At 39.1% G+C, this 1,122,348-nt stretch overlaps 20 protein-coding genes and 1 long non-coding RNA gene across 69 annotated transcripts; 12 read left to right on the top strand and 9 right to left on the bottom strand.

Annotated features, from left to right (window-relative positions):
- Positions 1-16,250: 16,250 nt before the first annotated feature.
- LOC130932172 (junction plakoglobin) lies at positions 16,251-124,203 on the bottom strand. The gene is made up of 18 exons (XM_057861635.1): positions 124,099-124,203; positions 119,341-119,578; positions 56,631-56,685; positions 53,553-53,774; positions 46,909-47,162; positions 42,806-43,044; positions 41,128-41,329; positions 40,899-41,043; positions 40,705-40,808; positions 38,005-38,124; positions 36,251-36,469; positions 35,193-35,345; positions 32,208-32,327; positions 29,241-29,391; positions 28,638-28,759; positions 26,790-26,829; positions 24,151-24,290; positions 16,251-17,365 (listed from the first exon to the last, which is right to left on the bottom strand). Exons 3-17 carry the CDS (start codon positions 56,644-56,646, stop codon positions 24,154-24,156), a joined length of 2,244 nt encoding a protein of 747 aa, XP_057717618.1. The 5' UTR covers positions 56,647-56,685; positions 119,341-119,578; positions 124,099-124,203; the 3' UTR covers positions 16,251-17,365; positions 24,151-24,153.
- Positions 124,204-127,142: 2,939 nt separating this feature from the next.
- On the bottom strand, positions 127,143-142,912 carry gps1 (G protein pathway suppressor 1). Its single transcript, XM_057817877.1, has 14 exons — positions 142,747-142,912; positions 140,122-140,214; positions 138,091-138,272; positions 137,117-137,281; positions 136,840-136,975; positions 136,594-136,671; positions 135,513-135,573; positions 135,327-135,412; positions 130,406-130,500; positions 130,202-130,307; positions 130,001-130,081; positions 129,610-129,747; positions 129,402-129,536; positions 127,143-127,538 (listed from the first exon to the last, which is right to left on the bottom strand). Exons 1-14 carry the CDS (start codon positions 142,777-142,779, stop codon positions 127,464-127,466), a joined length of 1,464 nt encoding a protein of 487 aa, XP_057673860.1. The 5' UTR covers positions 142,780-142,912; the 3' UTR covers positions 127,143-127,463.
- Positions 142,913-145,283: 2,371 nt separating this feature from the next.
- Positions 145,284-158,053, top strand: slc25a23b (solute carrier family 25 member 23b). Of its 3 annotated transcripts, none has more exons than XM_057817927.1 (10): positions 145,284-145,350; positions 147,771-147,894; positions 149,242-149,329; positions 150,641-150,752; positions 151,718-151,876; positions 152,471-152,623; positions 152,801-152,914; positions 153,138-153,305; positions 154,157-154,307; positions 154,407-158,052. In XM_057817927.1, the coding sequence occupies exons 2-10, from the start codon at positions 147,864-147,866 to the stop codon at positions 154,586-154,588; spliced, it is 1,158 nt and encodes a 385-aa protein (XP_057673910.1). In that variant the 5' UTR covers positions 145,284-145,350; positions 147,771-147,863; the 3' UTR covers positions 154,589-158,052. The 3 variants fall into 3 exon arrangements, with proteins under 3 accessions (XP_057673910.1, XP_057673908.1, XP_057673911.1); XM_057817925.1 differs by having other exon boundaries at positions 145,301-145,713; positions 154,407-158,049; XM_057817928.1 differs by lacking the exons at positions 145,284-145,350; positions 147,771-147,894; positions 149,242-149,329 and having other exon boundaries at positions 150,663-150,752; positions 151,752-151,876; positions 154,407-158,053.
- Positions 158,054-158,367: 314 nt separating this feature from the next.
- On the top strand, positions 158,368-175,195 carry pdxdc1 (pyridoxal-dependent decarboxylase domain containing 1). Of its 2 annotated transcripts, none has more exons than XM_057817920.1 (23): positions 158,368-158,584; positions 160,345-160,446; positions 161,026-161,094; positions 161,239-161,325; positions 161,811-161,960; positions 162,144-162,333; positions 163,244-163,312; positions 163,391-163,469; positions 163,573-163,657; positions 166,294-166,342; positions 166,466-166,567; positions 166,726-166,851; positions 167,985-168,035; positions 168,982-169,042; positions 169,531-169,601; positions 171,910-172,015; positions 172,180-172,354; positions 172,783-172,898; positions 172,990-173,111; positions 173,748-173,840; positions 173,980-174,076; positions 174,227-174,325; positions 174,509-175,195. In XM_057817920.1, exons 2-23 carry the CDS (start codon positions 160,373-160,375, stop codon positions 174,760-174,762), a joined length of 2,325 nt encoding a protein of 774 aa, XP_057673903.1. In that variant the 5' UTR covers positions 158,368-158,584; positions 160,345-160,372; the 3' UTR covers positions 174,763-175,195. The 2 variants fall into 2 exon arrangements, with proteins under 2 accessions (XP_057673903.1, XP_057673904.1); XM_057817921.1 differs by having other exon boundaries at positions 161,814-161,960.
- Positions 175,196-176,960: 1,765 nt separating this feature from the next.
- On the top strand, positions 176,961-190,685 carry gspt1l (G1 to S phase transition 1, like). Its single transcript, XM_057817947.1, has 13 exons — positions 176,961-177,416; positions 179,289-179,540; positions 180,675-180,708; positions 180,807-180,884; positions 181,026-181,206; positions 185,614-185,768; positions 186,256-186,396; positions 186,469-186,562; positions 187,352-187,432; positions 187,512-187,685; positions 187,777-187,866; positions 189,772-189,940; positions 190,051-190,685. The coding sequence occupies exons 1-13, from the start codon at positions 177,224-177,226 to the stop codon at positions 190,101-190,103; spliced, it is 1,695 nt and encodes a 564-aa protein (XP_057673930.1). The 5' UTR covers positions 176,961-177,223; the 3' UTR covers positions 190,104-190,685.
- Positions 190,686-199,947: 9,262 nt separating this feature from the next.
- On the top strand, positions 199,948-203,669 carry si:dkeyp-72e1.6 (transmembrane protein 238-like). Its single transcript, XM_057817671.1, has 2 exons — positions 199,948-200,529; positions 203,038-203,669. The coding sequence occupies exon 1, from the start codon at positions 200,011-200,013 to the stop codon at positions 200,521-200,523; it is 513 nt and encodes a 170-aa protein (XP_057673654.1). The 5' UTR covers positions 199,948-200,010; the 3' UTR covers positions 200,524-200,529; positions 203,038-203,669.
- A 1,455-nt stretch (positions 203,670-205,124) lies between these two features.
- Positions 205,125-230,533, top strand: rrn3 (RRN3 homolog, RNA polymerase I transcription factor). 3 transcript variants are annotated; one of them, XM_057817894.1, is made up of 18 exons: positions 205,125-205,220; positions 205,342-205,504; positions 205,598-205,654; positions 205,727-205,816; positions 210,424-210,553; positions 210,625-210,684; positions 210,917-210,980; positions 211,352-211,421; positions 211,859-211,957; positions 212,695-212,790; positions 215,833-215,962; positions 216,073-216,203; positions 220,159-220,289; positions 220,364-220,551; positions 222,676-222,784; positions 224,633-224,785; positions 224,885-224,969; positions 225,071-230,532. In XM_057817894.1, the coding sequence occupies exons 2-18, from the start codon at positions 205,409-205,411 to the stop codon at positions 225,206-225,208; spliced, it is 1,827 nt and encodes a 608-aa protein (XP_057673877.1). In that variant the 5' UTR covers positions 205,125-205,220; positions 205,342-205,408; the 3' UTR covers positions 225,209-230,532. The 3 variants fall into 3 exon arrangements, with proteins under 3 accessions (XP_057673877.1, XP_057673875.1, XP_057673878.1); XM_057817895.1 differs by having other exon boundaries at positions 205,164-205,258; positions 225,071-230,533; XM_057817892.1 differs by having other exon boundaries at positions 205,158-205,504.
- On the bottom strand, positions 225,811-331,592 carry si:dkeyp-72e1.9 (syntaxin-binding protein 4). Of its 5 annotated transcripts, XM_057817888.1 has the most exons (23): positions 331,481-331,592; positions 331,223-331,374; positions 310,122-310,195; positions 304,063-304,158; positions 298,913-298,982; positions 298,759-298,833; positions 285,713-285,792; positions 280,469-280,592; positions 280,239-280,380; positions 272,014-272,120; positions 271,773-271,914; positions 268,804-268,876; positions 260,047-260,135; positions 249,508-249,604; positions 246,413-246,540; positions 246,231-246,323; positions 243,930-243,995; positions 243,629-243,826; positions 234,901-235,017; positions 234,546-234,705; positions 231,058-231,107; positions 230,861-230,991; positions 225,811-228,446 (listed from the first exon to the last, which is right to left on the bottom strand). In XM_057817888.1, exons 3-22 carry the CDS (start codon positions 310,186-310,188, stop codon positions 230,869-230,871), a joined length of 2,097 nt encoding a protein of 698 aa, XP_057673871.1. In that variant the 5' UTR covers positions 310,189-310,195; positions 331,223-331,374; positions 331,481-331,592; the 3' UTR covers positions 225,811-228,446; positions 230,861-230,868. The 5 variants fall into 5 exon arrangements, with proteins under 5 accessions (XP_057673871.1, XP_057673873.1, XP_057673872.1 ...); XM_057817890.1 differs by lacking the exon at positions 331,223-331,374 and having other exon boundaries at positions 331,481-331,552; XM_057817889.1 differs by lacking the exon at positions 331,481-331,592 and having other exon boundaries at positions 331,223-331,462.
- LOC130904833 (uncharacterized) lies at positions 326,302-336,623 on the top strand. Its single transcript, XR_009060915.1, has 3 exons — positions 326,302-326,718; positions 326,993-327,089; positions 332,769-336,623. It is a non-coding gene; the product is annotated as an uncharacterized LOC130904833 (long non-coding RNA).
- Positions 333,391-350,819, bottom strand: mlx (MAX dimerization protein MLX). Of its 2 annotated transcripts, none has more exons than XM_057817896.1 (8): positions 350,367-350,819; positions 345,520-345,559; positions 345,358-345,447; positions 344,628-344,737; positions 344,443-344,542; positions 338,162-338,261; positions 337,627-337,828; positions 333,391-337,550 (listed from the first exon to the last, which is right to left on the bottom strand). In XM_057817896.1, exons 1-8 carry the CDS (start codon positions 350,460-350,462, stop codon positions 337,494-337,496), a joined length of 795 nt encoding a protein of 264 aa, XP_057673879.1. In that variant the 5' UTR covers positions 350,463-350,819; the 3' UTR covers positions 333,391-337,493. The 2 variants fall into 2 exon arrangements, with proteins under 2 accessions (XP_057673879.1, XP_057673880.1); XM_057817897.1 differs by lacking the exon at positions 350,367-350,819 and adding an exon at positions 350,295-350,319.
- fmnl1a (formin-like 1a) lies at positions 350,359-372,818 on the top strand. 5 transcript variants are annotated; one of them, XM_057817886.1, is made up of 27 exons: positions 350,360-350,518; positions 350,640-350,743; positions 350,958-351,088; positions 351,186-351,344; positions 355,879-355,962; positions 356,632-356,718; positions 358,329-358,399; positions 360,410-360,493; positions 360,578-360,736; positions 360,798-360,903; positions 361,954-362,030; positions 362,098-362,191; positions 364,140-364,214; positions 364,291-364,401; positions 364,472-364,621; positions 364,702-364,803; positions 365,044-365,719; positions 365,787-365,911; positions 365,991-366,193; positions 366,258-366,492; positions 366,556-366,624; positions 366,698-366,778; positions 366,856-367,224; positions 367,466-367,567; positions 367,631-367,723; positions 369,419-369,524; positions 370,992-372,817. In XM_057817886.1, the coding sequence occupies exons 4-27, from the start codon at positions 351,240-351,242 to the stop codon at positions 371,054-371,056; spliced, it is 3,429 nt and encodes a 1,142-aa protein (XP_057673869.1). In that variant the 5' UTR covers positions 350,360-350,518; positions 350,640-350,743; positions 350,958-351,088; positions 351,186-351,239; the 3' UTR covers positions 371,057-372,817. The 5 variants fall into 5 exon arrangements, with proteins under 5 accessions (XP_057673867.1, XP_057673869.1, XP_057673868.1 ...); XM_057817885.1 differs by having other exon boundaries at positions 350,958-351,344; positions 366,856-366,985; positions 367,061-367,224; positions 370,992-372,816; XM_057817884.1 differs by having other exon boundaries at positions 350,359-350,518; positions 350,958-351,344; positions 358,332-358,399; positions 370,992-372,818.
- Positions 372,819-384,598: 11,780 nt separating this feature from the next.
- srcin1a (SRC kinase signaling inhibitor 1a) lies at positions 384,599-640,375 on the bottom strand. Of its 10 annotated transcripts, none has more exons than XM_057817366.1 (21): positions 639,833-640,370; positions 480,454-480,486; positions 473,570-473,907; positions 460,887-460,913; positions 447,425-447,620; positions 444,060-444,071; positions 441,471-441,766; positions 435,225-436,012; positions 432,553-432,654; positions 432,146-432,273; positions 426,996-427,016; positions 426,296-426,456; positions 420,960-421,135; positions 416,325-416,455; positions 416,042-416,189; positions 410,295-410,598; positions 408,190-408,457; positions 405,011-405,150; positions 404,792-404,941; positions 393,374-393,502; positions 384,599-387,086 (listed from the first exon to the last, which is right to left on the bottom strand). In XM_057817366.1, exons 1-21 carry the CDS (start codon positions 639,852-639,854, stop codon positions 386,715-386,717), a joined length of 3,942 nt encoding a protein of 1,313 aa, XP_057673349.1. In that variant the 5' UTR covers positions 639,855-640,370; the 3' UTR covers positions 384,599-386,714. The 10 variants fall into 10 exon arrangements, with proteins under 10 accessions (XP_057673349.1, XP_057673351.1, XP_057673341.1 ...); XM_057817368.1 differs by having other exon boundaries at positions 386,936-387,176; positions 639,833-640,367; XM_057817358.1 differs by lacking the exons at positions 384,599-387,086; positions 393,374-393,502 and adding an exon at positions 398,678-400,462 and having other exon boundaries at positions 639,833-640,375.
- wnt9b (wingless-type MMTV integration site family, member 9B) lies at positions 640,225-704,362 on the top strand. 4 transcript variants are annotated; one of them, XM_057817374.1, is made up of 4 exons: positions 640,225-640,425; positions 680,141-680,394; positions 693,279-693,544; positions 698,016-704,362. In XM_057817374.1, the coding sequence occupies exons 2-4, from the start codon at positions 680,232-680,234 to the stop codon at positions 698,475-698,477; spliced, it is 891 nt and encodes a 296-aa protein (XP_057673357.1). In that variant the 5' UTR covers positions 640,225-640,425; positions 680,141-680,231; the 3' UTR covers positions 698,478-704,362. The 4 variants fall into 4 exon arrangements, with proteins under 4 accessions (XP_057673357.1, XP_057673356.1, XP_057673352.1 ...); XM_057817373.1 differs by lacking the exon at positions 640,225-640,425 and adding an exon at positions 672,055-672,103; XM_057817369.1 differs by lacking the exon at positions 640,225-640,425 and adding an exon at positions 674,440-674,570.
- Positions 704,363-749,921: 45,559 nt separating this feature from the next.
- On the top strand, positions 749,922-764,955 carry gosr2 (golgi SNAP receptor complex member 2). Its single transcript, XM_057860841.1, has 6 exons — positions 749,922-750,118; positions 750,242-750,306; positions 755,533-755,641; positions 755,715-755,847; positions 759,262-759,402; positions 764,293-764,955. The coding sequence occupies exons 1-6, from the start codon at positions 750,090-750,092 to the stop codon at positions 764,452-764,454; spliced, it is 639 nt and encodes a 212-aa protein (XP_057716824.1). The 5' UTR covers positions 749,922-750,089; the 3' UTR covers positions 764,455-764,955.
- A 2,840-nt stretch (positions 764,956-767,795) lies between these two features.
- On the bottom strand, positions 767,796-817,424 carry gpatch8 (G patch domain containing 8). Of its 13 annotated transcripts, XM_057860838.1 has the most exons (11): positions 817,186-817,257; positions 803,172-803,249; positions 801,887-801,924; positions 797,579-797,597; positions 791,729-791,801; positions 784,677-784,718; positions 779,132-779,199; positions 778,958-779,044; positions 777,648-777,791; positions 777,449-777,579; positions 767,796-772,703 (listed from the first exon to the last, which is right to left on the bottom strand). In XM_057860838.1, the coding sequence occupies exons 7-11, from the start codon at positions 779,156-779,158 to the stop codon at positions 768,950-768,952; spliced, it is 4,143 nt and encodes a 1,380-aa protein (XP_057716821.1). In that variant the 5' UTR covers positions 779,159-779,199; positions 784,677-784,718; positions 791,729-791,801; positions 797,579-797,597; positions 801,887-801,924; positions 803,172-803,249; positions 817,186-817,257; the 3' UTR covers positions 767,796-768,949. The 13 variants fall into 13 exon arrangements, with proteins under 13 accessions (XP_057716821.1, XP_057716813.1, XP_057716817.1 ...); XM_057860830.1 differs by lacking the exon at positions 784,677-784,718; XM_057860834.1 differs by having other exon boundaries at positions 779,132-787,398.
- Positions 817,425-818,125: 701 nt separating this feature from the next.
- Positions 818,126-871,226, top strand: map3k14a (mitogen-activated protein kinase kinase kinase 14a). 9 transcript variants are annotated; one of them, XM_057817606.1, is made up of 17 exons: positions 819,658-821,449; positions 821,512-821,653; positions 840,294-840,605; positions 840,674-840,755; positions 841,862-842,099; positions 843,405-843,788; positions 843,857-843,991; positions 845,480-845,609; positions 845,687-845,815; positions 848,317-848,421; positions 848,497-848,654; positions 853,669-853,819; positions 853,992-854,246; positions 854,329-854,438; positions 857,649-857,874; positions 860,620-860,720; positions 869,620-871,226. In XM_057817606.1, the coding sequence occupies exons 3-17, from the start codon at positions 840,302-840,304 to the stop codon at positions 869,779-869,781; spliced, it is 2,670 nt and encodes an 889-aa protein (XP_057673589.1). In that variant the 5' UTR covers positions 819,658-821,449; positions 821,512-821,653; positions 840,294-840,301; the 3' UTR covers positions 869,782-871,226. The 9 variants fall into 9 exon arrangements, with proteins under 9 accessions (XP_057673586.1, XP_057673591.1, XP_057673589.1 ...); XM_057817603.1 differs by lacking the exons at positions 819,658-821,449; positions 821,512-821,653 and adding an exon at positions 818,126-818,186; XM_057817608.1 differs by lacking the exons at positions 819,658-821,449; positions 821,512-821,653 and adding an exon at positions 818,126-818,186 and having other exon boundaries at positions 840,297-840,605.
- A 6,370-nt stretch (positions 871,227-877,596) lies between these two features.
- Positions 877,597-896,195, bottom strand: LOC130904678 (apoptosis regulator BAX-like). 2 transcript variants are annotated; one of them, XM_057817600.1, is made up of 7 exons: positions 896,105-896,131; positions 894,877-894,993; positions 889,873-889,921; positions 889,623-889,781; positions 889,415-889,550; positions 883,304-883,408; positions 877,597-878,968 (listed from the first exon to the last, which is right to left on the bottom strand). In XM_057817600.1, exons 2-7 carry the CDS (start codon positions 894,902-894,904, stop codon positions 878,870-878,872), a joined length of 576 nt encoding a protein of 191 aa, XP_057673583.1. In that variant the 5' UTR covers positions 894,905-894,993; positions 896,105-896,131; the 3' UTR covers positions 877,597-878,869. The 2 variants fall into 2 exon arrangements, with proteins under 2 accessions (XP_057673583.1, XP_057673582.1); XM_057817599.1 differs by lacking the exon at positions 894,877-894,993 and having other exon boundaries at positions 896,105-896,195.
- A 7,778-nt stretch (positions 896,196-903,973) lies between these two features.
- On the bottom strand, positions 903,974-912,714 carry LOC130932191 (ADP-ribosylation factor-like protein 5C). Its single transcript, XM_057861665.1, has 6 exons — positions 912,596-912,714; positions 912,135-912,195; positions 911,924-912,071; positions 911,686-911,769; positions 908,759-908,910; positions 903,974-908,686 (listed from the first exon to the last, which is right to left on the bottom strand). The coding sequence occupies exons 1-6, from the start codon at positions 912,639-912,641 to the stop codon at positions 908,638-908,640; spliced, it is 540 nt and encodes a 179-aa protein (XP_057717648.1). The 5' UTR covers positions 912,642-912,714; the 3' UTR covers positions 903,974-908,637.
- Positions 912,715-921,450: 8,736 nt separating this feature from the next.
- cacnb1 (calcium channel, voltage-dependent, beta 1 subunit) lies at positions 921,451-1,034,926 on the bottom strand. Of its 2 annotated transcripts, none has more exons than XM_057860699.1 (14): positions 1,034,659-1,034,926; positions 1,017,155-1,017,241; positions 967,188-967,307; positions 967,002-967,124; positions 966,797-966,933; positions 960,740-960,807; positions 955,902-955,930; positions 945,822-945,902; positions 945,653-945,711; positions 945,478-945,587; positions 934,518-934,669; positions 931,730-931,825; positions 928,101-928,286; positions 921,451-924,086 (listed from the first exon to the last, which is right to left on the bottom strand). In XM_057860699.1, the coding sequence occupies exons 1-14, from the start codon at positions 1,034,746-1,034,748 to the stop codon at positions 923,553-923,555; spliced, it is 1,872 nt and encodes a 623-aa protein (XP_057716682.1). In that variant the 5' UTR covers positions 1,034,749-1,034,926; the 3' UTR covers positions 921,451-923,552. The 2 variants fall into 2 exon arrangements, with proteins under 2 accessions (XP_057716682.1, XP_057716681.1); XM_057860698.1 differs by lacking the exon at positions 955,902-955,930 and adding an exon at positions 956,226-956,386.
- A 15,964-nt stretch (positions 1,034,927-1,050,890) lies between these two features.
- Positions 1,050,891-1,060,980, top strand: cnp (2',3'-cyclic nucleotide 3' phosphodiesterase). The gene is made up of 4 exons (XM_057860565.1): positions 1,050,891-1,051,027; positions 1,056,424-1,057,615; positions 1,059,647-1,059,774; positions 1,059,857-1,060,980. The coding sequence occupies exons 2-4, from the start codon at positions 1,056,463-1,056,465 to the stop codon at positions 1,060,307-1,060,309; spliced, it is 1,734 nt and encodes a 577-aa protein (XP_057716548.1). The 5' UTR covers positions 1,050,891-1,051,027; positions 1,056,424-1,056,462; the 3' UTR covers positions 1,060,310-1,060,980.
- Positions 1,060,981-1,063,960: 2,980 nt separating this feature from the next.
- aclya (ATP citrate lyase a) lies at positions 1,063,961-1,121,690 on the top strand. The gene is made up of 28 exons (XM_057817558.1): positions 1,063,961-1,064,170; positions 1,066,928-1,067,091; positions 1,077,533-1,077,655; positions 1,086,957-1,087,019; positions 1,089,548-1,089,738; positions 1,092,499-1,092,578; positions 1,092,946-1,093,076; positions 1,097,516-1,097,634; positions 1,098,076-1,098,212; positions 1,098,277-1,098,338; positions 1,098,401-1,098,518; positions 1,104,008-1,104,162; positions 1,104,775-1,104,868; positions 1,110,227-1,110,368; positions 1,110,431-1,110,599; positions 1,110,674-1,110,778; positions 1,112,774-1,112,970; positions 1,113,029-1,113,110; positions 1,113,174-1,113,284; positions 1,113,353-1,113,480; positions 1,115,566-1,115,659; positions 1,115,737-1,115,891; positions 1,115,961-1,116,111; positions 1,116,256-1,116,399; positions 1,116,785-1,116,898; positions 1,116,982-1,117,064; positions 1,120,320-1,120,396; positions 1,120,464-1,121,690. The coding sequence occupies exons 2-28, from the start codon at positions 1,066,933-1,066,935 to the stop codon at positions 1,120,556-1,120,558; spliced, it is 3,279 nt and encodes a 1,092-aa protein (XP_057673541.1). The 5' UTR covers positions 1,063,961-1,064,170; positions 1,066,928-1,066,932; the 3' UTR covers positions 1,120,559-1,121,690.
- Positions 1,121,691-1,122,348: the final 658 nt, after the last annotated feature.

Here is a 1,122,348-nt window from a genome sequence, read left to right on the forward strand (position 1 = left end):
TTCATGCCTGATATATATATATATATATATATATATATATATATATATATATATATATATATATATATATATATATATATATATGTATATATACAGTGCTGCTCGAAAGTTTGTGAACCCCCTCAACATTTTGGAATTTTCTATTATTTCAACCTGATTTCCTAATCAATCAATTCAGTAGTTTTTTTTTTTGTTTTTTTAACAGTTGTGTTGTCGAGACTAAATAAAAAAGAGTTTTCATCAACTGATGTAGGTGCAAAATTGAACTGTTTGGTCACAACCAAAACCGCCATGTCTGGCGAAAAGTCAACACTGCATACCACCAAAAGAACCTTCTCCCAACAGTGAAGCATGGAGGTGGGAATGTCAAGATCTGGGCTTGCTTTTCATCCTCAGGACCTGGACAACTCCACATAGTCCAGGGAATCATGAATTCTGAGGAATATTGTCAAATCCTAGAACATAACCTGACGCCATCTGTTTTGAAGTTAAAGCTTGGCAGAAGGTGGATCATGCAACATGATAATGATCCAAAGCATTTCAGCAATACAACCAAGGAATGGCTGAAAAAGAAGAAGATTCGTGTTCTGGACTGGCCCAGTCAAAGTCCTGACCTAAATCCCATTGAAATGCTGTGGCGGGACCTGAAGCGAGCAGTTCATGCCAGACGCCCATCAAACCTCTCTCAACTGACTGCGTTCTGCAAGGAAGAATGGGCAAAAATCCCCCAAAGTAGATGTGAGAGGCTGATTAGTCACTACAGAAACCGTTTGGTTGAGGTAATCTCTGCAAAAGGAGGCGCAATATCCTATTAACTGAAGGGGTTCACATACTTTTGCACACATGATATCTGAGTTTTTCTTAAATCAACCACTTTTGTTAAATAAAGAATGACAATATAACTATTTCTTTTGTTTCAGTCCATTATTTGGAATGTCAGTATTGTGGATTTGGGTATAACTTAACATTTAATAAGGTTATTTTAGTTTTTTTTACAAAAAATCTGACCATCGCTGTGGGGTTCACAAACTTTCGAGCAGCACTGTATATATACGTGTGTGTGTGTGTGTATAAAGTGAAAAACATAATCCGAATGTGTTCCGCCATGTATATATAGGAAAACACAGACAAGGCTGAAAACAGTTTATATATATATATTAGGGCTGTCAAAATTATCGCGTTAACGCGCGGTAATTAATTTTTTAAATTAATCACGTTAAAATATTTGACGCAATTAACGCACATGTCACGCTCAGACAGTATTCTGCCTTTTGGTAAGTTTTACAGCAAGTTTTTTTGTGCTGTCTAACAGCGAACTCTTGTGGTCGCTTTGCGACATGGTTTATTGCTTTCTTGCCAGTTCAATATGGCTGCACGACATCTCGGGCTGACGCCTACGTTGTAATCTTGTGCTTATATGATTTTTGTTTATGTTTAGTGAACCTGTATAGCGTGCTAAGCTAACGTTGTTGCTAATGCAATGCTTGTGTACTTTTTTTGGTAGTTTCACTACGGTCTAAAGAGGACAGTGGTTTGAGGCCATTTTATTAATAAATCAGATGAAAAAGGAAGAAGTCTGATTACTAAGGCGTCGTTCACTCGCTGTCTAGCTTTGGAAAAAGTAGACGCTTCGGAGTGAGGACAGCATAGACAGATTTAAATGACAGTAGAGTGAAATGCCCACTACAGTCCTTATGTACCGTATGTTGAATGTATATATCCATCTTGTGTCTTATCTTTTCATTCCAACAAATTATTTTACAAAATATATATATAATTTACAGAAAAATATGGCATATTTTAAAGATGGTTTGAATTGCGATTAATTGAGATTAATTACGATTAATTAATTTTTAAGCTGTAATTAACTCGATTAAAAATTTAATCTTTTGACAGCCCTAATATATATATATATATATATATATATATATATATATATATATATACAGTGGGGAGAACAAGTATTTGATACACTGCCAATGGGTTTTCCCATTGCGAGTGTATCAAATACTTGGTCAAATATATATATTTATATATATATATATATATATATGTGTGTGTGTGTGTTGGTGTGTTTGTATGTATGTATTTATATAAGTGTTGTTTTCATCAACGATAACAAGCTAAAAACAAGTTTTGGGAGACTAAAACATAAATAGACGAGAACAAGACGAAAATGCGCAAAGGTTTCCGTCACATGTTCACAATGTGTGACATTTTATGTGTAGTTAGCAGTGTTGATTTTGGCAGCCCTTTTAATTTTCGTTTTAGTCTTAGTCATATTTTTGTCATCTTAAAATGTGTTTGTCTTTGTCTAGTTTTTGTTGACAAAAACCCAAGACTAATTTTGTGTAGTTTTAGTTGACGTTTACTATAAATGTCTTCGTCTTTAAAATAAAAAATGAAATACTCCAAAAATAAATAAATATGGGTTTTTGTACATTGTTTTCCATTAATATACCACCTGGATGCCACGAACTGTCAGTAAAAAAATAAAGTCTGAGAGTTTAAGAGGACGCTCGTTGTATGCATTAGCCTAATGTGAATGCGAATGCTATGCTAATTCTACGAGTTACATTTAGTGTGTCATGATCACTCAACACAGACCTTGAGAGGCTAAAGCAACGTTGCATATTCTCTCTGGCCAAAAAAACAAATCTTACCATGTGTGCAAGCCTGCATGGAGCCTGGAAACAACACACTAGCAAGTGGGAAGGGACGGTGCACAGCACATCACGAGTGACACAACCAGACACTGCTACAAATGTCACACATTGTGAACAAGTAACGGAAACTATTGCGCATTTTCGTCTCGTTCTCGTCAGGCGAAAACTCGCATTCGTATTGTTATGTTTTAGTCACTCAAAACACGTTTTTAGCTCATCACAGTCATGAAAAAAGTGTTCGGTGACAAAATATTTTCGTTGTCGTCAATGTTGACGAAAACAACACAGGTAGTTAGCCTGCATCGTAGAGAGAAGCACAGTTAATAAAGAAGTTTTGTTCCACTCAAGTCTCGGCCTTATATGTACTTAGATTGAGGAAGTACATAACAATAAGTGGCGAAAAGGACGTCTGCACCTACATCAGCCCGGACGTGCTGTTTTTGGAGTTTGCTGCGGGTCGCGGTGCTCCAGAAGATAGACGGCGCCGAGCTCCGCTTCGGTGTTGTGACTTCGTAGGGAGGAGGACGAGCGAGATTTAAAAGGAGCGTGAAGGTGCTGTATAATCAGGCATTATGGCGGGAGTTATCAGCTCTGTTGGTTCTTTTAATAAGCTTGTGGAACAGTGGAGCTCGAATACGGAGCGGTTTGGCTATTTCGTGGAAGCTAACGATACAGCGGAAGAATAACAGTTTTCATCATTTGTTGCGGACCAATAAAAACTTAGCAGCGAGACGCAGTTAGCCCGCGGGCCATAGTTGGCTAAGTGGTTCTGGAAGTAGTTTCTTAACTTGAACATTCTGTAAGTAGAGACGCGTTTTCAATGTAAATGCCCTAGTCCGTTCCAAGCCCCCCAAAATTCAGACATAAATCTTTTATAATGCATAGAAATGCATAAAACCATGTAACAAATATAAATTACAATTAGACTATTACACAATAAACCTAAAATCTGAGTTGTGCATCATGTAAAAAACCAAGAATAGAGTAAAGAATAAAAGTGAATACACTCAAGTAAAGCTGTCGGAACCGAGGGGCGAATGAGGAGGACGCTGGGATACACACATACACATACAGTAGAGGTGCTTTTTAGCCAACTGGATGCCAGGAATGCCAGCCAATAGCCAATAGCAGAGCAGCTATAAGTATGTAACGTTCAGTAAACTCTGGGAGCTGCGAGTACCAGTCATACTGTATTTGCCTTTCTTATCCTGAAATTTCTATTTTAACAAGAGGCAATATTTTCCATTTGAAGCGTATCTTAACCTGAAAATTCTGTATGTAGAGACGCTCTTAAGTAGAAGTACCTCTGTATATACAATCACTGGCCACTTTGTTAGGTACACCTGTCCAACTGCTCGTTAACACTTAATTTCTAATCAGCCATGACATGGCGGCAACTCAGTGCATTTAGGTATGTAGACATGGTTTAAGACATAGACATGGTTTAAGACAATCTCCTGCAGTTCAAACCAAGCATCAGTATGGGGAAGAAAGGTGATTTGAGTGACTTTGAACGTGGCATGGTTGTTGGTGCCAGAAGGGCTGGTCTGAGTATTTCAGAAACTGCTGATCTACTGGGATTTTCACGCACAACCATCTCTAGGGTTTACAGAGAATGGTTCGAAAAAGAAAAAATATCCATTGAGCGGCAGTTCTGTGGGCGGAAATGCCTTGTTGATGCCAGAGGTCAGAGGAGAATGGCCAGACTGGTTCGAGCTGATAGAAAGGCAACAGTGACTCAAATAACCACTTGATACTACCAAGGTAGGCAGAAGAGCATCTCTGAACGCACAGTACGTCAAACTTTGAGGCAGATGGGCTACAGCAGCAGAAGACCACGCCGGGTGCCACTCCTTTCAGCTAAGAACAGGAAACTGAGGCTAAAATTTGCACAAGCTCATCGAAATTGGACAACAGAAGATTGGAAAAACATTGCCTGGTCTGATGAGTCTCGATTTCTGCTGCGACATTTGGATGGTAGGGTCAGAATTTGGCGTCAACAACATGAAAGCATGGATCCATCCTGCCTTGTATCAACGGTTCTGGCTGGTGGTGGTGGTGTAATGGTGTGGGGAATATTTTCTTGGCACTCTTTGTCCCCTTGGTACTAATTGAGCATCGTTGGAACGCCACAGCCTACTGACCATGTCCATCCCTTTATGACCACAATGTACCCAACTTTTGATGGCTACTTTCAGCAAGATAATGCGGCATGTCATAAAGCTGGAATCATCTCAGACTGGTTTCTTGAACATGACAATGAGTTCACTGTATTCAAATGGCCTCCACAGTCACCAGATCTCAATCCAATAGAGCATCTTTGGAATGTGGTGAAACGGGAGATTCGCATCATGGATGTGCAGCCGACAAATCTGCACCAACTGTGTGATGCCATCATGTCAATCTGGACCAAACTCTCTGAGGAATGCTTCCAGCACCTTGTTGAATCTATGCAATGAAGAATTGAGGCAGTTCTGAAGGCTAAAGGGGGTCCAACCCGTTACTAGCATGGTGTACCTAATAAAGTGGCCGGTGAGTGTATGTATGTGTGTGTATTTTATTTTATTTTTCAAAGGTTGAGCTCGTCAGCACAAGCCTCTTCGTTGTTAAACGGTAAGGGTCTCTGCGCCATCTTGTGGTCAAAAGAATACATCACAAAAGTATTTATGAAAAAGGGGGCATTGTATATTTTCCAGACATATAGTATCATTCTAAAGCACATTCATATTTACTTTGAGTTGATTTTTTAATACATTTTATACACGTCCCATTGAAAAAAAAATCATTAACATCATGGCCGTCTCAAACGCCTGGAAATGGGACTGTCTCTTTAAGAGCCTTGTCCCCCTTCCCTGACACGTCCCCTTAAAATTATTATATTAGCAAAGGTTTTCTATATGGCCAGCAGGTGTCAGTATTGACTAACTTTCCTTATCACCAACACATTTGAAAATTTCAGTAGTACTGTCATTAGAATGGCTCTTTAAACAGATTGTCTATCATTAGAAATGGGCAAATACAAATGTGACTATCATTACAAATGGGCAAATAAAAATGTCAACATGGACATGAACAGGCTATTTTTTTGCTCCTCAACATTACCTAATTATTTGCCAGCTAAAGCTAAATCTATGAACTTATTAGCTTATAACGATGGCAATAGACACCGGGTGCTAATTGATCAAAAGGGGCTCATGAATAAGAATTTAATAGACCTTACAACAACATAACTTCAAGTTTAACCAGCTTTAAAGCATAATTGGTTGTGACTGTGACAGACTTTAATTGGGAGGTGGGAATAGCGAATAGAAATCAACAGTCATCAACATTTTCTGGCTGGGACTAAGTCAGTCTATGCCTATTCCTTCAACCTCTGTATCAAAACTTCCTTCCTCAACTTGTTGTTCATCTGAGAACAAACCACATCTGATGTTCACTGAGCCGCCATCAGAAGTTTTTTTCCAAAACTATTATTTCATTATTATCCATATTTGACACCTCGAGCACCTGACAATTGATAAAGTAATTACATAATATGTTATAGAACAATAACATTGTAATTGTGTCTATAATTGTATGATTTTATACCTGAATATCCTTGCAAACGGTGTTATTCTTACCTGTTGTGCTCTTCACCCAGCTGATGAGGGATCCACTGCCTTTAGCAGCCCCATCCATCTTAAATTTAAAAAATCATATTCCCATTAGCTTTTATTTTTAAAGCTTTCGTAATTTCTTTATCGCTCAATAACGTTGTGAAGAGAGAGAGAGAGAGAGAAGACAGAACACTTAACAAGGGTGACTAGTGGGAACAATAGAAAAATATGAATTTTACCCAAAAATACATAGAAACGGATTTACCAAATTAAAACATTAGGATTCATACAAACATCGGAATCACAGAAAATGAAATAACGAATTGCAAATATTAAATTTAGATGAAAACGAGAACTTAAGACGTGTGCCTTTCTAGATAACGTTGTGATGAGAATAGACAAATATGGTTGCCAATAGAGAGTAGAGACACACGGATCGAAATAGCCATGGGGCGGGAGCGGGTGGGGGCAGTAATTAATTATTAAAGTAGAAAACTATAAAAGAGAAAATGACGTTTTTTTTTTTTTTTTTAATCCCCACTATAAACCTGGTGTAAGAATTTTCACTATTTGCTCAATCACGGTTTATAATGGTAACACCGTTTCTAACCACCACATGTCCTCGGACTCCTCACCACACACCCAGGTCAAAGAGGAACAACGTCCAGGGTAGGGAGGGGTGTTATGCGGCAGCTTAGCGGCACACACTTTTTTTTTTTTTTTAAAGGTGTTTTCAGTGTTCAAGTAAAGTACTGGGTGGCATGTCTGCAGAGTCAGCCAGCACACACATACACACCCAAAAAATAAACAATAACTGTCAAAAGTAGCGCTTTGGCAAAGGGGCATGTGCTCAAGTACATATTTATACAAAATTTGGTTGTTATCTTATTTTCTATTTCATTTCCATCAATCTTCCTTCAAAGTTGGAACTTTTTGTTTGTATGCTGTTTGTTTCCCCTATGTTAGTTATTAATGCGACACCTTCTCCTTTAAGTTGGGTGCACTTTATTAGTTCTCCCCCTTTCTGTATCGATGTCGATGGGCAGGTATTTGGCTGGGGAGAGTTTTGTTAGGAAAATGTACTTTCAAGGCATGCATTCATGTATAAAAATCGCATTGCATCTCTTATTTTATTAATTTTCAATAGAGGCACATAGTTAAAGCCATGTTTAACGGGAGGATTGGCTTTTCTGACTGTTATTAGATTAAAAGCAAGTCACACCGCACTCTTGATTACCGTCGTCATTTCAAGCTACACATACAACGCAGAGTCGAAACCCACCGGTCACACTGGCATCGTCATTTATTGCCAGCCTCTTCTTGTCCAAATGGATTTTGAAACCCTAATTATTAGGGGTGTAACGGTACACAAAAATCTCGGTTCGGTACGTACCTCGGTTTTGAGGTCACGGTTCGGTTCATTTTCGGTACAGTAAGATAACAAAATGCAAAATATAAATGTGCTAGTTGTTTATTACAAACCTTTGTGCTTTCAACAATCGGAACATTAGCCTATACAAAGCTAGAATTATGCTCAAAAAGTAGCGGGTATTTAAAAATAATCCAACAACAATTTGCCTTTAAGACCCCGGGTATTGGTCAGCTTTCTTTCTGAAAGAAAGAAAAAAGAAGTCCTGTGGTAAAGAGAAAAGCAATCCCAATGACAAAGATTTTAACATGTATTTTACAAATGAAATGCCTCAATGAATCTTTTTTTTTTCTTATGAACGGTTTTCAAAAGCTTTGTTGGTGGATTTTCTCAAGTTAAAGCGCCACACAGAAATTAATACATTTAATTGTGTAAGCAGGATCTGTCTATTATTATTTAATTACAGGTGTTTTAGCTCATTTCAATTTATTTTATTTAAATGTGCTATTATTTATTTTATTATGTGTTTATATTTTACAAATGTAATGTAGTATTCATTTATATTGTATATTTTATGTTGTATAACTTAAGTTCCTATGTGTTCCTACTTGTTTTGTTGTGGTAGGAGCGTTTTGTATTGAACACTGGGCCGTGTTGGTTATTATTATAGCAGAGAAGACAGCAATAGATCAACAAAGACAAGTCAACTGTGCCCCGATCTACCACTCAAGAGATCTGATGGAATCAAAAAGTAGGTTACGATTGCATATTAGTTTGCAAATCGACCGGAACCACCATATTTTTACACGAGTGACTTCCAGTCTGCCCGATCCTAGCTACCAGTAGTAGTATTGACGCAGGAGGGTTGCGTCTCGCGTCAAATAATAAACTCCACCGTTCTTTTCGCGTGCGTCGCGTTGAGCCGCTTCTGGGACACGTCTAGCACGCGTCCGCACTGCGACTGGTGTGCATTGGCTGATCGACTTTAACGCCCGCGTTTCACTGCGTTCTCGCAGCAGCCACGTTGTCGCGCCGTTGACGTTTCTGGGTTATATACTGTCCTACCGTGTTGGTCCTCATTATAGTAGAGAAGATGGAGTAAATATAATCTACACAAAGAAACTGTAACCCGATCGACTCACAGCCTCGAAAAGTAAGGGTTACATTACGTCAGAAACTCGTTCGGTACGCCTCTGTTCCGAACCGAGCTCCACGTACCAAAACGGTTCAATACAAATACATGTACCGTTACACCCTTCACGGACCAAAACGGTTCAATACAAATACATGTACCGTTACACCCTTACAAATTATAAAATTGTTTGGACTTTGGCTAAGGGATTTGTGAGCTGTCATTTTAGCTTGTGACTGTGCTAATAGTTTGTGGTGCAAGAAAGCAGAACCAGAATAAAACATATTTCAAACAATTTTACAACAATTCTCCACATGATGGATTCAAGACTCCAACAACAAGTGTACTGTATGTTGTAGACTAAACATGAATTGCATGTGGATGTTTAAAAGTGCAAGTGGAAATGTATCCTGTAAATTCAGATTGACAAAGATTGTCTTGGACTACTTTTATTTTTCAACTGTTCTAATGCTTTCAGTGGGCTATGATGTTTTTTATTTGTTTGTTTTTTTAAAGTAAATAATTCAATATTAGGAGTACCAAATGAGAGAATAATAATTCTGAAGATGCTATTTACAGTTTTTCTCAATTGCTTTTGTACGTTTCTCAGATCAAAATTGAAATTCTCAAAACGACTTGTTCAATCCTCAGAACATGTCGCACAAGAAGCAAAACAACATGGATTACCTGCAAAAGCCATTTTTTGTGCAAAATACTTAGTCTATCACTCAAAATTAAATTTCTGGATCAATGAACATGTCAGTGCTGTCAGAATGACAAGTCCTAGTTTCATTGTATACAGACAAGACGGTCAAATTGCTTAGTCAGGCTCTCAATTGAACAATTTCTCTGGTGGAAGGCTCTGATGCTCAAGATGGTGTACGTAAATTTTGATGAAAAAGTTACAAATTTGTGTGAGGGAGATTGATTGCAAGAGACTGTACAAGATTCATTTTACACTTTTACTGTTTTTACAATTTCTTGACAGACCATGTCACTGTGATACAGAAAGCAAAAGACAGCACTGGGTATCACAAAGGGAAAAAAACAAAAGCAAAATTAGAAATGTGAACATAAGACAATCGGCACAACTAAACTTTGAGTGCTACATGTCGGGATTTTTTCCCTCATTCTTTCTACACATCTTGACATTCCTCCCTCTTAGGCCACAAACTTTCATCCACATCACGATGGATGTCTTCTCTTGCTAAACAGTGTGGAAAGGAGCTTCTTGAATGCCTTATCCAGCCTGTGCAGGCATCTGCTGCGATGTCACTGCATGCTGCATTCATGGCATCCAGAAGAGTCATCTGAGTGTGAGGCTGGTGATCATACACTTGCCATCTCCATGTGGAGAAAAAATTCTTCAATGGGATTGAGGAACAGGGAGTATGGTGGGAGGAACTCCATTATCATTCTGTTGTGGGTTGCAAACCAAACCCACATTGTCCCAAACGATCACAAATTTTGGCAGGGTAAAATAAGTCAGTGTTTTTCAACCAGTGTGCCGTGTCACACTAGTGTGCCGTGGGAGATTGTCAGGTGTGCCGCGAGAATTTTGAATTTATTTATGTATATGGCGGAAAACACTCAGGTGACTTGAAGTTCCGCTCCGATACCCCCAATTTGGCCAAATTTCAAAATTGTCCTATATGCATGTTCGATACATCATTGGAAAGCTTAAAATTTTAAAAAATTAAATTAAATTTAAAAAAAAATATATATTTTTTTTAAACCGCAAACCCTAATTGGAGGGCACGCGTGAGCAGAATTAAAGACGCCACGATTTTAACGAGATATTATCGCGTACTTACCTTGTTTCGATCCAAAAACTCCATGTCGCATGTATCACTGAGTGTCAAGACACAGCTGCAAATGGCCAGAGCTAGATTTTTTTTTTTTTTTAATGGGTGAAACATGGTGATGTGACAGTAACAAAAAAACAATACAATTAAGCGATAATTATGAGGTAGATATCCGGGACTTTTTTTTACAGACGCCAAATTTTTCATTGTGACGTAATTCGTTTAAAAGTTTAAAATATGTGAGTGAATAATTTTTTTAAGTCGTTTTTTTTTTTTTTTAACTAAATATTAGACATCAATTAATGATTCTAAGCTAAAAATCACAAACATTTTGAATAATAAATATAATCATTACCTACCATCTTTTTATGGCTAGGTTGAGACAAAAGCGGTTGCGCGACGTCTGTAAACGGGGGTTTTCAGGGCAAAACGGACAAATTAAAAATAGTTCGGAGGCTTAGTGCGCCATGAATCTGCTATGGCAGCATATAGACATATTTTTCTATCAAACACAACAGTTCTTTTGGCTTAAAATACAGCAGTTTATTTTAAAGAGGGGTGCAAGAGCAGAAACTGCTTTTTCAGTCTTGTCTGTGTTTTCCGCCATTTTTTTTTTTTTTTTTTTTTACGTCGTCGGTCGGAGTTGCAGTAGGAAGGTAGGAACAGGTAGAAGTTTTCGGTCGTGTGCATATGAGCGAGGTATGCTCGTGTCACGTTCAAGAACTGCTCGGATTTCTAGCCATCAGCCACCTTGCTATCCGCGACTATGTGGACCCGAACACGTCTACTGTACATCATTTGATTAGACTCGTCAAGTGTGTCGATATGCACGAAAGTGTCATTTCCATTTTATTCATATGTGACGATCGTCAATCCCACCCTGTGTTTTATTCCAACACATTGTCGAGGACAGCAAGGTGGCTGATGGCTAGAAATCTGAGCAGTTCTTGAACGCGACATGAGCAGCTATCCAACAGCGAATTATTTTGTTTGCCTACATGAAAACACAAACAGATAACTTTTTTGCGAAAAACTACAAAGCCAGGTACCTTGTCGCAGAACTTGTTGCTAAATCCAAAAAGTCCCATACTGTGGCAGAGACATTAACCCTTTAACACCGAACGTGTCGGCAGCGACGCGTTTACGCATGTCGTCTTTGAAGCTTTGTCACGCTGTAATTACGTCACCTACGTGCCGCTGGTTGGTCTCATTTGAAAGTGCGGAAGTTGGTGTCCACACCAGTTTTTATTTGAAGTCAATCGACCAAGAAAAACGGGAGATAATGTCATTTGAGTTTTATAGGTTTATTGCACTCATAAATATGCATTAAAACGCTGCATGGACCATGTATCTATCTCCATATTTCCATCATTTCTTGTCCTTTATCAAAACCGAAAGCAGCACAAAAGACAACGTATCCCAAGAGCCGTTGTGATGTCAACAAGGACGAAGCGCATGTGGACATTTTTAATAAATTTCCGAGCGAGGCGCCAACTAAGGAAAAGGATGGATGCGAAGCAAGCAACGGCCGGTGTTGTACCGGTTGGATTGGGCGAGCGAATTTGAAACGTGCAGAATAAATCATTAACTATATTTAGCGCAAGCTAATGCATTATTTCATTAACTCAAGGAAGAAGATGAGCCGTATTTGTCGTTGTTTTCCTGGGATGAGTCGGCGTCTCGGCGAGTAGCAAACGGCGAAAGAGTAGGCTGTGTGACGTTGTGTGTGACGCAGCTCCCTGATCTGTTCATGCAGCTTTATTGAGTGCGCAAAAAAATAAAAATAAAAAATTATTGGGTCGTATGCCAGAAAATTTTGAATTGAACTGAACTACTTGTTAATATTTTTGAAAATACTTTTTTTCAATGTTATATAAATTTTTTCTTCACTATAATCTTTTCAGTTTTTATAAAGATGAGTGTTCGAGTAGCTTGATCGCATGTACGTATATACAGTGCCTTGCAAAAGTATTCGGCCCCCTTGAATCTTGCCACCTTTCGCCACATTTCAGGCTTCAAACATAAAGATATGAAATTTAATTTTTTTGTCAAGAATCAACAACAAGTGGGACACAATCGTGAAGTGGAACAACATTTATTGGATAATTTAAACTTTTTTAACAAATAAAAAACTGAAAAGTGGGGCGTGCAATATTATTCGGCCCCTTTACTTTCATTGCAGCAAACTCACTCCAGAAGTTCAGTGAGGATCTCTGAATGATCCAATGTTGTCCTAAATGACCGATGATGATAAATAGAATCCACCTGTGTGTAATCAAGTCTCCGTATAAATGCACCTGCTCTGTGATAGTCTCAGGGTTCTGTTTAAAGTGCAGAGAGCATTATGAAAACCAAGGAACGCACCAGGCAGGTCCAAGATACTGTTGAGGAGAAGTTTAAAGCCGGATTTGGATACAAAAAGATTTCCCAAGCTTTAAACATCTCAAGGAACACTGTGCAAGCCATCATATTGAAATGGAAGGAGCATCAGACCACTGCAAATCTACCAAGACCCGGCCGTCCTTCCAAACTTTCTTCTCAAACAAGGAGAAAACTGATCAGAGATGCAGCCAAGAGGCCCATGATCACTCTGGATGAACTGCAGAGATCTACAGCTGAGGTGGGAGAGTCTGTCCATAGGACAACAATCAGTCGTACACTGCACAAATCTGGCCTTTATGGAAGAGTGGCAAGAAGAAAGCCATTTCTCAAAGATATCCATAAAAAGTCTCGTTTAAAGTTTGCCACAAGCCACCTGGCAGACACACCAAACATGTGGAAGAAGGTGCTCTGGTCAGATGAAACCAAAATTGAACTTTTTGGCCACAATGCAAAACGATATGTTTGGCATAAAAGCAACACAGCTCATCACCCTGAACACACCATCCCCACTGTCAAACATGGTGGTGGCAGCATCATGGTTTGGGCCTGCTTTTCTTCAGCAGGGACAGGGAAGATGGTTAAAATTGACGGGAAGATGGATGCAGCCAAATACAGGAACATTCTGGAAGAAAACCTGTTGGTATCTGCACAAGACCTGAGACTGGGACGGAGATTTATCTTCCAACAGGACAATGATCCAAAACATAAAGCCAAATCTACAATGGAATGGTTCAAAAATAAACGTATCCAGGTGTTAGAATGGCCAAGTCAAAGTCCAGACCTGAATCCAATCGAGAATCTGTGGAAAGAGCTGAAGACTGCTGTTCACAAACACTCTCCATCCAACCTCACTGAGCCCGAGCTGTTTTGCAAGGAAGAATGGGCAAGAATGTCAGTCTCTCGATGTGCAAAACTGATAGAAACATACCCCAAGCGACTTGCAGCTGTAATTGGAGCAAAAGGTGGCGCTACAAAGTATTAACGCAAGGGGGCCGAATAATATTGCACGCCCCACTTTTCAGTTTTTTATTTGTTAAAAAAGTTTAAATTATCCAATAAATTTTGTTCCACTTCACGATTGTGTCCACATGTTTGAAGCCTGAAATGTGGCGAAAGGTTGCAAGGTTCAAGGGGGCCTAATACTTTTGCAAGGCACTGTACTTTAGATAAGGTGATGGGTATAATACCTAACTTCACAAAGAGATATCCTCCAAACCCTTTTTGTGTTAGATGATATATATATATTTTTTTCTCACTGTTTTGCACTGTATATAACCTGTTTTGACCATAGTATGTGTAAAGGCCAAAAACGCCTATGACCATACTTGCGGTTTGTGTTGAATTGTCAAACATAAAACTATTCGATCTTATTTTTTTACATTGAATGTTTATCCTAACAAGTTGAATAAATATTATCAAGCTTCAAAACGGTTGGTCGAGCATGTTTGGTTGTCAATGGGACATCAACATTAAAAATTTTGAAAAAATATTTTGGAATTTCTTTTGTCTTTTTGGATCCAAAATGTGGATTATAATTGGTCAGTGAAGAAAACAACAGTTTGGACATGAAGTTCAAGGTGTCCTTAAAAAAGGGACCCAACTTGGCCATTGTGAACATTTTTTTCTTTGAAATATAAAGGCAACGTCAAATGCTTGCAGATTCGGCCAAAATAGGCTTAGGTGTTAAAGGGTTAATACTACTTCCCTGCAAAGCCATCGTCAGCGAGATGTTCGGCCCTGATGGGGTAAAAGACATTGCTAAAATCCCCGTCTGATAATTCTGAGCTTTTCAAGCCTAACTGCTATAAAAATTATAAACAGAGAGAGACTGAGCGGTGCTCAAGAAGAGCTTTGTGTGTGTCTTTCTTCAATTCCTGACAGGATATCGGTTTTGTAGTCATCTAAACAGGCTCAGGTTTCACACTGAGTAAGTGTAACTATTGGGAAGTTATTTTATAATTAAATCTGCTGGACAGAAAGTAATTTTGGAACATTTTTGGTTTGTTGTGGTGTGCCGTGAGATTTTTTTCCAATGTGAAAATGTGCCGTGACTCAGAAAAGTTTGAAAAACACTGAAATAAGTAACGAAAATGCTTAGAAATAAGCAAACACATGTTGACATATTCTGACATGTTCATCCATTTTGCATGTAAAGACTTGCAATGAAGTAATGACTAAATGTTGTGGGGGTGAGACCATTCAGTAGAGACCCATGATCATCCATTTTGACCATCATGACAGATGCAACTGATAATGTAGGAAACAGCAGAGAATTGTACAAAATCATTTGCATGCATGCACAAAAACATCTGCAATTTTCTCAACGAAATGAGACAACGATGTTGTGAGGATTGAACAAGTAGTTTTGAGAATGTAATTTTTGATCTGAGAAACGTACCAAAGCTGGGTCAAAATGGACACGCCTTCGCATACAACTCATGTTATTACTTTTTTCTGCCGGTAATCTTTCAAAAAAGAACATGCCGAGTAAACACTGCTGCTATGGAACTTGTAGAAACGACTCTAGACATTACGACATATGAAGGATGCTTTCTTCATTCAATTCCCGAAGCCATAAAAAATGAAAAAATGTGAACAATGGATCAACTTGTGCGGATGTCAAAAGACCAGTTTAACACCAGCAAGGTGAAGCCATTCATATGCAGTAAACATTTTGTCGGGGGGGCATGGTCCTACAGAGGACGAAGAGGTAAGCCACTTTGTTATTTTTACTTATTTTTTTGCGTGGCATTTTGCCGTGTTGCTTCTGTCTGACAATGAATGACCTGAACAAATTTTAAATGTTATTTGACTGCCACTGTTGTTACCTTTTCTGTTGTGAAAAAAAAATTTACTAAGGAGGAAGTGTACATAACTTATAGAATTAAGATTTGTTATGAATGAAAAAATTAAAAGTGTTCATTGGCTGTCACAGAGTGGCATTTGCGATCGCTACACAAAAATGGCAATGTAAATTACCCCCAAGAACGGTCAGAGACGTAAGACAACCAGAGGATATAATATATAATAAAGACAGGGCATATGGTGGTAAAGGATAGATTGTTGAAACAGGAGAATGTCATTGTCAGTGGCGTAAGGCAATGCACGCAAGAAAAAGGTGTCTCTAAAAAAGCTACCTCTGGATCAGGTCGGCTCTTTTTCCCGTCTTTTTCAGCCCACGACATTCAAGCCATCTCTTTAACTGAAAATTTGTATGTTCTTCCACATCTTTACCAGCGAATTTGGCACTAGGGACATCATTTTCGGACAGAATTAGTAGCATTGAGAAAAACTATTAATGTGTTGTATAGACAAGTAGTCCAAATGTATTGTACATCAAAATCAAGACATTTAACTGTATTCAGATTTCGGTGCACAACAGATGTGAAAAGGTTTGAATAAAAATGATGTCATTTGTAGTTGTGCGTTTTTTTTTTTTTGTTTGTTTGTTTTTTTTTTTTTTAGAAATGTAACCAAATACAGCTACCTTACGACCACGTTTTACCCTGATGAAAGAAGCAGAAAAAAAAAAAGTTCTCCAATGACCAACCAATTCCAGCCTGAATCTTTAATATAGTGTGAATTCGATTTTAAATTCCTCCACCACTCTCTGCTACTACTGATGTTAGTTCTCCATGAAAATGTGAGCAAGTTGATTTCAAATAATTTGAGCCAAATACTACCTAATACATTTAACTTCCCTCATGTCTTTTTCTCAGTAAGCAAAGGTGAACATTTGGTCAATGTAGGCACATTACACTACCATGCAACAACCACTTATGGACACCCTGGGATGTGTGAACAGTTCAAATACACAGAGTAGACAACTATACGATTGCAGGGATACACGGGTAGCATTTGTTAGCATTAATATCAATTAAAAAAAAAAAAAAAAAACGTTTTTTTTGTGTTACATGATATCAGTAATCTAAAATAATGAAAAATAACCCCCCCCAAAAAGACTTATTGTTGAAACATTAATGAGCCAAAACTTAAATTGGAACGTCTCACTGAACGTAAGAGGAGTATTCTTGCATTTTGTTCTGACATTTAGCTACTTATAAACCAGTTGTATTGTACCTCTTGCTTGTCCCACACGCCCCAAACTGTCAATGAAACCTTTGCGATTGCTGTTAAAAGTTACCCGTGTAACAGTAACACTTTCACCCCACTGTAAGACGTTATAACAAAATAACAACTGTGTTATTTACACCAACAATAAACACTTTTAATAATCTCTCTTCTTTAATTCTTGATTGCCAAATAGATTATCTTCCACCTTAGAAAAGGTTAAAGAGGCTTGAGTCTCCTTGTCCTTAAGACCATCAGAAGTTTTCCTCCAGCACAAATTTCTCCAGTCCTTTCTTTCTTTGATTTGTTGACCCCCTTTAACAGTTGGACTTGGGTTAATGTTCCTGCAAGAAATAAAACTAACATTGTAACATGCATTGCCACGAATGACAGTCGATCAGTAAAACGGACACAAGATGCATCAAAAAATGGCTCCCACGTGTTGCCACATTGGGCGGGTTCAGTCAAATTCAACAAAATAATTCTAAAATTGGCAAAACATTAAAATGCGTTAGATGCACTATAAAATGTTTGTTTTGTTCCGTATTCCAATTTGTTTTGAATCAATTCCTCGTCTCAGGTGGATTTGCTTATGTTTTTGACACCATTCGCAATAGAAATATTTTACCCAGAATGTACTCCGGATCGGCTCTGAAAAATATTGTCAAAGCTGTATTTTGATAGTGATTACTATTGAACAAACATGTACTAGATGGTTAATTGTGAATAAATATATGGAAAATACAAACATTTTATATTTTTCTAAGAACTACATCTCTCATGATGCTTTTCGGCAAAACAGCAATGATTCCTCCACAATCCTCCACAATTTTATGTCACTGTTGAATGGCTGTAAAAGATGCAGACTGGCCGTAAATGGAGTTAGTGACAAAATTTGCCAGATGAGACCTAATGACATCTGTCTTAAGCATGCTTAATACAAATATTTATGAAATAAATAAGAGTCAAGGGCGTAGGTTTGCATAGGGACGGTAGGGACAAAACACTACCAACTTTACAGAATGCTCCAATTGTCCCCGCCAACTTTTAAGCAACCTTATTTGCATTATATAACGTGTTCAGTTATATAGGTCATTTAGATTGTCTTCCCATATGTTGTAACAAATTGATCCTACCATTATCAAAGGAATTATTTCCATTATGTTCAGACTTACAGTGGGGAGAACAAGTATTTGATACACTGCCAACGGGTTTTCCCATTGACGGTTTATCAAATACTTGTTCTCCCCACTGTATATTTACCTCTTTTTCACTTGCTGAATGTGCCAGTCCACCCCCCCAAACGCACGTTCGATTGGCTGATGACTTGACCCACCCCCGACACACATACGCTTACACTCACACAGCCCCGACAGAAATACATATCGACAACGTGCTGCCTGCTTCGATGAGGAGGAATATTAGTTGTTTTTTTTTTTACCAGAAGCAGCCACTGTAAGTAATTTAAAAAGATGTCAATGTTGTGTAGGTGGGAAATACACCACTAATTTTGCTACTGAAAGTCCGACCTGCTAAACTTGCTAAACTGCAAAACTTGGGTAGGAAGCCGCTATTTTTCCTCAAACGCACGTTTGATTGGCTGATGACTTGACCACCATTTTTTTTCTGATTTAGGTGAAAAGTTACCGACTTTTAGATGTATGGGCCTAATAAGAACAAATGGTAATATATACTAGAGATGTCCCGATCAATCGGGTCCGATCACGTCATTTTCAAAGTATCGCAATTAGGGCTGTCCCAAACGACTAATTTTCTCCCGATTAGTCAGCCGACTATTTTTACGATTAGTCGACTAATCTAATAATTTAATTTTTTATTTTTTTTTTTTTATTTTTTTTACCAATTTAGCAATGAAATTTTTGTTGACGCTTATCAATTCACAAAAAACATATTGGAACACTCAAATTATTTATTAAAGTACAAATAAACACGTAAATAACAATAATAAATCACAAATAAACAATGAGTTCAAATGCTGATAGAATTAACTAGTGTAGCATCCCGATTGAAAAGATGGTGATGGTTTACAACTTTTATTCCATCCTTGATGTAAACACACTGTAAGAGCTACGGTGCACACAATTAGAAATTAACAAAAACTTTTCACCTTTTTCCTTTTAAACCTTATTTATATATCAATGAACTGCCTATATGAATTGCCTTTACCTTAATTTATTACCTTATCATTGACAATCTCTCCCTTGAGTGCAATTACTGTATATACTGTATATATTTATGACCTTTTAACCTTATATAATTTTCTATACCATAAAATAAACCATAACATGAAATAAACCTTTCAATTAGCATTAAGAACAATACTAATAGCACTTATAGGCCCATTGTCAATGAAACATTATTATTTAGTAAGGCGACAGCACCCTCTGGTGTACAAAAAAATGAAAGAAAAAAAATTACAAACTGCGTGAAGGCGCTTGAGGTGTTTATTCACGGCCGACGTGCAGCCAAGCTTGGCATCGAAGAGACAGGACAGAAGAGTGTACTCTCCTTTGTTTCTTTGAAATAAGGCAATGTTTTGGACACTCTGGTGCGCTTTTTTTGGCTTTGTGCCGCTTTCCCCGCTTGCAAACAGAGCATCCGACATTCTAACTTTCCACGCATATATTTTTTTAACCCTTCATTAACCGTCGACGGGATGTTGTGCTGGTCGACGGATTTACGTCATCGATGACGTCGACTATGTCGACTAGTCGGGACAGCTCTAATCGCAATCGGCAAAATAATATCTGGCATGCCTTTAAAAAAATTTTTTTTTTTTTTTTAATGAAATCGTTTTCTAATTGTATTTAACGTTACAGACATAATATGTTACACTCATCCAGAGTCTTTAGTTTAGGCTTAAGGTAGGGTTATCAAATTTATCCCGATAACGGCGGTAATTAATTTTTTAAAAATATATCACGTTAAATATTAAACGCAATTAATGCATGCGTTGCACGACCAACTCACGCATTGTCTCGCTCAATCTGTAATGACGCCGTTTTACCCATTTAGATAGATGAAAGGCAGCGTACAATGAGTTGAGTGAATTTTGGCAGCCTTTGGAGCTTTTTTTTTTTTTAATAAGCTAAAGCCTTATAATCCCTCTCCCTACGATTAGAAATATCGTGGGAAGCAACGTGGGGAAGCAGGGTGGCAATTGATCTTTTTCTTAACACCTTATTTCCCAACGCAGAGAAGATATATCAATTGGCAGCACTACGCACAGTCATGGTTCCACTTCCCATCATGCATTTGGGTTGAATGGCTGCAGTATCATTTACTGAAAGCTCAACAAATACACTAGATGGCAATATTTAGTCACAATATACAAAGTCACAAGTCTTTCTATCCGTCGATCCCTCTCACAGAAAGATTGTTAATAATGTAAATGCCATCTTGAGGATTTATTGTCATAATAAACAAATACAGTACTTATGTACTGTATGTTGAATGTATGTATTCGTCCGAGTTTTATTCATTTTTTTTTTAATGCATTGCCAAAATGTATATGATCGGGAAAAATTATCGGGAATGATTGGAATTGAATCGGGAGCAAAAAAAAGCAATCGGATCGGGAAATATTGGGATCGGCAGATACTCAAACTAAAACGATCGGGATCGGATCGGGAGCAAAAAAAAACATTATCGGAACAACCCTAATATATACTAAAAGTAAGTGGAAGAATCTGATGCGTTTATCTGTTAACTAGCCTTTAAAACCCAAAACAAAATGGAAAAAAAATATTCGACTAGATTTACGAAAAATGATCAGATTAAGACATTATTCAGTAAAATTTGCAGTTTGAAAGTTAGTACAAGTCAATACAGATGTATTTTGCATTAATCATTTAGCCTATCAATTAATTAGGTTCTTATTGGTGAGAAATGGAGCCCTGACCGCCGTTCACCCAATCTGTTTGGTCTTATTAATGTCCTGTCCCCAGCAAAAAGTGTACATGCAGCTTATGCTGTTATATCGTCCCTACCATTATTGAGATCAAACCTAAGCCCTTGATAAGAGTAGACTATACGTAATAAAAAAGACAGTGCAGTTTAGAGTCACACTGAGCTGAATTCACCAATTTTTAATAATTTATTAATTGCATTCTAATTTGTTTTTTTTTTTCTATAGAATTATCCCAAAAGCAGTGAGTAGAAGTTATTTTTATCAGGAAAGTTAAAACTGCAGAAAATTGATCAATTTTACCCCCCGATCATAGCATGCTAGCACGCCGACACCGTGACGGGGGAGCAAACTTGTGTCTCTAAGTGTTATGATCCTGTGTCATGTTAAGCATTTTTGCCTGCCTCAGTGTTTGCAGGCTGCACGGGTGCGAGATGGACCGGTCTCCTCAGGGGTGAGGCTAACAAGCAACACCTGTGGCTCATCAGTAGAGGCTTTCTAAGCCCAGGGCAAACATTCACCAGTTGCCAGACTATTTCCAACACAAGCATCTAGAAGCCTCACTCCTTCCTTGTTAATTGTTGAAAGTGAAGTGTTAATATGTTGAATTTTCCTGCATTGTCATATGTGGCAATTATGGCCTGTTACGGTAATTGGCTTGACACATCTTACACAAATAAATGTTTATCCACTGCTGTTTTATGCATTGAAATCTGTTGATGTTTCTTGATGCCACAGTTTACTTAATTTTGGTCAGGATATTGGGTGAATTAGACCCAGAAAAATTATGGCACCAAAGTGACACTCAATATTATTGGGTAGATTAAAATCCTGTCATACAAATTAAAATTTTAAATTAAACAATTATTTTAGGTACAGAAAAATAAGAACAACAGTGTAAATGTATTGAATTACGCAACAATGTGGTAGAATATGAGTTGATATAACTTACTTTATTTACTTAATCCAAATTATTTTTATGCATATATTTAGTAAATGTAAATCGATTTCACCCATACATTTAACATAGATAATTTCACCTAGATTATCAGTAAATATGAACCAGTTTCCCCCAGATATTTAGTAAATGTAAATTATTTTTGCCCTGATTCTTAGTTAATATAAATTATCTTTCCTTATGAAATTGACTAGGATGTACTAAATATTTTGGTATTGTAACTCATCATTTGTTGTCTATTACTACATCAAACACATTTCAGCTTTTGCTTTTATTAACGTACTTATTTTTTTTTTGTTTAAAGTAGGTTAATGTATTCAATACTTTTTAATCAAAATTGTAGCGCCTAAAACAGCGGTGGGCAAACTATTCCACAAAGGGCTGCAGTGGGTGCGGGTTTTTGTTCATACCCGTCATGAGGACAGTCCATCACCAATCTGGTTTCTTACAAGTGCAATCAGTTGATTGCAGTCAGGTGCGTCTTGTTTACACTGAAACCTCATTGGTTAAACTGTCTGTGCTGAATCAGTTGGAACAAAGACCAGGACCCACTGCGGCCCTCGAGGACCGGTTTGCCCGCCCCTGACCTAAAATCTATGCAATTATATTAAGTGTCACTTTTTTGCCACAATTCTTTTAAGTAACCATGACTGCAGTCATTAATGCTCATGACAGCGTAGTGTCATTCTTAGGGTTGGGCATCGTTTGAATTTGAGTTCCGCTTCAGATTCTGAATATTTATTGTCATCATTGTTACAAAAGCACAACGAAACTTTGTTTGGAACATCCACACTGCTAAATTGATAAAGTGTAATACCCATATAGTAAATACCCTTGTACCAAGTGTAAACATTGACACAGTATTGGACATAAGTACAATCCGATTCCACATTTCGATTCCGGTTCCAAACGATTCTCAATTCCGATTATATTAATAGGCAGGGTAAAAAAAATTGCATAGTTTATATCAATTTCTTAACCTCGATTTTTTAAAATTTTATTTTATGAACTCTCAATTAACTTTGCTATGAATTTATTACAGGGCTATTTTTAACTTGTATATAAATATCAGTCTTTGAACTAGAATATGATGAAATTTCTTTCTACAGGAGTGCACTTTCAGAAAGATGTTTATTTTTCAAAAGCTCACGGAGAAAACATTTACATATATTCTTTTGCCTATGTTTTAGAGTGTCTTATGCTGCAGGCGATTATTGTATTGCATTGTTTGTTTCAGGAGGTATTTCTAACAAGTTAGTTAAGGGCTGACAGGCGGGGAGTGTTCTATCCCTTGATTTTAGCCTACTTTTTAAGTTTGATTTCTTTCTCAACCGATATACTGTTCATCCGTCCACAAGATGTCACTATTGTAACTCCAGACTCTACAGTTTTTCTCTGGTTTTGCTAATTGCGCTTGGCTTCCCCTAGTGGTAACTTACTGAAAGCACCAAGCAAAAAGAACATTCAATCATTTTCCATGCCGCTTTTCCTCACGAGGGTCGCGGAGGTGCTGGAGCCTATCCCAGCCAACTACAGGCAGTAGGCAGGGGACACCCTGAACTGGTTGCCAGCCAATCGCATTAGTTGGAAACAAAATCTTTGAGGTGTACAGACGCTCCTCACCTCCTCTGCACTACACACCTTTGGGAACCCTTGATAAAACAATATCTGTACGTTTCCACGTTTTAACAGAGGGTCTGATATCATTTCGGTGTGTTTATTCTTTTACTATGTTGTCATTTATGTGAAGTGAAGCAACACGTTTTTGTGCTAAGCTAAATTAGCCACTTCATATGATTTGCTCATAACAGAGCTAGTCTCCACGTGGCTTCTTCTTCGTGGTGTTCGACAGGTATTTTTTCCGGTCGGCGGTCAGGGCATCGAAACTTGAAATCGAAATTTAAAAAATTGAACTCCCGGATCCCATCTATGCTCGATGCTCGAAGCCCAACCTTAATCTCTATTATGATAGTTTTCATGACAGTCTTATGACGCCACCATCAGATAAAGTGTTACCTATTGAGCTGTAAAAGGGAAACACCTTTTCTTGAATGGGATTAACTAGTTATTTCTGGAAGCCATCAAATGATTTGGCTTTGACAGTCCAAAAAAACATTATTAGATGAAGTGAAAAGTTTGAATTGCATGCACATAGGTGTGACTGACTGCTACTCTTTCCATTCAACATGACAGTAAACAGAGACACGATTAAAAGAATAAAGCTGTATTATCTGTATTTTTACCTGTTAGAGAGGTTCAGGGTAGTTCTGTCTTGGGTCATAGGTCATGTCAGGTATGTAGGACTCATGGAGGTCAGGATCTAACGGCAGCGTGTCAAGAGGCAGGTCAGTATAGCCATAGGCAGGATATGGCCCATCTAACTCTAAAAGTGGAACAGAGAGGAAACCACATAACAGATGCTACATTTTTCACCACAGATGAACAAAATAACAGGAGTGCCTTTTGATGTCAAAACTTACATACTGTGACCTGATACTACTACTTGGTGCTGCAAGGTAGACGTTATTACCACAACCATAATAAACACCGCCAACACTTTATATGGGAATATAATATGATATGTGTACTTTCTTTGATAAAAACATAGTTACAGTGGGTATAAGTCTATACATTATAAAGTTGCTGTGGCAACGCTAAGCTATCACACGACTGGTTAACCTTGTATGCCAATCTTTTGATTGGCCGTTTGATTAGCCGACTTCATTGCTCCAAAATGTATGTTAAAAGTTCACCAAGGAACTTGCTTCAGAAAACGAAGGTGCGTCTATTTCAGTGTTTCTCAATTATTTTCTGTAAAACCCCCCTCCCCATGAAGACGTAAACGTTTGCCCCCCCAACTCTCTGCCGCCACTGCAAATAGTATAATTTTTCTATAAAATTATTGTTATTGTAAGTACACCTCTGCATAAAATTGTGTCCTTTTTCTATGTTTAAGAAAGTAATATTGATCAACTTACACTAAAGTATAACTACTTACATTGTTTCGTTTGTAACAGAAAAGACTTAAAGCACACGACTTTGCCTGGATTTTTTTTTTTTTTTTTTTTTTTTTTAAATCACATCCAAACTGTAAAAATACACTCAAGGTACATTTTTGACCATTTGATACTGAAAAATAAAATTTAATAAAATCAATAAAAAAATAATACATTCAAATAGATTGGCAAATTGTGTCTATTTCAGTGTTTCTCAGTTATTTTCTGTTACACCCCCTCCCCAGGAAGACGTAAACATTTCAACCCTCCCCCAATTCTCTGCCGCCACTGTAAATAGTATCATTTGTCTATAAAATTAGTAGTAGTAGTAGTACACCTCTGCATAACATTGTGTCCTTTTTTATATGTAAGAAAAAAAGTAATATTGATCAACTTACACTAAAGTATAACTTTATTTACATTCTTTTGTTTGTAACAGAAAAGACTTAAAGCACATCACTTTGCCTGGATTATTAATATTTGTTTTAAATCACATCCACACTGTAAAAATACACTCACTTTTTTGACCATTTGATACTGAAAAATACAATTTAATAAAATCATTTAAAATTAAAAATAATAAATTCAAATTGATTGGCAAATTGCGTCTATTTCAGTGTTTCTCAATTATTTTCTGTTACACCTCCCTCCCCAGGAAGACGTAAACGTTTCGCCCCCCCAACTCTGCCGCCACTGTAAATAGTATCATTTGTCTATAAAAATATTATTATTATAAGTACACCGCTTTATAACATTGTGTCATTTTATTTATATTTAAGAAAAAAAGTAATATTGATCAACTTACACTAAAGTACAACTTTATTAACATTGTTTTGTTTGTAACAGAAAAGACTTAAAGCACATCACTTTGCCTGAATTAAAAAAAAAATTTAAATCACATCCAAACTGTCAAAATACACTCAAGGTACAATTTTTGACCATTTGATACTGAAAAATAAAATTAATAAAATCAATAAAAATAATAAATTCAAATTGATTGGCAAACTAATTCATGAGGACAATATGGCAAATGATATGACTAAAAAAAACAAAATTAATGGAACAAAAATGACAGTATCATTGGACAGAGGGAAAACTTTTCATTTTTATTTTTGCTGCAGGTAGTATGAGCTCCTTTGCTGATTATTTTGCACTGAGCAACTTGGTAAGCCACCTTATATGATGCTAACAGTGGTTACTGGTTTACTGATCTAACACTGACAAAGCGGGACGATTGTTGGCAATATTCGGCATGATTTTGCTGAAAAAAATCAAGTGGCTTATCAATGTGTTAAGGACTAATGTCTAAGTGGCGTCTTAATTGATTTGGCTTCCTGCTGTCTGCTGCAAACAGTTTTAGATACAGTAAAAAGCCTGGTCTTTCCTCATCTTCCACTGTATTAAAAGTCAAAGCCAAACGCTACATACGCTTCGTCATATTTCCTCGTCTTAGCGCTTCATATCTCCAGTGCTCTTTGCTGTGTGCTTTTGTTTGGTTAAAAAATACTGGGCACACTCTGAAAATAACGGCACCATGATGTGCAATTACACTTTAATATGTACAGCAAAGAAGTATGTTCCCCAAGGTCACATGCAATGGCATTGCCCTCTACGTATATGAGAAGTACAGGTCTATGTTAACTCTTTCGTGCACAAATTATAGCAGTTTTCTTTCAACTTCTTTAAATGAACATCGAACTCATTGGCTTCGACTGACACCGCTTGACGTCTAATCCATTTCCAATGAAAATTTGTTGCACATATTGACTTAAGATGATGGAAAACCATTTTAACTTAGGTTAAAGAAAGTATGTTATGTGTTTGTGGGTTTAAAAAAGATGACCATGACAAAAGTAAATATTCAAAGTGTGAAATCTGGGACTCACCATCAGCCAAGTATGAAGACTCCAAAGGAACTGTGTGAGCCTTGAAGGAAAAACAAAATAATAAATTATCATTCCCAAAAAGATGGAAAGGTGAATACGTAAATTAGTGACTATCAATTGCTGGGTTGAGCTCCAGCCACTACTTGACTCCGTAAATCAGGGGTGACCAAGTCAGGTCTTCGAGAGGCCCCATCCAGTTTGTTAACAATGTCTCCCTCCTTCAACACACCTGAATCAAATACCATAATTTTCGGACTATAAGCCATTATTTTTTTCCCTTATTTTGAATCCTGCAGCTTATAGTCCACTGTGTCTTATTTGTTATTTATTTGGGTTAATAGGCAACACTTTATTTGACAGCGGTGTCGCAACGCTGCCAGAAGACCATCATAATTATGACATCATGGCCATCATCATCATCATCATGGGCATAAATGAATGCTTATGACAGATGTCATCAAGTGTCATCCGGCAAATATGTCACTAACTCCATTTAATGTCCAGCTCGGATCTTTTACATTCATTTAAAAGTGAGATAATTTTCCAGATGACACAAAATGATTGTCATAAGCATGAATTAATTCTCATGGCTCTGCAATGCATGCTAACAGGCATGTTGGATGACAACAGTGTTGACAGCAGGTGGCAGCAGAGGTTGACTGTCTCTATCAAGGCAGAGTGATGACCAAATGAATCTTCGTGAAGCAATGAAGCTTTGAACCAATTGGCTGCATGGTGGTTCATTTGCTCTTGTGACAGTCTTATGATGCCACTGTCAAATAAAGTGTTATCGGTTAATATCTTTTGGTGTAACTATCCCATAATAGAGTGAGGACAGCTGCGGCTTATAGTCCAGTGCATCTTATCTATGAACAAATGCCGTTTTCGTGTCAAATTTGGTGGGTAGCGTCTTATAATCAGGTGCGCCTTTTAGTCCGAAAATTACAGTAATCCAGATCGATACCAGGCTCCTGCAGAGCTTGCCGATGAGCTGATCATTTGATTCCAGTGTGTTAAAGGAGGGAGACATAGAAAACAAGCTGGATAGTGGCCCTCCGGGACCGGACTTGGGCACCACTGCTGTAAACATATTCCAAACAAGCTCAGTCTCTGGCTCAGATTATGTGATGACTAAAATATATGCCTTGGTGGTATGTGAAATTATTAAAACTGTGTTTAAACATATCATATGATGCACACAAAATAAACTACATATATATATTATTTAGTTGTTTTTGCTGTACAAAGGTGCACCAGGTTCTCACATACGTAGTAAATAGTAAAAAAGTGATGGGAAATATTTCTTCCTTAAGCTCTACCCAAACGTTTACTCTGTAAATCAGCGGTGTCTAAATTAAAGTCCACGGGCCACCTGCAGCCCTCAGCAAATTATGAAAATATTCAATATGGACCGCACAAGAAGCTTGACTTCAGCCTACATTCTGTTGAACTTCTTAGGTTTGACACTAGATGGAGCTAGTCACTTAAACATTGCCTCTCCTTTAGCTCAGGGATCTAAACCTGACACGTTGATATCACTGTTGGAAACTGTGTAGTGTCTTAGTATTTTGTTTTACATAAATAAAGCTACTATCAGTACAATGTACCAAAAAAATAATACAATGCAATAATTTGAGCTATCCTGAACGTGATTTCCATACACTTTTGCTGTCACTAGATGTATTCTCTTTGTTCTGCAAAGTTCGTTTCAGTTGCCGAGCACAGATTTTCATAAACCCCACATACAGTACCATTAATTTTTCAATCAATTATGTTTTACAAATACATACAGTATATACAAAACTACTCCAATAGTGTTATGATACCACTACACAAATATATTCTCACCATTTCCCAAGCAGCAGGGTCATGTTTGAAGAGTGAGTGTGTCAGCTCCACTGACACTCTTTTCCTGTAGTCTGAGCTTTTGTCCTCTGAAATCCGAAATAGCACTGCTGCAGCGTAGGTGGCTGTGGAGATATATCAAAGTTTAAATTAGCCCACATGGAAAGTCAAGTTAACCTCGCTCAAGAGGGCTGCTTTCAAAAATATAGGGTTGCAAGAATAAGCACCAGTTTTATGAATACATTTTGTACAACTCTAAAAACAACCAAATTAGCTGCAAACATCCAAATTTGCTGCAGACGTAAACCATAGTCTTCTGAAGAGCAGTGTTTTGGGTTTCATCAGCTAATAAATGCATGGGAGACAGAGTGAGCATCAACAGCATTTTCCCGTTAACTGAATGAAATGTCAATTTTATGACACCGTCAGCTTTGTGTCACAGATATTTTATCTTCCTATAAAAAGAAGGCCTACCGGTATATTTAAAATTGGCAGCAAAGTACCACTTCCATGCAGTTTAATATAGGTGGATCTAAAGAACTTGTTATATACAGTTATACTGTATATACAGAATACATATACTTTTTTTTTTAACAACACACATACCGATTCCTTCATTGCTGGAGTGCAGTAATTCCATGAGTGGCGCCGACGCACCCTCTGCATCGATGAGTTCCGCAGACTGTTTGTCAAGAGCTAACTCACACAAAACTCCTGCGGCTACTCGTTTCACATTCTCCACATACGAGTACAGCAGCTGGACATACAATACACAAGTTGGACTAATAAGAATGATCATTGCAAATATTGGGTGGGTACAAATCTTTTGTGTCTGTAAAGCCCCCCCCCGCCATTTCAAATTCATGAATATTGCTCACAAAGAAAAAAAAACATGTGGAATGACAAAAGTGTTTAGTCAAACAAATGGGGACGACGCCATCAATTGCACTGAAAGATGAGGATTCACAGCTAGTCGTCACAGTTTAAATGAAATGGACATCTAACGTTGTCAATGGCAGGCAATGAGTTAAAGGGAACCTCGGACTTAAAGACTTGTGGGCTCTAATACGCCACAATTGTTCTCATTTACTAAAATATGTTACTAGAAACACATAAAATATTGCCATTGATTTAAAAATCTTATAATATTTAGCACGTGTTTTGACCTACGGAGGGCGCCATGTTTTAAGCACGCAGTGGACACTCGGGATGATGACGTAGATTGTCACTGTCACCAGACGAACACTACCAGGTTACTCCAATTCCTTCGTCACAAGAGACGTGACATGCGCTTATCGGTTAAAAGCTGCGAGTACTTGCTATTCATGTTTTTATTGAGTTTTTATTACATTTTCATTGCCTCAAAATACTTTTTGCATGTGTTTCCCTCCCATACTTTTAACCATTGTTTTCTTGTGGTATGCTTTAATTTAGATTGCTGATCTGTTGACCACATCAGTCACGTAGCATATTTAAACCACCCTTATTTGACATTAGTATGTTTAAGTATTTTCTTGAGGTATCTTTAGTATGTTCTGTCTGTATGCATCTAAACAAAACAAGCTGAAAGCGCACGGTACTACTTTGGGTGTTAAATTAGCCTCTTGTAAATGTTTCGCTAGTGTAGTACATTTTGGCAGAACAATGTTTTTTTTTCCCTACTCTCGTCTCATCCCATCTATCCTGTTCATTTTACTTTTGCTGCTCGTTTTGTGAAATATCAACAACGCTGTCATGCTCAATAATGTTCCTCTCAGGTTCAAATTGAAAGGGTTGAACAGATGAAATGTTTATGACGCTAGGGTCATACTCCGGAAGCCCTGCAGCATAACCATGTGACATCACCGCCCTGCGACGTCAACAACAATGGCGACCTACTAATTAAACTAATTTTAAAAATTGTATAAAAACAAAAACATCAAGAGGTGTTCCGGTATCACATTATTTTAACTCATAATAAAGTTAGATCTTTTAACTAGGGCTGTCAAATTTATCGTGTTAACGGGAGGTAATTAATTTTTTTTATTAATCACGTTAAAATATTTGACGCAATTAATGCATGCACGGAACGACCCGTTCATGCAATGCCTCAATCAGTTTACAATGACGCCATTTTAGCACATTGAGAGCGAAAGGGAGAAATGCGAGTGAACACAGGCGCTAATTGTACGGTGCCTTTTATTGGCTTAACCTTTGGCAGCCACTACTAACAGTCATGGTTGCCCAACTTCCCATCATGCATTTGTGCTAAGCAAAAGACGATCTTTTTTCTTAACACGCTTAACTGAACACAATGCAGAACATACCGTATACCATTTGCAGCCACCACTAACAGTCATTGTTGCCCAACTTCCCATCATGCATGTGGGCGGAACAGTTAAGTCGCTACAGTATCATTTAGTGAAAGCATAACAAAAATAATATTCCTATCTCTCAAAAAAAATAATATTCACAAAAAGAAAAGCGCTCTATGCAAAGAGAACTGGCATTCCAATCAAAATAGCTATGCAAAATACACATAAAACTTACTCAGACTTTGCCTTGGCTAGATCTGTAATTAATTTAAAACTCGCCATTGACACCTTGTGGTGTATTTCAATCACTACCTTACGTGGTTAAAGACACTGTAGAACAGGGTTCACTAAATCCGGACCTCGGTGCCATTTTTCCTGTCGTGTTTTCTACGTCTCTCTCCCCTAGCACACCTGAATCAAATGATTACGTCATCAGCAACCTCTCCAGAAGCCTGATAATGATCCTGATTATTTTGATTCAGGTGTGTTGGAGGAGAGAGACATGGAAAACACGGCAGGAAAAGTGGCACCGAGGTCCGGATTTAGTGAACCCTGCTGTAGAAGAACGGCAGGGAGCCCAATGTGACGTCACAGCTCGGCGACGTCAACAATGGCGAGCCATTGTTTTTTTTTTTTTTTGATTGAAAATTTTTACAAAATTTATCAAAACGAAAAAAACTAGGAGGGGTTTTAATATGAAATTACTATAACTTCCCAAATTTATCTTTTAAGAACTACAACTCTTTCTATCCGTGGATCCCTTTAACAGAAAGAATTTTAATCATGTTAATGCCATCTTGTGGATTTATTGTTATAATAAACAAATACAATACTTATGCACAATATGTTGAATGTTTATGTCTGTCTTTTGTCTTATCTTTCCATTCCAACAATGATTTACAGAAAAATATGAAATGTTTAAAGATGGTTTGAATTGCGATTAATTACGATTAATTAATTTTTAAACTGTGATTAACGCGATTAAATATTTTAATCGTTTGACAGCCCTACTTTTAACAACTACAAGTCTTTTTATCCGTGGATCCCTTTAATATTACTTAATATTCCTTCAACTGTTATATTTCAAAACTTCAAATCCAGTGTTAGCGGACGAAACGTCATAGCTTGTACCCGTATTAAAGTTAATCCTGATGATATTCCATGAATCAAAAAGAAAGCATTATCACCCTCAGTAGCTTTAGTGGGGAAAAATAACTAGCTTCCTTTTATCTGTACCATAAGAATTTGATCGTATTTTCTGTATTGAATCAGCGTGTACCTGCACAAATAGCGGTATGGTCTGCATGCTGGCAATCTCTCCTCTGTTAATAGGATCTCTGGCTAGAATGTGAAGTGCTCCTGTACACCCCTCTACAATCTCCTCCATACGTACACCATCCTGTTAAAAAAATCAGAAAAGAAGGCTGCATCTAACACAGAAATGAATATGGTAGTACAACATGTATGCAATATACTGTATTTAATAGATCAGGGGTGTCCAAATTATGGTAACTGCATCTCGCTGCCCAGTTTTTATTGGTCTGCAACAAATGATGAAGATATCCTCTGAAGATGACGTGATCGGGCATGTTTTCCAATAGCGTGATCAAATCGATGAGATAACTAACATTCATTTCAAGTGGGCCGTTGCATCCTTCTATTTTTTTCAACCGGCCCTCGGGGAAAAAAAGGATTTGGACGCCCCTGCTATATATTTTAGTGTGTATGGACCAGTGTTGTTTTTGACTTAGTCCTTTGGACGAAAATACTTTATAGTCTTAGTCATATTTTAGTCATTTCAAAATATGTTTTCGTCTTCGTCTAGTTTTAGTCGTCAGTTACTCCGAATGTTTGTGTCTGAAAAATTCTAAGTTTTTGTCCAAAAATAAATAAAAACATTACCAACAATTTTGAATGAACATAGACGGACAAGCACATATTGAAGTGTCTACAAGGACAACGCCAACTTTGTGATGATAATACACACTCAGCAGGAAAAGCAGTACATTATTTTCAATTAAAACTACCTACAGTGGTATGAAAAATTAGCTGAACCTTTTGGAATTTCTCACATTTCTGCAGTAAATCACCATCAAATGTGATCTGATCTTTGTCAAAATCACATAGATGTAAAAACAGTGTCTGCTTTAACTAAAACCACCCAAACATTTATAGGTTTTCATATTTTAATGAGCATAGCATGCAAACAAGGACAAAAAAGGGGAAAAATAAGTAAGTGAACCCTCTGCCTGAGGAGACTTAAAGAGCAATTGAAACCAATATTTACCAAACAACTGAAGTTAGGTGTGTGCCCAATCACTGATGAGTGGTTTAAAGCTGCCCTGCCCACTATAAAACATACACCTGGTAAGAATTGTCTTGATGAGGAGCATTGTCTGATGTGCATCATGGCTCGGTCAAAAGAGCTGTCTGACGACCTGCGATTTGTGTAAAGCTGGAAAAGGATACAAAACCATTTCTAAAAGTCTGGATGTTCATCAATCAACAGTCAGAGAAGTTATGTACAAATGGTGAGAGTTTGGCACTGTTGCTTCTCTCCCAACAGTGGCCGTCCACCAAAGATGACGACAGGAGTTGAGGGTGTCTGCTAAAGACTTACAGAAATCACTGGCACAGTCCAATATCTCTGCGCACACATCAACTATATGTAAAACTATGGCCAAGAATGGTGTTCATGGGAGGACTCCAAGGAGGAAGCCACTGCTGGTTAAAAAAAAAAAAAAAAAAAACATTGTTGCTTGTTTAATGTTAGCAAAAAGGCACTTGGACACCCCACAGGTGTTTTGGCAAAATATTTTGTGGACTGATGAAACCAAAATTGGATTGTTTGGGAGTAACACAAAACACCATGTGTGGAGGAAAAATGGAACAGCTCACCACCAGCTCACGTATCATCCCCTCCGTGAAGCATGGTGGAGGGAGCATCATGATTTAGGGCTGTCTTGCTGCTTCTGGGTCTGGACAACTTGTAATTATTAATGGAAAATGAACTCAAAAGTTTATCCGGATGTTTTGCAGGAAAAACTGAGGCCGTCTGTCAGACGGTTGAAGCTAAAAAGAGGATGGCTGCTGCAACAAGACAATGATCCAAAACCCAGACGTAAATCAACCTCAGAATGGTTTCAGAAGAGAAAAATACACATTTTGGAGTGGCCAAGTCAAAGTCCAGACCTGAACCCCATTGAGATGCTGTGGCATGACCTAAAGACAGCAATTCATGCTAGACATCCCAGGAATCTGACTGAACAAAAGCAATGTCGTAGAAAGGAATGGGCCAAGATAAGTCCTGATTGATGTGCCAGACTGATCTGCTGCTACAGGAAGCGTGTTGTTGAAGTTATTGCTGCCAAAGGGCCGCCACAAAATATTAAATGTGATGGTTCACTTACTTATGTTTCCCCCTTCTGTCATTGTTTGGATACTATCCTCATTAAAATGTGAAAACATATATATGTTGGGGTGGTTTTAGTTAAAGCAGACACTGTTTTTTCATCTGTGTGATTTTGACAAAGATCAGATCACATTTGATGGTGAGTTTATGCAGAAATGTGAGAAATTCCAAACAGTTCAGATACTTTTTAATACCACTCTAGAAGCCGCAAACTGTGTGTTTAAAAAAAAAAAAGTTGTCCGGGCGTTTAACATCCTCTAGACTTACTGACCAGAAAAGCCATGTGGCTCTGCTTTAGACTGGTAAGTGTTTTAAGAGGACGTTCGCCACTCTGAAGCTAATGCTAACGCTAACTCGAACGTGAACGCTACGCCAATGCTAGGATTAGTGTCTGATGATCACTCGGCACAGACCTTTAAAGGTTAAAGCAATATTGCATTTCTTTCTTGTCAAGATAAGACAACAAATCTTTCTGTGTTTCCAAACAAGCCAGATGGACCATAGCCTAGCTTGAAACACATCCTAAACTCCATGAGGAGAGCGACAGAGAGGCGCAACACATCTCACATTAGTAACCCGACCCAGACACTGTCACGATGAAAGCTGACGTACAATATGAACATTTCACACATTGCGAACATCTTACAGAAACTATGTCGCATTTTCATCTCATTGTCGTTTCATCAGACAAAAACTGTCATTCGTCTCGTTATGTTCTAGTCTCCCAAGCCAAGTTTTTAGCTTGTCATCATCAAGTCATCTCATGGAAAAATTGTTCCTCGAGGAATTATATTCCTTATCGTCGTTGACGAAAACAACACAAGTATGAATACATGCGTGGGATTTTCATACCTGATATGTCTGCTGGGAAGAAGAGGCATGCCTCTGTGTGTCCTGGTGAGCCTTTAACAGTAGGTTTACCAATCGTGGGATAGTCCCTGCATCCCTAAGGGGCGCTTGATTGACTGGACACAGTGCAAGGTTGCGGATGAGGCCAACAGTAGCCTGGTTGAAATGGTCAAATCATCATTATCAGACACAGGTAATTGTAACACAGAATAAAAACAAAACTGATTTGTTTGAGTTTGGGTTTTTTTCAATCAAAACTAATGTCACAACGGTGTAAATCTATGTAAAAAGACGCAAGAGACTGATTAATTAGTGACTTTGTAATTATGTAATCTTGATTCATCAGTTTCATCACACATGACTATTTGTCACAAAAATAACACTTTTTAAACATTAAATTTTTGATAGCTCTTACTGAACAACTGAATTAAATATACAGTACAGAGGCGCAGAAGTTGGTAACACCTCACAATTTTTCTCATCAGAGTTACAAACGAAGCAATGAAAATTTAACAGAATATATTACTGGCCAAATTTCAAAAGACAGTTACAGAACAAAGTACCTTGGCAACACATTTTTTGTCCCACAACAGTATTGCAAAGTGGCTAAGAAAACAAAGTATAATAAATAAATTGTTTATAAAGGTAGTGACTTGATTTATTAAAGTTAAAGGGTGCACTTTGTAGTGCGGAAATTACGGTAATAAAAATCTTTACTGTAAAGCACTACCAGCAAATCTTCCCTTTTCTATGGCAAAAAAAAAAAAAGGATTTCTGATGCACTCAGAGAACACGTGTCTCTCTAGAGACACAACATGCCAGTAGATGCTGTCATAGCATAATGGAAAATGTGTGTTCTGATGTATGCCTATTTTCTTGTCTGTGACTGCATCTCAAAAAATTTTACTTCAACAAAAGATCATCGATAAGGACATGCCTCAGTGCAGATGTCACCTCACAGACTATCACTTCACTCTGATGTTCGACAGCTAAAATATACCTTATTTTTAATTTCCTTTCCAAACAACAACTGGGCAGTAGTTAAATGTTCCTTGACTTACCTTTATAACAGGCCAATAGTGTGGTTGTCCAAGTAGTTTGACCACAGCAGGCACACCGTAGTGCAGCCGCACAGCATTTTGGGCCAGCTCAGCATCGTGGTGGCGCGACGTGAGGTGACGCAAAGCGCAAACTGCTGGCTCTGCAACGTCTTCTTTCTCCCCAGCACGCAGCACAGCATGGATCAGTGCCTCAACCCCGCCAAATTGAGTGACCAGAGTCTGAGTGAAGGAAGTTTGAAAACAAAACAAAACAATATTAACAGATAAGAATCGAAAACATACAACATATATACAACCCCTAGCGAAAAGTATAGAATCACCAATCTTGGACGAGCACTATCTCAGACATTTTATCATGTAGAACAAACTCAGATTAAAAGCTTGAAAAAATAATGAATTAGTTCAAAAGTGTAACTCTTTAGCATTCAGAAACACGAAAAGAAATTAATTAAAAACATTTTGGTGGTCAGTAAATATTAATTCTATAGAGCAAGAAATATATATGGAATCACTCCATTCTGAGGAAAAAATATGGAATCATGAGAAACAAACAAAGGAATAACAATCAAAACACATCTCTAGTATTTAGTAGCACCACCTCTGGCTTTTATGACAGCTTGCAGTCTCTGAGGCATGGACTTGATGAGTATTCTTCATCAATTTGGTGCCAACTCTCCTTGATTGCAGTTGCCATATCATCCTTGCAGGTCAGAGCCTTGCTGTGGACCATTTTTTTTCAATTTCCACCACAGGTTATCAATAGGGTTCAGATCTGGGCTATTAGCAGGCCATGACAGTGACTGGATGAGTCTTTCTCCAAGGAATGATCTAAGAGTTTTAGCTCTGTGGCATAATGCATTGTCATCTTGGAAAATGACAAACATATTTTCAATTGAAGGGATAAGAAAGCTGTCTAAAATTTCAATGTTAACTTGTGCATTCATTGAAGATTTTAACACAGCCATCTCCCCGGTGCCTTTGCCTAACATGCAGCCCCATATCATCAAGGACTGAGGGAATTTTGATGTCTTCTTCAGGCAGTCATCTTTGTAAATCTCACTGGAACAGCACCAAACCAAAATTCCAGCCTTGTCAAGAGTCAAGAATCTGCATTGGACAAGGTGTCAAGAATCAAGAAACTGCATTGGACGAGCTTCTCACCCTTCCATGTCCAAAGTGTTAGCTTGTGTAGCTGTGGGTCAGACCGCCAAGGCCCCTGCCTTTGGCTGCCGCCCAACTCCCCACACACCCAACCCCTTTGGCCCCTCCCACAGGTGGTGAGCCCATGAGAAGGGGGACCCACGTTGCCTCTTTGGGCTGTGCCCGGCCAGGCCCCATGGATACAAGCCCGGCCACCAGATGCTCACCTTTGAGCCCCACCTCCAGGCCTGGCTCCAGAGAGGGGGGCCCGGTAACCCGCTTCCGGGCAAGGGAAACTTAAGTCCATTCATTTTTTTCATCATAGGTGTCTTTTGGCCCCTCACCTAGGACCTGTTTGCCATGGGTGACCCTGCCAGGGGCATAACGCCCCAGACAACATAGCTCCTAGGATCATTGGGATACGCAAACCCCTCCACCACGATAAGGTGATGACTCACAGAGGAGTATGTATTTATTACTTTATAAGGAGTATGTACTTATATATATTTTTTTAAATATTTAAAAATACAATTATGATTTAAAATAATATGTATAATTTGTTAAATTAATTAAAGTTTTCTTTAAAATGACCAAAAGTACATATAAATGGCTACCTTGTTGCGTGAGTTGTTACAGGTGAGGTTGGACAAGATGCCTGTTGCGCAGGTAAGCATATTGACATCATCTGAACCCAGCTGGGTGACTAATATCTGGAGCAGACCATCTAAACCTTCCTGAGGAGAGAAAAAAAAAGTTACGGCACAGCCTACACAATAAAAAGTCTCCACTACTACACCATGTTGCTACACATGAAGACAATCTCGTTTGTGTATTAACTAATTGGTTGCTGTTGACGGTGCTAGAATTTTTCCCAAACAAAATGTAACATTACTGTCAGGTAGGGAACTAGCATTTATAGGAAATGGAATAAGGCCTGTGGATTGGGCGCAAACCAGTCAGCGGCTTAGTTTAGCATAGTTTATTCATCATCCAGGGAGTATATTGTAATACATGGTACAAGCAACAGATATTTTTTTACAAAATCAAATTTTTGAAAAGAGTTACCAGAAGGACGCCATTTCATTAACTACATATTAAAAGTTACTAACGATAGTAACAGAAAGGGCACATCGAACGATTAATTTTTGAATAGTTGGGCGGTCGCCCGGGGCGGCAAATTGCTAGGGCGCATCACGCAAAGTGCATGCGAGTTGTTGTTTTCAATTATAACCGGTGCTGCATTGTAATGACAACCCCTGCAGACCGCAATTAATCTCTGCAAGCAACACCACAAGGAGAAGGAGGTGGGGTTAGGGATTTGATCAGAAAACCGTGTCACTCACCCCTGGTCATTCTTTGATTCTTAATGTGCAAAGAATCTTTTTTTATTACTTGACCCAGTTGCAAAATGTATATGTATTCTTTCTGTTAAGAATTCTTCAAATCGTTTCATAGTTTAGCCGATTAATTAATTTACCTTCTATTTAGAGAGGCACCTTTATTTTGAAAACTGCTCATGCTTTTATTTCCAGTTCTGCGTTTCCCGGTTCATGCGTCTACTCCTTCAATTACGGTATGATGTGAGTATGCCTTGTAAAGTGAATTAAAGGTGTGGCACATAGATAGAGAACATTACTCACAATGCTAGGTGGAGGAATAGTTGCTTTAAAGGTGTTTTTGTGTCCAGTTTTTTATATCGTTCACACTCGTAATTTCATATTTGTTAGCGTGTTTTTTATCGGCTACGACAGTTAGCATCATATCAAATAATTTTTATGTGAGCAGTGTATGTATTGGTTTGTAGGGAGATGGCGTGAACATGTTCATTAAAGTTGGTTTATAGTTAAAATAATGTGATTTAATGTTTAATAAGCTAAAGACATTAAGAGGTCCGTGAATGTTGACGATATGTCTGTATGTTATTCGCCAGGCCCCAAAAAGTGCTCTCTAACCGGAGCCCCTGTAGAGGGCAACACATCTGAGCCAACTAGTCACAAGTAAAATCTTCCACACTTTCTTTTCACTTTTTTATTTCGCGCCCTTTTTCTACAATATTTTATTAATGTTTGTGACGGCCATGGCCGTTTAACTGTTGTTTTATTTTGAGAAGCCTCCAGTCAGCTCATCGTCACCTCTGCCAGCTGGCTGCTTCCCCTCCCACTGTGACGAAAGCTGATCGACGCCAGTCGGACTGACGACGTCGCCGCCGATGATTGGCCACGACGAAAGGGCGCCAAGCTTCATAAACCTGCTGCTGTCAACACTCTGGGAGGTCGAATTTGACAACATTCGTGCCGCGGTCCTCCTCGCCAGCTGAATGCTCGCCATTCACTCGTGTGCATTTGATCGCTATTTTGTTACAGTCCCGCTTTTTTCGGTGAGGTCTTTTGTGTTTATTTGTTATTGGATCGTTTTTGTTCACCACTGTAAATAAGAGCACTGAAGCAGTAGGGGTAAGCCGCCATTTCTGTTCAACACGTTTTCTTCTGTTTTGTTTAGTGTAAGAAGCTAGGTTAGTGGCTGTGATTTCTTTGTTCTTTTTCACGATCAGGGTTTAGTTAGCGGGTGGGGTTTAAGTGTAGATTAATTTTGTTTGTTGTTTTGGCCTGGGCTTACCCTGAAGCCGCGCTTCATCCACATTTTGTATATATTGTTCATTGCGAGTTTGACTGTGTAAATAAATTTGCGCCACTTGTGAACTTGTGTGGCTTATTTTATGTTACACCCTTAGCGAGCCGTCTGTGGGACGTGACAATGTTTGAGATGTTAAATTAACATTCTCTTCCATATATATTTTTTGTTGTGCACTTTTAACTGGTTTGATAGCTTTAATAAATGTAACATTCTTAGCAAATACTGTGTTTTGGTTGTTGGGTTGTGCTAAGTATACTTCATGCGCTGTATTTTAGAGGTTAACCATTGTTGTTGTTTTTTTGCGACTGTTTTTGTTTTGTTGCTGGCAAAGCGTCTTGTCGCCCAGGGCACCATGTAGGCTAGGAACTCCACTGGTTTTACACCATAGAAAGAGAAGCCTGTCACTGGGCAGACATATTATAGTGAAGTGGATCTGTACGTACGAATTACTGCTCCATCTGGTGCCACAGTATTGCTCACCAGGGCCTAGGAGACATTGGTCCCCAGCCTGAAATACCGCAGCCTGTCGAAAGCAACCGAAAAATCATATCTAAAATTATATAGACTGATGAAGCATTTAGAAGACTGCGTCGTCACCCCCCATGTTCTCCTGGTATGAAATTTTAGTTCATCTAGTAGTGGTATTATTGTTGAAAGTTTAGAAATCGAGCCATACATACTTGCTTAGTTGCAGCATCTGACAGGTTGCGTAGCGTCCATAGACAGTTTTGAATAAGACGCTGACTTGACCCAGTGAGATGCTGACCCAAAGCTTGCATACCTCCTGCGGAGAGATGAAAATATAGATTTGCATAACACAATATCTTAATCACCTGTCATTATTCTACATTAAGTTCAAGTTGTGTAGTTGTACCAGCTTCTACAATGGCGGGCTTGTTGCTGGGACATACAGACAGTACTTTGAGTACCCGACTGGTGGTCCATAGCAGCTTCTCATAGTTGTAGTTCCTCATTATGAACACCAGACCCTCTGGGCCCCCGTTGGCGAGAATGATTAGCTATGAAAAACAGGAAGCAGAATTGCAGATTCTATAAATAAATTGGTGCCTTGGGCTCAAGAGCCACAGCTAACCACAATTCACCTTGCTTTCTTGATTGGCATAAGACAGGAGCTGTAGACAGTCCGTAGTAATAGCAAGGAACTTGGGGTTGCTCTTTTTTAGTAAGGGCACCATTCTCTGAAGGCCGTCAGCAAGACGCACGGCCATCTTGGCTCCCTCTTGGTGTAACAGAAGATTATGCAGGGTGGTTATGGCGTAAAACAAAACTGACTCCACAGGTGAACTGTAAAATAAGTGGCAGAGGACAGCAATAAAGAAGTATTACACAAGTCACAAAAATGTACCTTCAGGCAATGTGATTTCACGCAACAAGTGAATGTTTTAAACTAGGTCTGTCAAATTTATCACGTTAATGGGCTGTGATTAAATTTTTAACGCAATTAACGCATACACGGAATGACCCGCTCATGCGTTGCCTCAAACAGTTTACAATGACACCGTTTTAGCACATCGCGAGCGAAAAGGCAGAGAAATGCGAGTGGACACAGGCGTTTATTGGATCGCGCCTTTTATTGGCTTAAGCTTTGTCAGCCACTACTAACAGTCATGGTTTCCCAACTTCCCATCATGCATTTGGGCGGAGCAGGAGATAATGTTTTTCATATCACGCCTAATTGAACACCGCAGAACATACTGTATACCATTTGCAGCCACCACTGACAGTCATGGTTGCCCAAATTCCCATCATTCATCTGGGTGGAGCAAGAGACAATCTTTTTCTTAACATGCCTAATTGAACACAACCCAGAACATATTGTATACCATCTGCAGCCACCACTGACAGTCATGGTTGCCAAACCTCCCATCATGCATTTGGGCAGAGCAGGAGACAATCTTTTTCATAACACACCTAATTGAACACAACGCAGAAGATACTCTATACCATTTGCAGCCACCACTGACAGTCATAGTTGCCCAACTTCCCATCATGCATTTGGGCGGAGCAGGAGATAATGTTTTTCATATCACGCCTTATTGAACACCGCAGAACATACTGTATACCATTTGCAGCCACCACTGACAGTCATGGTTGCCCAACTTCCCATCATTCATCTGGGTGGAGCAAGAGACAATCTTTTTCTTAACATGCCTAATTGAACACAACCCAGAACATATTGTATACCATTTGCAGCCACCACTGACAGTCATGGTTGCCAAACCTCCCATCATGCATTTGGGCAGAGCAGGAGACAATCTTTTTCATAACACACCTAATTGAACACAACGCAGAAGATACTCTATACCATTTGCAGCCACCACTGACAGTCATAGTTGCCCAACTTCCCATCATGCATTTGGGAGGGAGCAGGAGACGTTCTTTTTCTGAATATAAAATTCCTATAACGTACTCAAATTTATCTTTAAGAACTAAAAGTCTTTCTATCCATGGATCCCTTTAACAGAAAGAATGTTAATAATGTTAATGCCATCTTGTGGATTTATTGTTATAACAAACAAATACAGTACTTATGCAACGTATGTTGAAGGTTTATGTCCATCTTGTGTCTCATCTTTTCATTCCAACAATAATTTACAGATAAATATGGCATATTATAGAGATGGTTTGAATTGCGATTAATTACGATTAATTAATTTTTAAACTGTGATTAACGCGATTAAAAATTGTAATCGTTTGACAGCCCTATTTTAAACATAAAAATACAAAATATATAAAGTAATCCAATCAAAAGCATTCTACCTCAGCATGCGGACAAGCGCAGGTATCCCTCCGGACTTAAATATGGCCTGCAGTCCATCACTCTGGTGTGAAAGGCTGTGGAGTATGCTTGCAGTGCAACGAGCTGTCTCCATGTCAACTGCTGCTGTCATGGCACGAACCACAGCTCCTACCATGGTTGGAGACTGCACAAGCACCCGGCGACTAGCCTCCTTCCGAGTGAGCTGGTTGACAATCATTGCTGCCTTGTTGACCACTACCTAGTAAAACGGGGAAAAATGGTTAATAAATTTAATTTTTTTTGTCAAACACTTTAGTATATTAAGTTGACAAGTAAGACTTTCCACAAGGCCTACTGAGGACACAAATACCGTTATTTTTGGACTATAAACTACTACATTTTTTTCTCCTACGATTTAGGGCGCTTTCATATTAGACCAAGAGGACCAGGGTCCGGTTGGAGAGCTACCTTACAGCACCACTTGCAAATGTCTTGTTGAAAAGGTTCAGCATTCACACTGCGCCAACCGAACTTTCCGAGTTGCATCACGTGGACACTGATTGATTGGACACATACAAAAGGAAATACCTCCCGCATCCTTCCTTTTTATTACTGTCTTTTATTTTGCAATGATAATGCATCTGTATGCTAACTGCATGTTTTTGGGTTTTTTTTGCTTTTAACCAAGAATCGAGACTGTTTTACGTCCATATCTATAAAGAATTTGAGCATTTATTCACAAGAATTTTCACCGGAAAAGCTCTGTTTACATAAGGCGGCCGCTAGCTACATTCACTAACAGACTAACATTATACTTCGACATATTTACGTAAACTAAATGCTAACTGCATGTTTGTTTGTTTTTGCTTTTAACCAAGAATCGAGACTGTTTTATGTCCATATCTATAAAGAATTTAAGCATTTACTTCAAGAATTTCACCGGAAAAGCTCTGTTTACATAAGGTGGCCGCTAGCTACATTCACTAACAGACTAGCATTGTACTTCGACATATTTACGTAAAATAAATGCTAACTGCATGTTTTGTTTTGGTTTTAACCAAGAATTGAGACTGTTTTACGTCCATATCTATAAAGAATTCAGGGATTTAAGCATTTATTCAAAGTCAGCTTTGAAGGCCTTGCCAACAATGCAGGCCCCCTATTTATCGGTCCCGGGTCCCACAAATACATTATGAAGTCTATAGCATAGCATAGCAAGTCGCCGCTCGGCCAGCGGCAGTGTCGCTCTCACCCGACTCGAGCTAACTAGATTATATAAAAATGCATCGGGGAAAATTAAAGCACAAAACCGCGTGGTACTCCAAGTCACACAGGCATGCAATCTCTCTCACTTTCGTAACTTTTTGGACTGTCAAATTGTGGCCACTTCCAGGAGAGCAAGACTAACGAAACAATCTTCCCAAGAGGCCCCTCCTGTCTTGGCTCATGTTATTCTCAAACGGTACGTTCAGCAACAGCATGCAAAACACCTCTGCCACATTAGAACCCAAGTCTGTGTATCAAATGCAACTGCTTAGCGGAGCACAACAACATTTGGCCATGGTTTGTCAATTACCTTGCCATTGTTGATTTGAATAGCGTGCGCACTGTACTTCCGCTTTCAAGGATGCCCTGAGCGTACCATCACAGCTTGGAGCATCACAGCTCCACGCTGTAATGTTGCACATAAAGTAGCAAAAGCGCACCCTGCTCCAGTTGCATTCACAAGCGAAGCAGAGTGCGTTTAAAGTGGGCGGACACCCATGATTTTTGAGTGGACCAGATTTTGTGTGGTCAAAACTAGAGTTCGGTTGCGCGTTCACTTTTACAAAACGAAGCGGACTATCTGAGAAATTGAACTCTGGTCTGTTTAAAACGGTTCCATACACGTTTTTAATATACCATAATGTAACGGGGACACCTATGGCTTATACAGTGGGGCAAATAAGTATTTAGTCAACCACTAATTGTGCAAGTTCTCCTACTTGAAAATATTATAGAGATGCCTATAATTTTCAACATGGGTAAACCTCAACCGTGAGAGACAGAATGTGGGGGGGAAAAAACAGAAAATCACATTGTTTGATTTTTAAAGAATTTATTTGCAAATCATGGTGGAAAATAATTATTTGTTCAATACTAAAACTTCACTTCAATACTTTGTTATGTACCCTTTGTTGGCAATAACGGAGGCCAAACGTTTTCTGTAACTCTTCACAAGCTTTTCACACACTGTTGCTGGTATTTTGGCCCATTCCTCCATGCAGATCTCCTCTAGAGCAGTGATGTTTTGGGGCTGTCGTTGAGCAACACAGATTTTAAACTCCCTCCACAGATTTTCTCTGTGGTTGAGATCTGGAGACATTCCAGGACCTTGAAATGCTTCTTACGAAGCCACTCCTTTGTTGCCCTGGCTGTGTGTTTGGGATCATTGTCATGCTGAAAGACCCAGCCACGTCTCATCTTCAATGCCCTTGCTGATGGAAGGAGATTTTCACTCAAAATCTCTCGATACATGGCCCCATTAATTCTTTCCTTTACACAGATCAGTCGTCCTGGTCCCTTTGCAGAAAAACAGCCCCAAAGCATGATGTTTCCACCCCCGTGCTTCACAGTAGGTATGGTGTTCTTTGGATGCAATTTAGTATTCTTTCTCCTCCAAACACGAGAACCTGTGTTTCTACCAAAAAGTTCTATTTTGCTTTCATCTGACCATAACACATTCTCCCAGTCCTCTTCTGGATCATCCAAATGCTCTCTAGTGAACCGAAGACGGGCCTGGACGTGTACTTTCTTCAGCAGGGGGACACGTCTGGCAGTGCAGGATTTGAGTCCCTGGCGGCGCATTGTGTTACTGATAGTAGCCTTTGTTACTGTGGTCCCAGCTCTCTGTAGGTCATTCAGAAGGTCCCCCCGTGTGGTTCTGGGATTCTTACTCACCGTTCTTGTTATCATTTTGACGCCACGGGGTGAGATCTTGCATGGAGCCCCAGATCGAGGGAGATTATCAGTGGTCTTGTATGTCTTCCATTTTCTAATAATTGCTCCCACAGTTGATTTCTTTACACCAAGCGTTTTACCTATTGCAGATTTGTAGAGCTGTATTGTAGAGTTGTGGATAGGTGTCTTTTATACCGATAATGAGTTAAAACAGGTGCCATTGATACAGGTAACTAGTGGAGCGTCGTTAGACCTCGTTAGATCTCGTTAGAAGAAGTTAGACCGCTTTGACAGCCAGAAATCTTGCTTGTTGGCAGGTGACCAAATACTTATTTTCCACTCCAATTTGGAAATAAATTCTTTAAAAATCAAACAATGTGATTTTCTATTGTTTTTTTTCACATTCTGAATGTCATGGTTGAGGTTGACCCATGTTGACAATTACAGGCCTCTCTAATCTTTTCAAGTAGAAGAACTTGCACAATTGGTGGTTGACTAAATACTTATTTGCCCCACTGTAGGCTAGCGCAGTGTTTTTCAACCATTGTGCCACAGCATAGTAGTAGTATCTAGTGTTCCATGAATAATCGTCCACTTTCACCTTATTGATGTGACAATATTTTCTAAAATGAGTCCGCAAATGTGCCGTTGCTGAATGTCTATGCAGTTCACTAGTTGGTTATCATGTAATACTCTTCCATATCAGCCGGTGGCAACAGGTAGCAACTACCTTTGTTTCGTGATGCATCAGATGGGAGTGACAGTGGCATTGTGACTATCCGCTATAATGGTGAAGGCGATGGAAAGGTTTTTTAAGACGAAAGATGGTAACTCTAACTCAACACAGTCAAAAGGAAGCAAAGCTAGCTTTCGTTAGGATTTATCATAGACTAAGTAGAACTAGCATGCAACTTTCACTGGATAAATGATGCCTACTCCTATACAAAAGATGCAGATAAAAATGGGGTTTCCCTTGTGCTTGTTTGATTTGAACTTTATATTGTTAATATAAACTACAGAAAATTCATTTTCACTTTTTTGTAGGTGGTGTGCCTTGAGATCCTTTTCAATAAATACATGAGCCTTGGCTAAAAAAGTTTGAAAAACACTGGTCTAGTGCAGTCTATATATGAACCCAAAAAGTTTTCTGGATCTTGAGTAAAGGGAATATAATATGCAATACCGGATCGTCATCTGCGAGGAGCTTAGTGAGCTCTGGCACTGCTCTTGTGGCCAGCTCTGCATCATCCTGATAATTTATCAGGTGAACTATGGCTGTCTTTAGTAACTGAGAGGGCTCAGCCAGTCTTTGCACGTTGCTTTGTTGTGTTGGATCTGCTTGAACAGGTATGGCTGCCTCTCCCTCCACCAGCGTCTCTGGAAACATGGCTGCCCTCACGCGCTGGGCCCGAGTTAATGAGTAGTGAGCATCTAAATCTGAAGAGGAAGTTTAGGGGAGAGAGAGAGAGATAAAGAAAGAGAGAGTGAGAGAGGATGAAGTGATACTATCCATTGAGTATGTACATGTCACAAATTTCAAAGTTTTCATTTTATACGTTTCATGAGACAATGACATAATAATCACATATCTAAACAAATGGACATTAGTCTCCCAACAGACGTTACGTAAAATACAATTCAGATGCAGTATTTTCCACCTACAGTACTTTATTGTGGCGTGCTGATTCAGTATTTACCGCTTTCTGTCAATGCAAAAGATCCAAGTGATTAACTAAACCCATCATGTGTATTTTATAGAGTCTAGGAGATCGATACTGAAATATCAATACTTGGATACCAGCCTTTCCCAATACTTGATTTGAGATACAGGAAGACTTGGTGCCGCTAGACACACACCGGTATGGAAAACTGTATGTTCCAGCTAGATAGCTAAAAGTAGGAAGCCCTATCATGCGGTCCAGGTGCCCATTTTGCAGCCCCCATTTGTTATCAAAGTGTGATTTATATCATCAGTAGTATTAGTGTTGCCTGCACATATTTTGCGATGGGCAATTAAAAAAAATATATATGGCGGAAAACACAGACAAGACTGAAAAAGCAGCTTCTGCTCTTGCACCCTTCTTTAAAATAACCTGCTGTATTTTAAGCCAAAAGAACTGTTGTGTTTGATAGAACAATATGTCTATTTGCTGCCATAGCAGATTCATGGCGCATTAAGCCCCTGAACTATTTTGAATTTTTTCCGTTTTACCCTGGAATCCCCCATTTCTGGACGTCGTGCATCCACTTTGGTTTCAACCTAGCCATAAAAAGAAGGTAAGTAATCGTATTAATTATTCGAAATGTCTGTCATTTTTTGCTTAGAATAATTAATTGATGTCTATTAGTTTAAAAAAATGACTTTAAAAAAATTATTCACTCGCAAATTTTAAACTTTTAAACAAATTACGTCACAATAAAAAAAAATAGTGTCTGTAAATAAGTCACGGATATCTACCTCATAAAAATCGCTTAACTGGTTTTTTTTCATTACTGTTGCATTTTCCCCAATATTTTAGATGATAAATAATCGATCCAAACTATGAAAAAATTGAAGAAAAAAAACGTTTAAAAGGGTAAATACATGAAAATGAAAATCTCGACCACTCCTTGATGTCAAAGATTTCTCCATCGCGACCCTTGTTATATTACCATGTTTCACCCATAAAATCCCCCCAAAATTCGGCTGTGGCCATTCACATTTGTGTCTTGACACTCGTTGAGACATGCTACGTGGCGTTTTTGGATCGAAACAAGGTAAATATGCGATAATATCTCGTTAAATCGTGGCGTCTTTAATTATGCTCTCGCATGCTCTCACCTCCGATCAGGGTTTTGCTGTTTGAACTTTTTTTTTAAATGCTCTCCTGTTCAAAATTTTTCTTCCCCCAGAAAATTGAGATTTTGAGCTTTCCAATAACACATGGACATAGGACAATTTTGAATTTGGCCAAATTGGGGGTGTCAGAGCAGAACTTCAAGTCACCTAAATGTTTTCCGCCATATACAAGATTTTAAATAAAATAAATAAATTAAAACAACACTAGGTAAGTTTTCAGTTTTAGTCGATTTTGGCAACGCCAGTATACAAGAGCAGCAGTGTTTTGCCCTAAGGAAGACTGCTTTTCCCATGAGGACCAGCGCACACTCGCACAGTGTCGTAAAATCATGATCTCCCGGTCGCCTACAGATGGATTAAACGACATTTCTGTTTCCAGCGGCTGTGTGAAGGATGAATAGTAATAAGGTAATGAATCCAGTTGTGGCTAAACAATAGCATATGACGGTTAGCAGTCATGTTGCTTAGTGTAGCTAAACCCCCCACCCCACCCGAACGCATCTTTTTACCCTGGTAGCCGCTCTTTTTTTTTTTCCTCGGACAAAACATTTTCTCTCTTTTCTTGCTTTGCCATCGACTTCTGTCTTTATAATGAATGGGGAAAGGGGGAAGTGACGTATGCCGTAATGCAGTCAGCACATTTGTATTTTTTTTTGTGTGGCAGGGTTCCTTCCACCCTCCTCAGTGTTAATTGGTGCCATTGAAACCGATACAGACCCCCAATAAGATATAAAAGTGTCATTCAACTAGTTGTCAGTTGACGTATCATCACAAATGTCATGAAAATATTTTATAAAGGCTGAAAAGTTACCAATTAAAGCAACAATTGGAGGATCCATTTTGGGAAAAAATTATCTAAAATAGTAAAGAAAAAAATTTAGAAATCACATATTTTAAAAAAACCATGAGTATTAAAAAAATATATATAAATCATTCTGAATAAATAAAAATATAATTAAAAAAAAATAAAACATCCCAAAAAATAAATTAAAACAAATTGCATTCAATTTTTAAAAAATTATAATAATCTAATAAATGTGGTCAACCTTCCCACTTTAAATGGATTCGACGTCTATTGCCGTCAATGGCAACCAATGAGTTAACGAGTATTTGATTTGCATTCATCCTTTAAAGGGCTGCAAGATGAAGCAATTGTCAGAGAATCCCAAAATTGGAAAAATAAGGTCTTAATGGAACCTAATAATACATTTTAATAATACATCTTATGAGAAGGCGCCTTTCTGGCACTCAAGGTACAAACATAATTGTACTCAAAGTACAACATAATTTAAAAAAAAATATTTAAACAAATTAAAGATTGAGAACAGTAAAAATGATAAGCATAGAATGTTTAAGGCAAATTTAAAATACTAGAGAGATGTAAAAACTAAAAAATACTAATATATAAAAAGTAGCAGAAAACTAAACACAAAGAAATTAGGGATTATTATAAAAAGGCAAGTATGAACAGGAAAGTTTTGAAGCGCTCTAATAGCCTATAACCCCTTGCTAAATCCTGATTTTTTTTTTTTTTCGTGGAACCTGCAGATGCATGTCTTGACTTACATCCATCAATTTTTTTGAGAAAAAAAAATTTGAATTAGAGTCTCAAAATCATGATACATTTAAAAGAGTTAAAATATTTCAGACGTAATTCTAAATTTGAAGATGATGGTACTGTTCTAATACAAAAAATTAAATGAAAACGTCCCTTAAAGTATGCGAGACGTAAACTATTCGCCCCCAAATAGGCAAACTATAGATAAATAAAACATTTGTGTTCTCTGTTGCAGTTCATTAAATTTTATATTTTAAAGGACTTTTGTGGCTCCCGGTATTATCTGTTTTAGTGGGAGATGGTCCAAATGGCTCCCTGGGCATCGAAGGTTACTGACGCTCTGGCCGAGAAGAACCTAATGTGTGAAGCAAATTTTTAAAAAATACCAAAAAGGAGAAAAAGACAAGCATTGCCAAGGTCTTCAACTTTTTAATTTACTCATCCCACTTCACCTGTTCTCCAACTGTGCGTGTGTGAGAACCATCTTTATATGGGACTCAAGGGAGTCACTTCAGTTTATGACGAATCGAAACTTCAGCATAAAGCAGGACTAACAGACCTGAAAATGAACATAGCAGCGAGTATAAGCTATGAGGATCAATTGCTTTCAGCGCATGCTTGTTCAGGTGTGAAGCTCCAATCATTCAAAGGTAGCGATGCAAGGGGCATTTCAGCCTACGCAATAAACAAGTGTATAACAATTGCATTTTTCTATTTGCAGTTTATCCAACTTCAGGTGTATTGTGCCATTGGATTCAATCAGTTTCACATTAATACTGTTTTGTTAGCTTTAAGTGGGTGTGACGGGGTTTTTTTAATAAAGAACAGGAAAATCCAAAAGGATCATATACCTGTAGTCACCAATATATAAATTGTGATAAACAGCTCAATGATTGTCAAATGCAATGGGCGGTTTCCTTTCACAAAATATAAAAGCCCATTGGACATACAGAAACCATTTCTGTAGGCTGCATAACATTAGTGAAGCGGAGAGAAGGGATTCAGGCCAATAACTATGGAGCCATGTCCTACTTAAATATTTCCCATGGTTTCACAACACTGGTCATTCCAGAATTGGAGGACCCATTATATTTTAATAACCCACCTACAAAATCCTAAAACCGTCTGTTTCTGTCAATTTACTAAAAGAATTAATAAATAAAATGAAAATATAATTAAAAATATTTTTATTAATATATGAAATCTGCAGTATCCTTGCCTGGCACGGCCAGACTGTTCTCCCTGTATTTTTCAAACACTGTGAGAAATAGTCTGGGACCCAGCCCATTAACGGCCTCTCGAGCAAGAACAAAATCAACCGTCCAATCAGATTAGTTTATTTGCGTGACGTATTCTTAACGAGCAACGTCACTCTTCCGCGTCGGAAGTCGTCTCCACAACAACACAGATGGCGAACAGGAGAGCCGAGAATAAATCCACGGTAAAATGAGTTTTAAATTATCAAAAACACAACAACACGAGTCATTGACAACAGTCTGTCTCGCGCTAGCCATGTTGAATAAACTCCGCTCTCCTCGTATGTTTACTTCTGCGCGCAAGTCCCTTGTCGCTTTACTAACGTCACGTCCGCCCTTCGCTCATTGGTCCACTACGTTGTCTGTTTGCTGTGGCTTGCTCCGCCCTGGAAATTTTATCCGCTGAATAGTGGCCAGACTCAATAGCTGGAACAGCGGTGAGTCTGGTGTACCAGGCTATCAGTATCCCATAAAATGCCATTTTTTGCTTGTTGCACCTCTCTCATACCCAAATTAAATCTAAATTAAAACAGCTAAAACGGTTAATTTTTTTTAATCACATGTAGTCCCCGGGTTACGAACGAGTTCCATTCCTACGCTGGCGACGTAAACCGAATTTCCGCGTAAGTCGGAACTAACCCTTTAAGTACCCCTAAATCTCAAAATAACAATTCAAAAAGTCCAAAATTATTGTACAGTGGTATAGAGCTGAAACGAATACTCGAGCAACTCAAGTAACTCGAGTTTAAAAACTGATCAGAGTAATTTTATTCACCTCGAGTAATCGTTCAATTTTTACAGCTCTAAGCATCACGTTTTGCCCGGACTACTTTTAATGCGGGACAATTCGCTGATGTCAAGAAGCAATAAAATTTTTTTTAAAAACTTACTGCAGCCGACAGCCGCTACAAACGACGCCAACGTTGCTGAAAACTAGTCCGCATGATGCTACGGTGGTAGCAGGTAGCGTCCTTTGCGTCTCATAGAGAAATGACACAGTCAGCGGCGTCAGTAAACAGCCACCATCTTAAAGCAGTAGACTTCTAAGCGCTAATAAATAAGATTAACATTACTGTCACTCACTCACATAACGTTAGCCCTGCGGAGGGCTAGGTTTCTATTAATTATGACCACTGTCGATGCGTTTGCCTGGCTCTGCCAGACTATTCTCCCTGTATTTTTCAAACACTGAGAGAAATAGTCTGGGAACCATCCCATTAACGGCCTCTCGAGCAGGTACAAAATCAATCGACAAATCAGATTCGTTTATTTGCGTGACGTGTTCTTAACGAGCAACGTCACTCTTGCGCGTCGAAAGTCGTCTCCACGACACAGATGGTCAACGGGAGAGCCGAGAATATGTTCCAATCCACGGTAAAATCAGTTTTAAATGACCAAAAACACATTGACACGAGTCATTGACAACAGTCTGTCTCGCGCTAGCCATGTTGAATAAACACCGCTCTCTTCGTGTGTTTACTTCCGCGCGCAAGTCCCTCATCCTTCCCTCGTCAGTTTACTAACGTCACGTCTGCCCGTCGCTGATTGGTCCACTCCGCTGTCTGTTTGCTGTGGCTTGCGCCGCCCTGGAAATTGTATCCGCTTGAATGGTGGCCAGACTCAATAGCTGGAACAGCGGTGAGTCTGGTGTACCAGGCAATCGATGCGTGGCTAACGTGTCTTACATACAGGCTTTATTTAATCTGTGAAAACATAGCGCTGTAGAGTGATGAGGGTGTAAAATAAAAACTTAATAATGCTAACTGTCAATTTTAGGTCAGTGGTCATTGATGGATAAACATACCCGACCACTCGAAGCAATGGTGTCCATGCATTTTTTTCTTTTGCTTCAAAAGCCGGAAAACACAAACATAAAATATATTTAAATAAAAAATATTATAAAAACAGTCAATGAAAGCAGACGTTCCACCATGTTTGCTGTTTGGAATGATTAGTAGCAGCGAATGTGCATGCCCAAAGTGGCGAGTGCTGACGTCATTAGAGCGAGAGCGTTCCATTCATATGGTTACAGAGCAATTCCCGCAATCGAATCTTTCCGCTTTGGAGGCCGGAATCAAAAGTTTGCGTCTTCGCCTTCCGTTTTCCCCGTCACCATGTAAAGGCGAGGCCAATACGCAACACAACCGTTGGGTCTTGGTGTCGCAGCCTCTCACCTGTGGCACTTTCTTGTTCACTTGCTGCTCCTGCTCCAGTTCTGGTTGTTGTAGATGCAATATTGGTACTAGTTGTACTGCTTGTGTACTCCTTACTGCCACTGCACCCAGTACTGCTGTCATCATCCCGCACGGTGGTGGCTCCTGATTGAATGCCAGAATCTGAAGCGTAGTAGGTCTTCTGCCACTCAGCCACTTTCACCACACTGTCCGCTTCGTTCACTGTAGAAAGAAACCATGTAATTTACGTGCCAGAAATTCATTTAAGCCTTTTAAGACATGTACAGTAATCTAACGTTCTTTCGCCCCTCCCAATCTAAATGGATTGGACGTCTAGAGCCATCAATGGCAGCCAATAAGTTAACTGACTGTTCTGTAAGGGTAAAACAATAAAAATTGTGCATGAACACTTCAATCTTTGATCTCAGAACTAGGAGGCATTGTGCTAACCAGTCGTCCACTTGGGGTGTGACAAAATATCAAAATGGTAGGGGTGTAACGGTACACAAAAATCTCGGTTCGGTACGTACCTCAGTTTTGAGGTCACGGTTCGGTTCATTTTCGGTACAGTAAGAAAACAAAACGCAAAATATAAATGTGTTAGTTGTTTATTACACACATTTGTGCTTTCAACAATAAGAACATTAGCCTATACAAAGCTAGAATTCTGCTCAAAAAGCAGCGGGTATTTAAAGATAATCCAACAACAATTTGTCTTTCAGACCCCGCATTTGGTCAGCTTTCTTTCTGAAAGAAAGAAGAAAAAAGAAGTCCTGTGCTAAAGAGAAAAGCAATCCCATTGACAAAGATTTTAACATATATTTTACAAATGAAATGCCTCAATGAATCTTTTTCTTATGAACGGTTTTCAAAAGCTTTATTGATGGATTTTCTTTTTTCTATTTGAAGTTAAAGCGCCACACAGAAATAAATTTAATTGTGTAAGCAGGATCTGTATTATTCTTATTATTTAATTACAGGTGTTTTAGCTCATTTCAATGTATTTTATTGAAATGGGCTATTATTTATTTTATTATGTGTTTATATTTTACAAATGTGATGTAGTATTAATTTATATTGTATATTTTATGTTGTATAACTTTAGTTCCTATGTGAATATTAGTTCCTACTTGTTTTGTTGTGGTAGGAGGGTTTTGTATTGAACATGGGGCCATGTAGGTTATTATTATAGCAGAGAAGACAGCAGTAAATCAACAAAGACAAGTCAACTGTGCCCCGATGTACCACTCAAGAGATCTGATGGACTCAAAAAGTGGGTTACGATTGCATATTAGTTTGAAAATTGACCAGAGCCACCGTATTTTTACACGAGTGACTTCCGGCCTGCCCGATCCTAGCTACCGGTAGTAGTATTGACGCAGGAGAGTCACGTCTCACGTGCGCCGTGTTGAGCCGCTTCTGGGACGCGTCTAACACGCAGCCGAACTGCGACTGGTGTGCATTGGCTGATTGACTTTAACACTGCTTTCTTGCGGCGGCCACGTTGTCGCTCCGTTGACGTTTCTGGGTTATACTGTCCTACCGTGTTGGTCCTCATTATAGTAGAGAAGACGGAGTAAATATAATGTACACAAAGAAACTGTAACCCGATCGACTCACAGCCTCGAAAAGTAAGGGTTACATTACGTCAGAAACTCGTTCGGTACGCCTCCGTTCCGAACCGAGCACCACGTACCGAAACGGTTCAATAACAATACATGTACCGTTACACCCTTACAAAATTGTGATATATCGTGACACTTTGTGTCCCTCGATATGCTCCTGCCAAGAATGGAGATATCGTTTTAAAAGTCACTCACATATTTTAAACTTTTAAACAAGTTATGTCACAAAGAAAAAAAATGGCGTCTGTAAAAAAGTCATGGATATCTACCTCATAACTATCGTTCAATTGTATTTTTTTGTTACTGTTGCGTTTTTTCCAATATGTTAGATGATAAATAATTGATCCAAACAAAAAAAAAGTTTAAAAAAAAAAGTTTAAAAGGGTAAATATATGAAAAAGAAAATCTCGACCACTCCTTGAAGTCTGCGACTTCTGCATCGCGACCCTTGTTATATTACCATGTTTCACCCATAAAATCCCCCAAAAATGAAGCTGTGACCATTCACAGCTGTGTCTTGACACGAGGGGTGTGACAAAATATCGAAATGGTGATATATCGTGATACTTTGTATCCCAAAAGGTTATCGATATGCTCCTGCCAAGAATCGAGATATCGTTTTAAAACGGTGTCAATGTAAAAAATAAATAAATAAATAAACCAACAAGTTGCTACCAAAATCTTTCACCAAAATAGTGTCTCAGTTAACTCAAAGGCTGCATTGACGGTGTTCGACGCCCAATCCATTTAGACTGGGAACGTTCATTCTTTCGAAATCAGAGCATTCACAATCATTCTGTCCGATTTTCAGGGCATTTACAGGTCACTTGTTGTTACTGTTAGGGCATTCACAGGTCATTTCCTGTTGAGTTTAAGTCACTGCCAATTCATCTGGGTGATTCCGAGGTCACTTCCTGTTCTGTAACTCAAAATAAACAGGAGGTGACCCATAAAATACCCCAAAATCAACAGGAAGTAACTGAAAATTAACGGGTAAATGACCTTAAATTGCCCAAAATTACATCATTTCCTGGCATTGGCTGCCACTACCGGCCATAGACATTCAATCCGTTTGAAGTGGGAGGGATGCCACCCTCCCAGTTCAAATGGATTGGACGTCTACTCGTGTTAAAAATCAATCCAATTCACAGCAGAAGCTTGTTTTTTCTGTTTATTAGTAATTTGTAGAATATCCTAGAATGATTTTCCGACCAATGTATCGATTATCGTTGTATCGCCATATCGTCAGATCATCGTTATCGTGAGCTTTGTATCGCAAATCGTATAGTGAGGTACCAAGAGGTTCCCACTCCTAACATCCCATTGTAACATAATAAATGTAATCGGAGTACTAGTTCATACAGGCATTAACTATTATTAAAAAGAAACTTTTCTTTTTATTTATTTATTTATTTATATTTCTGGAAAAAAACAAAAAATATAGTCCACTTACTTGGCATGGACATCATCGCCGTCCACTCACACTTCAGCGTACACTGAGCAATGACCTGTAAGGAAAAATGATAAATCCATTCAAGAAGAATTTTTGTCAGTACATTTTTTAAATGGTACGGTAGTTCGTTTCCTTGGTAACTGCTCACAGCTACTTCCTGTTTTGGTCTTGAGTCACACGGGCTAAGTGTTTTGGGCAAGGGCGTAGGTTTGCGTAGGGACGGTGTCACGGTAGGGACATAACACTACCAACTTTTTAGGGCGCTCAAATTGTCCCCGCAGCTTTTAAGCAACCTTATTTGCATTATACAATGAGTTCAGTTGTATAGGTAATTTAGATTGTCTTCCCATGTGTTCTTAGGATAGAATTGACCCTACCATTATTAAGTGAATTACTTTCATTGTGTTCAGACTTACATTTACCTCTTTTGACTTGCTATTTAGTAGTGCCGGTGTTCTGCCAAAATCTCCTACATCGGCGAAACGTGCTACATGAGTCGAATTTGACACGCAAAGTACTACCGTGCGCTCTAAACTTGTTTAGATGCATACAGGAATAACATACTAAAAACATGCCTGCAGAAAATACTTAAATGTAGTTATATCAAATAAGTTTAAATACGCTACGTGACTAATGTGGTCCACTGCTTCAAAGCTAACACAAAAAAACACAATGGTTAAAAGTAAAGCTGGGAATCTTTGGGCACCTAACGATTCAATTACGATTACGATTCAGAGGCTCCGATTCGATTATAAAATGATTATTGATGCACCGCCCTCCTTTTTTTTTTTTTTTTTTTTTTTTAATGTTTTGTACATTAGTTCCAAAATTGTTCAAAAATACTCTCAGGCTAAACCAAACTACTATTTCAGTATCAAGTTAACATATAGCAGTAAACAAATATACAAAAATGACAGTAAATAAAAAACTCCAGTCCCCATTCTGTATCAGCAGCTTTAAACTACATTCAATTAATTTAATATTGTCAATCAACCGTTAAAGTTGTTAAAATTGCTCCTGTTATTCCATAATTTCCCTTTTGTCTACTTTCGGCATGTGAAAGTTTTAAAACTATTTTAAAGATAGATTCAAGTCAATATTTTACCGATTTAGGAGTATTTTAGATAAAAAGGTAATTAGGTTTGCTTGGAAGGTTCGCTACAACAGCCTTGCAGGGAAGTGTACTGCTTTAAGATGGCGGCCGTTTACTAACGCCAGCATCTAGCTTTTTGTAGATGTGCTGCAACGCTACAGAATCTTTATTGCATCTAGTCCTATATAAATTATATCTACCATAACATTATGTGGATGGGTACTTTGTAGCAGCTTTTCGGCAGCAGTCAGGTATGTTGTTGTGTTTTTTTTTTAAATCTCGTGGCATGAGTTGCGCTAGAGCCATGAGTTGAGCATTGGCGTTACCCGAGGGGCCGGATAATGAGAAGCATGATGTTTAGCTACTCTCGCTCCGTTCTTCCTCATTGGTACCGAAGAGCGCGCGGCGCGCTGAGTGTGTTGTACTTCCTCTTTATTTGGCATATTTCAATAATCGGAATTTGGATGTTTGTGAATCGTTCTCGAATCTTCCACGGCCGGATCGCGAATAATCTAAGAATCGGAAATTTTGCACACCTCTAGTTAAAAGTATGAGAGGGTAATACAGTACATGCAAAAAGTATCTTTGAGGCAGTGAAAAGGTTTTAAATAACTAAATAAAAGCAAAAATAGTGAGTACTAGCCGCTTCTAACCCATGTGCGCATGCGTGTGGATGCATGCGCAAGCGCGCTGAGCATTGTGTAGGACGTTTCGCGGCGTAGTAAGGAATGGCCGAACACCGGTCCATTTTTTTCCCTCAAACGCAGGTTTGATTGGCTGATGACTAGAACCCCCACAATCACACAATCTCGACAGAAATGCATGTCAATATGCCACCTCCTCTGCCCCCTTTGAAGAGGAGGGATATTAAAAGTTTTTTTCCGGCCAGCAGCAGCCACTGTAAGTAATGTAAAAAGATGTCAATGTTGTGGAAGTGGGGAACACACCACTAATAATTCTGCTACTAAAAGTCCAACCAGCATCAGAGTTTGCATAACTTTAAACTGTGTCAACTTGCTAACCTGTAAAACTCCAGTAGGAAGCTGCTTAGAGAGGCGTCTTCCTGTATGATTTGCGCTGTTAATGTTAATTCAACTGAGCATTTTGTGCATTTATTCAATAATTAAAATGTATTTAATTTCTACATCATTAAAAAAAAAACGTTTTTATTTGCAGCCTATGCACATATTACCCCCCCCCCCCCCACCCCAAAAAATAAACTTCAAAACCACAACCACTCTAAATTTCCTTAATATGAAGCAAGCATTTTGAAAAATGACTTTCTCCCTCTGAAAATAATGTCAATTTTCTTTTATATAAACCAGCCATTTTTGAGAAATGTACCCAATCTGTTTGGTCTTATTAATGTCCATGTACATGCAGATTATGCTGTTATAGCATCCCTACCAATTTTGAGACCAAACCTACGCCCTTGGTTTTGGGACTGAGAAAGGCATGGGCCAGGCTGCCAGCACGGGTGCTCATTCGAGCCGAGTATTGAGAAGTGCGAGGGAATGTTGATCTGTGTACATCCAGGAATGAACATGAGTATTTTTCCGTGACTCTGGAGGGTATATGCGATAGGTTGGACCTCCTATATGCGTGGCCGTTTCATAGCTTTGTCGTTGCAACGACGGGCAGTCATCGCTCCAAGTTGGTAAGCATTGTTTACATCATTATTCGTGTTGCACATTAATGCTGTGAGGTGACGTGTTCGTTTGGCATCTTTGGAATATGTTATAAGTTCGATTGAAGTGCTTAGTTGCCGCCACGTTTGTGGCCAAATTGACCGCATGTGTGTACGGCGTACTTCCGGGTTGTGCGCACGCATCCGCACCCGCACCCAAGTTTGTGTTTATTGCACTATGCATACTTGATAATTGTGCAGTCTATTTGCATTAGAGCTGCAGCAATCGATTATTTTCGTAGTCAATTAATCGATGAAGTAGTTAGTTCGAATAATCGAGTAATTGGATAAGGAACATGAAAATTAAAATACCTGAGCTGAGCCTCAAACAGTATAAAAATAAATGAGGATCTATGTACAAAGAAAGAACAATTGGCTAACTTACATAGCAAAAGTCCACTAGCTTGAATGCTATAAAATGGTAACACTTTTTTACAATGCTCTTAACAAATGGTTCAGACTCATATTCCCACAAAAAACTGCTAAATATGCCTATAAAATAAATTACAAATGCATTAAAAAGCATTAGCCCAAACAAAAACTTATCTTACGTTGATCTTAACAGGGAGCAGTTGGAGTCAGCCATGTGAAATGAGGCAGACCAGAGGGAAGTGTATCCAACCTAATCAATAAAACTAAATGTAAACACTTTCAAAATAAACCATTACAACGCCACTTTAATTAAACGAATACTCAAAGCAACAAAAATTTAATTCTAATATTTTTTTCTAATCGAATACTCGAGTTAATCGATTACTCGTTGCAGCACTAATTTGCATTGTTTTACATTGGCACTAATATTTTGTTAACCCTAACCCGAAATTCAGAATTTTTTACATTAGGCTTAATCTTCGAGTTAGCGGGGTTTAATAAGTCGGTGGAGTTGATTTCAACAAATTCCATGCAGTTTGTCAGTTATTTGTTAGTTTCAGGGCTCCGGAGTGGCTAAGCTAGCGCGAGTCAATGGTGGTTGAAATCAACTTCATCGACTAATTAAACCTACGCCAACTCGAAGATGAAGACTTATGTGAAAACTTCTGATCTTCCCCTTCAAATTCAATTGTCGGAAAGTCAATTACATGCGATGACATTTTTATGTTGAGGCGGCAAAGGGAGAAAAATTGGTAAAAAGTAACTGATAAATTACTTTTAAAGTAACTTAGTTACTTTGATAATAAAGTAACAGGTAAAGTAACTAGATTACTTTTTTAGGCGTAATCAGTAATTAATAGGGGTGTCAAACGATTACAATTTTTAATCGAGTTAATTACAGCTTAAAAATTAATTAATCGTAATTAATCGCAATTCAAACCATCTATAAAATATGCCATATTTTTCTGTAAATTAATGTTGGAATGGAAAGATGAGACAAGATGCATATATACATTCAACATACGGTACATAAGTACTGTATTTGTTTATTTTAACAATAAATCAACAAGATGGCATTACCGTTATCAACATTCTGCTAAAACGATCCATGGATAGAAAGACTTTTAGTTCTTAAAAGATAACTGTTAGTACAAATTAAAGAAATTTTATATTAAAACCCCTCTTACTGTTTTCGTTTTAATAAAATTTGTAAAATTTTCAATCAAAAAAATAAACTAGTTGCCCGCCGTTGTTGACGCCAATAATTACTTACACAATGCTCATGGGTGCTGAAGCATATAAAATCAAGTCGCAACCAAGCGCCAGCAGGGGGCAACAAAACTCCGAAAAACACAACAAGTACACATTTCACTGTGCTGTCATTTTAATGTTTGAGCGGGGCATGTGCGTTAATTGCGTCAAATATTTTAACGTGATTAATTTAAAAAATTAATTACCGCCCGTTACCGCGATAATTTTGACAGCCCTAGTAATTAAATTACTTTTTCAAGTATCTGTGACAATACTGGTGTGGACATACAATGTTTTTCTCTCAAACGTTCATTTACCAATATGAATTTCCCTCTTGAATTAACAAATATTGTACATGACCTTCAAGTTTACGTCAAGGTAAATGGAAGAGGAACGCAATGCAGTGGTAGATTTTTGTATGGAATAAAAGCGAGGCAGAGAAGGCTTAAAGAAACCAATTTGTTTTCAGACATACCCTTCATGTCTGCATGGACAAACCACTGGAGAAACGTACCTTGTAAAGCAAATTCATAATGCACTCGAAAATGCAGCGATAAGTACTGTAGTGTAAAACACATCCTCCATCACATTCTTCTGCTAATTTCTTCTCACCTGTTGACATTTACTCTAGTATTCCATTAAAGTTGAAATAAGTAGATTAATTGACTCTGATGACAATCTTATGATTCACAACTTTTTACCTGGCAGGAGTTACCTCGTAAATGTAACTGAATGTTACATAAATGTTGAATTAGAGTCATAGCGCGAGACCCTTTTATTTCTCCCCTCTGCCTTGCTGTTCTCAGGTTTTTAACTTGGTTTGCTTTGCTGAACACAATGACATAAATCTCTTTTCTATTTTCTTCTCAGCTGTTTTCCTCCCCCTCTTTGCCTGCTTGGTTCTCTTCATCTCCGTGTTAATCCGCTGTGCTTTCCTTTCATTTATTTCCTCTTCCACTACCTTCATTCTACAGCACCTTATTCCTTCATGTTAAAAGAGACGAGTTATGACAGAAGATTATCTTTGCATTTTGACAGTATGTGCAGCTTCCGTTGCGTTGCTTCATAAAATAGTTTTTCTGCCATCCCTTTTTTTGTTTGTTTTGTTTTTATTTATTTTTTTTCTGCCGTTTCCTTAGATTAAAAAAAAAAAAAAGAAAAGAAAACAACACCATGAGAAAGATTAAGGCTATGTAACATAACTGTTGATTTTGATGAAAATTGTTTCTTTCTTAAAGTGTTTTAGTAAGCAATAGAGCATGACTCTGAAACAGAAAATATCAATAGGCTGACCAAGTTCGAAACCGATGTAGAGTGATCCCTCACTTATTGCTGTTAATGGGGACCTGAAACGACCACGTAAAGTGGGAAACGGCGAAGTAGTGTCACCCACCTCTCCCCCATTTTCAACATACATTTTTTGTGTATATATAATATCAATAAGTGTCCTGTCTATAAAACCCTATAAATGCATATGTTATCATGAGAACATTAAAGAATAGTTTGAAACACGTAAATAAAATATTAATATAAATAGCATACATAAGCTAATGTATAACTAAAAAAATAAATATTGTACATTAATTCTTTCTCTCATGTCATACGTGTGCGTATGTGTACTATAAGTGTACATACGTACGTAGATGTAAATAAAGTGTACACAAATATCATATATAAATATAACTCTTTTATAAAATCTGCGATGCACCGAGGGCATGAATGTTGAACCGCAAAGTAGTGAAGGATCACTGTATTTACTTTTGGTTTGAATAAAAGACAGCAATATATGAATTATAATTTCACCGTAAAATTCAACAGCAAAAAAAGTCAAGAAAATCGCAATGAAGATAGTTTATTTTACTATGTCAAACAAAATACTGAAATTCTAGTTACCTACATGGATTTCAACATGTCAGGTTTTGACCTATGAGCTAACAGAGAAGTACTGTTTAAGTGGCTAATGCCATATAGTGTTAAAGATGAGAAGTGCATAAGAATACAAGCTGAATTTCTATATTATCTATATATCTATTATATCAATATAATTTCTATAGTGGAAGGCATTAGAAGTGGGAATCTTTGGGCACCGATTACGATTCAGAGACTCCGATTCGATTATAAAACGATTATTGATGCCCCCCTGCCCCCATTTTTTTTTTTATGTTTTGTATATTTGTTCCAAAATTGTTCAAAAATCCTCTCAGGCTAAATAAACCAAACTACTATTTTAGTATCAAGTTACCGGTTAAAAACAGTAAATAAAATACTCAAGTCCCCATTCTGTATCAGCAGCTTTAAACTACATTCAATTAATTTAATGTTGTGAATCAACCGTCAGAGTTGTTAAAATTGCACCCGTTATTCCATAATTTCCCTCTTGTCTACTTCGACATGTTAAAGTTTCATCATTTAAAGATAGATTCAAGTCAAGATTTTGCCGATTTAGGGGTATTTTAGATAAAAAAGTAATTAGGTTCTCTACAACAGAGCCTTCTAGAGAAGTCTACTGCTTTAAGATGGCGCCTGTGTACTAGCGCGGGAAAGTGTCATTTCACATCTAGTCTAGGTATATGAGATATCTACCATAGCCGTATGTTGCCGTATGTTTGTAGCAACTAGCAACTGGACGCTGTTTGTAGCGGCTGACAGTCGCAGTCAGGTATTGTTTTTTTTTTTAACCTAGCGGCATTAGCTGCACATGATATTTACTCTCGGTCCGTTCCTCATTGCATCCCGAAGACCGCGCTGACTGCGTTTTATTTCCACTTTACCTGGTATAATTCAATAATCGGAATTTGGATGTTTGTGAATCGTTCTCGAATCTTCCACGGCCGGATCGCGAATAATCTGAGAATCGGAAATTTTGCACGCCTCTAGAAGGCATATTCAATGATATTTTCACAATTTGTGGGGGGCCAATAAAAAGATAGCAGCGGGTCGCAGTTGGCCCCCAGGCCATAGTTTGGACACAATTTGTACCTTTTTATCATAAAAAGGCTATGGTAACAGGGTTTACTGCATGTTGTATGACAAATGTTCCACAAATAATTAGTGTTTTAAGTATTACGGTATGTTTGTTAAAACAAATGTTTCCACAGTTACAATAGACAACAATGGAATAATTTATACTGAAATATGAATTTTAACTTTTATTTGAACTGTTTTCAGGGCTCCAGGCTGTGACCAAATGGTCGCATTTTGCAACTAAAATTAGAGCCAGAGTATTTTTTTCCCCTACTCGCAGATCCGCGACCAGTAACACTTTTTTTTTTTTTTTTTCAGGTATTGTAACAAGCTGATTTGCCAAGGGAAAATACAACAGAAGAAAAAGAAGGTGGAAGTTGGCTATGTGTGGAGCTGATTATAATAAGGGCAGAGGGAAAATTTGACAGCACTTGTGAACAATGGCAAAAAGAACAATGAGTGACTACTTTCTTTCCAACAAACCCACCAGCGTTGTTTCAACGGCCGACGGGAGGAATAAGTCCGACACACAAGAGGCAATGAACGATGGCAAAATGCAAAAGTCATCGCTGTTGAGATGAAAGCCAACACACGGAGCGCGATGCGACTGCAGCAGCAAGTGACGGAGACACACACCTCCCTCTACCTGTGCGTCATCACTCGTCTGATTAGCTATGAATTTGGATGGCTTTTAAAATTTCTGGCCTTTTCTGGGCGCGAACAGCTTCCCATACTTCTGCTTTTTTATTAATGTCCCGGAAATCATGCCAAGAAGTATCTTAGGCTAGGTTCATACTTTAGGTCTTAATGCATGAATCCGATTTTTTCGTGTTTTTGCGACTCGAGTGAGGCATTAACTTGACGGTCTGAATGGGAAAAGTCGTATAGAAGTGGACCATTTCATATCCGATCTGGGTCACTTTCGTATGTGGTTTAAATCCGATCTGGGCCACATTTTTCCAGAATGTGGCGGTGGTCTGAACTGTCAAGTCTACAAAATCGGAATTCATGCAGCAATTACAACCCCTAGCAAAAGGTATTGAATTACCAGTCTCGGACGACCACTCACTCAGACATTTTATCATGTAGAACAAACTCAGATAAAAAGCTTGAAAAAATAATGAATTAGATCAAAACTGCAACTCTTTAGCATTCAGAAACACTAAAAGAAACGAATAAAAAACATTGTGGTGGTCAGTAAATGTTAATTTTATAGAGCAAGTGCAGGGAAATATGTATGGAATCACTCCATTCTGAGGAGAAAAATATGGAATTATGAGAAACAAAGAAATAACAATCAAAACACATCTCTAGTATTTAGTAGCACCACCTCTGGATTTTATGCCAGCTTGCAGTCTCTGAGGCATGGACTTGATGAGTATTCTTCATCAATTTGGTGCCAACTCTCTGATTGCAGTTGCCAGATCATCCTTGCAAGTCGGAGCCTTGCTGTGGACCATTTTTTTCAATTTCCACCACAGGTTATCAATAGGGTTGAGACCTGGGCTATTTGCAGGCCATGACATTGACTGGATGAGTCTTTTTCCAAGAAAGGCTTTAACAGTTTGAGCTCTGTGGCATGATGCATTGTCATCTTGGAAAATGACAAACATATTTTCAATTGAAGGGATAAAAAAGCTGTCTAAAATTTCAATGTAAACTTGTGCATTTACTGAAGATTTAACCACAGCCATCTTCCCAGTGCCTTTGCCTGACATACAGCCCAATATCATCAAGGACTGAGGGAATTTTGATGTTTTCTTCAGGCAGTCATCTTTGTAAATCTCACTGGAACAACACCAAACAAAAGTTCCAGCATCATCACCTTGTCAAGAGTCAAGAATCTGCATTGGACAAGGTGTCAAGAGTCAAGAATCTGCATTGGACAAGCTAGAGTGGTACGCAAGATGGCAGCGATCTAGCTGTTTATTAGCATTAGCGCCTAGCTTGAACTGGGCTTTTAATACGCAGGAGGCTGGCTTGACCACAGTCATAAAAAATACAGCCTGAAAATGTTCGGTTTCTTACTGTGCGCCAAATGAGCAATATTTCAGTAATGCTTATATTGCCGAGTTGGGGAAAACTGACGCACACACATAAAGCTTAAGTGTGTGCGTCATGCACGCACAGTGTGTAGTTATTTGTTTTAATGCTTCTGCGCATGCGAGTCAGTTTGCTCAGCGCGTGTCGGACTGTGAATTAGCGCGCATGCGTAATACTTGAACGGGCTCAATGGACAAAGGCAGTCTGAACGGGCACGCCAAAAAAACAGATATGACCAAAAAATCGGAATTGTGCATAAAAACCTGCAGTATGAACCAACAATGTATCACAAAAGTGAGTACACCCCTCGCATTTCTGCAGATATTTAAGTATATCTTCAAGAAAGCCCGCAAACAGTTTGCTGAAGACATGTCAACAAGGCACATGGATTACTGGAACCATGTCCTATGGTCTGACGAGATGGGCGGGCTTTCTTGTGTACCATCTTCAGAAGAGGCTTCCTCCTGGGGTGACAGCCATGCTCACCAATTTGATGTAGAAGGCGGTATAGGGTCTGAGCACTAACAGGCTGACCCCCCACCTCTTCAATCTCTGCAGCAATGCTGACAGCACTCCTGTAACGAGTCACATGACATTTTGGACGGAAAATGACAAGCAGTACTCCAATTTGGACATTTTTAGGGATGGACGTAGTTTCTAAGGGGTGTACTCACTTTTGTTGCAAGCGGTTTAGATATTAATGGCTATATTTTGAGTTATTTTGAAGGGGAAATAAATTAACTATATTATAAAAGCTGCACACAGACTACTTTTCATTGTGTCAAAGTGTCGTTTAGTCAGTGTTGTCCCATGGCAAGGCAAATTTATTTATATAGCACAATTAAACACAAGGCAATTCAAAGTGCTTTACATCACATGAAGATCTTTTCTTCCAAGAAAAGATATACTTAAATATCTGCAAAAATGCGAGGGGTCTACTCACTTTTGTGATACACTGTAGCCATAAACTATGTGCTGATCGCACACTGCTAAAATAATACGCTCCTCCATGTTGACAAAGTATGGCGTGTGGATGTCAATTTCCGGGTTGGCCAGTGTCCTCACAGATGATTTGTCGATCAATGAAACCGTTGCTGATTGGTTGTGGTGCGACAGAAATAGAAAAAAATTCCCATTTTAACCTAATTTCTAAGCAGTATACTGGTTGATGTCAAAACTGATAGAGAATAAAATAGATTCATAAGTTCGTAGTTTTATGCATTTATTATGAAAGTATCAGTTAAACTGTGAAAATTAGAAGAAAACTGCATGTTGTTTTATGGTGTGCGCCCCTGAATCTTCTGCTTGCACCCCTAAAATTTTAAGTTAGGGGCCACTGTGCTCCTAGTAAAAAATGTTAGTCTGGCACCCTGGTTTTATTGAAAAATCAATTTGGTAATGAGGGTTAGTGGAGCAAGAGAAAAATACATGTTACGGGATACTCCAAACTTATTTAGATTTTTGTTGTTGTTTATTTTTCAGATCTGGTCTCAGGACAAAGCACATTTACTTAGAGACTGCATGTCAGTATTTCGTATGTGGGTTATTTAAGAATCAGAGGGCTGTAAGATACCCCAGATGGCCCATATACCTTTTGTTCTGAATACTGCATTAATATGGTAATATTCCACTCCTATAATTGAGAATTGGTAAAGGTGAACGAATGTTGAAGAGAGCAGACATCGTCCTTCGATGCACTCCATATAACTAAAGTTGTTCCTTCTCTTGCTGTCAGCTCCATTAGCCTTAGGGGACTCTGCTGCACTCCGTTCTGTCTGAGGTGACAATCTTCTTGTCATCAGACTTAGAAGGTTGCTGGCAAATTCTGACAGTCCTTGTACCTCTCCGAAACGTCCGCTTTTCAAAGATAGAACAACCTGTACTAAATTTTCAATTTCTCATTCTGACTTATCGCTACATTTAAATGAACCCTCACCTTCCCTACAGAAAGGATTTGGAAAGAGTAATGTATTTTTCTCTCTGTGGCTACTTTAAAGCCACTTCAGTGAACATAAATTGATAGCGGCAAGAATTGGTGGAGAAAAATAAACGTACGATTTTTAAAAAGTTGCTTTTAAGAATCAACTACGCTTATTAAACAAGCATTATACGTCCATGTAATATCTTAAAGGGAACCTCGCACCTAAAGACTTATAGTCTGTAATAAGCTACAATTGTTATATGTTATTAGAAACACATAAAATATTGCTAATGATTTAAAAATCTATAATATTCAGTACATGTTTTGACCATAGGCGTAGTTTGACTTTTGGGGCAGGGGGGGCACAACATGTTGATGACCTTGAAACGCAGTGTCAGCATTAAAATGACAAGAATATTTATAATAAGTTGACAATGAGCGTTTTTTGTTTCCCATCATTCTTGAGGGGAATTCTAAATCAGGCTGCTTAGGACAACTATACTTTTCGCCAAGATCGTCAACCATTGAATATGGTACGCCCGCCAGTGTCGTGCCAATGTAGTTGCCCCAGTCAAAAATTGTATCCCCAGGGCAGAGCCATATGGAGGTAGATTTGTGTCTTTATTATTCAATCAAAAAAAGCTGCTTCAATTAAAAAAAAAAAAAAAAAGTTGCTTCAATCAAAATATATATTTTAAATTAAAAAAAAAAAAAAAAGTCGCTTCAATCAAAAAAACTGTTTTTGAGTGCAAAAATGAATTTGAAAGTCAAAAAACTGCATGTGAAAGCTATTTTTCTTTGATTTAATTTTTGGGGGGATTGAACCAACTTTATTGATTGAAGTAATGTTGATTTGTGTTTGGGCCACATTTTGGTTAGGACGTTTTTGTCTTTATTATCCAATCAAAAAATAACTTGCTTCAAAAAATAGATATTTTCAAAAAGAAAAATCACTTCAATCAAAAAAAAAAAACGAAAAATTTCAATCATAGAAAACTTTTTTGAATGCTAAAAAATATTTGAGATTGAAAAATTTGCTTTTGAACACTTCATTTTTCATTGAAAAAGTTTTATTTGATTGAAGCAATCCTTTTTGTGTTTGGCCCATATTATGGGTAGGACATTCTGTCTAAATCATTCAATCCCAAAAAAAGTTGCTCAATCAAAAATATTTTCGATCAAAGAAAAAAATCATTTGAAAAATAAAATTACCCTCCCCTATTTTTTTTTTTTTTGAAAATTATATGCATAGTAAATGACTGTCTAAGGTGCTAGTCACATGATCTGTTCGAAAAATAATTTTGACCCATTATAATTTTTTTTTTTTTTTTGTTCATTTCATTCATTTTTGTTGCAGTTTTATTGCTTCACAACTTATATATATATATATATATATATATATATATATATATATATATATATATATATATATATATATATATATATATATATATATATATAGGAAAGTCAATTTCATGCAATGACACTTTTCGGTCACCAGGTGGGGCCTGGTCCCCCTGACCTCCCCCCCTTAAAATCCGCTTATGGTTTTGACCTATGGAGAGAGCCATGTTTCACGCGCGAAATGTAGGCTCAGGATGATGACGTAGATTGTCACTGCCACCAGACGAACACTACCAGGTTACTCCAATTCCTTCTACGGGGCGAGACGTCCAACACATGCGCACATCGGTTAAAAGTGGTGAGATCTTACTATTTGTGTTTTTATTGAGTCTTTCATTACCTTTTTATTGCCTCAAAATACTTTTTGCACGTGTTTCCCTCTCATACTCTTAAGCATAGTGTTTGCTTGTTGTAGCTTTAAAGCAGATTGTTGATCTGTTGACCACATTAGTCACGTAGCATATTTAAACCACCTTATTTGATATTACTATTTTTAAGTATTTTCTTGAGGTATCTTTAGTATGTTCTGTCTGTATGCATCTTAACAAAACAAGCTAAAAGTGCACGGTAGTACTTTGGGTGTCACATTCGCCTCTTGTAGACGTTTCGCCGGTGTAGCACATTTTGGCAGAACAATGTTTTTTTTCCGACTCTTGTCTCGTCTCATCCCGTCTTTCCTGTTCATTTTGCTTTTGCTGATTGTTTTGTGAAATATCAACAGTGCTGTCATGCTCATTAATGTTCTTCTCCGGTTCAAATTGAAAGGGCTGAACAGATGACATGTTTATGTCTAGGAGTGGGAACCTCAGGGCACCTCATGGTACGATACGATTCGCGATACAGGGCTCACGATAACGATTATCTCACGATATCACGATGCAGCGATTATCGGTATTTTGGTCAGAAATTTGATACATGATATTCTACGATACAACTGTTAAAACGGGGGGAAAAAAGATATTTCAAAATAGAAAAAATACTGTTTAAGTCATTTATTAAACAGTGACACCTTTTCTGTGCAACATTGCTGTAAAATATAAATCTACTGCAAATTGTGTACCTGCACATATGGAGAAAACAAACCACAACCACTGATATCTCTTGGAGAGATCATGATGAATGGCACCCTTCATTTCTTTAAAGTTTTAAATCTTTTAAAAAATGTTAACAGTGCTGTAGGTGTCAGTCAGCAATTGAGCTTGGAGTGGGGCAATGATAAAATTGGTGGGGCTTTTCTTCGTATATGACCTTTGTTGCCAAAAGCATTGGTTTGAGCACTTCCGTCATCTGCTTCAGCATTTGAGATGTCGGACTCAGTCAGTCACATTCTTCCTCACCTTAAAAACAACAAAATAAAACAAAAAATATTAGCTACTTAATAGCTTTTGATTTGGAATCCTGATTTTTTTGTGTGTGTGTGTGTTGGAAGTATTGAATGAATTAAAAAATATGAATTGAATGTATAGAAATTAAAAATGCAATAATTGCCTATTTTTATATGTATGCTACATTAATTATCATACACATCACCTTAATCACCTTATATATCTTGTAAGCTATTCAAGCCATTTTTATAGCTTATTGTGTCAAAATGGCAGCAATAACAGTTCGTGTAGTAAACTAGATGGAAAGTGGTTCTCAATATCAAATAAATCAGTAAATTCATGTAGCTTTGTTCGATATTCATTTTCATCCAGTTTAGGGTCCTATTTTATTTTATATCAGTCAACACCAAATGTCATCAAAATAATACATGTAAATTAAAAAATCAATTACATTCCAAAACTTTCTTACCTCAAGTGATGAAAGCGAAGCAGTGAAGAAATCCGGTGTCCACTTCATCACCAGCTGCCAGTGAATTGTTAGACAATTCTTGCATGCAGCAAAGTCCTTGTTCACCTTACTACCTTTCTTGTTGGTGTAAAATCTAAAGTGTGTCCAAATGTGTGATTTGTAGCAATATTTGTCTCACTTTTTCCTCCACCGCTCTCACGAAGCTTTTTTATTTTTTTCAACCCACTTGGAGCTTCCTGTCTTCCTCTCTAGACTACTTGCGCGCACTTTACCTTCACCGTGACTCTTCAGCGCCCCTAGTGGACCGCCAAGGAATTGCTCAACAAACATTGAGCAGTTTACAGCATCCATACTCCATTGTATGGCCAATATGTCAAATAAAAGTATCGATACTTGGCGGGAGCATATCGATAACCCATCGGGTTGCAAAATATTGCAATATATCGCTGCATCGAGATATTGTCACACTCTTATTTATGTCGCTAGAGCCATACTCTGAAACAGGGTGCCCCCAGGATTGATAAAATCTAAATTCAAGACTTTTAAGACCTTTTTTAATGCCATTTCAACTGAAAATTGATACTTTTGTCGCACCCGTTATTTAGATAATATTGAATCATACTAAAAAAATAAAGCACTGAACATCAAATGTAACCTCAATTACTAAGTGTGTTTGACAAAAGAATGCACATTTACTGAAGATACAATTAAAACACATTTAAAAATAAGGTCTTTTAGATTTTTTTTCCCAGGATAAAATGGATTTTACACTATTTTTGTAAAGCAACTTCAGAAATTACATTTGCAATACAACAGGTTTCCCTTCTAAGAGGACCTAGTCAAGGTGGTAGGTTGGTGATTGTCAAGTTGGTCACCTTAACTGGGGATTGTCAAGTTGGTCACCTAAACTGTAAAGTGCTTGGGAAAATCTTGCAATTGGCTGTGAAAGTTTAAAAAACAGCCACTAAATGGCAGTAGTTTACCATTAATTACCACAAAATAAAAAAGCTACACATGACCATTTCCCTTGGTAATTGTTTTTTTTCTAATCACATTACAAGAAGTATACAAAACAAATGTTAATCCTTTGTTAGCTATTGAAGATATTTCTTTTAATCAGATAGAGAAAATCCATACTCTTATTCAATCAAGAAAAACATTTAAATATACCAGGAGGTGTTTTACTATCACCTACATTATAATTTGCCTATCACCATGCCACGTTATTCAGATCGACGTTACCCCGCACTCGTTCCAATAATAGTGTCAACCGTGTTATGTATCTGAGGGTGATGGTGGATCTACGACTCCGGTTTACCCATGCTAAGGCTAGTGCACCTGCCAATACCCCATTGAACATGGCTAACTCTTGAGTTAAAACTACGAAATTCACATTAATTCGAAAGGCAAACCGTGCAGAAATACATTATTGCATCTAACACATTTTAATTGGATAAATTGGCAACTTACTTTGAAATGTTAAGCAGGTCCACTGCCTTCGCATGACCCATAAACTGCGACCCAAAGTATCTGGATGCGACTTGGTCGCCGATCCAATACCTCGCATGCTGGTCCAACTGTTTGGACTTGGTTGTCTTGTTGAGGCTTTCGTTGAACATAACAACTAAGGCATCCGAGCAGTTCCTTACGTTAGCACACAGTACTGTGCGATTGCCTGCTGTTGTGATGTTGATGCTAATGATGCTAACAGCGCGCACGCACAAGGTGCATTATGATTTGTAGTGCAGTGCATCGTAAAAATTCTACGCGTCATCTTCGTTATGGATTAAAAAAAAAAAAAAAAAAACTTCGTCACGGATATAATTTAGGTTGCACTGAGATGTTCTTCAAAATTAAAACCACGGTGAAAAAATTCCAGACTTACGACAGCTAATTTAATACTTTTAATACCTTTAATAATGGAAAACTAAATTCAATGCTTTTTTAATACTTTTAATAACCCGCGGGTACCCTGTGAAAGCCCGGCAGCGTAACCATGTGACGTCAACAACAATGGCGACCTACGAGTTGAACTAATTTTACAAATTGTATAAAAACGAAAACATCAAGAGGGTTTTTTAATATCAAATTATTTTAACTCGTAATAATGTTTATCTTTTAAGAACAACAAGCCTTTCTATCTGTGGATCCCTTGAAGAATTCTGATTTAATATGAACATCTCAATTAGTAGAATCTATGCATCGTTGTACATTTCACTAACATTACCCGTTTTCTAGTTATAGTGCAAGATAGTTTTAATAGTAGAAAGTAGATGTGTTTGACAGTGGTAATAATATGCAGACGGTGTGTGTCATTTCGACTGGCTCATTATATTTCTCAAGTGTTCTTGAGCTGGTAAAAATGTCCACGCCATTCACAAAGTATGTACTCTTTAACTACCGTATATACTGTAAAACACTGATAGAGGTCAAGATAAACGAAGAAAGAAAAGAAATGGGCTGGAGGAAATGGAGAAAGAGGTGAGATGTAAAAAGAAAAGAACAAGCTGAGAAGAAATGAGGCAGAAAGAGGAAGATGAAGCATGTGTGACGTTAAGAGGAGGAGACAGGCTTTTCATTCCTCCTACATACCCATCAAAGCTGCAACCCTCCTCCCCCCAAACACATACACACAAATACACAGACAGTTTTTCTGAAGCCCATTCTTTGTGATCCGCTCTCACATTATACAACATCACTGCCTCTCTGTCGCCCTCCTTTATCTATCCTCCAAACATCTAATCATGTCCCTCTCTATCAATCTCCTCATCCACACTGCCTTGTTATGCGCGCCTTCTCGAGTTTTCTTTGCTACATCATTGACGCTGTTGTACATTTTGAAAAGTGCAGCCTGAAGCCTGTTTAAACCATTTTATGGTATCTTATTCCTTCATATACGGCCGTTATCATGATAATCTGCTTGATAGTCATGCTTTTATGCTGATTTATTGTAATGCACTTTATTTTGAAGTCGGACAGTCTTCCCTTGTGCGTCTTCCTCAGGTTCAAAATGCGACTGCTCGCTTTTTAACTGGTGCACGAAAAAGGGACCACATTACCTCGATTTTAGCCCCCATTTATTTCAAGATTATTTTATTTGTTTTTGACCCTCGTATTGTCTTGGGGTCAGAATCGATCCGTTTTCAAATCCAAAATTAATGGTACTTTTGAGATATCCAAACTTGAAAACGGGTCAGTCATTACCCGAAAACCATATACTGCAAAGGTTTATTATTTTCAGGCCAAGTTAGTTTACAGATTAAATTTAATTCACGAGCAAAAATGTGGGCTGATTTTTAACACAAGACAAGACAAGGGATAAACCCAATAAATGGCCTAGTACTCACCTTAACCTATTTTTATTCCTTGGCCTTAAACACAGCATTTCCTCCTTTAGTGCTCATTTATTGGTTTTATTCCATTTAATGTTTTATGTTGTTTTTATTTCTACTTTTAATCAATTACCGTATTGACCCGAATGTAAGATGGCTCAGATTATAAGACGACCCTCTCTTTTTCAAGACTCAAGTTTGAAAAAAAGACTTTTTGAACACCAAATTAATTTTTATACAGAAAATAATTGCAGTACATCTGAAACAAATGATTATAACAATATATTTGAGAGAAAAAGCATGTTATTTTTCCTCTATCAATTCTTAATATCTGAACATTTAAATATGTAAGCTAAAGTGCAATCACATTCGTAAATGAATGGCTTCTGGTTTTTGAAATGTAAATAAACCAATCTATTGTGATAAAACAACCAAATTGCAATAACTGCATTAACCATCAAAGTGAAGCCTAACTGTAACTGTAGTCTTGAAACAAATCTGAATAAGGAAAAACACTGCAATACTAGAAACTGCAATTTCGGGAGAAATTACACCTGGGTCTTTCCTCTGTGGAGATACAGATCTTAGCCCCACTCAGGTCTATCAATAGAATGGACAATAATGCCAGTCAATGGCATTAACCCTTTAACACCGAACGTGTCGGCAGCGACGCGTTTACACATATCGTTTACATACCACGTGCCGCTGGTTGGTCTCGTTTGAAAGTGCGGAAGTTGATGTCCACACCAGTTTTTATTTGAAGTCAATCGGCCAAGAAAAACGGGAGATAATGTCATTTGAGTTTTATATTTTTATTACACTCATAAATATGCATTAAAACACTGCATGGACCATGTATCCATCTCCATATTTCCATCATTTCTTGTCCTTTTTCAAAACCGAAAGCAGCACAAAAGACTACATATCCCAAGAGCCGTTATGATGTCAAGAAGGACAAACCGAATGTGATCATTTTTAATAAATTTCCATGCGAGGCGCCAACTATCGAAAGGGAGGCATTCGAAGCAAACAACGGCTGGCTGGTTTGAGCGAGCGACTTTGAAACGTGCAGAATGAATCTAAATCTACATTTAGCGCAAGCTAATGCATTATTTCATTAACTCAAGGAAGAAGATGAGCCGTATTTGTCGTTGTTTTCTTGGGATGAGTCGGCGTCTCGGCGAGTAGAAGTGACAACAGCGCGCAAGCGGCGAAAGAGTAGACTGTGTGACGTTGTGTGTGACGCAGCCCCGTGACCTGTTCAAGAAGAAGCTTTATTGAGTGCGCAAAAAATAAAAAAAAAAATGCATGCCTGAAAAATTTGAACGGAACTACTTGTCAATATTTTTTAAAATACTTTTTTTCAATGTTATATATATTTTTTCTTCATTATAATCTTTTCAATTTTTATGTAGATGTGTGTTCGAGAAGCTTGATTGCATGTATGTATATACAGTGCCTTGCAAAAGTATTCGGCCCCCTTGAATCTTGCAACCTTTCGCCACATTTCAGGCTTCAAACATAAAGATATGAAATTTAATTTTTTTGTCAAGAATCAACAACAAGTGGGACACAATCATGAAGTGGAACAACATTTATTGGATCATTTAAACTTTTTTAACAAATAAAAAACAGAAAAGTGGGGCGTGCAACATTATTCGGCCCATTTACTTTCAGTGCAGCAAACTCACTCCAGAAGTTCAGTGAGGATCTCTGAATGATCCAATGTTGTCCTAGATGACCGTTGATGATAAATAGAATCCAAATGTGTGTAATCAAGTCTCCGTATAAATGCAGCTGCTCTGTGATAGTCTCAGGGTTCTGTTTAAAGTGCAGAGAGCATTATGAAAACCAAGGAACACACCAGGCAGGTCCGAGATACTGTTGTGGAGAAGTTTAAAGCCGGATTTGGATGCAAAAAGATTTCCCAAGCTTTAAACATCTCAAGGAGCACTGTGCAAGCCATCATATTGAGATGGAAGGAGCATCAGACCACTGCAAATCTACCAAGACCCGGCCGTCCTTCCAAACTTTCTTCTCAAACAAGGAGAAAACTGATCAGAGATGGAGCCAAGAGGCCCATGATCACTCTGGATGAACTGCAGAGATCTACAGCTGAGGTGGGAGAGTCTGTCCATAAGACAACAATCAGTCGTACACTGCACAAATCTGGCCTTTATGGAAGCGTGGCAAGAAGAAAGCCATTTCTCAAAGATATCCATAAAAAGTCTCGTTTAAAGTTTGCCACAAGCCACCTGGGAGACACACCAAACATGTGGAAGAAGGTGCTCTGGTCAGATGAAACCAAAATTGAACTTTTTGGCCACAATGCAAAACGATATGTTTGGCGTAAAAGCAACACAGCTCATCACCCTGAACACACCATCCCCACTGTCAAACATGGTGGTGGCAGCATCATGGTTTGGGCCTGCTTTTCTTCAGCAGGGGCAGGGAAGATGGTTCAAATTGACGGGAAGATGGATGCAGCCAAATACAGGAACATTCTGGAAGAAAACCTGTTGGTATCTGCACAAGACCTGAGACTGGGACGGAGATTTATCTTCCAACAGGACAATGATCCAAAACATAAAGCCAAATCTACAATGGAATGGTTAAAAAATAAACGTATTCAGGTGTTAGAATGGCCAAGTCAAAGTCCAGACCTGAATCCAATCGAGAATCTGTGGAAAGAGCTGAAGACTGCTGTTCACAAACACTCTCCATCCAACCTCACTGAGCTGGAGCTGTTTTGCAAGGAAGAATGGGCAAGAATGTCAGTCTCTTGATGTGCAAAACTGATAGAAACATACCCCAAGCGACTTGCAGCTGTAATTGGAGCAAAAGGTGGCGCTACAAAGTATTAACGCAAGGGGGCCGGATAATATTGCACGCCCCACTTTTCAGTTTTTTATTTGTTAAAAAAGTTTAAATTATCTAATAAATTTTGTTCAACTTCACGACTGTGTCCCACTTGTTGTTGATTCTTGACAAAAAATTAAAATTTTATATCTTTATGTTTGAAGCCTGAAATGTGGCGAAAGGTTGCAAGGTTCAAGGGGGCCGAATACTTTTGCAAGGCACTGTACTTCTGATAAGGTGATGGGTACAACACCTAACTTCACAAAGAGATATCCTCAAAACCCTTTTTGTGGTAGATGATATATATAATTTTTTTCTCACTATTTTGTACAGTATATAACCTGTTTTGACCATAGTATGTGTAAAGGCCAAAAATGCCTATGACCATACCTGCTGTTTGTGTTGAATTGTCAAACATAAAACTATTCAATCTTATTTTTTTCTATTGAATGTTTATCAGAACAAGTTGAATAAATATCATCAAGCTTCAAAACGGTTGGTCGAGCATGTTTGGTTGTCAATGGGACATCAACATTACAAATTTTGAAAAAAGATTTTGGGATTTTTTTGTCTTTTTGGGTCCAAAATGCGGATTATAATTGGTCAGTGAAGAAAACAACAGTTTGGACATGAAGTTCAAGGTGTCCTGAAAAAAGGGACCCAACTTGGCCATTGTAAACAATTTTTTCTTTGAAATGTAAAGGCAACATCAAATGCAAGCAAATTCGGCCAAAATGGGCTCAGGCGTTAAAGGGTAAACAAAGTAAACGGCATTAGAAATTATAGGGAGAATTGGACGTCCATGTCCGTCAATGGCAGCACCCTCCATAAGCTTCAATGGAGTCGGCGACGTTTGGGGGACACGTCCTATTGATATCTGGTCATTTTCTGTTGATTTGGTGAAATTTTGTTTTTTCCCCATTGAAAATTAATGGGAAAAAATTTGGACGTCCATGGCCGTCAATGGCATCCAAGTACATTGCCATCAATAGAATGGACTAACATGCCAGTCAGTGGCATTAAACAGAGGAAATGCCATTGGAAATGAATGGAAAATTTAGACGTCCATGGCCGTCAATGGCAGCACCTTGAACGGTGCCGATCGGTTAAGCAGTTCGGGTTGCGCAGCGCGCCAAGGATTCCCATTCAAAAAAAAAAAAAAAACAGAATAACATCTACCTGACCAGGCAATAAATAATAATAAGTAGGCTAAAGTTGAGAAACAACATTACCTTGGCTTTCCCTTTGGGAAAGACCCAGGTAAAAATAATGCAAAATGGTTAAACTTGAGAGTAGCGGAGATCTGTCATGACAGAACATCGCTTCAATGATATCTGGCGCCATCTAGCGTTGCGAATGGGTATAATGTCTAGACTGCGAATATAAGACGACCCCCTCTTTTTCAGTCTTATTTCAATGCAAAAAACACCGTCTTATATTCGGGCCAATACAGTATGTTTTTATGTTCATTGTACAGCACTTTTATTCAGCCCCATCTAATGTTAAAACTGAGAAGTGCAAAATAACTTGGGCTGAACTCAAGCTTCATGTGCGAGCCATATTCAACGATGTTTTCATTATTTGTTGCAGGCCAATAGAAACTGGGCCGCCGGACGTAGATTGGACCCCTTTACGTTAACATTATGTAACCCACTGGTGGTTAGTTAATTTGTCAGTGTTGCTAATCTGAGTAAAATTTTAATAGCATTCAGATTCACAACACTTTTGTTTCTATCATGAATGGCAGGACATTGTGCTGTCGTCAGCGTGTACCGTTCAAGATAATGAATCTGTTTACATTCTCGTGAGTCGTGTAAATTTACTGTGAGCAGCCAAGAGACATTAGGCCATAACACAAAATATGAATCAAAATGTGCACAGACTGGGAATTTTAAAATATGCTTTTTGAATAAGTCTGGGGGCATAAGCAGTTGCTGCATGCGTGAATGGTACGATCATGGTATGTAAATTACAGTGTTAACAAACAGGTTGCTTTGTGTGATTGGATTCAATTTATATCAAAATAGAGAGGACGGTGTAATTATTTACGACACTCAGATGAATGGATTCACTCATTTATGATATAAAATTGTTTTTCTTATGTATGAAAAAAGGGGTATCGTAATTTTCGGACTAAAAAAAACGCTATTTTTTCCTTCATTTTGAATCCTGCGACTTATAGTCCAGTGCAGCTTATAGTCGAGTACGGCTTATTCGTTGATTTATTTGGGTTAATAGGTAACACTTTTATTTGAAAGCGGCGTCATAATTATGACGGTCTTTTGACAGTCTTATGACACGATCATGGGCATTACTGAATGCTTATGAGAGATATTAATAGGTGTCATCCGGCAAATTATGTCACTAACTCCATTTATTTCCAGCTCAGATATTTTACATCCATTCAAAAGCAGGGGCGGACTGGTAATCTGTGGGTTCTGGAGGATCACAGAACGGCCGGTGCCCTGGACGGCCGGCGGCCGCCATTCATTATACATCGCTGTTTTTATCCCCCCTATCCCCTGATTAACTACAGTTCGCATCCAATCCGACAGGTGGCAGCAATGCGCCTGGCACTGCCAATCTGATAGAAGAACGAAGAAAGCACAGAGTAGCCTTCATTGGATCCTTGTGGAAGCAAAATAGCAACGAGCGTCAATATGGATGGTGGTGGCAAAAAAACGAAAAGAGAAGGGTGGCGCTGAGAAGGTTAGGGAGAAAAAATTAAAGAAACTGGAGAGCGAAGCATTAAAATGTCATAAGTTGACAAATATTTTCGCAAGCTGCAACGGCCACGTCGGGTAACAAGTCAACAGCCCAGCCCCCGGCGATGGTGAGTGTGGGAGCGGCAGCCGCTCTGACGTGCAACCGGTGCAGGGAGAGAGAAAAGAAGAGGGAGGGGGGTAACGATATGGAACTTCCCCAGACAAACGCAGGGAAAGTATGAAGAGGGTTACTTTCTCGGTATACTAGCAGTTGTTATCCACCAGGTAGCTACATTTTAAATTAAATAAATGACAATTAAAGGGTTAGTGCCAGCTAGCCCACGTACCCGTTTGCAATCGTGTCAAGTTACAGTATGCTAGTCCTACTATCATTCTCCTAAGAAAAATATTTTAGCTGTAAAACAACGTATGCACACGCAGCAGCAATATTAATTCAGAAGAAATATAACAAAATATTAATAAAATGAATGGTTTTACTTTAAAGTTTAGGTAGTTAAATTGATGTTATATATATTATTAATCATTTATATATAGTTTTGTTTTAAGGTTAATACTTTCCAATGAAGGTCATGTATACTGGATTTGTCTTGAAATGTTTATTGTATTTTCATTGAAATTTATTATTTGTATGGCAAGATTAATTATGGCAGGGGTCTCTAAACCGGTCCTCAAGGGACGCTGTGGGGCCTGGTTTTTGTATCAACCGATCGAGTACCGACAGTTTAACCAAAGAAGTTTCTGCTAAAACAAGCAGCACCTGACTGCAATCAAAAGATTACACTTGTAAGACACCAGATTGGTGGATAGGTGTTGTCTTGTTTTGTTGGAATGAAATCCCTCGCCCGCTGCGGCCCGATGTGTAATAGGCAAGGCAAATTTATTTATATAGCACAATTCAACACAAGGCAATTCAAAGTGCTTTACATCACATGAAGATCATAAAAAAAAAAAATAGTTTGGAGACCACTGAATTATGGCATAAACAATGAAGTCATTTTATAGACAGAGATATATAGAGATATATTATAATCAATTGGATACATAAAACTTGCTTTGAAAAATAAATTCTTTCATTTGTTTATTCAGGTTGATCATAGAGCTAGTACAGAAAATGAATCCAACTCCAGTTCAGCCTTGCAGTACTTTGAGCGCCCCAAGTCAGACAGTCACAGTCTAGACACATTTTCTTCATTTTCTCTCAAAGTGTACGAAATTGATGCATTTTACAATAAAATGTGAAAAAAAAAAAAAACCCGGGGAGGCATGCCCCCGGACCCCCCTAGGGGGTCTGTGTTTCCTTTCGTATAGCAATTCTTGTGGGCTGGGCTGAGTCAAAGTCCAGGGCTGCTTTTTAGTCCCAGTCCGCCCCTGTTCAAAAGTGATATAATTTGCCGGATAACACTAAATGACATCTGTTATAAGCATTCATTAATGCCCATGACAGTGTCATGTCATAATTATCATTGTCTAATGAAAGTCTTATGGCACCGCTGTCAAAAAAAACTGCTACTAAATATAACTAGCAATTGATGAAACAACTGGAACAGTAATTGAAGAAATAATTAGCAAAGAACATGAATTTTGATTGTTATTTACATCTGTAGCGCTGCAGTGCATGCTAGGAGGCATATTGGACAACAACAGTGTTGACAGCAGGTGGCAGCAGAGGTTGACTGTCTCCCCCAAGGGAGCAGGGATGGCCAAATTAAGCTTTTTGAAGCTTTGCAGCCAATTGGTTCTAAGCTTTATGGTGGTTGATTTGGTCTTATGACAGTTGTATGATGCCGCTGTCAAATAAAGTGTTACCGGTTAATATCTTTTGGAGTAAATATCCCATAAGTCCAGTGCAGCTTATCTATGAACAAATGTCGTTTTCGTGTCAAATTTGGTGGGTGCCGGCTTGTAGTCAGGCGCGCCTTATAGTGCGAAAACTACAGCAATCATCTCTGGGATTGCAAGTCAAGTAAAATTCCATGTCACTACAGCAATTACAATAAGTATTAACTATCAATAATTGTTATTAAAAAATGGATGCACATAGTCTTGAACCGTGTTGATTTATCAGCATATGTTTAACATAGCAAGGCAGCTAAAAAATAGTTAAATAATAAAGCTCTGTTCATGGTGGTGAACCAGGAGAGAAAGACTGACACTGCAGCTCGTATTAGCTTTAATGAGCTTTATAATGAGTTTCAGCTCATTGTTTGCTGTCCATTTGTAATGTCCCTGCTTTGATTCATCTCCATTTTTTATTCTCCCATGAGGCAGATTCCGCGAATAATCTCGCAAAACCTCATGGAGCATTACTGAGCTACTCAGCTACAAACCATCTAAGTCAGGGGTGTCCAAACTACTGCCTGCGAGCCAAGTGCGGCTCAATGCCCAGTTTTTATTGCCCCGCAGCAAATGATGAGAATATCATTGAATATGTCCCGCACAAGAATCTTATATTCAGCCACATTCTGTTACACTTCTCAGCTTTAACACTAGATGGAGCTTGTCGCCTAAACCAGTGTTTTTCAACCTTTTTTGACTCACGGCACGTTTTTACATTGGAAAAAATCTCGCGGCACACCACAAACCAAAAATGTTCCAAAATTATTTTCTGTATAGTGTATTTAATTATAAAATAATTTCTCAGTATGTATTAGGGTTGTTCCGATCATGTTTTTTTGCTCCCGATCCGATCCCGATCGTTTTAGTTTGAGTATCTGCCGATCCCGATATTTCCCGATCCGATTGCTTTTTTTTTTTTGCTCCCGATTCAATTCCAATCATTCCCGATAATTTTTCCCGATCATATACATTTTGGCAATGCATTAAGAAAAAAACGAATAAAACTTGGACGACTATATACATTCAACATACAGTACATAGGTACTGTATTTGTTGATTATGACAATAAATACTGAAGATCGCATTTACATTATTAACATTCTTTCTGTGAGAGGGATCCACGGATAGAAAGACTTGTAATTCTTAAAGGATAAATGTGACTTTGTATATTGTGACTAAATATTGCCATCTAGTGTATTTGTTGAGCTTTCAGTAAATGATACTGTAGCCATTTAACTGTTCTGCCCAAATGCATGATGGGAAGTACAACCATCACTGTGCGTAGTGGCACCAATTGATATATCTTCTCTGCGTTGGGAAATAACATAGTGTTAAGAAAAAGTTCAACTACTACCTTTCTTCCCCACATTGCTTCCCACGATGTTTCAAATTGTTGAGAGAGGGATTGTAAGGCTTTAGCCAATTAAAAAAAGGCTCCAAAGGCTGTCAAAGTTCACTCTACTCAGTTTATGCTGCCTTGTAGCTCTATATATAGGTAAAACGGCGCCATTATAGATCGAACGCAACAATGCATGAGTGGGTCATGCAGCGCATGCATTAATTGCGTAAAAAATTTTAACGTGATTAATTTTTTTAAAATTAATTACCACCGTTAACGTGATAAATTTGATAGCCCTACTTTAAGCCAAAACTAAAGACGCTGGATGAGCGTAAGACATTTTGTCTGTAACGTTAAATACAATTAGAAAACGATTTAATTAAAAAATATATATAGATTAAAAAAAGGCATGTCCGATATTTTTTTGCCAATTCTGATACTTTAAAAATGACGTGATCCCGATCGATCAGGACATCTTTAGTATGTATACTTACTCAGTGTGAAACTTGAGCCTGTTTAGATGAACACAAAGTCAATATCCTTATTCTTCAACAGCTCTCAGTCTTTCTCTGGTTTTTTTGGTGTTTTTTTTTATATATAGCAGTTAGGCTAGAAAAAGCTCAGAATTATCAGACAGGGGGACTTGCGCAATGTCTTTAACCACATCAGGGCCGAGCGTCTCGCAGACAATGGCTTTGTAGGCAGGTAGTATTAATGTCTCTGTCACGGTGTGGGACTTTTTGGATTTAGCAACAAGGTAACTGGCTTTGAGGGCTTTCTCATTTACCTTCGTAGTTTTTATCAAAAAAGTTACCTGTTTCTCTGTGTTTTCACGAAGGCGAACAAAATAGTCCATCGAGTAGTTTTGAAGTGACGGGTGTTTCGTTTGGAGATGACGTTTAGGAGAGCTGCTCGTGTCGCGTCCAAGAACTGCTCGGATTTCTAGCCGTCAGCCATTTTGCTGTCCTTGACAATGTGTTGGAATAAAACACAGGGGGAGGATTGACGGTCGTCACATAACGGATAAAATAGAAAGGACACTTTCCTGTATATCGACAAATGACGAGTCTAAAATAATGTGCATTGGACGTGCTGGGGTCCACACTGTCGCGGAAAACAAGGTCGTTGATGGCTAGAAATCCTAGCAGTTTTTGAACACGACACGAGCATTACTGCGCTCATCTGCACACGACCAAGAAGTTTCTACCTACTCCTTCCTACCTTCCTACTGCAACCCCGCCCGACGATGTAAAAAAAAATATATATTGTAATTGCCCCGAAAGGGGAAATAGAAAGGAGAGGAGTCGGTGATGACTTTCCCACTTTATTGTGGCAACAATGGAAAATAATAAACAAAATAACAGCGGCATCCGCAACATGCGACCGCTAACTACGCTCTCACGCCGTTCTCCCTCACTCCTTGCTTGCTTCCCGCTATGTCACCTCTCTGCAGTCCGATGGCCCCTTCAAGGGCCCGCATAGTTACGGACATTACAATATTTATATATATAAATGCGACATTAGATAATTTCTCGTGGCACACCTGACGATGTCTCGCGGCACACGGTTGAAAAACACTGGCCTAAACAATGTTCAGGGGTCAAAACCTGACAACATGTTGAAATCAATGTAGGAATGTAGGATGCAGAGGTGTGCGAAATTTACAATTCTTAGATTATTCGCAATTCGGCCGTGGAAGATTCGAGAACAATTCACAAACATCCAAATTCCGATTATTGAAATATGTCAAGTAAAGCAGAATTTAACACAGCGCGGTCTTCAGGACACAATGAGGAACGGACCGAGATTAAATATCATGCTTGTCATTACCGGGGTAATGACAATGCTCAACTCACGGCTCTGGCTCAACTCATGCCGCTAAATAAAAAAACAATAATACCTGACTGCTGCCGACAGCTGCTACAAAGTACGTCCACATTATGCTATGGTAGATATCACATGGATAAAGAACTAGCTGAGAAATCGACAGACTCGGCGACGTTAGCAGCACGTGTATAGAAAACTAGATGCGAAATGACAGACTTGCTGGCGTTAGTAAACAGCTGGTATTTTAAAGCAGTAGACTTCCCTGGAAAGCCCTTGTAGCGAACCTTCCATGCGAACCTAATTAACTTTTTATCTAAAATACTCCTAAATTGGCGAAATCTTGACTTGAATCAATGTTTAAACCAGTTTTAAAAGTTTCACATGTCGAAAGTAGACAGAAGGGAAATTATGGAATAACGGGAGCAATTTTAACAACTTTAACGGTTGATTCACAACATTAAATTAATTGAATGTAGTTTAAAGCTGCTGATTCAGAATGGGGACTTGAGTATTTTATTTACCGTTTTGAACTGTTAACTTGATACTGAAATAGTCGTTTATTTAAGCCCGAGAGGCTTTTTGTACAATTTTTGTAACTAATGTACGAAACATTAAAAGCGGCTAATAGCTTGGGGGGGTGGGGGGTGTCATCAATAATCGATTTATAATCAAATCGTAGCCTCTGAATCGTAATCGTAATCGAATCTTTAGCTGCTCAAAGATTCCCACCTCTAGTAGGATGTGTAGATTTTCAGTTTTTGTTTGACATATATAAGTTTAAATATATGTATATATTATGTCAATCAAACATGCAGATGTGATCGATATGGACATAGAAGACATAGGTAGTAGTTACAGTTAATGTACATTAGCAATATTTTTGAAATTTTGTTTTGGATTGGAATAACATGTTTTATATTTTGAAATCGGATTTTTTTTTTTTTTAATATTAATTAAATTTGAAGTAAAATTTTGTTCCTTCATCAGAGAAGCCACGTGTTACATGTGTTTTTGATAGAAATAAACAATTCAGTGGCTGCACTTCTACTCCCCTCCACTAGTTGGCAGCCCGCAACAGCATTGCCTTGCAATCTGCTGAAGTAACAACAACATTAGACTAATCCGAGTTGAGATTTGTGTACTTTGCCCACTAGTGATAGGTAGCCATTATTGGGGTGTTTACACACCTTATAGCAGCCCAGCGTCAGTCAATGTAAGGCAAGGCAAGGCAAATTTATGTATATAGCACAATTCAACACAAGGCAATTCAAAGTGCTTTACATCACATGAAGATCATAAAAATCACATTTAAATCAATACAACGTAAAAACCAAGACAAAAGATCGCATTTAATCACAAATAGAATAAAAATAGATAAATAAAAATAAAACAAAAATATAACAAAAGCTACTACTAATAATAATAATTGAAATCAGCAATGGAGATAAGCACAAGAGGAATAGAAAGCAGGTAGATTGAAATATATAGCCAGTTATGGATATGCAGTGCTAAACAAAAGCGTTTTTAGCCCTGATTTAAAAGAGCTAAGAGTTTGAGCATAGTTCAGACGTTCAGGTAACTTGTTCCAGAGGTGAGGAGCATAATAACTAAATGCTGCCTCACCCTGCTTGGTTCTTGTTCTTGGAATATGCAGAAGACCCGTTCCAGACTACCTTAGGGGTCTAGATTTCTCATAGGAATCTAACAAGTCAAGCATGTATTTAGGTCCAAGGCCATTAAGTGTTTTGTAGACGAGCAGTAGTATTTTATAGTCTATCCTTTGATTCACTGGAAGCCAGTGTAGCGATTTCAAAACCGGTGTAATGTGGTCCAGCTTCCTTGTATTTGTGAGGACTCTGGCTGCAGCATTCTGTACTAGCTGCAGCTTCCTGACTGATTTTTTATCAAGACCCGTAAATATACCGGTGCAATAGTCCAATCTGCTGAAAATGAATGCATGCATAAGTTTTTCCATGTCTTGTTCAGTCAGAAGCCCCTTAATTCTGGTTATATTTTTTAGGTGGTAATAAGCGGATTTAGTGACGGACTTTAGATGGCTATCAAATTTTAGGTCTGAGTCAATAATTACGCCAAGGTTTCTGACTTGATTTGTAGCTGTAAGTGACATTGTGCTAAGTTGCCTGCTTATCTTTGACCTTTCCTTTTTTGGCCCAAAAATGGTCACCTCTGTCCTCTCCACATTTAACTGGAGAAAATTCTGGCACATCCATTCATTGATTTGATGAATGCATTTAATCAGGGAGACTAAGGGTCTATAATTATGTGGGGACACAGAAATGTACAGTTGAGTGTCATCTGCATAGGCGTGATAGGAGATGTCATACTGTTCCATTATCTGAGCTAACGGAAGCTTATAGATGTTAAATAAGAGTGGTCCAAGAATTGACCCTTGAGGGACTCCACACGTGAATTTGGTTCATTCTGACTGATAGTTTCCGATTGACACAAAGAAATCCCTATCATGTAAATAGGATGTGAACCACTGAAGAATAGTGTCAGTAAGCCCTACCCACTGTCCCAATCTGCTGAGTAGTATGTTGTGATCAACCGTGTCGAATGCGGCGCTGAGATCCAATAGTAACAGAACAGATGATTTGCCTGCATCGGTATTCCGCCGAATATCATTTAGGACTTTGATAAGAACGGTCTCGGTGCTGTGTTGTGGCCGAAATCCAGACTGAAATGAGTTAAAAAGATTGTTTTGCATCATAAAAGTCTGGATCTGTTCGAACACAACCCTTTCGATAATTTTCCCCAGGAATGTCAGATTTGATATTGGCCTGTAATTGCTAATGGTTGACGCATCCAGATTAGGTTTTTTTAGGTGAGGTTTTATTACTGCAGTTTTTAAAGTCTGTGGAAACTCTCCTATTTGGAGAGAAGTATTTATAATCCGAAGTATGTCTGGGTCTATGCAATGAAAAACAGTTTTGAAAAAGTTTGAAGGCAGCATGTTGTGGGCTTTAATTTTGACACAATTTCTGTTAAAGTGGCATAGTCCAAGAGGCTAAACTGTCTAAGATTGACATGGGGGACATTTTGGGAGGCATTTAGTGTAGTAATTGTTAATCTGGAGTTGCACACAGTCTGTCTAATCTTTAGTACTTTGTGTGTAAAGAATGCTGCGAAATCATTACAGGACACCTCAGATGCCAATTCCTGTGGTATTGGTGCTTGTGGGTTTGTCAGTTTGTCAACAACAGAAAATAGTGTTCGAGTATTGTTGGTGTTTCTACTAATGATCTCTGAAAAATATAACTGTCTAGCATTTTTCAGTTCCTGGTTGTATTTGCGAAGACTCTCTTTGTAGATATCATAAAAAACTAGGAGTTTGTTTTTTCGCCATCTGCGTTCTGCTCGTCTACAATCGTGCTTTTGTTTTAAAGCGAGTATGGCTTTTCTCCAGGGTGACCTCTTCTTTCTTAAACAGTAGACAGTAATATTAGCTGCAGTTGGCTGTGCGCTGCGGGCAGCACATCTCAGTAATGGCGAATGGCTTACTTCCATTAATTTTGCTCAGATTCGGCATCTGAAATTTGGCCTCATTTTGGCTGTTACTGCAAAAACAGAGGTATGAAGTATGTAGAATCCTACATTTGAGCAGGTTTGGACTGAAGCAGGTTTGCACTAAAAAAGAGAAGATGATAAAATGAAAGCCGTATGTTGTTCAAACATAAAACAAAAACATTTTTACTTGTGTGCTGGATGAGGTTTGAGGAATATATTGATGTAATTGTTGTTTTATGTCCATTTCGATTTGTTTTTTTCTAAAGTGATATACAAATATTGCAAAACACACTCTTATTGAGTATGATCAAGTATTCAGTGAAAAAACTATTTCAGCACTGAGTAACTGTACCTTCTGAAACATTTATTGAGCCGTGCATTAATTCTAAAGAGAGAAAAATACCGTACACTGTAAATTACTGTTATTCAAATCTCAGTATTGCCCAGCTTTATAATGTTTACTAAAACCAAAAATACTTCAAATATGTACAAAATAACAAATTCTGACAAATTCCGCATCTACAAAATGATGCTAAATTGTTCGTTGTTTAAGCTTGTAAAACAACCCAGGAAAGAGTAGTTTTTATTGGCTGAAATGTGAAAATTTTAAGGCAGATAAAAATGACATTGACATTGTTTTTCATAGTCTGTAAAATAAAGCTAGATTGAATTGTTGTGACTCTAACAACTCCGAGACAAACACTGAGAAAATCCGCCGGTTTCTATCACACCTCAGGTTAACACCGTAGTATGGTCAAACTGAGTCAAGCTTTGTTAGCCGTTAGTTACATGCTGAATATATTGGCTCAGTGAAACTGAGTAATGCAGGGTTGTCCAAACTTTTTTGGGGGCCAGATTTGGTCCGGTAAAAATGTGGGGGTCCGACCTTGGAATATAGTTAGCAAATTTTAGCAACCCATTCTGTGTGTCACATTTGCTTTAGTTTTTTTTTTTTTTTTTTAATTAATAATTTCAACAATCTCGCAACTAGCCTTTGTGGCGCTCTTTCGACTCTTGAGCTCTTGCAAAATACTACTGCTGTGAAATTTAACTAGCTTCAAGTTGCTTCAATTTCTCGCTGCGTATCTCCCCTGTAATCTTGTCATACATGTCAGCGTGTCTTGTTTAGTAATATTGCCTCACATTGAACTTTTTAAAAACAGCGACTGTCTCCTTGCAAATGAGGCAGACACAGTTGTTGCGTATTTTAGTGAAGAAATAGTCCAATTTCCACTAATCCTTGAAGCGTTGGCCGTCGCAGTCAACTTTTTTTTTGTTGATTTTAGAAAATTGGAAGTAAAGGGTCACACGGGGTAATGTTGCTTATGCCCCTTTCCCACTGAAACTAGTGGGTCAACGCGCATTTTTTCCAAGCCGATGCAACCCACTAGCAATTGGCATTTGGCGCCTTTCCCATTGAAAAAAAAAAGCTTGTATCTTTTTTTTTTTCACCCGTCTAAGCCCCCACCCCTCCTCAGCCGTACGTAAGGTTACGTGACGTCACCACGCTAAGATGCACGTCGAGAAGTGCGACCGAATTCATTCAGTTCAAGGAAGTAAACAATGCAGAGCAACATGGAAGCCTCCTTTCCGTTTGTGTTCTGTTTTCATGCTTTTTACGGCCCTCAAAATGGTCGAAATGCAGCAAAGGATCAACATTCTGCTTGTGCATCGACGTGACGTAACTACGGTTGTGGGGCGTGTTAAATGGGAGGTGACTGGCACGTTGTTATAACGCATCACGTAAGAGCCTACGTCACCACGTAGATTAGGGTGTTGACTGTTGACCCGGGGTTTTGCTTTCACACTGCATGACGATCAGAGCCGAGGTGATTTTAACGCGGGTTGCTTGGCGGGTTGATTGACACGGGTCAAGGTGGGTCGCTGCACCTTTCCCACTGCCACCAAAAGCCGATTGTTAGTGGGTTGACATGGGTTTTTTGGCCTGTGGGAAAGGGGTATTAGAGTGCTGCTGCCTTTTAGTGGGTAAATGAGTAGCAGCATTTAGTGTGTAAACTACTTCATATGCTGGTAGCAGTACTGCTGACCAATTAATTAAGTGTGTGCAGGCAAGACATTATTGATTTTATGACAGAGGCTGGGGGCCGGATGAAATTTGACCACGGGCCGCATTTGGCCCCCGGGCTGGACTTTGGACATGTCTGGAGTAATGTGTCAGTCTCTAACAACCCCCCACCCCCCCCAAAAAAAACAACAAAATCAGATGTAGTATTATGGGATTTATGTACTGTTTTTGTTTTTTAAAGAAAAGAGCAGTGGGCTCTGTGTGAAAGTGCCACAATGTTTCCACAACGCTACTGAAGCTAATAGTAAAAACGGGGAGTTTGCGAACGTGGGGAAAAGGTGGTGAGACTACGAGTTACCCAATTAATTTGTGCATGTAAATGCAGCAGAAGCTCTGTGACTGATAACTGCTAGCGCACAGTCTGCAGAAAAAAAGACATTTGATAAGCAGGGACACCAGCCAGTTAATAGAATGAATATTTCATTGACTTTTATTCATGTGGCAAGTGAGTTATACTGATAATAAATGATGAACATAAACTTGGTTATTAGGAAATTATGACATATTATAACAGTGTGTCTAATTGAAACAGTAACTGACTCGTCTCTTTTAAGCTGAGCTGATCTTTTTTTCCTTTCTTTTGTTTTTTTAACTGAACCACATGCACAAAAACACATTAAACACCCCTGTTGGGAATATTAGGTAGGGGGCGTTTCGGCTTTCTTTTTTTCAATCTACTAGGGCACTGTCTGACAGAAAAATAACCTAGTTATTTAAATATGTGAGTGCATGGAGTTGTTAGCAAGCTGACGTGGAAGTGCCGCATGCTTACAGTAATTCATTGAAGCCCCTAAAAGTACATGACATCTATTAAAAAAAAAAACCACAGGCAACTCCAAATGTTTAGCATGCACGCTACATGAGCAATAACAACCACGTTGGCATGTCTTTGCTTTGTCTCCCATCTGGTTAAACCCTTAAATTGAGAAGAAAAAAAAACTGCTGGATACCCTGTCTCGCACTTGTAACACAAGCGTAAAATATCCCCATAGACCAATTGACACTGAGTACAAATGTGTATCTCATTACAACTTGTCTTTTTCAAAGTAATTTGACTGCCTTCTTCACAAAAAAGGTACGCAACTTTAGTATTTATTTTCCTGCATAGTCCTTGCTGCTTTATAATGTATGTTAAAAGTAGTCCACATTCAAAATGAAAACGATATACGACCTTAAATCTTGAAAGCCAAGAAATACAGAACACATTTGTTAACATTAGAGCTGTGAATTTGCTCATATCAGTGCTGAACAGCAACATTTCTAGGCTTTGTCACGGTCATTTTTATTCGCATGGCTTCACATTCTAACACTTTCACAGCGTCTACATAGACACACACAAATGCACGTGTGTAACACAGGCTTTGAAAACAGATTTATAGACTGCAAAGAACAGCATCACTTCTACTCTGGTGGACAGGAGAAGGAGATCCAAATGCAAATGCAGCCATACCTTTGTAAACACACTATTCCCCTTGGATACACACAAAGGCGTGTAGCAAGGGCTTGACTCCCCCTTGGCAAAATATGTCTTGCTGTTTGTATGTGGTCCTGTTCTGTTAGATTGGCAAAATGTAACATTTGCGCTATATGTATTCTCCAGTTTTATTCAATGCACTACAGTGGACAGCTATTTAAAAGTTGTGATTTAAGGGCTGAATGAAGGTTCATTTATTTGCCTCTACGAGTCAAAATGGATTGGACGTCTAGCCCCGTCAATGGCAGCCATTGAATTAAATGAGTGCCCTGTAAGGTAGGGCTGGGCCATATGACCTATAGTACATATCACAGTAAATTGAGCAAATTTACCTCGATAACGATAAATGACGATAAAATTCCCCCAAGCGGACTGTTGTATAATTTGTAGAGCTGAAACGAATACTCGAGCAACTTGAGTAACTCGAGTTTAAAAACTGATCCGAGTAATTTTATTCACCTCGAGGAATCGTTTAATTTTGCCAGCTCTAAGCATCACGTTTTGCCCGGACTACTTTTAATGCGGGACAACGCGCTGACATCACGTGCATAGAGGAAGAATCAATTTTAAAAAAAAATTAAAAAAACGCAGACGACAGCCGCTACAAACTACGCCGACGTTGCTAAAAACTACGCCCGCATGATGCTAGTTTGGTAGCAGGTAGTGTCCGATGCGTCTCATAGATATCGCATGCATTTAAGACTAGATGCGAAATGACAGACTCGGCCGCGTCTGGGCAGCGTTAGTAAACAGCCGCCATCTTTAAGTAGTAGACTTCTCATCGCTAATAAATATAACCTTACTGTCACTCGCTCACGTAACGTTAGCCCTTCGGAGGGCTAGGTTTCTATTGATTATGACCACTGTCGATGCGTGGCTAACGTGTCTTACATACAGGCTTTATTTAATCTGTAAAAACATAGCGCTGTAGAGTGATGAGGGTATTAAATTAAAACATAATAAAGCTAACTGTCAGTTTTAGCTCAGTAGTCGTTACTGAATAAATGTGCTCCAATACAGCAGGTATCATACATTTATTTTGAACACTGCAAAAACTCAAAATCCTACCAGTACTTACAGTTTAGACTAACTTAAAACTTAACTAAAACTTAAAAATAGCTTGACACAAATGGAAATTACTGTATATTGAAGCACGTGGGGAAAAACACATAGCATTCAAGTGATGTGTGTTTTCAAGCGTAATTACATTTTTAGGTAAGAAATATGTTTGTTTTTTTTAATAAGATCTAGAAGTTTTTTGAGTGAAAGCAGTGAAATTTTTTTTCTAGTCACATCTTAGATGGAATTGTTGGCTGTTTTCAACAATGTACATCGAAAATAAAGACATTGATTGACTGAAAATGGTTCAATGTTGGATTAAATGTCTTTTTTCTCATGTACAGTATATTTATAATTGCTCTTTGCCTAAAAAAAATGTTTTATCCGATTACTCGATTAATCGATAGAATTTTCAGTCGATTACTAAAATATACGATAGCTGCAGCCCTAATAATTTGAAAATCTGAATCAATGCGTGAAATACAAATTAACTGTTTCTCGTTGATTTATTTACTAGATTTCAATTTAACATATTCAAAGGGTATTATAATACTAAGGGGCTGTGAGATATCAGTAGAACCGTTATGTGGCAAGATAACAAATATTAATAAAGTTAACAAAAATATAAATCACATTCATGAGCAATTATCGAAAATAGATCGAAAATTACGAACATTTCCGAAAGTATTCCGGAAACAGCCGAATGGGGCGGAGACGTCACAACAACGAAACAAAAGGTCGAGGCAGGTGCCATCGTTGTTTATCGACGAGAGAGTTGCGTTCGTGTTTTATCAAAAAAATCGCTAAAAAGGTTCAAACCTGTCGTGCTATGTGGTGTACAAATAGCCATTTGTCGCAATGACGTACCCATGAGTTCCCGAACGCGAGAAAAAGAACTGGACTACACAGACAATGAGTAAAGTTCGTCTGTGCTAAGAGGGCTAATTTTGCAGACCCAGCCTCCGGCACGGTTTTGTGTGGTGCACATTTTACACCTGAAAGCTATTCGAGCTATGGACAAATGAAATCAGGTTTTGCTAAGAAATTGCTGCTGAAAGCAGATGTGGTTCCCACCATACACGCGCAACCACCTAAATGTCCCGAGATATCAAGAAAGAGGACAATGACTGGCTCTGATGAGACCACCCCACCACCCCAGGCAAAGCAAAGGATGGAAATGGCCAGAGTGAGTACTCTTTTATAATAAAAAACATGTCACGCATTGGATATAGGACTGGACACATGTATAAATTATCGCTCGTAAAATATAGAACAAATCCTCTAATCCCATTCATATTTGTGTCTGTTGGCAGAGCGAAAACCTATGATAGCACAATAAATGATAATTATTCTATACATTACTTTATTTTGTGGTCGCGGTGTATCAGCTTCACAAAAAGAAATGCAAAACAAACCATTCGGTGTTTCCCACACGATCTGTTGCCGGTGTTTCATCAGTCTGATTGCTCCCCTCAATGATCCTTTCATTAGGCTGCATTGGCTTTCGTTTGGGCTCAAATTGATAACCCAAAACACCAAAGAAAGGTTCAGAACTCTCCTCGTCACCATTAGAAGAACGTTCGTTACGTCGGATTCGTCGCTGCAACTAGAAACAAAATTGTCCGCCATCATCGCCGCCATTCAGTACTAAGCACTGAGCCGGTTGTTTCCTTGTTGTGACGTCACGCACACAATATGCTAGATTTCCGGGATCTCTGGCGCCGGTCGTTTTAGCTTGACAATCCATCCAAATTTCTATCATTTTCTTGGTGTTGCGATGTGTGTAATTACACGAAGTGGCATGATATGAATCCAAAAGGCATGCGTTTATGGATAAATGATGGAATATTAGCATTTCCCCAGGTGTTGTAATACCCTTTAAACAATTGTACATGCAGTCTAAACATTAAGTATATAAAAATTTCTTGTAAACCATAAGAATTCAAGTATGAACATTTATAAAAGCTTGTATGACTTGAACAATGTACAACATTATAAAAATCAATATGACGACTGTGCAAACATGTCATTGTAACACAAATGACTTACAGTTTGAACGAAACACTTCAAAGAGACAACTTATTGTTAATGGCTGCTGTGACATAATTACTCAACACAAGTGTTTAATTCAAGGTTTCAGGGTCCCCCCCCCCCATTCCATTTTTTAATACATGCACACACACATGCGCCCCCCACACAGACACACACACACACTAAAGCTATATTGCTCTTTTGCCAATGAAACATTTAATATTTTATCATGGCAGTATTGACACAGAATTAAGCACATACAGAAAAATAGCTGTGGCCATTAAATGGTCATATTATAGGCTTCACTATTGCATTATAATTTATGCTGAATGCTTTACCCTCATAAAAGATATCAAAGAAATCACACACAGGTTCAAAATAACGCGACATGCTAATTCCTAGATGCAGTCCGTGCCCAATCCATTCATTTAGTTCAGCCGTTTTGACAAGGTTAGAGCCGCTATCCTACTCCATCACGTTCATTTTATAGCATTAGCCGCTAGCGTTAGCCTGTGGCCTGGCTACCAGTAGAAAGCACCCTCTCCTGAAATCGTGAGAACCAGGGAGGAAAGCGAGTGAAAGCCCGTTTGGAGGCCGCCAAGAGTCTACTTAATGTCAGGTGAAAGTTTGTCGAAGCTCCCTTAAACCCGACTCCATCACGTTTGCTTATAGCAATAGCCACTAGCATTAGCCTACTGGGCTTCTGTTTGAGTTCCTCATAACCACGTGACTTCATACGTAAGCACACTGACTGCTTTCTTAAAGGGGAATGAACATAGCCGAACAAGAGTCAAAGCAGGATGAAAATTTTTTCTTATTTTATTAAATCACTGAATTTACCGACATGGTCAAAATTAGGTGGGTCATCGTGAAGAATTCCGGTAACGGTAAATTTTCGGTATACCGCCTGGCTTTAAGGGTAGGCGGGGGAAAAAAATCATAATTTGTGCATGAAAAGGTTTAGGGCCTATGTTCATGGCTGAGTGTGTCTGTGTATTTGTGTATAGATGTGTCTGTTTGTGAAATCAGTCATGGTGGCAGTGGCGGATACAGGTAGTCCCCGGTTACGAACGAGTTCCGTTCCTGCACTGGCAATGTAACCCATATTTCCGCGTAAATCGGAATTTCCCCTTTAAATAACTCTAAACCCCCTCTAAATTTAAAAAATAAAAATATCCAAAAACATGTATTATAACTAGGGCTGTCAAACGATTGAAATTTGTAATCGAGTTAATTAATTAATTAAGTTAAAATTAATTAATCATAATTAATCGCAATTAATCGCAATTCATCGTAATTAATCGCAATTAATCGCAATTCAAACCATCTATAAAATATGCCATATTTTTCTGTAAATTATTGTTGGAATGGAAAGATAAGACACAAGATGGATATATATATTCAACATACGGTACATAAGGACTGTATTTGTTTATTATAACAATAAATCAACAAGATGGCATTAACATTATTAACATTCTGTTAAAGCGATCCATGGATAGAAAGACTTGTAGTTCTTAAAAGATAAATGTTAGTACAAGTTATAGAAATTTTATATTAAAACCCCTCTTAATGTTTTCGTTTTAATAAAATTTGTAACATTTTCTATCAAAAAATCAACTAGTAGCCCGCCATTGTTGATGTCAATAATTACTTACACAATGCTCATGGGTGCTGAAGCCTATAAAATCAGTCGCACCCAAGCGCCAGCAGAGGGCGGCAAAACTCCATAAAACACAATTAACAAGTGGGCATTGTACTGTCATTTAAATATGTCTGGGCGGGGCATGTGCGTTAATTGCGTCAAATATTTTAAAGTAATTAATTTTTAAAAATTAATTTAAAATTTTTTTTTAATTAATTACCGCCCGTTAACGCGATAATTTTGACAGCCCTAATTATAACACGTCATTGCACTGTACTCGCCAAGACGTTGCAGCTAAGGCCTAGCTAGACAGCGAACTAGGCTCCGAAATGACGATGTCAGACATCCGTGTGGTTTGCTGACCTTATTCAGCTGCTTATGACATCAACACTTGCAGAATGAAACTAAAATGAAATGAAATTAAATCAGTCTCATCTTAACAGCAATTCAAATTTGCGTTTACAGGATACAGCAACAACAAACGATTAGCATGGATCGGTTAATGCCCGCCCATCATCAAAAACAATCACATAAATTCGCCCCAAGTATTCGACCACAATCGAAAACACACAATAAACAGTACAAAAGGGGTTACAAACAGTCGTAAAATCTGGATGCTTCACAAGCAACAAATGTGCGCGCAGGCTGTCACCTCTTCACTCGGCTTCGCTCCACCTTATGTGTGCACGTGTGGGTTGGGCGGTGTGTAAATGCTCTCGCGTGCGGAAGTACACCTACTCTACACTTCCTGCAGAAAAATAAAAGCATGCATCACAAAACAAAAGTCAACAATTCAAAAAAAAGTTTAAAAAAAAAAAAAAAAAACGACGCGAAAGGCGTCGTAAAGTCAAAATCACGTAAGTCGGGTACGCCTGTAGTTGAAATGTATTGGACATTTATTGCCATCAATAGTGTTATTAACTCATTCACTCCCAGCCATTTTCACCGGAGCAAGGCCCTTCGCCCCCGGCCGTTTTACTGGATTTTGACTGATTTTGCAAGGCCCACAGAAAATTCTGTTCTATTGCTATATAAACATGGAACCAACGAAAAGAAAGATTAGACTCTCTTCTTTCAGCAGGAAAAAAAGTAAGTTCATATATTTTTTCCGTTCTTTAGAAATCAGCATTAGAAAATAGCTTAGTTTGGGCAATTTTCCAATTTCTGAAGAAAAAACGGAGAAATTGAGCTTTTTGTGAAAGCATACATTTCAAATTTAACTTTGACTTTAACACAGCTTTTTTTTGCTTTAGTTACATTCCGAACATCTGAATAATGTTTTCCTTTTACAAAATAACAGAAACAACAAGACAAAGAGCTTTTGATAGCAAAGTAACAATTTATTTACACATAACTAAGTGAAAGATGATGCTATTGTGGCCATGACAGCTGGTTAAACTTTTCCCTCATCGCCGCCTGTTTCAAAAAGATGAATTTTTTTTAGTCACTGCGGGCTCTGCTCGCCAGCAGCACGGACTCAATGGCATGTAGTGGTCCCGGTCTTTCTGCTCGGTCGTCCAACGCCTGGAATCCCGGGCGTCCTACCGGTTGTTCTGCTCGGTCGTCTGCCGCCTGGCATCCATTCGGTCGTCTTCCGACTGCGCCCTGGCTTTGCGGCTTGGCCGTTCGTTGCCGTTGAATAGGGTTGCGGATAGAGATGTCCCAATCGATCGGCATCCCGATCGATCAGGTCCGATCACGTCATTTTCAAAGTATCGGAATCGGCAAAAAAATATCGGACATGCCTTTTTTTTGATATATATATTTTTTAAATAAATCGTTTTCTAATTGTATTTAACGTTACAGACATAATATGTTACACTCTTCCAGAGTCTTTAGTTTTAGCTTAAGGTAGGGTTATCAAATTTATCCCGATAATGGCGGTAATTAATTTTTTAAAAATTGTATCACGTTAAAATATTTAACGCAATTAATGCATGCGCTGCACGACCCACTCACGCATTGTCGCGCTCAATCTGTAATGGCGCCGTCTTACCTATATAGAGAGCTAAAAGGCAGCGTAAAATGAGTAGAGTGAATTTTGGAAGCCTTTAAAGCCTTTTTTTAATTGGCTAAAGCCTTACAATCCCTCTCCCTACAATTAGAGCTATTGTGGGAAGCAATGTGGGGAAGCAAGGTAGTAATTGAGCTTTTTCTTAACACCCTATTTTATTTCCCAACGCAGAGAAGCTATATCGATTGGTAGCACTACGCACAGTCATGGTTCCACTTCCCATCATGCATTTGGGCATGGCTACAGTATCATTTACTGAAAGCTCAACAAATACAATAGATGGCAATATTTAATCACAATATACAAAGTCACATTTGTCCTTTAGGAATTACAAGTCTTTCTATCCGTGGCTCCCTCTCACAGAAAGAATGTTACTAATGTACATGTCATCTTGAGGATTTATTCTCACAATAAACAAATACAGTACTTATGTACTGTATGTTGAATGTATATATTCGTCCGAGTTTTATTCATTTTTTTCTTAATGCATTGCCAAAATGTATATGATCGGGAAAAATTATCGGGAATGATAGGAATTGAATCTGGAGCAAAAAAAAGCAATCAGATCGGGAAATATCGGGATCGGCAGATACTCAAACTACAATGACCGGGATCGGATCGGGAGCAAAAAAACATGATCGGAACAACCCTAGTTGCGGGTCTTACCAAATGCGCTACTGCCCTCCAGTGGCCAGTTTTATTGCTTTAAAATGGATTTTCAGCTTTGTGCTTTGGAGCTAAATTCAATCAGGACCCAGAGATGTCTCTTTGGAAAATAAACGTAAAAGACGTATAAATACGTTTTTGGGACACTGAAAAAATTAAAAATAGAACGTATTTATACGTTTTTGGGAGCAAATGACTTAATCTCAATTTCCTTCTTTTACTAACTACCACAACACATACTCTATGACCTGGGCTGGTAGTAAATGAGTTAAGTTAATGATAACCTCTGATAAGAGGGTTAATATTTCCCATTTTATGCAGTTACCAATTCAAATACACAGTAGACAAAAAGTAGTTACTGAAAAAGTCACTCACAGTTTCTCAGTGTCCATGCCAAATGTAAGCGATTGCAGCTCAACAAAGCATCGGTGGTAACTTTTGTGTGTTGAGTATTAGCTCCATACTACTGTATACTGTATCTGTCCTATTGCCATTCTGGTGGCGCAAAGGCCGTTTCCAGGGCCACCAAAGTAGGTGGTCTTAAGTTGCCATTTCAAAAACAGACACTCTATTGTCTTGATAAAGTCAGTGTACCACAAATTTGAGTTTTTCTTTCTTTTTGTGGTATAGGATTACACAATACTTTTTATCCTAGAACTTTCCCCGAGCAAAGCCTCAGCATTTACAATTTCTGGACATTCTGTGTATCTAGTTTTAGAAATGGAGTACAGTATTTCAATTTAATACATTGATAATTTATTTCATACAAGTTGTTTACAAAATCATCTTAACTGTTAGCTTTGCATTGACTGACCCTAAATTGGTCTTGGAATGTTTTGGTCAAGAACCACTAGATTCTTAAGTCTGAATTTTAAAAAGGGGAAAAAGGATACGCTATTTATATAAATGCTTATGAATTTTTGTTGTGATTCGTTAGAATTTTAAACACTGTTATAAGCACGTAAAATGAAATGGATTTTCTATGGAAACTCGAGTGTTGTCAAAATGGAACACTCGCCCAAGTGGTTAGAAACTGTGAACACGCCCGAAGTGGCAACATCATCATCATGATGCCCGCTCCGCCGCGGATCGCTGGCTGGGTGGAGGAGTATCATCTGGATGTTGCCTGCTACAGTGGGGGACCCTGCCCTGCCCTGGGCTTGGTGGGCCGCTGGGGGCCCCGTGGCGTGCCATGTTGGCTGGGGCGCTGCGGCAGCGGCTTGTGGCCCGGGTGGGCGGACGGGGTTGGGGACGGGCGTGGGGTTGGTGGTGCGTCCCCTCTTGCCATTCCCGAGGGCCGGTAGATGGGCGCGCGGGTGGCCCGCGGACAAGGGCTCCTTTGTTGGGCTGCGGGAGGAGGGATGGGCTGCGCTGCCCCCCCGGGGGGGCTGGCTGGGTGGGAGCCGTGGCCCTGTGCCACGTGGCGTCTCCACTGGTCTGCGTGGCTGCTGCATGCCCGGCGGGGCTCGCATGCGGCTGGATGTTATTGGGCGCGCTCGGGCAGGGGGTCCCGTTGTCGGGATTGGCGGTGGGGCGGTGTAGGGTCGGTCGCCAACGGGCTTACACTCACAAGGGATTCACACGATTACTGAGTTCTACATCACAGAGATGATTTGTGTACACTCAACTCCTTTCTATCACTTAGCTTATAGACTCCCCCACCTTCTTCCCCCTCTTTCCCTGGTCAACAGGCCACCCACATGGTGTCAACCGGAAGTACATTTAGCTCATGATAGCACCAACATATTGGTAGTTAGTGTAGTTAGGCGTTCAATGTATTTCTTGTTGTTGTTTGTGTTTCTTCTCTTTCTTCTCTTGTGTTTCTTTTCTTTTGTTTCCCCATAACCCCTTCCTGTTCGCTGTTTTGTCATAATAAATGAGGTATGTTGAATGATCACAAAGGGAGTATGTCAGACTCTCAATGTGAAACATTAAAACTGTTCAGACTATCCGGGCACTTAGACTTCCATTCTCCGTGTCAAACAGGTGAACAGGACAGGTTAAAAAAAAAATTAAAATAAAAAATCATGATGATGCCCGGGGCCGCGAAAGAAATCAAATGAAAACGTCATTTTTTGGTCATGTTACTGACCTGGAATCCTGGCTTACCGCTGGGTTTCCAAATTAGTCTGTAATTTCTCTACTGAGAAAATTGTCCCAGAACAACAGACTGAGGTAATTCTTTTGTTGCCATGGTGAACTCAGCAGGTTTTAGGCAGCAGGTGTGTACTAGGAGTTTCTTTGCGTGCACACAGAGACATGTATATGGTGATGGTGATTTACTAAATGGGCTGCTTTCGAACCCAGCTGACAATGTCATTACAAGTACTTGCCGTATGTGCCCTTTAACTAAGAAATTCTGCACATATGCACTTAGACCATGGGTGTTAAAACGTTTTTCTCTGAGAGCTTCTTCCAGAAATATATAAATCTTTAAGTATTAGCTCATTAGCTGCCATTGACGGCCATAGATGTCCAATCCATGTTGATTGGGAAGGTTGACAGCGATCATTCTATCTATCCCTGCCAGCCAAGTCGTCTATTGCCGTCAATGGCAGTGAAACATGATCACTCAATGCCACCCCTCCTCGTCAATGTCAATGGCAGTAAATGAGTTAAGGGCTACAAGCAACAAAATAATGCAGAAGCATAAAGATATTGCAAAATATACATGGCGGAAAACACAGACAAGACTGAAAAAGCAGTTTCTGCTCTTGCACTCCTCTTTAAAAGAAACTGCTGTATTTTAAGCCAAAACAACTGTTGTGTTTGACAGAACAATATATCTATATGCTGCCATAGCAGATTCATGGCGCATTAAGCCCCCGAACTATTTTTAATTTGTCCGTTTTACCCTGGAAACCCCCGTTTACAGACATCGGGCAACCGCTTTTGTTTCAACCCAGCCATAAAACAAAGGTAATTAATAATATTTATTATTCAAAATGTCTGTCATTTTTAGCTTAGAGTCATTAATTGATGTCTAATACTTCGTTTAAAAAAAAAGAGAAAAAACAACTTTAAAAAACTATTCATTCGCATATTTTAAACCTTTAAACAAATTACGTCACAATGAAAAAAATGGTGTCTGTAAAAACAGTCACGGATATCTACCTCATAACTATCGCTTAATAGTATTTTTTTTGTTACTGTCGCATTTTCTCCGATATGTTAGATGATAAATAATCGATCCAAACAAAGAAAAATTGAAAAAAAAAATGTTTAAAAGGGTAAATATATGAAAAAGAAAATCTTGACCACTCCTTGATGTCTGTGATTTCTGCATCGCGACCCTTCTTATATTACCAAGTTTCACCCATAAAATCCCCCCAAAATCCAGCTGTGGCCATTCACAGCTATTTCTTGACATTTAGTGATACATGCTACATGTACAGCTTTTGGATCGAAACAAGCTAAGTACGCGCTAATATCTCGTTAAAGTCATGGCGTCTTTAATTCTGCTCCCGTGTGCTCTCACCTCCAAATAGGGTTTCGCTGTTTTTTGTTTTTTTTTTCTTGCCCTCCTGTTCCAAATTTTTCTCCACCCAGAAAGTTGAGTATTTTAAGCTTTCCAATGATGTATCACACGTGCATAACGGACAATTTTGAAATTTGGCCAAATTGGGGGTCTCAGAGTGGAACTTCAAGTCACCTGAGTGTTTTCCACCATATTTAAACTACAGAAACAAAATTTGCAGCAAAAGAAAATGTCCAGCGACAGCAAAAAATCAAATGTCAAGACAAACAAAACCACAATAGCTCAGTTTATCACATTGGTTTATTAAATTTATGTAAAAGAAAATACTGGAAGTCTACACAGTTTCCTGCATTGATTTTAACATGGTGTCAGGTTTTGACTTTTTGACCTCTGCATTAATGGAGAGGCACCATTTAAGTGACTAGCTCTATCGAGTGTTAAAACTGAAAACTGTAACAGAATGTAGGTTGAATTCATGCATCTTGTCTTCAATGATATTTTCATCATTTGCTGCAGGCCAATAAAAACTGGGCAGGGAGCCGTAGTTTAGACACCCTTGTACAGTATATCATCTGTTCAGCCTCTCTTCATCATTATGTAGGCTCTGCTTGTTTAAACACCGTGGGAATGTGTGTGTTGTGTCACCTTTAACAAACTGAATAAAGCAGATCAAAAGATGTACAGAATAGTACAGTACAGTACATACATGTTTATAAATTTTCTTTACCTCTTAATATAGGCTCCCTCAGAGCAAATGCAGCCAGTTGGAGCAATGCATCCAAGAATTGCTTATTTATCCCATAACAAGACTTTTGGATCCACCCAGGAGGGCTACCGGTTGGCACACGTGACAGTGTTACCAGTACAGAATGCAAATGACAGTGTCCTCAAGCATACAACATCCGCCGAAGCAGCATGTATCTCAAAGAAACCACCTCTTCTGCTTGTTTGGTTCGAGCCATCCCTTTCCTGTTGGCATTTGTATAATGCCATGTATAATGCTTGATGGTGGTTTAACAAACACTGAAGGGACATAGCATCTTTTACATATTTCTTAAATGGTGGTCTTAGAGAGGAGCTCATATCTAGTCAGTCTGCAGTAGGGATAAATGTGTAACCAAGCAGAAAATTGACTCATCAGAGAATTCATTTTAGTTGAGGTTTATGCCAATTTCCAGTTTGGCATGAAAGCAGAATTCAGCAAAGCCTGATATGAGGAAATCGGCCAATACGCCAAGGGTTTGCTCTTACTAACAAACTGCCTTGACTGAGATAGGATAGGACCAAAAATACATGCATGCGTACATGTACAGTTGTGTTAAAAATTATTCAAACCTCACAACCAAACAGTGTTATAGCAAGTTTTTACATTTAGTGTAATTTAAGGACTATAAGACTATAAGCTACACAGACCAAATTTTACAAGAAAACAGTATTTATTCACATACAAGCCACACTTGGCTATAAGGCGCATGGATATTCACACCTAAAAACTACTGTTGTCACAATACTTACATTTTATTCGATATCGATACTCCAAAAAAATACTCGATACTAGAGCTGGGATTCTTTGGGCACCTAACGATTGGATTACGATTACGATTCAGAGGCTCCGATTCGATTATAAAACGATTATTGATGCCCCCCCCTTTTTTTTTTTTTTTTTTTGTACATTAGTTCCAAAATTGTTCAAAAATCCTCTCAGGCTAAACCAAACTACTATTTCAGTATCAAGTTAACATATAACAATAAACAAATATACAAAAATAACAGTAAATAAAAAACTCTAGTCCCCATTCTGTATCAGCAGCTGTAAACTACATTCAATTAATTTAATGTTGTGAATCAACTGTTACAGTTGTTAAAATTGCTCCCGGTATTCCACAATTTCCTTTCTGTCTACTTTTGTCAAACTTTTAAAACTATTTCATCATTTAAAGATAGATTCAAGACAAGATTCTGCCGATTTAGGAGCATTTTAGATAAAAAGTTAATTAGGTTCGCTACAACAAAGCCTTCTAGAGAGGTCTACTGTTTTAAGATGGCGGCTGTTTACTTACACCGGAAAGTCTGTCATTTCGCATCTCTGTTCAATAATACATGTTTTAACACAGACGTCGTCTGCCATTTTGCCTCTAGTGCTACATATATATGATATCTACTAGAGGTGTGCATCGGTACTGCCCTCACGATTCGATTCGATTACGATTCGGAGGGCCACGATTCGATTCAATTCGATTCGATTCGATTCAGAGGGTCACGATTCGATTCGGTTCGATTCGGCAATGCATCGCGATGCCTTAAAGCCTGGGATGCATTAAAATTCTAAAGCAAAGCATATTTTTCGTGAATCTTGAGGCAACACAAGCGGTCAGACATTAAACAACTTTTTATTGGCTCCTGATTGAAGTCAAATGAAAATACTTTTAGATATATATTTAAAAAAATAAAAAATAAAAATGATCACAGCATTTAATTGGTGCTTTGAATGAGACCAGGGCTTTCTCTTTTTTTTACACACAGTAGCAGCCTTTCACACAGTGCAACATCTGAACTCCTGTGCAAAATCAGTAATAATAGTCACTGTATTTTAGTCACAACAACCCATCAATAAAAATATTCAAGTAAATATTAAAGAAAGCGACAAAGAAAATATTGTAGTGCAGCAGCATCTTTATCGCAATATCAATCCAGGGATCAGTTCAGTTGCAAACAAAACATCCAACTAAATTGCAATGTAGATCAAAAGTAAAATGTAGGCCTAGCCCACTATATATGTGCAATCAACTTAGAAATGCAATCAGTAACTACCACATAACAATAAAAAATAATGAATCAAAATGAAGTGCAGCAGCATTTTAGCATCCATAACAATGTTTCAACATGAGGAAATATCTTTTTTTTTTTTTTTTGCTATTTAGAGAGCAGAGAGATAGTATAGGTTAGATGGGGCCTAAAAAATCCAGCCCGACCCGACACGGCCCGCTAGTATTGAAGCCCGACCCGGCTTGGAGTGACGCGGAAAAAAAAAACGCAGCAGCAGCAATTTATTTTCATTTCTTCGAGATGGCAGAAAAAACGCAAGTTTCTTAATGTTTAAATAGTCTACATATTTTTGTGATCATTATAGAAGCATTTACACAACGAAATAATGCTGGGAAAGTTTAATATTTAAAAAAAACATGCGATTTTGCAGACACACAGAGTAGAAGATTCAAAAGGATCACATTTGTGTTGCCTTTGTGTGCAGAAAAAAGTGTCTTTCGTAACGAATTCTCAGTTGGCAGAAAAAAAACGCAAGTTTTCTTAATGTTTAAATAGTCTACATATTTTTGTTATATCATTATAAAATCATTCACACAACGAAATAACGCTGGGAAAGTTTAATATTAAAAAAAAACATGCGATTTTGCAGACACACAGAGAAGATTCAAAAGGATCACATTTGTGTTGCCTTTGTGTGCAGAAAAAAGTGTCTTTCGTAACGAATTCTCAGTTGGCAGAAAAAAAACGCAAGTTTTCTTAATGTTTAAATAGTCTACATATTTTTGCAATCATTATAAAATCATTTACTCAACGAAATAACGCTGGGAAAGTTCAATATATATATATATTTAAAAAAACGAGTTTGCAGACACACAGAGGAGAGGATTCAAAAGGATCACATTTGTGTTGCCTTTGTGTGCATAAATAAAAGTGTCTTTCGTAACGAATCGCAAGCGCCACAGCGGAGGAGAAGAAGAAAAAGCGGGCGGCGCCACTGCTTCATGTGAGTGCAAAAGCAAATGCACGTTACAGAGAGCCTGCTCTTGGTTTTATCCCATTTTTTTAAAAAAATAATTTATTAGTCCGGCGCGGGGCGGCCCGACCCGAGCCGACCCGACCAGAACGTGAATGCTTAACATTTTGGGCCCGACCCGTTCAGGTTCGGGCACAAGATCTAACCTCTAAGAGATAGGACATGACATAACAATGGCTGAAGCGGAGAAAGAGGGAGCAAGAAAGATTCTTGATGCACCTAAGACATTGAAAGCTGACATCTGGAGACATTTTGGCTTCTATGAGGTTGGTGGGAAACTTGACCAGAGTTATGCAGTGTGTAAAAAATGAAACATGACAATAATAATACAAATGGGGAAACCAAATCCATTGCATCACCAGAATTGCGCAGGGAAGATTATTGAATGTACTTATATATTTAAAAATCCGCTGAATCAATTCGGCTTGTTGCCCGCATCGAATCGAATCGTCCATGCCCCGCATCGGGATGCATCGCCGCATCGATTATTGTTGACACCACTAATATCTACTGTAGTCGTATGTTTGTAGCAACTAGCAACTGGGCGTTGTTTGTAGCGGCTGTCAGCCGCAGTCAGGTATGATTGTTTTTTTATCTAGCGGCATCAGTTGAACATGATATTTACTCTCGGTCCGTTCCTCATTGTGTCCCAAAGACCGCGCTGACTGTGTTTTACTTCCGCTTTACCTGGTATAATTCAATAATCGGAATTTGGATATTTGTGAATCGTTCTCAAATCTTCCACGGCCGAATCGCGAATAATCTAAGAATCGGAAATTTCGCACGCCTCTACTCGATACCATTTTCGATGCAACATAAATGAAAACACAAAATTAAATGTTCTTTTTATGAATTGACGATGATAACTGTCCAAGCATGGGACTTTCATTATTAACACAGTTCCATTGATGGTGATGTCGGTCAAATCATGTGACGTTTAAAAACTAAATGAAATTAGTTTATCAATAGTAGACGTTAGGCCTGCACAAAATATCATTTGAACATCGCCATCGCAATGTGCGCGTGCGCAATAGTTATATCGCAGGATGTGCAATTGTTATTTTTGAATATGTAAACTCTTTTACTTCATAAAAGCAGGATGTGTGCAGATCCTGGATCCCTTTTATATACAGCAAGCCTGGAACAAACTACATTATATAAATTAGGGATGACCCCGATCACGTGATCGGAACTCGGGCGGATCGCGCCATTTTTCAGAAGATCGGAATCAGGTGAAGAGGCGCAGCTTTTTATTTAAAAAATATTGTCATGCTTTTCTGCTTCATGCTCATACAGCGTCACAACTGCTCATCCTCCATCCTGCTAGGCAATATGACCAAACTGTTTTTCTTGCAGCTGGCGTTTAGTACTTAAAATTAACGATGATTGACAGGTTTGTAGTTTTGATCTAGCCAGAGAAGCCTCAGTACCTCTACGATCAAAGGCACAGCCGCATAACTGTGTTAATAATCGTTAAACTTGCAGCCCAGTCTGAAGTGTGCTGTGCCAATGAGAGGCTGTTCTCGGCAGCATGAGTGAATTTGAGTGTACTCACTCAATGAAGTCAAGCATTTTTCTACGTTTTCATTGTTTAAAAATAGTTCGTGTGATGAAGGTGGAACAGTGGTTAGCACGTCCACCTCACAGTTCTGGGATTGTGGATGCAATTCCGGCTCTGGCCTTCCTGTGTGGAGTTTGCATGTTCCATCCATGCTGTGTGGGTTTTCTCTTGGTTCCTGCCACATCCCCCCCAAAACGTGCATGGTATGCTAATTGAACACTCCAAATTGTCAGTAGGTGTGAGTGTGTGAATGAATGGTTGTGTGTTTATATGTGCCCTGCAAGTGGCTGGCAATTTGTTCAGGGTGTATCCTGCATTATGCCTGGAGTTAGCTGTGATAAGCTCCAGCACCCCCGCGAGCCTCGTGAGGGTAAGCGGTTCAGAAGATGGATGAATGAAGGAATTATATGAATGTTATTGAAAGTGATTAAAAGTATGGCGTTAAAGGTGATGCAATGAAAAATGTGGGTGTGCCTACATTTTGTGCTGGTGCACCTTGAGAAAAAAGTTGGATGCAACCAGTGCAAAAAAGAAGTGTGGAGCCTTGGTAATATATATCGCAACGTTCATTTTTTCTAATATCGTTCAGGCCTATCCCAAAGAGCTACTCAAATTATCTGGTGAAAATACTTCTCCTTTTAATATTACAATATAATATCGCACTATATCGTAAACCCACCAAAAATCGCAAAGCTACTTTTTTCCAATATCGTTCTGGCCTAGTAGACATCCAGTCCGCTTGAAGTGGAAGGGTGGCAGCGGATGAACATTGTTCAACCCCACCTCTAGCACCGTCAATGGCAACCAATGAGTTAAGAAAAAAGAAAAAAATAGCCTTCATTACTAGATGCGTGCGAAATTTCCGATTCTTAGAGTATTCGCGATTCGGCCGTGGAAGATTCGAGAAGGATTCACAAACATCCAAATTCCAATTAAAGAATTATACCAGGTAAAGCGGAACTAAAACAGTCAGCGCGGTCTTCGGGACGCAATGAGGAACGGACCGAGACTAAATATCATGGTCAACTCATGCCGCTAGATAAAAAAACAATAATACCTGACTGCGGCCGACAGCTGCTACAAACAACGCCCAGTTGCTAATTGCTACAAGCATACGGCCACACACAGCTACGGTAGATATCACATATATGTAGAACTAGGTGCAAAATGACAGACTTGCTGGCGTTATTAAACAGCCACCGTCTTAAAGCAGTTAAACTTCTCTAGAAAGCTCTGTTGTAGCGAACCTAATTAACTTTTTATCTAAAATACTCCTAAATCGGCAAAAACTTGACTTGAATTTGTCTTTAAATGATGAAACAGTTTTAAAACTTTGACATGTCGAAAGTAGACAGAAGGGAAATTATGGAATAATGGGAGCAATTTTAACAACTTTAACGGTTGATTCACAACATTATATTAATTGAATGTAATTTAAAGCTGCTGATACAGAATGAGGACTTCAGTAATTTATTTGTTTTTAACTGTTAACTTGATACTGAAATAGTAGTTTAGTTTAGCTTGAGAGGATTTTGAACAATTTTGGAACTAATGTACAAAACATTAAAAGTGGAGGTGGGGGGGTTGCATCAATAATCGATTTATAATCGAATCGGAGCCTCTGATTCATAATCGAATCGTTAGGTGCCCCAGGATTCCCATCTCTATTCATTACTATCAACAGTAGTGCAAAATCATACCCTATGACAGCAAATGTCATGTGATCTTACCTGAAATAAATAGTTGAGTATCGATAATTTTTCAATCAAATATCGTATACGGATACAACATTTAAGTATAGATACTTTGACAACCCTATTAAAGCATCGGCCTGTAAAAATCCATGTATAAGACACGTTGGACTATAAGCCGCGAGGTTCAAATGCCTAGGAAAAAAAAGTAGCGCTTTATAAAGTCTGAATATTAGAGTGTTTTTTAAAATCTCATTCATGTTCAAATCAAATAAGGACTTAGTGTAATACTGTAATTACAAATGCAACTGTGGATTTCACAAGTCTTTAATTTATTCATATTACCGTATTTGCCCGAATATAAGACGGTGTTTTTTTGCATTGAAATAAGACTGAAAAAAGGGAGGCCGTCTTATATTCGCGTTCTACACATTATACCCATTCATGACGCTAGATAGCGCCAGATATCATTGAAGCGAATGCTGAACTTGATGAGTAATGTTCTGTCATAACAGATCTCAGCTACTCTCAAGTTTAACCAGTTTGCATTATTTTATTGTAATGCTTTTCCTTATTCAGATTTATTTCAAGACGACAGTTACAGTTAGACCTCACTTTGATGGTTATTGCAGTTATTGTTATTTTGTTGTTTTATCACAATAGATTGGTTTATTTACATTTCAAAAACCAGACACCATTCATTTACAAATGTGATTGCACATTAGTTTACATATTTAAAGGTTCAGATATTAAGATTTGAATGAGGCAAAATAACATGCTTTTTCTCTCAAATATATTGTTATAATCATTTTTTTCAGATGTAGTGTAATTATTTTCTGTATAAAAATTAATTTGGTGTTCAAAAAGTCTTTTTTCAAACTTGAGTCTTGAAAAAGTGGGGGTCGTCTCATAATCAGGGCCGTCATAGATTCGGGCCAATACAGTACATTATATAAATTAGGGATGACCCCGATCATGTGATCGGAAATCGGGCGGATCACGCCATTATTCAGAGGATCAGAATCGGGTGAAGAGGATCGGCTTTTTAATTTAAAAAATATATTCATGACTTGAAAAAGAGGGGGTCGTCTTATAATCAGGGCCGCCTTATATTCGGGCCAATACGGTATGAATAAAATCCATCCATCTTCTACAGCTTTATCAAAAAATAAATTCCAAACTATAACACTATACGGCTAATAGACCATCTTCTAGACCACAACTTATGATATGAATCCTAATCATTTTTTGATAGATGCAATGACATTGATGCATCAAGTTGTCCTTTCTTCACTTGTCAAATTATTCCTTTGCATGTGTGTGAGTGTACAATATGTACACACATGCACATGCACGCATACGTAAAGGTTCCTTCAGAGATAAGAGCGTGAGAAACCCCGGTCGAAGATAAACATTTCCCTTGACAGATGATGCAGACATATAAATAAATGCTGACATTTTGTGTAAAATATGAATGATCATCATAAAAATTACAGTTTCATAGTAATATGGTGACAGCCAAGTAACCTGTGTTGCTACCAAAATATCTGCAGTATTTTGCTTGTGGCGCAATAGAAGATTAACAGTTTTGCCAAGGAACATGTGCGAGTGTATAAAAATAATACTCTGTGAAATCAAATCAGTCAGCCAGTAACACCCCCCACTACCCAATGGGCACAAAAAAAATGATTCAAGCATCGTTTTCCACTGATGTCAGAGTCGTTTTTGTGGTTGTTTTAATGTGATGCATATCAGAAATAATGAAGCCTGTAAATATAACTCAAAGTGAGTCTAAAAATATCTGTCTGATGCCTGCATCTTGAGATGTCTGAGTGAGTGTCCACATGCAGATATCTCATACCAAACTCCCTTTCCCACCCTGACTAAACCCTACTTTTCATCACTAGCTTCCTCAGTAACTGCCATCATAGTGTTAACCCAGTTCAGTCTTTTAATGCTGGCCGTCTGCTGTTTCATCAGCAGGGTGTTGGTGGTCTTAAGTAGTCTTAATTGGCATAAAGAGGGTCCAGTGATTTCTTTCCCTCTCTATGGACCTGCAATTGTTAGCTGATAAGAGAGAAAAACGACTGTAGTCTCTCAAGACAACTACGAGGCTGCCAGGATGCTAAATTTGTAATCTCGCAATCACGCAGTACATCACTGTCAGATCACACTACCCGTCATTGTTTGAGACCAGGGGTGTCGAAATGTTTTTCTCTGAGGGCAGCTTTCATAAAAATCACACGATGCAAGGGCTAAATTGAAATCCATCTACGTTCATTTGTTAAACAGAGTATTTGAATCAAGTAAAATATATATATATATATATACTTTTTTTTTCCAAATGTATTTATTTCAAAAATTTAACTCATTGGCTGCCATTGACAGCAATAGACCTCAATCCATTTTGACTAGGAGAGCCGAATGAACAAATGTCAATCGGTCGACCAATATATCGGGCAGATATATGCACCTTCGTAATGATTGGCTGATATACCATATTGGCCCGAATATAAGACGGCTGTGATTATAAGACGACCCCCTCTTTTTCAAGACTCAAGTTTGAAAAAAGATTTTTTGAACACCAAATTAATTTTTATACAGAAAATAATTTCAGTACATCCGAAACAAATGATATCAATATATTTGAGAGAAAAAGCATGTTATTTTGCCTCATTCAAATCTTAATATCTGAACATTTAAATATGTAGACTAAAGTGCAATCACATTCGTAAATGAATGGCTTCTGGTTTTTGAAACGTAAATAAACCAATCTATTGTGATAAACAACAAAATTGCAATAACTGCATTAACCATTAAAGTGAAGTCTAACTGTAACTGTAGTCTTGAAACAAATCTGAATAAGGAAAAATATTGCAATAAAATAATGCAAACTGGTTAAACTTGAGAGTAGCTGAGATCTGTCATGACAGAGCATCGTTTCAATGATATCTGGCGCCATCTAGCATCGTGAATGGGTATAATGTCTAGACCACGAATATAAGACGACCCCCTCTTTTTCATTTTTATTTCAATGCAAAAAACACCCTCTTATATTCGGGCCAATACGGTAATAGAATAATATACTGTGTACTGTTCTATACTGAATACTCTTATGTTCACTGCTTGGTTGATTATTTTTTTAATGGATCCACGTATAGAAAGACTTGTTCTTAATTAATAAATGTAATTATGAGTTAAAATAATTTGATATTGAAACCTCTCTTGATATTTTCGTTTTTATACAATTTTTAAAATTACTTTAACTAGTAGGTCGCCATTGTTGTTGACGTCGCAGGGCGGTGACATCACATGGTTACGCTGCCAGGCTTCCAGAGTATGACTCTAGCAACATTAACATTTCATCTGTCCAACCCTTTTAATATGAACCCGAGAGGAACATTAATGACCATCACAGTGACGTTGATATTTCACAAAACGAGCAGCAAAAGCAAAAGGAACAGGAAGAACGGGATGAGACAAGACCAAAGTAGGAAAAACAAACAGTGTTCTGGCAAAATGCGCAACACCAATGAAACGTCGTACAAGAGGCGAATTTGACACCCAAAGTACGACCGTGCACTTTCAGCTTGTTTTGTTTAGATGCATACAGACAGAACATACTAAAGATGCCTCAAGAAAATACTTAAACGTAGTAATATCAAATAAGGGTGGTTTAAATGTGCTGTGTGACTAATAGAGGTGTGCGAAATTTTTTATTCTAAGATTATTCGCGATTCGGCCGTGGAAGATTGGAGAAGGATTCGCAAACATCCAAATTCCGATTATTGAAATACTGTATGTCAAGTAAAGCTGAACTAAAAGACATTTAGCACGGTTTTCGGGACGCAATGAGGAACGGACCGAGAGTAAACATCATGCTTGTCATTACCCGGGTAATGTCAATTGGTAATGCTCAACTCATGCCGCTATATAAAAAAAACAATAATACCTGACTGCTGCCGACAGTCACTACAAACTATGTCCACATAATGCTACGGTAGATATCAAATTTATAAAGAACTAGATGCGAAATGACAGACTTGGCGGCGTTAGCAGCACATTCTATATATAGAAAACTAGATGCGAAAGGACAGAACTGCCTGTGTTAGTAAATAACCGCCATCTTAAAGCAGTAGACTTCCATGGAAGACTGTTGTAGCGAACCTTCCAAGCGAACCTAATTAACTTTTTATCTAAAATACTCCTAAATTGGCAAAATCTTGACTTGAATCTATATTTAAAACAGTTTTAAAACTTTAACGTCGAAAGCAAACAGAAGGGAAATTATGGAATAACGGGAGCAATTTTAACTTTAACGGTTGATTCACAACATTAAATTAATTGAATGTAGTTTACTAGAAAATCCAGCAGAAGCTGACTCGGCCTTTCCCAAGACAAACACTCCTAATATTCACTAGCAATGGCCGATTTGGCCTCTTCTCTGTGAGTCATGTGATAGTTTGTGTCAGTTCAAGTCAAGCTACATTTATTTAATTACATGTATTTATGAAGTTTGACACTTTTTACACATTTTTCAATTCACTTCTCCTATACTCCACACACAACGACAGGAAAATGGCCCAAATGTGTACATTGTTTTAAAAGAAAAAAAAGCGTTTTAGAACTGCAATTTGAGTGTAAAGCAGGAATTTTGTCTATAGTTTAGAAGGACTGAATCAGGGACAAGGATTGTGGTCATTGTGTCTAAAGTTAATGTATGTCTAGTGGTTGCATTTCCATATGAATGGCTGTTGTCTGTCCGACAATGACTTGCTAATTCAAAAGCACTTGGGTCATTTTTGCCACCTTTAGGTTTTCCGGGAGAGAGGCCAAATCGGCCATTGTTTGGGACTAGTAGGAGTACCAGAATCCTCTGGGACTTCCAATATTAAAGCTGCTGATACAGAATGGGGACTTGAGTATTTTATTTACTGTTATGAACTGTTAACTTGCTAACTTTGTACAATTTTGATATGTACGAAACATCAAAAGCAGCTAATAGCTTGGGGGGGCGGGGTTTTATCAATAATCGATTTATAATCGAATCGTAGCCTCTTAATCGTAATCGATTCCCACCTCTAGTGACTAATGTGGTCAACAGATCAACAATCTGCTTTAAAGCTACCACAAGAAAACACCATGCTTAATCGTATGAGAGGAAAATACATGCAAAAAGCATCTTGAGGCGATAAAAAAGGTAATAAAACACTCAATAAAAACACAAATAGTAATTACTCGCCGCTTTTAACCGATGAGTGCATGAGTGAGGAGTGCACTTACGTTTGATTATGGACGGACATATAGAAAAGTTCTTCTAAGACACATCCTGCCATGTTAACTGCACAACAACTGCATGCTGCTCTCTCACTGTTTACGTCTTCGCCGTGTAGTTAAGCATTAATTTACGCCATATTCGTGTTGATCATGTGGCAGGTACGCGCTCCTCCAACGTTGGCCGGCGGTCATTCTCCAGCTGCTTCCCCGGCAAACAAGCTCTCCTGCCCGCAGCAGGGGAACAGTGAGCTGTAACTTGCTCACCGCCGGGCGGATTGCCGATCAGCAAAGACAATCGACAACCCTTCCGCCGTGTGACATGATCCGGGGTAGTTTTGTGCGATTTTTCGCTTTGAAGACTTTGAAACATCACTCGGTTCGAGTTAGCATGTCAGCTAGCTGTCACGCCTCCTGGTTTGTTTACGCTCTCTGAAGCCGGGGCAGGGAAATACAAAAGCCGGACTAACTCCGGTGGCATAGAATGTGCAAGAAGTCCCCAGTTTTGACAATTATGGAGTAATTTTGCCACGTCATACTTAATAGATGCATTTTTAATATTTCATATTCCATTTAGCACAAGACTGTTATTTGTCATGACCATACCATTTATTTAGCAACTGGGGAAAAATACTTTGATAAAAAGAATATCCTGTAAAAATATTAGAGTAGTGAGATTGAAACAATGACTTTTTGCGGCTCTCTTCATTGCATTTTCCTCATTCTGAATAATTACCCCTCAATGGGCTGAATTCTAAATCAGATGAAACCATGACTCTGCCGACGTCATCCTCCTGTTGGGGACGCTAGAGTGCTATAATGACAGGCAGGGACTAAATGGCAGATTAAAAGACTTATTTCTCGTCATCTGCGCATTGCCAAATTGTTGTACATAGTCGAGTCATCTCAAAATATAATTCTAATTCACATAATAATGCTATTTAAAACTTTTTTTAAATCCTGTCATAGGCACTTTAAAGCTACCACAAAAAAACACGATGCTTAAAAGCATGACGGGGAAACACGTGCAAAAAGTGTTTTGAGGCAATGAAAAGGTAATAAAAGACTAAATAAAAACACAAATAGTAATTACTCGCCGCTTTTAACCGATGAGTGCATGTGTTGGATGTCTTGACGCGTAGAAGGAATTGCAGTCGAGTGAGTGACAATCTACGTCATCACTCCGAGCGTCCATAAAACATGGCGCCCTCCGCAGGTCAAAACATTAACTAAAAATTTTAGATTTTTAAATCAGTGGCAACATTTTATGTGTTATATTATGTGATAACATATTTTAGTAAAAGAGAACAATTGTAGCTTATTAAAGCCTACAAGTCTTTAAGTCCGAGGTTCCCTTTAACTCATTTGCTCCCAAAAATGTTTAAATACGTTCTATTTTTAATTGTTTCAGTGTCGCAGACGTATTTATGCATCTTTTACGTTTTTTTTTTTTCATAAAAGACATCTCTGGGTCATGATTCAACTGAGCTCCAAAGCACAAAGCTGAAAATACATTTTAAAGCAATAAAACTGGCCACTGGATGGCAGTAGCGCATTTGGTAAGACCCACAACCCGATTCAATAGCAACAAACGGCTGGGCCGCACGGTCGGCGCACTGGCGGAGTGATGCCAAGCGGTGGACGACCAATCAGAACAACCGAGAGGACGCCCGGGATGCCAGGCGCTGGACGACCGAGCAGAACGACCGGGACCACCAGTGCAGCAGGCTCGCCCAGCAGACCCAACAGAGACTCAAAAAAATCCATCTTTATGAGACCGACAACGAAGAGGGAAAAGTTTGCCCGGCTGACGTGGCGACAACAGCGTCATCTCGACGACAACAGTGTCATCTCTCAGTTAGTTATGTGTAAATAAGTTGTTACTTTGCTATCAAAAGCTCTATTTGTCTTGTTCTTTGTGATATTTTGTAAAAGGAAAACATTATTCAGATGTTTGGGATGTAACTAAAGCAAAAAAATAGCTGTATTAACTAGAGATGTCCCGATCGATCGGGTCCGATCACGTCATTTTCAAAGTATCGGAATCGGCAAAAAAATATCGGCCATGCCTTTTTTTAATATATATATATTTTTTTTAGTTAAATCATTTTCTAATTGTATTTAACGTTACAGACATAATATGTTACACTTATCCAGAGTCTTTAGTTTAGGCTTAAGGTAGGGTGATCAAATTTATCCCAATAACAGCGGTAATTAATTTTTTAAAAAATGTATCACGTTAAAATATTTAACGCAATTAATGCATGCGCTGCACGACCCACTCACGCATTGTTGCGCTCCATCTGTAATGGCGCCGCTTTGCCTATATAGAGAGCTAAAAGGCAGCGTAAAATGAGTAGAGTGAATTTTGGCAGCCTTTGGAGCCTTATTTTAATTGGCTAAAGCCTTACAATCCCTCTCACTATGATTAGACATATCATGGGAAGAAATGTGGGGAAGCAAGGTAGCAATTGATCTTTTTCTTTACAACTTATGTTATTTCCCAACGCAGAGAAGATATATCAATTGATAGCACTACGCACAGTCATGGTTCCACTTCCCATCATCCATTTGGGCATGACCTTCAGTAACATTAACTGAAAGCTCAACAAATACACTAGATGGCAATATTTAGTCACAATATACAAAGTCACAAGTCTTTCTATCCGTGGATCCCTCTCACAGAAAGAATGTTAATAATGTAAATGCCATCTTGAGGATTTATTGTCATAATAAACACATACAGTACTTATGTACTGTATGTTGAATGTGTATATTCGTCCGAGTTTTATTCATTTTTTTCTTAATGCATTGCCAAAATGTATATGATCGGGAAAAATTATCGGGAATGATTTGAATTGAATCGGGAGCAAAAACAAGCAATCGAATCAGGAAATATCGGGATCGGCAGATACTCAAACTAAAACGATCGGGATCGGATCGGGAGCAAAAAAACATGATCGGAACAACCCTAGTGTTAACGTCAAAGTTATGTTTGATATGTATGCTTTCACAAAAAACTCAATTTCTCAGTTTTTTCATCAGAAATTGGAAAATTGCTTAAACTAAGCTATTTTCTAATGCTGATTTCTAAAGAATGAAAAAAGATTAACTTACTTTTTTCCTGCTGAAAGAAGAGAGTCTAATCTTTCTTTTGGTGCGTTCCATGTTTATATAGCAATAGAACAGAATTTTCTGTGGGCCTTGCAAAATCAGTCAAAATCCAGTAAAACAGAGCGAAGGGCCATGCTCAGGTGAAAATGGCTGGGAGTAAATGAGTTAAAGGACGGTTGATATATTGGCCGGCCGATATATCGGGGCGATACATGGACAAGAGCTGCAGATATCAGCTGATATCATAAAATAACTGTTCATCATGTTCACTGCGTGTGTGATGACCTTTCGTTCAAAAATTAACAAAAAAAGAAAATAGGGGACAGACAGAGAGAGAGAGAGAGAGAGAGAGAGAGAGAGAGAGAGAGAGAGAGAGAGAGAGAGAGAATGGCTATCATCATGCCACCAAGCATGGCAACACAGATAAAGTCCTTACACAAAAAAAAAAAAAAAAAAAAAAAAACATTTGTGTCACCACAGATCCAGATAACTTGACTGCACACAGAACCACACAAGCGAAATCCAAATATACAGTTCATATCTTTTTCAACCAATTTCATTTTCATTTTATAGGAAAATTGTTTAGACTTGAGAACCTAACCGGAACACATGCATAGGTGGTACATCCAGTATACGTACTATGACTGCTCTTGCCAAAATAGTGGTATTTTAGGAAGTTGAAGTTTCATTAACGCAACAACATACACTAAAAAGATAGAATTCTACCTATCAAGCGACTGAGCTGACGCTGCAGGATGATCATCACAGGCTAGCGGTTAATTAACCTTCTTTCCTACATCCGCGCGTGATATTAGGAACCTCGCGTTCAAAAGCTTCCTTACCTTATGCAACTGGACGGTCAGATGCTGCAGCCGACTTAGCGCCCTTCTCCCTCAACCCTCAGTCTGCGGAGTGCAGGTGTAGGTACACTCCAGAGGTTTGCTGCGCTCACTGTGACTGTACCCACTCTGGCTCTCGTCTCGTCTCGTCTCTCCTCCCAGAATGGGTGCAGCAAGCGGCCAGCAGGGCGGCGAAAAGGAGAAGACAGCAGCCTCATAGCTACCACCGCGTCACTGGAGGCTAGAGTAGAAGTAAGAGGTCTCACTCTGAATTTTTTTACGTCTTTCGTTTACGGAATATTCTACACTAGAGGTGTCCAAACTTTGCGGCATCTTTGCAAAGCGTATTTTTTTGCCCGTGGGCACAACCAGGGGTGAAAGTGGTTAGAATTTCTAGAATTTCTAACAAAAGTTAACAAAAACAGCTATAACCCCAACCTCCATCTCCTAATTTTGGTTTTCCCTCATTTCCTCACATACTAAATGCCAAATCTCAATTTTAACTACTTAAGAACATAGAATGTAGGATATTAAAATTGAAGATAATGTAAATATTTACTTTTTGTTGTGTTTTTTAATAATAAAGATATAAATAACACACATTCAGAAAAATAAGTACAAATGACTTTTATGCAGCGTGAAATGGAATATATTATGAAGATCGCGCAAACATTGACTTTTTGAAATCATAAGGAAATGAATAAGTAGCCTAACATAAATGAATAAATATAAGCCCAAAGTGCACATTGACTTCTAAGATGTTCTGAACCTCCTCGTCAGAGCAAATAAAACTAAATATGATAAATAGGCCACCTTAACTCTTTCCTTGGTTTTAAAGATTTGATCCATTTTCTGTTGCATTGCCCCCCCGCCCCTTTTTTTTTTTTTTTTTTTTTTTTTGCTGTTTCAGAAAACATGCACATTTGAACAAATCAGAGCTAACTGTCTCTGGTAATCACATGTCAGTACTCAGATAACTGCAGCAGCTGGGGAAACCTCCATGCCGTCCGTGGAATAAAATAAATAATAAATATCGGTGGAAACGGATTATGTTAGACAAGCACTTTATTATGCTTGTTGTTAACACTTGAGTATGTAAATCTGATGGTGGTAGATTGTTTTCTTCTCTGAGATGAAATGCATGTGTGGCAGCTTTGTATTTATATGTATATATTAGGGCTGTCAAACGATTAAAATTTTTTAATCGAGTTAATTACAGCTTAAAAATTAATTAATCGTAATTAATCGCAATTAATCGCAATTCAAACCATCTATAAAATGTGCCATATTTTTCTGTAAATTATTGTTGGAATGGAAAGATAAGACAAGATGGATATATACATTCAACATATGGTACATAAGGACTGTATTTGTTTATTATAACAATAAACCAACATTATTAACATTCTGTTAAAGTGATCCATGGATAGAAAGACTTGTGGTTCTTAAAAGATGACTATTAGTACAAGTTATAGAAATGTTATAATAAAACGCCTCTTAATGTTTTCGTTTTAATAAAATTTGTAAAATTTTCAATCAAAAAATAAACTAGTAGCCCTATTCTGTCCTCAATGTGTGTGAGTACACAAATTGACAGATAGCGAACATAAGTTCCAAAAAGAAATCAGACGGTGTGGCAAAGTTGCATAGGCTTTACTGAAGTCATCTCTTTTTGACAGGAGCACATTTCTTGTATTTTTGTAAAACTGAAAATAACAAGGCAATGTGTCAATAACTTGCATAAATCACAAAATAACATAAAATGTACACACACGTGTCCATTTGAGCAGTAGCACTAGCCAATTAGCTCACAAGCATCTAACAATTTAACTGCATTTCACCATATATGTGAACAAATTCAAATACACATCATCAATAACTATCTAATGCTCATGAATATAAACAAAGGAGGAATATAACTCACAAGCGATGCATGTATTAGACACAAACAGTGTGATGGGGCTATGAGAACTGCCACTGAATACTGGATGCGGACGTTAGCTGGTCTGAATAGCACTGTCTATTAGTGTGAGTTCGCGTCGACATATAATAACGTCAGAAAAGCGCGCCGAAACCCAAATAATCAGCTGCACTGAATCGGCAGCAGAGGGCGACATTACGCCACATAACATATGCAAGTCACACCCAAGCGCCAGCAGAGGGCGGAAAAACTCCATAAAACACAATTAACAAGTTGGCCTTTCACTGTACTGACATTTAAATCTGTCTGAGCGGGCCTAGTGCGTTAATTGCGTCAAATATTTTAACGTGATTAATTTAAAAAATTAATTAACGCCCGTTAACGTGATAATTTTGACAGCCCTAGTATATATATATATATATATATATATATATATATATATATATATATATATATATATATATATATATATATATATATTTTTTTTTTTTTATTTTATTATTTTTTTTTTTTACATAGCGTTTTGACAGTTGCCGTCATATTTTCGGAATCAAAGAACCGTATACCGGAACAGCATTCCGGCCCTGAAACTTATACCAGAACTGCGTTCCAGCCCTGAATCTTATACTGGAACTGCGTTCCTGACCGTTCCCGCCCACTTTCCCCCCTGGGCACAACCCGCAAGTTTTGACCAATTGACACAGTTTCGGACTGAACCAAACGTTTCAAAATTTCATGTGACACACTCTCTTTCCAATAACTGTTTAATGATTGAATATATATACGGCGGAAAACATAGACAAGACTGAAAAATCAGTTTCTGCTGTTGCACTCCTCTTTAAAATAAACTGCTGTATTTTAAGCCAAAAGAACTGTTGTGTTCAATAGAACAATATGTCTATATGCTGCCATAGCAGATTCATCAACTATTCTAAACTGTCCATTTTACCCTGGAAACACCTGTTTACAGATGTCGTGCAACCAATTTTGTTTTAACCCAGCCATAAAAAGAAGGCAAGTAATTATATTTATTATTCAAAACGTCTGTCATTTTTAGCTGAGAATCATTAATTGATATTTCATTTATTTAAAAAAAAAAAAAAACGACTTTGAAAAAATGATTCACTTGCATATTTTAAACTTTTAAACAAATTACGTCACAATGATACCTACCTCATAACTATTGCTTAATTGTATTTCTTTGTTACTGTCGCATTTTCCCGGATATGTTAGATAAATAATCGATCCAAACAAAGAAAATATTTAAAAATTAGAAAAAGGAAAAAAAAAAACGTTTAAAAGGGTAAATATTTGAAAAAGAAAATCTTGATTAAGGCTGCAGCTATCGGTTATTTTTGTAGTCGATAAATCGATTAACTAGTTAGTTTGAATAATTGAGTAATCGGATAAGGAACATAAAAAAATAAAATACCTGAACTGAACCTCAAACGGTATAAAAACAAAACAAAAAAATGAGGATCTATGGACAACAAAAGAACATTTGGCTAACTTACATAGCAAAAGGCCGCTAGCTTAAATGCGATAAAACAATAACTTTTTTTTTTACAATCCTCTTAAATGGTTCAGACACATATTCAGGCAAAAACGGCTAAATATACCCATAAACTACTTTACGAATGCATTAAAAAAAAAAAAAAAATTGCTCAAACAAAAACTTATATTATGTTGTTCTTAACAAGGAGCAGCTTGGTTCAGTCACGTGAAATGAGGCAGACTACAGGGCACTGCATCCACCCAAATCAATAAAACTAAATGCAAACTCTTTCAAAAACAAACTATTACAACGGCACTTTAATTAAACGAATACTCGAAGCAGCAAAGTTTAATTCAAACATTTTTTTATAATCGAATACTCGAGTTAATCGATTAATCGTTGCAGCACTAATCTCGACCACTCCTTGATGTCTGTGAATTCTGCATCGCGACCCTTGTTATATTGCCGTGTTTATAAAATCCCCAAAAAGTCCAGCTGTCATTCACAGCTGTGTCTTGACACTCGGTGATAAGATGCTACACGGAGATTTTAGATCAAAACAAGGGAAGTATGTGATAATATCTCGTTAAAATCATGGTGCCTTTAGTTATGCTCTCTCATGCTCTCACACCAGTTACCAGAAAGCCACAAAAAGACATACAATGTAGTCGAACGCTAGCGCAAGAATTATGGACACAGCAGGCTAACTGACTAGCGTGCTGTCCATTATCTTTTCGACCGTTGTTGCCATTTGGATTGCTTTAATGGGGATAATATCCACGTATTAGATACACTGGATGCTTAAATCATAAAACCTAGGTCCTAGGCTTCGAGGCTAAATACAATAAATAGTTATGAACACAAATTTATATTTTCCCTTTATGCATATGGAGCCTTTAATTCTCAGTATATCACATTCACATTCTTTAATCATAATTAAAAATATGCATATATTAAAGCAAAAATTAAAATATTATGGTATTACACATTAACCCCTAAAATTCCCCGGAAGTGTTTTTTCTTTGCACAGATTAAAATGAAGACAAATCAAAAAATGTATGCAGTAAAGTTATCATTAACTATACATCTCACTCCCCGTTAATTTACGAAATAAAACACAGGGCTAAATTAAATCTACATTTACTCACACACCAATTTCCTTTATCATTGTACATTCACCCACATGTCTTAGTGCATGCATATGGATTATCAAAGACTTGAGTAGACAAAGGGGGTCGTCTTAAAGTGTTTGTTATTTATTATGTACAAGGATGGGTGTCCAAAACCTTTTTTTAGATTAAAAATTAAATGTCAAAGGTCTCAAAAATGTCTATTTTTCACTCACCTGATTTGACCTACTTCTAAGTTGTCAAAAAATGCCCTCCTGTTCAGAAATTTTCCTTCCCCAGAAAATAGAGACTTTAAACTTTCCAGTGATGTATCACACATGCATATCGGACAATTTTGAAATTTGGCCAAAATGGGTGTCTCAGAACGGAACTTCAAGTCACCTAAGTGTTTTCCACCATATATATTTGTTACTTATCTTAATGGCATGCATCATATAAGTAATCCAGTTTTGTTTGTTTCTTTGTATTTCCAAATAGTGGTAACTAATTTTATTTGATTGGAATTTATGTCGTCTTAAAAGCTGAGAGCTACATTCTTGTTTTACGGCGTGAGCCATCTTCATGAACAGACAATCTCTGCACGCCGTGTACTCCTCGTGCTCATTCGCTGGCTAAAGAAGAGAGACTCAAATACAGGAACCATTGGTTGTTAACATTGCATCGTGATGAATTTGCACGGTCTAAAAGATGTTAATTACAAGTTAAATGAAATCTGTGACCGCAAACAAGCGGTTTCTTAATATTTGTTTTTCTCAACTAGCAGGCTGTAGCTATGATATCAAATTCCAAATGTTAGGGTTAATTACGCAAACAATTAAATAATTACATATTACTCCCAGAAATAGCAATGACTTTCATTTACTTTATCACTCCCTGAAGTCCCTCCCTGACGTTCGTTCCATTTCACCTCCCAGTCAAAATGGATTGGACGTCTGGAGCAGTCAAAGCACTGAAACCTGCGCCCTTCCATCCCCCAATCATATTTAACGCATTACATTCCATTGATTGCGATAGATGTCCAATTCATTTAAACCGGGAAGACTGGATGTGAAATTGTGAATGCTCATGTTTCAGGGCCATTGACGGCGCAAGACGTCCAATCCATTTTGACTGAGAGTTGTGAATAAGTTAAATGCCTATGAGGGTTATAAAAGAAAAAAATCATAATTATTCTTACAATAAATCAGTACTTCTCAAATAGTGGGGCGGGCCCCCCAGGGGGGCGCAGAGTGATGCTGGGGGTGGCGCATTTGACCTTGGTGAACATACTTTTTTGCCGTACTAGAATAAAGTGTAATTACACATCCACTCAGTGGGTGGCAGTGCCGCTCTCATTTTAAGCATATGCGCAATATTTTTGAACCAAACATGAGCACACAGCAAAGAGCACTGGAGATATGAAAAGCTAAGACAAGGAAATATGAAGAAGCGTATGTAGTATTTGGCTTTGACTTTTAGTACAGTGGGAGAGGGGAAAGACCAGTCTGTTTACTTTGTTTAAAAATGTTTCCAGTTGAGAGCAGGAATATTTTTTTTTCCAGCGATAAGGTGCCGAATATTGCTAACAATCCTCCCGCTTTGTCAGTGTTATAGCCGTAACCCAGCGAGCACTGTCAGCCTCATTAAAGGTGGCATACCAAGTTGCTCAATGCAAAATAACCCCACACCATAAGAAAGGAGCTGATACTGCCTGCAGCAAAAACAAAAACTGTCCCTGTGTCTAATAAGATTGTCGTTTTTGTTTTCGGTTTAATTGTTTTGCATATTGTCCTCGTGAGTTAATGTTGCTAATCAATTTGAATTTATTATTGTGTATTGATTTTATTACATTTTAATTTTCAGTATCAAACGGTCAAAAAATGTATCTTGAGTGTATTTTTACAGTACGGATGTTTTTTTTTTTCTTTACACTTTATTGTAAGTTGATCTATATTACGTTTTTTTTATATTAAAAAGAAAATGTTATGCTGAGGTGTACTTATAAGATTTTTATATACAAATGATACTACAGTATATTTACAGTGGCGGCAGAGAGTTGGGGGGGGCGCAGAACGTTTACGTCTTCCTGGGGGGGGCATAACAGAAAAAATAATTGAGAAGCACTGCAATAAGTGGTTAACTAAACATCCTTCAAATTCTGATGTTTTTCACCCATTAATGTTCACGTCTTCTGTGTCTAAACTGTCAGTGCATGCACCTTTAAATGAGTTGTCAAGAAATAAGTTGACATGGTTTTGGTTCATAACCAAGTGGATTACGAGGAACAATGGATGTCTCCAGCTTCCAGTGTGCTGAAGGGAGGAAAAACACTATATCTAAAAGCCCATTTTACCATATAGCCAGATATGTGCGTGTGTGTGTGTGGTCCTGCCTGCATGGATGCGCATGCCATCATTTTGTGGATGTGAGCGGGAGCAAATCCTTCCCCGGGGGGTGTTTGTGCGCATGATAAGAGATAGATAGTGAATGACAAAAGCATAAGAGGAATCAGGGCAGAGAGAGAGAGTGCAAGAGACATGAAAGAGATGATGGTTGAGCAAAATCAAACATAATGGTCGGCATAAAAATAAGTAGGACACAATGAGGGTTATTTAAGTTGCAGATGATTATTACATAGTGGAAGTGGAATAGTTGTGTGAGAAAAAATGTTCGCAAGGTGCTTCTTCAATTGGGTGTATTTAAGGTACCAGGTGAACCAGTGGCTCATAATGCATCCAAGCAAGTAATAAAGAACTGTTTCATATTTATACAGACCAATAAATTATAACGTGGGTCGTGGGATGGAGAGATGCTACCTTTCTGCCCAGCCATTCTTGAAAAACAAAGGTATCAAATCATTATCAGTGGCTACCTGTACATGGACATTTCTTTAATCCGATCAAATTATGATCAGATGCGCCGTCTACACGGACACTAAAATATTGATCCGATTAGGACTTGCGTGTTCAGGTATCAAACCTTAGGTCGGAACTAATTATTTTGACATGTGCAGATTGACCAAATATACACAAAAATAGAAGCCGGAGCAACTTCTGTGTCAACAAAACATCGCTGCGTCCATTTCTACTTTAAACGTGATGAACGTTAATTCGCCCTTCCCAGTCAAAATGGGTTGAAGTTGGATGTCATCTAGTGCCAACAATGGCAGCTAATTATTTAAATGAGTGCCCAGTAGGGGTAAAATAAATAAATAACGCAAAGTTCAAACCTTTGGATTTGTGTGTGTGTCTTTGTGAGTTATTACACACAACCAAATGAAAACAGTATTTTCTGGAAGGCATTTTATTTTAAAACATTTTTCTGTTCACAAGTCCTCCATGTATAGTAAGCAGAGCAAAAGTGCATCTCCAACCAGTTACAACTTAAGTGCTGACTTTTCACACGCTTTCATTTCTAGATTACATTTCCACATTAGTTCAGGCTTTTCGTGAGACGTGATCAAGGAGCTCAATCCAGATCTTTAAAGTCTTTACACTGTGTGTTGCGTGTTCTGTCTTCAGCAAAGAAACTAGGAGGTGGACTGAGGTGAGTGATGTAGAAGAATGGTTGGATGATCCTTTCCTCCGGTTGATGTGCAGACTCACATGTTGGTGCTCATTCTCGTTTGACTGTTGGCTGGTGTCAGTTCACCTTGACTCCCTTCTCTGGGAGGAGACTGAGAGAGGCGAGGACACAAGTTAGATAATATAATCATAATAATCCTTATTGTGTCAAAACTGCCCCTTCATTTCTAAAATGAATTAGCTCTCAATGGGAATCCCATTTGGAAAGTTGTAAACCTAAATACCACTAGAGGGAGCCTCCATGCCACACAAATCTTGGACCCATGTTATGATGACTACTGTATTTTTCTTTCCATTTGTAACCTTTTATGACGAAGCATCTTATTTGTGGATTTTGAGGGGAAAAATGAGCCTCATATTTCATCATTAAAAATATTCATTTCATCGTGACAACGTTGCCGATAAAGGGTCTTTTCAAAGTCTCCAACCACTAGCGCGAGTGTTCCATTTTGACAAGTGTAGGGCTGTCCCAAACGACTAATTTTCTCCCGATTAGTCAGCCGACTATTTTTACGATTAGTCGACTAATCGTATAATTTTTTTTTTTTTTTAAACTAAATTAGCAATGAAATTTTTGTTGTCGCTTATGAATTCACAAAAACATTTTGGAACACTTAAATTCTTTATTGAAGTACAAATAAACAGATAAATAACAATAATAAATCACAAATAAACAATGACTTCAAATGCTGATAGAATTAACTTGTGCAAAAGAATGGAATGTAAACAGGTTCAGAACACAGACTTCTCCTTTCCAACATGATTCAAAACAATTCTTAAAAAAATACCTAGCATTAATATTATAGTATACTGTAGTACTATGTATAATAGTATTATAATTATTATTCATTGCCAATCAGACTTTTCATAAAGTGTGTCATTTTAAAGGTATTCTTAGTGTAGAATCTAAAGTATGTGAGATTAACTCCAGAAATCGTTATTTATAAGACGAACATGACATGCTTTTATTTTGAAATGCTCACCGGAAGTACGTTCGCTAAACCGCTAATTTAAGCTTTACACTCCGCAAAAAAAGCACTTTTTGTGATTGCATGTGCTGTCAGTAATAGATTTTTTTCCTTTTGCAAATGCTGTTAACCAGCGATTTTTCATTTTGAAGTGTCACCTTTTAACTGCAAGTTTTGGAGAAGGCTGCAGGTCGTCTTTTTTCCCCATTCACCTCAATGTAGCAATGCTAACGTACAGTGGGGAGAACAAATATTTGATACACTGCCAATGGGAAAACCCATTGGCAGTGTATCAAGTACTTGTTCTCCCCACTGTATATAGTGTTTAATATAGATGTGTTTTCTTATTTTGTATGTCTGAACTTTAATTCTACAGCGTGTTGATGAAAGAACTGGAGTCTCATATGCCATCAGCACGCACGCACAAATGGATGCATGCACGCGCGCGCAGTGATAAAACGGAGCTGTGAAAATGACCGCCCTCATTTTTATTTACCATGTGATAAATGGACTCCTTGCATACCGCGACAGGCTTAGCAACTTTAATAATACATGTCATTAGTTAGTTAGATGGACTTACAATCTCCTGTCGTTATCATTCACAGCCCGTTCAGCCAAGCTTGGCATTGAAGAGACAGAACACAAAAGTGTGCCCTCCTTTGTTTCTTTAAAAATAAGTCAATGTTTTGGACTCTCTGGTGCGCGTTTTTTTGGCTTTGGGCCGCTTTCCCCGCTTACATACCAAGCGTCTTCTGAACTTTCCACGCATATTTTTTTTTAACCCTTCATTAACCGTTGACGGGATGTTGTGCTCGTCGACGGATTTACGTCATCGATGACGTCGACTATGTCGACTAGTCGGGACAGCTCTAGACAAGTGCAGAAATTACACTAAATATTAGTTCAACAATTCATTTAGAATGATTGCAGTCTATCATTGCAACTCCATGCTAATTCCATGAAAAATAAATCATATCTTTCTTCTACCTTGACATGGATCTGATTGCGAAGAACAGCTGCTCTGAGGATCATGGCTTTGGCTCGTCTCTGGAACTCTTTGCCCATGTGGAGCGATTTCTCAAATGTGGTACTTCTCTGGTCCACATCCCTCGCATACAGAATCTATTATGGACATTATCAAGTTTCAAGCTTTCGTAAAAAAACGTTATCATTTCAATAGTAGCGTGTCTTCTACCTTGCTATGGGAATCAATACGTGCATTGATGAGCCCCTCCAGGATGAGCTGGGTGAGCTCATCTTCTAGGGCCGCCACTGTTGTATTGAACGCTTGAGCCATCTTAGTCATGTCTGCTGACACGTAAGGGCTGAAATACTACAAACACAAAAGCAATGCAAAGCTTTGTTCAATTTGGGGAGGAAAATAATTTCCATGGTATCCGATCAGGATTCAAATAGGCAGATCCTCAAAATCAGGTGACTCGAACTCACATGTGATATGTGATCGGGACATTCCTAGTATATTCGGGTTATGTTCGTCTGATATGTATATTTGTTTGATGCCATGCAAAAAAGAATATGACAAGTGTGCAAATCTTTTCACGACAGAAGCCATTGTAGTGTGATACCTGGATAAGGGCTCTGTTTCTGATTTGGCTGTAAAGTGTCCGGACGTGTGGGGCCAAGTACATGTCCAACAGAAGATTATCCTAAAAGCACAAAAACTAAGATCACTCAACCAGACACACTATTGCACAACATAAACTCATTCATTCAGTCATTTGTTTATTCATGCAATCTCTACAACTGTTCGTGCTCCCTGTCCTTACCTTCATTTCATCCAGGAGCTTGAGACAAGATGCGTATTTGGATTCATAGAATTTAAAGATGATATCACGAATTTGAGGTTCTAATTCTAGAAATAACTTAAAAGAGCTTGAGTAAAAAAAATAAAAATAAAAAAAAGATTTCCATTAGTGTTATTATGCTTGAAAATGTATAATCATAATAATTTTAAAAAGCTAATCTCTTACCTGCTCGAAATGACGTTGCGTTGGAGCTCCTGTCTGTCAAACGTGGCCAGAGCACATAAACCTCCATAGACTGCTACATTACTAGGTGACAAAAGCTGAATAGAAATCCATGCATTATATCAGGGCTGTCCAGACTACGGAGCGCTTCCCAGTTTTTATTAGAACGCAAAAAATGATGAAAGTATCATTAAATGTTGCCCACACAAGAAACTTAAATTCAGTCTACATTCTATTACACTTCTCAGACCTAACACTAGATGAAGCTTTTATATATATATATATATATATATATATATATATATATATATACATATATATATATATATATATAAGGGCTGTCAAAATTATCGCGTTAACAAGCGGTAATTAATTTTTTTTAATTAATCCCATTAAAATATTTGACGCAATTAACGCACAAATGCCCCGCTCAAACAGATTAAAATGAGAGAACAGTGAAAGGTGTGTTTTGCCGCCCTCTGCTGGCGCTTGGGTGCGACTGATTTTAAAGGCTTCAGCACCCATGAGCATTGTGTAAGTAATTATTGACATCAACAATGGCGGGCTACTAGTTTATTTTTTGATTGAAAATTTTACAAATTTTATTAAAACGAAAACATGAAGAGGGGTTTTGATATAAAATTTCTCTAACTTGTACTAACATTTATCTTTTAAGAACTACAAGTCTTTCTATCCATGGATCGCTTTAACAGAATGTTAATAATGGTAATGCCATCTTGTTGATTTATTGTTATAATAAAGAAATACAGTACTTATGTACCGCATATTGAATGTATATATCCATCTTGTGTCTCATCTTTCCATTCCAACTATAATTTACAGAAAAATATGGCATATTTTATAGATGGTTTGAACTGATTAATTACGATTAATTAATTTTAAAGCTGTAATTAACTCGATTAAAAATTTTAATCGTTTGACACCCCTAACATATATATAAACATTTTTTAAAATAAACTGGTGTATTTTATGCCAAAAGAACTGTTGTGTTTGATAGAACAGTATGTCTATATGCTGCCATAACAGATTCATGGCGCAGTAAGCCCCCAAACTATTTTCAATTTGTTTGTTTTACCCTGGAAACCCCCGTTTACATATTTTATAGATGGTTTGAACTGATTAATTACGATTAATTAATTTTAAAGCTGTAATTAACTCGATTAAAAATTTTAATCGTTTGACACCCCTAACATATATATAAACATTTTTTAAAATAAACTGGTGTATTTTATGCCAAAAGAACTGTTGTGTTTGATAGAACAGTATGTCTATATGCTGCCATAACAGATTCATGGCGCAGTAAGCCCCCAAACTATTTTCAATTTGTTTGTTTTACCCTGGAAACCCCCGTTTACAGATGTTGCGCAACCGCTTTTGTTTCAACCTAGTCATAAAAAGAAGGTAAGTAATTGTATTTTATTTACTCGCAAACTTTAAACAAATTACGTCACAAGGAAAAAATTTGCGTCTGTAAATAAGTCACGGATATCTACCTCATAACTATCGCTTAATTGTATTTTTTCCGTAACTGTCGCATTTTCCCCCTACTATTTTAGATAAATAATTGATCCAAACAAAGACATATTAACACACAAAAAAACATTTAAAAGGGTAAATGTAGGAAAGTCTCGACCACTCCTTGATGTCTGCAATTTCTGCAACGCGGCCCCTTGTTATATTACCATGTTTCACCAATAAAATCCCCCCAAAATCTGGCTGCGGCCATTCACAGCTGTGTCTTGACACTCGGTGATATATGCTACATGGAGTTTTTGGATTGAAAAGAGGTAAATAGCGGATAATGTCGCGTTAAAATCATGGAGTCTTTAATTACGCTCTCGCGTGCTCTCACCTCCATTTAGGGTTTTGCGGTTTAAATTTTTTATTTTTTTAAAATGCCCTCCTGTTCAAAATTTTTCTTCCCCCAGAAAATTGAGGTTTTATTTTGATGTATCACATATGCAAATAGGACAGCTTTGAAATTTGGCCAAATTGGGGGTCTCAGAGCGGAACTCCAAGTCACCTGAGTGTTTTCCGCCATACAGTGCCTTGCAAAGGTATTCGGCCCCCTTGAATCTTGCAACCTTTCGCCACATTTCAGGCTTCAAACATAAAGATATGAAATTTCATTTTTTTGTCAAGAATCAACAACAAGTGGGACACAATCGTGAAGTGGAACAACATTTATTGGATAATTTAAACTTTTTTAACAAATAAAAAACTGAAAAGTGGGGCGTGCAATATTATTCGGCCCCTTTACTTTCAGTGCAGCAAACTCACTCCAGAAGTTCAGTGAGGATCTCTGAATGATCCAATGTTGTCCTAAATGACCGATGATGATAAATAGAATCCACCTGTGTGTAATCAAGTCTCCGTATAAATGCACCTGCTCTGTGATAGTCTCAGGGTTCTGTTTAAAGTGCAGAGAGCATTATGAAAACCAAGGAACACACCAGGCAGGTCCGAGATACTGTTGTGGAGAAGTTTAAAGCCGGATTTGGATACAAAAGATTTCCCAAGCTTTAAACATCTCAAGGAGCACTGTGCAAGCCATCATATTGAAATGGAAGGAGCATCAGACCACTGCAAATCTACCAAGACCCGGCCGTCCTTCCAAACTTTCTTCTCAAACAAGGAGAAAACTGATCAGAGATGCAGCCAAGAGGCCCATGATCACTCTGGATGAACTGCAGAGATCTACAGCTGAGGTGGGAGAGTCTGTCCATAGGACAACAATCAGTCGTACACTGCACAAATCTGGCCTTTATGGAAGAGTGGCAAGAAGAAAGCCATTTCTCAAAGATATCCATAAAAAGTCTGGTTTAAAGTTTGCCACAAGCCACCTGGGAGACACACCAAACATGTGGAAGAAGGTGCTCTGGTCAGATGAAACCAAAATTGAACTTTTTGGCCACAATGCAAAACGATATGTTTGGCGTAAAAGCAACACAGCTCATCACCCTGAACACACCATCCCCACTGTCAAACATGGTGGTGGCAGCATCATGGTTTGGGCCTGCTTTTCTTCAGCAGGGACAGGGAAGATGGTTAAAATTGACGGGAAGATGGATGCAGCCAAATACAGGAACATTCTGGAAGAAAACCTGTTGGTATCTGCACAAGACCTGAGACTGGGACGGAGATTTATCTTCCAACAGGACAATGATCCAAAACATAAAGCCAAATCTACAATGGAATGGTTCAAAAATAAACGTATCAAGGTGTTAGAATGGCCAAGTCAAAGTCCAGACCTGAATCCAATCGAGAATCTGTGGAAAGAGCTGAAGACTGCTGTTCACAAACACTCTCCATCCAACCTCACTGAGCTCGAGCTGTTTTGCAAGGAAGAATGGGCAAGAATGTCAGTCTCTCGATGTGCAAAACTGATAGAAACATACCCCAAGCGACTTGCAGCTGTAATTGGAGCAAAAGGTGGCGCTACAAAGTATTAACGCAAGGGGGCCGAATAATATTGCATGCCCCACTTTTCAGTTTTTTATTTGTTAAAAAAGTTTAAATTATCCAATAAATTTTGTTCCACTTCACGATTGTGTCCCACTTGTTGTTGATTCTTGACAAAAAATTAAAATTTTATATCTTTATGTTTGAAGCCTGAAATGTGGCGAAAGGTTGCAAGGTTCAAGGGGGCCGAATACTTTTGCAAGGCACTGTATATATATATATATATATATATATATATATATATATATATATATATATATATATATATATATATATATATATATATATATATATATATATATATGTGTGTGTGTATCATACTTTGTGCATGAAAGGGTTGATTTGTTTCAATTAACACAAAACATTTTGCTACTTTAGTTTACTACATACTTAATAGAGCTGGGAATCTTTGGGCACCGAACGATTCGATTACGATTCAGAGGCTCCGATTCGATTATAAAACGATTGATGATGCACCCCCCTCCTTTTTTTTTTTTTTTTTTTTTTTTTTTAATAAAGTTTTGTACATTAGTTCCAAAATTGTTCAAAAATACTCTCAGGCTAAACCAAACTACTATTTCAGTATCAAGTTAACATATAGCAGTAAACAAATATACAAAAATAACATTAAATAAAAAAACTCCAGTCCCCATTCTGTATCAGCAGCTTTAAACTACATTCAATTAATTTAATGTTGTGAATCAACCGTTAAAGTTGTTAAAATTGCTCCCGTTATTCCATAATTTCCCTTTTGTCTACTTTTGACATGTGAAAGTTTTAAAACTATTTTAAAGATAGATTCAAGTCAATATTTTACCGATTTATGAGTATTTTAGATAAAAAGTTAATTAGGTTTGCTTGGAAGGTTCGCTACAACAGCATTGCAGGGAAGTTTACTGCTTTAAGATGGCGGCCGTTTACTAACGCCCGCATCTAGCTTTTTGCAGATGTGCTGCTACCGCTACCGAGTCTACAATCCATCTAGTCCTATATAAATGATATCTACCGTAACATTATGTAGCTTAGCTGTACTTGTAGCAGCTTTTCGGCAGCAGTCAGGTATGTTGTTGTGTTTTTTTATCTCGTGGCATGAGTTGAGCTAGAGCCGTGAGTTGAGCGTTGGCATTACCCGAGGGGCCGGTTAATGAGAAGCATAATGTTTAGCTACTCCCGCTCCGTTCCGTCCCGAAGCCCGCGCGGCGCGCTGAGTGTGTTGTACTTCCGCTTTACTTGGCATATTTCAATAATCGGAATTTGGATGTTTGTGAATCGTTCTCGAATCTTCCACGGCCGAATCGCGAATAATCTAAGAATCGGAAATTTTGCACACCTCTAATACTTAACATATAAAACTTTTGATTTTTGACCATTCATTTCATTAATTTAACATGTAACATGTAAGTCTGGGTTTGCAGAACAACCTCAGTTGGCCATGACTTACCTCTGGACAGTCACAGTGGTCAAAGGAAGCCTGCAGGAAGCACTTGGCAGCCGGTTTGTATTTTCGAGAAGCCAGTTCTGCCAGGCCTCAAATACAAATAAAGGAGTCGTATAATTTAGAACCACAAAGAATTCCTCCCATAACAATGATGCAATGTTCATAGAGACAAAATAAATGTTTTCTTACCTGCAGCACACTTTAATTTGGTAAGAACTGCCTGATTTTGGCTGTCTCGTTCTCCTCGTTGCTGCATGAAGGGAGAAGACATTTGTTGTGCCGCATCCATGTGATCTTTCAAAAACCAATTTTTAGTGTGATACAAAGACACCTCATTCAATCCAGAATTTGCTTCCATCCTTTTCCATAGAATGATTACAAAAACAATTACTGTATTTTTCGGACTCTAAGCCACTTTAGTCTTGCCATATGTATGTACTCTGATCAATCAGATATTTCTCTGCAACATCTCTCTAACACATGGACACCTGCTGTTTATAGTCAGGTGCAGCATATATTGCTACAAGGATTAAGCGATTACCTCAAGTAATTCGATTGGAAAAAAGATCCAAAACAAATTTTGCTGCTTCGAGTATTTGTTTAATTAGAGTGGCCTTTGTAAGAGTATGTTTTGAAATTGTTTGCATTTAGTGTTATTGATTTGGGTGGATATACTGCTTTCTAGTGGCAACAGTGAATATAACATAACTTATTTCACATAGTAAAACCAACATGAGGTTACGTTTTTTTTTTTATGTTTTTTTTTTTATGCATTCGTAATTTAGTTTAGGTATATTTAGCCGTTTTTTGTAGGAATAAGTGTTTGAACGATTTGTTGAGAGCATTGTTAAAAAAAAAAAAACCTTAGCATTTTATAGCATTTAATCTAGCAGACTTTACCTATGCAAGTTAGCCATTGTTCTCTTGTTGTACTTCGATCCACATTTATTTATTTTTTTATACTGTTTGAGGCTAAGCTCATTCATTCATTCATTCATTTTCCATGCCGCTTCTTAGGTACTTTTAATTTATTCTTAAATGAAAGTGAAATCCTGCATAGTTTGAAGAAACACTCGGGAAATTTATTTTGGATTCGCATTTAATGCTCTTTTGAAAGTGCAATCTTAGCAAGCTTTCGTCTTAAATTTAAAATTTATTCTGCAGCGCATTATATGTTCCCAAGCCGATTACTCGAATATTCGAACTAAATAGTTGATAGATTAATCAACTACTAAAATAATCGATAGCTGCAGCCCTGATATCAATTTACCTCTGCAATCTCTGGTGTGGATTCTGCCTTATTGACATAGCTCAGTACATGGGACCAGTTCTGGAGATAAACGCTAACCTGTGGGAGGAAAAAAAAAACAAACACCTCATTCAGAGATCTTTTCCCAGTAATCCATACATCAATTGATGAAAAGAAAAACATTCCTAAAACCTGACCACCGTTTGTAATCTGCCTCGTATAGAAAAGAAAAATAGGAGCTGAATGATGGTGTGTGATTTGCTCTACCTTGATTACATTCAGGCACATGTTAATGACATGTTTAGCACTGGTGCAGTAGTCCCTAGCTCGAGAATAGCACTTGAGTGCATTACTGAGGTCACCACAGTCCAAGTAATGATCCCCCAGGTCATCATGTCCCCTCCTAAAAACAATGGGCACAAAGCAGTAATTAGTGCTTTTTTTATCGAGCCGCATTAAGTATTTGAAATCATTAATCGGAATAGGTAACAATCATGCTCAAAACTCAAACACAGAACTAGTGCTTAAAATTCTGTCATCAAACCTAATGCTCTCTTTAATTGAATTTCCTTTGTAATTCTTCAGATCAGTGTCCAGTTTCTCCAATTTAAGCAGGGCCTTCTTCCTGGTGGACTCTGCCCATGCTGAATCTAAAGGAGGGGGGGCCACCCCGCCCTCAGGAGGTACCTCTGGTACACCTTGTACTTCCCTAAAGGCAAAAAAATATTTTTTAATTGAATACGTTGTTTTCATTTGAAAATCCCTGAGATTCAATGCGGCAAATGATTACACAGACAAGACAGTCAATGGAAGGAGGCATTAAAAATAAGACTATTTTATTTATAACTACTGCAATATTGTTTTTTTCCTAATTTGTAGGTACTCAAAGCATTTTTACAACGTGCCTCATTCTCATTATTAATTCTATATAGTAGGAGTCACCTGATTTTGAATCCCGATCCGATACCTCAGATATGTATTAACACCCAAGGCTTATACGCGAATACAAAGTTTTCTGTATTTACAGTGCTGCTTATAGTCCGAAAATTACAGTAGTCTAGAACATACTGCTCATATTTCTGTTTTTTGGTTTCTGCAATATCCTTATACCCCTGGATAATATTTGTGCTTGTAGCTCTAAACTCATTCACTGCCATTGACAGTTCCCAAAATCAAATCCATTTCAACTTGGAAGGCTGGCGTTAAGCGATAGTGTTTCACTGCCATTGACGACAATAGACATTCAATCCAATTTGGCTGTCAAAATGGACTGGACGTCTGTCGCTGTCAATGGCAGCCGATTAGTTGATATTTAAAAATAAAAATAAATACATTTTCAAAACTTCTTCTAATCTGATTCTCTGAAAATTATGTGATCAGGCCAGATTTCCAATCACGTGGTTGAATTGTGGACATGCCTAGTATGTAGGTGCGGCTATGTAAGGAGCAATGACCTCATTCACACAATGACACAGTGGCATAAACATTCATTCCAAAGCTAAATAAGCACTACAATACCGTGTGGCATCCGATAGTCTGCGATAGACCTCTTCATAAGTGTCAACGTTGAAGGTCCTTTGTACAAAGGTTAGAGCCATCTTCAGAGCTTCCACTCGGAGCTGTGGGCAATGTTCCGCAATAAACTGGAGTCTCTCGATACGCATGAGTCCACTGTAACTGGTCGCATACTGTTCAAGATCCTACAGAGAGAACAAGATCTCAAACGTGAACAACATACTAGACAGTAAGGGTGTAATGGTACATGTATTTGTATTGAACCGTTTCGGTTCGGAACGGAGGCGTACCGAACGAGTTTCGGACGTAATGTAAAGTGCTGTCAAATTTAGCGTGTTAACGAGCGGTAATTAATTTTTTGAATTAATCACGTTAAAATATTTGACTCATTTAACGCAAGCGCGGAATGCCCGCTCATGCATCCCATAAGCCCACCGTTAATTACGCCCCACGGACGGCTCGCTAAGGGCGTAACATAAAACGAGCCACACACACAAGTTGCAAGTGGACACAAATTTATTCACATAAGTCAAACTCGCAATGTACAAAATAAACAAAATGCGGGAGGAGCTGGCTTCAGCGTAAGCCCAGGCCAAAACAACAAACAAAATGAAACTACACTTAAACCCCACCTGCTAAGTAAACCCTGATCGTAAAAAGGAAATTACAAAAAGATAGCCACTACCCTGGCTTCTACACAAAACAAAACGGATTGAACGAAAACGGCAGTTTAACTCTACTGCTGCGGTGCTCTTATTTACAGTTGTGAACAAAAACGATCCAATAACAAATGAACACAAAATACCTCACTGAAAAAGCGGGAGTGTAACAAAAATAGCGATCAAATGCGCAGGTGAATGAATGGCGAGTAAACAGCTGGCGAGGAGGTACGCGGCACGTATGCTGTCAAATGCGAACTCTCAGTGTTGACTGTAAAATGACGAGCGGTCAGATGACTATTGTTAACGCTGCCTTTATTTGGTTGACAAGACTCAGGCACAATACAACACACACACGGGGATGCGAGCTCAAACAACGGCCTAATAGTACTACTGTGTATCGGCTTAGCTGCCATAAAGCAAGTGTCGTTATTGCCGCAGATGTAAACAAAGGGCTGCACAATGGATACATGACAGACAGCGGCTAGTTTCTGAAGTTGGCACCCTTCCTCGGGTGGCCCATCAGCGGCGGCGACGTCGTCTGCCCGTCCGGTGTTAATCAGAGTACGTCACGTTGGGAGGGGAGGCAGCCAACTGGCGGACGCGACGATCAGCTGACTGACAGTCTCAAAAAAGATAACAATTAAACGGCCAGGCCGTCACACCACTCAGAACTGCAGGGAGCAGCGTGGGTAACGGTTAAATGTAAGATGGAAGAAAAGAAAAGCGGTTGGCCCACTGGGTGGGGAATTCAAATTAAAGATGTGATTAACTCAATTAAAAATTTTAATCGTTTGACAGCCCTTACCTAACTCTTACTTTTTGAGGCTGTGGTCATAAAGTTAATATGAGAAATTTTAAACTGTTCAGTGTTGCAACTGTTCAATTTTGCACATCAGATATTTTTTTAAAGAAAAAGTCTTAGCCAATGTTATTTATTTTTATTTTGTTTGTCAAAATATCTACATTTCAGAATATTGTATTTTCTATTTTTGAGCAGAATTGTAGCTTTGTATAGGCTAATGTTCCTATTGTTGAAAGCACAAAAGTGTAATAAACAAGTAGCACATTTATATTTTGCATTTTGTTTTCTTACTGTACCGAAAATGTACCGAACCGCGACCTTAAAACCGAGGTACATACCGAACCGAGATTTTTGTGTACCGTTACACCCCTACTAGACAGTAGAACTACAAACTGTTTCTGCTTTTACTTTTTAGCACATGGAAAGGAAAGATGTGAGGAATTACTGTGTGACTAAATGTCTATTAAACAACTGGCCAATTGAAACAATACTTTAGTAATTATTCATGGAAAGGCAATTCACTTGTGTGCAACAATTAAATAAAAGATGTAGTGTTTTGACAGCAAGTACCAGCGTTGGGTTGTCCACTGTGTAGTTCGTGTCTGGAGCATTCTGCTGGTCCTCCTGAGGATCTGCATCAATCTGCATAGGTTCCACAGCCCCCTATGAAGAAAGTACAGGGCAGACTTGAACAATAATCTACTTTACTCTTTTTGGATGACTTGGTAATATTAGTATTGCATTTTTGTTCAACTACATCCACCAACTGCCTGGCAGTGCATTTATGTACAGTGTCTATCATAATAACATGGTCCCGTAAAAATTAAAAAAATATAAACATTAAAATGGTAAAGCAACAAGAAACATCACAAAAATGCTAAACTTCATTTGATCACTTCCTGCCCCCTCAATTTAAAATGGATTGGACGTCTATTATCATCAATGGGAGCCAAAGAGTTACGCTCTATGAGGTCACAAGAGATTTAAAAAAAAAAACAACAAATAAATAAAATTCCTGTGCAAAATACACACGGCCCATTTTTTTTAAACTTGTCTTTCATCACCTTCTTTTTTAAATTATAATTTTTGGGGGAAGGTTTTTTTTTTTCCATTTTATTTTGAACTATTTCTATTATTGTTACTTTTGTTATTATTTGTCCTTTTTTTTTAAATTACTATTTAAATAATAGTTGTTGTTTTTTTACCCCTAAATAGATCCATCAATTAATTCATTCATTTTCTTATTGCCCATCACAAAATACAGTGGTACTTGTACATACAAAGTTAATTTGTTCCAGGACCTTGTTTGTAAGTCAAAATGGTCAAATGTCGAGCAGGATTTTCCCATAAGAATACATTATAATTCCATTAATTTGTTCCACAGCTCAAAAACCTACACTAGATTCTTAATAAATACTGACGTTACTATTGCAAATATCAATTACAAAGCGCATAACAAATAAATTATGAATCAAAATCGGAACAGTATTATAATAATAGCAATAATTATAATAATACCTGTAATAATGTAACAAACCATGTTCTAATGTGGCGAATGTTTTTGGTGGTGTACCTGAACGCATCGCGTGGCTGACTTGACAGAGTGAGCGTTTTCACTTTCACTTTGTTTACTTGCTGCAGGGGACACTAGGTGCGTTGTGTTGCTCAAGTTAATGGAATAAATGATTAGAAATCTGACGAAGCTGGCGATTTCTTTGGCGATATTACCACAATAATAATTGCCACCTTAATTTATAAAGACTGGCGAACGGACGAGGACCGCCGAGATGGACCGTCTACGGCTGTATTGTTGAGCCATATCACGGATGCGCACCCTACGCTCATATTTTTCTATCTCATCCATCATATCCATCTTCACGTCAATGGTAAGCATCACTTTCTCCCTTTTTTCTCTCACAAGAAAATGTGCAGTATGTCCGTCTTGCGGGATAACAAAGAAACTGCGATGCTGTCATAGATCGTCGTATAAAGAGCATGTCGTTGGATGCAGAAAAAAATGGCAAGTCAAATTTTACGTCGGATGTCGAAAAGATTGTGTGTCAAAGCGATCGTATGTCAAGGTACCACTGTACATGCATGCAATACTCATACTACAGTTGGATGTCAAATGGGGGAGCAACATATTATGATTATCATAATGTAAAAGTTTGAGCCCCTGTTCTTTTAAGCATGTAATAAAAACATTTAAGAAAAAAAATATGATCATTTGGGCATCAAAGAATTAACATTCCAGTGCCTGTTTCACCATAAGAACAGGCCAGAATAAAATTTAAATGTGCTTCCATACAGCCAAGCTTACCGATTTTATTTACTTACTTTTATTAGAGGCAACACCAGCCAGTGAACGTTGAAATACATTGAAACACATACACAAATGTTTCATATATTTGCACAAAGCACACAATAATATATTTATTTTATTTACAAGTGGTTGGAAATTCAAATAATGATGGATTTGGAACAACGTAGGCACAATTCGAACAATGTCAATATAGTTTACCAGTTAAATGGCTCCTATATTGAAGGTATTGGTGATGAGAAACCACTTGACCAAAATCAACACTTGCCAATAGGAAGTAAACTTGTCATTGCTAGCTATCGTTAGCTGTAATGGACACATGTAAATATGCTGCTCCTCCGTCAAAGAAACATGTTTTCTGAACACCCATAAAGTTAAAATAACAGTACTTCTGTAAGTCCCTTGCACTGTTTCGTTTGTAATTAAAATAAAAAACGATGTATTGGCCGCCAGTGTTGTTTGTTAGCCATACGAGGCCTCGTTTAAACCAACTGTTTCAAAGGCAATTGAAAAGAGCTTTGCTTTAAAATTAGATGATAAACCTATTTTATTCTATTTGCAATCTGTTATCATATAACAGGGCGAATTTTCTTTGGTTAATTCAAGCACATGAGCACTTACATTTAGGTTGCTTGTTCTTAGCCCTCGCGAAAAACGACTTCAGGCACATTTGCACTAATTTGGAACCAGAAACGTAGTCTCATAATTACTCTAATCCGTTTCTATAATAATATTACTTAGTCTTTTTTATTCTTCACTAGGTTACGATCTGCAGCTTAGCCAACTAGCTAGCTAGCTAATACGTTCCTCTGAGTTTCACGGATAACATCTGATAGCTGACTGCATCTATGTACACGAAAAAGCGACGCACTTACCTGAAAGTTAAAAACCTGCACAGGCAGAGGCATATTTAACGCGTATGCCTTTTCTGACACTAATAACAGTGTGACTGTTGCGTAGAACACTCCAGTAGCAATGCTAATATGTAAGTCGTTCTTCAGATCCTGTTGGAGCCTGACTACGGAACGCCAGAAGGTTCAACATCAGTTGAATTCCAAAACACAAAAGTGACAGCTCAGTAGAATGACCTTTAAGGATCATAAATTACTAATCATAAATTACTAATCATTCTTAAAAAAATAGCATATTGTGATAAAGTTCATTATTTTCTGTAATGTACTGATAAACATTAGACTTTCATATATTTTAGATTCATTACAACTGAAGTAATTCAAGCCTTTTATTGTTTTAATATTGATGATTTTGGCAAAAAAGTCAAGAAAAAACAAAAATCCCTATCTCAAAAACTGAGCATATTTCATCCGACCAAAACAAAAATTGTTTTTAATACCTAAAAAAAGTGAACCTTCAATTAATGATATCAGCTATGCACTCAATACTTGGTCGGGAGTCGTTTTGCAGAAATGACTGCTTCAGTGCGGTGTGGCATGGAGGCAATCAGCCTGTGGCACCGCTGAGGTGTTATGGAGGCCCAAGATGCCTCGATAGCGGCCTTAAGCTCATCCACAGTGTTGGGTCTGGTGTCTCTCAACTTCCTCTTCACAATATCCCACATATTCTCTAAGGGGTTCAGGTCAGGAGAGTTGCCAGGCCAATTGAGCACAGTAATGCCATGGTCAGTAAACCATTTACCAGTGGTTTTGGCACTGTGAGCAGGTGCCAGGTCATGCTGAAAAATGAAATCTTCAAAATCTTCATCTCCATAAAGCTTTTCAGCCGATGGAAGCATGAAGTGCTCCAAAATCTCCTGATAGCTAGCTGCATTGACCGTGGCCTTGATAAAACACAGTAGACCAACACCAGCAGCTGACATGGCACCCCAGACCATCACTGACTGTGGGTACTTGACACTGGACTTCAGGCATTTTGGCATTTCCTTATCCCCAGTCTTCCTCCAAACTCTGGCACCTTGATTTCCGAATTACATGAAAAATTTCAGTGCTTCTTCTCTGTAGCCCCGGTCAGGCGCTTCTGCCGCTGTTTCAGGTCCAAAAGTGGTTTGACCTGGGGAATACGGCACCTGTAGCCGGTGGCTCTGGATGTTTCTACTCCACACTCAGTTCACTGTTTCTGCAGGTCCCCCAAGGTCTGGAATCGGCCCTTCTTCACAATCTTTCTCAGGGTGCGGTCACCTCTTCTGGTTGTGCAGCGTTTCCTGCCACACTCGTTCCTTCCCACAGACTTCCCACCGAGGTGCCTTGATACGGCACTCTGGGAACAGCCTATTTCACTCAGAAATTTCTTAGCCTCTTGCTTGAGGATGTCAATGATGGCATTCTGGACAGCAGTCAGGTCGGCAGCCTTGCCCATAATTGCGGTTTTGAGTAATGAACCAGGCTGAGAGTTTTTAAAAGCCTCAAGAAATGCAGGGGTTTTGAGTTAATTCGTTGATTCAGATGATTAGGCTAGTATCTTCTTTAGAGTACCTTTTCATATGCTAACTTTTTGAGATAGGGATTTTTGTTTTTTCTTGACTTTTTGCCAAAATCATCAATATTAAAACAATAAAAGGCTTGAACTACTTCAGTTGTGTGTAATCAATCTAAAGTATATGAAAGTCTAATGTTTATCAGTACCTTACAGAAAATAATTAACTTTATCACAATATGCTATTTTTTTTTAGAAGGACTAGTAGTCTTAACCTCTCTGGAGTCACTAAATAAATTATTAGGGGAAAACGGCACTCCAAAAAATAATTTAAAAAAAAATTAATAACAATTAAGCATTTAAATTACATGAATTTTTTTTTTTCAATATTTTTTTTTTTTTTTTTTAAGAAAGATCAGTGAAACATTTGCCCATCTGTATTATCACTTTTAGGGCATTCTATCTTTTTTCCTCAGTCAACATTTGAATTTTGATCAGCACGTAACAACCAAATTATTAAATAAGCTCAACTTGACATGCCCTTGGAATACAAACGGCAAAATCTCTCATGCAATAGCCTGTGGATGCTGACTGTGCACTTTATCCCCATGCGTCACTGTGTACAATCCTCTCTTGCTATTAATAGCAAGTAAGCTATCAACAGTTAACTTGTCTCACACAGAGAGACAACAGAAGCAAATATTAAATACAATAACAGACATTCATTAGTAGACGTACCAATCGTATGTTGTTTAGTTAGATAATACTCTATTATCTATATATAAAGTTGCATGATTGGATTGCTGTTTTTTCCTCAAGTTTTCAGTGTTGATTAGGAACTGGAGTATATTTGAAAAAGCTTTAAAAGATGTTTTTATTGGCTGTAATTAAACTATCTGATGGCATAATGCGGTGTATGTGGTGTATTATTGGCAAAGATGCTTAAGAATTTATGACTAACTGTATGGGGCAAGACAGATGATACAAAGTGTCACGTGACACAATTGATCATAGAATGAGTGACTCGGCGATTTATCGCTCCAGACTCCAGGAAAAGACGTGGTTACTCCGTGACGACCCAAGACTGCAGAGTATGAGCAACGAGCACCCACGCGCACATCTCACCTCCTCGTCCATTTGTTCCCACAGAAGGACGGCTGCGGAGTCTGTGTACGCAGCGTTGTTTAGGGCCATATATTAAATTCCAATCATTAAGGGAAACTGCCAGCGTTCTCAGCTTCATGGGCGAAGCAGACAAGAATACATTCGACCGAAATCCACGCAGTGAAAACGAAGCGAAGGTAGAAAACGACGCGTCTGTGGAGATAGAACGTCAAAGGAGATACACTGAGCTGTTCGAGCAATTGGATTTGAATAGAGATGGTAGAGTTGACATTAGTGAGCTGCGAATTGGACTGGCTGCTCGGGGTTTGCACCAGGGAGAGGCTGAAGAGGTGAGAGCGTGACAGCTGGAAAATGTTCTTATTTAGACACAGTGCTACGAGTGCTAGTGTTGGGTATTTTTTCTAGTACTGTGTTATATAATGTGATCGCCAGCTTGTTATGTTTTGTTCATATTGGCTATTCAGCGGTTAATACGCCGTTGTAAAGTAATTGTAGAACTCTTAAAGCATAAGAAAGGTGTAAGGTATTTTTTCAGTGCATTTTAATTCAATTCAGTGCAGAATCATCCCATTCATTTGGGATTGAACCCTTACTGAGACATGTCAGAACAGAGGGCACTGGAGTCATAGCAAATTTTTGCTGTATTAATGTATATGTAATAATAAAACCACAGCACAATGATTCTGTCATGATTAATTCATTTCTTGGAATAAACCAATGGGATACCCCAAGGGTGTAGGTTTGGGCTCAACACTGGTAGGGACGATATAACAGCATAACATGCATGTACACTTTTTGCTGGGGATGGGACATTAATAAAACCAAACAGATTGGGTGAATGGGGGTCAGGGCTACATTTCTCATGAATATGAACCTAATTAATTGATAGGCTAACTGATCATTGCAAAATAAATCTGTATTGAGTTACACCGGTGCTTCTCAATTATTTTCTGTTATGCCCCTCATAGGAAGACACTATGCGCTCTTGTGCTGGTCCTCATGGGAAACGCTTTTGTCCACCAGCGTCGCTAAAATCGACCAAAACTGAAAAGTTACCAAGTGTTGCTTTAAAACCACATAAACAAAATAAAAATGAAAATTGGGTAGAAGGGGGTAACCCTTGATTCACTACATTTCTCACAGTTTAATTAACGTTAACAACAGAAAACAAATACAAAAGTGCAGGACACTTCTCTCTAAGCAGCTTCCTACTCGAGTTTTGCAGGTTAGCCAATTTACACAGTTTAATGTTATGCAAACTCTGATGCAGACTGTAGCAATATTTAGTAGCAACATTAGTGGTGTGTTCCCCACCTCCATAACATTGATGTCTTCTTACATTACTTACAGTGGCTCCTGCTGTTGGCTGAAAAAAAACTTGCAATATCCCTCCTCTTTAACGGGGGCGAAGGAGGCAGCATGTTGGCGACATGTTGTATTTTCGTCGGGTCAGTGCATGTGTGTGTGGGGGGGGGGGTCAAGTCACTAGCCAATCAAACGTGAGTTTGAGGGGAGGGAAATGGACTAGCGAGTTCAGTAAGTGAAAAGGGAGTAAATATAATATATATATATATATATATATATATATATATATATATATATCTTAATATAATGAAAATAAGTCACTCAATAATGGTAGGGTCAATTGTAACCTTACAACATATGGGAAGGCAATCTAAATTACCTATATAGCTGAACTCATTATAAAAAGCAAATAAGGTTGCTTAAAAGTTGGTGGGCACAATATAAGCATCCTGAAAAGTTGGTAGTGTTATGTCCCTACCGTCCCTATGCAAACCATCCCTATGCCCTTGAGGTGCCCTCAGGGCGCTATACGCCTTCAGAGAAGGATTTAAACTTTTTTGTTGTTGTTGTTCAAGTCCATAAAGTGAATTTTGTTCCCTTCACTCAATCCATATCAACCCACCGGCCGCATTAGTGAAAACTACAATAATATTTTTTTTAAAATTTTGATTACTTAAAAAGGCTACTAATGACAATTGGTTTGGATGTTTAAATGTCTGGGAAGAATTTCAGGGAAAATGGGTTAAGTCATGTCATGAGTTCATGTCTTTCAGCATACATAATTAATAGTGATGTCAAAGTAATAGAAAGGTTTTCCATCTTCCTTCCCCGTCTGCTCCTAATTAGCAGAGACATTGAGTGTTCCACCAGGTAAGATGAACTATTATGGAAAGACAGTGTCTTTCTTTCTATCTTACCTGTTGAACTCTTCACCTTGTGTCTATTGTCACTTTTTGTGTTGTCTGTATATGCTCACCACACCCAGAGTACACAAGCTCTTTGTGTATAGGAATAAAAAAAAATATTCTCATCTTTCCAACCTTAATTTCTGATTTTGAGTGTGTGCTATCTGTACCCACAGATAGTCCTGGAGAGTGACATCAATCGTGATGGTTTGCTGGACTTCCAAGAGTTCTCCCAGTACCTGCAGGCTCATGAGAAGAGGCTATGGCTCATGTTCCACAAACTGGATCGGAATAATGATGGTATTGACCTTTGAAATGCTAAGGCACACACACAATCATGCTTTTGCTTGCTAGCTGTCTAAATAAAGCACTTACTAAAATTAACTTGCTGTTAGTAAACAGATTGCTGGATCAAGTTGACCGGGCTTAATATCTTCGTGATTGATGTATAAGTCTGTAAGATAGATGCGTTTTTTTTTTGTTTTTTTTTTCAGAAAGTATTTACATTTTAACCCTTACAGAGTCAGTTGATAGATAGATAGATAGATAGATAGATAGATAGATAGATAGATAGATAGATAGATAGATAGATAGATAGATAGATAGATAGATAGATAGATAGATAGATAGATAGATAGAGAGAGAGAGAGAGAGAGAGAGAGAGAGAGATAGATAGATAGATATAGTTAAAAAAAACGACAAAAAAATTATTCACCCCCAAATTTTAAACTTTTAAACAAATTACAAATTAATTATTAAAATAGTGTCTGTAAATAGGTCACATATATATCTACCTCATAACTATCGCTTAATTGTATTTTTTTTTGTGTGTTTTTTTTGTTACTGTAGCATTTCCCCGATATTTTAGATGATTAGTACCCGATCTAAACAAAGAAAAATTAGAAAAACAAAATGTTTAAAACGGTAAATATTTGAAAAAGAAAATTTTGACCACTCCTTGTTGTCTGTGATTTCTGAATTGCGACCCTTGTTATATTACCGTGTTTCACCCATAAAATCCCCCAAAAGTCTGGCTGTAGCCATTTATAGCTGTGTCTTGACACTCGGTGAGACATGCTAAACTGAGTTTTTGGATCGAAACAAGGTAAGTACGCGATAACATCTCGTTAAAATCATGGTGTCTTTAATTATGCTCTCTCATGCTCTCACCTCGTGGGTTTAGGGGTTTGAATCTTCTTTTTCTTTTTTTTAAAATGCCCTCCTGTTCAAAATTTTTCTTCCCCCAGAAAATTGAGATTTTAAGCTTTCCAATGATGTATCACACATGCATATAGGATACTTTTGAAATTTGGCCAAATTGGGGGTCTCGAAGCGGAACTTCAAGTCACCTGAGTGTTTTTGCCATATATACAGTATATGGTCCCATGGGCCTCAATTGGCCACTAGGCTGCAAGTCTGAGACCCCTGTCCTATATAATTGTAATAAAATCATTGAAGAAAAACAAATCATAATGCAAGATTGAAAGGGTTGAATTACAATTTGGATTTAAAAGTATTCATTAGAAAAGTCAAATGTTAATACACTACTATATAACCTTTTGAAGTCGACCTTTTTATAAAAGATGTAAATAATTTATTGCAATGACAAAACACAGTTTACAAACAGGCTGGCGTATTTTGTTTCAGGGAAAATTGATCTTGGTGAGATCCAGGACTTGCTGCACAAACTTGGAGTTGAGGTTACCAAAGAGCAGGCCTCCCGAATACTGCAAAGGTAAAATGAACATTTTTAACAAACCAATTATATGCTTCATTTTTATCCATTTCAGTGGCACACACAGTATATGCCAGATGATATACTGCATTTTCTGGACTATAAATCTGACTTTTTTTCATATTTTATAAATGTTTTTCGCCCCAATTAATTTGTTCATTCTATTTAATATTTTATATAGTCCCATGGGTCTTAATTGGCCACTATTTTCTGGACTATAAGGCTACGTTCATACTACAGGTCTTAATGCACGAATCCGATTTTTTCGTGTTTTTCCGACTCGAGTGAGGCATTAACTTGACGGTCTGAACGTGACAAGTCGCATAGAACGGGACCATTTCAAATCCGATCTGGGTCACTTTCGTATGTGGTCTAAATCCGATCTGGGCCACATTTTTCCAGACTGTCGCGGCGGTCTGTACTGTCCAGTCCCGCAAATCGGATTTAATGCAGCAATTACGTCATCAAATAGCGAGAGAGTCGTTACCATAGCGATGCACCTGTGCGTTATTAGCGCCTAGCTTGCAGTGAACACGGCTTTTGAGGAAGAGCTGAGCTTGACAACAGTCATAAAAAATAAAAATGGGTTGAGGATAAGCCTGAGAATGCGCAGTTTCCTCTCTGTTCCAAGTGAGCAATATTTCAACATTGCCTCCACGGCCGAGAGTCGGGACAAACTGCCCGTATGTGTGTGTGACGTGCACGGACAGTGCGTGCATGCTATCGATCCATATAAACTTTGAATATTTGCCTAAACGGGGATTATTTATGTCTGTTATTTGTGTCCACCTTTTGAAAAGCAAAATATGATATCCCTGGAATGACGGATGACGTCTGTCATTTGTTTTGATGCTTCTGCGCATGCGGGTCTTCTTGCTTAACGCGTGTCCGACTGCGAATTAGTGCGCATGCGTAATACTTGAACGGTCTCAATGGATAAAGGCAGTCTGAACGGGCACGCCAAAAAAACGGATATGACAAAAAATCGGATTCGTGCATTAAGACCTGTAGTATGAACGTAGCCTATGTCACGGTAACTATTTCGGTAATTGTTCTCCATTTAATTGTGATTTCTGCAATGTGTAATGGTTATTATTTATCTCTGATAAAATAACATTCCCCCAAAGGATGCAACTTATCATCCAGTGCCATTCATACATTTTTTCCTCTTTGTGGATTTTTTGGGTGGTGCGACATATACTCAACTGCAGCTTATAGTCTGATAAATGTAGCAATTAGATATAAAAGAACACAACATTATCAATCTGTATTACCATGACCAATCATCAAAGAAGTTTGTCAATTTCCCAGCATGGACAAGGATGGCACTATGACCATTAACTGGAAAGAGTGGCGGGATCACTTCTTGTTCAATCCTTTCCACAACGTGGAGGAGATTGTCCACTTCTGGAAGCACTCCCATGTGAGTAATCAAATTCCCATGATTGTGTTAAATAGTTCATGTCAATAATGCCTGCACCACTTACAAGTTTACTTTTTGGCTATGTTGAGTAGTTGTGCAACCCCCCCACCCATTCCCACATTTACAACTACTCTTACTATATACTGAATATTTGTATAACCTGTAATTTTTTCGCAACAGTAGCTTAGTAAACATTGCATTCAAATTCAGGAAACTCTTGAGATTTATTTCAATGAAGGCAGACAGATTTGTGGGTATTTCAGTTTACAGCATATACAGTACCTGTGTCAAAGACCTTGAAGAACCTCCTTGAGTAAATATGAGGTGTAGACTTTGGCCGTGAAGCCTTAATCATTTCATTTACTGAGTTGAACATTGCAGAGCCGTTAACAACCGGAGAAGGACACGTCATAAGCAGGGTTACCTACAAAGATGATGCTTATAGTCTGAACCACACATCTTGCATCACAATCTGGCCCCGCTATTTCTACTAGACTTCTAATAGGTGGAACATGTCACCCCATGAGGCACATCTAGGCTACAAAAATTGCAGTATGTGTGTTTTTTTGATCTAATACAAGTTCAAGAAAATTTTTATATTGATATCTTTAAACTACCCATTCATTTCTGCAGTTTTTGGGGATGTTACTGAGCTACAGTATATACTTCTGCGGATTTTTTTTTATTAGAATAGTGATGGCAATTGATTAGACATCTGTAGACGGAAAATATACCAAATTCCATCTTTTTTTCCAGGCAATTACCTCTGTATTTTGTACACAAATTTACACATTTTCCCCCTACAATCAGTTTGAAACATATACGGTACAGTATATGAATGAGTATCTACATACCGCACCATCTACTTTGTGTATCTACTGTACATTTACTTAAGCATTCATGCAAATTTAGCACAGTGTATTACAATTATTTATGAAATTCACTAATCTCAAAACTATTGGAAGATGTTTGACATTGGGGAACATTTGACGGTGCCAGATGAGTTCTCAGAAAAGGAAAGACGATCCGGTCTGGTATGGAGGCAGTTGGTTGCTGGAGCAATGGCAGGTGCTGTGTCCAGAACAGGAACTGCTCCTCTGGATCGCTTGAAAGTTTTCCTGCAGGTGAGACCTTTTAACTGCACTTTTAGCAACTGGAAATAAATATTTTTGGGAGGTTTAAAATGGAAAATTGTTAGTGTGAAATATTAAATGTGTAAATTAGGCACAGCTCATTCGTAACACGCGAGATTTTTATGATACTATTATAGTTTTTTTTAAACCGTAAATAATTTTAGAAATACTGAATTTGTGCTGAATCAATGAATGAATGTCACGTTTCAATAAAACATTTCTTTAGGTCATCCTTTTTCCTCATTTCCCATATATATTTCATTATCACCATTTTGCTTAGACCCATTTCAAACTGAAAAGGTAAGATACAATACCAGCTGCCTGCTTCTTCCCTATATACAGTTTTACAGGTTTTTGGGTTTGGGTTTCGGCCTATACATTGTATGTATATATTTAATAGAAACAACAGTCATGTACCTTTACTCTCTTTTAAATGAGTGCAGTTATAATGTTATCTTCATCATGTAATCAAGAGAGAGTAAAAAGAGCATTCACAAGCAAATTAGTGCCACGTTCAGGAAGGAATCTCAAATTTAGTACAGGATATAAAAAGACTGTTGGCCTGGTTTGTCTTTGTGTCTCAAGGTACATGGTTCCATGTCTCATGGAAAAAATCTGTGGTCGGGGCTAAGAGGGATGATCCAGGAGGGGGGTGTCTCCTCACTCTGGAGGGGGAATGGCATCAATGTCCTCAAGATTGCCCCAGAATCTGCGATCAAATTTATGGCCTATGAACAGGTCAGTTCAATAAACCGACAGTCAACAGGTCTTCCAGTCTGTCATTTTCTAATGACTCCGAATAATGTAGCATTTTTCAGACATCAACTCTTATTTAAAAAAAGATTTTGAAGCAAAATAACATTTTGCCTCAATTACAGCCTTGCATATGTACGCTTTGTTATTTTGTTTTTTTAGATCAAGCGGCTGATCCGTGGCAGCAGAGAAGGAGGAAGCTTAAGAGTACAAGAAAGATTCCTTGCTGGTTCTTTGGCAGGAGCTACAGCCCAGACTATCATCTACCCCATGGAGGTCAAAATATTTAAGTGTTGATGTATTTATGTGCTCAGTAATTAAAGATTCAAGTCAAAGTGATGCCTTAAAAATATTTATTAATTTGCCCATGGTATATGCCCATGAATAACTTCTTTGTAGGAAATCCAGTGACACTTTTCATCTTATGGTGCTTAGTTTACATACTATTTTCGTTTCCACTTCGCAACTGTATTCTTCAAATGTGTGCTCTTTTTGCTAGGTGCTTAAAACGCGTCTCACATTGAGGACGACGGGACAGTACTCAGGTATGGCTGACTGCGCCAGACAGATCCTGAAAAGGGAGGGAGTCCGGGCGTTCTACAGGGGCTACTTGCCGAATACAATTGGCATTATACCCTACGCTGGTATCGACTTAGCTGTTTATGAGGTTAGTACCTATGAAGCTTCAAAAGTCAACTTACAGCATGTCTTAGAGAAGCTGGAACCTCCAAAGTCATTTTTTTTCTGTTCTGTTCAGCCACTCATATCAGTGAGAAGTTAATGACCATAAGAACCAAAACCTGATACTGGATCGCTAAACTGACAATAAGTCAAAGTCATGAAAAAGTAAAGGTTAAAAAGGAAGTAAGGCAAGGCAAATGTATTTGTATAGCACAATTTAACACAAGGAACAGTAATTCAAAGTGCTTTACACCACATGAAAATCAGCAGGAGACAACTAAGAAAGAGAGAAAAAAAAACAAACAAAAAAACAATACATAAAAGCCACATAAAATCAGAAAGACGATAAAAAACCAAAACAATTAAACTGATATGTTCATTCGCCCCTCCCGGTCAAAATGGATTGGACGTCTAGCACTGACAATGGCACTGAAAAATGAGCATTTACGGCCTATCCTCCCACTTTACATGAATTGGACGTCTAGCACCATCAATGGCAAATGTTCTTTAAAGTGTTACATGGGGCCGTAACGACAATGTAGTTGTGTTTTTATCCATTTTAATTTTTAATAATTTAGTTTTTATTAACATTGTATTAGTTTATAAAGTATTTGTACTTCTAAAACAATACAATCGTTTTTATAACAAAAAAATAGTCATGTATGTATAATGACAGGTCATAAGTGTCATCATTTGAACAGCTGTCCACTGTAGTGACCACTGTCCCTGAGAGTATTAATGTTGCAATACTGGTATAAGAACAGTAGGTTTGAATGCACATTTGTCAACCTCCAATTATTTTAGTTATCTAAACCTTGCTATTTGTTATACTTTCAGACTCTTAAGAACGCCTGGCTTCAGAGGTACTGTCTAAACTCTGCAGATCCAGGTGTCTTGGTTCTCTTAGGCTGTGGCACTGTGTCTAGTACCTGTGGGCAGCTGGCGTCTTATCCACTGGCTCTCATTCGAACAAGGATGCAGGCGCAAGGTGAGATGTGCATTAAATTCTAACTAACAAAATTAGTCTACAAGTCATGTGAGACTGTGACGGCTGTCTTTGAATCTTTTTTTTTTCTTCTTTTTTTAGCTAGCACAGAGTATAACCCTAAACTAACCATGGTGGGGCAGTTTAGATACATCTTATCCAATGAAGGTGTCTCTGGTCTGTATCGTGGCATCGCACCCAACTTTCTCAAAGTCATTCCTGCTGTTAGCATTTCCTATGTGGTGTATGAGCACATGAAGAAATTCCTTGGAGTGGGATACTAGACGAAGACGAGCGAGGATGCCCAAAAAAATAGGATCAAGAAAATGTAATTAGGTTATGAGACATAGGAGGTGAGAGTCTAAGGCTGGAAATGTGGCTGGAGTATGGACTCTCATTGAAACAAAATAACTGAATATGACTATGGACTTTCTGTTTTCAACTTTATAATTAAAATTAAGTCAACCACAGGTTAAATGTTTGCCATGACTGCTTATGGCTATCTAATAACAAATAAAATCAGCATAGTGAGAAGGTCTGAAGAATGTACAAAAAATGTTGGTTTTTAGATGGTGTTCAATCTTATTTCAGTGTCATTTTTTTCTGTTTTTAGAGCTTTAATGATGAAGCGGTGCAAGTTTTATGTTTCTTCAATCATATACAGTATGTCAGTCATATGCTTTTCTCAGCTGCTCCAATGTTCTCAGCTCTTGTCATCCGATGTGACACATCTTTTGCATTACTATTATTATTTTATTATTTCATAGCAGCCTACTTGAAATGATGAATGCCTGTCTCCAATGGAGCCTTTCGTGCATGACTAGTAACGCATGAATGCATGTTGTGATGGTGGAGTCGGGGGTTACTTAGTCTATATATTTTGAACACAGAAATAGTTTGTGTGTATTTATAAAAGCTTATTTATTAAGTGAAAAATACTGTAAAGTAGGATCTCAAAATTTGACCAAAACTCAAATGTTCAAATGCTTGTAAAGTAATTTAATATCTTTAAAATAAAATTAAGCTACTTATCCATTAATGAGGCTTGACAAACATGAGGAGAAAGGACGGTGCTTGCAGAGCAATACTGTCATTCAAAGCTGGCTAGGCTGTGTTCAGACTGTAGGCAGATCTTATTCTGATCAGATTCCTCCTCAAATCTGATTTCTAGGTCTGACTGTTCAAACTATTTTTAGCAAGTGTCCAAATCAGATCTGGGCCACATTACTGACACATCTTACAAGTTGCTGTGACAACGAAGGCTTCATACAGCATAGAGTATTGTCATGGACAGTCAAAACCCATGTGAGCTGTTCAGACTGAGAAGCATCTTGTCCATATCTGATTTGATACTACCTCCTGTATGTGGTGTTAATCTGTCTAGCTAAAATCTTGATTTACGTGCTTTGTGACTGTTTAGACTACAAAAGAGCCACCCAGTTTCAATCTGCATGGGTTTAAAATTAGATTTTGGCTGCCAGTTTGAACAATGCCTTCGAGTGTCTAACTTTTGAGATTCAACTCTATAACATAGTTTTGATAACGTCAATCTGGACTGAACACGCATGTGCACTTTAAATGCTTTTTGATGGAAATTTGGTTATACCGTCTCCTATAACCGAGGTAATTTCCATCAATACAGCTACAACAACATAGAAATGTATTTTCATAAATGATTTGGAAGCGCCTAGATATGATTCTTGCATATATATTTTGAATTTGAGAGCCAATGTGTACCTCATATACATTTGGTTCACTCCAAAAACAATCTTAACGCACAAAGATAACATCCTGATTTGCACACTGTAAATGTAATAAACATTGTTCAATAACATGGACTGTATTTATTTGTTATTGATATCAATAGCTCTTATGTTGTACATCCAAAGAGTTGAGTAGGGTCTGTCTGCAGTTTGCAGGTTCAATACACAGAAATTACATACTTAGTGCATAAATACTACAAAGTATTGGCATTGTATCTTTACCTGCAAAGACAATATAATTTATCATGTCATATTTGAATTAATGAATGCCCCATATTTACTGTATGAATTAATGTGAAAATGTTTAAACAATTTTTAAATGTGTTTAGAACGAACAGATACATATAATGTAACATATAAAAGAGTATTTACATATATTATAAATAAATAAATAAATAAATAAATAAATTACAGATTAGATAGATAGATAGATAGATAGATAGATAGATAGATAGATAGATAGATAGATAGATAGATAGATAGATAGATAGATAGATAGATAGATAGATAGATAGATAGATAGATAGATAGATAGATAGATAGATAGATAGATAGATAGATAGATAGATAGATAGATAGATTGATTGATTGATTGATTGATTGATTGATTGAGCGGACGGATGGACGGACAGATGGATGGTAAAATATGCCTTTTTTTTCTCTCTCTCTCTTTAAATTTTGATATAGATTCAATATATAGTGCGAAGTTTCTTTTCCTGTCAAGGGCGTAGGTTTGGTCTTTACATTGGTAGGGACAATATGGCATAACCTGCATGCACACTTTTTGCTGGGGACTGAACAAATTAATGATCAATGCAAAATAAATGTTAATGACTTATACTTTTATGTGTATTGGTTAACCCACACTGTTTAATTCAAACCTTTGATTTAAAAAAAATATTAAAGAAACATTTTGAAAACTTCGAGAAAAAATGTCCGTATTTTATGAGCAAAATTAATTTGCATTATTGGAACATAAATTATATTATTGCTAGTTGAAAACTTTACCCAATATTACCATACACAATAAATACAAGCTTGTTTATCATCTTTTAACTACCCAGGAATGCAAAAAAATAAACATTTGTCTTAAGACCACTCAACATTGTCTAAGTAAAGAAATTAAATGTAACTGAAAAAACTTCTTTGTCAGGGAATAACAAAAAATCAAATAAAAATATAGCGTCCGTCAGTTAAAACACTACTACTTTTGTCCCCAAGCACAGCCAAACTCAACAAAAAATGAGAGCTCTTGTGGACTGCTTTAAGACCACATAAATAAAAATAAAATAAAAAGTAAAATTGGGTAGAAGTGGGTAAAACTCATTACATTTACATTTCTCACAGTTTAATTAAAGTTGACAGTAGAAAACACATAAGGAGGACACTTGTTTCTAACCAGCTACCTACTGAAGTTTTGTAGGTTAACAGGTTCACACAGTTTCATGTTATGCTAACTCTGATGCAGGTCAGACTTTCAGTAGCAAAATTAGTGGTGTGTTCCCTACTTCTACAACATTGACGTCTTTTTGCATTTCGTATAGTGGCTGCTGCTGGCTGAAAAAAAACTTCTAATATCCCTAATATCTAATGTGTGTGTGTGGGTGGTTGGGGGGCTGGGGGTGTGATCAAGTCATCAGCCAATCAAATGTGCATTTAGGAGGGGAAAAAATGGACCGGCGCATTCAGCAAGTGAAAAGAGGTACCTGTAAATCTGAACATAATGAGAATAATTCCCTTAATAATGGTGGGGTCAATTACAACATTTAAAACATATAAGACAATCTAAATGACCTACAGTATATAACTGAAGTCATTATAAAACGCAAATAAGGTTGCCGAAAAGTTGGTAATGTTTTGTCCCTACCGCCCCTAACCAAACCTACGCCTTTGGTTCCTGTGTTTTATGTCATTTTTCTGTTTGTTTGTGTGCTATGGACACCCTGTGTGACTCCTGAATAAAGATCATATATATAAAATAAGTTTTTGTTTCGGAGAATTTGCACTTATTTATTAAGTTAGCCATACATAAAATCTAAAAAATATTTTAACTATGTTCGCCTTCCGTCAATATTTGTGCGCATTGAGCTCTACCAATCAGGGGAGTTGAATTTAGAACGACTCTTTCGGTCAACCAAGTCCATTTAACTGGGATTTTCTTTTTTCTTTTTCTTTTTTTTTTTTTTTTTTGACGACTCAGTATTCACAACCTCAACAACTGCTATGTATTAATCACACAAAAAAGAAAGTTTGTTTTGATATATTTGCTCAGACGCCACCAGGCTGTTGCGAGCGTGACGTCAGCATTGCCAACGTGGAAAGCCTGTCACCAAACCAGGAAGTCAACCGTAGTGTTGATCTGTTGAGTTCAACACCAGAACTGAGAACATAAGAAAACCAACTCCTCGGCCTTTTTTCAAGGAAGCTCAATGACGGGACTGGGCAAAATTTCTTTGCCTTAGCCTTCTCCTTTCGTCTCAGATATTGGGAAGGTTTTAGTCACTGGAGTCGGTGAAGGTAAAGGCTGTCTATGATGTGGGTTTGCTAGCTAGCCGTCTGTCATTCACATGTTTGACAGCATGCTACATAACATGCTACTTCACGAAAAGGCTCGCTAAGTTTAGTTTGTATTGCAGTACAATCGCCACCTTTTATATCCGTGTTATTACTGTTAAAACAAAGGGAAGGGAGCGCTTGACTTGACTTTCTTCCGGGAAGGGACCACGCAGCAGCACTGCACCTGTCAAAGCGTGTTTCTACATTTCAGTGTTATACTCTTTTGCGCTGTTGCGAGCTTTTACTTTGTATTTGCCTTTTTTTTAAACCCTTAATTTAAAAGACTTTTAACTGTCTAAATACTTTCTAAATCTTTTCATATTGTTCTTGTTGATTTTTATGTTTTTATCTTTTTTTCTTACATTTTAATCTTTTAACTCTTACAGGGACATTGGTCACAATATGGACTTCTTTTCAAAAGTTATCATTAACTTAATTTATTCACTCCCAGTCCAGGTCACAGAGTATGTGTTGTAATTAGTAAATGAGGGAAATTGATATTAAAAACACCGATTTGGATGGGCTGGAAGCTATCGGTTGGACGTCTATTGCAGTCAATGGCAGCAAAAGGGTTAAGGTGTGAGGGATTTCTAAAACAACAACAACACAAAATGTTTTCATTTATTTTTTGAAGTTTTAAATATTTCCAAAATTAATTTTACTTAGAATTGTTTATATTATTACTCATGGCCTTTATCATTTTGGTTTTTCCTTTTTTTTTCAAATTCTTTTTTAAATAGTTGCCCCCCACCCCCAAATTGATTATTTAATTACCTGATTCATTTCATTTAAATTATTTATACCTGCAGGCAACACTAATACTACAATTTGATGTCAAATAGGGGGACGCAAATTATTGTCACACCAGCCGCAATTGGCCCCTAGGCTGCATGTTTGAGACCAATGTCCCATATGAATGTTATAGAAACGTTTTTATTTTTCAAAGAAATCATAATTTGTGCTTGAAAAGCTTAATGATTCCCTTACACAGCACCTCAGGGCACAATAACAGTTGGGCTTACATAAATTAATGTCACAATGCATACAACCTGTAGTCTGCTTTCCAAAATAAACACTGTAGTGCATTCAATAGTCACACCCTCATAATTGCTGAATTGAATGCAACCTGACATGCAATTCTTTTATTGTATTCTTGGGTTGCTTTAATGAACAGTCGTATAATACCAATTGACAGCAATTTTTTTGTTATTTTTTATTTTTTAGGAACTCACACATTCTTAACATGTAGTAAAACTATCAAAGAAAAAAATAATAGTGATAGTTTTGTTTTGCATTACTTTGATTGTAATCTTTTGATATTATTTTGCATCTAATTTGTAGCGTACCTGTTGTTGAATATATTGATTTAAAGTAGTGAAATGCTGCATGACCCTAAAGCCGTACGATTTTAACCAACTCTTAACTAAGGCTGTCCCCAGTTCAATCACATGATCGGAAATCAGGCACGTTCATGTCATTTTCAGAATAACGTTTTATGATGTATTTATTTATTTTTATTTAAGAATTCATTGGCTGTCATTCATGGCGATACTTGTCCAATCCATTTTGACTGGCAGAGCAGCGATCGTTTATATGTCATGCAAAATCGTGATTAGTTGTTTTTAAAAAGTGCTACTCACAAGTCAATTTGGTAGTACTAATGTGTGTGTCAACAGTCCTGATGCATTTACATGAGATCATGTACTTTTATGCTTTTGCAGCACATACGCGCACCTACTTCATAAAAAGATGGTGGACACCCCACTGGCTCAAGTTGGCAAGAATTTGACTGAAGCCATGAGGATCTTGGGAGATGGACAACAGTGAGTCTTTTGAAGCAATGATATGCTCAAGTCAAATCACAGTTTGCAGTGCAAAGAAGGTTTGGGAACCACTGAATTTAGAAGGTCGTGAACTTGCCACAGATTAGCTAAAACTTTGTGGCTGATGACTCTTATCAGGCCAGTTTATTTTTGCTAAATGTCCCACAACTGCGAAAGGACTATTGTTCTAGCCCCAGGGAATGTTGTAGCTCCAGTAATCCATGAAGTATTTGTAAAGATTTTGGTTGCACTACTTCCTGTAGCTCAACCATCTGCAGAGCAAGTGACAATTTTTGGCCACTTGTTTTTTTTGGGGGGGACAATAAGACCTTTAGACCTTTAAAGAACAAGTGTATATTTTTGGTCAGTAAAAAAAAAAAACTTAAATATTAGCAATTGTCATCTTTTAACAATCTTTAATCATGGTAGTACTTTTAAAAACTGTATACAATAAAATTCTAATAATTATATAAAAAAAATATTTTAGATAATAAAATTCAAAATATAATAAATGTGTAAACAACTATCAGTAACCTGATTAATGTCTGCATATAAACACCTGTGTGGTCTATCAATTAGGGTGCTGGAGGAAAGAACCGAGGGCTCGCTCTTCAGTAGGACCAGCATACCTGGCCCATTGCAGGCAGAGTAAGATTCACAAATTCCGTTTTTCTCAACCAAATGTTTAGATTTGCTAAATATATTGAAAGTAAAATTATGGTCACTTATGTGAAAACAAAATAAAGCTCAAACTTCAACTTTGAAGGCATTGCATGATTCTCTTCTGTGCAGCGGTCAGGATGTTGCCACCATACTACGCCTTGTTCACAGCCTAATTCATGAAGAAGAAGAAGAGGGAGATAAAAATCCAAAGCCACAGTAAGTGTGATACTAATGTCCCTGAACCAGTATCACAGCTGCCTTTTTTTTTTTTACCTAGGGAATGCTTTATAAACAGAAGCGCTGTAATTTCCGGAGTATAAAGCGCATTACCAATTATACGACACACCGGCCTAATTCCACAACAATTAAGAAAAAATACTTATATACTCCACACTTGACTTTAAGCTGCAGATGTCATTGTCTTAATATGGAATATTTACATAGAGATGATAAAATATCTTTATTAATCAAACAAATACACATCAACACGCCGAGTTGCGTTCAAAGAAATATCTGACTGATCAAAAAATCCATAAATAAGTCTCTTCGTTATAAAAGCCGCAGGGTACAAACAGAGAGAAAAAAGTAGCTGCTTACAATCCGAAAAATATGGTCCACACTTGCTTGTATTAGACAAATGAACAAAACAAAGAATTTCATATCTCACTTTTAAATCAATGAACTGGATTTTTTCTGTCCAGCAGGATGCAGAATGTTGGTGAACAGGGTCACATGGCACTACTGGGTCATAGTCTGGCAGCATACATCTCTGTGCTGAAAAGAGAGCGACTGCGGAAGCTAACCACTCGAATCATGTCTGATACTACATTGTGGCTTTGCAGACTGTTCAGGTATTGTCTCAAGATTCAGTTTATGATTGCGGTTACAGTAAGAGACTTGAGACATGGGCGTCTAACATGTCATTTCACCTTTAATTTAAATCAATCATTTAGTCGGCAATGACACTTGATTTTCCTTGTGTGTTGTCATTTTTATTTTCTTTATAAATCACAACTGTCAACTCCGATGTTTAGATATGAGAATGGTTCCGCATACTTCCATGAAGATGACAGAGAAGGTGTGGTCAAAGTATTTCGACTGGTCATCAATGCCAACTATGACGATTATGCTTCTGAGGGCTATGCTGTCCTCACCTCAAAGCAGCCAGTTATCTACCAGAGTGCATCAGGCAGACCTGAGCTGGGACCGCATCTGTGCAACCAGGTACCGTAAAACGATCATCGTGTTCAAAGTTCTGTTTTGTGACCATGTATATGTTCACTGCAGAGAAATGTAGGGACTAGGGATGTCCCCGATCCAAAATCGTAGAAAAAAAGAAAGAATACAATAGAATAGCCCTTTATTGTCATTGTACAGTTGTACAATGAAATTGTTGAGCATCTCCCTTTACAGTGCAGGACAAGTAAAAATCTTGAAAGTGGCTTGCAAGAATAAAAGTATAAAATCTAAATAAATATAAAAATATGTACAGCATGAGGTAATCCTATGTTCAGGCAGTTCAAATAATTGAAGTAGCAGCAGTTGACAGTGAAGGCATTGAATATTGCACATTAATATTGCACGTAAATAAGTATTGCACATAGAATACTATTTGAATAGGAGTTAAGTAGCTGAAGTTGACAGTGAGGCATTGAATATTGCACATTAATATTGCACGTAAATAAGTTGCACATAGAATATTTAAATTAATTGATTTTTAGATATTAACACATTGGCTGCCGCTGACATTGATAGACGTTAAATCCGTTTTAAATGGTAAATGGTGTTATACTTATATAACTGTGAGGGTTGGCATCAAATGTTTGATCGCTGTCAGCCACCTAGTCAAACTGGATTGGATGTCTATGGCCCCTCCCAGTCAAAACGTTTTGGACCTCTAGCGACGTCAATGGCAGCCAGTAAATTAAAAGAGGTTAATTTAAATTTAAAAAAAAAAAAAAAAAAAAAAAAAAAAAAGGAAAAATAATTCGTACATGAAAGGGTGTCCCCTGCCTACTGCCCATAGTGAGCTGGGATAGGCTCCAGCACCTCCGCGACCCTCGTGAGGAAAAGTGGCATGGAAAATGAATGAATGAATGAATGAAAGTGTTAATGCCATTCTCTTTGTCATTAGCTTGGCCTGCCTCTCTCCAGTTTGTGCACAGTCCCATGCAACACCCTCTTTGGATCACAGCATCAAATGGTAGGAGAATACACATAAATGTAGTCAAATGGAAACTTACTGCTATATATAAATACATATCGTATTCTTTATTCACAGGATATTGCGCTGTTGGAGAATCTAGTTAAAGAAGACATAGAAAGCGGAAAGCTTCCTTTATTGTTAATCGCTAATGCAGGTAAAGAAAAAACATTCACACGGTATGTTTAACTGTAGTAATTAAAGTTTTCATGTAACAGTAATGCATGTTTTCAATTTTTGGGTTAAAAATATTTTTTCAGGTACTCCTGGGGCGGGTCATACTGATAAGTTGGGGCGCCTTAGGGACTTGTGTGATCAGTACAAAATGTGGCTTCATGTGGAGGGGTGAGGCATTTAACTTGATCTGACAGTTATAATCTCATCTAAAGAAATATTAGTATTTACTTCAGTTGAATGATGGCTCATTATTTGTGCCCAATGTAATTTGCTGTTGTCTTTTATCGTATTTTCCGGACTATAAGTTATACTTTTTTTTCATACTCTGGCTGGGCCTGGGACTTATATAATGTTAAAACATTGAATTTGACATCTTCTAAGATGTTATACTGGCTGAGCATGGCGAAAACATTACCCACAACCAGCCGTGAGAGGACAGTCTTGGCTTGTAATTAAGAAGTAATACTAGTGACCGCGTTAGAGCAACATACGGTACATTTTCCTCCAAAATTACAATTTACAGGCATGAAAATCTCTCACCTTTCGGCGAAATTCGCCGTTTTGAAGTCAAAAAGGATGACCTACGTGAATCGTGTAGATCCGAGGAGAAAAATTTTTTAAGGGGGGGGGGGGGGGGCGGTCGTTTGTAGGCATGTGCCAGTTACCTTCACGGATTACCGTGCTATGAAAACGTCGCGGTTACAAAACCACTAAAATTTTCCGTCATACAGTAGTACATATTCGTTATTTTTCATGTGTCGAAAATGCAGCCAGAATTAGCTTGGCGCGGCAGCGCTTACCCCTTCCCCTGTTTGATGCTGCGTGTGTCAGTGACGCTATTCCAGCAAACCCAAAAACAAGCACTCCAATCGCAAGGCGTAAATTCTTCAATTTATTGATCTCTCAAATCGTGGTAACTGAAATATACCAAATGAATACATTTAAAACGTTGTACACTCGTATTTTTCCACATGTGAGTAGCTTCAACAGTTTAGCTTCATGAAAAAGTTCGTCAAAAACAAAACACACATTTTCCTTTCAAATTCAATACACAAAGTTACTAAAAACTTACAAAGACGGATGATAGGCAAGGCTTAGCTAGGACAGCAACTTCATTGAGGTTAATCACAGCCGCTGAGAGAGAAACAAGTTTGTATGCGGGGAGGAAAAAAAAAAAAAAAAAAGAGCGTCAAAGATCGCTAATTGCGACAGATGATCTTGTACTAAGCACAAATTCACATTCGCTGGAGGAGGTAAAGTATCACTCCCAATTGTTTTTAGATGAATGCATTTGCCAGCATATTGAATTTAGTGAGTAATGGTTTTCATTTTCATATTTTGTGGTATGACAAAGTTACTGCCGTTCGTTGCAGCTTGCGTTGAACACTGCCGGAGCGTCCGGTGAAAAAATAGCTCCCGTTAAGGTAGCGTCAAGCTTGTGTATTTAACGGTAATATAAAAGCAGTGTTGTCAATAACGCGGTATCGTAATGCGTAACTAATCTGATTACTTTCTTTCAGTAAAGAACAATCTAACGCGTTCATTTTTCTAAATCAGTAATCTGAGTAAAATTACTTTCCTTGATGCCTGTGCGTTACTATTTTGTTATTGCCCCATAATGTGTGTAGAATGAAGAATACTGTAGTCATGGGAGTGACATCACATGTCACATTTTTTAATCGGGGATGGAACAAAAAGGGTCACGTGTATTACCATGATGCGTGAGCGCTGGGAGTTTGCGGCCAAAACAACATAGCCTTGCTACCTCACCAGGATGCAATGAAATAGGCAGGAGATATACTACAAACGGCTGCATTTGCACACTGGAAACACAGCCATTACTTCACATTTTTGTCCAGTAAAGATAACAAAAATATCTCCGTGCGCTGCAAACTTTGCGCTGGCTCAAAAAGACTGTCCACCGCTATAAGCATCCAATTCATTGCACCACTTGGAATTACAGCACAACAGGTAACACGACAGCCAGGACTTTTTGATACTGCTCGTGCTCAATCCTCGGTTCAAGCTCAGTTGTTGTTGAGGGTTTTGAAAGCTTAGGTTTAAAGAAATTCTAAATATCCATCTTGCCTCCTCAGCTGTAGTTTTGGCTAAGCAATGCAAACGGCTGTCTCTAAGGTTCTATAGTCACATGATCTGTTCGAAAAATAATTTGGACCCATTATGAAATACTTTGAAGGATTCCTGTTCATTTTATTCATTTGTGTTGTTTGTTTTATTGCTCTAAAACTTTTATAGACAACATTTTAAGGGCCATATTCAATGGTCTTTATTTTAAAGGGGAAGTTCAGAATTTTTTACATTAGGCTTAATCTTTGAGTTAGCCGGGGTTTAATTAGTCGTTGGAAATGATTTGAACAAATTCTGTGCAGTTTGACAGTTATTTGTTAGTTTCAGGGCTCCGGAGTGGCTAAGCTAGCGCGAGTCAATGGTGGTTGAAATCAACTCCTTCAACTAATTAAACCCCCGTTAACTCGAATATTAAGCCTTATGTGAAAAATTAAAATGGTCAAATTCGCCACATGTAGGACGTTTTGCCGACGGCGGACATTTTGGCAGAACGCCGGAACATATTTCCTCCACACCTTTCTCACCTTTTTAACCCCTGACCCATTTTCATGCCTGAATTTATAGTCCAGTGCGACCTAATTTTTTTTTTTTCGATGCATTTTTTTTGACTAATTTGACTTATACTCCAGAGCCACATATAGTCTAGAAAATATGGTATATGTTGGTAGATTGTCTTGTCAATTTTAAAATATGTAACTAATTTCCCATGTCTTCAGAGTAAACCTGGCGACACTGGTGCTGGGTGAGGCCACATCTGCAGTTATGGTAAACATTTTTTTTTTCTAATTTTATGACTTTGTGCTCCATGTACAAAGGCAACTGGAAAAGCTCAGTCACTTCACACATCCGTATACTTATTGTTATTTTGGGCTGTCTTTTTCCCTTCAGGCAGCAACCAGAAGTGACAGTATGACGCTCACGCCAGGTTCTTGGTTGGGACTGCCTGCTGTAACTGCTGTCACTCTCTATAGACACGAAGACCCAGCACTGGTAGGCTGTTAGTACCACAATGCTCAAGCAACTTTTTCAGCATTTGAGCCATACGCAGATATCTACTGGTACTCAGAATGTTTTTGTTTTTTTTTCTATGGTAAAGTGATTGTATCTGTAAATGACTCACTTCTCTCTTTTTCTCCACTTTGTATTAGTCTCTGGCTGCTGGTCTGACGTCAAGTCAGCCTGTAGAGAAGCTGCGAGCATTACCCCTTTGGTTGTCTTTGCAGCACCTTGGCAACAGTGGCATCATCCAAAAAATAAGACATGCCACCCTGCTGGTAAATCAACAGATTGCATTACCGTATTCTAACACAGTAGTGACAAAACTATGATTTATCTGTCATTTTTTTCAAGAGCCTGAGGATATATTAATATAATGTATCCTACTTTTTACAACAGGGATGTCCAAACTTTTTTTTCCAAGGGCCACTTTTAGAAAAATCAAATAGTGCAAATCCTTCCCCTTTTTTTGTTAAACAGAGGATTGGAATCTTTAAAAAGGCAGAATTTTACGCAAAATATTTACTCATTGGCTGCCATTGGTGGCGCTCGGCGTCCAATCTATTTTTACTGGGAGGGCTAGCAGTGATTCTTCGATCACAACCAAGATTGCTCAAATTATCATGTTGGATTATTTCTTATACAATTTTATGTAAAGCAATACTAAAATTATAGTTTTCCTACTTCTATTTCAACGTGTTTTCAGGTTTTGACAACCGCTAATGCAGAGGCACTTAAGTGACTAGCTCCATCTAGTGTTAAAGCTGAGAAGGGCAAAAGGATACAGGCTGAACTCAAGCTTCTGATTCGGGCTCTTAATTTGTACATCCCTTTTTTGCTCTATTTGGTGAGGCAGAATGGAAGGACTACAAAACAAAATAACAAAATAGTAATTTATTCATTCAATGACAAATAGTCACTGTCAATGTTAGCTACACAGTAGCATGCAAATTGTAATCATCATGACTAATGACCATGCAATAATTCGTGTCAATGGTCATTATTACAGGGGTGAATCTACTTGAATGGAAAAACTTGCCTGTGACCACCTAAAAACCCCCCAAAATTACTTTTTCTCTTTAATGAACAAATTACTGGTGAAAATCTGATACTTGCATCCTTTGATTTATCTGTATTAGGCCCTTGAAAAATTAATGGTGAAAATCTGATACTTGCATCCTTTGATTTATCTGTATTAGGCCCTGGAAAAAAAAGGTTTGGACAAGCCTGAGCTAGAAAATCACTTTTAGTTGTTTGAACTTGTTTGTGCATGATTTTGCAACATTACTTCATGTCTAAATTATAACCTAGGCTTTTGATAACTTAATTATATGTTAAAGATTGTGTCTCTTTGTCATGTCAATCTTTTCTGTTCCTTTGTCAAGGTATTATATTTTTGTCTCCCCTTTAGAGTCAACAATTGCTACAGCAGCTCAAAACCATGAGCTCCATCAAAACATCGGTAGGTTTTACGTTGATATACATTTTTACATCTAAAATAATAATGCAAAGTTTTGTAGCTCTAAATTAAGACCAATAGAATTAACAGACGCAGTGAACAGTACACATCATTGTTACCTAGTTTTCATGCACAAACTTTTTTTTTTCGAAATGTTTTTATTTCATAAAGGACAGGGGTCTCAAACGTGCAGCCCACGAGATATTTTGCCGCTCACATTTGGCATCCAATTGTATAATTATTGTTGCCTGCTTATGGTTTGCAATGGCCAATAAAAAAAAAAAAAATATGTATATATATATATATATATATATATATATATATATATATATATATATATATATATATTCAAATAATGAATTAAGTGAATGATCCATTTTAAGGGGAAAAAAGTCAATTATTCAACTAGTAATATTGTATTTTCCGCCCTATAAGGCACAGCTAAAAGCCTTAAATTTTCTCGAAAGAAGACAGTGCTCTTTAGAATCTCATGCGCCTTACTGTATATAAGGATCAAAGTTAATCATGCCATGACATTCATTTAAGCACAGCTCCATCTAGTGGATTTATTACGCAACCACCACTACTATTCTACTACTACTACTACTACTACTACTACTACTACTACTACTACTACTACTACTACTACTACTACTACTACTGCGCCTTATAATGTGCCCTACATGAAAAGAGTTTTAAAATAGGCCATTCATTGAAGGTGCACCTTATGCCCAATGCGCCATATAGTGTGAAAAATGCGGTAAATAAAAAGGCAAATTTAACAAAAATTTAAAAAAAGACATGCGACCGACCAGGCTTTTAATCCGAATAAATGTGTCCATGTAAATGTAGACAATGGCAGACAATTAGTTGATACCATAGCATTTTCTGCATTGAAAATGACCATAATTGTCATCAAATCTCAGATAACTCTTTGTGTAATTGTCAGGTGGAAGATGAAATCAACTCTCCTGTGGTGCTGCTCAAATTTTCTCACAAAATGAATGAAGGTAAGGGGTATTATCGTTTAATGTGATCAATATGTTTTTAGACAATTAACAGAGAACAAAATACCACTGTATTTTCAGTTAAAATAATGGCAAAATTAATTTCGGATTTTCTGAAAAAAATGAAATAAAAAATTTTAACCAAATGTTTCAAGTATGATAGTAATCATATCACTCAAGCAAGTTATCATAATAACTATTGATATTGTCGTAACAATTTCTTTCAGTTGTGTTTAAATCAGGAATAAATGACTTAAATAACTTGAATTAGTATTTATAATACATATTTACTATAATAAATATTTACTTTTTTTTTTTTTTCAAATCACCAAATCCAGATGTAAATTGCAGTACCTAGCAAGAAAGTTATTTTCTATTATACACTATGTCAACTGCAAAAATAAAGGAAATTGGTCTAATTTCTCAAATTTTTTTCAAGGGCCTTGTATAGATTGGAAAATACATTTAATTCCCTCTGTATAATTTTTCAGTATCCAGCAGTGGATCAGTGGACGCTTACTGTGCTGGGGAGAAGGATTTACTTGATGTCTTCAATAGATGGGTATGTGATTTGTATAATTCTTTCTATTATCAAAGTAAAAGATAAATACAGTAATTTCGGTTGATTAAACAGTAGTTTAAAATACACTGAAATAAAACTTCCCCAATATTATATTTATTATATGTTAAAATGTATGTATGATTTGACAGTGGAATTTTAAAATTACCATCCCTCTCTGGGTGCTTTAAAATGGTATGTATGATCTGACAGTGGAATTTTAAAATCACCATCCCTCTCTGGGTACTTTAAGAATGTCTATTTTAAAACTGACTGGGATTTTTAATCCATAATGTCTATCTCATCGTATACTATTGATGGTGATTATTTAAACCACGAAGACTGGCTGTGAATACTCATGTCTCAGTGCCATTTACAGCACTAGAAGGGAAAAAATACTTTTTTACCGCCAAAAATAGTATTGTTAGTAACGGTACACATTTTTGCCGCACTTTTCCAAGTGCGGTGAATCTCATCTTCCAATTTTAATGAATTGTTGTTGACAAATAAAGAATATTATAGAATGCAAGCCATTTAATATTGACAGCTGTGGCCTGTACTACAAACGGAGTTCAACCTCCCCAGAAGTAACCCAGGGTACCAGTGGGAAACCGGGTTGACAAAACCTGGTTACCTAGTTTGGGGTCAATCAGTGCTACGACGCTGATTATATATTGAACCTGTGTTAACCCAATCAGAGTTTACCGTGCGTTCATGTAAAAGGGGGCAGATATCAGAGTCAAACACAACTTTTGGCGAAGGCTCTGGCACCTTATTTCACAGACGAGGAATGCGTGATAATTATGCAGAGTTATGAACAATGTAAATCCACCATCGCCACGAAATCCAACACCGCTTCAGCGAGTAGAGCGTGACTGGTCTGTTGGCAGCGAATTACCGATCGTGTGAATGCGTCGATATGCCAGTTTACTTATTTCCATGAAAAGAAATAAAGCCTGCTGTCAGGACAATAAAATAAGATTTGGTACCTTAACTGTAAGAAATAATTTATCGTATGTGCATCACCTCATGAAGCAGGGTGATTGTATGTTTAGTCCTTTTAACTGTATGAGTATGTATGTCCTTTGAACGTCTTTAGAGTAGAGGTTAGATCGGGCCTAAAAAATCCAGCCTGAGCTGTTCAACGAGCCCGAGCCCGATCAATAAACTTGATTTGCAGGCCCAGGCTCGAGCCCCCCCCCCCGAAATTTTATGTTATATTTGTGAGGAATCAGGAGAAGAAGGGAATGCGGGGATGCGATGCATAGTTGCGTTTGGTGTGATCACATTTGTGACCATGCCTGTGCATAATGATAACAAATTAAAGCCCGTCTTTTGTAACGAATTCTCACAGTTAAACAAGAATGTGAGATGCATATTCAATAAACATTTATACGTTTTAAATTTGTGTGTCTGTTCTATCAGTGGGTTTGACATTTATTTCAATCTCTTCGAGTTGGCAGAAAAAAATGCAAGTTTTCTCAATGTTTAAATAGTCTATATATTTGTATGATCATTATAAATGCATTTACACAACGAAATAACGCCGCGAAAAGATCGTTAAATATATTTCTCGTATGAAAGCATTCAGCGAAGCCGACACAGTTTCTCTATAGCATCTTCAACAATCAATTTGATGACTTTCTATACCCCACTCCTACCACTTTCCGAATTACATGTCATTCAGTGTTCTAACTCAGATATTCAGCATCACCGGTGGAATACATATATTGTCCGCTGGTGAAATAGCGCAAGGACAGGCACACATTCTGCTCAATTGTGAGGGCCTGACTTCAGCGGGTTACATTAGAGACGTCCGCTTCGATCAGCTAGCACACGTAACTAATTCCTTCAGCTGAAAATCTATATCTTTCATGGAGAACACCGTCCGTGCAAGCCAGCAGACTCTGGCGGTCACTAAATACTTGTGCCCTCCGAAGAGAGCCCCTCACAATCCGCGAGCCAATGCCGTAAGGGTCGTCCAGGTAGGTTGTCATTGTCAAGAGGACACGTCCTCGGAGGAGTGCTGTTTAAATAGAGCGTGGTTAATCAGAAACCTGGGGTTAAGCTAGATCTAACTGAGACGACTAGGTTTGACGTGTGGCGTTTGTTCCCATGGCAACATTCCCCGGTTTCAACATATCCACCTTTCGTAGTCCCGGTTAGCCAGGAAGTTAGGCTGCACGTGATGAAGTTACTCTCGAAGTTACCCTGATAAGTCAGAAAACCGGCTTCGTAGTACAGGCCACTGGTACCACTTCTGTTCGCTTGTCTCTATAAATTGTGATATGAATATTTTTCTTTATTGTAGCTTGGCGATCAGCTCGCTCAGATGGTTCCTGCCAGCGGTGTTGATGTTGTGGAGCTTGAAGACGAAGGCACCTGGGTCCGTTTCAATCCGCTCCTGACAGCTTCAGGTAACACTTTTCACTAATGCACAATGGAGACCCCCAAATCTCTTCATTAAGAATGCACAAAATACCATGTCAAAATGTGTTTTAGAATATCGACATGTTTTTTTATTTTTTTTTTACAAAAATAATTTATTGTTCACATATTTAAAATGATATCTCTTATACAGATTTGGAGACTCAATCTGAAGATGTTGACAACTTGGTTAAGAAATTGTTAGAGTTGATGCCTTTGATGACCTCCACAATGTCCTTCAGACAAGACTTTAAAGAGGAGCTTCGCAAGCACTCACCCTACCTCAGATACATAGAAGAACTCAGCTGGCCAGGCCTAGGAGCTGTCCGGTAAGGCATAATACAGGACAATGCTCTGCTGACATATATACTTTTCCCCGTGCTTCATTTATGGGGCGCTGTTTGTAAAGTGGCTCATAATGAAAACAACAATATTTTGTCGCATTAAGGTTCAAACTAGGGATGTCCCCGTTCCGATCACATGATTAGAAATTGGGCTTGATAAGGTCATTTTCAGAAGATGGGGGGGGGGGTTATAAAGTCAAATTGCTTAGTTTGAATTCAACTTCAATTACGTCTGACTGCCAGTTTACTGTTGCTAATGTCAAGTAGGTAAATGGACAGTACTTATATACTGTAGCACATTTATCTACATGGTTACCATGACCAAAGGTACAGTCTTTTGCTTTGAAGCAAATACGCATCTAGTACTTTTTTTCCCCCTGTTCACACGGGCTGTTTCATCCCCTGCCATTCAGATTCGAGCCTCAAGTGGAGGGAATTGATGATAGCAGGAGAGAAAAGGAAATTAAGAAAATAAACACTGAACTGCTGAAGAAACTACAAGAGCTAGACACTGACATTATCTTCACTGGTTTGTACCCCTTCATCGTTTTCACAAATTAAAACTGCTTTGGAGTTTTTGTTTTATCTAAAACATATTGATATGTTTTTTTTCTTTCTAGGTCTGGAGTTTGGCAGCGAGAAGGACTGCATCTTTATAAGCATGGTAGCTGATGACGTTGATGTTTCAGAGCTAGTCGAAACGATAGCAGCGCTGGGGCGCGACATTGAGGAGAATGGAAGGGTAATTTGCATTCCTTTATTTCTGCTACTCAAGATTAACTCTTAAATGGATTGGATATCTATTCCTGTCAATGGCAGCCAAAGATTTAAACTATGTAAGATCACAAGAGATTTATTATACAAAACAAAAAAATTGCCACAGTAAAATACAATTTATTACAATTTATTTTAATGTATTTTTTGAAGTTTTATTTTTTAATGTTCTTTATTTAGAATAATTTATATTTCTTATTACTTATGGCTTTTTTAATTTGCATTTCCCCCTTTTTTTTCATTAATTGTTTTTAAAATATTCCCAAAATTGATCATTCAATTCATCTATTTTATTGAACAGTGTGTAGATTCTATTTACTTTTATGGCCCATTACAAAATACAATTGGATGTCCAATTTGGGCTTCAAAATATTGTTTCATGGGCTGCAATTGGCCCCTGAGCCTCAGGTTTGAGACCACTGTCCTATATGAATGTAATAAAAAGAAAAAAAAAAGCCATCTATTTATGAAAGGGTTAATTAAGTGTAAATTCAAAAAAGAATAAAAAGTTGAATAAAAGTTTAACAATTGCACCACTTAAGTTTACTGCTTCAAGATTTATGTGGTTGTAGACATTTTTGTAAATTGATTATTTCCCATGTAGCTACTGGAGAACATGACAGAAGTGGTGAGAAAAGGCATTCGAGAGGCAGAGCTGGAACTACTTAAAGCCAATGATGAGCGACTCATGGAGGAGGTGAGTGACTTTTAACAAGAGGATCTTCTTTTACATCATGACCAGATGATATATATGTTGGTAATCATAGGCAAATTTGCCTTAAATGTGGAAATGAATTTGTTTCGTGGCGAGAAATAATTGCTTCTTGTTGTTTTAGGGCATGCTGAGACAACTACCTTTGGTTGGCTCTGTTTTAAACTGGTTTTCTCCTGTTGAAACCTCAATTAAAGGGAGGACATTCAACCTGGCAGCAGGTTTGTGTACACATGTATATTTTCTATTTTCATCAGCACAGTTTTAATGTTTTTACTAATGCTGTATGAGCGATACATCAATCTGAATATTTTTTTTATTATCATTACAATCAGTAGAGATAATGGATGGACATTGCTTATTGTTCATAGGGTCCTTGGACTCAACAGAGGTGACATACTCCACCAAAGCCCAGGCAGGCAGACCGGCCTTGAAAGACTCTCCCATCTTGTCATCCGAGAGACTGCAAGGTAAGACGAGATGTTTTTTGGTGATGTTTTTAATGATAGGTTTAAGGAAGGAGAACATCACATGCAATTCTGTGATCGGTGACCTCCGATCTTGCAGTTTTATATTCAAACTTGTTTTTGAATTGTTTTATTTTGGTGCATTGCATCACAGTTCCATCGACGCGTTTTACTTTTGCATCACAGGCCAGAAGTTGTTTCGGCGCTCGGGTGCAGCATCTGAGTCCTTCAGTGAATACAGCTCAATTGGACAGTCTGAGGAGTCAATCGGCATTCACCCATCCATCACCATAAATGTAACAGAGGAGGACTCTGTATGTCAACTCAATCCAAAAGAAAAACAGGATTCTGGTCTGGAAAATCAGTATGAGCAGGTGAAAGATGAAGCATTCTTGGAAGAGCGGAAGCTTGAAGGCCAAGAGGACCAGACAGCCCCATAATGGTACCAGCCTAACTGATTAACAAGACGTGTAATACGTAAATTATACATTTAACCGGTAAAGCGTGAAGTAGCTGGGTCTAATTCTCTTTTTTTTTTAAAGAGCTTCTGTCCTATAAGGTTAAAATGGAAATTGTATCACTGTGATGTTCTTTTCTACTCCCTCTTGCTTTACCAGTGGGTGCATTGAATTTATATTTGCAAACAATTTTGGTTTAATCTGTCAAGATGAATACAGATGTGCATCCATCTGTTTATCAAACACATTCCAAGAAAACCACAATGTCCCATAACTGGTGAGCTACTGTTTGTATATCCATCCATCCTTCCATCGAGCAATTTATCACTCCATCCATATTCTATTCTGTTTATCCACCCTAGATTGGTTGCCATTCAGTCAAAGAAAACATAAAGAACTTTTCACATTTACGTTATCACTGACTGGGAATTATTTAAATGAACCTCTAACCTCAGTGTTTAGACCAAGGGTGTCCAAACTTTTTTTTTTTCTCTCAGGGCCGATTTCAGAAAAATTGAAGGATGCAGGGGCAACTCGATCCCACCACTTTCATTTGTTGAACAGGATATGAATCTTTTTTTAAGTATTGAGTCTTTTGCTGCTATTGATGGCGATCGATGTTCCATCCATTATCACCGGGAGGGCTTGCAGGGATCGCTATCTGCCCCAGAGTCAAATTGGATTGGACGTCTATCACTGTCAATGGCAGTGAAACATGATCACTCACTTCCCAGTTGAAATGGATTTGATGTCTAGTACTGCCAATGGCAGTAATATGATAAGGGCTACAACTAACAAAAAAATCCAGAGGTATAAGGATATTGCAATATATTTACACTACTGAAACAAAATTTGCAGAACAAAGACAAAATGTCCAGTGACAGCAAAATAATTTCAGGAAAATCACAACCAATATAGCTCAATTTCATTTGTTTATTCTTCAACACCGCTTATCCCTGGCAAGCTCCAGCTTCTTAGCTGACTTCAGATGAAACGCGGACTACACCCTAAACTGATTACCAATCGGTTGCGGGGCACACGGGAGCTCAACTTTCCATATTGATTTTTTTTTATATATATAAATTTATTCATGTAGCTAATGGAGATGCACTGTTTATTGACTAGCTACATCTAGTATTAAAAATGAGAAGTGCAACAAAATGTAGGCCAAACTCAAGCTTCTTGTTAGGGCCAATTCATAATTTGCAGCGGGTCAATTAAAACTGGGCTGTGGGCAGTAGTTTGGACACCTCTGGATTTAGACAGATATGCCACATACTTTCAAACATACAAAAAAAATGCACAGAAATGGTATCGTGTTATTGTGGTCATTGGTTGAATGATCGTTTTCTTATAGATGATCAAAATGTCCCTCAATTTGCACTAGAATTGGACAAGTAATCATTTATGTCTTAGAAAACCCATTTTCCCTCATTGGCAGTGTACGATTTTTTTCCCCTTTAAAAGATAATGATTATCTGGATGCTTATTTTTGCAACTGTGGAAGATTCCAATCTCACAAAGGCTCGGTTGTGGGATAGATGCTAAAATTATGAAGAAAGATTTGTGCGGGAAAATGGCTTTGTACAGCTGAAAGCTTTACTGCATGCAGAATGATTTTAACACATTTGATTGCACAGCACTTTAACTCTAATCCACATCATGTCATCTGATGCACCCTACCTGCTCTCTATGCAAAGATTTAATAAATGACATAAATTACTGTACAAATAGTGTTACATGCAAATATATTCAAATGTAAAAAACTAAAATTGTGTGGTCATTTTACCAGAGTATGGTGGTTTGATCAGGGTAATACAGTAAAGTTTTTTTTTTTGTTTTTTTTTCAACCTTTAATTTTAACTCCCTGTTGAAATGGATTGGACTTCTGTTACTTTTACTATTATTGTGGATGTGGATTTGTGTGTGCGTGCGTATATGTAGTGTTTCAAGCACTACGTTTTACTTCGTTGACGTATGTCATTCATAGGAAATTTTAATAATTTATTGTCAAACGAAGGAAATTATATTAACAAAGAAAATTATTTAAAATACAAGCGCAATTTATTGTAAGAAGTGTGAAGGAAGTCAAAGGGAAGTGTAGTCTTCTTGGTTTCACGAGTGGTAGAAACGTAGCGATCTTGTAAAATTTCAGACTTCATATCCCAGGTGTCATTGCGGACAGCACGTCCGGTTGAAGGGACGCAAGAGCTCACGCGGACGCTCTCCGGGAGTGCTGAGTCGCATATCCTCTTTGGCATCTCCACCGACAGAAACCGGCCGCTATATTTCAACCTAGGGCGGGTTAAAAACATTCCTCTTCGAGTCGGAACGCTTTATATCATTCAAAGGTGTGGCCTGAACACCGGGATTTGGGTGGACACTTAACGGAGCCCAAGAACTGCGTAGCTCAAGCCGGACTAGTGAAAATTCAAAACCCACGATGGACCCGAGAGACACTGCCCCCGATTCCTGGGAACAAGAGGACGATGTGGAGGCCACAATCGACGGACAGCTTGAATCTGCTTTCACCAGCTTAAATGTGAACGCCAAACCCTTTGTTCCTAATGTGAACGCCGCCGAGTTTGTCCCGACATTTGCCATGAAAGCACACTCGGAAAATCTCGATTCAACGGGTAAGCCTACTGTCACGTTGGGCAGCGACGTTAGCAGCAAGCTAGTCGTTAACATTAGCACGACTGTGCAGGTGCTAGCCCTCGAGCTGCTCCTCACACGCGTGCATGTATTCCAACCACCGTGCGTTCTACTTTAAAATACAACTTGGACGTGTTGTGTATTGTATTCAATTTAGTGCCAACTCCGTAAGTTTATAATGGGGTTTGTGAAGTCCTTTTTATGGAATTTTATCACTTTTCTTAGGCGTGTTAAATGTCCAGTGGACCCCAACCGGCATTAGCTTGTTAGCTGCGAATGCTAAGGTAGCCGGTGTGGTTTGATAAGAGTTGGACCGCCCTGTTTTACTTGTAGCGTTTATACCGTTACTTCTCCTAACGGTACACGTCGTTGAAAGATGAATGTAAGACTAGAAAAGTTGGAACTCTGGTCAATGTTAATCAAATATCCCATTGAATCGCTTGGGTAAAGCTAACCTTCTTGGACCCGATTGCGTGTTGACCTTAGTGCGATGTGACGTGGATATCATGACGCATAAAGATGGATCGAGTCATTCTTTCAGGCCAGTTTACAGGCGTAAATAGTTCTTAAAACTCTAATTACGCAATGGTTGGCACAATACAATCATGTGGTGTGGTATATGATAATCAGTTCTGTTACTAATAGTCACTATACTATATTTTTTAGGATGGCACTTGTTTTTACGTTGTTTACGTATTTTCCACAGAGGGGTTGTTGGAATGTGGCTACTCTGCTGTGTATTTGTTTTGTAGGCGAGCTACACTCGTTCATTGCTATACGGTGATAGATGTCAAGTCCATCTGAACTGGAAGGATGGCAGTAATCATTCACTGGTAATCCTCCCAGTTCAAACTGATTAGACTTTCAAAATATTACAGTGCACCAGACTTTTGGGTTTTGGGGTTAGTGATTGCCAATCTGAGAGCTGGCAACCAGAATAAATGGGCAGGAGGTAGGCTCCAGGGGCGGGGCATTGTTCCTGCTCCGGGCAGGTGACTGGTATCCCCCTTAGCTTTTAAGACCCACCTTTGTTCGCCATGTCCAGTGGTTATGCACGTTCTGTCTGCAGAGAGGGTGGGCTGTCGCTTTTCCGATTTGGGGCCACTTTCGTGTAGGGCCTAAGTGGTTGTTGGGTCCCCTGAAACCACTGGGTTGCTTGGGGTTGTGCAGGTAAGCGCATGCTAGTGCTTAGTGATGGTGAGATAGTCCCCCGTCCAACTCTCAGGAACTGGTCAGGGCTTTTCTGTGTAACTGGGGGACTGCCCTAGCTCGTGGAGCGCGGGTGGTCTGACTCTTATCCCTGTGCTGAAGTCCCTTTCATTGTATGATTAACACACATGCAAGATTGGACACGCTCACGAATAGCTACCACTGGACAACTTAAGGATATAGTTGTTTTTTTCCCCCGCAAATAACAATAGCACAATGATTAATAGGAGGACAACTCAATCATTCTTAGTCTCAATATGGGTTCCCTACTGCTCATATGTACCCATTTTTCATTAACCCCAGTCACACATCCTTAAATTTTGTGTGTCCTATCAAAAAGTGTTTCTTGCTCAGAGGGTGTCCCCACCTCTTGTGTGCTGCTGATGCCTCTTCGCTTAACATGACGCCCCATTGAGCTTGATAAATATCCCAATATCAGCTTGATTGCTTATTCCACGAACATAATATTAATCAGAGCATCCTGGTTTGCCTATTTAACGCATACATAATCCACTCTTATAAAGAAAAAATGGGTCTATAATTCTTTCTTTGCATTGTTATACACCGTATAATTCCAAAGTATACAAGACACTTTAAAAATGATTATTTCAAGAAAAATATGCAAATCTGAAATGTTTTCAAAGTTCCATTGGAGAATGGTGACACAGAAATGACTCCAGAGGAACCATGGGACCAAAAAGAAGCTGAACCTAACGAGGAAGAGCCAGGAGGTGGGTGCTGTGGTGACAGAGGGCCAGCAGCGGCCGCAACAACTGAAGAGATAGGGGCAGAGATGGCAGAAGAGGAAGAGGAAACGCCTGCACCCAAAGGTCCCCCAACGCAGCCAGATGCCCCGAAGAAAGAACACATCAATGTCGTGTTTATTGGACATGTAGGTCAGTGCAAATAAATTGATGGCTCAAATTTGTGGCTAATGGATCAAATGCAGATGTTAAGAGCACTAGATTTTTGCCAGTGTTTGCTCCGTTAGGCTACAATCCATTGGCGTTAGTACTTGTGTTGGTGATATGGCCTGAAATGTATATAACACTAAAAATGAATGCCTTCACAGTAATTTTGTATTGTAAAATGAATTGAAGTGTCAAAAATGGAAGAGGTCTACCAATATGAGACATTCAAGGGTCGATGCCGATACAGTATTTCATACATAAATTGAGCCGACTACTTAATTTTAAAGCAGATTTTGTAAGCCAATATTTGAATCTGATATATATATATATATATATATATATATATATTTTTTTTTTAAAGCACGTTGATTATGAAAGGCAATTGAATGCTCATTTCTGTAAATGTTCATATTAAAAGTTAAATTTTACTTTTTCAAAGATTACCCAAACAGTGAACATAACAATAACATAATTATCCCACTATTTGAGCTTGAAATAAAGTCCATACTCCATATATAGTCCCCCTACATCAGGGGTGCTCATTGTTTTTTGCACCAAGATCTACTTTCCAAGGAGACAACCGCTTGCGATCAACCTTAACATCGGGGGTGGGGGAGCTGTTGCATAACCACATATATTGCTCATACAACATAATTAATGATGTAAATTTTTTTTTTTCAATCCCATGATCTACTCCCACTAGTGTTGCGATCGAATGGTAGATCGCAATCGACGTAATGAGCACCCCGTTCTACATTGACTGGCCAGTATATCGATCTTAAAGAAAGATCATCGTGCAAACCATGAACATAAGTTATCCTATTATATCAGCCGATACCGGCCTGTAAAAATCAATGCAAGCTGCACTGAACTTTAAGATGTGGAGTTCAAAGTGGAGGAAAAAAGTAGCGGCGTATAGTCTGAAAATTAGGGTAGTTATTTAAAATAGAAAGAAATCTGTCATTCAGAATTGATATTTGCGCTGAATATTCACATTGAAACATGGTTAGGTGATGTGCATATTGTAATGAAAATCACAACATTTAATTTGTCCCCACATTGTGATAACATGATGACCTATCTAATGAAAGCCTACAACCTTTGACTTTCCTCGTTTAGATGCTGGAAAATCCACCATTGGCGGACAAATCATGTAAGTTGCACTATTTGATTTTTGGGGTACACTTAATCTTACTTCTGGCGGAATATTAACCAATGCTCATCTTGTTTTTTCTATTTCCTTACCGTCAGGTATCTTACGGGCATGGTAGATAAGAGAACCTTGGAGAAGTATGAGAGGGAGGCAAAAGAGAAGAACCGAGAAACCTGGTGAGTGGGTGTGTTTGTTTCAAGTTAGAACACGGGGATGACCTCACTTGTGATCAAATGATAATGGTGTATCCATTAATACTATATTTTATATGAATCATCATAATAATAGGAGATTATAAGATCTTTGTTCGTCTTTAGGTATCTTTCTTGGGCTTTGGACACCAATCAAGAGGAGAGGGACAAAGGCAAGACTGTGGAAGTGGGCCGAGCATACTTTGAGACGGACAAAAAGCACTTTACCATCTTAGATGCACCAGGCCACAAGAGCTTTGTTCCGAACATGATTGGAGGTGCATCGCAAGCTGATCTGGCTGTTCTGGTGGGTAAATTAAAAACATTTCAATCTTCATATTCAAAATGGATTGGACAGCTATCACAGTCGATGGCAGCCAATGTGTTAACACTTAAAAATAAATGGTTTAAAAATTTTCTTTTTCTAACTAACTTTTTCTAACTTTTTTTAACTGTTTCCAATTTTCTGCAATTGATGTGATCAGATCGGGGTCATCCTTATGAACCTTATGAACTTATATTTATTATTTCAACTGCAGTGTAAAATAATATCTGGAACTACTTAGTAGGCATGTGCCGATTACCGGTTTCAAGGTATACCGTAGTATGAAAACATCACGGTTTCAAAACCGCAAAAATTTTCAGTCGTACAGTCCCTAAGATATTAGCCATTTTTTATGTCCCAAAAATGCTTGGAGAAATCCCTTGCTTGCAGCTGTAGGGCTCAACTCTCCCCCACCAGTTGTTGCTCAGTGTCAGTGAATGGGATTGAAGTCTGGACTTTGACTTGGCCACTCCAGAACGTGTATTTTGTTGTTCTTAAACCATTCTGAAGTTGATTTACTTCTGTGTTTTGGATCATTGTCTTGTTGCAGCATCCATCCTCTTTTTAGCTTCAACTGTCTGACAGTCGGCCTCAGGTTTTCCTGCAAAACATCCTGATAAACCTTTGAATTCATTCTTCCATTAATGATTGCAAGTTGTACAGGCCCTGAGGCAGCAAACGGCCCCAAATCGTGATGCTCCCTCCATCATGCTTCACGGTGGGGATGAGGTGTTGATGTTGGTGAGCTGTTCTGGTTTTCCTCCACACATGACGTGTGTTACTCCCAAATTATTCAACTTTGGTTTCATCAGTCCACAAAATATTTTGCCAAAACTTCTGTGGAGTGTCCAAGTGCCTTTTTGCGAACATCAAAAGAGCAACAATGTTTTTTTTTTAGACAGCAGTGGATCCTCCGTGGAGTCCTCCCATGAACACCATTCTTGGCCATAGTTTTACATATAGTTGATGTTTGCACACAGATATTGGACTGTGCCAGTGATTTGTCTTTAGCAGACACTCGCGTTCTTTTTTACCTTTCTGAGTATTCTGCACTGAACTCTTCGCGTTATCTTTGGTGGAAGGCCACTCCTTAGGAGAGAAGCAACAGTGCCAAACTCTCTCCAATTGTAGATGACTTCTCTGACTGTCGATTGATGAACATCCAGACTTTTAGAGATGGTGTCGTATCCTTTCACAGCTTTATACAAATCAACAATCCTTGATCGCAGGTCTTCAGACAGCTGTTTTTACGGAGCCATGATGCACATCAGACAATGCTTCTCATCAAGACAACTCTTATCAGGCGTGTGTTTTATAGTGGGCAGGCAGCTTTAAACCACTCATCAGTTATTGGGCACATACCTGAATTAAATTGTTTGGTAAAAATAGTTTTCAATTGCTCTTTAAGTCTCCTTAGGCAGAGGGTTCACTTATTTTTTCCCCCTTCTGCCATTGTTTGCATTAGGCCGGTCACCTGTTTCAAGGTTTACCGTGGTATGAAAAAGTCACGGTTTAAAAACCACAAAAAATTTTTGTCATACCATAGTACGGTATTTGCTATTATACATTTCCCAAAAATGCAGCCAGAGGTGTCTTGGAGCGGCAGTGCTCACCCCTCCCTCAGTTGTTGCTGTGTGTGACAGTGACGCTATTCTGCTTTACAGCCAGCGAACCAAAAAAGAAACTCTCCAAACACAAGGCGTACTTTTCTTGAATTTATGGACGTCTCAAATCATGGTAACTGAAATAAACAAAACGAATACATTTAAAGCGTTGTACAATTGTTTTTTTTGCAGAAGTGAGTAGCTTCATTAGCACAATCACAGCAGAATGTGAGAAAGTCATATCCATGAACACAATGAAAAAGGTCGCCAAAAACAAAACACATTTTCCTTTCAAATTCAAATGCAAACTAACTAAAAACTTACAAAGACTAATGTTAGCCTAGTCTTAGCCTCGAGAGCAACTACAACGAGGTTATAAATCTCACGGCCACTGAGAAACGAGCTTGAATGAAGGAAAAGGGATAACATCAAAGATTGCTAATTGTGACAGATGCGCTTTCGCTGGACAAGTAGGTCTCACTCCCAATGTTTTTTAGATTAAACCTTTACACAACCATATTTACATTTGAACTAACTTATACATTTTTAACTTAATAGCTTATGAATTCTTTCTTTTTAACAAAGGCCTGACATGTAGACTAGAGTTGACACAGTGGCTGAAGATGGCAAAACTTCACTTGAGGTTTTTGCCCTATCAAAAAAGTCGTACAGTAGATATATTTTAATTTTATTTAGACGTGTTTTTACTTTTTTATAGCAATTATTTTTGTTCTTGCTCTAATCTTGAGCAACCTGAGCTGTGGCCGTGGGTAGTCTAGAAGTTCTATTGATTTTAATTTTATTTGAAATATTTGTTATTTTTCTTGTTTATTTATTTTAACATTATATTTATGGTCCAATTTGCAAATATGTTCTGGGTAAAAAAACATCCTGGAAAGTGTTTTTTTTTTTTTTTTAACCCATACATCTCAAATAACACATTTTGGAGCTATATTTGCAATACTGTGATACCGTGAAACCGCGGTATTTTTCCCTCAAGGTTATCGTACCGTCAAAATCTCATACCGGAACATGCCTAGTTTGCATGCTATCCTTATTAAAGTATGAAAACCTATATATGTTTGGCTGGCTTGAGTTAAAGCACTGTTTTTACATCTGTGTGATTTTTACAAAGATCAGACCACATTTGATGCTGATTTTATGCAGAAATGTGAGAAATTCCAAAAGGTTCAGATACTTTTTCATACCACTGTATTTTCCCAGTCAAAGAAAACGAAATAGCTGGTATCGGAATAATTCGGCCATAGAAAAGTTACAGACTGCCATGGCTTAGAGGAGGAGAGCCAACGGACATGTAAAACATGTTTGCGTAGGGTGGCTGCCAAGGAGGCAATACCTCCAATATGATTTCACATTTACACAAAATTAAGGTTAGTAATCACTGTCATGAACGTTTCCCATCAGCTACGAGAGGTAACTCCAGCATGTTTAGTGTGTATAGTGTTGGTAAAACGCGGTTTTTATTTCTCTCGGGCAACTGTGTTGAGAAAGAGAGTGTGTGTATAATGTAAACATGATACGAGTCATACACACGTGCTTTTTATGGAAAATAATTCAATTATTTTTGTTCTGATGGTAACGATGTTGAGCTGTGGCTGTGGGTTTTGCCCACCGCGATAATCGAACTCCGCGAAGTAGAGGCGTAGGTCATTTAAGTTTTATTTTTGGTGTGTTCAATGAATTTTTTCAGATTTAGCATTGGAAAGAGATACAAATAAGACATGATTTTTACTTTTTTTCCCATAAAGTATAATTACATTTTTCATTGAGGTGAGTCCTCTCAAATCCACTCATGCTGATAAGACCAGCACACGACACAACACAATGTCATGATTGCCATAGTGACTGCAGCCAATGTTTAAAAAGCTAAACTAGGCGGTAGCCTTTGAAAGGTAGTTGTCTGGCCACTTCAAAGCAGCTCCCTTGTCACTCATCGTTTACTTTAACAAGCTGCAGCTGCCTGCTGAGAAAGAAACGTTTCAGGAGGGAGATTGAGGCCATCCAGTAGGATATTTGGCAAAAAGAAGACATTTTTCTACGTTTGGCCTATCATCCACACGAACATTTAAACCAGGGTTCTTAAGAACGACGGGGAAAGTGAAGAAGTGCGAAATCTGCATTTGTGGTGCCATCATGTGGACACTGATAACCGACGATTCACCTGTCACTGACTGCAACAGACTTTGTCCTTACGTCACACGAGACCAATGTTTACATTTGGAGTAGATTAGACAGGCGCTTTTTTGCTTCCATTATTTTTTTTTTTTTACAAACTTGCTGTGCCTCTTATTGAAGAATGGTATTATGGACAATTATTTTATTGTTACAAATGTACTTAAAAATGAAAAGCGGTTGACTGTGGATGTTTTTAATTTATTTTATTTATTTATTTATTTTTTCAAACGTGCAGGTGGATACGCAATTATTTTTTCCCAACATATTCGGGAAGGATCACTGTATACTTATGTTCCAATTTGCTCGTATTTTTTGAAAAATAAAAATCCTGTCCAATAGAAAAAAATTAAAAAATATATATTTTTTAATCCAGATATTTCAAATAAACACATTTTAGAGCTGTAATTGCAATACCTTGAAACAGTGAAACTGCAATATTTTGGCGTAAGGTTATTATACAGTCAGAATATCATACCGGCACATGCTTACTACTATGTGACTCATGTTTTGTTTAACAATGGTCTTTACATCTTTTTTATTTGCTCATATTTTGTTACATGTTGTTAAGAAACACTTTGTTGTCCTACAGGTTATCTCTGCCAGAAAAGGCGAGTTTGAAACAGGTTTTGAAAAGGGTGGACAGACACGAGAGCACGCAATGTTGGCCAAAACGGCAGGTGTCAAGCACCTAATTGTTCTGGTGAATAAAATGGATGACCCTACAGTCAACTGGAGCCTTGAAAGGTGTGTCATTTTTATATATATAAAAAAAAGTTTTCTTTTTTTTACAGATCTTTTTACAAAGAATCATATTTTTCTTTTACTAGATTTAAAGCAGAGTAAAACAAGGGAAAGTACAGGGATTGTTAGAAATTTAATGTAAATCTGATATTTACTGTAGCCATCAATTAGGAAGAAAAAAAAAGAATTGGACCCCCCCACCCCCATTTTTCTCATTTTTGATGCAGAGCCCCCTTAAGTAAAAACTGGGAAAAAAAGAGCCTACATCACCACGTAGATTAGGGTGTTGACTATTGACCCGGGGTTTTGCTTTCACACTGCATGACGATCAGAGCCCTTGGTGATTTTAACGCGGGTTGATTGACATGGGTGGAGGCGTGCCGCTGCACCTTTCCCACTGCCACCAAAAGCAGATTGTTAGTGGGTTGACACTGGTTTTTTTGGCCAGTGGGAAAGGGGTATAAGTCTCCTTTTCTGTTTCGTTGCTCAGGTATGAAGAATGTAAGGAGAAACTTGTGCCATTTTTGAAGAAGGTGGGCTTCAACCCAAAGAAAGACATTCACTTCATGCCATGTTCTGGACTAACGGGAGCAAACCTGAAGGAACCCACTGATATGTGCTCCTGGTACATGTAAGTCCGTGAGTACATCCAGATAGAGAGCCTTTCGCCGACTCTAAAATGTATCCATATTTGTCCTTTCAGAGGTTTACCATTTATTCCACACCTGGACAGTTTGCCAAATTTTAACAGATCAAGCGATGGCCCTATTAGATTGCCTATTGTAGACAAATACAAGGTAATATTTTACTTTAACCCATTCATACACGAATTATGATGTATTTATTTATTCATTTATTTATTAAACCCTTACAAAGCACATTTGCTGGCATTGACATTAGTTCATTCGCCCCCCAAGTCAAAATGGACCAATGGCAGCCATTAAGTTAAATGAGTGCCCTGTAAGGCTAAAACAAAAAAAATTGTGTGCAAACACCTCAATTTTTGATCTCATAACTGTGAGGCGTTGTGCTAACCAGTTATCCTCCATCCCGCAGTAACATGCATGTAATCTGTTTACCAATTCATACAGGCAAGAAATATTATTAAACGGATGAGTTCATTTCTGGAAAAACAAAAAATATAATCCACTTACGTGGCATGGACATAATCGCCATCCACTCACACTTCAGCTTTCTTTGACCAATGACCTGTAAGGAAAAATCATAAATAAAATTACATTCAAGAAGGTTTTTGAAACATGAGCATTCAGTTTTCCCAGTTTAATTTTGACGTCTATCACTGTCAATGGCAGCCAATGGCTTAATCCTTAGACATAAATACATCAAATTTGGCCTTTGATTTTTTATTTATTTTTTTATTTTATTTTTTTTCTGAAAGCGACCCTCAGAGAAAGAGATTGCTTAGAAAAGTTGTTTACAACCATTGGATAAGTTATTCTGCTTTGTAACGTTGAAGGATTTTAAGATTGTCTTTTATGACACCTATAATTAAACTTGCCAATGGACTTGAGAATGCATTTTTCAACTTGATAAAATGAAATTACTCAAGATGCCTTTTCTTACAGGACATGGGCACTGTGATTCTTGGCAAACTTGAGTCGGGTTCCATCAGTAAAGCACAACAACTCGTTATGATGCCGAACAGAGTAAGAAATTTGTCGCTATGACTTCAATGCCGCTTCAAGCCACTCCTGTTAATGTGAATGTTAATATAATGTCTACCAGCATGTGGTGGAGGTGTTGAGCCTCCTGTCCGATGACGTGGAGACGGACGACGCTGGACCTGGAGAAAATCTGAAGTTGAGACTAAAAGGCATTGAAGAGGAGGAGATCCTTCCTGGCTTTATCTTATGTAATGCAGAGAACCTCTGCCATTCTGGGCGGACCTTCGATGCCCAGGTCAGTTTGGAAGTGCAAAACGGATGCAATCCAGTCATACACATAAGTATCATCATTGTCAAACTTGTACCTGTGTTTGTTTTCCTTCTAGATTGTCATCATAGAACACAAATCCATCATCTGTCCTGGTTATAATGCTGTCCTTCACATTCATACGTGCATTGAAGAGGTGCAGATTACGGTAAGTTAAAATGAAAAGGTTAACCCTTTCAGGGTTACTGGTCACAAGAGTGGACGGCTTTTCAAAAATTGGCATTTAAGACCTTGAACTCTTTATTGAGCAAGTCCCTTTATGTTTTTTACACTGAAAACCATGAACCCAGCATATGGCAAGTGCCTATTTTTGGTCATTAAAAAAATTCAATTAACAATTATAATTTTTAAAAATAGATTATCAATAATTAGTGTATATTTTTTTAACATTGTTTTTATGAAATTATACATTTATGAGTGAATACAATATTAATAAAAGTTAGATCGAAATAACAAATAGTTTCAGCCCCATGTAACACTCAGATGTAGATTTATTTTAAATTTTCAAACATTGCATGCCATTGACGGCGATAGACTACAAATACATTTAACCCCTTGATGCCATCATTTAAAAGAAAAAGATTTAAGAATCTTTTACTTCTGTTTCTGCTTACAAGTAGATACTAAATCAATTATTATGGCAATTATTTAAAATACAAGGTTAAAACTAGTGAATAGATCATAATAGAATAAACAATTTTGATAATTTAACATTTTTAAATTATAATTAAATATTTACTGTATACTTTTAGGGTTAGGGTATGATTCAAATTGGCGACAACTCAACTTTTAGTGCCATGGACGGTGCTAGACATCCAATCCATTTTGACTGTTCATTCTCTCCTCCTTGTCTAAATGGATTGGATGTCTTGAGTCCTCAATGGCAGCCAATGAATGAAATGAGTGCCCGGTGAGGGTTAATTGTAGGGCTGTCAAACGATAAAATTTTTTAATCGAGTTAATTACAGCTTAAAAATTAATTAATCGTAATTAATCGCAATTCAAACCATCTCTAAAATATGCCATATTTTTCTGTAAATTATTGTTGGAATGGAAAAATAAGACACAAGACGGATATATACATACAACATACTGTACATAAGTGCTGTATTTGTTTATTATAACAATAAATCCACAAATGGCATTATTAACATTCTTTAAGTGATCCACGGATAGTAAGACTTGTAGTTCATAAAAGATAAATGTTATAGTTACAAGTTAGTCATTTTATATTAAAACCCCTCTTCATATTTTCATTTTAATAAAATTTGTACAATTTTCAATCAAAAGTAGAGTTAATATAATAAGAATAAAAATAACAATAATAAGAATTGAGTGACCAAACTCTGAGTAATGCCAGTTCACTTTGCATTGTTGTTTAGCTGTGTGAGAATAGGGCCTCATTACTACAGACTGAAGTGATTTTCTTTTTGTGAACATTTTTTTTTTTTTGGAGAGATGGCAATATTATTTTTGTTGTGCTTTCACTAAATGATACTTCTGTTTGTTGTGAAGGAGTTGCAGAAGCTTATGCCAATAAACGGCGCAGCCCAAAGAACGCCTGTGTCCACTCGCCTTTATAACAGATATATCTCTGTGCATATCTTACCCAAAATACAACAAGAGACACATAATTGCCACTAAAAGAAAGCAAACTTACCGAAATATGTGTGGAGCACAAAGCAACAGCATAAACGTCTCACAACTACTAATTCTCCCACTATTAGAAGGAATAATAGTAATAGAATATTAGTATGGAACGGCACTGCGCTGCCCCCAAGCGGCCGGTGGCATTCTCTTCACTCCTAATGTCCATAAACGGCGTCATTGAAATCTGTTTGAGGCAATGCGAGAGCGGCTCATTCAGTGCATGCGTTAATTGCGTCAAATATTTTAACGTGATTAATTGAAAAAATTAATTAACACCCGTTAACACAATAATTTTGACAGCCCTAGTTAATTTATATTTATATATGAAAAAAAAAAAAAAGTAATCATTTGTGCTTTATAAGTCCATGAATACCGATGTTCTCTGATTCTATTCCTACTCTAGGCCTTAATCTGTCTGGTAGACAAAAAGTCAGGGGAGAAGAGTAAGACACGGCCGCGATTTGTTAAACAAGATCAAGTGTGCATCGCACGTTTGCGCACAGCAGGAACCATTTGCCTCGAGACCTTTAAAGACTTTCCTCAGATGGGACGGTTTACCTTACGAGATGAAGGTAAAGCACATACACACAAATTACCTCTGTATTTAGTTTTAGTTCACTGTTCATCACTTTTCAGTTGTAGCAGTTGTACTCAATGTGTGGTTGAATTTCTGATGTCTCAGGTAAGACCATCGCCATCGGTAAGGTTCTGAAGCTGGTTGCAGAGCGGGACTGAAGATGCAGCTACTTGAAAAAGACGGGTTAAAACTAACAGGTGGAGCTTGGTCATAACCCGCCCAGTGTTGTCAGCGGCAAAGGCTTCCCCCTCTGATGCCTACCTTCCATGTGTCGAAGATCAGCTTCACAGAAAAGTGATAAAGAGTTACCGGTTTTTAAGTCAGTGAAATCCAAGAAGTCCACTCAAGTCAGCTTTCTCATATTGAGAGCTCAGCTATGCCATTTCTGGGTTAGCCTGCCCTCCACCTCTTCCCATCTCCTAAGTCTGCTCAGTTCATCACAACAGTGATTTTTTATTTTTTTTTTATACCCCATTGTTTTTTTTCTCTCCCAGAAATAACAGAAGTTATATCTGTAAGCAAATGTGGACCAAGGTTTTTGCTTGGAGTGTAAAATGAATGCAGAAATTTGCTGCAAAAAAAGAATTTCACCAATTGAAACCAAAATGTTTAACATGGGGTACGTGACTCCCTTTGCTTTTACCCAGTTTTTGGTTTCCCGTGTGGCGTTCTGGCTGTATGCTTGAGCGTGCTCAAATGTTATTAAAGCAAACAACTATGACAATAAAATGTTTGGAAAAATGCTTCTACTTTAAGAGCAGATTTCACAACTTTTTGATGAGGTTTCCTCGTGATCTGGGACTTGCGCAAGAGAAATACCAAAAAATCAATTATTTAAGTATGACAATTGTGGAAAAACAATTTTTTTTTAAATTAAACTTTCCTCCATTATCAGAGGGCTATTCACAATTTGCATAGCTCCTTAATACCACGGGCGTAGGTTTGGTTTCAACATTGGTAGGGACGATATAACAGTGTCACCTGCATGTACACTTTTTGATGGGGACGGAATAGTATTAAGTAGGGGTGTAACAAAATATCGAAATGGTGATATATCATGATACTTGGTATTCCAAAAGGTTATCGATATGCTCCTGCCAAGAATCGAGATATCGTTTTAAAAAGGTATCAGTCTCTTAAAAAAAAAAAAAAAGAACCAACAAGTTGCTACCAAAATCTTCCACCATAATAGTGTCTCAGTTAACTCTAGGGCTGCATTGACTGTGCTCGACGCCCAATCTATTTAGACTGGGAATGTTCATCCGAAATCAGAGCTTTCACAGGCATTTAAGGGTAATTTTCTGTTGAGTTTGAGTCACTGCCTATTCTTTTGGGTTATTCCCAGGTCACTTCCTGTTCTGTGACTCATACTGAACAGGAAGAGACCCATAAAATACCCCAAAATCAACAGGAAGTAACAAAATCAACAGGAAAATGACCTTAAATGGCCCAAAATTACCTCATTGCCTGGCATTGGCTGCCACTACCAGCCATAGACATTCAATCCGTTTGAAGTGGGAGGGATGGCAGCGAATGAACATGTTCGTTCGCTGCCACCCTCCCAGTTCAAACGGATTGGACGTCTACAAGTGATAAACTCATTTCAATTCACAGCAGAAGCTTGTTTTTTTTGTTTGTAGAATATCCTAGAATGATCTCCTGACCAATGTATCGATAATTGCTGTATCGCCATATCGTCAGCTCGTTATCGTGAGCTTTGTATTGCAAATTGAATCGTATCTTGAGGTTCCCACTCCTAGTATTAAGTCCAAATGCATGTGGTGAACGGGGTCAGAGCTACATTTCTCACGCATATGAACATAATTAATTGATGGGCTAAATGATCAATACAAAATCTGTATTGACTTACTTTCATGTGTATTGGTTCAGGTGATACACCGTTAGATTCAAACCTTTGTTTTCAAAAACGGCTCAAAAATTTTGAAAGCTTGCAGAATAAATTTCTGCATTTTATTAGCAAATTTGAATTTCAATATTTGAACATAAATTATATTAGCATACACAAATACAAACTTATTGATAATCTCTTAACTATTCAGGAATGCAATAACAAACATTTGTCTTAAGATCACTCAACATTGTCGAAATAAATAAACATAACTGAAAAAAACTTTGTCAGGGAATAACAAAAATGGAGCGTTCCTTAGGGTAAAACAGGTTTTGTCCACAAGCACAGCTAAACAACAAAAAATTAAAACTGTTTACCTGAAAAATGTCTGCGTAGGCTGCAAATAAAAATATTTTAAATAATGTAGAAAGTAAATACATTTTAAATAAATGCAGCCAATCAAACGTGCGTTTGAGGGGACAAAATGCACCGGCACATTCAGCAAGTAAAAAGCAGTAAATCATGTAAGTCTGAACATAATGAAAATGATTCATTTAAGAATGGAAGTGTCAATTCTATCCTTACAACATATGTGAAGACTATCTACATTACTTGTATAACAGAATTCATTATATAATGCAAATAAGGTTGCTTAAAAGTTGGTGGGGACAATTTGAGCATCCTGAAAATTTGTAGTTATGTCCCTATGCAAACCTACACCCTTAATACCTTGAGCATGCGTCTTCAAATAAAGAACATTTATTGTTTGTCCCTTAGGTATAGTCATGAACATACTACAGTATTTCTCTTCACTAGTAATGAAGAATATCTCCACGAAAGACGGTAGGCCTAAAGCAAGCAGAACAAAGCTAAAACCACTAGTATCTCCTCGGCTTGGCTAATGCACGTGGTCCCCTGCAGTGTTGTCAGATTTGGAGGGTTCCTGCCCATTTGAGCTATTTCCAAAGACGAGGCGGGTTGATATAATTTGGGCTACTTTTGGGAAATGTTTTGATTAGTTTTAACACTTGTGTGTCTAATACCTTGAAGTTCATCTTCTTTACTGAACGAGTATTTTAGCGCCTTACAATGTATGACCTGTGAACTGCATTTCATTTCTGATTTGTTGGCACGAGTCAAATTCAGTAAAAAATAAAATATTAAAATGGCATTGTAGTAGCGGTCCCCAGAGGCGTCGCGTCCCATTAGGCCAGTACTTCTCAAATAGTGGGGCGCGCCCCCCTGGGGGGGCGCAGAGCGATGCCAGGGGGGGCGCATGTGACCTCGGGGAATATGTTTTTTTTTTCTCCTTTTTTTTTTTTTTTTTTTTTTTTTTTGGCCGTACTGGAATAAAGTATACTTGCACATCCACTCAGTGGGTGGCAGTGGCGCTCTCCTTTTCAGAGTGCGCGCAGTATTTATGAACTAAGGAAGAGCACTCAGCACAGAGTAGTGACGGGATCTGTCGTTCACTTGAGTAAACGAATCCATTCCGGTTCGTTCAGTAAAACGATTCGTTCAAACGAATCGTTCAACGAATCGTTCGCCCCCCTCATCTCCCTCCCCACCCAAATGAATCGTTCGGTTAGTGAACGGGAAGTGACGTTGCCGAACGAATCACCAAAGACCGCTTCGCAGTATAACTGAACGGGAAGTGACATTGCTTGGTCCCTCCCTCTCTTGCACATTGACCACTCGTCGTAGTTTCAGAAATGAGTGACAGGCGATATCATTCTGCTCTCAGAGACAGCCTCGTCTCCCTCCCGCTGCTGCAAAAGCGAGGGAGAACTTCCGCGTCGTCTGTCCTAGTTCTATGGGCTCAAAGTCATGGCTCGTGCTTGCATTTCGAATTAGGACACGGTTAAACATTTTCCTTTTGAGGGGGAAGTCGGGGTTTGGGGTCGGGGGCGCACGGACTTTCTTTAGCATGATCTTGCTCACATATACAATGCTGCTGCTAACAGCCAACGCGGCATGCCTGCTGTCACGAAAATAAAAATAAATCGAAAGTTTAATTTCTAATTATGGAACGGCCAACACATCATATTAACCTCTCGCTCTGTTGTATTTTTGTTTTTTATTATTAAGATGATCGTTTTGAATTTTTGCACTGGTATTAATAAATAAAATAATCCGGTCAGCTCCCCTGTCGTCCCCGCATCTCAGATCGTCAAATGCTGACGAGAAATAATTGTTTGCTTTATGATTTCGCCTTTCTACTCTCATTAGTCTGTTAAGAAAAATGTAGACATATTGCGACATCTCCCGTGTCCGCGCGCTTTGTTTTTGGGGCGCTTGAGTAGCACATGATGGACGGATTGACATAATTTGTCAAACCAACCGACACCCTCTGACACGGAAAAAAAAAAAAAAAAAAAACACTCGGAAAAAATTGACATGTATATACAGTTTCATTGCAAATCAGTATTATGGTGATCATACTAAATATTATTTTTTTTCTGTGCACATATGAGGTACATATCGCTGCCATGAAGCCTCCATATAGTGACAGTTCTCTGCCCGCTTCACTGCCGTCACGCGACCGCAGCTCAGGTTTTGCTTGCCTCGTAGCTACGAGTGTTTTAAATTACTGTAAATTTGATAGTATATCGTCATAGGCACAGTCCCGAGTCTGTTGAGAAAAGTAGAACACTAAACCATGCTCGCTAGATTTGTGTGGTGTTTTTGTCTTTTTGAGCAGCATTTGATAGGCTCCACGTTAACAAATATGTGACAAAGTCGTTTCCTTTCATTTTATGACTCGTTCACCGCATAGTCATTACTGGAAAGTCAAGTTAGCAGCAAGCTAGGTCAGGAACCGGAGGACCGAATCACTGAACGGGAAGTGACAAAACTCAGTCTTTCCCCCCTGCCTGCACGCTGGCTGCTTATTGGCCACACGTGGAAATGAGTGACATACGCCATGATTCTGTTTCCGCTCCCTCCCCTGCCCGCGATGAGGCTGGCGTCTGATTGGTCGTGTGCGATGTCAGAAGACGCTGCCGCTTGCTCAACGCCCTCCCACGCAGCGAACAAGCGCCACCAACTTCATAGAACGAATCAGTGCAGATGGTGATTAGTTCGGTCTCGTTCACCCAAACAATTCGTTCAAAAAGAACGAATCGTTCGCGACCGATACAACACTAGCACAGAGCACACACAGAAAACAGATATGAAGAGCAGTGCTCCGCCGCCGTTTTCGAAAGCCGTTTTCCGACCGGACTAACTCACGTAGCGACCCACTGTCTTGTCCGGTTCTCACGTCGCCGCCCGAAAAGTGCCATTTTCGGCTTGGAATCGTCACGACGACCGCCCTCACCTACGGTTCTACCTCGGCCGCCGAGAATGCGTTTTTTTCGTGCCGTTTGCCTTTTAGTTTTGACTTTTACTACAGTGGGTAATGAGGAAAGACCACTGTTTACTGTGTCTAAAAATAATTATAGCGGACAGCCAGAAGCCAAAACAATTAAGACGCCACTTGAAGACATTAGACCCCAATCTCATTGATAAGCCGCTTGATTGTTTTTCACCGAAAACGGCCGAATATTTCCAACAATCGTTCTGTTTTGTCAGTGTAATATCAGTAAACCCATTAGCATTGTTAGCATGCTCATTTCAAGATAACTCCACACCATTGCAAAGGAGGTACAAAAATAGAAACTGTCCTTCTGTCCAAGGACGCTTTTTTTTTTTCTTTCTTTTATTCAGTTTTGTTTTTTCGGTCAAATTTTTTTGGCATATTGTCGTCATGATTGAATGTTTCTAATCAATTTTAATTTGTTATTATTTACTGATTTTATTACATTTTATTTTTCTGTATCAAATGGTAAAAAATTTTCCTTGAGTATTTTTTAATTTGGATGGGACTTTTTTTTTTTTTTTTATTCAGGCAAACTGATGCGCGTCAAGTCTTCTCTGTTACAAACAAAACAATGTTAATAAAGTTATACTTTATTATAAGTTGATCTATGTTACTTTTTTTCTTTATTAGGAAAAAAGGAAACAATGTTAGGCAGATGCGTATTTATAATGGTAATTTTATAGACAAATTATACTATTACAGTGGCGGCAGAGAGTTTGGGGGGGGCGCGAAACATTTACGTCTTCCTTGGGGGGGCGTAACAGAAAATAATTGAGAAGCACTGCATTAGGCAAACCAGGCAATTGCCTAGGGCCCCCAGCCAGCAGGGGCCCCCAGAGGGCCAACAGATTTAGCACAAGCAGCTTTACTGCACTGTCGCAGCGACAAGTGTAGAGAGTTTTGCAATACCATGGAATCATTTGGCAGATTGTCTAACGATTCTGTTATCAATCCCAATCAGCACTAACCATGTCACGTAGATTATACATGTTTAAGAACGTCCAATCAGCTATTAATACCACATGATTGCTTAAAGATTGACTCACCAAGTACTCTCTGGAAAGTCCTTGCCGAGTTATTTTACGTTGATTTTCACAGGCCACCTCATTATTCATGTGACTACTTCAAAAAATAGTGATTTTTACCAAAAAAAGTCTATTAATGGGTCTATCATATTTCTCGTCGAATACTCTGTAAGAAAAATGTAACATATATGCATCTAAAATAATCCTAAACGATTTTATTAGCAATTTTAATACTCCTTTTAGCAAGGTTTCTTGGGTATGCATACGTTCCCAAAGCAACCAGTCCTGTTATTGTCCTACGTCACAAGCGCTGCGTATTCTGGGAGCGAGAATAGGCGTACGGTGCGCATTTCGAGCAGAGGACGGCCACCTGTTAAAATGTGTGCGTCCATGAACCAATGTAAGTACATCCATATGAGTCAGTGTAAAGTGCTTAGTTTTTGCCACTTTTATGGCCAAGATGACCGCACGTGCACGCAGCGCACACTCGCACCCCCCCCACCTTTGTGTTCATTATACTGCGCGAGTATGTATGTGTGTCACGTGACTCAGAAGGGCCCCATGTTGCTTGTTGCCTGTGGCCCCCGGGGACCCTTGCTCTGGCGGTCCCCACCCTGCTGTTGACATCAATCTAAATAGAAATACTTTTTCTAGAATACACTTTGGAATCAGCACTGGAAAATATTTTCAAAGTTGCTCTTTGAAATAGATTTCTATTGACAAACATCATTTTAACGTTTAAAAATGAATAAATATACAGCTTATCTGTGGTGTTACCAGGATGCCAGGCGTGGATGGGCATTAGTCTTGCCTGGGGGTCCAAAAAAAAAGAAAAAAAGCTACAATGCTAAAGTAGGTCGAAATCCAGCATAGGGCTACTGCACCTTAAAACATGTTTTGTTTTCTGTTTTTGGGATTTGGTCTAAACTAGTGCTGTCAAACGATTAAAATTTTAATCGAGTTAATCACAGCTTAAAAATTAATCGTAATTAATCGCAATTCAAACCATCTATAAAATATGCTATATTTTTCTGTAAATTATTGTTGGAATTGAAAGACAAGACGGATATATACATTCAACATACTGTACATAAGTACTGTATTTGTTTTTTATAACGATAAATCAACAAGATGGCATTAACATTATTAACATTCTGTCAAAGCGATCCATGGATAGAAAGACTTGTATAGTTCTTAAAAGATAAATGTTAGTACAAGTTATAGAAATTTTATATTAAAACCCCTCTTCATGTTTTCGTCTTAATAAAATTTGTAAAATTTTCAAACAAAAAATAAACTAGTTGCTCGCCATTGTTGATGTCAATAATTACACAATGCTCATGGTGCTGAAACCCATAAAATCAGTTGCACGTAAGCGCCAGCAGAAGGCGACAAAACACCAAAAAACAAGTAACAAATGGACATGACACTGTGCTGTCATTTTAATCTGAGCGGGGCATGTGCGTTAAATGTGTCAAATATTTTAACGTGATTAATTTTAAAAATTCATTAACGACCCGTTAACGCGATAATTTTGACAGCCCTAGTCTAAACAAATAAGAGTTGATTTGATTTTATTTGACTTGGAACACATCCATAACTGAACAGTATGGACATGCAGGTGACAATGTCTTTTTTAGGTAACCTATTGTGATTCCTCGGTTTTATTATTATTATTATTATTATTATTATTATAGTTATTCTTTGTTCCGCAGCCCCTTTGAGCTCAATTTGTCCTCCTTAGGATGCTTCAAAATGCACAAAAATCAGCAGGCTGGTCAAGACCAGTGCAATCTTTGATACTGTGTAAAGACAAATTCCAAACACACTATGTAGCGCCCCCTAGCAGTCATTCTTTGTCCCGCCGAAGCTTTGAGCCCTACTTTGAGCCCCTCAGAATGCTTCAAAACTCACCAAACTCAACAGCCAGGTGAACACTGGTGAAAACTTTGCTAAAATGTACAACAACAACAACAAAAAATCCAAATTTGCGTAAATGTGTGTAGCGCCCCCTAGGAACAAAACCAACATCTCATTTTTTTATTTTATTTTTTTTAAGGTGAAAGAAGAGGTAACAATGCAAAGGTTACAACTTAGAACACATCATTTCTATATTAATGGGACACCATACGCGGTGCCCAGACTGCCGTTAGTACTACATCCAGTTTTCTTTGGGTGGGCAGAGCGTGTCCGTGGGTGGGCACTGACCACCTATGCCCCCCCCCCCCCCCCCCCCCCCGGTAACGCCCCTGCAGCTTATTGTGTTTTTTGAAACAAATTCAGTGGCGCCACCAGGGGGTGGCCAGGGATGGCCACGGCCACCCCTATAAATTGGTTGGCCACCCCGCTTGCCAGTATATCGTTAGATTGGTGTAGCATCAGTTATGCATTTCTTCCCAAATGAATCCATTTATTTTGTTTAGTTAAATGTAGGGCTGTCAAATTTATCACATTAACGGGCGCTAATTAATTTTTAAAAATTAATCACGTGAAAATATTTATCGCAATTAACGCATTCGCGGTACGACTCATTCACGCATTGCCGGAAACAGCCTACAATAGCGCCGTTTTACTTATATACAGAGATAAGAGGCAGAGTGGAGTAGATACAAACATTCATTGGGGCTGTGCTTTTAATTGGTAAAAGCTTTGTCATCTCTCCCACAGCAACTATAAATATTATGGGAAGTGAGGTGGGGAAGAATGACAGGAGTTGATCTTTTTCTTTACACCCTGTAGTGTACCCAACGCAGAGAAGATGTAGCATTTGCAGCCACCACACAGTCATGGTTGCACCACTTCCCATCATGCATTTGGGCAGAACAGTTAGGTCGCTAAAGTATCATTTACTAAAAGCTCAACAAATACACTAGATGGCAATATTTAGTCACAATATACAAACTCACATTTATCCTTTAAGAATTACAAGTTTTTCTATCCGTGGATCCCTTTCACAGAAAGAATGTTAATAAAGTTAATGCCATCTTGTGGATTTTATTGTTATAATAACAAATACACTACTTATGTACAGTATGTTGAATGTATATATCCGTCTTGTGTCTTATCTTTCCATTCCAACAATAATTTACAGAAAAATATGGCATATTTTGGAGATGGTTTGAATTGCGATTAATTACGATTAATTAATTTTTAAGTTGTGATTAACTCGATTACAAATTTTAATAGTTTGACGGCCCCAGTTAAATGTACACCTTATGCCTAACATATACATAACACAATAAAACAGAATTGTTGTGGAACTCAAAATGTTGACTGGACAGTTATGGACTATGCACATTCAATCATTAGTAACGTCAAATATTACACAATACACCAAAGTATATCAGTAGCCGTGTCCTTATGTCTTTCTGATAGTTTTCCCCTGACCTTTTTACTGCAATAATATAATGAAAACCTGAAATTATGGCTTTTAGTTTTGGCCACCCTAAGATTTTAAGTGGCCCCATCTGGCCACCCTTATGAAAAATTTCTGGAGGCGCTACTGAACAAATATACAGTAGTTAGCCTTTTCTAAAGAATTATAGGAGATTTAGTCCTATTGGCGAAACAGCCAATTCCACTACATTGTGTCCATCACTGTTTCTGGTTATAATACGAAAAATCTAAATGTTATTGTATAGGGGGGAACTTTTTGAAAGGGAAGATGTAATTTGGGTTGGTTTTGTTGAACTGGGAGGGTTTTACGGTGTGACTGGGCTGGATGCCGTCCTTGAATCTGGCAACCCTGAATCGCTGCTGCCTCTCACCTGGCTGGCTCACCTTACACCCACTCAAATGACACATGACACTGCAGAGTCCGGCCCGCTGCCATGGAACCAGCGTACCGGGGTCTGGGTCGCTGTATTTGTTGTTTCTGGCTCGCCGTGGCCTTCGACGTCGTCGGACTGCTCGTCCTTCTCATCGGGGTGTTCGTGAACGTCTTTTTCTACGACTTGCTCATTTACGCCGGCGCTATTGTCATCTTTCTCAGCCTCGTGTGGTGGGTGTTTTGGTACTCGGGCAACATCGAGGTGCTTGCCTCCGAACTTGAGGATGACGTAGGTCTAACAAAGAAGGACAAGAGCGGCATTGGCGGTGCGGTCCGGCGGCTCTCCAATCGCCTGGCCGGCAGCATCAGGAACTCGCTGCGCAGGAACGGAGGAGTAGCAGCCGGTAGCCTCGGCCGGCAGGGAGGAGAGCGAGGGTCGGCTGCAGATGCGGCTGTGGCCCCGCACTTGGAGCAGGTGGTCGTTGCCCTGGCAACTTTGAAGCCAATTGATCGAACTTTACAGAAGTATGATGCGGAGATGCCGACCACAGCTACAGAGACCTCACCCACGTAATGGAAGGTGATCACTCAAATTCGTGTTGTATTGAAATCCAGAAAATAATTGCATTACATTGTTGTTTTTTTTTTTTTTAAATGGAAACTAGATTTTTTTGCGAGTTATTTTTGGGGGGAATTTACGATGGAAACAAAGCAAAAATAGGACTGATAATTAAGTCATATATTACAAGATTAAAGTCAAAATATTGAGAGAAAAATAAATTGTTATAATACTATCAGAAAAAATGTCACGATATTGCGGGAAAAAAGTTTTTTTCCCCCTCATAATATTACTTAAATCTTGTAAAATTACTTCATTTTTTTCGTGATACTACGACTTTAATCCCATTATATTAAGAAGTATGACTTTATTCTTCTATTTTTATTACATTTTTCCCTTCATCATTGCTGCTTTATCTCGTTGTATATTACAATGTATGACTTTAAGTTCAAAATACAAAGATAGTCTTGTAATATTGTGACTTTATTCTTGAGGTTTTTTTTTTTTCCCTTCTGGACCTATACAACTTCGTTTTACTCACTGCCCACGCATGCTTAGAATTGTTAATTGTGACCTTGCACATGATTTTAAATGTTTTCCACTGTTTTATCCATAAGGTACTTCAAACTGATTGTGTGACATGAAGTTCTTTATCTACAGTCATGTGCAAAAAATAAGACACCCATTTAATATTCAGTTCTTTATTAAGAAATGTTAACATATCAATTTCTGATCTTGTTTTTCTTTATCCTGGAAAAGAAAATGATTTAATTGCAGGTAAACAACAAAAATTAACATTGTTTTACTTAGTAAACCAAATATATCAACAAAAATGCATATTCTAACTGAGGAAAAAGTTAGGACCCCCTATACCACCTAATAGCTAGTGTTACCCCCTTTGGCTGAAATAACTTCAGTGAGGTGCTTTTTGAAGCCATCTACCAGTCTTTGACATCAGTCTGAAGAAAGTTTGCCCCACTCCTCATCACAGAATATACTTTCAGCTGTGAGATGCTTGAGGGGTTTCTTGTATGTACAGCCTGTTTCAAGTCACCCCACAGGATCTCAGTGGGATTAAGATCTGGGCTTCGACTCGGCCATTCCAGGACTCTGCATTTCTTCCTTTTCAGTCCTTTGTGGATTTACTGGTATGTTTTTGGTCATTCTCATGTTGCAGGGTCCAGTTTCGCTTCAGCTTTAATTTTTTCACACATGATCTCACATGTTCCTCAAGCACCCTCCGATACACGATAAAATTTATGGTGGATTCTATAATGGTGTGCTGGCCAGAACCTGCTGAAGCAAAGCATCCCCAAACTATGATACTTCCACCTCCATGCTTCACAGTTGGTATGAGGTTCTTTTCCTTGAATGCTGTATTGGGTTTACAATAAACATGTCCTCTGTTGAGGTATCCAAATAATTCAATTTTAGATTAATCCGTCTAAAGAACATGATTCATTATTTGTCTTTGTCTACATTCACTCTGGCAAACTTCAGTCTGGCCTTCATGTTATTCTTGGAGAGCAAAGGCTTCCTTCTTGCTCACCTCCCATGAAGGTTAAACTTGAGAAGTCTCTTCCTGATTGTATAGGCATGCACTTCCACATCAACAGTAGCAAGAGCCTGCTGTAGGTCCAGTGATGACATTTTAAGGCTTTGGAGACTTCTTTTAGCATCTTGCGGTCTGCTCTCAGGGTGAACTTGCTTGGACAGCCAGACCTGGGCATTTTGGCAGTTGTTTAGAATGTCCTCCACTTGTAGACTATTTTCCAGACAGTGGAATGGGTGATTTTATATTCTTTTAAAATCTTTTGAAATCAATTACCAGACTCATAAGCGTCTACAATCTTCTTCCTGAAGGCCTCAGACAGCTCCTTTGATCTCACCATGGTGGTTTCTCTCACTTCAACAGTCAGTCACTGTTGAAAGTATTATGCGTTGAAGAGTGGGGCAAACTTTCTTCAGACTGATGCCAAAGGCTGGTAGATGGCTACAAAAAGCGTCTCACTGAAGATATTTCAGCCAAAGGGGGTAACACTAGCTATTAGGTGGTAGGGTGTCCTAACTATTTCCTCAGTTAGAATAGGCAACTTTGTTGATATATTTGATTTAAAGAGTAAAACAATGTTAATTTTTGTTGTTTACCTGCAATTAAATCACTTTCTTTTCCAGAGAAGAAAAACAAGATCAGACGTCGATATGTGAACATTTCTTAAAAAAGAACTGAATATTTAATGGGGTGTCCTAATTTTTTCACATGACTGTATGTGATTTGACTGCAGTCTTTTTTGGGTCGTAAACGCATTACTATACTAAAAAGTTGTGCTTTGTCAGTCACAAACCACAAGGTATCAGAGGCTAATTATTAACCTTTGTTCGTTATCCACTAAAAGACCACAGCAGTTCAAACAATAGAAACCTGATACGCACTTCCTTATAATGGTCATAAAACACTGAAGCGAAAAACTCATGAGTAAATAATTTTTTAGAGTCACTGACTCTATTTTATTTCTGATTTTCTTGCAGAGACTTTGTGAATTCAACGCTGACCTGAGGAGAGTCTCCAAATGCTTTTTTCAACGGGGGATGATTGATTCATTTTTAATTTAATTTTTCTTCTTTATTATTGTTTTTCAACATCCAACACCATGTTGAATCAAGAAGCAAGCAAGTGGACGTGGCTTATGAATATTCGTTTGTAACATATGTCTAGATGGGAATGAATGATTTGTATTTTGAATAAAAATGTTTTTTTTTGTTGTTGTTGTTTTTTTAAAATAATTAATACTTTATGCATTTAGTTGAATTTATTTTAAAATTCATTTAATTCCAGTCTAAAAACTAAGCTTTTTTCAATCTGCACACTGACTTTTTATTTTTTCTAAATGGAATCCCTAATTGTTTTTTTTTCCGAGTGTGTTTTAAAGGTGACCTTGAGTGCCATACAACTTTAAGAAAATGCTATAATTCTAAATAGCTTGGTCCATTTTACCTAAATTGCTTGTGTCACATTAATGTGACACCACTAAAAATACAACGAAAAGAATAAACAATGCTCATCATGTACTGTAGAAATATTTGTCATTTCATTGTTGAACCATTCTGTTGTTTTCCAGACTGCTGTATGTAGTTTGCTATTGTGGTTGTAGTTTACAGTGATGTAGAAGTGGCCAAACAAGTCACATGGAAGCAGCTCAATAAAGCCGACCCATTCCAAAGGTTGCTGATCATTAACGTCTGTTATCACTCTGAATGGAAACACGGAAGCGTGCTGCCAGTTTGACATTTTTACAGCAGTATTATAACCAGTGCATTTATTTTTACCACACATTTTTGTTTTAGTAAGTTTTGCTTTATATACAACCCCGAGCAAAAAGTATGGAATCACCAGTCTCGGACGAACACTCAGTCAGACATTTCATCATGTAGGACAAACTCAGATAAAAAGCTTGTAAAAATAATGAATTAGTTCAAAAGTGCAAATCTTTAGCATTCAGAAACACTAAAAGAAATGAACTGAAAACATTCTGGTGGTGGTTAAATGTTAATTTTATAGAGCAAGTGCAGGGAAATATACAGTGCCTTGCAAAAGTATTCGGCCCCCTTGAACCTTGCAACCTTTCGCCACATTTCAGGCTTCAAACATAAAGATATAAAATTTTAATTTTTTGTCACGAATCAACAACAAGTGGGACACAATCGTGAAGTGGAACAAAATTTATTGGATAATTTAAACTTTTTTAACAAATAAAAAACTGAAAAGTGGGGCGTGCAATATTATTCGGCCCCCTTGCGTTAATACTTTGTAGCGCCACCTTTTGCTCCAATTACAGCTGCAAGTCGCTTGGGGTATGTTTCTATCAGTTTTGCACATCGAGAGACTGACATTCTTGCCCATTCTTCCTTGGAAAACAGCTCGAGCTCAGTGAGGTTGGATGGAGAGTGTTTGTTAAAAAAGTTTAAATTATCCAATAAATTTTGTTCCACTTCACGATTGTGTCCCACTTGTTGTTGATTCTTGACAAAAAATTAAAATTTTATATCTTTATGTTTGAAGCCTGAAATGTGGCGAAAGGTTGCAAGGTTCAAGGGGGCCGAATACTTTTGCAAGGCACTGTATATGTGAGGTCAAAAAAATTTTAAATTTGCACATCCACCACACTTATTTGAATGTGTCTTTCTTGTCCCCCCCACCCCAAATTATGTCAATTTGTTTTATTTTGTTTTTGGAAGTATTAATTCTTAAAAATCAATGTTCAATCATTTCTATATATATATTTACTTATTGATTTTTAAAATATGCGTTTTTTTTGTTATTTTTACATTTAATTAATATTTGAATTACCCCCCCCCCCCCCAAAAAAAAAAAAAAATCATTTTATTTAAAGTTATTTATATATATTTTGTGTTGCCCATCACAATATACATGTGGGCAACACAAAGAAGACAATTGGATGTTAAATGGGGGCCACAAAATAAAAACATTTAAGAAAAAAAAAATCATATTTCGTGCCTGTAAGGGTAAATATCATATACCATTCTAAACATAAAATGTTTTTACTTAGTAGTCCTGAAGGACATTTTGTACAGACGCTATGCCTTTCAAATCCACTAGATGACCCCAACGAAGAGCATTGCATTTTTCGATACGCTAAATATATCGGAAGAAGAAAGAGCCACTCCGAGTAAAATGGAAGACTTCGCATGTGGTAGTTTATTTTTATAAATTTTCAAACTACTAACCCTCGTCAGTATTGAATATAATGACTCAAACAATTACAAAAATTTTTTATGACATGAATTATTCAACCGCGTCATTATTTTCTACAGTGTACGTGAAACTACATTTTTTGAGAAGCTAACCTAGCAAAAAGAAGAGCTCGTTTACCGTGAAAGCATGGATATAGAAAGTCGGGATTTTCTCAACACTCCTCCTTTAAAGACGGTCAGGTTTGGCGGCAGTGTGGTGGAAACATTAGCCAAGTATAAACAGGTGAGTAGTTAAATCATTCAATTCCGCTGCGTATTGAATTCAGTATTATTAGATGTAAAATTATCCGTGCATGATTAACTCTCTTTCGTGAAGGGAGACTTGAGTGATTATGAGCTGTTGAAGCATCAGCTGGCTGACCCTGAGATAAAGGTAGTGTGATCGAGAAGCACTGCGATTATTGTTGTGGTATTGGCACCAGTACTATGTTCTTTCTCATCATAGGATACACAGATTATTACATGGATCCAAGAGTTGCGGAATTGTGTCACTCAGCTCACCAAAGACCATGAACAGCTCATCTATACGATCTTGGTCAGTGCTAAACACTAATTGCATTCTCATCGGCTTCGTCTACAATACATGGACACATTTATTCGGACTAAAAGCCTGATCGGAATAAAAATACTTCATGTAATCCGATCAAAAACCAATTTGTATTCAAGAGGGGAACACGTTGCTGGAGATATTAAAGTGCCTGTGACACCATTAAAAAAATCTTGAATAGCATTATTATTGGAATGAAAATCATATTTTGAGACGATTCGACTATATACAATAATTTGGCAAAGCGCAGATGACAAGAAATTAGTACAGCCCCGCCTGTCGTTATAGCGCTCTGGCACCTCCATCTGGGTGATGACGTTGACGGAGTAGTGATTTAAGAATTCAGCCCAATGGAGGAAGAAGCGTTTTTCAGCGATTCTGGTTGAAATGATATTGTTGATCCAGAGGAAGCGTGTGGCATACAGGAGGAAGATTCAGAACGACAACAAACATGAGGCTGATGACTAGAGCATACTGTAAATGTCATCATTGTTTTTTCTCTGTACTCCAATATTTTTACAGAATGTTCTTTGTATCTAAGTATTTTTCCCCGATTACTAAATAAATTGTATGGTTATGACAAATAACATTCTTGTGCTAAATGGTATATGAAATACTAAAAATGCATTTATTCAGTACGACAGGGCTAAATTACTGCGTAATGGTTAAAAACTGCCGACTTCTTAAACCTCCTGAACGGTATTTTATACCACCGGAGTTAGTCCGGTATTTTGTCAAATTTTGCACCCCATCAGAAATTGCAACTTTGCGCGTAATGTTATAAATGGCCACAAATGCAGCGATTCCAAAGTAAACACGACAAACTTTCTTTAAAGATAGGAACATTTACTTACTTTTGATTATGGACGAATATGTAGAAAAGTTCTCCTCAGACACATCCTGCTGTGTTAGCTGCAAACAACAGCTGCACACTGCGTTCTCACTGTTAATGTCATCGCCGTGTCGTTAAGCATTAATTTACGCCATTTTCGTGTTGCACGTGTATGTTTATGATATAACTTGTTTATTAAGCACCTTTGGATAACATTGAGAGTCCATCTGAATGTAAAAGAGGGCAAATTCATCACCACAAAATGTTTGAGAGCAAAATATTATAAGTGTGAAAAATTTGACTGAAAACAGACTCATGTCATTTCCCAGTGGGGACTCGGGAGGAAAGTGTAAACAAAAGAGGATTGTGAAAGCTAGGCTACCAGCTAATATGACCTGAGCGGCTCTTCCAAGTCTCTTCCTCGCCTTTTGAACACGAAAAATCACACAATACTACCCCGACTTATGTCACAGACGGCGGCGGGGGTGATTTTCTTCACCAAATCCGCCAGCCCCTGTCGGCGAGCAAGTTTCGGGTCGTCGTTCCCCTGCTGCAGCCCCGGCAGGCAGGCGTTGCTCGTCGCCGGGGATGCAGCAGGGTAATTAACGCCGAAAGTTCATGCTATGGGCGGACACACAAAGGGGGCTGAGAGGGGTGAAAGTCTCTACAAAACCGAGAAACGCAGACGAGAGCGGGGGGCTTCCCGGGTCCAAGCCAAGGAGAGCGCTCTATCGGTGGGCACACGAGGAAAGCAGGGAAAGGTGGAAGTCTCTATACAATCGGGTCTTCTCGGTGCAGAGGGAGCATTGTCATCCACAAAATGCAAGCCACCTCCTTATTAAAATATGTGCCATATTCCCAGTATTTGACATGATTTAAAACGAGTAGCTTACTCACTTCCTCGTCCGTCCAATGGTCACTCCATTGTCATACTTGTTTTGCCCATTCTTCGCGGTGAACAGGATCTTTTTAAAACCCAGAAAGGCTTACACCACTCTCCCTGGTGCAGCAACAAAAGCCTGCAGCAAATTGGGCTGGCGTGACGCGAAAAATGAACAAATTAATCCGCAAAATCAGCTGGATCCGCAGTCCTTTTTGCATACTATAGTTAACTGTATGGTGAAGATGATGTCTACCGTTAAGGTCACATTCGCCTTCTTCCTCAATCTGAGACCGTGGCCGGAAGTTGCTCATTGTCATAACGCTGGATTAAAAAAATTGAATAAATATATCAATTGCTTCTTCACACATCCAAGTGATCCATTTCATTCAGGAGCATAAAATACCACGTGTAATATGAAATAAACGCTTTTTTTTGTGTCACAGGCACTTTAAATATCTTAGTCTTTGAACGACATGTCAGTAGAAAACCGGGAAAATACGTGAAATAATGCTAACATGTAAAGTAGAAATGGACGGAGCAATGTTTTGTTGCTCAGGTTTCTACTACTACTACTATATCCAAAATACAGTATTTCATCAATCTGCACATGTCAAAATGATTTGTTCCGACCCCAAGTGTGATGCCTGAGCGGTGAAAATAGTGCATCCGATCATAATTTTAATCCAAATGTTGATCGCATTAAAGAAATGCTGTCCATGTAAAAATGTAGCCATTCTCCAATACCTCAATTTGAAATATCTCACTAAGCTACATAAGTTCATAATAGGCCATGCTTCCTGTGTATGAGCACTAAGTGATATATCGTGATACTTTTTATAAGGGATGTCCTGATCCAGGTTTTTGCACTTCCGATCCAATACCGATATTGTTTTGCACTTCCGATCCGATACCGATACCGGCCGATACCGATACCGGCCTATCTGAGCATGTGTTAAAGTTTAAAGTTTTTTAGCCTCCTTACTTAGTTGAGAGACTTTAGTTGTCAGACTCATGTTGAAAAGAGTTTTAGTAGTCTGGATAACAACTAGCCAGCTGAATTAGGTGAGTTTGAATAACACACAATGGTTGGAAACAAGAAACTGACCTGTTTATTCAATGAAAAACACAAAACAGTATAAATAACAAACAGAAATGGCATAGTCAGTCCGTAAAACGTGCAAATAATATTGTAAACTGTCTTAAAAAAGCAAAACACACAAACAACCTCAGTGGAAAATCCCACAACCCCCCCCCCCCCCCCCCCCAAAGCTATTAGATGCTTTTAATGTTTTGTGCATTAGTTACAATAATTGTATAAAAAGCCTCTCAGGTTTAAATAAACGAGTATTTCAGTATCAAGTTAACATTTTAAAACAGTAAATAAAAGTCAAGTCCCAATTCTGTATCAGCAGCTTTTAACTACATTCAATTCATTTAATTTTGCGAATCAACTGTTGTTAAAATTGCTACCCTTATTCTATAATTTGCCTTCTGTCTACTTTCGACATGTGAAAGTTTTAAAACTGTTTTGAAGATAGATTCAAGTCAAGATTTTGCCAATTTAGGAGTATTTTAGATAAAAAGGTAATTCGGTTCGCTTGGAAGGTTCACAACAGCCTACTAGAGAAGTCTCCTGGTTTAAGATGGCGGCCGTTTAGTTTTCCATACTTCGTTGCAAACGCCGTCGAGTCTGTCATCTTGCATCTAGTTTTATATACATATGATATGTATTATCTACAGTAAAACGATGTTGACGTAGTTTGTAGCGGCTGTCAGCAACAGTCAGGTATTCTTGTGTTTTTTATCCAGTGGCATGAGTTGAGCTAAAGCTGTGAGTTGAGCATTGGCATTACCCGCATCTATGACAAGAATGATGTTTACTCTCGGGACGCAATGCGGTCCGTTTCTCATTGCGTCCTGAAGACCGCGCTTTGTATTAGTTCTGCTATACTTGACATATTTCAATAATCGGAATTTGGATGTTTGTGAACCGTTCTCGAATCTTCCACGGCCGAATCACTCAAGGATGTAATGATGGCTGGGCATGTTGTACCGTGGTTCTAAGTGTTGGATGGTGCGTCTTTACTCACGAGAGATAATGGCTCGTCATCCAGGATGAATTCTTCGGCAATGACTCTTGTTATTCCCTGGGCTTTGGGACTGTCGGGTGCCAGTTTGTCACGCATGGCAAAAGTTTTTGCCAGTGTCAGTTGTGTAGGACCTTTCTTTTTGTCTTCGGTTTTCTCAGCATACGCCTTATATTGTTTGTGGTGGTATTACGCTAAATGCTTGATTAGGTTGGTTGTATTAAAACTTCTTACAGCTTTACCACCATGCTTGACTTTATTGTGGCATATGGTGCACTCTGCCTCTTCGTCTTTGTCATCCTTTAAGGTGAAATGATCCCACACAGCTGACATTTTTACCGATAAAGTCTCTCGGTAAATTGGGAGACGGTAATGTAGTGTGTTGAAGGTGTGCCGTAAAATACAGACCGGATTTCAGGGAAACTGAAGCAAAAACTGGAATGGATTATGTAAGTCGGTGCGCTGTAAAACCCGGACCGGACTTGGAAAAAAAAAACTGGATCGGAAGTCTGGATCGGAATTTTTCCGTGTCGGCCAATCCGATACCGATGCGCATTTTTTTGCCCATATCGGCGTCCGATCCGATCCAAATATCGGATCGGGAGATCTCTACTTTTTATACCAGTTCCTTATCGATACTCCCGCCAAGAATCGATGAGTCATTTTTAAAAGGTGTCACTCTTTGCCATATTGTGAGATAATCGTTATCGTGAGCCTTGTATCGCAAAGGTATCCAGAGGGATTCACTCCTTACCATGCACTGTAACTCTTCTTTTGTATGTGGATTTTGCAGAAGCTTCCATGGTTGGGTCGGAGCCAGGCAGTGGTGGATGAGTACATGGCTTTCCTTAGCAACCTTGTGTCGGCGCAGACTGTCTTCCTCTGTGCATGTCTCAAAATGGTTGTCTCCCACTTTCTACCAAGTAGGTTTCTTGTCACAGTTCGTTCAATATTACCTGTTTGATATGGGGATAATGTGTGTGTTTGTTTCTAGCAAAAGTAACCGTCTGTGAAGAAGGAGTTGATTTGTCTGATACAGATGATGAAGACGAAAGTATGTGGTCCTTCCTTATACTTAAAATCAAATTTGTAGTTCTGTCTCTTGAGAAATGGTTAAACATGTTTTTTCTCAATTGGACCAATGTATTCGATACAGAGGGCATACAGTTATTCATGCCAGATTGCGTCAATTGCTTTGAACACAGCATTAGGGTTTATCAACCATACTTAAATAATTTTAAATCAAACCTTAATTTCAACTGTGTGTTTTACAATCACATGTTCAGATCTTCCCAGAAAATTCAACCTGTGTCATCAGGCCTTGCAGCTCATCACCAGATATGTCCCATCGTGAGTGATTTAATTTATTTTGCTGCTGTGTCCATGTTCATACAGTATCTATCCTTATTAGTCTATGTTAATTAAACTTGAAGTCATATTGAAAGCTTAACACTTGCATGCATAAATTCTGATTTTTGGGAAAAACAACAACAAATTAACCCTTAAAGGACACCCATTTAACTCATTAGCTGCTATTGATGGGATTATCTCCCTATCCATTTTGACTAGTAGGAGCGAATAATTTTTTTTTTTTTTTTTTTTTTTTGTTTTTAAAAAAGTTCTTAAGTGTCAACAAAATTGTCCACTGTTGTGACCGCTTTCCATGAAAGGGTTCAATTTGTCCGTTTAACTGCTTAATGTTTTGCTATTCCTTATTTCAGCACAAGTCATTTTCTGGTGCCCATTTTGCAAGACAGCTTTCCTTTTGTTCAACAGTCCTCCAGAATCCTGGTAAGAAATCGAAACACACACTACACAGTTACAGAACACACACTACACAGTTACAGAATCTAGTCATCTTTTGGGAATGTAAACATCATATTGTATATTGTGGTAAACTCTGTTAACTTTACAGAACAGGTTGGTGAACAAATGGGTCAACTGAACGACTATACATTTAAAAAAAAATTCTGATCATACAAAGACCACAAGGAAATATAATTTTTGCTGTGCTGTTTATTGTATTTTTGTAAAACACAATGAATGGAAGCAGCCAGACAATTGAGATGCAGGGTACGAGTGATGGTTTTGCTCCGCTGAGCTGAGTCCTGGGTGGTTACTGTCTTATTCATGGGAACTTCAACAGTTGTCAAAAGGCATGCTAGCATCCCTCAACCAACTAACCTTCCAAAGTCTACATTTTACGGAGTGTTTGCTTCTCTCTGCAGGAGTGTTACGTCCACAACCTCCTGAGAGTAACTGTATACATACCAACTATTCGAAGAGACGTGCTGGAAATCATCATCGGACAGATGCTAAAACTGGATGTAAGGCCACCCCCCACCCCACAAAACTCTACCAACCTTTGCTAAAGCTGTACTTGGCACGAGTGTTTTGAAATTATTTGAAAATTAATCTGAATCGATCGACATTTAGAACTTCTGACCCTTGAAAGTGCCGTGTCTGTTATTTCAGTATAAACCCTAAATATTAGCAATTATAATGATAGTTTTTAATTAGTAATGACTGAATGAATGTATTTTTCAATATTATTTTTATATACCTATAATTTATATAATATTGCAATGTCAGTAAAAGGTAAGTCAATTAAATTAAAATGGATAAAAACAGAAATGTACTCTGGTCACGGCCCCAAGTAACTAAACTTGATTTTACTTTTCATAGTACAGTACAGTATTTAACTAATGGCATACCATTGGCTGCGATAGACGTCAAAATCATTTAAACTGGGAAGACTGGCCGTGAATGCTCATTTTTTGGCGCAATAGTCGACCTAGGTTCGTTCATTTGCCCTTCCCTGTCAAAATGGTTTGGACGTCTAGCACCATCAATGGCGGCCCATGAGCTAACATAGCCAATATTCGATTGGAATTTTTTGGTCTAGTGGAAAACATTGCTAGCAACCTGTTGGTTCTTTTACTAATCAGTGACATCTTTTGTAAACGCTACATCGATTCTTGGCATTTCATAACCTTTTGAAATACAAAGTAGCGCGATATATTGATTGCCTATACTGTAATTTCACACCCTTACCTTGTTTTAGGTGAGTGCATCTCGCGCAGACATTGAAGAGGCCGAAGAGAATGCATTACAAAGCCAGCGGGCAGATAGCTCTACTGAAGAGGCCCTCTTTGACATGGTACGTAAACAACTTCCCCAGCCACCATCTCTCTTACCCAAAATAAGCACGATACCAGACTACACTAGATAGAATATAAAATACTATGTATGTCCCGATCATGTGATCGGAAATCGGGCTTATCACGCAATCTAGGGCTACAGCTATCCACTATTTTGGTAATCGAGTAATTGGATAAAACATGTTTTTTTGGGTAAATTTCACAAGAGCAATAAATGCATTTAAAAAATAAATTGAAATATCTGACCTTTGCCTCAAACAGTAAAAAAAAAAAAAACGAAGTCCAACAAAAGAACAGTTACCTAACTTGCATAGCAAAAGTCCACTAGTTTAAATGCTTTAAAATGCTTTTAATGTTTTTTTTTTTATTACAATGCTCTTAACAAATCGTTCAAACACATTTTCCCCACAAAAACCTGCTAAATAAACTAAATTACAAATACATAAACTTATGAGCTCAAACAAAAACTGAGAACCTTATGTTTACCTTCGGGAGCAGCTGCATTCACCCATATTTAGAAGAGTTATGTCATATTCACTGTTGTCACTAGAGGGCAGTTTATCCACATAAATCAGGGGTGCCCAAGTCAGGTCCTTGAGAGCCCCTATCCAGCTTGTTTTCCATGTCTCCCTCCTTGAACACACCTGAATCAAATGATCAGCACCCTTTTGAAAAGTTAAAGTATATAATCGGAGTTCATGTACCTGCATAAAAGCGATGGGTGTTCAATATCGATCACGTCACACGTAAGCCTGTCGCTATATGCAATAATTCCATTTATCGCGCGATATATAAAAATGAAGGCGGTAATTTTTCCGATGCGATTTATCGCCTCACGTGCACGTGTGTGCGTGCGTGCGGCAGACGTGCTGTTAAAAGTTCGTTACCAACTGCGCAAAATGCATCTTCGTTCCAGGTCCGGCAAAAACTAGCGCCAGAGCCAATCGTTCCCATTATATCCTATTGTTCAACGTATACCGGCCGCGTCAGTGCTCCGGAGTGACTGTGGACCATCTATGGCGCGCCGGTGTTGTTGACGTGTGGGCGCTCCCGTCAGGAGTGACATTTCACGTGGGGCGGCTATTTTCGGCACAACGCTGGATATTTACAACGAAGTCCGCCAAAACATTGTTACCGACTTGGCTGCTACGAATAACCTCACTTTGACAACGAACAGCTGAATGAAATTAAGAGCGCTGTGCTTCAAACTCGTCCTGTTTATGAAAGCCGTCATATGCTTGCGCGCACACACTAGATATCATGAAATGGCAAACTAGATGTGCTACGGTCCATGCCATTGGCTGCGTGAGCCCAGAGTGATTATGGGACATGTAGTCCATATACTACATCGATGAATTCTAAACTGTCATTTGTCACATGAGGTTAAGAAGGCCAAATCAATCCATACCAGTGACTATAGATAATGTTGCAAATATTGTTAATTCAGTACGTGACACAGATGGATTCGGACCATAAATAGGATGTCTTGCTCATGTAGTAAACCTAGCTGCTAAGAGAGCTGTAGCAATCAACGGTGTGCCCTGCCTCACTTTACAAACAGTAAAGATTGTTCTCAGCACATTTATACAATTTTTTTTCATATCAGTAAGAAGTAAGCACGTAAATGTTATGCACTAAAATGCATGTTTATATGATGGCAATTTAATTTTTGCTCGTTAGAAAAAAGAAAGAAAAAAAAAAAAGAAACAAAAAATACAATTAAAAAAAATTTTTTTTTACAGAGCATTAAATGTATTGAATCGGCTCAAAAATCGTGTCCCCCGTATCAAAATTCGTACCGAACCATGACTTAACTGTAGTGTTGCATTCCTATGGAACACCATAGCAGAAGCTATGCCGGGAAATGTTTTCATTTTCCTAAATGCTTAAGTTATTAAGTGCAATTTTTTAACACATTTTATTTATTCTGTGTTTCTGTGCGGTATCAATATTGTTGTTTTTTACTTAAGAGGCAGGGTCTATTGTTTTTAGTTGTGATTTCTTAAAAAGTATATTTGAATTTAAGAGTAAATATTTATCGTGTTTAAATGGGTGTACTTGATCTATTAATATATACTGTATTCGCACTGTGTTATTGTAAATTGGTAAAAAAAAAAAATTGGGGGGGGGCGCAATAATATCCGCATATCGCAATAATTTATGAGAATAATTATCGCACACTAAAATTTGTTATCGCGACAGGCCTAGTCACACGACTCATCACACATTATGCTGCGCTGAGTTAATGTCCTTGATTTTGGTTTACCCTTGAAGCAGTAGTGGAGTTTGGAGATGCAATCCACTTTTTAAATGTATTTTTGCACTCCCATAATTTCCCCAGAAGTAATGCAATCGCACTTACTGGGTACTCGGCCGCAAAAAGTAGTATGCCTTCCCTGCAAGTGTCTTTCCACATTACTGCTTTTGTGATTTGACAACTTCTCGCTACAGAGCAAACATTCAGAAAATCCTTCAGCATTGGCAATGAATGCAATTGATTCCACCCGAGAAATGTTGAATCCTTTATTCTCCAAAGTTTTTTTTGTCTTTTACTCTTTGCAATCCATGTCCCCTCATATAGCTGCTGGTTTGTTTGCCCTGTTGATAGAAACGTGCGTCGCAGGCTATGATGTAAATCTTTGTTGACAGAAATGTTGAAATCTAATATTTATTCTACACATTTTTACAGCATTGGAAAACGTTAAGATTGTTTGTGTAATGTTTGTCCTCCTACAGGAACCACGTTCAAACAAAAATATATTTCCCTTCCCCATCTTATTTCCATTTTCAAACATTTTTGAAACGCTCCAGGTCCCACTAAGGGGGCGCTAAATAGCCGCATGCGACTGTCAAAACACGAGTTGCCGACCCCCGGATTAAAAGAATCATCGAAGCAGAAAAATTTGATTCAGAGCTTTTTTTTCTGATCGAATACTCAAGTTAATCAATTAATCGTTGCAGTACTAAAACAAAGCACTTGCAAGGTCACTTTTAGGGTAACATTTATCCCCTTTTCTGGTGTGTGCATGCTTTTTTGTCAGGATGAGGACCTGATGACAAATCCAGACAGACCCTCCTGTTTGGGAGTCACAGCCCATCCCGTGGCTGAGAGGCTTGATTCACTCATGACCGTGTTGTTGGCGTACATCAAAGATGTCTGCCATGTCAACGGTAGCTCATTTTGTAACTATTGTATTGTCAATACAATCTGATCTTGGCCATTTTGCCAATTCCTTAGTTGTTTTACTTGTATATTTGCATCCTCTTGTTCTTTCTCGCAGGTACACTTCACACAGAAAGGACAAAGGAACTGTATCGGGACATGCTGAATGTGTTTGACAAGCTCATCTTGCCTACACATGCGTTGTGCCATGTCCAGTATATTGTTTTTTACCTGTGCAGCTTCAGACTGGTGAGTCTTCTCATTTTCTACTCCAAAATTTATTGCAACTAAGGTTGTCCTTTCACATATTTTTGAACATTGAGTCAGAGCCACCTGATTTTGATGATCTACCAATCCCGAGTCCTGATTAGACATGTGCCGATTACCGGTTTCAAGGTGTACCATGGTATGAAAATGTCACGGTTTCAAAACGGCAAAAATTTTCCGTCATACCGTCCTGACGGTATTAGCTATTTTTTAATGTCCCAAAAATGCAGGGAGAAATCCCTCGCAGCTGTAAGGCTTCCAGTTGTTGCTCAGTGTCAGTGAATCAGCTGTGCTATACGATGGCTGGAGGAGGAAAAACTCCTGAATTTTTCCCCCCATCGAAGACAACGTATGGGAATACTTTGACTACAGAAAAGTTAGACGGCAGCGGCTTACAGGAGGCAGGCCAGCCGACATGTAAAACATGTTTGCGGAGGGTGGCTGCCGAGGAGGCAATACCTCCAATATGATTTCGTATTCATTTATTTAACACTAGAGGTGTGCAAAATTTCCGATTCTTAGATTATTCACGATTCGGCCGTGGAAGATTCGAGAACGATTCACAAACATCCAAATTCCGATTATTGAAATATGCCAAGTAAAGCGGAAGTACAACACACTCAGTGCGCCGCGCGGTCAATGAGGAACGGAGCGAGAGTAGCTAAACATCATGCTTCTCATTACCCGGCCCCTCGGGTAATGCCAATGCTCAACTCACGGCTCTAGCTCAACTCATGCCACGAGATAAAAAAACACAACAACATACCTGACTGCTGCCGAAAAGCTGCTACAAAGTAGCATAATGTTATGGTAGATATCATTTATATAAGACTAGATGCATTATGGATTCGGTAGCGTTAGCAGCACACCTACAAAAAGCTAGATGTGGGCGTTAGTAAATGGCCACCATCTTAAAGCAGTACACGTCCCTGCAAGGCTGTTGTAGCGAACCTTCCAAGCAAACCTAATTAACTTTTTATCTAAAGTACTCCTAAATCGGTAAAATATTGACTTGAATCTATCTTTAAAATAGTTTTAAAACTTTCACATGTCGAAAGTAGACAAAAGGGAAATTATGAAAAAACGGGAGCAATTTTAACAACTTTAACCGTTGATTCACAACATTAAATTAATTGAATGTAGTTTAAAGCTGCTGATACAGAATGGTGACTGGAGTTTTTTATTTACTGTTATTTTTGTATATTTGTTTACTGCTATATGTTAACTTGATACTGAAATAGTAGTTTGGTTTAGCCTGAAAGTATTTTTGAACAATTTTGGAATTAATGTACAAAACATTTAAAAAAAAAAAAAAAAAAAGGAGGGGGGTGCATCAATAATCGTTTGATAATCGAATCGGAGCCTCTGTATCGTAATCGTAATCGAATCGTTAGGTGCCCAAAGATTCCCAGCTCTATTTAACACTGTCATGAACATTTCCCACCAGCTACGAGAGTTAACTCCAGCGTGTTTAGTGTGTCTACTACTGGTGTCAACAATAATCGATTCGGCGATGCATCCCGATGCGGGCCATGGACGATGCGATTCGATGCGGGCAACAAGCCGAATCGATTCAGCACATATTAAAATATATAAGTCCGTTCAAAAATCTTCCAGTGATGCAATGGATTTGGTTTCCCCATTTGTATTATTATTCTCATGTTTACCTGTAGAGGGAGCTATTGTACAAGAAATGCAGGGGGGACGAGCAACCCAAATTTGCTTCCTCACGGGAGTAACCTCACAGACATGCGCAATTGCGCAGTGCCAATCGAGAAAGCAGAGAGAAGCAAGAGAGAAGAGGGAGTGCGAAAGATTATTGACGCACCAAAGACATTGAAAGCAGGCATGTGGAGACATTTTGGCTTCTATGAGGTTGGTGTTGGTGTTATACTTATATAGCGCTTTTCCACCTTTCAAGGCGCTCAAAGCGCTTTACACTATCTCGCCATCCACCTACTGGTGACGCAGCTTGGTGGGAAACTTGACCAAACTTATGCGGTGTGTGTAAAAAAAAAAGAAAGCCCTGGTCTCATTCAAAGCACTAATTAAATGCTGTGATGTTTTTTTTTATTTTATTTTTTTATATATATATTACTATTTTCATTTGACTACAACCAGGAATGACACAAGAGCCTATAAAAAGTTGTTTAATGTCTGACCGCTTGTGTTGCCTCATGATTCACGAAAAATATGCTTTGGTTTAGCATTTTAATGCATCCCAGGCTTTAATGCATCGTGATGCATGGCCGAATCGAATCGTGGCCCTCTGAATCGAATCGAATCGAATCGTGGCCCTCCGAATCGTAATCGAATCGAATCGTGAGGGCAGTGCCGATGCACACCTCTAGTGTCTACCGTTGGTAAAACGTGTGTTTTTTTTCTCTGGCAACTGTCTATGTTAAGAAAGAGTGTGTGTATAATGTAAACATGATACGAGTCATTTACACATGCTTTTTATGGAAAATAATTCAATTATTTTTGTTCTGATGGTAAGGGTGTAACGGTACATGTATTTGTATCGAACCATTTCGGTACATGGTGCTCTGTTCGGAACGGACGCGTACCGAACGAGTTTCTGACGTAATGTAACCCTTACTTTTAAAGGCTGTGAGTCGATCGGGTTACATTTTCTTTGTGTAGGTTATATTTACTCCGTCTTCTCTATTATAATGAGGACCAACACAATAGGACAGTATAATCCAGAAACGTCAACGGCGCGACAACGTGGCCGCCGCGAGAACGCAGTGAAACGCGGGCGTTAAAGTCTATCAGCAATGAATGCGCAGTGCGCCCCCGTGTTTTTATTATTTTTATATATATTACTATTTTCATTTAACTACAACCAGGAATGACACAAGAGCCTATAAAAAGGTGTTTAATGTCAGACCGCTTGTGTTGCCTCATGATTCACGAAAAATATGCTTTGCTTTAGCATTTTAATGCATCCCAGGCTTTAATGCATCGTGATGCATTGCCGAATCGAACCGAATCGAATCGTGGCCCTCTTAATCGAATCGAATCGAATCGAATCGTGGCCCTCCGAATCGTAATCGAATCGAATCGTGAGGGCAGTGCCGATGCACACCTCTACTGCTTACACAATTAAATTTATTAATTTCTGTGTGGTGCTTAAACTTCAGAAAATCCACCAATTTGGATTGCTTTTCTCTTTAGCACAGGACTTCTTTTTTCTTCTTTCTTTCAGAAAGAAAGCTGACCAATAGGCGGGGACTGAAAGGCAAATTGTTGTTGGATTATCCTTAAATACCCGCTACTTTTTGAGCAGAATTCTAGCTTTGTATAGGCTAATGACCCTATTGTTGAAAGCGCAAAGGTGTGTAATAAACAACTAGCACATTTATATTTTGTTTTCTTACTGTACCGAAAAATGAACCGAACCGTGACCTAAAAACCGAGGTACGTACCAAACCGAGATTTATGTGTACCGTTACACCCCCTATCTGATGGTAATAATCTTGAGCTGTGGGTTTAGGCTCACCTAAAGGACTACATTTTTAAAATTTTATTCAGAATATTTGTTATTTATTTTTTCATTTTAACTTAACATTATACTTACGTTCCAATGTTCTAATAAGTTTTGAAAAATAAAAATCCTTTTCAATGGAATTTCTTTTAAATTAATTTATTTGTAAAAAAATTTTAAAACCCAGATATCTCAAATTAGTAACACATTTTGGAGCTGTAATGTCAATACCCTGAGACCGTGATATTTTGGCTTAAGGTTATCATCCTGTCAGAATCTCATACTGGCACATGCCTAGTCTTGATCCAATACCTTGGAAATATAATAAGGAGAGGGGCAAAAATACAGTTTCCCAAGTAATGCCATCACGTCACAACCCTTCTCAACTGTCCTACATTTTCTAAGTTTAATTTTTAATTGTGTTTTTGTTATTCCGCGCGTCTTGTTCAGGCCCTAGTTGAAGCTTTCCTGGAGCACTTGTGGAAGATTCTGCAGAGTCCGTCGCAGCCTGCTGTTCTCCGTCAAGCAGCTGCTGGGTACATGGGAAGCTTTCTCGCCAGAGCGAAGTTTATCCCTGTGCTGTAAGCTTTTTCACAATTTTGATTCCGTGCACGAACACAGTTCAAGATAGCCATTTGCACATTCTGTTCTGCAGCACAGTACGAGCGTGTCTCGACTTGCTCACCTCGTGGATCCAGCGTTATATTGACAGCCAGGACTGCAAAGACCGGCAGGCCTACTGTGATGTCAGCCTGCATGGACCATTCTACGCCGCCTGTCAGGCTGTCTTTTACGTTTTGATCTTCAGACATGGGGCCATTCTGGCTGGCAACATGAAGAAAGGTACACATGTTGGGACGGCGCAATCACATATTTCTGTACCTGATTTGGAGGATTGGCCGATACTGAGTCACGATCCGATACCTCTGATATTGAACTTAAAGAAAGCTATGCTAACAATATAGCCATTTATATAAATGGGTTATTAGTACAACAATGGTTTCAGCAAAGCATAAGAAAACAAATCACAAATCTCTTTAAACAAAAGTAATTTGTTTACAACCTTATTTTGTTTTACAAAAAATAATCAAGTTAGTCATCCAATGTGATTAATGAGGCTATCTTCTTGGTTGAGATTTTCTTGATTTATATACGCTGTAAAGCATACTGTACTATTTTTTTTTCAAGGTTTTGTTTCTTGTAATCCTAAATACATTTAGTGCCATTGACAATTTAAAGAATGTCTATGACGTTCGATGTAGAAGATGAGAAATATACACACGCTCAGTCAAAATGACAAATTGTTCAACTACTTTTAGTGGAGATTTAAGAACAAGCCCTGAAAATATCCTGTTTAGGCCACAAGAAGGCAGCAAAGCACTATTTTATCTGAATTAGGGATGCCCCGATCGTATATTTTTGCATCCGAGTCACCTGAATTTGGGAATCTGCCGATACAGTCCCGATCCGATTTCGAGAAATACATTTTTTTGTTTTGTTTTTATTTGAACAAAAGTTCCAAACATGTTACAGTACAGTACTTTAAAGTACTTCCTCTTCCACTGTTTAAAACATATATATTTTTTGTGTGTTTTGGCAATGCCATTGCATTTCTGGATTATTTACTTACATTTTAGCCCTTAAAAAGTAAAAAAAAAGTATGTATAGAAAGTATGTGTATAAAAATTAGGCCTGAATGATATTGGAAAAAATTAAAATTGCGATATATATTGCGAAGGCTCCACACCTAGGGGCTGTTTACATGGTGACTCTCCGAGAATACGAAAAATGTCAAATTTGCATTTATATGGGTCCATCTCCATTTGAACAATGTTCAATTTCACATGAAAACGATGTAGTATTCATGCCAGGCCCTAGGGGGCAGTGCAAATTTACAAGGCGACAGCGAATGATGCACTTTGACCCATCAAGCTCCTCAGCCTGGAAAACAACATGCCCGCCCACTCCAAGCAATGGCATTTTTCTTTTGTTCAAAAAGGCACAAAAATGGAAACATTCAACATATTGATTGGAAAATATTATTAAAACAGTAAATAAAAGCCAACATTCCGCCATATTTGCTGTTTTTAATGTTTGGTAGTACCGCTGCGCATGCCCAATGTGATGTGTACGAGTACTGACGTTATCGGCGCGGTCTCGCGCCGTGCGAGCTTTTGATATGCATGCGGTTCAAGCCCCCCTCATGCCCCCCAATCGAATTTTTCGACTTTGGAGGCAGGATTCCAAGGTTTGCGTCTTTGGCTTCCGTCTTCGCCGACACGATACGAACGGGAGGCCACTCCACAACACAGTTATTGCGTCTTCATGTCGCAGAGTCGCCATGTAAACTGCCCCTTACTTTTTGCATTGGTTGCACTGTTTTTCTAAAGGTGCACTAGCACAAACTGTAAACGTACCCACATTTTTTATTGCATCACCTTTAACGCAATACTTATAATCACTTTCCATAACATTCATGTAATTTATATGAGTGAGCCCAGTCAAATTCACCCACGCTTTGACACTCATGCTGCCGAGAACAGCCTCTAGACAACGAAGATTGACTAAATGATAATGAACACATTTGTGCCTTTGATAGTCGAGCTACAGAGCTTTCACTCGCCCGATCAAAGCTACAAACCTGCCAATCATCATTAACTTGAAGTAGTGAACTCCAGCCGCCTGCTGACCAAGAAAAGCAGCAGGAGGGAGAGTAAGAGGCTGTACAAACATGAAGCAGAAAAACATAGATTTTTAAAATTAAAAACCCGATCCTTTTCACCTGATTCCGATCCTCTGAAAAACTGCGTGATCGGATCAGGACATCCCAAATCTAAATGAAATGCTTCGGCTCATTTCAACAAAGTTCCTTATGGCAACAAGATGGTGGCAGAGAGTTACTGCTATCTAAATGTACCTTTTTGCATTTCACAAGTGCGTGTTTTTCTTTTTCTTTCTATGTTTAAGGCTTGGAGTACCTCCAGCGTTTAAACCTGGAGAGAGTGGTCATGTGTCAGCTGAACCCGCTAAAAGTGTGTCTCCCCGCCGTTGCAAACATGTTTGCCGCCATCACCAGGTAACCTGAATCATGCTTAACCCGTTTATGCAAAATATGTATATATTTTTTTGATAACCCTAATCGATGAGCAAATAAATCGACAACTATCTTGATAATCAATTAAACGTTTAGGACCTTCTTCACCTTATACTCATCTAAATTCTTGAAATTAAAACATATATACAACTTCTCAGTTGTAAATATCAGATTTCTTCATTATATTTTTGTTAAAGGGTATGTCAACCCCTAGGGAAATGTTAATATTCCATCATTTATCCATAAACGCATCCCTTTTGTATTCCTATCATGCCACTTCGTGTAATTACAAGAAAATGAGAGAAATTTGGATTGAAACTCAAGCTAAAACGACCGGCGCCCGAGATCTGGCAGATTGTGTGCGTGACGTCATTACAAGTGAAGAGAGTGCCACCGGCCACTAGGGGGGCAGCGGCTGTCTGCATCAATATAATTCCTTCTAGTGAGGGGAGAATTAGGGGTGTTTTGAGCTGTTTATGCTGTTGCATTGTGTTCATCCTGCTCTGCACATATTCCAGGTTCCCTCATGAAGAAACACCCCTCGTTGTCAATAAAAGAGAATTCAGAATTGACAGTGAGGGGTGCTTCTTCAACAAGAAAAAGGCTCAGTGCTTTGATACTGAATGGCGGCGATGATGGGAGACAATTTCGTTTCTAGTTCCAGCAACGAATCCGACGTAGAAGGACGTAATGAATGTTCATCTAATGGTGACGAGGAGAGTTACGAAGCTTTAATTGGTGTTTTAGGTTACCAATTTGAGCCCAAACGAATGCAAATGCAGCGTAATGAAACGGTCATTGAGGGGAGCAATGACACTGATGAAACATCGGATATGATATGTTTTTTATTATAGAAGAGTACTCACTCTGGCCATTTCCAGCTAAACAACTACCCTCCTTTGCTTTGCATGGAATGGTGAGGTGGTCACATCAGTGGTAGTCTTCGTCCTCTTTCTTCGTGTCTTGGGACATTTAGGTGGCTGTGCGTGTATGGTGGGCACCGTATCTCCTTTGAGCAGCAATCTTTTAGCAAAACCCGATTTCACTTGTCCATAGTTCGAGAAGCTTTCAGGTGGAAAATGCGCATCATGCAAAACCGTGCCGGAGGCTGAGTCTGGAAAATTAGCCCTCTTTGCACGGACGAACTTTACCCATTGTCTGCGTAGTCCAGCTCTTTTTTTCGCGTTCGGGAACTCATGGATACTACATTCCGATAAATAGCTATTTGTACACCACATAGCACAGCCGTTTTGAACCATTTTAATGATGTTTTGGTCAAACAAACCCGAACGCTACTCTCTCGTCAATAAAAAACAATGGCTCCGCCTCGACTTTCATTCACTTATAGTGACGTCGCCGCCCCATTCGGCTGTTTCCGGAACACTTTCGGAAATGTTCGTCATTTTCGATCTATTTTCAAAAATTGCTCAGTAATGTGATTGATTTTTTTGTTAACTTTATCAATATTTGTTATGTTGGCACATAACGGTTCTATTGATGTCTCACACCCCCTTTGCGTTTTCATACCCTTTAAGTCAATGTAGGACATGAACAAAAATCTTTTACTTTGGAAAACAACAATTGACATTTTTGCCGATGTTTGGGCATCGTACATGTTCAACTCAATTAACAATGAGATATATTTTGTTGTTGTTCTTCTTCTTCATGGACCTGCAACAGATAGCCAGTAAACACATCATTAGGAGCAACCTCCATTTAAAAAAAAAAAAAAAAAATCCGAAAAGACTCATGAATCATGAGATATTTCATGCACAAACATTATGCATGTATGCAACAGTACGCATTTTTACAGTGTTGCTGTTGTTTCAGGAAATATCAGATAGTGTTCTGCTACACCATCATAGAGAGGAACAACCGTCACAATCTACTTGTGGTGCGCAGCTCTGCGGGAGGCGACTGTGTCAGCACCAACACCAACCCACTGGATTGCTTCTTTCCTTATGACCCCTACATGTTGAAAAGGTAGACGGCGGCGCACCACAGCAGTGGGGATGTCACTTTGCGGATGAGCTGCTGTTGTAATCATTAAGACTGAAATTAAATAATTTGTTTCATGCACAGGTCTGGTCCGCTCATAGAGCCCCTCTATCAGGTGTGGGAGGAGCCAGCAGACTCGGAGGTGGTCTCCACTAAAACTCTCCCACAGGTATTGATGGGTTTGAGATCAAGATGCTCGTGAAGCTTGACAAAATACAAAAATGTAGCGTGTCATTACAATTAACACCATCACTACTGTTGTCTTATCAGGGCTCGAAAGAAGATGATTATGATTTCCTTTGCGGGGAGACCACCCAAGTTGACGGAATCGTCGGAATGACACCCAGCTCTTTTGACTCGAACCCCAGTGTCGGCTCACCCCCCGTCACCTTCCAGAGACATTGTTAGTGCCCCGACTGGTACTCTCGGTTGAATCGCTCAGTCGATACCAATATTATTTACGTGATACTGCAGTCAAGACACCCGGATAAACATTTTGGCACTTTTTTTAAAATGGTGTGGGAATTCACCCTTTCATGCACGTTTCCTTCAAGTTAACGCCAAAAGAGTATGCTTCCATGAAGTATTCTAGGTTTTCATGAACTCTACAGGCATTTGTACAGGTACAATATTGGTTAAGTAAGGAAAAATCTCCTGGGGAAACATTTCATATTATGTTTGACATTGTACGTGTTTGTTGATTTGATGTTTTAAAAACTGCTTTGTTATACAATGTTTGACAAATGTCTCCCCACGAATGCTCCTCAAGAACTAAAGAAATTAGGTTTAAGAAAAGATATTTCCAACACTGCCTCTTCTTGCTTGAGCCTATCCCAGCTGACTTTGGGCAAAAAGCGGATTACACCGTACACAGGACGCAACCAATCACACCGCCAATGAGTGAGAATCGATCGTATGCTGCCTGGGTCAAATTCAGGCGACCGCCAGTGTTAAAAAACTAAACAAAGATGTTACTTTGAGGAGTAGACTACATTTGAAAAATGCTACAGTTCAACGACCAGTCATTCCTTTATTATAAAACTGTAAGAGAATATGAGGCCACAACAAAGTCTGGTTAAATGATAGTGTTTTTACAATATATGCATTGTTCATAAAAATATACATAGCTAGAGGTTGACCGATATGTTTTTAAAAGCTAATACCGATTTAAAAAAAAAAAAAAAAAAAATCAGCTGACATCTGAGGCCAATATACTTTGAAAGCACGATTATGAAAGGCAATGGAAACGCATTATATAAATGTATTAGAAGTTACAGGTAGTCCCCGGGTTACATTCCTAGGCTGGCGATGTAACCTTAATTTCTGCGCAAGTCAGAATTAACCTTTTAAGTACCACAGTTAATCCCCCCCAAAATTTCAAAATAACTGTCCAAAAACATGTATTATTTGTCATACTCATTTGCTCCCAGAAACGTATAAATACGTTCTATTTTTAAATGCTTCATTGTCCCAAAAACGTATTCATACGTCTTTTGCGTTTTTTATTTTTTTTATTTTTACAAGAAGCATCTATAGCTCTCGATCTATCTTCGAAACAAAAAACAAGCCTCAAAACCTATTTTAAAGCAATAAAACTGGCCACTGGGGGGCAGTAGCGCATTTGGTAAGACCCCCCCAATCCGATTCAACCAGTACGACTTTATTGTGACCGTGCTAGTAAGTTAGCTGAGCCCCTCCGCAGGCTTGCTGCTCAGGTCCCCTGCACGCTCGAGTGTCCTGCACGAAAACGTGCACGGCCAAACCAGTCCCCCCCCCTCCCAGGAACACAAGTTCCCCAGGCGAACGAGACAGTGGTCACCACCACAAAAAAAATCCATCTTTACAAGACAATCGGCAATGAGGGAAAAGTTCAACCGCTGTTGCAGCCACCAAACGTCATCTCTCAGGTAAGTGTGAATAAATTGTTACTTTGCTATCAAAAGCTCTATTTGGCTGGTTGTTCATGTTATTTTGTAAAAGGAAAACATTCAGATGTTTGGGATGTAACTGAAGCAAAAAAAATAGCCGTGTTAAAGTCAATGTTAGAAATTTTTGCGTTTACAAAAAGCTCATTTTCTCCGTTTTTTTTCATCAGAAATTGGAAAATTGCTCAAACTAAGCTATTTTCTAATGCTGATTTCTAAAGAATAGAAAAAGATGTGAACTTTTTTTCTGCTGAAAGAAGAGTAATCTTTCTTCAGGTGGGTTCCATGTTCATATAGCAATAGAACAGAATTTTCTGTGGGCCTTGCAAACTCGGTCAAAATCCAGTAAAATGGCCGGGAGCGAATGAGTTAATAAGATACTGTGAGGTACATTGTGTTAGATGCCTTTATATTCAATGACTATTCAGGCTTTAGGAAAAAAAAAACGAGACAGAATGGCGGACGAGATTCCGGTGCCGTAAAGTGGAAATCGCGAAAGTCGGCTACGTCGTAAGACTCGTAACCTGGGGACTACCTGCAATTTTTTGTTCTGCTATGTCCTTTTGTAACACTGACCACTAGGTGGTGCAAAATGAAAATGAACAAAGATCACCCAAACTGTGACCATAACAGTTATCCTATTATATTGACCGATCTTGAAAAAATTGGCCCAACATATCGGTCAACCTTTATCCATAACCATGATGATGGCTGCTTACACTCTTGACTAGTAACAAGAATACACAACAGGAGCTACAGCGGTGATTTCTTTCCTGTACACCAACAGCCCTATCAACATCCAGAGATGGTGACTGAACAATCAACAGTCAGAGTGGTCTTTTGTCCCACAATGAAATCTTGTTCTGATTCAGCTGAAACTACCAAAAAGAAGTCCAACAATGGAGGTTAAAGGATCACTTACTACTTTCTTAGCAGTTCATAAAAATCTCGACTGAAGAAACAGATGGTGGCGAGTTAATACGGAGACTTGTGGATTTAGATTGTCCTTTACATGCAATGGGATGTGTTATTTGTTGAAAGAGTAAAAAAATAGGTCAGGAAGAATTGGGTCTGCAAAAACAGCGTGCTGGGGTCATGCGTAGATACGTCTTGAATATAAACCTGCTGACGGTTGCCCAGCTTTTATTGGTTGTCAGCAAATGATGATACAATTGAATATGGCCTGTGCAAGAAGCTTGAGTTCAGCCTCCGTTCTGGTGCTCTTCTCAGCTTTAACAATAGAATGAGTGATCATTTTGCCGTCAATGGCAGCCAGTGTGTTAATACTTCCAAAAAAAAAGTTTTTTCTTTACCCGATTCCGATGTTTAACAAATGAAAGTGGAAGGATTTCAAGTTGCATCATTTGATTTTTCTCAGATTAAAATGTTCAGAAACCTCCAATTTAAACATTGAGGAAGCTGATAGAGTCCATAAAAGGGGAGAAATATCAGGTATTGGTTTAGTCCATTTGCAGAAGCCACACTGGAAACTGAGGATGTCTTAACTGGATGCACACACGAGAGCTTTGGCATTAAAATCGTTGAGTTCAATCCGTCGCTAGGACCTGTGGAACTGAAATGACATCCAGTTCGAAAAGGTGTCAGACGGTCCTAGTTGTGTCGAGTCTGATCGGCTTCATTCTATTAAAGTTCTTCCTTGGTCGGCGTTGTGATTCACATGGCGTGAGAGCTGACATCTGGGGCCACTTCCTCTTCTGTCCCTGTTCACATGATAAAACATTCAGTTTCATGCTAGATCAAAGTACCATTAAATTGGCCATAGTTTCCTTCAAAAGTTCCCAATGTGTGACATTTTCTGATCGTATGTGTAGTTAGCACTCATCGTAGCAGTGTTTGGTCATGTCACTCATGTGCCACCCCTAGATATGTCATATTGATTTAGCCTTTAAAGGGCTGTGCTGAGTGATCGTCACACACTAAATGTAACTTGTAGCATTAGCATTGGGTGACCAAACCTCCTCTTTTGCACGGACTTGTCCACTTTTCACATCCGGTCCGGTGCGTCCGACAGGGTTTTTAAATTCATGAAAATGTCCGGTTTTCATTATTTTGCACTGGACCAATTGGCGTGTGTTGAAATTGACTGACCCTTTGCACAGAATACTACGGTACAGTGCTGCCTGTGATATTCCCAGAGAGCCTGCCCAGTTAAGACTTTTATAACGATCAATACGTATATAATCAAATGCTCATGTACCAAAAATAGTAATTAAGACAAAAACACCTTTATTCTACTTTGGATACAAATTTGCGCATGCGGGAACAGTCACAGACTGGCTTTATCATGGCGTCAACCGTCAATTCTCATTTACAAACAAACCTTCGTCACGACAGGAGCTCACATGCTATCAGTATGTACACTTGTTAAACTTACTTTTCGGCTTCTGTCTGAGCTTTGTACTGATCTGTAAAATCCCGTTTGGTGTCGCATCGTTGCGCTGCCGATGATTGTAAACTTTTATAGCAATGTTTGATCTTACCTCTGCTACCGGTGCATACTAATAGGGTAGCTGTCAGTGAGTTAAGCCACGCTAGGCATTGTGGGAAATGTAGTTTTAAACTGCTGGGTTTGGAAAAAATGCTGGTTGAATTGTTTGTCAGTTTGTTTTGGTTATTGTTTGCGTGCATTCTAGAACATCGAATGAGAGTAACAATTGGGTAGGAACAACAATTTGTCAATGACAGTTGTTGTGATTGCTATAAAATATAAATTATTTATAAAAATGTTTAGTTGGCATTGAAGTCAGTATGAATTTTGCCTAATGCAACATTCCGATATGCTTGCTAAAAGTTAACAAACATGACCATGAATGGAGTTGGTTTGCACAGAAACGGGTGATAGTTTCGCTTCAGATAATCATGAACTTTTATGACCACGGAAAATCCCAGATCCAGCCTGTCTAGTTTCTATAGGTGTCAATGTATAACTGCCCATGCAGCAAGGGTTATGACCTATTTTGCAAGAATTGCAAGAGGAGGACTAACCACCAAATTTTCCACACACCTCTAAACCTGTATATAAGGACCACTGAAAACTTTGCTGGTGTGCATTTTTGTCCATGCAGCTTGTCTGTAACTGAATGCACCCAGAAATTTCTGAAATTAAAACTGCGCAGTAATGATCTCTTGCCTCCAGTCTTTATTCTGTAATCCAGTCTAGCCGTCTCACCCGAATTGAAAACGAACACACGGAGGACCTGAAAGACTGCCTCCAACAGCACATAGCCTACTGTGTGTGTGTATTGACTGGACTACATTTAAATTATATTATTGTTGATCATAGTTAATTCCAGTATTTTGGGGCGTTTTTATGGTTCGATTATTTTTTTGGGAATAATAAAGCCTGTTGAGTAATCTCTAAGAATTTGAATTTATGTCTTTGGTTATATACTGTACGGCTAATTTTTCTATCCAGACGGAGGAGGCACACTTTAAATAAATTTAAAGTGATATAGGCATCTTTGAGTGAAATTCGAGTGAAACTGAAGTATCTGGAGGCAGGGCCGAACGTCCTCTTTTTTGCAAATCAAAATATGGTCACCCTATGTTAGCATAGCGTTCACATGAGCATTTAGCGTGGTGAGTTGTTGGAAAGATTTTTACATACAGTTCATGGCGTCTAGGTGAGTTTAATTGAAAATTATGTAGTTTTCCTGCTGAGTGTGTATTATCACGAAGATGGTGATGTCCTTGTAGACTCAACAATTATGTGCTCGTCTAACAATGTTCATTTGAAATTGTTGGAAACATTTATTTATTTATTCATAGACTAACACTTTTTAGTTGAGACTAAAAGTTTTGAGTAATTGTCAACTAAAACGAGACGAAATTTGTGTTTTCGTTGACTAAAACATTTTGAGAAGAATAAAATATTACTAAGACAAATATTTTTGTCCAAAAAACTAAGACGAAAATTAAAAGGGCTGGCAAAAACAACGCTGGGTTAAACAAATATATTTTCGAACAAGTAGCGCTCTCAACCACACACCAATGCAGCTTTACATAATTAAAATTGATCGCTTTAAAAACATCCGACTAAAGTGGAGATTTTCTAATTTGAATAAGCCTGCATGCTTACATCAATAACAGTTGTGTGGTGTACCGAAAGTCATACCTTTATCATCAGTTGGGAGGGTGAATATGCCTTGTACCAGCTCTTTGGCCTTGACCGCCAGTTGCAACGCGGGATCGGGAAGTGGCGACATGGTGTCTGGACTGTCTGCGGCCGGTGACGATCTGTTGCTCCTTAAACACGCAAAAATAGCAAATAAGCAGAGCGGGGCTGTGCACGATTGCTCTTGCGACTCTTACCCGAGTTCTCCTCCAAAAAGGCTGGGTGTTGTTAACACCTTGTGGACGTTCTGAGGACACAGCACAAGCACTTGTTAGATGGTATCAAGACTTTTCTTGTTATTTTCTCACAGTGCACCTTATAATCCGATGTGCCTCATTTGTGGATCAATATTGGTTAGTCGTGGCATGACATTCCTTTTAGCTCAGCTCAATCTTGGCCAACCACTACTACTACTACTACTACTACTACTACTGCGCCTTATAATGCAGTGTGCCCTATAATTGAAAATGGTTTTAAAATAGGCCATGTTTTGAAGCTGCGCCTTATACTCCGATGCACCTTATAGTGCGCAAAATATGGTAAATGTTTATTTTCCCTGCAGTGCATCCTGGAGAATGACGCACCACGTGATTACGCTATTGTTATGATGCTGCCTGAAGTTTAATTTCATTACAATATTAACCCTTAGATGCATGAGTGGGTCAAAAATGACTTGTTTTCTTGAAATATCTTCAGAATGAAAAATTGTTATCAATTCATATTTCAGGTTTTCCTCAAAAAACATGTTCTTGATATAATGCCATTCAAATTTTTGATGAATTTTTTATACATTTGAAGAAATTGTCATTTTTGTATTACTACCCTAAGCTTCCACAAGTGGGTCAAAAATGACCCCCATGCATTTTCTATAGAATCCAATGGGAATCTTTCATTCTTATCAACTCTGGCTGTCAGGAATAAATTTACTGTGGACCACACAGAGTAGGTATGTAAAAAGGGACATCCCTTAAGAAGATTATGTTACACAGCAAGAGCTGATACGTGTACTGTAAGTATTATGTCCATATAGTATTTTGTGTGTGTGTCTTTCATGACTATCATAATTTATCAACAAATTAACCTACTTCATAACTAGCTAGCTAACTATGGCTAGGTTCATACCGAAAGTCCTAATGCACAATTCCGAGTTTTTGTCATATCTTTTTTTGGCGTACCTGTTCAGACTGCCTTTGTCCATTGAGCCTGTTCAAGTATCACTCACCCACTCTAATTTGCAGTCTGAGATGCGCTGAGCAAACTGGCCCGCATGCGCAGGAGCATTGGAGCAGAGAGAAAACCGAGCATTGTCAGGCTTATTCTGAACCCATTTAATTTTTTTATGACTGTTGTCAAGCCCGCTCCTTCCCCAAAAGCCGCGTTCAAGCTAGACGCTAACGCTAATGCACAGCTGCACCGCTACCTTAGCACCCTGTCTCTCTCGTTCTGTGCTGATGTTAATTGCTGCATGAATTCCAATTTGGGGGACTTGACAGTTCGGACTGCAGCCACATTCTGGAAAAATGTGGCCCGGATGGGATTTTAACCACATACGAAAGTGACCTGGATCGAATTTGAAAATGGTCCACTTTTATACGACTTTTCCCGTTCAGTCGAGTCGGAAAAACACGAAAAAATCGGATTTGTGCTAGATTTACAGCTGAAATAGTCCTACAGATGTTGGATGATGGCGAGGCAGTGACAGAGTTGGACTCAAGTGTCCGAAATTTCTGATGATGAGGACCCAGATTATTGTCCAGATGGCAGTGGCAGTTGTCCACCTGGAAATCCAACTGAACAGGATCAATGTGACTCATAAGATTCCACTTATGTGTCCTCTGAAGAAGAAAGTGTCCAAATCATGGCCAACAGAATGAGTTGGTAGGGTTCTTACTAGAGAGAATTACCTCCCACCCATGGCAGAACACAGAGCCACAATATCCTCAGAAATTGGTCAGTGCCTCCACAAGGAATTAGCACCGCTCTCTTACCAAAAAGATGCATGGGAGCTCTTCATCAATGATGATAAAATACAAGGAAGGGTAAAGTCTATTTCTGTTCTGTTTGTGTCATGTTTGTCCTCCAGTAAAAACCGTATTAAAACTAAAAATATTTCTTTCTCCCCATATTTTTCCAATTTAAAACATTTTTGAAAAAGCTCCAGGGAGCCAATAGGGCAGCGCTAAAGAGCCGCTGGTTGCTGACCCCTGTTCTAAACAATTCTAATCTTGCTTGAATTCTGTACACAATCTCCTCTACAGTTTTGTTTACATTATTTTTTTAATGGCTGGTGGACGGATGCCTGTCTAAAAAAACATCCAAATTTATTTCCAATGGCCCCATTCATTTCCAAATGGGAAAAAATGATTCGATATCAGCAGGAATTTGCCTGAAAAAAACAACAACAACTCAATATACAGGAAGTGACTGTGAAATAACAAAAATATCAGGAAATAATCCGAAATGTACAGGAAGTGACCCTCGAATGACCCAAAATGTGGAGGAAGCAATCTGTACGTACTCCAATACTAACCTGGAAGTGACCCAAAATTAACTCATTGACCGCTATTCGCACATGGTAAACATCCAGTTCAATTCAACTGGGAGGACTGGCTTTGAATACCCCCCCCCCCCCTCAAAAAAGCGCTATATTTTTTTTTCATTGTTAAAAATAAATCAATAAAGAAAACTTAGCGTATTTATCTTCGGGAAATAAATATATATGTTGTTTTTTGTTGTTGTTATTAACATGGTCACCACCTGACACCTGGTTTACCACCAGGTCACGCTGAATGAGGCACTATTGGAACTGCAAAAGTTAACTTGACAGAGGAGGCACTAACATAGCGATTTCTTTGTTTACAAAAACGGCAACTAAAATTAAATTTAAGGTCGAAAATGAAGATGATTATGATAGTTTCATTCTTCCCAGCGAAGAAAAGTTGCTGCAGATTTAGACCGTGGAGAACTTCAAATAGGTAAAACATGCTTGCATTGTAACCAAATTATTGTTTGTTGTTGCTGTTGCGCTGCCTTCGTGCAGAGCGCCGTTGGATATTCGTGTGTAATTCTTTTTAATGATGTGAAAAGTGGGTGTTGAACTGACGCTTATTGGACCTTATATTTTTTAAATTGGTGTGTGTGTCATTGCGCTGTGTATCTGCGGGGACTTGCATTATAACACGTGGGTGTTTTTACTACAAATACAAAATCGCCAAAACACACCCTAGGTGAAATAGAACGCTGTCTTTGTAGTAGCCTAGTAGTAGTACGTAAACTATCCAGCGTGCATGTGTACTGCCATTGTGAATACCTTGTATGGAGAAAAAGCGCGAGCATGACAAATTTGGACTGAAATGCCTTTTTTGGATGAGAAAAACAAAATAAGATTCTCAGCACCCCCTGCTGTGAGTGACTGTGGTGTGAGGAGAACTTTCCTTCATGTGCGTCCGTGACCAAATGTAAGTACCTTTTTTTAATGAAAGTTTGTGGTGTTTACTTTGGACTTTCAGTGCTGGGGCCTTGACAGCTGAGTTAGATTTCATTTGATTTGTGTAGTGACAGGCTCGTAAACAAGTAGGCAGTCATTTAAATGTTAGCAAACTAATGTTAATGGTTGAGTATTTTTACTACGTGCTATCAAATATGTTTATTTATTTATTTTTCAACAAATCGATCATTAACTTACCTTTGAGCAAGCATAGGTGTCCTTGGGTGACTGTCTTGATTTTCAGTCGTTTATGTGGTCGATGACAGAACCTTATCCATAGCGTGCATTTGACGAGGCTTCTTTTAGGGTTTGAAAAAGGCACAAAAAACCGCCCTACCCCAATCTTTCGGGTTTTTGCCTTTTTAAAGTTAGAAAAAAGATAAAGTTTTAAGTCACGACCACACAGTATTCCTGTGCAACTTTACGGCTAGGTGACCGAATTTTGTGCTTTCGGGGCGTGGTTTTGTGATCGGTCCATTGCATTTTCTAGTTCTCATTCATCTTCTGTTCTCAATTAACATCATTGCATATTCCATCTCTATGGGTTATTTACCTGTGCAAAGCCCAGCAGTTTCTTGTTGGACATCTCAAGGTGTTTTCTGTTGACCTCAGACTTCCGAAGCTGACAGTCAATAGCAGTCAGCCTCCTGCTCAGTTCTTGCACTTCCTCCTGTAAAAATCATTTCACATAGAGACAAAGAGACAACTAAGACATTGAGCAACAACACATACTTTGTGACTTGTGCTGGCAGGGAATGAGTTAAGTAAGTCATAGACTTCATTACCTATTGACGTGACACTTTGTCATTCTTTGCGTCATGCCTTATCAGAGGGGGCCGAGCTTAATTTAGTATAGTAAATAAATGCTACATGCATGTTTTTTTTTTTATTTTAACCAAGAGTCGAGACTGTTGCACGTCCAAATCTGTAAAGAATTCAGGGATTTAAGCACTTATTCACAAGAATTTTCGCCAGAAAAGCTTTTTACATCAGGCGGCTGCTAGCCTCATTCGCTAATAGAGTAGCATTGTATTCGACATATATACGTCAAATAAACGCCAACTGCAGTTTCTTTGCTTTTAACCAAGAATCGAGACTGTTTTACATCCATATCTATGAGGAATTCTGGGATTTAAGCATTTATTCACAAGAATTTTCGCCAGAAAAGCTCTGTTCACATCAGGCGGCCTCATTCGCTAACAGTATATATTATATATATATATATATATATATATATATATATATAGTGTATAATGATAATAAAGGGCTATACTATTCTATATTCTATAATAAGTTGTGATTGTATATAGAATTAATAATCTATTCAGATATTATTTATAATTTATTCTGCATGTTTTCCTGAAGTATTAAGTTTCTGATGTTAAATTGAGTGACTGATTAGCTGTTGTAAACTTCTAGTAAATAAAAAAAAAAAAAGTTGCTATTTTGGTCAAAACTTATATATGTTAAATATGGCCATTGATCCTGAAAATATAGGTGATTATCTCCGCATTTGGTGATTTTTGTGCAGCTAGTGCAAAATGTGAGACCTTTATAGCCATTTTAAGTTGTGTTATAGTTATATAAAAAATAATTAATCGGGATTTTATAAGGGAACAACTTTTAATTTTTTGACGCGTCTGCTTATGGAGACTTATATATGGCTAAGGTAAGTGCCTGTTTTGGTTTTAGGTCGGTAGCAGCTTTGGTTTTTAAAAATATTTGAATTTGAAGTTTTTGAAAACAGGCCCCCAACGAAACTGCCCCGTTTCCCATGTCATGTCAATAGGTATAAGTTTATGTGTTAATTTTAACGTTTGAATGGATGTTCACTGTATTTATTGGAGTAACTTAATTATAAAAATTGATCGAGGAATTTTCTCCACCTCGCCAAATCATTTAATTTTGCCAGCTCTAAGCATGACGTTTTGCACGGACTACTTTTAATGCGGCAAAACACGCTGACGTCACGTGCGTACAGGAAGAAAACCGAGGCGGTGGATATATTTGATTTCAACAATGCTTGAATATAGAGGTAATGACGAAGAAGCTGACGAAAGCGAAGAGAAAGGCACCAAGAATATGCAGAACATGTCAAAAGTGTGAGAGCATTTCAAGCTGGACAACAAGGTGAACACTGTTTCATGTATTCACTGTAAGACAGCGCTTGCATAACACTACAGCACGTCTTCAATGCTGCAGCGCCACTGAAGGCACCCCGTTTACTCCGAGTGGAGGAACGATAATCGGGACAAGGTAAAATGAGTTAACGTAGTGCTAATAAATAGATTAATGTTATAGACCCCAATCAAGTAACGTCACAAATCCGCCCTCCTGACTGGTTTCGCCATATTGTCCGTCAGCTCGTCGTGTTTACCGCTACGTACATTCCTCCTATTAATGAGTGTTTTTCTGCTAGTCTAAGGAATCAAACGAACCCAAAAACCTTCCTGACAATCGTTAACATTGATTGATCTGACTGATTAATCAAAATGGTGAAGGCATGTGTGGCGGTTGGTTGCAGTAACAGAGAAGATAAACAGTCATTTTAGAAGTTGCTGTGTGCCCATTGTTAAAAGGGCAAATCTCTAAAGGAGCACAGTTTGTTTATCTCGGTCCATGATGCGTTTGTGTCGACAGCCGTCAGACAGCAGCGAAAACATCAATATGATGCCAACACGAGACATCATCAGACGGAGACTACGAAGCTCGTCGCCACGGTCGCGCAGCAAGAAGGTGAGCGCAACAACAGGTGTTGTGCCGAAAAATAGTCGCCCTGCGTGAAATGTCCCCCCTGACGGGAGCGCCCATATGGAAACGACTTTCTTGTACCGTGAATATGTATTTTTTTTACTCTGCTTAAACTAATAAATGTCATACGTGTGTGATTGTCATTGAGATATGGTCGTGAAAACCTGTAGACCAGACATGTCCAAAGTCCGGCCCGGGGGCCAAATGCGGCCCGTTGACAAATTTCATCCGGCCCCTAGCCTGTCATAAAATCAACAACGTTTGGCCCGCACAGAGACTTAATAAATTGGTCAGCAGTACTGCTACCAGCATATGAAGTAACTTACACACTAAATGCTGCTCCTCATTTACCCAGTAAAAGGCAGCAGCACTCTAACATTACCCCGTGTGACCCTTTACTCCCAATTTTCTAAAATGGCGACAATCAACAAAAAACAAAGTGGACTGCGACGGCTGACACTTCTAGGATAGGTGGAAATTGGACTATTTCTTCACTAAAATACGCAACAATTGTGTCTGCCTCATTTGCAAAGAGACAGTCACTGTTTTTAAAGAGTTCAATGTGAGGCAATATTACCAAACAAGACACGCTGACGTGTACGACGATTACAGGGAAGATACGGAGCGAGAAATTGAAGCAACTTGAAGCTAGTTTAATTTTACAGCAGCAGCATTTCGCAAGAGCCCGAGTGTCGAAAAAGAACGCCACGAAGGCTAGTTGCGAGATTGTTGAAATTATTAATAAAAATAAATAAATAAATAAAGCAAATGGCACACACAGAATGGCTTGCTAAAATTTGCTTAAATATATTGTTCTACGTAAAGGACGTCAGGCAAGGTTGGCCCCCCACATTTTTACCACACCAAATTTGGCCCCCTTTGCAAAAAGTTTGGACACCCCTGCTGTGGACTAATACATTTCTGTTCAAAGATGGTTATGTGGCCCAGTCCACGATTTGTTACTAAAATACAGTACTAATATTTTGTGTAATTTATTTATTTAAAACTGATCTTACAGTCGTAAATCCATTACTGTAATGCGTCCATGAAAACATTTGATGTTTTCACGTCAATAAAGCGTTATAAATAAGCGCTCCCGTCAGGGGTGACATTTCACGCGGGGCAGCTATTTTTCGGCACACACTGGCCATTTGTCGATCGTTTATTTTACAGTTGTGACAACGGTGACACTCAGCTGACCAAATGTCGGTTTATATTCGGGCCGGTGCCGATTTTGGGTACCCGACTCCTCATCGTGACATAAACTGGAGTATGATTGGAAACTTTTTGGTCTCAGGACGAGCTCTGACGCACGGGACGGGACCGGACGGGAGGAAACATCGGTTTGGGCATCAAATATGGATCTGGCGACTGGATCGACCGAAGCTTTCCCAAATAACGGCTTTTATGCAACTCATCCAATTAGTTTACAGCGTCTGAAAGCACCGGGGCTTCCATAATTTGCAAGTGAATCCACCTTTAGAAACTACTACCATTGACAATACGGATACACAATGACGGACAATATGGCGGCGATCAAGTGATTGTGTGACATTGGTGATTGGGGTCTATAGTACCTTGCTAACGTAATGTTAGCCCTGTGGAGGGCGAGGTTTTTAAAAATTTTATTATGACTACTGTCGATGTGTGGCTGACGTGTCTTTTATACAGGCTTTTTTAAATCTGTAAAACACAGTGCTCTAGAGTGGTGAGGGTGTAAAATAAAAAATAAAGCTAACTGTCAATTTTAGCTCAGGAGTCATTGAGGGATAAAACACCAAGTAGCACTGGTGCCTAATGTGCTCCAATACAGCAGGTATCATACATTTATTTTGACCACTGCAAAAACTCAAAATCTTATCAGGACTTACAATTTAGACTAACTTAAAACTTAACTACAACTTAAAAATAGCTTGACACAAATAGAATTAATTGAAACAGGTGGGGAAAACACCTGACTTTTAAGTGATGTGTGTTATCAAGTGTAATGACATTTTTAAGTAAAAAATTATTATTATTATTTTTTTTAAATAAGATCATAAGTTTGATGAGTGAAAGCATTGATTTTTTCTTTCGAGTCACATCTGAGATGCAATTTTAGCTGTTTTCAACAATTTACATCTAAAAAGCAGTGACTGTCTAAAAAGGTTCACGGATGCGCAGAGGCGTCGCGTCCCATTAGGCAAACCAGGCAATTGCCTAGGGCCCCCAGCTAACAGGGGCCCCTAGATGGCCAACAGATTTAGCACACGTAGCTTTACTGCACCGTCGCAGTGACAAGTGCGACAGTGCATGTCAAAGCCTTGTGTCTGAGTTCCCTGAAGGGGCCCCTTCACTCGCTTTACACCCCCCCGCCCCCTTCACGAGACTCAGATTGAGAGTGAGCAGCGAGTTGGCTTTTTTTTAATTGGCATATTTCCAAAATGAAGAGAAGTTATCCTTCTAGAAGTGACAAAAGAAAGAAAAAAAAGCAGAAGAGGAGAAAAGGAAGCCAGACAGCGGTGAGTGTACTATGTTACCGTAGTTTTATGTCCTAATGTAGTGAGAGCCGGGCACTTTGAGTGTCCTAAAAAGCGCTCTATGAGACCAGGGCGTTATTATACTTTTATTAAATATGCTATTGCTAAGTCCAACTGTCCCCCTTACTTGCACACACTCCAAGGGCCCCTTGTTGTTTGTTGCCTGGGGCCCCTGGGGACCGTTGCTACGCCTCTGCGGATGCGCACCTCCCCACGCTCTTATTTTTTTGTAATTTGCATCATCATTTCAATGGTAAGCCTCACCTTTTTACTTGTTTCACCACCCGTACCAACCTTTTTATAACCTGTGTTGATTTCTCTCACAAGAAAATCCGCCATGCGTTTGTCCGCGGTGCTGTCATTTCGTCGTATTTCGAGCATTTCGTGAAACAAATTTTACGTCGGATCTCAAAAAGATTGTGTGTTGAAGCGATCGTATGTCGAGTTACCACTCACTGTACTTGACTACTAAAATATTCGATAGCTGCAGCCCTAAAATACAAACAACTACACAGGGAAATAAAACTGTTTAGATATTAAAAGGGATTTGATCTACCCAGCTGAACAGGACAGGTTAAAAAAAAGAATGGGAGTGAGAGTGAGGTCTCTGTTCCCTGAGAAGCTGAGTGAAACCGAGGGATTTAGCACTTTGAGATGAAAGCTGAGAGTTGCTGAGGCGGGGAGCCTGAGAGCGAGAGCAAATGAGTGGAAAGCCTCTGCTTCATCAAAGCGAGGCGTTGGTGAATATCGTGGCTGTGGCTCAGTAGCTCAGTCAGAGCCTGATGTTTTTCACTGAGACTGACAATGCTGCAGGCACCCACAGGGTAAAGAAGGCGGCAGAAAATAATAGGGAATGGAAACGCTTGAGTTATTTTAGCACTACAGAACATTAGCTGTTGTGCCTTCTTATCACTTCTCAGCACTGGAAGGTGACTTCCTGATGATATCGAGTCATGTTTTTCACTCATTGGAAATAAATGGGTCCATTAATAATAAATATTTTGGTCAAATTTTGGTGAAATCGTAATGTGTAATACGTACACCGTTGCGCGCAAGGTTAGGGTTACCAAGTAGGGTTGTTCTGATCATGTTTTTTTGCTCCCGATCCGACCCCGATCGTTTTAGTTTGAGTATCTGCCGATCCCGATATTTCCCGATCCGACTGCTTTTTTTTTTTGCTCCCGATTCAATTCCAATCATTCCCGATAAATTTTCCCGATCATATACATTTTGGCAATGCATTAAGAAAAAAATGAATAAAACTCGGACATATATATACACTCAACATACAGTACATAAGTACTGTATTTGTTTATTATGACAATAAATCCTCAAGATGGCATTTACGTTATTAACATTCTTTCTGTGAGAGGGATCCACGGATAGAAAGACTTGTAATTCTTAAAGGATAAATGTGACTTTGTATATTGTGACTAAATATTGTCATCTAGTGTATTTGTTGAGCTTTCAGTAAATTATACTGCAGCCATTTAACCTCTGCCCAAATGCATGATGGGAAGTGCAACCATGACTGTGCGTAGGGGCACCAATTGATATATCTTCTCTGCGATGGGAAAGAACATAGGGTGTTGAGGAAATGATCAACTACTACCATTCTTCCCCACATTGCCTCCCACGTGATTTTTAATTGCTGAGCGAGGTATTGTAAGGCTTTAGCCACGTAAAAATACCTCCAAAGGGTGTCAAAATTCTCTGTACTCATTATACGCTGCCTTTAAGGGCTATCTATAGCTAAAACGGCATTTTTATAAATTGAACGCGACAATGCGTGAGTGGGTCGTGCAGCGCATGCGTTAATTATTTATCGTGATTAATTGAAATAAATAAATTACCGCCGTTAACGCAATAAATTTCACTGCCCTACTTTAAGCCAAAACTACTCTGGATGAGTGTAAGACATTTTGTCTGTAACGTTAAATACAATTAGAAAAGGATTTAAATAAAAAATATATACTGTATATATTAAAAAAAGGCATGTCCGATATTTTTTTTGCTGATTCCGATTCTTTGAAAATTACGTGATCGGACCCGATCGATCGGGACATCTTTATTACCAAGATATGCCTCCCCGCAAAACTTAAGAAAAACACTGCATTTTTTGGACAATAGGTCGCACCCGAGTATAAGTCACGCCAGCCAAAGAATGCACAATGAAGTAGAATAAAAAACCCACATACAGTACAGGCCAAAGGTTTGGACACACCTAATTCAATGCAACAAAAATGTCTCAGTCTCAACTAGCCTGGAACTCCAGACTCACCATTGTTCCAGTGGGACCAAGCTCCATATTGGGCTCTCGAGCCCAAACGAAATCGTCCGTTCAATCAGATTCGCTTATCAGGGTGAAAAAAAACATACAGTGGTACCTCTACATACGAATTTAATTCGTTCCAGGACCTGGGTTGAAAGTCAAAAAAGTTGTATGTCGAGCAGGATTTTCCCGTAAGAATACTTTATAATTCGTTTCACAGCCCAAAAATCTATCCTAAATCCTTCATTAATACTGCACGTACAATTACAAATACCAAGTACACATAACAAAACAAATAAATACAAATTGGAATAATAATAATAATAATAATTGAACGAATTGGGTTCTAATTTGGCGGTTGTGTTTTGCATGCTGTTCCAGAACAGACTGACGGGACAGTGAGAGAGGTATGTTACAATTTTAACTTTCACTTTTTATGTTCTATTGTCGTTGGCTTCGGCTACAATGGACAATAGCCGTGTTGTGTTGCACAAGTTCTGAAATAAATGATTTAAACCTGACGAAACTGACGATTTCCTTGCCGATGTTACAATAGAAATTGTCACCTTAACTTATAAAGACTGGCAAAGGGAGGTCGGAGGAGGACCGTCAAGAACGTAGATATATTTCATCATTTCCATTGTAATTTCAAGGGTATACGTCTGAAGGGAGAAAAACACTTGTAACCTTTTTGCGACCTTTTTGTGACCCGAACTGGATCCACATATATACAATAACTGCCTTTGAGGGTTACTAACTGTGTATTTTGCTGCTCTTATGTGTACACATTCTTTTGGACTGACTGTACAACTTCTTATCAGGTTATGCTCACCACTTTGACGCTGTTTAGCTTGTAACTATGGTAACTATGATCCCTGATACAGACCATCTGCTACTGAGAGAGTACAATGAGTAGACCAATCATTTTTGGACACGAGACTCATCTCCTTAAGAGGTTGAGCAAAAAACATGTTAAGATTACCATTTTTGGGCAGGCAGTGTGTCTCTTGAGAGCAGGGGCTGGCCATCTCTGTTCTCACGTGGCATGTGCCCATAAGAGTCGGACATTTCCGGGCCACCCCAGAGTCTGCCATAGGATTAACGTGTGATCGCTTGGCTTTGTAATTTCTAATCAATAAACATTGTCTATTTCGCAAAAGCGTGGCTGTTGCTGACTCACTGCGAACCTTAAAATTTCGTAAAACGTGATATTTTTCCCCTTTTTCACCACATGCAATAACCTTCTTGAGACCCATGTTGATTGCTCTCGCAAAAAAAATCTGCCTTGCTGCCGCCTTGCATATGTCGAGACAAATGAAAAGTCAAAATTTTACGTCGGTTGTCGAAAGGATCATATGTCAAGGTGTTCTTATGTCGAGGCACCACTGTAAGTTGCAGCCCCAGTCAAACTATGAAAAAATTGGGACTTATTAGTCCAGACAATACGATATGTGTTTTTGTCAGTAGCACAGTGGCTGGTTAGCGCGATGCCTCACAGTTCTGAGATCAAGAGTTAAATCATGGCTCCAACAGTGTGAAGTTTGTATTTTCTTCTAGTGCATACCCGATTTTCCTCTGAGTACTACTACAACTACAACTAAAAGAAACCATTCTTGCATTAAAGTGTTACTGTGTTCTGACTAGATTTTTATGTAATGTTATGTAATGTAAACTGAAGTTAACTGAATTTTTTTTTGGTAACATTTTTTGTGAGATTTTCCTCTGATTCACGGACTCGCCTTGCTGGACTCGTCTCCCCGTGATTGTCTTTTACTGGCAAGCTGGTTCTTTAGGTCTTTAATTTCAGCCTCCAGAAGCTGGATCACATCTTCGTAGTCCTGCTCGGCGCTGCTCCCGTGACGCTGCCCCACCTCAGCCTCAGCTGCTTGCAGACGGGTCTTCAGACGAACATTCTCCTCCACGGTCAAACACGCTTTCTGAAAAGACAACAAGATGTTCCACAGGCAATACATCCTTCAACTCGAAAGCATTTTGGTTTTCATGTTTACACGTTATCTGATTTGGTTTATTGTACTATACCTCAGAAGTCTTCTGCAGTTCATCTTCCAGAGTTTTCTTGCTGTGCTCCATGTCTTTTAGAACCGTCTGGCACAACAAAAATGATAACATATCATATTGGAATGCATAATATTTCTGTTCGAAGCCACTACTTTTTATTTCTCTATGTAAATATCCCATATTAAAACATGGACACCTGCGGCTTATAGTCAGGTGTGATGTATGTAGCGATTTTTTTCCCCTTAAATTTGTGAAATTCGGGTGGTATGGCTTATAGTTAGACGGCTTTATAGTTCGGAACATCGACTTTACTATCAGTTGACGGGACAACTTCCTACAGACATTGCGCCACATCTTCCCGTAGGGGTCAGGGCCAGGCAGAGCGTCGTGGAAGCTTTCACTGCGATAAACTAAAAACACACGCCGTGTTCTAACGCCGAATTTAGGTGGAAACACGACAAACGTTTTAGTGCATACAAGCAGGCAGGAGTGTCAAGAGTGATTTGGCCAAGAAGTCAAGGTAATTATTATATATAATTGCACTATGCATGAACTTTGAAACATTGTGAAAAAATGGAATGGAAAAATTAGCGTAACTTTAGCTAGAAATATTTACGTAAAATGAATGATAACTGTTGGGTCTAAAACACCTTCTTCAATTTAGCTGTTGACCCAGAGCGAGGTGACAAAGGCAGGACACAAGGAGGCAGGAGTCAGAGAGTAGACTTTACCAACTGCAGTTTGGGGAGAGGTCTGAGATCGGGCAAGGTGACTAAGAGTGTTTCATTGAAGTCTCTCTCAGAGCTCCCCGCGCTGCTGACTTTTATTGAGGGCTTGTTGCTGGGCAGAATATAGTTACACTGTTGTCCAACGTGGCAGTTTCGATCGGGCAAGTTCTTTATTATAGTCATTGATTAAATTAACAGTCACACTCTTGAGCGAGCAAGATAACTTTGTTTTGAAGACACATTTGCACTCGAAGTAGCTTAGTGGAAAAGTACTGAGACGTTGTGTGATGAATCAACATATGTGTGTGTATCTATTTATCAGCAGAATGTGAACAATTGCCGGTAATAAAAATGTAAGTACATGATTATGGGCTAAAACTGTTTTCTTCATAATAGCTTGGGAGAGCGCGTATAATAGCTGTGGGAGAGCAAACTTGTATAACCCGCAGAGTATAATGGTCATACAATCAAGCATATCTTACAATAACTGCCCGTTTTTAGCTTTTAACCAAGAATCTATGCTGTCTTACGTTCAAAGCGAAAATTCCGGGATTTACGCATTTATTTACAAGAAATTTCAAATTTAAAAGCTCTTTGTTTTCTGATGGCCGCCATGTTGGATTTGTATCCATACACAAAAGCGTAACTTCACATTCAAATAATCAGGTCATTTTTGGCAAAAAAAAAAAAAAAGTCATTTATACATTTCTGCGTCCATACAAAAAATATTCGGCTTTTTTGTGTTTTATTTCATGTAACATTTCTAAACTGAACTAAAAATGACAAAGGCAAGACGTGCTGGGGCAATAGTGACATCGGAATTCAACCTGGATAAATTATGATTGTATGTAGAAAAATTCAAAATTTGCTTTTGTTGAGTAAAATTAAGATGATTCTGCATGCTTTCCTCAAGTATTAAGTTTCTGATGTGAAAATTGAGTTATTTATTAGCCGTTGAAAACATGTCAAAATTACATGAAAAAAAAAAAAAGCCGCTTATTTCGGGCAAAAACTTTTATGCGATGTTAAATATTGCTATTGATCCTGAAAATATGGGTTATTATCTCATTTGGTGATTTCTGTGCATCTAGAGTAAAATCTGAGAATTTTATAGCCATTTTAAGTTTTGTTATACTTTTATGAAAAAATAATCTGTTTTTATTATAATGAATGACTTTGAATTTTTTGATGCTGCTGCTCATGGAGACACATACTGTACATGCCTAAGGGAGGTGCCTGTTTTGGTTTCTGGTCGCTAGCTGCTTTTGTTTTGAAAATATTTTAATTTAAAGTTTTTGAAAATAGGCCCCTACGGATCGGCCCCGCCCTCCGTTTACCGTCAACTGATAGCAAAGTCTATGTCTGGAAATTAACCATCAAAACAATTTTCAACAAGGTTAAAAATGTATCTAACCAAATCTAATGCCAAGCTATGCCAAGACAAGAGTTTGCAACAACGAAGGATTTCAGAAGCGAGACAAAAGAATTATACTGATTTTATTAGTCGAATTCTTTGAGCAGCAGCAACCAAAACCCTAGTTCAAAAGGTCAATCACTGTTTGCATGTCCCTTCAGAGTTAGTAAGTGTGCTCACCTTGAGCTGCTTCATCTGTGTTTGTAGCTCTTTCACCTCTGTCTGAAATTGTTCCATATCTTCACTGTTATAGCTGCACTCTGATTCATATGTCTGCAGTGCGGACACAAATACGTTATTCAAATGCACCTGCTGGTGACGGTGATAAAATACACGTCTGATAGGACGAGACTACTGCTTACAGGGGAATGGAAGGCCGACGTGTCCATTAGACTGGCTGCTTCATGATAGGAGAACATGAAAGGACCTGCTGCTAAACTGAGCTCCTCCAAGTTATCCTGGAAAACGGTCCGTGTGGCGTCTACAAAGTCTGACAAAATTCAGAAAGGAAATGTCATATACACTCGTGCTGGGAACTATTTAGTTGAGAGCATTCGAGCTGTAGATATGGATTATTTAAGTAATCGATTAATCGATCAATAAGTTAGTATGAACAATCGAGTAATTGGATTAGGAGCATTTAATGCGTTGCAGAATAAATTTTAGGAGATGTGAAACAAGGGCCTGCTGAGATCGCATTTTCAAAAGAGCATTAAATGCAAATAAAAAAAATGAAATTCCCGAGTGTTTTTTCAAACTATGCAGTATTGCGCTTTCATTTCACAAGAGCAATAAATGCATTTGAAAATAAATTAAAATACCTGACCTTAGCCTCAAATGGAAAAAAAATAACAATAAATGAGAATCAAAGTAGGCAAAAGAACAATTGGCTAACTTTCATAGCAAAGGTCCGCTAGCTTAAATGCTATAAAATGTTATTTTTTTTTTTCTATAAGGCTCTTAACAAATTGTTTAAACACATATTCCCACAAAAAACTGCTAGATATACCTCTAAATTAAATTATGAATGCATAGACAATCATGTTAGTTTAAACAAAAGCTTACAACCTTATGTTGGTCTTAACAGGGAGCTGCTGGATCCAGCCATTTTAGATGAGGTACAGTGGGGCAAATAAGTATTTAAACAACCACTAATTTTGCAAGTTCTCCCATTTGAAAATACTGTATTAGAGAGGCCTTTAATTGTCAACATGGGTAAACCTCAACCATGAGAGACAGAATGTGGAAAAAAACCCCAGAGAATTCCAATGTTTGATTTTTAAAGAATTTATTTGCAAATCATGGTGAAAAATAAGTGTTTGGCCAAGACCAAAAGTTCATCTCAATACTTTGTTATGTACCCTTTGTTGGCAATAACGGAGGCCATACATTTTCTGTAACTCTTCACAAGCTTTTCACACACTGTTGCTGGTATTTTGGCCCATTCCTCCATGCAGATCTCCTCTAGAGCAGTGATGTTTTGGGGCTGTCGTTGGGCAACACAGACTTTCAACTCCCTACACAGATTTTCTATGGGGTTGAGATCTGGAGACTGGCTAAGCCACTCCAGGACCTTGAAATGCTTCTTACGAAACCACTCCTTTGTTGCCCTGGCTGTGTGTTTGGGATCATTGTCATGCTGAAAGACCCAGCCACGTCTCATCTTCAATGCCCTTGCTGATAGAAGGAGATTTTCACTCAAAATCTCTCGATACATGGCCCCATTCACTCTTTCCTTCACACAGATCATTCGTCCTGGTCCCTTTGCAGAAAAACAGCCCCAAAGCAGGATGCTTCCACCCCCATGCTTCACAGCGGGTATGGTGTTCTTCGGCTGCAATTCAGTATTCTTTCTCCTCCAAACACGGGGACCTGTGTTTCAACTAAAAAGTTCTATTTTGGGTTCATCTGACCATAACACATTCTCCCAGTCCTCTTCTGGATCATCCAAATGCTCTCTAGCGAACCGCAGACGGGCCTGGACGTGTACTGGCTTCAGCAGGAGGACATGTCTGGCAGTGCAGGATTTGAGTCCCTGGCAGCGCATTGTGTTACTGTGGTCCCAGCTCTCTCTAGGTCATTCACTAGGTCCCCCCCGTATGGTTCTGGGATTTTTGCTCACCGTTCTTGTTATCATTTTGACGCCACAGAGTGAGATCTTGCATGGAGCCCCAGATCGAGGGACATTATCAGTGGTCTTGTATGTCTATCATTTTCTAATAATTGCTCCCACAGTTGATTTCTTTACACCAAGCGTTTTACCTATTGATGATTCAGTCTTTCCAGCCTGGTGCAGGTCTACAATTTTGTCTCTGGTGTCCTTCGACAGCTCTTTGGTCTTGGCCATAGTGGAGTTTGGATTGTGACTGACTGAGATTGTGGACAGGTGTCTTCTATACCGATAATGAGTTAAAACAGGTGCCATTAATACAGGTAACGAGTGGAGCCTCGTTAGACCTCGTTAGAAGACGTTAGACCTCTTTGACAGCCAGAAATCTTGCTTGTTTGTAGGAGAGCAAATACTTATTTTCCACACCAATTAGGAAATAAATTATTTAAAAATCAAATAATGTGATTTTCTGCTTTTTTCCCCCCTCCACATTCTGTCTCTCATGGTTGAGGTTTACCCATGTTGACAATTACAGGCCTCTCTAATCTTTTCAAGTAGGAGAACTTGCACAAATACTTATTTGCCCCACTGTATGTCATATTCACTGTTGCCACTAGAGGGCAGTTTATCCACCCAAATCAATTAAAAGAAATGCAAACCATTACAACGCCACTGTAATGAAAAGAATCCCCGAAGCAGCAAAATTTGATGTGAAGCTTTTTTTCTAATCGAATTAATCGATTAATCATTGCAGCACTATGTGCATGTTTTCTTTGTACTTGTTTTCTCTGAAATCCTCCTATGAAAATGTTTGTAAATTTCAATGCTCACATTTTTTGGGTAGGGATGTCCCCGAGCCGATTACGTGAGCGGCCATCAGGCCCGATCATGTCAGTCTCAGAGGCTCGGAATCAGGTAAAAAAAGATGGCGTTTATAACTCATTAGTTTTGACTGGGACGGTTGGCAGCGAATGTTCGATAGCGGCCAGCCGCCAATTCAAATTGGGTTTGCAGCAACTCTGTCTGTATATACAAAGTTAGTTTTATCTTCATCCTCACTCATTCCACAATGAATCCAGACTGACTTGTCATTCAAATTAATTTTTAAAAGGCAACTAATGCACAACCGTGACAAAATCAAGACATATTTTAGGAAAAATTGCATACGCCAAGTAGGCTCGTACACGTGACATTGCGCACAAGTGCCACAACCGCTAAGTGACACACAGCCATCATACTGGCGCTGCGATTTGACAGCTTTTCAACACAGATCTGTCACTTGCAGTTAACACAACTCGAAGCGTGTATTTGTTTGTACGTGCGCGTGTGTGTTTATGAGGGCCTTACCTCCATAGGCCACCGTGCCTTGCGGGTCTGTTGTCAAGCTCTGTCGCAACTTCTTTCTTTTCTCATCTGTGACATCCAAGCCGAGGAAGGACAGAGCCTACAAGAGATTTAAAATATATTGCAGTGCAACCATGGTGCACCTGGTCAGCTTGAGATGACAATGCATATTGATAATAACTGTGTTTATGAGCAAAAACTAGAAACGTGAAATACGGTACATTTGCGGATACAATTTCTAATAATCATCTTTTTCTTTGGTGACATCACCCATGCCATTTCATGATTATGTCTTTTAAGTAAAGGTCGACCGATATATTGGTTGGCCGATATGTGGGCTGATATATGGACTCTTTTCAAGATCAGCCAATATGTATAGCTTGTATAATACAATAATTTATGTTAACTGTTTGGGTGATGATCTTTCTTATAAAGGGGTCAGCAACCCAAAATGTTGAAAGCATATATTGGACAAAAAAACAAAGAACAAATATGTCTGGAGCTACAAAAAATTAAAAGCCTTACATAAGCCCTATAATGAAGGCAACAGATGCTGTATATACAGTGGTACCTCTACATACAAAGTTAATCCTTTCCAGGACCTTGTTTGTAAGTCGAAATGGTCGTATGTCGAGCAGGATTTTCCAATAGGAATACATTATAATTCCAATAATTCGTTCCACAGCTCAAAAACCTACATTAAATCCCTAATAAATACTGCTGGTACTATTACAAATTGCAATTACACATAGCAAAACAAATAAATTATAAATAAAAATCGGAATAATATAATAAAAATAATAAAAATAATTCCTGTATTAATGTAATGAATCGGATTATAATGTGGCGGACGTTTTATGCGCTTCCTGAACGCACCGCGGGGCTGACGTGCCAGAGACAGAGAGCGGTGAGCTTGAGAGTTTCACTTATACTTTTAATGTTTTCTTGAGAACACCATCAATTGCAGCATACAGTAGGTGTTTTGTCTTGAATAAGTTGTGAAATAAATGATAAAAACGTGGCGAATCTGGCAATTTATATGGAGATGTTACCACAATAAGAATTGTCACCGTAATTCATAAAGACTGGCGAACGATGGTCGGAGGAGGACTGTGGAGATTTATTGTTTAGCCATTTCACGGATGCACAGCCCACGCTCATATTTTTCTATAATTTGCATTTTCATTTAGAAGGCAAGCGTCAACTTTTTCCTTGTTTGACCACCTGTACCAACCTTTTTTTGAAACCTGTGTCGATTTGTCACACAAGAAAATCCGCCGTGCATTCGTCAGCGGTGCTGCCATGTCGTCGTATTTCGAGTTTTTCGTCGGATGTAGAAACAAATGGCGAGTCAAATTTTACGTCGGATGTCGAAAAGATCGTGTGTCGAAGCGATCGTATGTCGAGGTACCACTGTATTTGTATTAACTATATTAGCGTACTATCAAAATGACCAAGTTGGCTAAAAATACATAATGAGCCTTCATGATTTAACCCTAAATTGCCAAATGTATCACATTTGATAGACCTAAGATTTCATGATTTTGAGACTAATTCAGAATTTTGACATTTCTTTTTGAAAAAAAAAAAGAAGTCAACACATGCATCTGCAGGTTCCATGAGAAAAACAAACAGGATTTAGCAAGGCTTATAGAAATCTGAGCGCTTATTACACATATTCATTTTGACCTTTCTTTTTACAAATTCGAAAAAAAGGTTTCATTAGGACCTTATTTTTCAAATTTTGGGATTCTCTGATAATTGCTTCATATTGCTGGCATTAAAGGGTTAATGTTTATTTTCCCTGCAGTGCATCCAACGCACCACGTAACTACTCTGTTGTATGATGCCACTTCAAGTTAACTTCATTCCAATATTAATGAATTGTTTCATTGCTTTTATGCAATTAAAGGAATGCAATAAAGAAATCCGATTTTTTATGTCATTTTTATTGTGAGGTTTCGAAAAATAAAATTGAACATGCAAAACATGCCCCTTATCTGGGCATGTCTTTGATTTTCTGTATTATCTCGATTTTGGTTTTGAAGTCTGCAAATAGGTGTTATTATATGTTGATGAATGTCTCCTTCATGGACCTTTAATCTGTGAATGGTTTTCCACGCTTTATTATATCCCGGGCTGCAACAAAACTTGCAGCAGAAGAAGAAGTACTGGAGTTTGGCGATGCAACCCACTTCCACCCATCCATCATCTTCCTCTTGTTCCGGGGTCAGGGCGCGGGGGCAGCAGCTTTAACAGGGAAGCCCAGACTTCCCTCTCCCCAGCCACTTCAACCAGCTCCTCCGGCGGGATTCCAAGGCGTTCCCAGGCCAGCCGAGAGACAGTCTCTCCAGCATGTCCTGGGTCGTCCCCGGGGCCTCCCGCCGGTGGGACATGCCCGGAACACCTCTCCGGGGAGGTGCCCTGGAGGCATCCGAACCAGATCCTCTCAACGCGAAGGAGTAGCAGTTCGATGATGAGTCCGGATGACCGAGCTTCTCACCCTGTCTCTATGGGAGAAACTGCGGAGGAAACTCATTTCAGCCGCTTGTATCTGGGATCTTGTTTTTTCGGTCACGACCCACAGCTCGTGACTATAGGTGAGGGTAGGAACGTAGATCGACAGGTAAATCGAGAGCTTCGCCTTTTGGCTCAGCTCCTTCTTCACCACAACGGACCGGAGCAGAGTCCGCATCACTGCAGACGCTGCACCGATCCGCCTGTCGATCTCCCGCTCCCTCCTACCATCACTCGTGAACAAGACCCCAAACATACTTGAACTCCTCCACGTAGGGCAGGATCTCATCCCTGACCCGGTGAGGGCACTCCACCCTTTTCTGACTGAGGACCATGTTCTCGGATTTGGAGGTGCTGAACTTCATCCCAACCGCTTCACATTTGGCTGCGAACCGCTCCAGTGAGAGTTGGAGGTCACGGCTTGATGGAGCCAACAGCACCACATCATCTGCAAAAAGCAGAGATGCAGTGCTGAGGTCACCAAACCGGACCCCTCAACGCTTCGGCTGTGCCTAGAAATTCTGTCAATAAAAATTATGAACAGAATCGGTGACAAAGGGCAGCCTTGGAGGAGTCCAACCCTCACTGGGAACGAATTCGACTTACTGCCGACAATGCGGACCAAACTCTGACACCGGTCGTACACAGGGACCGAACAGCCCTTAACAAGGGGCTAAGTACCCCGTACCCACGGAGAACCCCCAACAGGACTCCCGAGGCATACGGTCAAACACCTTCTCCAGATCCACAAAACTCATGTAGACTGGTTGTGTGGACTCCCATGCACCCCATGCAATCTACTTCTTAAATCTATTTTTGCGCACCTCTAAGTTCTTCAGAAGTAATGCAATCACACTTTTTCTCTCACTCCCAACTTGGTACTTGGCTGCAAATGTAGCATGCCTTCCCTAAAAATGTCTTTCCACATTTCTCTTTTTGTTATTTGACAACTTCTCACCACAGAGTAAACATTCAGGCAATTCTTCCGCATTAACAATGAATGCAAATGATTCAGTCCAAGAAATCGTGGAATCGTCTGTTCTCCTCAGTTATTTTTCTCTTTTTTCCCTGTCGGATCCATGGCCCATCACACAGCGGCCGGTTTGTTTACAATAGCCACCTGCCTAGCATCACGCCCTGCTGATAGAAACGTGTGTCGCAGGCTATGCCGCAAATCTTTGTTGTCACAAATGTTGAAATTTAATATTTTTTCTACACATTTTTACAGCATCGGAAAACATTAAGAATGTTTGTGTCATTTTTGTCCTCCTACAGAAACCATATGATGGGGGAAAATATTATGTGATGCCTTAATATTAGCACATTATGCCTTTGTGATGTATGATTGCTTCTGTGACCTAGATTGTAACAACTTCTATTGTTTTTCACCTTGGGTCCCATAGTTAGGAGGGAATCTCACGAGATAACTTGTTTTGCACCATAGTACGCGCTTGAGTCCCATAGTTAGGAGGGAATCTCACGAGATAACTTAAATAAACATTCTACTTTAACTGCCTTAACGGTCTTACGAGTTCGGGTGGTGCGTTTTCGTGGGGGCAGGGAGTGGCCACCCGTGTCCCCACGTCAGACGTACCTATAAGAGTCGGGAGATTCCTCCAACGCCCCGGAAGTCTGCCAGAGGATTACGTACGGGTCGCTTGGCTTTGTTCCTTTGCCGCTTTGCCGGAGTGTTGGCTCCCCGCTCATTTGTCACGGTAAGCGATTTTCATTGTTAAGGAACAGTTTGTTGTGCTGTAACGGTAACGCGGGGATTGACAAACTAGATCTAACGTCATCGTTACCACTTGTTCTTGTTTTTGATGGGTGTTTGCTTGCTTTTGTGGGATTGCAATCAATAAATTATTATTATTATTATTTATTCTGCATTTTCCAATCAATAAACATTGTCTATTGAGCAAAAGTGTGCTGGTTGCTGACTCACCGCGAACCTGGAAATTTCGGAAAACACCATATCAAAACAAAAAATATATTTCCCTCCCCATCTTTTTACATTTTCTAAACTTTTTGAAAATGCTCGGGGAGCCACTAGGGAAGCGCTAAAAAGCCGCATGCGGCTCTTAAAACACGGGTTGCCGACACTCGTACTAGGCTGATATTTGGACTTTTTTTTTTGAAGATCGGCTGAAATTAGCCAATATAATGTGATGACTGCTATGTTCACTGTTTGGGTGATGATCTTTCTTTAAAATCGATATATCGGCCAGTTGATATATTGGGCAAATATATGGACTTTTATCAAGATGATATCGGCCGATATAAAACCATAGCCAATGTAATAGAATAACAGTTTGTTCACTGTTTGGGTGATGATATTTCTTATAAAGGTCAAAGTCAAGCGATATACTCGCCAGCCGATATATTGGGCCAATATTTGGACTTTTGTTTTTTTAAGATCGACCGATATCAGCTGAAATGATAACTGTTAATTTCACTGATGGGTGATGATTAGAGATGCGATCGATCGGGTCCGATGACGTCATTTTCAAAGTATCGGAATTGGCAAAAAAAAACATCGGACATGCCTTTTTTAATATATATATATTTTTTAATTAAATCGTTTTCTAATTGTATTTAATGTTACAGACATAATAAGTTACATTCATCCAGAGTCTTTAGTTTAGGCTTAAGGTAGGGTTATCAAATGTATCCCGATAACGGCGGTAATTAATTATTTTTAAAATGTATCACGTTAAAATATTTAACGCAATTAACGCATGCGCTGCACGATCCACTCACGCATTGTCGCGTTCAATCTGTAATAGCGCCGTATTACCTATATATAGAGAGCTAAAAGGCAGCGTAAAATGAGAAGAGTGAATTTTGGCAGCCTTTGGAGCCTTTTTTTAATTAGGTAAAGCCTTACAATCCTTCTCCCTACGATTAGAAATATCGTGGTAAGCAATGTGGGGAAGAAAGGTAGTAATTGATCTTTTTCTTAACACCCTATCTTTTTTCCCAACGCAGAGAAGATATATCAATTGGTACCACTACGCACAGTCATGGGTGCACTTCCCATCATGCATTTGGGCACAACAGTTAAATGGCTAAAGTATCATTTACTGAAAGCTCAACAAATACACTAGATGGCAATATTTAGTCACAATATACAAAGTCACATTTAAGTCTTTCTGTCCGTGGATCCCTCTCACAGAAAGAATGTTAATAATGTAAATGCCATCTTGAGGATTTATTGCCATAATAAACAAATACAGTACTTATGTACTGTATGTTGAATGTATATATTCGTCCGAGTTTTATTCATTTTTTTCTTAATGCATTGCCAAAATGTTTATGATCGGCAAAAATTATCGGGAATGATTGGGATTGAATCGGGAGCAAAAAAAAAAAAAAAGCAATCGGATCGGGAAATATCGGGATCGGCAGATACTCAAACTAAAACGATCGGGAGCAAAAAAACATGATCGGAACAACCCTAGTGATGATCTTTCTCGTAAATGTCAAGGTATATACGTACTGGCCGGTCGATATTCAGACTTTTTTTCTGTTTTTCAAGATCGACCCATTTAATATGATAACTGTTGTGTTCACGGTTTGGGTGATGACCTTTCTTTAAAGACCGATATATTGGCCGGCTGATACATTGGGTCGATATATGGACTTTTTCAAGATTGGTTATATCAGCTGATATATAGCAGATATAACAGCCGCAAAATTTTGTCCCATTGGCTCCATTTGGCCCAAGTTTGAGACTCCTGCTCTATATGAATGTAATAAAAACATTTAATAAAGATGAATCATAATTCATGCACGAAAGGTAAACATTTCTCTCTGATGTCACAAATGAGGGTTAAATTCTATCAGTGTGAGATTAAGACAAAAACCCAAACTAGTAGCAAACAGCCCACAGGACAGAGTCTAACAGTCGCACAAGTTAGAAAACAATGAGATGTGATGTTTGAAGGCAGGAATGATAATTAGGAACCACAAGATAAAGTGCTGATATAGAATGGTAAAAATGTTCAATGAAGCTTGTCAGTGTAAAAGAGGAGGCAAAGTTAGTTTGAAAGAGAGATCAATAATTAGATGGAGAAGAGAGCTTAGAGCTGACTATACAGAAGTGAAAAACAGGAAAAGGCGAGTTTATCTGAATGAGAGAATTCCCTCAAATCCCCCAGGGCCTTAATCTCAACGCATGAAATTAGATGAACTGAAACACCGAAGGCCTTTATAGTTTTACATATTTCAAGTTTGCATAGAGTAAATAAACACATGGTCTACTTTATGTGGAGGATTTAAACCTTTCAAGCACGAATTATAATTTTTTTCTAAAACCTTACAGGGCACTCATTTAAGTCAATGGCTCCCAATAACAGTGCTAGACATCCAATTGGATTGGAAGGCTATTGCCGTCAATAGCATGCAATGAGTTAAATATTATCATAGACTTCAATATCAGTTGATGAGACAACTCCTACAGACATTGCGCCACGGCCTCCCATAGGGGGCTAGCCCAGGCAGAGCGTAAAATGAATGATAACTGCCCGTTTTTTTCCCTTTTAACCAAGAATCTAGACTGTTTTACGTAGATATCTGTAGAAATTCCAGAATTTACGCATTAATGTACAAGAATTTTCAATTTAAAAAGCTCTTTGTTTTGTGATGGCCACCATGTTGGATTTTGTATCCATACACAATCGCGTGTATTCAATTAATCCGTTAATTTTCTGCCAATTGCCTGTTCTTGGCAAAAAAAAAAAAAACCCTAGTAATTTAGACATTTCTGCGTTCACACAAAAAAATTATTATTAATTCATTTTATGTAACATTTTCATCTAAAAATGACGGGGGCAAGTTAGCCGGCAAGACGTGCGGAGGCAATAGTGACTTAGGAATTCAACCTAAATAAGCTGTGATTGTATATAGAAAAATGCAAAATTTGCTTTTGTTGAGTAAAATTAAGATGATTTGGCATGCTTTCCTCAAGTGCTGTATTAAGTTTCTCATGTGAAAATTGATTTATTTATCACCTGTCAAAATTGCACTAAATAAAACATTTTTAAGTCGCCATTTAGGGCAAAAACATATGTTAAATATTGCTTTTCATTCTGAAAATATTGGTGATTATCTCTGCATTTGGTGATTTTCGTGCATCTAGCGTGAAATCTAAAAAATATATAGGCATTTTAAGTTTTGTTATAGTTATATGAAAAATGATTACCATAAATTCTGGACTATAAGGCGCACCTGACTATAAGCCGCCACCCACCAAATTTGACAGGAAAACAGCATTTGTTCAAAGATAAGCCGCACTGGACAATAAGCCGCAGCTGTCCTCACTTTATTATGTGATATTTACACCAAAATATATTAACCGGTAACACTTTATGTGACAGTGGCATGATAAGACTGTCATAGGACCAAATGAGCCACCATAAAGCTTTGAACCAATTGGCTGCAAGGCTTCATTGCTTCATTTGGCCATCACTGCTCCCTTGGGGGAGACAATCAACCTCTGCTGCCACCTGCTGTCAACACTGTTGTCGTCCAACGTGCCTCCTAGCATGCATTGTAGCGCTACAAATGTAAATGACAATCAAAATACATGTTTTGTGCTAAATATTTCTTCAGTTACTCTTCCAGTTGTTTCATAAATTGCAACCTCTGTATTTGGTAAAACTATTTGATAGTGGCACCATAAAACTGTCATAAGACCATCATAATTATGACATGACACTGCCATGAGCATTAATGACATCATGACAAATGTCATTTTGTGTCATCCGGCAAACTATCTCACTTTTGAATAGATGCAAAAGATCCAAGCTGGACATAAATGGAGGGTTGGTGACATAATTTGCCAGATGATACTTAATGACGTCCGTCTTAACCATTCATTAATGGCCATGATAGTGTCATAATCATGTCATAATTATGACAGTCTTATGGCAGTCTAATGACACCGCTGTCAAAGTGTTACCTATTAACCCAAATAAATAAACAAATAAGCCGCACTGGACTATAAGCCGCAGGATTCAAAATGAGGGGAAAAAAGTAGCAGCTTATAGTCCGAAAATTACGGTAATCGGGATTTTATTCGGAACAGACTTTCAATTTTTTGATGCTGCTGCTCATGGAGAGTCATATATGCCTAAGGGAGGTGCTAGTTTTGGTTTTAGGTCGCTAGCGGATTTGGTTTTAGAAATATTTGGAATTTTAAGATTTTGAAAATAGGCCCCCTACAGAGCGACCCTGCGCCCCGTTTCCTGTTAACTGATTCTGAAGTCTATGATAGTTTATAAAAGTGTCCAGTGAGGAAAAGTTAGCAGCATATTTAGACCGTGGAGAACTTCAAATACCTTGCATTGTAGCCATATTATTGTTTGTTTTCGCTCTTGAGCTGCCGCCGTGCCGAGCGCTGTTGGCTACCTGTGTGGAATTTATATGAGTGTTGTGAAAAGTGGGCGTTAAACTGAGGCGTATTGGACCTTTTAGTATTTAAACGTGTTTGTGTGTCATTGAGCTATCCAGCTGCGGGGATTTGCATTATAATACACGGCGCTTTTATTTCCAATACAAAAACTCCAACGCACACTGTAGGCGAAATAGAACACTGTGTTTGTAGTAGCCTAGTAGTATGTAAACTATGCAGCATGCCATTGCATGGAGAAAAAGTGCGAGCATGACAAATTTGGACCGAAACGGCTGTTTTTGGATGGGAAAAATGAAAGTAAGATCCTCGGGGCGAGTTTGTTCATTCGCCATTCCCAGTTGAAATGAATTGGACGTCTATTGCCGTCAATGTCATGCAATGAGTTAAATATTATGAAGGGGAAAAAAAAAAAATCAACTTTAGAGTGTTAATTGAGGCCGTAACCAGTGTGTATTTCTTTTTTTTTTTTTTAAACCTGTCCTGTTCAGCTGTTTGACATGGAGAATGGAAGTCTAAGTGCCCAGTTGGTCTGAACAATTTTAATGTTTCACATCGAGAGTATTGCATACTCCCGTTGTGATCATTCAACATACCTCGTTTATTATGACAAAGCAGCGAACAGGAAGGGGTTATGGGGGAACAGAAGAAAAGAAACACACGAGAAGAAAGAAAAGAAACACAAACAAACAACAAGAAATACATTGAACGTCTACACTAACTACTAATATGTTGGTGCAATCGTCAGCTAGATGTATTTCCAGTTGACACCATGTGGAGGGCCTGTTGACCAGGGAAAGAAGGGGACGGGGGTGGGGGAGTCTATAAGCTAAGTGGTTGAAAGGGGTAGACTGTACACAAATCAGCTCTGTGATCTGGAACCCAGTAATCGTGTGAATCCCTTGTGAGTGTAAGCCTGTTGGTGACCGCCCCATCGCCACTCCCGGCACCGGGACCCCCCACCCGAGTGCGTCCTATCACATTCAGCCGCATGCAAGCCCCACAAAGCGCGCGACAGCCACGCAGACGAGTGGAGACGCCACGCGGGCGCCAACCCAGGGCCACGGCCCCCACCCAGCCAGGGCGGGCAGGGTAGGTGGCTTCAGCACAGCCCATCCCTCCTCCTGCAGCCCAGCAAGGGAGCCATCATCCCCCCCAGCATCCAGGGTGGTCCCCCGGGTCACCCGCGCACCCATCAACCGGCCTTCAGTGATGGCAAGAGGGGACGCACGCCAACCCCACGCCCACCCACACCCCCGTCTGCCCACCCAGCCCACGAGCCACGGCCGCAACCCCCCCAACCGGCACGGCACGCCACGGCCCACCAAGCCCAGGGCAGTGCAGGGTCCCCTGTCGGAGCAGGCAACATCCAGCCGATACACAGAGCATATTTCAATAATTTCGTTTTTATCAACGTTGTATTCATTTATTAATGATTATAAATTATGATTATGATTACTAACCTAAAATGATTGCTAAGATTTCAGTTTTTTTTAAGGGTCAACCCTTAAAAAGCTGTACTGACCACTTTCCCTGAAACGGTTAAAATATCTAGGAGTTGCTTCAAAATTGTGAAGAAAAAAAAAATCATCAAAATTGGCAATGAGACGACTCACCAAATCCAGTTTGTCAGATTTGAGCCGGATGTAGGGGTCAAGTGTGATTTTCGGTTTAGTCCCAGTGGATGACCTCTGATTGGTTGAATCTAGAGAAGAAAAAGAAAACATGTAGTTGAATAAGTTGACTCAAGGCCTATAATAGAATGCTATGCAAAGAAACTGGGCAACATCACTAGATAATCTGGACAAACAGAATGAGTTCAGGGAGGGGTTGTGTGAAAAACACATGATTAAAAAGAGTGGAGTAGGGGAAAGATGAGTGATTATATGGCTGAGAGCAAGGTGGAAAAACAGGAGAGCAGACAGACAGTGTTTAATACTAATTTGATGAGCTTCCCTGTCCCAGATTTGTGAGTCTGCTTGTTATGGCAATGGCACCGTTACTGCCATTTACTGTGTGTCAATGTGTGTGCGTATTTACGAAAGCGCTCAGTGCTGTTGCCGGGTGTATCCTGATAACAGAGAAAACGTGCCTGCCTTTCCTCTTCCCTTCTAAAGGATTTATACAGAGCCACTTCTAACTGACAGAGCTGCTGCCGTGACGACAGTCTGTGCATTATATTCTGCTCGCACACACGTATCCATCTGATTCACATTCATTCTTGCACAATTCATTGAAATTTGCTCTATTCGCCATGTGGAATTCTACATTTTATGGGTTGTATTTGTAGTAAAACTTGATTTTGCTATTTCAATTGCTTGGATTTGAAGTCTAAAAAAATATTAATCCCAGAACTATGAAATTTGTGTTAACCCTTTCAGGGGCAGGGGTCCCTACAGTGGGCACTAAGAGTATATTGGTATGGTATGCTCAAATTGTCCCCACCAACCTTTAAGCAACCTTATACTGTATGCATTATACAGGGTGATTCAAAAGCAATGTCCCAAAATGATCACGCATGTATTCATTTTAAAATATTTGAAATAGACTGAATTATTAGTTAATTAAAATGAATTAATAATTTAATATGAATTAAAAGCCTTTTTAAAAAGTAAGTCATTTTAACAAATTAAAAGTCATATCGGATTGATGTTGTCCGTGCCGCTGGTGGTGGACATTGAGCTTTGATTTGTAAAGCATATTACAAAGCATGTTACGAAGTTACATACGATATTTGCGTCCAGCAAGTTATTAATTTTTTCAAATTAATTTTTTTTTAATATACTGCAATGGTTTCGGCACATTTTTTTTAATCACCCTGTATAATGAGTTCAGTTATACAGATAATTTAGATTGTTTTCCTATATGTTGTCAGGATAGAATTGACCCTACCATTATTTACTGAATTATTTTCATTATGTTCATACTTACATTTACCGCTTTTCACTTGCTGAATGCGCCGGTCCATTTCACCCACCTCAAAAGAACGTTTGATAATCTGATGACTTGACCAACCCCCAACACACACATGCAGGCACACCCTGACAGAAATACATGTCGACAACATGCTGCCTCGTCCATTCCAGGAGGGACATTGCATGTAAGTACTGTAAGTAATGTAAAAAGACGTCAATATATTGGAGGTGGGGAACATACTACAAATTTTGCTATTGAAAATCCGACCTGCATCAGAGTTAGCATAACATTAAACTGTGTGAATTTGCTAACCTGCAAAACTCGAGTAGGAAGCTGCTTGGAAAGAAATGTCCCTCTGTTTGTTTTCTCTACTGTTAACATTTATTAGTGTGAGATATGTAGTGAACTCTGCTGGAAACCATAGAACAAGGGCGTAGGTTTGCATATGGACGGTAGGGACATAACACGACCAAATTTTCAGGATGCTCAGATTGTCCCCACCAACTTTTTAGCAACTTTATTTGCATGATGTAATGAGTTCAGTTACAGTGCCTTGCAAAAGTATTCGCCCCCCTTGAACCTTGCAACCTTTCGCCACATTTCAGGCTTCAAACATAAAGATATAAAATTTTAATTTTTTGTCAAGAATCAACAACAAGTGGGACACAATCGTGAAGTGGAACAAAATTTATTGGATAATTTAAACTTTTTTTAACAAATAAAAAACTGAAAAGTGGGGCGTGCAATATTATTCGGCCCCCTTGCATTAATACTTTGTAGCGCCACCTTTTGCTCCAATTACAGCTGCAAGTCGCTTGGGGTATGTTTCTATCAGTTTTGCACATCGAGAGACTGACATTCTTGCCCATTCTTCCTTGCAAAACAGCTCGAGCTCAGTGAGGTTGGATGGAGAGGGTTTGTGAACAGCAGTCTTCAGCTCTTTTCACAGATTCTCGATTGGATTCAGGTCTGGACTTTGACTTGGCCATTCTAACACCTGGATACGTTTATTTTTGAACCATTCCATTGTAGATTTGGCTTTATGTTTTGGATCATTGTCCTGTTGGAAGATAAATCTCCGTCCCAGTCTCAGGTCTTGTGCAGATACCAACAGGTTTTCTTCCAGAATGTTCCTGTATTTGGCTGCATCCATCTTCCCGTCAATTTTAAGCATCTTCCCTGTCCCTGCTGAAGAAAAGCAGGCCCAAACCATGATGCTGCCACCACCATGTTTGACAGTGGGGATGGTGTGTTCAGGGTGATGAGCTGTGTTGCTTTTACGCCAAACATATCGTTTTGCATTGTGGCCAAAAAGTTCAATTTTGGTTTCATCTGACCAGAGCACCTTCTTCCACATGTTTGGTGTGTCTCCCAGGTGGCTTGTGGCAAACTTTAAACAAGACTTTTTATGGATATCTTTGAGAAATGGCTTTCTTCTTGCCACTCTTCCATAAAGGCCAGATTTGTGCAGTGTACGACTGATTGTTGTCCTATGGACAGACTCTCCCACTTCAGCTGTAGATCTCTGCAGTTCATCCAGAGTGATCATGGGCCTCTTGGCTGCATCTCTGATCAGTTTTCTCCTTGTTTGAGAAGAAAGTTTGGAAGGACGGCCGGGTCTTGGTAGATTTGCAGTGGTCTGATGCTCCTTCCATTTCAATATGATGGCTTGCACAGTGCTCCTTGAGATGTTTAAAGCTTGGGAAATCTTTTTGTATCCAAATCCGGCTTTAAACTTCTCCACAACAGTATCTCGGACCTGCCTGGTGTGTTCCTTGGTTTTCATAATGCTCTCTGCACTTTAAACAGAACCCTGAGACTATCACAGAGCAGGTGCATTTATACGGAGACTTGATTACACACAGGCGGATTCTATTTATCAGCATCGGTCATTTAGGACAACATTGGATCATTCAGAGATCCTCACTGAACTTCTGGAGTGAGTTTGCTGCACTGAAAGTAAAGGGGCCGAATAATATTGCACGCCCCACTTTTCAGTTTTTTATTTGTTAAAAAAGTTTAAATTATCCAATAAATGTTGTTCCACTTCACGATTGTGTCCCACTTGTTGTTGATTCTTGACAAAAAAATTAAATTTCATATCTTTATGTTTGAAGCCTGAAATGTGGCGAAAGGTTGCAAGATTCAAGGGTATACTTTTGCAAGGCACTGCATATAGGCAATTTAGATTGTCTTCCGATATGTTGTAAGAAAAGAATTTACCCTACCATTATTAAGTGAATTATTTTCATTATGGAAAATAAATGAATTAATGAATGAATGAATGTACAGACTTACATTTACCCTTTTTCACTTGCTGAATGTGCCGGTCCATTTTTTTCCCCCCTTAAATGCACGTTTGATTGGCTGATGACTTGACCCACACACACACGCACAGTCTCGACACAGACAACATTTCGACAACATGCCGCTGCCTCCGCCCCCTTTGAAGAGGAGGGACATTAGAAGTTTTTTTTCCGGCCAGCAGCGGCCACTGTAAGTCATGTAAAAAGATGTCAATGTTGCAGAGGTGGGGAACACACCACTAATTGTTCTACTGAAAGCCCAACCTGCAACAGACTTAGCATAACATTAAACTGTGTGAACTTACTAGCCTGCAAAACTCAGTTTTGAAGCTGCTTTGAGAGAAATTTCTTCCTGTATGTTTTCTTCTGTTAACGTCATTTAAACTGTGAGAAATTTAGTGAACAGAAGTTAACCCTCTTCGCCCCAATTTTCATTTTTATTTTATTTATGTGGTCTTAAAGCTGCCCAAAGGAGCCTTCATTTTTTTGTTGATTTTGGCTGTGATTGTAGACAAAAGCAGTGATGTTTTACCTAAAGGAAGGCTTCATTTATATTTATTTTTGTTATTCCCTGACTAAGAGGTTTTTTCAGTTAATTTCATTATTTAGACAGATAATGTTGAGTGGGCCTAAGAAAAATATTTCTCTTTCTTTTTTAATTCCTGGATAGTTTAAGAGATTATTAACAACTTTGTATTTATGTTCAACTATTGCAATTTAAATTTGCTATTAAAACCTAGACATCTATTGTGGAGGTTTATTAAAATATTTCTTTAGTAGTTTTTGAAAACAAAGAGTTTGAATTGAACGGTGCATCATTTGAAGCAATACACATAAAAGTTGTTTTCCATGTCTCTTATTCACCGCTCACAAGCTTCAGGAGCAACATCTGATAAATCTGAGAACACCGGCAGAATGATCAGCAATCTGGACAGTTATTTTTACATGACAAAAATATGTTAAGGCAGCATTCGCTCATCACTGTGACGTCTCGGTAGAGGCAAACTGCATCAACGTTTTCGTGTGCTGTGATGCACGGGCTATCTGCAAAAAATAATCAAATATGTAAAGCACACATAGCTCTGGATGCTAACTATCTCTATAATAATATTGGAATATGTTAGATCACACAATAGTTTACCGTGAAGATCTGATTTTTGGACATCAAACACTCTCCTGCTCCGTCACTAGAGCAGGCGAGTGCTGTCACTAGCGAACTTGACACATGAACGCTATTCTTGTCTCATCCAGTTTTTCCTGTTCATTTTGCTTTTGCTGCTCGTTTTGTGAAATATAGACAGTGCTATCATGCGCATTAATGTTCCTCTCGGGTTCAAATCCAAAGGGCTGAACAGACGACATGTTTATGAAGCTATAGTCATTCTCTCGAAGCCCGGCAACGTAACCATGTGATGTCACCGCCCTGCGACATGAACAAGAATGGCAAGCTACTAGTTAAACTAATTTTACAAATTGTATAAACATGAAAATATTAAGAGGGGTTTTAATATTGAATTATTATAACCCGTACTAACATTTATCCTTTATGAACTATATGTCTTTCTATTAGTGGTGACCTTTAACTCTATTTTTAAATAATCAAAAATACCGTATTGGCCCGAATATTAGACTGTGTTTTTTGCATTGAGGTAAGACAAAAAGTGGGGGTCGTCTTATATTCGTGGACTAGACGTCATACCCATTCACGACGCTAGATGGCGTCAGATATCATTGAAGCGATGTTCTGTCATGACAATTCTCAGCTACTCTCAAGTTTAACCATTTTGCATTATTTTATTGTTTTTCATTATTGTGACCACTGTTCCTGAAAGGGTTAAACCAGGAAGACTGGCTGTAAATGCTAATATTTCAGTGCTATTGACGGCGTGACATGTTCTATCCATTGTGACCAGTTAGTAGAGGGTTAAAAAAGAAAAAAAAAAAATTCGTGCATGAAAGGTTAAATGTCTTAACCTCCTCACACCACCCTCCTTTAAAGCAGCTTCGCGCATCCAGTATATAGGGCTTTACCTGTCTGTTTATCTTCCTAACAAGATTGCACATGACTATTGAGCTGTTGCCCTGCTGTGTTTCAGGATGGGTGACAGTCAAAGCGTAAACCAAGTGGGCTTTAAGAGATCAGCTCACAGAGATGACCGTGCGCGTGCCTGCGTACAGTCTTCATGCCGTATAATTCCAGTAGCCAAGTAGAGTGTATTAGTGTGTATAAGTGTAGCATAGATACAATCCAGTACTTGGACAAAAATACTGTGACATGTTTCTCACATACAGTGGGGCAAATAAGTATTTAGTCAACCACTAATTTTGAACATATAGATATAAATATAAAATATTAGAGAGGCCTGTAATTGTCAACATGGGTAAACCTCAAACATGAGAGACAGAATGTGGAAAAAAAACCCAGAAAATCACATTGTTTGATTTTTAAAGAATTTATTTGCAAATCAAGGTGGAAAATAAGTATTTGGTCAATACCAAAAGTTCATCTCAATACTTTGTTATGTACCCTTTGTTGGCAATAACGGAGGCCAAACGTTTTCTGTAACTCTTCACAAGCTTTTCACACACTGTTTCTGGTATTTTGGCCCATCCCTCCATGCAGATCTCCTCTAGAGCAGTGATGTTTTGGGGCTGTCGTTGGGCAACACGGACTTGCAACTCCTTCCACAGATTTTCTATGGGGTTGAAATCTGGAGACTGGCTAGGCCAATCCAGGACCCTTGAAATGCTTCTTACGAAGCCACTCCTTTGTTGCCCTGGCTGTGTGTTTGGGATCATTGTCATGCTAAAAGACCAAGCCACGTCTCATCTTCAATGCCGTTGTTGATGGAAGGAGATTTTCACTCAAAATCTCTCGATACGTAGCCCCATTCATTCTTTCCTTTACACGGATCAGTCGTCCTGGTCGCTTTGCAAAAAAACAGTCCCAAAGCCTGATGTTTCCACCCCCATGCTTCACAGTGGGTATGGTGTTCTTCGGATGCAATTCAGTATTCTTTCTCCTCCAAACACGAGAACCTGTGTTTCGACCAAAAAGTTCCATTTTGGTTTCATCTGACCATAACACATTCTCCCAGTCCTCGTCTGGATCATCCAAATGCTCTCTAGCGAACCGCAGACGGGCCTGGACGTGTACTGGCTTCAGCAGGGGGACACGTCTGGCAGTGCAGGATTTGAGTCCCTGGCGGCGCCTTGTGTTACTGATAGTAGCATTTGTTACTGTGGTCGCAGCTCTCTGTAGGTCATTCACCAGGCCTCCCCGTGTGGTTCTGGGATTTTTGCCATTTCATTTTGACGCCACGGGGTGAGATCTTGCATGGGGCCCCAGATCGAGGGAGATTATCAGTGGTCTTGTATATCTTCCATTTTCTAATAATTGCTCCCACAGTTGATTTCTTTACACCAAGCGTTTTACCTATTGCAGATTCAGTCTTCCCAGCCTGGTGCAGGTCTACAATTTTGTCTCTGGTGTCCTTCGACAGCTCTTTGGTCTTGGCCATAGTGGGGTTTGGAGTGTGACTGACAGAGGTTGTGGACAGGTGTCTTTTATACCGATAATGAGTTAAAACAGGTGCCATTAATACAGGTAACGAGTGGAGCCTCGTTAGACATCGCTAGAAGAAGTTAGACCTCTTTGACAGCCAGAAATCTTGCTTGTTTGTAGGTGACCAAATACTTATTTTCCACTCTAATTTGGAAATATTTTTTTCCCCCCATATTCTGTCTCTCATGGTTGAGGTTTACCTATGTTGACAATTACAGGCCTCTCTAATCTTTTCAAGTAGGAGAACTTGCACAATTGGTGGTTGACTAAATACTTATTTGCCCCACTGTACGTAAATTTTCAAAGCATACAAAGACCCCCCCCCCACCATGAAAGAGAGTTAGAGGCCAAGAAAAAGGCAACACACACACATCTGAAACATGGAGAAAAAGCTCTCCATACCTGAGGCACTTGAAACTGCCAAACAAAGACTAACACCTTTGGTCACCCTGTTGAAAAGATACACCAAAGAGGCAGATGCCATGAGAATAAACAAGATCTTCTCCACCCAACAAGCAAAGTGAACTCTAAAGCTTCTTTCAGACTTGTATAACGCTAAATTAGAGTGTATGGTGACACGGGATTTACCCGTGTCATGGCTTTCAGACATGGGGAGACGTACTGGGAATAACCCGGCTTGGACACTTTCAGAGTTGTCCTGTGTTGGCGACTTGGTGCTCTCTGTACAGGGGACAGAATTTTATAAACTGGACAATGGCCTGTATATTCCTCAACTGCAAGATCCAGTAGCGATTTAATTTCATTATATTTCCAGTTTACTTTTGCTATCTTTCCAGTTTGCTATGTTGACAATTATGATGTTTGTTTACCGCTTTTACCGAGAAGAAAGAGGAAATGACGATTGGCCCGCCAATGATATTTACGTCACAAGCCTTCGCGCTGTGATCCGGGAATTAAACGGCTGCTTTCACACATGCCGCGTCCTGGATAAGTCCCGGATAAATACTAGGACGCGACCCGGTTAATGTTCGTGTCATCTCCGTGTCAGTCGACCCGGGAGATTGCATTCACACATAAAGGCTACCCGTTTAAATCCCGGGATTTAACTGCATGTGCTTTAAGTGGCAGGGAAACACCAACGAGTACCGGAAGTGGAAAGACAGGCATCACACAACACCAATGCCCATTGGCTAGTGGACAATAACCATCTCAAAGGCAAACTTCTAAGAAAGAGTTTCAAAGAGGTAGAGCTAAATAGCACCGGAACCAGATATAATTCGCGCACAACCTCCCAGGCCTCTGGCAGAGGACCCGAGCATAAGGATAACACAGATACCACCACAAAAGGGTGAAAGGGATTTTAAAAAAAACACATATCGCTTGGAATCTCTTTGCAAACTGCTGACATCTGTGACAGCTAGCAACTGACTTTGCCAATAAGAGCTTGAAAGGGAGCTAAGGGGTCAGACCACCCGGAAAATAACCTTGACTGTGGTAATCCTGGTCAATAGGATTGTGGTGGGATGTTTGGGTGCTACGACCCACGTGTGATCCTTATCGTTTGAGGTATTTTGTCTGCTTGGCTGTTTGAATGCAAAATACAAGCAAATAAACATAATTGAGACCTGAAATGTGGATATCCGGTGGGCAGATGTCAGGGGAAGGCGAGGACACCGGGTCGGGCTCCTCTGCACAGATCTTTAAAGAAAACAAACACACACAATACAAGTGAAGAATTGTAATCAATTGCTGATTAAACAGGAACAAAAATAGACAAGTCTTACCTAAACGAAACCCTTTTTGATTTAGTTTGTTTAGAACAGATGTGTCCAAACCTTTTTTTCTGAGGGACTTAAAATCAATCCACTTTTATTTGATTAACAGAGAATTGGAATCGGGTGAAAAAGTGTAAAATGTATTTAACTTTAAATTTGTAATCGAGTTAATTACAGCTTAAAAATTAATTAATCGTAATTAATCGCAATTAATCGCAATACAAACCATCTATAAAATATGCCATATTTTTCTGTAAATTATATATATATATTCTGTAAAATAATTTGTTGGAATGGAAAGATAAGACACAAGATGGATATATACATTTAACATACGGTACATAAGGACAGTAGTGGGCATTTCACTCTACTGTCATTTAAATCTGTCTATCCTGTCCTCACTCCGAAGCTTCTACTTTTTCCAAAGCTAGACAGCTAGTGAACGACGCCTTAATAATCAGACTTCTTCCTTTTTCATCTGATTTATTAATAAAATGGCCTCAAACCATTGTCCTCTTTAGACCGTAGTGAAACTGCAAAAAAAAAGGTACACAAGCAATGCATTAGCAACAACGTTAGCTTAGCACGCTATACAGGTTCACTAAACATAAACAAAAAGCATCTCATAGAAAAAATATAACATTTCGCTTACTAACATAATATGTACATTCTTTACAACAACCATACTTACGGACAAATCTTGATCATATAAGCACAACATGACAACGTAGGCGTCAGCCCGAGACGTCGTGCAGCCATATTGAACTGGCAAGAAAGCAATAAACCATGTCGCAAAGCGACCACAAGAGTTCGCTGTTAGACAGCACAAAAAACCTTGCTGTAAAACTTACCAAAAGGCAGAATACTGTCTGAGCGGGACATGTGCGTTAATTGCGTCAAATATTTTAACGTGATTAATTAAAAAAATTAATTACCGCGCGTTAATGCGATAATTTTGACAGCCCTAATTTATCTTAAAGGAATTACCGTAATTTTGAGTATACGCCGCCACCCATCAAATTTGGCACGAAAATGGCATTTGTTCATAGATAAACCACACTGGACTGTAAGCCGCAGCTGCCCTGACTGTATCATGGGATATTTACAACAAAAGATAACCGGTAACACTTTATTTGACAGCGGCATCATAGGACTGTCATGAGACCAAATGAACCACCATGAAGCTTTGAACCAATTGGCCGTTAACTAATTTTCAGAATATAAGGTGCACCTTACTATAAGCCGCACCCACTAAATCTAACACAAAAACGGCATTTGTTCATGGATAAACCACAATGGACTAAGCTGCAGCTGGACTCGCTGTATTACTGGATATTTACACCAAAAGATATTAAACAATAACACTTTATTTGATAGCAGCATCATAAGACTGTCATAAAACCAAATTAACCACCATGAAGCTTTGAATGAATTAGCTGCAAAGCTTCATTGCTTGAAGAAGCTTCATTTGGCCATCACTGCTCCCTTGGAGGAGGCAGTCAACCTCTGCTGCCACCTGCTGTAAACACTGTTTTCATCCAACATGCCTCCTAGCATGCATTGCAGTGATACATATGTAAATAATAATTAAAATTCATGTTCTGTGCTAATTATTTCTTCTGTTACTGTTCCAGTTGTTTCACTAATTGCTAGTTATGGTATTTGGTAAAACTTTATTTGACAGCGGCGCCATAATACTCTCATAAGACCATTCATTATTACGACATGACACCTCCATGAGCATAATTGAATGCATTTGACACATGTCATTTTGTGTCATCTGGCAAATTATCTCACTATTGAATGGATGTTAAAGATCCAAGCTGGACATAAATGGAGTTAGTGACATAATTTGCCGGATGGCACTTAATGACATCGGTCATAAGCATTCATTAATGCCCATGATAGTGTTATGTCATAATTATAGCGGTCTTATGGCAGTCTTATGACGCTGCTGTCAAATAAAGTGTTATCTATTAACCCAATAATTCAACAAATAAGCCGCACTGGACTATAAGTCGTAGGATTCAAAATGAGGGAAAAATGCAGCGGCTCATCCGTCCGAAAATTACGGTTATTCATTAACTGATATTGACGCCGATAGATGTCCAATCCATTTTGAGTTGGAGGGCTCTAGTGATTGGTGAATCGCTGCCCACCCCTCGGTCACGTCAAATTGGACGTCTATATACGTTATTGGCAGTAAAACATAATCAGTCAATGACAGCCTTCCAAGTTGAAATGGATTTGTTGTAGATCCCTATCAATGGCAGTGAATGAGTTAAGGGCTAAAATTAACAAAATATTCCTGAAGAATAAAGATACATAAAATATGTATATTTATTTTTAAACTTTGTAGGACAAAGAAAAAAATTCCAGCGACACCAAAAAAGTCCAGTAAATGGCGATAGCTCAATTTATCGCATTGGATTTCTTTTTCAATATATTTATTTAAAACAAACTACGGAAATTCTACAGTTTCCTATATGTTGCCAGGTTTTGCCCCTGAGCTAATAGAGAGGCACTGTTTAAGTGACTAGGTCTAACTAGTGTTGATGCTGAGAAGTGCAACAGAATGTAGGCTGAATTCAAGCTTCTTCTGAGTCAATGATACTTTCATTTTTTTGCTGCAGGTCAATACACAATGGGCAGCGGGCCGAAGTTGGCCCACAGGCTGTAGTTTGGACACCCATGGTTTGGCATATCACCATTTAAATGTTCTCTGTTAGCAAGACTTCAGTGATGGTTTGCTCCATAACATTACATTAAAGACCTCAGTAGGTTTGTAAGCTTTCAATGAATAAGAATTGTGAGCTGACCTCTGGTGATCGTATGTGGACTTTTAAGCGTCCAGAATTGTGACAGTTGGCTGCTGCTCGATGGACGCCATTGTGGAGAGATGTACTGCTTTGGAAAAGCCCTTTACCTGGGATGAAAGCAATCTCCACTGCACTTTCCTGACTAGGAAATAAAAAGATTTATACATTACTGTTTATACATTAACGTGTGCAATGAGTTAAGGAGAGATACGTGAAAATGTAGTCTCTAAGCTCTACCCACCTAATTTTGGCTTTGTTCATCATACTTTTAGCCTCTTCGTGGGTAACACCTATTAAAGACTCCTTGTTAATGGCAATAAGCTGATCTCCTGGCCTTAGACGTCCATCCTGCAAAACCAAAAAAACATAGATCTTTAGCCAGAAAAACGAAAAGATCATATAAAAACCTCAATTTCTTCCCAAAATATGGAATGTTACTTGATTCAAAAATTCAAATAGCTTCAAGCATACGTCCTGTATCCAACATTATAGGATGATATCAAATGTTTTCAAACCCTAAAAACACACTGGCAATTGTGCACTGGAGTTGCTTATTAAAGTTAACGATGATTGACAGACGTTTAATGTTTGATCTTGCCACAGATGACTGAAAGCCGAAACTTCAAAATGCCGCATGCGTCAATCATCGTTTAACTTGTTAAACAGTTGCGGTGGCAACTCACTGTGTGTAAGTGAGCAGCTCTTTGAGTGGACTCACCCAATGAAGCGTTTAATAAAGACAAATATTTTTCCAATTTATTCTTGTTTAAAAATAAACTTGTTTAAAACCTATCAAAATTATTATATTTGAAGTGCTTAAAGATCATTTATTAAAAAATATATATACCGTATTGGCTCGAATATAAGACGGCCCTGATTATAAGACGACCCCCTCTTTTTCAAGACTCAAGTTTGAAAAAAAGACTTTTTGAATACCAAATTCATTTTTATGCAGAAAATAATTACACTACATCCGAAACAAATGATTTTAACAATATATTTGAGAGAATAAGCATATTATTTTGCCTCATTCAAATCCTAATAGCTGAACATTTAAATATGTAAACTAAAGAGCACTCTCATTCGTAAATGAATGGCTTCTGTTTTTTGAAATGTAAATAAACCAATGTATTGTGATAAAACAACAAATATGCAATAACTGCATTAACCATCAAAGTGAAGTCTAACTATAACTGTAGTCTTGAAACAAATCTGAATAAGGAAAAACATTGCAATAATGCAAACTGGTTAAACTTGAGAGTAGCTGAGATCTGTCATGACAGAACATCGCTTCAATGATATCTGGCGCCATCTAGCGTCGTAAATGGCTATGATGTCTAGACCGTGAATATAAGACGACCCCCTTTTTCAGTCTTATTTCAATGCAAAAAACACCGTCTTATATACTGTATATATATTCATAAAAGTTGTTTTATTAAGTGAGTTAAAAAAATTTTTTTTTAATTGTACTTAGTGGGAAAAAAAGTGGAAAACATGTATTTTATGTATCGCTTTCCAATGCTAAATCTGAATACATTGAACACAAAAAAAGAAAAATAATTGGGGGGGGCTACTTTGCGGTTTTTCACTCATCGCAGCAGGTTCTGGTCCCTATTCACTGCGAAAAATGAGGTATCACTGTACTTATGCTAGCCGGAAACACGAGAATATTCCAGTCTTCTGTCAACATTAAAAATTTTATTTATTTGTTTGTCACATTGCCCACAGTGGTAAGTTGAGTGGGCGACAGAGAGGCGAGGAGGATGGGATTTAAAAATTGGAAGGAGATGTTGCGAAAAGCTGCCGTGTGTCAAATGGTGCAGGAGCGAGAGTGCGCCGTACTGAAATGATTGCCTTTCCCCCAAATATCTTCATTTGAAGCAGATTGTAAAAATGAACCTCAAGACCGATAGCTCAGAGTAAGCCATTCCACCAGTAATTATCTGATTGGACGATACGTTGGAATATCTATAATACAGTATGACACTATCACTAAATTAAAAAACTCGACCCTCAACGCTCAATTGTCGTCTTCACTTTGAAATTGTCATTGCTTTACTACACTTGTCACAAGCCACGTTTACATGCTGACTTTTATTCATATCGATTCAAATCATTCCGAATGGAAATTTCAGATCAGCTGTTTACATGTCACTTCATCTATTCCGATCCAGCGTTTACATGTGACTGCCTTTATTCCGAAAGGACGTTTGACAACTGCCGTCTGACATGCGCAGATTAATCAAAACAAAGCGTCACGTTGCAAAACATGGAGATCGATCGTCGGAGTGCTGCTGTTTTAACTTTAACCCACTTGTTGTGTTTGTGGGGTCGTATCCGCTTCTGCTGTTTTGCTCTTTTGCCTTGTAGTAGCCGGTTTTCCACCGGTTTCTAATCTGGTCAACGCTCCGGTCTATTCCGGCTTCGTGTAACCTCTCGTGAACTTTTTTAAATAGTTCACTGTTCCTCGTTTTACGCCCGTCCAAGCGAGCAATTATATTCAATTCTTTTAAAGTTTGAATTAAATACAATCTTTCCGCCGGACTCCAATTAGGTGCGCTGTGCTTGGAAGCCATGTTGCAAGTGACGTTACTTACGTCACAAAGTGACGTCACCACGTCAGTACGGAGCATGTGCAGAAAGAACGCAACCAGGCACCATTCCGCTTCCCTGTTTACATGATATAATTTTACTTCTAATCGGTTTGGGAAAAGGAATATTCCACCCCTGTGAATCGGAATGAAATTCCATTCGGTTTGGGCCTGTTCATTCCGAATGAGGTGTTTATATGGAACACATTTATTCGGTTTGAACAAATATTCCGATTGTAATTGGAATATTTGGCTCCATGTAAACGTGGCAAATGTCAGTTTTACTTTATTCATTCATTCATTCATTCATTTTCCATGCGGCTTTTCCTCATGAGGGTCGCGGAGGTGCTGGAGCCCGTAGAGTGTAATATTTATTGGCTTAAGTGAGAGTCCACCACTCAAATAGGATCAGAAAGAGTTATCATTAACCACTTTCACCACTCCGTGGAAATGAATCCAACTTACCGTACTACTTGTATAGCACATTTATTTACAGTTAAAATAGCTGTACTGTAATGTGAATAAATATTGTATTACACTGCTAGCCAAAAGCATTTGTCAGATAATGGCTCAATTTCTCCCAGAAAATGATTGCAATTACAAATGCTTTGGTAGTAATATCTTCATTTTTTTTGTTTGCAATGAAAAAACACGAAAGGGAATGAAAGAAAAAATTAAATCATTACCATTTTACACAAAACTCCAAAAATGGGCCGGACAAAAATATTGGCACCCTCAGCCTAATACTTGGTAGCACATCCTTTAGACAAAATAAGTGTGAACAACTGCTTTCAGTATCCATCAAAGAGTTTCTTACAATGCTCTGCTGGAATTTTAGACTATTCTTCTTTGGCCAACTGCTCCAGGTCTCTGAGATTTGAAGGGTGCCTTCTCCAAAGTGCCATTTGCAGATCTTTCCACAGGTGTTCTATGGGACTAATTGCCGACCCTTTTAGAAGTCTCCAGTGCTTTCTCTCAAACCATTTTCTAGTGTTTTTTGAAGTATGAGGGAGAGCCAGCTTTCTCACACTGGGCCCTACGTTATGCTGCAAAATTTGTTGGTAGTCTTCAGACTTCATAATGCCATGCACACGGTCAAGCTGTCCAGTGCCAGAGGTAGCAAAGCAACCCCAAAACATCAGGGAACCGCCGCCATGTTTGACTTTGCGGACCGTGTTCTTTTCTTTGAAGGCCTTGTTTTTTCCCCCCATATAAACTCTATGTTGATGCCTTTTCCCCAAAAGCTCTACTATTGTCTCATCTGACCAGAGAACATTCTTCCAAAACATTTTTGGCTTTCTCAGGTAAGTTTTGGCGAACTCCAGCCTAGCTTCTTCAAGTCTCTGGGTTAGAAGTGGGGTCTTCCTGGGTAGAGTCCCTGGTACGACTTACACTGCTGGCCAAAAGTAATGGCACCCCGGCGATTCAGATAACACTCAATTTCTCCCAGAAAATTATTGCAATTACTGTAGTGGCCCGAATGTAAGACGGCCCTGATTATAAGACGACCCCCTCTTTTTCAAGACTCAAGTTTGAAAAAAAGACTTTTTGAACACCAAATTAATTTTTATACAGAAAATAATTACAGTACATCCGAAACAAATGATTATAACAATATATTTGAGAGAAAAAGCATGTTATTTTGCCTCATTCAAATCTTAATATCTGAACATTTAAATATGTAAACTAAAGTGCAATCACATTCGTAAATGAATGGTTCCTGGTTTTTGAAATGTAAATAAGCAAAAGCTGTCAAAATTATCACGTTAACGGGCGGTAATTAATTTTTTAAATTAATCACGTTAAAATATTTGACGCATTTAACGCACATGTCCCGCTCAAACAGATTAAAATGACAGCACAGTGTAATGTCCAATTGTTACTTGTTTTTTTGGTGTTTTGTCGCTCTCTGCTGGCGCTTGGGTGCGACTGATTTTTATGGATTTCAGCGCCAAGAACATTGTGTAATTATTGACATCAACAATGGCGAGCTACTAGTTTGTTTTTTGATTAAAAAAAAAATTACAAATTTTATTAAAAAGAAAACATTAAGAGGGGTTTTAATATAAAATTTGTATAACTTGTACTAACATTTATCTTTTAAGAACTACAAGTCTTTCTATTCATGGATCGCTTTAACAGAATGTTAATGCAATCTTGTTAATTTATTGTTATAATAAACAAATACAGTACTCATGTACCGTATGTTGAATGTATATATCCGTCTTGTGTCTTATCTTTCCATTCCAACAATAACTTACAGAAAAATATGGCATATTTTATAGATGGTTTGAATTGCGATTAATTACGATTAATTCATTTTTAAGCTGTAATTAACTCAATTAAAATTTTTAATTGTTTGACAGCCCTAAAACAAACCAATCTATTGTGATAAAACAACAAAACTCCAATAACTGCATTAACCATCAAAGTGAAGTCTAACTGTAACTGTAATCTTGAAACAAATCTGAATAAGGAAAAACATTGCAATAAAATAATGCAAACTGGTTAAACTTGAGAGTGGCTGAGATCTGTAATGACAGAACATCGCTTCAATGATATCTGGCGCCATCTAGCGTCGTGAATGGGGAGAGTAGCTGAGATCTGTCATGACAGAACATTGCTTCAATGATATCTGGCGCCATCTAGCGTCGTGAATGGGTATAATGTCTAGACTGCGAATATAAGACGACCGCCCTCTTTTTCAGTCTTATTTCAATGCAAAAACCACCGTCTTATATTCGGGCCAATACGGTACTAATGATTTGGTAGTAATATCTTCATTTGTTTTGCTTGCAATGAAAAAAAAAAATCATCATCATTTTACAAAAAACTCGAAAAATGGGCCAGACAACAGTATTGGCACCCTCAGCCTAATACTTGGTAGCACAATCTTTAGACAAAATAACTGCGAATAACCGCTTCCAGTATCCATCAATGAGTTTCTTACAATGCTCTGCTAGAATTTTAGGCCATTCTTCTTTGGCCAACTGCCCCAGGTCTCTGAGATTTGAAGGGTGCATTCTCCAAAGTGCCATTTTCAGATCTCTCCACAGGTGTTCTATGGGATCTCCAGTGCTTTCTCTCAAACCATTTTCTAGTGCTTTTTGAAGTGTGAGGGAGACCCTGCTTTCTCACACTGGGCCCTACATTATGCTGCAAAATTTGTTGGTAGTCTTCAGACTTCATAATGCTATGCACACGGTCAAGCAGTCCAGTGCCAGAGGTAGCAAAGCAAGCCCAAAACATCAGGGAACCTCCACCATGTTTGACTGTGGGGACCGTGTTCTTTTCTTTGAAGGCCTCATTTTTCCCCCCTGGAAACTATGTTGATGCATTTTCCCAAAAAAAGCTCTACTGTTGTCTCATCTGACAAGAGAACATTCTTCCAAAACATTTTTGGCTTTCTCGGGTAAGTTTGGGCAAACTCCAGCTGGTATTTTTTTATGTCTCTAGGTCAAAAGTGGGGTCTTCCTGGGAATCCTACAATAGAGTCCCTTTTCATTCAGATGCCGACGGATAGTAAGGGTTGACACTATTGCACCCTCGGACTGCAGGACAGCTTGAACTTGTTTGGATGTTAGTTGAGGTTCTATAACCACCATCGGCACAATTTTCGTCGAAATCTCTGGTCAATTTTTCTTTTCCGTCCACATCTAGAGAGGTTAGGCACCGTGTCATGGGCTTTACACTTATTGATGACACTGCGCACGATAGACACAGGCACATTCAAGTCTTTGGAGATGGACTTGTAGCCTTGAGATTGCCCATGCCTCCTCACAATTTTGCTTCTCAAGTCCTCAGACAGTTCTTTGGTCTTCTTTCCTTTCTCCATGCTCAATGTGACACACAAGGACACAGGACAGAGGTTGAGTAAACTTTAATCCATTTTAACTGGCTGCAAGTGTGATTTAGTTATTGCCATCACCGGTTATGTGCCACAGGTAAGTAACAGGTGATGTTAATTAAACAAATTAAAGAAGCATCACATCATTTTTCAAAGGGTGCCAATACTTTTGCCCAGCCCATTTTTGGAGTTTTGTGTAAAATGATAATTTCATTTTTTCCCCTCATTCTCTTTTGTTTTGTTTATTTCCATTGCAAGCAACATAAATGATACAAGGTATTACTAACAAAGCATTTGTAATTGCAATCATTTTCTGGGAGAAAATGAGCATTATCTGACAGAAGTGAAGGGGTGCCAATACTTTTGGCCAGCAGTGTACAGTATATGTATGCCACTAGAGATCCTACATACAGTAATAAAATACAGTTTAACCAATGCTGAATTCTTTTTCTCAATTTTAGAAATGTCATAGCAAAATATTTGCAAATGATTCACTGAAAGCTCATGTAGAGCCATTGTTAAGTCTGCTTGAAATATTACCAACAGCAATGTACAAAATGTGCTCTCATGCCACTAATCTGCAGTTGTTGTTTTTTTAAAATACCCATTATTTTACATTTGGCGTGGCACCTTCATTTCATGTAGGACATTAGCATATGACAACTATAATGCTGTCAGCTCCTTATGAGCTTATGAATATTTAGTTTGATTCCAGGCAGGATTTTAGAATGTTTAAGTAAATGCTGCTACGATGTCCTTTGGCATGCATCTGGTTTTGGTGTCAGGTTCCGTATATAAGCCCAGAGACAGCATTTCAAGTGTGAAGGTCAGCAGGAAAGCCATGACTCCACTTAAAGAATCGCTCTGCTGCTATTCCCTCATTTTGCACCCACCTTCATTCATTTTGTTTGGAATTATTGATAAATATATTTTATTCCCCATCGCAAAATACATGCAAGCAACTTAATGACAGGAACACTAACGCTACCCAAATACTATAACGTAAGCTTGTTAACGAAGTTATTAACGGGATTTATTAGCATGCCAAGATGGCTAACTTGTACTTTTGTAAAGTCTTAAGTCTTGTAAACATCTGTTCAAAATAACATTTTCAGAATACAACCTGTGATAGACTTCATAATTATATTATATTATGAAGTCTATGGCTCGTGGTATTTCTCTGGTGACTTTCTGTGTTGAGAGAAAGTGTGTGTGTGGGGGGGCGGGGGTGGATAATGTGTAAATAATGATACGAGTCATACACATGCATTCCGTCTCCGTTAATATTCAATTAATTAATATTAATAGTAGTAGTGGTATATTAACCCAGAAAAGGTGAACATACATTCCTGCAACGTAACTTGGACTGAGAGAGAAATACGTACGTAGAAAATGAGCAAGTCTCGAAAAATGTTAAGATTGACCTTTAAATCAGTGAAGTGCCGGCAATATATATAGATATACTGTATATTTTAATTTTATTTAGAAGTGTTTTTACTTTTTTATGGAAACTGGTTATTTTTGTTCTAATGTTTAGCAACTTCAGCTGTGGCTTTAGTTTAGTTTGTGGGTTTAGTTTATAAGTTCTATTTATTTCAATTTTATTTAAAATATTTCAGTTATTTATTTATTTGTTTTAATATTATATTCATATAGATGTTCCAATTTGCAAATTTGTTGTGGAAAAAAAAATCCTGTTAAATGGATTTATTTAAACCCATACATCTCAAAGTAACATATTTTGGACCTATAATTGCAATACTGTGAAACCGTGGTATTTTTGCTTGAGGTCAAAATCTCAGACCGGCACATGCCTAGTTAAAAGTATGACGTAAGCACAAAAAAAACCCCTGAAAGGTAGGGGGAAAGATGAAAATCCTGATATTAAATTGTTAATACCGTGGTAACCATTCAATAATCGAATCGTAGCACCCTGAATCGTAATCGAATCGAGCCGTTGGATGCCTTTAATATCACACCCCTGCTATTGATGGATAATTACAGATGGCCGCAGGCTCTCCCACTTACTCGGTGACAGTCTCCACCTGACAGCACCTCCTGAATGAAGACTGCTGGGCCATCAGGGCGATTGGAGCCACCTCCCAGTGTGATGCCCATACTGCTAGATCGAGTCACAGAAATGAGTTGAATCACTCCTTCACCCGGGTGACTGAGAACATGAAGGTACAGTACATATTCATGTTAAAAAGGAGGAATCTTTTTCTAAAGAGGGAGGAGAATGTTAGATTCGTCAGTACCTGAGGGAGCGCAGCATAGGTCCACTGTTGTTGTACATGTTCTGAGAGCCAGCTGGGCTTAACAACAAGGGACTCTGAGAGCGAGATGAAGAACCTGAAGATGTACTTTCCAGGTAGCGACCGCCTTAGGATTCAGGGAAAAAGGACAATGGTTAATAAATAAAAAACTTCACTAGTAGCTGCATTAAAATGCACAGATAAGATCAAGTTTTCATTTGTGTTAACGACACAACATTCCCCCTTAAATGTTATTACAATGGGATGCAAAAGTATCTGAACCTTTTGGAATTTCTCACATTTCTGCATATAATCACCATCAAATGTGATTTGATTTTTGTCAAAATCACACAGATGAAAATACAGTCTGGTTTAACTAAAACCACCCAAATATTTATTGGTTTTCATATTTTAAGGAGGATAGTATGCAAACAATGACGGAAGGGGGAAAGATAAGTAAGTGAACCATCATATTTATATTTGTGTCCCCTCCTTTGGCAGCAATAACTTCAACCGGATGCTTCTTGTAGGTGCAGATCAGTATGGCACATCGATCAGGACTAATCTTGGCCCATTCTTCTCTAAAAAAAAAACTGCTGTAGTTCAGTCCGATTCCTGGGATGTCTGGCATGAATCGCTGTCTTCAGGTCATGTCACAACATCTAATGGGGTTCAATTCTGGACTTAGACTTGGCCACTCCAGATTTTGTATTTTGTTCTTATGAAACCATTTTTAGCTTTACCTGTCTGACAGACGGCCTCAGGTTATCCTGCAAAACATCCTGATAAACCTTTGAATTAATTCTTCCATTAATGATTGCAAGTTGTCCAGGCCCTGAGGCAGCAAAACAGCCACAAATCGTGATGCTCCCTCCACCATGCTTCATGGTAGGAATAAGGTGTTGATGTTGGTGAGCTGTACCATTTTTCCTCCACACATGATGTTGTGTGTTACTCGCGAACAATTTAACTTTGATTTCATCAGTCCACAAAATATTTGACCAAAAAATCTGTGGAGCGTACAAGTGCCTTTTTTGCAAACATTAAACGAGCAACAATATTTTTTTAGACAGTCGTGGCTTCCTCCGTGGAGTCCTCCCATGAACACCATTCTTGGCCATAGTTTTACACATAGTTGATGTGTGCACAGAAATATTGGACTGTGCCAGTGATTTCTGTAAGTCTTTAGCAGACACTTAAGGGTTCTTTTTTACCTCTCTGAGTATTCTGCGCTGAACTCTTGCTGTCACCTTTGGTGAACGGCCACTCCTTGGGAGAGAAGCAACGGTGCCAAACTCTCTCTATTTGTAGAAAACTTCTCTGACTGTTGATTAATGAACATCTAGACTTTTAGAGATGGTTTTGTATCCTTTCCCAGCTTTGTACAAATCAACAATCCTTAATCGCAGGTCTTCAGACAGCTCTTTTGACCAAACCATGATGCACATCAGATAATGCTTCTCATCAAGACAATTCTTACTTGGTGTGTGTTTTATAGTGAGCAGGGCAGCTTTAAACCATTCATCAGTGATTGGGTGCACACCTGACTTGAAATGTTTGGTGAAAATTGGTTTCAATTAGAGATGTCCCGATTAGTGTTGTATCGGTCGTGAACGACTCGTTCTTTTTGAACGAATTGTTTGGGTGAACTAGACCGAACTAATCACCTTCTGCACTGATTCGTTCTATGAAGTTGGGGCTTGCCTTGTTATCTGCGTGGGAGGGCGTTGAGCAAGCGGCAGCGTCTACTGACATAGCACACGACCAATCAGACCTCATCTACCTCATCACCCTCATCGCGGGCAGGGGAGGGAGCGGAAACAGAATCAGGGCGTCTGTCACTCACTTCCACGTGTGGCCAATAAGCAGCCAGCGTGCAGGCAGGGGGCAAGACTGAGTTATGTCACTTCCTGTTCACTGACTCTCCGTCCTACCGAGAATGCTTAGATGATTCGTTCTGCTAGACTGCTACGCTAATTTATAGTGCGCCTACACCGGCAGTCACGCAGCAGCGCTGCGGCAGTGAACGAGCTAAGGACTGAAAGGAAAGGGCTTTATCACATATTCTTTCATGTTGAGCCTATCATATGCTACTCAAATGCACAAAAATCACCACATAAACACAGTGAGCAAAGTTGACTGTGCTTTTCTCAACAGACTCGAGACTACATATGACGACATTGTATCCACTTTACAGTACGTTAAAACTTTCGCCAGTAGCTACAAGGCGATAAGGCTGAGCTATGGAGACGTCGCAGGGGCGGGCGAGAAAGCTGTCAAGAGACTAGCTGGACTTCATGGCAGCGAAATTTATCTAATCTGTGCCCATGGAAAATAACTATTTAGTATGATCACCATAATACTGATTTGCTATGAAACGGTAGTTTCATGACATATTTCTCCGAGTTTTTTTTTTTTTTTCCCCGTGTCACAGCTTGTCGGGTTGGGGCGCAAATTAATTAACGTTGAGTCCATCAGTCCATCCTGTGCGACTAAAGCATCCAAAAATTAAACGTGGGGACGTAGCATGTGTATATATACATGTATATCTCCATTTTCTTAACATACCAATGAGAGTGGAATGGTTACATTGTAAAGAGCAAACAATTCTTTTTTTCGTCAGTATTTGGCGATATGAGATCGGGAGGGGATGACTGCGTGGAGTTGATGGGATTATTTATGTATTAATACCAGTGCAAAAATGACATTTCAACACAATTTTTAGGTAATATTTTTTCGAGTGTTGTTTTATTTATTTATTTTCGTGTCAGAGAAGCCAAATAATAATAATAATAATAATAATAAATTTTATTTATAACGCTGATTTAATATATTATTAATATACATTATAAATTGATTATTTATTAATATTTTTTATATTTTCTTATTTGTGTGCAATAAATCTCACTCAACCGAAAAAAATAGCCGAAGACAGTTTATTTAAATTCCACATTTATTTGTTCTTCAGCCAAAATGATTTGGTGGTATATCAAGTGGCTTTCACGAGCAGCCAGCTCACATAAACACGCGTTTAAGCTACGAATACGGAAGGGAGCGTACACGCAATTTAGCGTGATTGAAAAAGTTTGTGCTTAAAAAAAAGGGGAAATGTTTAACCGTTTCCTATATCAAAGTGAAGCAAGCACAAGCCATGGCTTTGATCCCATAGAAATATGATAGACGCGGAAATTCTCATTGCTGCAGCGGCTGGGGAGACCCGGGCGCCGGCAAAGACGAGGCAGTGAAAAAAAAAAACAGAAAAACACAGTCTGTCACTCACTTCTGAATCTACGAAGAGAGCGGCCAATGAAAAGCCTGTGTACTGTGCAAGAGGGGGAGGGACCAAGCCTTCCTGTTCAGTTATATATGCTAAGCAGTCTTTTGGTGATTCGTTTGGCAATGTCACTTCCCGTTCACTGACCGAACGATTCATTTGGGCGGTTGTGGGTGGTGGGGATGAGGAGGGCGAACGATTCGTTGAACGATTTGTTTGAACGAATCTTTTTACTGAACGAACCGGAATTGATCCGTTTCCTCAGGTGAACGACTTTTCCCGTCACTAGTCCCGATCGATCGGGATGCCGATTGATGGGGTCCGATCACGTCATTTTCAAAGTATCGGAATCGGCAAAAAAATATCGGCCATGCCTTTTTTAAATATATATATTTTTTTATTAAATCGTTTTCTTATTGTATTTAATTTTACAGCATAATATTTTACATTCATCCAGTGTCATTAGTTTAGGCTTAACGTAGGGTTGTCAAAAACTATCCCATTAACGGCGGCAATTAATTTATTAAAAAATGTGTCACGTTAAAATATTTAACGCTATTAATATATACGCTGCCCGATCCTCTCACTCATTGTCGCGCTTAAAATGTAATGACGCCGTTTTACCTTTATAGAGAGATAAAAGGCATCGCAAAATGAGTAGAGTGAACTTTGGCAGCCTTTGAAGCCTCTCTTCAATTGGCTAATACCTTGCAATCCCTCTCCCTATGATTAGAATTATCATGGGAAGCAATGTGGGGAAGCAAGGTGGCAATAGACTTTGTCTTAATACTTTAAGTTATTTCCCATAGCAGAGAAGATATATCCATTGGTAGCACGACGCACAGTCATGGTTTTACTTCCCATAATGGTTTCACTTCCCATCATGCATTGGGGCATGCCTGCAGCATCATTTACTGAAAGCTCAACAAATACACTAGATGGCAATATTTAGTTACAATACACAAAGCCACAAGTCTTTCTATCCGTGGATCCCTCTCACAGAAAGAATGTTAATAATGTAAATGCCATCTTGAGGATTTATTGTCATAATAAACAAATACAGTACTTATGTACTGTATGTTGAATGTATATATTCGTCTGAGTTTTATTCATTTTTTTTCTTAATGCATTGCCAAAATGTATATGATCGGGAAAAATGATCGGGTATGATTGGATTTGAATCGGGAGCAAAAAAAAGCAATCGGGAAATATCGGGATCGGCAGATACTCAAACTAAAATGATCGGGATCGGATCGGGAGCAAAAAAACATGATCGGAACAACCCTAGTTTCAATTCCTTCTTAAGCCTCCTTAGGCAGAGGGTTCCTTTATTTTTTCCCCATTCTGTCATAGTTTGTATGCTATCCTCATTAAAATATGAAAACCTATAAATGTTTGGGTGGTTTAGTTAAAGCAGACACTGTATTTCCATCTGTGTGATTTTGACAAAGATCAGACAACATTTGATGGTGATTCTATGCAAAAATGGCAGGGATTCCAAAAGGTTCAGATACTTTTTTATTCCACTGTATATAGAAATTTGAGGAAAAAAAACCCAAACATAATTCATACATGAAAGCATCAATGTGACAAACGATAAAACGCTGGTGTTGGACCTAAGGTCAGGTTGGCCTTATGCTGTAAAGTGCAAACCCCAGCTCTCCACCTGCTGCACTTCAAACAAAGAATAATTTTAGTCTGTTTTATCAAATCTGAACCAGCTGGATGCCTCTTTCACCAAGGAAACAGATGTTGGCAATTGTGTAACGGACAACTGCACTTGTCCTAAACAATTTTTAGAGCTTGGCTGAGTCCATTTACCCTTTGGCTCAGAAACCTTTGGCAAAAAAACATTTTTTTTTCTGCACTGTGCCTCTGCCCACTGCAATTTTTGCTAACATGCAATCATTTTATGAACACAAAATAATATAAAAGTTGAAAATGAGCTAAATTGTAGAAACTAAACTTCCTACCTTGCTGTACTGGAGAGTTGCGTGTTGATCCTGTGCTACCGTTGGAGCCATATTTCTCCAATAAATCGGCAAATTCTTTCCTTAATAGCGGAACAAAGAAGGGAATTCAATTTAATCAGTCATGCATGGGCAAGAAAATATAGTACATTTGAAAGTTATTAATGAAGAATTTTACACACTGCAAATGTCATTATTAAAGGCGAGATAAAATTGTGATTCAGATTTAAAGCTTTATTGCGATAGATATCCGCCCACCATTTTGCCAGTGGATCAAAATTCATTTTAGATTTAACTCAGCCTTAAAATAATTGAACTTTGCAATACAGTATCTTGTTTTCAGGTCGCGATTGACCAATTTTTGCACACCTAAACTTGAAAATGGCATCTTGATAGGGCTGTCAATAGCATGCAATGAGTTCAACACTTAAAAAAAAAAATCTATTTTAGAGTAGGCATGTGCCGGTGACCGGTTTCAAGGTTTACCATGGTATGAAAACATCATGGTTTCAAAACTACAAAAATTTTCTGTCATACCATAGTAAGGTATTAGCATTGAGAAATAGAGCGGCAGTGCACACCCCTCTACCCTCAGTTGTTGCTGTGTCTGTCATCGACGCTATTCTTTCTGTGCTGTAGACTAGAGTTGACACAAAGGTTGAAGGTGGTGAAACTTCACTCGAGCTTTTTCCCCCCTCAAAAACAAACAAACAAACCCAAAACACTGAAAAGAAACAGACGGCTGCAGCTTAGAGGAGGAAGGACAGTCGACGTCAGGGGCGGACTGCTAATCTGTAGCATCTGCAGGATCACAGAACGGCCGGTGCTCTGGATGGCCGGCGGCCGCCATACATCACAGTTTTTATCCCCCTATCCTCTATGATTATCTACAGTTCGCATCCAATCCGACAGGTGGCAGGAATGCGCCTGGCTGTTAACCGCCAATCTGATAGGAGAAGAACGAAGAAAGCACAGAGTAGCCTACTTTGGTAAAGCCTTACTCCTTGTGGAAGCAAAATAGCGACGGGCGTGGATAAACAATTTGGCTGGTGGTGGCAGAAAAAGAAAAGAGCAGGGTGGCTCTGAGAAGGTTAGAGAGAAAAAAAACTGAAGAAAATCGAGAGCGAAGCATCGAAATGTCACAAGTTGACACACATGTTCGCAAGCAGCAGTCTGGCTGCAACGGCCAAGCCGGCTAGCCCAGCCTCCTGCGATGGTGAGAGTGGGAGCGGCAGCCGATCTCACGTGCAGCCGGCGCAGGGAGAGACAACAGACGAGGGAGAGGGTAATGATGAGCTGGTGGAAGTTCCCCAGACAAGCGCAGGGCAAGTAAGTAGGGATGAAGAGGGCTACTTGCTAGGTATATCGGCAATTGTTATCCACCAGGTAGCTACATTTTAAATGAAATAAATGGCAATTAAAGGGTTAGTGCCAGCTAGTCCATGTCCCCATTTGCAATTGTGTCAAGTTACAATATGCTAGTCCTAAGAAAAAAATTTTTAGCTGTAAAACAGCGTATGCCACACGCAGCAGCAATATTAATTCATAAGAAATCTAGTCTCCTGCCTTTTTCTGGTTCTACATAGAGATTCTGAGAGTGTTCTGTTCATTTCTCAGTGAGTATTCAAGTAAAATGTATAATAATGCAATGTGTAGTTCTTCATAGTCGCTTTATTTTTCTGTTAAAGTGCACGAAATTGATGCATTTTACAATAAAATGTAAAAAAAAAAATTCTCCCCCGGCCCCCCTAGAGGGTGTGTGTTTCCCTTCATACAGCAATTCTTGTGGGCTGGGCTGAGTCAAAGTCCAGGGCTGCTTTTTAGTCCCAGTCCGCCCCTGCCCCCAGTAGACTACTGTAGAATTGACGCAATGGCTGAAGGTGGCGAAACTTCACTTGGGCTTTTTCCCCCACTCAAAAAAAAACCCAACAAAAAAACCCCAAAAGACCGAAAAGAAACAGACGGCTGCGGCTTAGGGGAGGAAGGACAGACGACGTGCAAGACATGCTTGCGGAGGGTGGTTGGGGGGGGGGACTCAAACATGATTTCACATTTACATGACCATCATCCGTCACTTTACACAAAATTTAAGGTAAGTAAACACTGTCATGAATGTTTTCCACCAGCTACGAGAGTTCAGCATGTTAAGTGTGTCTATATATACAATATTTATATATAAAATATATGCAATATACAGTATAGATTAAAAAAAAAAATTTTTTTAGTTAAAGGTTTTAAAAAAATTTTTTTTTTTTATGGCAAATAATTATTTTTGTTCTTGCTCTAATCTTGAGCAACTCTAGCTGTTGCTGTGGGTATAGTCTATAAGTTCTATTTAAAAAAAAAAAAAAAAAAAAAGTTATTTATATTTTGTTATTTTATTTATTTATTTTTTCAACAGTACGTTTATGTTGATGTTCCAATTTGCAAATGTGAAAAATAGGAAAAAATCCTGTTCAATGCAATTTTTTTTTTTCCAAACCAATACATTTCAAAATAACACATTTTAGAGCTATAATTGCAAGACGGTGAAACCGTGGTACTTTTGCTTAAAATTATCATAACGTCAAAATCTCATATCGGCACATGCCTACTTTAGAGTGTTACTTGGGGCTGTAACCAGAGTGTATTTCTTGTATTTATTCTGTTTAATTTCATTGCTTTAGCTTTTATAAACAATGTATTAATTGATACATTTATTCATAATTATCCAAAATATAAAATAACTAATATTGATTAATAATTAAAAAAATAAATAGTACCTTAATAATAATTACGAATATTTAAGTTTTTTTTTTTTTTTTTTAATAATCACTTAAAAAGGTTAAAAGTCTTAAGTGTCAACCAGTGTTGTTTTTGTCAGCCCTTTTTATTTTCGTCTTCGTCCGAGTCTTTTGTACGATGATACTTGTTAGTCTTAGTCATAGTCAAGTCATCTCAAAATGTGTTTGTCTTCGTCAAGTTTTTGTTGACGATAACTCAAAACTAATTTCGTATAGTTATAGTCGACGTTTACAAAAATGTTTTCGTCTGTAAGATTAAAAAAAAAAATACTCAAAAAATGAGTAAATAGATAAAGGTTTCCAACTATTTCGAATGAACATTGACAGAAGAGCACATATTGTAGCGTCTACAAGGACAACGCCAAGTTAGTGACAATACACACTGAAGGGAAAAGGTACCGTCATTGCACACACCATATAATTGTTTGCATTAGTCTAACACATTCATCTAACTATTGTTTAAGCAGAGTCCACTACATGCCCTTTGACACGGTAAAGTGAATCGCCTTATCCGGGCGAATGAGGGGGAGATGAGAAAAATGGTACAGTTTCTCATAGGCACCGTCTAACTGCATTACTCTAACACACGTAATATAATTAATCAGGAAATAGTATCATTTTCATATTTACGGTAGGACTGCACTACTAATATAAAATAAATAGCACACCATAGTTTAATGAGAAGAAATAGGAGAGATACACAATGCCGTCTTATCACAGAAGCCCAACGCGTGCGTCAGGAACAAGATTGACGCACCAACTCTTGCAATCAGCTCTCCCAGCAAACTCCAAGGACAAAACGTTTTGTTCTAAAACAATTAGAGACAGCCCGGACAACAAAGTTGATAGCGGGCGTCCCATCCGCGCACGAACCTAAGCCGCCCAAAACCGGCCACAGAGGGGAAGACCCAAAAGCAACGCCCAGACACACCTTCGGACACACCTTCGACACGGCCCGCTTCACCAAGGACTTCAAAAAGACTGGACACTGAGATAACACAGATTTTGCTGCTCGGAAACATGTAGCCTTGTTTTGGATCCAGAATTGTCCCTCCGTCGTCTGTTTTTTTGCCTTGTTTTTGACCATTGTCGACGAATAAATTGTCAACCTGCTTTCGGCGAGTCTTTTTCAAACTTTTGGAACATGGAGTCAGTACAAAGGGTTAATGTCAGAGAGAACGCGAGAAGTTCAGCGTTCCCGGTCGGCGCGCGCGGAGGCAGCATCGGCAGAGCGGCACTTTGTTCAGTTGTCGCTGTTTTCCGTGCGCCTTGGCCGGGGGGGGGCGAATTTCAACAACACTCAGCAGGAAAACAGTACATTATTTTCAATTAATTATACCCACCTGGACACCACGAACTGTATGCAAAAAAATAAAAAAATAAAAAATAGTTGTCCGAGAATTTAAGAGGACGTTTGCCATTAGCATTAGACTAATGCGAATGCCATGCTAACGCTACGGGTTAAATTTAGTGTGTGATGATCCCTCAGCACAGACCTTTAACGGCTTATGCGACATTGCATATTCTCTCTGACCAAGATAAGAAAACAAATCTTAGCGTGTGTGCGAGCCTGGAGAACAGCAGCACTCACATGAGTGACACAACCAGACACTGCTACGATGCAGACTAACTACAGGTAAATGTCACACATTGTGGGCATGTGACGGAAGCTATAGCGCATTTTCGTCTCGTTCTTATCTCATCAGACGAAAACTGGCATTAGTCTCGTTATGTTTTAGTCACTCAAAACCATACGCCGAAAATGTTATTGCATGTAATTTGCTTTCCAATACAGTACTGCAGGGGTTTTCAACCCAGTCCTCAAGGCACACTGTGGGTCCTGGTTTTTGTTCCAGCCGATCCAGCAGAGACAGTTGAACCAATGAGGCTTCTGCTAAAACAAGCCACACCTGACTGCAATCAACTGATTGCACTTGTAAAACACCAGATTGGGGAAAAAGTGTTGTCATCTTGTTTGGTAAGAATGAAATCCTGCACCCACAGTGTGCCTTAGTGGAATAGGTTGGGAACCCCTGCAGTACTGTATATGAATTTAAAATTAAGAAAATTTCCAGTAAAATGTATTCTATAAAAGTTATAAAGCAATAAAATGACAAAAATGAATGAAATGAACATTTAAAAAAAAAAAAAAATTAATAATGGGTCAAAATTAATTTTTGAATAGATCATGTACGTAACCAGCACCTTAGAGACGGTCATTTGCTTGGCTTAGCCAAAACTACCTGAGGACAAGAGTAACAAGAGGTGTATACACATTTTTTTTCAAACCTAAGCTTTCAAAATCTTCAAAATTTCAAAAACTACTGAGCGAGAACCAAGTATTGAAGATGTGGACCATGAAACGCCAGAGAGCACCGCCAAAATGGTGAGCGGAGTTTCAATTTGTCCCACTAAAGACTAATTGTACAACAGAGCCACAACCGGGCATACCATATTCAATAGATGATGTCCCTGGCCAAAAGCATAGCTGTCCTAAGCAGCCTGATTTAGAATTTCCTTAAAAAATGATAGGAAACAGAAAAGACAAATATTCCTGGCTGGAATATTCAGTCAAAAAGGATACCGTCTCCCGTTTTGTCTATGGTGACCAAAAGTCCTCTTTTGCCCGGACAAGTCCTCTTATTATGTGCCCTCCGGAGCGTCCGGCCGGGTTTCATAAATTCATGAAAATGTCTGGTTTTTATGATTTTCATGGGACAATTTGAAGAGAATCCCTCCGGCCGCTAGGGGGCAGCGCCTGGCTGCAGTGACGTGGCTCCAACTAGTAGGGGCGGGAGAAGGAGTAGATCTTTTTTGTTGCCAGTTTACCCTTTGTTTCATAGGGAATTACCACCATCTACTGACAGTTTGGCGAGAGATCAGACTACAGTAAGGAGTTCAATAAGGAGTTCTAAAAGACGTGGCTCCATACACCTTTTTGTAAGTTTATCTCCTGTTAATGTCGATCACATGTTTTCTGTTGTATATACGGTTATATTTTTACACAGAGATGCAGTATATTGTATGAGTCTTGTAATTGTTCTACGTTAGTTTATTTGGTTGAATGCTAGTATTCTAAATAGGTGTGTTTCTTTTGAGTTTTTTTTTACGATAAATACGTATGTAATGGCAACTGTTGACTTCTGTTGGAGATTTGTACTGGTGTAATCTGTAAAATCCCGTTTGGTGTCGCATCTTTGCGCTGCTGAGGATTGTAAACTACTATAGCAAAGTCTGATTTTGCCTCGGCTCCCGTACTCGCTAATAGGGTAGCAATCAGTGAGCTCAGCCGCGCTAGGCATTAAAGGCAATGTAGTTTTGAACACTGCATTTGGAAACATGCTGCTTGAATAGCTTGTCAGTTTATTTCGGTTATTGTTTGCGTACAATCTAGAACATTGAATGAGACTAAAAATTGAGTGAGAATAACAATTTGTCAACGACAATCGTCGTGATAGTAATTTAAAAAAATGTCGAGTTGGCACATAGCCTACTGTGTGTGTGTGTGTGTGTATTGACTGGACTACATTTCCATGGGTCTGCATTATATATATTTTTTTAATCACTATTCGTTTTTTGTTTTTTTTCCAATTGTTTCATTATTTTTTTTTTAGGAAGAATAAAGCCTGTTGAGTAACCAGTTGAGTGAAAAAAAAAAAGTGGGCGATCTAGGCATCTTTGAGTGATCCTTGAGTAAAATTCAAGTATCCCGAGGCCGGGCCGAGTGTCCTCTTTTTTGGAAATCAAAATATGGTCACCCTAGATTTGTCTGCCGTCATTTTCAAACTCACCATGGTGAGGAGTCGTTTTGCAATGTTGTGAGTGACTAGAAAAACTCAGGATTAAATTGGATATCTCCGCGGATCGCCAAAATCAGCGTCTACTTCTATACAGAGAAATGCGCGCGCTCACACACGCACGCACATGCACATAGCTGGGATGCCTGTATTTAGGAGCATGGGCTAAGCTACTAACCGAGCATATATCTTGTCAGTTAATTTTATTGCTAACACCGCATCATCAACATTTTTTGCCCCCACTGCCACAAAAGTCAAACTCCACCTATGCTCAAAACATGGTTTTAACTTGTTATCGTCTCGTCGTCGTCATTGTTCGTTGACGAAATATTTTCGTTATAGTCATCGTTGGCGAAAACAACACCGGTGTCAACATTTGAAGAGCTGTCCACTGTAGTGACCACTGACCCTGAAAGGGTTCAGGAAATTTAAGACATTCCGTTTCCCTCCAAATCCATACTTTTGCTGTAGGGTGGTTAAATCAGAGATTAACACGTAAGGCTCATCTTCTCAGAGAGAAGCCTGAAGCTAAGCTCTTTCCCCTACTTTGCTCAGCAATGACAGCTGACCAGTTACTGCTGACGCCCCTTTTTTATGCAAGTGTACATCGTCAGGCAGCAATAAATAATGATGTCTGTGTCCCGAGGTGTCCTTCTAATTTTTTTTTTTTCCAAATAATACTTTTAATATGACTCTCTTCTCCTCCATTTTATATTCTCACATAAACACGATTAACTTATTTATCCACTTCTGACGCATTCACCGAAAAAGATCAAGTGTAAATCCTGCGCTCTGTCAGAAACTCTTTTCTGAGGATTACATGCACTGGCAAGACAATGCAACTATTTAGGAAATTTCTGGGCAAACACACCGAAGTGCTCTAAGCTTCTCAGATTTGAATACGCAAATCCGTACGTTTTGAAGTTCACAATGGTGGTTATCATGTGGAGGTTTTGAGGAAGGACTTCTGGCAGTTGTCCTATATTATCACCTGAACTTGTACTCAAATTGCTATGCTAAATCATTGAAAGGGTTATTCTTGAGCAAAGTCATGCTTTTATGATGCAAAACAATCTTTTTGACACATCTCAGTCGGGATTTAGGTGTCACCACAGCACTGAGACTGTTAATTAAAGACGTTTACACGACAACCAACTTACGCAATAAGTTTTTTTGCCGTTAATTTAATTCCGCGTTTACATGACTATTATGTGTGATGTAAAACTGCGTGCAGAAGAAGCGCAAAAGTGCATGAAACCTCCAATTTGACGATGTAGTATGCATTCCAAATGTGTAGGTGGCAACACCACCAAAACTTGATTCCTGCGTGTAAGCCTTCTCTTCTGCCATTTCCTCTTTCGTCCTGGTCGAATAACAACATGGCGAAGTGCATTTATGTGCTGAAATGTTCTTCTCTGCTCTAAATGAGTTTCTGTGATTAGAGTAGTGAATAGTTGACCAGATTCTTGAATAATATTGAACGCAGTTAGGCCGTGTACAAGATTGCTACTTGAAGACATGTTTTCATACACTGTCAGACTGTCCCAGTGCACTTGACGTCAATGTTGTTTTCGTCAACGATGACGACAACGAAATATTTCGTCAACGAACAATTTTTTCATGACAATGACGTCAGGCTGATGCGCTGAAAACGTGTCTTGGTAGACTAAAACATAACGAGATGGATGCCAGTTGTCGTCTGACAACACGAGAACGAGATGCAAAATCGCCAGTTTCCGTCAAAAATTCACATTGTGTGATATTTTCTTATTGTAATTATAGTTAGCACGTATTTAGCAGCGTTTGGTCATGTCACTCATGTGACGTACTGCGCCTCCCCCCGAAACACACACACGCTTACGGGTGAGTAAGCCTGTGCCCTTTCCAGGCTCCTTTTGTGAAACACTGTATGTGTAAGGTGCTGCTTGGTAATTTTTGCTTTCTTATCTTGGCTAGATATGGTATGTTGCTTCAGTCTTTAAAGGTTTTTGCTGAGTGATCATCACATCACAAACTAAACTAACTTGTAGCGTAGTGTTCGCATTAGCATTAAGCGCGGTGACTAGCCGTCTTCTTAAAATCTTGGAAAACATTTTACATACAGTTCGTGACGTTCAGGTGAGATTAATTAATTGCGAATAATGTGGTGTTTTCCTGCTGAGTGTGTATTACCATCATGAAAAGGGTGATATCCTTGTAGACTCTAGAACAACGGTCGGGAACCTTTTTGGCTGAGAGAGCTATGAACATCATTTTTAAATGTAATTCCGTGAGAGCCATACAATATGTTTCCTACTAAAAATACAAGTAATGTGTGCATTTTATATAATTTCAACACTTTTAAAGTACAGCAAGTCTCTGAATTCCTTTTAATAACATTGTTATGCTGTTGCTAATCCATGATGAGTATTTTTTACCATTAATGCGACTTTTGGTGCTGCATTGTTTTGCTGATTGCTTTGTAGTCTGGTTGATACTTGGTGGGGTTAAGCCTCATACAGGTGTTGAGAAACTTATGCATGGAGCACCATCAGTGCACACCGAAACTAATTTATCCATCGGTAGATTTTTTTCATTAGCGAACTCAGTGAAGGACTTAAATAAATCCTCCCCTCTTGTTGTCCCTTTCATAGTCAAAACCTTGCAATCACCCTGAACTAGGATAAATAGCTTATGTCTGTTGACTTATCCAAAGCGAGAGAAGAAAAACGATGCCACATTTATGTCCTGCTGAAAAGTACGATACCCCTAGTCTTTTTTTCTTTTTGCCATCTTCTCAAAAGGGTTTCTAAAAAGGCAGAAAACGGAACTGAAAGCGAGGGAAGTTTACGTTCTGATCTCACAAACATGCGCGAATTGGCCGCTATTTTTGACAGCAAAATACGGCAACCCCCCTTGAACAGTGTCCCTGCCTCATCTGCGTTGCCTATGCGATTGATGGATAAATAAATAGATAGATAGACACAACGACATGTATGTTTGCCACTTTCACACGAAAGCTACGTCTACACTAGGACAAATAATTTTCTTCAGGGTATTTTGCCGACTATTTTTATACCTGTCCACACTTCGTTTAAGGTGTGTTTAAGGTCCGTCCTGCTTCTGCAAGGTACACGTGCATTTGTGCAAACTACGCATGCATAAAAAGGAGAAGCCTCATGTGTTATGTCATCGCCCGCACGGTTTACCTCTGAACCAGAAACTCATTCCTCGCCCGCGGCAAATTTCAAAATTACTGCACCTTCTAGACTGTCATTATTTTGTGATCACTGTTTTTTTCATGATCGCAATTGAACGCATCACGCAGGAGGAGAGTGGAAGGAAGAGCACGCTCACCTTTTACGAGCATGCGCAATGTTGTGATTGAAATAAATCTTTATAAAACAACGAAAGCCTGACATTACTTGGGATGTTACAATCGATGCTCAGTTACGCTATCACCACTTGGAAAATAACAAATAGAAGCATATGGTGTGGCACTGCGTATATTTCCTGGAAGACGCAACCAGGACTGCTTGTGCATAAAAGTTGCGATTCTGGAAGTGGCAACAGTTTTGACAGGCAGAAATGTCTTGGGGGAAAAAAACTGATGACGCGCCTCTTTGACTGGGGGTACCACGCAGGTAACTTTTTGGGTTTTAATTTTCCTCTATGCATTTTTATATACAGTACTCATGTTCGGTCGGCATTGAGTTGGGAGGGGCCACCCCACAGCTGGCTGATCGGAGACAACTCGGGAGACGAGCTCTGTAAAAAAACGCTCATCGCCACCTTATCCGCGATGGGAGGACCCCAAATTAGAGCATATTATTGAGACCGTAGTTTGGAGGTCCAAGAAAAATGTGTGGAAAAGAAAAGAGGAGCAGGAATGCCACGTCATGATCGTCCGCCTCCATTGTTTACGATGCTGTCATGCCGCACTAAAAATCCTTCCTGAATATCCGAGTGTTGTACGGAGACAGCAGTCCATATTAGGCGGCGGGTTACATTACCCGCCTACATTGTTCGTCTAACAACTAATCCGAATAATAGGGATACTAGTGTAGCCGACATGCCGTATAGTCCAACTAATTACACGTTTAAGGCCATTATCCGTCCTAGTGTAGACGTAGCCTAAAACTACTGCGAACTGGCTTTCTAGTCGCCGGTGACCGTCGCCGTTTCGCGCAATGCGCAAAGGAGTATAATGAAACTTTTTTTTTTTTTTTCCCAATAAATAAAGGATTTGTCTGTGAGTCAACTGCAGCCGTCAAAAGAGCCACATCTGGCTTGTGAGCCATAAGTTCCCGACCCCTGCTCTCGAGTTATGTGCCCGTCTTTCATGTTCATTCGAAATTGTTGGAAACCTTTTATTTATTCATGGACTAAAATCATTGAAGTTTATCGACGAAAACATTTTGAGAATTGTCGTCTAAAACTTGACAAAGTTTTCATTGACTAAAACTAGACGAAGACTAACACAATTTTGAAATTACTAAAATATGACTAAGACTAATAGGTATTTTTGTCCAAAAAAGACTAAGACAAAAATTAAAATGGCTGCCAAAAACAACACTGACTGATGTTATCAGGAAATTCACCTCCTTCACTGGCAAATATATTGGAGCATTATCGCCATCTACTGTTCAGGAGTACAGAAATTAGTTGTCACCCAAAACTCACTTTTGCGTTGTCAACTGTTTAGACGGCGATGTCAAGGGGTGACCATTTTCAAGATTTCCACTCTGAATGGTGTTTTCAGATTTTGTCATTTTTAGTCCCCCCAAAACATTGTCGCCGTGTAAAGGATAGGGCTCTCTGGAAAACTTTTTGCATTGTCGCCCCCGTTGCCGTTAACGTGTAAACAGCCCCTTTAATGATATTCGTCCGACCAATGACGCAGGCAAATCATCTGCTCCGGTATTACTACTCAGCAGACTAGAATGGCAGGTAGGGTCCACTAAAACTGCTTTAGCGGGATTCCTCAAGGGTTCATTCTCTGACCACTGTTATTCAAAATCTATATGCTTTAGCTTAGATTATGGAACATCACAATATCTCCTATCATACCTATGGAGATAACACAACTCTACATTTCAGTGTCCCCTCAATCCCACATGACTATAGTCCATACTGTCAATGAGTAAATACAGTGCCCTCCATAAATATTGGAACCCCAGGTTAAGATTAGTTGTTTAGCTTCTAATATTTTTTTAAATTCAAATAATATGGGACCTTAATGGATAAAAAGAGAAAAATCCAACCTTCAATACAAGTGCATTTATTCAGTGGGGAAAAAATCCCACATAAAGAAATAATTATTTGACATCAAATAATGTGTGTCACAATTATTAGCACCCCTGGTATTAATACTTTGTACAACCCCCTTTTGCCAACAAAAGAGCACCTAATCTTGTCCTATAATGTTTCACAAGCTTGATTTTGTGTCTGGTAAACCATTTCTGTGTCCCAGGCTTCAAATGTCCAAGGCTTCAACTGGGACCGTGTGCTTTGGTCAGATGAGACCAAGATTGAGCTTTTTGGCAACAAACACTAAGTGGGTCTGGCATGCCACGAAAGATGCGCATGCTGAAAAGCACCTCATACCCAATGTGAAGTATGGGGGTGGGTCAGTGATGCTGTGGGGCTGGTTCGCTTCCAAAGGCCCTGGGAACCTTGTTAGGGTGCATGGCATCATGAATGCTTTGAAATACCAGGACATTTTAAATCAAAATCTGTTGCCATCTGCCCGAAAGCTGAAGATGGGTAGTCACTGGGTCTTTCAGCAAGACAATGACCCTAAACATATGGCCAAATCTACACAGAAATGGTTCACCAGACACAAAAGCAAGCTTGTGAAACATTATAGGAGAAGATTAGGTGCTGTTTTGTTGGCAAAAGGGGGTTGTACAAAGTATTAATACCAGGGGTGCTAATAATTGTGACAAACATTATTTGATGTCAAATAATTATTTCTTTATGTGGGATGTTTTCCCCACTGAATAAATGCACTTGTATTGAAGGTTGGATTTTTCTCTTTTTTCCCCCATTAAGGTCCCATATTATTTGAATTGAAAAAAAATATTAGAAGCTAAAAAACACATCTTAACCAAGTGTGTCAATAATTATGGAGGGCACTGCATATTCATCTAAACTGAGTTTTTGCAAATTGAAACGCTAACACAAAGCTAAGGATACATTTTCATTGGAGTACCTGAGAACTCAATGGTGTTGGCATAAATTATACAACACCGGTTGTAGTTGTTAGAGCCCGTGTAGTGGGAACGTCATCATGACGCGTCAGGTTGCGGAGCGAAATTACATGAAAATAAAAAGTCTTTTTTTATTTTTGACAAGAAAATGATGTTCGTTTGTCCCCAAATAATCCATAAATAAACCGCGTCATTATAAAGTCTGCAGGGTTCATAATGAGAGAGAAAAAAGGAGCGGCTTCCAGTCCCGTGATATTGATAAATGAAACTTTACTTACTTTGCCTCCTCGTCCCTGGCGATAAGAAGTCGCATGTGATTGGTTGCTGAAGCTGCTCTCAAGACATCCACAGCTCTGATTAAGAAAAGACAATTTACAAAGCATAAATAAGAATGCTGTTTGATAGAAAGTAGCCAGATTTTTACTACATTACCTTTCACTTGTGACACCCAATAAACTTTCACCATTAACCTCCAAGATTTGGTCCCCTGGTAAAAGGTTTCCTGTCAGTTGTAAAATACATTTTTTTAAATTAGTGCCCAACTGTGGGAGCATCAGCAACAGGATTTGCATTATTACATATTGTAGCAGATTTAAATAGGAGTTTGATGAAAAGTGATAGTGGGATTTTTGTCAAATGTGGCTGAGTGAGTAAAACACAGGCTGTCTTTGTGGTCAAGGGTTCAATTCATCAATCGACAGAAAAATGTAGGAAAAAGACAGCACATCCTCAGTTATTCGTGACTTTGTTGCGGCCTGTTTGTTTATGTTTTCCTTCTCTCACGAGAAGAAATCCAAAAATACTTGATCTGCCATTTCAGATCGAGTCACACAGACCAACAGTTCAGTTTTACCACTTAACAATTCACGCAGTTAACTTTGACTTCAGCTGGTAGCCACACTCCAGGGCACATGTTCTAACATATTAGCGAAGTCTTGCTTTTCTCCTCATGCATAAACATGCGGGGGGTGTAAACCGGGAGTTGAATGCAAGACGTGTAGAACAGATTTGCATGTGTTTAAAGCCTTTTTTTGTTGTTGTTAGGAGTGAAGTAGTCCGCATTACACCAATACAGAGTACAAAATGCTATCCACCCATCCATTATCTGCCGCTTAATCCGGGGTTGGGTCGCAGGGGCAGCAGCTTTAGCAGGGAAGCCCAGACTTCCCTCTCACCAGCCACTACAACCAGCTCCACCGGCGGGATCCCAAGGCATTCCTAGGCCAGCTGAGAGACACATTCTCTCCAGCGTGTCCTGTCCTTGGGGCCTCCCACCGGTGAGACATGCCCGTAACATCTCTCCAGGGAGGTGTCCTCCGAACCTGCGGTTCGACCCAGAGTCCCTCCCGGATGACCGAGCTTCTCATCCTATCTCTAAAAGAGAGTCCTGACACCCTGTGGAGGAAACTCATTTCAGCTGCTTGAATCCTGTCAGGGAAATTCAACTTTGAACTCCAAGACAAGTGTCAACGCGATAGCTTGATGAGAAATGAATCACATTCAATCAAGGATTGTCTTGGAAGTCTTTATGGACAAGAGCTCTTGGGTACAAACCGATGTGACCCATGCCAGGAGCTGTGATCACCCAGAAAGTACAAAGAAGTACAATAGAGGCTGGACATTTATACTGTTGAAAGGGCGGTGCCGAAGCCCACCGTGAAACGGAAGTTTCTAAGAAACGAAACTCATCATCTCACAAAGCTGGGTATTTTTCCATACAAAAACATCTTTGAGCTGAGACCTTGAACACCGGTCCCGGCACGAACGAAGATAAGCTTAGTCTGATAAACCACAGATGCTCATTGTATTTATTCAGGGCATCTTGGAAAATAGGAACATAACAGTCCATATTTGGGCATATTGTGATACAGTCTATGGGAAGGCACACTCAAACAGGTTGATATAACAATGATGCTTTATGCTACAATGTTCTCATGCAAGCATAACAAAAGCATACAAAATATAATGTATAATGGTTGTGTTTTAAGCATGAATAAAATTCTCTCACATATCTGGGATCTTGTTCTTTCGGTCACGACCCACAGCTCGTGACCATAGGTGAGGGTAGGAATGTAGATTGAATGAGAGTTGGAAATCATGGCTTGATAAAGCCAATAGCACAACATCATCCGAACCCCTCAACGCTTCGGCTGCGTCAAGAAATTGGCCAGCCCTCACTGAGAAGGACCTCGACTTACTGCCGGCAATGCGGTCCAAACTCTGACACCGGTGTTCTGCCAAAATCTCTTATATCGGCAATACGTCCTACATTAGTCGAATTTGACACATAAAGTAGTACCGTGCGCTCTAAACTTGTTTTGCTTAGATGCATACAGGTAGAACATATAAAAATGTCTTAAGAAAATATTTAAATGTAGTTACCGTAATTTTCGCACTATAAGGTGCACCCGACTATAAGCCGCCACCCACCAAATTTGGCATGAAAACGGCATTTGTTCATAGATAAGCCGCATTGGACTATAAGCCGCAGCTGTCCTCACTGTATTATGGGGTATTTACGCCTAAAGGTATTAACCGGTAACACCTTGTTTGACAGCAGCATCATACGACTGTCATAAGACCAAATGAACCACCACGAAGCTTTGAATCAATTGGCTACAAAGCTTCAAGAAGCTTCATTTGGCCATCACTGCTCCCTTGGAGGAGACAGTCAACCTCTGCTGCCACCTGCTGTCAACACTGTTGTTGCCAAACATGCCTCCTAGCATGCATTGCAGCGCTACAGATGTAAATAATCAAAATTCATGTTCTGTGCTAATTATTTCTTCAGTTACTGTGCCAATTGTTGCATTAATTGCTAGTTATGGTATTTGGTAACACTTTATATGACAGTGGCGACATAAGGCTGTCATAATTATAACATGATACTGTCATGATAATCAATGAATGAATGAATAATCTCACTTTTGAATGGAAGTAAAAGATCCAAGTTGGACATAAATGGAGTTAGTGACATAATTTGCCGAATGACACTTAATGACATCAGTCATAAGCGTTTAGTAATGCCCATGATAGTGTCATGTAATAATTATGACAATCTTATAACAGTTTTATGACTCTCGTCAAATAATGTGTTACCTTTTAACCCAAATAAATCAACAAATAAGCCGCACTGGACTATAAGCCGCAGGATTCAAACTGATAGAAAAACGTAGCGGCTTATCGTCCGAAAATTTCGGTATATCAAATAAGGACGGTTTAAATACGCTATGTGACTAATGTGGTCAACTGCTTCAAAACTAACACAAAAAAACAATGGTTGAAAGTTTGAGAGGGTAATACTGTGCAAAAAGTGTTTTTGAGGCAATGAAAAGGTTCTAAAAAACTAAATGAAAACAAAAATAGTGAGTACTCGCCGCTTCTAACCGGTGTGCACATGCGTGCGGATGCTTGCGCAAGTGCACTGATCATTGTGTGGCACGTTTCGCTGCGTAGTAAGGAATGGCCGAACACCGGTTGTACTGAGACCAAACAGCCCTTACCAAGGGGCTCGGTACCCCGTACTCGCGAAGCACCCCCCACAGGACTACCCGCGAGACATGGTCAAACTTTTTTTTTAACTTTTAATAATTTTTTTTAGACATTTATACACTGTATATATATTTAAATATAGCCTATTTACAGTAGCGGCAGAGAGTTGGGGGGGCGCTAAACGTTTGCGTCTTCCTGAGGGGGGCATAACAGAAAATAATTGAGAAGCACTGCAATACACCAATCAGACGCAAGCTTTCCGTTCTATGATCACGCAAGCCTGTTGAATCACGTGACGTCTTTAAAGCACCGTAAAAAATGAAGTATTCGACATAGAGCGCTGCCCTCAACATGACTCGAAAGCGTGGATTTAACCCTCTCTACCGGTTTTTATTTGGTACCGATTGACCACGGAAAACTGGAGCTATGATCCTCTTAATTTGACAATAGTAACTATGAAGGAACTATTCACTAATCAAACTAGAAACTATTTTCTCCCCTAGAGGGCAGGGCACTCATGCTCTTTGGACGAATAATGCTTTATTTCTCTCGTTGTTTTCTTTCTTGCCGGAATTTTTTTGGTGTATTTCTTTGGCTTAATTTGGTTATATAATGGGTTATTGTACAGTGCCATTCTAACAACAGTGCATTTAGATAAGTTTGTGCTGAGAGAAAAACAATACCACTGTTTGAAAAATAAATAAGCAGGTACTCATAATATTACTCATTATTTGAGTATTCTTTTCACTGGATACTTTTTTACTCTTACTTGAATAATATTATTTTGAAGTAACGCTACTCTTACTAGAGTAAGATTTTTGGCTACTCTACCCAACTCTGATAATATGCTGTAATATTTTTTAAAAATCCGGGATGCACTGGGGGTGCGAAAGTCTAGCCGCGAAGTAGTGAGGGATCACTGTACATATATTTTGCAATATTGTTATACCTGTGGATTATTTGTTGCTTGTAGCTGTTAACTCGCTCAGTGCCATTGACTGTTATAAACATTAAATTTCCAGTCAAAATGAATTGGAGTTCATACTTAAAACTAAATACAGTTTCAAAAAAGCGATCTTTTTGTAAACCCGATTCCTATCTTCTATTCAACAAATGAAACTGTAAAGTTGGTTCTTGCATTCTTTGATTTTTCTGAAATATTTTGACATGATGGGAGCACGGATCCCGGGGGGGTGACGATGGCGCCTTTGCTGGGCTGCGGGAGGAGGGATGGGCTGCTCTGCTCCAAATGCCTGCCTGCCCGCCCGTCCGCCCGCCATCCCTCCCTCCCCGGGCTGGCTGGCCGTGGTCCTGGGTATGGCGCCCGCGCGGCGTTTTCGCTCATCTGCTTGGCTGTCGTTTTTTCGTTTGGGCTCACGTGCAGCTGGTTGTGATTGGGTGCGCTCGTGTTGGGGGTCCCGGTGCCGGGATTGGCGGTGGGGCAGCATATGGTCGGTTGCCAACGGGCTTACACTCAAAAGGGATTCACACGATTACTGGGTTCTAGATCACAGTGCCGATTTGTGTACACTCTACTAATCACTCAGTTTATAGTCTGCCCCACCCCCCCTTCCCTTCTTTCTCTGGTCAACAGGCCCCCCCACATGGTGTCAACCGGAAATACATCTAGCTGACGATAGCACCAACATATTAATAGTTAGTGTAGGCGTTCTATGTATTTCCTGTTGTTGCTTTTCCTTTTTTTTTCTTTATTGTGTTTCTTTTTTTCTCTTCCCCCATAACCCCTTCCTTTTCAATGCTTTGTCATAATAAATTAGGTATGTTGAATGATCACAGTGGGAGTATGTCACACTCTCAATGTGAAACATTGAAACTGTTCAGACCAACCGAACACCTAGAATTCTATTCTCCGTGTCAATTAAAAAAAAAACAACAACAAAAATTATAATATTTTGACATCCCTGCACTAGATCACTAAATATTAGAAAGGTGTAAGCTTTATTTGTACATTATACTGCATGCTTCATGCAAACTTCATTTCTATTGATAGGAGCATTAGCCTTGGTATAAGTACAAAATAAAAATAACCACATGCATGAAATTACAATATACTGTAAATTTATGCTTACCATCACTTGAAGCAAGGCCACCAGGTAAAATCCTTTTAACATAAACTCCAAACTCTTCTCCGGTTAGCTCCTTTACTCCTCCAATCACTTTAATACCTAATGAGAAAAGTACAGATGAGTTAAAGTTTCCTCATTCATTGTAAGCCTTTATAGAGAAATAATCAGACAAATGTTTTTAATAAATACAGCAAAACTATATTATTGTGACATTCTTGACTAAGAATGATTGTCTTTCTTTGCCTGCAAATGACAACGAGAGATGTCCAATTCATTTAAACTTAAGGGTAAAAGTGGCTTGAATTTCTTGTCATAACTACTTGACAAAAAGGTTGCCATGGAGCCAGATTTGCCGTGAGTCAAAGCACTGTTCCGCCACTGAATCTCTTACCGGAGCACTGTTCCGGCCCACTTTCACCCCTGTTTAAACTGGGAGGAGTGGCTTTGAATGCTCTTCTTTGAGTGGCAGTGATAGTGCTCGATGCCCAATCCATTTTGAATGGGATGGTAAGCAGACATTTTATTATAATATCGTGGGTGGGGCGAATGAACAGTCGTCTACAAACGTATTGAAAATTTGCTAATATTTTAGTTGCTTTGAAAAAAAGTTTCAACAGAATATGGACAGCATCAGAACTACCATAGAATACTCAAATGTGGGTGGGACGGAGCAGTACGCGTAAAGTGTTATGGAAGTGACGTTTAAATCAAAACAACAGCACTCAGCTTTCTGCATTCTTAACCCTGCTAAGTTAAGTGGGTTAGGGCTTTACCACATGACCTACTTTGGCTCACAGGCAAACACACTGTACTGAGCAGGGATACCTACTACACAAAGAAAATCACGTTAAAAAGTAGTTTATTATTGCACGTGATGGTTTGCATCTATATAATTCAATCTAATTTTGAAATTGTAAAATGGAATTGATGTTTTCATGACTTCATCTACAAAAGGTATTACTTTGAAATTGTAGTTTCTAGTGTTCAAAACTGTATGTTGCCTTACAATAGTCCTAATTAGAATCTGTTGTGTCCATTTCAACCTTAACATTACCATATTCTACTATATGACATGATGCTGGTTCTTCAATAAACAAATATTTTTTGGAGGTGGTACTTGGTGTAAAAACTGGACTTGTCCAAATCACAATCGAAACTTTGTCATGGAATAGTAAAGTCAACAAATTGTCTAGTCCAGTGGTCCCCAACCATGGGGCTGGGGATCGGTACTGGTTCGTGTCGCATATGCTACCAGGCAGCACAGAAATAATAAATAATTAAAGGACTGCTTTCTGGCCTGTGCCTCCTGACACACCAGTTTGCCTGGCTATTCCATTGACTTGTCCGAGTAGAGATATGTAGACATCGCCCTTTAGTGGTGGCCACCATTACTGGGGTGTTTATGTGACGGGTACACGCAGGTCCGCGTGTGTGAGGCGGGGCTTGGAAAAAGTAGGGATGCTGGCGGCTGTGCCTTTGGCTCGACGTTTATGGCGCAGTGGTTAGCGTCCCTACGCTGTTGCTATTGAGCGCGTCCTTGGTTCGTGTCCCAGCCTAGTTGGAGAGGTGGGAGCGGATTGCGTCGGGGCGTGGCGCGTTTCAAGCCAGTTACATAGGTGCCGTGACCTGGATCGGCAGCGAAGGTTTTCGGGGGGGTAAGTGTGACGGGTACATGCAGGTCTATACCTGAGGGCAGGTCCGATGCCTTCAAGTAGGGACGCTGGTGGCTGTGCCGTTGGCTCGAGCCTTATGGCGCAGTGGTTAGCGTCCCTACACTGTTGATATAATGCGCGTCGTGCAGCGCCGCGTGGATTTGCGTCCCAGCCTAGTCAGAGAGGTGGGAGCTGATCATGTCGGGGCGTGGCGCGCTTTTAGCCGGTTACATTTACACACCTCAGTAGCAGCCCAGCGTCAGTCAATATAAATAGTAACATTAGCTGTCTGCTGCTGGCGGCACACCTCAGCAATGGCAGACGAGGTATTTCCAGTCATTTTTCTGGGACACTCACCCAAAAAGGAAAGAAAAAAACAATATAGAGATAATAATAAAACTGGATAGGATGTTGTCATAGAAATTAATCGGAGCTATAATTTATTATTATTATTATTATTATTTTTTTTTTTTAATACCGTATTGGCCCGAATGTAAGACGGCCCTGATTATAAGACAACCAATAAACCAATCTATTGTGATAAAAAAACAAAATTGCAATAACTACATTAACCATCAAAGTGAGGTCTAACTGTAACTGAAGTCTTGAAACATTTAAGGAAAAACCACAATAAGGAAAAGCATTGCAAAAAAATAATGCAAACTGGTTAAACTTGAGAGTAGCTGAGATCTGTCATGACAGAACATTACTCCTCAAGTTCAGCATTCCTTTCAATGATATCTGGCGCCAGCTAGCGTCGTGAATTGGTATAATGTCTAGACCCCGAATATAAGACGATTCCCACTTTTTCAGTCTTATTCAATCAATGCAAAAAACACCATCTTGTATTTGGGCGAATATGGTATATCTACTGTATATGCGCTTGTTCTCGACAATGACGTAAGAGATAGGTGCATCAGATTTGTTCCTGGAAATATTAAGCCCACAGGCTAGCGAAAATGACTCAAAAAACCAACTGTCTTTGGACAGCTTTTTATGGGGAAAAGGCCACCTGACGAGCCAGAAGAGAAGCCTACGCCAAGTCCACTCTGTATAATACATGGCCAAAAGTTAGCAAACGAGGCAATGAAGCCTTCAAAGCTGCTTCGGAACAATGAGACTAAGCACCCTGGAATAATGGATTAGCCTTTGGAATTTGTGAAACAAAAACGCGCGACCACGAAGGAAACATTTAGTGGGGGCCACCAATCAACAAAAACTAATGCACTGAGAGCGTCATATGTCGTGGCGAACCGTAATGCTAAAGCCTAGAAACCTTTCACGATTGGAGAAGAATTGATTTTGCCTGTAACCAAGGATATTTGCTGTCAAGCTTTAGGAGTGGCTGCTGGTAAATAAGGTTGATTCAGCGTCTGGTGAGTTACATTTTTCCCTGTACTCAACACGACAGGGCTAAAAACGAATGTTATTTACTATTTATGTTTTGTAAATGATTTTTTTTTTTAATTATTGGGTGAAAGTTTTTTTTTTTTTTACTGGAAGAAATCTTTTATACAAGTAATCCGCAGGATACGAACAAGTTCCGTTCCTACGCAAGCGACGCAACCCGAATTTCAATGTAAATCAGAATAAACACTTTAACGACCCTTAAATACATCCTAAATTTCAAAACAACTATCCAAAAACATGTATTATACGTCATTGCAATGTCCTCGCCAAGACGTTAGAGCTAAATCCTAGCTAGACACTGAGCAAAGCAGTAATCTTTCCCCGCTCTCTCACTCGGCTGCGCAACTTCTTCATGGGAACAAATTCGCTCTTCCTAGTGTGTGCACGTGCGCTCTCTGTACATGCGTTCTTACTCATGTGCTTAAGTACTACGTTCTCTACCCTTCCTGTGCATATCTGTCAAGTTGTACGGTCTTGGCGTCATTTGTACAAGTGAGCACTGATTTTTAAATGTGTATGCTGTACGTTCAAAATATGTACGTTTTTCGTGCATTACGTTTTTTTCTCCGTTCGGATTTTGTCACAGTTTCGGCAACGAGACAATGTGCGTTACTATGCGTTACTACGTTGGTTGAATGACGCGAGAAAAGTCAGAGACACGGAGAGGGAAGAGTGTTTGTTGTGATGCTTTAGCAAACGCGATGCTAGGCGGCGCCAATATTTCCTGACTGTAGCCGACAGCCTACAATCTACGCCTAGGTATCACATGCATATAGAACTACATGCAAAATGACAGACTTGGCGGCGTTAGTAAACAGCCGCCATTTTAAAGCAGTAGACTTCTTAGAAAGGCTCTGTTGTAGTGAACCTTCCTAGCGAACCTAAGTATTTAAAAAAATTTTTTTTTATCTAAAATACTCCTAAATCTGCAAAATCTTGACTTGAATCTATCTTTAAATGATGAAACAGTTTTATACTTTCACATGTTGAAAGTAGACAGAAGGGAACTAATGCAAAAAACGGGAGCAATTTTAACAACTTTAACAGTTGATTCACAACATTAAATGACTTCCAAATATAGCAAATGTTACTATGTTTTTTGTTGTTGTTGTTGTTGTTTTTTTTTTTAAATGAAAAAAAGAAACCATGAAAGGTAACACCAGTTACTTTCCCAAATAACTAATTACCCTTACATTCAGGTAACTGAGTAACTAACTCAATTACTTTTTGGGAGAAGTAATTTGTAACTAATTAATTACTTTTTAAAAGTAAGATTAACAACACTGGTCATAAAGATGAAGTCTGCAGAATGAAAAGTGACAAAAGCAGAAATTTTATTCAGCCAATTTGTTGCCGAACACAATTTGCCTGCAACTATTGCTGATCACTTCTCAGAATTAGCAAAAGAAATGTTCCCTGACTCAAAGATTGCATCGGTAAGTTAATTTTATCAACTGACTTTTTTAATTTATAATTGGACACACAACGAACTACCTTCAAGTCAAACTGAATTGCGAGCTGAAGTGCCATGAAGTGCAGCCATCAAAAGACATGATAGAAATTGCCAAAAATGCTACATACAATTATAACAAAAGTCACTGTTAAATTTTAGTAATCATGATGTAGCTGAAGATATAAATTGTTCTTTGCACCAGGTTATAAGTTACAATATTACCAATAAATTCATATTTTAAAAATTGAGTTTTATTTTTGTTTCATATTGCACACTATATACAACGTTGTAAGATTAGTCACCAATTTGTAAGGGCATACGTCACTATTGTGAGATTGCAAATGGCCTCGGGTTGACAGGTATGCCAAAATAAAAACACGCATCACAAAACAAAAGTCAACATTATAATCAGGGGTGCACATAATTTTTTTGCCCAGGTTCTCAGAGGAGGACTTGGAGATGTGACTTGGTCCTCATTGAGCTTGAGAGCCGACCCGCCTGATGCAATAAATTTATGACAAGCTTTACTTAGAGCCAATTAACTTTAATTAATTGTATTAACAATTAATGCTTGATTAACATCAACTGGCACAAACAAATTGCCATTACTTTGAAGTGAAATGTAAAGAAATAAAAAGCACCAATTCAAAATTAAGGGCATTATGCTGCTCCCACATTAACTCCAAGCCTTTTTAAAAGTGGGCTGTCCTCCTAATAAGACCTCATTGAAGGTGCATGTTTAGCTTTGTAAAATGCGAGCTAAAACACGCTTGTCAGTGCATGTCGCTGTTCATTACCTTTATTCCGCCCTATTCCGCTGCCACTTGTCCATAGGGCGAGTGGGGTCCTGTTTGACATCGATAGTTTGCTTAATTGCCACATGCTCTCTGTTTTTTTCGTGCTTTTCAAAGTTTGGATGGCTGAAATTCTTTGACCCTATATAAAATGCGCTGCTCTTATCGGCGACATTGGGATTCTCACGGCACATTTTGTACCGTATTTCCGTGCGAGCATCATTTGCTTCTAGCCATGGTACCTCTTGTAGCCACTTTTCAGCAAAAGTCCTTTTTTTCCGGTAGTTCCGGTGACGTCTCTGTCGTCTGTCTGTCTTTTGACGGGGGTGGGGGAACACGGAAGTAATTACTCAGTGTGGCCTGCCTCTTCGACATTTTGAGAAGTTATTTTCTCGTGTCCGCCGCAAATACAGTGGTCAGCCATCGGTACGCAAAAGCGTATGGAAGCCGTTGAGGGCCAGCGCGTTTGTCAATGTCCAGTCCGCATGCGGACCACTTATGTGCACCCCTGATTATAATCAAATACACATTTCATCAAAGGGCAAAACAGTCATATTAATAAAATAAAGTAAAAAAAATAAGATACTGTGAGGTACTATAAGGTACTGTTTAAGCGAAAAAACAAAAACAAACAAGCAAAAAAACGACTGGAGACAAAATGGGGGACGAGATTTCAGGGTCGTAAAGTCGAAATCACATAAGTCGAGTACATTGTAACCCGGGAACTAACTGTATACTGACGTTATTACTTACCTAAACCATTCTCACAATCTGTAAAGTCCAAGGAATGAACTGTTCTGTCGACACCGTATGGACCCATGAGTGTCCTGTTTCACGAAGAAGAAAGATAGGACAAATAAGTATTATTTAGGGATGTCGCCAAGCTGATCACATCATTTTCACAGGATCGTAATCGGGTAAAACAGATTGTTTTTTTTTTAAAGTCTTAAATCATTGGCTGCCGTTGATGCCAATACGCGTAGATACGCGAGAGGTGTAGAATTTAAGTCTTTTTGTTTTGCTGGAATGTTTATGGACATCTATCGCTGTCAATGGCAGGCAATAAGTTAACACTTAAAAATAAATAAAATACATTTTAAAGCAGCACTTGGTAGCTTTTTTGGTAGCAGTTTTGGTCGATTTTAGCGACGCCGGTGGACAAACGCGGCAGTGTTTTGACTTAAGGAAGACTGCTTTTCCCACGGGGACCAGCGCTGCGTTTCCCATGAGTTCCAGCGCACACCCGCGGAGTGTCGTAAAATCATCAAATCAATCAAAAATCAATCTCCCGGTTGCCTGCAGATGGATTAAACTAAATTTCTGTTTACAGCGGCTGTGTGAAAGATGAATAGTAATAAGGTAGTGAATCCAGTTGTGTCTAAATAATAGCATATGATGGTTAGCAGCCATGTGGCTTAGTGTGGCTAAACCCCCAACCCCACCCGAACAGAGTTCGGTTGGGGGGGGGCCTTACGCCAGCAAGTGAAAGCCGGGCCAATGTTTATTCTGTATATGCTGGTAGCCTCTTTTTTTCCTCCTCAGACAAAACTTTTTGTCTCTTTTGCTGCGCTGCCATCTTTGCAGATTTCACGCGAAAGCAATCGTATCGACTTCATTCTTTATAATGAATGGGGAAAGGGGGAAGTGATGTATGCCGTAAAGCAGTCAGCACATTTATAGTTTTTTTTTTTTTTTTTGCGAGGCAGGGTTCCTGCCGGTGAACGCAATACAGACCCTCTCAAGATATAAAAGAGATGTCAATCAACTAGTTGTCAGTCGACATATTATAACAAATGTTCTGAAAATATTTTATAAAGGTCGAAAAGTTACCTAGTGTTGCTTTAAAAACCCGATTCCGGTTTCAAGTTGGTCCTTGCATCCAAAGTTTGGACACCACTGACATAATTAATGGTTTGGTTTATTTTGCCTTCTGATGGTTATCCATTGGTATCTTCCTAACTTGCAAATGTTTTTCTGTGTGACTGCCAAAAACATTACAAGGAGAATTATCAATATTTCAGCTGCAGAGGGTTTATCACTAGCAGCGAGATACTCCCACAGCTGGCTGTGAAAGAATGAGGCTAATTTAGGACACAATGAAATGGCAACTAAAACAGTTTTTGTCATGAAGCATCACTTTCCTTATCATCTACAAGTCGGAAGAGACGAATAACTCCAAAATAAAATAAGTTAAAAAAAACCCTGAGGTTAGGAAGCAGCCTCACTGTCCACAAAGTAATAGAAAATAATGGAGCTTGATCTGTCATGATGGCATGTGCTGGAAAAGAAGTTCAGAAAATATAAAAGGAGAAAAATCTCAGATGATTATGCTTTTTCTTTGGCTTATTGGTGATTTCATGCAATTGGTATTACAAAGAGGACCATTGTTAAATGAGTGTTAAGAGAAAAATCTGGCAATAAGACTTTATATTTTATTGAATCAAATGTGTAGTCCCTGTCCACCTCATAACTTCATAATAAAATTAAGGCTGATTGTTTGACTCATTAAATAGCTTTGTGTTGACATATTTTGACACTTGGACTAGGTATTTTGTTTCACGAATGAAGGGAACAGTATCCTTTACCATATTTTGTATTACTTCAACACACCCAATATTAAATAAATAACATATAAATTCTTGTTTAAGAAAATAATTAGATTATAGCTGAAGTATGAGTGGAGTTGGAGTGACTGGAATTTGCAGCGCTGAGACAACGGGCAGATAAGGGCAATAACAACTACAGGATGCCTGCTGACTAACGAAGCCGAACGCAGTTGATCGAGCGAGATTGCCGCTGACGTAACAAGACAAGCAGGGGATGGCCAAGACATCTAAAAGCCCACGTCTGGACCACCAAATCCCACCATCCGCTCTTCTGGTAACCAGCAATGGACTGTCCAGAACAATGGAAGGACAACCTCTTCCCCCACAAGGAACTTCTGATAATGGAAGAACCCGCGACTGAGAAGTTGACACTCAGCACTCATGTGGCCCTGAGGCAGGTAAAATCCATAAACTCTCATTGCCCTCACAACAGTAACGCCCAAACTCCCCTGTTCAATCTACAACAGACAATAACCCCAAACAACACCCAAATACACACTTCTTCCGGACCACAGCCCGCCTCACCAGAGCCTTTAAAAGACAATGTTTAATCGTTGTCTTTTTGCTCAGGAATTTTTCGTTGACCCTGCATCGAGCCTTCCTCTTTGTCTGGGTCTGTTTGCTGTTTTTGCCTTGCAGTTTGATTGTTGTCGACTTGGAATAAATTGTCAACTTGTGTTTCGAAGCCTTCTTCCAGCTTTTAAAACAGAGTCATAACAAAGGGTTAAAACTAAGTTGAATGCACAGCAGGGGCGTTACCAGGGGGAGCAGGGGTAGGCAGTGCCCACCCACAGACACGCTCTGCCCACCCAAAGAAAACTGGATGTAGTACTAACGGCAGTCTGGGCACCGCGTATGGTATCGCATTCATATAGTACCGATGTGTTCTAAGTTTTAACCTTTGCAATGTTACCTCCTCTTTCACCTTAAAAAAAAAATGAAATGAAATTTTGGTTTTGTTCCTAGGGGGCGCTACACACATTTATGCATATTTCTATTTTTTTTTTTTTTTTTTTTTTACATTTTATCAAAGTTTTCACCAATGTTTACCTGGCTGTTGAGTTTGGTGAGTTTTGAAACATTCTGAGGGGGTCAAAGTAGGGCTCAAAGCGTCAGCGGGACAAAGAATGACTGCTGGGCGGCACACATAGTGTATTTGGAATTTGTCTAAACACGGTATCAAAGATTGCACCTGTCTTGACCTGCCTGCCAATTTTGGTGCATTTTGAAGCATTCTAAGGGGGTCAAATTGAGCTCAAAAGGGCTGCGGAACAAAGAACAACTATATTAATGATAATAATAAAACCGTGGGACCACAATAGGTTCCACCTAAAAAAAATTGTCACCTGCATGTCCATACTGTTCAGTTATGGATGTGTTTTAAGTCAAATAAACTCAAATCAACTTTTATTTGTTTAGACCAAATCACAACAACAGTTATCTCAAGGAGAAAACAAAACATGTTTTAAGGTGCAGTAGCCCTACGCTGGATTTCGACCTAGTTGAGCATTGTAGCTTTTTTTTTGGTTTTTTTTTTGTGTAGGCCATACGTTCAAAATCTATACGTTTTTCGTGCCTTATGTTTTTTTTTTCTCCGTTCGGATTTTGTCACTGTTTCGGCGACGAGACAATGTGCATTACTACGTTGATTGAATGACGCGAAAAAAATCAGAGACACCGAGAGAGAAGAGTGTTTGTTGTGACGCTGTAGCAAACACGATGCTAGTCTAGATGGCTCCAATATTTCCTGACTGTAGCCGACAGCCTACAATCTACGCCTAGATATCACACTTATACACAGTATAAGTACATGCGAAATGACAGACTCGGCGGCTTTAGTAAACAGCCGCCATCTTAAAGCAGTAGACTTCTCAGAAAGGCTCTGTTGTAGTGAACCTAAGTCACTTTTTATCGAAAATACTCCTAAATGGGCAAAATCTTTACTTGAATCTATCTTTAAGTGATGAAACAGTTTTAAAACTTTCACATGTCGAAAGTAGACGGAAGGGAACTAATGCAAAAACTAGAGCCATTTTAACAACTTTAACAGTTGATTCACAACATTAAATGACTTCCAAATATAGCAAATGTTACTGTTTTTTTTTTTTTTTTAAATGGAAGAAAAAAAAACTTGAAAGGTAACACCAGTTACTTTGCCAAGTAACTCATTACTTTTACATTCAGGTAACGGAGTTACTAACTCAATTACTTTTTGGGGGAAGTCATTTGTAACTGTAATTAATTACTTTTTAAAAGTAAGATTAACAACACTGGTCATCAAGATGAAGTCTGCAGAATGACAAAAGCGGAGATTTTATTCTCCCAATTTGTTGCCGAACACAATTTGCCCGCAACTATAGCTGATCACTTCTCAGAATTAGCAAAAGAAATGTTCCCGGTAAGTTCATTTTATCAATTGACCTTTTTAATTTATAATTGGACGCACTAACGAACTACCTTCAAGTCAAACTGAATTGCGAGCTGAAGTGCAGCTTTTAAAAGACATGATAGAAATTGCCAAAAGTGCTACATACAATTATAACAAAAGTCACTGTTAAATTTTAGTGATCATGATGTAGCTGAAGATATTGACTGCACCAGGTTATATGTGACAATCAAGGGCGTAGGTTTGCATAGGGACGGTAGGAACATAACACAACCCACTGTTCGGGATGGTCAAATCGTCCCTAACAACTTTTACGCAACCTTATTTGTATTATATAATGACTTCAATTATATAGGTAGGTAATTTAAATCATCTTCCCATGTTGTAGAGATAGAATTTACCCTACCGTTATTAAGTGAATTACAGTACTTTCAATATGTTCAGACTTACATTAACCCCTATTCACTTGCTGAATGTGCTAGTCCATTTTCCCCCCTCAAACGCAAGTTTGATTGGCTGATGACTTGATATTTACACACGTTCCCAGCCGGTGGGTGTTCTGTCAACTTTTTCATCCTGATACTATTTTGCTCCCGAAGCTTTTGTGGTCGCGAATAAGCACTCTTTTACATTCAGGTGGACTCTCAAAGTAATCCAAAGGAGCTAAATAAACAAGAGATTATTAGATTATTTTTTTTGCCAGCGATGCCTAGTCGCTGTAGAAGCTGTAGCAGCTGTAAAAATAGCAAGTAGCTCTACCAAATTCACCAATGAGATGGCGCAAAAATAATCACATGACTCCATTATACCAATCAGACGCAAGCTTGCTGTTCTAGCTTTACGACAGCCTGCTCCTTCATGCGGCGTCTTTAGCATCGTAAAAAATGAAGTATTTGATATTGGGCGCTGCTCTCAACATGACTCGAACGTGCGGATTTCAACCTCTATCCCAGTTTTTATTTAGGACTGACTGACCAAGGAAACCCGGATATAGGCTCCTTTTAATTTCTAAAGAGTAATTATGAAGGAACGCTTCACTATTCAAACTAGGAACTATTTCCTCCACCAGAGGGCACTCATGCTCTTTGGATGAATAATGCCTCATTTATGTTTTTTTTTTCTCTCATTGGAATGATTTTTTTTTTTTTTTTTTGTATTTCTTTGGCTTAATGTAGTTATGTAATGTGTTATTGTCCAGTATCATTATAACAACGGTTCATATACCATTGTTTAAAAAAAGCAAACAAAAAAATTGCAGTTATCCAAAAGGTTACGCTTACTTGAGTATTCTTTTCACTGTATACTTGAGGACATTTTTTGGGTGACTACTTTTACTCTTACTTGAGTAAAATTATTTTGAAGTAACGCTACTCTTACTTGAGTAAAATTTTTGGCCACTCTACCGGCCTCTGCATGCGTTTGAATATTGCAATTTAAATTTGCTTATCAAATCCAGACGCTTATTCTGGAAGTTTGCATAATGTTTCTTTAGTAGTTTTTGAAAACGATGGTTTTATTCGAACGGTGTACCACCTAAACCAATACATATGGACTGCAAAACCCCACCTTCCTAAAACTGAGAAGAAGAAAAAAAAGTTAAATTCCCTTGTTTTCAGTGTAAATTTACTAGAAATAAGTAAAATTATCTGTTCATGCTTCAGGGAAATTTAACTCAGATTCCTTGAAATAATAAAAATACCTAGCTGAAAATAAGATTAACATACTTATTTTAAGCAAACCGTTTGTATATATAATATTAAAGAAAAAACCTTAGATTTAAGAAAAATGATCAGATTAAGATATAAATTTGCAGTGCGGAAGTTAAATGAATTTGGATTGGTTTATTTTGCATTAATAATTTAGCCTATCAATTAATTTGGTTCACATTGGTGAGACGTGTAGCCCTGAACGCCGTTCACCCAATCTGCTTGGTCTTCTTAATGTCCCGTCTCAAGGAAAAAGTTTACATGGAGGTTATGCTGTTATATCGTCCCTACCAATATTGGGACCAAACCTACGCCCTTGGTGACAATATTACCAATAAATTCATATTATTTTAAAATTTGAGTTCTATTTTTTGTTCCATATTGCACGCTATATACAACGTTGTAAGATTAGTCAGCAATTTGCTAGGGCATACGTCACTATAACATTGCCAACGGCCTCGGGTTGACAGGAATGCAATAGCAACCAAAGAGTTATGGAGTATTAGTATTGAATTTAAATTAAACGGTAACTTAATAAGGCTGTCAAAATTATCGCGTTAACGGTTTGTAATTAATTTTAATTAATCACGTTAAAATATTTGACGCATTTAACGCACATGCCCCGCTCAAACAGATTAAAATGACAGCACAATGTAATGTCCACTTGTTACTTGTGTTTTTGGTGTTTTTTCGCCCTCTGCTGGCACTTGGGTGCGACTGAATTTATGGGTTTCAGCACCACATGAGCATTGTGTAATTATTGACATCAACAATGGCGAGCTACTAGTTAATTTTTTGATTGAATTTTTTACAAATTTTATTAAAATGAAAACATTAAGAGGGGTTTTAATTAGGGCTGTCAAAATTATCGCGTTAATGGGCGGTAATTAATTTTTTAAAAAAATTAATCACGTTAAAATATTTGGCTTAATTAACGCACATGCCCGGTTCAAATAGATTTAAATGACAGTACAGTGTAATGGCCACTTGTTACTTGGGTTTTTTGTCTCCCTCTGCTGGCGCTTTGGTGCGACTGATTTTATGGGTTTAAGCATCATGAGAATTGTGTAATTATTGACATCAACAATGGCGAGCTACTAGTTTATTTTTTGATTGAAAATTTTACAAATTTTATTAAAACAAAAATATTAAGAGGGGGTTTAATATAAAATTTCTATAACTTGTACTAACATTTATCTTTTAAGAACCAAAAGTCTTTCTATTCAGGGATCGCTTTAACAGAATGTTAATGTTAATGCCATCTTGTTGATTTATTGTTATAATAAACAAATACAGTCCTTATTTACAGTATGTTCAATGTATTTATCCGTCTTGTGTCTTATCTTTCCATTCCAACAATAATTTACAGAAAAATGTGGCATATTTTATAGATTGTTTGAATTGTGATTAATTACGATTAATTTTTAAGCTGTGATTAACTCGATTAAAAATTTTAATCGTTTGACAGCCCTAGTTTTAATATAAAATTTCTATAACTTGTACTATTTAAGAACTACAAGTCTTTCTATCCATGGATCGCTTTAACAGAATGTTAATGCCATCTTGTTGATTTATTGTTATAATAAACAAATACAGTACTTATGTACCGTATGTTGAATGTATATATCAGTCTTGTGTCTTATCTTTCCATTCTAACAATAATTTACAGAAAAATATGGCAAATTTTATAGATGGTTTGAATTGCGATTAATTACAATTTTTAAGATGTAATTAAATCGATTAAAAATTTTAATCGTTTGACAGCCCTATAATTTAATAATAATAATTAAAAAAAAAAAAAAAAAAAAAAAAAGCAAAACTGATGTGTTCTCTGTACAGTTCATTAAATATGAGATGCCTCTCTAAAATTGATGACCCAAGACTTCAGCACACATGCCTATAAATATGCCGAGATTTGACCAAAGAAAATCAGTAATAATAACAGTTCAAAAGCTATCCTGACTAAAGCAACTCGACAATGTTCGGGGTCACCGTGGGCTCAATTCACGACCCCTCGTTGATCGCACTTCTCTGATATTTTCCAACCCCAAAAGACGTTGTTTTTAATCCAGAGACACGGCAGAGTAAATCCACCCATTCCTCGTTGCGCACGGCGGCTGAGCGAGTAGACGACAGATGGAAGAGTTCAACCCTGACCGAAGCAAAGAGAAACGAACGGGAAGGCGAGCTGCTGTTTTTACATGTTCGCAAATCCCTAAACAATAACATCCACGCAAAACGCGTTTACATTTCCGAAAGAGAAACACTTGAGAGTTTCCAAGTCTTAGATCACGAGCAAAAATAAATAACGTTTCTGATTATACATTTTCATAAAGATAATAGTTCATTCTTAATTTCCCGAGCTTCAACATTTCAGAGTTTACCAATAGAACAACACGTATCCCTGATACCATAGCAACACATGCGGTTACCCATGCATAAAAGTACGCGCGGTGCTTCAGATGAGCGGGAAATCCCTTGGTTCGTTGTTTACCTGCTAATGATGACGGCTCCTTTATACATAACGGAAAAGGTTGGCATCTTGTCATGGAGGCAGTTTCTCCTCACGCTCGATCGAGATTCGCCTGCCTCAGTCTCCGATCAGCCGCCGCATGACGATGTGTGTGCGTGCGTGCGTGTCTGCGCAGGCTGCGTCTACATTCCGGCTAACCAGCCCCGGCCGGCAGAGCCACACATCTCCCACCTTCACCCGCACATTTAATCTGTTACGTAATTTAAATCGGTGAAAATTTAAAAAAGGGGAAAGAAGACTCGGAGACTTGTGAATTATCCTGGCGCGGCGCCGCCCCGGTCAGCTTTAAAATGCCTGTTGGACTCACGACCAATTTGTTGCCAAGTGCTCAAGTACAGCAACATTAGCGTTCAGGTAATTAGATTTACTCCCACAATCTACTGCAATCCAATACAGCAGCTGTTCACTCGTGATTATTACTGATTGGCTTTGTATTTTTGCATAATTATTTGATGAAATTTGGTGATCCCAAAAAAAAAAAAAAAAAACACACCAATAAAACCAAGAATGATGGAAGAATATATATGGCGGAAAACACTCAAGTGACTTGAAGTTCCGCTCTGAGACCCCCAATTTGGCCAAATTTCAGAATTGTCCTATATGCATGTGTGCAGAGGCGTCACGTCTCATTAGGCAAACCAGGCAATTGCCTAGGGCCCCCAGAGGGCCAACAGATTTAGCACACGCAGCTTTACTGCACTATCGCAGTGACAAGTGTTTCAATACCATGGAAGCATTTAGCAGATAAACTAAAAATTCTATTATCAATCCCAATCAGCATTAACCATGTCAAGTAGATTATACATGTTTAAGAAAGTCCAATCAGCTATTAATACCACATGATTGTTCAAAGAGTGACTCACCAAGTACTCTCTGGTAAGTCCTTGCCGAGGCCACCTCATTATTCATGTGACTACTTAAAGAAATGGTGAGTTTTTCCCCAAAAAGTCTATTAATGAGTAAATCGTAATCCTCGTTGAATACTCTATAAGGAAAAAAACATATGCATAAAAAATAATCCTAAACGATTTTATTAGCAATTTTAATTCTCCTTTTAGCAAGGTTCCTTGTGTATGCGTACGTTCCCATAGCAACCAGTAATTGTTTTTGTAAACTGTTATTGTCCTACGTCACAAGCGCTGGGTATTCTGGGAGCGAGAATAGGCGTAAGGTGTGCATTTCGAGCAGAGGACTGCCACCTGTTAAAATGTGTGCATGCATGAATGAATGTAAGTACATCCATATGAGTCAGTGTAAAGTGCTTACTTTTCGCCACTTTTATGGCCAAGATGACCACACGTGCACGCAGCGCGCACTCGCACCCCCCCCACCTTTGTGTTCATTATACTGCGCGAGTATGTATGTGTGTCACGTGACTCAGAGGGGCCCCATGTTGCTTGTTGCCTGGGACCCCCGGGGACCCTTGCTACGCCTCTGCATGTGTGATGGATCATTGGTAAGCTTAAAATCTCAATTTCTGGGGGAAGAAATTTTTTGAACAGGAGGGCATTTAAAAAAAAAAAAAAAAAAAATTAAAGAGCAAACCCCTAACTGGAGGCGAGAGCATGCGAAAGCATAATTAAAGACGCCATGATTTTAACGAGATATTATCGCGTACTTACCTCTTTTCGATCCAAAAACAACACTCCATGCAGCATGTATCACCTAGTGTCAAGACACTGCCGTGAATGGCAACAGCTGGATTTTTTTTGGTGAAGCATGGTAATATAACAAGGGTCGCGATGCAGAAATCGCAGACATCAAGGAGTAATTGAGATTTTCATTTTCATATATTTACCCTTTTAAAAGTTTTTTTTCTTTCAATTTTTCTTTGTTTGGATCGATTATCATCTAAAATATCGGGGACATTACGACAATAATGAAAAAAAAAATACAATTAAGCGATAGTTATGAGGTAGATATCCGTGACTTTTTTTACAGACGACAATTTTTTCATTGTGACGTAATTTGTTTAAAAGTTTAAAATATGCGAGTGAATGATTTTTAAAGTCGTTATTTTTTTGTTTTAAACTAAATATTAGACAGATATTAATGATTCTAAGATAAAAATGACAGACATTTCGAATAATAAATACGATTACCTTCCTTCTTTTTATGGCTAGGTTGAAACACAAGCGGTTGAGCGACGTCTGTAAACGGGGTTTCCAGGGTTAAACGGACTAATTAAAAATAGTTATTGTTATTATAGTTATTAAATACCCCTCATTAAAATAAACTGCTGCTAAATTTTTTAATTTGTCCGTTTTACCCTGGAAACCCGCGTTTACAGACGTCGCGCAACCGCTTTTGTTTTAGCCCAGCCATAAAAAGGTTGAGTAATTATATTTATTATTCCAAATGCCTGTCATTATTAGCGTAGAATCATTAATTGATGTCTAATATTTAGTTTAAAAAAAAAAAAAGACATAAAAAAATTATTCACTTGCATATTTTAAACAAATTAAGTCACAATGAAAAAATTGGCGTCTGTAAAAAAGTCACGGATATCGACCTCATAAATATCGCTTAATTGTATTTTTTTGTTACTGTCGCATTTCCCCCAATATTTTAGATGATAAATAATCGATCCAAATAAAGAAAAATTGGAAAAAAAAAACAAAAAAAAAACGAAAACATAGTTTAAAAGGGTAAATATATGAAAAGAAAATCTCGACCACTCCTTCATATCAGCGATTTCTGCATCGCGACCCTCGTTATATTGCCATGTTTCCCCCATAAAATCCCCCCAAATTCCAGCTGTGGCCATTCACAGCCGTGTCTTGACACTTAGTGATACATGTTACATGAAGTTTTTTCATCGAAAATAGGTAAGTACGCGACAATATCTCGTTAACGTTGCGGCGTCTGTAATTCTGCTCTCGCGTGCTCTCACCTCCAGATAGGGTTTTGCTGTTTAAAAAACATAAAAAAAAAAAAAAAAAAAAAAAAAAAAGCCCTCCTGTTCAAACTTTTTCTTCCCACAGAAAATTGAGATTTTAAGCTTTCCAATGATGTATCACACATGCATATAGGACAATTTTGAAATGTGGCCAAATTGGGGGTCTCAGAGCGGAACTTCAAGTCACCTGAGTGTTCTCCGCCCAATACAAAAAAGTGTTGTTGTTTTTTTTTGATACAAAAAAAGTCAACCTTCAATTAATTATATCAGCTACGCACTCAATACTTGGTCGGGAATCCTTTTGCAGAAATGACTGCTTCGATGCGGCGTGGCATGGAGGCAATCAGCCTGTGGCACTACTGAGGTGTTATGGAGGCCCAGGATGCTTCGATAGCAGCCTTAAGCTCATCCACAGTGTTGGGTTTGGAGTCTCTCAACTTCTTCACAATATCCCACTGATTCTCTATGGGGTTCAGGTCAGGAGAGTTGGCAGGCCAATTGAGCACAGTAATGCCATGGTCAGTAAACCATTTACCAGTGGTTTTGGCACTGTGAGCAGGTGCCAGGTCATGCTGAAAAATGAAATCTTCATCCCCATAAAGCTTTTCAGCAGATGGAAGCATGAAGTGCTCCAAAATCTCCTGATAGATATAACTGCATTGACCCTGCCCTTGATAAAACACAGTAGACCGACACCAGCAGCTGACATGGCACCCCAGACCATCAGCCAGGCTGGGAGTTTTTACAAGCCTCAGGAATCTTTCATAGGGGTTTTGAGTTAATTCGTTGATACAGATGATTAGGTTAGTAGCTTCTTTAGAGCACCTTTTCATGATATGCTAATTTTTTGAGATAGGGATTTTGGTTTTTCTTGATTTTTTTGCCAAAATCATCAATATTAAAACAATAAAAGGCTTGAACTACTTCAGTTGTGTGTAATGAATCTAAAACATATGAAAGTCCAATGTTTATCAGTACATTACAGCAAATAATGAACTTTATTACAATATGCTAATTTTTTGAGAAAGACTAGTATATGGCGGAAAACAATCAGGTGCATTGGTGGATTTTGCCTTTTGGGGCTTGGGGTGGGGGGTGGGGGGGCACAACATGTTGATGACCCCAAAACGCAGTGTCAGCAATAAAATTAACTTACAAGAATATTTATGATAAGTTGAAAATGAGAGTTTTTTTGTTTTCCCATCATTCTTGAGGGCAATTGAGGTAGATTTGTGTCTGTATTATTCAATCCCCCAAAAAAAAACAAAAAAAAAAAAAGTTGCTTCAATCAAAATATATATTTTCAAAAAAAAAAAAGTCGCTTCAGTTGAAAAGAAAATGTGTTTGAATGCACAAATAAATTTGAATCTAAAAAAAAAAAAATGTATGTGAAAGCTATTTTTCTTTGATTGAATTTTTTTTTTGATTGGATCAGTCACGTTTTTTTTTTTTTTTTTTTTTTTTAATTGAAGTAATGTTGATTTGTGTTTGGACCACATTTTGGCTAGGACGTTTTTGTCTTTATTCTTCAGTCAAAAAAAATAAGTTGCTTAGGAAATATATATATATTTTGAAAAAGAAAAATTACTTCAATCAAAAAAAGATATAATTTCAATCATAGAAACCGTTTTTGAATGTGAAAAAATATTTGAGATTAAAAAATTTGCATTTGAGAACTTAATTTGTCATTGAAAAAATTTTCTTTGATTGAAGCAATCCTTTTTGTGTTGGGGCCATATTATGGTTTGGACATTTGTGTCTAAATCATTCAATCCCCCCCAAAAGTTGCTTCAATCGAAAAAAATATTTTAATCAAAGAAAAAAATCATTTGAAAAATAAAATTGCCCTCCCCTAATTTTTGTTGTTGTTGTTGAAAATTATATGCAAAGCAAATGACCATCTAAGGTGCTAGTCACATGATCTGTTCGAAAAATAATTTTGACCCATTATAAAAATATTTATTTTTTGTTCATTTAATTTATTTTTGTTGCAGTTTTATTTCTTTACAACTTTTATACGTATATATAGTAAAGTCAATTTCAAACAATGACACTTTTCGGCCACCAGGGGGGGCCTGGCCCCCCTTAAAATTTCGCTTATGCTCAGGTGACTTGAAGTTCCGCTTTGAGACCCCCAATTTGGACAAATTTCAAAATTGTCTGATATGCATGTGTGATACATCATTGGAAAATTTTGAACATGAGGGCATTTTAAAAAAACAAAAAACAAATTAAACAACAAACCCTTAACTGGAGGTGAGAGCATGCGAGAGCATTATTAAAGACGCCATGATTTTAACGAGATATTATTGGAAAATTTTGAACATGAGGGCATTTTAAAAAAACAAAAAACAAATTAAACAGCAAACCCTTAACTGGAGGTGAGAGCATGCAAGAGCATTATTAAAGACGCCATGATTTTAACGAGATATTATTGGAAAATTTTGAACATGAGGGCATTTTAAAAAAACAAAAAACAAATTAAACAGCAAACCCTTAACTGGAGGTGAGAGCATGCGAGAGCATTATTAAAGACGCCATGATTTTAACGAGATCTTATCGCGTACTTACTTCTTTTCGATCCAAACACTCCATGCAGCATGTATCACCGAGTGTCAAAACACAGCTGTGAATGGCAACAGCTGGATTTTTGGGGTGAAACATGGTAATATAACAAGGATCGCGATGCAGAAATCGCAGACATCAAGGAGTAATCGAGATTTTCATTTTCATATATTTACTAGGGCTGTCAAACGATTACATTTTTTATCTGAGTTACTCACAGCTTAAAAATTAATTAATTGTAATTAATCGCAATTCAAACCATCTATAAAATATACCATATTTTTCTGTAAATTATTGTTGGAATGGAAAGATAAGACAAGACGGATATATACATTCAACATACTGTACATAAGTACTGTATTTGTTTATTATAAGAATAAATCAACAAGATGGCATTAAGTTAAAGCGATCCATGGATAGAAAGACCTGTAGTTCTTAAAAGATAAATGTTAGTACAAGTTATAGAAATTTTATATTAAAACCCCTCTTAATGTTTTCGTTTTAATAAAATTTTCAATCAAAAAATAAACTAGTAGCTCGCCATTGTGGATGTCAATAATTACACAATGCTCATGGTGCTGGAACCCCAAAAAAATCAGTCGCACTGCAGCGCCAGCAGAGGGTGACAAAACACCAAAAAACACGTGTACATGACACTGTGCTGTCATTTTAATCTGTTTGAGCGGGGCATGTGCGTTAATTGCGTCAAATATTTTAACGTGATTAATTTAAAAAAATAATTACCGTCCTTTAACGCGATAATTTTGACAGCCCTAATATTTACCCTTTTAAAAGGTTTCCCCCCCCCCCCCAATTTTTGTTTGTATCGATTATTTATCATCTAAAATATTGGGGACATTACGACAGTAATGAAAAAAATACAATTACGCAATAGTTATGAGGTAGATATCCGTGACTTATTTACAGACACTAATTTTCATTGTGACGTAATTTGTTTAAAAGTTCAAAATATGCGAGTGAATACTTTTTAAAGTCGATTTTTTGTTTTAAACTAAATATTAGACATCAATTAACGATTCTAAGATAAAAATGACAGACATTTCGAATAATAAATACAATTACTTACCTTCTTTTTATGGCTAGGTTGAAACAAAAGCGGTTGCACAACGTCTGCAAACGGGGGTTTCCAGGGTAAAACGGACTAATTAAAAATAGTTTTTGTTATTATAGTTATTACATATTGCTCCATGAATCTGCTATTGCAGCATATAGACATATGGCTCTATCGAACACATCAGATTTTTTGGTTTAAAATACAGTTTATTTTAAAGAGGGGTGAAAGAGCAGAAACTGCTTTTTCAGCCTTGTCTGTGTTTTCCGCCATATATATATATATATATATATATATATATATATATATACACTGTATAATATATATACACACACACACACACACACACACACACACACACACACACACACACACACACACACACACACACATATATATATATGTATATACACATACACAATTCAAAGTGGTATCGACCGATACTGCATAGCCAGGTATCTGTATCAGGGCCAAAAATGGTATCGGTGTAACACTATTTGCTATGTTTTTTTGTTTTTTAAATATTAAAGCAGCTCAAGATAACAGTGACAAAAGAAAAAATCCATGTGTTTTTCTGAAACATTTGGCCAAGATGATTCTGATTACATTGAAACTTCTACTGTCAGGCCGATGCGCACTTGCTAGCTGTAACTAGCACAAAAGATGGAAACCCTTTTCAGAAAATTCAGAACGTTTATGGTAGGCCTTGCATTTATTTGCCTGTGCTTTCAAAACAGAGCTTGCCGAAGTGGGGCATTGCTGTGTCCGCAGTTGATGTGGATTTCCACATTTAGATCATTAAAGGCATGGCAATGTCAGCGTGAAAATTTGAACTTGGGTGTAGGCTTTCTGCTGTCATCATTTTACATATTGTCAGCATTTCAACCGTCTTGTTCACCTTTGTTACTAATTCAAATGCCTCAATACACAGTATGTAGTTGCGAAATTAAACCAATTACCCTTTAATCATACACACCACACATTTATATTCGGGGGGAAAAAATGAAATAATTTCCGGTTGCTTCAGTAGTTTGTGGTAATATGGATACAGGCAAGCATCGTTTCCTCATGTGATACTACCAAAATACATTTGAAAAATATGGATTTATCGCAAAAATGTCATTCTTGTCAAGAACTTTGGTTAACTCTCAGCTTCCTTTTTCTTTGGCAACCATAGCAACGACCATTTGCCTCAGATCTTTAATCACTAAATCTGCACAGTGGGTCATTATCAGATTATGGGATTATCCACTGCATGCTGAGAAATCAAACGGGCTGGGACCCAATCACAGAGATATATTGCACTCAACAATCCCACTATATGACTGACACACACATGCACCAACAAACATTTAAACTGCATTGAAACACTATTAGGATTGTTATTAAAAAATAATAATAATAATAAACAAAGAGCATGGAATAATCTCTGAATGTTAGACATGTACTCAATCCAGTCAAGCCAAACTGTTATAACTTTAGGGGATCTACTTTTTTTTATTTATTTTTTTAATTTGGCACCGCTCCATTCAGCATTAAAAAGCAGCGCGTCCGGATTTTAGCATCAACCCTTAGCCAAACACGTGAGACCAATTTGAGTTTCCTTCTAATGATTTTTTTTAGATGCAAATTTTAAGAAATTTGAACTAAACTGCTCTATTATATTGTGTGAGAAACCCCAGCCTAGCCTGGAGTCAGTATTGTTTTTGCCGAGGAACAATCATTTTTTTCATGAAAATGATGAGACGATAACGAGTTAAAACAGTGTTTTGGGAGACTAAAACATAACGAGATAAATGCCAGTCTTTGTCACATGTTCACAATGTGTGACATTTAATGTTATATATTTTTTTTTAGCCTGTATCTTAGCAGTATCGGGTTGTGTCACTTATGTGATGTACCCCGCCTGCCTGCCTCACCAGTGTCCTCTCCAGTCTCCAGGCCTGCACACATGGTAAGATTTGTTTTTATTATCTTGGACAGAAAGCATATGGCGGAAAACACTCAGGTGACTTGAAGTTCTGCTCTGAGACCCCCAATTTGGCCAAATTTCAAAATTGTCCGATATGCATGTGTGATACATCATTGGAAAGCTTAAAATCTCAATTTTCTGGGGGAAGAAAAATTTTGGACAGGAGGGCATAAAAAAAAAAAAAAAAAAAAAATTTAAACAGCAAAACCCTATCTGGAGGTGAGAGCATAATTACAGACGCCATGACTTTAACGAGATATTATCGCGTACTTACCTTGTTTTGATCCAAAAACTCCATGTCGCATTAATCACTGAGTGTCAAGACACAGCTGTGAATGGCCACAGCTGGATTTTTGGGGGATTTTATGGGTGAAACATAGTAATATAACAAAAGGTTGCGATGCAGAAATTGCAGACATCAGGGAGGGGTCGAGATTTTCCTTTTCATATATTTACCCTTTTAAACGTTTTTTTTTTTTTTTTTCCCAATTTATCTTTGTTTGGATCGATTATTTATCATCTAACATATCGGGGAAAATGCAACCGTAACAAAAAAAATACAATTAAGCGATAGTTATGAAGTAGAGATCCGTGACTTTTTTACAGACGCCATTTTTTTCATTGTGACATCATTTGTTTATAACGTCGCGCAATCGCTTTTGTTTCAACCTAGCCATAATACGTGAGTGAATAACTTTTTAAAGTCGTTTTTTTTTATTTTTTTTTAAACAAAATATGAGACATCAATTAATGATTCTAAGCTAAAAACAACAGACATTTTGAATAATAAATTGAATTAATTACCTTCGTTTTATGGCTGGGCTCAAACAAAAGCGGTTGCGTGATATCTGTAAAGATGGGTTTTCAGGGTAAAACGGACACATTAAAAATAGTTCGGGGGCTTAATGCGCCATGAATCTGTGATGGCAGCATATAGACATTTTGTTCCATCAAACATAACAGTTGTTTTGGCTTAAAATACCGCAGTTTCTTTGAAAGAGGTCTTGTCTGTGTTTTCCGCCATATTCACTGTCGCTTTAGCCTTTAAAAAGGTCTGTGCTGCGTGATCATCACACGCTAAATTGAACTTGTAGCATTAGCATAGCATTCGCGTTATGCTAACGGCAGGGGTCCTCTTAAACTCTCGTACAATATATATATATATATTTTTTTTTACTCATAGTTCGTGGAGTGTAGGTGGGCATCATTGAACATAATGTACTGGGTTCCTACAGAGTGTGTTTTATCACCAAGTTGGCGTTGTCCTTGTAGACGCTACAATACTCGTCCGTCAATGTTCATTAGAATTAGATACAAACCTTTATTTATTGTTGGAGTGAGATTTTAAAAAAATTTTACAGACAAAAATATTTTTAGTAAACATCGACTAGAACTAGACAACTAGTAGTCGTGTTTTTGTCCACATAAACTAGATGAAGATAAACACATTTTGAGATGACTAAAATATGACTAAAACTAAAATTAAACGGGCTGCCAAAAACAACACTGCTGGAGGTAAAATGCTCCACAGCCAAACAAACTCTTACTCTGGTTATTGTTGAAGAGAGAAATAATTTCCAATTAAGATAATTAATCACAGAGAAAACATTTTGGGTGCATTTAGAAGTTTAGAGACATTTTGATACATGTGAAGTATCTTTATCATAAACTATCGTTGTGAAGTATGAGTTTAGCGCAAATCCCAAAGCGACCGAGAACGAGTTGAAAATCAGTCAAAAAGACAATAGTATATCATTATCTTGAATATTTTTTTTTTTTTTTTTAATTTGTGATGTGTGATTTCGTCTCTAATATTGGAAGGCTTTTTTGTTGCCTGGACACCTTGATAAAACTCCATTAGCCTAGCGGGGTTTGTGCTTCGTAGTTTCGAAAATTTGCCAAAAATAATGTTGCACAAAGTAATAGGAGAGAGAGTGGGGGGGGGGAAAAAGCAACGTCCATCAACACATTGTCATCCACGCAGTAGCGCTCAGGATGTCTTCTGCAACCAACAAAATCAGCATGGCTTAGGCAAAAGGGTCCAAATTAAATTCGAGAGGATGACATTTCTGTTTTTGCTTGGGGAGAACATTGTGACTATTTTCTTCACCAGGTGGTGGTCAAATCTTTGGGGCTTCTAGCTTTGGAAAACAAGATATATTTTGCTAATCAGGTTGGTTGAGTTGAATGTGTTTTGTGAAAAAAGGATCACCCAGGTCCTAAAACATAACACGACGATAGCTAAGAAAATACTCTGCAGCTGCTTGTAAAGGAATTGTTTTGACATTGATCTGGTGCCAGTTACATCCCGTCAAAAATCACTTGACTGAGCCCAAAATGACTCATATTGGCCAGAAAATTGTCCATGTTGTCCACTTTGAACTGAACACAAACCATCCTAATTTTGCAAATCGTCTTTTTCCCCCTAAAATGAGTTTCAGTTTACAGCCAGCATAGCGTAGAGTGTGAAATAGGTGAGAAATTCAACGCTATTTTATTCTGGTGCCAATTACCAGTACAGACCATCAAAATCACTGATATGTGACTAGTCACCATAGTGACTAGTGTGAAGGGATCTATTACCTGCAAAACAGTGCCACCCGCAGACCATTTAGCGCATCTGCAAGATTTTAGGGTGGAATGTACTGTAGATGACAAGCTATGTGGGGCTTACTTCAGCGTCGTTTGTTATGGGTTCTTACCAGGGTTGGGAATCTCTGGCATGAAGCCGATTCGATATGTATCTAGATACACAGGTTACGATTCGATTAAAAAACGATAAATTTTTTAGGCCGAGCGATTCGATACAGATTAAGAACGATACGGTTCGATACAGAGTGAAAACGATACGATAGTAAACATTTGTTGTGTGTGTTTGTACAGTATTTTAAAAATATAAAAAAAGACCACATTTTTAATAGCAAAATTAAACAACAAAATTTCATACCAATGTTATGTTGTTTTGTTTTTTTTTTTATGAGAAAAAAATAAGGCATACTATATGACCGTCATTTTGTTGGATGGGATTGATAATACAATAAAACTCCAGTGACAGACAACAATAAAGTGCAGTAATTTAATTACTGTGTTTCCTGGTGTTTTGAACACAATAAGTAATTTAAGTGCAAACTTTCAACGTAACCAGATTACAAGCAAAAAAACATTATATGCAGCAGCTCCTGAAAAAAAGAATTAAACCTGTTAGTGTTATCATAAATAAATAATAAATTATGCTTTACCACTGGTATAACTGGGGGAATAAAAACATGGGATTTTAGACAGACAGGTCTATAATCATTACTTTAACCTTATACACAGCAAAGTCATTCACTTATGCCTGCGCTTCCACATTTTTTTTTTATTCCTCATCACTGTCTCTTTTGAAGGGCAGATTTTTCTTGAGGAAGATCAACTGATCCACATGTTCATGTTTAAGTAGACTGCGTTTCGTGGAAACAATATGCCGCCCTTTCCACCATTGTAGTGGGTTATTTTCAGGGTTTAAAACTCATGATCTCTGTACCGCTTCACACTAGCTCTGTCCCAACAGATCTGGCTGCCTTCGTCACTTCAAAGTCCGACTTTTGTTTTCCTGGGTGCGTTGAAAATCAGCCGCTGCACGTCTCTGGCATGGTGCGCAAACTGTCTATTGTTTTAGCATGTTGCTTCGTTGCCACTGCTAGTTTCGTTTTGGGTTATGAACAAAACGCTACGGAGCGTGCGTTACAGTGGTTTTGTTAGCTCTCGCGTTGTTATAACACGCCCGTGACGATCGGGTAATGATGGTGACTACTAGCGGTTCTGCCGAAATGAATGGGAAGTTGAGGCAACCACGACGGCGGTCCCAATCTAAGTTCGCTGTGTGGCGAATGACACAAGCGCAGCATGTGAGGTAAAAGCTAAATTATTATCATATTAAGCAATGGATTGAACTAGGCATTAGAAGCAGATTTTTGTGCTCGCGATAGCCGAATTCTATCTCTTATCGCTTCATTGAATATTTAATGGCTAATTACTGTCGAATGGTAACTTTACTATCGATACAGCTGTATCTCTCACCTGTAAAACTGGATATCCGTTCGTATCGGTTTATCGTTCTCAAGCTTAGTTCTTACCTACATTATGGAGTCTGCTTGTTGAATGAGTTCTTGTCCTTCTTAGGCTCAATTTAAAGCAGTGAATGACACGGGCATGAAGGCCACGGCTGGATGGGCGCATTTCAAATCGCAATAAGGAGTTGCAGGTCCTCGGCCAGAGCTGCGGACAGCTGGATGCAATTTTATTTTCAGTCTTTTTTCTATGCTTCCATCTAGGGATGTCCACATACAGATTTCCCATCTGATACCTATATTTTGAGAGCTGAAGAAACTTACCGGCAGCCTGACTACTCAAGTAATCATGTAGGACAGGGGTCCCCAAGTCAGGTCCTTGAGATTGCCTTTCCATCTTGTTTTCTTTTTCTCCCTCTTTAACGCACCTGAATCAAATGATCAGCTCATCAGCAATCTCTGCCTGAGCCTGATAACGATCTTGATTTTTTGATTCAGGTGTGTTGGAGGAGGACCGGGAAGGGGGGGGCGACTGATAGTGGCTCTCGAGCGTGTGGAGTCCCACAAGGGTCAATTCTTGGCCCACTCTTATTTAACATCTATATGCTTCCCCTAACTCAGATTATGGAACAGTATGCCATCTCCTATCACACCTATGCAGATGACACACAACTCTACTACTACATTTCTGTGTCCCCACATGATTATAGTCCCTTAGTCTCCCTGAGTAAATGCATTCATCAAATCAATGAATGGATGTGCCAGAATTTTCTCCAGCTAAATGTGGAGAAGACAGAGGTGACCATTTTTGGGCAAAAAAAAAAGGAATGGTCAAAGATAAGCAGACACCTTAGCACAATGTCACTTACAGCTACAAATCAAGTCAGAAATCCTGGCGTAATTATTGACTCAGACCTAAAATTTGATAGCCATCTAAAGTCCGTCACTAAATCTGTTTATTAGCACCTAAAAAATATGGCCAGAATTAAGCGGCTTCTGACTCAACAAGACATGAAAAAACTTATGCATGCATTCATTTTTAGTAGATTGGACTATTGCAACGGTATACTGACAGGTTTTGATAAAAAAAAAAAAAATCAGTCAGGAAGCTGCAGCTAGTACAGAATGCTGCAGCCAGAGTACTCACAAATACAAGGAAACTGGACCACATTACACCGGTTTTGAAATCGTTACACTGGCTTCCAGTGAGTCAAAGGATAGACTATAAAATACAACTACTTGTCTACAAAATACTTAATGGCCTCGGACAAAAATACATGCTTGATTTACTAGATTCCTATGAGACATCTAGACCCCTAAGGTCGTCTGGAACCTGTCTCCTGTATGTTCCAAGAACAAGAAACAAGCACGGTAAGGCAGCATTTAGTTATTATGCTCACCTCTGGAACAAGTTACCTGGAGGTCTGAAGTATGCTCAAACTGTTAATTCCTTTAAATCAGGGCTAAAAACGCTTTTATTTAGCACAGCATATCCATAACTGTCTATGGTATATATTTCAAGCTATTTCAAGCTACTTCCCCTACTCTGGGAGAGGCTGTGTTTAACATTTTTGAATGCCCAATAACTGAATTCTACATATTTTCTTTGCAGATTCTTAAAGACCAAAACATTTACAGTACGTCAAAGAGTGGAGAAAGAGGATGAGACTGGTAATCACCACAGTGATAGACGTCCAATCTTGAGGATCTTAAAAACTAAATTAAAATTCTTCAAATGAGTTTATCACTAGAAGACGTCTAATCCATTTGAAGTGGGAAGGTGGCAGTGAATGAACGTCTATTGCCGTCAATGGCAGCCATTAGAGTTCAAATGGTCTTAATTCCAGAAACCATGTAATTGAAGTTTTGCTCCATTTTTGTTTAGGCTTCAGACATGAGGGACGCAATTCCAAGAGCAAGAACGAGTTCCTGGCCTTTTTTGAGGAAGTTTGCATGAAAACGGACAAAGAACACAACATGGTCAATCAGACTCTTTGATATCAGCTTTCTGTATAAGGTCCCAAGTGTTCCGCTATTTCAGTTCACTCATTGGCTTCCATTGACAGTGGTAGACGTCCAAGTGGCAGGGCCCTCCCACTTCAAATGGACTGGACGTCCGTCATCATTAATTGCAGTGGAAGAGTTCAGAATGCATTATTTAATGGTACTATAGACAAAAAAAGATGTTATATATATAGGCTTCAATTTTTAAAGAAAACTTGTAAAGAACTTCCTAGAATATTTCAAACTCTTTTATTTCACCAGGAGAGATGTAAGAAATGATCCTGGCCATGAATGACAGCAGCAGAGCAATGAAAAACAAATGAACATAGAACAAATAAAAAGTATTGAGGGGGCAATTCATAACCAACTGACCAACCAAAACGAGTCCTACATCGATAGCTTAAACGGTGGTGTCAAATTCTTGAGACAGAAGGCTATGCTGTTTCTTGCATTACAATCTTTGAGAACTCAATCTCTTCACTATTTCTAGAAATTAAACACAAAAACATTCAAGTAATTTCTGAGGAAACAGTTCAAAATCATGGATAAAAGTAGTGCTTGACAAATATGGGATTTTCAAAGGCCGATATTGATATAAGAAAGAAAAATTCAGCTGATCGCTGATGTCCACAGGCGATTTTGTAAGCTAGGCTAAGTTGTAAGCTAACTTAGCCCAGTGTAAAAACTGCTGGTGGGATTGCAATGCTCGTATCTTCAGACCAAGAAGTGAATTATGATTACAATCTCCTACTTCCTGGAACATTGTCAATGGTTCAGCAAAGAAATATTAACTTAACAGCAGCCGAGATCGCTACAAACTCTGGCAAAGTATCTCTTGCGTGGACGTGAACCCTGAGTGAGGCAATCCCGAGATTTGTTTCGACACAATCTCTCGTCAACTTTTCAAAACGTGGCTATTTTGTCTACCAGACATATTATTACCCTTTTAAACGAGCTCAAATTGTCATAAGAAGACAAACATCAAGTGCGCGCCTCGACTAAACTACACACAACCATGTACCATCACGGCTAGGGTTGGGCATCGTTTGAAATTGAGCAATTCCGGTTCCGGTTCCATGTTTCGATTCTGGTTCCGAACAATTCTCGATTCAGATTCTTTTAAAAGGCAGGGTAAAAAAAATTGTTTAAAAATTTATTAATGTCTTAACTTCGATTTTAATTTTATTATATGAATTTAACATTTATTATCAATATTATTTTATTATTATACAATGAATATGAAATTTATGAATGACTTCTCACAGGGCCATTTTTAAGTTGTATATAAATATCAGTCTTTGAACTTGAATGTGATGAAGTTTCTTTCCACAGGAGTGCACTTTCACAAAGATTTTTATTTTTCAAAAGCTCACGGAGAAAACATTTACTCATATTCTTTTACCATACATGTACCTTAACTGGGAGCTACGATGAAGCATTAGTATAAATTCTTCTATTATCATCATTTGATGCAGATGAGGCAAAATAATAAGGTTTCCTTATTTTTAAAACCGATTCTGTTGTGTTTACAGACACATGCAATGTTTATGCTGTGACAATACCAGTTAGGCCAGTGAGTGGCGCTGTAGGAGTACGTATAATGCGGAGAAGAAGAGATGAGAGAATCTAGCAAGGATGCGTTGTGTTGTGATGTTTTCAGGGGCGCCGTATAGGGGTCGGTAAAAGTGATATTGATTCTAAGGGCCCATGCCCTTACGGGGCCCACAAAGAAAATTAGAACTTTAGGTAATTGTTTAAATATTAATCATTATAATTTTAATTGGAATAAAACGAAGGGTTTCTTTTTCTTTTGTTTTTGGCAAAAAGCAAACACCCAGAGAGCTTAAGTATTGCCAGCCACCCCATAACCCCCGTATATGCGGTTTGGTCCGCCCTTCCTTCGATCAGACTGGGAGCAGGCAGCGGTGCGCATTTACACCAGTCAATGACTGAGTGCGCGGTACTGCAGAAATGTTTTCAAAACAAAAATCGGGTTATCAAAAGAGGAAAGAAAAGAAAGCAAAACAGGAGAGGGGTAGAAAAGCCAACAGGATGTGACAAAGTACTTCACAAAGAAGGGTTGGTGTCTTGTGTCAGTGTAGTGCTGAAAATTAACCTGTTATCTTAGCCCACTCCAGCCCCATCTGGAACCTTGCGATGTCTATTACAAAGCTCCGAAGCGAGGTCCCAGCTCACTCCGTAAGAAATACAGGATTTTCCCGGCCTCAATGAGCGACATTCACCTATTCAAAAACATTAATTCCAAATAATGACGGCATTTTTTGGTATGCTACAGATGTTGAAAGTTGGTGTGGAATTTTTTTATTTATTTTTTTAAAATCTGCTTGAATCCAGTTTGTCAAGTATTAAATTTAGTTTGTTAACAAGGGACCTCACTTCAGAGCTGTAGCCTAAAGTGGAGATCGCAAGTTTCCAGATGGGGCTAAGCCTACTCCATAATGAAATACTATAATTGTTTGCTAGCTAGTGTTTGCTCCACTTTTAGCTTAGATTTAATCAGTTTAGCAGGCACACCCTTAGCAAGCTCTTCATACTAAAACAGTCGTCCCTGCCCTTGCCTGTTGTAACAGTTGTTGAATACTGTAGTAAAGATAAAACAATTTATTATAAGTCATTCATTATGGTATTTGCTTTAAGAATATTACTAATAAAAATATATTTAGATTGTAAAAGATGGCCTTCATTACATTTCTTATAGATGATATCAGTCTATTCTTATGGAGAAATTGATCCATGCTTTTGTCATAACTCGGCTGGATTATGGTAATTCTTTGTATGCAGGCGTCAGTCAGGCTGTACTGGCCCGTCTACAACTTGTGCAAAACTCTGCTGCTCGACTCCTAACTAAAACCCGCAGGCGCGAACATATCACCCCGATTTTAGCATCCCTTCACTGGCTCCCAGTACATTACCGAATACATTTTAAGATATTATTATTTGTTTTTAAATGTTTGAATAATCTTGCGCCACCATATCTGTCAGAACTGCTTCAGCCTTACAGTCCAACGAGAACCCTCAGATCAGCTGACCACCTGCTTCTAGAAGTCCCAAGATCAAGGCTGAAGCTTAGGGGTGACCGTGCATTTGCAGTGATGGCGCCCAGGCTGTGGAACCAATTACCACTCACTATTAGACAGGCCCCTTCACTTACGGATTTTAAATCACGCCTTAAAACATTTTATTTTTCCTTCAGCTTTTAATGTGCAATGACTGTTTATTTTATTGTCGTGTTTGTTTTATCTTTGAAAGTTAACTTATTTAGCTGTTTTATGGTTTGTAAAGCACTTTGGTCTCTTTTGCTTCTTTTGATTTTTTAAATGTGCTATACAAATAAAGTTGATTGATTGATTGATATTCATTATTGCTCTATACGCTGTATGTTTACATAAATATATTTTCATCTTAAATTAATGCAGAAAATGCACAAATTAGTGTGTAAGGATTCACCAGAATGCAGGAAATTACGTAGTTGATAATCTAAATGTGTGTGTGTGTCCCAGCACTGGTGGTGGGGCCCAAAGTGATATCTTTTCATGGGGCCCAAAATCCCTGGCAGCGCCTCTGGATGTTTTCACTGCTACGAGTTCATTAAAAAAGTAATCGAATGCTTCATATGGCCATTTCTTTCTAAATAAGCAACACAACAGATTCTAAAACAAAAATCCTTTTAATACTGTTGATTTTAACAGAGGCGTCTACTGCTTTAAGATGACGGCTGTTTACTAACACCATCGAGTCTGTCATTTCGCATCTAGTTCTATATACATGTGATATCAACCATAGCCCGACATAATAATATAATAATTCTTGTAGTATTCCTTCCATAATCTACTGCTTAATCCGGGGTCGGGTCGCTGGGACAGCAGAAGACAGATGTAATGTATCGTTTTACTTAGCTGGTTCTGACGGCGCAGCGTGTCAAATACGTAGCACTGAGCTAGCTATGCACTTGGCGCTTGTATTCCATGAAGCCGATCGTGCATTATTGGTCGTGCAGCCACCTTTGCACGATATAGTTGTGTTGCAAATGTTGCACTGAGCTGACTGGTCTTTTTTTTTTTTTTTTTTTTTTTTGTAAAGTTAAGCCAAACTTTTGAGCGCCGCCGCACAGTGTCCATGGTTGTAATCAAGTTGCAATGCACAAACACGCACTTCCTGTGGCTTCTTCGTGGTTTTCGGCAGCAATTTTTTTCCCGCTCGGCGGTCAGGGCATCGAAACATGGAATCGAAATTTAAAAACTCGAACGATTCCCGGAGAACCGGAGTGTTAGAACCGGGCCCCATCAATGCCCAACCCTAATCACGGCTCACGTCAGTAGAGCTGTCCATTGATCTGCCGTAACACGGAGATGACGAATTCTTTCAGCATCTACGGGAGGGGGGAAAAAATAAACGTCAAAAACTAGATCATGAGGGCGCCAGGGTGGCGCACGAGGACGACGTACCAGCGGTTTACAGTGCTCCTCGATCCAGTTGATCACGCTGGCTGACAGCTCTTGGAAGCTGTTGACTGACACAGAGCTGGTGAAGGAGAAGAAAAGAGAGTCCATAATGCTCTGGAAGATGTTGAACTTGATCTGGTCCGACACCTGGTCCTCGCCCTGCTGTGGGTGGGTCTGGTACGCCTTCACAATCTGCTCGTAGTTCCTATCAAGAGAACATGTATAGCTGTGTTAAAGGATTATCAAGAGTTTTGATACTCAAATTTTGCAACAAATCGGATTTGTGCATTAAGACCTGCGATATGAACCTCGCCTTAGTTTAAATGAAATGGCTGTCTTGTTGTCAATGACAGGTAATTTGTTAATTTTGGATCACCACCTTGTTAATTTTAGGCTACTTCCGGGTTATTTCCTGTACATTTTGGGGCTTTCTGTTGCCACTATTATTGGGCAGTTCTGGGTCACTTTCTGTTAATGTTAGGGGTGTTTTTTGGCAAAAACCATAACCACCAATGGAGAAACATAAAAGAAAACTCACGTTTTCATAATCTTGAGTGCTGTCACTTCTTTCCTCAGGCGGGAAACTTCTTCCTCTTGCTTCTTCTTTTCCTTGTGAAGAAACTTGATGTATTCGACAGCTGCACAAAACCAGTGATAACAGGTTAGCTTTAAATCATGTAATTCAGCAGCCACTAAGAACGGCTCTGCTAACTTTTTCAGCTTTTACACCCTTTCTTTCTGCATTGTGTTGAACAGTTGGACTTTCCTGGTTCTGCTCCTACCTAACCGACCTACCGCAATTCATCAGCATCAATAACTGCGTTGCTCCATTGTTGGAGCCTCCCTTTGGAACTCATTCTCTAAACCCATCTGCACATGTTCACACCTTCCTACATTAAAAAACAGCTAAAAATAACAAGGAAAACACCTTTTTAAACTAGCTTTAAATTAGAATTGTTTGTATTGTTTCATTCTGCTTATGTCGTTTTGCTGGTTTCATTTTAACTGTACGTCTTTGAGCATTAGTAATTTTATTATAAGTTATGACTAACCTATTAAACGCAGGGGTGTCAACTGGCGAAGCGAGGGCCAGTTTTGGCCTGCCAAATTTTGTGTGACCCGCCAAAGTAAATCACCTGTATCGACTTAATACAGAAAATACAGCACCGTGTTTTTCAGACTACATCACACTCGAGTAGAGCTGAAACGAATACTCGAGCAACTCGAGTAACTCGAGTTTAAAAACTGATCCGAGTAATTTTATTCACCTCGAGTAATCGTTTATTTTGACAGCTCTAAGCATCACGTTTTGCTCGGACTACTTTTAATGCGTGACAACGCGCTGATGTCACGTGCGTAGAGGAAGAAGCAAAAAAAAAAAAAAACTTACTGCAGCAGACAGCCGTTACAAACGACGCCGACGTTGCTAAATACTAGCCTGCACATGCTACGTTAGTTGCGGGTAGCGTCTGATGAGTCTCATACAGATCACATGTATGTTGAACTAGATGCGAAATGACAGACTAGGCCGAGTCTTGCCAGCGTTAGCAAACAGCCGCCATCTTAAAGCAGTAGAGCGCTAAGCGCTAATAAAGAGCGCTAAATGCTAATATATAAGATTAACGTTACTGTCACTACTAGCTCACGTAACGTTAGCCCTGCGGAGGGCTAGGTTTCTATTAATTAAGACCACTTTCGATGCGTGGCTAAGGTGTCTTACATACAGGCTTTAACATAACATAGCGTTGTGGAGTGATGAGGGTGTCAAATAAAAACTCAATAATGCTAACTATCAATTTTAGCTCAGTAGTCATTGCTGGATAAAACACCAAGTAGCACTAGTCCCTAATGTGCTCCAATACAGCCTGTATCATACATTTATTTTGAACAGTGCAGAAACTCAAAATCCTATCAGGACTTACAGTTTAGACTAACTTAAAACTTTACTAGAACTTAAAAATGGTTTGACACAAATAGAAATTCAATTGAAAAACGTGGGGAAAAATCCTAACTTTTAAGTGATGTGTGTTATCAAGCGTAAAGGCATTTTTAGGTATATATATATATGTATATATATATATATATATACATATATATATATACACACACTTTTTAAAAATAAGATCTAAAGGTTTTTTGAGTGAAAGCAGTGAATTAGTCTTTTTTTTAAATTCTAGTTACAGCTACGATGCAATTGTTGGCTGTTTTCAACAATATACATCAAAAATAAAGACATTGATTGACTGAAAATGATAAAATGTCTTGTTTTCTCATGTATATCTATAATTGCTCTTCACCTAAAAATATATTAGTTTTATCCGATTACTCGATTAATCGATAGAATTTTCAGTCGATTACTCGATTACTAAAATATTCGAGAGCTGCAGCCCTACACTCGAGTATAAGTTGCACCAGCCAAAAAATGCGCAATGAAAAGGAAAACAACATATAGGCCGCATCGGAGTATAAATCGCATTTTTGGGGGGATTTTTTTTTTTTTTTATATAATCCAGCACCAAGAACAGACATGTCATCTTGAAAGGCAATTTAAAATACAATAAAGAAAAACAGGCTGAATAGGTGTACGGTATGCCAACATTACATGACGCTAGAAGTTAGATCGGGCCTAAAAAAATCCAGCCCGACCTGACTGGCCCGATCAATTAACTTAATTCGCTTGCCCGAGCCCGAAAAAACCCTAAATTTCCGGTTTTATTTGTAGTCACGAGCTTGAACCCCCTCCCCCTTCCCCGAAACTTTATGTTTTATTTGTGAGGACTCAGGAGAAGGACGAAAAGCGGTGATGCGATGCGTGGTTGCATTTTGTGTGATCACGTTTGTGACGATGCATATATGCACAATGATAACAAATTGAAGTCTTCTGTAATGAATTCTCCAAGTTAAACAGGACTAAGATGGATATTCAAAACATTTATGTCTTTTATATTTAAAAACAGGTAAAAACAGGTTTCAATTGCTCTTTAAGTCTCCTGAAGCAGAGGTTTCACTTACTTATTCCCCCCCCTTCTGTCATTGTTTGAATTGAATCCTCATTAAAATATGAAAACCTATAAATGTTTTTTGGTGGTTTTAGTTAAAAGCAGACACTGACAGGGCTAGACGTCCAATCCATTTGAAGTCGGAGGGAAGGCAGCGTATGAATCCTCTAGGGCTGTCCCAAACGACTAATTTTCTCCCGATTAGTCAGCCGACTATTTTTACGATTAGTCGACTAATCTAATAATTAAATTTTTTTTTTTTTTTTTTTAACTAATTTACCAATGAAATTTTTGTTGACGCTTATCAATTCACAAAAAACATATTTGAACACTCAAATTATTTATTAAAGTACAAATAAACACGTAAATAACAATAATAAATCACAAATAAACAATGACTTCAAATGCTGATAGAATTAACTAGTGTAGCATCCTGATTGAAAAGATGGTCTCTTAAACTGATGGTTTACAACTTTTATTCCATCCTTGATGTAAACACACCGTAAGAGCTACAGTGCACACAAATAAAGCAACACAATTAGAAATTAAAAACTTTTCACCTTTTTCCTTTTAAACCTTATTTATATATCAATGAATTGCCTATATGAATCGTCTTTACCTTATTACCTTATCATTGACAATCTCTCCCTTGAGTGCAATCACTGTATATACTGTATATATTTATGACCTTTTAACGTTATATAATTTTCTATACCATAAAATAAACCATAACATGACATAAACCTTTCAATTAGCATTAAGAACAATACTAATAGCACTTATAGGCCCATTGTCAATGAAACATCATTATTTCGTAAGGCGACAGCACCCTCTGGTGTACAAAAAAAAAAAAAAAATTACAAACTGCGTGAAGGCGCTTGAGGTGTTTATTCACGGCCAGGGGCGGACTGGGACTAAAAAGCAGCCCTGGACTTTGACTCAGCCCAGCCCACAAGAATCGCTATACGAAGGGAAACACAGACCCCCTAGGAGTCCGGGGGTATGGGGGGCATCCCCCCACACACACACCCACCCCACCCCCGGGAAGACTTTTTTTTTTTTTTTTTTTTACATTTTACTGTAAAATGTATCAATTTCGTGCACTTTGAGAGAAAATGAAGAAAATGTGTCTAGACTGTGACTGTCTGACTTGGGGCACTCAAAGTACTGCAAGGCTGAACTGGAGTTGGGTTCATTTTCTGTACTAGCTCTATGATCAACCTGAAAAAACAAATGAAAGAATTTATTTTTCAAAGCAAGTTTTATGTATCTAATTTATTATAATATATCTATATATCTATGTCTATAAAATGATTTCATTGTTAATGCCATAATTCAGTGGTCTCTAAACTATTCCACATAGGGCCGCAGCGGGCGCAGGATTTCATTCCAACAAAACAAGACAACACCTATGCACCAATCTGGTGTTTTACAAGTGCAGTCAGGTGCTGCTTGTTTTAGCAGAAACTTCATTGGTTAAACTATCGGCACTCGATCGGTTGAAACAAAAACCAGGCCCCACAGCGGCCCTTGCGGACCGGTTTGGAGACCCCTGCCATAATTAATCTTGCCATACAAATAATAAATTTCAATGAAAATACCAATAAACATTTCAAGACAAATCCTGGATACATAACCTTCATTGGAAAGTATTAACCAGAAAACAAAACGATATATACATGATTAAAAAAATACAGTGCTGCTCAAAAGTTTGTGAACCCCCTCAACATTTTGGAATTTTCTATTATTTCAACCTGATTTCCTAATCAATCAATTCAGTAGTTTTTTTTTGTTTTTTTAACAGTTGTGTTGTCGAGACTAAATTAAAAAGAGTTTTCATCAACTGATGTAGGTGCAAAATTGAACTGTTTGGTCACAACCAAAACCGCCATGTCTGGCGAAAAGTCAACACTGCATACCACCAAAAGAACCTTCTCCCAACAGTGAAGCATGGAGGTGGGAATGTCAAGATCTGGGCTTGCTTTTCATCCTCAGGACCTGGACAACTCCACATAGTCCAGGGAATCATGAATTCTGAGGAATATTGTCAAATCCTAGAACATAACCTGACGCCATCTGTTTTGAAGTTAAAGCTTGGCAGAAGGTGGATCATGCAACATGATAATGATCCAAAGCATTCCAGCAATACAACCAAGGAATGGCTGAAAAAGAAGAAGATTCGTGTTCTGGACTGGCCCAGTCAAAGTCCTGACCTAAATCCCATTGAAATGCTGTGGCGGGACCTGAAGCGAGCAGTTCATGCCAGACGCCCATCAAACCTCTCTCAACTGACTGCGTTCTGCAAGGAAGAATGGGCAAAAATCCCCCAAAGTAGATGTGAGAGGCTGATTAGTCACTACAGAAAGCGTTTGGTTGAGGTAATCTCTGCAAAAGGAGGCGCAATATCCTATTAACTGAAGGGGTTCACATACTTTTGCACACATGATATCTGAGTTTTTCTTAAATTAACCACTTTTGTTAAATAAAGAATGACAATATAACTATTTCTTTTGTTTCAGTCCATTATTTGGAATGTCAGTATTGTGGATTTGGGTATAACTTAACATTTAATAAGGTTATTTTAGTTTTTTTTACAAAAAATCTGACCATCGCTGTGGGGTTCACAAACTTTCGAGCAGCACTGTATATCAATTTATCTTACTAAACTTTAAAAGTAAAACCATTCATTTTATTAATATTTTGTTATATTTCTTATGAATTAATATTGCTGCTGCGTGTGCATACATTGTTTTACAGCTAAAATATTTTTCTTTAGGAGAGTGATAGGAGGACTAGCATACTGTAACTTGACACGATTGCAAACGGACGAGCTGGCACTAACCCTTTGATTGTCATTTAAAATGTAGCTACCTGGTGGATAACAATTGCCGGTATACCGAGCAAGTGACCCTCTTCATCCCTTTTTACTTGCCCTGCGCTTGTCTGGGGAACTTCCACCAGCTTATCATTACACCCTTCCTCTTCTTTTCTTCTCCCTGCACCGGCTGCACGTCAGAGCGGCTCCCGCTACCCCTCTCACCATTGCCGGGGGCTAGGCTGCTGTTACCAGACGTGGCCGTTGCAGCCAGACTGCTGCTTGCGAAAATATTTCTCAACTTAAGACATTTTAATGCTTTGCTCTCCTGTTTCTTTAATTTTTTTTCTCCCTAACCTTCTCCGCGCCACCCTTTTTTTTGCCACCACCATCCATATTGTGCATTAATGCTCGTCGCTAGTTTGCTTCCACAAAGAACCAATGAAGGGTACTTTGTGTTTTCTTCGTTCTTCTATCAGACTGGCGATGAACAGCCAAGCGCATTGCTGCCACCTGTCGGATTGGATGCGAACTGTAGATAATGAGAGGCTAGAGGGGATAAAAACAGTGATGTATAATAATGAATGGCGGCCGCCGGCCGTCCAGGGCACCGGCCGTTCTGTGATCCTCCAGAACCCACAGATTACCAGTCCGCCCCTGTTCACGGCCGACGTGCAGCCAAGCTTGGCACTGAAGAGACAGGACAGAAGAGTGTACTCTCCTTTGTTTCTTTGAAATAAGTCAATGTTTTGGACACTCTGGTGCGCTTTTTTTGGCTTTGTGCCGCTTTCCCCGCTTGCAAACAGCGCATCCGACATTCTAACTTTCCACGCATATATTTTTTTAACCCTTCATTAACCGTCGACGGGATGTTGAGCTCGTCGACGGATTTATGTCATCGATGACGTCGACTATGTCGACTAGTCGGGACAGCTCTAGAATCCTCCCACTTCAAATGGACTGGACGTCTGCTAGTGATGAACTCATTGTTTTTTTGTGACTTACTCTTCTGTAGGATGGTGGCCTTGCTGATCTTCTGAGTTCCCACCGCAAATTCAGACTGCAGGCAAGTCGGCACCACTGACTGCAGGTCGTCGTAGCCTTTCTGAATTGGGAGTTTAAGTGCTGTGAGATCTCAGGACGCAACATTTTTAATATTCGGGACTGGTTTGAGGAGAATGCAGAGTCACCTTGATGGCGTCACGCCGCTTCTGCTCGGCCTGCGTGTGCGCTTGCCTCCGACGATCTTTGTAGGAGTTTTTGTATGATGTTTCGTGCCTGCAGTCACTGTCCTCATCATCTGTCGTATTGAGAGAAGAAGACGTACCGGGTTATTCGGTGCTTTTGACAATCTTAGACGTCCAATCATCATTCAGCTATAAATTGAAATGATTTTATCAGTAGTAGATATCCATTCCATTTAAAGTGGGAGGGTGGCAGCGAATAATGTTCTTTCGCTACCAACCCTTCTACCTCAAATGGAACTAGAGATTGACAAATACGGGATTTTCAAAGGCCAATACTGAAAATATACCAATATGCTTTTGTTTTAAAGCATGTTTATTATGCTAGGCAATTAATATTCAATTATCTGCTTAACTTCTCTCTAATGCAAAATCACCATTAATAAAGACAATCACCCAAACAGTGAACAACAATGTCATCCAATTATATGGGCTGATCTCGGCCCATTTTGGAAAAAAAAGTCCATAAATCGGCTGATATGCATATCTGCCAACATTCGTAAAGGAAAGACCATTACCTAAACAGTGAAGATTACATTTATCCTATTATACCGGATGATGGGGGATCTTGAAAAAAGTCAATTTATCAGCTCAATAAATTGGCTAACCTTTAGCCACAACACATACTCTTGTGACTTGGACCTGCAATGAGTAAAGCCAGCGAGGGGACGCGCACCTGTGTTTGGTACTGAGGAGGCACTTGTGGAGCTGATACTGTTGGCCCTTGACACCACGCTTCCCGCTCTGGAGGCTTCGGCAAAGAAAGCTACGACAACGGAAGTTCAGACTTCGTCATCGCTTCTCCACGAGGCCGCGGCATGCCGAGCGGTAAACTCACCGGGGTCAAAGACGCCATCGCCAAACGCCATCTCCGAGTGCTGGGCCGTCACCAGGCAACAGAAGACAGAAAGAAAGGATGGAGCGCAAATTAAGACGTGTTAAAAGTGCTGGCCTACATGAGGACAAAGGTGCTCAAAGCACCCACTGAGCACTGGCCTGATTATTTCTTTTCATGGACATGCAAGACCACATCGCTGCCGTGTTTGCCATTTAATTCAGGACAAACAATAGTTATTTCTCATGTGCTCGCTGCTTGAGAAGCTTTCAAATAACGAACAAACAACTCAACCAAGATGACCCCAATTCCTCAAAGTGCGTTATTTTGATGACAGCGCTGACATATAAAATACGAGTAAATGCTGCCTTTATATTATATTTAGCACATTGCTTTTGTGCAGATGAGCTGAACCAAGAGGGTGGCAGCGAATTGACCCTCCCCATTCAAATGAATCGGAAATCCATCACTGTCAATTGCAGTTCAAACCGGGGTTTAAGGTACTTAACCACAACCCAAAAACATGTATGGCAAGTTTGTTTAACATTGGCTGCCATTGATGGTGATACAAGAAAACCAGAGTTGCTTTTAAAAATAAGTTTTTACTTTCACCTTTGGCATATTATCATTTACAACTATGAAACTCAAGAAACAGATCAACAGCCTTCCTATTGTTTTAAGGGATTTCATGGACTGGACGGCTATCGCAGTCAGTGAATTCTTTTATTAAAATTGTTTAACCCTCCAAGGTCAAATGCGCATCTTTGAAGCCTTGTCACGTTGTAATTACGTCCCCCACGTGGCCCTCATCAACATTGAAACACTGCATGGACCATGTGTTAATTTCCATATTTCCATCATTTCTTGTCCTTTTTCAAAACGGAAAGCACCAAGAGCAATTTTGAGGTAAAGGGAGGACATTAAGGCTGCAGCTATCGATTATTTTAGTAGTCGATTAATCGATTAACTATTTAGTTCGAATAATCGAGTATTCGCATAAGGAACATAAAAAATTGAAATACCTGAGCCTAAAACGGTATAAAAAAAAAAAAAGATCTATGTACAACAAAAGAACAATTGGCTAATTTACAAAGCAAAGGTCAGCTAGCTTATATGCTATAAAATGCTTTTAAAAAAAAAAAGAATTTTTTTTTACAATGCTCTTAACAAATTGTTCACATATTCCTACAAAAAACGGCTAAATATACCTATGAACTAAATTATGAATGCATTAAAAATTTTTTAGTTCAAAAAAAAACTTATGTTGGTCTTAACAGGGAGCAGCTGCATTCAGCCATGTGAAATGAGGCAGACAAAAGGGCAAATCACCAAAATCAATAAAGCTAAAGGCAAACACTTTCAGAACAAACCATTACAACGGCACTTAAATTTAACAAATACTCGAAGCAGCAAAATATAATTTGAATCTTTTTTTCTAATTGAATACTCGAGTTAATCGATTAATCGTTGCAGCACTAGAGGACGTAATGCGAAAAATTTTAATATACTGCCGAGCGAGGCGCCACCGAACGAGGGGGAGACGAGTAGCGAGGTAGCGAGTTGGAGTGAGCGAGTGAAACGTGCAGCAGAATGAATAGAAAACTAAACTCGACGAAGAGAATGGGCCAGGTTTGTCATCATTTTTGAGTAAGGGAGAGCACCAACACCCCCTGGAAGTTTGGTATGTGTGATGTAGACCTGTGTCTTGATCCAAGAAAAAAATGCTTTTTAGAGTAGCATGCCTGAAAAAATTGAACTCAACTGATTTATTTTTAACATTTTTGAAAATACTTTTTTTCAGTGTTATATTTGAATTTTCCAGAGTCAACCGTTCAATTAGTATGCATATGGCGGAAAACACAGACAATACTGAAAAAGCAATTTCTGCTCTTGCACTCCTCTTTAAAAGAAACTGCTGTATTTTAAGCCAAAACAACTGTTGTGTTTGGTAGAACAATATGTTTATATGCTGCCATAGCAGATTCATGGCGGATCAAGCCCCCGAACTTTTTTTAATTTGTCCATTTTACCCTGAAAACTCCCGTTTACAGACGTCGCGCAACCGCTTGTGTTTCAACCCAGCCATAAAACAAAGGTAATTAATTATATTTATTATTCAAAATGTCTGTCGTTTTTAGCTTAGAATCATTCATTGATGTCTCATATTTCGTTTAAAAAAACTTTAAAAAATTATTCACTCACATAAACTTTTAAACAAATTATGTCACAATGGAAAAAAATGGCGTCTGTAAAGTCACGGATATCTACCTCATAACGATCGCTTAATCGCTTTTTATCGCTTTTTTTTGTTACTGTCACATTTTCTCCGATATGTTAGATGATAAATAATTGATCCAAACAAAGAAAATTTTGAAAAAAAAAAAAAAAAAAAAAAAAACGTTTAAAAGGGTAAATATATGAAAAAGAAAATCACCACCACTCCTTGACGTCTGCGATTTCTGCATCGTAACCCTTGTTATATTACCATGTTTCACCCATCAAATCCCCCCAAAAATCCAGCTGTGGCCATTCACAGCTGTGTCTTGACACTCAGTGATACATGCTGCATGGTGTTTTTGGATCGAAACAAGGTAAGTACGCGATAATATCTCGTGAAAGTCATGGCGTCTGTAATTCTGCTCTTGTGTTCTCTCACCTCCAGATATTTTTTTTAAACAGCAAAATGTAGTTTTTTTTTTTTTTTTTAATGTCCTCCTGTTAAAAAAAAAATCTTCCCTCAGAAAATTTAGATTTTAAGCTTTCCAATGATGTATCACATATCGGACAATTTTGAAAGTTGGCCAAATTGGGGGTCTCAGAGGGGAACTTCAAGTCACCTGAGTGTTTTCCGCCATATATATAAATGTATGTTCGAGAAGCTTGACTGTATGTACTAGAGGTGTGCAAAATTTCCGATTCTTAGATTATTCGCGATTCGGCCGTGGAAGATTCGAGAACGAGTCACAAACATTCAAATTCCGATTATTGAAATATGCCAAGTAAAGCAGAAGTACGACACACTCGGCGCGCCGCGCGGTCTTTGGTGCGCAATTAGGGACGGAGCGAGAGTAGCTAAACATCATACTTCTCATTACCCGGCCCCTCGGGTAACGCCAATGCTCAACTCACGGCTCTAGCTCAACTCATGCCACGAGATATAAAAAAAACAAAAACATACCTGACTACTGCCGAAAAGCTGCTACAAGCCACATTATGTTACGGTAGATATCATTTATATAGGACTAGATGCATTATAGCTTCGGTATCGTTACCAGCACATCTACAAAAAACTAGATGCGGGCGTTAGTAACGGCCGCCATCTTAAAGCAGTACACTTCCTGCAAGGCTGTTGTTGCGAACCCACCAAGCGAACCTAATTAACTTTTTATCTAAAATACTCCTAAATCGGTAAAATATTGACTTGAATCTATCTTTAAAATAGTTTTAAAACTTTTACATGTTGAAAGTAGACAAAAGAGAAATTATGGAATAACAGGAGCAATTTTAACAACTTTAACGGTTGATTCACAACATTAAATTAATTGAAAGTAGTTTAAAGCTGCTGATATAGAATGGGGACTGGAGCTTTTTATTTACTGTTATTTTTGTATATTTGTTTACTGCTATATGTTAACTTGATACTGAAATAGTAGTTTGGTTTAGCCTGAGAGGATTTTTGAACAATTTTGGAACTAATGTACAAAACAAAAAAAACAAAAACAAAAAAAAAAAAAAAGGAGTGGGGTGCATCAATAATCGTTTTATAATCGAATCGGAGCCTCTGAATCGTAATCGTAATCGAATCGTTAGGTGCCCAAAGATTCCCAGCTCTAGTATGTACATAGTTTTGATAAGGTGAAGGGGTGCAATACCTAACTTCACAAAGAGATATCCTCCAAACCCTTTTTGTGTTAGTGAAATATGCAGTCTTGCACTGTTGGTCCACTGTATATAACCTGTTTTGACCATATTATGTATTAAGGCAAACAAAACGCCCATGACAATACCTACTGTTTCTGTTGAATTATCTAATATAAAACTATTCAGTCTAATTTTTTTCTGTTGAATGTTCATACATGTTCTAACAAATTAAATAAAGATGATCAAGCTTCAAAATAGTTTGTTGAGCATGTTTGGTTCTCAATAGGACGTCAGGATTAGAAATATCAAAAACAACAAAAAAAATTGAGACTTTTTATTTGGGGGGCGGGGGGGGGGGGGGGGGGTCACCCAAAATGTTGATTATAATTGGTCAGTAAAGAAAACAAAAATTTGGGCAGAAAGGTTACGTATGGTGTCCTGAAAAAAAAAATGGACACAACCAAGACATTGTTAACAATTGTTTGAAATGTAAAGGCAACAAACTGCATACAAATCGGACACGATATGCCCACACCTTAAAGGGTTAAACCGTTAAAACAGCAGGAAGTTAGTTTCCTTAGTTTCAGTATTATGAGGGGTAATTTCAGTATTTTGAGTTGTAATTTGAGTAAATTACTGTGTCCACCACGTAAAAACAGCTTTGTTTAAGCAACTGTGCTTCATCTTTCGCATTCACTGCCAGCCACGGAGTTTGAAAACGCCACTTACTTCGCAAAACTAGTCTAAAATAAGAGACTGTCGAAAACAACGTGCTCATAAACAAAGCTTTGTTAAACTACAAGATCGCGACTAAAAACAACTCAACTACAATTATTTAACAAACAAGACAACAAAGCCCGACTAAATGACAGCCAGCGAAGTCCAAAATACACCAACACACGACGGTTGACTTGTACCTGATGTCACAAAAGACGTGTGTCAAGACAAAAAAAGATTATGTTTATTACGAGCACACGGTTCGACTTTACCTTGCCGTGGTCTTCGGGGGACGTCGTCGGATCCGCCATTTTGGAAGTCCTTGATATCGTCGGTGCGTTCGCGGTCCTGGCTAAATTGAAATGCATTCAATTTCAAGACGACCTTCTACGGTATCAAACAAAGTACGAGTTCCGTTGGCAAAGTAAGCAGGTGATGTCATTAAATACTGATTAAATATTAGCTAAATTGCAATTTCGGTTTGCTGTCAAGCTGAAAGCATTACGAGTGAAGTTTGGTACGTGTGCTTTCCCCTTTTCCCCAAGAGTCCTCAAATGAGGCAGCCTTGGATGCAGTAATTGGTTTTAGCCACACGGTTTCGCTGTTTCTCCCTTGGCTTGCCTCTCAGCAAACTGGCCTTCACTGAAAGGTAAAGACCAAGCTCTTCTAGAGTTGTTTCAAGTCAACTGCTGATCTTTTCACCTCATACCTCCAGCACCTGCATCAACCCTAACAGTCACCACCACAATCCTCTCCCTGTTTGTGCCCCACCCCGTGTTCTTACTAAGAACATTGCTGCCATGCACAGGAAGTTACTCTTCTGCTTTTCTGCTGGTGCGGTTTCTGTCTTTTCTGCGTTTCAGTGTGTTTCGCCTTCCGTTCAGACAACACACTGAGAGATCTTCTCGAGGTGCCGTTTTTCCGCTTTTGATCTCCGCGCCATGACGTCCCTGTCTCCACGAGGCCTCGTCTAGGCCTACACTCTTCTGCTCTGGTATGCACTGATTTTTCTGAAGAAAACGTTAGTACACGGCTTCCTGCTGGATTACTTGTGGAGATTAGTGATGGGGAATGCCGGGGGCTCGGAGCAGGAGGCGTCCGCTGAAGGCCGTGAGTCCAGGAGCTCGGTGGGCACATCGGCCATCATGAGCGAACCCGGCGCTCCGACGTTGCCCAAGAAGCAGTCGGCTCCCCCGAAGCTGCCCTTGCCTGCTGAAGACGAGCTGGAGGAACGCTTCAAAGTCGTGCTGGTAAGTGGAGAACACTATTTCACCATTGCTGTAATAATCCCACTCAGGTCACGTATGAAGAATTATGCACGAGTAATCTGTTTTGAAATGATTTCAAAAAATCATGGTCCAATATTGGGTATGCAGTTTAGTAATTAGTTATAAAGAGTTCTTGATTAACTCGTTGACTGACATTGACAGTGATAGATGTCCAATCCATTTGAATTGAGTTGGATGTGAGGGAGTATCTTGGCCAGAGGAACAGGTGTGACTTTTTAACTCTTTGTCTGCCATTGAAGACGCTAGACGTCCATCCAGTTCAAATGGAGCAGATGTTTACTATTGAAATTCATTGACATTCACGTCAAGTTCATTCGCTGTAAACCCTCCAACTTCAAATGGATTGGATGTCTACTAGTGATAAACTCGTGAGTTTGTCACTAGTAGACATCCAATCCACGAGTTTATCACTAGTAGATGTCCCATCCATTTGAAGTGCGAGGGTGGCAGCGAATTAATGTCATTTTGTACAGCACTATTACGTATGTATGTAAATATGTGTGTGTGTACTATGTGTGTAAGTAAAACAAAGAAAAGTTTGTAGAAAGAGGGAAGTCTGGGCTTCCCTGCTGAAGCTGCTGCCTCCGCGACCCGATCTCGGATATGCAGGAGAAAATGTATGTATGTATAATACATAAATAACCTGCTAAATATATAGAAACGACATAAAAATGAGACTCAATGATCACTACTCTGCTATTACTGATCCCATTCATCAACTGAAATTCTCCTGTTTCCTACCTTAATGTTGTAAAGTTTTAACCCCAAAGCTCATGGGAAGACTCTGTTTAAGTGATTAGTGCCATCTAGTGTTGAAGCTGACAAGTGCAACAGAATGTAGACTGAACTCAAGCTTCTTATTCAATGATATTTTCATCATTTACTGCGGGCCAATAAAAGCTGGGCCATAGTTTGGACACCCCTGTCCCTACTATTCCACCCTACTCTATCTGATGAGAGGGTGGGGTGGGGGTGGGTTGCGTGTGCAAAAAGTGCAGCCTGATGACAGTGTACTGCTTTCCGGTCTTATGGTCTGTGGCGTTGCCCCACTTCCCCTTGAGGCCTTGAATTCTCACCGAACAAAAGAAAACATGTACTGTATCTCATCACTTTTTCCTCTCACATTCATATAAGTGTTTCCATCCTTCAATTTTTTTTTAAATTTTTTTTAGATGTTATAACTAATTGACTGCAATTGATGATGCTAGACATCCAATCCGTTTGAAGTGGGAGGGTTGACAGCGAATGAATGATTCGCTGCCACCCTCCCAGTTCAAATGGAATGGACGTCTTCTAGCGAAAAACTCATTCAAAGATTTTTAATTGAGTTAAGCAGAAGTGAATAAACAATAGATTTTTTTCCTGTTTAATGGCCGCACCCTCTCAACCGTTTGAGCGGCACTTGACCTCACTTCCTGTCTGAGCAAAACAAGTGAGGAGGAAGTGTAATAGCGTTTTGCACATGAGCAGCAAGCACATGTTTATTATATGATTTAAAGTGAGGATCAGTCAGTTTAAATTTGTCAATTTTTTATGATAAGGATAGTTTAACAGTCAAACCACAATGAAAGCAATGAATAAAAAACAGATGCCAACTTTCTAGACCAGCAGTAAGATCGTATACTATCCAGTGTATTGAATTAATGACTGGTGTTATATGGTCAGTTTCCAGTTTCCTTGTATTTGTAGGGATTCTGTTGGCAGCATTTTGGATTAGCTGCAGCTTCCTGATTGATTTATTGTTAAGAACTGTAAACACGCCAGTATACAATCTAGTAAAAACTAATGCATGGTTACATTTATCCCTGTCTTGTCTGGACAGAAGCCCTTTCATTTTGGCTACGTTTAGGCTGTAATAGGGAGATTTAGTGATAAACCTTAGATGGGTGTCTAAATTCGAGTCTTAAGTAGGGTTGTTCCGATCATTTTTTTTTTTGCTCCCGATCCGATCATTTTAGTTTGAGTATCTGCCGATCCCGATATTTCCCGATCTGATTGCTTTTTTTTCTCTCCCAATTCAATTCCAATCATTCCCGATAATTTTTCCCGATCATATACATTATGGCAATGCATTAAGAAAAAAATGAATAAAACTCGGACGAATATATACATTCAACATACAGTACATAAGTACTGTATTTGTTTATTATGACAAAAAATCCTCAAGATATCATTTACAGTATTAACATTCTTTCTATGAGAGGGATCCACGGATAGAAAGACTTGTAATTCTTAAAGGATAAATGTGACTTTGTATATTGTGACTAAATATTGCCATCTAGTGTATTCGTTGAGCCTTCAGTAAATGATACTGCAGCCATTCAACCCAAATGCATGATGGGAAGTGCAACCATGACTGTGCGTAGAGGTACCAATGGATATATCTTCTCTGTGTTGGGAAAGAACATAGGGTGTTAAGAAAATGATCAACTACTACCTTTCTTCCCCACAATGCCTCCCACGTTAATTTTATATGCTGAGAGAGGGAATGTAAGGCTTTAGCCAAATAAAAAAAGGCTCCAAAGGCTGTCAAAATTCTCTCTACTCATTACACGCTGCATTTAGCTCTATATATTGGTAAAACGGCGCCTTTATAGATTGAACGCGACAATGCTTGAGTGGGTCGTGCAGTGCATGCGTTAACTATTTAACGTGATTAATTAAGAAAAAATAATTACCGCCGTTAACGCAATAAATTTGATAGCCCTACTTTAAGCCAAAACTACTCTGGATGAGTGTAAGACATTTTGCCTGTAACGTTATATACAATTAGAAAACGATTAAAAAAAAAAAATATATATATATATATATATATAAATAAGGCATGTCCGATATTTTTTTGCCGATTCCGATACTTTGAAAATCACATGATCGGATCCAATCGATCGGCATCCCAATTGATCAGGGCATCTTTAGTCTTGAGGTAATAATTACACCAAGATTTTTGGCTTGATTTGTAGTTGTCATTGACATTGAGCTAAGTTGAGCACTGATCTTTGACCTTTCCGTTTTTATGGGGCAAAAACGATCAGGCCCTCCTGTCTTTACTGAATAAATTCAGCAATGTTTGTAAATAGTGGCAATAATCGATAGGGCATCCAAGTGGTTGAAACTAAATCTCAAAGTATACGTATTGCACGGCATCAGTGTGTTATTTCTTAGTTGTCTGATAATTACTTTTTAACCGATATCCCGATATTGTCAAACTCCAAAGATCCGATACAGATATATGAGGTCGTGCACTTAACGCATTATTGCTAACTGTATTGTGATGCGCCACTGGATGTGTAAATAATGATAAATGTGACAACTTCAAGGTTTTGCTAATAAAATAAGAATTCTGTGAAAATTAAGAGAACTTCAACTGAAGTTATAGAAAATTAATGCCCCATACAAATAATATAAATTGAAATGAGCCAAAATTTCCGTAATTAAATAAAAGGAATCATTCACAGTTAAATCACATTTGAAGTAGTTACCCCAAAGAGCCACTAGGGGACAACCAAAGCATAAAGGCAATCATTGGACATGCCAATGTAAAGGCAATTCCCAAGATGCATTTTGCTGGCCTTTTGCATAGATTCTTGCATTTAATTACTTTTGTAGTTTGCTTAGTGACTATTTCTTTCTGGTAACACATTAGTTATATGTAATGAGTTTATAATTCATTATTCATTCATTCATTTTCCATGCCGCTTTTCCTCACGAGGGTCGCGGAGGTGCTAGAGCCTATCCCAGCCAACCACAGTCAGCAGGCAGGGTACACCCTGAACTGGTTGCCAGCCTTGCAATTGGCTGGCAACCAATCACAAGGCACAAGGAGACATATAACCATTCACGCACACACTGATACCTACGGACAATTTAGAGTGTTCAATCAGCCTAGCATGCATGTTTTTGGGATGTGGGAGAAAACCCGGAGAGAACATGCAAACTCCACACAGGAAGGCCAAAGCCCGGGATTGAACCCTTGATCTCAGAACTGTGAGGCGGAGCACTTAGCCACCGTGCTGCAAATAATTCATTATTTTTCAATCAAATATTGTTAATTTAATTTTTGCACCATAAATACAAAGTCTGCTCACATAACAAATCCCAAGCATCTGAACTTATAGACCTGAAATGGTCATTAAACTTAACTACTGTGTCAATAACCCTAATTGATGTGTTGAGACCAGCCCTTGTGCAAAGGCACAATGCATAAGCCTTCGACATTTGCTTTGAAGGTATCATACATATAGGCCCAGAAATGAATGAAAAACTGATAATGATATCATCCAATGTCAATTTAAAATGCATGTAACGACCATCCAATAATATCAGACAACTAAACTTAATGCTAGCTTAGACTGATGCTTGCATTTTAACTCCATATCTGGGCCCTTCTGATACTTGTATTAGTGCAACACTATCTGAAATACAAATCAAAACATTGCTGATATTACCGGATAAACTAAAAATACAAGTTTAAAAAAAGAACATTTCTTTCTTCCAGAGCTATATGAACCTGCCACCTGACAAACTGCAGCTGTTGAATCAATACGACAACGACAAGAAATGGGAACTTGTGTGTGACCAGGTACATACAATCATGTTTGTTGGTTTATTTAGTATATTGAAATGTATTTTATGTAATCTTTCCTATTTTTTATTTGAATATATAACTCATGGTTGCCATTGATAGTGAAAAATAGTTGTTGGAAAAATGAGCTAGTTTTACATTGACCACACAGTAATGTAAGAATTTTTCCAGATCTTTCAACCCTTTCCAACTGTTCTAACAACTTTCATGTTTTTTTTCTCCATAAATTAACTCATTGAGTGCTATTGATGGCGCTAGGTGTCCAATCCATTTGGACTGGGAGGTCTACCAGTGATCATCTATCGCCGTCAATGGCAGTAATACATGATCGGTCGATGTCAGCCAGTTAAACATAATTTTGTTTTCAAGTGAATTTCCTTTGTTTTAGAACAAATTTAACTCTCATCTTAGGCTGCTATTATGCTTCATTTTTAAAGATGTTCTATAATATTTTTAATAAGCTGTGTGACAAAAGTGTGCAGGTCATGAAACTTCCTGGATTTACACCTTCACATGTGTGCGGTTAAGAGCACAGTGTTAAAACCTCAAAGGCGTTGGCATGGCAACAGTGTAGGACGATGGCGCACATTCATATCTGTGTGTTAGTGTGCGCGCACTTAACTCACTCTTAGCGTGTGTCATTCAGATCACTTTTTGTCCTCTCAGGAGCGCTTCCAGGTGAAAAGCCCTCCATCCACATACCCGGCCAAGATCAAGAGCTTCTACCAGGATCAAGTAGTAGTTGCTCGAAGGGTTAGTAAACTTGGTCATCCTGCATTTCTGTATTGGAGGATCCTTGTCGACATATTTTGAGCTTCTGCTTACGGATTGATTTTTTTCTTAAGACCTGCCAGTTAGCTGGGCGAAATCTCCGTTATAGAAAAACAGAAGCTTGAAATATGAAAAAAAAAAATCAAGTCATTCAAGGTCTTACAAGAAGTACAAAGACATTGCTAAAAGTGGATTGTTAAAACGCAAATCAGAATGGGTTTTTAAGTCTTCTACAAATAACAGTCACCAGAATTGAACGTAGTGAGCCTCACAAACCTCGTCAGTAACATGATACTTATTTGATGCTTAATTTTATTCATTTATAGATGTACCGTAATTTTCTGACTATAAGGCGCACATGACTGTCAGCCGCACCCACCGAATCTGACACGAAAACGGCATTTGTTCATAGATAAGCCACACTGCCGCAGCTTTCCTCAATGTATTATGGGATATTTACACCAAAAGATATTAACCAATAACACTTTATTTGATAGCAGCATCATAAGACTGTCATAAAATCAAATTAAACACCATGAAGCTTTGAACCAATTAGCTGCAAAAGCTTCATTGCTTCAAGAAGCTTCATTTGGCCATCTCGCTTCGGGGAAACAGTCAGCCTCTGCTGCCCCCTGCTGTCAACATTGTAGTCGTCCACCATGCCTCCGAGCATGCAGTGCAGCTCTATAGATGTAAATAACAATCAAAATTCATTTTCTGTGCTAAATATTTCTTCAGTTGCTGTTCCAGTAGTTTCATTAATTGCTAGTTATTGTATTTAGTAACACTTCATTAGAAAGTGGCGCCATAAGACTCTCATAAGACCATCATAATTTTGACAAAGACTGCCATGAGCATTAATGAATGCTTATGACAGATGTCATTTTGTGTCATCTGGCAAATTATCTCACTTTTGAATGGATGCAAAAGATCCGAGCTGGATATAAATGGAGTTAGTGACATTATTTGCCGGATAAAACTTAATGACATCTGTCATAAGCATTCATTAAAGCCAATGATAGTGTCATGCCATAATTATGACGGTCTTATGGCAGTGTTATGACGCCGCTGTCAAGTAAAGTGTTGTGTATTAACCCAAATAAATCAACAAATAAGACGCACTGGAAAATTATAGTAGTTGAGCACCGACTCCATGTGGCGTACATTGGACTATATTTGATCATGTTGTGTGGCTGCCAGTTATTTCTGTCATAAAAATGAAGGTTTATAGAACATTCATGTTGTCAGAACAAATCTGTCGTATACATAGTAGAATGACAGTCATCGAATAGTTAGAAAGAAAAACCGATACAATGACATTACTGTAAATGTGTTTTCTTCTTAATGCAGAAAAGGTGGTGGCCACGAAACTTTGTCTAATGCAGTTCAATGTACGCCACGTGTGTTTTAGCATTATGAAGTGCTTTGAGCAACATTTAATGTGTGGGAAAGCCCTATACGGTATATCTGACAGCATACCGGGTTTAAGATATTGATCGCCCAAAGCCATGTCCTTTTTAACAAATATGTCTCAAAAGATCCTCCCGTGGTACGTTATGACACTGACTGCTCTGCTGGTGCTTGTTCATCAGAAGAAAAGAATCCAAGAAGCCACCAAAGTCCTCAAAGATTTGGAAATATCCCTACGCACCAACCACATTGGGTGAGCAATAACTATGCACTGAAAAGACGGTAAAAGTGATTGTTAGTAGTGGTGTCAACAATAATCGATGCGGCGATGCATCTCGATGCGGGGCATGGACGATTCGATTTGATGCGGGCAACAAGCCGAATCGATTCAGCGCATTTTAAAATATATAACTACGTTCAAAAATCTTCCCTGCGCAATTCCGGTGATGCAACGGATTTGGTTTCCCCATTTGTATTATTATTCTCATGTTTCATTTTTTACACACGCATAACTCTGGTCAAGTTTCCCACCAACCTCGTAGAAGCCAAAATGTCTCTAGATGTCTGCTTTCAATGTCTTAGGTGCATCAATAATCTTTCTCCCTCCCTCCCATTGTTATGTTATGTCCTATCTCTTAGAGGTTAGAACATAACATTTTGGGCCCGACTCGACCCGTTAAGCATTCACGTTTGGGTCGGGTCGGGCCGCCGCGCCCTACTAATAAATTATATATATACATATATATATATAAAAAAAAAAAGGGATAAAACCGAGAGCAGGCTCTCTGTATTGTGCATTTGCTTATGCAACACATGAACGCCGTGGCCCGCATGTTTTTTTTTTTATATTAAACTTTCCCAGCGTTATTTCATTGTCTAAATGCTTTTATAATGATCATAAAAATATGTAGACTATTTAAACATTAAGAAAATTTACGTTTTTTTTTCTGCCAACTGAGAATTCGTTACGAAATACACTTTTATTTATGCACACAAAGGCAACACAAATGGGATCCTTTTGAATCTTCTCCTCTGTGTGTCTGCAAAATCGCATGTTTAAAAATTTTTTTTGTTTTAAAATATTACACTTTCCCGGCGTTATTTGGTTGTGTAAATGCTTTGATAATGATCATAACAATATGTAGACGATTTAAACATTAAGAAAACTTGCGTTTTTTTTCTGCCAACTGAGAATTCGTTACGAAGGACACTTTTATTTATGCACACAAAGGCAACAGAAATGTGATCCTTTTGAATCTTCTCCTCTGTGTGTCTGCAAAACCCAAGTTTTTTTTTTTTTAATATTAAACTTTCCCGGCGTTATTTCGTTGTGTAAATGACTTTATAATGATCATAAAAATATGTAGACTATTTACACATTAAGAAAACTTGCGTTTTTTTCTGCCAACTCGAAGAAATGAAAATAAATTGTTGCTGCTGCGTTTTTTCGCGTCACTCCAAAAAAAAAAGAAAAAATCGGGTTTTTCGGGCTGGGCCTGCAAATCTAGTTAATTGATCGGGCTTCAATACCAGCGGGCCATGTCGGGTCGGGCTGGATTTTTTTTAGGCCCGATCTAACCTCTATTGCACATATATAGAGGGCTAGGCCTACATTTTACTTTTGTTCTACATTGCAATTTAGTTGATGTTTTGTTTGCAATTGAACTGATCCCTGGATTGATATTGCGATAAAGATGCTGCTGCACTACAATATTTTCCTTTGTCGTTTTCTTTAATATTTACTTGAATATTTTCATTGATGGGTCGTTGTGACTAAAATATAGTGACTTATTACTGATTTTGCACAGGATTTCAGATGTTGCACTGTGTGAAAGGCTGCTACTATGTGTAAAAAAAAAAAAAAACAGAAAGCCCTGGTCTCATTCAAAGTACTAATTAAATGCTGTGATCTTTTTTTTTTTTTTTTTTTAATGTATATATCTGAAAGTATTTTCATTTGACTTCAACCAGGAGTGACACAAGAGCCAATAAAAAGTTGTTTAATGTCTGACCGCTTGTGTTTCCTCATGATTCACGGAAATTATGCTTTGCTTTAGAATTTTAATGCATCCCAGGCTTTAATGCATCGCGATGCATTGCCGAATCGAACCGAATCGAATCGTGACCCTCTGAATCGAATCGAATCGTGGCCCTCCGAATCGTAATCGAATCGAATCGTGAGGGCAGTGCCGATGCACAGCTCTAATTGTTAGACTGTTATTTTGCCATATTTCAAGTGTTCCTACTACCTTGTGTCTCGTAGCTGGGCTCAAGAGTTCCTCAACGAGCAGAATAAAGGTCTAGACGTGCTTGTGGAATATCTGTCTCAGGCCCAGGGTGATGCATCGTGAGTAACACAGCCAATAAAAAAGCATTCTGGTGTTCTCTCACCGTTTGTCCAGTTACTGCAGATACAGTGTTTCATTTGCAGTTTTGACGCGGAAAGCAGTGAGAATGGCGCCACGTTGGGCGAGAAGTCCAAGCCTGTCAATGGGAGGTCCATCGAGGACTTGACCAAGGCCGGCGGGGGTGGCAGCGGAGGCTCGCACTCGCACGGAATGGGCCGAGCAGCACGAGCGCTCACCGTCAGGTGAAAAAGTTTTTCTATAAATACACAGTACTGAGTCATCTTAAATTTTCTTCCTAAATAGGATCAGTTCCACGCTGGGAAACAAGATGAAGAAGACTCATTCGCCAAGTCACAGAGATGATGTGCACGTGTGTATCATGTGCTTGAGGGCCATCATGAACTACCAGGTACACACACTTTCTGCAGCTTATAGCTCACTGTGTCCAACTGGCAGTTCGGGGGTCATGTTTGGCCCACCATGTCATTTTGTGTGGCCCACCAAGTAAATCATATGCATGTATCAACCTCATGGTTTTTCGCTCAAATGAAATTTGCACTAAATTTCTGGAGTCCTCAAAAATCGAGTACTACACAATTTAGGGAATATTGATTTTTTTTCCCTTTTCATTTTAAAATTGTAATAAACAGAAGAGAATATATAAATTTCCTAATCAAGAAAATATTAATACATTAAAAAAAGACACTTTTTTGGTTTCTGTGTTAAAAACTGAACTAATTGAAAGAATAAACAAAAGCCGAAGTGTTTCTGTCTCAAAAAATGTAAATAATAATCGATCAAATTAAACTGAGAATAATAGAAAATAAAAGAAAATGTTTTAATCACATTAAAAAAATTAATATAAACATAATAAAATTCAAACGATACTGGAATTCGTTTTTTTTAAATGAAAAAAATGTAAATAAGTTAAAACTAAATAAGCACATTTGCTCAAGATTGAAAAAAAAGGGATTTGATCATTTTTTAGGTCAACAATGTCCCGAAACAATTAATCGACTATTAAAGGTTATCAAGTCATTTGATAATCGATTATTTGTAGCAGTAATCAAACGTCATTGCCCTCTGAAGGAAAACAGATTGAGAAAAAACTACAATGCAAATCGGTGCCATTGTGAAAGAGCAGGTCATATTTTTACAGGCTAACGGCCTGAACTGACGTTGTTGTTGTTCTTGTGGACAGTAACTTTGAAGTCCTACTCCTCCGTCATTCTTGAACCGATTGTTTTGGAACTTGCCAGCTATGTAAAATTGGCCAGTGTCTATCGATCCTTGGAGCGCGTTTTTTTTTTTTTTTTTTGTATCAATTATTATTATTAATTAATTGCAGACTAGTAGCTACGAGTTAGCCAGCAGAGCCTTCTGTATGTTAGGAATTTGCCAGTCAAGGGCAGCCTCCAGCCTGTATAGCACACTAGTATTTGTTCCTTCCTGTTTTCAGTCCGGTTTCAACCTGGTGATGACACACCCGCGCTGTGTCAATGAAATCACGCTCAGTCTCAACAGCAGGAATCCCAGGTCAGTTTCTGTGAGTGTGTCCCTTTGACATTATCAAAATTCATCACCACTTTGGATCTTCTGATAGGACCAAGGCCCTGGTGTTGGAGCTTTTGGCCGCCGTCTGTCTGGTCAGAGGAGGACATGACATTATACTGTTGGCCTTCGACAACTTCAGAGAGGTTCTCTAATAAGAATAGATACTTGCAGAAAATATCGATTACACTCACTTTGCTCACACACCCTGGTGATGGCATAAGGTACCATGTAGTTGCCAGTACAGTGGGGAGAATAAGTATTTCATACACTGCCGATTTTGCTGGTTTTCCCTCTTGCAAGCCATGTAGAGGTCTGTAATTTGTATCATAAGTTCTCTTCAACTGTGAGGGACGGAATCTAATACAAAGATCCAGAAAATCACATTGTATAATTTTTAAATAATAAATTTGTATTTAACTGCATGAAATAAGTATTTGATACATTACGAACTATTAAATATTTCGGCTCTTAGTTCTTTTTTAAGAACCCCTCCTGTTCTCCACTCATTACCAGAAGTAACTGCACCTGTTTGAACTTGTTACCTGTAGAAAAGACCTGTTCACATGCTCAAACAAACAAACTCCAACCTCTGCACAATGGCCAAGACCAAAGAACTGTGTAAGGACATCAGGGATTAAATAATAGACCTGCACAAGGCTGGGATGGGCTACAGGAAAATAAGCAAGCAGCTTGTAACAACAGGTTACAACTGTTGTTGTTGCTGCTGTTGTTGGTAACTGTTACAGCTTGTAACAGGTAACAACTGTTGGGAGCGATTATTAGAAAATGGAAGAAGTTCAAGTTGACGGACAATCTGCCTCGTTCTGGGGCTCTATGCAAGATCTCACCTCGTGGGGCATCACTGATCATGAGGAAGGTGAGGGTTCAGCCCAGAACTACACGGCAGGACCTGGTCAATGACCTGAAGAGAGCTGGAACCACAGTCTTGAAGAAAACCATGGGAAACACGTTACGCTGTCATGAATTAAAATCCTACAGCGCACGCAAGGTCCCGCTGCTGAAGCCAGTGCATGTCCAGACATGTTTGAAGTTTGCCACTGACCATTTGGATGATCCAGAGGAGCAATGGGAGAAGGTCATGTGGTTGGATGAAACCAAAATTGAACTTTTTGGTCTAAACTCGGCTCGTTGTGTTTGGAGGAAAAAGAAGGATGAGTACAACCCCAAGAACACCATCCCAACTGTGAAACATGGAGGAGGAAACATCATTTTTTGGGGCTGCTTCTCTGCTAAGTGTACAGGACGACTGCACCGTATTGAGGGGAGGATGGATGGGGCCATGTATCGCCAGATCTTGGCTGACAACCTCCTTCCTTCAGTGAGAGCCCTGAAGATGGGTTGTGGCTGGGTCTTCCAGCATGACAACGACCCAAAGAACACAGCCAAGGCAACTAAAGAGTGGCTCCGTGAGAAGCATCTTAGGGTCCTGGAGTGGCCTAGCCAGTCACCAGATCTGAACCCGATAGAAAATCTATGGAGGGAGCTGAAAGTCCGTGTTGCCCGGCAGCAGCCCCGAAACCTGAAGGCTCTGGAGAAGATCTGCATGGAGGAGTGAGCCAGTGTGCAGTGTGGTATCTGTAATAGCAAACAAAGGTTTCTGTACCAAATATTAAGTTCGATTTTTGTGATGTATTGTATGTATTTCATGCACTTACTGTAAATGCAACTTTATTATTTAAAAATCATACGTGATTTTTTGTTTTTTTGTATTAGATTCCGTCCCTCACAGTTGAGGAGAACTTATGATACAAATTACAGACCTCTACATGCTTTGCAAGTTGGAAAACCAGCAAAATCGGCAGTGTATCAAATACTTGTTCTCCCCACTGTATATGAGTTAACTGTTGAGTTAACGGACCCAGCCATAGTATAATTTACTCATTGGCTACCATGGACGGCACTACATGTCCAATCCATTTAAAGTGGGAGGGTTGGTAGCGAATTAACAGTTCGCTGTCAACCTTCCACTTCAAATAGATTAGACAATTAGTGCTCTCCATGGTAGTCAATGAGTTACTGTCTACGTACATGACAATGATTGCGGGTATCTTCTGTTTTTTTTCCCCAAAGGTGAGCAAGGAGAGGAACCGTTTTGAAAAGCTAATGGAGTATTTCATCAACGATGACTGCAACATTGATTTCATGGTGATTATGAACAGATGGATTTGTATCTAATCATTTAAAATAGATCACTAAGCGCAAGATTTAATAATTTTTGTAGGTGGCCTGCATGCAGTTCATCAACATTGTGGTCCATTCTGTGGAGAACATGAACTTCCGTGTGCATCTGCAGTACGAATTCACTAGATTGGGCTTGGACAAGTATTTGGAGGTGAGATAATTGTGCTGTCGTGTGAATAGAGTCAATCAACATTTCTCCCGTGTTGTTTCGGAATTTTAAGAGTTTGAAACAAACGGAGAGCGAGAAGCTTAAGGTGCAGATCCAGGCTTACCTGGACAATGTGCTGGATGTGGGGGCTCTGCTGGAGGACGCCGAGAGCCGAAGCGGCGTTCTGGAGCATGTGGACAAGCTACAGGAACTCAACCTTCAGGTCGGTTGCCCAGTAACATATGGGGAGAGTGGCGGAGGTTTTGTATGTGTCTAAAATGTTCTTTGCACCAACCTTTCCAGCTCAATGCTAAGATACTCGAGATTGAGTCTCAGAGCGCAGACAAGATTTCCGAGATGGAGACTCAACTCATGCAGGCGACCAAAGAAACTGAATTGCTTAAGGTATGTTTATTTACTCAACAGTCATGTAGGTTTGTACTTGGCTTCTATTAACACAGTGACTGCCATTAACGGTGACAGAGGAAACAGAATTTCTTTAGAAATCAACTGTTTTTACATTGACCACACTGTAAATTTGGGACTTGGGGGGTGGGGCGTGAACCTTTGTTTACGTCACAGGAACATTATCATTCTATGTCAGCCATGCCAGTTATATATGTGTACTCTGTTGTGCACCTTTAGGAAAGCCTTAGAGACTCTTGCTCTCAAGTGAGCGCTTTGAAGCAGAGAGAGCGGGAGAAGGAGCTGGACTGGGAACGGGAGAAGCAGAGAGAGCATCTGACTGTGACGACTCAGGCGCCTTCTGAGCTCGAACTGAAGATCATGGAGTTGCAGGAGAAAGGTCTGATCTGCTTAACCAGGAGCCCCTCAGGAGCTTTGGACATCACTGTTGTGCCCATCACCGTGACTGATAACGCCTCAGTACCAGCGCCTCAGTCGGATGGCGATAATACTTCCTCGACTCCAGTCGGTCCTTCGGGGCCTGCTGCTCCAGATCCTGCTCCTGCTTCTCCTTCTGCTCCACCTCCTCCTCCACCACCCCCTCCCGCTCTTTCTGCACCTCCTCCTCCACCACCACCTCCTCCTCTCCCATCTCCTGCTACTTCGAGAGAAGATTCATCACCTCCTATACCTGCTGTCAAAAAAGTGCAACTACCAACTACTCCATCTTCCTCTCGAGGAGGCCAACCGCCACCTCCACCACCTCCACCTCCTCCATTTGGTGCCACAAAAGGGGCCCCCCCTCCGCCGCCTCCCCCACCTCCTCTGTCCAATGCCGCAGCAGGGCCTCCACCTCCTCCGCCTCCACCTGGTCCTTTATCTTCATCCCCTCCTGGAGCATCTAACGTTTTGTCTGGTACGGAATAGCGAAAGTATCTAGAAGTTTTGGAAAAGATAGTAACGCTGTCTCTGCATCTCCTCAGGTTTGAAAACTAAGAAGCCGATCCAGACAAAGTTTAGGATGCCTTTGTTAAACTGGCAGCCTCTAAAACCCAATCAGGTGAAGGGAACCATATTCCACGAGCTAGATGATGACCAAATTTTGGGGGTAAGAAGTCACACCATGCACAGAGAAGATCCTCTGGTGTAAAAGATATAAAGCTTATCGTCCTTCTGTGTCTCTCCAGGAGCTGAACATGGACATTTTTGAAGAACAGTTCAAGACCAAAGCGCAGGGTAACCCGGCTGATCTGACCAAGGGGAAAAAGAAATTAGGGCCCAAGGTTTCCAACAAGACATCTTTGATTGACCCTAACAAGGCCAAGAATTTGGCCATCACGTTGCGCAAAGCGGGGATGACTCCTACTGAGATCTGCACTGCCCTCGAGACGTACGGACCGCCTGATTCTGACTTTCACGACTTGCTGGTATTAAAAAAAAAAAATTCTCTACAGGTACGACCAGCAATCCTTGTCTGTTGACTTCCTGGAGCTGCTGGAGCACTTCATACCCTCGGACTTTGAGCGGAAACTGCTGATCAACTACGAGGAGGAAGGACGACCACTGGATAACCTGACTGACGAAGACCGCTTCATTCTGCGCTTCGGCAAGATCACTCGCCTTAGCCAGCGGATTAATACGCTCATCTTTATGGGGAACTTCCCCGACAGCATCAAGCGGCTGCAGCCGGTGAGTCCGGCCTCCTCCTAAACTATTGGACCGATTATCTGAACCTTGATATTTTCCTCAAAGCAAATCAACGCCATCATATCTGCGTCCATGTCCATCAAATCTTCAGACAAACTGAAGAAAATCTTAGAGGTCAGCCCAAATGATGCTACTTAGCGTCAGATGCCATCAGAGGATGTTAACGTTTGTTTGTCACCTCTTTTAGATCGTTTTGGCATTTGGCAACTACATGAACAGTAGCAAGAGGGGGACAGCTTATGGATTTAGACTGCAGAGTCTGGACCTTGTAAGTAGTTTCCCAAGATCTCTAATGGATTAGATTCAGGCTTTAAAGAACCACGTCAACATCTGATTGCCTTTCAGCTACTCGAGACAAAGTCCACAGACCGAACGCAGACTCTCCTCCATTTCATTACCAACATTGTTTACGAGAAGTATCCCGACTTGGTCAACTTCCATACGGAGCTCCACTTTGTGGAAAAGGCAGCACTCGGTCAGCACTTACTCAAACTTGCGTCTTTTGATTCATATGAAAGCACCTCTTTAAAAGCTCCTGTCCTTTTACCAGTGTCCTTGGACAGCATTCTGCAGGACATCCGCTTCCTGGAGCGAGGGATGACAATGACCAAGAAGGAGTTTGTTGTACAGAACGACAGTCTCGTCTTGAGGGAGTTTCTCCAAAACAGCATCGAGCTTTTGGAGGCTCTGGTGAAAGACAGCAAGACTGCACAGGTTAGCTTTAACCCATTGGCAGCCATTGACGGCGCCTAACGTCCGAATAAACGCACTGCCAGCCTCCCACTTCAAATGGATTGGATGTCTACTAGTGACAAACTGTTTAAACTCACAGCAGAAGGATGAAAACAGCCACACGATTCGACGTCTATCATCGCCAATGGCGCAGAAAGAGTTCAAAACTGCAGGTAAAGCTGGAACTTCAAACTAATTTGACCTCTACTTCTCCATCATGCAGGAGGCTTACTGCTCGGTGGTGGAGTATTTCGGCGAGAACCCCAAAACCACTCAGCCATCCATGTTCTTCCCTCTCTTCGCACGTTTCATCAAAGCCTATAGAGTGAGAACGTCGAGAAGACTTGCAAAAACGTGGGACGTCCCTTGATTCTTTTTCTTTTTGCAGAAAGCCGAGCAAGAGAATGAGCTGAAGAAGAAAATGGAGCTGGAGATGAGCGAGGCCAAAGAGAGTTCCTCATCCAAAGCTGCAGGCCCTAAAGTAAGTACAGTGGGGCAAATAAGTTTTTAGTCAACCACCAATTGTGCAAGTTCTCCAACTTTAAAAGATTAGAGAGGCCTGTAATTGTCAAAATGGGTAAACCTCAACCATGAGGGACTGAATGTGGAAAAAAAACATAAAATCTCATTGTTTGATTTTTAAATAATTTATTTCCAAATTAGAGCTGAAAATAAGTATTTGGTCACCTACAAACAAGCAAGATTTCTGGCTGTCAAAGAGGTCTAACTTCTTCTAACGAGGTCTAACGACGCTCCACTCGTTACTTGTATTAATGGCACCTGTTTTAACTCATTATCGGTATAAAAGACACCTGTCCACAATCTCAGTCAGTCACACTCCAAACTCCACTATGGCCATGATCAAGGAGCTGTCGAAGAATACCAGAGACAAAATTGTAGACCTGCACCAAGCTGGGAAGACTGAATCTGCAATAGGTAAAACGCTTGGTGTAAAGAAATCAACTGTGGGAGCAATTATTTAAAAATGGAAGACATACAAGACCACTGATAATCTCCCTCGATCTGGGGCTCCATGCAAGATCTCACTCCGTGACGACAAAATGATAACAAGAACGGTGAGAAAAAATCCCAGAACCACACGGGGGGACCTAGTGAATGACCTATAGAGAGCTGCGACCACAGTGACAAAGGCTACTATCAGTAACACAATGTGCCGCCAGGGACTCAAATCCTGCAGTGCCAGACGTGTCCCCCTGCTGAAGCCAGTACACGTCCAGGCCCGTCTGCGGTTCGCTAGAGAGCGTTTGGAAGAACCAGAAGAGGACTGGTAGAATGTGTTATGGTCAGATGAAACCCAAAATAGAACTTTTTGATAGAAACACAGGTTCTCGTGTTTGGAGGAGAAAGAATACTGAATTGCATCCAAAGAACACCATACCCATTGTGAAGCATGGGGGTGGAAACATCATGCTTTGGGGCTGGTTTTCTGCAAAGGGACCAGGATGACTGATCTGTGTAAAGGAAAGAATGAATGGAATGAATTTTGAGTGAAAATCTCCTTCCATCAGCAAGGGCACTGAAGATGAGACGTGGCTGGGTCTTTCAGCATGACAATGATCCCAAACACACAGCCAGGGCGACAAAGGAGTGGCTTCGTAAGAAGCATTTCAAGGTCCTGGAGTGGCCTAGCCAGTCTACAGATCTCAACCCCATAAAAAAATCTGTGGAGGGAATTGAAAGTCCCTGTTGCCCAACGACAGCCCCAAAACATCAAAGCTCTAGAGGAGATCTGCATGGAGGAATGGGCCAAAATACCAGCAACAGTGTGTGAAAAGCTTGTGAAGATTTACAGAAAACGTTTGGCCTCCGTTATTGCCAACAAAGGGTACATAAAGTATTGAGATGCACTTTTGGTCTTGACCAAATACTTATTTTCCACCATGATTTGCAAATAAATTCTTTAAAAATCAAAAATGGTCATTTTCTGTTTTTTTCCCCACATTGTGCCTCTCATGGTTGAGGTTTACCCATGTTGACAATTACAGACCTCAAATATTTTTAAGTGGGAGAACATGCACAATTAGAGGTTGACTAAATACTTATTTGCCCCACCTTATCTACTAGTCGGACTTAGTAGAAAATGCGTCATGGCATTTGCTTTTCAATATAGTAAACGTAGTAAAAGTTCTCGGTTTATAATCTTTGCCATTTTCAGGGTACCCAGATGCCCAAGATGGACTTCCTTGCTGAGTTGAAGAGGAAGCAGGTGCAACCTCAGGTCCGTGAGGGAAAAGACGGAGCTTTGGAGGACATCATCACAGGTAACAACAAAATTTATGTATAATAACTAGAAGATGCAATGTCTGGAGAAATTGCTCCCTCGTCCATGGGTCAGTTCCGGTAGATTTTGGTCCACTTCCTATCACCTTCCTACCACACTAAAGATGGTGATTCTTAAACTCAGTGGCTGCCATTGACAGTGATAGACGAGCCACAGTTGATGTTAAAATAAGCTAACCTCACTTTAACTTTGTTGAATTACTACTTACACTACTGAAACTAAAGAAATACATAAAGAACCTAACTACTATCAGTTCGGCTTTAATTTTACTTCAGAAATTAACATTGGCTACCATTGACAGCAATAGACTGTCTGATCTATTTGGACTGGAAGGGCTGTTACGTGTTGGTATCAAGTCTTAAATTGGCTTTTTTGCCAAAGGAATTTGGCAGGGCGGCACAGTTATTTCCCCGTGTGTTAGTTTGAATTCGTTGGCTGCTATGGCACTGAAATGTAAACATTCAATGCCAGCCATCCCAGTATTTTGCTGTCAATGGCAGCGAATAAGAACTATTTTAAATTTGTCCGTTTTACCCTCAAAACACCCGTTTACAGACGTCGCGCAACCGCCTTTGTTTCAACCCAGCCATAAAACGTAGGTAATTAAATATATCTATTATTCAAAATGGCTGTGATTTTTAGCTTAGAATCATTAATTGATGTCTAATATTTTGTTTAAAAAGAAAACGACTTCGAAAAATTATTCACTCACATATTTTGAACTTTTAAACAAATTACGTCACAGTGGGAAAAAAATGGTGTCTGTAAAAAAGTCACGGATATCTTACTCATAACTATCAATTAATTTTTATTTTTTTTTGTTGCCATCGCATTTTTTCCGATATGTTAGATGATAAATAATCGATCCAAACAAAGAATAATTGAAAAACAACATTTAAAAGGGTAAATATATGAAAAAGAACATTTCCACCACTCCTTGATGTCTGGGATTTCTGCATCGCGACCCTTGTTATATTACCATATTTCACCCATAAAATCCCCCAAAATCCAGCTGTGGCCATTCATAGCTGTGTCTTGACACTTGGTGATACATGCTACATGGAGTTTTTTGATCGAAACAAGGGAAGTACGCGATAATATCTCGTTAAAATCGTGGCGTCTTTAATTCTGCTCCCGCGTGCTCTCGCTTCCAATTTGGGTTTTGCGGTTTACTTTTTTTTTTTTAAATGCCTTCCTGTTAAAAATTTTGGTTCCCCAAGAAAATTGATATTTTAAGCTTTCCAATGATGTATCACACATGCATATCGGACAATTTTGAAATCTGGCCAAATTGGGGGTCCCAGAGCGGAACTTCAAGTCACTTGAGTGTTTTCCGCCATATACATTTAAGGACTTATCCATCCTTGTGTGGACGTTCTGTTGAATATGTTTCAAGTGGAATATTTATGTTAGCAACTTCGCCTAATGGTTCATTCTCCATCTTCAGATCTAAGGAACACGCCGTACCGCCGCACGGACGGTCGCCGGTCAGCGCCGCGTCCGGACACCTAAAAGGAAAACAATCTGGAGCCTTGAAAGTGGATTGCCACTTACCTTACCTTTGCTTGTTGATATTTTCACAGGAAGTTGCCTTGTACTGTAAATACTACCATACACTCAAGGTGTATTTGAATCTAAATTGGTTTGAATCTCTGGACATTTTCAGATGTATGTTTGCTTTGTTCTTTATCAAATAAACAAAAATACACTTTTTTTAAAAAAACAATTTTTAAAATGGGTTGTGCAAAACCATTGGAACAAGCATGTGCTATGCAGGCTGAAGGCTACCCTTTACTTGTAAATTTCAAACTTACAGAAGGCTGCCTTCTTACTGGCTAACTCCTAACTTGAATCGATCAGCTGATACAGCTGGGGGATACATTAGGTCTGGTCACTGTTACCCGTTTTAATTGTGATTAAGCGCATTCTGTGTTATAACAAATTCATAAGTAGTAATTGGTACACTTATATTTCAAATGACTACCATATTAACAAAATAATTAGGGGTGCACGATATTCCTTTTTTGAAACCGATACCGATATCGATAACTTATACTGATACGATAACCGATAATATATATACTGTATATAATTTTTCAATGTAAATTCACCTGAGTTTTTGAACACCTGTAGGTACAAAATACTAGTGGATTCAGCATAGATTTGCCTTTGACCTAACCAGAATTTCATGACATGAACATTATTATAATGAACAAAACAAAGACAAGAAGAGTTTTGACTTCAAATAAAGTGCCCATATCAATTTTTTCAAATAACTATAATTTGAGTCAATCACAATCAATCAGTCAATATCATTGACGATGTGTGCCTCTGAACAATAAGCACAGAACTAAAACAAACATACCCCAACAGGTATTGTGCTTTGTCAGCAGATAAAACGTTTGGTGCAACAGGAGAGGAGACTTTTGTCGCCTTGGTCCATGAAAAAACTTTCTTAACCTGGCAATTATAGGACAGCAAGCCTATCAATAACCAAAAGGCCTCTTAATAACTTAAGGGTAACCATAACACTGTAAAATGCAAACATTTGCTTATTGCCATAGTAAGGTTCATCACTCGGTGATGGAAAAATAAGGCCTGTAGAACAGTAATAACACTTTGCATACTGGCAAAACAGAAGTGGAAACAAACGTACACATCCCAGTCCACCGTGTCATAATTAATATTAACAGGCCCGATAATAAATAATAATATTGGATTTATTGGGATGACGTCATAATTCCTATTATCGGACCGATTATTATCATGCATCTCTAGAAATAATCTAAATTACATACTTTATTCTCACAATAATTTGATTTTAATCTCGTAATGTTATGACTTTATTCTGGTAGTCCAATTTTTTCTTTGTCCATAAAGTGCATGTGACACCATAAAACAATCTTAAATAGCATTATTATTGAAAGGAAAATCGTATTTTGAGACGATTTCACTATATACAACAATTTGGCAAAGCGCAGATGACGAGAAATTAGTCTTTTAATCTGCCATTTAGCCTCGCCTATCATTATAGAGCGCTGACGCCTCCATCTGGGCAATGACGTCCGCGGAGTAGTGATTTCAGAATTCAGCCCAATGGAGGAGGAAGCGTTAATCAGCGGTTCTGGTTCAAGTGTGGGTGGTTTGAGTTGTATTTGGAGGAGGAGGAAGATTCAAAATGAGAAAAAGGCTGATGACTAGAGCATACTGTAAAATGTCATCATTGTTTTTTTTCTCTACTCCAATAGTTTTACAGGATATTCTTTGTATTTAATTATTTTCCCCCGATTGCGAAATAAATTGTATCGCCGTGACAAATAAGTCTTGTGCTGAATGGAATATTAAATAATAAAAATTAATTTATTCAGTACGACAGGGCTAAATTCCTGCATAATTGTCAAAACTGCCGACTTCTTAAACCTCCCAAACGGTATTTTATGCCACCGGCAGACCCGGCTGCAGAAAGAAATTACAGGGGGGGACATTACATTTTTTTGAGGGGGCACACTTCTTCAACGTAAATTTAGCCTGAACATTGGCATTATTACCCGTACATTACAACATCAGTGCCCTGAAATATTTTCTGTCACTGAAGTCACAAGTGGTAGTTCATTGTAAAATCTATAAGATAAACGAAAACATACCTGTCAACCCGAGGCCGTTCGCAATCTTATAAACAGTGACGTCTGCCCTTACAAATTGGTGACTAATCTTACAATGTTCTATGTAGCGTGCAATGTGAAACAAAAATAAAACTCAATTTTTTAAAATAATATGAATTTATTGATAATATTGTAACATATAACCTGGTGCAATCAAAGAACAATATCTTCAGCTACATCATGATTACTAAAATTTAACAGTGACTTTTGTTATAATTCTATGTAGCACTTTTTGGCGATTTCTATCATGTCTTGATGGCTGCACTTCAGCTCGCTATTCTGTTTGTCTTGAAGGTAGTTTGTTAGTGTGTCCAATTATAAATTAAAAAATAAAAGTAAAATTAACTTACTGATGCAATCTTTGAATCAGGGAACATTTCTTTTGCTAATTCTGAGAAGTGATCAGCAATAGTTGCGGGCAAATTGTGTTTGGCAACAAATTGGCAGAATGAAATCTCGGCTTTCGTCACTTTTCATTCTGCAGACTTCCATCTTTATGACCAGTGTTGGTAATCTTACTTTTAAAAAGTATTTAATTAGTTACAAATTACTTCTCCCAAAAAGTAATTGAGTTTGTAACTCAGTTACCTGAAGGTAAGAGTAATTAGTTACTGGTGTTAACATTCATGTTTTTTTTTTTCATTTAAAAAACAAAACAAACAAAAAAACATAGTAACCTTTGCCATGTTTGGAAATCGTTTAATGTTGCGAATCAACTGTTAAAGTTGTTAAAAATGCTACCGTTTTGCATTAGTTTCCTTCTGTCTACTTTCGGCAGGTTCAAGTTTTAAAACTTTTTCATTATTTAAAGATAGATTCAAGTCAAGATGTTGCCGATTAAGGAGTATTTTAGATAAAAAGTTACTTAAGTTCGCTAGGAAGGTTCACTACAACAGAGCCTTTCTGAGAAGTCTACTTGTTCAAAATGGCGGCCGTTCATTAACGTCGCCGTCTGTCATTTTGCATGTAGTTCTATAAGCATTTGATATCTAGGCACAGATTGTAGGCTGTCGGCTACAGTCAGGAAATATTGGAGCCACTTAGCCTAGCATCGCGTTTGCTACAACGTCAAAACACTTTTCTCTCTCAGTCTCTGACTTTTCTCGCGACATTCAACCAACGTAGTAACGGGGACGCACAGTGCCTCGGTGCCGAAACGGTGACAAAGTCCGAACGGAGAAAAAAAACCGTAATGCACCACAAACATACAGATTTTGAACGTACGGCGTACGCATTAAAAAATCAGTGCTTACTTGTACAAATTACGCCGAAACCGTCCAACTTGACAGGTATGCGAAAAACAATGGTGCCGTTCTGTGTGCATTTTTTCAACTAAAGTGGTTCAGCGTAAACATAACATATGCACTGATAAACATGAGCACCCAATGGCCGGCGACTCGGCCCGCCCCCCTTATCTATGATTGGCTAGAAATTGCATTCGTTCGGTGCTCAGATTGGTTGAATTGAATGACGACAGATCAAGATAGGATGAATAGAGAGTTCGTCCTCTCCGTGTATGTGCTTGTGTGTCTAATGACAGTGTGTTTTGTGGAAGATTAAAAAAAAATTACACAGTACAGTCTAATCGAGCTAGGGCGGGCACAGCAGTCTCTCAGGGCGAGCCCGACCCCCTAATGCCCGCCCATGCCGCCGGGTCTGGCTACCGGGGTTAGTCCGGGTTTTTTCATTTCGCAGCGGGGACTCAGGAAAAAAGTGTAAACAAAAGGGAAGTATGATAGCTATGCCACATGCTACCCCGAACCAAGCAGCTCTTCCAACTCTCTTCCTCGCATTTCGAAAACTAAAAATCACACAAAACTACCCAACTCATGTCACACACGGCGGCATTGGTGCTCGTCGCCGGGGATGCTGCTGGGGAATGAACGCTGAAAATCGCGCATTCTCAGTTGACAAACCGACCGGGCACAGAGGTCCGAGAGGGGTGGAAGTCTCTACACAATCGAGAACCGCAGACGAGCGCGCGTGGTTACCCGCGCACGGGCGCTCATCGGCGGGCGACCATAGTCTGCGACAAGCTTCCGGTCGTCGGCCATTCCCGCCTTTTTGGTGGACAGGGAGTATTGTCACCCACAGAATGCAAGGTACTTCCTTATTAAAATGTGTGCCATGATCCCAGTATTTGACATGATATAAAACATGCCACCTACTCACTTCCGCATCCGTCCAATGTTCCCACAGTTGTCGGACTTGTTTTGCCCATTCTTTGCGGTGAACAAGATCTTTTTGAAACCGAAAAAGGCTCACAAGCTCTCCCTGGTGCAGCAACAAAAGCCTGCTGCTCAGTGGGCTGGCAGGATGTGAAAAATAAACAAATTAATCCGCAAAATCAGCTGAATCCGCAGTCGTTCTGCATACTATAGTAAGTATATAGTAAGTATATATGTAAAAAAAAAATTATTTTTTTTAAATCGTCTCACCCACCAGGGCGGTATGGTCGCTCATTTCAAGGTCGGGTCCTCTACCAGAGGCCTGGGAGCTTGAGGGTTCTGCGCAGGATCTTAGCTGTCCCTAGGATTGCGCTTTTCTGAACGGAGACACCGGACGTTGTTCCTGGTATCTGCTAGAACCATGCACCCAGCTTGGGGGTTACTGCCCCTAGTATCCCGATCACTACTGGCACCACTGCTGCCTTCACTCCCCACATTTTCTCCAACTCTTGCTTCGACCCTTGATATTTCTCCAGCTTTTCGTGTTCTTTTTTCCTGATGTTGCTACCGCTCGGGATTGCTACATCTATCACTACTGCTGTCTTCTGATGTTTATCCACCACCACTATGTCAGGCTGGTTGGCCATCACCAGTTTGTCTGTCTGGATCTAGAAGTCCCACAGGATCTTGGCTCGGTTGTTCTCGACCACCTTTGGAGGTGTTGCCCACCTTGACTCTGGGGTCTCCAGTCCGTACTCGGCACATATGTTCCTGTACACTATGCCTGCTACCTGGTTATGTCGTTCCATGTATCCCTTGCCTGCCAGCATCTTACTCCGATGTCCTGGACTGTCTCAGGGGCCTCTTTGCATAGCTTGCACCTGGGGTCCTGTCTGGTGTGATAGACCCCGGCCTCTATTGAGCTTGTGTTTAGGGCCTGTTCTTATGCTGCCATGATTAGTGCCTCCATGCTGTATTTCAGTCCGGCCTTTTCCAGCCACTGGTATGTTTTTCCCATGTCAGCTACACCCTCAATTTGTCGGTGGTACATACCATGCAGGTGCTTGTCCTTCCATGATAGCTCCTCAGGGTGCTCCTCCTTACTGGGCTTGTGTTGCCTGAGGCATTCACCGAGCAGGTAATCATTGAGGGCCATTTTCATGATGTACTCTTGGAGGGATGTAGTTTCCTCCTGGATCGTGGCTCTGATGTTCACTAGTCCTCGGCTTCCCTCTTTCTGCTTTATGTAGAGCCTTAGGATGCTGGACTTAGGGTGAAACCCTCCGTGCATTGTAAGGAGCTTCCTTGTCTTGATGTCGGAAGCCTGCATCTCTTCCAGTGGCCAGGATACGATGCCAGCAGGGTAACTGATTACTGGTAGGGCATAGCTGTTAATGGCCTGAATCTTATTCTTGCCATTCAGCTGACTCTTGAGGACCTGCCTCACCCTATGTAAGTATTTGGTTGTGGCCTCCGAGTTGCTTCCTCATGGTTCCCATTTGCCTGTGGGATCCCCAAATATTTGTAGCTGTCTTGCACATCTGTTATGTTGCCTTCAGGTAGTTCAGTCCCTTGAGTTGGGATCACCTTCCCTCTTCTGGATACCTTTCGCCCCGCTTATCTAGTCCGAATGACATCCCGATGTCAGTGCTGTATATTCTCGTGAGGTGAATCAGGGAGTAGATGTCATGCTCGTTATGGCATACAGCTTGATATCATCATTGTAAAGGGGGTGACTGATGGTTGTTCCACTTCGGAAATGGTACCCGAAACCACTCTTGGTGATGATCTGGCTGAGGGGGTTTAGGCCTATGCAGAACAGCAGGAGTGACAGAGTATCTCCTTGGTAGTTGTATATTTATATATACAGCGGGGCAAATAAGTATTTAGTCAACCACAAATTGTGCAAGTTTTCCCACTTGAAAATATTAGAGAGGCCTGTAATTGTCAACATGGGTAAACCTCAACCATGAGAGACAGAATGTGAAAAAAAAAAAACAGAAAATCACATTGTTTGATTTTTAAAGAATTTATTTGCAAATCAAGGTGGAAAATAAGTATTTGGTCAATACCAAAAGTTCATCTCAATACTTTGTTATGTACCCTTTGTTGGCAATAACGGAGGCCAAACGTTTTCTGTAACTCTTCAAAAGCTTTTCACACACTGTTGCTGGTATTTTGGCCCATTCCTCCATGCAGATCTTCTCTAAAGCAGTGATGTTTTGGGGCTGTCGTTGGGCAACACGGACTTTCAACTCCCTCCACAGATTTTCTATGGGTTTGAGATCTGGAGACTGGCTAGGCCACTCCAGGACCTTGAAACTCCTTTGTTGCCCTGGCTGTGTGTTTGGGATCATTGTCATGCTGAAAGACCCAGCTACGTCTCATCTTCAATGCCCTTGCTGCTGGAAGGAGATTTTCACTCAAAATTCATTCCATTCATTCTTTCCTTTACACAGATCAGTCATCCTGGTCTCTTTGCAGAAAAACAGCCCCAAAGCATGATGTTTCCACCCCCATGCTTCACAATGGGTATGGTGTTCTTCGGATGGAATTCAGTATTCCTTCTACTCCAAACAAGAGAACCTGTGTTTCTACCAAAAAGTTCTATTTTGCTTTCATCTGACCATAACCCTATTAGTCCTCTTCTGGATTATCCAAATGCTCTCTAGCGAACCGCAGACGGGCCTGGACGCGTACTGGCTTCAGCAAGGGGACACGTCTGGCAGTGCAGGATTTGAGTCCCTGGCGGCGCATTGTGTTACTGATAGTAGCCTTTGTTACTGTGGTCCCAGCTCTCTGTAGGTCATTCACTAGGTCCCCCCCGTGTGGTTCTAGGGATTTTTGCTCACCGTTCTTGTTATCATTTTGACGCCACGGGGTGAGATCTCGCACTGAGCCCCAGATCGAGGGAGATTATCAGTGGTCTTGTATGTCTTCCATTTTCTAATAATTGCTCCCACACTTGATTTCTTTACACCAAGCGTTTTATACCTATTGCAGATTCAGTCTTCCCAGCCTGGTGCAGGTCTACAATTTTGTCTCTGGTGTCCTTCGACAGCTCTTTGGTCTTGGCCATAGTGGAGTTTGGAGTGTGACTGACTGAGCTTGTGGACAGGTGTCATTTATAACAATAATGAGTTAAAACAGGTGCCATTAATACAGGTAACGAGTGAAGCCTCGTTAGACCTCGTTAGAAGTTAGACCTCTTTGACAGCCAGAAATCTTGTTTGTAAGTGACCAAATACTTATTTTCCACTCTAATTTGGAAATGAATTCTTTAAAAATCAAACAATGTGATTTTCTGGGTCCCCCCCCCCCCCCCCCCCCCCCACATTCTGTCTCTCATGGTTGAGGTTTACCCATGTTGACGATTATAGGCTTCTCTAATCTTTTCAAGTAGGAGAACTTCCACAATTGGTGGTTGACTACTTATTTGCCCCACTGTGTGTATATATATATATATATATATATATATATATATATATATATATACTCTATATACATATATAGTAAAGATGCTTAGTGCGCTGATGTCACATTCGCCTTCTCCCTCAATCCAGACTCTGGCCGGAAGTCACTCATTTTCATGGCGCAGGATTAAAAAAATTGAATAAATACATCGATCGCTTCCACACATATCCAACCGCTCCATTTCATTCAGGAGCATAAAATACCACGTGAAATATGAAATAAACATGCTTTTTGCGGTCATGGCCACTTTAATATGCTGTCATACTTTTTGCTGAATTACTTGATATTACTCGGATCCTCCATGATACAAAACAGATGTTCGCTAAACTACAAAGAAAACTGTCAATAGTTAAACTTTACATCATTTCAAGTCCCGGTAAGAGAAAACCAGAGAGTCTGTGAACTGTACAAGAGGAGCTGCACTTTATTGGACACACAATCACAGCAAATTATGTACAAAACTTTTGTCACACACGTTTCCTCACATATCATCCACACTGATAAATTAATTCCAGCATCATTAGATTTTTTTTCTTTTCATAAATGGATATTTTCATTTACATACTTTTAATAGATCTATAATGTTCTTGTCACTCTTAACTACAAACCTAGGCTGCAGTGCATTCAAGCGATGTGCAATACCGTCGGACGTCACATGACCTAACATGCCTGTCTTTGCTTCACACACAAAATCGAAAGGAACGTGTCAACTCCAACACCTTTTTTGATTCTTTTTTATTCTTGGAGAAAGCATTCATGATAGACATCTTTTGTATTCTTTTAAATCTTGACTGCACCGTGCGATTGCTTTAAACGATACATGCATCTGTGGTGTTTTAATACCTTTGTAACTCATTATACTACTATTAATATTCATTTAAAAAATCAATACACTTTCATTTTCGGACGTAATAGTTTCTTGGACCGGCTAAGAACAACTGACTATTTACACGATTTTTGTTCATTCTAACTTTGCGATGCTGTTTGAACATCCACACATTCATGTAAAAATACAGTACATGTACTATATACAGTACATACTATATCGCACATAGGTTTATTGTATTGATATTTAAAAAAAGAAGATACAAGTTGAAACACTACATTTTTTATCCATTTTGTTGGTTCTGCTTACCCACTATTTTGTATTGTTTTATATATATATATTTTTTTAGCTTAAATTTGTTGCACTTTTACGAACTGACTTGAATGCAACATTTAGGTCATGTGACCTTAAACCAACTTTGTACTTATAGATCCGTACTTCTCAACAGCACCAAAACACGCAAATACAACGTGGGGTGATTTAAAAAAAAAAAAAAAAAAAAAAAAAAAAAATCTTAAAGATATAGACAAAACATTTTTGGGGTCACCTATTCCTCAATACATACATTACAGAACGCGCGTGTCCATAAAGAAAATCCTAGAAAAAAATGGAGCTTTTCTCTATATTACAGAGGCTATACAGATATATTTTAAACAAATATAATAAAAAATGTCCTGCGAGTATGAATAAATAATCTCTGTGTGAAATGCAAAAAACAAAAAACAAGAAAAAAACAAAACTGTACAAAATGGTTGCAAGGTTAATTTATAAAAACTGAAGGGGTGATGACATTATACAGTAGATGCTCATTTATAGTACGAGTCTATATACTGTATGTATTTATATATATAAATATGTATATCATAATAATCACACTTTTTTCACACGTATATTATTATACACAGACGTCTCATATATTTATATGTAGACACACACACAAATACGTATGTGTGTAGTTCAGCTTTAAATGCCACGGTTGCATTTCTTCTGTCCCACTTTTTAATCCATTTGAAGGCCGAGAGATTTGTTCATTCGCTGCCACTCTCCCAGTTCAAATGGACTGGACATCTACTTACGATAAACTTTCGAGCTGATTTTAATGATTTAAATGAAACAGCAAAACAGTAATTGGACGCCCATATCTGTCAATGGCACTGAAACGGTCTCACTGTGCAATCAATTTTCATTTTCAGTGCATGTTTGCACTTGTGCTTGTAAATGAATTCATTTCCTGGTCTGGCTTTCGTCTTACGTGATGTGGGCACGCTCGCAGCTAACGACGAGACGATCTAATGGGTTTTTAGAGTGCAGCTCTGGTCATGGAAATGCAGCCAAATAAGTAAGTACTACGCAGTTCTCAGCAATTATCAAGTATTGAATTCACTTTACAGGGTATTTAACTTTTCGTGGTGTTAAAACCACAACAAAAGCCAGAATTGGCATTACAGGTCGACCGATATATTGAATTCAATCCAATTCAATACACTTTCTTATGAAAGTCTGTCAATGTACTATACCGATATACAGACATTTTTAAGATTGGCCGAGATCAGCCGATATAATAGGATAGCTGTCATGTTCACTGTTTGTTGTAAATTTGCACCACATAGTGGTCAGGGTTAGAAAAGGAAGTGGCACAAGAAAACCAACTTCTAATTAGAGTTGTCGGATTGCCGATAATATCGACCGATAAAAGCATTTTATTTAGGTTTTTCACTATCGGTTTTGGGCCAATATGCATATCACAGTGCTGTCATGTCCATTTATTGCCTGCCTGTGTTTCTGGTGTTTTGTCGCCCACCGCTGGTGCTTGAGTGTAATTATTTCCAGCACATTCTGCTGACGTAACCATTGCAAATGGAAAGACGGACTAAATGGACGAACTAACGTCTGCAGCCGGTGTAGCATAGCAGTGCTTGCCATCTCACCACATTGTGCCTTTTCTAAGCATCGCTTGTAAGTTATATCCTTCCTGTGTTTTGTATCTATGAGATTTGTGTAGTATATTGGAGATGTATACAGTATATTTTGTTTGCATTTTTTGTAAAATGTGGTTACATTTTTTTCTTGCTTGCAAGCTTTACTACCAGTTGCTAATCAAATTGACACCTGGTGTGTGCTTTGTGAATTTATTTCGTATTATTGACGCAATGTTTTGTTCTTTTCAATTTCACAAAAAAAGAAAAGAAAGAGGACCACAGTAAAGCCAATTCAACTTTAATCCAGCGTCTGACTTCTCTTTAGAGCCCAATTTGTTCGCTATCTGTTCATTTGTGTACCCAAATACACATTGAAGACAGAATCAGTGCCTTATTGGCACTTGCACTTCATCCAAAAGACTTCTATTTGCACTATTTTGATTTCAATATATATAGTGGTGCAATATAGGCACTTTTTCCCATAACGTCAGTTGTTCTCTTATCTTTCACAGAATGCTTATTTGGATAACCTTGAAGTTGTTACATTTATCATTATTAAAGCATCCAGTGGGTGATCACAAAACAATTAGCCATACTATGTTAAGTCCACAAGCGCATATATCAGTATCGGTTTGATATTGTTATCGGATATTTGAAGTTGGACAATATCGGGATATCGGTTAAAAAGTCATTATCAGACAACTCTACTTTTAAAATATATATTTAATAGTGTGTATTTCAATTGCCTTTCATTACCGTGCTTTAAAAAAGAATCGTGGCCTCAAATATCGTCAATCGGTTGATTTTTTTGTTGTTGAAAATTCCGTATCAGTCAACCTCTAATTCAATGTTTAAAACCCCCCAAGACTGGTGTCCACATATCTAGACATCACATATTCATGTAGGCCACAATATTAACATTTAGTGTGGCCAACATGGTCCAAAATGTGATATCCACAAATATGGACGCCATTTTTGAGGTAGCGTAGCACTTTTCCGCATTGTGTCCAACTGTCCTAAAAGATTTTACCGCTATTACCGTTGCACCCTAAAATGACAGTGTTCAGGCTAAGGCTTCAAAGGTGGGGGTCTATAAAGGGTTCTTGTGCATAAGGAAATAAAAGTCAAACTGTGCGGGTTGAAACCAAACCAGGTTTAGTTACGAAATCATGTTGTGCCTTGTCATTAAGTTGTAATTACCTTATTGACTGCCAGTGACAGCGATATATATCCAATCCATTTGAAGCAGGAGGTTGGCAGCAAATAATCCAAATGGAGTGGACGTCTAGCGCCGTCAATAGCAGCCATCGAGTGCCCTATACAGGGTTAATGATCATATAATGTGAATACAAACAGGGCTTGGTGTCTTTGGAGAAGCTAGGTGGAGTTGCGATAATGCCAATGATTGTCTTTATGTATAAAACTAAGAATAAATATTTCTACATAGAAGTCATCTTTATATATAGTCGTATATTTTTACTTTGTGTAGTTGTAGCTTCGTCTAAAGATGTGCTGCTGCCTAACATTAGATGAGGAAAAAAAACAAGAAAAAAAAATGAAAAATGCCTTTGTGCATCAGTAACATTATAAATGAGAGTTTCAAAAAACTTTTTGCCTAGATGAATAATTTCGAAAGTAGGGGTCTTTTTTGTACTAACATTTTTAAAGGGTCAAACTCAATACTTTTGCCTGTCAAAGAATCACGTAAACAGCACCACTTCAGCTTAGGTTCAAATACCAAATAGCTTTTAAAATGACATTCACGCACGCAGGTATGCATGTACACATCAAGACATTTGAACATGGCAGAATGAAATCTCCAAATATCAAATAAGCAAGTATAAAATGTTAAGTCATTTTGGAATCACAATATGACAAGTACAAAGGTGCCTTGACTTTTTTGGTTCTGTTTAACTGAAATGGTTTAATTCATTCAGTCACTATGCTTTTAACTTAACATGCTTGTACCTTGATGATGATGATATCTTGATCCCCCCCCCCCCCCACTAAATTAAAAAAAAAATCTAATATATGAATCCTTTTCGATTTGAAACATTACAAAATATTCAATTAGATTTTTTTGGTTGGTAAAGAAAATCTGGTACCCAGTTATTCAATAGATTACTTTATAATTACTAAGGCTGGGAGGATCCGCTTTTGTCACGATCCGATCCGTATCCTAACACCTTTGTGGCGATACGATACGTAATGCAATACTCCAGCTATGGCAACATATTAACTTTTATAAAATGTATGAAAACACAGAGGTATGCATCTCCGTTTAAACTAGATGCCATTTTACATTTATTCTTTTTTTACATTGAAAAGTGCATTAACTGTTGCAGGAACTGTTCCTGTGCAAAATAGACCAAAAACTATTTAAAGCACTTCACATCTTAAAGAACATGTAACCTAAACTCAAATGTGCAATATAACAGCCATTTCTTTCATTCATCATTGTCTCTTTATTGGGACGTTGTTAGCTGCAGTAGCACAGTGTTGCCCTTTAGCGGTTTGGCAGATTTGAACGGTTTGTTGTAGGGATGCCCCGATCGCTTATTTTAGGACCCGAGTCCGAGTCACCTGATTTTGAGAATCTGCCGATATAGAGTCCCGATCCTATACCGAAAAAAAAAAAGTTTTAAACATGTTCCTGTCCCACTGAATTATTTATAAACAAGAATAACGTAGAAAAATACTTGTATTCAATGCTTCATCTACTCAGTCGACTCAAATCTGCTCATGCTGCTGAGAACACTTACACACACACACGATGAGTTGAGTTAACAAGCTCAACGATGATTGACACATTGGCGTCTTTCAAGGTAGCTCTCCTAGACTTCTCTGGTTAGATCAAAGCTTCAACGCTTGTCAATCATCGTTAATAGAGATGTCCCGATCGATCGCGATGGATCGGGTCCGATCACGTCATTTTCAAAGTATTGGAATCGGCAAAAAAAAAAAAAATCGGCCATGCCTTTTAAAAAAAAAAAAAAAAAAAAAAATTTAATTAAATCGTTTTCAAATTGTATTTAATGTTACAGACATAATATGTTACACTCATCCAGAGTCTTCAGTTTAGGCTTAAGGTAGGGTTATCAAATTTATCCCGATAACGACGTTAATTAATTTTTTAAAAGATGTATCACGTTAAAATATTTAACGCATTTCATGCATGCACTGCACGACCCACTCACTCATTGTCGCGCTCAATCTGTAATGGCGCCATTTTACCTATATAGAGATAAAAGGCAGCATAAAATGAGCAGAGTGAATTTTGGCAGCCTTTGGAGCCTTTAATTGGCTAAAGCCTTACGATCCCTCTCCCTACGATTAGAAATATCATGGGAAGCAATGTGGGGAAGCAAGGTAGCAATTGATCTTTTTCTTAACACCTTATGTTATTTCCCAACGCAGAGAAGATATATCTATTGGTAGCACTACGCACAGTCATGGTTCCACTTCCCATCATGCATTTGGGCATGGCTACAGTATCATTTACTGAAATCTCAACAAATACACTAGATGGCAATATTTAGTCACAATATACAAAGTCACAAGTCTTTCTATCCGTGGATTCCTCTCACAGAAAGAATGTAAATAATGCAAATGCCATCTTGAGGATTTATACTCATAATAAACAAATACAGTACTTATGTACTGTATGTTGAATGTATATATTCGTCCGAGTTTTATTAATTTTTTTCTTAATGCATTGCCAAAATGTATATGATCAGGAAATATTATCGGGAATGATTTGAATTGAATTGGGAGCAAAAAAAAGCAATCGGATCGGGAAATATCGGGATCGGCAGATACTCATACTAAAACGATCGGGATCGGATCGGGAGCAAAAAAACATGATCGGAACAACCCTAATCATTAACTTTAACAAGCAAACTCCAGCGCACTGCAGACCAAGAAAAGCAGCAGGACTGAGAGTGACTGGATCGGGACATCTATAGTTTGTAGGTTTGTGGCCGGTAGTATCGACAGTATCGATAATCAGAAAAAAATATCGATACTGGGTATTGGGACATAAAGGATCACGATATATCGCCAGATATTTTTTTCCCAGCTTTAGTAATTACTTTGTATTTAGGGGCTGACAGTACAAATAGGGAGAGAAAAAGTTTATATTTAACATTAATAAAGGGGGTTTTGCACTTTTAGATGTTTTCAACGGGGGTCGGGGGTGGGTCAGTTTATTTTGAGGCCATGTCACCCAGCCCTATTCAAATGTATTGAGGTGCACCTGCATGCTGAGAGGACTCGCGTGGTGATTATTGCATCTACGTTTTAACTTATTGACTGCCATTGACGGCAAAAGATTTCCAATCTATTAAAACTGGAAAAGCTGGCTTTGAATGATCATGCCTAAATGCCATGGACAGTGATAGACAGCCAATCCATTTTGACTCGGACGGAGTAAATGAACGAACGTTCATTCGCCCTCTCACAATCAAAATGTATTGGCCGTCTATTACCTTTAATGGCAGCTAATTCATTAAATAACATTAAAACAATTAGAAGAGTGTAATAAGCGGTAATATGCCAAATTTACCAGTGTACAAACTGTCAATGGCAGCCAATGAGTTAAAACAGGATCAGCTTATTAAGGTGGGAAAGGTCCAGTTTTGTGCGTCGGGGTGTAAAGTTCCCCTAACGGACTTCAGGAACTACGATGAGGTATTAAGGACCAACAAATAAAAATTAAGAGAAAAATGTAGTGCTACAGGAATAAAGTCGTAATATCATGTGAAAAAAAAGTCGTAATGTTCTGTAATTTTACCAAACATTCTAATATACAGCCTCAAGAGATGCTCTCAGTATTGTTGATTTTAACCTAATTGGCGAAATGCTTTGCAAAGAATGTAGTAGCTAATTTAACTAAATTCACTGCAATACCCAATACAATGACTAATCTTGTTACTCTTTCTTCATAATATTATGAATTTCGTCTCATCACGACTTTTTTCTCAATATATTACGAAACATTACGATTTTATTCCCATAATATTTCAATTTCCTAGTCATATTTTTCTTTGTTTGGTCCTAATATTTCACCCGACGGAACAACGCGAGAGTGGTCCAAAAAAGGGAATTCTGCCATTTTTGCCCTTACTGTCCATTCTTAAGCCCCTCCAGACCGGCCTTGGACGAAGTGGGCGATGTGGGCGAACACGGCGACAAGACGGGCGTGGTGGGCGAGGAGGATGACGACAGGGTGGCGCTGGGCGTCTGCGAGGAGGAGGAGGCGGGCGACGGGGAGCGGCTGCCCGGCGAGGGCAGGGAGGACGCGGATGCCCGTTGCTGCTGCTCGCGGAGGAGGCGGTGCCGGCGCAGGGCGGAGGACAGCAGCAGGGCTTCGGCGCTCAGGCCAGCGGCCGACAGGCTGGCCAGCAGCGCCTTGGCCTGGCCGGGCGACGCCCTCAGCGCGGGACCCTCCGCCCTCCTGCGGCGGACGCCCGAATCCGCGCCAAGGGCGGCTCCCTTCGGGTCAGAGCGGGACACGTGATCGACGAGGACGGGGAACCGTGATAAAGTCCGACAAAGTTGAAGTCGCCTGCGCGTGCATGCTCACTGTTGCGGGATGAGGGGTTATCGTGCGTTGACCGGGGTGGGGGTGGGGGTCACGCCACCACAGGGAGGACGGGAGAGGAAGGGCAGAACAAGCAGAGGATACATTATTTCAGGCGGACATCAGCATGTGCGACAGGCGTGGCGCCATCGACACATGATTTTATTTTGACTTTTAATGACGAGAACGCATTAAAATATGCAAAATAACCACAGCACAACCACATGTAATGAGGCGATACACCACTAGATGACACTGTTTGAAAACACATTTGGACTAAAATGGTAGGTCTGGGTGCTACTGCCAAGGACATTTTCTTTCCTGTTTTACTCCTTGTCTGCAAATTTAACTCATTTGAGGGTGGCACAGCACGCCTGGTCATTCACTGCCAACCCTTCCACTTCAAATGGATTGGACGTCTACTTGTGATAAACTTTCAAGGATTTTTTTACATTTAAGAGAGGGGAAAAATAAAGATTCATTAGCATCACAAGGAGCTGCGGTGGCCTGAGATTGAGACGGGATTGGTAGAAATCCCAACGGCGCCTCCTCATCACTCTCTGATTATCCGGGATGACGACGACGATGATGATCATCTCTTGTCTCTTTGCTTCCCAGCTATTTCCTCTCCATTCTGTCCCGAGCTTCCGCCTACCGCAATTGACGCCCGGCAGCCTCGCCGAGAGCCAAGCAGATTCTCATACTTGTCTCATGAAAGCCAAATTAATCTCATTATTTCAGCATGACGCCGTCTCACAGCTCGCCATTGCTCTTTTTGTCTCCTTTTGAAAAGAAAGCGCACGGACGCTTTAAACTAATTGTGGAGCCAAATGCCTCTCGGGGATGCTTACCGTGTGACGTCAGAAAAAGATTACTTAGTCATTAAAGCTTTGGCTGTCATTGACAGCAATTACCATCAATAATAAGTGACCTAAAATTAGCAGGAATTGACCCAGGGACGTCTCAAAATTCAACCAGAAGGGCCATTTCTCTAGAAACTGCATTGCTAGCAAATTGAGTTTTTATTAGAATTTGATTAATTTATCAATGTAGTCAATAATGAAAAACAATATAAGAAGCAATAATAAATACCGTATTTTCTGGACTATAGGTCGCTTCGGAGTATAAGTCGAACTAGTCCAAAAGAATCAAATTTTTGAAGGAAAATACAGTCAAGTTGTCCGCCATTTGTTGCTAAGTAGCTCAAACGTAATATCTACTGTTACTTCAGCAAAAACAAACGGCCGCTTTGTCAGCTTTCTTCAACTTTCGTAGCATATGCACGGTCTTTAACTCACGGTTTTCTCTAGTACACCGCACACCGACGAGCCTGTTAGTTTAGCTAACATTAGCTCCTGGTTTCGGTTACAACTTCCTAGTGATCAAGTTGTGTCCAGCTAGCTTCTAAAACTCGCAGTTTTCCGCTCAGGCCACATATCTTCCGTCACGTGGCTCCGGAGGTAATTTAAGATTTCTGTAGCTACTTTGTCTAACTTAAAACATTCAGGAACACTCCAACTCCAGCCTCCTTACATTTGCATTCAAAATAAACAACGTTAGCAGACTTGTTTGCAGGAGCTATTGCCATAAATATACGTAGGAATGCACGAGAAATACACTGTAGTAAAGTACAATACAGTAGGAAGCTTTCTGAGGCCCACAAGACTTGGCATGCAAAATCAAATAATAAAAATGATAAGGTACATAGAACTTCATTTATTTATTTATCTTTTGTAATCATTATCATACTGTGGCCTATACTACGAACTGAGTTCAACCTCCCCAGAAGTAATCCAGTTTACCAGCGGGTAACCGGAGTTGACAAAACCTGGTTGTCTAGTTTGTGGTCGGTCGGTGCTACGACGCTGATTATGAGGTTGATTAGTCGAACCTGTGTCAACCCAGTCAGAGTTACTGCGCGTTCACATAAAAGGGGGCGGAGACCAGAGTCAAACACTACTTGTGACGATGGCACGGGCACCTTACTTCACGGAGGAGGAATGCGCGATGATCATACGGAGTTATGAGAAATTAAAATCCACCCTCACTGCGAAATCGAACACCGTTTCAGCGAGTAGAACGCAACGGGTCTGTTGACAGCGAATTTACCGATCGTGTGATTTGTGAATGCGTCAATATGCCAGTTTACTTATGTCCATGCAAAGAAATAAAGCCTGCTGTCAGGACAATAAAATAAGATTTGGTACGTTAACAGTAAGAAATAATTTATCGCACATCATCACATGAAGCAGGATAATTGTATGTTTAGTCCCATTGACTGTATGAATACGTATGTCCTTTTTTTTTTTTCCCTTAGTTTGGGCCTAAAAAATCAAGCCCGACCCGAGCCCGATCAATTAACTTTATTTGCAGGCCCGAGCCCGACCCGACCCCTCCCCTCCATAATTTTATGTTATCTTTGTGAGGACTCAGGAGAAGAAGGAAATGCGGGGATGCCATGCGTTGTTGCGTGAATTAAAGCCCGTCTTTTGTAACGAATTTTCACAGTTAAACAAGACTGTAAGATGAGTATTCAATAAACATTTATATCTTTTAAATTTGTGCGTCTGTCCTATCAGTGGATTTGACATTTAATTTAATCTCTTCGAGTTGGCAGAAAAAAACGCAAGTTTTCTCAATGTTTAAATAGTCTACATATTTCTATGGTTATTATTAACTCATTTACACAACGAAATAACGCTGGAAAAGTTCGTTAAATATATTTCTTGTATATGAGAGCAAAGCTCCGCATTCGTTTACATTCAGCAATTTCAACGATCAATTTGAAGCGTTTCCATACCCCACTTCGAATCGCATGGCATACAGTGTTCTTACGCAGATGTTCAGCATCACCATTGGAATGCATATATTGTCCCTGGCGAAAGAGCGCACGGAGAGGCACACAATCTGCCCGTTTGTGAGGGCCTGACTTCGGCGGGTTACATTATAGTGACGTCCACCTCGATCAGTTGGCACAGGTAAAGAATTCCCTCAGCTGAAAATCTTTCATGGAGAACATCTTCCGGGTACGCCAGCGGATTCTGGCGGTCTCCAAAAACCCGTGCACTCCGAAGAGAGCCCCTCACAATCCGCGCGCCAATGTCGTATGGGTCGTCCAGGTACGCTGTCATTGTCGGGAGGACACGTCCGCGGAGGAGTGCTGTTTAATTATAGCGTGGTTAATTAGAATTCTGGGGTTAAGCAAGGTCTAACTCTGAGACGACCAGGTTTGGCGTGTGGCGTGTGTTGCCATGGCAACACTTCTTGGTTCCAACATATCCACCTTTCGTAGTCTCGCTTAGCTGCGAACTTAGGTCGCACGTGATGAAGTTACTCTCGACGTTACCCTGCTAAGCCAGAAAACTGGCTTCGTAGTATAGGCCACTGGTCTGGTCAGATATAAATACAGTGATCCCTCGTTTTTCGCGGTTAAGAGGGACCCTGCAAAAATCGACAATGTAGAAGCAAAGTAGAGGTGGAGCTTATTTACACACATACACACACACATATACAGTATATATATATATATATATATATATATATATATATATATATATAAGGGCTGTCAAACGATTAAAATTTTTAATCAAGTTAATTACAGCTTAAAAATTAATTAATCGTAATTAATCACAATTAATCGCAATTCAAACCATCTCTAAAATATGCCATATTTTTCTGTAAATTATATATATATTCTGTAAAATAAATTGTTGGAGTGGAAAGATAAGACACAAGATGGATATATACATTCAACATACGGTACATAAGGACTGTAGTGGGCATTTCACTCTACTGTCATTTAAATCTGTCTATGCTGTCCTCACTCCGAAGCGTCTACTTTTTCCAAAGCTAGACAGCTAGTGAACGACGCCTTAATAATTAGACTTCTTCCTTTTTCATCTGATTTATTAATAAAATGGCCTCAAACCATTGTCCTCTTTAGACCGTCGTAAAACTACAAAATAAAAGTACACAAGCATTGCATTAGCAACAACGTTAGCTTAGCACGCTATACAGGTTCACTAAACATAAACAAAAAGCGTCTCATACAAAAAATATAACATTTCGCTTACTAACATAATATGTACATTCTTTACAACAACCATACTTACGGACAAATCTTGTCCAAGGATCATATAAGCACAACATTATCAGCCTGAGACGTCGTGCAGCCATAATGAACTGGCAAGAAAGCAATAAACCATGTCGCTAAGCGACCACAAGAGTTCGCTGTTGGACAGGACAAAAAGCCTTGCTGTAAAACTTACCAAAAGGCAGAATACTTTCTGAGCAGGACATGTGCGTTAATTGCGTCAAATATTTTAACGTGATTAATTTAAAAAATTAGTTACCACGCGTTAACGCGATAATTTTGACAGCCCTAATATATATATATATATATATATATATATATATATATATATATATATATATATATATATATATATAATGTGTGAAATACATATAAGACATGTTTTTAATTGAAAACAAAATACTCTTATACAGTATGTATATGTATACTAGTATTTTTCTAAATGATTTTATGCACTGAAAATGAAATATATATATATGAAAAAGGTTAGATTACATTACAATAGAATTACATAGACTTCACTTTCAGTTGACGAGACACGGGGACGATCAGTAGGGGGCCTATTTTCAAAAACTTAAAATTCTAATATTTTCAAAACCAAAGCTGCTATCGACCTAAAACCAAAACAGGCACTTCCCTTTGGCAAATAGCAGTCTCCATGAGCAGCCGCACCAAAAAATTCAAAGTCATTCTCTAATAAAATCCCGAATAATAATGGGCTTTCCCATTGGCAGTGTATCAAATACTTGTTCTCCCCACTGTAAGTATAACAAAACTTAAAATAGCTATAAAATTCTGTTGATTTTACGCTAGATGCACAAAAATCACCAAATGCAGAGATAATCACCTATATTTTCAGGATCAATAGAAATATTTAACATGTCATACCAGTTTTTGCCCGAAATATCGACTTAATTTTTTAATTTAGTGCAAGTTTTCAACAGCTAATAAATCACTCAATTTTCACATCAGAAACTTAATACTTGAGGAAAGCAGAATCATCTTAATTTTATTCGACAAAAGCAAAATTTGCATTTTTTCTTTATACAATCACAACTTATTTAGGTTGAATTCCGCTACTGTCTACGTAGATGCACAAAATCCAACATGACGGCCGTCATAAAACAAAGAGCTTTTGAAGTTGAAAATTCTTGTAAATAAATGCTTAAATTGCGGTATTTCTATAGATATGAATGTAAAACGTCTAGATTCTTGGTTAAAAGCAAAAAACGGGCACTTATCATTCATTTTATGTAAATATTTCAAGCCACAATTACACAAATTTTATCCATTTTTTTTCCCACCTTTCAAAATGCATGCATGGTGCTATTTAATATAATAATTACTTTGAATCCTCAACCAAATCACTCTTGAGACACTCTTGCTTGCTTGTATGCAGTAAAACCTTCATCCTGTTTCCACCTAAACCCCGGCGTTAGAATGCAGCGTGTGTGTGAGTTTTCACAGTGAAAACCAACTTAACGTTCTGCTTGGGTCGGCCCCCTACGGAACGCATTTTGCAATGTCTGTGGGAGCTGTCTTGTCAACTGAGGGTGGAGTCTATAATAATGAGTCATACAAGCTAAAATACTGGATTTTTTTTTTTTAATTGAGAAAAAAATCCGCAATGGACTGAGGGCGTGAAGTTTGAAGCGCTAAGTAGCAAGGGGTTACTGTATAGTTAATAATGTAAGAGCACTAACATTTCTTGACGTCTTAAACACAAGCCAAGAGCGCCCTCTGGCGGTTGATTGTTGTTGATGTTTACTTAATGGTCGGCCAGATTTAGATTTCCGAAGATGAAGTTGCACCTGAGTATATGTTGCAGGCTCAACAAAAGTATAAAAAAAGTGTGACTTATAGTCCGAAAAAGATGGTAGTATTAATGATATTAAAGTTTAAAATAATAAATAAAAGAAATAAAAATAGTCACTTGACCTTAGAGGGTTAAGCCCCCTGCCCAGAAGGCGCAAGACAAATAATGAGCATGTCCAAAAATGTTGAAGACACAACAATTATGGCTAGTACTGTACAACATGTAGGAAAGATACCATGCAGGTGAAGTCACCACATCATGCACACATCCCTGAATAGAGCATACAGTACCTGCTGCTGGGCCTTCAGGAAGTCCTCCCTCTTGCCGCTTTTGTACTTGTCCGTGCTGTTCTGCTGCTGCAGCTGTTTCAGTTTGGAGGCCGGGGCCGGCGGGATTTTGCACAGGGCGGCATTCCCTCCCTGGAAAAGACATCGGCGAGAGATGAGTGTGTATAGAGCGAAATTGACCCCTTTAACTCTTTCAGTGCCATTAATGATGATAGACGTCCAATCATCCTTCTGCTGCGACTTGAACCGAGTTTATCATTGTTAGACGTCAAATCTATTTAAAGTGGGAGTGTGGCAGCGAATGGACGCGTGTTAATTTGCTGCCAACCCTCCCACTTCAAATGGAATGGGTGTCCATCATCATCAATGGCAGCCAATGAGTTAACCCTTGAAAGTTACTTTGGCTGGAAGGAAGTGTGAAAACCAAGGAAACTTCTATGTAAAATTTCATTGGTCCAGAAAAAGAATAATTACAACCCCCCCGAAAACAAAACTATACAATATTTACTACATCCCACCTTTAAATAAAAAAAATTAAAAATTGCCATAAAGAGGCCAAAAAAAAAAAAGAAACGATTTGAACTATTTTGAGGTCAACAATGTTTTCAAACTATTCGCTATTAAAATAGAAGACGTTTCATTTGATCATCAATTACTTGGTCACGCCAGCCCTAGTTTAGCTGCCATTGACGGCGATGGACGTCCAATCCATTTTGACTGGGAGGGGCGAATAAAATAGACGTCTAGCGCCGTCAATGACAGCCAAACGAGTTAAATAGTTCTTTGTGTATATATATATTATATATATATATATTATATATATTAGGGCTGTCAAAATTATCGCGTTAACGGGCGTTAATTAATTTTTAAAATTAATCACGTTAAAATATTTGACGCAATTAACGCACAAATGCTCAACTCAAACAGATTAAAATGACAGCACAGTGAAATGTGTACTTGTGTTTTTCGGAGTTTTGGCTCCCTCTGCTGGCGCTTGGGTGCGACTGATTTTATAGGCTTCAGCACCCATGAGCATTGTGTAAGTAATTATTGACATCAACAATGGCGAGCTACTAGTTTATTTTTTGATTGAAAATTTTACAAATTTTATTAAAACAAAAACATGAAGAGGGGTTTTAATATAAAATTTCTAAAACTTGTGCTAACATTTATCTTTTAAGAAATACAAGTCTTTCTATCCATGGATCGCTTTACAACAGAATGTTAATAATGGTAATGCCATCTTATTGATTTATTGTAATAATAAAGAAATACAGTACTTATGTACCGTATGTTGAATGGATATATCCATCTTGTGTCTTATCTTTCCATTCCAACAATAATTTACAGAAAAATATGGCATATTGTATAGATGGTTTGAATTGCGATTAATTGCGATTAATTAATTTTTAAGCTGTAATTAACTCGATTAAAAATTTTAATCGTTTGACACCCCTAATATATATATATATATATTTATTTATATATATATATATATATATATAATAGTTCTCAGCCAACATTACATCCCTCCGGCTCACATATGCGCTGCCCACGAAAATAAAGCCCAATGAGTTGAATCAGTGAATCTCTTTTCACACAATTAGCTCTAATTCTACTTAAAAACAGACTGAGAGCATTTTTGCCTGCTCTGCAAAGAGGAGGAGAAGGAGGAGGAGCAGTATGAAAGTCGGCACCGTGTCAGAGTTAATCTAAAATGAACTTCACGAGCTGCCACGCCACATCTTTTTCGCCTTCCAACACAATCGGTAGTAGGCGTCGGGAGAGCGCCAAGGAGCAATGGCGTAGCGAGTGATGCAACGGCAAGCGCGGCCATGACGAAACAACGCGAGAGAACTTGGCAATCCTCGGCCGAGCCCATGGGAAAGTAGATCCCGAGTCGCATTTGTGAGAGTGACAGTAGAATATGGCAGAGTGGGAGGCAGACACTTTGAATGTTGCTATAGTGTTACATGTCAACACAAGTGGCAGTGAAGCCTGTTGAAGTTGCTCATTTTTCAATAGGCTCCAGTGAAACCCAATTCATTTTCTCAGGGGTATTAACTGTCTGCCATTGACAGCAATAGATGTCCAATCCTTTTAGACTGGGAGAGGCTGGAAGCAATCATTAGATCAGTCCAAATGGATTATACGTCCATTGCCGTAAACGAGTGTTTTCAATATAAATTAGACTTCACTATCAGTTGACGAGGCAGCTCCTAAAGACATTGCGCCACGGCTTCCCGTAGGGGGCCGGGCCAGTCAGAGTGCCGTGGCAGCTTTCACTGCGATAAACTCAAACACACGGTGTGTTCTAACGCCGGATTTAGGTGGAAATAGGACGAAAGTTTTAGTGCATACAAGAAGGCAGGAGTGTCTCAAGAGTGATTTGGTCGAGGATTCAAGGTAATTATTAGATAAAATAGCACCTTGCATGCACTTTGAAACATTGTGAAAAAAATGAATTGAAAAAATTAGTGTAACTTTAGCTTGAAATATTTATGTAAAATGAATGATAACTGCCCGTTTTTTTTTTGTTTTTGTTTTGCTTTTAACCATGAATCTAGACTGTTTTACGTAAATATCTATAGAAAATCTGGGATTTACGCATTTATTTACAAGAATTTTTAACTTAAAAAGCTCTTTGTTTTGTGATGGCCGCCATGTCGGATTTTGCATCCATACACATACACATAGTGCATACAAGAAAGCAGGAATTTCTCGAGAGTGATTTGGTCGAGGATCCAAGGTAATTATTAGATGAAAATAGCACCATGCATGCACTTTGAAACATTGTGAAAAAAATGAAGTGAAAAAATATGTGTAACTTTAGCTTGAAATATTTATGTAAAATGAATGATAACTGCCTGTTTTTTTTTGTTTTTTTTTTGCTTTTAACCATGAATCTAGACTGTTTTACGTAAATATCTATAGAAAATCCGGGATTTACACATTTATTCACAATAATTTTTAACTTTAAAAGCTCTTTGTTTTGTGATGGCCGCCATGTTGGATTTTGCATCCATACACAATAGCATAACTTTTAATTCAACTAATCAGGTAATTTCTGGCCAACTGCCCGTTTTTTTGAAAAAAAAAAAAAAAAAAAAAAAAAGTAATTTAGACATTTCTACGCCCATACACACAAAAAAAGGCTTTAACGTGTTAAAACTTATGTAACATTTCAATCTAAAAACGGCGAGGGCCAGATAGCCAGCCGGCAAGACGTGCTCAGGTAATAGTGAAATCGAAATTCAACCTAAATAAGTTGTGATTGTATAGAGAAAAAAAATCAAAATTTGCTTTTGTTGAGTAAAATTAAGATGATTCTGCATGCTTTCCTCAAGTATTAAGTTTCTGATGTGAAAATTGAGTGATTTATTAGCTGTTGAAAATTTATGTCAAAATTGCACGAAATAAAATTAAGTCGCTATTTTGGGCAAAAACATGTTAAATATTGCTATTGATCCTGAAAATATAGGGGATTTTTGTGCATCTAGCGTAAAATCTAAGAATTTTATAGCCATTTTAAGTTTTGTTATACTTTTATAAAAAGTAATTAATCAGCCTTTTATTAGGGAATAACTTTAAAAAATGTTATGCCGCTGCTCATCGAGACTCCTATATGCCTAAGGGAGATGACTGTTTTGGTTTTAGGTCGGTATCGGCTATGGTTTTGAAAATATTTGAATTTTAAATTTTTGAAAATAGGCCCCCTACAGAGCGGCCCCTTGCCCAGTTTCCTGTCAACTGATAGTGAAGTCTATGAAATGTCCTTCTTTTACTAACTACCACAATACAAACTCAGTAAACTTGGCTGGCAGTGAGTTAGTTAATGAACTCATTGGCGTACATTGATGATAACAGACGAACCAGAGTTGCTCTAAAAGTGAGATGTTTTTACATTGACCAAACAGTTAATGTCACCCACCACATTACCACTTAAAACACTGAAAAAAGCTAAACACATCAACAACTTTCTAGAACTTAAATGTTACATCTAGAGATGCTACTTGAACACATTTTAAAAATTCAATAATTAATTACAAAAGACTGAACTACGTAGTTTAAAAAATTAATGTGGGTTGTGTTTCAATAACTGAATCTTTAAATAACACAGCACTTTTGTCGAAGCAAAATTTTCCAATACAGCAAATAAAGTTAATTGATGAACACAGTCGCTTGAATGACTGCTGCAGATATAGAGAAACCATATTAAATTACAATATTTCATGTAAAAAAAGATACTCTAATTTAAAAAATGTGGGTTTGTGCAAATATTGTACTGTAGACATTACTGCTACAATGATTAATCGATTAACTTGAGTAATTCGATTACAAAAGCTTCTAATCAAATTTTGCTGCTTCAAGGATTCATTAAATTACAGTGGCGTTTTAAATGCTTTGTTTTGAAAGTGTTTGCATTTAGTTTGATTGATTTGGGAGGATACACTGCCCTCTAGTGGCAACAGTGAATATGAGCTATTTCAGCTAACATGGCCTGATCGAGCTGCTCCCTGTTACGACCAACATATGGATAAGTTTTTGTTTGAGCTAAAATGATTGTGAATGCATTTGTAATTTAGTTAAGAGGTTTATTTAGCAGTTTTTGTGGAAATAGGTGTTTGAACAATTTTTAAGAGCATCGTAAAAAAAAAAAAAGTTAGCATTTTATAGCATTTAAGCTAGCGGACTTTTGCCATGTAAGTTAGCCAATTGTTCTTTGGTTGTACTTTGATCCTCATTTATTAATTATTTTTTTCACCGTTTGGGGCTAAGATCAGGCATTTCAATTGATTCATTTAATTTATTTTTTATTTTTTTTATATTAAACACTCGGGAATTTTATTTTGTATTCGCATTTAATGCTCTTTTGGAAGTGCAATCTTAGCAAGCCTCTGTTTAACTTCTCCTAAAATGTTTTCAGCAACGCATTAAATGTTCATAATGCGATTTTATTCAAACTAATTAATCAAGAGATCAATCGATTATGTAATCGATAGCTGCAGCCGTAGTAGAAATATACTATATATACCAATGAAATCAGTAGAGGTGGGAATCTTTGGGCACCTAACGATTCCATTACGATTCAGAGGGTACGATTCGATTATAAATCGATTATTGATGACCCCCCCCCCCCCCCGCCCGCTATTAGCTGCTAATGTTTTGTACATTAGTTACAAAAACTGTTAAAAAAAAAAAAAAAAAAAAAAAAAAAAAGCCTCGCAGGCTTAAATAAACGACTATTTCAGTATCAAGTTAACAGTTAAAAACAATAAATAATACAATGTATACTCAAATCCCCATTCTGTATCAGCAGCTTTAAACTACATTCAATTAATTTAATGTTGTCAATCAACCGTTAAAGTTGTTAAAATTGCTCCTGTTATTCCATAATTTCCCTTTTGTCTATTTTCGACATGTGAAAGTTTTAAAACTATTTTAAAGATAGATTCAAGTCAACATTTTACCGATCTAGGAGTATTTTAGATAAAAAGTTAATTAGGTTCGCTTGGAAGGTTCGCTACAACAGCCTTGCAGGGAAGTCTACTGCTTTAAGATGGCGGCCCTTTACTAGCGCCTGCATCTAGCTTTCTCTACATGTGCTGCTATCGCTACCGAGTCTATTCTACATCTAGTCCTATATAAATATGATATCTACCTTAACATTATGTATTGTGGACGTACTTTGTAGCAGCTTTCGGCAGCAGTCAGGTATGTTGTTGTTTTTTTTTTTTTTGTATCTCGCGGCATGAGTTGAGCTAGAGCCGTGAGTTGAGCATTGGCATTACCCGAGGGGCCGGGTAATGACAAGCATGATGTTTAGCTACTCTCGCTCCTTCCTCATTGTCTCCCAAAGACCGCGCGGCGCGCTGAGTGTGTTTTACTTCCGCTTTACTTGACATATTTCAATGATCGGAATTTGGATGTTTGTGAATCGTTCTCGAATCTTCCACGGCCGAATCGCGAATAATCTAAGAATCAGAAATTTCGCACACCTCTAGAAATCAGTCTGTGGTGGGAAGTAAAATGTTGGGACCACCTAAAATACAAAACAATATTAATAGTAATAATACCTATATAACCCCAGCCATGAACACTCATTCGGTGCCACCCTCACACTACAAATAGATTTGAGCGATAAACTCATTGAAATCCACAGCAGGATGATTGGACGCCACACGATAGGACATCTATCATCAAGTGTTTTGATAGAGAAGCAAAGAAACGACAATAAAAAATAAGTGTTTTTTTTATTGTCAGTTTACAGTATGAGAGGGATGAGAGAATACAGGCCGAAAGCCGACAGCCAATTACAGCGCAAGAGAAGTCTGGTGTCTGTCCCTCCCTTTTCCTTTTCTGAGCCAATGAGGGAGCAGACATCAGAGGCGTGAAAAGTTCCCCGCGGCCCCTCAGAGTGGAAATGAGGAAAAGAATGAATCGGGTGAGGAGGCGTGAGGAAAAAACCTTTCTTGACGTCGAAGGCTTGGGCGGGACCGGCGGCTTTCTGCACGTTTCGGCTCCTCCGCTGATCTCCAGCAAGGTGTTCTCCAACTCCCGAATGGTCTCCTCCAAGCTGTCCAGCCTCTCATAGGCGCCCCGGCGGACATCTTCTACCGGTTTGGCTCCCTCGGGACTCTCGGTGTCGGTGCCAAGTTGGAATTTTATAACCACTTCCCCTGTTTCTATCCCCCTCCTCAGAGCCTTCACCAGCTGGCCTGAGCAGGCGGAGGATCTATTTTTAGGCGACGCCTCCAAAAGATAAAGTAGGACCTTGTAGGCCTCCTTGAGCGTGGCTTCCTCTTTGAAGAGCAGCAGTAGAGGGCGCTCGCTCAAGTGCTCCTCTGAGAGCGCGGCGGAGTGCGTCGAGATGGTGCGCGTTTGCAAAATGACACCCGCGGCGCCGCTCAGCTCCTGTGCCTCAGAGGGCGAGAGTGCCCTCATCTCTTGCTCGGTCAAGAGCAAAGTCACTTCCTGTTTGAAGTCCTCCTCCGAGCGATGCTGCATCTCTTGCCGAGGAAGCCAAGCAGAACGATGGGGCACATCTCTGACGGGACACTCGCTCAACATGATGTGTTGAATACAACTGCCCTATAAACCAGGAAAGCGCTTGAATTGATTTGGGATTATTCTATTCACTGCCACTGACTCGGGTTGTCAAAAGTATCGAGATACTGTATCTGGATTGGACTGATACCATATTTGGGCTCCCGGTACAAATTCCGACACCCGACTGTGTAGTTATTGGCCGATGCCGATACTGTACCACCATGTTTTTTTAACTCAAAAAATTATTTTAATACTAAATTACTGCATATTCATTTGAATGTAAAGTACAGTGGTACCTCTACAAACTAATTTAATTCGTTCCAGGACCCAGATTGTAAATCGAAATGGTCGCATATCGAGCGTGATTTTCCCATAAGAATACAATATAATTCGATTATGTTGTTCCTCACCCCAAAAACCTCCGCTAAATCCTTCATAAATACTTAATAATCAATTACACATAGTGAAACAAATGAATTATAAATACAAATCTTTTGAATAATAATAATAATAATCTAACAAATCAGGTTCTAATATGGCTGTTGTGTTTTGCATGCTGTTCCTGAACAGATTGTTGAAAGACAAAGAGGAGCATTAGAATTTTTACTTTCGTTTTTCATGTTTTGTTGTTGCTGGCGTCGGCTACGTCAGACAGTAGCTGTGTTGTGTTGCACAAGTTCTGAAATCAATGATTAAAAACACGACGAAGCTGGCGACTTCCTTCCCGATGTTAGAATACTAATAACTGTCACCTTAATTTATGAAGACTGGTGAACGGAAGTCGGAGGAGGACCGTCGAGATCATACACATTTTCCATCATTTCCATTTTAATTTCAATGGTAGGCTTCACCTTTTTTTTGCACCACCTGCACTAACCTTCTTGGGACCATGTTGATTTCTCTCACAAGAAATCTGTCGTGGGGGGAAAACAATGAAATTACGACGCTGTTGTAAATCGTCGTATTTTGAGCATGTCGGCATATGTCCAGAGAAATGACTCGTCAAATTTTACGTTCGATGTGAAAAGGATTGTAGGTGTTTGTAGGTCGAGGTGTTTGTACGTGAGGTACCATTGTAATTGGCAGCGAAAAAATGAAATCTGCCGTCTTCAAATAGATTGGACGTCTACTATTGACAAAGTTATTTGGAGTATTTTTTTGGACAATATCGGGATATCGGTTAAAAAGTCATTATTGGACAACTGTCCACTAGGGTTGCCCCATGTCCCTTGAAATAAGGAACGATCCGTAATTGGGAATTAATGCTGCCTTCCGTATTGAACCGATACAAATTATATATGAATTGATACCTTTCTAAGCATTTTAGGAAGGTCCCTTCTTTTTTCTGCCTATAAACCTTTGAGCGCGATGGGTCAGACACCGATATCAAACCGATACAGATGTGTATGGTCATGGATTTAACATATGGCGAATTGTATTGTGATGCCCCAATGGATGCTTTAATAATAATAATGCTCAAATATCCCAAGCATCTTAGGCTAGGTTCATACCGCAGGTCTTAATGCACAAATCAGATTTTTTTTGTGTTTTTCCAGGCTGAACGGGACAAGCCACATAGAAGTGGACTATTTCAAATCCGATCTAGGTCACTTTCATATGTGGTCAAAATCCGATCTGGGCCACATTTTTTCAGAATGTGGCTGCGGAATTCATAGAGCTGTACATTAGCACCTAGCTTGAACTCAGCTTTCTGGCAGTAGGCGGGCTTGACTACAGTCATGAAAAAAATAAAATAAAATAAACAAATGAAAAAAAAGTATGCCTGAGAATGCTCTGTTCTTTCTGTTCTTCTGCTTAAATGGCTGAGAGTTGGGGCAAACTGACCGTATGTGTTCTATCAATCCATACAAACTTTTGAATTTCGGACTAAACAGGGATTGTTGATGTCTGTTATTTGTGTCTGCTTCTTGGAAATCAAAATATGATCACCCTAGAACAGTACTTCTGAAATAGTGGGGTGCGGAGCGATGCTGGGGTGGCGCATGTGACCTCGGGGAACATACTTTTTTTTGCCGTACTAGAATAAAGTGTACTTGCACATCCACTCAGTGGGTGGCAGTGACGCTCTCATTTTCAGAGTGCGCGCAGTATTTTTGAACCAAGCAAGAGCAAAGAGCTATGAAGAGCTATGCGCCGTTTTCCGGCTGGGCTCACTCGGCGACCCACTGTCTTCTCCGGTTCTCACGTTTCCGCCGGAGAAGTGCCATTTTCGGCTTGGGATTGTCACAACGACCACCCTCACATCCGGTCTTTGTAGCGACAGCAGGAAGCCAAATCAATTAAGACGTCACTTAAAAGCCATTAGACCCCAATGTCGTTGATAAGCCACTTTATAGTTTTTGAGTAGGGCTGTCAAACGATTAAAATTTTTAATCGAGTTAATCACAGCTTAAAAACTAATTAATCGTAATTAATTGCATTTCAAACCATCTCTAAAATATGCCATATTTTTCTGTAAATTATTGTTGTAATGGAAAGATAAGACACATGACGGATATATACATTCAACATACTGTACATAAGTACTGTATTTGTTTATTATAAAAAAAAATTGAAAATTTTAAAATTTTTAAATCAAAAAATAAACTAGTAGCTTGCCATTGTTGACGTCGCCGAGTGGTGACATCACACGAACTCCCTGGCGTTCTTCCACAGTGTCTTTAACTACGTAAAGTAGTGATTGAAATACACCACAAGGTGTCAATGGCGAGTTTTAAATTACTTAGAAATCAAGCCAATGGGTGCGTTTTGTCCCTCAATTGACACCATAGTTCCCATCTATTTTACTTTACGGTCATTTGAGTGCTGGTTTAACAACGTACGAGACCTCTGATAGTTTGTATATTGTGATGAAATTTTGCCATCCAGTGTATTCGTCGAGCTAAACGACAGCTAAGCGAAATGTTTGAATAGTTTGTCTAAAGTCTGAGCAAGTTTTATGCGTATTTTGCATAGCTATTTTGATTGGGAATGCCAGTTCTCTTTGCATTGTTGTTTAACTGTGTGAGAATAGGGCCTCATTAGTACAGATTGAAGCGCTTTTCTTTTTGTGAAGATTATTTTTTTTTAGAGATGGGAACACTATTTTTGCTGTGCTTTCATGAAATGACACTTATGTTTGTTGTGAAGGAGTTGCCGAAGCTTATGCCAATCAATAGCGTGGTCCAATGAACGCCTGTGTCCACGCGCCTTTCTCTGCCTCTTAGCTCTCAATGTGCAAAAAACGACGTCATTGTAATCTGTTTGAGGCAATGCATGAGCGGGTCATTCCGCGCATGCGTTAAATGCGTCAAATATTTTAACGTGATTAATTTTGAAAATTACTGCCCGTTAACGCAATACATTTGACAGCACTGTTTTTAGCGAAAACCTGCCAAATATTGCCAAAAATCGTCTCGCTTTGTCAGCGTTACATCAGTAAACCAATGAGCACTGTTAGCTCGCTCAGTGCAAACTAACACCACACCATTGCAAACATTGCAAAGGAGCTAATACTGCGAGCAGCAAAAATATTTTTCTTCAATTCTGTTTTGTTTTTTCGGTCAAATTTTTTGGCATATTGTCCTCATAATGTTGCTAATCAATTTGAATTTATTATTATTTTATTGTTTTCATTACATTTTATTTTTTAGTATCAAATGGTAAAAAATGTACGTGAGTGTATTTTTACAGTTTGGATGGGGGCGTAACAGAAAATAATTGAGAAGCACTGCCCTAGAATGACGTAGAGCCAGCATTTGGAGTCATTTGTTTTGATGCTTCTGCGCATGCGGGTCAGTTTGCTCAGCGCGTGTCGGACTGTGAATTAGTGCACATAGGTAATACTTGAACGGGCTCAATGGACAAAGGCAGTTTGAACCGTCACGCCCAAAAATCAGATATGACAACAAAACTGAATTGTGCATTAAGACTTGCGGTATGAACCTAGCCTTAGTTTGGGCACACCTAATGGTCAAAAGCATGATTGCTGTGCTAAACTGTGACCAGCCCTTGTACAAAGGCATAAGGCTTCTACATTCACTTTGAAGGCAACATGCATATTGGCCCACTACGCAACTGTATTTTCATGTTGGCTGGTATGATGGTAATTGTATAGTATTTCGGAGTGGGGACTTAGTGTTCAAAAATGGGTAAATGGGCTTTCACTTATATAGCGCTTTTAAGCCTTCAAGGTGCTCAACTTAGTTTGAGAACCAAAGAATATGAACATTTGGAGGGGGTTGGACCTCAGTCGGTTATAGAAAAGTTAGACACGAGGCCCCATCTGTGTGGACCACATCAAATTAGGAACCTGCCGCTTTAAACACGTGTTCACCATGGCGAGTACATCTGTTCATGAATACAGCTCACCTCTAACTGGGCAGAAGTTTTCTCCTGTTCTGCGTCTGCCTTGTCCCCGGATAAAGTAGGAGGCGTGGATGCGGGACGAGGGTTTTCAGACACTGTCCTCCTCAGTTTTACATGTGGCTTTTGGTTCTCCGCTTCCTCAGAGTCAGACTTCTGAAAGCAAGATAAGTATGCATTTTTAAAATTCCTCACAAACGAGAGTTTTGACAAGACATGTGTTACCTTGACACACTTCCCGGGAATGAGGGGCTCCCCGCTGCGGGTGATCAGACCGGGAGAAGAAGGGAAGCTGCGTCTGGGTGGTGGCGGAGGTGGCGACTTGGAGGGTTTTTCTGTGCGGTAGCGCGGCACTGTCAGCTCATCTGTGACGGGTGACAAAACAACAACTAGATAACTTAACTTGCTCCAACTCATTGGCTGCATTTGATGGTGATAGACACCCAATCCATTTTGACTGGGAGGGTTGGCAGGTGGAATGGTTGCTGCCAGCCCCCAGTCCAGTTTGATTGGACTCCTATCGCCGTCAACACCAATCAAATATATTATATGATAACTCAAAGCCAGCTTTCGTCACTTCAAATGATGCTGAAGAAGCATCAGAAGAAAAAGAAGATTTAAGCGGTGGATAAATGTACATGTTAAACTGTAATACCAGACAGATTTGAAGTGTGCATGAGCATCTATGTTAGCTTTGTGAGATGGAGGGAAAACAAGGAAAAGTAGCCTAGCCAACTTGTGTAATATGCTAGCAAAAATGATTAGCTCATGAGCAGAGGTGGGTAGTAGCGCGTTACATTTCCTTGAGTAACTTTTTGAGAAAAATGTAATTCTAAGAGTAGTTTTACTAAGCTATACCTTTTACTTGAGTAGATTTGTGAAGAAAAAAAACGCAACTTTGGGCTACACAGGAGTCGTCACATTTTTCCTCTTTATTCTACATATTAGATTCATTTATTTTTATTTTTTTATTTTTTTGCCAGCGATGCCAAGAGTAGAGACGTGCCAGGTGTATTGCCGGGGTAGTGCTACTGATTTCACCGATGAGACGTCGCAACAATAATCACATGACTCCATTATACCAATCAGATGCAAGCTTGCTGTTCTATCTTCATGGCAGCCTGTTCAATCATGTGGTGTCTTTAAAGCACCGTGAAAAATGAAGTTTGTGATATAGAGCGCTGCCCTCAACATGACTCGAAAGCAAGGTTTTTAACCTCTCTTCCAGTTTTTATTTGGCACCGATTGACCACGGAAAACCGGAGCTATGATCCTTTTAATTTTTAAAATAGTAATCATGAATGAACTCTTCACTATTCAAACTAGGAAATGTTTCCTCCTGAGGGCACTCATGCTCTTTGGACCAATAATGCTTAATTTGTGTAATTTTTTTTTTCTGTTGTCGGAATTTTTTGTGTGTATTTCTTTGGCTTAATTATTTACTTAGTTCTGATTTCAATCTTATGTGATTTTCATGTATAATTTCATTTCCTGTTTCGATCGCCTTTGTTTAAACATTCTTTTGATTTAATGTGGTTTTTATGACGTTATTATAACAACAGTCCATATAGATAACTTTGTGCTCAGAAAAAAAAAATACCATTGTTTAAAAAAAAAAAAAAAATCTAACAAAAATATAAGCAGTTACTCAGTCACAATGTTAGTAATTACTTGGGTATTCTTTTTAACCAGATATTTTTCTACTTGTACTTGAGTACATTTTTTGCACAACTACTTTTATTTTTACTATTATTATTTTTACTATTTTACTCGTAATATTATTTTGAAGTAACGCTACTCTTACTTGAGCAAAGGTTTTGGCTACTCAACCAACCTCTGCTCATGAGCTAAGCTAAGATACTAAGGTGGTTCATTGGTATTGACTTTGCACTCAATACGAAAAGTTTGTATTAGCTTTGTTTTTCTGTTTCACAAAAGTTTTTAAGCAGTGTCTGACCCAGCTGTGTTAGCAAATATTATTTTACTTCATTTATTTATTTATTTATTCTTTAATTGTAGTATCGGTACAGTCTCGGAATCAGCCAGGTATCGGTTGCAACAATAGTTACAGTTTGTTAATATGCCAAAGTTGCTGTGTAAAATCAATTCTTTTAGATTAACTGATTCACTATTACCTCTTGGGTCAAATTGATTGCACGTCCATCCCTGTCGATAACAGCCAATGACTTAAAAGTTGTTTTTTTTCCCCCACGCATCTGTTCAGGCAATGTTAAACGTGTTCAATATTCACAAAATAAATCAGCAGAGGTGGGTTGAGTAGCCAAAAATTTTACGCAAGTAAGAGTAGCGTTACTTCAAAATAATATTAAGTAAAAGTAGCCATCCCAAAAATGTACTCAAGTAAAAAAGTATTTAGTGAAAAGAATACTCAAGTAATGAGTAAATTTGTGAGTAACTGCTTACATTTTTGTTTGATTTTTTTTTTTTTCAATGGTATTTTTCTCAACAGAAAGTTATCGATATGAACTGTTGTTATAATGATACTGTACAATAACCCATTACATAACCACATTAAGCCAAAGAAATACAAAAAAAAAATAAAAAAATCATTGAATTCCGGCAAGAGAGAAAAAAAAATGACACAAATGAAGCATTATTTGTCCAAAGAGCATTAGTGCCCTCTAGTGGAGAAAATACTTCTTAGTTTGAATAATGAGTAGTTCCTTCATAGTTACTATTATGAAATTAAAGGGATCATATCGCCGTTTTTCCATGGTCAATCGGTACCAAATAAAAACTGGGAGAGAGGTTTAATTTAATTAAATCTACGCTTTTGAGTCATGTTGAAGGCAGCACTCTACATCAAAAACTTATTTTTTTACAGAACTTTAAAGACGGCATAGCATGGAGGAAAAATGTGACGACTCTTGTGTAGCACAAAGTAGCGGAGTAACAGTAGCGGTTTTTTTCCCCACAAATCTACTCAGTAAAAAGTATGGCTTAATAAAACCACTCTTAGAAAAACATTTTTCTTAAAAAGTTACTCCAGTAAATGTACAGGAGAGCATGTAACAAATCAGTCAATCAACACTGAATTGCGCTGAACTCAGACTGCGAAATCATTAGGTCAAACAGAACAAAAGCCATTTAGAGTACCCTGTTGGGTCAATTGAAAATCACCATAGACTATAATAAAGTACAATTTTCCTCGTTACGCATGCAGTCGTTCACATTTCAGAAATAGGTTAAGATGTTAAAAATCAGTATGCATGTCGCCCGCTTATCTAACTGGCAGTGGTGGGTCGTGTACCTCTAACTTCAAAGCCAGCGTTTAACATTATTCAATTATTCATAAAGAAATTAGTTGACACTAGGTTTCGTCCAGAACGGAAGATTTTTTTTCCTTCTTTGATCTGGAGTAGCCGACATTTTTTGCTTCTCACCGGATCCAAGCCTAGAGCCTCCTTCCTTCTTCTGCAGGGGCTTGCTGTTGATGGTGCGGTGCTCGGGGGTAGCAGTCCCGCTTGGAGGGGTCTGCGGCACCTGCGAGGGTGTGGCATTGGAGGAAGGCTTGATCTGCTTAGCGGCAAAGTCCAGGTCGGGTATAGCCTTCATGAGCTCGGCCTGGGTTTCCTCCAGCAGCCGGTTGATGTCTTGAGCACTGTATTGGGTTAGGCTGGCCCTCTTCTCCTCCCAGTCCCGCTCGGCTGCCTGGGAAGATGTTAGATGGTTCGGACAAAAACTACCATAGTACCGAAACGGCACTAAAATCATCAGTATAGGGGAGTACATAGAAATAATTTGCGGATGCTTTGCAATATATCCTTTGCGAGATCTAGCTTGCCAATGCTGGTTGAGTGTTCGTTCATTTGCTAATACCTGACTTTTAATTATTCAATTGGTTTCAGAAATGGCTCATATTAAAGCTAAGACCCTCCCAAATGATGTTGAATGTACATATTTATTTCACTGAAAAAAGATTTATCATTTAATGAAGACATAAAGGTCAAATTTTGGCAAGACGAAAGTTTTGTTGCCTACAGAAAGTAGTGTGAAAATTGAACAAAAAATCTACTTCAAATACAAAAATATGTTACATAACATAAGCGAATTAAGTAGTGGTGCTGTGGGACCCAAATTTAATGTTTTGTATGACTTCCATGGGCTTGAAGGACTGCATCCATGCGGTTCGGCAAGGATTCATACAATTTATTGATGAAGTCATCAGGAACATCAAAGAAAGCAGTCTTGCATGCCTCCCAGAGTTCAGCAACATTCTTGGGTTTTGTCTTCCATGCTTCCTCTTTCATCCTACCCCAGACATGCTCAATGATGTTGATGTCTGGTGACTGGGCTGGCCAGTCCTGGAGGATCTTGAGCTTGTTTGCCTTGAGGAACTTTGAGGTAGAGATTGAAGGATGCGATGGAGCACCATCCTGCTGCAGAATTTGTCCCTTTTTATGGTTAGGAATGTAAGAGGCAGCTCAGATTTGTTGATATTTCAGACTATTTATGTTGCCTTCCACCCTGCAGATCTCTCGCACACCCGCCATACTGGATGTAACCCCAGACCATGATTTTGCCACCACCAAACTTCACAGTTTTTCCTGAGTGAATCTTGGATCCATGTGGGCTCCAGTAGGTCTCCTGCAATATTTGCGGTGACTGTGGTGTAATTTAACTGAAAAACCCACCTTTTGCCACTTTTCCAGCGTCCATCCTGTGGGCCTTGGCAAATGCCACACGTTTTTGTAATTGTCTGCACCCTGAGAGATAAATAGTCTGAAATATCAACAAATCTTAGCTGCCTCTTACATTCCCAACCATAAAAAGGGACAAATTCTGCAGCAGGATGGTGCTCCATCGCATACTTCAATCTCTACCTCAAAGTTTCAAAAGGCAAAGAAGATCAAGATCCTCCAGGACTGGCCAGCCCAGTCACCAGACATGAACACCATTGAGCATGTCTGGGGTAGGATGAAAGAGGAAGCATGGAAGACGAAACCCAAGATTGTTGCTGAACTCTGGGAGGCTTTCTTTGATGTTCCAGAATACTTAATCAATAAATTGTATGAATCCTTGCTGAACCACATCGAAGTCATAAAAAATATTAAATTTGGATCTCACGGCACCACTACTTAATTCGCTTATGTTATGCAACATTTTTTTGTATTTGAAGTACATTTTCTGTTCAATTTTCACACTACTTTCTGGAGGCGACAAAACTCTTGTCTTGCCAAAATTTGACCTTTATGTCTTCATTAAATGATAAATGTTTTTTCAGTGAAACAAATATATTTTTGTACATTCAACATCATTTAGGAGGGTCTTAGCTTTCATATGAGCCATTTCTGAAACCAACTGAATAATTCAAAGTCAGGTTATTAGCAATTGTTTCTACAAAATGGATAAGCGACAAGACTTTTGTCAGGGACTGTACAGTATCGGCAGAGACCACACAGCCTGTTGTCGGAATCGGTACGGGGAGCCAAAAAAATGTATAGGTGCAACACTAATAAAAACCTCAAAGGATCAAAATGATTCCTACCAGGCGAACTTCGACAGACGACGCTTTATCAGCAGCGCTTCGGCGTTCCAGCTCCTCCAGGGCTTTGCCCTTGTGAGGGACGGGCGGGTGATTGTCCTTGTGCGGGCCGGCCGGGTTGCCGTGGTGGCGGCGTGCCAGGCTGGTGTGCGGGCTCCAATTGGACAGGCTGTTTCCTCCTCCCAGGTCGTTGATAGCAAGCGGCGGGCTGCTCGGGAGGTCAAAGTCCGGGAACCTTCTTAGCTCGTCGTTGTGCTTGGCTGATGTGAAGTCCTCATGCTTCTTCCAGACGCCGTCATTGGCTTGCCTTGGAAGGGGAAGGATAAACAACAAACACTATAGTCAGAAAGATGGGGAAAAACATAATACTTTGGCTGCGTTCAGACAGCAGGCGTATTTGATTCCAATCGGATTACTCCTCAAATCTGACTTTCAGGGCTGACTGTTCACACTATTTTCAGCAAGTGTCCAAATCAGATCTGGGCCTGTTCAGACTGGGCCACATTATTAACACACCTGACAGGTTGTTGTGGCAACGAAGGCATCAGCCTGCATTGAGTGACTTCACAAACAGTCAAAACCCATCTGGAAAGAGAAACTTCTCATCCATATATCATATGAAGCTACCTTCCGTATGTGGTTTCAATCCATTTCCCAAGAATCAGATTTCTGTGCTTTGTGACTGTTCAGACAACAAAAGAGTCATCAAGGTTCAATCAGGATGGGCTATGAATCAGATTTAAAGCAACACTAGGTAACTTTTATATCATTCAGGCTTACCTACAACCAAATACATTCTGCATAATATGTGGCTAAAGGCTAGCAAACGAGGCAACAAAAGCGAATGCGATGAGAGCATCATCCCTCATGGCGACCCGTATTGCTAAAGCTAAGAAACCTTTCACGATTGGAGAAGAACTCATTATGCTTGCGACCACGGATATTTGCCGACAAGTTTTAGGCCGCCGTTAAAAATAGATTCAGTGTATTGTGAGTGACATTTTCCCTGCACTTAATATTCGTTTTTAGCCTCGACGTGTTATTTTATATACTGTAATTTTCTGCCAAACATTGCCGGTCCGTTAAAAAAAGGCCCACATTACAATGGTCCGTGGTGCAAAAAAGGTAGGGGACCACTGGTTTAATCCATCTGGAGGTGACTGCATAATGTACCTGTCAAGTTGTACGGTTTTGGCGTAATTTGTACAAGTGAGCACTGATTTTTAATTGTGTACGCCATACGTTCAAAATCTGTACGTTTTTCGAGCATTGCGTTTTTTTTTCTCCGTTCGGATTTTGTCACCGTTTCGGCAACGAGACAATGCATCGAAAAGGTGTGCATTACTACGTTGGCTGAATGACGCGAGAAAAGTCAGAGACACGGATAGAGAAGAGTGAATGGGAGAATGGGAAGAGGGGAAGAGTGACACTGTTGCAAACGCGATGCTAGGCTAGGTGGCTCAATACTTCCTGACTGTAGCCGATAGCCTACAATCTACGCCCATTTGATGGTACACTAGATATCACATGCATATAGAACTAAATGCGAAATGACAGACTCGGCGGCGTTAGTAAGCAGCCGCCATCTTAAAGCAGTAGATTTCTCAGAAAGGCTCTGTTGTAGTGAACCTTCCTAGCGAACCTAAGTAACTTTTTATCTAAAATACTCCTAAATCAGCTAAATCTTGACTTGAATCTATCTCTAAATGATGAAACAGTTTTAAAACTTTCACATGTCGAAAGTAGACAGAAGGGAACTAATGCAAAAACGGGAGCAATTTTGACAACTTTATTTATTCACAACACTAAATGACTTCCAAATATAGCAAAGGTTGCTATGTTTTTGTTGTTTGAATGGTAGAAAAAACATGAAATGTAACACCAGTTATTTTGCCAAGTCACTAATTACTCTTACATTCAGGTAACTGAGTTACTAACTCAATTACTTTTTTGGGGGAAGTAATTTATAACTGTAATAAATTACTTTTTAAAAGTAAGATTAACAACAGTCTGCAGAATGAAAAGCTATGCTGTGACGAAAGCGGACATTTTATTCTGCCAATTTGTTGCCGAACACAACTTGCCTGCAACTATTGCTCATCACTTCTAAGAATTAGCAAAAGAAATGTTCCCTGACTAAAAGATTGCAGTTAATTTTATCAATTGACCTTTTTAATTTATAGTTGGACACACTAACGAACTACCTTCAAGTCAAACTGAATTGCGAGTAGGGGTGCAACGGTTCAGTTAGCCCACGGTTCGGTTTGAACCTCGGTTTTGGGATCACGGTTTCGGTTCGGTTCGGTTTCGGTTTGCGTTTTGCATTTTTTTTTTTTTTTTTTTTTAAACTGCCTTTATTTTGCTTTTAAAAAATGAAATAAACACTTAAAATGTAAACATTTTAGACTGTTAAAATGCCTCTTAGCTCTTTGGCAAGTGTAGTGACTGACTACTGAAATACACACACAGTCGTAAAAAAGTTACTTGGCAAAGTAACTGGTGATACCTTTCATGTTTTTTTTTTTCATTAAAAAAAAAAACAAAAAAAAACATAGTAACCTTTGCTATGTTTGGAGGTCATTTAATGTTGTGAATCAACCGATAAAGTTGATAAAATTGCTCCCGTTTTTGCCTTAGTTCCCTTCCGTCTACTTTCGACATGTGAAAATTTTATAACTGTTTCATCCTTTAAAGATAGACTCAAGTCAAGATTTTGCCGATTTAGGAGTATTTTGGATAAAAAGTTGCTTAGGTTCGCTCGGAAGGTTTACTACAACAGAGCCTTTCTGAGAAGTATACTGCTCTAAAATGGCGGCTGTTTACTAACGCTAAGATTGTATGATGTCGGCCACGGTCAGGAAATTGGAGCCACCTAGCCTAGCATCGCGTTTGCTACAGCGTCTCAACAAACACTCTTCCCTCTCCGTGTCTGACTTTTCTCGTGTCATTCAAGTGTTAACGAACATCGGCTCCTTGCAGAAACGGTGACCAAATCCGAACGGATGAAAAAAAAAAAAAAACCGCAATGCACGAAAAACGTGCAGATTTTGAACGTAACGGACGGCTTACACATTTAAAAACCAGTGCTCACGTGTACAAATTACGACGAGACCGTACAACTTGACAGGTATGAATTACAGTGGACCGTCACAGTTAGGTAGTAGCACTCTGTAGCACGGGACGTCCAATTATCAGCGGTCAGGGCGAAACTATGTGATTTCGTGAAATCATCTTCAATGGCTTTGCGTGCCATTTCTTAAATGTCGGGGATTATGTTGTGGGCGAAATATGTCCGCGAGGGAACAATATAACGCGGGTCAAGCGTTGCAATTAAATTAACGAAGCCCGCATCTTCAACCACGGAATATGGTTGCATGTCTTTTGCAATGCAAATCCCCACTGCGTGGGTTATTTTCTTGTGTTTTTCTGACCTGATATTGTAAGGCTTTTGGAACGCCTCTTCTATAGACCCTACCCACCGACGTCATAAAACCACGTGCTCGCTGTATGGTTCCGCCCACTTGTCCGTCATTTTGTCTCTGTATTAGCATTGGTTTCAATTGATCGAGGAATTTAAAATGCATTTCATGGAAGACCCGGTGCTTTCTGATGCCGTAAACTCACTGGATGTGTTGCATAAAAGGCGTTATGTCGAAAAGCTTCGTTCTATACAGTCGCCAGATCCATATTTGATGCCTAAATCGATGATTTTTGACCGGCTGCCTTCGCCGTCTCTGCCTGACCCTGATATTTACAACTATCTTGTCCACACAAAATCAGCCTATTCTCACGAAAGTTTGAAAAACTTTAAGAGCTTGGAGGCTTATAAATGCTACGTTGCTGGTTGGGTGAAACAGGTCCTCGTACACGAAAATTCGGCAGGAATCTTGTGCTCGGAAGGTGAGTTACGAAATTTTCAATTCAAAATCTTTTGTTCTTGCTAACATCCACTGTCAAGTCTAATGTATTTCATGTCATTTGTCAATGGAGCTAGGGCTTTTAATGTTTATATGGTTTAGCGATAGCACTCTCACGACATACATACGTGTATGTTGTCGGCGATTAGCCTAGCAATGATCTTAATTGTGGTTGTCAGCCCAAAACCCTCTAAATATATATTAAATGCATCTTACCAGATATAAAATGACTACTACATAATCTGTGGTAATCGCTTGGAGCCCAGTTTTCTCGTCGAATTGCAGCAGCCCATCTCGCTCTCTCCTCTCCGTGTCTCTCGGAATCCGGTAGAACTTCAAGTCTCTCCGTCTATCTTCTCTGTTATTGCAACCGACCGCCACACACGCCTTCACCATTTTGATTATTAATGTTAACGAGCAGAAAAACACGCCGTAAATAGGAGGAATGTACGTAGCCGTAACAGGTCAACACGATGTGTTGACGGACAAGTGGGCGGCACCAGTCAGGAGAGCGGAGTTGTGACGTCACGTGGGTAGGGTCTGTAGACCCGTGTGTTTTCACTGTTGTCATCTTCGGGGTTGTCCTGCTCTGAGAAAACGATGTCTGTGAGAGATGCCGGCTGAAGTGCTGACAGCTGAGTCATGTTAGAAGTCTTGCCGTTAGCATAGGGAACAAGCGCTGAGCAATGCTTGCAAATTGTTTTATGTTTTTTTCAATATTTTCTCTCCGTCTGCATTGTAGTCCACTGGGAAACCGAAATGTTGCCACACCGCAGATTTGAAAGAAGCCGGTGCTTCCTCAAAATTTGGTCTGTCGACTCCTCCGCTCGCCATAACTTTTTTTGTTTTCTTTCTCGTTTCACTTTCACCTCGCTCGGAAGCGAGAGAGGGCGTTACTCGGCTCCTATTACACAGGTGCTTGACAGCGATTGGACATTTACTCGTGGGGCGGGAATTTCTCCACAGCTGCGCTTCACGTCACACACAGGCACACAGAGTTTGACCAATTCATTCCACAAGCGTTCGGAATAAATTATTGTAATTGCAAAACCAAAAAGGCGCGGTTCATAAAGGCGTATTGAACCGAACAGGGCGAACCGTTCGGTTCGGTTTTGAACCGCGAACCGTTGCACTGCTAATTGCGAGCTGAAGTGCCATGAAGTGCAGCCATCAAAAGACATGATAGAAATTGCCAAAAGTTTTACATACAATAATAACAAAAGTCACTGTTAAATTTTAGTAATCATGATGTAGCTGAAGATATTGATTGTTCTTTGAGTGCACCAGGTTATATGTGACAATATTACCAATAAATTCATATTATTTTAAATATTGAGTTTTATTTTTGTTTCATATTGCACGCTATATAAAACGTTGTAAGATTAGTCACCAATTTGTAAGGGCAAACGTCACTATTTGTAAGATTGCCAACGGCCTCGGTTTGACAGGTATGCGACCTGGATATGATTTTACGACACTGTGCGGGTGTGCTCTGGTCCTCATGGGAAACGCAGTCTTCCTTAAGGCAAAACACTACCGCTTTTGCCCACCAGCATCGCTAAAATCGACCAAAACTAAAATGTTATATAGTGTTGCTTTAACTCATTGATGTCTGATTAAATCTCTTAATACCGTATAACAACTTTTTTTGTCATGTTACAGATTTAATTGGTTGGACTGTGACTTTAACCTTGTCACATTACAATGTCTGACTTAAATCTAGTTATAGTACGACCTCATTCTTGTAGCTCTATTATTTTACTTTATTTGTGTTTGTGTGGCCCCTATATACCCCCTGCAATTGCAATCATGTCTACGAAGTGGCATACTTACTTTCGCATGGCGTTGAGGGTGTCTGTAATGGTCTTGCAGCGTTTCAGCAGGGCATCTAGCCTGTGTGGCTCCTCTTTCAGGAACTTGACAGCCTCCACCTCCACCCGGAGCACCACCCGCATCTTACTCTGCAGGCTGGGGAACTGATCTGCGCGGGGAGAAACTTCAGTCAAGAGTCTTTGGTGGAGATGTCGGTGAGAGCCATTTGACAGACGGCGGGAGGGCTGCAGAGATCAAACGTGCCTCTGTGCTTAATTAGTCACACCAAAACGCTCTGACTCACTCTTGAGCTCGGTGAGTGTCTCGCCCAACTTTCGGAGGATGGCCGTCTTTTCCTCCAGCTCCTGCACGCTCACCAGCTTGTGGTTGACGGACGACTCCTTCTGGATGTCCTCCACCGACTTCTCCAGGTCACTGAGGGGGAGGAAACGTGCGGGAGGATGAAAATGGGCCGCCCCCCTGCCGCGCCGTCGCTCTTTTCAATTAACTCGCTCCGTCGGCTCGCGCTTTCTGCCAAAGTTTTGCGGCTGGCTGAACCGGAGCGGCGTGGGCAGGAATTAATAAGTTTGGAAAAGTACTTTGGTGGCTTGCTGGGAACACAGGGGCAAATGCAAAATTTAACTAATGCTACAGAACAGGTGTTCGGCCATTCCTTACTACGCGGCGAAACGTACTATGCGGCGAAACAAGATGGCATTTACATTATTAACATTCTTTCTATGAGAGGGATCCACGGATAGAAAGACTTGTAATTCTTAAAGGATAAATGTGACTTTGTATATAGTGACTAAATACTGCCATCTAGTGTATTTGTTGAGCTTTCAGTAAATGATACTGTTGCCATTTAACTGTTCTGCCCAAATGCATGATGGGAAGTGCAACCATGACTGTGCATAGTGGTACCAATTGATATATCTTCTCTGCGTTGGGAAATAACATAGGGTGTTAAGAAAAAGATCACTTACTACCTTTCTTCCCCACATTGCTTTCCATGATCAGTCTAATCGTAGAGAGAGGGATTGTAAGGCTTTAGCCAATTAAAAAAAGGCTCCAAAGGCTGCCAAAATTCACTCTACTCATTTTACGCTGCCTTTTAGCTCTATATATAGGTAAAACGGCGCCATTACAGATTGAACACCACATTGCATGAGTGGGTCATGCAGCGCATGCGTTAATTGCGTTAAATGTGTTAAATATTTTAACGTGATAAATTAAAAAAAAAAAAAAAAATTACGGCCGTTAACGGGATACATTTGATAACCCTACCTTATGCCTAAACTAAAGACTCTGGATGAGTGTAACATATTATGTCTGTAACATTAAATACAATTAGAAAACGATTTAATTAAAATATATATATATATATGAAAAAAGGCATGTCCGATATTTTTTTTGCCGATTCCGATACTTTGAAAATGACGTGATCGTGACCACATTAATCACTTAGCGAATTTAAACCATCCTGATTTGATATAACTACATTTAAGTATTTTCTTAAGGGATTTTTTTTTTTTAGTACGTTATGTGCTGTATGCATCTAAACAAAACAAGTTTAGAGCGCACGGTAGTACTTTGGGTGTCAAATTCGACTAATGTAGGACATTTCGCTGATGTAGGAGATTTTGGCAGAACACCGGTTCTTTGGTGCCCAGCCGGACCCTTTGAAAATTGCCAATAGGAACCATTACGTTTTGGGTTTTTTTTGCGATGGCACCTTAACATGCTATATGAATTTTTTTTTTTGCACCGTCATTGTTGTTAATCTTACTTTAAAAAAGTAATTAGTTACAGTTATAAATTACTTCTCCCAAAAAGTAATTCAATTACCTCATTGTAAGAGTAACTAGTTACTCTGCAAAGTAACTAAGTTCCTTTTCATATTCTACACGTTATTACATTGTACATTCTGGAAAATCTTTCACATAAAAGATGTTTATATTAACATTCACTCCCAGCCATTTTCACCGGAGCAACCCCCTTCTCTCCCGGCCGTTTTACTGGATTTTGACTGAATTTGCAAAGCCCACAGAAAATTCTGTTCTATTGCTATATAAACATGGATTCCACCAAAAGAAAGATTACTCTCTTCTTTCAGCAGGAAAAAAAAGTTCATATCTTTATCCGTTCTTTAGAAATCAGCATTAGGAAATAGCTTAGTTTGAGCAATTTTCCAATTTCTGATGAAAAAACGAGAAAGAGAAATTGAGCTTTTTGTAAAAGCATACATTTCAAACATAACTTTGACTTCAACACGGCTATTTTTTTTTTTTTTTGCTTTTGTGACATCCCAAACATCTGAATAATGTTTTCCTCCTACAAAATAACAAACAACAAGACAAATAAAGCTTTTGATAGCAAAGTAACAATTTATTATACACATTACTAAACTATTGAACTGAGAGATGACACTGTTGTGGCCGCAGCTGCGGGGAAAAATTCCCTCATCACCGTCTGTCTCATCAACAGTGTTGCTAATCTTACTTTAAAAAAGTAATTAATTACAGTTACAAATTACTTCTCCCAAAAAGTAATTGCATTAGTAACTCAGTTACTTGAATGTAAGAGTAATTAGTTACTTGGCAAAGTAACTGGTGATAATTTTCATGGTTTTTTTTTTTTCTCAAAAAAAAAAAAAAAAAAAAAAGTAGACACAGGCTATTGCGATGCGCACAGGTTATTGCGATAACTAGATAGTAACCTTTGCTATGTGTGGAAGTCATTTAATGTTGTGAATCAACCGTTAAAGTTGTTAAAATTGCCCCCATTATTGTATTAGTTCCCTTCTGTCTACTTTTGACATGTGTAAGTTCTAAAACTATTTAATCATTTAAAGATAGATTTAAGTCAAGATTTTGCCGATTTAGGAGAGTTTTAGATAAAAAGTAACTTAGCTTCGCTTGGAAGGTTCTCTACAACAGCGCCTTCCTGAGAAGGCTACTGCTTTAAGATGGCGGCTGTTTACTAACATATCTAGTTCTATATTATACATGTTGCTAATGCAGCCGTGTCTGACATTTGCATCAAGTTTTGTATATGTGATATCTACCGAAGCATCATGTGGGCGTCGTTCGTAGGCTATCGGCTACAGTCAGGTATTATTGGAGCCACCTAGCATAGTAGCATCACGTTTGCAACGGCGTCACCCTCCATTGCCTCCTCCCCACTCCTGCTCTGCTCTCGTCTCCGTGAGTCCGTCTTTCACAGACTTTTCTCGCGTCAGTCAACCAACATAGTAACGGACGCCTTTCCCGCCTCAGTGACGGTAATGGCGTTGCAAAGATGAGAAAAGTAATTAATTAGATTACTCACTACTGAAGAAAATAACGCCGTTAGTAACGCTGTTATATTCTAACGCCGTTATTAACAACACTGCTCATCAAGACAGATTTTTTTTTAATCCTTCTTTTGTAGTGACCACTACCTCATAACAGAATTCACCGAGGGAACTTGTGTGGGGCATGTGCCTTGTGTTTTATATCATTCTCCACATTTTTCACGCTTCTTCTTCCAACTTCCATTTCCTGACTATTTCTCTTCATTCACATCCTTTCATGATCTGATATGAGTTCTTACCAAATGTGCTACTGCCGTCCAGTGGCCAGTTTTATTGCTTTAAAATGGATTTTAAGCGTTGTGCTTTGGAGCAAAGTTGCATCACAACCAAGAGATGTCTCTTGTGGAAAAAAAAAACGTAAAAGACGTATAAATACATTTTTGGGACACTGAAACAAATAAAAATAGAACGTATTTATAAGTTTTTGGGAGCAAATGAGTTAAAGCGGAAGTTCAGGATTTTTTACATTAGGCTTAATCTTTCAGTTAGCAGGGGTTGAGTTAGTTGGTGGAGTTGATTTCAACAAATTCTGTTTCGTTTGAAAGTTATTTGTTAGTTTCAGGGCTCCGGTGCAAGCTAGCGCGAGTCAATGTTGGTTAAAATCAACTCCATCGACTAATTAAACCTCTGCTAACTCCAAGATTAAGCTTGATGTGAAAAATTCTGATCTTCCCCTTTAAATTAAATTATCTGAAAGTCAATTAACATGCGATGACATTTTTCTGTTGTCATTCTTATGTTGAGGCGGCAAAGAGAAGAAAAATTGCTAAAAAAGTAACTGATAAATTACTTTTAAAGTAACTTAGTTACTTTGATAATAAAGTAATCAGTAAAGTAACTAGGTTACTTTTTTGAGGCATAATCAGTAATTAAATAACTTTTTCAAGAAATCTGTGACAACACAGCTTGTTTTTAATGACAATGCATTGACTTTAACAGGAGTATCGCCTCTACCAACATAGCTGCCCTGAGGCCATTTTGGTCAGGGCGAAGAAAGGTCTTTTCATGGTTATGCCATGAGTTGAAATGAGTTTATCACTAGTAGACGTCTAATCCATTTCAAGTTGAAGGGCTGGCCACTTCAAATGGATTGGACGTCTATAAATGACTCATTTGATTTCACAGCAAAAGGATGATTTGATTCCACATGCAGCTGCGGACATCTTTCTGAAAATTCAGTCCCAACGTGCATACATGATTGTATTTTATGGTCTTCCTTACTTCTGGCCTCGAGCTAAATTTGACTACGGTTATCTCAGAGAACACGGCAACGCATATCTGATGTGGAGATCTCAAGGTGGCTCTCTTCCCTGCTTGCGCAGGAGCTCCAATTAGTCGCTAACACCTCCCATCTTAATAAGAATCTGAAAGTGTTAAGCCTGGCTTAATTACGCTTCCGGCTTTATCTGAGCGCCACGCCAACGCGTGACTCGCTCACTTGACAAACAAAAAGTAAAACATTGTCGTGAGAAAAAAACTCATTGGGAATTCAAATCAGAAAGATGAATGGACGCCACTTGATTGGACTTCTCTCATAATAAATGGCATTGACAGGTTAGTTATACAGTATGTCTGGGTACTGACTGAAGCTGCTGGATGATGAGCTCCTCCTCGTTCAGGTACTTGAGCCTCTCCTCCTCCACCAGGAGGCGCTGCCTCTGAAGGGGGTCCTCCTGCTTGCGAAGGGCGTCGGCCACGCGCACGTTCAGCTCGGTTTCAGTGCGTTTCAGCAGCTTGCGCATAGAGTCCTGGTTCTCCAGCTGCCAGGAAGGATCACATTGACATATTTTGACCTTGGTGCCTGTATTAATATTAAACAAATAGGCTTTAAAAAGCATTTGGTGGGGGGTGGGGGGGGGGGGGGTATGTAAGTACATCAAAATAATAACAATGGAGAACTAAAATGTAGAATACAATTGAAAAAATACAATTAAACCGGATAATCCTAAACAAACAAAAAAAAAAAAAAAAAAAGACAAAACAACAAAAAAAATAGAATAAAATATGGGGAATTTATTTTAAATATAAGTTCTAAAATTTGTAATATAAATAAATAAATATAAATAGGAGGAATTTATTAACCTGTTTTTTTTAAGTATCATTCAGTCATTTGATGTCTAATGAAATAAAATACATAATAAAAATAAAAAACACCTTTTAATTCATCTTGATATTCTCTTATTTTTCATTTTATGATTTTCATTTTTTTTTTTTTACTGTATTTCAATTTAATTTACTACCTTTAATATTATTACTAATAATGTATAGATACTGTAGATATGAAAGTACATAAAAATAATAGCAATGGAGAACTAAAATGTAGAAAACAATTGAAAAATACAACTCAAAACGGATAATCCAAAAAAGAAAAAGAAAAAGAAAAAGGTAAACAAATAAGATAAAAAAAGACAATAAAATATGGGGAATTTATCAAAAATATAATTTCTAAAATTTTTAAAAATAAATAATAAAATATAAAAAAGAGGAATTTATTAGCCTGTTTTATTTTTTATTAAGTATCATTCAGTCATTTGAAAGGTGATAAAATAAAAATACATAATATTATAAAAATAAAAAACACCTTCAAATTAATTTTAATATTCTCTTATTTTTCATTTTATGATTTTCATTTTTTTCTTTACTATATTTCAATTTAATTTACTACCTTTAGTATTGTTAATAATAATATTTTTATGTTCTCACGTATTTCCAAATGCTTTATTTATTGTTTGTTAAAAGTAAAATCAGTCATTCAGGGGTTAACTCATCGCTTGCCATCGACGGCAGTAGATGTCCAATCCATTTGAAGTATGTGGGTTGCCACACTCCCAATTCAAATGAATTGGACATCTAATCATGAAAAACCCATTCAAATTCACAACAAACACTTGATTGAAGATAATTGGACATCTATCGTCGTCAATCGCACTAAAAGACGTTTTATTTTACTCCCTCGTACACACCGCCCCGCTCACGACTTGTTTTCACAATGCCTGCGCGAGCACTTATTTGCATGTACTGACACCAAGGATGCCCCGAGGAAAAAAAAAAACGCAGGGTGTGCATGGCATATTCAAGAAGCGTGAAACCCCTCCTCGCGTTATGAATGGAAAATTGTAGCGAGCCGGCGCGTGTAATACAACTCTAAGATGAAAGCACCTGGTAAGGAAGAAGGATGCATTATGGATGAGCCTCATGTTCCAGGAAGTAAAACAACACTGCTCGCATTGCAGATGACCCCATGTGGTCCCTGCTACAATGCCACCGTGGGGATATGGGGAAACAGAAGATGCTATTAACATATTTTATAAAATATTAAATATTGACACTCCTATTATTTACATATGTGCATTCTAGAGAATAATTCCGATGTGGGAGCCCACCACAGTTGAATAACTCATGAGGCATGTCAAATGCAAGCTGTTGGTCTTCAGGTTGGGGAATGAAAGAGATGAGTACCTTTTCTCGTAGCCACCATCTAACTGTCTGCATTACTCTAACACACTTAATATAATCATTTAGGGAAGAGTATCGTTTCTCGTATTTACTGTTTGACTGTTTGTATTACTCTAACACACCCAATATAAAATAGCACTTATACCATAGATTAAGGAAAACAAGCAGAATATAGGGCATAAGAGATACACAAAGTCTTCTTATCACAGAAGCCCAGCGCTGACACACCAACTCTCGCAATCAGTTCTCCTGGACAGTCCAGAACAAATGGCGTGACGCTCTGTCCCAACACAAGGAACACCGGAAAACACCCGATATCCAACTGGTAAGACTCCAAGAGCCCATTTGACGCTGAGGTGGCAAAATCCACAACCCTCGTTGCCCTGCCAACAGTAACTCCCAAATGCTCCTGTCCTATCCACAAACAGACAATAATCCGAAACACACACTTCTTCCTGCCCACGATCCGTCCCGCGAGAGCCTTCAAAAGACTCAAATGTTTAACTAATCGTTGTCATTTTTCTCGGGAACCTTTTGTTGACTCGTGATAGGGTGACCTTGCTTCCCCACCTGAGTGTTTCTGTTTCGCCTTGCCGGTTTGATTGCTGTCGACCGGAATAAATTGTCAACTTGTTTTCGGTGAGCCTTCTTTATACCTTTAAAAATGGAATCAGTACAAAGGGTTAAGACTAAGGTGAACATGCAGAGTTTGGCCATTTGGCCGGATTGTTGGTGTCTCGCCGGCCCGGGTTGTTGGAGCTGCGCAAGCGCTGGTCCGGCCGTTCGACTGGCGCGATTCCGGTGGTCTGGCTGGAAGGTCAGATTCCTTCAGGAGAAAATGCCCTGCCTATATTGTTTTGACATTCACAGCCAGTCCTCCCAGTTTAAATGAATTGAAAGTCTGTCCTCGTCAATGGCAGGAGATGATTTAATCTTCAGAGTCTTATGTTCACGCTGGTGTGATCAATCAAGTGGTGTCTTTAAAGGAAGGAATTTATTTTATTTTATTTTTTTAATATCTTTGTGCGCTTATCCTCGATAATGACGTAGGCGCATGAGATTTGTTCCTGGAAATAATAAGCCCACACGCTAGTAAGCTTTTTATGGGGAATAAGGCTACCTTAGCAGCCAGAAGAGGAGCTTACAACCTTGAAGAAAACGAAATTTATTTTAACATACAATACCAAGAATCCTACCTAAAATATCGGTTTGTTGCAAACACTGACTAAGGCATCAAGTCTGCTCTGCATAATATGTGGCTTACAACTAGCAAATGAGGCATCAAAGCTTTCAAAGCTGCTTTAGTACATAAGAGACTAAGCACCCTGGAATACCTGGGAATTTTTTGAAAGAAATAAACGTGAGCACGAAGGACAGAAACAATTCCTGGGGGCCACCATGCACGTCAACAAAAGCGAATGCATTCAAAACATCATACCTCGTGGCAAACTGCATTGCTAAAGGCAAGAAACCTTACACGATAGGAGAAGAACTTATTATGCCTGCGACGAAGCAGTGTTGTTTTCGTCAACGATAACGACTAAAAACGTAGCTAAAAACGTGTTTTGGGAGACTAAGTTATAACGAGATGAATGCCAGTTTTCGTCTGACGAGACGAGAACTAGACAAAAATGCACAATAGTTTCTGTCACATGTTCACAATGTGTGATATTTAATGTAAAGTTTTTAGTAAGCCTGCATCGTAGGAGTGTCTGGTTGTGTCACCCATGTGACGTGCTGCAGCCCCCCCCACCCCTGCCTGATTCCCCAGTGTCCTGTCCAGTCTCCAGGCTTGCACACACGCTAAGATTTGTTTTCTTATCTTAGCTAGAGAGAATATACAGTACAATGTTGCTTTAGCCTTTAAAGGTCTGTGCTAAGTGATCATCACACACTAAATCAGGGGTGTCCAAACTTGGGCTAAGTGATCATCACACACTAAATCAGGGGTGTCCAAACTTTTTGCAAAGGGGGCCGGATTTGGTGTTGTAAAAATGTGGGGGGCCGACCTTGGCTGACGTCCTTTACGTAGAACAATATATTTACGCAAATTTTAGCAAACAATTCTGTGTCACATTTGATTTATTATTTTTTCAAATTAAAATTTTCAACAATCTTGCAACTAGCCTTTGTGGCGTTTTCTTTCGACTCTCGGGCTCTTGCGAAATACTTCTGTTGTGAAATAATGATAGCTTCAAGTTGCTTTAATTTCTCGCTGCTTATCTTCCCTGTAATCTTGTCGTACATGTCAGCGTGTCTTATTTTGTAATATCGCCTCACATTGAACTCTTTAAAAACAGCGACTCTCTTTGCAAATGAGGCAGACACAGTTGCGTATTTTAGTGAAGAAATAGTCCAATTTCCACCTATTCTTGAAGTGTCGGCCGTCGCAGTCAACTTTTTTTGTTAATTGTCGCCATTTTAGAAAATTGGAATTAAAGGGTCACACCGAGTAATGTTGCTTAGAGTGCTGCTGCCTTTTAGTGGGTAAATGAGGACCAGCATTTAGTGTTTAAGCTGCTTCATATGCTGGTAGCAGTACTGCTGACCAATTTATTAAGTTTGTGTGCGGTCCAGACGTTATTGATTTTATGACAGAGGGTGGGGGCCGGATGAAATTTGACCACGGGCTGCATTTGGCCCCCGGGCCGGACTTTGAACATGTCTGCACTAAATGTAACTCTTAACGTTAGCATTAGGCTAATGCTAACGGCGAGCTTCCTCTTAAACTATCGGATAACTTTTTTACATACAGTTTTTGGCGTCCACGTGCGAATAATCAGTCAGTCAGTCAGTCAGTCAGTCAGTCAGTCAGTCAGTCAGTCAGTCAGTCAGTCAGTCAGTCAGTCAGTCAGTCAGTCAGTCAATCTGATCTCAATGAAACAAGCTCAGACCTCTCACTGATTGAGCGTTTAGTAGGTTAAATTTTCTTTGAATTCAACATTTGTTTTTAGCCCCGTCGTGTAATTTTATATTCGCTGTTTGTCTGCCACACATTGCTAGTTCGTGGGAAAAAAAGGCTCACATCACACCGGTCCGTGGTGCAAAAAAGTTTGGGGACCCCTGCTTTAAAGCGATCATTCGATCGCTACCAGCCTCCTAGATAAAATGGATTGACGGTCTATCGCCGTCAATGGTAGTGAAACATGATCAATCAGTGCCAGCCATCCCATTTGAAATAGATTTGATGTCTATACTGTCAATGGGTGTGAATTAGTTAATATTGTGCTCTACATGATCCAAAATGCGATGTCCACGTATGTGAACACCAGGTCTTTTTTTTTTTTTTTTAATTAACAAAAATGTTCAAATGTATTATTTCTAACACGATTATGTAAAAAAAAAATTTAAAAAAAAAAAAAAAAAGTAAGTCATGCACGCACTATAAAGATTTTTGTCGGTGGTGCCATACTTTACAGCAGTGTACTGCGTCATACTGCTTCCGTTTGAATAATTTACTGTACCTGCGTCTTGCGCAGCTGTCCGAGCTGCTTTCGCAGGTCGTTGGCGTTCTGCTGCAACCCGTGCAGGTGTAGCTGCATCTGCAGCCGGCTGACGTTGTTCAACGGCGTGGAGTTAGACGGCGGCGGAGGCATCAGCGCCAGTGGGGCCGACGGCGTGTGAGCTGCCAATCAGAGCGGGACACGGGATGGAGGGTTCACGGTGAGGTCGAGGCCGATGCAAGCTGATTAATTCTGCGAGCACCGGTCGGCCCGCGGGACACACGACAGCATATACACACACAAAACAAATAAACACAAATACACGCGTACACAGTGTGCACGGCGTGTGGATGAACATATCCACAAAACTCTAATGGCTCACTGGAGAAATGTGAGCTCATGCTATTAGTAAACCCATTCAGAAGTGCAATTAGTTGGCCCGGTAGTGACACACATGGGGGATAACCATGCTCTTATCTAAAACATACCGCTAAGGGAGTAAAACCAGCTCCAAATAAATAGACGTACACGCACACTCACACATAGAAGCCTCCTGGCAGTGTCCTTTCTATGACCAAACAAAGTGAAAACCCTCAAAAGACCAAGCAGATATTTCGAGACAGAGAGAAAAGGGGACGAGGGAGGGGCTCCGCACTACTCTGGGGAGGAATACACCCAAACAGGAGGTTAGAGGGCAAAGGAGAAATGAAATGGCAACTACCTTTCTTCTTTAGCCGTCCCGCTGGAATATAGAAATATCCAGTTACTCAGATCGTAACACAAGTGGGTTGTTCAAATACACTTGCACGCTAGTCAACTGTACAACTGTTTTGACAATCTGATTCTGCTGCGTTTTAGGTGAGTCCTTTCGAGAATGTTTTTTGTCCCTATTTATTCATTCATTTATTTTTATTAGAGATGTCCGATAATGACGTTTTAACCTGTAGCCAATATCCCGATATTGTCCAACTCCAAAAATCCGATATCAAAACGATACCAATATATGCGGTTGTGGATTTATATATGGCGGAAAACACAGACAACGCTGAAAAAACAGTTTCTGCTCTTACACCCCATTTTAAAATAAACTGCTGTATTTTAAGCCAAAAGAACTGTTGCGTTTGATAGAACAATATGCCTACAGTTGTGGTCAAAAGTTTACATACACTTGTGAAGAACATAATGTCATGAAAAATATTGAGGTTTCGTTGAAGCGGAGAGGTCCAAACAGGAAAGTAGAAATGACTGTAGCCATTTTGTCTGACCACAAGTTTTGAACAGTCATAACTTGGCAGATATACAAGATATCTGCGCTAAACTTCCCGTGCTTGGTCAGAGTCTTACCCTGAAGAGTCCTGCAGTGGTCATTTGGATCAACTCTGTAGCGCCAACTAGTGGCAGCAGAATTTGAGGCGTTTACATGCTCGAAAACTCACCAAAATTTGCACATACATGCGGCTCGTGTAAATTTAAATAATTTTGCAATGTTGCGAAAAAAAACCCATAACAAAATGGCTCAGTAGCGCCCCCTAGAAAAAGGCCTCTCCTATTAGGTGTCTTCAACGTAGAGCGATGAAATTCGGGCAGTCGATACGTCCAAGTTGCGCCAAAATGCGAGGGCCCATTCAGTCCTGCTTCCAGGCCTAGTTATATTTATTATTCAAAATTTCTATCATTTTTAGCCTAGAATCATTAATGGATGTCTAATATTTAGCTAAAAAAACTAACAATTACTATTAACTATTGCAAAAAAATATTTTTAAAAATTCACTCGCATATTTGAAACTTTTAAACAAATACGTCACAATGAAAAAAATAGTGTCTGTCAATGCGTCACGGATATCGACCTCATAACTATCACTTAATTTTGTTTATTTTTTGTTACTGTCGCATTTTCCCTGATATTTTAGATGATAAATAATCAATCCAAACAAAGAAAATTTGAAAAAAAAAAAACACGTTTAAATGGGTAAATATTTAAAAAAAAAAAAAAAAAGAAAATCTCGACCACTCCTTGATGTCTGCGATTTCTGCATTGTGACCCTTGTTATATTACCGTGTTTCACCCGTAAAATCCCCAAAAAGTCCGGCTGTGGCCAATCAAGGCTGTGTCTTGACACTCGGTGATACATGCCACACAGAGTTTTTGGATCGAAACAAGGTAAGTACGCGATAATATCTCATTAAAATCAGCCTGTCTTTAATGATGCTCACTCATGCTCGCACCTCGAGTTCCTGGTATGCCACAAGAGGATGTACTTTGCTGACTAGCAACAACTGACTAGCGTGCTATCCATTATCTTTCCGACCCTTTTTGCCATTTGGGCTGCTAATTTTGGGATTATATCGATGTATTAGATACATTAAATAATGGTCATTAGCATAACTGCTGTGCTAAACTGTGACCAGCCCTTGTACAAAAGCAGAAGGCTTCTACATTCACTTTGAAGGCAACATGCATAATTATGGAGGACCAGGTGTGCAAAAATTAAATACACAGTTGAATGAATTATATATGGCGGAAAACACAGATGAAAGGATGAAAAAGCTGTTTCTGCTCTTGCACCCCTCCTTAAAATAAACTACTGTATTTTAAGCCAAAAGAACTATTGCGTTTGATAGAACAATATGTCTATATGCTGCCATAGCAGATTCATGGCGCATTAAGTCCCCCAACTATTTTTAATTTGTCCGTTTTACCCTGAAAACCCGTTTACAGACGTCGCACAACCGCTTTGTTACAACTCAGCCATAAAAAGCAGTAATCGTATTTATTATTTGAAATGCCTGTCATTTTTAGCTTAGAATCATTAATCAATGTCTAATATTTCGTTTAAAAAAACCCCCACAAACTTACGTCACAATGAAAAAATTGGCGTCTGTAAAAATATCTACCTCATAACTATCGCTTAATTGTATTTTTTTATTTTTATTTATTTATTTATTTTTTTTCGTTACCGTCGCATTTTCCCCAGTATTTTAGATGATAAATAATCGATCAAAAAAGAAAAATGGAAAAAAAAAGTTTAAAAGGGTAAATATATGAAAATGAAGATCTCGACCACTCATTGATGTCTGCGATTTCTGCATCGCGACCCTTGTTATATTACCATGTTTTACCCTTAAAATTCCACAAAAATCCGGGTGTGGCCATTCACAGCTGTGTCTTAACACTCGGTGATACATGCTACATGGAGTTTTGGATCGAAAAGATGTAGGTATGCGATAATATCTCGTTAAAATCGTGGCGTGTTTAATTCTGCTCTCGCGTGCTCTCGCCTCCAGTTAGGGTTTTGCTGTTTAAAAAAAAAAAATTTGTTTTTTTTTTAATGCCCTCCTGTTCAAAATTTTTCTTCCCCCTGAAAATTGAGGTTTTAAGCTTTCCAATGATGTATTACACATGCATACAGGACAATTTTGAAAATTGGCCAAATTGGGGGTCTGAGAGCGGAACTTCTGGTCACCTGAGTGTTTTCCGCAATATATATATATATATATATATATTAGGGCTGTCAAACAATTAAAATTTTTAATCGAGTTAATCACAGCTTAAAAATTAAATAATCGTAATTAATCGCAATTCAAACCATCTCTAAAATATGCCATATTTTTCTGTAAATTATTGATGGAATGGAAAGATAAGACACACGATGGATATATACACACAACATGCTGTACATAAGTACTGTATTTGTTTATTATAACAATAAATCCACAAATGGCATTATTAACATTCTTTCTGTTAAAGTGATCCACGGATAGAAAGACTTATAGTTCTTAAAAGATAAATGTTATAGTTACAAATTATAGTAATTTTATATTAAAACCCCTCTTCTTGTTTTTGTTTTCATAAAATTTTTTAAATTTTCAATAAAAAGTAGAGTTAATATAATAATAATAAGAAGAAAAATAACAATGATAAGACTAGCCCTGCAAGCAGGACTCAACGGGCCCTCGGGAGTCCTGTGTTGATTTCTCCAATTTCTTTTCGGTGATTTTTATTAGGGGATCATTAGGTTTTTTTTCCCTTCAAGGAGGATTCGGTCTCGTAAAAAAGGCCGTTTCCTGTTCCCAGCAGGGGGTGCCAGGCCTAGTGGGTGATATTTCAATGAAGTCGAGTTAATATAATAATAATAATAAGAAAAATAACAATGATAAGAATAGAGTGACCAAAGTCTGAGTAAGTGTATTTTGCATAGCTATTTTGATTGGGAATGCCAGTTCACTTTGCATTGTTGTTTCACTGTGTGAGAATAGGGCCTCATTACTACAGACTGAAGTGCTTTTCTTTTTGTGAACATTTTTTTTTTGTTGTGCTTTCACTAAATGATACTTATGTTTGTTGTGAAGGAGCTGCTGGAGCTTATACCAATAAACGGCGCGGCCCAAAGACGCCTGTGTCCACTCGCCTTTCATATATATCTCTGTACATTTTACCCAAAATACAACAAGAGACACATAATTGCCTCTAAAAGAATACTTACAGAAATATGAGTGGAGCACAAATAGCACAATGCAACAGCATAAACGTCTCACAACTACTAATTCTCCCACGTTTAGAAGGAATAACATTAGTATGGAACAGCGCTGCCCCCAAGCGGCCGGTGGCATTCTCTTCACTCTTAATGTCCATAAACGACGTCATTATAATCTGTTTGAGGCAATGCATGAGCGGGTCATTCAGTGCATGCGTTAATTGCGTCGAATATTTTAACATGATTAATTAAAAAAATTAACGCCCGTTAATGCGATAATTTTGACAACCCTAATATATATATATATATATATATATATATATATATATTATATAATTGAAATAAATGAATAAAAATTGAAATAAATAAATGTTGAAATATATACTGAAATAATTAAATAAATAAATATTGAAATACAAGCATTTTAATCAGACTTTGAATTATTTATTTAATCGTGTATTTACTTATTTAATTTTTGCACTCATGGTCCTTCATAAATAATAGCCCAAAACCGATGATGGAAAAACCAATGTCGATATTATCTGAATTCATTTTAAAATACTTTTATCGGCTGATATTATCTGATATTATATTAATATCGGACAACTCCAATTTTTAGCTATACTCTTTTTTTATTCTGTTTGCTACAGGAAGACCCTTGAATTTCCTCCTATTGGAATTACTGAAGTACCTACCTACACACCCTCCCAAACCAATTAACCTACCTGTCTACCTACCTAACCCTCTCAACAATTCGATGAGTCGTCTCAGGCGACCTTGCCGACTTCAGTCAGCGAACTGATTTGACCCAGTCATCCGAATCTGGAGTGTATTCAGTGAGTCTCCTAAGAGTTAGCGGATTCATTGAACCAAACTATCGGAGTTCAAAATGTTTTAGGGGAGCCAGCCTATTTAAAAGAATCATCAAAGTCTGTGGTGTTGAGTTGAAGCAATGAACCAAATCGCATCAGTCTAGGGTATTTCCAAGGATTCTGCTGACACATACTATTCGACCGATTCCCCTGAATCGTTTCCAACTTTGCTAATTTAAGTCAGTGACTGGACGGATTCATCAGAACACAACTCTAAAGTGTACAGTTAGATGGTGCGAGACGTCCCAATCCATTTGAACTGGGAGGACATTAGTTTGCTTCAAATGAATTGGATGTCTACTAGTCATAAACTAATTTAAAGAGTTTTAATTTAGATTTTACGAGCCACATAATTAGATGTCTATCATCATCAATGGCACTGGAAGTGTTAAATGGTGAGTTTTTGGTCTACATATGACTTTGACAATCATTTTTGCGTTCTTGAGCTAGCCTCAAACAAGCCGTAAAAATCAAACTAGGCTAGCAGCATGTGAGTTCCCGCCCCCCGACCATTCGGTACTCACTTCCTGTGGCGGAGCCGTCGCTGTTGGTGTCAGTCTTGTCGCTGGAAGAGAAAGGTAATGTCCGTGAGAAGTCGGCTCCCTGGTCCGGGGGGCAGCCCGCCATCATGCAGAGACGCAGCAGGCCGCATCTGAGGGATCAACGGCCACAGGGCAAGCACATTACAGTGCTAACTCTGACAGCAACACTAGACAGTAACAGCGAGGCGTGACCTCGCCTGTATTGTGTCCGGAACACTCATGTCGCTAAGACCTTTTAAATTTTTATATTAAGTTTTCTAAACGGGGATTTGGAGCACAAAGAATTTTGGCTTGACAGCATTTCACAGCTCAAACGTGTGCTGCTGCACCTGCCAATATGGAGTCTGTCCATAAGCGTAAAGGAGTCTAGGCAGGTAAAAACATCTTACGTGCTATCACTGTCCGGTGCTCTGGTCAGCACGCTCTGGACCAGACCGGTCAGGCTTGCGATTTGTTTCTCCATGGCTTCCATGCGCTCAAGACGGTGATCCCTGTCAGGAAGTACAAGCAAGAAACATGTCCAAACTTGAGAAATCTTAAACATTTGTACTCAATTTAATAGGTTAGTGTAGATCTCAAGGACTTGTGTTCGTTTCTACCACTTCTAAATGACTGGAATTATTGTAATTTCCAGAGTATAAGCCGCTACTTTATGGTAGTAAGTCCATGATACACCCATTTTGAATACAAATTTGAATAGCAAACGTGATTCAAAACAGTCAAAGATGAACTCATTTCCTGCCATTGACAGTGGTAGATGTCCAATCGATTTGAACTGGGATGGCGAGCATTTAATGATCATGCTTCAGTTCCTTCCCATTAAAGCGGAAGTTCAGAATTTTTGACATAAGCGAGGGTTTTATTAGTTGGTGGAGTTGATTTCAACAAATTCTGTGCAGTTTGTAAGTTGTTAGTTTCAGGGCTACGGAGTGGCTAAGCTAGTGCGAGTCAATGGGGCTAACTTAGCATGCCAATAAAAACGATACAGATCTAGGAACAGATCCAACATGGTCAGATAAATTGAAAATTCAGAACAGTATTCCAAAACACCTATGCGACCATGAATATGTCACAATGCCGTAATTAATTTAATTCTGAAGAACTACTTTTTTAGATGCGTAATACGACCACAACAGAGAGGAATGCTTCGGCCACTTGTGCTCACGTTGCATTCGAGGTAGGTGGGAAGTCGGACTTATCCCGCTTGGAGGGTACAAGTTGCGAACTCAAAGCATTCCAAGCGAATGTAAACAGCAAAGATGGCTGATCGCGACTTGTTTTTTATTTTTTTCTAATTTTTTTTTTTAATGTATTTTGGCCATCAAAAAACATTTTGACCTCCAGCAAACCTGCGTTCTCGTAAGCGATCAAATAGTGGAGGCGTTCCAATGATGTTTTTTCAGATCAGAGGTTGGAAACTCTGACACCCCACCTTCCTCGAATGCAGCATCAGTCTGCTGAGTTAACTAACGGCCGGCAACATAGTGAAATGTGCATTTGGAGGCTGTGAAAACAAACAGAAGAAATGGGCAAAGGAAAGTTTCCACAAATTCCCTATGAAGAACGAGGAACAATATACACTGGTTACTTGCTGCTGGCTACAACATAAAAAAAATCCGCCCTGCTCCTCTGCAGTGCTTCTGGATTACAAATGTTGCTGTTCATACTGCAATTATTGACATGCAATAATAAGCTTTAATAACTTTATCCTGAAAACATAGCCAACACTATTGATTGCATGGGTCATCGATGATTTTCATGTCTGCCTATGTTGTTTTTTATTGGCATGCTACGTCGACCCAATTGACTCCCGCTAGCTTAGCCACTCCGGAGCCCTGAAACGAGCAGATAACAAACTATACGGAATTTGTTGAAATCAACTCCACTGACTAAATAAACCCTCGCTAACTCGAAGATTAAGCCTGATGTCAAAAATTCTAAACTTCCCCTTTAAATGTGGGTCATTTTAAAGTCACATTTAGCTCATTTTGGACATTTCAGAAGAGATGAGATGAGAAATAAACTCTGGTTCTAGCCCCCAATAACACTCTAATGTAGTAGTAGTACTAACTGAGTGCCCTATAAATGGTAGCATCCCTAGTGTCTGTGCCAATCCATTTGGACCGGCAAAAGCTATCAGCGAATGATCATTTAGTGCCGTCAGTGGCAGCCAATGAAAACCAGAGTTTTACTTTTAGGCCCTAGTTTGGCACCATTTCTAGTAGGGGTGTGACAAAATATCGAAATGGTGATATATCGTGATACTTTGTATCCCAAAAGGTTATCGATATGCTCCTGTCAACAATCGAGATATCGTTTTAAAAAGGTGTCACTCTTTTTAAAAATGAACCATCAAGTTGCTACCAAAATCTTCCACCATAATAGTGTCTCAGTTAACTCTAAGGCTGCCATTGGTGGTGCTCGACGACCAATCCAATTAGACTGGGAACGTTCGTTCATTCAAAGCCAGAGCATTCACAGTCATTCGGTCCAATTTTCGGGGCATTTACAGGTCACTTGCTGTTCATTTTAGGGCATTTACAGGTCATTTCCTGTTGAGTTTGAGTCACTGCCTATTTAATCGGGTGATTCCCAGGTCACTTCCTGTTCTGTAACTCAAAATGAATAGGAAGTGACCCACAAAATACCCCAAAATCAACAGGAAGTAACTAAAAATCAACAGGTAAATGACCTTAAATTACCCAAAATTACCTCATTGCCTGGCATTGGCTGCCACTGACGGCCATAGACGTTCAATCCGTTTGAAGTGGGAGGGATGGCATCGAATGAACATTCGCTCATTCGCTGCCACTCTCCCAGTTCAAATGGATTGGACGTCTGCTAGTGATAAACAGAGGATGAAAATTGTGTTTTTCTGTGTATTAGTTGCTTGTAAAATTTCCTATAATGATTTCCTGACCAATGTATCGATAGTCATTGTACCGCCATATCGTCAGATCATCGTTATCGTGAGCTTTGTATCGCAAATCGTATCGTATCGTGAGGTACCAAGAGGTTCCCACTCCTAATTTCTAGGGCCACCTGATACGTTCCAACTGACCTGCTCACATCAGCATCTGCTCCAGACAACGAAAAACCAGGCGTGGCCCTGCCTCCCTCTCCAGGTCCGGCCGTGAGGCAGAGAGGCTCTGAGCCGGAACCGGGTCTGGATTTGGGACTGTCCACGAACACTGAGGAGGATGCAGAGTCCTTGCGAAAGTTCTGCCTGACGGGTGAAGCCCTACTGGGCGAGACGGAGTACGAGTCTCTATCCCGCAAGTGCATGTCGGGGATCTTCTGTGGGGACGACGGAGGCATGCGGAAGCCCATGCCTAGCGTGGCCGAGTACGTGTCGGAGTATAGCGACCCGCCGGGCTTATAGAGCGCGTCGTCCAGTTCCCCCTGCAGTGCGGCGGCGGAATAGGTGCTAAGCGACCGCACGGAGCCGCGGCGGTACAAGCCCGTGGAAACAGGGAAAGCAAAGGGGTCGCCGATGGCCGCAAGGGACTGCGTGGAGGCGATGCTGAGGCGGCCCTCGTGCATTAGGCTGTAGGGGTCGGCGTACAGTGACTCGTTCTTCATCAGCGCCAAGTTCTTTGCTGAGACCTCCTCGTCTGGCTTGACGTCTCGCCGCTCCAGGATGGCGCTGGGCGAGGGTGAGAGGACCGCGTTAGCGGCGACGTGGTGAGGATGCCGGGCCTGCTCGTGGGAACCGGCGAAAGAGGGCGGGCGACCCCCGCTGTAGGACAGGCGCGAGCGGGACGGCGAGCCGGAGGAGCCTGACGATGAAGGCAGCGTGTTCAGGCGGCGCGTCGGAGAGGAGTCGCGGGACGAATACACCATCTCTCTCTGAAATTAGGAAATGAGCCCGTGTTACAATGACTGATAGCGGTAAACAACGATAAAGCTCCATCTAGTGTTCAACCTCAGAAGTGCAACAGAATGTAAGCTGAATCTAAACTTCTTGTGCGGGCCATATTCAATGATATTTTCATCATTTGATGCGGGCCAATAAAAACTGCTGATTTGTAGAACCTAAAAACACAATATCAAGAAATGCAAAAGGTATCAGCCAGTTTATGGCAAAATTTTACAATTCCACCAAAATTTGACAAAAACAATTCCAGTGACTCAATATATTTCCAGTGGCGGATTCAACTCCCACAAAAATGTTTCCATTCACTCCTATTGGTTTTGAAATTTCCATTGGTGGTCATTATTTTTTAACACAAAAAGAAAGTTGCTTGAATTGCCCTAAAATGAACAGGAAGGGACCCTACTGTGTACAGGAAATGTCCAGGGAATGCGCCAAAATCTTTAAAAAGTGCCCCGTAATTGACAATGATGGGTGTCAAATTCCTTTAAACTGGAAGAACTTGCTGTGAAGGCCCAACTTTCAGTTCCATTGACGGCGCTAGATGTCCAATTCATTTGGACGTCCAGTGCCATCAATTGGAGGCAATTATTTAATTATTCCATAAACATATAAAAAAATATTTCTTAAGTGTGTAAAATTGTAATTAGGGGAGCCGTGACATACACCTTAGGCTACATTTGTTAAACTGGGTATTCAGACAAGTCACAATATTAGGTACACCTACATGTCTTCCTGTCTATTTGTCACTGTCACCCTTCCACTTACCCTATGCATTTTTAATGACAAGAAACCACTAAGCAGGGTTTTGTGTTAAATAATTAAAACAAAAAATCTGTCTCCCTCAGGCCGTTTTTGATTGTCGCTGAGGCAGAAATGTAAAAAAAGAAAAAAAAAAAAAAAAAAAAACCTTAACACCATGACATTGTCGTCAACAGATGGCCCACTGAAGATAGCAGGCGCATTTCCGGGAGGAATACCTGCTTAAATCACTAGTGAAACAACAGCAACAACAACAACAAAAAAACACTCACTAAAAATGCTCATTAGTTCTGCTTTATAGGCTGCAGATGTTTACATGAAAACTAAAAAAAATCAAACAATTTGAATGCTGAGAGAGGGAGGACTATTGTAATATCAATGCAATTATTGTTCAGACGGGAATAGATTTGAGTGGCTGTGAGCAGTCAACCTTCCTACTAAGCTTGTTTCTTTCCTACAGAATGTTCATAGCACAACATGCATGTCCTTAAATGTTTGTAAAAACTTTTATTCGTTCCCCCACTTAAAAATGATGGGCGGGTTTGACATTTTCATGGTAGGTGCGTGTCCACCGTTAGAGACAATCTAAAGAAAAACAAAAACAGGAATCACAGTGTATGATTTTTTTCAACAATTTATTTGTATTATACTGCTGCAAATAAGTATTTGAACACCTGTCTATTAGCTAGAATTGTGAGCCTCAAAGACCTGTTAGTCGCCTTGAAAAAGTCCAACGAAAAAGTGGGAGTGGAGGTGGACTTTTTGAGTCTGACTTTTGACCTGTTTGAGCCGGTCAGCCGCATATAAACACTTGACCACCCCATACAATCGGGACGACTCCGATTCCTAACGAGGTCAAGACCAAAGAGCTGTCCAAAGACACCACAGACAGAATTGGAGACCTCTACAAGGCTGGACAGGGATACGGGGCAATTGCCAAGCAGCTTGGTGATATAAGATCAACCGTTGATGCAATTATTAGAAAATAGATGAAGCTAAACATGACTGTCAATCACCCACGGACTGGGTCTCTATGCAAGATCTACCTCGTAGGGTCTCATTGACTAGAGCTGGGAATCTTTGGGCACCTAATGATTCGATTACGATTCAGAGGCTCCGATTCGATTATAAAACGATTATTGATGCACCCCCCTCCTTTTCTTTTTTTTTTTTTTTTTTAATGTTTTGTACATTAGTTCCAAAATTGTTCAAAAATACTCTCAGGCTAAACCACACTACTATTTCAGTATCAAGTTAACATATAGCAGTAAAAAAATATACAAAAATAACATTAAATAAAAAACTCCAGTCCCCATTCTGTATCAGCAGCTTTAAACTACATTCAATTAATTTAATGTTGTGAATCAACCATTAAATTTGTTAAAATTAAAAATCGTTATTCCATAATTTCCCTTTTGTCTACTTTCGACATGTGAAAGTTTTAAGACTATTTTAAAGATAGATTCAAGTCAATATTTTACCGATTTAGGAGTATTTTAGATATAAAGTTAATTAGGTTTGCTTGGAAGGTTCGCTACAACAGCCTTGCAGGGAAGTGTACTGCTTTAAGATGGCGGCCGTTTATAACGCCCGCATCTAGCTTTTTGTAGATGTGCTGCTTACACTACCAAATCTATATTGCATCTAGTCCTATATAAAGGATATCCACCGTAACATTATATGGATGTACTTTGGAGCAGCTTTTCGGCAGCAGTCAGGTATGTTGTTGTGTTTTTTTATCTCGTTGCATGAGTTGAGCTAGAGCCGTGAGTTGAGCATTGGCATTACCCGAGGGGCCGGGTAATGGGAAGCATGATGTTTAGCTACTCTCGCTCCGTTCCGTCCCGAAGACCGCGCGGCGCACTGAGTGTTGTGTACTTCCGCTTTACTTCGCATATTTCAATAATCGGAATTTGGATGTTTGTGAATCGTTCTCGAATCTTCCACGGCCGAATCGCGAATAATCTAAGAATCGGAAATTTTGCACACCTCTATCATTGACCCTAAGAATGGTGAGGAATCAGCCAAGAGCTACACAGGAGGAGCTGGTCAATGACCTGAAAGAAGTGGGACCACCATTTCCAAGGTTACTGTTGGTAATACACTAAGAGGTCATTCTTTAAAATCATGCATGGAATGGATGGTTCCCCTGCTTAAACCAGCACATGTCCAGGCCAGTTTTAAGTTTGCCAATGACCATTTGGATGATCCAGAAGAGTCATGGGAGAAAATCATGTTGTCATATGAGATCAAAATGAAACTTTTAGGTCTTAATTCCACTCATAGTGTTTGGAGGAAGAAGAATCATGTTTTGGGGGTGTTTTTCTGCACATGGTGCTAAACGACTGCACTGTATTAAGGATCGGATGACCAGGGCCATGTATTGTGAGATTTTGGGGAAAAACCTCCTTTCTTCAGTTAGAGCATTGAAAATGGGTCGTGAAGAGTGTCTTCCAGCATAACAATGGCCTGAAGCAGACAGCTAGAATAACCAAAGAATGACTTCGTAAAAAGCATATCAAGGTTCTGGAGGGCCCTAGCCAGTCTTCAGACCCAAACCCAATAGAAAATCTTTGGACAAACTCCGTGTTTCTCTGTGAAAGCCCAGAAACCTGATTGATCGACAAAAGATCTGTGTGGAGCAGTGGTGCAAAATCCCAGCTGCAGTCTGTGCAAACCTGGTGAAAAGTTACAGGAAAAGTTTGACCTCTGTAATTTTAATCAAAGGTTACTGTACCAAATATTAACATTGATTTTCTCAGGTGTTCAAATACTTATTTGCAGCATTATAATACAAATAAATTGTTTAAAAAAAAGAAAAAATCATACACTGTGATTTCGGGATTTTGTTTTTCATCATTTCTAAGTGGGAGAACTTGCAAAATCGCAGGGTGTACAAATAATTATTTTCCTCACTGTACATAAACACTGTATATACATACTAGGCCTGAACGATATTGGAAAAAACTAGGGCTGTCAAAATTATCGCGTTAACGGGCGGTAATTAATTTTTTAAATTAATCACGTTAAAATATTTGACAGATTTAACACATATGCCCCGCTCAAACAGATTAAAATGACAGCACAGTGTCATGTCCACTTGTTACTTGTGTTTTTTGGTTTTTTGTCACCCTCTGCTGGCGCTTGGGTGCGACTGATTTTATGGGTTTCAGCAACATGAGCATTGTGTAATTATTGACATCAACAATGGCGAGCTACTAGTTTATTTTTTTGATTGAAAATGTTACAAATTTTATTAAAATGAAAACATTGAGAGGGGTTTTAATATAAAATTTCTATAACTTGTACTAACATTTATCTTTTAAGAACTACAAGTCTTTCTATCCATTGATCGCTCTAAAAACGTTAATAATGTTAATGCCATCTTGATTTATTGTCTTAATAAACAAATACAGTACTTATGTACAGTATGTTGAATGTATATATCCGTCTTGTGTCTTATCTTTCCATTCCAACAATAATTTCCAGAAAAATATGGCATAATTTATAGATGGTTTGAATTGCGATTAATAATGATTAATCAATTTTTAAGCTGTGATTAACTCGATTAAAAGTTTTAATCATTTGACAGCCCTAGAAAAAACTATTGTTGCGATTTTTTGGGGGTTTGCGTTATATTGTGATATCATATTGCGATATTTACAAAATATATATATGTAAATATATCTTTTTAATAAAATTTCACTAGATGACTTGAATAGCTGTTTGGAAAGACTTTGGATGATTCACCATGACCACAATGTACAGTGATCCCTTGTTTTTCACAGTTAATGGGGACCAGAACCTGCCGCGATAAGTGAAAAACCGCAAAGTAGCCCGGTAGTGGTGTGTGTTTAATGTATTTATTCAGAATTAGCATTGAAAAGAGAGACATATAAGACATGTTTTTTTTTTTACTTTTTTCCCCCAAAGTATGATTTATAAAAATGTATATACATATTTCAATAAATGTTTTTTAAGCACTTCAAATGTAATCATTATGATCAGTTTTAAGCATAACTGTCCCACCAAATCATTTTTAAACAAGAATAAAGTACTGCAGTAGAAAAATGCTTGACTTTATTAAATGCTTCTGTTTACCCCCGTGGCTGTGAGTCCTGGAGTGACATGTAGAAATTACAAACTCCTCAAGATCACGTCTGGCGTTTATTGCCGAGACACAGCATGTCCGGCTGTGCACACTCACACATTCATTCCAGTGTGCGCTTCCTTGCGTAGCAACTATTTAACAAATTAAACGATGATTGACGTATGCCGAGCATGTGAAGTCCGCTTCTCTGGCAAGATCAAACAACCATCTGTCAACATTGTTAGCTTTAATAAGCAAGTGCCATAGTGACTAAGGAACAAAGAGCTGGGAGAGGGAGGCTGTGCGGCGCGCATGAAGCAGATCAAAAGTTTATGGATTAAAAAAAAAAATCTATCCCTCGTCCGTGCGATGGGACTATTACACACATGCGCACATCGCGATGGCGATGTTTAAACGATATATCGTTCAGGCTTAATACATACACAAATACACTTTTAATATTCTTATGTACTTATGTAATTCCCCAATGCTTTTTGGTGTATATACTCTATGTGAAATGTAAATCCAGGCATAAAGAAGTTAAACAGAAGAAAATAAAAAAACTTCCCAGCCTGTCTCACCCGCAGGTCCCCATTGGCCAGGTGTGCAGCAGCCGGGTAGGAGGCGTAGATGGGCTCCTTGCGATAGATCTTGATGACGCTGCGGTCCTGGATGTCGCGCACGTCCTCCAGCTCGTAGAAGACGTTGCGCGCTTCGTCCTTGATCAGCACAGCCGTGTTGGGCGACTTGAGCATGCCCGCCGTCAGCTTCTGCGGGAACATGTGCACGATGAGGGCGTGCAGCGTGTCCAGGCTGCTCAGCTCGTGGGTGATGTGCACACGGCGCGTCTCGTCGCCGTACTGCAGGAACAGCACACCTGCAAGAAAATGGGGAAAAAAATATCAGGAGATTTGATCCATGTTATATTATGTCACATACCACAGTAGTTTTTATTTTCATAAATAAAAATGACCTTTTTTAACTCATTGCCTGCGACTGATAATAACAATCGTCCAATTCATTAATCTGGGTGGACCGGCTTTAAATGCTCATCACTCAGTGCTGTCAATGACAGCCAATGAATGAGTTGAATTCAAATTAGAGAATTAACCTTTTTTACATTAGTATTTATGTTTTTTTTTTTTTTTTTTTTACCGTATTGGCCCAAATATAAGACGGCCCTGATTATAAGACGACCCCCTCTTTTTCAAGACTCAAGTTTGAAAAAAGACTTTTTGAACATCAAATTAATTTTTATACAGAAAATACAGTACATCCGAAACAAATGATAACAATATATTTGAGAGAAAAAGCATGTTATTTTGCCTCATTCAAATATTAATATCTGAACATTTAAATATGTAAACTAAAGTGCAATCAGATTCGTAAATGAATGGCTTCTGATTTTAGAAATGTAAATAAACCAGTCTATTGTGATTAAACAACAAAATTGCAATAACTGCACTAACCATCCAAGTGAAGTCTAACTGTAACTGTAGTCTTGAAACAAATCTGAATAAGGAAAAACAATGCAAACTGGTTAAACTTGAGAGTAGCTGAGATCTGTCATTACAAAACCTCGCTTCAATGATATCTAGCGCCATCTAGCGTCGTGAATGGGTATAATGTCTAGACCGCGAATATAAGATGACCCACTCTTTTTCAGTCTTATTTCAATGCAAAAAACACCGTCTTATATACGGGCCAATACGGTATTAACTATTTTCTACACAAGATCTAAAACACATGGAGAATTGCTCTTCCCCTATAACTCAATATTAATCAATATTATCAATATTTTGGGATACTTTTGATCAAAATTATATTTATGTTACCCAAAACCACAAATTGTATTCATTAGCTCTAAAGATCAGTATGATGGAGTATTAGGGCCAAACAAAGATAAAAAGAAAGGGGGGACAAAAGGCGTACGAGAAAAGTTTTATCTTGTCATAGTACGAGAATGAAGTCATATGTCGTAATATTACGAGATTAAAATCGTAATGTTATTTAATTTTTACGTAATATGAGAAAAAAGGTTGTCATGTAATTTGATGTAAACTACGGTAAAAAGTTGGAATGTTACATAATTTTTGCTTTCATTACAAGAAAAAGTTGTAATTTTATGTAGTTTTACATAATATTACCAGATAAAACTCCAATATTACAGTACATATCTATTAGGGCTGTCAAAATTATCGCGTAAACGGGCGGTAATTAATTTTTTAAATTAATCACGTGAAAATATTTAACGCAATTAACGCACATGCCCCGCTCACACAGATTAAAATGACAGCAGTGTAATGTCCGCTTGTTACATGTTTTTTGGTGTTTGGCGCAATCTGGTGGCGCTTGAGTCCAAAGGATTTTATGGGTTTGAGCACAATGAGTGAGCATGGTGTAATTATTGACATCAACAATGGCGAGCTTCTACTTTATTTTTTAATTGAAAATTTTACAAATTTTAATAAAACGTTTACGAAAACGAAAACATTAAGAGGGGTTTTAATATAAAATTTCTATAACTTGTACTAACATTTATCTTTTAAGTTTTTCTATCCATGGATCACTTTAAGAGAATGTTAATAATGTTAATGCCATCTTGTTGATTTATTGTTATAATAAACAAATACAATACTTATGTACCATATGTTGAATGTATACAGTATTATTATTATTATTAAAACGAAAACATTAAGAGGGGTTTTAATATAAAATTTCTATAACTTGTACTAACATTTATCTTTTAAGAACCAAAAGTCTTTCTATTCAGGGATCGCTTTAACAGAATGTTAATGTTAATGCCATCTTGTTGATTTATTGTTATGATAAACAAATACAGTCCTTATTTACAGTATGTTCAATGTATTTATCCGTCTTGTGTCTTATCTTTCCATTCCAACAATAATTTACAGAAAAATATGGCATATTTTATACATGGTTTGAATTGCGATTAATTACGATTAATTAATTTTTAAGCTGTAATTAACTCGATTAAAAATGTTAATCGTTTGACAGCCCTAACATCTATATGTTGAGATAAATGAGCTACTACGCACTTTACGTAGTCTTCGCCATGTCTATTGAGAGCACACTTGATGAAAACACTTCTGTCATGCTATAACACCTGAATCTCAAACCTCTTGTATGTGTCTTGACGCCTGACTAACCTGCATATTCATCTTGGTAGAGCACGGTCCAAACACACAAAGAACACACAAAGCAAAGAAAGAACCAGTCATTAAGTATGTTGTGGTGATACAGAACCCAAAATGTGCGCATGCAAACCCACTAAAAATAAAAACAAGATGGGATATACAGCAAGGATATTGGCATAGCAGAGTCAACAGAATAAATACAATATAAGCTAAGAATCACTTCAAGATCAATATTCACCCTTTAACACCGAACTTGTCGGTGGCGACATATTTGAACGTCTGTTCATTCGCTGCCACCCTCTCACTTCCAAATGGATTGGACGTATTCTAGTGATGAACTCATTGAAGGATGATTGGACGCCACACGATTGGACTTCTATCATCATATTGGGAAGGGCAACAAGTGCTCCTTTTTTTTTTTTTTTTTTCCCCTTTACGGTGCCATGCATAGCTGGCAGCCATCCTAGGTACAGCGACCAGCGTTTGGCAAACTAGATCTCGAAATGTATATATTGCACAGCATCAGCACATTTCTTAGTACTGCCTGATACCTATGATATCTTTTAGTGCCTTATTGGTACCGATATTAGCAACTAGGTATGTCCCGGTATGATATTCTGACGGTATGATAACCTTAAGCCAAAATATCAGGGTTTCACGTTATCACGGTAGTGCAATTACAGCTCTAAAATGTGTTACTTTGAGATATCTGGGTTTGAATAATTCAATTGAACAGGATTTTTTTCAAAACAAATTAGCAAATTGGAACAGAAGTATAATGTTAAGTTAAAATAAATTACCATATTTAAAAGTCCCTTAGGTGAGCCTAAACCAGGGGTCTGCAACCCAAAATGTTGAAAGAACCATATTGGAGCAAAAAAAAAAAAATGTCTGGAGCCGCCAAAATTGAAAACCCTATAATGAAGGCAACGCATGCTGTAAGTATCCATCTTCGCTGTATTAGCCTTCTATCAAAATGACTAAGTTGGCTACAAACAGATAACGAGCCTTCATAATGATCATATTTTCTGCACTAAAAGGTGCAAATGAAAGCCTTAAATTTTCTCAAAAGTTGACAGTCCAAGGTGCCTTATACTGTATATGGATCAACATTGGTTAATAATGGCATTGCATTCCATTTAGCTCAGCTTCATCTTGTGGATGCATAACGCAACACAACGCCAAATGTGCTAAATGAGAAGGCTCTCCAACCACTCTACAGTGCATTGATCTTGCCGTACCTCACCTATTGTGCTGAAATTTGGGGAAACACATACAAAGCCCACCTGCATCCTCTGATGATCCTTCAAAAGAAAGCGATTAGGATTATCTACAAAGCACCATATAGAGCATACACTAATACCTTTACATAAATCTAAGTTTTTAAAATGTTATGATTTGATACACTTCAAAACTGGCCAGATGATGTACAAGGCCCATTCAAATTGTCTTCCGCACAACTTACAAATTTGCTTCCAAGCGTGGGAATCGAATTATGATTTGAGAGAGAACAATGTGTTCAATTACAGCCATGTGAGAACCACTTTAAAATCATTTTCGATTCCTAACATTTGGGCCCGCCTCTGGAGTGCTCTAGACCCCGCACTGACTAACGCGGGGACCCTAGCAGCCTTTAAAAGAACATATAAGGAGCTTATTCTAAGTCGCTATCGAGACTGACCTCCAGCATGGAAAAAACAACTGCACGAGTGTCAAATTAGGGCGTTCTGCCAGACACACAGACACCACATAGTGTTCCCATAACAAAAAGTGGAGGAATTTCAGAGACTAAAGATAACGTAGTCATAACATGCCTTAACAATCAGCTCTGTCGCAAAGACAGAGCATTATTCCATCTGCTGACATAGGCGAATGCTGTCGAGTTTTGAATAAATCTGTAACAATTTTTGTGTCACTGAACTGCTTACCTGGTCATTAAGTACTTTGGACACGATTTTCTCAACAATGCGATCTACATCGAGCCAACACCCATGTCCGGCCAACACTTTCACGTCTGGATTTTACTCAATGACTGTTGGGAAGATAATTCATGTGTAAAAAAAAAAAAAATAAAATTTTAAAAAATACTGTAATTGTATCACAATGTAAAATGCCTACTCTATCATGCAAAGATTTGCGTCCTTTGGTTTAATGGGGATGGGATTTAATAAGCCCAGGCTTCTCCCGTCAGCCCTTGTTTTTTCTTCGGGTTTCTTCGGGGTAATCTTATCACATGCTATCTTGTAACTGTTAATGATACCGATGATGATGAAAATAAACAATAAACAACAACAACAACCACTACAATTCCTACTACTGCGCCTTATAATGCAGTGTGCCCTGTACATGAAAACGGTTTTAAAATAGGCCATTCATTGAAGGTGCGCTTTATACTGCGATGCTCCTCGTATTGTGAAAAATATGGTAAACGTCTATTTTCCCTGCAGTGCATCCTATAGAGAATGATGTACGTATCATGTGACACTGTTGTATAATGCCACCTCAATTTTTTTCATTACAATATTAATGAATTAGAAGAATGTTTGTTTCATGTTTGTCGTCCTACAAAGACCATATAAAAACTAAAAGTAAATGATTCCCTACCCCATCTTTTTTCATATTCAAACACTTGAAAAAGCTAGGGCAGTGCTAAAGAGCCGCATGCGGCTTTAGAGCCACGGGTTGCTGACCCACAGCCTAAACCCACAGCTCAACATTATTGCCATCAGAACAAAAACAATTATTTTCCATAAAAAGCACGTGTGTATGACTTGTATCATCTTTTCATTATACACACACTCTCGTTCTCAACACACCAGAGAGAAACAACATGTTTTACCACCGCTAGACACACTAAACATGCTGGAGTTAACTCTCTTAGCTTGTGGGAAACTTTCGTGACAGTGTTTACTAACTTTTAATTTTGTATAAATGCGAAATCACATTGGAGGTATTGCCTCCTCGGCAGCCACCATCCGCAATCATGTTTTATATGTCGGTTGGCCCTCCTCCTCTAAGCCGCGGCCGCCTGTAACTCTCCTGTAGCCGAAGTATTCCCATACCATCGATTTTGTTTTCTTCGATGGGGGATAAAGTTCAGGAGGTTTTCCTCCTCCAGCCATCGTGTAGCACAGGTGACTCTGACACTGAGCAACAAGGGAGAGATTTCTCCATGCATTTTTGGGACATTAAAAATAGCTAATACCTTAGGGACGGTATGACGGAAAATGTTCGCAGTTTTGAAACGGTGACGTTTTCATACCACGGTATACAATGAAACCAGTAATTGTTACTTGTCTATTAGCAACACTAGTAAATACACTCTGGACTCCATTATGCCAATGAAGATTAGCATGGACCAGGACAGGAACGCTCACCTGGAGACCGTAGCTTATTCTGGCTGGCGGAGCGCGACAGGGGCAGACTCTGGCGGAACCGATTCATCCTGTTAAAGCCGATGGGCACGTCGGCCTCGGACATGGTCTCTAGGGACTCGGCGGAGGCAAAGGACAGCTTGGCGGCCTGGTCGGCGAGCCCCGATTGGGTGGACTGGGAATGGCGGGGGCTGCGGCTCTGCAGAGGGTAGACCACAAAATGACTGAGTAAGAAGAACATGAGTGAGGAACAAAATACTGAGTGTGCTTTTGGGTTTAACACTCACAGACGTGTGCTTTGTTTAATCAGTACCATGTTTGCTTGATTTTTTTTCACCTCCCTCGGCTCCCTTATCCAAACTACAGGCTGCACCAGTTGCGGGAAACATTAAACAACTACTTTTTGGGAGGCTGATGCAAATCCGGCCGGCGCTGGCTCACTGTGGATTCAGGGCAGCTCAGCGGACCGCTAGACTGATCCTGTGGCTGCCATAATGAGCACCCACCATGCTCTCTGCTGCTTGTTTAGGAGAAGAAGCAATATCGTCCTTATTTTTCGGACTATAAGGCGCACTAGTAACGAACAAGCGAATTTTCAAACATAAGGCGCACCCGATAACAAGATGCATTAGTGCATCAATATACTACATTTGTTAATTGTTCATCATCTTTTCACATTGTAAATATTGTTTTTTTTTTTTTTTTCATTTTGCTTTATTTTATCATTTATGAGTTTAAAGAATGACGAAAATGTGTCCTGAGTGATTTACTGGAGCAGTATGATATAGTAATGCTTCATAAAAATAGGTCATTAAGTACAATCAAAATTCATACATAAGACGCACTGGATTATAAAGTGCACTGTCCATTTTGGGGAAATTAAAAGATTTTAAAGGGGAAGTTCCGAATTTTTGACATTCGCCTTAAGTTTCAAGGTAGCATGGGTTTAATTAGTCAGTGGAGTTGGTTTCAACAAACTGTGCATTTTGTTAGTTGCAGGGCTCCGGAGTGGCTAAGCTAGCGCACATCAATGGTGCTTGCTAGCCTGCCAATAAAAAACAATATTAAAAAATCTAACATAATCAAATAAATTCAAAATACAGATCGGTTGGACCAAATAATGTCACCCCAAAATGCCGTAATCAGCCGTCAAAAAAACGATGTGTTATCACTCTGCCCTGCTTGCCTAGACAGCCTGTTCCCTGCAGAGCTGCTGGATGACAAATGTTGCTGTCCATACTACAATTATTGACATGCAATGGTAAGTTTTAATAACTTTATCCTGAAAACATAGCCAACACAATTGATGGCATGGAAGATCGGTGATTCTCATGCGTGCATATGTTGTTTTTTATTGGCATGCTAGCAAGCACCATTGACTCGCGCTAGTTTAGCCACTCCAGTACTTTGCAACCAACAAACTGCAAGAAATTTGTTGAAATCAACTCCACCGACTAATTAAACCCCCACTAATTTGGAAATTAAGCCTAATGTAAAAAAACTCAGAACTTAGCCTTTAAGAGCACCTTGTTGTCCGGAAAAATAAGAGCCTACTCGGAAATACGAAGGTTCATTCGCAGCCATTTTCCCACTTCAAATGGATTGGCCGTCTACTAGCGAATTACTCATTTCAATTCACAGCAGAAAGCTGATTGGACGTCCGTCTTCCTTAATTGAGGTTATTAGCACTCGATGAAGCATCAACAATGTTTAGCATTGGAAAGTCAGCTACATAATTCATTATTTTTGCCCTAAAGCAACTGCTCACTTGATACTACCCTCTTTCTATATTTATGTGTGCTGGCCTTCTGTCAGTGTTCATGTATAATTTAGTCTGACACATACACACACGATATACAATGGACAGTTTGTGAGAGTGCGAAGAACACAGGTAGGAAGCAAGATACGCTTGTTTGTCCGAGGCTTTGAATTTCAAAACAATTCTGGAGCTGAAGTCTAAAAATCACAATGAAATAGCACCTTGACCGCCGATTCTCAGATTGTTTTATTCCCTCCTGCTTCTACACGGCTAACGCTTCCAAGAATAATTTCCTATTTGCACCTCATTTGTCATCGCTAGGTCCTGCGGTTGTATATATTTGTTCTACTCTCTGCGGATGAAGCTGACTAACTGGACCTCTCTTGCTATCCTCTTGCTATTCAGCCACCTTCGTGATTACTCTCAAGCCAATCTTCTGCCTGGACACACAATAGCCCCGAGCGACCTCCCCCCTTCTTTATTCCCTACTAGACAAGTGACACTTTCTAATAGCAGGAGCCATGATTGCATGGAGCAAATGGCATGCTGGGGAATAAACATGAAGAGGAAAAGGATGCCACGAAGAGAATGGCGAGCCCGATAAAATTACTTTAATCTTTTTCATGCTGCTCCAATAACGAATAACCTCATACTTTTAACTCATTGGCTGATAGACGACCCAGAATTGCTATATAAATGAACCATTTTGTAAGGGTGAAAGCGACGAATTACATTTACTCTCGTGACTGCAATTAAGTTTATATATACATACACACACATATATACTGGACTGTCTCAGGAAATTAGAATACACAATATTCTAATTTTTTGAGACAGTCCTGTGTATATATACAGGACTGTCTCAGGAAATTAGAATACACGATATTCTAATTTCCTGAGTACATATATATATATATATATATATACATACAGTGGGGCAAATAAGTATTTAGTCAACCACTAATTGTGCAAGTTCTCCCACTTGAAAATATTAGAGAGGCCTGTAATTGTCAACATGGGTAAACCTCAACCATGAGAGACAGAATGTGGAAAAAAAAAACAGAAAATCACATTGTTTGATTTTTAAAGAATTTATTTGCAAATGATGGTGGAAAATAAGTATTTGGTCCATACCAAAAGTTCATCTCAATACTTTGTTATGTACCCTTTGTTGGCAATAACGGAGGCCAAACGTTTTCTGTAACTCTTCAGAAGCTTTTCCACACACTGTTGCTGGTATTTTGGCCCATTCCTCCATGCAGATCTCCTCTAGAGCAGTGATGTTTTGGGGCTGTCGTTAGGCAACACCGACTTTCAACTCCCTCCTCACCCCGTGGCGTCAAAATGATAACAAGAACAGGGAGCAAAAATCCCAGCACCACACGGGGGACCTAGTGAATGACCTACAGAAAGCTGGGACCACAGTAACAAAGGCTACTATCAGTAACACAATGCGCCGCCGGGGACTCAAATCCTGCACTGCCAGACATGTCCCCCTGCTGAAGAAAGTACACGTCCACGCCTGTCTGCGGTTCGCTAGAGAGCATTTGGATGATCCAGAAGAGGACTGGGAGAATGTGTTATGGTCAGATGAAACCAAAATAGAACTTTTTGGTAGAAACACAGGTTCTTTTGTTTGAAGGAAAAAGAATACTGAATTGCACCATACCCACTGTGAAGCATGGGGGTGGAAACATCATGCTTTGGGGCTGCTTTTCTGCAAAGGGACCAGGACGACTGATCTGTGTAAAGGAAAGAATGAATGGAGCCATGTATCGAGAGATTTTGAGTGAAAATCTCCTTCCATCAGCAAGGGCATAGAAGATGACACGTGTCTGGGTCTTTCAGCATGACAACTATTCCAAACACACAGCCAGGGCAGGAAAGGAGTGGCTTCGTAAGAAGCATTTCAAGGTCCTGGAGTGGCCTAGCCAGTCTCCAGGTCTCAACCCCATAGAAAATCTGCAGAGGGAGTTGAAAGTCCGTGTTGCCCAACGACAGCCCCAAAACATCACTGCTCTAGAGGAGATCTGCATGGAGGAATGGGCCAAAATACCAGCAATAGGGTGTGAAAAGCTTGTGAAGAGTTACAGAAAACGTTTGGCCTCCGTTATTGCCAACAAAGTATTGAGATGAACTTTTGGTATTGACCAAATACTTATTTTCCACCATGATTTGCAAATAAATTCTTTAAAAATCAAACAATGTGATTTTCTGTTTTTTTTTTTCACATTCTGTCTCTCATGGTTGAGGTTTAACCATGTTGACAATTACAGGCCTCTCTAATATTTTCAAGTGGGAGAACTTGCACAATTGGTATTGGTGGTTGACTAAATACTTATTTGCCCCACTATATATATTTATGCGGTTGTGGACTTTACGGCGGAAAACACAGACAAGGCTGAAAAAAACAGGTCCTGCTCTTGCTCTTTAAAATAAACTGCTGTATTTTAAACCAAAAGAGCTGCTGTGTTTGACAGAACAATATGTCTAAATGCTGCCATATTCATGGCGCATTAAGCCTCTGAACTATTTTTAATTTGTCCGTTTTACCCTGGAGACCCCCGTTTACAGATGTCGCGCAACCGCTTTTGTTTCAACCAAGCCATAAAAAGAAGGTAAGTAATTATATTACTAATCGAAATGTCATTTTTAGCTTATAATCATTAATTGATGTCTAATATTTAGTTTAAAAAAACGACTTAAAAAAATTATTCATTCGCATATTTTAAAATTTTAAACAAATAACGTCACAATGAAAAAATTGTGTCTGTAAATAAGTCATAGGTATAATAATAATAAGATATCTACCTCATAACTATCACTTAATTGTATTTTTTTTTTTTTTTTTTACTGTTGCATTTCCCCCAATATTTTAGATGATAAATAATTGATCCAAACAAAGAAAATTTGGAAAAAAAAATAAAAAACAAACAAACAAAAAAAATGACATTGATATCGAAAACACTTGATGACAGCAATAGATGTCCAATCCATTTCAATTCGTTTGATCGCTTCCAGCCCCTCCCAATTAAGATGGATTGGACTTCTATTGCCGTCAATGGCAAGCACAGAGTTAAGCTATGTGACATCACGAGAGATTCATTAGACAAAACCAAATACAGGTAGTTCCCTGGTTACAACCCGACTTATGCATTTCGACTTTTTTTTCTTCTTTTTTTTTAATGTTGACTTTTGTTTTGTGATACATGCTTTTATTTTGGCGCAGGAAGCATAGAAGAGGAAGAGAACGCATGTACAGACACACCCACCCCACACACGCACACAAAGAGCAGCCGAGTGGCAGAGGTGACAGCCTGCGCGCACATTTGTTGCCTGTGAAGCATCCAGAGGCGAGGGCTGTATACAACCCTTTTGTACTGTTTACTGTGCGTTTTCAATTGTGGTCAAATACTTGAGGGGTGGGGAGAGGGTTTATGTGATTGTTTTTGATGATGTACGGACGCAAACTGATACATGCTAATCGTTTGTTATTGCTGTTTCAGCAGCTACTTGTAAACGCAAATTTGAATTGCTGTTATTGAAGATGAGACAGATTTAATTTCATTTTATTTTAGTTTCATTCTGCAAGTGTTGATTTCATGAGCAGCTGAATAAATTCAGCAAACCACACGGACGTTTACATCGTCATTTCGAAGCTTAGCTCACTGTCTAGCTAGAACTTATCTCCATCGTCTTGGCGAGAACATTATAATACATGTTTTTTTGGATAGGTTTGTTTTTTTAATTTAGAGGGTGTTTAGAGGTATTTAAAAGGTTAATTCTGACTTACGCGGAAATCCTACATCGACAGCGTAGGAACAGAACTCGTTCATAAACCTGGGACTACCTATATATCAGTGGGGAGAACAAGTATTTGATACACTGCCAATGGGAAAACCCATTGGCAGTGTATCAAATACTTGTTCTCCCCACTGTATAAATAAAATAAAAATTCTCAGAGCAAAATACACACTGGCCACACTTATTTGAATTCAAGGTTTTCTTCAATTTTTCAATGTACTGAAATTTGTTTCAATTAATTAAAAAATATTTAAATGAGTGGTTCTTAATCTTGCTAAGGGTACTGAACCCAAAAAGTTTCACATGTGCATTCATTGAACCCTTCGGAATTAAATAATAAAGCTTTTTTTTTTTTTTTTTTCCCCAAATTCAAAACTAATATAGCTATGCTATCGCAAGCTAATATCTTAGTGAATTCCCATTCAAATTACTTCAAATCTCAAATATGCTACAATTAATTGTGACTTTTGCTGTTGATTTTAATGTTGGAAAATTATTTTTTTTTCGTTTTCATGTAAACATTTTTATTTTAGTGTTGCATCCTTGCATCACACACTATTTTAACATTGTAAAATGTGACACAAATGTTTTTTTGGGGTTATACTTCCTTGTACCAAGTGCGGGTCTACCTTCCACTGAGCAAACCAGTTTTTCCTCCCATTAAATAGAGGGCTAACAGTTGAAAAAAAAATGGAATGTAGCCTGTGAATTTGGGGCAAACCGGTCCAAAACTGAGTGTAAAACAACACTTTGCCTGCCTTTAGTCAGTGTACGAAAATCGGGCCCCGTGTGTCTTAACCTTCGTGAACTGAATTTCATTTAAAATTATTGTATACAAATGGGCCACAATTGGACCCTGGACCCAAAGGTTGAGACAACTGTCCTGTAGGAATGTAATACAATAATTTAAGGGGAAAAAAAATATACATGCGTGGAAGATTTAACAACCAGCCAGTGAGTTAAAAAGTTGCCTGTGCGTTTTTTTTTCTAAATTGCTGCAATAGTAAATAACGTTGAATTGACGAGCTTGTCTACTGCAAAGTACACAACGCACATCAGCCAATACATCAGCGAAACAAAACTAAAGGCTATCATTTGGCTCGAAAGCAGCACTCTAATTCCCATCAATCACTTTAGGAGTAAAATGCTGAGAGTGATAGATAAATTGCCGCACATCCAACTATGGGTCAAGGAACTGGGCTATTGATATTCACTGACATTTCCACCCTGTCGCGCTGATAGCTGAGCCGCAATGACGCGAATGTGGATGGGGGGTTGGGTCTACGAGGCAGATAAACCGGGGGGCTTTTTTTATCCCCACACTCTCACACATCAATAGTTGCATTGTTTAGCACAGACTCTTCCCTGCCAACCCCTGCGAGCAACATCGGCCCACCCAGGTAAGGGGGATACTTGTCCGTCGGAGCAGGTGATCAATACTTCTTAACTCATTGGCTGCCATTGGCGTCCAATCGATCTGAAGTAGGAAAACCGAAAAGCTTCACTTTGGTGCCCGGGCCCTTTGAAAATACCGTAATTTTCGGACTATAAGGCGCACTTGAATGTAAGCCGCCACCCACCAAATTTGACATGATAAGCCATTTGTTCATATATAAGCCATATGTGTTGACACTGTATTCTGGGATATTTACACCAAAAGATCATACCCTATAAAAATCCAAAAATGAGATGCACTGGACTATAAGCCGCAGGATTCAAAATGAGGCGAAAAAGTAGCAGCTCATAGTCTGAAAATTACGGTAGTTCAGGAATCATGATGGGTTTTATTGCGATGACATAAGTAATGTACAGTCCCTGACAAAAGTCTTGGTCGCTTATTCATTTTGTAGAAACAATTGCTAATAACCTGACTTTTAATTATTCAGTTGGTTTCAGAAATGGCTCATATGAAAGCTAAGACCCTCCCAAATGATGTTGAATGTATAAAAATATATTAGTCTCACTGAAAAAAGATTTATCATTTAATGAAGACATAAAGATCAAATTTTGGCAAGACAAAAGTTTTGTCGCCTACAGAAAGTAGTGTGAAAATTGAACAAAAAATGTACTTCAAATACAAAAATGTTACATAACATAAGCGAATTAAGTAGTGGTGCTTTGAGATCCAAATGTAATATTTTGTATGACTTCCATGGGCTTCGGCAAGGATTCATACAATTTATTGATGAAGTCATCAGGAACATCAAAGAAAGCAGTCTTGCATGCCTCCCAGAGTTCATCAACATTCTTGGGTTTCGTCTTCCATGCTTCCTCTTTCATCCTGTTCATGTCTGGTGACTGGGCTAGACAGTCCTGGAGGATCTTGATCTTCTTTGCCTTGAGGAACTTTGAGGTAGAGATTTAAGTATGCGATGGAGCCCCATCCTGCTGCAGAATTTGTCCCTTTTTATGGTTAAGAATGTAAGAGGCAGCTTTCTGTAGGCGACAAAAATTTTGTCTTGCCAAAATTTGACCTTTATGTCTTCATTAAGTGATAAATCTTTTTTCAGTGAAACAAATATATTTTTGTACATTTAACATCATTTGTGAGGGTCTTAGCTTTCATATGAGCCATTGCCAATTGAATAATTAAAAGTCAGGTTATTTGCAATTGTTTTTACAAAATGGATGAGCGACAAGACTTTTGTCAGGGACTGTATTAAAAACCGTTTGAATGCAATTTTTATTGAATGAATAATTATATATATATTAGGGCTGTCAAAATTATCGCGTTAACGGGCAGTAATAACTTTTTAAATTAATCACGTTAAAATATTTGACGCAATTAATGTACATGCCCCGCTCAGACAGATTTAAATGACAGTACAGTCAAATGCCCACTTGTTAATTGTGTTTTATGGAGTTTTGCCGCCCTCTGCTGGCACTTGGGTGCGATGGATTTTATAGGCTTCAGCACCCATGAGCATTGTGTAAGTAATTATTGACATCAACAATGGCGGGCTACTAGTTTATTTTTTGATTGAAAATTTTACAAATTTTATTAAAACGAAAAGATTTAGAGGGGTTTTAATATAAAATTTCTATAACTTGTACTAACATTTATCTTTTAAGAACTACAAGTCTTTCTATCCATGGATCGCTTTAACAGAATGTTAATAATGTTAATGCCATCTTGTTATAATAAACAAATACAGTCCTTATGTACCATATGTTGAATGTATATATCCATCTTGTGTCTTATGTTTCCATTCCAACAATAATTTACAGAAAAATATGGCATATTTTATAGATGGTTTGAATTGTTATTAATTGCGATTAATTACGATTAATTAATTTTTAAGCTGTAATTAACTCGATTAAAAATTTTAATCGTTTGACAGCCCTAATTATATTATATATATATATATATATATATATACATACACATATATATATTTTTTAAATGCAAATGGTGTTTTCACTTTCCAGTATCAATTTCCCTATATTACTACCAATCAAAACGTATACTCTGTGACCTGGGCTGGAAATGATTGAGTAAGCTATATAAATAAGTGAATAGAGGTCTACTGTAATGTCCACTGTCCACGAAAGGATTAAAAAATAAAAAAATTCACACTTGTTTTGATTATTTAAAAAAACTTAAATATTATAGCAATTATATATATACAGGTAGTCCCCGGTTTACGAATGAGTTCTGTTCCTGCGCTGGCGACGTAACCTGGATTTCTGCGTAAATTAGAATTAACCATTTAAATACCTCAAAACACCCTCTAAATTAAAAAAAAACCTATCAAAAAACATGCATTATACGTCATTGTACTGTCCTTGCCAAGACGTTGGAGCTAAGTCCTAGCTAGACAGTGAGCTAAGCTCCAAAATGATGACATCAGATGTCCGTGTGGTTTGCCGACTTTATTCAGCTGCCAATGAAATCAACACTTGCAGAATTGAACTAAAATAAAATGAAATTAAATCAGTCTCATCTAGAGCTGTCCCGACTAGTCGACGTTGTCGACGCCATCGATGACGTAAATGCGTCGACGGGCAAAACATACCGTCGACAGGTTAAAAAAAAAAAAAAACATGCGGATAAAGTTTAGAATGGCGGGCGCTCGCGATACAAGCGGTTGTTACTGGCACCCCCATGGGTGCCGATGTTATTTCAATGTGACCGGCGTTGTCAGATTGAGTAAAGAGGAAGAAAGTGGGCGAGCGAGCGAGAGAAAGGGAGCGAGATCGGTGAGTTGGAAAAGTGCGCGGGTAGCGCCGAGTTGACTGGCTTCATCCCTCACGTTTTAGTTTTGGTCAATAAAAGTATCCTTAAAGAGCCATCCGACGCCTCTCGGTGTTTTTATGCATGCCGCCGCCTTCCTGAGGAGGAAATCGGACGAACCCAGACGAGCCAAGTGAATCGCCGGTGAGGAGTTAAAAACACCACCAATTTCCAAAAAGGGCAGAGTTGGTAACACGTGAAAGCGGCATAAAGCCAAAAAAGCGGACCAGAATAGCCAGAGCCTGGAATAATTTCAAGGAAAATATGGAGGGTGCCACTTTGTGTACTCTTTGCTAAGCTTAGCTCGCATACCACGGTAGCACGTCGGCTATAAACGAACACTTGAAGCGCCGTCACCCAAATGTAATTTTTGAAGACAACAAGAAACAACAAGCTAGCGGATTGTAAGTCCATACTACTTTCTAATGATTTTTTAAATGGAACTTGCCTTTATGTGCATCGTATCAACGTGCATTTTTATTTAATAAAATAATTAATATAATTATATATATTTTTTAAATGATTGTTAAATTTATTAGGATCATGGAAGCTCCCACTTGGGGAAAATATATATATATATCCTGTATATACATAATATAATAAAAATATATATGGAAACACCACTGGCCTGCTTACTGTAATCCATGACTGCACTGATGTTAGTTATTTAATATTATAAAGTTTTACATTTTGTAGTATACTATAAAATTAATACTATATTTTTTTTTTGTTACTGTGGGTATGTGTGCCTTTCATTCAAAATAATTGTGGTAATATTTCAGTGTGCCCTCTACTTTATTTTCAGGTTAAAACAAACAAAAGTTGAACAGTTTTTCCCATCCCCAAAAATGCAGAATGCACACCAGAAAAAGCATCTGAACTCACACAAAGTATTCTGAAAATGGTTGCCCGGGACATTGCAATTCATTTTAACATTTAGAAATTTATAGACAATGGCATACCACAAAAACAGTAAGAATTGTTTTGACTCCTGTTAAAGAGGTGAAGTCACAGTGTTTCCGTTTACATTTTTTTGCTCTAGTTAATGCCAGCAGCATTTGACCTCATTGTTTGTGATTTATTGTTGGTATTTATGTTATTTATTTATACGTTAATAAAGAATTTAGGTGTTCCAAAATGTTTTTTGTGAATTAATAAGCTTGAACAAAAAAATCATTATTACAGTAGTAAAAAAAAAAAAATATATATATATATATATATATATATATATTAGATTAGTCGACTTATCGTAAAAATAGTCGGCTGACTAATCGGGAGAAAATTAGTCGTTTGGGACAGCCCTAGTCTTATCTTTAATAACAGCAATTCAAATTTGTGTTTACAAGTAGCTCCTGATACAGCAATAACAAACGATTAGCATGTATCAGTTAGCGTCCGCACATAATCGAAAACAATCACATAAACTCGCCCCAAGTATTCGGCCACAACTGAAAACGCACAATAAATAGTACAAAAGGGGTTATATCAAGGGCGCAGGTTTGGTCTCAACATTGGTAGGGGACGATATAACAGCATAACCTGCATGTACACTTTTTGCTGAGGACGGGACATTAATAAGACTAAACAGATTATTGAACTGGGGTCAGAGCCATATTTCTCACAAATATGAACCTAATTGATAGGTGAAATAATCAAAGCAAAATGAATCTCTTTTGACTTGTACTACCATTTATGTAAATTTGGTTCACGTGATACAACATTCGATTCAAATCTTTGTTTTCAAAAACTACTAAAGAAACCTTTTGAAGGAAAGTCCCTTTATTAAAAAAGGGGAGCTATCTAAGAATGGGTCCACTTCTGGGGGACCTAAACTGAAACTAATCTAAACTACTATATTGGAATATAAAAGTTATTTGGGAACGGTCTACATCTGAGGCATCCAAAGTACTCTCATGAAATTCTAATATGTGATTTAATTTCACTTTTTTCATGTCAGTTCATGTTCATGTCAGTGTTCCTTATGAAGTGGACCCATTCTTGTGATTTGCACTCAGAAGTCATGGTGTTGCATTACAAAAATGCACATCATGCAAACAATGATCCAAATGAAGGTCGGCTAGCGTGCCTTCGATGTTCCTTGTGGAGGCTGGCCTGACCGTAGTAGTTTTGCAGGTTATCAAGTTCACACAGATTAATGCTATGCTAACTGTGATGCAGGTCAGACTTTTAGAAGCAAAATTAGTGGTGTTTTCCCCACCTCCACAACATTAACATCTTTTTACATTACTTACAGTGGCTTGTGCTGGTAAAAAACACCATCTAATCCTTCCTCTTCGAAGGGGATGGAGGAGGCAGCACATTGTATTTCTGTCGGCGAGGTTGTGTGAGTGTGCGTGTGTCTGTTTGACGGTAGGAGGAGGCGGGGGTTAAGTCATCAGCCACGTATGTTTGAGGGGGAAAAAATGGACCGGCACATTCAGCAAGTGAAAAGGGATAAATCTAAGTCTGAACATAATGAAAATAATTCACTTAATAATGGTAGGGTCTTTTCTATCCTTACAATATCTGGGAAGACACTCAAAATTACCCATATAACTGAACTCATTGTATAATGCCAAATAAAGTGGATGAAAAATTGGTGGGGTCAATTTGAGCATCCTGAAAAGTTGGTAGTGTTATGTCCCTACCGTCCCTATGCAAACCTACACCCTTGGGTTATATACTAGTATAGCCGTGGCCTCTGGATGCTTAACAAGCAACAAATGTGCGTGCAGGCTGTCACCTCTTCACTCGGCTGCTGCCTCATTTGTGCGTATGCCGCTGTGGAAGTACAACCTGCTTCCAGCGCCAAAATAAAATCATGCATTACAAAACAAAAGTCAACATTTAAAAAGAAAAAACGAGACACAGGCGTCGTAAAGTCGAAATCACGGAAATCGGGTCGTTGTAGCCTGGGGACTACCTGTATATAATTATTAATCATTGTTCTATTTTAATATATTTACTTGCTAAATACTTCATCACTAAGTTCAAAATGAACTACAACCACCCGGCTCACTCCCTAAATAACTCATTGGCTACCCTTGACGACGATAGACGTGAGACGTCTAATTCATTTTGACTGCAGGAGCTGGCAACAATTATTTAATTGGAAAAAAGATAACATTTTAAAGACATCAATTTAGTCATTTCGAATGTTGTCATTTGACGAGTGAATATTGCTTCTATGGATAACTTATGAAAACGAAGCAAAGAATGTCTTTCATTTCAAGACGTTTTAGTTTGTTTTGTGAGCACAAAGTACTGTTTTTTAGATATATTTTTATTTCAATGATTTCAATTTTTATTTCAATTTATTTGAATAATCATCACGTCATTACATGAGCACATCATGTAAAAATGTGATAACTCGTGTAAAAAGCTGAAAATGATCATATATTACATATTTTTATATGTGATAACTGGCATTAACTTCCGTAATTGACTTCATTTTTGATAACGACAATAACTTTGATGCAGACAAATGTAAAACCAGACATGCATAAGTTGACACACAAACTCTGTGGAGGTTCCGTTTAACTACCTCACCGCCATTGACTAGATAGACGTCCAATCCAATTTAACTGGGGGTGTGGAAGCGATCATCAAAATGGATTGGACGTCTATCGCCGTCAATGGCAGCCAACGACTTATTTGGCAGCACTTACCTTAAAGCTCCAGTAGTTGGGTTGTTGCTGCGTTGTTTCCGTCGTCAATGAAAACAAAAAAAGAGAACAATATTTTAGTTAGTGAAATGAAATTATGCTGAGTTGGAGTGTTCGCAAGGAACTCAGAGGGTTAACTCCCTCCATTAACTCTTTCACTGCCATTGAGAGCGAAAGACGTCCAATCGTGTGGCTCTATTCGTCTGCTGTGACTTTGTCGCTAATCGACATCTATAGCTGCCAGTGAGTTAAAGTGTCGCAAGCAGCTAGTCGTTCTGAAAATATACCTCTAAGATGACACATTCAAAAAAAAAAAAAAAAAAAAAGATTGGGCAGCGTTCATGAATTTTAATATTAAATCCCAACCCTCATTCTGGTGCTTATTCTTCTTATCTGCAGGCGCTTCTGAGTAATCAGTCAGTCGCTGCGAATTAATATATCTTGACGCACAAATGACGGTATGAGTTTTATGGTTATGACCAGAGTGGAGTTCTGAATCCTGAAGCTCAGAAATGTGAAGCATAAATGAAAATGAAACTATGATGTCTCATGTGAAATCTAACCAAATGCTAGAGGAAATAGCCAACATTTTTTTAGCTTTATTGACTGTTAGCTAGTTGCTATTCAAGCGTTCAATCAACTCATAAGTTTATGAAGTAGAAGTCCAATCCGTTTAGATGGATTGGACGTCTAGCGCCGTCAATGGCACTCAAATATGTGCATTCACAGCCATAAACAAAAATTGTGAAGTGTATTTCAGTTTTTGTTCTGTTTAATTTCTTTATTATAACCTTTATTAACATTGAACGAATGTATTTAAAATATATACAAAAACAAATAATAATGATTAATAAAAAAATATACATCAATAATTGCTAATAAGTTTTTTAATGACCAAAAATATTCACTTGCGCGACAAAAGGTACTGTAGTGACCACCGTCCCTGAAAGGGTTATATATATACAGGTAGTCCCCGGGTAACGAATATGTTCCGTTCCAACGTAACCGGGATTTTTCCGGAATTAACCTTTTAAAAATTCAAATAACTATCCAAAAAGTCCAAAAGTATTGTATTTTGTTTAATGGTGGAGGATACACTGCGCTCTGATGGCAGCGTTGGGTCTGGCTGGACTGTCATTCAATAATGCTTCCACACAGGAGCACTGAGACGTCTCACATGGATAAAGTATAGCTGCGCTCTGGTTTGGCCCACATTAGGCTGTAAATTGCTTCATCTTATATATGTTTGTGTATGCATTTGTAATTAAGTTTAGAGCTACAGTTTGTGGAGTTACCTGTGAGCGATTTGCTATGAGAATTGTAAATGCGTTAGCATACGTAGCATTTAAGATAGCAGACTTTTGTGACGCAAATTAGGCAAATTTAATCTACTACAGTGTATCACAAAAGTGATTAAAAAAAAGCATTTCTGCAGATATTTAAGTATATCTTTTCATGGGACAACACTGACAAAATGAAACTTTGACACAATGAAAAGTGGTCTGTGTGCAGCTTATATAATAGAGTTAATTTATTTTCGCTTCAAAATAACTTAAAATATAGCCATTAATATCTAAACCCATGGCAACAAAAGTGTCACTCCAGGAGGAAGTCTCTTCTGAAGACGGTACACAAAAAAGCCCATAGACCATCGGACAGGGTTCCAGTAATCCATGTGCTTTGTTGAGATGTCTTCAGCAAACTGTTTGCGGGCTTTCTTGTGTACCGTCTTCAGAAGAGGGTTCCTCCTGGAGTGACAGCCATGCACACCAAATTGATGTAGAGTGTGGCATATGGTCTGAGCACTAACAGGCTGACCCCCCACCTCTTCAATCTCTGCAGCAATGCTGACAGCACTCCTGTAACGAGTCACATGACATTTTGGAGGGAAAATGACAAGCAGTACTCAATTTAGACATTTACGGATGTACGTAGTTTGTAAGAGGTGTACTCACTTTTGTTGCCAGGGGTTTAGATATTAATGGCTATATTTTGAGTTATTTTGAGGGCAAAATAAATGAACTCTATTATATAAGCTGCACACAGACTATTTTTCATTGTGTCAAAGTGTCATTTTGTCAGTGTTGTCCCATGAAAAGATATACTTAAATATCTGCAGAAATGTGAGGGGTGTACTCAGTACTCACTTTTGTGATACACTGTAAATTTACATGTTGATCAGACTAGATGGACGTTTGAACACCAATCGTTTCATGCTGAGTGCTTTATTGTTAAAATGTGTGTCATTTTGAACAGACGGGCATATGTGTGTTACAGCTTTACAAATTATCAAAAGTGAAGAAACTAAAAAACTTCAAAAAGCACAATTGCTTTGTTTGCTGTTTGTCGAGCAGAACTAATTCACGTTAAGTGAGGACAGAAGTCATTTTTATAAAGTAAAATGAAAAAATGAGATAATGTGAGGTACAATTCAGTACTGCTGTGCGATTAAAAAAAAAAAAAAAAAATTGACTGGAGACAAAATGACGGACGAGACTCTGGCGTCGTACAGTCGAAATTGCATAATTCGAGTACGTCGCAACCCGGGGACTACCTGTATATATGTACTGCATATATGTACGTATGTCTATAAATGCTACCTAATACAAGTAGAATACAAGTAGAATACAAGTAGAATAATAGAATAGAATAGAATAGAATAGAATAGAATAGAATAGAATAGAATAGAATAGAATAGAATAGAATAGAATAGAATAGAATAGCCCTTTATTGTCATTATAAAGTGTACAATGCAATTGTGGAGCATCTCCCTTTAAAGTGCAGGACTGGTAGAATCTCAAAAGGGATTTGCAAGACTAAAATTATAAGATAATTAATAAATATTAAAATGTGTATGAGGTATTCCTATGTTCAGGCAGTGCAAATAATTGAAGTAAAGTAGCAGCAGTTGACAGGGAAGGCATTAAATATTGCACATTAATATTGCACGTAAATAAGTATTGCACATAGAATATGTGTGAATAGAAGCTAACTAGCAGCAGTTGACAGTGAGGCAATGAATATTGCACATAGTAAGTATTGCACATAGTATATTGCATGTAAATGAATATTGGGTTGCTGTCTACTCTTACCGAGGGGACACTATGTTGGGAAGGGATACCTCGTAACTGAAAAACAATTTAAGTAATGTGGAAATCACCGGTCAAGTATTAATGAATCCAAATCCTATGATGAAATTTCAACACTATCACAAAAGTGTCGATGCAAGAAAACCCTGCTGACACTCCATCAAGTGCGTTGCAAATATTTACGCATCTCTTGATGAGGCAACTTTTTTGACTGAATTTTGGCACGGCAAGACGAGTCCTTGCCGCTTCCCCTTCGTCCTTGGCGGTGCTAACGTGAACAATTACCGACGGCGGCTTTCCCGACTCTTATTTTTCAAGAAGAATCTCGGGAAAGCAAGACTCACTTGTGCGCACATCTGCACATATAAGGCACAGAGCAGAGTGAGTGTAGCGCTGCGTTACCTGAGCCGCATGTAAAGCAGGCTGCACTCACTTCTACCCTTCCTCCACTGCATGTCGTCATCCCTCAGCACCCCATCAGCTTTCACATTACAATTATTTGTACTTCTCTCACTCACACACATGCGTGCACAACTAAAGATCTGCATAGCTCTAGCCTAAAAAAATAAAAATCTAACAATAATACATGTAGGCGGTAGGTATTGTTTGACCGTCACCACGACAACAACGACACACAACAGGTAGAGGAGTCTCTGCTTCACGCAATGTATGAAGTCCAGCCTCACCTGCAGCAGTCCACTGTTCCGTTCATCCTCGCTATGTCCATCAAGCTTAGCGATGCGTCCGTCTCTCTCCTTCCTCCCCCATCACACATTTTTAAAATTCATCACCTTACCGGGACACTTTTTTTTCTCCGCCAGGCTCGCACCGCTGACGGCTAATTGAGCGGCGGAAAAGATTGGCGGCAAGCTCGCCCGAGTGGTCGCGACGTCGCTCTGCTCTCTCCAGTCCTTTCCTAGCTCCTCCCTCCCTCCGCTCTCCTCCACAAGAAGGAGATGCGGGGCTTTTGGCCGCGTCCTCAGAAGCCCCCCTCCACAAACCCCCGCGCTAAAAGCGCAACGTCACCTCTGTTCGTGGTTCCGAGTGCTCCGTTAATCTGCCGTTCCCGCTCGCCTGACCTTTGCAACGTGATAGCCCCGCTTGCCTAAAGTGGGAAGGGTTGCCACGGCAACTGTGGACTCCACCTGCCTCTCTCTCTCTCTCACCCCTTTTTCTCTCTCTCTCTCTCTCTTGGCCAGTGGTCACTAGAGTGAACAGCTATTTAAAAGTTGACGCTTAATAACTTTAATCCCTTATAGGACAAGTAACTATTTTTGGTCATTAAAAAAAAAAAAAAAAACCTATTATTGCTAATTATTAGGGTTGTTCCGATCATGTTTTTTTGCTCCCGATCCGATCCCGATCGTTTTAGTTTGAGTATCTGCCGATCCCGATATTTCCCAATCCGATTGCTTTTTTTTGCTCCCGATTCAATTCCAATCATTCCCGATAATTTTTCCCGATCATATACATTTTGGCAATGCATTAAGAAAAAAATGAATAAAACTCGGACGAATATATACATTCAACATACAGTACATAAGTACTGTATTTGTTTATTATGACAATAAATCCTCAAGATGGCATTTACATTGTTAACATTCTTTCTGTGAGAGGGATCCACGGATAGAAAGACTTGTAATTCTTAAAGGATAAATGTGACTTTGTATATTGTAACTAAATATTGCCATCTAGTGTATTTGTTGAGCTTTCAGTAGCCATGCCCAAATGCATGATGGGAAGTGCAACCATGACTGTGCGTAGTGCTACCAATTGATATATCTTCTCTGCGTTGGGAAATAACATAGGGTGTTAGGAAAAAGATCAATTGCTACCTTGCTTCCCCACATTGCTTCCCACGTTATTTCTAATCGTAGGGAGAGGGATTGTAAGGCTTTAGCCAATTCAAAAAAGGCTCCAAAGGCTGCCAAAATTCACTCTACTCATTTTACGCTGCCTTTTAGCTCTCTATATGGGTAAAACGGCGCCATTACAGAATGAGCGTGACAATGCGTGAGTGGGTCGTGCAGCACATGCATTGATTGTGTTAAATATTATAACGTGATACATTTAAAAAAAAATAAATGAATTACCGCCGCTATCGGGATAGATTTGATAACCCTACCTTAAGCCTAAACTAAAGACTCTGGATGAGTGTAACATATTATGTCTGTAACGTTAAATACAATTAGAAAACGATTTAATAAAAAAAAAAATATATATATATATATATATATTAAAAAAAGGTATGTCCGATATTTTTTTGCCGATTCCGATACTTTGAAAATGACGTGATCGAACCCGATCGTTGTGATTACATTTTTTTTAAAAATCATTAATCATTATTGTATTTATGAGTATGTATTTTATTTGATTATAAATGAATAAATATAATGTTGATAAAATAAGAAATAAGAATAAAATGAATAAAAGCACAAATACACTATTTACAGCCCCAAATAACACTCCTAATTATGTTTCTCCACATTGCGTGCCATAGATTGGGGATAGACGTCCCATTCATTTTAATTGGGAAGATTGGCTGTGAATGCTCATTTTTCAGTGCCTTGATGGTCCCAGACGTCCAGTTCATTTGAAGTGGGAGGGATGGTAGCGAATGAACGTTCATTCGTTTACTGCCACTCTCCCATTCAAAAAGAAAAAAAAGTATATTTTTCAACTATTTTTATAATAGCTTCATACCACAATGAACATCACTGCTATTGACAGATATAGACGTCTAATAAATTTGAACTGGAATGGCTGACACTTAATGATGATGTTTCAATGCCAGTGACGATGCTGGACGTCCATTCCATTTTTACTGGGAGGGGGTTCTCATTTGGACGGATTGGACATCTAACACAGTTAGTAGCACCTTGTGAGTCAAATGAGTGCCTTGTAAGGCTTAAAAAAGATATTGAGGGTGTATTTGCAAACGGTGCATGCAGTTGAGCTACTACAGTGTAAAGTAAAACTATAGTACTAACTTACATCCATAGATTTTGTCGAGCAGAATTTCTCAAACGTGCACAAAGCTGTTCGATTAATCGATGTTGAACCGAAACCAACTTTTCTGGTTAAAATGATCAAATCGATTTTCAATACCGCACCATTTCGGTTTATCTAAATCGCCGTAGTTTCCTCTGCATTTCCACTTCCTCCCACGAGAATGCGCGGTCTTGAACAACAATAACAACAACAACCATGGCAGTTGGCGATTCTGCTTCTTTTTCCGAGCCAATTTTGGACACAAAATGCATAACGCTATAATTAAGTGTATTATCTCATGATGTACATCAATATTGCAGTATAAGTAGAAAGATTGCAGTGGATTTCAAAATAAAACATGTACCCTTGAAACGTTCAACACTTCCTCATTTACTTCGTCTGCACAGGTTCATGTACAACACAACGTCAGACAGTAATATAGCCCCACTTATATGCAGGGCTGTCAACAGACTTGCAGGGGCCCGGGGAAAAAGAGACTATAATAGGGACCCCCCACCCCACCCCTGCCACCGGCTTGTCACGACAACATACGCAGTACTTTTAACACTTTGCAAGCAATGACCGTGTAAATTTTTCAAATTATTTAATTTGAGATGGACAGTTAAATTTAACACACCATAATGTGATGTGACACAATATAAACAAACAATTTCCATCTATTGTCCCATGTAGGCTACAATACAATACAACTGAGAGTGCTATACCCTCCTGCTAAGCAACAAAGCAGCTCATGCTCAATGGACAGCATGGCTAGGTTGTTAAGACTGCCCTGTGATAGTAGAAGTAGAAGGACTGCAGTGGGTTGTCAAATAAAACATGCAGCCTTGAAACACTTCCTCATTTAATGCACATCTTCATGTACAGCACAATGACAGACAGTAATATAGCGCTACTTATATGCGTGTGCGTGTCTGTCCCTCTGTCTCGTTCTACTGTCAGGATTGCTGCTGCTAGATTACAGTAACTAAAAGCATGCCAAGTTGTTTTTTGTTTTTGTTTTAATACAATAACATATTTTGGCAAAATACAGAGGTGTACATTTGAAAAATGAATCTATATGCACATTGTTCATTCGCCCATTAATGTGTTTGACCTGAAGTCTTTTGTAAAGATAAGATGGTCATAAAACTAAGGGATCATTCTGTTTGTTACCTTCACTGGGGTGCATATTTGTGTTTGTTTAGACAAGGTGATTGCCACCTTGCATATTGTTATTATTGAGTGACAGTTTTGCACTAATCTAATGGTATATAAACTAATGGTATATGCACTTTCTTCTTTCATTATCGCTTTAATTAAGAACAGAGCTGGAGTCTGTTGTATAAATAAAATGCTCTTAATCCCAAGGGATTGTTCTGTGTGTATTAACAGAGTTAAATTCGCTGGCACTTTCAGTTCTGACAAAGTTTAAAAAGAATAAATTCTGAATACCTATTTATCGTTATGTTTATTTTGCCAAGAAATCATAATCGATATCGGAAAATTGGGTTTGAAAGAAAATAATCGGGATTTTCTTGTTAGGCAAAATCAAACAGCCCTAACACAAAGTTACACATCAAAAAGTACTCGGCTCTCCAAGTACCAGCAAAAAGACAATATACCACTAGTGCCGTACAGTAGTAGGTCTACCGTAATTACCCAAATATAAGCACCCGTGTATATTGCGCACCCGAAATTTACCTGTAAAATCTAGGGAAAATTCTTGTACTCGTGTATAAAGCGCACCGTAATTTTAGCACCAATAAATAGTGTGGTTTTCACTATAAAAACACAAAGTGCACCTGCCAGGCTCCTGTGTTACTACTTAGCTTTTATTCCCTAAATGAACATGATTATTGATTAAGAAACAGTTTAAAGAGGGTCCACAGGGGCGCATAAACATTATGTAAAGTGTGTGGAAATCCATTGCTATACGCAAAATGAAGTCATCTGCCTTCAAATAAAATGTGTGGACAAATGAGCAGGGCCGTTTGAAGAGGTTTATGGAAATGAACTGGTTTTCACATTGACCACTTACTAACTTTAGCACTTAATGGTTACAATACTTAAACTAAAGCAGCAGATTGACAAGCTTAGCACTATTATAACTGTGTTAATGTTATTTAATCATTTTACCTCATTGGTTGTCATTGATGGTGATCAGTGTCGTTTTCGTCAATGACAATAATGACGAAAATATTTCGTCAACAAACACTTTTTCATGACGACAACGAGGCGATAAGGAGCTAAAAACGTGTTTTGGGAGACAAAAGCATAACAAGCCGAATGCCAATTTTCGTCTGACGAGACAAGACAAAAAAATGCGCAATAGTTTCTGTCACATGTTCACAATCTGTGACTGGTTGGGTCACTCGTCACACAGGCTGCAACCCCACCCCCCACTCACCAATGTCGTCTCCAGTCACTCCAGCTTGCCCACATGGTAAGATTTGTTTTATCTTGGCCAGAAAAAAATACACAATGTTGTTTCAACCTTTAAAGTGCATGTGACACGAAAAAGCATGTTTATTTCATAATACACGTGGTATTTTATGCTCCTGAATGATATGGACCGCTTGGATGTGTGTGGAAGCGATCGCTATATTTATTTAGTTTTTTGAATCCCGCGCCATGAAAATGAGTGACTTCCGGCTTCGGTCTTGCATTGAGGAGGAGGGCGCTCCGACGTGTACGGATGAAGGCGTCCTCTTCACTAAACTTGTTTTGTATTATGTCAAATACTAAGACAGCGATTACAAAGTAAACACTACAAACTTTCTTTAAATAAAGGACTACTTACGTTTGATCATTGATAGGCATATAAAAAGCTCTCCTCATGCACATTAGCTGCACAACAACTGCAGCCGCCCTCCTCCGGGGAATGAGCTGTAAATTGCCGCCGGGCGGATTGCCGATCGGCGATGACAATCGACAACCCAGTCGTCATGTCAAATGATCCGGGCTAGTTATGTGTGATTTTCCGCTTCGAAGACTTTGAAACATCACTCTGTTCGGGTTAGCATGTCAGCTAGCTGTCACGCCTCTTGGTTTGTTTCTCCGAAGCCGGGGAAGGGAAATGACATATGTCTGATTTAGGTGTCATAAACTATTGTTCGGGAGGTGCGACAGTAAAGGTGAAGTCGACAGTTTTGAACATTATGGAGTAATTTCGCCATGTCGTCCTGAATAAGTGCATTTTTATTATTTCATATTCCATTCAGCACAAGACTGTTATTTGTCATGACCATGCCATTTATTTAGCTATTGGGGAAAAAATACTTGAATAAAAAGAATATCCTGTAAAAATATTGGAGTAGAGGGACTGAAACAATGACATTTTGCGTCTCTCTTCGTCGCGTTTTCCTCGTTCTGAATCATTTCCCCTCAATGGGCTGAATAGTAAAACCGATGAGCCCAGTCTCCCACTGACGTCATCCACCTGTTGGGGACGCTAGAGCCCTATAATGGTAGGCGTGGCTAACCGGCAGATTAAAAGACTAATTTCTCGTCATCTGCGCTTTGCTAAATTGTTGTATATAGTCGAATCGTCTCAAAATATGATTCTAATTCACATAATAATGCTATCTAAGACTTTTTTTTCTCCTGTCGTATGCTCTTTAAAGGTCTGTGCTGAGTGATCACTACACACTAAATGTAACTCATAGCGTTAGCACAGAATTCACGATCGCACTAGCATTAGGCTAATGCTAACGGTGAGCGTCCTCTAAATTCTCGGACAATTTTTTTTCAGTTTTTATTTTTTTATTTTTAATTTTTAAATACAGTTCATAATGTCCATGTAGGTATAATTAATTGAAAATAATGTACTGTTTTCCTGCCGAGTGTGTATTATCACCAATTTGGCGTTGCTACAATATGTGCTTGTCTGTCAAAGTTTATTCAGAATAGTTGGAAACCTTAATTGAATTTGTTTATTTATGGAGGATTGTTTTTTTCCTATTACAGACGAAAACATTTTTAGCAAACGCCGACTAAAACTAGATGAAATTAGTCTTGATTTTTCATCGGCAAGAACTAGACGAAGACAAACAATTTTGAGTATGATTGAAATATGACTAAGACTAATTAAGTATTATCGTCCAAAAGACTGAGACAAACATTAAAAGGACTACCAAAAAGAACACTAATGGTGATAAACAAATTAGTCTTGATTTTTCATCGGCAAGAACTAGACGAAGACAAACAATTTTGAGTATGACTGAAATATGACTAAGACTAATAAGTATTATCGTCCAAAAGACTGAGACAAACATTAAAAGGACTACCAAAAAGAACACTAATGGTGATAAACAAAGCAGATCTACTAAAAAACGTAACTTTAAAACTTTAAAAAACGCTAAGTAACTTTAGCATTTTATCGGCTACAATACGGAAACTATGGAAACAGATCAACAACACAATACTAGTGTAAAAAAAATAAAAGATTGAATTTTTTTTTTTTTTTTTTTTTTTTTTACTCATTGGTTACTTACTCATTGGTTACTAGGGGTGTGACAAAATATCGAAATGGTGATATATCGTGATACTTTGTATCCCAAAAGGTTATCAATATGCTCCTGCCAAGAATCGAGATATCGTTTTAAAAAGGTGTCAATGTCTAAAAAATAAATTAAAATAAAAAGGAACCAACAAGTTGCAACCAAAATCTTCCACTTCCACCATAATAGTGTCTCAGTGAACTCTAAGGTGCTTGACGGTGCTCGACACCCAATCCATTTAGACTGGGAACGATTTTCAGGGCATTTACAGGTCACTTGCTGTACATTTTAGGGCATTTACAAGTCATTTTCTGTTGAGTTTGAGTCACTGCATATTCATTTGGCTGATTCGCGGGTCACTTCCTGTTCTGTAACACAAAATAAACCGGAAGTGACCCATAAAATACCCCAAAATCAACAGGAAATAACTGAAAATCAACAGGTAAATAACCTTAAATGGCTCAAAATTACCTCATTGCCTGGCATTGGCTGCAACTGACGGCCATAGACGTTCAATCCGCGTCCTAGTTCAAATGGATTGGACGTCTACTAGCGTTAAAGTCATTCCAATTCACAGCAGAAGCTTGTTTTTCTGTTTACTAGTTGTTTGTAGAATATCCTAGAATGATTTCCTGACCAATATATCGATAATCGTTGTATCACCATATCGTCACATCATTGTTATCGTGAGCTTTGTTCCGCAAATCGTATTGTATCGTGAGGAACCAAGAGGTTCCCACTCCTATTGGTTACCATTGATGGTAATAGATGCACAATCCAAGTGGACTACCAATGGCACTGAAACATTATTACTCACTTCTAGGGCTGCAGCTATCGAATATTTTAGTAATCGAGTAATCGACTGAAAATTCTATCGATTAATCGAGTAAACGGATAAAACAAATATATTTTTAGGTGAAGAGCAATTATAAATATACATGAGAAAACAAGACATTTCATCCAATCTTGAACAGTCATTGACATCAGTCAATCAATGTCTTTATTTTCGATATATATTGTTGAAAACAGCCAACAACTGCATCTCAGATGTAACTAGAATTAAAAAAAAGACTAATTCACTGCTTTCACTCAAAAAAACATTTAGATCTTATTAAATATATATTTAAATGCCTAAAAATGCCGTTACGCTTGATAGCACACATCACTTAAAAGTTAGGATTTTTCCCCACTTGTTTCAATTGAATTTCTATTTGTGTCAAGCCATTTTTAAGTTTTAGTTAAGTTTTAAGTTAGTCTAAACTGTAAGTCCTGATAGGATTTTGAGTTTTTGCAGTGTTCAAAATTAATGTATGGTACAGGCTGCATTGGAGCACATTAGGGACCAGTGCTACTTGGTGTTTTATCCAGCAATGACTACTGAGCTAAAATTGATCGTTAGCATTATTGAGTTTTTATTTTACACCCTAATACTCCACAGCGCTATGTTATGTTAAAGCCTGTATGTAAGACACGTTAGCCACGCATCGACATTGGTCATAATTAATAGAAACCTAGCCTTCCGCAGGGCTAACGTTACGTGAGCTACTGACAGTAACGTTAATCTTATTAGCGCTTAGCGCTCTTTATTCGCGCTTAGCGCTCTACTGCTTTAAGATGGCGGCTGTTTACTAACGCTGCCCAGACGCAGCCGAGTCTGTCATTTCGCATCTAGTTCAACATGTGATCTCTTCGAGACTCATCAGATGCTACCTGCTACCAACGTAGCATCGTGCGGGCTAGTATTTAGCAACGTCGGCGTTGTTTGTAGCGGCTGTCGGCTGCAATAAGTTTTTTTTTTTTGCTTCTTCCTCTACGCACGTGACATCAGCGCGTTGTCCTGCATTAAAGGTAGTCTGAGCAAAACGTGATGCTTAGAGCTGTCAAAATAAACGATTACTCGAGGTGAATAAAATTACTCGGGTCAGTTTTTAAACTCGAGTTGCTCGAGTATTCGTTTCAGCTCTATTCACTTCCAACTCTCCCGGTTCAAATGAATTTGACGTCTATCGCTGCCAGTGGCAGTGAATGAGCTATACTACTGTATGACTTATGCATATGCTCAAAAGTGTTAAACCAAAGTGTCCATGAAGATGTTGAAAGCACGTACCTGTTCTCGCGCAGCCCTCTCCGAGCCTCCCCTCATGCTCGCGTGCGATTGCGAAGGTGATGGCGGGTTGTGGTGCTGATGCTGCAGCTGCTGCTGCTGCTGCTGGTACTTGCTCTTCAGGTGGTCCATGAAGGCGTCCCGCTTGCGTTCCATGTCGGCCTTGTGTAGGTTCGTGAGCGCCTCCAGGCTCTGCGCCGCCGTCACCGTGTGTCGGTGCTCCGACGTGTGCACCAGGCCCACGTTAGAGAAGCGCCTGCCGCTATTGCCCAGTGTCCGATACTCCCGCGGGTACTCCAGGTCATCTGTGGAGATCATGTGAGTGCCGCCTCGCTCTGGGTCTGCGGGGGAAACGGAGGAGGGAAGTAACCATGGTGGATGTCATGGGAAAGAGAAAAGTAGCTCAAGATAGAAATGGGATGAGATAATAGACACGAGGGCCATTCCCGGTGTAAGTATCGATTCCAAAGTGCTGGCAAGGCAAGAAAAATGGTGAGCAAAGGGAAAAGGCATTTCTAATAAATCAAAAGTGAACTTGTTTTTCCGTTTTGTCATCCTAACGCCTTTAATGATCCTCTGCAGATGAAGTCAATGTCATATTTCCTCTCTTTTGACACAATTGGACCCCTGACATACTTTAAACTGTTTTTTCAAGGCACATATTTTGCATTTGAAAGGTTGCATGGCATACAACCAAACAACAACAACAACAAAAAACATCAAACGTAGATGTACATAAATTTTTTGGGATACAAAGATCTAGCAGAAAAACTTTTAGGTACCATTGTCAGTGACATTCGAACCAGATGATGAGATGATCTAAAAATGATCTGTTTTTACATTGACCACTAAAAAATCTGGGCATTTTAGCAGTTACAATACTGAAACGAAGGAAGCAGATCAACAACATTACTACTGTTGCAACTTATTTTATGTTATTTCTAGGGCTGTCAATCGATTAAAATTTTTAATCGAGTTAATTACAGCTTAAAAATTAATTAATAGTAATTAATCGCAATTAATCGCAATTCAAACCATCTATAAAATACGCCATATTTTTCTGTAAATTATTGTTGGAATGGAAAGATAAGACACAAGATGGATATATACACTCAACATACGGTACACAAGGACTGTATTTGTTTATTATAACAATAAATCAACAAGATGGCATTAACATTATTAACATTCTGTTAAAGCGATCCATGGATAGAAAGACTTGTAGTTCTTAAAAGATAAATGTTAGTACAAGTTATAGAAATTTTATATTAAAACCCCTCTTAATGTTTTCGTTTTAATAAAATTTGTAAAATTTTCAATCAAAAATAAACTAGTGGCCCGCCATTGTTGATGTCCATTATTACTTACACAATGCTCATGGGTGCTGAAGCCTATAAAATCAGTCGCACCCAAGCGCCAGCAGAGGGGGGCAAAACTCCATAAAACACAATTAACAAGTAAGCATTTCACTGTACTGTCATTTAAATCTGTCTGAGCGGGGCATGTGCGTTAATTGCGTCAAATATTTTAACGCGATTAATTTAAAAAATTAATTACTGCCCGTTAACGCGATAATTTTGACAGCCCTAGTTATTTCATGAATTAGATATTGAAACATGAATGTTTATAACCAGTCCAGCTCAAATGGATTTGACTTCGATTACAGTCAATGGCAGTGAAGGAGTTAATAGCTTATCTTGTCCCTATACGTCTAACAGCTTATCTTGTCCTTATACGTCTTAGGCAGATGAACCAACATGTTTCATTATTTCCAGTAAATAAATAATTGATGATAGTCTCTTATAGGTTCTCGCAAGACATTACAGTGCTTCTGTAAAAATATCTACAACTCATTGGCTGCCATTGATGGCGCTAGACGTTCAATGCGTTTAAGGTGGGAGGGTTGGCAGCGAATGAATGAATTGCCATGCCTCCCACTTCAAATGGATTGGATGCCTACTCGTGATAAACCCATTTTAATTATAGGCAGAAGCAAAATGGCCTCAGGTGGTCAGGGGCGACATCCCTATCAAAGTCAAAACGTTGACATTAAAATCAAGTCATAACTTTCATGTTTTTTAACTGATATTTAATAGATTATTCTATCAATTTCAAGGCATCTGCTATCTACTCAGTGCCTGTCACTGACGGTTCTAGACCGGTGTTTTTCAACCGGTGTGCCGTGAGAGATCGTCAGGTGTGCCGCGAGAAAGTTAATCTAATGTCGCATTAAAACATTTTTTTTTTTTTTTATGTCATTGGGTGGAGCTGCAGTAGGAAGAAAGGTTCAGAGCCCCTAAGGAGACATGGAAGAAGAAAAGAAAAGACAGAGGAAAAAAAAAAGTTGATGTTTAAAAAAAAAAAAAAAAAAAAAGTGCACCGAAAGGGACACGAAAGATTTTTTTTATGTTAAAGCAAAAAAAAAAAAAAACCCAAAGGAAAAAAAAATGACACGGAAGTAAAAAGTAAAAAAAAAAAAAAAAAGTTGACGTCGAAGCAAAAATGTTTTACATCGGAGCAAAAAAAATAAAGAAGTTGACGTCGAAGATTTTTTACAATGAAGCAAAAAAAAACACAATAACAAAAAAACACACACAAAAAACGAGGTGCGGCTCAATTTCCAGGTAAACAGTAGCAACAATGGAGCGTGTTCACCCGTGGGGCAGGTTAATTGAGTTTTACTTTGAAATAGGCCTAAAATGTGATGACATAAGATCAATTCTTTATATTAAGCACTGTTTCCAAATGAGCAGAAGACATTTGAAGCGAGTCTTAAACTCAACCAGACATGTTCATCGTTAAACGTTCTGTGATTTGGCGGTTCTTGTTGATTTCATTAGCAAACCAGTTGCTATACTCTGGACAGCTACATGGTTACCGATGAATGTACAGCAACTGCAGAGAACACGGGATCCGTGTAAGAAAAGAGGACGTTCGTCTGGTTATTATTATTATTATTATTATTGGCAATTATCTTCCAAGATTTTTTTTTTTCCTTCGATGTTAACTACTTTTTTCTCTTTGTAAAAAAAAAAAAAATTTGACTCGAACTCGATTTTTTTCTTCTTCTTCCATGTCACCTTAGGGGCTCCGTAGAAAGGAGTAGGTACAAAGTTCTCATTTGTGTGAAGATGAGTGAGGCATTTCTCGTGTCGCGTTCAATAACTGCTCGGATTTCTCGTCGTCAGCCATCTTGCTGTCCACAACAATGTGTACCCCACCACGTCTACTGTACATCATTTGATTAGACTCGTCAAGTGTCGATATACACAGACGTGTCCTTTCTATTTTATCCATATGTGAAGACTGTCAATCCTCCCCGTGTTTTATTCCAACACATTGTCAAGGTGGCTGCTGGCTAGAAATCTGAGCAGTTATTGAACGAGACACGAACTGCTATTTAGCGCCATAGTGCTAAGCAAGCTTAAACGTCATCTTCACACAAAACACCCGTCGCTTCAAAACAGGTCGATGGACTATTTTGTTCGCCTTTGTGCTAACACCGAGGAACAGGCAACTTTTTTGAGAAAAACTACAAAGGTTAATGAAAAAGCCCTGAAATCCAGTTACCTTACTGCTGAACTTGTCGAAAAGTCCCACACTGTGACAGAGACATTAATACTACTTGCCTGCAAAGCCATTGTCAGTGAGATGCTCGGCCCTGATGCGGTTAAAGTCCTCCTGTCTGATAATTCTGAGCTTTTCATGCCTACCTGCTGTAAAAAAATAAAACCATAGAAAGACGAAGAGCTTTTGAAGAAGATTGATGCCAGGATATTAGCTTTGTGTTCATATACTGTGGGGCAAATAAGTATTTAGTCAACCACTAATTGTGCAAGTTCTCCCACTTGAAAATATTAGAGAGGCCTATAATTGTCAACATGGGTAAACCTCAACCATGAGATACAGAATGTGCAAAAAAATAAAACAGAAAATCACATTGTTTGATTTTTAAAGAATTTATTTGCAAATCATGGTGGAAAGTATGTATTTGGTTAATACCAAAAGTTCATCTCAATACTTTGTTATGTACCCTTTGTTAGCAATAACGGAGGCCAAACGTTTTCTGTAACTCTTCACAAGCTTTTCACACACTGGTGCTGGTATTTTGGCTCATTCCTCCATGCAGATCTCCTCTAGAGCAGTGATGTTTTGGGGCTGTCATTGGGCAACACGGACTTTCAACTAGAGCTGAAACGAATACGCGAGCAACTCGAGTAACTCGAGTTTAAAAACTGATTCGATTAATTTTATTCACCTCAAGGAATCGTTTAATTTTGCCAGCTCTGAGCATCACGTTTTGCCCGGAGTACTTTTAATGCGGGACAACGCGCTGACGTCTCGTGCGTAGAGGAAGAAGCAATTAAAAAAAAAAAAAAAAACAGCCGACAGCCGCTACAAACTACGCTGACGTTGCTAAAAACTACACCCGCATGATGCTAGTGTGGTCGCAGGTAGTGTCCGATGCGTCTCATAGATATCGCATGCATTTAGGACTAGATGCGAAATGATAGACTAGGACGCGTCTGAGCAGTGGTAGTAAACAGCTGCCATCTTTAAACAGGTGACTTCTCAGCGCTAATAAATATAACGTTACTGTCACTCGCTCACGTAACGTTAGCCCTTCGGAGGGCTAGTTTTTTATTTATTATGACCACTTTCGATGCGTGGCTAACGTGTCTTACATACAGGCTTTATTTAATCTGTAAAAACACAGCGCTGTAAAGTGATGAGGGTGTAAAACTAAAACATAATAAAGCTAACTGTCAGTTTTAGCTTAGTAATCATTGCTGAATAAAAACCAAGTAGCACTGGTCCCTGATGTGCTCCAATACAGCGGGTATCATACATTTATTTTGAACACTGCAAAAACTCAAAATCCTATCAGTACTTACAGCTTAGACTGACTTAAAACTGAACTAGAACTTAAAAATAGCTTGACACAAATGGAAATTAAATTGAAACACGTGGGAAAAACACATAGCTTTCAAGTGATGTGTGTTATCAAGCGAAATTACATTTTTAGGTAAGAAATATGTTTTTTTTATAAGAGCTAGAATTTTTTTTGAGTCAAAGCAGTAAATTTTTTTTCTAGTCACATCTGAGATGCAATTGTTGGGTGTTTTCAAAAATAAATCAATAAATCAAAAATAAAGACATTGATTGACTGAAAATAGTTCAATACTGGATTAAATTTGTTTTTTTCTCATGTATATTTATAATTGCTCTTTACCTTAAAAAAATGTTTTATCCGATTACTCGATTAATCGATAGACTTTTCAGTCGATTACTCGATTACTAAAATATTCGATTGCTGCAGCCCTACTTTCAACTCCCTCCACAGATTTTCTATGGGGTTGAGATCTGGAGACTGGCTTGGCCACTCCAGGATCTTGAAATGCTTCTTACGAAGCCACTCCTTTGTTGCCCTGGCTGTGTGTTTGGGATCGTTGTCTTGCTGAAAGACCCAGCCACATCTAATCTTCAATGCCCTTGCTGATGGAAGGAGATTTTCACTCAAAATCTCACGATACATGGCCCCATTCATTCTTTCCTTTACACAGATCAGTCGTCCTGGTCCCTTTGCAGAAAAATAACCCCAAAGCATGATGTTTTCACCCCCATGCTTCACAGTGGGGATGATGTTCTTTGGATGCAATTCGGTATTCTTTCTCCTCCAAACACGAGAACCTGTGTTTCTACCAAAAAGTTCTATTTTGGTTTCATCTGACCATAACACATTCTCCCTGTCCTCTTCTGGTTCATCCAAATGCTCGCTAGCGAACCGCAGACGGGTCTGGACGTGTACTGGCTTCAGCAGGGGGACACGTCTGGCAGTGCAGGATTTGAGTCCCTGGTGGCGGATTGTGTTACTGATAGTAGCCTTTGTTACTGTGGTCCCAGCTCTCTGTAGGTCATTCACTAGGTCCCCCCGTGTGGTTCTGGGATTTTTGCTCACCGTTTTTGTTATCATTTTGACGCCACGGGGTGAGATCTTGCATGGAGCCCCAGATCGAGGGAGATTATCAGTGGTCTTGTATGTCTTCCATTTTCTAATAATTACTCCCACAGTTGATTTCTTTACACCAAGCGTTTTACCAATTGCAGATTCAGTCTTCCCAGCCTGGTGCAGGTCTACAATTTATTTTCTGGTGTCATTCGACAGCTTTTTGGTCTTGGCCATAGTGGAGTTTGGAGTGTGACTGACTGAGTTTGTGGACAGGTGTCTTTAATACTGATAATGAGTTAAAACAGGTGCCATTAATACAGGTAACGAGCGGAGCCTCGTTAGACCTCGTTAGAAGAATCTAGACCTCTTTGACCGCCAGAAATCTTGCTTGTTTGTAGGTGACCAAATATTTATTTTCCACTCTAATTTGGAAATAAATTCTTTAAAAATCAAACAATGTCATGTTCTGTTTTTGTTTTCACATTCTGTCTCTCATGGTTGAGGTTTACCCCTGTTAACAATTACAGGCCTCTCTAATCTTTTCAAGTAGGAGAACTTGCACATGTGGTGGTTGACTAAATACTTATTTGCCCCACTGTAAACAGGCTCAAGTTTCACACTGAGTAAGTATAAGTACTGAGAAATTATTTTATAATTAAATATACTGCACAGAAATTAATTTTGGGACATTTTCGGTTTTTGGTGTGCTGTGAGATTTTTTCTAATGTAAAAACGTGTCGTGATTCAAAAAAACATTGAAAAACACTGCTCTAGACGTCCAATTACGGCAGAGAGATGATTGACATCACATGATTGGATGATTATCATCATCAATAGCACTGACGTGACAGACAGCACATCCCCCCCAAAAATGAGTGGAAAACCAAAAGTATGGAAGAAAGATGAAGGTGAATGGAAATTTTGCTGTGTAATTTACCTTGTTTGGGATAACAGGCCCTGCTGGCATGTGCTGCAAGAGAAACATGCCAAGTGTTAATTCACGTGTTTGTGCACAAACACGTGCAAATAAACACAACAGCAACAGGGAAATCCGCTATTATAATTAATAGCACTTTCCCCGCCGTCACAATGAGTGAATGCATAAATCATGCATTCACACACATAAGAACACAGTTGACAATGAATGCATTTGTGAAAACATTGAATAGCTCTTTTCACACAATCAATAGACAGTTAGTTGTCACATAAATGAACAGGTTGGAAAATGGCTAAAAAGTGAAGGAATAATTGAGTAGAATACAGAAAAGCTTTGAGGGCCACGTGAGGAATGCTACCCGTTACATGGTGTGTTTTTTTCCTAAACGTATCTTGCTGTTAGGCATAAAAGCTCTTTTAATTGCATTCTGTATTTTTTACATTTATTTTAATGAAAATTTAGTTATGATAAATGCTCTGCTTTCTGGCATCGCACTTTGCTAAATAGATGCACTGGGAAAATTTAAAAATAATGTGACAAAGAGTTGTTATACAATAAATTGTCTTGTGATGAACAACGCATCTTAGCAATTTGTTTTTGGTTACTAAATGCAACAAAATGTTTACCTTTTAGGTGTTTCGGAATTGGCAGCCTAACCAAGCCACATTTACTGCGATGAAAACAGAATGTGATGCTCTCCAAATCTTGAAACGCAAGGAGTGAAGGACTGCCATCGCCCACTTAACCAGTCTATTTATCGTGCCCTGGTGTCCATTACACGATGAAGTGATGATAAACGGAGGTGAAGCGGGCCGGCGGGTTGATAACGTTAGCATCGAGCAGATATCCACTTTGCACTTCATTAGCTCGTCGTGCGTGTCGGCTAACGAGCGCGCCGACTCAAGAGCCCCTTCGCGTTGCTCTGCGAAAATGGGAACCTTTGCACCTCTGCTCGGAGAGGGAATTTAATGGCGGTAAAATGATGCCTGAGCGCAAGAGATTAAGTTTGCCAGAGGGTTTGAAAGAAGCAAGAAACTTTGCAGGGAGTGTATAGAAGGCCGTGGTTTTTATAAGCTGCGTGGGTTGAGATAGCAAAGAATAGAAAAATGTGAATTCATGCTTCAAGCTGGCGTCAGTGTCACCTCTATATATTTCTGCATAAGATTGCGGACAAAGCAATGGCCAAGAAAAGAACATTAGCTGCCGGACTGTGGAAAGTCAAAGTGCAAGCCTTGAGAATAGAGGAGAGCAATGCAAGTACACAAACAGTTAGGGGAGCTAGTTCAAGATTTGCCATGGTATGTACTGTATAGCATTCACAAAGTATGTGGTATTATAGTAGGGGTGTTGTCAGACTATAATCTGATTACTTTCCTTCAGTAACGAGTAATCTAACACGTTCATTTTTCCAAACCAGTAATCTGATTAAAGTTAGTTTCCTTAGTGTCTGTGCGTTACTATTTTGTTACTGCCTCATAATGTATGTAGAATGAAGAATATGGTAGTGATATACGATGAGTATTTTGATAGAAAATGTAAGAAAGGGTGTTCATTTCCATGGTAACCGCTCAGTTACTTCCTGTTTTGGTCTCTAGTAGGCCTGAACGATATTGGAAAAAAACTATTGCTGCGATTTTTGGGGGGTTTGCGATATATTGCGATATTAAAAAAAACATAGACATTTTTTTTTAAATAAATTTTTACTAGATGACTTGAATAGCTGTTTGGAAAGACTTTGGATGACTCATTATGACCACAGTGTACAGTATTCCATCGTTTTTCGCGGTCAATAGGGACCAGAACCCGCCGCGATAAGTGAAAAACCACGAGGTAGCGCATACCCCCCCCCCCCCCATTTTTGTGTGTATGCGTGTGTGTGTGTGTGTTTGCTCGCTCAGTGTATTTATTCAGATCTAGCACTGGAAAGAGATACATATAACACATGTTTTTTCTCACTATTTTCCCCCAAAGTATGATTTTTTAAAATGTGTATACATATATATATATATATATATATATATATATATATATATATATATACACTGTATATATTGATCAATGTTTTTAAGCACTTAAATGTAATAATTATGATCCGTTTTTAACATAACTGTCCCACTGAATCATTTTTAAACAAGAATAAAGTACTGTAGTAGAAAATGCTTGGCTTTATTAAATGCTTCTGTTTACCTAACATGGCTTTGACTCTTGGATTGACATGTAGAAATTACAAACTCCTCATAATCACTTCTGGTGTTTATTTTATATGTCTCAAACATCTCCACATTCTCCCCCCACAGACACGCACATTCATTCCAGCCCGCGCTTCTTTGCAGAAACTGCGGGGACCGGTAGTCTTCGGCGGGCATTGTTTACATCATATTCGTGTTGCACATTTATGCCTTGAGGTGACGTGTTTGTTTAGCATCTTCGGGATGTATTGTAAGTCTGATTGAGTGTATAGTGCTTAGTTGCCGCCACGTTTTGTGGCCAAATTGACCGCGCGTGTGTACGCTGTGCTTTCGGGTTGTGCACGCGCATCCGCGCCTGCCCCCACCTTTGAGTTTATTGCACTGTGCAATTCACGTGTGTGCTGTTGATTATTCTGCAGTCAATTTGCATTGTTTTACTGTACATTGGCACTGATATGCTGTTAGCCCTAACCTCTAAACCCTAACCCGAAATTCAGAATTTTTATACTAGTGGGATTTAATTAGTTGGTGGAGTTGATTTCAACAAATTCCATGCAGTTTGTCAGTTCTTTGTTAGTTTCAGGGCACCGAAGTGGCCTAGCTCGCGCAAGTCAATGGTGGTTGTAATCAACTCCATCGACTAATTAAACCTCCGCTAACTCAAAGATTAAGCCTTATGTAAAAAATTCTGATCTTCCCCTTTAAATTAAATTATCGGAAAGTCAATTAGATGCGATGACATATTTCTGTTGTCATTCTTATGTTGAGGCGGCAAAGGGAGAAAAATTGGTAAGTAACCGATAAATTATAGTAACTTTGTCACTTTGATAAACCAATCAGTAAAGTAACTAGATTACTTTTTAGGCGTAATCAGTAATTAAATGACATTTTCAAGTAATCTGTGACAACACTGGTAGCAAGTAAAAAATATAAAAACTAGTGATGGGTCCCACTTAAATGATTGGACGTGGAAAATATTAAGCAGTGTCATGGTAATAACCGCTTTACAGTCAAGTGAGTATGTAGCAATTTAGTATTAAAAGATTTGTCTTTTTTTCCCATAAAACATCATCGTGGTCCCCGGGTTACGACGTACCCGACTTACGTGATTTTGACTATGAATTCGGAGTCTCGTTAAAATTTTTTTTTTTTTTTTTAATTAATGTGAATTAAATTGTGAAGCGTCCACAGAGGCAACACCTGTACTGTATACAGTATAACACCTTTTATACTGTTTATTGCATGTTTCATTTGTGGTCGAATACTTGGGGCGAGTTTATGTGATTGTTTTTGATGATCTGCGTGCGGACACTAACTGATGCATGCTAATCGTTTGTGTGGATTGTTATCGCTATATCAGCAGCTAGTTAGAAACACAAATTTGAATTGCTGTTATTGAAGATGAAACTGATTTTAATTTCATTATATTTTAGTTTCATTTCGAAGCATAGCTCGCTTTCCACCTAGGACTAAGCGCTAACATCTTGGTGAGGGCAGTACAGTGTCATATAATACTTGTATTTGGATAGTTATTTTGAGATTTAGGGGGTATTTAGGGGTACTTAAAAGGTTTATTATGATTTATGCGGAAATTCGGGTTACGTTGCCAGCGTAGGAACGGAACTCGTTCGTAAACCGGGGTCTACCTGTATTGGTGCAGCCGATACCACAACGGTATTGGTGAAACACTAATAAAAACACCTGTTAACAGCGATAGACAGCCAATCAATTCTGACTGCGATCAGCCGCTGCAGCCAAAATGGATTAGATGTTTATCAATATCAATTGCAGCCACAGTGTTAAAGGTGTACAATGTAGGATTGATGACCTAAAATGGTACTGCAACTAGACGAAAATATTGACTAGCGCAAAATGCCCTTCCTATTCGGGTTGCCAGAACACCGCTTCACATTGGAGAACCTGCAGGAAAAGAACCTTAAGTGGCAAGCGACGAATCCTCTGCAGAAGATACAGTATCTCTTATTTTTAATTTTCATGCAAGATGTGTTCAATGTAATAATGCCAACATTTAGTAATGACAAAAGAGCTGTTATACGAGGTTCTAGTTAGTTTATGTCATCATGACCGAAGTAATGCGAAGTAAGGGAGGGCTACTTTTCTCAATGTATAAGCACACTGGCAAACAAAAATATAATCTGGTAATGCATTGAAAGCTTCCACAAAGAATTTAATTGCTCCATCCATTTTAATTGAATTACCGATTAAACATATACACGCGTTAAGACTTTATCTTTGCCCTGGTCAATGGATCCACATGCTAAATAATGTAGCATAACCACACCAAATTAATACTGTACATATCCTTGTTTTTCTTCTTTTGTTGTCTTGAATCCATAGAGATTCGTAACAACGTTTTTTTTGCTCGAGAGGGTAGACATAATTTAGACTGTTTGTCTAAGTTGGCGCAGCCTTAGTTGACGGGGCGTACAGAGCTGTGGCAACTCAGATGGATACTGGTCTTGTATTTGGCTGATGATGAACACAGAAGCTAAACAGGAACAAATTTCCTTCGTGTAAATCGTCTTTTGAAATGAGAAAATCTCTGCTTAACGATTGAGATGTTTTAAAAGAATTTCCCAAAAACATTTTTTTTTTTTTTTATGTCTATTGAAATATTATGGCCATTTCATAAATAATTGAAGTGCAAATCTTACATTGTGCACTTTTAATTTAAGCAGATCTATGCAAAGACAGAAAAAGGGTGGAAATAAAAACAGACACACACTCCGAGTAAAAATCAAAAGTGGGTCCGTTCGGTGAGCTGGATTTCACTTCGTCAAGAAGAAGAAGCCGTCTTCTTGCACACCTGCCGGAACTCCAGCAGCTTGCCGGCTTTCATCGATTTCATACGTGCTCACATCAAAGCAGGTTGAGTGAATGCAAGAGAGAGAAAGCGAGGCGGCCGCGGAATGCAAAGGAGCCCACCGACTTCACATTTTATAGAGCTATTGAGGATTAGCCGTGAGAAGAATGCTAAGTTCTTAAATATATCAAACATCACGCAAGCCAGTAAATCACATCAGGTTGACTTGTATAGTAAAGCACAATGATTCTAACATTTCTCAATATTTTAAGCAGTACAGTATTGGATTAACCCTAGTACACCCAATTGTCAGGGGATCTTTATTCTTTATTTAAGGATCCCCATTAGTCTCTACCAAAATAGAGACTATTCTTCCTGGAGTCCATTCACAGTAATTTCACAATATATACAAAACAATTAATAGCATAAAGCAGGTTTACATTTCTACAGTGTGGAAAAAAATAAAATAAAACAACTACATACAGTTGTGGTCAAAAGTTTACATACACTTGTGAAGAACATAATGTCATGGCTCTCTTGAGTTTCCAGTTATTTCTACAACTCTGATTTTTCTCCGATAGAGTGATTGGAACAGATACTTCTTTGTCACAAAAAACATTCATGAAGTTTGGTTCTTTTATGACTTTATTATGGGTTAACAGAAAAAGTGATCAAATCTGCTGGGTCAAAAATATACATACATGGATCTGAAAAAGCGAATCACTGATTTGAACAAGTCAGGAAAGTCACTTGGAGCCATTTCAAAGCAGCTGCAGGTCCCAAGAGCAACAGTGCAAACAATTGTTTGTAAGTATAAAGTGCATGGCACTGTTTTGTCACTGCCACGATCAGGAAAAAAGAAAGCAAGCTATCACATGCTGCTGAGAGAAAATTGGTCAGGAGGGTGAAGATTCAACCGAGAATCACCAAAAAACAGATCTGCCAAGAATTAGAAGCTGCTGGAACACAGGTGTCTGCCCACAGTCAAGCGTGTTTTGCATCTCTATGGACTGAGAGGCTGCCGTGCAAGAAGGAAGCCCTTGCTCCAAAAGCGGCACCTTAAGGCTCGACTGAAGTTTGCTGCTGATCACATGGACAAAGATAAGACCTTCTGGAGGAAAGTTCTGTGGTCAGACGAAACAAAAATCGAGCTGTTTGGCCACAATGCCCAGCAATATGTTTGGAGGAGAAAAGGTGAGGCCTTTAACCCCAAGTACTCCATGCCTACCGTCAAGCACAGTGGTGGTAGTATTATGCTGTGGGGCTGTTTTGCTGCCAATGGAACTGGTGCTTTACAGAGAGTAAATGGGATAATGAAGAAGGAGGATTACCTTCAAATTCTTCAAGATAACCTTGTTACGGCTCACTCACCTTCACCTCCTCCCACTCCTCACTGACTCTGCTGTGCACACCTGTCATCAATCTCCACACCTGCCTCCACTTCACAATCAACAGCCTGCCACTACAAAAGACTGGTCTGCACATCATTCAATGCCAGAGCTTCACCTAACCTCACATAGTAAAGTACAGGCGACTCAATCCACCAAACTTTGACTCATTGATACTCTTTTTCTTCACAGCAACTCCAAGCCATCCCAGCCTTTCCAGCACTGCCAGAAAATCCACAGAGCCACAGCTTCTCACCGGTTTTTCCTCTTTTTGTGTTCAATAAACACACCCTCGGGCTGCTTCTGTTAACTGACTTCTCACTGCTGAGCTTTTGGGTCACATCCTTCAGCCAACATAACAAACCTAACGTCATCAGCCTGAAGATTGGGTCTTGGGCGCAGTTGGGTGTTTCAACAGGACAATGACCCCAAACACACATCAAAAGTGGTAATGGAATGGCTAAATCAGGCTAGAATTAAGGTTTTCGCATTGCCTTCCAAAAGTCCTGACTTAAACCCCATTGAGAACTTGTGGACAATGCTGAAGAAACAAGTCCATGTCAGAAAGCTATCAAATTTAACTGAACTGCACCAATTCTGTCAAGGGGAGTGGTCAAAGATTCAACCAGAAGCTTGCCAGAAGCTACCAACTACCAACAGCTAACAACAGTGCCTAATTGAAGTGAAAATGGCCAAGGGATCATGTTACCAAATATTAGCGCTGCTGTATGTCTATTTTTGACCCAGCAGATTTGATCACTTTTTTCTGTTCACCCATAATAAAGTCATAAAAGAACCAAACTTCATGAATGTTTTTTGTGACAAAGAACTATCTGTTCCAATCACTCTATCAGAGAAAAATCAAGAGTTGTAGAAATAACTGGAAACTCAAGAGAGCCATGACATTATGTTCTTTATTATTATTATTATTATGTGTATGTAAACTTTTGACCACAACTGTATATTTGCAATGGCTAAATAAGCATCACTTCCTTACAAATGATAGATTTTTAAAGACTTGTTTTAAAGAGTTGCTAGGAACAACCTTTTCCAGCCCCTTCCCAGGTGAAATATGATTGGACGTCTATTGCCGTCAGTTTATAGTGCTTTTACAGTTTTGCGGTGCACAGCCTGTCAGTTGTTGCTTTGGGTTGCCATTCAAGCAAAGCGAGGTACCGGGAGTACATCGCCAGCTGTGACTGTGCTGAATATTTAACCAAGAACGGTGAGAAAGTTAAACAATCAGCCTAGGCTTTAAGCTATTGACATTCTGTGCAAATAACGAGAAGGGAATTCTTGGGAACACAGTTAGGATGATGTTGTTCAAAGTTGTTTATTTTGACTGGATAAGCAAAATGGAGTTGCATTCGTCCTGACTAATTTTCTACAAGCGTTCAGAAGGGAGTTTAAGCTAAACAAAGTAGCTACATAAAACTGGATCTCTCTGGAGCCACGTGAAGAAAGATATGTAGCCTGATCGGAGAACAGACGGACATACACGGAATGTTTTAGAGGCTAGCTGGGCGACAACTTGGTCACTGGAAACTAATAACCCAAACTAGGAGTTAAAGTGGAGAATGGGAATCAAGCAGTGGCAGTTCCTGGCACAGGCAGGTGGGGCTGTCGCCCACATAGGTGGAGTTTGACTTTTGGGCCGGGGGGGGGCACAACATGTTGATGACCCCGAAACGCAGTGTCAGCAATAAAATTAATTTACAAGAAAATTAATAATAATAAGTTGAAAATGAGTGTTTTTTTGTTGTTTTTTTTTTTGTTTCCCAACATTCTTGAGGGGAATTCTAAATCAGGCTGCTTAGGACAGCTATACTTTTCGCCAAGATCATCATCCATTGAATATGGTACGCCCGCCGGTGTCGTGCCAATGTAGTTACCCCAGTCAAAAATTGTATCCTCTGGGCATAGCCATATGGAGGTAGATTTGTGAAACAAAAAAAATGCATTTGAAAGCTATTTTTCTTTGATTTTTTTTTTTTTTTAATCTTTTTTGATTTACTTTTTTTTTTAATGAAGTAAGGGTGAAGTGAAGTACGTTGTTTTGCATTTGGGCCACATTTTGGCTAGGACATTTGTGTCTTTATTATTCAATCAAAAAATAAGTTGCCTGAAATAAAAAAAAAAAAAGCATTTTCAAACAAAAGATGATTTCAATAAAAAAAAGAAACATTTCAATCATCGAACAAAAGTTTTTGAATGCGAAAAAAATATTTGAGACTCAAATATTTGCATTTGAACACATTTAATTTTTAATTTAAAAAAGTTTTCTTTGATTTTAGCAATCCTTTTTCTGTAGGGGCCATATTATAGGTAGGACATTGGTGTCTAAATTATTCAATCCCCCAAAAAGTTGCTTCAATCAAAAAACAAACAAACAAACAAACAAACAAACAAACAAACAAACAAACAAACAAACAAACAAACAAACAAACAAACAAATTCAAACTAAGATAAAAATCATTTGAAAAATAAAATTGCCCTCCCCGATTTAAAAAAAATAATAATATGCAAAGCAAATGACCGTCTAAGGTGCTAGTCACATGATCTGTTCGAAAACAGACCCATTTTGACCCATTAAAATATCTTTTTTTTGTTCATTTCATTCATTTTTGTTGTTTGCTTTCATGCTTTACAACTTTTATAATTATACGAAACTCAATTACATGCAATGCCACTTTTCGGCCACCGGGGGTGGGGGGTGTGCTGGCACCACTGGCCCCCCTTAAACTCCGCTTATGGTCGCCCAGCCTGAAAAATGCTAGAATAGAATAGAATAGAATAGAATAGAATAGAATAGAATAGAATAGAATAGAATAGAACGTCTTTACTGTCATTACACAAACTTACACACAGAATGGATTGAAAAGTATGTACGATCTCCAATATGCAAAAGAAAAACTAATATATATATATATATATATATATATATATATATACAGTACTGTGCAAAAGTTTTAGGTAGGACACCTGCCTAAAACTTTTGCACAGTACTGTATATTTACACAACACAAGATAAAACACAATAAAAAAAAAACAGTAGGCAGGAACCTTAAGACATGGTGGCTAGTAATAGCAGCATCCAGTGGTGTATTACCTGGTGTAACATTATGAATATTGTTCAAGTATACATGCTTTAGTGGTTAGTCAATGACTTGTAATAGTGATACTCTTGTGGTATAGGTAACGTGGCACTTGAGTGATTGTCTACTACAGGTAGTCCTCCGGTTACGAAGTAACCGACTTACATGAGTTCGGCTTTACGACGTCGGAGTCTCGTCCGCCATTTTGGTAAGTACAATACCTAACTTTTGCTTTATGTCATTAATATGACCTAAATTACATGTTTTTGTTTTTGTTATTTTGAGATTTAGTGGGTATTTCTGAGTACTTAAACGGTTAATTTCGATTTACTCTGAAATTCGGGTTACGTCGCCCGCATCGTTGTCAGTTACTGTAATCTGATTACTTTCTTTCGGTAACGAGCAATCTAATGCATTCATTTTTCCAAACCAGTAATCTGATTAAAGTTAGTTCCTTTAGTGCCTGTGTGTTACTACAGGGTGACCCAAAAAAAGTTTACACTGCCATAATACAACTTAAATGCCATGTTTATTCATCTTAGAATTAGAATTGAATCACAAATTATACATTATTGTAAAGAACATGTACAGTACACTCTATTTTTCAATGTGTCCTCCCGAAAGTGTCACAACAGCCTCCAGGCGCCTGCGGAACGCTTGACAGGTCTTCTTTATGTAGGATGCTGTCATCTTTTCCCAAGATCTAACAATGGACCTCTCCAAGGCTGCCACAGAAGTTTGTGGCTTCTTACAGGCACTGTCCTCCACAGTTGCCCATATGCTATAATCCAGGGGATTGAGATCTGGACTCTGGGTGGCCACATATCACCTTGTCAATTAACTTTTTGGTCCGCACAGATCTTCACTTCCAGACCCAGGTTTTCGTGAGGCTGTTCCAGTATCTTTCAGCTTCTTTTTAACTTTGTAGACTGCACATCTGGATATTCTCAGATTTGCTGCAATCTCAGTAGGTGTCAGACCGGCACGCAGCAATTCAGGTACAGCTAAAGTTTTCTTCATTTTCAGCAGAAGCACAGGAATTGTAGAGACGAGAGATTACCAGCTGCATTGAGTGACCTTAATGTATAACTTAACCATGACAACCTACTTAGATATGTTTCAATGGCTTTTAAACAAGCAGTCAACTGAGTGTAAACTTTTTTTTGGGTCACCCTGTATTTTGTGATTGCCTCATAATGCATGTAGAATGAAGAATACTGTAGTCATGTGCGAAGAGCATTTCGAATAGAAACGTCGGTCTTGAGTTTGGGAGTGACATTACATGTCACGTTTTCTAATCGAAGGACAAAAAACACCGGGTCACGTGTATTACCATGCTGTGTGAGCGCTGAGAGCTGCGGCGGCGGCCAACACAAAATATAGCCTAGGTACCTCGTCAGGACGCAAAAAGTAAAAGAAGCAGGAGAGCGATACCACAAATGGCTGCATTTGCTCACTGGAAATACAGCCATTACTTCACATTTTTGTCAAATAATGACAAAAATATCTCAGTGCATTGGCCAACTTTGCGCGGGCTCAAAAAGACTGTCCACCACTAAAAACTCCACATCCAATTCAAGGACCCACTTGGAATTATAGCACAACGCGTCAAAACTCTAAGCAAAGCCTACAGGTAACGAGGCAGCCAGCACTTGTACAATTTGTAACCAACCTTTACGTACATTTTATAGTTACAGTTTGTAATCATAAGCAGGGTTAGACTTTTGTGGGAGAGGGGGGCAAAACATGTTGAAAAACACACCTCATCAATTGTGCGATTTCTCTACTATTTATATTGTAAATTCGCACTGGAGATATCAAAACTATGAATGAACATGTGGAATTATGCACTTGGCAAAAAAGTGAAATAACTGAAAACAGGTTTTATATTCTACTTTCTTCCAAGTATCCACCCTTTGCTCGTATTACTTTTTTGTGCACTTTTGTCACTCTCTCAATAAGCTTCAAGATACAGACACTTGAAAAGGTTTTCACTTCAAAGGTATGCCTTTTCAGGGTTAATAAGTGGAATTTGTTGCCTTTTCAATGGGGTTGGGACCATCATTTGGATTGCATCGAATGAGGTGTGTCAAAACCTTTGGCCTGTTGACTTTGATTCTTAATGTGCGATGAATCTTTTTTTTTTTTTTTTTTACTTGAATATTTGGCCTAGTTGTATAATGGTTATGTATTCTTTAAAAAAAAAAATCCACCTGTCCTGTTCAGCTGCTTAAACACAGAGAAGGGGAATCTGAGTGTCCTATTAGACTGAATCGTTTTAATGTGCCACGTGGGAGTTTGATTTACTCCCATTGTGGCCTTTCAATAATGTACACCCATTGTGGTTGTTCATATTGTTTTGTCTTTCTTTATTAGTAATGTTTGTGATGGTAAATTAATATTCTCCTGCATATATTTATTGTTGTGCACTTTCAACTGGTTTGATAGTGTAATGAAATGTACAATTCTTAACAAATACTGTGTTTTGGTTGTTGGGATATGCTTAGTACACATCATGTGATGTATTTTGTGGCTCAACCATTGGCGATCAGATCTGTTTTGGGGCGGGGTGTATGTTCACGCAGGGCACCATATAAACTAGGTTTGCCACTGGAAGCAAGTACAGCTAAGCTAAAGCTAACGTGACCATCAATTAACTGAGTATTAGGCAAGACCCTTGAGTGAAAAGCTGTGTGCATGCTACGAAAGCTGAAGAAATAGACTTTGTTGAGTTAAGGTTTTGCAATATTGTAGCTTGCTAAGCAAAAGGGCAGTTGTGTATGCACCAGCAACAGCACTGTTATTCCAAGGGGGCAATGCCATAGTTTTGGCCACTATTCAATTTTTTTGCTGCTCTTTTTTTAAGAAGTAATACCGTATTGGCCCGAATATACAGTGCCCTCCATAATTATTGGCACCCCTGAAAAAGATGTGTTTTTTAGCTTCTAATAATTTTTAAAAATTCAAATAATATGAGACAATGGAAAAAAAAGAGAAAAATCCAACCTTCAATACAAGTGCATTCATTCAGTGGGGGAAAAATCCCACATAAAGAAAAAAATATTTGACATCAAATAATGTGTGTCACAATTATTAGCACCCCTGGTGTTAATACTTCGTACAACCCCCTTTTGCCAACAAAACAAGGTCCGGTGACTGAGATGGCCATGGGAGCAGCTTGATTTTGTACTGGTGAACCATTTCTGTGTAGATTTGGCCATATCTTTAAGGTCATTGTCTTGCTGAAAGACCCAGTGACGACCCATCTTCAGCTTTCGGGCAGAGGGCAACAGATTTTGATTTAAAATGTCCTGGTATTTCAAAGCATTCATGACGCCGTGCACCCTAACAAGGTTCCCAGGGCCTTTGGAAGCGAAACAGCCCCACAGCATCACTGACCCACCTCCATACTTCACAGTGGGTATGAGGTGCTTTTCAGCATCTTTCGTGGCACGCCAGACCCACTTAGAGTGTTGCCAAAAAGCTCAATCTTGGTCTCATCTGACCAAAGCACACGGTCCCAGTTGAAGCCTGGGACCGTGTGTATTTTTGCATCTCAGTCCCCAGACCTTGTTTGTTGGCAAAATGGGGTTACACAAAGTACTAACAGCAGGGCTGCTAATAATTGTGACACACATTATTTGACGTCAAATAATTTTTTCTTCGTGTGGGAGTTTTTTGCCCACTGAATGAATGCACTTGTATTGAAGGTTGGATTTTTCTCTTTTTTCCATTAAGGTCCCATATTATTTGAATTTTTTAAAAAATTATTAGAAGCTAAAAAACATATCTTTTTTAGGGGTGCCAATAATTATGGAGGGCACTGTAAGACGGCCCTGATTATAAGATTTATCAGATTTTTATACAGAAATTAATTACAGTACATCTGAAGAAGAAAAAAAGATTAAAACAATATATTTGAGAGAAAAAGCATGTTTTTTTTGCCTCACTCAAATATTAATATCTGAACCTTTAAATATGTAAACTAAAATGCAATCACATTCATAAATGAATGGCTTCTGGTTTTTGAAATGTAAATACACCAGTCTATTGTGATAAAACAACAAAATTGCAATAACTGCAACACCCATCAAAGTGAGGTCTAACTGTAACTAGTCTTTACACAAATCTGAATAAGGAAAAACATTGCAATAAAAATAATGCAAACTTGTTAAACTTCAGAGTAGCTGAGATCTGACATGAAAGAACATTACTCCTCAAGTTCAGCATTCGCTTCAATGATATCTGGCGCCATCCAGCGTCGTGAATGGGTATAATGTCTAGACCGTGAATATAAGACGACCCCCACTTTTTCAGTCTTATATCAATGCAAAAAACATCGTCTTATATTCGGGCCAATACGGTACTAGTGACTGTGTTTGAGCTACTTAGCAACAAATAGTCAACTTATAGTCAGGTGTGACTTATCAGTGTTTTATTTCTTTATTCGACGCATTTTTGAATGGTTTGACCAGAGTGACTTATAGTCCAGTACACGGACGGTACACTGCACACTTAACCAAAAATATTTGTTTGTGCACTAGTAAGAAAAACAGGGCCATTGCTTGCGGGCAAGCACATGCACTCTACATTTTCTCTCCATTAGCTGTGAAAGCTGGGAGTGGCGTGGGGAGATGAGCGCTAAAAGCCAAGCGAAAATGGCGGCCGCCCACCCACCCACCCACCCACAGGAAGCCATCAGGGGGAGGTCAAGCTGCAACTTTAAAAGCAGAGACCACGCGAAGGCTCCCGGGCATCCGAAACAAGAAAAACCTTGTCTTGTTCATTTATCTGCTTTAATAAGAAGCCTCCTTCCATCCTCGCCACCCACCACAGCCCCTGCGTGTCCTAACGCCGCATCTCCCCGGGCAACAATGCCCCGGCAAAGCATCTGCTCGTACACCGACAGCACTCAAGACAATTGGAGCGTGCCGGCGCTTGACAGCAGCGTCTCGAGAGCGGTCTCGTCGGCTTCGAAAAACATCACGCGTGACAAATGGACACCAACACACCTCTTAATCAATTAATTGATTCATCAGGAGACTACACACCATCAATCTACCCGTTTGCTTATCTTCATTAGGGTCACGATTACATGCACGGAGTAGACACCACCATTCGCGCTCACATTTACTCTTTCAGCGCCATTGACGATGATAGATGTCCAAATTGTTGCCTTCCAATCATCGTTCTGTTGTGAACTGTTGTGAACTCCATTCAGCTTGTGACTTCATCACTAGTAGACGTCCAATGCATTTGAAGTGGGAGGGTGGCAGCTGCCATCTCTCCCACTTCAAATGGGATTGGAAGTCAAGCACAGTCGATGGCAGCCGATTATGGAGATAGATTTGTGTCTTTATTATTCAATCCAAAAAAAAGTTGCTTCAATCAAATAAAAAGTTGCTTCAATCAAAATATATATTTTTAATCAAAGAAAACGTCACTTCAATTAAAAAAAAAAAAAAAAAAAAGTGTTTGAATGCAAAAAATAATTTGAAATTCAAAAAAATATATTTGAAAACTTTTTTTTTTTTTGATTTAAGTCAAGTTTTTTTTGATTGAAACACCATTTTTTTTTTATTGAAGTCATGTAATTTTGCGTTTGGACCACATTTTGGCTCGGACATTTGTGTCTTTATTATTCAATCAAAAATTAAGTTGCTTCAAACAAAAAAATATAAAATTTTTGATTGAAGTGATTTTTCTTTTGAAAATATTTTTGTATGTTTGTTTGAAGCAGAATGACAGAACCCATATTATAACTAAAAATATATTTCCGTCCCCCATCTTTATCCATTTTCAAACATTTTTGAAAAAGCTCCACGGAGCCACTAGGGCAGAGCTAATGAGCCGCATGTGGCTTTAGAGCTAACTGAATATCCGTTTTTCTGTTTTATACTGACCCCAACTGGCCAAGGTGGGCAGGAGCGCAATGACCATTTGATTAAGCATTGACCTGCAGTGGAGCGGGAAGTTGGGTGCTGCTGCAGCACCCCCTGGTGTTGGGAGAAAAAATGTTTTGGTCGATTTTTTTGTGTGTGTTAAAAATAAATAAATATATTAGGGCTGTCAAACGATTAAAATTTTTCATCGAGTTAATCACAGTTTAAAAATTCATTAATCGTAATTAATTGCAATTCAAACTCTCATCTCTAAAATATGCCATATTTTTCTGTAAGTTATTGTTGGAATGGAAAAATAAGACACAAGATATATAGATATATACATTCAACATGCTATACATAAGTACTGTATTTGTTTATTATAACAATAAATCCACAAGATGGCAGTAACATTATTAACATTCTTTCTGTTAAAGGGATCCACGGATAGAAAAGACTCGTAGTTCTTAAAAGATAAATGTTAGTACAAGTTATAGTAATTTAATATTAAAAACCCTCTTAATGTTTTCGTTTTAATAACATGTGTAAAATTTTCAATCGACAAATAAACTAGTAGCTCACCATTGTCACATGGACTCCCTGCCATTCTTCCACAGTGTCTTTCACTACATACGGTAGTGACTGAAAAACAACACGAGGTGTCAATGGCGATTTTTAATTTACTATACTTAGAAATGAAGCCAATGAGTGTGTTTTGTCCTTCGACTGACGCTGTAGTTCCCTGTTTACTGGTCCTTCCACGGTTATTTGCAGGGGTGAAAGTGGTTAGAATTTCTTGCCGGAACTCCCCAATGTGAAGGTTGCCACGGAGCCAGAAATTTTATTTATTTGTTTATTTTTGGGAGGGGGGGGGGTCAAAACTACTGAAATGCAAAGAAAACTGTTTTGTTCAGTTATTTCTATAACACATACAAAAACTGATTTTCATTCAAAATTGTATTTTTCCAATGATTTGCAAAATAAAAGTTAACAAAAACAGCTATAACCCCAACCTCCATCTCCTAATTTTTATTTTCCCTCCTTTCCTCACATACTAAATGCCAAATCTCAATTTTAACTACTTAAGAACATTAGAATTGAAGATATTGTAAACATTTACTTTTTGTTGTGTTTTTTAATAATAAAGATATAAGTAACATACATTCAGAAAAACAAGTACAAATGACTTACAGTATGCAGAGTGAACAGGAATATATTATGAAGATCGCGCAAACATTGACTTTTTGAAATCATAAGGAAATGAATAAGTAGCCTAACATAAATGAATAAATATAAGCCCAAGGTGCGCATTGACTTCTAAGATGTTCTGAACCTCCTCATCGGAGCAAAAAAACTAAATATGATAAATAAGCCACCGTAACTCTTTCCTTGGTCTTAAAGATTTGATCCATTTTCTGTTGCATTGCCCCCCACCCTCTTTTTTTTTTTTTTTTGCTGTTTCAGAAAACATGCACATTTAAACCAATCAGAGCTAACTATCTCTGGTGATCATATGTCAGTACTCAGATAACTGCAGCAGCTGGGGAAACCTCCATGCCGTCCGTGGAATAAAATAAATAATAAATATCGGTGGAAACGGATTACGCTAAACAAGCACTTTATTATGCTTGTTGTTAACACTTGAATATGTAAATCTGATGTTGGTAGATTGTTTTTCTTCTCTGAGATGAAATGCATGTGTGGCAGCTTTGTATATATATATATATATATATATATATACATATATATATATATAATTTTTTACATAGCGGTTTGACAGTTGCCGTCATATTTTCGGAATCAAAGCACCGTATACCGGAACAGCATTCCGGCCCTGAAACTTATACTGGAACTGCCTTCCAGCCCTGAATCTTATACCAGAACTGCGTTCCTGACCGTTCCTGCCCACTTTCACCCCTGGTTATTTGAGTGCTGGCTTCACAACGTACGAGACCTCTGATAGTTTGTATATTGTGACTAAATATTGCCATCCAGTGTATTTGTTGAGCTAAATGGTAAATGGTGTTATACTTATATAGCGCTTTTCCACCTTTCAAGTGAAATGTTTGGATAGAGTTTGACCAAAGTCTGAGTAAGTTTTATGTGTATTTTGCATAGCTATTTTGATTGGAAATGCCAGTTCTCTTTGCATTGAGCGCGTTTCTTTTTGTGAACAGTATTTTTTTTTTTGAGAGATAGGAATATTATTTTTGTTGTGCTTTCACTAAATGATACTTATGTTTGCTGTGAAGGAGTTGCCGACGCTTATGCCAATAAACGGCGCGGTCCAATGAGCGCCTGTGTCCACTCGCCTTTCTCTGCCTCTTAGCTCTCAATGTGCAAAAAACGGCGTCATTGTAATCTGTTTGAGGCAATGCATGACCGGGTCATTCCGCGCATGCGTTAAACGCGTCAAATATTTTAACATGATTAATTTAAAAAATTGATTATCGCCCGTTAACGCGATAAATTTGACAGGACTAAAACATATATAAAACATATTGAAACAATAGTGCTTTTGACCTTGAGGATTTAATATACTGGTATATGTTGAAAAAGGTTTTATAATGTTAATAACATGGTCACCACCTGACATCTTGATTGCTACCGGTTGCGTTGGAAAAGTTAACTGTTGAAAGAGGAGGCGTTATCATGGAGCAAAAACCAATTAGCGATTTTTTTCTTTACAAAAACGTGATTTTCTAAAATTCATTTCGAGGGGTAAAATAAGGATGATTATGATGATAGTTCTATCTACATTTGGTGTATTCAAATAGGTAAGACATGCTTGCACTGTAGCCATATTATTGTTTACTGCTGTTGCTGAGCAGCCGCCATGCAGAGCACTGTTGGATATTTGTGTGCAATTTATTTTAGTGTTGTGAAAAGGAGGCGTTAAACTGGGGGTTATTGGACCTTTTAGTTTTGTGTTTGTGTGTCATTGCACTGTCTAGCTGCACTGATTTGCATTATAATACACGGGCGCTTTTATTTCCATTACAAAAACTCCAACACATAGGGGAAATAGAACGCTGTCTTTGTAGTAGCCTAGTAATAGTACGTAAACTATCCAGCATGCGTGTGTACAGTCATTGTGCACGCCTTGTATGTAGAAAACACGAGGGTATGACAAATTTGGACCGAAACGGCTGTTTTGGGATGGGAAACACTAAAAAAGGACCTCAGCACCCCTTGCTGTGACCTGTGCATTGTTTTGAAAATAAATAAATATTTGAAAATATGTACAGTGCCTTGCAAAAGTATTCGGCCCCCTTGAATCTTGCAACCTTTCGCCACATTTCAGGCTTCAAACATAAAGATATGAAATTTAATTTTTTTGTCAAGAATCAACAACAAGTGGGACACAATCGTGAAGTGGAACAACATTGATTGGATAATTTAAACTTTTTTAACAAATAAAAAACTGAAAAGTGGGGCGTGCAATATTATTCGGCCCCTTTACTTTCAGTGCAGCAAAGTCACTCCAGAAGTTCAGTGAGGATCTCTGAATGATCCAATGTTGTCCTAAATGACCGATGATGATAAATAGAATCCACCTGTGTGTAATCAAGTCTCCGTATAAATGCACCTGCTCTGTGATAGTCTCAGGGCTCTGTTTAAAGTGCAGAGAGCATTATGAAAACCAAGGAACACACCAGGCAGGTCCGAGATACTGTTGTGGAGAAGTTTAAAGCCGGATTTGGATACAAAAAGATTTCCCTAGCTTTAAACATCTCAAGGAGCACTGTGCAAGCCATCATATTGAAATGGAAGGAGCATCAGACCACTGCAAATCTACCAAGACCCGGCCGTCCTTCCAAACTTTCTTCTCAAACAAGGAGAAAACTGATCAGAGATGCAGCCAAGAGGCCCATGATCACTCTGGATGAACTGCAGAGATCTACAGCTGAGGTGGGAGAGTCGGTCCATAGGACAACAATCAGTCGTACACTGCACAAATCTGGCCTTTATGGAAGAGTGGCAAGAAGAAAGCCATTTCTCAAAGACATCCATAAAAAGTCTCGTTTAAAGTTTGCCACAAGTCACCTGGGAGACACACCAAACATGTGGAAGAAGGTGCTCTGGTCAGATGAAACCAAAATTGAACTTTTTGGCCACAATGCAAAACGATATGTTTGGCGTAAAAGCAACACAGCTCATCACCCTGAACACACCATCCCCACTGTCAAACATGGTGGTGGCAGCATCATGGTTTGGGCCTGCTTTTCTTCAGCAGGGACAGGGAAGATGGTTAAAATTGACGGGAAGATGGATGCAGCCAAATACAGGAACATTCTGGAAGAAAACCTGTTGGTATCTGCACAAGACCTGAGACTGGGACGGAGATTTATCTTCCAACAGGACAATGATCCAAAACATAAAGCCAAATCTACAATGGAATGGTTAAAAAATAAACGTATCCAGGTGTTAGAATGGCCAAGTCAAAGTCCAGACCTGAATCCAATCGAGAATCTGTGGAAAGAGCTGAAGACTGCTGTTCACAAACACTCTCCATCCAACCTCACTGAGCTCGAGCTGTTTTGCAAGGAAGAATGGGCAAGTATGTCAGTCTCTCGATGTGCAAAACTGATAGAAACATACCCCAAGCGACTTGCAGCTGTAATTGGAGCAAAAGGTGGCGCTACAAAGTATTAACGCAAGGGGGCCGAATAATATTGCACGCCCCACTTTTCAGTTTTTTATTTGTTAAAAAAGTTTAAATTATCCAATAAATTTTGTTCCACTTCACGATTGTGTCCCACTTGTTGTTGATTCTTGACAAAAAAATTTAAATTTTATATCTTTATGTTTGAAGCCTGAAATGTGGCGAAAGGTTGCAAGGTTCAAGGGGGCCGAATACTTTTGCAAGGCACTGTAGGTGTGCTGTTTTCTCATGACAAATTTAAAGAATAAAACTCATATGAAGGCAACACTGTAAGAAAATTGTCAAGTGAAAAAACAATGCCTAAGCAATTTTTCGCTTTGTGATACCTTGCTTGGCCGACAGGGGGGGCCAATATTTACGATTTCAAGCTTAATTGCTTGCGCCTAAAGGGGCGTTATGCATCCCGCGGGCCCCATATAATAAACAGCAGTGTACTTTCGAGCCATTCAGATACATGTTGATACATTTCATTTAACTAACGGGAGTAGCCAGTGAAGAGAAGCGGGAGGATATTAAGTAGCAGATTTGATGCATATTCATGAGCATATTAAGAAGGATGGTTGAGTGCAGGGGGCAAGGTAAGGCTGCTGATGAAGGGTCTTCTTACAAGCGTGAAGGCAGCGTGACGCCGTGTCCCTGAGAGCCTAAGAGTAATCGGAGAGCACAAACCTTGAGCAAGGCTGATAATAAACCCTCCTAATGTATGCAAATCTGGAAATGAAACTGTCATACACACGTATGGGTATTTGGCATAACAAGATGTGTATTTCAAGCAAACTTTAAGATCAAATAATGGCTTTTTATACAGAACCAAGCCAAAAAAAATGCTCATGATGCTCCAACATAAAAACAGCAGGTGCATGATGAAGCTTTATGAAAATGCTTAGTGGAAAAAATAAGGAACAGAGCAATTAAATTAAGAAAAAACAATTTGGAGTAAACAGGCCAAAAACAATTGCATTTTGAATTTCTAAACAGACCAAATTTGTTGATTCCATTTATTTAAAAAAAAAAAAAAAAAAAAAAAAAAAAAAAAAGAGTACATCAATTTTAAATTAAGCTAATAAAACAACCCTTTTAACAAGATTACTATAAGCAATTTGTTCCACCCTAATAGGATTTCCTCAGGTTTCTCAATCAATCACAAAAACAGAAATTTCAATGCGGGTGTTGAAAATGGTTAAATTAGACAATAACTCAATTTGGTGAGCTCCTTCGTAATAGTGGAGTGTGAACGCGCTCCCTGCAGCCAAGCCGCCAAATCTCAATTATTATTGTCATTCCAGACACGGCTAAGAAGCTAAGCTAACCAGCAGCTGTACTTTTACAACACACAGGAGCAAATCTGTTTCAGGTTACTGTACTGCTGGAATTGGATTTGAATTAACTCCTTGAACCAGGGGTCTGCAACCTTTAAAACTCAAACAGCCATTTCGACCCAGTTTCGGCAAAATAGTCATGCACATATTGATTTTTGAACTAATTGCGTCAGGTCGACTGTGTATGTATGTTTAAATATAGATATGTAGTAGTTCTTCTAAAAAAAATTAGCATATTGTGATAACGTTCGTTATTTTCTGTAATGTACTGATAAACATTAGACTTTCCTATATTTTAGATTCATTACACACAACTGAAGTACTTCATGCCTTTTATTGTTTTAATATTGATGATTTTGGTAAAAAAAAAAAAAAAATCAAGAAAAACCAAAAACCCCTATCTAAAAAATTTTTGCATATTTCATCCGACCAATACAAAAAAAGTGTTTTTTAATACAAAAAATGTCAACCTTCAATTAACTATATCAGTTATGCACTCAATACTTGGTCAGGAATCCTTTTGCAGAAATGACTGCTTCAATGCGGCGTGGCATGGAGGCAATCAGCCTGTGGCACTGCTGAGGTGTTATGGAGGCCCAAGATGCTTCGATAGCGGCCTTAAGCTCATCCACACAGTTGGGTCTGGTGTCTTTCAACTTCCTCCTCACAATATTCCACAGATTCTCTATGGGGTTCAGGTCAGGAGAGTTGGCAGGCCAATTGAGCACACTAATGCCATGGTCAGTAAACCATTTACCAGTGGTTTTGGCACTGTGAGCAGGTGCCAGGTCTTGCTGAAAAATGAAATCTTCATCTCCATAAAGCTTTTCAGCAGATGGAAGCATGAAGTTCTCCAAAATCTCCTGATAGCTAGCTGCATTGCCCCTGCCCTTGATCAAACACAGTAGACCAGGTGTGCTCAAGTCCAGTCCTCGAGAGCCCCTATCAAGCTTGTTTTCCATTTCTCCCTCCTGCAACACACCTGACTCAAATAATCAGGATCATTATCTGGCTTCTGTAGAGCTTGCTGGCTTCTGTAGAGCTTGCTGATAAGCTGATCATTTGATTCAGGTGTGTTCTAGGAGGGAGACATGGAAAACGAGCTGGATAGGGCCTCCGGAGGACCGGACTTGGACACACCTGCAGGAGACCAACACCAGCAGCTAACATGGCACCCCAGACCATCACTAGCTGCGGGTACTTGACAATGGACTTCAGGCATTTTGGAATTTCCTTCTCCCCAGTCTTCCTCCAAACTCTGGCACCTTTGCTTTTATCTGAAAAACGTACTTTGGACCACTGAGCAACAGTCCAGTGCTGCTTCTCTTCCCAGGTCAGGCGCTTCTGCCATTTCTACCACACGTCTGTGCACTGTGGCTCTGGATGTTTCTACTCAAGACTCAGTCCACTGTTTCTGCAGCTCCTCCAAGGTCTGGAATCGGCCCTTCTCCACAATCTTTCTCAGGGTGCGGTCCCCTCTTCTGTTTGTGCAGCATTTCCTGCCACACTTTTTACTTCCCACAGACTTCCAACTGAGGTGCTTTGATACAGCACTCTGGGAAAAGCTTATTCACTCAGAAATTTCTGTGTCTTAGCCTCTTGCTTGTGGGTGTCAATGATGGCCTTCTGGACAGCAGTCAGGTCTGCAGTCTTGCCTATGATTGCGGTTTTGAGTAATGAACCATGCTGGGAGTTTTTAAAAGCCTCAGGAATCTTTCGCAGGGGTTTTGGGTTAATTCGTTGATTCAGATGATTAGGTTAGTAGGTTGTTAAGAGTACCATTTGCTAATTTTTTGAGATAGGGATTTTTGTTTTTTCTAGACTGTTTTGCCAAAATCATCAATATTAAAACAATAAAAGGCTTGAACTACTTCAGTTATGTGTAATTAACCTAGAATATATGGAAGTCTAATGTTTATCAGTATATTACAGAAAATAATGAACTTTATCACAATATGCTATTTTTTTTTTTGAAGGACTAGTATTCTGTGGTGCATTTTTTTTTTTTTAGAAGGATTCTGTGGTGCATATTTGACATGACAAAAGATTTTAGCCTCCCTTAACCACTTTCATAAAATCTTTGCATCTGTGAATAGAACAAAGACTTGTGGGTGCACCCTCACAGTGGCAACCGTGACTTTACATAGTTGGTGAATTAATGACTTGCGTGAGTCTTGTCATGATGCAAAACAGTGATCCTGACTTGGTCTGCCTATTAACGGGAAGTTAAACGTCTTTGTTAAATCATCAAAGCCCTAGAATAAATTTTAATTGAATATTCATTTATTTAATATAAAACTGAGCCGCATCAGAAGGTTAAAAGAGCTGCATGTGGCTCTGGGGCTTGGGTTGCTGAACCCTACCTTGAACGAACGTTCATTTGCTGCCACCCTCCCACTTCAAAAGGATTAGACATCTACAACACGAGTTTGTCACTAGTTAACTTGACTATCCTTGTCAATGTTAAAGTGAAAAATACAAACAAAACATTAATTTCGAAGCTTGAACATAAATCCAACATTTCACAACTTAATTTTTGTTGCACACATGACAGCTTCCATCTAGTTAATTAACACAGCTATGATGTTACTAGTTGTTTAGGATGAATAGGTAGATGATTTATGACGTTTTCTACGGTGGCGTAGCAAGGTATTTTTCTGCACTGTGCACCGTCTATAAAATTGACTGTCTGTGCCCTTTTCTCCGGGTGCCTCTTGGCTGCAAAAAGACTGCCGTAAATTACGGTATATTGTGTACGGTGAGTAGACTTGTATTTTTCCCACGGTGGTCACATCTCACAGTACATTATCATGTCGCATGTATCCTTTCTTTATCCTCTTTAGTGTTGAAGTCAATGGCGTGAGAGTTGAGTATGAAGGTTTGAAAAACGGGTGGAAAATAACTCAAGTGATCCCTCGCTACTTCATCGCTCAACTTTCGCGCCCTCAGAGCATCACAGAAAAATTATATAAAAGAGTTCTAAAAATTGTACGCTTTATTTACATATACGTATGTCTGTATGCTGACGTACACACGCATCGCATGAAAGAGTGTGATGGAATTAATGTACAGTTAACTGTTGTTTTTGTCAGCCCTTATAATTTTTGTCCAAGTCATATGGACGAAAATACTTCTTAGTCTTACTCATATCATAGACTTCATAACCTATTGACATGACACGGGAAACAGGGCCGATTCGTAGAGGGCTTATTTTCAAAAACTTCAAATTCAAATATTTACAAAACTAGGGTTGTTCCGATCATGTTTCTTTGCTCCCGATCCGATCCTGATCGTTTTAGTTTGAGTATCTGCCGATCCCGATATTTCCCGATCCGATTGCTTTTTTTTGTTCCCGATTCAATTCCAATCATTCTCGATAATTTTCCCCGATCATATACATTTTGGCAATGCATTAACTCATTTGCTCCCAGAAACGTATAAATACGTTCTATTTTTAAATGCTTCAGTGTCCCACAAACGTATTTATACGTCTTTTGCGTTTTTTTTTTTTTTGTATAAGAAGCATCTCTAGCTTCGGATCTATCGCCGGACCAAAAAACAAGCCTTAAAATCTATTTTAAAGCAATAAAACTGGCCACTGGAGGGCAGTAGCGCATTTGGAAAGACCCCCCCAACCCGATTCAAGCAGTACAACTTTATTGTAATCGTCGATACTAGTTCGCAGAGCACCTCCGCAGGCTTGCTGCTCAGGTCCCCCGCACGCTCGAGTGTCCTGCACGGAAACACGCACAGCCATACCAGTTCCCCCCCAGGAACACAAGTTCCCCAGGCAAACGAGACAGTGGTCGCCTTAAAAGAAAGACGAAAAAAAATCCATCTTTGCGAGACAGTCGACAAAGAGGGAAAAGTTAAACCGCTGTCGCAGCCATCAAACGTCATCTCTCAGTTAGGTAAGTGTGAATAAATGGTTACTTTTCTATCAAAAGCTCTATTTGACTGGTTGTTCATGTTATTTTGTAAAAGGAAAACATTATTCAGATGTTTGAGAGATAACTGAAGCAAAAAATAGCCGTGTTAAAGTCAAAGTTAGGTTTGAAATTTTTGCGTTTACAAAAAGCTCATTTTCTCCGTTTTTTCATCAGAAATTGGAAAATTGCTCAAACTAAGCTATTTTCTAATGCTGATTTCTAAAGAATGGAAAAAGATATAAACTTACTTTTTTTTCTGCTGAAAGAGGAGAGTCTAATCTTTCTTTTGGTGGGTTCCATGTTCATATAACAATAGAACAGAATTTTCTGTGGGCCTGGCAAAATCAGTCAAAATACAGTAAAACGGCCGGGAGCGAAGGGCCTTGCTCCGGTGAAAATGGCTGGGAGTGAATGAGTTAAGAACAAAATGAATAAAACTCGGACGAGTATATACATTCAACATTTACATTATTTCTGTGAGAGGGATCCACGGATAGAAAGACTTGTGACTTTGTATATTGTGACTAAATATTGCCATCTAGTGTATTTGTTGAGCTTTCAGTAAATGATACTGCAGCCATTCAACCCAAATGCATGATGGGAAGTGGACCCATGACTGTGCGTAGTGCTACCAATGGATAGATCTTCTCTGCTTTGGGAAAAACATAAGGTGTTAAGGAAAAAATCAATTGCTACCTTGCTTCCCCACATTGCTTCCCATGATAATTCTAAGCATAGGGAGAGGAATTGTAAGGCATTAACCTATTAAGAAAAGGCTCCAAAGGCTGCCAAAATATACTCTACTCATTTTACGCTGCCTTTTATTTCTATAAATGGGAAAACAGCGTCATTTCAGATTGAGCGCGACAATGCGTGAGTGGGTCGTGCAACGCATGCATTAATTGCATTAAATATTTAACGTGATACATTTTTGAAAAATTAATTACGTCCGTTATCGGCACCTTAAGCCTAAAGACTCTGGATGAGTGTAACATATGTCTGTAACGTTAAATACATTTAGAAAACAATTAAATTAATTAATTAAATAAATAAAAAAAGGCATGGCCGATATTTTTTTGTCGATTCCGATACTTTGAAAATGACATGATCGGACCCGATCGATCGGGATGCCGATCGACCAGGACATCTCTATACAAAACCAAAGCTGCTACCGACCTAAAACCAAAACAGGTACCTACCTTAGCCATATATGAGTCTCCATCAGCAGCATTAGCATAAAAAAATTCAAAGTCGTTCCCTTATAAAATCCAGATTATTTTTTATACAAGTATAGCACAACTTCAAATGGCTATAAAAGTCTCAGATTTTACACAAGATGCGCAAAAATCACCAAATGCAGAGATAATCACCTATATTTTCAGGATCAATAGCAATATTTAACATATCATATCAAGTTTTTGACCAAAATTGCAACTTTTTTTTTTTAAAATTTACTGCTAGTTTCCAACAGGTAATAAATCACTCAATTTAACATCAGAAACTTAATACTTGAGGAAAACATGCAGAATCAATTTTAATAATATGTAAATAGATTATTAATAAATTCTATATACAATCACAACTTATTATAGAATGGAATAGCCCTTTATTATCATTCATTATAATCAGGGGTGAAAGTGGGCCAGAACAGTCAGGAATGCAGTTCCGGTATAAGATTCAGGGCCGGAACGCTGTTCCGGTATACGGTGCTTTGATTCTGAAAATATGACGGCAACTGCCCAAACGCTGTGTAAAAAACAAAATACAAAGCTGCCACACATGCATTTCATCTCCAAAAAGAAAACAATCTACCAACATCCGATTTAAATACACAAGTGTGAACAACAAGCATAATAAAGAGATTGTGTAGCGTAATCCGTTTCCACCGATATTTATTATTGATTTTATTCCACGGACAGCATGGAGGTTTCCCCAGCTGCAGCAATTATCTGAGGGGCAGTTAACATGGCGACTCTGCGACAGGAAGATGCAATGACTGTGTTGCAGAGTGGCCTCGCATTCGTATGGTGTTGGCGAAGACCTAAGGCAAACACACAAACCTTGGAATCCTGCCTCCAAAGTGGAAGAATTCGATTGCGGGGCTTGAGGGGGGCTTGCTCCACTTGCATATCAAAAGCTCCTGTGGCGCGGAACGCGCCGATAACGTCAGCACTCGTACACGTCACATTGAGCGTGCGCAGCGGTGCTACTAAACATTAAAAACAGCAAATATGGCGGAACGTCGGCTTTAATTGAGTGTTTTTATAATATTTTTAATTTAAATATGAACAAAAGAAAATGCCATTGCTTGGAGTGGGCGGGCATGTTGTCTTCCGGATTGAGGAGGTCAAAGTGCATCATTCGCTGTCGCCTTGTAAATCTGCACTGCCCCCTAGGGCCTGGCATGAATACTACATCGTTTTCATGTGGAATTGCGACATTGTTCGAATGGAGACGGAACCATATAAATGCAAACATGAAATTTTTTTGTCTTCTCAGAGAGTCACCATGTAAACGGCCCCTGAGTCTGACGATGACGAGTCACGTCAATGTGCGAATGCAACAGAAAATGGATCAAATCTTTTAAGCGCAAGGGAGGATCAAGGAGGCTTATTTACCATATTTAGATTTATTTGCTCTGATGGGGAGGTTCTAAACATCTTAGCTGTCAATGTGCACTTTGAACATATTTGTTCATTAATGTTAGGCTACTTATTCATGTCCTTATGATTTAAAAAAGTCAATGTTTGCGCGATCTTCAAAATATATTCCATTTCACGCTGCATAATATAAGTAATTTGTACTTATTTTTCTGAATTTATGTTACTTATATCTTTATCATTAAAAACACAACAAAAAGTAAATGTTTACATTAACTTCAATTTTAATATACATCCAATTCTTAAGTAGTTCTTAAGTAGTTAACATTTAGATTTGGCATTTAGTATATGAGGGAAAATAAAAATTAGGAGATGGAGGTTGGGGTTATTGCTGTTTTTGTTAATTATTTTACAAATCATTGAAAAAACACAATTTTGAATGAAAATCGGTTTTTGTATGTGATATAGAAATAACTGACCAAAACAGTTTTCTTTGCATTTCAGTAGTTTTGACACCCCCCCCAAAAAAGAAAAATAATAATAAATAAATAAAATTTCTAGCTCCGTGGCGACCTCCACGTCGGGGAGTTCCGGCAAGAAATTCTAGCCACTTTCACCCCTGATTATAATTGAAGGACCACTCTAATTGCATTTACTCTCGTTACTGTAACTACGTAGTTTTTGTGTAACTTATCATTTTTGGAGCTTTCTTTTTTTCCTATCAGTCATTTTATTAGATATGTCCCCGATCCAAGCAGGTGAATGGATATTGGACCCGATTCAGTCATTTTCAGAGGAACAGATTTGGGTGTAAAAGATCAGCGATCGTTCATTTGCTCAATTTACCACATTGGGTGTCCAACTTCAGTTTATTTATGTATAAGAAAATATTTAAACAAATGCGACGTTCACTATTAGTTCAAACGTTAAAGTGGACAGAACTGACCTTTTAATGTCTCAAATGCATATTTCTCTACAGCTCGTTTAGTAATTAGTTCAACATGGAGATGGTCAAGCGTCTGGATTTATTTTTAGCGTCTTTGCACAAACACAATGAAGAGGACCGCCACAGGGTTTTCGTCAGACACACAGACAGCTCGCACTCCCTGCTGACGCCCAGGGCGGCGAGTAACATTCAACACAATAAAAGCCACATTTACTGTGACTCCCTGGGGTCATCTGATTGGACGACTTCCATTAAACGAAGTGCTGCCAATCAAGAATGGCTCACAGTGAGTCGGGCTCATTTTAGTACTGTTCGGACAGTTAGGTTTTCTGGATTTTCACTTGAATCACCATGTTGATGGACAGCGAGGAAATTTTGTTGTTGTTTTTTTAGTTTTACTTCTGATGGACAGTTACGGCACTTTCTTATTTTTCCCCCATTTCATTTATGTGATGGACAGTTTACTTCAGGGACGACTAACAATTACAGAGTTCTTTTTTTGTGTGTTTTCGGTTAGAGCATACTTTTTCTCTTTTTATTGACTTGTTTACTGAGATACTCGACTTGTGAGGTCTTAAGAGTACGAGCCGTTGTCAAAATAAACTTAAGAGAACTACACAGCTGAGTCTTCCAGTCCACTAGCTTAATAATTTAAAATTAAGACAACACCTTCCCCCACGCAAAGGGTTCTATAACTAGAAAATTCAATTTCTGGAGAAATTGCGATGGTAGTTTTGCTTTGACAGGTAAACCCCTTGGGGTGACTTCCTGTTGATATCAGGTCACTTCCTGTTGATTTCGGGACATTTCCGGATCACTTCCTGTTGATATCAGCTCACTTTCTGTTGATTTTGAGGCATTCCAGGGCCACTTCCCGTAGATATTAGGTTAATGTTTTTGATTTTGAGGCATTTCACTTCCTGTTCATTGTGGGTCACTTCCTGTTGATTTGGGAGCATTCCGAGGTCACTTCCAGTTGATATCAGGTCACTTGGTTTGGAAATCAATAGTAGTGATTGGATTTTTTTGCGCAATTAAAATGAATGGCGAATAAGGCCATTGGAAATGAATGGGAAATTTTGGCCATTAGAAATCAATGGGTATGTTTTTGGCAAATTTTGGCCGAACCGTACATTTTTAGCATAAGCTGAATTGAAATGAGCAAAATTACTCCATAATGGTCAAAACGGTCCACTTCTTGCACCTCCCGAACTATATTTTATGCCACCGGTGTTAGTCCGGCTTTTGTCATTTCCCTGCCCCGGCTTCGGAGAGCGTAAACAAACCAGTGGGCGTGACAGCTAGCCGACATGCTAACCCCAACCGAGTGATGTTTCAAAGTCTTTTTCTCGGCTTTCGAAGTGAAGTATCACACAAAACTACCCAGGGTCATATCACACCGCAGCGGTGTTGTCGATTGTCTTTTCCGATTGGCAACCCGCCCTGCGGCGAGCAAGTTACAGCTCTTCGGACTTGTTCCACTGCTGCGGGCAGCAGAGCCGGGGAAGCAGCTGGACAAATAGGCCAATGTCGGAGGAGCGCTTAGCTGCCACATGGTCTAATATGGCGTAAAATAATGCTTTACTACATAGTCAAGACAAACAGTGAGAGAGAGAGCGGCGTCCAGTTGTTGTGCAGCTAACATGGAAGGATGTGTCTGAGGAAAACTACATGTCCGTCCATGATGAAACGTAACTATGTAGTCCTTTATTTAAAGAAAGTTTGTAGTGTTTACTTTGTAATTGCTGTATTCGTGGCCTTTTTTAACACAAAGGTACAATTTCTGATGGAGTTGAAAATTTAATAGAACACCGGGCACACAAAGAGGGCAATAAGCTGAGTATAGGGCTATCCCGGCAGGCATACGAAGGACTGAGGGGGGTGTGCGGCCAAGTGGCATTCTCGGTGGACAATCAGCCACAAAATGCAAGCCACCTCCGTATTAAAACGTGTGCCATGATCCCAGTATTTGTCATAATACAATATAGAATGTTTACTCACTTCCTGGCAAGTCCAATATTCCCACAGTAGTTGGGTTGTTTTGTCCAATATCCGCGGTGAATGACAACCTTTTGAAACCCAAAAACGGTCACACGCCTCTCCCTAGTGCAGCAACAATTTTCTGCAGCACATTCGGCTGGCGTGATGCGAAAAATAAACAAATTAATCCGCAAAATCAGCTGAATCCACAAGTGGTAATGCCACAAATGAATACTTTTAGCAACTGTCTTTTATATGAACTGTTACTTTTACTAGAATTTATATTCCAGTGTGTCGACCCTTCAATCAGTCTAAACACAAACGGTGCGTTAACACTTGAAGACAGACAATATAACATTCATTCATTCACTGCCACTCTCCCCGGGTCAAATGGATCGGACGGCAATCATCATCAACGGCCACCAATGAGTTAAAATTCACATTACCACACATTTTCTGTAACTACTATCAATTAACAATCACCGACATCTGGTGGGGAACACCTGTACTGCATGTGAAAACTGACCCAAAAAAAAAGACTGAACGGAGAAGAAATAAGTGGGGCAAGACACGGAGATCAGGTGAGTGATGGGACAGGAAGAAGGAGTGTGCGTGTGAGACTCATTAGTGTCTATGTAGCACATAAATAGAACCCAGAACTCAGGTCTGATAAGGCAAGCTCACGGTACTCTCGAAAGGGAGATTAAAATAAAATGCAAAAGCTTTCTCTTTCTCGCCAGACCTTGTCATATTAAAAAATAGTGAGAAGGAAGAAAATCCACTACAGTCGTTGGAGCACCTCATGCATAGATTTCTACATCTTGCATTTAAAAGCCCAACCGACACTCACTTGACAGGCTTCTTTTGTCTCGCTCATCTGCATCCATTTCCTAGAAGCAGCTCTTGGAAAGGCTGGCGCTTCCAGACTTTAATTAGCTTGGAATCGCAATAAAATACCCCCTCTTCCCCTTCTACGCACGCTCTCCTCTGCAGCTGACTTATGCTGGTGACCTGCTGCCTCTGGCTACTCAGAACAGATGTGTACATTTTCTCCATCCGCAGAGGCCGCCGCCGGCTCGACTAATAACCGCTGCTGCGGAATTGCATGGCGTCACACCGAGGGCCGTTCGGAATATTTTCAACGTAAGCCACACGAGATGCTTTTCAGCATGTCGCAGAGGAGTTTGATAGCATCCGTTGCCAAAAACAGCCTGCTAGATACTTGTTGAGGATGCCAACGTATGCCCTTGCCATAGACTTCATAAACTACTGAAATGACACGGGAAACCGGGCCGATCCGTAGGGGGCCTATTTTCAAAAACTTCAAGTATTTTCAAAACCAAAGCTGCTACCGACCTATAACCAAAACAGGCACCTATCTTAGCCATATATGAGTCTCCATTAGCAGCGGCATAAAAAAATTCAAAGTCGTTCCTTAATAAAATCCCTATTAAAATTTTTTTTACATAAGCATAACAAAACTTAAAATCTATAAAAGCTAAAAAAATTTGTCATATTTTACACTAGATGCACAAAAATCACCAATTGTAAAGATTATTAGCTATATTTTCAGGATCAATAGCAATACCTAACATATCATATCAAGTTTTTGCCCAAAATACCTATTGTGATTTTTATTTACTGCATGTTTTCAACACCTAATAAATCACTCAATTATCACATCAGAAACTTAATACTTGAGGAAAACATGCTGAATCAATTATAACATATAAATTGATTAATAATAAATTCTATATACAATCACAACTTTATATAGAATATAAAAGCCCTTTATTGTCATGAAACAGTTGTACAATGAAATTTTGGAGCATTTCCCTTTGCAGAGATATGTTAAAATCTCAAAAGTGACTTGCAAGTATAAAATCTAAAACAAATATAAAATGCGTGTGAGATAGCCCTATGTTCAGGCAGCGCAAATAACCGGAGTGAAGTAGCAGCAGTTTGACAGTTAAGGCTTTGGAATATTGCAGGTGAGTAAGTATTGCACATACAATATTGCATATAAATGAATATTGGACTACGCCTTGTGTTTGCCGGTTAGCTTCCTCGACTTGTACTGTATTTATTTTGTGAATGTGCGGCTGTGCACTGTGGCGCCGCCTTACAACAAGTCCACAGCAAAGACCTTTTTACGTTGAAATTGTGAATAAATGCTTGAATCCCTGAATTCTTCATAGACATGGCAGTAAAACAGTCTCAATTCTTGGTTAAAGCAAAAGAAACCGTGCAGATAGTATTTATTTTACGTAAATATGCCGAATGTGCGGCTCGTCTTTAAGTTCATTGTGGGGCTGCCTTACCACGATTCCACAGCAAAGAGCTTTTTACATTTAAATTCTTGTGAATAAATGCTTAAATCCCTGAATTCTTTATAGATATGGACGTAAAACAGTCTCGATTCTTTGTTAAGAGCAAAAAAAAAACAACAACAACAACAAAAAACGGGCAGTTTGAATTTACTTAAATCTGTCGAAGAATGATGCTAGTCTGTTAGCTTTTTGTTATGATAAGGGGGCTGCCACAATGAATTTTTCCATTCCAAATTCTTGTGAATAAATGCTTAAATCACTGAATTCTTAATAGATATGGACGTAAAACTGTCTCGATTCTTTGTTAAAAGAGCAAAAAACACGGGCAGTTACGCATCTATTTTACGTATATATGTTGAAGAATGACGCCAATGCCGTAGCGGTTCCCATTCTCCCATTGATTTTTTTCACAACGTTTCAAAATGCATGCATGGTACAAAAAATATAATATTTACTTTGAATCCTCGAACAAATCACTCTAGTGACAATCCTTCCTGTTTGTATGCGGTACAGATTTCGTAGTTCTTAAAAAATCCAAGCTTAAATCAGACATGAGTGTGTGTCGTCTTCGACTGACTATTACTAAATGAAGCTCGGCCCCCTATGGTAAGGCAAAGAATGACGAAGTGTCAGGTCAATAGGTTATGAAGTCTATGACCTTGTTTTATATTTTTTTTCTGAAAAACTGTCAAAGCCAAAATATCAAGGGAGTGTAAAAAAATGAAATAAAATAAGCTGACGCACATGCCCACATTGATGATCATCATCATAGCGCGCCCACCTTAGTTCCATGCAGGGCAGACACAAAATGTCAGCCACTCACTTTTGATCTTGCAGTCCCGCTTGCTAAGATTTTATCAGGAGTGTTCACAAGAGGTTGGCTGGCTTCGTGAAATCCCCCCCCCCCCTCCCCTAAGAGTAGCAACCTTTTAGGGGTGCAATGGTATTAGAATATGAGAGTCAACCCTTTCTATTAAAATTGTGAAAATCTTAGTACCATAATTTTCGGACTATAAACCGCTAATTTTTCCCCCTCATTTTGAATCCTGCGGCTTATTTGTTGATTTATTTGGGTTAATAGACAAGTTTCCTGAGCGAAATATGGGCGCCGCCATCTTGGGGACAATATCTGCCTCGAACTTCCGGTTCAGAAAAAAAACAACATGAATTACAGTTGAAGCAAGCAGTGTTAAAGCTTAATAGTTAAAACTGCGAAATTAAAGCAGAGGAACTCACGGAATCTTCATAAATGGATTCAGCACGATGTATATGAGACGTAGATGAGATTGTATGATTGTTCTTATCAATTCGTTGATCACTCGTGGACAAAATTAAAACAACTTGTCAGCCTGTGTTGACGTGAGGTAAAGACTGATACGCTAGCCACTTCAGTGACCAAAATGAGATGAAATTACACATTACATTTGCCGAATGCTGAAGGTCTGACACAGATTTTGTTGTTACATGGAAATACTCCAAGGTACAGTGGGGCAAATAAGTATTTAGTCAACCACTAATTGTGCAGGTTCTCCCACTTGAAAATATTAGAGAGGCCTGTAATTGTCAACAAGGTTAAACCTCAACCATGAGAGACAGAATGTGGGAAAAAAAAAAACAGAAAATCACATTGTTTGATTTTTAAATAATTTATTTGCAAATCATGGTGGAAAATAAGTATTTGGTCTATACCAAAAGTTCATCTCAATACTTTGTTATGTACCCTTTTTTGGCAATAACGGAGGCCAAACGTTTTCTGTAACTCTTCACAAGCTTTTCACACACTGTTGCTGGTATTTTGGCCCATTCCTCCATGCAGATCTCCTCTAGAGCAGTGATGTTTTGGGGCTGTCGTTGGGCAACAACTTCCTCCGCAGATTTTCTATGGGGTTGAGACCTGGAGACTGGCTAGGCCACTCCAGGACCTTGAAATGCTTCTTACGAAGCCACTCCTTTGTTGCCCTGGCTGTGTGTTTGGGATCATTGTCATGCTGAAAGACCCAGCCACGTCTCATCTTCAATGCCCTTGCTGATGGAAGGAGATTGTCACTCAAAATCTCTCGATACATGGCCCCATTGATTCTTTCCTTTACACAGCTCAGTCGTCCTTGTCCCTTTGCAGAAAAACAGCCCCAAAGCATGATGTTTCCACCCCCATGCTTCACAGTGGGTATGGTGCAAATCAGTATTCTTTTTCCTCCAAACAAGAGAGCCTGTGTTTCTACCAAAAAGTTCTATTTTGGTTTCATCTGACCATAACACATTCTCCCAGTCCTCTTCTGGATCATCCAAATGCTCTCTAGCGAACCGCAGACGGGCCTGGATGTGTACTTTCGTCAGCTGGGGGACACGTCTGGCAGTGCGGGATTTGAGTCCCTGGCGGCGCATTGTGTTACTGATAGTAGCCTTTGTTACTGTGGTCCCAGCTCTCTGTAGGTCATTCGCTAGGTCCCCCCGTGTGGTTTTGGGATTTTTTCTCCCCGTTCTTGTTATAATTTTGATGCCACGGGGTGAGGAGGGAGTTGAAAGCTAGTGTTAGCCAACAACAGCCCCAAAACATCACTGCTCTAGAGGAGATCTGCATGGAGGAATGGGCCATAATACCAGCAACAGTGTTTGAAAAGCTTGTGAAGAGTTACAGAAAACGTTTGGCCTCTGTTATTGCCAACAAAGGGTACATAACAAAGTACTGAGACTAACTTTTGGTATAGACCAAATACTTATTTTCCACCATGATTTGCAAATAAATTCTTTAAAAATCAAACAATGTGATTTTCAGTTTTTTTTCTTCTCATGGTTGAGGTTTACCCATGTTGACAATTACAGGCCTCTCTAATATTTTCAAGTGGGAGAACTTGCACAATTAGTGGTTGACTAAATACTTATTTGCCCCACTGCATGAACATATAAACAAAAATAGTATGATATTCTTTTTTATTGCAGATAACAATCGCAATAAAAAACATTTGGACAACATGATTCCATTTCGTGTTTTATTTAAAACGATTGGTGCATGTGCAAAACAGGTCAATAAATCATGATTAATAAAATGATTAGAAAAATATTAATGAAGGTTGAGCATACGAGGAATGTGTTATCAGACAGCAGAGCTTAAGGGAACCTAACTTTCACCCGAAATTACGAGACCCTCGGCGGCATTCAGACAGCCTTTTTCCCGCTGTCCTCAATAATTCCAGCTCCAATAGCCTATCTTAGAGTTGCTGCAGTTAAAAAGTTCGTAGTTGGATCTCGGGATCGAGCTGGCGGTCCGCCGCGAGGCAAACCACTGTCTTTCCCAGCCCCTGGCTCTCGACGCCCCTCGGGAGTCGAGCAGTCCATCATCAAAGTAGAACGCACATAGTCTCGATATACAGTGTATCACAAAAGTGAGTACACCCCTCGCATTTCTGCAGATATTTAAGTACCGAATTGGCCCGAATATAAGACTGTGTTTTTTGCATTGAACTAAGACTAAAAAAGAGTGAGTCGTCTTATATTCGCGGTCTAGACGTTATACCCATTCACGACGCTAGATGGCGGCAGATATCATTGAAGCGATGATCTGTCATGACAGATCTCAGCTACTCTCAAGTTATCCAGTTTGCATATTTTATTGCAATGTTTTTCCTTATTCAGATTTGTTTCAAGGCTACAGTTACAGTTAGGCTTCACTTTGATGGTTAATGCAGTTATTGCAATTTTGTTGTTTTATCACAATAGACTGGTTTATTTACATTTCAAAAACCAGAAGCCATTCATTTACGAATGTGATTGCACTTTAGTTTACATATTTAAATGTTCAGATATTAAGATTTGAATGAGGCAAAATAACAAGTTTTTTCTCTCAAATATATTGTTATAATCATTTGTTTCGGATGTACAGTAATTATTTTCTGTATAAAAAAATAATTTGGTGTTCAAAAAGTCTTTTCAAACATGAGTCTTGAAAAAGAGGGGGTCGTCTTATAATCAGGGCTGTCTTATATTTGGTCCAATACGGTATATATTTTCATGGGCCAATACTGACAAAACACTTTGACACAATTAAAAGTAGTCTGGGTGCAGCTTATATAATAGAGTTAATTTATTTTCCCCTCAAAATAACTCAAAATATGGCCATTAATATCTAAACCCCTGGCAACATAAGTGAGTACACCTCTATGAAAAAATGTACATCCCCAAATCTCTATACTGAGTACTGCTTGTCATTTTCCCTCCAAAATGTCATGTCACTCATTACAGGAGTGCTGTCAGCATTGCTGCAGAGATTTAAGAGGTGGGTGGGTCAGCCTGTTAGTGCTCAGACCATACGCCGCACTCTACATCAAATTGGTGTGCATGGCTGTCACCCCAGGACGCCTCTTCTGAAGACGATAAACAATAAAGCCCGCAAACAGTTTGATGATGACATGTCATCAAAGCACATGGATTACTGGAACCATGTCGTATGGTCTGATGAGACGGGCAGGCTGTGATATTGTATTAGCGTTAAGCTAGCAGACACTCAAAGCATGAAATGCATTTAGTATTTTAAGTATGCAATACATGTAATTTTCTTCGTTATGTGTGTTGAGCTTTACAATTCACCTGACTCCAAGGACTGTTCAAAATCTTCCAAACTAGCATATCTGCATATATTTGATTAAATATGACGCTGATCACTGAGATTAAGCTAAAAAAAAAAAAAGCCAAATTGGCCTGTTCTATCACACCGATTTAGTTTGGATTTAATGAATGTGTGCGTTTTCCTAATGATGCTAGCTGTTGAAAAAATAATGTGTGGCTTAATGTTCGACAACACTAATTAATCGTGATAGCAATTTTTGTAGAAATATATACTCATGCCTGCTACTCCAAATATCACAACCATCGTCTCGATTTGTTGTATTTAACTCATTCACTGCCATCAACAGCAATCAACATCAACTTCATTTGAATTGAATGGTTGGAATTAAATGATCTTTCATTGCCATTGACAGCACTAGACGCCCAATTCAATGAACTGGACTAGAGATGTCCCGATCGATCATCCGATCACGTCATTTTCAAAGTATCGGAATCGGCAAAAAAATATCGGACATGCCTTTTTTTAACCCTTGAGAGTCGAAGGACGTGCCGGCGCGTCCTTAGCGCACGTCGTCTTTGAAGCGCCCTCACGTTTTAATTACGTCACCCACATGCCGTTGGTTGGTCTCGTTTTAAAGTGCGGAAGTTGCGGTTTACTCTCGTTATTATTTGAAGTCAATCGACCAACTAAAACGTGAGATATTGTCATTTAAGTTTTATAGTTTTATTGTCCTCTCAAAAAAACATTTAAACGCTGCATGGATCATTTGTTTATGTCTATATTTCCATCATTTCTTGTCCTTTTTCAAAACGGAAGCTCCATGAAAAAAACACAAACGAACCCTTTCGAAGTCACAGTGGAAGCACAAAATGCGTTTTTTTTTTTTTTTTTATAAATATAACTGCCGTGCGAGGTTCCACCGAACGAGAGGGAGGAGTGTTCTGAAGCAGCGAGGTGGCGAGCGACGGCCTTTTGGATCGAGCAGCGACTTTGTGTGACTTTGAGAATGAACGGAAAACTAAATTTAGCGCAAGCAATTGTGCTTTTTGATCAATTTGAGGAAGAGGATGGTCCAAATTCGTCATCATCGTCTTCTTCGGAAGAGTCCTCGAGTGAAGATAGTGACGGATTTGAACACGTGGGTGAGGCCATCGAAGAGCAGAGGAAAGCCAACTCACTTTTTTTATATGCTGAAAAAGTTTCTTTTGAAAGTTTCTTTTGATATTGCAAGACAAAGTTAATTTTGATGCAATACAAGTGTGTGTTTGTGTATATAATAATAAAATGTGCATATCAGCTCAAAGTCGTACGTGCACTGTGTGTATCCCAGGCAGGAATTTATAATTTGTGGTGTTCTTCTTTCTATATGAAGATTAGGGATGTAGCACATATTCAGCTATGGTATTCTTTCTATTGTCATACATATAGATTTCCATTATTATTTATTGCTGTATATATTTTTATTTTATACTTTATTATTTTCATAAATACTGACTTTTTTTCATGTACATTTATAGTGACAATGAAAGTAAAGTTAAATGAAAATGGAAGGGTGGAAAGAGGACCGACACCCCATGGAAGTGTGGGCTGTGTGATGTAGCCGTGTCTAATTCCAGGACGAAACTGCTTTTCGGAGTGGCATGCCTGAAAATTTTTTTAACTTGTTGATCGTAAATATTTTTGAAAATACTTTTTTTTCCAATGTTATACATATATTTTTTTTCCCACAATCAGTCTTCTCAATTTGTGTATATAAATGTGTGTTCAAGAAGCTTGATTGTGTGTACATAGTTTTCATCAGGTGATGGGCCACAATACCTAAACTCATAAAGAGATGGCCTCTAAACACTTTTTGTGTTAGATGTTATATATTTTTCACTGTTCTTCACTGTTTGGTCTGCTGTATATAACCTGTTTTGACTAGAGCATGTATAAAGGCAAAAAACGCCTATGGCTATACCTGTTGTTTATGTTGAATTGTCAAATATAAGACTATTTATTCTAAATTTTTTGGGTTGAATGTTCATCCTAACATGTTCAATAAATATTACAAAGTTTCAAAACGGTTCGTTACGCATGTTTGGTTGTCAGTTGGACATCAATATTAAACATTTTGACAAAACAATTTTGGAATTTTTGGTCTTTTTGGGCCCAAAATGATGATTCATAATTGGTCAGTGAAGGAAACAACAGTTTGGACATGAAGTTCAAGGTGTCACAAAAAAAGGGACCAAACCAGGCCATCGTAAACAATTCTTTCTTTGAAATATAAAGGCAACTTCAAAGGCATGCAAAATCAGACAAAATAGGCCCAGACCTTAAAGGGTTAATATACTGTATATATATTTTTAAATTAAATTGTTTTCTAATTGTATTTAATGTTACAGACATAATATGTTACGCTTATCCAGAGTCTTTAGTTTAGACTTAAGGTAGGGTTATCAAATTTATCCCAATAACGGCGGTAATTAATTTTTTAAAAAATGTATCACGTTAAAATATTTAACGCAATTAATGCATGCGCAGCACGACCCACTCACGCATTGTCGCGCTCTTTCTGTAATGGCGCCGTTTTTTACCTATATAGAGAGCTAAAAGGCAGTGTAAAATGAGTAGAGTGAATTTTGGCAGCCTTTGGAGCCTTTTTTCAATTGGCTAAAGCCTTACAATCCCTCTTCCTACAATTAGAAATATCGTGGGAAGCAATGTGGGGAAGCAGTGTAGTAATTGATCTTTCTCTTAAAACCCTATTTTATTTCCCAACGCAGAGAAGATATATCAATTGGTAGCACTACGCACAGTCATGGTTCCACTTCCCATCATGCATTTGGGCATGGCTACAGTATCATTTACTGAAAGCTTCACAAATACACTAGATGGCAATATTTAGTCACAATATACAAAGTCACATTTGTCCTTTAAGAATTACAAGTCTTTCTTTCCGTGAATCCCTCTCACAGAAAGAATGTTAATAATGTAAATGCCATCTTGAGGATTTATTGTCATAATAAACAAATACAGTACTTATGTATGTTGAATGTACAGTGCTGCTCGAAAGTTTGTGAACCCCACAGCGATGGTCAGATTTTTTGTAAAAAAAACTAAAATAACCTTATTAAATGTTAAGTTATACCCAAATCCACAATACTGACATTCCAAATAATGGACTGAAACAAAAGAAATAGTTATATTGTCATTCTTTATTTAACAAAAGTGGTTGATTTAAGAAAAACTCAGATATCATGTGTGCAAAAGTATGTGAACCCCTTCAGTTAATAGGATATTGCGCCTCCTTTTGCAGAGATTACCTCAACCAAACGGTTTCTGTAGTGACTAATCAGCCTCTCACATCTACTTTGGGGGATTTTTGCCCATTCTTCCTTGCAGAACGCAGTCAGTTGAGAGAGGTTTGATGGGCGTCTGGCATGAACTGCTCGCTTCAGGTCCCGCCACAGCATTTCAATGGGATTTAGGTCAGGACTTTGACTGGGCCAGTCCAGAACACGAATCTTCTTCTTTTTCAGCCATTCCTTGGTTGTATTGCTGGAATGCTTTGGATCATTATCATGTTGCATGATCCACCTTCTGCCAAGCTTTAACTTCAAAACAGATGGCGTCAGGTTATGTTCTAGGATTTGACAATATTCCTCAGAATTCATGATTCCCTGGACTATGTGGAGTTGTCCAGGTCCTGAGGATGAAAAGCAAGCCCAGACCTTGACATTCCCACCTCCATGCTTCACTGTTGGGAGAAGGTTCTTTTGGTGGTATGCAGTGTTGACTTTTCGCCAGACATGGCGGTTTTGGTTGTGACCAAACAGTTCAATTTTGCACCTACATCAGTTGATGAAAACTCTTTTTAATTTAGTCTCGACAACACAACTGTTAAAAAAACAAAAAAAAACTACTGAATTGATTGATTAGGAAATCAGGTTGAAATAATAGAAAATTCCAAAATGTTGAGGGGGTTCACAAACTTTTGAGCAGCACTGTATATATTCGTCCGAGTTTTATTCATTTTTTTTCTTAATGCATTGCCAAAATGTGTATGATCGGGAAAAATGATCGGGAATGATTGGAATTGAATTGGGAGCAAAAAAAAGCTATCGGATCGGGAAATATCGGGATTGGCAGATACTCAAACTAAAACGATCGGGACCGGATCGGGAGCAAAAAAACATGATCGGAACAACCCTAAACTGGACGTCATTGTTAATAGAAGCCAGGGAGTTAAAGTGCTTGCTTTCACTTGATATTTATACCCAAAATCGCTCCAAGTGCTAGCGCTCTAAACTATGTGAAACTCTTTATAGTCGACTTGGCTAATTAACGTTGCCAGAAGGGGGTAACTACTACTCCGGGCCAGAACAAGGTCGAGTCTTGAACCAAGTGTCACACGCTGAGACACTCTGGAGTGCACGCGCATGATTGCGCAGAGACGGTAGGTCTTAATTGGAGTGTGTTGAAGGGGAAGACACAAGCGGCGAGGAGAGGTGTTGGCCTCCATTGACTTAAAGCCCAGCGGGCTAATGAGCGCTTCCGTGCAGAAGACACCCGGCGAGACCGCGGTGACTGCCAGGTCGCTACATTTCTCTTCCTCGTTCCAAGGAACGACGACGAATACTGGGCTAAGTGTCCTTGCTGGGGTCAACAGAAAGAAAATCGCCAGGAAAATCTTTTTTTCTCACCTGGGAGAGGCTTGAAAATGAGTGACAGCTAATGTCACCATGGAAACAAGCAGCTTCCAAATGAGATGCGACTGAGTACAGCGAATGGAACAAAAGAATGATGATTGTAGTTCTTTGCTTATCTATGTGCTGGTATTGCCGTATTATTGACTCCAAATGGAATAAAGCATATTTGTGGATTTAATGCTTCTCGCAAAAGGTGTACTATTGTACAGTTTGACTATTTACATGAAGCTACAGTTGCTCTATGAATAAAATAGAGTTGAGATATTGTATTAACATTGTATGACTTAGATCTGCTAATATTGCAACCTTATTCTAGCGTTACTATTTTTTTACCTTTTGTCTTTGTGTAGCCCGAATATTCTGCAGAACCTTTCAAAGTCCTTATACTGACTATAATTTTATGTTGATGTGCCAAAAGATGAAGGATTTCTTTATTTGTGAAACTGGTTCGAAAATATAGCTTCACAAAATGCTCAATAGACCCCAATCACATGACGTCACAACTCCGCCCCCCTGACTGGTGCCGCCATATTGTCCGTCAGCTCATCGTGTTTACATATTACCGCTACGTACATTCCTCCTATTACTGCGTGTTTTTCTGCTTGTCTAAGGAATCACCGCCTAGTAAATGAACCCAAAAACCTTCCTGACAATCGTTAACATTGATTAATCAAAATGGTGAAGGCATGTGTGGTGGTTGGTTGCAGTAACAGAGAAGATAAACGGTCATTTTAGTAGTTGCTGTGTGCCGTTGTTAAAAGGGCAAATCTCAAAAGCAGCACGGTTTGTTTATCTCGGTCCATGATGCGTTTGTGTCGACAGCCGTCAGACAGCGGCGAAAACATCAATATGATGCCAACACGATCGCAGACATCGTCAGACGGAGACTACGAAGCTCATCGCCACGTTCGCGCAGCAAGAAGGTGAGTGCAACAACAGGTGTTGTGCCGAAAAATAGCCGCCCTGCGTGAAATGTCCCCCCTGACGGGAGCGCCCACACGGAAACGACTTTCTTGTACCGTGAATATGTATTATTTTACTCTGCTTGAACTAATAAATGTCATACCTGTGTGATTGTCATTGGGATATGGTCGTGAAAACCTGTAGACTAATACATTTCTGTTCAAAGATGGTTATGTGGCCCAGTCCACGATTTGTTACTAAAATATAGTACTAATATTGTGTGTAATTTATTTAAAACTGATCTTACAGTCGAAAATCCATTACTGTAATGCGTCCATGAAAACATTTGATGTTTTCACGTCAATAAAGCGTTATAAATAAGCGCTCCCGTCAGGGGGGACATTTCACGCGGGGCAGCTATTTTTCGGCACACACCGGCCAGTTGTCGACCAAGTTTCTTTTTACAATCGTGACAACGGTGACGCTCAGCTGACCAAATGTCGATTTATATTCGGGCCGGTACCGATTTTGGGTACCCAACTCCTCATCGTGACATAAACTGGAGTATGATTGGAAATTTTGTGGTCTCAGCACGAGCTCTGGCGCACGGGACTGGACCGGACGGGAGGAAACATCGGTTTGGGCATCAAATGTAACTCATCCAATGAGTTTACAGCATCTGAGAGCACCGGGGCTTCCATAATTTGCAAGTGAATCCATCTTTAGAAACTATGATCATTGACAATACGGACACACAATGACGGACAATATGGCGGCACAATACAGCGATCACGTGATTGTGTGACGTTGGTGATTGGGGTCTATATTGTTCATTTTCATGGAAGTGGCGCAGTGCTACTTCTCGTAATATTACGACTGAAATCTCAATTTTATGACTTAAATATCATAATTTTGTGACTTTATTCTTGGAATATCACTACTTAAATCCTTAAATATTACGACTTTGTTCTCATAATATTATAACTTAAATATTTCGATATTACGACATTTCGTATAAAATTACAGCTATATTTTTCTAATAATACAACTTTTTTTCCACATATTACAACTCAAATCTTGTAATATTACGCCTTTTTTCTTTATTATCATTAAATAGTATTATTCTGACTAAACTCTTGTAAAATTCCGACTTAAATCTGTCCTATTCTTATTCTCTCTTTGTGTGACCCTAATATAGTGATCAATCGCGCTTCAAACTTCACTGCCTCAGTCCATTGTGGATTTTTTTCCAATTAAGAAATAAATAAATACATATGAGCTGTCCTGATCCGATCACGTAGTCTCCCTTTCCCTGCTGCTGCTTTTCTTGGTCTGGCAGTACACTGGAGTTGCTTATTAAAGTTAACGATGATTGACAGATATTAAGGTTTGATCCTGCTAGAGATGCTTGAAAGCCGCATGTGTCAATCATCGTTTAGCTTGTTAAACAGTTGCTGTGGCAACTCATTGTTTGTAAGCGAACATCTTGAGCGGATTTGAGTAAACTTAATCAATGAAGCATTTAATAAACACAAGCATTCTTTTACTTTATTCTTGTTTAAAAATAATTAGGTGGCACAGCAACATGTTTAAAACTTAGCATAATTATTACATTTGGAGTGCTTAAAAACCATTTATTAAAATATATATACAAACAATTTTTTTTCATTCACTCGCAGCCATTTTCACCGGAGCAAGGCCCGGCAAGATAGCGCTAAAAGGCTGCATATAATGAGTAGAGAGAATGAGAGAGAGAAAGCCTTTGGAGCCATTTTTTATGTGGCTAAAGCCTTACAATAACTCTCTCAGCAATTAAATATGACGTGAGAATGTGGGGAAGAAAGGTAGTGGTTGATCATGTTCTTAACACCCTATGTTCTTTCCCAGCGCAGAGAAGATATATCAATTGGTAGCCCTACGCACAGTCATGGTTGCACTTCCCATCATGCATTTGGGCAGAAGTTAAATGGCTGCAGTATCATTTACTGAAAGCTCAACAAATACACTAGATGGCAATATTTAGTCACAATATACAAAGTCACATTTATCCTTTAAGAATTACAAGTCTTTCTATCCATGGATCCTCTCACAGAAAGAATGTTAATAATGTAAATGCCATCTTGAGGATTTCTTGTCATAATAAACAGTACTTATGTACTGTATATTGAATTTATATATTCGTCTGAGTTTTATTCATTTTTTTCTTAATGCATTGCCAAAATGTATATGATCGGGAAAAATTATCGGGAATGATTGGAATTGAATCGGGAGCAAAAAAAAAAAAAAAGCAATCGGATCGGGAAATATCGGGATCGGCAGATACTCAAACTAAAACGATCGGGATCGGATCGGGAGCAAAAAAACATGATCGGAACAACCCTAGTTACAACAATAGGAAGGTTGTAGATCTCTGCTTTGTTTCAGTGTTGCAAGTGATAATATGCCAAAGTGCGTATACACAGTAAAACAGTTCATTTTAAGAGCAAATTTGATTCGTTTATCTCCGTCAAAGGCAGCAAATAAAACAAAATCATTCACTGTCAGACATCCCGGTTTCTCCCTTGTATTTTCTGACAAAGCTATTGTATTAGATGTCACGGCATACCCAATAAGTAGTCAGCACACACATAAAAAGGAGTCCTTACAATCTCTCCCACGTATGCAAATACAAACTAGAGCACAAGTGCGGCAGCGACATCAGCTATCAAGCGAAGCTCGAGCGTCTCGCTACAAATGACTTAAAAAGTCCCCTGAGGACTCTGAGGAAAGTTAGCGAAGACGCACGTCAGCGATGAGAAGGTGGCGCCGGCGTTCTGGCAGTCCTAAAGGAGCCAGCTGAGCCCTTTTGAAGCACTACAGTGGTGCAATACGTGCCTATCCTGACAACAAACTCAAGTGTCCTCCTTCCTCAAAGGTTTTCTTAGAAGAGAGCGCCTCATTAAAGTTTAAAAAGAAAACAAAGCTGACAGGAAGTCAAAGGAGGGTGAGGGGGAAAAAAAACGTGAGCAGGGTCCCACTTCAAGTGCCTGCCTGAAGGTTTGCCAGCTTCCTCCATGGGCATCCCTTTCTGTGAAACCTTCCTTCACCTATGGTAATCGGGCCTAATTGTCGCCACTTCACTTGAAAATGAATTCAGGGCTAGTGTTGCACCGATACAGATACTAGTATTGGAAGGGGTCTCGATACGGCATTAAAATAAGGCATCAGCTAGTACTAAGCCCATGCTGCGCAATTTGAACTCTTCGAGATTTAGTTTCCAAAAACCGATTCTTTTCCAAGATGACCGCTCATTTTTTTTGTTTGTTTGTTTGTTGTTTTAAGCTTTTTGAGAGTTTTTATTTCAGTAAGTGTTGAATGTGCTCATTTAGTCATATTTTTATGTATGGGGCTGTACTTAAAATGATGGATAAATGTACATTTTACGTAGGGCTTCTGCTATCGATTACCGTATTGGCCCAAATATAAGACGGTATTTTTTTGCATTGAAATAAGACTGAAAAAGTGGGGGTCGTCTTATATTCGCGGTCTAGACGTTATACCCATTCACGACGCTAGATGGCGCCAGATATCATTGAAGCGATGTTCTGTCATGACAGATCTCAGCTACTACCAAGTTTAACCAGTTTGCATTATTTTATTACAATGTTTTTCCTTATTCAAATTTTTTTCAAGACTATAGTTACAGTTAGACATCACTTTGATGGTTAATGCAGTTGTTGCAATTTTGTTGTTTTATCACAATAGATTGGTTTATTTACATTTCAAAAACCGGAAGCCATTCATTTCCTGATACGATTGCACTTTAGTTATTGCACTTTAGTTTATATATTTAAATGTTCAGATATTAAGATTTTAATGAGGCAAAATAACATGCTTTTTCTTTGAAATATATTTTTATAATCATTTGTTTCAGATGTAGTGTAATTCTTTTCTGTATAAAAATTAATTTGGTGTTCAAAAATTTTTTCAAACTTGAGTCTTGAAAAAGAGGGGGTCCTCTTATAATCAGGGCCCTCTTATATTCGGGCCAATACGGTACTTAGGTATTCGATTAATCTATTAATTAGTTCGAATAATCGAGTAATCGGATTATGAACATTTAATGCGTTGCAGGATACATTTTAGGAGAAGTTAAACAAATTAACAAGTCTTTGTACTTGCAATAATATTTCTTTTACTGGATAGCATTACACTTTCAAAAGAGCATTAAACACGAATACAAAATAAAATTCTTGAGTGTTTCTTCAAACTATGCAAATTGCACTTTCATGTCACAAGAGCAATAAAATACCTGAGCTTAGCCTCAAATGATATATATATATAAAAAAAATAATAATAATAATAATGAGTAAGTACAACAAAAGAACAACTGGCTAACTTCCATAGCAAAAGTCCACTAGCTTAAATGCTATAAAATGCAAAGTTTTTTTTTTTTTTTTTTTTTTTTTTTACAATGTTCTTATTTCTACAATGTTCTTAAATTGTTTAAAAACACCCCCCCAAAAAACTGTAAAATATAATTCTAAATTAAATAACGAATGTATAAAGAAACATATTAGCTCAAACAAAAACATCCCTTAGGTTGGTCTTAGCAGGGAGCAGCTGGATTCAGCCATGTTAGAAGAGTTATGGCATATTCACTGCCTCTAGAGGAAAGTGTATCCACCCAAATCAGTAAATCTAAATACAACACTTTCAAAACAAACCATTACAACGTCACTCTAAACGAATATCGAAGCAGCAAAATTTGAGTTGAACATTCTTTCTAATCAAAATACTCGAGTTAATCGATCGTTGCAGCAATAGTTTTATGAACACTTATATTAACATGAACATCTGTAAAGATGTTAGCTTTGTCAGAAGAAGCTAAAACTGTCAAAAAGCAAGCTAACAAACTTGTTTCCTCTGCTAGGATAAATGATTACCACATAAGCTAAGCTAATGTAATATAATTACTGCGAACTAAATACTAGCATCAGGCTCGATACCAAATTGAATTGCAACACTAGTCAAGACATCTGAAAGAGGACACTCAGTAGGGAGGACACAAGAGACGTAGAGAGCAGTGAAGCTACCACTTGTGAACAATGTCACTTTTCTCTCTTAGGTCCTCCAGTGTCACTCTCACCCCATTTCACGCATTATTTCCGTCTGAGCGCACAGAACTGCAAGCAAAGATGGCCGGCAGAGGCACCTTGCGTCCCTCTAACTTGTTGTCTGTCCTCCACTCGTCATTTAAGGCTCACACCTAACTCGTTGGCTGCACACACTCACAGAATATGAAGTGATCACATGCACTTTAACTCTTGCACTGCCAGATATATTTTTCACCCTGTGTTGTGGTAGTAAAAGAAGAAATGCACGTCCCTAACACTCATTTAGATTTATTTCAGAAGGATGAAAAGAGATATGATTGGACATATCTAATTGTCAATAGACCCTACCCACCGACGTCACAAAATCACGTGCTCGCTGTATGGTTCCGCCCCCTTGTCCGTCATTTTGTGTCTGTATTATCAATGGTCTCAATTGATCGAGCAATTTATAATGCATTTCATGGAAAACCCGGTGCTTTCGGATGCCGTAAACTCACTTGATGCGTTGCATAAAAGGCGTTATGTGGAAAAGCTTCAGTTTATCCATTCGCCAGATCCATATTTGATGCCTAAATCAATGTTTTTCGACCCGCTGTCTCCGCCGTATTTGCCTGACATCTGCTAGCTACCCTGATATGTACAACTATCTTGTCCACACAAAATCAGCCTATTCTCACGAAAGTTTGAAAAACTTTAAGAGCTTGGAGGCTTATAAATACTTTGTTGCTGGTTGGGTGAAACAGGTCCTCGTCCACGAAAATTCGGCAGGAATCTATCTTGTGCTTGGAAAAGTGAGTTACGAAATTTTCAATTCAAAATCTTTTGTTATTGCTAACATCCACTGTCAAGTCTAATGTATTTCATGTCGTTTGTCAATGGAGTTAGGGCTTTTAATGTTTATATGGTTTAGCGATAGCACTCTCACTACATACATACGTGTATGTTGTCAGCGATTAGCATAGCAATGATCTTAATTGTGGTTGTCAGCCCAAAACCCTCTAAATATATATTAAATGGATCTTACCAGATATAAAATGACTACTACATAATCTGTGGTAATCGTTTGGAGCCCAGTTTTCTCGTCGAATTGCAGCAGCCCATCTCGCTCTCTTCTCTCCGGGTCTCTCGGAATCCGGTAGAACTTCAAGTCTCTCCGTCTATCTTCTCTGTTATTGCAACCGACCGCCACACAAGCCTTCACCATTTTGATTATTAATGTTAACGAGCAGAAAAACACGTTGTAAATAGGAGGAATGTACGTAGCCATAACAGGTAAACATGATGTGTTGACGGACAATTGGGCGGCACCAGTCAGGAGAAAGGAGTTGTGACGTCACGTGGGTAGGGTCTATAGCACTGACAGAGTTAAATGTGTACAATTCCAGGTTAACTTACAAAACATGCACAATACATACTGTACCATATTACTGTATTTTTAGGACTATAACACACACTTAAAATCTTAATTTTTTTCCCTTCAGATTGACAGTGCGTTATATAATCCATACAATTTTGCTTGTACTGATTAGCTTTGAAACTAGTTTGTTGTAGCATTCCGACTACTACCGTCAAATTGCTAATACTATTGCAGTTTATAGTCAGGTGGGTAGAGTAGCCCAAACTTTTACTCAAGTAAGAGTAGCTTTAGTCATCCAAAAAATGTACTGAAGTACAAGTAAAAAAGTATTTGGTGAAAATTGTGAGTAACTGCTTAAGACGTTATCATTTTTTTAAACAATGATATATTTTTTCTTAGCACAAAGTTATCTATATGAACTGTTATTATACTGTACTATAACATATTACATAACCACAATAAACAAAACAAAAACAAAAATTACTAACAACTAGGGCTGTCAAAATTATCGCGTTAACGGGCGGTAATTAATTTTCAAAATTAATCACGTTAAAATATTTGACTCAATTAACGCACATGCACCGCTCAGATTAAAATGACAGCAGTGTAATGTCCGCTTGTTACTTGATACCTGTTTTTTGTTGTTTGGCGCCCTCTGCTGGCGCTTGGGTCCAAATGATTTTATGGGTTTGGGAAGTGAGCATGGTGTAATGACATCAACAATGGCGAGCTACTAGTTTATTTTTTGATTGAAAATTTTACAAATTTTAATAAAATGAAAACATTAAGAGGGGTTTTAATATAAAATTTCTGCATATGTTATAGATGGTTTTAATTGCGATAAATTACGATTAATTAATTTTTAAGCTGCAATTAACTCGATTAAAAATTTTAATCGCGTTAATTACAGCCCTAATAACAACATTGAATTCCGGCAAGAGAAAAAAAATCTACAGAAATTAAGCATTATTCGTCCTAAGAATGCCCAATAATGAAGAAATTATTTCCTATTATGAAACTAAAACGATCTTCGGTTTTCCGTGGTCAATTTAGGGCCAAATAAGAACTGGGAGAGAGGTTAAAATCTGCGCTTTCGAGTCATGCTGATGGCAGTGCTCTATCCGACGAATCCGATTGTTTCGTGTTTTTCCGACTCGAATGAGGCATTAACTTGACAGTCTGAACCGGACAAGTCGCATAGAAGTAGACCATTTCAAATCCGATCTGGGTCACTTTCATATGTGGTTTAAATTCGATCCGGGCCACATTTTACCAGAATGCCGCGGCGGTCGGAACTGTCAAGTCTCCTAAATCGGAATTCATGCAGCAATTATGTCAGCAAAGAGCAAGAGCGGCAGGCAAGAAGGCAGCGTGTGCGTTAGCGGTAGCACCTAGCTTGAACTCGGCTTCAACGCAGGAGGCAGGCTTGATCACATGTTCACGTTTGTGTCCTCTAATCAAAATATGACCACCCTGGAATGACGGATGACAGCCAGAATGTGTAATCATTTGTTTTGATGCTTCTGCGCATGCGGGTGGGCTTACTCAGCGCGTGTCGGACTGCGAATTAGTGCGCATGCGTAATACTTGAATGGGCTCAATGGAAAAAGGCAGTCTGAACGGGAATGCAAAAAAACATATGATAAAAAAATCGGAATTGTGCATTAAGACGTGCAGTATGAACCTATTCTATGTCATTTTTTATGGTGCTTTAAAGACGCCACATGATTGAACAGGCTGGCATGATCATAGAATGGTAAGCTTGGTCTGATTGGTATAATGCTATAATGTGATTACTGTCGCGACGGCTCATTGGTGAAACTAGGTGAGCCACTCTTGGCATCTCCGGCACAAAAAAAAAAACAAAAAAAACCCTAAACTATAATATGTAGAATAAAGACGAAAAATGTAATGACTAGTGTAACCCAAATTAGCAGAACAAAAGTACTGTTTCTTCTTCACAAATCTACTCAAGTAAAAAGTATGGTCATAGACTTCATAATGTATTGACGGGACATGGGGCCGATTCATAGGGGGCCTATCACTGTCAAAGCTGACCGAGTGAAAACACAAAGAGCTTTTTCCGTTGAAATTTCTTGCAAATAATGCTTAAATCCCTGAATTCTTGATAGATATGGACGTGAAACAGTCTCGATTTTTGGTCTAATGCAAAAAAATGTGCAGGTAGCACTGATTTTACATAAATATTGCACACTATGAGGCTAGTCAGTAAAGGAAATTAGCGGCCGCCATATGTACACAAAAAGCTTTTTCTGTTGAAATTTCCTGCGAATAAATGCTTAAATCCCTGAATTCTTTATCGATATGGACGTTAAAAAGTCTCGATGTTTGGTTAAAAACAAAAAAACGTGCAGCTAGCAGTTATTTTACGTACAGTAAATATTGCGAAGTATAATGCCAATGCTGTAGAGACTAATTTCTCCCATTGATTTTTTTCACGTTTCAAAATGCATGCATGGTACGAAAAACATAATAATTACCTTAAATCCTCAAACAAATCACTCCTGAGACAATCCTTCCTGTTTGTATGCGGTGCAGCTTTCGACTTTTTCAACCTAAATCCGGCATTGGATCCCTGCATGTGTTGACTAACTGCGACTGACAATGAATAACTGAAGCGGACTGTAGGACAGCCCCTTACTTGAAGGCGTTGCGCAGTGCCTGACGGATGTGACCAGTCAATACAATAATGAAGTCTATGGTATGGTTTAGTAAAACTATTCCTAGAGGTAGATTTTTCTCAAAAAGTTACTCAAGTAAATGTAACATGTTACTACCTTCCTCTTTTTGTAACTACAGAAGAATATACAGTTGTGGTCAAAAGTTTACATACAGTTGTGAAGAACATAATGTCATGGCTCTCTTGAGTTTCCAGTTATTTCTACAACTCTGATTTTTCTCCGATAGAGTGATTGGAACAGATACTTCTTTGTCACAAAAAACATTCATGAAGTTTGGTTCTTTTATGACTTTATTATGGGTTAACAGAAAAAGTGATCAAATCTGCTGGGTCAAAAATATACATACATGGATCTGAAAAAGCGAATCCATGACTTGGAAAGTCACTTGGAGCCATTTCAAAGCAGCTGCAGGTCCCAAGAGCAACAGTGCAAACAATTGTTTGTAAGTATAAAGTGCATGGCACTGTTTTGTCACTGCCACAATCAGGAAGAAAACAAGCTATCACCTGCTGCTGAGAGAAAATTGGTCAGGAAGGTGAAGATTCAACCGAGAATCACCAAAAAGCAGATCTGCCAAGAATTAGAAGCTGCTGGAACACAGGTGTCAGTGTCCACAGTCAAGCGTGTTTTGCATCTCCATGGACTGAGAGGCTGCCGTGCAAGAAGGAAGCCCTTGCTCCAAAAGCGGCCCTTGAGGCTCGACAGAAGTTTGCTGCTGATCCCATGGACAAAGATAAGACCTTCTGGAGGAAAGTTCTGTGGTCAGACGAAACAAAAATCGAGCTGTTTGGCCACAATGCCCAGCAATATGTTTGGAGGAGAAAAAGTGAGGCCTTTAACGCCAAGTACACCATGCCTACCGTCAAGCACGGTGGTGGTAGTATTATGCTGTGGAGCTGTTTTGCTGCCAATGGAACTGGTGCTTTACAGAGAGTAAATGGGATAATGAAGAAGGAGGATTACCTTCAAATTCTTCAAGTCATCAGCCCGAAGATTGTGTCTTGGGCGCAGTTGGGTGTTCCAACAGGACAATGACCCCAAACACACATCAAAAGTGGTAATGGAATTGCTAAATCAGACTAGAATTAAGGTTTTCGAATGGCCTTCCCAAAGTTCTAACTTAAACCCCATTGAGAACAATGCTGAAGAAACAAGTCCATGTCAGAAAGCCATCAAATTTAACTGAACTGCACCAATTCTGTCAAGAGGAGTGGTCAAAGATTCAACCAGAAGCTTGCCAGAAGCTTGTGGATGGCTACCAAAAGCACCTAATTGAAGTGAAAATGGCCAAGGGACATGTTACCAAATATTAGCGCTGCTGTATGTATATTTTTGACCCAGCAGATTTAATCACTTTTTTCTGTTCACCCATAATAAAGTCATAACAGAACCAAACTTGATGAATGTTTTTTGTGACAAAGAAGTATCTGTTCCAATCACTCTATCAGAGAAAAATCAGAGTTGAAGAAATAACTGGAAACTCAAGAGAGCCATGACATTATGTTCTTCACAAGTATATGTAAACTTTTGACCACAACTGTAGAACATTCATTCATTAATAAAACAATTTAAAATTAAAGCTACGTAGTTCAAAGTAGTAGTAGTAGTAGTAAAGGATTAGTAGTTTAAAGTAGTTTTACCATAGAAGTCAGTTTGAATTCCACATAATCTTTCCTTCTAACAGCCTTCTCCGATCCATCCCACGCGCTCTCAATGTAATCCGAGAGGGGAGTCTTTCATTTGAATTCTATCCATCAACCAACTCTCCTGCCGCTCACCAAATGTAACCGGATCCTACAAGGATGGTTACCATCTCGGCACCGATGGCTAATAAAAAGAGCCCGTCAAAGCTTTGAATACACACGAGGAAGCCCGTCGGGACCGGGAAAAGATAAAGATAAACAATTGCAGGCAGGGGATCTTACGAGTATTAGGGCCAAACAACAAAAGAAGAAAAATAGGACTTCGAGAATAAAGTCATAATATTATAAGATCAAAGTAAACATTTTATGAGAATAGTAGTAATATTATGAAAATAAAGTCATATGTTGTAATTTTACAAGTTTAGAATCTTCTTTTCTTCTTTTTTCTCATTATAGTGCACCTTTTTTTCTTGTAGTACTACAATGTATGCCTTTATTCTGATAATATGATGACGTTTATCTTGTAATATTATGACTTTATTCTCGTAGTCCTATTTTTTTCCCTTTGTTTGACTCCAATGCTGCTTTTACATGCCCTGGGAAAGATGGTGCTTACCATTTGCTAATTGGTAATTATGAGTGCGTCCTGCTCATATTTTTTGTTGTCGTAGCAAAAAAAAAAAAAAAAAACAGCAGACACAGACTCCATTTTGGTTTGTTGAGCTGGCTAAACTGTTTTAGACCTTTTAATTCGTCTACTACAACAAAAAGAGAATGCATCAAAATGCAAACGGAACATTTCAGCTAAAACTTATGTTATGCTGGCGTCAAAAAAACTTGCAAATTGACAATAAATATTCTTTAAAAAATAGTTTCTTACTAGGAGAGGGAACCTCTTGGTACCTCACGATACGATACGCGATACAAAGCTCACAATAATGATCTGACGATATGGCGATACAACGATTATCGATACATTGGTCAGGAAATCATTCTAGGATATTCTACAAACAACTAATAAACAGAAAAACAAGTTTCTGCTGTGAATTGGAATGAGTTTATCACTAGTAGACGTCCAATCCATTTGAAATGGGAGGGTGGCAGCGAATGAACATTCGTTCATTCGCCGCCACCCTCCCATTTCAAACGGATTGAACGTCTATGACCGTCAGTGGCAGCCAATGCCAGGCAATGAGGTAATTTAGGGGCCATTTAAGGTCATTTACCTGTTCATTTTCAGTTACTTCCTGTTGATTTTGGGGTATTTTATGGGTCACTGCCTGTGTATTTTGAGTTACAGAACAGGAAATGATCTGGGAATCACCCAAATGAAAAGGCAGTGGCTCAAACTCAACAGGAAATGATCTGTAAATGCCCTAAAATGAGCAGTAAGTGACCTGTAAATGTCCCGAAAATCAGACCGAATGCTCTGGTTTTGAATGAACGAACGTTCCCAGTCTAAATGGATTGGGTGTCAAGCACCGTCAATGGCAGCCTTAGAGTTAACAGAGACACTATTAGCAACTTGATGGTTCCTTTTGGTTTTTTTTGTGTGTTTTTTTTTTTTTAAACATAGACACCTATTTAAAACGATATCTCGATTCTTGACAGGAGCATATCGATAACCTTTTGGGATACAAAGTATCACGATATATGGCGGAAAACACAGACAAGGCTGAAAAAGCAGTTTCTGCTCTTGCACCCTCTCTTTGAAATAAACTGCTGTATTTTAAGCCAGAAGAACTGTTGTGTTTGATAGAACAATATGCTGCAATAGCAGATTCATGGCGCATTAAGCCCCCAAACTATTTTTAATCTGTCCGTTTTACCCTGGAAACTCCCGTTTACAGACGTCGCGCAACCGCTTTTGTTTTAACCTAGCCATCCAAAGTAGGTAAGTAATCGTATTTATTATCCGAAATTTCTGTCATTTTTAGCTTAGAATCATTAATCCATGTCTAATATTTTGTTAAAAAACAAACAAAAAAAAGACTTTAAAAAAATTATTCACTCATATTTTAAACAAATTATATCACAATGAAAAAAAGGCTTCTATAAAAAAGTCACGGATATCTACCTAATAACTATCGATTAATTGTATTTTTTTGTTACCGTTGCATTTTCTCCAATATGTTAGATGATAAATAATCGGTCCAAACCATGAACAATTGAAAATAAAATGTTTAAAGGGTAAATATATGAAAAAGAACATCTCAACCACTCCTTGATGTCTGTGATTTCTGCGTCGCGACCCTTGTTATATTACTATGTTTCACCCATAAAATCCCCCCAAAATCAGGCTGTGGCCATTCACATCTGTGTCCTGACACTTGGTGATACTTCCTACACGTAGTTTTTGGATCGAAACAAGGTAAGTACGCAATAACATCTCGTTAAAATCGTGGCGTCTTTAATTCTGCTCTCGCGTTAGGGTTTTGCTGTTTAATTTTTTTTTTTTTTAAATGCCCTCCTGTTCAAAAATTTTCTTCCCCCAGAAAATTGAGATTTTAATCTCTCCAATGATGTATCACTCATGCATATCGGACAATTTTGAAATGTGGCCAAATTGGGGATCTCAGAGCGGAACTTCAAGTCACTTGAGTGTTTTCTGCCATATCACCATTTCGATATTTTGTCACACCCCTATTTCTTACCATTCACAAATCGTTGTACGCACTCTGCCATTTTGAAAGTGAAAGGTCCACCCATCTCGGAAACTCAGGTATCATAATAAAATCCTAGTTCTCATTAGAAAATACGACGTGAGGGGGTGTTCACATGCAATTTTCGTGTTTTGACAACAAACACACTTGGACAAACCTATCCACAAGACTGTCACATTATTAGAAGCAGATTAATCGCGCACATAGTTCATATGAAAAACACAAGTGATTTGGACAGAAGAGCAAATAGGTGAGTTTTTTTTGGGGGGGGGGGCAAACTTTAGGATTCTCTTTTGAGCTTCTTAGCTCATCGGCGGCCATTGATGGCTATAGACGCCCAATCCATTTGAAGTAATAGAATCATTCGCTGCCACCCTCACACTACAAACGTAATGGACGTCAAACTCATTTCAATCTGCAATGATTAAACGTCTATCAACGTCAATGGCGCTAAAATAATTCAAACTGCAAAGGCTTCTGATTTAAGAGGCTTTGCAGTTTTTTTTTTTTTTCCAACTGTTCTACTTGAACCTTATCAGTAAAAATCCAGACGTCCTTGGAAGGAAAATTACAAACAAGCTTGTGCTGACAAGACAGAACCGGCGGAGACTTAAACACAGCTTCTGTTCTTTCCTTGTCCCCACACAGCTACCGACATGGGTAATTCCTAATATAAAGAGGAGCAAACAACAAATTAGCCATTTAATTGTCTCTAGTTGGAGACTTATTTATCAAACAGCGAGTTAAAACAGCAGCAGTAATGACTTAGAGAGAGCAGTAGCCTGTGTTTAATAGAGGGTTTAATAGCACCCAATCAGGGTTGGGCACGAGGAAAACAATGCTGATTTGACCCCCGCAAAAGAACATTTAATTTCATACTGGTTGACTGCAAGGCAGGTGTTCAGGTGGTTGGCTGCATTAGCTGCCATCTGGTAGCCAAGGCAACTGACAAATCAAACAAATGTTCTGCTCTATGCAGAATACAGGCACATTGTTCCAGCTGTTGTTCCTGTATTTGTATATAGGACATGGCGAATGAAGTCATTATATTATGAGAATAAAGTTATACGTTTTAATACTCTGGAAAAAAAGGAAACAATGTTACGATAAAATCATGATATTATGAGATTAAAGTCATATATTGTAATATTAGGAGATTAAAGTCATAGTGTTACATAATTTTTGTAATATTGGTGCTGTGAGATCCAAATTTAATATTTTGTATGACTTCCATGGGCTTGAAGGACTGCGTCCATGCGGTTCGGCAAGGATTCGTACAATATATTGATGAAGTCATCAGGATCATCAAAGAAAGCAGTCTTGCATGCCTCCCAGAGTTCATCAACATTCTTGGGTTTCGTCTTCCATGCTTCCTCTTTCATCCTACCCCAGACATGCTCAATGATGTTGATGTCTGGTGACTGGACTGGCCAGTCCTGGAGGATCTTGATCTTCTTTGCCTTGAGGAACTTTGAGGTAGAGATTGAAGTATGCGATGGAACACCATTCTGCTGCAGAATTTGTCCCTTTTTATGGTTAGGAATGTAAGAGGCAGCTAAGATTTGTTGATATTTCAGACTATTTATGTTGCCTTCCACACTGCAGATCTCTCAGGTGTAATTCAATGGAAGATTCATCTGAAAAATCCACCTTTTGCCACTTTTCCAGCGTCCATCCTTTTGACAGGCTGTGGGCCTTGGCAAATGCCGCACGGTTATTTAATTGTCTGCAGCCTGCGAGCTCTGCAGGGTGGAAGGCAACATAAATAGTCTGAAATATCAACAAATCTCAGATGCCTCTTACATTCCTAACCATAAAAAGGGCCAAATTCTGAACCTCAAAGTTCCTCAAGGCAAAGAAGATCAAGATCCTCCAGGACTGGCCAGCCCAGTCACCAGACATCAACATCATTGAGCATGTCTGGGGTAGGATGAAAGAGGAAGCATGGAAGACAAAACCCAAGAATGTTAATGAACTCTGGGAGGCATGCAAGACTGCTTCCTTTGATGATCCTGATGACTTCATCAATAAATTGTATGAATCCTTGCCGAAGCCCATGGAAATCATTAAAAATATTAAAGTTTGGCTCTCACAGCATCACTACTTAATTCGCCTATGTTATGTAACATATTTTTGTATTTGAAGTACTTTTTTTTTTTCAATTTTCACACTACTTTCTGTAGGTGACACAACTTTTGTCTTGCCAAAATTTGACCTTTATGTCTTCATTAAATGATAAATCGTTTTTCAGTGAAATAAATATATTTTTGTACATTCAACATCATTTGGGAGGGTCTTAGCTTTCATATGAGCCATTTCTGAAACCAATTGAATAATTAAAAGTCAGGTTATGAGCAATGGTTTCTACAAAATGGATAAGCGACAAGACTTTTGTCAGGGACTGTAGTCTTATTGTACTTTCGCTTCTGTTTTATGTGGTGCATGATATGTCGAAGCTTTAAATTAGTGATGCACGATAATACATTTTTCAACCGATACCGATAACCGATAATTTCCTCCTAATTCCAACCGATAACGTCAAGCCGATAATTCTATTAAAAGATTTATGTAAAATTTTAAAGTAAACACAAAGGAAAATATTTCTGTGCATAAATATAATTTATTGCTCTTTTTTTTCAACATAAAATATGAACAAGTCGTCAATTCAAACATCTAAATAATGACAGATTGTCTGACATTGTGTAATGGTAAACCTTTGGCAACAATTACTTACAGAGTAAATACCTACGTTGCACAAAAATGCCTTTAAAAGTAAGCCATTCCTAACATATATAACATTTATACACTGCAAAACACACCTTCTTAAAACTAGTCAGTTTTAAGTGTAAATCTATTGGCAATAAGTGAAATTACCTGCCATCACTTCAAGTGTATTTCTCTCAGATTTCTTGGAACAAAAATAGCTAGCTGAAAATAATCTTAATAGCCTTGTTTTAAGCAATACATTATTATACTTAATCCTAAAAAAGAAAAACTTGGAAGAAGGAAAGATTTTGAATAATACTTGTGGCTACAGAATATTGATTTAAGAATTTGATTATCTACTGTGACTGTAATTGAGCAGAGAAATAAGTTAAATAATTTGAAAAGTGATTGCTAATGTTATATGCTTTGTTGCACAATGTGAAAATGATTAACTCAAAAGAGCGAGATGTCATGTACCCATTCTGCAGTGCTTTGTTTACATTTGCGGCTTTCACGACATTTGCTTTACAGCAGCTAAACTGCTACACGGCAGTACTATTTGGACGGAGTTGGAGCTCGCATCCGCGTGCGTTGTTTTGTGCCTGAGTTTTGTTAAGCCGAAAATAAAGGCAGCGTTACAAAGTCATCTGACGGCTCGTCATTTTACATACTGAATGCATTATTGACTGGCTGACTTCGTTTTCTCCATGTTTAAATTATCATCTAACCACTGTGCCGTCATGATAAGCTTGCTTACTGGACATCAAATTTTTCATGAAGAATGGTGGTCGTATAAACTGCATTATTTTTTTATCCAGGGCTTTGGTTCTCGGGTCATTTAGGTAAAAAAAAAAACAAAAAAAAAAACATGTCTCGTCTCTGGGGCGGCGGCAGGTACGTTCGTACCGGATAATCCGCCCGCCCTGGCCGGTTCGCCGCGGCGTATTCGGGTCCTGGCTCTGCCCGCACGCCGTGGGGGAACGCTCGAGAAACCGGGGTGTTCGCCGGAGGTCCCCGGGCTCGGCCCGCCCCGCCTAAGGTGAGGCGGCGGCCTGCCGGACCGGACCGGCTCCGTCGGAAGACGGCTACTTGCCGACTATCGGTCTCCAGTCGTGCCGGTGTTTAGCCTTAGATGCGAATTTACCACCCGCCTTGGGCTGCATTCCCAAACAGCCCGACTCTGTATCGTCACAAGCCCTGTAGTTTAACTTAGTGTTTACAATAGCTTTAGCATTCCCGCTAGCAGAAGCCTCGTATTCGTTCCAAAAATCTTCGTGATGCCGTTGTAAATGGCTGCTGGGTTAGTGGTTTTGAATGAGGACGCTTTCTTTCTGCCTCGTGAAACTTCTACGGTACATGTTTCGCAGATGGCGAGCGCCTCATTTTTTTAGTAAAGGCCGCCATAATATTCAACTACTTCTTGTCGTGTAACTCCGCCTCCTCAACCCCTCCTCCCTTAGGGGCTTCAGAGAAGGGAGGGGTTGAGGAGGCGGCGTGCTGAATTCTTCGGTTGCGCACATTTGGAGGCTAAATCAAGTATATAATTATCGGATTGCATTATCGGTTGAATTTTTTTATTATCTGGATTATCTGTGTGACGTCATAAATGCCATTATCGGCCGATAATTATCGGTGACCGATATTATCGTGTATCTTTACTTTAAATCTGACAAAAAAGGCTTTATTTTCTATTTTATTCTGTTCTATTTGTGAAACATTCTATTATAATCATGATACGCTCTTAATATTGTTCATTTTAACAGAGGCAGTACCTGAAGTACGTACTGGCTAATTTTGCCGCACCACAGCCGTACAGTACGGATTGCATAAAGATACGTAACACAACTATAATTTTGTTTTGTTATGACTTTATTCTCATAGACCTACTTTTTTCCTTTCTTTCTTTCTTTGTGTGCTCCCAAAACCTCATCATAGTTTCTCACCCTAATTGGTCTCATAGGTCTCGAAAGCCAGCACTGCGATTTGCTCGTGTTCTCAGCATCACTACATTTGTTCCTACATCCCCAACCAGTCCGCAAAATGTCGACGACTCACCGCACCCCGGCTCATCACTGTCGAAAAAACTGCACTCTGCGCGATGACAGACTCCAGCTGTCACAGAGGTCCCGAGGAAGAAAAATCACAACAAATAGTTTAAATAGTCACTCTCATTGCAGCCTCTCAGGGCGAATGATGGCTCATCAGACTGTGGGCCGTTTGTCACCCGATGCGCCAGACGGGGCCGAAGGGGTCCCAATCACATAAAGTTGAGTTATAGCACCCCCGTAACCTTAGATTACTGCGCTGTGGGCTACAGCAAAGTGGAAAAAGTCCTCACAGGGAAGAAGATGCTTTTTTTTAAGAGGCTGTCAGGGATGAGAACAATACAAGAGACAGATGAAGACAAACATTTTTATCACCTCCTTTTGATTTTGTGCGTTGCCACAAGCCACAAAAGTAACTGTTCTCAGATAGAACTCGGCCCGTTTTGACCGTAACAACTGGTAGTGCCCTAATGCAACCGGTTGAGCAATAGTAAATTACAGTTAGCCCAAAAACTGAGCCTTTACTCAAATGGCAAACAAGCATGAAAAATGTAATAGTTATTATTGTTTTCCAAGTGTTGCACCGATACCTTTCGCTCCCGATTCATGTGCCTGGCTGTGTGATATGGGCTGATGCCGATACAATACCGATACAATGTTTTTAAAAAATTAAGTAATTGCCATCATTGCTTGGTCAGACACTGCTTAACTTATTGGCTGCCATTGACAGCACTAGACGTCCAATCCATCGAAAGTGGGAGGGCTGACACCATGCAATGCACCTGTTTGCACCCGTTACACAGACACACAATTTCAATATTAGTGGTGGTAACCTCTGGGTACCTCACGATACAATTTGCAATCCAAATCCCACGATAATGATGTCACGACATAGCGATACAATGATTATTGAAACATTGGTCAGGAAATCATTCTAGTATATTCTACAAAACAACTAATAAACAGAAAAACAATCTATTTTCATCCTTTTGTTGTGAGTTTATAACTAGTGGACGTCCAATCCATTTGAACTGGGATGGTCGTTCATTCGCTGCCATCCCTGCACCTTTTGGGGCATTTTCATGGTCACTTCTTGCTGATTTTGAGGCATTTATGGATCACTTCCTATTGATTTGGGGTTACAGAACAGGAGGTAACCAGGGAATCTCCCCAAATGAATAAGACCTGTAAATGTCCTAAAATGAACAAAAAATGGCCTGTAAACATAGGCGGAGTTTGACTTTTTGGGCAGGAGGACACAACATGCTGATGACCCCGAAACGCAGTGTCAGCAATAAAATTAGCTTACAAGAATATTTATAATAATAAGTTGACAATAAGCGTTTTTTTGTTTTGTTTGTTTCCCATCATTCTTGAGGGGAATTCTAAATCAGGCTGCTCAGGCAATACTTTTCGCCAAGCTTGTCAACCATTGAATATGGTACGCCCGCCGGTGTCGTGCCAATGTAGTTACCCCAGTCAAAAATTGTACCCCCTGGGCGTAGCCATATGGAGTTAGATTTGTGTCTATATTATTCAATCCAAAAAAAGTTGCTTCAATAAAAAAAAAAAAAAGTTGCTTCAATCAAAATATATGTTTTCAATTAAAAAAAAAAGTCGCTTGAATAAAAAAAAAAAAAAATGTGTTTCGATGCAAAAATTAATTTGAAACTCAAAAGTGCACGTGAAAGGTATTTTTCTTTGAATTTTTGGGGTGATTGAAGCAACTTTTTTGATTGAAGTGATGTTTGTTGATTTCTGTTTGGGCCACATTTTGGCTAGGACGTTTTTGTCTTATTCAATAAAAAAAAAATAAGTTGCTTCAAAAATATATATATTTTCAAAAAGAAAAAACACTTCAATCAAAAAAAGAAAAAATCCAATCATAGAAAACATTTTTGAATGCGAAAAAAATATTTGAGATTGAAAAATTTGGCATTTGAACACTTAATTTTTCATTGAAAAAGTTTTATTTGATTGAAGCAATCCTTTTTGTATTTGGGCCATATTATGGGTAGGACATTTGTGTGTAAATCATTCAATCCCCAAAAAAGTTGCTTCAATCAAAAAAAATATTTTCAATCAAAGAAAAAAATCATTTGAAAAATAAAATTGCCCTTCCCCTTTTTTTTTTGTTGTTGTTGAAAATTATATGCAAAGCAGATGACCACCTAAGGTGCTAGTCACATAATCTGTTCAAAAAATAATTTTGACGCCATTATAAAAATATTTTTTTCTGTTCATTTCATTCATTTTTGTTTTCGTCAATGGCAACCATAAAGTTGACAGAGACACTATTATGGTGGAAGATTTTGGTAGCGACTTGGTTCCTTTTTTATTTTCTTTTTTTTTTTTAAAACATTGTCACCTTTAAAGGGATCCTCTGTTTTTAAGACAAGTAATTCTTAAAAGATAAATGTTAGTATGAGTTATAATTATTTGATATTAAAACCCCTCTTAATGTTTTTTTTTTAATAAAGTTTGTAAAATTATTTTAAGTAATAGGTCACCATTCTTGTTACGTCGCAGTGCGTGACGTCACTGGTCCGGTTGCCGAAATTCCAGCGTGTCACTCGTTAGCTTTCCCAACATGTCGTCAGTTCTACCCTTCCTATTTGAACCAGATCTGAAAAGTGAAGAGCAGGACAGCACTGTCGGTCGTTCACAAGACGAGCTTCAGGGAAAAATGCGTGCAGCAAATACCTGATAAGACAAAAGTTGGGCAAAACTGGTGATGCGAGGGAGTCCTGTTGGGAAGTCCGGTTGGGAGCGAGAGTGTATGCTGTCCGGTTTTATTAGCAGATATTCAAGGTAAGCATATTGCGTTTTCAAACTTATCCCTTATAATTATGTAGATTGTTAGCATCCAGAGCTGTCGTGTGCTTTACATACAGTACAGGCCAAAGAGCACACCTTGTGTAATCCATGTCTTGTACATTGTAACGCGTGGTAGCTAGGATACGTGTATAAAAGTACCAAAAAGGGGAGAAGCTTCCACTTATGCACATTTATTCACAAAAAATATTTCCACCTTGACAACTCTTCACTCGGGAGCTCCGCAGTACGCAAACACGCGTTCCCTGACGAACTCCCAACATTGTTGTAAGGTCCACGTCAGAGTCACTGTCGTCACTGTAGCGCGCCATAGTGCTTTAATTATTTAATATGATTTGGGGAAAACTCCCACGAAGAATAGTCAATAAAAAAGATAGCAATAGTAATCCAAATCCGCGTTTTTTACTCACTCGAAGATCCAGGAATTAGACCGATACCATGGCAATGTCGCAGCCGCGATTAGGCCGTCGATTCCACAAAACAGACTGATCCGAAAAGCCTCTGTGGGACCGACAAATCAAAAAAATGGACAGATCAGAAACCAATATTGCAGACACGGTGGGACCGTCGGATCCAGAAAATAGACAGATCCCTTACTTGACTGAGGATCCAGGAAAAATGTTCGGGCGCTAGTTGTAACGCGTGGTGGGTAGGATACGTGCATGCAGGGACCAAAAAGGGGGAGAAGCTTCCACTTATGCACATTTATTCACTAAAAATAATAATTCCACCTTGACCACTCACTTCATTCCCCTTGTTTCCATTTCACTGGAAATTGCATCCAAAAGCAGCACATCGTGGCATTTTACTTCGCGAGTTTAGGCAGCAATAAGGAATTGTTGAACACGAAAGATACCAATGACGTCACCACTGCGAGCCCGCAAACCATGGCGCCAACTAACGGTCAAAATATGGACTAAATATTATAAAATATTGCCATTGATTTAACATTTTATGTGTTTCTAACAACATATTTTAGTACAAGAGAACAATTGTGGTTTATTAGAGCCTAAATGTATTTAAGTTAGAAGATCACTTTAAAAAACAATTATATCGGTTCTTAGCGGGAGCATATCAATAACCTTTTGGGATACTAGGTATCACAACATATCACCATTTCGATATTTTGTCACGCTCCTATTCAATATACTGCTCAAAAGTTGAATAAAACTTTACCTGAGGACCTTTGTTAGTCTGCTCCAGTGTTGCCCAAGCTAGCTATAACATGGTGGTACTAGCATCCTTTAACTGGTTCTGTAAGAAGTGGACCGAAAAGTCAGGCTTGTTTTTGCTCAACATTCATGAAAGCCTCGCTCACACACTCTCTCTCTCTTTTGGGGATCACCCAGTTTTGAAAACGGCGTCGCTAAGCGGATTGAGGCAGCACTAATTAGAGGCAATGCGGGAGCAATCGCATGTACCCAGCTGGTTTTCTAGCCCTGTAGGTCAACATCAGTAGCGATCTCTCACCAAAATGTTGGGAGGAGAAAGGTCACGGCCGACCTCCGAGGAAGAGTTGCATCACGGGCCGAGTCCAAGTAGAAATAGCCTGCTCATTTTTCTTGCCTCTGGACAGCTGTGAGATTACAAATGCAGAGACCTCAAACTGAGCTCGTATCATCCATTGAGCTCAATGGCTAAATGTCATCTGTCAAGTTGCTACGTCACACAACTCGCATGACAATTTACAGTTTGCCAAATGATTCACTTATTTAAATTAAAGGTGGTAAATTGATGATGGCACAGAAGCGTTGGTCAGTCATCAACAATAGGGGTGTCCGAATTATTTTCTCTAAGGTCCGCTTTAAGAAAAATCACGGGATGGAAGGGCCAACTTGAAATACTTCCACTTTCATCTGTTAACAGAGGACTGAAATTGGATAAAAATGATCGCATTTTTAAAATGCATTGATTTTGTATTTATTTTTACTAATTGGCTGCTATTTGTGTTGATAGGCGTCCAATAAATTTGATTGTGATATTGTGATATGTGTGAATTTGGACTGTGACACAGTACATACATATAGGCCTTTTTAATATATTCTGTATATGGCGGAAAACACTCAGGTGACTTGAAGTTCCGCTCCGAGACCCCCAATTTGACCAAATTTCAAAATTGTCCAAAATGCATGTGTGATACATCATTGGAAAGCCTAAAATCTCTATTTTCTGGGGGAAGAAAATTTTTGAACAGGAGGGCATTTAACAAAAAAAAAAAAAAAAAAAATTCAAACAGCAAAACCCTAACTGGAGGCGAGAGCACGCAAGAGCAGAATTACAGACGCCATGATTTTAACAAGATATTATTGCGTTCTTACCTTGTTATGATCCCAAAACTCCATGTAGCATATATCATCGAGTATAAAGACAGATGTGAATGGCCACAGCCAGATTTTTGGTGGATTTTATGGGTGAAACATGGTAATATAACAAGGGTCGCGATGCAGGAATCACAGACATCAAGGAGTGGTCGAGATGTTCTTTTTCATATATTTACCCTTTTAAATGTTTTTTTTGTTTTTCAATTTTACTTTGTTTGGATCGACTATTTATCATCTAACATATTGGGGAAAATGCGACAGTAACAAAAAAATACAATTAATCGATAATTATGAGGTAGATATCAGTGAGTTTTTTACAGACGCCATTTTTTTCATTGTGACATAATTTGTTTAAAAGTTTAAAATATGTGAGTGAATCATTTTTAAGGTTTTTTTAACGAAATATTAAATATTATCAATTAATGATTCTAAGCTAAAAAATGACATTTTGATTAATAAATATAATTACTTACTTTCTTCTTATTGCTGGGTTGAAACAAAAGCGGTTGCGCGACGTCTGTCAATGGGGGTTTCCAGGGTAAAACGGACAAATTAAAAACAGTTCGGGGGCTTCATGCGCCATCAATCTGCTATGGCAGCATATAGACATATTGTTCTATCAAACACAACCGTTCTTTTGCCATAAAATACAGCAGTTTATTTTAAAGAGGGGTGCAAGAGCAGAAACTACTTTTTCAGCCTTGTCTGTGTTTTCCGCCATATACATACACATCAGTGGCGGATGCTGGTCTTTCAATGATGGGAACATCAATATGTGTCCACCTGTGAGTGCTTTGTGACGTTGGGGGACTTCAAGGCACCCACAGCTCAGTAGGGAAAGAAACTAGAGTGCCAGAAGTCTCAAAACACAACCAGCAACAATTTTAAAAAAAAGAAATAAAGCCAGAAATAGAAGTTCAATTTTTCGGTAGTCGTTTTTAACAAAGCAAGTGTCACTATGATGATTATGAAAGTCTCCGGTTCAGCTCAAAAACATGGAATGAAAATTGAAAAATGCCTCTCGTGAATGTTAATACGACAAGATCACTGATTCGCTTTTTTCGCTGTCAGTCAAAAAGGGATTCCGACTCAGATCATCCAATAATCATGCAGAGAAGTAGAGTGTCCCGGCCAGCCAAGCTCTGCTCCCTGCCCAAAGACCCCGGGAGCTGCAGAGCATCCAACGGGCGGGATAAATCCAGCCTTTAGCTAATGTTCCGTCTCGTTTCGCTGCAGTGAAACAACGCACTCTCAACTCTGGAAACGCACAGCGTCCACACTGTTTAAAGGACTGTGAAGCTGTGCGAAAAAATAAAGAGCAAGCCGCATCGTAACCATTGATAAGAAGCTAATTCTGAACAAAAGTTGAGCGCACCATAGTGCAATTTACATCAATGACATGTACACACAACAGTACATATTTTAGTGCTGTAACGATTAAACGATTAAATCCAGCAATCCAATTAGAAAAAAGCTTCGAATCAAATTTTGCTGCTTCGAGGAATCGTTTAATTAGAATGGTTTTATAATGGTTTGTTTTGAAAGTGTTTGCATTTAGTTTTCCTGATTTGGGTGTACACACTGCCATCTAGTGGCAAACATGAATATGACATAATTCATCTAAATGGCTGGACCAGTTACTCCCTGTTAAGACCAACATAAGGTAAGTTTTTGTTTGAGCTCATATGATTTTTTATTCATTCGTAATTTAGTTTAGAGGTGCATCTAGCAGTTTTTTTGTAGGAATATGTGTTTGAATTTGTTAAGCGCATTGCAAATTTAAAAAGAAAAATTTTATAGCATTTGAGCTAGCAAAAATTTGCTATGCAAGTTAGCCAATTGTTCTTTTGTTGTACTTCGATCCTCATTTATAATTTTTTTTTATACCGTTTGAGGCTAAGCTCATGTTTTTTCAATTATTGCTTTTGTGAAATGAAAGTGCAATTCTGCACAGTTTGAAAAACATTCAGAAATTTTATTTTGTAGTCGCATTGAATGCTCTTTTGAAAGAGCAATCTTAGCAAGCCTTTGTTTTACATCTCCTAAAATTTATTCTGCAACACATTAAATGTTCCCAATCTAGTTACTTGATTTTTCGAACTAATTGATAGATTACTGTATTGGCCCAAATATAAGACGGCCCTGATTATAAGACGACCCCCTCTTTTTCAAGACTCAAGTTTGAAAAAAACCTTTTGAACACCAAATTAATTTTTATACAGAAAATAAATACAGTACATCTGAAACAAATGATTATAACAACATACGAGGGGCATTCAAAAAGTAATGCACTCAAGTGCATTGCTTGTTCAGGATTTTGCCAATCTTGTTTATATTTGGCACAATCATGATAGGACACACCTTTTTGCGATTGTTATACAGTATGTGTTTTCTTATTTTCAGATTTTTAAAGCTTAAACTCGCTTCCAAAATGACTGCCCTTCTTGAAGCTTGTCAAAAGGTTCAAGGCCCAAAAGTCTGCTGGCAAAATTATGGGCACCGTTTTTTGGGATTCTCAAGGTGTAATCCTTGTGGATTTTTTGCCGAAGGGGGAAACCATTAACCCTGAGGTATACATTGACACTCTTAGGAAGCTCAAAGCAAGAATTCGACGTGTTCGGCCCAACTTGGACACGGCAAATTTGCTCCTCCAGCATGACAATGCACATCCTCACACAAGCATCAGGACCATGGAGGTCATCACTTCATTTGGATGGACTGTCATACAACAACCACCATATTCTCCTGATTTGGCACCATCAGACTACCACCTCTTTGGTCCAATGAAAGAAGGACTCTGGGGAAACCGATATGGTAATGACGACGAAGTGAAAACTGTCAAGAATTGTCGTAGAGATCAACCGGCTGAGTTCTACAACACTGGTATACATGCCCTCGTTCAGAGGTGGACTGTAGCTCTTGAGAGAAGTAGAGACTATGTGGAGAAGTAAAAATGTAATCCTCACACTGGTACCTTTCTTTTGATGTATAATCCATGTTGCTGTTATAATTTGTTTGTACATAATAAAGTTGGGTGCATTACTTTTTGAATACCCCTCGTTTTGAGAGAAAAAGCATGTTATTTTGCCTCATTCAAATCTTAATATCTGAACATTTAAATATGTAAACTAAAGTGCAATCACATTCGTAAATGAATGGCTTTTGGTTTTTGAAATGTAAATAAACCTATCTATTGTGATAAAACAAAAATATTGCAATAACTGCATTAACCATTAAAGTGAAATCTAACTAACTGTAGTCTTGAAACAAATCTGAATAAGGAAAAACATTGCAATAAAATAATGCAAACTAATTAAACTTGAGAGTAGCTGAGATCTGTCATGACAGAACATCGTTTCAATGATATCTGGCACCATCTAGCGTCGTGAATGGGTATAATGTCTAGACTGCGAATATAAGACAAGCCCCTCTTTTTCAGTCCTATTTCAATGCATAAAACAACGTCTTATATTCGGGCCAATACGGTAATTGATTACTTAAATAATCGATAGCTGCAGCCCTGATGTATTTTATCACTTTTTTTTTGACATTTTGGGAGAAGTCAAGCTTACCTTGCAGTCTTAGACCAATCGCCATTAATACTCATAACCCCCCTACACCCCCCCACTCACACCATATATAGTATTTACAGTTGCTAGGGATCCTGAAGGCTTTGTTCTCACTAAACCTTTAGATTTCAAAGGTGGCCCTCCATGATCAACATAGCAATGCTTGTTGAATGTGATGGAAAGGGGCGGAGACATGTCTGTTTTCCAGATGCCTTCCTCCCAAGATGAAGAACAAGCGGGTGGCAGGTGGATTGGGGGTGGGAGTCTCTCTCTCCAGGGAAAGGCTCAGAGGTAGGAAAGAAGAAAGTAAGGAATGGGTAAAGAGGTGAAACAGGGGGCAAGTACAGAACTCCCATATATTTTTCCCTGGGTTCCATATGCAATTATGGCCTCTAATGGCGCCATTACTTTTTTGCTGATGGAATGTAAAGGCACATCAGTAAGCTTGACGAGCGAGTGGGATACAGCAAGAGCATGCGTTCAAAGTGTAAACAAAAACAGAGGCCAAATCGCTCCCTCTCCCGTGGAACATAAAGCAAACCCGCCGAGATCCTAATGCAATTAAGACACGCTTGCTTTGTACACAAATCTGCAAAAATGAAAAGGTGAAAGAGGACGCCCTGGGCTATTCATATCCTGTTTGTATTTATTTGTCGGAGCCAATTTGACTGCTGGGCTGCGTGTCGCTTCTCCCTGATGCAAAATTGTGTATATAGTACTGGTTGTTTACTCGTCCTTGTGAGCCATTGACACCCACTGTTAGCTTAGCCACCCGCACGCGAACAAACACTTCATAGACTGCATAGACAATATGTGCGCGCGGACCTGCATGTGGTGACCTAATCCGCGTGCGGAGCAGCTGTCGAGCCCTCGGAGGCCATTGTTAACCTTGTCAGTTACAGGGTGTGAACTGGCATCAGGTAAAATGTCTATGGGGTGGCTAGATCTGTTCTCAGCATCCCTCCAAACACACACACTTGTCACATTTACTTCTATAACCCTTAATCACGACAAATGTCTCAAAGGGCTTCACTGGCCCACAGATGACAGATTAGATCATTAATTCCTCTCCTCCTCGAAAATCATTGACACTAACTTGGATGTGTTTTCCGCCTTTGTACGGCAACATCTGCATAATTGATGAATTCCAATGCGTCGCAAGGGGTTTGTGCCGGATTACAGACAAATGTCTCGTAAATTGTTAAAGCTGCGCTTACAAGAGGAGCTTGTCGCTATCAAAGCTCTTGGCGTTTGGATGATATCGTGACATCTTCATTCGGGACAACCCCTTCCCATCTCAGCCCGTTAGCATTGAAGCACGGCAACTTCATGGTCCGAGGCCACTGTCAAGGACGCAGGATTGATGGACAGACCTTGGAAGGTCAGCTTCATTGAAGTGCTGATGAATGCCAAGTGCTGTCTCTGTTGGGAAGACTAATAATGGATTTTACAGAGGGCTTAAAAGAAGATCCTGCAGGATCAGTAAAGTTGCCACCGATCTCAAACTTGAACTAAAAAGCAATCCAAGCTCTGTCGGGACTATGTTATCATCATAGGGAACAAACAAATTTATAAATTGTTGTCCACAGTTCGCAAATGAAAGGTAGTATGGTAGCCATCAGGCTAGGTGAACAGAAGATCCCTCATCAAAAGCACCTTTCACAAATATATCCCGGTAAATTCCCGTGTAAAATGACGCGGGATTTACTCGCTTTATTGCTTTCATGCATGTAGAGATATCCCAGGAATGATGCGGGTTGGACACTTTCACAGAATTGTCCTGTGTATCCCACTGGCGCTTTCTGTGCGGGGAGGGCTGCTGGCGCAATTTTATAACCCGGATATTACGTCATTTTTGGTCGGCATCGGCCGTCACAATGTTGGTCAAATCTTGTTTTGTGGGAGCGTTCCCGACGTCGTATCTGCAACCAATTCAAGCTCATCAAGACTGTATTTAAGCCCAGGCGATCAAAGAGAAGGATGCAGAGATATTAACTTGCTGGGCGCCATTCAAAAACTTGTACTCTCAAATTTTGAGCATTTGCCAGCTTGTTCGTCTGCCGCCCTTGTTTTGAATTCCCCTACGTTGTGCTGGTATTTGAGTGTATTTGTTTTGTTGTCTAATCGGCTCTCTGCCTACCGCTTAGGTTAGTATTATTGATCCTTGTCGACCTACTGTCACAGACTCATTGTGTTACTCCCCCTTTTCCGTGATCGCGTGTATTTTTGTTTATATTTAATTGGGCTGTCAAAATTATCACGTTAACAGGCGGTAATTATTTTTTTTAATTAATCACGTTAAAATATTTGACTTATTTAACGCACATGCCCCGCTCAAACAGATTAAAATGACAGCACAGTGTCATATCCTCTTGTTACTTGTGTTTTTTGTCTCCCTCTGCAGGCGCTTGGGTGCGACTGATTTTATGGGTTTCAGCACCCATGAGCATTGTGTATTGACATCAACAATGGCGAACTACTAGTTTATTTTTTGTTTGAAAATTTTACACATTTTATTGAAACGAAAACATTAAGATGGGTTTTAATATCAAATTTCTATAACTTGTACTAACATTTATGTTTTAAGAACTACAAATCTTTCTATCCATGGATCGCGTTAACAGAATGTTAATAATGTTAATGCCATCTTGTTGATTTATTGTTATAATAAACAAATAGAGTACTTATGTACAGTATGTTGAATGTATATACCCGTCTTGTGGCTTATTTTTCCATTCCAACAATAATATACAGAAAAATATTTTATAGATGGTTTGAATTGCGATTAATTACGATTAATTAATTTTTAAGCTGTGATTAACTCCATTAAAAATTTTAATAGTTGACAGCCCTAGTATTTAATAAACCCTTGAACGCATCCCAGTTGCGGACCCTAACATCGGCAAAAAAATAAACCAGACATTTCCAAAGATGGACGATGGACTCTCTTCCTCGGCTCTACGATCCAGTAACAATTTAATTTCGTTAGGTTTTCAGTTTTAGTTATTTCCCGCTTGCTATGTTGATAGTTGCGATGTTTGTTTCCCGCTTTTCGTCTTACTGCTCATAAAGTGGAAGTGACGATCGACCTGCCATGACATTTACATCATCAGCCATCATGCTGTGACCCCGGAATTTAACACTTGCTTATACACACGCCTCGTCCCAGGAAAGTCCCGTATATTATACTAAGACGCGACCCGTTAAATATCCGCGTAATCTCCTTGTCAGTCGACATGGGAAATTGCTTTCACATACAAGGCCTGCCTTGTTCTGATGTATGTGAAAGGGCTTAAGTGAATGATTCCAAGCAATGTTAGATCACGACTGTAAATTTCACAATTTTACGTCAGTAACATGTCAAGAAGTACTTGGCCGTAAATGGCAAGCAGTAAATTATTGTTGTAGGCCAAAAATTTTGGGGGGAAAGGCACAGTTTGAGCATTAATATTTCACTTTGATTTTGGAAAACAAGCACCTATGCTGTTACAGGCTGGAGACTGCCCTCTACTGGCCAACTTGTCACCTACAGGCAACAATAATTCCGCCGTGCTCTCTACTGGCAAATTCCTTACCCAAAGAAGGCTGCTAGGGGGAACCTGCGGACCACACTTTGAGAACCACTAAACGTGAATGTATACATGTAAAAAAAAAAAAAAAAAAAAAAAAACTGATGAAATACCAACCTTTCTCATGCTGAGTACGAATGACACTTCACAAGGATGAAGCTATTTGGGCTACAAAAAGCTCCAGACAAAAGTTAGCATTCTCAGCAAAAAGCAATTTATGAAAGATCAGACGTGAGGCATTAAGGCCTTTTTCATCTCTCAGATGTAGTTTCAGACGCGGCGTATGTACATGTCAATTACAGTGAGTGTTGATCTTTATTCTCGTGGCATGTTAGTTTTAGAATCACACAACACGCCTGTCATGCCTAAACGGCAAAAGAGAGGAAGAGAACTCCCCCCTTGCAGAGCAGGTAATCCCAGCCTGTGTCAGGGGAGAAGATGTGGATTTATGACTGTAAGCCTAGCAGTTACAAGAGAAACTCATTGCCTTTTACATTAAACCCTCCACCTAAAGCTGGAATCAAGGTAATCAGACTCAATTCTGATTCCTATAGTACGTCAATAGCGAAAGGAAGGCCACCCAGACTTTGCCATGCAGATCCAGGATTAGACAGGGTGTTGAAGTATAAAGAAAAAAATAAGGTGCAAACTTTTCAGATTTTTTTTTTTTTTTTTCGCCCCTTGTTTGTGCTGTCAGCCCCCAAATACAAAGTAATAATGTTGCAAACAAACACTCTCATTGAACAACTGGTTGCTAGATTTTACTTTTTGGCAAAAAAACAAAAACTTAAATGTTTTTTTTCTTATTAATCTTTTGCAATAAAAACTCACATTAATTCGTAAAATCGATTCATCACTCACGCCTACATGAATGCCATTTATGTCCCTTTAAACATCCCAGTAAAAATGAATTGGACGTTTAACGCCATCAATGGCAACCAACAAGTGGGATGACATTTTTTTGCCCTCCTGTTTGTGCTGTAAGCCCCCAAATACAAAATAATAACCAACGGATACAATTTTTTTTTGCTCCCGATTAACAATTCTGACACCAGTGTTGTTTTTGGTAGCCCTTTTAGTTTTTAGTTTTAAAGGTAATCCCAACCGCTTGCGGCTGCGAAAAGATTGGCTGCGTTCTCGTCGTCGTAGGTATTCGCAAGCATACTAATCTATATGACAATTTCCACCACCTGCGGAATCGTCTACGACGTGCCGCAAGTAATCGTAGGCTTGACGCAAAAGTTTCAAGTTTTAAGCTACAACAATAGCACCCTGCTGGAAAAGATATTTAGCACTGATACAAAAAAAAAAACTACTTGTTTCCTTTCAAAATAAAGCATTTTTATCAACGAGGATCACTGTTATTATATTCACTTTGAGGTGAAATGTTGTCTAAAGCGATCTTATTTTCCATACTTTTCATTATCATGACCAGATAAAATATTTATTTACTTTTTTAATGACCCTGTAATATCCTCATGTAGAAAAAAGACAAAATAAGTCGATAATTTATATTCTATCATTTCTTTTGTGATAAAACAAAACAAAAAAAACAAATGTTGCACTTATTACCCATTGTTTATTCTCAAGTGTCTGACAAATGTTTACTGCATTCAAGCAGGCAGGAGTGTCTCAAGAGTGATTTGGTCGAGGATTCAAGAAAATTATATAAAATATCACCACGCATGCACTTTGAAACATTGTGAAAAAATGCATGGAAAAAATTAGCTTAACTTTATCTTGAAATATTTATGTAAAATGAATGATAACTGCCCGTTTTTTGTTTGTTTGTTTTTTGTTGTTGTTTTTTTTCTTTTAACCAAGAATCTTGACTGTTTTATGTTCATATCTATAGAAATTCTGGGATGTACGCGTTTATTTACAAGAATTTTCAACTTAAAAAGTTCTTTGTTTTGTGATGGCCGCCATGTCCATACACAGTAGCGTAACTTTACTGTCAGGTAATGTTCGGCCAACTGCCCGTTTTTTGGGGGCTAAAAAAAGTGGTAATTTAGACATTTCTGCATCCATACAAAAGAAAATCACCTTTTATGTGTTTTTATTTTATGTAAAATTTCATCCTAAAACGACAAGGGCCAGATAGCCGGCAAGACTTGCTGAGGCAATAGTATCATCGGAATTCAACCTAAATAAGTTGTGATTGTACAGGAAAATGCAAATTTGCTTTTGTTGGGTAAAATTAAGATGATTTTGCATGCTTTCCTCAAGTATTAAGTTTCTGATGTGAAAATTGAGTGATTCGCTAGCTGTTGAAAACTTGCACGAAATTAAAAAAAATTTAAGTAGCTATTTTGGGCAAAAAGTTCTTTATGTTAAATATTGCAATTGATCCTGAAAATATAGGGCGATAATTTTTTTAATTAATCACGTTAAAATATTTGACGCATTTAACGCATGCGCGGAATGACCCGGTCATGCATTGCCTCAAACCAATTACAATGACGCAGTTTTTTGCACATTGAGAGCTAAGAGGCAGAGAAAGATGAGTGGACAGAGGCGTTCATTGGACCCTGCCATTTATTGGCATAAGCTTCGGCAACTCATTCACAACAAACATAAGTATCATTTAGTGAAAGCACAACAACAATCATAGTCCCATCTCTCAAAAAAAAAAAAATAATGTTCACAAAAAGAAAAGTGCTTCAATCTGTATTAATGAGGTCCTATTCGCACACAGTTAAACAACAATGCAAAGAGAACTGGGATTCCCAATCAAAATAGCTATGTAAAATACACAAAAACTTACTCAGACTTTGGTCAAACTCTATTCAAACATTTCGTTTAGCTCAGCAAATACACTGGCAATATTTAGTCCCAATCTACAAACTATCAGAGGTCTCGTACGTTGTGAAGCCAGCACTCAAATGATGGTGAAGTACAATGCATGGACTAGTAAACAGGGAACAACGGCATCAGTCAAGGGACAAAACACACTCATTTGCTTGATTTTTTAAGTAATTTAAAACTCGCCATTGACACCTTGTGGTGTATTTCAATCACTACCTTACGTAGTTAAAGACACTGTGGAAGAAAAGCAGGGAGCCCACATGACGTCACCGCTCGGCGACGTCAACAATGGCGAGCAACTAGTTCATTTTTTTGAAGAAAAATTTTACAAATGTTATTAAAACGAAAACATTAAGAGGGGTTTTAATATAAAATTACTATAACTTGTACTTACATTTATCTTTTAAGAACTGCAAGTCTTTTTATCCGTGGATCCCTTTGACAGAAAGAATGTTAATAACGCTAATGCCATCTTGTGGATTTATTGCTTTAATAAACAAATACAGTATTTATGTACAGTATGTTGAATGTATATATCCGTCTTGTGTCTTCTTTCCATTCAACAATAATTTACAGAAAAATATGGCATATTTTAGAGATGGTTTTAATTGCAATTAATTACGATGAATGAATTTTTAAGATGAGATTAACTCGATTAAAAATTTTAATCGTTTGGCAGCCCTAGTGATTATACCTGCATTTGGTGATTTTTGTGCATCTAGTTTAAAATTTGAGAATTTTATAGCCATTTTAAGTTTTGTTATAGTTGTATAAAAAAAATTAATCTGGATTTATTAGGGAACGACTTTGAATTTTGTTGTCGCTGCTCATGGAGACTAATATATGCTCTAAGGGAGGTGCCTGTTTTAGGTCACTAGCGGCTTGGATTTTGAAAATATTTGAATTTTAAAGTTTTTGAAAATACGCCTCCTGTCCCGTCAACTGAAAGTCACAGACACCATCACTATTGACGTGTCACTTCGTCATTCGTTGCGCGACGCCTTATCAGAGAGGGCTGAGCTTCATTTAGTAATAGCCGAAGACAGCACACGCCCATGTCGGATTTAAGCTCGGATTTACAAACGATTGGATTTAACTACGAAAGTTGTACCGCATACAAACAGGAAGGATTGTCTCAGGAGTGATTTGTTAGTGGACTCAAGGTAAATATTATATTTTTCGTACCATGCATGCATGATTTAAGCATTTATTCGCGGGAATTTTGTTTACACATGGAGGCGGCTAATTTTCATCACTGACTAGCGTCATAGTTTACTTTTAACCAAGAATCGAGAATGTTTTACGTCCATATCTATGAAGAATTTGGGGATTTAAGCATTTATTCACAAGAATTTTCGCCAGAAATGCTCTTCTTTACGCCAGGCGGCCGCTAGCCTCATTCGTTAACATAGTAGCATTGTACTTTGTCAATATACGTAAAACAAATGCTAACTGCACGGTTTCTTTGCTTTTAACCAAGAATCAAGACTGTTTTACGTCGTCCATATCTATGAAGAATTTGGGGATTTAAGCATTTATTCACAATTTTTGACAGAAAAGCTTCTGTTACGCCAGGCGGCCACTAGCCTCGTTCGCTAACAGTATATGGTGTATAATGATAGTAAAGGGCTATTCTATGATAAGTTGTGATTGTATATAGAATTTATTAATCATCTATTTATATATCATTTATAATTGATTCTGCATGTTTTCCTCAAGTAATGAATTTCTGATGTTAAATTGAGTGATTTATTAGCTGTTGAAAACTTGCAGTAAATTAAAAAAAAAAAAAAGTTGCCATTTTGGTCAAAACTATTATGATATGTTAAATATTGCTATTGATCCTGAAAATATACGTGATTATCTCTGCATTTGATGATTTTTGTGCATCTAGTGTAAAATCTGAGACTTTTATAGCCATTTTAAGTTGTGTTATTGTTATATAGCAATATATATGGACTATTGCAACGGTATATTTACAGGTCTTGATTAAAAATCAGTCAGGAAGCTTCAGCTAGTACAGAATGTTGCAGCCAGAGTCCTCCCAAATACAAGAAAGCTGGACCACATTACACCGGTTTTGAAATCGCTACACTGGCTTCCAGTGAGTCAAAGGATAGACTATAAAATACTACTGCTCGTCTACAAAACACTTAATGGCCTTGGACCAAAATACATGCTTAACTTGTTAGATTCCTATGAGACATCTAGACCCCTAAGGTCGTCTGGAACCGGTCTTCTGCATGTTCCAAGAACAAGAACCAAGCAGGGTGAGGCAGCATTTAGTTATTATGCTCCTCACCTCTGGAACAAGTTACATGAACGTCTAAAGTATGCTCAAACTGTTAGCTCTTTTAAATCAGGGCTAAAAACGCTTTTGTTTAGCACTGCATATCTATAATTGTCTATATATTCCAATCTACTTGCTTTGTATTCCACTTGTGCTCATCTCCATTGCTGATTTCAATTATTATTATTAGTAGTAGTTTTTGTTTTATTTTTATTTTTTTGTTTTATTTTATTTATTTTTAGTCTATTTGTGATTAAATGCGATCTTTTGTCTTGGTTTTTACGTTGTATTGATTTAAATGTGATTTTTATGATCTTCATGTGATGTAAAGCACTTTGAATTGCCTTGTGTTGAATTGTGCTATATAAATAAATTTGCCTTGCCTTGCCTTATATAAAAAAAAATAATAATTATTCGGGATTTTATTAGGGAACGACTTTGAATTTTTTGATGCCGCTGCTCATGGTGACTCATATGGCTAAGGTAGGCACCTGTTTGTTTTAGGCAGGGGTGAAAGTGGCTAGAATTTCTTGCCGAAACTCCCCGACGCGAAGGTTGCCATAGAGCCAGAAATTTGATTTTATATTTTTTCTTTTTTTGTGTGTGTGTGTGTGTGTGGGGGGGGGGGGGGTCAAACCTCTTACACTACTGAAATGTAAAGAAAACTGTTTTAGCACCGTTATTTCTATAATGCATACAAAAACCGATTTTCATTCAAAATTTTATTTTTTTCAACAAAAACAGCAATAACCCATACCTCCAGCTCCTAATTTTTATTTTCCCTCATTTCCTCACATACTAAATGCCAAATCTCAATTTTAACAACTTAAGAACATAGGATGTATATTAAAGTTGAAGTTAATGTAAACATTTACTTTTTGGTTGTTGTTTTTTTTATAGCTACATACATTCAGAAAATTAAGTACAAATGACATATTATGCAGAGTGAAATGGAATATATTTTAAAGATCGCGCAAACATTGATTTTTTTAAATCATAAGGAAATGAATAAATAGCTTAACATAAATGAACAAATTAAAGTCAAAAGTGCACATTGACAGCTCCAATGTTCTGAACCTCCCCATCAGAGCAAATAAAATTATGATAAATAAGCCTCCTTAACTCTTTCGTCGCTCTTAAAGATTTGATCCATTTTATTTTGCATTGCCCTTTTTTGTCGCATCAATTCAACCTCTTTTTTTTTTTTTTTGCTGCTCCAGAAAACATGCAAATTTGAACCAATCAGAGCTAACTATCTCTGCTGATCACATGTCAGTATGACAGCCAATTGAACGGATAAATGAGTCCAGGCGTTTTGCTTTGCTGCGTGTATTCGCACGTTGACATGACTGATCATCGTCAGACTCAGAAAACTGCAGCAACCAGGGAAACCTCCATGCCGTTCATGGAATAAAATAAATAATAAATATTGGTGGAAACGGATTACGCTACACAAGCACTTTATTATGCTTGTTGTTCACACTTGTGTATATAAAAATGATGTTGGTAGATTGTTTTCTTCTTGGAGTTGAAATGTATGTGTGGCAGCTTAGCATTTTTTTTTACCTAGCGTTTTGACAGTTGCCGTCATATTTTCGGAATCAAAGCACCGTGTACCGGAACTTATACCGGAACTGCGTTCTGGCCCTGTATCTTATACCGGAACTGCGTTCCTGACCGTTCTGGCCCATTTTCACCCCTGGTTTGAGGTCAGTAGCAGCTTTGGTTTTGTAAATATGTGAATTTGAAGTTTTTGAAAATTGGCCCCCAACAAATCGGCCCCGTTTCCCGTGTCATGTCAATAGGTTATGAATTCTATGTGATAGTGAAGTCTATGGACGGTGCTAGACGTCCGTTCATTCGCTGCCAACCCTCCTACTTCAAATGTATTGGACGTCTACTAGCGATAAACTCAATTTCAATTCACAGCAGACGTAAGACACCACACATTTGGACGTCTATCATCCCTGTTCACGTGTGTGTGTGTGTGTGGGGGGGGGGGGTGTTCCTAGAACGATAAAGTGAGAAGAATCGACTCTCCATGCTTTACCTTGGCAGAGCCTTGACATTTTCTTTACTTGTCTCTTCTACCTGACTGCACATCAGTGTCAGAGGCAGAACAAATTAAGGAGCGCGCAGAGTGAGCGGAATTCTAATAACTTCAACACTCGAGGAAGCAAAAGGGAGAAAAAAAAAATCCAAAGGAGAATTGCTAAATTCTAGTAAGCGGAATTAAAACTCACCCCTGTCATATGTTGACAATCCGGGAAGAAAGTTAGGAGCGTGCCCTTGTCATCCCGACATGGTGTTAAGGAGAACCCAAGCGGCGAATCGGACACGCGTCGCGTTGAAGCTGATAGGGAAGGATTTGCGACAAACGAGAGCGACCCTGTTCCGTCCGTCTGAGGAAAGCTCATAACTCAAGATCTTACCGCACCTACGCTCGGACTCGCTGGGAATACAGGCTGGGAAGGATGTGTCAAAGGGAGGAGCAGTCTCATAGGAGGGAGGGAGAGAGGAGGCTCCTGTTCTATCACGGGTTCCTCACCCGGCAATGCACTGGTGTCAAAATCGAGGCCCGGGGATGAGATCTGGCTTGCAACATTTCTGTGGCCCGCAAGAGCAAATACCGTGCGTCGGCTTTGTTTCTCACTATAATGAATTATACTTACTCCAATGTGATAGGTTGAAACTTCAGTACATAAGGATGCTCAAATCCCTAATCTCTGTGTCTAAGCAGTTGAATAGGACAGGTAAAAATGAAGTAACATTAAATGATAATAAAACTTCTGCAGAGAGTAGAGAATAATATGAGCATATGTACTGTGCTATAGTGTATGGTATACAGTGGGGCAAATAAGTATTTAGTTAACCACCAACTGTGAAGTTCTCCTTGAAAAGAATAGAGAGGCCTGCAATTATCAACATGGGTACACCTCAACCACGAGAGACAAAATGTGGAAAAAAAAAAACAGAAAATCACATTGTTTGATTTTTAAAGAATTTATTTGCAAATCATGGTGGAAAATAAGTATTTGGTCACCTACAAACAAACAAGATTTCTGGCTGTCATAGAGGTCTAACTTCTTCTAACGAGGTCTAACGAGGCTCCACTCGTTACCTGTATTAATGGCACCTGTTTTAACTCATTATCGGTATAAAAGACACCTGTCCACAATCTCAGTCAGTCACACTCCAAACTCCACTATGGCCAAGACCAAAAAGCTGTCGAAGAACACCAGAGACAAAACTGTAGACCTACACCAGGCTGGGAAGACTGAATCTGCAATAGGTAAAACGCTTGGTGTAAAGAAATCAACTGTGGGGGCAATTATTAGAAAATGGAAGACATACAAGACCACTAATAATTTCCCTCGATCTGGGGGTCCATGCAAGATCTCATCCCGCGGCGTAAGAATGATAACAAGAACGGTTAGCAAAAATCCCAGAACCACACGGGGGGACCTAGTGAATGACCTACAGAGAGCTGGGACCACAGTCACGAAGGCTACTATCAGTAACACAATGCGCCGCCAGGGACTCAAATCCTGCACTGCCAGACGTGTCCCCCTGCTGAAGCCAGTATACGTCCAGGCCCGTCTGCGGTTCACTAGAGACATTTGGATGATCCAAAAGAGGACTGGGAGAATGTGTTATGGTCAGATGAAACCGAAATAGAACTTTTTGGTAGAAACACAGGTTCTCGTGTTTGGAGGAGAAAGAATACTGAATTGCATCCGAAGAACACCATACCCACTGTGAAGCATGGGGGTGGAAACATCATGCTTTGGGGCTGTTTTACTACAAAGGGACCAGGACGACTGATATGTGTAAAGGAAATAATGAATAGGGCCGTGTATCGAGAGATTTTAAGTGAAACTCTCCTTCCATCAGCAAGGGCATTGAAGATGAGACGTGGCTGGGTCTTTCAGCATGACAATGATCCCATACACACAGCCAGGGCAACAAAGGAGTGGCTTCGTAAGAAGCATTTCAAGGTCCTAGAGTGGCCTAGCCAGTCTCCAGATCTCAACCCCATAGAAAATCTGTGAAGGGAGTTGAAAGTCCATGTTGCCCAACGACAGCCCCAAAACATCACTGCTCAAGAGGAGATCTGCATGGAGGAATGGGCCAAAATACCAGCAACAGTGTGTGAAAAGCTTGTGACGAGTTAAAGAAAACGTTTGGCCTCAGTTGCCAACAAAGGGTACATAACAAAGTATTGAGATGAAATTTTGGTAATGACCACTTATTTTCCACCATGATTTGCAAATACATTCTTTAAAAATCAAACAATGTGATTTTCTTTTTTTTTTTTTCCACATTCTGTCTCATGTTTGAGTAAACCCATGGGTAAACCCATGTTGACAATTACAGGCCTCTCTAATATTTTCAAGTAGGAGAACTTGCACAATTAGTGGTTGACTAAATACTTATTTGCCCCACCGTATGAACTATACAAGCCGTCGCAAAAAGTATGGAATCACTAGTCCCGGACGAGTACTCACTCAGACATTTTATCATGTAGAACAAACTCAGATAAAAAGCTTGAAAAAATAATGAATTAGTTCATAAGTGCCACTCTTTAGCATTCAGAAACACGAAAAGAAATGAATAAAAAAACATTGTGGTGGTCAGTTAATGTTACTTTTATAGAGCAAGTGCAGGGAAATATATATGGAATCACTCCATTCTGAGGAAAAAAATATGGAATCATGAGAAACAAACAAAGAAATAACAATCAAAACACATCCCTAGTATTTAGTAGCACCACCTCTGGCTTTTATGACAGCTTGCAGTCTCTGAGGCATGGTCTTGATGAGTATTCCTTATCAATTGGGTGCCAACTTTCTTTGATTGTAGTTGCCAGATTATCCTTGCAGGCCAGAGCCTTGCTGTGCACCATTTTTTAAAAAATGTCACCACAGGTTTTCAATAGGGTTGAGATCTGGGCTATTTGCAGGCCATGACATTGACTGGATGAGTCTTTCTCCAAGGAATGCTTTAACAGTTTTAGCTACCTGTATGTGGCATGATGGGATATGGAAGCGGTCTAAAATTTTAATGTAAACTTGTGCATTTATTGAAGTCTCCCCAGTGCCTTTGCCTGACAAGCAGCCCCATATCATCAAGGAGTGAGGGAATTTTGATGTTTTTTTTCCCAGGCAGTCATCTTTGTAAATCTCACTGGAACAGCACCAAACAAAAGTTCCAACATCATCACCTTGTTAAATGCAGATTCGTGACTCTTGACACCATGTCCAATGCAGATTCTTGACTCTTGACAAAGTATATTTAACTTCTAAACAAATTACGTCACAATGAAAAAATTGTGTCTATAAATAGGTCAAGGATATCTACCTCATAACTATTGCTTAATTGTATTTGTTGTTGTTGTTGTTACTGTCGTATTTTCCCTGATATTTTGGATGTTAATTAATCGATCCAATCAAAGAAAAATGGGGGGGGGGGGGGGGACGTTTAAAAGAGTAAATATTTAAAAGCGAAAATCTCGACCACTCCTTGATGTCTGCAATTTCTGCATTGCGACCCTTGTTATATTACCGTGTTTCACCCAGAAAATCCCCCAAAAGTCCGACTGTGGCCATTCACAGCTTTGTCTTGACACTCGATGAGACATGCTACATGAGTTTTTGGATCGAAATAAGGTAAGTACGCGATAATATCTCGTTAAAGTCATGGCGTCTGTAATTCTGCTCTCGCGTGCTCTCAACTCGAGTTAGGGTTTAGAGGTTTTAAAAAACAAAATCTTTAAAAGTGCCCTCTAGTTCATAATTTTTCTTCCCCCAGAAAATTGAAATTGTGAACATTTTTTTCTTTGAAAATAAAGGCAAAATCAAAAGCATGCAAATTCGGCCAAAATAGGCCAAAATAGGCCAAGTGCTAAAGGGTTAACTGGTATGGCTGGCGATGAATAATCATGTTTCAGTGCCATTGATGGTGAGAGACGTCCAGTCCATTCGGATGATCGCTGCCAGCCCTCCCGGTCCAAATGGATTGGATGTCTATCATCGTCGATTGAAGCCAAAAAGTTTTTTTTTTTGTTTTTGTTTTTTTTTTAACAGTATTAAAGCAGTTACAACTAGGGTTGTTCCGATCATGTTTTTTTGCTCCCGATCCGATCCCGATTGTTTTAGTTTGAGTATCTGCCGATCCCGATATTTCCCGATCCGATTGCTTTTTTTTTTGCTCCCGATTCAATTCCAATCATTCCCGATAATTTTCCCCGATCATATACATTTTGGCAACGCATTAAGAAAAAAATAAATAAAACTCGGACAAATATATACATTGAACATACAGTACATAAGTACTGTATTTGTTTAGTATGACAATAAATCCTCAAGATGGCATTTACATTATTAACATTCTTTCTGTGAGAGGGATCCACGGATAGAAAGACTTGTAATTCTTAAAGGATAAATGTGACTTTGTATATTGTGACTAAATATTGCCATCTAGTGTATTTGTTGAGCTTTCAGCAAATGATACTGCAGCCATTTAACTTCTGCCCAAATGCATGATGGGAAGTGCAACCATGACTGTGCGTAGGGGCATCAATTGATATATCTTCTCTGCGTTGGGAAAGAACATAGAGTGTTAAGAAAATTATCAACTACTACCTATCTTCCCCACATTGCCTCCCACATTATTTATAATCGCTGAGAGAGGTATTGTAAGGCTTTAGCCACATAAAAATTAGTGCCAAAGACTGTCAAAATACTCTCTACTCATCATACGCTGCCTTCTAGCGCTATCTATAGGTAAAACGGCGTCTTTATAGATTGAAGGCGACAATGCGTGAGTGGGTCATGCAGCGCACGCGTTAATTATTTAACGTGATTAATTACAAAAAATTAATTACCGCCGTTAACGCAATAAAGTTGATAGCCCTACTTTAAGCCAAAACTACTCTGGATGAGTGTAAGACATTTTGTCTGTAACGTTAAATACAATTAGAAAACGATTAAAATAAAAAATATACATACTGTATATTAAAAAAAAGGCATGTCCGATATTTTTTTTGCTGATTCTGATACTTTGAAAATGACGTGATCGGACCTGATCGATGCCAATCGATCAGGACATTTTTAGTTACAACATTAAGATGTTGTTGATGTGTTTCCTTAGTTTCAGCTATATGAGTTTGACACCCCTGCTCCAAGCACTTCACAGCCTTTTTTCTTTGAGTGTCTAAGGGGTGACAATGGCTGGCTGTCCGTCACGCAAGGTCTGACCCAGATTCTCCAAGTGCGGGGAAGGTCGGCGCGATAGGACTCTCTCCGCCCTTCGCCCATGGGACAGATCCTCACTCGTCAGAAGCACTTACGTCCCGGACTGGTTTGACCGCACGGGAGCCGAGTCGAGTCAAGGGCGCGGCATCGGCGGTGTCTTTACCGCCTCGGGAGGAAAAACGGCTGACGACGGTGCGATGCAAAGCAGCTCATTAGGCCAAGGCACCATTGGGTGCTGACTTATTCATGGCCAGCGCCGCGGAACACTGGCCTGGGAGACAGAGTTAATTTGCTTACTGCCTCGTGTGCCAGATGAAAACCACTGAAATTTTGCAGTCTCCTGCCAAAGTCTAAGTTCTGATTAAAAATCAGAGGGAAGCCCCGGGTTGCTGCTTGCTGGAGAGGGCGCTTAGAGATGGGAAAGGAGGCTAATTTGAGCGGGGGCGATCAAATAATCGCTTCCAGCACTCCCTGTCAAAAAAGATTGAACGTCTAGTGCCGTCAATTTCAGCCAATTTATGAAATAACATTACAGTAGTGACAACAGAGGGAAGGTTGTTGATGTGTTTTCTTAGTCTTTTAAAGGTTAATATGCCAATATTAGTGTGTGACCAATCCAAAAATGGTTCATTTTTAGAGCAGATATAGTTTGTCAATGGCATCCAAAGATGTTAAAATAGTGCAAAAAACATCGATTGCAATAAACAAGAATTTGGCACTTTACACTGGAGCCATCGGCCTTGTAGTCTGAGCACGTAAATTGTCATACTATTATGTGCACTGTTATATTACCACATCACCACCTGCTGCTAGTGAATTAGGCCGTGTTCAGACTGGAAGTCAAAATCTTGATTTTTAGCCAACACAAATTGAAAATGGATGGCTCTTTTGTAGTCTGAACAGTCTCAAAGCACAGAAATCTTGATTTTTGCGAGACAGATTGAAACCACATACAGGAGGTGGTTTCATATCAGATATGGACAAGATACTTCACTCGGAACAGCTCGACAATTTGACAGTAATGTGGCCCAGTCTGAACCTGTGTTGTTAATCTTACTTTAAAAAAGTAATTAATTACAGTTACAAATTACTTCTTCCAAAAAGTAATTGCGTCAGTAACTCAGTTACCTGAATGTAAGAGTAATTAGTTACTTAGCAAAGTAACTACATTTTTCCCCCAAAAAAACAGGTCCCACAATGTGAAATTTAAAGGGTTTTTTGGGTCAATTGGCCCTAGCCCAATTCTTTACCCTAAACTTAACTAGACACAGGGATATTGCGGATATTGCAATAACTAGATAGTAACCTTTGCTATGTGTGGAAAAAGTTACTTAGGTTCGCTTGGAAGGTTCCTTCCAACAGAGCCTTCCTGAGAGGTCTACTGCTTTAAGATGGCGGCTGTTTACTAATGTATCTAGTTCTTGACACATGTTGCTAATGCCGCCATGTCTGCCTTTGCATCTAGTTCTATAATATGTGATATCTACCGTAGCATCATGTGGGCGTAGTTTGAAGGCTATCGGCTACAGTCAGGTATTATTGGAGCCAGCTAGCATCGCGTTTGCAATGGCGTCACAACTCCCTTGCTTCCTTTAATTAATTACTCACGACTGAGAAAAATAACACCGTTAGTAACGGCGTTATATTCTAACGCTGTTATTAACAACACTGGTCTGAACAGGCCCAAATCTGATTTGAACTCTTGCTTCAAATAGTGTAAACAGCCAGACCTAAAAATCAGATTTGAGTAGAAATCTGATCGGAATCAGATATGCATGCAGTCTGGACACAGCCTTATTCACTTTATTCCAAATCTCTGAACACTATAATTAGTTTTTACTAGCCTGATTGTACTTTTGTTCTACGTGGTGCACGTTATGGCGAAGCATGAAATCTCATTGTAGTCTGTACAATGACAATAAAGGCTTTCTCTTCTATTGTAAATCTTAACTAATTTACTACCAGGCCACGTCATGTCAGAGTGTTGTGGTAGTTCATAAAGGGAAACCGATATTGAAAAGACCCTATTGACTGCAGTAGATAACCAATCCATTTCAAGTGGGAGGGGTTCCCTATTAAAAAGGATTGGATGTCTGATGGCAATGCAAGGAGTTAAGCAATATGAGATTTAAAAAAATTTTAAAAAATTAAAAAAAAATTAAAAAAAATTCCAAGAGCAAAATACATTAATTTATATATTAATTTTTCAATTTGGTTTGTTTCCATTTTTTTTTCTTTAATTTTAATTTGTTTTAATTTTATTTTAAAATATTTTAGGGCTGCTGCTATGGATTATTTTAGTAGTCAATCAATCGATGAACTAGTTAGTTCGAATAATCGAGTAATAAGGAACATAAAAAAAATATATACTTTAGCTGAACCTCAAACAGTATAAAAAATAAATGAAGCATCTAAGTACAACAAAAGAACAATGGGCTAACTTACATAGCAAAAGTACGCTAGCTTAAATGCTATAAAATTTATAAAACTTTTTTTTTACACAATACTCTTGGAAAAATGGTTCAAACCTGACATAAATGGCTAAATATAAATATAAACTAAATTATTAATCCATTAAAAAAAAAAAAAAAAAAAATTAGTTCAAACAAAAACTCAGCTTATGTTGGTCTTAACAGGGAGCGGCAGGATTAAGACATGTAAAACGAGTTATTATGTCATTTTCACTTTTGCTACTAGAGGGCAGTGTATCCACCCAAAATCAAAATAAATGCAAACACTTTCAAAACAAACCATTACAATACCACTTTAATTAAACGAATAATCGAAGCAGCAAAATTTAATTCAAATCTTTTTTTCAAAGCGAATTACTCGAGTTAATCAATTAATCGTTGCTGCACTGAAATATATATATTTTTTTACTTAACAATATTCAAATAATTGTTTTTTGGCCCCAAAACTGATCTCTTAATGAAGGGGTATCCAACTCCGGTCCTCGAGAGCCCCTGTCCAGCTTGTCTTCCATGTTTCCCTCCTTTAACACATATGAATCAAATGATCAGCTCATCAGTAAGCTAAACAGGAGCCAGAAAACGATCCAAATTATTTGAGTCAGGTGTGATGGAGGAGGGAGACATGGAAAACAAGCTGGATAGGGGCTTTCATGGACCGGAGTTGGATACCCCTGCCTTAATGAATTCATTAATTTTATTTACATTTATTTTTTTATTACTCCCGCAAAATAAGTCCATTAAGCCCTTAAACTACAATAAGACATCAAATTGGGGGCCGCAAAATATTGTCCAAGGGGGCCGCAATTGGCCCCTGGGCCTTAAGTTTAAAACCTCTGTCCTATATGAATGCACTAAAAACATTTTAGGGAAAAAAATAAAGGTTAAAAGATGAAAATACTCCAACGTACAACCTTACGAAAGGACACAAAACGTGTGACTTAAAATGCGTGACCTCCTTCTTACCGTATGATTATGTACATATGGGATCAAGTTATACATCAAGTAAAGTGCAGGCTATTAAGGGTGGAGGACACGGGCTAAACTATCATCCCAAGCAGGGAAGCTTGGTCTATTTTACGCTCGGCTTGAACGCTCCGCAAGGTAGCGGCGTCCTCCCTCTCCGTGCGACCTTCACACGTCCTTGCCTGACACCATAAGTGCAGCACGGCTTTACCGATTCCACTCTCGCCGAGGAGGGCCGAAACTCAGCTTGCCGTCTATCTGTCGCTTATCTCAATCGCGCATACGCTCCTGAAACGAGAATTCTCCCCCCCATCCCTGTATGTGGCCCGACGAAACGCTTTCATTTGACTCGACTTTGTTTCCCCGAACAAAGCGACATCACCCGGCCTGTCAGGCGAGAAATGATTGTCGTGGATCCGAGGCCTTTGTTGGCTAAATTCGTCTATAATCATTCTGAAAATGGATCTCGCCATGTTTGACAGCGTTTTGTCATTGACAACAAGGTGGTGTTTTGTGTTTTTTACTCAAACTCATTTTAATGCGTCAGGCAATGTGAGAAAATACACTCTCAGGAGATCCTCGCTCAAACTATCTACAAAATATCTCGAAACCAGTGGTTGGAAAGAATTTGTGGTTTACTAGTATATTTCACTGAGTTTATCACGAGGAGACGTCCAATCTAGGGCTGCAGATATCGAATATTTTAGTAGTCGATTAATCCATGGACTAGTTAATTCGAATAATCGAGTAATCGATTAATCGACTTATTATAAAGTCTGCTAGCTTATATGCTATAAAATGCCAACGTTTTTTCACAATGCTCTTAACAAATGTTTCAGACACATATTCCCACAAAAAAACGGCTGAATATACCAAAAAACTAAATTATGAATGCATTAAAAAACATTAGCTCAAACAAAAACTTGGTCTTAACAGGGAGCAGTTGGATTCAGCCATGTGAAAAGAGGCAGACCAGAGGGCAGTGTATCCACCCTAATCAATTAAACTAAATGCAAACACTTAAAAAAAAAACCCATTGCAACGCCACTTAAATTAAACAAATACTCGAAGCAACAAAATTTAATTCGAATATTTTTTTCTAATCGAATACTCGAGTCAATCGATTAATCGTTGCAGCACTAGTCCAATCCATTTGAAGTGGGAGGGTTGCAGCGAATGAACGTTGTTCGGAAGTAACCCTTTAATTACCCTAAATACCCTCGAAATCTCAAAATAACTATCCAAAACCATATATTATACAGGTAGTCCCTAGGTTACGACTAGGCATGTGCCGGTATGAGATTGACGGTATGATAACCTTAAACCAGAATATCACGGTTTCACGGTATCACAGTATTGCAATTACAGCTCTAAAATGTGTTAGTGTGAGATATCTGGGTTTTAAAAAAAAACACTTTTCCATTCAACAGGATTTTTTTTTTCAAAAAATATTAGCAAATTGGGACATAAGTATAATGTTAAGTTAAAATAATCACAAAAAATAACATTGCAAATGAAATTAAAATTAAAGCAGTCCTTTAGGTAAGCCAAACCCCACAGCTCAACATTATTACCATCAGAAGAAAAACAATTGAATTATTTTCCAAAAAAGCACATGTGTATGACTCGTATCATGTTTACATTATACACACACTTTTTCAACACATGCAGTTGCCAGAGAAAAAAACACCAAATATTTTATCACCGCTAGACACACTAAACACACTGGAGTTAACTCTCCAAGCTGGTTGGAAAAGTTCATTATCGTGTTTACTAACCTTTCATTTTGTATAAATATGAAATCATATTGGAGGTATTGCCCCCTCGTCAACCAACCCCTGCAAACGTGTTTTACATGTGGGTTGGCCCTCCTCCTTCAAGCCACGATCTTCTGTAACTTTTCTCTAGCCCAATTATTCCCATACCAGCGATTTTCTTCAATGGGGGAAAAAGTTAAGGAGTTTGACCTCCTCCAGCCATTGTGTAGCACAGCTGACTCACTGACACCGAGCAACAACCGGTGGAGGAGGGTTGAGCCTTGCAGCTGCAAACGAGGGATTTCTACGGTATGACGATTTTTTTTTTGCGGTTTTAAAACTGTTTTCATACCACAGTATACCTTGAAACTATTAACTGGCACATGTCTAGTTACGATGTACTTGACTTACGTGACTTCGACTTTACGACGCTGTAGTCTCGTCCGCCATTTTGTCTCCAGTCATTTTTTTTTTGGTTGCATAAACAGTACCTTATTGTCCCTCACAGTTTTTTACTTTATTAATATGTGTTCTGTCCTCACTAAACATGAAATTGCTCAGCTTTACAGACAGCAAACATGGCAATTGCGCTTTCTACTTCCTTCACTTTTGACAATTTGTAAAGCTATTACACACATATGTACAATATACACACATATGTTCAAAGTGACACGCATTTTAACAATAAAACACTTGACAAAAAACAATTGGTGTACAAATGTCCATCTAGTCTGATCAGTATGTAAATTCAGTAGATTAAATTAGCCTGATTTGTCTAACAAAAGTCCGCTATCTTAAATGCTAAAAATGCTAACGTATTTACAATTCTCATAGCAAACCGCTAACACATAACACAAACTGTAGCTCTAAACTTGACTACAAATGCATACACAAACATATTAGCTGAAAACAACTTAGAGCCTAATGTGGGCCAAACTAGAGCCTAGCTATCCTTTATGTCAGGCGTCTAAGTCTGCTCCTCAGGCATACAAGGCGACAGTCCCGGGAGACCCAATGCTTCCAACAGAGGGCAGTGTATCCTCCATCATTAAACAAAATACCGTACTTTTGGACTTTTTGGATAGTTATTTTGAGATTTAGGGGTACTTGAAGGGTTAATTCTGACTTATGCGGAAATTTGGGTTACGTCACCAGCATTGAAACAGACCTCGTTCGTAACCCAGAGACTACCTGTAAGTCATTGTACTGTCCTCGTCAAGACGTTGGTGCTAAGTCCTAGCTAGACAGTGAGCTATGCTGTAATCTTTCCCCTCTCTCTCTCGCGATGTCGCTCTCACTCGGCTGCGGGACTTCATTGGAGCAAATGTGCTCTTCCTCGTGTGTACAAGCACTCTTACTCGCGTGCAGTCCTACCTGCTCTACGCTTCCTGCGCCAAAATGGAAGCATGCATCACAAAACAAAAGTCAACATTATTATCAACCTGGGGACTCTTATTTTTAACTTACGATTTCCAAATTTATTAGTTGTAGTTTTTAATGTAATTGTCTATATATTCTTCATTAAATCATTATGACTTTTTATGTACTTCCTCAATGGTTTTTGATGTACCATAATTTTGGCACTTTAAGGAGCACCTGACTATAAGCCGCCACCCACCAAATTTGACACGAAAATGTCATTTGTTCATAGATAAGCCGCACTGGACTATAAGCCGCTGCTGTCCTCACTGTATTATAAGTGTCTGTCATAAGAGCAGATGAATCACCATGAAGCTTCGAACCAATTGGCTGAAAAACTTCATTGTTTCAAAAAGCTTCATTTGGCCATAACTGCTCCCTTGGGTGAGACAGTCAACCTCTGCTGCCACCTGCTGTCAATACTGTTGTTGTCCAACATGCCTCCTAGCAGGCATTGCAGCGCTACAGATGTAAATATCAAAATTCATGATCTGTGCTAATTATTTCTTCAGTTACTGTTCTAGTTGTTTCATTAACTGCTAGTTATGGTATTTGGTAACATTTTATTTGACAGTGGCGCCAAACGACTGTCATTAGACAATCATAATTATGACATGACACCATAAATGCTTATAACAGAAGTCATTTAGTGTTGAATGGATGTAAAAGATCTGAGCTGGACATAAATAGAGTTAGTGACATGATGAGACTTCATGACATCGGTAATAAGCAATCATTAATGCCCATGATAGTGTCATGTCATAATTCTTATGAAAGTCTTATGACGCCGCTGTCAAATGAAGTGTTACCTATTAACCCAAATAAATCAACAAATAAGCCGCACTGGACTACAAGCCACAGGATTCAAAACGAAGGAAAAAAGTAGCGGCTTATAGTCCGAAAATTATGGTATATAATTGTTTGTAAATTCAGGAATGGTACAACAGTGGGTGGTTTGTTGATGTGTTTCCTCAGTTTTAGTGTTGTAAGTGTTAACTTACTAACGTTACTGTGTGGTCAATGTGACACGTGACGTAAAACCACTTCTTGATGAGTTGAAGACCTTCATAAGTGGTTTTGTCATCCATTTTCAGTATCCTATTAGAAATGTCGACACTGTTGTTTACAGTCTTACCATTTTGACATGCAAACAAGCGATTTTCCATTTAAAAAAAGAGGCCCTCTCTGACAGTCTCTCTCCCTGCGTTCCGGAGCTCATTTGTTGCCTCCCAAGGTTAATTTGGCGCTTGAGTAACGACGAGAAAGTGCAAAAAAGAAAAAAGCTACACATCGTATATGAACTGCGAGTTGTTATTGGCAAAGGGTAGGCAGGCGAGGCTTGGCCGCGTTTGCTCCCTTAGCCTTTTTAAAGTGGCTTCCGAGAGCAGACACTGTGGCCAATTAGCCGGCTCGCTATTTGAGGTGTATGGACAGCCATGTCGCACCGGAGCTAGAAAAATGAGCATTGATTATGGAGTGAACATCCTATCCCTCACTGCAATATCAATGATAACCGCTGATGAAGGGAGAAAGGGAAAACTGACATTGACTCCTTCATCTTCTCCATCTCCTCGCCTGACGTGAATATCTGATTGGTCTTTAATCATCCAGAAATGCGCAAGTTATGGCTGGCATCTCGGCGGGAGGGCAATTCAGCACATTTAATTAGTTCTGTTAATCAGCTCAATGTGGGAATTTTGAGCAGCGTTGGCAAATAACGAAACCAGATTTAAGTAAAGAGAGTTTTTTTGCGTAAGATGTTATTCGGACAGTTTGCAGGCACGGATGTAGTAGTGACCTTAAAGCAGGGGTGCCGGCAATTGACCGGTGGCACAGTTTGTATTGGTCCGCAGCAAATTATAATATTATTGAATATGGCCCAGACAAGAAGCTTCACACAAAAGTTCAACCTATATTTTTGCACTTCCCAGTTTTAAGATGGAACTTAAACTTAGTGGCTCTCCATTAGCTCAGGGGTCAAGACCTGACATGTTGAAACTAGAATTACGGTATTATTGTTTTACATAATAAAATTGATTTACAGTAATTTTCGGACTATTAGCCGCTACTTTTTTCCCCCTCATTCTGATTGCTACGGCTTATAGTCCAATGCAGCTTATTTGATGATTTGGGTTAATAGGTAATGCTTTATTTGACATTGGCGTCATAAGACTGTCATATGACCGTCATAATTATGACATCACACTATCATGGGCATTACTGAATGCTTATGACAGACTTTATTAAGTGTTATCCGGCAAATTATGGCACTAACTCCATTTATGTCCAGCTCGGATCTTTTCAAATCCATTGAAAAGTGAGATAATTTGCCGGATGATATTCAAAAATATCTTATTAGCATTCATTAATGCTCATGACAGTGTCATGTCGTAATTATGATTGTCTGATGACAGTCTTTTGGCACCACTGTCAAATAAAATGATACCAAATACCATAACTAGCAATTAATGACTCAACTGGAACAGTAACTGAAGAAATAATGAGCACAGATCATGAATTTTGAAATTTACATCTGTAGCGCTGCAATGCATGCTAGGAGGCATGTTGGATGACAGAAGGTGGCAGCAGAAATTGATTGTCTCCTGCTAGGTAGCAGTGATGGCCGAATAAAGCTTCTTGAAGCAATGAAGCTTTGCAGCTAATTGGTTCAAAGCTTCATGGTGGTTCATTTGATCTTCTGACAGTCTTATGATGCCGCTGTGAAATAAAGTGTTACTGATTACTATCTTTTGGTCTATATATATTCCATAATACAGTGAGGATAGCTGTCACTGATAGTCCCGTGGGGCTTATCTATGAACAAGTGTCGTTTTCGTGTCAAATTTGGTGGATGGCAACTTATAGTGCGTCTTATAGTCTGAAAATTACAGTATATAAAATGTGTAAATATATAGTAGAAAAGATATAATAGAAAAGGTACTGTATATTATGAATATATTATGTAAATAAATGGTGATATATCGTGATACTTTGTATCCCAAAAGGTTATCAATATGCTCCTGTCAAGAATCGAGATATCATTTTTAAAAAGGTGTCAAAAAAAAAAAAAGAAGGCTGCCATTGACTGTGCTTGACACCCAATCCATTTAGACTGGGAACGTTCGTTCATTCAAAACCAGAGCATTCGATCTGATTTTCGGGACATGTACAGGTCACTTACTGCTCATTTTAGGGCATTTACAGATCATTTCCTGTTGAGTTTGAGTCTCTGCCTATTCATTTGGGTGATTCCCAGGTCACTTCCTGTTCTGTAACGCAAAATAAACAGCAAGTGACCCATAAAATACCCCAAAATCAACAGGAAGTAACTGAAAATCAACAGGTAAACTTTCAAACTTTGGAATTTTGTACTTTTTGCTTTTTTGTTAAACAAATATGGCCCACAACTACCCAGCATGTTTGTAGCCTCCGGCGGCCTGTCCTCCTTCTGACCTGGTATTTTACAATTGGTATACATTTTTTGCAATATCCTTATACCTTTGGATTATTTGGTTGCTTGTAGCCCTTAACTAAAGGTTCTCAGACCAACTGAATATTGTGTGCTGTCCTAGTGCCACAGGAGTCAGCACCATGGACGGCGACACCCCTGGGCGACAACCACCACACTGCCGGCAATACCTGATGAGGCAATTGCAACCAAAGCGCTTTCCCATTAAAAAAGGAGAGGAGTCGAGGAAGCTACTCCAGGAGTGAGAGACTGGAGAGGCATTCGACGGCATGGCCGTGATCTCCTAGGAGAGAAGTTTTGTTTTTGTTTTGCTTTGTTGATTTTGTACTTTTGTACTTAAATTTAAAAAGTCAATTCTGATCCTGTATATCTTTGTGCTACCAAATGAAAATGAAATTAAGTTGGCGACTTGCATCTTTCAAGTTTAAAATTTTTTTTTTTTTTTTTTTGGAAAGTGGATGTCCATCTCTGCACAAATCCCTCTTGTTTAATGCAATTAAATAAAGTAACTCATTGGCTTTAATTGGCAACAATAGACGTCAGTGTCATTGAAACATGATCGTTCAATGCCAGCTATTCCAGTTCATATGGATTTGACATCCATCGCTGTCAATAGCAGTGAATGAGTTTTCACTTTATTGTAGGTCGCATTTGCTCAGACCCTTTAAAACAGCGGTCTCCAACCTTTTTTTCCACCATGGACCAGTGTAACGTGGGCCTTTTTTTCTTCACGGACTGGCAATGTGTGGCAGAAAATTACAGTAAATATAAAATAACACGATGGGGCTAAAAGCGAACATGAAGTGCAGGGAAAATGTAACTCATCATACGCTGAATTAACCTTTTTTAGTCGCGGCCTCTCTTACAACTTGTCGGCGAATATCCTTGGTCGCAAGCATAATGAGTTATCTCCAATCGTGAAAGGTTTCTTGGCTTTAACACGAGGTATAATGCTCTCAGTGCATTCTCTTTTGTTGCCTAATTCGCTAGCTTTTAGCCACATATTGTGGATTATATTATGCAGAATGGACTTGGTTGTAGACTCCTCTTCTGGCTAAGCATCTGGCCTTTTCCTCGTAAAAAAGTCGTCCAAAGACATCGCCGCCTGTTTGCATTGACTGACTTGACGCTGGGTTGCTATAGGTGTGCAAACACCCCAGGGATGGCGGCCAACCACTAGATGGTAACCTACACAAATCTTCTACTCGGATTAGTGAATCCAGTAGACAGGCATATTGATATACCAAGAGGCACAGGCCAGTGGCCTATACTACAAAGCCGGTTTTCTGGCTTAGCAGGGTAACTTCGAGAGTAACTTCATCACGTGCGACCTATCTTCTCAGTTAAGCGAGACTACGAAAGGTGGATATGTTGGAACCGGGGAGTGTTGCCATGTCAACACACGCCACACATCAAACCTGGTCGTCTCAGAGTTAGATCTTGCTTAATATCAGGATTCCGATTAACCACGCTCTATTCAAACAGCACTCCTCCGCGGACGTGTCCTCTTGACAATGAAAGCATACCTGGACGACCTGTACGATGTGAGGGGCTCTCTTCAGAGGGCACAGGTTTTTGGAGACTGCCAGAATCCGCTGGCGTACCCAGAAGATGTTCTCCATGAAAGATATGCAGTGGGGCAAATGAGTATCTAGTCAACCACTAATTCTGCAAGTTCTCCCACTTGAAAATATTAGAGAGGCCTGTAATTGTCAACATGGGTAAACCTCAACCATGAGAGCCAGAATGTGGAAAAAAAACTGATAATTACATTGTTTGATTTTTAAAAGAATTTATTTGCAAATCATGGTGGAAAATAAGTATTTGGTCACTACTAAGAGTTCATCTCAATACTTTGTTATGTACCCTTTGTTGGCAATAACGGAGGCCAAATGTTTTCTGTAAGTCCCCACAAGCTTTTCATACACTGTTGCTGGTATTTTGGCCCATTCCTCCATGCAGATCTCCTCTAGAGCAGTGATGCTTTGATGCTGCCGTTGGGCAACACGGACTTTCAACTCCCACCGCACATTTTCTATGGGGTTCTATGGGGTTACGAAGCCACTCCTTTGTTGCCCTGGCTGTGTGTTTGGGATCATTGTCATGCTGAAAGACCCAGCCACGTCTCATCTTCAATGCCCTTGCTGATGGAAGGAGACTTTCACTCAAAATATCTCGATACATGGCCCCATTCATTCTTTCCTTTACACAGATCAGTCGTCCTGGTTCCTTTGCAGAAAAACAGCCCCAAAGCATGATGTTTCCACCCCCATGCTTCACAGTGGGTATGGTGCAATTCAGTATTCTTTTTCCTCCAAACACGAGAACCTGTGTTTCTACCAAAAAGTTCTATTTTGGTTTCATCTGACCATAACACATTTGCCCAGTCCTCTTCTGGATCATCCAAATGCTCTCTAGCGAACCGCAGACGGGCCTGGACGTGTACTTTCTTCAGCAGGGGGACACGTCTGGCAGTGCAGGATTTGAGTCCCGGATTGTGTTACTGATAGTAGCCTTTGTTACTGTGGTCCCTGCTCTCGGTAAGTCATTCACTAGGTCCCCAGTTTGGTTCTGGGATTTTTGCTCCCCATTCTTGTTATCATTTTGACACCACAGGGTGAGGAGGGAGTTGAAAGTCCGTGTTGCCCAACGACAGCTCCAAAACATCAGTGCTCTAGAGGAGATCTGCATGGAGGAATGGGCCAAAATACCAGCAACAGTGTGTGAAAAGCTTGTGAAAAGTTACAGAAAACATTTGGCCTCCGTTATTGCCAACAAAAGGTACATAATAAAGTATTGAGATGAACTTTTGGTATTGACCATATACTTATTTTCCACCATGATTTGCAAATAAATTCTTTAAAAATCAAACAATGTGATTTTCTGTTCCTTTTTCCCCACATTCTGTCTCTCATGGTTGAGGTTTCCCCATGTTGACAATTACAGGCCTCTCTAATATTTTCAAGTGGGAGAACTTGCACAGTTAGTGGTTGACTAAATACTTATTTGCCCCACTGTAGATTTTCAGCTGAGGGAATTCGTTACCTGTGCCAGCTGATCGAGGCGGATGTCACTAATGTGATCCCCAGAAGTCAGGCCCTCACAACCGCGCAGATTGTGTGCCTGTCCTTGCGCTCTTTCGCCAGGGACAATATATGCATTTCATCGGTGATGCTGAATATCTGAGTAAGAACACTGTATGCCGTGCAATTCGGAGTGGGGTATGGAAAAGCTTCAAATTGATTGTTGAAATTGCTGAATATAAACAAATGTGGAGCTTTGCTCTCATACAAGAAATATATTTAACAAACTTTTTCAGCGTTATTTCATTGTGTAAATGCATTTATAATAATCATAAAAATATGTAGACTATTTAATCATTGAAAAAACTTTTTTGTCTTTTTTCACTTTTTCCAACTTGAAGAAATTAAAATGTCAAATCTACTGAGAGAAATATAAAAGATATAAATGTTTATTGAATATGCATCTTACAGTCTTGTTTAACTAAGAATTCGTTACAAAAGACGGGCTTTAATTTACGAATCTACACATGGCATCCCCGCATTTCCTTCTTCTCCTGAGTCCTCACAAACATAAAATTTCGGGGGGGGGGGGGGGGGGGTTTCGGGCTCGGGCCTGCAAATCAAGTTAATTGATCAGGCTCGGGCCGGGTCGGGCTGGATTTTTTTTTGGCCCGATCTAAAAAAAAAGGACATATGTATTCATACAGTCAATGGGACTAAACATACAATAATCTTTCTCCATGTGGTGATGCACGATAAATTATTTCTTACAGCAGACATGTCCAAAGTCCGGCCCGGGGGCCAAATGCAGCCCGTGGTCAAATTTCATCCTGCCCCCAGCCTCTGTCATAAAATCAATAACGTCTGGCCCACACACAGACTTAATAAATTGGTCAGCACCACTGCTACCAGCATATGAAGTATCTTACACACAAAATGCTGCTCCTCATTTACCCACGAAAAGGCAGCAGCACTCTAAGCAACATTACCCCGTGTGACCCTTTACTCCCAATTTTCTAAAATGGCGACAATCAACAAAAAAAGAAAGTTGACTGCAACGGCTAGTGCTTCAAGGATAGGTGGAAATTGGACTATTTCTTCACTAAAATACGCAACAACTGTCTGACTCACTTGCAAAGAGACAGTCCCTGTTTTTAAAGAGTTCAATGTGAGGCGATATTACCAAACAAGACACGCTGACATGTACGACAAAATTACAGGGAAGATGCGTAGCGACTAGCGAGAAATTGAAGCAAGTTGAAGCTTGTTTAATTTCACAGCAGCAGTATTTCGCAAGAGCCCGAGAGTCGAAAGAGAACGCCACAAAGGCTTGTTGTGAGATTATTGAAATTATGAATTTAAAAAAAATAATAGAGCATATGTGACTCACAGAATGGCTTGCTAAAATTTGCTTAGATATATTGTTCTACATAAAGGACGTTAGCCAAGGTCGGCCCCCCACATTTTTACCACACCAAATTTGGCACTCTTTGCAAAAAGTTTGGACACCCCTGTCTTACTGTTAACGTACCAAATCTTATTTTAATGTCCTGACCGCAGACTTTATTTAAATTCATAGACATACAGTTGTGGTCAAAAGTTTACTTACACTTGTGAAGAACATAATGTCATGGCTCTCTTGAGTTTCCAGTTATTTCTACAACTCTGATTTTTCTCTGATAGAGTGATTGGAACAGGTACTTCTTTGTCACAAAAAACATTCATTAAATTTGGTTCTTTTATGACTTTATTATGGGTGAACAGAAAAAAGTGATCAAATCTGCTGGGTCAATAATATACATACAGCTGCGCTAATATTTGGTAACATGTCCCTTGGCCATTTTCACTTCAATTAGGCGCTTTTGGTAGCCATCCACAAGCTTCTGGCAAGCTTCTGGTTGAATCTTTGACCACTCCTCTTGACAGAATTGGTGCAGTTCAGTTAAATTTGATGGCTTTCTGACATGGACTTGTTTCTTCAGCATTGTCCACAAGTTCTCAAAGGGGTTTAAGTCAGGACTTTGGGAAGGCCATTCGAAAACCTTAATTCTAGCCTGATTTAGCCATTCCATTACCACTTTTGATGTGTGTTTGGGGTCATTGTCCTGTTGGAACACCCAACTGCGCCCAAGACCCAATCTTCGGGCTGATGACGTTAGGTTATCTTGAACAATTTGAAGGTAATCCTCCTTCATCATTATCCCATTTACTCTCTGTAAAGCACCAGTTCCATTGGCAGCTAAACAGCCCCACAGCATAATACTACCACCACCGTGCTTGACGGTAGGCATGGTGTACTTGGCGTTAAAGGCCTCACTTTTTCTCTTCCAAACATATTGCTGGGCATTGTGGCCAAACAGCTCGATTTTTGTTTCGTCTGACCACAGAACTTTCCTCCAGAAGGTCTTATCTTTGTCCATGTGATCAGCAGCAAACTTCAGTCGAGCCTTAAGGTGCCGCTTTTGGACAAGGGCTTCCTTCTTGCACGGCAGCCTCTCAGTCCATGGAGATGCAAAACACGCTTGACTGTGGACACTGACACCTGTGTTCCAGCAGCTTCTAATTCTTGGCAGATCTGCTTTTTGGTGATTCTCGGTTGAATCTTCACCCTCCCGACCAATTTTCTCTCAGCAGCAGGTGATAGCTTGCGTTTTCTTCCTGATCGTGGCAGTGACAAAACAGTGCCATGCACTTTATAATTACAAACAATTGTTTGCACTGTTGCTCTTTGGACCTGCAGCTGCTTTGAAATGGCTCCAAGTGACTTTCCTGACTTGTTCAAGTAAATGATTCGCTTTTTCAGATCCATGTATGTATATTTTTGACCCAGCAGATTTGATCACTTTTTCTGTTAACCCATAATAAAGTCATAAAATAACCAAACTTCATGAATGTTTTTTTGTGACAAAGTAGTATCTGTTCCACTCACTCTATCGGAGAAAAATCAGCGTTGTAGAAATAACTGGAAACTTAACAGAGCCATGACATTATGTTCTTCACAAGTGTATGTAAACTTTTGACCACAACTGTAAGTAAACTGGCATATTGACGCATTCACAAATCACACGATCTGTAAATTTGCTGCCAACAGACCACTCGCGCTCTACTCGCCGAAGCGGTGTTGGATTTCGCGGTGAGGGTGGATTTTAATTCCTCTCAACTCCGCATGATTATCGCGTATTCCTCCTCTGTGAAGTAAGGTGCCCGTGCCATTGTCACAAGTAGTGTTTGACTCTGGTCGCCGCCCCCTTTTATGTGAACGCGCATTAACTCTGACTGGGTTAACACAGGTTCAACTAATCAACCTCATAATCCACGTCGTAGCACCGGATAGAAAGACTTGTGACTCTGTATATTGTGACTAAATATTGCCATCTGGTGTATTTGTTGAGCTTTCAGTAAATGATACTGTAGCCATGCCCAAATGCATGATGGGAAGTGGAACCATGACTGTGCATAGTGCTACCAATTGATATATCTTCTCTGCGTTGGGAAATGATATAAGGTGTTAAGAAAAAGATCATTTGCTACCTTGCTTCCCCACATTGCTCCCCATGATAGTTCTAATCGTAGGGAGAGGGATTGTAAGGCTTTAGCCAATTAAAAAAAGGCTCCAAAGGCTACCAAAATTCACTCTACTCATTTTACACTGCCTTTTATCTCTATGTATAGGTACAACGGCGTCATTACGGATTGAGCACAACAATTCATGGGTGGGTCGTGCAGCGCATGCATTAATTGCGTTAAATAATTAAACGTGCTACATTTTTAAAAAATTAATTACCGCCGTTATCGGGAGGAATTTGATAACCCTACCTTAAGCTTAAACTAAAAACTCTGGATGAGTGTAACATATTATGTTTGTAACGTTAAATACAATTAGAAAACGATTTAATTTAAAAAAAAAAAAATATATATATATATATATATATATATATTAAAAAAAGGCATGGCCGATATTTTTTTGCCTATTCCGATAATTTGAAAATCACGTGATCGGACCCGATCGCTCGGGACATCTCTAGTTATTATACTGTACTATAACATATTACATAACCACATTAAGCAAAATAATATCCAAAAAAAAAAAAAAAAAAAACATTGAATTCCGGCGAGAGAGAAAAAAATCTGTAGAAATTAAGTATTATTCTTCCAAAGAACATGAGTGCCCTTTAGTGGAAAAAACATATTACATAACCACATTAAGCCAAAGAAATTAAAAAAGAAAAAAAACAACAACAACATTGAATTCCGGCGAGAGAGAAAAAAATCTACAGAAATTAAGCATTATTTTTCCAAAGAACATGAGTGCCCTCTAGTGGAGAAAACATTTCCTATGATGAAACTAAAAGGATCATATATAGCACCGATTGACCACAAACTACTTAACCAGGTTTTGTCAACTCCAGTTACCCGCTGGTAAACTGGATTACTTCTGGGGAGGTTGAACTCATGAACTCCACAGATTGCGGTGGTTAACAAATGATTTATTATTTCTCTGCAGCCCGGTAGTAAATGCACCACGGACCGGTACCAGTCCCCGGCCCGGTGGTTGGGGATCATTGCTTTCAAAGACACACATAATTTTACAGTGGGTCTTAAATGATGTACGACAAGAACATTCAACAGTTGTTTCAAAAAATGTTGCAGAGAGCAAATCCGGTAATGACAAAGAAAAGAAAAGCATTTTTGTAAGTATCCCGCAGATGGCCATTTGTGAAAACATCGCTTACCACCGACGGCTGTGTCCTCGCATCCCAACATCAACACCTGGCCAACATCAGGCAGGAACACCTGGTATTCCTCGCCGAACATCCTTCACTGCGGCATTCCACCAAAAAGACCCATTTGAATCTACTGTATCCGTACTGTTAACTCTCCTGCTGTACGCCAGGATGGTTATGCTTACGTGGGACAGTGGCCTATATAGGAAACTAAGCATATACAATAGCTGGCCTCGATGAATGGCTTCTTTCGCTCTATACCAACTCTTCACTAAAGAGCTCTGGGCAACACTTCCACTTTCTCATCCCCTATCTGACTGTGTAAAAAGACTCCAGAGATGAAAGGACAAGCATACGAAGGAGTATTACGGCCACACATAGAAAGAAAAAAATTATGTCTACAAGAATACAGCCATAAAATTACCAGATTAGAGTTGCAATATTTCGAGAATGAGGTCAAACGTTGTCATACTATGAGGAAAAAAGTCACAATATTGTCAGAATTATTAAGTTATAAGATTAAAGTCGTGATAATGCATGAAATACGGTAATGTCACATTAAGTAATTTACGAAATTAAAATCGTAATATTAATAAAAAAGTCATAACATTGTGATATTAAATTCATTGTAATAGGTATTAGGCCTGAATGATATTGGAAAAAACTATTGCTGCGATTTTTTGGGGGTGGTTTGCAATATATTGCGATATTATATTGCGATATTAAAAAAATATTAGGGGTGTCAAACGATTAAAATTGTTAATCGAGTTAATTACAGCTTAAAAATTAATTAATCGTAATTAATCGCAATTCGAACCATCTATAAAATATGCCATATTTTTCTGTAAATTATTGTTGGAATGGAAAGATGAAACATAAGATGGATACATACATTCAACATACGGTACATAAATACTGTATTTGTTTATTATAACAATAAATCAACAAGATGGCATTAACATTAAGTTAAAGCAATACATGGATAGAAAGACTTGTAGTTCTTAAAAGATAAATGTTAGTACAAGTTATAGAAATTTTATATTAAAACCCCTCTTGATGTTTTCGTTTTAATAAAATTTGTAAAAATTTTCAATCAAAAAATAAACTAGTAGCCCGCCATTGTTGATGCCAATAATTACTTACACAATGCTCATGGGTGCTGAAGCCTATAAAATCAAAAATTCTCTGTAGCCCAGGTCAGGCGCTTCTGCCGCTGTTTTACACACGCCTGTGCACGGTGGCTCTGGATATTTCTACTCCAGACTCAGTCCACTGTTTCTGCAGGTCCCCAAGGTCTGGAATCGGCCCTTCTCCACAATATTTCTCAGGGTGCGCTCACCTCTTCTGGTTGTGCAGTTTCCTGCCACACTTTTTTTTGTTGTTTTGGGAGTTTTTAAAAGCCTCAGGAATCTTTCGCAGGGGTTTTGACTTAATTCGTTGATTCAGATGATTAGGTTAGTAGCTTCTTTAGAGTAACTTTTCATGATATGCTAATTTTTTGAGATTTTTGGTTTTTCTTGACTTTTTTTTTGCCAAAATCATCAATATTAAAACAAAAAAGGTTGAACGACTTCAGTTGTGTGTAATGAATCTAAAATATATGAAAGTCTAATATTTATCTGTACATTACAGAAAATAATTAACTTTATCACAATATGCTAATTATTTGAGAAGGACTTATACATTGGACGTCAATGGCAGCCAAGGAATTGACAATTTCAAAAGAGGATTTGTACCATCATTTTGTTCCTCGGAAACCGATTAGTTATACATGATTGGATCCATCGTGACAGCAAAGATTAGTTTGACACCCCAGCAGTCCAACATCAGTGACCGACATTTTTATTCACACCTCAAAAATATGTCCGAGTGACAGTAAATGGAAAAACATCAAAGATGACAGCAACTGCCCGGCGTGATGATGGTGCCTCCCCGCCTCGCTGTCACAAGACATAAAGAATGATTCCCGATAGCCGCCGCCGATGATGCTGATAAACATCCCGCGCTCGACGCAAGACGGCTACAGTGCGACTGTCAAATGTAGCGCGAGATTACGCCTCCGCATCCCCGACACGCGCACGCTTCTGAAGTCATTTGCGCGGAGGAGCTTGGTGCCAATTAACGCGACAGAAGAAGCATCAATTGAGGACTGAATGTTGCAGGTGCAAAGTAACAAAGACACTGCATGAACCTCTCAGTATGCTGGGCTGTTTGCTTCTCTACTTATCAGAACATGCGCACCATTCTAAACGACAGGCAACAGTGATTTTAATTGTTACTCTGCTCCCAATTCCTGCAAGTTATGTAATGTACCTAAAACCATTTCACGCACCGTTTGGTTTTGTGATATGTGTTTTGGAGAGGCGTGCTGCTGACACCGTGGCCAGGTTATTGTCGTAAATAAAACTTGGGTCAAATAGTTTGTGAGTGAATGAACACTATCGGTCTTACAACTTTGGACACAGAAACTAAGAAGACACATCAACATTCGTCGCACACTAGTAACTACTTGGAATTGACGGCACTACTAGTGATAAACAGATGAATTTATTGGAAGTCTACTAGTGATAAACGCATTGAAATTCACAGCAGACTCACAGGTGTCAAACTGGGCCCGGGGTCAGATCCCGCCCGCCATGTCATTTTGTACGGACCACTAATATTATTCGTGCGCATTAAATTTTGATAAAAATGAAATTTAAGTAAAATTTCTGTAGTTCTCAATTGATAGAAGACTACACGATTAAGAGAATATAATGTAATGACTGAAAAGGTATGACACATTCTCTAAACCAATAAATACATTGAATTTAGTTGCTATTGCCACTTCCGGGAGATGATTGGATGGAACTTTATGCATTAAAATCAAATCATGGGGTTTGGCATGGCCTCTTTGATATTTTTGGCTCTTTGCAAATGGCTGACCAAACACAACTTAAAAAAGGATAACGTAGAATGCTCATTTCTCATTAAAAACACATTAACAATAACATTAAAAATAAACAATAAAAGCATGAAATATCTCCGACCCCAAAAAATTACAATTTTTTTCCAAAATTACTTTTTTTTTTTGGTGTTTCAGTAAAAATCAGCGCAGATTTTATTTTTTTTGCCCAGCAGAAGAAATGCAGATCTGAAGGGGTTAAAAAATTTGGAAAAAACCCATTAATTGAAAGACGAAATTATTGAAGTACAAAAAAAAAAAAAAAGAAAGAACATTGTTTTCATCTTTTTTAATTTAAAATGTAATAAATTAAGAGCAAAAGACGGGGGGGGGGGGGGGGGGGGGAATAAAATACTGTAATATATAAAATATATTTTTTAAATATATCAAAAATGTATTTTTTTTTTTTTGTGAATTAAACTGAATTTTTTTAAAATGAGAATACCGGGTTTTGTCATTTTTTAAAAATACAAAATGTAATAAAGCGAACAAAAAAAAAAAAAAAGAGAAAAATAAATACTTTACAGTGGTGGGACCAGAACCCACCGTGATAAGTGAAAAACTGCGAAGTAGCGCCGCCCCCCCCCCCCCTTCCCAAAAAAAAAAATTAAAAATTTGTGTGTTCAATGTATTTATAAGGTTTAGCGTTGGAAAGAGATACATTTATGTTTTTTCACTCCCCCCCAAAAAAACTAATGTATATATTAATAAATGTTTTTAAGCACTTCAAATGTAATAATTATGATAATTTTTAAACATGTGACTGTCCCACCAAATTATTTTTAAACAAAAATAAAGTAGAAAAATGCTTGTCTTTATTAAATGCTTCACTCAAATCCACTCAAGCTGCTCACTTACACATAATTAGTTGCCACAGCAACTGTTCAACAATGTAAACGATTGACGTGTGTGGCGCTTTGAAGTTTTGACTTACAAGAGTCTCTGGCAAGATCAAACCTTAACGTCTGTCAATCATCGTTAACTTCAATAAGCAACTCCAGTGCACTGCCTGACCAAGAAAAGATGCAGGAGTGAGAGTGAGAGACCACTTGATCGGATAGGGACAGCTCTATGAAATACTGCATTTATTTATTAATTTTTTAATAGGAAAAAAAATCTGCAATGGACTGTTGGCGCGAAGTAGCGAGGGATCACTGTATTTATTTAACAATTATAATATTAACACAGTTGTGCCTCGACAGACGATCCTTTTGACATCAGACGTAAAATTTGACTCATTTGTCTCGACATATGACGATATGCTCAAAATACAATGATTTATGACAGCGTTGTAATTTCATGGTTTTCCCGCAAGATGGATGCACGGCGGATTTTCTTGTGAGAGAAATCAACATGGGTCTCAAGACGGTTAGTGCACGTGGTGAGAAAAGGAAAAAGGTGACGCTTACCGTTGTAATTAAGATGGAAATGATAGAAAAATATGAGCATGGTGTGCGCGTCAGTAAACTGGCTCGATGATACAGCCGAAATACGTCTACGATCCCGACGGTCCTCCTTCGACCTCCGTTCGCCAGTCTTTATAAGTTAAGGTGACAATTATTGTAACATCGGCATGGAAGTCGCCAGCTTTGCCAGGTTTTTAATCTTTTATTTCAGAACTTGTGAAACATAAAATGGCTTCTGTCCGCCGTAATAGACGCCAACAACAACATGAAAAGAGAAAGTAAAAACTTGTCAGTCACATGATGCGTTCAGGAACAGCATGCAAAACACAACCACATTAGAACCCGATTCATTAAAAAATTATGTTATTCTGATTTGCAGTATTTATTAAAGATTTAGCATAGGTCTTTGGGCTGTGGAACGAATTAATCGAATTATAAGGTATTCTTATAGGGAAAATCCCGCTCAGCATAGGACCATTTCGACTTACAAACCAGGTGCTGGAACGAATTAAATTTTTATGTAGAGATACCACTCTATACCATAATTTTCAGACTTTAAGGAACACCTGATTATAAGCCGCAACCCACCAAATTTGACACGAAAATTACATTTGTTCATAAATAAGCCGCACCGGACTATAAGCCACAGCTGTCCTCACTGTTTTATGGGATATTTACACCAAAGTATATAATCGGTAACACTTTATTTGACAGCTGCAACATATGACTGTCATGAACCCCCATGAAGCTTTGAACCATTTGACTGCAAAGCTTCATTTGGCCATCACTGCTCCCTTGGGGGAGAGAGAGTCAACCTCTGCTGCCACCTATTGTCAACACCGTTTTCATCCAACATGCCTCCTAGCATGCATTGCAGTGCTACAGATGTAAATAACTATCTAAATTCATGTTCTGTGCCAATTATTTCTTCAGTTACTGTTCCGGTTGTTTCAACATGTGCTAGTTATAGTATCTGGTAACCCTTTATTTTGACAGTAACACATTAGGACTGTCATAAGACCATCATAATTATTATGACATGACACGCCATGAGTATTAATGAATGCTTATGACAGATGTTATTTTGTGTCATCCAGCAAATTATCTCACTTTGGAATAAACGTAAAAGATTTAAGCAGAATAAACTGAGTTAGTGACATTATTTGACAGATGACACTTAATGACATCTGTCATAGGTATTCATTAACAGTGTTGTTAATAACGGCGTTACAATATAACGGCGTTACTAACGGCGTTATTTTTTTCAGTAGTGGGTAATCTAATTAATTACTTTTCTCATCTTGGCAACGCCGTTACCGTTACTGAGGACGGAAAGGCATGCGTTACTATGCGTTACTATATTGGTCGAAAAGTCTGAGGGAGACGGACTCACCGAGATGACAGAGCAGAGCAGGAGCGAGGAGGAGGCTAGAAAGTTGTGACGCCGAGCAAACGCGATGCTAGGTAGCTCCAATAATACATGTTGTAGCCGATAGCCGACAAACTACGCCCGCATGTTATGGTAGATATGTTAGACATGGTAGATATCACATGTGCTGTATATAGATATAACTAGATGCAAAATGACAGACATGGCACTAAATGCGTTAGTAGACAGCCGCCATCTTAAAGCAGTAGGCTTTTTAGGACGGCTCTGTTGTAGAGAACCTTCCAAGCGAACCTAAGTAACTTTTTATCTAAAATACTTCTAAATCGGCAAAATCTTGACTTGAATCTATCTTTAAATGATGAAACAGTTTTAAAACTTTCATATGTCGAAAGTAGAGAGAAGGGAACTAATGCAATAATGGGAGCAATTTTAACAACTTTTAACAGTTGATTCAGGGTAAAGGGTAAAGAATTGGGCTCGGGCCAATTGTACCAAAAACCTCCACAAAAACTTCACATAGTGTGGCCAATGTGTTTTTTTTTTTGTTTTTTTTTTTGAGGAAAAAAAAAGAAGTAATTATCACCAATTACTTTGCCAAGTAACTAATTACTCTTGCATTCAGGTAATTGAGTTACTAACGCAATTACTTTTTGGGAGAAGTAATTTGTAACTATAATTAATTACTTTTTTTCAGTAAGATTAACAACACTGTTCATTAATGCCCATAATAGTGTCATGTCATAATTATGACAGTCTTATGGCAGTCTGATGACACCGCTGTCAAATAAAGTGTTACCTATTAACCCAAATAAATAAAAAAATAAGCCGCACAGGACTATAAGCCGCATGATGCAAAATGAAGGAAAAAAGTAGCGGCTCATAGTCCGAACATTAGAGTAATCTCAATTTACAAGTAAATACAATTTCTGTAAACTACAACTAAAGTAAAACATCTAGTCACTTCCTGTTGAATTGGGGGCATTTGTAGGTAAAGTCTAGCTAATTAAAAAAAAAAAAAAAAAGATCTATTTTTGGTCACTTCCTGCTGATTTTCAGTGATCTAGGTTACTGCTTCTTGATTTGGCTCACTTCCTGTTGATTTTGAGGCATTTCCATGAGAAACAAATTCTGGTTATTGCCCCCAATAACACACAAAAATGAATCGTCTTTAAAGGAGTTATAGCTATAAAGAATTAATTATCCCTTGAATGCCGATTCAGTTTTCACTCTTCACTGTCACAACAGTAATGATCATTAATGTGATGCTCGCAGTGGGCCGGACAAACAAGTAGATAACAACAACAAAAAAACACTTCTCCTGCCATGTTCTCTTTGTTGAAAGCTCCATGCCAAACAAGTACCTGTGATTAATCTCCACCTTCGATCACCTTTAGCGGAGTAAATGTCACCGGGCGACACGGATCGATGCGGGAGGAGCGAGGAATCGGAAAGCAGAGACGGATCTCATTTGCATGCGGCTACAAATCTTTTTTTTTCCCCCTCTCTCAAAGGCAGCCAGCCGGCTGTTTTTGCCACACACAAACACAAAAAACATTAAACCTACACAGGAAAAATATGCAATTTGGGAGAACGCTTGAAGTTTTACCTGAGTTAAACTTGCTATTAACTCTCTGGTTGCCACTGACAGCAATAGACGTTTAGTCCAATTTGACTGGGAGGGCTGGCCAGTCCCTCCCAGTCAAATTGGATTGGACGTCTATTGCTGTGCATGAAAGTTTTCAATATAAATGTTATTCTTATTTTACCAACTACCAAAACACATACCGTAATTTTCCCACTATAAGGCACACCTGACTATTAGCTGCCACTACAAAATTTGGCATGAAAACTTTTGTTCATACATACGCCGCACTGGACTAAAGTCGTCTCAGCTGTTCGAACTGTATAATAGGATATTTACACCAAAAGATATTAACCGGTAACAAGTTTATTTGGCAGCGGCATCATACGACTGTCATAAAACCAAATGAACCTCCATGATTCCTTCATTGCTTCTAGAAGCTTCATTTGGCCATTAATGCTCCCATTGGGGAGAAAGTCAACCTCTGCTGTCACCTGCTGTCAACACTTGTTTTCCAACATGCCCACTAGCATGCATTGCAGCGCTACAGATATACTGTAAATAACTAGAGGCTCAGATTCGATTATAAATCGGATTATTGATGAACCCCCCAATCCCCAACACCACCCCGCTTTTAATGTTTAGTACATTAGTTCCAAAATTGTTGAAAAATCCTCTCAGGCTAAACCAAACTACTATTTCAGTATCAAGTTAACAGTTATTTACAGTAAATAAAATACCCAAGTCCCCATTATGTATCAGCAGCTTTAAACTACATTCAATTAATGTTGTGAATTAACCGTTAAAGTTGTTAAAATTGGCGTCTGTCATTTCCCATCTAGTTCTACATATATATGATATCTATCGTAACCGTATGTGGCCGTATGTATTTAGCAACTAGCAACTGGGTGTTTGTAGCGGCTGTCGGCCGCAGTCAGGTATGATTTTTTTTTTTTTTTTCTAAATCTAGCGGCATGAGTTGAACATGATATTTACTCTCGGTCCGTTCCTCATTGCGTCCCGAAGACCGTGCTTACCGTGTTTTAGTTCTGCTTTACCTGGTATAATAAAATAATCAGAATTTGGATGTTTGTGAATCGTTGTCGAATCTTCCACAGCCGAATCGCGAATAATCTAAGAGTCGGAAATTTTGCACGCCTTTATAAATAACAATGAAAATTCATGTTCTGTGTTAATTATGTCTTCAGTTACTGTACCAGTTGTTTAATTGCTAGTTATGGTGTTTAAGAACATTTTATTTGACAATGGCGTCATAAGACTGTCATTAGACAATCATAATTATGACATGACACTGTCTTGAGCATTAATGAATGCTTATAACGCATGTCATCTAGTGTTATCCAGCAAATTATCTCACTTTTGAAAGGATCTAAAAGCTCCAAACTGGATATAAATGGAGTTAGTGACATAATTTGCCAGATGACACTTACTGACAGCTGTCCTAAACATTCAGTAACTCCCATATTGTGTCATGTCATAATTATGACAGTCTTATGATACCGCTGTCAAATCAAGTGTTACCTATTAACCCACATAAATCAACAAATAAGCCGCACAGGATTATAAGCCACAGGATTGAAAATGAAGGAAAACAGTAGCGGTTTATAGTCCGAAAATTATAGTAGTCTGAACATTACACATATACCCGAGCTGGCAAAGAATGGGTTAAACATAGCCGAAGAACGGGTAAAAAATATTCCCCCTGGAATATTTTTATAGTAATGCCCCCCCCCTATCAAATGAGCATTATGTTTTTGTACTTTTTGTAATAATGCTATCACACTGTATTTTTTTTACTTTATGGCTAATATTTTACTTTTCAGTATTTTTATTCAAATATTTTGGAAGGTATTATCAAAAATGAACCTATTTTTTAATCCTATATTTTTTCAATGTCAATAGGATTGTATTATTTTTCTTTATATCTTAAGTACAAATCACTATTTTACTAACTGAATTGTTACATTGTAAATCATCATTACAATAACAACAAGTCACATTATTTTTCTCATAATTTTTACAACCGTAATTTTCGCTCTATAAAGGCGCACCTGACTATAAGCAGTTACCAACCAAATTTAACACAAAAAACACATTTGTTCATAGATAAGCCGCACCGGACTACAAACTGTAGCTGTCCTCGCTCGATTATGGGATATGAACACCAAAAGATTAACCAGTAACCAGGTTAACCAGTAACACTTTATTTGATGGCGGCATCATAAGACTGTCAAAAGACCGTTATAATCATGACATGACACTGTCATGAGCATTAATCAATGCTTATGACAGATGTCATTTTGCGTCATCCGGCAAATTATCTCACTTTTGAATGGATGTAAAAGATCCGAGCTGGACATAAATGGAGTTGGTGATAAAATTTGACGGATGACACTTAATTACATCTGTCAAAAGCATTCATTAATACCCATGAGAGTGTCAGGTCATAATTTCGACACCTGCCACTGTCAAATAACTTCTTACCTATTAACCAAAATAAATCAACAAATAAGCCGCACTGGACTTTAAGCCGCAGGATTCAAAATGAGGGAAAAAAAGTAGCTGTTTATAGTCCGAATATTACGGTAATATATTGATTTTGGGGTATAACATGAATGCTTGTTTAAATATCTTTATATAATGCTACGCATTTGATGGGGGAAAATATTACATTATGCCTTTGAGATGTATGATTGCTTCTGTGACATAGATTGTAACAACTTCTATTGTTTTTCACCTTGTTCCCATAGTTAGGAGGGAATCTCACGAGATAACTTGTTTTGCATCATAGTAAGCGTTTGAGTCCCATAAGACTTCAGAAAGCCACAATCAAATAACCCTTTCTGGATTCTTCACGGAACAAAAGTAAAAAAAAAAAAAATAAATAATAATATAATAATAATAAATAATAATAGCACTATTAATCATAACACTATTAATCAAATAGATAATAACCAAATAACCCTCTCTGAGTTCTTCACAGAAAAAGGCCAGAAAATAAATAACACTATTAAGAACAAAAAAAAAAAAAAATTCAAAATGCTCTCTGGTATTGTTCAGGGGGTCGGACCAAATGTCCGGGCGGGCCGTATCCGGCCCACGGGCCGTAGTTTGGGGACCACTGTTAAAGTGTATAATACTTTATTATGTTGTTTTGCACCATAGTACGCGTTTGAGTCCCATAAGTTAGGAGGGAATCTCACGAGATAACTTGTTTTGCACTCATAATATTTACCGTGGGAACACAACATCTGCTACCGGACAGCACAACCTGGGAACCACGCAAGGAAAAGCCCCTTTTTCGAGGGGCTGAACCAAAAGTAGCTTTGTCACTGGATGGGGCCGCGCCGTCTGGGAGCGGTGGTTGGCCGTCTACGCCCAGTGTGGCGCGTTCCTACAAAAACCGGACATTTCCGGGCAACCCGTGAAGTCCGCCAGTGGGTCACGTACAGATCGCCTGGCTTTGTTCCTTCGCCGCCTTACCGGAGCGTTGGCTCCCGCTCATTTGTCACGGTAAGCGATTCTTATTGCTTAGGAACACTTGGTTGTGCTGTAACGGTAACGCGGGGAATCTGGGATTGACAAACTCCATCTAGCGTCATCGTTACCCTTGTTATGCTTGTTTTTGATACTTGTTTGCTTGCTTTTGTGGGATTGTAATCAATAAATCTCATTTATTCTGCATTTTCTAATCAATAAACATTGTCTATTTTGCAAAAGTGTGCCTGTTACTGATTCACCGCGAACCCGTAACCTTTCGTAAAACAGCATTATTCGATGTCTAAACTGTGATGTGGTGTGCTAACCAGTTGGCCACTGCGTCAACCCTAATGTATTTATGCTAGCAAAATCGTGACAAGTGTGGTATTTACCCAATTTAATTGAATAACAAACACAAATGTGCTCCAGCACTCTAATGGCTAAAGACTGTGAGCAGATCTTCAAATTCTTAACCTGCCATAGGCTTCCCTCGACTGGCTAACTCCTACAAATAATTACGCGATCGATTACTTAGCCCTGATACAAAACAAATTTAAAAATCTGGCTCCAAGAACCGATAGGTACTGACCGATGCTACATAGCTACCAAGGTTCAAGACAATCGGTTCACAAATGGCAGAGGAGTAGTATTTAAAAGTTAGCGTCTACAGGAACAACAACAACAACCTGAGTGACGATTTGACAGGTCTTCAGCTTGCAATATTCTTTTTTTTTCCCCGCATGGTCCTGTGTGTGAAAAGGAAGCAAACCAAGAGGAAAATGAAGTGATTATCACCTGAAAAGCAGCTAAAGGTGTGAAGAAGTGTCTCCGAGTCAGATGCAGGCAGTATACAGAGCACATAACTCCAAACGTCAAAGCCGAGGAAGCAAACAACAGTCGTCCTCTTTTATCTACTGCTTTAATCGACGGGAATGATTCATGCGGTCCGCCTCCCTGACTGCCACTTGTCATTAGGGGATGTTCTAAGCCATCGCATTTATCAAGCCTCTCAAATGCTGTCTATGTTGACAATGGAACCAAATGAGTCGTTATGCACTTGAGAGGAACAGAGACTTTGCTTTAAAAACGCTACCAAACACAAAAGTGAACACGCAACGAGCTGAAGCATGCGCGTGAGGTTATTTGACCAGCGAAGCATTTGGCACACGCCAAAGAGGCCTCGAACGTGAGTGACCCGGGATAGCCAACCCACTTCCTCCCTAAGCCGTAAAGCGGCTGCCAAAGAAGGAGCTGCGATGGGGTTTTTTTGCACTCTGACAAAAGGTTAGTCGATAAGAGCAGATGGAAATGCAGTTTCCTGGACAACCGCTCCAGAGTCCAGCTACAAGTTGGATCGAGTACTCTGCGGCGGAATTCACAACACAATCAACTTGACCGGCTAAAGTTTCAAAAGTTAAGGGGTATATTTTTAAAGGTATAGAGAATTTAGGGCCCTGAACACAAGGTAAACTGCTCAAAACGACCCATGCTCGGTATGTAATACTTTTTGTGGCATTGATGATGACAGGTGTCCAATCATATGGCTCTTGTCATTCTTATGCTGTGAATTGAAATGATTTTGTCACTAGTTTTGCACCGATATCGCTGTCTGGGAGTACCGTATTGGCCCGAATATAAGACGGCCCTGGTTATAAGACGACCCCGTTTTTCAAGACTCAAGTTTGAAAAAAGAATTTTTGAACAAATTAATTTTTATACAGAAAATAATTACAGTACATCCGAAACAAATGATTATAACAATATATTTGAGAGATAAAGCATGTTATTTTGCCTCAATCAAATCTTAATATCTGAACATTTAAGTATGTGAACTAAAGTGCAATCACATTCGTAAATGAATGGCTTCTGGTTTTTTGAAATGTAAATAAACCAATCTATTGTGATAAAACAACAAAATTGCAATAACTGCATTAACCATCAAAGGGAAGTTAACTGTGACTGTAGTCTTGAAACAAATCTGAATAAGGAAAAACATTGCAATAAAATAATTTGGGTTGTTCCGATCATGTTTTTTTGCTCCCGATCCGATCCCGATCGTTTTAGTTTGAGTATGCTGATCCCGATATTTCCCGATCGGATTGCTTTTTTTTTTTTTTTGCTCCTGATTCAACTCCAATCATTCCCGATATACATTTTGGCTATGCATTAAGAAAAAAAAAAAATAAAACTCGAATATATACATTCAACATACAGTACATAAGTACTGTATTTGTTTAATATGACAATAAATCCTCAAGATGGCATTTACATAATTAACATTCTGTGAGAGGGATCCACGGATAGAAAGACTTGTAATTCTTATAAATGTGACTTTGTATATTGTGACTAAATATTGCCATCTAGTGTATTTGTTGAGCTTTCAGTAAATGATACTGTAGCCATTTAACTATTCTGCTCAAATGCATGATGGGAAGTGCAACCATGACTGTGCGTAGTGACACCAATTGATTTATCTTCTCTGCATTGGGAAATAACATAGGGTGTTAAGAAAAAGATCAACTACTACCTTTCTTCCCCACATTGTTTCGCACGATATTTCTAATTGTTGAGAGAGGGATTGTAAGGCTTTAGCCATTTAAAAAAAAGGTCCAAAGACTGCCAAAATTCACTCTACTCATTTTACGCTGCCTTTTAGCTCTATATATAGGCAAAACGGTGCCATTATAGAGTGAACGCGACAATGCGTGAGTGGGTCGTGCAGTGGAGGCGTTAATTGCGTTAAATATTTTAACGAGATTAATTTTTAAAAAATTATTTACCGCCGTTAACGCGATAAATTTGATAGCCTTACTTTAAGCCAAAACTAAAGACTCTGGATGAGTGTAAGACATTTTGTCTGTAACGTTAAATACAATTGGAAAACGATTTAATTAAAATATATATAAATATTAAAAAAACGCATGTCCGATATTTTTTTGCCGATTTCGATACTTTGAAAATGACGTGATCGGACGATCGGGACTCTCGATAAACTTGAGAGTAGCTGAGATCTGTCATGACAGAACATCGCTTCAATGATACCTGGCGCCATCTAGCATCGTGAATGGGTATAATGTCTAGACCACGAATATAAGACGACCCCCACTTTTCAGTCTTATTTCAATGCAAAAAACACCGTCTTATATTCGGGCCAATATGGTATTAAGAAATAACTGCTCAATATAGGCTGGCACAACATATCGTTTCAACATCGTCATAGCAATGTGCGCATGTGCAATAGTCCCATCGCAGGACGTGCGATTGTTTTTTGGGATTTTTTTTAATGTAAACTTTTTTCTTCACAAAAGCAGCAATTGTGTAGGCACGAGGCTTCCTGGATTCCTTTTATATACACCAATCGTTCTCATTCATAGATAAACCCCCTTAGCCTGGATCAAACGGTATTACCGTGGTACGTCGTCATACAATCGCTTCGACACACGATCTTTTCGACATCTGACATTAAATTTGACTCGAAATACGATGATTTATGACACCGCACGGCGAAGTTTCTTGTGAGAGAAATCAACACTGGTTCGAAGAAGGTTAGTGCAGGTGGTGAAAAAAATTAAAAGGTGACACCTACCATTGAAATGAATATGGAAATGATAGAAAAATATGAGCATGTTGTGCGCATCCGTGAACTGGTTCGACAATACAGCCATAGAATGTCGTTCTCGACGGTCCTCCTCCGTTAAGGTGACAATTGTTATCGTTGTAACATTGCCAAAGAAATCGCCAGCGTCGTCAGGTTTCTAATCATTCATTCCATCAACTTGTGCGACACAACACGCCTACTGTCCACTGCAATTGATGGCAGCAACAAAACATTAAAAGAGAAAATAAGATAAAACCGCACTCTCTATCTCACCGTAACGTCAGCCACGCCGTTCAGGCACAGCAATAAACATCCGCCACATTGGAACCAGATTTATTCCATTATTACAAGAACTATTATTATTATTACAATATTATTCAGATTTTTATTGATAATGTATTTGTTTTGCTATGTGTAATTGTCATTTGTAATAGTACCAGTATTTATTAAGGATTTAGTGTAGGGTTTTGGGTTGCGGATCAAATTAATGGAATTATAATGTAGTCTTCTGGGAAAATTCTGCTCGACATACGACCATTTCGACTTACAAACAAGGTCCTGGAACGAATTAACGAATTACAGTGGTACTACTGTATATGAATACTAGGGATGTCCCGATCACATATATTTGTACGCGAGTCGACCTGATTTTGAGTCCCAAACAGATACCGAAAAGTTATTTTTTGTTTTGACGCTCACGCTGCCGAGAACAGCCTCTCACACAATGAATGAGTTGCCACAGCACACTTTAGACTGTCTACCAGCTTAACACATTTCTGCTGTTGATTGTAGAGTTACCGAGTTGTCTCTGGCCGGATAAAAGCTACAAACCTGTCAATCATTGTTAACTTCAAATCCCAAACGCCAGTTGCACTGGTGACCAAGAAAAACAGTTTGTTCACACTGCTTAGCAGGAGGGAGGGAGAGAGTCTGTACGAGCATGAAGCAGAAGAACATATAATCTGATCTTTTTCATCCGATTCTGATCCTGAAATATGGCACGATTGGACAGATTTCTGATCACGTGATCAGATCTGGACATCTCTAATGAATACAATGTAATCATAGTGAGTCAACCAAAGTCTTCCGAACAGAATTATTCAAGTCATCTGCTGAAAATTGTTCTAGTTTTAATATCGCAATATACCGTGGGGCAAATAAGTATTTAGTCAACCACTAATTGTGCAAGTTCTCCCACTTGAAAATATTAGAGAGGCCTGTAATTGTCAACATGGGTAAACCTCAACCATGAGAGACAGAATGTGGAAAAAAAAACAGAAAATCACATTGTTTGATTTTTAAAGAATTTATTTCCAAATTAGAGTGGAAAATACGTATTTGGTCAATACCAAAAGTTCATCTCAATACTTTGTTATGTACCCTTTGTTGGCAATAACGGAGGCCAAACGTTTTCTGTAACTCTTCACAAGCTTTTCAAACACTGTTGCTGGTATTTTGGCCCATTCCTCCGTGCAGATCTCGTCTAGAGCAGTGATGCTTTGGGGCTGTCATTGGGCAACACGGACTTTCAACTCCCTCCACAGATTTTCTATGGGGTTGAGATCTGGAGACTGGCTAGGCCACTCCAGGACCTCGAAATGCTTCTTACGAAGCCACTCCTTTGTTGCCCTGGCTGAGTGTTTGAGATCATTGTCATGCTGAAAGACCCAGCCACGTCTCATCTTCAATGCCCTTGCGGATGAAAGGAGATTTTCACTCAAAATCTCTTGATACATGGCCCCATTCATTCTTTCCTTTACACAGATCAGTCGTCCTGGTCCCTTGGTAGAAAAACAGCCCCAAAGCATGATGTGTCCACCCCCATGCTTCACAGTGGGTATGGTGTTCTTCGGATGCAATTCAGTAGTTTTTTCTCCTCCAAACACGAGAGCCTGTGTTTTCTACCAAAAAGTTCTATTTTGGTTTCATCTGATCATAACTCATTCTCCCAGTCCTCTTCTGGATCATCCAAATGCTATATAGCGAACCGCAGACGGGCCTGGACGTGTACTGGCTTCAGCAGGGGGACACGTCTGGCAGTGCAGGATTTGAGTCCCTGGCGGTGCATTGTGTTACTGATAGTAGCCTTTGTTACTGTGGTCCCAACTCTCTGTAGGTCATTCACTAGGTCCCCCCCGTGTGGTTCTGGGAATTTTGCTCACCGTTCTTGTTATCATTTTGACGCCACGGGGTGAGATCTTGCATGGAGCCCTAAATCGAGGGAGATTATCAGTGGTCTTGTATGTCTTCCATTTTCTAATAATTGCTCCCACAGTTGATTTCTTTACACCAGGCGTTTTACCTATTGCAGATTCAGTCTTCCCAGCCTGGTGCAGGTCTACAATTTTGTCTCTGGTGTCCTTCGACAGCTTTTTTGTCTTGGCAATAGTGGAGTTTGGAGTGTGACTGACTGCGGTTGTGGACAGGTGTCTTTTATACCGATAATGAGTTAAAAAAGGTGCCATTGATACAGGTAACGAGTGGAGCCTCGTTAGAAGAAGTTAGACCTTTTTGACAGCCAGAAATCTTGCTTGTTTGTAAGTGACCAAATACTTATTTTCTACTTTAATTTGAATATAAATTCTTTAAAAATCAAACAATGTGATTTTTTTTGTCCACATTCTGCCTCTCATGGTTGAGGTTTACCCATGTTGACAATTACAGGCCTCTCTAATCTTTTCAAGTAGGAGAACTTGCACAATTGGTGGTTGACTAAATACTTATTTGCCCCACCGTATTTGATTGTTTTCCCATTAACTACCGTTGACGGCGCTAGATGTCCAATCCATTTGAAGCGACTCAGTATAATCTCCTTTAAATTGAATTCAAATGACTGAAAAGTAGGACTTCAAAGTTAGTATCCACAACAAAAAACAAACGAATGAACATTGGTTCCGTATTCGGGCCAGACCTGGCCCTCGGGCTACCAGTTTGACACCACTGAACCATAGCATTGAGTATGTTTAACACTGCCTGACAAGTGGATCTCCGCATTAGCAGAGGCGCTTGTTTACAAAATTGCCTCACGGCGCTGTGAACGCTCAACGCATGTAGCCAGAGTTAGATAAACGGCCGCCACGGGCCTGACATGCTTCCGAGGAAGGGGAGGCGACTGTCGGGACAGGGAGGGAGGCCCAAGTCATCTGAGAGAAATATAATCTGTCCCTCGCAGACCACGGCCCAATCTTTGGGTTACAATAATGGATGTTTTCTCTTCGTTATTAAACCCCCTTGATGCGTGATGTGATATCAACTCTGATATGCTGCTTGATTGACCAACTTTGTCACACACGTTAGAGACGCGAAAGCGCTAGTACCTCCTTCTCGTTGTTACTAGGAAACAGGAGCTAGTGGAAATGTGGAGAGCAAGCAGGCCGGTAGAAGCAAATGTAACGCCATTACGCCACCGGGGGTTAAAAGCCCAAATAAAAGATGTGTGCTGTACGTTAAACCCTTGTCAGAGTCATCCGCTTTGTTTAGTACCTGCGCAAGGTTACTGTTGATCATCAGATGTCAAATTGTGGGATTGAATCACTAACGGACTCCCAGTCCAAATGGATTGGACGTCAATCTCCGTCAATGGCAGCCGATTATGTTATTTCATGAAATAACATTAACACTTGATAGGATGATTGACTATTTTTGGTAATTAAAAAAACTAAAAAACTATAATATTGTTATCATAATGATATATTAGCAATCATTGTAATTTTAACTAGTGTTGCACCGATACTTGTATCGGTATCCATATGGCACTAAAATGACATCATCGGTATCACTGAGTACTAAGAAATAAAGTGCTGATGCAATGCAATATGTACTTTTCGAGAGCTAGTTTCGCCCTACCCAAGATGGCCACCAACTACACATGCAAAGGAGTGCTTATCGCCCTTCCCAAGACAATGATAGACGTCCAATCCTGTGGCGTCCAATTATCTTTCTGCTTCGAATTGAAATAAGTTTATCAATCGCGGGATTAACAAACTTCAAATGGATTTGTTACATAACATATAATTAATAAGTACCGTAATTTTCGCACTATAAGGCGCACCTGACTATAAGCTGCCACCCATCAAATGTGACATGAAAATGGCATTTGTTGATAGTCCTGTCCTCACTGTATGATGGAATGTTTACACCAAAAGATATTAACCGGTAACACTATATTTGACAGCATCATACGACTGTCACGAGACCAAATGAACCACCATGAAGCTTTGAATTAATTGGCTGCAAAGCTTCATTGCTTCAAGAAGCTTCATTTGGCCATCACTGCTCCCTTGGGGGTGACAGTCAACCTCTGCTGCCACCTGCTGTCAACACTGTTGTTGTCCAGCAGGCCTCCTAGCATGCATTGCAGCACTCCAGGTATAAATATCAATCAAAAAATTCATTTTACGTGCTAAATATTTATACAGTTACTGTTCCATTTGTTTCATTAATTGCTAGTTATGGTAACACTATTTGACAGTGGCGCCATAAGACTGTCATAAGACGATGCTTTTGTCTGTCATAAGACTGTCATTAGAATCAGAATTATGACATGATACTGTCACAAGCATTAATTAATGCCAACAGATGTCATTTAGTGTTATCTGGCAAATGATCTTTTGAATGGATGTAAAAGATCCGAGCTGGACATAAATGGAGTTAGTAACATTGTTTGCCCGATAATACTTAATGACATCCGTCATAAGCCTTCATTAATGTACATGTTAGTGTCATGTCATAACTATGACGGTTTTATGACAGTGTAATGATGCCACTGTCAAAGTAAGTGTTACCAAATACCATAACTAGCAATCAACTGGAACAGTACCTGAATAAATATTTAGCACAGAACATGAATGTTGATCATTATTTACATCTGTAGCGCTGCAATTCATGTTAGGAGGCATGTGTGACGTATTAACCTAAATAAATCAACAAATAAGCCTCACTGGACTATAAGCCACAGGATTCAAAATGAAGGACAAATGGAGCGGCTTATAGTCCAAAAGTTACGGTACTTTATAAAATAAAAATGGCCCAATCCTAATTTTTTGAAGCGTAACTGTATTATCCTGCTCCAGTAAATTGCTCAAGAAACACATTACAACCCATATATTTAGATATATAACAAATAACCATTGTTGTTTTTGTCAACAATGACAATAACAATTAAAAAAAAAAATTTTTTATTATGATGAAGTGACGATGACAAGCTGAAAACGAGGCTTGGGAGACTAGAACACAACGAGACCAATGCCAGTTTTCATTTAATGAGACGACAATGAAACTAAATGCGACAGTTTCTGTCTATGATCACAATGTGTGATATTTTCATATTCTACGTGGAGTACGTCAGCTTGCATCGTAGCAGTTTTTGGGTCGTGCCACTCATGTGAGATGTGCTGCGCCTCTCCCTCCTCACCGGAGTTTGGGATGTGTTTCAAGCTAGGCTGCGCTCCATCTTGCTTGTTTGGAAACACATGGTAAGATTTGTTTTCTTATCTTAGCAAGAGACAATATACAATGCTACATTAGCCAACTCTGTCCTCCTTATGTAATAAGGATATTGCGCCAAACTGTATAACAGCGCTGTTTGGGAATCTCCCATCAAACATATTAGTTTCCTCACACTAGGCCAATGCGATAGCTTTTATTACCCTACTCGCGAGGCACATGATTTTATTTAATTGGAAAAAAAAAACTGAGCCTCCATCTTTTAAGCACCAGATTGAAGAGGTTATGTCCAATCCAAAATTGGAACACCCAAGACATGTTGTGAACGGCCCTCTCCAGACATACAAAAAAAAACATGGCTGCCATTTTTAACCTTTTTTGACACTCGATCTAAAACATAGCTCCTATTATTAGCTAAGCTTCTACAACCTCACCCCCCTTCATTTATTTATTTATTCATTTATTTATAACCACATACCCCTTTAAGCTCTCAATTTCAATTTAGTCTGATTTCCATATATTGTTTTGGAAACAATGCTGAATTTGTATCCCCCTTTTCAAATACGCTTAGGTGCTGTCCAGTTTTACCTTCCTACAGAGCCTATTTGTTCCCCTTGAGTGACTCTGGAGTAGAAACGTCAAACTAAGTAGCCATTTTTTGTATCCCAGACTACATCTTTGTGTTTTGTGTGCCTGAGTTGTTTTTTCCTTTTGTTTTTCCCGGTCATTGAGTTTGCGCACCAACTGCTGCTTCCATGTCAATTTGTCGATGTCGTTCATTTGGTTTTTGTTTGTCAGTATATTTTTGTGTGTTATTTTGCTATGATAAAACCAATTTAAAAAACATCTGAATAATAAAAGTCTGTGCTGAGTGATCATCATGCGACACTAACTCGTCGCATTAGCATGGCATTTGCGTTAGCATTAGCATCAACTTTAGAGTGGCGAGCATCCGCTCGGACAACTTTTTAAAAAAAAATTTATAGGGCTGTCAAAATTATCGCGTTAACGGTTGGTAATTAATTTTTTAAATTAATCACGTTAAAATATTTGATGCATTTAACGCACATGCCCCGCTCAAACAGATTAAAATTGACAGCACAGCGTCATGTCCAATTGTTGTGTTTTTTGGTGTTTTGTCGCCCTCTGCTGGCGCTTGGGTGCAACTGATTTTATGGGTTTCGGCGCCATAAGCATTGTGTAATTATTGACATTAACAATGGCGAGCTACTAGTTTATTTTTTGATTGAAAATTTTACAAATTTTATTAAAACGAAAACATTAAGAGGGGTTTTAATATAAAATTTCTATAACTTGTACTAACATTTATCTTTTAAGTACTTCAAGTCTATCTATCCATGGATCAGTTTAACAGAATGTTAATAATGTTAATGCCATTTTGTTGATTTATTGTTATAACAAACGAATACAGTACTTATGTTGAATGTATATATCCATCTTGGGTCTTATCTTTCCATGCCAACAATAATTTACAGAAAAATATGGCATATTTTATTGATGGTTTGAATTGCGATTAATTAAGATTAATTAATTTTTAAGCTGTGATTAACTCAATTAAAAATTGTAATCGTTTGACAGCCCTAAATTTTCATCATACAGCTCGTGGTTTCTAGGTAGTTTTAATTGAAAATAATGTACTGCTTTTCCTGCTGAGTGTGTATTATCGTCACGTCCTTGTAGAAGCTACTATATGTCTATGTTGGAAATCTCTTTTTGGACAAAAACATTTTAAATAACTGTCGACTAAAACTGGACGAAATTTGTATGAGATTTAGTCGACTCAAGGGCAGTTCACATGGCGACTCTGCGACACGAAGATGCAATGATTGAGTAGCGGATGGTCTCGCGTTCATATGGTGTTGGCGAAGACGAAAGGCAAAGACGCAACTCTCCGAATCCTGCCTCCAAAGTGGAATGGTTCGATTAGGGGGGTCGCAGCGCACTCATATGAATGGAAACCCCCTTCGCTTCGATGATGTAAGCACTCGCACACGTCACATTGGGTGTGCGCAGCTGTGCTATTGAACATTAAAAACAACAAATGGCAGATCGTCGCTTTCTAATTTACTGTTTTTATAATATTTTTAATTTAAATATGTTAAATGTTTCCATTTGTTTGCCTTTTAGAGCAAAAGAAAAATGCCATTGCTTGCTAAGAGAGGGCGGGTGTGTTGTCTTCCGGGCTGAGGAGCTTTTTTTTAATCGCCCTGTAAATCTGCACTGCCCCCTATGGCCTGGGATGAATACTACATCGTTTTCATGCGGAATTGCGACATTGTTCGAATGGAGACGGAAGCACATAAATTCAAATTTGAAATTTTTTGTATTCTTGGAGAGTCACCATGTAAACGGCCCCTAAAACTCGACGAAGAACACATTTTGAAATGACTATGTTAAAGAACAAATGAGTAATGTATTGAAGCACTAGGACGCCTTACAATCAGGTGCGCATTATAGTCGAAAAAACAGTGGTTTAAAGCCCTCACTGCTAATAGGCTTGTTTTTGAAGAACTAAATGATTGAATTTCTTGGGAGAAGAAATTTATGATACAGCTCAGTACACTAGGGAGCTTTTTTTTTTTTTTTTAAATAAGTTTCTTGCTTTAGCTAGTCGTTCGTCATTTTGTCAGCATCAACCTCTCACCCCTTCGTTCAATTGCAAGCCGCAAGGATCTTTGAAGGTCGTCACGGTGCGGTGTTATTCCTTCTGCCGGTGGTTGTCGTCGCTTCTCTTTGGCGGGTTTATTCAAAGTCCTGGCAAAGGCGTCTGCAGTCGAGCAAGAATAAGCAAATTTCATTGTCACGCCTTCAGTTTTCCACTGATCTGAAAGAAGGGAGCCACAGTGATCCCGCAGACAAACCAGTGGGTGTCTACTACAATAGCGGAACATTGTGTTTGTTATTCTGTCCATTGTTGCGATGTCTGTATTCGCCATCTGCCTCCTCCTTCAATATCTGACGTGTTCATTTGGAGAGAACAGAAGGGCTAACCCGATAGCTAGATAAGGTTACAGCAGGGATGTCAAACTCATCTTTGTCGTGGGCTACATCTTAGTTATGGTTTGTTTCAGAGGGCCAAAGCTATATGTTGTACTTAGTAGGCGCCATTGACGATGCTAGACGTCCAATGCTTTTGGACTGGGACTGCAGCCAATGAGTTAAAATGTGGCTATTCAGGGTGTTAAAATAGTGCAATAACAAATGACTGGAATAAAAAAGAAATTTGGCACTTCACGCTGTCAATCCAGCCTTTAACCCTTTCAGGGACAGTGGTCACTACAGTGGACAGCTATTCATAAGTGGATACTTAAGACTTACTTAAGACTACTTAAATAATGGAAACACTTTGGCATCATAATGATTGAACACAATTAGGGTTGTTCCGATCATGTTTTTTTGCTCCCGATCCGATCATTTTAGTTTGAGTATATCTGCCGATCCCGATATTTCCCGATCCGATAGTTTTTTTTTTTTTTGCTCCCGATTCAATTCCGATCATTCCCGATAATTTTTCCCGATCATATGCATTTTGGCAATGCATTAAGAACAAAATGAATAAAACTCGGACGAATACATACATTCAACATACAGTACATAAGTACTGTATTTGTTTATTATGACAATAAATCCTCAAGATGGCATTTACATTATTAACATTCTGTGAGAGGGATAGAAAGACTTGTGACTTTGAATATTGTGACTAAATATTGCCATCTAGTGTATTTGTTGAGCTTTCAGTAAATGATACTGTAGCCACACCCAAATGCATGATTGGAAGTGGAACTATGACTGTGCGTAGTGCTACCAATTGATCTATCTTCTCTGCGTTGGGAAATAACATAAGGTGTTAAAAAAAGATCAATTGCTACCTTGCTTCCCCACATTGCTTCCCATGATATTTCTAATCGTAGGAAGAGGGACTGTAAGGCTTTAGCCAATTAAAAAATTGCTCCAAAGCCTGCCAAATTTCACTCTACTCATTTTACGCTGCCTTTTATCTCTCCAAATAGGTAAAAACGGCGCCATTACAGATTGAGCGCGACAATGCGTGAGTGGGTGGTGCAACGCATGCATTAGTTGCGTTAAATATTTTAACCTGTTACATTTTTTAAAACATATATTACCGCCGTTATCAGGATAAATTTGATAACCCTACCTTAAGCCTAAACTAAAGACTCTGGATGAGTAACATATTATGTCTGTAACGTTAAATACAATTAGAAAAAGATTTAATTTAAAAATATATATTATATATATATATACAGTGGGGAGAAAAAGTATTTGATACACTGCCAATGGGTTTTCCCATTGACAGTGTATCAAATACTTGTTCTCCCCACTGTATATATTTAAAAAAGGCATGGCCGATATTTTTTTTGCCAATTCCGATACTTTGAAAATGACGTGATAGGACCCGATCCCGATTAATCGGGACATCTCTAAACACAATTGTTAAAGAATGGCATGAGGAATATTCTAATGAAGTTGAGCATCTCGTATGGCCGGCACAATCCCCAGACCTCAACATTATTGAGCATTTATGGTCAGTTTTAGACATTCAATTAAGATGTGGATTTCCACCACTGTCTTTAAAAGAGTTAGAGGGTATTCTAACTGAAGAATGGCTTAAAATTCCCTTTGGAGACAATTCACAAGTTGTATGAATCAATACCTCGGAGAACTGTGGCTGTAATTGCCACAAAAGGCAGACCTAAACCTTATTAAAATTAGTTTTTGTTGATTCTTTATGGCGTTTCCACTATTTTGCCCAACCCCTTTATTTTTTGCTAACTTTTAAAAAAAACATTTGGGGGTGATACTTCAGAATTCTTTATTGGGCAAGTCATTATCTTTGGTAATGTAAAAAGAAATAATAATAAAATTCGCAATTATGATAATATTTTTTGAATTATTCACCAGTATTGTATTTGTATAACTATAAGTTAATACAATGCTAAAAACTAATCTTTAAAATAAAAATAGAAACACACTACTGATAGCCCGAATTCACATATTAATGCTATTTAAGACTTTTTTTTCTCCTGTCGTATGCTCTTTAAATATCTGCAGAAATGCGAGGGGTGTACTCACTTTTGTGATACACTGCAAAAACCAAAGCCACTAGTGACCCTAAAACCAAAACAGGCATCTCCCTAGGCATATATGAGTCTCCATGAGCAGTGACATCAAAAAATTCAAAGTCTTTCCATAATAAAAATCATAATTATTTTTTTCATACAAGTATAGCAAAACCTAAAATGGCTATAAAATACTCAAATTTTTACGCTAGATGCACATAAATCACCAAATGCAGAGATCAATAGCAATATTTGACATATTATATAAGGTTTTGCCCAAACATACATTTGTTTTATTCAGTGCAAGTTGTCAACAGCTAATAAATCACTCAATTTTCATATCAGAAACGTAATACTTGAGGAAAGCATGCAGAATAATCTTAATTTTACTCAAATAAAGCAGAATTTGCATTTTTCTATTTACAATCACAACGTATTTAGGTTGAATTCCGATGTTACTATTGCCTCAGCATGTCTTGCCGGCTATCTGGCCCTTGTCGTTTTTAGATTGAAATGTTACATAAACCGAAACATGTAAAAGGCGTTTTTATTTTTATTTATTTATTTTTTTTTTTTTTTTTTGCATAGGACGCACAAATGTCTAAATTACTACTTTTTTTTTGCCCAAAAACGGGCAGTTGGCCGAACATTACCTGATCATTTGAATGTAACATTGCGTTACTGTGTATGGATACAACATGGCGGCAATCACAAAACTGAGTTTTTTAAGTTGAAAGTGCATGCATGGGGCTCTTCTATATAATAATTACCTTGAATCCTCGACCAAATTACTCTTGAGACAAGCTTTCCTTCTTGTATGCAGTAAAAAAATGTGTCCTGTTTCCACCTAAATCCGGCGTTTGAACGCAGCGTGTTTGAGTTTATCACAGTCAAAGCCAACTCAGGTCTGCCTGGGCCGGCCCCCAACGAGAAGGCGTGGCGCAATGTTATTGGAAGCTGTCTTGTCAACTGATAGTGAAGTTTATGAATTGACGTCAAGCGCCGTCAATGGCAGCCAATGAGTTAAAGCGGCACATCACTCTCCTGTCACATGATGTGTGGCAGGCTACTGCAGTCTTTGTGTTCCAGGTCAATATTACATATACGTATACAGTGCCCTCCATAATTATTGGCACCCCTGAAAAAGATGTGTTTTTTAGCTTAAATTTTTTTTTTTGAATTCAAATAATATGGGACCTTAATGGAAAAAAAAAAAAAAATTACATCAAATAATGTGTGTCACAATTATTAGCACCCCTGGTGTTAATACTTTGTACAACCCCCTTTTGCCAACTAAACAAGGTCTGGGGACTGAGATGGCCATGGGAGGAGCTTGATTTTGTGTCTGGTGAACCATTTCTGTGTAGATTTGGCCATATGTTTAGGGTCATTGTCTTTGGTCTCATCTGACCAAAGTTGAAGCCTGGGACCGTGTGTATTTTTGTGTGAGACCAAGATTGATCTTTTTGGCAACAAACACTCTAAGTGGGTCTGGCGTGCTACAAAAGAAGCGCATGCTGTAAAGCACCTCATACCCACTGTGAAGTATGGGGGCGGGTCAGTGATGCTGTGGGGCTGTTTCGCTTTCAAAGGCCTTGGGAACCTTGTTAGGGTGCATGGCATCATGAACGCTTTGAAATACCAGGACATTTTGAATTAAAATCTGCTGCCCTCTGCCCGAAAGCTGAAGATGGGTCGTCACTCGTCACTGGGTCTTTCAGCAAGACAATGGCCCTAAACATATGGCCAAATCTACACAGAAATGGTTCACCAGACACAAAATCAAGCTCCTTCCATGGCCATCTCAGTCCCCAGACCTAGTTTTGTTGGCAAAAGGGGGTTGTACAAAGTATTAACACCAGGGGTACTAATAATTGTGACACACATTATTTTATTATTTCAAATAATTTTTTCTTTATGTGTGATTTTTTCCCCACTGAATGAATGCACTTGTATTGAAGGTTGGATTTTTCTCTTTTTTTCCATTAAGGTCCCATTAAGGTACAAACTACCGTCTTACAATTAACAGCGATTATTTTTTATTTTTTTAAATTTATTTTTTATCAACACTTGTAAGTGTCTTGTAATATTACTCTTCATACAGTGGGGCCTTCCTCTTCTCTGTTGAATCCATCTCTGACATTACCACACTGGGTCTCTATCTCACCTGGTCAAGGACTACTTCCTGGCTTTTTTCCCCTACCTCGCGAGGCAATCGGGAGCGCTCACTGAGAGAACAAAGAGCGATGAGGCAAGCGTCGCTTTTGGAGGAAATGAGCTTGGCGACGTTAGCGAAGCGCTGGCAAAAGCGGTAATAGTTTTCCCTTTTCCTCTCCCGACGGTTCCCTCCTACGTTCTACCCCTTATCAACTCTGATTTTCATTCCCCAGATGCTCTGGCAGCCATACAAAGCAGGCGGCACAGGCGCTGATGATTCCGGGCGCAGATTAGCCGCCTCCTGTTCCCGACCGGATCCAACTTCTCGCTCGTCGCGTTCCGATTCTATACTTGTCCACCGTTCCTTCCGCGCCTTTCGACTCATTTGATTCATCGTAACTCGAAATCCCCAATGTGACGTGAAAAAGGATCGCTTTACAAATTTTCATCTGCCTTTGGGCCTCAAAAGAGAATTTTAAATATTAATTCGGAGTCCCTACAGTGCAAACATGGCCTGTAGAGTATGTGTTAACTCATATTTAAAGTTCTCAGCCCAAGTCACAGAGTATGTGTTGTGGCAGTTAGGAAAAGAGTGGAACTGATATCGAAAACACCTATTGATAGAAATAGACGTTCAATCCATTTTAACTGTCAATGGCAGCCAAAGAGTTAAGCTGTGTCAGGTAACGAGATTTACAGAGATTTATAAATTGATAAATTTCCCAGAGCAAAATACACATGGGCAAGGGCGTAGGTTTGCATAGGGACGGTAGGGACATAACACTACCAACTATTCAGAATGCTTAAATTGTTGAATGTGCAGCACACCCACCCCACACGCACGTTTGATTGGCTGATGACTTGACCCAGCCCCCCTCCCGCCACACAGAAACACACGCACACAGCCTCGACAGATTCATGTCGACAACATGCCACCTCCTCTTCGAAAAAGAGTGCTATTAGAAGTTTTTGTCAGCCAGCAATGGCCACTGTAAATATTGTAAAAAGATGTCAGTGTTGTGGAGGTGGGGAAAACACCAATTTTGCTAGTGAAAGTCTGACCTGCATCCGAGTTAGCATAACATTAAACTGTGTGATTTTGCTAAGCTGTATAACTACTGTGATTAGGCCAGCCTCCACAAGGAACAACGAAGTCAAGCTAGCCGTCCCTCTTTTGGATCATTGTTTGCACTATGTGCATTACAGTAATGCAATGCGGTGGCTTCAGAGTACACGTTCCTTCATATTTAAAAAAAAATTCATATTACAATACTTTAGTTTGAGTCTAGGGATGCTCCAGTATCCCCCAGAAGTGGACCCATTCTTGGATAGCTCCCCATTTTTACTAAAGGGACTTGCACTTCAAAATGTTTCTTTAGTAGTTTTTGAAAACAGAGGTTTGAATCCAACGTTGTATCACCTGAACCAATACACATGAAAGTATTTATTTTGCATTGATCATATAGCCTATCGATTAATTAGGTTCATATTCGTGAGAAATGTAGCCCTGACACCCGTTCAATAATATGTTTGGTCTTATTAATGCCCAGTACCCAGCGAAAAGTGTACATGAAGGTTATGCTGTTATATCGTCCCTACCAATGTTGAGACCAAACCTACGCCCTTGCACATGGACCACACTTATTTGAATTTATGCCTTTGATTTGTTTTATTTCAAGTTTTACTTTATATTATTTGGGTTATGGTTATTTTCTTCATTACACATGGCTTTTTGTTTTTGTATTCCTTAATCATTACTATTTAATTATTTTTGTCCAAAATGGATCCTTTATGTATCAATTTATTAATTTTTTAAAAATATACACAGTATACAGTATATATACATATACAGTATATGGCGGAAAACACAGACAAGACTGAAAAAGCAGTTTCTGCTCTTGCAACCCTCTTTAAAATGAACTGCTGTGTTTTAAGCCAAAAGAACTGTTGTGTTTGATCGAACAACATATCTACCAGTATATGCTGCCATAGCAGATTCATTGCGCATTAAGCCCCCAAACTATTTTTAATTTGTCAGTTTTACCCTGAAAATCCCCATTTACAAACATCACGCAACCGCTTTTTTTTTCAAGCCAGCCATAAAACGAAGATATTCTACTTATTGTTCAAAATGTCTGTCATTTTTAGCTTAAAATCATTAATTGATGTCTAGTATTTCGTTTTGAAAAAAAAAAAAGACTTTAAAATATTATTCACTTGCATATTTTAAACTTTAAACAAATGACGTCACAATGAAAAAAATGGCGTCGGTAAAAAAGTCACGGATATCTACCTCATAACTATCACTTAAGTGTTTTTTTGTTTTTTTTTTTGTTTTTTTGTTACTGTCGCATTTTCTCCTATATATTAGATAAATAATTGATCCAAACAAAGAAAATTTTGAAGAAAAAAAAAAAAAACGTTTAAAGGGGTAAATATATGAAAAAGAAAATCTCGACCACTCCTTGATGTCTGCGATTTCAGCATCACGACCCATTGTTATATCGCCATGTTTCACCCATAAAATCCCCCAAAAAATCCAGCTGCGGGCATTCACAACTGTATGTTGACACTCAGTGATACAGTACATGCTACATGGAGTTTTTGGATCGAAACAAGGTAAGTACGCGATAATATCTCGTTAAAGTCATGGCGCCTGTAATTCTGCTCTCGCGTCCTCTTGCCTCCAGATTGTTTTTTTCAACAGTTTTTTTTTTTTTTTTTTTTTAAATATCCTCCTTTTCAAAATGTTATGTTCCCCCAAAAGTTTGAGATTTTAAGCTTTCCAATGATGTATCACAAATGCATATTGAACAATTTTGAAATTTGGCCAAATTGAGGGTCTCAGAGCGGAATTTCAAGTCACCTGAGTGTTTTCCGCCATATACATATACACACACACACACACATACAGGGAATCCCTGGGTTACGACGGATCAAACTTATGCAATTTCGACTTTACGACGCCTGTGTCTCGTCGTTTGTTTCTTTTAATGTTGACTTTTATTTTGGCGCAGGAAGCGTAGAACAGGAAGCGAACTCGTGTACAGATGCGCCCACCCCACACACGCACACAAAGCGGTGACAGCCTGTGCGCACATTTGTTGCTTTTGAAGCATCCAGAGGCGACGGCTGTATATAACCCCTTTTGTACGGTTTATTTTGCGCTTTGGCGAGATAGTGTAAAGCGCTTTGAGCGCCTTGAAAGGTGGAAAAGCGCTATAAAAGTATAACACCATTTACCATTTCAATTGTGGTCGAATACTTGGGGCGGGTTTATGCGATTGTTTTTGATCATGTGCGGACGCTAACTGATACATGCTATGCTAATCGTTTGTTATTGCTGTATCAGCAGCTACTTGTAAACACAATTTTGAATTGCTGTTATTGAAGTTGAGATTGATTTAATTTCATTTTATTTTAGTTTCATTCTGCAAGTCTTGATGTCATGAGCAGCTGATTAAAATCAGAAAACCACAAAGACGTCTGACATCGTCATTTCGGAGTTTAGCTCACTGTCTAGCTAGGACTCTTGCTTGGACAGTACAATGATGTACAATACAGGTTTTTTTTTTTTTTTTTTTTTTTTTTTTTTTTTAAGAGGCTGTTTTGAGGTATTTAAAGCGTTAATTCCCACTAACGCGGAAATCCGGGTTACATCGCCAGCGCAGGAACGGAACTCGTCTATAAACCAGGGACTACCTGCATTTTTGTCTTGCAAAATATGCTCGGACAAGACGAATACTACAATTGGATGCCAAACAGCGGCCGCAAAATGACCTTTGGGCCGCAAAGTTGAGACCACTGTCCTATATTAATGTAATAAAATGAAAGAGTTAAGTATTTTGTTAAAACCGATATAGCCATTAAATCAGAACGTAGTACTGCAGAGTAAATCTAGCCTAAAGAAACTGTGAAAAGAGGGGTGCAGGACTGAATTTTATCAGTCACGTTACCCCATCATTAAACCCCAAAAAGCGAGAATTTCCAATGTGAAGGAGTGAACAGGCAGTACAGGTCTTCCAGTTGATCAGGCGCAACATCGCACGCGAAGTCCCCGGTCAGCCGCGCCCTGACCCGACTGCCACAAACTATCATTGCAGCGACTATGAAAAGGTCACATCCTTCTTCCTCGCCCCCCCTTGAGACGGACCCGTTCCCTTTTCAGTTCATCCAGCGCTCGATACATTCCTCGCCTCCCCATCGATCGGCCGGGTCACATCAGTCTTCTTTGTCTGATGTGTTAACGGCAAAGCCGTGGCTGTAACGCCCGTGCGTGGCATTGACATTTTTGGAGACAGTGCCAGGGAGCGTGAGTAAAAGAAGACAGGCAGAAGAAATATACTCTCCTGATTAGATTTTCTTACTTGAGGGGAGGAAGGCTGAGAAAAGATTGACATTCTCTTTCGGTCGGTTCTTGTATGGAATAATCACAATTCAGTGCCACTGACGGCGATAGATGATTAACGAGAAGGTGCGAATGAACTAATAACCCTGTGCAATTAATCAAAATTAATTCATTAAAAAGTCGCTAATTTAGATTTCCGTATTTCACTGACTATAAATGAAACTTTTTTCATACTTGCAGCCTACGACTTATACACTGTTAAAATATAGAATTTTACATATTCTGAAAAGTTATAAACATTAGCCACAACCAGTTGCGAGAGGGCACTCTTTGCTTATAACGGTTTTTGGCAGCTCTATTAATTTTTGTCTTCGACTAATTCGACTTCGACTATTTTCGTTCAAAAGACAGCCATTTAAAAAGGTTTTCGTCTTCATCTAGTTTTAGTCGACGAAATGTCATACAAATTTCGTCTCGTCTTACTCGACAGTTACTCAAAATATTTCCCTCTTTAAAATTCAAATTCTTAGTCCAAAATAAAGGTTTCCAACAACTTTGAATGAACATAGACGAGCACATATTGTAGCGTATACAAGGACGTCACCTTTGTGATGATAATACACACTCAGCAGGAAAAGCAATACATTATTTAAACCTACCTAGAAGCCATGAACTGTATGCCAAAAAAAAAAAAAAAAAAGTTGTCCGAGCGTTTACTATCCTCTAGACTTACTGAACAGAAAAGCTATGTCGCTCTGCTTTAAACTGACCAGTGTTTTAAGAGGACGCTCGCCATTCTGAAGCTAATGCTAACGTGAATGCTATGCTAACGCTAGGATTACATTTCTCATCTGATGATCACTTATCACAGACCTTTAAAGACTAAAACAACATTGCATATTGTTTCTTGCCAAGATAACAAAACAAAATCTTACCGTGTTACCAAACAAGCAAGATGGAGTGCAGCCTAGCTTGACACACATCCTAAACTACGGTGAGGAGAGAGAGGCACAGCACATCTCACATGACTGACAAGACCCAAACACTGCTACAATGAAAGCTGACGTACTCCACGTACATAATGAAAATGTCATGCATTGCGAAAATATGACAAACTATGTTGCATTTGTCCCGTAGTTGTCTTGTCAGATGAAAACTGACATTTGTCTCGTTGTGTTCTTGTCTCCTAAGCCACGTTTTTAGCTTGTCATCGTCATGAAAAATGTTTTTCATTATCGTCACAGTTGATGAAAACAACACTGACTTGTAATCAGGAATGTTAGTGTTCTTAAAGTATTGCCTGTATTTATATCAAACTAATAAAATAATGATTACATAGGATTAAATTTGAAGCAGTTTATTTAATGATGTTCTAGGCACGTTTTCATTTCAATTCTTTAATTTTGCATGCCTCAAGTCCAGTAGGCCTAAGCACTGCTTTCTACTGTATTATAGTCTATTTCTCATGCATTCCTACAAATACAAACCACTAGCAAAAAGTATGGAATCACCAGTCTCGGACGAGCACTCACTCAGACATTTTATCATGTAGAACAAACTCAGATAAAAAGCTTGAAAAAAATAATGAATTTGTTCAAAAGTGCAACTCTTTAGCATTCAGAAACACTAAAATAAATGTTATGTGTTATGTAATGTAAATAATGTTAAGTAAATGTTACTTTTATAGAGCAAGTGCAGGGAAATATATACAGGGTGACCCCAAAAAAAGTTTACACTCAGTTGACTGCTTGTTTAAAAGCCATTGAAACATATCTAAATAGGTTGTCATGCTTAAGTGATTCATTAAGGTCACTCAATGCAGCTGGTAATCTCTCGTTTCTACAATTCCTGTGCTTCTGCTGAAAATGAAGAAAACTTTAGCTGTACCTGAATTGCTGCGTGCCGGTCTGACACCTACTGAGATTGCAGCAAATCTGAGAATATCCAAATGTGCAGTCTACAAAGTTAAAAAGAAGCTGAAAGATACTGGAACAGCCTCACGAAAAACCTGGGTCTGGAAGTGCCCGATCTGTGGGGACCAAAAGGTTGATTGACAAGGTGATATGTGGCCACCCAGAGTCCAGATCTCAATCCCCTGGATTATAGCATATGGGCAACTGTGGAGGACTATGCCTGTAAGAAGCCACAAACTTCTGTGGCAGCCTTGGAGAGGTCCATTGTTAGATCTTGGGAAAAGATGACAGCATCCTACATAAAGAAGACCTGTCAAGTGTTCCGCAGGTGCCTGGAGGCTGTTGTGACACTTAAGGGAGGACACATTGAAAAATAGAGTGTACTGTACACGTTCTTTACAATAATGTATAATTTGTGATTCAATTCTAATTCTAAACTGAATAAACATGGCATTTAAGTTGTATTATGGCAGTGTAAACTTTTTTGGGGGGTCACCCTGTATGGAATCACTCAGTTCTGAGGAAAAAATATGGAATCATGAGAGAAAGAAATAACAATCAAAACACATCTCTAGTAGCACCACCTCTGGCTTTTATGACAGATTGCAGTCTCTGAGGCATGGACTTGATGATTATTCTTAAATAATTTGGTGGCAACTCTCTTTGATTGCATTTGCCAGATCATCCTTGCATGCACAGCCTTGCTGTGGACCATTTTTTTCCATTTCCACCACAGGTTTTCAATAGGGTTGATATCTGGGCTATTTGTAGGCCATGTCATTGACAGGGTGAGTCTTTCTCCAAGGAATGCTTTAACAGTTTTAGCTCTGTGGCATGATGCATTGTCATCTTGGAAAATGACAAACATATTTTCAATTGCAGGGATAAGAAAACTGTCTAAAATTTCAATGTATGAGAGGTAATAAAGAACCCAAGAGTGTCTGCTAAAGATTCACAGAAATCACTGGCGCAGTCCAGTATCTCTGAGCACACATCAACTATATGTAAAACTATGGCCAAGAATGGTGTTCATGGGAGGAGTCCTCAGTGGAAACCACTGCTATCTAAAAAAAAAAAAAAAAAACTGGTGCTCATTTAATGTTCGCAAAAAGGCAGTTGGACACTCCACAGAAGTTTTGGCAAATATTTTGTGGTCTGATGAAACCAAAGTTTAATTGTTTGGGAGTAACACACACCGTCATATGTGGAAGAAAAAGAACAGCTCACTAACATCAACACCTCATCCCCACTGTGAAGCATGGTGGAGGGAGCATCTTGATTTGGGGCTGTTTTTCTGCCTCAGGACCTGGACAACTTGTAATCATTAATGGAAGAATGAATTCAAAAGTTTATCAGGATGTTTTGCAGAAAAACCTGAGGCCGTCCTTTAGACAGTTGAAGCTAAAAAGAGGACTGGTGCACAGAAGTAAATCAACTAGGGCTTCAGCTATCGAATATTTTAGTAATCAAGTAATATACTGAAAATTCTAGCGATTAATCGGATAAAACCTTTTTTTTTTTTTAGGCAAAGAGCAATTATAAATATACATGAGAAAAATACATTTAATCCAATATTGAACCATTTTCAGTCAATCAATGACTTTATTTTCAATGTACATTGTTGAAAACGGCCAACAATTGCATCTCAGATGTGACTAGAAAAAAAATTCACTGCTTTCACTCAAAAAACTTCTAGATCTTATTAAAAACATTTCTTACCTAAAAATGTAATTACGCTTGATAACACACATCACTTAAAAGCTAGGTGTTTTTTCCCATGTGTTTCAATCGAATTTCCATTTGTGTCAAGCTATTTTTAAGTTCTAGTTAAGTTTTAAATTATTCTAAACTGTAAGTACTGTTAGGATTTTGTAAATGTATGATACTTGCTGTATTGGAGCACATTAGGGACCAGTGCTACTTGGTTTTTCATTCAGCAATGACTACTGAGCTAAAACTGACAGTTAGCTTTATTATGTTTTAATTTTACACCCTCATCACTCTACAGCGCTGTGTTTTTACAGATTAAATAAAGCCTGCATGTAAGACACATTAGCCACGCATCGACAGTGGTCATAATCAATAGAAACCTAGCCCTCCGAAGGGCTAACGTTACGTGAGCAAATGACAGTAGCGTTATATTTATTAGCGCTGAGAAGTCTACGGCTTAAAGATGGCGGCTGTTTACTAATGCCGCACAGACGCGGCCGAGTCGGTCATTTCGCATCTGTTTCTAAACGCATGCGATATCTATAAGACGCATCGGACACTACCTGCTACAACACTAGCATCATGCGGGCGTAGATTTTAGCAACGGCGGCCTAGTTTGTAGCAGCTGTCGACTGCGGTAAGGTATTTTTTTTTATGTTTCTTCCTCTACGCACAGGATGTGAGCGCGTTGTCCTGCATTAAAAGCAGTCCGGGCAAAACGTGATGCTTAGAGCTGGCAAAATTAAACAATTCCTCGAGGTGAATAAAATTACTCGGATCAGTTTTTAAACTAGAGTTGCTCGAGTATTCGTTTCAGCTCTAAAATCAACTTCAGAATGGTTTCATAAGAACAAAATACACCTTCTGGAGTGGCCAAGTCAAAGTCCAGACTTGAACCCCATTGAGATGCTCTGGCATGACCTAAAGACAGCGATTCATGCAGACATCCCAGGAATTTGATTGAACTACAGCAGTTTTGTAGAGAAGAATGGGCCAAGATAAGTCCTGATCGATGTGCCAGACTGATCTGCAGCTGCAGGAAGCGTCTGGTTGAAGTTATTGCTGCCAGGAGGGGGGTATACTATCATTAAAATATGAAAACCTATAAATGTTTGGGTGGTTTTAATTAAAACAATGTTTTTTCATCTGTGTGATTTTGACAAAGATCAGGTCACATTTGATGGTGATTTTATGCAGAAATGTGAGAAATTCCAAAAGGTTCAGATACTTTTTCATACCACTATGAATCTAACAGGACAAATGTTTTTGAGTATTTTTTTGTATTAAAAAGACATTCCTGATCATTTTTGTGTTTTCATGAGATTATATCACTTACATACGTAATTACTTCAGGTTTGATTAAAATTATATTATTCATAAAAAACTCACTTTACACATACAAAAAAAAATAAAGAGTGACTGTCATCCGGCCAGCCGGCGCTACCAATGAGGAGTCTTTTTTTTTTTTTTTCCAGGTAGTTGGAATACCTACTGTCAATGTTGTTGTTTTGACAAATATTCAATTCATTTGAACTGATATACAGTGCCTTGCAAAAGTATTCGGCCCCCTTGAATCTTGCAACCTTTCGCCACATTTCAGGCTTCAAACATAAAGATATGAAATTTAATTTTTTTGTCAAGAATCAACAACAAGTGGGACACAATCGTGAAGTGGAACAACATTTATTGGATAATTTAAACTTTTTTAACAAATAAAAAACTGAAAAGTGGGGCGTGCAATATTATTCGGCCCCTTTACTTTCAGTGCAGAAAACTCACTCCAGAAGTTCAGTGAGGATCTCTGAATGATCCAATGTTGTCCTAAATGACCGATGATGATAAATAGAATCCACCTGTGTGTAATCAAGTCTCCGTATAAATGCACCTGCTCTGTGATAGTCTCAGGGTTCTGTTTAAAGTGCAGAGAGCATTATGAAAACCAAGGAACACACCAGGCAGGTCAGAGATACTGTTGTGGAGAAGTTTATAGCCGGATTTGGATACAAAAAGATTTCCCAAGCTTTAAACATCTCAAGGAGCACTGTTCAAGCCATCATATTGAAATGGAAAGAGCATCAGACCACTGCAATTCTACCAAGACCCGGCCGTCCTTCCAAACTTTCTTCTCAAACAAGGAGAAAACTGATCAGAGATGCAGCCAAGAAGTCCATGATCACTCTGGATGAACTGCAGAGATCTACAGCTGAGGTGGGAGAGTCTGTCGATAGGACAACAATCAGTCGTACACTGCACAAATCTGGCCTTTATGGAAGAGTGGCAAGAAGAAAGCCATTTCTCAAAGATATCCATAAAAAGTCTCGTTTAAAGTTTGCCACAAGCCACCTGGGAGACACACCAAACATGTGGAAGAAGGTGCTCTGGTCAGATGAAACCAAAACTTTTTGGCCACAATGCAAAACAATGTTTGGCGTAAAAGCAACACAGCTCATCACCCTGAACACACCATCCCCACTGTCAAACATGGTGGTGGCAGCATCATGGTTTGGGCCTGCTTTTCTTCAGCAGGGACAGGGAAGATGGTTAAAATTGACGGGAAGATGGATGCAGCCAAATACAGAAACATTCTGGAAGAAAACCTGTTGGTATCTGCACAAGACCTGAGAAGGGGACGGAGATTTATCTTCCAACAGGACAATGATCCAAAACATAAAGCCAAATCTACAATGGAATGGTTAAAAAATAAACGTATCCAGGTGTTAGAATGGCCAAGTCAAAGTCCAGACCTGAATCCAATCGAGAATCTATGGAAAGAGCTGAAGACTGCTGTTCACAAACACTCTCCATCCAACCTCACTGAGCCCGAGCTGTTTTGCAAGGAAGAATGGGCAAGAATGTCAGTCTCTCGATGTGCAAAACTGATAGAAACATACCCCAAGCAACTTGCAGCTGTAATTGGAGCGAAAGGTGGCGCTACAAAGTGTTAAAGCAAGGGGGCCGAATAATATTGCACGCCCCACTTTTCAGTTTTTTATTTGTTAAAAAAGTTAAAATTATCCAATAAATTTTGTTCCACTTCACGATTGTGTCCCACTTGTTGTTGATTCTTGACAAAAAAATTAAATTTTATATCTTTATGTTTGAAACCTGAAATGTGGCGAAAGGTTGCAAGGTTCAAGGGGGCCGAATACTTTTGCAAGGCACTGTATTACTTGCTGAAGGAATAGTGACTGCATTTGAGTGGACAACATACAATACAAAATTTCCTCGAATTGTAGTGCAGTGCGACTTATCTGTGTGTGTGTGTGTTTTTTGGTTTTGATTTTTTTGACTAGTTCGAATTATACTCCAGCGTGAATTATTGTCTCACTCCTACATTAGAATAAAAATGAGAAAAGATCGTTCTGACTTGACGCTTGCTCTTAGTGTTCTAACAAAAAGGCTAAATAGCGACAGTAGTGATACAATAGTGATGACAAGCCCTCCAATTCCTGCATTATTTGTCTGTCATAACTGCACGCATGCACACATCAAGCCGCCAGTCTCATAGGGGCAGCGTGAACACTGAAGAAAAAGAGCTTTGATAAATGGATGTAATATTCAAACTCTTTAATCATTAACAACCTTGAGACTATAGTACCAGAAAGGGACAAAAACCTAAAGCAGAAAGCTCAAATTTTGATTTTTTAATCTATGGCGCTATATGGTATTTAACCCTTGATAGGGCAGTTGTTTATCCCATTTCCTACCATTGACGGCACAAAACGTCCGATTTATGTTGACTGGAAGGGGCGAATGAACAAAAGATGAGCATTCACTACTAAAGATGTCCCAATCGATCGGCATCGATCGGGTCCGATCACGTCATTTTCAAAGTATCGGAATCGGCAAAGAAATATCGGACATGCCTTTTTTTTTTTTTAATTAAATCGTTTTCTAATTGTATTTAATGTTACAAAGTGTCTTACACTCATCCAGAGTCTTTAGTTTTGGCTTAAAGTAGGGCTATCAAATTTATCGCGTTAACAGCGGTAATTGATTTTTTTTTTTAATTAATCACGTTAAAATATTTAACGCAACTAAACACATGCGCTGCACAACCCACTCACGCTTTGTCGTGTTCAATCTATATTGGCGCCGATTTACCTATATATAGAGCTAAAAGGCAGCGTAAATTGAGTAGAGAGAATTTTGGCAGTCTTTGTAGCCTTTTTTTAATTGGTTAAAGCCTTAATATCCCTCTCTCAACAATTAGAAATATCGTGGGAAAGCAATGTGGGGAAGAAAGGTAGTAGTTGATCATTTTCTTAACACCCTATGTGATTTCCCAATGCAGAGAAGATATATCAATTGGTGCCACTACGCACAGTCATGGTTGCACTTCCCATCATGCATTTGGGCAGAACAGTTAAATGTCTACAGTATCATTTACTGAAAGCTCAACAAATACACTAGATGGCAATATTTAGTCACAATATACAAAGTCACATTTATCCTTTATGAATTACAAGACATTCTATCCGTGGATCCCTCTCACAGAAAGAATGTTAATAATGTAAATGCCATCTTGAGGATTTATTGTCATAATAAACAAATACAGTACTTATGTACTGTATGTTGAATGTATATATTTGTCCGAGTTTTATTCATTTTTTTCTTAATGCATTGCCAAAATGTATATGATCGGGAAAAATTATCGGGAATGATCAGAATTGAATCGGGAGCAAAAAAAAAAAAAAAAAAGCAATCGGATCGGGAAATATCAGGACTGGCAGATACTCAAACTAAAACGATCGGGATCGGATTGGGAGCAAAAAAACATGATCCGAACAACCCTATTCACTACCAGTTCTCCAGTTCCAATGAACTGAATGTCTATCACTGTCGGTAACAGGCAAAAAAAAAAAATGTAACATTTCTCTTCCAATTAAATCCAGTTTAAAAAATCTCATTCAATTATTCTCTATCTAGTTGGAACATTTTTTCCTTTTTTATATTAAAACAGATAAAATTGTATTGTTAACTGCTGCTACCCTCCCAGTTCAAATGAACTAGACATCTACTAGTGACAAACATTTAAATTCACAGCAGAAGAATGATTGGACGCCACAATATTGGACGTCTACCATTGTCAACATCCCTGAAAGAGTCAACATGTGAATAATGATCTGACTTCATCTTTTCAGCCTGCTCCTACGAGGGTCAATTACTACCCGACATGCCCTGAAAACACAGAGCGGAGGCAGTCGACGTCGGCTGGAAGCATTGCGTCATCGCCAGCCAATCGCCTGGCAGAGCTGGCAGGTCTTTGTGCGCTGGGAGGAGGATCAGGTGCATGACGGACGGCCAATAAGTGACTATACAAACACGCTGGTGTCAGTCTACTCGAGTTAAAAATGTGCAGTTTACGTAAGACGAGTTATTTATGCGTGCCGGATAAACATTTGAGCCCAAACTGTCCACAAGCCTGAGGAGAAAAAGCAAACCAGAAGATAACAACTAGAATGTTTGGCCCTCAAGGAAGTAAAAAGATAACTGATGAAGACATAAACACGCTAGGTTGCTTAACGGTATTTGTAATTAAGAGTGCAATAAATGGGAGCATTAGCAGTAAATCCAATTTTCAGTTGATTTGGCAGGATTGATTACAACATTCAGTACACCCACCTAATATAACAAGATCCTGTTAAAAAAAAAAAAAAAAAAAGCTGTAACAAAAGAAGTCATTCTCAGATTTACGTGACACTTTCAGGGCTGTATTAATTTAACCGCGTGTTTATTAGCTTGGTGGTGTTGGAACACTAAATTACCAATTTAATGAGTGTTTGGGTTGTTTGTTTCCTTCAGTGGGCCATTAAGTTGGACAACATATATGAATATTTAATTCATTAGCTGCCACTGACGCCACTATACGTCCAATCCTTCAGCTGTGAATTTCAATGACTTAATCTCTAGTGGACGTCCAATGCGTTTGAACTTGACGTCTTACCGCTTGTCGCCCTTCCTAACATGATGAAAGACGTCTAATCGTGTGCCATCCAATAAAATGATTATTACTAGTGATAAATGAGTTTATGAGTTTAACCATAGATAGTAGATCACTGTGATAAACTCAAACACACGTTGCGTTCTAATGCCTTTCAAAGCCGAACCGTACAGTTCACCCTGTATGGTTCAATACGCCTTTATGAACCGCGCCTTTTCGGTTTTGCAATTAATTTATTCTGGACACTTGTGGAATAAATTGGTCGAGCTCTGTGTGCAACGTGAAGCACAGCTGTGGAAAAATTCCCGCCCCGCCCCAAGTAAATGTCCGATCGCTGTCAAGTACCTGTGTGTAATAGAAGCCGAGTAATGCCCTCTCTCGCTTACGACCGAAATGAAAGTGAAACAAGAAAGAAAACAAAAAGCTACGGCGAGCGGAGGAGTGGACAGACCGAATTTTGAGGAAGCACTGGCTTCTTTCCTATTTGCGGTGTGGCAACATTTCGGTTTCCCCATGGACTACAATGCGGTGGGAGAGAAAATAGGAGGGAGAGAAAATATTGAAAAAAAAAAAAAACAATTTGCAAGCATTGCTCAGCACTTGTTCCCTATGCTATAGGCAACACTTTTATTACATGACTCCGGCACCTCAGCCGGCATCACCCACAGATATCACTTTCTCAGAGCAGGACAACCCCGGAGATTACACCAGTGAAAACACACTGCGGGCTTCGTTAATTTATTTGCAACGCTTGACCCGCGTTACATTGTTCCCTCGAGGACATATTTCTCCAACAATGTATTCCCCGACATTTATGAAATGGCACGCAAAGCCATCGAAGATGACTTCGCTAAAGCACATAGTTTCGCCGTGACCACTGATATTTGGACGTTCCGTAATACAGAGTGCTACTACCAAACTGTGACGGTCCACTATAATTCATACCTGTCAAGTTGTAAGGTCTCGGCGTAATTTGTACAAGTAAGCACTGATTTTTAAACGTGTACGCCGTACGTTACGTTCAAATTCTGTACGTTTTTCGTGCATTACTTTTTTTTCCTCCGTTCGTTAATACATTGGTTGAATGACGCGAGAAAAGTCAGCGGCACGGAGAGGGAAGAGTTTTTTTTGTGACGCTGAGCAAACGCGATGCTAGGCTAGGTGGCTCCAATATTTCCTGACTGTAGCTGACAGTCTACAACCTGCGCCTACATATCTCATGCATATAGAACTACATGCGAAATGACAGACTCTGCAGCGTTAGTAAACAGCCGCCATTTTAGAGCAGTAAACTTCTCAGAAACGCTCTGTTGTAGTGAACCTTCCAAGTGAACCTAAGTAACTTTTTATCTAAAATACTCCTAAATCGGCAAAATCTTGACTTGAGTCTATCTTTAAATGACGAAACAGTTTTAAAATTTTCACATCAAAAGTAGACAGAAGGGAACTAAATCAAAAACGGGAGCAATTTTATCAACTTTAACGGTTGATTCAGAACATTAAATGACGTCCAAGCATAGCAAAGGTTACCGTTTTTTTTTTTGGGGGGTGGGGGCATGAAAGGTAACATACTTTGCCAAGTAACTTTTTTTCTACTGTGTGTGTATTTCAGTAGTCAGTCACTAAACTAGCTAAAGAGCTAAGAGGCATTTTAACAGGCAAACGTTTTTTGAGTTACAAAAAAAAAAAAAAAATGCAAAAAGCAAACCCAAACCGAACCGAAACAGTGATCCCAAAACCGAGGTTCAAACCGAACCATTGGCTAACTGAACCGTTGCACCCCTAGTGGACACAGGCAGTGGCGCCACCAAGGGGTGGCCACGGCCCCCCCTATAAATTTGTTGGCCACCCCACTGGCTAGCCCGCTTGCCAGTATATTGTTAGATTGTTGTAGCATCAGTTATGCATTTCATATACGTTATAGCCTGGTACTCTTGATCCCTGTTGGGAAGTACTTATTATGTTTTGTTCATTCAGTAATAATTATTTTTGTGTCACATTAACATTGTGTTTGGAAATATCCAGTTAAGATATGATTAACTCTGTACTTGCTTTTATTTGTATCTGCCAACACCTGCTTTTCCCCAGTAATTATTTTGTTTTGTTAAATGTACACCTTATGCCTAATGTATACATAACACAATAAAACAGAATTGTTGTGGAACTCAAAATGTTGACTGGACAGTTATGGACTATGCACATTAAATCATTAGTAACATCAAATATTACACAATACACCTAAGTATATCAGTAGCCGTGTCTTTAAGTCTTTCTGATAGTTTTCCCCTGACCTTTTTACTGCAATAATATAATGAAAACCTGAAATTATGGCTTTTAGTTTTGGTGTGCCACCCCAAGATTTTAAGTGGCCCCATCTGGGCACCCATATGAAAAATTTCTGGAGGCGCCACTGGAAACAGGAGTCGGTAGATCACATATATACAGAACTAGATGCAATGACAGACACGGCGGCATTAGCAACATGAATAATAAAGAACTAGATGCATTAGTAAACAGCCGCCATCTTAAAGCAGTGGACTTCTCAGGAAGGCTCTGTTGTAGAGAACTTTCCTAGCGAACCTAAGTTACTTTTTTTTTTTATCTAAAATGCTCCTTTAAAAACTCAAAACTAAAACTTTAATCTATCGTTAAATGGTGAAACAGTTTTAAAACAGACAGAAGGGAAGTAATGCAATAACGGGAGCAATTTTAACAACTTTAATGTTTGATTCACAACATTAAATGACTTCCACACATAGCAAAGGTTACTATCTAGTTATCGCAATATCCGCAATACCCCTGTGTCTAGTTAAGTTTAGGGCAGGGGTGTCCAAATTTTTTGCAAAGGGGGCCAGATTTGGTGTGGTAAAAATGTGGGGGGCCGACCTTGGCTGACGTCCTTTACGTCGAAAAATATATTTAAGCAAATTTTATCAAGCCATTCAGTGTGTCACATTTGCACATTATTTTTTTTAATGAATAATTTCAACAATCTCACAACTAGCCTTTGTGGCGCTCTCTTTTGACTCATGGGCTCTTGCGAAATACTGCTGCTGTGAAATTAAACTAGCTTCAAGTTGCTTCAATTTCTCGCTGCGTTTCTTCCCTGTAATCTTGTCGTACATGTCAGCGTGGCTTGTTTGGTAATATCGCCTAAATCTTTAAAAACAGCGACTGTCTCTTTGCAAATGAGGCAGACACAGTTGTCGCGTATTTTAGTCAAGAAATAGTCCAATTTCCACCTATCCTTGAAGCGTCGGCCGTCACAGTCAACTTTCTTTTATTTGTTTATTGTCGCCATTTTAGAAAATGGAAGTAATGGGTCATGCGGGTCATGTTGCTTAGCCCTTAAATACCTGCAACATGAAGCAATTATCAGAGAATCCCAAAATTGGAAAAATAAGATCCTAATGAAACCTTTTTTTTCAAATTTGTAAAAAGTCAAAATGAATATGTGTAATAAGCGCTCTAATATCTGTAACCCATGCTAAATTATGTTTTTTTTTTCTCATGGAACCTGCAGATGCATGAGTTGACTTGCATCCATCAATTTTTTTTATCAAGGAAAAAATGTCAAAATTCTAAATTAATCTCAAAATCATGAAATTTTAGGTATATCAAAGGTGATACATTTGGCAATAAAGGGTTAAAGTGCTGCTACCTTTTAGTGGGTAAATGAGGAGCAGCATTTCGTGTGTAAGCTACTTCATATGCTGGTTGCAGTACTGCTGAACAATTTATTAAGTCTGTGTGCAGGCCAGACGTTAGTGATTTTATGACAGAGGCTGGGGCCAGATGAAATTTGACCACGGGCCGCATTTGACCCCTGGGCCGAACTTTGGACATGTCTGGTTTAGGGTAAAGAATTGGGCTAGGGCCAATTGTCCCAAAACCATTTAAACTTCACATTGTGTGACCTGTTTTTGTTGTTGTTGTTGTGAAAATTATCACCAGTTACTTTGCCAAGTAACTAATTACTCTTACATTCAGGTAACTGAGTTACTAACGCAGTTACTTTTTGGGAGAAGTCATTTGTAACTGTAATCAATTACTTTTTTTAAAGTAAGATTAACAACACTGAACAGGACAAGATTTTACTGCATACAAGCAGGCAGGAGTGTCAAGAGTGATTAGGTCGAGCATTCAAGGTAATTATTATATTAAATAGCACCATGCATGCACTTTGAAACGTTGTGGGGGGAGATAAAAAAATCAATGGATAAAATTAGTGTAACTTTGGCTTAAAATATATATGTAAAATGAATGATACTGCCTGTTTTTTGCTTTTAACCAAGAATCTAGACTGTTTTACGTTCATATCTACAGGGTGACCCCAAAAAAAGTTTACACTCAGTTGACTGCTTGTTTAAAAGCCATTGAAACATATCTAAATAGGTTGTCATGCTTAAGTGATTCATTAAGGTCACTCAATGCAGCTGGTAATCTCTCGTCTCTACAATTCCTGTGCTTCTGCTGAAAATGAAGAAAACTTTAGCTGTACCTGAATTGCTGCGTGCCGGTCTGACACCTACTGAGATTGCAGCAAATCTGAGAATATCCAGATGTGCAGTCTACAAAGTTAAAAAGAAGCTGAAAGATACTAGAACAGCCTCACGAAAACCTGGGTCTGGAAAACCCGATCTGTGCGGACCAAAAAGTTGATTGACAAGGTGATATGTGGCCACCCCAGAGTCCAGATCTCAATCCCCTGGATTATAGCATATGGGCAACTGTGGAGGACAGTGCCTGTAAGAAGCCACAAACTTCTGTGGCAGCCTTGGAGAGGTCCATTGTTAGATCTTGGGAAAAGATGACAGCATCCTACTTTAAGAAGACCTGTCAAGCGTTCCGCAGGCGCCTGGAGGCTGTTGTGACACTTAAGGGAGGACACATTGAAAAATAGAGTGTACTGTACATGTTCTTTACAATAATGTATAATTTGTGATTAAATTCTAATTCTAAGATGAATAAAGATGGCATTTAAGTTGTATTATGGCAGTGTAAACTTTTTTTTGGGTCACCCTGTATAGAAATTCTGCGATTTAAGCATTTATTTGCGAGAATTTTCAATTTACAAAGCTTTTTTTCATGACGGCCGCCATGTTGGTTTAAACAATACCCTAACTTTTGCTTGAAGTATTTATGTAAAATGAATGATAACTGCCCATTTTTTGCTTTTAACCAAGAATCTAAACTGCTTTATGTTCACATCTATAAAAATTCCACGTTTTAAGCATTTATTGACAAGAATTTTCAATTTACAAAGATCTTTGTTTTGTGATGGCCGCCATGTTGGATTTTGTACCTCTACACCAGGGGTGGGCAATTAATTCCACAAAGGGCCGCAGTGGGTGCGGGGTTTTGTTGCAACCCATTAAGAGGACACCTTTTCACCAATCTGCTGTTTCACAAGTGCAATCAGTCGACTGCAGTCAGGTGCTTCTCATTTCTACTGAAACCGCATTGGTTAAACTATCTGTGCTGGGTCAGTTGGAACAAAGACCAGGACCCACTGTGGCCCTCGAGGACCGGTTTGCCCACCCCTGCTCTACACAATAGCAGAATTCAACCTAAATAAGTTGTGATTGTATATAGAAGAATGCAAATTTTGCTTTTGTTGAGTAAAATTAAGATGATTCTGCATGTCTCTTCGAGTAAGTTATGTTAAGTTTCTGATTTGAAAATTGAGTGAATTATTATCTGTTGAAAACTTTAAGTTGCTATTTGGGGCGAAAACTGTTTGAAACTATGTATGATATGTTAAATATTGCTCTTCATCCTTAAAATATAGGTCATCATCTCTGCATTTGGTGATTTTTGTGCATATAGCGTAAAATTTGAAAATTTTATAGCCATTTTAAGTTGTTCTACTTGTATAAAAAAATAATCGGGATTTTATTAGGGAAAGACTTTGAATTTTTTGTTGTCACTGCTCATGGAGATTCATATATGCCTAAGGGAGGTTCCTGTTTTGGTTGAGGTCACTAACGGCGTTGGTTTTGAAATATTTGAATTGAAATTTTGAAAACAGGTCCCCTACGGATCGGCCCCGAGCCCCGTCAACTGATAGTGAAGTCTATGGTTTCAGACTAGTAGACATCCAATCCAGGGGTGGAATTACAAGGGTGTTTGGGGGGCTACTGCACCCGTACACGGGCCTCTAAGGGGTCCCATTTGCGGGCGTAAAGTGGGCGTGTTTGGGTGAGGGGAGGGTCAAACCGAAAGGTAAGATGATGCGTGGAGCTGTGATATAGTGTTTGAGTGTTAAAATATCTCTGCCAGCCACTTGGCTGGTTGTCTGTGGGTGCCCGAAAAAATATTCTACCTGCACACCACACACACACAGGGCGATCATCTTGAGGAGCCTAAGAAAGTGTGGAGAGGCCTGCGAATAATTGTCCAATAGCAGATCTCCATTTAGGGGGGCCCCCATTTACGCTCATCACACCTGGTCCTTGTTCACATTTGTTCCGCCACTGATCCAATCCATTTGAACTTGGAGGTGCCATCCCGCCCACTTAAAATGGAATGGGACGTCAAGCGCCGTCAATAACAGCCACCAACTAAATAGCCAATGCTTTTGCATTCTGTCAAAAAACGGTTGAGAATTAAGCTAGTTATGACTTTAATTTAAATGTCATTGTGTTGACTTGGATGGGAACATCGCTTCTACCAATATGGCCACCCTGAGACCATGTTGGATTGGACGTTTGTCGCCGTCAATGGCAGCTGAACATTATAACTCCATGCCAACTTTCCTAGTCAAAATGATTTTTTATCATCACAGCTCTATGGCTCTCGAAAGATCAGTGAGCTTTAAAACAGCTGGTTATTAAGCTCTCGAAAAACACTCGCAGTGAACTAATGGTAATATTACTCCAATATCTTGGTAAAGTCTGCTATTTCTGTATTAAAAGTGAGAGGCCTACTTGTTCTTGCGACAATGAGAGCTACAAACTCATATTATTCCACACATCAATAGCCTTTTTTCCCCCCTCTAACTCGCATCTAAAAGTGTCACTGCAGGATCGGATAGAGAGATTTAAAATGGAGATGAACACGAAGGTTAGATGGATCAGTCATCTGTGGACAATGGCATCATCGTCGCCGGCATGAGTCGACGCCGGGTTTAACGCTCCGCTCGACTTAAGCTATTCCCGCGCTCCGGCCCGGACTCCTAATGGGCTTACTTGCATTCGCCACGGAGGCCGGCGGTGAGAAGTTCTGCCCGCTCCGACGGCGCGTTGCAGCAGATTAGCCATGTTCAACTAATTGCGCTTAATTGCCACCAGTGGCGATGCTACTCTGATTCGTATTATAGTATTGTTTGATCTGGGCTTTCGCAAAAATGGGTCAAATCTGTCTAGTGTCTGAGAACCTTTAAGGTGCTATGAAACAGAGCATATTTTGGACACATATCCATCCAAAAGTGACAGAAAACTCTTGATGCAGCCTGCTAACATGCTATCAATAGGCCTTCTATTGTGTTGTCTCTGTAACCGTTCTGTCATTCTGTCAACATGTACTAGCTAGCGCAGTAATACAAAGCTCGGCATGATCATCAATTCTGGTTGTGACCACACAAGGCAAAGTGATGAAAAAAAGTGTGCGTTCCCTAATGCATTGTTTTGGATGGAATAACTATGTAATTGTGAGCAAAAGCATGTAAGATTATTAAAAGCAGTCATTTTCATTTGTTGACATGGTCCAGTTTAATGCTAATGGTGGGAGCCTCTGAGTACCTACCGATACGATACCAGGGTAATGATTACAGGTTGACCGATATGGGATTTTCAAAGACAGATGCCGATACTGATTTTAAAAAATTAATCAGCAGATTGAGATATACTTTTTTTTTTAAGTACCCTAATTTTCGGACTATAAGCCGCTACTTTTTTCTCTTACTTTAAATCCTGCTGTTTATAGTCCAGTGCGGCTTATTTGTTGATTTATTTGGGTTAATAGATAGGACTTTATTTGACAGCGGCGTCATAAGACTGCCATAAGACCGCCAAAATTAGGACATGACACTAACATGAGCATTAATGAATGCTTATGACAGATGTCATTAAGTGTCATCTGGAAAATTATATCACCAACTTCATTTATGTCAATCCTGGATCTTTTACATCCATTCAAAGTGAGATAATTTGACATCTGTCATAACCATTCATTAATGCTCATGGCAGTGTCATGTCATAATAATGATTGTTTTATGAAAGTCTTATAGCGCCACTGTCAAATAAAGTAGCTAACTAGCAATTAAAGAAACAACTGGAACAGTAACTGAAGAAATAATTAGCACAGAACATGAATTTTGATATTTACATATGCAGGGCTGCAATGCATGCTAGGAGGCATGTTGGCAACAACAGTGTTGACAGCAGGTGTCGGCACAGGTTGACTATCTCCCCCAAGTGGCCAGTGATGGCAAAATGACGCTTCTTGAATTAATGAAGCTTTGGAGCCAGTGGTTCATTTGGTTTTATGACAGACTTATGATGCCGCTGTCAAATAAAGTGTTACCGGTTAATATCTTTTGGTGTAAAGATCCCATTCTACACTGAGCACAACTGGGGCTTATAGTCAAGTGCGGCTTATCTATGAACAAATGCCTTTTTCATGTCAAATTTGGTGGGTGGCGGCTTATAGTCAGGTGCGCCTTATAGTCCAGAAATTACGGTATGTTGATTACAAATGGCAATTGAAACACACATCATTAGTGCTGCAATGATTACCATAATTTTCGGACTATAAGCCGCTACTTTTTTCCCTCATGTTGAAGGCTGCGGCTTATAGTCCAGTGCAGCTTATTTGTTGATTTATTTGGGTTAAAAGGTAACATTTTATTTGACAGCGGCGTCATAAGATCGTCATAATTATGACACTATCATGCGCATTACTGAATGCTTATGACAGCTGTCATTCAGTGTCATCTGGATTTATATCACTAACTCCCTTTATGTCCAGCTCAGATCTTTTACATCCATTCAAAAGTGAGATCATTTGCCGGAAGACACTGAGAGACATCTGTTATAAGCATTCTTTAATGCTCATAGCAGTGTCATAATTATGATTGCCATATGACAGTCTTATGTCGCCACTGTCAAATAAAGTGTTACCAAATACCATAACTAGCAATTACTGAAACAACTGGAACAGTAACTGAAGAAATAATTAGCACAGAACATGAATTTTGATCATTACATCTGTAGCTCTGCAATGCATACTAGGAGGCATATTGGACAACAACAATGTTGACAGCAGTTGGCAGCAGAGGTTGAATGTCTCCCCCAAATGAAGCTTCATGAAGCAATGAAGCTTTAAACCAAATGTCTGCAAAGCTTCATGGTGTTTCATTTCGTCTCACGACAGTCTTATGATGCCGCTGTCAAATAACATGTTATCCCATAATACAATGAGGAGAGCTGCTGTTAATAGTCCAGTGCGGCTTATCTAGAAATTCTGTTTTCACGTCAAATTTGGTGGGTAGCGGCTTATAGTCAGGTGCGCCTTATAGTCCAGAAATTATGGTAATCGATTAAGTCGAGTAATTCTATTACAAAACAAGCTTTGAATCAAATTTTGCTGCTGCGAGGATTTGTTTAATCAGAGTGGCATCGTAATTGTTTGTTTTGAAAGTGTTTGCATTTAGTTTTACAGATTTGGGTGGATACACTGCCCGCTAGTGACAACAGTGAATATGACAGAACTCATATAACATGGCTGGGTCCAGCTGCTCCCTGTTAAGACCAACATAAGTTTGTATGTTTTTATTTAAGCTAATATGATTGTTTATTCATTCGTAATTTTTTAGAGGTATATTTAGCAGTTTTTTGTGGAAACGTGTTTGAAAGATTTGTGAAGAGCATCGTTAAAAAAAAAAAAAGTTAGCATTTTATAGCATTTACACAAGCAGACTCTTGCTATGCAAATGTCTACAGTCTACATGATATTGGAAGTTCAATTTTTCTTCTGCTACTTCATATTATAACACTAGCCTCTAGGTGGTGAAAAATCACGATTAACAAAGGTCATCACCCAAACAGTGTACCTAAAAGGCATCCTATTATATTGGCCGATCATGAAAAAAGTCCATCTAACCGTCCGATATATCGACTGACATTTACTCACTATAATGAGCAACAACAACAATTATCGTTATACTGATGACAAAATCAATGTACTATACAACTACTGAAGGGGAAAAACAAGCTATTGCTAATTTTTTTTTTTTTTTTTTTTTTTTTTTTTTTCTCAGTCTTGGACAATCTGTCAAAAACTTGTCTTCCACACAAACTATAAGAATAATTCAGTGCAACATTTCTGTAAATAAATACGGCAACACTATCATTGCAACAAACAAATGAGTATCCATTTCATTTAAACTGAGAGGACTGTCTTTGAACGCTTATGTTTGAGTGCCAACAATAACCAATTTTTGGTCGTGTGGAAAAGAGGAACCTTTATTAAACACTGACATCTATTAAAAACGATTCGTCGATTCTTGTCGGTACATATCGGTAACCTACAAAGTATCGTGCTATATTACTAGGGCTGCAGCCATCGATTATTTCAGTAGTCGATTAATCGATGAACTAGTTAGTTTGAATAATCGAGTAATAGGATAAGGATCATAGAAAATTAAACTACCTGAGCTGAGACTCAAACTGTTTAAAAATAATAAATGAGGATCTTAGTACAAAAAAAGAACAATTGGCTAACTTACATAGCACAAGTCTGATAGCTTAAATGCTAACTTTTTTTTAACAATACTCTTGACAAATGGTTCAAACATATTCCAACAAAAAAACAGCAAAATATACCAATAAACTAAATTATGAATGCATTAAAAAAAAAACATTAGCTCGAACAAAAACGTAGCTTATGTTGGTGTTAACAGGGAGCAGCTAGATTCAGCCATGCGAAATGAGTTATGTAATATTCACTGCCGCTACTAGAGGGCAGTGAATCCACCCAAATCAATAAAACTAAATGCAAACACTTTCAAAACAAACCATTACAACACTACGAATACTCGAAGCAGCAACATTTTTAATTAGATTTTTTTTTTTCTTAATCGAATCACTCGAGTTAATCGATTAATCGTTGCAGCACTATATATTACCATACAGATATACTGTCACACCCCTAGTAAAGGCAATACATGACACATCACACAATTCGGTCCAATTCAACTTCGAACTAATCCTTCTGTGACATTCCTAAATAAACTGCAGAGGCGACAAAAACAAGCAAATCTGTTGTGGCAGACACAAGGCTTTAGCGTAATAAAGCATGAAATCAAATAAACTGCAAAGTGCAAAAGGTCTAAATACGCTTAAGTCAGCCGTCACCTGAATGTGACCCGACTAAGCTCCTGAATGAGACTGAAGCAAAATGCCTTTCCCATTGCTGAGGCGGAATAAAAAATTTTAGGGGCTGTTGAGCAGTTACGAGCCTCCTAAACGATGACCTCATTCTGACCCTGGGTATCTTCGCGTCGCTCAGCGGCTTTCTTGCTTTAAGGTTATTTTAGTGAACGAACATTCATTCATTGACACCCTCCCACTTCGAATGGATTGGTCGTCTACTACTGGTAAACTCAGAGTTTATCAGTAGTAGATGTCCAACAAACTCATATGGATTGGGCATCTACTAGTGATTAAATTCACAGCCGAATTATGTTTGCATGTAACATGATTGGCTGTTATCACGGTCAATGACTTACTAAACATACTAAAAAAACAAGGGCGTAGGTTTGGTCTCAACATTGGTAGGGACGATATAACCTGCATGTACACTTTTTGCTGGGGACTGGACTTTTAGAAGCCCAAACAGACTGGGTGAACAGGGGTCAGGGTGACATTTCAAACCTTTATTTTCAAAAACTACTACAGAAACATATTTAAAACTTCCAGAATAAATGTCTGGATTTTATTAGCAAATTTAAATTGCAATATTTGACAAAATTATATTTACACAAGAAAACAAACTTGTTAATCATCAATTAACTATCTATAAGGGGGTAATCCTTAGTTCCTTACATTTCTTACAGTTTAATTAACGTTAACAGTAGAAAAGATACAGGAGGATATTTCTCTCAACGCAGCTTCGTCCTCGAGTTCGAGAAATTCACACGGATTAATGTTATGCTAACTCTGATGCAGGTCGGACTTTCAGTTGCAATATTAGTGGTGTGTTCCCCACCTCCACAACACTGACGTCTTTTTACATTACTTTACAGTGGCTGCTGCTGGCGGGACAAAAAAAACTTCTAATATCCCTCGTCTTCAAAGGGGGCGGAGGAGGGGGCATATTGTATTTCTGTCGAGCTGTGAATGCATGTGTGTGTTGGGGGAAGTTAAGTCATCAGCCAATCAAATATGCGTTTGAGGGAAAAAAATGGACTGGCAAATTCACCAAGTGAAAAGGGGTAAATGTAAGTTTGAAGATAATTAAGGTACTGTAATTAATAATAGTTAATAATAGGGCTGTCAAAATTATCGCGTTAACGGGCGGTAATTAATTTTTTAAATTAATCACGTTAAAATATTTGACGCATTTAACGCAAATGCTCCGCTCAAACAGATTAAAATGACAGCACAGTGTAATGTCCACTTGTTACTTGTGTTTTTCGGTGTTTTGTCGCCCTCTGCTGGCGCTTGGGTGTGACTGATTTTATGGGTTTCAGCACCACGAGTATTGTGTAATTATTGACATCAACAATGGCGAGCAAGTAGTTTATTTTTTGATTGAAAATTTTACAAATTTTACTAAAACGGAAACATTAAGAGGGGTTTTAATACAAAATTTCAATAACTTGTTCTAACATTTATCTTTTAAGAACTACAAATCTTTCTATTCATGGATCGCTTGAACAGAATGTTAATGTTAAGCCATCTTGATTTATTGTTATAATTTTAAAAAATACAGTACTTTATGTACCGTATGTTGAATGTATATATCCGTCTTGTGTCTCATCTTTCCATTCCAACAATAATTTACAGAAAAATATGGCATATTTTATAGATGGTTTGAATTGCGATTAATTACGATTAATTATTTTTTAAGCTGTAATTAACTTGATTAAAAATTTTAATCGTTTGACAGCCCTAGTTAATAATGGTCGGGTCAATTCTATCCTTACAACATATGGGGAGACAATCTAAATGACGTATATAACTGAAGTCATTATATAATGCAAATAAAGTTGCTTAAAAAGGTGGTGGAGACAAATTCAGCATCCTGAAAAGTTGGTAGTGTTATGTCCCTGTAGCGTCCCTATGCAAACCTACGCCCTTGCTAAAAAATTATAAATATGTTACACTTAGATAAAATTACTACCATACCACATGCATATTTTTTCTCACCATGTTGACAACATGCATATTGCCAACCTATATCGCATAGAACAAGTATACTTTAATATCCAAGTACGTAAGATGACGCATACATCTTAAACATTTTCTCTAAATTGCTGCTCAATAAATATAGATAAAGTTTTTAGATGATATACGTCTTTAACGATTAATTCTGCTAAGTCCTGCAAGCACGCCATTAGAAATAATGGCATTTTCCCCAAGAACAGCTTTCATACAAAGAGTCCATAGATTCCAAAGCCAAAATCTTTCAAATGTAAGGCAAATCACAACTCCACTATACCACCTTTAGCATTTATGAGAAACAGAAAATGTGAGTGATCTATTTGCCTAAGCAAAATGAAGAAAATTACTTTTCGCCACAAAGTTTTGTCAAGCCGCTTCAACGGCGAGCTGCAACGATCAGCATCTCCTTATTAAGGCTCACCGTGACCTTCAATTAGCTTTGTCATTGGAAAACCTGCAGCCTCAGTCAGAACACAGGGAAAACTGTGAGAAAAGGTACTGAGGTTTAAGCACCCACTCCGTTTTACTCTTTCAGTGCCATTGACAATGATAGACGTCCAATCCAATTGAAGTGGGAGAGTGGCAGCGAATGAATGAGTTTGTCCTAAGTAGATGTCCAGTTCATTCACTGCTAACCATCCCAATTCAAATGAATCGGACGTCTATCCCCGTCAATGGCAGCCAATGACTTAATAAGCTGGCAATTATGAGTCTTCCACCTTGGCTATCAACACCGTGCGAAAAAAAACCCTACAAATAGAGGTCGGCACATAGGCATTAACACCACCTGCTCACCATCGACGGTGCTCACCGTCCCTATCTAAGCACCTCTAACCCCGCATCCAGCATCACTCTCCTCCTGCGCGGCCCAACCCCCCCATCTCGCACGCTGTGACAATCAGCAGGTCGGACGGCACAAAACGCACACAAAGAATGAAAAAAGAGAGGGTTTGACGTGCCTTGGGATGGTGCATTGCCCATGCTGCGTCAAGGAGCGCTGCAGCCGTGACAGTGATCGCGTTTCCCCTTTGCTGGTTCCCGCCTTCTTTTCTGGCTCCGCGTAAAGGTCGCTCCTTTCCCGCTTCCAATCGCTCCTCTCCCACTTCCTTTCCCCTTTTGTCCCTTCGCCCTCGCTCGGACTCCCTTCCCTTTCCTTTGACGAGATGCCCGCGGTCCAGCGGCGGCGCTCCCCGGTTGCGGTGTGTGCGTCTGGTTGCCGGCACGTGCGTGCGTGTTCGTGCGTGCTTTTTGTATGTATGGGTGTGTGTCAGGGAGCGCCCGGGTGGGAGGGAGTGAGGGAGACAGAGCCAAAGAGAGAGAGGGTTTGCTCTTCAGAAGCCTTGCGAGAGGGCGCATGCCGGTGCATGGAGACTCAGCACGCAGCTTGGGAAAGGAGGCACAAATGTTGATAAATTCACACCTTGCTCTCTCACTGGCTCTTCTCCGCTTCCACATTAAAAATTGTCCTTTCTCTCTTAAAGACACAGGCACGAGTCCATTGGCTGAAAATATACGACGGTCTTTCCGATGGACAGCGACAACAAGAATGAAGGTACACTGCCATGAAAAAGTATTTATTTGCACCTACAGTGGGGAGAACAAGTATTTGATACACTGCCGATTTTGCTGGTTTTCCCACTTGCAAGCCATGTAGAGGTCTGTAATTTGTATCATAAATTCTCTTCAACTGTGAGGGACGGAATCTAATACAAAAATACAGAAAATCACATTGTATAATTTTTAAATAATAAATTTGCATTTAACTGCATGAAATAAGTATTTGATACACTACCAACTAGTAAATGAGTAGAGAGACATTTGACAGCCTTTGGAGCCATTTTTTATGTGGCTAAAGCCTTACAATTAGTGCTGCAGCGATTAACTCGAGTATTTGATTAGAAAAAAAAGATTCGAATTAAATTTTGCTGCTTCGAGTATTCGCTTAATTAAAGTGGCGTTGTAATGGTTGATTTTTGTTTTGTTGTTGTTGTTGTTGTTGTTTTAAACCTGTTCTGTTCAGCTGTTTGACACAGATAATGGAAGTCTAAGTGCCCGGGTTGTCTGAACAGTTTTAATGTTTCACATTGAGAGTCTGATATACTCCCATTGTGATCATTCAAAATACCTTTTTATTATGACAAAGCAGCGAACAAGATGGGCTTATGGGAGACAGAAGAAAAGCAACACAAAAGAAGAAAGAAAAGAGACACATACACTAACAACAACGAAGTACATAGAACATCTAGACTAATTATTAATATGCTATTGCCATCGTCAGCGAGATGTATTTCCGGTTTACACCATGTGGGGGCCTACTGGCCAGTGAAAAAGGGGGACGGGGTGGGTGTGTATATAAGCTAAGTGATTGAAAGAGAGTGTACACAAATAATAATAGTAATGGTTGATTTTGAAAGTGTTTGCATTTAGTTTTATTGATTTGGGTGGATACGCTGCTTTCTAGTCTGCCTCATTTCACATGGCTGAATCCAGGTGCTCCCTGTGAAGACCAGCATAAGCTATGCTTTTGTTTGAGCTAATGTGTTTTTAATGCATTTGTAATTTAGTTTATAGGTATATTTTGCCTATTTTTGTGGGAATATGTGTCTGAACCATTTGTTAAGATCATTGTTAAAAAGTTAGCATTTTATAGCATTTGAACTAGCAGACTTTTGATATCGAAGTTAGCCAATTTTTTTTTTGTACATAGATCCTCCTTTATTTATTTTTTATACCGTTCGAGGCTCAACTCAGGTAATTTAATTTTTCATGTTCCTTTTCCGATTACTCGATTATTCGAACTAATGGTTCATCCATAAATCGGCTACTAAAAATAATCGATAGCTGCAGCCCTACTCACAATACTTCTCTCAGCAATTCAATTTAACGTGGGAGACAATGTGGGGAAGAAAGGTAGTAGTTGATCATTTTTTTAACACCCTATGTTCCTTCCCAACGCAGAGAAGATATATCAATTGGAGCCCCTATGCACAGTCATGGTTGCACTTCCCATCATGCATTTGGGCAGAAGTTAAATGGCTGCAGTATCATTTACTGAAAGCTCAACAAATACACTAGATGGCAATATTTAGTCACAATATACAAAGTCACATTTATCCTTTAAGAATTACTATTCTAGTCTTTCTATCCGAGGATCCCTCTCACAGAAAGAATGTTAATGTAAATGCCATCTTGAGGATTTATTGTCAGTACTTATGTACTGTATGTTGAATGTATATATTCGTCCGAGTTTTATTCATTTTTTTTTCTTAATGCATTGCCAAAATGTATATGATCGGGAAAAATTATCGGTAATGATTGGAACTGAATCGAGAGCAAAAAAAAAGCAATAGGATCGGGAAATATCGGGATCGGCAGATACTCAAACTAAAACGATCGTGATCGGATCGGGAGCAAAAAAACATGATCGGAACAACCCTAGTTATTAGCAATTGTTTCTACAAAATGGATAAGCAACAAGACTTTTGTCAGGGACTGTATATATTTTATTATATAATTTTCTATATTCAAACTTAACATTTTAGGATTTTCTCAATTTAACTTTGTAGTATTTATTTTTATTAATACTATTTTAAGTACTTATTTATCGTCCAATGTTTGTGTATTTGTTAAATGTAATGACAGACATCAAATCCGTTCTGCTAGGATTGCTAGCATTATGTGTTCATGTTTCACAGCCATTGACGACGATAGACGTCCAATTCAAATTGACTGGGGGCAATGTCAGCGATCGAACGATCGATCGCCATCAATGGCAGCCAATGCGATAAACTTAAATACCAGGGAAAAAATAAACAAAACGCTGTGTATGGAAAATATGTAAATGGTAATGGTGTTATACTTATATAGCGCTTTTCCACCTTTCAAGGCGCTCAAAGCGCTTTACACTATATTGCCATCTACCTACAGTACAACTACTGTGTGTGGTTTGAAAAATAAATAAAAAGCAACATCCCTGTACCATGAATAGCTGTTGAAAAGGGTTAGTGCTTAGGGGAGGCTTGAAATATCCCATGTGACACCACTAACTAATGATGAATCTGCGTTCAGGGTACCGAAGGCGATGCTGCGCAGGATTGGCATGGCAACCGGCGCATGGCAGTGTACGAAAGTGCTCTCGCAAGCAATCAATTGGTTATTATTGCTCAATATAATCAGAGCGTGGCAAACGCTGCATCAGCATTTTAAACAAAAAAAGGCAACGACACAAAGGCAATTATATGCCTTCAGGAGCTAATAGACGGCAGCTGAAATGGTGAATGTCCACATGGTGGGTTGAACTTTGAGAGATGCACCGAAATGAGCAATTCTTGACCGAAATCAAATAGGAGAAAGCTGCATGAGGCCGAAAACCTGACTTTTCTTTTTTTTTCATGAATTTTTAATGCTTAGAATTACCAAAATATTTGATTTTTGTTTTTGAAAAATTAATAATGGGCAAAATAAAATAGGATTAACCGTTTAACACCTGAGCCTATTTTGTCTGAATTTTCATGCCTTTGATGTTGCCTTTATATTTCAAAGAAAAAAATGTTCACAATGGCCTGGTTGGGTCCCTTTTTTCAGGACAGCTAGCCTTCATGTCCAAACTTTCGTTTTCTTCACTGACCAGTTATAATCAACATTTTGGACCCAAAAAGACAAACAAATTCCAAAATCTTTTGTCAAAATCTGTAATATTGATGTCCCATTGACAACCAAACATGCTCAACTAACTGTTTTGAAGCTTGATAATATTTATTCATCTTTTTAGGATAAACATTCAACAGGAAAAAAAAGACTTGATAGTTTTGTATTGGAAAATTCAACACAAAAAGGAGGTACGGTCATAGGCGTTTTTGGCCTTGACACATATTATGGTCAAAACAGGTTATATGCAGTAGACCAACAGTGCAAAATAGAGAATATACTGTATATATCTGTGTTTTTCAACCTTTTCTGAGTCACGGCACGTTTTTACATTGGAAACCACATACCAAAAACATTCTAAAATTAATTCCTGTAGCATATTTAATTATCCAATAATTTCTCAATATTTATTCTAACTCAGTGTGACTTGAGCCTGTTTAGATGAACACAAAGCTGATATCCTAGCTGGAATTAAAGAAGGATGCACACGAAGCTCTTCAACAGCTCTTTGTCTCTCTGTTTTTATTTTTATTTTTTCATCACAGTTAGGCTTGAAAAGCTGAGACTTATCAGACAGGGGGACTTTAGCAATGTCTTTGACTGCATCAGGGCCGAGCATCTCACTGACAATTGCTTTGCAGGCAGGTAGTATTAATTTCTCTGCCACAGTGTGGGACTTATTGAATTTAGCAACAAGTTCAGCAACAAGGTAACTGGCTTTGAGGGCTTTCTCATTTACCTTTGTCGTTGTTCCTCCAAAAAGTTGCCCGTTTCAATGTGTTTTCACCAAAGCAAACAAAATAGTCAATCGACTTGTTTTGAAGTGATGGTTGTTTCATTTGGAGATGACGTTTAAGCTTGCTTGGCACCATGGCGCTGTTGGATAGCTGCTCGTGTCACATTCAAGAACTGCTCTGATTTCTAGCCATCGGCCGCCTTGCTGTCCTCGACAATGTGTTGGAATAAAACACGGGAAGGATTGACAGTCGTCACATATGGATAAAATAGAAAGGACACTTTTTGTGTAGCTCGACAGTTGACTAGTCTAATCCAATGATGTACATTAGACGTGATAGGGTCCACATTGTGGCGGACAGAAGGTGGCTGGATAGAAATCCAAGCAGTTCTTGAACGTGACACGAGCAATACCTCGCTCATCTGCACACAACCGAAACTTTCTACCTAGTCCTTCCTTGCGATAAATGCGATATTGGATCATTTCTCGCGGCACACCTGACAATCTTTCATGGCACACTGGTGTATATATAAATTATATATATACATACTAGGGCTGTCAAAATTATCGCGTTAACGGGCGGTAATTGTTTTAATCAATCACGTTAAAATATTTGACGCAATTAACGCACATGCCCCGCTCAGGTTAAAATGACAGCAGTGTAATGTCCGCTTGTTACTTGTTTTTTGTTGTTTGGCGCCTTCTGCTGGCGCTTAGGCCCATATGATTTTATGGGTTTGGGGAGTGATCATGGTGTAATGACATCAACAATGACTACTAGTTTATTTTTTGATTGAAAATTTTACAAATTTTAATAAAAGGAAAACATTAAGAGGGGTTTTAATATAAAATTTCTATAACTTGTACAAACATTTATCTTTTAAGAACTACAAATTTTTCTATCCATGGATCGCTTTAAGACGGGTGGGCAAACTATTCCACAAAGGGCCGCAGTGGGTGCGGGTTTTTGTTGCAAACCCATTAAGAGGACACATTTTCACCAATTTGCTGTTTTACCAGTGCAATCTGCTGAAACCTCATTGGTTATACTATCTGTCCTGGTTGAGTTGGAACAAAGACCAGGACCCACTGCGGCCCTCGAGGACCGGTTTGCCCACCCCTGCTTTAAGAGAATGTTAGTAATGTTAATGCCATCTTGTTGATTTATTGTTATAATAAACAAATACAGTACTTATGTACCATATGTTGAATGTATATAACCGTCTTGTGTCTTATTTTTTCATTCCAACAATAATTTACAGAAAAAAATGGCATATTTTATAGATGGTTTGAATTACGATTAATTATGATTTTTTAACTCTAATTAACTCGATTAAAAATTTTAATCGTTTGACAGCCCTAATATATACACTTACACACACATATATATACATAATATACACACATACACACACACACACACATATACATACATATATATACACAGTACTATGCAAAAGTTTTAGGCAGGACACCTGCCTAAAACTTTTGCACAGTACTGTATATTTTTATTATATTATGTATATACAGGATATACTGTATGTACATATTTTCCCCAAGTGGAAGCTTCCATGATCGTAATAAATTTAATAATTACAAAAATTTTATATACAGTACTGTACAAAAGTTTTAGGCAGGTGTCCTGCCTACAACTTTTGCACAGTACTGTATATTTACATACACATATACAGTGGGGAGAACAAGTATTTGATACACTGCCAATGGGAAAACCCATTGGCAGTGTATCAAATACTTGTTCTCCCCACTGTACATATCATCTAACACAAAAAGGTTTTGGAGAGTATCTCTTTGTGGGGTTAGGTATTGCATCCATCACCTTATCAAAAGTATATACATACAATCAAGTTTCTCGAACACACATCTATATACAAATTGAAAACATTGATTGTGAGGAAAAAAATAACATTGAAAAAAGTGTTTTCAAAAATATTGACAATAAACTAGCTCAGTTCCATTTTTTTCATGTATACAACTCAACTTCCTTCTTGAACAAGACAAAGGGCTATGTCATGCACGAAGTGACACAGCCCACTCTTCCGCCGTCAGCCTGTTACTCTTCCCAACTCGCCGACTCATCCGGAAAAAAAACCCGACAAATATGGTCAAACATCTTCTTCGAGTTGATGAAATACTGCATTAGCTTGCACTACATTTAGTTTTCGATTCATTCCGCACGTTTCAAAGTCGCTCGCTCAATTCAACCGGCCGTCGCTCGCTACCTCACCTCCCTCTCCTTAGGTGGCACCTCGCTCGGCAATGTATTAAAAATGTTCACATTACGTCCGTCCTTCTTGACCTCACAATGGCTCCCGGGATATGTAGTCTTTCGTGGTGCTTTCGATTTTGAAAAAGGACAAGAAATGACGGAAATATGGACATTAACAAATGGTACATGCAGTGTTTTAATGCTTATTTATGAGGGCAATAAAACTATAAAAAAATGACATATCTCCTGTTTTACATGGTCGATTGACTTCAAGTAAAAACGTGCGTGAACCTCAACTTCCACACTTTAAAATGAGACCAACCAGTGGCAAGTGGATGACGCAATAACAGCATGACGAGGCTTCAAAGATGATATGCGTAAGCATCGGCGAGAAAGGGCATAGGTTTTCATAGGGACGGTAGGGACATAAAACTACCAACTTTTCAGGGTGCTCAAATTGTCCCCACCAGCTTTTAAGCAACCTTATTTGCTTTACACAAAGAGTTCAGTTTTACAGGTAATTTTAGATTGTCTTCCCATATGTTGTTATAATCGAATAGACCCTACCAATATTAAGTGAATTATTTTCATTATGTTCAGACTTACATTTATCCCTATTCATTTGCTGAATGTGGCTGTCCATTCCCCTCCCCACTCAAACGCACGTTTGGTTGGATGATGACTTGAAGCCCTCTATCCCGCCACAAAGACACACATACTCACACAGCCCTGACAGATTCATGTCCACAGCATGCCGCCTCCTCCGTCCCCTTCGGATAGGAGGGATATTAGATTTATTTTATTTATTTATTTTTTTTCCGGCCAGCAGCAGCCACTGTAAGTCATGTAAAATGATGTCAATGTTGTGGAAGTAGGGGAAACACCACTAATTTTGCTACTGAAAGTCCGACCTGCATCAGAGTTAGCATAACATTAAACTTGCTAACCTGCAAAACTACTGCGGTCAGGCCCGCCTCCACAAGGAACAACGAAGTAAAGCGAGCCGTCCCTTATTTGGATCATTATTTGCCTTATGAATATCGTTCCTACCAATGTTGAGACCAAACCTTCGCCCTAGCCGCCGACACATCCGGTGTTAAACCTAAATTAAATGTTTAACTTGACCCACTGTAGTATTAAAACCATGTTCAAAACGTTAATAATCATCTGCTACTAATGTCCCTTTTCACTATTTGTATTATATTTTGTTTTTCTGTCGTTTTGAAACTTTTCTCCATGGCCTCAAACGCACCCTTCAGTTGTGCTGGTTTGCTGTTGCGTTACTATGAGAAAAGCGCAAAATAAAAGTTTCCAAAACTGGAAAGACAACCCTGGTAGCCCCGTTTTAGCTGCTCAGATTTTCATTTTTCAGGTGCGCTTCCATTCTTACGTGCTAAAAAAAATTATTTTTTATAAAAAAGCTGTACTGAGCCAACAATCCGAGCATTTTGGACCAAAACCATATTTTCAGTCACATTTCGGCAGAAACTCATTTTTCCTGAAGTTCTAAAAGTGACAGCATATATTACAAAGCTCAAAAAGTGTGAAACGGTTGGCAATAAAATATAAATGATGAATGAGCGGCACCTTTTTTGTTTGTTTGCCTGCATACCATTGAATGTAATAGAGGCAAAGGAGAAAACAAAATGTCAGGAGATGGAAAGATAAAAGCGGATGAGAGCCTATTCATGACGAGAAGGGATGAATAATGGATGTTCACGCTGCGCATCAATTACGCAATGCATACCAGTTTGTCCATCACGTCCAGCTGGTCAAAAGCACCCCTCCTTGGTCAGTGGGGACCATCAACCAAAAAGTAGGCCACGCCAAAGTATCCCTGCAATGATCATCCTCGTATTTAAATTTTATACGAGGTATATGCTTAATTTGGGAGCTATCGGGCATAAATTACCAGCAATAATCCTTAAGGGCGCATCTAGAGAGCGTTCCCGTGGGTCGTGAGCCAATGCAGTACGAGCAATGAACATATCTCTGTGATAAAACATGATTAAGTTCATAATTAGCTAGCTAACAAGAACAAAATGTTCTAGCTGAAGCGCTTCATTGGATGTAAGGTATATGCAAACACCTAACACAGAGTTTATGGGGTAATATTGCTTACTGATTGGTTGCCATTGACGACACTAGACGTCTAATCCATTGGGAGTGGGAGGGTTGGCTGCAAATGATCGAATGTTCACAGAACAGAAGATACACAGAACGTTTTGGAGGCTAGCTAGATGAGAAAATTTTTCACTTGAAACTAGAGATGTCCCGATCGATCGGACCGATCGGGTCCGATCACGTCATTTTCAAAGTATCGGAATCGGGAAAAAAATATCGGACATGCCTTTTTTTGAATATATATATATATTTTTTTTTAATTGAATCGTTTTCTAATTGTATTTAACGTCACAGACATAATGTGTTACACTCATCGAGAGTAGTTTTGGCTTAAAGTAGGGCTATCAAATTTATTGCGTTAACGGCAGTAATTATTTTTTTGTAATTCATCACGTTAAATAATTAGTGCATGTGCTGCACGACCCACTCACGCATTGTCGCGTTCAATCTATAAAGATGCCATTTTACCTATAGATAGCGCTAAAAGGCAGCGTATAATGAGTAGAGAGAATTTTGACAGCCTTTGGATCCCTGTTTTATGTGGCTAAAGCCTTACAACACCTCTCTCAGCAATTAACAATAACGTGGGAGGCAATGTGGGGAAGAAAGGTTGTAGTTTATAACTTACTTAACACCCTATGTTCTTTCCCAACGCAGAGAAAATATATCAATTGGTGACCCTAGGCACAGTCATGGTTGCACTTCCCGTCATGCATTTGGGCAGAAGTTCAATGGCTGCAGTATCATTTACTGAAAGCTCAACAAATACACTAGATGGCAATATTTAGTCACAACATACAAAGTCACATTTATCCTTTAAGAATTACAAGTCTTTCTATCCGTGGATCCCTCTCACAGAAAGAATGTTAATAATGTAAATGCCATCTTGAGGATTTTATTGTCATAATAAACAAATACAGTACTTATGTACTGTATGTTGAATGTATATATTCGTCCGAGTTTTATTCATTTTTTTTCTTAATTAATCGCTAAAATGTATATGATCGGGAAAAATTATCGGGAATGATTGGAATTGAATCGGGAGCAAAAAAAAAAAAAAAAAAAAAGCAATCGGATCGTAAAATATCGGGATCAGCAGATGCTCAAACTAAAACGATCGGGATCGGATCGTGAGCAAAAAAACATGATCGGAACAACCCTACTTGAAACTAATGACCAAAGCCGGGACCTAATGCAGAAAATGGGAAGAAAGTACAGCTAATCTAAAGCTAACTAGTAACCAAATCCGGAAGCTATTGCTGAGAATGGGAAACTGCTACAGCTAAGCTAAGGGTACTCTCATTGATCTGAGTATTAACTAGAGCTGTCCCGACTAGTTGACGTCATCGATGACGTAAATGCTACGATGAGCACAACATCCCATCGACGATTAATGAAGGGTTAAAAAAATATATGCTTGGAAAGGTTAGAATGTCGTACGCTTGTATGAAAGCAGGGAAAGCGGCACAAAACCAAAAAAGCGCACCAGAGTGGCCAAAACATTGACTCATTCCAACGAAACAAAGGAGGGTACACTGTTGTGTCCCGTCTCTTCAATGCCAAGCTTGGCTGTACGTCGGCCGTGAATGAACACCTACAATGCCGTCACCCAGTTGTAATTTTGGAAGATGACAGGAGACAACAAGCTGGCAGATCGTAAGTCCATCTAACTAACTAACGACATGTTTCATCGAAGTTGCTAAGCCTGTCGCGATATGCAATAAGTCCATTTATCGCACGGTAAATAAAAATGAGGGTGGTAATTTTCATGGCTGTATTTTATCACTGCGTGCGTGCATACATTTGTGCGTGCGTGTTGATTGCATATGAGACTCCAGTTCCTTTCACAGATGTTTATCGGTCATCAACACACGGTAGAATTAAAGTTCAGACATACAAAATAAGGTAACACATCTATATTAAACACTGCAAACATTAGCATCCCTATTGAGGCTAATGGGGGGTAAAAAGACAACCTACTTTAGTCTGCTGTAAAACATTGGCAGTCTTCTCCAAAACGCAAACTTGCGGTTAAAAGGTGACACTTCAAACATGAAAAATCACTGGTTAACAGCATTTGCAAACGGAAAAAAATATATATATACATATATATATATATATATATATATATATATGTATATACAGTACATAGGCTATATTACTGACACCACATGCAATGACGAAAAGTGTTGGGGTTTTTTGCGGAGTTTAAAGCTTATGGTTAGCGGTTTAGCGAACGTACTTCCGGTGAATATTTCAAAATAGAAGCATGTCATATAAATAACCATTTCTGGAGTTAATCCCACATACTTCGGAATTCAGATTCTACACTAAGAATAGCTTTAAAATGACACCATTTAAGAAAAATCTGAATGGCAATGAATAATTATTATTACAATTGTACATATTGGTATACTATAATATTAATGCTAAATATTTTTTTTAAGAATTGTTTTGAATCATGTTGGAAAGGCGAAGTCCGTGTTCTGAATCCGTTTATATTCCATTCTTTTGCACAAGTTAATGCTATCAGCATTTGACCTCATTGCTTATTTGTGATTTATTATTGCTATTTATGTGTTTATTGTACTTTAATAAAGAATTTAATTGTTCCAAAATTTTGTGAATTAATAAGTGTCAACAAAAATTTCAGGTGTTAAAAAGGTGAGAAGGGTGTGGAAAAATATGTTCCGGTAGGGCTGTCCCAAAAGACTAATTTTCTCCCGATTATACGATTAGTCGACTAATCCATTTTTTTTTTTTTTTTTTTTACTAATTTAGCAATGAAATTTTTGTTCATGCTTATTAACTCACAAAAACATTTTGGAACACTTACATTCTTTATTAAAGTACAAATAAACATGTAAAGAAAACAATAATTAATCACACATAAACAATGAGGTCAAATGTCGATAGTGTGAATTTTATTCATGCTTAAAACACAACCATTATACATTATATTTTGTATGCTTTTTGTTATGCTTGCATGAGAACATTGTAGCATTAATCTGTTGAGTGTGCCTTCTCATGGCCTTGACGATCATAGACGGTATCAATATGCCCAAATATGGACTGTTATGTTCCGTTGTTTTTCAATACGCCCTGAATGAATACAAGGGAGGACTGTGTTTTCTTATCGTTGTTCCAGCCGGGACTAGTGTTCAAGGTCTCAGCTCAAATACGTTTTTGTATGGAAAAGTACCCAGGTTTGTGAGATGAGGAAGTTCGTTTCTGAGTAAGTTTCGTTTCACGGTGGGCTTCGGCATCGCCCTTTTCAACAGTATAAATGTCCAGCCTCTGTTGTACTGCTTCGTACTTTCTGGGTGATCACAGCTCCTGGCTGGGTCGCATCATTTAGTACCCAAGAGCTTGTTTATAAAGTCTTCGAAGAAAAGCAATCCATGGTTGGTGTCGTATTCATTTCTGTAATCGAGCTATCGAGGTAACACTTGTCTTGGAGTTCAAATTTGAGCTTCCCTGACAGATAGCATTTACTAGTGCAAAAGAATGGAATGTAAACAGGTTCAGAACACTGACTTCGCCTTTCCAACATTATTCAAAACAATTCTTTAAAAAAATATCTAGCATTATTATTATCGTATACTACTATAAAAAAATTATAATAATTATACTATTCATTGCCAATCATATTTTTCAAAAAGGGTGTCATTTTACATTAACGGTTGCTTTTATTTTGAAATGTTCACCGGAAGTACGTTCGCTAAACCGCGAACAGCTTCACACTCTGCAAAAAAGCACTTTTCTTCATTGCTTGTGGTGTTATAGATTTTTTTTTCTTCATTTTTTAGTTTGCAAATGCTGTTAACCAGCGATTTTTCATGTTTGAACTGTCACCTTTTAACTGCAAGTTAGCGTTTTGGAGAAAACTGCCAATGTTTTTTTAGCAGGCTAAAGTAGGTTGTCTTTTTCCCTCCATTAGTCTCAATGTAACAATGCTAACATTCACAGTGTTTAATATACATGTGTTTCATTATTTTGTATGTCTGAACTGTGATTCTATGGCATGTTGATTACCAATAAACATCTGTGAAATGAACTGGAGTCTCATATGTCATCTACATGCACGCACAAATGTATGCATGCACGCACTCGCGCGGTGATAAAACGCAGCCGTGAAAATTATCGCCCTCATTTTTATTTACCTTGCAACAAATGGACTCATTGCATATCGCAGCAGGCTTAGCAAGTTCAATAAAACATGTCGTTAGTTAGTTAGATGGAATTATGCTGATTTTTTTAATAGATACAAATACAAATAATTAGCTGAAGGAGTATTTTTCCAACTTTTGTGAAAATACAGCTTAATTTATACTGGGGGCACAAATGGCACCCAATTAAAAATGTATCCTGATGTTGTTTTGGCAACCACTCAATATGTTTGAACTGCTCTTTTGTTGCTGAAGTAATATTCGATACTGCACTTGAACTACTAATGTCTTAAAGTCCAATGTGACTTACGTTTTTTTCTTTATTTGACGCATATTTTGACTTGTTCGACTTAAACTCCTGAGCGACCTATAATCCGGAAAATAAGGTAAATCAAAACTCACACACAATACTTTACATATTGTCGCTGTAATTGCACGAGGCCCATTAAAAGTGCCATTTTATTTCCCAGCATGCAGTTCAGATAATATAACTGCCGTGAAATTGCATCCTGTAATGTCACTCCTGCAGACGTTTTAGTATGCGTGTTTTTCTTTTCTTTGTGGGTGTGTTTTTGTGTGCGTATGTGAGAGAGAAAGCAGTTTCAACCTCCCTGAGGAGATGAAGAGTAAAAAAATAGAAAAAAAACAACTCCGAGATGAAACAAACGTTGCACTCAGTGCCAATGAAAATGACTATTAAACATTTCAGCCATGTCGTTAAAGCAAAGGGCGGTTGGCATCGGTCCACTGCCAATCACCTGGTAAGGCCTGTGTTGCCATGACGACGCGAGAGGCTGGAGATGACTTGCCTTTATAACGTGATATGGCCACTTGTGGACTCACTGTGCATGTTAGTGCACGTGCGTGTGCGTGGGTGTCAGGACAGGCACGGCGCTGAGCACCTTCTGTGCTTTCCGCTAGCCAAAATGCAACTCCCCGTGCATGTTAGACAACAGCTCACTGACGCTTGTGTTGTTTTACCTTTACTCAGTCACTCCTCACCTTAGGTAATTTGCTGGCAATATTGATTTTAAAATTGGGATAAGACAGTGAAAGATTTGCTAAGGCTATGTCCCCGGGTTACGACATACCCGAATTAGTACGTGATTTCGACTTTACGACGCCGGAATCTCGCTTTTGTTTTGTTTTTTTTGTTTTTTTTTTAAATAATGTTGACTTTTGTTTTGTGACGCATGCAGGTGCTACTAATGACACGCAAGTAAGAGCGCAAGTACACACGAAGAAGAATGTATTTGATACACTGCCAATGGATTTTCCCATTGGCGGTGTATCAAATACTTGTTCTCCCCACTGTATTTGCGCACACGAAGAAGAGCACACGGGCACGCACAAGGAAGAGCACATTTGTTCAAACGAAAAAGTCCAGCAGCCGAGTGAGAGGGGAAAGCCTGAAACCCTGCACGCACATTTGTTGCTTGTGAAGTATCCACAGAGCCAACACCTTTATATAACCCCTTTTATACAATTTATTGTGAGTTTTCAATTGTGGTCGAATATTTGGGGCGAGTTTATGGAATTTATTTTGATGATGTGCGTACTGAAGGAATATGACCTTTTAGTCAGATTGCCGGAATCACGCCAGCCGAACCACCGGAACCGCAGTAGTGCAATTCCAACGACCCGGGCCGGCAGAAACTCAACAACCTGGCCAAAAGGCCAAACTCCACGTGTTCAGCTTAATCTTAATCCCTTGTACTAACCAGGGGCGGACTGGTAACCTGTAGTTTCTGGAGGATCACAGAACGGCCGCCGGCCATCGACCGCAATACATACACTCACCGGCCACTTTATTAGGTACACCATGCTAGTAACGGGTTGGACCCCCAGAACTGCCTCAGTTCTTCGTGGCATAGATTCAACAAGGTACTGGAAGCATTCCTCAGAGAGTTTGGTCCATATTGACATGATGGCATCACACAGTTGGTGCAGATTTGTCGGCTGCACATCCATGATGCGAATCTCCCGTTCCACCATATCCCAAAGATGCTCTATTGGATTGAGATCTGGTGACTGTGGAGGCCATTTGAGTACAGTGAACTCATTGTCATGTTCAAGAAACCAGTCTGAGATGATTCCAGCTTTATGACATTGCGCATTATCCTGCTGAAAGAAGTTGGGTACATTGTGGTCATAAAGGGATGGACATGGTCAGCAACAATACTCAGGTAGGCTGTGGCGTTCCAACGATGCTCAATTGGTACCAAGGGGCCCAAAGAGTGCCAAGAAAATATTCCCCACACCATTACACCACCACCACCAGCCTGAACCGTTGATACAAGGCAGGATGGATCCATGCTTTCATGTTGTTGACGCCAAATTCTGACCCTACCATCCGAATGTCGCAGCAGAAATCGAGACTCATCAGACCAGGCAACATTTTTCTAATCTTCTATTGTCCAATTTCGATGAGCTTGTGCAAACTGTAGCCTCAGTTTCCTGTTCTTAGCTGAAAGGAGTGGCACCCGGCGTGGTCTTCTGCTGCTGTAGCCCATCTGCCTCAAAGTTTGACGTACTGTGCTTTTAGAGATGCTCTTCTGCCTACCTTGGTTGTAACGGGTGGTTATTTGAGTCACTGCTGCCTTTCTATCAGCTCGAACCAGTCTGGCCATTCTCCTCTGACCTCTGGCATCAACGAGGCATTTCCGCCCACAGAACTGCCGCTTACTGGATATTTTTTCTTTTTCGGACCAATCTCTGTAAACCCTAGAGATGGTTGTGCGGGAAAATCCCAGTAGATCAGCAGTTTCTGAAATACTCAGACCAGCTCTTCTGGCACCAACAACCATGCCACGTTCAAAGTCACTCAAATCACCTTTCTACCCGATACTGATGCTCGGTTTGAACTGCAGGAGATTGTCTTAAACCATGTCTACATGCTTAAATGCACGGAGTTGCCGCCATGTGATTGGCTGATTAGAAATTAAGTGTTAACGAGCAGTTGGACAGGTGTACCTAATAAAGTGGCCGGTGAGTGTAGATCGCTGTTTTTATCCCCCCATCCTCTATGATTATCTACAGTTTGCATCCAATCCGACAGGTGGCAGCAAGGCGCCTGGCTGTTAACCGCCAATCTGATAGGAGAAGAACGAAGAAAGCACAGAGAAGCCTACTTTGGTAAAGCCTTACTCCTTGTGGAAGCAAAATAGCGACGAGCGTGAATAAACAATATGGATGGTGGTGGCAAAACAAGAAAAGACAAGGGTGGCGCGGAGAAGGTTAGAGAGGAAAAACTGAAGAAACTCGAGAGTGAAGCATCGAAATGTCACAAGTTGACACACATGTTCGCAAGCAGCAGTCTGGCTGCAACGGCCACGCCGGCTAGCAACAGCCCAGCCCCCGGCGATGGTGAGAGTGGGAGCGGCAGCCGCTCTCACATGCAGCCGGTGCAAGGAGAGACAACAGACGAGGGAGAGAGTAATGATGAGCTGGTGGAAGTTCCCCAGACAAGCGCAGGGCAAGTAAGTAAGGATGAAGAGGGTTACTTGCTAGTTATATTGGCAAGTGTCATCCAACAGGAAGCTACATTTTAAATGAAATAAATGGCAATTAAAGGGTTTGTGCCAGCTAGTCCATGTCCCCGTTTGCAATCGTGTCAAGTTACAGTATGCTAGTCCAACTATCCCTCTCCTGAGAAAAAATATTTTAGCTGTAAAACAACGTATGCACACGGAGCAGCAATATTAATTCAGAAGAAATATAACAAAATATTAATAAAATGAATGGTTTTATTTTAAAGTTTAGATAGTTAAATTGATATGATATATATTTTTAATCATTTATATATCGTTTTGTTTTCTGGTTAATACTTTCCAATGAAGGTTATGTATACATGATTTGTCTTGAAATGTTTATTGTATTTTGATTGAAATTGAAATTGTTAATTTCTCAGTGAGTATTCAAGTTAAAATGTATAATAATGCAATGTGTAGTTCTTCATAGCCGCTTCATTTTTCTCTCAAAGTGCACGAAATTGATGCATTTTACAATAAAATGTCCCAAAAAAAAATTCTCCCGGGGGGGATATGCCCCTGTGTTTCCCTTTGTACAGCGATTCTTGTGGGCTGGGCTGACTCAAAGTCCAGGGCTGCTTTTTAGTCCCAGTCCACCCCTGGTACTAACTCAATTTTAAAAGCTGGAAAAAGGCTTCGAAACACAAGTTGACAATTTATTCCAAGTCGGCAGCAATCATACAGTACAAAGAGACCCAGGCGAGGAGGCTAATTGGACCCAGGGTCACCGTATCACAAGTCAACAAAAGATTCCCAAGAAAAATGACGATTAGTTAAACATTCAGTCTTTTAAAGGCTCTGGTGAGGTAGGCTGTGGTCCGAAAAGAGGGTGAGTTTGGGCGTTGATTAGGATTATTCTCTGTTATGGATGGGACAGGAGAGTTTTGGGCGTTACAGTTGTCAGGGTAATGAGAGTTGAGGATTTTGACACCTCAGCGCCACGTGAGTTGTGAGTGTCAACTTCTCAGTTGCAGGTTCCTTGTTATCAAATGTTCCTTATTGCAAGACATGATGTCCCGTCATTGTTCTGGACTGTCTATTGTTGGCTTCCAGAAGAGCTGATGGCGAGATTTGGTGGTACAACTGTCTCAGCCATCCCCTGCTTGTCTCGCTCAGTCAACTGCATTATGCGCGCGCAGAGCCCCTCGATCAGCGAGATGTTCTTGATGTTTGTCTTCTACGGATATGATAAGACTGTGCTGACCCTGCAGTCTAAGTCAGTACCATTCGGGCTCTTTTGTCCACTCTCTCACATTGTTTATACTACGAATATAGTCTATATGTTGTCCTAAACTATGATTAAATGCATTTTTATTATAATGAGTGTGTTAGAGTATACAAACAGTCAAACAATAAATAAGCCTGTCGCAATATGCAATAATTCCATTTATCCCACGATAAATAAAAATGAACGCGGTAATTTTTGCGCTGCGATTTATCGCCTCGCGTGCACGTGCGTGTGCGCGTGCGGCAGACGTGCTGTTTAAAGTTCGGATTCCTTGTTACCAACTGCGCAAAATGCATCTTCATTCCAAGTCCGGCAAAAACTAGCGCCGGAGCCAATCGTTCCCATTATATCCTATTGTTCAACGTTTACCGGCCGCGTCAGTGCTCCGGATTGACTTCGGACCATCTCCGGCGCGCCGGTGTTGTTAACGTGTTCACGCGGAGCGGCTATTTTTCGGCACAACGCCGGATATTTACAACGAAGTCTTCCAAAACATTGTTACCGACTTGGCTGCTATGAACATCCTCGCTTTGACAACGGACAGCTGAATGGAAATGATGAATATTGAGTGGTAAATTAAGAGCACTGTGCTTCAAACTCGTCCAGTTTATGAAAGTCGATTGTCATATGCTGGCGTTGTGCAGTACTGAGCAGTCGTGACTTCAGCGGCGTTTGCCAACTTTTTTAATGCGTGCACACACTAGATATCATGAAATAGCAAACTATATGTGCTAAGTCGTGAACCCAGAGTGATTATGGGACACGTAGTCCATATACTACATCGATGAATTCTAAACAGTCATGACTGAATGGAAGTTAAGAAGGCCAAATCTATACCAGTGACTATAGATAATGTTGCAAATATTGTTAATTCAGTATGTGACGCAGATGGATTCGGATCACAAATAGGATGTCTTACTCATGTAGTAAACCTAGCTGCTAAGAGAGCTGTAGCGATCTACTGTGTGCCCTGCCTCAATTTACAAACAGTAAAGATTGTTCGCAGCACTTTTATACAAAAGTTTTTCAGATCAGTAAGAAGTACGCACATAAATATTATGCACTAAAATGAATGTTTATATGATGGCAATTTAATTTTTGCTCATTAGTAAAAGCATTAAATGTATTGACTCGGATTGAAAATCGTGTCCCCCGTATCGAAAATTGTACCGAACCGTGACTTAACAGTATCGTTGCATCCCTATGGAACACCATTCATTTGCCTAAATGCTTAAGTTATTAAGTGCAATTTTTTTTTCTTGAAAAACACATTTTATTTATTCTGTGTTTCTGTGCGGTATTAATATTGTTGTCTTTTACTTAAGAGGCATGGTCTATTGTTTTTAGTTGTTATTTCTTCAAAACTATTTTTAAATTTAAGAGTAAATATTTATCACGTTTAAATGGGTGTACTTAATCTATTAATACATACTGTATTCTCACTGTGTTATTGTAAATTGGTTTTAAAAAATTGGGGGGCGCAATAATATCGCATATCGCAATAATTTATGAGATAAATTATCGCACACTAAAATTTTTTATCGCGACAGGCCTAACAATAAATACGCGAAAAGGTACAATTCCCTTCAGTACGCAAACTGATACATGCTAATCATTTGTGTGGATTGTTATTGCTTTATCAGCAGCTAGTTATAAATGCCAAATTTGAATTGTTATTGAAGATGAAACAGATTTAATTTCATTGATATTTTCGTTTCATTCTGCAAGTGTTGATGTCATGAGCAGCTGAATAAAGTCAGCAAACCACAGGGATGTCTGACATCGTCATTTCGGAGCTTAGCTCTCTGTCTAGCTAGGACTTAGCTCTTGGCGAGGACAGTACAGTGATGTATAATGTAGGGCACCTAAAGGGTTAATTCCGACTTGCATGGAAATTCGGGTCACGCTTCACGGAACTCGTTCGTAACTCAGGGACTACCTGTATATTTATTATTAGAGTTGTCCGATATTATAGGGTAGCGGATAAAAGACGATAAAAGCATTACCTCAGAACCTCAGACTTGTAGGCTTTAATAAGCCACAATTGTTCTCTTTTACTAAAATGTTATTAGAAACACATAAAATATTCCCATTGTTTTAAAAATCTAATATTTAGTACATGTTTTGACCTACGGAGGGCGTTATGTTTTAAGCGCACAATGGACACTCGGAGTGATGACGTAGTTTATCACTGCCACTAGACAAACACAATCAGCTTACTGCAATTCCTGCTGGCGAGATTTCCAAACATACGCACATCGGTTAAGAGCGGCGAGTACTCACTATTTGTGTTTTTTTTTAGTCTTAGTACCTTTTCATTGCCTCAAAATACTGTTTGCATGTGTTTTCCACTCATACTTTTAAGCATTATGTTTTCTTGTGGTAGTTTTAAAGCAGATTGTTGATCTGTTGACCACATTAGCCACGTCGCGTATTTAAACCACCCTTATTTGATATTACTGCGTTTAAGTATTTTTTAAAGGCATCTCTAGTATGTTCTGTCTATATGCAGCTAAACAAAACAAGCTGAAAGCGCACGGTAGTACTTTGAGTGTCAAATTCGCCTCTTGAAGATGTTTCGCTAGTGTAACGCATTTTGGCAGAACACCAGTTTTGTCGTACTCTCGTCTCATCCAGTCTTTCCCGTTCATTTTGCTTTTGCTGCTCATTCTGCAAAATATCAACATTGCTGTCATACTCATTAATGTTCCTCTCAGGTTCAAATTGAAAGATTTGAGCAGATGATATGTTTATGTCGCTAGTCATACTCTGGAAGCCCGGCAGCGTAACCATGTGATGTCACCGCCCTGTGACATCAACAACAATGGAGACCTGCTAGTTAAACTAATTTTACAAATTGTATAAAAATGAAATCATCAAGAGGGTTTTTTTTAACTCATAATAACGTTTATCTTTTATCCGTGGATCCCTTTAAAATGATATCGATAGTATCGACATCGGTTTGTCAATATCGGTTTTGGTCCAATATGCATGTTGCCTTTAAAGTGAATGTAGACGCCCGCTGCCTTTGTACAAGGGCTGGTCACAGTTTAGCACAGCTGTTATGCTTATAGACCATTAGATGTCTCCAAATTAAGATGCTTGGGATTTGTTATTTGAGTAGACCGTTTGCATTCAAGCACGTAAAAACTAAATGAACAATAAATGATTGAAAACTAATGAATATGTTAAGTCCACGACCGCATAAGTATATCAATATCAGTATCGGCAGTGAATGAACGTTCGCTCATGGATCGGACGTCAAGAAATTGGACAGCACATGATCAATGGCGTTAAAAGAATTAACAGCAAATATTTATTTTTAGTTGGTATTTTTCCATTTATTTATTTATAAACAAAAATGTGGGGGGGTCAACATTGTATTTTTTAACTATTTCTTTACGAAGTAAGGGGAAAAAAACGCAAATAATTTGTGTAATTTTTAATAAAATAAAAAAATATATAATTTCATGAATCTATTCATGTTTTTAATAAAGGGATAAAACAGTTTTTACCTTTGTTTTTGTTTTGTTTTTAATCAAATTAAAAAAAAAAAAATTTAAACTGAAAATAAAAAAAACCTCAGATATTCTCTTATTTCTATTATCCTTAATCTTTTATTGAGGGCTACAAAAATTTGATTTTAGCGAGATACAAAGTCTAAAATGTGCATTTTTGTGCATGAATTCTTGACAGTTTTTTTTTTTTTTTAGTTCAATTGACATGGCTGCCGTTGGCTTCTAGAACCATTTTAAATTTGCCGTGAAATGAGTATTTGTGACATCTCACGGATAGGTCAAGCGAGGGCGCTGCATATCTTATATATTCCGTTGTCATATTGATCCGGGCCGATGCACGGCCAACTACAGACGCTCTCTTACAAATGTCACGTTTGAGAGAGGCCAACCACTGTACCTGGTGGAAAGGACCCTCAGAAGCACTCTGCCCACTGCTCTTCTTTGGCGCTGTGGCTCTCTAAAAAATACATAGGGTGCTGTTTCCAAGGTAACAAATCTTTGGAGGACTGGCCACCTGAAATGCAGACAGAGTCAGAGGAGGAGGGGGAGTGGTGAGCAGAAAAAGAATATAAAATTTTAAAAAACATAGTACGTGTACATAAGACAATATGTAGTGTGCATGTGGAAATTTTGGTATTTTTTGTGACTTACATGATGACTTTGCATAAACATGCCTCCATCATCATGGAATACTGTATATCTTTTTTTTTTTTTTTTGACAAAAAAAGCCATTCTTTTCTAATGGCAAAACATTAAAATGTTCAAGTTTCATAATGTAGCTCATCCTCCGTTTTTTTTTTTAATTCAATTCATATCATTCACACATTAAAAAAAAAATCTGAAAATCAAGGACCAAAAAAGTTGTATAGTTTTTCTTGAAAATGTACAATTCCTAAATAAATTGACGAAAACATCCCCAGGTATTTCCAATGGAGTGACTTAAATATCCCCTACAGGAAGTGGCCCATACAGGCTCTCAAATCAACAAGAAATTAACCAAAATGTACAAGAAGTGACCCCAAAAAAAAAAACCATGTAGTGACCTGTAAGTACCCTAGAATTAACAAGAAAGTGACCAAAAATTTGATGAGCAATTTCTCCAGAAACAGCATCTTTTAGCTGTAACTACTGAGTGCTTACTGTTAGATATATGCAGAGTTTAAGTTGGGATAGGTCCCCCCCGATGGCCGAAAAGTGTCATTGCATGTAAGTGACATTCAAATAGGCCTATATGATTTTAAAATTAAGAGTTTTCCGGTAAAATATTGCCTATAAAAGTTGTAAAGAATAAAACAACCAACAAAAATGAATGTAATGAACAAAAGATTTTTTTATATAATAGGTCAAAATTATTTTTCCAACAGATCATGTGGCTAACACCTTAGACCAGGGTTCACTAAATCCGGACCTCGATGACACTTTTCCTGTCGTGTTTTCCACGTCTCTCTCCCCTAACACACCTGAATCAAATAATTATGTCATCAGCAACCTCTCCAGAAGCCTGATAATGATCCTGATTATTTTGATTCAGGTGTGTTGGAGGAAGGAGACATGGAAAACACGACAGGAAAAGTGGCACCGAGGTCTGGATTTAGTGAACCCTGCCTTAGACGGTCATTTGCTTTGCTCAGCCAAAACCACCCCAGGACCGAAGAGGCAAGGTGAATATACATAATTTTTTCAAACCTAAGCTTTCAAAAGCGACAACAACTATTGAGCAAGAACCAAGGATTGAAAATGTGGGCCATGAAACGCCAGAGAGCACCACCAAAATGGTGAGCGGACTTTCAATTTGCCCCACAACCAGCGGTGTCTTGCCAATGTAGTTACCCCATTCTAAAATTGTGTCCTCTGGCCGCGGGAGCGCACACACACACACATTAGTCATGAGTTATGTCGACTTAATTAATTGAAGCCAGAAAAGAACCCCAGTTACATATTTTGGACATCAACGTATATTTAACTGGAGAAACTCCATATAGGACTTGAATTACAGTAATAACAGTTATACGAGTAAAACAGTAAAACATTGCCTTTTTTACGTTCAGTACATATGTTACGTTATATGACAGAAAAAAAGTTTTTTTTCATGGATGGGCCATGTTTTAAAACCTCATAGATAACTACATCACTAAAACATGGAAATCAAGCAAACGAGTGCAGCGCAGTGGCTTCTCCCAGGGGGTACAATTTTTGACGAGGGTAACTACACTGGCAAGCCACCAGCGGGTGTACCATATTCAATAGATGACGATCTTGGCGAAAAGTATAGCTGTCCTAAGCAGCCCGATTTAGAATTCCCCTCAAGAATAATGGGAAACAAAAAATAATAATAATAAACTGTCATTTTCAACTTATTATTATAAATATTCTTGTAAGTTAATTTTTATTGCTGAAACTGCATTTCGGAGTCACCAACATGTTGTGCCCCTCCTGCCCCGAGTGTCAAACTCCGCCTATGCCTAAAAAGCCCCAAAATCTACAGGAAGTGACCCAGAAATGCTCTCAAATCAACAAGAAATTGAGCACAATATACAAGAAGTGACCCAAGAAACTGTAAGTACCCTAAAATTAACAAGAAATTGCCCAACGATTAACTAACTTGCTGACACGGTCAAGTGGAATCAATGGCAGCTAATGAGTTAACAAGTGACCCGAAAACTCCTAAAAAATAAGAAGAAATGACTGAAAATCTATATGTAGTGACTCATGGGAGAAAGAGCAAAGTATCCCCGCGCAATTTCTCTAGAAACAGCATCTTTTAGCCGTAATTATCGAGCGCTTACTGGTAGATGAAAAATATTGATGTTCTCTGCCCTCTCGTGGCCTGCAGAGTAATTGCAACATGTCATTGACAGCTTTTCTCTCTTCCATAATAAGTGGTCGGTGCCCGCCCCGGAGGGCAAAATGCCCCAAAAAATAAAAGTTTTAGTTTAAAGCAGGGGTCACCAAGTCAAGTCCAGGCCTGGAGGGCATCTGATTTCCACGTCTCCCTCCTTTAACACGCTAGAGTCAAATGAAGAGTTCACCAACAAGCATCAAACCTGATTGAGTCAGGTGTGTTGGAGGAGGGAGGCATGGAAAACAGGACCGGACTTTGGGAAGAAGAATTAAACAGATTGGGCATTTATGTAAAGAGGGATTCCCCAGGGTTGCACGGAGGGAGAAACCGCCACCGTAAACGATGGGCTTGGTACTCCAATTGCCACTTAAATTTGATATTTACTGGAATCAATTATGTAGTGGTGTCAGAGAGCATCTTTAAAATAATAATAATATAAAACGTATAGGGCGGCACGGTGGCTGAGTGGTTAGCACGTCTGCCTCACAGTTCTAAGATCAAGGGTTCAATCCCGGGCTTCGGCCTTCCTGTGTGGAGTTTGCATGTTCTCCCCGTGCCTGCGTGGGTTTATTGTCCGTAGGTATGAGTGTGCGCGTGAATGGTTGTATGTCTCCTTGTGCCCTGCAATTGGCTGGCAACCAGTTCAGGGTGTCCCCTGCCTACTGCCCCGAGTTACCTGGGATAGGCTCCAGCACCTCTGCGACCCTCGTGAGGAAAAGCGGCATGGAAAATGAATGAATAAAACGTATATATATATATATATATTAGGGCTGTCAAACAATTAACATTTTTAATCAAGTTAATCACAGCTTAAAAATTAATCGTAATTAATTGCAATTCAAACCATCTCTAAAATATGCCATATTTTTCTGTAAATTATTGTTGGAATAGAAAGATAAGACACAAGACTGACATAAACATTCAACATACTGTACATAAGTACTGTATTTGTTTATTATAACAATAAATCCACAAGATGGCATTAACATTATTAACATTCTTTCTGTTAAAGGGATCCACAGATAGAAAGACTTGTAGTTCTTAAAAGATACATTTGAGTACAAGTTGTAGTAATTTTATATTAAAACCCCTCTTAATGTTTTCGTTTGAATAAAATATGTAAAATTTTCAATCAAAAAATAAACTAATAGCTTGCTATTGTTGATGTCACCGAGTGGTGACGTCACATCGGTCTGCCTGACACTTCCACAGTGTCTTTAACGACGTAAGGTAGTGATTTAAATACACCATAAGGTGTCAATGGCAAGTTTTAAATTAATTTAGTGATCTATCTGAGTCTGAGTATGTTATATGTGTTTTTGCATTGCTATTTTGATTGGGAATGCCAGTTCTCTTTGCATTGAGCGCTTTTCTTTTTGTGAACTTTATTTTTTTGAGAGATAGGAATATTATTTTTGTTGTGCTTTCATTAAATGATACTGTAGCAACTTAACTGTTCCGCCCAAATGCACGATGGGAAACCATGACTGTCAGTGGTGGCTGCAAATGGTATACAGTATGTTCTGCGTTGTGTTCAATCAGGCGTTTTAAGAAAAAGATCGTCTCCTGCGCCGCCCAAATGCATGATGGGAAGTTAGGCAACCATGACTGTCAGTGGTGGCTTCAAATGGTATATAGTATGTTCTATGTTGTGTTCAACTAGGCGTTTTAAGAAAAAGATCATCTCCTGCTTCGCCCATATACATGATGGGAAGTTGGGCAACCATGGCTGTCTGTAGCGGCTGCAAATGCTATACAATATGTTCTATGTTGTGTCCACTCGCATTTGTCTGCCTTTTCGCTCTCAATGTGCTAAAACGGCGCAAACGCTAAACTGTTTGAGGCAACACATGAACGAGTCATTCCGTGCTAGGAGCTATACATATATATATATATATATATATATATATATATATATATATATATATATATATATATATATATATATATATATATATATATATATATATAAATATACATATATATATATTAAGGCTGGGACTTTAACGCGTTAATTTCGATTAATTAAATATAAAGCTTTTGACGCGTTAAAAATTTTAACGCAATTAATTGTTTCAGTTCCATTTGTCCGCATGCGGAACCTTCCTACTCACGTGTTTCTGGTAAGCCGGTAAATCTGACGCACACAAACAAACGCTAACAGTAGCAGTGATGGGAGGTGACGTTTTATTTAGACAGTTAGGGGCTAGTTTTTCCCTATAAAATGCGTCCTGATGGGACAATGGACAAGAGCATCGTTTTGTGCAAGCTGCCGACGCGGCCGCGCACCTTCCTCGCCCTCCTCTTCCCGCCCGCCCTTTAAGAAGGGCACGGCGGTGGCGAGGGTCCCGGCGGGGTCGGCTTGGCGGTCGCGGTTGCACCTAGCGGGCCACCTCGGCCGGCGCTTGTGCAAGCTGCTATACGATGACGAAAAGCAGACCAAAGAAGACCTATTAAAGTCTGTCGAGTATGTCGGTTTGACACAGGACCACTGGACTTTCTTGAGCAATTCTAACTATCTCGGAGTGACTGGAGTGATCACATACAATACAAGTCGTCAACAATGAATGGCATTTGGCGTCTTTTGTCCTGACTGTGCAAGAAGCCAACGACAGACACTAAGCAGTAAACTGTGCAGACCAGTTTTTTCGGTAGCTGATTCCTGGGAGATTGAACGAAAAGTCACAACAATTGGTATGGATTTGTAAAAAACTTAATGTTGACGTGTTGCACTTTAGTTGTTATTTTCTTGCAGTTTAATTATCAGTGTTTAAATTTCACTATTTGAAAGAAAATGTTTGGCAATATTTTATGCCTCATAGTTTTGTCTTGTAACTACTGAAAAGTAATTAGTTAAAGTTTTTTAACTGTTTACATATCTAAAGAAAAATGTTTCAAAGAACATGAATAATCCGGGTGCCTGAAACACATGAAACATGAATAGCTGTATGAGCACTTTGACCAATTGTTTGCTGATGACATTACATATTAACAGCAATAAATTTGTTGTTAAGCCCAAAAAGGCTTTTTAATTGAGAACATGATTTGTTTTGCCAATATATGGTTTTCAATTAGAATGCGATCAATTTCGATTAATTAATTACAGACCCTGTAATTAACTCGATTAAAAATTTTAATCGAGTCCCACCACTAATATAAATATATATATATATATATAAATATATATATATATATATATATATATATATATATATATATATATATATATATATATATATATATATATTAGGGTTGTCAAAATTATCGCGTTAACGGGCGCTAATTAATTTTTTTAATTAATCACGTTAAAATATTTGACGCAATTAACGCACTAGGCCCGCTCAGACAGATTTAAATGTCAGTACAGTGAAAGGCCAACTTGTTAATTGTGTTTTATGGAGTTTTTCCGCCCTCTGCTGGCGCTTGGGTGTGACTTGCACATGTTATGTGGCGTAATGTCGCCCTCTGCTGGCGATTCAGTGCAGCTGATTATTTGGGTTTCGGCGCGCTTTTCTGACGTGATTATATGTTGTCGACGCGAACTCACACTAATAGACAGTGCTATTCAGACCAGCTAACGTCCGCATCCAGTATTCAGTGGCAGTTCTCATAGCCCCATCACACTGTTTGTGTCTAATACATGCATCGCTTGTGAGTTATATTCCTCCTTTGTTTATATTCATGAGCATTAGATAGTTATTGATGATGTGTATTTGAATTTGTTCACATATATGGTGAAATGCAGTTACATTGTTAGATGCTTGTGAGCTAATTGGCTAGTGCTACTGCTCAAATGGACACGTGTGTGTACATTTTATGTTATTTTGTGATTTATGCAAGTTATTGACACATTGCCTTGTTATTTTCAGTTTTACAAAAATCCAAGAAACGTGCTCCTGTCAAAAAGAGATGACTTCAGTAAAGCCCATGCAACTTTGCCACACCGTCTGATTTCTTTTTGGAACTTATGTTCGCTATCTGTCAATTTGTGTACTCACACACATAGAGGACAGAATAGGGCTACTAGTTTATTTTTTGATTGAAAATTTTACAAATTTTATTAAAACGAAAACATTAAGAGGCGTTTTAATATAACATTTCTATAACTTGTACTAATATTCATCTTTTAAGAACTACAAGTCTTTCTATCCATGGATCACTTTAACAGAATGTTAATAATGTTAATGCCATCTTGTTGATTTATTGTTATAATAAACAAATACAGTCCTTATGTACCGTATGTTGAATGTATATATCCATCTTGTCTTATCTTTCCATTCCAACAATAATTTACAGAAAAATATGGCATATTTTACAGATGGTTTGAATTGCGATTAATTGCGATTAATTACGATTAATTAATTTTTAAGCTGTAATTAACTCGATTAAAAATTTTAATCGTTTGACAGCCCTAATATATATATATATATATATATATATATATATATATATATATATATATATATATATATATTTAGCCGAGACTATCGGCAGAGCTATTCTGACTGCAATACAATGGTGTCCCAGTGAGAAACGCGGGATTTTTGCAGTTGAAGTTAGAAAAGTCAGCCTCGCTCTCCAGTCCAGTCGAACAGAGACCCCTCGTGTCTATTCTTAGTAACTTTACTGGGGTCGTGTGTAAAAGTGACACTAAAAACACAAAATACTCCCTTAAATGGTTTTTCCGAAATGTCTATTTTACCTAGATATTGTTATTATCACAATGATTCATGTCGAAGCGCCGACTGCCACCGTTGAGTAGGTTTTATTCATTTTCAAGCAACGTAAACAAACAGTCTGAGCTGCTCCAGCTTTTATTTTGTTACTTCCGGTCTCCAGTCATGTGAATTTGCATATAATGCTAAATATATAGTTGCAACCGTTTCCAGATATAACATTTAAAGTTAGTATTTTGATTTAGTATATAGATCTAGATTTAGATTTAAGATTCATGATATAAATATAAAATTTAGATTTAAATATTTAAAATATTTCGAATATAAATTTCAGATAAGTATTCAGGATATACATATCAGATTTACATTTCGGAAATACATTCAACATTTACATTGCGGTTTAAATAAATATATAGTTCTGGATTTAAACATTCAAGTTCAATACTTATTATTTAAAAATAAATATTTAAGTTGCTAAACAATGTTGTAAATGTGCAAAAAAAAGTGACTGTAAAAAATTCACACCACGTTTTTAACACTGTGTGGCGCTAAATAGAAAATGTAATTTTCAGCATGATCTGCTTTACAAACGGCACCCCATAGTTTATTAATTGAACTGCGGTATGTGTTTACACCGCTAGATGGAGTAGTATACTTTAAAGTGGCACAAAAGTTTTTTTTTGTTTTATTTTGTTTTTTAACTATTAAAAAAAATACTTGGATTGCATTTTAACCGGTTTACCAGGTCACTAGGCATTCGCTGCTGACCTTTACACTTCATATGGATTGGGCGTCTACTAGTGACAATCTCATTTGAAATCACAAAGGAGGGATGAAAACAGCCACAGGATTGGACAATAAGGCGCGGTAAAAGGCAGGTGAACTAAGGCCATGTCTACACCAAGCAGGGTTTTTCAAAACCGAGAATTCTGTCCTAATACGTCGGGGAAAAATAATTACGTCAACACCAGCATGTTGGTAGAATAAAAAAAAAAAAAGCTTCCACAGCCAACGGCATTCATTCATTTTTAAGTACATTCATAATAATGTGCGAAAAATAATTGTCCATAATACACTCATCCTTCGCATGTGTTCTTCAATATTAAACATTGCAAGAGCAAAAGGCACCCGTCTAATTTACTTCAAATGTAAACATTGGTCTCATGTGTGACGTAGGGAAAAAGTTTGGCGCAGTCAGTGGCGTTATCAGTGTCCACATGATGGCGCCACAAACGCAGAATTCGCACATCTTCACTCTGGCCGCAGTTTTCAAAAAACACTCGTTTAAATGTGCGTGTGGATTAGGAGTGGGAACCTCTTGGTACCTCAAGATACGATTCGATTTGCGATACAAAGCTCACGATAACGATGATCTGACGATATGGCGATACAACGATTATCGATACATTGGTCAGGAAATTATGCTACGATATTCTACAAACAACTAATAAACAGAAAAAACAAGCTTCTGCTGTGAATTGGAATGAGTTTATCACTTGTAGACGTCCAATCCGTTTGAAGTGGGAGGGTGGCAGCGAATGATTCGCTGCCATCCCTCCCACTTCAAACGGATTGAATATCTATGGCCGGTAGTGGCAGCCAGTGCCAGGCAATGAGGTAATTTTGTGGCAATTTAAGGTCATTTTCCTGTTGATTTTCAGTTACTTCCTGTTGATTTTGGGGTATTCTATGGGTCTCTTCCTGTTCAGTTTGAGTTACAGACCAGGAAGTGACCTGGGAATCACCTAAAAGAATAGGCAGTGACTCAAACTCAACAGAAAATGACCAGAAAATGAACCGCAAGTGACCTTTAAATGCCCTGAAAAACGGACAGAATGACTGTGAATGCTCTGGTTTCGAATGAACGAACGTTTCCAGTCTAAATAGATTGGGCGTCGAGCACCGTCAATGCAGCTCTAGAGTTACCTGAGACACTAATATGGTGGAAGATTTTGGTAGCAACTTGTTGGTTCATTTTTATTTTTATTTTTAGACATTGACACTAGGGGCTGTCAAACGATTAAAATTTTTAATCGAGTTAATCACAGCTTAAAAATTAATTAATCGTAATTAATCACAATTCAAACAATCTATAAAATATGCCATATTTTTCTGTAAATTATTGTTGGAATGGAAAGAAAAGACACAAGACGGATATATACATTCAACATACTGTACATAAGTACTGTATTTGTTTATTATAATTGTATTTGTTTATTATTACAATAAATCAACAAGATGGCATTAACATTCTGTTAAAGAGATCCATGGATAGAATGTCTTGTAGTTCTTAAAAGATAAATGTTAGTAGTTATAGGAATTTTATATTAAAACCCCTCTTAATGTTTCGTTTTAATAAAATTCGTAAAATTATCAATCAAAAAATATACTAGTAGGTCGCCATTGTTGATGTCAATAATTACACAATTCTCATGGTCATAAAATCAGTCGCACCCAAGCCCCAGCAGACGGCGACAAAACTCAAAAAAACACAAGTAACAAGTGCAAAAAGTGCTGACATTTTAATCTGTTTGAGCGGGGCATGTGCGTTAATTACGTCAAATATTTTAACGCGATTAATTAAAAAAATAAAAACGATATCTCGATTCTTGGCAGGAGCATATCGATAACCTTTTGGGATACAAAGTATCACGATATATCACCATTTCGATATTTTGTCACACCCCTAGATAGGCAAAACTGTAGAAAAAGTTATTTTTGCCAAATACACTGCTACGTGTAGACATGGCCTAAGGCTGCCACTTATCAATTTTTTTTTTTTTTAACTTTTATTTAAAGGGTGAGAAACAGTAAATATTATTTTTCATGTTATTTTTAAAAGGAAAAACAAATATTTGCTTTTTATATTAAAAAAATATTTGTAATATTTAATTTTTTAATTGCTAAATATTTGTTTTTAATTGTTGTTTTTGCAAAGGGGTGGACTGCCTGTATTTTTTTTTTCCCATTAAAAAGAAAATTTTAACTAGAAATTATTCTCAGATTTCTAGACTATTTAAAATTTACGTAAATTTGCCTTCAATGTTAAACATGTAGTCGATGTACATTAGTTTTGCGGCCCACATGAAAATGAGGCGCCTGGCCGAATGTGACCCCCGGACAGGGGTCGGGAACATTTTTGGCTAAGAGAGCCACGAACACCACATATTTTTAAATGTAATTCTGTGAGAGCCATACAATAGGTTTAAAACTAAAAATACAAGTAATATGTGCATTTTATGTAATTTCAACATTTTAAAGTACAATAAGTCTCTGAATTATTTTTAATAACTTACAAATAATAATAATTAAACAAAATAATAATTATTGAATAATATTAAAATAAATATTTTAATATTTTGTGTCCACTGATAGACTGTTGTACTTACGGTTTTAAACCAGCAGAGGGGAGGCGTTCGCTACATGGCGTGCATGGGCAATAAATGTTGGCATTTTAGAGCGAATAAGAAATCAGACGTCTTGGCAGCAATGTGAGACAGACGTTGTAAACTAGTATTTTTTTCTTGTTTGAGGTGAGAAAAAGAGTATAATTTGACTGTGTATATTAGCGGATTGCTTTATTTTATGATGATTGTGATATGTGCTGTGTGTTAATATAGTTCAGAAATATGTTAATCGTTAAGTATATTAATGTCCGTAACTATTTGTGGGCCCTTGAAGAGGCCATCGGACGGCAGAGTAGTGACATAGCGGGAAGCAAGGAGGAGCGAGTGTACGGCGCGAGAGCGAAGTTAGCATGTTGCGGATAACGCTGTTATTTTGTTTATTATTTCTATGGTTGCCACAATAAAGTGGGAAAGTCATCACCGTCTCATTCGGGGCTATTTCAGTATGATTATGTGTTACTGCAGATGTGTTCGTAATGGCGAGCGGACGACCAGTGAATACTAGTAGTGTCTAAAATGTAGAAGTTAAATGTTTTGTCACAAAAACTTGTATTTGTTCATTAATATAATTATGTAAGAGTCCACATTTTAGAGCGAATAAGAAATTAGCCGTCTGTATGCAGCAATGCGAGACGTTTTCTTTTTTCTTGTTTCAGCTGTACAAGAAAAATGAAAATAAAGCCAAATTAAATGTGAAGCAACAGACTGATGTATTTAATCACTGTCTGCACCACGTTACAGATCCATAGCTATTATTTCAACCGACTGCCACACACATCATCAGACTTCAGACGTTCTCCACTGCCGCACCTGTAGTGTCTGTAGTGTCCCGAATGTCGCCTGATCACTGGGTTTGGCAATGGAAAACATGTGAGCGCCCCTTACTGGTTGCTCTTTTTAACGCTTCCCCTGTGGCTCTTATGCCCGCCAGGTTTTCCCCGAGGTCCTAGCGCCGTTCCCATTACATAACGAAACTTTTTTTTTTTTCTAATAACTGAAGATTTGTCTGCGAGCCAGTTGCGGCAGTCAAAAGAGCCATATCTGGCTCGGGAGCCATAGGTTCCCGACCCCTGCCCGGGCCGTCAGTTTGAAACCTAATTTGGCTGATTGGCTGCCATTGATGGTGCTTGAATTATAACTAGAGATGTCCCGATCGATCGGCATGGTCCGATCACGTCATTTTCAAAGTATCGGAATCGGCAAAAAAATATCGGCCATGCCTTTTTTTAATATATATATATTTTTTTTTTGGGGGGGGGGGGGGGGGGGGGATTAAATCGTTTTCTAATTGTATTTAACGTTACAGACATAATATGTTACCCAGAGTCTTTAGTTTAGGTTTAAGGTAGGGTTATCAAATTTATCCCAATAACGGCGGTAATTAATTTTTTAAAAATGTATCAAGTTAAAATATTTAATGCAATTAATGCATGCACTGCATGACCCATTCACGCATTGTCGCACTCAATCTGTAATGGCGCCGTTTTACCTATACAGAGAGATAAAAGGCAGCGTAAAATGATTAGAGTGAATTTTGGCAGCCTTTGGAGCCATTTTTTAATTGGCTAAAGCCTTACAATCCCTCTCCCTACGATTATAAATATCATGGGAAGCAATGTGGGGAAGCAAGGTAGCAATTGATCTTTTTCTTAACACCTTATGTTATTTCCCAACGCAGAGAAGATATATCAATTGGTAGCACTACGCACAGTCATGGTTCCACTTCTCATCATGCATTTGGGCATGGCTTCAGTATCATTTACTGAAAGCTCAACAAATACACTAGATGGCAATATTTAGTCACAATATACAAAGTCACAAGTCTTTCTATCTGTGGATCCCTCTCACAGAAAGAATGTTAATAATGTAAATGCCATCTTGAGGATTTATTGTCATAATAAACAAATACAGTACTTATGTACTGTATGTTGAATGTATATATTCGTCCGAGTTTTATTCATTTTTTTCTTAATGCATTGCCAAAATGTATATGATCGGGGAAAATTATCGGGAATGGTTGGAATTGAATCGGGAGTTTAAAAAAAGCAATCGGATCAGGAAATATCGGGATCGGCAGATACTCAAACTAAAACGACCGGGATCGGATCGGGAGCAAAAAAACATGATCGGAACAACCCTAATTATAACTGCTGAATATTGTCAGCATTAGGGACAAATGGAAAATGATCCCGTCATTATTTCTGGGGCTTTTCTGAATGCACTTTTCACCCTGGTATTTTGTTTACCTTGACGACGTGTGGTCCTCGGTGGAGGCGCGCAGGTAAACGAGCTCCCCCTGCAGCTGCATCCACCTGGGTGGCGTTGTCTGTGGGAGGAGCAGAGCACCTCAACTCATAAAGTGAAGAGAGAAAGAGGGAGAGAAACTTCAGTGAGGAAGAAACGTCACCCTCCTCCCTCCCCCATTAAAGGGGTGCGCCATTCACCAGGACTGGGACTTTCTCCTTGGGTAGAATCAGCGCGATGAAGAGCAGAACCAAGCCGGCAGCATGCGCTCCAGGCTCCCACGGACCGCCTGCCTACTGCGCCTCGTTGCACTTTGCATCCTCCTGTCGCACAGCGCAGCTTACTTTGGGTCAGCAAATCTTCTCACCTCATTTATTATATATATATTTCTTAAATGCATGTGATAATCATTATGCGTTTCGAATTTGCAGAAATCATATTAGTGTTTGGGGCAGGTCGCTTGCACGCACCTTGTCGTTGCCGTTTTCTATACTTTGACGCGCGTCGCAATTTGCTGCTTTTTTATTATTCCTGCAAAAATGATCAATCTGTTTTTGCTTTAACTGAGATTTGATGCTGATTCTAGGTGATTTAGAACAGAGCTCAGTTTTAAGTTGAGCTACTGTTGTGAACTGGAAAAACGTAAACAACGTTTTATTGAATTGAATCTCAAGCAAAAACGGCGTTACTTCGCGCGTACGTTTATAGTTTAAAAAAGGAAAATATTTTAAATATATTTTAATTCGTTTATTATGAATGTATTTGTTTTTAGTTTTTTAGTACTAAAACTAAACCGTTGTCTTGCGCATTAAAAAGTCAAAATTTAAAAAATGAAATTATTTTACAGCTTGTTTTTTTCATTAGAAAGAAGTTACAAACTAAATCAGCTTCAAATCAGTTTCCTGTAATACGAGAAATGTTTCATAATAATAATATCTTATAGGAAAACTAATGTTTTTCTGACTATAACCACAAAAATGTTTTTCTTAACCCAAAATTAGTTTAACAATCTGCATCATCTTGATTCTAACTTTGTAGTACAGTGATCCCTCATTTTCCGTGGTTAATGGGGACGAGAACCGACCGCGATAAGTGAAAAACCGCTAAGTAAGGCCCCTAACCCCTCCCTCAAACCAATTTTTTTCATCATTATTTTTTTTGTGTGCGTGTGTGTGTTCAATGTATTTATTCAGATTTAGCATTGGAAAGAGATACATATAAGACATGTTTTTTCACTTTTTTTTTAGTTTTTGTACCACCGAATTATTTTTTAAAATAAGAATAAAGCAGGGCTGTCAAAATTATCACGTTAACGGGCGGTAATTAATTTTTTAAATTAATCACGTTAAAATATTTGACGCAATTAACGCACATGCCCCGTTCAGACAGATTTAAATGACAGTACAGTGAAATGCTCGCTTGTTAATTGTGTTTTGTGGATTTTTGCTGCCCTCTGCTGGCGCTTGGGTGCGACTGATTTTATAGGTTTCAGCACCCATGAGCATTGTGTAAGTAATTATTGAGATCAACAATGGCGGGGTACTAGTTTATTTTTTGATTGAAAATTTTACAAATTTTATTAAAACGAAAACATTAAGAGTGGTTTTAATATAAAATTTCTATAACTTGTACTAACATTTATCTTTTAAGAACTACAAGTCTTTCTATCCATGGATCGCTTTAACAGATTGTTAATAATGAAAATGCCATCTTGTTGATTTATTGTTATAATAAACAAATACAGTCCTTATGCACCGTATGTCGAATATATATATCCATCTTGTGTCTTATCTTTCCATTCCAACAATAATTTACAGAAAAATATGGCATATTTTATAGATGGTTTCAATTGCGATTAATTTTTAAGCTGTAATTAACTCGATTAAAATTTTTAATCGTTTGACAGCCCTAATATTAACATAACAGACACTTAACCATCCAGTGAGTGCAAAACCCTTGACCGCGGGTGTACACATATAGTTCAGCTTTTAACTATTTAATTGCCTTTCATGTGGCTCTTAAAACAAAATCACAACTAAATCAAAACTCTTTAAATTAGTTTATCATGAGCAGTGTTGTTAATCTTACTTTTAAAAAGTAATTACCGTAGTTACAAATTACTTCTACCAAAAGTAATTGAGTTAGTAACTCAGGTACCTTAATGTAAGAGTAATTAGTTACTTGGCAAAGTCACTGGTGTTACCTTTCATGTTTTTTTTAAAAACATAGTTACCATTGCTATGTTTGGAAGTCAATTAATGTTGTGAATCAGCTGTTAAAGTTGTTAAAATTGCTCCCGTTATTGCATTAGTTCCCTTCTGTCTACTTTCGACATTTGAATGTTTTAAAACTCTTTCATCATTTAAAGATAGATTCAAGACAAGATTTTGCCGATTTAGGAGGATTTTAGATAAAAAGTTACTTAGGTTCGCTCGGAAGGTTCTCAACAACGAAGCCTTCCTGAGAAGTCTACTGCTTTAAGATGGCGGCTGTTTACTATTTACTAACGCTGGGGGTGGCTATCATTCTATCATCTATACATGTGCTAACGCCGCCGTGTGTGTCATTTTGCATCTAGTTCTCTGTACATGTGATATCTACCGTAGCATCATGTGGGCGAAGTTGGTAGGCTAATGGCTACAGTCTAGTATTATTGGAGCCACCTAGCATCGAGTTTGCAACTGCGTCACAACTCTCTTCCTTCCTCCCCACTCCCGCTCTGCTCTTTCGTCTCCGCGAGTCTGTGTCTCTCAGACTTTTCTCGCGTCAATCAACCAACATAGTAACGCACGCCTTTATATCCTCAGTAATGGTAACGGCGTTGCTAAGATGAGAAAAGCAATTAATTAGATTACTCACTAGTGAAAAAAATAAGACGTTAGAAACGTCGTTTTTAACAACACTGATCATGGGTAGACAAATTAGTAGTCTCATTCACATTCACTCATTCGCTGCCACTTGAAATGGATTGGACGTCTACTCGTGAACTATTTTCAATTAACGTCAGGGGCTTGAAAAGACCATTCGTCACCCCTACCAAAATGGCCTCAGGGCGGCCATGCTGGTAGGGGCAACATTCTCATCAGTGTTCATGCATTGGATGTCTATTGCTATCAAAGGAAGCCAATGAGTGTAACGTGCATGTGTCATTTTTTTGTCTTGGCCGGGGGTCAGCAACGCACGGCTCAAGAGCTCTTTAGCGCTGTCCAAGTTGCTCCCTGGAGTTTTTTCAAAAATGTTTGAAAATTAAGCTTCATTTAATCATGAAGGTTCATTATGTATTTGTAGCCAACTTACCGTATTTTTCGGACTATAAGTTGCACCCGAGTACGAGTCGCACCATTCCAAAAATGCGGGGGGGAAAAAACATATACCGTGAGTCGCACCAGAGTATAAGTCGCATTTTGGGGGGAAATTTACTACTTTCCTGGCCATTTTACTGGATTTTTACTGATTTTGCAAGGCCTACAGAAACTTCTGTTCTATTGCTATACAGTGGGGAGAACAAGTATTTGATACACTGACAATGGGAAAACCCATTGGCAGTGTATCAAATACTTGTTCTCCCCACTATAAACATGGAACCCACCAAAAGAAAGATTAGACTCTCTTCTTTCAGCAGGAAAAAAAAGTTAGTTCATATCTTTTTCCATTCTTTAGAAATCAGCATTAGAAAATAGCTTTGTTTTAGCAATTTTCCAATTTCTGATGAAAAAAAACAAAGAAATTGAGGTTTTTGGAAAAGTATACATTTCAAACATAACTTTGACTTAAACACAGCTATTTTTTTTGCTTTTTTGACATCTCAAACATCTGAATAATGTTTTCCTTCTACAAAATAACAAACAACAAGACAAATAGAGCTTTTGATAGCAAAGTAACAATTTATTTACACATAACTAAACTATTTAACTGAAAGATGACGCTGTTGTGCGCGTTTTCTGCCGAGTCAGGAGACACTAGAGAGTCACGAGAGACACGAGTGGCCGAACACAGCAAAGCGAACTCTACTCAACGAGCAATACAGACTCAACAACATCATCCACTACACTGGCGATCCCGATCGTTCTGCTCGGTCATCCAACGCCTGTCATCCTGAACGTCCTCCCGATTTTTCTGCTCGGTCGTCTTCCACCAGAGCCCCGGCTGTGCGGCCCAAACGTTCGTTCCGTTAAATCGGGTTGCGCCTGGCGTCCTGTGTGGGTGGATTCTGTGGGGGACCTGTGTGGCGACCGCTGCCTCATGAAAGAGTTCACCTGGGGAGCTTGTGTGGGGCATGTTGTGTTCCTGGGGGAGAACTGGTTTGGCCGTGCGCGTTTCCGGCATTTTTCTCATGCTTCTTGCTTCTTCTGACTTCAGTTTCCTGACATATGACTTCTTACCAAATGCGCTACTGCCCTCCAGTGGCCAGCTTTATTGCTTTAAAATGAATTTTGATCATTGTGCTTTGAAGCAAAGATGCATCAGAACCTAGAGATGTCTCTTGTGAAAAAAAAAAAAAAAACGTAAAAGACATATAAATACGATTTTTGGACACTGAAACAATTAAAAATAGAACATATTTATATGTTTTGGGGAGCAAATGAGTTAAGTGTTATTTAGATAACTATAACATAAACAGTGTTGCTAATTTTACTTTAAAAAAGTAATTAAATGCAGTTACAGATTACTTCTCCCAAAAAGCTTTAGTAACTCAGTTACCTGAATGTAAGAGTAATTAGTTACTTGGCAAAGTAACTAGTGATAATTTTCATGGGTTTTTTTTTCTCAAAAAAAAAACAAAAAACAAAAAACAGGTCACACAACGTGAAGTTTAAAGGGTTTTTGGGACAATTGGCCCTAGCCCAATTCTTTACCCTCCACTTAACTAGACACAATTGTATTGCGATAGCTAGATAGTAACCTTTGCTATGTGTGGAAGTCATTTAAAGTTGTGAATTAACCGTTAAAGTTGTTAAAATTGCTCCCGTTATTGCATTAATTCCCTTCTGTCTACTTTCAACATGTCTAAGTTTTAAAACTGTTTCATCATTTAAAGATAGATTCAAGTCAAGATTTTGCCGATTTAGGAGCATTTTAGATAAAAAACAGACAAAAAAAAAAAAAAAAGTTACATAGGTTCGCTAGGAAGGATCTTTACGTCAGAGCCTTCCTGAGAGGTCTACTGCTTTAAGATGGCAGCCGTTTACTAACGCATGTAGTCCTTTAAACATGTTGCCAATGCAGCCGTGTCTGTCATTTGCATCTAGTTCTATAATATGTGATATCTACCGTATCATGTGGGCGTAGTTTGTAGGCTATGGCTACAGTCAGGTATTATTGGAGCCACCTAGCATAGCGTTTGCAACGGCGTCTTCCCCACTCCTGCTCTGCTCTCTCGTCTCCGTGAGTCCGTCTTTCGCAGACTTTTTTTATTCAACCAACTTAGTAACGCATAGTAACGCACGCCTTTCCTGCCTCGGTAACGGTAACGGCGTTGCCAAGATGAGAAAAGTAATTACTTAGATTACTCATTACTGAAAAAAATTATCCCGTTGGTAACGCCGTTATATTCTAACGCCGTTATTAACAACACTGAACATAAACAACATGCTAACAAGTTTACCAAACCATCAGTTTCACTTCAAAACACCAAAATTACATGTGAAATGATATAATAATTTGTTAACAATTTCACACATAAGTCGCTCCAGAGTATAAGTCCCACCCCCAGCCAAACTATGAGGAAAACTGCGACTTATAGTCTGAAAAATATGGTAGTCATTTTGACAGTAGGCTAATGCGTATAGCTAATGTAAACACATACAGCATGTGTTGCCGTCATTATAAGGCTTTTAATTTTTTTGCGGCTTTAGACATATTTGTTTTTTGGTCCAATATGGCTTTTTGAACATTTTGGGTTGCCAACCACTTGTCTAGGCTGACAGGGCGGGAGCCCCTGGTCTTCCTGCCGGGCCCCTTCTCCAGCGAGCCGGCAACGGGCAAGGCCCACCTGAAGCAGTGCGAGCAGATGGCGCTCTCCCGGCGGCAGAAGAGGCTGTGCCGACGCGAGCCCGGCCTGGCCGAGACGCTGCGCGAGTCAGTGCGCCTCAGCCTGCTCGAGTGTCGCTACCAGTTTCGCAACGAGCGCTGGAACTGCAGCCTCGATGGCCGGGGGAGCCTTCTGAAGAGAGGTAGGACCCGAAAGTGGGGTCATTTCTTCTCCTCATAACTCATGTAGATGACAGTCACGCCTGAAGAAGACACGCATGCAACAATATTATGTACTAGTGTTGCACCGAAACTACTATCAGAATTAGGAGTGGGAAGCTCTTGGTACCTCACGATACGATACGATTTGCGATACAAAGCTCGCGATAGCGATGATCTGACGATATGGCGATACAATTATTATCGATATATTTGTAGAATATCCTAGAGTGATTTTCTGACCAACATTTAACAGACAGAAAAACAAGCTTCTGCTGCGAATTGGAATGAGTTTATCACTAGTAGACGTCCAATCCATTTAAAATGGGAGGGTGGTCCCTCCCACTTCAAACGGATTGAACGTCTATGGCCGTCAGTGGAAGCCAATGCCAGGCGACGAGGTAATTTTTGGCCATTTAAGGTCATTTACCTGTTGAGCTTCAGTTACTTCCTGTTGATTTGGGGGTATTTTATGGGTCACTTCCTGTTGATTTTGAGTTACAGAACAGAAAGTGACCTTGGAATCACCCAAATGAATAGGCAGTGACTCAAACTCAACAGGAAATGACCTATAAATGCCCTAAAATTAACCGCAAGTGACCTGTAAATGCCCTGAAAACCCCCTGTCTAAAAGGATTGGGCGTCATCCACCGCCAATCCAGGCTTAGAGTTAACTGAGACACTACTATGATGGAAGATTTTGGTAGCAACTTGTTGGTTCCTTTTGTTCCTTTTTAAAACGATATCTCGATTCTTGGTAGGACCATATCGATAACCTTTTGGTATCACGATATATCACCATTTCGATGTTTTGTCACACCCCTAATCGGAATTGTGTAGCGCCATTAGTGACAGCCAGTAACTTTTGTAAAGCAATTACTGTATATATAGTAATTTATAGAGATGATCGGGTCCGATCACGTCATTTTTAAAGTATCAGAATCGGCAAAAAAATATCGGACATGCGTTTTTTCAGTATATATATATTTTTTAAGTTAAATCGTTTTCTAATTGTATTTAACGTTACAGACATAATATGTTACACTCATCCAGAGTCTTTAGTTTAGGCTTAAGGTAGGGTTATGAAATTTATCCCGTTAACGGCGGTAATTTTTTTTTAAACTTATCACATTAAAATATATAACGCAATTAACGCATGCGCTGCACGACCCACTCACACATTGTCGCGTTCAATCTGTAGTGGCGCCGTTTTACCTATATATAGAGCTTAAATGCAGCGTAAAATGAGTAGAGTGAATTTTGGCAGCCTTTGGACCCTTTTTTTAATTGGCTAAAGCCATACAATCTCTCTCCCTATGATTAGAAATATCGTGGGAAGCAACGCGGGGAAGAAAGGTAGTAATTGATCTTTTTCTTAACACCCTATGTTATTTCCCAACGCAGAGAAGATATATCAATTGGTACCACTACGCACAGTCATGGTTGCACTTCCCATCATGCATTTGGGCAGAACAGTTAAATGGCTACAGTATCGTTTGCTGAAAGCTCAACAAATACAATAGATGGCAATATTTAGTCAAAATATACAAAGTCACATTTATCCTTTAAGAATTACAAGTCTTTCTATCCGTGGATCCCTCTCACAGAAAGAATGTTAATAATGTAAATGCCATCTTGAGGATTTATTGTCATAATAAACAAATACAGTACTTATGTACTGTATGTTGAATGTATATATTCGTCCGAGTTTTATTCATTTTTTTCTTAATGCATTGCCAAAATGTATATGATCGGGAAAAATTATCGGGAATGATTGGAATTGAATCGGGAGCAAAAAAAAAAAAGCAATCGGATCGGAAAATATCGGGATCGGCAGATACTCAAACTAAAACGATCGGATTGGGAGCAAAAAAACATGATCGGAACAACCCTAGTAATTTAGTATTAAAAGAATTGCATGTTTAGAAAAACGTGGTATCAGTACAGTGTCTGCATTGGCTGATACCACATAGTGTCGGAAAAGGGTGTAACACTATTGTGTACACTTACTTTTTAGTTAGTATGAAACCATGGATTTCACGTGAATTATCATTGGCTGTGGTCGAGTGAAATCAGTGAGTGAAATCGAGTGGGATGCCCGTAAAAAGTTTGCTGATGACATGTCAAAAAAGCACATGGATTACTGGAACCATGTCCTATGGTCTGATGAGACAGGCGGGCTTTCTTGTATACCGTCTTCAGAAGAGGCTTCCTCCTGGGGTGACAGCCATGCACACCAATTTGATTTAGAGTGCGGCGTATGGTCTGAGCACTAACATGCTGACCCCCCACCTCTTCAATCTCTGCAGCAATGCTGATAGCACTCCTGTAACGAGTCACATGACATTTTGGAGGGAACATTACAAGCAGTACTCAATTTGGACATTTAGGGATGTACGTTTTTTCATAGGAGCGTACTCACTTTTGTTGCCGGGGGTTTAGATATTAATGGCTATATTTTGAGGGGAAAATAAATTATTATATAAGCTGCACACAGACTACTTTTCATTGTGTCAAACTGTCCTTTTGTCAGTGTTGTCACATGAAAAGATATACTTAAATTTCTGCCGAAATGAAAGGGGATGTACTCACTTTTGTGATACACTGTATATCGTCCCTACCGATGTTGAGACCAAACTTACATCCTTGCTTTAGCAAGGTTAAGAACCACTGTTGTAGTATGTATGTTACATGTTTTGATGCATTTGTATGCATTATAAAAGATTTATGTCTCAATTTTGGGGGGCTTGGAACAGATTTGGGCATTTACATGGAAAATGTGTCTCTACTTACAAAATTTTCAAGTTAAGAAACTACTTCCAGAACCAATTAATTTTGTAAGTAGAGGTACCACTGTATGACTAGCAATAAACTGAATGACTTTATCACGAGTAGACATCCAATCCATTTGAACGGAGAGGCTGGCAGCGAATAAACAAACGTTGCAGCTCTCCCACTTCAAATAGATTGGACGTCTAGCGCCGTCAGTCAGTGGTGCCTCCAGAAATTTTTCATAGGGGTGGCCAGATATGGGCCACTTAAAATCTTGGGGTGGCCAAAACTAAAAGCCATAATTTCAGGCTTTTATTATATTATTGCACTAAAAAGGTCAGGGGAAAACTGTCAGAAAGACTTAAGGACACGGCTACTGATATACTTTGGCGTATTGTGTAATATTTGATGTTACTAATGATTTAATGTGCATAGTCCATAACTGTCCAGTCAACATTTTGAGTTCCACAACAATTTTGTTTTATTGTGTTATGTATATATTAGGCATAAGGTGTACATTTAACTAGGGCTGTCAAACAATTAAAAATTTTAATCGAGTTAATTACAGCTTTAAAATTAATTAATCGTAATTAATCGCAATTCAAACAATTTCTAAAATATGCCATATTTTTCTGTAAATTATTGTTGGAATGGAAAGATAAGACGGATATATTTATTCAACATACTGTACATACAGTAAGTACTGTATTTGTTTATTATAACAATAAATCCACAAGATGGCATTAACTTTATTAACATTCTTTCTATGAAAGGGATCCACGGATAGAAAGACTTGTAATTCTTAAAGGATAAATGTGAGTTTGTACATTGTGACTAAATATTGCCATCTTGTGTATTTGTTGAGCTTTCAGTAAATGATACTGTAGTGACTTAACTGTTCTGCCCAAATGCATGATGGGAAGTGGTGCAACCATGACTGTGTGTGGTGGCTGCAAATGCTATATCTTCTCTGCGTTGGGTACACTACATGGTGTTGAGAAAAAGATCAACTCCTGTCATTCTTCCCCACGTCGCTTCCCACAATATAGCTGCTGTGGGAGAGATGACAAAGCTTTTGCCAATTAAAAGCACGGCCCCAATGAATGCTTGTATCTACTCCACTCTGCCTCTTATCTCTGTATAGAAGTAAAACGGCGCCATATGCAGCAATGCGTGATTGAGTCGTACTGCGAATGCGTTAATCGCGATAAATATTTTCATGTGATCAACCTTAAAAAATTAAATAGCGCCCGTTAACGTGATAAATTTAAAAGCCCTACATTTAACAAAACAAAATAAATGCATTCATTTGTGAAGAAATGCATAACTGATGCTACAACAATCTAACGATATACTGGCAAGCGGGGTGGCCAGTGGGGTGGCCAACCAATTTATAGGGGTGGCCGTGGCCACCCCTGGCCACCCCGTGGTGGCGCCACTGCCGTCAGTGGCAGCCAATAAGTTAAGCAGTGTCTGGCAAAGCCATGAGTACATTCCAATATGCATAAATTTATCATTAAAAGAAAAATGCATGTATTTTGTATATTTAAAAAAATAATGCATCCACCTCCGTGCAACGCTACTTGTAAGCTATTGACCTACCCATAGCAAAGCAAAATTGAATATGAGATCTTGTTCATGTCTCATTTACCTCTCTGAGAAGTGAATCAGCAATAATCGAGACCAGAGTGGTTTTCTCAGTTTTCTCAAATTTGTCTCATACTGAGCATTACATGAGAAGGTCTTGAGAATTGTTCTACTGGCACAATTTTTCAAGAAAGTCTCACAGTACTCTCCTTTCAAGATCTAACCAAGAGACAACTATGAGTACTTGTGTCGATCTCAAATGCGTCTCAATTTTATCTCCTTACTTGGAGTCACGATCTCAGTAATGTCTCAGTAAAAGATATGGATGAGGAAAGTATTTTATTTCTTAAACTTCCCTCAAAGCTGCCTCTTTTACTGATCTCGCCAAGCAACCCTATATTGTGCAAGTCAAAAATATTTCTCAATTTGGTCTCCTTCCAGTCTGCAATTGCTCATTTTGGGTTGTCAAAAATCTTTCATTGTAAGAGTAGTGTCTGCTCTGGCATGCCCAGTCACATCTGAATTCATCTCATGCCAAAATCCAAGAAAATATTATAATTGGTCAAATAATTAAATAACATCTGGTTCATTTGGTTCATCTTGTTCAATGTAAAAATTAGAGATGTGACTGAAAATTTGACCGAAAACTATCTGCCGCTACAAATGCATTATCGGTTTTTGATTTTGGAGACCGAAAGATTACCACAAAATAGTGTGACGAACCTTAGTCCTCTTGTTTGATGACATAATCAAAACAGGCATAACGCTGGCTGACGATGTCTCGCTAAAACAGGCAACATGTCTGCGAATCAGCTCTTGCTGTGTAAAATGATCTTCTTATGGGATGTCACTTTTTACATACCTAGTCTGTGTGGTCCACGGTAAATTTATTCCTGACAGCCAAAGTTGATACGTGTACTGTAAGTACTTTATTATTATTTATCAACAAATGAACCTACTTCATAACTAGCTAGCTAACTAAGGCTAGGTTAATACCGCAGGTCCTAATACACAATTCCAATTTTTTGTAATATGTTTTTTTTTTTTTTGCGTACCCGTTCAGACTGCCTTTGTCCATTGAGCCTGTTCAAGTATCACACACGCGCTCTAATTTGCAGTCCAAGATGCACTGAGCAAATCTAGCAAAGTTAGCTAGCTAGTTATGAAGTAGGTTAATTTGTTGATAATAATAATAATAATAATAAAGTACTTGCAGTACATATATCAGCTCTTGCTGTGTAAAATAGTCTTCTTATGGGATGTCACTTTTTACATACCTAGTCTGTGTGGTCCACGGTAAATTTATTCCTGACAGCCAAAGTTGATAAGATTCCCATTGGATTCCATAGAACATGCATGTGGGTCATTTTTGACCCACTTGTGGAAGCTTAGGGTAGTAATACAAAAATGACAATTTCTTCAAATGTATAAAAAGTTCATCAAAAATTTTAATGACATTATATCAAGAACATGTTTTTTGAGGAATACCTGAAATATGAATTGATAACAACTTTTCATTCCGAAGATATTTCAAGATATTTCATTTTTGACCCACTTATGCATCTAAGGATTAATGAAGAAAATTTCTCTTCTCAAATATTGCTCAAATCTGTTTTTTTGTCAAATCAATCTCCTTTGTCTCAATGATGTCTTTGCTCATTTTGACTCATCACTTGCTCCTAAGGGTACCCTTATCACTCAAAAAAATGGGAAGTTGAACTGACATAAAAAAATTATGGAAAGAATTTGCACCTGATAAGACTGCTTTCCTTCAGTATTTAGCAATTATGTTCTTTTAACATAAAGCACACATGTCTAGCCAACATTAGGCAATCATGTTGCGCGAACATAGCGCACTCTTGTTGAGCAAACATAAGGCACTCATGTTCACCCCAAAATACATGTTGAACCGACATTAAATAAATACGTAATTTGCACCTGATTAAATTGCTTTCCTTCAGTATTTAGCAATTGTGTTCTTTTAACATAAAGCACACATGTTGAGCCAACATAAGGCACAACTAGAGCTGTCAAATTTATAGGGTTAATGGGCGGTAATTAATTTTTTAAATCAATCACGTTAAACTATTGAACGCATGCCCGAAACGATCCACTCACGCATTGCCGCAAACAGACTACAATGGCGCCGTGTAACGTATATACAGAGCTAAGTTTCAATTTTTATTTATTTCAGTTTTTTATTTATTTATATCAATTTTTATTTATTTATTTCATCATTTGTTTATTTATTCATTTATTCTGAAGCCAGCGCATTGCATTACCGTAATGCACATAATGCAAACAATAATCCAAATGAGGGGCGGCTGGTTTGACTTCATTTTTACGAGTGGAGGCTGGCTTGACCGCAGTTCTAAACTATCGAAAACTCTTCGATCAACATCTTGATCTTACAGAGCCGAGATGATGCCAATAACGTTAATTAATTAACTTAATTAATTAATCTGTTTTGTAGGACACGTACTCAGGGTCCAAATGTCCTGCTTCAATTTGTTCTAAGAAATCTAACGTCCCAAGAGAGCTCATGCAAAATCTCAGATAATGCCGCCATGTTGGGAAGAAATAGGACGAAGCAATCGCTTATTACTCGATCAACTCAAACCCCGCCAGTTCACGCCCGCCCACAGAGTTTGATGAGCCAATGACATATAAAATTATTTCATGCGGCCACACAGGGAACAAGAGTGCAAGAATGAAATAAATAAAAAGTGAAATAAATAAATGTTGAAATAAATAAATAAATGATGAAATTAAAAAAAAAATTGAAATAAATAAATAAAAATTGAAATAAATGAATAAAAAAATGAAATAAATTAATAAAAATTGAAATACATTTTGAAATAAATAAATATAAAATGAAATAAATAAATAAAAATTGAAATAAATAAATAAATGTTGAAATAAAAGAATAAAAACTGAAATAAATAAATAAAAATCGAAATAAATTTTGAAATAAATATAAATTGAAATATAGAAATAAAAATTGGAAAAAAAGTATGAATCAAAATAAGTAAATATAAATTGAAATAAATAAATATAAATCAAAATAAATATAAATTGAAATAAATAAATAAAAATTGAAATAAATAAATATAAATTGAAATAAATATTGAAATAAATAAATATTGAAATAAAAGCATTTTAATGACACTTTTAATTACTTATTTAATTGTGTATTTATTTATTGAATTTTTGCACTCCTGGTCCTCCATACAAGTGAGTGGAGTGAATACAGGAATTCATTTGGACCGTGCTTTTAATCGGCAAAAGCTTTGACATCTCTCCCACATCAGTTATTACTATTGAAGCGAGCGAGCTTTTTCTTAACACCCTGCATTGTATACAATGCAGAGAAGATATAGCATTTGCTGCCACCACGCACAGTCAGGGTTGTGAGATTTAATTTCCCATCATGCATTTGGGCAGAACAGTTTAGTCACTACAGTATCATTTACTGAAAGCTCAACAAATACACTAGATGGCAATATTTAGTTACAATATACAAACTCACATTTATCCTTTAAGAATTTATCCGTGGATCCCTTTCGCAGAAAGAATGTTAATAATTTTAATGCCATCTTGTGGATTTACTGTTATAATAAACAAATACAGTACTTACTGTATGTACAGTATGTTGAATGTATATATCCATCTTGTCTTATCTTTCCATTCCAACAATAATTTACAGAAAAATATGGCATATTTTAGAGATGGTGTGAATTGCGATTAATTACGATGAATTAATTTCTAAGCTGTGATTAACTCAATTAAAAATTTTAATCGTTTGACACCCCTAATTTTAACGTTAATGGCCGTCAATGGCATCAATTTACAGTATATATGCCTCAATGGAATCCAGTACATTGGCATCAATAGCAGCGACATTCATGATAGTCAATGGCATGGACGTACATAGCTGTCAGTGGTATTGACTTACTTAGGTGCCAGTTCAATGTCAATGGGCTGTGATGGTAAGTGGTCAAAAATCACAACCACCTATGTTTTCCTGTGATTGAAAATGAAGGGAAAATGCTTGCCATTAAAAATGAATGGAATTCCGGTCATTTTGATATTTAAACGGTGCCGGTCGGTCAAACAGTTTGGAGTCTACAGTGCGCCGACAAAAATGTGGATAATAAGATTATGAAAGAAAGAAATAAAAATAAAGTTGAGGAATTTTACTAGCTGGGCCTGTGCCTTGCAAAGCCCCATCTAATTAAAAAAAAATCACTTTTCACAAACAAAATAATAATCAAATGTTGACTGTTATTGGGCCGGCCGGCTCTACCAATGAGGTGTCACTTATTTTTTCAGGTAGTTGGCAACCCTACTTTTAAATCTCGCGAGAAATGACGAGACTATTGCAATTGGTTGGAAAGGCACGTTAACATTATGTTGCATCAACATGATCTAATCTAGCTACTCATTCATTGTTCACGTTTATGTATGGACTGCATGATTTAATCATGCTCACCTTGGAAACACTATGTGGTCTTGCTGAAGATGCACATTGTCTTTTAGTAAACTTTACAACCTACTGGAGTCATTTTTTTTGAGTGATAGGAGCACAAACTCAGAAACAAATAAGCAGAGAATGAGATAAATTTGAGATGATCAAATTCGTCTCACGAGACGGGATTGAGCAATAGATGAGTAGCAATTTTTTGCTATGGGTATGCACTAAACTTTAGTAACCTCTCTCCGGTTTTTACAGTTAATCAAGTAATTATCAATCATTTTGAGTCCAAGAACTTTTTTTTCCTTGCAGCTGCTTGTTGAGCTTGATTCAAACAGAACTGGCGCAGATGGATATCAACATGTGGGATAGATGAACAGATCCTCGTAGAAGTAATGAGGGAGTGAAGATGCCAACAAATGGCGGTGACGGAGACTACTGAAGCCCCGTGTGGTTATTTTTATCCACCAGGAAAAGCACCCAATTCCCAAAGGAAAAGGGTGGTGCGATTGCCCGCTTTCATGTGGGAAAAGGCTGCGTTCTAGTCAAAATAATAATTAATTAGATCAAAATAGACACGCCGTCAGATAGCTCGGAGGCAACGCAAATAACAGAGTGTGACACGAGAAGGGTCAGAGGAGAATGACACCGTGACATCATAACACGACGTGCTGTTTAGAAACATTTGGCTGTGTGAGATTACTCAAGGCCATTTGGACTACTTGCATTGTGTTTTGCAATGCTAAAAATCACGGTGGTTTGTAAGGAAGGCTGGGTGACTATTTGGCAAGTTTGACATACTAGTAAAAGCATGTTTCTCTTAAGGAAATCTGTTCGCTAGGTCTGAGCTACACTGTATTTGTTCACAGAGACGGTTACTAAGGTTGTTCCGAACATGTTTTTTTTTGCTCCCGATCCGATCGTTTTAGTTTGAGTATCTGCCGATCCCGATATTTCCCGACCCGATTGCTTTTTTTTTTGGCTCCCGATTCAATAAAATTCGGACGAATATATACATTCAACATACAGTACATAAGTACTGTATTTGTTTATTATGACAATAAATCCTCAAGATGGCATTTACATTATTAACATTCTTTCTGTGAGAGGGATCCACGGATAGAAAGACTTGTAATTCTTAAAGGATAAATGTGACTTTGTATATTGGGACTAAATATTGCCATCTACTGTATTCGTTGAGCTTTCAGTAAATGATACTGCAGCCATTTAACTTCTGCCCAAATGCATGATGGGAAGTGCAACCATGACTGTGCGTAGGGCACCAATTGATATATCTTCTCTGCGTTGGGAAAGAACATAGGGTGTTAAGAAAATGATCAACTACTACTGTTCTTCCCCACATTGCCTCCCACGTTATTTTTAATTGCTGAGAGAGGTATTGTAAGGCTTTAGCCAAATATAAATGGCTCCAAAGGCTGTCAAAATTCTCTCTACTCATTATACGCTGCCTTTTAGCGCTATCTATTGGAAAAACGGCGTCTTTATAGATTGAAAGCGACAATGCGTGAGTGGGTCGTGCAGCGCATGCGTTAATTACTTAACGTGATTAATTTTAAAAAATTAATTACCGCCGTTAACGCAATAAATTTGATAGCCCTACTTTAAGCCAAAACTACTCTGGATGAGTGTAAGGCATTTTGTCTGTAACGTTAAATACAATTAGAAAACGATTTAAATTAAAAAAATATATATATTAACAAAAGGCATGTCCGATATTTTTTTGCCGATTCCGATACTTTGAAAATGATGTGATCGGACCCGATCGGGACATCTCTAGTTATAATTCAAGCACTATCAATGGCAGCCAATCAGCTAAATTAGGTTTCAAACTGACGTCATACGCGTGTTGCACATTTATGCCGTGAGGTGATGTGTTCGTTTAGCAACTGTGGGATGTGTTGTAAGTCTATTTGAGTGTAAAGTGCTTAGTTGCTGCTACGTTTTGTGGCCAAATTGACCGCGTGTGTGTTGAGAGGAGTACTTCCGGGTTGTGCAAGCGCATCCGCGCCCACCACCACCTTTGTGTTTATTGCACTGTACAATCTACTTGTGTGTTGTTGAATATTGTGCAGTCAGTTTGCATTGTTTTACATTAGCACTGATATGCTGTTAACCATAACCCGAAATTCAGAAGTTTTGACATTAGGCTTAATCTTAGAGTTAGCAGGGTTTAATTGGTCGGTGGAGTTGATTTCAACAAATTCCAAGCAGTTTGTCAGATATTTGTTAGTTTCAGGGCTCCGGAGTGGCTAAGCTAGCGCGAAATTCTGATATTCCCCTTTAAATTCAATCATCGGAAAGTCAATTACATGTGATGACAATTTTCTGTTGTCATTCTTATGTTGAGGTGGCAAAGGGAGAAAAATGGGTAAAAAGTAGATGATAGATTACTTTTAAAGTAACTTAGTTACTTTGATAATGAAGTAATCAGTAAAGTAACTAGATCACTTTTTTGAGGCGTAATCAGTAATCAGTAATTAAATTACTTTTTCAAGTAATCTGTGACAACATTGAATGACAGTCTTATGGCACCACTGTCATAGTGTTACCAAATACCATAACTAGCAATCAATGACACAACTGGAACAGTAACTGAAGAAATAATACACAGAACATGAATTTTGATTGTTATTTACATCTGTAGTGCTGCAATGTATGCCAGGAGGCATGTTGGAAGACAACAGTGTTGACAGCAGGTGGCAGCACAGGTTGACTGTCTCCCCCAAGGGAGCAGTGATGACTAGAGGCGTGCAAAATTTCCGATTCTTAGATTATTCGCGATTCGGCCGTGGAAGATTCGAGAACGATTCACAAACATCCAAATTCCAATTATTGAATTATACCAGGTAAAGCGGAAATAAAACGCAGTCTGCGTGGTCTTCCGGACACAATGAGGAACGGACCGAGAGTAAATATCATGTGCAGCTAATGCCGCTAAGTAAAAAAAAAAACAATAATACCTGACTGTGGCTGTCAGCCGCTTCAAACAGCGCTCAGTTGCGAGTTGCTATAAACATACGGCAACATACGGCTATGGTAGATATCACATATATCTAGACTAGATGTGAAATGACAGACTTTCCCACGATAGTAAACAGGCGCCATCTTAAAGCAGTAGACTTCTCGAGAAGGCTCTGTTGTAGAGAACCTAATTACTTTTTATCTAAAATACCTCTAAATCGGCAAAATCTTGACTTGAATCTATCTTTAAATGATGAAACAGTTTTAAAACTTTCACATGTCAAAAGTAGACATGAGGGAAATTATGGAATAACGGGCGCAATTTTAACAACTTTAACAGTTGATTCACAACATTAAATTAATTGAATGTAGTTTAAAGCTGCTGATACAGAATGGGGACTTGAGTTTTTTATTTACTGTTTTTAACCAGTAACTTGATACTAAAATAGTAGTTTGGTTTATTTAGCATGAGAGGATTTTTGAACAATTTTGGAACAAATATACAAAACATTAAAAAAAAAAAAAAAAAGGGGGGGGGGGGCATCAATAATCGATTTATAATCGAATCGGAGTCTCTGAATCGTAATCGTAATCGAATAGTTAGGTGCCCAAAGATTCCTACCTCTAGTGATGACAAAATGAAGCTTTGCAGCCAATTGGTTCAAAACTTCACGGTTCATTTGGTCTTATGGCAGTCGTAGTATGCCGCTGTCAAATAAATTGTTACCGGTTAATATCTTTTGGTGTAAATATTCCATCATACAGTGAGGACAGCAGTGGTTTATAATCCAGTGCGGCTTATCTATGAACAAATGCCGTTTTCGTGCCAAATTTGAAGGATATAATAGTCAGGTGCGCCTTATAGTGCGAAAATTACAGTACTAGCCAATAGCGATACTTATATTTTAATGTTGTATTAGGGCACCCTCCGATTCTAGTATTGGTAACGGTGCAACACTATTCATACACCCTCTGCTGGGCATGGCAAGGCACCGGTCAGTTTCCCCCGAGTGAAAAATGACCAAAAAACTGTTTGGCTCTGGTTCGTTCTAGCCTTCAAAGAGACTGCTTTTCTCCTGGCCGTGTCGTCGGCGGCGCTGACCCACGCCCTCGCCAAGGCGTGCAGCTCGGGCCGCATGGAGCGCTGCACCTGTGACGACTCACCCGGCATTCAGCACCGGGAGGCGTGGCAGTGGGGGGTATGTGGCGACAACCTCAAGTACAGCACCAAGTTTCTCAAGAGGTTCCTGAGCCAGAAAAGAGTCAGCAAGGACCTGAGAGCTCAAGTGGATGCCCACAATGTCAATGTGGGAATTCGGGTGAGTCTACAGTTGCGGGAAAACTGCCGTTTCACCCAACCTGTGCCACAAGAGGATGTCAGACTTGGTTCTTAGCCAGAGAAACGAGTTGTAACCAGGTGTTCTCGGGCAATTTGAAGCTTACTGTGCGGGACGACTACAAATTAAAGGTCTCCTTTCGCAGAGGGGGCGTTTATAACGGTGACGTCTTTTTTAAGATATGAGCAATAATTTATTTTCCACGTCCTAAATCACTGCACTCGCCGTACAACCCACCTAATGTCGGTTAACCACTACTGTGGCGTTCTGAAATAGACGAGAAGCCCTTGGGGTCTTTCACCCTAGAAAACAAAAAAACAGGAAGAAGTATCAGCAGCTATCTTATCTGTCACGCACCCCCATCTCTTGGTAATAGTACTCTGAGGAGCCCTGAGGGTTTCATACCTGCGGAGGGAGGAACGAAGCAGAACTTTTCAACCCCAAAGTAACCTCGATCCTGTGGGACTAACCCCTGCGCGATATGACCCGTCTCTGGCCCTCACCAAGACAAATGGTGGAGGGATAGCACAAAAAAAATCCGGGGTACCCCTTACGATCCGGTTTTCGGGAGCGGTCGGCTAAAGGTCGTGCGAGCGGGTGGAAAAGGGAGTCGGTGAGATTCCGGCGTTTGTACCACGGGTCGCTCCTGCCACGCCTCGGGCTCGAGGAACGAGACATGCGAGGCAGACGGTACTAGTCGTGACAGAGCCCGAGCTGTCCGAGTGAGAGATGGGAGCCCGATGAAATACGACAGTTGCCCTCATCCATTATGTTAGAGCAGGGGTGTCCAAACTTTTTTCTCTGAGGAAGGACCGCTTCCAGAAAAACCAAAGGATGTAAGGGCCAATTTGAAATCTTTCCACTCTCATGTGGTAAACAAGTATAATTGGGTAAAAAAGATGTTTTTTTTAAAAAAATGCATTTATTCTTAAAGGGATCCACGGAAGAAAGAAAGATAAACATAATTATGAGTTAAAATCATTTGATATTGAAACCTCTCTTGATGTTTCCGTTTTTATACAATTTGTAAAATTACATACCTGTCAAGTTGTACGGTTTCGGCGTAATTTGTACAAGTGAGCACTGATTTTTAAATGTGTACGCCAGACATGTCCAAAGTCCGGCCCGGGGGCCAAATGTGGCCCATGGTCAAATTTCATCCGGCCCCCAGCCTCTGTCATAAGATCAATAACGTCTGGCCCGCACACAAACTTAATAAATTGGTCAGCAGTACTGCTACCAGCATATGAAGTAGCTTACACACTAAATGCTGCTCCTCATTTACCCACTTAAAGGCAGCAGCACTCTAAACAACATTACCTCGTGTGACCTTTTACTCCCAATTTTCTAAAATGACCACAATCAACAACAAAAAAAAGTTGACTGCGACGGCCGACGCTTCATGGATAGGTGGAAATTGGACTATTTCTTCACTAAAATACGCAACAACAGTGTCTGCCTCTTTTGCAAATAGACAGTTGCTGTTTTTAAAGAGGTCAATGTGAGGCGATATTACCAAACAAGACACGCTGACATGTACTAGTCTGGTACGCCAGACTCACCGCTGTTCCAGCTATTGAGTCTGGCCACCATTCAAGCGGATACAATTTCCAGGGCGGAGCAAGCCACAGCAAACAGACAGCGGAGTGGACCAATCAGCAACGGGCAGGGCAGAGGTCACGTTATTAAAGCGACGAGAGCAGGACGAGGGACTTGCGCGCGGAAGTAAACGTACGAGGAGAGCGGAGTTTATTCAACATGGCTAGCGCGGGACAGACTGTTGTCAATGACTCGTGTCGATGTGTTTTTGGTCATTTAAAACTGATTTTACCGTGGATTGGAACATATTCTCGGCTCTCCTGTTCAGCTTTGTTGTGGAGACGACTTCCGACGCGCAAGACTGACGTTGCTCGTTAAGAGCGCGTCACGCAAATAAACGAATCTGATTTGTCGATTGATTTTGTACCTGCTCGAAAAAGCTGTTAATGGGGTGGTTCCCAGACTATTTCTCTCAGTGTTTGAAAAATACAGGGAGAAAAGACTGGCAGAGCCAGGCAAGACATGTACGACAAGATTACAGGTAAGATACGAAGCTAGAAATTCAAGCAACTTGAAGCTAGTTTAATTTTACAGCAGCAGTATTTCGCAAGAGCCCGAGACTCGAAAGAGAACGCCACAAAGGTTAGTTGCAAGATTGTTGAAATTATTAATTTTAAAAAAATAATGAAGCAAGTGTGACACACAGAATGGCTTGCTAAAATTTGCTTAAATATATTGTTCTACGTAAAGGATGTCAGCCATGGTCGGTTGTTTCTTTAATTACTTGTTATGGTATTTGGTAACACTTTATTTAACAGCGGCGTCATAAGACTGTCATAAGACCGTCATAATTATGACATGACACTATCATGGGAATTACTGAATGCTTATGACAGATGTCATTAAGTGTCATCTGGCAAATAATGTTACTAACTCCATTTATGTCCAGCTCGGATCTTTTACATCTGTTCAAAAGTGAGATGATTTGCCGGATAACATTAAATAACATCTGAGTATTGATTAATGCTTATGACAGTGTCATGTCATTATTATGATTGTCTAATGACAGTCTTATAATGCCACTGTCAAATAAAGTGTTACCAAATACCATAACTAGCAATTAATGAAACTGGAACAGTGACTGAAAAAAAAATTTTTGCACAGAACATGAATCAGCTTACAGTCAGATGCGCCTTATGGTGCGAAAATTATGGTAAGTGTTCCAAAATGTTTTTGTGAATTAATAACCGTCATCAAAAATTTAATTACTAAATTAGTAGAAAAAAGGGGGGGAAATTTTTGATTAGTCGACTAATCGTAAAAATAGTCGGCTGAATAATCAGTGGCGCCACCAGGTTTTGGTTGGCCACCCCACTGGCCACCACGCTTGCCAGTATATCGTTAGATTGTTGTAGCATCAGTTATGCATTGCATCCCAAATGAATGCATTTATTTTGTTTTGTTAAATGTAGGGCTGTCAAATTTACCGCGTTAATGGGCGGTATGCGAAAATATTTATCGCAATTAACGCATTCGCAGTACGACTCATTCATGCATTGCCGCAAACAGCCTACAATGGCGCCGTTGTACTTCTATACAGAGATAAGAGGCAGTGTCAAGTGAGTAGATAAAAGCATTCATTGGGGCCGTGCTTTTAATTGGCAAAAGCTTTGTCATCTCTCCCACAGCAACTATAAATATTGTGGGAAGCGACGTGGGGAAGAATGACAGGAGGTGTTTTTCTTAACACCCTGTAGTGTATCCAACGCAGAGAAGATATAGCATTTGCAGTCACCACACACAGTCATGGTTGCAGCACTTCCCATCATGCATTTGGGCAGAACAGTTAAGTCGCTACAGTATCATTTACTGAAAACTCAACAAATACACTAGATGGCAATATTTAGTCACAATATACAAACTCACATTTATCCTTTAAGAATTACAAGTGTTTCTATCCGTGGATCCCTTTCACAGAAAGAATGTTAATAATGTTAATGCCATCTTGTGAGTTTATTGTTATAATAAACAAATACAGTACTGATGTACCGTATGTTGAATGTATATACTGTATTCGCCTTGTGTCTTATCTTTCCATTCCAACAATAATTTACAGAAAAATATGGCATATTTTTAAGTTTGAATTGCGATTAATTTTGATTAATTCATTTTTAAGCTGTGATTATCTCGATTAAAAATTTTAATCGTTTGACAGCCCTAGTTAAATGTACAGCTTATGCCTAATATATACATAACACAATAAAACAGAATTGTTGTGGAACTCAAAATGTTGACTGGACAGTTACGGACTATGCGCATTAAATCATTAGTAACATCAAATAGTACACAGTACACCAAAGTATATCAGTAGCCGTGTCCTTAAGTCTTTCTGATAGTTTTCCCCTGAACTTTTTACTGCAATAAAATAATGAAAACCTGAAATTATGGCTTTAGTTTTGGCCACCCCAAGATTTTAAGTGGCCCCATCTGGCCACCCCTATGAAAAATTTCTGGAGGCGCCACTGTGACTAATCGGGAGAAAATTAGTCGTTTGGGACAGCCCTAGTAATAGAGTGTACCGGAACATATTTCCTCCACACCCTTCTCACCTTTTTAACCATTGACCCATTTTCATGCCTGTATTCTATTCTATGATTACTTTCATCATTAGCTACGAGTCAATAATAACTGAGCAGGGGGCCGCAGTTCGTGCGCAGGCCATAGTTTAGACAACTCCGTGTTAGAGTTTGCAGCGAGTCGAGCAGAAACATTCTGAAAAGGTGCGGCCGACCGCCTTCGGGAAAGCGTCCGCCTCCGTGCAGATAGACCTCCTAGATAAGAGACCAGGTCATGAATCAAAGCCAAGGAACTTAATTTTCCCCCCCTTCTTTCCTTCTTGTGCCGTCTGTCCAAGGCGGTAAAGAGCGGCCTGAAGACCACCTGCAAGTGTCACGGGGTTTCCGGCTCTTGCGCCGTACGGACTTGCTGGAAGCAGCTGTCTCCGTTCCACGACACGGGCCGGCTGCTCAAGTACCGCTACGACACAGCCACGCGGGTCCTGAGCGTCACAAATGCAGCCGCCGGCGAAAGCGAGTCGGCGGGACCGCGTCGCCACGGCCAAAGCCTTCGTAGTGCCAACCTGGTCTACCTGGAGGAGTCGCCCAGCTTTTGCCGGGCCTCACGCTACTCAGCGGGCACCGGCGGACGCTCGTGCGCTAAGGACACCGGCTGCCAGAACTTGTGCTGCGGACGCGGCTACAACACGGCCGTGCGCCTCACCAGCCTTTCCTGCCACTGCCAAGTGCGCTGGTGTTGCCACGTGGAGTGCCAGACGTGCGTCCGTGAGGAGGAGGTGTACACGTGCAAGAGTACGTAGACCTGGTGGCAAACTCCGATCCCCTGGGAACATGGCAGAAACTGATCGGGCTAGCCGCACGTAGCTGCTGAACTTGCCGGCGGACAAAAAAGTATTCTGTCAAGGCGCACTTTGGAACGTGCTCTTGCTTTCAAAACATGGATCAGATTGAATCGTTCTGAGAACAGAGCTCGGTGCAATGCGGAAACCTTAGAATCGAGTGAAAAACGCAAGAACACTAGGGCAATTTTTGTTGCTTTTTAAAAAGCTAAGTTTGTTTTTTTCCACTTCTCATTGCGGGATATACTTGCAAGTTTTTGTACTGATGTCGCTATCTATTGGTTTGGGTTAGCAGTCAGGGCCGGCCCAGGCCATTTGGGGGCCCTAAGCAAAATAATGCCAAGGGGCCCATATTTTTGGCACACCATTTCGTCACAGTGTACTGTGAAACCCATACATGCAATCCAACCCATACGTCCATATTTTGTATATTAATCAGATTTCGTTGCACTGCATACTTCAAACTTCTCACCCCAAATGATTTTCAGTACTTACAGCAGATAGTGCCAAACCTTTTTCTAAAAGAGGTAAAGAAGTTAAGGAAGAACTTTTATTTTTTAAGCTTGAAATAAAATATCAAAACACACAAAAGTCAAATAAAGCAAACTGTAGTAAACAAAATAGAATATGAATTAAACAACTGCCAGATTGGGGGGGCCCCCTAGTGGTCAGGGGCCCTAAGCAGCTGCATTATCTGCGTATAGGCTGGGCCGGCCGTGGGTTAGCTAACACAACTGCTTTCTTAGACTGCTCTTTGGTTGTTGTTGTTTTTTTATCTTATTTTGTATCCCAATGGTACATCACGCCGGTTAATACATTTTAGAGCTCATCAACCTGTTTTCATAAAGTGTGTTATGCTCAGTTTAGTCACTCAGACACAACAAGTTGAAATTTTTCAACTTCACACTCCAGTGTTCTTCAATATCGCTTTATGGTTTATATTCATACCAGTTTCTTAAACTAAAACAAGTACCGTCAAGTTCAATCTTCCACGATTCTGTGATCATTTCCCTAAAGTTTTTGATCTAAATATTACATCACACGAACATGACACTACATTTCATGACCAATAACAGCATTTGATAAACTTTTCATGAACACTTTTGACTTATTTCATCCATTTTTTTTTTCACATAAACTTCACCATCAGTTGACGCGCCTTGAGGCCGATCCGCAGCTTAGAAAAACTTCAAATATTTTTAAAACCAAAGCAGCTAGCGATCTAAAACCAAAACAGGCACCTCCCTAAGGCATATGTGAGTCTCCATGAGCAGTGACATAAAAAAATTCAAAGTCGATCCCTAATAAAATCCCAATCATTTATTTAATGCAAGTACAACAAAACATAAAATGGCTATAAAATTCTCAAATATGACGCTAGATGCACAAAAATCCCCAAATCCAGAGATAATTACCTATATTTACAGAATCAATAGCCATATTTAACATACCGTAATTTTCAGACTATAAGCCGCTACTTTTTTCCTTCATTTTGATTCCTGCGGCTTATAGTCCAGTGCGGCTTATTTGTTGATTTATTTGGGATAATAGGGAACACTTTATTTGAAAGCAGTGTCATAAGACTGTCATAAGACCGTCATAATTATGACATAATACTAGGGCTGCAGCTATCGATTATTTTAGTAGTCAATTAATCGATGAATATTTAGTTCGAATAATCGAGTAATCGGATATGGAACATAAAAATTAAAATACCTGAAACGGTATTAAAAATAAATATATAAATGAGGATCTATGTACAACAACAAAAAAATTGGCTAACTTACATAGTAAAAGTCCGCTAGCTTAAATGCTATAAAATGCTAACTTTTTTTTTTTTTTTACAACGGTCTTATCAAATGGTTCAGACACTTATTCCCACAAAAAAATGGCTAAATATACTTATAAACTAAAATATGAATGCGTTAAAAAAAAAAAAAACTAGCACAAACAAAAACTTAGCTTAGGTTGGTATTAACAGGGAGCAGCTGGATTCAGCCATGTGAAATGAGGCAGACTAGAGGGCAGTGGATCCAAATCAATACAGCTAAATGCAACCACTTTCAAAACAAAGCATTACAAGGCCACTTTAATTAAACGAATACTCGAAGCGGCAAAACTTTAATTCGAATCTTTTTTTCCAATCGAATACTCGAGTTAATCGATTAATCGTTGCAGGACTACATAATACTATCATGGGCAATACTGATTCCTTATGCAAATCATTTCACTAACTCCATTTATGTCCAGCTCGGATCTTTTACATCCATTCAAAGGCGAGATAATTTGCCGGATATCACCAAATGACATCTGTTACAAGCATTCATTATTGCTCATGACAGTGTCATGTCATGATTATGACTGTCTAATGACAGTTTTATGGCGCCGCTGTCAAATAAAGTGTTCCCAAATACTATAACTAGCAATTAATAAAACAACTGGAACAGTAACTGAAAAAATAATTAGCACAGAACATGAATTTTGTTTGTCATTTACATCTGTAGCGCTGCAATGCATGCTAGGAGGCATGTTGAACAACAACAGCATTGACAGCAGGTGGCAGCAAAGGTTGACTTTCTCCCCCAAGGGAGTAGTGATGGCCAAATGAAGCTTCTTGAAGCAATGAAGCTTTGCAGCCTTTGGTTCAAAGCTTCATGGTGGTTCATTTTGTCTTATGACAGACACTTATAATACAGTGAGGACAGCTGCGGCTTATATTCCAGTGCGGCTCATCTATAAACAAATGCTGTTTTTGAGTCAAATTTTTTTGAGCAGCTATAAATCACTCAATTTTCACATCAGAAACTTAATACATGAGGAAAGCATGCAGAATCACTCTAATTTTACTCAACAAACGCAAAATCAGCATTTTTCTATATACAATCACAACTTATTTAGGTGGAATTCCGATGTTACTATTGCTTTAGCACGTCTTGCCGGCTGTCTGGCCCTCGTTGTTTTTAGATTGAAGTGTTACATAAAATAAAACACTCAAAAGGCGAATTTTTTCGTATGGATGCAGAAATGTCTAAATTACTACTTTTTTGCCAAAAAAACGGGCAGTTGGCCGAAAATTATCTGATCATTTGAATGTAAAGTTACGCTACTGTTTATGAATGGGGGCATCACAAAACGAAGAGCTTTTTAAATTGAAAATTCTTGTAAATATATGCGTACATCCTCCAATTTCGATAGATATGAACATAAAACAGTCTAGATTCTTGGTTAAAAGCACAAAAACGAGCAGTTATCAGTTCATTTTACGTAAATATTTCAAATTAGTTCCGCTATTGTGTCATAAAACGAAGAGCTTTTTAAGTTGAAAATTCTTGTAAATAAATGCGTAAATCCCAGAATTTCTATAGATACAATGTGATGAAAAAGTATCTGAACATTTAGGAATTTCTTGTGATCTGATCTTTGTCAAAATCACACAGATGAAAAAACAGTGTCTGCTTTAACTAAAACCACCCAAACATTTATAGGTTTTCATATTTTAATGTGGATAGTATTCAAACGATGACAGACAGGGGAAAAATAAGTAAGTGAACCATCACATTTAATATTCTGTGCCCCCCCCCCCCCCTTTGGCAGCAATAACTTCAACCAGACGCTTCCTGTAGCTGCAGATCAGTCTGGCACATCGATCAGGACTTATCTTGTCCCTTTCTTCTCTACAAAACTGCTTTCATTCAGTCATATTCCTGGGATTTCTGGCATGAATCACTGTCTTTAGGTCATGCCACAGTATCTCAATGGGGTTCAAGCCTGGACTTTGACTTGGCCACTCCAGAACGTGTATTTTGTTCTTCTAAAACCATTCTGAAGTTGATTATTTCTTGTGTTTTGGATCATTGTCTTGTTGCTGCATCCATCCTCTTTTTAGGTTCAACTGTCTGACTGACAGCCTCAGGTTTTCCTGCAAAATATCCTGATAAACTTTTGAAATAATTCTTCCATTAATGATAGCAAGTTCTCCAGGCCTTAAGGTAACAAAGCACCCCCAAATCATGATGCTCCCTTCACCGTGCTTCACGGTGGGGATGAGGTGTTGATGTTGGTGCCAGTGATTTCTAAGTCTTTAGCAGACACTCTAAGGTTCTTTTTTTACCTCTATGAGTATTCTGCGCTGAACTCTTGGCGTTATCTTTGGTGGACAGGCACTCCTTGGGAGAGAAGCAACAATGCCAAACTCTCTCCATTTCTAGACAACTTCTCTGCCTGTCGATTGATGAACATCCAGACCTTTAGAGATGGTTTTGTAGCTTTTACCAGCTTTATACAAATCAACAATCCTTGATCACAGGTCTTCACACAGCTCTTGTGACCGAGCCATGATGCACATCAGACAATGCTTTTCAACAAGACAATTCTTACCAGGTGTGTGTTTTATAGTGGGCCACGCAGCTTTAAACCACTCATCAGTGATTGGGCACACAGCTGACATAAATTGTTTGGTAAAAATTAGTTTCTATTGCTCTTTAAGTCTCCTTAGGCAGACACTGTTTTTACACCTGTGTGATTTTGTCATAGATCAGATCTCATTTGATGGTGATATTCTGCAGGAATGTGAGAAATTCCATTAGGTTCAGATACTTTTTCGTACCACTGTATGAACATAAAACAGTTTAGATTCTTAGTTAAAAGCAAAAAAAAAAAAAAAAAAAAAGGGTCGTTATCATTAATTTTATGGAATTATTTCTAGCTAGTTGCGCTAATTTTTCCATTCACTTTTCATTAATTTTCATTCATTTTTTTCACAACGTTTCAAAATACATGCATGGTGCTATTTCATACAACAATTACCTTGAATCCTCGACCAAATCAATTTTAAGACACTCCTGTCTGCTTGTATGCAGTACAACTTTCGTCTTTTTTCCACCTAAATCCGCCATTTGAACGCAGCGTTTGAGTTTATCACACGCTCTGCCTGGGTCGGCCCCCTCCGGGAAGGCGAGGCGCAATGTCTGTAGGAGCTGTCTAGTCAACTGATGGTGAAGTCTAGATTTTTTTTTCATTTTAATTTTTCCTTTGTGCTGAATGCACTGAAAATTTCCAAAGAGCATTTCAAACAGGTACTGGACATTATTAAGTGCATCTGTTCTACTGCTGCTGCTTTTTGCAATTGTATTCGTCTACGGCTTGCATAACGCTAGCGTGTCTGGAAATTGGGGTCATGTCACAACAAACTGCCAATGATAAAACACATAGGTTGTTACATAAACATATTCCTAATCTCTATCTACCAGATTCGCACTTTTGCAGTTTCCACTAAATTCTTGTGCTTAAAAAACATTGGCCCACTAGCTTCCTTTCGTTAGCTTCCACTAGCTTCCGTTAGCTAGCTAGTAATAGGGTGAGTTATCAACCACGTGCCAGTGATGCCCTCATTTCCAGACACGCCCTCGTCTTGCAAGCCACAGACAGACTTTACTAACTTTTTGTGTTTTATGCTGTCTCATCTGCTGTATTAAAAAAAAAAAAAAAGCCAACTCATTAGTTGCCATTGACAACGCTAGACGGCCAATGCATTTGATGCATTCAAATGGATTGGATGTCTATTCAATTCATGGCAGAAACATGAAAAGACCTTTCATCGCCCTTACAAAAATGGCCTCAGGGCGGCCATGTTGGTAGGGGCAATGTTCCCGTCAAAGTCGATGCCTTGACAATAAAATGAATTCATAACTAGCATATTTCTCAACCAGTTTTTAAAAGATTTTATCCAGTGGCTGCCATTGACTATGCTAGACGTCCAGTCCATTTGAAATTGGAGGTTAGGCAGCTAATGAACGATCGCTGTCAACTAGGGTTGTTCCGATCATGTTTTTTTGCTCCCGATCCGATCGTTTTAGTTTGAGTATCTGCCGAGCACGATATTTCCCGATCCGATTGCTTTTTTTTTTTGCTCCCGTTTCAATTCCAATCATTCCCGATTTTTTCCCGATCATATACATTTTGGCAATCCATTAAGAAAAAAAATGAATAAAACTCGGACGAATATATACATTCAACATACAGTACATAAGTACTGTATTTGTTTATTATGACAATAAATCCTCAAGATGGCATTTACATTATTAACATTCTTTCTGTGAGAGCGATCCACGGATAGAAAGACTTGTGACTTTGCATATTGTGACTAAATATTGCCATCTAGTGTATTTGTTGAGCTTTCAGTAAATGATACTGTGGCCATGCCCAAATGCATGATGGGTGGATGTAACACGCCTTTAGCAACCATGACTGTGCGTAGTGCTACCAATTGATATATCTTCTCTTGGGAAATAACATAGGGTGTTAAGAAAAAGATCAAGATACCTTGTTTCCCCAGCTTCCCACGATATTTCTAATTGTAGGGAGAGGGATTGTAAGGCTTTAGCCAATTAAAAAAAGGCTCCTAAGGTTGCCAACATTCACTCTACTCATTTTACGCTGCCTTTTAGCTCTCTATATAGGTAAACGGCGCCATTACAGATTGTGCGCGACAATGCGTGAGTGGGTCGTGCAGCGCATGCATTACTTGCATTAAATATTTTAACGTGATACATTTTTTTAAAAATTAAATACCGCCGTTATCGGGATGAATTTGATAACCCTATCTTAAGCCTAAACTAAAGACTCTGGATGAGTGTAACATATTACGTCTGTAACGTTAAATACAATTAGAAAACGATTTCATTAAAAAAGACATATATATATATTAAAAATAGGCATGTCCGATATTTTTTTGCTGATTCCGATACTTTGAAAATTACTTGATCAGATCAGACATCTCTACTGCCAACCCGCGCACTTCAAATGGATTAGACGTCTACTGGAGATAGAAACTCTTAAATGAGTTTATTAACTTTTTAAGAGCCACATGATTGGACTTTTATCATCGTCAATACTATTGAAAGAGTTAAGGGTTCACACTTAACATTGTTTGACTGTGGGTGAGTTTAAAAATTAATCACTGGAGGATATTGTTGCTACGTGCATGTACAGGATGACCCCCCCCCCCCCCCCCCCCCCCAAAAAAAAACCACTCTGGCTCTTCAGTTGCTCTTATGGAAATATTTATGGAAATCTCCGCATGATATGAATGTGTGCTGAATCTTGCAAAGGGGGTGAACAATACGGGGATTAAAAACAACGATGCTTTAAAGTTTAATATTGCCCTGGAGAATAATTTGTTATTGTTCAAAATGTAATTTCACCACAAAAATACCATGCATGCTTTCAGAGGAATTGGCCTCCTTGTTTTCCCTTCAAAGTGTCCTTGTGCACAGGTCAAAAGTACGACGAAGTATTAGCGGCAAACAAAAAAATAGGACAACAATATTAAAGGCGAAACATTATGAGAATAAAGTCACAATATTACGAGAAAAAGTCATAATATCACTAGAATAAAGTCGTTATCTTTATGTCATGTAATATGTATGGATGCAGTGTGGCTAATTTAGCTTACCGTAATTTTCGGACGATAAGGCGCACCTGGTTCTAAGCCGCCACCCACCAAATTTGACACAAAAACGGTATTGATTCATAGAGAAGCCGTACTGGACTATAAGCCACATCTGTCCTCACTGTATTATGGGATATTTACACCAGAGGTTGCGCTAGACATTTTCGTTGTCTGTCATTTTGACTGACAGGGTCATAAAAATCCGGTCATAATCTATTTTTACCCGTCACTCAAATTTTTAAAATGATAATGATGACATATTCAATAGTATTTAGTTTTCATTCATTTTTAATTAATATTGTAACGCTTGCTTGGCGGCGAAAAATTAGACATGGAAGTCGTGGTATTTTTCTCCCTCTTTTTACTCTGCTTACTGCCAACAACACCAACAAAACAACAACTCCGCCCCCAAAGAAAAAGAGGCAACTATATAGACCCCAATCACCAACGTCACACAATGATCTTAATTGTGGTTGTCAGCCCAAAATCTTCTAAATATATATTAAATGCATCTTACCAGATATAAAATGACTACTACATAGTCTGTGGTGATCGTTTGGTGCCCAGATTTCTTGTCGAATTACAGCAGTCCATCTCGCTCTCCTCTTCGGGTCTCTCAGAATACGGTAGAACTTCGAGTCCCTTCGTCTATCTTCTCTGTTACTGCAACCAACCGCCACACACGCCTTCACCGTTTTGATTAATAATGTTAACGAGCAGAAAAACACGCCGTAATAGGAGGCATGTACGTAGCGGTAATATGTAAACACGACGAGCTGACACACAATATGGCGGCTCCAGTCAGGGGGGCGGAGTTGTAACGTCATGTGATTGGGGCCTATACACAGGCGGCAATCTAGTCCACCAATTGGATGACACGCTGGCACACCGGGTGCACCAATAAGAACCTCGCGTTGATGTGTCAATCACGGTGCCGCCGCCAGACCCCGGTGATGCTACAATATTCTGACAGAATAGCCAACGACGTCATGCATTAAGAGAGACAATAGCTAATTAATATGCTCACTCGCCACCCTGTGGTCTGGGGTGTGAATTGCAACCTGTCAAAATGACGGACGGACTTCAGTTTTTTCCGTCACCGTTTTAAAAAACCGGTCAACGACGGAAAATATTCGGTTAACGCGACCCCTGATTTACACCAAAAGATATTAACTGGTAACACTTTATTTGACAAGGGCATCATAAGACACCCAAAAGACCAAATGAACCACCATGAAGCTTTGCTTAAGAAGCTTCATTTGGCCAACAGGCCTCCTAGCATGCATTGCAGCGCTACACATGTAAATAACAATCAAAATTCATGTTCTGAGCTAATTATTTCTTCAGTTACTGTTCCAGTTGTTTCATTAATTGCTATTTATGGTATTTGGTAACACTTTATTTGACTGTAGTGCCATAAGACTGTCATAAGACCATCATGATTATGAAATGACACTGCCATGAGCATTAATGAATGCTTATGACAGATGTCATTTTGTGTCATCCGGCAAATGATCTCACATTTAAACGGATGTAAAAGATCCAAGCTGGACATAAATGGAGTGATATAATTTGCCGAATGACACTTAATGACATCTGTCATAAGCATTCATTAATGCCAATGATAGTGTCATAATTATGATGGTCTTATGGCAGTTTTATGACACCGCTGTCAAATAACGTGTTACCTATTAACCCAAATAAATCAACAAATAAGCCGCACTGTACTATAAGCCGCAGGATTCAAAATGAGGGGAAAAAGGAAGCACCTTATAGTCCAAAAATGACGGTAATTTGCTGGTGTGTACTTTACGTAGCGCTGAACCGCCTCATGCTTTCGCATAGAGACTTTAATCTCTTAATATTATGACTTTTTTCTGGTAATACTACGCACATTTACGTAGTATGACTTCATGATTGCATTATCATGACATTTTTCTTGTAATATTACAACTTTAATGTACTAATGTTACTTTTTTTCATAATAATATTACAACTTTTTTCTCGTAATATTTCAATAGTAAGTTCCTGCCTTTTATTTATCATGTCCTATAATATTTTGCCTTGTTGTAAAGCACTCTGAGGACTTCAGGTTTTTGTGATGGGCTTTATAGATTAGGGCTGCAGCTATCGATTATTTTAGTAGTCGATTAATCGAGTAATCGGATAAGAAACAAAAAATATTAAAATACCTAAGCTGAGCCTCAAACGGTATAAACAAATAAATAAGGATCCAAAGTACAACAAAAGAACAGTTGGCTAACTTACATAGCAAAAGTCCGCTAGCTTATATGCTATAAAATGCTAAAAAAAAATTTACAATGATCTTAGCAAATGGTTCGAACACATATTCCCTCATAAAACAGCTAAATATACCTCTAAACTAAATTACAAATGCATTAAAAAAAACAATAGCTCAAACAAAAATTTAGCTTAGGTTGGTCATAACAGGGAGCAGGTGGATTCAGCCTTGCGAAATGAGGACAGCGTATCCACCCAAATCAATAAAACGAAATGCAAACACTTTCAAAACAAACCATGACAAAATCACTTTAACGAAAACTCGAAGCAGCTAAGCTTGATTCCAATCTTTTTTCTAATCGAATTACTCGAGTTAATCGATTAATCCTTGCAGCACTAATATGAATACATTTGAATTTGAAAATATTACTTTATTCTTGTAACACTGCGACTTTTTTCTCGTAGTATTACATAGTATGACTTTATTCTCGTAATATTACAACTTTATCCTGGTAATATTATCGTCCTTTGTTGGGTTTTTTAATCCTCTGTCATACAAAGGGCCCAATAGTCTGTGAGATTTTCCAATGTCAAATCATTTGAAATGAGCTCACATCAGGGCTCATATATTTCCTACCTCACCTTTTCTAATTTTGGCCTAAAAACCTAACCCGTTGATGAGTGGCGTTATGCGCTTTTGCAGATATTTAGCCTATTAAATGTTTGTAAAAAGTTTCTTTTGTACTTGGTAATATATCACCTGTCAAAAGTATTGTTTATATGTATCATTACTTTCTTATTTAAAGCAAATAAATAAATGGACAAATGCTTGTAAGAGACCATGTCAATGTGTAATGCACACGCACACACATGACACAAGATAAATAAGCATTATTAAACATGGCAGCAATTTTGGCAGGAGATGTCACAACAGGTGTTGTGCCTGTGGCACTCCGAAACGACATGGTGATGATCGCAGCGAGGACGATAACGTCAAGGAATGCCACCTACGAAAACAAACAGATCGCCGACCTGCCCGCTTACGTGCCATTAAGCCTGAATCTGAAACTTATTTGGCACACACTTTTTATGAGCGCCTGCTTTTGATGTCGCTCTTGAAAGGCAACGACGAAGCACTAACCTTATTATGTCATTGGCTGCCATTGATGCCGTGAGACGTTCAATCCAATGAATTGGATGTCTACTAGTGATAACTTGTGAGTAGATTGGACACCTAACAGCGACAAACTCATGAATTTATCACTAGTAGATGTCTATCTAGAATCTATTTAAACTGGGAGGATGGCACTGAATGAACAAATGTATTATACAGTGATCCCACGCTATTTTGTGCTTCAAATTCCGCGCCCTCAGTCCATTGCAGATTTTTTTTTTCCAATTAAAAAAATACAGATGAGCTGTCCCAGGCCAATCACCTTTGTTGGCCAGTCAGTGCACTGGAGTTGTTTATTGAAATTAACGATGTTTGACAGACGTTTAATGTTTGATTTTGCCACAGACGCCTGGAAGCCGAAGCTTCAAAGCGCCTCATGCGTCAATCATCGTTTAACCCTTGAGAGTCGAAGGACGCGCCGGCGCGTCCTCAGCGCACGTCGTCTTTGAAGCGCCCTCACGTTTTAAATACGTCACCCACATGCCGTTGGTTGGTCTCGTTTTAAAGTGCGGAAGTTGCGGTTTACTCTCGTTATTATTTGAAGTCAATCGACCAATTAAAACGTGAGATATTGTCATTTAAGTATTATAGTTTTATTGTCCTCTCAAAAAAACATTAAAACGCTGCATGGATCATTTGTTTGTGTCTATATTTCCATCATTTCTTGTCCTTTTTCAAAACGGAAGCTCCATGAAAAAACCACAAATCAAACGAACCCTTACGAAGTCACAGTGGAAGCACAAAATGCGTTTTTTAAATAAATATAACTGCCATGCGAGGTTCCACCGAACGAGAGGGAGGAGTGTTCTGAAGCAGCGAGGTGGCGAGCCGACGGCCGTTTGGATCGAGCAGCGACTTTGTGTGACTTTGAGAATGAACGGAAAACTAAATTTAGCGCAAGCAATTGTGCTATTTGATCAACTTGAGGAAGAGGATGGTCCAAATTCGTCATCATCGTCTTCTTCGGAAGAGTCCTCGAGTGAAGATAGTGACGTATTTGAACACGTGGGTGACGCCATCGACGAGCAGAGGTAAGCAAACTCACTTTTTTTTTCTTTAGGCTGGAAAAAGTTTCTTTTGAAAGTTTCTTTTGATATTGCATGACAAAGTTAATTTTGATGCAATATAAGTGTGTGTTTGTGTATATAATAATAAAATGTGCATATCAGATCAAAGTCGTACGTGAACTGTGTGTATCCAAGGCAGGAATTTATAATTGTGGTGATCTTCTTTCTATATGAAGATTAGGGATGTAGCACATATTCAGCTATGGTATTCTTTCTATTGTCATACATATAGATTTCCATTATTATTTATTGCTGTATATATTTTTATTTTATACTTTATTATTTTCATAAATACTGACTTTTTTTCATGTACATTTATAGTGACAATGAAAGTAAAGTGAAATGAAAATGGAAGGGTGGAAAGAGGACCAACACCCCATGGAAGTGTGGGCTGTGTGATGTCGCCCTGTTTCGAATTCCAGGACGAAACTGCTTTTCGGAGTGGCATGCCTGAAAAAAATTTAACTTGTTTATTGTAAATATTTTTGAAAATACTTTTTTTCCCCCAATGTTATATACATATACATTTTTTCCCACAATCAGTCTTCTCAATTTGTGTATATAAATGTGTGTTCAAGAAGCTTGATTGTGTGTACATAGTTTTCATCAGGTGATGGGCCGCAATACCTAAACTCATAAAGAGATGGCCTCTAAACACTTTTTGTGTTAGATGGTATATATTTTTTCACTGTTCGGTCTGCTGTGTATAACCTGTTTTGACTAGAGCATGTATAAAGGCAAAAAACGCCTATGCTATACCTGTTGTCTATGTTGAATTGTCAAATATAAGACTATTTATTCTAAATTTTTTTGGTTGAATGTTCATCCTAACATGTTGAATAAATATTACAAAGTTTCAAAACGGTTCGTTACGCATGTTTGGTTGTCAATTGGACATCAAAATTAAAAATTTTGACAAAACGATTGTGGAATTTTTGGTCTTTTTGGGCCCAAAATGATGATTTATAATTGGTCAGTGACGGAAACAACAGTTTGGACATGAAGTTCAAGGTGTCACAAAAAAAGGGACCAAACCAGGCTATCGTAAACAATTCTTTCTTTGAAATATAAAGGCAACTTCAAAGGCATGCAAAATCAGACAAAATAGGCCCAGACCTTAAAGGGTTAACTCGTTAAGCAGTTGCCGTGGTAACTCATTGTGTATAAGTGAGCAGCTTGAGTGGACTTGAATGGACTCACTCAATGAAGCATTTAATAAACAAACCTTTTTCTTACGGCTGTCAAATTTATCGCGTTAAGGGGTGGTAGTTAATTTTTGTAATTATTCACGTTAAAATATTTGAGGCAATTAACACATGCACGGAATGACCTGTTCATGCGTTGCCTCAAACAGTTTACAATGACACCGTTTTAGCACATTGAGAGCGAAGGACAGAGAAAGGCGAGCGGACAAAGGCGGTCATTGGATTGTGCCTTTTATTGGCTTAAGCTTTGGCAACTACTACTAACAGTCATGGTGCCCGACTTCCCATCATGCATTTGGGCAGAACAGTTAAGTCACGACAGCATTGTTTAGTGACGATCTTTTTCTTAGCACGCTTAATAGAACACAACGCAAAACATATTGCATACCATTTGCAGCCACTACTGACTGTCATGGTTGCCCAACGTCCCATCATTCATTTGGGCGGAGCAGGAGACAATCTTTTTCTGAAAACACGACTAATTGAACACAACGCAGATCATACTGAATACCGTTTGCAGCCACCACTGATAGTAATGGTTGCCTAACTTCCCATCATGCATTTGAGCGGAGAAGGAGTCGTTCTTTTTCTTAACAAGCCTAATGAACACAACACAGAACATACTGTATACCGTTTGCAGCCACCACTTACGGTCACGGTCGCCCAACTTCCCATCAAGCATTTGGGCAGAGCAGGAGACGTTCTTTCTCCTAACATTCATGGTTGCCCAACTTCCCATCATGCATTTGTGCGGAGCAAGAGACTTTTTCTTAACACGCTTAATAGAACACAACACAAAACATATTGTATACCATATATTACATACAGTATATTAACATACAACACATTGTATTGTATAATATATATACAGTATATATTGTTATTTTTCTGTTTATTAGTTGTTTTGTAGAATATCATAGAATGATTTCCTGACAATTGTTTCATCGCCAAATCGTGAAAACATCGTTATTGCAAATCATATCGTGAGGTACACAGAGGTTCTTGGCACTACTAAATACAGTAATCGGTAAAAGCGCGTGTGCTGTGCGGATGGAAAAAAATAGCAATATTATACAGTATGTGGGGAGCTATGCTTTGAAAAGCATCCCTACAAATATTTAACTTTAATTGACGTGACTGTTGGATAAGAAAGAAAATGTCATTTATTTTTTCGCAATATTGTTGGACAACAAGGAGAAAAACGAGGATGGAGGAATTGAGACCCACGCAAGGCAAACCCCCTCCCCCGCTTCCCTCATGCTGCTTGTTGTTGTTGTTTTATAATGAACTTCTAAAGCCTTCATTTCCCTTCTCGAGCCCAAGCGGGGAGGGCGCAGCTAAGGGGGCTTCGGAGTCTACCGGCAGATTCGCACGCACAAGGCCCCGGGCGTTGCGGCTTTAAGGTGGTGGCCGCGAAATATCAGTGTGTGTGTGTGTGTGTTTGACAGGGACCTGACATCATGCAGGTGAAGGTAGAGTTTTTGCATACTGTATGTGGCTGCGCACCTGTGGTCACCTCAGTAGGAGGGCGTGTTTATATTCATGTTCTACTGTGCGGGTAAGCAGCGAAGTTAGGCCTAGGCTAATGTAAGCTAGCGGAAGATATTAGGCAGTTTTCTAGCAATCAATTATTCCTTGAGCAATAGTTTCTTTGTGATGTTATTGCCCTGTATTTTGGGGCTGACAGCACAAATATGGGGAGGGAAAAGGATAATCAATCAATAAATATTTTTATAACTAAAACTTGTTGAATGATACCTCTTTTATATTTTGAAGGGGTCTGTATCACTTTCACCAGCACTAATTAACATTGAGGAGGGTGGCAGGAACCCTGCCACACAAAAAAAAAAACTACAAATGTGCTGACTGCTTTACAGCATACGTCACCTCCCCCTTTCCTTATTCGTTAGAAAGACGGCGGTCGATGCAAACGCTTTCACGCGAATTCTGCAAAGAGTTTGGTCTGAGGAGATAAACAAGGCTACTAGAATACTCAAGAACAAATATTGGCCCGGCGTTCAATCGCTAACGTGAAGCCCCTCAACCGAACTCGTCAACGCCGACGAGTTTGGGTAGTGTGGTGGCATTAGCCACACTAAGCCACACGGTTGCTAACCGTCATATGCTATTGTTTTGCCACAACTGGATTCAGTACTCTTTTACTATTCATCCTTCACACAGCCGGTGGAAACAGAAAATGTTTAATTTTCAATCTAGGGCTGTCCCAAACGACTAATTTTCTCCCGATTATTTAGCCGACTATTTTTATGATTAGTCAAGTAATCTATTTGATCTTTTTTTTTTTTTTTTTTTTTTAAATTTAGTAATTTAGCGATGAAATTTTTGTTGACACTTATTAATTCACAAAAACATTTTGGAACACTTAAATTTTTTCTTAAAGTACAAATTACCACGTAAATAACAATAATAAATCAAAAATAAACAATTAGGTCAAATGCTGATTGCATTAACTAGTGCAAAAGAATGGAATGTAAACAGATTCAGAACACTGAATTTGCCTTTCCAACATGATTCAAAACAATTCTTTAAAAAATATATATCTAGCATTAATATTATAGTATACTACTATCTATAATAGTATAATAATTATTATTATTTATTGCCAATCAGATTTTTCATAAAGGGTGTCATTTTAAAGTTATTCTTAGTGTCTGAAGTATGTGGGACTAACTCCAGAAATCGTTAATTATATGACGAACATGACGTGCTTTTATTCTGAAATGTTCACCGGAAGTACATTCGTTAAACCGCTAACCGTAAGCTTTACACTCCGCAAAAAAAGCACTTTTCGTCATTTTATGTGGTGGCAGTAAAAAAAATTTTTTTCATTTTTTCATTTGCAAATGCTGTTAACCAGCTATTTTTCATGTTTGAAGTGTCACCTTTTAACTTCAAGTTTGCGTTTTGGAGAAGACTGCCAATGTTTTATAGCAGGCTAAAATAGGTAGTCTTTTTTTTCCCACATTAGCCTCCATGTAATGCTAACGTTTACAGTGTTTAATAGATCTGTTTTCTTATTTTGAATGTCTGAACTTTAATTCTGCGGCGTGCTGATGACCAATAAACATCTGTGAAAGGAACTGGAGTCTCATGCGCCATCAACATGCACGCACAAAAGTATGCACGCACGCGGCGATGAAACGCCGCCGTGAAAATTACCACCCTCATTTTTATTTTCCATGCAATAATAGGACTCATTGCATATTGTGACAAGCTTAGCAACTTCAAAAAAAAAAATGTCATTAATTAGTTAGACGGACTTATGATCTGCCAGCTTGTTGTCTCTTGTCGTCTTCCAAAATTACAACTGGGTGACGGCGCTTTAGGTGTTAATAATATAATAAGTCAATATAATAATAAGTCAATGTTTTCCCCGTTTGCATACCAAGCGTTCGACATTCTCAACTTTCCACGCATATTTTTTTAACCCTTCACTAACCATCTACGGGATGTTGTGCTCGTCGACGCGTTTATGTCATCGATGACGTCGACTACGTCGACTAGTCGGGACAGCTCTAGTTTAATCAATCTGCAGGCAACCGGGAGATTGATTTTTGATTGATTGATGATTTTATGACAGAGTGCTGGTGAGCGCTGGTCCTCATGGAAAACGCTGTCTTCCTTATTGCAAAATACTACCACTTATGTCCGCCGGCGTCGCTAAAATGGACCAAAGGTGAAAAGTTACATATTCCCACATTTCATTTCCCACTGGCAAAAAAACCCGTGTCAACCCACTAACAATTGGCTTTTGGTGGCAGTGAGAAAGGTGCAGCGACCCGTCTCGACCCGTGTCAATCAACCCGCCAAGCGACCCGCGTTAAAATCACCTTGGCTCTGATTGTCATGCAATGTGAAAGCAAAACCCAGGGTCTACAGTCAACACCCTAATCGACGTGGTGACGTAGGCTCTTACGTGATGCGTCATAACAACATGCCAGTCACCTCCCATTTAACACGCCCCACAACCGTAGTTACGTCGATGCTAACAACAAAGCTAGTAGAAGGAGAATTCACGTCGCCTACGTTGCCCCAGCACAAGCAGAGTGTTAATCCTTTGCCGCATTTCGACCATTTTGAGGGCAGTAAAAAGCATGAAAACAGAGAACACAAACGGAAAGGAGGCTTCCATAATGCTCTGCATTGTTTACTTCCTTGAACTGAATGAACTCGGTCGCACTTGTTGACATTGATCTTAGCGTGGTGACGTCACGTAACCTTACGCACGGCTGAGGAGCGGTGGGGGGGTTAGAAATGAAAAAAAAAAAAAAGACACTGCTTTTTTTTGTCAATGGGAAAGGTGCCAAATGCCAATTGCTAGTGGGTTGCATCGGCTTTGAAAAAACGCGCGTTGATCCACTAGTTTCAGTGGGAAAGGGGCGTTGCTTTAAGACACGCTTTGCACCAGTGGCGGAACAAATGTGAACACGGCCGGGGTGTGATCAACATAAACGGGACCCACCTAGTGGACCGTTCAACAGGGGGTTGGGGGTTCAAACAATGTACGTGGCAATTTCTTGGCGGGCCCCTCCAGACAACCAGCCAAGCGTCTAGCAGACATATGTTAATACTTAAACCAGGGGAGTCCAAACCGGTCCTCAAGGGACGCTGTGGGGCCTGGTTTTTGTTCGTACCGATCGAGCACAAACCGCCTGACCAATGAGGTTTCCGCTAAAACAAGCAGCACCTGACTACTATCAACTGATTACACGTGTAAGACACCATATTGGTTCAAAGGTGTTGTCCTGTTTTGTTGGAAAGAAATCTTGCACCTGCTGCGGCCTGATGTGGAATAGTTTGGGGAGCCCTGACTTAAACACTATATTACAGCTCCGTGCATCATTGCCTTTCTGGTTGACCCTCCTCTTGCCTCACAACGCCCATTTTATGACCGCAAATCGGGCCCTTTAGAGGCCAGGGCCCTGGTGCAGTAGCACCCTCCTAAGTTCCGCCCCTGCTTTGCACTTTATTTACTTAACTTTTACTTATTACTTTTGTTCAACATTCAGCATTGTACAGGGCATGGGACCATTTTTGGTCATTTAAAAGAGGAAAAAAAACTTAACCACATAATGACAAGGGATCCACATATATGGGCAAAACATTTCGGGTTATATAAGCCACAATATAAACATTTGCTATAGTACAAGTGTGGCCTGCACGACTTAAAATGTGATGTTTACATACTGTATATGTGGACGTCAGATCTATAATTGTGTTTTTTTATTATTATTAATCATTACTTTTACATACTTTTAATTTTTATGACAAGTTAATAACATTAAAATGAATACAATCTAAATATACTCCGGTTATGGCCTTCAAATAACACTAAAGTTGCTTTTGTTGTTTTTCTCACCTCCCAGTTCCAAACAGCAGAGAGATACTGTAGGTAGAGAGCTTGTCGGTTCCAGGATTAGCGATCAGGTACACTGCTGGCCAAAAGTATTGGCACCCCTGCAATTCTGTCAGATAATGTTCAATTTCTCCCAGAAAATGATAGCAATTACAAATGCTTTGGTAGTAATATCTCCATTTATTTTGCTTGCAATGAAAAAACACAAAAGAGAATGTAATTTAAAATTAAATCATCATCGTTTTACACAAAAGTCCAAAAATGGACCGGACAAAAATATTGGCACCCTTTGAAAAATCATGTGATGCTTCTATAATTTGTGTAATTAACACCACCTGTTACTTACATGTGGCACATAACAGGTGGTGGCAATAACTAAATCACAGTTGCAGCCAGTTAAAATGGATTAAAGTTCACTCAACCCCTGTCGTCTATCCTTATGTGTACCACAATGAGCATGGAGAAAAGAAAAAAGACCAAAGAACTATCTGAGGACTTGAGAAGCAAGATTGTGAGGAAGAATGGGCAATCTCAAGTCTACAAGTCCATTTCCAAAGACCTGAATGTTCCTGTGTCTACAGTGTGCAGTGTCATCAATAAGTGTAAAGCTAACCTTCCTAGATGTGGACGGAAAAGAAAAAGTGACGATAGATTTCAACGAAAGGTTGTGAGGATGGTGGATAAAGAACCTCGATTAACATCCAAATAAGTTCAAGCTGTCCTGCAGTCCGAGGGTACAACAGTGTCAACCCGTACTATCTGTCGGCGTCTGAACGAAAAGGAACTCAATGGTTGGACACCCAGGAAGACCCCACTTCTGACCCATAGACATGAAAAAGCCAGGCGTGAGTTTGCCAAAACATACCTGAGAAAGCCAAAAACGTTTTGGAAGAATGTTCTCTGTTCAGATGAGACAAAAGTACAGCTTTTTGGGAAAAGGCATCAACATAGAGTTTACAAGAAAACAAATGAGGCCTTCAAAGAAAAGAACACGGTCCCCACAGTCAAACATGGCGGAGGTTCCCTGATGTTTTGGGGTTGCTTTCCTGTCTCTGGCACTGGACTGCTTGACCGTGTGCATGGCATAATGAAGTCTGAAGACTACCAACAAATTTTGCAGCATAATGTAGGGCCCAGTGTGAGAAAGCTGGCTCTCCTTCAGAGGTCATGGGTCTTCCACCAGGACAATGACCAAAAACATACTTCAAAAAGCACTAGAAAATGGTTTGAGAGAAAGCACTGGAGACTTCTAAAGTGGCCAGTAATGAGTCCAGACCTGAATCCCATAGAACACCTGTGGAGAGAACTGAAAACGGCAGTTTGGAGAAGGCACCCTTCAAATCTCAGAGACCTGGAACAGTTGGCCACAGAAGAATGGTCTAAAATTCTAGCAGAGCATTGTAATAAACTCATTGATGGATACCGGAAGCGGTTGATCGCAGTTATTTTGTCGAAAGGTTGTGCTACCAAGTATTAGGTGTGATGACTTCTTAAAATTTTTTAACAATAAAATCGCAACTATTAGAAATAAAATAAATGAATCACTTCCAATTATTAGGTCTGATAAAGTGCAGACAAAGAATTCGGAATCTCCTATAAACCCCTCTAAAATATTAAATAACTTTACCACTGTAGACCAAATTGATGTAACTTCAATTATAATGTCCTCCAAACCATCAACGTGCCTCCTTGACCCAATCCCAACCAAACTTTTTAAAGAGACCCTGCCTCTAACTATTGACACTATCTTAAATATAATAAATACCTCATTAGTTACTGGCTACGTGCCGCAGTCCTTTAAATATGCAGTTATTAAACCGCTCTTGAAAAAACCTACTCTTGATCCTGATATTCTGGCCAATTATAGACCTATTTCTAACTTACCATTTCTCTCCAAAGTCCTTGAAAGAGTGGTAATTAAACAGCTCTGTCAGCACCTACAGGACAATAGTTTATTTGAACAGTTCCAGTCTGGCTTTCGAGCTCATCATAGCACTGAAACCGCATTAGTTAAAGTAACTAATGACTTGTTACTTGCCGCTGACGTTGGATTAGTCTCGATCCTGGTTCTGCTGGACCTGAGCGCAGCCTTTGACACAATCGACCATAATATCTTATTGCAGAGATTAGAATGTGACATAGGCATTAGAGGAGCAGCCCTCTGCTGGTTTAAATCATATTTATCTAATAGGTACCAGTTTGTCAATGTAAACCAGCAATCATCATCGTACTCTAGAGTTAGTTATGGTGTGCCGCAAGGATCTGTCCTCGGGCCCATCTTGTTTACGCTGTATATGCTTCCTCTAGGTAACATCATCAGAAAACATAGCATTAACTTTCATTGTTACGCTGACGACACACAACTGTATTTATCAATTAAACCTGAGCAGGTCAGGCAAGTAGAAAAACTAAGCGCCTGCGTCCGAGATATAAATACCTGGATGAGCACTAACTATCTTCTACTTAACCCTGAAAAGACAGAAGTCCTTATAATAGGCTCGAAAAGTGTTAGAGACTCTTTATCTGCCCAGATAGTCACTCTGGACAATGTAAGTGTAGCCTCCAGCGCCACAGTTAAAAACCTAGGAATTTTATTTGACCCTGACTTATCGTTTAAAGCACACATTAAACAAACCTGTAGAACGGCTTTCTTTCACCTGCGCAACATCGCCAAAATTAGAAATATTTTATCTAAAAGCGATGCAGAAAAATTAATTCACGCGTTCGTTACATCGAGATTGGATTACTGTAACTCCCTACTTGCAGCTTGTCCTAAAAGCTCTCTAAAAGGTCTTCAGCTAGTCCAAAACGCAGCAGCAAGACTTTTAACAGGAACCAATAGAAGAGAGCACATCACCCCTGTGCTCCAGGCACTTCACTGGCTTCCAGTCGAGTTTAGAATTAAATTTAAAATACTCCTTCTTACATTTAAGACCATTAATGGGTTGGGGCCATCTTATCTCACCGATGCTCTGGTTCCATACCGCCCCAACAGAACACTCCGATCTCAGAATGCAGGTCTACTGGTAGTTCCCAGGGTTCATAAAAGTACTGTCGGAGCTAGAGCCTTTAGCCACCAAGCCCCTGTTTTATGGAATCAGCTTCCAGCTAGTATTAAAGAAGCCGAGACAGTTTGCACATTTAAGATTAGATTAAAAACGTTCCTATTCGACAAAGCTTATAGTTAGGCTAGTTGAAGTCGGAATAGACTCACAGTTTAAGTTGCACTAGAAGCTATAATGCTGGGGGGCAGTACAGCCGCTGAGTTCTATCTCCTTTTCTTACTCTACCTACCACTTGTCTTACTTTATTTCTATTTTCCGATGTTAATATCTAGTTGTCTAGTCTCTTCATCACTAGTCACCCGGTGTCCCCTTTCCCCCCTCCCCTCTGGGGAGGGGCTATTTTTCAGCTGCAGCCTCCTGACTGTCCGGACCCCTGGCTGGATAGACGTCCTCGCTGCTACCCCCGTCTCATCTGACTAGAGGGACCTCTTCTTGCTCCTTTACTCCACTGTATTTTTACGGACTATAATTTCGCTTGCTAATTTCCATTAGCCGTTCTGGGGTTCCTGTCTATCCGTCCTGGGAGTGGATCTCTCCTGACTGTGGTACTCCCCAAGGTTTCTCATTTTTCTCCCAATTGACTCTGGAGTTTTTGGAGTTTTTCCTTGCCGGCATGGAGGGTCTTAAGGATAGGGGATACCCAGGACTTGAACTGTATCTATTCATCTTTGTTGCTTCATTTCTAATTGTGTATCATATTGCCTCTGTAAAGTCCTTTGAGACCTCTGTTGTGATTGAGGGCTATACAAATAAAATTGAATTGAATTGAATTGAATAGGCTGAGGGTGCCAATACTTTTGTCTGGCCCATTTTTGGAGTGTTGTGTAAATGATGATTTTTTTCCCCCCATTCTCTTTTGTGTTTTTTCATTGCAAGCAAAATAAATGAAGTTATTACTACCAAAGCATTTGCAATCAAATCCTTTTCTGGGAGAAATTGAGCCTTATCTGACAGAATTGCAAGGGTACTTTTGGCCAGCAGTGTAGCATAGAATAGGATGTCAACATACAGTTGTGGTCAAAAGTTTACATACACTTGTGAAGAACATAATGTCATGGCTCTCTTGAGTTTCCAGTTATTTCTACAACTCTGATTTTTCTCTGATAGAGTGATTGGGACAGATACTTCTTTGTCACAAAAAACATTCATAAAGTTTGGTTCTTTTATGACTTTATTATGGGTGAACAGAAAAAAGTGATCAAATCTGCTGGGTCAAAAATATACATACAGCAGCGCTAATATTTGGTAACATGTCCCTTGGTCATTTTCACTTCAATTAGGCGCTTTTGGTAGCCATCCACAAGCTTCTGGTTGAATCTTTGACCACTCCTCTTGACAGAATTGGTGCAGTTCAGTTAAATTTGATGGCTTTCTGACATGGACTTGTTTCTTCAGCATTGTCCACAAGTTCTCAATGGGGTTTAAGTCAGGACTTTGGGAAGGCCATTCGAAAACCTTAATTCTAGCCTGATTTAGCCATTCCATTACCACTTTTGATGTGTGTTTGGGGTCATTGTCCTGTTGGAACACCCAACTGCGCCCAAGACCCAATCTTCGGGCTGATGACGTTAGGTTATCTTGAAGAATTTGAAGGTAATCCTCCTTCTTCATTATCCCATTTACTCTCTGTAAAGCACCAGTTCCATTGGCAGCAAAACAGCCCCACAGCATAATACTACTACCACCGTGCTTGACGGTAGGCATGGTGTACTTGGGGTTAAAGGCCTCACCTTTTCTCCTCCAAACATATTGCTGGGCATTGTGTGCCAAACAGCTCGATTTTTGTTTCGTCTGACCAAAGAACTTTCCTCCAGAAGGTCTTATCTTTGTCCATGTGATCAGGAGCAAACTTCAGTCGAGCCTTAAGGTGCCGCTTTTGGAGCAAGGGCTTCCTTCTTGCACGGCAGCCTCTCAGTCCATGGAGATGCAAAACACGCTTGACTGTGGACACTGACACCTGTGTTCCAGCAGCTTCTAATTCTTGGCAGATCTACTTTTTGGTGATTCTCGGTTGAATCTTCACCCTCCTGACCAATTTTCTCTCAGCAGCAGGTGATAGCTTGCATTTTCTTCCTGATCGTGGCAGTGACAAAACAGTGCCATGCATTTTATACTTACAAACAATTGTTTGCACTGTTGCTCTTGGGACCTGCAGCTGCTTTGAAATGGCTCCAAGTGACTTTCCTGACTTGTTCAAGTCGATGATTCGCTTTTTCAGATCCTTTGAAATGGCTCCAAGTGACTTTCCTGACTTGTTCAAGTCGATGATTCGCTTTTTCAGATCCATGTATGTATATTTTTGACCCAGCAGATTTGATCATTTTTTTCTGTTAACCCATAATAAAGTCATAAAAGAACCAAACTTCATGTTTTTTGTGACAAGTATCTGTTCCAATCACTCTATCGGAGAAAAATCAGAGTAGAAATAACTGGAAACTCAAGAGAGCCATGACATTATGTTCTTCACAAGTGTATGTAAACTTTTGACCACAACTGTATGCACACTTACAATTGATTTACGTACATAATACTGGGTTCCCCTCCTCACATCGCTGAATTGTGTGTGCTCCACCCCGCCTAGTCACGTCTCCTTTTGACTCACCTTCCCTCCTTTTTCTCCTCGGTTAGCAGGCCCTCCTCATGGTGTCTACTAGAGGAGTACCAAAAAAAATCGATTATTACATGCATCGCGATTTGACATGTGACGATTCAAGGTTAAAAAAACGATGATTTTCCCTCATAACTTTATGACAGCCGCTCGTAGCGGAATGAAATTCAAGACACCTTTAACGGACGCACGTACAACGTTATAATGGATGCTGCCTGTAACTGAGTGAGAGATTCACTCCTTTTCAAAAGACTGGAAAATAAATTTGAGTATGAGACTGGCAGGAAGAAACGTGCGACCCGGCGGTCGAGCTTCTGTGCGCACGTTATTTTTTACAACGAGAGGGGAAGAGAGATAGTTCGTTGCTCCTTGTATTTCAGATGACCAGCTGTAGTTTCAAGGCATGTCAATTGAAAAATGTCCTGAGTGTGTTGCTAAGACCGGTGTGCGTCTATAAGAGATGAGTACACGAACCCTCTTGTACTGTTTAGCCTTTATTGTTGTTGTTTTTGAGGTGATATTAGTTAGCACCGAGCGCTAAGCTAATTAGCTAATTCGCTAACGTGTATTTCATATGCAGAACATGTAAAACCCTGATTAAGTACAGCGGTAAGACTACAAACATGTAAAATAGTACAGAAATCTGTGAAAGCAAAGTATATTGGTTAAAAAAAGTTTTATTTCTAAAACACTTTGTTTCCAGAAAATGTGGAATTCATTCCACCTGTGTAAATTTCATTGTATTGTTGAGAGAAATATTGTAAGTACTCCCTTTAAAATGGTTAATGTTTTTGCACTTTCCTTTAAAAATAAATAAATAAGTAAAAAAAGCAGCTTAAAGGCAGCTTTTTGTTGTATGGGCATGTTTCTATCGTTCCTGTTGAATCATTAGGATATTTTAAATAAATAATGGACAAATATTTGTTTGTCTACTTTATTAATTAGTGATGTCCGATGCATCGATAATGGTGACAACCGTGATCATCGTCAATACCGTGATCATCGTTCAAGAATTGAATCGTAGCACCCTGAATCGTAATCGAATCGAATCGTGGGGTGCCTAAGATGGCACATCCCTAGTGTCTACGGGTAAATATAATTAGCTAACAATAGCACCGCTATATTCGCATCGACATGTAATAATTAGGGTTGTTCCGATCATGTTTTTTTTTGCTCCCGATCCGATCGTTTTAGTTTGAGTATCTGCCGATCCCGATATTTCCCGATCCGATTGCTTTTTTTTTTTTTTTTTTGCTCCTGATTCAATTCCAATCATTCCCGATAATTTTTCCCGATCATATACATTTTGGCAATACATTAAGAAAAAAATGAATAAAACTCGGACGAATATATACATTCAACATACAGTACATAAGTACTGTATTGGTTTATTATGACAATAAATCCTCAAGATGGCATTTACATTATTAACATCCTTTCTGTGAGAGGAATCCATGGATAGAAAGACTTGTAATTCTTAAAGGATAAATGTGACCTTGTATATTGTGACTAAATATTGTCATCTAGTGTATTTGTTGAGCTTTCAGTAAATGATACCGTAGCCATTTAACTTCTGCCCAAATGCATGATGGGAAGTGCAACCATGACTGTGCGTAGTGGTACCAATTGATGTATCTTCTCTGCGTTGGGAAATAAAATAGGGTGTTAAGAAAAAGATCAACTACTACATTTCTTCCCCACATTGCTTCCCACGTTATTTTTAATTGTTGAGACAGGGATTGTAAGGCTTTAGCCAATTAAAAATAAGTTTCAAAGGCTGCCAAAATTCTCTCTACTCATTTGACGTTGCCTTTTAATTCTATGTATACGTAAAACGGTGCCATTATAGACTGAACGTGACATGATAGCCCTAGTTTAAGCCAAAACTAAAAGACTCTGGATGAGTTTAAGACATTTTGTCTGTAACGTTAAATACAATTAGAAAACGATATAATTAAAAAATACAAATATATTAAAAAAAAAAAAGGCATGTCCGATATTTTTTTGCCGATTCCGATACTTTGAAAATGACGTGATTGGACCCGATTGATCGGGTCCGATCACGTCATTTTCATCTCTAGTAATAATGTATTTCTTGTTCTTTGTTCCTCTACTCTTCTGTCTGCTTCTTTTTTTTTTCTATTCCCCCATAACTCCTTCCTGTATGATGCTTTCTCCTAATAAATGAAACATAATGAACAACTCAACGAATGAATGAATAAGTCAACTTTTCGTTGAAAAAAATAGAAGGTTTTATGGCCATATTGTCCAGCCCTAACCTAATATTATGGTATTTTAATTCCGTTAAATACTTCAATAACAAATTACGTAACTAATATTTAGCTACTAGCGTTGCAGAGAGGTTGATACATGACTTATTAAAAATTGGAAGGCGAGGCGTGCGGAGGTTTGTTCGACACGTCGCTCAAGGACACAAAGCGTTGGTTCTTCATCCGTAATCGGAACCTTGAAGCCTCGGGTGGAAGCGGGGGGAAAAATACCTAAAACCTGAGCCAAACGTACGCTCTTTCAAGTGCTCAGCATGCATAGCATGAAGTGCTAATTGTGAAATGTGTGGGGATGATTAAGCTAATGTTGTCGGAATTGGAAAAAAAAAAAGTGCAAATGTTTAGAAAAAAAAATGGAGAAAATTATACATACAGTACACACAGACTACAGCATTGGGCAGGAATTTGGGACTGAGTAATGCAATTGCTCAACCCACAACAAGAACATGCGCTGCCTCGGGCCATGACAAGGTTGAGTGCATACCTCTATGTGGGGGGGTGACAGAGTGGGTGGTGATTTAGGAGGGAGTATCATTGGGTAGGTACGGTGGCTGAGAAGGTCGTGTCGTTCAAAACAAACTTTCCAAGAATCACCCAAAAAATTCAACAGCAGTGAAAATTGAAGCAGCTAATTTAGCTAAATTAGCAGCACTGTATCCATACATATTACATAACATAAAGATAGTAAAGACATAATATTACAACTACAACTGAATTTTTTTGCCCGTAAAATTATCTTATAATATTACAATTTTTGACTTTATTTGGTACCTTTTTCTGGAAATATTATGTAAATTTACAAGATTAAAAAAAAAATTCTCTTAATATTACATAAAGTTACATATTAAAACTTAAAATCTCGTAGTAATACGACTATTTTCCCGTAATATTCTGACTTTAATTTCTTATTTTTATTTTTTATTTTATTTTTCTTATTAAATTATGTAAAGTTGGAAAACCACGACTTTTTTCTCGTAATATTCCCTAAAATTACTTAACATTACAACTTTTTTACCATAATATTACGCAGTTACGTAATATTACGACTTTAATCTCATATTTGTGGTGGTCGTCCTTGCCCACACTCCCCTCTGCTGGCTTTTATTGTTATAACACTTCCTGTTTTGATGTAAGATATCACTTCTAACTTGGCTCACCTGGGAGTGCACCTGCAGCTCATCAGTGATCTAAACTGCTTATAAGGAGCGGCCTGGGCAGCAAGCAGGTGCCAGATGACTCTGCCAGTCACCGTTGGTACATCGGCCAACTAAGCCTGTAGTTTGTGACTCTTGTCTTTGAACGCTTAACTAATTCTGTTTTTTTTGCCATCAGGACACCCACCCATCAAAGCCCTCGCCGCCACAGCCACAGCCATTGACCATCCAATCCACCAGCCGCTCAACACCCTGCCCTCGTACAGTAAATATCACTTCACACTTCATCTGTTTCCGGCTTGCATTTTGGTCCACATCAACTTTGCCTACCCTGCCCTAACAATATTACTTTTTCTTGTAATAATATAAATTTTTTCTTGTAATTTTATGACTTTAATCTCTAAATATTATGTACAGTTACGAAACACTACAATTTTTTTCTCGTAATACTACCTGAAATTACCTAATATTATGACTTTTTTTCTCAAAATATTACGTAAAATTACGCAACATTACTACTGTTTTCTCGTACTATTACGTAGTTACATACTATCACGACTTTAAACTTATCTTGTAATATCATGACTTTAATCTTGTAACAAGACTTTTTTCTCAAAATATTACTTAAAATTACGTAACATTAAAACATTAAAGGGAACCAGTAGTTCTTAAAAGATAAATGCAAGTATGTGTTATAATAATTTGATATTAAAATCCCTCTTAATGGTTTTGTTTTTATAAAATTTGAAAAATTAGTTAACTAATACGTCGCCATTGTTGTTGACGACACAATGCACTTTGGACGGTGACGTCACTGGGCGGCGCTGCCGTACTTCCACAGTGTCACTCGTTAGCTACATAAACATGTCGTCTGTTCTGCCCTTCCAATTTGAACCCAAGCAGAAAAGTGATGAGCAGGACAGCACTATCGATGTTTCAAGCAATCGCAATCCACATGCGCTGTCTGACAATGCGGTAAAACCTGAAAGGGAAATGCAACTGATAAGAAATTTTGGCTGGCTTGACCACAGAGTTAAAAAACGCGACTCACTTCAGACAGCAAGAACATATGGATTACGTAAAAGGGTTTATTGAACACACACACACAAAAACACGCGATCGTGAAAAAGGAGACACAAAAAGGGTCCGTGACAGTAGGTCGCGATCAATTTAAAAAAAAAAAAAAAAACTGAAGAAAAACTGTGGTGAGAGGCAGGCAAATAAAAAAAACAAGGCAATGATGCCATTAACAACGAAGGGATATAGAAACTGCCAAAAGGCCGCAAGTCAATACAATCCGCCTAGGATCGGTTTAAAGACACTGCTGATGAGCTGGAATTGGATGCAGGTACGACGTTGAGAATTCATCCCACATCTCTGTAACAAAACAATCTGACCAGCAGCAGAATGTGACAATATCATGCCAGTCATCATACTAGCTTCGCTTGCTAGCTAGCACAGCTTTTCGCCCAGTCCAGGCCAACCGCGTCATCACCCCCAGCCGTCATTGCGCGCGTAAAACACGGCGCCCTCCGTAGGTCAAAACATGTACTAAATATTATAGATTCTTAAATCAATGGCAAAAATATGTGTTTCTTATAACATAATTTAGTAAAAGAAAACAATTGTGGCTTATTAGCGCCTACAAGTCTTTAAGTTTGAGGATCCCCTTTAATTTCGTAATATTATGACTTTTCAATCATTCATTCTCCTTCTGTACCGCTTATCCTCACAAGGGCCGATGGGGTCCTGGAGCCCATCCCGGCTAACTATGGGCAGTAGGCGAGGTACACCCTGAATCGGGTCAATGCCAATCGCAGGGCACAAGGAGACGAACAACCATTCATGCACACACTCACACCAACGGACAATTTCAAGTGTTCAACCAACCTAACACACATGTTTTTGGGTTGTGGGAGGAAACCAGAGTACCCAAAGGAAACCCACACAGGCACGGGTAGAATATGCAAACTCCACACTGGAAGGCCAGAGGCCAGGATTGTGAGGCGGATGTGCTAATGACTCGTCTTTTTACAATTTTAATGTCGTAATATTGAAAAAGATTTGAATTTCATAATTTATGACTTTTTCTCATAATATTACAACTTAAATATTGTAATATTTTGACTTTAATCTCGTAGTTCTACATTTTTTTCGTTCTTGGCCCTAATACTCCGTTGTACAGATGCTGCTGGATTAATATACAGGTACTCCCCGGTTTACGAACGAGTTCTGTTCCTGAGCTGGCAATGTAACTCTGATTTCTGCATAAATCGGAATTAACCCTTAAATACCTCAAAACACTCTCTAAATTAAAAAAAAAAAAAAAAGCTGTTCATAAACATGTATTATATGTCCTTGTACTGTCCCCGCCAAGACGTTGGAGCTAAGTCCTAGCTAAACAGTGAGCTAAGCTCCGAAATGATGGTCAGACGTCCGTGTGGTTTGCTGACTTTATTCAGCTGCTGATGACATCAACACTTGCAGACTGAAACTAAAATAAAATGAAATTAAATCAGTCTCATCTTCAATAACAGCATTTCAAATTTACGTTAACAAGTACAGTAGCTGCTGATACAGCAATAACAAATGATTAGCATGTATCAGTCAGCGTCCACACATCATCAAAAACAATCACATAAACTCGCCCCAAGTATTCGACCACAATTGAAAAGCCACAATAAACAGTACAAAAGGGGTTATATTAAGGTAGTGCCAAAAAAATCGATTATTAGATGCATCGCGAATCGACACATGACGATTCGATTAAGATTTTTAAATGTTCAAAAATGATTTTCCCCTAATACAGTAACTTTATGCCAGCCGCTCGTAGCGGAGCGAAATTCAAGACACGTCTGCCGCCCGGACACCTTTAACGGATGCACGCACAACGTTATGATGGATGCTGGCGGTTACTGAGCGAGAGATTTACTCCTTTTCAAAAGACTGGAAAATAAATTTGTGTATGAGACAGGCAGGGACCCGGCAGTCGAGCTTCTGTGCACACGTTATTTTTTAGAGCGAGAGAGGGGAAGAGAGATAGTTCGTTGCTCCGTGTCTTTCAGTTTTCCAGCAGTAGGTTCAAGTCGTGTTAATTGGAAAAAGTCCCTAGTGTTTTGCTAAGTCCCGTGTCCATCTGGCAGAGGTGAGTACACGAACCCTCTTGTACTGTAAAACCAGGATTAAGTACAGCGGTAACGCTACAAACATGCAAAAAAGAAGTTTTAGTTTAGTTTAGTTTAGTTTATTCACATATCGTATCATGGTACACGCAACAACATGGTCATATATACAAGCAGTTCATCTGACAAGATGCATGAAAGGGACACTCCGAATAAGCTATTTAAAGCTTTTAGTAGGGGCCCAGTCAAACAACACACACATACACACATCCATACACATCCATACAATTAACTATGGGAAATTTCAAAATTTCTGATTACATCGGATTTGACATGTGATACCTTAGGAATGTTATTCAAAGACAGCATATTAAGCATACATAGCAAGGAGATGAGTTTTCAGTTTTTTCTTAAAAATAGAGATGGAGTGTGACATTGTAAGTGTTTCGTCCAGTTCATTCCAGATCTGTGGTCCTCTGCACACAATGCCAAAGCTTGTAGACTTTAGCCTTCTGTTTTTTCCTGTGATGTGATTTTTTTCTTCTGGTAGTATATGTGTGCTGAGGAGTATAGATTGGGATGAGATCACTTAATTTATGGTTTAGTTTATGGATGACCTGATACATTATGCAAGCATTTTGAAAGTAGTTGTGTTCTTTCAGCTTCAGAAGGCGGTGATGGTGAAGTATTAATTTAGTTGGAGCATTGAACCCGGATAATGTTATGGCATGTATGACTTTTTTCTGCAGTGTTTCAAGCTTTTTTAGATAGGTTGGAAATGTGTTGCACCATATGATATTACAATATTGTAGATGTGGTTCAAATAAAGATTTATACAGGGTGAGAAGTGCAGATAGTGGGATATAATGTCGCAGTTTAAAAAACAGAGCGGCATATTTCGACAGTTTATTTGTGAGCTCATCGATATGTTTTTTAAAATCAAGGTACTCATCAATATGGATCCCCAGGAATTTTGTAGAGCAGACTATTTCAATGGTTTCTCCATTTATGTTTAAACAAATTTGTTTGATGGGCTGTTTTTTATAGGAGCGAAATACAATGTAATGAGTTTTATTGATATTTAGAGAGAGTTTATTACATTTGAGCCATGTGTCTATTTTCTTTAGTTCACTATTTATGGTATGCTCAAGTGCAGAGGGATGTTGATGGGAAAAGAATAAATTTGTATCATCAGCAAATAGTACTTTTCATAAAGTACTATTTGTCTTATTTCTAAAGACACTTTGTTTCCAGAAAATGTGGAATTCATTCCACCAGTGTAAATTTTATTGTATTGTTGAGAGAAATAAGTACTGTTGTATGAAACAGCTAATGTTTTTGCACCTTCTTACAAAAAAGAGCATCTTGTTTTGTATAGGCATGTTGAGAAATAAGTACTGCCTTTAAAATGGTTAATGATTTTGCACTTTCTTGTTAAAAAAAAAAAAGCACGTTAAGGGCAGCTTTTTGTCGTATGGGCATGCTTCCATCGTTCCTGTGGAATCATTAGGAAATTTTTAATAAATAATGGACATAAATTTGTTTGACTATTAATTTGTAATGTACGATGCATCAATAATCATGATAATCACGATCATCGTCAATACCGTGATCATCGCGCAATAATCGCATCGTAGCACCCTGAATCGTAATCGAATTGGATCGCGGGGTGCCCTAGGTTATATACAGCCGTATACTTCACAAGCAACAAATGTGCGCGCAGACTGTCACCTCAGTCACGGCTGTTCTGTCTGTGCATGTGTACATGCGCTTGCTTCCTGTGCCAAAATAAAAGCATGCATCACAAAACAAAAGTCAACATTAAAAAAAAAAACAACAACAACAAAAAAAAACGACGAGACGCAGGTGTCATAAAGTCAAAATCGCATAAGTCGGGTCCGTCGTAACCCGGGGACTACCTGCATTTCATTTTAATCTTAATAAATCGTTGATGAAACGGTCTATTTTTCTACATTTCCCAGAGCAAGGATGCCCTGTTTATCATGTCACAGATACACACTTGTCCACACACTGACTTCCACGTGCTATATGAATACAGAGCAGGGAACTCCAGGGAGAAGCCGTTCCCATGCCGCACTCGCACACCTGCAGCGGCAACAACAAGACGGACACGATAACGCCTTGGTCGGCTTTCATAACTCACTCCCTGCTCTACACTACTCCTCTATGCTACACACATACACATTCACACGCACCTCCATTACAACCAATACCCACGCACGCCGGCATCAACATTGTCCGAGAGGGGAAAAACACACTGATAAAAGGAAAAGGAAGACCTTGTGTCTGGAATGTTGGAGAATAAAGCATTCTGACTGTTTTAACGCAGTATATTTTTTTTTAGGTATAGTCGCGTAATCATGGAGCTGTTGGAGTCACCTCATTTGTTCAATGCCGTAGAGAGTGCTTGACGTCCAATCCATTTAAACTGAATGAACATTCATTCGCTCTTCCCAGAGAAAATGAATCGGACATCTAGCGTTGTCAATTGCCACTAATGAGTTTTTTTGTTTGTTTGTTTGAAATCCTTATTACTTTGCATTTGGGGGCTGACAGCACAAATAGGAGGGGAGAAAAAGATATATAAGACAGAGGTTTTGCACGTTATTTATTTAACTTTTGTTCAACATTTAACCTTTCTTTAGGGCAAGTGACTATTTTTCCCAATTTTAAGTTTTTTTTTTGTTAATTACATGGTCACCACTTAATAGGGCTGTCACAAACGACTAATTTTCTCCCGATTAGTCAGCTGACTATTTTTACGATTCGTCGACTAATCTAATAATTTTTTTTAAAAAACTTTTTTTTACTAATTTAGCAATTAAATTTTTGTTGACGCTTATCAATTCACACAAAAAAAAATTAGAACCCTAAAATTATTTATTAAAGTACAAATAAAAACGTAAATAACAATAATAAATCACAAATAAACAATGAGTCCAAATGCTGATAGCATTAACTAGTGCAAAAGAATGGAATGTAAACAGATTCAGAACACTGACTTCGCCTTTCCAACATGATTCAAAACAATTCTTAAAAAAACACCTAGCATTAATATTATAGTATAGTACTATATATAAAATAGTATTATAATAATTATAATAATTATTCATTGCCAATCAGATTTTTCATAAAGGGTGTCATTTTAAAGGTATTCCTAGTGTAGAATCTGAATTCTGAAGTATGTGGGATTAACTCCAGAAATCGTTATCTATATGACGAACATGACATGCTTTTATTTTGAAATGTTTGCCGGAAGTACGTTCGCTAAACAGCTAACTTCAGCTTTACACTCCGCAAAAAAAACACTTTTTGTCATTGCATGTAGTGTCAGTGATATAAATATATATTTTGTTTTTCGTTTGCAAATGCTGTTAACCAGCGATTTTTCATGTTTGAAGTGTCACCTTTTAACCGCAAGTTTGCTTTCTCGAGACGACTGCCAGTGTTTTGTAGCAGGCTAAAGTAGGTTGCCTTTTTCCCCCATTCACCTCAGTGTAGCAGTGCTAACGTTACAGGGTTTAATATAGATGTGTTTTCTTATTTTGTAGGTCTGAACTTTAATTCTACGGCGTGTTGATAAGAGAAAGGAACTGGAGTCACATATGCCATCAGCACACACGCACCAATGTATGCACGCACGCAGCATAAAACGCAGCCGTTAAAATTACCGCACTCATTTTCATTTGCCGTGCGATAAATGGACTCATTGCATATCGCGACAGGCTTAGCAACTTCAATAAAACATGTCGTTAGTTAGTTAGATGGACTTACGAACTGGGTGAGGGCGCTTTAGGTGTTTATTCACGGCCGACGTGCAGCCAAACTTGGCATTGAAGAGACAGGACAGAAGAGTGTACTCTCCTTTGTTTCTTTGAAATAAGTCAATGTTTTGGACAGTCTGGTGCGCTTTTTTGGCTTTGTACCGCTCTCTCCGCTTGCATACAGAGCGCCCGACATTCTGAACTTTCTACGCATATATTTTTTTAACCCTTTATTAACCGTCGACGGGATGCTGTGCTCGTCGACGGATTTACGTCATCGATGACGTCGACTATGTCGACTAGTCGGGACAGCTCTACCACTTGATACCGTGCTTGCTACACGGTCATGTTAAATAAGGCGCTATTTTTTTTTTTCAACACTTTTTTTGTCACTAACACTACGGGGTGCTGCAGCACCCTCAGCACCCCCACTGATAACTTGACAGAGGAGGCGTTAACATGGCGCAAAAATGAATTAGCAATTTTTTTCTTTACAAAAACAGCGAAATCTCAAATTCAATTCAAGGACGCTGTGAATAGCGCTGTTCGATATTTGTGTGCAATTTATTTAATGGTGTGAAAACAGGGTGTTAAACTCAGGCTTATTGGACATTTCAGTTTTCAAATGTGTTCGTGTGTCATTGCGCTGTTTAACTGCGGGGATTTGCATTATAATACACAGACACTTTTATTTCCAATACAAAAACTCCAACACACACTGTAGGTGAAACAGAACGCTGTCTTTGTAGTAGCCTAGTAGTAGTACGTAAACTATCCAGCATGCGTGTGTAATGCCATTGTGCACGCCCTGTATAGAGAAAACGCGCGAGCATGACAAATTTGGACCTAACCAGCTGTTTTTGGATGGTAAACACTAAAAACCATCCTCAGCTTCCCCTGCTGTGAGTGACTTCCAGCGCCCCTGGTAAACAGTGATGGAAAATCAATTGTGCATTAACCCCTTTATGGTGTCCTTGTACTACAGCTGCATCTGTAAGGAAAGCAAGCGCGTAGGTTTGGTCTCAACATTGGTAGGGACGATATAACAGCATAACCTGCATGTACACTTTTAGTTGGGGACGAACCATTTATAAGACCAAACAGACTGGGTGAACGGGGATCAGGCTATATTTCTCACCAATATGAACATAATTGATAGGCTAAATGATCAATACAAAATAAATATGTATTAACTTATACTAACTATCATGTGTATTGGTTCATGTGATACACTGTTTGATTCAAACTCTTGTTTTCAAAAACTGCTAAAGAAACATTTTGAAAACTTGTCTGAATAATGGATTTTGTTTGCAAATTTAAATTGCAATATTTGAACACAAATTATGTTAACATGCACAGGAAATACAAACTTGTTAATCATCAATTAACTATCTATAAGGGGGTAGTTCTTAGTTCACTACATTTCTTACAGTTTAATTAAAGTTAAGAGTAGAAAACATACAGTAGGATATTTCTCTCAATGCAGCTGCCTCCTGGAATTCGAGAAATTCACACGAACTTTCAGTAGCAAAATTAGTGGTGTGTTCCCCACCTCCACAACATTGACATCTTTGTACATTACTTACAGTGGCTGCTACTGGTGGAAAAAAAAAAACTTGTAATATCCCTCATCTTCGAAGGGGGCGGGGGAGGCGGCATGTTGTATTTCTGTCGGGATGTGAATGTGTGTGTGGGGGGATGGGGGGTCAAGTCATCAGCCAATCAAATGTGCGTTTGAGGGGTAAAAATGGATTTGCACATCAGCAAGTGAAAGGGGTCAATGTAAGGTTGAACATATTGAAAGTACTGTAATTCACTTAATAACGGTATGGTCAATTGAATTATATCCTTACAACATATACAGTTGGGCAAATAAGTATTTAGTCAACCACTAATTGTGCAAGTTCTCCCACTTGAAAATATTAGAGAGGCCTGTAATTGTCAACATGGGTAAACCTCAACCATGAGAGACAGAATGTGGGGGAAAAAAATAGAAAATCACATTGTTTGATTTTTAAAGAATTTATTAGCAAATCAAGGTGGAAAATAAATATTTGGTCAATACCAAAAGTTCATCTCAATACTTTGTTATGTACCCTTTGTTGGCAATAACGGAGGCCCAACGTTTTCTGTAACTCTTCACAAGCTTTTCACACACTGTTGCTGATATTTTGGCCCATTCCTCCATGCAGATCTCCTCTAGGTCAGTGATGTTTTGGGGCTGTTGTTGGGCAACATGGACTTTCAACTCCCTCCACAGATTTTCTATGGGGTTGAGATCTGGAGACTGGCTAGGCCACTCCAGCACCTTGAAATGCTTCTTACGAAGCCACTCCTTTGTTGCCCTGGCTGTGTGTTTGGGATCAATGCCATGCTGAAAGACCCAGCCACGTCTCATCTTCAATGCCCTTGCTGATGGAATGAGATTTTCACTCAAAATCTCTCGATACATGGCCCCATTCATTCTTTCCTTTACACATTTCAGTCGTCCTGGTCCCTTTGCAGAAAAATGGCCCCAAAGCATGATGTTTCCACCCTCATGCTTCACAGTGGATATGGTGTTCTTCGGATGCAATTCAGTATTCTTTCTCCTCCAAACACAAGAACCTGTGTTTCTATCAATAAGTTCTATTTTGGTTTCATCTGACCGTAACACATTCTCCCAGTCCTCTTCTGGATCATCCAAATGCTCTCTAGCGAATCGCAAACGGGCCTGGACGTGTACTGGCTTCAGCAGAGGGACACATCTGGCAGTGCAGGATTTGAGTCCCTGGCGGCGCATTGTGTTACTGATAGTAGCCTTTGTTACTCTGGTCCCAGCTCTCTGTTGGTCATTCACTAGGTCCCCCCCGTGTGGTTCTGGGATTTTTGCTCACCGTTCTTGTTATCATTTTGACGCCACAGGGTGAGATCTTGCATGGAGCCCCAGATCGAGGGAGATTAGCAGTGGTCTTGTATGTCTTCCATTTTCTAATAATTGCTCCCACAGTTGATTTCTTTACACCAGAGATGTCCAAAGTCCGGCCCGGGGGCCAAATGCGACCCTTGGTCAAATTTCATCCGGCCCCCAGCCTCTGTCATAAAATCAATAACGTCTGGCTCGCACACAGACTTAATAAATTGGTCAAAAGTACTGCTACCAGCATATGAAGTAGCTTACACACTAAATGTTGCTCCTCATTTACCCACTAAAAGGCAGCAGCACTCTAAGCAACATTACCCCATTTGACTCTTTACTCCCAATTTTCTAAAATAGCAAAAATCAACAACAACAAAAAAGTTGACTATGACGGCCGACACTTCTAGGATAGGTGGAAATTGGACTATTTCTTCACTAAAATACGCAACAACTGTGTCTGCCTCATTTGCAAAGAGACAGTCACTGTTTTTAAAGAGTTCAATTTGAGGAGATATTACCAAACAAGACACACTGACATGTACGACAAGATTACAGGGAAGATACGTAGCGAGAAATTGAAGCAACTTGAAGCTAGTTTAATTTTACAGCAGCAGTATTTCACAAGAGCCCGAGAGTCGAAAGAGAACGCCACAAAGGCTAGTTGCGAGATTGTTGAAATTGTTGATTAAAAAAATAATAATAAAGCAAATGTGACACAAGGAATGGCTTGCTAAAATTTGCTTAAGTATATTGTTCTACGTAAAGAACATCAGCCAAGGTCGGCCCCCCACATTTTTACCAAACCAAATCTGGCCCCCTTTGCAAAAAGTTTGGACACCCCTGCTTTACACCAAGCGTTTTACCTATTGCAGATTCAGTCTCTGGTGTCCTTCGACAGCTCTTTGGTCTTGGCCATAGTGGAGTTTGGAGTGTGACTGACAGTGACTTGTGGACAGGTGTCTTTTATACCGATAATGAGTTAAAACAGGTGCCATTAATACAGGTAATGAGTGGAGCCTCGTTAGACCTCGTTAGAAGAAGTTAGACCTCTTTGACAGCCAGAAATCTTGCTTGTTTGTAGGTGACCAAATACTTATTTTCCATTCTAATTTGGAAATAAATTCTTTAAAAATCAAATAGTGTCATTTCCTGTTGTTTTTTTCCACATTCTGTCTCTCATGGTTGAGGTTTACCCATGTTGACAATTACAGGCCTCTCTAATAATTTCAAATAGGAGAACTTGCACAATTGGTGGTTGACTAAATACTTATTTGCCCCACTGTATGTTTGATCTGCCATGTGGTTGTATTGCGTTCATATTACACAAACCTGAGCAACGCCAAGCCATAGTACTAGTAGCTAATATTGCAAGCGCAAGTGCGTGCGTGTGTTCTGGAAGCCCTGAGCCGAGCCGTCAAGCAACCATCTCTCAAGTGTCACAGGTGGTGTAGCCACAGGGCTGCGTGTGTGCGTACGTGTGACTGACAGCTCAATGCGATGGTCTCAGCCTCTGTCGGAAGGGGGAAAGCCGATCGGCTCAATCAGAACGTGACTCACTCGCAAGCAGGCCCGTTTTTTCCCAAGCAGAACTCCAAACGGCCCGAGCCGGGTCGGGCCGGGAGAGGTTCTGACAGGCCCTGTTTTCGCTCTCATTCAGCGTCTCGTCACGGCGGCTTCAAAGTGGAGAGGATGGTCTCCCTCGGGGGGGAAATGAGAAGATCATCAGTATGCCTTCAAAAAAATGAGTGGTATCCAAAAAATTGTGGAGCCGAAGGCCTTTTTTTCCCCCTCTCCTCCTCTTCCTCCTCTCATAATTGTCTCTTTTACTTCAGTCAGTCTCTCTGACCAGTAATTGTTGAGTTATGATCTATGTCAATGACTGAGAAGCTTGCTTTGCGTAACACTGAACAAAATATATTTTATTGAACACTATTAAGCTATGGTCCCGCATGCATTTTGGGGGGTTGGATTTGCACTCGTTGTGGGAATTGTTTTACTATATATGAATCTATTTACACTCAGATACTAAAAACAGTTGCAGAATCTGTGTTTTTCTGGCTTAAATATTGACCCTGATTGTTTCATGCATTTTTATTTCCATGATCATTGTTTTTTTTCCCCCCAAATACACTACCATTCAAAAGTTTAGGACCCCAAACTTTTGAACTTTAGTGTACAGGTACATAATGAAAAATCCCATATGATACACATCATGTACCGGTACACTACGGTTCAAAAGTTTGGGGTCTGACCCCAAACTTTTCAACGCTAGTTTAGCTCACTAAACAACATGAAAGTCTGTGGGCAAGTCGAATAAACCTTTGTTCGTTTACTGCCAACCATCCCACTTCAAACTGATTGGACATCCAGCTCTATCACTGGCAGACGTTGAGTAAATAGCAGATTGATGAAAATTTAGTGATGCACGATAATACATTTTTCAACTGATACCGATAACTGATAATTTCCTCCTCATTCCAACCGACAACCGATAATGTCAAGCCGATAATTATATTAAAAGATTGATGTAAAATTTTAAAGTATACACAAGAGAAAATACAGTATTACTGTGCAAAAATATAATTTATTGCTCTTTTTTTTCCAACATAAAATATGAACAAGTAGTCAATTCCAACATCTAAATAATGACAGAATGTCTGACATTGTGTAATGGTAAACTTTTGGCAACAATTACTTATAGAGTAAATACCTAAGTCGCACAAAAATGCCTTTAATAGTAAGTCATTCCTAACATATATAACATTACTACATTGCAAAAACACACCTCCTGAAAACTAGTCACTTTTAGGTGTCAATCTATTGGAAATAAGTGAAATTATCTGCCAGCGCTTCAAGTGTATTTCTCTCAGATTTCTTGGAAGAAAAATAGCTAGCTGAAAATAATCTTAACAGTTTTATTTTAAGCAATAAATACCGTAATTTCCCGAATATAAGGCGCACCCGTGTATAATGCGCACCCCAAATTTACTTGGAAAATCTGGGGGAAATTATTGTACCCGTTTATAACGCGCACCCTAATTTTAGCACCAATAAATAGAAGAATACAAGAAAACAGAGCTCGTGTACAGATACAGAAATGTCATTTTACTGACTGGTGAAACACAGCACAAGCATAGCACATTGGTAGTTCAAAACATTACCGTAAACTGACAATATTTACGGTAATAATATGATTTGACAACTTCTCCAACTTACCAGAATCTAGGAGAAAACAAAACAGATGTGACTTTTCTTTTAAAGGCTGCTGTATAACTTGCTCGTTTCCTCATGATGAGTAAGTGTTTCTTCCATGGATTGATATGGTAAAACTACTGAACTATTGTTATTTGGGTTTGAGTTTCCCGAGGGACCGATATAGTTGACGGACACAGGAAGTGTGTGTCCTTACATTTGTTATGGTCCGAATTGTGGAGCTGCAATAAACGTCGACTCAAATGAGTTCAAGAAACTAAATTCTGTGTTTTATGAAGAGTGAAAAAAGCAGAATTTAACACAGACGAAATCATTCGGCCGATTAGAGTGAAGTATTACCGAAACAAAATGGTGACGTCACGTACCGTAATGGTCGACAACGGGTCGCCGCATACGTTTCTTCAATACAACGTGGCCGTGTCAATGAAAAAAAATCGGTTTATATATACAGTATATGTAATACATATATATTTCTGTCTCCATCCATGTACCCGTTTATAATGCGCACCATGAGTTTACAAGTTGATTTTGGGGAAAAAAAGTGTGCGTTATATTCGGGAAATTACGGTAATTATACTTAATCCTAAAAAAAAAAAAAAAAAAATTGGAAGAAGGAAAGATTTTGAATATTTGTGGCTACAGAATATTATTGTTATTACAACAGGAATGTGCATATTTAAATTGATAAGTGTTAATAGGTGCCAATAAGTTTTGATTATCCACTGTGACTGTAATTGAGCAGACAAATAAGTTAAATAATTTGAAAAAAGATTGCTAATGTTATATTCTTTGTTGCACACTGTAAAAATGATTAACTCAAAAGAGCGAGATGTCATGTACCCATTCTGCAGCGCTTTGTTTACATTTGCGGCACTCACGACACTTGCTTTACAGCAGCTAAACTGATACACCGCACGGCAGTACTATTTGGACGGAGTTGGAGCTCGTATCCCTGTGCTTGTTGTTTTGTAAGCCGAAAATAAAGGCGGTGTTACAAAGTCATCTGACCGCTCGTCCTTTTACATACTAAATGCATTACTGACTTTTTTCTGCATGTTTAAATTATCATCTAATCACTGTGCCGTCATGATTAGCTTGCTTACTGGACATCACTTGTCCAAATGTCCGTGGTGAAAATGTGATTGGCATGTTTTTCATGAAGAATGGTGGTCGTATTAACTGCATTATTTTTTTAGCCGGGGCTTTGGCTCTGGGGTCATTTCAGTAAAAAAAAAAATCGTGTCTCGTCTCGGCAGCGGCAGCTACGTTCGTACCGGATAATCCGGCCGGTTCGCCGCGGCGTATTTGGGGCCTGGCTCTGCTCCGGATGGAGGAGCACACCTCGCGTCTTGCTCGCCATAGGGGAACGCTAGAGAAACCGGGTGTTGGCCGGAGGTTCCGCCGCCGGGGAACCAGGCTCAGCCCGCCTCCTGAGCGGCGGGCTCCGTCGGAAGACGGCTACTTGTCGACTATCGGTCTCGAGTCGCGGCGGTGTTTAGCCTTAGATGCGAGTTTACCACCCGCCTTGGGCTACATTTCCAAACAACCCGACTCTGTATCGTCACAAGCCTCGTAGTTTAGCTTAGTTTGTGTTTACAATAGCTTTAGCATTCCCGCTAGCAGCAGCCTCATATTCGTTCCAAAAATCTTTGTGATGCAGTTTTAAATGGCTGCTAGGTTAGTGGTGTCGAATGAGGACGCTTTCTTACCGCCTCGTGGAACTTCTGCGGTGCATGTTTCGCAGATGGCGGGAGCTCGTTTTTTTAGTAACAACCGCCATAATATACAACTGCTTCTTGTCGTGTAACTCCGCCTCCTCAGCCCCTCCTCCCTCAGGGGCTTCAGAGAGAGGAGGGGTTGATGAGGCGGCGTCCTGAATTCTTCGGTTGCGCACATATGGAGGCTAAATCAAGTATATAATTATCGGATTGCATTATCGGTTGAATTTTTTTATTATCTGGATTATATGTGTGACGTCATAATTGCCATTATCCGCCGATAATTATCGGTGACCGATATTATTGTGTATCTTTAGATGAATTTTTTTTTTTTTTTTTTTAAATTCGGTTGAGATATAAGATGTATTGACTTCACTTTAATGTCGGGGTATCGACTTTGATGAGAATGTAGCCTCTACCAACATGGCTCCCATGATGCCATTTTGGTAGAAGACTTCTACATATATTGAAATGAGTTTCACACAAGGGCGTAGATTTGGTCTCAATATTGGCAGGGACGATATAACAGCATAACCTGCATGTACACATTTTGATGGTGACGGGACATTAACAGGGCTCCATTTCTCACCAATATGAAGCTAATTAATTGATAGGCTAAATGATTAATGCAAAATAAATCTGTATTGATTTATACTAACTTGGACACTGCAAATTTAAAACTTCTTATACTGATAATTGTTCTTAAATCTAGTCAAATAATTTTCTCCATCTTGGTTCGAGTGTTCAAGGCCATTTAACAGATTAATGCGTCAGATTATTCCACTTACTTTAATATTACTGTTTGTTCTTGTTAACCCCATACATCTAAAAGTTTGTCATTTTTCATCTACATCAAGAAAAAAATGCTTTCAAATACAGTATCCATTCTTGAATTATGAACATTTCTAACAACAAGTTTTTTCAGATTAAATATACAATTTTTTTGCTTAAAATAAGTCCTATGAGTTCATGTTCAGCTAGCTATTTTTCTTATTTTAGGAAATCTAAGTGAGTAAAGTTTACTTGAAGCCCTGGCAGATAATTTCACTTATTTCTAGTAGATTTACACTGAAAACAAGGGAATTCAATTTTTTCCCCCCTCAGTTTTAAGGAGGTGGGTTTTTGCAGTGCATACGCATTGGTTCAGGTGATACACCGTTCAATTCAAACCTTTGTTTTTCAAAAACTAAAAAAGAAACATTTTAACAACTGCCAGAATAAACGCCTCGATTTTATTAGCAAATTCAAATTTCAATATTTTTCCATCCGATATATTAACATACACAACAAATACAAACTTGTTAATCATCTCTTAAATACCCAGGAATGCAAAAAATAAACATTTGTCTTCATACCGCTCAAACTAGTCTGTCTAAATAAATTAAATAAGACCAAAAAAAAAAAAACTTCTTAGTCAGGGAATAACAAAAATAAGTAAAAATTGAGCCTTCCTTCAGGTAAAACTACTGTTTTTGTCCACAAGTAGAGATGTCCCGATCGATCGGGTCCGATCACGTCATTTTCAAAGTATCGGAATCGGCAAAAAAATATCGGACATGCCTTTTTTAAATATATATATTTTTTTTTAATTAAATCGTTTTCTAATTGTATTTAACGTTACAGACATAATGTGTTACACTCTTCCAGAGTCTTTAGTTTAAGCTTAAAGTAGGGTTATCAAATTTATCGCGTTAACGGCGAGAATTAATATTTTTTATATTTATCACGTTACAATATTTAACGAAATTAACGCATGCGCAGCACGACCCACTCACGCATTGTCGCGTTCAATCTATAATGGCGCAGTTTTACCCATACAGTATATTGAGCTAAAAGGCAGCGTAAAATGAGTAGAGTGAATTTTGGCAGCCTTTGGAGCCTTTTTTAAATGGCTAAAGCCTTATAATCCATCTCCCAATGATTAGAATAATCGTGGGAAGCAATGTGGGGAAGAAAGGTAGTAGTTGATCTTTTTCTTAACACCCTGTTATTTCCCAACGCAGAGAAGATATATCAATTGGTACCACGACGCACAGTCATGGTTGCACTTCCCATCATGCATTTGGGCAGAAGTTAAATGACTACAGTATCATTTACTGAAAGCTCAACAAATACACTAGATGGCAATATTTAGTCACAATAAACAAAGTCACATTTATCCTTTAAGAATTACAAGTCTTTCCATCTGTGGATCCCTCTCACAGAAAGAATGTTAATAATGTAAATGCCATCTTGAGGATTTATTGTCATAGTAAACAAATACAGTACTTATGCACGGTATGTTGAATGTATACATTCGTCCGAGTTTTATTCATTTTTTTCTTAATGCATTGCCAAAATGTATATGATCGGGAAAAATTATCGGGAATGATTGGAATTGAATCGGGAGCAAAAAAAAAAAAAAGCAATCGGATCGGGAAATATCGGGATCGGCAGATACTCAAACTAAAACGATCGGGATCGGATCGGGAGCAAAAATACATGATCGAAACAACCCTATCCACAAGCACAGCCAAACTCAAACAAAAAATGAAAGCTCCTTTGGGCTGCTTTAAGACCAGATAAATAAACTAAAAATTAAAACGGGGCGAAGGGGGTAAACTTCGGTTGACGACATTTCTTTCGTTAACAGTAGAAAACATACAGGAGAATATTTCTCTCAAAGCAGCTTACTCCTCGATTTCAAGAAATTTGCACAGATTAATGTTATCCTAACTCTGATGCAGGTTGGACTTTCGGCAGCAAAATTAGTTCCCCAAAATTAGTTAGCAGTAGAGAACATACAGTAGGATATTTCTCTCAATGCAGCTTCCTTCTGGAGTTCGAGAAATTCACACAGACTTTCAGTAGCAAAATTAGTGGTGTGTTCCCCACCTCCACAACATTGACATATTTTTACATTACTGACAGTGGCTGGTGGTGGTGGAAAAAAACTTCTAATCTCCCTCGTCTTCAAAGGGGGCGGAGGAGGCGGCATGTCGTATTTCTATGGGGCTGTGAATGCGTGTGTGTGTGTGGGTTCAAGTCATCAACCAATCAAACATGCGTTTGAGGGGGAAAAATGGACTGGTACATTCAGCAAGTGAAAAGGGGTCAATGTAAGCCTGAACATAATGAATGTACTGTAATTCACTAAATAAAGGCAGGGTCAATTCTATCCTTAAAACATATGGGGAGTAAATCTAAATAACTGATGTCATTATATAATGCAAATAAGGTTGCTTAAAAGATGGTGGGGACAATTTGAGCATCCTGAAAAGTTAGTAGTGTTATGTCCCTACCGTCCCGATGCAAAACTACATCCTTGGTTTCACACTAGTAGACGTGCAATAAAGCGGAAGGGTGGCGCTGCAACCCTCCCACTTCAAACGGATTGGACGTCTAGCACCGTCAATGGCTTACATTAAGTTAATAGCAGATACTTTGACATTCATGAATCTGAATGTCTTTTAAAAATTGTTCGAGGAATGAGATAGTTACAAGTAAAGATGTCCCGATCCCGATCAATCGGGTCCGATCACGTCATTTTCAAAGTATTGGAATCGGCAAAAAAATATCGGACATGCCTTTTTTAATATATATCTATATCTATCTATCTCTCTCTATAGATAGATAGATAGATAGATAGATAGATAGATAGATAGGTAGATAGATTTTTTTAATCGTTTTCTAATTGTACTTAACGTTACGGACAAAATGTCTTACAGTCATCCAGAGTCTTTAGTTTTGGCTTTAGGTAGGGCTGTCAAATTTACTGCGTCAACGGCGGTAATATCATTAAAATATTTAACGCAATTAACGCATGTGCTGCATTACCCACTCATGCATTGTCGCATTCAATCTATAATGGCACCGTATTACGTATACATAGATCTTAAAGGCAACGTAAATGAGTAGAGAGAATTTTGGCAGCCTTTGAAGCCTTTTTTTAATTGGCTAAAGCCTTAAAATCCCTCTCTCAACGATTAGAAATATTGTGGGCAGCAATGTGGGGAAGGAAGGTAGTAGTTGATCTTTTTCTTAACACCCTTTTTTATTTCCCAACGCTGAGAAGATATATCAAGTGGTACCATTACGCACAGTCGTGGTTGTACTTCCCATCATGCATTTGGGCAGAGGTTAAATGGGTGCAGTATCATTTACTAAAAGCTCATACAAATCCACGAGATGGCAATATTTAGTCACAATATACAAAGTCACATTTATCATTTAAGAATTACAAGTCTTTCTATCCGTGGATCCCTCTCTCAGAAAAAATGTTAATAGTATTAATGCCATCTTGAGGATTTATTGTCATAATAAACAAATACAGAACTTATGTACTGTATGTTGAATGTATATATTCGTCCGAGTTTTATTCATTTTTTTCTTAATGCATTGCCAAAATGTATATGAAAAATTATCGGGAATGGTTGGAATTGAATCGGGAGCAAAAAAAAAAAGCAATCGGATCGGGAAATATCGGGATCGGCAGATACTCAAACTAAAACGATCGGATCGGGAGCAAAAAAACATGATCGGAACAACCCTTGTTACAAGTTCATTTTAATATCAATGCCTTGACTTTAATGAGAACGTCACCTCTTGCAACATGGCTGCCCTGACGCCATTTTGGTAGGGGCAAAGGTCTTTTCATGCTTGTGCTGTGAATTGATACCTTGAACACACCTGTAGTCTGGACAGTGGCTTGCGCCCGTGGTGCTCAGGTGCGGAGGCAAAGCAGTAAGCTCACCTCATCCTTTCCTCAGGGGCTGAAAGATAAAGAAAGGCAGACCAAATGAAAGAAAGAAAGAACCCCGCGACCTCGAGACGAGGGTGGGGGGCTGTAAACGCTCTCTCGTGGACCTCTACGAGTTGACAGGGGCCTTCATTTGGCGCTTCCCAACGCCGCGGGGGAACGTGTTATGACAACCGAGGAAAAAAAGCAGCGTGAGCAAGAAGTGGCATGAACGCATCTCCAGATTTTCTGACATTTTCGTAGCCCGGAGATACACGCAGCCGTCAAGTCAAGCACCATCTGTCTGGCTCCACTTGTTGATTGCTGTTCCCGATGAGGTAAACAAATATTACAGGGGGAAAGGAAGAGCTTGTAACGGCTCGTTCGTAGATTTCACTAGGCTAATTAACCCCCTTTGCCTTGAAATTAGTCAACAGGATGATTGAGGACGAAGGTGATTGAAGTGCAGTTTTGGCACAGGAATCAGTTTTCCACCTGAGGAAATGTTGGGAAACATTGGACGGGAAATCCCATTATTGAATGCGTTCACAAAACGCTCCATGACAGTCTTGGCTGTAATTTTACCTCAACTTTTGGAATCATAAGAGCTTTTCTTACACTTAATCTGTGAAAATTGAGAATGGCTTTATTATCAGACTGCTCAGCCATCGCGAGCCTGAGGACACGTGTTAAATGACTCTACTGCCATGTTAACTTTTTCAGTGTCATTGACGATGATATAATCACATGGCTCTTTTCCTCCTTCTGCTGTCGATTTAATTGCGGGTTTCACTACTAGACGTCCACACCAAGGGCGTAGGTTTGCTTAGGGATGGTAGGGACATAACATTACCAACTTTTGACTATGCCCAAATTGTCCCACCAATTTTTGAGCCACCTCATTTGCATTATATAATGAGTTAAGTTATATGGGTAATTTAGATAGTCTTCCCATATATTGTAAAGATAGAATAGACCCTACCATTTGTAGTGAATTATTTTCATTATGTTCAGACTTACCCTTTACCCTTTTCACTTGCTGAATGTGCCGGTCCATTTTTTCCTCCCAAACACACGTTTGATTGGCTGATGACTTCACCCCCCCACCCCCCTTCCTCCCACCAAACAGGCGTAGACGCATACTCACACAACCCCGTTGACAGAAATACAACATGCAATATCCTACACCCCCTTCAAAGAGGACGGGTATTAGTTTTTTTCGGCCAGCACAAGCCACTGTAAGTAATGTAAAAAGACGTCAATGTTGTGGAGGTGGGGAAACACCACAAATTTTGCGACTATAAGTCCGACCTGTATCTGAGTCAAGGGTGTAGGTTTGGTCTCAACATTGGTAGGCACGGTGTAACAGAATAATCTGAATGTAAATTTTTTTGCTCGGGATGCGACATAAAAATAAGACCAAATAGATAGGGTGAACGGGGGTCAGGGCTAGATTTCACACGAATACGCACCTAATTAATTGATAGGCTAAATCAGGGGTACTCATTACATCGATTATAATCGAGTGGGTAGCTCACGGCATCCCAAGATTTTTTTTTAACGTAAATAGTTAATTGTGATTATGTTGTGTGAGCAACGTATGAGTTTATGCAGCACCCCTCTCTTTCTAAGCAGCTTCTTGCTGACGTTTTTCTGGTTCTATAGTTATCAGCAAAGGTAACTTGATTTCTCAGTTTAATTAACGTTAACAGTAGAAAACAGAAACAGAAGGACACTTCTATGCAGCTTCCTACTCGAGTTTTTCAGTTTAGCAAGTTCCCACAGTTTAATGTTATGCCAACTCTGATGCAGGTCTGACTTACAGTAGCAAAAATAGTGGAGTTTCCAACTCCACAACATTGGTGTCTTTTGAAATTACTTACAATGGCTGCTGCTGGCCGAAAAAAAAACCTAAAATATCCTTTTTCTTGGGAGGAGGCGGCATGTTATCGACATAGGGGCTGTGCAAGTGTGAGCGTGCATGTGTGTTGGGGATGGGTGACGTCGTCAGCCAATCAAACGTGTGTTTGAAGGGGAAAAAAATGGACCGGTGCATTCAACAAGTGAAAACGGTTTTAACATTTTAACAATGAAAATAATTCACTTAATAATGGTAGGGTCAATGCTTGTCTTGCAACATATGGGAATACAATCTAAATTACCTATATAACTGAACAAATAATATAATGCATATAAATTGGCTTAAAAGTTGGTGAGGACAATTTGAGCATCCTGAAAAGTTGGTAGTGTTATGTCCCTACCGTCCATATGCAAATCTACGCCATTGATCTGAGTTAACATAGCATTAATCTGTGTGAACTTGCTACCTTGTAATACTAACTGCGGTCAGCCTCCACAAGGAACAACGAAGTCAAGCTAGCCGTCCCCTCATTTGGATCATTGTTAGCATTATGTGCATTACCGTAATGCAACGCGGTGGCTTCAGAGTGCAAGTCCCAAGAATGGGCCCACTTCAGAAGGACACTGACATGAACATGAACTGACATGAAAAAAAAACTGTGAAAGGAAATTACACATAAGATGTAGCTAAATTCTTGTATATCTTTTTTTTTCATGATTTTTTTTCCGAAATCAGTTTTATATTACAATACGTAAATTTGAGTCTCGGGGTGCGCCAGGGTCCACCAGAATTGGACCCATTCTTGGATAGCTACCCATTTTTTCAAATAAAGGGACTTGCACTTCAAATTGTTTATTTATTAGTTTTTGGAAGCAAAAGTTTGAATCGAACGTTGGATAACCAATTCACATAAAAGTTAGTGTAAGTCAATACAGATTTATTTTGCTTTGATCAGTTCGCATATCAATTAATAGCGTACCGTGCGAATGCTATTTTTAGACCTTGACCCGGAAGTGGGTCATCATAGACACGCCCTCGCATACAACTCGTGTTATTACTGCTTGTTCTCTGCCGGTAATCTTTAAAAAAAAAAAAAAAAAAACATGCCGAGTAAACACTGTTGCTATGGAACTTATAGAAACGACTCTAGACATTACGACATATGAAGGACGTTTTCTTCATATGTTTCCCGAAACCAAAAAAAAAGAGGAAAAAATGTGAACAACGGATCAACTTTGCGGATGTCCAAAAGACCAGTTTAACGCCAGCAAGGTGAAGCCATTCACCTTCATATGCAGTAAGCATCCTACAGACGACAAAGCGGTAAGCCATTCTGATATTTTTACTTATTCTTTAGCGTGGCATTTTGCTGTGCTGCTTCTGTCTGACAATGAATGACCTGAAAAAAATTAAAATGGTATCTGACTGCCACTTTTGTTACCTTTTCTGTTGTAAAAAAAAAAACAGCTTTAGAAAGGGGGAAGTGTAAATAAATTATAGAATTAAGATTTGTTAATGGAAATATTAAACGTGTTTGTTGGCTGTCACTGAGAAGCATTTGCGATCGCTACACAAAAAATTACCCCCCAAAAACCGTCAGAGACGTAAGACAACCAGAGGATATAATATATAACAAAGACAGGGCATATGGTGATAAAGGATAGATTGTTGAAACAGGAGAATGTCATTGACAGTGGCGTAAGGCAATGCACACAAAAAAAAGGTGCCGATAAATAAGTTACCTCTGAATCAAGTTGACTCTTTTTCTCGTCTTTTTCAGCTCTCACCACTCAAGCCATCTCTTTAACTGAACATTCGCATGTTCTTCCACATCTTTACCAGTGAATTTGACATCATTTTCGGACAGAATTGGTAGGTTTAGCTCAGTAAGCATATTTTTCGTACACTTTTTCTATGCATTTACTATTAAGGACAAACGGGAGGTTGACCCGCCTAGCAACAATTACTAACATCATGAATATTAATGAGCAAAAGTGACGTGTTGATGGCGGGATGCCATTAGGTTCATATTTAAGAGTAATGTGGCCCTGACCCCTGTTTAAGAATCTCTTTGGTCTTATTAATGTCCCGTCCCCAGCAAAAAGATATGCCCTTGATCCAAACCATTTGAACTGGGAGGATTGGTAGACAATGTGCATGACAACTTCTGTTTGGCGATTTTTTAGTGAGCGGGATGAAGGCAGTTTATTGACGGATTTGTTTTTAAAAATATATATCATTTTGAAGTCACTTGCTGTAGTATTTCATAGTAGCACTTTACAACTTGCAAGTATGACTGATAAAATAACTCAACCTACCACGTCGTCTTCTTATTTTGCTTTGGACAATGAGATAAAAACAAAAACAAAAGCAATTTACAAGCTGAAAACCTCGCTTTGACCATGGACAGTGACCCTTCCAATATGGCGGCCAATGTGCACGTGACGTGTTTTAAATTTCCGCTTTCCCAACTTCCGTACACAAACGTTGATGACGTGTGCTTTCCTCCACCGTCTGCTACTTAAAAGGCTAGCTAACTTTGCGCCCCGTAGGTGCCCGCCGAGGGGCAATAACCCCTAAAATATATCCACGAAATATTAGCGAGTAGTTCAGCGAGAACGTGTCGAAGATGGAGACGCTTTACCACCAGACAAATAAGTAAGTAACGCGGAAATACCCTTCTATTTAGCTAAATAGCTAGCCACCGTGTATGAAAGCTATAGAAGTTCATTCAAAAAAATATTTATACGTGTATGTTGCTTGAATATCACCTTTTCTTAGGCAAATCCAGGAGGTGCAGTCGCTTATGGGCAACCTGGAGAGAACGGATCGCCAGTCAGTTCATTGTGAGTAATAAGGAGAGGCATGAAAATGTCACACAATTTAGTTTTTCCATCTAGTATTGTCACGATATATCCTCCACGAGCGATACTCCAAAAGATATCATTTTAAATACTACATAATAGTGCTGCAACGATTAAACGATTAACTCGAGTAAACAATTAGAAAAAAAGATTCAAATTAAATTTTGCTGCTTCAAGTATTCGTTTAATTAAAGTGGCATACAACGGTTTATTTTCAAAGTGTTTGCATAAGTTTTATTGACTTGGGTGGATACACTGTCCTCTGGTCTTCCTCATTTCACAAAGGTGAATCCATCTGCTCCCTGTTAAGACCAACATGAGCTAAGTTTTTGTTTGAGCTAATGTTGTTTTGTTTTAAATGCATTCGTAATTTAGTTTATAGTAGTGCTGCGACGATTAATCGATTAACTCGAGTATTCGATCAAAAAAACAAGATTCGAATTAAATTTTGCTGCTTCGAGTATTCGTTTAATTATTGTGGCGTTGTCATGGTTTATTTTGAAAGTGTTTGCAATCAGTTTTATTGGTTTGAGTGGATACACTGCCCTCTAGTCTGCCTCATTTCACATGGGTAAATCCAGCTGCTCCATGTTAAGACCAACATAAGCTAAGTTTTTGTTTGCGCTAATGTTTTTTTTAATGCATTCGTGATTTAGTTTATGGGTATATTTAGCCATTTTTTGTGGGAATAGGAGTTTGAACCATTTGTCAAGAGCATTGTTAAAAAAAAAAGTTAACATTTTATAGCATTTAAGCTAGCAGACGTTTGCTATGTAAGTTAGCCAATTGTTCTTTTGTTGTACATAGATCCTCATTTATTATTTTTTTGGTACTGTTTGAAGCTGAGCTCAGGTATTTTAATTTTTAATGTTCCTTAACCGATTACTCGATTATTCGAACTAACAAGTTCACTGATTAATCGACTACTAAAATATTCGATAGCTGCAGCCCTACTACATAAATTAAAATGTTATTTTTTAGTAGCGAAGAACATGCAAAAATATCCTCCAATACTTTCAAGATTAGTGCAAATTCAAATTTCTCCCATCAACCTATTTTTGATGACTAATGGTACTGCAAAAACAAATAGATAAATCAATTAAAGAAATGTCACCAAATAGAACAATATTTAGGGATAATACTGTGCAACTCTCAGATGTGAGCTGGAAAACAACGCAACAGTTCCCATGGGCGGATCTATCAAGGTGATGTCGGGGGGCAACTGCCACCCAAAAAAGACAGGCTTGCCACCCAAGTCATTTACCAGTCATTTACCAGTGTGAGAAACCAATATCCGACTGCAGTGAATGCAGCACAGGTTGACATCAGATGAACTTCAGCCTACGATGTCCAAGAGCAGTGTGCTGTGCCATAGTGTCTGGTGTGCATGGAAAATCATCCACTTTCACCTGATTGATGTAAAATAGTTTTTTGCAAATTAATCTGCAAATGTGCCATTGCTGAGCGTCTGTGCTGCCCAATGGTCCATAATCATACAATGCTCTTTCACATAAGTAGGTGTCAATAGGTACTTAATTATTTTAGTGACGCATAAAAAGGGGCTAGCGACTAGCCAGCGAAACTTTGACAGCGATGGGAAAAGTTTTTAAAGAGCAACACTGATAGAAAGACATGTAATTCTTAAAAGATAAATGTTAGTATGAGTTATAATAATTTGATATTAAAACCCCTCTTAATGTTTTCGTTTTAATAAAATTTGTAAAATTAATTTAACTAGTAGGTCGCCATTGTTGTTGGCGAGGCAATGCACTCTGGGCGAGGACGTCACTAGACGGGCCGCCTCCCAGGCTAACTACCACAGTGTCACTCTTTACCTACATAAACATGTCATTGGTTCTGCCCTTCAAATTTGAACCTGAGCGGAAAAGTGATGAGCAGGACATAACTGTCGATATTTCATAAAACAAGCTGCAAAGCAATTAAATGAAGGTCTCCAGCGGGATTTGAATCCATGTTTCCTGTGCGACAGACGAGCACGTAGACCTCAGGACTACATGAGGATAGAGTCATGATTTTCCTTATAAAGCAATCGCAACCCACAAGAGTTGTTTCTCTCTGTGCGGTAAAACCTGAAAGGGAAACGCAACTGAAAAGAAAGCGCGGCTGGTTTGACCACGGAATTAAAAAATGTGAATAATTTCTGACAGCATCCAGACAACAATAACATGGGGATTGCCTTAATGGTTTTGTTGAACACGAAAAAAAAAAAAGAACACACAATCCCGAAAAGGGAGACACAAAGAGGGTCCGTGACAGTAGGTTGCGACCAATTTACAGAAAAACGAGGGAAAACCGCAGTGAGAGGCAGATAAAAAAAAAAAAAACAAGGCAATGATGCAACTAGCAACATTGCAACAAAGGGATATACAAACTGTCAAATGGCAGCAAGTCAAGATCTTGGCAAGCCGCCTAAAATCGGTTTAAAGACACTGCTGATGAGCTGGAATTCGATGCAGGTACGACGTTAGGAACTCATCCCACAGTTCTGTAACAAAACAATCTGACCATCAGCAGAATGTGACAAAATCATGCCAGTCGTCAAACTAGCTTCGCTTGCTAGCTAGCACAGCTATTCTCCCTGTCAAGCCCAACCGCGTCATCACCCCCAGCGTGCATTGCGCGTGTAAAACATGGCGCCCTCCATCGGTCAAAATATGTAGTAAATATTATAGATTTTAAATCAATGGCAATAATATACGTGTTTCTAAAAACATATTTTGGTAAAAGAACAATTGTGGCTAATTAGAGCCTACAAGTCTCTAAGTCCGAGGTTCCCTTTAAAAAGAAAAGATGCTGACTACGGCCCTTGATTCGAATCGTCGTAGAATACCATATTGTTGTCCAAAGAATCAATAATGCATTGTACCATCATGAATATTTGCTACCCATCTAAAACTTCCTGCCCCCCTCTCACCATCCCAAAAATATTTTTCTAGATCTGCCCCTTAAAGTTCCTTTTTTATCTGTGCGAAAACTTCATGGCAAACTAAGAATGGGTGAGCATCGATACTTTTGCTATCAAATATCATATTCGGATCCAACATTCATTCATTCATTCATTTTCCATATCAGTATTAATACTTTTGACAAGGCTACTTTCATCACAACACTAATAATGACGCAAAGCCTTTGAAGGTTTTATAATGACAATATCAGTAACTGATGAGTAAGCGGCGACAACAACAAAGTGTGTTTGTAAATGTGTATTCCTTCCTGTACCCCATCTAAAAGTTAATTAACGTCCATTTTTGTATGCACTTCTTGTTATGGCTGCCTGTGCTTGATTGTTTTGTATGCTTGGTGATCAGTTTAGAACAGGAAGCCGCTGAAGTGAGTGGGTGGGATCTTTCAAAGAGAATGCTGGGAACTTTGCAATACCTCCCTACCAAAAATAGTAACATGAAGCAGCATTGGGTATAGGGCGGCAGCTATCAATTATTTTAGTAGTCGATTAATCTCTCAACTAGTTCGAATAATAGAGTAATCCGATTAGGAAACCTAAATAAGTTGCAGAATAAATTTTAGGAGATTTAAAACAAAGGCATGCTAAGATTGCACTCTCAAAAGAGCATTAAATGTGAATAAAATGTTTCTTCAAACTATGCCGAATTGCTCTTTCATTTAAAAATAAATTAAAATACCTGTGCTTAGCCTTAAACAAAATTTTAAAAATTAATAAATGAAGATCTAAGTACAATAAAAGTACAATTGGCTAACTTGCACAGCAAAAGTCCACTAGCTTAAATGCTATAAAATGCTAACATTTTTTACAATGCCTTAACAAATCGTTCACATATTGCCACAAAAAACCAATACATACTTGGAAAATAAATCACGAATGCATTCAAAAAACAGATTTGCTCAAACAAAAACTTACTTTATGTTGGTCTTAAAAGAGAGCAGCTGGATTCAGCCATGTTAAATGAGTTGTAATATTTAGTGTTGCCTCTAGAGGACAGTGTATCCACCCAAATCACTAAAACTAAATGCAAACACTTTCAAAACCATTACAACAGCACTCAGATTAAACAAATACCGAATTGGCCCAAATATAAGACGGCCCTGATTATAAGACGGCCCCCTCTTTTTCAAGACTGAAGTTTGAAAAAAAGAGTTTTTGAACACCAAATTAATTTTTATGCAGAAAATAATTCGAGTACATCCGAAACAAATGATTATAACAATATATTTGAGAGAAAAAGCATGTTATTTTGCCTCATTCAAATCTTCATAGCTGAACATTTAAATAAGTAAACTAAAGTGCAATCACATTCGTAAATGAATGGCTTCTGGGTTTTGAAATGTAAATAAAGCAATCTATTGTGATAAAACAACAAAATTGCAACAACTGCATTAACCATCAAAGTGAATCTGAATAAGGAAAAACATTGCAATAAAATAATGCAAACTGGTTAAACTTGAGAGTAGCTGAGATCTGTCATGACAGAACATCGCTTCAATGATATCTGGCGCCATCTAGCATCGTGAATGGGTATAATGTCTAGGCCGCGAATATAAGAGGACCCCCACTTTTTCAGTCTTATTTCAATGCAAAAAAACACCGTCTTATATCCGGGCCAATTCGGTACTTAGAAAATAAATTACGAATCCATTCAAAAAATTGATTAGCGCCAACAAAAACTTACTTTATGTTGGTCTTAACAGAGAGCAGCTGGATTCAGCCATGTTAAATGAGTTATGTCATATTCAGTGTTGCCTCTAGAGGACAGTGTATCCACCCAAATCACGAAAACGAAATGCAAACACTTTCCAAACCATTACAACAGCACTCAAAGAAATACTCGAAGCAGCAAAATTTGATTCAAAGCTTTTTTCTCATCGAATTACTTGAGGTAATCGATAAATCGTTGCAGCACTAATTGGAAATATCCGGAAAAACAATTATTTTTATTTGACTTAGGGAAGAATTGGAAAATATTTTCTCATATATTTGAAGTAGATTAAATTACATTCTTATACTTGTCCAGAGGAAGAACTAATTTTGTTTCTAACTCATTGGCTGCCATTGACGGCACTAGATGTCCAATCTAGTTGAAGTAGGACAGAAATTGTGACAAAAGTATAACAATTTGAGTGTGCTTGTTGTCCATTGATAAGGAAAATCAGCAAAACATCTCAGCAATTTTCTCACCGCCGAATATAATGCTCGTCGTCTGTTCATCCTAGTATTAGAGAATGAACTCCAGGCTCGAATCGAGCAGATCTTCAACCAATTGGAGCGACTGGAGATCCTGGCCAGCAAGGAGCCGCCCAACCGCCGCCAGAATGCCAAACTGTAAGTCATAAGAGTCGCTCTTCAGAGCTGAAATTGAAAAGAGCCAAGTAAAAACTTCCCTCCCCCCCAAAAGGCGTGTGGACCAGCTCAAGTACGACGTCCAACACCTGCGCACCGCCCTGCAGAACTTCCAGCACAGACGCTACAACCAAGAGGCCCAGGAACGAGAGCGTGAGGAGCTCATGAGCCGGACCTTCACCACCAACGTCAGTTCTGTTCTGTCCGTTTCAGTTCGTCTTTCAATGTGATTGACAGTAATAGACACCCAATTATGATTTCGCTCTCAATTGAAATTAGTTTCTCTGTTAGACGTCCAATCCATTTGAAGTGGGAATGAAAATTCATTCGCTGCCAACCATCACACTTCAAATTAATCGGACGTTTGACGCAATCAACAGCAGCTAATGAGTTCAAGAACAAAAAAAACACACAAAAATGAGGAAATATGCAATCAGGCAGATATTTTTTTGTATTGTTCCACCCCTCCTAAATGCATGAAACACATTTTTACTGCTAAATCGCCACTCAACTTCGCTCCTGGCCGTTTTACTGGATTTTGACTGATTTTGCAAGGCTCACAGAAAATTTTGTTCTATAGCTATATTAACATGGAACCCACCAAAAGAAAGATTACTCTCTTCTTTCAGCAGAAAAAAAGTTAGTTCATATCTTTTTCCATTCTTTAGAAATCAGCGTTAGAAAATAGCTTAGTTTGAGCTATTTTCCAATTTCTGATGAAAAAACAGAGAAATTGAGCTTTTTGTGAAAGCATAAATTTCAAACATAACTTTGACTTTAACATAGCTATTTTTTGCTTTCGTTACATCCCAAACATCTGAATGTTTTCCTTTTACAAAATAAGATAAACAACAAGACAAATACAGCTTTTGATGGCAAAGTAACAATTTATTTACACATAACTTACTATGAAGATGACGCTGTTCCGGCCACGACAGCCGGTTAAACTTTTCCCTCATCGCAGCCTGTCTCATAAATATGAATTTTTTTGAGTCTCTGCGGGCTCTGCTCGTGAGTAACACAGACTCAAAGGCATCGTCCACAGCACTAGTGGTCCCGGTCGTTCTGCTCGGTCATCAAGCGCCTGGCATCCCGTGTGTCCTACAGGTTGTTATGCTTGGTCGTCCGCTGCCTGGCATCCATTCGGTCGTCTTCCGCCGGCACCCCAGCCGTGCGGCTTGGCCATTCGTTGCCGTTGAATCGGGTTGCGGGTCTTACCAAATGCGCTACTGCCCTCCAGTGGCCAGTTTTATTGCTTTAAAATGGATTTTCAGCTTTGTGCTTTGGAGCTAAATTGAATCAGAACACAGAGAAGTCTCTTATGAAAAAAAAAAACGTAAAAGATGTATAAATACGTATTTGGGACACTGAAACAATTAAAAATAGAACGTATTTATACGTTTTTGGAAGCAAATGAGTTAAAGGGAACCTTGCACTTAAAGACTTGTAGTCTCTGATGAGCCACAATTGTTCTCTTTTACTAAAATTTGGTATTAGAAACACATACAATATTGCCATCGATTTAAAAATCTATAATATTTAGACCTACAGAGGGCGCTATGTTTTATGAACGCTCAGGGTGATGATGTAGATTGTTACTGTCACTTGACGAATACTACCGGGTTACTGCAATTCCTTCGACACGGCAAGACGTCCAACACATGCGCTCATTTGTTAAAAGGGTCGAGTACTCACTATTTGTGTTTTTATTGAGTCTTTTATTACCTTTTCATTGCCTCAAAACACTTTTTGCATGTGTTTCTACTAGGGCTGTCAAAATTATCGCGTTAACGGGCGTTAATTAATTTTTTTAAATTAATCACGTTAAAATATTTGACGTAATTAACGCAGATGTCCCGCTCAGACAGATTTAAATGACAGTACAGTGAAACGCTCTCTTGTTGTTATGGAGTTTTGCCCCCCTCTGCTGGCGCTTGGGTGCGACTGATTTTATAGGCTTCAGCACCCATGAGCATTGTGTAAGTAATTATTGACATCAACAATGGCGGGCTACTAGTTTATTTTTTTGATTGAAAATTTTACAAATTTTATAAAAACGAAAACATTAAGAGGGGTTTTAATATAAAATTTCTATAACTTGTACTAACATTTTTCTTTTAAGAACTACAAGTCTTTCTATCCATGGATAGCTTTAACAGAATGTTAATAATGTTAATTGTTGATTTATTGTTATAATAAACAAATACAGTCCTTATGTACTGTATGTTGAATGTTCCAACAATAATTTACAGAAAAATATGGCATATTTTATAGATGGTTTGAATTGCGATTAATTGCGATTAATTACGATTAATTAATTTTTAAGCTGTAATTAACTCGATTAAAAATTTTAATCGTTTGACAGCCCTAGTTTCTACTCATACTTTTAAGCATTGTTTTCTTGTGGTAGCTTTAAAGCAGATTGTGGGTCTGTTGATCACATTAGTCATGTAGCGTATTTAAACCACCTTTATTTGATATTATTGCAGCGTTGTCCAAACTATTCCACATAAGGCCGCAGTGGGTGCGGGTTTTTGTTCAAACCCATCATGAGAACAACCTTTCACCAATCTGGTGTCTCACAAGTGTAATCAGTTGATTGCAGTCAGGTGCTGCTTGTTTTAGCACAAACTTCATTGGTTAAACTGTCTGTGCTCGATTGGTAGGGACAAAAACCAGGACCCACAGCGGCCCTTGAGGACAGGTTTGGACACCCATGTATTACTGTGTTTAAGTATGTTCTTAAGGCAGGGGTGCCCAAGTCCGGTCCTCGAGAGCCCCTATCCAGCTTGTTTTCCATGTCTCCCTCCTCCAACACAGCTGAATCAAGTAATCAGGATTGTTATCGGGCTCCTGCAGCGCTTGCTGATGAGCTGATCATTTAATTCAGGTGTGCTAAAGGAGGGAGACATGGGAAACAAGCTGGATAAGGGCTCTCGAGGACCGGACTTGGGCACCCCTGTCTTAAGGCATCGTTAGTATGTTCTGTTTATATGCATCCATACAAAAGAAGCTAAAGTTTGGGTGTCAAATTCGGCTCTTGTAGACGTTTCGCCGGTGTAGCACATTTTGGCAGAACAGTTTTTTTTCCCTCTACTCTCGTCTCATCCAGTCTTTCCTGTTCATTTTGCTGCTCATTTAGTGAAAAATCGACAGTGCTGTCATACCCATTAATGTTCCTCTCAGGTTCAAATTGAAAGGGTTGAACAGATGACATATTTATGTCACTAGATTCATACTCTGGAAGCCCGGTAGCATAACCATGTGAAGTCACCCCCCAGCAACGTCAACAACAATGGCAAACTACTTGTAAAATTAATTTGCCAAGTTGTATAAAAACGCAAACATCAAATATAAAATTATTTTAACTTACGATAACGTTTAAGAACTACAAGTCTTTCTATAATCCGCGGATCCCATTAAGTTAGACAGTATAGGATCGCGTTCAACCTGTATTAGCACATAAGTGCTTCTTAAAAAAAAAAAAAAGGGAAAAATCTTTAAACTGTTGTCAAAGTCCATTTGAAAATCAATAAATGAAACACGAAATTGCACAGGCTGCTTAAGGGTTAACATCATAACAATTGTGGTAATTTCCACAGGATGCAGACACGTCCATCCCCATTGACGAGACGCTGCAGCTCAATTCTAACCTGCACAATGCACACCGAGGCATGGACGACCTGCTGGGCAGCGGTAGCAGCATCCTCAATGGGCTCAGAGATCAAAGATCCTCTCTCAAGGTAAGGCTAAATCCTAATTTAGATTTTGCTGGCAAGCTGGAAATAAGCATTTTCACTACGGATAAGTCGCACTGGACTGTAAGTCACATTTTTGGAGGAAAATTTACCATATGTTGTCCGTCATTTGTCGCCAAATACCGTCACTAGTATTAAAAAAGTCAGGACGACAACCACTCCAGCCTGCTTATATTTCCATTCAAAGTACCGTAATTTTTGGACTATAAGGCGCACCTGATTTAAAGCTACCACCCACCAAATTTGACACAAAAACGGCATTTGTCTATAGATAAGCCGCAGCTGTCCTCACTGTATTATGGGATATTTACACCAAAAGATATTAGCCAGTAACACTTTATTTGACAGCGGCATCATAAGACTGTCATAAGACCAAATGAACCACCATGAAGCCAATTGGTTCAAAGCTTCATTTGACCATCACTGCTCCCTTGAGGGAGACAGTCAACCTCTGCTGTGAACACTGTTATCGCCCAACATGCCTCCTAGCATGCATTGCAGTGCTACAGATGTAAATAATCAAAATTCATGTTATGTGCTAATTATTTCTTCAGTTACTGTTCCAGTTGTTTCATTAATAGCTAGTTGTGGTATTTGGTAACACTTTTTTTGACAGTGGCACCATAAGACTGTCATAAGATCATCAAAAATATGACATGACACTTCCATGGGCATTAATAAAAGTTTATGACATATCATTTTGTGTCATACGGCAAATTAGCTGGACATAAATGGAGTTAGTGACATGATTTGCTGGATGACACTTAATGACATCAGTCATATACAATCATTAATGCCCACGATAGTGTCATGTCACAATTATGACAGTCTAATGGCAGTCATATGAAGCCTCTATCAAATAACATGTTACCTATTAACTAAAGATGTCCCGATCAATCGGGTCCGATCACGTCATTTTCAAAGTATCGGAATCGGCAAAAAAATATCGGACATGCCTTTTTTTAAATATATATATATATATATATATATATATATATATATATTTTTTTTTTTTTTTTTAATTAAATCGTTTTCTCATTTATTTATTCATATTATGTATTTAACGTTACAGACAAAATGTCTTACACTCATCCAGAGTCTTTAGTTTTGGCTTAAAGTAGGGCTATCAAATTTATCCCGTTAACGGTGGTAATTGATTTTTTTTTTTAATTAATCACGTTAAAATATTTAACGCATGCGCTGCACGACCCACTCACGCATTGTCGCGATCAATCTTTAATGCGCCATTTTACCTATATATAGAGCTAAAAGGCAGCGTAAAATGAGTAGAGTGAATTTTAGCTCTTTGGAACCTTTTTTTAATTGGCTAAAGCCTTACAATCCCTCTCTCAACAATTAGAAATATCGTGGGAAGCAATGTGGGGAAGAAAGGTAGTAGTTGATCTTTTTCTTAACACCCTATGTTATTTCCCAACGCAGAGAAGATATACCAGTTGGTGCCACTACGCACAGTCATGGTTGCACTTCCCATCATGCTTTTGGGCAGAACAGTTAAATGGCTACAGTATCATTTACTGAAAGCTCAACAAATACACAGCAATATTTAGTCACAATATACAAAGTCACATTTATCCTTTAAGAATTACAAGTCTATCTGTGGATCCCTCTCACAGAAAGAATGTTAAAGGGTATGTAGTGGCAAAGGGGGTGTGAGACATCAATAGAACCGTTATGTGCCAAGATAACAAATATTGATAAAGTTAACAAAAAAATCAATCACATTAATGAGCAATTATCGAAAATAGATTGAAAATGACGAACATTTCCGAAAGTGTTCCGGAAACAGCCGAATGGGGCGGACACGTCACGACAAGTGGTTGACAGTCGAGGCGGAGCCAGGTGCCATTGTTTTTTAACGACGAAAGAGTAGCGTTGGGGTTTGTTTGACCAAAACATCACAAAAATGGTTCAAAACTGCTGTGCTATGTGGTGTACAAATAGTTATTTATCGGAATATAGTATCCATGAGTTCCTGAACGCGAAAAAAAAAGCTGGACTACACAGACAATGGGTAAAGTTCGTCCGTGCAAAGAGGGCTAATTTTCTAGACACAGCCTCCGGCACGCTTTTCTGTGGTGCGCATTTTCCACCTGAAAGCTTCTCGAACTATGGACTAAGAGAAATCGGGTTTTGCTAAAAGATTGCTGCTCAAAGGAGATGCGGTGCCGACCATACAGGCGCAGCCACCTAAATGTCCCGAGATATCAAGAAAGAGGACGATGACTGGTAAAGGAAGCTAAAGCTAAGCAAAGGAGGGGAGCAGCCAAGCTCAAAATGGCCAGAGTGAGTACTCTTTTATAATAAAAAAATGTCACGCATTGGATACAGGACTGGACACTAGAGCTGTCCCGACTAGTCGACATAGTCGACGTCATCGATGACGTAAAACCGTCGACGAGCACAACATCCCGTCGACGGTTAATGAAGGGTTAAAAAAATATATGCGTGGAAAGTTAGAATGTCGGATGCTCTGTTTGCAAGCGGGGAAAGCGGCACAAAGCCAAAAAAAAGGCGCACCAGAGTGTCCAAAACATTGACTTATTTCAAAGAAACAAAGGAGAGTACACTCTTCTGTCCTGTCTCTTCAATGCCAAGCTTGGCTGCACGTCGGCCGTGAATAAACAACTCAAGCGCCTTCACCCAGTTTGTAATTTTGTTTTTTCATTTTTTGTACACCAGAGGGTGCTGTCGCCTTACTAAATAATAATGTTTCATTGACAATGGGCCTATAAGTGCTATTAGTATTGTTCTTAATGCTAATTGAAAGGTTTATTTCATGTTATGGTTTGTTTTATGGTATAGAAAATTATATAAGGTTAAAAGGTCATAAATTGTTACAGTATATACAGTGATTGCACTCAAGGGAGAGATTGTCAATGATAAGGTAATAAATTAAGGTAAAGGCAATCCATATAGGCAATTCATTGATATATAAATAAGGTTTAAAAGGAAAAAGGTGAAAAGTTTTTATTAATTTCTAATTGTGTTCTCTTACGGTGTGTTTACATCAAGGATGGAATAAAAGTTGTAAACCATCAGTTTAAGAGACCATCTTTTCAATCGGGATGCTACACTAGTTAATTCTATCAGCATTTGAACTCATTGTTTATTTGTGATTTATTATTGTTATTTACGTGTTCCAATATGTTTTTTGTGAATTGATAAGCGTCAACAAAAATTTCATTGCTAAATTAGTTTAAAAAAAAAAAATTTTTTTTTTTAAAATTATTAGATTAGTCGACTAATCGTAAAAATAGTCGGCTGACTAATCGGAAGAAAATTAGTCGTTTGGGACAGCCCTACTGGACACATGTATAAATTATCGTTCGTAAAATATATAGAACAAATCCTCTGATCCCATTCATATTTGTGTCTGTTGGCAGAGCGAAAAGCTATGATAGCGCAATAAATGATCATTATTCTATGCATTCCTTTATTTTGCAGTCACGGTGTATCAGCTTCACAAAAAGAAATGCAAAACAAATCATTGGGGTTTCCCACACGATCTGCTGCCGATGTTTCATCAGTGTCATTGCTCCCCTCAATGACCGTTTCATTACGCTGCATTGGCGTTCGTTTGGGCTCAAATTGGTAACCTAAAACACAGATTAAAGCTTCGTAACTCTCCTCGTCACCATTAGATGAACATTCGTTACGTCCTTCTACGTCGGATTCGTCGCTGGTACTAGAAACGAAATTGTCTGCCATCATCGCCGCCATTCAGTATTAAAGCACTGAGCCTTTTTCTTGTTGAAGAAACACCCCTCACTGTCAATTCTGAATTCTTTTTATTGACAACGAGGGGTGTTTCTTCATGAGGGAACCTGGAATATGTGCAGGAACAGCTCAAAACACCCCTAATTCTCCCCTCACTAGAAGGAATTATATTGATGCAGATAGGCGCTGCCCCCCTAGTGGCCAGTGGGACTCTCTTCACTTGTCGTGACGTCACGCACACAATCAGCCAGATCTCGGGCGCCGGTCGTTTTAGCTTGACAATCGAGCCAAATTTCTCTCATTTTACATGAAGTGGCATGATATGAATACAAAAGGCATGCGTTTATGGATAAATGATGGAATATTAAAATTTGCCCAGGGCACTACATACCCTTTAATAATGTAAATGCCATCTTGAGGATTTATTGTCATAATAAACAAATACAGTACTTATGTACTGTATGTTGAATGTATATATTCGCCAGAGTTTTATTCATTTTTTTCTTAATGCATTGCCAAAATGTATATGATCGGGAAAAATTATCGGGAATGATTGGAATTGAATCGAGAGCAAAAAAAAAAAGCAATCGGATCGGGAAATATCGGGATCGGCAGATACTCAAACTAAAACGATCGGGATCGGATCGGGAGCAAAAACATGATTGGAACAACCCTACTATTAACCCAATAAATCAACAAATGGTCCGCACTGGACTCAAAATGAAGGGAAAAAGTTGCGGCTTATAGTCCGAAAATAACGGTAAGCAAAATCGCAGACTTGTTTGTAGCAGCTACTGTTAGCAAAACGTAATAATGCACAAATAAAACATTGAAGAACATTGAAGCATGCAAAATGAAAACGTACATAAACTTCATTAATTACATCAAACTGCACCAAATTGTTAATCCTTTGTAATAATTATTTTACTGGTTTGATAGCTATAAATATTAAAAATTGCAAGAGCAACATTTCTTGGCTGCTTACTCACAAGCCAAGAACGCCCTCTGGTGGCTGGTCGTGGGTAATGTTCAGTGAGATTTATATTTTTACATCATGGAAGTCACCCATGATTAGTATGAAATAATGAAAAAAAAGTGAGACTTATAGTCCAGAATTTTTTTTTTTTTTTTTGCTAGGGGACCCACAAGAAGATGCTGGATGTGGCCAACATGCTGGGTCTCTCCAACACGGTGATGAGGCTCATCGAGAGGCGTGCCACCCAGGACAAGTTTATCATGATCGGAGGGATGCTCCTCACGTGTGTCTTTATGTTCCTGGTAATACGATACCTGGGCTGAACCCGGACGTACTCATGGGTGCTTTGAGGAACTGGAAATATTTTCTTTTTTACTCGACATAAGTATTTTATTACTTGTGCCGTCGCGGTTGCTAGCTGTCCTACTAAACAGTATTCTTCCCATATCATGATGGACCTACTACTTTGAAATACAAGCTTATACGAAATATTTTTTTTAAAAGTTTTTGGAGAAAAATATCAGTGCACAATGGGGTAGGCAAGTAACTCATTGGCTGCCATAGGCAGCGATGGACGTCTGACCCACTTCAAATGGATGTGACGTCCACTCATACTTCCGCTGTGAATTAATGTATGCGAATGTTCGTTCATTTTCTGCTAGCCCTCCCACTTCAAATGGATCGGACCACAATCGCCATCAACGAGTCAAGAGGTAGACGATAAAACAATTGTAATTGTACAACGCATTGTCATGATTTACAGTTGACCCTAGTCTCACTATGTGAGTGATTTAACGCTGTTGAATTAAACGTGTATTTCCATGCTTGTCTTGTCGTTAAATACTTTGGTTGCCTGCTTATTTATAAGGGTGCAATTTGGAATTAAAGGAACAATAACTTCTGCAGGTCATTAATAAGCATAAAAAGTCCGAGTTCTTCGATATTATTGGGTAGCAGAATATCAGCTGATAAAATTATAAAATATCAGATATCGGCATCTGTTTTTCATTTTCGGTTTTGGACCAAAATGCATGTTGCTTTCAGAGTAAATGTAGCAGCCTTTGTTCAAGAGCAGGTCACAGCTTAGCACAGCAGTTAAGCTTATTGACTAACAATACGAATTATAAACTCATTTCCTACCTCATTCACTGTACTGAAGCTGGTTGCCTTTGTTATTTTGAGCCAGAAGAAAAGTAAAAGAAATTTACTATCAACATTACTATCGAACAGTAACTCGAGCCAAGTCCATGCTTTTCCAAAACGATGCAAACTGATGCTTAGGACGCTGATCAGCATTATCGCGAACTACCTCCGTGATAAGTAGTAACGTCTCACCAAGAAAGAATACAAACAATCAGCTTCATTTAGTCACTTCTGAAGGATGCCCACTGGATCTAACAACACAAGACAATCGAACGCTCGACATTTTTGTAATATCGATTCAGCAACCCAACCTGAGTGTAACAGTGAACTCTCTCTCTCTTGCTCTAATCACTGACACGTGCGCGCACAGCCTCACATTACACAGAAACAAGGACCCAAACAGGACTGCTCATAGCTGCTGGCAAAAATTGATTATCAAATTCGTTGGTGACTAAGTTATGAATCGATTTTGATCGATTAGTTGTTGCAGCCTCATTAAGAAGCTAGTTTAGATAGTAAGACATCTGAAGATTGGCAAAAATGTGAATTGTTTTCCAAAGTAAAAGCAGAAACAGACAAGACTGAAAAAGCAGTTTCTGCTCTTGCACTCCTCTTTAAAAGAAACTGCTGTATTTTAAGCCAAAACAACTGTTGTTTGATAAACCAATACGTCTATATGCTGCCATAGCATTTGTCCGTTTTACCCTGGAAACCCCCATTTACAGACGTCACGCAGCCGCTTTTGTTTCAACCCAGCCATAAAACGAAGGTAATTTATTGTTCAAAATGTCGTTTTTAGCTTAGGATCATTAATTGATGTCTAATATTTCGTTAAAAAACACCTTTCAGAAAATTGAGATTTTAAGTTTTCCAATGATGTATCACACGCATATCGGACAATTCTGAAAGTTGGCCAAATTGGGGGTCTCAGAGTGGAACTTCAAGTTACCTGTTTTCTGCCATATATATACACGTTATAATTTCAAGAATTTAAACAAGTCCAAGGTGAAGAAGGTCCGAAACGACTAATTGGTTATCAAAATAGTTGTCGATTACTTTATGCACCTCTAAAATGGTTAAATGTAGAGTTGTCCGATATTATCGGATAGCCGATAACATTGGCTGATAAAAACATTTTAAGATGATTTCGGATATCGACATCGGTTCTTCATCATCTGTTTTGGGCCAATATGCCTTCAAAAAGAATGTAGAAGCCATCTGCTTTTGTACAAGGGCTGGTCACAGCTTAGCACAGCAGTTATGCTTATTGACCATTAACTATCTCCTAACTAAGATGCTTGGGATCTGTTACGTGAGCATTATCATTATTAAAGCATTAATTGGAGCATCACAATACAATGAATTATCTATAATATGTTAAGTCCATGAACGCATATATCTGCATCGGTTTGATATCTGTATCTGATTTTTTTGAGTTGGACAATATCAGGATATCGGTTTAAAAAGTTATTATCAGACAGCTCTAGTAAATGAGTGCCCAATAAAGGGTTAAATAGCATTGATAGCGACTTCTCAATCTCATCACTCAGTATTCTTCTCCGTAAGGCAATGAATGTACTGGACGAGAAGACCAAAACCCAGAAAGCCCTAGAAGACCGTCGGAAGGTCCAAGGTGACGAGCAGGTACAGTTCAGTTCGAGTCGGATCAAAAAAAAAGATATTCCCCACATTCATGCCACTTTTCCCAAATCAGCTGCCTGATGTCATATTTTTCACAGAATGCTCATTGGAAAACCTTGAAGTTGTTACATTGATCATTAATAAAGTATCCAGTGTGGCATCACGGTACAATTCGCCATATTATGTTAAGTCCACAACCGCATATATCGGTACCGGTTTGATACCGGTATCAGATTTTTTAACAATATCGGGATAGCTGTTAAAAAGTCATTTTGGACAACTTATAATTTGTGTGTCTGAAACTATTAGCAGTTTGTCTTGGGCATTATAGTATTTTAAAGTGACATTAAGAAAAAAAATAATTCAATGACATTTGCTGATACCTGTAGAAACCATGTACTGTCACAGCTTGTAGATGCCGTTATTATTTAAATTTTTAAAAAATTAAAAATAAAAAAAAAAGGATGAACACACTTTTTTTTTTTTTTCAAAGAACGGCCAATAAAAAAACCACTGAAACTTCACAAAAATGTTCACTGTTTAGGTGATGATTTTTGTCAACTGTGCTTTTGCACCACCTAGTGGCTAGTTTTACAAAAACAGGCAGCAGGGGAAAAAAAACTAATGGGGATATACTGTACATTTATATGAGTATTTCAATTGCCTTTCATAGTCAAGCTGTTTTAAAAAGTATATTGCCTTACAAAATCGGCTTTAGACATCGTCAATTTGCTTAATTAAGAAAAAACTTTGCCATCGGGATTTGAAAATCAAATCGGTCATTGGCTGAAAGGTTTTTTTTTTCCCTCCCCCAAAGAAAAAGATACCGTACTAGCTCCAAAGTGAGCAACTTCCTTGATCAATAACAACTGCTAGAATGTTAAAGGTTAATCTACAGCAGCTTTATTTACAAACGAATGCACAAAGAGCAACAAAAACATTTCCTTCTTGGAAAATAATTTAAAAACAGAAAAAAAAAAAAAAATACAATTATTGCAGTATACTACAATCTTTGACCAAGATTTCAGTGCAAGAAATGTCTCCTGGCGTTGCAAATTAAGGGGCGAATAAATGCTGTGATGATCCGGGGCGACCAACTCTTTGGTGCAATTCTTCTTCACATTGCACACTTATATATGTACACGTTACTGCAAATAAATCAAAGTAGTCATATTAAAGCAGGGCTGCCAGTTTATCCGTTTATATGAATGTTTGAGGCATCGCTGTCTTTAGTTGCATTATTTGCCCGTCACTGTATTTTCATTACAATAAGTAATGTCATCACAGCAAATTGTTTCAACCATTAATTCTGAAGTGAACTGTTATCAATTTATGTCTGGCCAGTCCTTGAATGCCCTCCAGAGGTCATTGATGTTCATTTCATTTCACTTGCATTTCTTGCCAGCTGGGAGCATAACATGTTGTCGAAAAATGCTTTAAAATACTATTGTTGATACTCAGTATATGGTACATAAGTATACAGTAGTAGTAAATAAACGCTTTATATAAATTGAGGCACCTACAAACTTGTTTCAGTTACACCAAATTCCATCAGCAAGAATGGGTCAGAATTTACTAGTCAAATACTAGTCAAATGTATATGGCGAAATTTAACTTTGAAAAAAGTTATAATTGTCTGAAAAGACTTTTTATTCTGGCATATAGAAATAATTTTGGTTGTCTTATTTTAGCGTAAAACAAGGGAACCCATGTCGAACAGAGTTGGGGAAAAAAGCTTTGTCTTATGTTGTGTATGTAAACTTGTGTATGGTCCCTCACCCCTGTATTATCATCCTCCTTTTTTGAAAATTTCCCACGGTTTTGCAGTTTGTTTGTCACCGGTTGTAGAATGAAGGAAAACACCCCCCCCCAAAAAGTCCATTGTTTAAAAAATAAAAAAAATTTGAGAAATGGATCTTGTTTACGTACCCCGTGGGAAAAATCTAACCAGTGTCTGGAATCGTCTTTAAAAATATATATCTGAAAAATCCTCCAAAAGGGAGGAACGAGCGTCCGATCGTACTTTGCCCCTGCTCAGGAACCGTGGTTAGGTGGATGTTGGAGGTCCTGCCCTGAGAAGATGGGGTGAAGGAGCGGGTGGAGTTGGAGAGCCGCAGCCGCTGCTGCCGCCTGCGAGGGTCTAGGCGTGAAGAGCGTGGGGTAGAGCGCGGCGTGGGGCACGTGGTGGAGAGCGAGGGGTGTATGGTGGAGCGCCGAGGCCGGGATAATGTGGATGGGCTGCCCGGAGAGGAAGGCCGTGGGGTGGGCGGGAATAAGGCCAGCGTGGCCCAGCGAGTGCCCCAGCGAGTGTCCCAAGGCGGGGCCGAGAGGTGATAAGGAAATGGGGGTCAGGTGGTGCTGGGGTATGTGGTGCACCTGGGCCAGCTGGGCGTGGGCGGGGTGTGCCGGGTGCGCCGGGTGGATGCCCATGGCGGCGGCGGCGTGATGCTGCAGGATGGCGTGCTGCACAGTGGCGATGGAGGTACCGGATGCCGCCGACGCGGCTGGCTGCTGGATGTGGATCTGCTGTAGGGCGGGAGGGGGCGGGGCCGGCGCCAGATTGGCAGCGGCGGCGGCCACGGCTGCCGCGGCGGCCGACGGGAAGCTCTTGACCTGCTTTGCCAGCAACTGCTGCTGGATGTGCTGCTGCGCCGCCTGCTGCAGCTTGCTGTACTTCTCCATCTCCTCCGGCGTGAACGTGATGGGCTGACTCTCCAGGGGAGCCAGGCCGTCCTCCTCTGCCTCCAGGCCGTCCTCTTCCAGGCCGGTCGGGGCGTACGCGGCATAGCCGTGCATCGGGGTCTGCTGCTGCTGCATGTCGGGCATGAGGGTCTCCATCGGGGGCTCCTGCTCCCCTTGGTACTGAGCTATCATGACGGAGGAGTCCTGCTCGTACAGCAGCCGGGGTTCTTGTAATACCTGAGTGTCAGCACTCGTCTCTTCCTGCGTCGTCTCGCTCACTTCGACTTTCTGCACCGGTGGAGGTGGCGGCGGAGGAGGGAACTCCCTTATGGGCTCTACCAGGATAACCTCTCCGTCGGCCTCGGCGCTCTTACCCGCCCCAGATTTTTCACCTTCGTCCGTTTTGCTAAGGGGTATCGTGGGTGCTTTCTTCCCGGTCTGAAGTTTACCAAAAAGCGGCAGCATGCTTTTGCTGGAAGGGGGGAGTTTGGGGCCAAAGTATCCCTGCGGCGGATCCTTGATCTTTAAACCCGATTTGGTGCCCGTGACGGAATCGTCCGAATTCTTTTTGGACTGAATCTTCTCCAGGAGCTGGCGCGCCGTGAGGGAGTTTTTGTACTCGCCCGCGTCCCGGGTGGCGCCTAACCGAGGAGTCTGCGAGCCGGCGACGACACGGTTGAGGCCGCGCGAGGCGACTCGCGGAGACTGGGAGCGATAAACGCCGGAGCGGTTAAAGTCCCCGCGTAGGGCCTCGCCGCTCCCACGGGCGCTCCGCCGACGCGGAGAGCCCGCCGGGGCGGAGCTGGACGAGCGGCTGCCCGAGCTGCGGCTCCGGCTGTAGCTGCGCCTCCAGGATCTGGCACTTCTGGCGCTGGTGCTACGACTCCAGCCACTAGAGCTCCCGGAAGTGCTGCGTCGCCGCCGTCGGTGTCGCTTCCTCCGGCCGTAGCTCCGCGAGCGTGAGCGGGAATCATCAGAAGAAGATGTGGAGTACCGCCGCCGTCCTGATCGTCGGCGCCCTCGGCCGCCCCTCCTCTCATAGTCAGAGTCTGAGGATCGTTTGGAGCGCCCGCGCCGGCGTCCCTCTGTGCTGTAGTCGCTATAACTGTCAGAGTAGCTGCGGCTGCGACGGCTGTAGGCGCTGCTGCCCGCCGAGGAGCGCTCAGAGCTGCTGGAATACGAGCGACTCTGGGAGGTTTTCCCGCGGCGGCTCCGCCGACGGCCGCCGCCACGTCTAGATGAGTGGCTGCGGGACCGCCCGGACTCCTCGCTACGGTGACGCCTTTCTTCCCGAGGACTGGACTTGCGGCGGCGTGAACGCTGGGTGGCGGAAGCGCCTTCCTCTTCGCTCTCGCTGCTGGGAGGTCTTCCTGAGCCGGGGCTCTTCTGGGCCCAAGAGGAACAAGAGGCGCTCTGGGTCAGACCGGGCTCTGTTTTTATTCGCTTGTTGTTGCCATGCTCCTCAGAGGGAGGAGCCTTTTCGTGGCTCTTTCCCGTGCCGCCTTCCTCCTTGTTAGGAGGATCCTTCAGAACGCGCTTCCTCTTCCCGCTTTGTGGAACTCCTCGCTCTTGAGCCTGCTCTGAGGAAGGATCTGGCTTATCTGCAGATTTGACTTTGGCTTTCTCTTTTGCCTCCCCCGCAGCTTCTTCTTGATTGGCTGCTTTGTTTTTGCTCTTCTTTCTTTTGTGTTTCTTCTTCTTCTTGGGTGTCTCTTGAGTGGGCTCCGTCTCGCCTTCAGCGTCTTCCGCCGCCGCGTCCTTATCTTTGGCTTTGCGCTTGGACCGCTTTGCTGATTTCTTGTGCTTCTTCTTTTTTTTCTTCTTCTTGGAGCCGCCGCCACTTGTCGCCGCCTCCCCGTCGTCTGCTTCCGACTGGCCGCGCTCGGCCTTGACGGTGGGCTGGTCGCCGTCGGGCTGCGTTTTAAGGAGCGGTTCCACTTTAGAGGGAGTTGTCTCATTTTGCTTGTCTTTGTCGGGCCGCTCGCTCGGTTTCGGAGACTTTGCGGTCTTTGCGGCGCGCGGGCCTTTGTTACGAGACAGCTTGAAGTCAAAGTATAGAGGATTGCAGCTGTAGGACAGGGAGGGTTGCGCTTTAGTAAACTCCAGGAGCTCCGAGGGCCACTGCAGTGTGGTGCTCTCATCTTTACTCAGCACGGGAAAGAACGGACCCACTGGGATCTTGGGACCCGAGTCGGGCTCCAAAGTCTCCGGCGGTGGCGAGCTTTCTTCTTTCAGCGCAGGGGAAGCGGGAAGATCGGGAGTCGTTTTCGCCGTGTGTGGAACGTCGTCCCCATCCTGTGGTTTGGAGGCTGGAGGGCTCTTTTCAGCTTCAGGGGTGGTGTTGGTGGTAGTATTGTTTTCTTGATTCTCGCACTCTACAGTGTTGGAGTCTGTGTCTTGAGAAGCGTCCTCAACTTTCTCCTCCTGCCCTTCGTCCTCCTCTTCCTCTTCTTTGCTCTGACCCTGTTCAGATGCCTTCATGAAGAGCAGAAACTGGAAGTGGGGCTTCACTCGACAGTGCGCTGGTGGCATGTAGTGGTAGTACTGAGGCTCTTGTCCCGTGTTGCCCTCCTCCTTCTTCATCATCATCATCATTTTCAATTTGTTGAGGGTGGAAGCCAGTGAGCTTTCGTCATTGGGTGGCTGTGTCTCGTCTGTCCCGGTCCCACCGCTGGACTCTCCTCCGTCGCTCCCCCGCAAGCCTCCTTTCGGACTGTCGACATTACAGGCGGACGGGTCGTCCTGCTCCGCCGCAGACTTTTCACTCTCCTCACAGTCTTCTCCTTCGATCACCTCCTCGCTGGGATCGGTAAACACCGCCGCTGCAGTCTCCAGCTTTACCGGTGTCTTCTTGGCGAAGGAAAAAGAGACGCTGACTTTGGAGGACGCACTGGTGGTGGGCGAGGAACAGTTCTTCTTCTTGCCCAGGGAGAAGCTAAACGACGACGTGGACTTCTGAGATGTTTTTTCCGTTTTTCTGTTTTTTGCAACTAAAGCTTTCTCTTTTACAGGAGCGCTTTCATGGGCAAAACGGTCTCCGTCTTCTGCCTTCTCACCAGCTACGGCCACAGTGGTGGTTTTGAACATGGGTCCACTCCCAGGCGTGCTGAAACAAAAGAGTGACAGGGCTTTAAAATCTTTCAGACATCCAATCATGTGGCTATTTTTATCCTCCTGCTGTGAACTGAAATAAGCGTGTCGCTAGTAGACGTCCCATCCATTTGAAGTGGGAGAGTTGGCAGCCACCCTCCCACTTCAAATGGGTTGGATGTCTTACTCATTGAGTTTTTAAGAGCCACATGATAACCCAAATCTTAAAGTGCCAGTGACACAAAAAGCATGTTTATTTCCAGGGTCCCCCCAGGATTGATAAATCTAAATTCAAGACTTTTAAGACCTTTTTTAATGCCATTTCAACTGAAAATTAATACTTTTCTCGCACCCAATATTTAGATAATATTTAATCATATTAAAAAATAAAGCACTGAACATCAAACTTAACCTCAATTACTAAGTGTGTTTGACAAAAGAATGCACATTTATTGAAGATACAATTTAAAAAAGTTTTGTGCCACAGACCGACCCTCTTTATGTCATGACCTACCTTATTAAAATATTGTAATAATAATCGTGCTGTCAAGCGATTAATTTTTCAAAATCGCGACTAATCGCATGCTGTCAATAGTAAACTTGCGATTTTTGAAAATGCATAAATTATATACAGTGATACCTCAGCTCACGAACGCTTAAGCTCACGAACTTTTCGCCTCAAGAACATTAAATTCGCGAGCATATAGTCTCTGCTGACGAACTAGTTTTCGGCGGACGAACCAATTCACGCGGTCGAAAAGCGCCACGAGAAGCTGACGCACGCTCACGGCGTCCCAGTTCGTCCCCTCACTTTCGTTGAGTGCGGACGTGGTTTGTGTTTGATAGACATTTTGGACCATATTGAGTGTACTTTTGCTATTATGGGACCGAAAAAGAGTTACCTACAGTCCTTATGGAAGGTGACTCGTGTTACCAATTCGCCCTCGACTGGTAATTGGCGGTGCTTTCACCTTCCCACCGTAGTGAGAAGTGGACCGGCGAGTCACGTTGGCTCGTTGTCGTCGGTTGTCTTCGGTTCGCCCGATTTCCTCTCCAGAAAGGTGGCGGCGTGCATACAAACACCCAGAGGCGTCGGATGGCTTTTTGTGGGCACTTTTATTAACAACCAAAAGCATGTGGGGGGCACAGCAGTGGAGTCTACGCTAACTGCGCACTTTGCCGGTAACACTCTCCTTCCAAACAGTAACTCCCTCCCTCCCTCCCCCTCCCACTCCATTCCATCAAGCCATCAACTACCATCACAAAGGTAAATAAAACGACTTTATTATACAGTACAGTTTATTTCTTTAATTATAATACAATACCACATTTATTATACATAAAATAAGGTATATTTTTGTGTAGTTGTAAGGCTTATTTAGTAGAAAATTATGTTTTATGGGGACCTGGGAACGGATTATTCTCATTTTAATGGTTTCTTATGGAAAATAAATGTTCGGAAGACGAACTTTTCGCCTTACACACACTTTCTGGGAACCAATTATGTTCGTGAGCTGAGGTATCACTGTATTTCAATTTCTAAATACACCTATTAGCACAGGAGTTCATCAAATTTAAGCCTCATTAGAAACAAGAAAAGAGTTTTCCTTTACACTTGTAAAGATGAATCAAATATGAATTTTCCCCAAATAGCTTGTAAAAAGGGAGGCACAGAGGAAGAGCATGTCTACTGACAGTTCTGAGATCAAGGGCTCAAGCGCAGGTTCTGTGTGAAGTTACCATTTTATTTTTGGGGTACTAGCTAAAATTTTATCTTATATTAGACAGACTTTTTAAAGAACGAGGAACCTTTTGCAGGTGTTTTGAATTACACATGTGGCAAGTGTGTACAAAACTGAAGCTTTTCATCATATTCATTTTTTTTTGGTTTGTGGTACATGCAAATTGACATACTCAATTTTGTTGGTTTAATCTACCAAAATAAAACAACTTTTACTTGCTATTCAAAATTTGGGGGGCGTACTGTATATAGTTTAAATAAATAAAAAAATAATGTAATATATCATTACTTAAGTGTTTTCATATTATTCATGACATAAAATTACCGCAATTAAATGTGAAAGATTGAATGATTGATTGAAAGAATAATTGAACTCACCAAGACGGCTGTCTCCCAATGCACTTATACAGTTCAGACACCTGTGTATTTCAGGGTAGTTCACGCTCATCAGTCCACCTCAGAGTGCAATGTTTTGGGTTAAAATGCCCAACTTATGTTTTGCCTGAGAACGTGGATTTCACCCCAATCCTCCGTCTTTGTGCCCAAAAATAGTGCCTGGAGCCTCCATGGTGGAAGTTTTAGTGGTGCTCTCATGAAAAATATTTCATTCTGCATGTTTATTTACGGTTTATCGCTGTACTTTTATCCAAACATGCTCAAAAACAACGTAATGGGTCGCGCCAACAGTCAGACGGGTTCACGCTCGTCATGCTGCCTCAACGTGCCCCATTTCGGCCATTAAAACCCAAAATTAAGTTTTTCCAGAATCAAGTCAACAGGATGATATTATGATACTCTTTCCCAGAGGCAGAGCTGGCGGCATTGGAGAATGAGAGGGAGCCTGTTGCGGGGTATCGAATTTCAAACTACAGAATGCTAGAAGGGCCACAATTTATTGCGCAAAGCGGGGTTGCGTGACACCGTTAGTGTATTGTTTAACTGAAAGCTTCATTAAAAATGTGTATTACAACCGGCCCGGGAACTGTCCCGGTTCTCCCGATTAGCCACTCCGGGCCTGGTACTGTGCGATTGCCTGCTGTTGTGATGTTGATGCTAACGGCGCGCACGCACGAGGTGCAGTGCATCGTAAAAATTCTACGCGTCATCTTCGTTATGGATTTAAAAAAAAAAAAAAAAAAAAAAACTTCGTCACGGATATAATTTAGGTTGCACTGAGATGTTCTTGAAAATTAAAACCACGGTGAAAAAATTCCAGACTTACGACAGCTAATTTAATACTTTTAATACCTTTAATAATGGAAAACTAAATTCAATGCCTTTTTAATACTTTTAATAACCCGCGGGTACCCTGATTTCATATTACACGCGGTATTTTATGCTCCTGAATGAAATGGACCGCTTGCATGTGTGTGGAAGCGATCGATATATTTATTCAATATTTTTTATCCCGCGCTACAAAAATGAGCGGCTACGGTCTCGGATTGAGGAAGAAGGCGAATGTGACGTCAGCCAACTAATCATTTTCACAATACAGCCATTACTATCGTATGAAGAACGACTGCGGATTCAGCTGATTTTGCAGATTATTTCAGGGTTTTTTTGTGTCACGCCAGCCCAATGTGCTGCAGGCCTTTGTTGCTACACCAAGGAGAGTGGTGTGAGGCTTTTTTTGGATTTCCAAAAGATCCTGTTCACCACGAATAATGGGCAAAACAAGTCCGACCATCAAGAGACCATTGGACGGATGACTAAGTGAGTAAACTATGTGTTTTATGTTATTTCAAATACTGGGATCATGGCAAACGTTTTAATAGGAGCATGGCTTGCATTTTGTGGGTGACAATGCTGCGCTTGTCGCACACTATGGTCGGCAGCCGATAAAGGCGTGCCCGCCGATAGAGCTTGGGCCCAGGGAGCCCCCTGCTCACGTCTCTGGTTCTCGATTGTGTAGACTCCCACCCCTCGATCCTCTTCGCGTGCAGGCCTATAGAGCACTATCCTCAGCTTAGGCCCGGTTCTCGATTGTGTCGAGACTTCGATCCCCCTCGGCCCACTTCATGTGCCCGCCTAGAGAGCGCCATACTCGGCTTGGGCTCGGGCAGCCACGCGTCTGACCTCAGTCAGTTTGTCCACTGAGAATGCGCCATTTTCGGCGTTCATTCCCTTCTGCGTCCCCAGCGATAAGCACTGCTTGCCTGCCAGGGCAGCAGCAGAACGACAAGCCGAAACTTGCTCGCCGCTGGGGGCTGGCCGATCGGTGAAGACAATCAACCCCACCGCCGTGTGTGACATGAGTCGGGGTAGTTTTGTGTGATTTTTCGTTTTCGAGAAAAAGACTTGGAAAAGCCGCTCGGTTCGGGTTAGCACTCGGCTAGCTGTCACGCCTCCCGTTTTGTTACGCTCTTTCTTTTGCTCCGAAGCCGGGGGAAGGGAAATGACAAAAGCCGGACTAACTTCGGAGGCATAAAGTACCGTTCGGGAGGTTTAGAAAGTCGGCAGTTTTCAGCATTATGCAGTAATTTAGCCCTGTTGTACTGAATAAATGCATTTTTTATATTTCATATTCCATTTAGCACAAGACTTATTTGTCATGACCATACAATTTATATTGCAATTGGGGAAAAATACTTAGTTAAAAAGAATATCCTGGTAAAATATTGGAGTAGAGAGATAAAAACAATAATGACATTTTACTGCTCTCTGTCACATTTTCCTCGTTCCGAGACTTCCACCTCAATGGGCTGATTTCTAAATCAGCTGAAATCGTTACTCTGCCGACCTCATCGCCCAGATGGAGGCGCTAGAGCGCTATAATGACAGGCAGTGCTAAACGGCAGATTAAGACTCATTTCTCGTCATCTGCGCTTTGCCAAATTGTTGTATATAGTTGAATCATCTCAAAATATGATTTTTAATTCACATAATAATGCTATTTAAGATTATTTTATGATGTCACAGGCACTTTAAACTCAATGACAATTGCAGAAATATTAATTCTGTCATCATCTAAATCTAGCAGAAGAGGGTGCTGGAATAAAGATCTTTTTTTTAAAGCCTACCAGTCCTGCTGTTTTCGCTGCTCAGCCAGTTCGTGCAGACGACGCAGCATCTTTTCCTGCTTCTTCCCACCTTTGCGGGAACGTGACGACACGTTGCGAGCAAACTCCCGCTGCTTGAGGTCCTTTAGCCTCTGTGAGATAGCCAGCAATCAGCATCAATGTCACTTTTTTTTTTTTAAGGTCTGCACTGAAGTGGTACCTGTTTATGAGCGTGGTCGTAGGAGTTGATGTGGTTGTCAAATTCCTGGTGTTTGGTGTACTGCTTGTCACATAGTTCACAGTAAAAATTAGCCCTTAGGTCTTCCAGGGCTTTCGCGATTGCCTTTTCCTTTTCAATCTGATCCTGTTGACCGTGGAAAGTATGATTGGAAAAAGTTCAAAGGAGCTTACGAGCAGTGTTGCACCGATATTGAACTAAAATGATCCCATTCGTAGGGATGTCCCGATGCTTTTTTTTTTTTTTTTTTTTTAAATTAACCCATTTGATTTTTTTAACATATGTTTTGCCGATACCGATACGATACAAGAATATTACACAGTCCTCTGTTAGTATCATTAGTTTCTAAAGAGCAATAGTCTTCCTTGGTTGACCTATTTGCCTAGTGGTTTGATTTACAACAAACAACTGAACAGCAAGATGGTCCTGAAAACACACAATCACTGGATCATATCCGATCTTGTGACCCAATCAGATACTCCAAAAATAGCCGTATCGGGTGCAGATAGCGATACAGAGTATCGGAACAGGACATCCCTATTCATCGGTAAGAAATAACTTGCCGATGCTGCGTAATATGCGCTCTTTGAGATCTACTTCCCAACTGCCTGTCACCCTGCCCAATAGGAGCACTTGTCGCCCTTCACATGTTGATGCTACATGTCTAATCATGTGGCATTCCATCATTCTTCTGCTAAAAATTAAAATGAACTAATCCCTAGAAGACGTCCAACGAACTAACGTTTAGCACCGTCAATAGCAGCCACTGAGTAAACAGCAGTGGTTTAATAAATAATCTTTCAAAATCGGTTGAGAAAAAAGCTAGTTATAACTGAATTTTAATGTCAGTGAATTGATGTTGATGGTAATGTTGCCCCTACCAACATTGCTGCCCTAAGGCCACTATGGGAGGAGCGATGAAAAGTCTTTTGATGCTTCAGGCATGAGTTTATCACTAATAGACGTCCAATCCATTTGAGGCCAGAGGGTGGCAACAAATAAACGACCTGCCAGCCCTCCCACTTCAAATGGATTGGAGGACGAGGCCTATCAATGGCAGCTAATGAGTGTCTTATCAAGCAATGATAGAATTACTTAACATTGCATGCAGAAATGTAGTATTAAAAGATCAAATACATATATGTATATATATTTTTTTTAAACGTGGTATCGTTACAGTTTCGGACAACACCACACAGCAAGGAAACTGAATCGGGAGCCCAAAAATATATCGGTGCAACACTACTTCAGAGTAGAGTTCTAGTGCTAGTTAGAACCAGACTGGGCCTCACCTTGTATTTCTGCCGCAGTTCCTCTGTCTCCTCTTTTTCCACTTCAAGCACTCTTCTTTTCTCTGTTGCATCCTCTGCATAGTCCATCTAAATAAAGAACATTGCTTATGATCTGATCCAATAAAAAACGTAAGGAGACTAATCATTCCTCAAACTACAAAAAGTGTCTTTTACCTCCATCTCCATCCGTCCCATTCCCATGACATCATATTTAAGTATAATGGGCACGGGGTCCGTGCGTCCTGAGGGAACAAGAGACAGAAAGACGGCACGGTGAGCGCTTTCTGGAAGTTGCTGTGTGGTAGGCCAGCTCGGCGACAGCCTGCTTTTAAGAGCATAGGGTGCTGGGTTAGAGAAATTAGCCTTTTAAAAAAGTGCAAAGAGACCAGAACGCTATAGTGGACCAAACACCGGCCATTCTCACAGCTTACTGAAAAGTTTAGAGGAAAAATTGCTGTGCTTTCGTTGACCAATTTCATATTTGTGCTAATTTACGTTCCATCGGTTTAACCCTTTCTTGAAAGACTTTGTGTTTTTAATGTTTTTATACAGGGCTGCAGCTATTGTTTATTTCAGTAGTTGATTAATCGATGAACTAGTTAGTTAGAAAAATCGAGTAATCGGATAAGGAACATAAAAAATCTAAAATACCCGAGCTGAGCCTTAAATGGTCTAAAAAAATTAATGAATGGGGATATAAGTAGAACAAAAGAACAATTTGCAAACTTACACGGCAAAAGTCTGCTAGCTTAAATGCTATGAAATGCAAACTTTTTTTTTTTTTTTTTTTTTAACAAAGCTCTTAACAATTCCTTCAAACACATATTGCCACAAAAAATGGATAAACATAATTAGAAAATAAATTAAGAATGCATTCAAAAAACGCATTAGCGCAAACAAAAACTATGTTGGTCTTAACAGGGATCAGCTGGATTCAGCCATGTGAAATGAGTATGTCATATTTACTGCGGACACGATAGGGTAGTGTATCCACCTAAATCAATAAAACTAAACGCAAACACTATCAAAACAAACCATTACAACGTCACTTTAACAAAGCAAATAGTCGAAGCAGCAAAATTTAATACAGATCTTTTTTTCTAATCGAATTACTTGAGTTAATCGATTAATCGTTGCAGCTCTATTTTTATCACATTCATATAGGACAGGGGCCAATTGCGGGCCCCCATTTGACATCCAAGTGTAGTATTAGAGTTTCCCTTTACAAATTCAGAGATGGGCAATAGAATGTAGAAATAATTTCAAATAAAATGAATTAATGGAAGAACCCATTTTGGAAATAATAAAATATTTAAATAGTTTTTTTTTTTTTAAATACTAATTTTAAACAAACCCTTGAGTAATAAAGCATTTCTAAATAAAACCAATTTAAAAAATAAAACATTTGTAAATTTAAATTGAAAAATTAAAAAATGCATTTGAATGAGTGTGCCCCATCTGTATTTATCTTATAAATCTTTTATGACCACACAAAGTTGTACTCTTTGGCTACCATTGACAGCAACAGACATCCAATCAGCACTTCATAGTTCAAATGGATTGGGCGTGTATTGCCGTCAATAAGTGTTGTCCCTCTTTTACTAACTACCACAACACATCCTCTTTGACCCACGCTGCCACCCTCCCACTTCCAATGGTTTGGATGTCAACTAGTGATAAACTCATGGGTTCAATGGACATCTCAGTTCAATCCACAGCGACGTCCATCCTCGTCAACGACACTTGACAGAATTAATGAGCCTACATCTACATGAAGAGTTGAAAAAGTTCTCTGTAAGCTGTGAAAAGAGCTGGTTCAGAAGGAAAGTAACAGTCGAGAAAAATAAACAACCAAAAGTAAATAAAAAAAATAGAAATCATAACTACTTGGAAGATTGAGACGTAAACGGCTTAATCCACTCATAATCAGCCAAACAAAGCAGAGAAAGATAAAGAAGACTGCAGTCAAATTAAAAAAAAAACAAAAAAAAACAAGACACAAGCAATGAACTATAGCAGTAGTGATGTCACAGGCCAAAATATCGCCATGGTGACAGTGCAAGGGATGGGGAAATTGGGAATACTTACCCTGCTAAACACATGGAAATAGGGAGGGGTAGTATTGGGGTACAGACATATGGACAGGGATCAGGGTCCGACATTAAGCCTTTTCGACTGGCCCCATATATTTGTGCTAGAATACGGTTTAATTTTAGTCAATTTTTCACATAAACAAGTCTTTTAAAATATCACTAACCTTTTGGTCAAATGAGCCAATCTTGGCTACCTAGTACTGTTGTCACCATACAAAAATTTTCAACTCGATATCGATACTCCCAAATAATATTTGATTCCATTTTCGATACCACATTAAAAATAAAAATAACATTTTTTGTGAACGATTTCAGTGCCATCGATGATGAATGTCCAATCGTGTGGCTCTTAAATACTAAATTAAAACTCTAAATTAGTTTATTGCTAGTAGACTTCCAAAACAGTGGGAGGAACGTTCATTCATTCGCTCTCAGCCCTCCCACTTCAAATGGATTGGGAAGTCTAGAATTATCGAGCCAATGAGTTAACAAAGAAAATGCAAAAATATCAGCCATTGCAGGTAGTCCCAATTACGCAGTTTCGACTTTACGACGCCTGAGTCTCATCGTTTTTTAAATATTGACTTTTGTTTTGAGATGCATGCTTTTATTTTGGCGCAGGAAGCGTAGAGCAGGTAGTACTTCCGCACGCAAGTGCATGTAGATGTGCCCAACCCACACACAAGAGTACCCGAGTGACAGAGGTGACAACCTGCATGCACATTTCTTGCTTGTGAAGCATCCAAAGGCGGCGGCTTTACATAACCACTTTAGTACTGTTTATTGTGTGTTTTCATTTGTGGTTGACTATTTGGGGCGAGACTATGGGATTGCTTTTGATGATGTGTGGATGCTAACTAATACATGCTAATCATTTGTTATTACTGTATCAGCAGCTACTTGTAAACGTAAGTTTGAATTGCTTGCTGTTATTGAAGATGAGACAGATTTAATTTCATTTTATTTTAGTTTCATTCTGCAAGTGCTGAGGTCATAAGCAGCTGAATAAGGTCAGCAAACCACAAGGACGTCTGACATCGTCATTTCGGAGCTTAGCTCACTGTTTAGCTATGACTTAGCTCCAAATTACGTATAGGCTAATACATGTTTTTGGATTTTTTTTTTTTTTATATAGGGTGTTTAGAGGTATTTAATGGGCTAAATCAGATTTACGCGGAAATCCAGGTTATATCGCCAGTGCAGGAATGAAACTCGTTCGTAAACCGGGGAGTACCTGTACTATCAATAGTGCAAAATTGAATTAACCCCAAGACGACAAATTTCTGGTGACAATAACTGAGTATCGATACTTAATTTTGTCTCCGGTTGAAACATTTCCGTATTGATACTTTTTGACAACCCTACTCCAAAGAATTGAGCAGTTTCATTATTGCTATTTTACTTGTGGTACATGGCTTGTATTTGAAGTTGACTGTATCATATTTAGAACGTTGCCGTGACACGGCTCTCAATCCGGTTAAATATTTACTCATTCATGTGCCAGAAAGAGCACCTGAGACTGCCTCCATAAACTGTAACCGTTTTAAATCATTTGAATGTCAATTTAATTGTGTTGAAACTAACCATTTGCCGTCAAATGTCGTTTTAACTGTTGTAATTGTAACTATGTTGCCTCTGTGCCAGGACTCTTTTGAAAAGGAGGTCTTTCATCTCAACGGGATATTTATTGGTTAAATAAACTAAAAAATTAATGACTTATTGTAACTCATTGCCAGCTATTGACAGTGATGAACATTCAATTCATTTAAACTGGTGCTCATGTTTCAGTGCCGTTGACGGCACGAGACGTCCAATCAATTTAGACTTTATTTAGACATCTAGTGCCATCAATGGTAGCCGATGAGTTAATGTCGGACCCTTAGGATTTTACCAATTCCACTACAACATATCTTCTTAAAATAATATTATTTTATAATATAATTTGTGTATTACTCCTCTTACTAGACTGATACAAAAAAACCTTCTTACCCACTCTCAGTTTGGGTTCAGCTTTTTCTTTTCCCCCCCTCACAGTTTTTTGCTCGCAGTGAATCACGTTTACATGTATACCATTGGGCGTGTAAAAAGTATTTAATCACAAAATGCTTTTGGAAGGCTTTTACATGAACATTTCTCCTTAAAAGAAATGGAATCATCTCTACAGAGCATTCTTATCTTCCCGTAGGAGGCTAAGAATGGAGAAATTGCTTCTTCTACTTTTTAGCAATTGAGTCATCACAGCCCAATGACATGAAATTCTGAAATCACAAATGCATGGGCATTGTAACACGAATGCCTGCCTGGACTCTCAGTCCCACTGCAGTGTCTGTGAAACTTTTCCACCACACAGTACCAACTCAGCTCTATTGCTTTCTGTTTGGGGCCTAATCCATTTCGCTTTGGACACATCGGTTGAAAACAACGGCGGGGAACCAGAGTTCGGAAGGAGATTAGGAGCATGCCAGAAAACGGACCACTGTAGCAGCTGTGGAGACTATCGAGTAAGGTTCAGAATACATTAGCATGTAATTAATTAATTTTGCCAATGAATTCATTTATGAAATAACGTCAAAGCCTTTAAAACAGTAGGACGGTTGCTGATTTGTTTCCTGAGTTACAAAATGCTTAATCCACTGCGTGCTTCATGTAAAAACAGTTCATTTTAGAGAAAGTCTGGTTTATCTATCGCCGTCAATGGCAAATAATGAGTTAAAGGTGCCATTTCCAATCTGAAATTATGTAGGAGTCATAACAGAGGTGGAAAGCCACCTGTGTGGAAGGGTATTATGCAATGTTAGGACAGGGATTTCAACCTAGCACTCATTTCTCCGGCCTTGCTGCGTAGACTGTCCCACTTCAAATGATTGGATGTCTACTAGCGACAGACTAATTTTGATTCAAAGCAGAAAGACAAATAGAGAAAAATGAATGGACGTCTATCATCGTCAATGCCCCAGAAAGCGTTACGATAAAAGGCAAACGTGTTTGAAACGCAGATTTTCTGTTTCAGTTCTGACAGTTTTTTTTCCTGATCGGTATGTCAAAGAGCCGAGGTAAGGTGCTGTGGAAAAGGTGCGTTCAGACAGACCGCCTCAAGTGATGATGCCTTAATTCAGTAGGAATAAAGGCTGGATGGGTCACAGTCCGGTAACTTGCTCAAGAGATAAACATGTGGTAGTCAGAGGTTGGCGTGCACGACAGTCCACTGCAGTGGTTTGTCTGAATGGAGTCACAAGCTCGGCCCAGAATTAAAAGATTCATGAACAATTGCATCCCAAACCTTATCACCAATCTTCAAACACAGTGACAATACATTGCCCATCCCGGTGGAAAAAGAAAGGGACCAGACAACAACGATGTGCATCTAAATCACAAGGTGTGAATCACAAGGTTTAACAAAAAAAAAACAAAAAAGAAAGAAAAAAAAAACTGAAAACAAAATAACAATGTTCTAAGAGTAATACATAATGCATGATAATATATACAAGCAGCAGAATGAGGACTAATACGGAGAGAATTGAAAGCCTATGTAGTTGCATTGGTGCTGTGATGACAGGAGGAACAAAAAAAGGGAGAAAACAAAACAAAAAATAAACAATTCAATTGGGGGATAAAGTAACATTTACCACTAAGTTTACCATCAGCACAACATGGGCAGGATCAAATCGCTGTAAAAAAGAAACACCAATTGGTTAAGCAGGAAGATTGAGACACATAGAGAAGGGAGGACGGGGTTGGGTGTGTACATGTGTGTGTGGATTTGTGGGGCTTGGTTGTTGGGAAGAGGGGGGTATTACCTGAGGGAGGGGCTTAGTGTGTCAACACCCCATACCCACCCACATCCCTTTAAACACAGCTTACAGGTTCACTCTCACCACCACCACTTTCAAACCACAGGTCCCAGTGCCCTGGCTCTTTGCTATCTGATCTTGGTAAATCAGCAGAAAATGCACTAAAGCGCTATTTTGCCCATTGTCAATGTGACTACACTATAAGGACAAAAGATTTGGATCAAAATGCCTAAAAGCAGAGTTTGAACTACAGTCAGTATTGCCAGATTGGGCAGGTTCCCACCTTTTCAAGGCAAGGGAGAAATAAAATATTGGGCTATTTTTGCTACGTTGCTTGCTTACAGCCGCATCTTCGCTCTAAGTATCAAGTATCGAGACAACTGAACTGGCATTTTAGCGCCTCACAACGCACGAGCTGTGAACTATATGGATTTTCGAATTCATAGAACAGTCAAATTTAACAAAATAATTCCTAAAATGAGCTTATAAAATTAAGTTGGATGTACTGTCATTTGTTTTGTTTTGTTGCAAATTCTGGAGTGTTTTGAATCGTTCCCTCGTGAAAAGTGGATTTGCTTCTGCTTTTGAAACGAATCTCTACAGAATACTTTTTCCAGAATGCACATAGAAATCCGCGCTAGAAAATACTGTCAAAGTTGTACTTCGACAGCAATTTATATTGATAAACATTTCCAATGATGCTTATCGACGAAACCGCAATTATTGGTTGTAACTTGGGCTGGTTTTTATTGAATTGGGCAGGTTTTATGGCGTGATTGGGCTGGAGGCTGTCATTTCTGATCTGGTAACCCAGACTAAAGTCCCTTTATAACAGGGGTTTCAAAACTATTCCACATCGGGCCGCTGTGGGTGCAGGATTTCTTTCCAACAAAACAGGACGATACATGTGTACCAATCTGGTGTTTTACAAGGGTAATCAATTGATTGTAGCCAGGTGCTGCTTGTTTTAGTAGAAACCTTATTGGTTTAACGGTCTGTGCTCGATCAGTAGGAACAAAAACCAGGACCCACAGGGATCCTTGAGGACCGGTTTGGGAACCACTGCTCTATAATCTATTGGCTACCACTGACGGCAATAGATGCCAAATCATGTGGCTCTTAAAAATTTTAGACTTCCAATCCATTTCAACTGAAAGGGGGCCAGACAATAAACATTTGTTCATTTGCTGCCAGCCCTTTCAGTTCAAATGGATTAGACGTCTTCAATGGCAGCCAAAAAGTTCAAAAACAAAATTTGTTTAACACTGGTAGACTTTCAATGCATTTGAACTCTGAAGATGGCGGGGAATGAACATTTGTTCATTTGGTGTTAGCCCTCCCACTTCAAATGGATTGGACGTCTCGCGTCATTAATGGCAGCCAATAAGTTAAAATGGATTTACCTCAATTTTTGAACTATAGACTGGACTCGTCATATCCCACAAGCAAACTGTTTTCAAATATAAGCCGCAGTGGCCTATAAAGCGCAGGTGTCCACATTGTATTATGGGATAAATATACTTCCAAATCAGAGATAAGAGCTCAGGGAAGGCCATTTTTCTTACAATTGGGCAGCAAAATTCCCTTAAAGCAGAGGTAACTCATTTTTGTCACGGGACACATTCCAGTTAGTCCAGTTCCAGGGTGTATTTAAACATCTCACCCCAAAACGCTAAAGACATGACAAATAAAAGTACTTTTACCCAGCGGACTTTAAGCAGTGCTTGATGCCTTTAGTGCATGCGGTGCGTTAGTGACCATAAGTCACACTGTGGATTTGTGCTACACTTCATTCGGCCATTTTGCACAAAGCTAATCAACTGCAGCGACAGCAACACTGCTTGAAGCCCAGAGGGAGTGTGATAGTCAAAGCCAGGCAACAGTGTACCTCTGGGACAAACATGCCGTGCGGGGGCAAAGTAATAGGGGAGGATACAGTAGATGGGTGTAACCAAGTCAATAGAATCATTGAGGATGTAGAAGGGTGGTGAGGTTTTCCCTGTAAGTTGACACTATGGCCCAGTCAGTTATGGTTACATTCTCACTCACACGCACATCTCATGAGTCCCACGCGTAATAAGCGCACACATCCAAGTGTAACAGGTTGTTTTAAACAGGCAAACAAGCAGAGAGGGAGGAAGTTCAGTCTACTCTGCAAGCCATTCAAAGTCCGAGCGGCGGTCGCAGCCAATCAGATACCCGACAGCAGCGGCGGAAAACTCAAAGAAGGGGAGATTGAGCTAGTGGTAAAAGATGATTCTAGAAGGTGTGATCAAATCACAGCTTTTTAGCGCTACGTTGATTCCAATGAATTCTTCTTGTTCAAATCAAAGCATTTCACATTAAGAACAGATTAAGATATAGGTTTAGTGATTATGAAGCAGGGAGAAGGAAGCTGACAGAGGATTTTAACCTACAGTATACTGTAAAATAAATGAATAAATAAAAAGGGTTACACTGAGGTGAACTGCCGAGTAGGAGAAAGAAAACACACCCACTCACAGGCACGCGCGCACCCACGCATACAGACATACAAAGGGGATCCAACAAACCTTACCTAAAAAGGGGCAAAAAAGGGACAAAAGAAGAATAAGAACACAGTCAATACAGTGGAAAACGTAAAAAGGGGACAATGCTTTTCACTTGAAATTCAATTGCCTTTGTGGAGACAGCTGCATTCAAATGATAGTGCTGCAGCAAGACGCAACTTCGGTACTGCAAATTAACTCATCCGGCGGGATGACACGCGCCCTCATTTGTCCGACTGGATGGCATTTGCCGCAGAGAGATCTGCTCATCGAGCGCGAAAGAAAGCTTGCGTCAGCAGCTCAGCAACTTCTTCGCTCTACTCCGCGCAAAGCAAAAATCCTTAGCGCGTTAGGTAGATTTTCACGCCGCAGTTAGAGCCCGCGGAGAGACACCCAGAAAATAGAAACATGCTAAGCCCGCCATTGAGTCAGTCTTCATGCACGCTTGTTGCCATGAGCAGATGTATTGAATGAGCCGCGTTGATGTATTGAACGAAAGAGAACCGGGGCCGTTTGCACCAACATAGCTGAGCAATCTAAACACTGGTTTAAATTGTCATGTTCTCACCCCTGAGCTAATGTAGAAGCACTGTTTAAGTGACTAGCTCCATCTTCAGTTAAAACTGAGAAGTGCAAAAAGAATGTAGGTTGAATTTAAGCTCCTTGTGCGGGCCATAATTTGGACACCCCTGCAATAATATGTCCAGATATCAGGCTACAGACTGTCAAGATCAAAAACAGATGTATAACACTACACCAAGTCACCTAATAAACTATAATAATAATTATTATTCATTTAAAAATACCACTATAGACGAGATTTAAGTTTTCATGTATGCCGGATGGTTAAATCTTGTTTCAAACTAAGCCGAATGACCTCATTATGTCCTAGCTCCAGTGGCAACCGTATATTAACGTTCTAATTCTGGTGTCAAAGAGACACAAAACACCGCAGACTACATTCCAGGTGCCTTCCACATGATGAATGTAAAGAACAGTTAGGAACATCTCAGAAGTATTATGAGCTGTCACGACGTACATACTGTACGCACAACTAATCCATTTGCATGAAACATGCATATTTGGCTACGGTTAATCATGTTATTGCTTAGCACTAGGGGTGTAGCGGTACACAAAAATCTCGGCTCGGTACGTACCTCGGTCTTGAGGTCATGGTTCGGATCATTTTCGGTACAGTGAGAAAACAAAATGCAAAATATAAATGTGCTAGTTGTTTATTACACACCTTTGTGCTTTCAACAATAGGAACATTAGCCTGTACAAAGCTAGAATTCTGCTCGAAAAGTAGCAGGTATTTAAAGATAATCCAACAATTTGCCTTTCAGACCCGCGCGTATTGGTCAGCTTTCTTTCTGAAAGAAAGAAGAAAAAATAAGTCCTGTGCTAAAGAGAAAAGCAATCCCAATGACAAAGATTTTAACATGTATTTTTTACAAATGAAATGCCTCAATGAATCATTTATTTTTCTTCTGAACGGTTTTCAAAAGCTTTATTGGTGGATTATCTCAAGTTAAAGTGCCACACAGAAATTAATAAATTTAATGGTGTAAGCAGGATCTTTGTATTATTTTTATTATTTAATTATAGGTTAAGTTTTAGCTCATTTCAATTTATTTTATTTAAATGGGCTATTATTTATTTTATTATGTGTTTATATTTTACAAATGTGATGTAGTATTCATTTATATTGTATATTTTATGTTGTATAACTTTAGTTCCTATGTGAATATTAGTTCCTACTTGTTTTGTTGTGGTAGGAGGGTTTTGTATTGAACATGGGGCCGTGTTGGTTATTATTATAGCAGAGAAGACGGCAGTAAATCCACAAAGACAAGTCAACTGTACCCCGGGCTACCACTCAAGAGATCTGATGGACTCAAAAAGTGGGTTACGATTGCATATTAGTTTGAAAATCGACCGGATCCACCGTATTTTTACACGAGTGACTTCCGGTCTGCCCCATCCTAGCTAGTAGTATTGACGCAGGAGTGCCGCGTCTCGCTTCAAATAATGAACTCTGCCGTTCTTTTCGATTGACTTTAACGCCCGCGTTTCACTGCGTTCTCGCGGCGGCAACGTTGTCGCGTTGTTGACGTTTCTGGGTTATATACTGTCCTACCGTGTTGGTCCTCATTGTAGTAGAGAAGACGGAGTAAATATAATCTACACAAAGAAACTGTAACCCGATCGACTCACAGCCTCGAAAAGTAAGGGTTACATTACATCAGAAACTAGTTTGGTACGCCTCCGTTCCGAACCGAGCACCCCATACCGAAACGGTTCAATACAAATACATGTACCGTTACACCCTTACTTAGCACACTTGAAAAGTCAAGGGGGGAAAGGTGAAAATGATTCCGTAGATGGCATTGAATGCCGACATTAAATGCAGGGTTTCCCCCCCTAGTGCCTTATAAGCCTGGCGGGGGGCAAGATTTTTGCCCCACACCAGGTTAAAACATGGGAACAAAAGAAAGTATAAAAAGTATAGATATTTTAACCACATCTGATGACAGGTTTGAAAGTGCAATGTTGGAGTCTTGTGCTTGACGTGTGAGCAAACTTTTTTTTTCCATCCATCCATCCATCCATTATCTTCCGCTTGTTCCGGGGTCGGGTCGCGGGGGCAGCAGCTTTAACAGGGAAGCCCAGACTTCCCTCTCCCCAGCCACTTCAACCAGCTCCTCCGGCGGGATCCCAAGGCGTTCCCAGGCCAGCCGAGAGACATAGTCTCTCCAGCGTGTCCTGGGTCGTCCCCGGGGCCTCCCGCCGGTGGGACATGCCCGGAACACCTCTCCAGGGAGGCGTCCGGGAGGCATCCGAACCAGATGCCCGAGCCACCTCAGCTGGCTCCTCTCTACGCGGAGGAGTAGCGGCTCGACGCCGAGTCCCTCCCGGATGACCGAGCTTCTCACCCTATCTCTAAGGGAGAGCCCGGACACCCTGCGGAGGAAACTCATTTCGGCCGCTTCCCCCCATGAGTCATCACCTTATCGTGGTGGAGGGGTTTGCGTGTCTCAATGATCCTAGGAGCTATGTTGTCTGGGGGCTTTAAGCCCCTGGTAGGGTCACCCATGGCAAACAGGTCCTAGGTGAGAGGCCAGACAAAGTATGGCTCAAAAAGACCCCTTATGATGAGCAAGATTATTGAACCCCAGTTTCCCTTGCCCGGACGCGGGTTACCGGGGCCCCCCTCTGGAGCCAGGCCTGGAGGTGGGGCTCGAAGGCAAGCGTCTGGTGGCCGGGCCTGTCCCCATGGGGCCCGGCCGGGCTCAGCCCGAAAAGGCAACGTGGGTTCCCCTTCCCATGGGCTCACCACCTGTGGGAGGGGCCAAAGGGGTCGGGTGCGTAGGGAGTTGGGCGGCAGCCAAAGGCGGGGGCCTTGGCGGTCCGACCCCCAGCTGCTGAAGCTAACTCTTGGGACATGGAATACTTTTTTTTTCCATTTCACCTAAATCTTATTGTAATTTTGTTTGTTAAAACTATATTTCAAGAATGTGCCTTTTTGTAACACACTATGTTAATAAATTCCTTATGACACGTAAAAGTCTTCATTTCAACATTCCTGTCAACTTAAATTTTGGGGGGCTGGCAAAAAACATGGTGGGCTGCCAGTGGGGTTGTCTATCAAGAGGCTTTAAAAGTTTTCTGAGGGAAACCCTGAAATGGAAAATTCAATTCCATTTATAGAAGACTGCAAAGACTGGGTGTATAAGCCATGCAATGAAAGTTTAGAGTAAAACAGTGCATAGGGGAAAAGCAGTTAGTATTCTAAGAACCAGGGCTTGACAGAAACATGCCAGGATCGGAAAACACTCAACCAAAGAGCAGAGCACGACCGTGCTAACGCTGTGACTATCTGGTCTTCTTTGGTCCACATAGACAACCAGGCTTTAATGCTAAACATGATCAGACAAGAAACTTACAAACAGCGGTTCATTGGAAATGAACATTTTCAGGTTTCATTATCATCCATACCAGAAAATGTCTAAGCAGAGGCCATAGAGGCAACAAACTAAAAATGTGAAGCCTTGTCAACATTTCAGTGTCTCAGTTGGAACTCCAGTTAACTAAACTCGTGTGAATCAAATTCAAAATTTCCAAACTGACAGAACCCCTGTCCCCTCCCTCTTTATAAACTCTCAAAAAATTTTCCTCCCATTTCAGATTTGAGAGGAAGCAGCAGGAGAGTAGCAAAGGTAAGGCCAGTAAGACAAGATGGATGTGAGAAGGTGAAATAATGTCATTGGTACAAATACGGACTCTGGAAATGTGAGAACTGGCGAGTGGCCAGTGTACATTGGCAGTAAGGGTGTGCGTGGATGAGCGAGGGCTTACCCTGCATGGTTTTGCCAAGGCCCTGGCCCAACTTCCAGCCATGTTTCTGAAGCAGCCGGTGCCCGATGTTGTCCTAGCAGACAGGAGAGAGAAAAGAAACCAGAAATATTCCAATAATAAGAGGAGCTTTTCCCTCCGTGGAGTCACGGTTCACACAACGACAAAACAAAGCACTCAGCTCACACCATCATCAGCACAACCACCACCACCACCGTTGTCATTAACGTCATCCACGTCAACGTAAAGTGTGTCTTCCGGCACAAGTGTGGGGGTAGAGGTGTGGGAGACTGAGGGGGCGCTGCTTTTCAATTATTAAGTAAGGCTATGTGTAATCTGCACACTACAATAAATGCCAACATGGGAGTGTGTGAACAGCACTAAAAGTTGAAAGGGGAAGGAGGAAAATATATGCATCACACACACACAAGCACACGCACGCACACAGATATATATGAACTACTACAGAGCAAGATCTTAGTAACAAAGAAAAGTGACACAGAACAAGTATGGAAATCTTGCATTAACAAAATGACGACCAGAAACTCCAAGCTTGCTGTGATTCTGTAACAATGACAGGAGGAGGAGGTGGCGGGGGGAGCACCATGAAACACGTACAGTAGCCGTCACAAAAAAAGCCAGAGGAAGAGACAGGAGTGGTGCTAGCGGGGCCTTGGATTACCATTACAAGGCCCGGGGGGTGGACACAATGTGCACGCGTGAAGGGAATATGTGCAGGCCAAAAAGAGGGAGACATTGTATGCATGTAGCCCCACTGGTTTAAAAAAAAAAAAAAAAAAAAAGGAAAAAAAGAAGGAAATTACCGCTGTGCATGTTCTTCATACTGTTATCACCATACTAGAATTTTCTATTCTACATTGATATTGAAAAAAAATTCTCGTTACTCGATACGACATAAATAAAACACCCAAAATTAAATGTTATTTTCTAAATAACCCAGTTCATATGGGCGTCTACTAGTGATACACATTTAAAGCAACACTTGCTAACTTTTCAGTTTTGGTCGACTCAACCGATTAAACAATGTTTCTGTTTCCAGCGGCTGTGTGAAGGACGAATAGTAATAAGGTAATGAATCCAGTTGTGGCTAAACAATAGCATATGATGGTTAGCAACCATGTAGCCAATCCCCTCCCTTGATTATTGATGCACCCTCTCCCCAGCTATTAGCTGCTTTTAATGTTTCGTAGTTACAAAAATTGCAACAACAAAAAAAAATCCTCTATGGCTTAAATAAACTACATTTCAGTATCAAGTTAACATTTCAAAACAGTAAATAAAATAATCAAGTCCCCTTTCTATATCAGCAGCTTTAAAGTACATTCAATTAATTTAATATTGTGAATTAACCATTAAAGTTGTTAAAATTGCTCCAGTTATTCCATAATTTCCCTTGTGTCTACTTTCGACATGTGAAAGTTTTAAAACTGTTTCATCATTCAAAGATAGATTCAAGTCAGGATTTTGCCGATTTAGGAGTATTTTAGACTATTTTAGTTAATTAGGTTCGCTCGGAACGTCCGCTACAAAAGCCTTCCAGAGAAGTCTACTGCTTTAAGATGGCGGCTGTTTACTAACGCCAGCGAGTCTGTAATTTCGCATCTAGTTCTATTAGGGGTGTGCCATCTTAGGCACCCCATGATTCGATTCGATTACGATTCAGGGTGCTACGATTCGATTATTGAACGATGATCACGGTATTGACGATGATCACGGTTATAACGATCATCGATGCATCGTGCATTACTAATTAATAAAGTAGCCAAACAAATTTATGTCCATTATTAATTTAAAATATCCGAATCATTCAACAGGAACAATGGAAACATGCCCATACAACAAAAAGCTGCCCTTAAGCTGCTTTTGTATTTTTAATTTTTTACAAGAAAGAGCAAAAACATTAACCATTTTAAAGGCAGTACTTATTTCTCTCAACAATACAATAAAATTTACACAGGTGGAATGAATTCCACATTTTCTGGAAACAAATTGTCTTTAGAAATGACACTTCTTTTAACCAATACACTTTGTTTTCACAGATTTCCGTACAATTTCGCATGTTTGTAGTGTTACCGCTGTACTTAATCATGGTTTTACACGTTCTGCATATGAAATACACATTAGCGAATTAGCTAATTAGCTAAGCGCTCGGCGCTGTTAACGCTGTTAACTGTTAACAGCTCAAAAATAACAACAATAAAGGCTAAACAGTACAAGAGGGTTCGTGTACTCACCTCTTATAGACGCACATGGGTTTTAGCAACGCACTCAGGACATTTTTCAATTGACATGACTTGAAACTACTGCTGGACATCTGAAAGACAAGGAGCAACGAACCATCTCTCTTCCCCTCTCGCTCGAAAAAATAACTTGTGCACAGAAGCGTGACCGCCGGGTCTGCCTGTCTCATACACAAATTTATTTTCCAGTCTTTTGAAAAGGAGTAAATCTCTCGCTCAGTAACCGGCACCATCCATCATAACGTTGTGCGTGCGTCCGTTAAAAGTGTCCAGGCGGCAGACGTGTCTTGAATTTCGTTCCGCTATGAGCGGCTATAATAAAGTTATTAGAGAAAATCATTGTTTTTGCACCTCTATGAATCGTAATCGAACCGTCGCGTGTCGAATCGCGACGCATTCGATTTTTTGGAACTCCCTTAAGTTCTATATACATGTGATATCTACCGTAGCATTATGTGGGCGTAGTTTGTAGCGGCTGTCAGCCGCAGTCAGGTATTATTAGTTTTTTTTATCTAGTGGCATGAGTTGAGCATGTTTTTTACTCTTGGTCCGTTCCTCATTGCGTCCCGAAGACCACGCTGATTGTATTTTAGTTCCGCTTTACTTGACATAATTCGATAATCGGAATTTGGATGTTTGTGAATCGTTCTCGAATCATCCATGGCCGAATCGCGAATAATCTAAGAATCGGAAATTCCGCACACCTCTATTCTTGTTCTTTTATCTTTTTTTTTTTCCTTTTGTTGCTCTGCCACCTTTGCAGATTTCGCGCAAAAGCGTTCGCATCAACTTCCGTCTTCATAATGAATAGGGAAAGTGACGTATGCCGTAAAGCACTCAGCACATTTGCAGGTTTTTTTTTTTTTTTTATGCGGCAGGGTTCCTGCCACCCTCCTCAAAGTTAATTAGTGCCGGTGAAAGCGATACAGACCCCCCTCAAGACATAAAAGAGGTGTCATTCAACTAGTTGTCAGTCAACATAATATCAGATATGTTTTGAAAATATTTTATAAAGGTTGAAAAGTTACCTAGTGTTGCTTTAAAGAGTTGTATTTTTTTAAAGAGCCACATGATGGCTCAGTGGCACTGAAATAGTTTATGTAATTGGCAAAATCCTCCAACTGACGATGACTCACGAACATGCATAACAGGAATTCCTTCAACACTCTGGGGCAAAATGTTCAAGTCTCCCAACTGTTATGTCACTAGTCAGGGTCAGCAAGAAAAAAAAAAAAAAAAACGTAAAACATTTAGTGAAATGCAAGACTGTCCCAACACTACACACTACATTACAACCTCAAGCACAAATAAACATGACAATGAGATTTCCTTAATTACACGTGTTGTTCTATTGTGATTATAACTATTCCAGGCTTGTCTAACATTCACCAAAGTGCTGCATTCTACCAAAAAAAAGCAAAACATACAAACCAAACACGAAGGATATTTATAATCACAAGGAGATTGGCGTCAACGTTCACGAAAATGGATGGCGAAGGGGGTTGGAACAACAGAAAAAAAACTGCATGCGGCTTTTTGTTAAAATGGTTTCAACAAAAAGCTTTGTGTGTATTAGTAGCACACTGCCAAAGGTACAAACATACAACTGAGTAGGCGGGAGTGGAAGGGAGTGGGTTAACAAAACACCAAGTGTGTTAGTCTCGGGCGGATCAGGCGTAGAGTGTAGGTATGGATGGCTCAACAGGGTCCTTTCTGATAGTTTTTTTGTTTTGTTTTAAAATGTGACTTTAAGTATGGGTCAGATGTACTCTACAAGGCACACTAGAGAACAGGCTGAGCCATGGCAGAGAGGAGGTGTGTTGGTATTGATAGGTTAGCACATGTGAAGGGGAGCTGCCGTTACACGCAGCAGGCACAACATCTCAGCCCACAATGTCCAAATTAGGATGGCTTTTTCAGCTTGTTCCAACTATTTCAGACTTGATCATTCTGCAAGCATCATCATCTGCTACTTCCCATTTCATGTGTCTGTTGTCAATTGGGGAAACGAAACTTAAAAGCTAATTGTTGCGTTACACGGCGCTATTGAGAAAAGATAATAGGGATTTACCATCCCCAACAGTACCGATGTACGATGGAGTATTAGGCCCAAAAACCCCCCGAAAGAAACAATATCCAACAATAGTGTCATAGTATGTTGATTATAAAGCCTTACGTTGTAATATTAAGAGAAAAAAAAGCCATTATGTTAAGAATTTTTACGTAATAATTAGGGCTGTCAAAATTGTCGCGTTAACGGGCGGTAAAGAATTTTTTAAATTAATTACGTTAAAATATTTGACGCATTTAATCCACATGCACCGCTCAAACAGATTAAAATGACAGCACAGTGTCATGTCCATTTGTTACTTGTGTTTTTTGGTGTTGTGTTGCACCCAAGCGCCAGCTTCAGCACCATGCGCATTGTGTAATTATTGACATCAACAATGGCGAGCTACTGGTTTATTTTGTTTAAAAAGTTTACAAATTTTATTAAAACAAAAACATTAAGAGGGGTTTTAATATAAAATTTCTATAACTTGTACTAACATTTATCTTTTAGGAACTACAAGTCTATCCATGGATCGCTTTAACAGAATGTTAATAATGTTAATGCCATCTTGTTGATTTATTGTCTTGTGTCTTATCTTTCCATTCCAACAATAATTTACAGAAAAATATGGCATATTTTATAGATGGTTTGAATTGCGATTAATTACGATTAATTAATTTTTAAGCTGTGATTAACTCGATTAAAATTTTTAATCGTTTGACAGCCCTAGTAATAATACTTATGGAACTATGGATGCATTGCGGTTAATTTAGCTACAATATACTTTACGTTGCAGACGTTCCATTTTTGACCTTGCGAATCAGTTATGATTGTTGCACAGGTAGGAAAATTTAGTGCCTTCCAATTGGAAAACAATAATGATGATGATACTTCCAATTTTTAAGAATTTAAAAGCTGAAAGGGATAGATGGATGGAAGGATACCAGTAACTTATAATTAGAAAAGAAACTAATAATTTGGGGATATACATTTGCTGTGTACAACTACCTGGCAGACAAATCCAAAGATAGGATGCGAGGAAGTACGGAGGAGCATCTCCTATCAGTGTGGTTTGCTGATTTCATTGTATGTGGGGGGACTGCAGTGCAGTTTGCTGCAGGGAATGTTTGACCCCTCCCACTACACCTCTCTTGGTACCACACTGCAGTATTATGATACAATAACATCTTTATTGATTTTAGGACAGAGGCAATAGCTAAGGCTTGTAACAAGGTTTTTATAAGCTCCCCAAGCGAGTGGCCTGATTGTGGGTGATGCTCCACTTTCCTTCAATGTTGTAGCACATATCTTCTGTCCTTTTTAATCAACATTTAAAAACAGGAAGAGCTGGTTAGGGCAAGATTTGAGACTGTCGGTGGAGATGAGGTGCCGGTGGCGTGTGGGAGCGACTAGATATGAGTGCACCAAAAGAATGAAAAGACAGACAGACAGACAGACGGAAGGACGGGCGGGCGGATGAAGGCAAAGACGGCGAGTCCAACAGCAGTGCAAGTGGAGTGAAGGCATTTCCATACGAACCTGGCTTTAAAATACTGGGCTGTCAAAAAAACAGTCACACGTGACACAACGTAAGAAACCAGCCAAACGCTTTCAACTGCAATTCTGCTAGCTTCTCTATTTCTTTAGTTAAAAAAAAAAAAAATCTAAAACTGCTAACACTGTATACAAACAGAAAAGGTAAGCATATCAAAAATTCCCCACCCCCCCAAAAATCCACCAACTGTTAATAACAGGAGAAAAGAAAGCAGAAAATGTTATCCAAACAAAAGACCTCTACAAACTGGGGGGTGGGCTTTGGAAAGTGTACACTGTGCTGTTATCGGCACAGTGCCTTGCAAAGAAATGACTGAGGGAAGGGATATGCAGGGGAGCCCACCTCGAGACTTCAGCGGTCTATGCAGCCAATTGGGTATATGGTGAATGCATAATAAAGAGGTGGCTACAATCAAATACTTTTGGGGGGAGGGAAATCCTCTGAGGAGATTTAATATAACATACTTTTAACTCATATTAGGGCTGCAGCTATCGATTATTTTAGTAGTCGATTAATCGATGAACTAGTTAGTTTGAATAATCAAGTAATCGCATAAGGAACATAAAAAATTAAAATACCTCAGCTGAGCTTCAAACGGTATTAAAAAAAAATAGGATATAAGTAGAACAAAAGAACATTTGGCTAACTTAAATAGCAAAAGTCTGCTAGCTTAAATGCTATAAAATGCTAACTTTTTTTTTTTTACCATGCTCTTAACAAATAGTTCAAACACATATTCCCACAAAAACAACTCAATATACCTATAAACTAAATTACAAATGCATTAAAAAAACATTAGCTCAAACAAAAACTTGAACTAAATTACGAATGTATTTAAAAAAAAAAAAAAAAAAGGAATACCTTAAACAAAAACTCACTTTATGTTAGTCTTAACAGGGAGCAGCTGGATTCAGCCATGTGAAATGAGTTATGTCACATTCCCTGTTGCCACTCGAAGGCAGTGTATCCACCCAAATCAATAAAACTAAATGCAAACAATTTCTAAACAAACCATTACAACGCCACATTAATTAAACAAGTACTCAAAGCAGCGAAATTGAATTTGAATCTTTTTTCTAATCGAATTACTCAAGTTAATCGATTAATCGTTGCAGCACTATACTCACATATTTGTAGCAACAAGGAACACTACTTTTCCACTGAGTCATACTTAATTTGCTACTTTTCATTATCTTTATCAGACCACTGGATGCCAGGGATGGCGCTAGACGTCCAATCCATTTGAAGGTTTGAGGGTTGGCAGCCTCCCAGTTCAAATGGATTGGACGTCTACTAGTGGTAAACTCATGAGCTGATTGGTCTGCCATTCCCATTCATTCATTGGCTGCCATTGAAAATATCGTGAAATTTCAGACCACTATCTCACGTCTTGCTGATGCCATTTCCTTCTTATTACGATGAAGTGTCAGCCTCCAAAAACTAAAATTCTGTAGTCCTCACTGAAAGTAAGAAAGTTTGGCCTCTCAATGTACTTGTGAAAAACATGATTGATTTGGCTCAAATTAAAAATGCAATAATATATTTGTAAGTTTCTGAGATGAACACACTTAAAAAGTGGTCTATCTGTTCGTATTTTTATCACGTACACTCATAATGCCTGTTGACTGGTTGTTACTCAGTAAATAGTACTTACTGCTAAATCTTCTACTCTGTGTGTGTGTACAGCTAATATACGTATACAGAGGGTATACTTACCTCATCATTCCGATGACCCAATTCTTCAACCTGAAATTAGTTTGTAGCTGAGTAAAACCCTTTAAGAGGAGAGTTTAAGGAACTAGAATAAGGGTAGTCAACAGTTATTAGTTGTTTGATTGAATGATTGATTGGGAATAGAATTCGCTTTCATCTGGTTTCCTCTACAATCATTGACAGAGGGTCTGTGTAGGTGATTGTAGTACGTTTTGGCTCCGAGGGTGCCCACTGCATATCGTCAGGGTTTGGGAGGTGGGGTCAGGTGAGACAAGGGTAGGGGTGGATGATTGGAGAGGAGAGTAGGGAGGACCATCAGTGGCGTCGTACTGAATGCTACCATGCATGCAATGCAAAACCAATGTTAGAGGAGCAAAGATCAAAAGGGAGAGGGGGAAATACAAGAGTAAAAGATCCGAGTCAAGTACCACAGACCTCTAGCTGCCTATGAATGACATACAACCAGAGGCTGAGGGGAGGAGCTCCAAGAGGCCGAACTTAAAGGGCCAGCTCATTACATTGATCGTAACCGGGCTATGAAATTACGGTGGTACCTTGAAAGCGTTGTGAGTCATCTCTTCAATACGGTCAAAACAAAAATGAGCACATAACGCGCAGATGCATTCTTGACCGCCCCCCCCCCCAAAGTGTAAGATAAATCACACAAATACAAAATGTTCAATTAACGTCAAGACATCAAACAATGCGACTCTTTTCATCCTTTTGCTGTGAATATCAATAGGTTTGTCACTATTAAACGTCCAAATCATTTGAGAGTTTATCTATTCGCGCCTCCCAGTCAAAATGGATTAAACGTCTAATGCCATGAATGGCACGTAATCAGTTAAATGCTATGAAAGAAAAAAAACAGAAACAAAAAAAATTCAACTTTATAGTGTTACTTGGGGACATAACCACAGTGCATTTCTCTTTTGCTACATTTTAATTTCATTCATTTAGCTTTGAATAACAGTGTCTTAATTTAGAAATGTATATATAATAATATAAAAATGTATAATTAATCATTAAAGCTAATATTTAAGGCTTTTTTTAAGTCACTTGCCCTATAAAATGTTAAGGGTCTTAGGAAGGCCTTTACAATATATCGTTTGAACATCGCCATCGCAATGTGCGCCTGCGCAATAGTTACATCATAGGACGTGCAGTTGTTTTTTTTTTTTAATTTTCTTTTACATGTAAACTTTTGGTTTACTTCATAAAAGCAACAAGTGTGCAGATCCTGGGTCCCTTTTATTTACAACAAGCCTGGATTAAACGGCATTGTATACATTAGATAAGTCCCCGATCTGATCACGTGATCAGAAATTGGGCTGATCGTGCCATTTTTCAGAGGATTTGAATTGGGTGAAAAGGACTGGGGTTTTAATAAAAAAATATATCTTCATGTTTTTCTGCTTCATCCTCGTATAATGCCAGCTTCTCACCTCCCCTCATGCTAGGCAGTGCGACCAAACTGTTGGTTTTTTTTTTTTGGGTCAGTGTGCAGCTGGGGTTTGGTACTTAACAATGATTGACAGATTTGCAGCTTTGATCTGGCCTAGGAAGCCTCAGCAGCTCGACGATCAAAGGCACAAATTTGTTAATCATCGTTAAATTTGCAGCCCAGGTTGAAGAGTGCTAGTGCACTTTAAAAAAGTTCGGTGCAACCAATGCAAAAGTAAGTGTGGTGCCTTGGCAACATATATCACTATGTTAATTTCTTTCTAATATTATTATACTATATCGCAATATAATATCAAAATATATCGCAAACACCCCAAAATTCGCAATGATATTATTTCCAATATCGTTCAGGCCGAGTCTTAAGGGTCAACTAGCTGCCCACTCTAGTGACCACTGTCGAAGATTCATCAATTCCATTTAATCGGAAACACAAATTGAGCTTAATCTTCTCAATTAAGGTACCACTGTAAATTTGCACTTCATAATTTGACCAATTTCTGCTGCCGTAACCTTGGACGCTGTAGTCCAGCTCTCGGTGCACCCCCCCTCCATCTATGGAAAATAGCGCAGGAGCAGAAGAGCCACTCAAGCCAGGTAAGCAAGCCACCTCTCACCCTTTTGTACTTTTCCTACCTCTCCACCACCTACACTGTACTGTAGGCGGTGATGACTCCCTTTGTGCGGGAACAGGTGTCAAACAGAAATTCATTGGTTCAAGTATAATATCCGTAAGAAATTCGGCTTGACTATAAAAAAGCAAAGAGGGGCTCGGGCCTGCTTAACACCAGGCTTGAGATACCACTTCAAAAGGGAACGGAAGACAGTAAAAAGAGCGAGCTGCCTGCGCTATTCTTCCTTTGCCTCTTTAGCAAAAAAATAAATAATAATGCAGTCCCAGTTGCACAAGCACCATGCCAGCACAGAATGACAGAGGGTACTGTACACCGAATCACTGTGTAGTAGGGAGGGAGCGAGACAGAAAAGCAGAGATAGAGAGAATCTAGATTCAGAGTGGAACAGTGGTGAGCGAGAGCGAGAAAGACAAAAACAGTCAAGAAAAGCGTTACAAGGACCCTAGAGACAGGAGTAAGAAAGCAGAGCGTGCAAATACAAACCGGGTCATTGCTGCTTAGCTAATAGGGGGGCCAATTCGCTGCAGGAGAGAAATGTCGAACACCCCAAGTTGTGTACAATAAGATAACTGTCCTACAAACACAAACAAATGCTAAGCCACACGCACGCACACACACACGCACGCACACACACAAGTAGCCATTCACATCATCTAAAGTGTGCTTTTTTTGTTCAAGGAGTGGAGTAAGCACTGCGAACTGATTTCAACTGGGTCAGGAACAAATAATACGACCGAGTATTAGGGCCGAACAACGAAAGACAAAAAAATATTACGAGAATATAGTCATACATTGTAATATTAAAAGAAAAACGTCATGATATTATGATATTCAAGTCGTTATATTACACATTTTTACGTGATAAGCATAGACACAGTGTGGTTACTTAGGCTAAATTAGCTACTACATACTTTACGTAGCGCTTCGCTGCCTCCATTAAAATGAACAATACTGACAGCATCTCGTGAGGCTGTATTTTAGAATTGGTTTCACAAATCAGGAAATCCTAAACCTTTTGGCACATCTACATCAAATATCATCAATATAAGGATTTGTACTAATACCTACTAAGAGATTCCAATTTATTTGGTCATTTTAAGAGGGGCGGTTGCTTCTAATTTAGCTAAACTGGCTATAGTAATTCATCCATACATATGTAATACGTTAGCTATAACAACTTTCATCTCGTAAATTACGACTTGACTTTTTTTTCTTGTAAAACTGCAACTTTATACTCCTAGAATTACAACATTTGACTTAATTCTCGTATTTTTTTCAAGTTATTTCTCGTAATATATAACTTCACTATAACAGTCCTATTTTTTATTTGTTTGGCCCTAAGACACAGTCGTAAAATAAGTACTCTCACCTTTGATCAAAACATAAAAATACATAGTTCTTTACGCAAAAACTCTCAAAACAAATCACTTTAAAAAGCCTTGTGTTGCTTCCTGATGAACAATGCTTTATCCACTCCATTCTTTTGCTATTCATCACTGTAACAAAGTCTAAGATGACATATCTGCAACTAAAACAGAAAATCTAACGAGCATGTATGCTATCAACTTAAATGTCACACAGGAAATGGACAGCAGAGGACATAGGGGACAGGGGCTTGAGAGGTATTAATGGACACCAGATGAGTGTTTCTATCGGTTAAACAGAGTCAAGAGAACGCTTAACGTAAACAAAAAAAAATGACTGCCTGGACCAATCATCCACTCTCACAGCTGGTCCAATGGTGCAGCGCAACAGGATGCGGCCTTACCGATTCTATGGGCTTGTCCAGGGATGCCTGCTCCAGCTCCACCTGGCCATCTTCATACTGGTCAAAGTGATTCCCGCCCTGAGCGACAGATATCGAAAAAGCATTTCATACACAACAATGTATTGGCTACCACTGATGGCGATAGTCGTCCTATCCATTTGAAGTGGGAGGGATGGCAGCGAATGAACGAACATGAATTCGCTGCCACCCTCCCACTTGAAATGGATTGGACATCTACTAGTGATAAACTCATTTGGACAGCTACTCGTGATATTTCACAGCAGACGGATAAAAACAGCCTCATGATTGGGCGTCTATCATTCTCAATGGTACTGCTGTACAATCAAAAATAGCAATTACACGTAGCAAAACACATAAATTATAAATACAAATCGGAATTAGGGCTGGGCGATATGGCCTTAAGTACGTATCACGATAAATTGAGCAGATTTACCTCGATAACGATAAATGACGATAAATTCGCCCAAGCAAACTGTTATATAATTTGAAAATTTGAATCAATGCATGGAATACAAATTAACAGTTTCTCGTTAAATTTATTTACCAGCTTTCAATTTAACAATTGCACATGCAGTCTAAACATTAAGTATTAAAAAAATCTTGTAAACAATAAGAATTCTTGTGTGAACATTTATAACAGCTTGTATGACTTGAAAAATATCATCACTTGAATTTCATTAAATTCATTCCGCATTATTATACACTAGATAGTGGCATACGTTTAGATATTTAGAATAGATACAAATACGACACATCCACCCGCCCCCCAGAAATTATACTTAATTAAAAAATAAAATGTTTCACAAACCTTTCCTTTCTTTTATTCGGCTCAATTATTTACATCTTATGATTTTGGAAATCCTTACAGTGTGCAATAAATAATATTCCTGTTCCCAAACACTGTGCTTACTGTACTGTAATTTTTACAAAAAATAAACGATACATAGTTACTCCCTGCCATCTAGGACGAGCCACTTACAAGACTAGCACTGTCGTGTATTACAAATACTGCTTTGAACACATCTTCACAGACAAAAGCAATGACACAGGCTTAAAGAGGTCAACTTTAATTGTGTAAATCACACTTAATGACGACACGATCTCCTGGTTGAAATAGACGACATCCACTTAATTCTATTGAACATATGTAATGCTGAGGCAATTTGTCAACTTTACTTTTAAAAAGAAACGTGCACTGTTTATCCAGTAGATGGGGCTCTTGCAGTGTGTCAAACAGTGATTCAATTTAGGGCAATTGTCTTAAAAGTGGTTCATTGTTTCAGAAAGCCTCGGTTTTTCCATCCCTATCTGGAACCCGTCAAGAGTTTACTTAATGTCGGGTGAAAGTTTGGCGAAGCTAACTTAAGCCCGACTTCATCCCGTTTACTTGTAGCGTTAGTCGCTAGCGTTAGCAGCTAGAGTTAGCAGCTAGCGTTAGCCTAACGGGCTTCTGTTTGATTGGCTTCCTGAAAACCATGTGACTCCTAACGTAAGCACACTGTCTGCTTTCTTAAAGGGGAATGAACATAGCCGAACAACACAGAGTCAAAGCGGGATGAAAAGACTATATTTTCTTCTTTTATTAAATTAACGAATTTACCGACATGGTCAAAATTACGTCGGTCATCGTGAAGAATTTCGGTAACGGTAAATTTTCGGTTTACCGCCCTGCTCTAATCGGAATAATAATATAATAATAACAATAATAGTAATGTAACAAATCGGGTTCTAATGGTGCGTTTGTGTTTTGTATGCTGTTCCTGAACGCAATGTGTGACTGACGATGAGATTGCTTATTAACCCTTTAAGGTCTGGGCCTATTTTGTCTGATTTTGCATGCCTTTGAAGTTGCCTTTATATCTCAAAGAAAGAATTGTTTACGATGGCCTGGTTTGGTCCCTTTTTTTGTGACACCTTGAACTTCATGTCCAAACTGTTGTTTCCTTCACTGACCAATTATAAATCATCATTTTGGGCCCAAAGAGACCAAAAATTCCAAAATCGTTTTGTCAGAATTTTTAATATTGATGTCCAATTGACAACCAAACATGCGTAACGAACCGTTTTGAAACTTTGTAATATTTATTCAACATGTTAGGATGAACCTTCAACCAAAAAAATTTAGAATAAATAGTCTTATATTTGACAATTCAACATAAACAACAGATATAGCCATAGGCGTTTTTTTGCCTTTATACATGCTCTAGTCAAAACAGGTTATATACAGCAGACCAAACAGTGAAAAAATATATACCATCTAACACAAAAAGTGATTAGAGGCTCTCTCTTTATGAGTTTAGGTATTGCGGCCCATCACCCGATGAAAACTATGTAAACACAAGCTTCTTGAACACACATTTATATACACAAATTGAGAAGACTGATTGTGGGAAAAAAATATATATATAACATTGGGGGAAAAAAGTATTTTCAAAAATATTTACAATAAACAAGTTAAATTTTTTTCAGGCATGCCACTCCGAAAAGCAGTTTCGTCCTGGAATTCGACACAGGGCGACATCACACAGCCCACACTTCCATGGGGTGTCGGTCCTCTTTCCACCCTTCCATTTTCATTTCACTTTACTTTCATTGTCACTATAAATGTACATGAAAAAAAGTCAGTATTTATGAAAATGATAAAGTATAAAATAAAAATATATACAGCAATAAATAATAATGGAAATCCATATGTATGACAATAGAAAGAATACCATAGCTGAATATGTGCTACATCCCTAATCTTCATTTAGAAAGATGATCACCACAATTATAAATTCCTGCCTTGGATACACACAGTGCACGTACGACTTTGATCTGATATGCACATTTTATTATTATATACACAAACACACACTTATATTGCATCAAAATTAACTTTGTCTTGCAATATCAAAAGAAACTTTCAAAAGAAACTTTTTCAGCATTAAAAAAAAAAAGTGCGTTTGCTTACCTCTGCTCGTCAATGGCGTCACCCACGTGTTCAAATCCGTCACTATCTTCACTCGAGGACTCTTCCGAAGAAGACGATGACGACGAATTTGGACCATCCTCTTCCTCAAGTTGATCAAAAAGCACAATTGCTTGCGCTAAATTTAGTTTTCCGTTCATTCTCAAAGTCACACAAAGTCGCTACTCGATCCAAACGGCCGTCGCTCGCCACCTCGCTGCTTCAGAACACTCCTCCTTCTCGTTCGGTGGAACCTCGGACGGCAGTTATATTTATTTAAAAAACGCATTTTGTGCTTCCACCGTGACTTCGAAAGGGTTCGTTTGATTTGTGTTTTTTTCATGGAGCTTCCGTTTTGAAAAACGACAAGAAATTATGGAAATATAGACATAAACAAATGATCCATGCAGCGTTTTAATGTTTTTTTGAGAGGACAATAAAACTATAAAACTTAAATGACAATATCTCACGTTTTAGTTGGTCGATTGACTTCAAATAATAACGAGAGTAAACTGCAACTTCAGCACTTTAAAACGAGACCAACCAACGGCATGTGGGTGACGTAATTAAAACGTGAGGGCGCTTCAAAGACGTCGTGCGCTGAGGACGCGCCGGCGCGTCCTTCGACTCTCAAGGGTTAAAGTTAACAATGGGTTTGATCTGGTCAAAGAAGCCGGGCAGCAATCTGTCAATCCTCGTTTAACTTCTTAAACAGTTTCTGCAAAGAAGCGCTGGCTGGAATGAATATGTGTGTCTGTGGGGGGAGAATGTGGAGATGTTCGAGACTTATAAACGCCAGAAGTGATTATGAGAAGTTTGTAATTTCTACATGTCACTCCATGAGTCAGCCATGTTAGGTAAACAGGAGCATTTAATAAAGCCAAGCATTTTTCTACTACAGTACTTTATTCTTGTTTTAAAATGATTCAGTGGGACAGTTATGTTTAAAACTGATCATAATTATTACATTTGAAGTGCTTGAAAAGCATTTATTAAAATATATGTAGATTTTTTAAAATCATACTTTGGGGGAAAAAAGTGAGAAAAAACATGTCTTATATGTATCTCTTTCCAGTGCTAGATCTGAATAAATAGATTGAGCACACACACACACACAAATGGGGGGGGGGGGGGGGGGCTACTTCGCGGTTTTTCACTTATCGCAGCGGGTTCTGGTCCCTATTAACTGCGAAAAACGATGGAATACTGTACACTGTAGTCATGATGATTCATCCAAAGTCTTTCCAAACAGCTATTCAAGTCATCTAGTATAAATTTCTTTAAAAAAATATATATTTTTTTTAATATCGCAATATAATATCACAATATATCGCAAACCCGCCAAAAATTGCAGCAAGTTTTTTCCAATATCATTCAGGCCTAACACACACATAAATATATATATATATATATATATATATATATACAGGGGTGCACATAAGTGGTCCGCAGGCGCGCATGCGTACTGGACGTAGACAAACTCGCTGGCTCTCAACGGCTTTCATACGTTTTTGCGTACCGATGGCTGACCACTGTATTTGCGGCGGACACGAGAAAATAACTTCTCAAAATGTCGAAGAGGCAGGCCACACTGAGTAATTACTTCCGTGTTCCCCCACCCCCGTCAAAAGACAGACAGACGACAGAGACGTCATCGGAGCTACCGAAAAAAAGGACTTTTGCTGAAAAGTGGCTACAGGAGGTCCCATGGCTAGAAGCAAATGATGCTCGCACGGAAATGCGGTACAAAATGTGCCGTGAGAATCCCAATGTCGCCGATAAGAGCAGCGCATTTTATGTAGGGTCAAAGAATTTCAGCCATCCAAACTTTGAAAAGCACGAAAAAAACAGAGCATGTGGCAATTAAGCAAACTATCGATGTCAGACATGACCCCACTCGCCCTATGGACAAGTCGCGGAATAAAGGTAATGAACAGCGACATGCACTGACAAACGTGTTTTTGCTCGCATTTTACAAAGCTAAACATGCACGTTCAATGAGGTCTTATGAGGAGGACATCCCACTTTTTTTAAAAAGGCTTGGAGTTAATGTGGGAGCCGCATAATGCCCTTTATTTTGAATTGGTGCTTTTATGTTTATTTCTTTACATTTCACTTCAAAGTAATGCCAATTTTGTTGTGCCAGTTGATGTTAATCAAGCATTAATTTTTAAGATAATTAATTAAAGTTAATTGGCTCTAAGTAAAGCTTGTCATAAATTTATCGCATCAGGTGGGTCGACTCTCAAGCTCAATGAGGACCAAGTCACATCTCCAGGTCCTCCTCTGAGAACCTGGGCAAAAAAATTATGTGCACCCCTATGTACATATATGTATGTATATATATATATATATATACAGTGCCTTGCAAAAGTATTCGGCCCCCTTGAACCTTGCAACCTTTCAGGCTTCAAACATAAAGATATAAAATTTTAATTTTTTGTCAAGAATCAACAACAGGTGGGACACAATCGTGAAGTGGAACAAAATTTATTGGATAATTTAAACTTTTTTAACAAATAAAAAACTGAAAAGTGGGGCGTGCAATATTATTCGGCCCCCTTGCGTTAATACTTTGTAGCGCCACCTTTTGCTCCAATTACAGCTGCAAGTCGCTTGGGGTATGTTTCTATCAGTTTTGCACATCAAGAGACTGACATTCTTGCCCATTCTTCCTTGCAAAACAGCTCGAGCTCAGTGAGGTTGGATGGAGAGTTTGTGAACAGCAGTCTTCAGCTCTTTCCACAGATTCTCGATTGGATTCAGGTCTGGACTTTGACTTGGCCATTCTAACACCTGGATACGTTTATTTTTGAACCATTCCATTGTAGATTTGGCTTTATGTTTTGGATCATTGTCCTGTTGGAAGATAAATCTCTGTCCCAGTCTCAGGTCTTGTGCAGATACCAACAGGTTTTCTTCCAGAATGTTCCTGTATTTGGCTGCATCCATCTTCCCGTCAATTTTAACCATCTTCCCTGTCCCTGCTGAAGAAAAGCAGGCCCAAACCACGATGCTGCCACCACCATGTTTGACAGTGGGGATGGTGTGTTCAGGGTGATGAGCTGTGTTGCTTTTATGCCAAACATATCGTTTTGCAGTGTGGCCAAAAAGTTCAATTTTGGTTTCATCTGACCAGAGCACCTTCTTCCACATGTTTGGTGTGTCTCCCAGGTGGCTTGTGGCAAACTTTAAACGAGACTTTTTATGGATATCTTTGAGAAATGGCTTTCTTCTTGCCACTCTTCCACAAAGGCCAGATTTGTGCAGTGTACGACTGATTGTTGTCCTATGGAGAGACTCTCCCACCTCAGCTGTAGATCTCTGCAGTTCATCCAGAGTGATCATGGGCCTCTTGGCTGTATCTCTGATCAGTTTTCTTCTTGTTTGAGAAGAAAGTTTGGAAGGACGGCCAGGTCTTGGTAGATTTGCAGTGGTCTGATGCTCCTTCCATTTCAATATGATGGCTTGCACAGTGTTCCTTGAGATGTTTAAAGCTTGGGAAATCTTTTTGTATCCAAATCCGGCTTTAAACTTCTCCACAACAGTATCTCGGACCTGCCTGGTGTGTTCCTTGGTTTTCATAATGCTCTCTGCACTTTAAACAGAACCCTGAGACTATCACAGAGCAGGTGCATTTATACGGAGACTTGATTACACAAAGGTGGATTCTATTTATCATCATCAGTCATTTAGGACAACATTGGATCATTCAGAGATCCTCACTGAACTTCTGCAGTGAGTTTGCTGCACTGAAAGTAAAGGGGCCGAATAATACTGCTCGCCCCACTTTTCAGTTTTTTATTTGTTAAAAAAGTTTAAATTATCCAATAAATGTTGTTCCACTTCACGATTGTGTCCCACTTGTTGATTCTTGACAAAAAAATTAAATTTCATATCTTTATGTTTGAAGCCTGAAATGTGGCGAAAGGTTGCAAGATTCAAGGGGGCCGAATACTTTTGCAAGGCACTGTACATATATATAGTGGGGAGAACTAGTATTTGATACACTGTCAATGGGAAAACCCATTGACAGTGTATCAAATACTTGTTCTCCCCACTGTATATATTAGAGGTGGGAATCTTTGGGGACCTAACGATTCGATTACGATTCAGAGGCTCCGATTCGATTATATAACGATTATTGATGCAACACCCCCGCTTTTAATTTTTTGTATACTAGTTCCAAAATTCTTCAAAAATCTCTCAGGCTAAACAAACAACTATTTCAGTATCAAGTTAACCGCTAAAAACAGTAAATAAAATACTCAAGTCTCCATTCTGTATCGGCAGCTTTAAACTACATTCAGTTAATTTAATGTTGTGAATCAACCGTTAAAGTTGTTTAAATTGCTCCCGTTATTCCATAATTTCCCGTCTGTCTACTTTCGACGTGAAAGTTTTAAAACTGTTTCATCATTTAACGATAGATTCAAGTCAAGATTTTGCCGATTTGTTTTTTTTTTTGTGTTCTTTTTAGATAAAAAGTAATTAGGTTCGCTACAACAGAGCCTTCTAGAGAAGTCTACTGCTTTAAGATGGCGCCTGTTTACTCGCGCGGGAAAGTGTCATTGCGCATCTAGTTCTTGGTATATGATCAAACATGGCCGTCGTCTGTCATTTCACATCTAGTTCTAGATATATGTGATATCTACCATAGGGATGTCCCGATCCAGGTTTTTGCACTTCCGATCCGATACCGATATTGTTTTGCACTTCCGATCCGATACCGATACTGGCCGATACCGATACCGGCCTATCTGAGCATGTATTAAAGTTTAAAGTTATTTAGTCTCCTTTCTTATTTGTCAAACTCATGTTGAAAAGCGTTTTAGTACTCTTGATAACAACTAGCCAGCTGAATTAGGTGAGTTTGAATAACACACAATGGTTGGTAACAATAAACTGATCTGTTTATTCAGTGACAAACACAAAACATTATAAATAACAAACAGAAATGGCATAGTCCGTCAGTAAAACGCGCAAATAATATTGTAACGTGTCAGTGGAAAATCCCACAAACCCCCCAAGCTATTAGATACTTTTAATGTTTCGTGCATTAGTTACAATAATTGTATAAAAAGCCTCTCAGGTTTAAATAAACGACTATTTCAGTATCAAGTTAACATTTTAAAACAGTAAATAAAATACTCAAGTCCCCATTCTGTATCAGCAGCTTTAAACTACATTCAATTAATTTAATTTTGCGAATCAACTGTTAAAGTTGTTAAAATTGCTCCCGTTATTCCATTATTTCCCTTCTGTCTACTTTTGACATGTGAAAGTTTTAAAACTGTTTTGAAGATAGATTCAAGTCAAGATTTTGCCGATTTAGGAGTATTTTAGATAAAAAGTTAATTACGTTCGCTTGGAAGGTTCACTACAACAGCCTACAAGGGAAGTCTCCTGCTTTAAGATGGCGGCTGTTTACTAACGCACGTAGTTTTTAATGCACGTGTTGCTAACGGTGTCGAGTCTGTCATTTTGCATCTTTCTATATACATATGATATCTATTAGACAAGCATGATGGACGGCATTGCGTCCCGAAGACCGCGCTGTGTATTACGTCAGCTTTACTTGACATATTTCAATAATCGGAATTTGGATGTTTGTGAATTGTTCTCGAATCTTCCACGGCCCAATCGCTGAAGGATGTAATGACGTCTGGGCATGTTGTACCGTGGTTCTAATGCTGCATTCCAGAAAAGTGGGATGTCGGACTTTTCCGAACTCTGACTAGGAAAATATTATTGGAACGCCACTCAAACTGGGAGGTCCAAGTCGCGAAGTCGAAGAAAAAATAACTACCCCAACTTCCAAGTTGTTTCAATCTGACGTCACTGGACAAAATGGCGCTAAAGAAAACGTATTGAATGATAGCACAATAATGAAGTAAATCAAGTTTATTTGAGACGCCATGTATTTTTTCTCATACAGTGAATTATCTTTGTTGTGCTATGTTTTTATATTGACGATCAGCAAAGGATGTAACTAAAAAAAAGCAGTTTACAGTGTGGGCAATAACGCAGCCGTCGTCTTTCCTCTACTATTTGATCGCTTATAGGAAGGCAGGTTCGCTGGAGGTCAAAATGTCTTTGGATGGCCAAAATAAAACACACCTCGTCGCGATCAGCCATCTTTGTTGTTTACATTTGCTTGGAACGCTTTGAGGTCGGAACTGGTACCATCCGAGTGGGATAAATCCGGCTTCCCACTTCTCTGGAATGCAGCATAAAAGTGTTGGATGGTGCGTCTTTACTCACGAGAGATAATGGCTCGTCATCCAGAATGAATTCTTCGGCAATGACTCTTGTTATTCCCTGGGCTTTGGGACTGTCGAGTGCCAGTTTGTCATGCATAGCAAAAGTTTCTGCCAGTGTTAGTTGCGTAGGACCTTTCTGTCTTCAGTTTTCTTAACATACTCCTCATATTTTTTGTGGTGGTATTTCGCTAAATGCTTGATTAGGTTGGTTGTAATAAAACTTCTTACAGCTTTACCACTACGCTTGACTTTATTGTGGCATATGTTGCACTCTGCCTCTTCGTCTTTGTTGTCCTTTAAGGTGAAATGATCCCACACAGCTGACGTTTTTACCGATAAAGTCTCTCAGTGAATTGGGAGACGGTAATGTAAATGTAATGTGTTGAAGGTGTGCCGTAAAATGCGAACCGGATTTTAGGGAAACCGAAGCAAAAACTCGAATGGATTATGTATATCGGTGCGCTGGAAAACCCGGACTGGATTTTCAAAAAAACTGGATCGGAAGTCTGGATCGGAATTTTTCTGTGTCTGCCGATCAGATACCGATGCGCATTTTTTTGTCCATATCGCCGCCCGATCCGATCCAAATATCGGATCGGGACATCTCTAATCTACCATAGCCGTATGTTGCAGTACGTTTGTAGCAACTGGGCGCTGTTTGTAGCGGCTGACGGCCGCAGTCAGGTATTATTGTTTTGTTTTTTTTATCTAGTGGCATGAGTTGAAGATGATATTTACTCTCGGTCCGTTCCTCATTGAGTCCTGAAGACCGCGCTGACTGCGTTTCATTTCCGCTTTACCTGGTATAATTATATAATCGGAATTTGGATGTTTGTGAATCGTTCTCAAATCTTCCACGGCCGAATAGCGAATAATCTAAGAATCGGAAATTTCTCACGCCTCTAATATATATATTTATATACTCACAATTTTGCACTGTTGTTCTCCTGCATATAACTTGTTCTGACCATAGAATGTAGGAAAGGACAAAAACGCCAATGACCATACCTGCTGTTTCCGTTGAATTATCAAATATAAAACTATTGTCTCATTTTTTTCTGTTGAATGTTTATCCTAACAAGTTGAATAAATATTATCAAGCTTCCAAACATTTCGTTGAGCATGTTTGGTTGTCAATAGGACATTAATATTACAAATTTTGACCCCCCCAAAAAAAAGGGATTTTCTTTGTCTTATTGAGTCCAAAAATGTTGATTATAACTGCTCAGTGAATAAAACAACAGTTTGGACATGAAGGTTATGGTGTCCTGAAAAAAGGGACCCAACCAGGCCATTACGAACATTTTTTTCTTTGAAATATAAAAGGCAACATCAAAGACATGCAAATTTCGGACAAAATAGGCTCAGGTGTTAAAGGGTTAATGTATAAAGACTGGCGAACGGAGGTCGGAGGAAGACAGTCGAGATCGTGGACATGTCCTGGCTGTATTGTCGAGCCAGTTCACACATATTTTTCTTTCATTTCCATCTTAATTCCAATGCCAAGCATCACCCTTTCCTTTTTTTTGACCACCTGCACTGACCTTCTTGGGAACCATGTTGATTTCTCTCACAAGGAAATATGCCATGCATCCGTCTTACGGGGAAAAAAATGCAATTGCAACGATGTCATAAAAATCGTCATATTTCGAGAATGTCCAGGGTTAGACAATAAGGGCCCGGGCCAGTGGTGGGAGCATTCTGATGGCTCTGACGGTTTAAAAGTACATCCGGGTCATTTATATTGTCGACTTCTGATGTCATATATATGTACTCTAAAATGAACATGGAAATGAATTGTCCTAAACAATTTTCCTCCCGAATAACCAATCGACTAGCTTTGCAATAAGTCTAACGATTAATTTTTTGACCATCTAGCAACTAGTTTTGGGGTTCACGATTATTAATTCACAAAAATATTTCTGAATACTCATTAAATTGTTTATTTAAGGGAAAAAAAAAAGGGAAACCGAATGAACAGTCACATTTCTTTTAAGCAAGCATTATGACGTGAAAACAATGTAATTCACTGACAAGGCTAAACCCCTACACATAACTTTCATGTCCACTCATCCAGCATGAGGAAGCGCCATAAAACTGAAGAGCCACAGAGCATGAATTTATGGGCTTGTTAACTCCAAATATGGAGTGTTTATACGACAGACAGGTGGCTTCCTATCTTTGGCGGTGGAGGACAAGCGAAGGTTGCGTCTCGTCAATTTCACAGACCTTCGCTTGAGCAGAAAACACAAAGAGTCCAAAAATAGCCGCGCCTTCTCTGGACGTTTCGAGCAAAAATAAGCTGCATGTTTTTAACCAATACATAGAATCAGTAGCATAAATTTGAGTTTATTTATGATCAAGACAGTCAATAAAAATAACGCGACAATTACTTCAGATTCGAAAACGCTGAGGTTAACACTGCAGGGCTGCTAAATGTTATTTCGTTAGCACAATCTATGAGCCTACAATGAGGTGATTTGATGCCATGCTCCTGCTCACTCATTCAGATTTAAACAGAACCCTGCATCAGCATTAGCGAAGCCAATGTGTGTGTGTCTGTGTGTTGTGGTGGAAGAGCTAATTGATTTCTTCCCCACACTAACTGTCTTTCGCACCCTCCTTTGGGCAACTTAACTTTGCAATCAGACCACTTCATGTACTTGCGGCAAAGCGCTAATCCACTGCAACGTTGCATTTTCCAGATCACTCCCATGCCCAGTTTTCCATAGCAACTAATATTAGGGTTTTAAAATGCATTTCCTTTTAAATATGAACTCACTGGCTGCCATTGACGGCGATAGACGTCCATTCCATTTTGACCGTCAAAAGTAGTGCAACTCAATACCAGTTTTCCCAGTTGAAATGAATTTAATGTCCAGAACAGTCAATGGCAGTGAATGAGTTAAGGGCTACAAGCAACAAAATAATTTAGAGGTAAAAGGATTTTGGAAGATAAAGTATGATTATTTATATTTAGACTCCTGAAACAAATTTTGCAGAAGAGAAAAAAACTCCAATGACAGGAAAAAAATAGTCCTGCAACGATTAATCGATCAACTCGAGTATTCGATTAGAAAAAAAGATTTGAATTAAATTTTGCTGCTTCGAGTATTCGTTTAATCAAAGTGGTGTTGTAATGGTTTATTCTGAAAGTGTTTGTATTTAGTTTTATTGATTTGGGTAGATAGATTCACATGGCTTAATCCAGCTGCTCTCTGTTAAGACCAACATCAGTCAAGTTTTTGTTTGAGCTAATGTTTTTTTTTTTTTTAAATACATCCGTAATTTAGTTTATAATTATATTTAACTGTTTTTGTTAGAATATGTGTGAACCATTTGTTAAGATCATTCTATAAAAAAATGTTAGCATTTGAGCTAGCGGACTTTTGCCATGTAAATTAGCCAATTGTTCTTTTGTTGTGCGTAGATCCTCATTTATTTATTTTTTATACCATTTGAGGCTCAGCTCAGGTATTTTAATTTTTCATGTTCCTTATCCGATTACTCGATTATTCGAACTAACTAGTTCATCGATCAATTGACTACTAAAATAATCGATAGCTGCAGCCCTAGAAAAAAATAAAGAAAATCACAAGTCACATAACCCAATTCATCATATTGGATTATTTTATTATACAAGTTCATTTATGTTAAAAAAAAAAAAAATCTGAAATTCTAGTTTGCTACTTTGATTTTTTTTCAACATGTTCTCAGGTTTTGACCTCTGAGCTAATGGAGAGGCACGGTTTAAGAGACTAACTCTATCAAGGATTACGGTTGAGATGTGCAAAAGACTGTAGGCTGAATTTAAGCTTCTTGTGCTTGCCATATTCAATTATATTTTCATTATTTGCTGCAGGCCAGTACAGACACACTGGGATTCCTCTTAGGGTTTTCGATTTTCTTGTGATAAGACGACTTGTATAACTTATATTATGATTATAGTGGCCTTGTCATCTAATAAAATGTCCAGCACTGCTCAAGCGTAGTGTTTATGTATTGGGCGTGACTCACAGCACAGACAACAGAATCAATTGCTTAAATGCAGTTGTCACAGCAGTGAAGTGCAGCACAATTTTTAAACATAAAGAACAATTGACCGACGACATGTCCCAAAATGTACCTTGCTGACATTTAATCTATGTCACTGTGTCATTGCGCTCAGAAAAAGTAACTTAGTTGCACCATTAAATACCATGTGCACACATTTGTGCATTTCATCATCCTCCCTTCAGCGAATTGACTAAATCGAAGCAACAGCAGATGCTGGCGAAGTTAACTACAAAAAGCAAACCGTTGACGTTTACAAAAAACAGTGTAGAAAATGTTGCTGTCACTTCATGGAAATGATACTAACGCATAATAAACGTAGTTGTTACCGACGTACTCGCTAGCTGGCAGTAAAGCTAGCCATGCCTCGTTAGCATATGTCGATAAATATCCAGTCTTCTCAAGGTCATTAAAGAGCTATTCACCGTCAATGAGCGACTGCATGGCTAGGTTGATGGTCGGTGGTATTATTAACGCAGCTGCAAACGAATATTTAAGCTAATAAAATCGCGACATGCCAATTTAGAGAACGGCAAAACATCGAAAGGGGAAGTGAAATTAACAGGAGCCGCAGTGCACTGCCGCTAGCATGCTAGCTGCTAAAGCTAACGAGCCAAACGGATGCAGAAATGAATCGGCTGTCAGGGTTCGAGGTCGTTTATTTGATTTCCGAGACATCACAGAAATCTCGTGCAAATAAAGGCACGTTTTAAAGAGTGGTATTTACCTGGAAATCACGCTCTTCGTTGAACCGAGAAAATCTGTCGGCCATTTTCTCACACAGCAGCTTCTCTTTGCTGGTTGTGTGTGTCCCTCGGCGGACGTGCACCGATGTGATGCACACTAGGCAGACTATTGGCTGCCAATTAGCCCCAAGTGAGGTAGATGCTCAAAACTAATTACTACGGACGTTATTAGACAGCATATTACTGGTCAGACTAGTCAGTGTGCTTAAAAATACCTCACACCGTATATACATTTGTCAAAATGTACTGAAATCAAATGTTTTGGCTTGTAGATTAAATGTACAGTCAACTGTGATATTAGTTAAAACACTTGTGCTCCATCTAGTGGCAACTTTGTACTTACATTTTTTTCTTTCAAACTACAGTACTAAAGTTTCGGTATTTTATCGCGGTCATTAAAAAATCTTATCGTTTAATTTAATTTCAGCAGTGTATTGAAATAAAACGAATGACGTCCGAGTGCAAATAAGTTCAGCGTTCATAACGTACAATTTATTTACACTATGACGTGGTAAATAGCAAGGTTTTTTTTTTTTTTTTTTAGGTATTTCTGAAGTGGGCGTAAGACAAAATGGAACTGAGAACTGAAGTATTTCGTTGGTTTATTAATATAAAAAATAAAAAATTAAAAAACTTCCGGCTCTCAGTAAAAAAAAAATAAAAAATAAAGCGGAAATTACTGGTAGACCTGTCGCCAAAACAGGATATACCACGAATTTTAAATTCAAGTTAAAATAATTCCCGCTATCTATATGACATTGATATTGCCTTTAAACTAAAATTTAATACAAAAAAAAGTTTTTAAAACATATTTAGGTAGAAAAATAAAAAATGTAATTCAATATTTGTTTCCAATGTTCGATAAATATATAAACATCGGATTTATTTTGAAAAATTAAATCAACCAGGAAAAAACACGAATTCCCTCAAACTTGCTTTTCCATCACTTGTAAACGACCAACGCCTTCTAATAAGACGCCCGGTAAGTAAACAAAAGTTTTTACTTTTAGGGGTTTTTTGGTCCTCCCATGATTGCATCCTTTATTCGTATTCTTCTTGAGGTCCACATTTCATGCGAAATAAACCTACTTTTGTCCATTTCCGGTCTGGCGAGGAGGGTTTTTTTGGGGCTTGAAGTTTATGTGGCCCAAAAAGTAATGTCATCAGTCAATAAATATAAATAAATACTGAGTGGTAACAAAAGTGGTATTTCAGTAGTCATATTTAGATGCAAGTAGTATCCACTTGAGTGCTATTGTGTGTCCGTACGTTCGCTTATTGAGCAGGGGGAGGGAGGGATTAAGGCCCGTTTTTTGAATAACATTTTGCAGTTTCTGCACACTCCCAATTTTTGACCAAAAATATTTTTAAATGACACTATTAATTCACTTAGAAATTTGGTTTGTTTTAAGACACCAATTTGTTTGCATAATTAATACCGGTAGGTGTTATTGAAAAGTAAAGCCAAATTGCTGAAAACGTGCCAAGCAGAAAATAATTATAATCCAGTAACAGAACAGTTAAAGTGATCCTCTAACTTAAATACATGTAGGCTCTAATAAACCAAAAGTGTTCTCTTGTACTAAACTATGTTGTTAGAAACACATAAAATGTTAAATCAGTGGTAATATTTTATAATATTTAGTCCATATTTTGACCGTTAGTTGGCGCCATGGTTTGCGGGCTCGCAGTGCTGACGTAATGGCGTACCGCACGCAGGCTATTTTTAGACCGTGACGTCGCATCGTAAAGCGGAAGTAAAGCCGAAGTGGGACATTATAGACCCGCCCTCGCATAGACCCAACGTAAAAAGTGCTACTTTTCTCCGGTAATCTTTAAAAAACGAACATGCCGATCACGCATTGCTTTTTTGGAACTTGTAGAAACGACTCTAGACATTACGACACACGAAGGATGTTTTCCTCATACGTTTCCGGAAACCAAAAACTCGGGAGGTAAAAATGTGAAGAACGAATCAACTTGCGCGGACTTTAACCCCAGCTTGGTCAATCCATTCACATTTCATATGCAGTAAACATTATGTTGGGTTGGCATGGTCTTTCAGAGGACAAAGAGGTAAGCCATTTTTATATTTTTAACTTATTTTTTTAGCGTAACGTTGTGCCGAACTGCTTCTGTCTGACAATGAATGACCTGAAAAGAATTACAATAGTATCTGACTGCCACTATTACCGTTTCTGTTATATATATATATATATATATATATATATATATATATATATATATATATATATATATATATATATATATATATATATATATAATAACATTAGTAAGGGGAAAGTGTAAATAAATCATAGGATTAGGATGTGTTATCATGAAAAAATTAAAAGTGTTTGTTGGCTGTCACCAGTGTTGTTAATAACGGCGTTACAATATAACGGCGTTACTAACGGCGTTATTTTTTTCAGTAATGAGTAATCTAATTAATTACTTTTCTCATCTTGGCAACGTCGTTACCGTTACTGAGGCGGGAAAGGCGTGCGTTACTATGCGTTACTAAGTTGGTTGAATAAAAAAAAGTCTGAGAGAAACGGACTCACGGGGACGAGAGCAGAGCAGGAGTGGGGAAGACGCCGTTGCAACCGCGATGCTAGATGGCTCCAATAATACCTGACTGCAGCCATAGCCGACAAACTACGCCCACATGACACGGTAGATATCATATTATAGAACTAGATGCAACATGTCAGACACTGCTGCATTGCCAACATGTTTTAAGGACTACATGCGTTTGTAAACAGCCGCCATCTTAAAGCAGTAGACCTCTCAGGAAGGCCCGGATGTAGAGATCCTTCCTAGCGAACCTAAGTAATTTTTTTAAATCTAAAATGCTCCTAAATCGGCAAAATCTTAACTTAAATCTATCTTTAAATGATGAAACAGTTTTAAAACTTACACATGTTTAAAGTAGACAGAAGGGAACTAATGCAATAACGGGAGAAATTTTAACAACTTTAACGATTGATTCACAACTTTAAATGACTTCCACACATAGCAAAGGTTACTAGCTAGTTATCGCAATACCCTTGTGTCTAGTTAAGTGGAGGGTAAAGAATTGGGCTTGGGCCAATTGTCCCCCAAACCCTTTAAGCTTCACATTGTGTGACCTGTTTTTTTTTTTTTTTTTTTTGAGAAAAAAAAAAATCACTAGTTACTTTGCCAAGTAACTAATTACTCTTACATTCAGGTAACTGAGTTACTAACGCAATTACTTTTTGGGAGAAGTAATTTGTAACTGTAATTAATTACTTTTTTAAAGTAAAATTAACAACACTGGCTGTCACTGAGTAGCATTTGCGGTCGCTACACAAAGCTAAATAAAGTACCCCCAAGAACGGTAAGAGACGTAGGACAACCAGAGGATATATACGAAAGACAGGGCTGATGGTAAAGGATAGCTTGTTGAAACAGGAGAATGTCATTGTCAATCGCGTCGATAAAAAAGCTAAAGCTATGCTTAGGTCGGCTCGTTTTTTTCGTCTTTTTCAGCCTTCGACACTAAAGCCATCTCTTTAACTGAACATTTTTATGTTCTTCCACATCTTTGCCAGTCAATTTGGCACCAGGCACATCATTTTCGGAGAGAATTGGTAGGTTTAACTGTGTAAACATCTCCTTCGTACACGATTTCCATTCATTTCCTATTAGGGACAAACGGTGGCTTGTCCTCACTTAGCAACAGTAGCTAATGTCATGAATATTAATGAGCGGAAGTGACGTGTTGCTTGCGGTACGCCATTGGTATCTTTCCAAATGTGTAGCGTGTTAAACAATTGCTTATTGCTGCCTAAACTCGCGAAGTAAAATGCCACGTTGTGCTGCTTTTGGATGCAATTTCCAGTCAAATGGAAACAAGGGGAGTGAAATAAATTAATCAATCAATCAATCAATCAATCAAGTTAGTGGTCAAGGTGGAATTATTATTTTTAGTGAATAAATGTGCAAAAGTGGAAGCTTCTCCCCCTTTTTGGTCCCTGTATGCACGTACCCTACCCACCACGCGTTACAACTGGCGCCCGAACAGTTTTCCCGGATCCTGAGTCAAGTAAGGGATCCGTCTATTTTCTGGATCCGACGGTCCCACCACGTCTGCAATATTGGTTTCGCATCTGTCCATTTTTTTTATTTGTCGGTCCCACAGCGGCTTTTCGGATCAGTCTATTTTGTGGAATCGACGGCTGCGACATTGCCATGGGATCAGTCTAATTCCTGGATCTTCGAGTGAGTAAAAAACGCGGATTTGGATTACTATTGCTATCTTTTATGTTGGCTATTCTTCTTAGGAGTTTTCCCCAGATCATCCTAAATAATTAAAGCACTATGGCACACTACAGTGACTCTGACGTGGACCTCACAACAATGTTGGAGTTCGCCAGGGAACGCGTGTTTGCTTACTGCTGAGCTCCCGAGTGAAGAGTGGTCAAGGTGGAAATATTATTTTTTGTGAATAAATGTGCATAGTGGAAGCTTCTCCCCTTTTTGGTACTTTTATACACGTATCCTAGCTACCACGCGTTACAATGTAGAAGACCTGGATTGCACAAGGTGTGCTCTTTGGCCTTTACTGTATGTAAAGGACACGACAGCTCTGGATGCTAACAATCTACGTAATTATATTGGGATAAGTTTGAAAACGCAACATGCTTACCTTAAATATCTGCTAATAAAACCGGACAGCATACACTCTCGCTCCCAACCGAGTTCCCAACAGGACTCTCGCATCACCAGTTTTGCCCAACTTTTGTCTTATCAGGTATTTGCTGCACGCATTTTTCCCTGAAGCTCGTCTTGTGGACGACCGACAGTACTGTCCTGCTCTTCACTTTTCAGATCTGGTTCAAATAGGAAGGGTAGAACTGACGACATGTTGGGAAAGCTAACGAGTGACACGCTGGAATTTCGGCAACGAGACCAGTGACGTCACGCACTGTGACGTAACAAGAATGGCGACCTATCACTTGAAATAATTTTACAAACTTTATTAAAACAAAAACATTAAGAGGGGTTTTAATTAGGGCTGTCATACGATTAAAATTTTTAATCGAGTTAATTACAGCTTAAAAATTAATTAATCGTAATTAATCGCAATTAATCGCAATTCAAACCATCTATAAAATATGCCATATTTTTCTGTAAATTATTGTTGGAATGGAAAGATAAGACAAGATGGATATATACATTCTACATACGGTACATAAGGACTGTATTTGTTTATTACAACAATAAATCAACAAGATGGCATTAACATTATTAACATTCTGTTAAAGTGATCCATGGATAGAAAGACTTGTAGTTCTTAAAAGATGAATATTAGTACAAGTTATAGAAATGTTATATTAAAACGCCTCTTAATGTTTTCGTTTTATAAAATTTGTAAAATTTTCAATCAAAAAATAAACTATTAGCCCTATTCTGTCCTCAATGTGTGTGAGTACACAAATTGACAGATAGCGAACATAAGTTCCAAAAAGAAATCAGATGGTGTGGCAAAGTTGCATGGGCTTTACTGAAGTCATCTCTTTTTGACAGGAGCACGTTTCTTGTATTTTTGTAAAACTGAAAATAACAAGGCAATGTGTCAATAACTTGCATAAATCACAAAATAACATAAAATGTACACACACGTGTCCATTTGAGCAGTAGCACTAGCCAATTAGCTCACAAGCATCTAACAATGTAACTGCATTTCACTATATATGTGAACAAATTCAAATACACATCATCAATAACTATCTAATGCTCATGAATATAAACAAAGGAGGAATATAACTCACAAGCGATGCATGTATTAGACACAAACAGTGTGATGGGGCTATGAGAACTGCCACTGAATACTGGATGCGGACGTTAGCTGGTCTGAATAGCACTGTCTATTAGTGTGAGTTTGCGTCGACATATAATCACGTCAGAAAAGCGCGCCGAAACCCAAATAATCAGATGCACTGAATCGCCAGCAGAGGGCGACATTACGCCACATAACATATGCAAGTCACACCCAAGCGCCAGCAGAGGGCGGAAAAACTCCATAAAACAATTAACAAGTCGGCCTTTCACTGTACTGACATTTAAATCTGTCTGAGCGGGCCTAGTGCGTTAATTGTGTCAAATATTTTAACGTGATTAATTTAAAAAATTAATTAACGCCCGTTAACGCGATAATTTTGACAGCCCTAGTTTTAATATCAAATTATTATAACTCTAACTAACATTTATCTTTTAAGAATTATTTGTCTTAAAAATAGAGGATCCCTTTAAAGCAAAACTTGGTAACTTTTCAGTTTTTGGTCTCTTTTAGCGACGCCGGTGGACAAAAGCGGTAGTGTTTTACCTTAAGGAAAACTGTTTCCCACGAGGACCAGCGCTGCGTTTCCCATAAGGAACAGTGCACACCCGTATAGTGTCGTTAAATCATCAATTAATCAAAAGTTAATCTCCCGGTTGCCTGCAGATGGATTCAACAACACTTCTGTTTCCAGCGGCTCAGTGAAGGATGAATAGTAATAAGGTAGCGAATCCAGTTGTGGCTAAACAATCGCATATGACACCAGCAAGTGAAAGCCGGGCCTATGTTTATTCTGTTTATCCTGGAAGCCCGCCTTTTTTCCTCCTCAGACAAAACTTTTTGTCTCTTTTTTTGCTCTGCCATCATTGCAGAATTCGCGCGTTCGCATCAACTTCAGTCTTTATAATGAATGGGGAGAGATGGGAAGTGACGTATGCCGTAATGCAGTCAGCACATTTGTAGGTTTGTTTTTCTGTGCGTGGCAGAGTTCCTGCCCCCCTCCTCAAAGTTAATTACTGCCGGTGAAAGCGATACAAACCTCCTCAAGATAAAAAAATAGGTGTCAGTCGACATATCACAAATGTTATGAAACTATTTTATAAAGGTTGAAAAGTTACCAAGTGTTGCTTTAACTAATTGGCAGCCTTGATAACGCTACACATCAAATTCATTCAAACTGGGATGATTGACTGTCATTGTTTATCTTTCAGTGCCATTGACGGTGGTAGACGTCCTATTCATTTTGACTGGCAGTGGCAAACGAATGTTTGTTCAAAATGAATTCGACGTCATGCACCGTCAATGGCAGCTAATGAGTTAAAACTGCAAGCAGGTATAGACAAGCCACTACTAACACTTTTTCATATTCAAAATTAGTGATGCACCAATACCATATTTTGGCTCCTGATAGCGATTCTGCTCCCCGGCTGTGGGGTATTGGCTGATGCAGATATTGGACCGAGACCAGTTTTTTTTTTTTTTTTTTTTTTTAAACATATACAATTTTTTTTTCCTTTTAATACTAAATTCCTGCATACTCACTTGAATATGAAATACAGTGGTATGAAAAAGTATCTGAAAATTAGGAATTTCTCAAATTTCTGCATAAAATCACCATCAAATGTGATCTGATATTTGTCACACTCACACAGATGAAAAAAGTGTCAGCTTTAGCTAAAACCACCCAAACATTTATAGGTTTTCATATTTTAATGAGGATAGTATGCAATCAATGACAGAAGGGGGAAAATAAGTAAGTGAACCATCACATTGAATATTTTGTGGCCCCCCACTTTGGCAGCAATAACTTCAACCAGACGCTTCCTGTAGCTGCAGATCATTCTGGCATATCAATCTGGACTAATCTTGGCCCAGTCTTCTCTAAAAAACTGCTGTAGTTATTAGTCTGATTCCTGGGATGTCTGGCATGAATCGCTGTCTTTAGATCATGCCACAGCATCTCAATGGGGTTCATGTCATGAACTTTGACTTGGCCACTCCAGAACGTGTATTTTGTTCTTCTGAAACCATTATGAAGTTGATTCACTTCTGTGTTTAGGATCATAGGTCTTGTTGCAGCATCCATCCTCTTTTCAGCTTCAACTGTCTGACAGACGGCCTCAGGTTTTCCTGCAAAACATCCTGATAAACTTTGGAATTCATTCTTCCATTAATGATTGCAAGTTGTACAGGCCCTGAGGTAGCAAAACGGCCCCAAATCATGATGTGGGGATGATGTGTTGATGTTGGTGAGCTGTTCCATTTTTCCTCTAGACATGACGTTGTGTGTTACTTCCAAACAATTCAGTCCACAAAATATTTTGCCAAAACTTTTGTGGAGTGTCCAAGTGCCTTTTTGGAACATTAAACGAGCAACAATGTTTTTTTTAGACAGCAGAGGCTTCCTCCGTGGAGTCCCCCCCATGAACATCATTCTTGGCCATAGTTTTACATATAGTTGATGTGTGCACAGAGATATTGGACTGTTCCAGTGATTTCTGTAAGTCTTTAGCAGACACTATAGGGTTCTTTTTTTACCCCTGTCAGTATTCTGCGCTGAACTGAATTGGTTGTTTTAATCAAAGCACACACTGTATTTTGATCTGTGTGATTTTGACAAAGATCAGATCACATTTGATGGTGATTTTATGTAGAAATGTGAGAAATTCCACAAGGTTTAGATACTTTTTCATACCACTGTAATTGCTATCATAGGTTGGTCTGACACTGCTTAACAACCTTTGTGCCTACCAGGTATGGTTGACAATAAATGAGTGAACTCTAAAACTTGAGACTCAAAATGTTCTCAAAGGCCAAAATTCTTTTATATATATATATATATATATATATTTATTAAATTTGGTATCAAGACTGAAACTCATATTAAGTCCACAGTCACTGCCATTATACAACATTAGTACATTAGCTTAGCTCATATTCTAATCACTTATGCTATCAGAGGACACAAAATGATATTCTTGAGAGACTATATTCAGTGATAGAATTTTTTTTTCAGCCGCAAACAAACATTACACACGTGACAGGCAATTGTTTGGCAAGTGATGAAACAACTTGGATCCAATAGTTGCCACGCGTCCTTTGTGAAATGCTGTGCCGTGTGTGTGACACTGAAAGACGAGCCCCTTTTTTCACTACTCTTACTAAAGCCTTTGGAATTTCATTAATCTGCGTGGGTGGGTGTATGCGCCACAAGTTAGCTCAAGATAGCCACTGTCACTGTGCAAACATGAAATCAAGAGTATGCTCACAATGTAAGATTCATTTAACAATGTTTATTTTCGTGACTGTAGTTTGGAATCAAATGTTTGTTGTTTCCCATATCCCAAAACACCGCAGTATGTGCAGGGTTAATCCTTTGATACTTAGCTGAACAAAAGTCTCATCTAACGTCATCTGTCGTACTTTTTTGGGACCTCATAGTAAGGTTTTGATCAGTTTCTGGATTATACAACTGCAGATGCGCGAACCTGCCTAATAATCCAACAATTGATCATCAATAACAGTGCATTTTTGGGGGGCGTTGTTGATTAATTCATTTAGTGACAGTGATACGAATGCAAGAGGGAATACAGGAAAGACTAGGACAAGACAGTGCAGAGAAATAGTGATGTTTTAAAGAGAACCACAGATAGAAAGACTTGTTGTTCTTAAAAGATAAACGTTATTATAAGTTAAAATAATTGGATATTAAAACCCCTCTTGATGTTTTCATTTTTATACAAGTTCTAAAATTAGTTTGACTAATAGGTCGCCGTTGTTGTTGACGTCGCAGTGCGGTGACGTCACTGGGTTACGCTGCCGGGCTTCCAGAGTATGACTCTAGCAACACAAACATGTCATCTGTTCAGCCCTTTCAATTTGAACCTGAGAGGAACATTAATGAGCAGAACAGCACTGTCGATATTACAAAAGGAGCAGCAAAAGCAAAATGAACAGGAAAGACGAGATTAGACGAGACGAGAGTAGGACAAAACTGGTCTTCTGCCAAAATATGCTACACTGGCGAAACGTTCTACAAGAGGTGAATTTGACACCCATAGTGCTACGGTGCGCTTTCAGCTTGTTTTGTTTAGATGCATACAGACAGAACATACTAAAGATGCCTTGAGAAAATACTTCAACGTAGTAATATCAGATAAGAGTGGTTTAAATACGCTACGTGACTAATGTGGTCAACAGCTCAACAATCTGCTTTAAAGCTACCACAAGAAAACAATTCTTGAAAGTATAAGTGGGAAACACATGCTAAAAGTATTTCGAGGTAATAAAAGACTTAATAAAAACACAAATAGTAAGTACTGTATTTTTCGGACTATAAGTCGCACCTGAGTATAAGTCGCACCAGCCATAAAATGCCCAACGAAGAGGAAAAAAACATATATAAGTCGCATTTTTGGGGGAAATTTACTTGATAGAATCTAACACATAGAACAGATATGTCATCTTGAAAGGCAATTTAATATAAAAATACAATAGAGAACAACATGCTGAATAAGTATACATTATGATGTTACATGATGCATGAACAACGAAATGCGAATATACTGTCCTCAACAGGACGCTACGGCTCGGTCCTGGCTATACAGCGAGCTAAACTCCCAGATGACGATGCTGGACGTCCGTATAATTTGCTGAATCAATTTCGTCCTCGATACCAAACAGGTTCGCATCAACGTAAATAAATGAAAATTAGGTGCTATTACAGCAGTGACACAAATGGTTAGCATGCGTTTGCTAGCATTAGCACATCGTTCAAAAAACCACACAAGTGGCTCTAAGTGTCCGATCGCAGGTGGGAAACACACAACAACAACAGAAAAGATGATACACACAGGCGTTGCCTCTGTAGAGATATTTTAAAAGCATAAACAATGAACATAGGTTCGCACCCGTGTCTCTCTCTCTCGCCCACTTGCTTAGAGACGCTGCGTAGCTGTCCGTCTTCTTCTGGCGTGTGAGCGCTCTTCTTCGTGTAAACAAGTGCGAGTGCGCCCCCACTTGGGCGTGAAAGCGCCACAAATTAAAAGCATGCATTTCAATATAAAAAAAGTCAATAATACAATTGAACACACATTGCCAAAGGCAGAACGCGAACGTGGCCATAGCTATTAAGAGTTATTCAGATAACTATAGCATAAAGAACATGCTAACAAATTTACCAAACCACCAGTGACTAGGGATGGGAATTGATAGGATTTTTACGATTCCGATTCCATTATCGATATTGCTTAACGATTCGATTCTTTATCGATTCTCTTATCGATTCTAATTTGGGAAAAAAGAAGAACAAACGTTTTGATTGGCATCGAGTTTGTTTAATCAGAAGTCACAACCTTACAAACTCACACCGAGATCAAAAGAGGCCCAAAGCCTCAATGTTAACTGTGGCAATAAGTGGCAAATACACAAGAATGTGTAACATTTTACTGAAACGTTTATCTAATAGAAATAAAAAATATTGGTATATATATAGGCAGATAGGTTTTTGTTCTGCCTTTGGCAATATGTGTTAAAGCAGGGGTCCCCAAACTTTTTCCTGTGAGGGCCACATAACTTTTCCCTTCTCTGATGAGGGGCCGGGGTCAGTTTGTTACAGAAAAAGTGTGACGATTGCAGAAGTGCATAAATGTAAAAAAATATTGTTTTTCAGAAAGCAACAATCAAATAACCCTTTCTGGATTCTTTATAATAATAATAATAATAATAATAATTAATAATAAAAACACTATTAATCAAATAGATAATAACCAAATAACCCTCTCTGAATTCTTCAAGGAAAAGGCCAGAAAATAAATAACACGATTGAGAAAAAAAAAAAAAAAAATTCAAAATGGCCGGACCAAATGTGGAGGCGGGCCATATATGGGCCGCGGGCCGCAGTTTGAGGACCACTGGAGCGCGCATACACCCAAAGAAGAAATGCCGCATCCAAGTGAGTGAGAGAGGGAAACACTTCTACGAGCCTACGTTCTTTGTTAATGTTAATATCTACAGAGGCAACGCCTGTATGTATCATCTTTTGTGTTGTTGTTGTTGTGTTTCCACTCGCGATCGGACACTTAAGTCCAGTTGTGTAGTGGTTTGAACGATGTGCTAATGCTAGCGAACGAATGCTAACCATACTGTTATTAGCAGCTAATCATCGCTGATTTACTTTGATGCAAACCTGTTTGTTATTGGGGACGAAATTGATTTGTTTCATTTCTATTCTTAGTTTCACTCTTCAAGTGATGGTTGAATAAAGTCAGCAAATTATACCAACGTCTTCTGCATCGTCGTTTGGGAGTTTAGCTAACTGTATAGCCGGGACTTTGTACTGTGAAGACACACTTTCAAGCGTTTGAACCTACGTGCTGTCATTGTTATGTTTATGGCTGCAATGCTCGTGCTTACCCGTCGTAACCTTTCATTTTCACACTCTTTCCTGGTGAAGTGTAGTCAAACTTTGGAGCGAGTGGTTCTTGGCGCCATGCTAGTTTGATGCATTTGGACAACAAGACAGTCACGACGCAATATGCGTCTTCAGGACTCGTTAAAGGGATCGTTAAGGCTTTTTCATTGTGATGTCGAGGCCTCGAAACACTCGGAACCGGTTCCGAATTGGAATCGGATTTCGATTCCCATCCCTACCAGTGACACTCCAAAACACCAAAATAACATGTGAAATGATATCATAATGTGTTAATAATTTCACACATAAGTCGCTCCTGTGTATAAGTCGCACCCCCAGCCAAAGGATGAAAAAAACTGCGACTTACAGTCAGAAAAATACGGTACTGGCCGCTTTTAACCGATGTGCGAGTGTGTTGGACGTCCCGCCGCGGAATTGCAGAACACCGGTAACGTTCGTCTAGTGACAGTGACAAACTACGTCATCACCCCGAGTGTCTACTGCGCGCATAAAACATGGCGCCCTCTGTAGGTCAAAACATGTTCTAAATTGTATAGATTTTTAAATCAATGGCAATATTTTTTTTGTTTCTAATGACATATTTTAGTAAAAGAGAACAATTGTAGCTTATTAGATTCTACAAGTCTTTAAGTCCGAGGTTCCCTTTAACGCAATGGCTGCCATTGGGGCTGGCAGTGATCAAACGATCGCTCCCCAATCAAAATTGATTGGAAGTCTATTGCTGTCAGTGGCAGTCAAAGAGTTAATGGTATCTTGAAGCAGTTGTGACTAAACAGTGGGCACATCATTTTGGTTGACAGTGGAAAGATCAGCATGACCGCAAATACTCCTCAGGTTGGTTGGCACATCTGGCACACTGTTCTGTGGTTCTGGGTTCATTTCCGGCACCTTGCATGCGTGGTTTTCTCCAGGACACCTGTGAACTATTCGCCATTGTGAGCATGTTTGGGCTACTACTTTTACAGACCTAATTGTGTGAATGCTTTGCAAAGCAAAGCCTCCCCACATATTTGTATGTTTTTTCCTGTCCATTTTTTTCGCCGAATAGCACACTCACCTTGACGGATTCTCTCCATTCCAACTTCAAAATGTTTCAAAAATATCATTCAACCTAGGGTCTTTTTCAATTTCACCCGTACTTTTTACGGTTGTGGCAAAACCACAGTTTTTGGGGCCAAAAAAGCTCCATTCATTTCCAAATCAAATCAGGAATTCAAGGCGAACAAAAGTTTTACACAGGTGGAGAATATAGATGAAGTGACCAAAAATGCCCTAAATTCATCAAGAAATTATGCAAAATGTACAGGAAGTAAGCCCGGAATGGTCCAAAATATGCAGGAAGTGACCTAAAATCAAGAGGAAATAACCTGTAAGTACCCTAATTTTTGGGACGTGATCCAAAAAATTGCCATTGACAACGAAATTGCCATTGAAAACGATCAAGTCCAATAATCTCATTAAAACTGAGAAGACCAGCTGTGAAGGCTCATCAGTGCCATTGACGGCATTAGGCGTCCATTCCATTTTGACTCCCAGTCAATGTTGACCCAAAAGTGTCCCAAAATTAATGGGAAGTGACCAAAAATCTACAGGACATGACTCATCGCAGATACAGCAAACCATCCCCGTTTCTCTAGAAATTATGTTTTCCAGTTGGCACAAGAGGATCCACTTTTGCTATTGTTGCTCCTTGTCATGCTTTTTTGCACCTCAGAGCCGTTGAGTAAGTTTTGCCTCGAGCCAAATAGGCCGCAGCGATGCGTTTCCCCTAAGTCGACAAACTCCTCCTACCAAAGGAGTGCAGCAGCAGAACAGTAAATGTCAAGAGCACAAAGGACAGGAATCACTTTCAACCATGTAGAGGAACAAGTAAGATTCAGTGCGCATTCTCTGGGACAATTTTGTGCTTGTTATTTTTATTTTTTCTTGGTAACTCGTCACGTCTACTTTCTTTCCCCTTGTCCGGGGTGTGTCTGTATCTACACTCGGATTGCTTTGTTCTGCGGCGGTGGAAGGTAATGACCTCACTCAACCAACAGCTTGAAATACAACATGCATTCTCACTGCCTATCTGAAAGAATACAGTTTGTGCGTTAATGGATTGAGTTTGTAATGTAACTCATCGAGTCATACTTGTCTATTGTTAGTGGCTCAATTGTCATGCACTTCCTTGAACTGAAACTGAATATTTGAATTATTTGACACGACTCAACTCTCCTCACCGAGCCCAAATATGTCTGTACCACTGAAAAAAGTTTTTTTTCCTAACCTTAACTCAGGGGTGTCCAAACTTTTTTCTTCGAGGGCCGGTTTCAGAAAAATCAAAGCATGCAAGGTTTAACTTGAAACATGTCTTTAAAGGGTACCACGGATAGAAAGACATGTAGTTCTTAAAAGATAAATGTTAGTACGAGTTATAATTGATATCAAAACCCTTCTTAATGTTTTCTTTTTAACAGAATTTTAAAAATTATTTTAACTAGTAGGTCGCCATTGTTGTTGACGTCGCAGGGCGGTGACGTCACATGGGTATGCTGCCGGACTTCCACAGTGTCACTCTTTAACTACATAAACATGTCATCGGTTCTGCCCTTCTAATTTGAACCCAAGTCGAACATTAATGAGAATGTCAGCAAAAGCTAAATTAACAGGAAAGAAGGGATGAGACGAGTGGCATTCATGTGTCAAGTTCGCTAGTGACAGCACTCTCCTGCTCTAGTGACGAGAACAGAAGAATGATGTCAAAAACTGTTTGCAGATCTTCACGGTAAACTATTGTGTGAACCAAGGTATTCCAATTTTATTATAGAGATACTTAGCATTCAGAGCTGTCGTGTTTGATTATTTTTGCTGATAGCCCAGGGCTGTGCATCACAGCACACGAAAACGTTGATGCAGTTTGCCTCTACCGAGACGTCTAATGACGTCTTCCATTATTTTTGTCATGTAAAGCAGATGTCCAGATTGTTGATAATCCTGCTGGTGTTCTCAGATTTATCAGATTTATCAGAAGTTGCTCCCGAAGATTGCTTCTTGCTGAATAAGCGACAAGGAAAACAAATAAATAAATAAAACTTAGTTTGATTGCTGGTTATTCGTAACATTTTCTGCCCAACAGATTAGAATGGCGGCTTATTTTGCACATTGCGATCAAAGAGGCAGAGAGAAGAGAGTGAACACAGGCGTTCAGATTCGTAGCTGGGACCGCGCCGTTTATTGGCATAAGCTTCGGCAACCTCTCAAAAAATTATGTTCACAAAAAGAAAAGTACTCCAATCTGTATTAATGAGGATCTATTCTCACACAGTTAAACAACAATGCAAAGAGAACTGGCATTCACAATTTCACAATCAAAATAGATTTGCAAAATACACATAAAACTTAGACTTTGCTCAAACTCTATTTAAACATTTTAGCAACTCGTTTAGCTCAAGGAGTACACTGGATGGCAATATTTAGTCTCAATATACAAGCTATGATGCTGGAAGCAATTTCCAGGAGTCTTGCATGTTGTCAGGACAACATACAAATAAAGCACAAGGCACAATGGACCCGCAATAAAAAAAAAAGGAAACTACGGTGTCAGTCGAGGGACAAAACCCACTCATTGGCTTGAGCTCTAATTAATTTAAAACTCTAGATTGACACCATGTGGTGTATTTAAATGACTACCTCACATAGTTCAAGAGTGACACTGTGGAAGTACGGCAGCGTACCCTGTGACGTAAACGCCCTGCTATGTCAACAAAAACTGGCAAGCTACTAGTTTATTTTTTGGTTTAAAATTTTACAAATTTATTTAACCGAAAACATTAAGAGGGGTTTTAATATCAAATTATTATAACTCATACTTACATTTATCTTTTAAGAACTACATGTCTTTCTATCCGTGATACCCTTTAAGTTTTGACTCACGAGAGGCACTGATTAAGTGACGAGCTCCATCTAGTGTTGAAACTGAGAATTGCAACAGAATATAGGGTGAAATCAAGCTTCTTGTGCAGGCCATATTCAATGACATTTCCATAATTTGCTGCAAGCCGTAGTTCGGACACCCCTGCCTTAACTCATTGACTGTCTTGACGCCGATCAACATCCAATCCATTTGAAGTGGATTGGATGTCTACTAGGGATAAAGACATGAGTTGATTAGATGTCTACGAGTGACAAATCAAGTCACTGCAGAAGTACGAAAAAGGCCACATAATCGGATGTCTTTTATCGTCAATGGCACTAAAAGAGTAAGGTGTTGCATCTATTTTGTGGATAATTTTTACATAAAAACCCCTGAGAAATGTCATTGCTGTGGTTTGGTATGTTCTTAAGCAGGTGGACAGTAGATGTTTGTTTTTTTTGGGCTGCTTCCTGTCCTGGAAATGTCAGTGTAGCTGATTGAAGTCAGCACGCAGAATAAATGTCATCTGAGGTGTCGGGTTTACTTGTCGGGAACAGGCAAGAGTAGTAAAGAAGACCTGGCAATAAAACAATACAACGAAACCTGAATTTACTTTTAGAAAGTAGTCATATTATTAACTCATTGGCCGACAGTGACATTTGGACTGGGAGAGACAGGCAGCTGAATACAAATGAAAATCTGTCATCGATGTTGAAGAAAATGGTCCCTGACTAGCATCCAACTTGCAAAGTTGATTAGCAGCAGTGTGGATTTGATGTCTGTTGTTGTCATTAGCAGTTAATAGGTTAGGAGGGCTGGCAGTAAATCGACAAATTACCATTCACTTGCACCTTCTCAATTCAAATTGGTTAGAGGTCTAGTTTTCAATTGATAACTCACGAGTAGATTAGTTGTCTACTCGTGACAAACATAGAGCTGAAACGAATACTCGAGCAACTCGAGTAACTCAAGTTTAAAAACTGATCCGAGTAATTTTATTCACCTCGAGGAATCGTTTAATTATGCCAGCTCTAAGCATCCCGTTTTGCCCGGACTACTTTTAATGCGGGACAACGCGCTGACGTCACGCGCGTAGAGGAAGAATCAATTTAAAATAAATAAATAAATAAAAACTTACCGCAGCCGACAGTCGCTACGAACTACACAGACATTGCTAAAAACTACGCCCGCATTATGCTAGTTTGGTAGCAGGTAGTGTCCGATGCGTCTCATAGATATCGCTTGCATTTAGGACTAGATGCGAATTGACAGACTCGACCGCGTCTGGGCAGCGTTAGTAAACAGCCGCCATCTTTAAGCAATAGACTTCTCATCACTAATAAATATAACGTTACTGTCACATGCTCACGTAACGTTAGCCCTTCGGAGGGCTAGGTTTCTATTGATTATGACCACTGTCGATGCGTGGCTAACGTGTCTTACACACAGGCTTTATTTAATCTGTAAAAACACAGCGCTGTAGTGTTGAGGGTGTAAAATTAAAACATAATAAAGTTAACTGTCAAGTTTTAGCTCAGTAGTCATTGCTGAATAAATGTGCTCCAATACAGCAGGTATCATACATTTATTTTGAACACTGCAAAAACTCAAAATCCTACCAGTACTTACAGTTTAGACAAACTTAAAACTTAAAAATAGCTTGACACAAATGGAAACTAAATTGAAACACGTGGGAAAAACACGTAGCTTTCAAGTGATGTGTGTTATCAAGCGTAATTACATTTTTAGGTAAGAAATATGTTGGGTTTTATATATATAAATATATAAGGTCTAGACGTTTTTTGAGTGAAAGCAATTTTTTTTTTCCCAGTCACATCTTAGATGCAATTGTTGGCTGTTTTCAACAATGTACATCGAAAATAATGACATTGATTGACTGAAAATGGTTCAATATTGGATTAAATGTATTTTTTTCTCATGTATATGTATAATTGCTCTTTACCTAAAAAAAAAAAAAAAATTTTTTTTATCCGATTACTCGATTAATCGATAGAATTTTCAGTCAATTACTCGATTACTAAAATATTTGATAGCTGCAGCCCTAGACAAACATATTACAATTCACTGTAGAGGGATGATTGGACCCCACACGTTTGGGCGTCCATCATCGTCAATGGCACTGAAATAGTTAATGTGTAGTTTATACACAGATGTAACATGACATCTGTAATCTTGAATATTTTCTTCAACAGAACTCTTTCTAAATAGTGTCCTTTGGTGTTCAGTAAGACTGAAACCAAAGTGAAGAATTTTAGGTTTAGGAAAAAATATGGCTGTTAAAATATCATTAGTGCCAAGTTTATACTCTAAACCAGTGTTTTTCAACCAGTGTCTACCAGCACGTCTACGGTACATCATTTGATTAGACTCGTCACGTGTTGATATACTGTACACGAAAGTGTCTTTTTCATTTTATCCATATGTGACGACCGTCAATCCTCCCAGTTTTATTCCAACACATTGTCGAGGATAGCAAGGTGGCTGATGGATAAAAATCCGAGCAGTTCTTTAACGCGACACGAGCAGCGCCACGGTGCCAAGCAAGCTTAAATATTATCTCCAAACGAAACACCCGTCGCTGCAAAACAAGTCAATGGACTATTTTGTTGGCCTTTGTGAAAACACAGAGAAACCACACTGTGGCAGGGACATTAATACTACAGTACCTGTCTGCAAAGCCATTGTCAGCGAGATGCTCAGCCCTGATGCGGTTAAAGACATTGCTAAAGTCCCCCTGTCTAATAATTCTTAGCTTTTCAAGCCTAACTGCTATAAAAAAATGAAAGCAGAGAGAGACTTACCATATTTTTCTGACTGTAAGTCGCACCTGAGTATAAGTCGCACCGGCCATAAAATGCCCAACGAAGAGGGAAAAAACATATATAAGTCGCACCGGAGTATAAGTCGCATTTTTGGGGGAAATTTACTTGATAAAATCCAACACATAGAACAGATATGTCATCTTGAAAGGTAATTTAATATAAAGATACAATGGAGAACAACATGCTAAATAAGTGTACAGTATGGTGTTACATGATGCATCAACAACAAAATGCGAATACACTGTCCTCACCAGGACGCTACGGCTCGGTCCTGGCTATACAGCGAGCTAAACTCTCAAATGACGATGCTTGACGTCCGTAGAATATGCCGAATCAATTTCTTCCACGATACCAAACAGGTTCGCATCAAAGTAAATAAATGATAATTAGCTGCTATTAAAGCAATGACACAAACGGTTAGCATGCATTCGCTAGCATTAGCACTTCATTCAAAAAAAACACACAACTGGCTCTAAGTGTCCGATCGTGGGTGGCAAACACACAGCAACAACAGAAAAGATGATACACACAGGCGTTGCCTCTGTAGAGATATTTTAGAAGCATAAACGATGAATGTAGGTTCGCAGCCGTGTTTCTCTCTCTCTCTCTCTCTCTCTCGCCCACTCGCTCAGAGACGCTGCGTAGCTGTCCGTCTTATCCTGGCGTGTGAGCGCTCTTCTTCGTGTAAACAAGTGCAAGTGCGCCCCCACTTGGGCGTGAAAGTGCCACAAATTAAAAGCAGCAAACAGCAATTGTGCAGTGACATGGCTTCCTGGATCCCTTTTATATACACCAATCTTCATCATTCACAAATAAACCCCCTTACCCTGGATTAAGATGTATTATATGAAAACGAGAGATGTCCCAATCGCATATTTTTTGCACCCGAGTCAGAGTCGCCTGATTTTGAGAATCTGCCGATGCCGAGTCCCAATCCGATACCACAAAAAAAGTTGTTGTTTTTTTCCGTTTATTTCATTTTATTTGTTTTTTTACGCTCACGCTGCTAAGAACAGCCTCTCACTTACACAATAAATGAGTGGCTACAGCACACTTTAGACTGTGGACCAAACTTAACGATAATTAACACATTTGTGCGTTTGATCGTAGAGCTACCGAGGCGAGTACTTACCAAACGGCAGCTGCGCTGGTGACCAAGAAAACCAGTTTGATCGCACTGCTTAACAGGAGGGAGGGTGAGAGGCTGTAAGAGCATGAAGCAGAAAAACTTTTTTTTTTTTTTTTTTAATTAAAAACCCGATACTTTTCACCCGATTCAGATTCTCTGAAAAATGACGCGATTTTCAATCATGTGATCGGATCGGGATATTTCTAATGAATACAATGTGGTTATAGTCATCCAGCAAAGTCTTCCCAAACAGACCTATTCAAGTCATCTGGTGAAAATTTTTCTAGTTTTAATATCGCAATATATATCGGAAACCCCCAAAAGGTCGTAATATCAGTTTTTTCCAGTATCGTTCAGCCCTACCTTCAACTACCTATTACTTGTCGACACCTACTAGACGTGTGCATCGGCACTGTCCTCACGATTCGATTCGATTACGATTCGGAGGGCTACGATTCGATTCGGTCCGATTCGGCAATGCATCGCGATGCATTAAAGCCTGGGATGCATTAAAATTCTAAAGCAAAGCATATTTTTCGTGAATCATGAGGCAACACAAGCGGTCAGACATTAAACAACTTTTTATTGGCTCTTGTGTCACTCCTGGTTGAAGTCAAATGAAAATACTTTCAGATATATATATTTAAAAAAAAACAGATCACAGCATTTAATTAGTGCTTTGAATGAGACCAGGGCTTTCTCTTTTTTTTTTTTTTTTTTTTTTTTTTTTTTTTTTTACACACAGTAGCAGCCTTTCACACAGTGCAACATCTGAACTCCTGTGCAAAATCAGTAATAACAATCACTGTATTTTAGTCACAACGACCCATCAATAAAAATATTCAAGTAAAGATTAAAGAAAACGACAAAGAAAATACTGTAGTGCAGCAGCATCTTTATCGCAATATCAATCCAGGGATCAGTTCAGTTGCAAACAAAACATCAACTAAATTGCAATGTAGAACAAAAGTAAAATGTAGGCCTAGCCCACTATATATGTGCAATAGAGGTTAGATCGGGCCTAAAAAATCCAGCCCGACCCGACACGGCCCGCTGGTATTGAAGCCCGACCCGGCCCGAGCCCGATGAATTAACCAGATTTGCAGGCCCAGCCCAAAAAACCTGTTTTTTTTTTTTTTTTTTTTTTTGGGGGGGGAGTTTGACGTGGGAAAAAAAAACGCAGCAGCAGCAATTTATTTTCATTTCTTCGAGTTGGCAGAAAAAATGCAAGTTTTCTTGATGTTTAAATAGTCTACATATTTTTATGATCATTATAAAAGCATTTACACAACGAAATAACGGCGGGAAAGTTTAATATTAAAAAAAAACACACAAAAAACATGCGGTTTTGCAGACACACAGAGGAGAAGATTCAAAAGGATCACATTTGTGTTGCCTTTGTGTGCATTAATAAAAGTGTCTTTCGTAACGAATTCTCAGTTGGCAGAAAAAAACGTTATTAGCAGGGGTGCACATATTTTTTTTGCCCAGGTTCTCAGAGGAGGACCTGGCGATTGTGACTTGGTCCTCATTGAGCTTGAGAGCCGATCCGCCTGATGCGAAAAAATTATGATAAGCTTTACTTAGAGCCAATTACCTTTAATTCATTATATAAACAATTAACGCTTGATTAACATCAACTGGCACAACAAAATTGCCATTACTTTGAAGTGAAAAGTAAAGGAATAAACATAAAAGCACTAATTCAAAATAAAAGGCATTCATATGCGACTCCCACATTAACTCCAAGCCTTTGTAAAAGTGGGATGTCCTCCTCATAAGAGCTCATTGAACGTGCATGTTTAGCTTTGTGAAATGCGAGCAAAAACACATTTGTCAGTTCATGGCGCTTTTCTTCAATGACTTTTTTCCGCCACTTGTCCATAGGGCGAGTGGGGTCCTGTCTTGACATCGATAGTTTTCTTAATTGCCGCATGCTCTGTTTTTTTCGTGCTTTTCAAAGTTTGGATGGCTAAAATTCTTTGACCCTACATAAAATGCGCTGCTCTTATTAACGACATTGGGATTCTCACGGCAAATGTTGCACCACATTTCCATGCGAGCAGCATTTGCTTCTAGCCATGGTACCTCCTGCCGCCACTTTTCAGCAAAAGTCCTTTTTTCCGGTAGCTCCGGTGACGTCTCTGTCGTCCGTCTGTCTTTTGACGGGGGTGGGGAAACACGGAAGTAATTACTCATGGGGCCTGCCTCTTTGACATTTCGAGAAGTGATTTTCTCGTGTCCGCCGCAAATACAGTGGTCAGCCATCGGTACGTAAAAGCGTATGGAAACCGTTGAGGCCCAGCGCATTTGTCTACCTCCAGTACGCATGCGCGCAATCGGACCACTTATGTGCACCCCTGGTTATTAGCAATCGTTTCTACAAAATGGATAAGCGACAAGACTTTTGTCAGGGACTCTACAAGGCTCCAAATATTTTTTTAAGATTTTGTTTAGTTGGTATCAATTTCGTACATTAGCTCGTGTGCTAATCACTTATGCTAGCAGAGAACAGAAGTTCACTAGCCACTGTTTCGTGTTTCCCTTCTTCTAACAGAGCTACCATCAGTATCAGTGTTCACAAAACTTCAAATCTTGGCTGTTTTTACCATTTTACATGTCATTTATCCATTTCTAAGTCCATGCCCACCCATTGTGCTCATTTAGCTGTTATATTTTCAATCAACAACACTTTCGAGAATGAAAACTTTTCTCTACGATAGTAATCGCCAGCGTTTGTAACTGGTGGCCATCTAGGGAAAGGCGATTAGCGTTTGGAAAGTCAAGTACTAGTACTCGCTGATACGATACATGCATTTTAGTGCTGTATCGATCCCCCTTCTCACACTAGTATAGGTATTGGTGCAACACTACTTTAAACCTACCTAAAAGAAGACAATTGAATGATTGAGTTTTTGTCGTATCAATTTTCATTTAAAAAAAACACTGAAGTAACTGCACTTTCTTACTTTTTTTGCTGCAGCAGCCGACATGGCAGTGAGGCAGAGGATCTTCAACTCCACCGCCCCGTTCTCCGGGTCACCTCTGGCCGACCTGAAGGCCTCGTATCCAAAATGCACTGCGGTGGAAAAAGGGACGCAGCAGCATCACCAGCACCAACAGAAGCAGCAACAGCAGGGGGAAGAGGAGGAGGAGGAAGAGCAGTGGAAGAGCTGCAAAGTGGACTACATTGCGTGTCTGAGCCCACTTTTGAATAAAGTGCTGACTCAGGGCACCGCCGAGCAAGTTGGCCAAACGCCGCTGAAGAGCTCCCCTTTCATCGCGCAGGCCGAATGTATGCATCAAGATTTTATAATATGCAAACATTCAAAAGTACGATCGTCTGACAGTGCTTTCCTCCAGGTGAAACCCAGGATTCCCAGGAGTTTAGCCCGTCCTGCTTCGAACGTTCCTACGTTCCCTCCTCTGGCTCTTTTATCGTCAGGTATGAGTTACGCCAAGGGTGTAGGTTTGGGCCAACATTGGTAGGGACGATATAACAGCATAACATGCATGTACACTTTTTGCCGGGGACGAGACATTAAGACCAAATAGATTGGATAAACGGGTCAGGGCTACATTTCTCACGAATATGAACCTAATTAATTGATAGGCTAACTGATCATTGCAAAATAAATCTGTATTGAGTTATACCAGTGCTTCTCAATTATTTTCTGTTACGCCCTTAGTAGGAAGACACTATGCGCTCATGCGCTGGTCCTCATGGGACATGCAGTCTTCAAAAAACTACCGCTTTTGTCCAGCAGCGTCGCTAAAATCGACCAAAACTGAAAGTTACCAAGTGTTGCTTTAACACCACATAAACTAAACAAAAATGAAAATTGGGTAAAAGGGGATAAACCTCGGTTCACTAAATTTCTCACAGTTTAATTAATGTTGACAGCAGAAAATACATACAAAAGCGGAGGACACTTCTCTCTAAGCAGCTTCCAACTCTAGTTTTGTAGGTTAGCAAATTCACACAGTTTAATGTTATGCAAACTCTGATGCAGGTTGTATCAAAATTTCAGTAGCAAAATTAGTGGTGTGCTCCCCACCTCCATAAATTGAAGTCTTTTTACATTACTTACAGCTGCTGCTGCTGGCTGAAAAAAAAACTTCTAATATCCCTCCTCTTTGAAGGGGGCGGATGAGGTGGTATGTTGGCAACATGTTGTATTTTCGTCGTGTCAGTGCGTGTGTGTGTGTGTGTGTGTATGGGCGGGGGGTCAAGTCATCAGACCAGCACATTCAGCAAGTGAAAAAACGGGTAAATATAAGTCTACTTATATTACATATAAGTATATTTACATAATGTAAATAATTCAGTTAATTAATGGTAGGGTCAATTCTAGCCTTACAACATATTAGAAGACAAGCTAAATTACCTACTGTATATAACTGAACTCATTATAAAATGCAACTAAGGTTGTTTAAAAGTTGGTGGGGACAATTTCAGCACCCTGAAAAGTTGGCATGCAAACCTACGCCCTTGAGTTATGCATAAAAATTCATATCACAACAGAGTTTGAATCCCCACTTTTGCCTCAGTTTGCAGCCGGAGCACAACAACGTGGCATGTCCGACCACGGCCTCTGTCCAGGGTGCCGCCCCGCTCAGCCCGAGGAAAAAGACCCGCAAAAGAGTGAAGCGCAAAGGCCGGAAAAAAGTTACCTGGGAGAAGAAGAAGAAAGCGGAGGAGTGGCAGCACAGCAGATGTCGCACAGATACTAGAGTGCCATCTGGAGTTCCTGAGCAGGAGAGTGGGAGCTCACCGCTGCACATCCAAGTAAGCACGATTAGGGTTGTCCAGAGTCCCGATCACATATATGTACCCTAGAGTTCAAGTCCAAATCACCCGATTATGAGGATCAGCCCGTACAGAGTACTGATTCGATAACTTAGCAGTGTATTATGTTGGAGGAAAAAAATATACATATTAAAACTTAAAATATTTCCGTTATCTTACCTTTAGCTTCCTGCGACAGCTAGCATGTCCTCCTACCGACGGGTCTTACTTCTGCTTCTGCTGTTTCCAGTATTGCAACATTTGGAACATTTAATGCTTTGCAGAATACATTTTAGGAGATGTAAAACAAAGGCTTGCTAAGATTGCATTTTCAAAAGAGCATTAAATGGTAATCAAAATAAAATATCTGAGTGTGTATTCAAACTATGCAGAATTGCACTTTTATTAAAAAAATTAAAATTCCTGAGCTTAGCCTCAAACGGTATAAAAAAAGTACAACAAACGAACAGTTGGCTAACTTGCATTGCAAAAGTCCGCTAGCTTAAATGCTATAAAATTATACTTTTTTTTTTTTTTTTTTTTTTTTTTTTTTTACAACACTCTTAACAAATCCTTGACACACATATTCCTGCAAAAAAGGGCTAAATATACCCATAAACTAAATTACGAATGCATAAAAAAATATATTATATATATATAATATATATATCAAACAGAAACTTACCTTTTGTTGGTCTTAACAGGGAGCAGCTGGATTCAGCCATTTTAAATGAGTTATGTTGTATTCACCGTTGCCACTAGAGGGCAGGGTATCCACCCAAATCACAAAATCAATAAAACTAAAACACTTAACAAACAAACCCTTACAACACCACTCTAATTAAACGAATACTTGAAGCAGCAAATTTGATTCAAAGCTTTTTTGTAATCGAATTACCCGAGTTAGTCGATTAATCATTGCAGCACTAATATAAATATATAAATATATGTTTACATTATCCTCATATATATCCTTTATTGCTTTGTATGCTTTAAATTTTATGAATAAAAATAAATAAACCCATCTTTAAAAACTTGATCTTTTTCACCCGATTCCACTCCTCTGAAAATAACGTGATTGCGCCTGATTTCTAATCATATGATCAGATCAGGGACATCCCTAAGCATAATTTGACCAATGTAGTCATTGGACTCAGAGTGAACATTCACTATCAGCCCTCCCAGTCAAAATGAATTGGGACGTTTGTTGCCGTCAATGGGTGTTTTTGATGTAATATTTAGTAACTACCACAGCACATACTCTCTGAATACTATATTTATTGATGATACTTTTTCCTGCTATAGGATCATTCTCCGGGAGGACGACGGCACCCCCTAATTTCCTCGTGCTGCGGCATCACAGTGAGCCCAGAAGAGCGGGACGTAGCGCCCCCTCTCTATGGCGCCGAGGCTTACTGCGTGGGCACCCCGCCAACCTGGCCCGAGGCGTTCTCCTCTACCCCGTGTAGCCTTCACTCCTACACGCCGGACAGTGACTCGGTCAGCAGCACAGGCGACTGCTCGCTGGCCCTCGTCGGGCTGCGGGGGAGTGTCAGCCAGGGCGACCCATGCTACGCTGGGCCCCTTTTTAAAGAGGTGGAACGCACCACTAGGGAGGAAAAGGAGGAAGAAGACGAGTGGCGGTCCCACGAGTCTGTCCCCAATGAGGGGATCATTTTTTATAATCAAGTGAGTTCTATATAAGTCCCTGTTGCGAACAGCTACATTGACTAAATTGCATTTTCCCCCCACATCAGAACTTCCAGCCTGTCGATTCAGAATATAAGGAAGGGAGGGAGTTTGTCCTTTCGGAGTTTATCAAAGAAGGCTCCTATGGCCAAGTCCACAGCGCCCGAGATGTCAACACAGGCTTTAAGTTTGCTGTCAAAAAGGTACTGTGAAATCTTTCAATTCCCAAAATGAACTGTTTTGGGGGGTGGCGTGGCTCAGTGGTAGAGTTGTTGTCCCCCAACCCAGAGGTTGTGGGTTCGATTCTTCGCCCTGAACCCCACGTTGCTCCTGGTGCTGCGTCACCAGTAGGTGAATGGCGAGATAGTGCAAAGCGCTTTGAGCGCCTTGAAAGGTGGAAAAGCGCTATATAAGTATAACACCATTTACCATTTGTATGTCTAAGTAAGCTCTTTTGTTTTGTTTTTTTTGCATTTTCCTTGTTAACTTGAGTACATTACTTTGAGTACTTTGTACTTTGAGTACATTTTAGTTCATTTCCTGTTGATTTTAGGGCATTTTCTGGTCATGTCCTATTCATTAGTCACTTCTTGTTGACTCTGAACTATTTCCGGATCACTTTCTGAAGATTTGGGTGCATTCCAGGGTGACTTCCTGTACATTGTGTCACTTCCATACCTATTAAGTCTCCCGATTTGGTCGGGAATTTCCCAATTATTTACAAATTTTCCTGCCTCCCGATTTACCAGTAAAATCTCCTCATGCTCCCACGTGACTTCATTTATTGCGGAAGTAGCAGACGAGCAAGATGGCTGGTGAGAAGCGATGCAAAAAGAGGAGAAAATCAAAATATCAAGCAGCTTGGCAAAAGGATTACCGTAATCTTGAATAAGTAAAAGTGATAGAGGAGTGACATTTGCTTTTTGCTCACTGTGCTGTGTGCATATATCGGATAGTAGTGGAGGAAAAAACGATGTGACGAAGCATGCAAAAACATCACAGCACATGGATAGTACAAGAGTTCAGTCGGCAAATAAAAGTATTGTAGGTAAGTACCAGCTGCCGATCAGATCTGTCAAATGAAACTGTGCTCTACTGGCCACAAAGTTCAACATAGACCGTAAATGTTTTAATTACAAAAAAAATTTTGTGAGTTGGCTCAAAAGGCAAAGACAGCCACATGGAACTATGTTAAAGAACATAACTAATAAGAAAGATGTAAGATTATCTAAGAACTATTATGATGCATGATTAAAAAACTTTTTTAATCATTTACTGTGCTCACTGTATTCATATGATGGTTCAATACATATCTTTGTCGCGCGCGCAATGTCGGGCACGGAAAAAAATCTCCCTATTTTGACTTTTCACAACTTAATAGGTATGCACTTCCTGTTTTTTTTTTTTCGTCAAAAATAATGGCCACCATCATTTTTAGAGCAGATCTGGTTCGTCTATCATTGTCAATGGCAGCCGATGATTTCAATCATCGGCTGCCATTGACGGTGATGGACGTCTAATCTGTTTGAAGTTGGAGGGTTGGCAGCAATTGAATGAAAGTTTATTCGCTGCCACCGTCCCAGTTCAAAAGGATTCGATGTTCAGTAGTAATAAATTCACAGCATAATGATAATTGCGCACCAGATGTTTGGATGTCTATCCTCCTTAAAACTAATTTTTTTTTTCTCCAGATCGCCCTGAAGAGGTTTAACAGCGAGGAGGCGAGCACGTGGAGTGCCCTCCGATCCCCTCGCATTTTGGAGCTCTTCGGAATTGTTCGAGACGGACCTTACGTTTTCTTTCTCATGGACCACAAATATGGTTAGCGCTGCTGCAACTCCTCTGGCAATAAACTCGCCCTACGAAGCGGTTAATAATAAAATGGTGTTTCCGTCCAGGGTCGCTGGGCCAGCTGATAATGCAGCGCGGGCGGCTGCCAGAGGACCGGAGTCTCTACTACCTGTTGCAAGTCGCAACAGCGTTGGAGTACCTGGCCAAGAAGAAAGTGGTACATCTTGATGTTAAAGGTATAGGCTGCTATAATCGATAATTTTGGTAATCAACTAACTGCCGATTATTTTTGCAATAAGTCATCTTCTTGGCTCATTTAGAAATTGGGACTGGTCAATGGTTGCTAAAATCGCGGGCGATTAATCACAATTTGTATAATAATAAATTAATTAATTAATAATAATTCCAAAGGTAAAGGATTGGATGCTTAGCAATCGTTAAGTGATAGTATGCCATATTTTTCTGTAAATTATTGTTGGAATGGAAAGATAAGACACAAGACGGATATATACATACAACATACTGTACATAAGTGCTGTATTTGTTTATTATAACAATAAATCCACAAATGGCATTATTAACATTCTTTCTGTTTAAGTGATCCATGGATAGTAAGACTTGTAGTTCATAAAAGATAAATGTTATAGTTACAAGTTATAGTAATTTTATATTAAAACCCCTCTTCATATTTTCGTTTCAATAAAATTTGTACAATTTTCAATCAAAAGTAGAGTTAATATAATAATAAGAAGAATAAAAATAACAATAATAAGAATTGAGTGACCAAACTCTGAGTAATGCCAGTTCACTTTGCATTGTTGTTTAGCTGTGTGAGAATAGGGCCTCATTACTACAGACTGAAGTGCTTTTCTTTTTGTGAACATTATTTTTTTTGAGAGATAGCAATATTATTTTTGTTGTGCTTTCACCAAATGATACTTCTGTTTGTTGTGAAGGAGTTGCAAAAGCGTATGCCAATAAACGGCGCAGTCCAAAGAACGCCTGTGTCCACTCGCCTTTATAAAACATATATCTCTGTGCATATCTTACCCAAAATACAACAGGAGACACATAATTGCCACTAAAAGAAAGCAAACTTACCGAAATATGTGTGGAGCACAAAGCAACAGCATAAAGGTCTCACAACTACTAATTCTCCCACTATTAGAAGGAATAACATTAGTATGGAACGGCGCTGCGCTGCCCCCAAGTGGCTGGTGGCATTCTCTTCACTCTTAATGTCCATAAACGGCCTCATTGAAATCTGTTTGAGGCAATGCGAGAGCGGCTCATTCAGTGCACGCGTTAATTGCGTCAAATATTTTAACGCGATTAATTTAAAAAATTAATTAACGCCCGTTAACGCGATAATTTTGACAGCCCTAATATGTACAGTATTTTAATAAATGTATGGCTGTCCCAAACGACTAATTTCCTCCCGATTAGTCAGCCGACCATTTTTACGATTAGTCGACTAATCTAATAATTTTTTTTTTTTTTTTTTTTTTTAACTACTTTATTAATGATTTTTTTTGTTGAAGCTTATTAATCCACAAAAAACATTTTGGAACACCTAAATTCTTTATTAACGTATAAATACATAACATAAATATCAATAATAAATCACAAACAATTAGGTCAAATACTGCTGTCATTAACTAGTGCAAAAGAAAATGTAAATGGAAACACTGACTTCACCTCTTTAATAGGAGTCAAAACAATTCTTACTCTTTTTGTGGTATTTCATTGTCTATATTGTTTTAAATGTTAAAATGAATTCCAATGTCCCGGACAACCGTTTTCAGAATACTTTGTGTGAGTTCAGATGCTTTTTCTGGTGTGCATTCCGCCAGTGCTGTTTCCATATATATTTTTATTATATTATGTATATACAGGATATATATATATATTTTCCCCAAGTGGGAGCTTCCATGATCCTAATAAATTTAATAATAATTTTAAAAAATATTGTACAATTATATATATATTAATTATTTTATTAAATAAAAATGCACGTTGATACAACGCACATTAAGGCAACTTCCATTAAAACAATCGTTAGAAAGTTTTATGGACTTACAATCCGCTAGCTTGTTGTTTCTTAAAATTACACTTGGGTGACGGTGCTTCAAGTGTTCGTTCATAGCTGACGTGCTACCGTGGTATGCGAGCTCAGCTTAGCAAAGAGAACACACGGTGGCACCCTCCATATTTTCCTTGAAAGAATTCCAGGCTCTGGCTATACTGGTCCGCCTTTTTGGCTTTATGCCAGACACTTCTATGTTGCAGGCTAACTACACATAAAATCTCACACATTGTGAACATGTGACGGAAACTATTGCGCATTTTTAGCTCATTTTCATCTCGTCAGCCAAAAACTGGCATTCATCTCGTTGTGTTTTAGTCTCCCAAAACACTTTTTTAACTCGTTATCGTCTCGCCAACGTCATGAAAAAAACTGTTCGTTGACGAAATATTTTCGTTGTTGTCATCGTTGACGAAAACAACACTGGCTGGTAGCAAATGAACAAATGTTACATTAATGTAGAGATACTGGTTCAAACAATAAGAATTAAAGAAGGAATCAAATTCTTTCTATTGCAAGCAAGAAGTAATTTTTCCCCTTCCCTCGGTTGTCCTTTTGTCCATGTGCAGCTGCTGTTTCCAATTAAACAGCCCTTCAAGTATGCACAAGTCATGGAAGTCACCCAAGTTCTACAATTTTTTTCCCCCTCAGCTGACAATGTGTTGCTGTCCGAGGACGGCCGAGACTCCTTCCTGTGCGACTTTGGCCACGCAGAGAGATTGGACATGTTCGGGCAAAGTCTTACCGATTCCCGAGGTACGTCCGGAAGCAGAACGCTAAATCCAGGTCAGCTATCGCGTTTCTCACTGTTAGCCTTCTCGTTAAACCTAGAGCTGAAAGGTACAGAGACGCACATGGCCCCAGAAATGGTGAGAGGTGAACCCCACGGAGGCAAAGCAGATGTGTGGAGCAGCTGCTGCATGTTACTGCACATGCTTAACGGGTGTCAACCTTGGACCAGATATTACACCTGTAGACTCTTCCTAAAGGTAACATATGTTATGGAGTACAAACATACTAGCAGTGCACTGATTAAATTTTTTGCTCCGGATACCGATTCCTCTGTGTGATATCGGCTGATGCCAATAAAGTACCAATACCATGTTGTTGTTTTTTAAAAAGCACTTTTTCCACCCCTCCCCTTGTCATTATAAATGACTGCATACTCCCTTGAATGTCAAGTAATTGTTACCATGCCATGGTCACAGCTTAAAGCAACACTTGGTAATTTTTCAGTTTTGGTTGATTTTAGTGACGCCCGTGGACAAAAGCGGTAGTGTTTTGCCTTAGGGAAGACTGCGTTTCCCATGAGGACCCGCGCATGAGCACATAGTGTCTTAAAATTCTCATCTACCGGTAGAGCTGTGCGAAATTTACGATTCTTAGATTATTTGCGATTCGGCCGTGGAAGATTGAAGAACGATTCACAAACATCCAAATTCTTATTGTTGAAATATGCCAAGTAAAGCTGAATTAAGACACAGTCAGCGCGGTCTTCAGGACGCATTGAGGAACAGACCAAGATTGAACACGAGCGGCGCAGGGTACTGAGAGAGGCGGGCTGCCGCCAGACTCTCTTGGAACGTCATGCTCAACTCATGGTGCTAGATAAAAAAACAATAATACCTGACCGCTACAAACTACCCCCACATAATGCTACGGTAGATATCACATATATATAGAACTAGATGCGACGCCAGCGTGTGAAACCCGTGCCAATGTTTATTATTAAGTGTCCTTTTATCCTTTTTTCTCTTGTTGCGCTGCCATCTTTGCAGATTTCGCGCGAATGCGTTCGCATCGACTTCCGAATTTGTAATGAATAGGGAAGTGGGAAGTGATGTAAGTCGTAAATCAGTCAGCACATTTGTAGTTTTTTTGTGTGGCAGGGTTCCTTCCACCTTCCTCAAAGTTAATCAGTGCTGGTGAAAGTGATACATACTAGGGCTGGGCGATATGGCCTTAAGTACGTATCACGGTAAATTGAGCAGATTTACCTCGATAAATAACGATAACGATAAATGACGATAAATTCGTCCAAGCGGACTGATACATAATTTGAAAATCTGAATCAATGTATGAAATACAAATTAACCGTTTCTCGTTGATTTATTTACCAGCTTTCAATGTAACAATTGCACATGCAGTCTAAACATTGAGTATATAAAAATAAGAATTCAAGTATGAACATTTATAACAGCTTGTATGACTTGAACAATGTACATTTGCAACACATTACTAACAGCTTGAACAGTACACTTCAAACAGACGACTTATTGTTAATGGTTGCTGTGACATAATTACTCAACACAAGTGTTTACTTCAAGGTTTCATTTTTTTTTTTTTTTCGAGAGCATTTTTTAATACATGCACCCCACACACAGACACAACCACATTAAAGCTATATTGCTCTTATGCCAATGAAACATTTAAGATTTTATGATGGCAGTAATGATACAGAGTAAAGCAAGCACATACAGAAAAATAGCTGTGGCCATTAAATGGTCATAATATAGGCGTCACTGTTGGATTATACTTTAGCTTTTATGATGGTAAAGCATTCAACATATCAGAGAAATCACACACACAGATACAAAATAACGCGACATACTGATTGTTAGATGCAGTCTGTGCCAAATCCACTCATTAAGTTCAGCCGTTTCGACAAGGTTAGAGCTGATATCCGACTCATCACGTTCATTTGTAGCATTAGCCGCTAACATTAGCCTGTGGTCTGGCTACCAGTAAAAAGCACTGAAAGCACCCTCTCCTGAAATTGTGAGAACTAGGGAAGACAGAGGTTGAAAGCCTGTCTGTAGGCCGCCAAGAGTCTACTTAATGTCGTGTAAAAGTTTGGCGAAGCTCACTTAAGCCCTATTCTATCACGTCTGCTTGTAGCGTTAGCCGCTAGTGTCAGCCTACCGAGCTTCGGTTTGTTTGGTGTCCTGATAACCACGTGACTTCATACACAAGATCACTGACTGCTTTCTCAAAGGGGAATGAACATTGCCGAACAACACAGAGTCAAAGCGAGATGAAAAGACTATATTTTCTTGTTTTATGAAATTACCGAATTTACCGATATGGTCAAAATTACGTCGGTCGTCGTGATGAATTTCGGTAACGGTAAATTTTCAGTATCCCGCCCGGCTCTAATACATACCCCATCAACAGTGTTGTCACAGATTACTTGAAAAAGTAATTTAATTACTGATTACGCCTCAAAAAAGTAATCTAGTTACTTTACTTACTACTTCATTATCAAAGTAACAAAGTTACTTTAAAAGTAATCTATCAGTTACTTTTTACCCATTTTTCTCCCTTTGCCGCCTCAACATAAGAATGACAACAGAAAAATGTTATCACATGTAATTGACTTTCCAATGAATTTAAAGGGGAATATCAGAATTTCGCGCTAGCTTAGCCACTCTGGAGCCCTGAAACTAACAAATATCTGACAAACTGCTTGGAATTTGTTGAAACCAACTCCACCGACCAATTAAACCCCGCTAACTCTAAGATTAAGCCTAATGTCAAAACGTCTGAATTTCAGGTTATGGTTAACGGCATATCAGTGCCAATGTAAAACAATGCAAACTGACGGCACAATAATCAACAACACACAAGTGGATTGTACAGTGCAATAAACACAAAGGTGGTGGCGGGCGCGGATGCGCGTGCAGCCGTGCACATTAACAACCCGGAAGTACTTCTCTCAACCCACACGCGGTCAATTTGGCCACAAAACGCGACGGCAACTAAGCACCTTACACTCAGTCGGACTTACAACACATCCCACAGATGCTAAACGAACACATCCCCTCACGGCATGAATGTGCAACACGCATATGATTTAAACAAAGCTTGCCAACTTGGAACGTAGACTGCCCGTCGTTGCTACGGCAAAGCTACGAAACAGCCGCGCATGTAGGGGGTCCAACCTTTTGCTGATACCCTCCAGAATGAATGGAAAATACCTTCATTCATGGATATCCACAGATCAACATTACCTTGCAACGTCTCAATATTCGGCGCGAATGTCCACCCGCCTCAGTCCCACAACACGTGACGCGAGACCAAAACAGGAAATAGCTAAGAGGTTGTCATGGAAACACGTACCGGGAACCTTTTATTTTAGCATTTTCTATTCAAAATGCTCTTCGTACATGACTACAATATTCTTCATTCTACATACGTTATGAGGCAATGAAAAAATAGTAACGCAGAGACACTAAGGAAACTAACTTTACTCAGATTACTGGTGTAGAAAAATGAACGCGTTAGATTACTCGTTACTGAAAAAAGTAATCAGATTACAGTAACGCGTTACTAACTAACGCGTTACTAACAACACTGCCCGTCAAGATATAAAAAAGGTGTAATTCAACTAGTTATCGGCAGACATATCATCACAAATGTTATAAAATGATTTCTAAAGGTTGAAAAGTTACCTGGTGTTGCGTTAACAACCTTTGTGACAATAAATGAAGGAATGAACTCCTCTAAAACTTGAGACATAGAATGTTCTCAAAGGAGAAAAGAGATTGTTTTGTTTTTTTCCAAATTCAAGCCTGATACTCATATACTTCAGTCTGTTCTAAGTATGCTGATGTTTAATTTTATTAGTCGTTTGAATGGTTCTAAAAATGTGAATGTCTTCGGCCTGACTAAAGTTTTGCATAGTACTACACGCTGCTTGTCACAATTCTGGAAGCACTGTATAGGTTCCATTTAAAAGTGGGTCACTAGGAAACCCAGTGCTATATAAATGTAGTCCACTTTTTATTATTTTTATTTTTTAATCTCTTCCTTGTATTGTGTTGTTGTAATTTGGACCTTGAGTCTGTTAATGAATCTATTTATCTATGTAATGCCACAGTCAGGGCCAATATACCGCATTAGCACATTAGCTTAACTCATGTGCTAATCACTTATGCTAGCAGAACACACAAGTTCGCTAGCTTTTTAGACTAGTTTTCTGCTCCTTCTGGTGGGAAACGTTCATGAGAGTGTTTACTAAGCTTTAATTTTGTATAAATGCGAAAAGATATTGGAGGTATTGCCTCCTCGGCAGCCACCCTCCGTAAACATTTTCTGGAGCCTAAGTATTCCCATACAAGTGATTTCATTTTCTTCGAAGGGGGAAAAAGTTCAGGGGTTTCACCTCCTCCAGTCATCATGTAGCACATCTGACAAACTTGACATGAGCAACAACCGGTGGGGGAGGGTTGAGTCTTACAGCAGCAATGCAATTACAGCTCTAACATGTGTTACTTTGAGATATCTGGGTTTTAAAAAATCCATTGAACAGGATTTTTATTTTTCAAAATATATTACCAAATTGGAACCTAAATATAATGTTAAGTTTAAATAGTTTTTTAAAAAAATACCAAAATATTCTAAATAAAATTAAAATAAATGCAGTCCTATAGGTGAGCTTAAACCCACAGCCACAGCTCAACATTATTACTATCAGAACAAAAATAAATTTAATTATTTTCCATAAAAAGCATGTGTGTATTACATGTCGGTTGACCCTCTTCCTCTAAGCCGTGGCAGTCTGTAACTTTTCTGGAGCCGAAGTATTCCCACACAAGCGATTTGTTTTCTTCGATGGAGAAAAAAGTTCCGGAGTTTCACCTCCTCCAGCCATTGTGTAGCACAGCTGATTCACTGACACTGAGCAACAACCGATGGGGGAGGGTTGCGTCTCATAGCAGCAAGCGAGGGATTTCCCCATGCATTTTTGGGACATAAAAAATAGCTAATACCTTAGGGACGGTATGACGGAAAATTTTTGCGGTTTTGAAACCTTGACGTTTTCATACCACGGTATACCTTGAAACCGGGAATTGGCACATGTCTGGTCCTAACCGATACAAACGACTGCATTTTAATGCTATATGAGGCCCCTTCCAATACCGGTAATATCAGTGTAACTCTAAAAAATACTCACAATTTGTACTTAAGCTTATGTGATTTGTGGCTCCACCTTGTTAACAGATCGCCTATGAGCCGCCACCGCTTCGAGAGATACCGCCAGACTGCGGGCCGCTGACAGCAGAGGTGATCGAGGCGGGACTGCGGAAAGATCCTAGCGTGAGAGCGTCAGCCAGTGACCTAAGGGAATGCACGGCCAGAGCACTCCAACAAGGTGTCTATTCTCATATTTATTCATTCTGATTCTAAAAATGACTCATCATTTGAATGAATGTTCATCCCAATTCAAATAGATTGGATGCCTAGTGATAAACTCATTTGTTTTAGACGATTACAATTAGGTGCTTATTATCTTCACTGGCACTGAACTTAACCTTTCTTTGCAGTCGGTGGGCTAAGAAGTCTGTGGAGCACATCCTACACAGAACCACTGCATTTGGTCAACAAACCTCCTGACTCCCCGCGAGCTAAGAGACAAGACGAGGAAAACGAAACAGACAGTCGTGCGATCGTGCAGCCGAACGACAGCCATGAAGACGAGGCCGAAGCGCCTGAGCTAGGAAGCCATTTTGACGCCGACCGTTCGAAAAAGAAAATCGGCGACACCGTCCCGGAATTGGAGCTGCGTAAACTGGAGAGAGGTGAGCTCCCTGTCCACTTTCTCGGCTTGCCTACTTTGGCGTACTTTCAATGCTTTCATGTTTTTGTTGTATTTGGGAACAGATTTCTACCTGAGTAGTCTTTCCCAGCTTCATTCGGCCGAAATGCAGGAGCAACTCTTGTCTTGTCTCAGCAGCGATACATACTCCAACTGGGATCCGTTGGACAAAAAGGTAATTAAAAACAAAACAAAAATTTTTTTCAGAAACCCAGTCATTTTAATTCATTTGCTGCCACTGATAGGCATAGATGTCAAGTCCATTTTAACTGGGCAAGCAGGCATTAAATGATCATATTTGAGTGCCATTGACAGCGACAGATGCCAGCCCCTCCCAACTGAAACGGATTAGAAGTCAATCACCATCAATGGCAGCCAATGCGTTTATTCATGACATTTTTTTTTAACCCTTTCATGCATGAATTATGACTTTTTTTTTAACCTTCACAGTTAACTCATTGGCTGCCATGGACAGTCTAAGTCCATTTGGATTTGATAATAAAAAATTAATGATTAATAATTAATGAATAATTTAGGGCTGTCAAATTTATCGCGTTAACGGGCGGTAATTCATTTTTTAAATTAATCACGTTAAAATATTTGACGCATTTAACGCATGCACGGAATGACCCGTTCATGCGTTGCCTCAAATAGTTTACGATGACGGCGTCTTAGCACATTGAGAGCGAAAAGGCAAAGAAATGCGAGGGGGCACAGGCGTTTATTGGACCGCGCCTTTTATTGGCTTGAGTTTTTGCAGCCACTACAAACAGTCATGGTTGCCCAACTTCCCATCATGCATTTGGGCGGAGCAGGAGACAATCTTTTTCTTAACACGCCTAATTGAACACAATGCAGAACATACTGTATACCAGGGGTGTCCAAACGTTTTGCAAAGGGGGCCAGATTTGGTGTGGTAAAAATGTGGGGGACCGACCTTGGCTGACGTCCTTTATGTCGAACAATATATTTAAGCCCATTTTAGCAAGCCATTCTGTGCGTCACATTTGCTTTATTATTTTTTATAATTAATAATTTCAACAATCTCGCAACTAGCCTTTGTGGTGTTCTCTTTCGACTCTCGGGCTCTTGCGAAATACTGCTGCCATGAAATTAAACTAGCTTCAAGTTGCTTCAATTTCTCGCCAGTAATCTTGTCTTACATGTCAGCGTGTCTTGTTTGGTAATATCGCCTCACATTGAACTCTTTAAAAACAGCGACTGTCTCTTTGCAAATGAGGCAGACAGAGTTGTTGCGTAGTTTAGTGAAGAAATAGTCCAATATCCACCTATCCTTGGAGCGTCAGCCGTTGCAGTCAACTTTTTTTTTTTGTTGATTGTCGCAATTTTTGGAAAATTGGAAGTAAAGGGTGACATGGGGTAATGTTGCCTATAGTGTTGCTGCCTTTAAGTGGGTAAATGAGGAGCAGCATTTAGTGTGTAAGCTACTTCATATGCTGGTAGCAGTACTGCTGACCAATTTATTAAGCTACTTCATATGCTGGTAGCAGTACTGCTGACCAATTTATAAAGTATGTATGCCGGCCAGACGTTATTGATTTTATGACAGAGGCTGGGGGCCGGATGAAATTTGACCACGGGCCGCATTTGGCCCCCGGGCCGGACTTTGGACATGTCTGCTGTATACCATTTGCAGCCACCACTGACAGTCATGATTACCCAACTTCCCATCATGGGTTTGGGCGGAACATTGAAGTCGCTACAGTATCATTTAGTGAAAGCACAACAAAAATAATATTCCTATATCTCAAAAAAATAATGTTCACAAAAAGAAAAGCGATGTGGCTGAAAACGAAAATATTAACAGGGGTTTTAATATAAAATTACTATAACTTGTACTCAAATTTATCTTTAAAGAACTACAAGTCTTTCTATCTGTGGATCCCTTTAATATGTCCGTCTTGTGTTTTATCTTTCCATTCCAACAATAATTTACAGAAAAATATGGCATATTTTAGAGATGGTTTGAATTGCGATTAATTACAATTGATTTATTTTTAAGCTGTGATTAACTCGATTAAAAATTTTAATCGTTTGACAACCCTAGACTGATTATAAGTTTTTTGTTAATAAATTTTATTCAGAATATATTTTTTATTACTCAGTGCTTTTTAATTTTTTTTTTTAAAATATAATACTATTTATCATTTTTCCCCACCAGAAAATTGATCTTTCAAGTCATGCATTCATTATATCTAAAAAAAAATTTTTTTTTATTGCCTTTCGCAAAATATGTGTGGGCAGCACTAATACAACAATCGGATGTCAAAATATTGTCACGTGGGCCGCAATCGGTCCATAGGCCGCACGTTTGAGACCCCAGTCCTATATGGTGTGACAAAATATCGAAATGGTGATATATCGTGATACCTTGTATCCCAAAAGGTTATCGATATGCTCCTGCCAAGAATCGAATTATCGTTTTAAAAAGGTGTCAATGTTTAAAAAAAAAAAAAGTTGCTACCAAAATCTTCCACCATAATCGTGTCTCAGTTAACTCTAAGGCTGCAATTGACCGTGCTCGAAGCCCAATCCATTTAGACTGGGAACGTTCGTTCATTCAAAACCAGAGCATTCACAGTCATTCGGTACGATTTTCAGTGCATTTACAGGTCACTTGCAGTTCATTTTAGGGCATTTACAGGTCAATTCCTGTTGAGTTTGAGTCACTGCCTATTCATTTGGGTGATTCCCAGGTCACTTCCTGTTCTGTAACTCAAAATATACAGGAAGTGACCTATAAAATACCCCCAAAATCAATAGGAAGTAGTAGAAAATCAACAGTTAAATGACCTTAAATGGCCCAAAATTACCTCATTGCCTGGCATTGGCTGTCACTGACGACCATAGACGTTCAATCCGTTTGAAGTGGGAGGGATGGCAGCGAATGAACGAATGTTCATTCGCTGCCACCCTCCCAGTTCAAATGGATTGGACGTCTACTAGTGATAAACTCATTCCAATTCACAGCAGAAGCTTGTTTTTCTGTTTATTAGTTGTTTGTACAATATCCTCGAATGATTTCCTGACCAATGTATCTCAAATCGTTGTATCGGCGTATCGTCAGATCATCGTTATTGTTAGCTTTGTATCGCAAATCGTATCGTATCATGAGCTACCAAGAGGTTCCCGCTCCAAAATAAAAACATTTTCTTTTTTAAATCACGATTCCTGCATTAAAAGGTTAAAAAGATTAATTAGCCACTGGTCTCTGGCAATATTTTCCTCCAGACCAAAATTTCCAGAATCTATTGCCTGCCATGGACGGCGCCCGACTTCCAAGTCATTTGGATTGGGAGTGGCGAATGAACATTCGTTCAATGGATGGGAAGTCTACTAGTGCTAAACTCATTTCAATTCACAGCAAAAGGATGATTGGACGCCACACGATTGGACGTCTATCGTGGCCAATGGCACTGAAAGAGTTAAGGGTTGTGCTCGCGTCATGCAGGACTCGGGCCGCTGGTCGCTAAGCCCTGCCGACGACTGCAGCTCAGGCGTCTGCTCCGACAGCGGCCAGCTAGACGGGCAGCAGAACGTCAGTCTGGACCTTCTGGGCCACTCGCCGCCTCGGCCGTGCTGCTTCCAAGGTGGAACGCCAAACTTTTTCTTTTGCTCACTTTAGCTCTTTCTCTGTCATTTTCCTCATGTCTTTCTCGCTCTTTTATAGATATATTTTATCCACATATTTGTTCATTTTATCTGGTATATTAATTTCCATATTGTTTGTCTTATTTACCAAGTGTCTGTAACCTGTGACTTGCTTTGGATAAGATCAGCTCCCATCGTAGGCATGCTGATAAGGTTATTGTCCTTGTGCAGCTGCGTAGAGAATCTCTACTTTGGTGTGTGCCACTCGAGCAGTGTTGTCACTAACGCGTTACCAGCGTTACTGTAATCTGATTACTTTCTTTCAGTAACGAGTAAACTAACACGTTCATTTTTCCAAACCAGTAATCTGATTAAAGTTTGTTTCCTTAGTGTCTGTGTGTTAGTAGAATGAAGAATATTGTCATCATGTATGAAGAGCTTTTTGAATAGAAAATGCTTGAAAGGTTCCCGCTTCGTGTTCCTTTACATTACATGGTAACCGATCACAGTTACTTCCTGTTTTGGTCTCGAGTCACACGCGCTAAGTGTTTTGGGACTTGAAAAGGGGTGTGCTGGGCTCCCAATGCGGCTGCACATTCGAGCCGAGTGTTGAGATGTGTGAGGGAATGTTAATCTGTGTACGTCCATGAATGAACGTATTTTTCCTTCATTCTGGAGGGTTCCAGCAATAGGTTGGACCCCCTACTTTGCCGTCGCTACAAGGCTGCAAGCATTGTTTGCATCATATTCGTGTTGAAGTGAGGTGACGTGTTTGTTTAGCATCTTTGGGGTTATAACTGATAAATTTCTTTTAAAGTAACTTAGTTACTCTGATAATAAAGTAATCAGTAAAGTAACTAGATTACTTTTTTGAGGCGTAATCCGTAATCGCTAATTAAATTACTTTTTCAAGTAATCTGTGACAACACTCCACACGAGTGCCCTTACAGGGTTAACTTGTAGACTGCCTATTCGCACGCATCTGGAATAATAAAAAGTGCATCAGACATGAAAAAGGCTCAGGGTTAAAAAGGTGAGAAGGTTGTGGAAGAAATGCATTCCGGTACACTTTACAACTAGGGCTGTACCAAACGACTAATTTTCTTCCGATTAGTCAGCCGACTATTTATTTTTTTACGATTAGTCGACTAATCTTATCATTTTTTTTTTCACCTTTTTTTACTAATTTAGCAATGAAATTTTTGATGACGCTTATTAATTCACAAAAACATTTGGGAACACTTAAATTCTTTATTAAAGTATAAATAAATACGTAAATAACAACAATAAATAACAAATAAACAATGAGGTCAAATGCTAATTGCATTAACTAGTGCAAAAGAATGGTATGTAAACAGATTCAGAACTCTGACTTCGCCTTTCCAACATGATTCAAAACAATTCTTAAAAAAATATCTAGCATTAATATTATAGTACACTGCATTATATACTCTACTTATAGTATTATAATCATTGCCAATCAGATTTTTCATAAAGGCTGTGTCATTTTAAAGCTATTCTGAAGTATGTGTGATTAACTTCAATAAATCGTTATTTATATGACGAACATGACGTGCTTTTATTTTTGAAATGTTCACCGGAAGTATGTTCGCTAAACCGCTAACAGTAAACTTTATACACCGCAAAAAAAGCTCTTTTTGTCATTGCCTGTGGTGTCAGTAATCACTGTTTTCGTTTGCAAATGCTTTTAACCAGCGATTTTTCATGTTCAAACTGTCACCTTTTAACCGCAAGTTTGCGTTTTGGAGAAGACTGCCAATGTTTTATAGCAGGCTAAAGGGGGTTGTCTTTTTTCCCCATTAGCCTCAATGTAGCAACGCTACCGCTTACAGTGTTTGATATAGATGCGTTTCCTTATTTTGTATGCCTGAACTTTAATTATACGGCATGTTTATGACCAATAAACATCTGTGAAAGGAACTGGTGTCTCATATGCCATCAACACGCACGTGTACACACACGCACAAAACTATGCATGCATGCACGCGACGAAAAAACGCAGACGTGAAAATTACCGCCGTCATGTTTATTTACCGTGTAATAAATGGACTCATATCGCGACAGGCTTAGCAACTTCAATAAAACATGTCGTTAGTTAGTTGGATGGACTTATGTAATTGTCTCCTGTCGTCTTCCAATATTACAACTGGGTGACGGTGCTTTAGTTGTTCATTCACGGCCGACGTGCAGCCAAGCTTGGCATTGAAGAAACAGGACACAACAGTGTGCCCTCCTTTGTTTCATTGAAATAAGTCAATGTTTTGGCCACTCTGGTGCGCTTTTTTGGCTTTGTGCCACTTTCCCCACTTGCATACCAAGCGTCCAACATTTACCCCCCCCGCCCCCCTAAAAATGTCCTCCTGTGATCTACACAATTCACGTAGGTCACCCTTTTTGACTTCAAAACGGCGAATTTCGTCGAAAAGAGAGATTTTCATGCCTGGTGTATGATTCGGAATTTGGAATCTTCTCGAAGGCATCATGGGCACTCGAGAAACAAATCTTTTTAATTGTTCATTCATGACTAAATAAATGTATTTAGCTTAGGTTATTAACGCTTTTTTTTTGTTTGTTTGTGTCGTCATCTTCTGTTCATTTAAGAGAATTAAAGAACCTGTTAAAGAGAAAAGACTTTTTTCTTCTTCACTTTCCATCCTTTCCCTCCGTCTTATTGACACAAGTAGATATTCAAAACCAAACAGTAACATGTCATCCGGGCTCAGGGGTGGACGTCTGCATTCGAGATTTCAACGGGAAAAACATCCGGATCCGAGAAACGCGGCGGGTGAAAGTGGGCCACATTGCTACCGGCATCAGCGATCAGGTAAGAGCGTCCTTTTGGTATACCGGAAACTTTTTGAGCTATCATTAGACCCAGAGGCCAAGCTTGGAGGGCGGCTGTCCCTTGGCCCGGTGTTGGTACACAAACTGTTCGGGGGAACCTGCGTATAACACTATCAGGGTTTTCCGCGGGGTCTTAAAAAGTCCTAAAAGCATTGAATTTATGAATTTGGAAATAATACATTAAAAAGTCTTGAGAAAGTATTGAATTTTCATATCTTGTTCTTAAAACTTATGATGTATGTAACATCTCCGTGTCTCATTTCTCCTCAAAGGTGTCATTTGTCATTTTATTAAATAACGTAGCCAAAATAGATTAACGGGGCGGAGGAGCCAATCATTGAAAACGCAACGCAGCCCCGGGTCAAAATCGTCGATTGCTAGTAGCAATGATTGATTATTGGATATTTTGTAGTTCTTTTGACTTGCTAACCCAGGTCAAAACGGCGTTGGCTCACTGAAAGATGACTACAAATATGGCTGCTTCTTGTGTTAGTGCTTGTGTGCTGTGCAACCAGCTGAAAAAGATCACAAATATTTAGTGCTGCAACGATTAATCTATTAACTTGAGTAATCGATTAGAAAAAAAGAATCAAATTAAATTTTGCTGCTTCGAGTATTCGTTTAATTAAAGTGCCGTTGTAATGGTTTGTTTTGAAAGTGTTTGCCGTAGCTTTATTGATTTGGGTGGATACACTGCCCTCTAGTCTGCCTCATTTCTTATGGCTTAATCCAGCTGCTCCCTGTTAAAACCAACATAGGCTAAGTTTTTGATTGAGCTGGGTTTTTTTATGCATTCGTAATTTAGTTTATAGGTATATTCAGCCGTTTCTTGTGGGAATATGTGTGTGAACCATTTGTTAAGAGCATTGTAAAAAAATAAAAAATAAATAAAAAAAGTTTGCATTTTACAGCATTTAAGCTTGCAAACTTTTGCTATGTAAGTTAGCCAATTGTTCTTTTGTTGTACATAGATCATTTATTTATTTATTTTTTATACTGTTTAAGGCTCAGCTATTTTAAGTTTTTATATTCCTTATCCGATTACTCGATTATTGGAACTAACTAGTTCATCGATTAATCGACTACTAAAATAATCGATAGCTGCAGACCTACAAATATTACACAGATCGATGTCACTCCCACCCCTGCACGCTCCCCGTTGACCATGGGATTATTATTCAAAAAAAATTCAGCCGGGTACAGTGGACATGAAGGCGCTAGAGTCCCACGCTAAATCGTCCAAGCACATAACCTCCACGAGAGGAAAGAAACAAACTCCCTCCATTGCCGGCGTTTTTCAATCTGCCTGTTTAAACCAGCCAGCTGCTCACCAACCTGAAGAGACAGAAGTTAAAGCCAGCCAGCAAGCTGCTGAAGGAGATAGACCTTTTCTCGTGGGCACCGTCTAACTGTTTGTATTACTCTCACACACCCAATATAGAATAAATAGCACTTATACCATCCTTTAAGGAAAACAAGCAGAATATAGGGCATAAGAGATTAAAAAATGCCTTCTTACCACAGAAGCCCAGCGCACGCGTCATACAACTAACTGAGCAAGACTGACGCTGACAAGCACACATCTGCACCACCAAGTCTCGCAATCAGTTCTCCCAGACAGTCCACAACAAATGGCGGGACGGTATGTCCTAACGCAATGAACACAGGAGAACACCCGATATCCAACTGATAACACAACTGACGAGACTCCAAAAGCCCCTTTGACGCTAAGGGGGCAAAATCCACGACCCTCGTTGCCCGGACAAAAGTAACTCCCGAATCCTCCTGTCTAATCAACAAACAGACAATAATCCCAAACACACCCTTCTTCCTGCCCACCGCCTACCCTGTGAAAGCCTTCAAAAGACTGAATGTTTAACTAAGCGTTGTCATTTTTCTCGGGAACCTTTTTGTTGACTACTGATATGGTGACCTTGGAACGAGCTTGCTTCTTTGCCTGAGTGTTTCTGTTTCGCCTTGTCGTTTTTGATCTCTGTCAACCCGAATTGTCAACTTGTTCTCGGTGAGACTTCTTTAAACCTTTCAAAATGGAGTCAGTACAAAGGGTTTAGACCAGTGCTTCTCAATTATTTTCTGTCACGCCCCCCCAAGGAAGACGTAAATGTTTCGCGCCCCCCCAAACTCTCTGCCGCCACTGTAAATATTATCATTTGTCTATAAAATTACTATTATAAATACGCATCTGCCTAACATTGTGTCCTTTTTTTCTAATAAAGAAAAAAAGTAACATAGATCAACTTATAATAAAGTATAACTTTATTAACATTGTTTTGTTTGTAACAGAGAATACTTGACGTGCATCAATTTGCCTGAATTAAAAAAAAAAAAAATTCACATCCAAACTAAAAAATACACTCAAGGTACATTTTTGACCATTTGATACAGAAAAATAAAATGTAATAAAATCAGTAAATAATACCAAATTAAAATTGATTAGAAACAATCGCTCATGAGGACAATGTGCCAAAAAATTTGACCGAAAAAACAAATCTGAATAAAAGGGGGGGGGGGAAGTGTCCTTGGACAGGACAGTTTTTATTTTTGCTGCTCACAGTATTTACCTCCTTTGCAATGGTGTGGAGTTATTTTGCAATTAGCATGCTAACAATGCTCACTGGCTTACTGATATAACACTGACAAAGCAGGATGATTGTTGGCAATATTCGGCACGTTTTCACTGAAAAAATCAAGGGGCTTAACAATGAGATTGGGGTCTAATGTCTTTAAGTGGCGTCTTAATTGATTTGGCCTCTTGCTGTCTGCTATAATTATTTTTAGACACAGTAAACAGTGGTCTTTCATCATCACCCACTGTATTAAAAGTCATAGCTAAAAGGCAAACGGCACGAAAAAAAGCGCATTCACGGCGGCCGAGGTAGAACCGTAGGTGAGGGCAGTCGTCGTGACGATCCCAAGCCAAAAATGGCACTTCTCGGGCGGCGACGTGAGAACCAGACAAGACATTGGGTCGCTGCGTGAGTGAGTCCGATCGGAAAACGGCTTTCGAAAACGGCGGTGGCACACTGCTCTTCATATCTGTTGTCTGTGTGTGCTGAGTGCTCTTCCTTAGTTCAAAAATACTGCGCGCACTCTGAAAATGAGAGCGCCACTGCCACCTACTGAGTGGATGTGCAAGTACACTTTATTCCAGTACGGCAAAAAAAAAAAAAAAAAAAAAAAAAAAAAAACATGTTCCCCGAGGTCACATGCGCCCCCCCTGGCATTGCTCTGCGCCCCCCCAGGGGGGCGCGCCCCACTATTTGAGAAGTACTGGTTTAGACTAAGGTGAACGCGTGGAGTTTGCCCTTCTGGCCGGATTGATGGAGTCCCGGCCCGTTGGAGCTGCGTCAGCGCAGGTCCAGCGGTTTGGCTGGTGCAATTCCAGCGGTCTGGCTAGAAGGTCAGATTCCTTCGCTGGTAATGTAAGCGGAGCGACAGCAGCTAACACAAGCCAGCTAGCTGCTAGTGCTCCAGCCCTCCTGCATCCCAGCCCAGTTACGATGGTTAGTGGATTTGCGAGAGTGGATCTATGCACATCGTTTGGGTCCACAGCAACCATGAAAGCAGAGGTGTTGTGGTTGCCCGAGAGTTAAAGATGACTCGCCACGCTAAATGCTAATGCTAACGAAACGCCTCTACTTGGACTGTGGTCTTTGTCTGAGCTGTGGTGGTGTCGCGTGAGTAGCCTATTCAATATGCTGCATTATTACATCCTGCACACATTCCACATTTCCACTTTCGAGAAATAAATTAACACAAATTCACAGATTTTGTTTTTCTTGGTCAATATGGCTGTGAAATGGGTATTACTTTTTTTTAAATGGTCTTAACTAGGTCTTAAATTTAACTTGAGGAAGCCTGTAGGAACCCTGTTACTTGACTGAAAAATTTGCATACTGTATATTAGGGGTGTAATGGTGCACACAAGTCATAATTCGCTACGTACTTCGGTACGCAGGTCATTGTTCGGTACAACTGTAATAACAAAAATTTGATTACAGCATTTGAAAGTTAAAGTTTGTTCTCTTGGCTAAAACCTAAAAGCACCTCTTTTTAAAGTGCAAAATGAATAGAAGAAAACATTAAACTTGTGTTTTTATGGTTCTAACATACTTTAATTCGCAGTTTTGGTGTAAAAATAGACAACACACCCTTTTTTGTAGGAGTCGACTGAGGTAGCTGTCAGATGGCAAATTTGCTAATTTTTGTATGAAAATAAGATACTAACATTTTCAATGTTGGATTAGGATTACACACAGGTTAACTGTAAACCAGACATGTCCAAAGTCTGGCCCGGGGGCCAAATGCGGCCCGTGGTCAAATTTCATCCGGCCCCCAGCCTCTGTCATAAAATCAATAACGTCTGGCCCGCACACAGACTTGATAAATTGGCCAGCACTACTGCTACCAGCATATGAAGTAGCTTACACATTAAATTCTGCTCCTCATTTACCCACTAAAAGGCAACAGCAACATTACCCCGTGTCACTCTTTACTCCCAATTTTCTAAAATGGCGACAATCAAATAAAAAAAGAAAGTTGACCGCGACGGCCGACCTGTCAAGGATAGGTGGAAATTGGACTATTTCTTCACTAAAATACGCAACAACTGTCTGCCTCATTTGCAAAGAGACAGTCGCTGTTTTTAAAGAGTTCAACGTGAGGCGATAGTACCAAACAAGACACGCTGACATGTACAACAAGATTACAGGGACGATGCGTAGCGAAAAATTGAAGCAACTTGAAGCTACTTTAATTTTACAGCAGCAGTATTTCGGAAGAGCCCGAGAGTCAAAGGAGAACGCCACAAAGGCTAGTTGCGAGATTGTTGAAATTATTAATTAAAAATAATAATAAAGCAAATGTGACACACAGAATGGCTTGCTAAAATTTGCTTAAATATATCGATCTACGTAAAGGACGTCAGCCAAGGTCGGCCCCCCCAAAATTTTTACCACACGAAATCTGGCCCTCTTTGCAAAAAGTTTGGACACCCCTGCTGTAAACCATTACCAGTGAACATACACTCGCACGTAAGATGTATTTTCTTTTTAGGCTAAAATAAAATAAAAAGTGCAAATAGTTCCAAAACTGAAAAAACATCTCTTGAAATAGTGCAAAAATATATACTCACTCAGTGTTTCGATGACTTCAGCCTACGGCTAGAACAAAATAAACATTTCCTGATTTGGAAAATATAAAATAAATAGTAAAACTGCATTTGATAGTTCCCACTCTGTACAAATAGCTTTTCAAGTAGTAATCAATGATAACTACTTCTTCATCTGTTTTTGTTTGTCTTCTTTTTCCTTTAATATCGGTCGTTGGTTTAGGCCACAGGTGTAAACCGATTCCAGAAAGGGCCAAGTGGGTGCAGGTTTGCTTTCCAACCAATGAAGAGTACACCTTTTCACCAATTATATTATATAATTATTAATATATTTATGTCAGCATACCAAACAAACAAATAACAAAACAAAAAAGCCATTTGAGTGCTGCATTTATATTATTTCTCCCCCACACACATGCACTATCAGTCGCTTAGCTTCATTTAGCGCCGTTTAGCTTCGCTTAGCTCCGTTTAGCATCGCTTCGCTCCGCTTAGCTGTTCATTAGCTTCACTTAGCTCTCCCGCGTTTTTCACGCCACTAAGCTCGCTATTTTTACAGCTCAATTGCTACTTTGCACATCAGCTATCGTTTATTTCGAACACATGAGCGAACGTGCTTTCCATTAGAGCCAAAGTGCAGTGAGGGAGAAGTTAAGAACAGGCTGCTAATGCCTCTTTTAACTTTCTTCTTCTTCACACCGAACATAAAATACACGACAGCAAACCCTGTGGCGAAACAATGCAGTACAGTTAAATCAGTCATACAGTAGCACTCAAGAGCTGGCTAACAGCATTTGCTAACGGAAGAAAAAAAAAAAAAAAATCTATTAGTGACACCGCAAGCCATGACGAAGAATGTTTTTTTATGGAGTGTAAACCTTTCGGTTAGCGGTTTAGCGAATGTACCTCCGGTGAACATTTCAAAATAAAAGCACGTCATGTTCGTTATATAAATAACGATTTGTGGAGTTAATCCCACATACTTCAGAATTAATATTATAATATGTTGAGTAAATACTACAGAATACAGATTCTACAATAAGAATAGCTTTCACATGACACTCTTTATGACAAATATGATTGGCAATGAATAATTATTATAATTATTATACTACTAATATATGCAGTAGTATAATATAATAATAATGCCGGATTTTTTTTTTAAGAATTGTTCTGAATAATGTTGGAAAGGCAAAGTCAGTGTTCTGAATCTGTTTACTTTTCTTTCTTTTGCACTAGTAAATGCTATCAGCAATTAACCTCATTGTTTATTAATTATTGTTATTCACATGATTTTTTGTACTTTAATAAAGAATTTAAGTGTTCCAAAATGGTTTTGTGAATTAATAAGCGTAAAAAAAATGTCACTGCTCATTATTAGATTCGTCGACTAATTGTAAAACTAGTCGGCTGACTAATCAGGAGAAAATTTGTCGTTTAGAACAGCCCTAGTGTACCGGAACATATTTCCTCCACACCCTTCTCACCTTTTTAACCCCAGACCCATGAAGAGGGCCCCTGGATTTGTTCGCCTTAGGCCCCATAATTGCCAAGTTTGCCACTGCAAATACAAATGCCGTTACACTCTTACTGAAGAAACTTGCGTATGGGTCGCAATTTTTTTCCCCCAAAATTTTCGCCAAAATTTGCGAGTGCGACTTGTGCGTCCAATATTCTGACCGTTGCTGAATTTACAGTCGTAAATCTTAGCATTAGCCAAGTATGTTAACTATGTTACGCTCAAAATGATCTACAAGTATCTAATATAAAAAAAATACAACATCTCATACAACAACAAAAATATGCACTTACAAACAAAACCAGGCAAGAAATAAAGACCAACCACACGGCTAAAGCTGCAACTGTGTATGACGTGCAGCCATCTTGGCGTTCACAACAAACAATGTCGGCAAGCGACCTCAAGAGGGTGCTCTAGGAGTGCGCACAAAGGAGAGGAGATGAGAAAAATGAAAGCGATAGTGATGATGAACAGGAATCTGAGGGCTTTGATCAATGATGATCGGGAAGAGTTACTGTAGGACATTTAGGAAAGTTAAGCCATTTAAACAAAAACTAGAAACTTAACATATTTACCACATTGCCATTGTTTCTGTTGTTTACTTAGTTGTTACCATTTATGTAAGTTGTTGCTAAATAAAATACATACATCCAGTCAAAAAAATGTAATAAGTTGTATTTGTTCCAGTCATATTGGTATGAAAAATTTGTTTAAAAATTTGCTCAAAAATCTGCCATATTGTGGTGCAACCTATACGAAGGTTCACTTAAAATACCTACTTATTTAACCATCAACTAAGCGTGCGACTAATACGCAAGTAAAAACGGTAAGCATTTTCAACCAGGCACTTTTAAAGGCGTGCATTGCCCACAATACAGTAATAATAACAAATAGAGTAAGAAAAAACATGTATTAGCATGTAGCTACATGATGTGTTCGAGTAGTCAGATACATTTGCACTGCATTTTTAACTCCTTAGCCAATCATATAGCTTGAGTAGTGTGACATGCAGGCACCCCTAAACAGTTTGTGCACCTGAACAGTTCGTGTACCTACACCAGACCCTGTATAGACCCTACCCACGTGACGTCACAACTCCGCTCTCCTGAATGGTACCGCCCAATTGTCCGTCAAAACATAGTGTTAACCTGTTACGGCTACGTACATTCCTCCTATTTACGGCGTGTTTTTCTGCTCCTTAACATTAATAATCAAAATGGTGAAGGCGTGTGTGGCTGTTGGTTGCACTAACAGAGAAGATGGAAGGAGAGACTTGAAGTTTTACCGTATTCCGAGGGATCCAAAGAGGAGAGCGAAATGGACGGCTGCAATTCGACGTGAAAACTGGGCACCAAAAAATCACCACAGACTATGTAGTAGTCATTTTATATCCGGTAAGATGCATTTAGGATATACTTAGAGGGTTTTGGGCTGACAAATAACCACAATTAAGATCATTGCTAGGCTAACCGCCGACAACATACACGTATGTATGTAGTGAGAGTGCTATCGCTAAACCATATAAACATTAAAAGCCTTAACTCCATTGACAAACGACATGAAATACATTAGACTTGACAATGGATGTTAGCAATAACAAAAGATTTTGAATTGAAAATTTCGTAACTCACCTTTCCAAGCACAAGATAGATTCCTGCCGAATTTTCGTGGACGAGGACCTGTTTCACCCAACCAGCAACGAAGTATTTATAAGCCTCCAAGCTCTTGAAGTTTTTCAAATTTTCGTGAGAATAGGCTGATTTTGTGTGGACAAGATAATTGTAAATATCAGCGTAGCAGATGTCAGGCAGACAGGGCGAAGACAGTGGGTCGAAAAACATCGATTTGGGCATCAAATATGGATCTGGCGACTGTATAGAACGAAGCTTTTCCACATAACGCCTTTTATGCAACACATCCAGTGAGTTGACGGCATCAGAAAGCACCGGGTCTTCCATGAAATGCATTTTAAATTCCTCGATCAATTGAAACCAATGCTAATACAGAGACAAAATGACGGACAAGTGGGCGGAACCATACAGCGAGCACGTGGTTTTGTGACGTCAGTGGGTAGGGTCTATAGGCCCACTTTGGAGAGGCATTGTGTCCTTAGGGCTTTACCACTAGCTTGTTCGTTGTTCCTTATGTTAATTGGTTAAATCAGAGTCATATTTGTTCCACCACCAATTACGCCCATTATAAAACCTTTTTTTCCCCCAATTGTTTTAGATCTCCGAGAGAGTTTTCACATTGGAGACACAGCTAGGCCAAAAGGTGGCTCACAACGAGGAGGTGCAAGAGTCGGGCCTGAAGCTCCGCTGCGTCCCGGCTCCTGATTTTGGCGTCTCTTGGAGGTGGAGGATCCGAGATGGAGCGCTGGAAACCAGATGAGAATTGGATGAAAAGCGAGTTCAGCCCTTTTAAGATGAATTCCTCTTCTTGTCCTTCAACTTTTTAGTCGGCATTTCGTCTTTGAGTGATTTGTATTTAATAAGGTGCAGTGGTACCTCGACAAAAGAAATTATGTCTTTCATATCATGATTTTTTTCGCATCTTGAGGTGAAACACATGCAAAAAGTATTTTGAGGCAATGAAAAGGTTATAAAAGACTGAATATTAAAAACGCAAACAGTAAGCACTAGAGATGTCCCGATCGCCGATCGACCGGGTCCGATCATGTCATTTTCAAAATATCGGAATCGGCAAAAAAATATCGGACATGCCGTTTTTAATATATATATATATATATATATATATATATATATATTTTTTTTTTTTTTTTTTTTTTTTGATTAAATCGTTTTCTAATTGTATTTAACGTTACAGACAAAATGTCTTAAGCTCATCCAGTCTTTAGTTTTGGCTTAAAGTGGGGCTGTCAAATTTATTGGTCAATGGTGATGATAACATTAAAATATTTACCACAATTAACGCATGCGCTGCCCTACCCACTCACGCATTGTCACGTTGAATCTATAATGGTACCATATTACGTACACTTAGAACTAAAAGGAAATGTAAAATGAGTAGAGAGAATTTTGGCAGCCTTTGAAGCCTTTTTGTAATTGTCTAAAGCCTTGCAATACCTCTCTCATTGATCAAAAATATCGTGGGAAGTAATGTGGGGAAGAAAGGTAGTAGTTGATCTTTTTCTTGACACCCTATTTTATTTCCCAACGCTGAGGAGATATATCAATTGGTACCATTACGCACAATCATGGTTGCATTTCCCATCATGCATTTGGGCAGAAGTTAAATGGCTGAGTTATCATTTACTGAAAGCTCATAAAAATCCACTAGATGGCAATATTTAATCACAAGTAATTAAAGTCACAAATTACTTCTCCCAAAAAAGTAATTGAGTGAGTAACTCAGTTACCTAAATTTAGTAACCTTTTCTATGTTTATGTCATTTAATGTTGTGAATCAACAGTTAAAGTTGTTAAAATTGCTCCCGTTATTGCATTAGTTCCCTTCTGTCTTCTATCAACATGTGAAAGTTTTAAAACTGTTTCATCATTTAAAGATAGATTCAAGTCAAGTTTTGCCAATTTAGTATTTAGTATTTTAGATGAAAAGTTACTTAGGTTCGCTAGGAAGGTTCGCAACAACAGAGCCTTCCTGAGAAGTCTACTGCTTTAAGATGGCGGCTATTTACTAACGCCAGCGAGTCTGTCATTTCACATCTAGCTCTCTATACATGTGCTAATGCCGCCGTGTCCGTCATTTCGCATCTAGTTCTATATACAGTGTATCACAAAAGTGAGTACACCCCTCGCTTTTCTTCAGATATTTAAGTATATCTTTTCATGGGTCAACACTGACAAAATGACACTTTGACACAATGAAAAGTAGTCTGTGTGCAGCTTATAGAATAGAGTTCATTTGTTTTCCCCTCAAAATAACTCAAAATATAGCAATTCATATCTAAACGCCTGGCAACAAAAGTGAGTACACTCCTTAGAAACTACGTACATCCCTAAATGTCCAAAATGAGTACTGCTTGTCATTTTCCCTTCAAAATGTTATGTGACTCGGTCAGCATTGCTGCAGAGATTGAAGAGTTGGGGGATTGGTGTGCATGGCTGTCACCCCAGGAGGAAGATGAAGATGTTACACAAGAAAGCCCGCAAACAGTTTGCTGAAGACATGTCAACAAAGCTTATGGATTACTGGAACCATGTCCTATAGTCTGATGAGACGTGTTTGCGGGCTTTCTTGTGTACCGTCTTCAGAAGAGGCTTCCTCCTGGGGTGACGGCCATGCACAAAAATTTGATGTAAAGTGCGGCGTATGGTCTGAGCACTAACAGGCTGACGAGTCACATGACATTTTGGAGGGAAAATGACAAGCAGTACTCAATTTGGACATTTGGGGATGTACGTAGTTTCTAATGGGTGTACTCACTTTTGTTGCCATGGGTTTAGATATTAATGGCTATATTTTGAGTTATTTTGAGGGGAAAATAAATGAACTCTATTGTATAAGCGGCACACACTTTTTATTGTGTCAAAGTGTCATTTTGTCAGTGTTGTCGCATGAAAACATATACTCAAATATCTGCAGATGCGAAGGGTGTACTCACTTTTTGTGATACACTGTACATGTGATATCTACCGTAGCATCATGTGGCCGTAGTTTGTAGGCTATCGGCTACAGTCAGGTATTATTGGAGCCACCTAGCAACGCATTTGCAACGGCGTCACAACTCCTGCTCTTTTCTCTCATCTCCGTGAGTCTGTGTCTCTTGACTTTTCTCGCGTCATTCAACCAACGTAGTAACGCATGCCTTTACATCTTCAGTAACGGCATTGCCAAGATTAGAAAAAGAATTAATTACATTACTCACTGCTGAAAAAATTATATATACTCTAACGCCGTTATTAACAACACTGCCCGGTTGTATTCGTCGAGTGACAGGGACAATCTACGTCATCACCTCAGGCGTCCTTTGCACACTTAAAACATGGCGTCCTCCGTAGGTCAAAACGTACTAAATAATTAGATTTTTAAATTAATGGCAATATTTTATGTGTTTCTAATAACATATTTTAGTAAAAGAGAACAATTGAGGCTTATTAGAACCTATAAGTCTTAAAGTCCGAGGTTCCCTTTAAAAACACTCTTCGTGAGACAAAAAGAGCGAGATTTGTGCTCTTTTGGCAAAGACGTCGAGTCCGCTTCAACAACAAAGACTTTCCAGTAGGGCAGCAGGATGTTATGCCGCAACTTTTAATAGTTAAAGTACGTCTCATTTACAGTACATAGTATTTTTCGTTTTTTTGAATAGTTTTCCGTAATATGAAGCGGGAAAAAAAAGCACTGAGAAACCTTTCATAATCTGGAATTTCTTATATATACACGTTCGTGTGTCGAGGTGCCACTGTACTTTAACAAAAGAGCCATCTAAAAGTGTGTGAAGACATTTTCTGCAACAAAAAAAAATATATTACTAACATGCATGCAGAGGTGAGTAGAGTAGCAAAAATTTGTACTGAAGTAAGAGTAGCGTTATTTCAAAATAATATGACTCAAGTAAAATTACACTGCCGGCCAAAAGTACTGGCACCCCTGCAATTCTGTCAGATAATTCTGAATTTCTTCCACAAAATGATTGCAATTGCAAATGCTTTGGTAGTAGTATCTTCATTTATTTTGCTTGCAATGAAAAAACACAAATGAGATAAAATTATCATTTTACACAAAAATGGGCCAGACAAAAGTATTAGCACCTGTTAAAAAAATAATGTGATGCTTCTCTAATTTGTGTAATTAACAGCACCTGTTACTTACCTGTGGCACATAACAGGTGGTGGCGATAACTAAATCACACTTGTAGCCAGTTAAAATGGATTAAATTTGACACAACTTGTGCCCTTGTGTGTTCCACACTGAGCATGGTGAAAATAAAGAAGACCAAAGAACTGTCTGAGGACTTCAGAAGCAAAATTGTGAGGAAGCATGGACAATATCAAGGCTACAAGTCTTATCTCCAAAGACCTGAATGTTCCTGTGTCATCAACAGTGTTGGGAGTAACGCCGTTATAAATAACGCCGTTACGTAACGGCGTTATTTTTTCAGTAACGGGGTAATCTAATTACTTTTTCCGCCGTTACAACGCCGTTACCGTTACTGACGGTCAAAAGAGGTGCGTTACTTACTCTGAATAAATTGAAGAAACTACCGGCCGTGTCGAGTCGACTCTCTGCTCTGTTGATTTGTCATCCAAGACTTGGGGTGCGTTCAGGTTCGAGAATAGCACACGTACTTCTGACTCCAAGCTGTTTGTCCCTGCTCATTCAGTTAGACAATGCTTTCTAAAGTTTGGTAACGTTTCTGTGTTTGCTACACCTGATGCTAGCCTCATTCCCATCTGCCACTGTCAGCCAGCAATAATTCTGCTTCCGTCTTGAGGACGGCAGACGCTTTGAGGTTGACGTGAATTGTCGGGAAACGAGCTACCTGAATGCAGCCCCACGAGAGATGCGATGGAAGTGATTGTGATTGGCTGAGGGTTAGAGTCATGTGTCGTGGAAAGCCAATCAGAGCCGGTGATTTCACAAGCAAACCGGAACAGCGCGTGCGGCAAACACACACGCAAAACAGATGCACAGGGTCGGGATGGCAGAGCATTTAGAAGAAAAATTGTCCTTTAAGAGGTGGAGATATAGACACTATTTCAAGTTTGTTGAAATTAAAGGAAAGAACCTGCATGTAATGTGTAATTTATGTCCCGGGGCAAAGCTTTTGTCGACATCTGTGGTAAGCAATTCAAATCTGCTGAAGCACCTAACAAGTTAACTACCTGTCTGTTCTTCTCTATTCCACTGACTCGAATACTGCTCAGAAAATTTCAAATTCTTTGACATACGACAAGTTCTTTTTAAAGTAACGGAAATAGTTACTTTCCCTGGTAACTAGTTACTTTTACTATAGAGTAATTCAGTTACTAACTCAGTTACTTTTTGGAAGAAGAAGTGAGTAATGTAACTAATTACTTTTTTAAAGTAACGTGCCCAACACTGGTCATCAATAAGTGTAAAGGCCAAGGCACTGTGGCTAACCTTCCTAGATGTGGACGGGGAAAAAAAATTACCGAGACATTTCAACGAAATATTGTGCAGATAGTACATAAAGGACCTCGAGTAACATCCAAACAAGTTCAAGCCTGTCCTGCAGTCCGAGGGTACAACAGTGTCAACCCCTACTATCCGTCGGCGACTGAATGAAAAGGGACTCGATGGTAGGATACCCAGGAAAACCCCATTTCTGACCCAGAGACATAAAAAAGTCAGGTGTTAGTTTGCCAAAAACTAAACTCTGGTCAGATAAGACAAAAGTAGAGCTTTTTGGGGAAAAGGCATCAACATAGAGTTCACAGGGGAAAAAAAACGAGGCCTTCAAAGAAAAGAACACGGTCCCCACAGTCAAACATGGCGGAAGTTCCCTAATGTTTTGGGGTTGCTTTGCTGCCTCTGGCACTGGACTGCTTGACCGTGTGCATGGCATTATGAAGTCTGAAGACTACCAACAAATTTTGCAGCATAATGTAGTGACCAGTGTGAGAAAGCTGGGTGCCACTCAGAGGTCATGGGTCTTCCAGCAGGACAATTACTCAAACCACACTTCAAAAAGCACTAGAAGATGGTTTGAGAGAAAGCACTGGAGACTTCTAAAGTGGCCAGCAATGAGTCCAGACCTGAATCCCATAGAACACCTGTGGAGAGATCTGAAAATGGCAGTTTGGAAAGGGCACCCTTCAAATCTCAGACTAGGAGCAGTTGGCCAAAGAACAATGGTCTAAAATTCCAGCAGAGCGGTTGTTCGCAGTTATTTCGTCTAAAGGTTGTGCTACCAAGTATTAGGCTGAGGGTGCCAATACATTTGTCCGGCCCATTTTGGGATTTTTGTGGAAAACGATTAATTTTTTTTTTTTTTTCATTCTCTTTTGTGTTTTTTTTTTTCATTGCAAGCAAAATAAATGAAGATATTACTACCAAAGCAATTGTAATTGCAATCATTTTCTGGGAGAAATTGAGTATTATCTGACAGAATTGCAGGGGTGCCAATACTTTTGGCCAGCAGTGTAAGTCATCCAAAAAATGTACTCAAGTACAAGTATTTGGTGAAAAGAATACTTAAGTAATGAGTAACATTGTGAGTTACTGCTTACAATTTTTTGGAACTGTTGTTTCAATGATACTGTAAAATAACCCATTACATAACCAAATTAAGCCAAAGAAATACAAAAAATAATCATTGAATTCCAACAAGAGGGGGGGAAAAAATACATAAAATTTGCATTATTCGTCCAAAGAGCATGACCGCCCTCTGTTGGAGAAAATAGTTCCGATTTTGAATAGTGAATAGTCCCTTCATCGTTACTGTTAGGAAATTAAAACGATCAAATCTCCGTTTTTCCGCGGTCAATCAGCGCCAAATAAAAACTGGGAGAGAGGTTTAAAGCTGACTTTCGAGTCATGTTGAGGGCTCTATGTCAAATACTTCATTTTTTTTACAGGGCTTTAAAGACGCCGCGTGATTGAACAGGTTGGCGTGATCTTAGCTTGTGTCCGATTGGTGTAATGGAGTCGTGATTATTGTTGCGACATCTCATTGGTGAAAATGGTAGAGCTACTCTTGGCAAAAAAATATGAAGAGGAAAAATGTAAGGACTCTTGTGTTTTCCAAATTAGCGGAGTGAGAGTAGCATTTTTATTTCAAAAATCTACTTAAGTAAAAAAGTATGGGTTAGTGAAACTGGAGTACATTTTTCTCAAAAAGTCACTCAAGTAAATGTAATGCGTTACTAACCACCTCTGCATCCATGTCAATGCTTTTTAACTTATTGCCGACCTTTAATATCGCTAGACGTCCAATCCATTTAAAACGGGAGGGTGGCAGCGAATGAACGTTCGTTCATTCGCTGCCACCCTCCCGCTTTAAATTGATTGGTCATCAACTAGTTAAAAACTGTTGAGAAGAGCCACATGATTAGACATCTTTTAAAAAGCAGCTAAACTTTACTTTCCTCACTGTAATCTTTCTGTGTTTAGCACTTTGTGACTTGCCGACAAAAAACGCCAAATAAAATTTTCAGCATGTTTGTTTGTCTTATGCGTTTTAAAATGCAGCAAAGAAAAACACAAAGACCTCAAAGTTTAATATCCAGAAAACAAATTCATTTCAAAGTGATTTTTTTATGCCTCCAAGGCTTGACTTGAAACTCTTAGAAATGTGATAGAAAAAGCAGAACATTTCATTGTAAAAACAAAAGAAAAAAAGGAAACAAGACCAAGGCACTGACAAATTACAAAACTTTTTGAACCGAATTTTGAACAACTCCCGCAGAAATACAGTGATCCCTCGTTTTTCGCGGTTATTGGGGACCAGCACCCGCCGCGATAAGTGAAATACCACTATGTAGCGCACCCCCCCCCCCAAAAAAATTCACGAGTTCAAAGTATTTATTCAAATTTAGCATTGGAAAGAGATACATGTAAGCCATGTTTGTTCACTTTTTTCCCCCAAAAGTATAATTAAAAGAAAAAAATTATGTATACACTGTATATTTTTTTAATAAATGGTTTTAAGTACTTCAAATGGAACTAGAAACTGCAATTTCTGGAGAAATTACTCTGGGGCTTTGCTGTGTGGAGATACAGATCTTAGCCCCGCCCAGGTTGGTTTGGGGACATTTCGGGGAAAATATCAGGTCACTTCCTGTTGATTTGGGGACATTTGGGGGACACATCCTGGTCATATCAGGTCATTTGGGGACATTTGGGGGACATATCCTGATCATATCAGGTCATTTGGGGACATTTGGGGGGCGTGTCCTGGTCATATCAGGTCATTTAGGGGGGGTGTCCTGGTAATAGGTCATTTGGGGACATTTGGGGGCGTGTCCTGGTCATATCGGGTCATTTGGGGGACACGTCCTGGTCATATCAGGTCATGGGGGGGGGGGGTCCCTAGTCATATCAGGTCATTTGGGGACATTTGAGGGACGTGTCCTGGTCATATCAGGTCATTTCGGGACATTTGGGGGGGGCGTGTCTTGGTCATATCAGGTCATTTGGAGACATTTGGGGGGTGTCCTGGTCATATCAGGTTATTTGGAGACATCTGGGGGGGCGTGTCCTAGTCATTTGGGGGACACGTCCTGGTCATATCAGGTCATTCGGGGACATTTTTTTTTGGGGGGGGGGGGGGGCGTTCCTGGTCATATCAGGTCATTTGGGGACATTTTGGGGGCGTTTCCTGGTCATATGGGGACATTTGCGGGACGTGTCCTGGTCATATCAGGTCATTTGGGGGCGTGTCTTGGTCATATCAGGTCATTTAGAGACATTTGGTGGGGTGTCCTGGTCATATCAGGTTATTTGGAGACATTTGGGGGTCGTGTCCTGGTCGTATCAGGTCATTTGGGGACATTAGTGGGACACGTCCTGGTCATATCAAGTCATTTGGGGGGCGTTTCCTGGTCATATCAGGTCATTTGGGGGGGCGTGTCCTGGTCATATCAGGTCATTTGGGCTTCATTGAGTGAGTCCACTCTAATCCTCTCAAGCTGCTCACTTACACAAGTCAAACGATGATTGACGCATGCGGCGCTTTGGAAGTCCATGACTGGCAATATCAAACACAAACATCTGTCAGCATAGTTAACTCCAGTGCAGTGCCTGACGAACGGAGAGTGAGGGAGGGCGCGAGAGATGGACTACGCGATCGGCTCGGGACAGCTCATCTGTAATTTTTTTTTTTTTTTTTTTTTTTTTTTAATAGAAAAAAATCTGCGATGGACTGAGGACGCGAAGTAGCGAGTGATCACTGTACTGTACTTTATAAAGACGCGCGGTACATTAAGTTCATTACAAATGCTGGTCAAGAGTGAGACTGAACGTTATACGTGAAGAGAACATAAAAACTATTAACAATGTGACTTGTCCACATATTGCTTTGAATACAGGAATCAAAAACAGGTCCAAAATTGCCTCTTTTCTTTGTCTCTCTCCATATTCCTGACGAAAACGTGTTTTAAAGTACAGGAAGAAGCCAATAACAAGTTGATTGCACACTGACGAATAGAAGTTGCATTCTGAAATGAACCAGGGGGAATAATCCTCCAATTGAAAATTCATAATCCATACCAGGAGGGTCCTCACGAGGGGTGCTGGAGCCGATCCCGTCCGACTACATAGGCAGACTGGTCGCCGGTAGAAAACAAAAAATACAGTGACTTTTTTTTCCTAATCTGTACCAAAAAGGTAAAAAATAAATTACTTAAAATGCATTCCCTCGCTCAAGAGTGCACGTCCCCTCTCCCCGCCCACCTCCTCTCAGCTTTTGAGTGCATATGGCTGACAAGGCACAGGGAGAGGGGGCTACAACAGCACCGCGGTCCTTAGAAAAAGTTCAAGTCTCATGCAAGTTCTTTGTTCTCCTCGGCCTCCTTTCCATCTACGGGTGCAACGCTCACATTTTACGAACCACGATGACGGTGGTGATGACCCCCGCCAGGAACACGGCTACCATTTGCCATGTCGGAGTACCAAAGTAGGAGCGAATACCCTCCTGGGAGGAAAAAAAAAAAAACAGATTTGAATGCAAAGAAAACAGCTGGATGTACAGGGCTGGCCAAAAGTATTGGCAACCCTGCAATTCTGTCAGATAATACTCAATTTCTACCAGAAAATGATTGCAATTACAAATGCTTCGGTAGTAATATCCATTTATTGCAGTTGCAATGAAAAAACACAAAAAAAGAATGTAAAAAAAATCATTATTTTACACAAAACTCCAAAAATGGGCCGGACAAAAATATTGGCACCCTCAGCCTAATACTTGGTAGCACAACCTTTAGACAAAATAACTGAACAATTGCTTCCGGTATCCATCAATGAGTTTCTTACAATGCCCTGCTGGAATTTTAGACCATTCTTCTTTGGCCAACTGCTCCAGGTCTCTGAGATTTGAAGGGTGCCTTATCCAAACTGCCATTTTCAGATCTCTTTACAGGTGTTCTATGGAATTCAGGTCTGGACTCATTGCTGGCCACTTTAGACGTCTCCAGTGCTTTCTCTCAAACCATTTTCAAGTGCTTTTTGAAGTGTGGTTTGTGTCATTGTCCTGCTGGAAGACCCATGACCTCTGTGGGAGAGCCAGCTTTCTCACACTGGGCCCTACATTATACTGCAAAATTTGTTGGTAGTCTTCAAACTAGAGCTGAAACGAATACTCGAGCAACTCGAGTAACTCAAGTTTAAAAACTGATCCGAGTAATTTTATTCACCTCAAGGAATCGTTTAATTTTGCCAGCTCTAAGCATCACGTTTCGCCCGGACTACTTTTAATGCGGGACAACGCGCTAACGTCACGTGCGTAGAGGAAGAAGCAATAATTTTTTTTTTTTTTTAAACTTACTGCAGCCGACAGCCGCTACAAACTACGCCGACGTTGCTAAAAACTACGCCCGCATGACGCTAGTTTGGTAGCAGGTAGTGTCCGATGCGTCTCATAGATATCGCATGCATTTAGGACTAGATGCGAAATGACAGACACGGCCGCGTCTGTGCAGCGGTAGTAAACAGCCGCCATCTTTAAGCAGTACACTTCTCATCGCTAATAAATACAACGTTACTGTCACTCGGTCACGTAACGTTAGCTCTTCGGAGGGCTAGGCTTCTATTGATTATGACCACTGTCGATGCGTGGCTAACGTGCCTTACATACAGGTTTTATATAATCTGTAAAAACGCAGCACTGTAGAGTGATGAGTAGGCCTGTCGCGATAACAAATTTAAGTTTGCGATAATTATTCTCATAAATTGCGATATGCGATATTATTGCGCGCCCCCAATTTTTTTTTTAACCAATTTACAATAGCACAGGGAGAATACAGTATATATTAATAGATCAAGTACACCCATTTAAACGCGATAAATATTTACTCTTAAATTCAAAAATACTTTTTAACAAATCACAACTAAAAACAATAGACCGTGCCTCTTAAGTAAAAAACAACAATATTGATACCGCACAGAAACACAGAATAAATAAAATGTGTTTTAAAAAATGCGCTTAATAACTTAAGCATTTAGGCAAATGAAAAGTTTTCCCGTCATAGCTTCTGCAATGGTGTTCCATAGGGATGCAACGATACAGTTAAGTCATGGTTCGGTACGATTTTTGATACGGGGGACACGATTTTCTATCCGATTCAAAACATTTAATGCTCTGTAAAAAAAAATAATTATATTTTTTGTTTCTTTTTTTTTGTTTTTTTGTGCTAACGAGCAAAAATTAAATTGCCATCATATAAACATGCATTTTAGTGCATAATATTTATGTGCTTACTTCTTACTGATCGGGAAAAACAATTGTATAGAAGTGCTGAGAACAATCTTTTCTGTTTGTAAAGTGAGGCAGGGCACACTGTTGATTGCTACAGCTCACTTAGCAGCTAGGTTTACTACATGAGCAAGACATCCTATTTGTGGTCCGAATCCATCTGTGTCACGTACTGAATTAACAATATTTGCAACATTATCTATAGTCACTGGTATGGATTAATTTGGCCTTCTTAACTTCCATTCAGTCATGACAGTTTAGAATTCATCGATGTAGTATAAGGACTACGTATCCCATAATCACTCTGGGCTCACGTAGCCAATGGCATGGGACGTAGCACATCTAGTTTGCCATTTCATGATATCTAGTGTGTGCGCGCATTAAAAAAAGTTAGCAAGCGCCGCTGAAGTCACGTCTGCTCATTTACTACACAACACCAGCATATGACAATCGACTTTCAAAAACAGGACGAGTTTGAAGCACAGCGCTCTTAATTTCATTCAGCTGTTCGTTGTCAAAGCGAGGTTGTTCGCATAAGCCAAATCGGTAACAATGTTTTGGCGGACTTCGTTGTAAATATCCGGCGTTGTGCCGAAAAATAGCCGCCCCGCGTGAAATGTCACTCCTGACGGGAGCGCCCACACGTCAACAACACCGGCGCGCCATAGATGGTCCACAGTCACTCCGGAGCACTGACGCGGCCGGTATACGTTGAACAATAGGACATAATGGGAACGGTTGGCTCCGGCGCTAGTTTTTGCCGGACCTGGAACGAAGATGCATTTTGCGCAGTTGGTAACGAGGAATCTGAACTTTTAACAGCACGTCTGCCGCACACGTGCACGCGAGGCGATAAATCGCAGCGGAAAAATTTCCGCCTTCATTTTTATTTAGCGCGCGATAAATGGAATTATTGCATATTGCGACAGGCTTAGTGATGAGGGTGTAAAATTAAAACATAATGAAGCTAACTGTCAGTTTTGACTCTGTAGTCATTGCTGAATAAAACACCAAGTAGCACTGGTCCCTAATGTGCTCCAATACAGCAGGTATCATACATTTATTTTGAACACTGCAAAAACTCAAAATCCTATCAGTACTTACAGTTTAGACTAACTTAAAACTTAACTAGAACTTAATAATAGCTTGACACAAATGGAAATTATATTGAAACACGTGGGAAAAACACATAGCTTTCAAGTGATGTGTGTTATCAGGCATAATTACATTTTTAGGTAAGAAATATGTTTTGTTTTTATAAGATCTAGAAGTTTTTTGAGTGAACGCAGTGAAATTTTTTTTTCTAGTCACATCGGAGATGCAATTGTTGGCTGTTTTCAACAATGTACATCGAAAATAAAGACATTGATTGACTGGAAATGGTTCAATATTGGATTAAATGTCTTTTTTTCCCTCATGTATATTCAGAATTGCTCTTTACCTAAAAAAAAAAAAAAAAGTTTTATCTGATTACTCGATTAATCGATAGAATTTTCAGTCGATTACTAAAATATTCAATAGCTGCAGCCCTACTTCATACTGCCATGAGCACGGTTGAGCAGTCCAATGCCAGAGCTAACAAAGCAACCCCAAAACATCAGGGAACCTCTGCCATGTTTGACTGTGGAGACAGTGTTCTTTTCTTTGAAGGCCTGTTTTTTTTTCACCTGTAAACTCTATGTTGATGCCTTTTCCAAAAAAGTTCTGCTTTTGTCTCATCTGACCAGAGAATATTCGTTCAAAACGTTTTTGGCTTTCTCAGGTAAACTCACACCTGGCTTTTTTATGTCTCTGGGTCAGAAGTGGGGTCTTCCTGGGTATCCTACCATAGAGTCCCTTTTCATTCAGACGGGTAGTACCGCTTGACACTGTTGTACCCACGGACTGCAGGACAGCTTAAACTCGTTTGGATGTTAGTCGAGGTTCTTTATCCACCATCCGCACAATCTTTCGTTGAAATCTCTCGTCAATTTTTTTTCTGTCCACATCTAGGAAGGTTAGCCACAGTGCCATGGGCTTTACACTTATTGATAACACTGCGCACGGTTGACACAGGAACATTCAGGTCTTTGGAGATGGACTTGTAGCCTTGAGATTGTCCATGCTTCCTCACAATTTTGCTTCTCAAGTCCTCAGACAGTTCTTTGGTCTTCTTTCTTTTCTCCATGCTCAATGTGGTACACACAAAGACACGGGAAAGAGTTTGAGTCAACATTAATCCATTTTAACTGAATGCAAGTGGGATTTAGTTATTTGCCACCACCTGTTATGTGCCACAGGTAAGTAACAGGAGTTAATTACACAAATCACGATTTTTCGAAGGGTGCCAATACTTTTGTGCGGCCCATTTTTGGAGTTTTGTGTAAATTAATCATGATTTTTTTTCTCCATTTTCTTTTGTGTTTTTTCATTGCAAGCAAAATAAATGGAGATATTACTACCAAAGCATTTGTAATTACAATCATTTTCTGGGATAAATTGAGCATTACATGACAGAATTTCAAGGTTGCCAATACTTTCAGCCAGCACTGTATGAGAGAAGATCGACGATGTCCTTACCCAGCCTCCTTGCTCCCTGATCCAATTGAGAACGTTCTCACGGAGGTAGCCGATAGTCCAGTCGATGATGGTTTTGATAATGTCTGGAACACTAGTCAGGAGTGCCTACAAAACAAAATGCACGCATTTTATGATCCGCCGCCAGTAAGTGAAACCCACAGAAGGCGGACTATACGTATTCGGTTCCGTTTGTGTTCAAGATAATCTTTTTATTCGTACTTGGGTTATCATCTAACTAGCAGGATATGTTTGTGATAGGCAGTGGTGGATGAAGTGCTCACTTTTTTTTTTACTGAAATAAAAGTATAGATACAGGGGCTAAAATGTTACTTAACCCTTTAAGGTCTGGGCCTATTTTGTCTGATTTTGCATGCCTTTGAAGTTGCCTTTATATTTCAAAGACAGAATTGTTTACGATGGCCTGGTTTGGTCCCTTTTTTTGTGACACCTTGAACTTCATGTCCAAACTGTTGTTTCCTTCACTGACCAATTATAAATCATAATTTTGGGCCCAAAAAGACCAAAAATTCCAAAATCGTTTTGTCAAAATTTTTAATATTGATGTCCAATTGACAACCAAACATGCGTAACGAACCGTTTTGAAACTTTGTAATATTTATTCAACATGTTAGGATGAACATTCAACCAAAAAAATTTAGAATAAATAGTCTTTTATTTGACAATTCAACATAAACAACAGGTATAGCCATAGGCGTTTTTTGCATTTATACATGCTCTAGTCAAAACAGGTTATATACAGCAGACCAAACAGTGAAGAACAGTGAAAAAATATACCATCTAACACAAAAAGTGTTTTGAGGCCATCTCTTTATGAGTTTAGGTATTGCGGCCCATCACCTGATGAAAACTATGTACACACAATCAAGCTTCTTGAACACACATTTATATACACAAATTGAGAAGACTGATTGTGGGAAAAAAAAAAATATATATAACATTGGGGAAAAAAGTGTTTTCAAAAATATTTACAATAAACAAGTTAAAATTTTTTCAGGCATGCCACTCCGAAAAGCAGTTTCGTCCTGGAATTAGACACAGGGCTACATCACAGCCCACACTTCCATGGGGTGTCGGTCCTCTTTCCACCCTTCCATTTTCATTTCACTTTACTTTCATTGTCACTATAAATGTACATGAAACAAAAGTCAGTATTTATGAAAATAATAAAGTATAAAATAAAAATATATACAGCAATAAATAATAATGGAAATCTATATGTATGACAATAGAAAGAATACCGTAGCTGAATATGTGCTACATCCCTAATCTTCATATAGAAAGAAGACCACAAATTATACTTTGATCTGATATGCACATTTTATTATTACATACACAAACACGCACTTATATTGCATCAAAATTAACTTTGTCTTGCAATATCAAAAGAAACTTTTACAGCATTAAAAAAAAGAAAATAAAAAAAGTGAGTTGGCTTACCTCTGCTCGTCGGTGGCGTCACCCACGTGTTCAAATCCGTCACTATCTTCACTCGAGGACTCTTCCGAAGAAGACGATGATGACGAATTTGGACCACCCTCTTCCTCAAGTTGATCAAAAAGCACAATTGCTTGCGCTAAATTTAGTTTTCCGTTCATCCTCAAAGTCACACAAAGTCGCTCGCCCGCTTGCTTGATTCAAACGGCCGTCGCTCGCCCGTCGCTGCGTCAGAACACTCCTGCCTCTCGTTCGGTGGAACCTCGCACGGCAGTTATATTTATTAAAAAAAAAAAAAAAACGCATTTTGTGCTTCCACTGTGACTTCGAAAGGGTTCGTTTGATTTGTGTTTTTTTCATGGAGCTTCCGTTTTGAAAAAGGACAAGAAATTATGGAAATATAGACATAAACAAATGATCCATGCAGCGTTTTAATGTTTTTTTGAGAGGACAATAAAACTATAAAACTTAAATGACAATATCTCACGTTTTAGTTGGTCGATTGACTTCAAATAACAACGAGAGTAAACCGCAACTTCCGCACTTTAAAACGAGACCAACCAACGGCATGTGGGTGACGTAATTAAGACGCGAGGGTGCTTCAAAGACGACGTGCGCTGAGGACGCGCCGGCGCGTCCTTCGACTCTCAAGGGTTAAAGCACCACTAGGTAACTTTTCAGCCGTTATATTTTCATAACATTTGTGATGTCGACTGACAAGTTGGATGACACCTCTTTTATATCTTGCGGGGGTCAATATCGCTTTCACCAACACTGACTTTGAGGAGGGTGGCATAAACCAGGCCCGGAGTGGCTAATCGGGAGGACCGGGACACTTCCCGGTGGACCGGCCTGATGTTTGGGCCGGTCGTAATTAGGCATGTGCCGGTTACCGGTTTCAAGGTTTACCATGGTGTAAAAAGTCACGGTTTCAAAGCCACTTAAAATTGTCCATTTTCGCCAGATAAGCTCTGTTTACATCAGGCTAGCCTCATTTGCTAACAGAGTAGCGTTGTACTTCGACATATTTACGTAAAATAAACGCTAACAGCACCGTTTCTTTGCTTTTAATCAAGAATAGAAATTGCTTTACGTCCATACAGTGGGGCAAATAAGTATTTAGTCAACCACTAATTGTGCAAGTTCTCCCACTTGAAAATATTATATACCCTAATTTTCGGACTATAAGCCGCTACTTTTTTCCCCTCATTTTGAATCCTGCGGCTTATAGTCCAGGGCGGCTTATTTGATGATTTATTTGGGTTAATAGGTCAAACTTTTTTTGAGAGCGGGATCATAAGACTGTCATAAGAACGTCATAATTATGACATGACACTATCATGGGCATTACTGAATGCTTATGACAGATGTCAATATGTGTCATGTGGCATAATATGTCACTAACTCCATTTATGTCTAGCTCAGATCTTTTACGTCCATTCAAAAGTGAGATAATTTGATGGATGACACTAACCGACATCTATTATAAGCATTCAATAATGATTATGACAGTGTCATGTAATAATTATAACAGTATTATGGCACCACTATCCCAAAAAATGTTACCAAATACAATAGCTAGCAATTAATGAAACAACTGGAACAGTAACTGAAGAAATAATTAGCACAGAACATGAATTTTGATTGTTATTTACATCTGTAGTGCCGCAATGCATGCTAGGAGGAATGTTGGATGACAACAGCGTTGACAGTAGGTGGCAGCAGAGGTTGACTGTCTCCCCCAAGGGAGCAGTGATGGCCAAATGAAGATTTTTGAAACAATAAGGCTTTGCAGTCAACTGGTTCAAAGCTTCATGGTGGTTCATTTGGTTTCATGACAGTCTTATAATGCCTTTGTCAAATGAAGTGTTACCAGTTAATATCTTTTGGTGTAAATATCCCATAATAAAATGAGGACAACTGCGGCTTATAGTCCAGTGCGGCTTATCTATGAACAAGTTTCATGTCAAATTTGGTGGCTGGCGGCTTATAGTCAGGTGCACCTTATAGTCCAGAAATTACGGTAATATGTAATCGTCAACTTGGGTAAACCTCAACCATGACAGACAGAATGTGGGGGAAAAAAACCCAGAAAATCACATTGTTTGATTTTTAAATAATTTTTTTGCAAATCATGGTGGAAAATAAGTATTTGGTCTATACCAAAAGTTCATCTCAATACTTTGTCATGTACCCTTTGTTGGCAATAACGGAGGCCAAACGTTTTCTGTAACTCTTCACAAGCTTTTCACACACTGTTGCTGGTATTTTGGCCCATTCCTCCATGCAGATCTCCTCTAGAGCAGTGATGTTTTGGGGCTGTCGTTGGGCAACACGGACTTTCAACTCCCTCCTCACCCCGTGCCGTCAAAATGATAACAAGAACGGTGAGATAAAAATTCCAGAACCACACGGGGAGACCTAGTGAATGACCTACAGAGAGCTGGGACCACAGTAACAAAGGCTACTATCAGTAACACAATGCACCGCCAGGGACTCAAATCCTACACTGCCAGACGTGTCCCCCTGCTGAAGAAAGCACACGTCCAGGCCCGTCTACGGTTTGCTAGAGAGCATTTGGATGATCCAGAAGAAGACTGTGAGGATGTGTTAATGGAGGAAACCAAAATAGAACTTTTTGGTAGAAACACAGGTTCTCTTGTTTGGAGGAAAAAGAATACTGAATTGCACCATACCCACTGTGAAGGGGGCGGAAACATCATGCTTTGGGCTGTTTTTCTGCAAAGGGACCAGGACGACTGATCCGTGTAAAGGAAAGCATGAATGGGGCCATGTATCGAGAGATTGTGTGTGAAAATCTCCTTCCATCAGCAAGGGCATTGAAGATGAGACAAGTGAGTTGAAAGCCCGTGAAAACGTTTGGCCTCCGTTATTGCCAACAAAGGGTCCATAGCAAAGTATTGAGATGAACTTTTGGTATTGACCAAATATTTATTTTCCACCATGGTTTGCAAATAAATTATTTTTAAAAAATCAAACAATGTTTTTTTTGGGGGGGGGGGTTCTTCCACATTCTGTCTCTCATGGTTGAGGTTTAACCATGTTGTTACAGTCCCCTCTAATATTTTCAAGTGGGAGAACTTACACAATTAGTGGTTGACTAAATACTTATTTGCCCCACTGTATCTATGAAGAATTCGGGGATTTAAGCATTTATTTACAAGCATTTTCGCCAGAAAATCTCTGTTTACATCAGGCGGCCGCTGTCCTCATTCACTACAACTACTGTATTTTTCGGACTATTAAGTCGCTGTTTTGTTTTTTTTTTTGATAGTTTGGTTGGGGGTGTGACTTACTCTGGAGCTACTTATGTGTGAAATTATTAACACATATTGTTTCATTTCACATGTTATTTTGTTTTTTTGGAGTGACACTGATGGTTTGGTTAACTTGTTAGACTGTTCTTTATGCCACAGTTGTCTGAAAACCCCTTAATAGCTATTTTACGTTAACATACCGGCCAGGTTCACATTTCGTTGTTCATGCATCATGTAGCATTATCATACTGTACACCTTTTCAGCATGTTGTTCTCGATTGTATTTTTATTTTAAATTGCCTTTCAAGATGACATATCTGTTCTATGTGTTGGATTTTATCAAGTAAATTTCCCCCCAAACTGCGACTTATACTCCGGTGCGGTTTATAAATGTTTTTTTCCTCTTCATTGGGCATTTTATGGCTGGTGCGACTTATACTTAGATGCGACTTATAGTCCGAAAAATATGGTATATAACTAACTATGCAACTGTATAATGACAATAAAGAGCTATTCTATTCTATAATAAGTTGTGATTGCATATAGAATTTATAAATAATCTATAAATTATTTATCATCGATTCTGCATGTTATCCCCAAGTATTAAGTTTCTGATGTGAAAACAGTGATTTATTAGCTGTGGAAAAAAACACAAGTTGCTATTTTGGGCAAAAACCTAGATGACATGTTAAATATTGCTATTGATCCTGAAAATATAGGTGATTATCTCTGCATTTGGTGATTTTTTTTTTTTGTGTATCTAGGGTGAAATCTGAGAATTTTATAGCCATTTTAAGTTTTGTTACACCTATATAAAAAATAATCGGGATTTTATAAGGGAACGACTGAATTTTTTTTAATGCCGCTGCTCATGGATACTCATTATATGGCTAAGGTAGGTGCCTGTTTTAGTTTTAGGTCGGTAGCAGCTTTGGTTTTGAAAATAATTGAATTTAAAGTTTTTGTAAATAGGCCCCCTACGGACCGCCCCTGCGCCCCGTGTCATGGCAATATAGTATGATGTCTATGATCCAAACAAGTTAGCCTTTTTGGCCTGATATCAAACATTTGTCCAAAAATTTAAAAATTATGCACCTACAAATTTAGATTCAAAAGATCTAAAACATTTCATTTCCCCTCAATGTAATTTTTGCTCCTTTTTCATTTTTTGTCATAAAAAAATATAATCTTATGAGAGGTATTATAAATTGTTTTATCTACCCTTTAGGTCTCCCTCTCTTAATTAACTGCCATTGACAGATAAAGAAGTTCAAAACATTTTGATCGACTGCCAGTCTTTCAAGTAAAAATGAGAATACCAGGACTGGTAGTGTGTGAGTTAATAAGATTTCTTTTGTGTTTATCTGCCTGGACTCACTTTGATGATGAGTCGACAGGCAAAGTAAAACAGGGCGACCACTCGGCCCCAGTTGAATTTTCCATCAGCGAAGATCTCAACGGCCACCTTCACAAACACATCTTTGGTGGGGCTCAACGAGGAGCAGTTGATCATCCTGAGCAGGAAAAGGTTTGGGTTACAATAAAAAAAAAACTACAACTGTAGATCGGATATAAATACCGCTTACCTCTGGAGCTCCATGTTGCCATCCAGCTCATCCCCGATCTGCTGCAGGCACCGGGCCAGCCTTTTTTGGTTGGGGTCGCACAGCTCACTTCCGCCCAACTGGGCTCGTGTCACCTCGGTTTTTTTGTCACCGTGCCGGCGGACTCGCTCGTAAATGAAACTGCGAGGGGAAAGAAATAAATCATTTTGCGTTCCTAAAAACTCCCGAAACCATTGTTTATTGTGATTTGTTATGTGACAGCGGCACTTACTCCTTTAGCAAAACGGTTCCGAGTTCTATTATCTCCTCCTTGGTGTCTCCTGCAACACAAACATGCAAAAACACGATACAGAAACTATTATATTTAATAGATGAGTCATGAATTACGCAACATAAACAAATCACCTTCAGGTGAGGCTAGGCCAAACGTTTAAATAATGATATTTACCTTTGGAATTATTAGGGAAATGTACATATTAGGGAAAATTTCCATGAACACTGAATGGTTCATTGTGCCATCTTTGGTCCATCGCCAAAGGGGAAAAAACTGACATACGATTTATGTGCAACAAGCATCTATATTTGTGAAAAAGTTCCAAATATACAGTCACCGGCCACTTTATTAGGTACACCTGTCCAACTGCTCGTTAACACTTAATTTCTAATCAGCCAATCACATGGCGGCAACTCAGTGCATTTAGGCATGTAGACATGGTTTAAGACAATCTACTGCAGTTCAAACCGAGCATCAGTATGGGGAAGAAAGGTGATTTGAGTGACTTTGAACGTGGCATGGTTCTTGGTGCCAGAAGGGCTGGTCTAGGTATTTCAGAAACTGCTGATCTACTGGGATTTTCACGCACAACCATCTCTAGGGTTTACAGAGAATGGTCCGAAAGAGAAAAAATATCCAGTGGGCGGCAGTTCTGAGGGCGGAAATGCCTTGTTGATGCCAGAGGTCAGAGGAGAATGGCCAGACTGGTTCGAGCTGATAGAAAGGCAACAGTGACTCAAATAACCACCCGTTACAACTAGAGGTGTGCAAAATTTCCATTTCTTAGATCATTCGCGATTCGGCCGTGATTCGAGAACGATTCACAAACATCCAAATTCCGATTATTGAAATATGCTAAGTAAAGTGGAAGTACAACACACTCAGCGCGCCGCGCGGTCAATGAGGAACAGAGCGAGAGTAGCTAAACATCATGCTTCTCACTACCCGGCCCCTCGGGTAATGCCAATGCTCAACTCACGGCTCTAGCTCAACTCATGCCACGAGATAAAAAAACACAACTACATACCTGACTGCTGCCAAAAAGCTGCTACAAAGTACATCCACATGTTACGGTAGATATCATTTATATAGGACTAGATGCAAATTAGATTCGGTAGCGTTAGCATCACACCCACAAAAAGCTAGATGCGGGCGTTAGTAAACGGCCGCCATCTTAAAGCAGTACACTTCCCTGCAAGGCTGTTTAGCGAACCTTCCAAGCAAACCTAATTAACTTTTTATCTAAAATACTCCTAAATCGGTAAAATATTGACTTGAATCTATCTTTAAAATAGTTTTAAAACTTTCACATGTCGAAAGTAGACAAAAGGGAAATTATGGAATAACGGGAACAATTTTAACAACTTTAACGGTTGATTCACAACATTAAATAATTGAATGTAGTTTAAAGCTGCTGATACAGAATGGGGACTGGAGTTTTTTATTTACTCTTATTTTTGTATATTTGTTTACTGCTATATGTTAACTTGATACTGAAATAGTATTTTGGTTTAGCCTGAGAGTATTTTTGAACAATTTTGGAACTAATGTACAAAACATTTAAAAAAATAAAATAAATAAAATTAAATTTAAAAAAAAAGGGGGGGGCATCAATAATCGTTTTATAATCGAATCGGAGCCTCTGAATCGTAATCGTAATCGAATCGTTAGGTGCCCAAAGATTCCCAGCTCTAGTTACAACCAAGGTAGGCAGAAAAGCATCTCTGAACGCACAGTACGTCGAACTTTGAGGCAGATGGGCTACAGCAGCAGAAGACCACGCCGGGTGCCACTCCTTTCAGCTAAGAACAGGAAACTGAGGCTACAATTTGCACAAGTTCATCAAAATTGGACAATAGAAGATTGGAAAAACGTTGCCTGGTCTGATGAGTCTCGATTTCTGCTGCGACGTTCTGATGGTAGGGTCAGAACTTGGCGTCAACAACATGAAACCATGGATCCATCCTGCCTTGTATCAACGGTTCAGGCTGGTGGTGGTGGTGTAATGGTGTGGGGAATATTTTCTTGGCACTCTTTGGGCCCCTTGGTACCAATTGAGCATAGAATGGAACGCCACAACCTGCCTGAGTATTGTTGCTGACCATGTCCATCCGTTTATGACCACAATGTACCCAACTTCTGATGGTTACTTTCAGCAGGATAATGCGCCATGTCATAAAGCTGGAATAATCTCAGACTGGTTTCTTGAACATGACAATGAGTTCACTGTACTCAAATGGCCTCCACAGTCACCAGATCTCAATCCAATAGAGCATCTTTGGGATGTGGTGGAACGGGAGATTCGCATCATGGATGTGCAGCCGACAAATCTGCACCAACTGTGTGATGCCATCATGTCAATATGGACCAAACTCTCGGAGGAATGCGTCCAGCACCTTGTTGAATCTATACCACGAAGAATTGAGGCAGTTCTGAAGGCAAAAGAGGGTCCAACCCGCTACTAGCATGGTGTACCTAATAAAGTGGCCGGTGAGTGTATACTTTACATACAATATTACAAATTTGTATGTAGGACAGAACACATCCAAGTTTTAGCTACCTTCTGGGACGGTGGCCACTACATTGGACAGGTAATCAAAAGTTACTTTTTCCTATATGGAAGTTAAACAAACACTTAAGACCTTTAACATAGACTTCATAATGTATTGACGGCTCAGATCGGTCATGCACTGCGCCTCGCATTCAAATAGAGGGTCGCCCACATCAAGAGGAGCTATTCACAAACAAGCACGCAGCGAATTTTTAAATTTTAAAATTAAAAATTAAAATATTTTAAAAGTGCGAAAGCAGTAAGGATTGTCTCAGGAGTGATTTGTTCGAAGATTCAATCATTATATTTTTCGAACCATGCATGCATTTTGAAACGTTGTGGGAAAAAAATCAATGGGGGAAATTAGCCGCTACTGCATTGGCATCATAGTTCGCAATATTTACATAAAATAAACGCTAACTGCACTTTTTTTTTCTTCTAACCAAGAACCGAGACTGTTTTATGTCCATATGTTTAAAGAATTGGGGGATTTAAGCATTTATTCAAGAGAAATTTCAGCGGAAAAGCTCTGTTTACATCAGGCGGCTGCTAGCTACATTCACTAACAGACTAGCATTGTACTTCGACATATTTTTTTGTAAAATAAACGCTAACCACACGTTTTTGTTTTTGTTTTATTTTAACCAAAAATAAAATAGGCTGGACAAAATAGTCGACTGTTTTACGTCCATATCTATAAAGAATTCAGGGATTTAAGCATTTATTCACAAGAATTTTTAACGGAAAAGCTCTTTGTTTACATATGGCGGCCGCTGATTTCCTTACTGACTAGCATTATAGTTCGCAATATTTACGTGAAATAAATGCTACCTGCACTTTTTTTTTTTTTTTTGCTTTTAACCGAGAATCGAGACTGTTTTACAGCTATATCTATAAAGAATTTAGGGATTTAAGCATTTATTCACAAGAAAGAATCTTCACCGGGAAAGCCGTTTACATATGGCGGCCGCCACATTGACTGACAGACTAGCATCGTACTTCCACATATTCACGCAAAATAAACGCTAACTGCACATTTTTGTTTTTGTTTTAATCAAGAATCGAGACTGTTTTATGTTCATATGTATAAAGAATTTGGGGATTTAAGCATTTACTCACAAAAATGTTCACCGGAAAAGCTCTGTTTACACCAGGCGGCTACTAGCTACATTCGCTAACAGGCTAGCATTGTATTTCAACAAATTTATGTAAAATAAACACTGACTGCACGGGTTTTCTGCTTTTAACCAAAAATCGAGACTGTTTTACGTCCATATCTAAAAAGAATTCGGGCATTTAAGCATTTATTCACAAGAATTTTCACCATCCATATCTATAAAGAATTCAGGGATTTAAGCATTTATTCACAAGAATTTTCACCGGAAAAGCTGTTTAAATATGGCAGCCGCTAGCTACATTGACTAACAGACTACAATTGTACTTCGACATATTTACGTAAAATAAACGTTAACTGGACCGTTTTTTTTTTTTTGCTTTTAACCAAGAATCGAGACCGTTTTACGTCCATATCTATCAAGAATTCAGGGATTTAAGCATTTATTCGCAAGAATTTTCACTGGAAAAGCTCCGTTTAAATATGGCGGCCACTAGCTACATTGACTAACAGACTAGCATTGTATTTCGACATATTTTTGTAAAATAAACGCTAACTGTGCGTTTTTTTTTTTTTGCTTTTAACCAAGAATCTAGAAGGTTTTACGTCCATATCTATAAAGATTTCGGGGATTTAAGCATTTATTCATAAGAATTTTCAACCAAAAAAGCTCTTTGTCTGCGATTCCACTCGGTCAGCTTTGACGGCCTCGCCAACAATGCAGGCCCCCTATTTATCGGCCCCGCGCCCCGTCAATACATTATGAAGTCGATGACCTTTAACTTTATAGTGCAACTCAGGTAGGCATGTGCCGGTATGAGATTCTGACGGTATGAAAACCTTGAGCCAAAATATCACAGCATCACAGTATTGCAATTACAGCTCTAAAATGTGTTGCTTTAAAATATCTGGGTTAAAAAAAAACGAAAAAAAAAAACTTTTCCATTGAACTGGATTTTTCTTTTCCAAAACATATTAGCAAATTGAAACATAAGTATAATGTTAAGTTAAATTAAAAAAAAAAAAAAAAAAAAATTCTACATAAAACTAAAATAACTGTAGTCCTTTACGTGAGCCTAAACCCACAGCTCAACATACCATCAGAAAAAAAAAAATCCATAAAAACCACATGTGTATAGCTCTTGTCATGTTTACATTATATACACACTCTCAACACAGACAGTTGCCAGAGTGAAACAAAAAAACACATTTTACCACCGCTAGACATACTAAACACGCTGGAGTTTACTGTCGTAGCTGGTGGGAAGCGTTCATCATGACAGTGTTTACTAACATTTAATTTTGTATAAATGCGAAATCATATTGGAGGTACTACCTCCTCGGGAGCCACCCTCCGTAAACATGTTTTACATGTTGGTTGGCCCTCCTCTAAGCCACGGCCGTCTGTAACTTCTCTGTAGCTGAAGTATTCCCATCCCAGTGCTTTCGTTTTCTTTGATGGGGGGAAAAAAGTTCAAGGGTTAAAAAGCCTGTCGCGAGATGCACTAATTCCATTTATCGCACGAATTTTCCCGCTGCGATTTATCGCCTCACCTGGCAGATGTGCGGCGGACGTGCAGTTAAAAGTTGGGCTTTTTTTGTTACCTACGACGCAAAATGCGGCCGTTTTATTGAGTTCTGGGTATGTTCGTTTTATACATTTTGAGTTTGAGTGACCATCATTCAATGGAGGGAGGCGGGGCCGAGTGCACTGTCTGTGCACCGCAATGAGTGAGCAGAGTGAGGAAGTAAAAAATGGACGGAAAATTCTGATTTCCAAGCCAGACACCACAGCCCCATTGTGGGAATATTTTGATTTTAAACTAAATGAAAATGGCGATGCAACTAAAAAGGATGAACCTGTCTGCAAAATTGTGTTTGGAGGTTGTTTCAACAAAGAGAGCCAACACAACAAATCTACACGCTCATTTAGCACGATTGACATCATTTTGGGGCCAACGTCACAGCGGTTGAATGAACAAATTTCTTGCTCACTCAATGGTAGCCAATTTGTTAAATGAGTGAAAACTTCAGAGAATGGCTTCATAGTCACGTTAATGCCATTACGAAAGTCAAATCTTAAAATATCCTGATAGTATGATTTCATTTTGAGATGACATCATGAATTTTGCCCGAAGCTTCATTGAAAAATCGTGAATCGAATGAAAATCGCGATACAGGGCTGAAAACTTGCCATCAGGTTTTGTCAATTAGATCGTTCATCCCAATTTCAATGTAAACAAACGTTAGGATTTAGTATTTAAAAAAAAAAAAAAAAAGTCCCCTTTTAATAAAACAGACGTATTTTGAGGTCAAAGTCAGCCCAGGGGTGTCGTTTATTGCCTCTTGACTTGTATCTCGAAACTAAAACTTGAAGCTAACCAAAGCTAGCGTTTTGCCACGCGTGGCAATAAGGTTGACTTTAGCCAACGAGCGATTACACTATAGCTTTCAAACAAGAACCAAGGGCCGCGTGGACGTATTGTGTACATGTTCCGAACAGCCACCGACGCTGTCACGGGTTGCTTTCGGGAGGATAACAAAGCTGGGACTGGCTAACCTACCTTGACCGCCTCCTCCGGGGTGCGCTGCCATCTTGGTTTGTGCTCAAAACACCGCTGCCGCTGCAACTTCCGCATTAAAACACGTGACAGCTTGCTAGCTTGCTAGCTTGCTAGCTTGCTTGTTGCTTGGAAGCGGGGCAATGAGGTCATCTTTGTTTACGTCTTTAAATATTTATATAATATATTTCACAAATACACCTTTTTTACACCTTAAAAAACATTTTAAGCGTTTTATAGAATTATTCCGTCTAAGTTTTTGAAATGTGCTTTTTTGTGTTGTACATAGATTTTTTTTCTAAAAATTCAAACAAATACATACAAACGGAAGTGTACTGCATTCACATGAAAAATAAAATGTGGGGCTGTTTATTGAATTTTTTTTTTCAACTCTCCGTTTTTCCAAGTAATTTATTTTTGGGGCTTTTTTAAGTAAAATTTTTTCAACCCTCAAAAACAACCCACAATAAATTATTTTTGAAAAAAAAACAAAAATTCAAAAAACAGATCCGAAAATAAATTACTCAGAAAAACAAAGTTGGAAAAAAAAATAAAATTCAAAAAACCAACTCAAAAGTAAATTGCTCAGAAAAACGAAGTTTGGTGGTGAAATAATTCAAAAAATGACCTCCAAAATAAATTACTGAGAAAAAAGGAGGAATGAAAATAAAAAAATAATGAAAAAAACAGCCCAAAAATAAATTACACAGGAAAACAGAGTTGAAAAAGTTTTCATGTGAATGCAATACGCTTCCGTAGATACACACTACTGCACAACAGATACAAATCTGTGCGATACAAAGAAACACAAAAACATACATGAAAGAAAAAAATAAATAAATGAGGCACTTTGTTCTACGGTACTACTCGTGAGACGTGGCAGATTTTTTTTTTTTTTTTTTTTTAAATAAGCCACTTCATTTGTCGTATTTACAAAAACAGGAACACAAAAAAAACACTAAGTGTCAAATACATATTCCTGAGATATTGTAGTGTACAAATACTCTTCTTGTTCTTCATATGCTTAAGCGTATCTATATAAGAATGAAATTCCAAAAGAAATAGTCAAAAATATGGCGCAGAGCTTGAAACTCTCACCTTGTGCAAGTAAAATTTACCAAGCAGCAACATCAGATTAACTCCAAAGGATAGTTTTAACATCAGATCTACTGTAAGTCCTACAATTATCACACTTTGTTCAATGACAATAGCATGCTCAGTTTTTGTTGTACATAGATTTAAAAGCGCGTGTTTTGTGGAAAACGTCACTTTCTGTCCGTCAATGAAACACAAAATGATTTTTTTAAATAGAGGTTTAAATTTACTAATTTTATAATTAATTACAATGATAGCCAAAGCAGAGTTACTCTAAAAATGAACTGTTTAGCGCACAGGAACGTCAGCATATTACAGTTTACAACACTTAAACTGATCAACAACCTTCCTATGGTTTGTTATGTTCTCACATTTATATGTTGACTTGTATGCATTATGTAGCCTTTTATGTATTATCATCCAAAGCAATCATGCATTTTACATTTTGGTTAGTTTTAACATAAACCATTTGGCTTCATAAAAGTAACCCCAGTTATTTCAAACCTTTGAAGAACACAAAGGTGTAACATTTCCCACCCCTTATTCTCCCCAAGCCTTTGACAATCAAATTAGGGGAAGTCACAGATAACCCCAATAAATGTTCCTCTTTGACCAATGGCTTGAATGGTTAAAGTCCACTGGATTGTAAAACGTGAGATATATGTTCGAGTCAGATTCTGAAACGAGTGTGCCTCCATAGACTTCATAATGATATTGACGGGGCGCTGGGCCGATTAATAATTGTTAGCGTGGTCGTCAAAGCTGACCGAGTGGAATCACAGACAAAGATCTTTTTCGTTGAAAATTCTTGTGAATAAATGCGGAAATCCCTGAATTCTTTATAGATATGGACGCAAAATAGTCTTGGTTATTGGTTAAAATAAAAAAAAATAAAAAACGTGCCGTTGGCATTTATTTTATGTAAATACTGTATGTCAAAGTACGATGCTAGTCTGTCAGTCAATGTAGCGGCCGCCATATGTAAACAGAACTTTTCCGGTGAAAATTCTTGTGAATAAATGCTTAAATCCCTGAATTCTTTAGAGATATGGACATAAGACAGTCTCGATTCTTGGTTAAAAGCAAAAAAAAACAACAACATGCAGTTAGCATTTATTTTACGTAAATATGTCAAAGTACGAAAGTACGATGCTAGCCTGTCAGTCAATGTGGCGGCCGGCTCATGAAAACAGAGCTTTTCCGGTGAAAGTTTTTGTGAATAAATGCTCAAATCCCTGAATTCTTTATAGATATGGACGTAAGGCAGTCTAGATTCTTGGTTCACAGCATAAAAATGCGCAGTTAGCATTTATTTTACGTAAATAAGTCGAAGAATGATGCTAGTCTGTTAGACAATGTGTCAGCAGCCTTACAACAAATAGCTTTTTACGTTGAAAATTCTTTCGAAGAAACGAAAAATATAATTACTTTGAATCCTCGATCAAATCACTCCTGAGGCAATCCTGCCTGTTTATATGTAGTACAGCTTTCGTACTTTTTCAACATAAATCCGGCGTTGGATCGCTGCATGTGTCACTGCGACCGACTGCAAATAACAAGCGGATTATGGGATGGCCCCCTACTTGAAGGCGTGGCGCGGTAACCCTAACCCCTCAATATCATTATCAAGTCTATGGTGCGTCATTCATGAAAGATTTTACAGATTGTTTGACCCCATCCTGAGGCTCTCAGGGGCCATTTACATGGTGACGCTGCGAGAATAGGATGCATTTCATGTTTGCATTCACATGGTTCCATCTTAGTTCTGTCTCCATTTGAACGATGTTGCAATCCCGCATAAAAACGATATACAGTCCCTGACAAAAGTCTTGTCACTTATCCATTTTGTAGAAACAATTGCTAATAACCTGACATTTAATTATTCAATTGGTTTCAGCAATGGCTCAGATGAAAGCTAAGACCCTCCCAAATGATGGTGAATGTACAAAAATATATTTGTTTCTCTGAAAAAAGATTTATCATTTAATGAAGACATAAAAGTCAAATTTTGGATGAAGTCATCAGGAACATCAAAGAAGCAGTCTTGCATGCCTCCCAGAGTTCATCAACATTCTTGGGTTTCGTCTTCCATGCTTCCTCTTTCATCCTGTTCATGTCTGGTGACTGGGGGCTGGTCAGTCCTGGAGGATCTTGATCTTCTTTGCCTTGAGGAACTTTGAGGTAGATATTGAAGTATGCGATGGAGCACCATCCTGCTGCAGAATTTGTCCCTTTTTATGGTTAGGAATGTAAGAGGCAGCTAAGATTTGTTGATATTTCCGACTATTTATGTTGCCTTCCACCCTGCAGATCTCTCGCACACCCCCATACTGGATGTAACCCCAGACCATGATTTTGCCACCACCAAACTTCAGTTTTCTGAGTGAATCTCGGATCCATGCGGGCTCCAGTAGGTCTCCTGCAATATTTACGGCGACTTTGATGTCATTTAATGGAAGATTCATCTGAAAAATCCACCTTTTGCCACTTTTCCAGCATCCATCCTTTTGACAGGCTGTGGGCCTTGGCAAATGCCACACGGTTTTTAAATAGTCTTTTGTTTAATGCTGGTTTCTGGGCACTGATTGAGGCCATTTCTAGACAGAATTCGACAGACTGGTCTGGTTGACACAGGGACGTCAGGTGACTCGGTCTCGTGGAGCTCTTCTGCAGTGGAAAAAGATCAAGATCCTCCAGGACTGGCCAGCCCAGTCACCAGACATGAACATCATTGAGCATGTCTGGGGTAGGATGAGAGAGGGAGCATGGAAGACGAAACCCAAGAATGTTGATGAACTCTTGGAGGCATGCAAGACTGCTTTCTTTGATGTTCCTGATGACTTCATCAATAAATTGTATGAATCCTTGCCGAACCGCATGGATGCAGTCCTTCAAGCCCATGGAAGTCATACAAAATATTAAATTTTGATCTCAAAGCACCACTACTTAATTCGCTAATGTTATGTAACAGATTTTTGTATTTGAAGTATTTTTTTTTTGTGTTCACACTACTTTCTGTAGGCGACAAAACTTTTGTCTTGCCAAAATTTGACCTTTATGTCTTCTTTAATTGATACATCTTTTTTCAGTGAAACAAATATATTTTTGTACATTCAACATCATTTGGGAGGGTCTTAGCTTTCTGAAACCAATTGAATGAGTCGGGTTATTAGCAATTGTTTCTACAAAATGGATAAGCGACAAGACTTTTGTCAGGGACCATACGTAGTATATACGCCAGGCAGACCCTAGGCAGGACAGTTTTACAAGGCGACAGCCAATGATGCACTTCCTTGACAACAAACTGTCCCATTCTGCTGATGGTTACATTGTTTTTTGTTGTAGAGCTGGTTGTGAGAGCGTTCCCGGCGTCGCACCTGCAGCCAATGCCGGTGTTCCGCCAGACCAGCGTACTTATCAGAATACCATACCCGTATGCCAGTCTGACAACTACGTCTATCGTGTGAGTTTACGTGATCGCAGTAGCATTATACGTATGCTTCAACAGTTTCCATTAACTCTGTGTTATATTTTGCTATCTGGTAAGCTATTTCATTAATTAATTCATGGCAGGTGCAGCACCGGCGGCACTAGACGTCCAATCCATTTGGACTGGGAGGGGTGGGGTTGTGATCACTCCATCTTCAATGACAGCAGGTGATCGGCATTCATATGAGTTGGCCCTCTAAAGGAAACTTTGACTTGATGTGGCCCACAACAGAACTAGGGAACAGCTTCACCTGCATGACCTCATAATTATCATATCTGTCCTCTGGTTTAGAGATCTTGATAGGCGAAGTCATGATGACATCACCTGTGTGATTTTTAACAGCGAGCTTGTGGACGTTCGTGTACAATCACACAATCGCCCGCATGACCTCACAATTAGCACAGTGCTGTTTATCTGTCTCTGTTTTAGAGGGTGTCATCATGGCGACATCGTGCTGTGTATTTATGAACGCTGAGCACGCAATGGACGCCCAGCTGAAGTTGCACCAGTGCTGTTGGAGATCTTCCCATCAGGAAGGATGAAAATCCTAAGCAGCGTTGGTTATTGGCTCGCAACATCGGCAAAAAGCTGCTTTCTATCAGTCGGTAGCCCAAATCACCACCTGAATGGTGCGGCACTGATACAAAGTGAACATTATCCTCCCCACAGGAAATCCACCACACATGTCCTGTTGTACCAGGTCACCGGAACCTGCTCCACGTGTGCTCAAAACCATAAATGTTTGCACCACCACACCATCACCTCCATGTTGGCATATATGCACCACAGGAAGATGCATCTACAGTTTTATCCGTGTCTTACCACCCACATCCTGAACACCAAAACAGTAAAAGAAGTCCCCGTGGTGTTCGGACACTTAGCGCGGGCCGCCAGATCAGTCGTGGCAGCAAGTGGACACGCGACCTACTGGTTTCTGGAGAGCGTGAAGAGAACATTCTTTTACTGTTGCAAGATGGCGCTGATGCTGTATGTCATAGTGTGCATCAGGAACCTGGTGGTGGATTGTGTTGACTTGCTAGCTGCCATTCTTTACTTGGTTGTCCTGTTTAAATTGTGAAACCAAGTCAAAACACATAAACGCAGTACTGCAGAAGTAGCAGAGCTACCAAGACAATATTTTGGTCAAGAGTGTACTTTTCCATTTCAAACACTGCTCAAACTTAATCAATGCTTCACAAAATCACACAAGTTCATACAATTAATATTAACTAGGGCTGTCAAACGATTAAAATTTTTAATCGAGGTAATTACAGCTTAAAAAATAATTAATCGTAATTAATCGCAATTCAAACCATCTATAAAATATGCCATATTTTTCTGTAAATTATTGTTGGAATGGAAAGATGAGACACAAGATGGATTTATACATTCAACATACGGTACATAAGTACTGTATTTGTTTATTATAACAATAAATCAACAAGATGGCATTACCATTATTAACATTCTGTTAAAGCGATCCATGGATAGAAAGACTTGTAGTTCTTAAAAGATAAATGTTAGCACAAGTTATAGAAATTTTATATTAAAACCCCTCTTAATGTTTTCGTTTTAATAAAATTTGTAAAATTTTCAAACAAAAAATAAACTAGTACCCCGCCATTGTTGATGCCAATAATTACTTACACAATGCTCATGGGTGCTGAAGCCTATAAAATCAGTCGCACCCAAGCGCCAGCAGAGGGCGACAAAACTCCGAAAAACACAACAAGTACACATTTCACTGTGCTGTCATTTTAATGTTTGAGCGGGGCATGTGCGTTAATTGCGTCAAATATTTTAACTAGGGCTGTCAAAATTATCGCGTTAACGGGCATTAATTAATTTCTTTAATTAATCACGTTAAAATATTTTGACGCAATTAACGCAGATGCCCCGCTCAGAGAGATTTAAATGACAGTACAGTGAAACCCTCACTTGTTGTGTTTTATGGAGTTTTGCCGCCCTCTGCTGGCGCTTGGGTGCGACTGATTTTATAGGCTTCAGCACCCATGAGCATTGTGTAAGTAATTATTGACATCAACAATGGTGGGCTACTAGTTTATTTTTTGATTGAAAATTTTACAAATTTTATTAAAACGAAAACATTAAGAGGGGTTTTAATATAAAATTTCTATAACTTGTACTAACATTTTTCTTTTAAGAACTACAAGTCTTTCTATCCATGGATCGCTTTAACAGAATGTTAATAATGTTAAGGCCATCTTGTTGATTTATTGTTATAATAAACAAATACAGTCCTTATGTACCGTATGTTGAATGTATATATTCATCTTGTGTCTTATCTTTCCATTCCAACAATAATTTACAGAAAAATATGGCATATTTTATAGATGGTTTGAATTGCGATTAATTACGATTAATTACGATTAATTAATTTTTAAGCTGTAATTAATGCGATTAAAAATTTTAATCATTTGACAGCCCTAATTTTAACGTGATTAATTAAAAAAATTATTTACCGCCCGTTAACGCGATAATTTTGACAGCCCTAATAAAAAACCAGCATAAACTGATCACAGAATGAAAAAAATAATAATTCAGACAGTAAATAGCTTTCCACATAATTTATTTAAATAGATACTTCATTAAGTCTCCGATGTAATATGGCGTTAATGATTTTTAATGCCAACCAGTGATAAAATGGCACAAAACATTTAGATAAATACAAAAGAGTAAACTTTTTTTCCCTCCAAAATTAAAAACTACATCCACTGTCTGGAGGGTTAGAACTTATATACTGCATAAATAACAGGTGTACAGATTAATCCCTCACAGGGTTAAAATTTACGTTATACTATATGGCGGAAAACAGACAAGGCTGAAAAAGCAATTACTGCTCTTGTACCCCTCTTAAAAATAAACTGCTGTGTTTTAAGACAAAACTGTTGTGTTTGATAGAACTATATGTCTATATGCTGCCACAGCAGATTCATGGCGCATTAAGCCCCCGAACTATTTTAAATCTGCCCGTTTTACCCTGAAAACACCCGTTTACAGACGTCACGCAACCTTTTTTGTTTTAATCCAGCCATGAAAACAAGGTAAGTAATTACGTTTATTATTCAAAATGTCTGTCATTTTTAGCTTAAATTAGTTAATTGATGTCTAATATTAAAAAAAAAAAAAAAAACTACTTTAAATAATTATTCACTTGCATATTTTAAACTTTTAAACAAATTATGTCGCAATGAAAAAAATGGCGTCTGTAAAAAAGTCACAGATATCTACCTCATAACTATCGCTAAATTGTATTTTTTGTTACTGTTGCATTTTTCTCAATATGTTAGATGATAAATAATCGATCCAAACGAAGAAAAATTTGAAAAAAAAAACGTTTAAAAGGGTAAATATATGAAAAAGCAAATCTCGACCTTTCCTTGATGTCTGCGATTTCTGCATCGCAACCCTTGTTATATTACCATGTTTCACCCATAAAATCCCCCAAAAAATCCATCTGGCCATTCACAGCTGTGTCTTGACACTCAGTGATACATGCGACATGGAGTTTTTGGATCGAAACAAGATAAGTACGTGATAATATCTCGTTAAAGTCATGGCGTCTGTAATTCTGCTCTCGCGTGCTCTCACCTCCAGATAGGGTTTTGCTGTTTAAAAAACTTTTTTTAAAATTCCCTCCTGTCCAAAATTTTTCTTCCCCCAGAAAAGTGAGATTTTAAGTTTTCCATGATGTATCACACATGCATATCAGACAATTTTGTAATTTGGCCAAATTGGGGGTCTCAGAGTGGAACTTCAAGTCACCTGAGTGTTTTCCGCCATATGCATATATATACACAGTGGTTTCTTGAGGTGCGAGTGACTAAAAATTTTCAAGATATGAGCTGTTTGTTTGCATTGGCATGTAAGCTCAGACTTCAGATACGAGTGAAACTACTCAATTCACAATATCTAGGCATTGCTTTATTTGTTTAAATGCCGTTTAGAGCCTGTTTTGGGTTTTCATTGGCTGAAAACTCATTACCCGCAACCCTTTTGAGGACAGAGGTGGGAAGTAACGCGTTACATTTACTCTGTAACATTTACTTGAGTAACCTTTTGAGAAAAAATGTATTTCAAAGAGTAGTTTTTCTAAGCCATTGCCAACTTTTACTTGAATAGATTTTTAAAGAAGAAACGCTACTCTTACGCCGCTACTTTGAGATACACTAGTCGTTGCATTTTCTTCTTTATTCAACATATTTGATTTCACCTTTTTGCCAGCGATGCAAACAGTAGCTCTAACAGTTTCACCAATGAGATGTTGCAACAATGATCACATGACACCATTATACCAATCAGACTCAAGCTTGCCGTTCTATGATCATGTTGACCTGTTCTATCAAGTGGCGTCTTTAAAGTATTCGACATAGAGCACTGCCTTCAACATGACTGGAAAGCACAGATTTTAACCTCTCTCCCAGCTTTTATTTGTCGCCGATTGACCGCGGAAAACCGGATCCTTTTAATTTCACAATTTGAACTATGAATGAACTACAAGTATTCACCATTCAACTGGGAACTATTTTCTCCACCAGAGGGGACTCGTGCTTTTTGGATAAATGATGCCTAATTTCTGGAATTTTTCCGTTCAATTTTTTTGTATTTCTTTGACTTGATGTCATTATCTAATGGGTTACTGTACAGTATAATCATAACAGTTCATAGATAACATAGATAAAAAATACAATTGTTATAGAAAAAAATCAAACATACGTAAGCGGTTACTCACAATGTTACTCATTACCTGAGTACTGTATTCTTTTCACCAAATACTTGTTTACTTGTACTTGAGTACAATTTTTGGATGACTACTTTTACTTGAGTAATATTTTCAAGTGACGTTACCCTTACTTGAGTTAAATGTTTGGCTCCTCTACCCACCGCTGCATAACAGTTATCCTAATACATTGGCTATATATCGGCTGATATCGGCTGATCTTGTAAAAAGCCCATATGTCAGCCCGATATATCTGCAGGCCAATATATCAGTCAACTTTTATAAGAAAGATCATCACCCAAACAGCAAACATAAAGGTAATCCTATTGTATTGGCTATATATCGGCTGATTTCGGCACGCAAGTGTATCAGTCAACTTTTATAAGAAAGATCATCACCCAAACACCGCACATAATGGTTATATAGATAAAAAGGTTGTTTATTTAAAAAAAAAAAAAAAAAATCAAAAATCAAACATCGTAAGCAGCTACTCACATTGTTACAAATGCTTATGCAAATACTTATTTGCTTGTACTTGAGTACATTTTTGGATGACTACTTTCACTTTTACTTGAGTAACATTATTTTGAAGTAACGCTATTCTTACTTGAGTAAATATTTTGGCTACTCGACCCACTTCTGTGTGATACGCACCCAATATAAAATATATAGCATTTAAATCAAGTAGTAGTAGAACATATTTGACATTATGAGTAGTTGGACTTGGAGTGATTGGAATTTGCAAGCGCCAAGACAACGGGCAGATAAGGGCATAACAGTTACAGTATGCCTGCTGACTACAGAAGCCCAACGTGTGCGTCATGCAGCTGACTGAGCGGGATTGATGCTGACGGATCGAGCCAAGTAGGTGATGGCCAAGACATTTACAACCACACGTCTGGACCACCAAATCCCACCATCAGCTCTTCTGGTAACCAACAATGGACAGTCCAGAGCATTGAAAGGACATCCTCTCCTCCCACAAGGAACATCTGATAACGGAGGAACCCGCGACTGAGAAATGAACACTCAGCACTCACGTCACACTGAGGATGGCACAAAAATACCTCAACTCTCGTAGTCCTGACAACAGTACCACCCGAATACTACTGTCCAATCCACAACAGACAATAATCCTCAACAACGCCCAAACACAGCCTTCTTCCGGACCACAGCCCGCCTCACTAGAGCCTTCAAAACACTGAATTCTTTAGCTAGCGCGGTCTTTTCTCAGGAACATTTTTGTGTACTTGTTGCTTGTCGACCCTAGAGCTATCTTTCCTCCTCGCCTGGGTCTATTTGCTGTTTTGACTTGGTGTATGATTGCTGTCGACTTGGGATAAATTGTCAACTTGTGTTTCGAAGCCTTTTTCGTGCTTTTAAAATGGAGTCAATACAAGGGGGTTAAAGAGCATACGACAGGAGAAAAAAAGTCTTAAATAGCATTATTATGTGAATTTGAGTCATATTTTGAGACGATTCGACTATATACAACAATTTAGCAAAGCGCAGATGACGAGAAATTAGTTTTTTAATCTGCCGGTTAGCCACGCCTACCATTATAGGGCTCTAGCGTCCCCAACAGGTGGATGACGTCAGCGGGTTACTGGGCTCATCGGTTTTACTATTCAGCCCATTGAGGGGTAATTATGCAGAACGAGGAAAACGCGACGAAGAGAGCCGCAAAATGTCATTGTTTCAGTCTCTCTACTCCAATATTTTTACAGGATATTTTTTTAATCCAAGTATTTCCCCCAATTGCTAAATAAATGGCATGGTCATGACAAATAACAGTCTTGTGCTAAATGGAATATTAAATAATAAAAATGCACTTATTCAGGATGACATGGCAAAATTACTCCATAATGGTCAAAACTGTCGACATCGCCTTTACTGTCGCACCTCCCGAACGATATTTTATGACACCTAAATCAGACATATGTCATTTCTCTTCCCCGGCTTCGGAGAATGTAAACAAACCAAGAGGCGTTACAGCTAGCCGACATGCTAACCCAAACCGAGTGATGTTTCAAAGTCTTCGAAGCGGAAAATCACACATAACTAGCCCGGATTATTTGACATGACGACTGGGTTGTCGATTGTGTTTGCGGATTGGCAAACCGCCCGGCGGAGAGCAATTTACAGTTCGTTCCCTGGAGGAAGGCGGCTGCAGTTGTTGTGCAGCTAATGTGCACGAGGAGAGCTTTTTACATGCCAATCAATAATCAAACGTAAGTAGTCCTTTATTTAAAGAAAGTTTGTAGTGTTTACTTTGTAATCGCTGTATTAATATTTGACATAATACAAAACAAGATGTTTACTCACTTCCTCGTAAGTCCAATGGTCCCACAGTAGTAGGGCTTGACCAATATCCACGGTGAATTGGAACCTTTTGAAACTCCAAAAAGGCGCACATGCTTCCCTCATAAAGCAAGATTTTTCTGCAGCCGTTTGGCTGGCGTGATGCGAAAAATAAATGTATGAATCCGCAAAATCAGCTGAATCCCTAGTCCTCATACACAACAGTACGGCTGTTTAGTGAAGAGGACACCTTCACCCGTACACGTCACAGCGCCCTCCTCCTCAATGCAAGACTGAAGCCGGAAGTCACTCCTTTTCATGGCGCGGGATTCAAAAAACTATATAAATATAGCGATCGCTTCCACACACATCCATGCGGTCCACATCATTCAGGAGCATAAAATACCGCGTGTATTATGAAATAAACATGCTTTTTCGTGTCACATGCACTTTAAAACTAAGGTAAACGCATGGAGTTTGGCCTTTGGGCCGGCGGGCCGGGCTGTCGGAGTTCCGCCGGCCCAGGTCATTGGAATTGCGCTAGCTAGCGCGGTTCCAATGGTTTGGCTGGTGTGATTCAGGCAATCTGGCTAAAAGGTCGAATTCCAACAATTTTAAGAAAAATTCTACATGTGTAAAACACATTAAGACACTTATAAATACTCTGTTCCTTTCCCACGTTGATAACTGTTAAAACAAAACATCCATTCATTCGGTCTTAAGTAGAGCAGAACAAACAGTCCATCAAGTTGTACTCGTACAGATAATTGCCTGGCAAAGTCAGAAAGTGTGCTGATGTGATTATGACACACCTTTTTGTATATTAATCATTTGTTTGACGTGCTTTTGGTTCATCTGAGGTAGGCTGTGACCTAGTTTTCCTGCTGTAATTTCTGAAAAGAAAGATCTTCAGGAAGCTACAACTTGCGACTGCATCCAGTCCAGACCGGCGGTGAGGCTGGAAGACAAAATAAAAGCTATTTTGATGCCGCAAACTCAACTCGTGACACTTAGACGTCCCGAGACAGACCCTTCGCCGGTGAGGCCGCAGCAAGGCTGCACATGCCAGCTGTGCGAAGTGACGGCGTCCAGCGTAAGGTGCCGCGAGATCTCAGCCACAGTCATGGAGCCTTTCACGTCCTGTTTGTTGGCCAGCACCAGAACGGAGGCACTCTGCAAGTCCTGCATTAGGAAGCTTTCTTTAAAATTCGTATGCAGTCCCTGACAATCCATTTTGTAGAAACAATCACTAATAACCTGACTTTTAATAATTCAATTGGTTTCAAAAATGGCTCATATGAAAGCTAAGATCCTCCCAAATGATGTTGAATGTACAACATATTTGTTTCACTGAGAAAATAGTTATCATATAATGAAGACACAAAGGTCAAATTTTGGCAAGACAAAAGTTTTGTCGCCTACAGAAAGTAGTGTGAAAACTGAACAAAAAATGTACTTCAAATACAAAAATATGTTACATAACAATAGCGAACTAGCCCTGCAAGGAGGACTCAATGGGCCCTCGGGAGTCCTGTGTTGATTTCTCCAATTTCTTTTCGGGGATTTTTTGGGGGGTCACTAGGTTTTTTTTCCCTTCAAGGAGGAGTCGGTCTCGTAAAAAAGGCCATTTCCTGTTCCCAGCAGGGGACGCCAGGCCTAATGGGTGATATTTCAGTGAAGTCGAGTTCAGGCTGGGATACATCACGTACATGCCAAATATGAAAAAGATTGAACGTTGTATGGGGGAGTTATTAGTCATTTTCTGAATTTGGTGTTTTGTCAAAAAAATGTCCGACTTTGGAACCCCATCGACTTTGGCACGATGAAAAATATATCGTATCTTTTTTTTCTCCTACAGATGAAGTAGCAGAGTGTGAAGAAACAGCCTTAATGAGTTAAAGCAGTTCTTCACTACTGTCATCAGATGAACCTATTTATCCCTAATATATTTCATTGAAAAGTACATAGTATTTTTTTTCTCCCACAGAAGTAGTAGCAGAGTGTGAACCCTAAACCCTAACCCTAAACCCTAACCCTAATCCCCAAAAAAGCCCGAATTTGGTACTCCGCCCAGGCCAGGCCCAAGAATGAAAACTCACCATTATGATAACTTAACATCTCATATGTCTCATGAAGAGTCTCACCAATTTTGAGGAAGGTCCAACCAACTGCCTCGGCGCAATGGTCTCAAACGTGCGCCCTGGTTTTCGACAAAAATGGCATGTTTTTCAATATTCAATCCAAAATACCCGATTTCCTGTTGGGTTTGGAAAATGGGTGCAAGAGACTTTTTGAAGCATTTTGGCCCAAGGTATTGACTCCCCAAATTTCATCGCTCTACGATGAAAAAACCTAAATAGAGAGGGCTTTTTAAAAAATTCCAGGGGGCGCCACAGAGCCATTTTTTGACATTTTTTTCACAACGTTGCCAAATTATCGAATTTTTCGTGAATCCGCATGTTTGTGCAAATTTTGGTGAGTTTTTGAGCATGTTAAGACCTCTAAATAGGCCGTTTTCATTTGCCATGAAGAAATAATAATAATCCTTTGCAGAACAATAGGGCCTTCCCACCATCTTGGTGCTCGAGCCCTAATTAAGTAGTAGTGCTGTGAGATCCAAATGTAATATTTTGTATGACTTCCATGGGCTTGAAGGACTGCATCCATGCGGTTCGGCAAGGATTCATACAAGTCATCAGTACATCAAAGAAAGCAGTCTTGCATGCCTCCCAGAGTTCATCAACATTGTTGAGTTTCGTCTTCCATGCTTCCTCTTTCATCCTACCCCAGACATGCTCAATGATGTTCATGTCTGGCGACTGGGCTGGCCAGTCCTGGAGGATCTTGATGTTTTTCCACTGCAGCAGAGCGCCGCTAGACCTGGTCACCTGAAGTCCCTGTGTCAAAAAGAACAGTCTGTCGAATTCTGTTTAGAAATGGCCTCCATGGTCGAATCAGTGCCCAGAAACTAGCATTAAACAAAAAACAATTTAAAAAACCGTGTGGCATTTGCCAAGGCCCACAGCCTGTCAAAAGGATGGATGCTGGAAAAGTGGCAAAAGGTGGATTTTTCATATGAATCTTCCATTGAATTACACCACAGTCGCCTCAAATATTGCAGGAGACCTACTGGAGCCCGCATAAATCCGAGATTCATTCAGAAAACAGTGAAGTTTGGTGGTGGCAAAATCATGTTCTGGGGTTACATCCAGTATTGGGGTGTGCGAGAGATCTGCAGGGTGGAAGGCAACAGAAATAGTCTGAAATATCAATAAATCATAGCTGCCTCTTAAGTTCCTAACCATAAAAAGGGACAAATTCTGCTGCAGGATGGAGCTCCATCGTATACTTCAATCTGTAGATCAAAGTTCCTCAAGGCAAAGAAGATCAAGATCCTCCAGGGCTGGCTAGCCCAGTCACCAGACATGAACAGGATGAAAGAGGAAGCATGGAAGACGAAACCCCAGAATGTTGATGAACTCTGGGAGGCATGCAAGACTGCTTTCTTTGATGTTCCTGACGACTTCATCAATAAATTGTATGAATCCTTGCCGAACCGCATGGATCCAGTCCTCAAGCCCATGGAAGTCATACAAAATATTACATTTGGATCTCACAGCACCACTACTTAATCGCTTATGTTATGTAACATAGTTTTGTATTTGAAGTACATTTTTTGTTCAATTTTCACACTACTTTCTGTAGGCAACAAAATTCGACCTTTACGTCTTCGTTAAATGATCAATCTTTTTTCAATGAAACAAATATATTTTGGTACATTCAACATCATTTGGGAGGGTCTTAGCTTTCATATGAAACCATTTCTGAAAACAATTGAATAATTAAAAGTCAGGTTATTAGCAATCGTTTCTACAAAATGGATAAGCGACAAGACTTTTGTCAGGGACTGTATGTAAAACTGTGATCCGCCCCTGGATGAATAGTGTTTACATGTACCTCATGAGCGAGCATTCGATGCAGCTCGTCTTTGGTGAGCGTCAGTCGCTCCGGGTCTGTGCTGTCCACCACCAAGATGACAATCTGAAAAGCGCCTTGTCGTCAAAAACTTCTAATAAATTCAAAACTCCTTTGCACACATCCACTGATTGTTATTATCAGAGCTGGCTATCGGGAGCAATGAAATGCTGATAAATGCTTACGTAACTGTCCGGGAGAGGACATGTTATCAATGTACCTCAGCGTTGGAGTAGTAGGAGTACCAGGTGCTTCGAAGGCTAGTCTGGCCGCCGATGTCCCACACTAAAAAGTGTGTATTTCTTACAGTAATCTGCTCCACGTTGCTGCCTACCGTCGGCGTCGTGATGACCGCTTCCTTTGTCAGACTAAAAGTCAATGATAAATAGCTTAACATCAAGATGTAGTAAAATTAGGAGATGTTAACTTACAACTGGTAGAGGATGGTTGTCTTGCCTGCGTTGTCCAGACCGACAATAATGACTTTGTGCTCTGAAAGAAAGATTTTGGAAGATTTGTTTCAACTTAGTTGAGAAACCTGATTTGACCCCATTTAAAAACATTTTTTGGGTGGGCAAGCACTGTAAGCCCTGCATAGAAATTCAAATAACTGATTCCTTACACAATTATATACTGTAAATGTATTAATAGTAAGAGCACCAAACATGGTTATAGGTTAATGTGATGCTGACTATAAACATATTATATCAATATGTAAATATTACAATTTGAAGGAATACGTACATTTATAATATTAATCAGTATATAGTATAAGCACACCCTAATATATTGGCAGGTAAATGGTTACAGAATATATACAGCTAATTTCAGAATGTTACTGACAAAAACACACATTTTTTTTTAAGGAAAATTGAAAACTGAATATTCTTACCCCTGTTTCCAAAGACTGTCATCATTTTGGTGAGGAGAAATCCCATTTCCAACAAGTGTGTATAAAGAAGAAAAGCACCGAAACGTCTCCTGCTGAACTCTAATGACTCTCAACTAAACTCTCAGCTGAAAACAGGAATCTTTTTATTTCACAATACGAGACCGGAAAGGAGACGCCCATGCGTTTTGAATTTCCCACGCTGGCTCGAGACACCTGAACTCAACGTCCTTAATGGCGACTGTCAGAGCCGTGGCGACTGTGTACGTTTTAAAACCCGTTTAAAGTTTTATATTGTTTCATAACGTATCTTTTCATGCATTTCTTTGGTCGTTTTGTGCGCAGGAAATATCAATAACAACATTGAACGTTTCGTAAAATCACTAAAGCGTTGGTGGCTCCGACGGACGAGAAGGGCGGCAAATTCTCCTGTTTGGAGTCTTTAAATCGACGTTTCAGGGTACAGAATACAAACTAAAACGGCGAACTGTTTAATATATTTTATAAACTGGGCTCGTTGTAGATAAACGTCTTAATATACATATGGTTAGGAAGAAGTTGCTTTATAATATCAGTGGATTGTATTTTAAATTACATGAGAAAGTAAATCCTATTTTACTGCTTACTCTCAGCAACATTTATGGCGTATTTCACTTTTACTGGCATTGTCTTGTTGTACCTGAAGGCAACATTGGTGGTTCCCGAGCTGAGGGAGATTGACGTGATATTTTACGCATACGTCATGTCCAAATAAGGACATGTGGGATTTCCTTTGTTTTATTTCCGTTTATCAAGTGAAACCTGGCGTGTGGTTATGGTTATTTTTCAAAGTTTTTGAATTTCTCCTCCACAAGGCTATTTTTGTTCGTGTTTAGGTACAAGACATCTGTGTGAAGTTTGTTTGTGTGTTTGCAGCAAGGGCGTAGGTTTGCATAGGTACGGTAGGGACATAAGACTACCCACTTTTCAGGTTGCTCAAATTGTCCCCACCAACTTTTACGCAACCTTATTTGCATTTTATAATGACTTCAATTATACAGGTAGTTTAGCTTGTCTTCCCATCAGTTGTATTACCAGGATGCCAGGTGTGGGTGAGCATTAGTCTTACCTGAATTGGGGGGGGGGGCAAAAAAAAAACAAAAACAAGAAGCTACAATGCTCAAGTAGGTCGAAATCCAGGGTAGGGCTACTGCACCTTAAAACATGTTTTGTTTTCTCCTTGAGATAACTGTTGTTGTGATTTGGTCTAAACAAATAAAAGCTGATTCGATTTTATTTGACTTGTACACACTTGAACACATCCATAACTGAACAGTATGGACATGCAGGTGACAATGTTTTTTTTAGGTAACCTATTGTGGTTCCTCAGTTTTATTGTTATTATTATAATAGTTATCCTTTGTTCCGCAGCCCCTTTGAGCTCAATTTGACCCCCTTAGAATGTTTCAAAATGCACCAAACCCGGCAGGCAGGTCAAGACAGGTGCAATCTTTGATACCGTGTAAAGACAAATTCCAAATACACTATTTAGCGCCCCCTAGCAGTCATTCTTTGTCCTGCCAACGCTTTGAGCCCTACCTTAACCCCCTTAGAATGCTTAAAAACTCAAACTCAACAGCCAGGTGAGCACTGGTGAAAACTTTGATAAAATGTAAAAAAAAAAAAAAAAAAAAAAAAAAAAAAAAAAACTAAATATGCGTAAATGTGTGTAGCGCCCCATTTTTTTTTTTTTTAAGGTGAAAGAGGAGGTAACAACGCAAAGGTTAAAACTTAGAACACATCAGTACTATATGAATGGGATACCATACGCGGTGCCTAGACAGCCGTTAGTACTACTTCCAGTTTTCTTTGAGTGGGCAGAGTGTGTCCGACGTCCGTGGGTGCTCCATGGGTGGGCACTGACCCCCCTGGTAACGCCCCTGTTGTAAGGATAGAATTAACCCTACAGTTAAGTGAATTACAGTACTTTCAATATGTTCAGACTTAAGGCCGAGTTATACTTCCGCGTCAGACCTACGCCGTCAAGGAAGAATCGAGTTACGACCCTACGCCGTAGCCTGACGCGCGCCTCTCGATTTTTCTAACCTTCGCGTCGCGTAGACGCGTATGACGTAGCGAAAACGGACTGTGATTGGTCCGCTCAGACTGTTGTTTCCGGTTTACCGCGAAAACACCGCCATTGTGGAATAGAATCAAACATTTTCTACACGCAAAAATGCACCAAGCCGACGGGAGTATCATCGAAGAGCAAGTCTCGTCAAGACATTATTATTGTGATTGCCAAATGGCAAGGTCGGCGATCGGAAAAAAAAAATGGAAGAACCACCGAGACGTGGGTGTTCGGAATCGAGTGGCCACACGAAGCGGTGACCCAGTCGGCCAAAAACTGCCAACTTTTTATCACTTTATGTCGTATTTTTGGTTGGTGCACTTCATCATTTACTGTGTACATATGTTTCAAGTATATGAAGAATAAAGCACAGATTTGGTGTCAAAAGAGTTGTTTTGATCTTTAATATTCAATAACAGACACTTCACACACACAATACATCATCACTGATTGAGAGTGCCTCGGTGCTTTTTATGAGCAAGCCTCCCAACACAGTTTGGGAAGTTCCCTAGACGCCAGAAATCTGCTATGGCTTCCCAGTGGCTGGTTGTAGGACACGGCAAACAAATCAGGCTGGAGGGCTTTGCACCTTGAAAGCAGTGCTCGACGCCAGTTTGAAGCTAGCCGCCACAGCTAGCTCTCTCCACCCGAGTCTTTAAAACTCTCTGTGCGGCATCAAAAGTCGGCCAGACCGCCTCGAAACCGTCTTCTGCGTCGCCTGCCCGTCAACATTTATATGTTCAATATTTATTCAGTGTTGATGAGCAGAATATTTACTTTCAAGAGTTCCATCTTGCATTGTTTATTTTTTCTCCGACTAGCGGAAGTAAACAAGCATGCCCCAAAACCGTACAAACATAACGCCACATCCCTCTAGTGGCTTGGCGGTGAATTACAGAACAACGCGTTCCCTCACCGCAGAACTATCGAATGTCGAATGACGCCGTAGTCGCTACGCCGTCACCGCAACGCGGGAGTATAACTCAGGCTTTACAGTGCCTTGCAAAAGTATCCGGCCCCCTTGAACCTTGCAACCTTTCGCCACATTTCAGGCTTCAAACATAAAGATATAAAATTTTTAATTTTTTGTCAAGAATCAACAACAAGTGGGACACAATCGTGAAGTGGAACAAAATTTATTGGATAATTTAAAACTTTTTTAACAAAAAACTGAAAAGTGGGGCGTGCAATATTATTCGGCCCCCTTGCGTTTATACTTTGTAGCGCCACTTTTTGCTCCAATTACAGCTGCAAGTCGCTTGGGGTATGTTTCTATCAGTTTTGCACATCGAGAGACTGACATTCTTGCCCATTCTTCCTTGCAAAACAGCTCGAGCTCAGTGAGGTTGGATGGAGAGTGTTTGTGAACAGCAGTCTTCAGCTCTTTCCACAGATTCTTGATTGGATTCAGGTCTGGACTTTGACTTGGCCATTCTAACACCTGGATACGTTTCTTTTTGAACCATTCCATTGTAGATTTGGCTTTATGTTTTGGATCATTGTCCTGTTGGAAGATAAATCTCCGTCCCAGTCTCAGGTCTTGTGCAGATACCAACAGGTTTTCTTCCAGAATGTTCCTGTATTTGGCTGCATCCATTTTCCCGTCAATTTTAACCATCTTCCCTGTCCCTGCTGAAGAAAAGCAGGCCCAAACCATGATGCTGCCACCACCATGTTTGACAGTGGGGATGGTGTGTTCAGGGTGATGAGCTGTGTTGCTTTTACGCCAAACATATCGTTTTGCATTGTGGCCAAAAAGTTCAATTTTGGTTTCATCTGACCAGAGCACCTTCTTCCACATGTTTGGTGTGTCTCCCAGGTGGCTTGTGGCAATTTTTAAACGAGACTTTTTATGGATATCTTTGAGAAATGGCTTTCTTCTTGCCACTCTTCCATAAAGGCTGCATCTCTGATCAGTTTTCTCCTTGTTTGAGAAAAAAGTTTGGAAGGACGGCCGGGTCTTGGTAGATTTGCAGTGGTCTGATGCTCCTTCCATTTCAATATGATGGCTTGCACAGTGCTCCTTGAGATGTTTAAAGCTTGGGAAATCTTTTTGTATCCAAATCCGGCTTTAAATTTCTCCACAACAGTATCTCGGACCTGCCTGGTGTGTTCCTTGGTTTTCATAATGCTCTCTGCACTTTAAACAGAACCCTGAGACTATCACAGAGCAGGTGCATTTATACGGAGACTTGATTACACACAGGTGGATTCTATTTATCGTCATCGGTCATTTAGGACAACATTGGATCAATCAGAGATCCTCACTGAACTTCTGGAGTGAGTTTGCTGCACTGAAAGTAGAGGGGCCGAATAATATTGCACGCCCCACTTTTCAGTTTTTTATTTGTTAAAAAAGTTTAAATTATCCAATAAATGTTGTTCCACTTCACAATTGTGTCCCACTTGTTGTTGATTCTTGACAAAAAAATTAAATTTCATATCTTTATGTTTGAAGCCTGAAATGTGGCGAAAGGTTGCAAGATTCAAGGGGGCCGAATACTTTTGCAAGGCACTGTACATTGACCCCTTTTCCCTTGCTGAATGTGCTAGTCCATTTTTCCCCCTCAAACGCAAGTTTGATTGGCTGATGACTTTCACAGCCGGTGTTCCGTCAAAATTTTCACCCCGATAATATTTTGCTCTCAAAGCTTTTGTGATGGTGGATAAGCACCGTTTTACATTCAGTTGGACTCTCAATGTTATCCAAAGGTGCTAAATAAACAAGTTACATCATAAACATACACGTGCAACATGAATATAGCATAAATAAATGCTTAAAGACACGGCGAAGACATTAACAGTTAGAGAGCGGTGTGCAGTTGAGTTGTGGGCAGCCACATGGCAGGATGTGTCTGAGGAGAACTTTTCTAAATATCCGTCCATGATCAAACGTAAGTAAATATGCCTTTCTTTATCGAAAGTTTGCAGTGTTTACTTTGGAACTGCTGCATTCATTCACGGCCATTTTTAACATTACGCGCATGCGCAGAACCGTTTTTTTCATTCCTGGATAGTTAAGGAATGATGAACAAGTTTGTATTTCTTGTGCATGCTAATAAAATTCTTGATTAAATTTGCTTATAAAATCCAGACACTTATTCTGGAAGTTTTCAAAATGTTTCTTTAGTAGTTTTTGAAAATATAGGTTAGAATCGAACGGTGTATCACCTGAAACAATACATATGCACTGCAAAAACCCACCTCCTTAAAACTGAGGGGAAAAAAAAAAAAAAAAAAATGAATTCCCTTGTTTTCAGTGTAAATCTACTAAAAATAAGTGAATCTATCCTTTAGTGCTTCAAGTGAATTTTACTCAGATTTCTTGAAATAAGAAAAATAGCTAGCTGGAAATAAACTTACTCATTTGCATGAGTTTTGCATGAATCATTTAGCCTCACAATTAATTAGGTTCATATTGGTGAGAAATATAGCCCTGACCCCCATTCATCAAATATGTTTGGTCTTATTAATGTTCCGTCCCCAACAAAAAGTGTACATGCAGGTTATACTGTTATATTGTCCCTACCAATATTGAGACCAAACCTACGCCCTTGGTTTGCAGGTCAATAAATCGCGCATTTGTTTGTGTGTTTGTAGGTTGTCAAACCGCGTATTTCTGTTTTCATTTTGCGTTACTTACCGGTAGTTGGTTGGTAGGTTATCGGTTATCCCTCACCCTGTGGGCAACGTCTAGAGAGCGGTCACTAGTTGACAACTTGAGGGCTTGGGAGCGGACAGTAAATATAAGAACTATGAACTAGAAATTTTGAGATTTACTAGGAAAGGAACAAATATAACCATGTGGAGCAGCAATTTTATAAAGTTCTTTTTTGGTGGAGAGAGGCGGTCTAATATATATACAGTGATCCCTCGTTATTTCACACTTCAAACTTCGCGCCCTCAGTCTGTGGATTTTTTTTTCAATTAAAAATAAATGAGGAAATAAATAAATACAGATGAGCCGTCCCGAGCCGATCACATAGCCGCACTCTGCTCTTTGTTGGTCAAGCAGTGCACTGGAGTTTCTTATTAAAGTTAACGATGATTGACAGACGTTAAGGTTTGATCTTGGCACAGACGCTTGGAAGCCGAAGCTAAAAAGCGCCGCATACGTCAATCATCTTTTAACTTGTTAAACAGTTGCTGTGGCAACTCATTGTAAGTTGGTAGCTTGAGCGAATTTCAGTGCACTCATTCAATTAAGCATTTAATAAAGACAAGCATTTTTCTACTTTATTCTTGTTTAAAAATAATTTGGTGGGACAGTAACATGTTTAAAACATAATTATTAGATTTGAGTGCTTCAAAACCATTTATTAAAATATTTATATGCATAAAAGTTTTTTGTTTTTTTTAAATTATTCCTTGTCTTCTACATATCTCTTTCCAATGCTAAATCTGAATAAATACATTGAACATACACACAGACAAAAAAATCTATATTTATATATACAGTGCCCTCCATAATTATTGGCACCCCTGGTTAAGATGTGTTTCTTAGCTTCTAATATATATATTTTTTAATTCAAATAATATGGGACCTTAATGGAAAAAAGAGAAAAATCCAACCTTCAATACAAGTGCATTTATTCAGTGGGGAAAAATCCCACATAAAGAAATAATTATTTGACATCAAATAATGTGTGTCACAATTATTAGCACTCCTGGTGTTAATACTTTGTACAATCCCCTTTTGCCAACAAAACAGCACCTAATCTTGTCCTATAATGTTTCACAAGCTTTGTGTCTGGTGAACCATTTCTGTGTAGATTTGGCCATATGTTTAGGGTCATTGTCTTGCTGAAAGACAACTATTTCTAAGCATTCATGATGCGATGCACCCTAACAAGGTTCCCAGCGCCTTTGGAAGCGAAACAGCCCCACAGCATCACTGACCCACCCCCATACTTCACAGTGGGTATGAGGTGCTTTTCAGCATGCGCATCTTTCGTGGCACGCCAGACCCACTAAGAGTATTTGTTGCCAAAAAGCTCAATCTTGGTCTCATCTGACCAAAGCACACGGTCCCAGTTGAAGCCCCTATACCGCTTGGCGAACTCCAGACGTTTGCGTTTATAATTGTGAGTGAGGAAAGGTTTTCTCCGTGCATGCCTCCCAAACAGCTTGTTGGCGTGTAGACAGCACCTCATACCCACTGTGAAGTATGGGGGTGGGTCAGTGATGCTGTGGGGCTGTTTCGCTTCCAAAGGCCCTGGGAACCTTGTTAGGGTGCATGGCATCATGAATGCTTTGAAATACCAGGACATTTTAAATCCAAATCTGTTGCCCTCTGCCCGAAAGCTGAAGATGGGTCGTCACTGGGTCTCTCAGCAAGACAATGACCCTAAACATATGGCCAAATCTACACAGAAATGGTTCACCAGACACAAAATCAAGCTCCTCCCATGGCCATCTCAGTCCCCAGACCTTGGTTTGTTGGCAAAAGGGGGTTGTACAAAGTATTAACACCAGGGGTGCTCATAATTGTGACACACATTATTTGATGTCAAATAATTATTTCTTTATGTGGGATTTTTTTCCCCCACTGAATAAATGCACTTGTATTGAAGTTTGGATTTTTCTCTTTTTTTCCATTAAGGTCCCATATTATTTGAATTAAAAAAATATATTAGAAGCTAAAAAACACATCTTAACCAGGGGTGCAAATAATTATGGAGGGCACTGTACAGTATATACCTATTTTTTGGCTGGGCGGGGGGGCGCTAGTTCATAATTTTTCACTTATTGCGGCGGGTTTTGGTGCCCATTAACCGCGAAAAAGGAGGGATCAGTGTATATCATAATAGGACGATAAATATTTAGGGGATTGAGTTGAATATGTACTAATTAATTAATGGGAGCTGAAAAATCTGATGATGGAAACGCTGTGTCTATTAAAAAACTTAATGCCATCCTTTGTGAACTGCTTAAAGTAATTAAAAGTCTTAATTAGATGAAATCCTTAGTGGCTTACCGAAGGGACATTTTTGTTGCTGTGCTAGTCCAAAACCATCTGAGTCAATTCTATTATACATTTTCTTTAAAAAAAAAAAAAAAAAAAAACACAAAAAAGACAGTGGTATTTTCTGCTTACATTTTTAATTAAAATACGAATTTATCCACAGATTAAAAATGAAAGGCAGAAAAAGCAAAAAAAAAAAAAAAATGTAGCTACAATCAGGCACCAATGATACATGTCATATATTATCTCTTTTTCTGTTTTTTAAACAATTGCGATACCGCAACAATAACATTTAATATTCATTTATCCAACTAAAGACAGGGAAAAGGGCGCAGAGGGCCTTTGGGGGCAAATAATTCATTATTGAAGCCTCTCACAAGTGATGCTTAAAAAAACTGGGTGGGGAAGGTCACAAATTGTGTCCAGTATGACTTTAAGCAAGTATATCTGAGCATAAATAACACAAAAAAGCCAAATGTGTTGGACCTAGAGAAAAAGACAACATGAGGCCTGCAAAGAAGGAGTGTAAAGAGTTAAGACGGCGGCGGCGGCAGCGCTGTTGGCAAACATGGCTTGGCGAAACCCTCCGGCACTTGGGATTGTGGGACTTTGACGTCGGAGGGGTGCGAGAGCGGCACACTGAAGACGACAATGGAGGAGAGAACCGTGTCCATAAAAACATAGCCACCTGCTTTTTAAGGTCCGGGTGATAAGTAGCGGAGATTCAAAAAAAGGGAAGGCGTGGAGGTAACCCTGACACTGCACATTGGCGGGGACGATAGAGGGCTGGGGTTGGGTGGGGGGAGTGATATAGACCCTGTTTAAGACTTTGGAGGACAGACCTGACGACATCCTCACATTCTACTGAAGCTTGACGGAGATGACAATCATAAGTAGTGTTCTCGTGCTGTCTCGTGACATTCATGCAGTATTAGCGTGTAAAAGCAAAGTACAGAAATCCCCTACTATTGGCAAATTCACCAAATCGAGCATTTTTATCTAGAAAACTATTTCATTATTTAAAATCTCTCCTATTAAAGGTGACTAGGGCTAGGCGATTAGCCCCCCCTCCAAAAATATCACCCCATCGCAATTCTTTTAATGATTTTTAAAAAGTTTTTTCCCCTCATGTTGCCTTAACTTATAGTTTTAAATAGTCTGTAATGATAACATGAGAAAGTAGAGAGTACTTTTGACATTTTTCTCACATATGAAGTAAATCTTCACAAAATTAGAAGCGCTGAATGACTGAAAACTCTTCCAAACTACAGATGTTGATGTCATTTGTGATGCTATGATATTTTACTTTTTCAAGAACTGTTCAGAATCAAACAACGCTAGCAAGTAGTTTTGTATTTTATCCTTGTATGAAGTAAATATTAACAAAATTAGCAGCACTGAATAACTGAAAACTCGCTAACAATGGATGTTGATATAACTCATAATGCTAATTTTCGTAAGCGAGTGAATGGTGTCTTATATTGTATTTTAGCATCAAGCTACCAGGCGTATTTTGTAATTCAGAGCGTAATATAAGTAATTTTCTGTTATGTGTGCTTAGCTTTACAAGTTACCTCCACTTAGAGTGTAATAAAGCGCTCAAAAATCATCAAAATTTGACTTTTTTTTGAGGGACTTTTCAAAATCGTACAAAACTAGACAGTAGTTTCACATTTTATTCACGTATGAAGTAAATATTAACAAAATTAGTAGCACTGACTGACTTAAAACTTGTAAACAATAGACAATATAGCTTGGGATGCTAATTTTCATAACCGAGTCTATGGCGTTTTCTATTGTACGTTAGCATTAAGCTACAAGGTGTTTTTTGTAATTCAGTGCACAATATGAGTCATTTTCTGTTATGTGTGCTTAGCTTTACAGGTTACCTCCCCCTTGAGTGTAATAAACGCTTGAAACCCATCAACATTTGACTTTTTTGAGGGAGTGTTCAAAAACATACAAAACTAGAAAGTAGTTTCACATTTTATTCATGTATGAAGTAAATATTAACCAAATTAGCTGCACTGAATGACTGAAAACTTGTAAACAATAGACAATATAGCTTGGAATGCTAGTTTTCATAAGCGAGTGAATGGCGTCGTCTATTGTATGTTAGCATCAAGCTAACGGGCGTATTTTGTTAGTGTGCAACTGTGCAATATGAGCAATTTTCTGTTATGTGTGCTTAGCGTTACATGTTAGCTCACACTTAATTGTTAGAAAGCGCTTGAAAACCATTGATATTTTACTTTTTTGAGAACTTTTCAAAATACAACACTAGAAAGTAGTTTTCACGTATGAAGTAAATATTTTTAAAAAATTAGCAGCACTGAATAACTGAAAATTCGCTAACAATAGATGTTGATATACCTAACTCATGTTGCTAATTTTCATAAGCGAGTGAATGGCGTCTTATATTGTATTTTAGCATTAAGGTACCGGGCGTATTTTGTAATTTGGTGTGAAATATGAGTAATTTTATTCGTTATGTGTGCTTGGCTTTACATGTTACTTCACCTTGACTGTATAAAGCGCTTGAAAGCTATTAGAATTTTTGACGGACTGTTCAAAATCTGCATATGGCTGATTAATTGTCAACCTCAAATTAAATCAATCTTCAAGTAAACAATGCTTTTTCTGAATGACTACTATATACAGGAAAACAATATATAACTGTTTGATGATTTGGTTTTAGCATGTTTTGTGAATCGTCAATAGCACTGGAACATGATCCTTCATTGCCAGCTGTCCCGGTACTTTTTAACGGTGTACTTGTTTGAGTATTTTTTACATTTAAAAGCTTTTTTGGGTCGGGCAAATAGAAGGGGATTACTGTAGTTTTGGGATGTAAACATTTGTGGTCTCCTCCTCCTCTCCTCTCCTCAGCGGATGTAGACGTCCCTGCCCCAGTCATCCTGGTTCTTGTTACGGCCCTTGTGGGCCCCCGTGTCCAGCGGCTCCTGGCAGTAGCGCTCTCTCAGCTTGGCTCGCCCGTGATGCCGTCCCCCCTGACCGGGCACCGGCGGCTGGTTCAGGTTCTCCTGGTCCGGCTCGGCTCCCTCGTCCTCCCAGGAGGCCTGGCGTCCGTGGTGCTGCGCCGAGTGTAGGCGGCTGCCCCCTCCTCCTCCGCCGCGGTAAGGCTCCGGCTCCTCGTAGGGATCGGTCTCAATGTCCATGCAGGAGTCTCCGGCCTCGGTGTAGGCCGAGTCCCGGCTGCCCTGCGTCTCTGAGTCGAAGGTGTCTTGTCGGGATAGACCGCGGCCCCCGCCCCCTCGCAGTTGACCGCGGGAGGAGCGCAGGTACGACTGTTGCTGCTGTTCTTGATGCTGTTGCTGATGTCTTCCTCCCTGGTATTCGCTCCCTCCGCTCTCCGTCCCCTCCCTCTTTGGGGGCTCTCCGTGCGCCAGGTTAGACCCCTGTGGCGAGTCAGAGGCGAGCGTGCGACCATGCAGACACACAAATGGTGTGAGTAGTTAGTCAAAGGTAGCAGGGTTAGCACAATCAATTACAAATGACACTTTACAGAAGAACCTCAAAAACTGGATGCCTCAAAAGTGGTACGAGTTGTCAATCTTGAGATCGAGGGAAGCGCCAGACCTAAATAGCTGAGTAGTTTTACTTTAGGATTATTTCTTTGATGATACATGGTTTAACAGTTTTTACATTAGTTAGACGGCGAAAAATGCCCCAAAAACATTCAGGTGTATGTATAGTATTCAGAGTATGTGCTGTGGTAGTTAGTAAACGAACATTTATCTTATCCATTTTAGGGACAGTGGTCTCGATAGTGTGCATCTATTCAAAATTTATTATTAGTTTAACTCAATCAATGCCAGCCTGGGTCATAGAGTATGTATGTGTTGTGGTATTTAGTAAAAGAGGCAAGATGATATTGAAAACACCTACTGACAGCAACAGACGTCCAACCCATTTCAATGATACAAAACAAACAAAAATAAATCTTAGCGCAATATACCCGCAGACCACACTTATTTGAATTTATCTCTATTTGTGTTTTTAAAAAATGTTTTTTTTTAACATTTCCTAAAATGTGTTTCAATGTAATTTTCAAAGTTATATTTTTGTCAAATTTAATTTGATTTATAATTATGTTTTTAATTACTTATGATTTTTCAAATTTGCTGTTAATTTATTAATATTAAAATTATATATTTTCTAGGGCTGTAAAAATTATCGCGTTATCGGGCGGTAATTAATTTTTAAAATTAATCACGTTAAAATATTTGACGCAATTAACGCACATGCCCCGCTCAAACAGATTAAAATGACAGCACAGTGCAATGTCCAATTGTTACTTGTGTTTTTTGGAGGTTTTTTACGCCCTCTGCTGGCGCTTGGGTGCGACTGATTTTATGGGCCTCAGCACCCATGAGCATTGTGTAATTATTGACCTCAACAATGGCGGGCTACTAGTTTATTTTTTGATTGAAAATTTTACAAATTTTATTAAAACGAAAACATTAAAAGGGGTTTTAATATAAAATTTCTATAACTTGTACTAACATTTATCTTTTAAGAACTACAAGCCTTTCTATCCATGGATGGCTTTAACAGAATGTTAATAATGTAAATGCCATCATGTTGATTTATTGTTATAATAAACAAATATAGTACTTATGTACCGTATGTTGAATGTATATATCCATCTTGTGTCTTATCATTCCATTCCAACAATAATTTACAGAAAAATATGGCATATTTTATAGATGGTTTGAATTGCGATTAATTACAATTCATTAATTTTTAAGCTGTAATTGATTAAAAATTTTAATCGTTTGACAGCCCTAATATTTTCTTCATTGCCCATCAGAAAATATGTGTGGGCAACACTAATACTGCAACTGGATCTTAAACTGGGGCCGTAAAATATTGTCCAGTAGGTCGCAATTGGCCCCCGGGCCGCATTTTTGAGCCCCCTCATTTATACGAACCTTTGACCACTAACTTAAAATGACGTCAATGGCAGTCAACGTGTTAAAGGGATCCACGGATAGAAAGACTTGTCGTTTTTAAAAGATAAACGTTATTATGAGTTAATATAACTTGATATTGAAACCCCTCTTGATGTTTTCGTTTTTATACGATTTGTAAAATTAGTTTAACTGGTATGTTGCCATTGTTGTTGATATCCACGGCGGTGACGTCACATGGTTACGATGCCGAGCTTCCAGAGTATGACTCTCGCGACATAAACATGTCATCTATTCAACCCTTTCAATTTGAACCCGAGAGGAACATTAATTAGCATGACGGCACTGTCGATATTTCGCAAAACGGGCAGCAAAAGCAAAATGAACAGGAAAGACGAGATGAGACGACGCGAGAGTAAAACAAAAAAAATTTTCTGCCAAAATTTGATACACCGTCGAAACATCTGCAAGAGGCGAATTTGACATTCAAAGTACTACCGTGCGGTTTCAGCTTGTTTTGTTTAGATGCATACAGCCAGAACATACTAACAATGCCTTAAGAAAATACTTAAACGTAGTAATATCAAATAAGGGTGGTTTAAATATGCTACGTGACTAATGTGGTCAACAGAGCAACAATCTGCTTTAAAGCTACCACAAGAAAACACAATGCTTAAAAGCATGAGAGGGAAACATGCAAAAAGTATTTTGAGGCAATAAAAAGGTAACAAAAACACAAATAGTAAGTACTCGCTGCTTTTTACCGATGAGCGCAAGTGTTGGACGTCTTGCCGCGTAAAAGACAATCTATGTTATCACCCCGAGCGTCCATTGCAGGTATTAAAACTTGTACTATATATTATAGATTTTTAAATCAATGGCAATATTTCATGTGTTTCAAACAATATATTTTAGTAAAAGAGAACTATTGTGGCTTATTCGAGCCTAAAAGTCTTTAAGTCTGAGGTTCTCTTTAATAATTGATGATGACTATTACATTATTTGTTATGGGGAAAATGGCATTTCAACTTTGGAGGTTCCACTCTATTTGCACTGCTATATACAACGCCAAATTACGTTAAACTATACTACATACCACATTTTCAGGTTAAAGTGCTGGTTTAAACATGCTCAAAACATCCATGAAAATATGCACAAAATGGATGAATGTAGACCAAAACACTCTCGAGCAGTTAATTGTCAAAATAATGTCACTTTCTGATTCAAGGGGATCATGACACCAAAGAACAGGTACACTAAGCCCCTTCCTTTTACATTGATTGTAAAAGCCAACATTCTTCTACAGGGTGTCCATAAAGTCTCTTTTCCATTTCAGAAAAATTTATTAAAAATGCAATTGATTAGATATTTTATTCAGATTTGTTCTATTGTATTCAGCGTTTATTGAAGTTTTTTTTACCTCTTCTAATACACTTCTACATGGCCACCATTAGTTGCACGAAGCACAAATGAGTCTTCTGCAAATGTTTACCTTGACCTTTTAACTGAATATGTGGCACCACAACTGAATGACCTTCAACCAACCATCATTTTTCAGCAAGATGGTCCACCACCACATTGGGGGCTGCATGTTTGTGGGTTCCTCAATCAAACATTTCCAGACCGATGGATTGGAAGTGATGGGCCAATTCCTTGGCCGCCACGTTCACCAGATATATCACTCCCCTGGACTTCTTTCTATGGGGCTATGTTAAAGATATCGAGTATCGAACAAAGGGACATTACTGACCTTAAGCGAAGGATTACTGATGCCACTGCCACAATTGATGAGGCTATGCTACAGCGAACATGGCAAGAAATCGAGTACCGTCTTGATGTGCTTCGTGCAACTAATGGTGCCCATGTAGAAGTGTATTAAAAGAGGTAAAAAAAAAAAAAAAAAAATCAATAAACGCTGAATACAATAGAACAAATCAGAATAAAATATTTAATCAATTGCATTTTTAATAAATTTTTGAAATGGTAAAGAGACTTTATGGACACCCTGTACTTTTGGTGGCAATTTTGTGGGAATCCCAATGTAAAAATAGATGAGTTAACAAGGCATGCGTTAGATCCATATTCCAAATGGATTTTAGCATCCGCCTGAACCAAACTGGGCATTGTTTCCGAATGAGGAGGAGGTAGGCATGACTTGCTGTTATCAGGTTGGCGCCATGGCAACAATTGATGAGGGAGGACGGCAAGCGGAGAGCGGCTGGTGGAGGCCACTCGGCAGAGTAAAAGAATGCAAGGGATCTGGAGGTGGAGCCTTCTGAATGTCGACTTTAGGTGAGACGGTCTTAACTAGCAGGTCACGCGCATTTATACGTTCTTTTTTTTTTTTTTTTTTCAAGTTCTTCCCCCCATGTTCAGAGTCCGAGCTCCGGAGCCACTTCAGAGGGCGTGCTCGTCCTCTTTCCCCTCGGCGGCGACGGCATGGCCGTCCGCGTCGGGCCACAAATCCATGTTCCTGCGCAGCGAGGTGAGCACCTGTACCTGCAGGTTGGAGACGGGCTCGGGCGAGGCGGCCAGCGCGGCCGTGGCCATGGTGCGGTTGAGCAGCGGGTTGGGTGGGTTGCTGCTGGGCGGGTGCGTGGCCTTCCAGTAAGCCTCCAGGTAGTCGGCCAGGTGCTCGCAGGCGTCCTCCAGCTGGTTCTCGTCCAAGATGATGTCAAACAGTTCCTGCGCGTAGAGCAGATGCACTAGTCAGGGATTGACCCAAAAATATTAGCACTTTTCACACTATTCTTACCTCCGCCAGTCGGCAAAATATATGGAAATGGAGGCTACTTATTCAGTTCCGTATGTTTATGTTCAACATAACTCAAGAACGAATAAAGGGATTCCTGTCAAACTCGCACGATATGTTTGTATTATGAAACAGAAGAGGTGATTACATTTTGGAGGAATGAGGTCAAAGGTCATAGAGGTCAGAAAAGGAATTGTGCAATAGACCCTACTAACATGACGTCACAACCACGCCTCCGCGCCATATTGTCCGTCAACTCGTTGGGTTTAAGCATTACCGCTACGTAAATTCCTCCTATTATGGCGTGTTTTTCTGCTCATTAACATTAATAATCAAAATGGTGAAGGCGTGTGTGGCGGTTGGTTGCAATAACATAGAAGATAGACGGAGAGACTTGAAGTTCTACCGTATTCCGAGAGACCCGGAGAGGAGAGCGAGATGGACTGCTGCAATTCGACGAGAAAACTGGGCACCAAACGATCACTACAGATTATGTAGTAGTCATTTTATATCTGGTAAGATGTATTTAATATATATTTAGAGGGTTTTGGGCTGACAACCACAATTAAGATCATTGCGAGGCTAATCGCCGACAACATACAGTTTCAAATTCAAGATGCTTATTTCTTCCACCATCATTATTTTTTGAATAATATTTAGCTGGTACCAAGTGAAAGAAGTTTAACAGGTGTGTCCAAACCTTTTGCAAAGGGGGCCAGATTTGGTGTGGTATAAATGCGGGGGGCTACCTTGGCTGATTTACATAGAACAATATATTTTAACAAATTTTAGCAAGCCCTTCTGTGTGTCACATTTTCTTTATAATTTTTTAAATTCATAATTTCAACAATCTCGTCTTTGTGGCGTTCTCTTTCGACACTCGTGCTCTTGCGAAATACTGCTGCTGTGAAATTAAACTAGCTTCAAGTTGCTATAATTTCTCGCTGCGTATCTTCCCTGTAATGTTGTCGTACATATCAGCGCGTCTTGTTTGGTAATATTGCGTCACATCGAACTCTTTGAAAACAGCAACTGTCTCTTTGCAAATGAGGCAGACACAGTTGCTGCGTGTTTTATTGAATAAATAGTCCAATCCACCTATCCTTGAAGCGTCGTCCATCGCAGTCAACTTTTTTTTATTGATTGTCGCCATTTTAGAAAATTGGAAGTAAAGGGTCACACGGGGTAATGTTGCTTAGAGTGCTGCTCTTAAAGTTTTTCAAACTTTCGTGAGAATAGGCTGATTTTGTGTGGACAAGATAGTTGTAGATATCAGGGTAGCAGATGTCAGGCAGAGAGGGCGAAGACAGCGGGTCAAAAAATATCGATTTAGGCATCAAATATGGATCTGGCGAATGGATAGACTGAAGATTTTCCACATAACGCCTTTTATGCAACGCATCCAATGAGTTTACAGCGTCTGAAAGCACCGGGGCTTCCATGAATTGCACTATAAATTGCACGACAAATTGAAACTATTGAGAATACGGATAAACACTGACGGACAATATGGCGGCCGGATACAGCGACACGTCATTCTGTGACGTTGGTGAGTAGGGTCTATATCCTATTCAACTCCAATTCCTTTCTTTCTTTCTTTCTTTCTTTCTTTTTCTTTCAGGCGTGACAAATCCAAACAAACATACAGCATTCATTTGTGTTTACATTTAGTTCAACCCGAAAAGAAAAGGGCAGACAGGAGAAGCCGAAGATTATTGAATCCCACCCCCAGTATAACATAGGACGCAGAAATTATCGAGTAACAATTTTGACATTTCAGATTGTGTAATGATTACAAGGTGCTTTTTTTCCCATCCCCTTGATTGTTCATTTTCCCAGTAGTCATTGTCGATTGCAGCGATTTGTTCGTTATGTTGTTTATCCAGAAGATCGGGAATAGCTGAGGACCGATGGCAGGCCGTGTCTGCCACCTCCTTTCGTCTATTTAATCCTCGTCGCGGTTTTCATTCCTTGCTGCATTCTGACGAACAGTCATCTCCAAGTTGCGCAGCTCCGTAGTAATTTTCATTACCATTCTGGTTGTGGCAGTGTTGGATGCCGCTAGGTCATTCTTCACCTGTAATATATCATCACGGGCCTTGTTGAGGCTGGCGTGCACTCCAGCGATAGCGCTGACGGCACTAGTGGCCAATTCCACTGATCTCCTTTGGCTTTCTAGCACTTTCATGATGATCCGACGAGTCAAGTGGGCTCCGAGCCCCTGCAGAAGAATCGCAGCCAGCAGCGCAACAAAAAGATACACATCCTCGATGTCTTCAACTTTTGAGTGTGGTCATTCACAGAGGCCGCAATTTTACCCAGGTATCCGCCATAAATCCGGACTTGAAAGTGTTGCCCGGGCATGGGCGTTGTCCAGGTTCTGCTCGCATTGTAGAGTAGATCTTGTCCAGGGCACTCAGTGACCAATTGACCAGTTCCATGTCTTTACAGAATGGCACAATATTACTAACAGTCAATTGTCTGCACACTTACAGAGCCAAATGATTATCTGTCCTCGTGATCATCAAGTATTATCCCTAAGACCTTGTGTTCTCTAACACGTTCAATAGCCACATGGTTGACTTAAATGTTTAGAATAAATAATAACATATATTTTGTTTTACTAAGGTTTAGTGACAGTTTGTTGGCATTGAACCACTGTTGTAACTTGCCTAATTCCTCATTTACTTGCAGGGCCAATCTGTTTAGGTTGTTACCTGAGCAAAAGATATTCGTGTCATCAGCAAAAAGTACAATTTTTAATATACTGGAGACCTTGTATATATCGTTTATAGATAGTATAAATAATTTTGGTCCCAAGACAGAGCCTTGAGGTACGCCACATGTAACTTGAAGTTTTTCCGACCTTTTCCCACCAATTGTCACATATTTGCAGGAAGGTGATATGATGGGAAGTAAAGGGTGAGAAATATGGCTATGAATTTTCCGGCTTAGACTGAAATCCACAATCTCAGGCTGCTTGTCAAGTTCTCAATGGAACGCTTTGACTCACTTCAACATATTTCCTTGACACCCACGTGACACAAGATGGCGCCAAAGTCACTCTGATGTATTGCTAAATAAGTGAGTTTTGTGTGATTAACACTTTCTGCAAATAGGGGAGTATCATTTTTACTTAACATGTCTACTTTATGTCGTTCATTTCTTTTGTTTTGAAACACTGTAAAATGCAATTTGGGGGAACTGTTTGATAAACAAAAGATTCAGAACAATGAATATTTGTTGCTACATCATCTAAGAATAGGTGATGAATTAAATATAAAAAGACACAGCTGCTTGAGAAATGATTCAAGGGGATCATGGCACCAAACAACAGGATCAGTATGCCCCAACAGCGTCAAAATGTATGACTTACAGGGGGGCACTGAGCCAATTTGTCGGCCGCCACCATCTGCACGTTGAGGTGTTTGGCTTGGGATTTCCCCCTGGATTTGATGAGCCTCTGCAGAACCTAGAAAACATATTCAATACAAAATGAAATGGTGACAAGTTTTTCAATGAAAATCTACCCAAAAATGCCAGTAATGTTGACGTCCCAGAACATATAGGCAATTTTACATTTTTCCTTTACAGCTCTAAAACATACAGTAGGGCAATAAAGTATTTCGTCAGCCACCAATTGTGCAAGGTCTCCTACTTAAAAATATGAGAGAGGCCTGGAATTTTCATCTTAGGTATACCTCAACTATGAGAGACAGAATGAGGAAAAAAATCCTGAAAAATCACTGTCTGATTTTTAAGAATTTATTTGCAAAATATGGTGGAAAATCAGTGTTAGGTCAAGAACAGAAGTTCATCTCAATACTTTGTTATCTTCCCTTTATTGGCAATGACAGAGGTCAAAACGTTTTCTCTAGGTCTTCAAAGGATTTAACACACTGTTGTAGGTATTTTGGTCCATTCCTCAATGCAGATCTCCTCGAGAGCAGTGATGTTTTGGGGCAGCACGGACTTTCAACTTCCTCCAAAGATTTTGTATGGGGTTGAGATCTGGAGACAGGCTAGGCCACTCCAGGACCTTGAAATGCTTCTTACGAAGCCACTCTTTGTTTCCCAAGCAATGTGTTTGGGATCATTGTCATGTTGAAAGACTCAGCCACGTTTCATCTTCAAAGCCCTTGTTGATGGAAGGAGGTTTTCACTCAAAATCTCACAATACGCAGCCCCATTCATCCTTTCCTTTACACAAATCAGGTGTCATGGTTGCTTTTCAGGAAAAAATGCTGTCAAACATGATGTTTCTACCCCCATGCTTCACAGTAGGTATGGTGTTCTTTGAATACAATTCACTATTCTTTCTCCTTCAAACAGGAGAAATTGCGTTTTGCAGGTATATTGGTCCCCTCCTCCATGCAGATCTCCTCGAGAGCAGTGGTGTTTTGGGGCAACACGGACTTTTAACTCCCTCCAAAGATTTTGTATGGTGTTGAGATCTGGAGACCGATTAGGCCACTCCAGGACTTTGAAATGCTTCTCAGAAAGCAACTCTTTGCTTCCCGAGCAATGTATTTGGAATCATTGTATGATGAAAGACTCAGCCACGATTTATCTTCAAAGCCCTTGCTGATGGAAGGAGATTTTCACTCAAAATCTCACAATACATGGCCCCATTCATCCTATCCTTTACACAAAACAGGTGTCCTGGTCCCTTTTCAGAAAAAAATGCTGTCAAACATGATGTTTCTACCCCCATGCTTCACAGTAGGTATGGTGTTCTTTGGATACAATTCATTATTCTTTCTCCTTCAAACAGGAGAAATTGCGTTTTGCAGATATATTGGCCCCCTCTTCCATGCAGATCTCCTCGAGAGCAGTGGTGTTTTGGGGCAACGGACTTTTAACTCCCTCCAGAGATTTTGTATGGCGTTGAGATCTGGAGACCGATTAGGCCACTCGAGGACCTTGAAATGCTTCTTACAAAGCAACTCTTTGCTTCCCGAGCAATGTGTTTGGAATCATTGTATGATGAAAGACTCACCACGTTTCATCTTCAAAGCCCTTGCTGATGGAAGGAGATTTCCACTCAAAATCTCACAATACGTGGCCCCATTCATCCTTTCCTTTACACAAAACAGATGTCCTGGTCCCTTTGCAGAAAAAATACCGTAAAGAACCATGTTTCCACCCCCGTGCTTCACAGTAGGTATGGTGTTCTTTGGATACAATTCAGAATTCCCTCTCCTTCAAACAGGAGAAGTTGTGTTTTTACCAAAATGTTTTATTTTTTGTTTCATCTGACTATATGACATTCTCCCAATCCTCTTCTGGATCATCCAAATGCTCTCTAGCAATCTACAGACGGGTCTGGACGTGTACTGGCTTAAGCAGGGGAACACATCTGGCACTACAGGAATTGATTCCATGGTGGCGGAGTGTGTTATTGGTAGTAGCCTTTGTTACTTTGGTCCCAGCTCTCCCCAGGTCATTCACAAGGTCCCCCCTGTGTGGTTCTGGGATTTTTGAGCCCCAAATTGAGGGAGATTATCAGGGGTCTTGTATGTTTTTCATTTTCGAATAATTGCTCCCACAGTTGATTTCTTCTCACCAAACTGCTTACCTTTCACAGATTAAGTCTTCACAGCGAGGTTCAGGTCTACAATTTTGTTTCTGGTGTGTCCTTTGACAGTTCTTTGGTCTTGGCCATAGTGGAGTTTGGAGTGTGGCTGTTTGAGGTTGTGGACAGGTGTCTTCAGAATGCGTTCAAAACACGTGCCATTAATACAGGTAATGGGTGGAGGACAGAGGAGCGTCTTAAAGTAGTTACAGCTTTGTGTGAGCCAGAAATCTTGCTTGTTTGTAGGTGACTAAATACTTATTTTCCACCATTATTTGCAAATAAATTCTTTAAAAATCAGAAAAAGGGATTTTCTGGATTTTTTTCCCTCATTCTGTCTCTCATAGTTGAGGTATACTGATGATGATAATTACAGGCCTCTCTCATCGTTTTAGTGGCGTCTTTTAACTGGCACAATTGGCGGCTGACGAAATACTTTTTTTTTGCCCCACTGTACTATTTAAAAATTTTGGGGAACTTTGCACTGATGACACGTACCAAAAAGTTTCCAGTTTTTAAGATGTGACCTGTTTAGCCAGTAACTTGTCCACAAATTTGATCCTGTAATAGAGTGCTTCCCGCCACTGACCTTAGGTGATGCTATCTTGATGTAGACGATGATGGGCGCCAGCGAGGTCTTGGCCAGCTGAGACGGGTGGTTGATGGTGTCGGCGTCCAGGGCCACCAGCTGCAGCGTGCGGGCCAGCTCGAAAATGCGCTCGATCTCGCTCTGAACTTCAGCTGCGCGGAGACGGCCGGGCAAACACGCGACAAGAAGAGGTGAGTACATGAAAAGTCATCCATGAAATATTGTCAGGTTAGTACGACGGATTATTAGGGCCAAACAAAGAAAAAAGTAGGACTACGAGAATAAAGTCATAATTTTACGAGATTAAAATTGAAATATTATGAGAATAGTCATACATTGCAAGGCTACTAAAATCCTAATATTACAAGATTAATGTCATAATTTACAAGAAAAATAGTCTTTATATTATAAAATTAACGGTGTAATACCACAGGAAAAAAGTTGTAATATTAGGAGATTAACGTCGTATTACTACGCAATTTTACGTAATATTACGAGAAAAAAAGTAATGATGTTACATAATTTTGAGCTATATTAAGAGAAAAAAGTCACAATGTTACATAATTTTACGTAGTATGTATGGATGCGTTTCAGCGAATTTAGCTAAATTAGCGACTGCGTACTTTATGCAGTGCTTCACCGCCTCTGTTAAAATGAACACTATTGAGAACACTTTGTCAGTCTGTATTTTAGAAAGGGTGTCACAAATACGGAAATCCTGAATCGTTTGTCATATCAACATCAAAATAAAATGAATATAAAGTAGGGCTGTCAAACGATTAAAATTTTTAATCGAGTTAATTACAGCTTAAAAATGAATTAATCGTAATTAATCGAAATTCAAACCATTTGTAAAATATTCCAAATTTTTCTGTAAATTATTGTTGGAATGAAAAGATAAGACACAAGACTGATATATACATTCAACATACGGTACATAAGTGCTGTATTTGTTTATTATAACAATAAATCAACAAGATGGCATTAACATTATTAACATTCTCTTAAAGCGATCCATGGATAGAAAAACTTGTAGTTCTTAAAAGATAAATGTTAGTACAAATTATAGAAATTTTATATTAAAACCCCTCTTAATTTTTTCGTTTTATTTAAATTTGTAAAATTTTCAATCAAAAAATAAACTAGTAGCTCGCTATTGTTGATGTCATTACACCAAGCTCACTCCCCAAACCCATAAAATCATTTGGAGCCAAGCGCCAGAAGAGGGCGCCAAATAACAAAAAACAAGTAACAAGCGGACATTACACTTCTGTCATTTTAATCTTAGTGGGGCATGTGCGTTAATTGCGTCAAATATTTTAATGTGATTAATTTAAAAAATCTATTACCGCCCGTTAACGCGGTAATTTTGACAACCCTAATATAAAGATTTATACTAATACAGTACTTCATCATCGCTCTGAATTTATGTGTTCGTTTTCACGGAGGCAGTTCAGCGCTATGTTAAGTACTTGCAGCTAATCTAGCTAAATTAGCCCTACTGCATATCTTAGACTCCACCATCAGTTGACAAGACAGCTCCCACAGACATTGCACCACGCCTTCCCGTAGGGAGCTGACCCAGGCATAACATTGAGTTGGCTTTTACTGTGATAAAATCAAACACACACTGCATTCTAACGCCTGATTTAGGTGGAAACAGGATGAAGGATTTACTGCATACAAGCAGGCAGGAGTGTCCCAAAGGTGATTGGGTCGAGGATTCAAGGTAATTATTATATTGAATAGCACCATGCATGCACTTTGAAACTTTGTGAAAAAAAATCAGTGGATAAAATTAGTGTAACATAGGTTTGAAATATTTACGTAAACTGAATAATAACTGCCAGTTTTTTTGCTTTTAACAAAGAATCTAGGCCGTTTTACGTTCATATCTATAGAAATTCCGCGATTTTAGCATTTATTTACAAGAATTTTCAACTTTAAAAGCTCTTTGTTTCGTGACGCCCGCCATGTTGGATTACACAATGCCTTAACTTTTGCTTGAAATATTTACGTAAAATGAATGACAACTGCCCATTTTTTGCTTTTAACCAAGAATCTAGACTGTTTTACGTTCATATCTATAGACATTCCGCGATTTATATATTTATTTAAAAGAATTTTCAACTTTAAAAGCTCTTTGTTTCGTGAAGGCCACGATGTTGGATTACACAATACAGTAACTTTTGCTTGAAATATTTAAGTAAAATGAATGATAACTGCCCATTGTTTGCTTTTAACCAAGAATCTAGACTATTTTACGTTCACATCTATAGACATTCCACGAATTAAAAATTTATTTACAAGAATTTTCAACTTTACGGCCGCTCTTTGTTTCGTTACAGCCGCCATGTTGGATTACACAATACCGTAACTTTTGCTTGAAATATTTGCGTAAAATGAATGATAACCGCCCGTTTTTTGCTTTTAACCAATAATCTAGACTATATTACGTTCACATCTATAGACATTCCACAAATTAAAAATTTATTTACAAGAATTTTCAACTTTACGGCCGCTCTTTGTTTCTTTACAGCTGCCATGTTGGATTACTCAATACCATAACTTTTGCTTGAAAAATTTGCGTAAAATGAACGATAACTGCCCATTTTTTTGCTTTTAACCAACAATCTAGACTGTTTTACATTCATATCTATAGAAATTCCGCGATTTAAGCATTTATTTACAAGAATTTTCAACTTAAAAATCTCTTTGTTTTGTAACGGCCGCCATGTTGGATTTTGTATCTCAACACATGACATTTAAGTTGCTATTTCTGGCAAAAACTTAAATGATATGTTAAATGTTGCTATTAATCCTGAAAATATGGGTGATAATCTCTGCATTTGGTGATTTTTGTGCATCTAGCGTAAAATCTGAGAATTTTATAGCTATTTTAATTCTTGTTATATAAAAAAGAATCCGGATTTTATTATGGAACAGCTTTGAATTTTCTTTTATGCCCCTGCTCATGGAGACTCATATAGTCCTAAGGGAGGTGCCTGTGTTGGTTTACGGTCGCTAATGGCTTTGGTTTTGAAAATATTTTAAGTTTTTTAAAATAGGCCACCTACAGGTCGGCCCCGAGCCCCGTCAACTGATAGTGAAGTCTATGTGCATATAAAATCTAATCGTATTAATGTCATAATATCACAACTTTTTTCGTGTAGTATTACAATGTATGACCTTATTCTTATAATATGACAAATTTTTTCTCATAATATTATAACGTAAAACTTAGTTTTCGTAACATTACGAATTTAAACTTTATTCTCGTAGTCCCATTCATTTTTCTCTCTTTGTTTGGTACCTAATACGCCGTCGTAGGTTAGTACCAGATCATGCAAGAAGAGCCGGCCTTAAATCACGTGTTCGATTCCATTTATGCGTAGCTAAATGGAACGCTGCACGGCATTCTCATTCTGTTGCCTCCCAAACATTGAGGAAGTCCTCATGTTGTTGTTCTCTTCTTTCAAGAAATACGAGAGAATGAGGCACTCCAAGAATGAGATGACTTGAAAATAACGGCACGCATTTTCATTAACATGACACAGAAGCCAAAGGGGAAAAGATTAGCGTTGTTAGCGCTAACTGGAGCACTTAATAGGCTACAACTTGCAACATTATGATGTACAACTCTCATTTTTAACTCACTGCAGGCGATAAGGCTGCGTTCAGACTGCAGGCATATCTGATTCCAATCAGATCCTCCTCAAAGCTGTCTTTTAGGGCTGACTGTTCACACTATTTTTAAAAAGTGCCCAAATCAAATCTGGGTCAGTTCAGACTGGGCCACATTATTAGTCACTTCGTGCTGGGTTAGGGTTAGGCAGTATCCGCAGTTTCTAAATCCTTTTGGAGGAAGATGACGTCATTTTGCGTGTTCGCACATGTAGGAACTAGGGACCAGGAACTTGAGTTCTGAAAACCATTTTTGTTCCTACTTTGAGCTAGGGAAATTCAGTGGGGTTGTAGGAACTCGATGACGTAGGTGTCATACTTGCATGTCTCGCTTCAAACTTCGCGCCCCCAGTCCATTGCGGATTTTTTTTTAAATTAAAAAATAGATAAATAAATACAGATGAGCTCTCCTGATCCGATCACGAGGTCTCACTCTCCCTCCTGCTCCTTTTCTTGGTCAGGCAGTGCACTTAAGTTGCTTATTAAAGTTAAAGATGATTAACAGACGTTAAGGTTAGATCTTGCCAGAGATGCCTGGAAGCCGAAACTTCAAAGTGCCCCATGCGTCAATCATCGTTTAACTTGTTAAACAGTTGCTAAGGCAACTCATTGTGTGTAAGGAAGCAGCTTGAGCGGAATTAAAATGACTCACACAATGAAGCATTTAATAAGGACAAGCATTTTTCTACTTTTTTATTGTTTAGAAATAATTCAATGGGACAGCAACATGTTTAAAACTTATCATAATTATTACATTTGAAGTGCTTAAAAACCATTTATTAAAATATAAATATACAAAAAAGTTTGATTCATTATTCTTTTTAAATTAAACAAAAAAAAAATGGGGGGGCTCTACTTTGCGGTTTTTCACTTATCGCGGCGGGTTCTGGTCCCCATTAACTGCGAAAAACGAGGGATCACTGTGTATATTATATAAGTACTCAGGTTCCTACAATCCGAAAGCGGCTATTGACACGCCTGATATGTTGCTGTGGCAACAAAGGCGTCATCCAGCATAGAGTGACGTCATGGACAGTCAAATTCCATCTGAGCCGTTCAGTCTGAGAAGCATCTTGTCCATATCTGATATGAAACTACCTCCCATATGTGGTTTCAATCAGTCTCGCAAAAATCTAAGAGTTTCAACGTGGATGGGCTAAAAATCAAATTTTGGCTGCCAGTCTGAACAAGGCCTAGGACGTCTAATCCATTTGAAGTGGTTCGTTCTTTTGCTGCCAGCTTCCCACTTCAAATGGATTGGACATCTACTTGTGATAAACTCATGAGAACTTCTACTAATGATGAATGAATCATAACTTGTACATTATACAAACACTAGGCAGTATTTTAGTCTTTAAATAGACATGTCCATGAGCGTGTCAGTCCTGACTGACAATTGATCCGAACCTAATGTTACCAAACTGTGGAAAAGTGTCGCCATAAAGCGCGGCGCCCTCACAGCGATAAAAGCCATCGAGGCCGGAAGCGGAGGCAAGACTTCCATTAACCTCGCGAGCGCGCACAGTCATCGCTTGCAAATTGAAGTGAGAATCCTGCCACCCGCTATTCCCGGACTTCCCACGGTAGCTCCACGAGGACCATCTAAAACTCATCCACCCTCACACAAGGTGGAGAGCGGCATGAGAGTGATCGCTTTGGCTCTCCGCTTTGGCTCCTGCTCGGAAAGAGCAGCTCGCGGCCCTTCTGCCCTCCCACGGATAGTTTTTTTGGTTTCATAACACCTTTTTTTTGGGTCGCTAGTCTTTACTGGAAGCTACAGGCTGTCACGCAGTAAAAGTATGAGGAGCAACATACGAGGCAAGCAGACGGGCAAATAAAGCGTGGAGGATGGATGAGAGTCAGGAGGAAAAGGAAGAGAATGTGGGCAGAGAGATGCATACATACCCAGTACATCTGATTCAAGAGAGGGTGGAGGAGGAGCAAGAAGATGATGGAGGAAGGAAACATGGGTGAAGGAGGGCAGAGAGACAGGATGAAGAAAGGTCAGACTTAGAAAGTTGGGAAGAAATTTCACCTTTGTCATTATCTGAAAATACAGCCCTAGATGCTATCTCATGAGGCGGCAGTATACTGTCACAGGGGTGTCCAAACTTTTTTCTCCGAGGGCCGCTTTCAGAAAAATGAGAGAATGCATGGACCAACTTGAAATTTGTTAAACAGGGGATTGGAACTGGGTAAAAAAAAAGACCAGGATTTTATTTTATTTTTTCTTTAAGTATTAACTCATATGCTCACTCAGTGGCAGACTTCCCAGTTGAAATGGATTTGATGTCTAGAATTGTCAATGGCAGTGAATGCAAGCAACAAAACAATCCAAAGTGATAAGGATATTGCAAAATATATACTGTATATATATGGCGGAAAACACAGACAAGGCTGAAAAAGCAGTTTGTGCTCTTGCAGTCCTCTCTAAAAGAAACTGCTGTTTTAAGCCAAAACAACTGTTGTGTTTGATAGGACAATATGTTTCTATGCTGCCATAGCAGATTTATGGTGCATGAAGCCCCCAAACTATTTTTAATTTGTCCGTTTTACCCTGAAAACCCCCGTTTACAGACGTCACGCAACTGTTTTTGTTTCAACCCAGCTATGAAAACAAGGTAATTATATGTATAATTCAAAATGCCATTTTTAGCTTAGAATCATTAATTGATGTCTAATATTTTGTTTAAAAAAAAAAAAAAAACGACTTTAAAAAAATGATTCACTCGCATATTTTAAACTTTTAACACAAATTGCGTCACAATGAAAAACCTGGCGTCTGTAAAAAAGTCATTGATATCTACCTCATAACTATCAATAAATTGTATTTTTTTGTTACTGTCGCATTTTTCCCGATATGTTCGATGATGAATAATCGATCCAAACAAAGAAAATTGGAGAAAAAAAAAACGTTTAAAAGGGTAAATATACGAAAAAGAAAATCTCCACCACTCTTTGTTATCCGCAATTTCTGCATCCCGACCCTTGTTATATTACCGTGTTTCACCCATAAAATCCCCCCAAAATCCGGCTGTGGCCATTCACAGCTGTGTCTTGACACTCAGTGATACATGCTATATGGAGCTTTTGGATTGAAACAAGGTAAGTAAGCATTAATATGCCGTTAAAGTCATGGCGTCTGTAATTCTGCTCTCGCGTGCTCACACCTCCAGATAGGGTTTTGCTGTTTAAAAAACTTTTAATTTTTAAAAAATTTTTTAAAAAATGCCCTCCTGTCCAAAATTTTTCTTCCCCCAGAAAATTGAGATTTTAAGCCTTCCAATGATGTATCACACATGCATATCGGATAATTTTGAAATTTGGCCAAATTGGGGGTCTCAGAGCGGAACTTCAAGTCGTCACATTAAATTTGCGATCATGTCCTCTGATTGACCATCTTAATTTGTAATGCTTTGCCACCACCTAGTGGTGCTTAAGTGTAACTAGTTAGGTTTCAGCTCATTCTACAGATGTTAGCACATGACTACTCAAGCTCGTAGCAAACACTAAATGATGAGCTAACTTCGGCAGCTATTGCTTTCTATTTGATCTCGCTGTTTGTGCCTTGAAAAAGCATCGCTTGTAAGTTATATTTTTGTTTTGTTTTTTCATATACATAAGCATTGTGTGGCACATTGTGGTGTGTATATTTCATCTGTTTACATTTATATTCAAATGTAGTTCCATACACAGTGGGGCAAATAAGTATCTAGTCAACCACCAATTGTGCAAGTTCTCCTATTTGAAAAGATTAGAGAGGCCTGTAATTGTCAACATGGGTAAACCTCAACCATGAGAGACAGAATGTGTAAAAAAAAAACAGAAAATCAGATTGTCTGATTTTTAAAGAATTTATTTCCAAATTAGAGTGGCAAATAAGTATTTGGTCATCTACAAACAAGCAAGATTTCTGGCTGTCAAAGAGGTCTAACTTCTTCTAATGAGGTCTAACGAGATTTCACTCGTTACCCATATTAATGGCACCTGTTTTAACTCATTATCTGTATAAAAGACACCTGTCCACAACATCAGTCAGTCATACTCCAAACTCCACTATGGCCAAGACCAAAGAGCTGTCAAAGGACACCAGAGACAAAATTGTAGACCTGCACCAGGTTGGGATAACGGAATCTGCAATAGGTAAAACGCTTGGTGTAAAGAAATCAACTATGGAAGCAATTATTAGAAAATGGAAGACATACAAGACCACTGATAATCTCCCTCGATCTGGGTCTCCATGCAAGATCTCACTCTGTGGCGTAAAAATGAAGGACGGTCAGCAAAAATCCCAGAACCACATGGGGGGGACCGAGTGAATGACCTACAGAAAGCTGGGACCACAGTAACAAAGGCTACTATCAGTAACACAATGCGCCGCCAGGGACTCAAATCCTGCACTGCCAGACGTGTCCCCCTGCTAAAGAAAGTACACGTTGAAGGGAAAAGGTACCGTTCTCGCACACACCATATTATTGTTTGCATTAGTCTAACACATTCATCTAACTATAGTTTAGGAAGACTTCACTCAGTGCCCTTGACACAGTAAAGTTAATCACCTTATTGGGGCTCCTGAGGGGGAAAAGGAAAAATGGTACCATTTCTCGTAGGCACCGTCTAACTGTTTGCATTACTCAAACACACGTAATATAATTAACCAGGGAATAGTATCATTTCTCATATTTATTGCAGGACTACACCTAATATAAAATAAATAGCACACCATAGTTTAATGAAAAGCAGCATAGATACACAACGACATCTTATCATAGAAGCCCAACATATGCGTCAGGAGCAAGATTGACGCACCAAAACTTGCAAAGCAGTTCTGCAAGGACAAAGCGCTCTTTGTCCTAAAACAAGTAGAGCCAGCCAGGATAACAAAGTTGATAGCGGGCGCTTGTGACGTCAAGACCAGCGTCGGCAACCACATCCCATCCACGCACGAACCTAAACAGCCCGAAACCGGCCAGAGAGGGATGATCCCAAAGCAACGCCCGGACACACCTTCGGCCGGTCCACGGACTTAAAAAACACTGGACACTGAGATAAGACAGATTTTGCTGCTCGGAAACATGTAGCCTTGTTTTGGATCCAGAATTGTTCCTCAGTCGTCTGTTTTTGTCTTGTTTTTGACCATTGTCGACAAATACATTGTCAACCTGCTTTCGGCGAGTCTTTTTCAAACTTTTGGAACATGGAGTCAGTACAAAGTGTTAACATCAGAGATGAACGCGCAAAGTTCCGCCTTCCCGGGTGGCGCGCGCGGAGGCAGCATCGGCAGAGCGGCACTTTGTTCGGCTGTCGCTGTTTCCGTGCGGCTTGTCTGGGGAGGCAAATTTCAACAACGTCCAGGCCCGTCTGCGGTTCGCTAGAGAGCATTTGGATGATCCAGAAGAGGACTGGGAGAATGTGTTATCGTCAGATGAAACCCAGATAGAACTTTTTGGTAGAAACACAGGTTCTCATGTTTGGAGGAGAAAGAATACTGAATTGCATCCGATGAACACCATACCCATTGTGAAGCATGGGGGTGGAAACATCATGCTTTGGGGCTGTTTTTCTGCAAAGGGACCAGGACGACTGATCTGTGTAAAGGAAAGAAGGAATGGGGCCATGTATCGAGAGATTTTGAGTGAAAATCTTCCATCAGCAAGGGCATTGAAAATGAGACGTGGCTGACTCTTTCAGCATGACAATGATCCCAAACACACAGCAAGGGCAACAAAGGAGTGGCTTTGTAAGAAGCATTTCAAGGTCCTGGAGTGGCCTAGCCAGTCTACAGATCTCAACCCCATAGAAAATCTGTGGAGGGAGTTGAAAGTCCGTGTTGCCCAACGACAGCCCCAAAACATCACTCACTGCTCTAGAGGAGATTTGCATGGAGGAATGGGCCAAAATACCAGCAACAGTAGCCACGTTTACATGCTGACTTTTATTCATACCGATTCAAATCATTCCGAATGGAAATTTCACATCAGCTGTTTACATGTCACTTCATCTATTCCGATCCAGCGTTTACATGTGACTGCCTTTATTCCGAAAGGACGTTTGACAACTGCCGTCTGACATGCGCAGATTAATCAAAACAAAGCGTCACGTTGCAAAACATGGAGATCGATCGTCAGATCAGCTGCTGTTTTAACTTTTCGAGTGGAAACAAAACTTCAGAATGATACGCCGTTCATTTAAAAAGTTGTGTGGGTGCGCTGTGCGTGTGCTTGGAAGCCATGTTGCAAGTGACGTTACTTACGTCACCAAGTGACGTCACCACGTCAGTACGGAGCATGCGCAGAAAGAACGCAACCAGACACCATTCCGCTTCCCTGTTTACATGATATAATTTTACTTCTAATCGGTTTGGGAAAAGGAATATTCCACCCCTGTGAATCGGAATGAAATTTTATTCGGTTTGGGCCTGTTCATTCCGAATGAGGTGTTTATATGGAACACATTTATTCGGTTTGAACAAATATTCCGATTGTAATTGGAATATTTGGCTCCATGTAAACTTGGCAAGTGTGTGAAAAGCTTGTGAAGATTTACAGAAAAAGTTTGGCCTCCGTTATTGCCAACAAAGGGTACATAACAAAGTATTGAGATGAACTTTTGGTATTGACCAAATACTTATTTTCCACCATGATTTGCAAATAAATTATTTAAAAATCAAACAATGCGATTTTCTCTTCCCCCCCCCCCCCCACATTCTGTCTCTCATGGTTAAGGTTTACCCATGTTGACAATTACAGGCCTCTCTAATATTTTCAAGTGGGAGGACTTGCACAATTAGTGGTTAACTAAATACTTATTTACCCCACTGTATGGCATTGCTGCGAGAGGGAATTATCTATTACAGTACGTTTTATCATTCGTATGATGAATTATTTTTCGTAATATGACGCGAAAATAACTTTTCTTAAAATGAATTTTTCGTGTACCGAAGCTTTTGTATCTTGAGGTACCACTGTACAGCAAAGAAGTCAAGAAAATCACAACCACGATTGCTCAATTGATTTCAACAAGTCAGGTTTTGACCCCTGAGGTAATGAGTATGCATTGTGTAAGTGACTAGCTCCATCTATTTTTGAAACAGAGACGTGCAACACAATGTAGGCTGAATTTAAGCTTCTTATGCGGTCCATATCCAATGAATATTTTTCATCATTTGCTGCAGGCCAATAAAAACTGGACCAAGGGCCATAGTTTGGACACCCCTGCTCTAATAAGGCGACGAAGGGTGATTGTTCAACAAATTGCTCCAAACGTGTGCGCTTACCCAGGCTGGAGCGGGTGCTAGAGCGCTCGATGATGGTGTGTTTGCTGGGGTTATTGAGGACCGAGCGCTTAGCCAGCGAGATGTCCGCCGTGACCCGCGTGATAGATATCCTGCCAAAGTGATAGGCTCTGTAGGTCAGTGCGAAGAATAGAAAGGGTGATGGTGCAGCGCTTACCTTCCCTCGAACTTGTGTTTCAGGAAATCAAAGAGAGCCTTCTGCATCATATCCGTCACCTGCGGTGGGCGACAATATTGACACACAGTTATTACAAATGACAGGTTTTGGGGTTTGTTGGCCTGAGACTCGTTATGTTATACTACTACAAAAATACAAGCGAGTCTACCTCGTAGCCTTTGAGCGACGGTCCAACCAGGATTATAGGTCTCATGGAAGGAACCACGTCATAGGGAGGCACGTGCTCCATCTGTCAGGAGGGACACACATCAGTCAGGATTGGAAGTTTTAGGAATACTGACATTAACATGAGCGTCTATAAAGATGTTAGCTATGTTAGAAGAAGGGAAAACTGGGAAAAAGTAGGCTAGCAAACTCTGCTAGCATAAAAAGTGATCAGCACATGAGCTAAGCTATGTGCTAATGAGGTAATATGAGCATCAGGCTTGATACCAAATTGAACAAACATAAAAAAAAATAAGCCTGCTAGCTTAAATCTATAAAATGCTATTTTTTTTCTTTTTATAACAATGCTCTTAACAAATGGTTTAAATACATATTCCCACAAAGAACGGCTGAATATACCTATAAACTAAATTACGAATGCATTTAAAAACATTAGCTCAAACAAAAACTGAGCTAATGTTGGTCTTAACAGGGAGCAGCTGGATTCAGCCATTTGAAATTAGTTTAAATTTTTTTTTATTTTTTTTATAACAATACTCTTAACAAATGGTTCAAATACATATTCCCACAAATAACAGCTAAATATACCTATAAACTAAATTACGAATGCATTTAAAACTTTAGCTCAAACAAAAACTGATCTTATGTTGGTCTTAACAGGGAGCAGCTGGATTCAGCCATGTGAAATGAGTTCACTGTTGCCACTAGAGGGCAGTGTATCCAACCAAATCAATAAAACGAAATGCAAACAGTTTCAAAACAATCCATTACAGCGCCACTTTAATTAAACAAATATTCGAAGCAGCAAAATTTAATTCCAATTTCTTTTCTAATCGAATTACTCGAATTAATCGATTAATCGTTGCAGCACAAGTTGTCACCCGTATAAGATAGGCATAAACGTTGCTAAGCAGTGCCTCACTAAGCCATAGACTCCACCATGAGCTAACAAGACAGCTCCCACAAACATTGCGCCATGCCTTCCTGTAGGGGGCCGACCCAGGCAGAACATTAAGTTGGTTTTCACTGTGATAAACTCAAACACACATTCTGCGTTCTAACACCGGATTTAGGTAGAAACAGGTTTTACTGCATACAAGAAGGCAGGAGTGTCTTAAGAGTGATTTGGTCGATGATTCAAGGTAATTATTATATTAAATAGCATCATGTATGCACTTTGAAACGTGAAAAAAATCAATCGATAAAATTAGTGTAACTTTGGCTTGAAATATTTGCGTAAAATGAACGATAACTGTCCATTTTTTGCTTTTAACCAAGAATCTAGACTGTTTTACCTTCATATCAATAGAAATTTTGTGATTTAAGCATTTATATTTACAAGAATTTTCATTTTAAAAAGCTCTTTGTCTCATCCGCCATGTTGTCTTACACAATCCCGTAACTTTTGCTTGAAATATTTACGTAAAATGAACAATAACTGCCCGTTTTTTGCTTTTAAACAAGAATCTAGACTATTTTACGTTCATACTTATAGAAATTGCACAATTTAAGCATTTATTTACAAAGATTTTCAACTTAAAAAGCTTGTTTCATGACGGCCACCATGTTGGATTACGCAATACTGTAACTTTTGCTTGCAATTATGTAAAATGACCTATAACTGTCCGTTTTTTGCTTTTAAACAAGAATCTAAACTGTTTTACGTTCATATCTATAGAAATTGCACGATTTAAGCATTTATTTACAAGAATTTTCAACTTAAAAAGGTCTTTGTTTTGTGATGGCCGCCATGTTGGTTGCTATTTCTGGCAAAAACCTTTATGATATATTAAGTATTGCTATTGATACTGAAAATATAGGTAATATCTCTGCATTTGGTGATTTTTGTGCATCTCGCATAAAATCTGAGAATTTCACTTTAAGTTTTGCCATATTTATTTACAAAATGATTCATTAGGATTTTATTATGAAACGACTTTGAATTTTTTTTATCCCGCTGCTCATGGAGACTCATACATGCCCAAGGGAGGTGCCTGTTTTGGTTGCAGGTCGCTAGTGGCTTTGGTTTTGAAAATATCAGAATTTTAAGTTTTTGAAAATTGGCCCCCTATAGATCGGCCCCGATCCCTGTGTCCTGTCAACTGATAGTGAAGTCTATGACTCAGTACATTTGAGTATGCAGTAATTTAGTACTAAAAGAAAAAATCCTGTTTTCAAAAAACGTGGTATTGGTACAGTTGCGGCATCAGCCTTAGCACACAGCCGGTTAGCGGTATTGGGATGTAAAAGACAATTTTAAGGTATCCCTAAAAAACTTTCCGCTCCATTCACAATAAGGTAACAATACATGAACGCAAAAACACGAGGATAACTGCCGGAATAATCAGTAGATATAATGTGAGGGATACTTAAAGGTTTAAATCGGCGTTTTTTTGTATTCTACTTAGCGCATTCAACCCACCGCCTACCACTGATGACCTCCAATCAATTTACAGTGGGAGGGTTGGCAGTGAATAATCATTTTTCAGTGGCGTTGAAGGCAAATGTGATTGATCCAGTTCTGGCATGAAATGCCTGTGAATTGTCCATGTGTTCCTTGGGTTGCAAAAATATACAATAAGCATATTTGCACTCTGCGTTGAAGCCTGGGGGAAAAAAGGGTACATTGAGCCTTCAACACATAGACGCAACGCCCACACACAGATGATCCATGCTTTAAGCTTATTCTTACATTGTGACTCACGACAAGTATGATTCATCCATATAAGCGCTTTTTCTCTTTAAAATCTCCTTCAAGCACCAAGACTTGGGGTGAAAACAATCACTCCAGTTGGAAAAGTGACACTGGGAAATGGGGATCCTCATTACGCCTCCGCTTTGTATTGAAAGGCATTTACATGATATTACATTCCGTTACATAAAACTCCTTCGGACTCATTTGCATCCATACAAGCTATAAATACATGTTTTAAAAGGCTCTTAATGGCTCTCACCAGCGTTGGAGTGGTGTACATAGCAGAGGTGTATTAATAGTGATAGCCCTGTGCACAGTGGACTGCGCGGTGTCACGTACCGCGTACAGTAACGCCGGACGCTCCTTCGACGCGTTTACATTAGAGGTGGGAACCTCTGGGTAGTTCGTGATTAGACATGTGCCGATTACGGGTTTCATGGTATGCTGTGGTATGAAAACGTCAAGGTTTCAAAACGCAAAAATTTTCCATCATATCGTCCCTAAGGTATTAGCTATTTTTTTATGTCCCAAAAATGCATGGAGAAATCCCTCGCTTGCAGCTGCAAGGCTCAACCCTCCCCCACCGGTCGTTGCTCAGTGTCAGCTTTGCTACACGATGGCTGGAGGAGGTGAAACTCCTGAATTCCCCCCCCCCCCCATCAAACAAAACGAAATCGCTAGTCTGGGAATACTTCGGCTACGGAAAAGTTACAGACGACCGCGGCTTAGAGAAGGAGGGCCAGCCGACATGTAAAACATGTTTGCGGAGGGTGGCTGCCAAGGTGGCAATACCTTCAATATTTTTCCACATTTATACAAAATTAAAGTTTAGTAAACAATTTCATGGACGTTTCCCACCAGCTACGAGAGTGACCTGTAGTGTGTTTAGTGTGTCTAGCGATGGTAAAACATGGTGGTTTTTTTTCTCTGGCAACTGTCTGTGTTGAGAAAGTCCGTGTGTGTTTCATGTAAACATGATATGAGTCATACACACTTGCTTTTTATGGAAAATAATTCATTTATTTTCCTTCTGATGGTGATATTGTTGAGCTGTGGCTGTCGGTTTATGTTCACCTATAGGACTGCATTTATTTTAATTTTATTTAAAATATTTGGTAATTTTTACATTTATTTTAACTTGACATTACACTTATGTTCCAATTTCCTAATGTTTTGAAAAATAAAAATCCTGTTCAATTTTTTTTTTCACCCTGATATCTCAAAATAACACATTTTAGAGCTGTAATTGCAATACTGTGAAACCGTGATATTTTGGCTTAAGGTTATCATACAGTCAGAATCTCTGCCTACTCCTGATGAGATACAATTTGCGATACAAGACTCATGACCATAGGTGAATCTACTATTCAGGCAAAGTAGACGATCGCCTTAGGCCCCCAACCAGTAGGGGGCCCCCAACCAGCTGCCCTAGCCCCAACGAGCAAATGGCTTGGGCCACCGGAGCCAGCAACACCCCCAACTATTCGTCATGTATAATTATGTCAGCATACCAAACAAACAAATAACAGAACAAAAAAGAAAGCCATTTTAATGCTGCATTTATATTATCTCCCCCTAGCGCCGCTTAGCTGTTCGTTAGCTTCACTTAGCTCTCCCGCGGTTTTCACGCCACTAAGCTCGCTATTTTTACAGCTAACTTGCTACTTTGCACGTCGGCTATCGTTTATTTCGAACACATGAGCGAATGTGCTCTCCATGAGAGCCAAAGTGCAGTGAGGGAGAAGTTGAGAACAGGCCTCTAATGCCTATTTTTACTTCCTTCTTCTTCTTCACACCGAACATAAAATACACGACAGCACACCCTGTGGCGAAACAATGTAGGACAGTTCCAGTCAGTCATACAATAACACTCAACAGCTGGTTAACAGCAAAAGCACGTCATGTTTGTCATATAAATAATGATTTCTGGAGTTAATCCCACATACTTCAGAATTAATATTATAATATGTTGAGTAAATACTACATAATACAGATTCTAAACTAAGAATAGCTTTCAAATGACGCTCTTCATGACAAATATGATTGGCAATGAATAATTATTATAATTATTATACTACTATTATATATAGTAGTATACTATAACAATATTGCTAGAATTTCTTTTAAGAATTGTTTTGAATAATGTTGGAAAGGCAAAGTCAATGTTCTGAATCTGTTTACTTTCCATTCTTTTGCACTAGTAAATGCTAACAGCGTTTAACCTCATTGTTTATTTGTGATTAATTATTGTTATTTACATGATTATTTGTACTTTAATAAAGAATTTAAGTGTTCCAAAATGGTTTTGTGAATTAATAAGCGTCAACAAAAATTTCATTGCTAAATTAGTAAAAAAAATAATATATATATATATATATATATATATATATATATATTAGATTAGTCGATTAATCGTAAAACTAGTCGGCTTATTAATCAGGAGAAAATTTGTCGTTTAGGACAGCCCTAGTGTACCAGAACATATTTCCTCCACACCCTTCTCACCTTTTTAACCCCTGACCCATGAAGAGGGCCCCTGGATATGTTCGCCGCAAAATGCCAAGTCCGCCACTGCTCATGATAACAGTTATCTGACAATAGGGCGATACTAGAAAATTGAATTTCTGGGTGCGTGCTCATCCCCTGGGTCACTTTTCAGGTTAGTTCCTTGTTAACTCATTTGCTGCCATGAACATTTGTTCATGAAGATTATGGTTGCGCTGCATTTTTATCAAGAGCTGTTTTTAATATTTTAGTAGAGGTGGATAGAGTAGCCAAAAAGTTTATTCAAGTAAGAGTAGCGTTACTTCAAATTAATATTACTCAAGTAACAGTAAAAGTAGTCATCCAAATGATGTACTTAAGTACAAGTAAAAAAGTTTTTGGTGAAAAGAATACCTGTGTAATGAGTAACATTGTGAGTAAATGTATATATTTTTGTTGAATTTTTTTTTTTGGAAACAAAAGTATTTTTTTCTGAGCACAAATTTATCTACACGAATTGTTGTTACAATGATGCTGTACAATAACTAATTACATATCAACATTAAGCCAAAGAAATACAAAATACAAAAAAAAATCATTGAATTTCGACAAGAAAAAAAAATTGAAGCATTATTCGTCCAAAGAACATAACTGCCCTCTGGTGGAGAAAAGAGTTTGAATAGTGAAGAGTTCCTTCATAATTACTATTTTGACATTTAAAGGATCATATCTCCGGTTTTCCATGGTCAATCAGTGGCAAATAAAAACTGGGAGAGAGGTTAAAATCCATGCTTTCTTGTCATGTTGAGGGCAGCGCTCTATATAAAATACTTCATTTTTTACAGTGCTTTAAAGACACCACATGATTGAACAGGCTGGCGTGAAGATATAACGGCAAGCTTGCGTCTGATTGGTATAATGGAGTCATGTGATTATTGTTGGAAAGTCTCATTGGTGCTACCCCGGAAATACACCAGGCACCTCTTTACTCTTGGCATCTCTGGCAAAAAAAATAATTTAATATGTAGAATAAAGAGGAGAAATGTAACGACTCCTATCTAACTAAAAGTAGCGGAGTAAAAGTAGCATTTTTTCTTCACAAATATACTCAAGTAAAAGTAAAAAGAAGAGCTTAGTAAAACAACTCATAGAAGTACATTTTTCTCAAAAAGTTACTCAAGTAAATGTAACGGAGTACATATAATGCGTTACTACCCACCTCTGTATTTTAGTCACTTGATTAAACTACAAGGGCATCTACAAATATTAGAAACCGAGCGCAACAATAATCATGTTTTGTAATGATTACTTGACGCTTCTGTATTGAATCTCATGAATTTTGTAGCCACTTTTAGATGTCAATACAGAGATGGTACTGTCTAATTATTATGTTCAAACAGGTCAGATTGTGGGTTCTCCATCTCCTACTTTGGTCAAAATGGATACAAAGGCATGTAAGGATACATCAATGGACGTGCACCTGCGGCGTCACCATGGCGGCAAGGTCAGGTGAGCTGAGCATTGGCGGGTGATCAATCAATGAATATTTGGCTGTGTTGGGATTGAGCCTGCGTGCACATCTGTTGCTTGTGAAGCATTGACAGAGGCAACATCTGTACATAACAGTTTTTGTACTGTTTATTGTGCGTTTTCAATTGTGGTCAAATACTTGGGGCTAGTTGATTTTGATGATGTGGGGACACTAACTGATACATGCTAATTGTTTGTGTGGATTGTTAAAGATGAAACTGATTGAATTTCTGTTGTTTTTTTTTTAGTTTCATTGGTAACACTTTATAATAACTATCCGTTTTACTAGTTAATAGATCATGAGTAAACTGTTGATAAATGATTTATTGTTGATTTGTGAAGTATTTGTTAACAGTTTGTTAAGCATTTACAGGGTGTTCTTAACCTGAAACACAGTTTGTGTAGAAACGTTTCAAGTTTTTGTGTGTAACGTTTGGCATTTCTATCTTTTCAAGTTAAGAAATGCCGTTCATTTCAAAAGAAAAGGCATTTTGATAAGGCATTTTGCAGGCGGCGCTCATTGCACATTTATGAAAATCTGCCATAGAACCAACAAATAATTGTACTTTTCTTTGCATATTTAACCAATAAAACGTATGACCTTCAACTTAAAGTGTATATAGTTTTATTAAGATCCATCAACTAGCATTGGCATTTAGAATGGGGTCAACCATATTGGAACACCCTGTAAATGCTTAATAAACTGTTAACAAATACTTCACAAATCAACAATAAATCATTTATCAATAGTTTACAAATGATCTATTACCTAGTAAAACGGATAGTTATTATAAAGTGTTAAATGTTATAAAGTGTTGATGTCATGAGCAGCTGAATAAAATCAGCAAACCACAAGGACGTCTGACTTAGTCATTTCGGAGCTTAGCTCGCTGTCTTGCTAGGATTTAACTCCAAAGTCTTGGCGAGGACAGTACAATGATGTATAATACGTGTTTTTGGACAGTTATTTTGATATATTTAGGGGTACTTAAAGGGTAAGTTCCGACTTATGCGGAAATTTGGGTTACGTCGGCAACGTAGAAACTAGGGTTGTTCCGATCATGTTTTTTTGCTCGTTTTAGTTTGAGTATCTGCCGATCCCGATATTTCCCGATCGCTTTTTTTTTGCTCCCGATTCAATTCCAATCATTCCCAATAATTTTTCCTGATCATATACATTTTGGCAATGCATTAAGAAAAAAATGAATAAAACTTGGACGAATATATACATTCAACATACAGTACATAAGTACTGTATTTGTTTGTTATGACAATAAATCCTCAAGATGGCATTTACATTATTAACATTCTTTCTGTGAGAGGGATCCACGGATAGAAAGACTTGTGACTTTGTATATTGTGACTAAATATTGCCATCTACTGTATTTGTTGAGCTTTCAGTAAATGATACTGTGGCCATCCCAAATGCATGATGGGAAGTGGAACCATGACTGTGCGTCGTGCTACCATTTTATTTTACCATTGCATTCATATATCTTCTCTGCGTTGGGAAATAACTTGAGGTGTTAAGACAAAGATCAATTGCCACCTTGCTTCCCCACATTGCTTCCCATGATATTTCTAATCATAGGGAGAGGGATTGCAAGGCTTTAGCCAATTGAATAAAGGCTCCAAAGGCTGCCAAAATTCCCTCTACTCATTTTGCGCTGCCTTTAATCTCTCTATATAGGTAAAATGGCGTCATTACAGATTGAGCGCGACAATAAGTGAGAAGGTCGTGCAGCTCATACATTAATTGCGTTAAATATTTTAACGTGACACATTTTTAAATAAATTAATTGCCGCCGTTACCGGGATAAATTTGATAACCCTACGTTAAGCCTAAACTAAAGACTCTGGATGAGTGTAACATATTATGTCTGTAATGTTAAATACAATTAGAAAACGATTTAATTAAAAAAAAAAAAATATATATATATATATATATATATATATATATATTAGGGCTGTCAAAATTATCGCGTTAACGCGCGGTAATTATTTTTTTTAATTAATCACGTTAAAATATTTAACGCAATTAACGCAGATGTCCCGCTCAGACAGTATTCTGCCTTTTGGTAAGTTTTACAGCAGGCTTTTTGTGCTGTCTAACAGCGAACTCTTGTGGTCGCTTTGCGACATGGTTTATTTTTTTTCTTGCCAGTTCAATATGGCTGCACGACGTCTCGGGCTGACGCCTATGTTGTAATGTTGTGCTTATATGATCCTTGGACAACATTTGTCCGTAAGTATGGTTGTTGTAAAGAACGTACATATTATGTTAGTAAGCGAAATGTTATATTTTTTGTATGAGACGCTTTTTGTTTATGTTTAGTGAACTTGTATAGCGTGCTAAGCTAACGTTGTTGCTAATGCAAGGCTTGTGTACTTTTTTTTGTTGTAGTTTTACGACGGTCTAAAGAGGACAATGGTTTGAGGCTATTTTATTAATAAATCAGATGAAAAAGGGAGAAGTCTGATTATTAAGGCGTCGTTCACTAGCTGTCTAGCTTTGGAAAAAGTAGACGCTTCGGAGTGAGGACAGCATAGACAGATTTAAATGACAGTAGAGTGAAATGGCCACTACAGTCCTTATGTACCGTATGTTGAATGTACATACGGTACATATGGCAGTGAACAAGTATTTGATACACTGCCAATGGGAAAACCCATTGGCAGTGTATCAAATACTTGTTCTCCCCACTGTATATATCCATGTTGTGTCTTATCTTTCCATTCCAACAATTTATTTTACAGAATATATATATAATTTACAGAAAAATATGGCATATTTTATACATGGTTTGAATTGCGATTAATTGCGATTAATTACGATTAATTAATTTTTAAGCTGTAATTAACTCGATTAAAAATTGTAATCGTTTGACAGCCCTAATATATATATATATATATATATATATATATATATTAAAAAAAAGGCATGGCTGATATTTTTGGCCGATTTCGATACTTTGAAAATGACGTGATCGGACCCGTTCAATCGGCATCCCGATCGATCGGGACATCTCTAGTAGAAACGGAACTCATTCGTAACCCTAATCTTTTTTACCCGATTCCGATCCTCTGTTTAACGAATGAAAGTGGAATGATTTCAAGGCGGTCCTTGAATACTTTGATATTTTTCTTAACGTGGCCCTCGGAGAACGTCGGAGAACCCATGCCATACATAGCCTTAAATATAGCTCATGTTATCTTTTAACCAATTCATTGACTTCCATTGACAGGTGTCTAATCCATTTGGACCGGGAGAGGCGACTGAACATTCGTTTTGGTCGACTTTTCTTTACGAAGATGTTAGTACGGTTAGAAAAGGGGGAAAAAAAGCGCACTCACCGACTTCTGTTTCTGTTTAGCCGGGCCGCCTACGGAAGCATTCCGTGAAACATGCCAGAAAACACACAAAACACAAAGAGCATTGTTAGTCATTGGCAGGTTAGCATTGAAGGGAGGGTGTTTACCACCAGCGGGTTGCAGTTTATACTGCCTTCCTATTAGAGTTACAGGCAGCTGCGAGGTGTTAGCGGAAGAGTTATGGGCAGAGGGGGTGCAAATGCAGGATGCTGGGAGAAACGAGGGAAAGATGGGGTCTTGTTGGTGAAGGTCAAGAAGCATCCAGGACAAATCCCAAACTCAAGTCCTATCGGTCCTTGGTGTTACCTTCTTAAAGAAGGGCAGCCGGTGCGCGTTGGCCTGAGGTGAGGTCACGCTGCCGGACATGCCCTTGGGGGAGTGAGGGTCCCCCTGCGAATCAGGGAGGTCCTCGCCATCCAGCTCCAAGGGGTCAACGTCATAGGTCACCGTTGGCACGTCCACGTGCGCTAATTAGTGTGAGGGGTGGGTGGGAAAACAGCGGGCCGCAGGGAAAAACAAGCCAAAGAGCAGAGACAGTGACAGAAAGAAGATGAAATGTATCAGAATGGATGCACCAACAGAAAAAAATGACAGGGGCGTGAAGGAGAAAATGTCATATTGCCTCGAGTAAAACAGCATCAATGTTGAGAGAAGCTTGAAAAGGGAGAGAATGGAGAAAAAAGTGACGAAAGCTAAAATAATATTTTCTCATCAGTTTGTATGGCCAATCAATCATTTTGTATAGCCTGATACTGCCTTTATCTGTTTTGGATAACATAATCATACACTCCATCATCAGTTGACAAGACAGCTCCCACAGACATTGCTCCACGCCTTCCCGTAGGGGACTCACCCAGGCTGAATGTTGAGTTAGCTTTCACTGCTCAAACACGCTGCGTTCTAACACCGGATTTAGGTGGAACTAAGACAAAGGTTTGACTGCATACAAGCATGCAGGAGTGTCCCAAGAATGATTTAGTCGAGGATTCAAGGTAATTATTATATTAAGTACTGTAGCACCATGCATGTTATTTGAAAGGTTGTGGAAAAAAAATTAAATGAATGGAAACGTAACTTTAGCTTGAAATATTTACTTAAAATGAATGATAAATGCCTGTTTTTTTTCCCCTTTTAACCAAGAATCTACACTGTTTTACGTTCATATCTACAGAAATTCTGCGATTTAAGCATTTATTTACAAAATTTCCAACTTAAAAACTCTTCGTTTCGTGACGGCCGCCATGTTGAATTACACAATACCGTAACTTTTGCTTGAAATATTTACGTAAAGTGAACGATAACTGCCTTTTTTTTTTTTTTTTTTTTTGCTTTTAAACAAGAATCTAGACTGTTTTACGATCATATCTATTGAAATTCCACGATTTAAGCATTTACTTACAAGAATTTTCAACTTAAGAGCTCTTTGTTTTGTGACGCCGCCATGTTGGATTTTGTATCTCTACACAATGGCGGAATTCAACCTTAATGAGTATTGATTGTATATAGACAAATGCTAATTTTGCTTTTGTTCAGTAAAATTAAGATAATTCTACATGCTTTCCTCAAGTATTTTTGATGGGAAAATTGAGTGATTTATTAGCTGTTGAAAACTTGCACTAAAAAAAAAAAAAAAAAAAAAAAAAAAGTAGTTGCTATTTTGCGCAAAAAACTTATATGATAGGTTAAATATTGTTATTGATCCTGAAAATATAGGTTATTATTTCTGCATTTGGTGATTTTTGTGCATCTAGCGCAAAATTTGAGAATTTTAGAGCCATTTTAAATTTTGTTATACTTGTATAAAAAATAATCAGGATTTTACTAGGGAATGACTTTGAATTTTTTGATGTCACTGCTCATGGAGACTCATATATGCCTAAAGGAGGTGCCTGTTTTGGTTTTAAGTCGCTAGTGGCTTGGTTCTTAAAATATTCGAATTGAAAGATTTTGAAAATAGGCCCCCTACAGATCGGCCCCTAGCCCTGTGTTCCGTCAACTGATAGTGAAGTCTATGACACAATTTTTGTTGAGTTCGGTCTAACAGCCTTTTTCAACTCATTTTTGGGTGCTGATTTCAAAACTAATCTCAGTTTGTCCTCTATAACGGCAAGTTTTTAACAAATACTGTATTAACAGTAATGGGGATATTCCCAAACACATGTTTTTGCAGCATGCGAGTCTGAGGATCTGCCTATAATGAGTCCCGATCCGATACCTCTGTAAAGTAGTCAGGAGAAAAAAATACAAATACAGCAGTGGTTTCAACCAAGTGAAAAAAAGCACAAAAATAAAGCTGCAAACAACTTACATTTAATATTTTGTCATACATGAATAAACTCTACCGTAATTTTCAGACTATAAGGCACACCTGACTATAAGCCGCCACCCACCAAATTTCACACGAAAACGGCATTTGTTCATGGATAAGCCGCAACGGACTAGAAGCCGCAGCTGTCCTCACTGTATTATGGGATATTTTCCCCCAAAAGATATTAACCGGTAACAATTTGTTTGACAGCGTTATCATAAGTCTGTCATAAAACCAAATGAACCACCATCATTGCTTCAAGAAGCTTCATTTGGCCATCACTGCTCCCTTGGAGGAGACAGTCAACCTCTGCTGCCACATGCTGTAAACACTGTTATCGTCCAACTTGCCTCCTAGCATGCACTGCAGCGCTGCAGATGTAGATAACAATCGAAATTCATGTTCTGTGCTAATTATTTCTTCAGTTACTGTTCCAGTTGTTTCATTAATTGCTATTTATGGTATTTGGTAACACTTTATTTGACAGTGGCATCATAAGACTGTCATAAGACAATTATCAGTGTCATGAGCCTTAATGAATGCTTATAACAGATGCCTTTTAGTGTCATCCAGCAAATGATCTCACTTTTCAATGGATGTAAAAGATCTGAGCTGGACATAAATGGCGTTAAGGACATAATTTGCCGTATGACATTGAATGACATCCGTCATAAGCATTCAGTAATGCCCATGATAGTGTCATAAAGATGACGGTCTCATCACAGTCTTATGATACTGCTGTCAAATAAACTTTTACCTATTAACTAGGGTTGTTCCGATCATGTTTTTTTGCTCCCGATCCGATCCCGATATTTACCGATCCGATTGCTTTTTTTCTTCTCCCGATTCAATTCCAATCATTCCCGATAATTTTTCCCGATCATATACATTTTGGCAATGCATTAAGAAAAAAATGAATAAAACTCGGACGAATATATACATTCAACATACAGTACATAAGTACTGTATTTGTTTATTATGACAATAAATCCTCAAGATGGAATTTACATTATTAACATTCTTTCTGTGAGAGGGATCCACGGATAGAAAGACTTGTAATTCTTAAAGGATAAATTTGACTTTGTATATTGTGACTAAATATTGCCATCTAGTGCATTTGTTGAGCTTTCAGTAAATGATACTGCAGCCATTTAACTTCTGCCCAAATGCATGATGGGAAGTGCAACCATGACTGTGCGTAGGGGCACCAATTGATATATCTTCTCTGCGTTGGGAAAGAACATAGGATCTTAAGAAAATGATCAACTACTACCTTTCTTCCCCACATTGCCTCCCACGTTGTTTATAATTGCTGAGAGAGGTATTGTAAGGCTTTGGCCACATAAATAATGGCTCCAAAGGCTGTCAAATTTCTCTCTACTCATTATACGCTACCTTTTAACGCTATCTATAGGTAAAATGGCGTCTTTATAGATTGAACACGACAATGCGTGAGTGGGTCGTGCAGCGCATGCCTTAATTATTTAACGTGATTAATTTTTTTAAAAAATTACCGCCGTTAATGCAATAAATTTGATAGCCCTACTTTAAGCCAAAACTACTCTGGATGAGTGTAAGACATTTTGTCTGTAACGTTAAATACAATTAGAAAACGATTTAAATAAAAAATATATATATATTTAAAAAAGGCATGTCCGATATTTTTTTTGCCGATTCCGATACTTTGAAAATGATGTGATCGGAAATCAACAAATACGCCGCATGATTCAAAATAAGGGAAAAAAACTACTGGCTTATAGTCCAAAAATTACGGTAAATTGGTCAATCAATATAAATCGAGCTATCTTGGTTGTTATTTTCTTGTCTTTTTCTTTTTATTCCGCAACGTTTGTGTCAGTAGTTTTTTATTTTATTTTGTGCAATATCGTGATAATACTTCTTGATTATTTTGTTACTTAAAGCCGTGAACCCATTCACTGCCATTGACATTTCTAGACATCAAATCCATTTCAACTGTGAAAGCTGGCATTTAGTGATCACGTTTCCCTGCCATTGAAGGTGATAGAGCGATCGAGCGCTGGCAGCCCTTCCAGTCAAAATGAATTGGACGTGTATCACTGTCAATGGCATCTAATGAGTTACTACATAAAAATAAATACAAAAAAATGTTTTCAATGTTCAGACAACAAAAAGAATAATCACTCCTAAAATCCAGATCGAGCCTCACATTTTGTTCTTTCATCTAATTTCAATCCGTTAATCAGTTTAGCTACTGTTATGCGTGATTAAAACCTGCCAAGGTGAAAAGATTTCGGCTTTATTGTGCGTTAAGGTTGAAGGAGTCACCGCTGAGCATAAATGCAAAAGAATGAGCATTCAAATAATGACCGTCTCAGCGTTCGCGCTGTTAAATTAGCCCCATTGACATGGCAACACAATGGCACTGGCACAAAATGGGAATTCAAATCACAAAAGCTTAGCGAGGAATGGACAGGGATCTAGGGTCAGTGGTCCGAAGACTGATTCGGCAAATTGCGCATTGAGAACTTACCTGTGCCGGGTGGGGTGGGCCTGCGTGTTCCTGTGGCAACATCCAAGCTAGAGCTCCCCCCGGATTTACTAAAACAGAACACAAGGATGTACGGCAGATTTAGACACCATTTCTTTATGGGTTTTTTTAGTTTAGGGTTCATAATTATGGTTCAAATACCGTAATTTTCAGACTATAAATGACACTTTTTTTCATCCTACAGCTGGGCGTGCCTGCGACTTACTCAAGTGCGATATATGCATATACACTCACCGGCCACTTTATTAGGTACACCTGTCCAACTGCTCGTTAACACTTAATTCCTAATCAGCCAATCACATGGCGGCAACTCAGTGCATTTAGGCATGTAGACATGGTTTAAGACAATCTCCTGTAGTTCAAACCGAGCATCCGTATGGGGAAGAAAGGTGATTTGAGTGACTTTGAACGTGGCATGGTTGTTGGTGCCAGAAAGGCTGGTCTGAGTATTTCAGAAACTGCTGATCTACTGGGATTTTCACGCACAACCATCTCTTGGGTTTACAGAGAATGGTCCGAAAAAGAAAAAATATCCAGTGAGCGGCAGTTCTGTGGGCGGAAATGCCTTGTTGATGCCAGAGGTCAGAGGAGAATGGCCAGATTGGTTCGAGCTGATAGAAAGGCAACAGTGACTCAAATAACCACCCGTTACAACCAAGGTAGGCAGAAGAGCATCTCTGAATGCACAGTACGTCGAACTTTGAGGCAGATGGGCTACAGCAGCAGAAGACCACGCCGGGTGCAACTCCTTTCAGCTAAGAACAGGAAACTGAGGCTACAATTTGCACAAGCTCATCGAAATTGGACAATAGAAGATTGGAAAAACGTTGCCTGGTCTGATGAGACTGATTTCTGCTGCGACATTCGGATGGTAGGGTCAGAATTTGGCGTCAGCAACATGAAACCATGGATCCATCCTGCCTTGTATAAACGGTTCAGGCTGGTGGTGGTGTAATGGTGTGGGGAATTTTTTCTTGGCACTCTTTGGGGCCCCTTGGTACCAATTGAGCATCGTTGAAACGGCCAGCCTACCTGAGTATTGTTGCTGACCATGTCCATCTCTTTATGACTACAATGTACCCAACTTCTGATGGCTACTTTCAGCAGGATAATGCGCCATGTCATAAAGCTGGAATCATCTCAGACTGGTTTCTTGAACATGACAATGAGTTCACTGTATTCAAATGGCCTCCACAGTCACCAGATCTCAATCCAATAGAGCATCTTTGGGATGTGGTGGAACGGGAGATTCGCATCATGGATGTGCAGCCGACAAATCTGCACCAACTGTGTGATGCCATCTTGTCAATATGGATCAAACTCTCTGAGGAATGCTTCCAGCACCTTGTTGAATCTATGCCACAAAGAACTGAGGCAGTTCTGAAGGCAAAAGGGGGTCCAACCCGTTACTAGCATGGTGTACCTAATAAAGTGGCCGGTGAGTGTATATTTGGAATGGAACTTAATTAAAATATTTTATACGATTAATAAGGCTAGTTTCATATCGGAGGTCTTAATGCTTAATTCTGATTTTATGTCATATCTGATATTTTGGCGTGCCCATCCATATTTTGATTTCCAAAAAGTGGACACAAATAACAGACATAAATAATCCCCGTTTAGTCTGATATTCAAAGTTTATATGGATTGATAGAACGCATGCACTGACCGTACGTGTGTGCAAAATACACGCATGACGCACTAGATCAGGGCGGTAAACCGAAAATTTACCGTTACCGAAATTCTTCACGATGACCGACGTAATTTTGACCATGTCGGTAAATTCGGTAATTTAATAAAACAAAAAAATATAGTCTTTTCATCTCGCATTGACTCTGTGTTGTTCGTCTATGTTCATTCCCCTTTAAGAAAGCAGACAGTGTGCTTACGTATGGAGTCACGTGGTTTTCAGGAAGCCAAACAAACAGAAGCCCGGTAGGCTAACGCTAGCGGCTAACGCTACAAGTAAACTGGATGGAGTGGGGCATAAGTTAGCTTCGCCAAACTTTCACCCGACATTAAGTAAACTCTTGGCGGGTTCCAGACGGGCTTTCACCCGCTGTCCTCCCTGGTTCTCACGATTTCAGGAGAGGATGCTTTCAGTGTTTTTTTCTGTTAGCCAAGCCACAGGCTAACGCTAGCGGCTAACAGCGGCTACAAATGAACGTGATGGAGTCGGATAGTGGCTCTAACCTTGTCGAAACGGCTTAAATTAATGAGTGGACTGGGCACGGACTTCATGTAGCAATCATTATGTCGCGTTATTTGGCATCTGTGTGATCTCTCTGAAAGCTTTCATGATGGTAAAGCACTCGGCATAAAGTATAATCCAACAGTGAAGCCTATATATAAAATGATAGTTTAATGGCCACAGCTATTTTTCTGTATGTGTTTGCTTTATTCTGCCATCATAAAACCTTAAATGTTTCATTGGCATCAGAGCAATACAGCTTTAATCTGGTTGTGTCTGTGTGGGGGGTGCATGTATTAAAAAATGTTTCGGAAAAAAAAACAACCTGAAACCTTGACATAAACACTTGTGTTGAATAATTATGTCACAGCAGCCATTACCAATAAGTTGTCTGAAGTGTACTGGTAAAGCTGCAAGTCATTTGTGTTAGAATGACATGTTTGCAGTCGTCATATTGATTTTTTATAATGTTGTACATTTTTCAAGTCATACAAGCTGTTATAAATGTTCACACTAGAATTCTTATTGTTTACAAGATTTTTTTAAATACTTTTTTTTACTTTAGTTTAGACTGCATGTGCAACTGTTAAATTGAAAGCTGGTAAATAAATTTAACGAGAAACGGTTAATTTGTATTCCATGCATTGATTCAAATTTTCAAATTACTGTATACAACAGTCCGCTTGGGCCAATTTATCGTCATTTATCGTTATCGAGGTAAATCTGCTCAATTTATCGTGATTCGTACTTAAGGCCATATTGCCCAGCCCTATGACGCACACACATACGGGTAGTTTGGCCCGACTCTCAGCCATTTAAGCAATATTGAAATATTTGGCGCACAGAAAGAAAACCGAGCATTTTCAGGGTTATCCTTTTATTGATTTTTATATATATATATATATATATATATATTTTTTTTTTTACTGTGGCCAAGCTTGCCTGCTGCCTGAAAGCTGAGTCCAAGCTAACGCTAATGCACAGCTCCATCGCTGCCATGGCTTTTTGTAGAGACTTTGTAACTAATTAATCTTGATTCGCTGTTACAGTCCCAGTTCAAATGGACTGGATTTCTACAAATGATAAACTCATTGCTATTCACAGCAGAAGCATGAATAGAGTTTGTTTTTCTGTTTAGTAGTTGTATTGTAGAATCATTTCCTGATCCATGTATCGCCATATCTTGAGATTACCGTTATCGGGAGCCTTATATCGCAAATGGTATCGTATCGTGAGGTACCCAGAGGTTCCCACCCCTAATGTTGACTAGAGATCAACCGATATGGGTTTTTCAGGACCGATTATTAGTAGTTAGAGGGGCCGATAACCGATTTCTGGAGCCGATATTCATTTGCTGTAAAAGTGTAAAAGTTGGTGTAAAAAAATGAGTAATGCAAACACTGAACTTCACTGAAATGCCTCAAGCATGTTTATTGGATCGCACCAATAGAAAATTATAGATTTCATAATGATATTGACGGGACACATTCCCCAAACTCTGCGCCACGCCTTCAAGTAGGGGGCCGTCCCAGACTCCGCTTCAGTCAGTCGAAGTCGGTCGCAGTTATTCTCAAACACATGCAGCGATCCAATGCCAGGTTTGGTTGAAAAAGTATGAAAGCTGTACCGTATACAAACAGGAAGGATTGTCTCATGAGTGATTTGTTTGAGGATTCAAGGTAATTATTATATTTTTCGTACCATTCATACATTTTGAAACATTGTGGAAAAAAAAGTGGGAGAAATTAACCGCTACGGCATTCTGCCCGTTTTTTAGCTTTTAACTAAGAATCGAGACTGTTTTACGTTCATATCCATAAAGAATTCACGTATTTAGGCATTTATTCATAAAAATTTTCAATGTAAAAAGCTTTTTGTGGTGATAAGGTGGTGCCACAGTGGCTTAAAGACAAGCAGCAAATTTGACCATATTCATGTAAAATAAATGCGAACTGCCCGTTTTTTGTTGTTGTTGCCTTTAACCAAGAATCGAGAGTGTTTTACGTCCATATCTATAAAGAATTCAGTGATTTAAGCATTTATTCACAATAACGTACAACATAAAAAGCTCTTTGTCTGTGTTTCTACTCGGTCAGCTTTGACGGAGATAGGTCCCCTATTAATTGTCCGCGCGCCCCATCAATATATTGTGAAGTCTATGTAGAAAATAATAGCTCCAGAAGTGCCTTAATTTCCTAGACTCAGAAACATCACTTATAAAGTTGAATAGAAGTTTAAAATAATGCACTCTGAAAAATTTCCACAAAATATAAAATTCAACAAAAATACAGGGAGTTCTCAGGCTCAGCAGCACCTTTTATAAAGTTAAACAAAAACTTATATATAGTAGCTCCCTGAATTTTGTTTTTACAATAAATAACATTTCAATATCTTTGAAATGATTTAACTTTGTTTGAACCTAACTAAACAAAAACAAAAAGTGCAGGAATTCTTACGCTCAGCATTATGTCTAGTAAATGCAGATAACAACTTGTTTTCTAAAGTAATAGTATACAAAGTTAAATAAAATTTGCACAGAAATGTGTAAAAGCAGAAGTTACCATTTAACCAGAGGCGTCGCGTCCCATTAGGCAAACCAGGCAATTGCCTAGGGCCCCAGCCAGCAGGGGCCCCTAGAGGGCCAACACATTTAGCACACTCAGCTTTACTGAACTGTCGCAGCGACAAGTGTAGAGAATGTTTCAATACCATGGAATCATTTGGCAGATTATCTAACGATTCTGTTAACAATCCCAATCAGCACTAACCATGTCAAGTACATTATACATGTTTAAGAAAGTCCAATCAGCTATTAATACCACATGATTGTTTAAAGAGTGACTCACAAAGTACTCTGTGGAAAGTCCTTGCCGCGTTGTCTTACGTTGACTTTCACAGGCCACCTCATTATTCATGTGAATACTAAAAGAAATGGTGATTTTTCCCAAAACGTCTATCAGTGGGTCTATCGTATTCCTCGCGGAATACTCTATCAGAAAAATATAACATATGCATCTAAAATAATCCTAAACGATTTTATTAGCAATTTTAATGCTCCTTTTAGAAAAGGTTCCTTGAATATGCGTACGGAACGTACATAGCAACCAGTCCTGTTATTGTCTTACGTCACAAGCGCTGCATATTCTGGGAGCGAGAATAGGCGTAAGGTGTGCATTTCGAGCAGAGGACGGCCACCTGTTAAAATGTGTGCGTCCCTGAACGAATGTAAGTACATCCATATGAGTCAGTGTAAAGTGCTTAGTTTTCGCCACTTTTATGGCCAAGATGACCACACGTGCACGCAGCGCGCGCTCGCACCCCCCCCCACCACCTTTGTGTTCATTATACTGTGCGAGTATGTACGTATGTGTGTCACGTGACTCAGAATGAGAGTGGGCGGCTGTGGTTACAATAGAAGCTTACATCCACTGAGTGTGGAGTGAATGAATAATGCAATGGGGGGGGGGGGGGGGGGGGCACTTTGAGTGTCCTAAAAATGCTCTGTGAGAGCGAGGCATTATTAGACTTTTATTAAATATGCTATTGCGCCAAGTCCAACTGTCCCCCTTACTTGCACACGCTCGGAGGGCCCCATGTTGCCTGGGGCCCCCGGGGACCCTTGCTACGCCTCTGCATTTAACCAATCAGCGGACTGGTTGAAAACTATTGCAGGAGACAGCTGGCGGGAGAGAGAGACGCGGCTGTACCTGAGCTGAAATTACCCAGTTTTTAATTGATTTTTTTCATATCAGCCGGTCGGATTATTAAAAAAAAAAAAAAGGCCAATCCCGATATACGTCAAATTTCCAAATATCGGCACCGATAATCGGTCTATCTCAAATCCTCACCTGGAGCTAAGTCGATTCTGCCTCATCCTCTGCTCTTGTAGAAGCCGGGTGTTCTCCAGCTTGACCGGGCTGGGGATGAAGCCCACCTCGCAGCCCTCCTTCACCAGACGCCCGATCCACCAGTCGTTGTTGTATTTCTGCGTGTGTGCGACGGCTGAGCATGAATAAACCGCCCTAAACCGTCGGATGGCGTGAGCTAACAAACCTCTTTTATGTGTAGGAAGTCTTTGGCTTCAAAGGATATGGCCATTCCCTGCACAGGAACATCGTCACTGGGACCCGGGTTGTAGCCCACGTTTGTCCGTACCGCAAACGCCACAGGTTTGGTCTGGGTGGAAATAAGCAGCGTTGGAGCATTTTCAGTTGGGTGAGGAGACTTTTGACTACTGACCTTTGCTTTTTCCAACGTGGCGAGGGCCTGCCTGTCCGCCTCCTTCCTCAAGGCTTCGGGATCCTCCTCCAGGGACACGTCGGAGTCCGACGGCCGGCTGGTGTAGGAGTCGGCCGAACCCTGGCACGCCAGCAAAATAAGTGTGAGGGATGTTCCGTGTATTTTTTCACAGTTTGGCCTTCTTTTCCAATCTTCCTACTCGCATATAAAGGATCACGACAACGTCGCAATTTTTTATTTATTTATTTATTTTTTACCAGTCCTTTTCAGCTGCTAAGACACAAGGAAAAAGAATCTGGGTGTTCTTATAGTCTGAATAGTTTTAATGTATCACATGTAGAGGAGTTCCAAAAAATCGATTATTACATGCATCCCGATTCGACACGTGACGATTCGATTACGATTCATAAAGGTTCAAAAACGATGATTTTCACTCATAACTTTATGACACGTCTGCCGCCCGGAAACCATTAACGGATGCAAGCACAACGTTATGATGGATGCTCCCGGTTACTGGGAGAGAGATTGACTTCTTTTTAAAAGACTGGAAAATGAATTTGTGTATGAGACAGGCCGGTACAGAAGTGCAACCCGGCTAAAGTTATTCTTTAGAGCAAGAGGGGAAGAGAGATAGTTCGTTGCTCCTTGTCTTTCAAATGTCCAGCAGTAGTTTTAAGGCATTCCAATTGAAAAATGTCCTGAGTGTGTTGCTTAGACCTGTGTGCGTCTACAAGAGGTGAGTACACAAACCCTCTTGTACTGTTTAGCCTTTATTGTTGTTGTTTTTGAGATGTTAATAGCTAGCGCCTAGCGCTAAGCTAATTAGCTAATTCGCTAACGTGTATTTCATCAGCAGAATGTGTAAAACCATGATTAAGTACAGCTGTAACACTACAAATGTGCGAAATAGAACAGAAATCTGTTGTTGCAATTGCTGCCTGGGAGCCGACAGGCATGTGTGCGCATGGGCGGGCAGGGAGAGTAGAAAGTGCGCACGCTGTAATGAGTGAGTGTTGCAATGTTGGAGGCCGCCGGACGTTTTTGTGTGCGCAGCAATAAACACCACAAGTTAAAAGTGATCAAGAGCAGTTGTGATTTCCACTTGTCACTCCAAGAGTTACACAAGGGAGGTAACACTGTGAAAACCAAGTATATTGGTTAAAAGAAGTCTTATTTCTAAATGTTTAACACTTTGTTTGTGTCCAGAAAATGTAAAATTCATTCCACCAGTGTAAATTTTATTGTATTGTTGAGAGAAAGAAGTACTCCCTTTAAATTGGTTAGCATAAATTTGTTGGGCTACTTTATTAATCAGTAATGTACGATGCATCAATAATCGTGACAATCGCGATAACAATGATCATCGTCAATACCGTGATCATCGTTCAGAAATCGAATGGTAGCACCCTGAATCGTAATCGAATCGAATCGTTGGCTGCCTAAGATTGCACACCCCTAATCACATGGGAGTTGGCTATACAGTGATCCCTCGCTACTTCGCGCTTCAAACTTCGTGGCCTCAGTCCATTGCTGATTTTTTTTTTTTAATTAAAAAAAAAAAAATACAGATGAGCTATCCAGAGCCGATCGCATATTCTCACTCACGCTGCCTCCCTCCCTCACCCTGCTCTTTATTCGTCACTGCCGCACTGCACTGGAGTTCCTTATTAAAGTTAACGATGTCAACATATGTTTGTGTTTGATCTTGCTAGAGTCACAAGCTTTAAAAGCGCTGCATGCGTCAATCATCATTTAACTTGTTAAACAGTTGCTGTGGCAACTCATTGTGTGTAAGTAAGAGGATTTGAGAAGACTCACTCAATGAAGTGTTGCGAGAGCTGCCCAGGAACCGACAGGCTCTAAGAGCGCATGTGCAGGCGGGGGGATAGTGGCAGTCGGATGTGTTCGCAGCAAGAAACACCACATGTTGAAAGTGATCCTAAGCAGTTTGTAATTTCCACATGTCACTCCTAGAGTTGCAGCCACGGTAGGTAACAGAAGCATTTAATAAAGCCAAGCATTTTTCTACTACAGTACTTTATTTTCGTTTAAAAATAATTCGGTGGGGCAGTGACATGTTTAAAACTTAACATTATTACTAAAGATGCACCGATACCAGTATCGGCAGGGGGGGCGATCTGGCCCTAAATGGTGGTATCGGTATCGGCGAGTACCAACAAAGAGGACGCCCATACCATTTACTGGTCCAGTATTACCGTATTGGCCCGAATATAAGACTTTTTCCAAGATTCAAGTTTGAAAAAAGACTTTTTGAACACCAAATTAATTTTTATACAGAAAATAATTACAGTACATCCGAAACAAAAGATTATAACAATATATTTGAGAGAAAAAGCATGTTATTTTACCTCATTCAAACCTTAATATCTGAACATTTAACTATGTAAACTAAAGTGCAACCACATTCGTAAATGAATGGCTTCTGGTTTTTGAAATGTAAATAAACCAATCTATTGTGATAAAACAACAAAATTGCAATAACTGCATCACCCATCAAAGTGAAGTCTAACTGTAACTGGAGTCTTGAAACAAATCTGAATAAGGAATAACACTGCAATAAAACAATGCAAACCGGTTAAACTTGAGAGTAGAAGCGATGAAGTTCTGTCATGACAGAACATCGCTTCAATGATATCTGGCGCCATCTAGCGTCGTGAATGGGTATAATGTCTAGACCGCGAATATAAGACGACCCCCACTTTTTCAGTCTTATTTCAATGCAAAAAACACAGTCTTATATTCGGGCCAATACAGTATAACACTTGACTGCAGCCTTTTTTACTCCTGACGCACACTACACTCTCTGTTGTGTGATGACACGTGATCACATTGCATGCCAAGCAGCTATCGCTATTGGCCTGCTCCAGACCAATGGGAGCGGGCCAATAGTCGCTCTTAACCAATACCGTGGCTGCTTTTTCATATGTAGGAAAAACAAACAACAAGAGGAAAATGTCGGCGGTCTGGAAATATTTCAATTTATAATCTCCGTCCAGTAAAATGGCTGCATGCAAGATTTAGGGCTTGAAAGTTTCGAGAGGTGGAGTTAAATCGGCCAGTTTCAATACCTCAAACTAGATAAAACATTTGAAGACGAAACGTGAACGAACACAAAAACTTTGAGGCAACAAAAGCAGCAACTGCTACCAAGAGAAAGGGGGTTGGACCGCAGCAAAAAACCCTGGTCAGCTCACTTCTTCTACTTTACTTTTATTGTCTTTTAACTAAAGATGTCCCGATCATGCCGATCGATCGGGTCCGATCACGTCATTTTCAAAGTATCGGAATCGGCAAAAAAATATCGGAAATGCCTTTTTTTAATAAATATATATATTTTTAAATAAATCGTATTCTAATTGTATTTAACGTTACAGAAAAAATATCTTAACACTCATCTAGAGTCTTTAGTTTTGGCTTAAAGTAGGGCTATTAAATTTATCGCGTTAACGGCGGTAATTTATTATTTTTTTAATTAATCACGTTAAAATATTTAACGCAATTAACGCTGGCGCTGCACGACTCACTCACGCATTGTCGCGTGCAATCTATAATGGCGCCGTTTTATCCATATATAGAGCTAAAAGGCAGCATAATATGAGTAGAGTGAATTTTGGCAGCCTTTGGAGCCATGTTATAATTGGCTAAAGCCTTACGATCCTTCTCTCATCAATTAGAAAAATCATGAGAAGCAATGTGGCGAAGAAAGGGAGTGGTTGATCTTTTTCTTAACACCCTATGTTACTTCCCAACGCAGAGAAGATACATCAATTGGTGCCCCTACGCACAGTCATGGTTGCACTTCCTTTCATGCATTTGGGCAGAACAGTTAAATGGCTGCAGTATCATTGACTGAAAGCTCAACAAATACACTAGATGGCAATATTTAGTCACAATATACAAAGTCACATAAAAAGTCTTTCTATCCGTGGATCCCTCTCACAGAAAGAATGTTAATAATGTAAATGCCATCTTGAGGATTTATTGTCATAATAAACAAATACAGTACTTATGTACTGTATGTTGAATGTATATATTCGTCCGAGTTTTATTCATTTTTTTCTTAATGCATTGCCAAAATGTATATGATCTGGAAAAATTATCGGGAATGATTGGAATTGAATCGGGAGAAGAAAAAAAAAGCAATCGGATCGGGAAATATCGGGATCGGCAGATACTCAAACTAAAACGATCGGGATTGGATCGGGAGCAAAAAAACATGATCGGAACAACCCTACTTTTAAAAAAGTAAGCAAAGTAAGCTAAGCTAAGTGGCTAAGTGCATGCTGCTGCTGATGCACAGACAGGGAGGCTAATAGAGAGACAGGATTCTGTGGTCAATTATTATTACTTCTAACGGACAACTCTAGTGGAAATCCGGTATTATGAAAATCACCGTTGCAATCAACATCACTAATTTTAAGAACTGAAAACCGACCCCCTGTAATTTGAGGTCTTTTGGCCGTACAACAAAAGGTAGTCAGCCATGCAGATAAACCACCATGTACCAGGTACACAAAGGACACTTCATTAGGTACACAAAGCGCTATCAAGAATTCAGCACTGAAAGTAATAATACCGTGTCCAGCTGTGAGTATGCAGTGTTTAGGTATATCATTTATATAACTACACGTCATTGTTTTTCCTCTTTTTTTATTTTTTGATTTTTTATTTTGCCCCCAGCCCGGCACATTGTAGGCGGTGCTGACAGGAGCGCCAACAGCTGAGTGCACTGAGCAGAACAAGTGAGTCATGAGGTGTGGGCCTCCAAAATAGAGGTGAGAGCGCGCAAAAGATGACATGAGCCACCATCAACAAATTCCCGGCCGGCGAGTCAAGTACACGTGTCACTAAACTTCGACGCAATCGCAAAAATGATGTTCGATGTGATTTATACAGTGCTAACCTCACTTGTTGAATTTGCGCTGTGATAAAGCTAACTCTGTTTACTCTAATATAAATCCATTTACTTACTAGTATACAGTTATACACTTCCTGCTTATTTGGGAGCATTTCCAGGTCACTCCCTGTTGATTTCATGTCACTTTCTGTAAACATTTTTAGGTCGTTAGCCGCCATTGATGGTGCTAGATGGCCAATCCACTTTAAGGGGCAGTTTACATGGCGACTCTGCGACACCAAGACGCAACAACTGTGTTGCGGAGTGGCCTCGCGTTCGTATGGTGTCGGCGAAGACGGAAGGCAAAGACACAAACCTTGGAATCCTGCCTCCAAAGTAGAAGAATTCGATCACGGGGGCTTGCTCCGCATGCATACCAAAAGCTCCCGCGGCGCGTGATCCGCGCCGATAACGTCAGCACTCGTACACGTCACATTGGGCGTGCGCAGCAGTGCTACAATCATTAAAAACAGCAAATATGGCAGAACGTCGGCTTTAATTTACTGTTTTTATAATATTTTTAATTTAAATATGTTGAATGTTTCCAATTTTGTGCCTTTTGGGACAAAATAAAAATACCATTGCTTGGAGTGGGTGGGCATGTCTTCCGGGCTGATGAGCTTGTTGGGGTCAAAGTGCATCATTCGCTGTCGCCTTGTAAATTTGCACTGACCCCTAGGGCCTAGCATGAATACTACATCGTTTTGATGCAGAATTGCAACATTGGTCAAATGGAGACGGAACCATATAGATGCAAACATGAAATTTTTCGTCTTCTCGGAGAGTCACCATTTAAACGGCTTCTAATTAGTCTCCTTAGGCAAAGGATTCACTTATTTTCCCCCTTCTTTCATTGTTTGCATGCTATCCTATTCAAAATATGAAAAACTATAAATGTTTGGGTGGTTTTAGTTAAGCAGACCCCGTTTTTACGTCTGTGTGATTTTGACACAGATCAGATCACATTTGATGGTGATTTTGTGCAGAAATGTGGGAAATTCCAAAAAGATTCAGATACTTTTTCATACCACTACATGACGAAAACTATGGTGAATTTTCATCTTGTCCTCATCTAGTCAGACGGCAACTGGCATCCGTCTCGTTATGATTTCGTCTCCCAGGACACGTTTTTAGCTCGTCATCGTCATGAAAAGATTGTTCGTTGACGAAATATTATCATTAGCTTCATCATTGACTAAAACAACACTGGTTTGTTGAATACAGTTTTCACCCAAAAACAAAAGTTTTATTGCTTTAAAATGGATTTTCAGCATTGTGCTTTGGAGCTAAGTTGCATCAGAATCCAGAGATGTCTCTTGTGAAAAAAAATGTAAAAGACATATAAATACGTCTTTGGGACACTGAAACAATTAAAACCAGGCCTGCAAGCAGGACTGAACGGGCCCTCGCAATCTAGCGCAACTCGGACGTCACGCAACTCGGACAGTGTGCAGGTCAGGGTGGTGGCAGATCGTCCTCTCTAATCATCTCATTAGAACCTAACATGCTCGAAAGTCGCCTCTTTACATTCACACACCCAAGAGATAAAAAACTATTGGAGAGAGTACTACAAAAAAGGGTCGTCATGGCAACAGACAGAGACATGTGGACATGGGCCGTAAAATAGGTATTTCAAAAGGTCTTGAAACTACAATGACCAACCTGAAAAGAACTTGACATATATTAGAAAAATGAGTGACTTTCTATTGCCACTAGTTGGCGCTATAGGGTTGATGCAAATGACCCCTACAAGACCCTTCAGAGTATGACTCAACAAGCACGAGATGTTTGACGCAGATATGTTGTAGAAGTTATGACTGTTCAAAACTTGTGGTGAGACGAAATGGCTTCAGTCATTTTCACTTCTCCTGTTGAACTCTTCTGCTTCAACCAAACCTCAGTATTTTTCATCAGGCACCTGAATACATGTCTTATGGCTCCCCTGATGCAGGTTTCAGGTGAATATATTTTTTTCCTTGGAGGAGGAGCCTGTTTAGTAAAAAAAAAAAGGCATTTCCTGTTCCCACTAGGGGGCGCGAGGCCTAATGGGTAATGTTTCAATGCACTCATGTTAAGGGTGGGATCCCGCACATACATGCCAGATATGAAAAAGATTGAACGTTGTGTCAAGGAGCTATTAGTCTTTTACTGAATTTGTCATTTTGCCCAAAAAATGGCCGACTTTGGCACCACGCCCAGGTCAGACCCATGAATAAAAACGCACCATTTTGAAAATTTTAGATCTCCTATGTGTCCTGAATAGTTTCACCAATTTTGAAGATGATCCAACTAACTCCCTCTGTGACAAGGTCTCAAATGTGCACCCTGTTAATTGATAAAAATTTCACATTCGATCCAAAATACCCAATTTCCTGTTGGGTTTGGAATATGGGTTCAAGAGACTTTTTGGAGCAGTTTTGCACAAGGTATCGACTCCCCAAATTTCATTGCTCTACGTTAAAAAAACCTAATAGGAAACGCCTTTTTGAAAAATTCAAGGGGGCGCCACTGAGCTATTTTGTTACATTTTTTGTAACCTTGCAAGATTATCGAAATCCATGCAAAGCCGCATGTGTGTGCAAAATTTGGTGAGTTTTCGTCCATGTTCAGGCTTCCAAATGTAAACTATACTACAAATGGATAAAAATTTCACATTCAATCCAAAATACTCGATTTCCTGTTTGATTTGGAAAATGGGTGCAAGAGACTTTTTGTAACGGTTTTGCATAAGGTATGGACTCCCCAAATTTCATTGCTCTACGTTGAAAAAACCCAATAGGAAAGGCCTGTTTTAAAACTCCTTTCTGTCGCCACTAGTTGGCACTGTAGAGTTGATGCTAATGACCCTTACAAGACCCTTCAGGGTATGACTCTCAACAAGCACGGGAAGTTTGGCGCATAAATGTTGTATATCTGCTGAGTTATGACTGTTCAAAGTTTTTTGCGAGACAAATTGTTGACGGTCATTTTCACTTTCCTGCTTGGACCCCACCGCTTCAACAAAACCTCAATATTTTTCATCAGGCACCTGAACACAGGTCTTAAGGCTCTCCCGATGCAGGTTTAAGGTCAACAGATTTTTTTTCCCTTGAAGGAGGAACCTGTCTCGTAAAAAAAGGCATTTCCTGTTCTCACTAGGAGGCGCTAGGCCTAATGGGTAATATTTCAATGCACTCGTGTTAAGGGTGGGATACCGCACATACATGCCAAATATGAAAAAGATTGAACGTTGTGTCAAGGAAGTATTAGTCATTTACTGAATTTGTCATTTTGCCAAAAAAATGGCCGACTTTGGCACCACGCCCAGGTCAGACCCGTGAGTGAAAACGCACCATTTTAAAAACTTAAGATCTCATATGTCTCCTGAACAGTCTCACCAATTTTGAAGACTATCCAAAAAACTCCCTCAGGGAAAAGGTCTCAAATGTGCCCTGTAAATCGATAAAAATTTCATATTCTATCCAAAATAACCGATTTCCTGTTGGATTTGGAGTATGGGTGTAAATGCTTTTTTGGAGCGGTTTTGGACAAGGTATAGACCCAAATTTCATCGCTCTACGCTGACAGACCCTAATGTTATAGGCCAATTTTAAAATTTCAAGGGGGCGCCACTGAGCCATTTTGTTAGATTTTTTTTGCAACGTTGCAAAACTATTGAAATGTACAATTTTCCACATGTATGTGCAAATTTTGGTGACTTTTCGTGCATGTTCAGGCCTCCAAATTGGCCGTTTTCATTTGCCCTAAAAAAAAAAAAAATTAAAAAAAATTTAAAATCCTTTGCAATAAAAAGGTTTCCCCACACCCACTGCAGCCCTTTGTGGAATCGTTTACCCACCCCTCATTTAGGAGCATTTTCAAGTCACTTCCTTGTTATCTCACTGGCTGCCACTGAGGGCGCCAGACGTCCAATCCAAAGCCATGCAGAAAGAGTTGCAACACACTCTGATTTCGCCGCAGGTGGTCACGTGTAGGGGTGTGACAAAATATCGAAATGGTGATATATCGTGATATTTTGTATCCCAAAAGGTTATCGATATGCTCCTGCAAGAATCGCGATATCATTTTAAAAAGGTGTAAATGTCTTAATGTCTTCGTTCATTCGAAACCAGAGCATTCACAGTCATTCTGTCAGATTTTCAGGGCATTTATAGGTCACTTGCTGTTCATTTTAGGGCATTTCCTGGTCATTTCCTGTTGATATTTAGTTTATATAGTTTGAGTCACTGCCTATTCATTTTGGTGATTCCCAGGTCTGTAACACAAAACGAACAGGAAGTGACCCATAAAATACCCCAAAATCAACAGGAAGTAACTGAAAATCAACAGGTAAATGACCTTAAATGATCCAAAATTACCTCATTGCCTGGCATTGGCTGCTACTGACGACCATAGACGTTCAATCTGTTCGAAGTGGGAGGGATGGCAGCCATTCGCCACCCTCCCAGTTCAAATGGATTGGACGTATACTAGTGATAAACTCACTCCAATTCACAGCAGAAGCTTGTTTTTCTGTTTATTAGTTGTTTTTAGAATATCCTAGAATGATTTCCTGACCAATGTATCGATAACCGTTGTATCGCCATATCGTCAGATCATCGTTATCGTGAGCTTTGTATCGCAAATCGTATCGTATCGTGAGGTACCAAGAGGTTCCCACTCCTAGTCACGTGGTTAATGTAGGCCTGAATAGTTCCAAGCACAAGAAGCTCTGTAATTGGTTTCGATGGAACTGACAGTGGTAATTGCGATATTTAGAGTAAAAATTGATAAAATCATGTATTTAAGCATTTGTTTGATTATCTCATTGTGGTCCGTCCTCGTCAAAGAGATGTTTGGAACTAGGGGTGTGACAAAATATCGAAATAGTGATATATCGTGATACTCTGTATCCCAAAAGGTTATCGATATGCTCCTGCCAAGAATCGAGATATCGTTTTAACCCTTAGATGCATAAGTGGATCAAAAATGACCCGGTGAGGTTGTTTTCTTGACATATCTTCGGAATGAAAAACTGTTATCAATTCATATTCCAGGGATTCCTAAAGAAACATGTTTTTGATATAATGCCATCCAAATTTTTGATGAACTTTTTATACATTTGAAGAAAGTCATTTTTGTATTACAACCCTAAGCTTCCACAAGTGGGTCAAAAATGACCCACATGCATTTTCTATGGAATCCAATGGGAATCTTTCATTCTTATCAACTTTGGCTGTCAGGAATAAATTTACCGTGGACCACACATACTAGGTATGTAAAAAGTGACATCCCTTAAGAAGATTATTTTACACAGCAAGAGCTGATACGTGTACTGTAAGTATTATGTCCCTATAGTATTTTGTGTGTGTGTCTTTCATGACTCTTTATTATTATTTATCAACAAATTAACCTACTTCATAACTAGCTAGCTAACTAAGGCTAGGTTAATACCGCTGGTCCTAATGCACAATTTCAATTTTTTGTCATATCTGTATTTTTGGGCGTAACCGTTCAGACTGCCTTTGTCCATTGAGCCTGTTCAAGTATCACAGATGCGCTCTAATTCGCAGTCCGAGATGCGCTCAGCAAACTGGCCCACATGCGCAGGAACATTGGAGCAGAGAGAAAACCGAGCATTGTCAGGCTTATTCTCACCCCATTTTATTTTTTTATGACTGTTGTCAAGCCCGCTCCTTCCCCAAAAGCTGCGTTCAAGCTAGGCGCTAACGCTAATGCACAGCTGCACCGCTACCGTAGCACCCTGTCGCTCTCGCTCTTTGCTGATGTTAATTGATGCATTAATTCCAATTTGGGGGACTTGACAGTTCGGACCGCAGCCACATTCTGGAAAAATGTGGCCCGGATGGGATTTTAACCACATACAAAAGTGACCTGGATCGAATTTGAAAATGGTCCACTTTTATGCAACTTTTCCTGTTCAGTCAAGTTGTAAAAACACGAAAAAATCGGATTTGTGCTAGATTTACGGCTAAAATGGTCCTACAGATATTGGATGATGGAGAGGCAGTGACGGGGTTGGACTCAAGTGTCCGAAATTTCTGATGATGAGGACCCAGACTATTGTCCAGGTGGCAGTGGCAGTTGTCCACCTCGAAATCCAACTGAACAGGATCAATCTGACTCATAAGATTCCACTTATGTGTCCTCTGAAGAAGAAAGTGTCCAAATTATGGCCAACAGAATGAGTTGGTAGGACTCTTACTAGAGAGAATTACCACCCACCCAGGGCAGAATACAGAGCCGTAATATCCTCAGAAATCGGTCAGTGCCTCCACAAGGGCTTAGCACCGCTGGCTCACCAAAAAGATGCATGGGAGCTCTTCATCAATGATGATAAAATACAAAGAAGGATGAAGTTTATTGGTGTTTTTTTTTTTTTTTTTTTTAAATGTTAATTGAATCATAAAGATATTTCAAGCATCAAATCATTCTTGTGTGGCCCTAAATATCATACTAATTAATATACAAGTGATTATTCTTCACCAAAATGGCATTAAAAACACATTGGTGCTAATATGGGTCATTTTTGACCCACTTATGGAAGCGTGTAGGGTCCAGTAACTTGTGCATCTAAGGGTTAAAAAGGTGTCAATGTTAAAAAAAAAAAGGACACAACAAGTTGCTATCAAAATCTTCCACTATAATAGTGTCTTAGTTAACTATATGGCTCCCATTGATGGCGCTCGACGCCCAATCCATTTAGACTGGGAGGGTCGAACAAACGTTCATTCATTCGAAACCAGAGCATTCACAGTCACTCTTTCTGATTTTCAGGGCATTTTCAGTTCAATTTCTGTTCATTTTAGTGCATGTACAGGTCGCTTCCTGTTGAGTTTGAGTCACTACCTATTCATTTGGGAGATTCCCGGGCCACTTCCTGTTATGTAACCCAAAAATCAACAGGAAGTGACTCATAAAATGCCCCAAAATCAACAGGAACTTCAGGAAGTGATTGAAAATCAATAAGGTAATGATCTGAAATGCCCCCAATTTACCTCGATGCCTAGCATTTGCTGCCACTGACAGCCATAGATGTTCAATCCGTTTGAAGTGGGAGGGATGGCAGCGAATGAACGAATGTTCACAGCATTTAATTAGTGCTTTGAATGAGACCAGGGCTTTCTCTTTTTTTTTTTTTTACACACAGTGGCAGCCTTTCACACAGTGCAAAATCAGTAATAACAGTCACTGTATTTTAGTCACAACGACCCATCAATAGAAATATTCAAGTAAATATTAAAGAAAACGACAAAGAAAATATTGTAGTGCAGCAGGATCTTTATCGCAATATCAATCCAGGGATCAATTCAGTTGCAAACAAAACATCAACTAAATTGCAATGTAGAACAAAAGTCAAATGTAGGCCTAGCCCACTATATATGTGCAATAGAGGGTAGCTCGGGCCTAAAAAATCCAGCCCAACCCAACACGGCCCGCTGATATTGAAGCCCAACCCGGCCCGAGCCCGATCAATTAACTAGATTTGCAAGCCCAGCCCGAAAAACCCGAATTTTTTTTTTTTTTTTTTTTTTGGAGTGACGCGAAAAGAAAAAAAAAACGCAGCAGCAGAAATTTATTTTCATTTCTTCGAGTTGGCAGAAAAAAACGCAAGTTTTCTTAATGTTTAAATAGTCTACATATTTTTATGATCATTATAAAAGCATTTACACGACGAAATAATGCCGGGAAAGTTTAATATTAAAAAAAAAAAACGTGATTTTGCAGACACACAGAGGAGAAGATTCAAAAGGATCACATTTTTGTTGCCTTTGTGAGCATAAATAAAAGTGTCTTTCATAACGAATTCTCAGTTGGCAGAAAAAAACCACAAGTTTTCTCAATGTTTAAATAGTCTACATATTTTTATGATCATTATAAAAGCATTTACACAACAAAATAATGCTGGGAAAGTTTAATAAAAAAAAAAAAAAAAAGATTTTGCAGACACACAGAGGAGAAGATTCAAAAGGATCACATTTCTGTTGCCTTTGTGTGCATAAATAAAAGTGTCCTTTGTAACGAATTCTCAGTTGGCAGAAAAATAACGCAAGTTTTCTTAATGTTTAAATAATCTACATATTGTTATGATTATTATCAAAGCATTTACACAACGAAATAATGCCGAGAAAGTTTAATATTAAAAAAAAAAAAAAAAACATGCGATTTTGCAGACACACAGAGGAGAAGATTCAAAAGGATCACATTTTTGTTGCCTTTGTGTGCATAAATAAAAGTGTCTTTCGTAACGAATTCTCAGTTGGCAGAAAAAAAAACGCAAGTTTTCTCAATGTTTAAATAGTCTACATATTTTTATGATCATTATAAAAGCATTTATGCAACGAAATAACGCTGGGAAAGTTTAATATTAAAAAAAACATGCGGGCCACGGTGTTCATGTGCGTGCACAAGCAATTGTACAATACAGAGAGCCTGCTCTCGGTTTTATCCCTTTTTTTAAAATAATTTATTAGTCCGGCCCGCCCCGACTTGACCCGAACGTGAATGCTTAACGGGTCGGGTCCAAAATGTTAATCGGGTACGGGCACAAGATCTAACCTCTACGAAATAGGACATAACATAACAATGGCTGAAGCGGAGAAAAAGGGAGCGAGAAAGATTATTAATGCACCTAACACATTGAAAGCAGACATCTGAAGACATTTTGGCTTCTACGAGGTTGGTGGGAAACTTGACCAGAATTATGCGGTGTGTAAAAAATGAAACATGAGACTAAGGGGCAGTTTACATGGCGACTCTGCGACACAAAGACGCAATGACTGAGTTGCGGACTCGCCTCGCGTGCATATGGTGTTGGCGAAGACGGAAGGCGAAGACGCAAAATTCTGAATCCTGCCTCGAAAGTGGAAGAATTCGATTGCGGGGGAATGAGGGGGGCTTGCTTCGCATGCATATCAAAGGCTACTGCCGCGCCGGACCCGCGACGATAACGTCAGCACTCGTACACGTCACATTGGGCGTGTGCAGCGGTGCTATTTAACATTAAAAACTGCAAATGGCGGAACGCCGGCTTTAATTTACTGTTTTAATAATATTTTTACATTTAAATATGTTTAATGTTTCCATGTTTGTGCTTTTTGGAGCAAAAGGAAAATGCCACTGCTTTGAATAGGCGGGCATGTTTTCTTCCGGGCTGAGGAGTAGTGTTGTATCGGTCGCGAACGATTCGTTCTTTTTGAACGAATTGTTTGGGTGAACGAGACCGAACTAATCACCATCTGCACTGATTCGTTCTATGGAGTTGGGGCTTGTTCGCTGTGTGGGAGGGCGTTGAGCAAGCGGCAGCGTCTTCTGACATCGCACATGACCAATCAGACGCCAGCCTCATCGCGGGCAGGGGAGGGAGCGGAAACAGAATCAGGGCGTCTGTCACTCACTTCCACGTGTGGCCAATAAGCAGCCAGCGTGCAGGCAGGCGGGCAAGACTGAGTTTTGTCACTTTCTGTTCAGTGACTCGGTCCTCCGGTTCCTGACCTAGCTTGCTGCTAACTTGACTTTCCAGTAATGACTATGCGGTGAACGAGTCAAAAAATGAAAGAAATTACTTTGTCACATACTTGTTAACGTGGAGCCTATCAAATGCTGCTCAAACAGACAAAAACACCACACAAATCTAGCGAGCATGGTTTAGTCTACTACTTTTCTCAACAGACTCGGGAAAAAAAGAATATGTAGTATGATCACCATAATACTGATTTGCAATGAAATTATATACATGTCAATTTTTTCCGACTGTTTTATTTTTTTTTTTCGTGTCAGAGCGTGTCGGGTGTTGGTTGGTTTGACAAATTATGTCAATCCGTCCATTTTGTGCTACTCAAGCACCCAAAAAACAACGCACGCGGACACGGGAGATGTCGCAATATGTCTACATTTTTCTTAACAGACTAATGAGAGTAGAAAGGCGACATCGTAAAGAGCAAACAATTATTTCTCGTCAGCATTTGACGATCTGAGATGAGGGGACGACAGGGGAGCTTTTATTTATTAATACCAGTGCAAAAATTCAATACGATCATCTTAATACTGATTTGCAATTAAACTGTCAAATATCAAATGTAGTATTGTTTTTATTTCAGAGTAGCACATTTGACAACAAGCTATTTACACTTTAGTTTCAACAATAGTGACCAAAAATAATAGTGATGAGCATAAAAACAAAAATACAACAGAGCGAGAGGTAAATATGATGTGTTGGTCGTTCCATATTTAGAAATTAAACTTTCGATTTATTTTTATTTTCGTGACAGCAAGCATGCTGCGTTGGCTGGTAGCAGCAGCATTGTATACGTGATCAAGATCATGCTAAAGAAAGTCCGTGCGCCCCCGACCCCAAACCCCCACTCCCCCCACAAAAGGAAAATGTTTAACCGTGTCCTAAATCGAAATGGAAGCACGAGCCATGACTTTGAGCCCATACAAATACGACAGACGACGCGGAAGTTCTCCCTCACTTTTGCAGCAGCGGGAGGGAGACAAGGCTGTCTGTGATAGCAGAATGATACCGCCTGTCACTCATTTCTGAAACTACTATGAGCGGTCAATGAGGAGCCTGTGTGCAAGAGAGGGAGGGACCAAGCAATGTCACTTCCCGTTCAGTTATACTGCGAAACGGTCTTTGGTGATTCGTTCGGCAACGTCACTTCCCGTTCACTAACAGAACGATTCATTTGGGCGGGGAGGGAGATGAGGGGGGCGAACGATTCGTTGAACGATTTGTTTGAACGAATCTTTTTACTGAACGAACCGGAATGGATTCGTTTACTCAAGTGAACGACAGATCCCGTCACTACTGAGGAGCCCCGCGGGGTCAAAGTGCATCATTCGCTGTCACCTTGTAAATCTGCACTGCCCCCTAGGGCCTGGCATGAATACTACATCGTTTTCAAGCGGAATTGCGACATTGTTCAAATGGAAACGAAACCATGTAGATGCACATTTGAAATTTTTCGTCTTCTCGGAGAGTCACCATGTAAACGGCTCTAATAATACAAATGGGGAAACCAAATCCGTTGCATCACCGGAATTGCGCAGGGAATATTTTTGAACGTACTTATATATTTTTAAAATGCGCTGAATCGATTCGGGTTGTTGCCCGCATCGAATCGAATCGTCCATGCCCCGCATGGGGATGCATCGCCGCATCAATTATTGTTGACACCACTAACGTCTTGTGCTGTCAATGGCAGTGAAAAATGAGCATTCATGGCCAATCCTCCCAGTTTAGGTGGATTGGACGTCCATTGTTGTCGATAGCAGGCAAGTAGTTTATATCTACAACACTTTTGTCTTTATTAACATGCAATCCTTATAAAATGGAAAGAAATTCATAGCGTTTGAATTCATTTAAACGGGGAGATTTGATTTGATTAGGATTAAATTAGGTCAAGAGCGAAGGAGTTCAATTTGTAAGTCAAGGTATCACTGGATTTTGGACTAGGTGCTGTTTATGTAATTCACAAGTGTAATAGCATTATTATTATAATCAGGAATGGAATCTGAGTCCAAACATGTTATTCTACCAGGAGGATTTGGTTACTGGATGCTTCAGGGATGTAGTAAGAGGCAAAAACAAAAAAGAAAAACCTAACACTGTGTATGCGCATGCATGCAAGTGTGTTTAACATCCCGTGCTGCCTTTCATTAGCGTCCCGGTCGCTCTTTGTGCAATTCCCAAGCAAAGGACAAACAGCAGAGTGTTGATTCTAGCTCAGCCACCTGTCGCATTGTGCCGCTCGGCAGACTCGCTTGTAGACACTCCCCGTTGCCGGGGTGACGGCACCCTCGCAAACTCCACACATCTACGCACAGACCGTCCCCACTTCCTGCTTCATGTAATGAAGACGGCCGCCCCCACTGACTGCCTCTGACTCATCCTCTGGGAGCATCCCGACAACACGGCTAGTACAACAGAGATTCGAATGCCTGACCTCGACAGGGGAGGAATCGGACCAAAATAAAGGGAATGACGTCTGAAACTGACTGACTGACATTTTATATAGAATAGGTGTCACGGCTCTGAGGCCAAATCGCTGAATCATTTTGTGCGGTCTGCAAAAGTACCTTATTTTCCGGACTTTAGGTCGCACTTTTTTTCAGAGTGTGGCTGGGCCTGCGACTTATACACAGGTGCGACATATACAGTGCCTTGCAAAAGTATTAGGCCCCCTTGAACCTTGCAACCTTTCGCCACATTTCAGGCTTCAAACATAAAATATAAAATTTTAATTTTTTGTCAAGAATCAACAACAAGTGGGACACAATCGTGAAGTACAACAAAATTTATTGGGTAATTTAAACTTTTTTAACAAATAAAAAACTGAAAAGTGGGGCGTGCAATATTATTCGGCACCTTGCGTTAATACTTTGTAGCGCCACCTTTTGCTCCAATTACAGCTGCAAGTCGCTTGGGGTATGTTTCTATCAGTTTTGCACATCGAGAGACTGACATTCTTGCCCATTCTTCCTTGCAAAACAGCTCGAGCTCAGTGAGGTTGGATGGAGAGTGTTTGTGAACAGCAGTCTTCAGCTCTTTCCACAGATTCTCGATTGGATTCAGGTCTGGATTTTGACTTGGCCATTCTAACACCTGGATACGTTTATTTTTGAACCATTCCATTGTAGATTTGGCTTTATGTTTTGGATCATTGTCCTGTTGGAAGATAAATCTCCGTCCCAGTCTCAGGTCTTGTGCAGATACCAACAGGTTTTCTTCCAGAATGTTCCTGTATTTGGCTGCATCCATCTTCCCGTCAATTTTAACCATCTTCCCTGTCCCTGCTGAAGAAAAGCAGGCCCAAACCATGATGCTGCCACCACCATGTTTGACAGTGGGGATGGTGTGTTCAGGGTGATGAGCTGTGTTGCTTTTACGCCAAACATATCGTTTTGCATTGTGGCCAAAAAGTTCAATTTTGGTTTCATCTGACCAGAGCACCTTCTTCCACATGTTTGGTGTGTCTCCCAGGTGGCTTGCGGCAAACTTTAAACGAGACTTTTTATGGCTATCTTTGAGAAATGGATTTCTTCTTGCCACTCTTCCATAAAGGCCAGATTTGTGCAGTGTACGACTGATTGTTGTCCTATGGACAGACTCTCCCACCTCAGCTGTAGATCTCTGCAGTTCATCCAGAGTGATCATGGGCCTCTTGGCTGCATCTCTGATCAGTTTTCTCCTTGTTTGAGAAGAAAGTTTGGAAGGACGGCCGGGTCTTGGTAGATTTGCAGTGGTCTGATGCTTCTTCCATTTCAATATGATGGCTTGCACAGTGCTCCTTGAGATGTTTAAAGCTTGGGAAATCTTTTTGTATCCAAATCCGGCTTTAAACTTCTCCACAACAGTATCTCGGACCTGCCTGGTGTGTTCCTTGGTTTTCATAATGCTCTCTGCACTTTAAACAGAACCCCGAGACTATCACAGAGCAGGTGCAATTATACGGAGACTTGATTACACACAGGTGGATTCTATTTATCATCATCGGTCATTTAGGACAACGTTGGATCATTCAGAGATCCTCACTGAACTTCTGGAGTGAGTTTGCTGCACTGAAAGTAAAGGGGCCGAATAATATTGCAAGCCCCACTTTTCAGTTTTTTATTTGTTAAAAAAGTTTAAATTATCCAATAAATGTTGTTCCACTTCACGATTGTGTCCCACTTGTTGTTGATTCTTGATAAAAAAATTAAATTTCATATCTTTATGTTTGAAGCCTGAAATGTGGCGAAAGGTTGCAAGATTCAAGGGGGCCGAATACTTTTGCAAGGCACTGTATATTGATACTTATACTCGGGGCATGCCCTCTACTTCGAGTTGGTGGAGTTGATCAAAAGTGATACTGAAGATGAAGACTTGAATGGATTTGGAAGTGATTTGGAGGGAGATCGAGAGTTTGCTTATCGTTACCTGAATAACTGTTAATATGTCAACAGATAGCAATTTAGCACTTGGTTCTGTTTCCATAGGAGGCATTTTACGAGCAGAGCGTCTGTGGATCGGTTCACGCGAGGATTGCAAGATCGCGCGAGAGTAATGGGTAGAGGTGGGAAACTTGGGGCACCTAACAATTCCATTACTATTACGATTCAGAGGCTACGATTCGATTATAAATTGATTATTGACGACAGCTCTGGATGCTAACAATCTACATAATTATATTGGGATAAGTTTGAAAACGCAATATGCTTACCTTGAATATCTGCTAATAAAACCGGACAGCGTACACTCTCGCTCCCAACCGGAGTTCCCAACACAACAGCACTCTCTCGCATCACCAGTTTTGCCCAACTTTTGTCTTATCAGGTATTTGCTGCCCGCATTTTTCCCTGAAGCTCGTCTTGTGAACGACCAACAGTGCTGTCCTGCTCTTCACTTCAGATCTGGTTAAATAGGAAGGGCAGAACTGACGACATGTTGGGAAAGCTAACGAGTGACACGCTGGGATTTCGGCAACGGGACCAGTAACGTCACACACTGCGACGTAACAAGAATGACAACCTACAGTATCACTTAAAATAATTTTACAAACTTTATTCAAACAAAAACATTAAGAGGGGTTTTAATATCAAATTATTATAACTCATACTGACATTTATCTTTTAAGAATTACTTGTCTTAAAAATAGAGGATCCCTTTAAATAAACTACTATTTCAGTATCAAGTTTACAGTTCAAAACAGTACATAAAATACTGAAGTCGCCATTCTGTATCAGCAGCTTTAAACTACATTAAATTAATTTAATGTTGTGAATCAACCGTTAAAGTTGTTAAAATTGCTCCCGTTATTCCATAATTTCCCTTCTGTCTGTTTTCGACATGTGAAAGTTTTAAAACGGTTTCATCATTTAAAGATAGATTCAAGTCAAGATTTTGCCGATTTCGCAAGGAAGGCTCGCTACAACCCCCTTCCGGAGAAGTCTACTGCTTTATGATGGCGGCTGTTTACCAACGCCACCAAGTCTGTCATTTTGCATCTAGTTCTTTATACATGTGATATCTACTGTAGCATTATGTGGGCGTTGTTTGTAGCGGCTGTCGGCAGCAGTCAGGTATCATTAGTTTTTTAGCTAGCGTCATGAGTTGAGCCAGAGCCGTGAGTTCAAGCCAGTGAGTGAAAGCCTGGCCAATGTTTATTCTGTATATCCAGGTGGCCTGCCTTTTTTTTCCTCCTCAGACAAAACTTTTTGTCTCTTTTATTGCTCCGCTATCTTTGAAGAATTCACACCAAATGGAGAAGGATGGAAGTGACGTATGCCGTAGAGCAGTCAGCACATTTGTAGTTTTTTTGTGTGCCCCGGTTCCTGCCACACTTTTCAAAGTTAGCTAGTTAACTAGCCACTGAAAGCGATACAGACCCCCTCAAGATATAAAAGAGGTGTCATTCAACTAATTGTCAGTTGACATATTATCACAAATGTTTTGAAAATATTTTATACAGGTTGAAAATTTACCTAGTGTTGCTTTAATAAATGGATTAAAAAAATAATAATAATAAAAATAAAACAAATATTTTCCTCAAATTTTAATAGTTTAATAAGTTGCAGCAAAACTTGAAAATTGAAACTAAGAAAAGTAAAAAGAATATTCACTGTTATTTTTCCTTTCATGAAAAAAAATACAAAAATATACTCTTTTCTCCCTTTTGTTTATAAAATTACATTTGAAAAGTTTAAATAAATAAAATAATAAAAATGAAAAAAAACATTTGCTATTAACCATCAAAAGCTAAGAAATAAAAAGAATACGTAGCCAGTCTTCGGACAACGATGACTCAACGATTAATCATCAATCAAAATAATCATCTACCCTTCTTAACTTAACCCCTCCCAGATGACACCGATATCTGACTTCCATAGCAGTCGATTGCAGTCAATGAGTCAAGGTGAATTGTAGACTGTGCCAGCTTACTTTAGGCCAGTGGTTCTTTGCCTGGCTCTGCCAGACTTTTCTCCCTGTATTTTTCAAACACTGAGAGAAATAGTCTGGGAACCATCCCATTAACAGCCTTTTCGAGCAGGTACAAAATCAATCGACAAATCAGATTCGTTTATTTGCGTGACGTGCTCTTAACGAGCAACGTCAGTCTTGCGCGTCGGAAGTCGTCTCCACAACAAAGCTGAACAGGAGAGCCGAGAATATGTCCCAATCCACGGTAAAATCAGTTTTAAATTACCAAAAACACATCGACACGAGTCATTGACAACAGTCTGTCCCGCGCTAGCCATGTTGAATAAACTCCGCTCTCCTCGTACGTTTACTTCCGCGCGCAAGTCCCTCGTCCTGCTCTCGTCGCTTTAATAACGTGACGTCTGCGCTGCCCGTTGCTGATTGGTCCACTCCGCTGTCTGTTTGCTGTGGCTTGCTCCGCCCTGGAAATTGTATCCGCTTGAATGGTGGCCAGACTCAATAGCTGGAACAGCGGTGAGTCTGGTGTACCAGGCTAAGTGGTTCTTAACCTTGCTAAAGGTACTGAACCCCACAAGTTTTACATGTGGATTCATTGAACCCTTTGGAATACGCATAGCCCCGCCGGTGGCCGAAAAATGTCATTGCATGTAATTGACTTTCCTTTATTTAAATTTAAAATTAAGACTTTGCCGGTAAAATGTTGTCTATAAAAGTAGTAAAGTAATAAAACAACCAAAAAAATTTTTTTATAATGGGTCAAAATTATTTTTCTAACGGATCATGTGACTAGCACCTTAGAGACTGTCATTTGCTTTGCTTAGCCAAAACCACCTGAGGAAAGAATAGGCCATTTTTTTCAAACCTAAGCTTTCAAAAGCGACAACAACTACTGAGCGAGTACCAAGGATTGAATATATGGACCATGAAATGCCGGAGAGCACCGCCAAAATGGTGAGCGGAGTTTCAGTTTGTCCCCCCAAAGACGCTAAGTGTACAACAAAGCCAGTTAATTTTATTGCTAACACTACGTTTTGGGGTCATCAACATGTTTTGCCCCCCTCTGCCACAAAAGTCAAACTCCACCTTTGCCATTTGGAATAAATGATCAAAACCAATATTCGTATCTAAACTAGCACGCTAATAATTTAGCAAATTCCAATTCAAAATTCTTCTCATTTTGACAACATGTTTTATAAACAGGTCAAAATTTGTGACCACACTGCCCATTGTTCTGTTGTATTGCCTTATACAGTGGGGCAAATAAGTATTTAGTCAACCACCAATTGTGCAAGTTATCCTACTTGAAAAGATTAGAGAGGTATGTAATTGTCAACATGGGTAAACCTCAATTATGAGAGACAGAATGTGGGGAAAAAAAACTGAAAATCACATTTTTTGATTTTTAAAGACTTTATTTCCAAACTAGAGTGGAAAATAAGTATTTGTTCACCTACAAACAAGCAAGATTTCTGGATGTCAAAGAGGTCTAACTTCTTCTAACGAGGTCTAACGAGGCTTTACTCATTACCTGTATTAATGGCACAGGTACACTTTTATCGGTATAAAAGACACCTGTCCACAGTCTCAGTCAGTCACACTCCAAACTCTACTATGGCCAAGACCAAAGAGCTGTCAAAGGGACACCAGAGACAAAATTGTAGACCTGCACCAGGCTGGGAGACTGAATCTGCAATAGGTAAAACGCTTGGTGTAAAGAAATCAACTGTGGGAGCAATTATTAGAAAATGGAAGACAAACAAGACCATTGATAATCTCCCTCGATCTGGGGCTCCATGCATGATCTCACCCCGTGGCGTCAAAATGATAACAAGAACAGTGGGCAAAAATCCCTATCCCTATTATCAGTAACACAATGCGCCGCCAGGCGACTCAAATCCTGCACTGCCAGAAAGTCCGTGTTGCCCAACGACAGCTCCAAAACATCACTGCTCTAGAGGAGATCTGCATGGAGGAATGGGCCAAAATACCAGCAACAGTGTGTGAAAAGCTTGTGAAGAGTTACAGGAACCTTTGGCCTCCGTTATTGCCAACAAAGGCTACATATCAAAGTATTGAGATTAACTTTTGGTATCGACCAAATACTTATTTTCCACCATCATTTGCAAATAAATTCTTTAAAAATCAAATAATGTGATTTTCAGGTTTTTTTCCACATTCTGTCTCTCATGGTTGAGGTTTACCCATGTTGACAGTTACAGGCCTCTCTAATATTTTCAAGTGAAAGAACTTGCACAATTAGTGGTTGACTAAATACTTATTTGACCCACTGTACCAAGTGCGAGTCAACCTTCCACTGAGCAAACCAGTTCCTCCTCCCATCAGATCGAGGATTAGCAGTTTTTAAAAAATGGATTAGGCCTTTACATTGGGAGCAAACCAGTCCAAAACCTGGTCTAAAAAGCCACTTTGCCTAATTTTAATCAGCGTACGAAAATAGGGCTCTGCGTTTCTTTACCTTCGCTGAACCCCTTAGACTCACTCACTGAACCCCTGGGGTTCGATCGAACCCAAATAAGAACCACTGCTTTAGGTACACCGTGAGAGAGAAGCATTCACATTCACACATATGAACAAATGAGTTCCAAAACCAAAGCAAAGCTTTCAGGAACTCAAGGCAACCAATCAGACGTCAACGCCTTTTTAAATCTTCTTCCTCTCTCCCCCCCTCTCATGTCACTGGGGCTGCGTCTCTAATTTAGCCGCTTGCTTCATTTCACATACAGCTCCCCGTTCAAAATAGCTGCGAATCACGTGACGTTCCGGCCGCCTCCCCGTTGGACGGCGCCGGGCTCGAGACCCCCGCGCTGTCATAGTAACCACCTCAGCTGCATCCGCGCGAAAATGGGAAACTCCAGACGGGTTTAGGATATATCTGAAATAATCGATGATGCTAAATCTGGGTAAATGCCTTTTTAGATAAACATAGTAAGAATGCCCGAATAAATAAGGTGGAATTATGAGGCTCTCACACCTCTTTAGCATTGGTCTGGAATAACTCAGTGGGGGATGTGATAGAGTCAGGCTAGGCAAAGAGGGAAAACGGACAAGAGTTTTGACCGAGTAACATCGAGAAGCATTGTCACCGTTCAAGCGAGAAAAATGAGTTCACGATCCCCACGGATGCTCGCGAAAAAGCATAACGTCTTAGTAAATGCAGCGGAGAAGGTTGTATTAAAATGACTGCAGAGGACAAGACAAAGAAGTGCCAAGGAACCTTTAACTGCGGGTACGAAGCTCAGTGATTTGACCACTCCTTGTCTAGAAAAACCTAACAGATGGAAGACATTTACTCAAAGTCTAAACAAGTCCCAAACTGAAGAAGTCTGAGAGCATGCAATCCAAACTTGAAACAAGTCCCCCCCAAAAAAAGCCTTAAGTTGCTTTAAAGGTATTTCGTCTATCTGAATTTCATTGCTTTTTGTTCCGTTCTAGAGCAAATCCATATGCAACAACATCAGATTACATGTATTTGCTCCAACACTATTTAATCCAGGTTAAATGTGCTATGAAATGTGACAACAAGTGACTTTCAAAGATAACAGACCATGTATTGGACACAAATCCATCGAAAAATCACAGTAGGAGGCAGACAAATGAAAAAAAAAAACCATGATAATGATGCAACTAGCAACGAAGGGATATACAGTTGTGGTCAAAAGTTTACATACACTTGTGAAGAACATAATGTCATGGCTCTCTTGAGTTTCCAGTTATTTCTACAACTCTGATTTTTCTCTGATAGAGTGATTGGAACAGATACTTCTTTGTCACAAAAAACATTCATGAAGTTTGGTTCTTTTATGACTTTATTATGGGTTAACAGAAAAAGTGATCAAATCTGCTGGGTCAAAAATATACATACACGGATCTGAAAAAGCGAATCATTGACTTGAACAAGTCAGGAAAGTCACTTGGAGCCATTTCAAAGCAGCTGCAGGTCCCAAGAGCAACAGTGCAAACAATTGTTTGTAAGTATAAAGTGCATGGCACTGTTTTGTCACTGCCACGATCAGGAAGAAAACGCAAGCTATCACCTGCTGCTGAGAGAAAATTGGTCAGGAGGGTGAAGATTCAACCGAGAATCACCAAAAAGCAGATCTGCCAAGATTTAGAAGCTGCTGGAACACAGGTGTCAGTGTCCACAGTCAAGCGTGTTTTGCATCTCCATGGACTGAGAGGCTGCCGTGCAAGAAGGAAGCCCTTGCTCCAAAAGCGGCACCTTAAGGCTCGACTGAAGTTTGCTGCTGATCACATGGACAAAGATAAGACCTTCTGGAGGAAAGTTCTGTGGTCAGATGAAACAAAAATCGAGCTGTTTGGCCACAATGCCCAGCAATATGTTTGGAGGAGAAAAGGTGAGGCCTTTAACCCCAAGTACACCATGCCTACCGTCAAGCACGGTGGTGGTAGTATTATGCTGTGGGGCTGTTTTGCTGCCAATGGAACTGGTGCTTTACAGAGAGTAAATGGGATAATGAAGAAGGAGGATTACCTTCAAATTCTTCAAGATAACCTAACGTCATCAGCCCGAAGATTGGGTCTTGGGCGCAGTTGGGTGTTCCAACAGGACAATGACCCCAAACACACATCAAAAGTTGTAATGGAATGGCTAAATCAGGCTAGAATTAAGGTTTTCGAATGGCCTTCCCAAAGTCCTGACTTAAACCCCTTTGAGAACTTGTGGACAATGCTGAAGAAACAAGTCCATGTCAGAAAGCCATCAAATTTAACTGAACTGCACCAATTCAGTCAAGAGGAGTGGTCAAAGATTCAACAAGAAGCTTGCCAGAAGCTTGTGGATGGCTACCAAAAGCGCCTAATTGAAGTGAAAATGGCCAAGGGACATGTTACCAAATATTAGCGCTGCTGTATGTATATTTTTGACCCAGCAGATTTGATCACTTTTTTCTGTTCACCCATAATAAAGTCATAAAAGAACCAAACTTCACGAATGTTTTTTGTGACAAAGAAGTATCTGTTCCAATCACTCTATCAGAGAAAAATCAGAGTTGTAGAAATAACTGGAAACTCAAGAGAGCCATGACATTATGTTCTTCACAAGTGTATGTAAAATTTTGACCACAACTGTACAAACTGTAAAATAGCAGCAAGTCAATATCTCAGCAAGCCACCTAGGATCGGTCCAAAGACACCTCTGATGAGATGGAATTGGATGCAGGTTCGACATTGGGAACTCACCCCACATCTCTGTAACGAAACAATCTGACCAGTAGCATGTGATAAAGTCATGTCAGTCGTATCAATTTGCCGCAAGGCAGACAAATCTTTTTGCCGCAAGGCAGACAAATGGTGTATTTCATTCTTAAATATAGGAACAGCCATAGACTTCATAATGGTATTGACGGGACACGGGGCCGATTAATAGGGGGCCTATCTCCTTCAAACCTGACCAAGTGGAAACACAGGCAAAGAGCTTTTTATGTTGAAAATTCTTGTGAATAAATGCGTAAATCCCTCAATTCTTGATTCTTGGTTAAAAGCAAAAAAAAAAAAAAAAAAAAAACGGGCAGTTGGCATTTATTTTAAGTAAATATGCCGAATGTGCTGCTCGTCTTTAAGTCACCACAACAAAGAGCTTTTTACGTTGAAATTCTTGCGAATAAATGCTTAAATCCCTGAATTCCTTATAGATATGGATGTAAAACAGTCTTGATTCTTGGTTAAAGGCAACAACAATAAAAAACGTGCAGTATAATTTATTTTAACGTAATTATGTTGAATGTGCTGCTTGTCTTTAAGTCACTGTGGCGCCACCTTACCACAACAAAGAGCTTTTTTTGTTGAAATTCTTGTGAATAAATGCTTAAATCCCTGAATTCTTTCTAGATATGGACATAAAACAGTCTCGATTCTTTCTCAAAAGAGCAAAGAACCGGGCAGCTAGCATTTATTTTACGTAAATATCGCAAACTATGATGCTAATGCCGTAGCGGCTAATTTCTCACATTGATTTTTTTTCACAACATTTCATAATGCATGCATGGTACGAAAAATATAGTAATTAAAGTACATTGAATCCTCGAACAAATCACTCCTGAGACAATCCTTCCTGTTTGTATGCGGTACAGCTTTCGTACTTTTATCCTAAATCTGGCGTTGAACCGCTGCAACTGACTGCGAATACCTGAAGCGGATTGTGGGGTGGGTCCGCTGCTTGAGGGCGCTGCTCAGTGGCTGGCCAAATTGACCCGTCAATACAATTATGAAGTCTAGGGAACAGCATACATCCGACCCTTTGAATCATTGGAGAAATCATTAATTGAACACATTATTGTTTTATTAACCTTAAGATACGTCACAAACTGGTCAGACATGACATGAATGATTGGGTTGGTAGTCGCCAAGTGCCCACTGCACAGCACAGATACGTGATCTACCCTATAGCCAACTTCACCCCATTTACCCGTGGAGGTCCTCTTACAGTTCCTCATAGCTCGCACGCGTCGACGCGATTATGAGAAGAGTTGAAGCAACAACTCCAGACATCAGCCTTGGGTGCAATAACAAAATGGAAAAATCGGATTTAAAAATCAGTGAGGAAAATAATATGTCAGTCTTTTAATATCTATAGCTAAACTTCTAGTTTTCATGTCCTACTAGTTTTGTGTTTGGAAGTCGTTGACCAGTCACAAGTGCCTGAATGACACACGAGAGAAAAAGTAACTGATGTACACAAAAATAAATCATGTCAAACTCATGCAGAGCAACTGCGAGCGGCCATCTTTATTTGCTCTGTCACAGCGGCGCCATGGCAACAAACTCCAAAGGGGTGTGGAGCTCACTGGAGATGTGATGTGAGTCATGCATTTAAGTTTCTTCTTGTTTTTTCATTAGAGTGCTTGAAATTAGGGTTGTTCCGATCATGTTTTTTTGCCCCCGATCTGATCCCAATCGTTTTAGTTTGAGTATCTGCCGATCCCGATATTTCCCGATCTGATTGCTTTTTTTTTGCTCCCGATTCAATTCCAATCATTCCCGATAATTTTTGCCGATCATATACATTTTGGCAATGCATTAAGAAAAAAATGAATAAAACTCGGACGAATATATACATTCAACATACAGTATATAAGAACTGTATTTGTTTATTATGACAATAAATCCTCAAGATGGCATTTACATTATGAAATATATTATATATCTTAATATATAAAATATATAATATATATATTATATCCGTGGATCCCTCTCACAGAAAGTGACTTTGTATATTGTGACTAAATATTGCCATCTAGTGTATTTGTTGAGCTTTCAGTAAATGATACTGTAGCCATGCCCAAATACATGATGGGAAGTGGAACCATGACTGTGCGTAGTGCTACCAATTGATATATATTCTCTGCGTTGGGAAATAACTTAAAGCGTTAAGAAACAGATCAATTGCTACCTTGCTTCCCCACATTGCTTCCCATGATATTTCTAAATGTAGGGAGAGGGATTGTAAGGCTTTAGCCTACAATCCTACAAGCCTTAATATAGTCGATCGAACCCAATCGATCAGCATCTCTACTTGAAATGAAAAAAAAAAAAAAAAAAAAAAGGTTCTCGCTAATGCCATCTAACGTTGACAAAATAACAAAGTTACAAAAATATAGCAAACAGCTCTTGGTATGATGCGGTATAATGTAGAAAGAAAATTACAAGCAAAAATAAGCGTTTAATGAAGACCTCCCTGGACCCTGACAATGTGCCAATTGGCACGAAAGGGAAATTCTTGGCCTAAACCAGTACTTCTCAAATGGTGGGGCGCGCCAGGGGTGGCGCGAGTGACCTCGGGGAACATGCTTTTTTTTTTTTTTTTTTTTTTTGCCGTACTAGAATAAAGTGTACTTGCACATCCACTCCGTGGGTGGCAGTGGCGCTCTCATTTTCAAAGTGCGTGAAGTATTTTTGAAGTAAGCAAGAGCACACGGAAGAGACTCATGCAAAACTGGACTCACGCAGTGACCCACTGTCTTCTCCGGTCCTCACGTGTCCGGCCGAGAAGTGCCGTTTTCGGCTTGGGATCGTCACGACCACCGCCCTCACCTACGGTTCTCCCTCGGCCGCCGAGAATGCGCTTTTTTCGGGCCGCTTGCCTTTTGGCTTTGACTTTTAATATAGTGGGAAATGAGGAAAGACCACTGTTTACTAAGTCTAAAAATGATTATAGCAGAGAGTCTGAAGCCAAATCAGTTGAGACGCCACTTAAAGACATTAGACCTCAATCTCATTGATAAGCCGCTTGATTGTTTTTCAGGAAAACATGCCGAATATTGCCAATTGTCACAATCGTCCCGCTTTGTCAGTGTTATATCAGTAAACCAGTGAGCACTAGAGCTGGGAATCTTTGGGCACCTAACGATTCGATTACGATTACGATTCAGAGGCTCCGTTTCGATTATAAAACGATTATTGATGCACCCCCTCCTTTTTTTTTTTTTTTTTTTAAATAAATGTAAGTTAACATATAGCAGTAAATAAAATGTACAAAAATAACAGTAAATAAAAAAACTCGAGTCCCCATTCTGTATCAGCAGCCTTAAACTACATTCAATTAATTTAATGTTGTGAATCAACCGTTAAAGTGCATGTGACACGAAAAAGCATGTTTATTTCATAATACACGCGGTATTTTATGCTCCTGAATGATATGGACCGCTTGGATGTGTGTGGAAGCGATCGCTATATTTATTTAGTTTTTGAATCCCGCACCATGAAAATGATTGACTTCCGGCTTCGGTCTTGCATTGAGGAAGAGGGCGCTGTGACGTATACGGTAGAAGATGTCCTCTTCACTATACAGTGTACTGTTGTGTATGAGGACAAAGGATTCAGCTGATTTTGCAGATGAATACGTTTATTTTTCGCATCACACCAGCCAAACGGCTGCAGAAAAATTATTCTGTATGAGGGAGAGGCGTATGCGCCGTTTTGGACTTTCAAAAGGTTCCCATTCACCGTGGATATTTACTGTGGGACCATTGGACTTACGAGGAAGTGAGGAAACATCTTCTTTTGTATTATGTCAAATATAAATACAGCGATTACAAAGTAAACACTACAAACTTTCTTTAAATAAAGGACTACTTACGTTTGATTATTGATAGGCATGTAAAAAGCTCTCCTCATGCACGTTATAGCAGCACGTTAGCTGCACAACAACTGCAGCCACCCTCCTCCGGGGAACGAACTGTAAATTGCTCTCCGCCGGGCAGTTTGCCGATCCACGAAGACAATCGACAACCCAGTCATCATGTCAAATAATCCAGGCTAGTTATGTGTGATTTTCCACTTGGAAACCTTTGAAACGTCACTCTGTTCGGGTTAGCATGTCGGCTAGCTGTCACGCCTTTTGGTTTGTTTACATTCTCCGAAGCCGGGGAAAGGAAATGACATATGTCTGATTTAGGTGTCATAAAATATCGTTCGGGAGGTGCGACAGTAAAGTCGACAGTTTTGACCATTATGGAGTAATTTTGCCATGTCGTCCTGAATAAATGCATTTTTATGATTTCATATTCCATTTAGCACAAGACTGTTATTTGTCATGACCATGCCATTTATTTAGCAATTGGGGAAAATACTTGGATAAAAAGAATATCCTTAAAAAATATTGAAGTAAAGAGGCAGAAACAATGACATTTTGCAGCTCTCTTCGTCGCGTTTTCCTCATTGTGAATAGTTCCCCCTCGACGAGCTGACTGGTCCTTCTCAAGCCATTTATATAGCTATTGGGGAAAAATACTTGGATAAAAAGCATATCCTGTAAAAATATTGGAGTAGAGAGACTGAAACAATGACATTTTGCGGCTCTCTTCGTCGCGTTTTATTGTTCTGAATAATTCCCCCTCAATGGGCTGAATAGTAAAACCAATGAGCCCAGTCTACCGCTGACGTCATCCACCTGTTGGGGACGCTAAAGCCCTATAATGGTAGGCGTGACTAACCGGCAGATTAAAAGACTAATTTCTCGTCAGCTGCGCTTTGCTAAATTGTTGTATATAGTCGACTCATCTCAAAATATGGTTCTAATTCACATCATAATGCCATATAAGACTTTTTTTCTCATGTCGTATGCTCTTTAAAGTTGTTAAAATTGCTCCCGTTATTCCATAATTTCCCTTTTGTCTACTTTCGACATGTGAAACTATTTTAAAGATAGATTCAAGTCACTATTTTACCGATTTAGGAGTATTTTAGATAAAAAGTTAATTAGGTTTGCATGGAAGGTTCGCTACAATAGCCTAGCAGGGAAGTGTACTGCTTTAAGATGGCGGCCGTTGACTAACGCCCGCATCTAGCTTTTTGTAGGTGTGCTGCTAACGCTACGTAATCTATAATGCATCTAGTCCTATATAAATCATATCTACCGTAACTTTATGTGAATGTACTGTGTAGCAGCTTTTCGGCAGCAGTCAGGTATGTTGTTGTGTTTTTTTATCTCGTGGCATGAGTTGAGCTAGAGCCGCATGAGAAGCATGATGTTTAGCTACTCTCGCTTCGTTCCTCATTGACCGCGCCGCGCGCTGAGAGTGTTGTACTTCCGCTTTACTTGGCATATTTCAATAATCGGAATTTGGATGTTTGTGAATCGTTCTCAAATCTTTCACGGCCGAATCGCGAATAATCTAAGAATCGGAAATTTTGCACTCCTCTAGTGAGCACTGTGGTGAATCAGCGAAAATAAAAACTTTCCTTCTGTCCAAAGACACTTTTTTGCCCCTTCTATTCAGTTTTGTTTTTTTTTCGGTCAAAGTTTTTGGCATGTTGTCCTGAAGAGTAAATGTTTCTAATCAATTTGAATTTGTTATCATTTACTGATTTTATTACATTTTATTTTTCAGTATCAAATGGTCAAAAATGTACCTTGAGTGTATTTTTACAGTTTGGATGTGACTTTTTTTTTTTTTTTTTTTCAGGCAAATTGATGCGCGTTAAGTCTTTTCTGTTACAAGCAAAACAAAGTTAATAAAGTTATACTTTATTATAAGTTGATCTGTGTTACTTTTTTTTTCTTTAATAGAAAAAAAGGACACAATGTTAGGCTGAGGCGTACTTATAATAGTAATATTATAGACAAATGATACTATTTACAGTGGCGGCAGAGAGTTGGGGGGGGCGCGAAACATTTACGTCTTCCTTGGGGGGGCGTAACAGAAAATAATTGAGAAGCACTGGCCTAAACTGAAAACCGAATATTCGAAACACTTGTCCAAAAACCGAAAATACACATGGATACAATTCATTTTTTATTTAAATTTAAAAAATATATGTTTTATTCCATTATTTTCCGATTTTCCCTTTGCCTTGGCATTGGCATCTAAGACCCCGGAGGCTCGAGAAATTTAGTTTGAAAGGTGCTGATTCAGAAACTCCATGGGAGGGTGCGTTCCCAGTGGCAGTGAGCATTTTGTGCCAAACTCTGAACGCGTCCTATAGCAGAGGTGCTGGCGTCGTCATAGCATTCTGTTAGGTGGACGCACACACGTCACGGCCGATGGAACCTTGATAAATGCACTTTCTTGGAAATTTGGGACCAGAGCTGAAATGAATACTCGATTAACTTGAGTTTAAAAACTGATCCGAGTAATTTTATTCGCCTCGAGGAATCATTTAATTTTGCCAGCTCTCAGCATCACATTTTGCCAGGACAACTTTAATGCGGGAAAACGCGCTGACGTCACTGGCATAGAGCATAGAGGAGGAAGCAATAATATCTGACTGCAGCAGACAACTGCCACAAACTATGCCAACGTTGCTAAAAACTACACCCGAATGATGCTACGGTTGTAGCAGGTAGCGTCTGATGCTACAGTAGTAGCAGATAGCGTCTGATGTGTCTCATAGATATCATATATACAGAACTAGATGCGAAATGAGACTGTGGCGTTAGTAAACAGCCGCCATCTTGAAGCAGGAGACTTCTCAGCGCAAGTTTAGACTAACCTAAAACTTAACTAGAACTTAAAAATAGCTTGACACAGATGGAAATTCAATTGAAAAACGTGGGAAAAACACCTTACTTTTAAGTGAAGTGTGTTATCGCGCGTAATGACATTTTTAAGTAAGAAATAAGATTCTTATTATAAGCTATAGAAGTTTTTTGAGTGAAAGCAGTGAATTAGTAGTTTTTTTTCTAGTCACATCTCAGATGCAATTGTTGGCTGTTTTTAACAAGGTACATCAAATATAAAGACATTGACTGAAAATGGTTCAATATTTAGATGAAATTTTTTGTTTTCGCGTGTACATTTATAATTGCTCTTTACTTAAAAATATGTTTTATCTGATTACTCGATTAATCGATAGAATTTTCAGTCGAATACTGGATAACTAAAATATACGATAGCTGCAGTCCTATTTAGGACACTCGAAAAGTACGTCTCACGCAGAGTTGTTTTCGTCTACGAAAATATTTCTTCAACCAACACTTTTTTCATGATGAGGACGAGACGATAATGAGCTAAAAATGTTTTGGGATACTAAAACATAACACATTTGCCAGTTTTTGTCTGACGAGACGAGAACAAGACGAATATGCGCAATACTTTCCGTCACATGTTCACAATGTTGACATTTTATGTATAGTTAGCCTGCATTTCTAATGTCGATATTAAAACTTTGATTACAGCGATTTCAGAATAAGCCAAATAGCAGTGTTGCGAAAATATTTAGTCAATGAACAATTTCTTTCATGACGATGACGAGCTAAACTCGTGTCTTGGGTAAAACATAACGAGATGGATGCCAGTTTTCGTCTGACAAGACGAGAACGAGATGTAAATTTCTTATTGTGTGTGTAGTTAGCACGCATCATAGCAGTGTTTGGTCGTGTCAGTGTGTGCTGCGCCGGCCCCGCCCTACACAGGTAAGTAAGCGTGTGTCCACTCCGGGTTCCTTTTGTGAAACATGTGTCAGGTGCTGCTTGTTAAGTTTTGTTTTCTTATCTTGGCTAGATATGCCATGTAACATGTAGCGTTAGCATAGCGTTTTCATTAGCATTTAGCATGGCAGTGTCGTCTTAAACTTGTTGCCATTTTTTTACATACAGTTCGTGGCGTACAGATGATTTTAAGTAATTGAAAATACTGTACTGTTTTCCGGCTGAGTTTGTATTGTCATCACGAAGCATGTAACATTATCATACTGTACACTTATTCAGCATGTTGTTCTCTACTGTATTTTTATATTAAACTGCCTTTCAAGATGGCCTAACTGTTCTATGTGTTGGATTTTATCAAGTAAATTTCCCCCAAAAATGCGACTTATAGTCCGGTGCGACTTATATATGGCGGAAAACACAGACAAGACTGAAAAAGCAGTTTCTGCTCTTGCACTCCTCTTTAAAAGAAACTGCTGTATTTGAAGCCAAAACAACTGTTGTGTTTGATAGAACAACATGTCTATATGCTGCCATAGCAGATTCATGGCGCATGAAGCCCCCGAACTATTTTTAATTTGTCCGTTTTACCCTGAAAACCCCCGTTTACAGACGTCGCGCAACCGCTTTTGTTTCAACCCAGCCGTAAAATAAAGGTAATTAATTATATTTATTATTCAAAATATCTGTCGTTTTTAGCTTATAATCATTAATTGATGTCTCATATTTCGTTTAAAAAAATTGACTTTAAAAAATTATTCACTTGCATATTTTAAACTTTTAAACAAATTATGTCACAGTGAAAAAAATGGCGTCTGTAAAAAAGTCACGGATATCTACCTCATAACTATCGCTTAATTGTATTTTTTTTTTTTTTTTTGTTACTGTCGCATATTCTCCAATATTTTAGATGATAAATAATAGACCCAAACAAAACAAAAAAAAATAAATACTAGCGATGTCACGATCCTGATCACGTCATTTTCAAAGTATCGGAATCGGCAAATAAATATCGGCCATGCCTTTTTTTAATATATACTGTATATATATATATATATATATATATATATATATATATTTTTTTTTTTTTTTTTTTTTTTCTTTTTTATTAAATCGTTTTCTAATTGTATTTAACGTTACAGACATAATATGTTACACTCATCCAGCGTCTTTAGTTTAGGCTTAAGGTAGGGTTATCAAATTTATCCCGATAACGGCGGTAATAAGTTTTTTTTTTTTTTAAATGTATCACGTTATAATATTTAATGCAATTAATGCATGCGTTGCACGACCCACTCACGCATTGTCGCGATTAATCTGTAATGGCGCCACTTTACCTATATAGAGAGATAATAGGCAGCGTTGAATGAGTAGAGTGAATTTTAGCAGCCTTTGGAGGCTAATTTTAATTGGCTAAAGCCTTACAATTCCTCTCTCTACGATTAGAAATATCATGGGAAGCAACGTGGGGAAGCAAGGTAGCAATTGATCTTTTTCTTAACACCTTATTTTATTTCCCAACGCAGAGAAGATATATCAATTGGTAGCACTACGCACAGTCATGGTTCCACCTCCCATCATGCATTGGGCCATGGCTACAGTATCATTTACTGAAAGCTCAACAAATACACTAGATGGCAATATTTAGTCACAATATACAAAGTCACAAGTCTTTCTATCTGTGGATCCCTCTCACAGAAAGAATGTTAATAATGTAAATGCCATCTTGAGGATTTATTGTCATAATAAACAAATACAGTACTTATGTACTGTATGTTGAATGTATATATTCGTCCGAGTTTTATTCATTTTTTTCTTAATGCATTGCCAAAATGTATATGATCGGGAAAAAATATCGGGAATGATTGGAATTGAATCGGGAGCAACAAAAAAAAAAAGCAATCGGATCGGGAAATATCGGGATCGACAGATGCTCAAACTAAAACGATCGGGATCGGATCGGGAGCAAAAAAACATGATCGGAACAACCTTAGTAATCAATTATATTTATTATTCAAAATGTCTGTCGTTTTTAGCTTATAATCATTAATTGATGTCTCATATTTCGTTTAAAAAAAAAAACAACTTTAAAAAAATTATTCACTCGCATATTTTAAACTTTTAAACAAATTACGTCACAATGAAAAAAATAGTGTCTGTAAAAAAGTCATGGATATCTACCTCATAACTATCGCTTAATTGTATTTTTTTGTTACTGTCGCATTTTCTCTGTTATTTTAGATGATAAATAATCGACCGAAACAACAACAAAAAATGGGGAAAAAAGTTTAAAAGGGTAAATGTATGAAAAAGAAACTCTTGACCACTCCTTGATGTCTGCGATTTCTGCATCGCGACCCCTGTTAAATTACCATGTTTCACCCATAAAATCCCCCAAAAATCCAGCTGTGGCCATTCACAGCTGTCTTTACACTCAGTGATACATACTACATGGAGTTTTTGGATCAAAACAAGGTAAGCACTCGATAATATCTTGTTAAAATCATGGCGTCTGTAATTCTGCTCTCGCGTGCTCTCACCTCCAGATGGGGTTTTGCTGTTTAAAAAAATAAAAAAATAAAAAATGCCCTCCTGTTCAAAATTTTTATTCCTCCAGAAAATTGAGATTTTAAGCTTTCCAATGATGTATCACACATGCATATCGGACAATTTTGAAAGTTGGCTAAATTGAGGGTCTCAGATAAGAACTTCAAGTGTTTTCCGCCATATGTTTTTTTCCCTCTTCATTGGGCATTTTATGGCTGGTCCGACTTATACTCAGGTGCGACTTATAGTCCGAAAAATACGGTATGTTTTCTTGCAGGATTTCTGTTTTTTTGTTGTTGTTGTTGCCGTTTTCATGGTCTTGCCAATTTTTCTGCAGTTTTCACAGTTTGTTGTTTTTGCCATTGGAAATGAACAGGACTTTTTTGTTTGAGCCTGAGCCACTTGAACTTTTGGAACGTTTGGAAGTCGGAACGGTGTCAGTCAGTCATAGCTTGTGGGCTATGCGGCGCGCTGAAAAAATGGACAGGAAAGACAATTTGGGAGGGGTTCTTGATATTGTATGGGGGGAGCTTAGAAGTGTCTCATTTTAAAATAAATTAACAGTAAAAGTAACAGCTTTTTGCATAAACCCGCACCGTTAGCTGATTACAAGAGATTCATCAAGAATATTTGCCATTCAAAATTTGTAGAAAAGAATATAAGATTCATATTAGATTGAGATGTGAAGTAGGTTTTCTCCAAGTTTCCCTTAAAAATCCACTGTCAAGATCCATACAGGTTGGTTCAATCCATTGAAAGGTACGGTCGTGAAATGTGCCGGAAGGCTGGCCGTTCAGCGCGCATAGCACTGGTCTGAAAGTCTAAATTAAAAACACAGAGCCTTCCCAGCAGCTGTGACCGACCCAAAATGGAATTACAAAGCAAGCCGCTGACCCGGAGATATGGTGCCATCAGAACGCAGGTGGCAAATTCATATGGAGTTAAAAAAGGCTTGGGCACAAACCCGCGGTCCAAGAAAAAGTCGACAAGATCGCGAAGAGCCTTCTTACCACGACGGGCCGCTGAATGCGCTCGGTCCTCTCCATGCCTCCTTTGCCACACTCTCCTCACCGCGGCCAACCCAAGGGGGGTAGTGGCGTAGTCCACAGACTGGGTGTGTGCGTAGTGGCGGCTAGTGGGTGTACGTGAGCTTGACGAGTGTACATGAGCAGAGGGATCCAGAAAAGTGTGAAAAAAACCGAGAGACGCGCTCTTAACCTCCGAGCCCACCCGGCCGGCCGCGCTCTCCCGTCTACCGCCACAACCCAAAGGAACGTGAACCTTGTGTAAAGGAAGGGAACTGGAGCCGGCGGGACGGGGGTCGGGTTGCAGGACTTGTGCTACATTTGCAAACTGGGGAAATATATTTAGCCGGCGGCCCGGCAGGAACAGAGACGTAAGTGCGCTGAGGCCAAGGAGGAGGCTCGGTATGCGGCCGTCAGCCACCCAATGCCCCAGCTGACGTCGGCTGGGATGGGGCAGTGACCAGGGAAACCCCCTCCTCCTCTCTCTCACTCTGCTAGTGCTGGTCCCTTATGGACGCGCAGAACCCTATTGGGGACTGCTTTCAAGTAACTAGCATACAGTCCCTGACTAAAGTCTTGTCGGTTATCCATTTTGTAGAAACAATTGCTAATAACTAGGGCTGTCAAACGATTAAAATTTTTAATCGAGTTAATTACAGCTTAAAAATTAATTAATCGTAATTAATCGCAATTAATCGCAATTCAAACCATCTATAAAATATGCCATTTTTTTCTGTAAATTATATATATATTCTGTAAAATAAATTGTTGGAATGGAAAGATAAGACACAAGATGGAAATATACATTCAACATACGGTACATAAGGACTGTAGTGGGCATTTCACTCTACTGTCATTTAAATCTGTCTATGCTGTCCTCACTCCGAAGCGTCTACTTTTTCCAAAGCTAGACAGCTCGTGAACGACGCCTTAATAATCAGACTTCTTCCTTTTTCATCTGATTTATTAATAAAATGGCCTCAAACCATTGTCCTCTTTAGACCGTCGTAAAACTACAAAAAAAAGTACACAAGCATTGCATTAGCAACAACGTTAGCTTACCATGCTATACAGGTTCACTAAACATAAACAAAAAGCGTCTCATACAAAAAATATAACATTTCACTTACTAACATAATATGTACATTCTTTACAACAACCATACTTACGGACAAATCTTGTCCAAGAATCATATAAGCACAACATTACAACGTAGGTGTCAGCCCGAGACGTCATGCAGCCATACTGAACTGCCAAGAAAACAATAAACCATGTCGCAAAGCGACCACAAGAGTTCGCTGATGGACAGCACAAAAAGCCTTGCTGTAAAACTTACCAAAAGGCAGAATACTGTCTGAGCGGGACATGTGCGTTAATTGCGTCAAATATTTTAACGTGATTAATTTAAAAAATTACCGCACGTTAACGCGATAATTTTGACAGCTCTACTAATAACCTGACTTTAATTATTCACTTGGTTTCAGAAATGGCTCATATGAAGGTTAAAACCCTCCCAAATGATGTTGAATTTACAAAAATATATTTGTTTCACGGACCTATTTAGGTCCTGTCTAAAGGTCTTAAAGCAGAAATGTGAAGTAATTTCATAACATGCCAAATAGGGTCACAATTAAAGTAATTAAAAATTGTCCAACAAATAAATTATATGTTGTACATTTGACAAAATAATCGCGTTTCCGAAGTTCGAGCCTGAAAGGGGACGAACCCGGAAGTGATATTTCACACCGGGAACGCGATGGCAGCTCCATACATACGGCCGCCATACAAAGCCCTTCAAACAATGATTCAAACAGCGATATAGCGTTAGATCGAGCGCAAGAGAGGAGATCCAAGTTTTTGAAGAGTTGGAGGAAGAAGAGGAGGTTGGAATTTTATGTTGGACCCAGGGGTCGCGTTAACCGAATATTTTCTGTCGTTGACCGGTTTTTTAAAACGGTGACGGAAAAAACTGAAGTCCGTCCGTCATTTTGACAGGTTGCAATTCACACCCCAGACCACAGGGTGGCGAGTGAGCATATTAATTAGCTATTGTCTCTCTTAATGCATGACGTCGTTGGCTACTCTGTCAGAATATTGTAGCGTCACCGGGGTCTGGCGGCGGCACCGTGATTGACACATCAACGCGAGGTTCTTATTGGTGCACCCGCTGTGCCAGCGCGTCATCCAATTGGTGGACTAGATTGCCGCCTGTGTATAGACCCCAATCACATGACGTCACAACTCCGCCCCCCTGACTGGAGCCGCCATATTGTGTGTCAGCTCGTCGTGTTTACACATTACCGCTACGTACATGCCTCCTATTACGGCGTGTTTTTCTGCTCGTTAACATTAATAATCAAAATGGTGAAGGCGTGTGTGGCCGTTGGTTGCAGTAACAGAGAAGATAGACGGAGAGACTTGAAGTTCTACTGTATTCTCAGAGACCCGAAGAGGAGAGCGAGATGGACTGCTGTAATTCGACAAGAAATCTGGACACCAAACGATCACCACAGACTATGTAGTAGTCATTTTATATCTGGTAAGATGCATTTAATATATATTTAGAAGATTTTGGGCTGACAACCACAATTAAGATCATTGTGTGACGTTGGTGATTGGGGTCTATATAGTTGCCTCTTTTTCTTTGGGGGCGGAGTTGTTGTTTTGTTGGTGTTGTTGGCGGTAAGCAGAGTAAAAAGAGGGAGAAAAATACCACGACTTCCGTGTCTAATTTTTCGCCGCCAAGCAAGCGTTACAATATTAATTAAAAATGAATGAAAACTAAATACTATTGAATATGTCATCATTATCATTTTAAAAATTTAAGTGACGGGTAAAAATAGATTATGACCGATTTTTATGACCCTGTCAGTCAAAATGACAGACAACGAAAATGTCTAGCGCAACCTCTGGTTGGACCTAACATGTATTAGCCAGACACTAATCAGGATACAAACAATGTGCCTAGACTACCTGACATGGAATGGATACAAGACCCATCGAGATTACAAGATTGGTAAGATATAGGCTGTTATTATTTTCATGATTTGAAGATGCAGGCATTTGTACATAATTTTATGTTTTTGTCTATCTGATGACATTGTTAAAAAAAATAATAATCAGACTTCATGCTCATTTTGGCAGATCCGGCAGCTCTCGTGCATATAAAATAATAATATAAAAACGTTGGGGGGAAAGAAGGAGATGAGTCGTTGATGGCTTTCTCCACTTTATTGTGGCAACAATAAGAAAACAAAATAATAGCGGACTGCCGCCACATTCGACCGGGAAGTTTTGCTTCTCGCTGATCTCCTCCTCGCCTCCGACTACTCCAGCGTCTCTTAAACGGATCGTGCATAGTGTCTTGTTATGAGCTTTTTGTTTACAAATGTATCGAACACACGACGTGCTGACAACTTTGTTTCTTTATTAACACATGGAGCTAACAGTACGAACACAGCTTGGGGCTCTCGGCAGGGAGTGGCGTCTAATGGCGTGAGGATATGTAGTTTTTTCACACAAGCGAACAGATTACAAAGCACCACTTCACTGTTGTCCTGAGACTACATTTCCCATGATTCACTGCGTGACCTGCGCGCTCGCTGATTCGCAGCCAGAAATTAAAACCAAAACGCTTGTTGTTGTCACCTGTCAGCGGCTCTCGTACGTAAAACACAAACTAGAAGGCTATCAAGCGATCACCGTGAAAGAAACGCCGAACCGTACAAATGCAATGCAATGCTTAAAGCATGAAGGTGGAAATACATAACACAAATACAAATAAATGTGCACAAACTCACCGGCGGTGTGTGTCTCTTACGGCAACGTGACCGTGAATTACCGCTACACCCCTTTCCTGATTGACAGTGGATTAACCCTTTCGGACAAGATCGTAGATGACGCACAATTTAAACACGCTTAACCAAGCGAACGCAACAACAACTATGATCGGGGATTGCCACGAGTTAACTTTCGGCTAACGTCGCTAGCTTATACTGTTCAATCCACAACAGTTGGCAGCTCTGCTTTGACAAAGTCATCAGTCATCTATCCAAAAATCACACTTACTTTTTGGCAAATCCTTGATCATAAGCAGACCGGTTAAGGAAGCAGGCATCTTCGAAGTGTTTGCAGCAGAGAACACTACTCGATGATGGCGTGAAATTCATTCGCTTCGTGCGAACGAAAGATGTCCATTTACGTGCCCTGCTATCCTTTGGCCACTCATACAACTTTTCGTTTGAGTGAGAACAAAACATCGCCACACACCGCCGTGGCATCTTACCGAGAAGCAATGCAATAAACAATACTGTTCTATGGCGGACTTCCCTCGCACTTCCCGGTGTGACGTAATTTCCGAAGATTTCCAAAGATTGCCGAAGAAAAGCATTTTCGTTGTCAAGGGCGTTGCTATGGGTTAAACAAAGAATCTGGAAGGGTTGCGTTAATAATGAAAATATGCTTATATTTGTTTAGCCATTGATATTATTCAAAAACATGGTTGGCCAACCTTAGTTCACATTTCCGCTTTAAATCCATTTAGCAAAGCGCCAAAACACACTGCAGGTCAGAATCATAAACATTAGGGCCAAGTCTAATGTCATCTACTCCCATTCCAATGAGTCAAAATTTTACATCTCCAGATCAAATTCTACATCAATTTGGTCAAACATATGATATGTCCTTTCAAAATTAAGAAGACGAGAATTCGGATTTGTAGTCCTCCAGTGAATAGGGCCCATTATCTCCACTAGAGGGCAACCTTTGAACCGAACTGAGTGAAAGAAGGATAACCACCAGTTGGTCAGACTCTGCAGCAACTGGAGATCTGCTGGGATTTAGTATATGTCAACACTGACAGTAGCACTGCACAAACCTCCAGAACGGTGGTTCTATGTTCTTTCCGGAAGCAATGCGCCTCAACTAGTCACAACACCTGAATATTGAATTGTGGGGTTGTGGCAAAAACACTTTTCTTACACCACCACCCCTCCCCGAAAAAAACAAACAAACAAAAAAAAACATTTATTTCCAATGGCAACAACATTTAAAACGTCAAATTTCAAAATGTTTCTCGTTCAACATTTTCATCCGGTTCACATAATTTACAGATAAAAAAAATTTTGGAAAATCAAAGCACACAAAATTTGTATACAGTTTCTGCCAAAAACATACTGTTCTATCAAAATTTTGACAAAAACATCCCCATTTATTTCTAATGGCCCCATTCCATCTCAATAGGAAAAAAATGTCCTGATATTAACAGGGATTGACCTGAAAAAGCCACAAAATCTACAGGAAGTGATCCAGAACGAACAAATGTCAAAAAGGATTGGACGTCTAGAGCCGTCAATGACAGACAATGAGTTAACAAGGAAGTGAACTGAGAATGCTCCTAAATTAATAGGAAATGACCGAAGATCTTCATCTTCTACTTTGACGAATAATTTGGTTAAAGGGTACCACGGATAGTATGACGTGTAGTTCTTAAAAGATAAATGTTAGTACAAGTTATAATAATTTGATATTAAAACCCCTTTTAATGTTTTTGTTTATTTTAAATAGTTGGTCGCGGTGACCTCACATGGGTACGCTGCAGAACTTCCACAGTGTCACTCTTTAACTACATAAATATGTAATCTGTTCTCCCCTTCCAATTTTAGCCCGAGTGAAACATTAATGAGAAGGATAGCAAAAGCAAAGTGAACAGGAAAGACGGGATGAGACAAGTAGCATTCATGTGTCAGGTTCGCTAGTGACAGCATTCTCCTGCTCTAGTGACGATAGCAGGAGAGTGTTTGATGTCAAAAACTGTTTGCAGATCTTCATGTTAAACTATTGTGTAATCCCATTTATTCCAATATTATTATGGAGATAGTTAGCATCCAGAGCTGTCGTGTGTTTTACATAGGATTAGGGTATACAGTGAAACACAGCAGTTTAATTATTTTTGCAGATAGCCCGAGCATCACAGCACACAAAATTGTTGATGCAGTTTGCATCTACTGAGACGTCTAATAGCATCTAATGACGTCTTACCTTATTTTTGTCACGTAAAAGCAGATGTCCAAATTGTTCATCATCTTACCGGTGTTCTCAGACTTTATTTATCTTTATCAGACTTATCAGATGTTGCTCCAGAAGCTTGCTTCCCGGTGATTAAGTGACACGGAAAACGAATAAATGTATTAACTTAGTTTGATTGCTGGCTATTCGTATCATTTTCTGCCCAACAGATTATAATGATGCCTTATTTTGCACATTGAGATCTACGAGGCAGAGAAAGGCGAGTGGACACAGGTCGGCGCGCCGTTTATTGGCATAAGCTTCGGCAACTCCTCCTTCACCACATCTAATTGAACATAAGTATGATATAGTGAAAATCAAAATAATATTTCTAGCTCTCAAAAAATAATGTTCACAAAAATAAAAGTGCTTCAATCTGTATCAATGAGGCCCTGTTCTCACACAGTTTAACAACAATGCAAATAGAACTGGCATTCACAAATTCACAATCAAAATAGATATGCAAAATACACATAAAACTTACTCAGACTTTGGTCAAACTACTTAAACATTTTAGCAACTCGTTTAGCTCAACAAATACACTGGATGGCCATATTTAGTCATAATATTCAAACTATGATGCTGGGAGCCATTATCAGGTATTTTAGCTTCTCAACATACAATTAAACATAGGAGTGGGAACCTCTTGGTCCCTCACGATACGATACGATTTGCGATACAAAGCTCACCATAACGGTGATCTGACGATATGACGATACAACGATTATCGATACATTGGTCAGGAAATCATTCTAGGATATTCGACAAACAACTAATTAACAGAAAAACAAGCTTCTAGTCTGAATTGGAATTAGTTTATCACTAGTAGACATCCAATCCATTTGAACTAGGAGGGTGGCAGCGAATGAAAGAATGTTCATTCCCTCCCACTTCAAACGGATTGAACGTCTATGGCTGTCAGTGGCAGTCAATGCCAGGCAATTAGGTAATTTGGGGCCATTTAAGGTCTTACTGGAACAGCACCAAACAAAAGTTCCAGCATCATCACCTTGTCCAATGCAGGTTCTTGACTCTTGACAAGGTGATGATGCTGGAACTTTTCTAATGCAGATTCTTGACTCTTGACAAGGTGATGATGCTGGAACTTTAGTTTGGTGCCATTCCAGTGAGATTTACAAAGATGATTGCCTGAAGGAGACGTCAAAATTCCCCCAGTCCTTGATGATATGGGGCTGCATGTCAGCAAAGGCACTGGGGAGATGGCTGTGGTCAAATCTTCAATAAATGCACAAGTTTACATTGAAATTTTAGACCGCTTTCTTATCCCTTCAATTGAAAATATGTTTGTCATTTTCCAAGATGACAATGCATCATGCCACAGAGCTAAAATTGTTTAAGCATTCCTTGGAGAAAGACTCATCCAGTCAATGTCATGGCCTGCAAATAGCCCACATCCCAACCCTATTGATAACCTGTGGTGGAAATTGAAAAAAATTGGTCCACAGCAAGGCTCCAACCTGCATGGATGATCTGGCAACTGCAATCAAAGAGAGTTGGCACCAAATTGATGAAGAACACTCATCCAGTCCATGCCTCAGAGACTGCAAGCCGTCATGAAAGCCAGAGGTGGTTCAACTAAATATTAGAGATGTGTTTTGATTGTTATTTCTTTGTTTGTTTCTCACGAGTCCATATTTTTTCCCTCAGGATGGAGTGATTCAATATATATTTCCCTGCAGTTGCTCTATAAAATTAACATTTACTGACCTCTACAATGTTTTTTATTCATTTCTTTTTGTGTTTCTGAATGCTAGAGAGTTGCACTTTTGAACTAATTCATTATTTTTTCAAGCTTTTTATCCGAGTTTGTTCTAAGTGATAAAATGTCTGAGTGAGTGCTCGTGCGAGACTGGTGATTCCATACTTTTTGCTAGGGGTTGTATTATGGTGGAAGATTTTGATAACAACTTGTTGGTTCCTTTTTTTTCTTTTTTAACATTGACACCTTTTTAAAACGATATCTCAATTCTTGGCAGGAGCATATCGATAACCTTTTGGGAAACAAAGTATCACGATATATCACCATTTCGATATTTTGTCACACCCCTAATTAAACATAAGGCACAATGGTGAATAAAAAGAAAACTACGGCGTCAAGGGACAAAACGCACTCATTGGCTTGCTCTCTAATTAATTTAAAACTCGCCGTTGACACCTTGTGCCATATTTAAATCACTACCTCACATAGTTAAAGAGTGACACTGTGGAAGTACGGTCAACGTGGCCATTTGTCGTCACCGCCCTGCGACATTGACAACAATGGCGAGCTACTAGTTAATTTTTTGGTTTAAAATTTTACAAATTTGATTAAAACGAAAACATTAAGAGGGGTTTTAATATCAAATGATTATAACTCGCACTAACATTTATCTTTTAAGAACTACATGTCTTTCTATCCGTGTTTCCCTTTAAAATCTGAAGCGATACCCAAAGATTTGGAAAAGCCCTGCAGTTGGCATGGCAACCAAAACCTGGTTTAGTCTCATTTCCCTGCATTTATGCCTACCGCTAGCAAGCTAACATCACATTGTTGTATGAAGGAGTGAATGTTTTGATACTATCATCGGTGTATCACTTCTATCAAAACACATCCCCTTCCATCTACGGTGCGCCATTGCCCAGGAAAGCGCAGCGTACGTCATCCTCATCGTGTTTTCGTTGAACTTGACGCGCGAACGGGGCTACGCAAACAGGTAGGCCGCGGTGGCGCCCACGCGCAAAAACAAGAGCGCCGTCTCCCTCGCATTTCCATCCCGGCGTGGCTGCGCGCACGGGGAGATTCAGTGGCCCGGTTGCCATGGAAACCAAGCCCCGGTGTACCATCCGGCTCCGCCGACGGTTGATTGTGTGTATTTCAATGAGTATGCTCTTGCGTAGGTGTGTGCGAGACTGTAATGTCTACACGGGGGCATGAAATATAGGGAGAATGTACACATCCTATGAGGTCCCGACAAGGTGGCCCTCTTTTTTGGATGAAAAGGCAGGAAGTCAGCAACAGGTGGCATGAGAAACCAAAATTAAAAGGACATTTTACAGTTGATCCACGTCTTCACTTATTAGTTTAAGGTTTAATTATCATATTAAGTAACTTGATCCAAGCCTAAAACAAAGGAATTTGCTATCATTGGCAGCCATTGACGGCACTAGACATGACTGAACATCTAGCTTTGGCAATGGTCAATGGAATTAAAAAGTAACACTAAAGTTGATATAATTATTGCACACATGGTTACCATTTATGCTATCCTTATTATAGGTATTCAGCAAAAGAGATAACTTGTGTCTAGTCAGCCTTTTCTTTGTCCTGGGCCATGTGGCCCTCATGTAGTCTCTGTATTCTATTCTACAGTATGTTCTATGTTCCTTTACTGTTCCTCACATCCTTTTGTTTTCCCCTGAAAAAAGAGGGTTGCATTCATAGCCGTTTAACTTTTGTGGCGGGTGGTGGGGGCAAAACATAAAACATGAACTGCAGTGTCAGCAATCAAATTAACTTACAAAAATATATGCTCGGATAAATACGGGCATCACAGCTGTGTTTATATGCATGCGTGTGTGAGCGCCCTTTTTTCTGTCTTGAAGAGTGGAGAAGTAGACGCCATATCCTTTTTGACTGAATATTCCACTAATTCCAGCCAGGAATATTTATGATAATACGTTGAAAACAAGCATTTTTTTTTCTGTATCCTATCTTTTTTGAGGGGAATCCTAAATCAGGCTGCTTAGGACAGCTTTTTGGCCGAGACCGTGGTCCATTGAATATGGTACGCCCGGTGGTGGCTCTGTTATACAAAAACTCCCCTCACCATTTTAGCAGTGCTCTCCGGCATTTCGCTCGGTAGTTGTCGCTTTTAAAAGCTTAGGTTTGAAAAAAATCATGTATATTCATCTTGCCTTTTCTGTCTTCAGGTGGTTTTAGTTAAGCAAAGCAAATGACCGTCTCTAAGGTGCTAGTCACATGATCTGTTTGAAAAATAATTTTGACCCATTATAAAAATATTTGGTAACACTTTACAATAAGGGTCCCTTAATTAACATTAGTTAATGCATTTTTAGACAATAACACATGTTTAAGTAACATGACAATAATTACTTCAATCCCTTATCTAACATTTATTAATATATTAATTAGCATGAGTTAATGCATTAGTTAATGCATTTTAAGACAATAACTAATGTTTAAGTAACATTACAATAATTAATATCATGGCTTATCTAACATTTATTAATATATTAATTAACAGGAGTTAATGCATTAGTTGATGCATAACCAGACAGTAACTAATAGTTTGGTAAAATTAAAAATACTACATTAATACATTACTTAACATTAATTCACATATATATTAGTGCATTAATAAATAGTTATTAATGTATACTGGTAAGTGATTATGTTATTTTAAAATGAGAAACACTGCTCATTTCACGTGAACGTACCTCGTAAGTATTACTTAACCTTAATTAACCATTACTGAATGTTTTTTGGACCCTTATTGTAAAGTGTAGCAAATGAATCCCTTAACTAAGAAATTATAAAAGCTAAAGCCCCCCCCCCCCTTAACCTTTATTAACCATTACTGAATGCTTTTTGGACCCTTATTGTAAAGTGTAGCACATGTGTCCCTTAACTAAGAAATTATAAATGCTAAGTTCACGAACCCTAACCCTATATAGGCCTTTTTTTTTTTTTTTTTTTTTTTTTAATTTTACCAAACCATTAGTTACTGTCTGGTTATGCATTAACTAATGCATTAGCTAATGCATTAACTCATGTTAATTAATATATTAAAAAATGTTAGATAAGCAATTCTATTCATTATTGTAATGTTACTTAAACATTAGTTATTGTCTAAAAATGCATTAACTAATGATAATTAAGGGACCCTTATTGTAAAGTGTTACCAAATATTTTTTTGTTCATTTCATTCATTTTGGTGTTTGTTTTGTAACTTTACAACTTTTATAGGGTACATTTTACCGGCAAAGTCTTAATTTTAAATTCATATACAGGAAAGTCAATTACGGCCACCATATGGCCACGTGTATGGTTGCATTACAGCAACCAGGGGGAGCAGCTACCTACTAACCTCTATAAAAGCTACATCGACTTCCTGTGTTTTCTTTTTGTACATAAACCTAGCTTCAAATCTAACAAAAATGGTATCGAATATTTTTTCGATTAGCAATATCGAACTGAAAGTTTTAGTATCGTGACAACAGTATGGCAAGGTTGTGGTTACAACTAGAGGATTAATATGTGGACTTTTTTCCAACAACAGGTTATCTGCTGATTAACAACAAAAATAAGCCGATAAACAAGGATTTTGATCAGGCATCTGTGTGGGCAACTGTGGCCACCGCTGAAGGCCCCAGCAGCAGCTTGAGGGCAGGCTGCTACAGGAAGCTTCAGGCTTGCCTGTTTTGTAAATATTTTAAGATTTTTTTTTTTTATCTTGCATGATAGAATATGCAATGTTGCTTTCGCCTTTTCAGGGGTTTAACGAGTGATCCGTACACTCTAAATATAACTCGTAGCGTTAGCATAGCTTTCACATTAGCATTAGCTTTATTGTTGCAAGCATCCTCTTAAAATTCTTATGTGTTTACATCTCGTCGTGACGTCCTAGTGAGTTAAATTATTACTGTTCTTGCTGAGTGTCCCTAATCATAAAAAGAAGTGCCGCGTTTGTTGGTTTAATAGCAATAGACCGAATTGAAAAGTCTCAGGTCATCATTGTAATTTTGAAGGTGTTTGTTGGGTCTAAAACTTGTTCTTTAACTTAGTTATTTACCCAAGGCAAGCTGACAAAAGGCAGGGCACGGTGAGACAGAGTCAGAGAGTTGACGTTTTTTAACCTGCAGGTTAGGAGAGCCATGAGACAGAGTTCCGCGATCAATGCTGTCTCATTAGAGTCTCTCTCCGAACTCCCCCGCGCTGCTAACTTTTATTGAGGGCTTGTTGCTGGGCAGAATACAGTTACAACACTGTCGTCCAACGTGGCAGTATTCTAGTCATTGATTGAACAGTCACACTCTTGATTGAATTAACAGTCACACTCTTGAGCAGGCAAGATATCTTTGTTTTGAACACACGTTTGCACTCGAAATACTGTAACTTGGTGGAAAAGTACTGAGACGTGTGATGAATCAACATATGTGTGTGTATCTATCAGCAGAATGTGAGCAATTGCCGGTAAGCACATGATTATGGGCTAAAACTGTATTCTTCATATAGGTTGGGAGTGCGTGTATAAAAGCTGTGGGAGCGCAAACTGGCACAATATATTTGGCATACAAAAACAAGCTTATCTAACAGTGTTGAAGAATTTTGTTGAAATTATTTATTTACTTTTTTAACAAATTGCCTTTCATAATCTACCTGCTTTTGAAAAAAAAAAGTCGATCGGCCTCAAATGTCATCTTACTAAATCAGCTTTGGATATTGGCAATTGGCTGAAAAGTTTAGATAACGGTATCGGCATTTGAAAATCTCCGATTTGACTCTGTGAAGTGATTCTCAACAGGATGAGGGTCCAAACAGCCAAGTGGGGCGAATGTTACCTGTCGGACGAAGCTGTTGGATGTCGTGTCGGACGAGGTGCTTCCATCTGAGCGCTTGAAGCGGCTCTTCCTCTTGGCATACTTGCCCTGAGGAAAGAGAAACGAGTGGGTGCGGGTTTGAAAGAAACAAGAGTTTGCCACCAGTTATTATCCTAACAGATCATTCTAAAAGCCCTGCTTGCTTGTGTGCGATGGAGTCAAAGATAAGGCCACATGAGTCTGAAAGGAAACGCACACACAAGTCACGAACAGGCAAGGCAACTCCTAATTTTTCATGCTTTTTCTAACCCTCTAATCAAATTGGCGGACCCCTGCCAAATGGGTTCTATCCGGGTTGCGCAGAAGCCTCTCATTACATTAGGAGCCCACCCTTCATACATCGCCATGGTTACACAATGCCGGCTAATCATGTTTGAGGGGAGACGGCCTGTTCTTCTTCCCGTGTAAGGACTGGAGCAATTGGAACAAGTAACACTCGGAAAAAATATTAGGTAGTATATTGCCTTCTGTGTACACTCTTAACTCGCTGGTTGCCATTGACAGCAAAAGACGACTAAACCATTTGGCACCGCCCCAATCTAAATGGATTGGACGGCAATCGCTACCACTGAAACATGATCATCGGTGGTGAATGAGTTAATGAGAGCTTAACTCATTCACTCCCAGCCATTTTCACCGGTGCAACCCCCTTCGCTCCTGGCCGTTTTACTGGATTTTGACTGATTTTGCAAGGCCCGCAGAAAATTCTGTTCTATTGCTATATAAACATGGAACCCACCAAAAGAAAGATTAGACTCTCTTCTTTCAGCAGGAAAAAAAGTTAGTTCATATCTTTTTCCATTCTTTAGAAATCAGCATGAAAAAATAGCTTAGTTAGAGTAATTTTCCAATTTCTGATGAAAAAAACAGAGAAATTGAGCTTTTTGTAAAAGCATACATTTCAAACATAACTTTGACTTTAACACAGCTATTTTTTGCTTTAGTTACATCCCAAACATCTGAATAATGTTTTTCTTTTACAAAATAACATAAACAACAAGACAAATAGAGCTTTTGATAGCAAAGTAATCATTTATTTACACATAACTAACTGAGAGATGACGCTGTTGTGGCCGCGACAGCCGGGGTATAATTTTCCCTCATCGTCGCCTGTCTCATAAAGATGGATTTTTTTGAGTCTTTCTTTTGTGGTGACCACTGCCTCGTGGCAGAGTTCGCCTGGCGAACTTGCATTCCCGGTGGGGGATTTAGTTGGGCCGTGCGCGTTTCCGTGCGGGAAACTGGACGGTGCGGCCAAGCACGTCAGCGCGGGCTCTGCTCGACGAGCAGCACGGACTCAACGGCATCGTCTACTGCACTGGTGGTCCCGGTCATTCTGCTCAGTTGTCCAACGCCTGGCATCTCGGGCATCCTCCCAGTTGTTCTGCTGGACGTCCATTCGGTCGTCTTCAGCCAGCACCCAGGCCGTGCAGCCCAGCCGTTCGTTCCGTTTGAATCGGGTTGGGGGCCTTCCCAAATGCGCTACTGCCCTCCAGTGGCCAGTTTTATTGCTTTAAAATGGATTTTCAGCATTGTGCTTTGGAGCTAGGTTGAATCAGAACCTTGAGATGTCTCTTTTGGAAAAAAAAAACTGTAAAGGACGTATTAATACGTCTTTGAGACACTGAAACTATTAAAAATAGAACGTATTTATACGTTCTGGCTGGTATTTATACGTTATGGCTCCCGAGGCGTTGCCTCCTCACTGCCTGGGCTGCCGGCCGCGGGAGTGGGGAGGGGGGGGGGGGGGTTCGGTGCTCCGGTCTCGCGTCGCCGCACGGGGGCTCCTCGGCGTTCTCCTGCGTCCGCCTTCCCCTCTCTTCTTTAACTGGGTATCCACCCTGTGCTCCGCCGCGGATCGCTGGCTGGGCGGCGGTGTATCGGCTGGATGTTACCTGCTACGGCGGGGGACCCTGCCCTGCCCTGGGCTTGGTGGGCCGCTGCGGGCCCCGTGGCGTGCCGTGTTGGCTGGGGGGCTGCGGCGGTAGCTCGTGGCCTGGGTGGCCGGACGTGGTTGGGGACGGGTGTGGAGTTGGTGGTGCGTCCCACCACTGCAGGAGGAGGGACGGGCTGCGCTGCCCCCCCGGGCTGGCTGGCTGGGTGGGGGCCGTGGCCCTGTGTCCGTGCCCGCGCGGCGTCTCCACTCGTCTGCGTGGCTGCTGCGCGCCTGGCGGGGCTCGCGTGCAACTGGATGTTATTGGGCGCGCTCGGGCGGGGGGTCGCGGTGCCGGGATTGGCGATGGGCGATGGGGCGGCGTAGGGTCAGTCGCCAACGGGCTTACACTTACAAGGGATTCACACGATTACTGGGTTCTAGATCACAGAGATGATTTGTGTACACTCTACCCCTTTCTATCACTTAGCTCATAGACTCCCCCACCTTCTTCCCCCTCTTTCCCTGGTCAACAAGCCCCCCACATGGTGTCAACCGGAAATACATTTAGCTGACGATAGCACCAACATATTAGTAGTTAGTGTAGTAAGGCATTCAATGTATTTCTTGTTGTTGTGTTTCTTCTCTTTCTTCTCGTGTTTCTTTTCTTCTGTTCCCCCATAACCCCTTCCTGTTCGCTGTTTTGTCCTAATAAATGAGGTATGTTGAATGATCACAAAGGGAGTATGTCAGACTCTCAATGTGAAACATTAAAACTGTTCAGACTATCCGGGCACTTACGCTTCCATTCTCCGTGTCAAACAGCTGAACAGGACAGGTTTAAAAAAAAAAAAAAAAAAAAAAAGAACATATTTATACGTTTTTGGGAGCAAATGAGTTTATCTGTCGATTAATTTTGTGATTAATCAATAAGTTGATAGCTTCATCTATCAAGTAATTTTGCATTCATTGGCAGTGAATTGCAGTTAATAATCGTAGCTACTGTGACTTTTGGAAGGAGGTAAAAGCATTAAATAATTGTAACGCTCCCTTGCCATTTAATATCAATGGAGTATGTGGCCCGAATAACATAGCGGAATTATGGAGAGAGCACTACTACAAGCTGTTCAACTGTATTACGGGTGACGCATTCATACCTGATAATGGTGATCTCAATGAGATTTTAGTGATAACACTGGCTGAAATCCATAAAGCCATTATTGATCTACAGAACAATAAGGCCTGTTGTTATGTACTTCCTTAATCTAAGTACATGTAAGGCTGAGGCTTGCATGGAACAACAATTCTTTATTCAGTGTGCTTCTGAGCATATACAGTGCCTTGCAAAAGTATTCGGCCCCCTTGAATCTTGCAACCTTTCGCCACATTTCAGGCTTCAAACATAAAGATATGAAATCTAATTTTTTTGTCAAGAATCAACAACAAGTGGGACACAATCGTGAAGTGGAACAACATTTATTGGATAATTTAAACTTTTTTAACAAATAAAAAACTGAAAAGTGGGGCGTGCAATATTATTCGGCCCCTTTACTTTCAGTGCAGCAAAGTCACTCCAGAAGGCTTGCGGCTCTGAATGATCCAATGTTGTCCTAAATGACCGATGATGATAAATAGAATCCACCTGTGTGTAATCAAGTCTCCGTATAAATGCACCTGCTCTGTGATAGTCTCAGGGTTCTGTTTAAAGTGCAGAGCATTATGAAAACCAAGGAACACACCAGGCAGGTCCGAGATACTGTTGTGGAGAAGTTTAAAGCCGGATTTGGATACAAAAAGATTTCCCAAGCTTTAAACATCTCAAGGAGCACTGTGCAAGCCATCATATTGAAATGGAAGGAGCATCAGACCACTGCAAATCTACCAAGACCCGGCCGTCCTTCCAAACTTTCTTCTCAAACAAGGAGAAAACTGATCAGAGATGCAGCCAAGAGGCCCATGATCACTCTGGATGAACTGCAGAGATCTACAGCTGAGGTGGGAGAGTCTGTCCATAGGACAACAATCAGTCGTACACTGCACAAATCTGGCCTTTATGGAAGAGTGGCAAGAAGAAAGTCATTTCTCAAAGATATCCATAAAAAGTCTCGTTTAAAGTTTGCCACAAGCCACCTGGGAGACACACCAAACATGTGGAAGAAGGTGCTCTGGTCAGATGAAACCAAAATTGAACTTTTTGGCCACAATGCAAAACGATATGTTTGGCGTAAAAGCAACACAGCTCATCACCCTGAACACACCATCCCCACTGTCAAACATGGTGGTGGCAGCATCATGGTTTGAGCCTGCTTTTCTTCAGCAGGGACAGGGAAGATGGTTAAAATTGACGGGAAGATGGATGCAGCCGAATACAGGAACATTCTGGAAGAAAACCTGTTGGTATCTGCACAAGACCTGAGACTGGGACGGAGATTTATCTTCCAACAGGACAATGATCCAAAACATAAAGCCAAATCTACAATGGAATGGTTCAAAAATAAACGTATCCAGGTGTTAGAATGGCCAAGTCAAATTCCAGACCTGAATCCAATCGAGAATCTGTGGAAAGAGCTGAAGACTGCTGTTCACAAACACTCTCCATCCAACCTCACTGAGCTCGAGCTGTTTTGCAAGAAAGAATGGGCAAGAATGTCAGTCTCTCGATGTGCAAAACTGATAGAAACATACCCCAAGCGACTTGCAGCTGTAATTGGAGCAAAAGGTGGCGCTACAAAGTATTAACGCAAGGGGGCCGAATAATATTGCACGCCCCACTTTTCAGTTTTTTATTTGTTAAAAAAGTTTAAATTATCCAATAAATTTTGTTCCACTTCACGATTGTGTCCCACTTGTTGTTGAATCATAACAAAAAATTAAAATTTTATATCTTTATGTTTGAAGCCTGAAATGTGGCGAAAGGTTGCAAGGTTCAAGGGGGCCGAATACTTTTGCAAGGCACTGTATGTCACCGAAACATCACAGAGATTCCTTTTATTCTGTAATACCGCATCCACAGGAAGTGCACACTATGGCAACAGCAGTGTGACATAAATATGTCACATCTGTGGTGTCGATTGCATTACAGATGAGCATTTAAAGCATGCCAGTCGGAAGGTAATTCCTTTCCTTGCCTTGTGTTTTTATGGTTTCTTAAACATGGCATTCTACACGATTCTATGATGGCAGTACAACTTGTGCCTACTATAAAAGATAAGACCGGTAAAATCAATAGTAAAGATAACTACAGACCAATTGCTCTGGCCAGTGTGCTTTCTAAAGTGCAGGAGACAATAATACTGAATAGAATAACTACGGTATTTTTTGGACTATGAGTTGCACCTGAGTAAGTCGCACCAGCCCAAAAATGCGCAATGAAGAGGGAAAAAAAAACATACGTCGCACCGGAGTATAAGTCCCATTTTTGGAGGAAATTTACTTGATAAAATCCAACACATAGAACAGATATGTCATCTTGAAGGGCAATTTAAAATTAAAATACAATAGAGAACGACATGCTGAATAAGTGTACAGTATGATAATGTTACATGATGCACGAACAACGAAACGCAAACGTGATCGTTATGTTAACTAAGGGACTTCCAAAAAATCGATTATTACATGCATCGCGATTCGACACGTGACGATTCGATTACGATTCACAAAGTTTCAAAAACGATGATTTTCCCTCATAACTTTATGACAGCCGCTCGTGGCGGAATTGAAATTCAAGACACGTCTGCCGCCCGGACACCTTTAACGGACGCACGTACAACGTTGCAGGTTACTGAGCGAGAGATTTACTGCTTTTCAAAAGACTGGAAAATAAATTTGTGTATGAGACAGGCAGGTATGAGACAGGTGGTCGCGCTTTTGTGCGCGTTATTCTTTTAGAGCGAGAGGGGAAGAAAGATAGTTCGTTGCTCCTCGTCTTTCAGATGTCCAGCTGTAGTTTCAAGTCGTGTCAATTGAAAAATGTCCTGAGCGTGTTACTAAGACCCGTGTGCGTCTATAAGAGGTGAGTACACGAACCCTCTTGTATTGTTTAGCCTTTATTGTTGTTGTTTTTAAGGTGTTAATAGTAAGCGCTGAGCGACAAGCTAATTAGCTAATTCGCTAACGTGTATTTCATATGCAGAACGTGTAAAACCATGATTAAGTACAGCGGTAACACTACAAACACGCAAAATAGTACAGAAATCTGTGAAAACAAAGTATGTTGGTTAAAAGAAGTCTTATTTCTAAAGAAACTTTGTTTCCAGAAAATGTGGAATTCAATCCAAATGTGTAAATTTTATTGTATTGTTCAGAGAAATAAGTACTCCCTTTTAAATGGTTAATGTTTTTGCACGTTCTTGTAAAAATGAATAAATAAAAAAGCAGCTTAAGGGCAGCTTTGTGATGTATGGGCATGTTTCCATCGTTCCTGTTGAATCATTAGGATATTTTAAATAAATAATGGGAAAAAAATAGTTTGTCTACTTTATTAATTAGTAATGTACGATGCATCGATAATTGTGATTAACGTGATCATCGTCAATACCGTGATCATCGTTCAGTTCAATTCAATTTTACTTGTATAGCTCTATATCACAATAAGGTCTCAAAGGGCTTTGCAGAGTCAATATGATACACGGTCAAAAACAGTGGGTGAACTAGATAAAGTTCATGTCCTTCAAGACCTGGGCATGTTCTTAATGCTATAGTTATCTGAATAACTCTTAATAGCTACAGTGTATCACAAAAGTGAGTACACTCCTCACATTTCAGCAGATATTTAAGTATATCTTTTCATGGGACAACACTGACAAAATGACACTTTGCCACAATGAAAAGTAGTCTGTGTGCAGCTTATATAAGAGAGTTAATTTATTTCCCCCTCAAAATAACTCAAAATATAGTCATTAATATCTAAACCCCTGGCAACAAAAATTAGTATACCCCTTAGGAACTACGTACATCCCTAAATGTCCAAATTGAGTACTGCTTGTCATTTTCCCTCCAAAATGTGACTCGTTACAGGAGTGCTGTCAGCATTGCTGCAGAGATTGAAGAGGTGGGAGGTCAGCCTGTTAGTGCTTAGACCATACGCCGCACTCTACATCAAATTGGTGTGCATGGCTGTCACCCCAGGAGGAAGCCTCTTCTGAAGACGGTACACAAGAAAGCCCGTAAACAGTTTGCTGAAGACATGTCAACAAAGCACATGGATTACTGGAACCATGTCCTATGGTCTGATGAGACGGGCGGGCTTCTTGTGTACCGTCCTCAGAAGAGGCTTCCTGATGTATAAGTTAATGTGTCGATTAAATGAGTCTGAAAATAGTCTTTTAATGAAAATAACGGACCCTACAAATAGTTATAGATGTACAGTAGGTCAAGCATGTGGCGCCATTGGCGTGAAAGCCTGTTTGTTGTGCACAGATAGTTTGTGCCTTTTTAATGTTCTTTTCTAGTTTCTGTTCCTGTGTTTTCTTATGTCATTTTTTTGTTGGTTTGTGTGCTATGGACACCCTGTGTGATATATAATAGATAATATATAATATAATATATAAGATAATATATAATGAGTTAATAATTGATAATTGATCAATCTGTCAAATAGTTTTGCGATGAAGAATTTTAACGTTGCAAATCTAAATGGTTTGGACGTATATCACCGTGAATGGCAATGAAACATGATTATTGGCAGTTAATAATTGCTCAATGGTCAATGAATTTGGTAGATTCATCTGTCAAACAATTTTGGGATTAATCGATGAATTTTCACTTTGCAAATCCAAATGGATTGGACGTCTATTGCTATCATTGGCGCTGAAACAGGATTATTGGCAGCGAATGAGGTAATAATGAAGAATAGATTAATTGGATAATTTAATTTTGCAATTAACCTATGAATTCTAATGTTGCCAACCCAAATGGATTGGACGTCTATCGCCGTCATTGGCACTGAAACATGATCATTGGCAGTGAATGAGTTAATGATGGTTCTGTCGAATAACGATGATAATAATGAATTTGATAGATACATTTGCTAAATAATTTTGCAATTTATCTATGAATTTCAACATTTTAAATCCAAATGGTTTGGACGTCTATCATCATCAGTAGCCCTGAAAAATGATCATTGGCAGGAACTGAGTGCTTAATCTGTCAATGGATTTGGTAGATGAATCTGTTCAATAATTTTGTGATTAATCTATGATTTTTAACATTCCAAGACCAAATGGTTTGGACGTCTATTGCCGTCAATGGCACTGAAACAAGATCATTGGGAGTTAATGATTACTTAATCTGTTAATGAACTTGATAGATGAATGTCCAATCATTTGTGATTAATCTAATTTTGCAATTTATCTATGTATTTGAACATCCAAATGGATCTATTACCGTCAATGGTAGCAAATGAGGTAAAGATTAAATGCAGGCGGGTGGGTGGGGAAAAAAAAGGTCAGGAAAATGCCAGTTGACAGGAAGCACGCAGGCTTCCTGTTGGCAAACGTCCCACCAGATTAAAAGTAGGGTCTAATTAAAGAGGGAGCGAACAGCAGTGTTTATTCAAGCGGAAGCCGGGCAAATTTCATTTCCTGTCCCCCGGATGATATCTTGAAATCCATGAGATTAAGTTTCATCACAGTTAGGCCAGCGTCATTCTGATTATGGCTATTGTTTGTAATTGGGACAAAGTCGCCCGGTCAAACATTGAGCGCTACATGAAATTAGCCAATTCGACAAAAAAATGGTTTTACCTATTTAATAATTAAATAATAAGAAAAAAAGGTAGCGATTACACAATTTAAATAAATAATTAAATAAAACTAATTCTATTCAGTGACCATAATTCATAGTTTAAAAAAAAATCCCTTGAAATGAATCAAAATAGTATTAATGTGTTCCAGCCTTGCCCATAAACACACAAAAAAAGTTGTTTTAAAGTACAGGTATAAATGCCACTGTAAAATATTATACTTCATAAAAACACATGATAGTGAAATGATTAAGTATAATTTTTCAAAATATTTTTCCAGCACTGCATCAGTTGAATAGCCATTGCCTTCATTGATCACCTATAAGACAGATCTCCTCCATGGCCAAGATCATCAGTCCAGCAATAAGATTTATCATTTGATGAAGACATAAAGGTCCAATTTTGGCAAGACAAAAGTTTTGTCGTCTACAGAAAGTAGTGTGAAAATTGAACAAAAAATGTACTTCAAATACAAAAATATGTTACATACCATAAGCGAATTAAGTAGTGGTGTTGTGAGATCCAAATTTAATATTTTGCATGACTGCCATGGGCTTCGGCAAGGATTCATACAATTTATTGATGAAGTCATCAGGAACATCAAAGAAAGCAATCTTGCATGCCTCCCAGAGTTCATCAACATTCTTGGGTTTCGTCTTCCATGCTTCCTCGTTCATCCTGTTCATGTCTTGTGACTGGGCTGGCCAGCCCTGGAGGATCTTGATCTTCTTTGCCTTGAGGAACTTTGAGGTAGATATTGAAGTATACGATGGAGCACCATCCTGCTGCAGAATTTGTCCCTTTTTATGGTTAGGAATGTAAAAGGCAGCTAAAATTTGTGGAAATTTCAGACTATTCATTTTGCCTTCCACCCTGCAGATCTCTCGCACAACCCCATACTGGATGTAACCCCAGACCATGATTTTGCCACCACCAAACTTTACTGTTTTCTGAGTGAATCTCGGATCCATGTGGGCTCCAGTAGGTCTCCTGCAATATTTGTGGCGACTGTGGTGTAATTCAATGGAAGAATCACCTGAAAAATCCACCTTTTGCCACTTTTCAAACGTCCATCCTTTTGACAGGTTGTGGGCCTTGGAAAATGCCACACGGTTTTTTAATTGTCTTTTGTTCAATGTTGGTTTCTGGGCACTGATTCGACCATGGAGGCCATTTCTAGACAGAATTCGACAGACTGTTCTGGCTGACACAGGGACTTCAAGTGACCAGGTCTCGTGGAGTTCTGCTGCAGAGGAAAAAGATCAAGATCCTCCACACCAGATGTCACCAGACATGAACATCATTGAGCATGTCTGGGGGTAGGATGAAAGAGGAAGCATGGAAGATGAAACCCAAGAATGTTGATGAACTCTGGGAGGCGTGCAAGACTGCTCCCTTTGATGTTCCTGATGACTTCATCAATAAATTGTATGAATCCTTGCCGCAGCCCATGGAAGTTATACAAAATATTAAATTTGGATCTCACAGCACCACTACTTAAGTCGCTTATGTTATGTAACATATTTTTCTATTTGAAGTACATTTTTTGTTCAATTTTCCCACTACTTTCTGTAGGCGACAAAACTTTTGTCTTGCCAAACTTTGGCCTTTATGTCTTCATTAAATGATAAATCTTTTTTCAGTGAAACAGATATATTTTAGTACACTCAACATCATTTTCCCAGTGGGTCTTAGCTTTCATATGAGCCATTTCTGAAACCAATTGAATAATTAAAAGTCAGGTTATTAGCCATTGCTTCAACAAAATGGATAAGCGACAAGACTTTTGTCAGGGACTGTATATATATATATATATATATATATATATATATATATATATATATATATATATATATATATATATATATATATATATATATATATATATAAGGGGTGTCAAACGATTAAAATTTTTAATCGAGTTAATTACAGCTTAAAAATTAATTAATCGTAATTAATCGCAATCAATCGCAATTCAAACCATCTATAAAATATGCCATATTTTTCTGTAAATTATTGTTGGAAGGGAAAGATAAGACAAGATGGATATATACATTCAACATACGGTACATAAGTACTGTATTTCTTTATTATAACAATAAATCAACAAGATGGCATTACCATTATAAAATTCTGTTAAAGCCATCCATGGATAGAAAGACTTGTAGTTCTTAAAAGACAAGTTATAGAAATTTTATATCAAAACCCCTCTTCATGTTTTCGTTTTAATAAAAGTTGTAAAATTTTCAATCAAAAAATAAACTAGTAGCCCGCCATTGTTGATGTCAATAATTACTTACACAATGCTCATGGGTGCTGAAGCCTATAAAATCAGTCGCACCAGCGCCAGCAGAGGGCGGCAAAACTCCGAAAAACACAACAAGTACACCTTTCACTGTGCTCTCATTTTAATCTGTTTGAGCGGGGCATTTGTGCATTAATTGCGTCACATATTTTAATGGGATTAATTTACCGCTCGTTAACGCGATAATTTTGACAGCCCTAATATATATATATATATATATATATATATATATATATATATATACATGCGTATAAAGTGTTGCCCGAGGTTGCAGTTTATGCTAGTGCTAATTCGCAATTCCATTCCTTGGTTTTACATATACACTATTATTTTTTAGTAACCTCAGACAATTATTGTGACAATGTTGGAGTCTACATTTTATGCAACAACTCACTTTTTTTGCAATCTAGAAGGTATTTTTTCAGCAGCGTGAGTTGAGAGCAAAGTTCAAGTTTCCTGGAACATGGAGAACTTTGAGGGGGCTGGGAAGAGTGGGAGTCAAGGCACACTTGAAAGCGCTGCTGACGCTCTCTCTTGCTATACAGTTTATGGAGAGACAATGAGTGTGCTCGGCGTGGGTGTGTTTGTTCCAATTTTTTAAGTAAAAAAATGTTTCTTGTGTTCCCACACTCCATCTACTAAAAAGGAAAGGCACAGCCTATTTGTGGTTGCTGTAAAGTGACACCATGGAGAAGAGAAGCGCATTAATACTCTGAATGAAGTAAAAACGGAGTCAAAATACACTCACCTGTTACGTACACCTGCACAACAGTCATATCTCATCTAATCAGTGGTACTATACAAAAAGTGAGGTTAAATGATGTTGCCAAACACTTCATACTGTATTTGTATGCACTCAATGCATAAAATTCCTAAAAATATTAATATTTTTGTAAGCATCCCAAGAGCTGCTAAACTCTTGTCAGTCCAATTTTCCCCAAAAAATATTTAAATGTATTTTATCGTATTTTTCCACATTTTTTTATTGACTCAGGAAAAATATACAGCATAAAAACATGTATTGCTGTAATTAATTATGTATGGACATGGCTGCTGCACTCATTTCCTCTGTAAAGCAATTCAAAGACTTGTTAGATTGTTCCAAATACAGTGATCCCTCGCTACTTCGCGCTTCAAACTTTCTGCCCTCAGTCCGTCATATATTCCCCCCCCCAATTAAAAAAATAATTAAATAAATACTAGGGTTGTCAAAATTATCGCGTTAACGGGCGGAAAATAATTTTTAAAATTAATCACGTTAAAATATTTGACGCAATTAACGCATGTGCCCCGTTTTAACATTAAAATGACAGCAGTGCCATGGCCACTTGTTACTTGTGTTTTTTGTCTCCCTCTGCTGGCATTTTGGTGCGACTGATTTTAGGGGTTTAAGCACCATGAGAATTGTGTAATTATTGACATCAACAATGGCGAGCTACTAGTTTATTTTTTGATTGAAAATTTTACAAATGTTATCAAAACGAAAACATTAAGAGGGGTTTTAATATAAAATATCTATAACTTGTACTCACATTTATCTTTTAAGAACTACAAGTCTTTCTATCCATGGATCGCTTTAACAGAATGTTAATAATGTTAATGCAATCTTGTTGATTTATTGTTATAATAAATAAATACAGTACTTATGTACAGTATGTTGAATGTATATATCTGTCTTGTGTCTTATCTTTCCATTCCAACAATAATTTACAGAAAAATATGGCATATTTTATAGATGGTTTGAATTGTGATTAATTGCGATTAATTAAGATTAATTAGGTTTAAGCTGTAATTAACTCGATTAAAAATTTTAATCGTTTTACAGCGCTAATAAATACAGATGAGCTGTCTTGATCCGATCACGTAGTCTCACTTTCCCACCTGCTTCATTTCTTGGTCAGGCAGTGCACTGAAGTTGCTTATCAAAGTTAAGGATGATTGACAAACGTTATGGTTTGATCTTGCCAAAGATGCTTGAAAGCCGAAACTTCAAAGAGCGGCATGCGTCAATCATCGTTTGACAGGGAGAGAGGACATTTTACGTTCAGCTACGGCGGACAGTAGGCATGTTGTGTTGCACAAGTTCTGAAATAAATGATTAAAAACCTGACAAAGCTGGCGATTATTTGGAGATGTTACAACAATAATAATTATCAGCTTAACTTGTAAAGACTGGCGAACGGAGGTTGGAGGAGGACCGTAGAGATTGTAGACATTCTACGGCCGTATTGCCGAACCAGTTCAAGGACCGGCACGCTACGCTCATATTTTTCTATCATTTCCATCTTCATTTCAATGGTAAGCGCCCACTTTTTTCACCACCTGCACTAACATTCTGGGAACCTCTCATAAATCATTTCATTTCGAGCATGTTAATGGATGTAGAAACAATGGCGAGTCAAATTCTACGTCGGATGTCGAAAAGATCGTGTGTTGAAGCGATTGGATGTAGAGGTAGCACTGTATAGGGTTTTATAAACACTTATTGATATTAAATACTAGGAGTGGGAACCTCTTGGCACCTCACGGTACAATACGATTTGCGATACAAAGCTCACGATAACGATGATCTGACGATATGGTGATACAACGATTATCGATACATTGGTCAGGAATTCATTCTAGGATATTCTACAAACAACTAATAAACAGAAAAACAAGATTCTGCTGTGAAATGGAATGCGTTTATCACTAGTAAACGTTCAATCCATTTGAAGTGGGAGGGTGGCAGCGAATCTCTCCCACTTCAAACGGATTGAACGTCTATGGCGGTCGGTGGCAGCCAATGCCAGGCAATGAGGTAATTTTGGGCCATTTAAGGTCATTTACCTGTTGATTTTCAGTTACTTCCTGTTGATTTTGGGGTATTTGAGGGGTCTCTTCCTGTTTATTTTGAGTTATAGAACAGGAAATGACCTGGGAATCACCCAAATGAATAGGCAATGATTTAAACTCAACAGGAAATGACCTGTAAATGCCCTAAAATGAACAGCAAGGACCAGTAAAAGCCCTGAAAATCAGACAGAATGACTGTGAATGCTCTGGTTTCGAATGAGCGAACGTTCCCAGTCTAAATGGATTGGGCGGCGAGCACCGTCAATGCAGCCTTAGAGTATACTGAGACACTATTATGGTGGAAGATTTTGGTAGCAATTTGTTGGTTCATTTTTATTTTATTTTTTTAGACATTGACACCTTTTTTAAACGATATCTCGATTCTTGGCAGGAGCATATCGATAACCTTTTGAGAAACAAAGTATCACGATATATCACCATTTTGATTTTTTGTCACACCCCTATCATATACACAAAATGTCTATGTTTAAAATGGGGGGGGGGGGGGGGTGACACTACTCTGCGGTTTTTCACTTTATGTGGTTGGTTCTGGTCCCAATTTACAGCGATAAGTGAGGGATCACTGTATTTGTTTTTCACAGTTTGTTTTTTGTAGTGCGCAACAATGATCTGATTTACCGTATTGGCCCGAATATAAGATGGTGTTTTTTGCATTGAAATAAGATTGAAAAAGATGGGGTCGTCTTATATTCGCGGTCTAGACATTATACCCATTCACGACGTTAGATGGCGCCAGATATCATTGAAGCGATGTTCTGTCATGACAGCTTTCAGCTACTCTCCCCATTCACGATGCTAGATGGCGCCAGATATCATTGAAGCGATGTTCTGTCATGACAGATCTCAGCTAATCTCAAGTTTAACCGGTTTGCATCGTTTTATTTAGGGCTGTCAAAATTATCGCGTTAAGGGGCGGTAATTAATTTTTTTAAATTAATCACGTTAAAATATTTGACGCAATTATCGCACATGCCCTGCTCAAACAGATTAAAATGACAGTACAGTGTAATGTCCGTTTGTTACTTGTTTTTTGGTGTTTGGGGCCCTCTGCTGGCGCTTGGGTCCAACTGATTTTATGGGTTATTACCATGAGTGGGCATGGTGTAATTATTGACATCAACAATGGCGAGCTACTAGTTTATTTTTTGATTGAAAATTTTACAAATTTTAATAAAACGATAACATTAAGAGGGGTTTTAATCTAAAATTTCTATAACTTTTACAAACATTTATCTTTTAAGAACTACAAGTCTTTGGATGGATCACTTTAAGAGAATGTTAATAATGTTAATGCCATCTTGTTGATTTATTGTTATAATATATAATATAAACAAATACAGTACTTATGTACCGTATGTTGAATGTATATATCCGTCTTGTGTCTTATCTTTCTTTCCATTCCAACAATAATTTACAGAAAAATATGGCATATTTTATAGATGGTTTGAATTGCGATTAATTACGATTAATTAATTTTTAAGCTGTAATTAACTCGATTAAAAATTTTAATCGTTTGACAGCCCTAGTTTTATTGCAATGTTTTTCTTTATTCAGATTTGTTTAAAGACTACAGTTACAGTTAGACTTCACTTTGATGGTTAATGCAGTTATTGCAATTTTGTTGTTTTATCACAATAGATTGGTTTATTTACATTTCAAAAACAAGAAGCCATTCATTTTTTAATGTGATTGCACTTTAGTTTACATATTTAAATGTTCAGATTTTAAGATTTGAATGAGGCAAAATAACATGCTTTTTCTCTCAAATAATTATTTTCTGTATAAAAATTAATTTGGTGTTCAAAAAGTCTTTTTCAAACTTGAGTCTTGAAAAAGAGGGGGGTCGGCTTATAATCAGGGCCGTCTTATATTCGGGGCAATACGGTATATTCAGGGGTGAAAGTGGCTAGAATTTCTTGCCGGAACTCCCCTACGTGAAGGTCGCCACGGAGCCAGAAGTTTAGTTTATTTATTTATTTATTTTCATTTTTGGGGGGGTGTTTTTTGGCACAGTTATATCTATAACAACATACAAAAACTGATTTTTGTTCAAAATTGTATTTTTTTTAGATGATTTGCAAACTAAAAGTTAACAAAAACGGCAATAACCCTAACCTCCACCTCCTAATTTTTATTTTCCCTCATTTCCTCACATACTAAAGGCCAAATCTCAATTTTAACTACTTAAGAACATAGGATGTATATTAAAATTGTAATGTATTTAATGTAAACATTTACTTTTTTTTATTATTATTATAAAGATAAGTAACATACTTTCAGAAAAATAAGTACAAATGACTTATAGTATGCAGAGTGAAATAGAATATATTTTGAAGATCGCGCAAACATTGACTTTTTTAAATCATAAGGAAATGAATAAGTAGCCTAACATAAATGAACAAATATAAGTCCAAAGTGCACATTGACAGCTAAGATGTTCTGAACCTCCCAGTCAGAGCAAATAAAACTAAATATGATAAATAAGCCTCCTCAACTCTTTCCTTGCTCTTAAAGATTTGTTCCATTTTCTGTTGCATTGCCGTTTTTTGTCGCATCAATTCAACAAACTTTTTTTTTTTTTTTTTTGCTGTTCCAGAAAACATGCACATTTGAACCAATCAGAGCTAACCATCTCTGCTGATCACGTCAGTATGTCAGCCAAATGAACGGAGAAATGAGTCCAGGCGTTTTGCTTAGCTGCGTGCATTCGCACATTGACGTGACTCATCATCGTCATACTCAGATAATTGCAGCAGATGGGGAAACCTCCATGCAATCCGTGGAATAAAATAAATAATATATATCGGTGGAAACGGATTACGCTACACAAGCACTTTATTATGCTTGTTGTTAACACTTGTGTATGTAAATCTGATGTACGATTTTTTTTTTTTTTTTTTTTACATAGCATTTTGACAGTTGCCGTCATATTTTTGGAATCAAAGCACCCTGTACCGGAACTGCGTTCTGGCCCTGAATCTTATACCGGAACTGCGTTCCTGACCGTTCTGGCCCACTTTCACCCCTGGGTATATTCCCATTTGATTCTTGGTGTTTTTTTTTTGTTTGTTTGTTTTTTTTCTATTGCGATTTGTTGTTGTACTATAATAATACTACAATAAGTATTTCTTAGACAATAATATGAACAAACACATTGTCAGGTTTTCAAATTCGAATATGAAAAACACCATGCGCAATGATGAAGAGATGAATTTTCAACTTCAAAAGTGCAAATCTCACCTTAGCCAACGCACCTTTTTTATTAGATAGCTCATTAGATTGTGCTGGAGTAAGATTTTTTTCTCCTTCGTATACTATAAAAAAGGCCTTTCTCCGTGTCTACTTTCTATCATCATGACACCATGTTGTGTGTGTAGTTAAACAAAGGCGTGGCTTTGCATTGCATCCAATAGACATCCTTGCACAAACACCGCTTATGAACCACCATTTGCTACCAAGAAAAAAAGACTTCGAATAAATATGAATCCAAATATATTAGAGCAAATCGAAAGTCAACGTGCATAGAAACCAAACGTTCTCGTGGGGTTGGAGGGAATCACCTCACTGGAAAGAAAGCAACTGGCGAGCAACCTGTTAATCTCTTTCAAAACAAACCGCAACATTTAAATGATGCCATAAAACGGAGCTGTTTGAAATGAATATATTTAAGTCTCCTCCCTTATTCTTACCTGTGATTGAGGATGATGGTCGAACATGTCCATTTGGATCTCCTGGGTCGAGGTGGAAGGCGTCCTGGACATACTACTTTTCTGTACCATTGATTTAACGTTTGGACCTTTATCACAGAATGTAATTTTGGCGACAGTGCGTTTACGTTGGTGTCCACGGACTCATCTCTGTCGTGTCCGTGGGGCTCGCCTCGTTGATGCTCTGTGGAATGAATGACAACAGCTGCCTTCGCAAAGCAGCCTGACAGCCTGCCTGCCGAGTTGACGATGGGAGAGCCGAGTGAGGAAGCAAGAAAGCGCCCTGACTGTAAAGAGGCGGAACAGCACCTAAGCACATCCGGTTCTACCTTTCACAATACATTAAAAGTCGAGTTTAAAGACGGTAGCGTCAGGTATCGACACGGAAAATTCAGCAATGATTAAGAATCCTGTATTAAAGGGATAGAATTGAAAAATAACGGTGTTTTTTAGTAGTTTGTAAAAGAAGGGCACAATTAAAAAAGCCGTGCTCATCTGCTGTCTTTTATTTTGAAGGCGTCTAATTCTAACTTCCGGCGTGCTTTTAGCGTAAAAGGATGTCGTTTCTCTCCACAGCTGGAAGCCGATGAGAGTTTATCGATGGATGAGGAGATCACACACACACCCGCAACAGGTAGTGGTTGTATACTAGTATAGTAATACGAATTAACAAGGGCGTAGGTTTGCATAGGGACGGTAGCAGGGGTGAAAGTGGCCAGAATTTCTTGCCGGAACTCCCCGACGTGATGTTCGCCACGGAGCCAGAAATTTTATTCATTTATTTTTTCTTTCTTTTTTTTTTAGTGGGGGGGTGTCAAACCTCTTAAACTACTGAAATGCAAAGAAAACTGTTTTAGCAGTTATTTCTATAACACATACAAAAACTGATTTTCATTCAAAATTGTATTTTTTCCAATGATTTGTAAAATAAAAGTTAACAAAAACAGCAATAACCCCAACCTCCATTTCCTATTTTTTATTTTCCCTCATTTCCTCACATACTAAATGCCAAATTTCAATTTTAACTACTTAAGAACATAGGATATATATCAAAATTGAAGTTAATGAAACATTCAGAAAAATAAGTAGAAATGACTTATATTATGCAGAGTGAAATGTAATATACTAGTATTTTGAAGATCGCGCAAACATTGACTTTTTTTTAAATCATAAGGAAATGAATAAGTAGCCTAACATAAATGAACAAATATAATAAAAATAAGTCCAAAGTGCAAATTGACAGCTAAGATGTTCTCAACCTCCGCATCAGAGCAAATAAAACTGAATATGATGAATAAGCCTCCTCAAGTCTTTCGTTGCTCTTAAAGATTTGATCCATTTTATCTCGCATTGCCCTTTTTTTGACGCATCAATTCAACAACCTTGTTTTTTGCTGTTCCAGAAAACATACACATTCGAACCAGAGCGAACCATCTCTGCTGATCACATGTCAGTATGTCAGCCAATTGAATGGATAAATGATTCCAGGCGTTTTGCTTTGCTGCGTGCATTCACACATTGACGTGACTCATCATCGTCAGACTCTGATAACTGCATCAGCTGGGGAAACCTCCATGCCGTCCGTGGAATAAAATAAATAATAAATACTGGTGGAAACAGATTACACGACACAAGCACTTTATTATGCTTGTTGTTAACACTTGTGTATGTAAACCTGATGTTGATAGATTGTTTTCTTCTTGGAGATGAAATGCATGTGTGGTAGATTAGTTTTTTGTTTTTTTTTACATAGCGTTTTGACAGTTGCTGTCATATTTTTTGGAATCAAAGCACCGTGTACCGGAACTGCGTTCTGGCCCTGAATCTTATACCGGAACTGCGTTCCTGACCGTTCTGGCCCACTTTCACCCCTGGACGGTAGGGACATAACACTAACAACTTTTGAGGATGCTCAAATTGTCGACCTTAATTTTAGGCAACCTTATTTCCATTATATAATGGCTTCAGTTATAGAGGTAATTTACAAGGGCGTAGCTTTGCATAGGCACGGTAGGGACATAACACTTCCAACTTTTCAGGATGTTCAAATTGTCCCCACCAACTTTTAAGCAACCTTATTTGCATTATATAATGACTTCAGTTATATACAGTGTATCACAAAAGTGAGTACACCTCGTCGCATTTCTGCAGATATTTAGGTATATCTTTTCATGGGACAACACTGACAAAATGACACTAGAACACAATGAAAAGTAGTCTGTGTGCAGCTTATATGATACGGTTAATTTATTTTCCCCTCAAATAAATGTCCAAAATGAGTACTGCTTGTCATTTTCCCTCCAAAATGTCATGTGACTCGTTATAGGAGGGCTGTCAGCATTGCTGCAGAGATTGAATCAGAGCATGACAAGCGCACATAGATGAATTATGTACCCTACCCAAAACCTTAGACCACAGTCCCTCTCCGATTGGTGTTTGAAGATCCCGTGTCCACAGGTCTTTGATTCTGGATAAGGACGAAGCTACAATATGAGAAATTAGATTAAAAATGCCCTTAATTCCCCCTTTCTCTGTCGGATCTAAAGACATAACATCATCTAAAACTGTTGTAGGAGGTTTATTTGGGAAAAGCGGTATGATACTCTTAACAAAGCTTCTAAGTTGCAGATATCTAAAATGATGAGAGTTAGGAATATTAAATCTTTGGACTAGCTGTGCAAAAGAGGCAAAAATATCATCCACAAAAAGGTCATTTAAATGTGTAAGACCCAGGCTGGACCACAAATGAAAGGCTTTATCGACTGTTGAGGGTACAAAAAAATGATTCGACGCCACTGGGCTAAAAAGGTAAGTACCAACTACACCATTATTTTTTTCCTAAATTGAGATAGTGTCCGAAGGGAGTGAGATAATACTGGGTTATTTCCCGATATCCCAACTGTCAAGGGCAGTGGCGCACCACACAAGGCGGCTAATGAATTTGGGAGACATGCACATGCTTCCATCTGCACCCAAGTGGGACCATTCTCCTTAAGATGGTAATATAACCAATATGCCATACAATTTAGATATGCGGCCCAGTAACACAACTAAAAATTAGGAAGAGCCAAACCGCCCTCGCTTTTAGCTAGGGTTGTTCCGATCATGTTTTTTTGCTCCCGATCCGATCCCGATCGTTTTAGTTTGAGTATCTGCCGATCCCGATATTTCCCGATCCGATTGCTTTTTTTTGCTCCCGATTCAATTCCAATCATTCCCGATAATTTTTCCCGATCATATACATTTTGGCAATGCATTAAGAAAAAAATGAATAAAACTCGGACGAATCATGACAATTATCATGACATTATCATTATTATCATGACAATAAATCCTCAAGATGGCATTTACATTATTAACATTCTTTCTGTGAGAGGGATCCAAGGATAGAAAGACTTGTAATTCTTAAAGGATAAATGTGACTTTGTATATTGTGACTAAATATTGCCATGTAGTGTATTTGTTGAGCTTTCAGTAAATGATACTGTAGCCATTTAAGTGTTCTGCCCAAATGCATGATGGGAAGTGGAACCATGACTGTGCGTAGTGGTACCAATTGATATATCTTCTCTGCGTTGGGAAATAACATAGGGTTTTAAGAAAAAGATCAATTACTACCTTTCTTCCCCACATTGCTTCCCACGATATTTCTAATCGTAGGGAGAAGGATTGTAAGGCTTTAGCCAATTAAAAAACTGCCAAAATTCACTCTACTCATTTCACGCTGCCTTATAGCTCTTTATATAGGTAAAACGGCGCCATTACAGATTGAACGCGACAATGCGTGAGTGGGTCGTGCAGCGCATGCGTTAATTGCATTGAATATTTTAACGTGATAAATTTTTTAAAAATTTAATTACCACCGTTAACGGGATAAATTTGATAACCCTACCTTAAGCCTAAACTAAAGACTCTGGATGAGTGTAACATATTATGTCTGTAACGTTAAATACAATTAGAAAACGTTTTAATTAAAAATTATATATATATATTAAAAAATGGCATGGCCGATATTTCTTTGCCGATTCCGATACTTTATAAAATGATGTGATCGGACCCAATCGATCGGGATGCCGATCGATCGGGACATCTCTACTTTTAGCCCCTTGCAGGAATTCTTTACGTAAACGTGGCTGTTTATTATTCCATATATAAGAAGAAATAATTGAATCCTATTTTTTAAAATATGAAGCGGGAATGAAAATGGGCAAACATTGAAACAGGTATAAATATCTGGGCAATACCGTCATCTTGACAGCATTAACGCGTGCTGCTAGTGAGGTATGCAGTTGTGACCAATTAGCCAGGTCAGTCTTAGTCCTAACCAAAAGCCTGTCAGCCAATTAATATTTTCTACACGTGTAGCTGAAAATCTACTGGATGAAACAATATTTTTATTCACTAGCATGCATCGACCAGCCACAATATTAGGCACACATACCACCATTTCATCTTGACTTATCCACGGTGCTTCTTATTGAATTGAACTCATTCTGTCACTACACTCGTAACTGAAAACACTCGTATCTCAAGGCACTGTTATCGGCAATATGATTGTGCGTTGGATATTTGTTCTAATGAGGGACAAACAAATACAAATTATTTTTAGCACATTTGCATATTGTTTATAATCAATATTATTCAGCTTAATCTTGCAGTTCTACTTTCTTATTTCACTTTTGAACCTGTCACATTTTGTTTACAATTACTTGAAGAATAAGGGTAGAAAAACAAGCCCATATCCTACTTTTGCACCATACACGATACCATGGCAACTGTAAGGTCTAGAGTGTATTTAGCCAATTCATTTTTAGCTATGTAATAACCCGATGGTGTGGAAAAGGAATAAGCATTCATCATCAATGCATGTTGGTCAAGTGAATTCAAAAAAGGAGTTAAGTTACACACAGACTTGTTTAATGCCGTGGCCTATTCAGGCTGCAGAAAAAAACAATTTAAACGGAGTAATATGATAGTTAGGAGTTTTCACATCATGTCAAAATTGCTTCTCAAACAGAAAGTACAGTCCCTCACAAATGTCTTGTTGCTTATCCATTTTGTAGAAACAATTGCCAAAAACCTGACTTTTAATTATTTAATTGGTTTCAGAAATGGCTCATATGAAAGCTAAGACCCCCCCAAATGTTGTTGAATGTACAAAAATATATTTGTTTCACTGAAAAAAGATTTATCATTTAATGAAGACGTAAAGGTTTAATTGTGTCAAGACTAAGGTTTTGTCGCTTACAGAAAGTAGTGTGAAAATTGAACTAAAAATGTACTTCAAATACAAAAATATGTTACATAACATAAGCGAATTAAGTAGTGGTGCTATGAGATCCAAATTTAATATTTTGTATGAATTCCACGGGCTTGAAGGACTGCATCCATGCGGTTCGGCAAGGATTCATACAATTTATTGATAAAGTCATCAGGAACATCAAAGAAAGCAGTCTTGCATGCCTCCCAGAGTTCATCAACATTCTTGGGTTTCGTCTTCCATGCTTCCTCTTTCATCCTGTTCATGTCTGGTGACTGGGCTAGACAGTCCTGGAGGATCTTGATCTTCTTTGCCTTGAGGAACTTTGAGGTAGAAATTGAAGTATGCAATGGAGCACCATCCTGCTGCAGAATTTGTCCCTTTTTATGGTTAGAAATGTAAGAGGCAGCTAAGATTTGTTGATATTTCAGACTATTTATCTTTCAGGGTGCAGACAATAAAAAAACCGTGTGGCATTTGCCAACGCCCACACCCTGACAAAAGGATGGACGCTGGAAAAGTGGCAAAAGGTGGATTTTTCAGATGAATCTTCCATTGAAATACACCACAGTCGCCGCAAATATTGCAGGAGATCTACTGGAGCCCACATGGATCCAAGATTCACTCAGAAAACAGTGAAGTTTGGTGGTGGCAAAATCATGGTCTGGGGTTACATCCAGTATCGGGGTGTGCAAGAGATCTGCAGGGTGGAACGCAACATAAATAGTCTGAAATATCAACAAATCTTAGCTGCTTCTTACATTCCTAATCATAAAAAGGGACAAATTCTGCAGCAGGATGGTGCTCCATCGCATACTTCAATCTCTACCTCAAAGTTCCTCAAGGCAAAGAAGATCAAGATCCTCCAGAATTGGCCAGCCCAGTCACCAGTCATGAACATCATTGAGCATGAGTATGGAAGACGAAACCCAAGAATGTTGATGAGCTCTGGGAGGCATGCAAGACTGCTTTCTTTGATGTTCCTGATGACTTCATCAATGAATTGCATGAATCCTTGCCGAACCGCATGGATGCAGTCCTTCAAGCCCATGGAAGTCATACAAAATATTAAATTTGGATCATCTCACAGCACCACTACTTAATTCGCTTATGTTATGTAACTTTTTTGTATTTGAAGTACATTTTTTGTTCAATTTTCACTACTACTAATAATGATATATCTTTTTTCAGTGAAACAAATATATGTTTGTACAGTCAACATTATTTGGGAGCGTCTTCGCTTTCATACGAGCCATTTCTGAAACCAATTGAATAATTCAATTCAATTCAATTTTATTTGTATAGCCCTATATCACAATAAGGTTGTCTCAGAGGGCTTTGCAGAGTCAATATGATACACAGTCACACACAGTAGGTGAATTAGATAAAGTTCATGCCCTTCAAGACCTGGGCATTCCCCATCCTTAGACCCTCCATGTCGGCAAGGAAAAACTCCAAAAATCCTTTGGGAAAAATGAGAAACCTTGGGGAGAACCACAGTCAGGAGAGATCCACTCCCAGGACGGACAGGCTATAGATGCACCAGGACTAATGGTGGGTATTAGCAGCAGGAGGTCCAGTTTGTAGAGATGCAATTAAAAGTCAGGTTATTAGCAATTGTTTCTACAAAATGGATAGGCGACAAGACTTTTGTCAGGGACTGTATATGCATTGATGCCGTTGACCGTTTTGCTGTGAATAGTGATACAGATTGGTGAAAAGTCACCATCTAAATGGACGGTGGGAAAAAAAATGTTACTTGTTGTTTTGCAATGTTTGAATCAGTGTTGTTTTTGGGTGCCCCTTTCATTTTCGTCTCAGTCTTTTGGTATATACTTACTTTTCCTAGTCATATTTTAGTCATTTCAAAATGTTCGTCTTCGTCCAGTTTTAGTCAACGAAAACTCAGACAAATTACGTCTACTTTTAGTCGACAATTACTCAAAAAAAAAAATTCGTCTGTAAACTTCAAATATTTTAGTCCATGAATAAATAAATAAATAAATACGCACATAATTGTAGAGTCTACAAGGACATTACCATCTTTGTGATGATGACTCACCTGGATGCTACAAACTGTATGTAAAAAGCTTTTCAAGAGTTTAAGACGACACTCACAACGCTAAATGCTAATGCTAACGCGAATACTATGCTAACACTTCAAGTTACATCTAGTTTGTGATGATCACTCCACACAGACCTTTAAAGGCTAAAGCAAAATGGCATATTGAGCCAAGATAAGAAAAACAAAACTTGACATATGTTTAAAAAAAGGCTAGTCTGGAGGCTGGAGGGTTTATAAACACTGCTACGATGCAGGCTAACTACACATACGATAAGAAAATGTCACAGATTGTGAACTTATGATGCTCATTTTCATCTCGTTCTCATCCCGTCAGATGAAAACTGGCATTCGTCTTATGTTTGCATTTTCTTTGCATTCTCCAAAGAAACATTTTTACCTCGTCATCGTCAAGAAAAAAATTTTTCGTCGACAAAATATTTTCGTAATTTTCATTGTTGAGGAAAACAACACTGGTTTGAATCCTCTTGCCTGCATGCTGAGCCATTATTAAATGGACCAGAAGCTGATCTTTCTCAAGCGATTGTGCTGGTTACCTGAGGTGAAGGAGTGCAAACGCGCAGGCACCCACGCGGTTGGCGTGCACTGTTGCCATGGCAACGCCCTGCTGCCACACTACAGTGAGCGTAAATGGTAAAATGTTTAATAACTTAAGTGAACTGCTGCTATTGAGACCAAGCTCTGCGGCTAGCAGATATTTGACATTTTTGTCTGTACATGCCACATTATGGCAACAAAGCAATATTTATTTTCATATTTGTCCATTTTAAATGAATAAATACAGTGGGGTAAATAAGTATTTAGTCAACCACTAATTGTGCAAGTTCTCCCACTGGAAAATATTAGAGAGGCCTGTAATTGTCAAAATGGGTAAATCTCAACCGTGAAACCCAACCTAGAAAATCACATTGTTTGATTTTTAAAGAATTTATTTGCAAATCATGGTGGAAAATAAGTATTTGGTCAATACCAAAAGTTCATCTAAATACTTTGTTATGTACCATATGTTGGCAATAACGGAGGCCAAACGTTTTTTGTAACTCTTCACAAGCTTTTCACACATTGTTGCTGGTATTTTGGCCCATTCTTCCATGCAGATCTCCTCTAGAGCAGTAATGATTCGGGGCTGTCGTTGGGCATCACAGACGTTCAACTCCCTCCACAGATTTTCTATGGGGTTGAGATCTGGAGACTGGCTAGGCCACTCCAGGACCTTGAAATGCTTCTTACGAAGCCACTCCTTTGTTGCCCTGGCTGTGTGTTTGGGATCATTGTCATGCTGAAAGACCCAGCCATGTCTCATCTTCAATGCCCTTGCTGATGGAAGGAGATTTTCACACAAAATCTCTCGATACATGGCCCCATCCATTCTTTCCTTTACACAGATCAGTCGTCCTGGTCCCTTTGCAGAAAAACAGCCCCAAAGCATGATGTGGGTATGGTGTTCTTCAGATGCAATTCAGTATTCTTTCTCCTCCAAACACGAGAACCTGTGTTTCTACCAAAAAGTTCTATATTGGTTTCATCTGACCATAACACATTCTCCCAGTCCTCATCTGGATCATCCAAATGCTCTCTAGCGAACCGCAGACTGGCCTGGACGTGTACTTTCTTTAGCAGGGGGACACGTCTGGCAGTGCAGGATTTGAGTCCCTGGTGGCGCATTGTGTTACTGATAGTAGCCTTTGTCACTGTGGTCCCAGCTCTCTGTAGGTCATTCACTAGGTCCCCCCCATGTGGTTCTGGGATTTTTGCTCACCGTTGTTCATTTTGACGCCACGGGGTGAGATCTTGCATGGAGCCCCAGATCAAGGGAGATTATCAGTGGTCTTGTATGTCTTCCATTTTCTAATAATTGCTCCCACAGTTGATTTCTTTGGAGTTTGGAGTGTGACTGACTGAGGTTGTGGACAGGTGTCTTTTATACCGACAATGAGTTAAAACACTGTGCCATTAATACAGGTAACGAGTGGAGCCTCGTTAGACCTCGTTAGAAGAGGCTAGACCTCTTTGACAGCCAGAAATCTTGCTTGTTTGTAGGTGACCAAATACTTATTTTCCACTCTAATTTGGAAATAAATTCTTTAAAAATCAAACAATGTAATTTTCTTTTTTTTTTTTCCACATTCTGTCTCTCGTGGTTGAGGTTTAACCGTGTTGACAATTACAGGCCTCTCTAATCTTTTCAAGTAGAGAACTTGCACAATTGGTGGATGACTAAATACTTATTTGCCCCACTGTAAGTAAATAAACATTGGAACAACAGAGTATTTAACTTTGGGTACTAAATATATATTTTGAAAAAGTTATTTTTTGTGTGTGTGTGTTAATAACATGGTCACGATCTGACACCTTGCTTGTTACCGGGTCACGTTGAATAAGGCGCAATTGGAAAAGTTAATTGTTGACAGAGGCGTTAACATGGCGCAAAAACCTAATAGTGATTTTTTTTCTTCACAAAAACAGGGTGTGTACTGCTATTGTGCACGCCTTTTACTGAGAAAACGCGCGGATGACTAATTTAGACTGAAACGGCTGTTGTTGGATGGAAAACACTAAAAACACTAATCCTCAGCACCCCCTGCTGGGAGTGATTTCCAGCGCCGCTGTCGACTTCAATGACACACACAAATACAGTGATTGCTTGCTACTTTGTGGTTCAAACTTCGCGCCCTCAGTCTATCGCGGATTTTTTCCCAATAAATTGAATAAATAAATAAATAAATAAATACAGATGACCTGTCCCGATCCGATCACGTAATCTCACTCTCACTCCCGCTACTTTTCTTAGTCAGGCAGTGCACTGAGGTTGCTTATTAAAGTTAACGTTGATTGACAGACATTAAGGTTTGATCTTGCCAAAGATGCTTGAAAGCCAAAACTTCTATGCACGGCATGCGTCAATTATCGCTTAACTTGTTAAACCATTGCTGTGGCAACTCATTGTGTGTTAGTGGGAAGCTTTAGTGGATTTGAGTGGACTCACTCAATGAAGCATTTAATAAAGACAAATATTTTTTCTGCTTTAATGTTGTTTAAAAGTAATTCGGTGGGACACTAACCTGTTTAAAACCATAGGCGGAGTTTGACTTTTGTGGCAGGAGGGGCAAACCATGTTGATGACCCCGAAAAGCGCTGTCAGCAATAAAATTAACTTGGAAGATTTATGCTCTGTTAGTAGCTTAGCCCATGCTCGTAAATACAGGCATCCCAGTTGATGTGTGTGTGGGTGTGCGTGCGCAGGGTTGGCCCAGGCCATTTGGGGGCCCTAAGCAAAATAACGCAAAGGGGCCCATATTTTTGGCCCACCATTTTGTCACAGTGTATTGTGAAACCCATACATGCAATCCAACCCATACGTCCATATTTTGTATATTAATCAGATTTTGTTGCACTGCATACTTGAAACTTCTCACCCCAAATGATTTGTCAGTACTTACAGTAGATAGTGCCAAACCATTTTCTAAAAGAGGAAAGAAAGAAGTTAAGGAAGAGCTTTTATTTTTTAAGCTTGTAATCAAGTATCAAAACTCACAAAAGTCAAATAAAGCAAACTGTAGTAAACAAAATAGAATATAAATTAAACAATTGCCAGATTGGGGGCCCCCTAGTGGTCAGGGGCCCTAAGCAGCTGCATAGTCTGCGTATAGGCTGGGCCGGCCCTGTGCGTGCGTGTGTGTTTTCTGTGGAAAAGTACACCCTGATTTTTGTGTTCCGTGGGGATATCCAATTTAATGTTCAATTTAAGTTTTTCCAGTCTCTCACACCCTTGAATATTGTACCCTGGTTGTGGCTCTGTTTTACAATTAGCGTATGTAGTGGACAAACTGAAACTCACCATTTTGGCTGTGCTCTCCGGTGTTTCATGGTCCACATCTTCAATCCTTGGTTCTCACTCAGTAGTTGTTCTCGCTTTTGAACTACGTATATCCATCTTGTTTCGTCTGTCCTCAGGTGGTTTTGGCTAAGCAAAGCAAATGACCGTCTCTAAGGTGCTAGTCACATGATCTGTTCGAAAATTAACATTGACCCATTATAAAAAAATTTTTTGGTTCAATTCATTTATTTTTGTTGTTTGTTTTATTACTTTACAACTTTTATAGACAACATTTTATGGTAAAAGTCTTAATTTCAAATTCATATATTGGAAAGTCAAATACATGCAATGACAATTTCGGCCACTAGGGAAGCTATGCCGGGCCCCCCTTAATCTCCGCGTATGAATAAAACGTATCATAATTCAAGTTTTTTTTTAAAAATTATTATTATACTTTGTGGGGAAAAGTGAAAAAAACCTGTCTTATATGTATCTCTTTGAAATGCTAAATCTGAATAAATACATTGAACACACACACACACAAAAAATTGGGGGGGGGGCGCTACTTCGCGGTTTTTAAATTAACGTTAATCCATTAACCGCAAAAAACGAGGGATCACTGTGATGGAAACGTCCATTTGTTCCCGATTCTTTTTATTTATTTTTCAAAATATGTAAAACTATATTTTGCTGGGGGAAACCGCTAGTGACACTTTATCAGCGCTTCTTCAATAATGTCTTGGGTTTTTAAATGATATGCAGACATAAGCGGATTCTAAGGGGGGCCAGGAGGGCCAGGCCCCCCTGGTGGCTGAAAAGTGTCATTGCATGTAATTGACTTTCCTATATATATATATAAACGTTGTCAAGCAATAAAAAAAATAAAAACAAAAATTATAATGGGTTAAAATTATTTTTCGAACAGATTATGTGACTAGCACCTTAGACGGTCATTTACTTTGCATAGAGTTTAAAAAATTAAAAGAATAAAATAGGGGAGGGCAATTTTATTTTTCAGAGGATTTTTTTCTTTGATTGAAAATATTTATTTTTGATTGAAGCAACTTTGTGGGGATTGAATGATTTAGAAACAAATGTCCCATCCATTATATGGCCCAAACACAAAAAGGATTGCTTCAATCAAAGAAAACTTTTTCGATGAAAAATTAAGTGTTCAAATGCAAATTTTTCAATCTTAAATATTTTTTCGAATTCAAAAACTTTTTCCATGATTGAAATTTTTCTTTTTTTGATTGGTGATTTTTCTTTTTGAAAATATGTTTTTCTGAACCAACTTATTTTTTGATTGAATAATAAAGACAAAAATGTCCTAGCCAAAATGTGGCCCAAACACAAATCAACATTACTTCAAACAAAAAAGTTGCTTCAATCGAAAAAAAAAAAAAAAAAAGTAAAATAGGGTTTTTGGAGTTTCAAATCTATTTTTGCATTCAAACACTTTTTTTTTTTTTTTTTAAGTGACCTTTTTTGGTTGAAAATATATATTTTGGTTGAAGCAACTTTTTTTTTATTGAGGCAACTTTTTTTTTTATTTAATACTAAAGACACAAATCTACCTCCATATGGCTCCGCCCAGGGGGTACAAGTTTTGACTTGGATAACTACATTGGCATGACACCGGCGGGCGTACCATATTCAATGGATGACGATCTTGGCGAAAAGTATTGCCCAAGCAGCCTGATTTAGAATTCCCCTCAAGAATGATGGGAAACAAAAAACACTGCACTTGTCAACTTATTATTATAAACATAGGCGGATCTACTATTCAGGCGAAGTAGGCGATCGCCTTAGGCCTCCAACCAGTAGGGGGCCCCCAACCAGCTGCCCTTGCCCCAACTAGCAAGGGCTTGGGCTACCAGTGCCAGCAGCTCCCCCAACTATTCGTCATGTATAATTATGTCAGCATACCAAACAAACGAATAACAAAAAAAAAAGCCATTTGAATGCTGCATTTATATTATCTCTCCCCAACACACATGCACTAATGGCTGTTCCACGACGACAGACTGAGTATCAGTCGCTTAGCTTCATTTAGCGCCGTTTAGCTTCACTTAGCTCCGTTTAGCATTGCTTAACTCCGCTTAGCTGTTCGTTAGCTTCACTTAGCTCTCCTGCGTTTTTCACGCCACTAAGCTCGCTATTTTTACAGCTCACTTGCTACTTTGCACGTTGGCTATCGTTTTTTTCTAACACATGAGTGAACGTGCCCTCCATGAGAGCCAAAGTGCAGTGCGTGAGACGTTGAGAACAGGACGCTAATGCCCCTTTTAACTTTCTTCTTCTTCACACCAAACATAAAATACACGACAGCACACCCTGTGGCGAAACAATGCAGTACAGTTCCTATCAGTCATACAATAATGCTCAAAAGCTGGTTAACAGCATTTGCTAACAAAAAAATATTAAATCTATTTGTAAATAACCAAAAGCCTAATTCTTCTGTCTACTGAACGTGTTTTATTTTGTAATTGGCCATGACTTCCTGTAACACTTTTATCTGTGAATCGGTGAATTTCCTGTTCCCTGTGTTTTACTATGCTTGTAACTTTAAGGCGGACCAAAAGGAGTGACGGCAAACTGTGTGAGTTTGTATCTAGTCTGGAGGCCCCTCTGGAAGAGGAAAAGCTCTTACGGTGATCCTGGTGATCGTTTTATTTTCCAATGTAAACGGCTTTATTTTCTTATGGTTCAAGGGAAAGGTTTTGCAAGGTTTGACAATAAAAGACACCAAATCATCAGTCAAGTCTCACCCTTATTCGGAGCGGGTCCGCTACACTATTATTGACACCTCAAGCAATGACGAAGAATGTAAAGCTTTCGGTTAGCGGTTTAGCAAACGTACCTCCGGTAAACATTTCAAAATAAAAGCACGTTATGTTCGTCATATGAATAACGATTTCTGGAGTTAATCCCACATACTTCAGAATTAATATTATAATAGAGTAAATACTACATAATACAGATTCTACACTAAGAATAGCTTTCAAATGAGACTCTTTATGACAAATATTATTGGCAATGAATAATTATTATAATTATTATACTACTATTATATATAGTAGTATACTATGATAATAATGCTAAAAAAAAAAAAAAATTTAAGACTTGTTTTCAATAATGTTGAAAGGCAAAGTCAGTGTTCTGAATCTGTTTACTTTCCATTCTTTTGCACTAGTAAACGCTATCAGCATTTAACCTCATTGTTTATTTGTGATTAATTATTGTTATTTACATGATTATTTGTACTTTGATAAAGAATTTAAGTGTCCCAAAATGGTTTTGTGAATTAATAGGCGTCAACAAAAATTTCATTGCTAAATAAGTAAAAAAAAAGAAAATTATTAGATTAGTCGACTAATCGTAAAACTAGTCGGCTGACAGTCAGGAGAAAATTTGTCGTTTAGGACAGCCCTAGTGTACCATAACATATTTCCTCCAACAGGGCCCCAGGATATGTTCGCCTTAGGCCCCAAAATTGCCAAGTCCGCCACTGTCTATAAATATTCTTGTAAGTTAATTTTATTGCTGACACTACGTTTCGGGGTCATCAACATGTTGTGCCCACCCTGCCCCAAAAGTCAAACTCCACCTATGTATGCAGATGTTGATTAATGGTATATTTTCGCCAGTGGCGCCACCAGGGGGTGGCCAGGGGTGGCCACGGCCACCCCTATAAATTGGTTGGCCACCCCACTGGCCACCCCGCTTGCCAGTATATCGTTAGATTGTTGTAGGATCAGTTATGCATTTCATCCCAAATGAATGCATTTATTTTGTTTTGTTAAATGTAGGGCTGTCAAATTTATCGCGTTAACGGGCGGTAATTAATTTTTTTAAATTAATCATGTGAAAATATTTATCGCAATTAACGCATTCGCAGTACGACTCACTCATGCATTGCCGCAAACAGCCTCCAATGGGGCCGTTTTACTTCTATACAGAGATAAGAGGTAGTGTCAAGTGAGTGGAGTAGATAAAAGCATTCATTGGGGCCGTACTTTTAATTGGCAACAGCTTTGTCATCTCTCCCACAGCAACTATAAATATTGTGGGAAGCGACGTGGGGAAGAATGACAGGAGTTGATCTTTTTCTTAACACCCTGTAGTGTATCCAACGCAGAGAAGATATAGCATTTGCAGCCACCACCCACAGTCATGGTTGCACCACTTCACATCATGCATTTGGGCAGAACAGTTAAGTCGCTACAGTATCATTTACTGAAATCTCAACAAATACACTAGATGGCAATATTTAGTCACAATATACAAACTCACATTTGTCCTTTAAGAATTACAAGTCTGTCTATCCATGGATCTCTTTCACAGAAAGAACGTTAATGATGTTAATGCCATCTTGTGGGTTTATTGTTAGAATAAACAAATACAGTACTTATGTACCGTATGTTGAATGTATATATCCGCCTTGTGCCTTACCTTTCCATTCCAACAATAATTTACAGAAAAATATGGCATATTTTAGAGATGGTTTGAATTGCGATTAATTACGATTAATTCATTATTAAGCTGTGATTAACTCGATTAAAATTTTTAATCGTTTGACAGCCCTAGTTAAATGTACACCTTATGCCTAATATATACATAACACAATAAAACAGAATTGTTGTGGAACTCAAAATGTTGACTGGACAGTTACGGACTATGCACATTAAATCATTAGTAACATCAAATATTACACAATACACCAAAGTATATCAATAGCCCTGTCCTTAAGTCTTTCTGATAGTTTTCCCCTGACCTTTTTACTGCAATAATATAATGAAAACCTGAAATTATGGCTTTAGTTTTGGCCACCCCAAGATTTTAAGTGGCCCCATCTGGCCACCCCTATGAAAAATTTCTGGAGGCGCCACTGATTTTCGCTCTGTTGATTAATGGTATATTTTCTCTCTATCGCTCTTCAAAATGGAACTCCGTCGTCAGAGACGATTGTAATCCGTCGTTGCGTTATGACGGTAATATGGCGCCCTCTACTGGCACTGTTCAAACGCAGCCATTCACTTCTGTGGGCGTGCCTGAGGGCCCCGCCCTACGTGCGCGTCCCCGCTGCCATGCGTGGCTTGAAGAAGAAGAACGACGCGCTTACGTGGGTGTGCCTGGTTAGCTTGTCATTGTATGACAAGCAACGCGTGGTTGGTCACAGTAAATGCTGGTAAGTTGACATCCCGAACAACAAAAGACCATTTTAGTCTTAACTTTCTAGGCGTTTTATTTTCTTTGGGACGTGCTGAGTAAACTAAACTATCCATTTATCGTCGCCGACTTTGTAATCCACCGAAAAACGAGAATGTTCTTTGTTTTTGACTGTCACGCTTGCTAATTGTTTGCGTACCTTGATGGCTTGCAGCTGCACTTTCGTCTTTTCTTTTAATTATAAACGTTTTAGAACAAGTTGTCTTACTTTTATGGCACGTTAGTTCATAATAATGTGATTTTTTTCCCCCAGTGTAAACCAAGAATTTAATTTACTGCGTCACTCGCACAACAGCTGTTGGCATCGTTGTGAGGGAAATATTTGCTTTTGGTTGACTTTTGGCAAGCTGCTGGCGCCGTTGTTAATGTTTAGCCTTTCTATTTTTATTTATTTATTAATTTATTTTGTAGTTTGGGGGCTGTACGGCACCCCTTGTTTCCTCGTGACTCACACGTTCGCAAGTTCTGGTAAACGAAACTCAGTTTCGGGTAAAGAAATAGTTTCCTTTTTGCCATAGATGGCGATGTTTAGCAAAAAATCAAATGCCAACCATTGTCTTCACCCCCTTTTAAATTTCTTTTGTCTGCTCAAGCTTTGTTCAATTTGCATGCCATCGGACTGGTTTGAGGTTTTTTTCCATTATGTGTCAGACCAATTCAGCCACATCTTGATTTAATTAAACATGAAAATGAACTGAATGATCTGCACGAATGTAATTTGGCACTCAAATTTGACTTAACATTTCATAGTTATTCCGTCCGAAAAAAATGCATCAGGAAACGCCCACTTTTTTTTTAAGTAGAGGGTTGTGACGTCACAAACGATTGATGATGATGATGATGCCTAGCTTCCTACTCCTAAGCTAGCTAGAACATTTAAACAGAATGACAAAACTCATGGCAACAAGAGAATAGAAATCATATAGCATGCTAGTAAAAATTTGCCGGTCATTGCGGTTGTGACAACTTATGCATCGAAATGTTTTTTTATGGGTGGGGCCAAGGCAGCTGAGAAAGGAAGGCTAATCAGGATCTGCTTTCATTATTAAGCTTTTTGTCACGTTTTTGATGGAATTGTCAAAAATGGGGTCTATCATGTTTTGTTTTGTTTTTTTCATCCTTGCTGTATTCCGTATCACCTCTCTGTGCCTTTGAAGATGATAGACATCCAATCATGTGACGTATAACAATGGTGTTTGTTCAACTGCTCATAACTAAAGAATGAAAGAGTGGAAAAACTTTGTAGATGTAATATTTCAGTTTTGGTCGATTTTAGCGACGCCGGTGGACAAAAGCGGTACTATTTTTGTAGCGGTGGGAATCTTGAGGCGCCTAACGATTTGATTTCGAATCGATTATTGATGCCCCGGCCGTCCCGCTTTTAATGTTTCATACATTAGTTATAAAATTGTACAAAAATCCTCTCAGGCTTAAGTAAACTACTATTTCAGTATCAAGTTAACAGTTCAAAATAATAATAAAAAATACTCGAGTCCCCATTCTGTATCGGCAGCTTTAAGCCACATTCAATTAATTTAATGTTGTGAATCAACCATTTACGTTGTCAAAATGGCTCCCGTTATTCCATAATTTCCCTTCTACTTTCGACATGTGAAAGTTTTTTTTTTTTTTTTTTTTTAAACGTTTCATCATTTAAAGATGGTTTCATGTCAAGACTTTGCAGATTTAAGATTATTTTAGATTAAAAGTTAATTAGGTTCGCTACAACAGAGCCTTCCAGAAGTCTACTGCTTTAAGATGGCAGCTGTTTACTAATGCCGCAGTCTGTCATTTCGCATCTAGTTCTATATATATACATATATATATATATATATATATGTGTGTGTATGTATATATTCGGGCTGTCAAACGATTAACATTTTTAATCGAGTTAATTACAGCTTAAAAATTAATCGCAATTCAAACCATTTATAAAATATGCCATATTTTTCTGTAAATTATATATATATTCTGTAAAATTGTTGGAATGGAAAGATAAGACACAAGATGGATATATACATTCAATATTCGGTACATAAGGACTGTAGTGGGCATTTCGCTCTACTGTCATTTAAATCTGGCTATGCTGTCCTCACTCCGAAGCGTCTTTTTCCAAAGCTAGACAGCTAGTGAACGACGCCATAATAATCAGACTTCTTTCTTTTTCATCTGATTTATTAATAAAATGGCCTCAAACCATTGTCCTCTTTAGACCGTCGTAAAACTACAAAAAAAAGTACACAAGCATTGCATTAGCAACAACGTTAGCTTAGCACGCTATACAGGTTCACAAAACGTAAACAAAAAGCGTCTCATACAAAAAATATAACATTTCGCTTACTAACATAATATGTGCATTATTTACAACAACCATACTTACGGACAAATCTTGTCCAAGGATCATATAAGCACAACATTACAACCTAGGCGTCAGCCCGAGACGTCCTGCAGCCATATTAAACTGGCAAGACAACAATAAACAATGTCGCAAAGCGACCACAAGAGTTTGCTGTTAGACAGCACAAAAAGCCTTGCTGTAAAACTTACCAAAAGGCAGAATACTGTCTGAGCGGGACATGTGCGTTAATTGCGTCAAATATTTTAACGTGATTAATTAAAAAAAATTAATTACCGCGCGTTAACGCGATAATTTTGACAGACCTAGTGTGTATATATATATATATATATATATATATATATAATATATAGAGGGAGAGATCTACCATAGCATTTTGTGGCCGTATGTCAGTAGCAACTGCGTGTTGTTTGTAGCGGTTGTCGGCCGCAGTCAGGCTTTTTTTTATTTTTTTAAATTTTTTTTAATTTTATTTTTTTTAAATGTAGCGGCATGAGTTGAACATATTGACTCTGTCCGTTCCTCATCGCGTCCCGTAGACCGCGCTGACTGTGTCTTGGTTCCGCTTTTCCTGGTATAGTTAAATAATCGGAATTTGGATGTTTGTAAATCGTTCTCGAATCTTCCACGGCCGAATTGCGAATAATCTAAGAATCGGAAATTTCACACTTCTCTAGTATTTTGCCTTAAGGAAGACCGTGATTCCCATGAGGACCAGCGCACACCTGCAGGGTGTCGTAAAATCATGATCTTCTGGTCTGCTGATTACTGGTGCACGATAATTATTGGTCGGATAATAGGAATTATGACGTCACCACAATAAATCCAATTACATTATTAATAGGACCGATAATATGTGCTGTGCTGGCTGGCTTGAAATCAGTTGACTGTTTGAGGGGCATTGCTGCCACCTGCCGGTCAGAATAATTCGCTGCATCTATAATTTGGCCCACAAACTCATTCAATTTACACAGTGCTGTGTCTAGCAGTCATTGTTGTCACGGATTACTTAAAAAAGTAATTTAATTACTGACTACACCTCAAAAAAGTAATCTAGTTAATTTACTGATTACTTGATTATCAAAGTAACTAAGTTACTTTAAAAGTAACTTATTAGTTACTTTTTACCAATTTTTCTCCTTTTGGTGCCTCAACATAAAAATAACAGAAAAATGTAAGCGCGTGTATATGAGTTGTTCCCCATAAGGCTTAATCTTTGAGTTAGCGGGGGTTTAATAAGTCGACCACCATTGACTCGCCCTACCTTAGCCATTCCGGAGCCCTAAAACTAACAAATAACTGACAAACTGCACAAAATTTGTTTAAATCAACTCTAACGATTAATTAAACCCCCGCTAACTCCAAGATTAAGCCTAATGTAAAAAAATTCTGAACTTCCCCTTTGAAATAAAGACCTAGCCGATAAAATGTTGTCTATAAAAGTTGTAAAGCATTAAAACAAAAAAATGAATGACATTAACAAAAATCCTACAACGTAAAGTTTTCATAATTGGTCAAAATCATTTTTCGAACAGATCATTTGACTAGCACCTTGGAGACTATCCTTTGCTTAGCCAAAACTACACCAGAGGAAGAAAGATGGATATTTAGAATTTCTTTAAACCTGAGCTTTCAAACGCTACCAACAACAACTTGAACAGTTGATTGAACTCGAACAGTGTCAAGATATATATATATATATATATATATATATCATCCATCCATCCATTATCTTCTATATATATATATATGTATGTATACACATACAGTTTGGGCCAAAAGTTTGGAGACACCTCAAAGGTGGATGGATACTTTGAAGAATATAGAATACAAAACCTGTTTTCAGTTATTTCACTTTTTTTTTTTTGCCATTCCACATGTTCGTTCATAGTTTTGAGGTCTTCAGTGAGAATTTGCAATAGTAGTGAAAATATATAAAATGCAAAAATCATGGTGTCCAGACTTGTTTGTCTTCAACATGCTTTTCCTCCAGTCCCACAAATGTATAACACCGCCTATGATTACAAACTATAAAATGTACATAATTACACATATTATAAAGGCTGGTTACAAACTGTAGAACTGCTGGCTGTCTCGACCTGTCGGCTTTGTTTAGAGTTTTTTTCGCGTTGTGCTGTAATTCCAAGTGATTCCTTGTTGAATTAGATGTTGAGTTTTTAGCGTACGTTGGAATGGAAAGATAAGACACAAGACGGATATATACATTCAACGTACTGTATTTTTATAACAATAAATCCAATTGTTGGAATGGAAAGCTAAGACACCAGACGGTTATCGTCAAGTGAGTGGAGTAGATATAAGCATTCATTGGAGCCGTGCTTTTATTTGGTAAAAGCTTTGACATCTTTCAGTTATAACTATTGTGGGAAGCGACGTGGGGAAGAATGACAGGAGCTTCTTTTTCTTAACACCCTGTATTGTACCCTGTAAGATATACGATTTGCTGCCACCACACAGTCATGGTTGCGTTGCACCACTTCCCATCATACATTTGGGCAGAACAGTTAAGTCGCTACATATCATTTTCTGAAAGCTCAACAAATAATCTAGATGGCAATATTTAGTCACAATATACAAACTCACATTTCTCCTGTAAGAATTACAAGTCATTCTCTCAGTGGATCCCTTTCTCAGAAAGAATGTTAATAATGTTGATGCCATCTTGTGGATTTATTGTTGTAATAAAAAAATATAGTACTTATGTACAGTATGCTGAATGTATATATCTGTCTTGTCTTGTCTTTCCATTCCAACAATAATTTACAGAAAAATATGGCATATTTTAGAGATGGTTTGAATTGCGATTAATTACGGTTAATTAATTTTTAAGCTGTGATTAACTCTATTAAAAATTTTAATCGTTTGACAGCCCCAATTTAAATTAGTTGTGGTAGCCTTAGTTTACAAGCATTCATTGACATTAAAAAGAGGTCAAATGTGTCAACAATCTGACATATTTTTCTCCATGCTGCGTTAAGGTACATGTTAATGTGAAGTGGTAACCTGTCAAACCAAAAATGGAGCCTGAAAACAACGGTGAGATTTCTGATGTGTCGGAGAATCCACAACAGGAGGTGGTGGTGGCAGCAGTGGAAGAATCTGCCGTGCCTGAGAACCCAGCAGCTGCTGTGGAGGAAAAGGAGCAGCTGGTAATGAACGGCGCCGGTGACTCGGCCCGAAACAACGTCGAGCCTGTTGAAGATGAGTCACCTCTTAAAGTCCCTAAAGCCGAGCCGACAGTGCCTTGTGCGGCGCCAGAAGAACCTGATAGATTGCCAGAAGAGAAGGAAAAGGAGCCTGCGCCCGAGCCGCTCCCAGAAGACCAAGAACAGGCCCCACCTCAGCGGCCGGAGGAGCCGAGGCCTCCCAGCCCGGAGAAGGTTCAGGAGGAAGTAGAGGCTCAAAAAGTGGCGGCGCAGACTCCATCACAAAATGATGGCGAGGAAATTGAAGCATCGGGAGATAAGCCAGCTGAAGTCACAGAACAGGAGAAGGACAAACAGGCTGAAGTTGCAGCAGCAGAGCCCGAGAAGAAAGGCGAACCAGAAAAAAGTGCAGAGTTGCCGGGAGCTGAGGCCGCTCCTGACCAAGAGGTGACTCTTCCCTCTGCCGACTCCTTGTCTTTCCCCCTCCTCAAAGATGACAAGACCAAAGAGGCGTTGCGCAGCTCTCGCACGTTGGTCGTCATCAGAGGCCTCCCGGGAAGCGGGAAGACCTTCTTGTCCCACGCCCTGGCCAACGCCTACAAAGACCACTGCTCTGTCTTCTGCGCCGACGACTATGCGGCGAGTGCAGAATCTGACGCGCGTGAAGCCCTGGACCAGGCGGTGGGAGCCTGCTGCGCCGACGCAGTTTCGGCGATGGTGGTGGTAGATGATGCCAACCGTGCCCGGGAGCGGCTGGCCCACATGAGCCTTTTGGCCCGGGAGCACGGGATGGTCCCCATCTTCCTGGAGCCTCGCACGGAATGGAGCGCTGACGTGGCGCGACTCGCCAAGCTGACCGGTCGCAAGCCGGCTGCCGTCACCGCCATGAAGCGTCAACTGGATGAGGTGCGTCTGCCGCTCTTCTTTGGCTGGTTCCTGCTGGCCTCCGGTCGGGATCGGCTCAGGTCCGCAGGGGCCGACTTCCTGACGGCGCTGGATGCCTTCAAGAAGAACGCTGTTGGCTGTGAGTACATTTGAATAGAATAGAATGCCTTTGTCATTACACAGTGTCATGAGATTCAAAGCTGCCCCATAGAGTGAGTGCACACACTTACACAAAGAATGGATTAAAAAGTATGTACACAAAAAAAGGCTTGTAATTAGTAGGGATGTAACGGTACAAAAAAATCTCGGTTTGGTACGTACCTCGGTTTTGAGTTCACGGTTCGGTTCATTTTCGGTACAGTAAGAAAACAAAATGCAAAATATAAATGTGGTTGTTGTTTATTACACACTTTTGTGCTTTCAACAATAGGAACATTAGCTTATACAAAGCTAGAATTCTGCTCAAAAAGTAGCGGGCATTTAAAGGTAATCCAACAACAATTTGCCTTTCATACCCCGTGTATTGGTCAGCTTTCTTTCTGAAAGAAGGAAGAAAAAAGAAGTCCTGTGCTTCAGTCAATCAATCTTATCAATCAAATTTATTTATAAGGCCCTCAAAGTGCTTTACAACAAAACATGGCTCAAGATAATTAAAAGGCAGGAAAATATTATACGCATCGCGATAAAAGTCCAGCAAATAAAACAATAAAACCAATAAAATCCACAAAAAAAAAAAAACCTTAAGCAAATAAAACCAGGCTATCCTAATCTGTGTAAAAGGCGGGCCTAAAAAGGTGTGTTTTTAGCAGAGAAGTGAGTGAGTGAGTAAGAGAGTGGAGAAAAGCACCCCAATGACAAAGTATTTTACAAATGAAATGCCTCAATGAAACTTTTTTTTTTTTCTTATGAACGGTTTTCAAAAGCTTTATTGGTGGATTTTCTCAAGTTAAAGCGCCACACAGAAATTAATAAATTTAATTGTGTAAGCAGGATCTGCGTATTATTTAATTACTGGTGTTTTAGCTCATTTCAATTTATTTTATTTAAATGGGCTATTATTTATTTTATTATGTTTATATTTTACAAATGTGATGTAGTATTCATTTATATTGTATCTTTTATGTTGTATAACTTTAGTTCCTATGTGAATATTAGTTCCTACTTGTTTTGTTGTGGTAGGAGGGTTTTGTATAGAACACAGGGCCGTGTTGGTTGTTATTATTATAGCAGAGAAGACGGCAGTAAATCAACAAAGACAAGTCAACTGTGGCCAGATCTACCACTTAAGAGATCTGATGGACTCAAAAAGTGGGTTACGATTGCACATTAGTTTGAAAATCGACCGGATCCACCGTATTTTTACACGAGTGACTTCCGGTCTACCCGATCCTAGCTACCGGTAGTAGTATTGATGCAGGAGGGTCGCATCTCGTGTCAAATAATAAACTCTGCCGTTTTTTTCGCGTGTGTCGTGTTGAGCCGCTTCTGGGACGCGTCAAACACGTGGCCGCACTGCGACTGGTGTGCATTGATTGACTTTAACGCCCGTTTTTCACTGCGTTCTCGCGGCGGCCACGTTGTCGCGCTGTTGACGTTTCTGGGTCATACTGTCCTACCGTGTTGGTCCTCATTATAGAGAAGACTGAGTAAATGTAATCTACACAAAGAAACTGGAACCCGATCGACTCAAAGCCTCGAAAAGTAAAGGTTGCATTACGTCAGAAACTTGTTCAGTACACCTCCGAGCACCACGTACCGAAACTGTTCAATACAAATACATGTACTGTTACACCCTTAATAAGTATTGTTATTAACGGTCCAAAATACAGGTTACGGCTTATAATATGCATTCATTGGAGACTGCTACCTTGGTGGTGGTGTGCAAATAGCTGTTGGCAGCTCGCATTTGGATAGTCCACAGGTAGTGCACTTCTCTGAGTTCGTGTCATATGTCAAGAGGTGCAGATGACCCCAAGGGCAAATGTCACTTTCTCAATGCTAACGAGAGTTGAGTATTGTGACAGCTTTAGGGAAAAAGCTGTCTGAGTCTGTTTGCTTGTGCCGTCTTGAATTTAAAAATGTCTTCTAAAAGTAACACAGCAAAGCACAGATACTGTAAAAACCGTAATTCCGATACAGCGCAGCAATCTCACTTTCCTGTTTCATGCAGCGTCTCTGAGCGAAGGCCAAGAGGTGCCCCTGGAGCAGTATTTCAAAAGTAAAGGAAGCCTCCACTGCACCACCAAATTCTGTGACTACGGGAAGGCAGAGGGCGCCAAAGAGTATGCAGAGAAACCAGTAAGGCACCATTGGAATTTTAAAACGCTTGGTCAAATAAATGAGCCGTTACGGTGATGAAACATTTTTGTTTCCTTTTCAGGTGGTTTCAGAGATGTACAGCTCTGTGTTCGATCTCTCCGTGAGCGCTCTTTTCGTCACGCCTCGCACTTTCGGCGCCAGGGTCAGCCTCACCCAGGAGCAGCTGGTCCTGTGGCCGGCCGATGCCGAAAAAGAGGCAGATCCCCCTGTCACCGGCGCCGGCTCCTTGCCAACGGGCAGCCGCGCTCACATCACTCTGGGCTGCGCGAAAGGCGTGGAGGCGGTCCAAACGGGTCTGGACCTGCTGGAGATCCTGGTTTTACCGCAGGTGGAACCAATCACCGACTTGGAGCTCGGCTCACTGAAGTTTTACGGCGAAGGGAGGTGGATGCTGGAGCTCAAGGAGCCGCTTTGTGTGGCGGCGTGCTTCTCCAGCTACTACAAGAGCGGGAGCTCTTCCCACGAGCAGGGCAAAAAGGAATCCAAGAAGAAGAGGAACTGCGCCATACTGTGAATGAAGACATACAAATGTGGCGTGGCGAGGGACGGCTGATCAATTCCAATGTTAGTTTAGTGCATTAAGGGCTTGAAATGTAGCGAGGCAGAATCTCCAATTTGTGTGCCTTCCCCCCCTTTATTATTTTTTTGCACTATACAAAATGCCTTCAATCTAGTACAGATTGTTAACACAAGCTGCGCACACATCAGTGGCAGACTTCGGGACCTTTTTAGTGTAGCATCATAGCTGCAAGAGTGGAATCATGTACATCCTTAGCATGCGTGCCAATCACAGTAGTACTTTGTGGTAGCGCCGTTCTGAGGTACTTTAGGAAGACCGACTAGCTAGTTGTTGAAACGAGTGATTGTACATACATGAACAAATAGGCCAAAGCTGTTAGTGACATATGCGTTACCGATGCTTGACGTGTTTGCACTGTTTAGAAAGGGACTTTAGAGAATTTGACACTTTCCCCCCACTAGATGCTTGCACTTAAGAACGCTGTGAATCCAAATCTTGTCTCTTAACCACCTAAAATGACTCGTTTACATTTCAATGTGTAACATTGTTTTTGTTTTGGAAGTCAAAGTTTGTGTAGCGCTCGAGTCTTTATTTTTGCACCTGTTTTGTACACTTAATGAAGAATAAAAGCCAAGATCGTGTGTTGCTTCAGCAAAGCTGTTCCCCTATTTGGACTGGTAGTTACATTTCTGTGCGTTTTCATGACCAGCAGATGTCAGTAACAGAGTCACTTTAGAAATTGTTATCCACTCAAAGCAACACTAGGTAACTTTTCAGCCTTTATATTTTTTTTTAACATTTGTGATCTGTTGACTGACTAGTTGAACGACACCTCTTTTGCATCTTGAGGGGGTCTGTATCGCTTTCACTGGCACTAACTTTGAAGAGGGTGACAGGAACCCTGCATCACAATACTACAAATGTGCGGACTGCTTTACAGCATACGTCACTTTCCCCATTCATTATAAAGACTGAAGTTGATGCTAACACTTTCGTGCGAATTCTGCAAAGATGGCAGAGCAACAGAGACAAAAGTTTTGTCTGAGGAAGGAAAAAGCCCGGCTTTTACTCGCGGGCGTGACGCCAACCAGACTCTGCCAGCGCTGACGAGTTCGGGTGGAGTAGCCACTAGAGCCTAGTTCGGGCCTAAAAAATCCAGCCCGACCCAACACGGCCCGCTGGTATTGAGGCCCGACCCGGCCCGAGCTCGATCACTTAACTAGATTTGCAGGCCCGAGCCCGAAAAACCCGATTTTTTTTTTTTTTTGAGTGACGCGGAAAAAACGCAGCAGCAGCAATTTATTTTCATTTCTTCGAGTGTGCAGAAAAAAAACGCAAGTTTTCTTAATCTTTAAATAATCTACATATTTTTTTGAGAATTATCAAAGCATTCACACAACGAAATAACGCTGGGAAAGTTTGTTAAACATATTTCTGAGTGTGTGGGATATTGTTCTCACATGGACGCGCCTCTCTGTCAAGGAGAGAACAGGAGAGGGCGGCGCCTCGGCCGTGCGCAAACGGTACAGCGGGAGGACAAGAATAAAAAGCGGCCGGCGCCACGGCGTTCGTGCACAAGCAGAAGCGCAATACAGAGAGCCTGCTCTCCATTTTTTTTTTTTTTTTTTTTTTTTTTTTTGTAATTATTAGTCCGGCATGGCGGCCCGACCCGAACTGACCCGAACGTGAATGCTTAAAATGTGGGCCCGACCCGACCCGAATGTCGGGTCTGGTTCGGGTTCCGGCACAAAATCTAACCTCTAGTTGCCACACGGTTGCTAACTGTCATGCTATTGTTTAGCCACAACTGGATTAATTACCTTATAACTATTCATCATTCCCACAGCCACTGGAAACAAGTTCTATAATCCATCTGCAGGCGAACAGGAAATTGACTTTTGATTGATGATTTTACGACACTTTACGGGTGTGCGCTAATCCTCATAGGAAACTCGGTACTCATAGCTGTCAAGTTGTTCGGTTTTGACGTGTTTTGTACAAGGTGAGCACTGATTTTTAAATGTGTACGCCCTACATTCAAAATCTGTACGTTTTTCATACATTACGTTTTTTTTTTGTCCGGATTTTGTCAAGTTTGTTTCTCTGACACGGAGAAAGAAGAGCGGGAGTGGGAAGGAGGGGGGAGAGTTGTGACACTGTTGCAAACGCGATGCTGGGCTTGGTGGCGCCAATATTTCCTGACTGTAGCCGACAGCCTACAATCTACGCCCACTTGATGCTACACTAGATATCATATGCATATAGAACTAGATGCGAAATGACAGACTCGGCGGCCTTGGTAAACACTTCTCAGACAGGCTGTTGTAGTGAATCTTCCTAGCAAACCCAAGTAACTTTTTATCTAAAATACTCCTAAATCAGCAAAATCTTGACTTGAATCTATCTTTAAATGATGAAACGGTTTTAAAACTTTCACATGTCGAAAGTAGACTGCAGGGAACTAATGCAAAAACGGGAGCAATTTTAACAACTTCAGTTACAACATTGATTCACAACATTAAATGACTTCCAAACATACCAAAAGTCACTTCTCAGAACTAGCAAACGAAATCTGCCCTGACTCAAAAATTGCATCGGTAAGTTAATTTTATCAATTGACCTTTTTAATTTATCATTGGACACACTAACGAACTACCTTTCAAGTCAAACTGAATTGCGAGCTGAAGTGCAGCCATCAAAAGACATGATAGAAATTACCAACAGTGCTACATACAATTATAACAAAAGTCACTTAAATTTTAGTAATCATGATGTAGCTGAAGATACTGTTTTTATTGCACCAGGTTATATGTGACAATATTACCAAATAGTTAATATTATTTCAAAAATTGAGTTTTATTTTTGGTTCATATTGCATGCTTTATCAATCGTATAAGTTATCAATTTGTAAGGGCATACGTCACTATTTTTAAGATTGCCAACTGCCTCGGGTTGACAGGTATGAGTATTGGTCCTCATGGGAAATGCAGTCTTCCTTAAGGCAAAACATTACTGCTTTTATCCACTGGCGTCGCTAAAAGCAACCAAAACTGGAAAATTACCAAGTGTTTATTTAAAGCAAATATTCTGCTAACTGTGCATTTGCTGTAACACCATCCAGGATTGAGCCAACACAAGTCAAAAATGGTCCAAGTTTTTGTCATGCTGATTTCATCCTGCTTTCCGTGTATTTGGGTGACCTTAATGGCACAGTGGCTGATCTAGTACATCTTTGAATCAAGGCCGGTAACAATTAGTCATATGGGACGTGTCATGTTAGCAGAAATGGGTCAAATTTTTATTGACCCACCTCAACATGTTGATTGGTTACTGTGTTGATAAGACTGTTAACCGATCATTGTCTATTGTGCCTTGTCAAAAGTGTGTGTGAGCAATGGGAAGAAAAATGTGAGACGTTCACAAAATTCGGTGCTTTCCAAACTTGTTCGCTACAAAGCTCCTTCAAACGCAGTTTTATCAATCTTGATGTGAGTTTCATTCCCAGTCGTAATTAATGTTGAAAATACACTAAAAGTAGCAAATGACGGGGTTTTTTGGTGCTCAAAATCATTTTCCACCATTGGCGTGATTGCCCTCTTAAAGTACGTGAATGCGTCATTAGAGCATGGTGCAAGGCGAGCCAATCAGAAGCCGGGACACATCGGCCGGGTCTCGGCAGATGGGAGGCGGAAGACAAAACTCGGCGAGAGGCGAGCAGCTCCTCTCCGGTACCACTTGCTTCTTTCCGAGTCGAGGCTCAGTCTGAGAAGCGGGAAATTAAAAATAAATAAAGCGGACGCACTCCAGTGTTTAAACCTCTTAAAAACTCGTCGTCGGACTACACTTCAACACAAGGTTGGTACCTTTTGTACTTTGCGTGAGGTCCATTTTCTTCCTTGGTCAAACGATAGAGAACAAGTTGAATTGACATAACGTTACAAACTAGTCGAATATTAAATAAATTTAAAAAAAAAGTCATTATTTCAACTTTAAATGGCATTTAAAGTGTTTAAGCCACTAAAAAAATAACTAACTAATGAATGGAACAGGCTAGCATGCTTGCTAATTGCTGAATTTTGCATGAATTTTCCTAGACCATTTTTAGTTGAATTCCAGTTTCATTCAATCTGTCCTGTGTTTTTATCTGTAGCGATTTGGAATTCTATATATGGACATCCGTCATGCTCAAAATGTGCACCTTTCTCATCAAAATGAAGGATGTATTTCACTGCTGTTCCAGGAGAAACTGTTTCCAATCTATCCCAGTCCAGTATTATTGGCGCACTGCCAGCCAGTGATAATCAATAGTGTACAGTAGTGCCATTTATAATCCCCGTTAAGAAACAGCGGTGAAATGAAGTGGAGCAGATGCTCCATCGCGGTGATAAAAGGGGCTTGTCATTTTAGATTAGGGGAAAAATAGTCAATGGCTGCTCTGTAAAACGATTTAGTAAAGATATGGTATTTTTAATCGAACGTCCATATTTCACGGGAGAGGCTAGAGAAATGTAGGCTTCAACAATCAGTGTAAGTATAAAGGTCAACCTTAGTAATACAATTACAAGTCTCCATTACTGGCAATTAAATTCTTTGTCTAATTCAGTGACCCCTCGTTTTTCGCGGTTAATGGGGACCAGAACGCGCCGCGATAAGTGAAAAACCGCGAAGTACCGCCCCCCTCCCAAAAAAAAATTTTTTGTGTGTGTGTGTGTTCAGTGTATTTATTCAGATTTAGCATTGGAAAGAGATCCATAGAAGACATGTTTTTTCACTTCTTTCCCCAAAGTATCATTTTAAAAACTTGTATGTATGTATGTATATGGCGGAAAACACTCCTGTGACTTGAAGTTCCACTCTGAGACCCCCAATTTGGCCAAATTTCAAAATTTTCCAATATGCATTTGTGATACATCTTGGGAAGCTTAAAATCTCAATTTTCTGGGGGAAGAAAATTTTTGAACAAGAGGGCATTTAAAAAAATATATAAACAGCAAAACCCTAACTGGAGATGAGAGCACTCGAGAGCAGAATTAAAGATGCCCGATTTTAACGAGATATTATCGCGTACTTACCTTGTTTCGATCCAAAAACTCCATTTAGCATGTATCATCGAGTGTCAAGACACAGATGTGAATGGCCATAGCCGGATTTTGGAGGGATTTTATGGGTGAAACATAGTAATATAACAAGGGTCGCGATGCAGAAATCTTAGACATCAAGGAGTGGTCGAGATGTTCTTTTTCATATATTTACCCTTTAAATTTTTTTTTTTTTTTTTTTTTTTTTTTTTTCTTTGTTTGGACACTGCAGAATGTAGTTTTCAAAGTATCAAGTAGGAATAGTGTTAAAAAAAACGTTAGCTTTCGGTATTGTTGCTCACTTGGATTTCGATTCTTTAGTTTACAATGGCAATACATACAAAAATACACAATTACAAAATAACATCTTGAAAAAATTGGCAGACTAACTGCCATTTACTATAAGTGGGACAGTATAATTATTATTTGTTGTATTTTCGTATTATGTTTCATTTAATGTGGAAGCCTTTATTTGTGCACATGTGAAAATGAAAAGCAAGCAAAATGGCAACAGTGAATATGATATGACTAATCTAACAATGCTGAATCCAACTGCTCCCTGTTAAGATTAAGATAAGGTATGTTTTTGTTTGAGCTAATATGTTTGTTTATGCATTCGTTATTTAGTATAGAAGTATATTTAGCAGTTTTTTGTGGGAATATGTGTTTGAACGATTTGTTAAGAGCATTGTGAAAAAAAAAAGTTAACATTTTACAGCATTTAAACTAGCGGATGTTTGCTTTGCAAGTTAGCCCATTGTTCTTTTTGTTGTACTTGGATCCTCATTTAGTTCTTTTTTTTTTATACTGTTTGAGGCGAAGCTCAGGTATTTTAATTTAGTTTTAAATGCATTTATTGCTCTCGGGAAATGAAAGTAAAATTCTGCATAGTTTGAAGAAACACTAAGGATTTTTATTTTGTATTCACATTTAATGCTCTTTTGAAAGTGTAATTTTAGCAAGCCAAAAATAAAGTTATTGCAGGCATAAACACTTGATTCTTTGTTATACATCTCCTTAAATTTATTCTGCAGCGCATTAAATGTTCGTAATCCGATTATTCGAACTAACAAATCTATATATTTAATCGATAAACTAAATAATCGATAGCTGCGGCCGTAGGTTACATTCATATAGGATAGGGGTCTCAAATTTGTGGCCCAGGGGCCAATGCAGCCAACGGAACAATATTTTGCGGCCCCCATTTGACATTCGTCAATTGGTGTTTTCAATGTCAGTTTCCCTTTTTTACCAACTCCCACAGTTTGTACTCTCTAACCTGGGCTGGCAGTGAATGAGTTAAGCTAAAGATAACTTTTGAATAGATGTCCACTGGAGTGACCACTCTCCTTGAAAGGGTTAACCAAGTAATCAGAGCCTGTTCATCTGCTGGTCCTACTCCAATTAGAGAGCAATATATCCTGAGTGCTAAATAATTGCCTCTTATGTTATTAGTGCAGAGAAGCATTTGCTTTCCTGACCAGACCTGCCTTCCCTTCTTTATATTCATTTTTTTCATCTGGATACCCGATAGCCGCCATGTCCGCTAAAGCCATCTCAGAGCAAACGGGCAAGGAGTTCCTGTATAAGCACATCTGCACCTCGGCGACAGTCCAGAACCGCTTTCGCTATGCCAGCGTCACTCCGGAGACCGACCTGGACCGACTGGCGCAGGAGCACCCCTGGCTGCTCACGGAGGTTTGGATGATTTGTCGATTTTTAAAAGTGGGATGAGATGCTCGCCATCTACTTTGTTTTCATGGACAGCAATGAAAATTTTTAGCTGACGTCATGGGCTGTTCTGTATAGAAAATAGTGGTGTGACAAAATATCGAAATGGTGATATATCGTGATTAGGCGTGTGCCGATCAGTGTTGTTAATAACGGCGTTACAATATAACGGCGTTACTAACGGCGTTATTTTTTTCAGTAGTGGGTAATCTAAATAATTACTTTTCTCATCTTGGCAACGCCGTTACCGTTACTGAGGGCGGAAAGGCATGCGTTACTATGCGTTACTATATTGGTCGAAAAGTCTGAGGGAGACGGACTCACCGAGACGACAGAGCAGAGCAGGCAAGAAAGTTGTGACGCCGAGCAAACGCGATGCTAGGTAGCTCCAATAATACATGTTGTAGCCGATAGCCTACAAACTACGCCCGCATGTTATGGTAGATATGGTACACATGGTAGATATCCCATATACTGTATATAGATATAACTAGATGCAAAATGACAGACATGGTACTAAATGCGTTAGTAGACAGCCGCCATCTTGAAGCAGTACACTTTTTAGGACGGCTCTGTTGTAGAGAACCCTCCTAGCGAACCTAAGTAACTTTTTATATAAAATACTTCTAAATCGGCAAAATCTTGATTTGAATCTATCTTTAAATGATGAAACAGTTTTAAAACTTTCATATGTCGAAAGTAGAGAGAAGGGAACTAATGCAATAATGGGAGCAATTCTCACAACTTTTAACAGTTGATTCAGGGTAAGGGGTAAATTAGGGTAAAGAATTGGGCTCGGGCCAATTGTACCAAAAACCTTCACAAAAAACTTCACATAGTGTGGCCAATGTTTTTTTTAATGTTTTTTTTAATGTTTTTTTTTTTTTTTTTTTGAGGAAAAAAAAAAAAAAGTAATTATCACCAATTACTTTGCCAAGTAACTAATTACTCTTACATTCAGGTAATTGAGTTACTAACGCAATTACTTTTTGGGAGAAGTAATTTGTAACTATAATTAATTACTTTTTTTCAGTAAGATTAACAACACTGGTGCCGATATGACAATCTGATGGTATGATAACCTTAAGCCAAAATATCACAGTTTCACGGTATCACTGTATTGCAATTACAGCTCTAATTTGAGATATCTGGGTTAAAAGAACTTTGGAACAGGGTTTTTATTTTTCAAAACATTAATAAATTGGAACATAAGTATAATATTAAGTTAAAACAAATAAAAAAACAACAACAAAATATTCTAAATAAAATTAAAATAAATGCAGACGTTTAGGTGAGCCTAAACCAACAGTCACAGCTCAACATTATTACCATCAGAACAAAAATAATAGAATTATTTTCCATTAAACACGCGTGTGTATGACTCGTATCATGTTTACAATATACACACACATAATTTCTCAACACAGACAGTTGCCCGAGAGAAAAACACCACGTTTTACCACCGCTAGGCACACTAAACACGCTGGAGTTAAATCTCTTAGCTGGTGGGAAACGTTCATGACTGGGTTCACTAACCTTTATTTTGTATAAGTGCGAAATCATGTTGGAGGTATTGCCTCCTCGGCAGCCACCCTCTGCAAACATGTTTTACATGTCGGTTGGCCCTCCTCTAAGCTACGGCCGTCTGTAACTTTTCTGTAGCCGAAGTTTTTCCATACCAGGGATTTCGTTTTCTCCGATGGGGGTCAAACATCGTGACACGGAGCAACAACCGGTGGGGGAGGGTTGAGCCTTACAGCTGTAAGCGAGGGATTTTCTCCATGCATTTTTGGGACTAGAAAAATAGTTAATACCTTAGGGACAGTATGACGGAAAATTTTTGCAGTTTTGAAACCTTAACGTTTTCATACCACGGTATACCTTGAAACCAGTAATCGGCACATGTCTAATCGTGATACTTTGCATCCCAAAAGGTTATCGATACGTCAATGCCAAGAATCGAGATATCGTTTTAAAAAGGTGTCTATGTTAAAAAAACAAAACAAAACAAAAAAAACGACAACAACTTGCTACTAGGAGTGGGAACCTCTTGGTACATCACGATACGATACGATTAGCGATACAAAGCTCACGATAACGATGATCTGACGATATGGCGATACAACGATTATCGATACATTGGTCAGGAAATCATTCTAGGATATTCTACAAACAACTAATTAACAGAAAAACAAGCTTCTAGTGTGAATTGGAATTAGGTTATCACTAGTAGACGTCCAATCCATTTGAACTGGGAGAGTGGCATTCGTTCATTCGCTGCCATCCCTCCCACTTCAAACGGATCGAACGTCTATGGCTGTCAGTGGCAGTCAATGCTAGGCAATTAGGTAATTTTGGGCCATTTATGGTCTCACTGGAACAGCACCACACAAAAGTTCCAGCATCATCACCTTGTCTAATGCAAATTCTTGACTCTTGACACCTTGTCCAATGCAGATTCTTGACTCTTGACAAGGTGATGATGCTGGAACTTTTGTTTGGTACCGTTCCAGTGAGATTTACAAAGATGATTGCCTGAAGAAGACATCAAAATTCCCTCAGTCCTTGATGATACGAGGCTGCATGTCAGGCAAAGGCACTGGGGAGATGGCTGTGGTTGAATCTTCAATAAATGCACAAGTTTACATTGAAATTTTAGACAGCTTTCTTATCCCTTCCAAGATGACAATGCATCATGCCACAGAGTTAAAACTGTTAAAGCATTCCTTGGAGAAAGACTCATCCAGTCAATGTCATGCCCTGCAAATAGCCCAGATCCCAACCCTATTGATAACCTGTGGTGGAAATTGAAAAAAAATGGTCCACAGCAAGGCTCCGACCTGCATTGATGATCTGGCAACTGCAAGAGAGTTGGCACCAAATTGATGAAGAATACTCATCAAGTCCATGCCTCAGAGACTGCAAGCTGTCATAAAAGCCAAAGGTGGTGCTCCTAAATACCAGAGATGTGTTTTGATTGTTATTTCTTTGTTTGTTTCTCATCATTCCATTTTTTTCCCTCTGGATGGAGTGATTCCATAAATATTTCCCTGCACTTACTTGCTCTAAAAAATTAACATTTACTGACCACCACAATGCTTTTTATTCGTTTCTTTTAGTGTTTCTGAATGCTAGAGAGTTGCACTTTTGAACCAATTCATTATTTTTTTCAAGATTTCTATCTGAGTTTGTTCGACATGATAAAATGTCTGAGTGAGTGCTCGTCCGAGACTGGTGATTGCATACTTTCTGCTAGGGGTTGTATTACGGTGGAGGATTGTAATAACAACTTGCTGGTTCCTTTTTTTTTTTTTTTTTTAATAAACACTGACACATTTTAAAACGATATCTCGATTCTTGGCAGGAGCATATCGATAACCTTTTGGGATACAAAGTATCACGATATATCACCATTTCGATATTTTGTCACACCCCTACTTGCTACCATATCTTCCACCAAAATAGTGTCTCAGTTAACTCTTTGGCTGCCATTGATGGCGCTTGACACCCAATCCATTCAGACTGGGAAGGACGAATTAACGTTCATTTGAAACCAGAGCATTCACAGTCACTCTTTCCGATTTTTGGGGTATTTATAGGTCACATTCTGTTGAGTTTGAGTCTCTGCCTATTTGTTCCAATTTCAGGGTCACTTCCTGTTTATTTTGGGCCCTGAAATACCCCAAAATAAACAGGAAGTTACTGAAAATCATCAGGTAATGACCTGAAATAGCACAAAATTACCTTGCTGCCAGGCATTGGCTGCCACTGACGGCCATAGAAGTGGGACGGGCCCATTTGAAGTGGGAGGGGTTCATACGCTGCCACCCTCCCAGTTCAAATTGATTGAACGTTTACTAGTGATAGACTTACTGCAGAAGGATTATTATTAGGGTTGTTCCGATCATGTTTTTTCTCCCGATCCGATCCCGATCGTTTTAGTTTGAGTATCTGCCGATTCCGATATTTCCCGATCCGATTGCTTTTTTTTGGGCTTTCACGATCATATACATTTTGGCAATGCATTAAGAAAAAAAATGAATAAAACTCGAATATATACATTCAACATACAGTACATAAGTACTGTATTTGTTTATTATGAGAATAAATCCTCAAGGTGGCATTTACATTATTAACATTCTTTCTGTGAGAGGGATCCACCGATTGAAAGACTTGTGACTTTGTATATTGTGACTAAATATTGCCATCTAGTGTATTTGTTTAGCTTCCAGTAAACGATTCTGTAGCCATGCCCAAATGCATGATGGGAAGCGGAACCATGACTGTGCGTAGTGCTACCAATTGATATATCTTTTCTGCGTTGGGAAATAGCATAAGGTGTTAAGAAACAGATCAATTGCTACCTTGCTTCCCCACATTGCTTCCCATGATATTTCTAATAGTAGGGAGAGGGATTGTAAGGCTTTTTTATTAAATTAAAAAAAGGCTCCAAAGGCTGCCAAAATTCACTTTACTCATTTTACGCTGCCTTTTATCTCTCTATATAGGTAAAACGGCGTCATTACAGATTGAGCGCGACAATGCGTGAGTGGGTCGTGCAGAGCATGCATTAATCGCGTTAAATATTTTAACGTGATACATTTTTTAAAAAATTAATTACCGCCGTTATCGGGATAAATTTGATAGCCCTATCTTAAGCCTTAACTAAAGACTCTGGACGAAGCCTTAACTAAAGACTCTGGACGAGTGTAACATATTATGTCTGTAACTTTAAATACAATTAGAAAACGATTTAATTAAAAAATATATATACAGTATATTAAAAAAGGCATGTCCGATATTTTTTTGCTGATTCCGATACTTTGAAAATGACGTGATCGGGATGCCGATCGATCGGGACATCTCTAATTATTATAGCTTCTTTTTCTATGTATTAGTTGTTTCGTAGAATGGTTTCCGAACCAATGTATCGATAACCGTTGTATCGCCAAATCATGAGATCATCGTTATTGTGACTCGTGAGCTTTGTATCGTGTATCGTATCATCAGGTACCAAAATGTTCCCACACCTAATAGAAAATTCGCAGAGAACTCTTATTTTGTGTCGCCGTGGTGTCACGTCATAGAGTTCCTGGCAGAAGCCGCAATGGCTGGACTGGAACGTCAATCAAATTAGATTTTCCAGGTACGATGGCGATGCAGAGGGCAGATATGAAAAGGGAGCACGAGAGATGTGCTGTGCTAGCATTGATTAGGAAATTGCATTAACTTTCACCGTCAGACGTGTCTTACCCTCCTCCTCTTCGTCATTGGCGAGGGCCCAGATAGTAATGGTTGCACTGTCATAAGTCATTCACTGGCTAGTAGGAGGAAGAGCGGCGCCCTCTCTTTTTCAGTGGGGGATGGATGAATCCTACTTAAGTGAATTAGGAACACGCTTGTTTTTGTGTTAGCGAGCCAAATGAGTATGATTTAGTGATTGAATAAATATTGTATTAAGTACGATAGTGCCACAAGATACGAGACTAATTCGTTCCGGAGTGGCATTTTTACCATGAATTTTTCGTATAATGAATGCATTTTACACGCAAATCACCTAATTCATTCTATACTAAAACACCACATTAAATTTGCTGTTATACCCTATGGTTGCTTGTATTTTATTTGTAATGCTTTGTCACACTAAATTGTTAGGTCCAAACTCATTCTACAGACATTATCACATGACTACTCCAGCTCATAGCAAACGTGGAATGCTAAAAGACAAGCTAGCTTCTAAGCATCGCTTGTAAGTTATATTCTTTCTTTTTCTTTATATGCACGAGCAATGTGTAGCACATTGTAGTGTGTATATTTCATTTGTTTACATTTATAGTCAAATTATCTTTCGAGTGATGAATGTCTTTTCGTATTATGATGCGAAAAAGCTTCGAAAAACTTTTTCGTAAAATTAATTTTTCATATCTATGCATGTGCTTATAACCGGTTTCAAGGTATACCGTGGTAAGAAAACGTCAAGGTTTCAAAACCGCTAAAATTTTCCGTCATACCGTCCTTAAGGTATTAGTTTTTGTGTACCATAAATGCAGGGAGAAATCCCTCGCTTGGAGCTGCAAGGCTCAACCCTCCTCCACTGGTTGTTGCTCAGTGTCACGATGGCTGGAGGAGGTGAAACTCCTGAACTTTTTCCCCCCCATCGATGAAAACGAAATCACTGGCATGGGAATACTTTGGGTACAGAATAGTTACAGACGGCCGTGGCTTAGAGGAGGATGGCCAACTGACCTGTAAAACATGTTTGTGGAGGTTAGCTGCTGAGGAGGCAATACCTCCAATATGATTTCGCATTTATACAAAATTAAAGGTTAGTAAACTTTATCATGAATGTTTCCCACCAGCTACGAGAGTTAACTCCAGCGTGTATAGTGTGTCTAGCATATGTTTTTTTTTCTTCTCTTTGGCAACTTTCTCTGTTGATAAAACGAGTGTGTATATAATGTAAACATGATATGAGTCATACACACGTGCTTTTTATGGAAAATAATTCAATTTTTGCTCTGATGGTAGTAATGTTGAGCTGTGGCTGAGGGCTTTTAGGCTCACCTAAAGGACTGCATTTATTTTAATTTTATTTAGAATATGTATATATTAGGGCTGTCAAAATTATGGCGTTAACGGGCGGTAATTATTTTTTAATTAATCACGTTAAAGTAATTAAAGCAATTAACGCACATGCCCCGCTCAAACAGATTAAAATGACAGTACAGTGTCATGTCCGCATGTTACTTGTTTTTTGGTGTTTGGTGCCCTCTGCTGGCGCTTTGGTCCAACTGATTTTATGGGTTAGTACCATGAGTGAGCATGGTGTAATTATTGACATCAACAATGGCGAGCTACTAGTTTATTTTTTGATTGAACATTTTACAAATTTTAATAAAACGAAAACATTAAGAGGGGTTTTGATATGAAATTTCTATAACTTGTACTAACATTTATCTTTTAAGAACTACAAGTCTTTCTATCCATGGATCGCTTTAAGAGAATGTTAATAATGTTAATGCCATCTTGTTGATTTATTGCTATAATAAACAAAAACAGAACTTATAGGTAGATGAGGATGCAGTGTAAAGCGCTTTGAGCGCCTTAAGGTCGAAAAGCGCTATACAAGTATAACACCATTTACCATTTATGTACCGTATGTTGAATGTATATATCCGTCTTGTGTCTTATCTTTCCATTCCAACAATAATTTACAGAAAAATATGGCATATTTTATAGATGGTTTGAATTGCGATTAATTACGATTAATTAATTTTAAGCTGTAATTAACTCGATTAAAAATTTTAATCGTTTGACAACCCTGATATATACATATTTTTTATTAATTATTTTTAACCTAGCATTATAGTTATGTTCCAATTTACTGATATGTTTCGAAAAATAAAAATCCTGTTCAATGGAAAAAAGTTTTTTTTTAAATTTTTTTTTTTCCACCCAGATATCTCAAGTAACACATTTTAGAGCTGTAATTGCAATACCGTGAAACCGTGGTATTTTTGCTTAAGGTTATCATTAGAGATGTCCCGATCGGTATGCCGATCGATCGGGTCCGATCACGTCATTTTCAAAGTATCGGAATCGGCAAAAAATATCGGACATGCCTTTTTTTAATATATATATTTTTTTTTAAATAAATCGTTTTCTAATTGTATTTAACGTTACAGACATAATATGTTACACTCATCCAGTCTTTAGTTTAGGCTTAAGGTAGGGTTATCAAATTTATCCCGTTAACAGCGGTAATTAATTAAAAAAAAAATTTTTTATCACGTTAAAATATTTACCGCAATTAATGCATGCTCTGCACGACCCACTCACGCATTGTAGCATTCAATCTGTAATGGCGCCGTTTTACCTAATATATAGCGCTAAAAGGCAGCGTAAAATTAGTAGAGTGAATTTTGGCAGCCTTTGGAGCCTTTTTTTAATTGGCTAAAACCTTACAATCCCTCTCCCTACGAGTAGAAACATCGTGGGAAGCAATGTGAGGAAGAAAAGTAGTAATTAATCTTTTTCTTAACACGCTATGTTATTTCCCAACGCAGAGAAGATATATCAATTGGTACCACGACGCACAGTCATCGTTGCACTTCCCATCATGCATTTGGGCAGAAGGTAAATGGCTACAGTATCATTTACTGAAGTCTCAACAAATACACTAGATGGCAATATTTAGTCACAATGTACAACGTCACATTTATCCTTTAAGAATTACAAGTCTTTCCATCCGAGGATCCGTCTCACAGAAAGAATGTTAATAATGTAAATGCCATCTTGAGGATTTATTGTCATAATAAACAAATACACTACTTATGTACTGTATGTTGAATGTATATATTCGTCCGAGTTTTATTCTTTTTTTTTTTTTTTAATGCATTGCCAAAATGTACAGTGGTGGTCAAAAGTTTACATACACTTGTGTAAAACATAATGTCATGGCTCTCTTGAGTTTCCAGTTATTTCTACAACTCTGATTTTTCTCCGATAGAGTGATTGGAACAGATACTTCTTTGTCACAAAAAACATTCATGAAGTTTGGTTCTTTTATGACTTTATTATGGGTTAACAGAAAAAGTGATCAAATCTGCTGGGTCAAAAATATACATACATGGATCTGAAAAAGCGAATCATTGACTTGAACAAGTCAGGAAAGTCACTTGGAGCCATTTCAAATCAGCTGCAGGTCCCAAGAGCAACAGTGCAAACAATTGTTTGTAAGTATAAAGTGCATGGCACTGTTTTGTCACTGCCACGATCAGGAAGAAAACGCAAGCTATCACCTGCTGCTGAGAGAAAATTGGTCAGGAGGGTGAAGATTCAACCGAGAATCAGCAGAAAGCAGATCTGCCAAGAATTAGAAGCTGCTGGAACATAGGTGTCAGTGTCCACAGTCAAGCGTGTTTTGCATCTCCATGGACTGAGAGGCTGCCGTGCAAGAAGGAAGCCCTTGCTCCAAAAGCGGCACCTTAAGGCTCGACTGAAGTTTGCTGCTGATCACATGGACAAAAATAAGACCTTCTGGAGGAAAGTTCTATGGTCAGACGAAACAAAAATCGAGCTGTTTGGCCACAATGCCCAGCAATATGTTTGGAGGAGAAAAGGTGAGGCCTTTAACCCCAAGTACACCATGCCTACCGTCAAGCACGGTGGTGGTAGTATTATGCTGTGGGGCTGTTTTGCTGCCAATGGAACTGGTGCTTTACAGAGAGTAAATGGGATAATGAAGAAAGAGGATTACCTTCAAATTCTTCAAGATAACCTAACGTCATCTGCCCGAAGATTGGGTCTTGGGCGCAGTTGGGTGTTCCAACAGGATAATGACCCCAAACACACATCAAAAGTGGTAATGGAATGGCTAAATCAGGCTAGAATTAAGGTTTTCGAATAGCCTTCCCAAAGTCCTGACTTAAACCCCATTGAGAACTTGTGGACAATGCTGAAGAAACAAGTCCATGTCAGAAAGCCATCAAATTGAACTGAGCTGCACCAATTCTGTCAAGAGGAGTGGTCAAAGATTCAACCAGAAGCTTGCCAGAAGCTTGTGGATGGCTACCAAAAGCGCCTAATTGAAGTGAAAATGGCCAAGGGACATGTTACCAAATATTAGCGCTGCTGTATGTGTATTTTTGATCAGAGTTGTAGAAATAACTGGAAACTCAAGAGAGCCATGACATTAAGTTCTTCACAAGTGTATGTAAACCTTTGACCACAACTGTATATGATCGGGAAAAATTATCGGGAATGATTGGAATTGAATCGGGAGCAAAAAAAATTGCAGTCAGATCGGGAAATATCGGGATCGGCAGATACTCAAACTAAAACGATCGGGATCAGATCGGGAGCAAAAAAACATGATCGGAACAACCCTAGTTATCATACCGTCTTATACAGGCACATGCCTTCATATACCGAAGCATTCGTATCTTGGGTTGTATAGAAGGGAGCTGAAGATTGCTTCTAACTCAAATTTTGACTGGCGACACAAAGCCAAAAACTAATTCAAATCAATCTATTTATTTATTTATTTATTTATTTATTTTTAAATCAAATATTGACTTACTAAACTGCAGAATGCTTTTTCACTACTAGCTCATGTAGATTGTAACGTTAGCCATCCAGGAAATGACAAATCTTTCTGATTGCTTAATGCCACATCCCATTTTTATTTGCGAAAAGACCGTCTGGGTAGTTGCAGGGCGTTTTTCTTATTTGCACATTAGATCTAGCCTTATTACTCACCCGTAAACAGAGTTTGTAAAAGGCAACATCCACGCTTGATACATATGCAAAAACAATTGTTTAATTGCACTCAAGCAGATTCAATTTGAGATAAGATTTTACTTCTTTTATTTAAACCTCTCATTTGCTCCTTGGCCTCGTTCTGCAGAGGCTGGTGGTGAAGCCGGACCAGCTGATCAAGAGGCGGGGCAAACTTGGCTTAGTGGGCGTCAACCTGGACCTGAACGGCGTCAGGGAGTGGCTCAGGACCCGCCTCATGAAGGAGACGACGGTACGTCATCCGGTGAACGCTTTTAGGCCAATAACTCTTGTTGCTATGCATTTGCTGGCCTCTCCTTTCTCCTTCACCCTCCTTTCTCCAGTGTGTGAATTTAATACCAATCTGCCACGTTCGGTGCAACAAGCAACATACTGCTTCCATCCTGTAGTCCATCAACGCAGTAAGCTTAGCCTCTGATGCACACCGTCCATCACTGTGGTGCCGTCTTGCCTCATAAACCAAGACGCTTCTTCAAGCTCTCGTGAGCTTGAACCATAGTGCCTGTTTGTGTATTTTATCACTTATGACATGACAAATATGCTGTAAATCGGGATAAGTAAACCTACTCTGTTCCTCCGTTCTAAATTGGGTAATTATGGTAATTGATCACTGCAAAAAAAACTAGAATATCTCTCCAGAAAACCCAGACCTCCACAAATTTTTAAAAAGTGTCAATATAATATGTGGTTTTTAATCCTTTCCTGTAGTGCTGCAACAATTAATAGATTAACTCGAGTAATTCGATTAGAAAAAAGCTTCGAATCAGATTTTGCTGCTTCGAGTATTCGTTTAATTAGTGTGGCGTTGTCATGGTTTGTTTTGAAAGTATTTGCATTTAGTTTGATTGATTTTGGTGGATACACTGCCCTCTAGTAGCAACAGTGAATATGACATAACTCTAACATAACTGAATCCAGCTGCTCCCTGTTAAGACCAACATAAGGTAAGTTGTTATTTAAACTAATGTTTTTTAATGCATTTGTAATTTAGTATATAGGTATATTTGGCCGTTTTTTGTGGGAATGTGTGAACTGATTTGTTCAGAGCATTGTAAAACAAAAAAGTCAGCATTTATGCTAGCTGACTTTTGCTAGTCCAGTTGTTCTTTTTTTATACCGTTTGATGCTAAGCTCAGGTATTTTAATTTATTTTTAAATGCAATTCTGTTAGTTTGAAGAGACATTCTGGAATTTTATTCTGTATTCGCGTTTAATGCTCTTTTGAAAGTGCAATCTTAGCAAGACTTTGTTTTACATTAAGTGAAATTAATTCTGCAACGCATTAAATGTTCCTAATCCGATTACTCGATTAGTCAAACTAACTAGTTGATAGAATAATCGACTACTAAAATAATCAAAAGATGCAACCCGAGTTTCACACTCGAATTGATTTTCTTTTTTTTCTTTTTTTTTTTTTTTTCCCTTAAATGTTTCAATGAAATTCAAAATACTTTATTTGTCCCCACGGGGCAACTAAAGGCACATAGTAGCAGCATTAGTGAGTTGGCAGAGTTAGTACACAACAAAAAACAAGGTTTTAGTTGTGAGATAATATACACAAGACTTTTTTTGAAAATTACAAAAGGAAAATCTAAAAATGTAAAAAAAAAAAAAAAAATTAAAATAATGTTTTTATTACATTCATAAAGGACAGGCGTCTTCAAATTGCGACTTTTGGGTCATTTGCAGCCCACAATTGTTGTATTCGTGTTGCTTGCGTTTCCTGCATGTATTTTGCAATAGTTCTAAACTGTAAAAGTACAGATACAAGTGCAAAAAAAATACTTAAGTAAAAGTACAAGTATCTAACAACAAAATACTCAAGTAAAAGTACAAGAGTACTTGCTTTAAAATTTACTTTACAACTAAAAAGTAAAAGTATATTCTCCAGAAGCAAAAATGTAATATACATATTAGGGCTGTCAAAATTATCGCGTTAATGGGCGGTAATTAATTTTTTAAATTAATCACATTAAAATATTTGACGCAATTAACGCACATGCCCCGCTCAGACAGATTTAAATGACAGTACATTGAAATGCCCACTTGTTAATTGTGTTATATGGAGTTTTGCCGCCCTCTGCTGGCGCTTGGGTGCGACTGATTTTATAGGTTTCAGCACCCATGAGCATTGTGTAAGTAATTATTGACATCAACAATAGCGGGCTACTAGTAGTGTTGCACCGATACCATTTTTTGGCCCCGATACCTGGCTGTGCAGTATCGGCCGATACCGATACCATACCGATACCACCCCGATTTTATATATATATATATATTTTTTTTTTTTTCCTTAATTTTTTTTTTTTTTTTTTCCCAAAGAGTTACATAATTGGATGTGAAATCATTGCTATCAAGGCTTTGTCAGGCTGTTGCTTACCTTTGCAAAATAGGAAAAAGTACACTAAACCCTAGTAGACAATAGTTGAATAAACCTTCCGCTCTCAAAGGCCAAAATAGTGCTAAATTTGTGAAATTAATAAAACATGTATAATACTAGCCCAACAGTAAGAAAGTGAAAATAAATTCATAATAATAAACTCTGAATTAACTGAATTAACTTTTTTAAACCTCTCAAAGTCCAAACAGTGCAACTTTCATGAAATTATTGTCACATTCTGCTGCTGGTTAGATTGTGTTTTGTTGCTGGGCGTGGCACTTGAATCCAATGCAGGCTGATCAACGCAGCATTTAAGCACGGGTGATCTCAGAGAAGGCTGCCGAGATATTTGCCTTGCTGATCGCTATTTGACATCTGGCACAAAAATCTCGCTACATTTGCTTGTTATGCCCCTGCATTGGGTTTTTCTGTTAGTGTGCTGCTCTCGTTTGTAACCGCTGCCTATCGTCTTAGTTTGTCCGTCGACCTGCTGTCACGGACTCCTTTTGTTATTTCTACTGTCCCGCGATCGCGTGTTATTTTTTGTTTGCAATCATTAAACCCTTTTATGTATCCCCCGCTTGTTGTCTGCTTCGAGGTTCAACCTTGTTTCCGCATTTGCGGACGCTAACAATTATAAGTAATAATAATTGACCACAGCTTCCCGTCTCTCCTTTTTTTCGGGAGGTGGGAGTCCCTTATTTCTATTTCTGAAAGGTGGCAACAATACTTTGGAAACACTTCCCAAATTACTGCGGCATTTCTTTCAGTAAAAGACAATAAAAGTAAAGTAGACTAAGTGAACTGACCAGAGATTGTGGCTCCGGTCCAGCGGCCTTCTTCCTCTGGATAGCAGTCCTGCTCTTGCAGGCTCAAACTCGTGTTCGTTCACATTTCGTCTTCAAATGTTTTATCAAGTTCGAGGTATTGAAACTGGCCGATTTAACTCCACATCTCCAAACTTTCAGGCCGCAAATCTTGCATGCAGCCATTGATTTTAATCGACGGGATTTCTATTTGGAAATATTTCCCGACCGCCGCGGCGCCGCCATATTTCCTGGTTTGTTTTTCATCCATATGAAAAAGCCCCCTTTTGATTGGTCAGGAGTGGCTATTGGCCCGCTCTCATTGGTCTGGAGCAGGCCAATAGCGGTAGCTGCTTGGTGTTCACGTGTCATCACACAACACAGAGACAGAGTGTAGTGAGCGCCAGGAGGAGAAAAAGGCTGTGGTCAAATGTTATAATAATGGACCGGTAAATGGTATCGGCGCCGTCTTTGTTGGTACTCGCCAATACCGATACCACCATTTCGGGCCGGATCGGCGCCGCCTGGCGATACTAGTATCGGTATCGGTGCATCTTTAGCTACTAGTTTATTTTTTGATTGAAAATTTTACAAATTTTATTAAAACGAAAACATTAAGAGGGGTTTTAATATAAAATTTCTATAACTTGTACTAACATTTATCTTTTATGAACTACAAGTCTTTCTATCCATGGATCGCTTTAACAGAATGTTAATAATGTTAATGCCATCTTGTTGATTTATTGTTATAATAAACAAATACAGTACTTATGTACAGTGTGTTGAATGTTGAATGAATGAATATATCAGTCTTGTGCCTTATCTTTCTATTCCAACAATGATTTACAGAAATATATGGCATATTTTATAGATGGTTTGAATGGCGATTAATTGCGATTAATTACGATTAATTAATTTTTAAGCTGTAATTAACTCGATAAAAAATTTTAATCGTTTGACAGCCCTAATACATATATAATCAGGAGTTCACTTTTTTTTTTTGCCCAGGTTCTCAGAGGAGGACCTGGAGATGTGACTTGGTCCTCGTTGAGCTTGAGAGCCGACCCGCCTGATGCGATAAAATTATGACAAGCTTTACTTAGAGCCAATTATTCATTCATTCATTCATTTTCCATGCCGCTTATTCCTCACGAGGGTCGCGGAGGTGCTGGAGCCTATCCCAGCTAACAACAGGCAGTAGGCAGGGGACTAGAGCCAATTACCTTTAATTAATTATAGTAACAATTAATGCTTGATTAACATCAACTGGCACAACAAAATTGCCATTACTTTGAAGTGAAATGTAAAGAAATAAACATAAAAGCACTAATTCAAAATAAAGGGCATTATGCGGTAGGGGTGGGCGATATAGCCTTAAACATGTATCACGATAAATGGAGTAGATTTACCTCGATAACGATAAATGACGATAAAGTCGCCCAAGCGGACTGTTATATATAATTTGAAAATCTGAATCAATGCATGAACTACAGATTAACCGTTTCTTGTTGATTTAGTTACCAGCATTCAATTTGATATATTTAACAATTGTACATGCAGTCTAGACATTAGTTTTATAAAAATGTATTGTAAACAATAAGAATTGAAGTATGAGCATTTATAACAGCGTGTATGGCTTGAACAATGTACATTGTCAAAATCAATATGCCTGTATAAACATGTCATTGTAACACAAATGACTTGCAGCTTGAACAGTACACTTCAAAAAGACAATTTATTGTTAATGGCTGCTGTGACATAATTATTCAATACAAGTGTTTACTTTATGGTTTCAGCCCCCCCCCCCAGTGCATTTTTTAATAAATGCAGGCATACATGAACCCCCAAACAGACAGACAGACACACATTAAAGCTATATTGATCTTCTGCAAATGAAACACTTAAGATTTTATGATAGCAATAATGACACAGAATTAAGCACATACAGAAAAATAGCTGGGGCCATTTCTCGGTTATAGTCTAAGTTTCACCGTTGGATTGTGCTTAATGCTGAATGCTTTACCATCACAAAAGCTATCAGAGAAATCACACACAGTCAGATACAAAATAACGCGACATAGTAATTGCTAAATGCAGTCCGTGCCCAATCCACTCATTAAGTTCAGCCGTTTCGACAAGGTTAGAGCCGCTATCCGACTCCATCACGTTCATCTGTAGCGTTAGCCGCTAGCGGTCGCTAGCGTTAGGCGCTAGCGTTAGCCGCTAGCGTTAGGCGCTAGCGTTAGCCTGTGGCCTGGCTACCAGTAGAAAGCAATGAAAGCACCATCTCCGGAAATCGTGAGAACAAGGGAGGACAGCGGGTGAAAGCCCGTCTGGATGCCACCAAGAGTCTATTAAATGTCGGGTGAAAGTTTGGCGAACCTCCCTTAAGCCACAATCCATCAGGTTTTGCTTGTAGCATTAGCTGCTAGCGTTAGCTTACCGGGCTTCTGTTTGATTGGCTTCCTGATGATCACATGACTCCCTACGTGAGTACATTCACTGCTTTCTTAAAGGGGAATGAACATAGGCGAACAACACAGAGTCAAAGCGGGATGAAAAGACTTTTTTCTTGTTTTATTAATTTACCGAATTTATCGACATGGTCAAAATTACGTCGGTCATCGTGAAGAATTTCGGTGACGGTAAATTTTCGGTTTACCGCCCAGCTCTATTATGCGGCTCCCACATTAACTTCAAGCCTTTGTAAAATGGGATGTCCTCCTCATAAGAGCTCATTGAACGTGCACGTTTAGCTTTGTGAAATGCGAGCAAAAACACGTTTGTCAGTGCATGGCGCTGTTCTTCATTAACTTTATTACACCACTTGTCCAGAGGGCGAGTGGGGTCCTGTCTGACATCGATAGTTTGCTTAATTGCCACATGCTCTCGGTTTTTTTCGTGCTTTACAAAGTTTGGATGGCTGAAATTCTTTGACCCTACATAAAATGCGCTGCTCTTATCAGTGACATTGGGATTCTCGCGACAAGTTTTGTACCACATTTCCGTGCGAGCATCATTTGCTTCTTGCCATGGTACCTCCTGCAGCCACTTTTCAGTAAAAGTCCTTTTTTTCGGTAGCTCCGGTGACGTCTCTGTCGTCCGTCTATCTTTTGACAGGGGTGGGGGAACATGGAAATAATTACTCAGTGGGGCCTGCCTCTTTGACATTTTGAGAAGTGATTTTCTCGTGTCCGCCGCAAATACAGTGGTCAGCCATCGATACGCAAAAGCGTATGGAAGCCGTTGAGGGCCAGCGCGTTTGTCTACGTCCAGTACGCATGCGCGCATGCGGACCACTTATGTGCACCCCTGTATATAATATATACATGTACATACATAAATACAGAGATCTGAGTCGAAATCCAAAGGAAGAAAATTCATTGACTGCACAGTTTCATTTAAAACTGTGCAGAATGGAAAACAACAAGCAATAAAATTGACTGCACTGTAAACAGAAGTTTAACAAGCTCAAAAAAATCCAAAACTTAGCTTAATGGCGGATTGCAAGCCGCTATCAGGTACATACAGCCACCTGCTGTACAAGAGTCTGGTGTTTTGTTTTTGTTTTGTTTTTTTTATCGGTCAATGTATTGTTCACCTGCCTAATCTTGCTTGTACTCTTGTTGCTGCCCCCAGTGCTCAGTTACGGTATAATTGCACGGGGCGTATCGATTGCGCAGGAGGCATGAAAACGAAACTATCAATTCGCAACGAGAACAAAAGAAACAAAACTAAGGTGTAACGCAGGCGACAATTTGAAAGTGGTGGAGTAAAAAGTAGAGATACTTGCTATAAAATGTTGTAAAGTAAAGTACAGATACACAAAAATGTACTTAAGTACAGTAAAGAAGTACTTTTCCTTCGTTACATTCCACCACTGGTTCTAAAAAATATATATGCTAAAAAAAAAATCAGAACAATAAATGTATTAATATTTTGCAAATTGTTTTATCTTTTACTTTTATATCACTTCCCGCCCCTTTTTTTTAATCCTTGCTACCCCGTGTTCTGCTATCCCTTCTTATGTTACATGAATCTTAATTTCCCTAAGGGAGTCTTCCCAAGGGATCAATGAAGTTTTAGCTAATCTAATAATTGCGGCTCCCAGCCCCTCCCAGTTGAAATGGATTGGATGTCTATTGCCTTCCATACGTGTTTTCAAAATCAGTTTTTCTTTTTTACTAACTACCATAACACATGCTCTGTAACATGAGCTGGCAGTGAATGAGTTGAGCTAATGCTATCTTTTGAATAGATGACCACTGTCCCTGAAAGGGTTAAAGCTGTTTATTATGCATTCATTTTCTGTGCAGTAGAATTGCCAAATGCCAGTTAAATAAGGCCAACACATTTCCCTATTATAATCTTAACCTTCCTTTATTCTTCCTTCTTCAAAATGGCAACCCCCCTCAATTGTTATATTTTCTCTCCGGCTGGCTGCTCTCTGGCCGTCCTTCGTCACAAGCGCCGCTCACGCCTGTCGGCCTTTTAACACAAGCGTCGTGACAGCCCCGGCAAATGAGCCGCCTTTGCTCGGTTTCGCCCGGAGCGAGAAAGGACGACGTTTTTTCCGGAAATTTATAGAGCTCTTCGTTTAAAATGACTTGTTTCCTGGCCTTTTTGTTACTTCACAAGCAGAAATCCAGATGAGGCTAACAACGTTTTTGATAACATTAATTTTCCTGAAGATTGCGGTGCATAAAGGAGGTGTTTGTTCCACAAAATTCCCCCAAATATCATCTGTAAAAAGTAGGGCTGCAACTATCAATTATTTTAGTAGTCGATTAATCGATAAACTAGTTAGTTTGAATAATCGAGTAATCGGATAAAGAACATGAAAAACTAGAAACTGCAATTTCTGGAGAAATTACTCTGGGTCTTTGCAGTGTGGAGGTACAGATCTTAGCCCCGCCCAGGTTGGTTTGGGGACATTTCGGGGACAATATCAGGTCACTTCCTGTTGATTTCGGGACATTTCGGAGACATGTCCAGGTCACATCAGGTCATTTGGGAACATTTGGGGCGTGTCCTAGTCATATCAGGTCATTTTGGGAAAATTTTGGGAGCGTGTCCTGGTCATATCAAGTCATTTGGGGACATTTGGGGGGGCGTGTCCTAGTCATATCAGGTCATTTGGGGACATTTGGGTGACACGTCCTATTGATATCAGGTCATTTCTTGTTGATTTGGGGACATTTGTTTTTTTTGCCATTGAAAATGAATGAGAAATTTGGACGTCCATGGCCATCAATGGCATCGACTTACATATGCGTCAATGGAATCCAAGTACATTGGCATCAATAGATTTGAAATAAATGGCTGTCCATGGCATCAATGCAATATAAATTCTGTTGGAAGTGAATGGGAAATTTGAACGTTGGATTCGATTAAAAATGAATGGGAGTTTTTGGCAAATTTCCGGGGAACCTTAGATTTTTTTCCAAATTCTGTATAAAACTTTTATGCCCCTCACCCTCCAGGAATTTTTAATCTCTAAATGATGTGATTTTGGTCAAAAATTGTAGGACTAGATACATTTTGAAAATGTATCTCCCCCCCCCCAAATTGGTGAAAAATCGGCGTTTACGGGCGACTGGAAAATTTTTCGGGGTCGTTCGAAAAATTCCTTGCATCACGTGAAAATTCCGGTCGTTTCGATATTCGAACGATGCCGAGCGGTCAAACGGTTCGGGCTGTGCGGCGTGCTGAAGAAATCCCATTTAAAAAAAAAACTGAATAACACTATCTGGGTCTTTTTTCAAAGACCCAGATAATTAAAATGCCTGAGCTGAGCCTCAAACGGTATAAAAAGAAAAATAAGGATCTAAGTACAACAAAAGAACAATGGCTAACTTGCATAGCAAAAGTCCGCTAGCTTAAATGCTATCAAATGCAAATTTTTTTTTTTTTAAATTACATTGCTCTTAACAAATGGTTCAGACACAAATTCCTACAAAAACAAAAAACGGCTAAATATACTAATAAACTAAATTACGACTGCATTAAAAAAATATTAGCTCAAACAAAAACTTGGCTCATGTTGGTCTTAACATGGAGCAGCTGGATTCAGCCATGTGAAATGAGGCAGACTAGAGGGCAGTGTATCCACCCAAATCAATAAAACTAAATGCAAACACTTTCAAAATAAACTATTACAACGCCAATTTAATCAAACGAATACTCGAAGCAGCAAAATTGAATTTGAATCTTTTTTTGTAATCGAATACTCGAATCAATCGATTAATCGTTGCAGCACTAGTAAAAAGTGTCTTCACGTGCTCTGTTTTAGACATGTTTTGCATCCTGAATTTATTTGTGACAACTCATTCCTGCTTCATCCTTAGGTGGGAAAAGCCAAAGGTGTTCTCAAGAACTTCCTCATTGAACCCTTTGTCCCTCACAAGCAGGTAAATCATTAATGTCTCCATTAGGAGCGTGACAAGATATCGAAAATGTTATATATCATGATTAAGCCTGTCACGATATGCAATAAATCCATTTATTTCACTGTAAATAAAAATGAAGGCGGTAATTTTCCCTGCTGCGATTTATCGCCATGCGTGCGCGTGGCAGATGTGTGGCAGACGTGCTATTAAAAGTTTGGCTTCCTTGTTACCAACTACGCAATATGCTGTGACGAGGACGCACTCACTGTTTTATTGACTTCTGGGTATGTTCGTTTTATACATTTGAGTTTGAGTCACCATCATTCAATGGAGAGAGGTGGAGCCGAGAGCATAGTCTGCGCACAGCAATGAGCAAGCAGAGTGGGGAAGACGAAAAGGGACAGAAAATCCTGATTTCCAAGCCAAACACCACAGCCCCGGTGTGGGAATACTTTGATTTTAAACCAAATGAAAATGGCGAGTCAACATAAAAGGATGACCCAGTCTGCACATTTTGTTTGGAGGTTGTTTCAACAAAGAGGACCAACACAGCAAATGTACATGTTCATTTGAAACACCATCACCCTCTTCACTGCTTGGTAAGCAAACTGTATCGCAACAAGCGGAGCCTTCCTCGTCACGTCAATGGACAATTACAGAGGTGCTCGCTTGATGTGTGAAATACAAACGAGACGGCGCAAAGTGGCGTCCCCTCACGGGAAGTGTAATCCGCTACATTGCTGAAGAAATGACTTTTTTTTTTTTTTTTTTTACCTCTGTTTAATGTTGTTTGATACTTATTGAAGCCAATTTTTTTGTTACTGCTACTTGATTACTCAATTTTTCTCTGTTGATGTTGAAGTGCGAATGTTCGTGTTACTACTTTATAACTCTGTGCCTAAATGCTTAAGTTATTGAAGTGCAATTTTATTTTTTTCTTTTGAAAAAGACATTTTTCAAAAAAAATCTGTGTGGTATTAATATTGTTGTCTTATACTTAAAAGAGGCATGGTCTATTGTTTTCGGTTGTGATTTCTTCAAAAGAGTAAACATTTATTGTGTTTTAATGGGTGTACTTGATTGAATACAGTCCCTGACAAAAGTCTTGTCGCTTATCCATTTTGTAGAAACAATTGCTAATAACCTGACTTTTAATTATTCAGTTGGTTTCAGAAATGGTTCATATGAAAGCTAAGACCCTCCCAAATTATATTGAATGTGCAAAAATATATTTGTTTCACTGATGAAAGATTTATCATTTAATGAAGACATAAAGGTCAAATTTTGGCAAGACAAAAGTTTTATCGCCTACAGAAAGTAGTGTGAAAATTGAACAAAAAATGTACTTCAAATACAAAAATATGTTACATAACATAAGCGAATTAAGTAGTGGTGCTGTGAGATCCAAATTTAATATTTTGTATGACTTCCATGGGCTTGAAAGACTGCATTCATGTGGGTCGGCAAGGATTCACACAATTTATTGATGAAGTCATCAGGAACATCAAAGAAAGTAGTCTTGCATGCCTTTGTAGCACAAAAGGTTATCGTTATACTCCCACAAAGAATCGATATATCGTTTTAAAAAGGTGTCACTATTTTAAAAAAAAAAGCTAACAGGTTGCTACCAAAATCTTCCATTAGAATAGAGTCTAAGTTAGCTCACTGGCTGCCATTGACCTTGACTGGATTGGACGTGTAGCACCGTCAACGGCACTGAAACCAGAGCATTCACACCCAGTCTTTTCTGGGCATTTACAGGTCATGTCTTGTTCATTCTAGGGCATTTATGGGTGACTTCCTGTTGATTTTACGTCACTTCCTATTCATTTGGGGACATTCTTGAGTCTCTTCCTTTTCAGTAACCCAAAATCAACAGGAAGTACCATGTAAATGCCCCAAAATCAACAGGAAGTGACACAGAGAAAAATTTCTTTTTTTTTTTTTTTTTTTTTTTTTTTTTTCAATAAAAAAAATAAAAGTTATAACATAAAATAATATACTGATGATAATTACTGCTTTCTCTTTTTTTCAGCTGTTTATCTTTTTTTTTTTTTTTTCCTTTTAGAAATACAGAACCAAAAAAATACCCCCAAGTTTAAACATTTGAAAAACAAGAGAATATTTACTATTAACAAGTGTTGTCCAATAGTATCAAGTAGCTGATAATATCGGCAGATAAAAGCATTTTGAAATAATATCGGATAACATTGACATCGGTTTGTCATTATCGGTTTTTGGGCCAATATGCATGTTGCTTTCAAAGTGAATGTAGAAGACTTTGTACAAGGGGTGGTCACAGTTTAACAAAGCAGTTATGCTTACTGACCATTAGATGTCCCCAACCTAAGTTGCTAAGATGCAATTAGCCATAATATGTTAAGTCCACGACTGCATATATCGGTATCGGTTTGATTTCGGTAAAAGATTTTTGGAGTTAGACAATATCGGGATATCGGTTTCGGTTAAAAAGTCTTTATCGGACAACTCTACTATTAACTCATGGCCCGCTATTGACTCTTACATCAATGGATTTTTCTTGCATCCAGTCAGAGGAGTTCTACGTGTGCATCTACGCCACGCGCGAAGGTGACCACATACTGTTCCACCATGAAGGTGGCGTGGACGTGGGCGACGTGGACTCAAAAGCCAAGAAGCTGCTGGTCGGAGTGGACGAGAAGATTAGCGAGGGCTCGGTGAGCAAGCAGTTGCTTGCCCAAGTCCCCAACGACAAGAGGCTGTGAGTTACTGTGTCATACCTTAATTTATACGGCATGTTAGTTACAGTAAGCTCTATTGCGAAATATGAAGAGCAATGTAAAGACCTGTAGAATTTATGCCTTTGAATTTCCATTTATTTAATGACACGTCTCCCATGGGTGCAATGAGCTCTTTATGCTTGATTCCACAATGCCAGGTGGCAATATATTGGATACGATTTCGATTCTTGCAGACCGTTTACACCCCGGAGGAATTGATTTTCAATTATATATATTTTTTCTCCTGACTTGGAACTGCTCTGCTGCTGGAAAAAAAAAAAAAAAAAAAAACATCGTTTCAGAAGACATTCTCCACTTTTATTGCAAGGCTTCAGCTCTCCCAATGAAGCTTGCCTATGACGCGGGAGTTGACGTGGTGGGGTTGCAAGTGGTTTCCATTAGACAAATGACCAACTCTCTCCTTTGCGTTATAGTCCCCATCTGCCTTCCTTCGAGGCTGCGGTGCATTCACAGCACGTCCACTTGTTTTGATGGTTGCGATACAGTGAGTCACCCCTACCCCCACCTACCAGCCACACCCTCTTTCTTGTCCATCTGTCCAGCAGCGCTCTCATTATTGCTGCAATTCGCTGTCTTGGCTGACATTGACAGCGTGTGCGCGCACACACGCACATTTGAAACTCCACCGCCAGCCGTCTTTTTCCATTCAGAGCACACTTGGGAAGCTGAGTCACTTTGGCTCCTTCCCCGCGGGTCTGACAAGGTTCTGACAAAAGGCTGACACGGTTTCACCGACTGACAGGAGAAAAATAGTGCATGCGTACTAGTGGTGCTCCTGATACTAATTCTGCTACCTAGCAGTGTGGTATCAGCCGATACCACCGATACTGTACCAGCCACATTTTCGAAAAACATACAAAATATTTATTTGATGATACCATTAATTTACTTTATACTTACTTGAATGTTAATCGATTTTTGGAAAACTGTTAATCAATTATTAATCGATGAGCAATCGATTATTGATAAATGTTGAATTGATTATTGGTAAAAAACTAATCGATTATTGGTAAATGATTAATCGATTATTAATCAACGCTTATTGGTAAACGATTAAGCTATCACTAATCGGTGATTGATTAATAATCAATTATTTGTCGATTGATAATCAATCTATGATTAATCGATTATTGGTAACTGATTAATCGATTATTAATCAACGCTTATTGGTAAACGATTAAGCTATCATTAATCGGTGATTGATTATCAATCGACAAATAATTGATTATAAATCTATGATTAATCGATTATTGGTAACTGATTTATAGATTAATCAACGCATATCGGTAAACAAAGCTGTTATTAATTGGCGAATAAATGATTATTATTCAACAGCTAATCGATTATTAATCGATGATTAATCGATTTTTGGTAAACATCCGATCAAATATTAATCGATGATCGATTGATTGTTGATAAACGATTACTCACCCATTGGTAAGCGATTAATTGATTATTAATCGACTATAAATTGAGTATTTGTAAACTATTAATGGATAGTTGGTAAATGATTAATCAATTATTGATCGATTATTGGTAAAATATCCACGTTAATCTGTAGATTGACTGATTATTAATTGACATTTAATGGATTATTAATCTATGATTAATCAATTTTTGGAAACTGATTAATCGATTATTGGTAACTGATTTATAAATGATTAATCAACACTTATCGGTAAACAAAGCTATTATTAATTGGCGAACAATAGATTATTTTTCAACAGCTAATCGATGATCAAACTATGATTAATCGATTATTGGTAAACATCCAATCAAATATTAATCGATGATCGGTTGATTGTTGATAAACGATTACTTACCCATTGGTAAATGATTACTTGATTATTGATCCACTCTAAATTGAGTATTGGTAAGCTATTAATGGATAGTTGGTAAATTATTAATTGATGATTAATCGATTATCTGTAAAATATCTGTATTAATCTGTAATTGATTAATTATTAATCCATAACTAATTGATTATTGGTAACTGATTTATATATTATTAATCCATGCTTATCGGTAAACGAAGCTATTATTAATTGGCGAATAAATGATTATATTATTCAACAGCTAATCGATTATCAATCGATTTTAAATCGATTATTGGTAAACATTGAATCAAATGTTAATCGATGATTGATTGCTGGGAAACTACTGCTCACCCATTGGTAAATGATTAATTGATTATTAATCGACGATAAATTGAGTATTGGTAAACTATTATTTAATAGTTGGTAAATTATTAATCGACGATTAATCGATTACCGGTAAAATATCAATTGATTATAGGTTAATCGATGACTGGTAAATGATTCATCGATTTTTGGTAAACAATTAATTGAATATTAATCGGCAACCCCTGAAGGGGAAAGCCAAAAGGAAAAGATAAAAAATTGATTAGTCATTGATTACTTTCTACCAATAATTGATTACATTTCAATTAATAATCGATTAATCGTCGCGTGAACATTCGTTCACTGCCAACCCTCCCACTTTAAATGGATTAGACGTCAACGAGTGACAAACTCATTTCAGTTCATGTGAGAAGTATGAAAAGAGCCACATGATTGGATGTCCATCATCGTCAATGGCACTGAAGCAGTTAAAAGGAAGACGAGTGATAAAGCACTTTTCTAAAAATAAAATTGTAAAAATTGTTTTCTTACTCTCATTGCTGATTTTTACTATTCCTTAAATATTTTTTTTGCTGGCAGGGTCCTGGCCCAATTCATCGTTGGTCTTTTCAATCTATATGAAGACCTGTTCTTCACATACTTGGAGATCAATCCACTAGGTAGGTACTAGGTTTTATATACATTTGAGTAATTCCTTTGTTTAAATTAGCAAAACTGAACAAAGACATTCTTTGTATTAAATCTCTAAAACGCTGTCACTGATCGTCATGACATTTGCAAATGAGTCATATGTTTTTATTGGGTTAAACTAAGACCGCATTTTGACATCGATTCAAACATCACAAGTTAATTCTACCGCTTTTCAAACCCATTGTAGTAAATAATTGATGCCCTTGCTTTGATGATGTTGGTAATTAGCTGCAAAGAACATGTCCTCATCCTGCTTTGATGCAGTACACAAGCAATATGCAAGGGAGCCTCACTGTGAACACAAAATGTAATTCTCTAGTTTCCCTCTCCCTGTAGTGGTTACGAAAGATGGCGTCTACGTGCTGGACATGGCGGCGAAGATTGACGCCACGGCGGACTACATTTGCAAGGCCAAGTGGGGGGATGTGGAGTTCCCGCCACCTTTTGGCAGGGAGGCATACCCTGAGGTAGGCTCGTCAAAAGTACCGTAAATGTTGCATTCAGATACGATATTTAATTCCAAAAGTATGAAAACTGTTATTTATTTGATTTTGGACCACCACAGGTCACCAGAAAAATGTTGTCATCAGTTAAAATTGACTTTGCAAAACTCTTTAGAGCTGAGAACCTCTGGGTAAACTTGATATAGCTAAGCCATAGCAAGCTAATGTCTGAGTGAAATCCCATTCAAATCACTTGAAAATTCAAATATACTACAAACAATTGTGCCTTTTGCTCTTGAATTTCATGTTGGAAAATGATTTTTTTTGTTTTCATGTCTACATTCTCATTTTTGTCTTGCATCTTTGCATTACATACTATTTTTACAGGGTAAAATATGACGCAAATGTTTTTTTTTTTTGTTTGTTTGTTTGTTTTTTGGTTATACTTCTTCGTACCAAGTATGGGTTAACCTTCCACTGAGCAAACCAGTTTCTCCTCCCCATTAGATAGAGGGCTATCTGTTGAAAGAAATTGAATTACGGTAAGCGTGTAAATTGGGGGTAAACAAGTCTAAAACTTATTTTAGAAAGACACATTGCCTTTAGTCAGTGTACGAAAATAGGGCCCTGTGTGTCTGAACCTTCCCTGAACCCCTTAGGCCTGTGGTCCTCAATTAGCGGACCGCGGTCCACGACCGGACCACGGCACACCTCTCTGCGGACCTACGGACGTACAAAAAAAACGAAAGACAAAAAAAAACTTTTTTTCAACATACAACATTTGTATGAATCGCCGATCGCTATGCGCTACTATTCTGTTGCTAAATTCTGTTTGATTCTCAGTCAAATATCGTATATGTTTTCACTTCTATTCAATTCAATTCAATTCAATTTTATTTGTATAGCCCACAATCACAACAGAGGTCTCAAAGGGCTTTACTTCTGTTGTCATCGCTATGACAACGATGCGATGATTGGCTGAGAGAGCCTGCGTGGATGCACTGATTGGCTGAGAGAGCATGCATGGATGCTCCCGATCTGATCCCGATCGTTTTAGTTTGAGTATCTGCCGATCCCGATATTTCCCGATCCGATTGCTTTTTTTTTGCTCCCGATTCAATTCCAATTATTCCCGATAATTTTTCCCGATCATGTACATTTTGGCAATGCATTAGGAAAAAAATTAATAAAACTCGGACAAATATATACATTCAACATACAGTACATAAGTGCTGTATTTGTTTATTATGACGATAAATCCTCAAGATGGCATTTACATTATTAACATTCTTTCCGTGAGAGGGATCCACGGATAGAAATACTTGTAATTCTTAAAGGATAAATGTGACTTTGTATATTGTAACTAAATATTGCCATCTAGTGTATTTGTTGAGCTTTCAGTAATGATACTGTAGCCATTTAACTGTTCTGCCCAAATGCATGATGGGAAGTGCAACCATGACTGTGCGTAGTGGCACCAATTGATATATCTTCTCTGCGTTGGGAAATAACATAGGGTGTTAAGAAAAATATCAACTGCTACCTTTCTTCCCCACATTGCTTCCTATGATATTTCTAATTGTTGAGCAAGGGATTGTAAGGTTTTAGCCATTCATAAAAAGGCTCCAAAGACTGCCAAAATTCACTCTACTCATTTTAGGCTGCCTTTTAGCTCTATAAATAGGTAAAACGGCGCCATTATAGATTGAATGCGACAACGCGTGAGTGGGTCGTGCAGCGCATGCGTTAATTGCGTTAAATATGTTAACGTGATTAATTTAAAACCAAATTAAGTACCGCCGTTAACGTGATAAATTTGATAGCCGTACTTTAAGCCAAAACTAAAGACTCTGGATGAGTGTAAAACATTTTGTCTGTAACGTTAAATACAATTAGAAAACGATTTAATTAAAAAAAATTAATAATATATATATATATATATATATATATATATACATATATATATATATACAGTGGTACCTCTACATACGAAGTTAATCCGTTCCAGGACCTTGTTTGTAAGTCGAAATGGTCGTATGTCGAGCAGGATTTTCCCATAGGAATACATTATAATTCCATTAATTCATTCCACAGCCCAAAAACTTTCACTAAATCCTTAAAAAATACTGCTGGTACTATTACAAATGGCAATTACACATAGCAAAACAAATAAATTATAAATCAAAATCGGAATAATAATAATAATAATAATAATAATAATTCCTGTATTAATGTAACGAATCGGGTTCTAATGTGGCGGACGTTTTTTGCTGACCCTGAACGCACCGCGGGGCTGACGTGCCAGAGACAGACCGGTGAGCTTGAGTTTCACTTTCACTTTGAATGTTTTCTTGAGAACACCGTCAATTGCGGCAGACAGAAGGTGTTTTTGTTTTGAATAAGTTGTGAAATAAATGATAAAAACGTGGCGAAGTTGGCGATTTCTCTGGAGATGTTACCACAATAAGAATTGTCAGCTTAACTTATAAAGACTGGCGAACGATGGTCGGAGGAGGACCGTGGAGATGTATTGTTGAGCCATTTCACGGATGCCCACTCTACGCTCATATTTTTCTGTCATTTGCATCTTCATTTAGAAGGTAAGCGTCAACTTTTTCCTTGTTTCACCACCTGTACCAACCTTTACTGAAAGCAGTGTTGATTTGTCACACAAGAAAATCCGCCGTGCATTCGTCTGCGGTGCTGCCATTGTCGTCGTATTTCGAGCATGTCGTCGGATGTAGAAACAAATGGCGAGTCAAATTTTACGTCGGATGTCGAAAAGTTCGTGTGTCGAAGCGATCGTATGTAGAGGTACCACTTGTATATGTATATATATATATATATATATATATATATATATATTACAAAAACGCATGTCCAATATTTTTTTGCCGATTCCGATACTTTGAAAATGACGTGATCGGGACATCTTTAATATTTAGCAGTTCTTTTTTGTGGGAATACGTGTTTGAACGATTTGTTTAAAAAGTTAGGATTTCGTAGCATTTAAACTAGTGGACGTTTGCTATCCAAGTTCGCCAATTGTTCTTTTGTCATATTTATATGCTTGTTTATTTATTTTTTTTATAACGTTTGAAACGAAGCGCAGGTATTTTATTTATTTTTAAATGAAAATGCAATTCGACCGAGCCCCCCGGGTGCCAGGGTAGGAAAAAAAAATCATAGCTAGTCTGTACCAACAGGTTAGTAATCTGTGAGTACAGTTATACTGTACCCACAGTTTAGCAATCTGTACCCAGCACAGAAAATCTGTGGGCAGCACAGAAAATGTGCAAACACAACATGCCATATTGATTGATGACACCTGAAAGTGAAATTTTAGATGGCTACCAAAGAAAACGTGCAATATTTACCTTTTAAAACCCTTTTGTTCGCCGAGGGCAAAACATGCAGGTGCTTGCTCGGTCGGTCCCTTGGCGTTGGGAGTCCCCGCCAAACATTGGTGACTACTGTTTCCGGGTCATTGCTAAACTGTTGGTACAGATTAGTAAACTGTGGGTACAGTTTAGTAATCTGTGGGTTTAGTCATCTGTGGGTACAGATTAGTAAACTGTGGGTACAGATTACTAAAATGTACCCTCAGATTGCTAATCTGTACCCACAGTTTAGCAATCTGTGGGTACAGAGTAGTAATCTGTGGGTACAGATTGCTAAACTGTGGGTACCGTTTAGTAACCTGACTTTTAATTATTCAATTGGTTTCAGAAATGGCTCATATGAAAGCTAAAACCCTCCCAAATGATGTTGAATGTACAAAAATATATTTGTTTCACTGAAAAAAGATCTATCATTTAATGAAGACGCAAAGGTCAAATTTTGGTCACAGATTGCTAAACTGTGGGTACAGTTTAGTAATCTGTGGGTACAGTTTAGTAAATTGTGGGTACAGATTAGTAATCTGTGGGTACAGACTACTAAACTGTACCCACAGATTAGTAAACTGTGGGTACAGATTATCTATGATTTTTTTTTTCTGCCCTGGCACCCGGGGGGGGGGGCTCCGTACAATTCTGTCTAGCTTGAAGAAACACTCGGGGAATTTTGGGGAATTTTAGGGAATTCTATCTCCTAAAATTTATTATGCAACGCATTAAATGTTACTAATCTGATTACTGGATTATCCAAACTAACTAGTTGATAGATTAATCGATTACTAAAATAATCAATAGCTGCAGCCCTAATCTTGTGTAAATAGTCTGTCATGGCCTGTCTCAGACAGAGCTGGCGAGCAGCAGCAGACGGACGCTCTAATTGGCTCGGAGGTGGGGGGTGAAGGATGACAGCGGGCGCTTTTTGATTGCAAGTGCTTTCTCCCAGCCGGCAGATGTGTGTTTGTGCACTTGCCTGTCAAAATCAAGAAGCAACATTCACAATCGCTTACTTCTCCGCGCACTCCGGCAGGTTGAGCAACACGTACTCAATCCAATCCTGTTTCGTAGGAGGCCTACATTGCCGACCTGGACGCCAAGAGCGGCGCCAGCCTCAAGCTGACCCTGCTCAACCCGCAGGGCCGGATCTGGACCATGGTGGCAGGCGGTGGAGCCTCCGTCGTGTACAGGTAGTCAATCGATTTCGCGTTAAATGAGAGCGAATGAGAGCGAGCAAAAAATACAAAAATCAAATGGATTGGACGTCTACTAATGTTATACTGGTAGATGTCCAAACTCTATAGTTTTTAACACGCTGCCAGCACTCTCACTTGATTGAATGTCGACTTGTGTTAACTCATTCAGAAAGATGATAAATATTGTTGTCCACAGCATTGAAAGAGTAAAAATAAGAAAACTAGTGATGGCTAAAGCTGCTGTTTTGAATTTGCAGGAATTAGTATCTTTTCCCCTCCTTCTCCATCTGTTTGGAGTTCTAAGATGTACTCAAGCACAACTAATGACTCCCTCTGTGCCCTTTTAATTTTGATTTGCTTGCCATACCTGTCTTCCGCCGCACTGTCAGTAACGAGTTGGTTTTCCCTTCCAACGACGTACCTGCGATGCTATAGCGACACCATCTGCGACCTGGGTGGCGTGGACGAGCTAGCCAACTATGGCGAGTACTCGGGGGCGCCGAGCGAGCAGCAGACGTACGACTACGCTAAGACCATCCTCTCGCTCATGACGAGAGAAAAGCACCCTGATGGTAACGCCAGACAGACCGTCTTTCTTTTGTTCTTCTTGAAATAAGTGTTGCGTTGTTTTCATAGGTAAAGTCTTGATCATCGGAGGGAGCATTGCCAACTTCACAAATGTGGCGGCGACGTTCAAGGTAATAAAACAGATGCCTGGTGTCCTGCTAAATAGCGATTTACGCGAATTCCTTAATGCTAGGGTATTGTGCGAGCGATCCGAGACTACCAGGTACCTCTCAAGGAGCACGAAGTGACTATTTTTGTCCGGCGTGGGGGTCCAAATTACCAAGAAGGTCTGCGGGTGATGGGAGAAGTCGGTAAGTGAATCCTCGCAAAACGCAAGCTCCCTTTTTAAGACAATCAGATAATAGAAGAAAGTTTCAGAAGATTCCGCAAAACAACAATGTCAACAAGTGCCAATTATACAGCGTTATCAGTGGCAGTTCCTATAAGACAGGGGTCAGGAACCTATGGCTCGCGGGCCAGATATGGCTCTTTTGACGGCTGCATCTGGCTCTTAGACAAATATTCAATTATTTAAAAAATCAGTAATAACAGTCACTGTATTTTAGTCACAACGACCCATCGATAAAAATATTCAAGTAAAGTTTATCGCAATATCAATCCAGGGAATGGATTGATATTTGAATGTAAAGTAGCTCCCTCTACAGTAGAGCCTAGATCTTGAGCCCGAACCCGACCCGACCGAATTTCGGGCCGGGTCTGGCCGAAAATGTCAATCATTTACGTTCGAGTCGGGTCGGGCCGGACTTCTCTCTCGCTAACTTTTTTTAAAATAAATATATATTTGTACACTAAAACGATGTATGGATGTTAAACTGAGGAATACTTGTTATAAAATAAATAAGTTGGATAAAACAGAAAAGGCGCTTTTGTAATCGCAAACATGAGCCAGTGCATTGTTTGCGCACATGAACGCCGTGGCCCCGCCCTCCTTTTAATTTTCCCCACCCGCTCTTGGCGCGCTCCGCGAGTCTGCAACGCTGCATCTTGGTATTTCCTTTTTGAATTTCGATATAGAGCCGCAAGAGGTGAAAAGCAAACTAAAGACGGCGGGATTGAAAAGGCAACAATCCAAGAGTGGTGTGTGGAAAGGATTTCAATTGATAGCGGAAGATGCTACAGAAAACTGTCGGCCTTGCCGAATGCAACAAATGTGGCGCTTTGCTCTCGTACGAGAGCAGAAAGACTGGCACATTGACGCTGAGCAGGCATTTTAAAAACTACTGGCCTAAAAGATATTAGTCAAACATCGTTATTATCATTTGTTTCGAGGGCTGCACCTCTTCGTGCTAAGCAGGACATCGTGGAGTTCGTGGTGTTCCTTAAATCGTCATTATTTATTTTGTTTCAGTGCTCCTTAAGGCAGGTTGTTCTTTTGTGTGTTCTGGTGCGAGTCATTAAAATAAAGAATGTTGTTTAAAAGTATTTTAGTTTATTTTTGAATATGCTGCTGTTCCTCTCCCTGTCAGAGAGGCGCGTATAGTGAGCAAAATATCCCACACAGAAATATATTTAACAAACCTTTCCAGCGTTATTTCGTTGTGTAAATGCATTTATAATTATCATAAAAATATGTAGACTATTTAAACATTAAGAAAACTTGCGTTTTTTTCTGCCAACTCGAAGAAATTAAAATAAATGTTTATTGCATTTTGCCAAGGAAAAGGCGCATGAACCATCCACCTGATAGAACGGGCACACAAATATATTAGATATAAATGTTTTTTGAATATGCATCTTACAGTCTTGTTTAACTGGGAGATTTTGTTACAAAAGACAGGCTTTAATTTGTTTTCATTATGTACATAGGCATCGTCACAAATCTGATGGTAAATGGTGTTATACTTATATAGCGCTTTTCCACCTTTCAAGGCGCTCAAAGCGCTTTACACCATCTCACTATTCACCTACTGGTGACGCAGCACCAGATCACACAAAACTCAACCATGCATCGGATCTGGCATTTCCTCCGCCGCCTGAGTCCCCACAAATAAAACGGGCTCGGGCCTATAAATAAAACATACATTTTTTGGGGGGTGGGGGGGTTCGGGCTCAGGCCTACAAATAAAACGTAAAATTTGGGGCTTTTTTCGGGCTCGGGCATACAAATAGAAAATAAAATTTCAGTTTTTTTCAGCTTGGGGCTGCAAGTTCAGTTAATTGCTCGGGCCGGGTCGGGCTGGGCTGGATTTTTTTAAGCCCGAACTAGGCTCTACTCTACAGGTAAACATGAGAATAATAATACAAATGGGGAAACCAAATCCGTTGCATCACCGGAATTGCGCAGGGAAGATTTTTGAACGTACTTATATATTTTAAAAATGCGCTGAATCGATTCGGCTTGTTGCCCGCATCGAATCGAATCGTCCATGCTCCACATCGGGAAGTTTTTGTGACAAAACATTTAACTTCTGCATTTTAGACACTACTAGCATTCACTCGTCGTCCACTCGCCATTACGAACACATCTGCAGTCATACATAAATAACATACATAACGATTAAAATATTTCTGAATAATATTAACACACAGTACACGTCACATTCATCCTTAAATAAAGCAATCCGCTAATATACACAGTCAAATTATACTCTTTTTCTCACCTGAAACAATACTTTTAACAAAGTCCGTCTCGCATTACAGCACAGACGGGTCATTTCTTATTCGCTCTGAAATGCGAACACTTATTGCCCATGCACGCTATGAAGCGAACGGTGCCCCCTGCTGGTTTAAAACCATATGTACAACAGTCTTTTCCGGCTGAAACTTGTGTGTATATTTTCTACAAAAAACGAAATAAGATGAAACATTTTAAACTTAGGGTGAATCTATCTGTGGACACAACAAAATATTAAAATAATTATTTTGATATGATTTAATATTTATTATTTAAGTTCAATAATTATTGATATGTTATTAAAAAGAATTCAGAGACTTATTGTACTTTGAAAGTGTTGAAATTACATAAAATGCACATATTACGTGTATATTTAGTTTTAAACATATTGTATGGCTCTCACAGAATTACATTTAAAACCCTATAGGATGTCAAGGGAAGCTCAACTTTCCCCAAGATGTCAAAAAATAAGTGAGCAAATATATACTGTTGTGTGTACATGTAATTGACTAAATATGCGGTACAACGCGCTTAACTTTTGTCTAAAATTACCGTGTTTTCACGACTATAAGGCGCACCTAAAAGTAGAACACTTTTTCCAAAATGGACGGTGCACTTAATAATGTGGTGCGCCTATTGTGTGGACTGAGTACCAAAATGTATCTGTCGGACTGAGCAATTTTTGAAAGATGGACGTGAGCGCGGTATGAGAACCTTAAAGGGAGAAAGTTGCGTGTGATGGGGGCGTGCCCCCAGTAGCTGTAACGTTTGAGTGTGTGCGTTAGGCTAGACAACATTGGTTTGGGGAATGACCCTCGAAAATGGCATCTACGATGAAGAGACTCTTATGAAGCCCAGTTCAAACTTAAGGCTATTACCTACACGAAACAAAAAGAAACGTCCATTGATGGTGATTTTTAAGAGGAAGATGCTCCCTAAAGCAAAGTTTCCCGCCGAAAGCATCATGAAGGCCAATCAAAGGGGCTGGATAGACGAGGAGAAGAAGAGAGAGTGGCTGAGGGAAGTATACGTTAAGGGACCGGATGTTTTTTTTCCACGCATCACCATCCTTGTTGATCTGTGACTCCATGCGTGCCAATCTCACACCCGCTGTGAAAAACCAAGTGCATCAGATGAACTAGGAGCTTGCCATCATTCCGGGAGGCTTGACAAAGGAACTCTAACTGCTGGATGTCTGTGTAAACGGTGCGTTCAAAGTCAAGTTGCGAGCGGTAGGGGAGCAATGGATGACGAATGGCGAACACAGCTTTACAAAGACTGGGAGTCAGCGCCAGTGTTCTGTCAAATTTTTCACCCAAAGAAACTGCAACTTTGCAGTTCTGCGCATGCGCATAATGTTAAAAATGGCCGCTAATGCAGCGGTTCCAAAGTAAACACTACAATCTTTCTTTAACGAAAGGAATACTTATTTACGTTTGATCAAGGATGGATGGACATGTAAAAAAGTTCTCCTCAGACACATACTGCCATGTTAGCAGCACACAACAACTGCACGCCACTCTCTCATAGTTAATGTCTTCGCTGTGTCGTTAAGCATTAATTTTGCTATAGGCTGGGTTTATCCCACCCATCAGACGCCGTGCATATCTGGGGGTATATGTGAGCGGGGCCTAGCTGACCCGGACACTCAGCTTCTCTGCATGATGATTGGAAGACCTGTCTGAGGCTGAGGCTTACTCTGTTAAAAACGACTGGGGAAAAAATTGGGCTTCTATTTCTAGTCGGGTTTTATTTGTTTGGAGATTGACTTCTGGCACTCTAGTTTCTTTCCCTACCGAGCAGTGGGTGCCGCTGAGCCCCTCCACCGCCACAAAGCAATCACAGGCGGACACAATTTGAGCTTCTCCTCATTGAAAGACCAGCATCTGCCACTGAGCCTTATGTATATGTGGACTAAAATAGAGTTCATCCCCAGTTTAAAGTATTCAAAGTCAACAAGCCCCATAGGGAAATTCACATTTACATTGATTATTTTTAGGGTTGTTCCGATCATGTTTTTTTGCTCCCGATCCGATCCCGATCATATACATTTTGGCAATGCATTAAGAAAAAAATAAATAAAACTCGGACAAATATATACATTGAACATACAGTACATAAGTAATGTATTTGTTTATTATGACAATAAATCCTCAAGATGGCATTTACATTATTAACATTCTTTCTGTGAGAGGGATCCACGGATCGAAAGACTTGTAATTCTCAAAGGATAAATGTGACTTTGTATATTTTGACTAAATATTGCCATCTAGTGTATTTGTTGAGCTTTCAGTAAATGATACTGTAGCCATTTAACTGTTCTGCCCAAATGCATGATGGGAAGTGCAACCATGACTGTGCGTAGTAGCACGATTGATATATCTTCTCTGCGTTGGGAAATAACATAGGGTGTTAAGAAAAAGATCAACCACTACTTTTCTTCCCCACATTGCTTCTCACGATATTTCTAATTGTTGAGAGAGTGATTTTAAGGCTTTAGCCAATTAAAAAAAGGCTCCAAAGACTGCCAAAATTCACGCTACTCATTTTACGCTGCCTTTTACCTCTATATATAGATAAAACGGCGTCATTATAGTTTAAACGCGACAATGCGTGAGTGGGTCTTGCAGCGCATGCGTTAATTGCGTTAAACAATTTAACGTGATTAGTTAAAAAAATATATATAAATTTACCGCCGTTGACGCGATAAATTTGATAGCTCTAAATTTGATAGTTCTAATTTAAGCCAAAACTAAAGACTCTGGATGAGTGTAAGACATTTTGTCTGTAACGTTAAATACAATTAGAAAATGATTCAATTAAAAAATATATATATACAGTATATTAAAAAAAAAGGCATGTCCGATAGTTTTTTGCCAATTCCGATACTTTGAAAATGACGTGATCGGACCCGATCTCTTTAATTATTTTATTTATATCTATTAATAATTCATTTATGAGAATATATGTATAGCTCCACAATGCAAACAGCAACAAAAACTAAACTGTAGTTTTTAGGTCATTATTATTATATGATATATTACTACATTTAAAAAGTAATATTTTGTTGTTTGCCCTTAACTTCAATGAGTGTCCTATAAGGGTTAAAACAAAGAAAACAAATAATTAGTTAATTTTGTCTTCAAACTGCTCCCTTCTTTCCAGGCAAGACCACTGGGATCCCCATCCATGTCTTTGGCACCGAGACCCACATGACGGCCATTGTAGGCATGGCGCTGGGTCACCGGCCCATCCCTAACCAGCCTCCTGTCGCTGCCCACACAGCCAACTTCCTGCTCAACTCCAGCGGCAGCACATCGGTATGACGCTTAGTGACAAACTGGCCACTGTGTCATGTTGTGTCGCACGGCACCTCGGCTGTAACGGCAGAGTGCTTTGTCCTCCTTTTAGAATCCCTGCGGCTCTTTTTGTGTGAGAGCTTTTCACAATGATCAAAAATGCACTCTAAGTGCCTTCCAATTGTTGTGGCCATGCTCAAGAAGGCAGGCCTGTTTGCCTGTACGCTTCCATTAAGATTAAATGGGCAATGTTTTGGGACATACTACCTTCTCTCAATGGAAAAATGAATTAAGTGTATGATAGATGACAGTGCGCACACACAGGGAAAATACTATATGTTGACAACACCTACAGCTGCAATAAACCAAGTTGAGTATCTTAACAAAATCCTCAGTTCTCTGTGTACCACCATTATGATAAAGTAGCAGCAGCAGACCCAGTTGTTAACTCATTGGCTGCCATCCCACATCAAATGAATTGGACTTAGCCTGCGACAAACTCATTTCAATTTCACCACAGAAGGATGAAAAGAGCTACATGATTGGACGTGTATCATTGTAAATGGCACTGAAAAAGTTCATTTGTGGCTGCGACGTAATGAAAAGTGACAATGTCAATTTTCCCACTTCTAGACTCCGGCATCTTCTCGCACAGCCTCCTTCTCCGAGAACAGATGCAAAGTTGATGGCTCCCCGGCAAAGAAAGCCAAATGTGCAGCTCCCGTCGGTGAGAAAGTACACTCATACTGCATAAGGATTTGCTCAGAAGTGTTTTAGCTCCCTCTTCAGACACTTCAACGACTCACACTAGCTCATCAAAGTTCACACCTCGATTTGTATGTTTTTTATGGAGGACCGGAAGTGCAAAAATTTTATAAATAAATACGCAATTTAATAAATAATTAAAAGTGTCATTAAAATGCTTCTATTACAATATATATATTTTTTTTTTCAATATTTTTTTCAATTTATATTTATTTACTTCATTTTGTATTTATATATTTCACTTTTTATTTATTTCAATTTATATTCATTTATTTCTATTTTTATATATTTTATTTTTTTATTTATTTACATGTCTATTTATTTAAATATTTATTTATTTTTTCCAATATATATTTATTTATTTCTTTTTTTTTATTTTAAAAAAACTTTTTTTTAATTTTATTATTCAATTGTGTATTTATGTATTTAATTTATGCACTCCTGGTCTTCCATAGTTTTTTTGTAGCACCAGACAAGCCTTCACATTCAATATTTTTATATTTATCTAGAAAAAAAATTAAATTAAAAAAAAAAAAGGAACAAATTTAACCCTTTCAGTGAGAGTGGTCATTACAGTGGACATCTATTCAAAAGTTATCATTAGCTTAACTCATGCACTACCAGCACAGGTCACAGAGTATAAGTTGTGATAGTTGGAAAGAGAGTAAAAGCGATATTGAAATACCTTTTGACTACATCATTTGAAATTGTTCATAATTAATATACATTTTTTAATTGCCCGTTGCAAAATGCGAAAGGGCAACAATAATACCACAATTGGATTTCAAACGGGGGGCCACAAAATATTGTCTTGTGAGATTCAATTGGCCCCTGGGCGGCAGGTTTGAGACCCCTTGTCCTACATTAAAGGGTATGAAAACACTAAGGGGCTGTGAGATATCAATAGAACCGTTATGTGGCAAGATAACAAATATTAACTAGGCCTGCAAGCAGGACTGAACGGGCCCTCGCAATCTAGCGCAACTCGGACGTCACGCAACTCGGACTGTGTGCAGGTCAGGGTGGTGGCAGATCCTCCTCTCTAATCATCTCATTAGAACCTAACATGCTCGAAAGTCGCCTATTTACATTCCCACACCCAAGAGATAAAAACCCCTATTGGAGAGAGTACTACAAAAAAGGAGCTACTACTGAGCTGTGCAGCCAAGCCCTTATTAAAAACCAAAATTAATCTTCTAACTGGGCCAATTCGACCAAGCGTGCCAAATATTGTGGCTCTATAAACTGCCTGAGTTTCTGAAAAAAAATATTTCCTTTAAATGGCGAACAAAGGGTCGTCACGGCAACAGACAGAGACACGTGGACATGGGCCGTAAATACGTATTTTAATAGGTCTTGAAACTACAATGACCAACCTGAAGAGAACTGGACATGTATTGGAAAAACGAGTGACTTTCTATTGCCACTAGTTGGCGCTGTAGGGTTGATGCAAATGACACCTACAAGGCCCTTCAGGGTATGACTCTCAACAAGCACGGGAAGTTTGGCGCAGATATGTTGTATATCTGCCGTGTTATGACTGTTCAAAGTTTTTGGAGAGAAAAATTGTTGACGGTCATTTTCACTTTCCTGTTTGGACCCCTCCGCTTCAGCGAACCTTCAATATTTTTCATCAGGCACCTGAAGACAGGTCTTAAGGCTTCCCTTAAGCATGTTTGAGGTAGATTGATTTTTTCCCTTTAGAGGAGGAGTGTGTCCCGTAAAAAAGGGCATTTCCTGTTCCCACTAGGAGGCGCCAGGCACAAATGGTAAATTTTCAATCCAGTCCTGCTCAGGCTGGTATACCTCACACACATGCCAGATTTAAAATAGATTGAACGTTGTATGAGGGAGTTATCAGTAATTTTCCAAATTCGGTGTTTTGGCAAAAAAATGGCTGACTTTGGCACCCCGCCTAGGTCAGGCCCGTGAATGAAAACACACCATTTTGATAACTTAAGATTTCATATGCCTCATGAACAGTCTCACCAATTTTGAGAATGATCAAACTAATTCCCTAGGTGCCAAGGTGTAAAATGTGCACACTGTAAATCGATAAAAATTTCACATTCAATCCAAAATACCCGATTTCCTGTTGGGTTTGGAATACGCATGCAAGAGACTTTTTGGAGCAGTTTTGTACAAGGTATCGACTCTCCGAATTTCATCCCTCTACGTTGAAAAAACCTAAATGGAGAGGCCTTTTTGAAAATTTCAAGGGGGCGCCACTGAGCCATTTTGTTAAATTGTTTCGTAACGTTGCAAGATTATCGAACGTTATCCAAAGCCGCATGTATGTGCAAATTTTGGTGAGTTTTTATGCATATTCAAGCCTCCAAATGTAAACTCTTACTGTGAACCCATGAAAATTTCACATTCGATCCAAAATACCCGATTTCCTGTTGGATTTGGAATATGGGTGCAAGAGACTTTTTGGAGCAGTTTTGCATAAGGTATCTACTCCCCAAATTTCCTTGCTCTATGTTGAAAAAACCCAATAGGAAAGGCCTTTTTTAAAACTTCTTTCTGTCGCCACTAGTTGGCACTGTAGAGTTGATGCAAATGACCCCTACAAGAACCTTCAGGGTATGACTCTCAACAAACACGGAAAGTTTGGCACAGATATGTTGCATATCTGCCGAGTTATGACTGTTCAAAGTTTTTGGCGAGACAAATTGTTGACGGTCATTTTCACTTCCAGTTTGGACCTCTCCGCTTCAACGAAACCTCAATATTTTTCATCAGGGACCTGAACACATGTCTTGAGGCTCCCCTGAAACAGGTTTGAGGTCAATAGATTTTTTTCCCTTGGAGGAGGAGCCTGTCTCGTAAAGAAGGCCATTTCCTGTTCCCACTAGGGGGCGCCAGGCCTAATGGGTAATATTTCAATGCAGTCGTGTTCAGGCTGGGATATCTCATATACATGCTAGAAATGAAAAAGATTGAACGTTGTATCACGGAGTTTTTAATCATTTTCTGAATTTGGTATTTTGCCCAAAAATGGCCGACTTTGGGACGACGCCCAGGCCAGACCCTTGAATGAAAACACACCATTTTGAAAACTTAAGATCTCATAGGTCTCCTGAATAGTCTGACCAATTTTGAAGACGATCCAACTTCATCCTTCAGCGACAAGGTCTCAAATGTAAATCGATAAAATTTCGCATTTGACCCAAAATTTCCGGCTTCCTGTTGGGTTTGGAATATGGGTGCAAGAGACTTTTTGGAGCAGTTTTGTACAATGTATCAACTCACTAAATTTCATTGTTCTACGTTGAAAAAACCTAATAGGAGAGGCCTTTTTGAAAATTTCAAGGGGGCGCCACTGAGCCATTTTGTTAATTTTTTTTATAGATTATCAAAATTTACGCAAAGTTGAATGTATGTGCAAATTTTGGTGAGTTTTCATGCATATTCAAGCCTCCAAACGTAAACTCCAACTGTGAACCGAAAAAATTTCACATTCGATCCAAAATACCCGATTTCCTGTTGGATTTGGAATATGGGTGCAAGAGGCTTTTTTGAACAGTTAGGCATAAGGTATCTACTCCCCAAATTTCATTGCTCTACGTTGAAAACCTGAGAGGAGAGGCCTTTTTGAAAATTTTAAGGGTCAAGGGGGCGCCACTGAGCCATTTTTTCAAAACGACGCAAGATTATCGAAATTTACGCGAATCTGCACGTACGTGCAAATTTTGGTGACTTTTCGTGCATGTTCAGGCCTCCAAATTGGCCATTTTCATTTGCCCTGAAAAAAGAATAATAATAATAATAATAATAATAATAATAATACTAATAATCCTTTGCAAAACAATAGGGCCTTCGCACGTCTAGTGCTCGGGCCCTAATAAAGTTAAAAAAAAAAAAAAAATCGCATTCATGAGCAATTACCGAAAATAGATTGAAAATTACGAACATTTCCAAAAGTATTCCGGAAACAGCCGAATGGGGTGGAGACGTCATAACAAGGAAACAAATGGTCGAGGCAGGTGCCATCGTTGTTTATCGATGAGAGAGTTGCGTTCGTGTTTTATCAAAAAATCGCTAAAATGGTTCAAACCTGTCATGCTATGTGGTTTACAAATAGCCATTTGTCGCAATGTAATACCCATGAGTTCCTGAACGCGAGAAAAAGAGCTGGACTACGCAGACAATGAGTAAAGTTCGTCAGTGCTAAGAGGACTAATTTTGCAGACCCAGCCTCCGGCACGGTTTTGTGTGGTGCGCATTTTACACCTGAAAGCTATACGAACTATGGACAAATGAAATCAGGTTTTGCTAAGAAATTGCTGCTGAAAGCAGATGCGGTGCCCACCTACACGCGCAGCCACCTACATGTCCCGAGATAACAAGAAAGAGGACGATGACTGGCTCTGATGAGACCACCCCACCACCCCAGGCAAAGCAAAGGAGGGAAATGGCCAGAGTGAGTCCTCTTTTATAATAAAAAAACATATCACGCATTGGATATAGGACTGGACACATGTATAAATTATCGCTTGTAAAATATATAGAACAAATCCTCTAATCCCATTCATATTTGTGTCGGTTGGCAGAGCGAAAACCAATGATAGCACATTAAATGATCATTATTCTATACATTATTCTTTATTTTGCGGTCACGGTGTATCAGCTTCACAAAAAGAAATGCAAAACAAACCATTCGGAGTTTCTGTTGCCGCCGGTGTTTCGTCAGTGTGATTGCTCCCCTCAATGGTCCTTTCATTAGGCTGCATTGGCTTTCGTTTGGGCTCAAATTGATAACCCAAAACACCAAAGAAAGGGTCATAACTCTCCTCGTCACCATTAGAAGAATGTTCGTTACGTCAGATTCGCCGCTGCAACTAGAAACAAAATTGTCCACCATCGTCACCGCCATTCAGTACTAAGCACTGAGCCGGTTGTTTCCTTATAGTGACGTCACGCACACAATATGCTAGATTTACGGCATCTCGGGGGCGGGTCGTTTTAGCTTGACAATCGACCTAATTTCTATCATTTTCTTGGTGTTGCGATGTGTGTAATTACACGAAGTGGCATGATATGAATTCAAAAGGCATGCGTTGATGGATAAATGATGGAATATTAGCATTTCCCCAGGTGTTGTCATACCCTTTAATGTAATAAAAACATTTTAATTCATGCATGACTGGGTTAACTGAGTTTGTAATTAAAACCCTGAACTTTTTTACCCGATTCAGATCCTCTGAAAAATGGCGCAATCGGCCCGATTTCCGCCATCCCTAGTACTGTGTTTGAGTCAGTGAATATACTTACTAGATAACATCCATTACAATGATCTAAGACGTTTCCCTTGCAGTCAAGGCGACCACGCTGTTCAGCAAGCAGACCAAATCCATCGTGTGGGGCATGCAGACGCGGGCCGTGCAGGGCATGTTGGATTTTGACTACGTCTGTTCCAGGGACGATCCCTCCGTGGCGGCCATGGTTTACCCTTTCACGTAAGTGCCCTTCTTCTTTTATTGCATGCGCCGGACTGACATGAGCTCTGCTTCCCTTCCAGAGGCGACCACAAGCAGAAGTTCTACTGGGGTCATAAAGAGATCCTCCTACCGGTGTACAAGAACATGGGCGAGGCCATGAAGAAGCACCCGGACGTGGACGTGCTCATCAGTTTCGCGTCCCTACGCTCGGCGTTCGACAGCACCATGGAGACCATGCAGTATCCGCAGGTTGGCATATGTCACGCTTCCTTCCTCCAAGCAACCTATCAAAACGAAAAATGTCTCACAATTGAAATGATCAGATTCATACCATCGCCATCATAGCCGAGGGGATCCCCGAAGCGCACACCAGGAAGATTATTAAGACCGCTGATGAGAAGGGTATCACCATTATCGGACCTGCGACTGTAAGTCACATGGATTTTTTTCTAAATATAGAGTAGATATATAATATACAGCTCTCAATTTTAAGTGGTTTTGACCAAAGAAAAAGTATGTGGAAATATACAGTGGTACCTTAATTACCAAATTATTGGTTCTGGAAATAGTTTCCTAACCTGACAATTCTGTAAATAGAGACGCGTTTTCTATGTAAATGCCCTAATCTGTTCCGAGACCTGCAAATTCAGACATCAGTCTTTTATAATGCATCAAAATATGTTAAAAAAATACATTACATACATACACACAATTAGATTATAGTCCATGATCATTTTAAATATTAAAGAGGCAAACAGAAGTGCCTAAATACTCTTTCACAGCGCTGAATATTACACAATTAAACTGGGGAACAAAGGATAAATTAACAAGTTCAAAAAGAACTACAACCACCCGGCTCACTCGCGAAACGTCTCATCAGCCCAGAGGCATGAAAAGCACTACTAAAGAGCACGCTGGCCAACTTGGAACCTACAGGCAACAATAAGTGTACAATGAATTTATCTATTTAATCAGCCCTGAGCAGTGTTGGGAATAACGGCGTTATAAATAAACAGCGTTATTTTTTCAGTAACGGGGTAACCTAACTAATTATTTTTTCCGCCGTTAAAAGCGGTGCGTTACTTACTTGGAATAAATTGAAGAAACTACCAGCCGTAGCGAGTCTACTCTGCTCCGTTTATTTGTCATCCAAGACTTTGGGTGCGTTCAGGTTCATGGCAATGAAAATAGTAAACACACATAGCCTACCTTTGCAAGAACGATGGACTTGCCGTTTGATACGGTCATAATGTGGTCCTGCATCCATCCGCAGCAAAACTGTTCGTAGCTTTGTAGCGATTTGTAATTACAGAATTGCTGATGAGTTTAGTAACATACACCAAACAATAAATACAGCAGAATGTCCATTTCGCGTGATTGTGGAAGCCCGTCGATATCTTTACTCAATTTGTCTTCAGCTTGCTCGTAAGGGTCAACATTGTTCACATCCTTAAGTTTGATCGCATATCTGTTCTTCGTGTTAGTAACGAGTTTGTCTCTTTATCGAACTGGCAAGTTAAAGTTTAATGTCCCGCGAGCCAGACCTGCTTCCAATATGGCTGCGTTGTTGTCAAATCTCACGTGATCCCCCATTCTGTAACGTAAACGCTCGAGCCTAATAGCGCACATACTCCAGAGCCGGTGTTTTCACACACAAACCGGAACAGCGCGTGGGACAAACCACACACGCAAAACAGATGCAGAGGGATATGATGGCAGAGCATTCAGAGGAAAATTTGTCCTTTACGAGGTGGAGATATAAACACTATTTCAAGTTGTTCGAAATTAAAGGAAAGAACGTGCATGTAAAGTGTAATTTATGTCCCGGGGCAAAGCTTTTGTCGACATCTGTGGTAAGCAATTCAAATGTGTTTATTTTTGTTGCACTTCAAATATAAGATAAATCTGTTGCTGGTGAGGTGCAATAAATATTACAAAGTTCTATAACACAACTACCTGTCTGTTCTTCTGTATTCAACTGACTCGAATACTGCTCAAAAAATTTCAAATTCTTTGACATACAACAAGTTCTTTTTAAAGTAACGGAAATAGTTACTTTCCCTGGTAACTAGTTACTTTTACTATAGAGTAATTCAGTTACTTACTCAGTTACTTTTTGGAAGAAGTAGTGAGTAACTATAACTAATTATTTTTTTAAAGTAACGTGCCCAACACTAGCCCTGAGACAAAATATCAAAACTCCGAGCGAGGAGCGATACTTATACATCTCTAGAATATGACTACCAAATTAAATTCTGATCGGTCGAGGAATGATGCAGGAGTAGCAATTTTAGTCAGTGTCCTCACCAAGAAGAAGAAGCACAGCAAAGTGAGAGAAAACTTGGGCGGTCTAAAGATTGCGACCAATATATATACGTATATACAGTATAAATGTCAGTAACGTTGGTTTTGTCCTTTCACAGGTGGGTGGCATCAAGCCGGGCTGCTTTAAGATTGGCAACACCGGGGGCATGCTGGACAACATCCTGGCCTCCAAACTGTACCGGCCAGGCAGCGTGGCATATGTGTCGCGATCGGGCGGCATGTCCAACGAGCTCAACAACATTATTTCGCGCACCACCGATGGCGTTTTTGAAGGCGTGGCTATCGGCGGGGACAGGTAGATTGTCCGCCTTTAAAGTCGATGAACCTATGTAAAGATACTGATTGCGTCACAGGTATCCAGGCTCCGTGTTCACCGATCACGTGCTGCGCTATCAGGACACCCCTGGAGTGAAGATGATTGTTGTGCTGGGCGAGGTGAGATGAATCATCTTGCACCGGCACTCTCTGTAAATGTAATATTGTTCTGAACGTCTGTAGATCGGCGGCACAGAGGAGTACAAGATCTGCCATGCCATCAAAGAAGGCAGGATCACCAAGCCCGTGGTGTGCTGGTGCATCGGAACTTGCGCCACCATGTTCGCTTCAGAGGTAAAGTCTTGGTTGGGAAGCTGCAGATCAGACGAGGTTGTCATTTGTGTGCTTCTTGAAAAACTCAGGTCCAGTTTGGCCATGCGGGAGCGTGTGCCAACCAGGCTGCAGAGACGGCAGTGGCTAAGAACAAAGCTCTGAAGGAGGCTGGTGCTTTTGTGCCAAAGAGCTTTGATGAGCTTGGCGAGATCATTAAGTTAGTACAAGTTAGTTATCATTTGTGTTGAATGGCTGAAATTAGAGATGTCCCGATCCGATATTTGGATCGGATCGGATGCCGATATGGGTAAAAAAATGCGCATCGGTATCGGATCGGCCAACACTGAAAAATTCCGATCCAGACCTCCGATCCATTCTGTTTTTTTCAAGATCCGGTCCGTGTTTTCCAGCGCACCGAATTACATAATCCATTCCAGTTTTTGCTTTGGTATACCTGAAATCCGGTCCGCATTTTACAGCACACCTTCAACACACTACATTTACATTACCGTCTCCTAATTTACCGAGAGACTTTATCGGTAAAAATGTCAGCTGTGTGGGATCATTTCACCTTAAAGGACGACAAAGACGAAGAGGCAGAGTGCAACATATGCCACAATAAAGTCAAGCGTGGTGGTAAAGCTGTAAGAAGTTTTAATACAGCTAACCTAATCAAGCATTTAGCGAAATACCACCACAAACAATATAAGAAGTATGTTAAGAAAACCGAAGACAAAAAGAAAGGTCCTACGCAACTAACACTGTCAGAAACTTTTGCTATCCGTGACAAACTGGCACTCGACAGTCCCAAAGCCCAGGGAATAACAAGAGTAATTGAAGTAATTAAAGAGTAATTCATTCTGGATGACGAGCCATTATCTCTCGTGAGTAAAGACGCACCATCCAACACTTAGAACCACGGTACAACATGCCCAGCCGTCATTACATCCTTGAGCGATTCGGCCGTGGAAGATTCGAGAACAATTCACAAACATCCAAATTCCGATTATTGAAATATGTCAAGTAAAGCGGAACTAATACACAGCGCGGTCTCCGGGACGCAAAGCGGTCTGTTTCTCATTGCGTCCCGAAAGTAAACATCATGCTTGTCATAGACCCGGGTAATGCCAATGCTCAACTCACGGCTTCAGCTCAACTCATGCTGCTGGATAAAAAACACAAGAATACCTGACTGCTGCTGACAGCCGCTACAAACTACGTCAACATCGTTTTACTGTAGATAATAGATATCATATGTATATAGAACTAGATGCAAAATGACAGACTCGACGGCATTAGCAACATTGAAGTATTGAAAACTAGTTGCGTAAACAGCCGCCATCTTAAAGTAGGAGACTTCCCGAGTAGGCTGTTGTGAACCTACCAAGCGAATCTATTTAACTTTTTATCTAAAATTCTCCTAAATCGGCAAAATCATGACTTGAATCTATCTTCAAAACAGTTTTAAAACTTTCACATGTCAAAAGTAGACAGAAGGGAAACTATGGAATAACGGGAGCAATATTAACAACTTTAACAGTTGCAAAATTAAATGAATTGAATGTAGTTTAAAGCTGCTGATTACAGAATGGGGACTTGAGTATTTCATTTACTGTTTTAAAATGTTAACTTGATACTGAAAGAGTCGTTTATTTAAACCTGAGAGGCTTTTTATACAATTTTTGTAACTAATGCACGAAACATTAAAAGCATCTAATAGCTTGGGGGGTTTGTGGGATTTTCCACTGAGTTTGTTTGTGTGTTTTGCTTTTTTAAGACCGTTTACAATATTATTTGCTCGTTTTACTGACTGACTATGCCATTTCTGTTTGTTATTTATAATGTTTTGTGTTTGTCACTGAATAAATAGGTGAGTTTCTTGTTACCAACCGTTGTGTGTTATTCAAACTCACCTAATTCAGCTGGCTAGTTGTTATCAAGAGTACTAAAACCTTTTTCAACATGAGTCTGACAACTAAGTAAGGAGGCTAAATAACTTTAACATATGCTCAGATAGGCCGGTATCGGCCAGTATCGGTATCGGATCGGAAGTGCAAAACAATATCTGTATCGGATCGGAAGTGCAAAAACCTGGATCGGGACATCCCTAGCTGAAATGATTGATTCCAATGAATCTATTCAAACCTAGAAAATGCATGGGGATGCTTTGCTGCTGTAGAGTTTCAGTCACTTCTCATAAATTTTGCGGCATTTTTGGGAATTGGTGTTTCATAACGAAGAATACACTTGATGTAATTACTGAATTCACAAGATAATGGGGAGAACATTTCCATCCATGCAGGTCTGTGTATGATGACCTCGTGGCTAACGGAGTCATCCAACCAGCGCCGGAGCAACCCCCTCCCACTGTGCCAATGGATTATTCCTGGGCACGAGTCAGTAATCTATTCTTTTCTATTTCTTTTCAATTGCTTTATTCAAGGTTTTACCGAATACAATGCTTGCCCTGCAGGAGCTGGGTCTGATCCGCAAACCCGCATCGTTTATGACGAGCATCTGCGATGAGAGGGGGCAAGAGCTTATCTACGCCGGCATGACCATCACGGAGGTCTTTAAATCAGAAATTGGTCTGGGAGGCACTCTAGGTCTTCTGTGGTTTCAGAGGAGGTCCGTTTCCTCATTAAGATGAACTTCCTAGAGACGCGAGTGTGATATCATCCTGCACGTTTTTTCCAGGCTGCCCAGATACGCCTGCCAGTTCATCGAGATGTGTCTCATGGTGACCGCAGATCACGGTCCTGCCGTCTCTGGCGCTCACAACACCATTGTGTGTGCCCGTGCGGGCAAAGATTTGATTTCTAGTCTCACCTCTGGCCTGCTCACCATTGTAAGACGCACCATGTACTGATATGATGTGATATAACGTTGTTGACAATGCTCAGTTTACAATTAAAGTTCATAATTTTGTCAACAATTCAAGAAATAAGGAGAATATAAATCAACTTATATTGCAGTTGATTTGTTTCACTAGGGTGATCGCTTTGGAGGCGCCTTGGACGCCGCAGCCAAGCAGTTCAGCAAGGCCTTCGACAGCGGCATGCTGCCTATGGAGTTTGTCAACAAGATGAAGAAGGACGGGCAACTTATCATGGGCATCGGCCACAGGGTCAAGTCCGTGAGTAAAAAGCCGTCCCGACGGGACTCCTGCCTAGGGTTTCCAACTCCTAAAAAAAAAAAAAAATAAGGGACACCTCATTGGTAGAGCCACCCTGGCCAATAACCGTCACCCTTTAATGATTTTATTTTGTATGTGAAATGTAATTTTTTTAATTGTTTGTTTGTTTGTTTTTCTGTCATCATCATCGGTGTCATTGACATTTACAAGATAGCATTGTGATATGATTAACTGGGACAAAGCGCTTCCGTTGAAAACTCAAATCCAGGACAAAGCGTATATTTTGTTTCAGAATACTAGACTATTCCATTTTTGAAGGGACGGTTGACAACCCTACTCCCGCCAGGTCCTATTCTACATTTCTTTGTTTTTTCTTCAATTTCAGATTAATAATCCTGACATGCGAGTCCAGATTTTGAAGGATTTTGTGAAGCAGCACTTCCCCTCCACACAGTTGCTAGATTATGCGCTTGATGTGGAGAAGATCACCACTTCAAAAGTAGAGCCTCTTCTCCATTGTCTCTCATAGCTCCTAACGCTCTGTGTTTTTACATTCCTTCTCCTCCTCTGCATTTGTTTTAGAAGCCCAACTTGATACTGAATGTTGATGGCTTCATCGGCGTGGCTTTCGTGGACCTGCTCAGAACCTGTGGTGGATTTACCAGGTTACTTACTTTCACCAGGGTGGCGAAACAAATAAACAGCAGTAGCTAGTTTAACATGCTAAAAAATGCTAACCTTCGAAGGCATCATTCACAGCAAGCACCTATCTGCACTGGTGTCGCACCGATACCGATACGGTACCAAAGTGACATCATTGGTATTGGGGAGTAGTAAGAAATAACTGTGCAATATGTAATTTTGAGATCTAGTTTCCAACCCCTGATCACTCTACACAAGATGGTCGCCTGCCATGAAGATAGACGTCCAATTGTGTGGTGTCCGCTGTGAATTTAAATGAGTTTATCACTAGTAGATGTCCAATTCTTTTGAAGTGAGAAGGCAGTGTACTAGCAGAGGTGGGTAGTAACGTGTTACATTTTTTCCGTTACGTTTACTTGAGTAACTCTTTGAGGAAAAATGCACTTCTAAGAGTAGTTTTACAAAGTCATAATTTTTACTTGCGTAGATTTGCGAAGAAGAAACACTACTCTTACTCTGCTATTTCGGGATACACAAGTCGTTAAATTTTTCCTCTTTTTTTCTACATATTAGATTTTACTTTTTTTTTTTGCCAGCGATGCTAGCAGTGGCTATACCAGTTTCACCAATGACACGTCGCAACAATAATCACATGACTCCATTTTACCAATCAGACTCAAGCTTGCCGGTCTATGATCACGCCGGCCTGTTCAATCACATGGCGTCTTTAAAGTACTGTAAGAAATTATGTATTTGACATAGTGCGCTGCATTCATCATGGCTCAAAAAGCGCGGATTTCAATCTCTTTCACTGATTTTATTTGGCACCGATTGACCACGGAAAACCAAAGATATGATCCATTGAATTTCATCATAGGAACGATGTTGTCTCCACTAGAGGGCACTCATGTTCTTTGGACGGGTGATGCTTCATTTCTGTACATTTTTTTTCTCTTGCCAGAATTCAATGTTTTTTTGGTTTTTGGCTTTATGTGGTTATGTAATAGATTATAGTACAATATAATAATGATAGTTCATTTAGATAACTTTGTGCAAGGAAATTAAAAATTATTTTTAAAACAAAAAAATAAAAAATCAATAACATATATCAATATTACTCATTACTTGATTGTTCTTTTCACAATACTTTTTTACTTTTTTTTTTTAGTACATTTTTTGGATGACTTCTTTTCCTTTTCCTTGAGTAACACTATTTTGCGATAACACTACTCTTAAGACCCTTTCACATACACCTGAACACCATTTAAATCCCTGGATTTAAACGTGTAGCCCTTATGTGTGAAATTAATTTCCCGAGTATTCTGCCACGGAGATGATGCAGACATTTACCGAGTCGCGTCTTAGTATTATGTCCGGGACTTTCCCGGGAAGCGGTATGTGTGAAAGCAGGCGTTAAATTCCCAGGTCACACCACAAAGGCTGCTGACGTAAATATCGTGGCGGGCCGATAGTCATTTCCTCTTTCTTTGCAGTCAGATGAAAAACCATAAACAAACATTGTAATTATCAACGTGGCAAGCTGGAAATAGCAAAATTAAACTGAAAACGTAACGAAATTAATTGCTACTGGAGCGTAAAGCCGAGGAAGAGAGTCCATCGTCCATATCTGGAAATGTGTGGTTTATTTTGTTGCCGAAAATGACGTAATGCCTGGGTTGTGAAATCGCGCCAGCCCCCCTCCCCGCACAGAGAGCGCCGACTTGGCAGCACGGGACAAGTCTGTGAAAGTATCCCACATGCGTTATTCCCGGTATACACTTTGCTGGCCAAAAGTAATGGCACCCCTGCATTTCTGTCAGATAATGCTCAATTTCTCCTAGAAATTGATTGCAATTACAAATGCTTTGGTCGTAATATCTTCATTTATTGTGCTTGCAATGAAAAAACCCAAAAGAGAATGGGGGGGGGACTTAAATCATTATCATTTAAAAAAAACTCCAGAAACGGTCCGGAAAAAAATATTGGCACCCTCAGCCTAACACTTGGAAGCACAACCTTTCGACAAAATAACTGCGATCAACCGCTTCCGGTATCCATCAATGAGTTACAAGAGTACAATGCTCTGCTGGAATTCTAGACCATTCTTCTTTGGACAAGTGCTCCAGGTCTGAGATTTGAAGGGTGCCTTCTCCAAACAGCCATTCTCAGATCTCTTCACAGGTGTTCTATGGCATTCAGGTCTGTACTCATTCTTCCAAAACGTTTTTTTGGCTTTCTCAGGTAAGTTTTGGCAAACTCCAGCCTGGCTTTTTTTCTGTCTCTGGGTCAAAAGTGGGGTCTTCCTGGGTATCCTACCATAGGGTCCCTTTTCATTCAGACACCGATGGATAGTACGAGTTGACACTGTTGTACCCTCAGACTGCAGGACATTTTGAACTTGTTTGGATGTAAGTCGAGGTTCTTTATCCACCATCCGCACAAACTTTTGTTGAAATCTCTCATCAATTTTTTTCCGTCCACATCTAGGGAGGTCAGCCACAGTGCCATGGGCTTTACACTTATTGATGACACTATACACGGTAGACAAAAGAACATTCAGGTCTTTGGAGATGGACTTGTAGCCTTGAGATTGCCCATGCTTCCTCGCAATTTTGCTTCTCAAGTCCTCAAACAGTTCTTTGGTCGTCTTTCTTTTCTCCATGCTCAATGTGGTACACATAAGGACACGGGACAGAGGTTGAGTCAACTTTAATCCATTTTAACTGGCTGCAAGTGTGATTTTGTTATTGCCACCACCTGTTATGTGCCACAGGTAAGTAACAGGTGCTGTTAATTACACAAATTAGAGAAGCATCACATGATTTTTCAAAGGGTGCCAATACTTTTGTCCGGTCCATTTTTGGAGTTTGTGTGAAATGATGATTTATTTTTTTTCCATTCTCTTTTGTGTTTTTCATTGCAAGCAAAATAAATGAAGACATTACTACCAAAGTATTTGTAATTGCAATCATTTTCTGGGAGAAATTGAGCATTATCTGACAGAATTGCAGGTGTGCCAATACTTTTGGCCAGCAGTGTATCTCCCCATGTCTGAAAGCCATGACACGATCAAATCCTGCGTCACCTAACACGAGAATTTACCAGGATATGAGTCTGAAAGAGGTTTTACTTGAGTAAAATTTTTTGGCTACTCTACCCACCTCTGTCTACTAGCGATACACAAGGAAAATCTAATGAGTTTGTTTTTCAATTCCCACTAAGCGCACATTTATTCTCACAGCAACTGATTTTTTTTATTTATTTTTTTTTTTTTGTAGAGATGAAGCAGACGAGTTTGTGGAAATTGGCGCTCTCAACGGCATTTTTGTCCTGGGTCGCAGCATGGGATTCATTGGTACGTGAAGTCAAGTCGAAGACACAAATTTTAACAAAGATTAAAAATAACCCAAGTTTCTTCTCAGGACACTACCTGGATCAGAAGCGGCTGAGGCAGGGTCTCTATCGTCACCCGTGGGATGATATCTCCTACGTTCTCCCGGAACACATGTCCATGTAGGGCCCTGATATGGCATATTTCATCAATATGTTACTGTTCATGTCACAATCTACCGCCGGACAGTAGCAAAAACATGCACCGCTGTGAAAATCCTCTCAGACGTGAAAAGTTTTTCACAGGTGAGAAGTTCCAATGATGTTCTCATGTCTCCATGCAGCTCTATTTTGTGTGCCATTTCTTGAGCTTCATTGTCTTGAGCTTGTTACACAGGGTGACCGTGTAGTAGTGCAATAATGTGAAAATAAACTGTAGATGATAGACTTATTTATGTATACTTGTGTAGCTGAACTAATGAAGAAGCTGTTTTAATTTTCCATCGTGTCCTGTTTTGGCTGTTTGTCGATTAAGGGACCATTTATATGTCATTCCCATGCAGTGATGTAAAATAATGGCACTACATAATACGCTACTAGAATAATATCATTAGAGCAATAAAATGCTACCAATTATTACTTCCAAAATGTTTTAGATTAGGTATTTGGGATAACTATAACAATGACCTCACTCATGTTGTTGCAATACTTGTGCGTGAATTCACTGTGCCTCCAACTCTACTGTTTGTCAACACTTGTGTAATTAAAAGTGTGTTCTGTGTGTCTGCCCTCTTTCTGGTCCAAATCTAGTTTGTCTAGGAGCGGATGAATAAATGTTTGTTAAAAACTATGAAAGAATAGAATAGAAAGATTTAATTGTCATTGACATTGTACAGATACCCCACCAGAACAAGATATGTTTTTTTATGACGCCACTCCTCTGTTATTCTGGCTGTCTGCTTCGGGCCATTGTCATGTTGGAAGACCCAGTCACGACCAATTTTCAGTGCTCTAACTGAGGGAAGGAGGTAATTCCCCAAAATCTCAGAATGCATGGCCCTGGTCATCCTCTCCTTAATACAGTAGAATCGTCCAGTCCCATGTGCAGAAAAACAACCACAAAGCACAATGCTACCACCCCCTTGCTTCACAGTAGGGATGGTGTTCTTGGGATGGTAATGATTAATTTTCTTCCTCCAAACACTATGAGTGGAAAGATCACCAAAAAGTTCCGAAAATAGAAAATCTGCAAAGTAGAGGCAGAGCTTATTTACATTAAAGATTTTTTTTCCTTTTTTTTTTGTGGGTGTGTTCAATGTCTTTATTCAGATTTAACAGCATTGGTAATAAATATACTGTATATACAGTAAGATGTTTTTTCCCAAAAGTATACTTTTAAAAAACCTATATGTGTATTTCAATAAATGTTTTTAAGCACTGCAAATGTAATAATTATCATATGTAAAGCACTTTGAGCGCCTAGAAAGGTGAAAAAGCGCTATATAAGTGTAACATCATCATCATAAATGATAGTTATATATATATATATATATATATATATATATATATATATAAAACAAAATGATTTGTACATGTATACATGCATGTATCTTAACGTTTAAGATAAATTAGGCCATGGGATTTTAATTGGAAAAAAATGTGATAGACTGAGAGGTATGACAATTTACAATACTGTTGGGTCTAAAACTCGTTCTTTAACTTAGTTATTTACCCAAGGCAAGCTGACAAAAGGCAGGGCATGAAGTGAGACAGGGTCAGAGAGTTGACGTTTTTCAACCTGCAGGTTGGGAGAGCCAGGAGACAGAGTTCCGCGACCAATACTGTCTCATCGAAGTCTCTCTCCGAGCTCCCCCGCGCTGCTTTTATTTAACTTTTATTGAGGGCTTGTTGCTGGGCAGAATACAGTTACAACACTGTTGTCCAACGTGGCATTTTCGATCGGGCAAGTTCCTTATT

This window comes from Corythoichthys intestinalis, chromosome 16, assembly GCF_030265065.1.
Source record: "Corythoichthys intestinalis isolate RoL2023-P3 chromosome 16, ASM3026506v1, whole genome shotgun sequence".
In the NCBI taxonomy this organism is placed as follows: Eukaryota; Metazoa; Chordata; class Actinopteri; order Syngnathiformes; family Syngnathidae; genus Corythoichthys; species Corythoichthys intestinalis.

Bases quoted from the DNA above. Each gene is read 5' to 3' on its own strand.
- gosr2 (XM_057860841.1), top strand. From the start codon at position 750,090: ATGGAGACGCTTTACCACCAGACAAATAA. The intron at 750,119-750,241 runs GTAAGTAACGCG...ACCTTTTCTTAG, and splicing joins CTTTACCACCAGACAAATAA to GCAAATCCAGGAGGTGCAGT. The intron at 755,848-759,261 runs GTCAGTTCTGTT...TAATTTCCACAG, and splicing joins GCCGGACCTTCACCACCAAC to GATGCAGACACGTCCATCCC.
- cacnb1 (XM_057860698.1), bottom strand. From the start codon at position 1,034,748: ATGGTACAGAAAAGTAGTATGTCCAGGACGCCTTCCACCTCGACCCAG. The intron at 967,125-967,187 runs GTCAGTAGTCAA...ATTTCCACCCAG, and splicing joins CCACGTTGGAAAAAGCAAAG to ACCAAACCTGTGGCGTTTGC. The intron at 966,934-967,001 runs GTTTGTTAGCTC...GCACACACGCAG, and splicing joins ACTTCCTACACATAAAAGAG to AAATACAACAACGACTGGTG.
- aclya (XM_057817558.1), top strand. From the start codon at position 1,066,933: ATGTCCGCTAAAGCCATCTCAGAGCAAACGGGCAAGGAGTTCCTGTAT. The intron at 1,092,579-1,092,945 runs GTAGGTACTAGG...CTCTCCCTGTAG, and splicing joins CTTGGAGATCAATCCACTAG to TGGTTACGAAAGATGGCGTC. The intron at 1,116,112-1,116,255 runs GTAAGACGCACC...TTGTTTCACTAG, and splicing joins CCTCTGGCCTGCTCACCATT to GGTGATCGCTTTGGAGGCGC.
- map3k14a (XM_057817603.1), top strand. From the start codon at position 840,302: ATGGCAGTGAGGCAGAGGATCTTCAACTCCACCGCCCCGTTCTCCGGG. The intron at 840,606-840,673 runs GTATGCATCAAG...GCTTTCCTCCAG, and splicing joins TTTCATCGCGCAGGCCGAAT to GTGAAACCCAGGATTCCCAG. The intron at 842,100-843,404 runs GTAAGCACGATT...TTCCTGCTATAG, and splicing joins GCTCACCGCTGCACATCCAA to GATCATTCTCCGGGAGGACG.
- si:dkeyp-72e1.9 (XM_057817887.1), bottom strand. From the start codon at position 318,607: ATGCCAACCTTTTCCGTTATGTATAAAGGAGCCGTCATCATTAGCAG. The intron at 310,196-318,560 runs GTAAACAACGAA...TTCGTGAAACAG, and splicing joins GGAGCCGTCATCATTAGCAG to GACACTCATGGGTCCATACG. The intron at 272,121-280,238 runs GTAAGTGGGAGA...TTGGTTTTGCAG, and splicing joins CAGGTGGAGACTGTCACCGA to GATGGACGTCTAAGGCCAGG.
- si:dkeyp-72e1.6 (XM_057817671.1), top strand. From the start codon at position 200,011: ATGGAACCAGCGTACCGGGGTCTGGGTCGCTGTATTTGTTGTTTCTGG.
- LOC130932172 (XM_057861635.1), bottom strand. The intron at 47,163-53,552 runs GTGAGAGGCTGC...CTTCCTCTTCAG, and splicing joins TGAACAAGAAAGTGCCACAG to ATTTAGATGCTCACTACTCA. The intron at 36,470-38,004 runs GTAGCCATTTAT...TCCTTCACTCAG, and splicing joins GTAACAACTCACGCAACAAG to ACTCTGGTCACTCAATTTGG.
- rrn3 (XM_057817894.1), top strand. From the start codon at position 205,409: ATGGATATAGAAAGTCGGGATTTTCTCAACACTCCTCCTTTAAAGACG. The intron at 205,817-210,423 runs GTCAGTGCTAAA...TGGATTTTGCAG, and splicing joins AGCTCATCTATACGATCTTG to AAGCTTCCATGGTTGGGTCG. The intron at 210,981-211,351 runs GTGAGTGATTTA...TCCTTATTTCAG, and splicing joins ATCACCAGATATGTCCCATC to CACAAGTCATTTTCTGGTGC.
- wnt9b (XM_057817369.1), top strand. From the start codon at position 674,485: ATGCGCTCCAGGCTCCCACGGACCGCCTGCCTACTGCGCCTCGTTGCA. The intron at 680,395-693,278 runs GTAGGACCCGAA...GGTTCGTTCTAG, and splicing joins GGGGAGCCTTCTGAAGAGAG to CCTTCAAAGAGACTGCTTTT. The intron at 693,545-698,015 runs GTGAGTCTACAG...CGTCTGTCCAAG, and splicing joins ATGTCAATGTGGGAATTCGG to GCGGTAAAGAGCGGCCTGAA.
- fmnl1a (XM_057817883.1), top strand. From the start codon at position 351,159: ATGGGGAATGCCGGGGGCTCGGAGCAGGAGGCGTCCGCTGAAGGCCGT. The intron at 362,192-364,139 runs GTTCTCTAATAA...TTTTCCCCAAAG, and splicing joins CCTTCGACAACTTCAGAGAG to GTGAGCAAGGAGAGGAACCG. The intron at 364,622-364,701 runs GTCGGTTGCCCA...CAACCTTTCCAG, and splicing joins TACAGGAACTCAACCTTCAG to CTCAATGCTAAGATACTCGA.
- gpatch8 (XM_057860827.1), bottom strand. From the start codon at position 817,230: ATGGCCGACAGATTTTCTCGGTTCAACGAAGAGCGTGATTTCCAG. The intron at 779,200-791,728 runs GTAAGCCCTCGC...TTGTTCCCTCAG, and splicing joins CCTTGGCAAAACCATGCAGG to GACGCACGGACCCCGTGCCC. The intron at 777,792-778,957 runs GTGAGGCCCAGT...CACGGTCAACAG, and splicing joins AACTGCGGCAGAAATACAAG to GATCAGATTGAAAAGGAAAA.
- pdxdc1 (XM_057817920.1), top strand. From the start codon at position 160,373: ATGGTGGACACCCCACTGGCTCAAGTTGGCAAGAATTTGACTGAAGCC. The intron at 161,961-162,143 runs GTATTGTCTCAA...TCCGATGTTTAG, and splicing joins TGGCTTTGCAGACTGTTCAG to ATATGAGAATGGTTCCGCAT. The intron at 163,658-166,293 runs GTGAGGCATTTA...CCATGTCTTCAG, and splicing joins ATGTGGCTTCATGTGGAGGG to AGTAAACCTGGCGACACTGG.
- cnp (XM_057860565.1), top strand. From the start codon at position 1,056,463: ATGGAGCCTGAAAACAACGGTGAGATTTCTGATGTGTCGGAGAATCCA. The intron at 1,057,616-1,059,646 runs GTGAGTACATTT...TGTTTCATGCAG, and splicing joins CAAGAAGAACGCTGTTGGCT to CGTCTCTGAGCGAAGGCCAA. The intron at 1,059,775-1,059,856 runs GTAAGGCACCAT...TTTCCTTTTCAG, and splicing joins AAGAGTATGCAGAGAAACCA to GTGGTTTCAGAGATGTACAG.
- gspt1l (XM_057817947.1), top strand. From the start codon at position 177,224: ATGGACCCGAGAGACACTGCCCCCGATTCCTGGGAACAAGAGGACGAT. The intron at 177,417-179,288 runs GTAAGCCTACTG...ATGTTTTCAAAG, and splicing joins GGAAAATCTCGATTCAACGG to TTCCATTGGAGAATGGTGAC. The intron at 189,941-190,050 runs GTAAAGCACATA...CTGATGTCTCAG, and splicing joins GTTTACCTTACGAGATGAAG to GTAAGACCATCGCCATCGGT.
- LOC130932191 (XM_057861665.1), bottom strand. From the start codon at position 912,641: ATGGGATTTCTCCTCACCAAAATGATGACAGTCTTTGGAAACAGGG. The intron at 912,072-912,134 runs GTAAGTTAACAT...ATTGACTTTTAG, and splicing joins ACAACCATCCTCTACCAGTT to TCTGACAAAGGAAGCGGTCA. The intron at 911,770-911,923 runs GTACATTGATAA...GGCGCTTTTCAG, and splicing joins CCTACTACTCCAACGCTGAG to ATTGTCATCTTGGTGGTGGA.
- LOC130904678 (XM_057817599.1), bottom strand. From the start codon at position 896,135: ATGGCAGCGCACCCCGGAGGAGGCGGTCAAG. The intron at 883,409-889,414 runs GTGAGTCCAGGC...TTTGTTTTGTAG, and splicing joins CCTGTCGACTCATCATCAAA to GCACTCCTGACTAGTGTTCC. The intron at 878,969-883,303 runs GTAAGGACATCG...TTTTCCTCCCAG, and splicing joins TCAGGGAGCAAGGAGGCTGG to GAGGGTATTCGCTCCTACTT.
- mlx (XM_057817896.1), bottom strand. From the start codon at position 350,462: ATGCATTTCAATTTAGCCAGGACCGCGAACGCACCGACGATATCAAGG. The intron at 345,448-345,519 runs GTGAGTTTACCG...CCGTTGTCGTAG, and splicing joins CGATGGCGTCTTTGACCCCG to CTTTCTTTGCCGAAGCCTCC. The intron at 344,543-344,627 runs GTGACTCTGCAT...CTCCCAATTCAG, and splicing joins AGCGGCGTGACGCCATCAAG to AAAGGCTACGACGACCTGCA.
- srcin1a (XM_057817358.1), bottom strand. From the start codon at position 639,854: ATGGGCAATGCACCATCCCAAG. The intron at 427,017-432,145 runs GTGAGTACCGAA...TCTATATTCCAG, and splicing joins CGACGGCTCCGCCACAGGAA to CGGGACGGCTAAAGAAGAAA. The intron at 426,457-426,995 runs GTAGTTGCCATT...TCTGATTGGCAG, and splicing joins GGGACGGCTAAAGAAGAAAG to CTCACACGCCGTCGGCCCCA.
- slc25a23b (XM_057817925.1), top strand. From the start codon at position 145,501: ATGGGCGAAGCAGACAAGAATACATTCGACCGAAATCCACGCAGTGAA. The intron at 147,895-149,241 runs GTATTGACCTTT...ATTTTGTTTCAG, and splicing joins ACTGGATCGGAATAATGATG to GGAAAATTGATCTTGGTGAG. The intron at 154,308-154,406 runs GTGAGATGTGCA...TTCTTTTTTTAG, and splicing joins AACAAGGATGCAGGCGCAAG to CTAGCACAGAGTATAACCCT.
- gps1 (XM_057817877.1), bottom strand. From the start codon at position 142,779: ATGCCTCTGCCTGTGCAGGTTTTTAACTTTCAG. The intron at 135,574-136,593 runs GTAAATTGATAT...CCCTTCATGCAG, and splicing joins CCACACCAGAGATTGCAGAG to CAACGAGGAGAACGAGACAG. The intron at 129,748-130,000 runs GTATCACACTAC...TTGTGTTTGTAG, and splicing joins GAAACAGAGCCCTTATCCAG to TATTTCAGCCCTTACGTGTC.